The 972,500-nt window shown below is 44.4% G+C and overlaps 26 protein-coding genes, 1 long non-coding RNA gene and 4 other non-coding genes across 48 annotated transcripts in view; 20 read left to right on the plus strand and 11 right to left on the minus strand.

Annotated features, from left to right (window-relative positions):
* The window catches only part of LOC135517057 (lipoxygenase homology domain-containing protein 1-like), a 56,838-nt gene extending 12,501 nt beyond the window's left edge, over nucleotides 1-44,337 (minus strand). The window contains 33 exon segments of the mRNA XM_064941080.1: nucleotides 439-647; nucleotides 902-1,028; nucleotides 1,191-1,419; nucleotides 1,710-1,725; nucleotides 2,080-2,274; nucleotides 2,661-2,823; nucleotides 3,084-3,200; nucleotides 3,374-3,555; nucleotides 5,573-5,737; nucleotides 5,987-6,115; nucleotides 6,227-6,331; nucleotides 6,803-6,966; nucleotides 7,144-7,277; nucleotides 7,524-7,675; nucleotides 8,589-8,928; nucleotides 10,194-10,354; nucleotides 10,767-10,959; nucleotides 11,224-11,420; nucleotides 11,912-11,988; nucleotides 17,326-17,486; nucleotides 21,873-22,027; nucleotides 22,280-22,415; nucleotides 23,032-23,118; nucleotides 23,574-23,734; nucleotides 24,349-24,484; nucleotides 25,369-25,619; nucleotides 25,838-25,961; nucleotides 26,098-26,246; nucleotides 26,395-26,493; nucleotides 31,896-32,083; nucleotides 37,784-37,864; nucleotides 40,116-40,230; nucleotides 43,575-44,337. Coding sequence (XP_064797152.1) covers nucleotides 439-647; nucleotides 902-1,028; nucleotides 1,191-1,419; nucleotides 1,710-1,725; nucleotides 2,080-2,274; nucleotides 2,661-2,823; nucleotides 3,084-3,200; nucleotides 3,374-3,555; nucleotides 5,573-5,737; nucleotides 5,987-6,115; nucleotides 6,227-6,331; nucleotides 6,803-6,966; nucleotides 7,144-7,277; nucleotides 7,524-7,675; nucleotides 8,589-8,928; nucleotides 10,194-10,354; nucleotides 10,767-10,959; nucleotides 11,224-11,420; nucleotides 11,912-11,988; nucleotides 17,326-17,486; nucleotides 21,873-22,027; nucleotides 22,280-22,415; nucleotides 23,032-23,118; nucleotides 23,574-23,734; nucleotides 24,349-24,484; nucleotides 25,369-25,619; nucleotides 25,838-25,961; nucleotides 26,098-26,246; nucleotides 26,395-26,493; nucleotides 31,896-32,083; nucleotides 37,784-37,864; nucleotides 40,116-40,230; nucleotides 43,575-44,337 — 5,661 coding nt within the window.
* Nucleotides 44,338-58,043: 13,706 nt separating this feature from the next.
* st8sia5 (ST8 alpha-N-acetyl-neuraminide alpha-2,8-sialyltransferase 5) lies at nucleotides 58,044-74,831 on the minus strand. 3 transcript variants are annotated; one of them, XM_064943173.1, is made up of 9 exons: nucleotides 74,316-74,831; nucleotides 69,915-70,022; nucleotides 69,470-69,565; nucleotides 66,055-66,147; nucleotides 62,515-62,601; nucleotides 61,328-61,472; nucleotides 61,089-61,201; nucleotides 60,822-60,914; nucleotides 58,044-60,560 (listed from the first exon to the last, which is right to left on the minus strand). In XM_064943173.1, exons 1-9 carry the CDS (start codon nucleotides 74,459-74,461, stop codon nucleotides 60,098-60,100), a joined length of 1,344 nt encoding a protein of 447 aa, XP_064799245.1. In that variant the 5' UTR covers nucleotides 74,462-74,831; the 3' UTR covers nucleotides 58,044-60,097. The 3 variants fall into 3 exon arrangements, with proteins under 3 accessions (XP_064799245.1, XP_064799246.1, XP_064799247.1); XM_064943174.1 differs by lacking the exon at nucleotides 69,470-69,565; XM_064943175.1 differs by lacking the exons at nucleotides 69,470-69,565; nucleotides 69,915-70,022.
* A 12,159-nt stretch (nucleotides 74,832-86,990) lies between these two features.
* On the plus strand, nucleotides 86,991-89,538 carry LOC135518199 (large ribosomal subunit protein eL37-like). Its single transcript, XM_064943176.1, has 4 exons — nucleotides 86,991-87,096; nucleotides 87,807-87,942; nucleotides 88,385-88,469; nucleotides 89,426-89,538. Exons 1-4 carry the CDS (start codon nucleotides 87,094-87,096, stop codon nucleotides 89,493-89,495), a joined length of 294 nt encoding a protein of 97 aa, XP_064799248.1. The 5' UTR covers nucleotides 86,991-87,093; the 3' UTR covers nucleotides 89,496-89,538.
* On the plus strand, nucleotides 88,151-88,229 carry LOC135518693 (small nucleolar RNA SNORD72). The gene has a single exon (XR_010452229.1). It is a non-coding gene; the product is annotated as a small nucleolar RNA SNORD72 (small nucleolar RNA).
* Nucleotides 89,539-105,541: 16,003 nt separating the features above from the next.
* On the plus strand, nucleotides 105,542-106,702 carry LOC135516917 (uncharacterized). Its single transcript, XR_010451982.1, has 3 exons — nucleotides 105,542-105,624; nucleotides 105,866-105,982; nucleotides 106,258-106,702. It is a non-coding gene; the product is annotated as an uncharacterized LOC135516917 (long non-coding RNA).
* A 17,865-nt stretch (nucleotides 106,703-124,567) lies between these two features.
* On the minus strand, nucleotides 124,568-126,080 carry LOC135517058 (myosin-7-like). The gene is made up of 5 exons (XM_064941081.1): nucleotides 125,916-126,080; nucleotides 125,535-125,639; nucleotides 125,356-125,451; nucleotides 125,077-125,208; nucleotides 124,568-124,582 (listed from the first exon to the last, which is right to left on the minus strand). Exons 1-5 carry the CDS (start codon nucleotides 126,078-126,080, stop codon nucleotides 124,568-124,570), a joined length of 513 nt encoding a protein of 170 aa, XP_064797153.1.
* Nucleotides 126,081-126,316: 236 nt separating this feature from the next.
* LOC135518200 (myosin heavy chain, fast skeletal muscle-like) lies at nucleotides 126,317-142,718 on the minus strand. The gene is made up of 33 exons (XM_064943177.1): nucleotides 142,512-142,718; nucleotides 142,017-142,160; nucleotides 141,600-141,756; nucleotides 141,337-141,364; nucleotides 141,057-141,171; nucleotides 140,154-140,246; nucleotides 139,860-139,923; nucleotides 139,644-139,742; nucleotides 138,579-138,682; nucleotides 138,247-138,385; nucleotides 138,019-138,137; nucleotides 137,741-137,890; nucleotides 137,475-137,645; nucleotides 137,025-137,328; nucleotides 136,810-136,877; nucleotides 136,595-136,682; nucleotides 136,230-136,347; nucleotides 135,784-135,907; nucleotides 135,414-135,550; nucleotides 134,897-135,152; nucleotides 134,539-134,781; nucleotides 134,254-134,430; nucleotides 133,986-134,131; nucleotides 133,798-133,888; nucleotides 133,153-133,542; nucleotides 132,740-132,866; nucleotides 132,482-132,600; nucleotides 132,160-132,356; nucleotides 131,810-131,993; nucleotides 131,197-131,362; nucleotides 130,875-130,999; nucleotides 128,943-129,022; nucleotides 126,317-126,362 (listed from the first exon to the last, which is right to left on the minus strand). Exons 1-33 carry the CDS (start codon nucleotides 142,716-142,718, stop codon nucleotides 126,317-126,319), a joined length of 4,776 nt encoding a protein of 1,591 aa, XP_064799249.1.
* An 8,777-nt stretch (nucleotides 142,719-151,495) lies between these two features.
* On the plus strand, nucleotides 151,496-188,334 carry LOC135518201 (zinc finger FYVE domain-containing protein 16-like). Of its 3 annotated transcripts, none has more exons than XM_064943179.1 (16): nucleotides 151,496-151,683; nucleotides 159,784-159,898; nucleotides 160,509-162,676; nucleotides 167,372-167,480; nucleotides 178,193-178,369; nucleotides 178,643-178,782; nucleotides 178,954-179,290; nucleotides 179,663-179,818; nucleotides 180,339-180,563; nucleotides 182,600-182,682; nucleotides 183,533-183,637; nucleotides 185,467-185,617; nucleotides 186,076-186,319; nucleotides 186,429-186,534; nucleotides 186,698-186,874; nucleotides 187,075-188,334. In XM_064943179.1, the coding sequence occupies exons 2-16, from the start codon at nucleotides 159,829-159,831 to the stop codon at nucleotides 187,231-187,233; spliced, it is 4,407 nt and encodes a 1,468-aa protein (XP_064799251.1). In that variant the 5' UTR covers nucleotides 151,496-151,683; nucleotides 159,784-159,828; the 3' UTR covers nucleotides 187,234-188,334. The 3 variants fall into 3 exon arrangements, with proteins under 3 accessions (XP_064799251.1, XP_064799253.1, XP_064799252.1); XM_064943181.1 differs by having other exon boundaries at nucleotides 178,679-178,782; XM_064943180.1 differs by having other exon boundaries at nucleotides 167,372-167,468.
* A 16,534-nt stretch (nucleotides 188,335-204,868) lies between these two features.
* Nucleotides 204,869-232,562, plus strand: sec14l7 (SEC14-like lipid binding 7). 3 transcript variants are annotated; one of them, XM_064943184.1, is made up of 13 exons: nucleotides 204,929-204,989; nucleotides 205,156-205,255; nucleotides 210,272-210,478; nucleotides 212,841-212,884; nucleotides 213,496-213,558; nucleotides 218,145-218,333; nucleotides 221,233-221,328; nucleotides 223,472-223,532; nucleotides 223,908-223,991; nucleotides 224,497-224,603; nucleotides 225,976-226,118; nucleotides 226,700-226,872; nucleotides 229,302-232,562. In XM_064943184.1, the coding sequence occupies exons 4-13, from the start codon at nucleotides 212,873-212,875 to the stop codon at nucleotides 229,430-229,432; spliced, it is 1,059 nt and encodes a 352-aa protein (XP_064799256.1). In that variant the 5' UTR covers nucleotides 204,929-204,989; nucleotides 205,156-205,255; nucleotides 210,272-210,478; nucleotides 212,841-212,872; the 3' UTR covers nucleotides 229,433-232,562. The 3 variants fall into 3 exon arrangements, with proteins under 3 accessions (XP_064799254.1, XP_064799256.1, XP_064799255.1); XM_064943182.1 differs by lacking the exon at nucleotides 210,272-210,478 and having other exon boundaries at nucleotides 204,869-204,989; nucleotides 205,180-205,255; XM_064943183.1 differs by lacking the exon at nucleotides 210,272-210,478.
* Nucleotides 232,563-237,245: 4,683 nt separating this feature from the next.
* On the plus strand, nucleotides 237,246-278,618 carry LOC135518203 (metal transporter CNNM4). The gene is made up of 7 exons (XM_064943185.1): nucleotides 237,246-238,693; nucleotides 247,630-247,773; nucleotides 252,748-252,885; nucleotides 253,318-253,487; nucleotides 266,293-266,389; nucleotides 277,571-277,746; nucleotides 277,946-278,618. The coding sequence occupies exons 1-7, from the start codon at nucleotides 237,280-237,282 to the stop codon at nucleotides 278,603-278,605; spliced, it is 2,799 nt and encodes a 932-aa protein (XP_064799257.1). The 5' UTR covers nucleotides 237,246-237,279; the 3' UTR covers nucleotides 278,606-278,618.
* Nucleotides 278,619-286,314: 7,696 nt separating this feature from the next.
* Nucleotides 286,315-300,795, plus strand: LOC135518215 (metal transporter CNNM3-like). Of its 2 annotated transcripts, XR_010452120.1 has the most exons (13): nucleotides 286,315-287,387; nucleotides 288,686-288,880; nucleotides 289,052-289,191; nucleotides 289,550-289,726; nucleotides 289,855-290,012; nucleotides 290,231-290,374; nucleotides 291,630-291,788; nucleotides 294,183-294,352; nucleotides 296,009-296,105; nucleotides 297,022-297,152; nucleotides 297,235-297,364; nucleotides 297,652-298,198; nucleotides 298,473-298,536. XR_010452120.1 is itself a non-coding variant. In XM_064943202.1 (12 exons), exons 1-12 carry the CDS (start codon nucleotides 286,650-286,652, stop codon nucleotides 298,520-298,522), a joined length of 2,289 nt encoding a protein of 762 aa, XP_064799274.1. In that variant the 5' UTR covers nucleotides 286,316-286,649; the 3' UTR covers nucleotides 298,523-300,795. The 2 variants fall into 2 exon arrangements, 1 of the variants encoding a protein (XP_064799274.1); XM_064943202.1 differs by lacking the exon at nucleotides 297,652-298,198 and having other exon boundaries at nucleotides 286,316-287,387; nucleotides 298,473-300,795.
* A 39,432-nt stretch (nucleotides 300,796-340,227) lies between these two features.
* Nucleotides 340,228-341,409, plus strand: il1b (interleukin 1, beta). The gene is given in 6 exon segments (XM_064940986.1): nucleotides 340,228-340,313; nucleotides 340,315-340,406; nucleotides 340,595-340,783; nucleotides 340,934-341,084; nucleotides 341,198-341,297; nucleotides 341,299-341,409. Coding segments are annotated over 6 exon segments (726 nt in total). The 5' UTR covers nucleotides 340,228-340,230.
* Nucleotides 341,410-361,165: 19,756 nt separating this feature from the next.
* Nucleotides 361,166-363,732, minus strand: purbb (purine-rich element binding protein Bb). The gene has a single exon (XM_064943186.1). The coding sequence runs from the start codon at nucleotides 363,684-363,686 to the stop codon at nucleotides 362,775-362,777; it is 912 nt and encodes a 303-aa protein (XP_064799258.1). The 5' UTR covers nucleotides 363,687-363,732; the 3' UTR covers nucleotides 361,166-362,774.
* Nucleotides 363,733-366,929: 3,197 nt separating this feature from the next.
* Nucleotides 366,930-369,637, plus strand: LOC135518205 (histone H2A.V). Its single transcript, XM_064943188.1, has 5 exons — nucleotides 366,930-367,036; nucleotides 367,910-367,987; nucleotides 368,145-368,258; nucleotides 368,397-368,526; nucleotides 368,680-369,637. Exons 1-5 carry the CDS (start codon nucleotides 367,034-367,036, stop codon nucleotides 368,739-368,741), a joined length of 387 nt encoding a protein of 128 aa, XP_064799260.1. The 5' UTR covers nucleotides 366,930-367,033; the 3' UTR covers nucleotides 368,742-369,637.
* Nucleotides 369,638-371,797: 2,160 nt separating this feature from the next.
* Nucleotides 371,798-373,973, minus strand: ved (ventrally expressed dharma/bozozok antagonist). The gene is made up of 3 exons (XM_064941082.1): nucleotides 373,745-373,973; nucleotides 373,131-373,408; nucleotides 371,798-372,157 (listed from the first exon to the last, which is right to left on the minus strand). The coding sequence occupies exons 1-3, from the start codon at nucleotides 373,971-373,973 to the stop codon at nucleotides 371,798-371,800; spliced, it is 867 nt and encodes a 288-aa protein (XP_064797154.1).
* Nucleotides 373,974-380,852: 6,879 nt separating this feature from the next.
* polm (polymerase (DNA directed), mu) lies at nucleotides 380,853-773,674 on the minus strand. Of its 3 annotated transcripts, XM_064943204.1 has the most exons (12): nucleotides 773,665-773,674; nucleotides 397,774-398,045; nucleotides 397,331-397,538; nucleotides 396,965-397,063; nucleotides 391,970-392,140; nucleotides 391,677-391,748; nucleotides 391,462-391,594; nucleotides 391,208-391,340; nucleotides 384,272-384,374; nucleotides 383,621-384,049; nucleotides 382,970-383,053; nucleotides 380,853-381,982 (listed from the first exon to the last, which is right to left on the minus strand). In XM_064943204.1, exons 2-12 carry the CDS (start codon nucleotides 397,953-397,955, stop codon nucleotides 381,896-381,898), a joined length of 1,701 nt encoding a protein of 566 aa, XP_064799276.1. In that variant the 5' UTR covers nucleotides 397,956-398,045; nucleotides 773,665-773,674; the 3' UTR covers nucleotides 380,853-381,895. The 3 variants fall into 3 exon arrangements, with proteins under 3 accessions (XP_064799276.1, XP_064799277.1, XP_064799275.1); XM_064943205.1 differs by lacking the exon at nucleotides 773,665-773,674 and having other exon boundaries at nucleotides 391,462-391,582; nucleotides 397,774-398,848; XM_064943203.1 differs by lacking the exon at nucleotides 773,665-773,674 and having other exon boundaries at nucleotides 397,774-398,848.
* gnsb (glucosamine (N-acetyl)-6-sulfatase (Sanfilippo disease IIID), b) lies at nucleotides 398,959-418,115 on the plus strand. Its single transcript, XM_064943211.1, has 12 exons — nucleotides 398,959-399,270; nucleotides 399,878-399,937; nucleotides 400,101-400,304; nucleotides 403,675-403,740; nucleotides 403,827-403,925; nucleotides 414,186-414,436; nucleotides 414,622-414,740; nucleotides 415,045-415,148; nucleotides 415,268-415,369; nucleotides 415,565-415,675; nucleotides 415,887-415,994; nucleotides 416,233-418,115. The coding sequence occupies exons 1-12, from the start codon at nucleotides 399,091-399,093 to the stop codon at nucleotides 416,383-416,385; spliced, it is 1,557 nt and encodes a 518-aa protein (XP_064799283.1). The 5' UTR covers nucleotides 398,959-399,090; the 3' UTR covers nucleotides 416,386-418,115.
* On the minus strand, nucleotides 418,572-419,780 carry mrps24 (mitochondrial ribosomal protein S24). The gene is given in 4 exon segments (XM_064943214.1): nucleotides 418,572-419,034; nucleotides 419,237-419,256; nucleotides 419,258-419,346; nucleotides 419,439-419,780. Coding segments are annotated over 4 exon segments (504 nt in total). The 5' UTR covers nucleotides 419,571-419,780; the 3' UTR covers nucleotides 418,572-418,771.
* nudcd3 (NudC domain containing 3) lies at nucleotides 419,983-428,566 on the plus strand. The gene is made up of 6 exons (XM_064943213.1): nucleotides 419,983-420,362; nucleotides 423,579-423,922; nucleotides 424,202-424,334; nucleotides 424,549-424,692; nucleotides 424,775-424,963; nucleotides 427,897-428,566. The coding sequence occupies exons 1-6, from the start codon at nucleotides 420,165-420,167 to the stop codon at nucleotides 428,005-428,007; spliced, it is 1,119 nt and encodes a 372-aa protein (XP_064799285.1). The 5' UTR covers nucleotides 419,983-420,164; the 3' UTR covers nucleotides 428,008-428,566.
* Nucleotides 430,437-499,480, plus strand: LOC135518217 (calcium/calmodulin-dependent protein kinase type II subunit beta). Of its 4 annotated transcripts, none has more exons than XM_064943206.1 (21): nucleotides 430,437-430,714; nucleotides 434,655-434,749; nucleotides 446,205-446,264; nucleotides 446,611-446,665; nucleotides 449,457-449,522; nucleotides 450,411-450,483; nucleotides 453,172-453,274; nucleotides 455,830-455,913; nucleotides 456,174-456,268; nucleotides 456,353-456,475; nucleotides 456,549-456,632; nucleotides 461,246-461,294; nucleotides 461,975-462,046; nucleotides 464,045-464,079; nucleotides 487,173-487,232; nucleotides 488,221-488,259; nucleotides 488,824-488,869; nucleotides 498,022-498,097; nucleotides 498,504-498,598; nucleotides 498,811-499,050; nucleotides 499,200-499,480. In XM_064943206.1, the coding sequence occupies exons 1-20, from the start codon at nucleotides 430,653-430,655 to the stop codon at nucleotides 499,044-499,046; spliced, it is 1,608 nt and encodes a 535-aa protein (XP_064799278.1). In that variant the 5' UTR covers nucleotides 430,437-430,652; the 3' UTR covers nucleotides 499,047-499,050; nucleotides 499,200-499,480. The 4 variants fall into 4 exon arrangements, with proteins under 4 accessions (XP_064799278.1, XP_064799279.1, XP_064799281.1 ...); XM_064943207.1 differs by having other exon boundaries at nucleotides 461,246-461,288; XM_064943209.1 differs by lacking the exon at nucleotides 487,173-487,232.
* ogdhb (oxoglutarate dehydrogenase b) lies at nucleotides 524,657-572,014 on the plus strand. Its single transcript, XM_064943189.1, has 23 exons — nucleotides 524,657-524,819; nucleotides 526,219-526,755; nucleotides 541,273-541,461; nucleotides 541,595-541,688; nucleotides 549,327-549,442; nucleotides 549,559-549,713; nucleotides 550,716-550,862; nucleotides 551,094-551,184; nucleotides 552,032-552,211; nucleotides 552,286-552,414; nucleotides 552,946-553,125; nucleotides 553,636-553,788; nucleotides 554,248-554,350; nucleotides 554,512-554,640; nucleotides 554,740-555,019; nucleotides 555,323-555,450; nucleotides 566,537-566,715; nucleotides 566,906-566,977; nucleotides 567,066-567,194; nucleotides 567,289-567,361; nucleotides 567,493-567,656; nucleotides 567,797-567,951; nucleotides 568,082-572,014. Exons 2-23 carry the CDS (start codon nucleotides 526,522-526,524, stop codon nucleotides 568,200-568,202), a joined length of 3,201 nt encoding a protein of 1,066 aa, XP_064799261.1. The 5' UTR covers nucleotides 524,657-524,819; nucleotides 526,219-526,521; the 3' UTR covers nucleotides 568,203-572,014.
* On the minus strand, nucleotides 569,878-598,356 carry pargl (poly (ADP-ribose) glycohydrolase, like). Of its 3 annotated transcripts, XM_064943190.1 has the most exons (17): nucleotides 596,433-596,569; nucleotides 589,505-589,859; nucleotides 588,600-588,958; nucleotides 588,341-588,454; nucleotides 588,099-588,191; nucleotides 587,123-587,194; nucleotides 584,888-584,975; nucleotides 584,158-584,317; nucleotides 583,963-584,042; nucleotides 583,699-583,771; nucleotides 583,531-583,606; nucleotides 583,207-583,354; nucleotides 583,030-583,108; nucleotides 582,838-582,946; nucleotides 582,607-582,715; nucleotides 582,303-582,431; nucleotides 569,878-570,410 (listed from the first exon to the last, which is right to left on the minus strand). In XM_064943190.1, the coding sequence occupies exons 2-17, from the start codon at nucleotides 589,704-589,706 to the stop codon at nucleotides 570,298-570,300; spliced, it is 2,004 nt and encodes a 667-aa protein (XP_064799262.1). In that variant the 5' UTR covers nucleotides 589,707-589,859; nucleotides 596,433-596,569; the 3' UTR covers nucleotides 569,878-570,297. The 3 variants fall into 3 exon arrangements, with proteins under 3 accessions (XP_064799262.1, XP_064799264.1, XP_064799263.1); XM_064943192.1 differs by lacking the exons at nucleotides 589,505-589,859; nucleotides 596,433-596,569 and adding an exon at nucleotides 598,102-598,356; XM_064943191.1 differs by lacking the exon at nucleotides 589,505-589,859.
* Nucleotides 607,452-642,571, plus strand: zmiz2 (zinc finger, MIZ-type containing 2). Its single transcript, XM_064943193.1, is given in 23 exon segments — nucleotides 607,452-607,952; nucleotides 613,377-613,424; nucleotides 614,614-614,674; nucleotides 616,812-616,900; nucleotides 619,952-620,066; nucleotides 620,481-620,671; nucleotides 625,243-625,414; nucleotides 625,771-626,022; nucleotides 626,112-626,181; nucleotides 626,184-626,296; nucleotides 628,169-628,246; nucleotides 628,780-628,996; nucleotides 629,263-629,404; nucleotides 629,555-629,651; nucleotides 630,729-630,881; nucleotides 631,303-631,408; nucleotides 631,545-631,702; nucleotides 631,834-631,901; nucleotides 631,986-632,054; nucleotides 633,590-633,831; nucleotides 635,270-635,385; nucleotides 640,996-641,217; nucleotides 642,005-642,571. Coding segments are annotated over 21 exon segments (2,820 nt in total). The 5' UTR covers nucleotides 607,452-607,952; nucleotides 613,377-613,424; nucleotides 614,614-614,632; the 3' UTR covers nucleotides 642,113-642,571.
* On the plus strand, nucleotides 645,623-650,961 carry ppiab (peptidylprolyl isomerase Ab (cyclophilin A)). Its single transcript, XM_064943194.1, has 5 exons — nucleotides 645,623-645,799; nucleotides 648,241-648,271; nucleotides 648,956-649,044; nucleotides 649,541-649,713; nucleotides 650,519-650,961. The coding sequence occupies exons 1-5, from the start codon at nucleotides 645,731-645,733 to the stop codon at nucleotides 650,649-650,651; spliced, it is 495 nt and encodes a 164-aa protein (XP_064799266.1). The 5' UTR covers nucleotides 645,623-645,730; the 3' UTR covers nucleotides 650,652-650,961.
* LOC135518681 (small nucleolar RNA SNORD35) lies at nucleotides 648,321-648,402 on the plus strand. Its single transcript, XR_010452218.1, has one exon. It is a non-coding gene; the product is annotated as a small nucleolar RNA SNORD35 (small nucleolar RNA).
* On the plus strand, nucleotides 649,196-649,278 carry LOC135518684 (small nucleolar RNA SNORD35). The gene has a single exon (XR_010452220.1). It is a non-coding gene; the product is annotated as a small nucleolar RNA SNORD35 (small nucleolar RNA).
* On the plus strand, nucleotides 649,761-649,842 carry LOC135518682 (small nucleolar RNA SNORD35). Its single transcript, XR_010452219.1, has one exon. It is a non-coding gene; the product is annotated as a small nucleolar RNA SNORD35 (small nucleolar RNA).
* LOC135518212 (RING finger protein 122) lies at nucleotides 654,818-671,234 on the minus strand. 2 transcript variants are annotated; one of them, XM_064943196.1, is made up of 6 exons: nucleotides 670,532-671,234; nucleotides 669,053-669,244; nucleotides 658,210-658,255; nucleotides 657,862-657,903; nucleotides 657,668-657,747; nucleotides 654,818-656,169 (listed from the first exon to the last, which is right to left on the minus strand). In XM_064943196.1, exons 2-6 carry the CDS (start codon nucleotides 669,160-669,162, stop codon nucleotides 656,055-656,057), a joined length of 393 nt encoding a protein of 130 aa, XP_064799268.1. In that variant the 5' UTR covers nucleotides 669,163-669,244; nucleotides 670,532-671,234; the 3' UTR covers nucleotides 654,818-656,054. The 2 variants fall into 2 exon arrangements, with proteins under 2 accessions (XP_064799268.1, XP_064799267.1); XM_064943195.1 differs by having other exon boundaries at nucleotides 657,668-657,750.
* Nucleotides 694,732-697,685, minus strand: LOC135518213 (dual specificity protein phosphatase 26-like). 3 transcript variants are annotated; one of them, XM_064943198.1, is made up of 4 exons: nucleotides 697,576-697,685; nucleotides 696,797-696,987; nucleotides 696,413-696,624; nucleotides 694,732-696,014 (listed from the first exon to the last, which is right to left on the minus strand). In XM_064943198.1, exons 2-4 carry the CDS (start codon nucleotides 696,973-696,975, stop codon nucleotides 695,776-695,778), a joined length of 630 nt encoding a protein of 209 aa, XP_064799270.1. In that variant the 5' UTR covers nucleotides 696,976-696,987; nucleotides 697,576-697,685; the 3' UTR covers nucleotides 694,732-695,775. The 3 variants fall into 3 exon arrangements, with proteins under 3 accessions (XP_064799270.1, XP_064799269.1, XP_064799272.1); XM_064943197.1 differs by having other exon boundaries at nucleotides 696,797-696,990; XM_064943200.1 differs by having other exon boundaries at nucleotides 696,797-696,990; nucleotides 697,517-697,579.
* LOC135518214 (U6 snRNA-associated Sm-like protein LSm1) lies at nucleotides 713,491-716,772 on the plus strand. The gene is made up of 4 exons (XM_064943201.1): nucleotides 713,491-713,667; nucleotides 714,118-714,186; nucleotides 714,280-714,395; nucleotides 716,261-716,772. Exons 1-4 carry the CDS (start codon nucleotides 713,598-713,600, stop codon nucleotides 716,447-716,449), a joined length of 444 nt encoding a protein of 147 aa, XP_064799273.1. The 5' UTR covers nucleotides 713,491-713,597; the 3' UTR covers nucleotides 716,450-716,772.
* On the plus strand, nucleotides 725,025-884,366 carry LOC135518219 (carboxyl-terminal PDZ ligand of neuronal nitric oxide synthase protein-like). The gene is made up of 10 exons (XM_064943212.1): nucleotides 725,025-725,647; nucleotides 726,445-726,516; nucleotides 832,220-832,312; nucleotides 833,913-833,971; nucleotides 844,151-844,259; nucleotides 844,705-844,846; nucleotides 845,124-845,278; nucleotides 867,574-867,738; nucleotides 872,063-872,269; nucleotides 884,262-884,366. The coding sequence occupies exons 1-10, from the start codon at nucleotides 725,543-725,545 to the stop codon at nucleotides 884,283-884,285; spliced, it is 1,131 nt and encodes a 376-aa protein (XP_064799284.1). The 5' UTR covers nucleotides 725,025-725,542; the 3' UTR covers nucleotides 884,286-884,366.
* The last annotated feature ends 88,134 nt before the right edge of the window (nucleotides 884,367-972,500 follow it).

The raw sequence follows: 972,500 nt of genomic DNA on the forward strand, positions 1-972,500 counted from the left end.
GGAACATATTCCAGTCCGTGCTTGCAAAACAGTCCTGTAGTTTAGCATCTGCGTCATCTGACCACTTCCGTATTGAGCGAGTCAGTGGTACTTCCTGCTTTCGTTTTTGCTTGTAAGCAGGAATCAGGAGGATAGAATTACAGTCAGATTTACCAAATTGAGGGCGAGGGAGATCTTTGTACACATTTCTGTGTGTGGAGTAAAGGTGGTCTAAAGTTTTTTTTCCCTCTGTTTGCACATTTAACATGCTGATAGAAATGAGGTAAAACCGATTTAAGTTGCCCTGCATTTAAGTCCTCAGCCACTAGGAGCGCCACCTCTGGATGGCTCTCCTAGAATGTGTCATGTAAATGCATCATAATGCAGAAACTGCATTGGCCCAACTCTTTAAATACATGGCTCTGCTGGCATCTATTTCAGTCCATTTAAACTACTTACCTCCACTTTTTTAATCTCACCAACGTCAGCTCCATTAGCCTCGAAGGACTCCAGAGACCCAGACTCAAAGCACCTCTTCCCCCCAGGCAGGTCCAGCCACAGCCTCTGTGTCTGGGTGTGGTTTGGCCCCATGATGATCACATAGACCCTGCTGCAGGTACTGGCATCGTTTTCTTCCCCCGTGGAAATGGTGAAGTGGTATGGAATGACTGCAGAGACACAAGGTAATGTGTTTGATTGTATGTGTAAGGGTGAGCAGCTGTTTCTCCAAACTCTGCCTCTACAAAGCAGAATGCAAATAAATACTTTTGTCTGGAGTTATCAATCAGCTCATTGCAATGTATGAAACTGGTGAAATTCAGTCTTTTTTCATAACTCTTTTTTTGTCAATGTGTGTGTGCTGGGGGAGGGGGTTGTGAATGGATGTGTGTGTTTATATTGACAGCAGTGTGTGTTTACTGACTGGTGCTCTCCTTTTGGACGTCCTCCCCCTTCTTCTTCTTCTTGTTCATGTTGCTGTCCACACTCTTCATGATCATGGCTGAGCTCTTCTTACTGCCCTGGATTGTCTCCCTCTCCCCCTCGTAACCCTGAGAGAATACTCACAGATTTACACACACACACGCACGCACGCACGCACACACACACACACACACACACACACACACACACACACACACACACACACACACACACACACACACACACACACACACACACACACCAAGGCCAAAAGGCCTCTATAACAGTACCTTGACATAGAACATCCTTTCGATGCGTCTGTCCTCTCTCTTTCTGGACAGCCAGCGCTCACACAGGAACAGGAAGACCTCCTCCGTATCCTCGTCAACCACCTCCACCTGGTCCAGGTACCAATCAGCACTCATCATGCTGTTGTCATGGCGAATCTTCATTCTAAACACCTGACCCAGGTCCACCGCCTCAATGGTAAACTTATCCACCTGGAATAGAAGGCAGGGGCTCATACACTGAGTATACAAAATGTTATGAACACCTGCTCATTTCCATGACAGACTGAAGCAAGGTGAAAGCTATGATCACTTATTGACGTCACCTGTTAAATCCACTTCAATCAGTGTAGATGAAGGGGAGGTTAAAGAAGGATTTTTAAGCATTGAGAAAATTTTGACATGGATTGTATGTGTGTTCCATTCAGAGGGTGAACAGGCAAGACAAAATATTTAAGTGCCTTTGAACAGGGTAAGGTAGTAGGTGCCAGGTGCACCGGTTTGTGTCAAGAACTGCAACACTGCTGGGGTTTTCACCCTCAACAGTTTCCTGTATGTATCAAGAATGGTCCACCACCCAAAAGACATCCATCCAACTTGGCACAACTGTGGAAAGCATAGGAGTCAAGGGCAAAAGGAGGGGGGGTGTTCTTAATGTTTTATACACTTAGTGTATAAAGCCTCAAAATGATTGTACAATTTTATGCTGTGATGCAAAAGCCAATAAACATTCACATGAATGACAGAAAGGCCTAGTCAGGGATACGTAGTCAGGGATACGTAGTCAGGGATAAGTAGCCAGGGATACGTAGTCAGGGATACGTAGTCAGGGATACGTAGTCAGGGATACGTAGTCAGGGATACGTAGTCAGGGATACCTAGTCAGGGATACCTAGTTAGGGATACGGTAAGGTCTGTATTCTGTCTCTTACCGCTCCTCTCTCAAACTTGTTGCCGTTGGTCTCAGACTTGCTGAGTTTGCGCTCGCCAGTGTCTCCCAGGTCTCCGTAGATGGTCAGGAAGACGTTGGCATCGGTGCCTGCGTCGTAAACATCGCCCGTCATCACAGACACTTTGTATGTGTGAGCTACGGGCAGAGTTGGGCACAGATAATAGATAAGAAAACACAGATAGACAACCTACAGACGGAAGGCATAACAATGTACTGAAGTGTTCAAATGGGAACAAATTGCCGACACTCTGCGTGACTGCAGAGGAGAAAGAGACCAATTTAAGCAGAAAACTGCCTCATTATTTACTTGGCAGACAAAGAGTCTGACAAACAAAGAGGTGCATTCTGCTGTAATGGCCAGCCTCCAGTGTGTGTGTGTGTGTGTGTGTGTGTGTGTGTGTGTGTGTGTGTGTGTGTGTGTGTGTGTGTGTGTGTGTGTGTGTGTGTGTGTGTGTGTGTGTGTGTGTGTGTGTGTGTGTGCGTGTGTTAGCGTGTGTTTGGATGTGTCTGTGTGTACGTACTCTCCAGTGCATCTTCCACCTCAACCTCGCTGACTTTCAGGGTACCATCTCGTAGTAGTTTCTCCGTTATGATGTCAGAAGGTACTAACTCTCTCACTGTTTCTCCATCATCCTCTGACTTGGCCAGCCAGCGCTCACATGGGAAGATAATAGTCTCCGACCCCTAGAGAAAGCCAGAGCAGCAGTGTGTGACTGATTACACTCCAGGTCTCTCCAAGAGGAGAAAAGCACCACCTTGTGACTAAAAATGGTATTATTTTGATATATACTAGTGAAGATGGGTGTAGTTTTACCCTGCCCCTAGACACTGGTCTTAGATCAGTTATTTGGACATTTGACCTACTGGTTGAGGTTAGGATTTGGGGAGGGTAAGCTGATTATAGATCTGTAACTGAGTAACAGAGTAGCCTTTCTCCTGTGTACCTTCCCCTTCCTCAGCAGTCGTCTGATCTCCACTCTGTCCAGGTGCCAGCCTCCGTTTAGCCCTCTGTTGTCATGACCAATACGGATCTTCTCTATGACATCACCCACGTCCTCCAACTCCACAATGTTACAGAAACATCACCCTCATCATCATCATCATCATCATCATGAGGAACATTCTCATCATCCACATCATCCCCATCCTTATCATCCTCATTCCAGAATAATATTTTCCCTCACAGCTGTCTGCTCTTTACATTGTCTTATGGGTGACTACTGTCTGGTCGTACCTCAACGATGAACATGTCCTCAGCTCCCCTCTCAAAGTACATGGTCCTCTCCCTCTTGTTGACACAGAGAGACCTCTGCTGGGTGCACACCCCGTCTCGGCCGTAGAGCACGATGAACACGTCTGCGTCTGTACCCGCTGCAAACAGGTCACTGGTGAACGTCTTGATCTCATAGGGCACAACTGTGACAGAGGGAAAACAAGGCTTAGGGTATGATATATCATTAGTGATGGGGGAAAAATATTGATACAGTTACATATCGCAATATCAATTTGTAAAATAATATATACTGTATATACACAGGGTACCAGCACCAGTCAAAAGTTTGGACACACCTACTCATTTAAGGGTTTTTCTTTATTTTTACTATGTTCTACATTGTGGAATAATTGTGAAGACATCAAAACTATGAAATAACACATATGGAATCATGTAGTAACCAAAAAAGTGTTAAACAAATCCAAATATATTTTACATTTGAGAATTTTCAATGTAGCCACCTTTTGCCTTGATAACAGCGTTACACACTCTTGGCATTCTCTCAACCAGTTTCATGAGGTAGTCATCTGGAATGCATTTCAATTAACAGTTGTGTCTTGTAAAAAGTACATTTGTGGAATTTCTTTCCTTCTTAATGCGTTTGAGCCAATCAGTTGAGTTGTGACAAGATAGGAATGGTAAAAGACCAAGTCCATATTATGTCAAGATCACCTCAAATAAGCAAAGAGAAATGACAGTCCAACATTACTTTAAGACATGAATGTCAGTCAATTCAGAAAATGTCAAGAACTTTGAAAGTTTCTTAAATTGCAGTCGCAAAAAAACATCAAACGCTATGATGAAACTGGCTCTCATGAGGACCACCACAGGAAAGGAAGACAAAGAATTACCTCTGCTGCAGAGGATAAGTTCATTAGAGTTAACTGCACCTTAGATTTCAGCCCAAATAAATGCTTCACAGACACATCTCAACATCAACTGTTCAGAGGAGACTGCATGAATCAGGCCTTCATGGTTGAATTGCTGCAAAGAAACTACTACTAAAGAACACCAATAAGAAAGGACTTGCTTGGGCCAAGAAACACGAGCAATGGACATTAAACCAGTGGAAATCTGTCCTTTGGTCTGATGAGTCCAAATTTGAGATTTTTGGTTCCAACCGCTGTGTCTTTGTGAGACGCAGGGTAGGTGAATGGATGATCTCCGCATGTGTGGTTCCCACCGTGAAGCAGGGTGGAGGAGGTGTGATGGTGTTGGGGTGCTTTGCTGGTGAGACTGCCAGTGATTTATTTAGAATTCAAGGCACACTTAACCAGCATGGCTACCACAGCATTCTGCAGCGATACGCAATCCCATCTGGTTTGCTTAGCTCATTTGTTTTTCAACAAGACAATGACCCAATACATTTCAAGGCTGTGTAAGGGCTATTTGACCAAGAAGGAGAGTGATGGAGTGCTGCATCAGATGACCTGGCCTCCACAATCAGCCGACCTCAACCCAATTGAGATGGTTTGGGATGAGTTGGACCTCAGAGTGAAGGGAAAGCAGCCAACAAGTCCTCAGCATATGTGGGAACTCCTTCAAGACTGTTGGAAAAGCATTCCAGGTGAACCTGGTTGAGAGAATGCCAAGAGTTTCCAAAGCTGTCATCAAGGCAAAGGATGGATACTTTTGATGTCTTCACTATTGTTGTACAATGTAGAAAATAGTAAAAATAAAGAAAAACCCTTGAATGAGTAGGTGTGTCCAAACTTTTGAACGGTAGTGTACATATATTATATTATTTTTAATTGTTTTGGTTTCTGTAGGTAGCTTGTTCTCCATCTTCTTTTTAAATGCTGAGCCAACATGTTTTCAGCACTTTTATTTCCCTGACTGATCAAAACTCATTTTGTCATGCTCTCTCTTGTCTCTCTATAGCAGACAATCACAATAAATCGCAGTATTGAATCACAATACATATAGAATCGTGAGAATCGTGAGAATGGCATACATATTCTATTGGCATCTAAGTATCGGTATAATATTGTATTGTGAGGTCCCTGGCAATTCCCAGGCCTATATGGCATGGTATGGTAGTATAGGTTCCTGTACGATATGGGTTATCTACAATAAGTACAGGGTGCATTAGGCTGGCTCTTGGTATGCCAGGTATGGCCTTATATGATTTGATATAGGATAGTAACACATAGTTCTTACATGGTGTGTAGAGCTCAGTCTGGAGGTCTGCAGGGAAGAGGTCCCTGACGATGGCCCCGTCGTCCTCTCCCTTATCCAGCCAGCGACCACAAGGGAACCTCAGCTTCTGGCCCAGGGAGGGGGCATCCACCTCTACCCAGTCCAGGAACCAGCCTGATGCTGCCCCTGTATAGGCATAACACATTATCACTGGAAGTGTGTGTGTGTGTGTGTGTGTGTGTGTGTGTGTGTGTGTGTGTGTGTGTGTGTGTGTGTGTGTGTGTGTGTGTGTGTGTGTGTGTGTGTGTGTGTGTGTGTGTGTGTGTGTGTGTGTGTGTGTGTGTGTGTGTGTGTGTGTGTGTGTGTGTGTGTGTGTGTGTGCATGTACATAATATGTGTAATCACATATCATATGTATGTATGAGCTTGTTTAACCTGAGTTGTCATGCCCCATGCGTATTTTCTTCAGTGTTCCAATATCCACAGCTTCCACTGTAAACTCATCGATCATGGCCTGCTCAAACTTATTCTTATGTAACTTGGATGCTTTCAGCATTATGATGCCTGTGAAAACACACAGCAGTAAATATCATAGTTAGTAGGATATAGAAATACACACGCTCTAGGACACAAACATGCATATCACCTATCTCAGTGTCTGTAAAGCATCGTTACCTGTATCATCCTTCATGCCGTACAGGATGGCGAACACGTTGGCATCAGTGCCCGCATACTTCTTGTCTCCAGTCTTTACCCTCATTGTGAAGGTGGTGGACATGGCTGACAGACACATCAACCAAATCAGATGACAATGTATTCATGATACTGCATTGTTATTATTCAGTCAAATCTAATGTTTTATTGTATAACTAGTGATCAACAACACCTAGAGGTTAGCATGTGTTGTTTTCCAGAGGGAATAGAACATTAATAGCTGGTATTTATTAAGGATCCCCATTAACTGCTGACTTGGTGGCAGCTACTCTTCCTGGGGTCCAGCAACATTAAGGCAGTTATATACAATTTCAAATAATACATGAGATTACATTTCATAACACTTTTCACAACACATTAAGTGTGTGCCCTCTGGGTACTACTCTACTACCACATATCTACAATACAAAATCCATGTGTACGTGTGTGTAGAGTACATGTCTTATCATGTGTGTGTAAGTGTGTGTAAAAATAACTGTTCTGAAAATAACGGGTGCAAACAATTAGCAATTAGCCTCCAGTGTGTCTGTGTCTCACCCTTCTGTTCCAGGCCGAGTGTTGCACTGGAGTTTTCCTCGTCATCATCATCATCATCATCCTCACCCTTCTTCATAAAGGCTTCATCCACAGGGACCAGCTCCCTGGCAATCTGTCCATCATCTTCATCAATGGCCAGCCACCGTTTACATGGGAAGTAGTACCTAGAACACTACCGGGTCAGGTTTCTAGACTCTGTCTGTCCGTCTGTCTGTCCGTCTGTCTGTCTGTCTGTCTGTCTGTCTGTCTGTCTGTCTGTCTGTCTGTCTGTCTGTCTGTGACTTGATAATAACGGATGTATGCTAATATTATTGTGTAATCCTGTGCCCCCCCCCCCTTACGTGGTGTCGTCTTTGTTGTCTACTATCTCCACCCTGTCCAGGAACCAGGCAGCATGAGGCTGGCTGTTGTCGTGACGAATCCTCAGCTTCTTCAGAATGCCCAGATCGATGGCCTGCATGGAGAACACGTCCTCCTGAACCCCGCAGTAAAACCATGGGAAAAGTCAGAGGTCAAAGACATGATCAAAAGGTTATAATAAAAGGTTACTGTAGCCTGGAACATCTTTTTCAATGATCAATAGTTGTTTAATGCTTTAATTTATTGAATCAGGCACAAAGGTCAGAGGTCAAACAGCTAGGTCAATGGGAGAGAGGTCGTAGTTCAAGAGCCACCCGGATATTATTGACATCATCATCATATTGGTAGATTGCTTCCTCACCTGCCCCTTCTCAAATTTGTTGAGGTTGTTGGACTTTCTTAGTTTCCGCTCGCCCGTGTCCCCGATCTCTCCGTAGATGTTGATGTAAACGTTGGCATCGGTTCCGGCTCCCCACATGGGGCCAGTAAACACATGGACCTCATAGGAGTTCTCTGTGGATCATCCAGATTCACAGAGTCACTCATTACATAATCCATGACCATACAATAACTACAACTATTCACTCCCCTCCAGCCTCCTATCAATGGTGGGCTTCGTCCTTAACACACCAGATATAACTGATCTTGGTTCATATTGAAGTCATTGATTACTTGATGAATCAGGTGTGTTAAGTGCTGTGCGGAACAAAATCATGAACACACTGCGGCCCCCCTCTACCGCCACCCCCTTCCCCAATACAAGTGTAAAGTATGTGCATTCCTGTAATATAATTTTTTTTTAACGTAAAAAAAAAAAATGTTCCCCTTTTTCATGCTATCCAATTGTTTTAGTAGCTACAATCTTGTCTCATCGCTACAACTCCCGTACGGCCCCGGGACAGACGAAGGTTGAAAGTCATGCGTCCTCCGATACACAACCCAACCAAGAAAGTCCTGCTTCTTAACACAGTAGGGCAACCGCACCAATGTGTCAGAGGAAACACCGTGCACCTGGCAACCGTGGTTAGCACGCACTGCGCCCGGCCCACCACAGGAGTCACTGGTGAGACAAGGATTTTCCTACCGGCCAAGCCCTCTCTAACCCGGACAACGCTAGGACGATTGTGCATCACCCCATGTACCTCCCGGTCGCAGACGGTTATGACAGAGCCTGGGCGCGAACCCAGAGTCTCTGGTGGCACAGCTGATGCCCTTTACCACTGCGCCACACGGGAGGCCTCCTGTATTATAATTATGCTCAAATGTTTATTCTATTCCACTGAGCCATTTACTATATGTTCATATTCATATATTTCATTTATTATTGTTGTTGCATTTTTGAGAAGGAACCTGAAAGTAAGAATTTGGTTGGACATTGTATACCATGTGTATCCCGTACATAGGACTAATGAAACTTAAAGCCTACCCTCCAGGTCTCCGGGGTCCTCGGGTAGGAGCTCCACCACGATCTCCCCGTCCTCCTCGTCGCGGGCCAGCCAGCGATGACAGGGGAACGTCACGCTCTCTGTCACCTCCTGGAGCTCCGTCACGTACTCCTCCTCCTCATCCTCTTCTTTCTTCTTCTTTTTATTCTTCTTCTTGTCCTTCTTGTCATCCTTTGGTTTCTCCTTCACCACTTCCCTCTGTACCATGGCCATAGTGAGCCGCTTGATGTCCACCGTCTCAAGGAACCACCCGTCGCCCACGCCCGAACCATCGTGCCCAATGCGGATTTTGAATAATTTGCCCACGTTCAGCGCCTCGATCTGGGGGTTGAGAGACAGGTGGTTATTTTTTATTGAATTTAATTTATTAGGATCCCCAATAGCCAACACCAATGGCGACAGCTAGTCTTACTGGGGTCTGATATATAACGAAAAAGACATTAGAGACAAAATAATTTACAATTTCAATACATTTAAAAATATTAACATGTAGTGTGTGTGTACATCTATCAGCACTTTGCAGGACTTAACCATATGACTGGACAATAATCAAGATAAGATCAAACTAGAGCCTGCAGGACTTGATCATATGACAGGACAATAATCAAGATAGGATCAAACTAGAGGCTGCAGGACTTGATCATATGACTGGACAATAATCAAGATAAGATCAAACTAGAGCCTGCATGACTTGATCATATGACAGGCAATAATCAAGATAAGATCAAACTAGAGCCTGCAGGACTTGATCATATGACAGGACAATAATCAAGATAAGATCAAACTAGAGCCTGCAGGACTTGATCATATGACAGGCAATAATCAAGATAAGATCAAACTAGAGCCTGCAGGACTGGATCATATGACAGGACAATAATCAAGATAAGATCAAACTAGAGGCTGCAGGACTGGCTTTGTGGAGTGTGATGTAAAACAACAACACCAAGAGGTTAGCGTGTGTTGTTTTCCAGAGGGAATAGAACATTAATACTTTGTATTTATTTAGGATCCCCATTAACTGCTGACTTGGTGACAGCTACTCTTCCTGGGGTCCAGCAACATTAAGGCAGTTATATACAATTTAAAATAATAAAAACACTTTTCACAACACATTAAGTGTGTGCCCTCTGGGTACTACTCTACTACCACATATCTACAATACAAAATCCATGTGTACGTGTGTGTAGAGTACATGTCTTATCATGTGTGTGTAAGCGTACAGCACAACATACAAAAATAACTGTTCTGAAAATAACGGGCGCAAACAATTAGCAATTAGCCTCCAGTGTGTCTGTGTCTCACCCTTCTGAGAGCCTGCAGAGCAGAGCATCTCTTTATTACCGACAGACCTCTCCCCATCTTTACAATTTTGAGATTTGTCATCATCAACTCCACTCCAAAACATGGCAGAATTACTGATTTCATGCTAAGTCTTCTCAAAACCAATGATAGCTGTACTCTTCAAGAATCCATCCAATTCACAAAGGGAAAATCATTTCCTTCCCACAATTTGAACCCAATCAATGTGTAGTCAGTAGACTGCCATTACTGGTTCACTGACTGTGACTGAACAAGGTGATCCAGACCTTATAGATCTCTGTGGTCCCACGCTCAAAGTTGTTGGAGCGGCTCTTGAGGCTGATGAGCTCGGTCTTGCCCTCCTCTCCATAGATCTGGCAGAACACATTGGCGTTGGTGCCACCATTGCGCATGTTCCCCGTGACCACTGTGACCTCGTAGTTAATCACTGCAAACCAGAGGGCAGAGCAACATGTCACTAACCAATTAAACCATGGCAGGATGATGGAGAGTGGGGACTAATGCACCACAATCCATCATAATCCCTAAGTAGGCCATCAGCGCTTATTACTGGACAGAACTGTATTCATCTAGTCACGTCATCTGATTACAGGTTGTTTCAGTGATAATATACGTTTTCTATCATTTTGACTGTTCCTGTACTTTTCATTGGGTTTTCTTGTGATAACTCTGGTAGCGACATTGTGTGTACAAATGCCCCAGAGTGTATTTGAAATCTCTGGTATATTGCACAGTGTGTATAAATATTACACTGTAAATATATGTATTCTCTGGCACAGTATGTACTGTATAATACATGCATTGTCTCAGAGTATCCAATCTAGTAAATTGTCTGTTACGTTTCTCGATGTCCAGGGTCTCGCTGGGATAGATCTCCACCTCCACCTTGCCGTCAGCCTCATCCTTACACAGCCAGCGATGGCTGGGGAACTGGTACTGCTTCCCATGGACCGGAACAATGATCCGGACACTGTCCAGGAACCAACCAGCACGCAGACCCTCGTTAGTGTGGCCTATCAGAAGACGGTGGATCTACAGAGATAGAAACCAGGAAGTAAGAATGAGGATGGATGGTCATTTAGCAGATGTTTTTATCCAGTTAACATGGTCCGTATGAGACCCATGTAGGAATCAAAACCACAACTGATGTTTAATAAAGCACCATACAACTCCAAGAAACTGAGACATACACTATAATTACCTACTGTTGGGATGAGTTGGTTTAAATTAGACAACTATAATCTATGTTTCTAGGTTTCTGATCATGTATTGTATAAAACATCAAAAATGACACACTTGTCCGATGTCATAGGTCTCGACGGTGAAGATATCAGTTTGGCCCGTCTCATAGTAGTTACTCAGGTCGTTGTCCGAGACCACCAGGAGTATCCTCGTGGTGTCGCCCTTCTCTCCGTACAATTTAACAAACACCTTGGAGTCCGAGCTGGCCCCGTTGATGTTGCCTGTCTTCACCGAGATATGGTAGTTGACATCTTAAAAGACATATGAGGCATGGGTTTTTCCTCTTGTAGACACACACACAACTTTAAATGGGGCCTTGAGTTTTTCATGTTTATGTTCAGATTTTATTTTTTCATTGTACTGTATATTCACACTAGCTACAGTATGTGAACATCTGTAGTATAATGTTTCTCCTACAGATACGCTATCTTAATTTGACCAGTTTCTCACAGCAAGAAATTTATGCAGGAAATGTGAATTATTAGGTGATTTATAATTAATGGACATTTATATAAGGGTTGATGTTTTTTTGTTTGGATAAATTAAGTCTTAAAGTGGAAATTACAAACTTGACAAGCCTTTTTAAACCTCGGTACACTACAATTTGCATTTGCTGCTGCGCAGGAAAATTCACTGTGACAGAGTGATCAAATTAGGATAGAACACCTGTACTGGACAAACTAAAAATCTTTCTAGTTGTGCAAATAAACTAAAGTGTTTGTCTGTTTCATGGTTGACTCACTGTGGAGACGCAGACCATCTCCTGCTGGCACTAACTCACGAACGATCTGTCCATCGTCCTCATTCCGGTCCAACCACCTGGAATAAAATACACCCAAAAGGAGATAATCCATTTGATTCAACCGCAACTCTACAAGGCACAGGTATACAACCTAAAACACTTTCACTCAACATTGCTTAATCTATAGCCTAGAGGTTGAAAGAGGAAAGTGTTACGGTGTAACAGGGCACCCCAGACTTGGTTTAGCTTCAGTTACTGGAGGGAGAGAGACCTGGCTGGCCACAGTGTGTTTAGTCCCTATTTGTAATGTGATGCTGGTCCATCAGCTGGCTAACTGGTTAAGCGAGGCAATTGGAGAACTGCCAATAGAGACAGACTGGGCGTGGCCAGGCCAGATGACTGTCTTCCCTGAGGCTGTATGGCTGGTAGTGAAACGCTGTATGATTGGCTGTTTGGTGCTTTAGTTGTTACTTGTGATGGGATTAATTTCATTATTAAGGAAAAAGGTCACTGGGCACAGCACAAGTCTTTGAAGGGGCTTCCCTGTCCACTACATGTCCATGAAGATGCTTCCCTGTGCACTACAAGTCCATGAAGATGCTTCCCTGTGCACTACAAGTCCATGAAGATGCTTCCCTGTGCACTACAAGTCCATGAAGATGCTTCCCTGTGCACTACAAGTCCATGAAGGTGATTCCCTGTGCACTACAAGTCCATGAAATGCTTCCCTGTGCACTACAAGTCCATGAAGATGCTTCCCTGTGCACTACAAGTCCATGAAGATGCTTCCCTGTGCACTACAAGTCCATGAAGATGCTTCCCTGTGCACTACAAGTCCATGAAGATGCTTCCCTGTGCACTACAAGTCCATGAAGATGCTTCCCTGTGCACTACAAGTCCATGAAGATGCTTCCCTGTGCACTACAAGTCCATGAAGATGCTTCCCTGTGCACTACAAGTCCATGAAGATGCTTCCCTGTGCACTACAAGTCCATGAAGATGCTTCCCTGTGCACTACACATCCATGAAGATGCTTCCCTGTGCACTACAAGTCCATGAAGATGCTTCCCTGTGCACTACACGTCCATGAAGGTGATTCCCTGTGCACTACAAGTCCATGAAGATGCTTCCCTGTGCACTACAAGTCCATGAAGATGCTTCCCTGTGCACTACACATCCATGAAGATGCTTCCCTGTGCACTACAAGTCCATGAAGATGCTTCCCTGTGCACTACACGTCCATGAATGATTCCTGTGCACTACAAGTCCATGAAGATGCTTCCCTGTGATTCCCTGTGCACTACAAGTCCATGAAGATGCTTCCCTGTGCACTACAAGTCCATGAAGATGCTTCCCTGTGCACTACAAGTCCATGAAGATGCTTCCCTGTGCACTACAAGTCCATGAAGATCCATTGCTTCCCTGTGCACTACAATGTCCATGAAGATGCTTCCCTGTGCACTACAAGTCCATGAAGATGCTTCCTGTGCACTACAAGTCCATGAAGATGCTTCCCTGTGCACCAAGTCCATGAAGATGCTTCCCTGTGCACTACAAGTCCATGAAGATGCTTCCCTGTGTACAAGTCCATGAAGATGCTTCCTGTGCACAAGTCCATGAAGATGCTTCCCTGTGCACTACAAGTCCATGAAGATGCTTCCCTGTGCACTACAAGTCCATGAAGATGCTTCCCTGTGCACTACAAGTCCATGAAGATGCTTCCATGTGTGCACTACAAGTCCATGAAGATGCTTCCCTGTGCACTACAAGTCCATGAAGATGCTTCCCTGTGCACTACAAGTCCATGAAGATGCTTCCCTGTGCACTACAAGTCCATGAAGATGCTTCCCTGTGCTTCACTACAAGTCCATGAAGATGCTTCCCTGTGCACTACAAGTCCATGAAGAAGATGCTTCCCTGTGCACTACAAGTCCATGAAGATGCTTCCCTGTGCACTACAAGTCCATGAAGATGCTTCCCTGTGCACTACAAGTCCATGAAGATGCTTCCCTGTGCACTACAAGTCCATGAAGATGCTTCCCTGTGCACTACAAGTCCATGAAGATGCTTCCCTGTGCACTACAAGTCCATGAAGATGCTTCCCTGTGCACTACAAGTCCATGAAGATGCTTCCCTGTGCACTACAAGTCCATGAAGATGCTTCCCTGTGCACTACAAGTCCATGAAGATGCTTCCCTGTGCACTACAAGTCCATGAAAGCTTCCCTGTGCACTACAAGTCCATGAAGATGCTTCCCTGTGCACTACAAGTCCCTGTGCACTACAAGTCCATGAAGATGCTTCCCTGTGCACTACAAGTCCATGAAGATGCTTACAAGTCCATGAAGATGCTTCCCTGTGCACTACAAGTCCATGAAGATGCTTCCCTGTGCACTACAAGTGCTTCCATGCACTACAAGTCCATGAAGATGCTTCCCTGTGCACTACAAGTCCATGAAGATGCTTCCCTGTGCACTACAAGTCCATGAAGATGCTTCCCTGTGCACTACAAGTCCATGAAGATGCTTCCCTGTGCACTACAAGTCCATGAAGATGCTTCCCTGTGCACTACAAGTCCATGAAGATGCTTCCCTGTGCACTACAAGTCCATGAAGATGCTTCCCTGTGCACTACAAGTCCATGAAGATGCTTCCCTGTGCACTACAAGTCCCTGTGCACACAATCCATGAAGATGCTTCCCTGTGCACTACAAGTCCATGAAGATGCTTCCCTGTGCACTACAAGTCCATGAAGATGCTTCCCTGTGCACTACAAGTCCATGAAGATGCTTCCCTGTGCACTACAAGTCCATGAAGATGCTTCCCTGTGCACTACAAGTCCATGAAGATGCTTCCCTGTGCACTACAAGTCCATGAAGATGCTTCCCTGTGCACTACAAGTCCATGAAGGTGCTTCCCTGTGCACTATGCTTCCCTGTGCACTATGAAGATGCTTCCTGTGCAAGTCCATGAAGATGCTTCCCTGTGCACTACAAGTCCATGAAGATGCTTCCCTGTGCACTACAAGTCCATGAAGATGCTTCCCTGTGCACTACAAGTCCATGAAGATGCTTCCCTGTGCACTACAAGTCCATGAAGATGCTTCCCTGTGCACTACAAGTCCATGAAGATGCTTCCCTGTGCACTACAAAGTCCATGAAGATGCTTCCCTGTGCACTACAAGTCCACAAGTCCATGAAGATGCTTCCCTGTGCACTACAAGTCCATGAAGATGCTTCCCTGTGCACTACAAGTCCATGAAGTGCACTGTCCATGAAGATGCTTCCCTGTGCACTACAAGTCCATGAAGATGCTTCCCTGTGCACTACAAGTCCATGAAGATGCTTCCCTGTGCACTACAAGTCCATGAAGGTGCTTCCCTGTGCACTACAAGTCCATGAAGGTGCTTGCTTCACCAAGTCCATGTGCACTACAAGTCCATGAAGATGCTTCCCTGTGCACTACAAGTCCATGAAGGTGCTTCCCTGTGCACTACAAGTCCATGAAGGTGCTTCCCTGTGCACTACAAGTCCATGAAGATGCTTCCTGTGCACTACAAGTGTGCTTCCCACTACAAGTCCATGAAGATGCTTCCCTGTGCACTACAAGTCCATGAAGATGCTTCCCTGTGCACTACAAGTCCATGAAGATGCTTCCCTGTGCACTACAAGTCCATGAAATGCTTCCCTGTGCACTACAAGTCCATGAAGATGCTTCCCTGTGCACTACAAGTCCATGAAGATGCTTCCCTGTGCACTACAAGTCCATGAAGATGCTTCCCTGTGCACTACAAGTCCATGAAGTGCTTCCCTGTGCACTACAAGTCCATGAAGATGCTTCCCTGTGCACTACAAGTCCATGAACTTACAAGTCCATGAAGGTGCTTCCCTGTGCACTACAAGTCCATGAAGATGCTTCCCTGTGCACTACAAGTCCATGAAGATGCTTCCCTGTGCACTACAAGTCCATGAAGATGCTTCCCTGTGCACTACAAGTCCATGAAGGTGCTTCCCTGTGCACTACAAGTCCATGAAGATGCTTCCCTGTGCACTACAAGTCCATGAAGATGCTTCCCTGTGCACTACAAGTCCATGAAGGTGCTTCCCCGTGCACAGCACAAGTCTTTGAAGGTGCTTCCCTGTGAACTACAAGTCCATGAAGATGCTTCCCTGTGCACAGCACAAGTCTTTGAAGGTGCTTCCCTGTGCACTACAAGTCCATGAAGATGCTTCCCTGTGCACAGCACAAGTCTTTGAAGGTGCTTCCCTGTGCACTACAAGTCCATGAAGATGCTTCCCTGTGCACAGCACAAGTCTTTGAAGGTGCTTCCCTGTGCACTACAAGTCTATGAAGGTTCTTCCCTGTGCACAGCTCAAGTCTTTGAGGTGCTTCCCTGTGCACAGCACACGTCTATGAAGGTGCTTCCCTGTGTACAGCACAAGTCTTTGAAGGTGCTTCCCTGTGCACTACAAGTCCATGAAGTTGCAAACCTGTGCACATCACAAGTCCATGAAGGTGCTTCCCTGTGCACTACAAGTCCATGAAGGTTCTTCCCTGTGCACTACAAGTCCATGAAGGTTCTTCCCTGTGCGCTACAAGTCCATGATGGTTCTTCCCTGTGCACTACAAGTCCATGAAGGTGCTTCCCTGTGCACTACAAGTCCATGAAGGTGCTTCCCTGTGCACTACAAGTCCATGAAGGATCTTCCCTGTGCACTACAAGTCCATGAAGGTTCTTCCCTGTGCACTACAAGTCCATGAAGTTTCTTCCCTGTGCACTACAAGTCCATGAAGGTGCTTCCCTGTGCACTACAAGTCCATGAAGGTTCTTCCCTGTGCACTACAAGTCCATGAAGGTGCTTCCCTGTGCACTACAAGTCCATGAAGGTGCTTCCCTGTGCACTACAAGTCCATGAAGGTTCTTCCCTGTGCACTACAAGTCCATGAAGGTTCTTCCCTTTGCACTACAAGTCCATGAAGGTGCTTCCCTGTGCACATCACAAGTCCATGAAGGTGCTTCCCTGTACACAGCACAAGTCCATGAAGGTTCATCCCATGAAAGTAATTTCCCAAACTCTCAGTAAACTGATGGAATGTTAATTTCAGTAAATTGGTTACATTCTCGTTTTACATTATAGTCACCAAGGGCTGGATTTAATGCATAGTGCTGAAAATCAGCGCTGTAGCGTGATTGAAATGGAAAGATAATTTCCAATTGACCTGACATATGCAGCATTTACCGGGAATGCAGTCTCCGCGAACGTGGGAACATTGCTTTTAAATTTCTATCTGATGTAGTGCAGGTCTTCAGCGCAATGCATTGAATCAAGCCCTAAGTTAGTTAGTTGGCATGCTCCCATTATGTTATGAAATATATAATGTGATTGGTTGCCACGTCATTGGCTGGTTGACTTGCCTGTTACAGGGGAACTCTATGGCCGCAGACTCTGGTTGGCCCTCCTCCCTGACCAACACCTTATCCAGGAACCAACCACAGCCTCCACCCCTCCCATCATGGCCGATACGCACCCTGCGCACCTGCCCCAACGACACCGCCTCGGTCAGAAACTCATCGGCCTGTGGAGAAATGAGGGAGATAAACCGCTCAAAACCAAGTTAACCCACTGAGCTAAAGCCTAGATTTTAGATCTGGGAGCTAACACAAGTCTTCAGGTCTCAGGAAGGTTTACTGATTGCATGAGCATTATTCACTGAACCATCTACACTACTTATACACCCAGGTACTCCTGAACCACCTACACTACATATACACCCAGGTACTCCTGAACCACCTACACTACATATACACCCAGGTACTCCTGAACCACCTACACTACATATACACCCAGGTACTCCTGAACCATCTACACTACATATACACCCAGGTACTCCTGAACCACCTACACTACATATACACCCAGGTACTCCTGAACCACCTACACTACATATACACCCAGGTACTCCTGAACCACCTACACTACATATACACCCAGGTACTCCTGAACCATCTACACTACATATACACCCAGGTACTCCTGAACCACCTACACTACATATACACCCAGGTACTCCTGAACCACCTACACTACATATACACCCAGGTACTCCTGAACCACCTACACTACATATACACCCAGGTACTCCTGAACCACCTACACTACATATACACCCAGGTACTCCTAAACCACCTACACTACATATACACCCAGGTACTCCTGAACCACCTACAATACATATACACCCAGGTACTCCTGAACCATCTACACTACATATACACCCAGGTACTCCTAAACCACCCCTACACTACATATACACCCAGGTACTCCTAAACCACCTACACTACATATACACCCAGGTACTCCTGAACCACCTACACTACATATACACCCAGGTACTCCTAAACCACCTACACTACATATACACCCAGGTACTCCTAAACCACCTACACTACATATACACCCAGGTACTCCTGAACCACCTACACTACATATACACCCAGGCATTCCTGAACCACCTACACTACATATACACCCAGGTACTCCTGAACCACCTACACTACATATACACCCAGGTACTCCTGAACCACCTACACTACATATACACCCAGGTACTCCTGAACCACCTACACTACATATACACCCAGGTACTCCTGAACCACCTACACTACATATACACCCAGGTACTCCTAAACCACCAACATATACACACTACATATACACCCAGGTACTCCTGAACCACCTACACTACATATACACCCAGGTACTCCTGAACCACCTACACCACATATACACCCAGGTACTCCTAACCACCTACACTACATATACACCCAGGTACTCCTGAACCACCTACACTACATATACACCCAGGTACTCCTGAACCACCTACACTACATATACACCCAGGTACTCCTAAACCACCTACACTACATATACACCCAGGTACTCCTAAACCACCTACACTACATATACACCCAGGTACTCCTGAACCACCTACACTACATATACACCCAGGTACTCCTAAACCACCTACACTACATATACACCAAGGTACTCCTGAACCACCTACACTACATATACACCCAGGTACTCCTGAACCACCTACACTACATATACACCCAGGTACTCCTGAACCACCTACACTACATATACACCCAGGTACTCCTGAACCACCTACACTACATATACACCCAGGTACTCCTGAACCACCTACACTACATATACACCCAGGTACTCCTGAACCACCTACACTACATATACACCCAGGTACTCCTGAACCACCTACACTACATATACACCCAGGTACTCCTAAACCACCTACACTACATATACACCAAGGTACTCCTGAACCACCTACACTACATATACACCCAGGTACTCCTGAACCACCTACACTACATATACACCCAGGTACTCCTGAACCACCTACACTACATATACACCCAGGTACTCCTGAACCACCTACACTACATATACACCCAGGTACTCCTGAACCACCTACACTACATATACACCCAGGTACTCCTGAACCACCTACACTACATATACACCCAGGTACTCCTGAACCACCTACACTACATATACACCCAGGTACTCCTGAACCACCTACACTACATATACACCCAGGTACTCCTGAACCACCTACACTACATATACACCCAGGTACTCCTAAACCACCTACACCCAGGTACTCCTGAACCACTACACTACATATACACCCAGGTACTCCTGAACCACCAGGTACTCCTGAACCACCTACACTACATATACACCCAGGTACTCCTGAACCACCTACACTACATATACACCCAGGTACTCCTGAACCACCTACACTACATATACACCCAGGTACTCCTGAACCACCTACACTACATATACACTCAGGTACTCCTAAACCACCTACACTACATATACACCCAGGTACTCCTGAACCACCTACACTACATATACACCCAGGTACTCCTAAACCACCTACACTACATATACACCCAGGTACTCCTGAACCACCTACACTACATATACACCCAGGTACTCCTAAACCACCTACACTACATATACACCCAGGTACTCCTGAACCACCTACAATACATATACACCCAGGTACTCCTGAACCATCTACACTACATATACACCCAGGTACTCCTAAACCACCCCTACACTACATATACACCCAGGTACTCCTAAACCACCTACACTACATATACACCCAGGTACTCCTGAACCACCTACACTACATATACACCCAGGTACTCCTAAACCACCTACACTACATATACACCCAGGTACTCCTAAACCACCTACACTACATATACACCCAGGTACTCCTGAACCACCTACACTACATATACACCCAGGCACTCCTGAACCACCTACACTACATATACACCCAGGTACTCCTAAACCACCTACACTACATATACACCCAGGTACTCCTAAACCACCTACACTACATATACACCCAGGTACTCCTGAACCACCTACACTACATATACACCCAGGTACTCCTAAACCACCTACACTACATATACACCAAGGTACTCCTGAACCACCTACACTACATATACACCCAGGTACTCCTGAACCACCTACACTACATATACACCCAGGTACTCCTGAACCACCTACACTACATATACACCCAGGTACTCCTAAACCACCTACACTACATATACACCCAGGTACTCCTGAACCACCTACAATACATATACACCCAGGTACGACTGAACCATCTACACTACATATACACCCAGGTACTCCTAAACCACCCCTACACTACATATACACCAAGGTACTCCTGAACCACCTACACTACATATACACCCAGGTACTCCTAAACCACCTACACTACATATACACCCAGGTACTCCTGAACCACCTACACTACATATACACCCAGGTACTCCTAAACCACCTACACTACATATACACCCAGGTACTCCTGAACCACCTACAATACATATACACCCAGGTACGACTGAACCATCTACACTACATATACACCCAGGTACTCCTAAACCACCCCTACACTACATATACACCCAGGTACTCCTAAACCACCTACACTACATATACACCCAGGTACTCCTGAACCACCTACACTACATATACACCCAGGCACTCCTGAACCACCTACACTACATATACACCCAGGTACTCCTAAACCACCTACACTACATATACACCCAGGTACTCCTAAACCACCTACACTACATATACACCCAGGTACTCCTGAACAACCTACACTACATATACACCCAGGTACTCCTGAACCACCTACACTACATATACACCCAGGTACTCCTGAACCACCTACACTACATATACACCCAGGTACTTCTAAACCACCTACACTACATATACACCCAGGTACTCCTAAACCACCTACACTACATATACACCCAGGTACTCCTGAACCACCTACACTACATATACACCCAGGTACTCCTGAACCACCTACACTACATATACACCCAGGTACTCCTGAACCATCTACACTACATATACACCCAGGTACTCCTGAACCACCTACACTACATATACACCCAGGTACTCCTAAACCACCTACACTACATATACACCCAGGTACTCCTGAACCACCTACACTACATATACACCCAGGTACTCCTGAACCACCTACACTACATATACACCCAGGTACTCCTAAACCACCTACACTACATATACACCCAGGTACTCCTGAACCACCTACACTACATATACACCCAGGTACTCCTGAACCACCTACACTACATATACACCCAGGTACTCCTGAACCACCTACACTACATATACACCCAGGTACTCCTAAACCACCTACACTACATATACACCCAGGTACTCCTAAACCTCCTACACTACATATACACCCAGGTACTCCTAAACCACCTACACTACATATACACCCAGGTACTCCTAAACCACCTACACTACATATACACCCAGGTACTCCTAAACCACCCCTACTCACGTTGCCCTTTTCAAACTTGTTGACGTTGTTTTTGCTGAGGAACATGAGTCGATCCCCTGTGTCTCCCAGGTCCCCGATCACATTAAGGAATACGCTGGCATCAGTGCCACCTCCACTCACTTTCCCAGTACAGATGGTGATGCGATACTTCAGCACTGAGAAGTATATAATGTTAACATTCTCTGTGATGATTCTAAACATTCTTAATTGGACAAGAGTATTAATAAGTACTCATGCAATGTTTGAAGGTATGCGGTTGTCAAACTAATATGTGGTGTTAGTGTGTGTGTGTGTGTGTGTGTGTGTGTGTGTGTGTGTGTGTGTGTGTGTGTGTGTGTGTGTGTGTGTGTGTGTGTGTGTGTGTGTGTGTGTGTGTGTGTGTGTATGAGAGTATGTGTGGGTCCTACGTTGTAACGGCTCTGGGATGAGAGCTCCGGTGGCGGGCATCTCTCTGATGATCTCATTATCGTCCTCGTTGATGTCCAGCCAGCGGCCACAGTTAAACGAGTATTTCTCCCTTGTCAGTGTCTTCATCACCGTGGCCTGGGGTAAGACACCGACATAACACTTAAATAGGGGACTTAAAAAAAACTATAAATAGTTCTTCCTGACTCTGTGACCTGACCTATTATAGCCTGGTTTATTGCCTATAACTAGGGCCCAGAGTTCCAGGTCAGGTCACATGGTAAGATAAAACTCAGACTAGTGTATAATATATCTCAACCACTGCTCAGATACTAGTCTGTACAGATGTAGGATCTTAATTTGATCACCCTGTTGCAGGAGAACTTTCCTGCAATGCAGGAAATATAAAACTTGCAGTGTATTTGAGGTTTGAAAAGACTTCTGAAGTTTGAAATTTCAGACTTAATTTTCCCTTATGAAACATTTACCAACCACAACAAAAATGTCCATTCATTATAATGCACATAATAATTCACATGTCCTGTTGCTGCAAGATTATTTTCCTGCTGTAACAAACTGACTCAAATTAAGATCCTACATCTGTATGCTTTAAGTATGCTGTAACTTGGGTTTATTTCAATGATCAGATAACAGATTGTGCTTTGATTCACTTCACTTTCATGATAAGTTTGATTATGTAACTAACAGTATAAAAGGCTAATGTTGACAGACCAAACAACCCAGTAGATCTCACCCTAGCGAAATGCCAGCCTGCGAAAGGATGTCTCTTTTCGTGCCAGATACGGGCCTTGGTCAGTTTTCCAATGTCTGGCATTTCAATCTACAGTGGTCCGACAATTTAAAACTGTTAGTATTGAAGAAAGAATAAATACACACAAAAGACAAAATATATACATTCAAACAACTAAAACACGCATATCACAAAAGTTATAAAATGAATATTAATGAGTCCATACCAAATCTCTGGGCAAAAATGTCCACCCACACCAACACCCAGTTTACAGTGGGCTAACACTGAGACAGCTACGGCGGGCAGCAGGTAGCCTAGTGGTTAGAGGGTTGGGCTAGAAACCGAAAGGTTGCTAGATCGAATCCCCAAGCTGACAAGGTAAAAATCTGTAGTTCTGTCCCTGAACAAGGCAGTTAACCCATTGTTCCTAAGCTGTCATCATGAATGAGAATTTGTTCTTAACTGAATTGCCTGCTTAAATAAAGAATTTTAAACCACTGTGGTGTGCAGAAAATGTATAGTTCTATGGCTGATCCAGGTCTTACCATGAACTTATCCAGCTGAGCCTGCTCAAAGCTGTCTGAGTTGCTCTCCAGTCTCATCTCATCTGACTTGCCCTTCTCACCGTAGATCTGTAGGAAGACCTGGGCGTCCGTCCCTGCCCCCTTCACGTCTGATGTCCAGATCCACAGGGACCACGGGTACTCTGGGAAGGGATGATGGGTACGCAGGAAAATGAATCCTATTGTCTATTGCATATCTGTCTGTGTGTTGTCATTGATGTCAGTGTGGTTTGTAAATGTTGACTGTCAAATTCCTAAATACGGCTAATAAAGTAAAGTGAACTGAACTCGAATGGTTTCTATAGGCCTGATCAAAATATATTACATCCTACCTCCAGCTGAAGAGTTTCTTTAAAATGATGTAAACTCATCTGGAATCATATTTATGTGTTGCTGTACAATGTCTGAACTTGCCCCTTACAACTACAGATGTAGGGTCTTTGTTTGATCACCCTGTTGCAGAAGAACTTGCAGGAAATGTACACTTTTGTAGTGTATTTGAGCTTTAAAAGGCTTCTGAAGTTTGTAATTTCCACTTTGAAATTTCAGACCTGATTTTTCCACACAAAATGTTTTATCAGCCCCAACAAAAATGTCCATTAATTATATTCCACATAATAATTCACATTTCCTGTTGCTGTGGATTATTTTCCTGCTGTAGCAAAGTGGTTCAAATTAAGATCCTACATCTGTTTAACCAACTGTAAGCCTATGTGTGTTACAGTAGACGTGTATGTAGAATGGATAAGTCACCCACTCTTAAGTTTCTTCTGCCTGAGGGACACCATCTCGTACAGCTCCCTCTCAATCAGTCCGTCCCCCTCGTCCTCATCCAGCCACTTGCAACAGGGAAACGTCTGCTCAATCCCTGTGAATGGGCAGTACACTGTCACCTGGGCGGAGACACACAGAGAGAGAAAGACGTTAGAACATGGAAACACACACCAGTAGATAAGAGGTACATGTAGATGATGAAATGTGCAATACTGCAACAACAACAACCTCAACAACAACATCAACAACAATAACACCATCAACATTAACAACAACCTCAACAACAACAACCTCAACAGCAATAACAACATCGACAATATCAACAACAACAATAACAACAACATCAACAACAACCTCAATAACAACAACATCAACAACATCAACATCAACAACAACCTCAACAACAACAACATCAACAACAACAACAATAACAATATCAACAACAACAACCTCAACAACCAGAACATAAACAGCAATAACAACATCGACAATATCAACAACAACAATAACACCATCAATAACAACATCAACAACAACATCAACAACATCAACAACATCAACATCAACATCAACAACAACCTCAAAAACAACAACATCAACAACCTCAACAACAACATCAACAACAACAACAACATCAACAACCTCAACATCAACAACAACCTCAATAACAACAACATCAACAACATCAACATCAACAACAACCTCAACAACAACAACATCAACAACAACAACAATAACAATATCAACAACAACAACCTCAACAACCAGAACATAAACAGCAATAACAACATCGACAATATCAACAACAACAATAACACCATCAATAACAACATCAACAACAACATCAACAACATCAACAACATCAACATCAACATCAACAACAACCTCAAAAACAACAACATCAACAACCTCAACAACAACATCAACAACAACAACAACATCAACAACCTCAACATCAACAACAACCTCAACATCAACATCAACAACACAGATAAGACGGAACCTTTTCGCAGTACCAGCCGGCCCCAACAGCTCCGTTGTCATGTCCGATGGTGACCCTGCTGAGTGGGCTGAGCAGCGCAGCAATCTCCACGTTGAAGATATCAATGAGCCCCCGCTCAAATGCTCCACCCTCCAGGAACACCTTGCCACTGTTCTTCAGGCCCTTGGTACCATGCATGATAATGTGGATCTTAGAGTTGGTGCCACCACCTCTCACGTTGCCCGTCATCACCTGGACGTTGTACACCACCGCTTTGGCGATCCATTAACACAGAGTGGTTAGGTTATAGGTCATTCAATGGATTCTATTATAAAAGCCATCATAACTAAGACCATGTGACCTGACCATAAAAAACTCAGGTCACTAAAGTGAACATACAATCTGATTTATGTATCTGATGTGATGGTGGGCTCATAGAAATCCTATAATTTATTCATAATTCTATACGTAATCCTATGGGTGGTCTCACCCATGGGCTGTGTTGCTCCCACCAACACATCTCTCTGTATCTTTCCATCTTCTTCGTCCATGGCGAACCAACGATTCACTGGAAACTCATACACCTCCTTGTTCCCCATGTCATCAATGACCACCTGGAGATAGATAACATGTTGTGTGTGTGTGTGTGTGTGTGTGTGTGTGTGTGTGTGTGTGTGTGTGTGTGTGTGTGTGTGTGTGTGTGTGTGTGTGTGTGTGTGTGTGTGTGTGTGTGTGTGTGTGTGTGTGTACCTTATCCAGACACCATCCAGCTGATGAGCCCCTGTTGTTATGGCCAATGGTGATTTTCTTTAGCCTTCCCAGGTTTGGTGATTCAATAGTAAACTTGTCCTCCGTGCCTCGCTCAAAATTATCTTTGTCACTGTCCAGCCGTCTCTCCCCTTTAATTATATAGAAAGAAACCATATTGTTATATAGAATTAAATCAAAGCGCTAATGACAGAGCTGGTATTCTCACTGCTAATAACTCAGGAAAGAGCTATATCTTCAGTTTGACCAGTTAAGCTACACGAAGAGTCTAAATCTCACCTGTATCGCCATGCTCTCCAAAGATATTCAGGAAGACGTCAGCATCAGTCCCGCTGCCCTTCTCAGCAGAAGTGAACACACTCACTATGTACTTATTCACTGTAAAATGATCAAATATCAAAAAGAATAGCATATTTATGAACTCAGTGATATTGCACTGTATGTATGTGTTCTCATTCATATCTGACAGTGAACCGGTTATGTCATGATATTTCACATAGACAATGCCATCATGGTACCTTTCAAGTTATGCGACCATTGTCACTGAAACTGTAAATTTGACTGTAACCTCTCAGTTTTAACCGTAACCTCTCAGTTCTAACCGTAACCTCTCAGTTCTAACTGTAACCTCTCAGTTCTAACTGTAACCTCTCAGTTCTAACTGTAACCTCTCAGTTCTAACTGTAACCTCTCAGTTCTAACCGTAACCTCTCAGTTCTAACTGTAACCTCTCAGTTCTAACTGTAACCTCTCAGTTCTAACCGTAACCTCTCAGTTCCAAACGTAACCTCTTAGTTCCAACCGTAACCTCTCAGTTATAACTGTAACCTCTCAGTTCTAACTGTAACCTCTCAGTTCTAACCGTAACCTCTCAGTTCTAACCGTAACCTCTCAGTTCTAACTGTAACCTCTCAGTTATAACTGTAACCTCTCAGTTCAAACCGTAACCTCTCAGTTCCAACCATAACCTCTCAGTTATAACTGTAACCTCTCAGTTCTAACCGTAACCTCTCAGTTCCAACCGTAACCTCGCAGTTCCAACCATAATCTCTCAGTTATAACTGTAACCTCGCAATTTTAACCGTAACCTCTCAGTTCCAAACATAACCTCGCCGTTCCAACCGTAACCTCTCAGTTCTAACCGTAACCTCTCAGTTCTAACCGTAACCTCTCAGTTCCAACCATAACCTCTCAGTTCTAACTGTAACCTCGCAGTTCCAACCGTAATCTCTCAGTTCTAACCATAACCTCGCAGTTCCAACCGTAACCTCTCAGTTCTAACTGTAACCTCGCAGTTCCAACCGTAATCTCTCAGTTCTAACCGTAACCTCGCAGTTCCAACCGTAACCTCTCAGTTCTAACCGTAACCTCTCAGTTCTAACCGTAACCTCTCAGTTCTAACCGTAACCTCTCAGTTCTAACCGTAACCTCTCAGTTCTAACTGTAACCTCGCAGTTCCAACCGTAATCTCTCAGTTCTAACCGTAACCTCGCAGTTCCAACCGTAACCTCTCAGTTCTAACCGTAACCTCTCAATTCTAACCGTAACCTCTCAGTTCCAACCGTAACCTCTCAGTTCTAACTGTAACCTCGCAGTTCCAACCGTAATCTCTCAGTTCTAATCGTAACCTCGCAGTTCCAACCGTAACCTCTCAGTTCTAACCATAACCTCTCAGTTTTAACCGTAACCTCTCAGTTCTAACTGTAACCTCTCAGTTCTAACTGTAACCTCTCAGTTCTAACCGTAACCTCTCAGTTCTAACCGTAACCTCTCAGTTTTAACCGTAACCTCTCAGTTCTAACTGTAACCTCTCAGTTCTAACTGTAACCTCTCAGTTCTAACCGTAACCTCTCAGTTTTAACCGTAACCTCTCAGTTCTAACCGTAACCCGCTCCGTGGCTCGACGACTCATTGCGAGCTCACAGAACAGTGCTCCGGGCAGCCGAGCGGAAATGGAGGAAAACTCGCCTCCCTGCGGACCTGGCATCCTTTCACTCCCTCCTCTCTACATTTTCCTCCTCTGTCTCTGCTGCTAAAGCCACTTTCTTCCACTCTAAATTCCAAGCATCTGCCTCTAACCCTAGGAAGCTCTTTGCCACCTTCTCCTCCCTTCTGAATCCTCCTCCCCCTCCCCCCCCTCCTCCCTCTCTGCAGATGACTTCGTCAACCATTTTGAAAAGAAGGTCGACGACATCCGATCCTCGTTTGCTAAGTCAAACGACACCGCTGGTTCTGCTCACACTGCCCTACCCTGTGCTCTGACCTCTTTCTCCCCTCTCTCTCCAGATGAAATCTCGCTTCTTGTGACGGCCGGCCGCCCAACAACCTGCCCGCTTGACCCTATCCCCTCCTCTCTTCTCCAGACCATTTCCGGAGACCTTCTCCCTTACCTCACCTCGCTCATCAACTCATCCCTGACCGCTGGCTACGTCCCTTCCGTCTTCAAGAGAGCGAGTGTTGCACCCCTTCTGAAAAAACCTACACTCGATCCCTCCGATGTCAACAACTACAGACCAGTATCCCTTCTTTCTTTTCTCTCCAAAACTCTTGAACGTGCCGTCCTTGGCCAGCTCTCCCGCTATCTCTCTCAGAATGACCTTCTTGATCCAAATCAGTCAGGTTTCAAGACTAGTCATTCAACTGAGACTGCTCTTCTCTGTATCACGGAGGCGCTCCGCACTGCTAAAGCTAACTCTCTCTCCTCTGCTCTCATCCTTCTAGACCTATCGGCTGCCTTCGACACTGTGAACCATCAGATCCTCCTCTCCACCCTCTCCGAGTTGGGCATCTCCGGTGCGGCCCACGCTTGGATTGCGTCCTACCTGACAGGTCGCTCCTACCAGGTGGCGTGGCGAGAATCTGTCTCCTCGCCACGCGCTCTCACCACTGGTGTCCCCCAGGGCTCTGTTCTAGGCCCTCTCCTATTCTCGCTATGCACCAAGTCACTTGGCTCTGTCATAACCTCACATGGTCTCTCCTATCATTGCTATGCAGACGACACACAATTAATCTTCTCCTTTCCCCCTTCTGATGACCAGGTGGCGAATCGCATCTCTGCATGTCTGGCAGACATATCAGTGTGGATGACGGATCACCACCTCAAGCTGAACCTCGGCAAGACGGAGCTGCTCTTCCTCCCGGGGAAGGACTGCCCGTTCCATGATCTCGCCATCACGGTTGACAACTCCATTGTTTCCTCCTCCCAGAGCGCTAAGAACCTTGGCGTGATCCTGGACAACACCCTGTCGTTCTCAACTAACAACAAGGCGGTGGCCCGTTCCTGTAGGTTCATGCTCTACAACATCCGCAGAGTACGCCCCTGCCTCACACAGGAAGCGGCGCAGGTCCTAATCCAGGCACTTGTCATCTCCCGTCTGGATTACTGCAACTCGCTGTTGGCTGGGCTCCCTGCCTGTGCCATTAAACCCCTACAACTCATCCAGAACGCCGCAGCCCGTCTGGTGTTCAACCTTCCCAAGTTCTCTCACTTCACCCCGCTCCTCCGCTCTCTCCACTGGCTTCCAGTTGAAGCTCGCATCCGCTACAAGACCATGGTGCTTGCCTACGGAGCTGTGAGGGGAACGGCACCGCAGTACCTCCAGGCTCTGATCAGGCCCTACACCCAAACAAGGGCACTGCATTCATCCACCTCTGGCCTGCTCGCCTCCCTACCACTGAGGAAGTACAGTTCCCGCTCAGCCCAGTCAAAACTGTTTGCTGCTCTGGCCCCCCAATGGTGGAACAAACTCCCTCACGACGCCAGGACAGCGGAGTCAATCACCACCTTCCGGAGACACCTGAAACCCCACCTCTTCAAGGAATACCTAGGATAGGATAAAGCAATCCTTCTCACCCCCCCCCCTTAAGTGATTTAGATGCACTATTGTAAAGTGGCTGTTCCACTGATGTCAGAAGGTGAATTCACCAATTTGTAAGTCGCTCTGGATAAGAGCGTCTGCTAAATGACTTAAATGTAATGTAAATGTAATGTTAAATGTAACCTCTCAGTTTTAACCGTAACCTCTCAGTTCTAACCGTAACCTCTCAGTTTTAACCGTAACCTCTCAGTTCTAACCGTAACCTCTCAGTTCTAACCGTAACCTCTCAGTTTTAACCGTAACCTCTCAGTTCTAACCGTAACCTCTCAGTTTTAACCATAACCTCTCAGTTCTAACTGTAACCTCTCAGTTCTAACTGTAACCTCTCAGTTCTAACCGTAACCTCTCAGTTTTAACCATAACCTCTCAGTTTTAACCGTGAACTCTCAGTTCTAACCGTAACTTCTCCCTGTTCACATGTCTAGTCTCATGCCTCATGATTCTGTTTGTCTCCTCCTTCTTTCTCACAACAGACCACAGACAGACAGCCCATAGTTCCTCTAATCCTCAATGAGACAGTTTCCAAGTTAAATATTCATATACTGTGTGTGTGCGCACTTTGCACTCTCTGTGTGTGTGTGTGTGTGTGTGTGTGTGTGTGTGTGTGTGTGTGTGTGTGTGTGTGTGTGTGTGTGTGTGTGTGTGTGTGTGTGTGTGTGTGTGTGTGTGTGTGTGTGTGTGTGTGTGTGTGTGTGTGTGTGTGTGTGTGTGTGTGTGTGTGTGTGTGTGTGTGTGTGTGTGTGTGTGTGTGTGTGTGTGTGTGTGTGTGTGTGTGTGTGAGTGAGTGTGTGTGTGTGTGTGTGTGTGTGTGTGTGTGTGTGTGTGTGTGTGTGTGTGTGTGTGTGTGTGTGTGTGTGTGTGTGTGTGTGTGTGTGTGTGAGTGAGTGAGTGAGTGAGTGAGTGAGTGAGTGAGAGCCTACAGTACAGTAAGGGTGTTCCCAAGCCAGCTGTCTGGTTTGGAATAACAGGTCTCCTTGAAAAGTAGGCACGAGCAGAGGCATGATCTGTGTCCCCTACCATGGTGACATTTGTCCCCAAGAGACATGCACCCTGCATCCTACTCTCTCTCCATCTCTGTCTAACAGGGAGTTGTAAGGTGAAGGTCACATGGTAACAAGAGAACTACAATGCTTACCAGCCGATTACGCTCCATGGGGCACCTTACACACAAGTAACAGTAGGCAGAGTAACTTACGTAACTTTGGTTTACGCTTAAGAACATGAAGTGTGGGTTAATTAAGCAAAAAGGCACGAGGGGGTATGGGATATGGCCAATATACCATGGCTAAGTGCTGTTCTTAAGCACGACGCGACGCAGAGTGCCTGGATACAACACATAGCCGTGGTATATTGGCCATAAGTCACAAACCCCCAAGGTGCCTTATTGCTATTATAAACTGTTCACCAACTTCATTTGAGCAGGAAAAATAACTGTTTTGTCATACCCGTGTTATACGGTCTGATATACCACGACTGTCAGCCAATCAGCATTCAGGGCTCGAACCACCCAGTTTAGAACTACAATTATAAACTGGGTGGTTCGAGCCCTGAATGCTGATTGGCTGACAGCCATGGTATATTAGACGGTAAATGGCTAAGGGCTGTGTCCAGGCACTCTGCGTTGTGTTATTCATAAGAACAGCCCTTAGCCGTGGTATATTGGCCTTATACCACAAGATACCACAAGATACAGCATGCTGCTCCTAAATTATACTAAATGAAAGGGTTTTCCTTTACGTCATATACTGCATGCACTGTAGAGTGTATTTACTGCAATAGGTATGCAGTGGACAGTATGAACTGTAGAGTACAGTCTTGTGCAATGTAGCCTACACATCTTCTATGTGGATTTAACCTGTATAGCATACTGTGTGTAAAGGTATGCACTCCAGAGTAACCTACGTTTGGGGACATCCATGGGGTTGAGGCTGCCCAGCAGATCTCTGACATACAGGCCATCCCCCTCCTCACGGCTCAGCCAGTTGTTGCAGGCGAAGTAGAACCGCAGGTGTGGACGGTTCATGTCGGTCACCACGACCCGGTCCAGGAACCAGCTGGCGTTCAAGCCACCTGTGTTGTCATGTTCAATCCTGGGGACACAATGACAGTCAGGTACTGGAGGAAACGTCTCCTCATTTGACAATTACTCAAATTTCCACCCACTCTGACCATAGTGGATGAAAACGCACTTTGGTTATGAAATTTCACTTCCTTATGTTATAAAATACATTTTACCAAGACACACATGATTATTCATGTTCTGAATCGTTCAAGAAATGTATTTCTCTAACATTTAATTAACAGTATATCCAAAAAGTCGGATTTCGTGACATAATACATCCAATAACAAGCATCAACAGAGCAGTGCAGCTTTCTCACAGCAACTTAGAGGATTTTACATGTTTTGGTGGTCATCTACAAAGTTGTTTCCGCGGGTCTCAAAAAGATAAATTAACATGACATGAACTTAATTAAATGTAAAAGGCTTTGACAATAAAAAGCTTGCAGTACGCTCAGTGCTCTGTTTACATTTCAAAGAGATACACGTGTTTTTTTGCTATAAATCTTCAAAAAAATTACAGGAATTTTGCATTACAATGAAAAGCGTATACTAAAATATGAAAATAGTACTACATGTCACGTCTCAAAATGTAGATCTTACCTCTATGTTGTTTTATGTCCTGTGGATTCGAGAAGAAAGATGACGAGTTCAAAGTGAGCCTGTCAAGTAACGTTAGTTCATTCTAGCACAGCATCCTTCCTAGATGACAAGATGCTGTGCATTTTTCTAGATTTAGTCACCCTGTGCATAGACGTCAGTTCAACATCTTTTCACCATGATGCCATTGGATTTAGGTTGAAAGTTGTATGAATAAATAGGAAATTCCCTTAAATTGATGACTTTTTGCAAAATACAGTCAAGTTTCCACATTGAGTTGATTCAACGTTATCACGTTGATTTATTTTGTCGAAATGATGTGGACATTTTGATTCAACCAGTTTTTGGCCGACTTGGTCATTTTGGCCATACTGCAAGTGTAAAAACTCCAATACATTTGAACGGATTATGAAAAAGACATGAGGGTTGGTTTTCTTAGAGGAGTATTGGACACCCAACAATTAGCCTTCTGATATTCTAACTCATTCTATAGGATACACAACACTGTTAAACAAAAACATATGATAATATAATATTGCAACTACGAGCTACCATGTTTGCAACTAAGCTGCCACCATTTGGAAAGTACTAGGGAAGCAGTCCAAAAAAATGTTGGGATGATAGACCTAATGGTTTTTTTTCAGAGCATATGCAGGGAGACACATTTGCATACCTGTTCAACACCTTCATAATGTTGGCAGCTTATTGGGAGGCTAGTTTTAAAACACTTTATTTTTTACAGAGAACAGCACTGAACTTAAAAAAAATAATAATAATAACACTCACTCACTTAATATTGTAGCTGAATTCAGGAATGATAGCCTGCTAGCCTAGACTTGAATGACCTTTTAATTTATTTTCCATTTTCTGATTTTTGTTGTGGCAAAGAAATCCCAGAGAAAATGCGGTGCACTCCGACACTTGTTTCTCACCGAGGTCATATCCTGAAAGAACACAAGACGCTGTTGTGTAGTGGAGGCTTTGCAGGTATTCCTATACACACTTTTTTCAGTGGGCATAGTTTAAACTCACATCTTAATCCCAAGTCATTAGTATCAACGTAGTGCAGTGGTAGGCGGCTGATTGCATATGATAGTAAAATGTGTAGAATATCAGGAAAATAGCTTTACAGTTGAAGTTGGAAGTTTACATACACCTTAGCCAAATACATTTAAACTCAGTTTTTCACAATTCCTGACATTTAATCCTAGTAAAAAGTCCCCGTCTTAGGTCAATTAGGATAATCACTTTATTTTAAGAATGTGAAATGTCAGAATAATTGTAGAAAGAATGATTTATTTCAGCTTTCATTTCTTTCATCACATTTCCAGTGGGTCAGAAGTTTACATACACTCAATTAGTATTTGGTAGCATTGCCTTTAAATTGTTTAACTTGGGTCAAATGTTTCGGGGAGCCTTCCATAAGCTTCACACGATAAATTGGGTGAATTTTGGCCAATTCCTCCTGACAGCTGGTGTAACTGAGTCAGGTTTGTAGGCTTCCTTGCTCGCACACACTTTCTCAGTTCTGCTCACACATTTTATATGGGATTGAGGTCAGGGCTTTGTGATGACCACTCCAATAACTTGACTTTGATGTCCTTAAGACATCTTTGGGAGTATGCTTGGGGTCATTGTCCATTTGGAAGACCCATTTGCAACCAACCATTAACTTCCTGACTGATGTCTTGGGATGTTGCTTCAATATATCCACATAATTTTCCTCCCTCCTGATGCTATCTATTTTGTGAAGTGCACCTGTCCCTCCTGCAGCAAAGCACCCCCACAACATGATGCTGCCACCACTGTGCTTCACGGTTGGGATGGTGTTCTTCGGCTTGAAAGCCTCCCCCTTTTTCCTCCCACGATGGTCATAAAGATGGTCATTATGGCCAAAGAGTTCTATTTTTGTTTCATCAGACCAGAGGACATTTCTCCAAAAAGTATGATCTTTGTCCCCATGTGCAGTTGCAAACTGTCGTCTGTTGTTTTTATGTTGGTTTTGGAGTAGTGGCTTCTTCCTTGCTGAGCAGCCTTTCAGGTTATGTTGATATAGGACTTGTTTTACTGTGGATATAGATACTTTTGTACCTGTTTCCTCCAGCATCTTCACAAGGTCTGTTGCTGTTGTTCTGGGATTGATTTGCACTTTTCGCACCAAAGTACGTTCATCTCTAGGAGACAGAACGCGTCTCCTTCCTGAGCGGAGGCATTTTCTAAGCTGTTTAAAGGCACAGTCAACTTAGTGTATGTAAACCTCTGACCCACTGGAATTGTGACACAGTGAACTTTCAGTGAAATAATCTGTCTGTAAACAATAGTTGGAAAAAATGACTTGTGTCATGAACAAAGTAGGTGTCCTAACCGACTTGCCACAACTATAGTTTGTTAACAAGAACATAAGTGTATGTAAACTTCTGACTTCAAATGTAGATCAACATGAGATGATCTATAAAACAATCCAAAAAATCCCTGCCCCATGGCAAAAAGTTTACGATTTGATTTAAAACAGCATCATTTTCTCTTAGCCTCATGACAGAATGTCTAGGGTAGCATTATAAAACTGCAAATGTTTCTCTTTGCATCATTTCAGAATGTGTTGAAATGCCAGAAGTTAGCTGACCCCCTCTCCCCAAATGCGGGGACCCCCAAATGTGGTAGTCTTACACTGTATCAATTACACTGGACACCTGCTTGTTGAACATCTCATTCCAAAATCATGGGCATTGATATGGTGTTCATCCCCCCTTTGCTTCTATAACAGCCTCCACTCTTCTGGGAAGGTTTTCCACTAGATGTTGGAACATTTCTGCGGGGACTTGCTTCCATTCAGCCACAAGAGCATTTGTGAGGTTGGACAGTGATGTTGGGCGATTAAGCCTGGCTCACAATCGGTGTTCCAATTCATCACAAAGGTGTTTGATGGAGTTGAGCTCAGGGCTCTGTGCTAGCCGTCAAGTTCTTCCACAGCGATCTCGACAAACCATTTCTATATGGACATCACTTTGTCCACGGGGGCTTTGTCATGATGAAACAGGAAAAGGCCTTTCCCAAACTCTTGCCACAAAGTTGGAAGCACAGAATCGTTGAGAATGTCATTGTATGCTATAGTGTTAAGATTACCCTTCTCTGGAACTAAGGGTCCTAGCCCGAACCATGAAAACAGCCACAGACCATTATTGCTTTTCCACCAAACTTTAGGGTTGGCACTATGCATTCGGGCAGGTAGCGTTCTCCTAGCATCCGCCAAACCCAGATTCGTCTGTCGGATTGCCAGATGGTGAAGCGTGATTCATCATCCAGAGAACGTGTTTCCACTGCTCCAGAGTCCACTGGCGGTAAGCTTTACAGCACTTCAGCCGACGCTTGGTATTACACATGGTAATCTTAGGCTTGTGTGGTGCTGCTCGGTCATGGACCTTGCTTCCATAGTCTGTTTGGAACTCTGTAGTTTTGCAGACGATTTTTACATACTTCAGCACTCGGCAGTCCTGTTCTGTGAGCTTGTGTGGCCTACCACTTCGCAGCTGAGCCGTTGTTGCTTCTAGAAGTTTCCACTTCACTATAACAGCACTTACAGTTGACCGGTGCAGCTCGAGCAGGGAAATTTGACGAACTGACTTGTTGGAAAGGTTGCATCCTATGACGGTGCCACATTGAAGGTCTTCAGTAAGGCCATTCTACGGCCAATGTTTGTCTATGGAGATTGCATGGCTGTGTGCTTGATTTTATACACCTGTCATCAATGGGTGTGGCTGAATTAATTTGAAGGGGTGCCCACATACTTTTGTATGTATAGTGTTTGCATGTAGTACAATAGAGAATAATCATGCACCAAGTAGCATACACAAACGCAAAGTATGTGACATATATTCACATACTCGCCACACACATAGTCTAGTTTTCGCAAAATATGAAACAGCTCACAGAAGAAAGACATTGGTAGCTGGTAGGGTAGATATCTGCCAGTAAGTTCTATCTAAGGCAACAATGGTTACGCAAACCAGGTATCTAAAAAGTTTGGTCCGAAGTCTTGGCTGAATCTTTGCCATGTGCATTTCAGTCCTCATGCGCTCTTTGAACATTTCTGAATGCTTTCCCAAAAAACCTTCCCAATTAAAAGTAGGCCTACCTGGCAGAACGTCATCATGAAGATTTTTCCCAGACTTCAAAAATGGTCTTCTGATGTGGTTTAAGCAGTATTGTGGACTTAAAACATCACATTTTTGTAGTTTTTCTATGAAAAGTGTGATTTTGAGAGTGAAAACCTGACAAATCTATAGAAAACGCATTTAAAACTTTAGGAAAATGTAATTTTTCACACAAGGTGCCTTTCCTTCGCCATGCGGGCCGTTTGGGAAATACCTGGAGAAGTATACTCACGTCTCCAGGCACCATTACACCACTGACCAGTCCTGCTACGACATTGTGAGTAGGCCTTTTTTTTGCACAGTTAAGTTCAGTTTTGCAGAGATAAAATGTCGCCCAAAGTGGCATCTTACAGATTAAATATCCTATGTTATGAGAAATTGTAGGCCTATTAATTTAGGTAGTGGTTAAATGACAATTAGCCCTGGAAAGTTTCAGAACACATTGACATGGATAATGAAGATGGTCTAGAGCAGCGATGGGCAACTAGCGAGGGGACTGGTGAGAGGGCCACTAAAATAGGGGGGGTGGATGTGGATACGCAGACCCACAAGCCACTGCGGCCCCTCGTGATGAGTTCCGTTTTCTATGTGGCCCCCACACCCATAAAGGTTGCCCATCTCTGGTCGAGATGTAAAACTGCTTGCATTTTGCACTTCAGATTTTCAGATGTTTGATTTTTTTTATTCCTATAAACATATAGCTCTAGGCTACTACCAACACCCAGGGCATTGTAGTCACTCAGACAATCTATGTCTCCTCACTTTTTAAGACTGGGATGTGACCCAGATCCCATCTCTAGCACCATCATCATCACAACCCCCAGTGAACAGATGGTGCTTCACGCTCAGTGATCATTCTGAGGAAATCCCCCACAGGCATTATAAACTCAGTCGGCGACGACAGGACAGTATGCTGTTAATGTAGTGTACTATAAGTTAAACCAGTCACCATGATGCCATCACCATAAGCCATGCTGTACCTCAGCTTCTTCAAGGGCCCAACATTGTGTGTTTTAATCCGGAACACGTCCGTCTTATTTTTCTCAAATGCCGTTCGGCTTCTGTAATGTGAAAAAAGATAGCATGAGCAAGAGAGAGAGAGACAGCCTACAAGATAAATAGGGATAAAGATAGATCTGGTCAATTGAAGCTGTTGACAGATTAGACCACTTAGTGTGAGGCACAATGAGGATCTCCTGCCAGGCTGGTAAAGGTGGCAGAATCCCAGTATTCTGTTGCCTCCTCTAAAATATTGGTAACACTTTCTTTGACATGAGTGGTCTTGAATGTACATGACACCTCATGATAGGTCTTATGTCATATTCATGTCATATGAACCATCAAATAAAGTGTTAACTGAAAGACAATCCTATTCAGCGTCAGATCAAAGTGTCATGTGCATAGGCCAGCCTACTATTGTCTCTGTCACAGGGTGGTAGAATCGGACACCTGCCCAGAGACAGTCTGGGGTTTTGGCACTCCTCTACCCACTCCTCTACCTCTGACAGTGACAGATAGCTGGTGTCTCTGCGGCAGGTCCTTCTCTGCCATCCGTGGTGAATCAGATACGATACCCTCCGACAATAGAGAATAGACCTGGCATTGTCATTGACCCACATTTCTCTTAATGCTCCCCTACCCACAATTATGGTGAATATTCAACTCTATGTGATAATGCCAGGCCTGCACTCCCTAAATAAAGGGCAAAATGCGTTAAAGGACTAAATGACTGTCCAACACTGTGTCTAAAATGTACCTGCAAAAGAAATTCAAACTGACATTGACAAAACAAATCAACCCCAATGCAAACTTTGGAATTCATGTCACTTGAACAGTTATATCTGCACAGTTCCATCGGAATTCCAAAATGTTGCATTTCGCTCTGCCTTGATTGTTCCAATCTTGCAGACCTGTTGAAAACCAGAGCTTCCACTTACCTGTATCATGATGCAAATGTTCATTGATCATTCCATAATACAGGTAGAACATACAGGACATCGGCTATATCTGAGTAAGGTGAAACTGTACTCCTCAGTTGTAATGTTGGTAATAACAATAAAGCTATATGTCACAGCTATTTGTAATGAATTACACATTGACACATGGACCTAGAAAACATGAATATGCACAACAGACTGCATACATACTATATGCACATACACTTGTATATATACAGTATCTTCGTATGTTCATCTGTATATTCTGTGACATATTGAGTCAATGTGTCTCATGTGATGGGGGAGAATGACAGGACTTCCAGGTGTGAGTGACAAGGTGTAGTCAACTGTACTATAGATGAGGCCTAGGTACAGGATACTGTATACGTGTAAATCTATCTGCGTATCCATGGGTGTGAAGTGATAAGGAGAGCCTTCGACTTGCATGATAACAGTCCCTGTACTATGGGTCCTCATATTACGACACAGATTAGTGTGTCGTCTGGAAATGACATCGTGGTCTTCTTTCATTTGCTCTAAATGAAAAGAAGACCGGCCATGTCACGTAGTTCTTCCTTACTCCAGATACTCTGTGTGTCCATTATGTGTACGGAGTGCATCCCGTACTTTAGCCAGGCCTCTATCGAACGCATTACAAGCTTTGCTTCCTCTCATAATGGATCGTATCCATCAGTCACATCATTTCTATGACCATCTGGCAAACGTGATAAGGCCAGTTCTTAAAATGATCAGTAGCTTTTTTTGTGGTTTGATAAATGTATTGATTTGATAGTTGAGGTCAGAGCAGCATCACTAAGTCAGCTCATGTGAGGCTCATGTGGTTAAAGTTACAGGACTGCACTCTTATACAGCCTCATACCCACAATGCAACACAACACAGGTAATCCTACTGTAATAATCATCCTTAGGTAGACCGATAAAAATACCTCTTTTCTGTGCTGAAGAATCAGAGAGAAATGCAAAGGTTAAAGGTTAAAGAGTAACAGTTGGCATAGAAAATGATTTTTTTTCTGCACAAATAGTAAAATTCCACATTGTACATCCCAATCACAACATCCAAATTGTACATTCATGAATTAGGATGAAAACGTATGCCTTGTCAATGATTCACAGTGTATATAATTCAATGCTAGCAATAAATGAATACTAAAGATTGAAACATATTGACACAGCATTTTGAGTTCAGGATTACGTTTATGAGATAATATGGAACATGATTGGGATCGTGTCCTTTTATAACCCTGACCCTCTGTGAATCAGTAGTTCATTATAGTAAGTGATGTATTCCAGCATTTATTTTTAGTAATACCGCAGAGCTGACATATGCATTAGGAGAAAATACCATTGAACTCACTTGCTGGCCAGGTGCACTTTGGGAGTGATGCCAAAGTCTCCAAAAAGAGTGACAAACACATTGGCGTCTGTGCCTGCCCCTCTCACATCACCTGTGACAGTCACCACCTCATACACTGAGAGAGAGAGAGAGAGAGAGAGAGAGAGAGAGAGAGAGAGAGAGAGAGAGAGAGAGAGAGAGAGAGAGAGAGAGAGAGAGAGAGAGAGAGAGAGAGAGAGAGAGAGAGAGAGAGAGAGAGAGAGAGAGAGAGAGAGAGAGAGAGAGAGAGAGAGAGAGAGAGAGAGAGAGAGAGAGAGAGAGAGGCATAATTTCATTAGTTGATTTGATACATTAGTTGAGCCCACAACACAACAATCTATTCCGAAGCCCTGCTGAAACGCAGATTAAAAATGTTGTCCTTCTGCTTGTGGGCATGACCTCGCTTTACAGCGTCAGCTGAACATTGGGCCTGAACCCTGTCCAATCTATTTCTCCATAAGTTTGACCAGGCTTCGTAAACAAATAGGATAAAAGTAAGATCATAAGAACTGGCAGTGTGTCACCTGAAAACACGTTGATAGCCTTTTACGATGGCGCAATTAGAAGCATTATGTTTCCTTCCATAGAGGGCTGCCAGGGAACTCACTGCAGATAATCTGCCGTTGGAGAATCCATGCCTGGCTGCAAGCCTACTAAGGCTTTCTCTCTCACATTTCAGAGCTGGATTTCTCTCTCTCTCTCTCTCTCTCTCTCTCTCTCTCTCTCTCTCTCTCTCTCTCTCTCTCTCTCTCTCTCTCCCTTTCCCTCTCTCTCTCTCTGTCTGACTAACTGACAGCCTCCAAACAGACAGGGAGGAGGGTAGATGAACACTCCTCAGTATCGTGTGACTGTGTTTGTTTGGAACCCACCACACCCGTCTCTCTGTGTTTATGTCTGTGACTAAAGCATGTGTAGATGTATTTGTTTTGCTGCTAAAGCTGTAAGTCAGTGGAAGGGCTTTCTATAATTCTTTGAGTCTGGTGTGATTACATTTCATTGCTCTTTTTATACAAACAATATGAACCTGGATTGTTATAGGTTCCTGAATTATTTCCTTTGTTATATTATGTCTTCTTCCTTCATCAGGCTTCATCAGGCTTCATCAGGCTTCATCAGGCTTCATTATGCGTTTTCTATACCACTGAGACCTGAAGGTAAAGTACACTTAGAAAAAGCTTTGGCTTTCCGCCTTGAAGAACCCTTTTTGTCTCCAGGTAGAACCCTTTTTAGTTCCAGATAAAAACCCTTCTGGGTTCCAGGTAGAACCCTCTGTGGAAAGGGTTCTACTTGGAACCAAATAGCGTTCTTCAAAGGGTTCTCCTATGAAAACAGCCAAATAACATTTTAAGATTCCAGATAGCACCTTTTTGCACATGGTAGTAATAGGATAGAGCTTGGGCTATAGAGTAATGTTACCAGGGCGTTTGAATAAAACCCCCTGGCCAGTCAATATCATTAGGTAACATGAAGATCATGGTTACATGATACACCGAAAAATTGAAAACACATTGTTCAAAACATACAATTCTCAGGGAGAAGTACATTTTTAATCTAAAAAAAAATATTCATATTTTTCCGTCATTGTCTTTTGATGAACGAAAACATGTTCTATCATAGTAGCTCAAAATTGATCAGAAATTACTACTCTGCTTTGCTCTTTGCAATTTTGTTTTTTGTTCTTCCTCCTCCTTGTACCCCTATTTTTACAGTACTGTACCCTGCATCTCACAAACTTGTCCTTTGTCTCTGTGATACTGTAATTCTTGTTCTTTGTTGATATGAACCTGCAACCAGTCAACATCTACTGAGCAGTCGGTACTGTTAATAAATGGAAAACACAATGTTCAGGGCCATACAATTTGTCCATTGTACAGTATACAGCCTACAATGCACTGTACTACAGTATCCATTCTCAGACTTTCTCCTTCCCACCTTCAACAACCTGTTTGCTCTCTGAACTGGCTTATATTGGTTGTGTCGCATCATTTGAAACAGGTTAAATCAATTTTGAGTGGTTGTGTTCAATCAATGACATATGTTCTCTATTTGTATTTGATTGTTGCCACTTGTGTTTACCAGTATGGATGACATGTGCATTAGAGTGCAGAATGAGAGAGAGAGAGAGAGAGAGAGACAGAGACAGAGAGAGAGAGACAGACAGTGAGAGAGATGATAAAACCTGATCTCGGAGAGACCTAATAAAGAGAGATGATAAAACCTGATCTTAGAGAAAGACCTGATAAAGAGAGATGATAAAACCTGATCTCGGAGAGACCTAATAAAGAGAGATGATAAAACCTGATCTTAGAGAAAGACCTGATAAAGAGAGATGATAAAACCTGATCTCGGAGAGACCTAATAAAGAGAGATGATAAAACCTGATCTTAGAGAAAGACCTGATAAAGAGAGATGATAAAACCTGATCTCGGAGAGACCTAATAAAGAGAGATGATAAAACCTGATCTTAGAGAAAGACCTGATAAAGAGAGATGATAAAACCTGATCTCGGAGAGACCTAATAAAGAGAGATGATTAAACCTGATCTCAGAGAAAGACCTGATAAATTATTATAACAAGAGATGTGATAATGGTATGACCTGATGAACCTGAGCTGATATGTGTAGAAGATAGAGAGTTCTCCTTCTTGAGCCTAGGTTCAGCCAAGCCTCACTTTATCAAAGCCAGGTAACTGAGAAGACAGACACCTATCCTCCTTAGGCCTTAAATGATGAGACACCACTAACCCAAACTGCATCTCCATCACAGTCAAAGAGCAGACTAAATATAGATCTGCTTTTGTGTCAACTGTTTTTACTAGCAGTGCAATGTAAAGATGAAACCTACCATTAACAGTATTACTTTAAAGGGAAAATGGTCTTTAGTGAGCTATTGAAAGGCTTGCTATAGCTATTTCAGTAAGGCCCAGCTTAGTGTGTGTGTGTGTGTGTGTGTGTGTGTGTGTGTGTGTGTGTGTGTGTGTGTGTGTGTGTGTGTGTGTGTGTGTGTGTGTGTGTGTGTGCGCGTGCGCGTGTGTGTGTGTGTGTGTGCGTGTGTGTGCGCGTGTGCGTGTGTGTGTGTGTGTGTGTCTGGTCTCAGTCCTTGCTCCTGGCCCCAGCGTTGCTCTCAGCTCTACCCCAACCTTTCCTCCCAACCCTGGACCTAGGCCCTGGCCCCAGCCTGACTCCAAGCAGCTGTCGGCCTCTCAGTCTCTGTGGGGCTTCATTCATGTGGAACACACTGAGCTTTCATCCAGGGACAATCACAGAGGGGTCCCCAGACAGGCTCTACAACAACACAGTAGAGTCCAGCTTGGCTGTAGAACTCAGTGCCACTTCAGAATACAGCACTGCTTAGAACTGGAGTAACTTACAACCCAGACTTACAGCTGAACTATGTAGAGGTACTGTCATGCCCTAGCTGGGAGCCGTCCCATGGTCCTACCTTTCTTTTTGTGGTACTCTTCCTCATAGCCATCGGAGGAGTCTGTTTGGTAGGTCATCAGCTCATTGTAGTAGATCTCAGCGTAATCCACCTGCTTGGCCTTGGGCTTCTTCCCTTTCTTCCCTTTCTTGTCTTTCTTGTCCTCATCACTGTCGGCCGATCCCTTCTTCGGCTTCTTCTTCTTTTTCTTCTTGGAGTCTTCTTCTTCTCCCTCCTGATCTTCCAAGAGGGGCTCCTCATCCTGAGCCTTCTTCTTCTTCTTCCCTCCATCTGTGGACTTCCTGCCTTTGGACCCCATCTCCTCCTCTCCCTGTTGGTCTCCCTCAGAAGACGACTTCTTTTTCTTCTTCTTTTCCTCCTTAACTTCTCCCTCAGTCATGTCCTCTTCTTCAGATTTCTTCTTCTTGGGTTTTGTTTCGATGGTGTCATTGTTGTTCTGCTCGTCATCTCCCTCTTCCTCATTTTCAATCACTTCATCCCCCTCCCTCTTCTCTGCATCATCTTCTGCTTTCTTTTTCTTCTTTTCTTTTTTCTCTTTCACCTTATCGTGGCGTTCCCCTTTATTCTTCCTCTCTTTCTCTGGTTCCTCGTCAGACTCCTCTGGGCTCTTGTGTTTCTTCCTCTTCTTCGCTCCGTCTGGCTTGGTGTCTCCGCTGGCGTCAGACTTGCTCTTCCCTTTCGGTTTTGGCTCCTTTTCCTCCACGTCGCAATCCACCTCTTCAGTTTCCTCCGTTCCTGCAGTTTTTTTCTCTTTTGAGGGCATATTTTATTCATCCGCTTCTCTGGCCTTCAGTTTCGTAAGAGCTTCCTTGAGTTTCTGGAGGTGTAAGACAATTCATTTGACCCGTGGCGGCAGGCCGCGCAGTGGCCCCTGGGTACACTGGACTGGACTGGCTGGTGTGTGGGTTTGCGGGAGGAGGATGCTGGGGCCGCAGGGAGCTCTGTCTGGCTAGGAGCGCTCCTCCTGGACCAGGGCCGCCAACACGCTCTGCTCATGAAAAATTACTGGCTTCACGTGACCCGCAGGAGAAAGCCCTGTGAAAAAGGAGCCTTGCCGAGAGAACTTATCCTCTCTGCCCCGCGCTGTGTTCTCCATTATTCATAGTGTCAGGATCGCTTTACGGGCCGGGGGCGTCTCGCTTTTACCTATGTGCACACTCAAGCACACGTACACTCACACACCTACAGGCACAAACACAACACACACCCCTCTCCACCACCTAACACGCCTGGACACACATAATGCATTATCATGAACAACTGCAGGACATGACTGAACATACAAGGCCTAAGTGTATTGAACTCATATTAGTCCTATGCATGGAGCGCTTACCTGCAGCTAGTCTATAGTCAAACTAAAAGTCCAGCTGTAAGACGAATGTCCAAACAATGATTATCTTATGGCTGGTGCTATGGATCCACTTTGCACCTCAGAGAGCTGGTTAGAGAATTTCGTTGTAGCAAATATTTAATATCTGACAACCATTAACCATAAAGTAAAACAAAAAAATAAGTTCAGGTGTTTTGTTGACCAAAGAAAACAGCATTTCATGCTAATCAACACCATTTAGTGTTTTCCGTAACACTTTATTATAAGCTCATTAGTAAGGCTTTATGAGTTGTTCATAAACATCTATAACTACATTCATAAAGTAGTATGACCAAGCTGTATGATGCATTATGATGAAAAGTTCTATAAATGAGCAATAAGGGGCGGCAGGGTAGCCTAGTGGTTAGAGAGTTGGACTAGTAACCAAAAGGTTGAAAGTTCATATCCCTGAGCTGACAAGGTACAAATCTGTTGTTCTGCCCCTGAACAGGCAGTTAACCCACTGTTCCTAGGCTGTCATTGAAAATAAGAATTTGTTCTTAACTGACTTGCCTAGTTAAAAAAAATAAGGCCTGAGAGGGTGTGGTATATGGCCAATATATGCTGTTCTTATGTACAACACAACACAAACCCCCGACGTGCCTCATTTATATTATAAACTGGTGACCAACGTAATTAGAGCAGTAAAGAAATATACCTGTGGTATACGGTCTGATGTAACACGGCTGTCAGCCAATCAGCATTCAGGGCTCCAACCACCCAGTTTATGACGCCTAATACAAATCATTTATAGTATATAGCTACTTCAGTCACACCTTCAGTAAAGCTCCATCCATAATGACCTCTGCTGTTTAGAAGGAGTCAGGTCAACCCAGCCTCACCTCTGACCACTTCATGCAAGAACAAGGTATTTAGCTTGTGATATACAAACTATCATCTACTGTAGCCTACTTACTAGAGTTTGGTGTATGTTAAATACTGTGCATTGTTGTGGTTTCAGTTTGCTTGTTTAATCAGGAAATGCAGGACATCTCTTAAGCCGTTTCTCCTACTCTTTTAAATGGAGTTGAATAAAACATGTTTTAATCACACAGACCCATGTTTAATTCACATGGACAAACGATTCAAATAGACGACAGACGATAAGACAGGTTAACCACTTACACAAAGCTACAGGCAAAGTAACACTTGATCTAATCCTGGATAAAAATCCAATCTCAAGTAGTACTGCATTGTACTTTGATATCCTGCATTCTATGAATGCTAAAAGAAATGAAAAGGTCAGCACAACTTCCTGTTGAGGGTTGAGAAGTTTTTAAGAAAACAGTCACCTCAGACGATGTATTATTTCAGAATCAAGTTCATGTGCCCATGTAGCACACTCCATACCCTTTCATATACATATCTGCACCTGTGCATGAGCCACACCGCTCCATTAGGCTTATTGCTGCTACCAGATACCGGATCATCTAGACAGGAGGCGGTCAGGGGGGAAGGAGATTAAGGAAGGGGATTGGAGAGGAGGGAAAGAGATCGGGCACAATAATCTTCATATCTCTATAATCAACTGTCTGATGATACCCAATCCACAAATGACTGCAGATAGTCAGGTCTCGTCTCAGCAGTTAACCACAGAGCATATCTAAAAATAGCTACATGATTGACTGATTGATTTGTTTTATTATTACAGTGTTGGTCATCTTCAGGATGCCCAGCCCACATGGACTTATAAAACACTGCATTTGCTGTAGCTAAATAAATAAATAATGTATATATATATGTTCACCACGGGAGGTTGGTGTCACCTTAATTGGGGAGGAGAAGCTCGTGGTAATGGCTGGAGCTGAATAGGTGGAATAGTATCAAACAGATTATTTCCATGTGTTTGATGCCATTCCATTTGCTCAGTTCCAGCCATTATTGTGAGTGGACCTCCCCTCAGCAGCCTCCATTGATGTTCACATACAGTATACAGTATATACGGCAGTGACATACAATTGAGAAAACAAAACAAAAACCTTTTAAGTATAGAACTTCTCTTGTCGCGTCTTCCAAGATTTGGAGATCAAATTTGCAACCAGGAACACTTCTTCTCTGAATTGTCATTCAAGGTTTTCTTCAGCACTACTACAGAATAGTTCAGTTTTTGTTGTTACCATTTTTTCAAACAAGATTTCTCTTAAATCATCATATAATGTACAGTAAAATAAAAAGTGCAGTACATTCTCAATCTCCCCTACATCTCAGACTGTTCTGTACATAGCCACTCTTCTTTGTTTATTACATTGAACCTAACGACCTCCATTTCCAGAGGAGGTATCCCGGTTCTCAACTGGGCACACAAGGACCTTTGGTTTCTGGTTAGGTGAGAGGTGACATGAGGTTCTGGATCCTAGCTGTCAGTTGACCATTTCTCTTTGTAGTTTAGGGTTCATTTGTGTTTGATCACTTTGATATTGCATCATAACTTGTTTCTAAATACAGTATGTGTTGTAGATCAGCTTCCTTAAATATGTCATTGAGTTCCTTTGTCCAAGGGTAGTTGTGTTTTATCCTAGTTGAAAACCATGTCTTCTGGCATATCAATAACATGGTTCCATAAATAAATCATTTCACCCCTCTGACCCCGCTTTCATGGGCTCCAAAACCATGTCTCATTGAATAGCAAGGCTTGGGGCAAACTTATGCACTGCTAAAAAACATTGTATGGCTCTATTCTGAATAGAGTTTGCTGTTTTGGCTTTTTTACAAACCCAGATTCCTGCAGCATAGTTCAATATAGGACACACATATGAATTATATAGCTATGAATATGTACCAAGGTCTTTAGAGATTTTCAATTTACTAAGAATGGACCCCAACACTACTTTCAGAGTCAGATATGGACTTGATACCCTCCTCAAAGGTCATATATTGAACAAAAAGGAAACCAGGGTATTTACAATGCACTCAGAGAGTATTCAGACCCGTTCCCTTCTTCCACATGTTGTTATATAACAGACTTTTTCTAGAATGGATTAAACAATACATTTTCCTCATCAATCTACACACAATAGCCCATAATGACAAAGCGAAAACTGTTTTTTAGAATATTTTTAAAATGTATATAAAAATATTTAGGAAAACCTGTTTTTGCTTTGTCATTATCGGCTATTGTAGATAGATTGATGAGCGTAAAAAAACAATTTAATCAATTTTAAGAATAAGGCTGTAACGTAACAAAAGTCTGAAAAGGTCTGAATACATTCCGAATGCACTGTATATGAGCAAGTGTACTCTGGTGTACCAGATCTCCATCTGGTGTACTAGATCTCCATCTGGTGTACCAGATCTCCATCTGGTGTACTAGATCTCCATCTGGTGTACTAGATCTCCATCTGGTGTACCAGATCTCCATCTGGTGTACTAGATCTCCATCTGGTGTACTAGATCTCCATCTGGTGTACTAGATCTCCATCTGGTGTACTAGATCTCCATCTGGTGTACCAGATCTCCATCTGGTGTACCAGATCTCCATCTGGTGTACCAGTTCTCCATCTGGTGTACCAGATCTCCATCTGGTGTACCAGATCTCCATCTGGTGTACTAGATCTCCATCTGGTGTACTAGATCTCCATCTGGTGTACTAGATCTCCATCTGGTGTACCAGATCTCCATCTGGTGTACCAGTTCTCCATCTGGTGTACCAGATCTCCATCTGGTGTACCAGATCTCCATCTGGTGTACCAGATCTCCATCTGGTGTACTAGATCTCCATCTGGTGTACTAGATCTCCATCTGGTGTACCAGATCTCCATCTGGTGTACCAGATCTCCATCTGGTGTACCAGTTCTCCATCTGGTGTACCAGATCTCCATCTGGTGTACCAGATCTCCATCTGGTGTACCAGATCTCCATCTGGTGTACTAGATCTCCATCTGGTGTACTAGATCTCCATCTGGTGTACTAGATCTCCATCTGGTGTACCAGATCTCCATCTGGTGTACCAGATCTCCATCTGGTGTACTAGATCTCCATCTGGTGTACTAGATCTCCATCTGGTGTACCAGATCTCCATCTGGTGTACTAGATCTCCATCTGGTGTACTAGATCTCCATCTGGTGTACCAGATCTCCATCTGGTGTACTAGATCTCCATCTGGTGTACCAGATCTCCATCTGGTGTACTAGATCTCCATATGGTGTACTAGATCTCCATCTGGTGTACCAGATCTCCATCTGGTGTACTAGATCTCCATCTGGTGTACCAGATCTCCATCTGGTGTACCAGATCTCCATCTGGTACACCAGAGCTTGACAGTGTTCAAAATACATTGCAAATCAAACTCACTCTCTCCAAGGAGGACAATATAATCTGCGTACAATAGTATCCCCAAAGTCATGTCTTCTAATATAACTCCTAGATTAGGATGCTTGATTTGATGGGCCAAGGCCTTTAGAAAAAGGGCTAACAAATTTGGGGAAAGCACATGGCCTTTTTTGACTCCAAACGGAGTGGGAAACCATCCAGTCTTCAACTCATTTACCTGTCTACAGGAGACTGGAGCTCTGTATAGGGAACCATCCAGTCTTCAACTCATTTACCTGTCTACAGGAGACTGGAGCTCTGTATAGGGAACCATCCAGTCTTCAACTCATTTACCTGTCTACAGGAGACTGGAGCTCTGTATAGGGAACCATCCAGTCTTCAACTCATTTACCTGTCTACAGGAGACTGGAGCTCTGTATAGGGAACCATCCAGTCTTCAACTCATTTACCTGTCTACAGGAGACTGGAGCTCTGTATAGGGAACCATCCAGTCTTCAACTCATTTACCTGTCTACAGGAGACTGGAGCTCTGTATAGGGAACCATCCAGACTTCAACTCATTTACCTGTCTACAGGAGACTGGAGCTCTATATAGGGAACCATCCAGTCTTCAACTCATTTACCTGTCTACAGGAGACTGGAGCTCTGTATAGGGAACCATCCAGTCTTCAACTCATTTACCTGTCTACAGGAGACTGGAGCTCTGTATAGGGAACCATCCAGTCTTCATCTCATTTACCTGTCTACAGGAGACTGGAGCTCTGTATAGGGAACCATCCAGTCTTCAACTCATTTACCTGTCTACAGGAGACTGGAGCTCTGTATAGGGAACCATCCAGTCTTCAACTCATTTACCTGTCTACAGGAGACTGGAGCTCTGTATAGGGAACCATCCAGTCTTCAACTCATTTACCTGTCTACAGGAGACTGGAGCTCTGTATAGGGAACCATCCAGACTTCAACTCATTTACCTGTCTACAGGAGACTGGAGCTCTGTATAGGGAACCATCCAGACTTCATCTCATTTACCTGTCTACAGGAGACTGGAGCTCTGTATAGGGAACCATCCAGTCTTCAACTCATTTACCTGTCTACAGGAGACAGGAGCTCTGTATAGGAAACCATCCAGTCTTCAACTCATTTACCTGTCTACAGGAGACTGGAGCTCTGTATAGGGAACCATCCAGACTTCAACTCATTTACCTGTCTACAGGAGACTGGAGCTCTGTATAGGGAACCATCCAGACTTCAACTCATTTACCTGTCTACAGGAGACTGGAGCTCTGTATAGGGAACCATCCAGTCTTCAACTCATTTACCTGTCTACAGGAGACTGGAGCTCTGTATAGGGAACCATCCAGACTTCAACTCATTTACCTGTCTACAGGAGACTGGAGCTCTGTATAGGGAACCATCCAGTCTTCAACTCATTTACCTGTCTACAGGAGACTGGAGCTCTGTATAGGGAACCATCCAGTCTTCAACTCATTTACCTGTCTACAGGAGACAGGAGCTCTGTATAGGGAACCATCCAGACTTCAACTCATTTACCTGTCTACAGGAGACTGGAGCTCTGTATAGGGAACCATCCAGACTTCAACTCATTTACCTGTCTACAGGAGACTGGAGCTCTATATAGGGAACCATCCAGTCTTCAACTCATTTACCTGTCTACAGGAGACTGGAGCTCTGTATAGAGAACCATCCAGTCTTCAACTCATTTACCTGTCTACAGGAGACTGGAGCTCTGTATAGGGAACCATCCAGTCTTCATCTCATTTACCTGTCTACAGGAGACTGGAGCTCTGTATAGGGAACCATCCAGTCTTCAACTCATTTACCTGTCTACAGGAGACTGGAGCTCTGTATAGGGAACCATCCAGTCTTCAACTCATTTACCTGTCTACAGGAGACTGGAGCTCTGTATAGGGAACCATCCAGTCTTCAACTCATTTACCTGTCTACAGGAGACTGGAGCTCTGTATAGGGAACCATCCAGACTTCAACTCATTTACCTGTCTACAGGAGACTGGAGCTCTGTATAGGGAACCATCCAGTCTTCATCTCATTTACCTGTCTACAGGAGACTGGAGCTCTGTATAGGGAACCACCCAGTCTTCATCTCATTTACCTGTCTACAGGAGACTGGAGCTCTGTATAGGGAACCATCCAGTCTTCATCTCATTTACCTGTCTACAGGAGACAGGAGCTCTGTATAGGGAACCATCCAGTCATCAACTCATTTACCTGTCTACAGGAGACTGGAGCTCTGTATAGGGAACCATCCAGTCTTCATCTCATTTACCTGTCTACAGGAGACTGGAGCTCTGTATAGGGAACCATCCAGACTTCATCTCATTTACCTGTCTACAGGAGACTGGAGCTCTGTATAGGGAACCATCCAGACTTCAACTCATTTACCTGTCTACAGGAGACTGGAGCTCTGTATAGGGAACCATCCAGTCTTCATCTCATTTACCTGTCTACAGGAGACTGGAGCTCTGTATAGGGAACCATCCAGACTTCATCTCATTTACCTGTCTACAGGAGACTGGAGCTCTGTATAGGGAACCATCCAGTCTTCAACTCATTTACCTGTCTACATGAGTGTTGGAGTGTGCCCTTGGCTATCTGTAAATGATGTCTGAGTGTTGGAGTGTGCCCTTGGCTATCTGTAAATGATGTCTGAGTGTTGGAGTATGCCCCTGGCTATCTGTAAATGATGTCTGAGTGTTGGAGTGTGCCCCTGGCTATCTGTAAATGATGTCTGAGTGTTGGAGTGTGCCCCTGGCTATCTGTAAATGATGTCTGAGTGTTGGAGTGTGCCCCTGGCTATCTGTAAATGATGTCTGAGTGTTGGAGTGTGCCCCTGGCTATCTGTAAATGATGTCTGAGTGTTGGAGTGTGCCCCTGGCTATCTGTAAATGATGTCTGAGTGTTGGAGTGTGCCCCTGGCTATCTGTAAATGATGTCTGAGTGTTGGAGTATGCCCCTGGCTATCTGTAAATGATGTCTGAGTGTTGGAGTGTGCCCTTGGCTATCTGTAAATGATGTCTGAGTGTTGGAGTGTGCCCCTGGCTATCTGCAAATGATGTCTGAGTGTTGGAGTGTGCCCCTGGCTATCTGTAAATGATGTCTGAGTGTTGGAGTGTGCCCCTGGCTATCTGTAAATGATGTCTGAGTGTTGGAGTGTGCCCCTGGCTATTTGTAAATGATGTCTGAGTGTTGGAGTGTGCCCCTGGCTATCTGTAAATGATGTCTGAGTGTTGGAGTGTGCCCCTGGCTATCTGTAAATGATGTCTGAGTGTTGGAGTGTGCCCCTGGCTATCGGTAAATGATGTCTGAGTGTTGGAGTATGCCCCTGGCTATCTGTAAATGATGTCTGAGTGTTGGAGTGTGCCCCTGGCTATCTGTAAATGATGTCTGAGTGTTGGAGTGTGCCCCTGGCTATCTGTAAATGATGTCTGAGTGTTGGAGTGTGCCCCTGGCTATCTGTAAATGATGTCTGAGTGTTGGAGTATGCCCCTGGCTATCTGTAAATGATGTCTGAGTGTTGGAGTGTGCCCCTGGCTATCTGTAAATGATGTCTGAGTGTTGGAGTGTGCCCCTGGCTATCTGTAAATGATGTCTGAGTGTTGGAGTGTGCCCCTGGCTATCTGTAAATGATGTCTGAGTGTTGGAGTATGCCCTTGGCTATCCGTACATTTAAAAAACAAGAAAATGATGCCGTCTGGTTTGCTTAATACAAGGACTTTGAAATGATTTATACTTTTACTACTTAAGTATATTTCATCAATTATATTTACTTTTGCTACTTATGAGGCGGCAGGGTAGCCTAGTGGTTAGAGCGTTGGACTTGTAACCGAAAGGTTGCAATTTCAAATCCCCGAGCTGACAAGGTACAGATCTGTTGTTCTGCCCCTGAACAGGCAGTTAACCCACTGTTCCTAGGCTGTAAAATAAACTTATGTATATTTAAAACCAAATAGTTTTAGACTCTTACTCAAGTAGTAGTTCACTGGGTGACTTTCACTTTAAATAGAGTAATTTTCTATTAAGGTATCTTTACTTTTATTCAAGTATGACAATTGGGTACTTTTTCCACCACTGATGATATTGATTTAACAATTAAACATTTTTCCATTGCCCCATGTAGTACATGACAGAACCGGCCATACCACTGATCAATATTATATTGTGTTTTCTGGCAAGCTTCCAGGTTATCAATAAGGTCCTTAAGAACAGTGCAGCACTTTAAGATGACAGAAAACAGTCAGGTAGGCTTCTAGGACTGTTGGTCTGATTTGCATTTGACTTAGATAAGCTTACACCACCTTCCTCCCCAGTACAGTTTCCCACCATGAATTTCAGAAACAACAATGAATGAAGAGGCAGTCTTCTACAGTCTCCAGTCAGGCCAATACACTCAGGACCTTTACTTTCCCCAAGCTCTGTTGAGGTAATCACATTCAACCCCACACATGTATTCAGACAGTTGTGGGATGTTACAAAACAGTCGATGACTAGTTTTCCCTTTGTTGATATTGATGTGAAATGTATCACTTTGTGGTGATAATCTACCATTCAGAATGCCTCACTTGGAATCCTTTAAGAAGCCAATGAACTTTTCCCCATGCCTATTTCCCCACATTTCGAAAACAATTCTTACACATTTTCAAACTTGAGTAAAACCCCATACACAGTATCGTAACACAACTACATGTGCTAACAAAGCACCATACACACCTGGAGCGGCAGGTAGCCTAGTGGTTAGAGTGGTGGGCCAGTAAACCAAAAGTTGATAGATAAAATCCCCAAGCTGACAAGGTAAAAAAAATCTGTTGTTTTACTCCTGAACAAGGCAGTTAACCCACTGTTCCTTGGCCGTCATTGTAAGTAAGAATTTGTTCTTAAATTACTTGCCTAGTTAAATTTAAAAACACCATACAAAAAAGGTGCTATCCAGAATCTGAAAGGGTTATTTGGCTGTCCCCATAGGAGAACCCTTTTTGATTCTGTAGAAAGGGTTCTCAATGGAATCCAAAAGGGTTCTACTTGGAACCAAAAAGGGTTTTCCTATGAGGACAGCAGAAGAACACTTTTGGAACCCATCATAAACAAATAATAAATTTCTTACCTTCTTAAGGACTTACCTCTTCATCCATATCCTATCAACTGCTGATCATCACAATCAATGTGACGACCTGCATCTACACAACTGGATAAGTGCTCACCTGTATCCCTACCCGACCTCTTCATTGTCTTTATAACCGTGCTGACTTCTCTGAATCTTCTCCTCCGTACCTGCTAGTGAGGTGACCTGAAGATCACGAGGTCAATCCCTTGTACTCTGCTCCCTTTATACCCCATGTCACCTCTTTAAATAAGCATGAGAACAGCATTCAGTGGAAAGTGAACTTGGATTTAATTAGAACAGGTGAAAACAGAGAAAGCTTTGTGATTATACTGTAAGAGGAGAGACACAGTGATTGAAGTTTACTTGGTTAGGATTCAGACAGGTTGGTTATGTTGAAAGGTCTATGTTTAAAGGGGAACATTGTGATTCTTGTGGCTTCTCGGTCAGTGTCAAATGTTTTGGACAGATATTGACTGTGTTTTATTCCTCGAAAAGCTACACGGAGCTTGATACATAGTGTATGTAGTATCTGGAAAACTTAATTACACACATTCTCAATTCAAATACGCTTTTCTTGCTGCGCAGGAAATGGTCTTGTTTCGGGGGCCTACCCTGTACATCTAAATACCTAGTGGTTCTGACAGCTCAACGGTTTCAGCATTATGCTAGGCCTGTGAAATGCATTAGGCCTATACAGTGCATTCGGGAAAGTATTCAGACCTCTTGACGTTTTTCACATTTCGTTACGTTACAGCCTTATTCTAAAATTTATTCAATTGTTGTTTTTCCTCATCAATCTACACACAAAACAAACCACATAATGCCAAACCAAAAACAGGTTTTTCGACATTTTTGCAAATGTATAAAACCTATTAACCTGAAATATCACATTTACATAAGAATTCAGACCCTTTACTCAGTACTTTGTTGAAGCATCTTTGACGAGCGATTACAGCCTCGAGTTTTCTTGGGTATGACGCTTCAAACTTGGCACACCTGTATTTTTTGAGTTTTTCTCATTCTTCTCTGCAGACCCTCTCAGGTTCTGTCAGGTTGAATGGGAGTGTTGCTGCACAGCTATTTTCAGGTCTCTCCAGAGATGTTCGATCTGGTTCAAGTGGCTGTGCAACTCAGGGACATATGAAGACTTGTCCAGAAGCCACCCCTGCATTGTCTTGGCTGTGTGCTTAGGGTCGTTGTCCTATTGGAAGGTGAACCTTCTTCCCAGTCTGAGGTCCTGAGCAGGCTTTCATCAAGGATCTCTCTGTACTTTTCTCCATTCATATTTTCCTTGATTCTAACTAGTCTCTCAGTCCCTGCCACTGAAAAACATTCCCACAGCATGATGCTGCCAGTGCCATGTTGTACAGTAGAGGTGCTGCCAGGTTTGCTCCAGACGTGACACTTGGCATTCAGGTCAGAGTTCAATCTTGGTTTCATCAGACCAGAGAATTGTGTTTCTCATGGTCTGAGAATCCTTTAGGTGCCTTTTGGCAAACTCCAAACGGGCTGTCATGTGCCTTTCACTGAGGAGTGGCTTCTGTCTGGCAACTCTACCATAAAGGCCTGATTGGTGAAGTGCTACAAAGATGGTTGTCATTCTGGAAGGTTCTCCCATCTCTACAGAGGAACTCTGTGGCTCTGTCAGAATGACCATCGGGTTCTTGGTCACCTCCCTGACCAAGGCCCTTCTCCCCCGATTGCTCAGTTTGGCCGGGAAGCCAGCTCTCGGAAGAATCTTGATGGTTCCAAACTTCTTCCAATTAAGAATGATGGAGGCCACTGTGTTCTTGGGGACCTTCAATGCTGCAGAAATGTTTTGGTACACTTCCCCAGACCTGTGCCTCGACACGAGCCTGTCTCGGAGCTCTACGGACAATACCTTCGACCTCGTTTTTGCTCTGACGTGCATTATCAACTGTGGGACCTTATATAGACAGATGTGTGCATTTCCAAATCATGCCCAATCAATTAAATTCACCACAGGTGGACTCCAATTCAGTTGTAGAAACATCTAAAGGATGATCAATGGAAACAGGATGCACCTGAGTCTCATTGCAAAGCGTCTGTTTTTTATTTCTAAAAACCTGTTTTCGCTTTGTCATTATGGGGGTATTGTGGGATGAGGGATAAAAATGATTTAATCAATTTTTGAATAAGGCTATAATGTAACAAAATGTGGAAAAAGTCAAAGGGTCGGAATACTTTCCGAATGCACAGTATATGGTCACATGGTGGTGGATACTATACTGTAGGCCAGGTCTGCCTTGATACCTCATTCATGGTGTGTAGGTATGAAGTGGATCACATCACCTACAGATGTAGGATCTTAATTTGATCACCTTGTTGCAGGAGAACTTTCCTGCAATGCATTTGTATTTGAGGTCAAAAAGGTTTCTTAAGCTTGTTATTTCCGGTTTGACATTATTATAATATTATTAATTATAATCCACATAATAATTCACATTTCCTGTTACTACAGGATTATTTTCCTGCTGTAGCAAACTGGCTCAAATTAAGATCCTACATCTGTAAGAGTTTCATTGATTTATCCATGTCATGTGTGTCCAACATTACTTGATAGATGATACGTGTGGGGTCCCAACATCTCGTATATAATAGCATAGTCTTTCTCAGATTTCACTGCCATGGCAGGTGTATTCCTATTGCACCTAATAGTTATGGTATATGGTGACTCAGTGGGACTTGATCATGATGTACAGATGCCATATCTTAATTTGAGCCAGTTTCAGACAGCAGGAAAATAATCCTGCAGCAAACAGGAAATTTGCATTTTTCTGTAGATTATAATTTATGATTTTTTTTGCAGAGCAAATCAAGTATAAAATGTTAAAGTGGAAATTACAAACTTTAGAAGCCTTTTTAAACCTTGATTACACTACAAGTTTGCATTTCCTTCAACAACAGGATGGTTAAATTATGATCCTACATCTGTAAAGGCAGCAGGAGCTGCCTTCCGTTAGTGATTCAGTGAGCGGACAGGACATAGACACCACGTCTGCTTAATTATTGAGGCACTGACAGTAGCTTTGCTTAAGGAGCTAATTGGAGCAGACAAACCAGAGGTCAACTGACCCGAAACGAGACGGTAAATTGGTAAATTCTACACCATGTGGTTGCGGACCATCCATTTGGAGCACATGCAGGTTTATTTTCATTATGCACTAAACGGAAGAAAACTGACTGAAACACGGAGGAACTACTTGGACTTGGCATAAGAGACGTTCATTTTCTGTTGCATGCCCTAATGATCATGGCCCGGACGTGCCCATCAACTGTACACAGAAGACTTCTCTTCAGATGAAAAGATAGCATTAGCTGTCCTTCATTGGGAGACATTTCATTTTCCTGTCATGTTTAATTTCACTCCCTCAAACAGATTATAGTTTGATAAATACTCCAAATGCTACGCACAGGGCACACACTGGTTGAATTACATTGAACCAATGTGGAATACAAGCTGAATTGACGTCTGTGCTCAGTGGGTGTATTCAATTGCCTATAATGCTATGCTGCGTTTCCCATTTGCAGTGTTAGTACAGTAGATTTTGGCTGTGTGGTGATTGGAGGGTTAAAATGATTGGTTGAGAAAAATGCCTGACCAAAATCCAGATTGTGTAGATCTGTGTAGATCAGATGTTTATATATAGAAACAAAATGAGCAAGACAAGCAGAAAAGCCAAACAAGTTTATTTACAGACACAATATAAAGATGATCCAGAATATCGGTTTTGTATCACTGTTCAAGCTGTATTCATTCTATCCATTCATTTTCAGACCAATTCTTCTTAGTTCGTTTTTTACTCTATAAAATGTATGATATTTTGTGATTCCGAGTCAAACTGAAAAGGTTTAATGTGCTCATACAGATTGAATAGATGTACCTTGTGCATTTTGTCTTTTACACACAATCTGTGTGACTGAGTTACAGGTGAAAGAATCGTCCACATTTTTTAGGAGTAATGTCTTTTAAATATCATGGTAATTTGGGGCATTGCATGTACAGAAGAACGGTCCTATGTTTTCAGTTCAGTCAGCAACGTTCCTCTTCTCTGTCACAGTTAAACACAATAAATATTAATAGAAACATACAGCATTCCAAGGCCGAGATCCACAATGCTTTCAAGGGTACATTGTCACAAAGGGAAAATGACACGATGCAGTGACAATAATTATCTTATTTCAAAACGGGCCGATAATAGTCATTCCTTTCCATCATCTGTGAAAAAGTGCATCCATCACTCAATTCTCTTTTAAAATCTATTCAAGGTTCGGTGATGTAAAAGGTTCCATCTCTCGCCGTGCACTGGGAGCTTTAGCAGAAGCTGATCATTGTAAACATATTTCAGTGGTGGTTGCAGGCACACACAAAGCAAATAATACAGTATCATCATGCACAGCATCACGAGTATGCAAATGGAATTCTATTTTACAGTAATTATAGAATATTAAGTCATTTCAACAGCAGAAGTGAGCCTTTTCTTAATGAGGTTACACTGTCAGCAGACAGTAAGACCAAGAGTTTGTTTGATATGATCATCCGTTAGATAAGTGATGCAGGGGTGAATTGCATATCTGAGAGGATTTGTACAGTAAGGCAGCGTGGTTTTAAGACATGAATGACAGCGACAAATCAGATTGCTCAACAGTACCCAATAACTAGGGCCAGGGTATCTTTTTTTTTACTATGTGACCTGACCAGGAAAACCTCAAAGCCCTAGTTACAGGCTATAACATAATATAGGCTACAACTAGGACCTAGAGTGTTCCCAGTCAGGTCCCAAGGTGAGGAAACACTCCTGGCCATGCAGAGTGACTCGGACTGTCTGTTCTGGAGGTCAGAGATTTTACTATGGTGGTGGAGATTATAAAATATTAATCATCTGGCCTTTGTCCAAAAACAGCGAGCAATTAAAACACCACCATTTCACATCAATAATATCCAAGGATATATTCCAGCTTTTGGCAAGTTAGTTATACAGAAGAAAGTGGACCTGTGAAAAAGGTCATCTCTGGTCAGGAGTGTTAACAGTGTTTTATATGAAATATTTACCCATGTAAAACAGGTTAATGTAGCTGGACAACAGAAAGTTGAACTGTTGGATCTTTGAAGATATATTTTGGATTTGCGACAACATCAATAGTGTTCAGGCTTTTTACACAGACATACATAAAAGCTGCCTCACCCACAGTGTCTGAGAAAGATAGCACATAGATGGGTGGGAATCATAACACAGGAAGTGGCAAAGACAAGGTATAGGAGGAGGTGAGGGACACACAGAGTGGCCCTATATCAGTGTAAATACTTGTGCAACGTTGAGTTCAAATCTGTACAGCAGTAGTACCACCGAGCCACTAAGATTTCACAAAAACGACATCACTAGGAAAGACCACTTTACATTAAAACAAGCAACCTACATTAACAGAATCAGAAATACCGGCGGTCATTGGAGTTGCTTATTCAGCAAGAGAGTAAGAAACACATTAAGTAGACAGTGTTTGCATTAAAGCAAGCAACCTCCAGTTCATGGAGCTACTGTAGAGAGCCCAGATATATGGTGCGAGTTTAAAAGGCTCTTGTCAACTGTAAGATAAAAAATATTGTACCTTTCAATTAAGATATGAAAAACGTACAACAGACAAAAACAGATGGTGACAGACAACAGACAAAAACAAATGGTGACTCCCCACGATACATTGCGGTGTGGGCGTGACTCTGGTTCACAATCACGTGCAGGCTCCCGAGTGTACATGGAGGATGCCTCGCGTGTGCATGTGCAGGAAGTTAAAGATCTCGTGGGGCATAGCGTGGAACCCGGGGCGGGGCTTGACGTTGTCGTAGTAATGGTGCGTGATGAAGATGCCCGAGGGGTTCATGGGAAATGCCCAGAAGCCATAGAGGTGGACCTCCTCGCACAGTTCCATGGCGGCGGTGACCAGCATGAGGCCGCTGCTGAGGCGTTTGGCGCGGACACCCTGGACACCCCAGAAGCGCTGGACGTTGAGTAGGTACTGAGGATGGAAGAAGAACACACCCCTCTGGGAGTCAAAGTCGTCCAACATGTACTTTACTCGGAAGGAGACATCAGTGTTACGCGTGTTGTAGAAGGCGGGTAGGACCACCGACGAGTTCTCATAGTTCTGAAGAACCTCATAAAATGGCCGCCGCCACTTCTCTAGCTTCTGGAACCTGGTGGAGGAGGAGAGTCGAGGTAAGTGAATCGTGTTTAAAAGGAGGGAGGGAAAGGGGGTGTGTGTTTGAGAGGGGCAGATGTGAGTGCTGCAGCTCTGTGCCCCAACATTACATTTCACTAAGTGCACACCCATTGTAACTGCCTCCGTTAATACGTTTCAAGTCTAGATGTTCTGTCTGTCTGTGTGTATGTGTGTGGCACAATGACAATGTAATGTTAATGGCAATACACTTTTTTGGTGACATAACCTACAGTACCTCTCTGTTATAATACTTGGATTAATCGTCACCAGATCTGTTTTGGAGCCCACATCAGCAGAATACTTCTCGCTGATGGGTGGTATGTTGCATCTTTGAAGGAAGGAGAATTATTCACATTATTCAATGCAGATTCTGAGAAGACCTGAGCAGATTGACAGTAGTTCAATACTAGATCTTGCCATGTGAAATCTGCAGACCAAAATAAATCAGCTCAAGTGATGCTGGTAAATATTTTCAGCACTACGGGATGAAGATGCTGTGTACCTAAACACAAAATCTGCTGAGTCAATTTCCTTCCCACATTTGCTGTTCTTGATGATTCCTCCGTTTCCAACAACAGCACATTTCTTGAACTGGGACTTGGAGTACGGCATGTCCTTTAAATGAAACAGAACCCGTGTCAGTTCCATCACTTTAGGGTGGGAGGTATAGCATTGGATGCATGGATGACAGGTAGTCTTACAGGATGCTATACTATATATCGTTATAGTTGGAACACTTACGTCGGGGAACATCTTAAAGACCTCAGTAGTGATGGGCAGGATGCCACTGGTGTCCACCTCATACCTCAGCTTGGTGCCTGCTGGGGTGTTCCTCTTGGTGGTGAACAAGAAGGAGGGTGCATTACAGCAACGCGACAGAGACATCCTAGTGGAGAGAACAAAAGAAGGACGGAGTTCCTGTCGGATCCAAACAAACTGTAGTCGAACAAGGCTGCTGGAGAAACAAGCAACACAGCAGGCCTGGTCCTTAAGGAACAGAACGTTGCACCCCTGCAATAGAAAGTATCTCTAGAAGTTGGGTTAGAGTCACACAATAAAGATTGCTCAGATGTCTCTCTCTATATAGAACAGCTATTGTCGTGTTAAAATGTTATGGGATGCATTTTCTCTGTTGTTTTTGATGGTAGGCCACTCTGGTAGGCCTACATTATGATCAAATAGCCACAGTACCCTACTTGATCAGTGTCTGAAACTGTAACTTAAAGCGGGTACAGCCTCAGTGTTCACAGTAAATGTGCGCTGGAAGTTGCACAGAATTTTCACAACGTTCAAGTTGTGCTCAGCAGACCTGAAATTTGCTCAGTGCCAAAAAAATGTGGGGGAACATTGGACTAAATGTACTTTTTGTCCAACCAGCGTAGGCTTACTAATCATGAAAAGCATTCAGCTACTTGCTGTGTCGCTCTGATGATAGAACTAAATGTGGAATAATAGGACATGTGTCGCTCTGATGATAGAACTAAATGTGGAATAAAAGGACATGTGTCGCTCTGATGATAGAACTAAATGTGGAATAATAGGACGTGTCGCTCTGATGATAGAACTAAATGTGGAATAAAAGGACATGTGTCGCTCTGATGATAGAACTAAATGTGGAATAATAGGACGTGTCGCTCTGATGATAGAACTAAATGTGGAATAAAAGGACATGTGTCGCTCTGATGATAGAACTAAATGTGGAATAATAGGACTTGGAGTATTCCGGATATCCTGCATATTACCTACTGATTCCTTTTTATTGAAAACTAGTTCCTGGAATTTTGCAATGCTAGTCAAACTAGATGGAGATGGATCGGGTTGATAATGAGTAGAAGTACAACAAAGGAGGAGGCTAATGTGTGTGATGTACGGTAGAAGACCATTAATAACGCAATCTCTGTAATGCCTTGAGGGTCAATTGTGCTTACTTGAAGTTGTTAGTCTCCACCATGTTCTGCTGCCACTTGCACACCTGCAGGTTTCTCCATCTCTCAAACAGCTCCGATGTCTTCACCCTGGCAGACAGCCAGGGAAACCCCACATAAAAAACAGACAAAGAGAAGAGTCAAGTGATCCATGTATGTTTAAGATTAAGGAAATGGTCCTATACCTGACACTGAGTGTATAAAACACTAAGGACACCTTCCTAATATTGAGTTGCACCCACTTTTGCTCTCATAACAGCCTCAATTTATTGGGGCATGGAATCTACAAAGTGTCGAAAGCGTTCCACAGGGATGCTGGCCCATGTTGACTCCAATGCTTCCCACAGTTGTGTTAAGTTGGCTGGATGTCCTTTGGGTGGTGGACCATTCGTGATACGCATGGGAAACTGTTGAGCGTGAAAAACCCAGCAGCGCTGGAGTTCTTGACACAAACCAGTGCGTCTGGCACCTACTACCATACCCCGTTTAAAAGACACAAATCTTTTGTCTTGCCCATTCACCCTCTGAATGGCACACACACAATCCATGTCTCAGTTGTCTCAAGGCTTAAAAATCCAGCTTTAACCTGTCTACTCCCCTTCATCTACATCATAGCTTTCACCTGAAGTCACCTAGTCAGTCTATGTCATGGAAAGAGCAGCTGATCTTAAATGTTTTGTACACTCAGTGTAGGTTCAGTATATGGTCACAATGAGGGGGTGGAAACTGCACAGGTATATAAAACTGACCAACAGGGGGACGGGGCTGCATGGAGCTACACTGCCGCATGCTACGTGACTCTGCTCTATAATATGAATATTAAACACGTGCTGAGGTGTAACATGAGAATGACACTGGATTTTGTGGCTCTGGGATTAGCATTGTGCCCAGGCACTCCCTCTGACTGATGCCTTGAGTCCACCGTCTTGAGGAGAAGATGGTGATAGCCAGAAATAGGTCTCTGAATAGCTCCCCTTGAAATGACATTCCCCCTTGATGATTGTGGCATTTGACTTGCTCAGGGAGGTAAAACACCAGAGGGCTTGATGTAGTGTAATGAAAGCCAGTCACTGTACTGTCACTGCTGGCAGAGCCATGGGCAGTTGTCTGTCTGTCTGCTGCCTGGCACACTGCCCCTCAGCAAGCTCCTCTTACAGGTGTGATAACTAGCTGGAACAGCCTCAAGAACACGTAGGACGGTGTGGAACAGCCTCAAGAACACGTAGGCCTGTGTGGAACAGCCTCAAGAACACGTAGGCCTGTGTGGAACAGCCTCAATAACACGTAGGCCTGTGTGGAACAGCCTCAAGAACACGTAGGCCTGTGTGGAACAGCCTCAATAACACGTAGGCCTGTGTGAAACAGCCTCAATAACACGTAGGCCGGTGTGGAACAGCCTCAAGAACACGTAGGCCTGTGTGGAACAGCCTCAAGAACACGTAGGCCTGTGTGGAACAGCCTCAAGAACACGTAGGCCTGTGTGGAACAGCCTCAAGAACACGTAGGCCTGTGTGGAACAGCCTCAAGAACACGTAGGCCTGTGTGGAACAGCCTCAAGAACACGTAGGCCTGTGTGGAACAGCCTCAAGAACACGTAGGCCTGTGTGGAACAGCCTCAAGAACACGTAGGCCTGTGTGGAACAGCCTCAAGAACACGTAGGCCTGTGTGGAACAGCCTCAAGAACACGTAGGCCTGTGTGGAACAGCCTCAAGAACACGTAGGCCTGTGTGGAACAGCCTCAAGAACACGTAGGCCTGTGTGGAACAGCCTCAAGAACACGTAGGCCTGTGTGGAACAGCCTCAAGAACACGTAGGCCTGTGTGGAACAGCCTCAAGAACACGTAGGCCTGTGTGGAACAGCCTCAAGAACACGTAGGCCTGTGTGGAACAGCCTCAATAACACGTAGGCCTGTGTGGAACCGCCTCAATAACACGTAGGCCTGTGTGGAACAGCCTCAATAACACGTAGGCCTGTGTGGAACAGCCTCAATAACACGTAGGCCTGTGTGGAACAGTCTCAATAACACGTAGGCCTGTGTGGAACAGTCTCAATAACACGTAGGCCGGTGTGGAACAGCCTCAAGAACACGTAGGCCTGTGTGGAACAGCCTCAATAACACGTAGGCCTGTGTGGAACAGTCTCAATAACACGTAGGTCTGTGTGGAACAGTCTCAATAACACGTAGGCCGGTGTGGAACAGCCTCAATAACACGTAGGCCGGTGTGGAACAGCCTCAATAACACGTAGGCCTGTGTGGAACAGTCTCAACACGTAGGCCTGTGTGGAACAGTCTCAATAACACGTAGGCCTGTGTGGAACAGTCTCAGTAACACGTAGGCCTGTGCGGAACAGTCTTAAGAACACGTAGGCCTGTGCTGAACAGCCTCCAGAACACGTAGGCCTGTGTGGAACAGCCTCAAGAACATGTAGGACTGTGTGGAACAGTCTCAATAACACGTAGGCCTGTGTGGAACAGTCTCAGTAACACGTAGGCCTGTGCTGAACAGCCTCCAGAACACGTAGGCCTGTGTGGAACAGCCTCAAGAACATGTAGGACTGTGTGGAACAGTCTTAGGAACATGTAGGCCTGTGCTGAACAGCCTCCAGAACACGTAGGCCTGTGTGGAACAGTCTCAGTAACATGTAGGCCTGTGTGGAACAGTCTTAAGAACACGTAGGCCTGTGTGGAACAGTCTTAGGAACATGTAGGCCTGTGCTGAACAGCCTCCAGAACACGTAGGCCTGTGTGGAACAGCCTCAAGAACATGTAGGACTGTGTGGAACAGTCTCAATAACACGTAGGCCTGTGTGGAACAGTCTCAGTAACACGTAGGCCTGTGCGGAACAGTCTTAAGAACACGTAGGCCTGTGCTGAACAGCTTCCAGAACACGTAGGCCTGTGTGGAACAGCCTCAAGAACATGTAGGACTGTGTGGAACAGTCTTAGGAACATGTAGGCCTGTGCTGAACAGCCTCCAGAACACGTAGGCCTGTGTGGAACAGTCTCAGTAACATGTAGGCCTGTGTGGAACAGTCTTAAGAACACGTAGGCCTGTGTGGAACAGTCTTAGGAACATGTTGGCCTGTGCTGAACAGCCTCCAGAACACGTAGGCCTGTGTGGAACAGCCTCAAGAACACGTAGGCCTGTGCGGAACAGCCTCAAGAACATGTAGGACTGTGTGGAACAGTCTCAGTAACATGTAGGCCTGTGCCGGAGTCTGCACCAGAGGTAGAGCTGCTGCTGCTGATTGTACATCTCCATGGCGACAGCAGCTCAAGGCCAATCTGGACCACTTTCCCATCCATCTTATTTGTCCGTATCTACCACACTATCATCAAATCATTCTTTACAACAACAGCAACAAATCAAAGAACAAGAGATGGGCCTGAATGTTGGAACTGAGTGCACAGGCTTTGTTGTTTCATCTAAGATCTAAATTAGAAACTTATTTCAGAAAGAACACAAACCAGCAAGACACACAGGCCCTGGAGGACCATATCTGCCCATCCCTGCATTCCTCACACAGGTGACACACTCACATGGTCAGGACTTTGACATCCATAATCTCCTGTCTGAGCTCTTTACATGCAGTGGAGTTGTAGTCATAGGATCCATCGTATGAATCCAGATACCTGGAGGGATTGTCACAGTCAACATAACGATTACACAATAATCAACAATAATATGGAACAGACTGAGCCACAAAACACATAGCACAGTGGGTTCGGGAAAATATTTGATAAATTGTGATACACTTAACTGTATTCCATTACAATTGGCTATACTTTAAAAGGTATTATTATTATTAATCTTTAATGTAAAGTCATTGTTGTGAGTTGAGTGGCAGGTGTGATATCATTCCTATGGGTAGGGGACCCACAGTATGTATCCTGGACACTTTTTTGTCACCAACTACCAAAGTTGGTGACAAAACAGAAAGTGACACAATTTCTCTGTTTTGTTTTCAGATTTTAAACATTCATTATTGTATTTTGACATGGGAATTTGGACTTGACATGGGGAACAACAATTAACACTGACATTCTCTCAACAAAAAACAAGAGTCATTGTAAACAACAAAAAGTGTGAAATACATAGTGAGAAAGGGGGGTGGGGGTAGAAAAACCTTTTGGTAAATTGTGAGAAAATATGACCAGATCTTGATGGCAGGAGCACCTAGAACGCACAACCTTTATCATGGAGGTGTGTCTGTGTCTTGTGACATGTACAGTATGTTGGTTTGAGTGAACTGCACAACTGTACAGTATGACAAATGACTATTGTATGATGCCAATGGCGAATAATGGGGAGGCTGTTTGACTGCATAGGGCAGACACAGAAAACTTACCCACATGGCACAACTGGCTACAACGGCGTCATTAGGACGTCTCTTATGCCGCTATAGTCAAGTTGCACACAGTTTTTATTTTCCATGTCTTTTGAACAACCAAGAAGGCCTCTTTGTCTGGTTGTATTAGATCTGATTATCTGACCAGATAACAACCAAAATATGACATCTTTCCCATGATGGCTTGGTCTTGTCACGAAAGGGGCGTCTTTATCCAGTTGTAACAAAGACCAATTTGTTGTACTCTGGTTATAAGATGTGTTCTCCACCAGTTTACAACAAGAACATTACATCTTTAAGACTTCATGTGCTACATGTTGCTTGCTGGGTAGCCTGAGTTCATCAGTCCCTGTGCGGACTAACCATAGCGTAGTCTCGTTTTTCTACAGATCTCTTTGCATGTAGAAATAAAACTGAGGAAGATCACATGAAAATCGGTTGGTCCTACATTTGTACTTATTACCTATCTGGTATGAAAAGCACACCCACATACATACACATATACATGCACATGCATACACAATTATCATGTACATACTGTACACAGTCATCATTCTCACTCAGATTCCAACCATTTCAGAAGAATTTACACCTCATTGAACTATACAAATACTTATCATATATATATATATATATTTATTAAGAAATCTTGATTGGACAGATACAACCTTTTACATGCTTGAGAGGCTTGAAAACCTCTTAACAAAAGGTTTCGGACAAGGAAATAAAGAAACATTATACAGGAAATGGTATAAAACAAAACAAAAATATAAAAACATCTGTTTAATATGGTGGTAGTGATTGTGTGACATTTGAGACAAACACAATGACATATAAAGAGAAGTAAACTAAAGAAAAGTGAAGACATGGTTGTCATTTTAGATGACAGAAAGGATTCGACCAACATTTCGCACCTTCTCCTCTCTTTTGAGATCATCATCACCAGCTGCAGAAACAAACCCAAATCTGTGCATCCCTGTCAGGCCAGGCGGAGAGCCACACGAGAGAGTCAAATCTCCCTCTAGGTGTATTTAAATAGGTTTGTAATGGATAATGCTATTGATCCATGTATAAGCTTTGGAAAGGGCTGCCCTCTCTGGCGCCTGGGTTGGTGGAGTCAGCCTCAGGGGCACCAGGAACGGTGGAACACTTAGGGCTCCTAATACATATTGAGAAGGTGCTTTCTATTCTAAGCATCTTTGAAAGTAGATAGCAAATAGGTGATGTTGAGTTTCTCACTACAGTCACTCCCAACAAATGGAATTCTGTCTACTGGAGGGACAGAGGGAGTGGCTGCCCAGCGGGCAAAACTGGTTGCAATGACATTTTGTACTGTTGTTTTTTTTACCCAACCATCAAAATATGTCCATCTGGTTGTAATTTGGCTATACGACCAGATAACAACCAAAAAATGTCTTTCCAATCACATCTTCATGTTGTCTTTACCTGGGTGTAATCTACTTATATGAAGTCTTCTCTACCATACCAGAATTCTTTTTACAGCCAAAGAAATGTCACGTATCAAACTTTGTCCGCTGGGTGAGGGGTAAATCAGTTGAATCCAAGATGGCAGTGATCACAAATGTACAACACCAGTGGATGAATTTGGAGAGCAAATACTATCTCAGTGAGATAGGATGAGGTGGAGAATGTTTGTGAAAAATATGACTGATGTGGTAAGCATGATTGATGTGGCTGTTGAAATAAATTTAATTGAGGTAAAAACACAAAAAGGACAACATGGGTGACATTACAGAAAAATGCATTTGAACAAGATGCTGGGACAAAATCAAAATGAGAAAGGAAAAATGAAGCTGATGATGCAGTGTATTTTGGATTGGCTTGTTATTGAGTAGATACTGAAGTGACCTAGAGCAGCATGTCTCTATTGAAAAAAAACTTATGTAAAACATACCTATCATATTTCCTATTTAGACTGAGATCTGTAACATCTTAGCTTCATTTGGTTAAACTCTAATGATGAAACCAGAATAAGTATTGTAGCCTAGAAGAGAAGACTGATTGTTATTTTAGATCATCCATGACACACGGGCTGCCATCCGTGAGGGATGGTCAGATGGAAAAGGGCCTATTAATAACCCGCGTGTTATCACGCCTAGTGACATTAGGTCCTCGAAGCACTGAAGCCAGAGACCTGCTGGGAAAGTGTCATATTTTTGTCTTCTCATAAGAGGAAAACAAAAGGAAAGGTAATCCAGGTAGGTAGCAGAGAGAGACGATGCAGATGTGAGAAGAGGAGATAGGGGAACAGAGAGACGTGTCCACTATGTATATGACATACACACAGAGCTGTGCAGAACGCATGAACACACAGTTTGAGGAGGAAAGGCGTTTGAGAGATGGATGCTGAATGGGACACAGAGGTACAAGGAGCAGCCGTGGTCCAACCAGCTTCTCAGGGGGATGGGCGTTAGGGTTTGAGGGTCACGGAGGGAAGGGGGGGGTCAGACAACATGCAAGAGCAAATCTGGAGTGCAACCACCACTGAAAATATATGACAGTTTAATCCTTTCAGACCAATGAAAAAGAAAGAGGCATTCTTGGGTTTTTGTAAAAGTACTTAAAATGCCTTCAGACTGGCCTACCTTTGCGAGCGTTTTTTTTTCTTCTTAATATCGGCTAGGCAGGGTGTGACTATTACGGAGCTCTGTGAATCTGGCTGAAAATTCTGACGGAAACATCTGTCAACATGCAGACAGGTAAGTTAGTTAAACGTCAGTGTGAATGGGTCCTGTGTCATCATCACCCTTGCAAACATCTCTACCAGGATTCCTCAGAAATGCAAAACAAGCAGAAGCAAAAAAAGAGTTAAGTATGTGTTGCTGACTTCGTCTCTCTACTGGTTAGTTAGTACAGCAGATTGGTTGGTTATACTGGTTATGCATTACGAATGGAGGCTTCTAAGGCCCAGGCCACACATGCAGGGGACTGGGACATCAGCAGGAAATGGCATGTTCTCTCTCTATCTCTCTTTTTTCCCTTTTTCTCACAGGGGTGTTGTACAGTCAGTCAATTACGTTGGAAATGTACCTTTTCTTCCCATTTCTGGCAGGCTTCAGAGATCCATCATCCGAGAAATTAACAGGGCCGGTCCAATTTCCTGTCTCGTCTCCTTTGAGTCGGCTAAACTGTTGCGCACTATTAAGAAAATTAGTCAGTTTATTTGGGGTTTATTGTGCGTTAAGTACCTGAGAACTAACAGTCAGCCAAACATAGAGACGCACACAGACCGATACACAAACACTTCCATGTGTGCATGTATGTACACAAACGCACACACACTCCTATACACAATGCACATTTGTGCAAGCACACACAGACACCATACAGAGGGATCAGCATTTGGCTTAGTATACCAAATCAAACATGGTTAGAATGAACCTAGATAATGTGTGCGTGGTTGAAGTGATGACACATCTAGTGTGTAAAAGGGAAAGTGGCACTCAGTAACACATTTGTAATAAATTAATAAAAACACCCAGTCACCACATATTGATTACATAATATTAAAATGAAGAGGGGCAAATAATTAAATGTACAAACGTGCCTTGTATGTCAAATCTTACCAAAGAATAATGATAGGCTACAATGCGATTATTTTTTTATTTTTTTACACAACCAAAAATGTGTAAAAAAAAAATCAGAAGGGGATAAATAAGTCCAAGCTCAGACTGAATAACAACGTGCATACGAGTCTGGCCATCTGGTGTGGTTCTTGGCGCCGATTCCTCACATCTGAGAATGGCATGCAATGCAGACGCACTAATGTCTCAGCTATCTCTGCTCCAGAGCAGTGGAACAGAAGACACACTTGGGTTTAAAACAGTGTGTATCATTTGTTATGTTTCTTTATGATATGAAATAAAGATGCTTCACTTGGTCCATTCATTGTGGTTAAACAGGTCAAACTTAGGTTAGTTGACAAAACTCTGTCGTCTCACACAGGTCTAAAACCCCTAATCAGTCACCATTTCAGGGTGGTTTGTCCAATCTGCAGAATATCTTAGTTCTGTAGGTTAGCCTATAGAGTACTTTTGCCCATTAGGCTCATGCACAATCTGAAAAACCACAACGCATTATATAAATCTGAACCACATTTTATGGTTAAGGGGTTACATAGAGAACAGACAAACTGAAAGATACTTAATGGTTTACAGACAAAAGCGGCATTTAGACCAACATTGAAAGGTGCATAGCACCTGTACCCTCCCAGGCCACAACGCTGACCCCTACTAGACTAGACAGATTCCATCTCCTCCCTGAGTAACATGGGTGGATTGAACAGATTTTGTCAAAATCGCATAAGGCAAATCCAAATATCCAAACCCGTAAGAAATCAAAAAGATTTAATTCAAAGACTAACTGTTTTGCGTAAAAGGGACATGTTTGATTTAATTCATCATATGTGTAGAGTAAAGGCATGACCCATCTCACAAAGAAAAAAAAACATGAATCTAAATAAAACCATTTGAGCATTCATGCCATTTTGCATTTAATCCTTTGTTTCTGGTCCATTAAGGCCTGGTGGACAACACAATGTAGCACTACAGTGTACTGGCAAATAATCTTACACATAAAGCCTATCTGTAAGCACATTATGTGATCAAATTAACACTGCTTTTTGGGCCACATGTCATTATTGCAGGAGCCACTTAAAAACCTCAATGACACCGCCCCCATGGCTGTTGCAGTCAGGGTGGAGTGCACTAAAACAGGACATGGATTTAAGGGCTCTGGATCTTCTATGTGATGCTCCTAAATTAAAGAAACCATGCAGCGGGTGCAGCCACTGCACACCTGCAGACCATCAATTATCCACAGTAGAGGCTGGTGGGAGGAGCTATAGGAGGACGGGTCATTGTAATAGCTGGAATGGAATAAATGGAACCGTACACAACCACGTTTGATGCTCCTCCCACCAGCCACTGCTTCAGAGGGATGCAGTGTCTCTAAAAAGGCCAAACAGTTTCTTTCCCAACAAAATAACTGCTGACTTGGTTTCTAAAAATACTGAACCTGACCTATCCGATCCACCATTTCATCCTAATTAAAATCACTGATGTCACACGACAGTGTTGATATTGTTGAAGTCGCCTCCCTGGTGGCGCAGTGGTTAAGGGCGCCAGCTATGCAACCAGAGACTCTGGGTTCACGCCCAGGCTCTGTTGTAACCAGCCGCGACTGGGAGGTCCGTGAGGCGACGCACAATTGCGTCGTCCAGGTTAGGTAGTGGGTGGCCGGTAGGGATATCCTTGTCTTATCACGCACCAGCGACTCCTGTGGCTAACCAAGGTTGCCAGGTGCACAGTGTTTCCTCCGACACATTGGTGCGGCTGGCTTCCGGGTTGGATGCGCGCTGTGTTAAGAAGCAGTGTGGCTTGGTTGGGTTGTGTATCGGAGGATGTATGACCTTCAACCTTCGTCTCTCCCGAGCCCGTACGGGAGTTGTAGCGATGAGACAAGATAGTAGCTAGTAAACAATTGGATACCATGAAATTGGGGAGAAAAACAGGCTAAAAATTCAATAAAAAAACAAAAACATATTGGTGAAGTCATTCTACAGACATTAAAGAGCTATTGCTCCCATCCTGTTGAGTCTATCAATTTTTCTTTCTAAGCGTCTTATTATCAAACTAGCTACTATCTTGTCTCATCACTACAACTCCCGTACGGGCTCGGGAGAGACGAAAGTTGAAAGTCATACGGCCTGTCAATTTTAATATTATATTAGACATACCCAAATCATTGAGGGTAAAACAAAGTCTGCAAAATTAAAAAGATCAAAATGGCTTAATTCTATCTACAGCTGCAAAAATATTAAATAGTCTTGGAGTAATGGAGGACTTGCTGCTGGTTATTCTCACATAGTGCTCTCTGCAACTGTCATTATTGCATTGAAGCTTAAATGTCTCTAGTATTAACTTTTCCAGACCCACAGAATTTGGCCAATTGCAAAGATGGTTTACTGAGATCCTGGGGCATGAGAGAATCTCATGAGATTGAGACATATGTACTCAGGCATCGTTTGGCTGGGCTACGTGTTGGGAGGGGTTGGACCTGTTGCAACGACTTTAGCTTGTTGTCATCATTTCAGCATGGGGGCGAGAATATCTCACAGTGACATCATTTTCAAGACTTTCTCTCTCTCTCTGTGTTACTGGGTAGTAAAATGGCTGCCGTTGTTGCCCACTGGCTGGGTCCGTTGTGACTGTAGCCCATTCCCCTCTGTTCCAGTCGGTGTGCTAGGAGTGCAGTGCAGGAAGGCAGATAGATAGGTAGATAGAGATATTGCTGGGGCTGGATTCATGCCATCTCAGCCATAGTGTCAGGATGCCATGAATCCATAGGATGTCATCAGAGTAGTCCGCACAGGACACACACACACAGGTGAGGGGGCTTTGGGCAGGGGGGGCACAGTTAGAATGCAGCACATGTATGTTTGTTGTAAGGCAAAGTCATAATGCACTGTCTGAAGGGGTGGGGGGGGGGGGTTAGTGTGACAATTGTTCTTATTTTCTTATTTTGGGAGGGGGGGTTAATTATCTGAAGATGAAAATATCTCTGCTTCTCAGCATCTGCTCGTCTCACAATGAAAAACATCCCAGAGGATAATGCAGAAGTCAATGCCTTCCAGTGATTAATAATAACATATTTCACTATGGGTGCTACTAGCTAAAATATATTGCATAAGAAAAGGTCTAATCCCTATTAGAAAAGATATTGCTGTTGCAAAGGTGTTACAAAACATCTTAGGAATGCATTGCAGCAACAGTGCATGGCTGTGTGTGCATTGAAGCTCACAGGATAGTAACGAATATTAAATATGACAATAACCCTGTGACTTAACATGTAGAAATGATCCACATTTAGTGAAAATACTGATCAATAAACTGCATCAAGAGATAATTTTTGTTTTTTACTGTGATATCAGCAGATATCCAAGTCTTATGTAAGAAGATGCATGACCAGTACAGCTGAAAATCAAAGACAAAATCAAATAAAAGGGAGTACACTGCCATAAACAGCTGGAGCACTGTGTATGGCATGAATGTGATGCTTCATTTTCAGAAAAATATCAAACAGAAATATCATGAGAATAGTGTCAATATGCTACTGGGAAATGGAAGGTTGATTGCTATTGTTCTTTTCAGCCATTTAGCTTATTTTCCCATTCATGCAGCAAATACTACAACCACTAGGCTACTCCCACATTTACACTGAATTACAATAATGACAGTATTAATAGGCCTACAATTATAACAATAACAGAGACATTTGCTTCACAAAATTGAAAAATATCAGGCTGTCCCTTACATTTCAACATTATGCAATTGTTAACAATTGAGTCTTGCAACCTCCTCTTCAGATGAATGGCAAATTATTTGACTTGGGCCTATAGGCTACATGTAGAATATTTTTCACAGCGCTTACCTTTTAATGTAGTTTTTGCCATAAAGAATCTGTTGTAAAAGTGTAACCAGTCCAAATGCGCAAATGAATATAAAACAAAGCGACCTATTGCCGAGTAAATCTCTACCCGACGTAGGGTCGGAGTATCCCATTCTTCGGCGCAGCATCCACTGTTGCCCAAAACTCCAGAATTAGCCTTCTCTCGGCGCAGCATTCAGAATCAAGCACACGGGTTTATCGTGAAAGCATTCGTGAGGACATTGTCCAAATGTCTTTATGATATGTTTACTAACCTATCCTTCGCTGCGGTCACAGCATTGATCTCATTGGCCTATATAAATCATAGAAATATAGGCTACGATTCCGGACGGACGGAAAGTGATTTGGTTAGAAATTGTAGAATACAAATATTCTGGTATTTTGCAAGGCTGATGGTACACAAAACATGAAATGTTTCGTCAAAAATGCCTGACATGTCTTTGAGATCAGGGCGATAACCTCTCGAGTGGGAGGTGCGCTCGATCGAGAGGCTGGACAGACAATGGCAGGCAATGCAGATGGATGGAATTCTTTCTTTTGCCCAACGCAGTTAAGCAAAAACCACGCCCGGTTATTCAGAGGGGCGTTCTACAACGCTGTGAGCTCTCTCCAGGTTCGGAAGTGAATATCACGTAGCGCAAATTTCAGTCACTGATTAATATTAATAACGTGGACCGAGCTAGCCATTACCGTCCCTCAACGCTCAAAGACATATTCAATGGCTGTAACATAGCGTATTCAAATGAATGAGTTGTATTTGATTTAACCAGGCAAGTCAGTTAAGAACAAATTCTTATTTATAATGACGGCCAACGCTGGATCAATTGTGCGCAGCCCTATGGGACTTCCAATCACAGCCAGATATGACGCAGCCTTAGTCCACTGCACCACTCGGGAGCCCATGATTAGCTAATAAATATTTGAGATATTATGAATAATAAGCATATGCTTTTACCTGATAATAGAATACTAATGATAATATAACAACTTCCAATAAGGTTAAGTAGCCTAGGTTCATTTAGTGGACCTTCAATTTAAGGAATTCAGCAGAGTTCTCAGACATTTTTACAACTTGAAACTCTGAAAATAAATGGGCAAATGTTCCCAAATGTAACAGTATAGCTTCCGTCCCTCTCCTGGCCCCTACCTGGGCTCGAACCAGGGACCCTCTGCACACATCAACAACTGCCTCCCACGAAGCATCGTTACCCATCACTTCACAAAAGCCGCGGCCCTTGCAGAGCAAGAGGAACTTTATTTTTTATTTTTTTATATCAAATCAATACATAAAGCACATGAGGGAACACAAGCATACATAGATTACAAACAATAGACAATCGAGATAGGGGGTACAATATCACATTACAATTACACAAGGACCTTAAGGGACATGCATATACTTACAATTCTAACAGCTTTCTTGTTAGTAGAGCATTTAACCGTCTTAAAATACAGTTCAATTTCTTTTTGTAGGGTACGAAAATGTGGTTTTCTGTTTGTAAATTTACATTTGTGTATATGAAATTTGGCCAAAAGAATAATGAAATTAATTACATAAAAATGATTCCGCTTATTTCTATTGTATGTAAAGAATCCAAACAGTACATCTCTCCACAATAGTGTAAAATCTTCATAAATGTGTTCAATTACAAACCTACTGATGTCTTGCCACAGTTTTCTTACATACATACAATGCCCAAAAAGATGCACAACTGTTTCTGGGTGGTCATTACAAAAGGAGCCATTTGAGTTGATGTTTTCCTTAAACTTCTTCATATAGTGGTTGGCAGGATAATATTTATGAATCATTTTAAAGGAAACTTCCTTAATTTTGTTAACAAGTAGGTATGTGTGTGGCAACATCCAAACTTTTTTCCAACAGATATTATCAATAAATCCATTCCAATAAGGCATGACATAAGGTATAGATACAACATCCTGCTGAAACAAGGGTCGTATCCCTCTGTTGTTGAATGGACCAAAAGAGAAACAAATCTTTCCTACTGATGAGTCAACAGGGTCAACAGAAGGTAGGCTCTGAGGGTCAGGTCTTTTACACGTTCCTGAATAACATAGCAACACCTGAGGGAATAGCATCTAAAACAATTGCAAAATCTTTAGGTGTTACAGGGACCTTGTAAAGTGATAAGAATTCTTTATAACTGAGTAAAAGACCCTCTGCATTTACCAGTTGGCTCACCAATAGGATATTATTTCGGAGCCAATATTCTAAAAACAGAGAGGTATTTTTATACAATATATCCCAATTATTCCATATATAATATCTGTGTGGAGAAAAATTGTGTTTATAAATTAAGGACCATGACAAGAAAACCTGCCGATGAAAAGCAGAAAGTTTCACTGGAACTTTGTCAATATTATAATTGCAAGACAACATGAAGTTAAGGCCACCAAAAGTAGTGAAGACATGATGAGGAATACAATTCCAGATAGAAGTGGGTCTTCTTAGGAATTGTTTTATCCAATTGATCTTAAAAGTATTATTTAAAGTAGTGAAGTCCAGAAAATTCAGTCCACCATTCACAGAGCAAGAGGAACAACTACTTCAAGGTCTCAGCGAATGACGTCACCGATTGAAACGCTATTAGTGCGCACCCCGCTAACTAGCTAGCAATTTCACATCGGTTACACAAACATGATAATAACAGGCCTGCTAATTGTTAAATTACACTTTCCATCCTTAACTTGGAAGGTCACTGTCCCTGCGCTGAACGCCTGTGATTGAGACAACGCTAGCTAGCCAATGGGAGCGTAGTAGAACGCCCCTCTGAATTACGGGGTTTGGTTTTGGCTTAACTGCGTTGGGAAAAAGACGCAGATATTCCAGTCTCATTTGTAGTAGGATGTCCCTTAGGGGCATCCGTACCTATGTAGGACATGCAAGGGTTAGGTTAATAAACAGGCTGGAGCTAGAACCTCGTGGTCTCACGTCTTTATTTTAGATCATACTACATGGTGTCAGAAGTGGTTTTAAAATTCACATAAACGTGAAGGAGGTACCAAGTAAATCATACATTCAGGCTGTTTCAAAGCAGGGAGGGCACAGTGTTGGAGATAAAACAGCGCATATCATTATTTTGCTAGCTAACTAGCAAGGGCTAAGCTACTGCTAAGCAACATGTTGCAAGAGGAAGAAGCTGGCGGGATTTCAGGGTTTGCGGCTCCAAGTTCAACGGGCTCTGGCGCAAACACGGACAGGCCAGTGGCTAGTGCTGACGGATTTCGCATTAGTCCCCCAGAGAATTTGGTTTGTATGGACATTCAAAACTGGCCGAAATGGATCAGGCGCTTTGAAAGGTACAGGGTAGCATCAGGCTTAAACGTGAAAAATTAGGCATTTCAAGTTAATACACTGATCTACTCTATGGGTGATGAAGCCGAGGATATATTAAATGCTTCAACGTTGACAGAGGAAGAGAAACTTAACTATAGTGCCATTAAAGACTGTTTTGAAACACATTTTGTAGGGAGACACAACATTATTTTTGAGAGAGCTAGGTTTAATATGCGCAAACAGGAGCAGGGTGAAACCACAGACAGTTTTATCACAGCTGTTCACAAACTAGCAGAACATTGTCAGTTTGGCGCGCTCAGGGAAGAGCTGATCCGAGATTGGATTGTATTTTGGATTCCCAACTTACCTTGTCCAAAGCTGTAAACCAGGTTAGGCAGAGTGAGACAGTAAAAAGACAGCAGACGATACTGCGTGACAGCAGCTCCTTGCAGAACGAAGAGAGTGAGGAAATACATGCATTTTCATACAGAGCTAAAAAAACGGAGGGGAACACAGAACAGAGACAGACGTGGAGAAAACAATCACAGACAGCACCAGTAGCTAGTTCAAGTGTTTGTCGCAAATGTGTGAAATCCCCTTTCCACAGATTGCCCAGCAAAGGATGCGGAATGCAGGAAATGTCACAGGAGAGGACACTTTTCAGCTGTCTGTCGATTAAAGCAAATGCATGAGGTTTCAGAGGAGGTACAGCAGGACAGCATCCTTCTGGGAGAAGTAAAGGGAAACAATACTGGCTGGCATTCAGACATTAAACTCAATGGGGAGGTTGTGTCATTTAAACGAGACACTGGGGCAGCAGTGACAGCTATCCCAACTAGGCTGTATAGCTATAGCAGAGATTGCCCTTTGCTCTCTACAAACAAAAAAACTGTATGGGCCCAGTAATAACATTTTACCAGTGGAAGGGCAGTTGGTGATTAAACTGGAGAGTAAAGACTAAAGTGCCATCCAGCCTGTCTTCGTCATTGACTCTCTAGCCAGACTGTTGCTGGGGCTGCCAGCAATTGAAGCATTGCATCTCATTGAGAGAGTGAGCGAACTGGAGGACCCAGGTGAGGTTTTCAAAAAGAAATTCCCAAAAGTGCTTTCTGGTCTAGGACGGATAGAAGGTGACTACAAAATCCGCCTGTAAGAGGATGCTGTCCCCTATGCCCTTACCACCCCCCGCCGGGTGCCTATCCCTTTATTGGCCAGAGTAAAGGAAGAGTTGGGGAGTATGGAAGAAGTTGGGGCGGTGTCTAAAATAGAGAGTCCCACAGACTGGTGTGCAGGGATGGTGGTGGTCCCAAAAGCCAATGGGGAAATAAGGATCTGTGTGGACATGACTAAATTAAATGAGGCACTCTGCAGAGAGAGACACATCTTACCATCAGTGGAGCAGTCACTGGCTCAGTTGGATGGCTCACAAGTCTTCACAAAGCTGGATGCCCGCTCAGGTTTCTGGCAGATACCGCTGTCATCAGAGAGTAGGGCACTCACAACGTTTATAACACCGCTTGGCCGTTACTGTTTTAATGTTTTGCCATTTGGAATCGCTTCCGGTCCTGAGCATTTCCAAAGACGTATGTCCCAGCTGTTGGAGGGGCTGAGGGGGGTCAGAGTCCACGCGGACGATGTGCTCGTGTGCAGAAGGGACAGAGCAGAACATGATGTAAGGCTTACGCAGTTCTGACCCGACTCCAGGAGACTGGCCTGACACTCAATGAAAAATGCACTTTTGCACAATCAGAGGTCTTGTTCTTGGGACACAAAATCAGTGCAGCTGGAATAGAGCCGGACCCAGAGAAGATCAGCGCCATCAAAGATATGCCCAGACCCCAGAATGTGGCTGGAGTCAGGACCTTCTTAGGCATGGCCACATATGTGGGTAAGTTCCTCCCACAGTTCTCAGATACAACCAAATAGACATGAGAGACTTACTCTGAGAGACTTACTAGCCAAAGAGAATGACTGGTCATGGGGTCACATGCAACAGGTAGCGTTTGACAAATCAAAGGAGATCTGGCCTCACAGAGAGTGCTGGCCCAGTACCGTCCCCACGCTAAGACAAAAGTATCAGCAGATGCATCATCCTTTGGGCTAGGGGCAGTCCTCACACAGATGCAGGACAACATGGAGTGGCGTCCAATAGCATACATCTCCCGAAGCTTATCCGACACAGAGCAAAGATATGCTCAAGTGGAGAAGGAGGCGTTGGCTATCACATGGGCATGTGAAAGGCTCAGCCAATACCTTATTGGCCTGCAGTTTACAGCAGAGACTGACCACAAACCACTGTTGGCTCTGTTAGGGACAAAAGCACTGGACGACTTGCCTCCCAGAGTTCTGCGCTTCCGCCTCAGATTACTGAGGTTCACCTACAAGATGGTATATATGCCAGGGAAGGCACTGATCACAGCGATGCACTCTCCAGGGCCCCAATTAAACGTCCATTATCAGAGGAGGAGCAATGTCTAGAGGGTGAGGTACAGGTGTCCATTAATACAATAAGGGACAGTCTACCTGCATCTCAGACCAAACTGCAGCAGATTGCAGAGGGGCAACAACGAGACCACATCTGCCAACAGATAGTGCAGCAATGCAAAAAGGGATGGCCCAGGCAGAAGGAACTGCCTCAGCTGCTGAAGCCCTATTGGGTTCACCAAAGTGACTTCCACTGTAATGGAGACCTTCTCATGAAAGGACAACGGATAGTTATCCCAGAGACTCTACAACCAGAAATGCTAGACAGAGTGCATGATGGACACATGGGGATAACCAAATACAGACTGAGGGCTCAACAGTCAGTGTGGTGGCTTGGTCTGAGTACTCAGATTGCCAAGCTGGTGGCCCAGTGTGAGGTCTGTACAAAATGTCAACCTTGTCATCCAGAGCCATGATGGCAACGGAGCTGCCAAAACGGCCATGGCAAAAGGTAGGGGCAGATATGTTCTATTGGAAAAATGACACTTATCTGCTAGTGGTAGATTATTATTCAAGATACATTGAAATAGCAAAGACACCCATAACCACATCAGCTGGTGTTATTAATGGATTAAAGTCAATTTTTTCCAAGCAAGGTGTCGCTGAGGTCCTGGTTACAGATAACGCTCTCCAGTTCTCTGCGAGCTCCTTTTCTGCTTTTGCCGCAGAATATGACTTCATACATGTGACCAGTAGCCCCTACCATGCACAGAGTAATGGTGAGGCAGAGAGAGCTGTAAAAACAGTCAAGGAACTGCTGAAAAAGAACAAGGATCCATACAGGGCTCTGTTAGCTTACAGAGTTACACCACTGCATCATGGGCCGTCGCCTGCCGAGCTCCTGATGGGTAGGAGGCTGCGTTCCCCATTGCCTGTCTCGCCGGCTCAGCTTAAACCCCGATGGCCTAACAGAAAAGCCTTCGCTGAGAGGGACAAACGGCTGAAACAAACGCAAACTGGAGACTTTAATCGGAGACACCGTGCTAAGGAGAGGCCAGAGTTGACCGAAGGTCAACGCGTGTGGATTACAAACTCAAAGACACCAGCAATAGTGCTGAGAAAAGTGGGTGCCCCACGCTCCTATGTGGTGGACACAGGCTCAGAAGAGGTATGAAGGAACAAAACACACCTCAGAGCTCTTCCAGATCTACCAGCCACACAGACCGAGGCCACAGAAAATGCACAAAAAGAGGGTGAAGGAGAGAGAATGCTCACAGAGCCACAAGCTCGCCCAAAAAGGGATGTGAAGCCACCAGAGTGGCTGAAAGACTATGTTACGTGAAGAGAAAACATACTGCTAGGGAACATACCCAGCAAAAAGAGACTGTACCTAAAAGTTAATGTTCATACTGTGTGATTTAATGCTTTCACACTGTTTCAGGATGGGACGTAGCATGTTAGAGAATAATACTGGTTTCCAAATTGCATTTCAGTTATGCTTCAGTGGTTATGCATGTTGAGTTCTTGTTCATGGGAGAGGGGAAGATGTAGTAGGATGTCCCTTGGGGGCATCCGTACCTATGTAGGACATGCAAGGGTTAGGTTAATAAACAGGCTGGAGCTAGAACCTCGTGGTCTCACGTCTTTATTTTAGATCATACTACATCATTTACCAGTGTTCCTTCCACCGTGAGGATGGGCTAGCTCAGTTAAATACTAAACACAACATGATCGAAAATAATGAAGTAGCCTAGCCTATATACGAAAGAGCTCTCCTCAAAATCAGGACAAACAAGAATGGCGTGAAGTGAAGCACAGTTTGGTGATGCTGATAATTGCAGCTTCTTTCCATTACAGCAGACTGGTCCAGAGATGCTGATACTCTCTCTCTCTGTCTGTCTCTCTTGCTCTCTCTTTATTTCCAAACAGACAATCATTAGCTATTCCTAGACCTTTGACCTTTCACTCACTTCCGGTTTTGCCTTTGACATTATTGACCGTAACCTGTTGTTGAAAAAACATATGTTATGGCTTTTCAACCTCAGCTCTGAATCCACAAAAAGACAATCTATCTAATAGAAATGAAAGGTTTTACTTTAATGGAAGCTTCTCTAATGTCAAACATTTAATGCGTGGTGTACCGCAGGGCAGCTCTCTAGGCCCTCTACTCTTTTCTATTTTTACCAATGACCAGCCACTGGCATTAAACAAAGCATGTGTGTCCATGTGTGCTTATAATTCAACGATATATGCATCAGCAACCACAGCTAATGAAGTCACTGAAACCCTTATCAAAGAGTGGCAGTCTGTTTTGGAATGAGTGGCCAGTAATAAACTGGTCCTGAACATCTCTAAAACTAAGAGCATTGTATTTAGTACAATTCATTCCCTTAGTTCTAGACCTCAGCTGAATCTGGTAATGAATGGTGTGGCTTTAAGGAAGTGGATGGCTGCAAATGTTCTACTTTTAAACTCGGACAAAACAGAGATGCTTGTTCTAGGTCCCAAGAAACAAAGAGATATTCTGTTGAATCTGACAATTAATCTTGATGGTTGTACAGTCGTCTCAAATAAAACTGTGAAGGATCTTGGCGTTACTCTGGACATTGATCTCTCTTTTGATGAACATATCAAGAATGTTTCAAGGACAGCTCTTTTCCATCTACGTAACATTGCAAAAATCAGAAACTTTCTGTCCAAAAATGATGCAGAAAAATGTATCCATGCTTTTGTCACTTCTAGGTTAGACTACTGCAATGCTCTACTCAACGCTCAAAAAGGATCTCTAAGGTCAGGGAGTGTCCATTGGTAGTTAGTTAACATGCTATCTAACTGATCAACAATTATAGGTACAAGGTATATATGCTATCTTATTGAACAAGCAACTTAACTCAAATAATGATGTGTGCTAGGCATCTCTCTCCAGGTTGCTGTGCTGCTTGGCTGGCTAGCTGCTTAATGGTTTCCTCCAGATATTGCCACTGTACTCGCACACACTGCAGTGCACACTGCCACCATCAGCTGTGTGTCTCCACCAGTCCCAGAAAGTCCACTCCTTGCATATGTACTGTAAATATGATGAATCATAGATTGGCAAAGAAATCCTCTTCATCTTCACTGTCCAACTGCATTGTCACGGAGCTGGAACCAGCAGTAGAGGATGGAGTGGCCTTAAAGCTGTACGCTGCTGTGGTGCCAAACTGCTGCTGAACTTCACCTGGTAGTTTATGCTGGTAACAGGTATCACCAGCCAGCTTCAGTCCATACCGCACCAGGAGTATGGAGTTGAGAGTGTGCAGTGACATTCTATTTCTTAACTTTGACTTGACCACACTCATTTGGCTGAACAGCCGTTCAACCTCCGCATTTGAGTGTGGCAAGGAGAAGGTAGCGAGTGTAGCTTTTCTTCAAATGGATTTGACCCAGAAGAGTCCGTGTAGTTATTGACTTAACTCCAAAACTAGACTGTATTTTCAGTTGAGTCCTGCCAAAACAGATGGATGTTTCTCCATTGGGAAACAATTTTATAAATTGTTTGGGGCCGGTATCCCAGTAGCTCAGCTACTTTAATCATTTGAGGGGTGTCTTTATTGTGCTTTAGCGTTTCCTTAACACTGAACAAGGCCATGTTTCTCAAGGCTTAAAGGTTGTCTGGGAGCCTTGCTTGCGGCTCCTTGCTTAAAGCAACAATGTAGTTGATGCACCGTCTCTGAATGACCTTTTTGTCCTCTGGCGCAAGACTGAGTTGGTACACCGTGCTCTCGAAAAGGTACCCAAGGTATGGTGATGGACTGAGATGTCCATCAATGGCATCCTTCAGGACATCCATTTTTGCCATAGGGTTGACTACTCTGCTGCAAATTGATGTTAAGAGGTGTACCAGATTGTCCAAAAGCTTGACAGGATCTGTTTGCTCTCCCTCAAATGACTTCACTGCAACTTGTACGTCAGACAGGATTGATTTCAAGAATGTCAGGTATACACATAGTTGGTCTTGTCCATGTACATGGTGAGGAGCACATCCACCATGTAGCAATGCTCACTGGCCTTGGTCACCTCAAAGTGGAGTTTCAGTTCTTCCCACCGGCTCAATATATGAGTTACTGCAGGCTCAATCGATAGCCAACGTGTAGCACACACTTTGGTGATATACAGGGGTTTCTGGCCACAATTAATGGCGGCATACACTGCTTTGTACATCTTGTGCCATTTTGGGGAAATCGAAAACCATTTGTAGGTTTCCCTGATTAAGTACTCAACACTCCTAGGGATGGTTTCTTTGGATGCTGCACTGACAGCCAATTGTAAAGACTGGCACACACAGCGGATGAGTACCAAATTGGGCAATGCACATTCTTGTGCACCCCGTTGTGCACCCCAGTCATCACAGACGCACTATCAGTGCCAATACCCTGAAGATTCTCTTTTTTAAGGTTACATTTCTCAAGAAACTCAACTGCCGCCTTTGCAATTGATCTGGCATTGCCTCCCTCCAATTCATTCAGACCAAGAAAGGTGGACACAACGGTTATTTTTTTAGCACTGAAATACCGAATCACTACACCCAGGTATTTCGAGACACTGACATCAGTGGACTCATCCAAAAGGAGACTGAACTTCTCATTCCCCACATCTGATGTTACTCTTTTGAGAAAATAAGGAGCCAATACTCCCCTAATCATTTCTGGGGACTTGGTGCAGTGCATTTGGAAGTTTGTTGCTGTCACGGAATCTGAAAAGGCAGCTTTGCAAGCCATACCTAAATGTTTGCATGCTAGCAGAGAACAATGCTCCGCAATGGCCATTGGCATAGTAGCTTCTGCTCTTTTGCAGTTATCCACTTTCTTAACCAACTGTGGTAATGTAGACTGCGTTGTGGGGTTGTACAGTTTTGATTGATTTATATGCTTTGCTGTAAAAACAATGGTTTTTTGATGTCATACATTTTTGCAAGTATATCTGATTTACAGTACTCACAGTATGCCCAACAATCATCCCCAATTACTGGCTTCAGCCACCCTTTAAATTCAGCTACAGACTCCTACTCGTTTCTGTACTTCTGGCTGTACAGTTTTGATTGAGACATGTTGGTTGATGTTGTAAGTTCTGTTCAAGATCAAACATTTGTGACCAAATATATTCATTGGGTTTGTCTCCTCGAACGCACACTACTGCTGCTACAGTCAGCCAACAATGATTTACAATTTGCTGAAATTGCTGCTGGCCTGCTGCTGCCTGTGCACGAGCTGAGCGCCTGCTGCTGACGTCACTCACAATGCACTTTTGCAGCCATGCACGTGTGTTGTGACAGTGTGTGACAGAGAAAAAAACGTTTTTGTGTCATTTAGAGGGAAAATGCATTTTAGCGTTTGAGTAACTTTTCAAAAGTTGCTAAAAGTTCCAAATACATTTTTAAAAGTAGCTAAATGTGTTGCTAGGTGCTGTTTGAAAAAAGGTTGCCAGGGTACTCTGAAAAGTTGCTAAATCTAGCAACAAAATTGCTAAATTGGCATCACTGGTCTCATCCCCGACTCTCGATATGTTCATTACTATGGGACAGCTGTAGATCGAATTTGAATATTTAAACATTGTTTTTAATGTCAGAGAGACAGTCAGCAATGTTAATACAATTCTCGGGAGCATAATGTCACAATATACACGTTAGAAATATAAATAATTCTGTTTGTGCCATTGAAAAACTAAATGCACAACATAAACTCAACTGAAAGTCAGTCCACATCACATGCTCATTCAGTGAGTCCATGTCCATTTATCCAGAATGGATCCCTGTCATTTTCCTCTCCTTCCGCTTTACAAATCTGTGAATAGCAATGTGGCGGATACCCAGCAGGAATGCACTTAAACTTTACAGTTAAATTGGTTTCAGATGAGGGAAAGCATACAGGAGATGAAGCTGCTTTAGATCATTGTCCCTCCTAGCCACCAGCAGCTGAATGATGTGAGAATGCTGTTCCTCCAAGCTCGTCATCAAGCTCGAGACCCTGGGTCTCGACCCCGCCCTGTGCAACTGGGTACTGGACTTCCTGACGGGCCGCCCCCAGGTGGTGAGTGGTAATACATGTATCACTAGCCACTTTAACTATGCCACTTTGTTTACATACTCATCTCATATGTATATACTGTACTTGATACCATCTACTGTATCTTGCCTATGCCGCTCTGTACCATCACTCATTCATATATCTTTATGTACATATTCTTTATCCCCCTACACTTGTGTTTATAAGACAGTAGTTTTGGAATTGTTTGTTAGATTACTTGTTGGTTATTACTGCATTGTCGGAACTAGAAGCACAAGCATTTCGCTACACTTGCATTAACATCTGCTAACCATGTGTATGTGACAAATAAAATTTGATTTGATTTGAATGGCAACATCTGGTGGCAAAAATATATATTACACTCAAAAGCATTTGACGTTGCAAACACATCAGTTAATAATATTTATTTGAATTTTTTTAAATTTAACTTTTATATAACCTATGATGATCACAATATGACATTGATTGACAGATTGAAATGTATTATTTGCTTTGTATGCTACTGCACTTTTGTAGTCTTTCAAAGCAGGACTTCTGTATTGACGAACATTGTGGACTCCTTATCTTGATAGGCTAAGGAAGAAATCTGTGAATTCATATCCATTTCAGAAGCAAACTATAGAAGTGGCCCAGATAGAATACTTTTCAAATGATATCCTTTCCTCTTCCCTTCCTTGGAGTAATCACTGATTCAACATGATTGGATGTGTGTAACAGTGAAGAAGGAAGTATGCATTTAAAGTATTTAAACATGGCCCGTACCTGACATGAACAACAAAACAAATTGATCGGATTTTCCATGAGTAGTGTATTAAAATCAATGTTTACATCCTTAGTACTCTGTCGGCTATTTGTTGAAATAAACGCTTATCCTAATTAAGGGGGCTTATTTTATTGTTACACCGGAACAACCTTGGTTGGGATTTAATGCAACACCAAACGCTTTTCCGGTCTCTTTTCACCCACCCATAAGAAGAAAATGGTGAGTGGAAAAATAGTCGGAGATGTATCGTACAACATCTATTTCTGTATCTGTTTATTTTACCATAAATTGTTGTGATTTGCGACTTGTAATCACAAATAATGGTTTCTCATCGATATTGTTTTTGATGCAACGTTAGATGGTGTATAAAAACCTTGAATGTTTGCTCGTCTAAAAGCTTGATGGCTATCTTGCCTATTCAGCTAGTTAGCTTGCTACCGGCAAAGTAATGTGCTCTTTCAACTAAAGCACACTTTATTTCGTGTGAAGAATTTACTATGCGTTATTCACGAGACTTAAATAAATGTGAACATGTATATAGCTAGCGAGCTCAATGCCTATCTACCGGTAGTTAACATGGCTAACGTCAACTTTCTAGCAAAGGAAGCATTGTTAACGTCAACTTTCTAGCAAAGGAAGCATTGCTAACGTTAGCTGCCTTGCCTCAAGCAAACTGAATTAAGTTGCCAGGAATTTGACTAAACGTTCGTAGTCCATATTGATAACCTCAGCATACAGTCAGCAGTGAGGCAACTGACAAATTCTCTGCAAATAATTACCAGTCTTGTCAGTTATGTTTAATGGAAATGTCTTTACATATGTATTTCAGTGATTATTTCTTGTTGGCTGAGACATGATCCCGACTTCTCCGTTCATGCTCACTGGATGACAAAGATATTTGGCTAAATTATGGACCTTGTGTGTTTCAGACGAAGGGTACATCGTCCTTCGGAAAGCGGCGTAATAAGACGCACGCTCTGTGCCGTCGCTGTGGCTCCAAGGCTTACCACCTGCAGAAGTCGTCCTGCGGGAAGTGTGGGTATCCCGAGAAACGCAAGAGAAGGTGTAAGTGCCATTCCTTGAACCATCAATTGATTCATTGTAAAAAAATAAATAAAAAACTGCTATATTGTAAACAAGATGTCAGACCTGTGAGCATTCTGTCTCAACTTGTTGAATAATGAGGGTTGTTACTGTCTTACTACTTACCTTGTTGACATGTTAGAATATTTGACACGGTGCATGCAGCATCACACAATGTTTACTGCCCAGTGTCTTGTCAATGATGTTTTCAATACAAATGTCTGAACATATGAATTTCAGTGATTCTTACTTTGTGACTGAGACGAGACCGCAACCTCTCCAAGTATGCACATTAGTTGACAGCTCTTTCCATAATGTGTGCCACCACATCTGTTGACCGGAGTGAGGATATTTGGGAATGTTTGCCTTAAACCTTTGATCCTGCTTTGTGACAATTTTTGTGTACTGACCGGTCTTTCTGTAGACAACTGGAGCGCTAAGGCCAAGAGGAGGAACACCACTGGGTCTGGCCGCCTGAGACACCTGCGAGTCGTCTACCGCAGATTCAGGTGAGCACTCATATAAAGCCAGCGGTACACAGTACTGCTGAGATTATTTTTCTTAATTTCCTGGAAAACTAAGGTCATTCAGTAGGGCACATGGTAAAATGTTTGGATCTGAAAATTGCATTCTTACTGGACAAGTTCAAGTTGGACGCTATTCCCCTTTCAAAGCGTTTTCTCCTGTTTCCTGTCTACTCTCACTGTGATCCTGGTTTGTGTGGACTCCAGCCAATCATTAACATTAGTGCAGTGGTGTCAAACTCATTCCACGGAGGGCAGTGTCTGCAGGTTTTTTTTTTTTTTAGGAGTTCCTTTACTAATTGGTGACCTTGAATGGTTAATTAGTTAGGGTGGGGAGAGAACCAGCAGACACTCGACCCTCTGGAGAAATGAGAACCTGCAGGACTGGCTCTCAAGGGCCTTAGTTGGTCACATGCTAAAGACATGCAGGTCATTCTACAATGTGAGTTTAATTGTGGTTGTTGATGCTCTGTTATATGTGAATTGATCTGAGTCTGGTTGTATCCCCCTGTTTGCGCTGTTACAACTGTTGCTTTGAAATAATGCTAGCGGAAATGAGCTTGCCAATTATGTCACAAAATAAATGTCTGAACTGATGATGACAGATTTTTTTTTTTTAATTTAAAGATCTTTACTAAAGCGAGCTTCACTGCCCCATCAGTTGTGACATAGGGGTCCCTGAGACGAGTTCTGAAAACCACTGACCTGGGAGCCATGTAGAACTACGTATTCTGTCACATCTGTTTATGGCCATCTGTTACGTAGTTGAATCAGCACTAGCATATGCATCCAACAGACTTCCACAAATAACACCACAAACTGTGAAGACCACCTTGGTGACTGTCAGAAATGTTGCTTATTACCTTAGGTGATCTGTAAGGTTTCAATTCGTCTTCTACATAATGTACAGATGTCATGTTTTCTTTCCCCATCTTTTTCAGGAATGGGTTCCGGGAAGGGACCACCCCAAAGCCTAAGCGTGCTGCAGTGGCTGCCTCCAGCTCGTCCTAGACACACTTTGGATTTACTTGTTTAAATAAATGTGCTGTTGATAGTTTTGAGTCGTCTGGTTTTTTTCTCAGTATAACATGAATCATCCATTAATTCTTTCCACAACAGATAAGTGTTAACTGTGCAGTGTACTGGGGTTCACCAATTCCAATTGAAAAAATATTTTCTTATCCTACCCTTTTCTTTTTTTAAACAGTTTTCTGTCTACTTTCACCTTTGCTCCATTTTAGTGCAAGCAGTCATTACCATGCCAGTGCTTTAATCATTGGTTGACAGCCTCTAATGGCCATTGAAATGGTATGGATAAGAACTTTTTTATAGTTTTGTGGTGAGATTATAAAATATGCCCTTTAGCAGACTTTTATCCAAATTGACTTAGTCACGCATACATGTAAGTATGGGTGGTCCTGGTAATCAAACCCACAATCCTGGCATTTTAAGTGCAAAAGCTTTGTTCCAAGTCAAATCCAATCTTATTGGTTGTGTTCAGATATGTGATTATCAAATCAAGCTGTATTTATACAGCACATTTCAGACATGGACTGCAACCGGATATGCTTTACTGGAAAAAAACAAAAGCTCCCCAGTGGTGCAGTGGCCTAAGGCATCTCGGTGCAAGAGGTGTCACTACAGTCCCTGGTTCAAATCCAGGCTGTATCACATCCGGCTGTGGTTGGGAGGCCCATAGGGTGGTGCACAACTAACCCGGGATAGGCTGTCATTGTACATAACAATTTGTTTTTAACTGACTTGTCTAATTAAATATGACACACTGAATGACTAAACTGCTGAAATTGTTACATCTCATGTCCACAGTTTTGGCCCCCCTCGGGTACTCTGACAGGCTATTCCAGAGCCTGGGGGCATAACTAAAGGCTGCCTATTGGTCCTGGGCTTTGGGATAGTTAGAAGGCCTGTTGCCTGAGGGAACTACTGGGTGCATATGCTTTTAAATTGTCTTGACATGTTTTGGGGTGCAAAATTGTGGTAAAAAGCTGTTTTGGTCACGTTCCTAATGTGTGATTTGAAATTAAGTTCAGAATCTAAAATAACACCATGAGTTTTTATCTGGTATCTTCATTTCCCGTGAATGAAAATGTGCAGCTAGATTCTCAGTGGTGTGGCTCCCACAATAAGTACCTTGGTCTTGTCTTGATTTATCTGGAGGAGGTTGTTAGCCATCCAAGTATTTAAATCACAAGAACAGTCATTTATTTGTGAAGCTAAAATCCTAACACTGCCAAAGGGTTAACATATAAACTGAACCGTACCAGACCCAAAATCGAACCTTGTGGAACGCCACGTGTTTTCGTGAGTTATGTTCAACGGTGACAACTCGACCGGTTAAATAGGTCCTAAACCCAAAGTCGCCAAACAATGTCCATACAGCTGAGAGCATAAGTAAAAATACAGGCTGGCCCCCCACCCCTTTTCTGGTAGAGTATGAAAAGCTGTAGGGGGAGGGGGCTTCAGTAAGAGCGGCACTATGGTCTGACGACAGCCATGTTTCAGTGAGAAACATGCAGTCAACTTTGCACTCAGTAAGGTCATTCACGGGAAAGGTTTTACTAGTGATTGCGATAACATTTAAAAGTGCCATATTCAATGAGTGTGATGCCTGGGGCATCTACCTCGAGGTAACTGATGGAATAACAACCAAATTTATTAAGGTTACAACCATGTTTTCTGAGTCTCCAGTCTATCAGAATGGTAGGAGATGACCGTTTGTATAAACTTACTAGAAAGCGGAGTTAAAGGAACATAAATTAGGCTATTCACAGGCTATTGCCATTTCTACAGGAGTTGATATGCTTTCCAAGTCCTCTGTTGCTTATTCTGACAGGGAGAACTGGAAAAGTACCAGACCCTGTCCCTCAGTCTCTAAACTATTTGCAATGTTGCTGGAAATAATCCTGGAAACCCTGTCACTACTGAGTGCCACTTTCCCTTTTACACTCTAGATGCGTCATCACTTCAACCATGCACACATTATCTAGGTTCATTCTAACCATGTTTGATTTGGTATACTAAGCCAAATGCTGATCCCTCTGTATGGTGTCTGTGTGTGCTTGCACAAATGTGCATTGTGTATAGGAGTGTGTGTGCGTTTGTGTACATACATGCACACATGGAAGTGTTTGTGTATCGGTCTGTGTGCGTCTCTATGTTTGGCTGACTGTTAGTTCTCAGGTACTTAACGCACAATAAACCCCAAATAAACTGACTAATTTTCTTAATAGTGCGCAACAGTTTAGCCGACTCAAAGGAGACGAGACAGGAAATTGGACCGGCCCTGTTAATTTCTCGGATGATGGATCTCTGAAGCCTGCCAGAAATGGGAAGAAAAGGTACATTTCCAACGTAATTGACTGACTGTACAACACCCCTGTGAGAAAAAGGGAAAAAAGAGAGAGAGAGAGAGAACATGCCATTTCCTGCTGATGTCCCAGCCCCCTGCATGTGTGGCCTGGGCCTTAGAAGCCTCCATTCGTAATGCATAACCAGTACTAACTAACCAGTAGAGAGACGAAGTCAGCAACACATACTTAACTCTTTTTTTTGCTTCTGCTTGTTTTGCATTTCTGAGGAATCCTGGTAGAGATGTTTGCAAGGGTGATGATGACACAGGACCCATTCACATTGACGTTTAACTAACTTACCTGTCTGCATGTTGACAGATGTTTCCGTCAGAATTTTCAGCCAGATTCACAGAGCTCCGTAATAGTCACACCCTGCCTAGCCGATATTAAGAAGAAAAAAACGCTCGCAAAGGTAGGCCAGTCTGAAGGCATTTTAAGTACTTTTACAAAAACCCAAGAATGCCTCTTTCTTTTTCATTGGTCTGAAAGGATTAAACTGGCATATATTTTCAGTGGTGGTTGCACTCCAGATTTGCTCTTGCCTACGTGTTCTTGAGGCTGTTCCACACCGTCCTACATGTTCTTGAGGCTGTTCCACACCGTCCTGCGTGTTCTTGAGGCTGTTCCACACCGTCCTGCGTGTTCTTGAGGCTGTTCCACACCGTCCTACGTGTTCTTGAGGCTGTTCCACACCGTCCTGCGTGTTCTTGAGGCTGTTCCACACCGTCCTGCGTGTTCTTGAGGCTGTTCCACACCGTCCTACGTGTTCCTGAGGCTGTTCCACACCGTCCTACGTGTTCTTGAGGCTGTTCCAGCTAGTTATCACACCTGTAAGAGGAGCTTACTTTTAAAAAGTGCTGGTTGCTCTCACAGCAAATCAAAGTTGTCACAAAAAGAGACATTCCTGTCTTTGCAACATTTCTTCAGGTACTCGATCAGGGCAAAGAGTTCGGTAGCACGGGAGTGGGCCAGAGATAATTATTTCCTTCCCTGTACTTGTTTACAGTTCCTCAGATCGCCTAAAATGAAGGTTGTTTAAACCTACGTGAGTGACGGTGTCAATATTGGAGTAGTTGGCCAGAACGGTGGGCAGGAGGGAGTTGATGTCATGGACACATGCCCCTGGATGACAGTGGACCTTGGTCGGTCCACAGATCATAGGCATGCCAAAATCTCTCACCATCGAGCTGCCCACAATGATAGTGGTCGTGATGGACTCTGATGGGGAAGCGACCTGCTGAACTGCGGTGGCAGTGGGGGAGGGTGCCATTGGGCGGCCGCCGGCTGTTGGTATACACCAGGATCAGTGCTGACTCCTGGGGTTGGTAGGTTGAGCTTAACATCTGTTTATCGGATTGGGACAGATCAACGCCACCCGACTCATCGACGTCTTTGATATGGGGGCATTTAAAACAGAGATTGGGTTTGCGTGGGTTACAGCAAGGTCGGCATACTTAGAAAGCAGGTTATCCTTTCTTTTTTTTTGCTGAGCTAATAGCCGGAGGATCTCTTCCCTAAGCTGCTTGATGATGGTACATTTAGGGTTGACATTTTCCTGTTCCACCATATCTTTATCTTGTGAGCCACATATTTTTGTCATCAAAAGTGAAGAATGATTGACCTACAATTAAAAGTAATTAAAAGAATTGGATGAAATATAGAAACATGTTTATTAATGCCAAATGTGAAACGTTACACACACACACAGCCCCTAGGGGCCCAAGGTAATGAAGTGGTTCTGGCAACTGACTGATTCTGAGTGAATAACGCAACAGGATCTATGGACAAAATCTATGCAAACAGAGGGGAAAAAACTCTAAAAACTCAAACTGAACATTCTAGGGCTTGATTCAATCAGATTAGCGTTGGTCTATATAAAGGTTAAAAAAAATATATATATTTCGACTGAATGATTAGCCAATTAATATTTGAGAAATCATGAATAATAAGCATATGCTTTTACCTGATAGACTACACATTATAATATAACAACTTCCAATACCGAGCTAGTAATTTAGCTTACCTTCAATTTAGGGAATTCAGCAGAGTTCTGAGACATTTTTATGTAACAGTATAACTTTAGACCGTCCCCTCGCGCGAACCAGGAACCCTAACTAAGCTAGCCGTGTTAAATTACACATTCCATCCCTACCTTGGAAGGTCACCGTCTCTGCACTGATCGTCTGTGAGTGAGACAACGCTAGCTAGCCAATGGGACCGTAGTAGAACTTCTCTCTGAATAACCTGACGTGATTTTGGCTTAACTGCGTTGGGAAAAATAAAGACGAGTCCAGCGTACCCACCAGTGACGGCCGATGCGCTCACGCCAAAAGCTTGTCTCTCTGTTACAATGCTTTTCGTTCAATATACCTATTTCTAAATTGGTAGCCTGCATATATATTAATGTTCTCTTTTCAGCAGGATCCGTTTGCTTTCCAACCCGTGTTTCCCTGCTATTGTATTTGAATTATTGCGAAAATACAGTTTTGGCTGCATCGTGTTCACATATTTGCCTCTGAGTTCCCGGCTGTAGGCATGGCTTGTGATTGGGCTACACACAATCAACAGCTAGGCTATTTAAAAGAAATTAAATAAACTATTGATACTCTGTGGCTAATTTATAGCACGACTCCTGCTGTATTATTCGGATTTTTTTAGGTAATATGTACATGTAGGTAGAGTTATTAAAGTGACTGTGCATTGATAATAACAGAGAGGAGCAGCGTTGGTCTTTATAGGCTACAATGTTGGGCAAACCATAGGCTTATCCCGGTCCGGCCCAACCCGAATCAAGTTTTAGGCACGTTTTCACATTACGTTATTTACGGTGTAGGAGAATTACAGAGTCCATTTGAATTAACTCTAATTGCTTTTATTATACTTGTTTACATTGAAAACAGTTACAATTATTTGTCATGCCACGAGAGGTACCGGATCCTGGCGGTGAGATACTGTAACTCGATCCGTTGGAAAAATAAACAAGCGCTTATTTCGAAGAGCGCTCCGTATACCACGCCTCAGTGGGCAGAGCTAGGCATTTCGGATTGAGACACATTAATATGAAGAAAATACTCTAATTATACAATGTGGCCGCCGTGGTTATGTGTAGCCCCGTTATGCTAATATATTGGAGACCAGTGAATTGCAGTTCATTTTCGCATTTTACTTAATATGTCAAATGTATTTGAGTAGTAAACAGGGAAACAACAACGAGTCTCAGTCAGTTCGCAAAATAACATATCAGTGGGGTGCATCGTTTACCAGGGTACCTAAATTATTGGGATCATCTGGTTGCCCCAGTGTTTGGAGTACATTGAGTTCATTGACAAACAGACCATGGGACGCCTTTTCACACGGAGATGTATTTGTCTAAAGTTCTCGGTGGGCCTGTGTAAACTATGCGATTATATTGGAGACATGTTTACAGCAGTAAAGGTCACCTATTAATTTACTGGTATAGTATTTAAAAGTAGCAGCCATATCAGCCAGGCAAACTAATTGTTCTCACTTTATGATAGAACGTTCACATTTTTCTGCCTGACTGTGGCGCTCTTTACCGGAATTGTTAGGATTTTCTTGTGATTAAAACGATTTATTTTTGCTCAAATAGAGATACTGTATAGTTAAATAGTGTTTTCTTTGAACATATGTGTATGTATTTATTTGTCCATGATATAGCCTAGTTGATATAGTTTAAGTTAGCTAATGTGCCATAACACTTGGTTAGCCGACTTGCTTGAATACTGACTAATTTCCCAATAAAACTATGTATTCTTGTAGGCTGACTATTAGCCTAGTTTACATTAGGTTTGCTATGTATTGTTAGTCATTCTTGTGTTAGTGTGACACATTCATCCTGTTGGTTTCAGATGTCTAAAAATACCTATAATCCCTATAAAATAGTGGATGTGCCGCTTGCGGACATTTGTAATCACAGGGGTTTGGCCTACGGATGCGGGCAACAGGCCAGCTCCGAGGCAGAAGAGATGAAATGGCCTCTTTCAGAAGGTATGCACATTGCCTTCAGAAAGTATTCGCACCACTGGACTTTTTCCATGTTTTCTTGTGTTACAACCTGAATTGAAAATTGAGATTTGTTGTAACTGGCCTACACACTATACCCCATAATGTCAAAGTGCAATTATGTTTTTCAAAATGTTTACAAATTAATAAAAAGGAAAAGATTAAATGTCTTGAGTCAATTAGATTTCAACCCCTTTGTTATGGCTAGCCTAAATAAGTTCAGGTGTAAAAATGTGCTTTACAAATCACATAATAATCAGAATGGACTCACTCTGTGTACAATTATAGTGTTTAACATGATTTTCGAATGACTACCTCATCTCTGTACATCTTTTGACCGCGCTCCAGGGCTGTGTCGCTCTCCTTCCGGGTGAAAGACATGTTTAGAAACTAGATTGGAATTTGGAAGTGTTGGAGCCAGAGGGGAAAGATGGTTTCTCCTTGAAACAGACTTTTCCATAGCGCTGCGATGGTGCGTTAAACCTCCAAGGGTATACCCTGTCATTGCGGTAGTCCATGGTATCTCTCCTCAGTTTGCTTATTCTCGTCTTTTGTAAGTTATTATGGAATTGGGATCTTCTTCCAAAACTTTAAAAGGTTCTGGAATCATTGCGGTTCTCACGCTCTCTATGACCTCATTGATCTCTGTCTTAGTTGTTGTCAGTTCCTGATTCGTGTTGTTGGATCCTAGCTTGAAATACACTTATTCATGTTATCGTACTAAAACCTACTGATTACTTTACATGTATAATAAATGTACAGTACCAGTCAAAAGTTTGGACACACCTACTCTGTAAAGGCTCTCGTGGGTTGAAGAAGGAGACCAAGGTGCAGCGTGGTAGGTGTTCATGATTTTTAATAAAACTGAACACCGCAACAAAATAACAAAGTTGAACCAAATGAAACAGTTCTGTTATGTGCAGACACTAAACAGAAAACAACTACCCACAAAACCCAAACGAAAAAGGACAACTTATATGTGATCTCCAATCAGAGACAACGATAGACAGCTGCCTCTGATTGGGAACCACAACAACATAGAAATAAAGAAACTAGAATGCCCACCCTAGTCACACCCTGGCCGAACCAAGATAGAGAATAAAAGCCTCTCTATGGCTAGGGCGTGACAGTACCCCCGCCCAAAGGTGCGGACTCTGGCCGCAAAACCTGACTCTAAAAGGGAGGGTCCGGGTGGGCATCTCTTCATGGCGGCGGCTCTGGTGTGGGACGTAGACCCTCTCCACCCGCAGATCCCTCCACTTTGGTGGCGGTCTTAGTGCATGGCCGCAGATCATCGCCGGAGGCCCCGGACTGGGTACCATCGCTGCAGGCCGCGGACTGGGGACCGTCGCTGGAGGCTCTAGACTGGGGACCGGCTCCGAACTGGGCACCGGCTCCGAACTGTGGACCGGTTCCAGACTGGGGACCGGCTCCGAACTGGGGACTGTTGCTGGAGGCTCCGGACTGGGGACCGTCGTTGGAGGTTCCGGAGTGTGGCCCATCGTTGGAGGTTCCGGACTGTGGCCCGTCGTTGGAGGTTCCGGACTGTGGCCCGTCGTTGGAGGTTCCGGACTGTGAAACGTCGCCGGAAGCTCCGGACTGGGAACAGTCGCCGGAAGCTCCGGACTGGGAACTGTCGCCGGAAGCTCCGGACTGGGAACTGTCGCCGGAAGCTCCGGACTGGGAACTGTCGCCGGAAGCTCTGGACTGGGAACTGTCGTCGGAAGCTCTGGACTGGGAACGGTCGCCAGAAGCTCTGGACTGTGGAGGCACACTGGAAGCTTGATGCGTGGGACCGGTACCGGTGGCACCAGGCTGATGACACGCACCTCAGGGTGAGTGCGTAGAGGAGGCACAGGACGTACTGGACTGTGGAGGCGTACTGGAGGTCTAATGCGTGGGACCAGTACAGGTGGCACCGGGCTGAATACACGCACCTCAGGGCGAGTGCGAGGAGGAGGCACAGGACGTACTGGACTGTGGAGGCGCACTGGAGGTCTGGAGCGTAGAGCTGGCACAACCCGTCCTGGCTGAATGTTTATTTTTGCCCTGCAAATACGGGGTGCTGACACAGGACGCATTGGGCTGTTCAGATGCACTGGAGACACAGTGCGCAGAGCCGGCGCAGGATATCATGGTCCAAGGAGGCGTACTGGAGGTCAGGAGTGCTGAGCCGGCACCATCTGTCCTGGCTGGATGCCCACTCTAGCCCGGCCAATGCGGGGAGCTGGAATAGAATGCACCGGGCTACTGCATAACATGGTACCTGACCAGTCACACGCTCCCCACGGTAAGCACGAGGAGTTGGGCTCAGGTCTGAACCTTGACTCTGCCACTCTCCTCGTGTGCCCCCCCAATCTTTTTGGAGCTGCCTCTCGGGTTTCCGTGCTAGCCGTGTCCCCACGTATTGTCGCCGTTCCTCTTTCGCTGTTTCCACCTGTTTACATGGCAGGGTCTTGTCCCCTAACATAACCTCCTCCCAGGTCCAGGATGTCCTCCACTCTTTTACTCGGGCCCAGGATCCCTGCTCCTCTTGAACATGCTACTTGGTCCTTTTTTGGTGTAACGGCTCTCGTGGGTTGAAGAAGGAGACCAAGGTGCAGCGTGGTAGGTGTTCATGATTTTTAATAAAACTGAACACCGCAACAAAATAACAAAGTTGAACCAAACGAAACAGTTCTGTAAGGTGCAGACACTAAACAGAAAACAACTACCCACAAACCCAAATGAAAAAGGACAACTTATATTTGATCCCCAATCAGAGACAACGATAGACTGCAACTGATTGGTAACCACACCAACATAGAAATAAAGAAACTAGAATGCCCACCCTAACCAAGATAGAGAATAAAAGCCTCTCTATGGCCAGGGCGTGAAATACTCATTCAAGGGTTTTTCTTTATTTTTACTATTTTCTACATTGTAGAATAATAGTGAACACATGAAAACTATTAAATAACACATGAAATCATGTAGTAAACAAAAGTGTTAAACAAAACTAAATATATTTTATATTTGAGACTCTTCAAAGTAGCCAACCTTTGTCTTGATGACAGCTTTGCACACTCTTGGCATTCTCTCAACCAGCTTCACCTGGAATGCTTTTCCAACAGTATTGAAGGTGTTCCCACATATGCTGAGCACTTGTTGGCTGATTTTCCTTCACTCTGCGGTCCAACTCATCCCAAACCATCTCAATTGGGTTGCGGTCAGGTGATTGTGGAGGCCAGGTCATCTGATGCAGCACTCCATCACTCTCCTTCTTGGTCAAATAGCTCTTACACAGCCTGGATGTGTTGGGTCATTGTTCTGTTGAAAAACAAATGATAGTCCCACTAAAAGCAAACCAGATGGGTTTGCATATCGCTGTAGAATACTGTGGTAGCCATGCTGGTTAAGTGTGCCTTGAATTCTAAATAAATCACTGCCAGTCTCATCAGAAAAGCATACCCAAACCATCACACCCCCCCCTCCATGCTTCAGCATGGGAATCATACATGCGGAGATCATCAGCTTACCTACTCTGCGTCTCACAAAGACACAGCAATTGGAACCAAATTCATCGAATTTGGACTCATCAGACCAAAGGACAGATTTCCATTGCTCATGTTTCTTGTCCCAAGCAATTCTCTTATTATTATTGGTGTCCTTTAGTAGAGGTTTCTTTGCAGCAATTCGACCATGAAGGCCTGATTCACACAGTCTCCTCTGAAAAGTTGATGTTGATATTTCTGTTATTTGAACTCTGTGAAACATTTATTTGGGCTGCAATCTGAGGTGTATTATTCTAATGAACTTATCCTTTGCAGCAGAGGTAACTCTGGGTCTTCCTTTCCTGTGGTTGTCCTCATGAGAGCAAGTTTCATCATAGGAGATGATTGTGGACTATAGGAAAAGGAGGGCCGAACAGGCCTGTAAGGATCGACACTGGTAGACGAGAAACAAATACAAGGAGTGAACATTTAATTAACAACGAACATGAAACAGGACAGGACAGTGTCAGGACATGAAAACATAACAACATTAATGCTGACACGGGGAACCAACAGAGGAACAGACAGATATAGATGGGGAAATCAACAAGGTGAAGAAGTCCAGGTGAGTCCAATGAGCACTGATGCGCGTAATGATGGTGACAGCTGCACAGGGCGAGACCCAGATGCAGACATGGGAGGCAGATGGTTCAAGTCTCTGATATTTATTATAATCCAAGGGGCAGGCAAGAGAATGGTCGTGGACAGGCAAAAGATCATAAATAAAGTCAGAGTCCATTAGGTACAGATTGGCCAGCAGGCTCGAGGTCAAGGCAGGCAGTATGGTCAGGCAGGCAGGTTCAGAGTCAAGTCAGGCAAGGGTCAAAACCGGGAGGACTAGCAAAAGAGAGATAAGAAAAAGCAGGACCACAGAAAAACACGCTGGTTGACTTGACAAGACAAGACGAACTGGCAACAGACACACAGGGAACACCGGAATAAATACCCAGGGACTAATGGGGAAAACTGGTGTTACCTGGAGGTGGGTGGAGACAATCACAAAGACAGGTGGAACAGATCAGGGTGTGACAGTACCCCCCTCTAGGGGCGCCACCTGGGTCCTACCTGGGCACATACCTGGCTGACCGGAGTGCTGACGGTGAAAGTCAGTGATGAGGGCCGGGTCCAGGATGTCTTTAGCGGTAAACCTAGCATATCTCTTCCGGGCCATAACCCTCCCAGTCAACCAGGTACTGGAAAACCCTGTCCCGTGGTCAAACCCTCAGGAGGCGTCTCATCATGTACGCTGGCTGACCTCGGGGAGAGGCCAGTAACCGAGCAAGGAAGAGTGTTCCTAGCATATTTCATCCAGACCAGTTGCTGGCTCCTGGTGGTGGGGTTACTAGCAACGAGACACGGAAGTGTCATCTCCATGTCTTGATTGGCTCGCTCCAACTGGCCGTTGGATTGGGGATGAAACCCAGAGGACAGACTGGCCGACGACCCGATAAGGATGCAGAATGCCTTCCAGAATCGGGACGAGAACTGAGGACCCAGATCAGAGACCATGTCGACCGAGAGTCCATGGATTTGGAAGACGTGCTGCACCATGAGCTGGGCCATCTCCTTGGTTGAAGGTAACTTGGGAAGAGGGATGAAATGGGCGGCTTTGGAAAACCTATCCACCAATGTCAGAATGGTGTTGCTACCATACAAATCATGGACGAACATCTGGTTAGCCCCCCACCCCCACCCAAGGATCCGGCTGGAAACATTGTGCCTTGCGGAGCCTCAATACCTCCAAACAACCGAAGCCACCAAACATGAAGCGGAGGATGGTCTTAGGATGGTCTCAGATTCAGAGGGAGTGGCAGTGGAACTATACAGACAGGAGAGAGAGTCTGGCTTAACGTTTTTGGACCCTGGGCGATAGGAGATGGTGAAATTGAACCTGGTAAATAACAGAGTCCAACGAGTTTGCCTTGGGTTGAGGCGCTTAGCAGTGCGGAGGTATTCTAGATTCTTATGGTTCGTCCATACCAAAAATGAATGTTTTGCCCCTTCCAGCCAGTGCCTCCACTCCTCCAGAGCCATCTTAACCACTAGGAGTTCCCGGTTCCCAACATCATAGTTCCTCTCTGCAGGGTTGAGACAATGGGACAAGAAGGCACAGGGATGAAGCTTTTGGTCCTGGACGGATCGCTGGGAAAGGACGGCCCCTACTCCCACGTCGGAAGCATCAACCTCAACCACAAACTGACGAGTTGGGTCCGCATGGATGAGGATGGGGGCAGTAATGAATCACTGCTTTAGATCCCCAAAAGCCTTGTCCAAGGCTGGAGACCATGTGAACGGTACCTTGGGAGATGTGAGTGCAGAGAGGGGGGCCGCTAGGTTGCTGTAGCCCCGAATGAAACAGCAGTAGACATTAGAAAACCCCAGAAACCATTGTAGCTGCACCCTGGACTTGGGCGGGGGCCAATCCACCACCGCTCTCACCTTTTCTGGATCCATCTGAACATTCCCTTCAGCGATGATGTATCCCAGAAAGGAGATAGTGGAACTCGCACTTCTCAGATTTTACAAACAACTGATTTTCCAGGAGGCGCTGAAAGACCTGTCGAACATGGTGAATGTGTTCCTGGGCAGAACGAGCGAAAACCAGGATGTCGTTAAGGTAGACAAAAACAAAATGATTCAACATGTCCCGGAGCACATGGTTGACCAGGGCCTGGAAGACAGCGGGCGCGTTCGTGAGTCCAAACGGCATGATCAGGTACTCATAGTGTCCACTGGCAGTGTTGAAAGCCGCCTTCCACCTTTCTCCTTCGCGTATCCGCACAAGGTGGTAGGCATTCCAAAGGTCCAGATTGGAAAAGATGGTAGCCCCCTAGAGAGGTTTGAAAGCCGAGGAGAGGAGTGGTGGAGGGTAACGTTTTTGATCGTAAGAGTCCTTGATGTACTCCTCCGTGGCCTTGGTCTCAGGACCAGACAGGATATATAGCTGGCCTCGAGGCGGTGTGGTGCCCGGGAGGAGGTCAATAGCACAATCGACGGGAGGTAGCACGAGCCTTGCTGAAAACCTCCAGGAGGTCATGGTACTCTGCGGGAACGGCAGAGAGATCCGAGGCCGTACTCAACCCTGGAGGCAGACATTCTGGGGAAGGCTGCGCCGCCTTCAGGAAATGTGGATGGCAGAACAGGCTCCAACCCAGGATTGAACCCGTGGTCCAGTCAATATCGGGGTTGTGCTTCTGGAGCCAAGAAAATCCCAAAACAACAGGGATGTGAGGAGACTCAGTGAGGAGAAGCTGTATTGACTCACTGTGGTTTCCAGATACCCACATATTAATGGAAACTGTGCTGTGCCTGACTCTTCCAATAGTGGCCGTCCAGTGCCCTAGCGTCCTTGGAAACGGAGAGGAGTTGAGTAGGGATACTTAGTTCCGGTAACAGGGTTGCGTCAATGAAACTCTCATCAGCCCCAGAGTTAATGAGCACCCGGCGAGACTTAGACTGGCCTCCCCACAGCAAGATCACATAAAAAAGAGTTTGGGTAATGGGAAATAGAGTTTCCCAGTTAGGCTCACCAGTGTACTAAGGATTCAGGTCTCTTCACTGGGCAGGTGGCTATGTAATGCCCTACAGCAACACAATACAGATGACTGTTGGAGCTTAGCCTGCGTGAACGTTCCCTAGGCAATAATCTAGCTCTTCCCAGTTGCATAGGTTCCGGTGTATCCGACTCACCCGTCTTCGATGATTCTCAAGGGAGCTCGGATGGCCTCGGATCCTCGAGGAGCGAGGAATTCAGCTCTAGGTCAAGTCAACAGATGAAGTGAGAAGAAAACTCTGTGAAGGGGGCCAGAGGGGCCCACCACAACGACCCTCCTACTACAGTCCTATCTCACACACATACACTTTCACACCCACCAAGGTTCTAGCATCTGGCAGGGTCATGACTACACCAGTGAGGGGAACCAATTAAGGTCCTGCCTAGCAACAGAGATATATTGGCTGTCTAGATGTGTAAGGAGTTGACCCCACCTAGGAGGAGGTTATAAATATATGTGCTTGTCTTTGCAGCTATATGACCCAGTGGGTGAATACACTTGGTTTGAGCTTTTTCTAGTAAGTCTGTTTGAATTTAAATTTTTTGTTCAGAACTTAACAGTGTGTTCAGTGACAAGAACCGTAAGGTCCAAGGAGGCTTTATTGAGGATCTCACACCACTTTTTTCAGAAATCCGCCTCTTTGCGACCCAGAGTAGGTACTTTCTGAATACGGAGGCCTCTTGAGATACATAAAAGACCCAAAAGGAAAATGACAACTTATATGTGATCCCCAATCAGAGACAACGATAGACAGCTTCCTCTGATTGGGAACCACACACACACACACACACACACACACACACACACACACACACACACACACACACACACACACACACACACACACACACACACACACACACACACACACACACACACACACACACACACACACACACACACACGGCCAAAACGAAGAAATAGAAAACATAGACTTTCCCACCCGAGTCACACCCTGACCTAACCAAACATAGAGAATAAAAAGGATCTCTATTGTCAGGGCGTGACAAGTGGCTAGATGTGCTAAGCTTATAGAGACATACCCCAAGAGACTTGCAGCTGTAATTGCTGCAAAAGGTGGCTCTACAAAGTACTGATTTTGGGGGAGATGAATAGCTATGCACGCTCAAGTTTTTTTTGTTTGTCTCATTTCTTGTTTGTTTCATAATAAAAAACATTTTGCATCTTCAAAGTGCAAGGCATGTTGTGTAAATCAAATGATACAAACACCTCCCCAAAAATCTATTTTTAATTCCAGGTTGTAAGGCAACAAAAGAAAAAAAATGCCAAGGGGGGTGGATACTTTCGCAAGCCACTGTATGTTTGGATCCTGATGAGTCATTCACTCAGAATCAGTCAGTTGCCATACCCACTGTGTGTCTGTGTGCGTGTGCATTCGCGTATGTGTGCAGTGTGCGTTTGTGCGTGTAACGTTTCACATTTGTCATGAATAAACATGTTACTATATTCCAACAAGTTCTTTGAATAACGTTTGATTGTAGGTCAATCATTCTTCACTTTTAATGACTAAAATATGTGTCTCTCAGAGTAAATTGTCATACATCCCACTGGGGGTTACTAGTTCAACGCTCTAACCACTAGGCTACCTGCCGCCCCACATTAGGCTGTCAATCATGTCCAATCACCATGTCCATGTTTCAAAAGCCAGCCATGAATAACTTCTTATTCTTTGGAAGAAGGATACAGGGTGCGACGCTATTTGGTTGACTCAGCCAACCACCTGGGAAAAAAGAGCAACGTCCAGACAGTCTGCGATCGAGACAGAAGCTGGGGAACAATATTATGTTCCTCAACCACAATATTATGTTCCTTAACTTGTTTATGCAATTAGCATCTTAAATGATCTGCTATCTGTTGTGATTTCTTGTGGACTGCATATTACCTGATATAATTCTGAATATATCACATCCCACGAGGCACAGACATCTATTCCACATTGATTCTACATCATTTAATTGAAACGAGGTGGAAACAACGTTGATTCTACCAGTGTGTGCCCAGAACCGAAAGGTTGTTCTGCCCCTGAACAAGGCAGTTAACCCACTGTTCCTAGGCCGTCATTGAAAATAAGAATTTGTTCTCAGCTGACCTGTCTAGTTAAATAAAGGTAAAAACATTTTTAAACGAGAGTAAAAGAGTGCCATGCTCTACCAATTGAGTCATACAGGACCACAATGTAAAGATATTTCAGTTTCAGGTGGGTGCAGCATATAATCAAGATTGAGATGGCAATAATTGAAAGATATTTACTACAGAGCAGGTGCTCAACGTTCTATATAGCCATGTTGTTCAGCATTGTGTCGAACATGTTTCGTTTTGCTGCTGTCTTAAGCTGCTCTACCTCTTCTTTCTGACTGCCTTAATCAGTGGAATTGAACTGGACAGCCACAGATGTGGGTGGCATCATTTTTTAAGGGAAACCTGTTGGTTTTGCTGCTAATTTTCCTGCAGGATTTAGAAGAAAATAGAAATATGTATGTACGTTGAGTTTGAAATGGAAAGTGAAACCATGACCCACACATATAAAAGCAACTGTCCTACTCTCATCAATAGCACACACTGCAAATAAATATGAGGACAGCAACTTTTATCATGTTTTGTGCCACAATCTTTGGAGCTGGACTTGCTCATTCCCCTGGCAAGTAGGCTATTTCATTTGTATATTTCCCATTGTAACTTTATTTCATGTGTTTGATAAAGAAATTATCTTCCTATTATTTTATTACATATGTACAAAAGGCACATTTTGCATATAGATCATGTAAAACCTGATAAATGAATAGGAGATTCAGATGTTGAAAATCTGGTAATAACAATAACCTTCAGTTTTGGTTGTTGTTTTAATGATAGCGCTGTATCTCTTATCCTCTGTTCAATAGGAGGAGGATCTGAGAAATGTCAATGTAGGGGAAACTAATGCAGTCTGTGAGGATAAAACACACCCAGAAGTTACAGGGGTACCAAAAGACTGTATTTTGTGGAAAGACAGAACTTATGTGAGTATTACAAATGTATAAAATATGTATAATTATATTTAACACATTGTGTGTGGAAAGAAAATCCTCAGAAGTGAGACTAAACATCTTGTTTGTCTTTGTAATGTCACAATGAGGAACGGTAAGACAAAATGTCTGAACCCAGATGGCAAGCAAGGAAAAAAACTGCTGTCGGAAAAAAAGGTTCAATATTTTCACATGAACCTTTTCCTCAAATGAAACTTGCAATAAAAAATAGTTTTCCTAAAGTAAAACATTCCTAACTTGCATTTCAGAGCAGAGAAGCAACAGAAGAAGCCAAAAGGAGGTCAGGGAAGAAGAAACAAAATAATTAACATCCTTGAGTTTCGCTGAGTTGGTACAAAAATAGAAAATAGACTAGTCTGTTTTACTTTATTTACCTGTTTCTATGTTGTGTTTAGCCTCACTTCAGAATAGATTTTAGCACACTTGCGCTGAGGTAATAGATTTGTTACAAATGTGATTTGAAGCAAGCTGCCTTCATAAAGGTTCACCCATATCACAATCTGCTGTGTACTTGCATTAATAATGTAGATAGAAAAGTCGTAAAATCTATTATTTTAAATCCCAAAAATGATTTTGTAAGTATTTTTTAACTTTCTTGTGTATATGCACAGAGGGTGTTTGTTTGTTATCAGTTGTTGAGAAGTTTTTTTTATATATTTGTTTTCTGAATAAAATAATTTGAAGTCAAATTCAGCTATTTCTCTTTTCTGTTTGTTTCATTGCTCATTGTATAGCAGTAAGAAGAGGAGCTCAAATCATTACAATCACCTGATAATTGCTTTGATCAAAAAAGTGGCTATTTAAAAACAAAACAATTTTTAGTCTTTTTTTTTATTTCACCTTTATTTAACCAGGTAGGCAAGTTGAGAACAAGTTCTCATTTACAATTGCGACCTGGCCAAGATAAAGCCAAACATTTCGACACATACAACGACACAGAGTTACACATGGAGTAAAACAAACATACAGTCAATAATACAGTATAAACAAGTCTATATACGATGTGAGCAAATGAGGTAAGATAAGGGAGGTAAAGGCAAAAAAAGGCCATGGTGGCAAAGTAAATACAATATAGCAAGTAAAACACTGGAATGGTAGATTTGCAGTGGAAGAATGTGTAAAGTAGAAATAAAAAATAATGGGGTGCAAAGGAGCAAAATAAATAAATAAATACAGTAGGGGAACAGGTGCAGTAATCTATGAGCTGCTCTGACAGCTGGTGCTTAAAACTAGTGAGGGAGATAAGTGTTTCCAGTTTCCGAGATTCTTGTAGTTCGTTCCAGTCATTGGCAGCAGAGAACTGGAAGGAAAGGCGGCCAAAGGAAGAAGAGAGATAGAGAGAGAGGAAGAAAAGTGACCAGAGAGATATACCTGCTGGAGCGCGTGTTACAGGTGGATGCTGCTATGGTGACCAGCGGGCTGAGATAAGGGGGACTTTACCTAGCAGGGTCTTGTAGATGACCTGGAGCTAGTGGGTTTGGTGACGAGTATGAAGCGAGGGCCAGCCAACGAGAGCTTACAGGTCGCAGTGGTGGGTAGTATATGGGCCACCTATGGACAAATTCTAAAATCATGAACCTTCAAGGATAGTCTCAGAGTTATTGACCTCACTTTGGGAAATGCCCCAACATCCCGACTGGCGATATGGGGGCTGAACATCACCCCCAAGTCTACTGAGAGGGCTCTTAGAGCAGTGGTTCCTAAATGTGTATGGTAGACAGGTGAGAAGGGTATGGCACAGAAAATGAGTGGCAAGACCAGGGATCAAACCAATGCCATATGACATCCGGGGCGGCAGCACTAGTAGACTAGCCAACTGCACAGGCATGGATCATGTTGGAAAGAAAACAGTAGTAACCCTCTCCAGCCCACTCACACATGCTTGTTCTCTGACATTAGAGTTCTATGAAACTGGAAACGAGTCTTTAACAAAAGCAGAACCAGCAGGGCAGGCTCACTGGTAATCCCCATAGTTGCTCAATAGGCTATTGAGTTGACTGTTGATCACACACATATCCCATATAGTCACCTCTGAAATTATTGCCACTCTTGATAAACATTAGCAAAAAAGACTGACAGGGAAAAAGGTTGTATCCGTTAAGCCAACTTGTTTAAAGAGATAAGGTCCTCAAATAAATAAGCAACTAAACATTAACAAAACAGGTTCGTTCACATTGGGGGCTGAGCATGGAAATGAGAGATTGCAATGAAACGTTCTTTAAAGAGATAGTTCACCCAAATTACAAAGTGACATATTGGTTTCCTTAGTCTGTAATCAGTCTATGGACTTGCCTGGAAACCCAAGGTTGAATTGCATTGAATTCTACATTGGGCAAAATTATCGTTTGAATCAGGAACATTTTCTCTCATGAACTTTACAAGCCAGAATGTTGAATGAAATTATATTTGAATGTACTTTTCCGGTTGTCCGTGTAGTTGGTCCTTTTGACTGTAGGAATGAGAGACAATATATCCACTGGAATGTATAATTACATCAACTTTCAAAGTGCAGGTAGTGCGTTAGATTTCTATCACTTGAAACATGCGCAGAAAATATAAATATATGCAGGAGACGCATGGATACTTGGCGAGCTCGTGCACGTGTTCACATGGCTCTGGCTGTGCTTCAGGGGAAAACTAATGGCACTACCAGAAAAAACTATGCGAATACAGAATACACCCCCAAGTCCAGGAAAGTTTACAAGCCAAACAAGCCCAATAGGAATGATGAGTCAACCCTGGTGCTTTGCGAGGGGAAAAATAAGTCCATTGTTATATGGGTCAGATTGACCCGCACAGTTTAATAAACACATTCAAGACAGTCAAAGAATCAAGTAAAAACAGCCAAAACTATTTTGTCAGACCTTTCAGAAAGAAGAAATACAATAACATTTGATTTCAAAAACTCTATATTTAAGAACTATTTGTTAAACATATTTCCTTTCTCACAAGCATTTCATGTTTGGAGCTCAGGTCGGTATTGTGATGAAATGGAAGTGGAAAGACTATGTAACTATTGTGACCTTGAAGAAATAGAGAATGAAAATCATTTGATCCTCTATTGCCCTTTCTACCACGATATACACTTGCTCTTATTCCAGAAAGCCCACCAGATAAACTCTGACTTGACTAGTTAAATAAAAGTTCAAATACATTTTAAAAAATGTGGCGAATGATAACATATTTTTTTGTCCATTGTGTATTTCCGTTTGCGGAATATTTAGATAAAGCCTGGAATAAAAGAAAAAGGGCTACCTATAATTCAATTGTACAAATATTTAGCTTCTATGTGGTAAATGGCATGTGTGTATATAGATGGTGTAGAGGCTTGTCTCCCATATGAATCTTCTATGTGGTAAATGGCACGTGTGTATATAGATGGTGTAGAAGCTTGTCTCCATTATGAATCTTCTATGTGGTAAATGGCACGTGTGTATATAGATGGTGTAGAAGCTTGTCTCCATTATGAATCTTCTATGTGGTAAATGGCACGTGTGTATATAGATGGTGTATAGGCTTGTCTCCATTATGAATCTTCTCTTTGTTCCAGACTGGGTTCAAATGCCTTCTGTTTATTTTTTTCTACTTTTCTGTATTTATTTATCTGTATATGTGATATATGCATGTTCAGTATGTGTATATGTATGTGTAAAAACAGTTGAAGTCAGAAGTTTACATACAATTAGGTTGGAGCCAACTTGTTTTTCAACCACTCCACAAATTTCTTGTTAACAAACTATAGTTTTGTCAGGTTAGGACATCTACTTTGTGCATGACACAAGTCATTTTTCCAACTATTGTTTACAGACAGATTATTTCACTTATAATTCACTGTATCACAATTCCAGTGGGTCAGAGGTTTACATACACTTATTTGACTGTGCCTTCAAATAGCTTGGAAAATTCCAGAAAATTATGTCATGGCTTTAGAAGCTTCTGATAGGCTAATTGACATAATTTGAGTCAATTGTAGGTGTACCTGTGGATGTATTTCAAGGCCTACCTTCAAACTCAGTGCCTCTTTGCTTGACATCATGGGAAAATCAAAAGAAATCAGACACAAATTGTAGACCTCCACAAGTCTGGTTCATCCTTGGGAGCAATTTCCAAACGCCTGAAGGTACCACGTTCATCTGTACAAACAATAGTATGCAAGTATAAACACCATGGGACCACGCAGCCGTCAGGATATGCCTTCTGTCTCCAAGTGATGAACATACTTTGGTGTGAAAAGTTCAAGTCAATCCAAAAACAACAGCAAAGGACCTTGTGAAGATGTTGGAGGAAACAGGTACAAAAGTATCTATATCCACAGTAAAACGAGTCCTATATCGACATAACCTGAAAGGTTGCTCAACAAGGAAGAAGCCACTGCTCCAAAACCAACATAAAAAAGCCAGACCACGGTTTGCAACTGCACATGGGACAAAGATCGTACTTTTTGAGAAATGTGCTCTGGTCTGATGAAACAAAAATAGAACTGTTTGGCCATAATGACCATTGTTATGTTTGGAGGAAAAAGGAGGAGGCTTGCAAGCCGAAGAACACCATCCCAACCGCGAAGCATGGGGGTGGCAGCATCATGTTGTGGGGATGCTTTGCTGCAGGAGGGACTGGTGCACTTCACATAATAGATGGCATCATGAGGGAAGAAAATTATGTGGATATATTGAAGCAACATCTCAAGACATCAGTCAGGAAGTTAAAGCTTGGTCGCAAATGGGTCTTCCAAATGGACAATGACACCAAGCATACATCCAAAGTTGTGGCAAAATGGCTTAAGGACAACAAGGTCAAGGTATTGGAGTGGCCATCACAAAGCCCTGACCTCAATCCCATAAACAATTTGTGGGCAGAACTGAAAAAGCGTGTGTAAGCAAGGAGGCCTAAAAACCTGATTAAGTTACACCAGCTCTGTCAGGAGGAATGATCCAAAATCCACCCAACTTATTGTGGGAAGCTTGTGGAAGGCTACCCAAAACGTTTGACCCAAGTTAAACAATTTAAAGGCAATGCTACCAAATTCTAATTGAGTGTATGTAAACTTCTGACCCACTGGGAATGTGATGAAAGAAATAACAGCTGAAATAAATCATTCTCTCTACTATTATTCTGACATTTCACAGTCTTAAAATAAAGTGGTGATTCTAACTGACCTAATGTAACAGTATAGCTTCCGTCCCTCTCCTCGCCCCAACCTGGGCTCAAACCAGGAACACTCTGCACACATCAACCATAGTCACTCACGAAGCATCGTTACCCATCGCTCCACAAAAGCCGGGGAACACCTACTAGGTCTCTGAGTGAGTGACGTCACCGACTGAAACACTATTAGCGCGCACCACCGCTAACTAGCTAGCCATTTCACATCGGCCACACTAATTTTACGAAGATAAAATGTCAGGAATTGTGAAAAACTGAGTTTAAATGTATTTGGCTAAGGTCTATGTAAACTTCCGACTTCAACTGTATACAGTGTGTAGGTATGTATGTATATTATTTTACTGCTCTATGGATGTAATTATTGTTTGGATAACTTTTTTTACTGTTATGTATAGATTTTTTTTTACTCTTTATGCAATGCTTAATGCAGAGAACACCGGAAGAAGAATTATTTTTGAATTACCATAGTGAATTATTGTAATGTTTGTTTATGTGTCAATTCATCCCATAAGGGATGGGTTGCCAATTGGTGATTTGACACAAATTCATTCATTCATACCTGTGCTTCTAAAAGTTGATGTAACTATACTTTCCTGTGGACCTACTGTCTCACATTCCTACCGCCAAAAGGACCAACTGCACGGACAACCAGTAAAATACATTAAAATATAATTTTATTCAACGTTCTGGTCAAATGTCAAGGTGTTAGGGATCGTTGCTAGACAGCAATTTTCCAGTCTTGCCATAGACACAGCGACATCTCTCTGATCTCTCCCTCCTCTCACACTTTATTAAAGTTGCTTAAAAAATCCTTTGCTGGCTCCATCACTCGGATCGGGTTTGGATCGACCAGGCCTATATGGAACGGGTCTATTTGTCCTTGGGTCCGTTCGGAACGGCTCTCTATATTAAAATGTTTTACTTAAGGGGCCTCCCGGGTGGCGCAGTGGTTAAGTGCGCTGTACTGCAGCGCCAGCTGTGCCAACAGAGACTCTGGAGGTCCGTGAAGACCTCTCGTCCATATAACTCATTATGTGATATGTTAAGTCGAGGGTATTAATTTGTATAAATGTGTAGAATTATCTTTTTACTTTGAAATTATGGAATATTTTGTGTAGATCAATTACAAATATTACAACTACAACTATTTCAATCCCACTTTGTAACGCAACAAAATGTGAAAAAAGTTAAAGGGGGTGTAGACTGTCTATAGGCCCTGTACCCAGAGAGGTGTCCCTCAGCTTTCCACACCACAGCCTAAATCAGCCTAATTCAAATGACAGCTTACTAAGTATAGTTTGAATTCTAATCATATCAAAACGTTATAGAGCGTTGTGTTCTTTACACCACCTTCACCTTTTATGCCTCTGCATTAATTATGGTCTTTAGGGTGAACAGTGACCTGAAACAGGAAACTTCCCTGACTTGGTATTGCAAAGTAGACATGATGGCATGAAACAGATTGCACAATGTGGGTACCAAACACTTGTATTTGTTAACAGAATATTGAACACATGGTGTACAAAACAACGACTATTCTGTTTGGATTTTGAATTATGGCAATGGTTAACATTATTTATAATTGTTGTGGGGGATGAATAAACATGAATGTGTAGATCCTTCAATAGTATAACCAAGTTAGTGCTGTATCTGCTGACTATTAAGCTCAGCCCTGTGAATCAAAGGATGTGCATCCCACAATGCAAACATTCAGATAGATGAGAGGGTATGTCCTAAGTAGCAGGAAGATATATATGATTTCCACTTATCTCCATGCATGAGGCCTCAACAAAAATGCGTAAATCGGGAACAGCTCAGGGATAACACAACATCTGTTTCAAAGATCTGTACATTCATTTATCAATTATATTGATTCCCCATTATGTATTACCATTTTATGATATGAAAAATACATGTTCTCTATGTAATAACTCAAAGTCAACAAGGGAATGTTCAACCTTTTTGAATCAATGCTCAGAATTCTACCATGAAAATCACATTTTATTAAACAAGGTGTAGGATTATTTCCTGAGTAATTCTTTAATTTATATGGCAGTTATACACATTGCTGAAATATGGTAAATCTGTGTTACAGGAAATATGCAAACAGAGCATGCGCAGACCAGCTGGCTGGTGTGTTTACGGACATATTCAATCAATCCCTATCCCAGTCTGCTGTTCCCACATGCTTCAAGAGGGTCACCATTGTTCCTCTTCCCAAGAAAGCTAAGATAACTGAGCTAAACGACTACCGCCCCGTAGCACTCACTTCCGTCATCATGAAGTGCTTTGAGAGACTAGTCAAAGACCATATCACCTCCACCCTACCTAACACCCTAGACCCACTCCAATTTGCTTACCGCCCAAATAGGTCCACAGACGATGCAATCTCAACCACACTGCACACTGCCCTAACCCATCTGGACAAGAGGAATACCTATGTGAGAATGCTGTTCATCGACTACAGCTCGGCGTTCTGAGCCCTCTCCTCTACTCCCTGTTCACCCACGACTGCGTGGCCACACACGCCTCCAACTCAATCATCAAGTTTGCGGACGACACAACAGTGGTAGGCTTGATTACCAACAACGACGAGACGGCCTACAGGGAGGAGGTGAGGGCCCTCGGAGTGTGGTGTCAGGAAAATAACCTCACACTCAACGTCAACAAAACTAAGGAGATGATTGTGGACTTCAGGAAACAGCAGAGGGAACACCCCCCTATCCACATCGATGGAACAGTAGTGGAGAGGGTTGTAAGTTTTAAGTTCCTCTGCATACACATCACAGACAAACTGAATTGGTCCACCCACACAGACAGCATCGTGAAGAAGGCGCAGCAGCGCCTCTTCAACCTCAGGAGGCTGAAGAAATTCGGCTTGTCACCAAAAGCACTCACAAACTTCTACAGATGCACAATCGAGAGCATCCTGGCGGGCTGTATCACCGCCTGGTACGGCAACTGCTCCGCCCACAACCGTAAGGCTCTCCAGAGGGTAGTGAGGTCTGCACAACGCATCACCGGGGGCAAACTACCTGCCCTCCAGGACACCTACACCACCCGATGTTACAGCAAGGCCATAAAGATCATCAAGGACAACAACCACCCGAGCTACTGCCTGTTCACCCCGCTATCATCCAGAAGGCGAGGTCAGGACAGGTGCATCAAAGCAGGGACTGAGAGACTGAAAAACAGCTTCTATCTCAAGGCCATCAGACTGTTAAATAGCTACCACTAACATTGACTGGCTGCTGCCAACACACTGACTCAACTCCTGCCACTTTAATAATGGGAATTGATGGGAAATTGATGTAAAATATATCACTAGCCACTTTAAACAATGCTACCTAATATAATGTTTACATACCCTACATTATTAATCTCATATGTATACGTATATAGTGTCCTCTATATCATCTACTGCATCTTTATGTAATACATGTATCACTAGCCACTTTAACTATGCCACTTTGTTTACATACTCATCTCATATGTATATACTGTACTCGATACCATCTACTGTATCTTGCCTATGCTGCTCTGTACCATCACTCATTCATATATCTTTATGTACATATTCTTTATCCCCTTACACTTGTGAGTATAAGACAGTAGTTTTGGAATTGCTAGCTAGATTACTTGTTGGTTATTACTGCATTGTCAGAACTAGAAGCACAAGCATTTCGCTACACTCGCATTAACATCTGTTAACCATGTGTATGTGACAAATAAAATTTGATTTGATTTGATTTGATTTGAAATAACTGTGTTTTATCTATTTCTTTGCCTGGTAACTAATGATCTGTTTTCCTATTGGCCAATGCTTTATTTGTGTGGGGTTAAGCTTTATTGATACAGGAAGTGACAGACAGTTCTAGTGTGGTGGCTGATGGTGTTCAATGTGGTTTGACCATGAAAGCTACTAAATAATTATCCGTTTCCATGCAGTCTTTGTTCCTGCAGAAATTCATCCTTCCACCTGCACTTGGATCCTCAACTTACAATGGGAAAGTGTTGATCTGGGTGTGTTTATTATTTTCCCTGTAAGAGGAGAGAGAAAATGTTATCAGGGTTGGGGACAATTCAATTTAAATTCCAGTCAATTCAGAAAGTAAACCAAATTCCAATTCCAAATGTTTGTCATTGAAAAGCATAGAAGATAATTGGAATTTCAGTGTACTTCCTGAATTGATTGGAATAAAATGGAATTGACCCCAACCTTGAGTATTAATGTAACACTCAGCTTGCAACACAAATCCCCTAACTCTTGGTAGAATATATTGGATCTTTTAGGGCCAGCATTTAAATGGCTCTGTGGTGTTTAACTATAATTTCACTTTTCACTGCTGTGTATTGCAAATTGTATATACAGTGCCTTTGGAAAGTATTCAGACCCCTTGACTTTGTTAACATTTTGTTACGTTACAGCCTTATTCTAAAATGGATTAAATAAAAACAACTCCTCAGCAATCTACACACAATACCCCATAATGACAAAGTGAAAACAGGTTTTTCAAAATTCTGCAAATGTATATATACTGCTCAATAATAAAGGGAACACTAAAATAACACATCCTAGATCTGAATGAATGAAATATTGGTACCTAATGGCAGTCAGGCTACCTCTGGCGAGCACATGGAGGGCTGTGCGGCCCCCCAAAGAAATGCCACCCCACACCATGACTGACCCACCGCCAAACCAGTCATGCTGGAGGATGTTGCAGGCAGCAAAACATTCTCCACGGCGTCTCCAGACTCTGTCACGTCTGTCACATGTGCTCAGTGTGAACCTGCTTTCATCTGTGAAGAGCACAGGGCGCCAGTGGTGAATTTGCCAATCTTGGTGTTCTCTGGCAAATGCCAAACGTCCTGCACGGTGTTGGGCTGTAAGCACAACCCCCACCTGTGGATGTCAGGCCCTCATGGAGTCTGTTTCTGACCGTTTGAGCAGACACATGCACATTTGTGGCCTGCTGGAGGTCATTTGCAGGGCTCTGGCAGTGCTCCTCCTGCTCCTCCTTGCACAAAGGCAGAGGTAGCGGTCCTGCTGCTGGGTTGTTGCCCTCCTACGGCCTCCTCCACGTCTCCTGATGTACTGGCCTGTCTCCTGGTAGCGCCTCCATGCTCTGGACACTACGCTGACAGACACAGCAAACCTTCTTGCGTACGTCGATACATCTGTACAGAAGGCAGGAATATCAGGGTTCTCTGGCTGCTTGGAACATTCCAGCATGATCTGGCACCAGATCCAAATGGCCAAGGTGGAGAAAAGGGACCTCCATGTAGTCTTCCTCGACCTCGCCAATGCATTTGGCTCTGTGCCCCATGAACTCCTGTGGTCTGCCTTCAGATTTTTCCACATACCGGACACCATCACAAACCTGGTGAAGTCGTACTTCCAGGATCTGCAGTTCTGCTTCACCACCTCAGAGTTCACCACCTCATGGCAGTGCCTGAATGTAGGTATAATGGCGGGATGTACCATTTCTCCGTTGGCATTCACAATGGCAATGGAGGTTATCATCAGATCCTCAAAATGGGTTGCTGGTGGACAGCGAGTCGACTCTGGTTTCCGCCTCCCTCCACTCAGAGCCTACATGGACGACATTACAACATTGACCACCACTGTCCCATGCACCAGGAGACTGCTCAGAAAACTCGAGGAGAACATCAGCTGGGCCCGTATGAAGATTAAACCATCCAAGTCACGCAGCATCTCGATTGTGAAGGGAGTACTCTCTGACCTGAAATTCTTCATCGGAGATGACCAAATCCCAACAGTGTCTGAGCAGCCGGTAAAAAGCCTTGGAAGGTGGTATGATGCAAGCCTGAAGGACAAAGACTAGGTGCAACAGCTGCGCAAAGACATCAGTAGTAGCCTACAGTCCATCAACAACACCCAGCTACCTGAAAAGTTAAAGGCCTGGTGTCTGCAATTTGGTCTCCTACCCTGGGTGTTGTGGCCCTTAGCACTGTATGAGGTTCCAATCTCAACAGTGGAGAAGATGGAAAGAGGAGTCACAGGCTACTTAAAGAAGTGGCTCGGAGTTCCACGATGCCTTACCACCATAGGCCTCTATGGAGATGGTGTCCTCAAGCTTCCCCTCACCAGTCTAACAGAGGAATTCAAGTGTGCAAAAACCAGGCTCCAGATGACACTGAATGAATCTCGAGACCCAGTGGTGAGCAACAACGCGCCAACCTTGGCAACTGGGCGCAAATTGAGGCCAGGAAAAGCAGTCCTGTAGTACGCCATCAGGAGGAGGCTGCAAGGAGGGCCAAGGCAGTCTCTCTTGCCAAACAGGGACAGTGGACTCGATGGGACAGTGTGGAGAAGAGGAAGATCAGCTGGAAGGATCTGTGGGCCATGGAAGCGAGGCGGTTGAGCTTTTCAATCAGAGCAACATATGACGTCCTTCCAACACCAGTTAATCTTCACCAATGGTATGGTGAAGATCCGGACTGTGCCCTCTGTTCCATGCCAGCCAACCTCAGGCACATTCTCACAGGGTGTAAAACAAGCCTCACCCAAGGACGCTACACTTGGCGTCACAACCAAGTCCTTAAAAACCTTGCGTCCGCCCTGGAGGACAAGCGAGCTGCCACCAACTCCCTACCACCCACAGCAGCATCACACTCCTTACGGACAAACTTTGTCCGCGAAGGGGTTAAACCACCGAAGAGTGGCTCTACACCATTAGAGCGAGACCAGCTGCGCTTGGCCCGCGACTGGAAAATGCTAGCTGACATTGGCCGGCAACTTGTCTTTCCTCCGGAGATCGCAACCACCACCCTAAGACCTGACATGGTGCTCTGGTCCCGTTCACTCAATAAGGTCTTCAAAACTCAGTAGATGAGGCTTATGAGCGAAAACATCTGCGCTATGCTGATCTAGCTGCCGAAGCACGGCATCATGGCTGGAACACAGAAGTCCGACCAGTGGAGGTGGGCTGCAGAGGTTTTGTGGCAACATCTACAACCAGACTGCTTAGAGACCTGGGAATTAAGGGCCAGAGCCAGCGTTCAGCAATCAAAGCTGTATCAGAGGCGGCAGAAGGCAGCAGTCAGTGGCTCTGGATGTAGAGGAAAGACCCCAGCTGGGCCCCGAAGTGAGAGGGCCAGGAGGTATGTGGTCAACAATGCTTGACTCAGGGAGGAGGACGCCCCTGCCATGCATAGTCCCATGGGATGTTGGCTATCAACAACAAGGCAACTCCTATGACTAATTGGGAATGGGACGCAAGCGTAGGATTGATCACCCTGTCGCTGGCCGCCTTTGGGGAGGGTGTATAGTGTGAAAGGCCGAAACACCCTAGGAACCAAAGGTACACTACTGACGATGCGCTCCCCAAATTTCACCACGCTCACTGTTCATTAACTCTTGGAAGTGCTTGCACAAAGGATAGTAACATCTCATCCTGTGTTCTTGGAATCCACAGCTCGCATTGATGTGCCATCCAGGATGAGCTGCACTATCTGAGCCACTTGTGTGGGTTGTAGACTCAGTCTCATGCTACCACTAGAGTGAAAGCACCGCCAGTATTCAAAAGTGACCAAAACATCAGCCAGGAAGCATAGGAACTGAGAAGTGGTCTGTGGTCACCACCTGCAGAACCACTCCATTATTGGGGGTGTCTTGCTAATTGACTATAATTTCCACCTGTTGTCTATTCCATTTGCACAACAGCATGTGAAATTTATTGTCAATCAGTGTTGCTTCCTACGTGGACAGTTTGATTTCACAGAAGTGTGATTGACTTGGAGTTACATTGTGTTGTTTAAGTGTTCCCTTTATTTTTTTGAGCAGTGTATATAAAAACAAGTATTCAGACACTTTGCTATGAGACTCGAAATTGAGCTCTGGTGCATCCTGTTTCCATTGATCATCTTTGAGATGTTTCAACAACTTTATCGGAGTCCACCAGTAACATGATTTGGCACACACCTGTCTATAAGGTCCCACAGTTGACAGAGCAAAAACCAAGCCATGATGTCAAAGGAATTTTCTGTAGAGCTCTGAGACAGGATTGTGTCGAGCCACAGATCTGGGAAAGGGTCCCAAAACATTTCTGCGGCATTGAAGGTCCCCAAGAACACAGTGGCCTCCATGATTTTTAAATGAAAGAAGGTTGGAACCACCAAGACTCTTCCTAGAGATGGACACACAGCCAAACTGAGAAATTGGGGGAGAAGGGTCTTGGTCAGTGAGGTGACCTAGAACCCGAAGGGAACTCTGACAGAGCTCTCGAGTTCCTCTGTGGAGATGGGAGAACATTCCAGAAGAACAACCATCTGCAGCACTCAACCAATCAGGCCTTTATGGATGAGTGGCCAGATGGAAGCCACTCCTCAGTGAAAGGCACATGACAGCCTGCTTGTAGTTTGCCAAAAGGCACCTAAAGACTCTCAGACCATGAGAAACAAGATTCTCTGGTCTAATGAAACCAAGATTTAATTATTTAGCCTGAATGCCAAGTGTCACGTCTGGAGGAAACCTGGCACCATCCCTACGGTGTAGCATGGTGGTGGCAATATCATGCTGTGGGGATGTTTTTCAGTGGCTGGGACTGGGAGACTAGTCAGGATCGAGGGAAAGATGAGCGGAGCGAAGTACAGAGAGATCCTTGATGAAAAACTGCTCAGGACCTCAGACTGGGGTGACGCTTCACCTTCCAACAGGACAACGACCCTAAGCTCACAGCCAAGACAACGCAGGAGTGGCTTCGGGGCAAGTCTCTGAATGTCCTTGATCTCTGGAGAGACCTGAAAATAGCTGTGCATTAACACTCCCCACCCAACCTGATAGAGCTTGAGAGGATCTGCAGAGAAAAATGGGATAAACTCCCCATATACAGCTGTGCCAAGCTTGTAGCATCATACCCAAGAAGACTTGATGCTGTAATCGCTGCCAAAGGTGCTTCAACAAAGTACTTAGTAAAGGGTCTGAATACTTATATCAATGTAATATTTCAGTTTTTTTATTTTTAATAAATTAGCACACAAAAAAGATTTGTCATTACAGGGTATTGTGAGAAATTGTTTTTGAATCAATTTTAGAATAAGGCTGGAACCTAACAAAATGTGGAAAAGTCAAGAGGTCTGAATACTTTCAGAAGGCACTGTTTCCAACTTGAGTGACACCACTTAAAGTAAACAGCACTTAAAGTAACTGTCCAGTGAAAATATCGCTTTTAAAAGTTCATATTCTGTTAACTCATACCCAAATAATGTTGTTCCAAGGATAATTTAGCTGTTGGATTTTGAATTTTAAGACCCCTTAAGATATACAAAAAATATGTACAAAATTTATTGGATGAAACATTGAATTTGACATTACTGCTATTAGCCAATAGAAACACAATGAATAACATATTCACTACATACAACAACAGATAGTCCCCCCCAAAAATCTAAAGGAAGTTTGTTCTTAAGTGTCTCTTCTATGTGAGAAATATAATAAAGATCAGGAAACTATTTTTATTTACATTTACATGAATTTATCCCTTATTTTAGTTTTAAATACAGTGCCTTCAGAAAGTACCCATGCCCCTTGACTTATTTCACATTTTGTAGTGTTACAGCCTGAATAAAATAAAATGAATCATCCATCTACACACAATACCCAATAATGACAAAGTGAAAACATGTTTTTAGAAATGTTTTCAAATGTATTTCAAATGAAATACAGAAATATCTCATTTACATAAGTATTCACACCCCTGAGTCAATACATGTTAGAATCGCCTTGGCAGCGATCACAGCTTTGAGTCTTTCTGGCTAAGTCTCTAAGATCTTTGCACTTCTGGATTGTACAATATCTGCACATTATTCTTTTTCTATTCTTCAAGCTCTGTAAAGTTGGTTGTTGATCATTGCTGGACAGCCATTTTCAAGACTTGCCATAGATTTTCAAGCCGATTTAAGTCAAAACTGTAACTAGGCAACATTTAATGACGTCTTGGTAACCAACTCCAGTGTATATTTGGCCTTGTGTTTTAGGTTATTGTCCTGCTGAAAGGTGAATTTGTCTCCCAGTGTCTGTTGGAAAGCAGACTGAACCAGGTTTTCCTCTAGGATTTTGCCTGTTGTAAGGACCGACGCTGGAGATGAGAAGCAGGCACGGGAGTTGAACATTTAATGAGGAACAGACAAGTAACAGGAACAGCATCTGCACATGGGCAAACAAGGACATATGACAATCAATGCAGAAGCAGGGAACATAGCGGTGAACCAGACAAATATAGGGAACGTAATGACAGAGTTGATTGAGTCCAGGTGAGTCCAATAATCGCTGATGCGCATGACGGGGGGAGGCAGTTGTGCGTAATGATGAGGGCAGGAGTGTGGAATGCTGGGGAAGAGTGGGAGCAGGTTTGACACCTGTGCTTAACTCTATTCCATTTATTTAAACAATAAAATCCCTTATCCTTGCCGATGAAAGCATACCCATAGCATGATGCCGCCACCATCATACTTGAAAATAGAGTGGCACTCAGTGATGTGTTATTTTGGATATGCCCCAAACATAAAGCTTTGTATTCAGGATATAAAAGTTAATTTCTTTGCCAAATTTGTGTTATTTTAGCGCCTTGTTGCAAATAGGATGCAAGGTTTGGAATATTTTTTGTTCTGTACAGTGTTATACATCAGTTTTCTATCACAGCCATTAAACTCTAACTGTTTTAAAGTCACCATTGACCTCGTAGTGAAATCCCTGAGCAGTTTCCTTCCACTCCGGCAAACGAGTTAGGAAGGACGGCTGCATCTTTGTAGTGACTGGGTGTATTGATACACCATCCAAAGTGTAATGAATAACTTCACAATGCTCAAAGGGATATGCAACGTCTGTTTAACTATTTTTATCTACAAATAGGGACCCTTCTTTGCGAGGCATTGAAAAACCTCCCTGGTCTTCTTTGTGGTTGACGGACCTTAGAGATAATTGTATGTGTGGGGTACAGAGATGAGGTACTCTTTCGAAAATCATGTTTAACACTATTACTGCACACAGAGTGAGCCCATGCAACTTGTGACTTGTTAAGCAAATTATTATTCCAGAACTTATTTAGGCTTGCCATAACAAAGGGGTTGAATAATTTTTTTACTAAAAACATTTAGGCCAGTAACATACAATCTCAATTTAATACATTTTAATTTCATGGTTTGACAAAACAAAATTGGAAAAAAGTCAAGGGGTGTGAATACTTTCAAAATGCACTGTATCTTTTTATAGATTGAATATAATCTAAACATACCTCACAGGGAATAGTTATCATAAATGAACACCTTTCCTTCATGTCACCAGCGTTTATGATGCGATGACGTCCTACGTCATGCTGAAATTCCAACGGGTACCCACTTAGTGTTTATGGGTAGAGTGTGTGCTCACCACGCAGGCAATGGAATAAGGATTATGGCATTGGATCACTGAAGTTACAGTATTTTAATGGTAAATTATTTTTCTTACACTTCACACAACCTGTCATCCCCTCTTTAAATGTTTCACTAAGCTCTTCTTGAGTACACATAATGTGACGGTTGAACTCTAGCCATAGTGTTAAGTGCTTTCTGTCATTGAGTAGCTAAATCATCATGGACTGTCATCGAGTATATGATTGTATGCAGAATTTTGGCAGTGGCATTTTGGCAGAGAGGGACTCGATCCAGTAAGAATGATTGATGTTGCAAAGTAGTTCTACCACAACTGTCATCATGAGTATGCTCTGTGGACCTCATGTAATGGCTTTTATTTGCATTTGGTGGTGGCATGATTCAAACCATTAACATGAAAGTTTGATTTGGAATGTGAGATGTCATAGAGCAGTCATAGAGTAGTACGAATGTTAACTAAATACATTAATAGGCTATATTTGATTTACAAGTAAAACACATTACTTTAAATCAAAGTACAGTGGATTTTTAAAAATATATATTTTTTCATTTAATTAGGCAGGTCAGTTAAGAACAATTCTTATTTACAATTACGGCCTAGGAACCGTGGGTTAACTGCCTTGTTCAGGGGCAGAACAGATTTTTACCTTGTCAGCTTGGGGATATTATCTATCAACCTTTAGTTTACTGGCCCAACACTAACCACTAGGCTACCTGCCGCCCCAATGTTACATGGATAACGTGTAACATTGCTTGAATAATGTAAAGTGCTCCTGTACGACCATGAATTAGCCTAGTTGTTAAGCAGCAGGGTTGGGCACTTAGTTTGGAAGTTGCTGTATTGGCTTGATCACTGGGGAGCTGCTGGTGCCTGTGAGACTCTGTGGATACCAAGGCTTTCCCTAAAGGAGTGAAGGTAACAGCCTCTAACAGGCTATTTAGATCTGCAATCCATCACAACAGACCCATAGAACTATACCCTGAGGGGCTTTAACATCTCATAATAACACTCTGAACAACAGTGTCCTGTCGAGTCAGAAAATGTTCTATGCCAGGCGAAATCGCGCCTCATTAGCTCATTGTTACGGATTTATCCAAATAAACGTCACTAGAAAACAGCTTAAACAAATGCAAATGTGACTACTTTGCTGTTATTCTGGCTGTATGTTTTGACATGACTGTAAGTTAGCAGTAGTTGGATAGCTATCAAGCAAGGGATAATGACGTTACCAGCCAGTATGGAACATTTAGAACGAACGACTGGGTCGCGTCTATAGATACAGAACAAAGACTAAACGACTGGGTCGCGTCTATAGCAACTGAACCCATAGAACGAACGACCAGCCGGCTTGGGTAGCAACCCTAGATTTGTGTCGGGACTATATATTGTGGAAGGATGTAATAGTATGAATAAATTCATCAAAATAACTTTGTCTGGGGCCCAACAACACCCTTGCCAATATATCCTCCAAACTCCGGCTTCTCTGGCATTACCACTTAAATATTATACTTATAATGTGCCTTCGGAACAGTGTGGTGTCAGTGGTTGAATCTTATCTAATTGTTACATCACAGCTTTCGGATAATATTGAATTTCTTTATAGGCCTACATTTATAAGATGTTTCCTAGTTGTGTAAAATGTTAATTTAACAGTTTTTTTTTTAAATGTAAAGTGAATTCACGAAGTCACCAAAGGTACAATACATATGTTTTTACATTTCAAATATGTTTTATTAAGGAGCATACAACAGTGTAAACAAGTTCCCAAAACAATTTGTGGGCTACCCTTTTTACACACAAGACAACCACAACAACACGCATCAAAACAAAATAGACAACAAAACAACACAAAAACCAAAGGACAAGGAGAAAAAATCATGAAAAACCAGTACCCCCTCTGACCACCCACCCCCTGGCCTGGTTTCTCTGCCCTGTAGTAGCTAGAATAATGTAAGGCTGTCTTAAGAATTGTTCTGTCCAAGTTCTCTATTTTAAAAATAGTTTTACTCTTCTTTGGCCTGTAAGAGAAAGTAATAGATATTAATGAGTATATCCAGTTCTGGGCTCAAGTTGAACAATAACTAAAATGGTGGTTACTTCTTCTCCATGGTCATAATCCTAAAAACGTCAGTTGCAGAGCCGTTAAGAAGTTTGTACTGCTAATGTTTTTGCTGTTGTGAACGTCTCAAACAATAACCAATCATAATTCGGGAAGTTGTACACAACACAAGCCGGACCAGCTAGTCACAGTAAAAATGCTAATTAGCTGTAAAAGTGATATGCGGCCTTCTAAAAGGTATGTTTTGCTCTTGTGGATTTATATTGCAATTGACAGGTGGAATTGTTGCATATAGCTCTTTTAATTGTGTCCAATAATGATTTTGTCCATGTTAATGCAGCCAAACTATTATTTGTTTTGAATTAGGTTTAATCTGAGTCTGTGACAGCCTTTATTGATGATGATGTCTTACTTGAACATTATTCAGATGTAGGTTTAAAAGCAGATCTTTACCTTTCCAGAGTCACGGCTCTTGACTCTGAGCTTGTTGACCTGGGACTCTGCAATGTCAGCGCGTTCTTCAGCCTCCTCCAGCTCATGCTGAACCTTACGGAACTTAGACATGTGCTGGTTGGCTTGTTCCTCCTGGGAGGAGGGACAAAGAACAACATCAGTGGTTTATTCAGGATGGCATATTTGTTTCATGCTTTGCTTACTATGGCCAAGTTCACTACACAACTTAATACAGGCTAAAAACCATTATACTTGCTATTAATTTTAGGCCTAACTCACCGCTTCCTCAGCCTGCCTCTTGTAGGCCTTCACTTTAAGCTGCAGCTTTTCTACTAGATCCTGAAGTCTGATAATATTCTTATTGTCCTCCTCAGTCTGTGGGCGGAAGTAGATGTATCAGTGTCCATCCTTTCATGCACATCTGTCTGTATTACTGTGTGTTAAGGTGCTTTTCTTACTTGGTATGTGAGCTCCTTGACTCTGCGCTCGTACTTGCGAACTCCCTTAACTGCGTCTACACCTCTTCTCTGCTCGGACTCCACCTCAGCCTCCAGCTCACGTACCTTCACAGATGAAATGGTCATGTTTTTTACGAGGAGTCAGTTTCAAATCACTGCAAATAAATAGAGGTAGTTCCTCCAGGCTAACGTCAAGAAATGGTGTTGGCGAATGTTACAGACTTTGTTCAGATACTCAACTATCACATAGTCTTTGTCTCTTCCTATGTCCTTTTTGCAAATTTAACGGGAGAGTTTCTAATGATAATGACAGTATCATTGTCCACATGGGTTATTGAAAGCAAATTGTTTACCCCATCTTCTAAATGCCTGATAACTCACCCTGGACTCCAGTTTCTGGAGCTGCTTCTTGCCTCCCTTCATGGCCAGATTCTCAGCCTCATCCAGACGGTGCTGCAGGTCCTTGACTGTGACCTCCAGGTTCTTCTTCATCCTCTCCAGGTGAGAACTGGTGTCCTGCTCCTTCTTCAGCTCCTCAGCCATCATGGCCGCCTGAAATATCATTAAATAGGTTTAATGAAGGTTAGACCTTATGGCAACAGACAGGTTTTCCTATAATGATCTGATAACCACATGTCTTGACTTAGTTATTCAGCTGTTATTAACTGTTGCACTCATAAATTCTTATGAAAAAAACTGATAGATAGAATTTGGTACAGATCAAACACTTTCATGTGGTTAGCCTGGAGACCTTGTACTGTGTTTTGGCCAAACATATGGACTCACATCAGTGATGGCCTTCTTGGCCTTCTCTTCTGCATTTCTGGCCTCGTGGATGATGTCATCCACTTCTCCTTGCACCTGCACCAGGTCAGACTCCAGCTTCTTCTTAGTGTTCAGAAGGTTGGTGTTCTGGAGGAGGAAATATAGATCAATCAATGACTGGCTGAAACGCCTTATCTCAAGACAATATATCAGTCACACCATGGAAATCAATCTCCCATAAATCAATCTCTTCAATGCTAAGATTGTTAAAAGAAAAAAATATTTAAAAAGGGGCTTTTAATCAAGTATTTAGGTAATTAATTTCCTTTAATGTACTTTATAAAGTATGCTATAGTATCTGAAATGGCATGGATGTACGGCACATACGGAAAGTATTCAGACCCCTTGATGTTTTCCACATTTTGTTACAATTACAACCATGTTCTAAAATGGACCCCCCCCCCTCAAACTACACACAATTCTCCATAATGACAAAGTAAAAACTGTTAAGAATTTTTTGCTAATTTCTTTTAAAAAATGAAACTGAAATATCACATTTACATAAGTATTCAGACCCTTTACTAAGTACTTTGTTGAAGCACCTTTGGCAGTGATTAGTCTCGAGTCTTCTTGGGTATAACGCTACAAGCTTGGCACACCTGTATCTGGGGAGTTTCTCCACTCAAGTACATTCAAGGACTTGTCTGAAGCCACTCCTGCATTGTCTTGGCTGTGTGCTCAGGGTTGTTGTCCTGTTAGAAGGTGAACCTTTGACCCAGTCTGAGGTCCTGAGTGCTCTGGAGCATATTTTTTTATCAAGGATCTCTCCTTGATTCTGACTAGTCTCCCAGTCCCTGCAGCCACCACCATTCACCGTAGGGAGGGAGCCAGGTTTCCTCCAGACGTGATGCTTGGCATTCAGGCCAAAGAGTTCAATCTTGGTTTCATCAGACCAGATAGACCATGAGAAACAAGACTGAGAGTTTAGGTGCCTTTTGGCAAACTCCAAGTGGGCTGTCATGTGCCTTTCACTGAGGAGAGGCTTCCGTCTGCAGCACTCCACCAATCAGGCCTTCATGGTGGAGTGCTGCGGAGATGGTTGTCTTTTTGGAATGTTCTCCCATCTCCACAGAGGAACTCTGGAGCTCTGTCAGAGTGACCATCAGGTTCTTGGTCATTCCCTGACCTAGGCCCTTCCCCCCCGATTGCTCAGTTAGGCTGGGTGGCCAGCTCTAGGAAGAGTCTTGGTGGTTTCAAACTTCTTCCATTTAAGAATAATGAAGGCCACTGTGTTCTTGGGGGTCTTCAATGCTGCAAAAATGTTTTGGTGCCCTTCCCTAGATCTGTTCCTCGACACAATCCTGTTTCGGAGCTCTACAGACAATTCCTTTGACCTCATGGCTTGGTTTTTTCTCTGACATGCACTGTCAACTGTGGGACCTTATATAGACAGGTGTGTGCCTTTTCAAATCATGCCCAATCAATAGAATTTACCACAGGTGGACTCCAATCAAGTCGTAAAAACATAAAGGATGATCAATGGAAACAGGATGTACCTGAGCTCAATTTCAAGTCTCATAGCAAAGGGTCTGAATACTTATGTAAATAAGGTATTTATGTTTTTCTATTATTTATACATTTCTAAAAACCTGTTTTCGCTTTGTCATTATGGGGTATTGTTAATTATTCTCAAATCCATTTGAGAATAATGTAACAAAATGTGGAAAAGGTCAAGGGGCCTGAATACTTTCCGAATGCACTGTGTGTCTCGAATGAGCTAAAATAGGACGTGACAAAGATTGTCATGAAAGGCACGTTGGAGACAACTGTTTAATTTAGTTCCATTAAGTGGAAGTTCCATTTGTCTCCCCATGTGCAGATATACTCCCTGAAAAATCTTTAGATTTATGAAATCACTGTCGAGTCCCTTTTTACCTTAACCCCAAATAATGTTGTCACATACACTGGATAGGTGCTGTGAAATGTATTGTTTTACAGGGTCAGCCATAGTAGTACGGCTTTCTAGACATATTCCTCATATCATCACACTGCCAATGAGTGACCAGACCCGTACCTGAGAGTGGAGCAGTCCCACACGCTCACTGGCATCCACCAGCTCTTGCTCAGCCACTTTGCGGCCTCTCTCAGTCTGCTCCAGAGCAGCCCTCAGCTCCTCAATCTCTGTCATCATCAGACCGTTCCTGCGTTCCACCATGGCGGCCTGCTCCTTCATGTCTTCTGACTCACGGACAGCGTCATCAAGGAGAATTTGGGCATCCTGGAATTCAAAACGACAGAGTATTAGGACATGTGAATGTTGTCTTTATAAAAATGTGACTGCTTTTCTACTTTATTACATTGCTGGATTAATCTGAGACCAAAACAAATCAGTCACAAGTTTTGACATTCTTTACCTTAAGTTGTCCCTGGACATTTCTCAGCTGTTTCGTGGCCTCAGTGGCCTGTCTATTGGCATGGCTCAGCTGCATCTCCATCTCATTCAGGTCTCCATCCATCTTCTTCTTCACCCTCAGGGCGTCGCTCCTGCTGCGGACCTCAGAGTCCAGTGTGTTCTGCATGGATTCTATAATCCGCTGGCTGTTCTTCTTGATCTGCTCCATCTCCTCGTCCTTCTCTGCCAGCTTCCTGTCCACCTCACCCTTGATCTGGTTCAGCTCCAGCTGCACACGCAGAATCTTGGATTCCTCGTGCTCCAGTGTTCCCTGGACAAATAAAAGTGATTTGTCACAGAATTCTTGACATCGGAGGTTTTCCCAGCAATTAAAAGATTATAAGACTTGGAGACAGCTAAAAGTAACAATTGTCTCTGACTTGTGTGTTTATAAGACCTAAAGCAGTTGCAAAAATAAACCAAAAATTGCCCACTCTTCACAATGTGCATAAAGATAGCAGAACACAGATATGACGTCATTGTTCTAACACTACAATCCTAGTTTTTAAAACTATGGCGCACAACATGGTTCAATGTGCCAATAAATCAACACAATATATATATATGTGTATGCATGTATGTATGTATGTATGTATGTATGTATGTATGTATGTATATATATATATATATATATGCCGATGTCTGGGAGCTAGAATCAGGATCATGTATACTGTGCTAATGTTTCAAGTTGTAAAGTCACATGCACAAGTACAGTGAAATGCCTTTCTTGCAAACTCAAAACCCAACAATGCAATAATCAGTAGCAATGTATTACTAGAAAAAAACACATGAGAAAAAAGAATAGGAAATATGAATACACAATAAAGTAAGTAAACATACTATATGGGGCGGCAGGGTAGCCTAGTGGTTAGAGCGTTGGACTAGTAACCGGAAGGTTGCGAGTTCAAACCCCCGAGCTGACAAGGTACAAATCTGTCGTTCTGCCCCTGAACAGGCAGTTAACCCACTGTTCCCAGGCCATCATTGAAAATAAGAATGTGTTCTTAACTGACTTGCCTGGTTAAATAAAGGTAAAATTTATAAAAAATATACATTTAATACCATATTTTCATGTGCAGGTATCCTGTGGTGATGGAGGTAGATATGTATAGGGGTAAGGTGACAGGGATACTGGGGTGATGGAGGTAGATATGTATAGGGGGAAGGTGACAGGGATACTGGGGTGATGGAGGTAGATATGTTTAGGGGTAAGGTGACAGGGATACTGGGGTGATGGAGGTAGATATGTATAGGGGTAAGGTGACAGGGATACTGGGGTGATGGAGGTAGATATGTATAGGGGTAAGGTGACAGGGATACTGGGGTGATGGAGGTAGATATGTATAGGGGTAAGGTGACAGGCATACTGGAGTGGTGGAGGTAGATATGTTTAGGGGTAAGGTGACAGGGATACTGGGGTGATGGAGGTAGATATGTATAGGGGTAAGGTGACAGGCATACTGGAGTGGTGGAGGTAGATATGTTTAGGGGTAAGGTGACAGGGATACTGGGGTGATGGAGGTAGATATGTATAGGGGTAAGGTGACAGGGATACTGGGGTGATGGAGGTAGATATGTATAGGGGTAAGGTGATTAGGCAACAGGATATAAGATAAACAGAGTATCAGCAGCTGTATGCTCCCGAGTGGTGCAGCGGTCTGAGGCACTGCATCTCAGTGCTTGATGCCTCACTACAGACACCCTGGTTTGAGTCCAGGCTGTATCCCAACCTGGGCGTGATTAGTAGTCCCATAGGGCGGTGCACAAGAGTGTGCAAAGATTGAAATAAAAGGTCAATAAAGATAAATGGTAAACTCAGATAGTCCGTGTAGCTATTTATCAGTCGTATTTCTTGGGGATAGAAGCTGTTCAAGAGCCTGTTGGTGTCAGACTTGATGCACCGGTAATGCAGATACAAAAAAGAGTGACGGAGGGTAATTTGTGGTAACTACATGGAGACCGTCATCTTTATGCACGTCTGCTATTCCGAGGAGCGCACCACCTAGTGAAGAACTGGAAGCTATATTACCACAAGAAGTACCAATTCAGGAGTACTGAACAGCACTGTAGCTCTCATTCTGTTTCATTATTCCACTACATAAGGATGTATCATATCTGCTCACTTCAGCCTCCTCCAGAGCGGTCTGGATCTCAGAATTCTCCATCTCCACAGTCTTCTTGGCCTTTTCCAGCTCATGGATGCTCTTGCTTGTCTCTCCGATCTGTTCAGTCAGGTCAGAGATCTCTTCTGCACAAACACAGAGAAATGGTTTAGAACAGGGAGATTTTCGTGAATATTGCCAAATATCATACAGCTTTGCATAAAAGTATTTTGGTACCATAGATGTTTCAAAAAAATACATCTATAACTGATAACAATAAAAAAGTGATTGTAAACTGTACACTCCAAATGGGCCAAATAAACAACTCCTGTTGTTTACTCACGTTGGAGGTTCTTGTTCTCTCTCTTCAGAGTCTCCAGCAGATCCAGAGCCTCCTCATAGGAGTTCTTCATCTTGAAGAGCTCTGTGCTCATAGAACGAGCCTCCTTCTGAGCTCCTTCCAGTTCAGCCTGGCCCACCTCATACTTCTGCTTCCACTCAGCCAGAACCTATTGGATTTTATGGGATTTAACAGTTTATTCTTGATGCAGCTTTCCTTCTAGTCAGAAATAAGCCATGATACCTTATGATCACTGGAGACACATCAATCAATTGTATTTATATAGCTCTTCTTACATCAGCTGTACAGAAACCCAGGCTAAAACCCCAAACAACAAGCAATGCAGGTGTAGAAGCACGGTGGCTAGGTATAACTCCTAGAAAGGCCAGAATCTAGGAAGAAACCTAGAGAGGAACCAGGCTATGAGGGGTGGCCAGTCCTCTTCTGGCTGTGTCGAGTGGAGATTATAACAGAACATGGCCAAGATGTTCATAGATGACCAGCAGGGTCATACTGATAATGCCTATCAGATTTGTTGTTGTTGCTATTTATTTTTCCAGTCCATTTAATAGCACATTTCAAAAGTCAGTATAGTGTGTGAAGTGTACTTTTTCACCTTGTCGAAGTTCCTCTGCTTCTTATCAAGGTTGCCAGCCATAGCGTTGGCCCTCTCTACATCAATCATGATGTCCTCCACCTCTCCCAGCAGCCTTTGCTTGGTCTTCTCCAGCGAAGCACACTTTGAGTTGGTTGCCTCAATCATTTCCTCAGCGTCCTGCAGACGCTGCGCCAGCTTCTTCCTGTTAGACAGGAAAGAGTTCATCTTTTAATGCATCCACAGGTAATCAGATAAATGTATCATATAAACATGATGCCTCATAACTAAGTAAAATTTGGAAGGTGGGAAGACGCGCACATTTAGGATCATAGTTATAATAAAAGGTTGTTTTAAGTGAAACTGCTTACTTGGCCTCCTCAAGCTCCTCTGTGCGCTGGATGGCATCTGTCTCATACTTGGTCCTCCACTGAGCCACCTCGCTGTTGGCCTTAGACATGCAGCGTTGCAGTTCTGCCTTGGCCTCTTGCTCCAACTCAAACTGCTCCCTCAGAAGGTCACAGTCATGGCGGGCAGACTGGACACCATGGGCCAGGGAATTCTTAGCCTGAGTGAGTGATAGCAAAACAGGTTACAGTAATACATTGCTGAGGATGGTTTAGTTATTATAAACATGACAAGAGGCATTTGACTCTATACTCTGTGCTTGGTAGAGCATTTTGACTCCCTTACTTTGACCTCCTCCTCAATCTGCCTCTTTAGCTCCTCCACCTGCTGTGTAAAGGCCTGCTTGCCTCTGGTCAGCTGAAACACCAGAGCTCCCTTCTCTTCCAGCTGGCGTCCAAACTCACCTGCAAGGGATGAGACTACACATTGTAAATTCTTCTGTTCTTAAAAATACTGTAGCCTTGTACAATAGTCCCTAACACATGTTGCTGGGTACTGATTTAGATTATGTATGGAAAATGTGTTGGTCATTGTTGTGGGTACCGTTCTCAGTCAGGAGTCTGGCCCTATGTCCACTGATGTCGTTGATCTGGCGAAGGTTCTCATCGTTCCCAGTCTTGAGCTCACTCAGCTGATCCTCAATAGTACGGCACATCTTCTCCAGATTGCCCTGTTAGTGAAATATAGATATGTCATTTTGATTTTACATTCTTATGGTGTACAGCTTGTGTACATTTCTGTCCTGCAGTAGGGTTTTGTAGATAGTAATTTGGGAGCGATGCTACTCCAGCCCCGCACCTTCCAGGTCATTGCACTACCCTATAGGATTAATTAAGATGAAGCTGTGGTGTGCTTAGAAATGTGTCCAACTTTAGAGCTGGACGCAATTCTGCTGCCTGGCAGCATTCAATTCATCCATTCATGTTGAGTATTTGGGGTTTGATTCAAATACTCACCTTAGTCTTGGTGACAGCCTCCAAGTTGCTGGAGAGGTCATCGATCTCCATCTTGTACTCACTCTTCTCCTTCTCCAGTTTCTGCTTAACGCGCTGCAGGTTGTCGATCTGCTCTCCGAGCTCCGCCACACTGTCAGCCTGCTTCTTCCTCAGGACTGCGGCTGTGGCCTCGTGCTGCAGGGTCGACTCCTCGAGGTCGCGTCTCAGTTTCTGGAACTCAGCCTCGCGCTTCTTGTTCATCTCGATCTGAGCAGCAGTGGCTCCTCCAGCTTCCTCCAGCCTATCACTGATCTCCTCAAGTTCCCTGGAGAGATCGGCCCTCTGCTTCTCAACCTTTGCCCTGGCAGAATGCTCAGCCTCAATATCCTCCTCCATCTCCTCAATACGAGCCTAAAACAAGGGAGGGGGTTTAGGATGAGGAAATTTAAACTGTCCTTGCAAAAAAAAAAAAAAAAGGCTGGATAGTTGTGTATTTATACTATGTTTTATTGCAACAACAGAAAGTTTCTAAATACATAAGACTGACATCTAGTATCTATAATATGTAGTGTCTAGAACATGTAGTATTTTGAACATCTAGTATCTAGAACATATAGTAATATATGGAATACTATACTAAAGCCGGGGTTAGATACTCTACTGTACCTGGAGTTCCTTGATTTTCTTCTGCAGCTGACCACCCAGAGACTGCTCATCCTCAATCATGCTGAGGAGCTGGCTGGTCTCAAAGTCCTTCCTATGGTAAGATAAATGCATCACTACTCAGCAGTCATTTTTTCATTTAAAAGAGTCTTTTAAACTCCTAACTACAGAAAACTATTTTTTTAATGTACTTTTTGATCTTTTCTTCAGACTGCTGCTTATCATTCTCCAGGTCCATTATGGATTCCTGGGCTAGTTTCAGGTCTCCCTCCAGCTTTCTCTTGGCTCTCTCAAAGTCCATACGGAGCCTCTTCTCTTGCTCCAGAGAAGCCTCAAGCTACATGTTAGGATACTTGTGTCAGTTCATTTTAAACAATCAATGATTATGCCACTGCCTAGCTAAATGTATAATCTAACCATATATAAATCCATGACTCGATAAAGTGTGACTCCACTCACGTCATCAACTTGCTGTTCCAGCTTGGCCTTGGCCTTGGTCAGAGTGTTGACTTTGTCCTCCTCTGCCTGCAGGTCGTCCAGTGTCAGCTGTTGGGCCTCTTGGAGGGCTTTCTTCTCCTTGGTCAGCTTGGCAACGCTCTCATCTTGAGAGGCCATCTCCTCAGTCAGATTTTTGACCTGAACACAGCCACAACAACATTTGTATGTAAGTTGTGTGGTTAGTTTCAATCATTGTTTAGCTTTGGTTTGATCCTACTATTGTTCAGCGATGTCAAAACTTTAGACCTTGTTTTCAGTGGCGTGTTTCTCCTTCTCCACTTTGGCAAGGGTGAGCTCCAGGTCATCAATGTCCTTCTTCAACTCCAAACACTCATCCTCCAGCTTCCTCTTCTTGGAGGTCAGCTCAGCATTCATCTCCTCCTCATCCTCCAGCCTTTCGGTCGTCTCTTTGAGTTTGGCCTCCAGCTGGATCTTGCTCTTGATCAGTCCCTCGCACCTCTCCTCAGCATCAGTCAGATTCTCTGATTCCTGGTTACACAATGATAGAAAAATAGGCAGACATTAATTTAATCAGTGCACACCTCCTGTCCATCGGCTTCTATAAAATATGGGCAATCAAGCCAGGCACTTGACAGATGCTCACAGATGCAACTTGGAGTGTCAGGTCATTCCTCTCCTGCAGAACGGTCACCATCTTCTCCTCAAGCTCTGTCTTGCGCGCCTCAGCCTTGGTCAGGGCGATTTTGCACTTCTCAATGTCCTCCTTCATGTTGGCTAGCTCCTTCTCAGTCTCAGCACTCTTCAGCAGTGGCTTGATCTTGTAATACACCTTCATCCATGGCCAGTGTTTAACATTCATGAATGAGCGAATGTTGTATTTGATGGTGAAGACAGCCTCCCTGAACAATAGGAAACAGGGGTCTTGGTGAGTGTTATGGCTAAATAATAGTAATATGTTATTTACAGGACAAAGTTACAGCTCCTCAGAGAAAATAAAGTGAAATTCAATTAATGAAAAAAAAAGTAAAGGATTTGTAAATTTAAGGTGAATATAACATGTTCAATTTGATCCCTGGAATCATTGGAGATTAAATGGAAACCACTGCAACCCTGTTAGATGAATTTGGATGAGCCTTTATCTTGAGATATCTATCCCTCACCTCCGCTCCATCATCTTCACAAACTCCTTCCTCATGGCGAACCCACGACACAGAGACTGTATCATGCAGACCAGAGAGGCCAGTCTCTCGTCTCGCATCTCCTCCAGGACACCCAGCAGACCAGCTTTGAAGAACACCTGAGAGCATGTAACAGGAAGGTAAATGCCTGAGACACCGGTAAGAACTAAGAACACCTGAGAATAAGTCAACATTATCAATGGATGTCATCAGAAGTCAGAAAGCAGGGTTGAATTTAAATGAGGGATCAACACGGCAAGATTTATTGTAAAAAGGCATTGAGTGGTTAGCATTTACATTGTTGTTTTACTTATGTTTTGTGTTTGCTTGTATTGTGTATTTGAACCCTGACCTTGGTGTGTCCAAACTTGTACTGCTCGTGCGCCACATTGATTGACCCAAGCAGATTCTCAGAAGCCTTCTTGTTGTCCATAAATGTTCCTTCTGGGATAACACTGGGATTCAGTACTTTGTACCTGGATTAGGAGAGACTGGCAACTGTCAGTTTTTAAGTTGTGGGCAAACAAAGCTATTCTGTTGCTGTGTCACAGTTCTACCACTGTTTATGAAATCAGCGGAACATTCTAGCCATTCTTCTTTTACATTTTTTTATGAACTCTAGCATAGGCCAATTGATGCCAAACATTGTTTTGGTCTGTATTTATTAAATCTCAGAATGTAATCTTTTAAGCTCTCAGAATGAAAGAGTTTCTGAGTTTTTTATTATTTTGTCAAATTCAGTTATATTCTAAAGTTAACATGGCTCCATGTTAGATAGATGACATTTCTAAAGGGTACCTCTGCTTGAAGTCACCGTAGGGGATTCTGCTGGGGAACCCCTTTCTACAGATCCTGATACCCTCCAGTACACCGTTACACCTTAGCTGGTGGATAACCAGGAAGTTCTCCATTAGACCTGAAAAACACAAAATATCATTAAAGCTAAGAAACACTGAAACATTGTAAGGGCTACAAATAGATTGTGGTGATGTAAGTGCCATTATTTCTGGGTAAATACATGGGAATAACTTATAAACAGCTATCTTGTACCACATGTAAGTACAGGTAGTTACTTAGTACTTATTTTGTTTTAAGGTACTGAATCTCACTAGCTGCTAAACCATTGGGTTGCAATTTTGTATTTCACTCAATGTTTCTTGTACCTGGAGTCTTTGACTCATTGGGGATCAGACAGCGCACAAAGTGAGGGTGAGTGCTCCTCAAGTTGGTCATCAGCTTGCCCAAGTTCTCCTGCAGGGTGGGGACACAAACAGCCGTCTCAGAAATCGTTCATACAAATGAACTTATCTGGTCAATAAGGTGCGTTAAAAATGTTGACCAGATAAGTTAACTTTGAATACAGGTTTGAAAAGCTCACCCTGAACTGGGAAGACACTGTCTGCATGGAGCCTCCCTTTCTCTTGCCTCCCTTCTTGGATGCTCTGTCTGTAAAAATAATTCAAATCATGAGTGATTTGGTAAACACCATATTTTATTTCGGAGATAATCTATTTGAAACTGCTACCAAATAGTTTGTGTAATATTGATATCGGGAATATTGGCAAAAACGATTATTTAACAATGTTAAATGACCTTCAGTTGGAGAATCAACGTAGATAAGAACCAGCAGTTTGACTGAAGACTTCTGGTAGAGCTGCACCACTGAGTCATTCAGGGGGTCCTTATTCTTGTCCAGCCAGCCACAGATGTTGTAGTCCACAATACCAGCGTAGTGCACCAAGGAGAAGTGGGCCTCAGCCTTTCCTTTGGCAGGCTTGGGCTTCTGGAAAGTGTTTTTCTTGCCCATATGCTGGTCATACAGCTTGTTCTTGAAGGAAGTGTCTGAAGCCTTGGGGAACATGCACTCCTCTTCAAGGATGGAGAAGATGCCCATTGGCTGATGAAAAATGTAACATTAATAGCAGCCATCTTGTATCAAAGGGATAATAATTCACTCTCAACTCCAACATCCGTCCCTGTCAACTCTGTTGTAGGTCATTCTACAGTACATTATTTTTTAAGTAGAATTCTCAGTCTGCGTACCTTCTCAATAAGCTCAATGCAGGCAGCCAAGTCCATACCGAAATCAATGAACTCCCAGATGATTCCCTCCTTCTTGTACTCCTCTTGCTCCAGGACAAACATGTGATGGTTGAAGAACTGTTGCAGTTTCTCATTGGTGAAGTTGATACACAGCTGCTCCATGGTGTTGAACTGTTAGTGAAGTTCAAAGAAGATTAGTTCAATCACCTTCTGTCATGAGATCTTAAAGTCATAAACTGTTTATTCTGTAATTATCACATACTTACATCAAAGATCTCAAATCCAGCAATGTCGAGCACACCGATGTAGAAGTTCCTTTGTTGCTTGGTGTCCAACATCTGGTTGATACGGATGACCATCCACAAGAACATCCGCTCATAGATGGACTTGGCCAGAGCGCTCACAGAGTTATACACCTGTGCAAAAACAGGTGAGACATTGCTCTGGTCTTGCTGGTATAGAGCTTGATTTAAAAAAAATATAACACAAAATTAATCGTGGTGTTGTAGCAATTAACAATGTTAATTGGATGTAAAGACCTCACCTGAGGCACGGTCTGTCCCTTGGTCACAAACTCATTGCCAACCTTCACTCTGGGGTAGCACAGAAGTTTCAGCATGTCAGCTGAGTTCAGACCCAAGAGGTAACCGATTTTATCAGCTACTGTAGAGAGAAAGAGCATCAGACTCATATACAGAGACAAATGTAGTGTTACTCTGACAGACAAACCAGTTTCATTCTGTCTATTCCGGTGTTTGGAGAAAGGACTCACCCTCTGTGCCGTCTGGCTCGGCCTGCTCCTCACGCTGCTTCTGCTTGAAACGTAAGTTGCCGTGGTGCATGACAGCGCCGGTCAGCTTGTAGATGCCTATCTTCTCATCATTGGTGAAGCCCAGGATGTCAATGGCGGCCTGAGTGACAGGAACTCCATAGTTAAACTTAGTGTACGCACATACAGGAGATATCACAAGTGCAGGGAGTTTCAAACTGGACAAAAGTGTCATGGGGCTGCACTGCTTGGAGTTAAGTAACAACATAATTGTGCATTGCATTCAGAGGAGATAGAGACGTTATTCATTCTTGAATATAGTTTGAGAGACTCACATCTGTGGCATCCAGCTCCTCTTTGTCATCGATAGAGGCCACTTTTATCTGCCCCTGGCTGATCATGGGGAAGTCGTAGGGGTTGGTGGTGATGAGCGTCATTTCTGTGGGGACAGAGAACCGGACAGAGTTAGTTAAACCAGATGGAATGTGCTTTCCCCTCCCTTTTCCTCTTTTGCATGAGATGAAGATTAAGGTTAGAAAGTGCGGACATAAAGGACGTACTGGATCTGCATTGGGAGCCAAATGCAACTCAAAATACAAATGTAATGCAATGCAAAATAGAGCGGTCAAATGAAACCGTATGGATTTGATCATTTCCCCTCCCTATTCCTCCTAGGAGTCTATACCACAGGAATTCGAAGCTGACTTTATGACTCAGACACATTAAACTACAGGAAGAACCTTTATTGGTTTGTGTGACTCCAACTTACCGAGGCTGGAAATGTCATCTTTCACAATACCATTTAACTTGTCATCAAATGAGGGCAACATTTGAGTGGTGAATTGTCACTTTGTCGTGGATTGTTTGATTGATTTTACCCCATCATTTCCACTGGAGTACAGTTGTTCTCCATGCAGTCATTCGCCATGCAAGTAGCCTAGTTGTTAAGAGCGTTGGGCCAGTAACTGAAAGGTCGCAGGTACAAATCCCAGAGCCAGTAAGGTGAATAAATCTGCCGTTCTGTCCTTGAGCAAAGCAGTTAACCCCCCAACAACAACTGCTCCCCAGGCGCTGATGACGTGGTTGCCGATTAAGGCATCCCCCCCCCCCCCCCCCCACCCCACATACCTCTCTGATTCAGAGGGATTGGTTTAAATTCAAAAGACACATTTCTGTTGAATGCATTCAGTTTTGCAACTGACTAGGTATCCCCTTTCCCTGTTTATTGAACTCCATCTCAATTAGAAATATTACATAGTCATGAGTAATACAAACCTGAACTTTATAACTCACTGTAGCACTTAAACATTGATATGAGACCACTGATATGTTGATTCAGGTGCAATTTCCCTGTCAACTAAACGAGAAAAATAGTCAAACAGCTTTCTACTTTGTCGTACCAATCAGCTCAGGCTTGTGGTTGGTCATCATCTGGTAGAATATGTGGTAGCTTCTCTCATCGGGCAGCTGGAAGGTCACTCTGGACTTCTCCAGCAGGTCTGAAAGAGAAGAGGTGATAAAGTTCAGTGCTTGGTCTCCTTAAAACATCATCTCTGTGAATTTAGGACATTGTGCATTCATGACAAACAATCCAACAAACAATCCACCCAACTTACAGGTCTCAATGTCAGCACTAGACAGTTTGCCATTACTGTGGAAGTGAATCCTGATGAATTTACCCTAAAGTAGAGCATGGGGGGTAGAAATGAGGGAATGAGTCAACAAAAGGAGACCGCCATGGTGTCCATCTCAGTACTTTGAAAATAGGGCTTTCCTTTATTTCTAAACCGTTGTTTAACACGGACATTTGGAAATACTGGATAGGTCTCAATCGTACAGCCTTTCATTGTCATGTCATTCTAGATCAATAAGGAATATTTAAGTATGGCAAGTGTGTCCCTCATACTTACAAAACGAGAAGAGTTGTCGTTCCGAACTGTCTTGGCATTACCGTAAGCCTCCAGCAGAGGATTGGCAGCAATAATCTGATCTTCAAGAGACCCCTGAAGGAGACGAACACAAGTTGGTCAGAAACAGCATGACATACAGTACTATAGAACACCCTTTTCAACAGTGGTGGAACTAAATATATATATATATATATATATATATATATATATATATATATATATATATATATATATATATATGGCTGGCCTACAGATGTAGGATCTAGCAACAGGAAATGTGAATTATTATGTGGATTATACACTGAACAAAAATATAATTGCAACATGTAAAGTGTTGGTCCCATGTTTCATGAGCTGAAATAAAAAAATCCCAGAAATGTTCCATATACACAAAAAACATACTCCTCTCAAATGCTGCGCACAAATGTGTTTACATCTGTTAGTTTCTCCTTTGCAAAGATAATCCAGCCACCTGACAGGTTTGGCATATCAAGAAGATAATTAAACAGCATGATCATTAAACAAGTGCATACTGACTGGTTTACTTTTTTTTAAAGGTACAGGATCTGTAACCAACAAATGCATATCTGTATTCCCAGTAATGTGAACTAGATTAGGGACAAATTAATTTATTTCAATTGACTGATTTCCTTATATGAAATGTAACTCAGTAAGATATTTGAAATGGTTCCTTATTGCGTTTATATTTTTGTTCAGTACAATAAATTGACATTTTGTAGGGGTTGATACATTTTTCTTAAGGTGAAATCAAGACTGAAATGTCAACGTGGAAACTTCAAAAGGCTTTTTAAACCTAAAACAAACTACAAGTTTTACATTTCCTGCATTGCATTGAAAGTTGTCCTGCAACAGGGTCATCAAATTAAGATCCTACACCTGTACCTGCATTTTGCCGGGTTCTGCCGCCCTCTTTCTTTCTCCTCCAGACACAGCAATGGTGGCAAAGTATTGGATGACACGCTTGGTGTTGACAGTCTTTCCTGCACCAGATTCTCCGCTGGTTTATATGACAGCGAATAAGAGGTTAATGTTTCAGTGTAAGACATTCAAAACATAATCACTAAAAAGTACACTTTGAGATGTTTCCTCATTTACTATAGGTCATGTAATGCTTAATAATTGTTATGATATCCAACTAACTAGATGTTAGTTGAGAACTTACGTAATCAGGATAGACTGGTTGTCCCTATCTGCAGGCAAAAAAACAACAAAGAATATGAATATAAACCGTTTTGATACATTATGGCATTTGCCAATTATCTTAAAGTAGTGGATAGTGTTGCACACGCTTTTCACTAGATGTAAATAAAAACAATATTGCATTGACGTTTCCAGCTAGTACCTTGGCTGCCCATATCTGCTTGTGTGAGCTTCTATCTATTTATCCATCAATCTATCCGTTCATCCACATGTATAAGATCATACCCGTCAACATGAACTGATAGGCCCTGTCAGAGACAGAGAAGATATGGGGTGGAGCCTCCATGCGCTTCTTTCCTCTGTAAGCGTTAACAACCTCTTCGTCATACACAGGGAGCCACTTGTAGGGATTCACCGTGGCACAGAAGAGCCCAGAGTAGGTCTGGATGAAGGGAAGAAAGTAAGGGGATTAACAAAATCAGCTTTTCTGTTAAACTGTATAGAGCTTCTATGGAACACTTACAAGTGTTTCTTGTATTCAGTTAGATTATTTTTGCAAAGGTTCTTTTAATTTATAAACAGCATGTGTATTTTGGAGTTTTGGCATTTTAGATTTCCCTTATATGGTGGTGTCCTATGTTCACTTATGAGTGTGTATATATACCTATATACAGTAATTTATATGTAGAATAGGTTTCTTACGTAGATCATCCATGCTGCATAACGCTCTTTGAGATTATACAGGACAGTGGCTTCATTGAGGTAGGTCATCATGGCCATGTCCTCAATCATGTCAAATTTTGGAGGGTTCATTTCGAAGACATCAGCTTCTTTGAAGTCATTAGTCTGAAAATCAGTCGGTAATCTACATTACACTTGGATCAATTGGAAGAACTGTTACTGAATCTGTCGACACTGCTTTCATTTAGTAATTATCAAGTCAGTCATATATTTTACTGTACAGATGTAGGTTCTTAATTTGAGCCAGTTTACTACAGCAGTAAAATAATCCTTCAGCAACAGGAAATGTTCATTTTTACGTGTGAAATTACAATATTCAGAAGCCTTTTTAAACCTCAAATACACTACAAGTTTTAAGTTCTCCTGCAACATCTGAAGTTATTTTGCTTTGAGATATAATTGTGAATAAACAAACTTCAACTTGAAACTGAATTCTGTCCTATGTTGTAGGCTTACCTCCCCAGTGTCAAGGACTTTCACTTGGACCTTTCCCCCTTCTCTGCCAACAATGGTACCCTTGAGGTACAGCTCCTTAACATCGGTCACATAGCAGGCATTCTTTGCATCGAAAGGCTGGCTTTGGGCCTCAATCCTCTCCTTCTCAGGTTTACGGAGGTATACACCAGCTTTGCCATAAGAAGCCATCTCTGCGTCGGTACTCATGATGGCAACTCACTGAGAAACATAAACAAAGCAAACAAATTATTGAGTTTATTTTGAATTAAAAAGTTGTTTTTTTTATTCACTGTAATTTATTCAGGATAACCCAATTGAGACCAAGGTCTCATTCCCAATGTTGCCCTGAGTCCAAACATTTTCTCACAACAGGAAGAATCATTTATATTACAATTAAAATAATAAGAATAAATATAACCATAAGGCACAATTTCAACAAATAAATTCTACAATCAATTGAAACAACTGCAATCCTCAATGAATTGATTCAACACCACAGTTCTAAACTGCCGTGACGGCACCAGGGAATTAATGTTTTCATGTTATTTCAACAACGGGGGGCAATAAAAGGATAAGAGGATTTACCTAAATTGGTCGAGACCAGACGGACCTCAAGAGTTAACCAATCCTGTGAGCGGGTTTGGTAGCTCATTCTTTTATACATTAGCAACAAAGTTAGGTAAGTAGTAAGCTTGTGTAGTTAATGAAACACTGTCTCTCATAGAATACTCTCCAATAGAAAAAATGTGAAAAACTCTAACAATGTCTCACCTTGTCTTCCTCTCCCAGATTAAATTGTGTGTTAAGAGGGTTCTGTAAGACATTGAGGTGTCATGATTAAACACACATTACCAGTACTTAGTCTCATCCCACCTGAAGAGTTGTAAGAAAAGTTGAATGGCATCCCAGATTAATCCACTTAAAAACACATTCCATGCACAAAACACATTTCATACCCTGTCACAACAGACAAATGGCATTTAGAACAGATTGCAACTTTACAATACAACTACATTATCAGGTGCCGTAACATTAGAATAAACAGAGTAAAAGGAGTTAGTCTTACCACAGAGGTAGAATCTGTCTCTCATTGATGCTGCTCTGAGGCTCTATTTATCTGGTTGAGAGTTTGGAGTGCTAACCAAGCAGAAGTTAATTATGGCTCCCCTAATCAAGGATGTGGATTGGAGGAGAGAATTGGGGGCTGACTCCTCTTGCCACTATGTATTTCTGTGATATTTGTCTTTGAATTGGATTTTGCTAACTTTATATAAAGGTAATGTGTTATAATAAGGTATCTTATTAAATCATTGCTTATAGTTGTTAGACATTTACAAATCATTATCCATACATTTGTAGATGTTACTGTAGTAAGCTAATTACTACCAAACACAACCACAAACAGACAAATATAAGAACGAGTTAAATATATGTATATTTGTGTATCAACATTACGCCAAAGCCTTACGAACGACTGTTTGCTGTCATTGAGTAAGAAGGTAAACCATTCCTTGCGGTAAGGATTATTGAAATTATATTGGGGTCAAACATTTTTGAGACCATAACTGCCAGCATGAGTTTATTGCCTCCCAGCATTTTATAATAACAAGATGTACATCATTCATGTCCCAGCAGTGAAAGTCAAACTTGGGATTTGCAACTCATAACACGGGGACCAGGGAGAGGCCCGAGTATGTTCCTGACAACATATCTGACTGGCAAGTTTATTGCAGTACTGATTTCAGTATCGTGAAGGTTGGGATGACTAATATGGACAATTTACTGTGCTTCTCAGCACCGGATCTCTGTGTTACATAGTAGATCATGGGGCTTCAATAGTGTGTAGTCTACAGAAGACCAGTGTCGGATGTTCACTTTAAAGGGGCAATCTGCAGTTCTAACAATAACAAAGTGGACACCAGTAAATTGCTGAAGTATGGGCCTGGAGAAATGCAACAAGTTTGTATATGTTGTCTTAACCAACAAATTCATAGACAGGGCTATGGATGCAAGGACTGATGATCTATGATATTAAAATGATAGTTTTAACAATGTATTGAGCCTATACAGTTTTTGTTTGCAATTGCATTGTTTACAAACAAAGCCATAAAACAAGCTTATATTTTGGGTTCTGATGGGTTAGACAGTTGAACAAAGCCCATGAGGCATTTATACAGTGTGTTGTTCCAGAATCAATGGCTATATATTATGAACTTAAGTGTCCAACTAATAAATATACCCCTTTTGGTTTAGAAGAATATACAGTTGATGTAGGAAGTTTACATACACCTTAGCCAAAAACGTTTGAACTGAGTTTTTCACCATTTCTGAAATATAATCCTAGTAAATATTCCCTGTTTTAGGTCAGTTAAGATTACCACTTCATTTTAAGAATGTGAAATGTCAGAATAATAGTAGAGAGCATGATTTATTTCATCTGTTATTTCTTTCATCACATTCACAGTGGGTCAGAAGTTAACATACACTCAATTAGTATTTGGTAGCATTGCCTTTACATTGATTAACTTGGGTCAATCGTTTCGGGTAGCCTTCCACAAGCTTCCCACAATAAGTTGGGTGAATTTTGGCTCATTCCTCCTGACGGAGCTGGTGTAACTGAGTCAGGTTTGTAGGCCTCCTTGCTTGCACATACTTTTTCAGTTCTGGCCACAAATTTTCTATGGGATTGAGGTCAGGGCTTTGTGATGGCCACTCCAATACCTTGACCTTGTTGTCCTTAAGACATTTCGCCACAACTTTGGAAGTATGCTTGGGGTATTTGTCCATTTGGAAGACCCATTTGCGACCAAGCTTTAACTTCCTGACTGATGTCTTGAGATGTTGCTTCAATATATCCACATAATTTTCTTCCCTCATGATGCCATCTATTTTGTGAAGTGCACCAGTCCCTGCAGCAGAGCACCCCCACAACATGATGCTGCCACCCCCGTGCTTCACGGTTGGGATGGTGTTCTCCGTCTTGCAAGCCTCCCCCTTTTTCCTCAAAACATAACAATGGTCATTATGGCCAAACAGTTATATTTGTGTTTCATCAGACCAGAGGACATTTCTCAAAAAGTACGATCTTTGTCCCCATGTGCAGTTGCAAACCGTTGTCTGGATTTTTTATGTTGGTTTTGGAGCAGTGGCTTCTTCCTTGCTGAGCGGCCTTTCAGGTTAGATAGATATCGGACTCATTTTACTGTGGATATAGATACTTTTGTACCTGTTTCCTCCCGCATCTTCACAGGGTCCTTTGCTGTTGTTCTGGGATTGATTTGCACTTTTTGCACCAAAGTACATTAATCTCTAGGAGACAGAACGCATCTCCTTCCTGAGCGGTATGATGCTACGTGGTCCCATGGTGTTAATACTTGCGAACTATTGTTTGTACAGATGAATGTGGTACCTTCAGATGTTTGGAAATTGCTCCCAAGGATGAACCAGACGTGGAGGTCTACAATTTTTTTCTGAGGTCTTGGCTGATTTCTTTTCATTTTCCCATGTCAAGCAAAGAGGCACTGAGTTTGAAGGTAGGCCTTGAAATACATCCACAGGTACACCTACAATTGACTCAAATTATGTCAATTAGCCAATCAGAAGCTTCTAAAGCCATGACATAATTTTCTGGAATTTTCCAAGCTGTTTAATGGCACAGTCAACTTAGTGTATGTAAACTTCTGACCCAATGGAATTTTGATACAGTAAATTATAAGTGAGATAATCTGTCTGTAAACAATTGTTAGAAAAATGACTTGTGTCATGCACAAAGTAGATGTCCTAACCTGACAAAACTATAGTTTGTGAACAAGAAATTTGTGGAGTGGTTGAAAAACAAGTTTTAATGACTCCAACCTAAGTGTATGTAAACTTCTGACTTCAACAGTAACTTACTTGTACCTTCATGTACCACTCTCTTACCTTATCACAATTGAAAAACCTAATACGCCATGTTTTTGTTGTCATAGGTCACTTTAGACAACAATTATGTATATTTTAAAATCATCTTTTAAAATGTAATCTTTCTAATTCATTAGGCACTACAGATATACAGTATCATTGATTGAAAAAGCTATTTGCATGTGAAAATAACCTGGGATGCATTTGTTTCCATGTCATTTCAACCAAAAAATGATACTGTATGTGATGACGTTGAATCAATGTGGAAAACTGATTGGATTTTAAAAAGTAATTAACGTAAGTGAATGTAGTCTTTTTTCAACCAACTTTGAACCTAAATCGTTGAACTGACGTTGAACTGACGTTTGTGCCCAGTGGGATGCTAGTTGATGAAGTACAAGATGTAAACAATAACAACATAATTTACAAGCCCAACAGCAACTTCCTTAATGGTCATGGAATTACTGGGTGTCAGAAATACATACAGCATCACAGCACAATCTGGAGACTGGGGATTGCTTTAGAACCCACCCTAATAGAGAATATTGAATGTGATCAGCTGCCATTTGAGCTGTATGCAGGGGATATGGCCTTATATAGACACAGGTTACAACAGGTTAACAGGTTTGAAGTTGTTTGAGTAGCAGCTGCCCGGGTAACTCGGGTCACAGAGGAGATTCCTCCAGTTCAGCCCTGAAAGGAAGTGAATGCAAGTGACAGCACAGGAGTCCAAAATACATTGAGAAACACAAAGGAGTCCAAAAGTATTTCTGAATGTGTGTTATGTAGATTATTTGATAGGCCATTTGTTTGAGGAACGATGGTCCTGTCTGTCCCTGAATGAGTTAAAAATAAGACTAAGAATAATAGACCAAACTAATTGGATTTATATAGTGCTTTTCCAGAGCTCATGGATCTTTACATAGTAAAACTTGAGGTAGTCTCCTGAGTTTGGCAGCTGTTGTAGTAATAGCCTTGAACACTGGGCAGCAGCTGTTTTCTCCGTGGAACACTGAATTCAACGGCTTTCACACCACGGCTGTTTAGTCCTGCAATCCACCCCACAAACAGGACTATATCTTGAGGGAACATGTCAATGGACATCAGACAGTCATAAAAGTAAACGGATTATTTAATGTCGTAAGAAATATGATTGTGAAATTAAAGTGATGCTTCTTTGTTGTTTCCAAACAAGATGTGGCAGCATTAGCTTACTTTGGCCTGGTTTTTCTGTAACATGGCTGTCTCTTAGCTACATTGTATAGCAATTGTAATATCCCAGACAGAGTAGAGGGTGCCATAAACAGCCACTTGAGCTCCCCATGACCCCAGACACTCCACGCAAAAGCCATCTTAGTCCGGGTCTCTGGGGCCCATAAAAGTGACCATCACCTGTCTCACATCAGTATGTAGTGAATTTACAACCAGACACATTCTGGCTGTCACCTCCCACTCTGGGATTAAGGCGGGGATAAGGAGGCCAACGGATGCAGAGATGCAACCTCAAGTCAAAACCTGCAGTGGAGACAGCCTATAGTATAAACACATTTAAAAATAACCCCACATCTCACTCCAATACCATCTGGTCAAACAAACCACGCCAAAAGTAACCCAGTGATGCTAATCTGAGATATATTGGCAATAAAGTTAAAATAGCAGTGGCCTGTGAGGTCCAGCAGTTGGTGCCGCTGCTGACCCATGTATACCAGGGGGGTCGATGTGGGTTTGAATCTGACCCACTGCCCTTGTGATTTACATTCCTGTCTTTTCTCCACTGTTAAATAAAATGACAATTTCCACTCCTTAAAAAAGGAATAGTACAAGCCAAGTGGTTAACTTTGTGGCTAACATTCCATCTCATTGAGCAGTTCTCAATTAATCTTCTTTTAGATTCTTTAACAATCTTTTCATTCTTCAACTGTTTATTATAAACACTGGTAGCTGAATCTACAGTGCCTTGCGAAAGTATTCGGCCCCCTTGAACTTTGCGACCTTTTGCCTCATTTCAGGCTTCAAACATAAAAATATAAAACTGTATTTTTTGGTGAAGAATCAACAACAAGTGGGACACAATCATGAAGTGGAACGACATTTATTGGATATTTCAAACTTTTTTAACAAATAAAAAACTGAAAAATTGGGCGTGCAAAATTATCCAGCCCCCTTAAGTTAATACTTTGTAGCGCCACCTTTTGCTGCGATTACAGCTGTAAGTCGCTTGGGGTATGTCTCTATCAGTTTTGCACATCGAGAGACTGGCATTTTTTCCCATTCCTCCTTGCAAAACAGCTCGAGCTCAGTGAGGTTGGATGGAGAGCATTTGTGAACAGCAGTTTTCAGTTCTTTCCACAGAATCTCGATTGGATTCAGGTCTGGACTTTGACTTGGCCATTCTAACACCTGGATATGTTTATTTTTGAACCATTCCATTGTAGATTTTGCTTTATGTTTTGGATCATTGTCTTGTTGGAAGACAAATCTCCATCCCAGTCTCAGGTCTTTTGCAGACTCCATCAGGTTTTCTTCCAGAATGGTCCTGTATTTGGCTCCATCCATCTTCCCATCAATTTTAACCATCTTCCCTGTCCCTGCTGAAGAAAAGCAGGCCCAAACCATGATGCTGCCACCACCATGTTTGACAGTGGGGATGCTGTGTTCAAGGTGATGAGCTGTGTTGCTTTTACGCCAAGCATAACGTTTTGCATTGTTGCCAAAAAGTTCAATTTTGGTTTCATCTGACCAGAGCACCTTCTTCCACATGTTTGGTGTGTCTCCCAGGTGGCTTGTGGCAAACTTTAAACAACACTTTTTATGGATATCTTTAAGAAATGGCTTTCTTCTTGCCACTCTTCCATAAAGGCCAGATTTGTGCAATATACGACTGATTGTTGTCCTATGGACAGAGTCTCCTACCTCAGCTGTAGATCTCTGCAGTTCATCCAGAGTGATCATGGGCCTCTTGGCTGCATCTCTGATCAGTCTTCTCCTTGTATGAGCTGAAAGTTTAGAGGGACGGCCAGGTCTTTGTAGATTTGCAGAGGTCTGATACTCCTTCCATTTCAATATTATCCATAGCTCCTTGGGATGTTTAAAGCTTGGGAAATCTTTTTGTATCCAAATCCGGCTTTAAACTTCTTCACAACAGTATCTCGGACCTGCCTGGTGTGTTCCTTGTTCTTCATGATGCTCTCTGCGCTTTTAACGGACCTCTGAAACTATCACAGTGCAGGTGCATTTATACGGAGACTTGATTACACACAGGTGGATTGTATTTATCATCATTAGGCATTTAGGTCAACATTAGATCATTCAGAGATCCTCACTGAACTTCTGGAGAGAGTTTGCTGCACTGAAAGTAAAGGGGCTGAATAATTGTGCACGCCTAATTTTTCAGTTTTTGATTTGTTAAAAAAGTTTGAAATATCCAATAAATGTCGTTCCACTTCATGATTGTGTCCCACTTTTTGCTGATTCTTCACAAAAAAATACAGTTTTATATCTTTATGTTTGAAGCCTGAAATGTGGCAAAAGGTCGCAAAGTTCAAGGGGGCCGAATACTTTCGCAAGGCACTGTAAAACTATGAAACAGTACATTTCAAAAATACATTTAAATAACATTAATAGTATGGGACCAATGTGTCTGCTTAATTAGTCTTCTCATCCCATGTCATTACTTCTGGGTTTAGGATCACTTTAGAGAGAGTGTAATATAATGCTTGTTAGGAAGTCACAATGATTTCACATTAGTTTGGACCACAAACTCCTCCACAGTTAATCCCTTCCCTTCCTGCTTCCTCTGGCAAAAAAAAGGATGGGCGGCCAATGGTTGCGTCCTACGTAATCAACTGTGTCATCGACTGCACTGAGTCTTAATTGAATGTTGGTGCGTTCAAGAGAACTGGGAACTCAGAAATATACGAGGTCAAATCATGACGTTAGTGATCTTCAGGTCGGGAAGTCGGAGCTCTAGCAAGAGGCCCGAGTTACTGAGTTGTAATTCCAAGTTGGATGACTGTTCAAAACTATTTTTCCCAGTTGGAGCTATTTTTTCCAGAGTTCCCAGTAGTCTTGAACGCACTGAAGTCAAAGATGTTCGAGTTCCAAGTTGTTTTGAATGCAGGCATATTTCATCAACTGACAGATTGTTATAACGTATGATGTTGTTAGTTGATAGGTAATGTACCTATCCAGGCGTTGCAAGATCTGGCAAGGTCTAAGCAGTGGAACATAACCCTTGATTTGATTAATCATATGAGGTAGTTCAGGGCGACAACAAAATTGTGACTGCCTTAACCTCTACCTACAGCCCCTTGATCACGTATCTGACAGGGCTAAATAGATGGAAGCAGTACGTTGGAAACACTACCTCCAACATAAATTGAGTGTATGTGTATCAATAGTGCTGGCTTCACGCGCTTGTCGGAATTGGGCAACTGGGAAGTCGTAAATGCGACATGATTGTGTTCATGCGCTATTAAACTCGGAACAATTATTCAACCAATAGCCTAAGACTTTGGCTAACAAAATGTTTTACTAATAAAGTTAACTAGTTTGCTTAACATTGACAATGGCCATATTAGCTAAATTATACATATTGATAGGTTAGTAATTGTCAAAAACGGATTTGCAGTCCTATGTTGGTTGAAAATGTAAAAAATCAGTGGTGAAACTTCACATCTCGGCTTGATTTTCTCACTTCCCCACTTTTAATTCTCACTAAAAGGGTCATTCAAGTGAAATTTCCCATTGGGAACTCATTCCGACAGCATGTAAACTCGGCATAGGTCTGGGCTCCTCAGCCAAGTAATGTGCTTGCCTAGTCACCCACTACCAAAGGTGACCGACTGCTTTGCCCCAAGTAAACAAAGCAAAATAGGTGCGCTCACTTTAATTAAGGAAGGTTGCGATTTCACCGGTCGTCACTAGTTACCACAGCCACAAACCCAGCCTATTCCTACAATTTCGCTTCTTAAAATGTGAACCATAACGAAACTACTAACATTATGCCTAACCTTAACTTCAAATTAAGACCAAAATCTAATTTTAGTTTCAATCAATTTTTACGATAGCCAATGTTGACTTTGTGGCTATGGTAACCGATTCCACCGGTGGATAGATCCAAAATGGACGCCGGAGTAAAAACTGCACTGAGCTTTAAAAACTTCAGGAATAACAAAAGGGCAAAGAGGATGCAATCAAGAGTAGACACACCTTCTTCGTTATAACCAGAAGAATCGTAAAACGGTTGGAAGGCTAAATGATGAATCTTCCGGTAATGACACAAATTGATTGTTGACTGTAAATATAGACACATTGCATTGGCTATCCGGCTAGTATTAACTAAGCTAATGTAACCTGTCTGCCCTCCGCTTTATGATATTCACGGATGATGATGCACGATAGTGATGACTTGAAAACAGTGATGCGTGTTTCAGGTAATGTCAGACTGTTTAGCTAGCTCGCTAACATTAGCTAGTTAATTTATAGCTAACGGACTAGTTAACTAACGTTATCGGACTTGCCAGCTAACATTACCTGGCGATCTAGTTAACAACTGGGAGATGGATTGCTAGCTAATTGAGCAAATGATAGCCTACCACCTCTAGATATAACATAGGTTCTGGTCCAAACACTTAAAAGACACCCTCAAATTAAGTGGACACTTCTGATGACGTCTGACGAGTATACACTTTCAGGGCGAGGAATGAATGATTTTTATATGGACCCCACATGGTCGGAATCTCGTCACTCGTTCATCCCGCGATGATTGTGTTCTCAGCCACCCGTAGCTTGTGGGTGTTTTTATATGCGCCATAGTCAATTATGAGTGTATGTCTACTTATATTAAATATATAATTATTAATATACACCTACTGTATGATAGCTTGCAAATTAATTAGCTAACAAACGTTAGCCTGTTTCTACAATTTCCAAAAGATAACCAAACAAAAACATATTTACTTTTTATGTAGTAGCAAAATGTCTAACTTATTTGCATTTATTTTTACTTACACTTGTATGTTAACTTCTCCATTGATGTTGTTTTTAAGTTTTTGTGGAATTTTCTTAGCGGATGTACAATCATAGCGAATTGAATTATGGGGAGTTTCAGGCCTGGAGTGAACACTCGCGAAGCCGTCTAAAAACGAGGACTGAGGGGCTGACATTGCAAACTTCCCTTGCTTAGCTAATCATTTGCACCACCCTCCAAGATGGCGATGGGGATTCCCCTCGGGGCATAAGTGGATGAGGGTGTCTTTTGGATTGTAGCCCTAGTATTACTATTTACCCATTGTCATGATTAGGAAATTTTGGTCACCATGGATACTAGCAGCATAATTAGATGGCTAATAGTAAGCTAGCTAGCTGATCGTTAGTCATGATATAGCCCAAAGACCAGTAGATGGCGATATTGAGTCGTTCCATCATACGTCCAAACACATTAGCTGTGTTCGACCACACTAACCATACGATTTGTGATGTAAATTGAGTATGTAGTGTACTTTATTGGTCATAGTATGGATAGTTAGTATGCCAAAAGTTCCCAGCTGTACTACATTCTACAAAATACGAAGAATTCACTCAGAGGACACTTTCTGTACTTTTAAGGCCCATAATGAAATTCTTCAGAAAATGGGCGTGGCTTCACACCATTTTCAGATTTGAGGAGGAAAATATACAGTCCGACAAGAGCAGATACAAATTCATTGCTTTAACTCATTTTGACAAATGTTAAGAAAATGTTGAGCAATGTAATAAACTAATGACTTTTCAAATAAATTACACAACACGTTTTGTTGGCTCACAATGTGTTGGCTATGCTATCTTTACGAACCGCATATCATTACAGCAGTAGGTATGTTAGTTAGCTACCTCATTAGTTGGCTACTAATATATTGAACTTGCCAGTGTATTAACTATATTCTAACTAACTGCCCAACATTTATTGATCTGATTATTCACGTCATCCTAAGCTAAGTGGTATAGTCAAATCAAATTTTATTTGTCACATACACATGGTTAGCAGATGTTAATGCGAGTGTCGCGAAATGCTTGTGCTTCTAGTTCCGGCAATGCAGTAATAACCAACGAGTAGTCTAACCTAACAATTCCACAACTACTACCTTATACACACAAGTGTAAAGGGATAAATAATATGTACATAAAGATATATGAATGAGTGATGGTACAGAACGGCATAGGCAAGATACAGTAGATGGTATAGAGTACAGTACATATGAGATGAGTAATGTAGGGTATGTAAACATTATATTAAGTGGCATTGTTTAAAGTGGCTAGTGATACATTTTTACATCAATTTCCATTATTAAAGTGGCTGGAGTTGAGTCAGTATGTTGGCAGCAGCCACTCAATGTTAGTGGTGGCTGTTTAACAGTCTGATGGCATTGAGATAGAAGCTGTTTTTCAGTCTCTCGGTCCCTGCTTTGATGCACCTGTACTGACCTCGCCTTCTGGATGATTGCGGGGTGAACAGGCAGTGGCTCGGGTGGTTGTTGTCCTTGATGATCTTTATGTCCTTCCTGTGACATTGGGTGGTGTAGGTGTCCTGGAGGGCAGGTAGTTTGCCCCCGGTGATGCGTTGTGCAGACCTCACTACCCTCTGGAGAGCCTTACGGTTGTGGGCGGAGCAGTTGCCGTACCAGGCGGTGATACAGCCCGACAGGATGCTCTCGATTGTGCATCTGTAGAAGTTTGTGAGTGCTTTTGATGACAAGCCGAATTTCTTCAGCCTCCTGAGGTTGAAGAGGCGCTGCTGTGCCTTCTTCACAACGCTGTCTGTGTGGGTGGACCAATTCAGTTTGTCCGTGATGTGTACGCCGAGGAACTTAAAACTTACCAACCTCTCCACTACTGTCCTGTTGATGTGGATAGGGGAGTGCTCCCTCTGCAGTTTCCTGAAATTCACAATCATCTCCTTTGTTTTGTTGACGTTGTGTGTGAGGTTATTTTCCTGACACCACACTCCGAGGGCCCTCACCTCCTCCCTGTAGGCCGTCTCGTCGTCGTCGTTGTTGGTAATCAAGCCTACCACTGTAGTGTCGTCCGCAAACTTGATGATTGAGTTGGAGGCGTGCATGGCCACGCAGTCGTGGGTGAACAGGGAGTACAGGAGAGGGCTCAGAACGGACCCTTGTGGGGCCCCAGTGTTGAGGATCAGCGGGGTGGAGATGTTGTTACCTACCCTCACCACCTGGGGGCGTCCCGCCAGGAAGTCCAGTACCCAGTTGCACAGGGCGGGGTCGAGACCCAGGGTCTCGAGCTTGATGACGAGCTTGGAGGGGACTATGGTGTTAAGTGCTGAGCTGTAGTCGATGAACAGCATTCTCACATAGGTATTCCTCTTGTCCAGATGAGTTAGGGCAGTGTGGTTACGATTGCGTAGTCAGTGGACCTATTGGGGCGGTAAGCAAATTGGAGGGGGTCTAGGGTGTCAGGTAGGGTGAAGGTGATATGGTCCTTGACTAGTCTCTCAAAGCACTTCATGATGACGGAAGTGAGTGCTACGGGTCGGTAGTCGTTTAGCTCAGTTACCTTAGCTTCTTGGGCACAGGAACAATGGTCGCCCCCTTAAAGCATGTGGGAACAGACTGGGATAAGTATTGATTGAATATGTCCGTAAACACACCAGCCAGCTGGTCTGTGCATGCTCTGAGGACGAGGTTGGGGATGCCGTCTGGGCCTGCAGCCTTGCGAGGGTTAACACGTTTGAATGTTTTACTCACGTCGGCTGCAGTGAAGGAGAGCCCGAAGGTTTTGGTAGCGGGCCGTGTCAGTGGCACTGTATTGTCCTCAAAGCGATCAAAAAAAGTTATTTAGTCTGTCTGGGAGCAAGACATCCTGGTCCGCGATGGGGCTGGTTTTCTTTTTGTAATCCGTGATTGACTGTAGACCCTGCCACATACCTCTACTTTGTCTCTATACTGACACTTGTTTGTTTGATTGCCTTGCAAGGGGAATAGCTACACTGTTTGTATTTGGTCATGTTTCCGGTCACCTTGCCCTGGTTAAAAGCAGTGGTTCGCGCTTTCAGTTTCGCGTGAATGCTGCCATCAATCCACGGTTTCTGGTTTGGGAATGTTTTAATCGTTGCTGTGGGTATAGCATCGCCGATGCACTTTCTAATGAACTCGCTTACCGAATCAGCGTATTCGTCAATGTTGTTGTAGGACGCAATGCGGAACATATCCCAATCCACGTGATCGAAGCAGTCTTGAAGCGTGGAATCAGATTGGTCGGACCAGCGTTGAACAGACCTGAGCGCGGGAGCTTCTTGTTTTAGTTCCTGTCTGTAGGCTGGAAGCAACAAAATGGATTCGTCGTCAGCTTTTCCAAAAGGAGGGCAGGGGAGGGCCTTATATGCGTTGCGGAAGTTATAATAACAATGATCCAGGGTTTTACCAGCCCTGGTAGCACAATCGATATGCTGATAGAATTTAGGGAGTCTTGTTTTCAGATTAGCCTAGAGTCAAATATAGTTCGTTCAGGGCCATCGATGTGTCTGCTTGGGGGGGAATATATACGGCTGTGATTATAATCGAAGAGAATTCCCTTGGTACATAATGCGGTCGACATTTGATTGTGAGGAATTCTAAGTCAGATGAACAGAAGGACTTTAGTTCCTGTATGTTGTTATGATCACACCACGTCTCATTAATCATAAGGCATACCCCCCCGCCCCTCTTCTTACCAGAAAGATGCTTGTTTCTGTCGGCGCGATGCGTGAAGAAACCAGCTGGCTGCACCGACTCCGATAGCGTGTCTCGAGTGAGCCATGTTTCCGTGAAGCAAAGAACGTTAGTCTCTGATGTCTCTCTGGAAGGCAACCCTTGCTCGGATTTCATCAACCTTGTTGTCAAGAGACTGGACATTGGCGAGCAGTATGCTAGGGAGTGGTGCGCAATGTGCCCGTCTCCGGAGCCTGACCAGAAGACCGCTTCGTTTGCCCCTTTTACGGCATCGTTGTTTAGGGTCGCCGGCTGTGCTGCAGACGTTTACTGACACCGGCCATATTAAATGGAAGTTGAGCGTTCGTAAATTCATCAGTTATTCTGCGCTCTGGTACACTCAGACGAGAGTGCTCTGAAATCGGAGTAGATAGCCAGAGTGAATTTATGTTCATTATGTCCATACTTCCGGCACCTACAGAGATGACCGCCTCGCTTCGCGTTCCTAGGAAACTATGCAGTATTTAGTTTTTTTTACGTGTTATTTCTTACATTGGTACCCCAGGTAATCTTAGGTTTCATTACATACAGTCGGAAGGAACAACTGAATATAAGAGCAACGTCAACTCACCATCATTACGACCAGGAATATGACTTTCCCCAAGCGGATCCTGTGTTTTGCCTTAACTGTGCTTCCGTCGGCAGCACAGTTAGTCACCAATGCTGTAGATAACATGAAAACAGCCTAACCAGCTCTGCTATGGCGAGTAAAATGGTCAGAGAGAGGTGTTCTCTCATTTGTGTCTGTAAGTAGTTTGCCAGTTAGCTTGTGTGCTTGACTGCCTTGTGATTGTCAGAACGCTCGGATCAACCCTACTCCTCCGCCAGTGTGTGCGCTCTGAACGCTCTGAGAGGGGAAACACTCAGAATTTACGAATGTACAATCTGACAACACTCTGAATTTAAGAATTTACAAACACAAAAACATTTCTATCTAGTAATTTGTTATGCCAAAAAAGCTAGCAAGTGGTTGCATAGCAAGATAATCAACTTCCGGTAGACAGGCGTAGCGCTAGTATGCTCAACTGAAAGGATACCTTTCATTTACAGTACACTAATATGAACTAATAGTTAGTATGGGTATTCGAACACAGCTATTGTCTTCAGCTGGCAATACACTTGTATCCGCCATGAACCGGTTTGTACCTAAATCATTCTCCATTCATGCTGCAAATGTGATGATTTCCTCCTTACAGTGGTAAGAAAAAGTATGTGAACCCTTTGGAAATACCTGGATTTCTGCATAAATTGGTCATAACATTTGATCTGATCTTCATCTAGGTCACAACAATAGACAAACACTGAACGTTTGACATCCCTAGTAGTATTCATAGTAGTACAACATATGTACACAATAGGCAGTGGTGGAAAAAGTACACAATTGTCGTACTTGGGTAAAAGTAAAGATACATAGTAGAAAATGACTCAAGTGAAAGTCACCCAGTAAAATACTATACTGAACAAAAATATAAACGCATCATCTAAAGTGTTGATCCCATGTTTCAGGAACTGAAATAAAAGATCCCAGAAATTTTCCATACGCACAAGGTGCACCTTGTGCTGGGGACAATAAAAGACCACTCTAAAATGTGCAGTTTTGTGAAACAATGCCACAGATGTCTCATGTTTTGAGTGGGGGTTATGGTATGGGCAGGCATAAGTGTGCAATTGGCATGACTGCAAGAATGTCCACTAGAGCTGTTGCCAGAGAATGTTATGTTTATTTCTTTACCATAAGCCCTCGTTTTAGAGACATGGTACGTCCAACCGGCATCTTTAGCGCAGACCACGTGTATCCATACCAGCCCAGGACCTCCACATCCAGCTTCTTCACCTGCAGGATCGTCTGAGACCAGCCACCCGGACAGCTGATGAAACTGATGCATATTTTTGTCTGTAATAAAGCCATTTTGTGTGGAAATACTCATTCTGGTTGGCTGGTCTGACTATCCAGTGGGTGGGTTTATGGCCTCCCAGGCCCACCCAAGGCTGCATCCCTGCCCAGTCATGTGAGCTCCATAGATTAGGGCCTAATTCATGTATTTAAATTGACTGATTTCCTTTTATAAACTGTAAAATGATTGAAATTGTTGCATTTATATTTGTTATATATATATATATATATATTTTTTTTTTTTATTAAGACAAAAATATATATATATTTTTAATTAAAAAAATGTTTATTCCCTCTTCTCCCCAATTTCGTTGTATCCAATTGTTAGTAGTTACTATCTTGTCTCATCGCTACAACTCCCGTACGCGCTCGGGAGAGACGAAGGTCGAAAGCCATGCGTCCTCTGAAACACAACCCAACCGAGCCGCACTGCTTCTTAACACAGCGCGCATCCAACCCGGATGCCAGCCGCACCAATGTGTTGGAGGAACACCGTGCACCTGGCGACCTGGTTAGCGTGCACTGCGCCCGGCCCGCCACAGGAGTCGCTAGTGCGTGATGAGACAAGGATATCCCTACCGGCCAAACCCTCCCAAACACGGATGACGGAAGGCCAATTGTGCGATGCAAGGCCAATTGTGCGACGCTAGGCCAATTGTGCGTCGCCCCACGGACCTCCCGGTCACGGCCGGCTGCGACAGAGCCTGGGTGGTGGCACAGCTAGCACTGCGAGGCAGTGCCCTAGAACACTGTTGTTCAATGGATTTGAGTGAGTCTAAAAGTATCTGCTTTTAAATATCAAAAGTAATAGTAAATGCTCAAATATACTTAAGTATCAAAATTATAAATATAAAAATCATTTCGAATTCTTTATATTAAGCAAACCAGAGAGCACAATTTTCTTGTTGTTATTGGTATTTGGTATTTTATTATGATCCTCATTAGCTCATTAGCCAAGGATGTTCTCTTGATAACTGCGTGAATTGTACCATTTTCCTGTCCTGCTAAGCATTTGAAAAGTGTATATTTTCTTTGGAATGTAGTGGAGTAAAGGTTGCCAAAAATGTAAAAAGTACAGAAACCACCAAAAACTCCTTCAAATTATGTAGAAATATTAAGTGGATAGTGTCTTTGTCATGTAGTTGAATAAATGGTGTATAATTCATGATTGGTATCCATTTGTTGCTATGATTTCAACATTTGTATACATCTACAATGACTAGCTGGCTGTTTTCTCACATTAAGGGTTGCCCTAGTCACATTTCCACACCAAATAGTTGGTGCAATACACATAAAGCACTGTAAAATTCCTTTGTGTCCTTAAACTGATGAGGCTGCTGTAAACTTGTGACAGACTTGTTTATTGTGACACCCTATGGGGCTGTTCTTTCCCTTGGTATCTTCCCTAATAGTAGATCTTGAATTAGATTTCTCCATAAACATGGAGAGCAGGGGTCAGAGTCTGAAGTACAAAATAACACATAGCTGGAGAACGTTGAGATGCTGTTTGGTCAACAATTGATATGTTATTAATTCATCAACCTGTCTGAGGAGTGGAAACTGTGGATGAAGGCTTCGGTTTATACCTAAGCTATACCTAACTAGTTACAACATTTTTACACTGACTTGGAAACTGAAATCGAAACCGAAATGTTGATTAAAATGCATTCGCCCAGTCCACATAAGACCAATAGATAACAGATAACAATACTTTATTTTGTTCTACTTTCAGGAGGTGAAGTAGTGAGTGGAGCCTCTCTCCCGCCAACAGCCGAGCATGGACAACTTCTTCAAGGCTGCTGTATGTGACCTGGACAAGCTTCTGGATGACTTTGAGCTCAATACAGGTTAGATGTGGTTACTATGAAAAACCCCAATGATAGCATATATTTATTTTTATTTTCTCTATGTGGGTTGGGAGGGTGTGGTGTTAAAGCTGCAAAATGTAACTTTTTGGACGATCTGACCAACTTTACATAGAAATGTGAGTTATAGATATGTCATTCACATTGAAAGCGAATCTAAGAAGCAGTAGATCTGTTCTATGTGCGCTATTTCTATGCTTCCCATTCTAAAGTTTTGTTTTTGCGTCTTTTACTTTGGGTTTGTACACCAGCTACAAACAGCTAAAAACACAATATTTCTGGGTATTGAAAATATATTTCACAGCGGTTTAGATGGTACAATGATTCTCTATGCTAAACATTGCTTGTTTTGTCATATGAACTCAAATAAGTTAGAATTAGAATTTTAACAACCAGGAAATGGTGGAGCGAATTCTGCATATTGCACCTTGAACTGAAAAATGAATATTGTTTTTAAACTAGTTGATACTTGTATATGTGGTGCACATTGTACTTTGTAGTTGCTAACTTAAAATGTGTTGCTCACATGTTCTGCTGAGATATTAACGACAGAATTGTTTAACGGATAAATCTCTCTTTCCCTCCCGACCAGATGAGCACAACTACAGATCAGTCTCTCTGTCACCTCCCGTGTATCCCGGCCACTCTCTGGGCCCCCAGGGTTTCCTTCCGGAAACCTCCACAGTTCCAGTTCCGCACTCTCTCCTTGACCTAAACTCCCTGCACTATGGCACTGCCCCCAGCTGCCCCGACTGTCCCAGCCCCAGTCCTGGAGATTGCGAGGCCAAGGGACGGCCTCTCATGGGGGTTGACCTGCTCTCCTCTGTGGACGGCCGGGGGGCTGCTAAGAGCTGTGCGCCACCCTTCCCCAAGCGGGCCCTGAAGCCTGTGTGTGACCTGGTTAGTGACACAGGCTCAGCCCACCTCCTCCTCCGGGCCAACAGCCACAACGCCTTCAGTGAGCTGGATGTGGTGGAGAGACGGCTGGAGGAGGAGCTTCTGGTGGACTTCACCTGCCCCTTGGTGGCACTGCCTGAGGACTCCTCAGCAGGCCTGGGTCCCGGCCTTGGGAGGACTGAGGGGAGGGAGGCTGCCGGGGGAGGGGAGGGGCTGCTGGGGCTGGACCCTGGCGGTTACTCTGCCACTCTCAGTCTGCTGGATGTAATTCTCCCTGCTGCTGTGGAGAGGCCCCCCTCACTGAGGAACTCTGAGTCTGGAGAGACGGAGGAAGAGAGAGACAGAGAGGGAGAAGCGACAGAGGTGGCCTTCGTCAACCAACACCTGAAAATCACACCAGCCCACCAGGACCAGGCTAGTGTCCCACCTGTTGCCATAGACACCAAAAAAGAGGACACTCCCACGTGTGATATCGACACAGAGGCCAGGGAGGAGGGTGAGGGGTCTTTGGAGCCCTCTGAGCTGACTGAAGCAGAGAGCTCTGGGAGCTGCACTGGACAGGAATCTAACCCTGAGGACGGCAGTGGTGGTGTGGCCAAGAGCCCATCAGCAGAGACAGAGCTTTCGCTGTCCTGCCTGCCCATGGGCGTGTCCATGTGTGGGGCCCTGGTGGCCTCCAAGAATCCTGAGGAAGCCATGGGAGGGTGGGGAGGGGAGGCTGGCCTAACTGAGACCTTAGAGGCAGAGTCCCTGTCTGCTTTCGAAGTCCAGGAGGAAGTTACTCTCCCAGAGAACCCTGAGACTGTGGGGGACTGTACCAACCCTGATGATGCCCCTGAAAACAAACCTGTCCAGTCACCTAGCACGCAGAGCCCAGAGACAACCACCATGCCTTTCCACCTGGCAGCCTCGGCTCCCACCGTCTACCAGCGGCCACTGAAGGTCAGCTTCTCCCTAGTGGAAAAGCAGCCAGTCACAGGGGCTCCACAGCGCCCAGCATCCCCTACCTCAGAGCCCAGCCCCAACCCAATGGACCCACCTGCGTTTGGGTTTGAGTACCTGCCCGAGAGCGACCAGGCCGGGCTGCTTGTTACAGATGAGGAGCTGGACGCCTTCCTCCGTGGAGAGACCCAGGGCCAGGAGGACAATGGGGTCCCTGACTGCGGGAGGCCCGGGGAGAACCTCCAGGATGAGGGCTTCTCCGAGCTCAACGGGAACCTGGAGGAGCGGCTAGTGGAGGAGGAGCTGCGGAGCTGCAGCCGGAGCCTAGGGGAAGGGCTGGAGAGGCTGGCCTCCCGGGAGAGTGACAGGACCTTGTCTGCAGAGGGAAACGTGAGTCGAGCTCTCTCCGCTCCCTCCCAGGACCCCCCCAGCCCCAGCCACAAAGACTCCAGCCCCTGTAGTCCCAGTAACCTCCCACCACCCTACTACGGAGGGGCCCGACCCAAACAGCTGCACTGTCAAGCACCCAGAGCACCTCCAGCAGCGGGGGAGGACCAAGGGCCCAGTAGCCCCACAGACCGCACCGACACTGGGGAAGAAGTGGACCAAAGCCCCTCTCCTCCCAGCCCCAACCCTGCCGAGGACCCCTCTAACCAAGGTGTACCCTGTCCAGGTTACTCCCCGCCTGAGCTCTATGTGAGCAGTGTGGGGTACGACGAACTGTCGGAGCCCCCACCCTACCCTGGCAAGCCTGCTGGAGAGGGGAGCGGGTCCTCAGAGGGGAGGGAGGCGGAGGATGAAGATGGGCTGGGGTGCAAGCAGCCCCCCTGGGTGCCGGATTCGGAGGCACCCAACTGTATGAACTGCTGGCAGAAGTTCACCTTCACCAGGAGGAGACACCACTGCCGGGCCTGTGGGAAGGTACGTACCCAAATCTGACCATGAAGGGACTTTCTTTACCTTCATTTCTAGGGTCATCTTTGCACTGTTGTTGATAACATATTTGGTGTTTTGAAGATATTCATTTTTATTGACATTAGGTGTTAGTAGCTAAATATACTTTTACGTAGTAACACATAATAAAGAGCTCTAACATACACTGAACAAAAATATAAATGCAACATGCAGTTCCACACTCTCTCCCTGACCTAAACTCCCTGTATTATGACACTGCCCCCAGCTGCCCTACTGCCCCAGCCCCAGTTCTGGTCCCATGTTTCTTGAGATTAAATAAAATATCCCAGAAATGTTTTATACACACAAAAAGCTTGGTGCACAAATTTGTTTGCATATTACCTTTGCAAGATAATCCATCCACCTGACAGGCATGGCATATCAAGAAGCGGATTAAACAGCATGATCATTACACAGGTGCACCTTGTGCTGGGGACAATGAAAGTCCACGCAGTTTTGTCAAACAACACAATGCCACAGATGTCTCAAGTTTTGAGTGGGGGTTATGGCATGGGCAGACATAAGCTACGGACAATGAACACAATTGCATTTTATCAATGGCAATTTGAATGCACATAGATACCGTGACAAGTTCCTGAGGCCCGTTGTCGTGCCATTTATCTGCCGCCATCACCTCAAATTTCAGCATGATAATGCAAAGCCCCATGTCGCAAGGATCTGTACACAATTCCTGGAAGCTGAAAATGTCACCGTTCTTCCATGGCCTGCATAGTCACCAGATATGTCACCCATTGAGCACGTTTGTCATGCTCTGGATCGACGTGTACAACAGTGTGTTCCAGGTCCCGCCAATATCCAGCAACTTCGCACAGCCATTGAAGAGGAGTGGGACAACGCATTTCCACTGTTCCGGAGTCCAATGGTGGCGAGCTTTACACCACTCCAGCCGACGCTTGCCATTGCACATAGTCATCTTTGGCTTGTGTCCGGCTGCTTGGCCATTGAAACCTATTTCATGAAGCTCCCGACGAACAGTTTTTGTGCCGATGTTGCTTCCAGAGGCAGTTTGGAACTCGGTAGTGAGTGTTGCAACCGAGGACAGACAATTTTACACGCTTCAGCACTCTGCGGTCCCGTTCTGTGAGCTTGTGTGGCCTACCACTTCGCGGCTGAGCCATCGTTGCTCCTAGGCATTCCACTTCAAAATAACAGTACTTACAGTTGACCGGGGGCAGCACTAGCAGGGCAGAAATTGGAGGAACTGACTTGTTGGAAAGGTGGCATCTTATGACAGGACCACGTTGAAAGTCACTGCGCTCTTCAGTAAGGCCATTCTTCTGCCAATGTTTGTCTATGGAGATTGCATGGTTGTGTGCTCGTTTTTATACACCTGTCAGCAACAGATGTGGCTGAAATAGCCGAATCCATTCATTTGAAGTGGTGTCCACCATCATGTGAAATTCATGGACTAGGGTCTAATGAATGTATTTCAATTGACTGATTTCCTTATATGAACTGTAACTCTGTAAAATCTTAGAAATTGTGGCATGTTGAGATTATATTTCCAACACGGAGTTCCCTGCTTACATACGTCACACTTGATCACACAGTATGGCACAATATCGCCTATATACCACACCCCCATCCTCTGCTGCTACAGTGGGGCAAAAAAGTATTTAGTCAGCCACCAATTGTGCAAGTTCTCCCACTTAAAAAGATGAGAGGCCTGTAATTTTCATCATAGGTACACTTCAACCATGACAGACAAAATGAGAAAAAAAATCCAGAAAATCACATTGTAGGATTTTTAATGAATTTATTTGCAAATTATGGTGGAAAATAAGTATTTGGTCACCTACAAACAAGCAAGATTTCTGGCTCACACAGACCTGTAACTTCTTCTTTAAGAGGCTCCTCTGTCCTCCACTCGTTACCTATATTAATGGCACCTGTTTGAACTTGTTATCAGTATAAAAGACACCTGTCCACAACCTCAAACAGTCACACTCCAATCTCCACTATGGCCAAGACCAAAGAGCTGTCAAAGGACACCAGAAACAAAAGTGTAGACCTGCACCAGGCTGGGAAGACTGAATCTGCAATAGGTAAGCAGCTTGGTTTGAAGAAATCAACTGTGGGAGCAATTATTCGGAAATGGAAGACATACAAGACCACTGATAATCTCCCTCGATCTGGGGCTCCACGCAAGATCTCACCCCGTGGGGTCAAAATGATCACAAGAACGGTGAGCAAAAATCCCAGAACCACACGGTGGGACCTAGTGAATGACCTGCAGAGAGCTGGGACCAAAGTAACAAAGCCTACCATCAGTAACACACTACGCCGCCAGGGACTCAAATCCTGCAGTGCCAGACGTGTCCCCCTGCTTAAGCCAGTACATGTCCAGGCCCGTCTGAAGTTTGCTAGAGAGCATTTGGATGATCCAGAAGAAGATTGGGAGAAAGTCATATGGTCAGATGAAACCAAAATATAACTTTTTGGTAAAAACTCAACTCGTCATGTTTGGAGGACAAAGAATGCTGAGTTGCATCCAAAGAACACCATACCGACTGTGAAGCATGGGGGTGGAAACATCATGCTTTGGGGCTGTTTTTCTGCAAAAGGACCAGGACGACTGATCAGTGTAAAGGAAAGAATGAATGGGGCCATGTATCGTGAGATTTTGAGTGAAAACCTCCTTCCATCAGCAAGGGCATTGAAGATGAAACGTGGCTGGGTCTTTCAGCATGACAATGATCCCATACACACCGCCCGGCCAACGAAGGAGTGGCTTCGTAAGAAGCATTTCAAGGTCCTGGAGTGGCCTAGCCAGTCTCCAGATCTCAACCCCATAGAAAATCTTTGGAGGGAGTTGAAAGTCCGTGTTGCCCAGCAACAGCCCCAAAACATCACTGCTCCTAGAGGAGATCTGCATGGAGGAATGGGCCAAAATACCAGCAACAGTGTGTTGTGAAGACTTACAGAAATGTTTGACCTCTGTCATTGCCAACAAAGGGTATATAACAAAGTATTGAGGTAAACTTTTGTTCTTGACCAAATACTTATTTTCCACCATAATTTGCAAATAAATTCATTAAAAATCCTACAATGGGATTTTCTGGATTTTTCTTGATAATTTTGTCTGTCATAGTTGAAGTGTACCTATGATAAAAATTACAGGCCTCTCTCATCTTTTTAAGTAGGAGAACTTGCACAACTGGTGGCTGACTAAATACTTTTTTGCCCCACTGTATATATATAGCTTACTCAGATAGAGGCATGTCAATTATTCTTATTCCAGGTTCTCTATATATCTCCTCTTCTCTGAGGTCTGAGAAGCCAGGTCTAACAGCCCAGTGGCTGAAGCCAGAGCTAAAGCCCTAACAGCCCAGTGGCTGAAGCCAGAGCTAAGGCCCTAACAGCCCAGTGACTAAAGCCAGAGCTAAGGCCCTAACAGCCCAGTGACTAAGGCCAGAGCTAAGGCCCTAACAGCCCAGTGACTAAAGCCAGAGCTAAGGCCCTAACAACCCAGTGACTAAGCCCACACTGATTTAAAGCAGCATTACACAGGAGTCCCAGGGGCATTAACACTATAAGCTACTTACTGCAGTACTACAGGATATGGAAGGGATGATCAGCGAGGGGCTACGTGTTCTGTGAAAAATAATGAACGACGTGGAACTAACCTTCCACAGAGTTGCATTACTTTCAGGAGAATGCGTAGAGCCCCAAATTGATTATCCCTTTTTATACCATGGCTATAATTTAACACATTTGCCTCTAGAAATGTGTTTATTTGTCAGTAGATATGTGTTCAACATCCACTGAAGTAGCTAGCAAGTTTACTAGTTGCCTTTTTAACCAAACAAACTGACTTGTTTGTTTAGCTAACCAAACCTGTAATGGCCTGGGTGTAGCTGGTACAGAGGAGTCAGGTGCAGGACAGCAGAGATGATTAATAAAAGTAACTTCACTCAAAATGACCAAACACATGTAGTAATACCAAGCCCACACAAAAGGACCAAAATACAATAAAACAAACACGCACATAAATCATGGGGAAAACAGAGGGTTAAATAATGAACATGTAATTGGGGAATTGAAACCAGGTGCGTAAAACAAAGACAAAACAAATGGAAAATGAAAAGTGGATCGGCGATGGCTAGAAGGCCGGTGACTTTGAACGCTGCCCGAACAAGGAGAGGGACCGACTTCGGCGGAAGTCGTGACAAAACCAACAGTCTTAGGTTGCTATTATGAAAATAAAATTCAACAATGTAAGTAATGTTTTCATTTCGACTTTTGCTTTCAAAAGCAGCTCAAACATAGAACATGTATGAAGGAACTATAGCCATTGAATTCTACCATGCTGATATACCGTACTTTATAGGGAAATAATGCATGCTCTAGAATGCTCTTCAAACCAATCAGATATGAGTATTCAAAAATACCATGGTACTGTATAAAGAAGACTAGTCGAATGTACTTTACCACCTCCTTTGACGTCTCTTCTTAATTGCTGCACAATCAATTATATCAATTACTCCTTTAATTTACTGATTTTCTTTATGCTAGGGCAAGACATGGGTCACACACTTAACATTGCATGAATAACTTCATGTAGATTGCGTGTACGTATAGTGGTGTGTTGCAGTAGTGTTTGTCTCCTGCCTGATGCTTGTCCTCCCACCCATGATGCAGGTGTACTGTGCCATCTGCTGCAACAGGAGATGCAAGCTAAAGTACCTGGACAAGGAGGCCCGGGTGTGTGTCGTCTGCTTCCAGACCGTACACAGAAGTAAGACTCAAGGTTTGAGTGTGTTTTCGTCTAGAAGATCATACACATGTTTAAGAATGTATGTGTTGTCTGCTATTATACAGCGAGGTGTGTGTGTGTGTGTGTGTGTGTGTGTGTGTGTGTGTGTGTGTGTGTGTGTGTGTGTGTGTGTGTGTGTGTGTGTGTGTGTGTGTGTGTGTGTGTGTGTGTGTGTGTGTGTGTGTGTGTGTGTGTGTGTGTGCGTGCGTGCGCACATCCATTTTCTTCCGAGATACTAATCACACACCACCATCCGATGCGTGCACCTCAGCTGACTGCTCTGAATTACTCTGTATTGTCAGGCTCCTCTTCTCAGAACAACATGAACAAAGACTCTGATGTCTGAAGAACACAGTCTTCACAGCCTGGTGTCTGTTGCTGTAGTGTAGTTAGTAGGCCCCAGCTCTGCTCAGCCTTGGGGGCTTAAGGGAGCTCTGTTGTCAGTGAATGATGCAGGGAAAGGAACCCAGTTTATGTTGACTCTGAACTGCTAGCCCTATAAGGTGACTCATTCATCTTTAAACTGTTTCGACTTGGAGATGTCATTAACAGACCATGTCTGGAGTTGTCATTAACAGATCATGTCTGGAGTTGTCATTAACAGACCATGTCTGGACTTGTCATTAACAGACCGTGTCTGGAGTTGTCATTAACAGATCATGTCTGGAGTTGTCATTAACAGACCATGTCTGGAGTTGTCATTAACAGACCATGTCTGGAGTTGTCATTAACAGACCATGTCTGGAGTTGTCATTAACAGACCATGTCTGGAGTTGTCATTAACAGACCATGTCTGGACTTGTCATTAACAGATCATGTCTGGAGTTGTCATTAACAGACCATGTCTGGAGTTGTCATTAACAGACCATGTCTGGACTTGTCATTAACAGATCATGTCTGGAGTTGTCATTAACAGATCATGTCTGGAGTTGTCATTAACAGATCATGTCTGGAGTTGTCATTAACAGACCATGTCTGGACTTGTCATTAACAGACCGTGTCTGGAGTTGTCATTAACAGATCATGTCTGGAGTTGTCATTAACAGACCATGTCTGGACTTGTCATTAACAGACCGTGTCTGGAGTTGTCATTAACAGATCATGTCTGGAGTTGCCATTAACAGATCATGTCTGGAGTTGTCATTAACAGATCATGTCTGGAGTTGTCATTAACAGACCATGTCTGGAGTTGTCATTAACAGACCATGTCTGGAGTTGTCATTAACAGACCATGTCTGGAGTTGTCATTAACAGACCACTGGAGTTGTCATAACAGACCATGTCTGGAGTTGTCATTAACAGACCATGTCTGGAGTTGTCATTAACAGACCATGTCTGGAGTTGTCATTAACAGATCATGTCTGGAGTTGTCATTAACAGATCATGTCTGGAGTTGTCATTAACAGATCATGTCTGGACTTGTCATTAACAGATCATGTCTGGAGTTGTCATTAACAGATCATGTCTGGAGTTGTCATTAACAGATCATGTCTGGAGTTGTCATTAACAGATCATGTCTGGAGTTGTCATTAACAGATCATGTCTGGAGTTGTCATTAACAGATCATGTCTGGAGTTGTCATTAACAGACCATGTCTGGACTTGTCATTAACAGACCATGTCTGTCATTAACACACCATGTTGTTGTCATTAACAGACCATGTCTGGACTTGTCATTAACAGACCATGTCTGGAGTTGTCATTAACAGACCATGTCTGGAGTTGTCATTAACAGATCATGTCTGGAGTTGTCATTAACAGATCATGTCTGGACTTGTCATTAACAGACCATGTCTGGAGTTGTCATTAACAGACCATGTCTGGAGTTGTCATTAACAGATCATGTCTGGACTTGTCATTAACAGATCATGTCTGGAGTTGTCATTAACAGACCATGTCTGGACTTGTCATTAACAGATCATGTCTGGACTTGTCATTAACAGATCATGTCTGGAGTTGTCATTAACAGATCATGTCTGGAGTTGTCATTAACAGATCATGTCTGGACTTGTCATTAACACACCATGCCTGGAGTTGTCATTAACAGACATGGTCTGTTAAATGCTGACCACACCACTCGCGTCACAAAAATATATTTAAGCATACATGTTATTGCACCCACACTCGCACCAACCTTGCCAAGCGCTGAAATAGATGTCAGTTCTATTTGTGACACTGAACTCGGTGCGGGTCGTGCCTCTCCCATCTCATCATTTTTTAGTTTTTAACCTTGATTTAACTAGGCGAGTCAGTTAAGAACAAATTATTACTTCCAATGACGGCCTAGGAACAGTGGGTTAACTGCCTGTTCAGGGGCGTGTGTGTGTGCGCCCCTGTCTTGCTGTGTGTCTGCTTTCTCCGGTTACTAGTCTAACGCTCTAACCACTAGGCTACCCTGCCGCCCTCATTAGTTTATAGAAGCAGATACCCATGTGCCATCTCCTCATTGGCTATACCCACATGGGTGATTGAAAGATGAACTGAGTTTGGTCAGTCGGCGTGATAACTACGAAAGTTAAATGCCAATCATCATATAAAGTCCAAAGAAGAAAACGCCTGGAAGGAGGAGAGATGACTAGAAACGATCTGGGTAACAGTTTTATGTGTGAATTAATTGTTGGCGTAGAGGACCTTGCGCATTTCAGGTAAAATAACAGCTCCACGTTTATATCCCAGGACAAATTAGCTAGCAACTGCAAGCTAGCAAACTAAATTGCCATAAATGTTTAATGCTTTCGACCTGTACCCAAATGAATATAATTGGTTCAGAGTTTGTTTTGATATTTCAGCCTGCGTGTTGTGATGGTGTTTGGTGTGGGGGGACAAAATCAATTTGCGCCTGTGTGGTCGGTTTGGGTACGGTGTTAGAAGAGTGGCTTTATAAAGGTTCATCATATCTAGAGCAATACATGACTGATGAATAGCCCTGTTTTTTAGATGGAAGTTGTTGTGCTTGTTTGTGGCATGGTCACAGTGTAGCAAACGTCACTAGCCGTGAAATGCTTGCTTCCTCCGTCCTTGTTTCCTCAATTTATCTCAAAGCTCATTGGAGGAGAGGACCCAATGTCCCTCTCTTGGACCTCCTCTAATTGGCTTTCTGAGGAATTGAGGAAGCAAGGACTTAACAGCAAGTGAAGTTTTCAGACGCAGCCTAAGAATGACCAGGGATCTTCAGTGAAGTTACATGTGCACTGTAATCTCAAGGCTAAAATGGCTACCTTGTTTCAGAGAGCCTAGTGCCTAAAGTGCTTTCTTACACAGCCTGCGTGAAAGTATTTACTTTGTTTGAGTATGTCTTTGTGGGACTGCGTAAAAACTTAAGACCAGGTTGTGTAAGAGTATGTGTGATTGTGTTTTCTTGTGTGTGTGTGTGTGTGTACGTGTGTGTGTGCGCCCCTGTCTCTCTGTGTGTCTGCTTTCTCCAATCTCCTGTCGTCTCCTGCCCTCCTGCTCTACTGAACAACGACTCTAGCCTTCACTGGGAGACTGAGCTGCTATAGAAACAAAATGGCTAGAACCTCCATCCCCATTGAAAACAATGCTTTTCTATGTGCTCGCAGATCACTACTAACCAGTGATTTACGTTGCTCTATGCTGTTATTGGTGAGTGGAGATAAATAATGTGGAATTAAAAAGCGTTTTTGTTCTATGCATCCCTTCTCTATGGTTCTGCTTCCCCGGTCAGGTGATGAAGGACATTATACTCTCCAGAGACTGAGCTGAGGTTAGAGTCAGGACATTATGACTGGTGCAGAGAGGATGGGGAGAGAGAGAGGATGGGGGGAGAGAGAGAGGATGGGGGAGAGAGGATGGGGGGAGAGAGAGAGGATGGGGGGAGAGAGAGGATGGGGGAGAGAGAGGATGGGGGGAGAGAGAGAGGATGGGGGGAGAGAGAGGATGGGGGAGAGAGAGGATGGGGGAGAGAAAGAGGATGGGGGGAGGATGGGGGAGAGAGAGGATGGGGGGAGAGAGGATGGGGGAGAGAGAGAGGATGGGGGAGAGAGAGAGAGGATGGGGGAGAGAGAGAGGATGGGGGGAGAGAGAGAGAGGATGGGGGGAGAGAGAGAGGATGGGGGAGAGAGAGAGGATGGGGGGAGAGAGAGGATGGGGGAGAGAGAGAGGATGGGGGAGAGAGAGGATGGGGGAGAGAGAGAGGATGGGGGGAGAGAGAGAGGATGGGGGAGAGAGAGAGGATGGGGGAGGAGAGAGAGGATGGGGGGAGAGAGAGAGGATGGGTGAGAGAGAGAGGATGGGTGAGAGAGAGGATGGGGGGAGAGAGAGAGGATGGGGGAGAGAGAGGATGGGGAGAGAGAGGATGGGGAGAGCGAGCGAGGATGGGGAGAGCGAGGATGGGGAGAGAGAGAGGATGGGGGGGTAAAAAGAGAGAATGAGAGAGAGGATGCGGAGAGAGAGAGAGGATGGGGGGAGAGAGGATGGGGGGGAGAGAATGGGGGGGCAGGATGGGGGGATAGAGAGGATGGGGGAGAGAGAGGAGGGGGAGAGAGAGCTAAGTAGTTATGGCTGAGAGGAGTCAGGACGTTGGTGTGTGTCCTTGACTGTGAGTGTGGGACTGGAGCCACCTGACGCAGTGAGAGTGTGATACACACACACACACACACACACACACACACACACACACACACACACACACACACACACACACACACACACACACACACACACACACACACACACACACACACACACACACACACACAGCACCTTGACTCCCTTTCTGGCACAGACACACATACTCCGAGCTTCTCTGCGGTCCAGGGACAGGCTGGTGTGACTATTCTATTCTCGGCTCCTTGTCTGCTGTGTGAGTGTGGTAGAGATTGCGTGTGAAGGAGAGAGGGGGCCGTCTACTTTGCTTGGGCCTGTGAGTGCTGGGACAGAGTGATGCGATACTCACTCCCTCCATCCCCCCCTCATTGCTCTCATCAGTATGGGGAGCAGCCTGTGAGGTTCTCAGTACACCCCCCTGCCTGCCTGGAGTCTGCGGCTAACGCAGCTAACGGCCCAGTGGGGCTAACAGAGCTAGCTTCAGTCACTAGCATCTACTGTAACAAGGCTAATATAGTTAGCTTCAGCTAATACAGACAATTTACATTCAGCTAACTGGGGCTAGCACCAGTAAGGCTAAGTAGGTTAGCGTGACCAAGGGGACTGTCTTACCTGGGAGTTTGGAGGAGTGAAGACGAGGAAAAGGTAAGATGGGAACAGACTTTTGTAAAAAGAGAAGGAGAAGCTTGATGCTCTAGCTCATACTGGTTTATCTGTTACCATCTCATTCTCTCTCATACTGGTTTATCTGTTACCATCTCATTCTCTCTCATACTGGTTTATCTGTTACCATCTCATTCTCTCTCATACTGGTTTATCTGTTACCATCTCATTCTCTCTCATACTGGTTTATCTGTTACCATCTCATTCTCTCTCATACTGGTTTATCTGTTCCATCTCATTCTCTCATACTGGTTTATCTGTTACCATCTCATTCTCTCTCATACTGGTTTATCTGTCACCATCTCATTCTCTCTCATACTGGTTTATCTGTCACCATCTCATTCTCTCTCATACTGGTTTATCTGTCACCATCTCATTCTCTCTCATACTGGTTTATCTGTTACCATCTCATTCTCTCTCATACTGGTTTATCTGTTACCATCTCATTCTCTCTCATACTGGTTTATCTGTTACCATCTCATTCTCTCTCATACTGGTTTATCTATTACCATCTCATTCTCTCTCATACTGGTTTATCTGTCACCATCTCATTCTCTGTTTGTTGTTGTGGTGCGCAACGTGGAGAACTTTCTGCTTGATGTCTCAAACACACACACACACACACACACACACACACACACACACACACACACACACACACACACACACACACAGACACAGACACAGCATGCATGCTGCTTACATACACACACTGCATGTATTTCAGGTCATGTCTGTGTTTATCTGTATGGGCTTGTTGAGTCTGCTCCCAGCTTGGTGAAGGACACTGACTGCTGGCGTTGTTATGCTGTGTCATTCTGTCAGTCTGAGATCAAGGTGAAACTCTTCAACTGTCTGTAGTTGTGCGTGTGGCTTCGTGTTCCAGTGTATGTGTGTCCCTATGTGTGTTTGTGTGTTGTACAGGTAGCCTGACAGACTGTTAGCTCGGGCCAGTCCAACCAGGTTGATAAAGATCATATGACGTTACATCACTATAATGCAGTCCAGAGCCCAGTCAGCACTTCTCTCCTCCCCCCATTAGGTCATCACTCACTTTCCTTGAATCAACTCCTCTACTTTCTCTCTCTCTCTCTCTCTCTCTCTCTCTCTCTCTCTCTCTCTCTCTCTCTTTCTCTCTCTCTCTCTCTCTCTCTCTCTCTCTCTCTCTCTCTCTATATATATATATATATATATATATATATATATATATATATATATATATATATATATAGATAGATAGATATAGAAGGTATTCTATATATATATATATATGTATAGATATAGAAGGTATTCTATATATATCTATATATATAATATATATATATCTGTATAGATAGATAGATAGATAGATAGATAGATAGATAGATAGATAGATAGATAGATAGATAGATATAGAAAGTATTCTGCCCCCTTGAACTTTGCGACCTTTTGCCACATTTCAGGCTTCAAACATAAAGATATAAAACTGTATTTTTTTGTTTTGTGAAGAATCAACAACAAGTGGGACACAATCATGAAGTGGAACGACATTTATTGGATATTTCAAACTTTTTTAACAAATCAAAAACTGAAAAATTGGACGTGCAAAATGATTCAGCCCCTTTACTTTCAGTGCAGCAAACTCTCTCCAGAAGTTCAGTGAGGATCTCTGAATGATCCAATGTTGACCTAAATGACTAATGATGATAAATACAATCCACCTGTGTGTAATCAAGTCTCCGTATAAATGCACCTGCACTGTGATAGTCTCAGAGGTCCTTTAAAAGCGCAGAGCATCATGAAGAACAAGGAACACACCAGGCAGGTCCGAGATACTGTTGTGAAGAAGTTTAAAGCCGGATTTGGATACAAAAAGATTTCCCAAGCTTTAAACATCCCAAAGAGCACTGTGCAAGCGATAATATTGAAATGGAAGGAGTATCAGACCACTGCAAATCTACCAAGACCTGGCCGTCCCTCTAAACTTTCAGCTCATACAAGGAGAAGACTGATCAGAGATGCAGCCAAGAGGCCCATGATCACTCTGGATGAACTGCAGAGATCTACAGCTGAGGTGGGAGACTCAATCAGTCGTATATTGCACAAATCTGGCCTTTATGGAAGAGTGGCAAGAAGAAAGCCATTTCTTAAAGATATCCATAAAAAGTGTTGTTTAAAGTTTGCCACAAGCCACCTGGGAGACACACCAAACATGTGGAAGAAGGTGCTCTGGTCAGATGAAACCAAAATTGAACTTTTTGGCAACAATGCAAAACGTTATGTTTGACGTAAAAGCAACACAGCTCATCACTCTGAACACACCATCCCCACTGTCAAACATGGTGGTGGCAGCATCATGGTTTGGGCCTGCTTTTCTTCAGCAGGGACAGGGAAGATGGTTAAAATTGATGGGAAGATGGATGGAGCCAAATACAGGACCATTCTGGAAGAAAACCTGATGGAGTCTGCAAAAGACCTGAAACTGGGACGGAGATTTGTCTTCCAACAAGACAATGATCCAAAACATAAAGCAAAATCTACAATGGAATGGTTCAAAAATAAACATATCCAGGTGTTAGAATGGCCAAGTCAAAGTCCAGACCTGAATCCAATCGAGAATCTGTGGAAAGAACTGAAAACTGCTGTTCACAAATGCTCTCCATCCAACCTCACTGAGTACGAGCTGTTTTGCAAGGAGGAATGGGAAAAAATGTCAGTCTCTCGATGTGCAAAACTGATAGAGACATACCCCAAGCGACTTACAGCTGTAATCGCAGCAAAAGCTGGCGCTACAAAGTATTAACTTAAGGGGGCTGAATAATTTTGCACGCCCAATTTTTCAGTTTTTGATTTGTTAAAAAAGTTTGAAATATCCAATAAAAATGTCGTTCCACGTCATGATTGTGTCCCACTTGTTGTTGATTCTTCACAAAAAAATACAGTTTTATATCTTTATATTTGAAGCCTTAAATGTGGCAAAAGGTCGCAATGTTCAAGGGGGCCGAATACTTTCGCAAGGCACTGTATATATATCTCACCCTCTCTATATCTCACCCTCTTTATCTCTATATCTCACCCTCTTTATCTCTATCTCACCTTCTCTATATCTCACCCTCTCTATATCTCACCCTCTTTCTCTATATCTCACCCTCTCAAATCTCAGCCTCTCTCCCTCTATATCTCACCCTCTCTATATCTCACCCTCTCTCTCTCTCTCTCTCTATATCTCACCCTCTCTATATCTCACCCTCTTTATATATCACCCTCTCTATATCTCACCCTCTCTATATCTCACCCTCTCTCTCTATATCTCACCCTCTCTATATCTCACCCTCTCTATATTTCACCCTCTCTATATCTCACCCTCTCTATATTTCACCCTCTATATCTCACCCTCTCTATATCTCACCCTCTCTATAGCTCACCCTCTCTATATATATCTCACCCTCTCTCTATATATATCTCACCCTCTCTATATCTCACCCTCTCCCTCTCTATATCTCACCCTCTCTATATCTCACCCTCTCTCTCTATATCTCACCCTCTCTCTATATCTCACCCTCTCTCTCTATCTCACCCTCTCTCTCTATATCTCACCCTCTCTATATCTCACCCTCTCTATATCTCACCCTCTCTCTATATATATCTCACCCTCTCTATATCTCACCCTCCCTCTATATATATCTCACCCTCTCTATATCTCACCCTCTCTCTCTATATACACTGCTCATAAAATAAAGGGAACACTTAAACAACACAATGTAACTCCAAGTCAGTCACACTTCTGTGAAATCAAACTGTCCACTTAGGAAGCAACACTGAACACTGATTGACAATAAATTTCACATGCTGTTGTGCAAATGGAATAGACAACAGGTGGAAATCATAGGCAGTTTTTATGCTTCCTGGCTGTTCTTTTGGTCACTTTTGAATGCTGGCGGTGCTTTCACTCTAGTGGTAGCATGAGACGGAGTCTACAACCCACACAAGTGGCTCAGATAGTGCAGCTCATCCAGGATGGAACATCAATGCGAGCTGTGGCAAGAAGGTTTGCTGTGTCTGTCAGCGTAGTGTCCAGAGCATTGAAGCGCTACCAGGAGACAGGCCAGTAAGAATATTTAATTCATTCAGATCTAGGAAGTGTTATTTTAGTGTTCCCTTTCTTTTTTTGAGCAGTGTATATATCTCACCCTCTTTCTCTCTATATCTCACCCTCTCTATATAGCTCACCCTCTTTTTCTCTATAACTCACCCTCTCTATATAGCTCACCCTCTCTCTATATATATCTCACCCTCTATATATATATATATATATATATATATATATATATATATATATCTCACCCTCTCTATATCTCACCTTCTCTATATATATATATCTCACCCTCTCTATGCATCTCACCCTCTCTATATCTCACCTTCTCCCTATATATATATCTCACCCTCTTTCTCTATATATCTCACCCTCTTTCTCTATATACCTCACCCTCTTTCTCTATATACCTCACCCTCTTTCTCTATATACCTCACCCTCTTTCTCTATATATCTCACCCTCTCTCTCTATATAGCTCACCCTCTCTCTATATATATATCACCCTCTCTATATAGCTCACCCTCTCTATATATATAGCTCACCCTCTCTATATCTCACCTTCTCCCTATATATATATCTCACCCTCTCTCTCTCTATATAGCTCACCCTCTCACTATATATATATATCATCCTCTCTATATAGCTCACCCTTTCTCTATATATATATCTCACCCTCTCTATATAGCTCACCCTCTCTCTATATATATATATATATATCTCACCCTCTCTCTATATATATCTCACCCTCTCTGTATCTCACATTCTCCCTATATATATGTCTCACCCTCTCTATATAGATCAACCTCTCTCTCTCTATATCTCACCCTCTCTATATCTCACCTTCTCACCTGTGCAAGTTCTTCCACTTAAAAAGATGTGAGGCCTGTAATTTTCATCATAGGTACACTTCAACTATGACAGACAAAATGAGAAAAATAATCCAGAAAATCACATTGTAGGATTTTTAATGATTTTATTTGCAAATTATGGTGGAAAATAAGTATTGCAGGTAACCATCATTGACAGAGGAAGAACAATGATTCCAAGCACCACCCTTCTTTTGAAGCTTCCAGTCTGTTATTCAAACTCTATCAGCATGACAGAGTGATCTCCAGCCTTGTCCTCGTCAACACTCACACCTGTGTAAAGGAGAGCGTCACTGACATGATGTTAGCTGGTCCTTTTGTGGCAGGGCTGAAATGCAGTGGAAATGTTTTTGGGGGATTCAGTTCATTTTCATGGCAAAGAGGGACTTTGCAATTCATTTGATCACTTTTCATAACATTCTGGTGTATATGTAAATTGCCATCAAACAAACTGAGGCAGCAGACTTTGTGAAAATTAATATTTGTGTCATTCTCAAAACTTATGGCCATGACTGTACCTACCTGTCTCTCCCCTCTAGCCCAGGCGCTGGAGCGTATGAGGAGTCCGCCAGGTCCGAGCCCCAACCCCAACGTCCCGTCAGAGTACTGCAGCACCATCCCCCCCCTGCAGCAGGCCCAGGCTGCAGGCACCCTCAACTCCCCTCCGCCCACCGTCATGGTGCCTGTCTCCGTGCTCAAAAACCCTGGCAGCGACGGTACGTATGCAACCCTACATGGGCCGTTGTAGTCGCTAGTTGTGTAACAGTAGTCCCAAAAGCATAAACATCCGGGTGCTCTCCATAGAATAGCTTATTCAGCCACAGTTTGGTTATGATTACATTTTTTATTTTTTATTCTGATTTTCTATTTCTTGTTTTATTTTCTGTTTGTTTCACATTTATATAAATTTTGACACTCTAATCTAAACAACAGTTTAAATGAAAGGGAAAGTGACAGAAGTTCCTGTCCCTGTGTGGTGGATGTGTCAGGTTGTCCTCGTGAGCAGAAGCGTGTGTGGTTTGCAGATGGCATCCTGCCCAATGGAGAGGTGGCCAACACCACCAGGCTCTCTGTGACTGGCAGGAGGGGCTCCCAGGAGTCCAGCCCTGTCACACCTGACCCACCTACGGTAAGAGGCATCATACACACACACTGTGACACACGTATGTGGCTAGACCCCACACAGAAACACACATAAAGAGCACATACACATGTAACCTGGACACATACATACATGTATCTCTCTTTCTGTCTGTTAATACGTGTATTCATCCATATCTTATCCGTCTGTGTCCTCCAGGCTGGCAGCAGAGTGTCCCCTGGCTCTGCAGCGGTGTCGGAGGGGGGTGTGTCGGCCTCAGTCGAGGTGGTGCGCCCCCCAGTGGCAGGACCCTGGGACTACAGCCTGCTGTGTGGGGTGGGGGGCTGTGTAGAGAGGAGCCCCAGTCTGCTGCCAGAGGATGAGGAGGGCTTGCCACCTCTACTCATCACCACCGGAGAGGAGGAAGGAGGGGATCTATTGGTGGAGGAGCGCCCCGCCCCCTGCCAGATCCTTCTCCTATTGGAGGAGGGAGGGCCGCGACCTTTGACCTTTGTCCTCAACGCAAACCTGCTGGTCAACATCAAACTGGTCACCTGTGAGTTGAACACCCATCTCTACTCTCCTATTCCTCCTGGGGTACATCTCAATAATGTGAAGTGTCTTCCTCTTGTCTCCTTTCCTTCTTCTGCACTGATCTGTAAAGACAGGACAAGTGAAACAATGTAGCCTACCCGATGCCTACTGGGGGCTAGCTTTCACCTGTCCAATTCTTTCAGATCAGTTATTATTAAAGGAAAGGTGACTAGGAGAGAGTATTGAGATGTACCCCTAGGCCCATTCTAAAAACAAATGTGTATCCTGTGTGTATCTCTATTTTTATCAGATTGTGGTCATAGGTGTTTTGCAGGCAATGTGTGTCTGTATTTGTCTGTGTATCCTCACTGTGTGTATGTCTACTGTGCTGTAGACTGCTGTAGGAAGTGCTGGTGTCTGGGCTCCAGTGGTCTACAGACTGTGGGACAGAGGGAGGTGGTGTTCATCCTGGAGGTTCTGCCAGAGGAGAGGGCTCTGCCCAAAGACCTGTTCACACTCTACCTCTCCATCTACCAGGACGCACAGAGAGGTAACACACATACCAGGACACACACACACACACACACATACGCACTCTGTCACGCCTCTCCATCTACCAGGACGCACAGAGAGGTAACACACATACCAGGACACACACACACACACACATACGCCTCTCCATCTACCAGGACGCACAGAGAGGTAACACACATACCAGGACACACACACACACACACATACGCCTCTCCATCTACCAGGACGCACAGAGAGGTAACACACATACCAGGACACACACACACACATACGCACTCTGTCACGCCTCTCCATCTACCAGGACGCACAGAGAGGTAACACACATACCAGGACACCCACACACACACACACACATACACACACACGCACTCTGTCACGCCACTCCATCTACCAGGACGCACAGAGAGGTAACACACATACCAGGACACACACACATACACACACACGCACTCTGTCACACCACTCCATCTACCAGGACACCTAGAAAGCCACACACACACACTGCCCACTATGTGTCTCTCCCTCCTCACCTCCAGGGAAGTATGTAGAGGAGCTGGGCAACGTGGCATTCACAGGTAGTTTCCTGGGGAGTAAGGAGCACGGCGGCGTGCTGTTTTACTCCCCTACCTTCCAGCCCCTGGAGGGCCTCTGTCTGCCCCCACAGCCCTTCCTCTGTGGTCTGCTCATCCAGAGGCTGGAGGTGCCCTGGGCCAAGGTGTTCCCCCTCAGACTGCTGCTACGGCTGGGAGCAGAACACAGTGGTGAGCCCCCAACAGTTACTAGCCTGTCTAAGTTCAGTGGAAATAAATACACTGAGTATACAAAACGTTATGAACACCTGCTCTTTCCAACACTTAGACTGATCAGGTGAATCCAGGTGAAAGCTATTGATGCCACTTGTTCAATCAGTGTAGATGAAGGGGAGACAACTGCCTTGAGACAACTGAGACATGGATTGTGTATGTGTTCCATTCAAAGACAAAATATTGAAGTGCTTTTGAACGGGGTATGGTAGTAGGTGCCAGGCGCACTGGTTAGTATCAAGAATTGCAACGCTGCTGGGTTTTTCACGCTCAACAGTTTCAATAATGTATCAATAGTGTATCAATAATGGTCCACACCCAAAGGACGTCCAGCCAACTTGACACAACTGTTGGAAGCATTGGAGTCAACATGGGCCAGCATCCCTGTAGTACGCTTTCAACACCTTGTAGAGTCCATGCCCAGACACATTGAATCTGTCGTGAATGCAAAAGGGGGGGGGGGGTGCAATTAAATATTAGGAAGGTCTCCTTAATGTTTTGTACACTCAGTGTACACTTTACATACAAAAGTATGTGGACGCCCCTTCAAATGAGTGGATTTGGCTATTTCAGCCACACCCATTGCTGACAAGGTGTATAAAATCTAGCACACAGCCATGCACTCTCCATTGACATTAGAATGGCCTTACCGAAGAGCTCAGTGAATTTGAACGTGGCACCATCATAGGATGCCACCTTTCCAACAAGTCAGTTGGTCAAATTTCTGCCCTGCTAGAGCTACCCCGGTCAACTGTAAGTGCTGTTATGGTGATGTTGAATTGTCTAGGAGCAACAGCGGCTCAGCCGAGAAGTTGTAGGCCACACAAGCTCACAGAACGGGGCCGCCGAGTGCTGAAGCGCGTAGCGTGTAAAAATCCTCTGTCCTCGGTTGCAAAACTCACTACCGAGTTCCAAACGGCCTCTGGAAGCACAAGAAGCAACGTCAGCCGAAAAACTGTTCGTCGGGAGCTTCACGAAATTTGTTTTCCGTGGCCGAGCAGCCGTACACAAGCCTAAAATCACCAAACATCGTCTGGAGTGGTGTAAAGCTCGCCGCCATTGGACTCTGGAGCAGTGGAAACGCATTCTCTGGAGTGATCAATCACGCTTCACCATCTGGCAGCCCGAAGGACGAATCTGGGTTTGGTGGATGCCAGGAGAATGCTACCTGCCCCAACACATAGTGCCAACTGTAAAGTTTGGTGGATGAGGAATAATGGTCTGGGGCTGTTTTTCATGGTTTGGGCTAGGCCCCTTAGTTCCAGTGAAGGGAAATCTTAACGCTACTGCTTAGAATAACATTCTAGACAATTCTGTGATTTCAACATTGTGGCAACAGTTTAGGTAAGGCCCTTTTCTGTTTCTGCATGACAATGCCCCCGTGCACAAAGCGAGGTCCATACAGAAATGGTTTGTCGAGATCTGTGTGGAAGAACTTGACTGGCCTTGACAGAGCCCTGACCTCAACACAATCAAACACATTTGGGATGAATTGGAACACCGACTGTGAGCCAGGCCTAATCGCCCAACATCAGTGCCCAACCTCACTAATGCTCTTGTTGCTGAATGGAAGCAAGTCCCCACAGCAATGTTTCAACATCTAGTAGAAAGCCTTCCCAGAAGAGTGGAGGCTGTTATAGCAGCAAAGGGGGACCAACTCCATATTAATGCCCATGATTTTGGAATGAGATGTTCGACAAGCAGGTGTCCACATTTGGTCATGTGGTGTTCATGGTAATTCGTTTTAGAAGGCTATTCACTTTGACTGGTTTTCAAAGTCAAATCTGTTTTGATAGCTGTTTCAAACTTTTGAACTTGATCAAGTCCTAGATATCTGCTGTAGACTGGAGGCTACTGCGATCATCACTGCTTTCACTCTACACACGTGCCCATAACTTACAGTAATGACATGGTGAAATAATAATGAAATTATTATAACAACTGTTTAGATGAATGTGGAGCCTGATTCTAATGACCTTTGGGTTTTTTTGCAGTGTATCCCAGCACTCTGGTCAGCGTCCGCTTCAGAGAAACCGTGTTCAGAGAGACAGGACACACCATCATGAACCTGTTGGCTGTAAGTACTGAAAACACACACACACACATGGTTATAAAGAATAGCTGGAGTGTCTTATTGAAAATCTCGTGTATTTTAGAGTATTTCCTTTTCTTTTAGCAATTTGATCACTCTAAAACATTGATAATAACCATTCACATCACACTGAAGCCAGGCAGTAAATGTAGGTCTCGAGCCCTGATGTGAAGTTAAGACCCGTCTCGCTGATCGTCGGTGATGATCACTGAGTCGTATGCTGTGCAGTGTGTTTTCCTGCAGGAGGCCAGCCAATATTGCTATATTGTAATTATTTCACCACTATGGCCTATTTATTGCCTTACCTCTCTTATCCTACCTCATTAGCACACACTGTATATAGACTTTTTCTATTGTATTATTGACTGTATGTTTGTTTATTCCATGTGTAACTCTGTGTTGTTGTTTGTGTCGCACTGCTTTGCTTTATCTTGGCCAGGTTCCAGTTGTAAATGAGAACTTGTTCTCAACTAACCTACCTGGTTAAATAAAGGTGAAATAAATAAATAAAATAAAATTAGAGACAGAGGACCGAAATGACACACAGAGCTAGATCAGGTCTCAGATGGGAGAACATACTGCAGTAGTTTGGTTCCCTGCCAGCTGTTGTCTGGTGGAAGGAGAGGGGAGCCTTTAGTGGTCTCAGGTGGTACAGCAGTTAGGTTTGCTGCCTTCAGAACACATGAACGAACGAACGTCTCTCTCTCTCTCTCTCTCTCTCTCTCACACACAGTGTGTAATTTCTGTCCAATAATGACTTTAAAGAGTAGTGTAGGCCACATACTATTAATGTCCCCAAATAAACCGGTGACCTGTGTGTTTTGATCATTCACAGGACCTGAGGAACTACCAGTACAGTCTGCCTGCTGTGGAGGGTCTGAGGATCCACATGGAGATGGGCCACAGCTACATCGACATTCCCAAGAGCAGCTTCCCTCTGGTAAGACCAGTGTGTGTGTGTGTGTGTGTGTGTGTGTGTGTGTGTGTGTGTGTCAGGGTTCCCAGGAAAACACCATTCTAAACAGCGCACATGATGCGAGCAGTTCCATAGCCTATGTGACAGAGATGAACATCTCTTTTAGAAATGTTGAGAGGGGAAGATCTAAAGATGCAACAACTAGCATGGGTTGTGAATATGACATGGGTTGTGAATATGACAAGGGTTGTGAATATGACAAGGGTTGTGAATATGACAAGGGTTGTGCCTTTTAGATGCTGGAGAAAGTTGATTTCAAACCCAATAAAACATGATAAATACTGTTTTGAATGTCATTTGAGGAAGTATATAATAATATAATAATTCCATAAATCTTATGGTTGGAATTTGGATAGGCTACTTTGAAACAAAAAAAGTCCTTGTTTTAAACAATTATGTTTAAATAGTTTCAGAAAAGCCGACTGCCTCCACTCAGGGGGGGGGGGTATACAGAAGATAGCCCTATTTGGTAAAAGACAAAGTGCATATTATGGCAAGAACAGCTCAAGTAAGCAAAGAGAAATGACAGTCCATCATTACTTTAAGACATGAAGGTCAGTCAAAATGGAAAATGTCAAGAACTTTGATAGTTTCTTAAAGTGCAGTTGCAAAAACCATCAAGCGCTATGATGAAACTGGGTCTTTTGAGGACCGCCACAGGAATGGAAGACCCAGTTACCTCTGGTGCAGAGGATACGTTCATTAGAGTTACCAGCCTCAGAAATTGATGCCCAAATAAATGCTTCACAGAGTTCAAGTAACAGACACATCTCAACATCAGCTGTTCAGAGGAGACTGTGTGAATCAGGCCTTCATGGTCGAATTGCTGAAAAGAAACCACTACTAAAGGACACCAATAAGAAGAAGAGACTTGCTTGGGACAAGAAAGACAAGCAATGTACATTAGACCGGTGGAGATTTTTGGTTCCAACTGCCGTGTCTTTGTGAGATGAGGTGTGGGTGGACAGATGTTTTCCACGTGTATTTCCCACCGCAAAGTATGGAGGAGGAGTTGTTATAGTGTGTGGGTACTTTGCTGGGGACACTGTGATTTATTTATCATTCAAGGCACACTTAACCAGTATGGCTTCCACAGAATTCTGCAGTGATACGCCATCCCATTTGGTTTGAGCTTGGTCCCACTATCATTTGTTTTTCAACAAGGCAATGACCCAACACTGACCCAGGTTGTGTAAGGGCTATTTTACCAAGAAGGAGAGCGATGGCGGCAGGTAGCCTAGTGGTTAAGTATTGGACTAGTAACCGAAAGGTTGGAGGTTGAATCCCCGAGCTTACAAAGTAAAAATCTGTCGTTCTGCCCCTGAACAAGGCAGTTATTAACCCACTGTTCCTAGGCCGTCATTGAAAATAAGAATTTGTACTTAACTGACTTGCCTAGTTAAATAAAATAAACATTTGTTTTAAATGGAGTGCTGCAATAGATGACCTGGCCTCCACAATCCCCCCGACCTCAACCAAATTGAGATGTTTTGGGATGAGTCGGACCACAGAGTTAAGGAAAAGCAGCCAACAAGTCCTCAGCATATGTGGGAACTTCTTCAAGACTAGTGGAAATGCATTCCAGGTGAAGCTGGTTTACAGAATGCCAAGAGTCTGCAAAGCTGATATCAAGGCAAAGGGTGGCTATTTGAAGAATCTCAAATATAAAATATATTTTGAATGATTTAAAACTTTTTTGGTTATTTCATAGTTTTGATGTATTCACCTATACATTGTAGAATAACAGTGTTTTATAACTTTTGACCGGTAGTGTATATGTGCGTGATTTCCAGATGCTGAAGGTTGTGAATGCGTCTAACGAGCATGTGATCAGTGTGGGTGCCGGGTTCAGCCCAGAGGCTGACTCCCACCTGGTCTGTTTCCAGAACAACGAGGGCACCTATCAGACCCAGGCCAACAGCCAGCCTGGCAAGACACGCACAGGTCAGTAACAACCCAGATTGCCCACTAGAGGTCAGAATAAACTGTTTGTTTCTTTTGCTTCAGAAACCAGGGTTGTGTTCATTAGAGCAAAATCTAAATTGTTTTGCAACAGAAAATGATACAGAATGTTTCTTATTGGACAACGACATGTAGCCCACCCCTGTTTCAGTCAGTGTTTTTTTTTTTCTTCTATTTGGTGGATAATGAATACGTCCCACATATGAAGCAGGTGTTTCTTTTGGAATTGTGGTCTTGACTAGTTGAAACATTAAGTAGTCCTTGCTTGTCATTCTGTTTGTTAAAACATATTATTTGTAATTAAATGAAAGAATATACTTGATTTGTGTCTGTCTTTTATCAGTACCAAACCAGAATTCAAACTAAATCGTTAAATCTGCTGGGATTTTATCTATGATATTCTGTTATTCTAACCAGTGTATTATTGTGTTATTCTATAGTGACAGGGGCCAGCTTCGTGGTGTTCAACGGGGCCCTGAAGGCCTCGTCAGGCTTCATCGCCAAGTCGAGCATCGTGGAGGACGGCCTGATGGTTCAGATCCCCCCAGAGACCATGGAGGCCCTGCGTGCCGCCCTGAGGGGGCAGACTGACTTCCACATCCCCTGTGGCAAGGCTGACGGAGGGGATCTCCGGGATAATGTCACCGTCCGCTGGATTGACTGGAGTTCCCCCGTCAACGCTGGGTAAGGGATATGATACACACCAAAACATACAGACTCATATACACATAATGGGCATCTTCTCCCTGCATGATTGGTCAATTCATGAATTTATGTGTGTATGTCCCTGTAGTGTGACCAGTGGTGTAGACAGGAAACCTCTGGAGGGGGTCCACAGTGTGAGGATGCAGCAGGACACAGAATTTGAGTCGGACGGACGCACCATCAGGTGTACTGAGGTAGGACACAAACACACAGGTCATACATACAGACATGGAGTTCTGTTCACCTTCTGAGTCACATCTCTCTGAAACACACACTTGTAAACACACACATTCAGTCACTCAAACCTGTCTGTCTATACCTGTCGAACGCCATCCTTCTGTCTGTCTCTCCCTCCAGGTGTTCTACTGGCTGAAGAGTCCAGACATGTCCCTGTCTGCGGTGCTGCAGTCCTGCAGTGTGTTCCACAGGGAGATGGCTGTGGCCAGCTGTAGTGCTCTGACCCCTCACCTCTCTGTCCTCTCAGCCAGCGGCATCAACTCCCTCGCCCTCAGAGTCTCTACACACACTGACATGGTAACTAATGTACTAACACACTGTAATGCTATGAAAGGGTATCACTTTGTGACAAATGTATCTGTGAACAGAGCTATAAAAACATTTGGTTGATTTAATATTCTAGAAACGAGACCCACTGGAGCCAAACAAAACTGTAAGGATATTAAGGATCTTAACTGAAGTGTGTGTGTGTGTGTGTGTGTGTGTGTGTGTGTCAGGTGGAGTACCAGGCCGGTTCAGGAGGCAGGCTCCTACCCCAGCGCTATATGAACGAGCTAGACAGCGCTTTGATCCCCGTCATCCATGGAGGTTCAGCAAGAGTGCCACAGACAGCCATGGACATGGAGTTTATCTTCTACATCACACACATTGTCTAACACACATAGTCTCGCACATGGAAACACAAAAACTGTTAAACACTGTACGTGCCATTACACACACACACACACACACACACACACACACACACACAGCCTGGATGTCTTTTCTCAAAGTAAATGGCTGGAGCTCAGAGGACCTTGGACAAACTGACAGAACCTGAGTACACAAACAGCCAATCAGGCGTGGCTAATAACTGAACTAAAGACACACGCCGCCAATGGCAGGACATTCCCACAGAGTCTCTCTCTGAAGGCTTTAGAGAATAGAGATGTAGGCCTTTGTTCCAGGATGGACAGTGGAGAAACTGGAACAGTGAAATGGCTTTAAGTCTGAGAAACATTATGAATGCTGCTTTAACCCACGAGGCCAAACACTTAACACAAATGACAACAACAATCCCAAAAAGAATGAACTCTCCTGAAACTGACTTTTCTCATCTCTTCCTGCTCTGCCTTGACTTCTTACTGGCATCTGTCTGTCAGCCAGCCAAGGAACACTTTGTTGAATGTTTCCAACTGACACAAACTGCTTTCTGTTCTCTACTCTTCTTTTCATCTATTTACTGTATATTTAGAATGACCACATGGTAAAACAGTGACGCATTATATTGAAGTTACTTGATTGACAGCTGTATGCCAAGCTTGAGAAGAGCAGCATGACATGAGACACTGATGTGCTTTGTAGAAGTTTCTAGATAAACTGTTATTTGAGGATGTGAGCGCTATTTTAGAATGAGGAAATTCTAGAATGGCGTTTTGAACTTCTTCTCTCATCATCGGCAGAGTGCAGAGTCTTGTTTAGCAGACCAGTGGTCTCTCCAGTTGTGTGTTATATGTGGGGAATTCTCGGACAACCCTCACGGTCTCGTCCAAATCTATAGAAATTATATCAAGCTTTTTTAAGCTTAAAGTACTATTTTTTTGGTACCGTTACGTAAATGGAATTGATGTTCGTATTTTTGATAGGACGTTAGCTAGCTGAGTCACTTTCACAGGTGTCGTTGCAAATGGGGCCTGAGGAGCACAGAAAAAAACGATGGACAAGAGTTTCCCCTGATGAGGAACACTGTAAAGGTATTAAAACTTCCCTTCATGTTTTGTCTGGCCTCAGTTATTAGCTGCCCTAGAAAGCCTTGAACCAGTCAGACACGTTATTCAACAATATCACCTATACTGACTGATGTTATTGATATGGTCCAATCTTACTGATGAAGGTGAGTGCTAATGTAACATTGATCTATATAAATTCCTATTGATGCATATGATTGACGTTGATTGACAATGTCTTCATTTCTCATCCTGTTGTGTTGCGGCGCTCTTAAAACCCTCTAGAGTCGACATAATAAGTAACATAAAAAATCCCCATCAACATCCTTCAATTTAAAGTAGAGACATCTGATATCTCATTCCACCGCATCCGCCTATGGCGGCCTTCCGCGTCTACGGTGAAAGGTGGCAGAGCTACAGCGGTGTTTGTCAGACCATGAGACATCCCAAAAATCAGTCTCACGAATACGTCTGTAACGTCCAAATGGTTTGCCCACTATGGAAAAGGGAGACTCACAAACACCATGGTGTTCTCTGTATTGCTCTACGGGAGTAATCTGAAGGTTTGCAATCAATGTAAATAAATGTGTGTGTGTGTGTGTGTAAAAAAAAGTATTTAGTCAGCCACCAATTGTGCAAGTTCTCCCACTTAAAAAGATGATAGAGGCCTGTAATTTTCATCATAGGTACACTTCAACTGTGACAGACAAAATGAGGAGAAAAAATCCAGAAAATCACATTGTAGGATTTTTCATTAATTTATTTGCAAATTATGGTGGAAAATACGTATTTGGTCACCTATAAACAAACAAGATTTCTGGCTCTCACAGACCTGTAACAACTTCTTTAAGAGGCTCCTCTGTCCTCCACTCTTTACCTGTATTAATGGCACCTGTTTGAACTTGTTATCAGTATAAAAGACACCTGTCCCCAACCTCAAACAGTCACACTCCAAACTCCACTATGGCCAAGACCAAAGAGCTGTCAAAGGACACCAGAAACAAAAGTGTAGACCTGCACCAGGCTGGGAAGACTGAATCTGCAATAGGTAAGCAGGAGTGGAGTGGAGCTAGGCACTTCAGGTCCTGGATGAACCTCTACATCACCAGAGGAATAGAGGAGGAGTAGGATAAGGGTATGGCTAAAGGATATAAGAACTGGTTGTCTAGTACATTCGGAACAGAGAGTTAAAGGAGCAGGTTTCTGGGCGCGATAGAATAGTTTTAACCCCCATCAGATGGTATTAAGGCAGCCATCTTGGATTTTGGACTTTATATTAGATTTGAGGCAAAATCTAGCCCCCCTCCACCCTAACCCTACCATTAACCATTTTACATTTCAACTTCAATGGGGTAGGGACCTCCCAAGGATGTATTCAATTATAGCCGATTAGTATAGCCACAACATCGAAAAACATGTATAACTAAGTATTTTGTAAGGCAGGAACATTCAGCAATGAATGAGTTGAACCCATGTTTGAATGCAAAAAAGTATTTAGTCAGCCACCAATTGTGCAAGTTATCCCACTTAAAAAGCTGAGAGAGGCCTGTAATTTTCATCAAATCTTTGGAGGGAGTTGAAAGTCTGTGTTGCCCAGCAACAGCCCCAAAACATCACTGCTCTAGAGGAGATCTGCATGGAGGAATGGGCCGAAATACCAGCAACAGTGTGTGAAAACCTTGTGAAGACTTACAGAAAACGTTTGACCTCTGTCATTGCCAACAAGGGTATATAACAAAGTATTGAGATAAACTTTTGTTATTGACCAAATACTTATTTTCCACCATAATTTGCAAATAAATTCATTAAAAATCCTACAATGTGATTTTCTGGATTTTTTTTCTTCTAATTTTGTCTGTCATAGTTGAAGTGTACCTATGATGAAAATTACAGGCCTCTCTCATCTTTTTAAATGGGAGAACTTGCACAATTGGTGGCTGACTAAATACTTTTTTGCCCCACTGTATATTAAGTTCCAGTGGAATGCTACGTTTGCCTTGCAGCATTGCGTTGCAGTGCGTTCTGTGTGGTGCGTATGTTGGATTTGTCAAACGTATGCATCAGACTCTTTGAGTAGACGGCTTGACAGAAATGGTAGCAGAAGGTGAATGTTGATCTTTTGTTACACACATATCCAGATGATGCTGCATACAATTTTGCGCAATTATGCTATAGGTGTGATATAGGAGCAAGGCCACCTGCTTTCATTAGATCCGATTACAATAACCACAAAATACAGCACTAAATGCGAGCAGATTTGACTTGAATTATTGCATCAGCTAGCAAAAAGTCAAGCTTACATTCATCATAAATATCAACTATATTCATAGTTGATATTTTCGCCTATTGTATCTCTTTGTTTACATGTCTATATTTCCAAGATTAAGTGTATTTATGTTAGTGTATGTAGGGCAGACAACACTACTTATATTTTGAATTTTAGAAATATCAGAGCTTGTAATATTGGGTTACATGAACTCCTGTGGCCCATCCCCCCACCAGCCAGCCTTTGTTCTGCACTTTTTGACTTAAGGGGGTGTGTCACAATGTATATACATTTAAACACTTTTGCAGTAGAATATTTTTACACAACCATCCATTTCATAAATGGGAGACATTAGAGATATGGAAAAGCATGGTTGTACCTTCGGTAGGGGTATCTCAAAAAACGAAAGCCCTTTTTGACGATTGACCACTAGCCTATGTATCACTAGCACAGGTGGCCGGTGGCACCTTAATTGGGGAGGACAGGCTCATAGTAATGACTGGAATTGAATTATTAGAATGGTATCGAACACATCAAACACGTTTTCTATGCGTTTGATACCAATCCATTAACTCCATTCCAGACATTATTATTAGCTGTCATCCTCTCAGAACCCTCCTGTGGTCACTAGAATGTTTACCTATAACCCACTGCTGGGTCTGTCTATAATAATCAACTGCCTGGATATCATGAAAACTGACTTGTTTTTTTATTTAAATTATTAGGTCCACCTGGTCCTGTTGTGTTAGTGGGGAATTATGTCATTTTGCCCTGTAACCTTCAACCCAGCATCCAGTGCTGTGGGCATGAAGGTACAGTGGCCCAGACCAGATATGGCCTTCGCTACTGTCCATCTTTAAGACAACCAGAGAGACATAGATGAGGGGCCGAGTGACTCCTACAGAGGAAGAACAGCTCTGTTCAAAGAGGACCTTCAGAGAGGCAACATGTCATTAAAACTGATCCAAGTGAAACTCTCTGCCGAGGGGATATTTAAATGCTCGGTTCAGATGCTGACCTGGTTTGAGGAGGCTGATCTTGAAGTTTCGGTTAAAGGCATGAGTAATTCAGATGCACAACATAAATTGTTTGTCAAATTGACTTCCATCTATTGATTACATATTTAAGCAGGGATGCAATCAGTCCTTAACACTGACAATATTTAAATGAGTCCTGTGACTTATGATGCACTTTAAGTGATGTTATTAGTTAGAATTTAGAAGAAGGATTCTTGGTTAAACATCAGCAATTGTGATTGTTTATTGATAGTACATTTACAATACAGGTATTTGATTTTCCCCAATGTAAGTTTAACTGCCTGTCACATAAGTAAAAATTATATTGTGATCCATATTTACTTCTGTGTAGGTGCAGGATCCATACCAGTGGTCTCCATTGGGGAAACTTTGTGTTTTAGAATAACAATAAAATTACAATACTGTTGTGTGACAAATGCAAACAAGATTGATATGGTACCAGTACAATACTACTATGTGCCTGGATCTGATATGTAAATCTACAGGATGGCACCCTGAGCCAGAAGTGGTGTGGCTGGACAGTGAAGGAGGTATCCTCACTTCTGAACCTGCAGAGACACACAGGGACGCTGATGACTTCTATACTGTGACAGGACATGTGGTTGTTTACAGCAGTGACACCAACAGGTTCATCTGCAGAGTTCAACAGAAGCTGATCGGTCACACAACACAACACAATATTAATATTCCAGGTAAGAACTGTTATTTCAGTAGAATAGGATAGAACTCCACCCGAAAACACCAAATAAAACCATCACATCACATTCTGCTGGGTATGCCTAGTACATATACATTATTGTTCATTGTTCACGGGTAATTGATCATTTTGCTGTCACAATATACAACTTCAAAAAAACAGACACAAAGCTGGGAGCACAGCTGAAGGAGTGCCATGGGACAATGAGAAAACGAGATGAAAGTTCACCCTGTCTTCCCTCTGTAGGCATCATGATGCTTAAAACAACTTTTTGTTTCAGGTGATTTGTTTCCCATTGGGACCTATATTGTGGCCAGAGTTGGTGTTTTCATAGTTTCTCTAATTGCTCTGTTCATAGCAGTTATCAAGTGGAAACAGAAAAGGACAATGAGAGGTAAGTCATAATTATGTTTAACTGTTCAACATAATCACTCTCTTAAAACAAACATGTTTTCAGCATGTTTTCTGCTGTCTGGAGTCAGTCCTTTGTCATAGGCACTGCCCATCCGAACAATAAAGGAATAATACGCCACAGAACAAGGGTTTTTTAAATGTACTTATCAACAATGCCTACATTTCATATCTATAGAGGTGGAGGATTTGTTACCACAGGATCTGATATGGCTATAAGTTAAGGTTTCTATCTGGAGCAGGAAATTCTGAATGATTTTGTTATTAAGTTAGCTTGTTAACACATCAAGCCCTCTTCCTGGAACAAACCCTTGATGCTTTTGTTCCAAGCCTCCAAAACCCAAACAGGATAACATCATCAATATACCTGACCACCCCGACTGTATTCCTGCAGAACATGAACCCTTCTTCCCATAGTCAAAGAAACAAGTTGGCATTATTTAGGGGCAAAGCAGGGCCTTATGACTGTACCCTTGACCTAAAAGTTAAGTCACTGTAAAGTCACTTGGTCTTGGTCACAGGTAATGCCGACTAGAACAAGAGGTTTTTGAGGGAAGCATACAGTAAACCAAGTAACATTTTTTGGTTAATGTTTCATAACCAGCTCATATACAATACATTAGAATTAAGTACCTATCCTGCTTTTCTTTCATTTACAGGTAATGCGTGGGGTCGGGGTAAGTTACTATGATACTTACAGCTGTTTTTGGTCATTTATACCCATTGACTCATGAAGAATGTCATGAGCTTAGTTCAACTGTCTTACTCTAATCCACAACCAAATATCCCATGAATTCTGGCCTTTGACAGTCTAAATCTGTCTCAAGAGATTATTGAAAACAACCTGTTAGGTTCTAAATGAACCTAGTAAAACTCACGGACGATTAGTAAAGCTTAAACCAAGTGTATTCGCCCATACAGCTGCATAAGACAAAAGATATGTTCACACAAACACTGATGTTTAACCCATTCTCCTATACTCTGTCTCCTCCTAAACATCTGGACAGCCACTGCATCTCTGTTGCTAGACAGAACCTTACTGATATCTGTTCTTCCTCACTTCATCTGACCTGAATTCGGCCCCAAATTGCTCACTCCTCCCCAACTCACAGCTGTCATGTTGACTTGTACAAGACTGTGTCTCTTCTCCTCCCATAGGACCCTGATGGCTAACAATAACATATCCGGACAGAATGTAAACATTATACATTCCCCTCTCTCCCTCAGTGACATGAAAAAGGTTATTTCATATTTTGAAGTTTAAAAGTCAGTTCCCAACAAACCCATAGCTTTAAATTGTGGTTAAAATGATCATGTTGACCTCATGCATTCATACAGCTGTAGGTCCATCTATGAATTTCAGAGTGGTTACTGTACATTTCTCAAGCCCCATCCCTCAGCTTCATAACAAACCAAGTGTCGGGGCTACCTATTGGTTCTTTAAGGAATGGCTGACCATATATTTTTTTAACCAAGTTTCCACTTACAAAGACTGTTTGTTCTCAATCAATCCTGACAGGTTTAAGTTGATATTTGGGTTATTTAGTTACTTTCAACAGTCCAGTCTCAAAAATACCCCAAATGACTCCATTAGCCTCACTCTGTGCAAGAACATGATAGCTGCAAGTTGCTAAATAACACAAATATAGGGCCTCCTGAGAGGCACAGCGGTCTAATACACTGCAGTGCTTGAAGCGTCACTACAGATCCGGATTCGATCTCGAGCTGTGTCACAGTCGGCCGCGACCGGGAGACCCATGAGGCGACGTTAGAGGAGGGTTTGGCCGGCCAGGTTGTCCTTGTCCCATCGAAGCTCTAGCGACTCCTGTGGCTGGCCAGGCACATGCACACAAACACGGTCGCCAGTTGTACGGTGTTCCCTCGTGTTTTGGACGATGCTGGCTCTCGACCTTCGCCTCTCCCAAGTCCGTAGGGGAGTTGCAACAATGGAAGAAGACTGTAACTACCAATTGGATATCACGAAATTGGGGAGAAAAAGGGGTACAAGTTTTAAAAAATAAGAAAAAACAATTATGCACTTAAAAAAACTGTCTGGGTGGATCGTCAATAATATTGCTAAGCAAAGAATCGAATTGTGTCTAGCCTGAACCATCCCTGTGTGTGTAGTCTATGTCTGTGTGTGGATGAATTGACTATTTTGGCAAAGTTATTCTATGTAAATGTAAAAGGAATCACAAAGTGTCATACCAGGTGTGACTGATGATATTAAAGACTCAGATGTTACTGGTGCTGCAGATGTTACTGAGCTCCCAAGTGGTGCAGCGGTCTAAGACACTGCATCTCAGTATGTTTAACAGGGGAACCTGTTGAAGAACCATTTTTTGGTTCCAGGTAGAACCCTATCCACAGAGAGTTCTACGTAGAACCTGAAAGGATTCTACTTGAACAGAAAAAGGGTTCTACCTGGAACCAAAAAGGGTTATCTTATCCAAATGGTTCATTTTTTTATTTCACCTTTATTTAGCCAGGTTCTCATTTAGCCAGGTTCTCACGAGTTGTGTGAGTTGAGCAGTGTGACAGAAACAAGAACACAGAGTTACACATGGAATAAGCAAGCTCCCAGTCAATAAACACAACAGAAAAAAAGTAGCATCTTTTTGGAATCCTTTTTTCTACTGTGTTATCTTTTGTGTTATGCCAAACATATTTCATGTATGTTTCGGATTATGTTTTGACCAATAGAAATTAATTTAAAATAAGAATATAATATGTTTCTGAACACCTTTACATTAATGTGGATGCTATTATGATTATGGATAATCATGAGTTAATCATGAGTGAGAAACACATACTTATCATGCACAACCAAAACAAACTGCAAATGCATCCAACAAGTTTGTAAAGTCACAAACTTGATGTAGTCAGTTGTGCTAGGAATATGGGACCAAACACTAAACTTTTTACAAAATTGAATACACTATAAGTGAATTTGTCCAAATACGTATGGCACCTTCAAATGGGGGGCACTAAATACATAAAGTGCATTCATTTCTAAACGGTAAAACAGATATGTACACAAATTCCCTCAAATAAAAGGTGACTTTCTGTCCTGTAAAACATTTGATCTCAAAATCCAAAATGCTGGAGTATAGAGACAAAGGAAAAGTTTTAGCTTCCCTATCCAAATAAATACGAAGGGGATCGTATATCGTTGGTAATCTAGTTTTTGCTTAGTTTTGAATCCATTATAATATCTAAAGTCCTACAGATTAGAATAGACCATGACATTCAGAATCCCTGGTTCTGTTATTGCAAAATGGCATTGTAAAGTGATAAGTTTAAATTGACCAGTTATATTCAAAAAGTATGTCTGTGATATGCACACGGGCTCTGATCTTAGTATTTGTCTCTTGTCTCAGTCCAAAGGGTTGTTATGGTCCCCAGGATACAACTGCTGAAACATGGTGAGTTGGATTCTTCACATAAACCTATTTTATACCCTATGTATGTATTCAACACAAGCTACTGTGACACTTCATTTAATAGCCTGGCCGTTTATTTGCCAAAACTACGAAGCTGTCCGGCTTCTGTTGGAGACGTACAATACTGGAGGTTGGGGTTTCATGCTGTTTAGAGTGTGAAAAGCCGAACTCTACAAGTTTGTAAAAATAGCTACTGTCGTGGATACGTGCTGTCATTGATAGCCCTGTTTGATATTTAAAACATGAATTGCAAAAGTGGTGAAGTGATCTTTCATGCTTGTTGCACAGATCAAACATGCCCTATTATTCTGCGTGAGGTACAGATGGGCTATGAAATTCCAAAGGAGCATACCAGCGAAATGCTTGTCTGTGTATTTAAACATTTTTGGCATGGCGTCTGTTAGAGACCGCCTTTATTTGCGAAAGTGTGAAACGATGCTCGGCCATTATAAGAGACCTGCGCTTTTTGACAACTCTTACGTTTTGTAGAAGTTGTACGGTATGCAAACGTGTGCATCAACGTAATAATTAAATGCAAGATCACCATTCTGCCCAGCTAATTGCGTTATTGTGTTCAAATCAAATGTATTGGTCACATACACGTGTTTAGCAGATGTTATTGTGGGTGTATCGAAATGCTTTAACTTCTAGCTCCGACAGTGCAGTATTATCTAACAAGTAATATCTAACAATTTCACAACATATACCCAAAATACACGTACATCTAAGTAAGGAATAGATTAAGAATATATAAGCATATATGCCAGAGCGGCATTGGACTAAGATACAGTGGCATAGAATAGAGTACAGTATATACATATGAGATGGGTGACGCAATATTTACACACAATTAAAGTGATCAAGATAACATAGAATAGTATTGTAATGAAACAGCATGGAGCTGGCCTCGAACCCTCGACCTTCTAGACCGAAGTCCAGCGCGCTATCGACTGTGCCGCAAAAGCATGCTCCTGATGCAGAGTCGATATCTGCGCTTATAAACCAAGGGTCGTTACAGTATATAGTACAGTTTACACAAAAGAGATGAGTAATGCAAGATATGGAGACATTATTAAAGTGGCTAGTGTTTCATTTCCTTAAAGTGGCCAGTGATTTCTAATCAGAGGCACCAGCCTCTGATGTGCTGGAGATGGCTGTTTAACAGTCAGTAGTGTAGTGTAGTATAGAATACAACACAGTATATACATATCAAATCAAATCAAAATTTATTTGTCACATACACATGGTTAGCAGATGTAGCGAAATGCTTGTGCTTCTAGTTCCGACAATGCAGTGATAGTGATAGTGATACATGTATAACATAAGGATGCAGTAGATGATATAGAGTACAGTATATACGTATACATATGAGATGAATAATGTAGGGTATTATATTGTAGGGTATTATATTGAGGGTGATATATTTTACATAATTTCCCATCAATTCCCATTATTAAAGTGGCTGGAGTTGAGTCAGTGTGTTGGCAGCAGCCACTCAATGTTAGTGGTTGCTGTTTAACAGTCTGATGGCCTTGAGATAGAAGCCGTTTTTCAGTCTCTCGGTCCCAGCTTTGATGCACCTGTACTGACCTCGCCTTCTGGATGATAGCGGGGTGAACAGGCAGTGGCTCGGGTGGGTGTTGTCCTTGATGATCTTTATGGCCTTCCTGTAACATCGGGTGGTGTAGGTGTCCTGGAGGGCAGGTAGTTTGCCACCGGTGATGCGTTGTGCAGACTTCACTACCCTCTGGAGAGCCTTACGGTTGTGGGCGGAGCAGTTGCCATACCAGGCGGTGATACAGCCCGCCAGGATGCTCTCGATTGTGCATCTGTAGAAGTTTGTGAGTGCTTTTGGTGACAAGCCAAATATCTTCAGCCTTCTGCTGCGCCTTCTTCACGATGCTGTCTGTGTGGGTGGACCAATTCAGTTTGTCTATGATGTGTATGTCGAGGAACTTAAAACTTACTACCCTCTCCACTACTGTTCCATCGATGTGGATAGGGGGGAGTTCCCTCTGCTGTTTCCTGAAGTCCACAATCATCTCCTTAGTTTTGTTGACGTTGAGTGAGAAGGCATTTTCCTGGCACCACACTCCCAGAGCCCTCCCCTCCTCCCTGTAGGCTGTCTCATCGTTGTTGGTAATCAAGCCTACTACTGTTGTGTCGTCTGCAAACTTGATGATTGAGTTGGAGGCGTGCTTGGCCACACAGTCTTGGGTGAACAGGGAGTACAGGAGGGGGCTGAGCACACACCCTTGTGGGGCCCCAGTGTTGAGGATCAGCAAAGAGGAGGTTTTGTTTCCTACCTTCATCACCTGGGGGCGACCTGTCAGGAAGTCCAGGACCCAGTTGCACAGGGTGGGTTTCAGACCCAAGGCCCCAAGCTTAATGATGAGCTTGGAGGGTACTATGGTGTTGAATGCTGAGCTATAGTCAATGAACAGCACTCTTACATAGGTATGCCTCTTGTCCAGATGGGACAGGGCAGTGTGCAGTGTGGTGGTGATTGCATCGTCTGTGAATCTATTGGGGCAGTAAGCAAATTGAAGTGGGTCTAGTGTGGAAGGTAATATGGAGGTGATATGATCCTTGACTAGTCTCTCAAAGCACTTCATGATGACAGAGGTGAGTGGTGCGGGACAATAGTCATTTAGTTCAATTATCTTTGCTTTCAATTATCTGGCCTTCTTTATTGTTATTGACATCAACCTCACTTCTCTTTTTAAAAGAGAAAGGGAGTGGAAAGTGGAGAAATTGATCCATTAAGTAAGTTTACCATTTGACAGATTTCAAGCGGCAATCAGTTATTGGTCCATCCATTTTATTTGTTTCAAATTAATGATATATGCCCATTGATTCATCAAGAGTATAACAATTCTCAACTGTATTGATTTTATTGCAGAGCCCTACAACTATCCTCAGGCCTCAGGACAATGTTATTTTTTTGTGTTTGCTATTACAGTTTGTAAACAGAGAAAACAAGCCTTGTCTGTCATGTCATTTGGTAAGTAGTGAGTGTGTGTGTGTTCTTGTAAATGTGTATCAGGCTATATTATTAACAGTTTGTCATAGTTATACATGCCATAGTTGTTAATATCCATTACAAGTTGACTTCTTCCTGACTGAAACCAACGTGTTTGTTTCGACACCATATAGATCTGAATGTACACCTACATGTAGTTTCTGCCCTCAAACTGGAATATTATTACATATTTTTGTCTTTATTGGAGATAGAGACAGTAACAAGGTTCCCATCCAACCTTTTTATGTGAGTACATGTCGGATATAGAACACTTCATGACAGCCCCGATGGAAACCGCTAATTTGTCAGTTAACTTTCCAAATGTCGATAAAACAAAATACTCTAAACAAGGTGTGATGTTTTTGTGTCTGTAAAATTAATAATGCGAGAAACGGCGGTGGAAACGCATTTTTCTGCAAATATTGATATAGTAACCATCATCATATCTTGGGAGTCACGCGATGACATGTGTGGTCCTCCCACTACGACTCAGGAAACGATGCAGTTTATTAGGCTGCAGATGAAATAAGTTATGATGAACTTCACAGTGTGGTGAAAGTGCACGGTGAAAAGCTTGATGCTCTTTTATATATCGAAGGTCTTATTCTGGTGACATGATGAATAATGTTTGGCTGCCGTTTGACAAATAAAAATATATTTTGTCCATAATAATCTCATCCTGTAGATTATACCCGCACTGTATCTAAACTGTTGGCTAGAGCGCACGTGCCAAGACCAGAGTGGGCACATTCGATATATAATGTCATTTTTTTGGAGGACAAAACCATCAGTAGAGTTGAAAATGTGATGGAACAACAGGCAGTGGCCCAAACCGCTACATCAGCCCTGCCCTCATATTAGTCAAATTATACGGTGCATTCAGAAAGTATTCAGACCCCTAGAAGTTACAGACTTATTCGAAAATTGATTAAATTAATTGTTTTACTCATCAATCTACACACAATACCCCATAATGACAAAACGAAAACAGGTTTTTAGATTTTTTTGCAAATTTATAATAAAAAATAAATATAAATACCTTATTTACATAAGTATTCAGACCGTTTGCTATGAGACTCAAGATTGAGCTCAGGTTCATCCGATTTCCATTGATCATCCTCGAGATGTTTCCTTAGCTTGATTGGATTCCACCTGTGGTCAATTCAATTGATTGGACATGATTTGGAAAGACACACACATAAGGTCCAACAGTTGACTGCATATCAGAGCAAATAAAAGCCATGAGGTCAAAGGAATTTTCTGTAGTGCTCCAAGACAGGATTGTGTCAAGGCACAGAAGGGTACCAAAAACATTCTGCAGCATTGAAGGTCCCCAAGAACACAATGGCCTCCATCATTCTTTTTTTACCCCCTTTTTCATGGTATCCAATTGTTAGTAGTTACTGTCTTGTCTCATCGCTGCAACTCCTGTACGGGCTTGGGAGAGGCGAAGCTCGAGAGCCATGCATCCTCCGAAACACAACCCAACCAAGTTGCACTGCTTCTTAACACAGTGCGCATCCAACCCGGAAGCCAGCCGCACCAATGTGTCGGAGGAAACACCATGCACCTAGCGACCTGGTCAGCGTGCACTGCACCATTAGTACTCTATTCTGTTTTTAGTAATCTTGTCCTCTCATCCTCTGAGCTGTGTATTTATCTTCAAAATATTCTTATAGGTGCTTCGACAAAGGACTGAGTACAGGGTCTGAATACTTACCTAAATATGATATATTTGATAAATGCGTAGATTGATGGGGGAATTAGATTAATTTTTTTTCCCAATTTCGTGATATCCAATTGGTATTTACAGTCTTGTCCCATCGCTGCAACTCCCGTACAGACTCGGGAGAGGCGAAGGCCAAGAGCCATGCATCCTCCAAAACATGACCTGCCAAGCCGCACTGCTTCTTGACACACTGCTTGCTTAACCAGGAAGCCTGAGTGTCCTGAAGTCGGCGTGCATGCGCCCGGCTGCCACAAGGAGTCGCTACCCTAACGATGCTAGGCCAATTGTGCGCAGCCTCATTGGTCTCCCAGTCGCAGCCGGCTGCTACACAGCCCGGGATCGAACTCGGCTCTGTAGTGACTCCTCTAGCACTGCGATGCAATGCCTTAGGCTGCTGCGCCACTCTGGAGGCCCAGGAAAAAAACTATTTAATACATTTTAGAATAAGGCTGTACGGTAACAATATGTGGAAAAGTCAAGGGGTCTGAATACTTTCCGAATGCACTGTAAATACTATATTTGAATTATTTAACTATTCATTAATTGGTCCACAAGTCAAACTGACAGATAGTTGAGAATGTCAGTGTGAACTTCACCTGCAACATCACTGATAATGTAGAAAGTTTAAAATTTTTCACTTTGCACTGCCTGCCAGAATCAAATCACCTATGCATGGTTACATCGCTTACGTTACCACAAGTTGCTCTCTGTTGATAATAAATGACTTCTGCTATTTTATCACCTTGCCTTTTCTCGCTGATATCATATCAAATGATAGTGGGACATTGTCAGTCAGCATTGATAATCATTAACTGTATGTCCTCTTCCTGACTAAAATATGTTTCTTTATAGTTAATGTACATGCCAAGAAACATGGTTAATAGTATTTGTATTTGATCATTTAAAGCTTCTGTTTGCTCATGTTTCATGTCCAAAATTGGAAGAACTTCAGTTTCTAATGGAATAATCTTCTTTCTTATGTCTGCAGAATGTCTCAAGCAACACCTAGGTAAGCATTGTGTGTGTGTGTGTGTTTGCTTCATGGCGTTATGGACTATAACACAAGCTGTTTTTGTCAAGGGTCGATGTGCAGCAGGTGGGACGGAGTCAGGCGCAGGACACAGAGGATGAGTAATAACGGACTTTACTCAATATGACAACAAAATAATTTCAACGCAGGGAAACCAATCCAGCTCACAAAATGTAGCAACAGTTTAAAACAGAGCAAACACGCACAAAACCATGGGGGGGACTAGAGGGTTAAATAAGGAACATAATTATGGGAATGGAAACCAGGTGTGTACAATGAAGACAAAACAAAAGGAAAATTAAAAGTGGATAGGTGGCTGCTAGAAAACCGGTGACGTCGACCGCCAAATGCGGCCCGAACAAGGAGAGGGACCAACTTCAGCGGAAGTCGTGACATTTTTAATGTTACGTGTTACCATAACAAAATGCTGTATGTTTATCCCCTTAGATTCTGTGAATAAAAATGAGTATCATGGTGAGTACAAAATAAATCTATCAGACAGCGGGAAAGTGTTTGTGTGTGTGTGGGTGGTTTTTGGTTGTAATGCTGAGAATTTCTGTAATTGACTGTCACGACTTCTGCCGAAGTCGATGCCTCTCCTTGTTCGGGCGGTGCTCGGCGGTCGACGTCGTCGGTCTTCGAGACATCGCCAATACATTTTTTCATTTTCCATTTGTCTTGTCTTGTTTTTCCACACACCTGGTTCACATTTCCCTCATCATTATGTGTTGTGTATTTAACCCTCTGTTTCCCCCATGTCTTTGTGTGGTATTGTTTATTCTGTTTAATGTTATGCGCACGTTAGTCTGGTGCGTTGGGTTATGTTAAACCGAATTGTTATTTCGTGTTTATTTTGCTTTGTGCTTTTGGTTCGCCTAAATAAAAGGCTCCGTTGGCTACCCAATATCTGCTCTCCTGCACCTGACTCCCTTACAGCCATTTGACACATACCTGACATTGACAGATACTTGTTGTAATCCCTTTTGATGTTTGATGCTTGAAATTATAGTCGACTAGATGTTTTATAACTGTATGATTATATAACAAAAACAGTCTAATTTACAATCCCTGAATACTATTTGAACCATCATTTGTTCCATTCCAGTTCCTATCACCCTAATCCCTGAAACAGCACATTATTCTCTAAATGTGGAAAGACAAACACTTACAAAAGAGAAGGAAGAACAGAGATCAAAAAGTCATGCTGTCCTGGGAAATCTGCAAATAACAGGGACATCTTACTTTGTTGTGGATGTGGATCAATCATGGATTGTACGAGTGGTCAAGATGTCCATCAACAAGGAGAAGAAAGTAAGGTTTGGACCTAAAGATGGTGCCTGGACTCTGAGGTGTGTGGAGGGTAAAGTACGAGTTTATGATGGGACTTTTGTTTCTCTCTTCCGCACTGACTAAGAGAATGAGTTGAAGGTTGGGGTAGTTCAAATCCCCGAGCTGACAAGGTACAAATCTGCCGTTCTGTCTGAACAGGCAGTTAACCCACTGTTCCTAGGCCGTCATTGAAAATAAGAATTTGTTCTTAATTAACTGACTTGCCTAGTTAAATAAAGGTAAAATAAAATAAAATACATTTGTAGATTATGAGAAGAATATAGTCTCCTTTACAACATGACCAACAGCAATAATACTCATATCTACTCTTATGTAGAATGCAACTTCAGAGATGAACCCCTTCATCCAATCTTTAGTGCAAGCTCAACCCTCAGGACCATTCATCATTCAGGTGCTAATGTTCAGAGTGGAGAATGTCAAGCGGTTCAGAGTGGAGAATGTCAAGCGGTTCAAAGTGGAGAACATCAAGAGGTTCAGAGTGGAGAACGTCAAGAGGTTCAGAGTGGAGAACGTCAAGAGGTTCAGAGTGGAGAACGTCAAGAGGTTCAGAGTGGAGAACGTCAAGAGTTTCAGAGTGGAGAACGTCAAGAGGTTCAGAGTGGAGAACGTCAAGAGGTTCAGAGTGGAGAACGTCAAGAGGTTCAGAGTGGAGAACGTCAAGAGGTTCAGAGTGGAGAATGTCAAGAGGTTCAGAGTAGAGAACATCAAGGGGTTCATAGACCTAGAAGTGACTCAATATGATAGATGATAGCAATGTTATCAACCGAGTGTTTCCACCAATCCAACCAGATCAGATCACTTTCAGAATGAGAGAGGAAAGAAGAATTCAAAGTTGTTCAAACAGGACCCAGGTGTGAATCAATCCCTGTCTGACTGGAAGGGAAAGATGGAAACCAGCAGTACCTAGAGGGACATATTTAAGTATCCCTGGTCTAATGCAATGATCATTATTGATTGTATTGGTGTTCACAGAGCTCTGCTGTGAATCTCTGAAATCTTATTTCTGTTAGTAATTGACATTTGGTCAATTGTTAGGGTGCTTTCTTTGCCTTTTGAAGTGGTTGTCCAGGCAGCTTCTATTTATCCACTTCATCTGTACCTTTGTTAACTTTTTATACCTGTTTTGGAAAGGACCGTTGTAATGCAAGGGCTCATTTCTGCCAAAGCAGACTATAAAGTATCTTCAAAGCCCCTAACTAGACCATCATATCTTTACAGTAAGCTATGTGCTAAAATGCATGGGAATGATGTTAGATGTGCTAAATTTCCCTGTAAAAATATGCCAAATATGCGTATTTTATATCATAATAAAATATAATTGTATTCATTGCATTCTTTGATTGTTGGAGAGTTATTACTATTCTATATCACTAACATTACTGTACTGTTTTTCGGGGTTTATCTGGGATGGAGTTGTTCCTAGAAGCTGAGCTGAGGTCAATTTAGCATTTCCCCAGTGTAGTTAAAGGTGAGGATTTGTGAAGGAAAGGCTGGTCCTGGTTCAGTGTGCCTCGGCGTCATGCGTGACTGCATGACTACCTGGAGGAAGGGGAGGAGAATGGCATGGGAGGTGTGTGTGTGACAGTGAAGACCACTTAATTCCACCGGAGGTCATTCACAGAAAGTGATTTACTGTAGCGCCTGCGCGGCAAATCGTAACAGAGAGAATGAGCAGACGAGTGGGCGACCTCAGCCCGAAGCAGGTGGACATTTTAGCCGAGGTAATTAAACTTTCCACTATAACATTTTATGTTCTTTGTAGCCATTTCTAGCCTCTGTTTATTCAAGTTACTGTCTAAAATGTTTTTGTCATATAGCCTATTCAGTGTATTCCTTAATTCCCCCACCCACCCCCACAAAAATTGTTTATTTAGTTCGTTGTGTCAGTATTGTGTTGTCTGGTGCTGCTAGTTTCGGGAGCGGCTCGAGGACGTTCTCCCAGACCTTCCCGCGCAGCATGATCACTACCTGCTCCGCTGGCTCCGAGGTAAAATCAAAAGGACTTATTTGTTCCCATAGCAACATGAGATAGTCCTACCCTGCATTTCTGCAGGTTATGTTTATATGTATTTGTTTTACCCGCAACATGAATTTCATATATTACAATATGATGGTAGGATGGTCATGTGTAAATCTCCTTTTTCTGAGATCAAATTAAAATAGGGTAGGACTATCTAAAGTGCTTTTCAACATCTCTATTCCTACTTAAGCAGGCCTATGTTCCTCGTGAATAGAAAGAGGATGAAACATTTGTGCTGATGCAGTAGTCTATGTCTGAGTAAAAGTAGACCAAAAGGCTTCATTATCTCACTGATGTAGTGGACAATGGCTTAGCCAACAGCACATGTTCTCAGTTTCTCTGACCCCTAGAGAGTGAACCCTACAGTGAAACTTGTTGTCCAAGAATATGAGAACAGGTTATGTTGTGACAACCACATAGGACAAATGTAGAGTAATAACTTTCCACTCTCTGACCCCATAGGGAGCTAAATCACACAGGTAGCCTAGGCATTTTGACAAGGTGTTGTGTTTTGACTAACCGTCAATCCACAAACCTGTATTCAAATGATATTTGACTCCTATTCATGGTGGTGACATTTTTTGTAAATTGACAGTATTTTGTACATATGTTACCTGTTGCAGAGAGACAATAGTTTTCCTATCAGATTGGGTGTAAGGTGTTGAGGTATTGTTAACCCACACTCAGCAATGGAACTGTTACAATCGCCCAAAAAATGTAACGTAATTTCCGGACTATAAACCGCTACTTTATTCCCACACTTTGAACCTCGCGGTTTATACAATGACGCGGCTAATTTATGGATTTTTCCCGTTTTCACAAGATTCATGCCGCCAAAAAACAGCACCGTCACATAATGTGAAGTAAATCGAGCGCGCTCAAACTTCCTTTTCTGATTACGGTAGTAATTTTGTCACCCTCATCATGGCAAAGACACAGAGAAATGCATATGATGCAGCTTTCAAGTTGAAGGCGATCGATCTGGCTTTTGGAAAAGGAAATAGAGCTGCTGCATGGGAGCTTGGCCTTAATGAGTCGATGATAAGATGTTGGAAACAGCAGCGTGAGGAACTGACTCAGTGCAGAAAGACTACAAAACTTTCAGAGGGAAGAAAAGCAGATGGCCCAAAGTATTTGCAGCCACTTGACATCAGTGTAAATCGTGCATTTAAGGTGGCGCTCCTTGTTCAGTGGGAGGCTTGGATGACAAGTGGGGAGAAATCCTTCACTAAAACGGGCCGCAGGCGAAGAGCATCTTATGGTCAAGTCTGTCAGTGGGTCCTGACAGCGTGGAGCATTGTCAAAAAAAACACTATCATCAACGGGTTTCGAAAGGCTGGACTGCTGCGTGTTGAAGGGGCAGCATGAGCTCAGCGGGGTATTTTCCTCCGGATGAAAGTGACGAGAGCGACAATGAAAACAATCCAACATTGGATGAAGCAAATCTGAGGCTATTCAACTCCGACACCGAAGGAGATGACTTCAGTGGTTTCAGTGCACAGGAGGAGGAAGATAGTGACCAATGACTTTCTTGGTAGGCTACTGTTTTAATTTGTGTTACAAGCCGTGTTTCGTTAAAGCTATTTATTTTTGTTACAAGCCGTGTTTCTTTAAAGCCTATTTATTTTTGTTACAAGCCGTGTTTCGTTTAAAGGCTGTGTACAGTTCATTTGTTTCAATGTACCGGTAGGCACGTGCGGCTTATTTATGTACAAAATACATATTTTTTTAAATAATTCAGTGGGTGCGGTTTATATTCAGGTGCGCTTAATAGTCCAGCAATTACGGTACATATTGCCACTTTAACAAATACTTAGTAGGCAAGTTTTGGAGCAAGTCTTTAATTAAGGAAGGGAGATTTGTTTAACAATATATATATTTTTCATTTTAAAATGTTCACAAGCATCCCCCACAAAAAAAAAAACATTAAGATAATGCCCCTTCTACACTCCCCAGTGTCTCCAGCATCAGCTGATATCCTACAAAAAGTGTTCATTATTTGAAGTAATGTTGTTGTAAGATTGCAAACAGACTTGGCAGTTTTACTGTTATGGAGTCCAACTTTAAAGAGATTACTTTGTATACCTTTTAGCAAGTAGTTCTGAAAGTAGTGTTCACTTTTACACTACGTCTCATACGTGCAGATATGTGCACCACATCATTGTTCTCTCTCTCTCTCACTCTGCTGTGTGTACATGATGTGCATCTTGCTTGCTGTCACTCATATGGCGAGGGGTTGAAGCTCATTGGTTGAACTCAAATTGCTAGGGGGCTGGCCCACGTAGTGGAAAATGTAGGGAAAATGGCACAACACAGCTTCCAGAAAGACAGACGCTTTCAAACTATGGATTTTGTAGATAATTGAGGCAAGACCGTAATTCTGCCCATATATTATGTACAGTGGGGCAAAAAAGTATTTAGTCAGCCACCAATTGTGCAAGTTCTCCCACTTAAAATAAGTATTTGGTCAATAACAAAAGTTTATCTCAATACTTTGTTATATACCCTTTGTTGGCAATGACAGAGGTCAAACGTTTTCTGTAAGTCTTCACAAGGTTTTCACACACTGTTGCTGGTATTTTGGCCCATTCCTCCATGCAGATCTCCTCTAGAGCAGTGCTGTTTTGGGGCTGTTGCTGGGCAACACGGACTTTCAACTCCCTCCAAAGATTCTCTTTGGGGTTGAGATCTGGAGACTGGCTAGGCCACTCCAGGACCTTGAAATGCTTCTTACGAAGCCACTCCTTCGATGCCCGGGCGGTGTGTTTGGGATCATTGTCATGCTGAAAGACCCAGCCACATTTCATCTTCAATGACCTTGCTGATGGAAGGAGGTTTTCACTCAAAATCTCACGATAAATGGCCCGATTCATTCTTTCCTTTACACGGATCAGTCGTCCTGGTCCCTTTGCAGAAAAACAGCCCAAAGCATGATGTTTCCACCCCCATGCTTCACAGTAGGTACGGTGTTCTTTGGATGCAACTCAGCATTCTTTGTCCTCCAAACACGACGAGTTTAGGTTTATGTCCCCCTGTGTGGTTCTGGGATTTTTGCGCACCGTTCTTGTGATCATTTTGACCCCACGGGGTGAGATCTTCCGTGGAGCCCCAGATCGAGGGAGATTACCAGTGGTCTTGTATGTCTTCCATTTCCTAATAATTGCTCCCACAGTTGATTTCTTCAAACCAAGCTGCTTACCTATTGCAGATTCAGTCTTCCCAGCCTGGTGCAGGTCTACAATTTTGTTTCTGGTGTCCTTTCACAGCTCTTTGGTCTTGGCCATAGTGGAGTTTGGAGTGTGACTGTTTGAGGTTGTGGACAGGTGTCTTTTATACTGATAACAAGTTCAAACAGGTGCCATTAATACAGGTAATGAGTGGAGGACAGAAGAGCCTCTTAAAGAAGAAGTTATAGGTCTGTAAGAGCCAGAAATCTTGCTTGTTTGTAGGCGACCAAATACTTATTTTCCACCATAATTTGCAAATAAATTCATTAAAAATCCTACAATGTGATTTTCTGGGGGAAAAAATCTAATTTTGTCTGTCATAGTTGAAGTGTACCTATGATGAAAATTACAGGCCTTTTTCATCTTTTTAAGTGAGAGAACTTGCACAATTGGTGGCTGACTAAATACTTTTTTGCCCCACTGTATTTATGAACTTCACATCCAGTCCAAAGTGGGAGATTTAGTAGTAGTCAAAGTTCTGAAGCATGTCTTCAAGGAAGTAATTTATTTTTCAACATTATCATGCCCCTTCTACCCCCATACACACACATACACAAAATTACAGGCTACATGAGAGTACATAATACAGATCCCTTCAAACAGCCCCCCCCCAGCCGGTATTAGACTCAATGCTGTAAAAAAGAGCGAAACAGTGCCCTCTATATCAAATACTAGCAAATGCATTTGTGAACATAAATATAAAGAAACACACACACAGAGAAAATGAAAGGGGAGGTGAGGTGAAGAGAGAGAGAACCACCTTTGTGATTCAAGATGCACCACTACATAATCAGAAACATGGATTGTTCCAAAACTTGTGTATAAGTAGCTGAAGACTCAAGTAAGATTTGGGGACTGCATCCATGTCTGTGTATCTAGAGACGGTTCTCTAGCGTTTCTGGCTGCCAGTGTGGCTTCTGCTCTGGTGACATCTGACATTCGGTCACTTTGTTTCTGATAAGGTTTTGGAAGTAAACATCAGCTTATGGGGCACCTCGCTGGCCTGACCAATAGGGATGAACTGTGTGCCCTCTCCTCCTCCTGCCCTATGCCCACAAGAGCATATTTACTCAGCCAGTAGACCGGGTTTGGACAAACAAAGTAGGCTAAATATAAGATGACTTCCCTAACCCGATCTTTATAAAAGCTGGTGTACATTTACATAATTTAGCAGAGTGACTTACAGGAGCAATTATGGTTAAGTATCTTGCTCAAAGGCACATCAAAAGATTTTTCACCTAGTCGGCTCAGGAATTCAAACTAGCGACCTTTCAGTTACTGGCCCAACGCTCTTAACCACGAGGCTACCTATATTCCAGAACAGTGTTTACCAACCGGTCGATCGCGATCGACTTGTCGATTTCCAAGGCATTTCAAGTCGATCGGCAAACATTTCAGTAAAAACCCAACGATAAAGCCTTGTTCCTATTTTTTGTATTAGTCTCAGGCAGCCTACGGCTGGCAAAACGTTTAAAGCCATGACTAGAGAGAGACTGTCAACACATCCACCAAAGAACTGATGATTTTATGAGTGAGTTCATGTTTAAGTTCTTACTCAGCACTATGAACACTTTACATTCAACACTTTTATAAGCCATAAAATGCACGTTCTTCCTATTTCCACTCGGCGCTTCAACAAGCAGTGCAGCAGTAATGAATGAGTAGGAAAGTGCATCTATAGGCTTGTGTTGTTGTTATTATTAGTCGCTTGGGTCTTTTTTAATATCAAGGAATATTTTACTTTCTCTGTTCATAGGAGTAACAACATGAATTTGTACATAAGGCAGAAATAATGCGGTGCGACTCGAGTTTCGCCATCAGCTGGAAGACAGTGTCCCTTTTTGGTCAGTGTCAGTGGAGGAAAAGGAGAGCGGAGGGATGTTGAGAGACGGACCTTCAGTCTGCTGTCTCTGCTGAGACTGACCCATCAGATGCAGCCACCATCAGCCCAGTAAAATAAAAAGTAAATCATTTAAATGTATGTTCACTCAGCTGTGCCTCACAAGTAATACAACAATGAATCTATTACCGGTGTGATCATATAGCCTACCTCAAATTTTGAAATATAATTTAAAAAAATATACCGAACAACAATGCATTGGCAGGTAAATTCAAGCAAAGCTCGTATGCGGTGATAATGTATTGAGCCTATAGCTTACTGCACAAACCTCATTGCTACAGTACTGTTTTTAATTGGTTAATGTTGCATAGGCTTACATAATAAAAATCAGAGCGGTAGATCTCGGCATGCATTTTGATTAAGAAAGTGATCTTGACTCAGAAAAGGTTGGCGACCACTGTTCTAGAAAATCATGTTTTAAGCAGCAAACAGTGAACATACTTCTGTCTATGACTGTATTTCATTGTCCAGCTTCTGTGCCACATTGTGAATGTGTGTGATTATTTTATTTTCTGTGGTTGGACAAAGGCTCTGATCATTTCAATACACTCAATTTCCTATTAGTCTCTTAGGGAAGTGTATTGACCTGTTGATGGAGGTAGGGGAACAGGTCCAGTATCTTTAGCCCATAGACAACCAGGCAGGCAACTGGACACCTATCCTGTAATAGTCATTAGACAACACAGGGACCAGATTACTGCAACTTGGATGATGGTAGTGTACACACAGGTGTGTGAGAACAATGTCATTAGACACACATAGCCGTGTTGTAGTAGCTACTAGGTGCCATGCATTGGGGTTTGTAAGTCGCTCTGGATAAGAGCGTCAGCTAAATGACTTAAATGTAAATGTTTGGGCTTTTATAACGTAGAAGATTAAAACTCATTCTGCAAATAATGTATCAGCATTCACTACAGGCAAGGTATGCCATTACATATTAGCTATTAAATCATGTGTGTGTGCACATTTGTGTCCACATGAGTTGACTCTTCCACGTAGTGGGCATTACTTCAAGGCAGATGGAGTAGATCAATATTTGCGTTATCCCTCATCCTGTGTTTTAGCCTTACAAAAGAACATTTATCCAGCTATTCAACTGTGTCAGATTCGCTGTCTCACTGTCATTGGATGGTGTTACTATGTACCCTGTACACTATTTGCACTTAATTATATGAATAGCATCGGCCAACCTAAATTCAAGGCCATGATAGTTCTATGGTCCATACGGTATGCTTAAGGAATATTTGCATAACCAAATTTCCATAGGTGAGTTTTTTTCACTCAAGCATAATAATAATTTATTATGTCTCCCTTTCGCGAAATATGTCTTGCATTTCAATCTCAACAGCACAACATGAACATCACCTGGTATAGTGGCACAGCGGATCTAAGGCACTGTATCTCAGGGCTAGAGGTGTCACAACAGACACCCTGGTTCGAATCTATGCTGTATAACAACCGGCCGTGATTGGGAGTCCCATAGGGCGGTGCACAACTGGCCCAGCATCATCCGGGATTGGCTGGTGTAGGCCATCATTGTAAATAACAATTTGTTCTAAACTGACTTAAATAAAGGTTAAAAAAAGGTTCCCACCAAAATTACATCAACATCACACAAAAAATAGATGACAATGCTTTGTAATGTTTCTCTAACAAGAAATTAGTATTAGTAAGAAGGTATTGTATTCGCCTATATTGCTCAATTTCATTTCATTTTTGTGAGTCTTAACCAACATATCAGATGGGACAAAATGTTCAGCTGCCACTTTAAGGGCGGGAGGTGACCCTGGTAACGTGGCCACTCGAGCCCTTTCTCTTGACCGAGGTAAAGATAGTTTCAGGTTGGATATTCAACAGATATTCATGCTTTCAAGCCTCAATAGCTTTCAAACCACTTGAGCCACAGACTCCAAATTAGTGTCATGATATTAGAAAAATTGTGCACAACATTGCACAGGTCTGATTTTCACGATATGGACATTAATTTGCTTTGCAAAGCTAATAAACATGTGGAAATGTGAGCAGCATTTTGTATTCCTAGTTCAATTAGTTAAGGAGAACTTTTTTTACAAACAAATTTCAGTAGCTCCTTGCTCATGTGACCTACTGACTTCAAACAAGGTTCAGAATGAACACTCAGTTTTTTCAGCTATACATCACGTGTTCATACTTAACTTTGGACTTTTTGTTCACAAATGCAAATGTAATGCACTGTAGAGCCCTGCAAATTGACCACCCGCCTACGTGTCTGGTCAAAAAGACGTTCTTACCCGCCAATACATACATCGACCTGCATTTGGCAGGTGTTAATGTTATGCCTGGTTATAAGAGTACATTCTTGGATGGCCAATATGATTGTCTATGCTACATCTTGTTTTGTCTTATTCTGTATCATGACAAGAGTGTTGTTTTTCTTCTTTTCCAGCCCGAAGCTTCAATGTTCAGAAAGCAGAGGCGATGCTTAGAAAGGTGAGACCCTGTTTCAAGTGTTTGTTGATCTAACAAGGTCCTCCTGTACTCTCTGATATCTAAACACTGGCTACTTTCCTCAGGTTGACTTGTAATTATTGACTGGACATAATAATGTCTACATATCCAATTTACCATGTGCATGTTAATATACACTGTGTATCCATGATGCATTACCCTGTAATTAAAGAGTAACATGTGTTGTATTGATAAGAGAGACTAGAATGTAATAATAAAGATGGTGACATAACAAGGTGACTGTCTGGTGTCAGTAAGTTTCTTCTTCTACATCAGCGGATTATAATATGGAATCCTGCGAGCTGCATCTTCAAGCTACTTATTACACACAAACCCACACACACACAGGAGATAATAAAGTATCAGTATAAGCCTCCCGATCCCTTCCTAGAGTGCACTGCTTCCAAAATGCTCCATTATATGTGTGTTCCCTTTTGTTCAAAGTTCAAAGCCTTGAGGTTGTGTTTATCCAGAACTCCACATTATCCCACATTAAAAACACACACTTGAGTCTTTTCAAAGCCAACTTTTATTCAACATAACTGTCACTGCTAAAAGACTGTCCTGAACAAGAGTTTCTATCTCCTCTGTAGCATCTGGAGTTCAGGAAACACATGAAAGCAGACAGCATCATCGCTGACTGGAGGCCTCCTGAGGTGCCTGCCTGCCTGCCTGCCTGCCTGCCTGCCTGCCTGTCTGTCTGTCTGTCTGTCTGTCTGCCTGTCTGTCTGCCTGCCTGCCTGCCTGCCTGCCTGTCTGCCTGCCTGCCTGCCTGCCTGTCTGCCTGCCTGTGTGTGTGCCTGCCTTTCTGTTTGTCTGCCTGTCTGCCTGCCTGTGTGTGTGCCTGCCTTTCTGTTTGTCTGCCTGTCTGCCTGCCTGTGTGTGTGTGCCTGCCTGCCTGCCTGCCTGCCTGCCTTTGTGTTTGTCTGTCTGGTGAAAAGGTACAGCTCCGCCTGTGACAGAGTACAGCTACACCATTAGGACTAGCAGGGTTATTACACAGTGTAATAACACCTCACAGATGTTGATACAAACTACCATCTTACACAACGCACATTATGATCATTTGTGTGGCTTTCCTCCCTTCTAGCATGGTCAGATAGAGATTGGTATGGTCACAGAATTAAATAGAACAACTATAATATATCTGGGTTGTAAAATCCTCTTGATTCTCAAGCTGTATGAGTTCTACTAATTCTTATTGAGCTGTATGAGTTCTACTAATTCTTATCGAGCTGTATGAGTTCTACTAATTCTTATCGAGCTGTATGAGTTCTACTAATTCTTATCGAGCTGTATGAGTTCTACTAATTCTTATCAAGCTGTATGTTGGTCCCATGTTTCATGAGCTGAAATAAAAGTTCCCAGACATTTTCTTATATGCACAAAAAGCTTATTTCTCTAAAATGTTGTGCACACTTTTGTTTACATTCCTGTTAATGAACATTTCTCATTTGCCAAGACAATTCATCCATCTAACAGGTGTGGCATATCAAGAAGCTAATTAAACAGCATGATTATTACACAGGTCCAGCTTGTGCTGGGGACAACAAAAAGCCACTCTAAAATGTGCAGTTTTGTCACACAACACAATGCCGCAGATGTCTCATGTTTTGAGGGAGCGTGCAATTGGCATGCTGACTGCAGGAATCTCCACCAGAGCTGTTGCCAGATAATTGAATGTTCATTCCTCAACCATAAACCTTCTATAACGTTGTTTTAGAGAATTTGGCAGTACATCCAACTGGCCTCACAACCACAGATCACGTGTATGGCGTTGTGTGGGCGAGCTGTTTGCTGATGTCAGCGTTGTGAACCGAGTGCCCCATGGTGGCGGTGGGGTTATGGTATGGGCAGGCATAAGCTACGGCCAGCGAACACATTTGCTTTCATCGCTGACAATTTGAATGCACAGAAATACCGTGATGAGATCCTGAGGCCCATTGTCGTGCCATTCATCCGCCGCCATCACCTCATGTTTCAGCATGATGATGCATGGCCCCATGGCACAAGGATCTGTAATCTGTAAATTCCTAGTTCTTCCATGGCCTGCATACTCACCAGACATGTCACCCATTGAGCACGTTTGGGATGCTCTGGATTGACGTGTACGACAGAGTGGGCCAGTTCCCGCCGATATCCAGCAACTTCGCACAGCCATTGAAGAGGAGTGGGACAACATTCCACAAGCCACAATCAACAGCCTGATCAGCTCTATGCGAAGGAGATGTTGTCCTGCATGAGGCAAATGGTGGTCACACCAGATACTAACAGGTTTTCTAATCCACAACCCTACCTTTTTTCTGTGTATCTGTGACTAACAGATGCTTATCTGTATTACTAGTTATGTGAAATCCACAGATTAGGGCCAAATTTATTTATTTCCTTTGACTGATTTCCTTATATGAACTGTTAGTAAAATATTTGAAATTCTTGCATGTTGCGTTTACATTTTGGTTCAGTATAATTAGTCCTGTCTAAATAAAATAATTCAAAATATTTCACCAGGAAGCATGACTTAGCCACAAAAGAGAATTTGCTTCTTTTAAGAAAACTGCTGTGGATTGTTTCAAATCACAAGTGTGTTTGGGAAGCCGCAATTTGGGTTGTGTGCTTGGCAATAGGTCTAGCTGATTGAATTCTGGCTGTCAGTGAAAACGATCTAAAAAATGTGATAAGATAATGTGTTGTGAGTATAATTTAAAATGTTGCATGAAGAAAAGGGGAAGGGGGATGTGGTGAAGATGTGGTGCGTCTCCAGAATGCATATTTAGGAAAGTGCCCATTTGGCAATGTCTTATTTCTGTCTTAACTCTCAACATACGCAACACATTTGTTCTTCGCCTCACAAAGTCAACAAAGTCTGTTTTTTGTATCCGTTGCCACTGAATTCCTCAGTATTTAAAAAACACTCCCGGCCTCGATAATCACCAAGCCTGGGTGTGAATTAGTAAAATATCATGATCTGATGATCCCATATATCCAGTGAAAACATCCTAAAACACAGCTTTCTGTTCCAAACTCATTGGTGCAGGAAACTTTGAGGGCCCGGAATAGGCTAGTTGATACATTGTTGCAAATTTGTTAGGACAGCTTCGGGCCAGACCCTGTGATAATTTGATACAATGCTGAATTTCACTAGCAATAGCTCAAGTTAAGACATATAGAATGGGAGGCAGACAGGTGAAGAGAGCTGAATATGATTCAAAGGATATTTTCTTCTGATTTTAGTTGTCTGGTTAAGGTCTATTTATTTTACTTAGTTGATGAAGGACGTTATAGGACTACTGCTGCATTGATCTATAGGCTATCCCTGAGTTCCATGCTCATTTCTTTAGCCGCCAATGGATCACAATGTATCAATATGTCCATATGGCAGAGGCTAGTGCTCTCGCCATAGATTCATTTTACTTAAGAGTGTTATGATTAACCACGTGACAATGATTTTCAGAAACTAAAATGTTATTATTGAAATGAAACTGTTCCATGAAAATGTGCATGCAGTTGAAGTCGGATGTTTACATACACTTAGATTGGAGTCATTAAAACTTGTTTTTCAACCACTCCACAAATTTCTTGTTAACAAACTATAGTCTTTGCAAGTCGGTTAGAACATCTACTTTGTGCATGACACAAGTCATTTTTCCAACAATTGTTTACAGACAGATTATTTCACGTATAATTCACTGTATCACAATTCCAGTGGGCCAGAAGTTTACATACACTAAGTTGACTGTGCCTTTAAACAGCTTGGAAAATTCCAGAAAATTATGTAATGGCTTTAGAAGCTTCTGATAGGCTAATTGACATCATTTGAGTTATTTGGAGGTGTACCTGTGGATGTATTTCAAGGCCTACCTTCAAACTCAGTGCCTCTTTGCTTGACATCATGGTAAATCAAAAGAAATCAGCCAAGCCCTCAGGAAAAAAATGTGTAGACCTCCACAAGTCTGGTTCATCCTTGGGAGCAATTTCCAAATACCTGAAGGTACCACGTTCATCTGTACAAACAATAGTACGCAAGTATAAACACCATGGGACCACGCAGCCATCATACCGCTCAGGAAGGAGATGCGTTCTGTCTCCTAGAGATGAACATGTGCAAAGTGCAAATCAATCCCAGAACAACAGCAAAGGAACAACAGCAAAGGACCTTGTGAAGATGCTGGAGGAAACCGGTACAAAAGTATCAATATCCACAGTAAAACGAGTCCTATAACGACATAACCTGAAAGGCTGCTCAGCAAGGAAGAAGCCACTGTTCTAAAACCGCCATAAAAAAAGCCAGACTACGGTTTGCAACTGCACATGGGGATAAATATCGTGTTTTTTTTTTAGAAATGTCCTCTGGTCTGATGAAACAAAATGGCCATAATGACCATTGTTATGTTTGGAAGAAAAAGGGGGAGGCTTGCAAGCTGCAGCATCATGTTGTGGTGGTGCTTTGCTGCAGGATGGACTGGTGCACTTCACAAAATAGATGGCATCATGAGGCAGGAAAATTATGTAGATATATTAAAGCAACATCTCAAGACACCAGTCAGGAAGTTAAAGCTTGGTCTCAAATGGGTATTCCAAATGGACAATGACCCCAAGCATACTTCCAAAGTTGTGGCAAAATGGCTTAAGGACAACAAAGTCAAGGTATTGGAGTGGCTATCACAAAGCACTGACCTCAATCCTATAGAACATTTGTGGGCAGAAATGAAAAGGCGTGTGCGAGCAAGGAGGCCTACAAACCTGACTCAGTTACACCAGTTCTGTCAGGTGGAATGGGTCAAAATTCACCCGACTTATTGTGGGAAGCTTGTGGAAGGCTACCCGAAACGTTTGACCCAAGTTAAACTATTTAAAGGCAATGCTACCAAATACTAATTGAGTGTATGTTTTCTTCTGACCCACTGGGAATGTGATGAAAGAAATAAAAGCTGAAATAAATAATTTTCTCTACAATTATTCTGACATTTCACATTCTTAAAATGTGAAACTGACCTAAGACAGGGAATTTTTACCAAGATTAAATGTCAGGAATTGTGAACAACGGAGTTTAAATGTATTTGACTAAGGTGTATATAAACTTCAACTCTATGTACATATTCATAACTGGCACGCAGATCGGTAGAAAAGGTAGGATAAATTGTAAGCTTCCCCAAACTTAAAAAAAGGGGCCTATGGTAATCAAAGGCCTGTCGAACTGATTCGTTCTAGCGCCTGGGTCTGACTGTATGATGTGGTTCCCCAGGTGATCGAACGGTATGTGTCCGGGGGGATGTGTGGGTACGACCTCGAGGGAAGTCCCATCTGGTACGATGTCATTGGGCCCCTGGACCCCAAAGGTCTGCTGCTGTCCTGCACCAAACAGGACTTCATGAGGACCAAGATCAGAGACACAGAGATGCTCCGCAGAGAGTGTCAGAAACAGACAGAGAAGGTACACTTTGAACTACCATGCTTTTATATGTATGACAATATTAACACAAACAGTGCCTTCAGAAAGCATTCAGACTCCTGGACTTTTTCCACATTAATTTGTTTTACAGCCTGAATATAAAATGAATTACATTTAGATTTTTTTGTCATGGGCCTACACACAATAACCCACAATGTTTTCTCATTTTGAAAAATTAATTACAAATGAAAAGATCAAATGTCTTGAGTCAAAAAGTATTCCACCCCTTATTTATGGCAAGCCTATATACAATCAGGAGTAAAAATTTGCTTAACAAGTCACATTTTTATTTTACCTTTATTTAACCAGGCAAGTCAGTTAAGAACAAATTCTTATTTTCAATGACGGCCTGGGAACAGCGGGTTAACTGCCTGTTCAGGGGCAGAACGACAGATTTGTATCTTGTCAGCTCGGGGGTTTGAACTTGCAACCTTCCGGTTACTAGTCCAACGCTCTAACCACTAGGCTACCCTGCCGCATGGACTCACTTTGTGTGCAGTAATAGTGTTGTAACATGATTTCTGAATGACTACCTCATCTCTACACCCCACACATACAGTTTATCTATAAGGTCCTTCAGACAAACAGTGAATTTGAAATACCAATTCAACCACAAAGACCAGGTAGGTTTTCCAGTGCCTCGCAAAGAAGGGCACCTATTTGTAGTTGGGTACAAATAAAAGTAGACATTGAATATCCCATTGAGCATGGTGAAGTTATTAATTGCACTTTGGATGGTGTATCAATACACCCAATCACTACAAAGAAACAGGTGTCCTTCCTTGCTCAGTTGCCTGAGAGGAAAGAAACTGCTCAGGGATTTTGGCCATTGAGATCAGTGGTGACTTTAAAACAGTTGAATGGCTATGATAGGAGAAAACTGAAGATGGATCAACAACATTGTAGTTACTCGACAAATCTAACCTAATTGACAGATTGAAAAGAAAGAAGCATGTACAGGATAAAAAGATTCCAAAACATGCGTCCTGTTTGCAACTAAGCAAGTACTGCAAAAAATGTGGCAAAGCAATGAACGTTTGGTCCTGAATACAAAGCATTATATTTGGGACAAATTGAACACAATACATCACTGAGTACCACTCTTCATATTTTCAAGCATGGTGGTGGCTGCATCATGTTATGGATATGCTTGTCATCGGCAAGGACAAGGGAGTATTTAGGTTAAAAAAAACTGAATAGAGCTAAGCACAGGCAGAATCCTAGAGAAAAACCTGGTTCAGTCTGCTTTCCAACAGACACTGGGAGACAAATTCACCTTTCACCAGGACAATAACCTAAAATACAATGGGGACACCTGCTCGTCGAACATCTCATTACAAAATCATGGGCATTAATACGGAGTTGGTCCCCCCTTTGCGGCAATAACAGCCTCCATTCTTCTGGGAAGGCTTTCTACTAGATGTTGGAACGTTGCTGAGGGGACTTGCTTCCATTCAGCCAAAAGAGCGTTAGTGAGGTTGGGCACTGATGTTGGGCGATGAGACCTGGCTCGCAGTCGGCGTTCCAATTCATCCCAAAGGTGTTTGATGGGATTGAGGTCAGGGCACTTTGTAGGCTAGTCAAGTTCTTCCACACAGATCTCGACAAACCATTTCTGTATGGACCTCGCTTTGTGCACGGGGGCATTGTCATGCTGAAACAGGAAAGGGCCTTACCCAAACTGTTGCCACAAAGTTGGAAGCACAGAATCATCTAAAATGTAATTGTATCCTGTAGGGTTAAGATTTCCATTCACTTCAACTAACGGGCTGCTAGCTTTACACCACTCCAGCCGACACTTGGCATTGCGCATGGTGATCTTAGGCTTGTGTGTGGCTGCTTTCCCATGGAAACCCATTTCAGCTCCTAACGAACAGTTCTTGTGCTGACACTGCTTCCAGAGGCAGTTTGGAACTCGGTAGTGAGTGTTGTAACTGAGGACAGATGATTTTTATGCACCTAGCGCTTCAGCACTTGGCAGTCCAGTTCTGTGAGCTTGTGTGGCCTATCACTTCGCGGCTGAGTCGTTGTTGCTCCTAGACGTTTCCACTTCACAATAACAGCACTTACAGTTGACCATGGCAGCTCTAGCAGGGCAGAAATTTGACAAACTGACTTGTTGGAAAGGTGGCATCCTATGATGATGCCACATTGATTAGGCCATTCGACTGCAAATGTTTGTCTATGGAGATAGCATGGCTGTGTGCTCGGTTTTACACACCTGTAAGCAACAGATGTGGCTGAAATTGCCAAATTTCCTAATTTGAATCAATGTCCACATACTTTTGACCTTGTAGTGTATGTAGATGAGATTCTTTCAATACGTTTTCAAACATTTCTAAAAACATGTTTTCACTTTGTCATTATGATGTATTGTGTGTAGATGAGGGAGAAAATATATATTTAATCGATTTTGAATGTATCACACAAAATGTGGAATATGTTTTACAGTATGACAGGCCTTTATTCTAATCTCAGAGTGCCAGAAGCAGACAGAGAAGCTTTGACTGAGTATGATTTATTACATATATATTCAATAAGATAAGGCTTTATTTATTAGAGTGCCAGAGACAGTACAGACAGACATTCATTAAAGAGATTTTTGCAACACCAAGAGTTGTGGGTTTGATTACCGCTAGGGCCACCCGTGCATAAAATGTATGCACCCATGACTGTAAGACACTTTGGATAAAAGTGTCTGCTAAATGGTGTATAATATTGTTATTGTTATTATTATTATTATTATTATTATTATATAGAAGAACGAGAGGTTTAACTTAAAACGCTCTTAAAATATCCCCCACGCCTTTTTCACTCTCTCTCTCTCGCTCTCTCTCCCCTCCCCATCCCTCCCCACCTCCTCTCCTTCTCCCTCTCTCAGTTGGGCATTAATGTGGAGACGATAACCATGATCTATGACTGTGAGGGACTGGGCCTGAAGCATCTGTGGAAGCCTGCTTTAGAGGCCTATGGAGAGGTGAGCCCACTGAATTAAATAGATTAGAACATAATATATACACATAATGGTTCTAAATAGTACCAGATATGGGTTCTTTGGCTTGTAACCATAGCAGCACCCTTTTTGGTGCTATATACAACCATTTTTTTAAGGTGTAATAAAGAACCATGCCCATCATGTTCTAAATGGAACCTGTATGGTGTTATAAAGAACCCTTTCCCAATGTTATATAAAGAATCATTAAAAAAGGTTCTCTATTGCACCAAAAATGGATTATGCTATGGTTACAACCCTTTTGGGGTTATATAGAACCCTGTTTTATGGTTCTTTATGGAAACGTTATGTAGTAGGGTTCTAAACTCAGCAAAAAAAAAAACATCCTCTCACTGTCAACTGCATTTATTTAAAGGAAACTTAACACGTGTGAATAATTGTATGAACATAACAAGATTCAACAACTGAGACATAAACTGAACAAGTCCCACAGACATGTGACTAACAGAAATTGAATAATGTGTCCCTGAACAAAGGGGGGTCAAAATCAAAAGTAACAGTCAGTATCTGGTGTGGCCACCAGCTGCACTAAGTACTGCAGTGCATCTCCTCCTCATGGACTGCACCAGATTTGCCAGCTCTTTCACCAAGGCACCTGCAAGTTCCCAGACATTTCTGGGGGGGAAATTGTCCTAGCCCTCACCCTCCGAACCAACAGGTCCCAGACATGCTCAATGGGATTGAGATCCGGGCTCTCTGCTGGCCATGGCAGAACACTGACATTCCTGTCTTGCAGGAAATCACACACAGAACAAGCAATATGGCTGGAGGCATTGTCATGCTGGAGGGTCATGTCAGGATGAGCCTGCAGGAAGGATACCACATGAGGGAGGAGGATGTCTTCCCTGTAACACACAGCATTGAGATTGCCTGCAATGACAGCAAGCTCAATCCGATGATGCTGTGACACACCGTCCCAGACCATGACGGACCCTCCACCTCCAAATCGATCCCACTCCAGTGTACAGGCCTCAGTGTAACGCTCAATTCCATCGACGATAAAAGCGAATCTGACCATCACCCCTGGTGAGACAGTGAAGTGCCCCTTTTGACAGTCCTGTCTGGTCCAGCGACGGTGGGTTTGTGCCCATAGGTGACGTTGTTGCCAGTTTTGTCTGGTGAGAACCTGCCTCACAACAGGTCTACAAGCCCTCAATCCAGCTTCTCTCAGCCTATTGAGGACAGTCTGAGCACTGATGGAGGGATTGTGTGTTCCTGGTGTAAATTGGGCAGTTGTTGTTGCCATCCTGTACCTGTCCCACAGGTGTGATGTTCGGATGTACAGATCAGCTGTCCGTCCTGTCTCTCTGTAGCGCAGTCTTAGGCGTCTCTCAGTACGGACATTGCCATTTATTTCCCTGGCCACATCTGCAGTCCTCATTCCTCCTTGCAGCATGCCTAAGGCACGTTCACGCAGATGAGCAGGGACCCTGGGCATCTTTCATTTGGTGTTTTTCAGAGTCAGTAGAAAGTCCTCTTTAGTGTCCTAAGTTTTCATAACTGTGACCTAAATTGCCTACCATCTGTAAGCTGTTAAGTGTCTTGACTTCCGTTCCACAGGTGATTGTTCATTAATTGTTTATGGTTCATTGAACACGCATGGGAAACAGTGTTTAAACCCTTTACAATGAAGATGTGGGAAGTTATTTTAATTTTTATGAATTATATTTGAAAGTTAGGGTCCTGAAAAAGGGGCATTTATTTTTTTGCTGAGTTCATAAAAAACCTTTCTCAATCTGAAAGGTTCTTTGTAGATCCTGTAGAAGAACCATACAGGTTTTTATTCTGGTCAGTCATATTATATTATATATATTCTAATGAGCCACCTCGCCTACATTTAATTATCACTAAAAGAGCAAAGAACCCTTTTGTGAACTTTAAAGAACCATTGAAGAACAGAACTCAAAGGGGTATTTGAGTAATTATGGCTCCACATAGAACCATCACCCTTCCTAAAGATCTCTTGGGGAACCCTCATCTTTTAGTGTTTATGCATCTCTATGGGTGAGACCACCATGAATAGACATGTCTGAAAAACAAAGTGTCTGTCTGGCTGGCTGTTGTCTGTCTGTTGCTGGCTGGCTGTCCCTCGCTAATACTGTTGCAGATTCTTACCATGTTTGAGGAGAACTATCCTGAAGGACTCAAGAGGGTGTTTCTCATCAAGAGTGAGTCATCTAGATTCTGCATGTGTGTATGCGTGTGTGTGTGTGTGTGTGTGTGTGCGTGTGTATGAGTGCGTGTGTGTGTGTGTGTGTGTATGAGTGCGTGTGTGTGTGTGTGTGTGTGTGGTGTGTGTGTGTGTGTGTGTGTGTGTGTGTATGAGTGCGTGTGTGTATGAGTGCGTGTGTGTGTGTGTGGTATCTATGTCTTACAATATCTATCAATAAAATGTCACGGAAGGTTGGTGGCACCTTAATTGGGGAGGACGGGCTTGTGGTAATGGCTGGAGCAGAATTATTTTGAGCCGTCCTCCACTCAGCAGCCTCCTGTGTTGTGCGTGCGTCCGGGTGTGCATTTATAGTGCCTCTCTCTCCCTGCAGCTCCTAAGCTATTCCCGATGGCCTACAACCTGGTCAAACACTTCCTGAGTGAAGAGACACGTCACAAGATCATCATTCTGGGATGTGAGTACTGTGTTCCTATATATACTACACACTAGGGAGCAGTTACAGTATATGTGAGGTATTTTTCTTATCAATATTATGGACTATTGGAATATGGTTTCTGTAAATGAGAAAATATCACCTAATATTGCTCTTTGACATGGTATGTGTCTGTCTAATCCAGGGCTCTCCTGTCTAGTCCACGGCTCTCCTACCCTGTTCCTGGAGAGCTACCATCCTGTAGATTTGTACTCCAATCCTAATCTAATTGGTTGATAAGCTGAATCAGGTTAGTTACAACAGGTAGTAACAACAGTTGGAGCAAAAACCTACAGGAGGGTAGCTGTCCAGGAACAGGGTTGGAGAGCCCTGGTCTGTATCGTTTTGAGATGTCACTTCTCGCCATTAGGGGGCAATCTCACATCAGGTGGTGGTGGGCCAAGTGCCAAGTGTACAGCTGTAACAAACATTTCAACCTCCCCTGTCTTTCTCTCCCCCTCTCTTTTCCCCCTCTCTCCGTCTCTAGCTAACTGGCAGGAGGTGTTACTTAAGCACATTGACCCGGAGCAACTCCCGGTGGCGTACGGAGGAACCCTTACTGACCCTGATGGTGACCCTCGCTGTCGAACCATGGTGAGAAAGAGGGAGGGAGGGAGCGAGGTAACTTCCACAAAGCTGTGAACGATCTGAGAGACAAGGCAAGAAGGGACATCTACGCCATCAAAAGGAACATCAAATTCGACATCCAATTAAGATTTGACTAAAAATAATTGAATCAGTTAAAGAACCCATTGCCATTTATGGTTGTGAGGTCTGGGGTCCGCTCACCAACCAAGAATTCACAAAATGGGACAAACACCAAATTGAGACTGCATGCATTATTTTGATAATAAAATATCCTCCTTGTACAACGTAAAACACTAAATAATGCATGCAGAGAAGAACTAGGCTGATACCAGAAAATAGCTTTTCAATTCTACAACCACCTAAAAGGAAGCGATTCCCAAACCTTCCATAACAAAGTCATCACCTACAGAGAGATGAACCTGGAGAAAAGTCCCCTAAGCAAGCTGGTCCTGGGCCTCTGTTCACAAAGAGACCCCACAGAGCTCCAGGAGAGCAACACAATTAGACCCAACTAAATCATGAGAAAACAAAAAGATAATTACTTGGCACATTGGAAAGAATTTATCAAACAACAGATTGAACTAGAATGCTATTTGGCCCTAAACAGAGTGTACACAGTGGCAGAATACCTGTCCACTGTGACTGACCCAGAATTAAGGAAAGCAATGTGTTTTTTGTTGTTGTTTTATTTAACCCTTATTTTACCAGGTAAGTTGACTGAGAACACATTCTCATTTACAGCAACAACCTGGGGAATAGTTACAGGCGAGAGGAGGGGGATGAATGAGCCAATTGGAAGTTGGGGATGATTAGGTGACCTTGATGGTCAGATTGGGAATTTAGCCAGGACACCGGGGTTAACACCCCTACTCTTACGATAAGTGCCATGGGATCTTTAGTGACCACAGACTCTTGCTATAGCCTTGCTATTGAGAGAAACCACCGTAGGCAGACCTGGCTCTCAAGACAGGCTATGTGCACACTGCCCACAAGATGAGGTGGAAACTGAGCTGCACTTCCTAATCTCCTGCCAAATGTATGACCATATTAGAGACACATATTTCCCTCAGATTACACAGACACAAAGAATTCGAAAAACAAATCCAATGTTGATAAACTCCCATATCTATTGGGTGAAATACTTTAGTTTACCATCACAGCAGCAAGATTTGTGACCTGTTGCCACAAGAAAAGGGCAGCCAGTGAAGAACAAACACCATTGTAAATACAACCCATATTAATGTTGATTTATTCTCCCTTTACACATCGAGAGAGAGAGAGAGAGAGAGAGAGAGAGAGAGAGAGAGAGAGAGAGAGAGAGAGAGAGAGATGTGTGTTTGTGCATGTGCATGAATTGATGTGTGTGTTGTGGTGGTAGATAAACTATGGTGGTACGGTGCCCAGGTCGTACTATGTTCAGGACAATATGGTCAAGGTCCAGTACGACAACAGTGTGACCATCAGCCGAGGCTCCGCCTTCACACTGGAGTATGACATCACCACCCCCAGCAGCATCCTCAGGTAACCAACCTTTAACCCTGACAACTGACTTACCTTACTTCCCAAACCTGGCTGTAATCTTTGACCTTAAAGCTGAAATCCGCATAAGATGAAACAGTGTTATTGTTCGCCTTTGTTGTTTTTGTTGCTGAAACAAACAAAAAATCTGCAGTACTTATTGTGTTCTATCTCTCATGCAATGATGCCTGAGGGAAAACAACAGTGTTTGTTGTTTGTAGTAACTTCTTTGTTGTTGTAATATCCCAAACGGACGTGGCAGTTTCACCATTAAGGATTCCAGCTTTAAGTCTGACCAAACACACTAGAGTTAAACCCTGACCCCAAACTGACAGGGGTGTCTTAATATTGATTTCTCCTACCCAGTGGTGATTTCAGATCAGTGCAGATGAAGGAGAGGAAGCCACTTTACACTATTGAGATGCAGCCCTGGTAAAGATGTCACGTGGAGTAACACCTCCCCTCCTCTCTTCTCATCCATCTTCCTTCCTCCTTCCCTCTATCTCCCCACATCCCTCCATTCCTCTCTCCCTCTCCTCCTCCCCCTTCTCCCTCCATCTCCTCCTCCACCCTCTCCTCTCTAGGTGGCAGTTTGCCAGTGATGGGGCAGACATAGGCTTTGGGGTGTTCATGCGGACCCAGGAGGGGGGTGGGGCTCAGAAGGTGGGGGACATGCTGCAGGTGGTGCCTAGTGAACGCTACAACTCACACATGGTCCCAGAGGACCGCTCACTCACCTGCCCCGAGCCTGGAACTTGTGAGTACACACCAATGGAGGCTGCTGAGCGGAGGACGGCTCATAATAATGGCTGGAACAGAGCGAATGGAATGGTATCAAACTATGTGTTTGATGTATTTGATACTATCCTACTCATTCCGCTCCAGCCATTACCACGAGTCCATCCTCCCCAATTAAGGTGCCACCAACCTCCTGTCGTACACACACACACACACATTGGTAGACACACACACAGATACACACACACACACATAGATGAACACATACAAACAAAGATGTTTAGACCCCTTCTTTTTTTCTACATATAAGGTGTGGTATTGTGTGCAGATTGATGAGGATTTTAATTTATTTAATCAATTTTAGTATAAGGCTGTTACGTTACAGCCTTATACTAAAATGTATTAAATAAATTAAAATCCTCATCAATCTGCACACAATACCACATAATGACAAAGCAAAAACAAGTTTTTAGACATTTGTGCTCATTTATAAAAATAAAAAACAGTAATAACTCATTTAAATAAGTATTCAGACCCTTTGTTATTAGACTTGAAATTGAGCTCAGGTGCATCCTGTTTCCATTGATCATCCTTGAGAGTCCACCTGTGATCATCCTTGAGAGTCCACCTGTGATCATCCTTGAGAGTACACCTGTGGTAAAATCCATTGATTGGACATGATTTGTAAAGGCACACACCTGTCTATATAAGGTCCCACAGTTGACAGTTGCATGTCAGCAAAAACCAAGCCATGGGGTGGAAGGAATTGTCCGTTGAGCTCTGAGACAGGATTGTGTCGAGGCACAGATCTGGGGAAGGGTACCAAAAAAGATCATCAGCATTGAAGGTCCCCAAGAACACAGTGGCCTCCATCATTCTGAAATGGAAGAAGTTTAGAGCCACCAAGACCACCATTCCTAGAGCTGTCCGCGTGGCCAAACTGAGCAATCGGGGAAGAATGGCCTTGGTCAGGTAGGTGACCAAGAACCCGATTTTCACTCTGACTCCAGCGTTCCTCTGTGGAGATGGGAGAACCTTCCAGAAGGAATTCATCTCTGCCGCACTCCACCAATCAGGCCTTTATGGTAGAGTGGCCAGACGGAAGCCTCTCCTCAGTAAAAGGCACACAACAGCCCGCTTGGAGTCTGCCAAAAGGCACCTAAAGGACTTTCGGACTATGTGAAACAAGATTCTCTGGTCTGATGAAACCAAGATTGAATTCCAAGTGCCACATCTGGAGGAAACCAGGCACCGCTCATCACCTGGCCAATACCATCCCTATGGTGAAGCATAGTGGGGCTGAATCATGCTGAGGGGATGTTTTTCAGTGACAGGGACTGGGAGACTAGTCAGGATCGAGGCAAAGATGAATGGAGCAAAGTACAGAGAGATCCTTGATGAAGACCTGCTTCAGAGCTCTCAGGACCTCAGACTGGGGCGAAGGTTCACCTTCCAACAGGACAACGACCAAAAGCACACAGCCAAGACGATGCTGGAGTGGCTTCGGGACAAGTCTCTGAATGTCCTTGAGTGGCCCAGCCAAAGGCCGGACTTGAACCCGATCAAACATCTCTGGAGAGACCTGAAAATAGCTGTGCAGCAACGCTCCCCATCCAATCTGACAGAGCTTGAGAGGATCTGCAGAGAAAAATGGGAGAAATTCCCCAAATACAGGTGTGCCAAGCTGGTAGCATCATACCCAAGAAGACTCAATGCTATAATCGCTGCCAAAGGTGCTTCAACAAAGTACTGAGTAAAGGGTCTGAATACTTATGTAAATGTGATAGTTCAGTTATATGAAAAAATGTTTTTTTGCATTGTCATTATGGGGTGTAGATTGATGAGGGGGAAAAACTATTTAATACATTTTAGAATAAGGCTGTAATGCAACAAAATGTGGAAAAAGTGAAGGGGTCTGAATACTTTCCTGAATGTACTGTACACACATGCACAAACAAATAGACACTCACACTAACAGATACAGCTATACAGGTACACACATACAGCCAGACATATATACACATACAGCCAGATATATACACACATACAACCAGACAGATACACATATACAGCCAGACAGATACACACATACAGCCAGATATATACACACATACAACCAGACAGATACACATATACAGCCAGACAGATACACACATACAGCCAGACATATACACACATACAGCCAGATATATACACACATACAACCAGACAGATACACATATACAGCCAGACAGATACACACATACAGCCAGACATATACACACATACAGCCAGATATATACACACATACAACCAGACAGATACACATATACAGCCAGACAGATACACACATACAGCCAGACATATACACACATACAGCCAGACATATACACACATACAGCCAGACATATACACACATACAGCCAGACAGATACACAGTAGTAATTCTGTATTGTGTCCTGTGTGTAGACGTGCTGCGTTTTGACAACACCTACAGCGTGCTGCAGTCGAAGAAGATCAGCTACACTGTCAATGTTCTACTGCCAGACGGACAGACACAGAGCCCTAGGAGTATCAGAGGGGGTGGACGGCTGGAGTAACACACACACACACACACAAAACACACGTACTGACAGACAGACACAGAGCCCTAGGAGTGTCAGAGGGGATGGAAAGCTGGAGTAACACACACACACACACACACACACAACACACACGTACTGACAGACAGACACAGAGCCCTAGGAGTATCAGAGGGGATGGAAAGCTGGAGTAACACACACACACACACACACACAAAACACACGTACTGACAGACAGACACAGAGCCCTAGGAGTGTCAGAGGGGATGGAAAGCTGGAGTAACACACACACACACACACACAACACACACGTACTGACAGACAGACACAGAGCCCTAGGAGTATCAGAGGGGATGGAAAGCTGGAGTAACACACACACACACAACACACACGTACTGACAGACAGACACAGAGCCCTAGGAGTATCAGAGGGGATGGAAAGCTGGAGTAACACACACAACACACACGTACTGACAGACAGACACAGAGCCCCAGGAGTGTCAGAGGAGGTGGACAGCTGGAGTAACACAACACACACGTACTGACAGACAGACACAGAGCCCTAGGAGTATCAGAGGGGATGGAAAGCTGGAGTAACACAACACACACACAACACACACGTACTGACAGACAGACACAGAGCCCCAGGAGTGTCAGAGGGGGTGGACGGCTAGAGTAACACACACACACACAACACACACGTACTGACAGACAGACACAGAGCCCCAGGAGTGTCAGAGGGGATGGAAAGCTGGAGTAACACACACACACACAACACACACGTACTGACAGACAGACACAGAGCCCCAGGAGTGTCAGAGGGGATGGAAAGCTGGAGTAACACACAACACACACGTACTGACAGACAGACACAGAGCCCTAGGAGTGTCAGAAGGGATGGAAAGCTGGAGTAACACACACACACACAGCACACACGTACTGACAGACAGACACAGAGCCCTAGGAGTGTCAAAGGGGGTGGACGGCTGGAGTAACACACACACACACACACAACACACACGTACTGACAGACAGACACAGAGCCCTAGGAGTATCAGAGGGGATGGAAAGCTGGAGTAACACACACAACACACACGTACTGACAGACAGACACAGAGCCCCAGGAGTGTCAGAGGGGGTGGACGGCTAGAGTAACACACACACACACAACACACACGTACTGACAGACAGACACAGAGCCCTAGGAGTGTCAGAAGGGATGGAAAGCTGGAGTAACACACACACACACAGCACACACGTACTGACAGACAGACAGACACAGAGCCCTAGGAGTGTCAGAGGGGGTGGACGGCTGGAGTAACACACACACACACACACAACACACACGTACTGACAGACAGACACAGAGCCCTAGGAGTATCAGAGGGGATGGAAAGCTGGAGTAACACACACAACACACACGTACTGACAGACAGACACAGAGCCCCAGGAGTGTCAGAGGGGGTGGACGGCTAGAGTAACACAACACACACGTACTGACAGACAGACACAGAGCCCTAGGAGTGTCAGAGGGGATGGAAAGCTGGAGTAACACACACAACACACACGTACTGACAGACAGACACAGAGCCCCAGGAGTGTCAGAGGGGGTGGACGGCTAGAGTAACACAACACACACGTACTGACAGACAGACACAGAGCCCTAGGAGTGTCAGAGGGGGTGGACGGCTAGAGTAACACACACACACACACACACACACACACGTACTGACAGACAGACACAGAGCCCCAGGAGTATCAGAGGGGATGGAAAGCTGGAGTAACACACACACACACAACACACACGTACTGACAGACAGACACAGAGCCCCAGGAGTATCAGAGGGGATGGAAAGCTGGAGTAACACACACACACACAACACACACGTACTGACAGACAGACACAGAGCCCTAGGAGTATCAGAGGGGATGGAAAGCTGGAGTAACACACACACACACAACACACACGTACTGACAGACAGACACAGAGCCCCAGGAGTATCAGAGGGGATGGAAAGCTGGAGTAACACACACACACACAACACACACGTACTGACAGACAGACACAGAGCCCCAGGAGTATCAGAGGGGATGGAAAGCTGGAGTAACACACACACACACAACACACACGTACTGACAGACAGACACAGAGCCCCAGGAGTATCAGAGGGGATGGAAAGCTGGAGTAACACACACACACACAACACACACGTACTGACAGACAGACACAGAGCCCCAGGAGTGTCAGAGGGGGTGGAAAGCTGGAGTAACACACACACACACAACACACACGTACTGACAGACAGACACAGAGCCCCAGGAGTGTCAGAGGGGATGGAAAGCTGGAGTAACACACACACATGTACTGACAGACAGACACAGAGCCCCAGGAGAGAGGGGCCAGACATCTGGCATCACACACATGCCCACACACAAACACATGAATATTGAGATCTGGGGGAGTGAAGATAGCAACGTAGAGTATACAGTGCAGTTTAAACACCACTGTTCTCAGTTATGAGCATTAGCTATTATGACAGGACATTTTCCAATGCTTTTCTAGAAAAAAGGATCTGTACAAGCATTTTGTACAAGAGTCATGTTAGGTTTGAGTTAGGACTATACGTCTTTGTTTTATAGTATTGTGTGAATGGAATAGCGACAGTTTTCAGCACAGAAAAGACACTTTGTTATATAGGATACATTAGTTCAATGTAAAAAGACAAACGGTGCATGTGTAAGGAATGAAGGAATGATTATGAAGTGGAGCAATGAATATAGTTTAGTGTTTTCACTAACGATGCCACTCATTAAGAGTTTCATTAATAATTGTATTAATTGACAGCTGATAGATAGGCTACATATATAGGTTGTTTTACTATTATAGCAACCCTAAAGAGATGATTCTTACACAATGTTAAGATGCACTCATTGTCAATAGATCAGTCATTCTAGAAAGGCTATCTCTCATAATCGTAAAATCTTTATTTTCAAAATGCAAGTTGAATCCTGAAAATGTTTAAGATGTTTCATGATCAGAATTATATTATGAAATATTCAAATTTTGTAGAATCATGACATTTGAAATGTTCTTGTACCATGATTATTTTTTTGAAGAATAAATGTTATTTGACTGTTCTATTTTAAAGGCGCTTCCCAATCAGGGTTATTCCGTTTTTGTCCACTAGATGGTAATATAAGATCGCATAAAAACTATCATTGGATAAAACACAACCGTGATTTCTACAGTATCGTGTTATTGTTACGTAGCTCTAGGTCACGGAAAAGTCATTGGATTTTTAAAAATCATGAATCAGCAGAGAATTAAGTCACATCTACCTCACTAGGCTACTACACGGTGACATATTTAAAACTGGTATGCACAAATTGAATAGCCTAAAGCATAGGTTTATTTTTTAGATTATTTCAATCATTAAGCTAGCCTTTTAGCCTAAATTGTTTTATTATTCATATTTTAGTCTGTTTAAAAATGCACGTGGAGCATAAAACTTATAACTGATATTTGTTGATGTCGTTGTTGTCCACCCTTTGTTTTTGACCCATCCATCCCTTAAGAGATTGAGAGACAATCAGCTCATAGTCACATCTACCAGTGACCGCAGGCGGTGGGTTGCATCAGTAACACTGACCGCAACCGTCAGTGACACGAATGACCATCGACTATCCATCTATTTTGCCACTGACCACAGACGTTACCACATCATGCACATATTTGGTTTGGTTGAGTGGTCTTCAACTCTGAATCCCATCTAAAAAACAACAACCTTAAGACAGGGTCTTTTGGTTGAAACTTAAATTGAACTGAGTCCCACTGTTGCCCACACTGCGGTGCCTGGCCGCCAGAGACAGAGATGCGGGTGAGACGCATAGATGCAGTGTGCCGACCCTTTACATAACAGCTGGGTCTTTGACTGTCTATAAACCGCAGGATTCACTCTGCCACATTGCCTTGGTCCTTTATGGCAAAATGTAATGATGCAATTTAATTAGGGATAATATGCCTTGGGCTGATATCAAGACGCAAGACATGGATCATTGATTAGGCGCAATGTTCTAATGTTCTTTCTTGTAGACCATTTGAGGTGACTATAAAGCCTATGTATGGGCTATAACACAATCATAACGGTTATCCTAATAAATGATAAGATACAGAATGAAATTAGCAAACACTAAAATTGCTCAGTCCAAAATGTGTGTACACTATAGGTCTACATAATTAGTCTGGCTAACACGAACTCAAAGTACATACACTATATATAAAAGTACGGGGACAGCCCTTCAACTATTTCAGACACACCCCTTGTTGAAAATGTAATCTCCATAGACACACATTGACAGTAGAATGTTAAGAACAAATTCTTATTGACAATGCCTTACGAAAGAGCTCAGTGACACTGCTATAGGATGCCACCTTTCCAACAAGTCAGTTTGTCAAATTGCTGCCCTGCTAGAGCTGCCCTGGTCAACTGTAAGTGCTGTTATTGTGAAATGGGAACACTGGTTCAGCCACCAAGTAGCCACACAGCTCACAGAATGGACCGCCAAGTGCTGAAGCGTGTAGCACGTAAAAATCGTCTGTCCTTGGTTGTAACGCTCACTATCGAGTTCCAAACTGCCTCTGGAAGCAACATCAGCACAAGAACTTTGTTGGGAGCTTCATGATATGGGTTTCCATGGCTGAGCAGAAACGTCTTCTCTGGAGTGATGAATCACGATTTACCATCTGGCAGTCGGATGGACAAATCTGGTTTTCGCAGATGCCAGGAGAACAATACCTGCTTCAATGCATTGTGCCAACTGTAAAGTTTGGTAGAGGAGGAATAATGGTCTGGGCTGTTTTTCATAGTCCGGGCTAAGCCCCTTAGTTCCAGTGGAGGGAAATATTAACGCAACAGCATACAATGATATTCTAGACGATTCTGTGCTTCCACCTTTGTGGCAACAGTTTGGGGAAGGCCCTTTCCTGTTTCAGCATGACAATTCCCCCGTGCACAAAGCGAGGTCCATACAGAAATGGTTTGTCGAGATCGGTGTGGAATAACTTGAATAGACTGCACAGAGCCCTGACCTCAACCCCATCAAACACCTTTGGGATGAATTGTTATGCCGACTGCGAGCCAGGTCTCATCGCCCAACATCAGTGCCCGACCTCACTAATGTTCTTGTGGCTGAATGGAAGCAAGTCCCTGCAGCAGTGTTCCAACATCTAGTGGAAAGCCTTCCCAGAAGAATGGAGGCTGTTATAGCAGCAGTGTTCCAACATCTAGTAGAAAAACCTTCCCAGAAGAGTGGAGGCTGTTATAGCAGCAGTGTTCCAACATCTAGTAGAAAGCCTTCCCAGAAGAATGGAGGCTGTTATAGCAGCAGTGTTCCAACATCTAGTAGAAAGCCTTCCCAGAAGAATGGAGGCTGTTATAGCAGCAGTGTTCCAACATCTAGTAGAAAGCCTTCCCAGAAGAATGGAGGCTGTTATAGCAGCAGTGTTCCAACATCTAGTGGAAAGCCTTCCCAGAAGAATGGAGGCTGTTATAGCAGCAGTGTTCCAACATCTAGTAGAAAGCCTTCCCAGAAGAGTGGAGGCTGTTATAGCAGCAGTGTTCCAACATCTAGTGGAAAGCCTTCCCAGAAGAATGGAGGCTGTTATAGCAGCAGTGTTCCAACATCTAGTAGAAAGCCTTCCCAGAAGAGTGGAGGCTGTTGTAGCAGCAGTGTTCCAACATCTAGTGGAAAGCCTTCCCAGAAGAATGGAGGCTGTTATAGCAGCAATGTTCCAACATCTAGTGGAAAGCCTTCACCGAAGAATGGAGGCTGTTATAGCAGCAATGTTCCAACATCTAGTAGAAAGCCTTCCCAGAAGAATGGAGGCTGTTATGGCAGCAATGTTCCAACATCTAGTAGAAAGCCTTCCCAGAAGAATGGAGGCTGTTACAGCAGCAAAGGGGGGACCATCTTCATATTACTTCCCATCATTTTAGAATGAGATGCTCGACGAGCAGGTGTCCACATACTTCTGGTCATGTAGTGAACATACAGTAAGTGTACATAGAGGTGGCGTTGCAAGCATCAAAGCGAAGGTTGCGTGCGACGTCATTGACTGTGTCAGATTTTGACTGGGACAGATTAACATATAATGTGGTTAGCTTATACTTAAAATACCTATCCAGGCAATGTAAGATCTTGCATGGGTCAGCAACGCCTGGGAAGAGGACACACCCAATAGCATTCGTGCTTGCCAGATTCTACCATTCACGCCCACGGTGTGCGACACGAGAGCACTGCAGCGCGGTCCGGCGTGAACGTGCAGCTCAGAACATTGCCCCGATCATAGCTCAGTGTCAATCACTGAGGTATACAGTGACTTCAGAATGCATTCACACCACTTTTGTTGTGTTACAGCCTGAAAACGGATTCATTTGGGATGTGGTGACACTGGCCTACACATAGTACCCCATAATGTCAAAGTGGAATTATGTTTCTTGATTATTATTATTATTTTTTACAAATTAATAAAAAATGAAAAGCTGCAATGTCTCAGGGAGGTTTTCCAATGCCTCACAAAGAAGGGCACTGATTGGTAAACAGGGTAAAAAAAAATTGACATTATTTTGAGCAAGTTATTCATTACACTATGGCTTGTGTATCAATACACCCAGTAAATACAAAGATACAAGGGTATTTCCTAACTCAGTTGCCATAGAGGGATTTCACCATGAGGCCAATGGTGACTTTAAAACAGTTATAGACTTTAATGGCTGTGATAGGAGAAAACTGAGGACAACAACATTGTAGTTACTCCACAATACTAACTTAAATGACAGAGTGAAAAGAAAGAAGCCTGTACAAAAATAAATATTCCAAAACATGCATCATTTTGGCAATAAAGTAACATTTTTAAATAATGACAAAGACAATGAAATTAACTTTATATCCTGAATACAAAGCTTTATGTTTGGGGCAAATCCAACACACACATCACTGAGTAGCAGTCTTCATATTTTCAAGCATGGTGGTGATTGCATCAGGTTATGGGTATGCTTGTCATTGGCAAGGACAAGGGATTTTGGGGGGATAAAATGCAACGGAGTAGAACTAAGCACAGGCAAAGTAAGTCCTAGAGGAAAATCTGGTTCAGTCTTCTTTCCAACAGACACTAGAAGACAAATTCTCCTTTCAGCAGGACAATAACCTAAAACAGGCCAAATCTACACTGAAGTTGCTAACCAAGACGACATTGAATGTTCCTGAGTGACCGAGGTACAGCTTGACTTGGCTGTCTAACAACGATCAACAACCAACTTCAGAGCTTGAAGAATTAAAAAAGAATAATGTGCAAATAGTGTACAATCCAGGCGTGCAAAGCTCTTAAAGACTTACCCAGAAAGACTCACAGCTGTAATCGCTGCCAAAGGTGTGACTCAGGGGTGTGAATAATTATGTAAATGTGATATTTCTGTATGTAATTTTCAATACATTTGATCAAAATTATAAAACATGTTTTCACTTTGTGTGTAGATGGGTGTGAGAGAAAAATCTATTTAATCCATTTTGAATTCAGACTGTAACACAACAACATGTGAACGTCATGGAAACCATGTGTTTAATGTTTTTGATACTATCCCACCTATTCCACGCCAGCCATTACCACGAGCCCGTCCTCCCAAATGAAGGTGCCACGAACCTCCAGTGCTGAACCACAACAGTATGTTACACACGTGTACGTGTGTATGGCTATACCTGCCGTGTCCGATAGGCGGTGCTTTAGGGTTATTATGGTAATAGGAGCGGGGCTGGAGGGAGATGAGTAGTGACGTCAGCACCCAGGTTGCCAGTACAGTGAAACAAACATGGCGACAGAATGGAGCGGGCAGCAAGGCTACGTTCTGACTCTAATCGTTTTCTTTTGGAGTGCAGTGGGGGGACGCACTGAGACAGCCACTTCGAGTGTCCGCAGTAGCGGGAGCCAGGTGCTCGGTATGCGGCTGGAGAGGAGCGACAAACCAGCCTCGACCACTGACGATGGGGTCATCCAAATAACGGAGGAGAGCACAGTGCAGCTCCGGTTCTACGGAGTGCAGCTCAACTCGGGCACCTGGGCTCAGATACGCTTCACAGAACGAGGGGATGGGAGCGAGGATGGGGGAAACAATAACATTATTGACGACACACCTAACAGCACTTGTGTTGATTTCACAAAAGACTTCAGCATCGCAAACTACATGAACATCAGTAGCCGTGGGACCACGGGGGTACTCAGCATAAACATTAAACCGCTTCGTAAGAGCGAGCCGCACAAGGAGTATGGGCTGTGCATCAGGAGTTTGGCTGACGGTAGGTGGGCTCTGCTCGGGGATAGCGACGGGAGACTGCGGGTGGTGGAGGGGGAAAAAACTCTCCTCCCCCTCTGGTTCCAGATCATCCTCATCTGCTGTCTGTTGGTGCTGTCTGGCATGTTCAGCGGGCTGAACCTGGGGCTCATGGCTCTGGACCCCATGGAGCTACGTATAGTCCAGAGCTGTGGCTCAGAGAAGGAGAAGAAATACGCCCGCAAAATTGAGCCCATCCGCAGCAAGGGGAACTACCTTCTCTGTTCTCTGTTGCTTGGTAATGTCTTGGTCAATACCACACTCACCATCCTCCTGGATGACCTGATAGGCTCTGGGCTGGGCGCCGTGGTCGCCTCCACAGTGGGTATTGTGATTTTTGGTGAGATAGTCCCCCAGGCGCTGTGTTCTCGCCACGGGCTGGCGGTGGGCGCCAACACCATCCAGGTGACCAAGTTCTTCATGTTGCTCACCTTCCCCCTCTCCTTCCCCGTCAGCAAGCTCCTAGACGTGCTCCTAGGCCAGGAGATCGGCACTGTGTATAACCGCGAGAAGCTGGTGGAGATGCTCAGGGTGACGGAACCGTACAACGACCTGGTCAAAGAGGAGCTCAACATGATCCAAGGAGCGCTGGAACTCCGGAATAAGACGGTGGAGAGCGTGATGACTCCTCTGGCCCACTGCTTCATGATCCAGAACGACGCGGTCCTCGACTTCAACACCATGTCAGAGATCATGGAGAGCGGCTACACACGTATCCCCGTGTTCGACGACGAGCGCTCCAATATCGTGGACATCCTTTACGTGAAGGACCTGGCGTTCGTGGACCCTGACGACTGCACCACCCTGAAGACCATCACCAAGTTCTACAACCATCCGGTCCACTTTGTGTTCCACGACACACGGCTGGACTCCATGCTGGAGGAGTTCAAGAAAGGTGTGTATATCTGGAGGGTCGGGGGAAGCATGTGTCATACATCATATTTACATACATGGTTGATGTATGGAAAACTATTTATAATGCATCCGTCACTCCCCATAATCAATACACTCATATACACACACACACACTGACACAGAGACAGATGTGCCCCTGGCTGTATTGATGAGTGGAATATCTCAACCCAGTTGTCATGGCAGGGAACAACTGTGACACATCACAATCTAGGGGTCATCAACTCTGTCTCTGGATAGCTACAGGGAATAGGTTTTTGTTCTAGACCTGCACTATTCCCACCTGGTTGATTAGTTGAATCAGCTGTGTTAATGCTGGCCTGGAACAGAAGTCTATACCTATAACTCTCCAGGAACTTTGCCATAGTTAGTTTTGGTCCATTCTGTTGTCATTTCAGTTCTGTTGTCATTTAGGAAAGTAGGGCCACACGGGGGGAGAGCATTGGGCTAGGGCTGCTATCGTAACTCACTCTTAGGGCTGCTATCGTAACTCACTCTTAGGGCTGCTATCGTCACTCACTCTTAGGGCTGCTATCGTCACTCACTCTTAGGGCTGCTATCGTCACTCACTCTTAGGGCTGCTATCGTCACTCACTCTTAGGGCTGCTATCGTAACTCACTCTTAGGGCTGCTGTCGTAACTCACTCTTAGGGCTGCTATCGTAACTCACTCTTAGGGCTGCTATCGTCACTCACTCTTAGGGCTGCTATCGTAACTCACTCTTAGGGCTGCTATCGTCACTCACTCTTAGGGCTGCTATCGTCACTCACTCTTAGGGCTGCTATCGTCACTCACTCTTAGGGCTGCTATCGTAACTCACTCTTAGGGCTGCTATCGTCACTCACTCTTAGGGCTGCTATCGGCATTCACTCTTAGGGCTGCTATCGGCACTCACTCTTAGGGCTGCTATCGGCACTCACTCTTAGGGCTGCTATCGTCACTCACTCTTAGGGCTGCTATCGTCACTCACTCTTAGGGCTGCTATCGTCACTCACTCTTAGGGCTGCTATCGTAACTCACTCTTAGGGCTGCTATCGTCACTCACTCTTAGGGCTGCTATCGTCACTCACTCTTAGGGCTGCTATCGTCACTCACTCTTAGGGCTGCTATCGTCACTCACTCTTAGGGCTGCTATCGTCACTCACTCTTAGGGCTGCTATCGGCACTCACTCTTAGGGCTGCTATCGGCACTCACTCTTAGGGCTGCTATCGGCACTCACTCTTAGGGCTGCTATCGGCACTCACTCTTAGGGCTGCTATCGGCACTCACTCTTAGGGCTGCTATCGGCACTCACTCTTAGGGCTGCTATCGGCACTCACTCTTAGGGCTGCTATCGTAACTCACTCTTGGGGCTGCTATCGTCACTCACTCTTGGGGCTGCTATCGTCACTCACTCTTGGGGCTGCTATCGTAACTCACTCTTGGGGCTGCTATCGTCACTCACTCTTGGGGCTGCTATCGTCACTCACTCTTGGTGCTGCTATCGTCACTCACTCTTGGGGCTGCTATCGTCACTCACTCTTGGGGCTGCTATCGTCACTCACTCTTGGGGCTGCTATCGTCACTCACTCTTGGGGCTGCTATCGTCACTCACTCTTGGGGCTGCTATCGGCACTCACTCTTGGGGCTGCTATCGGCACTCACTCTTAGGGCTGCTATCGGCACTCACTCTTAGGGCTGCTATCGGCACTCACTCTTAGGGCTGCTATCGGCACTCACTCTTAGGGCTGCTATCGGCACTCACTCTTAGGGCTGCTATCGGCACTCACTCTTAGGGCTGCTATCGGCACTCACTCTTAGGGCTGCTATCGTCACTCACTCTTGGGGCTGCTATCGGCACTCACTCTTGGGGCTGCTATCGTCACTCACTCTTGGTGCTGCTATCGGCACTCACTCTTGGGGCTGCTATCGGCACTCACTCTTGGGGCTGCTATCGTCACTCACTCTTGGGGCTGCTATCGTCACTCACTCTTGGGGCTGCTATCGTCACTCACTCTTGGGGCTGCTATCGTCACTCACTCTTGGGGCTGCTATCGTCACTCACTCTTGGGGCTGCTATCGTCACTCACTCTTGGGGCTGCTATCGTCACTCACTCTTGGGGCTGCTATCGTCACTCACTCTTGGGGCTGCTATCGTCTCTGTCTGAGGGCTGCTATCGTCTCTCACTCTTAGTCCTGCTATCGTCTCTCAGTCTTAGGGCTATCCAGGGGCTAGGCTAGCTAGGCTGTTGTAACCCCTCACTCAAATGTTGTAACATGTTATCAACATCAAGTCATTTGATGTTGCATGTTTATAACACAACCTAGGTGGCTAACTATATGCCTTGCCAGTTAGCTGACCCAAACTACAGTCTGTATCATTGAGAGTGTGTGAAGAATAACAGATGTCACCAGCTGTCATAACTGTTTATATATATATATATATATATAGCCTAGGCCTTATTGTAAAGAGGGTCACCCACTCTCTGGGTGACCAGTGGGTTGACTGGATCAGTTGGGAACAGCTGAACTGTCAGTCTGGAGTTGGGGTCTCAGCTGTCGAGCAAGCTGCTGCTGCCAAAGTGCCTGTGGTGCTAACAGTAAAGTGCCCCACCTGGTCCTGCAGACCCACAGGATATGCAGACTTTTGTTCCATCCCAACATTAACACATGAGTAAGGTTGGGGACAAGGTACGGGTGAGGGTTAAGGGTTAATTGTTGAAGTAACCTTGTGTCTGCGGTTAGACAGCATGGTGACCTAGTGGAGGGATAGTGACAGGACAGTGCTGATCTTCACACCACAGACAGTCAGAGATCAAAGATGGACGACACTGACTGAGCCTTACAACTACGCATTCAGATCATCGCTGTGACTATAATCACCGTGTGACCTCACTCTTCTGACCCACTGGTGTGTCTCTACTCTTCTTTATTGGCTGGAGGGTGACAGCAGTGTGTGAGATGTCAGCTGTGTTGTCAGTGGAAAGGTATACAGTATATGTGTGTGTGTGTTAGGTTGACTGACTCAGCCAATCAATTCCCACTGTGTGTTCGCTGTCCCTTTACGTGCAGGCTGAAAATACAATAGGGTCTTTCACACTCAATATTATACGTGTGACAGAGCTTGTAAAATACACAGAACAGTGTGTTTCCAACACCTGAGAGGATAAGAGCGGAGAGGAGGATAAAGAGGAGGATAAGAACAGAGGAGGATAAGAACAGAGGAGGATAAGAACAGAGGAGGATAAGAGCGGAGAGAGGAGGATAAGAGCGGGGAAAGGAGGATAAGTGGAGGATAAGAGCGGAGAATGGAGGATAAGAGCGGAGAGGAGGATAAGAGCAGAGAGTAGGATAAGAGAAGGATAAGAGCGGAGAGGAGGATAAGAGAAGGATAAGAGCGGAGAGAGGAGGATGAGAGCGGAGAGAGGAGGATGAGAGTGGAGAGGAGGATAAGAGAAGGATAAGAGCAGAGAGGAGGATAAGAGCGGAGAGGAGGATAAGAGCGGAGAGGAGGATAAGAGCAGGAGAGGAGGATAAGAGCAGAGAGGAGGATAAGAGCAGAGAGGAGGATAAGAGCGGAGGGGAGGATAAGAGCAGGATAAGAGCGGAGAGGAGGATAAGAGCAGAGAGAGGAGGATGAGAGCGGAGAGGAGGATAAGAGCGGAGAGGAGAAATAGTAAACCAGGAGATGGATTACCCCCTTCTGTCTCTCTCTATCCCCATCCCCCTTTCTTGTATGGACAGAGCTTAAAGAGAGGAGGACTGGGGGAAGAACCAGAGATCAGAACAGACTGGGGGGGGGGGGGGGGAAGTGATGTTATGTGACTTACTATATACAGTACACTTAAGTAGACTACCTCCAGTACCCTAACACCCAGGAACAGTCTCCTCTCAATATTCAGATATTTCACAACACCATCGACTCCAGCTGATTGACCCACTGACTGACTGATGAACTGGCCACAGTACTGACTGACTGATTGACCCCAGTACTGACTGACTGATTGACCCCAGTACTGACTGACTGATTGTCCCCAGTACTGACTGACTGATGAACTGGCCCCAGTACTGACTGACTGATTGACCCCAGTACTGACTGACTGACTGACCCCAGTACTGACTGACTGACTGACCCCAGTACTGACTGACTGACCCCAGTACTGACTGACTGACCCCAGTACTGACTGACCCCAGTACTGACTGACTGACTGACCCCAGTTCTGACTGACTGACTGACCCCAGTTCTGACTGACTGACTGACCCCAGTTCTGACTGACTGACTGACCCCAGTACTGACAGACTGACAGACCCCAGTACTGACAGACTGACAGACCCCAGTACTGACAGACTGACAGACCCCAGTACTGACTGACTGACTGACCCCAGTACTGACTGACTGACCCCAATACTGACTGACTGACCCCAGTACTGACTGACTGACTGACAATTGGCAATTGGTTAACACTACTCCTGGAGAACAACCCTCATGTTGGGTTTGTTTCCAACCCTGTTCTAACACATCTGATTTTACGAAGCAGCTTCTGACTGACTGACCCCAGTACTGACTGACTGACTGACCCCAGTACTGACCGACTGACTGACCCAAGTACTGACTGACTGACCCCAGTACTGACTAACTGACCCCAGTACTAACTGACTGACTGACTGACCCAAGTACTGACTGACTGACTGACCCCAATACTGACTGACTGACCCCAGTACTGACTGAATAACTGACTCCAGTACTGACTGACTGACCCCAGTACTGACTAACTGACCCCAGTACTGACTGACTGACTGACCCCAGTACTGACTGACCCCAGTACTGACTGAATAACTGACCCCAGTACTGACTGGCTGACCCCAGTACTGACTGGCTGACCCCAGTACTGACTGAATAACTGACCCCAGTACTGACTGAATAACTGACCCCAGTACTGACTGAATTACTGACCCCAGTACTGACTGACTGACCCCAGTACTGACTAACTGACCCCAGTACTAACTGACTAACTGACCCCAGTACTGACTGACCCCAGTACTGACTGACTGACTGACCCCAGTACTGACTGACCCCAGTACTGACTGACTGACCCCAGTACTGACTGACTGATTGACTGCAGTACTGACTGACTGACCCCAGTACTGACTGACTGACCCCAGTACTGACTGACTGACTCCAGTACTGACTGACATATTACACCAGTACTGACTAACTGACTGATTTACCCCAGTACTGACTGACTGATTTACCCCAGTACTGACTGACTGGCTGACTCCAGTACTGACTGACTGGCTGACTCCAGTACTGACTGACTGACCCCAGTACTGACTGACAATTGGCAATTGGTTAACACTACTCCTGGAGAACAACCCATCATGTTTATTTTGTTTCCAACCCTGTTCTAACACATCTGATTTTACGAAGCAGCTTCTGACTGACTGACCCCAGTACTGACTGACTGACTGACCCCAGTACTGACTGACTGACTGACCCCAGTACTGACTGACTGATTGACCCCAGTACTGACTGACCCCAGTACTGACTGACTGACTGACCCCAGTACTGACTGACTGACTGACCCAAGTACTGACTGACTGACTGACTGACTCCAGTAGTGACTGACTCCAGTAGTGACTGACTGACTGACCCCAGTAGTGACTGACTGACTGACCCCAGTACTGACTGACTGACTGACCCCAGTACTGACTGACTGACTGACCCCAGTACTGACTGACTGACTGACCCCAGTACTGACTGACTGACTGACCCCAGTACTGACTGACTGACTGACCCCAGTACTGACTGACTGACTGACCCCAGTACTGACTGACCCCAGTACTGACTGACTGACTGACCCCAGTACTGACTGACTGACTGACCCAAGTACTGACTGACTGACTGACTGACTCCAGTAGTGACTGACTCCAGTAGTGACTGACTGACTGACCCCAGTACTGACTGACTGACTGACCCCAGTACTGACTGACTGACTGACTGACCCCAGTACTGACTGACTGACTGACTGACCCCAGTACTGACTGACTGACTGACCCCAGTACTGACTGACTGACTGACCCAAGTACTGACTGACTGACTGTCTGACCCCAGTACTGACTGACTGATCCCAGTACTGACTGACTGACTGGCCCCAGTACTGACTGACTGACTGACTGACCCAAGTACTGACTGACTGACTGACTGACCCCAGTAGTGACTGACTGACTGACTGACCCCAGTACTGACTGACTGACTGACCCAAGTACTGACTGACTGACTGTCTGACCCCAGTACTGACTGACTGATCCCAGTACTGACTGACTGACTGGCCCCAGTACTGACTGACTGACTGACCCAAGTACTGACTGACTGACTGACTGACTCCAGTAGTGACTGACTGACTGACTCCAGTAATGACTGACTGACCCCAGTACTGACTGACTGACCACAGTACTGGCTGAATAACTGACCCCAGTACTGACTGAATAACTGACCCCAGTACTGACTGACTAACTGACCCCAGTACTGACTGACTGTCTGACCCCAGTACTGACTGACTGACTGACCCCAGTACTGACTGACCCCAGTACTGACTGACTGACTGACCCCAGTTCTGACTGACTGACTGACCCCAGTTCTGACTGACTGACTGACCCCAGTACTGACTGACTGACCCCAGTACTGACTGACTGACTGACCCCAATACTGACTGACTGACCCCAGTACTGACTGACTGACTGAACTGACCCCAGTACTGACTGACTGACTGACAATTGGCAATTGGTTAACACTACTCCTGGAGAACAACCCTCATGTTGGGTTTGTTTCCAACCCTGTTCTAACACATCTGATTTTACGAAGCAGCTTCTGACTGACTGACCCCAGTACTGACTGACTGACTGACTGAATGACCCCAGTACTGACTGACTGACTGACTGACCCAAGTACTGACTGACTGACTGACTGACCCCAGTAGTGACTGACTGACTGACTCCAGTAATGACTGACTGACTCCAGTAATGACTGACTGACTCCAGTAATGACTGACTGACCCCAGTACTGACTGACTGACCCCAGTACTGACTGACTAACTGACCCCAGTACTGACTGACTGACTGACCCCAGTACTGACTGATTGATCCCAGTACTGACTGACTGACCCCAGTACTGACTAACTGACCCCAGTACTAACTGACTAACTGACCCCAGTACTGACTGAATAACTGACCCCAGTACTGACTGAATAACTGACCCCAGTACTGACTGACTGACCCCAGTACTGACTGACTGACCCCAGTACTGACTAACTGACCCCAGTACTGACTAACTGACCCCAGTACTAACTGACTAACTGACCCCAGTACTGACTGACTGACTGACTGACCCCAGTACTGACTGATTGATCCCAGTACTGACTGACTGACCCCAGTACTGACTAACTGACCCCAGTACTAACTGACTAACTGACCCCAGTACTGACTGACTGACTGACCCCAGTACTGACTGACTGACCCCAGTACTGACTAACTGACCCCAGTACTAACTGACTAACTGACCCCAGTACTGACTGACTGACTGACCCCAGTACTGACTGACTGACTCCAGTACTGACTGACTGGCTGACCCCCGTACTGACTGACTGGCTGACTCCAGTACTGACTGACTGGCTGACTCCAGTACTGACTGACTGGCTGACTCCAGGACTGACTGACTGGCTGACTCCAGTACTGACTGACTGGCTGACTCCAGTACTGACTGACTGGCTGACTCCAGTACTGACTGACTGGCTGACTCCAGTACTGACTGACTGACTGATTTACCCCAGTACTGACTGACTGGCTGACTCCAGTACTGACTGACTGGCTGACTCCAGTACTGACTGACTGGCTGACTCCAGTACTGACTGACTGGCTGACTCCAGTACTGACTGACTGGCTGACTCCAGTACTGACTGACTGGCTGACTCCAGTACTGACTGACTGGCTGACCCCCGTACTGACTGACTGGCTGACCCCCGTACTGACTGACTGGCTGACCCCCGTACTGACTGACTGGCTGACCCCCGTACTGACTGACTGGTTAACTGACCCCCGTACTGACGGACTGACTGGTTAACTGACCCCCGTACTGATGGACTGACTGATGAACTGACCCCAGTAATGACTGACTGACTGACCCCTGTACTGACTGACTGATGAACTGACCCCAGTACTGACTGACTGATTGACCCCTGTACTGACTGACTGATGAACTGACCCCAGTACTGACTGACTTACTGACTGACTGACCCCAGTACTGACTGACTGATGAACTGACCCCAGTACTGACTGACTGACCCCAGTAATGACTGACTGACCCCAGTACTGACTGACTGACCCCAGTACTGACTGACTGATTGACCCCAGTACTGACTGACTGACCCCAGTACTGACTGACTGACCCCAGTACTGACTGACTGACCCCAGTACTGACTGATTGACCCCAGTACTGACTGACTGACTGACCCCAGTACTGACTGACTGACCCCAGTACTGACTGACTGACCCCAGTACTGACTGACTGATTAACTGACCCCAGTACTGACTGACTGATTGACAATTGTCAATTGGTTAACACTACTCCTGGAGAACAACCCTCCTGTAGGATTTGTTTCCAACCCTGTTCTAACACATCTGATTTTACGAAACAGCTTCTGACTGACTGACTGACTGATTAACCCCAGTACTGACTGACCCTAGTACTGACTGACTGATTAACCCCAGTACTGACTGACCCTAGTACTGACTGACTGATTAACCCCAGTACTGACTGACCCTAGTACTGACTGACTGATCTTGGTCTCGTCACAGTCTCACTGGGAAACACTGGGTCTGGTTATTTTCTGCTTCTTTGTGTTGTTGGTTCTGGCCTTGACTCTCTCTGGTGTTCACCCTTCCAGGTAAATCTCACCTGGCCATTGTTCAGAAAGTGAACAGCGAGGGTGAGGGGGATCCCTTCTACGAGGTGCTGGGATTGGTCACCTTGGAGGATGTCATCGAGGAGATCATCAAATCAGAGATACTGGACGAGTCCGACCTTTATAGTGAGTCGACATCAACTAACCCTGATTTAAACTACAGATTGACAATGGATCAGTCCAGAGTCAATTTACTTCTTCTGTAGTGAACTGGAGTGTAATGAGTTAAATTATGAATGGCAATTGGTTAACACTACTCCTGGAGAACAACCCTCCTGTAGGATTTGTTTCCAACCCTGTTCTAACACATCTGATTTCAGGAAGCAGCTTCTCCACAGGACCTTGTCTAACTGAATCGTGTGTTCAAGTGTAGGGCTGGAGCAAAACCCTACCTATCAGCTCTTCAGGAGAAGTTGTGTTGTATTGAAACAGAGGCAGCGTTGCAGTTTCCCAACACACATGGCCTTCAGAATGCCAACCCCTCCACCAATTTCATACTGTCATCTCTCCTCTATCACTGTGTCCCATCTCATTTCAGAATTGTCAACAGAAAAATACATAAAGAGAACGAAGCTCCCATCCTCCTAAAAAATGTTTTTTTGTAGATAGTGAATTCACTCGTGGTAAACATGGCTGTTGTCATTTTCCCTCTATCCTCTCTTCTTATTTTCTCTCTCCACTCTCTTTCTCTCTACTCTCTCTCTACTCTCTCTACCTTCTCTCTCTACTCTCTCTCTCTCTACTCTCTCTACGCTACTCTCTCTCTACTCTTTCTCTCTACCCTTTCTGTCTACTCTCTCTACACTACTTTCTCTATACTCTATACTCTCTACTTTCTCTCTTTCTTTCTCTACTCTTTTTCTCTCTACTCTTTTTCTCTCTACTCTCTCTCGCTACTCTTTCTCTCGCTCTACTCTTTCTCTCTCGCTACTCTCTCTCTCGCTACTCTCTCTCTCGCTACTCTTTCTTTCTCTCTACTCTACTTGTTCTCTCTCTACTTGTTCTCTACTCTTTCTCTACTCTTTCTCTCTACTCTGTACTCTTTCTCTCGCTCTACTCTTTCTCTTGCTCTACTCTTTTTCTCTCTACTTTCTCTCTACTTTCTCTCTACTCTTTCTCTCTCTACATTCTCTCTACTCTCTACTCTTTCTCTTTCTTTCTCTCCTCTCTCTACTCTTTCTCTCTCTACTCTCTCTACTCTTTCTCTCTCTACTCTCTCTACTCTTTCTCTCTCTCTACTCTTTCTCTCTCTCTACTCGTTCTCTCTCTACTCGTTCTCTCTCTCTACTCGTTCTCTCTCTACTCGTTCTCTCTCTACTCGTTCTCTCTCTACTCGTTCTCTTCTCTCTCTCTACTCGTTCTCTTCTCTCTCTACTCGTTCTCTTCTCTCTCTCTACTCGTTCTCTTCTCTCTCTCTACTCGTTCTCTTCTCTCTCTCTACTCGTTCTCTTCTCTCTCTCTCTACTCGTTCTCTTCTCTCTCTACTCGTTCTCTTCTCTCTCTCTACTCGTTCTCTTCTCTCTCTCTACTCGTTCTCTTCTCTCTCTCTACTCGTTCTCTTCTCTCTCTCTACTCGTTCTCTTCTCTCTCTCTACTCGTTCTCTTCTCTCTCTCTACTCGTTCTCTCTACTCTACTCTTTCTTTCTTTCTCCTCTTTCTCTCCTTTCTCTCTCTACTCATTCTTTCTCTACTCTTTCTTTCTCTACTCTTTCTTTATCTACTCTTTCTTTATCTACTCTTTCTCTCTCTCTACTCTTTCTCTCTCTCTACTCTCTACTCTTTCTTTCTTTCTTTCTCTCCTTTCTTTCTCTTCTCTCTACTCTTTCTTTCTCTACTCTTTCTCTCTCTCTACTCTTTCTCTCTCTCTACTCTTTCTCTCTCTCTACTCTTTGTCTCCTTTCTTTCTCTTCTCTCTCCACTCTTTCTTTCTCTACTCTTTCTCTCTACTCTCTCTCTCACTCTACTCTTTCCCTCTCTCTACTCTTTCCCTCTCTCTACTCTTTCCCTCTCTCTACTCTTTCCCTCTCTCTACTCTTTCCCTCTCTCTACTCTTTCCCTCTCTCTACTCTTTCTCTCTCTCTACTCTTTCTCTCTCTCTACTCTTTCTTTCTTTCTCTCTCTACTTTCTTTCTCTACTCTTTCTCTCTCTCTCTCTACTCTTTCCCTCTCTCTACTCTTTCCCTCTCTCTACTCTTTCCCTCTCTCTACTCTTTCTTTCTTTCTCTCTCTACTTTCTTTCTCTACTCTCTCTCTACTCTTTCTCTCTCTCTACTCTTTCTCTCTCTCTACTCTTTCCCTCTCTCTACTCTTTCCCTCTCTCTACTCTTTCTCTCTCTACTCTTTCTTTCTTTCTTTCTCTCTCTACTTTCTTTCTCTACTCTCTCTCTACTCTTTCTCTCTCTCTACTCTTTCTCTCTCTCTACTCTTTCTTTCTTTCTCTCTCTACTTTCTTTCTCTACTCTCTCTCTACTCTTTCTCTCTCTACTCTTTCTCTCTCTCTCTACTCTTTCCCTCTCTCTACTCTTTCCCTCTCTCTACTCTTTCCCTCTCTCTACTCTTTCTTTCTCTCTCTACTTTCTTTCTCTACTCTCTCTCTACTCTTTCTCTCTCTACTCTTTCTCTCTCTCTCTACTCTTTCCCTCTCTCTACTCTTTCCCTCTCTCTACTCTTTCCCTCTCTCTACTCTTTCTTTCTCTCTCTACTTTCTTTCTCTACTCTCTCTCTACTCTTTCTCTCTCTCTCTACTCTTTCCCTCTCTCTACTCTTTCCCTCTCTCTACTCTTTCCCTCTCTCTACTCTTTCTTTCTCTCTCTACTTTCTTTCTCTACTCTCTCTCTACTCTTTCTCTCTCTCTACTCTTTCTCTCTCTCTACTCTTTCTCTCTCTCTACTCTTTCCCTCTCTCTACTCTTTCCCTCTCTCTACTCTTTCCCTCTCTCTACTCTTTCTCTCTCTCTACTCTTTCTTTCTTTCTCTCTCTACTTTCTTTCTCTACTCTCTCTCTACTCTTTCTCTCTCTCTCTACTCTTTCCCTCTCTCTACTCTTTCCCTCTCTCTACTCTTTCCCTCTCTCTACTCTTTCCCTCTCTCTACTCTTTCCCTCTCTCTACTCTTTCCCTCTCTCTACTCTTTCTTTCTTTCTTTCTCTCTCTACTTTCTTTCTCTACTCTCTCTCTACTCTTTCTCTCTCTACTCTTTCTCTCTCTCGCTCTACTCTTTCCCTCTCTCTACTCTTTCCCTCTCTACTCTTTCCCTCTCTCTACTCTTTCCCTCTCTCTACTCTTTCTCTCTCTCTACTCTTTCTTTCTTTCTCTCTCTACTTTCTTTCTCTACTCTCTCTCTACTCTTTCTCTCTCTACTCTTTCTCTCTCTCGCTCTACTCTTTCTCTCTCGCTCTACTGTTTCTCTACTCTTTCGCTCTCTCTATTTTCTCTCTCTACTTTTTCTTTCTCTCTCTACTTTCTTTTCTCTACTCTCTACTCTTTCTTTCTTTCTCTCTCTACTTTCTCTCTACTTTCTCTCTCTCCTCTTTCTGTCCTTTCTCTCTCTACTTTCTTTCTCTACTCTCTCTCTACTCTTTCTCTCTACTCTTTCTCTCTACTCTTTCTCTCTACTCTTTCCCTCTCTCTACTCTTTCCCTCTCTTTCCTCTCTCTACTCTTTCCCTCTCTCTACCTCTTTCTCTCTCTCTACCTCTTTCTCTCTCTCTACCTCTTTCTCTCTCTCTACCTCTTTCTCTCTCTACCTCTTTCTCTCTCTCTACCTCTTTCTCTTGCTCTACTCTTTCTCTCGCTCTACTCTTTCTCTCGCTCTACTCTTTCTTTCTTTCTCTCTACTTTCTCTCTCTCTTTCTGTCCTTTCTCTCTCTACTTTCTTTCTCTACTCTCTCTCTACTCTCTATCTCTCTACTCTTTCTCTCTCTCTACTCTTTCCCTCTCTCTACTCTTTCCCTCTCTCTACTCTTTCCCTCTCTCTACTCTTTCCATCTCTCTACTCTTTCCATCTCTCTACTCTTTCTCTCTCTCTACCTCTTTCGCTCTCTCGACTCTTGCTTTCTCGACTCTTGCTCTCTCGACTCTTGCTCTCTCGACTCTTGCTCTCTCGACTCTTGCTCTCTCGACTCTTGCTCTCTCGACTCTTGCTCTCTCGACTCTTGCTCTCTCGACACTTGCTCGCTCGACTCTTTCTCGCTCTACTCTTTCTCGCTCTACTCTTTCTCTCTCTCTACTCTTTCTCTCTCTCTACTCTCTCTCTACTTTCCCTCTACTCTTTCTCTACTCTCTCTACCTTCTCTCTCTACTCTCTCTCCTCTTTCTTCTCTTCTTTCTCTTCTCTTTCTCTCTACTCTCTCTCTACTCTTTCTCTACTCTCTACTCTTTCTCTCTTTTCTCTCTCTCTCTACTCTTTCTCTCGCTCTACTTTCTGGGGCGGCAGGGTAGCCTAGTGGTTAGAGCGTTGGACTAGCAACCGCAAGGTTGTGAGTTCAAACCCCCGAGCTGACAAGGTACAAATCTGTCGTTCTGCCCCTGAACAGGCAGATAACCCACTGTTCCCAGACCGTCATTGAAAATAAGAATGTGTTCTTAACTGACTTGCCTGGTTAAATAAAGGTAAAATAAATAAAAAAATTCTCTCTCTACTCTTTCTCTCTCTACTCTTTCTCTCTCTACTCTTTTTCTCTCTCTACACTTTTTCTCTCTCTACTCTTTTTCTCTCTCTACTCTTTTTCTCTCTCTCTACTCTTTGTTTCTGTCCTCTTTCTTTCTCTACTCTCTCTCTACTCTTTCTCTCTCTCTACTCTTTTTCTCTCTACTCTTTCTCTCTCTACTTGTTCTCTCTTTCTCTCCTCTCTCTTTCTTTCTCTCCTCTCTCTTTCTTTCTCTCCTCTCTCCTTTTTCTCTCTCTACTCTTTTTCTCTCTCTACTCTTTTTCTCTCTCTACTCTTTTTCTCTCTCTACTCTTTTTCTCTCTCTACTCTTTTTCTCTCTCTACTCTTTTTCTCTCTCTACTCTTTTTCTCTCTCTACTCTTTCTCTCTCTCTCTACTCTTTCTCTCTCTACTCTTTCTCTCTCTCTACTCTCTCTCCTCTCTCTACTCTCCAGCTGACAATAGGAACAGAAAGAAGGTGGACCCTAACAAGAGAATGCGTGACTTCTCTGCCTTTAAGCACACAGAGAACGAGTGCAGGGTGAAGATCTCTCCTCAACTGATGCTGGCTGCTCATCGCTTCCTGGCTACAGGTGAGTTGACTATCACCTGACAGGAAGTAGCTAGTAGTAAACACTTTTAGTATATTACCATACTATGGTATTATAGTTAAGAACTTAACACAGGTCAACCAGATGTCATGGCATTTCAGTGGAGATTTGTCGGTTACACTTGACTTAAAGCCTAAAGGTATAACGCGTTAACTTGTTATAAGCATTCATGAGACTTTATAATGTCATTAAAAAAAATGAATCTCTATATGTCAACAGAATTGTTGGTGTTTAGTCAGGATGATGTTGAGATGATTGGACATCCTAAATGGGTCGTACATCCTCGTAACAAGTCTTACAGTCTGTAACTGCATCCTGTTCATGTGTTCTACAGTTCTACTTAGTGTGACTGATTTGTCTGAATTGATGGTACAATCTGTAAGTGATTTCTGTGTCTGTGTCTCCGCCCAACAGAGGTGAGTCTGTTCAGTCCCAGTCAGGTCACTGAGAAGGTATTACTGAGGATTCTGAGGCACCCTGACGTCATCCAGGAGATCAAGTTCAACGACAGCGACAAGCGCTCTGCTCTGCACTACATCTACCAGAGAGGCAAACCTGTCGACTTCTTCATACTCATTCTGCAGGTACACAGTACATGCACACACCGAATCTAACATGTAAAAACTTCAACACCAATGCAATATCTATCCTCATCTTCCAGCTTGACGGCTCACTCACAGCTTTAAACACACACAGACTGGATTAAGGTCAACAGTTTGATTCCTGTGGTATGACTCAGGCTATTGGCTTTAGCTCTTTAAGTGTACAGCACTTGAGCACAATGTATATGGGTGGGTGTGTCAGATGACTTCATGTGAAGCTTGCTGGGGGGCAGGCCTGCCCTTCACTAATTGATCCCTACTAGGTAAGGAGAGACAGGGGGGGGGGAGAAAGGGAGAAGAGGGAAACAAGGAAGGGGGAGAAGGAGAGTAGAGAAGACGTGACGAGAGTCAGGTGGAAAGGTAAAGGAAGGAGAGGAGACAGAATGGGTCGAAGAGAGCGAGGATTGGATCCGACCCAGTATGTAGCTGCTGACCCTGGATCTGACCCAGTATGTAGCTCATGACCCTGGATCTGACCCCGTATGGAGCTACTGACCCTGGATCTGACCCTCTATTTTAGCTACTGACCCTGCATCTGACCCAGTATGTAGCTACTGACCCTGGATCTGACCACGTATGGAGCTACTGACCCTGGATCTGACCCAGTGTGTAGCTCCTTACCCTGGATCTGACCCAGTATGTAGCTATTACCCTGGATCTGACCCAATATGTAGCTACTGACCCTGGATCTGACGCAGTATGTAGCTACTGACCCTGGATCTGCCCCCCTATGTAGCTCTTACCCTGGATCTGCCCCCCTATGTAGCTGCTGACCCTGGATCTGACCCCTTATGGAGCTAATGACCCTGCATCTGACCCAGTATGTAGCTCATGACCCTGGATCTGACCCTCTATTATAGCTACTGACCCTGGATCTGACACCGTATGTCGCTACTGACCCTGGATCTGACCCCGTATGTAGCTACTGACCCTGGATCTGACCCAGTATGTAGCTACTGACCCTGGACCTGACCCTATATTATAGCTTCTGACCCTGGATCTGACCCAGTATGTAGCTACTGACCCTGGATCTGACCCTGTAATATAGCTTCTGACCCTGGATCTGACCCTGTAATATAGCTTCTGACCCTGGATCTGACCCAGTATTTAGCTACTGACCCTGGATCTGACCCAGTATTTAGCTACTGACCCTGGATCTGACCCAGAATGTAGCTACTGAACCTGGATCTGACCCTGTAATATAGCTTCTGACCCTGGATCTGACCCAGTATGTAGCTACTGACCCTGCATCTGACCCCGTATGGAGCTACTGACCCTGCATCTGACCCAGTATGTAGCTCTTACCCTGGATCTGACCCAGTATGTAGCTCTTACCCTGGATCTGACCCAGTATGTAGCTATTACCCTGGATCTGACCCAGTATGTAGCTCTTGACCCTGCATCTGACCCAGTATGGAGCTCTTGACCCTGGATCTGACCCAATATGTAGCTACTGACCCTGGATCTGACCCAGTATGTAGCTATTACCCTGGATCTGACCCAGTATGTAGCTCTTGACCCTGGATCTGACCCAGTATGGAGCTCTTGACCCTGGATCTGACCCCGTATGTAGCTACTGACCCTGGATTTGACCCTCTATTATAGCTACTGACCCTGGATCTGACCCAGTGTGTAGCTACTGACCCTGGATCTGACCACGTATGGAGCTACTGACCCTGGATCTGACCCAGTGTGTAGCTCCTTACCCTGGATCTGACCCAGTATGTAGCTATTACCCTGGATCTGACCCAATATGTAGCTACTGACCCTGGATCTGACGCAGTATGTAGCTACTGACCCTGGATCTGCCCCCCTATGTAGCTCTTACCCTGGATCTGCCCCCCTATGTAGCTGCTGACCCTGGATCTGACCCCTTATGGAGCTAATGACCCTGCATCTGACCCAGTATGTAGCTCATGACCCTGGATCTGACCCTCTATTATAGCTACTGACCCTGGATCTGACCCTGGATCTGACACCGTATGTCGCTACTGACCCTGGATCTGACCCTGTATGTAGCTACTGACCCTGGATCTGACCCAGTATGTAGCTACTGACCCTGGACCTGACCCTATATTATAGCTTCTGACCCTGGATCTGACCCAGTATGTACCTACTGACCCTGGATCTGACCCTGTAATATAGCTTCTGACCCTGGATCTGACCCAGTATGTAGCTACTGACCCTGGATCTGACCCAGTATGTAGCTACTGACCCTGGATCTGACCCAGTATTTAGCTACTGACCCTGGATCTGACCCAGAATGTAGCTACTGAACCTGGATCTGACCCTGTAATATAGCTTCTGACCCTGGATCTGACCCAGTATGTAGCTAATTACCCTGGACCTGGCACTCTATTATAGCTACTGACCCTGCATCTGACCCCGTATGGAGCTACTGACCCTGCATCTGACCCAGTATGTAGCTCTTACCCTGGATCTGACCCAGTATGTAGCTCTTACCCTGGATCTGACCCAGTATGTAGCTATTACCCTGGATCTGACCCAGTATGTAGCTCTTGACCCTGGATCTGACCCAGTATGTAGCTACTGACCCTGGACCTGACCCTCTATTATAGCTACTGACCCTGGATCTGACCCAGTATGTAGCTATTGACCCTGGACCTGACCCTCTATTTTAGCTACTGACCCTGGATCTGACCCAGTATTTAGCTACTGACCCTGGATCTGACCCAGAATGTAGCTACTGAACCTGGATCTGACCCAGTATGGAGCTCTTGACCCTGGATCTGACCCAGTGTGTAGCTACTGACCCTGGATCTGACCCTCTATTATAGCTACTGACCCTGGATCTGACCCAGTGTGTAGCTACTGACCCTGGATCTGACCCTCTATTATAGCTACTGACCCTGGATCTGACCCAGTGTGTAGCTACTGACCCTGGAACTGACCCAGTATGTTGCAACTGACCCTGGATATGACCCCCTATGTAGCTACTGACCCTGGATCTGACCCCTTATGTAGCTGCTGACGCTGGATCTGACCCAGTATTTAGCTACTGACCCTGCATCTGACCCAGTATGTAGCTATTGACCCTGGATCTGACCCTCTATTATAGCTACTGACCCTGGATCTGACCCAGTGTGTAGCTACTGACCCTGGATCTGACCCAGTATGTTGCAACTGACCCTGGATATGACCCCCTATGTAGCTACTGACCCTGGATCTGACCCCTTATGTAGCTGCTGACGCTGGATCTGACCCAGTATTTAGCTACTGACCCTGCATCTGACCCAGTATGTAGCTATTGACCCTGGATCTGACCCTGCATTCATCTACTGACCCTGGATCTGACCCAGTATGTAGCTCATGACCCTGGATCTGACCATCTATTATATCTACTGACCCTGGATCTGACCCTGGATCTGACCCCGTATGTCGCTACTAACCCTGGATCTGACCCCGTATGTCGCTACTGACCCTGGATCTGACCCAGTATGTAGCTACTGACCCTGGACCTGACCCTCTATTATAGCTTCTGACCCTGGATCTGACCCAGTATGTAGCTACTGACCCTGGACCTGACCCTCTATTATAGCTACTGACCCTGGACCTGACCCAGTATGTAGCTACTGACCTTGGACCTCTGACCCTCTATTATAGCTACTGACCCTGGACCTGACCCAGTATGTAGCTACTGACCCTGGATCTGACCCAGTATGTAGCTACTGACCCTGGATCTGACCCAGTATGTTGCAACTGACCCTGGATATGACCCCCTATGTAGCTACTGACCCTGGATCTGACCCCTTATGTAGCTGCTGACGCTGGATCTGACCCAGTATTTAGCTACTGACCCTGCATCTGACCCAGTATGTAGCTATTGACCCTGGATCTGACCCTGCATTCATCTATTGACCCTGGATCTGACCCAGTATGTAGCTCATGACCCTGGATCTGACCCTCTATTATAGCTACTGACCCTGGATCTGACCCCGTATGTCGCTACTGACCCTGGATCTGACCCCGTATGTCGCTACTGACCCTGGATCTGACCCAGTATGTAGCTACTGACCCTGGACCTGACCCTCTATTATAGCTTCTGACCCAGTATGTAGCTACTGACCCTGGACCTGACCCTCTATTATAGCTACTGACCCTGGACCTGACCCAGTATGTAGCTACTGACCCTGGACCTGACCCTCTATTATAGCTACTGACCCTGGATCTGACCCAGTATGTAGCTACTGACCCTGGACCTGACCCTCTATTATAGCTTCTGACCCAGTATGTAGCTACTGACCCTGGACCTGACCCTCTATTATAGCTACTGACCCTGGACCTGACCCAGTGTGTAGCTCCTTACCCTGGACCTGACCCTCTATTATAGCTACTGACCCTGGACCTGACCCAGTATGTAGCTACTGACCCTGGATCTGACCCTGCATAAAAAGTGCATTTGGAAAGTATTCAGACCCCTTGACCATTTCACATTCACTGTAATGACAAAGCGAAAACAGGTTTTTTATAAATGTTTGCAAATTTATTAAAAATAAGAAAAATAAGTATTTTATTTACCTAAGTATTCAGACCCTTTACTATGAGACTCGAAATTGAGCTCAAGTACATCCTGTTTCCATTGATCATCCTTGAGATGTTTCTACAACTTCATTGGAGTCCACCTGTGGTAAATTCAATTGACTGGACATGATTTTGAAAGGCACACACCTGTCTACATAAGGTCCCACAGTTGACAGTGTATGTCAGAGCAAAAACCAAGCCATGAGGTCGAAAGGAATTGTCTGTAGAGCCCTCCATTTGGTAAATCCGACCACAACTCTATCCTCCCGATTCCTGCTAACAAGCAAAAATTAAAGCAGGAAGTATAATTTACTCAGTCTATAAAAAAGTGGTCAGATGAAGCAGATGCTAAACTTCAGGACTGTTTTGCTATCACAGACTGTAACATGTTCCAGGATTCTTCCGATGACATTGAGGAATACACCACATCAGTCACTGGCTTTATCAGTAAGTGCATCGAGGACGTCGTCCCCACAGTGACTATACGTACATACCCCAACCAGAAGCCATGGATTACAGGCAACATCCGCACTGAGCTAAAGGGTAGAGCTGCCGCTTTCAAGATGCGGGACTCAAACCCGGAAGTTTACAAGAAATCCTGCTATGCCCTGCGATGACCATCAAACAGGCAAAGCGTCAATACAGGGCGCTCGTCTTATGTGGCAGGGCTTGCAAACTATTACTGACTACAAAGGGAAGCACAGCCGCGAGCTGCCCAGTGACACGAGCCTACCAGATGAGCTAAATCACTTCTATGCCCACTTCGAGGCAAGCAACACTGAGGCATGCATGAGAGCATCAGCTGTTCTGGATGACTGTGTGATCACCCTCTCCGTAGCAGACGTGAGTAAGTTCTTTAAACAGGGCAACATTCACAAGGCTGCGAGGCCAGACGGATTACCAGGACGTGTGCTCTCGGCATGTGCTGACCAACTGGCAGGTGTCTTCACTGACATTTTTAACATTTCCCTGATTGAGTCTGTAATACCAACATGTTTCAAGCTGACCACCATAGTCCCTGTGCCCAAGAACACAAAGGAAACCTGCCTAAATGACTACAGACCCGTAGCATCCGTAGCCATGAAGTGCTTTGAAAGGTTGGTAATGGCTCACAACACCATTATCCCAGCAACCCTAGATCCACTCCAATTTGCATACCACCCCAACAGACCCACAGATGATGCCATCTCTATTGCACTCCGCACTGCCCCTTCCCACCTGAACAAAAGGAACTAGTGTGAGAGTGCTATTCATTGACTACAGCTTAGCGTTCAACACCATAGTGCCCTCAAAGCTCATCACTAAGCTAAGGATCCTGGGACTAAACATCTCCCTCTGCAACTGGATCCTGGACTTCCTGATGGGCCTCCCCCAGGTAGTGAGGGTAGGTAGCAACACATCTGCCACGCTGATCCTCAACACTGGAGCTCCCCGGTGGTGCGTGCCTAGCCCCCTCCTTTACTCCCTGTTCACCCACGATTCCATGGCCAGGCACGACTCCAACACCATCATTAAGTTTGCAGACGACACAACAGTGGTAGGCCTGATCACCGACAACGACGAGACAGCCTATAGGGAGGAGGTCAGAGACCTGGCCAGGTGGTGCCAGAATAACAACCTGTCCCTCAACGTAACCAAGATTAAGGAGATGATTGTGGACTATAAGAAAAGGGTGACGAGCACGCCCCCATTCTCATCGATGGGGCTGTAGTGGAGCAGGTTGAGTGCTTCAAGTTCCTTGGTGTCCACATCAACAACCAACTAGAATGGTCCAAACACACCAAGACAGTCGTGAAGAGGGCACGACAAAGCCTATTCCCCCTCAGGAAACTAAAAAGATTTTGCATGGGTCCTGAAATCCTCAAAAGGTTCTACAGCTGCAACATCGAGAGCGTCACTGCCTGGTACGGCAATTGCTCGACCTCTGACCACAAGGCACTTCAGCGGGTAGCGCGTACGGCCCAGTACATCACTGGGGATAACCTGCCTGCCATCCAGGACCTCTACACCAGGCGGTGTCAGAGGAAGACCCTAAAAAATGTCAAAGACCCCAGCCACCCAAGTCATAAACTGTTCTCTCTACTACTGCATGGCAAGTGGTACCGGAGCACCAAGTCTAGGACAAAAAGGCTTCTCAACAGTTTTTACCCCCAAGCCATAAGACTCCTGAACAGGTAATCAAATGGCTACCCGGACTATTTGCACAACCCTTCTTTTTATGCTGCTGCTACTCTCTGTTTATCATATATGCATCGTCACTTTAACTATACATTCGTGTACATACTACGTCAATTGGGCCGACCAACCCCGCTATCTGCATTGTGTCCCGCCACCCACCAACCCCTCTTTTACTCTACAGCTACTCTCTGTTCATCATATATGCATAGTCACTTTACCATATCTACATGTACATACTACCTCAATCAGCCCGACTAACCGGTGTCTGTATGTAGCCTCTATACTTTTATAGCCTCGCTACTGTATATAGCCTGTCTTTTTACTGTTGTTTTATTTCTTTACTTACCTATTGTTCACCTAATACCTTTTTTTCGTTTAGAGCCTGTAAGTAAGCATTTCACTGTAAGGTCTACTACACCTGTTATATTCGGGGCACGTGACAAATAAACTTTGATTTGATCTGCGCAGCACTCCACCAAACAGGCCTTTATGGTAGAGTGGCCAGATGGAAGCCACTCTTCACTAAAAGGCACATGACAGCCTGTTTGGAGTTTGCCAAAAGGCACGTAAAGGGCTCTTAGACCATGAGAAACAAGATTATCTGGTCTGATGAAACCAAGATTGAACTCTTTGGCTGGTGTGACAAGCGTCACATCTGGAGGTAACCTGGCAACAACCATACAGTGTAGCATGGTGGTGGCAGCATCATGCTGTGGGGATGTTTTTCAGTGGCTGGGACTGGGAGACTAGTCAGGATCGAGGGAAAGATGAACAGAGTGAAGTACAGCGAGATCCTTGATGAAAACCTGCTCCAGAGCTCTCAGGACCTCAGACTGGGGTGAATGTACATCTTCCAACAGGACAATGACCCTAAGCACACAGCCAAGACAACGCAGGAGTGACTTCAGGACAAGTCTGAATGTCCTTGATTGGCCCAGCCAGAGCCCAGACTTCAACCCGATCTAACATCTCTGGAGAGACCTGCAAATAGCTGTGCAGCAACGCTCCCCAACCAACTTCACAGAGCTTGAGAGGATCTGCAGAGAAGAATGGGAGAAACTCCCCAAGTACAGGTGTACCAAGTTTTTAGCATGTGAGCTGTACCCAAGAAGACGCAAGGCTGTCATCGCAGCCAAAGGTGCTTCAACAAAGTACTGAGTAAAGGGTCTGAATACTTATGTAAATCTGAGGGGGAAAAGCTCACACTGACACACAGAGAGAGAGAGAGACGCTCACACTGACACACAGAGAGAGAGAGACGCTCACACTGACACAAAGAGAGAGAGGGGGAGATGCTTACACTGACACACAGAGAGAGAGGGGGAGATGCTTACACTGACACACAGAGAGAGAGGGGGAGATGCTTACACTGACACACAGAGAGAGAGGGGTAGACGCTCACACTGACACAAAGAGAGAGAGAGAGACGCTCACACTGACACACAGAGAGAGAGGGGGAGACGCTCACACTGACACACAGAGAGAGAGGGGGAGATGCTTACACTGACACACAGAGAGAGAGGGGGAGACGCTCACACTGACACACAGAGAGAGAGGGGGAGATGCTTACACTGACACACAGAGGGGGAGACGCTCACATTGACACACAGAGAGAGAGAGAGACTCTCACACTGACACACAGAGAGAGCGAGAGAGAGACGCTCACACTGACACACACACAGAGAGAGAGACACTGACACACACAGAGCGAGAGAGGGAGAGGCTCACAGATACACACAGAGAAAGAGGGAGAGGATCACAGCTACACAGAGAAAGAGGGAGAGGCTCATCTTTACACACAGAAAGAGGGAGAGGCTCACTGCTACACACAGAGAAAGAGGGAGAGGCTCACAGCTACACGCAGAGAAAGAGGGAGAGGCTCACAGATACACACAGAGAAAGAGGGAGAGGATCACAGATACACACAGAGAAAGAGGGAGAGGATCACAGCTACACAGAGAAAGAGGGAGAGGCTCATCTTTACACACAGAAAGAGGGAGAGGCTCACTGCTACACACAGAGAAAGAGGGAGAGGCTCACAGCTACACGCAGAGAAAGAGGGAGAGGCTCACAGATACACACAGAGAAAGAGGGAGAGGATCACAGATACACACAGAGAAAGAGGGAGAGGATCACAGCTACACAGAGAAAGAGGGAGAGGCTCATCTTTACACACAGAAAGAGGGAGAGGCTCACTGCTACACACAGAGAAAGAGGGAGAGGCTCACAGATACACACAGAGAAAGAGGGAGAGGCTCACAGATACACACAGAGAAAGAGGGGGAGGATCACAGCTACACAGAGAAAGAGGGAGAGGCTCATCTTTACACACAGAAAGAGGGAGAGGCTCACTGCTACACACAGAGAAAGAGGGAGAGGCTCACCGCTACACACAGAGAAAGAGGGAGAGGCTCACCGCTACACGTAGAGAAAGAGGGAGAGGCTCACCGCTACACGCAGAGAAAGAGGGAGAGGCTCACAGCTACACGCAGAGAAAGAGGGAGAGGCTCACAGCTACACACAGTCACTTTAGTGTCATTCTCATTAAGTTGGCACTGTGCTACATCAGGCAGACAGACACATTAGTCCACTCTGAGTGCAGACCCATAAAGCCTTCCGTGTACGCCAAGCCCACAGACACATACACACTGCCCCACAGAGCACATCACTAAATCACAGGCAGGATTACTTCTCCCTTAGTGGCAGTCAGGCAAAGGTTACAAATCCCCCTCACACCCTCCCCCCTACTGCCTGCTGTTTCGCTGGGACGATTACCCAGATCACCCTGGGGCAGAGATCAGGGCGATGAGTCTTAAACGACTCTTGGTTTTCCCATCAGTCACTTCATGACGCTTGGATCTCTTTTCTGAGCAAGGTCAAAGCGCTACAAGTGTACATACCATAGCCACCACAATCCACTCAGACAATACATCAACACAGACTTACCTAGGCTTTGCCCTCAGAACCCATTCCCCTGTGTGTGTGATACTCTGTTGTTGACACACAAGGTGACACTACAGCTCCACTGACAGCAACATGAGCACAGCTGCTCTGCTACCACCATTCAGGAAGGTGTGTGTGGGGGGGTCATCTCCAGGAGGTCATTGGGATCACTGTACAACCTATTTTTCCAGACAAAAACAAGATGAGATGCCCTTGGAAAATATGATACCCATTACAAATGACTTTTCATTTTCGTCAATGAAAATGTGACGAGGGGAGAATACCATATGAGACTAATAGACAGTTAATTTGACATGAAGCTCCCTTTTCATTTCATGCAATCCTCTCGTTGGCAGAATTGACTTGTTTTAGTTGCGCGGTCTGATTGAGCTGTTCTGCCTGGCTCTCCTGCACAGCTCCCAGGAGGTCACTGTTCTGCCTGGCTCTCCTGCACACCTCCCAGGAGGTCACTTCAGTCACTCCTCAATCCTTTGAACTGATGCGAAGCCAGGACCCTTCACTTGTAACTAACCTCAACTAGAAACAATGTTTACTCTCTCTCTTTCTGTCGTGGAGGATATGTTTGCTTTCATCACACCAGCAGCTCTATTCTCCCATGTGTTCTGTTATTCATCTGTGTTGCCTCTCTTTTTTTCCTATGGGGAAAATGATAGCTATACTAGGAGTAAAGTAATACTTCTGGGATTTTTTGAAATGCTTACCCCCCCCTCAACAGGTATGATGGGAAGAAAATCTGAATTGTTAATTGTTTAACCTGTAGCCAAGGCTTTATAGCCTGTGTGGTTAATTGTAGCTGGAATTGGTTACAATCTGCCACAATATCAATGTTGCCAGCTAATTTATACGAAGCCACGGTGGACAAGACCTTCTGAATGTGAACATGATGGAAGTTAGAGGTTGAGGTTAGAGGCCTATATTCATTATTTAATAGAAAAAAATGCACAGATTTTGTGACTAAAATGTCTTTGACTAAAACTAGACTAAATTGTCCAGAGTTTTAGTCGACTGATAATAACTAAAACTAATAAAGGATGAAATGACTGAAATGTGACTAAGACTAAAAGGTATTTAAAGACTAAAAGGAATAGCTGCCAAAATGAACCCTGATTGGGATGTGTTGAGCCAGGGCACGTTGACATTAAACCCTCAGTGAGATGTGTTGAGCCAGGGCACGTTGACATTAAACCCTCAGTGAGATGTGTTGAGCCAGGGCACGTTGACATTAAACCCTCAGTGGGATGTGTTGAGCCAGGGCACGTTGACATTAAACCCTCAGTGGGATGTGATGAGCCAGGGCACGTTGACATTAAACCCTCACTGGGATGTGTTGAGCCAGGGCACGTTGACATTAAACCCTCAGTGGGATGTGATGAGCCAGGGCACGTTGACATTAAACCCTCAGTGGGATGTGATGAGCCAGGGCACGTTGACATTAAACCCTCAGTGGGATGTGTTGAGCCAGGGCACGTTGACATTAAACCCTCAGTGGGATGTGTTGAGCCAGGGCACGTTGACATTAAACCCTCAGTGAGATGTGATGAGCCAGGGCACGTTGACATTAAACCCTCAGTGGGATGTGATGAGCCAGGGCACGTTGACATTAAACGCTCAGTGGGATGTGATGAGCCAGGGCACGTTGACATTAAACCCTCAGTGGGATGTGTTGAGCCAGGGGACGTTGACATTAAACCCTCAGTGGGATGTGATGAGCCAGGGCACGTTGACATTAAACCCTCAGTGAGATGTGATGAGCCAGGGCACGTTGACATTAAACCCTCAGTGAGATGTGTTGAGCCAGGGCACGTTGACATTAAACCCTCAGTGGGATGTGTTGAGCCAGGGCACAGTGACATTAAACCCTGGGTGGGATGTGTTGAGCCAGGGCACGGTGACATTAAACCCTCAGTGGGATGTGTAGAGCCAGGGTACGGTGACATTAAACCCTCAGTGGGATGTGTTTAGCCAGGGCACGGTGACATTAAACCCTTAGTGGGTTATGTTGAGCCAGGGCGCGTTGACATTAAACCCTCAGAGTGGGATGTGTTGAGCCAGGGCACGTTGACATTAAACCCTCAGAGTGGGTTATGTTGAGCCAGGGCACGTTGACATTAAACCCTCAGAGTGGGTTATGTTGAGCCAGGGCACGTTGACATTAAACCCTCAGAATGGGTTATGTTGAGCCAGGGCACGTTGACATTAAACCCTCAGAATGGGTTATGTTGAGCCAGGGCACGTTGACATTAAACCCTCAGTGGGTTATGTTGAGCCAGGGCACGTTGACATTAAACCCTCAGAATGGGTTATGTTGAGCCAGGGCACGTTGACATTAAACCCTCAGAATGGGTTATGTTGAGCCAGGGCACGTTGACATTAAACCCTCAGAGTGGGTTATGTTGAGCTAGGGCACGTTGACATTAAACCCTCAGAGTGGGTTATGTTGAGCTAGGGCACGTTGACATTAAACCCTCAGAGTGGGTGTGTGAGACGCTGAAGCCTCAGCATGCACACCTGCACTGTGATATAATATTGATGAGATTGCCAGGGTTTTCTTTTACCCTGTTAGGAGAGCTCTCTCAAAGAAACGTAGCAGATAGATCAGACATCACTCTAGCAGTAGAAATACAATAATAAAAATCTATAATTATCATGTTATAATAACCCCATAAATCCATAATCCCAGGCAGAAATCAGATGCTCAGGCTTAACTTGACCGTGTAAATCGTAAGTCACTCTGGATAAGAGCGTCTGCTAAATGACTTAAATGTAAATGTAATGTAAATCATGCATGGAATATCAATGGAGTTCGGATTCCAGCCTTTGTGGGTCGATCAGTGATCACACAACACCACTGAAACAGTAGACACTGCATGTCTTTGGGTGTGTTCATGTGTATGACATGAAGGTAGGTACAGGCACACTGATGAATGCTCTTGAAGTTTTACTGCACATACTCCAGGTGTACTCATCAGTGTGCGGGTACCTATCTTTATTTGGGTCACTGGGTGTGTGTACGTTACTGTGTGCGTTACTGTGTGCGTTACTGTGTGCGTTACTGTGTGCGTTACTGTGTGCGTTACTGTGTGCGTTACTGTGTGTTCCTCAGGGCCGAGTGGAGGTGGAGGCTGGAAACGAGAACATGAAGTTTGAGACAGGACCCTTCTCCTACTATGGAGTCATGGCACTGAGCACAGCATCACTGGGTGAGGGCACACACACACACGCGTAGTGTACTGTATACGGTGTATGATCAGACAAAAGACAAGCAATGCACACATACAAACTGTCAAAGACAAACACAAAGTCTCTCCAACTTTCTCTGTCATACACACTGGCAGGAACACAAACAATAAACTTGGTTCAGTCAGACAGTTTTCCTGTTTTTCTAGTGGGGTTATGTTTTATTTCTGAAACACCAGCTTCCCTGACCAACATCCATAAATGTTCAACTCCAACACACACACCAGAGTAGATAGTGCTGCTACTAGCACTGTCCACAGCTCACAATGAGGTGTGTGTGTTGGCAAAGCTCACAATGAGGTGTGTGTGTTGGCAAAGCTCACAATGAGGCGTGTGTGTTGGCAAAGCTCACAATGAGGCGTGTGTGTTGGCAAAGCTCACAATGAGGCGTGTGTGTTGGCAAAGCTCACAATGAGGCGTGTGTGTTGGCAAAGCTCACAATGAGGCGTGTGTGTTGGAAAAGATCACAATGACACGCTCACATGCAGCCCCACAGGAGGCTGCTGAGGGGAGGACGGCTCGTAATAATATCCAGAACTGTGCGAATGGAATGGCATCAAACACCTGGAAACCATGTGATCCCATACCACTGATCCTGCTCCAGTCATCACCACGAGTCCATTCTGCCACCAGCCCCCTGTGGTGTGTGTGTAATAGGAGATCCAACAGAACACAGAAATGTGATCTACAGATGATGTATTAAACAGGTAGAAGGAAACACACACCACTGTCACCCTTAAAGAAGGAGGGGAAGGTGTTTATGACTAGGGTGGTGTGTGTGTGTGTGTGTGTGGGCTTAGTTGGCCGGAAGGTGATGCTGCCACAGGGCTGGAACTGTGATACTAACTATGGGTAGTATCGGAACCTAACGTGTGACACACAATCCCTGATACAGAGAGCAGTGTTTAGTCCCACATGAGCTGGAGTTGTTGAAATAGGGGAGAAATGTATCTCGGAAACCAGATCTTTTTATAAACACTGCTTCCACCTAGTGGTCAGATACCAGTATGACCAGCAGCCTCCCTTAAAGATTTGACAATATAATCAGTGTACTTAGAGTCATAAAATGGAATTAAGTTAGGCTTTCTATGCTGTCAGTCGTGTAACTAGTCCTGTAGATGGCACTACACATTCAGACATTAGCAGAGTAGGTTCTGCTTGTCGGAAGCCTTTTAAAGTTAAACCCAAATATTACCGTTACAGGACAAATGGGTTCTCTTCTCTCTCTCCTGTCTTTCTCTTCTCTCTCTCTCCTGTCTTCCTTTCTCTTCTCTCTCTCCCCTGTCTTCCTTTCTCTTCTCTCTCTCCCCTGTCTTCCTTTCTCTTCTCTCTCTCCCCTGTCTTCCTTTCTCTTCTCTCTCTCCCCTGTCTTCCTTTCTCTTCTCTCTCCCCTGTCTTCCTTTCTCTTCTCTCTCTCCCCTGTCTTCCTTTCTCTTCTCTCTCTCCCCTGTCTTCCTTTCTCTTCTCTCTCTCCCCTGTCTTCCTTTCTCTTCTCTCTCTCCCCTGTCTTCCTTTCTCTTCTCTCTCTCCCCTGTCTTCCTTTCTCTTCTCTCTCTCCCGTCTTCCTTTCTCTTCTCTCTCCCCCATCTTCCTTTCTCTTCTCTCTCTCCCCCGTCTTCCTTTCTCTTCTCTCTCTCCCCCGTCTTCCTTTCTCTTCTCTCACTCTCTCCTGTCTTTCTTTCTCTGCTCTCTCCCCGTCTTACTTTCTCTGTTCTCTCTCTCTCTCCCCCGTCTTACTTTCTCTGCTCTCTCTCTCTCCCCCGTCTTACTTTCTCTGCTCTCTCTCTCCCCCGTCTTACTTTCTCTGCTCTCTCCCCCGTCTTACTTTCTCTGCTCTCTCTCTCTCTCTCTGCTCTCTCTCTCTCTCTCCCCCGTCTTACTTTCTCTGCTCTCTCTCTCTCTCTGCTCTCTCTCTCTCCCCCGTCTTACTTTCTCTGCTCTCTCTCTCTCTCTCCCCAGTCTTACTTTCTCTGCTCTCTCTCTCTCTCCCCCGTCTTCCTTTCTCTTCTCTCTCTCCCCCGTCTTCCTTTCTCTTCTCTCTCTCCCCCGTCTTCCTTTCTCTTCTCTCTCTCTCCCCCGTCTTCCTTTCTCTTCTCTCTCTCCCCCGTCTTCCTTTCTCTTCTCTCTCTCTCTTCTGTCTGTCTTTCTCTTCTCTCTCTCTCCCCCGTCTTTCTCTTCTCTCTCTCTCTTCTGTCTGTCTTTCTCTTCTCTCTCTCCCCCGTCTTCCTTTCTCTTCTCTCTCTCCCCCGTCTTCCTTTCTCTTCTCTCTCTCTCCCCCGTCTTCCTTTCTCTTTTCTCACTCTCTCCCGTCTTCCTTTCTCTGCTCTCTCCCCGTCTTACTTTCTCTGCTCTCTCTCTCTCTCCCCCGTCTTACTTTCTCTGCTCTCTCCCCCGTCTTACTTTCTCTGCTCTCTCTCCCCCGTCTTACTTTCTCTGGTCTCTCTCTCTCTCCCCCGTCTTACTTTCTCTGCTCTCTCTCTCTCCCCCGTCTTACTTTCTCTGCTCTCTCCCCCGTCTTACTTTCTCTGCTCTCTCTCTCTCTCTGCTCTCTCTCTCTCTCTCTCCCCCGTCTTACTTTTTCTGCTCTCTCTCTCTCTCTCCCCCGTCTTACTTTCTCTGCTCTCTCTCTCTCTCTCTCTCTCCCCCGTCTTACTTTCTCTGCTCTCTCTCTCTCCCCCGTCTTTCTCTGCTCTCTCTCTCTCTCCCCCGTCTTTCTCTGCTCTCTCTCTCCCCCGTCTTTCTCTGCTCTCTCTCGCTCTCCCCCGTCTTTCTCTGCTCTCTCTCGCTCTCCCCCGTCTTACTTTCTCTGCTCTCTCTCGCTCTCCCCCTTCTTACTTTCTCTGCTCTCTCTCGCTCCCCCGTCTTACTTTCTCTGCTCTCTCTCGCTCCCCCTGTCTTACTTTCTCTGCTCTCTCTCGCTCTCCCCCGTCTTACTTTCTCTGCTCTCTCTCTCTCTCCCCCGTCTTACTTTCTCTGCTCTCTCTCTCTCTCTCCCCCGTCTTACTTTCTCTGCTCTCTCTCTCTCTCTCTCCCCGTCTTACTTTCTCTGCTCTCTCTCTCTCTCTCTCCCCCGTCTTACTTTCTCTGCTCTCTCTCTCTCTCCCCCGTCTTACTTTATCTTCTCTCTCTCTCTCTCTCTCTCCCCCGTCTTACTTTCTCTGCTCTCTCTCTCTCTCTCTCTCTCTCCCCCGTCTTACTTTCTCTGCTCTCTCTCTCTCTCTCTCCCCCGTCTTACTTTCTCTGCTCTCTCTCTCTCTCTCTCTCTCCCCGTCTTACTTTCTCTGCTCTCTCTCTCTCTCTCTCTCTCCCCCGTCTTACTTTCTCTGCTCTCTCTCTCTCCCCCGTCTTACTTTTCTGCTCTGCTCTCTCTCTCTCTCTCTCTCCCCCGTCTTACTTTCTCTGCTCTCTCTCTCTCTCTCTCTCTCTCTCCCCGTCTTACTTTCTCTGCTCTCTCTCTCTCTCTCTCTCTCTCCCCCGTCTTACTTTCTCTGCTCTCTCTCTCTCTCTCTCTCTCCCCCGTCTTACTTTCTCTGCTCTCTCTCTCTCTCTCCCCCGTCTTACTTTCTCTGCTCTCTCTCTCTCTCTCTCCCCGTCTTACTTTCTCTGCTCTCTCTCTCTCCCCCGTCTTACTTTCTCTGCTCTCTCTCTCTCTCTCCCCCGTCTTACTTTCTCTGCTCTCTCCCCCGTCTTACTTTCTCTGCTCTCTCCCCCGTCTTACTTTCTCTGCTCTCTCTCCTCTCTTTCTCTTCTCTCTCTCCCCTCTTTCTCTTCTCTCTCTCCCCCGTCTTACTTTCTCTGCTCTCTCCCCCGTCTTACTTTCTCTGCTCTCTCTCCTCTCTTTCTCTTCTCTCTCTCCCCTCTTTCTATTCTCTCTCTCCCCCGTCTTACTTTCTCTGCTCTCTCCCCCGTCTTACTTTCTCTGCTCTTCTCTCTCTCCCCTCTTTCTCTTCTCTCTCTCCCCCGTCTTACTTTCTCTGCTCTCTCTCCTCTCTTTCTCTTCTCTCTCTCCCCCGTCTTACTTTCTCTGCTCTCTCTCCATCTGTCTCTGTCTAATATCTCTGTAATAGTGGTCTCTGTTGTATGTGTATGCATGTGCTATATGCTGTGTACTGCTGCCTACATGTCAAACTGTCCAACTCACATCAGTGACTGATGTCACTCAGTTAAGCCCCTACCATTGGTCTGTCTGCCTCCGATCTGACAGCAGGCCTTCGTTGACCTTTGAAAATGACGAGTCACTCAGGGCGAAGCAGATATTGCACTCTATCCTCAATGTAGTGCACTAATTTAGGCCAGAGGCCTATGTGGCTAACCGTGGCCAAAAGTAGTGCACTATAGTAGGGATTAGGGTGCCATTTTAGACAGAGACTTAATGTATTGTTCACTAAATGTATATGATGTATAGAGGTGATCATGTCAAAGTGCTCTGTGAAGGAAAAAGGTTTGTGTGTCTTCAGGTCAGTCGGGCCGAGAGAGGCAGATTTAACTCCTACAGTGCTGTTACTGGTGCTGTTACTGCCTACCGATGAGTAAAGGAGAGCGTCTCTCTCTCTCCCCCTTCTGCCCACCCCTCTCTCAGCCGTCACTCCCCCTCTCTCCCCCTCAGTGGCGTCCCCCCTCCACGACGCCTCTCCCTTAAGAGATTCTCTCTGTTCTCTCGCTTTCCAGGTAAAGAACCAACCAGCCTAAGAGGTGGTAACATGGGGGAGGGGGGTGGGGTCACTTTATATGCCAAAATCACATTTAAGTTTCCCTCCCATCATCCTCTTCTTCAGAGCCCTGCTCCAGCAAGTACAACCTGATAGACAAACAGTGTGGAGATCCACTAGAATATCTATCCCTTACATACAGGGGCAGTTAAACTAATGGTTTGTTTTACCTGTTGTTTTTTGTTTTAAGGAGAGTAAAACACAAACATTTTAACTCCCAAACGACTCTTAATTCCCAAGATCTATTCTTTCTCTGCTGGTTTTATTCCCTCTGGAAACCAGGAGTTACAAAGGTTTAGTAATCCAATCAGGCCCACAGTAGCCTGGACAAACCAGGCTGGACGCTGAAAAATAAAACAATTGGCTAAACATTGAAAGCCGGTCGAGATAACAGTCAGCGGCACTAATGCTAGTTAATAACTCTATTTTAGCATAACGCATATCTACGCTCCACTACACTCTCAGTGGAGTGGGGTGGTATTGAATTATTCATGCTTTGGTGACCGAGCCGGTCCTCTGCAGTCATCTCTCACTAGGAGGGACTGAGTGATGTGGTGCAGTTCTTACGCTGCCCAGTAATTGCGGATGCTGACAGCTGAGCCCCTATACAGTATGTGATGCTAACAGACCGTGTGCCACATCAGGTCACATCAGTGTGTTTGTCCCCAGTCAGCAGGACAGAGCAGAGGAGCCTGGGACAACATTACTCCGTTCAGTGCCGTTGACGGGTCCTATTTCAATAAGGTTTAGGGTTTACAAGTTATATATTATGCATCTTTCCTTTCTTCCTTGGTCTCTTCCTTGGAATAATAGCTTATCTACTTTCCTCAGTACTGGTTTCACCAACCTTATGTTAGATCAGTAATGTGGACGTTAGGAAGGAAGTATGGAAGGTAGGGCAGTAGGAAGGAAGTATGGAAGGTAGGGCAGTAGGAAGGAAGTATGGAAGTTGGACAGTAGGGAGGAAGTATGGAAGTTGGACAGTAGGGAGGAAGTATGGAAGTTGGACAGTAGGGAGGAAGTATGGAAGTTGGACAGTAGGGAGGAAGTATGGAAGTTGGACAGTAGGGAGGAAGTATGGAAGGTAGGACAGTAGGGAGGAAGTATGGAAGGTAGGACAGTAAGGAGGAAGTGTGGAAGAAATGACAGTGGTGAGGAAGTATGGAAGGTTGGACAGTAGGGAGGAAGTGTGGAAGAAATGACAGTGGTGAGGAATTATGGAAGGTTGGACAGTAGGGAGGAAGTATAGTAGGTAGGACAGTGAAGAGGAAGTATGGAAGGTAGGACAGTAGTGAGGAGATATGGAAGGTAGGACAGTAGGGAGGAAGTATGGAAGGTAGGACAGTAGTGAGGTAATATGGAAGGTAGGACAGTAGGGAGGAAGTATGGAAGGAAGGACAGTGGTGAGGAAGTATGGAAGGTAGGACAGTGGTGAGGAAGTATGGAAGGTAGGACAGTAGGGAGGAAGTATGGAAGGTAGGACAGTAGGGAGGAAGTATGGAAGGTAGGACAGTAGGGAGGAAGTATGGAAGGTAGGACAGTAGGGAGGAAGTATGGAAGGAAGGACAGTGGTGAGGAAGTATGGAAGGAAGGACAGTGGTGAGGAAGTATGGAAGGTAGGACAGTAGGAAGGAAGTATGGAAGGTAGGACAGAAGGGGGAAGTATGGAAGTTGGGCAGTAGAGAGGAAGTATGGAAGTTGGGCAGTAGGGAGGAAGTATGGAAGGTAGGACAGTAGGAAGGGTATATGGAAGGTAGGACAGTAGGGAGGAAGTATGGAAGGTAGGACAGTAGGAAGGGTGTATGGAAGGTAGGACAGTAGGGAGGAAGTATAGTAGGTAGGACAGTAGGGAGGAAGTATAGTAGGTAGGACAGTAGGGAGGAATTATGGAAGGTAGGACAGTATGAAGGAAGTATGGAAGGTCGTACAGTAGAAAGGAAATATGGAAGAAATGACAGTAGGAAGGAAGTATGGAAGGTAGGACAGAAGGGGGGAAGTATGGAAGGAAGGACAGTAGGGAGGAAGTATGGAAGGAAGGACAGTGGTGAGGAAGTATGGAAGTTGGGCAGTAGGGAGGAAGTATGGAAGGTAGGACAGTGGTGAGGAAGTATGGAAGGTAGGACAGTAGGGAGGAAGTATGGAAGGTTGGACTGTAGGGAGGACTTATGGGAGGTAGGACAGTAGGGGGGGTATATGGAAGAAATGACAGTAGGAAGGAAGTATGGAAGGTTAGACAGGAGGGAGGAAGTAGGGACAGTAGGGAGGAAGTATGGAAGGTAGGACAGTAGGGAGGAAGTATGGAAGGTAGGACAGTAGAGAGGAAGTATGGAAGGTAGGACAGTAGGGAGGAAGTATGGAAGTTAGGACATTAGGGAGGAAGTATGGAAGGTATGACAGTAGGGAGGAAGTATGGAAGGTAGGACAGTAGGGAAGAAGTGTGGAAGGTATTACAGTAGGGAGGAAGTATGGAAGGTAGGACAGTAGGGAGGAAATATGGAAGGTTGGACAGTAGGAAGGAAGTATGGAAGGTTGGACCGTAGGGAGGAAGTATGGAAGGTAGGACAGTAGGGAGGAACTATGGAAGGTAGGACAGTAGGGAGGAAGTATGGAAGGGGAGGACATGAGGGAGGAAGTATGGAAGGTAGGACAGTAGGGCGGAATTATGGAAGGTAGGACAGTAGGAAGGAAATATGGAAGGTAGGATAGTAGGAATGAAGTATTAAAGGTCATACAGTAGAAAGGAAGTATGGAAGAAATGACAGTAGGAAGGAAGTATGGAAGGTAGGACAGAAGGGAGGAAGTATGCAAGTGGGGGCAGTAGGGAGGAAGTATGGAAGGTAGGACAGTAGGGAGGAAGTATGGAAGGTAGGACAGTAGGACGGAATTATGGAAGATAGGACAGTAGGAAGGAAGTATGGAAGGTAGGACAGTAGGAATGAAGTATTAAAGGTCATACAGTAGAAAGGAAGTATGGAAGAAATGACAGTAGGAAGGAAGTATGGAAGGTAGGACAGAAGGGAGGAAGTATGCAAGTGGGGGCAGTAGGGAGGAAGTATGGAAGGTAGGACAGTAGGGAGGAAGTATGGAAGGTAGGACAGTAGGACGGAAGTATGGAAGGTAGGACAGTAGGAAGGAAGTATGGAAGTAGGGGCAGTAGGGAGGAAGTATGGAAGGTATGACAGTAGGGAGGAAGTATGGAAGGTAGGACAGTAGGGAAGAAGTGTGGAAGGTATTACAGTAGGGAGGAAGTATGGAAGGTAGGACAGTAGGGAGGAAATATGGAAGATAGGACAGTAGGAAGGAAGTATGGACGTTTGGACCGTAGGGAGGAAGTATGGAAGTGGGGGCAGTAGGAAGGAAGTATGGAAGTGGGGGCAGTAGGAAGGAAGTATGGAAGTGGGGCAGTAGGGAGGAAGTATGGAAGGTAGGACAGTAGGGAGGGTATATGGAAGAAATGACAGAAGGAAGGAAGTATGGAAGGTTGGACAGGAGGGAGGAAGTAGGGACAGTAAGGAGGAAGTATGGAAGGTAGGACAGTAGGGAGAAAGTATGGAAGTAGGGAGGAAGTATGGAAGTTAGGACAGTAGGGAGGAAGTAGGCACAGTAGGGAGGAAGTATGGAAGGTAGGACAGTAGGGAGGAAGTATGGAAGGTAGGACAGTAGGGAGGAAGTATGGAAGGTAGGACAGTAGGGAGGAAGTATGGAAGGTAGGACAGTAGGGAGGAAGTATGGAAGGTAGGACAGTAGGGAGGAAGTATGGAAGGTAGGACAGTAGGGAGGAAGTATGGAAGGTAGGACAGTAGGGAGGAAGTATGGAAGGTAGGAAGTATGGAAGGTAGGACAGTAGGAAGGGTGTATGGAAGGTAGGACAGTAGGGAGGAAGTATGGAAGGTAGGACAGTAGGGAGGAAGTATGGAAGGTAGGACAGTAGGGAGGAAGTATGGAAGGTAGGACAGTAGGGAGGAAGTATGGAAGGTAGGACAGTAGGAAGGGTGTATGGAAGGTTGGACAGTAGGAAGGGTGTATGGAAGAAATGACAGTAGGGAGGAAGTATGGAAGATTGGACAGTAGGGAGGAAGTATGGAAGGAAGGACAGTGGGGAGGAAGTATGGAAGGAAGGACAGTGGGGAGGAAGTATGGAAGGTAGAACAGTAGGGAGGAATTATGGAAGGTAGGACAGTAGGGAGGAAGTATGGAAGGTAGGACAGTAGGGAGGAAGTATGGAAGGTAGGACAGTAGGGAGGAAGTATGGAAGGTAGGACAGTAGGAAGGGTGTATGGAAGGTAGGACAGTAGGGAGGAAGTATGGAAGGTAGGACAGTAGGGAGGAAGTATGGAAGGTAGGACAGTAGGGAGGAAGTATGGAAGGTAGGACAGTAGGGAGGAAGTATGGAAGGTAGGACAGTAGGGAGGAAGTATGGAAGGTAGGACAGTAGGCAGGAAGTATGGAAGATTGGACAGTAGGGAGGAAGTATGGAAGGAAGGACAGTGGGGAGGAAGTATGGAAGGTAGGACAGTAGGGAGGAAGTATGGAAGGTAGGACAGTAGGGAGGAATTATGGAAGATTGGACAGTAGGGAGGAAGTATGGAAGGTAGAACAGTAGGGAGGAATTATGGAAGATTGGACAGTAGGGAGGAAGTATGGAAGGTAGAACAGTAGGGATTGGAAGTATTTTCATGATATTGGAGCAGGGTCAGGTACTTCGAATGAGTGATACCAATTTCGCTGGACCACACAGTACAGATTGAGGAAAAGGAAGGAGGATGGAAGGAACTTGCTGGATGGGGCTCTAGGTGGAGCCACTGCTCCACGGCACTCCCTCTCATCTCTGACCTTTAACCCCTGACCCCTTCTACCTAGTTGCCTTAACCACTGGTCTAGGTTCAGATGTTTTCTCATTGCCCTACTGGTTACATTTTGGGTAATCTGATCCTAGATCTGTGGTTAAAGACCATCTTCTTCCTTGCGCCACTACTACCTGATCCTGTCACTAGCATAGAATGTAGAGTTCTATGATCACTGCTCTACTTCTGACCCTCCCTACTTCCTATAACTAATAGTTCTCTAGACCATTCCCCTAGGCACTTGTGTAGATCTAAAAAGAGTAGATGGGTACAGGCAATACGAGGCCAGTTTGACCCAAAGACAAGGTGGGCTCGACCTCACTACCTATCCAATGTTTTCAGAAGTGTGCCTAGAAGGAACGAGCTACACACTCCTTCACCCCACCTCCCCAAACCAACACACACACACTCATAATGTCCAGACCCCTTCCCCCTCCCGCCTCCCGCCAAGCCAATCAGAGCCTCGTTTGCATGGCAGGCAGATCCCAGGGCCATAAACTCAAGATCAAACACCACAGAATCCTGGTTGTTGATTGGTAGCCATGATGCCATCATCCTTGGTCCTGGCTGTTGATTTGGTCCCCATCACTCCCGATCCGTATATAACCACTTCCTCCTCTAATCATCAGTCAATCATACCCAACCTGTGTCTTTGTGTTTCCATATGTTTGTGTTGCATATACCTGTTGCTCTCTGCTGCTGTGTGTGTGTTGCTGTTCAGGCCTGTATTTTGTGTGTGTGTGTGTGTGCGTGTGCGTGTGTGCGCGCGTGTGCTGTCTGTCCACTGACTTCATCTGTGTCTGAATTACTGCTGTCAGAGCCATGAAATTCTACTGTACAATCATGCTCTGCTCTGTTCTCCTTTCCTCTGTTCTCCTCCTCTGTTCTCTTCTCCTCCTCTGTTCTCTTCTCCTCTGTTCCCCTCTCTTCTGTTCCCCTCTCTTCTGTTCCCCTCTCTTCTGTTCCCCTCTCTTCTGTTCCCCTCTCTTCTGTTCCCCTCTCTTCTGTTCCCCTCTCTTCTGTTCCCCTCTCTTCTGTTCCCCTCTCTTCTGTTCCCCTCTCTTCTGTTCCCTTCTCTTCTGTTCCCTTCTCTTCTGTTCTCCTCTCCCCTGTTCTCCTCTCCCCTGTTCTCCTCTCCCCTGTTCTCCTCTCCCCTGTTCTCCTCTCCCCTGTTCTCCTCTCCCCTGTTCTCCTCTCCCCTGTTCTCCTCTCCCCTGTTCCCCTCTCCCCTGTTCCCCTCTCCCCTGTTCCCCTCTCCTCTGTTCCCCTGTCCTCTGTTCCCCTCTCCTCTGTTCCCCTCTCCTCTGTTCCCCTCTCCTCTGTTCCCCTCTCCTCTGTTCCCCTCTCCTCTGTTCCCCTCTCCTCTGTTCCCCTCTACTCTGTTCTCCTCTCTCCTGTTCTCCTCTCTCCTGTTCTCTTCTCCTCTGTTCTGTGTTCTCCTCTGTCTGTGCACGGGCATGCATGTGTGTTTACCTAATATGTGTGTGTGCATGCATTCATGTTGGTGTGAGTGAATGTGTGTGTTCTTGTGTGAATGTGTATAGGTGTATTATCCCAAGCTCACCGTTCTCTCTCCCTCTCCGTATCCCAGAGTTCCGTTCTCCTACTCACAGTAGTGGTCTGAACCGCTCGGCGTCGCTGAGCTGCACTGAGCGTGGCGCTCCCGGAGAATGCAGCTCAGTAACCGCTAGCAACACGCAGCTCACCACCTGCCAGTACACACCAGACTTCTACGTACGTGCTCTTACTGACCTGCAGTATGTCAAGGTAACACTCTCAACTTTAACCCCTGACCTTGACTTTTAACCTGCTTATAACTCTACATATATCTTAGTCACCTTCATGCTGACAGCACTATTCTGTCTAGTAGCCGCACATGCTTGGGTGAGGGTTTGTTTTTTAACAGGGCCTTGGTCTCTCTATTCTATCTCCTCCTCACTCTGTCGCTTTCTTCTCCTCACCTCAGATCACTCGTTCCCAGTACCAGAATGGTCTGCTGGCGTCCAGGCTGGACAGCACCCCCCAGTCACCCGAGGGGAGCCACCCCCACCTGGACAGCACCTCCGCATCCCTGCCCCCCATCACCACCCCAGCCCTTCCCCGCACCCCTCTCCCCTTGGCCACCCCACCCTTCAAACACCCCCTTGCCATCCCTCAGCCCACCCCTCCTCCCACCGACCGTACCCCCTTACCCCAAACCACCATCCCCACCCAAGTCAATCCCCGCCCGTCCCTGCCCCAATCCACCCCTCCTCCCATAAAAGGCAAACCTCTGCCCAAGACAACCCCTTCCCCCTTCTCGGGTGCACGCACCCCTCACCCACCTCCATCTTCCTCCTCATCCTCTCTCCCCCACCTGCCTCATCCCCTCACCTCTCTCCCCCACAAATCCCCCCCTTCTGCAAGGCAAGGGGGGGAGAATGGGCCAGGGGGGGAGAATGGGCCAGGAGAGGAGAATGGGCCAGGTGAGATGACCTCTCTGCTCTCTGAGCGGCCACAGAACTGCCTGGGTGGCACACGCAGACCCAGCTACCCACAAACACACACACAACACCCTCACACACACCAACACCCGCACACACACATGCACACCATCAGTCACGCACACACCGAGAGCACCATCTGACAACTACCCCTGCGGGGGTTTGTTAAGATGTGTTAAAATAAATACACACACATTATTCCGTTCGTTCTCAAGTTCTGTTGGCTCTGACTGACACTATTCCTAGAGCACTGGAAGATTCTAAGGAGCAAGGTGCATTATGGGAATCCTCCTGGCCCCTATCCTCCGTCTCTCCTCTGTCCACTATCCTCCCTCCTCTGTCCCCTATCCTCCCACCCTCCCCTGTCCCCTATCCTCCCATCCTCCCCTGTCCCCTATCCTCCCATCCTCCCCTGTCCCCTATCCTCCCTCCCTCCTCTGTCCCCTATCCTCCCTCCCCTGTCCCCTATCCTCCCTCCCTCCTCTGTCCCCTATCCTCCCTCCCTCCTCTGTCCCCTATCCTCCCTCCCTCCTCTGTCCCCTATCCTCCCTCCCTCCTCTGTCCCTTATCCTCCCTCCCTCCCCTGTCCCCTATCCTCCCTCCCTCCCCTGTCCCCTATCCTCCCTCCCTCCTCTGTCCCCCATCTTCCCTCCCACCCTCTGTCCCCTATCCTCCCACCCTCTGTCCCCTATCCTCCGTCTCTCCTCTGTCCCCTATCCTCCATCTCTCCTCTGTCCCCTATCCTCCCACCCTCCTCTGTCCCCTATCCTCCCTCCCTCCTCTGTCCCCTATCCTCCCACCCTCCTCTGTCCCCTATCCTCCCACCCTCCTCTGTCCCCTATCCTCCCTCCCTCCTCTGTCCCCCATCTTCCCTCCCTCCTCTGTCCCCCATCTTCCCTCCCTCCTCTGTCCATTATCCTCCCTCCTCTGTCCACTATCCTCCCTCCCTCCTCTGTCCCTTATCCTCCCTCCTCTGTCCCTTATCCTCCCTCCTCTGTCCCTTATCCTCCCTCCCTCCTCTGTCCCTTATCCTCCCTCCCTCCTCTGTCCCCTATCCTCCCACCCTCCTCTGTCCCCCATCTTCCCTCCCTCCTCTGTCCCCCATCTTCCCTCCCTCCTCTGTCCATTATCCTCCCTCCTCTGTCCACTATCCTCCCTCCCTCCTCTGTCCCTTATCCTCCCTCCTCTGTCCCTTATCCTCCCTCCCTCCTCTGTCCCTTATCCTCCCTCCCTCCTCTGTCCCCTATCCTCCCTCCCTCCTCTGTCCCTTATCCTCCCTCCCTCCTCTGTCCACTATCCTCCCTCCCTCCTCTGTCCCTTATCCTCCCTCCTCTGTCCCTTATCCTCCCTCCCTCCTCTGTCCCTTATCCTCCCTCCCTCCTCTGTCCCCTATCCTCCCTCCCTCCTCTGTCCCCTATCCTCCCTCCCTCCTCTGTCCCCTATCCTCCCACCCTCCTCTGTCCCCTATCCTCCCTCCCTCCTCTGTCCCCCATCTTCCCTCCCTCCTCTGTCTTCAGGTTTTGGGTAAAATATATAATGTGACCTGAAAAATGTTTTTATAGAGAAATGTAGCAATATTGAGAGAGACATGCATTTTTAGCTTAGTGTTCACTGTGAACCGTCACCCACACATCTGTACCTGTGTGTTCTCTCTAAAAACCAGTTTCCATGGCAATGACTTTCGACCCCCCCCCCCCTCCCCAAATGGAACATTCTCATGAGGGAGTCCTAGAATCTTGGTTCATTTTTTTGTTTGTCTGTTCTTTCTTTTTTCCAAAGATGACGATTTCCCCAAAAACCGAACTAGGAGATAATGAGTAGATGATTGTTAAAGATACCGATTGTTGCGTTTGGGGTCTGTTTACATAAGGGCTCAACAGGAGAGTAAGGGTTTGTGTGTGTATCTCCTGGGCTGCATCTTATTTTGAGATTTTTGTGGAATGAAACACACTAGAAGTGATTGATTACCTGACCCTGTCAGGCCTATCAGGCTGGGGTGGGGGTGGGATTACTGGAAGGGGGGAGTTGGCTGACTAATTGAGTAACAGGTGGGTTTGTTTAACACAGACCCACCTCCTGACCAGAGATGTGAAGTGTATTATATTATGAATTATTTAAATATAAATAGTAATATTTATTTTGCATTACATATTACTTTGTGTGTGTGTGTGTGTGTATATATATATACATATATATATATATATATACAAGAGAGAGATTTATTTGATGTCAAATGTTTTATATTCTATAGATTTTATTTTGGTGAGTACTTTCAAAACTCCATGTACTGTGAATGATGACACTGACACTCCAGAACAGACTTTACTACTGTATTTCAACCAACTCCCTCTAGCACCTACACACTCACACACCTAACTGTGAACAGAGCTCAATTTGACTATGATACTAGCTTCTTTTCCTGTTTATTTCATTTCACATAAGCAGTGGAATAGCACTTGGGTGTCTGAGACACTGTGATTTAACATTCTTGGTTGCTTTGGAGTGATGTCACAATGGAGTTTAGAGTTCCGAGTGTTACTGTGATGTCACAATGGAATACAGAATTCACTGTTTTCAGGGGTGATGTCACAATGGTATATACTGTAGAATTCACTATTTTCAGGGGTGATGTCACAATGGAGTTCAAAGTTCCAATTTGTGATGTCACAATGAACTTTAGAATTGAGAGTTTTATTGTGTGATGTTACAGTCAGTGAGTGGTGGTTGGCACTGCTAATGACCTGAAAAAAGGCATGCCACCTCTACCACAATGTTCCCTTCTCATTTATGTTGTATGTATTCCAAAAATGACATTCCAAAACAATTGACCATTCAGATTCAATGTGATGTAGGTTTTACTGTGTGTATTAGTGAAATTGTTACATGCTCTGTGCCTGGGCTTGCTGTTTATGGGTAGATATGGTGTCTATAACACATATAGAGGAACTGTAGGACTGGGCTCTCCTCCAGAGGAATGGACACAGAGTTTAGAGATGACTGTGTGTCTCCTTCACCATGCATTCCTTATGGATGGAGGGCAGACCAGATATATTAACGCTGCAATCATGAAAATCTACTGATCTTGAGCCCCAGAGATATATGAACTGACAATGAAGTAACTCAAGCAACCGTCAACATGAAGGAAACAACATGATAAAAGATTGATTTACACACATGAATATGGTAAGAAAATTACAAACTGCGAGATACGACTGAGTATTTATTCTGTTCTACAGGGAAGAGTTCACACCTGAATTTTAAGAGCATAGCACATATGAGAATGAATATAACTGACACAAGCCCCTTAGTACAGGGTATTGAATGGGGTCGTCTATTCTAGACTTTTCTAAGTCTATGATGGGTGTGGCCTTACACACTACTTCACACAGAAACGCTAGACCTGACTGCTGGTTCACATAGGTCACTTGTAGAATTGTGTCTTACTGGTTCTGTTACAGCACTGGTCTGGTTGGCAGTCTAGCCACTGGTTGGCTGTGATGCCCCTAGTCAGTGTACCGGGAACGGTGATGTTAGGAAAGCATTGTTTGACTACTTAGAAATGTTGTATTTATTTGAAAAGTAATAATATTCTGTTTTTTTATGTGTTCTCTTGTGAAACGGGCTTCCATTTACGACAATCACGTCTATCAACGGGTTATTGTGACAGGCGAAGTGATGTTATATATTTCCTGCTTGTATTATGCTACTGTAAATACTATATGAAGAAACATGTGTTTGTCTGCTATTTTGTGTGTAATTGGAAAAGCGAGGATGCCTATATGGAACATGTATAAAGTAGCCTCTGTGAGAATACTTACCGGAGATAAAAACATCTCTTTAGACTAAGACGTTTTACTAGAAAGACATTGAAATAGCAATAAAAACATTGCTTGGATTTGACCTCAAAGAACATTTCTCTCTGATTATTTTTTCCCCCCAGCTGAAGTAGCCTCATGTAGCATTTAGTAACACTGACCGTGAATTGTAATTTGACATGAATGATCAAAGTCAGAGCACTGTGGTAGCGTAGCTAGCTGTTAGCTAGCTGTTAGCTGGCTGTTAGCTGGCTGTTAGCTAGCTGTCTGGGCAGACGAGCATGCCTCTTTTCCTTTCCTAATGTTCTTTCCTCTCTCCCTCCCTTCTTGCCTCTTCTCTGGTCCTTTCTGTACCCACTCTCCAAGCTTCTATTCTCCCCTCACACCACCACTTCTCCCCTCCTTCCGTTCTCTCTACCCCCTTCCCTCTCGCCGGTCAAGTAATGTTTAAATTCTTTGACCACTGATCTAAACAGTCCTATAAGCTTTTTTTAATGTCCAGCTCCTGGCGGGATGAATGTCCAGCTCCTGGCGGGATGGTTGTCCAGCTCCTGGCGGGATGGTTGTCCAGCTCCTGGCGGGATGGTTGTCCAGCTCCTGGTGGGATGGTTGTCCAGCTCCTGGCGGGATGGTTGTCCAGCTCCTGGCGGGATGGTTGTCCAGCTCCTGGCGGGATGGTTGTCCAGCTCCTGGTGGGATGGTTGTCCAGCTCATGGCGGGATGAATGTCCAGCTCCTGGCGGGATGGTTGTCCAGCTCCTGGTGGGATGGTTGTCCAGCTCATGGCGGGATGGTTGTCCAGCTCCTGGCGGGATGCTTTTATTTATTTATTTATTTCACCTTTATTTAACCAGGTAGGCAAGTTGAGAACAAGTTCTCATTTACAATTGCAACCTGGCCAAGATAAAGCAAAGCAGTTTGACACATACAACGACAGAGTTACACATGGAGTAAAACAAACATACAGTCAATAATACAGTATAAACAAGTCTATATACGATGTGAGCAAATGAGGTGAGATAAGGGAGGTAAAGGCAAAAAAAGGCCATGGTGGCAAAGTAAATACAATATAGCAAGTAAAACACTGGAATGGTAGATTTGCAATGGAAGAAATGTGCAAAGTAGAAATAAAAATGGGGCTTTGGTGACAAAACGGATTGCACTGTGATAGACTGCATCCAATTTGTTGAGTAGGGTATTGGAGGCTATTTTGTAAATGACATCGCCAAAGTCGAGGATTGGTAGGATGGTCAGTTTTACAAGGGTATGTTTGGCAGGATGAGTGAAGGATGCTTTGTTGCGAAATAGGAAGCCAATTCCAGATTTAACTTTGGATTGGAGATGTTTGATATGGGTCTGGAAGGAGAGTTTACAGTCTAACCAGACACCTAAGTATTTGTAGTTGTCCACGTATTCTAAGTCAGAGCCGTCCAGAGTAGTGATGTTTGACAGGCGGGCAGGTGCAGGTAGTGATCGGTTGAAGAGCATGCATTTAGTTTTACTTGTATTTAAGAGTAATTGGAGGCCACGGAAGGAGAGTTGTATGGCATTGAAGCTTGCCTGGAGGGTTGTTAACACAGTGTCCAAAGAAGGGCCAGAAGTATACAGAATGGTGTCGTCTGCGTAGAGGTGGATCAGAGACTCACCAGCAGCAAGAGCGACCTCATTGATGTATACAGAGAAGATAGTCGGTCCAAGAATTGAACCCTGTGGCACCCCCATAGAGACTGCCAGAGGTCCGGACAGCAGACCCTCCGATTTGACACACTGAACTCTATCAGATAAGTAGTTGGTGAACCAGGCGAGGCAATCATTTGAGAAACCAAGGCTGTCGAGTCTGCCGATGAGGATGTGGTGATTGACAGAGTCGAAAGCCTTGGCCAGATCGATGAATAGGGCTGCACAGTAATGTTTCTTATCGATGGCGGTTAAGTTAAGACCATCTCCTGGCGGGATGGTTGTCCAGCTCCTGGTGGTTGGTTCCTGGCGGGACGGCAGAGCTTAACTGGCAGCCAGGATGGGTTGTGTGGTTGTTAGCTCAGCCCCAGTGTTGTGATTAGACCTGGGACCTAGACCAGGAGGTATAAAGATTCCTGGTGCTGTATTCTCAGACCAGAGACCACTTTTCCACTGTGGGTGGTTGATTCACCGGTGGCTGTTAGAGGTGATGACTGAGGAGACACGAGGGTGCCATACCAGCCTGTCTGCCAACTATAATGTGGCCATTGTCACGCCAATGACTATATATACGGAACAAAAATATAAACTCAACAGTTTCAAAGATTTTACAGAGTTACAGTTCATATGAGGAAATCAGTCAATTGAAACACATTCATTAGGCCCTAATCTATGGATTTCACATGACTGGGAATACAAATATGCATTTGTTGATCACAGATGCCCAAAGAAAAATGGGCCTCACAATCTCGTCACAATGTTTTTGTGAATTCAAATTGCCATCGATAAAATTCAATTGTGTTCGTTGTCTGTAGCTTATGCCTGTCCATACCATAACCCTACTGGCACCATGGGGGCACTCTGTTCACGATGTTGACATCAGCAAACCGCTCACCCATACGACGCCATACACATGATCTGCGGTTGTGAGGCCGGTTGGGCGTACTGTCAAATTCTCTAAAACAACTTTGGAGGCGGCTTATGGTAGAGAAATTAACATTAAATTCTCTGGCAAAAGGTGGACATTCCTGCTGTCACCATGCCAAATCCACAGTCCTTCAACTTAAGACATCTGTGGAATTGTTGTGTGACATACTGCTCGCCTGAGAGCCAGACCCCCACTACGGAATAGAATAGAACTCCAAGAAGGATGTTTTTTTGTGCATGACATTAGAATGGATACAATGATTCTTTAGATAGACCCATAAGCACACACTGAACAGTCTGACACAGACTAGGGGTCTGGCCTCCGGGTTCACACTGATCTCACTCTGTTTTTCTCTCTGCTAACCTTCCACAAGAAGCCGGTTCTAAATGCTATATTATGTATAACTTGAGGTTAGGGCTTGGAGTGCTTGTGTCCCACAACGACTTTCATGTGTAATGACTGATCAGCAATACTTTCTGTGGTAAGCAATGTGTACTTACTGTTTTATAATAATGAATCTGTATGGAGTTCTGAAGAAGTCGATATTGGGTTCATAAACCTGAGATAGAGAAATATATGTAAACTCCTGTGTCTCGTGTGCTCTTTTTTGCCACCTAGACGAGTCAAACATATAGAAAAGGTTAAATAAATTCCCACAATGGTAATGTCAACAGTAGGCCACGCCGATTACAAACATTAGTGACTGTTAGATTGACTTGTTGCCAATGCCATGTAACAAAAGGTAAACAAAAGGTATCTTTCTTTGTGGTGCGTATAACTTCCCAACAGCATGTAGTTCAGTTTGTCGAAGACAGTTTTTCTTCAGAAAGTTGAAGTCTGCAGGTTGCTACATGAAGATAGGAATTTAACTCTTCTGCACATTTCTGCTGTGTTTCATTGGGGTTATACATAACTACAGTGTTTGGCTCTGTGACAGACCCTTAGTCAACGTGTTTTAACTTGCCCAGTCAGTGTGGTGCTGGGTGTGACTGTTTAGGCTACTTTTGTGGTGATTGTATCCTCCAGGGGATGTCTTTGTTTCGGATGGAGCTGTCTCTGTACAGAGTATCATGCATTTGGTCCTAAACTCCTCTGCGATCAGGGTTAGGAGTTGGAGGGAAGGCTTATTCTAAATCTGTGCCAAAAAGAAACTTCTACCTGGAGTTTTGTACTTGGACTCTCACAGGGATAATGGAGGACAGCAGAAATCTGGATGACTAAATAATGCTTTAACAACATGCAGTTACATCATCTTTAGGCTGCCTAATTGGTCTCTATTATGCCTTAAGGAATATTGATGAAGCTCCTTTAAGTTTTGGTTAGTGCTATCTGGGATCCTTGGGACATCCGTACCCTAAACCTTACCTAACCATTTTAAATGTAAACTTCAATGGGAGTGGGGGGCGGGGTAGGGACGTCCCAAGGATCTAGGATACATTTGGCTGGAAGCTGACTTGTTAAGACTCCCAAACAAATATGGGCGTGGTACAATCCAATTTTTTTGATTGGGTGTCATCAGCCATAGAGACTCATTGGTTAATTTTCGAGAAGGCGTTTTAAAAAGAAAAGAGGAATTTACGTCCATTGCGGCTCCAAACGAGAGCATTGGACGACACGAAGCTTATTCACTTTCTCCCCAAAATGGCGTCGAAAGGGAACCAGTTTCTTTCTGAGCGCTGTGTGGCTTGCAGAGCCTCAGTGGGCGGGCAGCTGCGACACTGGCAGACAGTCACATGATTCGCGCAAAGCCCAGCTGCCCAATTCCAATATGGTGGCCAGCTTGGCAGACCTACGGTTCTTGTTGATGATATTATTGCTCTGCTGGAGGATCAGGGACGGCGCCTGCACCCAGCAAGCCCCGTGGGTTCTGGGGCTGCGACTGGAGGACCCAGACGGCCAGGTGTATATGAAGGAGCGGATCATCTCTGCGCCGCAAGGGGCCAGTTTCAAGCTCCGGCTGTTCGGTTGGGATCTAAATGGGACCTGGCCGTGGGTGGCGTTCGCTGGAACAAGACAGGAGGAGACCGGGGTGGTGGAGGATGCAGCTGACCCGTGCGAGCAAGAGACCCGCCGTGTCTCCGCCGCCTTCCAGGTCACTGGGGAGTTCACAGCGGACGAGGAGTACAGCGGGTTGATAACGGTACAGACGCGGGACAAGAGCAGCATCTCTCCCGCTGCATCCTCCACGGGAGGAGGGGATGATGCCAACCCTACCTACCACCACCACCACCTGTGCGTGATGAAGAACGGAAGCTGGGTTTCGGTGGGACCGGACAGGTTGCAGATCAACAACGACGCAGGTCTCCCGGCAGACTACATCCCTCCGTGGGGTATGGCGGTGCTGATCGTGCTGCTGATCCTGGTGTGCGGGGTACTGAGGAGTGTGAACCTCAGCCTGTTGTGGCTGGACCCCCTGGAGCTCTACGTGTTCCACAGCTGCGGCTCCGAGGAGGACAAACGGGCCGCCAAGCGCCTCGAGCCAATCCGGAGACGAGGCAACTGCCTGGTGGGTCACTACTACTACAACAACTACTACAACTACACAAGGATTAGACCTGGGGTCAGAGACGTGATGTCCATGGGGGATACAGGGGCACATACCTCTTCAGATTTGTCCCGATTATATAAAAAATGTTTTTTTTTCTTCTTCTCTGTAATACTTCTAGCCTTTTAGCAAGTTGGCGTTAGCTAACCCACATAACTTTCCGATCTACCAAACCTCATAACTAGTTACCAAGTAGCAATTTTAGGTTATCAATCAAATTAGAGTAGCTAGATTATCTATTTTAGCTGGCAAGGTTGGTAGACTGAATAAATGTGCTGAATAAAACTCCCATTCCTTTCAATCTTTTACCCAGATTTTAGCATATTTAGTATAACTCGAGGTATGCTTAGATATGCAGAAAAAAGCATATTTTTTTTCTTAATTGAATTAAGAATAATGATTATGGCTCCAGATTGCAGAACAAATATGTTTCAGATGTTTGAAAAAATGCCAAATTCTCAAATTTACGGACAGGGGGGCAGAGCCTCAATACTTTGACCCCTCAGATTTTTAGGTTGCATGACGCCTATGCCTGGGGTCCCAATGTATACCCCTCCTGGATGCCATGCTACTGGGTGTGCAGGCTTTTGTTCCATCCCAGCACTAACACACTTGTTTCAAATATTCAGCTCATGTCTGTACCTTAATTTGTTGAAATAGGTATGTTATCAGGGTTCGGTAGGTTACTTTTTAAATATAATTCATAACTGGTTACCTGTCCAAAATTGTAATCAGTAATGTAACTTTTGTATTACCCAAACTCAGTCATGTAATCTTTGGATTACATTTCCTTTAAGAGGCATTAGAAGAAGACAAAAGGGATCCATCAAACGCATTTGATGTGTCATCATAGTAGTCTCTGATTTGGGGTTAGACTCGCTCAGATGGCACTAACTTAAACATGCAGCTTTTTTCAATGCTGAATTTAATGTCATTGCGAAAACATTTAGGTATCATGATGTATTTTTTTTCACAAACATCCTTTCTGAATTTAAAAGTAATCTGAGAAGAAATCATCTACTTTTTCAAAAAAGTATCTAATCTGATTCCAATATTTTAGCTGGAAACGCAACTGATTACATTTTCTATGTAATCAGTTACTCCCCAACCCTGTGTTAGTGCTAGGTCGGAATAAAAGCCTGCACATCCAAGACTAGAGACCCCTGGCCTACCGTCTTAAATCAAATCAAATAATATTGATGTATGACATCACTCTGAAATCCACACTAACTTCACACCATCCCCACTCTCGGTTCTAGGTGTGTTCTCTGCTGTTCCTGTGCGCTCTGGGCCACTCGGTTCTCGGTGTGCTACTCTACAGGGTCCTGGGTTCCATAGCGCCCGCCGTCTTCACCAGCGGGTTCCTCATCTTCCTGGTGTCAGAACTTGTTCCCCACATAGTGTGTTCTGGCTACGGCTTCCAGCTAGCCCCAGGCTTCACCTGGCTGGCACAGGTCTGTATGGAACCTAACAGAAGGAAAGGGTCATGTTCATTAGGCACCAACCGAGAGTGAACAGACTCAAACAGGGAGGGAATACCTGGACCGGTGGCTCCTAGCAAACTCGTATACATTTTTTTCTTAACGAGAAGGTAGGATTGAACAGGTTACATCTTCCTCTGCCAGGTGTGTATGGTGCTGACGTGCCCACTGTCGTGCCCGCTGGGCCTGGTGCTGGACCTGGTGTTGAGACGTGACATCAGCACCTGCGGTGTGAGGGAGAGGGCTATGGAGCTGATCCGCACCAACGTCAATGATCCCTACAGGTACCTTACACACATCGGTATGACCATGTGTGTTATTTCCATGGTTGCCATACACTGCTCTATCACTGATCAATAGGACAACTGTGTCTATGGTGATTCCCATACTGCAATAAACTAAATCTATATCTAGCCCCTGTACCACACAAGGTCATGAGGACCAACAGGGGCAGGCTTTTGTTCCAGCCCAACATTAACACACCTGATCAGGTTTGCGAGGGCTGAAAAGCTTGCAGGACTGGAAGTGACTGCCCTCTGTCTAGGGTTTAGATGCTATGAGTTGATATGGGATTGTAAAGTTCTTTGACACCGAGTTAATGTTATAATCTATCATTATCGTTTGTCATCATTGTGATTTTAGTGAGTTTGTGAAGGAGGAGTTTAGCCGTGGTGCACTGCGCAGGAAGACCGTGGAGGACATCCTGACTCCACTGAACGACTGTTTCATGCTGCCGTCCACCGCTGTGCTGGACTTCTCCACCATGTCAGAGATCATGCAGAGTGGATACACACGAGTCCCCATCTATGAAGAGGAGAAGTGGGTGGATGGGTCATACAAAAACACACACACACACAGGGACATACACACACATCCTGTCTACAAAGAAGACAGGTGGGTCATTCAAGCACACACACACTAACAGGTATCTAATGTAATTTACCCAGGTCCAACATCGTGGAGATCTTGTTCGTGAAGGACCTGGCTCTGGTCGATCCTGACGACTGTACTCCCATGACGACCATCACCAAGTTCTACAATCACCCACTGCACTTTGTCTTCAATGACACTAAACTGGACGCCATGCTGGAGGAGTTCAAGAAAGGTGTGTGTATTAATATGTGTGTGTGTGTGTGTGTGTGTGTGTGTGGTGATCGTTTTAGAAATATAGCCACAATATCAAGTCAATTTCTTTACCGTCACTCCTACCCTCCTTGTGGACTAATGTGGGAAAAGTTGTGGTCGGCTTGCGATATGACCACTAAGGTACCCAGCTCTCCTCAACTTTGACCTTTACCCCCTTTCACCCCCTTCTCTCTCCAGGAAACTCTGCCCTGGCTATCGTTCAGAAGGTGAACAATGAGGGGGAGGGGGATCCCTTCTACGAGGTGCTGGGATTGGTCACCTTGGAGGATGTCATCGAGGAGATCATCAAATCAGAGATCCTGGATGAGTCAGACGGCTACAGTAAGAGAGAAAGCGCGAGAAACTGTGTTTGTGTGTGTGTGTGTGAGCGTGCGCATACATATAGAAATGGCCTTGTTTTTGAAAGAAAAGCAACATTTTCTTTCCATTAAAATAACATAAAATTGATCAGAAATACAGTGTAGACCATGTTAATGTTGTAAATGACTATTGTAGCTGGAAACGGCTGATTTTAATGGAATATCTACATTTATCAGCAACCGTCACTCCTGTGTTCCAATGGCATGTTGTGTTAGCCTTTTAAAATTATAAACTTGGATTAGCTAATTGATCATTAGAAAACCATTTTGCAATTACGTTAGCACACCTGAAAACTGTTGTTCTGATTTAAAGAAGCAATGAAACTGTCCTTTAGACTAGTTGAATATCTGGAGCATCAGCATTTGTGGGTTTGATTACAGGCTCAAAATGGCCAGAAACAAATAACTTTATTCTGAAACTTGTCAGTCTATTCTTGTTCTGAGAAATGAAGGCTATTCCATGCGAGAAATTGCCAAGAAACTGAAGATCTCGTACAACACTGTGTACTACTCCCTTCACAGAACAGCGCAAACTGTCTCTAACCAGAATAGAAAGGAGTGGGAGGCCCCGGTGCACAACTGAACAAGAGAACAAGTACATTAGAGTGTCTAGTTTGAGAAACAGACGCCTCACAAGTCCTCAACTGGCAGCTTCATTAAATATTACCCGCAAAACACCAGTCTCGGCGTCAACATTGAAGAGGCGACTCCGGGATTCTGGCCTTCTAGGGCAAAGAAAAAGCCATATCTCAGACTGGCCAATAAAAAGAAAAGATTAAGATCACAGACACTGGACAGAGGAACTCTGCCAAGAAGGCCAGCATCCCAAAGTCGCCTCTTCACTGTTGATGTTGAGACTGGTGTTTTGCGGGTACTATTTAATGAAGCTGCCAGTTGAGGACTTGTGAGGCACCTGTTTCTCAAACTAGACACACTAATGTACTTGTCCTCTTGCTCAGTTGTACACCGGGGCCTACACCGCTTTGTAAGTGACCCCAAACCTTTGAACGGTAGTGTGTGTCTGTCTGTCTCTCTTTGTCTGTCTGTCTGCAATGTTTACACTAAATGGTTGGGAAAGAGGATGGAATGTGTATTTTGTAAGGAAATATTGATGGTTAAACATCACTTCTCCTTCTCTCCGGCATTGTCTTTCCTAATTTCAACCCTCTCTTCTAACCCCTGTCCCCTAACCCCTACCCCCTCCACTCTATCGATAGTGGACATGAAGGTGAAGCGTCCCATGGCCCCTCTGGAGATTCCTCTGGAGCCTCGCAGTGTCCACCAAGAGTTCTCTCTGTTCAAACTCCCAGAGGGAGAACCCAAGATCCGCACCTCACCTCAGCTACTGCTGGCCACACACCGCTTCCTCTCCAGAGGTGAGGGTGCGCACACGTGTGCGTAACGCACAGAGACATACAATGATCTTATGAGTTGTGTTGTTGCGGTACCTGTCTCATTCAGTCAGTGGTTTACCAGGACTAGAGGTCGACTGATTAATGGGCATGGCCGATTTAATTAGGGACGATTTCAAGTTTTCATAACAATCGGTAATCAGCATTTTTGGGTGCCGATCGTGGCCGATTACATTGCACTCCATGAGGAAACTGCGTGGCAGGCTGACCACCTGTTACGCGAGTGCAGCAAGGAGCCAAGGTAAGTTGCTAGCTAGCATTAAACTTATCTTAACTACACATGGTTGATGATATTACTAGGTTAACTAGCTTGTCCTGCGTTGCATATAATCATTGCGGTGCCTGTTAATTAATCATGGAATCACGGCCTACTTCGCCAAACGGTGGATGATTTAACAAAAGCGCATTCGTTGCACGAATGTACCTGACCATAAACATCAATGCCTTTTTTGAAATCAATACACGGAAGTAAAACATTTTTTAACCTGCCTATTTAGTTCAAATTCATGTTAGCAGGCAATATTAAATAGGGAAATTGTCGGGGTACACGCAGAGTCAGGGTATATGCAACAGTTTGGGACGCCTGGCACATTGCGAACTAATTGGCCAGAATTTTACGTAATTATGACATAACATTGAAGGTTGTACAATGTAACAGGAATATTTAGACTTAGGGTTGCCACCCGTTTGATAAAATACAGAACGGTTCTGTATTTCACTGAAAGAATAAACGTTTTGTTTTCGAAATTATAGTTTCCGGGTTTGACCATATTAATGACCTACGGCTTGTATTTGTATGTTTATTATATTATAATTAAGTCTATGATTTGATAGAGCAGTCTGACTGAGCGGGGGTAGGCAGCAGCAGGCTCGTAAGCGTTCATTCAAATTTGACTGCTTTTGCCAGCAGCTCTTAGCAATGCTTGATTCACACGCTGTTTATGACTTCAAGCCTATCAACTCCTGAGATTAGGCTGGAAATGCTAAAGTGCCTATTAGAACATCCAATAGTCAAAGGTAAATGAAAAACAAATGGTATAAAAGGAAATAGTCGATGGGTCATAATTCCTATAATAATTACAACCTAAAACTTCTTAACTGGGAATATTGAAGAACTGGGAATATTGAACCACCAGCTTTCATATGTTCTTATGTTCTGAGCAAGGAACTTAAACGGTAGCTTTTTTTTACATGGCACATATTGGACTTTTACTTTCTTCTCCAACACTGTGTTTTTGCATTATTTAAACCAAATTGAACATGTTTCAAATCAAATGTTATTTGTCACATACACATGGTTAGCAGATGTTAATGCAAGTGTAGCGAAATGCTTGTGCTTCTAGTTCTGACAATGCTGTAATAACCAACGAGTAATCTAACTAACAATTCCATAACTACTACCTTATACACACAAGTAAAGAATATGTACATAAAGATATATGAATGAGTGATGGTACAGAACGGCATAGGCAAGATACAGTAGATGGTATCGAGTACAGTATATAGGGTATGTAAACAAAGTGGCATAGTTTAAAGTGTCTAGTGATACATGTATTACATAAAGATGCAGTAGATGATATAGAGCACAGTATATACATATATTTCATTGTTTATTTGAGACTAAATAGATTTTTATGTATGTATTATATTAAGTTAAAATAAGTGTTCATTGTTCATTCAGTATTGTTGTAATTGTCATTATTACAAATTCATATAAAAAGATAGGACAATTAATTGGGATCTTCTTTTTTTGGTCCTCCAATAATCGATATTGGTATCGGCGTTTAAAAATCATAATCGGTCGATCTCTAACCAGGACAGTAACACTTTATCACCACTAGTAATGATTACATCAGTAGTAATGGTTACATCACTGTAACAGAAGTTAATGGAAACACACTCGAAGTCTTCACAGTGGAAAATATGGAGGAATGGATATTCAACCTAGATTGTTAATCTGTCTGCATTATAGGACTACACTCTGGATGTGGGTGGGTGTTATTTGACCTTTCTCTGTCCTCTCCAGCTTCTTGACATAGATTGACCTTTAGCCGCTGAGGTTTGGACTGAAAATAGAACAGAATGTATACTACGATAGAATAGTGTAAATAATTACAATAGAAAAGACAAGATGTAACGTTTGTTTGACAAACTGGTATGCTTTTGATCAGTGATGAAACCATAGGCCAGGGTTTGCCAACCCTGCTCCTGGATAGTTGCAGGCTTTTGCCCCAGCCCTACACAAATGTATTGGATAACTAAAGCTCCACAGACCTGTGTGTTAGACAGGATGCTTGAACAAAGCAATGATAATCAGTGTGTGTTCTGAAAAGGTGCTGTGTGTGTCTCTCCTTGCAGAGGTAGAGCACTTCAGTCCAGCCCGCGTGTCAGAGAAGGTGTTGTTCCACCTGCTCCGTCACCCCAGTGTCAACCAGGAAGTTCACTTTGACCCCTCCAACCGCCTGAGCCCCGACCACTACCTCTACACACGCAACCACCCCGTAGACTACTTCATACTGCTACTACAGGTCAGTGTGTGTGTGTGACCACTACCTCTACACACACAACCACCCCATAGACTACTTCATACTGCTACTACAGGTCAGTGTGTGTGTGTGTGACCACTACCTCTACACACACAACCACCCCATAGACTACTTCATACTGCTACTACAGGTCAGTGTGTGTGTGTGTGTGTGTGTGACCACTACCTCTACACACACAACCACCCCATAGACTACTTCATACTGCTACTACAGGTCAGTGTGTGTGTGTGTGTGTGACCACTACCTCTACACACACAACCACCCCATAGACTACTTCATACTGCTACTACAGGTCAGTGTGTGTGTGTGTGACCACTACCTCTACACACACAACCACCCCATAGACTACTTCATACTGCTACTACAGGTCAGTGTGTGTGTGTGTGTGTGTGTGTGACCACTACCTCTACACACACAACCACCCCATAGACTACTTCATACTGCTACTACAGGTCAGTGTGTGTGTGTGTGTGTGTGTGTGTGTGACCACTACCTCTACACACACAACCACCCCATAGACTACTTCATACTGCTACTACAGGTCAGTGTGTGTGTGTGACCACTACCTCTACACACACAACCACCCCATAGACTACTTCATACTGCTACTACAGGTCAGTGTGTGTGTGTGCGTGTGTGTGTGTGTGTGACCACTACCTCTACACACACAACCACCCCATAGACTACTTCATACTGCTACTACAGGTCAGTGTGTGTGTGTGTGTGTGTGACCACTACCTCTACACACACAACCACCCCATAGACTACTTCATACTGCTACTACAGGTCAGTGTGTGTGTGTGTGTGTGTGTGTGTGTGACCACTACCTCTACACACACAACCACCCCATAGACTACTTCATACTGCTACTACAGGTCAGTGTGTGTGTGTGTGTGTGTGACCACTACCTCTACACACACAACCACCCCATAGACTACTTCATACTGCTACTACAGGTCAGTGTGTGTGTGTGTGTGTGACCACTACCTCTACACACACAACCACCCCATAGACTACTTCATACTGCTACTACAGGTCAGTGTGTGTGTGTGTGTGTGTGACCATTACCTCTACACACACAACCACCCCATAGACTACTTCATACTGCTACTACAGGTCAGTGTGTGTGTGTGTGTGTGACCACTACCTCTACACACACAACCACCCCATAGACTACTTCATACTGCTACTACAGGTCAGTGTGTGTGTGTGTGACCACTACCTCTACACACACAACCACCCCATAGACTACTTCATACTGCTACTACAGGTCAGTGTGTGTGTGTGTGACCACTACCTCTACACACACAACCACCCCATAGACTACTTCATACTGCTACTACAGGTCAGTGTGTGTGTGTGTGACCACTACCTCTACACACACAACCACCCCATAGACTACTTCATACTGCTACTACAGGTCAGTGTGTGTGTGTGTGTGTGTGACCACTACCTCTACACACACAACCACCCCATAGACTACTTCATACTGCTACTACAGGTCAGTGTGTGTGTGTGTGTGTGACCACTACCTCTACACACACAACCACCCCATAGACTACTTCATACTGCTACTACAGGTCAGTGTGTGTGTTGGCACATGCACATGTTTTACAGTACTTGATTATGTCCCTGTAGGGGCGTGTGGAGGTTGAAATCGGTAAAGAGGGCTTGAAGTTTGAAAACGGAGCGTTCACATACTACGGTGTGTCTGCACTCACAGCGCCAACCTCAGGTAAGACACAGAACTGCAGCACGCACATGCTTAGATACCTCACTCGTACCATTACCTGGGTCATGCTCATTAGGGCTGTCAATGGAAGATGTTATAAAATGTTTCTCAAAGTTCCGGTCTATTTTCCTCTGCTTAGTGCCTATTGAATACATCCCTGTAGGTTATCAGTCCACATCGGCTAGCTAGAGCTTATAGGACTGGAGTCAGCAAAATTGGCCCGTAAATAATTTTTTTACAAAAGTTTTTTTGTAAAATTCAGCAAGAAATAAGTTTGTTCTCAGTGTTCCCACGATTAAAGCAAGACTATATTTCCAAAAGTATGTGGACGGTTTAGGCCCCTTAGTTCCAGTGAAGGGAAGTCTTAATGCTACAGCATACAATGACTTTCTAGATGATTCTGTGCTTCCAACTTTGGCAACAGTTTGGGGAAGGCCATTTCCTGTTTCAACATGACAATTCCCCCATGCACAAAGCGAGGTCCATACAGAAATGTTTTATTGAGATCTGTGTGAAAGAACTTGACTGGCCTGCACAGAACCCTGATCTCAACTTCATCCAACACCTTTGGGATGAATTGGAACGGCGACTGCGAGCCGTCCGCTCCAACAAAAATGTTCCTGTGGCTGAATGTAGTTACCTGCCCCTGTTCTAGGATGAGTTCCAGACTACTAGCCTCATTTACATTTACTCTGTTGTAATTATTTGATTACATAATTACTTGATGCTGTATTTGAAGGCAGCACAGTTTGACAGGGAAGCACAAAATGAGCTGACACTGGAGTTCTGTCTCTTGAGTTTCCTGTGAAATTCAGTGCAACACCATCGTGGCATAAATTTACTGGCGGTGGCACAACATTTAGCTGACTGCAGCATTTGTGTGTGTGCGTGTTTGATTCACCTGTGTGTGTGTGTCCAGTGCCCCAGTCTCCAGTTTCGACCCAGCGTCGTCCTCCCAGGGATCCATTTGAGATGGGAGACGCCACCAGCCCGTCCAGCTACTGTCCTGACTACACCGTCCACGCCCTCACTGATCTGCAGCTCATACGGGTCTGTGTGTGTGTGTGTGTGTGTGTGTGTGTGTTTGTCTTTCTCCATGTGTGTCAGACTAACAGTACAGTCCCTCTGCCAGGTGACTCGGATGCAGTACCTGAATGCTTTGATGGCGTCGCGTGTTTGCCAGAGCCCAGAATCTCCTGAGATCAAGATCCTGCCTAACAGTCAGACCAAGCTGCTCAACGAGAGGAACACTGTCACACAAGGTAGGAGTAACACACACTGTACACACTGTATACACACATCCTTATACTAACACCATGGGCTAGAATGAAGAGAAACTGAAGACGAGAGTATAATAACAATTGCTACTTCTCTCTATATTGTATAAGCTGTACTTCCTTTAGGTGAACTAAGACTTCTCATCTTCTCTCTTTTTTCTCTTATTTTTCTTCCCTTTCTCCTCCTCTCCTCTCTCCTCCTTTCCCTGACTCCTCTGTCTCCTCCCGTCTCCTCCTCTCCCCTGTCGTCTCCTCTCCTCCGGACACTCCAGAATTCCCTGTAAACTTTTCCTTTTTTGACACCATTGAGAACTACTGTTAGTGTTTTTCTGTGTGCATGAGGTAAACAAAACACAGTCTCCTCAGTGGCATGACAACTACAACAGACACACACACTAAAAGGACACCAAGGCATTGAGATAATTTAATTTTCAGTCAGTCACAAAGCACCTGAGAGTCATTTAGGGCTTTATTCAGACATGTGAACTGAAGTCTTCTATTGACATCACTGGATGGTTTATGTGAAAGTTAAGCGTGCAGATTTCAAGTCTGAATATGGCCTTTAGAAAGGTTAGTCTCTTTGCCAGATCCTTCACAGACACTGGGATAAAGCTTTGTGTGGAATGTACCCAGTTAGAGGGGTTCTTTTAGACTGTTTCTTCTCTAAATACTTAGTGCCATTTATTTGTATCTTACAGATAGTGAGATGCAATCAGGTCAGTGTGTGTGTGTTTGAAAAGCGTGTGTGTCTGTTTCCTTGTTCTATCTCGTCGCATCTTTCTGTCCTTTTCTGGCTGCCCCATCTCACCCCTCAACTGGGTACGTATGCTGATTTTCTCCATCTCCTTCTGTGTGTACAGGACACCCACAGGAGGTAAAGACTGCATGTCTGTTGACAAAAAGAAACAAGCACCAAAATGTGTCCATTGCATTGAATGTCAATGTCAAAGAGCATATTGTGATGTCACAGTGTGGCATTGTGATGTCATAGTGGGCTGCATTGTAACCTACTAATCAGTGGCATTATGTAATTGTGTGATGTCATCTCCCCACTCACGGCCTCCCCCTCTCTCTTTTTGGCTGGGTTCCACAGGTGGCAGTAAATCCCAGGAAAGTTCAACGGAAGAGGAGGCTCATGGGTAATGAAGTTCTCTCTGTCAGAACTATGTGTTACTCAGACAACCAACAAGGAGGCTTTTTTAAAAATATCTATTTTTATCCGTGAATCTCTTATCTCTGGAATGCAGTAATTGGACCTGGCTGGAGTGAGCATCTGTGTGAGTGGTGTGTGTGGCTACTGCACTATCCTCAGCCGTTTTCCTCATTCATTGTACGTTTCGCATTCATGCCAATCGTGTGTGTGCACCTCTCCTCCCTGTTGTAAATTAGCCTCCTTTGCCTAAAAGTTACATTGCCTGTTCCTTCATTATTAGCTGTGTGCCAAAGCAACTCACGTCAACGCCCTGTGTGTGTTGTCACAACCCGTCCATCCAAGCATTAGACACAGGTTGGTCAAAAAAAGCCACTTTTCACAGAAATGTGTACACTGCTTTTGGTGATTTGCTTTAGTTGTTTGATTATGCGTCCATATTTTATTTGATACACTCCCACATATTTGTCTACCTAGACCTAATGGAAGGCCTGTATACAGTATATCAGGAGACCTTGGAACTGTTTTCTCTAGTTAAAGGGCTACATCACCCAACAGTAAAGAAACAAATATGTATTTGAAAATATTCATACAATCCCTTTAAGAGAGCTGATGCAACGCTTGTGTCCATTCCTTTGCACAGTCACTGTTTAGCTTCAGGTCTGAGCTGTGATGAGAGTGGTAGGTGTGTGTGTGCATGCCCTCTCCCATTTGACCTCTCTTATGGCGTGCCAACTCTGACCCAGTCTGCTTTCATGCATTCCTTTTGTTTGGCCAAGTTGCCATAGAGACAATCACAATCCCCTTTATTCACTCAGTATATTTACCTAGACACCATACCCAGACACCATACAGAATAGATAAAACAGACACAAGTCCACATAGACACCATACAGAATAGACAGTGTGTTTGTGTCTGTCACATCTAAAGCACCTTGTTGATTTCCTCATCCTTGATAGCCGAATAGGTTGAGTTCCATTAACATTCCACACACACACAGAAGTGGTGTGTGTGTGTGTGTGTGCGCGCGCGCGCGACTCTTTCAGGAAACTCAATTTCCCATGTTGCAGTGTAACTACCCATGTGTGCAGGGAATACATATGTTACCCACTGCCCTGTGGAGTCAGGAAACGCCTAGATAAAGGCCTGGTCCAGAATCAACCCCTTGGTCCTTCCCCTGGCCCCTAGTTGTCTACCCTTTGCTCCTAGGCTCTAGCCTTTAGTGTAAACAGATCTGATGAAAAGGTGATGGCAGCACCCATCTGGTTCCTTCAGATCTGCTAACATAGGGGTTTGGAATGGGGATAGGAGTCATTGGAGTGGGGAATGGGGATAGGAGTCATTGGAATGGGGATAGGAGTCATTGGAGTGGGGAATTGGGATAGGAGTCATTGGAGTGGGGAATTGGGATAGGAGTCATTGGAGTGGGGATAGGAGTCATTGGAGTGGGGATAGGAGTCATTGGAGTGGGGATAGGAGTCATTGGAGTGGGGATAGGAGTCATTGGAGTGGGGAATGGGGATAGGAGTCTTTGGCGTGAACCAGAGACTCTACCAGGGTTATATTCATTAGTGCACACTGTAGCAAAATGTTTTGAAACGGAAAACAAAAATAAACTTTTCTTATTGGACAAGTCTAGGTAGTCCCTCCCTGTTTCAGTACGTTTTCTTCCGTTTGATGCTTAATGAATACGACCCATGTTTTCCAGCAACCATGTTAGGGGTTGGCTATTTTGGCGGCCATCTTGGTTACCTCAGCAGTCGTTCTCCACCCCATAAAGCGTTTTTGTAGTTGATCTAATTAATGACATGTGCTAAGACAAGGGATTAACTATGTAATTCAAAGTAAATTTTCCATCTGTTTTAACAATGTTGTACTGTTGGTTATGTTTCAAGTCCATTTTATATTGTATTAAAAGACAATGTATATTGTAAAAAAGGTCATTACTTATGCTACTTATATTGTTTGGGAGAAATGGTTTTTTCGATGGGGGTAGAAAACTGTATATTAATATATATATGCTTATCTAGAGAGAATATGAATCAAGGGTGCAGATTTAAACTCATAGTTTTCAGGTACAAATGTAGAATACTGTTACCATGATGATGAGAACCAGACCAGCTCTAGTTTCTCTCCAGGAATTTTTTGTATAGATTTTTTTTTCCAATTCTTCTCTGGAAGCTGAGAGTTGTGTGTGCAGAGAACATTGCATTGAACTATTTCAATATCTGCTGTTTGTTAGTAAATAAACCCAGTCCTTGTATACATCTGTCTTTTTTCTGTTTGTTTTTGTTTGTTTATCCTGATTTGTTACTTTAGTTACAATGCAGCTTTACTCCCTCATTTCAGGATTAAATGGTTTTAGGGTCTGTTCACACTGCTCATGCCAAATACTACACCAGAAAGAAAGTGTTTGGTTTAGTTGCACATTGCAACCTTCTCCAGACTACATCCAATGAAATGGCACCTTTCTCCCATGTGAAATGGTCCTCTTCCATTATAGAAATGAATGGTAAATGTGTTGTCATTTTGGAGTCACTTTTATTGTAAATAATATGTACATGAATGTAGATGCTACCATGAATACAGATAACACTGAATAAATCATGAATAATGATGAGTGAGAAAGTTAGATACACAAATATCATACCCCCCCCCCCAATAAATAATGCTACCCTCCCCTGTTATTGTAATGCAGAGACGTTAGCATGTCTTGTTGGTATGATATTTGTGCATGTAACTTTCTCACTCATTATTCACAATTCATTCAGGATTATCCATAATCATAAAAGCATCCACATTCATGTACAAGTGTTTGAAAACCTATTCTTATTTACAATAAAAGTGACTCCAAAATGACACAATACACAAAATAATCTGAAACACAACCAAAAGAAACAGCAAATATATCCAAAAAAGGTGTTGAGTCTCAAGTTTGATGTCATTGCGTGCTATGAATATGGGACCAAATACTCAACATAGTAGTACTTTAATACTACAGGAGGATGTGGTACCTTATATTGGGGAGGATGGGCTTGTGGTAATGTCTGGAGCGGAATAAGTGGAATGGTATCAAATACATCAATCACATGGTTTGATGCCATTCCAGACATTATGAGCCCTCCTCACCTGTTTAAAACACATAAGTGAATTTGTCCCAATATTTTTGGTCCCCTAAAATGGGGGGACCATGTACAGAAAGTGTAGTAATTTCTAAACGGTAAATGGATGAAAATACCCTCAAATTAAAGCTGACAGTCTGCACTTTAATCTCATAGTTAATGTATAATTCCAAATCCTAAGTGCTGGAGTATAGAACCAAAACAACACATTGGTCACTGTCCCAATACTTTGCAGCTCACTGTAGATCAAATAAGTGAATAACAATTAATCACAGTCATATTCCTCCAAAACACCCCATGTTGCATCATCCACATACTCAGGAGATCCACTGTTTTGTTCAACTAAAGTGACATTGAGGTTATATGCTGAGTATACTAAACATTAAGAACACCTTCCTACTATTGAATTGAACCCCCTCTGTTTTGCCCTGAGGACAGCCTCAATTTGTCTCTACTCTATAAGGTGTCAAAAGCGTTCCACAGGGATGGGGGCCCCATGTTGACTCCAATGCTTCCCACAGTTGTGTCAAGTTGGCTGGATGTCCTTTGTGTGGTGAGCCATTCTTAATACACACAGAAAACTGTTGAACATGAAAAACCCAGCAGTGTTGCAGTGCTTGAAACAAACCGGTGCGCCTGGCACCTACTACCATACCCTGTTCAAAGGCACTTAAATATGTGTCTTGCCCATTCACCCTCTGAATGGCACACATACACAATCCATGTCTCAATTGTCTCAAGGCTTCAAAATAATTTTTCAACCTGTCTTCCCCCTTCATCTACAGTGATTGAAGTAGATTTCACAAGTGACATCAATAAGGGATCATAGCTTTCACCTGGTCAGTCTGTAATGGAAAGAGCAGGTGTTCATAATGTTTTGTGTACTCAGTGTATATCGTCGATATGGAACAAGCAACACTGACCGTAGCTCATTGTCTTAGGGCACTATGGTGCATAACGGTCTGAGTGGCCTTTGGTGTAGAAGCTTATGTGTCACTAGAGGGAGCCAAAAGCATGCCACACCTGCGAGAGCAATCGGTGCAGTTCAGTAACATCAATTCACACTGTTTACAGAAATCTGATTGTCTTTCTATATCTGATGTTTTTTTTCTGACTGTCCACTCAGTTTTAAATGTGACCCATATCAGATTTGCACATTAAAACTGATGTAGCATCGGAAGTAGCCATGCTCATTTTCTGTCACTGTTCCTTTAAATGTATGGTTGTCATGGTAACAATAGGCCATGTTAAAAAATATATATATATCTGATCTGAGCGTCAGAACTGAGGTCGCATATGGAGTATGGGTTTGTATCAGGAATGAGATCCACATATGGAGGTTGTATATATTGGAAGTCAACAGATAAGGTTTTTTGCTGTTTACACATTGGAGAAAAGATCAGATAGGTATTAGATATGAAAACAATTGACAATAGACCTGCATATTTTTCTGCACTTCCTGGGTAATGACAGTCATAGACTCACTCTATGAGACTGAGACTATGAGACTGAGACTCTGAGACTGAGACTATGAGACTGAGACTCTGAGACTGAGACTCTATGAGACTGAGACAGACTCTATGAGACTGAGACTCTATGAGACTGAGACTATAGGACTGAGACTCTATGAGACTGAGACTGTATGAGACTGAGATTCTATGAGACTGAGACTCTATGAGACTGAGACTGAGACTATGAGACTGAGTCTCTATGAGACTGAGACGATGAGACTGAGACTGAGACTATGAGACTGAGTCTCTATGAGACTGAGACGATGAGACTATGAGAGGGAGACTCTATGAGACTGAAACTCTATGAGACTGAGACTATGAGACTCTATGATACTGAGACTATGAGACTATGAGACAGACTCTATGAGACTGAGACTATGAGACTTAGACAATGAGACTGAGACTATGAGACTGAGACTGTATGAGACTGAGACTATAGGACTGAGACTCTATGAGACTGAGACTATGAGACTGAGACTCTATGAGACTGAGACTAAGAGACTGAGACTCTATGATACTGAGACTATGAGACTATGAGACTGAGACTCTATGAGACTGAGACTGTATGAGACTATGAGACTAAGACTCTATGAGACTGAGACTATGAGACTGAGACTCTATGAGACTGAGACTATGAGACTGAGACTGAGACTCTATGAGACTGAGACTCTATGAGACTGAGACTAAGAGACTGAGACTCTATGAGACTGAGACTATGAGACTGAGAATCTATGAGACTGAGACTATGAGACTGAGACTCTATGAGACTGAGACGATGAGACTGAGACTGAGACTATGAGACTGAGTCTCTATGAGACTGAGACGATGAGACTATGAGAGGGAGACTCTATGAGACTGAAACTCTATGAGACTGAGACTATGAGACTCTATGATACTGAGACTATGAGACTATGAGACAGACTCTATGAGACTGAGACTATGAGACTTAGACAATGAGACTGAGACTATGAGACTGAGACTGTATGAGACTGAGACTATAGGACTGAGACTCTATGAGACTGAGACTATGAGACTGAGACTCTATGAGACTGAGACTAAGAGACTGAGACTCTATGATACTGAGACTATGAGACTATGAGACTGAGACTCTATGAGACTGAAACTCTATGAGCCCGAGACTATGAGACTATGAGACTCTATGATACTGAGAATATGAGACTATGAGACAGACTCTATGAGACTGAGACTATGAGACTGAGACTCTGAGACTGAGACTCTATGAGACTGAGACTCTATGAGTCTGAGACTATGAGACAGACTCTGAGACTGAGACTCTATGAGACTGAGACTATAGGACTGAGACTCTATGAGACTGAGACTCTATGAGACTGAGACTATGAGACTGAGTCTCTATGAGACTGAGACGATGAGACTATGAGAGGGAGACTCTATGAGACTGAAACTCTATGAGCCCGAGACTATGAGACTATGAGACTCTATGATACTGAGAATATGAGACTATGAGACTATGAGACAGACTCTATGAGACTTAGACTATGAGACTGAGACTGTATGAGACTATGAGACTCTATGAGACTGAGACAATGAGACTGAGACTGTATGAGACTGAGACTGTATGAGACTGAGACCGTATGAGACTGAGACTATAGGACTGAGACTCTATGAGACTGAGACTATGAGACTGAGACTCTTTGAGACTGAGACTATGAGACTGAGACTCTATGATACTGAGACTATGACACTATGAGACTGAGACTCTATGAGACTGAGACTGTATGAGACTATGAGACTGAGAATCTATGAGACTTAGACTATGAGACTGAGACTGTATGAGACTATGAGACTCTATGAGACTGAGACTATGAGACTGAGACTGTATGAGACTGAGACTGTATGAGACTGAGACCGTATGAGACTGAGACTATAGGACTGAGACTCTATGAGACTGAGACTATGAGACTGAGACTCTATGAGATTGAGACTATGAGACTGAGACTCTATGATACTGAGACTATGAGACTATGAGACTGAGACTCTATGAGACTGAGACTCTATGAGACTGAGACTATGAGACTGAGACTGAGACTCTATGAGACTGAGACTATGAGACTGAGAATCTATGAGACTGAGACTCTATGAGACTGAGACCGTATGAGACTGAGACTATGAGACTGAGACTATGAGACTGAGACTATGAGACCTAGACTGAGACTCTATGAGACTGAGACTATGAGACTGAGAATCTATGAGACTGAGACTATGAGACTGAGACTGTATGAGACTGAGACTATAGGACTGAGACTCTATGAGACTGAGACTATGAGACTGAGACTCTATGAGACTGAGACTAAGAGACTGAGACTCTATGATACTGAGACTATGAGACTATGAGACTGAGACTCTATGAGACTGAAACTCTATGAGCCCGAGACTATGAGACTATGAGACTCTATGATACTGAGACTATGAGACTGAGACTCTGAGACTGAGACTCTGAGACTGAGACTCTGAGACTGAGACTCTATGAGACTGAGACTCTATGAGTCTGAGACTATGAGACAGACTCTGAGACTGAGACTCTATGAGACTGAGACTATAGGACTGAGAATCTATGAGACTGAGACTCTATGAGACTGAGACTATGAGACTGAGTCTCTATGAGACTGAGACGATGAGACTATGAGAGGGAGACTCTATGAGACTGAAACTCTATGAGCCCGAGACTATGAGACTATGAGACTCTATGATACTGAGAATATGAGACTATGAGACAGACTCTATGAGACTGAGACTATGAGACTTAGACTATGAGACTGAGACTGTATGAGACTATGAGACTCTATGAGACTGAGACTATGAGACTGAGACTGTATGAGACTGAGACTGTATGAGACTGAGACCGTATGAGACTGAGTATAGGACTGAGACTCTATGAGACTGAGACTATGAGACTGAGACTCTATGAGACTGAGACTATGAGACTGAGACTCTATGATACTGAGACTATGAGACTATGAGACTGAGACTCTATGAGACTGAGACTCTATGAGACTGAGACTAAGAGACTGAGACTGAGACTCTATGAGACTGAGACCATGAGACTGAGAATCTATGAGACTGAGACTCTATGAGACTGAGACCGTATGAGACTGAGACTATGAGACTGAGACTATGAGACTGAGACTATGAGACTGAGAATCTATGAGACTGAGACTAGGAGACTGAGACTCTATGAGACTGAGACTATGAGACTGAGACTATGAGACTGAGACTCTATGAGACTGAGACTATAGGACTGAGACTCTATGAGACTGAGACTCTATGAGACTGAGACTGAGACTATGAGACTGAGTCTCTATGAGACTGAGACGATGAGACTATGAGAGGGAGACTCTATGAGACTGAAACTCTATGAGCCCGAGACTATGAGACTATGAGACTCTATGATACTGAGAATATGAGACTATGAGACAGACTCTATGAGACTGAGACTATGAGACTGAGACTCTGAGACTGAGACTCTGAGACTGAGACTCTGAGACTGAGACTCTATGAGACTGAGACTCTATGAGTCTGAGACTATGAGACAGACTCTGAGACTGAGACTCTATGAGACTGAGACTATAGGACTGAGACTCTATGAGACTGAGACTCTATGAGACTGAGACTATGAGACTGAGTCTCTATGAGACTGAGACGATGAGACTATGAGAGGGAGACTCTATGAGACTGAAACTCTATGAGCCCGAGACTATGAGACTATGAGACTCTATGATACTGAGAATATGAGACTATGAGACAGACTCTATGCGACTGAGACTATGAGACTTAGACTATGAGACTGAGACTGTATGAGACTATGAGACTCTATGAGACTGAGACTATGAGACTGAGACTGTATGAGACTGAGACTGTATGAGACTGAGACCGTATGAGACTGAGACTATAGGACTGAGACTCTATGAGACTGAGACTATGAGACTGAGACTCTATGAGACTGAGACTATGAGACTGAGACTCTATGATACTGAGACTCTATGAGACTGAGACTAAGAGACTGAGACTGAGACTCTATGAGACTGAGACTATGAGACTGAGAATCTATGAGACTGAGACTCTATGAGACTGAGACCGTATGAGACTGAGACTATGAGACTGAGACTATGAGACTGAGACTATGAGACTATGAGACTGAGACTCTATGAGACTGAGACTCTATGAGACTGAGACTAAGAGACTGAGACTGAGACTCTATGAGAATGAGACTATGAGACTGAGAATCTATGAGACTGAGACTCTATGAGACTGAGACCGTATGAGACTGAGACTATGAGACTGAGACTATGAGACTGAGACTATGAGACTGAGAATCTATGAGACTGAGACTATGAGACTGAGACTCTATGAGACTGAGACTATGAGACTGAGACTATGAGACTGAGACTCTATGAGACTGAGACTGTATGAGACTGAGACTATGAGACTGAGACTCTATGAGACTGAGACTATGAGACTGAGACTCTATGAGACTGTGTCTCTATGAGACTGAGACTATGAGACTGTGTCTCTATGAGACTGAGACTATAGGACTGAGACTCTATGAGACTGAGACTCTATGAGACTGAGACTGAGACTATGAGACTGAGTCTCTATGAGACTGAGACGATGAGACTATGAGAGGGAGACTCTATGAGACTGAAACTCTATGAGACTGAGACTAAGAGACTGAGACTATGAGACTCGATGAGACTGAGACTATGAGACTGAGACTCTATGATACTGAGACTATGAGACTATGAGACAGACTCTATGAGACTTAGACTATGAGACTGAGACTGTATGAGACTATGAGACTCTATGAGACTGAGACAATGAGACTGAGACTGTATGAGACTGAGACTGTATGAGACTGAGACCGTATGAGACTGAGACTATAGGACTGAGACTCTATGAGACTGAGACTATGAGACTGAGACTCTTTGAGACTGAGACTATGAGACTGAGACTCTATGATACTGAGACTATGACACTATGAGACTGAGACTCTATGAGACTGAGACTGTATGAGACTATGAGACTGAGAATCTATGAGACTTAGACTATGAGACTGAGACTGTATGAGACTATGAGACTCTATGAGACTGAGACTATGAGACTGAGACTGTATGAGACTGAGACTGTATGAGACTGAGACCGTATGAGACTGAGACTATAGGACTGAGACTCTATGAGACTGAGACTATGAGACTGAGACTCTATGAGACTGAGACTATGAGACTGAGACTCTATGATACTGAGACTATGAGACTATGAGACTGAGACTCTATGAGACTGAGACTCTATGAGACTGAGACTATGAGACTGAGACTGAGACTCTATGAGACTGAGACTATGAGACTGAGAATCTATGAGACTGAGACTCTATGAGACTGAGACCGTATGAGAATGAGACTATGAGACTGAGACTATGAGACTGAGACTATGAGACCTAGACTGAGACTCTATGAGACTGAGACTATGAGACTGAGAATCTATGAGACTGAGACTCTATGAGACTGAGACCGTATGAGACTGAGACTATGAGACTGAGACTATGAGACTGAGACTATGAGACTGAGAATCTATGAGACTGAGACTAGGAGACTGAGACTCTATGAGACTGAGACTATGAGACTGAGACTATGAGACTGAGACTCTATGAGACTGAGACTGTATGAGACTGAGACTATGAGACTGAGACTCTATGAGACTGAGACTATGAGACTGAGACTCTATGGGACTGTGTCTCTATGAGACTGAGACTATGAGCCTGTGTCTCTATGAGACTGAGACTATAGGACTGAGACTCTATGAGACTGAGACTGTATGAGACTGAGATTCTATGAGACTGAGACTCTATGAGACTGAGACTGAGACTATGAGACTGAGTCTCTATGAGACTGAGACGATGAGACTATGAGAGGGAGACTCTATGAGACTGAAACTCTATGAGACCGAGACTATGAGACTATGAGACTCTATGATACTGAGACTATGAGACTATGAGACAGACTCTATGAGACTGAGACTATGAGACTTAGACTATGAAACTGAGACTGTATGAGACTATGAGACTCTATGAGACTGAGACTATGAGACTGAGACTGTATGAGACTGAGACTGTATGAGACTGAGACCGTATGACACTGAGACTATAGGACTGAGACTCTATGAGACTGAGACTATGAGACTGAGACTCTATGAGACTGAGACTATGAGACTGAGACTCTATGATACTGAGACTATGAGACTATGAGACTGAGACTCTATGAGACTGAGACTGTATGAGACTATGAGACTGAGACTATGAGACTGAGACTCTATGAGACTGAGACTATGAGACTGAGACTATGAGACTGAGACTATGAGACTGAGACTCTATGAGACTGAGACTCTATGAGACTGAGACTAAGAGACTGAGACTGAGACTCTATGAGACTGAGACTATGAGACTGAGAATCTATGAGACTGAGACTCTATGAGACTGAGACTATGAGACTGAGACTATGAGACTGAGAATCTATGAGACTGAGACTAGGAGACTGAGACTCCATGAGACTGAGACTATGAGGTTGAGACTATGAGACTGAGACTATATGAGACTGAGACTGTATGAGACTGAGACTATGAGACTGAGACTCTATGAGACTGAGACTATGAGACTGAGACTCTATGAGACTGTGTCTCTATGAGACTGAGACTATGAGACTGTGTCTCTATGAGACTGAGACTATAGGACTGAGACTCTATGAGACTGAGACTGTATGAGACTGAGATTCTATGAGACTGAGACTCTATGAGACTGAGACTGAGACTATGAGACTGAGTCTCTATGAGACTGAGACGATGAGACTATGAGAGGAGATTCTATAAGACTGAAACTCTATGAGATTGAGACTAAGAGACTGAGACTATGAGACTCTATGAGACTGAGACTATGAGACTGAGACTCTATGATACTGAGACTATGAGACTATGAGACAGACTCTATGAGACTTAGACTATGAGACTGAGACTGTATGAGACTATGAGACTCTATGAGACTGAGACAATGAGACTGAGACTGTATGAGACTGAGACTCTATGAGACTGAGACCGTATGAGACTGAGACTATAGGACTGAGACTCTATGAGACTGAGACTATGAGACTGAGACTCTATGAGACTGAGACTATGAGACTGAGACTCTATGATACTGAGACTATGACACTATGAGACTGAGACTCTATGAGACTGAGACTGTATGAGACTATGAGACTGAGAATCTATGAGACTGAGACTCTATGAGACTGAGACTATAGGACTGAGACTATGAGACTGAGACTATGAGACTAAGACTCTATGAGACTGAGACTATGAGACTGAGACTCTATGAGACTGAGACTATGAGACTGAGACTATGAGACTGAGACTCTATGAGACTGAGACTAAGAGACTGAGACTGAGACTCTATGAGACTGAGACTATGAGACTGAGACTCTATGATACTGAGACTATGACACTATGAGACTGAGACTCTATGAGACTGAGACTGTATGAGACTATGAGACTGAGACTCTATGAGACTGAGACTCTATGAGACTGAGACTATAGGACTGAGACTATGAGACTGAGACTATGAGACTGAGACTCTATGAGACTGAGACTAAGAGACTGAGACTCTATGATACTGAGACTATGAGACTATGAGACTGAGACTCTATGAGACTGAGACTGTATGAGACTATGAGACTGAGACTATGAGACTGAGACTCTATGAGACTGAGACTATGAGACTGAGACTATGAGACTGAGACTATGAGACTGAGACTCTATGAGACTGAGACTCTATGAGACTGAGACTAAGAGACTGAGACTGAGACTCTATGAGACTGAGACTATGAGACTGAGAATCTATGAGACTGAGACTCTATGAGACTGAGACTATGAGACTGAGACTATGAGACTGAGAATCTATGAGACTGAGACTAGGAGACTGAGACTCCATGAGACTGAGACTATGAGGTTGAGACTATGAGACTGAGACTATATGAGACTGAGACTGTATGAGACTGAGACTATGAGACTGAGACTCTATGAGACTGAGACTATGAGACTGAGACTCTATGAGACTGTGTCTCTATGAGACTGAGACTATGAGACTGTGTCTCTATGAGACTGAGACTATAGGACTGAGACTCTATGAGACTGAGACTGTATGAGACTGAGATTCTATGAGACTGAGACTCTATGAGACTGAGACTGAGACTATGAGACTGAGTCTCTATGAGACTGAGACGATGAGACTATGAGAGGGAGATTCTATAAGACTGAAACTCTATGAGATTGAGACTAAGAGACTGAGACTATGAGACTCTATGAGACTGAGACTATGAGACTGAGACTCTATGATACTGAGACTATGAGACTATGAGACAGACTCTATGAGACTTAGACTATGAGACTGAGACTGTATGAGACTATGAGACTCTATGAGACTGAGACAATGAGACTGAGACTGTATGAGACTGAGACTCTATGAGACTGAGACCGTATGAGACTGAGACTATAGGACTGAGACTCTATGAGACTGAGACTATGAGACTGAGACTCTATGAGACTGAGACTATGAGACTGAGACTCTATGATACTGAGACTATGACACTATGAGACTGAGACTCTATGAGACTGAGACTGTATGAGACTATGAGACTGAGAATCTATGAGACTGAGACTCTATGAGACTGAGACTATAGGACTGAGACTATGAGACTGAGACTATGAGACTAAGACTCTATGAGACTGAGACTATGAGACTGAGACTCTATGAGACTGAGACTATGAGACTGAGACTATGAGACTGAGACTCTATGAGACTGAGACTAAGAGACTGAGACTGAGACTCTATGAGACTGAGACTATGAGACTGAGACTCTATGATACTGAGACTATGACACTATGAGACTGAGACTCTATGAGACTGAGACTGTATGAGACTATGAGACTGAGACTCTATGAGACTGAGACTCTATGAGACTGAGACTATAGGACTGAGACTATGAGACTGAGACTATGAGACTAAGACTCTATGAGACTGAGACTATGAGACTGAGACTCTATGAGACTGAGACTATGATACTGAGACTATGAGACTGAGACTCTATGAGACTGAGACTAAGAGACTGAGACTCTATGAGACTGAGACTATGAGACTGAGAATCTATGAGACTGAGACTCTATGAGACTGAGACTATGAGACTGAGACTATGAGACTGAGACTATGAGACTGAGAATCTATGAGACTGAGACTATGAGACTGAGACTCTATGAGACTGAGACTATGAGACTGAGACTCTATGAGACTGTGTCTCTATGAGACTGAGACTATGAGACTGAGTCTCTATGAGACTGAGACTCGATGAGACTGAGACTATGAGACTATGAGACGGGGACTCTATGAGACTGAGACTAAGAGACTGAGACTCTATGAGACTGAGACTAAGAGACTGAGACTCTATGAGACTGAGACTATGAGACTGAGACTATGAGACTGAGACTCTGTGATACTGAGACTATGAGACTGAGACTGAGACTGTGAGACTGAGACTCTATGAGACTGAGACTATGAGACTGAGACTCTATGAGACTGAGACTATGAGACTGAGACTGAGACTATGAGACTGAGACTCTATGAGACTGTGAGACTGAGACTCTATGAGACTGAGACTCTATGAGACTGAGACTGTATGAGACTATGAGACTGAGACTATGAGACTGAGACTCTATGAGACTGAGACTATTGGACTGAGACTCTATGAGACTTAGACTATGAGACTGAGACTCTATGAGACTGTGTCTCTATGAGACTGAGACTATGAGACTGAGTCTCTATGAGACTGAGACTCTATGAGACTGAGACTATGAGACTGAGACTATGAGACGGGGACTCTATGAGACTGAGACTCTATGAGACTGAGGCTATGAGACTGAGACACATGCTCTATAACACATACATGTTCTATAACACATACATGCTCTATAACACACACATGCTCTATAACACACACATGCTCTATAACACACACATGCTCAATAACACACACATGCTCTATAAAACATACATGTTCTATAACATACACATGCTCTATAACACATATATGCTATATAACACATACATGCTCTATAACACACACATGCTCTATAACACATACATGCTCTATAACACATACACGCTCTATAACACATATAAGTTATATAACACATACATGCTCTATAACACACACATGCTCTATAACACACACATGCTCTATAACACATAAATGTTCTATAACACAAACATGCTCTTTAACACATACATGCTCTATAACACATACATGCTCTATAACACACACATGCTCTATAACACACACATGCTCTATAAAACATACATGTTCTATAACACACACATGCTCTATAACACATACATGCTCTATAACACATACATGCTCTATAACACACACATGCTCTATAACACACACATGCTCTATAAAACATACATGTTCTATAACATACACATGCTCTATAACACATATATGTTTTATAACACATACATGCTCTATAACACACACATGCTCTATAACACATACATGCTCTATAACACATACATGTTCTATAATACACAATGCTCTATAACACACACATGCTCTATAACACATACATGTTCTATAACACACACATGCTCTATAAAACACACATGTTCTATAACACACACATGTTCTATAACACACACATGCTCTATAACACATACATGTTCTATAACACATACATGCACTATAACACACACATGCTCTATAACACACACATGCTCTGTAACACACACATGCTCTATAACACACACATGCTCTATAACACACACATGCTCTATAACACATACATGTTCTATAACACACACATGCTCTATAACACATATATGTTATTTAACACATACATGCTCTATAACACACACATGCTCTATAACACATACATGTTCTATAACACACAATGCTCTATAACACACACATGCTCTATAACACATACATGTTCTGTAACACACACATGCTCTATAACACACACATGTTCAAATAACACACACATGCTCTATAACACATACATGTTATATAACACATAAATGCTCTATAACACACACATGCTCTATAACACACACATGCTCTATAACACACACATGTTCTATAACACATACATGCTCTATAACACATACATGTTCTATAACACATATATGCTCTATAACACACACATGCTCTATAACACACACATGCTCTATAACAAACACATGCTATATAGCACACATAGCTCTATAACACACACATGCTCTATAACACAGACATGCTCTATAACACACACATGCTCTATAACACACACATGCTCTGTAACACACACATGTTCTATAACACACACATGCTCTATAACACACATTCTCTATAACACACACATGTTCTATAACACACACATGCTCGATAACACATACATGTTCTATAACACATACATGCTCTATAACACACACATGCTCTATAACACACACATGCTCTATAACACACACATGCTCAATAACACACACATGCTCTATAAAACATACCTGTTCTATAACATACACATGCTCTATAACACATATATGTTATATAACACATACATGCTCTATAACACACACATGCTCTATAACACATACATGCTCTATAACACACACATGCTCTATAAAACAAACACATGTTCTATAACACATATCCCATTTGCTCTATAACACACACATGCTCTATAACACAGCGGAATCACATGCTCTATAACACACACATGCTCTATACACACCCATGTTCTATAACACACACATGCTCTATAACACATACATGTTCTATAACACATACATGCACTATAACACACACATGCTCTATAACACACACATGCTCTGTAACACATACATGCTCTATAACACACACATGCTCTAATACACATACATGCTCTATAACACATACATGTTCTATAACACACAATGCTCTATAACACACACATGCTCTATAACACATACATGTTCTGTAACACACACATGCTCTATAACACACACATGTTCTATAACACACACATGCTCTATAACACACACATGCTCTGTAACACACACATGCTCTGTAACACACACATGTTCTATAACACACACATGCTCTATAACACATACATGTTCTATAACACATATATGCTCTATAACACACACATGCTCTATAACACACACATGCTCTATAACACACACATGCTCTATAGCACACATAGCTCTATAACACACACATGCTCTATAACACAGACATGCTCTAAAACACACACATGCTCTATAACACACACATGCTCTGTAACACACACATGTTCTATAACACACACATGCTCTATAACACACATTCTCTATAACACACACATGTTCGATAACACACACACGCTCTATAACACATATATGTTATATAACACATACATGCTCTATAACACACACATGCTCTATAACACACACATGCTCTATAACACATACATGTTCTATAACACATACATGCACTATAACACACACATGCTCTATAACACACACATGCTCTATAACACATACATGCTCTATAACACACACATGCTCTAATACACATACATGCTCTATAACACATACATGTTCTATAACACACAATGCTCTATAACACACACATGCTCTATAACACATACATGTTCTGTAACACACACATGCTCTATAACACACACATGTTCTATAACACACACATGCTCTATAACACATACATGTTCTATAACACATATATGCTCTATAACACACACATGCTCTATAACACACACATGCTCTATAACACACACATGTTCTATAACACACACATGCTCTATAACACATACATGTTCTATAACACACACATGCTCTATAACACATATATGTTATTTAACACAGACATGCTCTATAACACACACGTGCTCTAATACACATACATGCTCTATAACACATACATGTTCTATAACACACAATGCTCTATAACACACACATGCTCTATAACACATACATGTTCTGTAACACACACATGCTCTATAAAACACACATGTTCTATAACACACACATGCTCTATAACACATACATGTTCTATAACACATATATACTCTATAACACACACATGCTCTATAACACACACATGTTCTATAACACACACATGCTCTATAACACATACATGTTCTATAACACATATATGCTCTATAACACACACATGCTCTATAACACACACATGCTCTATAACACACACATGCTCTATAGCACACATTGCTCTATAACACACACATGCTCTATAACACAGACATGCTCTATAACACACACATGCTCTGTAACACACACATGTTCTATAACACACACATGCTCTATAACACACATTCTCTATAACACACACATGTTCTATAACACACACACGCTCTATAACACATATATGTTATATAACACATACATGCTCTATAACACACACATGCTCTATAACACACACATGCTCTATAACACATATATGTTCTATAACACACACATGCTCTATAACACACACATGCTCTATAACACACACATGCTCAATAGCACACACATGCTCTATAACACACACATGTTCTATAATATACAATGCTCTATAACACACACATGCTCTATAACACATATTTGTTCTATAACACACACATGCTCTATAAAACACACATGTTCTATAACACACACATGTTCTATAACACACACATGCTCTATAACACATACATGTTCTATAACACATACATGCACTATAACACACACATGCTCTATAACACACACATGCTCTGTAACACATACATGCTCTATAACACACACATGCTCTAATACACATACATGCTCTATAACGCAAACATGTTCTATAACACACAATGCTCTATAACACACACATGCTCTATAACACACACATGCTCTATAACACACACATGCTCTATAACACACACATGCTCTATAACACATACATGTTCTATAAAACATATATGCTCTATAACACACACATGCTCTATAACACACACATGCTCTATAACACACACATGCTCTATAGCACACATAGCTCTATAACACACACATGATCTATAACACAGACATGCTCTATAACACACACATGCTCTATAACACACACATGCTCTGTAATACACACATGTTCTATAACACACACATGCTCTATAACACATATTCTCTATAACACACACATGTACTATAACACACACATGCTCTATAAGACATATATGTTATATAACACATACATGCTCTATAACACACACATGCTCTATAACACACACATGCTCTATAACACATACATGTTCTATAACACAAACATGCTCTTTAACACATACATGCTCTATAACACATACATGCTCTATAACACACACATGCTCTATAACACACACATGCTCTATAACACACACATGCTCTATAAAACATACATGTTCTATAACACACACATGCTCTATAACACATACATGATCTATAACACATACATGCTCTATAACACACACATGCTCTATAACACACACATGCTCTATAACACACACATGCTCTATAAAACATACATGTTCTATAACATACACATGCTCTATAACACATATATGTTTTATAACACATACATGCTCTATAACACACACATGCTCTATAACACATACATGCTCTATAACACATACATGTTCTATAATACACAATGCTCTATAACACACACATGCTCTATAACACATACATGTTCTATAACACACACATGCTCTATAAAACACACATGTTCTATAACACACACATGTTCTTTAACACACACATGCTCTATAACACATATATGTTATTTAACACATACATGCTCTATAACACACACATGCTCTAATACACATACATGCTCTATAACACATACATGTTCTATAACACACAATGCTCTATAACACACACATGCTCTATAACACATACATGTTCTGTAACACACACATGCTCTATAACACACACATGTTCTATAACACACACATGCTCTATAACACATACATGTTCTATAATACACAATGCTCTATAACACACACATGCTCCATAACACATACATGTTCTATAACACACACATCCTCTATAAAACACACATGTTCTATAACACACACATGTTCTATAACACACACATGCTCTATAACACATACATGTTCTATAACACATACATGCACTATAACACACACATGCTCTATAACACACACATGCTCTGTAACACATACATGCTCTATAACACACATGCTCTAATACACATACATGCTCTATAACACATACATGTTCTATAACTCACAATGCTCTATAACACACACATGCTCTATAACACATACATGTTCTATAAAACACACATGCTCTATAACACATACATGTTCTATAACACATATATGCTCTATAACACACACATGCTCTATAACACACACATGCTCTATAGCACACATAGCTCTATAACACACACATGCTCTATAACACACACATGCTCTGTAACACACACATGTTCTATAACACACACATGCTCTATAACACATACATGCTCTATAACACACACATGCTCTATAACACACACATGCTCTATAACACACACATGCTCTATAACACATACATGTTCTATAACACACACATGCTCTATAACACATATATGTTATTTAACACATACATGCTCTATAACACACACATGCTCTATAACACATACATGCTCTATAACACATACATGTTCTATAATACACAATGCTCTATAACACACACATGCTCTATAACACATACATGTTCTATAACACACACATGCTCTATAAAACACACATGTTCTATAACACACACATGTTCTATAACACACACATGCTCTATAACACATACATGTTCTATAACACATACATGCACTATAACACACACATGCTCTATAACACACACATGCTCTGTAACACACACATGCTCTATAACACACACATGCTCTATAACACATACATGTTCTATAACACACACATGCTCTATAACACATATATGTTATTTAACACATACATGCTCTATAACACACACATGCTCTAATACACATACATGCTCTATAACACATACATGTTCTATAACACACAATGCTCTATAACACACACATGCTCTATAACACATACATGTTCTGTAACACACACATGCTCTATAACACACACATGTTCTATAACACACACATGCTCTATAACACATACATGTTATATAACACATATATGCTCTATAACACACACATGCTCTATAACACACACATGCTCTATAACACACACATGTTCCTTAACACACACATGCTCTATAACACATACATGTTCTATAACACATATATGCTCTATAACACACACATGCTCTATAACACACACATGCTCTATAACAAACACATGCTCTATAGCACACATAGCTCTATAACACACACATGCTCTATAACACATACATGTTCTATAACACACACGCGCTCTATAACACATATATGTTATATAACACATATATGTTTTATAACACATACATGCTCTATAACACACACATGCTCTATAACACATACATGCTCTATAACACATACCTGTTCTATAATACACAATGCTCTATAACACACACATGCTCTATAACACATACATGTTCTATAACACACACATGCTCTATAAAACACACATGTTCTATAACACACACATGTTCTATAACACACACATGCTCTATAACACATACATGTTCTATAACACATACATGCACTATAACACACACATGCTCTATAACACACACATGCTCTGTAACACACACATGCTCTATAACACACACATGCTCTATAACACATACATGTTCTTTAACACACACATGCTCTATAACACATATATGTTATTTAACACATACATGCTCTATAACACACACATGCTCTAATACACATACATGCTCTATAACACATACATGTTCTATAACACACAATACTCTATAACACACACATGCTCTATAACACATACATGTTCTGTAACACACACATGCTCTATAACACACACATGTTCTATAACACACACATGCTCTATAACACATACATGTTCTATAATACACAATGCTCTATAACACACACATGCTCCATAACACATACATGTTCTATAACACACACATCCTCTATAAAACACACATGTTCTATAACACACACATGTTCTATAACACACACATGCTCTATAACACATACATGTTCTATAACACATACATGCACTATAACACACACATGCTCTATAACACACACATGCTCTGTAACACATACATGCTCTATAACACACACATGCTCTAATACACATACATGCTCTATAACACATACATGTTCTATAACTCACAATGCTCTATAACACACACATGCTCTATAACACATACATGTTCTGTAACACACACATGCTCTATAACACACACATGCTCTATAACACACACATGCTCTATAACACACACATGTTCTATAACACACACATGCTCTTTAACACATACATGTTCTATAACACATATATGCTCTATAACACACACATGCTCTATAACACACACATGCTCTATTACACACACATGCTCTATAGCACACATAGCTCTATAACACACACATGCTCTATAACACAGACATGCTCTATAACACATTTACATTTACATTTAAGTCATTTAGCAGACGCTCTTATCCAGAGCGACTTACAAATTGGTGAATTCACCTTCTGACATCCAGTGGAACAGCCACTTTACAATAGTGCATCTAAGTCATTAAGGGGGGGGGTGAGAAGGATTACTTATCCTATCCTAGGTATTCCTTGAAGAGGTGGGGTTTCAGGTGTCTCCGGAAGGTGGTGATTGACTCCGCTGTCCTGGCGTCGTGAGGGAGTTTGTTCCACCATTGGGGGCCAGAGCAGCGAACAGTTTTGACTGGGCTGAGCGGGAACTGTACTTCCTCAATGGTAGGGAGGCGAGCAGGCCAGAGGAGGATGAACGCAGTGCCCTTGCTTGGGTGTAGGGCCTGATCAGAGCCTGGAGGTACTGCGGTGCCGTTCCCCTCACAGCTCCGTAGGCAAGCACCATGGTCTTGTAGCGGATGCGAGCTTCAACTGGAAGCCAGTGGAGAGAGCGGAGGAGCGGGGTGACGTGAGAGAACTTGGGAAGGTTGAACACCAGACGGGCTGCGGCGTTCTGGATGAGTTGTAGGGGTTTAATGGCACAGGCAGGGAGCCCAGCCAACAGCGAGTTGCAGTAATCCAGACGGGAGATGACAAGTGCCTGGATTAGGACCTGCGCCGCTTCCTGGGTGAGGCAGGGTCGTACTCTGCGGATGTTGTAGAGCATGAACCTACAGGAACGGGCCACCGCCATGATGTTGGTTGAGAACGACAGGGTGTTGTCCAGGATCACGCCAAGGTTCTTAGCGCTCTGGGAGGAGGACACAATGGAGTTGTCAACCGTGATGGCGAGATCATGGAACGGGCAGTCCTTCCCCACGGAGGAAGAGCAGCTCCGTCTTGCCGAGGTTCAGCTTGAGGTGGTGATCCGTCATCCACACTGATATGTCTGCCAGACATGCAGAGATGCGATTCGCCACCTGGTCATCAGAAGGGGGAAAGGAGAAGATTAATTGTGTGTCGTCTGCATAGCAATGATAGGAGAGACCATGTGAGGTTATGACAGAGCCAAGTGACTTGGTGTATAGCGAGAATAGGAGAGGGCCTAGAACAGAGCCCTGGGGGACACCAGTGGTGAGAGCGCGTGGCGAGGAGACAGATTCTCGCCACGCCACCTGGTAGGAGCGACCTGTCAGGTAGGACGCAACCAAGCGTGGGCCGCGCCGGAGATGCCCAACTCGGAGAGGGTGGAGAGGAGGATCTGATGGTTCACAGTATCGAAGGCAGCCGATAGGTCTAGAAGGATGAGAGCAGAGGAGAGAGAGTTAGCTTTAGCAGTGCGGAGCGCCTCCGTGATGCAGAGAAGAGCAGTCTCAGTTGAATGACTAGTCTTGAAACCTGACTGATTTGGATCAAGAAGGTCATTCTGAGAGAGATAGAGGGAGAGCTGGCCAAGGACGGCACGTTCAAGAGTTTTGGAGAGAAAAGAAAGAAGGGATACTGGTCTGTAGTTGTTGACATCGGAGGGATCGAGTGTAGGTTTCTTCAGAAGGGGTGCAACTCTCGCTCTCTTGAAGACGGAAGGGACGTAGCCAGCGGTCAGGGATGAGTTGATGAGCGAGGTGAGGTAAGGGAGAAGGTCCCCGGAAATGGTCTGGAGGAGAGAGGAGGGGATAGGGTCGAGCGGGCAGGTTGTTGGGCGGCCGGCCGTCACAAGAAGCGAGATTTCATCTGGAGAGAGAGGGGAGAAAGAGGTCAGAGCACAGGGTAGGGCAGTGTGAGCAGAACCACGGTGTCGTTTGACTTAGCAAACGAGGATCGGATGTCGTCGACCTTCTTTTCAAAATGGTTGACGAAGTCATCTGCAGAGAGGGAGGAGGGGGGGAGGGGAGGAGGATTCAGAAGGGAGGAGAAGGTGGCAAAGAGCTTCCTAGGGTTAGAGGCAGATGCTTGGAATTTAGAGTGGTAGAAAGTGGCTTTAGCAGCAGAGACAGAGGAGGAAAATGTAGAGAGGAGGGAGTGAAAGGATGCCAGGTCCGCAGGGAGGCGGGTTTTCCTCCATTTCCGCTCGGCTGCCCGGAGCTCTGTTCTGTGAGCTCGCAATGAGTCATCGAGCCACGGAGCGGGAGGGGAGGACCGAGCCGGCCTGGAGGATAGGGGACATAGAGAGTCAAAGGATGCAGAAAGGGAAGAGAGGAGGGTTGAGGAGGCAGAGTCAGGAGAAAGGTTGGAGAAGGTATGAGCAGAGGGAAGAGATGAAAGGATGGAAGAGGAAAGAGTAGCGGGGGAGAGAGAGCGAAGGTTGGGACGGCGCGATACCATCCGAGTAGGGGCAGTGTGGGAAGTGTTGGATGAGAGCGAGAGGGAAAAGGATACAAGGTAGTGGTCGGAGACTTGGAGGGGAGTTGCAGTGAGGTTAGTGGAAGAACAGCATCTAGTAAAGATGAGGTCGAGCGTATTGCCTGCCTTGTGAGTAGGGGGGAAGGTGAGAGGGTGAGGTCAAAAGAGGAGAGGAGTGGAAAGAAGGAGGCAGAGAGGAATGAGTCAAAGGTAGACGTGGGGAGGTTAAAGTCGCCCAGGACTGTGAGAGGTGAGCCGTCCTCAGGAAAGGAGCTTATCAAGGCATCAAGCTCATTGATGAACTCTCCGAGGGAACCTGGAGGGCGATAAATGATAAGAATGTTAAGCTTGAAAGGGCTGGTAACTGTGACAGCATGGAATTCAAAGGAGGCGATAGATAGATGGGTAAGGGGAGAGAGAGAGAATGACCACTTGGGAGAGATTAGGATCCCGGTGCCACCACCCCGCTGACCAGAAGCTCTCGGGGTGTGCGAGAACACGTGGGTGGACGAAGAGAGAGCAGTAGGAGTAGCAGTGTTATCTGTGGTGATCCATGTTTCCGTCAGTGCCAGGAAGTCGAGGGACTGGAGGGAGGCATAGGCTGAGATGAACTCTGCCTTGTTGGCCGCAGATCGGCAGTTCCAGAGGCTACCGGAGACCAGGAACTCCACGTGGGTCGTGCGCTGGGACCACCAGATTAGGGTAACACACACATGGCCACGCGGTGTGGAGCGTTTGTATGGTCTGTGCAGAGAGGAGAGAACAGGGATAGATAGACACATAGTTAACAGGGTACAGAAGAGGCTACGCTAATGCAAAGGAGATTGGAATGACAAGTGGACTACACGTCTCGAATGTTCAGAAAGTTAAGCTTACGTAGCAAGAATCTTATTGACTAAAATGATTGAAATGAAACAGTACTGCTGGAGTAGGCTAGCTGGTAGTGGCTGCGATGTTGACACTACACTAATCAAGTCGTTATAACACGAGTGTAATAGTTTCTACAGTGCTGCTATTCGGGGGCTAGCTGGCTAGCTAGCAAGGTTGATTGCGTTCCGTTACTTAAAAGAACGACAATAGCTGGCTGGCTAACCTAGAAAATCGCTCTAGGCTACACAATTGTCTTAGATACAAAGACGGCTATGTATCTAGCTAGCTACACATGCTCTATAACACATACATGCTCTATAACACACACATGCTCTATAACACACACATGCTCTATAACACATACATGTTCTATAACACAAACATGCTCTTTAACACACACATGCTCTATAACACACACATGTTCTATAACACACACATACTCTATAACACATACATGCTCTATAACACATACATGCTCTATAACACACACATGCTCTATAACACACACATGCTCTATAACACACACATGCTCTATAAAACATACATGTTCTATAACATACACATGCTCTATAACACATATATGTTTTATAACACATACATGCTCTATAACACACACATGCTCTATAACACATACATGCTCTATAACACATACATGTTCTATAATACACAATGCTCTATAACACACACATGCTCTATAACACATACATGTTCTATAACACACACATGCTCTATAAAACACACATGTTCTATAACACACACATGTTCTATAACACACACATGCTCTATAACACATACATGTTCTATAACACATACATGCACTATAACACACACATGCTCTATAACACACACATGCTCTGTAACACACACATGCTCTATAACACACACATGCTCTATAACACATACATGTTCTATAACACACACATGCTCTATAACACATATATGTTATTTAACACATACATGCTCTATAACACACACATGTTCTATAACACACACATGCTCTATAACACATATATGTTATTTAACACATACATGCTCTATAACACACACATGCTCTAATACACATACATGCTCTATAACACATACATGTTCTATAACACACAATGCTCTATAACACACACATGCTCTATAACACATACATGTTCTGTAACACACACATGCTCTATAACACACACATGTTCTATAACACACACATGCTCTATAACACATACATGTTATATAACACATATATGCTCTATAACACACACATGCTCTATAACACACACATGCTCTATAACACACACATGTTCTATAACACACACATGTTCTATAACACATACATGTTCTATAACACATATATGCTCTATAACACACACATGCTCTATAACACACACATGCTCTATAACAAACACATGCTCTATAGCACACATAGCTCTATAACACACACATGCTCTATAACACAGACATGCTCTATAACACACACATGCTCTATAACACACACATGCTCTGTAACACACACATGTTCTATAACACACACATGCTCTATAACACACATTCTCTATAACACACACATGTTCTATAACACACACACGCTCTATAACACATATATGTTATATAACACATACATGCTATATAACACATACATGCTCTATAACACACACATGCTCTATAACACACACATGCTCTATAACACATACATGTTCTCTATAACACACACATGCTCTATAACACATACATGTTCTATAACACATACATGCTCTATAACACACACATGCTCTATAACACACACATGCTCAATAGCACACACATGCTCTATAAAACATACATGTTCTATAACACACACATGCTCTGTAACACACACATGCTCTATAACACACACATGCTCTATTACACACACATGCTCTATAACACAGACATGCTCTATAACACACACATGTTCTATAACACATATGCTCTATAACACACACATGCTCTATAACACATACATGCTCTATAACACACACATGCTCTATAACACATATATGCTCTATAACACATATATGCTCTATAACACACATATGCTCTATAACACACACATGCTCTATAACACACACATGCTCTATAACACACATATGCTCTATAATACACACATGCTCTATAACACAAACATGCTCTATAACACACACATGCTCTATAACACAGACATGCTCTATAACACACACATGCTCTATAACACATACATGTTCTATAACACATATGCTCTATAACACACACACACATGTTCTATAACACATATGCTCTATAACACACACATGCTCTATAACACATATATGCTCTATAACACACACATGCTCTATAACACACACATGCTCTATAACACACACATGCTCTATAATACATGCATGCTCTATAACACATATATGCTCTATAACACACACATGCTCTATAACACATATATGCTCTATAACACACACCTGCTCTATAACACATACATGCTATATAACACATACATGCTCTATAACACACACATGCTCTATAACACACACATGCTCTATAACACATACATGTTCTATAACACATACATGCTCTATAAAACACATGCTCTATAACACACACATGCTCAATAGCACACACATGCTCTATAAAACATACATGTTCTATAACACACAATGCTCTATAACACACACATGCTCTATAACACATACATGTTCTGTAACACACACATGCTCTATAACACACACATGTTCTATAACACACACATGCTCTATAACACATACATGTTCTATAAACACATATATGCTCTATAACACACACATGCTCTATAACACACACATGCTCTATAACACACACATGTTCTATAACACACACATGTTCTATAACACATACATGTTCTATAACACATATATGCTCTATAACACACACATGCTCTATAACACACACATGCTCTATAACAAACACATGCTCTATAGCACACATAGCTCTATATAACACACACATGCTCTATAACACAGACATGCTCTATAACACACACATGCTCTATAACACACACATGCTCTGTAACACACACATGTTCTATAACACACACATGCTCTATAACACACATTCTCTATAACACACACATGTTCTATAACACACACACGCTCTATAACACATATATGTTATATAACACATACATGCTATATAACACATACATGCTCTATAACACACACATGCTCTATAACACACACATGCTCTATAACACATACATGTTCTATAACACACACATGCTCTATAACACATACATGTTCTATAACACATACATGCTCTATAACACACACATGCTCTATAACACACACATGCTCAATAGCACACACATGCTCTATAAAACATACATGTTCTATAACACACACATGCTCTGTAACACACACATGCTCTATAACACACACATGCTCTATTACACACACATGCTCTATAACACAGACATGCTCTATAACACACACATGTTCTATAACACATATGCTCTATAACACACACATGCTCTATAACACATACATGCTCTATAACACACACATGCTCTATAACACATATATGCTCTATAACACATATATGCTCTATAACACACATATGCTCTATAACACACACATGCTCTATAACACACACATGCTCTATAACACACATATGCTCTATAATACACACATGCTCTATAACACAAACATGCTCTATAACACACACATGCTCTATAACACAGACATGCTCTATAACACACACATGCTCTATAACACATACATGTTCTATAACACATATGCTCTATAACACACACACATGTTCTATAACACATATGCTCTATAACACACACATGCTCTATAACACATATATGCTCTATAACACACACCTGCTCTATAACACACACACGTGCTCTATAACACACACATGCTCTATAATACATGCATGCTCTATAACACATATATGCTCTATAACACACACATGCTCTATAACACATATATGCTCTATAACACACACCTGCTCTATAACACATACATGCTATATAACACATACATGCTCTATAACACACACATGCTCTATAACACACACATGCTCTATAACACATACATGTTCTATAACACACACATGCTCTATAACACATACATGTTCTATAACACATACATGCTCTATAAAACACATGCTCTATAACACACACATGCTCAATAGCACACACATGCTCTATAAAACATACATGTTCTATAACACACACATGCTCTGTAACACACACATGCTCTATAACACACACATGCTCTATTACACACACATGCTCTATAACACAGACATGCTCTATAACACACACATGTTCTATAACACATATGCTCTATAACACACACATGCTCTATAACACATACATGCTCTATAACACACACATGCTCTATAACACATATATGCTCTATAACACACACATGCTCTATAACACATATATGCTCTATAACACACATATGCTCTATAACACACACATGCTCTATAACACACACATGCTCTATAACACACATATGCTCTATAATACACACATGCTCTATAACACAAACATGCTCTATAACACACACATGCTCTATAACACAGACATGCTCTATAACACACACATGCTCTATAACACATACATGTTCTATAACACATATGCTCTATAACACACACACATGTTCTATAACACATATGCTCTATAACACACACATGCTCTATAACACATATATGCTCTATAACACACACCTGCTCTATAACACACACACGTGCTCTATAACACACACATGCTCTATAATACATGCATGCTCTATAACACATATATGCTCTATAACACACACATGCTCTATAACACATATATGCTCTATAACACACACCTGCTCTATAACACACACACGTGCTCTATAACACACACATGCTCTATAATACATGCATGCTCTATAACACATATATGCTCTATAACACACACATGCTCTATAACACATATATGCTCTATAACACACACATGCTCTATAACACACACACATGCTCTATAACACACACATGCTCTATAACACATGTATGCTCTACAACACACACATGCTCTATAACACACACATGCTCTATAACACATATATGCTCTATAACACATATATGCTCTATAACACACATATGCTCTATAACACACACATGCTCTATAACACACACATGCTCTATAACACACATATGCTCTATAATACACACATGCTCTATAACACAAACATGCTCTATAACACACACATGCTCTATAACACAGACATGCTCTATAACACACACATGCTCTATAACACATACATGTTCTATAACACATATGCTCTATAACACACACACATGTTCTATAACACATATGCTCTATAACACACACATGCTCTATAACACATATATGCTCTATAACACACACCTGCTCTATAACACACACACGTGCTCTATAACACACACATGCTCTATAATACATGCATGCTCTATAACACATATATGCTCTATAACACACACATGCTCTATAACACATATATGCTCTATAACACACACCTGCTCTATAACACATACATGCTATATAACACATACATGCTCTATAACACACACATGCTCTATAACACACACATGCTCTATAACACATACATGTTCTATAACACATACATGCTCTATAAAACACATGCTCTATAACACACACATGCTCAATAGCACACACATGCTCTATAAAACATACATGTTCTATAACACACAATGCTCTATAACACACACATGCTCTATAACACATACATGTTCTGTAACACACACATGCTCTATAACACACACATGTTCTATAACACACACATGCTCTATAACACATACATGTTATATAACACATATATGCTCTATAACACACACATGCTCTATAACACACACATGCTCTATAACACACACATGTTCTATAACACACACATGTTCTATAACACATACATGTTCTATAACACATATATGCTCTATAACACACACATGCTCTATAACACACACATGCTCTATAACAAACACATGCTCTATAGCACACATAGCTCTATAACACACACATGCTCTATAACACAGACATGCTCTATAACACACACATGCTCTATAACACACACATGCTCTGTAACACACACATGTTCTATAACACACACATGCTCTATAACACACATTCTCTATAACACACACATGTTCTATAACACACACACGCTCTATAACACATATATGTTATATAACACATACATGCTATATAACACATACATGCTCTATAACACACACATGCTCTATAACACACACATGCTCTATAACACATACATGTTCTATAACACACACATGCTCTATAACACATACATGTTCTATAACACATACATGCTCTATAACACACACATGCTCTATAACACACACATGCTCAATAGCACACACATGCTCTATAAAACATACATGTTCTATAACACACACATGCTCTGTAACACACACATGCTCTATAACACACACATGCTCTATTACACACACATGCTCTATAACACAGACATGCTCTATAACACACACATGTTCTATAACACATATGCTCTATAACACACACATGCTCTATAACACATACATGCTCTATAACACACACATGCTCTATAACACATATATGCTCTATAACACATATATGCTCTATAACACACATATGCTCTATAACACACACATGCTCTATAACACACACATGCTCTATAACACACATATGCTCTATAATACACACATGCTCTATAACACAAACATGCTCTATAACACACACATGCTCTATAACACAGACATGCTCTATAACACACACATGCTCTATAACACATACATGTTCTATAACACATATGCTCTATAACACACACACATGTTCTATAAACACATATGCTCTATAACACACACATGCTCTATAACACATATATGCTCTATAACACACACCTGCTCTATAACACACACACGTGCTCTATAACACACACATGCTCTATAATACATGCATGCTCTATAACACATATATGCTCTATAACACACACATGCTCTATAACACATATATGCTCTATAACACACACCTGCTCTATAACACATACATGCTATATAACACATACATGCTCTATAACACACACATGCTCTATAACACACACATGCTCTATAACACATACATGTTCTATAACACACACATGCTCTATAACACATACATGTTCTATAACACATACATGCTCTATAAAACACATGCTCTATAACACACACATGCTCAATACACACACATGCTCTATAAAACATACATGTTCTATAACACACACATGCTCTGTAACACACACATGCTCTATAACACACACATGCTCTATTACACACACATGCTCTATAACACAGACATGCTCTATAACACACACATGTTCTATAACACATATGCTCTATAACACACACATGCTCTATAACACATACATGCTCTATAACACACACATGCTCTATAACACATATATGCTCTATAACACACACATGCTCTATAACACATATATGCTCTATAACACACATATGCTCTATAACACACACATGCTCTATAACACACACATGCTCTATAACACACACATGCTCTATAAAACACACATGCTCTATAACACAAACATGCTCTATAACACACACATGCTCTATAACACAGACATGCTCTATAACACACACATGCTCTATAACACATACATGTTCTATAACACATATGCTCTATATACACACACACACATGTTCTATAACACATATGCTCTATAACACACACATGCTCTATAACACATATATGCTCTATAACACACACCTGCTCTATAACACACACACGTGCTCTATAACACACACATGCTCTATAATACATGCATGCTCTATAACACATATATGCTCTATAACACACACATGCTCTATAACACATATATGCTCTATAACACACACCTGCTCTATAACACACACACGTGCTCTATAACACACACATGCTCTATAATACATGCATGCTCTATAACACATATATGCTCTATAACACACACATGCTCTATAACACATATATGCTCTATAACACACACCTGCTCTATAACACACACACATGCTCTATAACACACACATGCTCTATAACACATGTATGCTCTACAACACACACATGCTCTATAACACACACATGCTCTATAACACATATATGCTCTATAACACACACATGCTCTATGCTCTCACTTCCATAAGCTTCACCAGACTCGTCTGAAGGCAGCCCGGTAGCAGTTAAAAGCATTAATGGAGGTACACTCCTAGTCAAAATATTTACACACCTTCTCATTCAAGGGTTTTTCTTTATTTGTACTATTGTCTACATTGTAGAATAATAGTGAAGACATGAAATAACACATATGGAGTCATGTAGTAAGAAAAAGGGTTAAACAAATCAAAATATATTTATATTTGAAATTCTTGGAAGACCCAGAGTTAACTCTGCTGCAGAGGATACGTTCATTAGAGTTACTCGACAAATTGAACAAACAAATCACTCAACAAATTGGATGCAGTCTACCACAGTGTCATCTGTTTTGTCACCAAAACCCCATATACTACCCACCACTGCGACCTGTACGCTCTCGTTGGCTGGCCCTCGCTTCATACTTGTCGCCAAACCCACTGGCTCCAGGTCATCTTTACAAGTCTCTGCTATGTAAACCCCCGCCTTATCTTAGCTCACTGGTCACCATAGCAGCACCCGCAAACACGCGCTCCAGCAGGTATATCTCACTGGTCACCACCAAAGTCAATTCTTCCTTCGGCCGCCTCTCCTTCTAGTTCTCTGCTGCCAATGACTGGAACGAACTGCAAATATTACTAAAGCTGGAGACTCTTACCTCCCTCACTAGCTTTAAACACCAGCTGTCAGAGCAGCTCACAGATCACTGCACAGATCACTGCAGAATAGCTCATCTTTAAATAGCCCATCCAATCTACCTCATCCCCATACTGTATTTATTTATCTTGCTCCTTTGCACCCCAGTATCGCGACTTGCACATTCATCTTCTGCACATCTACCATTCCAGTGTTTAATTGCTATATTGTAAGTACTTCACCACCATGGCCTATTTATTGCCTTACCTCTCTTATCCTACCTCATTTAAACATGCTGTATATAGATTTTTCTACTGTATTATTGATTGTATGTTTGTTTATTCCATGTGTAACTCTGTGTTATTGTATGTGTCGAACTGCTTTGCTTTATCTTGGTCAGGCCGCAGTTGCAAGTGATAACTTGTTCTCAACTAGTTTACCTGGTTAAATAAAGGTTAAATTAAATAAATAAAAATAATTTTAAAAGTTGTAGGGCCTTCCTCTGACACCGCCTGGTATAATAAATAAATTATGTGTGAATCAGGCCTTTATGGTCGAATTCCTGCAAAACAAAAAAAACTCTACTAAAGGACACCAATAAGAAGAAGAGACTTGCTTGGGCCAAGAAACACAAGCAATGGACAGTAAACCGGTGGAAATTTGTCCTATGTTCTGGAGTCCAAATTGGAGATTTTTGTTTCCAACCACCGTGTCTTTGTGAGACGTGGTGTGGGTGAATGGATAATCTCCTCATGAGTATTTCCCACCGTAAAGCATGGAGGAGTAGGTGATATGGTGTGGGGATGCTTTGCTGTCTGTGATTTATTTTGAATTCAAGGCACACTTAACCAGCATGGCTACCACAGCATTCTGCAGCGATACGCCCTCCCATCTGGTTTGGGCTTAGTGGGACTATCATTTGTTTTTCAACAGACTGTGACCCAACACACCTCCAGGTTGTGTAAGGGCTATTTGACCAAGGAGGAGAGTGATGGAGTGCTGCATCAGATGAACTGGCCACAATCCCGACCTCAACCAACTTGAGATGGTGTGGGATGAGTCGGACCGCAGATTGAAGGAAAAGCAGTCAACAAGTGCTCATTATACATGGGAACTGCTTCAAGACTGTTGGAAAAGCATTCCAGGTGTAGCTGGTTGAGAGAATGCCAAGAGTGTAAAATCTTTCAACAAGGCAAAGGGTGACTACTTTGAAGATTCTCAAATCTCAAATATATTTTGATTTGTTTAACACTTTTTTGGTTACTACATGATTCCATGTGGGTTATTTCATAGTTTTGATGTATTCATTATTATTCTACAATGTAAAAAATAAAGAAAAACCCTTGAATGAGTAGGTGTTCTAAAACTTTTGACCGGTACTGTATATACAGTATATGGAAATAGTTTAGTGCCCCCCAAAAAGGGGGTAAATATGGCATCTCTCAGATATAGGACAGAACCTACAAAACAAACTTCCTTTTGATAAATGTATTTACTATCTGTTTTTCCATGTATGAATCTGTTATTCAATGTGTTTCTATGGGCTAATAGCAGTAAAGCCAAATTCAATGTTTAATCAAGTCATTGTTGTATTTACACTGTTTGGGGTCACTTAGAAATGTCCTTGTTTTCTAAGAAAACACATGAAATTAGTTGCAAAATGATTAGGAAATATAGTCAAGATGTTGACAAGGTTATAAATAATGATTTTTAATTGAAATAATAATTGTGTCCTTCAAACTTTGCTTTCATCAAAGAATCTTCCATTTGCAGCAATTACAGCCTTGTAGACCTTTGGCATTCTAGTTGTCAATTGTTGAGGTAATCTGAAGAGATTTCACCCCATGCTTCATGAAGCACCTCCCACAAGTTGGACTGGCTTGATGGGCACTTCTTTCATACCATACGGTCAAGTTGCTCCCACAACAGCTCAATAGGGTTGAGATCCGGTGACTGTGCTATGCTGTCATTGCTGTCTGAGATATATTGCGCATGATTAATGTTTGATAGTAGGGATGAAGACAGATCCACAGTCCCCTCTCCAATTTCATTGTGGGGGACAATTAAATACAATACAATAATAGTCTTATAAGCAATGCATAGGCTCTTTTCAGGATTCAGACACTTGCTCTGTACTTTGTGGGATATAAAACATAATTAGAGTCTATGGGTCTAATGGTAATTACCTAATAGTAATATTATTATATCAATTAACCTGTGATCTTTATGACCTGAAGAAGGAATTATAAGGCTACTTCAATCATCCACACACCTTAACCACATTCGATGGCACTATTTGGAAGTGTGCCATTGTACAATTTAAGCTTTGTTTCCATTATGCATACTATAAAACATGTATCAAGACAGCTGTGATGGAAGCAGGAAGTTTTGGTGCAATTTAATAAATGCCTGCAGATAATGTGTTTGTTGGACATGGTGGGGATCTTTTTGTGTACGTAAAATGAATTAGTGAGAAATGGCAGTGGCAACCCTTTTATCCATAATAATGTCATCATGATGACTACTAGCCTAGCCACACTGTGTCTGTCAGTGCCAAGACTAGGCACAATTACTGAACAGTTTTTGTTGACAAAACTATCAGTAGAGTTGAAAATGCGATGGAATCACATTCAACTTTAGATTTTTATTTGGTACATGAAATACATTCTGTGTGCACTTCAGTGGCAGTCGGTGCCGTTGAAGATGAGGGAGGACAATTATTTTTTTAATGAGCATGGCCTTATTTCTATTACAGCTTATTGGAAGACTGTAATTCATATTCTATACACCCAGCTCAATGTAACATGGATATGTTTTGGCTACTTACTACATGATACTTTAGGTTGCTACAACCTAGCCTATGAATGACCGTTTACAGCGTAGGTGCACAGGTCGAGACAAATTCGAGTAATCAAGGTGACAGACTGACTAATTTAATATCGCCTTGGACAATCATGCCTACATCTAGCTAATCTTGGGCGTAAATATTAGAGTTTAGAGAGTTTCTATTGGACAAATTAATTTATGTTTATCCCCATTTTGTTCCGTTTGCTTCCATTTAAGAAACGTTTTTTTAACAGAACCCGGCAGAATGAATCACACGCAAACAAAGATCACTTTCATAGCAGCCAGATCGTTGTATAATTCCTTCTAGGATCTACGCGCTCTCCTCCTCTCACCTTTTCCATTCGCTTAGCGACCTCAGAGCACAACACATCAGCTGTCTGGTACCAGGAAAAAAACAATTTTCCAAGTCAAACCTTCATATCATAACCGCTAACCGCTACTCGTTGTCACCATATTAGCTAACGTCAAGTCAACATCAACATAGCTACTAGAACTAACGCGTTTGTAAACATGCAACAATCATGCAGTACAGTGTACAGTTAGCAAGCAGTTTAGCAGTTACACCGGGGGGCCCCGTTGGCAAAAAATGACCTTGACTTGGAAGAGTTTGTGTTGGATAGCCATAGCCAGCTAGGTAACGTAGCATCCCTCTCTGCTTGAGCCAAGTGTTTGAGTAGGCTAAACTATCTAGCTGCATTTGCTAGCTAAGTAAGTGAAAGTGAAAAATATATATATAGCTAGCTCACTCTCTCTCTCTTGCTTTTTTTTCATTTTTTCATTTTTGAAGAAATGAATATGTTCAAAACTGTTCAACTATTGTCTTTCTCTTTCAGTCAACTTCTCACCACATTTTATGCACTGCAGTGCACTTCCTTATCACACACTGATTTTTTATCCACAACAAGTCTGTTTGGCAACAGATTTGAACGCAAATATGCATTAAAACAATATGTGCATTTTCCCACCAGAGATGTTTCAATCAAATGGAAGTCTGTGCGTGATGTTGTGCACATAATAAACATAACTTTTGTGCTAAAAAATCTATGTACCGAATAAAAAATACAAGTTAAATGGGTTTCCATCATATTTTCAACTCTACTGATCACAAAATAAAATAAATTGTGTTATATAGGGATTGTGCCCACTCTGGTATTGGAACCTGCGCTCAAGCCAACAGCTTGCAACGAGTACATGATGCCTACATGATGAGATTATTATGGATAAAAGAGTAAGATTCTTTTTATTTGTCAAACGGCAGCCAAGCATTGATCATCATATCACCAGAATAAGACCTACAATTTTGTATTGAAAATAATGGGCATTAATATATCATTGGTCCCCCCTTTTCTGCTAAAAAAGCCTCCATTCTTCTGGGAAGGCTTTTCACTAGATGTTGGAACATTGCTGAAGGGACTTGCTTCCATTCAGCCACAAGAGCGTTAGTGAGGTCGGGCACTGATGTTGGGCGATTAGGCCTGGCTCACAGTCACCTTCCAATTCATCCCAAAAGATGTCAAATCAAATCAAATCAAATGTATTTGTCACATACACATGGTTAGCAGATGTTAATGTGAGTGTAGCGAAATGCTTATGCTTCTAGTTCCTACAATGCAGTAATAACCAACGAGTAATCTAACCTAACAATTCCACAACTACTACCTTATACACACAAGTGTAAAGGGATAAAGAATATGTACATAAAGATATATGAATGAGTGATGGTACAGAACGGCATAGACAAGATGCAGTAGATGGTATCGAGTACAGTATATACATATGAGATGAGTAATGTAGGGTATGTAAACAAAGTGGCATAGTTTAAAGTGGCTAGTGATACATGTATTACATAAAGATGCAGTAGACAATATAGAGTAGACAATATATATATGAGATGAGTAATGTAGGGTATGTAAACATTATATTAAGTAGCATGGTTTAAAGTGGCTAGTGATATATTTTCCATCAATTTCCATCAATACCCATTATTAAAGTGGCTGGAGTTGAGTCAGTGTGTTGGCAACAGCCACTCAATGTTAGTGGTGGCTGTTTAACAGTCTGATGGCCTTGAGATAGAAGCTGTTTTTCAGTCTCTCGGTCCCTGCTTTGATGCACCTGTACTGACCTCGCCTTCTGGATGATAGCAGGGTGAACAGGCAGTGGTTTGGGTGGTTGTTGTCCTTGATGATCTTTATGGCCTTCCTGTGACATTGGGTGGTGTAGGTGTCCTGGAGGGCAGGTAGTTTGCCCCCGGTGATGCGTTGTGCAGACCTCACTACCCTCTGGAGAGCCTTACGGTTGTGGGCGGAGCAGTTGCCGTACCAGGCGGTGATACAGCCCGACAGGATGCTCTCGATTGTGCATCTGTAGAAGTTTGTGAGTGCTTTTGGTGACAAGACAAATTTCTTCATCCTCTTGAGGTTGAAGAGGCGCTGCTGCGCCTTCTTCACGATGCTGTCTGTGTGGGTGGACCAATTCAGTTTGTCTGTGATGTATACACCGAGGAACTTAAAACTTACTACCCTCTCCACTACTGTCCCATCGATGTGGATAGGGGGGTGCTCCCTCTGCTGTTTCCTGAAGTCCACAATCATCTCCTTTGTTTTGTTGATGTTGAGTGTGAGGTTATTTTCCTGACACCACACTCCAAAGGCCCTCACCTCCTCCCTGTAGGCCGTCTCGTCGTTGTTGGTAATCAAGCCTACCACTGTAGTGTCGTCCGCAAACTTGATGATTGAGTTGGAGACGTGCATGACCACGCAGTTGTGGGTGAACAGGGAGTACAGGAGAGGGCTCAGATGTTCATTGGGGTTGAGGTCAGGGCTCTGTGCAGTCCAGTCAAGTTCTTCCACACTCCTCTCGACAAACCATTTCTGTATGGACCTCACTTTGTGCACGGGGGCATTGTCATGCTGAAACAGGAACGGTTATTCCCTAAACTGTTGCCCCAAAGTTGGAAGTACAGAATCGTCTAGAATGTCATTGTATGCTGTAGCGTTACGATTTCCTTTCACTGGAACTAAGGGGCCTACCCCGAACAATAAAAAACAGCCCCAGACCAATATTCTTCCTCCACCAAACTTTACAGTTAGCACTATGATTTTGGGCAGGTAGCATTCTCCTGGCATCTTCCAAACCCAGATTCATCCATTGGACTGCCAGATGGTGAAGCGTGATTCATCACTCCAGAGAACAGGTTTCCACTGCTCCAGATTTGATTGCTCGGCCATGTAAACCCATTTCATGAAGCTCCCAAACAAACAGTTAACATGCTGAAGTTGCTTCCAGAGGCAGTTTGGAACTTGGTAGTGAGAGTTGCAACCGAGGACAGACAGTTTTTATGCGCTACATGCTTCAGCACTCAGTGGTCCTGTTCTGTGAGCTTGGGTGGCCTAACCATTTCCCTACTGAGCTGTTGTTGCCCCTGGACATTTCCACTTCACAATAACACCACATACAGCTGACAGTGGCAACTGACATGTTGGAAACAGTGCTGCCACTTTGAAAGTCACTGAGCTCTTCAGTAAGGCCATTCTACTGCCAATGTTTGTCTATGGAGATTGCATGGCTGTGTGCTCTATTTTATTTACCTGTCAGCAACTTGTGTTTCTGAAATAAGTTATTATAGTAGTAGTGGGTGGACCACAAACCATATCATCCCGTGATTCCAAGTTTACTTGGATATGATGGTTATTATATCAATATTTGCGCATAAAGACGTTTCCACCTCCATTTCTCGCATAATTAAAATCCCACCATGTTTTACAAACAAATAATCTGTTGGCATTTATACAATTGTACCTAAACTTCCTGTTTCCATCACAGCTGTCGTGAATTGTTTTTATATGGTATGACTTTACTCGCTATGTGGATGGAAATGTGGTTACAGGTGGGAAAATACGCATATTTTCTACATGCGAATTTGTGACTATTTACATGAAAGTCTGTCGCCAACTAGAAACCCAGCTAGTGATTAAACTGTGAGCAGGTGTAGGAGTTTCCCATGTCCCAGAGACAAGTAGAGTTTACTAAAGCACAGTTGGCATCATTTTCACGCTTCAACCACTAAGAGTTAAACGATCACTCGAAAGGTAGGGTATTTAGAAAAACGTACAAAACTTTTCAAAATACACTTTTCAAAATACATTTTAAAAAGATAGAAAATAGTCATACAATTCATTTCAGGTATTTAATGGTAGGCTAAAAAATTTAGATTTAAGGCAAACACCTTTAGTGTTTTTTCTGTGCAGCTCTTATTCGAAGAGTATGGAGTTTGATGCGGAATGCTGCCTGCCTGGTGCGAAGGTAAGACATTTTGCTACACATTGTATAAAAAAGAATGGCAAGCGCTACAAGGATTAGGGTACACTAGTTGTAGAACATCAAAAACGTAGGTTGAGTCAGTGTGCTCATACATAAAGAGGACCAATAAGGCACTATGATATTAAATTGCCTTAAAAGTGGTGGCATGTTAAATAGAACAGTCTTTAAAATCTCTTTGAACCTTTAAAACTGAGTGATACCTGGGGCAACTCCAGAAATATAAATACATATATATAATTCTTGACAGAATTTATAAATGTTTTGCTACTTGTAATCATTCTGATTACTTGTATGTGTGTAGGGTGGACCAGAGATGGAGCTGCACAAGGGCCTGACCTTTGACCTGGAGGTTCTCCAGCAGCATCACCTGGTGATGGTGCTGCACAGGATGAAACACCTTTCAGAAGTCCGACTCCACACACACTGCCCTGGGCATGGAGTGCACCGACGACCAGCTTTCCAGCATCATCATGGACAACCTGTTGGAAGGTACATAGGCTGCCGTGCCGTACAGTCACCAATAGACGATCTATACTATTTGATTAGACTGTACTCTAGACTGATTTTCTGTTTCTTTAGGCCCAGATCACTGTTAACACTTCAGTGAATTGATGGTCCCTGTCCCATGTCCCCCACCCCTCTTTCTCTCCATCTCCCCCTTCCACTCCTTTGTGTAGAGTGTGTGATGGAGCGGGTCCAGGAGCCAGAGGGAGCGGTGGATAAACAGGCTGAGGGGACCTTCAAGCGACTGGACAGCCCCCAGCAGTGCACTCTGTGTGACAGTTACCAGAAGAGCCTGGTGCACAACCCTGAAACCATGGTGCTACGTGCCGTTACACTGCGGGGCGGCATCGACCACCAGAGAGGTAGGCTAACTGCCAAACTACACTGTAAGCACAGTGCAAGCATTCCGTAAGCGTAGTTTTTGGCAGCCTTTACCAATTTTGGTAACATCATAGTTGTGTTAAAATTGTGAAAATGGCCTTTAACTCTCTTTCTCTCTCTCTCAGAGAGAGAGAGGTTCAACCTCTCCATGTATAATATTAATATGAAGAACTCCCACACTATCCAGGCCCAGCCGGTTGCCTTGAGGATTGCCAGTAGGGACTTCAACTTGTCCTGCTCCAAGCAGACAGACAGCACAGCTCCCATCCTACAGTTGGAGGTGTGTCTATCACTCTCACAAACTCACACATACACACTTACCTTTACATACTCAATTCACCTCTCATCATCCTAATAATTTCTCCTGCCCTCCCATTCTCTCTTTCTCAGCGGAGTTCTGACGATCAGTTGAGGACCATCAGCACTCAGGAAGACACAGCCCGCTTCCTCTTCTACATGACAACCAAAGGCATCTCCCTGACCACCTTTGAGGTGGGCCAAGTTCCCCGGCTGGTTCATCAGCACCTCACTGGAGCAACGCCAGCCCGTAGCGATGTGTCAGAAAGAGGACCTCAGAAAGCTCATCAACATCTATGTCAACAACTAAACACACAACACACACCCAGTCCCAAGAGTGTATATACCAAGTACAGCCAGAGAGAGAGATCAGACAGATGGATACTGTAGAGGTGTTGAATTGATAGACCCTTCTACCCACACTCTTCGGCTGTCCCCATAGGAGAACCCTTTTTGGTTCCAGGTAGAACCCTCTGTGGAAAGGGTTCTACATGGAACCCAAAGGTATTCTACCAGGAACCACAATTGTTCTACTTTGAACCAAAAAAGGGTTATTCAAAGGGTTCTCCTATAGGGACAGTTGAATAACCCTTTTAGGTTCTAGATAGTGCCTTTTTTTCTGAGTGCACCAATGTCTTTTGAAAGTGTTTTGGTTGTAGTGAGTGTGTGACCAGCAGGTGGTGCTGTGTGTTCATTCTCTCTGCAGTGTTGAGTTGTGGCTCAGTTGCCCCAGCTCTCTTTCAGGGACAGCCCAGTTACTACTGATCACGCTGTCGGATACAGACAGGATCAAGAGCCCTTGCTCTAGCTTCGCAAAGTTTTCGTCACAGACCGTAAATGCTCAGTATAAAAAAAGTTACTTAATATTGAATTCTTTATCTTATGGTTTCAGTACCACCGGCTAAGTACAGTGGAGTAGAATCATTAATTGTCCTCCAAGCAGGACAGTTCTCATTGGTTTTTATGTAGTCAACTTTCTGTACTATTGGGTAATATCTAGTTATGGGATAATGTTTTTTAATGTGTCTGTTTGTGCTCTGACTGAATGATCTGCTTCGTATCAGTGAAGAGGAGAATTACAAGCTATTTTGTTTTATTTCCTATAAGAAAGTTCATTATTTTTCCTTGTCTAACATTGCAAATGTAATTTTTATTTGGAGTATTATCCACTGTGAAATTGTGACATCAATGCTATTTTGTTTATTTTCTATAAGAAAGTCAGTTATCCCTTTTCTACTATTATTATTTATTTAAAAAGCTAAGCTAATATATTACATAACAGCTAGCGTCAACTAATATGTAATACACAATGTTATTTATCTTTTTAAAGCAATACTAAAAAAACATGTTCAATGAGTATATGATGTATTTTGCCATATGATGGAAGTAAAGTTAAAAAATGGTATTAAATTCAATGCATTTGGATGTTTTTGTGGAGATGTGAGAGCAGAACAGACAATGACAGGAGGATGGACGATCTACCTCAAACACACATCTACAAGCGGTAGTGACTTCTGAGTTGACTTCTGTCAATATTCCGTCGGAAATAGGCTTAGTGTAGCGCTCTGCAGCGACTCTTACACACACACACACACACACAGCGTGAATCAGGGCTCTGGAGCTCTGTGTCCATCAAACCCATAAACCTAGAATCTCGCATGGCGGGATGAAATGGACCCAGCCAACCAGAGGAGGAAGAGGCCTCCTCATTGGTCGTCAATATGCTGGTTTGCATAGTGATATCTCTGTACGCCATGTGGTTGGTTCCCGCCATGTGTGGCGATGTTGGCTCCTATAAAGTACATTTACTTTTAACATTTAAGTCATTTAGCAGACGCTCTTATCCAGAGTGACTTACAAATTGGTGAATTCACCTTCTGACATCCAGTGGAACAGCCACTTTACAATAGTGCATCTAAATCATTTAAGGGGGGGGGGTGAGCAGGATTACTTTATCCTATCCTAGGTATTCCTTGAAGAGGTGGGGTTTCAGGTGTCTCCGGAAGGTGGTGATTGACTCCGCTGTCCTGGCGTCGTGAGGGAGTTTGTTCCACCATTGGGGGGCCAGAGCAGCGAACAGTTTTGACTGGGCTGAGCGGGAACTGTACTTCCTCAGTGGTAGGGAGGCGAGCAGGCCAGAGGTGGATGAACGCAGTGCCCTTGTTTGGGTGTAGGGCCTGATCAGAGCCTGGAGGTACTGCGGTGCCGTTCCCCTCACAGCTCCGTAGGCAAGCACCATGGTCTTGTAGCGGATGCGAGCTTCAACTGGAAGCCAGTGGAGAGAGCGGGGGAGCGGGGTGACGTGATAGAACTTGGGAAGGTTGAACACCAGACGGGCTGCGGCGTTCTGGATGAGTTGTAGGGGTTTAATGGCACAGGCAGGGAGCCCAGCCAACAGCGAGTTGCAGTAATCCAGACGGGAGATGACAAGTGCCTGGATTAGGACCTGCGCCGCTTCCTGTGTGAGGCAGGGTCGTACTCTGCGGATGTTGTAGAGCATGAACCTACAGGAACGGGTCACCGCCTTGATGTTAGTTGAGAACGACAGGGTGTTGTCCAGGATCACGCCAAGGTTCTTAGCGCTCTGGGAGGAGGACACAATGGAGTTGTCAACCGTGATGGCGAGATCATGGAACGGGCAGTCCTTCCCCGGGAGGAAGAGCAGCTCCGTCTTGCCGAGGTTCAGCTTGAGGTGGTGATCCGTCATCCACACTGATGTGTCTGCCAGACATGCAGAGATGCGATTCGCCACCTGGTCATCAGGAGGGGGAAAGGAGAAGATTAATTGTGTGTCGTCTGCATAGCAATGATAGGAGAGACCATGTGAGGTTATGACAGAGCCAAGTGACTTGGTGTATAGCGAGAATAGGAGAGGGCCTAGAACAGAGCCCTGGGGGACACCAGTGGTGAGCGCGTGGCGAGGAGACAGATTCTCGCCACGCCACCTGGTAGGAGCGACCTGTCAGGTAGGACGCAATCCAAGCGTGGGCCGCGCCGGAGATGCCCAACTCGGAGAGGAGGATCTGATGGTTCACAGTATCGAAGGCAGCCGATAGGTCTAGAAGGATGAGAGCAGAGGAGAGAGAGTTAGCTTTAGCAGTGCGGAGCGCCTCCGTGATACAGAGAAGAGCAGTCTCAGTTGAATGACTAGTCTTGAAACCTGACTGATTTGGATCAAGAAGGTCATTCTGAGAGAGATAGCGGGAGAGCTGGCCAAGGACGGCACGTTCAAGAGTTTTGGAGAGAAAAGAAAGAAGGGATACTGGTCTGTAGTTGTGACATCGGAGGGATCGAGTGTAGGTTTTTTCAGAAGGGGTGCAACTCTCGCTCTCTTGAAGACGGAAGGGACGTAGCCAGCGGTTAGGGATGAGTTGATGAGCGAGGTGAGGTAAGGGAGAAGGTCTCCGGAAATGGTCTGGAGAAGAGAGGAGGGGATAGGGTCAAGCGGGCAGGTTGTTGGGCGGCCGGCCGTCACAAGAAGCGAGATTTCATCTGGAGAGAGAGGGAGAAAGAGGTCAGAGCACAGGGTAGGGCAGTGTGAGCAGAACCAGCGGTGTCGTTTGACTTAGCAAACGAGGATCGGATGTCGTCGACCTTCTTTTCAAAATGGTTGACGAAGTCATCTGCAGAGAGGGAGGAGGGGGGGAGGATTCAGGAGGGAGGAGAAGGTGGCAAAGAGCTTCCTAGGGTTAGAGGCAGATGCTTGGAATTTAGAGTGGTAGAAAGTGGCTTTAGCAGCAGAGACAGAGGAGGAAAATGTAGAGAGGAGGGAGTGAAAGGATGCCAGGTCCGCATGGAGGCGAGTTTTCCTCCATTTCCGCTCGGCTGCCCGGAGCACTGTTCTGTGAGCTCGCAATGAGTCGTCGAGCCACGGAGCGGGAGGGGAGGACCGAGCCGGCCTGGAGCATAGGGGACATAGAGAGTCAAAGGATGCAGAAAGGGAAGAGAGGAGGGTTGAGGAGGCAGAATCAGGAGATAGGTTGGAGAAGGTATGAGCAGAGGGAAGAGATGATAGGATGGAAGAGGAGAGAGTAGCGGGGGAGAGAGAGCGAAGGTTGGGACGGCGCGATACCATCCGAGTAGGGGCAGTGTGGGAAGTGTTGGATGAGAGCGAGAGGGAAAGGGATACAAGGTAGTGGTCGGAGACTTGGAGGGGAGTTGCAATGAGGTTAGTGGAAGAACAGCATCTAGTAAAGATGAGGTCGAGCGTATTGCCTGCCTTGTGAGTAGGGGGGGAAGGTGAGAGGGTGAGGTCAAAAGAGGAGAGGAGTGGAAAGAAGGAGGCAGAGAGGAATGAGTCAAAGGTAGACGTGGGGAGGTTAAAGTCGCCCAGGACTGTGAGAGGTGAGCCGTCCTCAGGAAAGGAGCTTATCAAGGCATCAAGCTCATTGATGAACTCTCCGAGGGAACCTGGAGGGCGATAAATGATAAGGATGTTAAGCTTGAAAGGGCTGGTAACTGTGACAGCATGGAATTCAAAGGAGGCGATAGACAGATGGGTAAGGGGAGAAAGAGAGAATGACCACTTGGGAGAGATGAGGATCCCGGTGCCACCACCCCGCTGACCAGAAGCTCTCGGGGTGTGCGAGAACACGTGGGCGGACGAAGAGAGAGCAGTAGGAGTAGCAGTGTTATCTGTGGTGATCCATGTTTCCGTCAGTGCCAAGAAGTCGAGGGACTGGAGGGAGGCATAGGCTGAGATGAACTCTGCCTTGTTGGCCGCAGATCGGCAGTTCCAGAGGCTACCGGAGACCTGGAACTCCACGTGGGTCGTGCGCGCTGGGACCACCAGATTAGGGTGGCCACGGCCACGCGGTGTGGAGCGTTTGTATGGTCTGTGCAGAGAGGAGAGAACAGGGATAGATAGACACATAGTTGACAGGCTACAGAAGAGGCTACGCTAATGCAAAGGAGATTGGAATGACAAGTGGACTACACGTCTCGAATGTCCAGAAAGTTAAGCTTACGTAGCAAGAATCTTATTAACTAAAATGATTGAAATGATACAGTACTGCTGGAGTAGGCTAGCTGGCAGTGGCTGCGTTGTTGACTTTGTAGGCTAGCTGGCAGTGGCTGCGTTGTTGACACTACACTAATCAAGTCGTTCCGTCGAGTGTAATAGTTTCTACAGTGCTGCTATTCAGGGGCTAGCTGGCTAGCTAGCAGTGTTGATTACGTTACGTTACGTTAAAAGAACGACAATAGCTGGCTAGCTAACCTAGAAAATCGCTCTAGACTACACAATTGTCTTAGATACAAAGACGGCTATGTAGCTAGCTAGCTACGATCAAACAAATCAAACCGTTGTACTGTAATGAAGTGAAATGAAAATGTGATACTACCTGTGGAGCGAAGCGGAATGTTGACCGGGTTGATGAAGTTCAATTCGGTAGACGTTGGCTAGCTGTTGGCTAGCTAGCTAGCAGTATCTCCTACGTTAAGGACGACAAATAGCTGGCTAGCTAACCTCGGTAAATTAAGATAATCACTCTAAGTCTACACACTCTAAACTACACAATTATCTTGGATACAAAGACAGCAAAGACAACTATGTAGCTAGCTAACACTACACTAATCGAGTCGTTCAGTTGAGTGTAATAGTTTCTACAGTGCTAGTAGACGGTGGACGTTAGCTAGCTGCTGGGCAGATAGCAGTGTAGACTACGTTAGGACGACGAAATACGATAATTACGCAATTATCTTTGATACAAAGACGGCTATGTAGCTAGCTAAGAAGAAATTGCTAAGATTAGACAAATCAAACCGTTGTACTATAATGAAATGTAATGAAAATGTAATGAAAAGTTATACTACCTGCGGACCGAAGTGTAGATGCGACCGCTCGCTCCAACCCGGAACCGGTAGCTGTACATAATGTATGTGGAGTAGTAGAGAGATGCAAGTTGTGGGGTGATATGCGGTTTTGGCTCTAGGAGGGTAAAATAGGACAGATTCATATCAGGGGTGGAGAGAGGATTCTAAAGTGCAGACCCCCACCCCAATAAATGCTGCTAGCTTATATGAGTTCGCTATTAATGGAATTATATTCTATTGTGATCTGTAAGCAAGTCAAATACTGTACTGCTCTTTGAAAATACATTGAAATGTTTGGTCTTGCTTCAGGTATTTTGTTCATGTTAGTTTTCTTCCTGCTTTTGGGGACCCTTGAAAACTCACCGAAGACCGATAGGGGTCGCCCTGCCCCCTCGTTCCAGCCATCTACATGTTAATGTTTCAATAGGTTTATATAGGTTCTATATATTCATTGCTTGTGTGTTGAGTGTGTATTTACACTGTATTAGCTTGTGCATCATTTGACCTTGAAAATGTACAGTCACCAATGCACACCTCATCCCTCTTAAGGCTAGTGTTGATCAAATTGAGAGAGACATGCTGTGTTACTATTAGAAACTGAACACAGAGAGAGATACTGTGTTACCATTAGAAACTAAACAGAGAGAGATGCTGTATTACAATTAGAAACTGAACAGAGAGAGATGCTGTGTTACCATTAGAAACTGAACAGATATAGATATTGTGTTACCATTAGAAACTGAACAGAGAGAGATGCTGTGTTACCATTAGAAACTGAACAGAGAGAGATACTGTGTTACAATTAGAAACTGAACACAGAGAGATATTGTGTTACCATTAGAAACTGAACAGAGAGAGAGATGCTGTGTTACCATTAGAAACTGAACACAGAGAGATACTGTGTTACCATTAGAAACTGAACACAGAGAGATATTGTGTTACGATTACAAACTGAACAGAGAGAGATGCTGTGTTACCATTAGAAACTGAACACAGAGAGATACTGTGTTACAATGAGAAACTGAACACAGAGAGATATTGTGTTACCATTAGAAACTGAACACAGAGAGAGAGATGCTGTGTTACCATTAGAAACTGAACAGAGAGAGATACTGTGTTACAATTAGAAACTGAACACAGAGAGATATTGTGTTACCATTAGAAACTGAACAGAGAGAGAGATGCTGTGTTACCATTAGAAACTGAACACAGAGAGATATTGTGTTACCATTAGAAACTGAACAGAGAGAGATGCTGTGTTACCATTAGAAACTGAACAGAGAGAGATACTGTGTTACAATTAGAAATTGAACACAGAGAGATCTTGTGTTACCATTAGAAACTGAACACGGAGAGGTACTGTGTTACCATTAGAAACTGAACACAGAGAGATGATGTGTTACCATTAGAAACTTAACAGAGAGATGCTGTGTTACCATTAGAAACTAAACACAGAGAGATGTTGTGTTACCATTAGAAACTGAACAGAGAGATGCTGTGTTACCATTAGAAACAGAACAGAGAGATGCTGTGTTACCATTAGAAACAGAACACAGAGAGATGCTGTGTTACCATTAGAAACTGAACACAGAGAGATACTGTGTTACCATTAGAAACTGAACACAGAGATACTGTGTTATCATTAGAAACTGAACAGAGAGAGATACTGTGTTACCATTAGAAACTGAACACAGAGAGATACTGTGTTACAATTAGAAACTGAACACAGAGAGATATTGTGTTACCATTAGAAACTGAACAAGAGAGAGATGCTGTGTTACCATTAGAAACTGAACAGATAGAGAAACTGTGTTACCATTAGAAACTGAACACAGAGAGATGCTGTGTTACCATTAGAAACTGAACAGAGAGAGATGCTGTGTTACCATTAGAAACTGAACAGAGAGAGATGCTGTGTTACCATTAGAAACTGTACAGAGAGAGATACTGTGTTACAATTAGAAACTGAACACAGAGAGATATTGTGTTACCATTAGAAACTGAACAGAGAGAGATGCTGTGTTACCATTAGAAACTGAACACAGAGAGATACTGCGTTACCATTAGAAACTGAACACGGAGAGATACTGTGTTACCATTAGAAACTGAACACAGAGAGATAATGTGTTACAATTAGAAACTGAACACAGAGAGATATTGTGTTACCATTGGAAACTGAACAGAGAGAGAGATGCTGTGTTACCATTAGAAACTGAACAGATAGAGAAACTGTGTTACCATTAGAAACTGAACACAGAGAGATATTGTGTTACCATTAGAAACTGAACAGAGAGAGATGCTGTGTTACCATTAGAAACTGAACAGAGAGAGATACTGTGTTACAATTAGAAACTGAACACAGAGAGATATTGTGTTACCATTAGAAACTGAACAGAGAGAGATGCTGTGTTACCATTAGAAACTGAACACAGAGAGATACTGCGTTACCATTAGAAACTGAACACAGAGAGATATTGTGTTACCATTAGAAACTGAACACGGAGAGATACTGTGTTACCATTAGAAACTTAACAGAGAGAGGTGCTGTGTTACCATTAGAAACTGAACACAGAGATACTGTGTTATCATTAGAAACTGAACAGAGAGATGCTGTGTTACCATTAGAAACTGAACACAGAGAGATACTGTGTTACAATTAGAAACTGAACACAGAGAGATATTGTGTTACCATTAGAAACTGAACAAGAGAGAGATGCTGTGTTACCATTAGAAACTGAACAGATAGAGAAACTGTGTTACCATTAGAAACTGAACACAGAGAGATGCTGTGTTACCATTAGAAACTGAACAGAGAGAGATGCTGTGTTACCATTAGAAACTGAACAGAGAGAGATGCTGTGTTACCATTAGAAACTGTACAGAGAGAGATGCTGTGTTACCATTAGAAACTGAACACAGAGAGATACTGTGTTACAATTAGAAACTGAACACAGAGAGATATTGTGTTACCATTAGAAACTGAACAGAGAGATGCTGCGTTACCATTAGAAACTGAACACGGAGAGATACTGTGTTACCATTAGAAACTGAACACAGAGAGATAATGTGTTACAATTAGAAACTGAACACAGAGAGATATTGTGTTACCATTGGAAACTGAACAGAGAGAGATGCTGTGTTACCATTAGAAACTGAACAGATAGAGAAACTGTGTTACCATTAGAAACTGAACACAGAGAGATATTGTGTTACCATTAGAAACTGAACAGAGAGAGATGCTGTGTTACCATTAGAAACTGAACAGAGAGAGATACTGTGTTACAATTAGAAACTGAACACAGAGAGATATTGTGTTACCATTAGAAACTGAACAGAGAGAGATGCTGTGTTACCATTAGAAACTGAACACAGAGAGATACTGCGTTACCATTAGAAACTGAACACAGAGAGATATTGTGTTACCATTAGAAACTGAACACGGAGAGATACTGTGTTACCATTAGAAACTTAACAGAGAGAGGTGCTGTGTTACCATTAGAAACTGAACACAGAGATACTGTGTTATCATTAGAAACTGAACAGAGAGATGCTGTGTTACCATTAGAAACTGAACACAGAGAGATACTGTGTTACAATTAGAAACTGAACACAGAGAGATATTGTGTTACCATTAGAAACTGAACAAGAGAGAGATGCTGTGTTACCATTAGAAACTGAACAGATAGAGAAACTGTGTTACCATTAGAAACTGAACACAGAGAGATGCTGTGTTACCATTAGAAACTGAACAGAGAGAGATGCTGTGTTACCATTAGAAACTGAACAGAGAGAGATGCTGTGTTACCATTAGAAACTGTACAGAGAGAGATGCTGTGTTACCATTAGAAACTGTACAGAGAGAGATACTGTGTTACAATTAGAAACTGAACACAGAGAGATATTGTGTTACCATTAGAAACTGAACAGAGAGAGATGCTGCGTTACCATTAGAAACTGAACACGGAGAGATACTGTGTTACCATTAGAAACTGAACACAGAGAGATAATGTGTTACAATTAGAAACTGAACACAGAGAGATATTGTGTTACCATTGGAAACTGAACAGAGAGAGAGATGCTGTGTTACCATTAGAAACTGAACAGATAGAGAAACTGTGTTACCATTAGAAACTGAACACAGAGAGATATTGTGTTACCATTAGAAACTGAACAGAGAGAGATGCTGTGTTACCATTAGAAACTGAACAGAGAGAGATACTGTGTTACAATTAGAAACTGAACACAGAGAGATATTGTGTTACCATTAGAAACTGAACAGAGAGAGATGCTGTGTTACCATTAGAAACTGAACACAGAGAGATACTGCGTTACCATTAGAAACTGAACACAGAGAGATATTGTGTTACCATTAGAAACTGAACACGGAGAGATACTGTGTTACCATTAGAAACTTAACAGAGAGAGGTGCTGTGTTACCATTAGAAACTGAACACAGGGAGAGATGCTGTGTTACCATTAGAAACTGAACACAGAAAGAGATGCTGTGTTACCATTAGAAACTAAACACAGAGAGAGATGCTGTGTTACCATTAGAAACTAAACACAGAGAGAGATGCTGTGTTATTATTAGAAACTGAACAGAGAGATGCTGTGTTACCATTAGAAACTGAACACAGAGAGAGATACTGTGTTACCATTAGAAACTGAACACAGAGAGATACTGTGTTACCATTAGAAACTGAACACAGAGAGAGATGCTGTGTTACCATTAGAAACTGAACACAGGGAGAGATGCTGTGTTACCATTAGAAACTAAACACAGAGAGAGATGCTGTGTTACCATTAGAAACTAAACACAGAGAGAGATGCTGTGTTATTATTAGAAACTGAACAGAGAGATGCTGTGTTACCATTAGAAACTGAACACAGAGAGAGATGCTGTGTTACCATTAGAAACTGAACACAGAGAGAGATACTGTGTTACCATTAGAAACTAAACACAGAGAGAGATGCTGTGTTACCATTAGAAACTAAACACAGAGAGAGATGCTGTGTTATTATTAGAAACTGAACAGAGAGGTGCTGTGTTACCATTAGAAACTGAACACAGGGAGAGATGCTGTGTTACCATTAGAAACTGAACACAGAAAGAGATGCTGTGTTACCATTAGAAACTAAACACAGAGAGAGATGCTGTGTTACCATTAGAAACTAAACACAGAGAGAGATGCTGTGTTATTATTAGAAACTGAACAGAGAGATGCTGTGTTACCATTAGAAACTGAACACAGAGAGAGATACTGTGTTACCATTAGAAACTGAACACAGAGAGATACTGTGTTACCATTAGAAACTGAACACAGAGAGAGATGCTGTGTTACCATTAGAAACTAAACACAGAGAGATACTGTGTTACCATTAGAAACTAAACACAGAGATGCTGTGTTACCATTAGAAACTAAACACAGAGAGAGATGCTGTGTTATCATTAGAAACTGAACAGAGAGATGCTGTGTTACCATTAGAAACTGAACACAGAGAGAGATGCTGTGTTACCATTAGAAACTGAGCACAGAGAGAGATGCTGTGTTACCATTAGAAACTGAACAGAGAGATGCTGTGTTACCATTAGAAACTAAACACAGAGAGAGATGCTGTGTTACCATTAGAAACTGAACACAGAGAGAGATGCTGTGTTACCAATAGAAACTGAACACAGAGAGAGATGCTGTGTTAGCATTAGAAACTAAACAGAGAGAGAGATGATGTGATACCATTAGAAACTGAACACAGAGAGAGATGCTGTGTTACCATTAGAAACTGAACAGAGAGATGCTGTGTTACTATTAGAAACTAAACACAGAGAGAGACATGCTGTGTTACCATTAGAAACTGAACACAGAGAGATATTGTGTTACCATTAGAAACTGAGCACAGAGAGAGATGTTGTGTTACCATTAGAAACTGAACAGAGAGATGCTGTGTTACTATTAGAAACTAAACACAGAGAGAGACATGCTGTGTTACCATTAGAGACTGAACACAGAGAGATATTGTGTTACCATTAGAAACTGAACACAGAGAGAATTGCTGTGTTACCATTAGAAATTGAACACAGGGAGATACTGTGTTACCATTAGAAACAGAACAGAGAGATGCTGTGTTACCATTAGTAACTGAACAGAGATAGATATTGTGTTATAATTAGAAACTGAACACAGAGAGAGATACTGTGTTACCATTAGAAACTGAACACAGAGAGATACTGTGTTACCATTAGAAACTGAACACAGAGAGATACTGTGTTACCATTAGAAACTGAACACAGAGAGATGCTGTGTTACCATTAGAAACTGAACACAGAGATACTGTGTTATCATTAGAAACTGAACAGAGAGATGCTGTGTTATCATTAGAAACTGAACAGAGAGATGCTGTGTTACCATTAGAAACTGAACAGAGAGATGCTGTTTTACCATTAGAAACTGAACACAGAGAGAAATGCTGTGCTACCATTAGAAACTGAACACAGAGAGATACAATGTTACCATTAGAAACTGAACACAGAGAGAGATGCTGTATTACCATTAGAAACTGAACAGAGAGATGCTGTGTTACCATTAGAAACTGAACACAGAGAGAAATGGTTCTCATTTGTTGATGTTCATTCTTTTCCCTCTGTGGCACGCATACATACACATACACACCCGGGTGTTTTTGCATGTGTACGTTTGAATCTGTGTGTGTGTGCATCTGCCATTGACATTCCGGGCACATGGCAACAGGAGCTAAATATAGCCCAGCAGACCCGGCATCACAGCAGGATCAGCGCTTCCTCGTGCAGGCATGGATCCCTCCGTCATGCTACTCTCCATCCCTCCCTCTTTCTCATTCCAGCCATCATGGTACTCCCTCACCCCCTTCCTCTCCCTCTCTCACTTAATCGCTCACTCGCACCCTCTCTCTCTCTCCTTTGTCATGCAACTCTCTCTCCTTCTCCTGCTCCCTCTCCCTCGCTCCCTCATTCTCCCCCTACTCCATCCCCTCTGTTGTTGAGCATGCTCAGTGGGCTTCCTCTCTGAGTCACTCGGGAAGCCCATAGCAGCAGTAGAATTATAAACACACTACAGTATAAACGATACAATAGCGCCAGTATATGGTGTGTATCTATCTCTCTCTCTGCTTGTGTGTCTTTATTTTGTTGCAAATAGACTGCTATATTCTGTTGCTGACACACACAAACACACAGGGCTGTTTTTAGCACTTCTGTAATATTGAAAACACATGACCCCATCTGCTCTCACCATAGTCCTCTGCATCGATACCATACTACATTTCAAATCAAATCCAATTGTATTTGTCACATGCGCCGAATACAATGGGTGTAGACCTTACCGTGAAATACTTACTTACTTACCAACAATGCAGTTCAAGAAAATATTTACTAAATAAACTAAAGTAAAAAATAAAATAAAAAGTAACACAAAAATAAGCATGCCTCATTCAAAAAATATAGAACCAGGAACAGATACAGCCCTTGACTGCCCTTCACCAGCACAAAAACATCCTGTGGCGTACTGCATTAGCATAGAATAGCCCCCGTGATATGCAACTTTTCACACAGGCAATATACACAGGTAGTTCGGAAAGCAAAGGCTAGCTTTTTCAAACAGAAATTTGCATCCTGTAGCACAAACTCAAAAAAGTTTTGGGACACTGTAAAGTCCATGGAGAACACCTCCTCCCAGCTGCCCACTGCACTGAGGCTCGGAAACACTGTCACCACCGCTAAATGCACGATAATTGAGAATTTCAATAAGCTTTTTCTAAGGCTGGCCATGCTTTCCACCTGGCTACCCCTATCCTGGTCAACAGCACTGCACCCCTCATTGCAACTTGCCCAAGCCTCCCCCATTTCTCCTTCACACAAATCCAGATAGCTGATGTTCTGAAAGAACTGCAAAATCTGGACCCCTACAAATCAGCAGGTTTAGACAATCTGGACCCTCTCTTCCCAAAATTATCCGCCAAAATTGTTGTAACCCCTAGCTTGTTCAACCTCTCTTTCGTATCGTCTGAGATCCCCAAAGATTAAAAAGCTGCCGCGGTCATCCCCCTCTTCAAAGGGGGAGACACTCTAGATCCAAACTGCTACAGACCTTTATCTATCCTACCCTGCCTTTCTAAGGTCTTCGAAAGCCAAGTTAACAAACAGATCACCGACCATTTCGAATCCCACCGTACCTTCTCCGCTATGCAATCTGGTTTCAGAGCTGGTCATGGGTGCACCTCAGCCACTCTCAAGGTCCTAAAAGATATCATAAGATATCACTGTGCAGCTGTATTCATCGACCTGGCCAAGGCTTTCGACTCTGTCAATCACCACATTCTTATCAGCAGACTCAACAGCCTTGGTTCCTCAAATGACTGTCTCGCCTGGCTCACTAACCACCTCTCAGACAGAGTCCAGTGTGTCAAATTGGAGGGCCTGTTGTCCGGACCTATGGCAGTCTCTATGGGGGTGCCACAGGGTTCAATCCTCGGGCCGACTCTTTTCTCTGTATACATCAATGATGTCGCTCTTGCAGCTGGTGATTCTCTGATCCACCTCTACGCAGACGACACCATTCTGTATACTTCTGGCCCCTCTTTGGACACTGTGTTAACGAACCTCCAGACGAGCTTCAATGCCATACATCTCTCCTTCCGTGACCTCCAACTGCTCTTAAATGCTAGTAAAACTAAATGCATGCTCTTCAACCGATTGCTGCCCGCACCCGCCTAGCATCACTACTCTGGCGGTTCTGACTTAGAATATGTGGACAACTACAAATACCTAGGTGTCTGGTTAGACTGTAAACTCTCCTTCCAGACTCACATTAAGCATCTCTAATCCAAAATGAAATCTAGAATCGGCTTCCTATTTCGCAAACAAAACATTCTTCACTCATGCTGCCAAACATACCCTAGTAAAACTGACTATCCTATCGATCCTTGATTTCAGCGATGTCATTCACAAAATAGCCTCCAACACTCTACTCAGCAAATTGAATGCAGTCTATCACAGTGCCATCCGTTTTGTCACCAAAGCCCCATATACTACCCACCACTGCGACCTGTATGCTCTTGTTGGCTGGCCCTCGCTTCATATCCGTCGCCAAACCCACTGGCTCCAGGTCATCTATAAGTCGTTTCTAGGTAAAACCCCGCCTTATCTCAGCTCACTAGTCACCATAGCAGCACCCACTCGCAGCACGCGCTCCAGCAGGTATATCTCACTGGTCACCCCCAAAGCCAATTCCTCCTTCGACCGCCTTTCCTTCCAGTTCTCTGCTGCCAATGACTGGAACGAACTGCAAAGATCACTGAAGCTGGAGACTAATATCTCCCTCACTAGCTTTAATTATGAGCTGTCAGAGCAGCTCACAGATCACTGCACCTGTACAAAGCCAATCTGTAAATAGCCCATCCAACTGCCTCAACACCATATTGTTATTTATTTTATTTTGCTCCTTTGCACCCCAGTATCGCTACTTGCACACTCATCTTCTGCACACCTATCACTCCAGTGTTTAATTTGCCATACTGTAATAATTTCGCCACTATGGCCTATTTATTGCCTCACCCCCTTAATCTACCTCATTAGCACACACAGTATATAGACTTTCTCTATTGTATTATTGACTGTATGTTTGCTTATCCCATGTGTAACTCTGTGTTGTTGTTTGTGTCGCAATGCTTTGCTTTATCTTGGCCAGGTCGCAGTTGTAAATGAGAACTTGTTCTCAACTGGCCTACCTGGTTAAATAAAGGTGAAATAAAAATACATCAAATGTCATAACAATAACGAGGCTATATACAGGGGGTACCGGTACCGAGTCAATGTGTGGGGGTACAGGTTAGTTGAGCTAATTTGTACATGTAGGTAGGGGTAAAGTGACTATGCATAGATAATAAACAGCGAGTAGCATCTGGGGGTGGGGGGGGGGGGTTTAATGTAAATAGTCCAGGTGATTCATTGTTCAACAGTGTTATAGCTTGGGGGTAGAAGCTGTTAAGAAGCCTTTTGGACCTTGCCCTCTGAATCATGCAACACACACACCCGCTTACATGTATGTACACATTCACACACACACAGACACACATACATACACACTGGACTCTCACATTATGATAAAATATGGTTGTAGGAAGTGACTCAGCCGACGCTTAGCTCCACTGATGAGACACTACTGTTGGTTTAGGCTTATTATTGCTAGCTACCATTCTGATCTAATCATACAGGGATAATAGTGTTAACTCTATCTTCATAAAGGGCTTTTATACACACTGGCCAACACTATGATGTCATACAGTCACACATGGGTCCAAGCCAAGGTGTTTTACAGGCTTCCTCAATTGCTCAAGTGTTGAATCCACACACACTCTTAGCGTGATGGCAGAGCTGCTGGGAGCATGTGGAATAATCCCAGCTTGATCTGGCACAGAGCCCAGTGTGATATGACATGGCTCATAGTCTCACTACTTCCACTCCCCCCCCCCCCCCTCTCTCTCTCTCTCTTTCTCTCCCTCTCTCTCACACATCTACTGTGCTTGAAGAAGAGAAAGTTTGTCTGTCATTGGGGGGAGGATTTGAGGTCAGAGTGAGGCTGTCTGTAAGGAAAGGATCAGTCAGGACAGAAATACTAGTAGGACAGTAGGACTGTAGGATGATGTTGCCCCTAGACACTGACTTAAGGTCAGTATTGCGTTTCCCCCCATAATTATTAAGGTCAGGATTTGGGGAGGGTAAGCAGATTCTAGATCTGTGCCCAGGGGATGGCTTATAATGCAAAAATGACCATAGATTTGTTTATAAGAGTAAACCCATCGTTCTCCCATCTAAGAGAAATAGGAAGTCAAATTTGTCATCAGGAGGAATCTGATGGGTGGAGAGTCCAGCAGGAAATGTTCTCATTTGCCCTTCCCTCTGTGTGGGAAAGCTGCTTCCTGTCGATCTGTCCACACACTGACATGGGGTTTAGAACTAACCTCCCTCTCATGCCCCCTCCTCTACCTCCACCCCACCCTGTGTCGCTTGCTAAAAAGGGCATTTGCCAGCTTTTTGTCTGCAACTATGCCTCTGTGTGTTTGTGGCGGGTGACATTATCGATGCTGCGTCGTATGGTTGTGTCAGGAGCTCTGGGTAAAACTCTAGCCTAAGGAGTAACAGAGATATTACTGATCTATGTGCAGTTTAGACGTAAAACTGACCGCATAAAAGTGTCAATGGGGAAATGTATCTGGTTCCATATCAAAGCTTGCACAACCTGAAGGAATAACAGAGTAAACCCGTACTGCACTGCAGGAAGCTGGTAGTAGAACACGTTATCAGCCTCTAGGGGGGAAAAGGATTTTCCAGAATCATCCACAACCATTTTACTAACCCTCAACACACACTCATTGTCTAAACCTAAGATCTTAACGTGTGTCAGGTGGTGCACACACACTCTCAAAGCATCACAGGATAGGGTGGTGTAGTCATGCTGTGTGTTCCTCCCCTCCACAGGCCACTCTCTCTCTCTCCCTCACATGCCAGTTAACTTCTCTGCTCTGCCTCACAAAAACAGTTTGCCAGAAGACATGAGAAGGAGGAGAGAGGGGAAGAGGAAGAGAAAGAAAGAAAGAAAGGAAGAGGAGGGGAGAAGAAGAAGAGGAGGGAGAAGAGGGAGGAGAGTGAGGAAGAGGGGAGAAGAGAGGAAGAGGAGGGGAAGAGGGAGGAGAGAGAGGAAGAGGAGGGGAGAAGAGAGAGGAGATAGTTAGAGGAAGTGAGAAGAGGGAGGAGAGAGAGGAGGAGGAGGGGAGAGAGGAAGAGGAGTTGAGAGAGGGAGGAGAGAGGGAGAGGAGGGGAGAAGAGGCAGGAGAGTGAGGAAGAGGGGAGAAGAGAGGAAGAGGAGGGGAAGAGGGAGGAGAGGAAGAGGAGGGGAGAAGAGGGAGGAGATAGAGTTAGAGGAAGTGAGAAGAGCGGGGAGAGAGAGGAAGAGGAGGGGAGAGAGGGAGGAGAGGGAGGGAGAGGAGGGGAGAAGAGGCAGGAGAGAGTGGGAGAGAAGGGGAGAGAGGAAGGAGAGTGATGGAGAGGAGGGGAAAGAGGAAGGAGAGAGAGGGAGAGAGAGAGAGAGAGAGCTGTGTCACGCTTTCAGTTGATTCACTGGCCAAACCCTGCTTCCTCCTGGAGACACACAATGACTGCTAAAACGACACACACACACACACCACCAATTCCATCAGTGACTCACCAACTGCTACACAACCAGCACACACATCACAGCCCACCACTAACAGCCGGTAGAGCAAGCAGGCAGAATGGTTGACTATGTTGAACCTTTCCTCTAACCATCACATCACAGCTGCTTAGACCAGACAGAAAGATTGCTAGCATAAGTAACGTGTCTGCTGGGATGATCCGGGTGAGGTATACATCGTTCTGTGTGTGTGTGTGTGTGTGTGTGTGTGTGTGTGTGTGTGTGTGTGTGTGTGTGTGTGTGTGTGTGTGTGTGTGTGTGTGTGTGATATCTGAGACACTGAGCATCTGTGCTAGTCCAGTCTGGCCAGGCTCCGTCTCTCTGGATGTGCAGTCTGTCGTCTGTCTGTAATTGGGTTTGTGCACTGCGTGTGAACAGGCTTTAACACTATCAAACCCTGAGTGTGAGAATGTGAGTACATGTGTGTATATGAGCATGCGTGTGTGTGTGTGGGGCACTCAGGATTTAATGGCACAGCTGACTCCTAGACACGACCGGAGGAATGTTAGTCTGTCCAGGCCTCCAACATTAAAATAGCACCCTCTGCCCTGTCAGCACACACACACACACACACACACACACACACACACACGGCTGTCCTCACTCCAGATTTACAGAAAGAAAGAAAGAAAGGGAGAGAGAGAGAGAGCTGGAGAGGGAGAGAGAGAGAGAGGGAAAGAGAGTAAAGAGGAGGTAGAAAGAGGGCGAGAGACCTGATAGGCCCAGAGAACAGAGGAAGAGACCACTGCAGATGAGGAGTCAGGTTACGCCTACAATAGTCTTCCTGCTGCTTCGCATGACAGGGCTCACCCTCCCCTCTCAGCCGACACGGCACGTGCTTTCACCAATCCACATATGTAGGTAGATGTTACCCCTAAACTCAGATATAGGGTCAGATATATTTTCAACCCCCAAAATGGTTAAGGTTGGGATTGGGGGTAAAGTAATCTGCAAGACATATGGTTAAGGACAACTTCTATGGTACCTCAAACATGTTACCCCTAGTTTAATTTGGTCTGATGGAGACACTTGTTCCAGATAAACAGATTATACAAATCAACAGATATTTTGCTGTTGATAATGAACAGATCATCTGTGCAGACATATTATAAGCCTAGTCTGAGTATCTCAAACACACTCATTTATTTGAACAGTTGTGACAAATGTAAAGATCAAAACCAGAAAGATATGCCTTCTAGCTCCTATTTCTTCTGTAAGCTTGAGACATTTACCTTGTGTTGTGTTGAGGTAAATGTTGTGGCAAGATAGGCTGTTTTCCTAAGTAAAGAGCTACTTTATTGACTGATGAAGAGAGGGTCTTGATATGTTGCAACAGCAGAGCACATGTTTACGACAGCTGCCGTGTCGCTGAGATTGTGCTGGGGAGAGAGCCCCCCACCCCCCATAAACTGGCTGAGTCTAAGAAATAATATGACATTGTGTTTACGATCTTAAAGTGCAAAAACAAAGTGGCAAAGAATCCAACACCACACATTCTTAGTGTCAGAAAGCAATTGGTTTACTACGCATTTTTAAATACCTAACTGCGCTCCGAATGTCCATCAGTGCTTTGAGTTTGCCTTCTCATGTAGTTATAGCACACTATTTAGTAGTCGTTTTCAATTACAAAAACACCTAATTGCCTTGATGGCACTGGCAACAAAGTTAAAGGAGAATATGGCATAAATTAAACAGAAGGCAACTTCAAGCTTGGAGTTGAGAATGTGTAATATGAACGCTCCTAGACATTGACGATGCGTTGGGTCGTTTTCCCCCAACTCAGATCAACTGTCTGTGACTGGTTCTACATGTTTATTTGGGAACAACTACAAGCAACAGAGAATAGCTGGGACTATAATTATTTTTACTGATTGTAGTAGGACCTTTAAAACCTAAGAAGAGAAAGTTAAAATGGAGAACTATGAAGGACCTTTCAGCAGCTGCTGGTTGTTGGAGTGAGGAGAGAGAGGGAGAGAAAGGGATTTTCTGAAGTAACAATCACAATATCTATTGCATTTATATTCTTTTTAATCACAGAAGTGTTATTTCTTTCACTCTCTGGGAGAAACCCAACAAATGAAAATGAAAATAAAGAAAAAGCTAAAAGAAAACAACATCATGGACTATTTAGTCACATCCCAGCTATGTTTCATGAAATACTTAGGCTATATAATTCATATACATTTTTCCTTTTCTTTTTAAGGTATTTAAAAAATATTGTATGCTGGTTTGTTCAGTATTTTCTCTTTTATACGTATAATATTCTTTCAATATAGTTCTCTTTCGAAATAAAAAGGAAACCATCCATCCATATGTTACTGTCCAGTGGCGTAGTGTGATGTTAGTGGTGTGGCGGTGCTGAGGCCTGGGCTCTGAGACACAGAGTGTGTGTGGTCTCTCCTGGCTGGGCCTGAGCAGAGGAACTGGTGGTATGTTATCATTGATGCCCCACACAGCCTGGCTGGCTGGGTGACAGTAGTAGTAGTCGCTCTGGGTTTCACCCAGTGATCACTTGCATTGGCCTGCTCACAAGGCTCCCGCAGTGTGTTGGTGTGTGTGTGTGTGGATAAGTGGGGGTCCCATCCGTGTGTCAACGCTGAGAGGGCAGGCTCCCATGGGACTCATACAGCAGGAAGATACAGTCCTTCCTGGTTGCTGATTGGTTAACAGGCCTGTCAATCTATTGACACCAGGTCACATTGCGTGAGGACTGAGGAGACACACTGCTCCACTCTTACAGAGACTTACAGATTACTTTCAAACCCATTAAGTCAGAGGAAACAGACTTTGTAAATATTGCCTGGCATTTATATGTAATTTTTTAAAAATCACTCCGTGTTTAGGTCTATTTGCTTGGAGAGTGACGTGATACTGAGCTAACTACATTAGCACACAGCTCCAATTGAGTCTCTGAGGCCTTTAGATAGGCCTGCAGATATAGTTCTCTCTAATGTTTCTCATCATAATCGTCTGTTAAGGGGCCTGCCTGTGTTATATAGCTATCTCTATCGGTTAACACACTAAATATAAACCTCCACGAAATGACAGCAGGCAGCATTCTAGACATTCATTCCTACTACTTTCACTAACTTGTAAGGATCCCACACACACTGCCCACATAGGAGACCTAGAATGGGAATACAATGGATGCTGGTTATCTCCTTACACTGAGAAATGGAAATAGCTAAATCAATGGGGTCAAGGTACACTCCTTACTCTTTTAAATATATATCTATATTTGAAAGGAAACATTTATTATAAAGATGTCATTGGCTTCTTAAATTGTTATGAAAACCACGTTGCTGGTTTTAGGTATATTTCTTTTTCTACAAAACACAATTGCAATCTTTTTTAAATCCATGAGAAAAGTCTCATTTACACACTACTATACTAGTCCCATAACTTTAACTTTTTGTTTTACTTCACACCCCATATAACCCTCATAAACAAACTCCAGGTGTTAAATACATCAATAGTTCGTGTCAAATTTACTTTTTAACGCCACGATATTTTCTAGTATTAAAGTTCGATTCGTCATGCACTTAAATCTGTCATTTCTGCCACATATCTATTGCTGATCTTACTGTGTGAACTGAACTATATAAGCGGTTTCAACTACTCAGTCGTCATCCACCTCCTCTCCCTCCGACTCCTCTCTCCTCTCATAAATTTTATCCCGCTGTCGCTCCTGGATCTCTTTCATCTCCTCCGCATAGCGGCTGAAAGCTCCTCCGAACTTCCCCCACGCTTTGAACGGGATGGTGATAGAGTTCCTGTAGCTCGGTTTGACCTCGCTCACTCGCAGGAACACGCCGTATTTGTTGGACCCGACGTCGAAAAAGAACCGTTTAGAGTCCACCATGATGGATGTGCCCTCGGGAAGCTCCCCATAGGCCCCAGCTGCGGTTCCACCCGCCAACTCTTCGTCGTCTCCACCGTAATCATCTATATGCTTGGCAAGGGCGTCTCTAAACTCTATTAAGCCTTGGGCCGGAAGGGCTATGGTCTGCCCGGCCTGCATGCCTCCTCCAGGCCCCCCTACTCCGAACCCGGGCCCTCGGTTTACGGTCTGTCGGATCCGCAGGAACCTCCCCCGCTGGTTCTCCTTCAGATCGAGGTAGTATTTACGGTTCTCACGGACCAAGAACTCGCTCTTCAGGGCTCGCCTTGGCCCGCCGTCCTCTCCGACCGAGGACTGGGCGATCTGCTCCGGGCTGCTAGGCCCCAGTTGGGCGTAGTGCTCTATGAAATCCCCCAGGTAGTCACGAAACTCCGCCGCAACTGACATGGACAGGGTCAGGCGACTTTTGGAGCCCCCGGCCCCGACCTCGGCGATTTTGATGAACCTGCCCTTGTTGTTTTGCTTGACGTCCAGGTAGAAGCGCTTGTTCTGGATATCCAGTCGCTTGGACGCCAGCTCCTGGGTCTCCTGCTCTCTCTGGGAGTGCTGGAACCCGCTTCCACCACCTCCTCCTCCTCCTCCTCCGCTGCTGCCACCGCCGCGCTCGCTCCCACTGTCACCATCCGCCATCTTCAGCACCGCCAGCCAGCTTCTCCCTCTCCTGCGTATCTCCCTCTCGGCTTGCACACCCCCTTCATGGTCATCACCAAAACCCGCCCCAAGCGCTCCCGCATTGGCCTTGGGTCTGCCAATCACTCAAGGTTCAACGAATTCTCTTTCCCTCATTGGTCGATTTCCGCTGTCAATCACGCTTACGTCTTAACCTTGTAACATGTAATTGGTTCAGATGTAGGTTCTGTTGACGTAATCGTGGAGCTTCTACCCTACTGGACACCGGGATCACGACCACACCACCGTCCAATCAATGGGCCAACATTTTTACAACCATTTTTACTATGAAGTTCCAATAAATTGAAGCTGATCCTTTTCTGTGCAGTTGCTATGGCATTTAAGGTAAAACTGGGCAAACGTGAAATTCTAGACTGGTGGATTACTACAGACAAAAGCAGTAATAAAAGCAATTCCATATCAATTGTTACGCTTATACTATACAGTGACAGTCATTTGACAATGTCACAAAAGACCAGCCATTTACACTGAGATTAATACATTTTACCTTGTACATTTTCATAAACCTAGGCATTGGTACAAAACATATTTAACCATCTAACTCCTAATATTTTCCCTGTCATCCAGATATGAATGTTGCTATTAATTCCACCACAGTGGTACCCATACTGTTATTTTTTTGTTGTTGTCATTTAGCAATCGCTTTTATCCAGAGCAATTAGGGTTAAGTGCCTTGCTCAAGGTCACATTGGATGTTTTCACTTCGTCGGATCGGGGATTCAAACAAGCAACCTTTTGGTTCCTGGCCCAACTCTCTTAACCGCTAGACTTTCCTGCCACCAATCAAACAATCAACTCATGATCAGTCAGCTGGTACTGTAGCAAATTCAGAGGGGTTGTACACTGGACTTGAACATGGGTTTCTGATTCAGAGGCAAGCACCAAAGATCACTACACTATATATCCCTCCTCCACTATCTCACTTCTGACACCAGTGTAGGGAATTCAGTGGTGGATTGGTTAAGACTCGAACCCAGTTCCCAGTTTTTCAAAACATTTAATCCAGATAAAAACATGAGTTAAATTCTGTTCCTCCCTCAGATGTGATCCCTCGTTGATTTTTTTAATGTAGTTTAAAAGACAAAAACAGAATCAAACCATAACATATCACATCATATGCTACAACAAAGATCATGTTATATGATCCCATTAAATTTGGTCTAAATATTTTCTAAAAGGAAGGGGGAACGAAATTGAATGGGGTAACAGGGTTGAGACAACAAAGCGTAATTTTGATCTGGATTTTTTTTTAAACTGGGCCCAGGTCACTCTGGTTCCAAAACAAGCACGCTACAATATATTGATAATGTGGCAAAGAGGCCCCGTTTACATTAACCTCATATACACTGAGTGTACAAAATATTAGGAACCGCTATGTCCATGACAAAAACTGACCAGATGAATGCAGGTGAAAAATGTGATCCCTTATTGATGTCACTTGTTAAATCCACTTAATTCAGTGTAAATGTAGGGGAAGAGACAGGTTAAAGAAGGATTTTTAAGCCTAGAGACAATTGAGTGTGATAATGTATGCATGCTATTCAGAGGGTTAATAGTCAAGACAAAAGATTTAAGTGCCTTTGAACAGGGTATGGTAGTAGGTGCTAGGCGTACCGGTTTGAGTGTGTTAAGAACTGTAACGCTGCTGGGTTTTTCACACTCAACAGCTTCCTGTGTGTATCAAGAATGGTCCAACACCTAAAGGACATCCAGCCAACTTGACACAACTGTGTGAAGCATTGAAGTCACCTTGTAGAGTCCATGCGCCAACGAATTGAGGCTGTTCTGAGGGCAAAAGGGGGTGCAACTCAATATTAGGAAGGTGTTCCTAATGTTTTGTACACTCAGTGTACATCCAGCAGGCAGGCAACACCCATACCGATGTTTTATCCCATTATATTTCACCTTTTATCATGTAAGTGATGGGTACAAATTACACATTGAATATTGGGGTGCCTGACATATTCTTGACAGCGGCACTTATGGGGGTGCACAAACCACATTGATATTTAATCTCTATGTAGGAGGAGATGAATTGATTTGTAATGCCCATCAGTCCAGTCCAGTTCCAAACGCAGCAGCACTGGTAGCAGGGGAGACTCACTCCACCCCTAAGGAGGCCTGACTGGGATGGGCTTCTCTCACAAGGAAGATGGGCGAGCCAGAGGGTTTCCCAAGAGAGCACAACACGACATAAAGTGCAGATAGTAGAATACAGACATGCTTCTCTCTGTCAATTTGATAAGATTAGAGTAAATACTTATTAAAGCCACAGTCTAGGCTTTACATTACATGTTTTATTTACTTCTTTGTAAAACAAGGTTTAACCTAAACCCTAACAAGACAATATCAATACAAACATTGGTCCAATATACTCAATTTATATTTTAACGTTTTGTAAATTGGCATCCTTTTGAATACACCCCGGGAGGAAGGGCAGCAGCCAACACAGTGCCTAGCCTGCTCACCTACTACATAGGTTGCAAATATCAATGTCCACTGGTACAGGGTTTTGAATCTACTGGCAGGTAACATTGGTCAAATACTGTAAAGCAGGCTAGGTTAGTTGAGGGGCACATCACTTACTAGTTTGGAGTTTGCACCTTTGGGGCATTTTTATTGCTTCGATTGTGTCAGCCAAACTAAATCACAGCACTCATGTATTTTACCCGGGTCTGGCAGCAACAACGTTGATCAAGTGAGAGATGGTGAACAGAGTGACATGGGATTCAGGTACGTCAGAGTTAATGGTAGTGTGTTGGATGAGAGGCGTTTTTCTAATACAATGTAACGCTCTGAGCACATGGAAAAGCACAATATTTATCCCATCATTATTCATGTATTAAAAAACCTAAGTACAAATGTAGCTACTCATTCGTTCTATCTGAATGATCATTCTGAATCTCACCGGGGGAAAAAAATCATATATCAACTCAATTACATGGATTATGTAGTTTAAATTTGTTCATGTCACAGAATTTTTGGTATTTCATCTTAATCTGAATCTAGGACCTATTTGTGTGACCGTACCTTCAGTGAATTATAAATGCGGTAGTATTTCTCTGGTGTTTTCTACTATCCCAAAACGTCCAATACAGTTGCAGGAATGAGTAAACACTGTACAAACACAATTGCAATTGGTTGAAGAGACCGTTCGAATCAGCAAGCAGAAAAGCTATTGGTTGGCTCTGGAAGCTCGAGGAATCCTCATTCATCCGCTTGGCGTTGCTTCGTGGTTTATTGTTTCTCTCCGTTTCGAAATAGAACAGGGAAAAGTCACCGGCGACATGGTAACGCGTTTTTGATTATTTTATGCACATTCTGTGTGTGCACTCTGTATTATAGGACATATTATAGTAAATTGGATTAAATGTAAATGATATGCTAAACGGGCAAGTAGCATTCACGAATTCAAGTTTGCGTGCAAAATAACGTTAGGACGTCGTCGATTGACACTCGAAAGCTAGCTAACGAAAGAGCGCCATCTACATTTAGCTAGTACGCCATCTGTTTTTACAACCGACTCGCTTCTCATACTTATTTCAAACACATCTTAACTATATCTAATATCTGGCTACGTTATCCCCTGACTCTTTCTGGTTCTTATTATGTTAATATTCCAAGATATTCGCAAAGTTTGGGTTGTGTATTGAATTAACGTTACGGTAGCAAGTTTCCACCGAGCTAGCTAGCTAAACCAGGTTATCACTAATCCGCCTAGCGAGCAGAGATACTACTGGCGAGCAGCCAAGAAAACCTGTGCTAACGTTAGCTAGCTACAAGCATACCATTATTTCACCGTTTTAGATAGCTAAAACCATTCTTACTGCGTTTTTATGCATATTTAGATTTATTATTTTTTTACAACATTTGAATTAATCATCTTCAATAAATCGAATGACAGTTAGGTAAACTATATACCTGAAATTGTCCATTATCTTCCAATTGGCGGGATAAGTGTGATTGTAATGACAGGTTGCTTGAAGTTGTAAACAAAAATAACATTAAGAAAATGCTAGTGTATTAATAATTTGTGTACACCAACGCTACATTGATTCTTTTTCATCCTGGCCACAGTTCAGCGAGACATTGAGAAGTTAAAAAAACAATGTATTTATCAAGTTAATGTATCATATACTGAATTTCTGTTTCTCCCCTTCCAGGCAGGAGGAAAGGCTGGAAAGGACAGTGGTAAAGCTAAGGCAAAGGCTGTTTCTCGCTCCCAGAGGGCGGGACTCCAGGCATGTACCCACTCTTTCCCCTGGTTTTCTGTGGTCACATGTGAATCAGTCTCTTTTCCTGGGTTTTCCCTGTTGAATTAGTCACAAGTGAATCCTACATAACAGGCATCTTCTGCCTAGAGTGTTTCTCATTGTGTGTATGTTTCTCCTGGTGTAGTTCCCGGTGGGTCGTATCCACAGACACCTGAAAACCAGGACCACCAGCCATGGCAGAGTGGGAGCCACCGCAGCCGTCTACAGCGCCGCCATCTTGGAGTACCTCACCGCTGAAGTGAGATGTTTTTATTTAACCCCCCCCCCCCCCCAAAGGAGACCCATTGAGGACTCTGACGAAGGTCAATAGAGCAGGCTTTTGCTCCAAGACTTCCCTAACGCACACTTACTGAACATATTTTTGTTTCCCTTTCAGGTGTTGGAGTTGGCAGGGAACGCCTCCAAGGATCTGAAGGTGAAGCGTATCACTCCACGTCACTTACAGCTGGCCATCCGCGGAGATGAGGAATTGGACTCGCTCATCAAGGCTACCATCGCTGGAGGAGGTGAGTTGTAAACTAATTCATTGGGTTTATGTATTGTTCTTCCAGTAACTCCAAGCACTCTATATTACATGGGGTCGGGCTAACTCACCTCTTCACCTACCAATGTGTATCACTAGCACCCATTTGTAATGTCCCTTTTTCTCCCTCCTCCAGGTGTGATCCCTCACATCCACAAGTCTCTGATTGGAAAGAAGGGCCAACAGAAGACTGCATAGAGGAAGTGACCTCTCACATCACCAGGAAGGAATGGGCAGCCATGTTCATTTTGTTTCTCATATTTTTTTTGGGGGGGGGGATTTTGTAACCATAGTTGTAGTCTCTTGAGGGAGATGTGTAGTCCTTGAGGTATGTGTTGATTTGTACTGTTTTAAAGGGGTGTGTTTTAGGGTAGGGTTTTTTGCAGACAAGAAACTTGTGCAATAACCATGTTTCCATCCACAGTTTTTATGCGAGTAAAGTCATAGTGTATAAAAAACCAAGACCGCAGTGATGGAAACAGGAATTTTCGGTACAATTTTATAAATGCCAACAGACAATTTGTTCGTTGGACGTGGTGGGATCTTTTTGTGTTGGTAAAATGTATGATGTGAGAAATGCCAGTGAAAACTCCTTTATGCACAAATATTGATAAGAAGAAACCATGCATTTTATTAGGCTACAGATAAAATTTTATGATGAACTTCACAGGTTGGTGGAAGTGTATGGTGATGAGCTTGATGCTTCTGTCCAATAACCACAGAGTAGGCATATTTGCAAGTTAATGCAACAATTTTTGTGACAACTAGCGGTAGAGTTGAAAATGCAATGGAAACACATACATGGTACATGAACACTTAAGCAAAAAAGTAAATTTTGTGTGCGCTGTCATCACACACAGATTTCTATCTGTAAAAGGTCAGTTTGGTGGAAACGCCACTGATGGAAAAATGTGCATATTTTCATTATCTACATTTTTGAGTATTCGCATAAATCTGTTGCCAATTGGATGGAAACCTAGCTACTGACCAACAAATGCTGAAGTTCTTGTCATGTTTTGAAAAACTTTGAGTTGATTGGATTTTGCTACAAACTTGTTTTATACCTACAAAAGATAAAAGTCTTTTAAAAAAACTATCCGTGTGTGTTCATATTTTAGCCAGAATATGATTACTGGTTTTCTATCTAGCTTTGACCTCTCTTACCTTTATTTATTTAAATTTTATTTTATTTCACCTTTATTTAACCAGGTAGGAAAGTTGAGAACAAGTTCTCATTTACAATTGCGACCTGGCCAAGATAAAGCAAAGCAGTTCGATACGACACAGTTGCACATGGAGTAAAACAAACATAGAGTCAATAATACAGTATAAACAAGTCTATATACGATGTGAGCAAATAAGGTGAGATAAGGGAGGTAAAGGCAAAAAAGGCCATGGTGGCAAAGTAAATACAATATAGAATGTGCAAAGTAGAAATAAAAATAATGGGGTGCAAAGGAGCAAAATAAATTAAATACAGTAGGGAAAGAGGTAGTTGTTTGGGCTAAATTATAGGTGGGCTATGTACAGGTGCAGTAATCTGTGAGCTGCTCTGACAGTTGGTGCTTAAAGCTAGTGAGGGAGATAAGTGTTTCCAGTTTCAGAGATTTTTGTAGTTAGTTCCAGTCATTGGCAGCAGAGAACTGGAAGGAGAGGCGGCCAACGAAAGAATTGGTTTTGGGGGTGACTCGAGAGATACACCTGCTGGAGCGTGTGCTACAGGTGGGAGATGCTATGGTGACCAGCGAGCTGAGATAAGGGGGGACTTTACCTCGCAGGGTCTTGTAGATGACATGGAGCCAGTGGGTTTGGCGACGAGTATGAAGCCAACGAGAGCGTACAGGTCGCAATGGTGGGTAGTATATGGGGCTATGGTGACAAAACGGATTGCACTGTGATAGACTGCATCCAATTTGTTGAGTAGGGTATTGGAGGCTATTTTGTAAATGACATCGCCAAAGTCGAGGATTGGTAGGATGGTCAGTTTTACAAGGGTATGTTTGGCAGCATGAGTGAATGATGCTTTGTTGCGAAATAGGAAGCTAATTCTAGATTTAACTTTGGATTGGAGATGTTTGATATGGGTCTGGAAGGAGAGTTTACAGTCTAACCAGACATCTAAGTATTTGTAGTTGTCCACGTATTCTAAGTCAGAGCCGTCCAGAGTAGTGATGTTGGACAAGCGGGCAGGTGCAGGTAGCGATCGGTTGAAGAACATGCATTTAGTTTTACTTGTATTTAAGAGCAATTGGAGGCCACGGAAGGAGAGTTGTATGGCATTGAAGCTTGCCTGGAGGGTTGTTAACACAGTGTCCAAAGAAGGGCCAGAAGTATACAGAATGGTGTCGTCTGCGTAGAGGTGGATCAGAGACTCACCAGCAGCAAGAGCGACTTTAGAGATATAGTAGTTTAGATATTATTTAATTTTATTCCGTGGAGAATGAAGGTCGGTCGGCACTCATGAATTTGAGGTGGGGGGGACTAAAACTAAGTTTAGTGAAACATTTGTTCTGAGAAATCAATGTAAATGTAAATTCAGGACACATTCATGAGTGTGGACCTTCTCTCTTAAATGTTTTAAATGTAATCTACATTTTATCAGGGAGTCATACTGAGACCACAGTCTCTTACAGATGAGCCTTCAATTATAGAAAATACACACAACAAAATATAAAAACTAAAGATGTGAGTTAGCTGGTGCATACTGAGTCACATCCACACAGCATGACAACTTCTCTGTTAGGCAGTAGGTGGCCCTCAACCATTTGTAAACTGGTCAGAGATATTGAGGTGTTTGAAATCAGACATTATCACAGTACAACAAAATCCTGTCTATATTCAGGCATTATGTTTATTTTTCACAATACTTCCAAATATAGAAATCAAGTGGAGGAAAAGAGATTATCTTGATTATAATGCAAATTGAAGAACAAAAAAAACATTTCTCACTTCTTTAGAACACTTATGCAGCAGCCACATAGATTCATTAAAAGTGAATATACTTGAATAGAACTTACAGTATGACAATACAAAAGAAAGCAGGAACACATTCATTATTGCACTCTACCCTGAGTGGAAAACTTAACAATTTCACCACTCCTTTAAGTAGCTTTTTTTTAGTTGCCAATACATTAGAATAGTAGCTGGTGAGGTAGTGGGATACATCTCAATAGTCTAAAGTAGCTTCTACCCTCATCTCACTTCCTTAAAATCACTTCAGACTATTGAGAACCACCCTATTTCATTCAAAAGTTCTAACACAGGTGAGAGAGAGGGTGGTAGGCCCCCATCAGTGGGTTAGACCTTGGAGTGGGCATTACCAGACCGGGGAGGCTGACGTATTGGTATAAAGAGTCCATGGGGGTGGCAGGGAGGCTGGGCAGTGCTGGACCGGCCATGGAGGAGCTGTATTGGTTGTGGAGGTATGGGGTGGAAGCGCCCCCCTCGGCTCCTGCGTGATGGGGATGGTAGGTTGGGTTGGGGTCTGGGCGGTAGGCCTGTAGCTTGGTGTAGTGCAGCAGGTGAGATGATACTTTAGCTTGGCAGGCTTGGGCCAGAGCATCCTGGACCATCCTCTTCATCCTCATACGCCTGTTCTGGAACCAGTTACGGATCTGAGGAGAAACAGAGAGAAGAGTTAGTTCAGGGATTGATGGGCAACATTGATGGGGCCACAAAATCTGAACTCATTATTAAGGGCCGAGGTGGCTTGCGGGTCTGCATACGCACATCCATACCCACACCTGCAGTCCTAGCCTTTTGGGGGACCTAAGTGAAATTTGAAAGGGGGTCCACCCTACCTTGCGGGCAAAACATTTCAGCGGCCCACCTCTTGACAGCAGAGACAAAAAAATGTTACGTTTTAGAGTTAAACTCCTGCTATTTTATTTTAACCCCTTTTTGATCTTGTCTCATCGCTGCAACTCCCAACTGGTTGGAAGGCGAAGGTCGAGTCATGCGTCCGTCGAAACATGACCCACCAAACCCGCGCGCTTAACCTGGAAGCCAATGTCAGAAGAAACACCATTCAACTGACGACTGAGCAGAGTGCAGGTGCCCGGCTTGCCACAAGGTGTCGCCAGAGCTTGATGAGCCAAGTAAAGCCCCCGATCAAACCCTCCCCTAACCCGGAGGACTCAGGGCCAATTGTAAGCCGCGCTATGGGATCCCGGACGGCTGTGATCCAACCCAGGATCGAACACGGGTCTGTAGTGACGCCTTTAGCACTGCGATGCAGTGCTGTAGACCGTTGCACCACTCGGGAGGCCCTAAAATGTTGCACTTTTAAAGCAGGTTTGCTGCAATTCTACACATTTTGCCATGGGGTAGAGAGAAATGTTTGCAGTTTTAAATATGATATCTGAGTGGGCGTGACTTACCCATGGTTTGGCGGGTAATTTGACAATTTGACAATTTTTTAACCTTGATTTAACAAGGCAAGTCAGTTAAGAACAAATTCTTATTTTCAATTACGGCCTAGGAACAGTGGGTTAACTGCCTTGTTCAGGGGCAGAACAACAGATTTCTACCTTGTCAGCTCAGGGATTCGATCTTGCAACCTTTTTTTGGGGGGGGGGGGGTGCTTACCTGTTTGTCTGTAAGGTTGAGTCTCTTGCAGAGCTCAGCCTTGTCCTGAGTGCCCAGGTAGGCGTTCCTCTTGAAGGCCGTCTCCAGACTGTTGATCTGCTCCACTTTGTAGGCTGTACGTGGCCGCCTCCCTGTAGGAAGAGAGAGAGAGATGGGAGACAAGGAGGGAGAGGTGAAGGTGCCGTCCGGGGGGGTGGTGGGGGAGAGGGATCGCCTGCCTTCGCTCTCGTACCCTGACGTTCCCTCCTCTGTTCTACTGATGAAGCCAGTCTCAGCCACTGAGAGAGGAGAGAGAGGGTAGAAATGGAGAGAAGTTAGATTTCAAATCCATCCATATGTCACATCATAGTGGTTCCCAAAACGTTTGTGTGCTCTGAACCTTTCAAACAAATTCATGTCTCTGAGGTGCGTCCTAACTATGGCGCTTTCAGCACTTTAAGAGCTAAATCAGATGTAGCTATTACTTATGAATTATCTATCTCTGAGTCAATTAATTCCTCCAATACACAGCTTAAAACACACCCCAAAACAACAAGACACTATTTAAATTAATGTATGCTCCCCATCTAAGCTCAGATCCTGAGGTGAGGTCATTTGAGGAAAAGTGAACCTACCTTGGTGGTTGTGGTGGAGGGGGCTACTCCTCTTTGTATGTGTACACATCTGAGGGCCTGCCAGGCAGGGATAGCTGAATGGGTTGAGCCTCTGTCCTCTCCTTGCCTGGTTCTCCTGATTCTCGGGTCTCGGTCGGCAGTAGAACCCAGGCAGGCTCTCAGGTTGGGTCACGGAGGTGCTGTTGGGTCCAACAGAGGACCAGGAAGAGGGGAGAGGCGAGGGTCTCATGCTTCCTAATGCCTGGCTACTTTGGGCAAGCCACTCGATGGAGAAATGTCCTCTCATGGTTGTACGATGGAGATATCCAACAAAATAACTAAAAATCCAGAAAAAGTCCTGTTGTTTGTGTGGAAAAACTGTCCTTTTGGAGAAATATAATCTAATATTATCCTTTGGGTTCCAGAAATGCAAACAACCTTTTCTCAAAGCTGGGTAAATCCAGTGAAGACTGTGTGTGAGTGTGTGTTCTCTCTCAGCGGAGAGAGAACATGGAGTAATGGAGTAATGATCTGAGTCTCAGGAGTAGAGTCAGTATTTATCCAGGGAATTCCTCCTCATTTACGACTCACTCAGCTAAGGATCAAAGAACATCCTCCCCTTCCTCCTTCAGTTTTCACAACTGCAGTAATTAAGACATCTCAATCAACCTGAATGAGGTGAGACCATTACCCGCTGGCTCCAGTGAGTCTGGAAAGTTTACCCCCCCCTCCACACACACACACCATCCCATTCGTACTGTCCTCACTTCCCCTCCCAATACAGCCCTATGAGTGTGTGTGAGAGCAAGGGCTCATTATTTCATTTTTATTTTATTTAACCTGGCAAGTCAGTTCAGAACAAATTCTTATTTATAATGATGGCCTACCCCTGCCCCTGCCAAACCCTATCCTAACCCAGACAACGCTGGGCCAATTGTGAGCCACCCTATGGGACTCCCGAACACGGCTGGATGTGATACAGCCCGGGATTGAACCAGGGCCTGTATTGACACCCGTAGCACTGAGATGCAATGGCTTAGACTGCTGCGCCATTCGGGAGCTAAATCATCCAGTACATGTATTCTTAAATAACATATTGTATTCTTATCAGGGATAGCTCAACCAAATGACACAATTACGCATTGGTTTCCTTAACCTGAATGCAGGGAAACTAAACCAAAGCATGGATTGCTGTCATATCTTTCCATTAAGCAGAATAAGAAAAATATTTAATTTTGTAATTTTGGTGAACTATTCCTTTAACACTGAAGCGTTTCCTCCTGCTCCTCAGCTCCACCCATGGAATAAAAATAGAATATTTCACTATATTTATTAATATGATTAACTGATCCAATAACACCCATCATTGTATATCTCATCATATCAAATTACAACTTCATACATTCCATGACCTGCTGATGCTACAGTATAGGCCTACTGGGAAATGATTCCAACCTTGAATATGTCTTTAACCCGTTGAATGGTGACCAGGCTTGATTGATTGGCTCAACATAATGAAATAATGTCTGATCTTCCTGATCCCGAAAGACATTGTTGTCTAATAATGTTCAGTCTCATTGGTCTCGTAGAATTATTCAATCAACCACATCACTTTTTACATTTATGGAAACTATTTCGTTTCCCATTGGAGTTCTGAGAAGCTACCGAATGTGATTTATTCTCTGAATGCGGTCGCCTCGAGACGTCTATGTCATTCGGGTTTGTGAGTATCAAAGATTCGCATTCTACTGAAGGGACCGGTCTCCGTTTGCGCGCAGAGACAGCCGCCTGTAGGCGGAGAAGTGGAGAGATAGTGCGCGCAGAGACAGCCGCCTGTAGGCGGAGAAGTGGAGAGATAGTGCGCGCAGAAACAGCCGCCTGTAGGCGGAGAAGTGGAGAGATAGTGCACGCAGAGACAGCCGCCTGTAGGCGGAGAAGTGGAGAGATAGTGCGCGCAGAGACAGCCGCCTGTAGGCGGAGAAGTGGAGAGATAGTGCGCGCAGAGACAGCCGCCTGTAGGCGGAGAAGTGGAGAGATAGTGCTCGCAGAGACAGCCGCCTGTAGGCGGAGAAGTGGAGAGATAGTGCGTGCAGAGACAGCCGCCTGTAGGCGGAGAAGTGGAGAGATAGTGCGCGCAGCAGCCCTCGGATCCATTCCACCCACCGGTCCGAATAACAGACCGTAACTATTTTATCAATGGGTCAGTTTGTGATTAAGCCGTTTTTGGATTATTATCTGTGTATTGTTATTTTATTGCTAGATATTGCTGCATTGTTGGAGCAAGAAACATACGCATTTCGCTGCACCTGCAATAACATCTGCAAAACTGTGTATGCGACCAATAAACTTTGATTAGATTAGATTGAATCCCTAACACAATGTATCAATCGCTCAGCCACTCCGCCCTCTCTCCCTCCCCTCCCCTGCCTTCGGAGACACAGTGCTGGAGAGTGGAGGAGATAGGCTACAGCACCACAGGAGCTGCATTGCTGTACAAAAAGGCTCTTATTAATTAATGCAAGTAATAACCGTCTATAGTCACTCTGTGGTAAATAATCATTAATGCGGGGTTCCTGGGACAGAGGCCTGTTCTATTATGTAGGAAACCACACACATGCACAAAATCAGGGTCTTTGATGGCCTATGTATGCCAGTGGTCGTGCTGTCTCCTGCAGTACTTCCCAGGTCTGAGACTCCTGTCTCTCAATTAAATTCAAGGGGCTTTATTGGCATGGGAAACATGTGTTAACATTGCCAAAGCAAGTGAGTTCGATAATATATAAAAGTGAAATAAACTATAAAAAATAACAGTAAACTCTCTTTCTTGCTCAACAGCCCCAGATCAAAGCACAGCACCCAGCTCACTATCACTGAATGACAGGGGAGACAGACAGGTGGGCTTGGTACCCATCCCACTCTATAGCATGAAGAGACTGAGTGCCTAGCAGTGAAAGAGACAGAGATTGAGATAGGGATGGAGATATGGAAGGAGAGAGTAAACAAAAAGATCAGAATATTTTGAAGTCCTATCTGTAGTCAATAGGCCTGTGTGCAAATTCCTCAGTGTGTGTGTGTGTGTGTGGAAGGCAGATCTCTTGAGGAAATTAATCCTAGGAATGTGTCTCTGCACTACTACTTCTAATTTGAATGTAGTTTATTTTATTTCCTTGCTAATTTATACATACAGTCCTTGCAGGGTATGGAGAGGGGGGATGGTGCTATTGGGAAGCCCTGCTGTCTGTGTAAGACGGAACTTTAGAATGAGTTCTTATTCTATTGATGGAAGCTCCCGGAACATTCTAATCTGCAGTTACAGAACAGGTTAAATAAAATTAAAACAGGTTATGACATTTCATTCATGACAATGCCCTACTTCCAGAATCTTAAAACCTGGTATATGAGTGACACTCACATGGCATTGAGTTAGTCAACCCAACACACACTCATTAATACATTGCTAAGGCATATTCCTGGTCCTGTGATTTCCTTGTTTAAAGGCTCATTCCATTTGGACTCTGTTAATGTAGTCACTGATTGTTCTTTCGTGGTATGTGTGTCTTCAACTGTATTAGCTACAGCTCATGTAGTTTGTTTGCTCTGCCATTACACTTATTTATGGCCACACTGTTTCCACCTGGGTCACGCCCTACTACATAACTGGGCCATATTTGACCTCCATGTTAAATTCCACTCCCGATTTGAGATAGACCCCTTTGTCTTTTCTCAAATTCAACTTTTGACAAAATGAAATGGACCAACACTCTGCTGTATGTGTGTGTTCAACTGTATTAACTCACACAGTTACATTATTAGCTCACCATTATTAGTTGGTTTGTGTGTGTGTGTGAGATCCAGGGAGAAGCCATTCTGTCTGTGGGCTGACGGTCTTCAGCTGTGCTTCTCTTTGATTGGCTCCATTCACAGCCTTTCATCTCTAATGGTCCTGTGTGGCCCTTTTTGCTGTTCTGTTCTGTTCTGGACACAGACACTCTCCTTGCCCTCTCAGAACACACACACACACGAGCAAGCAGGGGTGCACGCACACACACAGGCACGCACGCACAGTCTTGCACACACACACAGGCACTGTCGTGCACGACACATGCACACGTGCAGACAGACATACAAACAAAAGTTGTCCCTACTAGACACTGATCTAAGCAGTTTAGCACTTTAACCCCCAAATGGTTATGGTTTGGATTTGTGGAGGTTAAGGTGATCCAAGATCTGTGCCCAGTGCGGGATTAGGAGACAGAGGACAGGAAGCAGTCTAACTGACAGCATTTATACTTCAGCCCAAAATGGAAAGGGGAATTGATAAAATATTGTAACACATGTCCAAATACCACACATACAGAGGTGCCTTTTATCTTAATTCAATATATGTACAGTATCATCAGAACAATCAGTTGAAAGACACTTAAACATTGCTGATATATACCCTCTGATTGAAGTTTTATATCTGTGAATCTGCTATTCACGGCCTGTTTGTTCATGTTAGTTTATCTGTGATGTAATGATTATTAACCTGTTTGGCTCCTGTTGTCCACCAGTGTCCCGCCCCGTGTGGTGTATAACAGCCAGCCAGTCAGACCTCATCTCCTTGTCTTACAGATTCCCATCAGCTCCTTCAAAGGCTCCTGGTGCTTTGATATACTGGTCATGGGGGAAAAGCACTGTGACTCCTATGATCAAAAGGAGAGGGGGGGGGACAAGCCTTTGGTCATGACCCCCCACCCCTCACAACAAAACCATTATTACCTACAGTAGGCAGGCCTGCAGTCTGGCCCCACAGGCAGGCGGTCTACTTTTCAGTCTCTGTAGAGGTGAGACATAGGAGACACACACACCCTCTCTGACATACACACACACAAAAGTGCATGAACACACACACCAGTAGTGATGTGTTCAGTACGTCCTGAAGAACACGACCCAGTCCCACAGACCTCCAGTCTCTGCTGCTCCTCTCAGAACACGACCCAGTCCCACAGACCTCCAGTCTCTGCTGCTCCTCTCAGAACACGACCCAGTCCTACAGACCTCCAGTCTCTGCTGCTCCTCTCAGAACACAAAGGTGTTGTTGCTGTGTGTCTCTCCCTCCCAGTCAGTCAGTAAACTTTTGTTTCACACGAGTGGCATCACCGGCGTGGGAACACGTGACGTGCCAATGGGGAGCAGGCTTCGTGGAGAAAAACTGCTGCTCCGTCTCTCACACACACACAAGCACATACAGACACACATTCTGAGATTGACAAGCCCCTTTACATGCTTATCTATATAAATACATTTTTTTACTTGAACTCATGATAACTAGTTTGACTATTAGAAATGCCTTTAGGAGAGATCTATCCAAGGGGTTTTTCACTAAGCTGATCCTGTTCCATTGAGTTTGGTGTGACAGAGCGATCTGAGGTGTGTGTGTGTAAGGGGTGTAACCAAGGACTTGTGAGAGGTGATGGTGCTTTTGAAGTTGGACCGGCATTTAGAGGTTAATGAGGCTGTTAGGAAGAGGTGCTGGAAACGCCAGTGGAGGCACACACACAATATGAGAAATGACCCTGTCTGTTTCCAATAAACCTTTAAAACACTGTAGGAAGAGGTGGTGATTATGTGAACATGAAATATAAGGCAGGGTTGCAGAGTGAGGAGCTTTTAATTATGGGACCCGTGTTTAAATGTTGAGCAAAATAACTGAATGTTCTCTTGTATATCATTTTCTACTGCAAGTTTGAATCTTGGGTACATTTGTGTCAAATGCATGTTTGGTAGTTCAGCAGTCTGAGAATGCAGACATTTAAAGAAAAACAAGTATGGTTAATCAGATTTTTTCTCAAGACTGAAGAGTGTAATTGTATCTCATGCCGATTTAAATCAAATCAACCTCAAAATTCAAAATGTTATGCAATTGGTTAGTTGGCTGACTGTCTGGATTTAATTTCATCCGATGACTATATTAGTCATAGAACATCACTGGGGTTGAGCTCCCTGCCATCCAGGACCTCTATACCAGGCAATGTCAAAGGAAGGCCCCCCAAAAAATGGTCAAAGACTCCAGCCACCTGAGTCATAGACTCGGTACCTATGCACCAAGCCTGGAACCAACAGGACCTTGAACAGCTTCTACCGCCAAGCTTAAGACTGCTAAATATTTAAATAGTTAGCCAAATAGCTACCTGGACATTTATTTTACCTTCATTTAACTAGGCAAGTCAGTTAAGAACAAATTCTTATTTACAATGACGGTCTACCCAGGCCAAACACCAATCCGGACGACGCTGGGCCAAGTGTATGCTGCCCTATGGGACTCCCAATCCCGTCTGGTTGTGATATAGCCTGGAATCTAACCAGGGACTGTAGTGACACCTCTAGCACTGAGATGCAGTGCCTTAGACCGCAGCGCCACTCAGGAGCTCTGCATTAAACCTTTTGTCACTTCATTCCCAGTTATACACTGAACAAAAATATGAAAGCAACATGTAAAGTGTTGGTCCCATGATTCATGAGCTGAAATAAAATGTCATTTTTGAGAATTTGGCAGTAAATCCAACTGGCCAGGACCCTCACATCTGGCTTCTTCACCTGCGTGGGTGTGCTGGGGAGTACTTCTGTCTATACTGAAGCCCATTTGTGTGGAAAAACTCATTCTGATTGGCTGGGCCTGGCTCACAAGTGGGTGGGCCTATGCCCTCCCATACCCACCCATGGCTACGCTCCAGCCCAGTTTTGTGAAATCCATAGATTAGGGCCTCATGAATTTATTTATATTGACTGATTTCCTTATATGAACTGTAAGTCAGTAAAAACTTTGAAATTGTTGCGTTTATATATATAACTTGTCCCTCACCAACTCTTATGCCCCCCCGGTCGTATATAAACTGCTGCACCCACATTATCCTCATTCAATAATAGGGGAGTTTTATTTCTGTCAACTAAAAACAAGAGTATACACAGAAACCACCACAATACATAAATTGATAATATATAAAATGGTACACTGTATATACAGGGCCTTGCGAAAGTATTCGGCCCCCTTGAACTTTGCAACCTTTTGCCACATTTCAGGCTTCAAACATAAAGATATAAAACTGTATTTTTTTGTGAAGAATCAACAACAAGTGGGACACAATCATGAAGTGGAATGACATTTATTGGATATTTCAAACTTTTTTAACAAATCAAAAACTGAAAAATTGGGCGTGCAAAATTATTCAGCCCATTTACTTTCAGTGCAGCAAACTCTCTCCAGAAATTCAGTGAGGATCTCTGAATGATCCAATGTTGACCTAAATGACTAATGATGATAAATACAATCCACCTGTGTGTAATCAAGTCTCCGTATAAATGCACCTGCACTGTGATAGTCATGAGAGTCCCATTTTATTTGTCACATGTGCCAGAGGAGATGGCTGCCGTTTTACGATCCCCTAACCAATTATGCTACGTGTGTGTGTTTTTTGGCATTTTCAAAAACTTATTTTGTACATAATGTTTCTATTTCTGAGACCGTAAGTTGGATGGTGGTGTGTGTGTAGCGTACACCTGCTGTGTAAATAGGCCACTGCTGTCATCATGCAAAATGTAACAAAACCACACACACTGCATGAGGGAATGCATATATTTAAGCACTTATTTAAGCATCCCTCATGATGCACACAGTTTTAGGCCTACATTATGTCACATTTAAAAAGATTTTTGGTAAGTCTAAAATTATTGATATAATTTTAATTCACATAGTTTAATTGCATTCTAAATATTACAAACAAGCAGCCAAATTGCAGTAAATATTAAAAACGTATTCAATAACAAGGCACCAACGAAAGAAAATGATCTATGATCTATGTCAGATATGAAAAAAAGCACATACTGTAGAATTAATGGCTCGAGTAGTTAAGTTATTTTAATTTAGTTAACCAAATTAAAGACATCTATAGATTTGGTACTTTACAACATCCTGGGTCTGTATGTTTTGGATTATTTACAATTGAATAAAATACAGATATGTAACTATCTATCCACCTCTCACCTCCCCTTCTTGCCTACCCGAGGCTGTATCTGGCCTGTGTGTTGTTCTCGGGATAAGGCTGAGTTTGATTTGGCTTATGTTTAGGTTTCATTTAGCATGGGTTTGCTTAGCTCTTAGACTGTATCTGTTATCAGTCCAGTATGTTGTCGTCAGGCGTTCCGGTCACAGGGAGGGATATATTCCAGACCCAGATGAGCAAAGATCTCCTCCTCTGAACTAGCCCTTAGATACTGCGTCTGATCAGAGAGCAAGAGAGAGCAATGAGGAGGAGAGAGAGAGCAAGAGAGAGAATAAGAGAGGGAGATGGAAAAGACAGAGTTTGGAGATCACTACAGCTGATTGTCAGCATCACGTCTTTGTGCAGGTGCCAGCCCTTTGAAGTGAGCACACAAAGACACGATATTTAAAATGTGGGCATGTGTATGACTTTTGAGAGAGTATGTCTGTATCCATTAGTGTCCAAGTATCTGTGCCCTTTGAAATGTTTGAATCCTTCTTGACTATGATGTGTGGATTCAAATAAAGTATTGTGAGACTGAAATTACAAGACTGTTATAATACTGTTATTGCATCAAATGGTTGTGTTATGCAACAGAATAAGGGGTTGTTATAACTATATTTTGTCTGTGTGAACAGTCGGCCTTGGGATTAATGCGGACAGTAGATTTACGATGCCTTTGGTGATAAAACCGAAAAGATCGCATGAGTTGGGTGTTTGTTTGCTGGGAGGTACCAGGGTGGAGATGACGGATAATTATGAGACAAACCTTGTTTTTGGGTACCATACCCTGGTTGCTACACAATGAGAAGTCTTTACAGCAGATACTCTCTGCTGTAAAGATACTGATACTGTCTGCTGTGAATTATTAGTATATTTTATACAAATTCTAACCCTCTGACACATTCCACACATCCGTTGTTTGTCATGTAGACTAAGAGGATGTATCTTTGCTATAAAAAGGTAGCAAAAAAGGTATCCTGTATCAGGCCTCTCAACAAATCATCTAAGAGTGGTTCATCGACCAGCCATCATTATCGCAGAGCACGCAATCGATTCACTTCATATGTGTGTTGTATTGACCTGCTCCCTTATTAATAAGTGAATAAAGATTTAGTTTAAGTATAACTCTGACTTGTGTGATAAGTTTGTCTCTCATTTGATAATACAGAAATGAACCACTACTGTATTGAAAATGTGTGTGTGTTTGAGAGAGGGTGTGTACCCGTTTTCTGTCGTACAGAGCATGGCTGCTCAGAGTCATGGCCTTCTCATGTACTGCCCAGCGACGCAGCTCTCTCTCAAACAACTGCACAGAGAGAGAGAGAGAGAGAGAGAGAGAGAGAGAGAGAGAGAGAGAGAGAGAGTAAAAGAGTGAGTGTGTGAAAGAGAGAGAAGTCTGGTTGAAAATGCGCTCCGCTCGCACGTCATCAGGCAAAATACATTTACAGGGGTGGAATCCCAAAATAAACATGTAAAGTGATCAAACAAAATGTAGCTAGTTTGTGCAAGACATTTTACAGTAATTAGCATATTGTTTTTAAATGTTTGCATGCTTTTCTCCTCTGAGAAAACAACTGCTTCAAAGGGGGTGTAGCAGATCAAAACTATTCCTGGAAGGACTCTGGTAGGATACACATGACTATCCTCAATGAAAGGTGGCTAATGAGGAGGAGAGGACACTCTTCCTACTAACAAATGTACACTCTCCTTGACTACTTATTTGTTTCCGGAGGAAAGAAGACAGAGGACAGACTTTTCCCCAAATGAGATAAGGCCTAAGATTCACATGGAAGGCTGGTGGGGGGTGAGTTGCATCTTAAAGCCTTATAACAGTATCACAAGTTAGAGGTTGGGGGTTAGGTTTAGGCCATACCTTCGATCCAGTCCAGCCCAGCAATGCGAAGGCAAACTGGCTGTATGGAGAGACCACCAGGTCTACCCTCACTGCTCTCCAGGACCGGGGACCTGAGCACTGAGAATGACCCAGCACCCAGCTCACCTTCTGGGCATGATCACCCACCACCACAAGGGTCTGGGGAAGTGGGTGAGGAGAGTCTGAGTGGGTGTGTGGATCTGTATTGGTCAGTGTCGGTGAGTATGTCTGTGGACCATCCTCCGTCTGGATCTCCTTCTCCTTCTGGATCTCTCTCCCCGTCTGGATCTCACTCCCTTCGGTGTCTGCGCTCAGTCTAAAGATGGAGAAGCATCTTTCAAAGCGGTCCATGTTAGAGGCTGGCCTCGCAGGACCCTCTTTGCTCTCCAGATAAGAGTTCCCAGTGGTCTTCTGGTACAACAGGAAGCCCTGGGGACAGAATAGAGTGTTACACCCCTAGGGGTACAGAAACATCCTTACTCAGGTTGGCTTGTTGAACTGAACAGGCCTGATGGTGTTTTGTATAGTAAACAGCTAAGCATACATTCCATATTTAGTTGACAAAAGGAAATGGGGAAATGCTTTCTGGGAATTGTAATAGATAGTGTAAAGTTGTTCGGATGGAAAATAGAAACATCTGGTGTGTGTTACCTGTGCTTCAAGCCAGGACACCACCTTAGGCATGAGCCCCTCCTCTCTGCCCTCGTCGGGATGGGTTATCAAGAAGTCCACATCATGACCAGTCTGCTTACCTCTATAGTAGGGATGTGACAAATGAACATGTTTGCTCACATTTAAAAACAGCAAGAAAAAATGACTTACAATTCCAAGTCAATTCACAATGCAGAATAATGAGATTGTAATGTTCTTTGTTTCATGGAAACATGACTCACTCGGGATACGTCATCAGAGTTGGTACAGCCACCTGGCTTATTCTTTAAAAAAAATGTTTTTTTTACCACCTTTCCGTGGTATCCAATTGTTGTTAGTAATTACTATCTTGTCTCATCGCTACAACTCCCGTATGGGCTCGGGAGAGACGAAGGTTGAAAGCCATGCGTCCTCCGAAACACAACCCAACCAAGCCGCACTGCTTCTTAACACAGCGCGCATCCAACCCGGAAGCCAGCCGCACCAATGTGTCGGAGGAAACACCGTGCACCTGGCTACCTTGGTTAGCGTGCACTGCGCCCGAAGGGCGGGGGTGTATGCCTTATGATTAACGAGACACGGTGTGATCATAACAACATACAGGAACTCAAGTCCTTTTGTTCACCTGACCTAGAATTCCTTACAATCAAATGCAGACAGCATTATCTACCAAGACAATAATCTTCGATCATAATCAGTCGTGTATATTCCCCCCCAAGCAGACACATCGACGGCCCCCGAAATAACTTAATTTGACTCTATGTAAACTGGAAACCACATATCCTGAGGCTGCATTTATTGTAGCTGGGGATTTTAACAAGGCTCATCTGAAAACAAGGATCCCTAAATTTTAGCAGCATTTTGAATGCGCGACCCGGGCTGGCAAAACCCTGGATCATTGTTATTCTAACTTCCGCGACGCATATAAAGCCATAACCCACTCTCCTTTCGTAAAATCTGACCACGACTCCATTTTGTTGCTCCCTGCCTATAGACAGAAACTAAAACAGGAAGCACCCGTGCTTAGGTCTGTTCAACGCTGGTACGACCAATCGGATTCCACGCTTCAAGATTGCTTCGATCACGTGGACTGGGATATGTTATGTTCCGCATAGCGTCGGACAATAACACTGATGAATACGCTGATTCGGCGAGCGAGTTTATTAGCAAGTGCATCGTTGATGTTGCATCCACAGCGTGTATTAAAACATTCCCCAACCAGAAACCGTGGATTGATGGCAGCATTCGTGCAAAACTGAAAGTGCGAACCACTGCTTTTAATCAGGGCAAGGTGACCGGAAACATGACCGAATACAAACAGTGTAGCTATTCCCTCTGCAAGGTAATCAAACAAGCTAAGGGTCAGCATAGAGACAAAGTACAGACGCAATTCAACGGCTCAGACACGAGAGGTATGTGGCAGGGTCTACAGTCAATCACGGACTACAAAGGGAAAATCAACCCCGTCGCGGACCAGGATGTCTTGCTCACAATCAAATGTCGACCGCATTATCTACCAAGGGAATTCTCTTCGATTATAATCACAGCCGTATATATTCCCCCCCAAGCAGACACATCGATGGTCCTGAACAAACTTTATTTGACTCTTTGCCAACTGGAATCCACACATCCTGAGGCTGCATTCATTGTAGCTGGGGATTTTAACAAGGCTAATCTGAAAACAAGACTCCCTAAATTTTATCAGCATATCGATTGCGCAACCAGGCCTGGTAAAACCTTGGATCATTGCTATTCTAACTTCCGCGATGCATATAAGGCCCTCCCCCGCCCTCCTTTCGGAAAAGCTGACCACGACTCCATTTTGTTGCTCCCTGCCTACAGACAGAAGCTAAAACAAGAAGCTCCCACGCTGAGGTCTGTTCGCTGGTCCGACCAATCTGATTCCACGCTCCAAGACTGTTTCCATCACGTGGACTGGGATATGTTTCGTATTGCGTCAAACAACAACATTGACGAATACGCTGATTCGGTGTGCGAGTTCATTAGAACGTGCGTTGAAGATGTCGTTCCCATGGCAATGATTAAAACATTCCCAAACCAGAAACCGTGGATTGATGGCAGCATTCGCATGAAACTGAAAGCGCGAACCACTGCTTTTAATCAGGGCAAGGTGACCGGAAACATGACCGAATACAAACAGTGTAACTATTCCCTCCGCAAGGCAATCAAACAAGCTAAGCGTCAGTATAGAGACAAAGTAGAATCGCAATTCAACGGCTCAGACACAAGAGGTATGTGGCAGGGTCTACAGTCAATCACGGATTACAAAAAGAAAACCAGCCCAGTCACGGACCAGGATGCCTTGCTCCCAGGCAGACTAAATAACTTTTTTGCCCGCTTTGAGGACAATACAGTGCCACTGACACGGCCCGCAACCAAAACATGCAGACTCTCATTCACTGCAGCCGAGGTGAGTAAAACATTTAAACGTGTTAACCCTCGCAAGGCTGCAGGCCCAGACGGCATCCCCAGCCACGCCCTCAGAGCATGCGCAGACCAGCTGGCTGGTGTGTTTACGGACATATTCAATCAATCCTTATCCCAGTCTGCTGTTCCCACATGCTTCAAGAGGGCCACCATTGTTCCTGTTCCCAAGAAAGCTAAGGTAACTGAGCTAAACGACTACCGCCCCGTAGCACTCACTTCCGTCATCATGAAGTGCTTTGAGAGACTAGTCAAGGACCATATCAACTCCACCCTACCTGACACCCTAGACCCACTCCAAAATGCTTACCGCCCAAATAGGTCCACAGACGATGCAATCTCAACCACACTGCCCTAACCCATCTGGACAAGAGGAATACCTATGTGAGAATGCTGTTCATCGACTACAGCTCAGCATTTAACACCATAGTACCCTCCAAACTCGTCATCAAGCTCGAGACCCTGGATCTCGACCACGCCCTGTGCAACTGGGTACTGGACTTCCTGACGGGCCGCCCCCAGGTGGCGAGGGTAGGTAACAACATCTCCACCCCGCTGATCCTCAACACTGGGGCCCCACAAGGGTGCGTTCTAAGCCCTCTCCTGTACTCCCTGTTCACCCACGACTGCGTGGCCACGCACGCCTTCAACTCAATCATCAAGTTTGCAGACGGCACTACAGTGGTAGGCTTGATTACCAACAACGACGAGACGGCCTACAGGGAGGAGGTGAGGGCCCTCGGAGTGTGGCGTCAGGAAAATAACCTCACACACAATGTCAACAAAACAAAGGAGATGATTGTGGACTTCAGGAAACAGCAGAGGGAGTAGCCCCCTAGTCACATCGACGGGACAGTAGTGGAGAAGGTGGAAAGTTCCTCGGCGTACACATTACGGACAAACTGAAATGATCCACCCACACAGACAGCGTGGTGAAGAAGGCGCAGTAGCGCCTCTTCAACCTCAGGGGGCTGAAGAAATTCGGCTCGTCACCAAAAACACTAAAACTTTTAAACGCACAATCGAGAGCATCCTGTCGGGCTGTATCACAGCCTGGTATGGCAACTGCTCCGCCCACAACCGTAAGGCTCTCCAGAGGGTAGTGAGGTCTGCACAACACATCACCGAGTGCAAACTACCTGCCCTCCAGGACACCTACACCACCCGATGTCACAGGAAGGCCAAAAAGATCATCAAGGACAACAACCACCCGAGCCACTGCCTGTTCACCCCACTATCATCCTTCTAGCTTCTATCTCAAGGCCATCAGACTGTTAAACAGCCATCACTAACATTGAGTGGCTGCTGAGTGGCTGCATTGAGTGGCTGCTATATAATGTTTACATACCCTCCATTACTCATCTCATATGTATATACTGTACTCTATACTAGAGGTTGACCGATTAATCGGAATGGCCGATTAATTAGGGCCAATTTCAAGTTTTCATAACAAATCGGAAATCTGTATTTTTGGGTGCCGATTTGCCGATTTTTATTATATATATATATAAATATTTTTTATATATATATTTTTTTATATATACACCTTTATTTAACTAGGCAAGTCAGTTAAGAACACATTCTTATTTTCAATGACGGCCTAGGAACGGTGGGTTAACTCCCTTGTTCAGGGGCAGAACGGCAGATTTTCACCTTGTCAGCTCGGGGGATCCAATCTTGAAAACTTACATTTAACTAGTCCACCACAATAACGACCTGCCTCTCTCTCGTTGCACTCCACAAGGAGACTGCCTGTTACGCGAATGCAGTAAGCCAAGGTAAGTTCCTAGCTAGCATTTAACTTATCTTATAAAAAACATTCAATCATAATCACTAGTTAACTACACATGGTTGATGATATTACTAGATATTATCTAGGGTGTCCTGCGTTGCATATAATCTGACTGAGCATACAAGTATCTAAGTATCTGACTGAGCGGTGGTAGGTAGAAGCAGGCGCGTAAACATTCATTCAAACAGCACTTTGTGCGTTTTGCCAGCAGCTCTTCATTGTGCGTCAAGCATTGCGCTGTTTATGACTTCAAGCCTATCAACTCCCGAGATGAGGCTGGTGTAACTGAAGTGAAATGGCTAGCTAGTTAACGCGCGCTAATAGCGTTTCAAACGTCACTCGCTCTGAGCCTTCTAGTAGTTGTTCCCCTTGCTCTGCTTGGGTAACGCTGCTCCAGGGTGGAGCGAGGAGAGGGACGGAAGCTATACTGTATAACTGGCAATACTAAAGTGCCTATAGGAACATCCAATAGTCAGGTTAATGAAATAAAAATGCTATAGAGGGAAATAGTCCTATAATTACTACAACCTAAAACTTCTTACCTGGGAATATTGAAGACTCATGTTAAAAGGAACCACAAGGTTTCATATGTTCTGAGCAAGGAACTGAAATGTTAGCTTTCTTACATAGCACATATTGCACTTTTACTTTCTTCTCCAACACTTTGTTTTTGCATTATTTAAACCAAATTGAACATTATTTACTTGGAGGCTAAATTGATTTTATTGATGTATTATATTAAGTTAAAATAAGTGTTCATTCATTATTGTTGTAATTGTCATTATTACAAATACATAAAAATATAAAATAAAAATTGTCCGATTAATCGGTATCGGCTTTTTTGGTCCTCCAATAATCGGTATCGGCGTTGAAAAATCATAATCGGTCGACCTCTACTCTATACCATCTACTGCATCTTGCCTATGCCGTTCGGCCATCACTCATTCAAATATTTTTTATGTATATATCCTTATTCATTCCTTTACACTTGTGTTTATAAGGTAGTTGTTGTGAAATTGTTAGGTTAGATTACTTGTTAGATATTACTGCATGGTCAGAACTAGAAACACAAGCATTTCGCTACACTCGCATTAACATCTGCTAACAATGTGCATATGACAAATACAATTTGATGGTTCTATTATGCACGTACAACCACTAGGGCCAGGCAATGAAGTTCTACCTACCACAGTCATATAGCCTTGAAAACGCCTCAATGAAGTTCTACCTACTAGTCATATAGCCTTGAAAACGCCTCAATGAAGTTCTACCTACCACAGTCATATAGCATTGAAAACGCCTCAATGAAGTTCTACCTACCAGTCATATAGCCTTGAAAACGCCTCAATGAAGTTCTACCTACCAGTCATATAGCCTTGAAAACGCCTCAATGAAGTTCTACCTACCAGTCATATAGCCTTGAAAACACCTCAATGAAGTTTTACCTACCACATTCATATAGCCTTGAAAACGCCTCAATGAAGTTCTACCTACCACAGTCATATAGCCTTGAAAACGCCTCAATGAAGTTCTACCTACCACAGTCATATAGCCTTGAAAACGCCTCAATGAAGTTCTACCTACCACAGTCATATAGCCTTGAAAACGCCTCAATGAAGTTCTACCTACCAGTCATATAGCCTTGAAAACGCCTCAATGAAGTTCTACCTACCAGTCATATAGCCTTGAAAACGCCTCAATGAAGAAGTTCTACCTACCACAGACATATAGCCTTGAAAACGCCTCAATGAAGTTCTACCTACAAGTCATATAGCCTTGAAAACGCCTCAATGAAGTTCTACCTACCAGATATATAGTCTGTGGTATAGCCTCGGCTACGGCATGTTTGTCTGTCTGTAAATCAAATCAAATCAATCAAAGGGTACACTGCGGCTTTTTAAATGCTGAAACTAAACCTTCTCTGGGAATCGTTTCGAAGCGCCACTGAACGGGCATTTTACTAACCTCCATCACTATTCAACCATAACGGTCAATAAAATGACCTAGAGCTGCCTGCGTGCAGACCACTCTCTCCTAAAAAAAAGTGTGTACATTATTTTTTTTAAATACTGTCACTTACCAAGACATTTAGCAGAAAACATTTTCCACTAGGCATCGACTACTAAGATTCAGTATTTTTGGAACGGAGGAGACTGATAAGTTGCAGTACTTCCGAGAACACAAACACTCGCATATTTCATAGCGAGCTAGCGAGGGACGGAAAGAGAGGGGAGGGGCACAGTATAGGTAGGTCTGCCACCAGGCAGACGGAGTCAGAACCGTGCAGTAGGCCCATCTTTGATAGCGAGCTAGCGAGGGACGGAGAGAGAGCTGTAATCAAAAGCTGTATCTCGCAATGGAATGCTGTATTTCGCAATTTCTTAGCTTGCAATGTCTCGCAACTTCAGTAAAGCAGGGCCTATCATCAATGAATATGCTAGGCTATTCTACACGCAACAGACTGAAGACACACTGGCATCATTAGTGAAGAGAGAGCAGGAGAGCCAGCTGCACTGTGATTTTAATTTTGTGGGGGGAAAGTATCCGAATTTCGTTTAAACGTTCACAACCCTACACTAGAGAGAAATAGAGAGGAACAAGATCAATGGACAGAAATAGAGGGGAAAGAAAGACGTAGAGAGATACAGATCAGTTATATGTCCCTGAATGCGTAGAGCAGTGAAAACTGCTCAGCGTACCTCCTGAATCCTCCAATCAGAGTGATCTCTGCCCCCGGGAGCACAGCATGGACCGCCCTCTCCACAATCTGACCAATTGCAACAGCCTCTGATTTCGTGACAGGCAGGTTCAGTTCGTCATAATACTGCAGACCTGAGAGGGAAAGAAGGAGAGAAGAGGATTGAGTGACCTTTGCACTGACTGTAGAAAACTATTGTGCAGAGGGCACTTAGGGCTTACTACCACTGCTCAGAGAGGCTCTTCACACACACACCTGCTCGTTGCGCTCTGTTGAGTGTGTGTCCTGATCTTTGCAGGTCGGAGGGGGTGTGTATTCCCTCCCTGAACCAACGGTCCGCTGTCTTCGCCCCTACCCCGAAAATACCTGTTAGGGCCTGAAACACACACTTCTCTCCAATAAGTGAAAGCAAAGGACAGAGAACGATGGACCATAACCAGAGATAGAGGTCTCAGTGCACCCGAACTCACCTTCATGGCCTTAAACTGTTCTGAATGCGTGGTGGTCTCCACCTCATGAGATACACCATCCTCCAGAACCTCCTAAAGATAAACAGGGAGAAGAAGGGACTGAGAGGTAGATTGAGAGATTCTGATAAGAGACCTGGAGAGAAGAGACCAGAGAGAGCGAGAGAAATACACACACAGGCAGAAAGAGAGCGAGAGAAATACACACAGACAGAAATAAATACACACAGACAGAAAGAGCGAGAGGTGAAAACATAGAGAAGTAAAAAAAAATAGACAGCTGTCTGTATCCAGACCTTGATGACTCTGAGTGAGTGCTCCCCCAGACAAGGCAGTCCTTGAAGTTGCTCTGCCCCTCTGACCTCCTGGGGGAGGGACTTCAACAAGGCTGCCGCCCTACGGAACGCCACTCCCCGTCCCTCATTTTCACCGAGCTCCGCATTCTCAGCCAGTATGGACAACGCATCCTACAGGGGGGAGAAAAAGAAAGGGGAGAAGGGGAGAGAGAGAGGGAGAGAGGGGAAAAAAAGAGAGTGAGCGAGAGAGAGAGGAGGGGACAGGGAGAGAGAGAGAGGGGAAAGAAAGAGAGTGAGCGAGCGAGAGGAAAGAAAGAGAGTGAGCGAGAGAGAGGAGGGGAGAGAGAGAGGAGAGGGAGAGAGAGTAGAGGGGAAAGAAAAAGAGAGGAGGGGAGAGAGAGAGGAGAGAGAGGGAGAAGGATAGAGAGAAGAAGGGAGAGCGAGAGAGAGGAGGGGGGAGAGAGAGAGAAGAGGGGAGACAGGGAGAAGAGGGGAGAGGGAGAGAAGAGGGGAGACAGGGAGAGAGAGAAGAGGGGAGAGAGAGAGAGAAGAAGTGAAAGAGAGAGAAGAGGTGAAAGAGAGAGAGAGAGAGAGAGGTGAAAGAGAGAGAGAGAGAGGTGAAAGAGAGAGAGAGAGAGGTGAAAGAGAGAGAGAGAGAGAGAGGTGAAAGAGAGAGAGAGAGAGAGAGAGAGAGAGAGAGAGAGAGAGAGAGAGAGAGAGAGGTGAAAGAGAGAGAGAGAGAGAAGAGGTGAAAGAGAGAGAGAGAGAAGAGGTGAAAGAGAGAGAGAGAGAGAAGAGGTGAACATAGAACTCAGAGAGAACAAGCTTCAAGAGGAGGACACTGTCCAGAAACTCAAAGAAGAGATGAAACAGTTCAGGGAGGAGAGCAGAGCATCTATTGCTAAATTAGAAAGCAGAATGGACAAGCTGAGTCAGACAAATGATGACCTCAGAGACCATCTGAGCACAACAAGAAAGGAGCTAGAACAAAAAGAGAGGTACATTGACACCCTCAACTGGCAGCGAGACATTGTGTCCTCTGTATCTAGAGAACATGTCCACCAGGTTGGCATAACACAATCAGAACCTGAGACCAGCATGGCCTCCACCACACAGCCTGATGACACTGCACCAGCCTACCAGTCTGCTCCAGCCCAGGTCAATCTACCAGCCTCCCAGTCTTCTCCAGCCCAGGTCAACCTACCAGCATCCCAGTCTGCTCCAGCCCAGGTCAAATTACCAGCCTCCCAGTCTGCGCCACCCAGAAAATCACCCACAACTGCAATCCTAATTGATTCAAATGGGAAGTTCTTAGTCCAGGAAAGATTATTCCCTAGACACAAGGTGTATACATTCTGGTGTCCTACAGCTGAGAGTGCAATGCAGCTACTCAGTCAGACCAAGATTGACACCCCTGACAACATCATCATCCACACTGGCACAAACGACCTTCATGCTAAAGGTGAAAATGTATCTGGGGCAGTGAGAAGAGTGGCAGAACGGGCACAGGCTATGTTCCCTACAACCAATATAGTGTCCACCCTCCTACCAAGAAAAGACTTCCCAGGAAAGTTGATCGACAAAATAAATCAACAGATCACTGTGGACTGTGCCTCACTGCTCAACGTCAGAACGGCTCACCACCCCACTCTGAGTTCTGGGACATGTGGAACAATTTAAGCACAACAAAGCCACAAGAATTAGCAATACAAGATGTAGGAATTTGGAAAACTTATTTTGATAATCTATACAAAAACATCCCACAAAACAGAACCAATTAGAAATTAAAGAAAAATTGAACATCCTTGAATCAGTCATTAAAAACAATCAAAATCCATTAGATTACCCAATAACTGAAAACAAGAACTAAATGAAAAGCTAAAATCTATTAAATCAAAGAAGGCTTGTGGTCTAGACAACATCAGAAATGAAATGCTGAAAAACAGCACACCTGAGTTGCAAAATGCTGTGCTTAAATTGTTTAACATGGTTTTAACTTCTGGCTGCTTCCCTGATGTCTGGAACCAGGGGCTCATCTCCCCTATCCACAAAAGTGGAGACAAATCAGACCCCAATAATTACAGGGGAATTTGTGTAAACAGTAACTTGGGAAAGATTTTCTGTAGCATTTTGAATTCAAGAATTCAAACTTTTCTTCAAGAAAAAAAATGTAATAAGTAAATGTCAAATTGGCTTTCTCCCTAACCATCGCACTACTGACCATATATACACCTTACACACACTAATTAATAAACACGTCCACCAAAAAAAAGAGGGCAAAATCTTTGCTTGCTTTATTGACTTTAAAAAAGCATTTGATTCGATTTGGCACGAAGGGCTATTCTACAAAATTATACAAAGTGGGCTTGGTGGTAAGGTATATGACTTAATAAAAATGTATGTACACAGAAAACAAGTGTGCAATAAAAATCAAAAACCAAAGAACATCATTTTTTTCACAATGTCGAGGTGTGAGACAAGGCTGCAGTTTGAGTCCAAATCTTTTCAACATTTATATCAATGAATTAGCAGACATGTTGGACCAATCTCCACCCCCAGGACTCACACTATTTGACACAGAGGTGAAATACCTGCTATATGCTGATGACTTGGTACTTCTATCACCAACCAAAGAAGGTCTTCAACAGAAAATTAATATTCTGGAGCAATATTGCCATAATTGGGCCCTGGCAGTAAATTTCCAAAAAACTAAAATCATGATTTTCCAAAAAACGAAAGACAAATATAAATTCACCCTGAACAACACCTTAATTGAACACACAAAAAATTACACCCACCTTGGTCTGACCATATCTGCATCGGGAAACTTTAATATGGCAGTGAATGCACTCAAAGAAAAAGCCAGCAGAGCAATGTATGCAATAAAAATGAAATTATTCAAAATCAACATCCCAATTAGAATTTGGACTAAAATATTTGACAGTGTAATCCTACCAATAGCTCTTTATGGAAGTGAGGTTTGGGGGCCACTCAATAAACTGGACTTTAAAATGTTGGACAAACATCCAATTGAAGCCCTACATGCAGAATTCTGTCGGAAAATCCTACAAGTCCAGAGAAATACACCAACTAATGCATGTAGGGCAGAATTGGGCCGTTTTCCAGTAATAATGAAAATACAGAAAAGATCATTAAAATTTTGGCTACATCTGAATTCAAGTCCAAATTCAAGTCTGCAATTTAAATCACTTCAAACCAAAGAGCTGAGCCCAGAAACGAGCCCTCTCAGTCAGCTGGTGTTGGACCTCACCAACCAAGCTGACACCAGCACTGCTTCAAAAGAATGAATTTCAATAAGCAAAATCATGAACCAATCAAAGGAATCATATTTACAACATTGGAAAAATGAAACAAAATCCCAAAGCCGACTAAATTGCTATCTGACCCTAAACAGAGAATATGAATTGGCTGATTATCTCTACTCTGTCAGAGATACGAAGCAGAGACAGATCCTTACCAAGTACAGGCTGAGTGACCACCGATTGGCAATAGAAACCGGCAGACATAAAAAGACATGGCTACCCAAAGAGGAGCGTGTATGTGGTCACTGCATAACAGGGGAGGTAGAGACAGAGATGCACTTTCTCCTTTACTGTGATAAATATTCCTCACAAACAGATTCATTATTCACAGAAATTACTACACATATTCCAAATTTTTACAAATTGAACCCAGAGGAAAAACTAAGAATACTCATGGGCGAAGGAGCAATGGCTCCTCTTGCAGCCAAATATGTATTTTCCTGCCATAGCCTGAGGGACACTGAATAATAACATCTGCATAGTAAGCAGTAACTTACTTATTATTGCTATTATTGTTATTACTATAATTATTAATGTTTATCATTCCAAATGTGGGTGGTAATGGTAGTGATAACAGTTTAGTGATGGTAGTAGTAGTCGTAGTAATGATGATTGTAGTTGTAGTACTGATATAAAGGAGAAGATGACCGTTATTTAGTTATAAGTTAGTTATAGTTTCATTTTCCATAATTTGATTTTATATTTATTACATTTCTACTATTGACTATTACCATTTTATTGTTATTATTTTTGTATTTAATTTTGTATTATTATTTACTACACTTTTATATTTGCTATCATTTATAATTTTGTTACAATGTATATTGTATACATTGTTGCTTTGGCAATATTGACACAATGTTTTTCATGCCAATAAAGCAGCTTGAATTTGAATTTGAGAGAGAGAGAGAGAGAGAGAGAGAGAGAGAGAGAGAGAGAGAGAGAGAGAGAAAATGAGGTGGAAACTGAGCTGCACTTCCTAACCTCCTGCCCAATGTATGACCATATTAGAGAGACATATTTCCCTCAGATTACACAGATCCACAAAGAATTCGAAAAACAAATCCAATTTTGAAAAACTCCCATATCTACTGGGTGAAATTCCACAGTGTGCCATCAGAGCAGCAAGATTTGTGACCTGTTGCCATGAGAAAAGGGCAACCAGTGAAGAACACACACCATTGTAAATACAACCCATATCTATGCTTATTTATTTTATCGTGTCCTTTACCATTTGTACATTGTTAAAACACACACACACACACACACACACACATACATACATACATACATACATACATAACATACATACATACATTACATACATACACACATATATATATATATAATATGACATTTGTAATGTCTTTATTGTTTTGAAACTTCTGTATGTGTGATGTTTACTGTTAATTTTTATTGTTTATTTCACTTTATATATTATCTACCTTACTTGCTTTGGCAATGTTAACACATGTTTCCCATGCCAATAAAGCCCTTGAATTGAATTGAAAAAGAGATAGAGAGAGGTATATAGACAGCTCGTTCAGAAAATACAATATGCTTTTGACAACATTAGTTAGTGTTTGGGATGGAACAAAGTAGCCATAGACGTCATTCAGAACATAAACACATCGTAAGAAAGGAGGGGATTGTGGGAAGGAGGAGGACTCACGGTCAGTGTTATGTTGTGGTGCAGTAGAGGGGTGTGTCTCTGACAGGCATAGCTGGGTACTGAGACCACTGCCAGCTCCAAACCAGGCTTCTCTCTCTCCTGTGGAGCAAGGTTGTGTACATTAGCCACACCCCACAACATTTATTTTATTGTCACATAGACTGGATAGGTGCAATGAAATGCGTTGTTTTACAGGGGCCGTAAGAAAACAGATTAGGACTACCTGGACTTTTTGTTGCAAAAGGTTTTCAGTTGCGTGCCGCCATAAAAAAACTCATATCATTCTCCACTATGCGAGGAAGATGACATTAGTCAAAGTACGGGTAGTGGTAGTCGGTACAGGTCGGTGGCCTGGCTATATCCTACCTGTAGTCTGTGTCTGTCCAGTATAATCACAGGAATGCCAGCATGCATGCTCTCTGTGTACCAAACGATGTCCAGGAGATGGACTGAACCAGGTCGGGCTGTCCTGCCTTCTCCCCCTTCTCTCCCCTGTCCTCCAGTCTGGAGGTTCAGCCAAGTCCGGACTTCCTCCCCAGAATTATTCTCGGACACGATATGAGTGATGGAACAGCTAGGGAAACAGAGAAAGAGAGGTTACCAAGACTTGATTTACATTGGCAAATATCCCTAAAGTGTCCATAAGCACCCTTGTTCCCTTTCATTCAAGACCACTGATTTATAGGAACTTAAGTCTCGATTGATACCAACTCAATCTTTCTAGCCTAGCTATCGGTCTTAGATCTGGAGACAAGGTGAAGTTATTAGCGTACATTATTTTCACACCAGAAGATTGTTGTTCACACTACCTTAATGAGTATTCTATGTTGAAACCTTTCCCCCGGCCGAGCCGAGTGAGGAAGGCTCTCCGACTGGCTCCCATCTTTCTCTCCAGGAGATAGATGACAACCCCGGGAAACTTGCTGGTCCTGTCACCGCTGCTGTCGCTTGTAACGGAGCAGTTCACTTTCCTGCGCTTTAGAGGGACCATATTTGTTGGCAGACTCGCTCATCTGTCTATAAAAACGACAACAGATACATGAACAACGGTTCATAATTTTCACGAGTGTGCTTCTTCTTCCTTAAGGTTTTATGGCAGACTACGCCTATTGATGTATTGCCGCCACCTACTGTACGGATCGTGACAATTTAATGTTATGCAATGTTAACACGTTTCCCATGCCAATAAAGCCCCTTGAATTGAATTGACCAGTATCTTGGGCTCCCGACTGGCGCAGCTGTCTAGGCACTGCAATCCAGGCTGTATCACATCCGGCCGTGATTGGGAGTCCCATTGACGGCGGCGCACAATTGGCCCAGCGTCGTCCGGGGTAGGCCGCTATTGTAAATAATATTTTGTTCTTAACTGACTTGCATAGTTAAACAAAGGTTAAATTTAAAAAAGTGTGCTGCTGTCTTGCTACCACGATGACATACATGTCTCATCAAGTCAATTTTGGACAACCACCTTCTGCAGCAAGTGCAACACTAAAAATAGTTCCGACGGGGAAACAGGAAGTGCCCTTCCCACCACGCGCCCATGTGGTCAACATAAGAGTTCGCGTGGGTTTATCCTTGTACGTCAAATTAATCACTTCTCTATTAGGTTAAACACATGTAATTACCCGCATGGCAAATGTCTAGCTAGAAACAAATACACTTTTATTTTGATTTGAAATAAAGCAAAACTAGTATACAGAAATGTACACCGAACTGTTGTAACAAGTTTCAGCTGTTTCAAGACGAATCATCAACATACTTTATGAAACACTCCGCGCTAGGCCCCATTACACTGATGTTTGCAATTTGTGACTCGTTCTAAGAACACTTTCTTTTGTGGTATTTCAAGCAAGCTGCCACATTTATTGGTATTTATCTAAAACACCACAAGCGGTTTAAAGTCCTCCCTCTTCAATCGAGTGAAAAAAAGGTGATCATATGATCATTAGCTGGTTACTTCCTCAAACTTTCTCAGGCGTCTCTTCCCTCGTGACCAGCAGCAGTGTGACTTGCATTCTGTCCGTGCCCTCCCTCGGTCCATAGGTGTTTTCACATGTTCATTGCTTCGCATAGAGCAGAAAACGAAAACATCGCGCTATAACAGTGAAGCGGTAGCCAGCTAACCCATGGCAAGTTCGGAGGCAAGAATCAGACAAAAGAAGCGACAACGAACACCGAATGGAGGAGTGCGCGCAGCATTGTTTCTCGCGCTGTTTACCTGCACGCTCAGGTGTTCGGAATGCGAAAAACCGAGCAATATCGTCCTGATTTTAGCGGATGATCAGGATGTGTACCTCGGGGGAATGGTGAGTAGTTCTAGTTTGGCTGGGTTTGTTAAATAACTAAATCAAGTACGTTTTGTGAGTAAATGAAACGTATTAATGTATATTAAAACTGTATAATGTATAGGCTAATATAATTGTGGTGGTCCTCTGCTATAGCCAGGCCTATAGTTGTTATGGTGGGCTGACGGTGTTTTGAATTGAAGGGAACAAGCTTGATCCACTCCACCATTTGCATATCCTACTTTCCAAACGTACATTACGTGGCTAAAGACCTATATGTTGAGGCAGAGGGCAATAACATTGTACGACATACAGAAGCCCACATTGTAGCAGTGGCATTCAACAAAATCAAAACCATGGTCTATATATAGGTTATAGGACTATTCATATTTTCTATCATATGGTCATCATGCTACATGCTTCTTGTGTTGGGTAGTCTATTAAAAGTATGAGAAATAGGCTACCGGATGTTTCAACCTTGAACATTTTATATCAACCTGGACCAAAACAGGATGTCTAATATTGTTTCATCTTCCTAGTGTTTCGGATTAAACAAAAGTGTGTATTTAAGATTTCATGTTGAGATAAAATAAACCACTTCTCCATTTCGTGCTTCTCGGTTCAACAGACACCTATGAAGAAAACCAAAGCCTTGATTGGAGATGCTGGAGCCACCTTTTCAAATGCTGTGAGTACCCGAACAGCTTCACATCAACAACATGGTACTCGAACCTGAACCTGTCAGTCAATCCGACACCTAAGCCATTACACTGAGATTCCAATTGCTGGAGTTTCACTAAGGTTTTGAGATGTCCCTAATCTCTCCTCTTGTTATTTCTCCCTCTCTCCAGTTTACGGCGACCCCGCTGTGTTGCCCCAGTAGGAGTAGTATCTTAACGGGGCAGTACCCCCATAACCACTCAGTGAGGAACAACTCCCTGGATGGGAACTGCTCCAGCCCTCTGTGGCAGAAAGGACCAGAGACCACGGCCTTCCCTGTCTACCTCAGCAAACAGCATTACCAGACCTTCTACGCCGGGAAGTACCTCAACCAGGTAACACACACTACACACTACTAGGGCTAGGAATTGCCAGGGACCTCTGACTTTTATTTCCTTGTGGAAGCAAAAGTGCTGAGACCCTATTGGCTCACTATTTAAAAAGAAGTTTGAGAACAAGATATAGGATGAAAAAGTTTTGGCGCAGGTACAGCCGACTAGCGCTAGCTAACGCTTTCTAGCAAAAACAAGTAAATATACATTACCAGTCAAAAGGTTGGACACGCCTACTCATTCAAGGGTTTTCTACAATATTGAAGACACCAAAACGATGAAATAACACGTGGAATCATGTAGTAACTAAAAAAGGTTTTAAACAAATCAAAATATATTTGAGATTTTTTAAAGTAGCCACTCTTTGCATTGATGACAGCTTTGCACACTCTTGGCATTCTCTCAACCAGCTTCATGGGGAATGCTTTTCCAACAGTCTTGAAGGAGTTCCCACATGCTGAGCACTTGTTGGTTGCTTTTCCTTCACTCTGTGGTCCAACTCATCCTAATCCATCTGAATTAGGTTGAGGTTGGGGGATTTGGGGAGGCCAGGTCATCTGATGCAGCACCATCACTCTCCTTGGTCAAATAGCCCTTAGACAGCCTGGGTGTGGGTTTTGGGTTATTGTCCTGTTGAAAAATAAATGATAGTCCCAACTAAGCGTAAACCAGATGGGATGGCGTATTGCTGCAGAATGCTGTGGTAGCCATGCTGGTTAAGTGTACTTTGAGTTCTAAATATATCACTGACAGTGTCACCAGCTTAACACCATCCCAACTCCTCTTCCATGCTTCACGGTGGGAACAACACATGCAGAGATCATCCGTTTTGCTACTCTGCGTCTCACAAAAACACGGCAGTTGGAACAAAAATTCTCAAATTTGGACTCATCAGACCAAAGGACAGATTTTCCACCGGTCTAATGTCCATTGCTCCGCATGGCAAGCGGTACCGGAGCACCAAATCTATTTGACAGGACAATGACCCAAAACACAGAGCATAAGACTCCCGAACAGGTAATCAAATGGCTACCCGGTCTATTTTCATTGTGTGCCGCCACTCCCCCCGCCAACCCCTCTTTTACGCTGCTGCTACTCTGTTTATTATCTATCCATAGTCACTTTAACTATACATTCACGTACATATTACCTCAACTAGCCCGACTAACCGGTGCCCCGCACATTGATTCTGTACCGGTACCACCTGTATATAGCCTCGCTACTTTTATTTTCACTGTCATTTTACTGTTTTTTATTTTGTATTTCTTTACTTATCTATTGTTTACCGAATACTTTTTATTTTTTAGGGCTTGTAAGTAAGCATTTCCCTGTTGGTTAGGGCTTGTAAGTAAGCGTTTCCCTGTTGGTTAGGGCTTGTAAGTAAGCGTTTCACTGTCGGTTAGGGCTTGTAAGTAAGCGTTTCACTGTCGGTTACTGTCGGTTAGGGCTTGTAAGTAAGCGTTTCACTGTCGGTTAGGGCTTGTAAGTAAGCGTTTCACTGTCGGTTAGGGCTTGTAAGTAAGCGTTTCACTGTCGGTTAGGGCTTGTAAGTAAGCGTTTCACTGTCGGTTAGGGCTTGTAAGTAAGCGTTTCACTGTCGGTTAGGGCTTGTAAGTAAGCGTTTCACTGTCGGTTAGGGCTTGTAAGTAAGCGTTTCACTGTCGGTTAGGGCTTGTAAGTAAGCGTTTCACTGTCGGTTAGGGCTTGTAAGTAAGCGTTTCACTGTCGGTTAGGGCTTGGGCGTTTCACTGTCGGTTAGGGCTTGTAAGTAAGCGTTTCACTGTCGGTTAGGGCTTGTAAGTAAGCGTTTCACTGTCGGTTAGGGCTTGTAAGTAAGCGTTTCACTGTCGGTTAGGGCTTGTAAGTAAGCGTTTCACTGTCATATTTGGCGCGTGTGACAACTTTGATTTGCTCGTGTTTCTTGGCCCAATCAAGTCTCTTCTTATTGGTGTCCTTTAGTAGTGGTTTCTTTGCAGCAATTAGACCGTGAAGGCCTGATTCACGCAGTCTCCTCTGAACAGTTGATATTGAAATGTGTCTGTTACTTGAACTCTGTGAAGCATTTATTTGAGCTACATTCTGAAGCTGGTAAATCTAATGAACGTATCCTCTGCAGCAGAGGTAACTCTGGATCTTCCTTTCCTGTGGCGGTCCTCATGAGAGACAGTTTCATCATAGCGCTTGATGTTTTTTCCGACTTGACTGACCTTCATGTCTTAAAGTAATGATGGACTGTCATTTCTCTTTTCTTATTTGAGCTGTTCTTGTCATTATATAGACTTGGTCTTTTACCAAATAGGGCTATCTTCTGCATACCACCCCTACATTGTCACAACACAACTGATTGTCTCAAGCGCATTAAGAAGAAAATAAATTCCACAAATTAACATTAAACAAGGCACACCTGTTAATTGAAATGCATTCCAGGTGACTACCTCATTAAGCTGGTTGAGAAAATGCTAGTAGTGTGCAAAGCTGTCAAGGCAAAGAGTGGCTACTTTGAAGAATCTCAAATAAAAAATATATTTAGATTTATTTAACACTTTTTTTGGTTACTATATGATTCCTTATGTGTTATTTCATAGTTTTGATGCCTTGACTATTAAATATGAATGAGTAGGTGTGTTCAAACTTTTGACTGGTACTAACTTTTATATATACACAATAGACAGATGTGGGAACAACTGACAGTCTAACTAGATGACATTACAGATGGATCTGGGAAAGGAAATGCATGAAGCCGAAAAGAGACTGATTTCACCACAAGAATTTGCACATATTTACTACTTTTTCTATAATAAAGAACTGTTAATACAGTTTGGAAGTTGAGGTGATTCATAGATCTGATGATCTTGGCAGAAGTTAGACGAACTCAGGTTGAGCCTGCTGAACAACCGGGTTAAAATGACATGACACGTCAGTATGTCCAGCAGAAAAGAGGAAGAAGCAGTGGTAGATTCATGCACAGATTATATGACCACACATCAATTAACAGCTAGGGAAGCATCACATGATGACATGCATGTAGTGTGTGTGATGGGGGGGGGATCAATATAATATTGCGATATGTAACTATTGATCCCCCCCCCCTTTTTTTTTTTTTTTTTTTTGGCTTCATGCATTTCCTTTCCCAGATCCATCTGTAATGTCATCGAGTTAGACTGTCAGTTGTTCCCACATCTGTCTATTGTGTGTCTAGTCTTTTTGTATTTCACATCAGAGTTGGGGTCCATTCCATTCAGTTAGGAACATTTGAACTTAGAATTTGTATTACTTTCTGTGTTTACTGGAATTGAAATGGAATTAACCACAACCCTGCTTCACATGTCTGTCTGTAGCACTATGTCACGTGTTCCTCTCTCTCTCTCCTCAGTACGGGAAGAAGGAAACAGGGAATGTTGGCTATGTTCCCCCAGGCTGGGACCAATGGCATGCACTGGTAAGTCCTGTTCAGACACATAATATATTGGTGTATGATGATGATGTCACAGCTGTGTTGATGCTTTTGTGTGTTTGTCGTTGCAGATGGGGAACTCTCAGTACTACAACTACACTCTGTCAGTCAACGGTAAAGAGGAGCAGCACGGAGACAATTATGAAAAAGACTACCTCACAGACCTCATAGTAAGTCCTCAACCCATACAACTGTGTGGGTGTGTGCCCTGTGTGGTTGGGTGTGTATAACCCCTTTGATACGTGACGCGGTATAACCCCTTTGAGACATGATGCGGTATAACCCCTTTGAGACGTGATGCGGTATAACCCCTTTGAGACGTGATGCGGTATAACCCCTTTGAGACGTGACGCGGTATAACCCCTTTGAGACGTGACGCGGTATAACCCCTTTGAGACGTGACGCGGTATAACCCCTTTGAGACGTGATGCGGTATAACCCCTTTGAGACGTGACGCGGTATAACCCCTTTGAGACGTGATGCGGTATAACCCCTTTGAGACATGATGCGGTATAACCCCTTTGAGACATGACGCGGTATAACCCCTTTGAGACGTGACGCGGTATAACCCCTTTGAGACGTGACGCGGTATAGCCCCCTGTGAGACGTGACGCGGTATAACCCCTTTGAGACGTGACGCGGTATAACCCCTTTGAGACGTGACGCGGTATAACCCCTTTGAGACGTGACGCGGTATAACCCCTTTGAGACGTGACGCGGTATAACCCCTTTGAGACGTGACGCGGTATAACCCCTTTGAGACGTGACGCGGTATAACCCCCTGTGAGACGTGATGCGGTATAACCCCTTTGAGACGTGACGCGGTATAACCCCCTGTGAGACGTGATGCGGTATAACCCCTTTGAGACGTGCCCCCGCGGTATAACCCCTTTGAGACGTGACGCGGTATAACCCCTTTGAGACGGATAGCCCGGTATAACCCCTTTGAGGCGTGACGCGGTATAACCCCTTTGAGACGTGACGCGGTATAACCCCTTTGAGACGTGACGCGGTATAACCCCTTTGAGACGTGACGCGGTATAACCCCTTTGAGACGTGACGCGGTATAACCCCTTTGAGACGTGACGCGGTATAACCCCTTTGAGACGTGACGCGGTATAGCCCCCTGTGAGACGTGACGCGGTATAGCCCCCTGTGACGCGGTATAGCCCCCTGTGACGCGGTATAGCCCCCTGTGACGCGGTATAGCCCCCTGTGACGCGGTATAGCCCCCTGTGACGCGGTATAGCCCCCTGTGAGACGTGACGCGGCATAGCCCCTGTGAGACGTGACGCGGCATAGTCCCTGTGAGGCGTGACGCGGCATAGTCCCTGTGAGGCGTGACGCGGCATAGTCCCCTGTGACGCGGTATAGCCCCCCGTGAGACGTGACGCGGTATAACCCCCGTGAGACGTGACGCGGCATAGTCCCCTATGACGCGGTATAACCCCCGTGAGACGTGACGCGGTAGCTGATGCCTTGTTGATGCTGGGGTCCTATCCAGGGTCATTCTTCGGTGTGTTTGATCAGCTGCAGACCCTTTTTGATGACAGATACAGAGATCACTTCCCTGAGAGGAATGTAGATTCTGAGGAGCTGTGCTTATCTGGACACTTTACACATTACAGATGATAGCAAAAACCTGTCCTTCTACAAACACGTACATATGTTTTACTATCTTTGTGGGGACCACAAATTAATTGATTCAAAATCTATTTTCCCTAACCTTAAACCATCCGCATGCTCCCCACCTGAAACAGTTTGCGCATATTTGGGGACCATATTCAATAATTTTTTATCTGTAAAAGCAGGGTGTCTGTGGAAAGCTGAGTATCTTGACTATTGACCTGTGCCTTAAAATCTTTGGTTTGACTTACTACCATATGTGGGTATACAAATGTATAAGGGCAGGCCGAGCCAATGACCTCATTTCAAGATAGCTGCTACCTACATTCCGGTTAGCGTTGTGAAGCATAAATAGAATAAACACAGAATATGTTGATTCACACTGAAAGCGGGGACTCCACAGATCATGAGGATATCTTATTTGTCTGCCTGTGACCTACCGTTATTGATCACCAGCCCAGAGAGTCACAATGTTTATTTTACACAACGTTTTCACCACACAGCAAATATCTTACACGGTAAGCTTTGATCTGGTCTGTGTTTGAGCTAAAGCTACATGGGGGGTATCAAATGAATCCTTAGGTTGATGGGAACAAATCTAGCCTATTGCCATGTTATCTAATTATGTATGACTTAATGGCAACATCAACTGTCCACCGAGTGACTCTTTGCGCCATCAAATATGACGTTGCCTGATTACGCGCTGGAGACATCTATTATTCAGGGGATTGGCTACTATGGCACCTTGACAGTCTTGTAGCCAATGAGATAAGCTTTCCAGGGATATGAATTTGACCTGGGTGGGACAAGGCCTAGAACCATTTATGCTTAATGCGAACTATTGCTACCTGACTCAGAGATGGAACTTGTCAACAGATTTTGTCACTTTCATTTTATACTTTAGCATGAAAGATGGCTTCTCAAGGGGTAAACACTAAGAATATCTAACAGGAAGCTAAAAACAAGGCAGATATTAATGTATTCCGACATAGAAGCTTTGAATAAAATACTGGTTGGACTCGGATCAGGGTAACAATTTGGACAACAAGGATTTCGACTCGGCCGACGAAGATTGCTTTCTAGAAGGATTGGATCCACTGTTAGATCTGTAAGTAAATAATTTTCATGACTTTATATAGCTAACTTAATATATGTATTTAATTTTTTACAAGGTGTCTGCTTTTTGTGCTTTGGATTAGGGTACATAGGCCTGTAACAAATCATTCCAATGTTATATAATTCCAAATTAGTTATTGTCTGTTTCATATTAGTTCACTGTTTCCTGTTTCATTCTTGTAACTTTAGAGAGGCCATTAAACTCTCATGGCCATTGTTTATTCGTGGTTCTCACCTCTGCCTTTGTCTCGAAAGTGTGTGTGTGTGTGCTTCACACCTTCTATGTGAGTCACTGTACAGATAGTTTAGGCTTGGTGTTTTTACTTTACAGTAATGTTGTTCTGTAAATTGTCAACTAATTCTGTGTCTTACCATAATATATCTCTTTATTTTATTCACCACAGAGGATGCAGAGGATTTGGATGATGACGTTTGGGAGCCACCCCTCCCCAGTAAGCGCCCCTGCCGGTCAAGGTCTGTAAATAGTTGTAAATAGTTTAGGATATTTCTGTTTTTGCACCTTTTTTTTTTTTAGTGAAGGACACGTGTAACCAAGTTTGTGTTTGATAAGACATTTTTATATATTTATGTACAGTAGCAGTCAAAAGTTTGGAAGTTTGTGGAAGCCATCTGATGTGTTTCCAGCTCTGGGCATCAATAATTCACACTGATGGCTTTCAAAATAAAAATGGTTATTTTGTGCGTGCTTGATCTTGTGTATTCTGAACTATGTAAGGTGTATATGACACAGGAGGTTGGTGGCACCTTAATTGGGGGGGATGGGATTGTGGTAATGGCGGAAGCGGAATTAGTAGAATCGTAAATATATCAAACACATGGTTTCCATGTGTTTTAATGGGCTCTGTTCTAGCGACTATTATGAGCCGTCCTCCCCTCAGCAGCCTCCACTGGTATGCAAGCACACTCGTTCGGTTTGCCTACCCGAACTCAGCAGGAAGCCTAGCGGTTACGAGCATTGGGCCACTGACCAAAAGGTAGCTGGTTTGAATCCCAGAGCCGGCAAAGTGGAGCACGGTAAGGCAATTAACCCCAGCAAACTGTTCCCTCTCTGATTCAGAGGGGTTGGGTTAAATGCTGAAGATACATTTCAGTTGAATGCTTTCAGTTGTGCAACTGAATAGGTTACCCCTAATGACCGACAGACGGTAGCCACAGCCTGTTAGGAAAGAAAAACTTTGGCCATAGTGTGAAAATGAACCTTTTAGCTTTGTACAGTTAAATACTTTAAAAACATTGAATCATCACAACCACTTACATGTATCTTACCTTACGCTACCTTACCCGTCACCTTACCAGAACCTTACCTTACCTGTACGTTACATGTATCTTACGTTACCTTACCTGTACCCCACCTGTACCTTTCCTTACCTGTACGTTACATGTATCTTACGTTACCTTAACTGTACCTTTCCTTACCTGTACGTTACATGTATCTTACGTTACCTTACCTGTACCTGTACCTTAACTGTACCTTTCTGTACCTTACCTGTACCTTTCTGTACCTTACCTGTACCTTACCTGTACCTTTCTGTACCTTACCTGTACCTTTCTGTACCTTACCTGTACCTTACCTGTACCTTTCTGTACCTTACCTGTACCTTTCAGTACCTTACCTGTATCTTTCTGTACCTTACCTGTACCTTACCTGTATCTTTCTGTACCTTACCTGTATCTTTCTGCACCTTACCTGTACCTTATCTGTATCTTTCTGCACCTTACCTGTATCTTTCTGCACCTTATCTGTACCTTACCTGTATCTTTCTGCACCTTACCTGTATCTTTCTGCACCTTACCTGTATCTTTCTGTACCTTGCCTGTATCTTTCTGTACCTTGCCTGTATCTTTCTGCACCTTACCTGTATCTTTCTGCACCTTACCTGTATCTTTCTGCACCTTACCTGTACCTTACCTGTACCTTACCTGTACCTTACCTGTATCTTTCTGTACCTTACCTGTATCTTTCTGTACCTTACCTGTATCTTTCTGTACCTTACCTGTATCTTTCTGTACCTTACCTGTATCTTTCTGTACCTTACCTGTACCTTACCTGTATCTTTCTGTACCCCACCTGTACCTTACCTGTATCTTTCTGTACCTTACCTGTACCTTACCTGTACCCCACCTGTACCTTACCTGTATCTTTCTGTACCTTACCTGTATCTTTCTGTACCTTACCTGTATCTTTCTGTACCTTACCTGTATCTTTCTGTACCTTACCTGTATCTTTCTGTACCTTACCTGTATCTTTCTGTACCTTACCTGTATCTTTCTGTACCTTACCTGTACCTTACCTGTATCTTTCTGTACCTTACCTGTACCTTACCTGTATCTTTCTGTACCTTACCTGTACCTTACCTGTACCTTACCTGTACCTTACCTGTACCTTACCTGTACCCCACCTGTATCTTTCTGTACCTTACCTGTACCTTACCTGTATCTTTCTGTACCTTACCTGTACCTTACCTGTATCTTTCTGTACCTTACCTGTATCTTTCTGTACCTTACCTGTATCGTGCCCAACCGTACCTTCTTTTTTTATGTGTATTTTATCACAGATCCCCATTAGGCAATTACATACAAACTAAAACAGTACATCACACAACATGTTATTACACAGTACAATACCACAACATATCTACAGTACCGAATCCATAATACAGCAATATTACAATGTACGAGTGTCTTCACAGTCTGCACTGTTCCATAAGGTGTAGTTTAAAAAGGTCTGATTTTATTGCTTGCATTTTTTTTATTAGCTTTTATTTTTTTTATTCATGAGTTACTTTGCTGCTCTGTTCTGGCCAACTGTAATTTGCCTATGTCCCTCTTCGTGGCACTTGATCATGTGATTGGGCAGCAGTCCAGGTGCAACAACTAAGGCCTGTAGAACTTTGGTTGTTAGTGATGTCAAGAACGCAGAGAAGCACTTTATTATGGACAGACTTGCCATTGCATCAATATGTTTTGACCATGACAGTTTTACAATCCAGGGTTGCACCAAGCAGTTTAATCTCCTTCAACTTGCTGAATTTCCACATTATTCATTACAAGACTTAGTTGGGGTTTAGTGAATGATTTTTCCCAAATACAATGCTTTTAGTGTTTTAATTTTATATTTCGGACCATCTTATTGAACAGTTAATGAAATGGCTACACATACTATTTACATTGACCCCTTTATTATATATCTGTTTTATTTGGGAAAATGCGAGGTATTGCTGGCAATGTTATGTTTTTTTTTTGTGGGGATTCTCTTGCATTTTTCTCGTGCGTGCCTTTACTTCTCACAAGGGAACAACCAAACTCAGTGTGGCTTTGAATGTTGCCAGGTTTCTTGTAGGCATTGATTTGCACCAAGTTTGCGTGGATATAAAGGATGTGCCCTGGGGAATGCCTGACTCTACCTAGATTATGTTGGAGAGGCTTCCATTAAAGAACACTCTCTGTTCTGTTAGATGGGTAACACAATATAGCAGCAGATGTAAAGCCATAATACACATTTTTCCAGCAGCAAATTATGATCAATGTCAAAAGCTTCACTAAAATCAAACTAAACAGCTCGCACAATCCACTTATCAATTTCCCATACATGTTAAGTGCTCTTCCCTATAAGTATGCTGAAAATATTGTTAATTTGTTTATTGTGAAATAGCATTTAATCTGGTCCTACGCCATTTTTTTCCAAAAGTTTAGTAAGGTTTGGTAATGTGCTGATTGGTCAGCTGTTTGAGCCAGTAAAGGGTGCTTTGCTGTTCTTGGGTAGTGGAATGACTTGCTTCCTTCCAGGTCTGTAGGTGTAGATGAAAGATTTGGTAATATAGTCCGTTATCATCCTCAGTAATTTTCCATCGACGTTGTCAGACCCAGATGGCTTTCCATTGTTGTTTTTCACCTCTTCCATACTCACTTTATGGAATTCAAAATTACAATTATTGTCATTCATAATTTGGTCAGTTATGCATGTAGGTCAGAATTGTGTTATTGGCATGTCATGCCTAAGTTTACTAATCTTGCCAATGAAAAGGTAGCTATCTGGAGCAGCCAATGAAAAGGTAGCTTTCTGGAGCAGTTACCTCACCCGTACCAAAATATGCAAAAGGGGAGTTTCTTTATTTTGCATATTGTGTGTTGTTAATGAGTGATTATTCTCCGGCAGTAGTCTTCTTACCTATGTGTGTCTGCATGTATATCCCACCCCTGGTCATGTGACTTGGTAAACTTTCTGCTTGGCTTACACTTTGAAAGGGTGAAACTTAACTTATGGTGAATCAGCTTCACAGGCACTTTACTTTAAAGCTTCAGTTTAACTGGGTTTATGTATGTAAGAAATGCCTGTTACTTACAGATGTCAATGAACGGATCTTGAACTTGTCTAAGAGTTTGGTAGCTGACAATGTCACAATTGATGCACATGCTTAAATGGGGCCGTGAGTTGTGATTCTAGGTGGCCAGATAGCTACCAACAATTACAAACTGCGATGTGGGGAATCATAGTTTCATCTTGTTCTTAATACCATGTCTTGTTTGGAGGTATTTTGACTGATTTCATGTCAATGCTAATATGGCAAAAAATTCTAGCTGGCTAGCTAACCAACAACTGTAACAATGTGTTTGAGACAAAAGTGCTCATTGTGCAAATGTATTTATGTTTTCAATAACCATTGGAGATGAAATATAGTTTAAATGTCAACAACCCAGTCTGTTTAATTTTAAGGAATATTAGGCCAACTTCATGATTAAACAAATTTATTCTGTATTTAAAAGTTTAAAAACATGCATGTACAAATGGTGCGACATCCACAATTAGTTTTCTAAAATTTAACACCTTTTGTGATCATAAACCCAGAGTCGTATGCTGTATGACGGAAACTCTGAGCCTCAGAGGAAAAATTAAACAATTTGTGTAGAGCTTTGCTATTGGTTGGTTCTGATCATTTCCAAGTAGGAATCTCATCCCCCTTTTATTCCCCCCCTAATCCTACCACCCCTCCTAATCCTACCACCCCTCCTAATCCTACCACCCCCCCTAACCCTACCACCCCTCCTAATTGGAGTAAACTAAGCGACAACACTTCTATTTCCAGCTTATACATACATACTATATGCAGGTTACGGACAGTCTATTTTACAATAGTTATCTTTTGTGTGTTTTTAGTCCCATCCTTCAGCTACCCTCGACAACTCCCATCTATCTCTGAAGACCATCCAGTTTTGATTTCTAATTGCCATATATTTTTAAACTTTGCTGTGATGCCCCATAGTTGCGCACACATCAGTTTTGTTGCTAAACAACCAACCCGTCTGCTGTTTTAGATGCATATTTTATACAGTGCATTTGGAAAGTATTCAGACCACTTGACTTTTTCCACATTTTGTTACGTCACAGCCTTATTCTAACATTTATTTAAATCAAGAAAGACTTGAAATTGAGCTCAGGTGCATCCTGTTTCCATTGATCATTCTTGAGATGTTTCTACAACTTGATTGGAGTCCACCTCTGGTAAATTCAATTGATTGGACATGATGTCTATATAAGGTCCCACAGTTGACAGTGCATGTCAGAGCAAAAACCAAGCCATGAGGTCAAAGGAATTGTCCGTAGAGCTCCGAGACAGGATTGTGTTGAGTAAGGGTACCAAAATATTTCTGCAGCATTTAAGGACTCCAAGAACAACACAGTGGTCTCCATAATTCTTAAATGGAAGATGTTTGGAACTGGCAAGGCTCTTCCTTGAGCTGGCCAATCGTGGGAGAAGGGCCTTGGTCAGGGAGGTGACCAAGAGCCTGATGCGAACTCTGACAGAGCTCTAGAGTTCCTCTGTGGAGATGGGAGAACCTTCCAGAAGGATACTGATCTCTACAGCACTCCACCAATCAGGCCTTTTATGGTAGTGGCCAGACGGAAGCCACTCCTCAGTAAAAGGCACATGACAGTCCGCTTGAGGTTTGACGAAAGGCACCTAAAGGACACTCGGGCCATGAGAAATAAGAGTCTCTGGTCTGATGAAACCAAGATTGAACTATGGCCTAAATGCCAAGTGTCACGTCTGGAGGAAACCTGGCACCCTCCCTACGGTGAAGTGGCAGAATCATCCCTATGGTGGTAGCAGCATCATGCAGTGGGGATGTTTTTCAGCATCGGGAACTACTGGGAGACTAGTCAGGATCAAGGGAAAGATGAATGGAGCAAAGCACAGAGATCCTTGATGAAAACCTGCTCCGGACCTCAGACTGGGGTGAAGGTTCACCTTCTTCCAACAGGACAACAACCCTAACCACACAGCCAGGACAACAACCCTAAGCACACAGCCAAGACAACACAGGAGTGGCTTCGGGGACAAGTCTCAATGTCCTTGAGTGGCCCAGCCAGAGCTCGGACTTGAACCCAGAGAGACCTGAGAACAGCTGTTCAGCAATGCTACCCATCCAACCTGACAGAGCTTGAGAGGATTTGCAGAACAGAATAGGAGAAAATCTCCAATTACAGGTGTGCCAATCTTGTAGTTTCATACCCAAGAAGACTCGATGCTGTAATCACTGCCAAAAGGTGCTTCAACAAAGTACTGCTTAAAGGGTTTGAATACTTAAGTAAACGGTACCGGAGTGCCAAGTCTAGGTCCAAGAGGCTTCTAAAAAAGCTTCTACCCCCAAGCCATAAGCCTCCTGAACATCTCGGCAAATGGCTACCCAGACTATTTGCATTGCCCCTCTCACCCTCTTTACACCACTTCTACTCTTTGTCGTCTATGCATAGCAACTTTAATAACTCTACCTACATGTACATACTACCTCAACTAACCGGTGCCCCCCTGTATATAGTCTCACTATTGTTATTTTACTGCTGCTCTTTAAGTACTTGTTACTTTTATCTCTTGTTCTTATTCTTTTTTTTAAACTGCATTGTTTGTTAGAGGCTCGTAAGTAAGCATTTCACTGTAAAGTCTACGCTACACCTGTTGTATTTGGCACATGTGACCAATAAAATTTGATTTGATATTTCAGTTTAATTTTTAATCAATTTGCATAACTTTCTAAAAGTTTTTCTTTGTCATTATGGGGTATTGTGTGTAGATGAGGGGAAAACACAATTCAATACATTTTAGAATAAGACTGCAACGTAACAAAGGAGAGCGGGAGGGAGTGGGAGGAGAGGGAGTGGAAAGTCAAGGGGTCTGAATACTTTCTGAATGCACTGTACGGATATTTACCAGAAATGTTCATTTAGTAGCTATTTTAGTGTTCACATACATTTATGAAGCATACATTTTTTTTTTGCCAGCACCATGCTCCAATACACTGAGCCATCTGAACCAGGACCAGAACTTAGTGTAATGGTTCACAGATGTGTTATGCAACTCACCACTTGTCTTCGTTCCAACTCCTCCAGTTCATTACATGGCCGGTCTGGTTTTATTTTGTCCGCCACCACTCCGACTATTGTCTCTGGATGCCTGAGAGGAGTTTTGTCTCAACGTTCCAAAAATATATTCCCCCAGTCTTGTTTGGGTTCTAACTACTATATGTACAGTTTTTAGTTTAGTTTTTCATATAACAAAAGCTCATCTGTCTGTGTTGTGATTGTTTAGGATTTGATTAAAGCACCTGATTTTAATCTTTGCTCTCTCTTAATGTTATCTCTTTCCACTACCTCTCTCCTTCGTCTCCAGTTGAACAGATCTCTCCATTTCCTGGATGACAGGAGTCCCCAGCGTCCGTTCTTCATCATGTTGTCCCCTCCCGCCCCTCACTCCCCCTGGACCGCCGCCCCTCAGTATGACAAAAACTTTACAGATGTCAAAGCCCCCCGGGATGGTAGCTTTGACAAACCCGGGAAGGATAAACACTGGTTGTTGCGCCAGCCTAGCAACCCCATGCCCAGCACCTCCCTAAACTTCCTGGATAATGCCTACAGGAAAAGGTACAACAGCCAATCAAATCATCCTGAAACACTTTTCATGATACACCCAGCTAATCAAATCACTGTACTCCATCGCAATAAACCTCTCGTAATACCTGGATACAATTGTAGCAAAATACAAAATAGTTCTCTTCTCAAGTCTCTGATTTTCCGGTAATGATTGTAATTCCCCTCCCGTACTGCAGGTGGCAGACCCTGCTGTCAGTGGACGACATGGTGGAGGCTCTGGTCAAGAAACTAGAAGAGCTGAAGGAGCTCAACAACACCTACATCTTCTACACTTCTGACAATGGCTACCACACCGGTAAGTGTGGGTGTATGTGTCTGTCTGCCTGCTTATATTTGGTATCTGTTTGTTTCACACCTGCAGTGACCCCCTTCCTGTGGTTGACGTAACAGTTCAACTTCACAGCTCGACTTCATAACAAACAGACCCCTAGTATCAACTTCACATTTGTCAGATTATTAAAAGCTACGTTTGGGAAACGTAATGAAATCCCCAGTGTTCTGTATCAGGATATGTCACCACTCTCAACAGAAATGTTCTCTAGTAATGTATTCTAGTGGCATTCTGTTATTCTGTGCCTTTTATGTTCTCTGTCTTCCAGGTCAGTTCTCTCTGCCCATTGACAAGAGACAATTGTACGACTTTGATATCAGGATCCCTCTCATGGTACGTGGGCCAGGCATCAAACCCCAACAGACACTCCCGGTGAGTCCCTAGCTCCATTTATCTATCAATCCACTTATTATCCATCAACCACACATCCATCCATGCTCTCATTTCACTTTTCCATCCATACTTACCTGTGTGTGTGTGTCTTCCTCCAGGCCCCGGTGTTGAACATAGACCTGGCTCCCACTTTTCTGGACATCTCAGGACTCAACCTCTCCTTTGTTAATATGGATGGACAGTCCTTCCTCTCTCAGATGGTGAGCTAAATGTCTGTCTACCACTATCTTTTGTCTCGGAGTGTTTTGGATTGACAGTCCTTCCTCTCTAATGGTCAATTAGGTTACTTATTGTTCTCTGTCCATTTATCATCTTTGTCTGTCTGTGTGTCTGCAGGTTATCAACACACCTCTCTCTATGTAATAGTCTGTCCATCTGACTCTGTCTCTTTGTAGGCCCCTGAGCTGCGTAACGGTACAGCTCGCCCCTACTTCCTGGTAGAGTACACAGGAGAGGGACACCTTGACCCCGACCCCGCTTGCCCTAAACTGGGCCCTGGTCTGTCAGTGAGTTACTCCTTTACAATACCCTTGTTACCATTTTACAATTAACTAATGTAATTACCCTGTTCATAACCATTGCTCCTACCCTCCATCAGCAGTTGCCTGACTCTTTAAGTACTGTACATTATTCCTGTAGTAGAGGCAATAGTCCCACTGAAGTGCAGCTCTATGTCTTGGAGGAATGCAAAATGTCTCTTGTTCTTCTTTGCTTCAGCAATGTTTCCCAGACTGTGTGTGTGAGGATGCCTACAACAACACCTATGCCTGTGTTAGGACCCTGGTTGAACACAACCTGCAGTACTGCGAGTTTGCAGACACTGAGGTGTGTGGGCATGTGCATTTGTTAGGTTTTTATGACTTAAAGTAGCAGTTTTGTCTGTTAGTAGTTGTATGCATAGCCATATATGTAAAGACTGTATATGGCTCTGTTTTATGTACTGTTTTTAAATTAACTTGTACTACCTAGCTTATTTAGTACATGTTGTCTTGTTTCTATGGATTTTAATGAGTAATTGTCCTCTCAATCTGTTTTCTCTCTTGCTTTTTCTCTCTCTCCTCAGTCATTTGTTGAGGTATATAACTTGACCTCTGACCCGCACCAATTGGAGAACATTGTTAAGAAGGTTGACCCCACCCTCCTCCAGGCCATGAACCAACGGCTGATCAAGCTGCAGTCATGCGAGGGCGACAGCTGCCGTGCCACCAAGATATAACCAGTCACACTGCAAGCAGGGTGGGACCATAGCCTAGTACCAATGTCCAATCCCAAATTTACCCCATAGCCCCTTATCCATATGCAACCAAATGTAGATCTGAAAGGTATTAACAATATGGCGATGAGCTTGTTTGAGAACATACAAAACGCCTCGAAAGCAGCAGTAGGTGATGGTTGGGAGGTACATCTGTGACCACAATGTTGGACACCATCAGAGGTTTTCCCAAAGCACGGCTCATATCAATATGGCTGTCAATGTTTAGAAAATCCCAATAGAATATGAAAATAAGGTCCACATTGATATATTTGGCTTGATATTCACCAGATTGCTTGTGGCGTAATGCTCCTTTTTAGATCTACAAGTGCTTAGGAGCGAGGGCTAGAGAGGTCGATTTGGGATTGGACAAATGTTGTCTGAGTATAATTAGCATAGTGAGCACTGTTCCACCTGAACTGTGCTGATGTTTCACTCTGTGGATGGACTAACCCAAACTCTCTACCTACCCTCAGTCCATCCACATACTGTGATGTTATTGTGTTGGCAGACATGTTGCACTGTATAGACTCCTTGGGTGCGTTCCAGAGACACATTTTACATGCAGATGATGATAATTTGGTGGGTGCTTATATTTGTCCTATTTCACTCATTGTATTATACGCATGTGTGAATTGGAATTTAAGGAACCACATCAGTATGTTCTAATAAGAATATATATGCAGAAAATGTACCTGGAACACACTGTTTATCATGATTATGTTCTTTATATCTGAGTACAGGGTCTGGCATCCAATCAACCTTTTTCTCACTAGCCAGAGCCAATCAGAAGTCAGTGTCATAACCACCGAAAGGAAGCGGTTGCAATAGCAATGTAGAGGTTTTGACCCAATTTAGCCCAAGGTTTCCCGGAGTAGGATGAAGTTGTCCCTAGACACCGATCTGTTATTCCCCCCCCCCACTTCTCGCCCAATGGAATGATTTCCCTGTTTGCTACTCGCTGTATGTATGGAGCATAAGGAAGACGAGAGCTGTGTTTTACATTTTAGTCTATGAGCACTTTTCCAGGGAAAGAGAGGTGAAAGAAGGGAAAACTGAATGAGCCTGTTCCTACAGAATGTGAGCCCAGAGGACAAGTGGTATTTGTCCTATCTTTGCTGTTTGTGTGCCTCCCAACCTGCCTCACAATAAGCTGTACTTTCTTTCATTTAGTGTGCACTTGTTGACTTCGTGGATTTCAAAGTAAATTACTGGTATTAAGACATTAACTCCCTTTAGTCCATGTCTATACTGATCCAATGGTATTAAATGTATGGGAAGGAGTGTACAAGTGCACACTTTTGAAGAAAGAACAGATTGGGACACAGGCAAGGTGTCTGAGAATGTGAAGTTTACTGTCTGTAAACAAAATGTTCTACAATGACTGATACAATCTGAGTATTAACCATTACAGCCATGACCCTTTTTTCCCCAAAATAAATCAAGAGGGACATTTTCCTAGATGTAGATCAGACAAATGTTATATTCGTGTGGAATCGTTTTGAAAAATCAATGTGGCCTTACAGACAGGAATATATCACTGATTATTTAAGGGAATTGTTCATACTCTAACCTTTGATATGGACGAAGATGACGTAATCTGTGTGCCTTGTCTTTTTGCACTGAAGCAGCTTTTTAATGCTTTGTTCAATGTGACCGCATCATGAGAAATCAATAAATGAAAAAGCATTCCACTGAGTTTTTCATAAGTCCATTTAACTCCAACACATGATTTACAAGTAGTGAATAGTTCTAGACTGGAATGGAATCCAATTCAAAGAGATGGAAAAACAATGGGGCCTGTTCAGGAGGGTGCAATGTGTTACAGAATGGTCTGGCTGTCAGTACCAGCACCTACCTACCACTAACTACGTGGGTTTGAATCTGACCCAAAGCCTATTTGTGACACTCTTTCCTACCTTTCTCGCTTCCTTCTCCTTAAAAAGAGAAATGTACTATGTTGGAACAGATTGTCTGCCGTGTAGGATAGAGACACGTGTCACTTGTATACATTAGATTTATTTTCACTAAGTTGACGTTTCACCTGAAGATAACACTATCTGGTAGTCTGTCTATTCCTACTGTGAAGAGCCAACTCCAAGGCACACACTCAACAGTTGGTTTCCACACACTGTAGATAGAGATTAATAGACTCATTCAAATACAATTTATTTTTTACAACTGTACGGTGGTGAGTTTCCCCAAAATAGTCCTGTATGCCTGAGCAGGCAGTTAACCCACTGTTCCTAGGCCGTCATCGAAAATAAGAATTTGTTCTTAACTGACTTGCCTAGTAAAATAAAGGTTAAAAAAAAAGTATTGAAAGTCAAATCTGTTAGCAATTCCTGTCTCAGAGGTACTTGTAGACAGCCTTATCTTCCAGGGTCTGTACCTCCATCTTAACAGGACACTTGTAGAGGTGGGAGAGCAGTGTCTCCGTGTAGCCAATCAGGAAGTAGAACTTCTGTAGCATCAGGGTACACATCACCAGCATGTTGCCTCGTGGCTTTATCATAATCTCATTGGCCAGGCAGTTATGGAAAGTTCCGAAGAGGAAACGTCTTACAAACACGTCTTCCACAGTACGATCTGATGCTCCTCCCTGTAGGTTACCTAGGAGATAAAGAACGGGATGGAGGGAGAAAGGTTAGGTCTCATTTGACACACAATGATCAAGTTGGTCAGCATTTCTATCTGATCACTATGGTTAGTCTGTAACCAAGCCCAGCGTATTGACAGTAACATTGTTAATAGCTATACACTGAGTTAGCTTGTACAAGGTCAGATAAGTGGGGGAAACTAGACAGTGACTCACTAGTGTGCTGGGAGAGCCAACTTGCGGTGTCCTATGTGGTGGAGGTGGAGTGCTTGCTCATAGGTTAGTGGTCGGTCTTCCTTCCCCACCCGAATACGAGCTGCACGATTCTGACAACACAAAAGGGAAAGTACCAGATGCCAAGTTGGAGGCTCTTTTTAGCAGCCAGTCAATGTCATTAACCGTCAGGTTGAATACATACCTTGCAGCATGCTGCAGTGACATGAAGTGCTCGTGTTGCAGAGTTATTGTATATCGAAGTGCCGACTCTGGCAAGCGCGTTCTGTGGGGCAAAGGTGTGAAAACAAAGACGCGAGCAACAGCCAAGTAACATTGGCTAACGTTAGCTGCTATATAATTGGCTAGCCAGAAACACGCTATTTGTCAAAGCCTCGCCCACGTATCAAAACAACTGGTCATCGTTAGAATATTTCACAACACTTTAAAGTAGAATAATCTCAAACTGTTATTGAACAAATTATTGAACGAATGTCAACATGTTTGTCACCGATATCACACTCTGACAACTCAAGGAAGCAGACATTTTGACTGATGAAAGGGTTTGTGGGAAGAGACAGACATTAGTCGTTCTCATTGTATCAAGATGTACAATTATATAAACACCAATTACATTGTTATTGATTATATATATTGATATGGATGCATTATATTCAACACAATGTATTGTATTAGAAAACAGTGTTTTCACATAGGAACCTTATTTTGCGGGTGGTGGTGTTACCTTGGGGACAATTTTCAGTTCGTACCTAAAAATCAAAATAGCTATCCAGCTAGCTTGGGAGCACAATCTCAAACTCAACGGACAACTAAACATTTTTGCGATAAAGATACATTTATTGAAATACAATAGTATTTTGCGTCAAGTTTCAACAGTTTGACAAATTACGCAGAAAGTTTCAAATCTACAATGGCGTCGCCCATGGAAATGACAGAGTTGTATGACAACGCTTTGCTTGGAATCTTGCAGCATGTTGGAAACATCCAGAATTTCCTTCAGGTCTACTTCGGCTTCCTGTACCGCAAGACAGACTTTTACCGTCTGCTGTCAACCCCCAACGACCGTATGGGCTTCCCTCCAGGGGTGGCCGAGAAAATGGTCCTAAAGGTAGCACATGTAGCTTACTTACTACTGTAGCTAGCTGTAGCTGTGTTAGCCGATTAGGCTATCCATTTTGCCCCCTAGAATGTTCGGAAGGTAGTTGGTACCATGGTGCTCAATAGAACTAATTGGAGCTGGCAGGGTGAAAATGCCCTAAAACAAGGCCTGTTTTTTCGTGATTACTTCCAAACTACAGCAACCAGCTGTGCAATCTGGTTTCCCGAGCCGGTCACGGGTGCACCTCAGCCACGCTCAAGGTACTAAACGATATCATAACCGCCATCGATAAAATACAGTACTGTGCAGCCGTCTTCATCGACCTGGCCAAGGCTTTCGACTGTGTCAATCACCATATTCTTATCGGCAGACTCAGTAGCCTCGGTTTTTCTAATGACTGCCCTGCCTGGTTCACCAACTACTTTGCAGACAGAGTTCAGTGTGTCAAATCGGAGGGCATGTTGTCCGGTCCTCTGGCAGTCTCTATGGTGGTGCCACAGGGTTCAATTCTCGGGCCGACTCTTTTCTGTATATATCAATGATGTTGCTCTTGCTGCGGGCGATTCCCTGATCCACCTCTACGCAGACGACACCATTCTGTATACTTCTGGCCCTTCCTTGGACAATGTGCTATCTAACCTCCAAATGAGCTTCAATGCCATACAACACTCCATGTGCTATCTAACCTCCAAACAAGCATTTGCACTCCAAACAACATGCTAGTCGGGCATGCACCTGCACGCCCGACTAGCATCACCACCCTTGATGGTTCCGACCTAGAATATGTGGACATCTATAAGTACCTAGGTGTCTGGCTAGACTGTAAACTCTCCTTCCAGACGCATATCAAACATCTCCAATCTAAAATCAAATCTAGAGTCGGGTTTCTATTCCGCAACAAAGCCTCCTTCACTTACGCCGCCAAACTTACCCTAGTAAAACTGACTATCCTACCGATCCTCGACTTCGGCGATGTCATCTACAAAATAGCTTTCAATACTCTACTCAGCAAACTGCATCTAGTTATCACACTGCCATCCGTTTTGTTACTAAAGCACCTTATACCACCCACCACTGCGACCTGTATGCTCTAGTCAGCTGGCCCTCGCTACATATTCGTCGCCAGACCCACTGGCTCCAGGTCATCTACAAGTCCATGCTAGGTAAAGCTCCGCCTTATCTAAGTTCACTGGTCACGATGGCAACACCCACCTGTAGCACGCGCTCCAGCAGGTGTATCTCACTGATCATCCCTAAAGCCAACACCTCATTTGGCCGCCTTTCGTTCTAGTTCTCTGCTGCCTGTGATTGTAACTAATTGCAAAAATCGCCGAAGTTGGAGACTTTTATCTCCCTCACCAACTTCAAACATCTGCTATCTGAGCAGCTAACCGATCGCTGCAGCTGTACATAGTCCATCGGTAAATAGCCCACCCAATTTATCTGCCTCATCCCCATACTGTTTATATTTATTTACTTTTCTGCTCTTTTGCACACCAGTATCTCTACCTGTACATGACCATCTGATCATTTATCGCTCCAGTGTTAATCTGCTAAATTGTAATTATTCGCCTACCTCCTCATGCCTTTTGCACACAATGTATATAGACTCTTTTTTTTCTACTGTGTTATTGACTTGTTTATTGTTTACTCCATGTGTAACTCTGTGGTGTTGTCTGTTCACACTGCTATGCTTTATCTTGGCCAGGTCGCAGTTGTAAATGAGAACTTGTTCTCAACTAGCCTACCTGGTTAAATAAAGGTGAAATAAAAAACATGGTAATATTATGAAACTGGGCTCCACTGCGGATACAATGATCTAGTTTTTATCAGTAAAAAAAGCATTGCTAAAAATGTAACGTGTCCATCCTATCCATAGACCTCTGCTCAATATAGATGTAATTTTTAAACGTACACTTAGTAGTATGACATCAGCATAAACAACGGGTCGATTTACCAACAACATCAACAGATGGTGCTTTCAAGACAACAGGGAACTCGGAAAAAACAAGATAAAAATCATGACGTGATCTCCCCCCCCCCCCCCTTAAATTATTTAGATGCACTATTGTAAAGTGGCTGTTCCACTGGATGTCAGAAGGTGAATTCACCAATTTGTAAGTCGCTCTGGATAAGAGCGTCTGCTAAATGACTTAAATGTAAATGAGAACTTTAGAAAGATGCCCGAGTTTCCGACTAGTAATTCCGAGTCAAGTGGTCTTGAACAGGGGCCTGCTCCAGGCATAAGCAACCGCGCTTAATGAACTCAGTCTTGATCTCAACTTATTGTTGAGAGTTAGAATAGTAGAATACATAAGGTGCAAGTTCGAAATTTGGTTGTATATCAACAATTTTTCTCATGTTATGTCGGTCACTTCGTCACTCAATTAGCCATGTCAGCTAAACATTTTTAGATTGGTAAATTAGTCGAGCCAGCTATCTCAACTTCTAGTAATCATTGCCAAATACCGACCTGTCACGCAGGTCATGTGCCCAGGGCCCTGACCTCCAGGGGGACCCATTGATTTTGTTAGTCACTCTCACTCAGGTATCATTATCATGGCATGGTAAAATGTGTAGAATTGCGGGAAATTAGTTAGGGGTGTGGGCCCTGGAGGTCAGGCGCCCTGCGTGACCGGATGGTATTTGGCTATGATTGCTACAGTTGTTTTGAATGTGGCATATGACCCACCCTTAACGCAGTTGCCAACAGTCGGTTGTATCCGGTTTTCAGGGATTCAGCAGATGTGGGAACTCTGCTCATGCATTTTCTTTTACACCTGCTATGATAGGTTAACAGTTTTATTTTATTTTACCTTTATTTAACCAGGCAAGTCAGTTAAGAACACATTCTTATTTTCAATGACGGCCTGGGAACAGTGGGTTAACTGCCTGTTCAGGGGCAGAACGACAGATTTGTACCTTGTCAGCTCGGAGGTCAGCTCGGGGGTTTGAACTCACAACCTTCCAGTTACTAGTCCAACGCTCTAACCACTAGGCTACGCTGACCTAATCTGTCAAGACTACCATTGTTGTTATCTCTCCTTGTGTCTAAACTCGTATGGGAAGAGATGTTAGTCTGATGTTAGGCTGATTTGGTTATAAGTTGGGATGTCGTCCCCTTTTCTATGATGATGCCATCTTGCAGACTACCTTTGAGGTGCACAAAAAGTGATAGGGGTTGATTATGGACTTAGCTTGTCATGTCTCTGTTATTCTCCACAGTCCTTCCGTCTGTTTGAGCATGTGGCTGAGCAGGACAGAGAGAGGCAACAAAGGGAGCTGCAGCAGAGACAGGAGGCCAGGATGGTGCCCCCCGCGGTGCAGGAGCTGGAGTTACAGGCCACTGAGCAGCCAGAGGAGCCGAGGGGGGAGAAGACAGAGCCTGATGCCCAGAGAGAGAGCTGTGACTCAGCTTCTGGAGAGCCCAGTGCAGCCTCGTGCACTACCTCCTCCAGCCAAGCCTCTTCCAGCCAAGCTCCAGACTCTATTCCACAGCCCCATTGCAGCAGTGTGGCCCAGCAGTCATCACATGGAGACCATGCAGCAGCCTGTTCAGCATCTACAGAGTTAGTATTGTACTGCCTCTCTTGGCCATGCCAGTATGACAGGTTCTTTCTCTGAGCTTTTTCAATGCTTTAGAAAAGGGTCCACAAAGTTGCACAGAACAGGTCCACAACTGTTAAAACCTTTTATAGATGGGACATTTACATATTTGCTGAAATGCTTTACAAATACATGTTGGCAGTTTTGAATTTGGTAGAATCTCCTTAGTGGCAACTCAAAACCCACCCTAATACCAACCCTTGTATCGAGTGCTTCTTCCACTGTGTGTGTGTGTGTGTCAGTGGTCAGGTGGTGCAACAGGCCAGTCCAGATAGTTACAATGGGGCGGTGAGGGACACCTACAGCTGGTCTCAGGACTACACCGACGTTGAGGTCCGGGTCCACGTTCCCAAGACCGTCGTCAAGGGCAGACAGGTGAACACGGCCACCACAGTGCTCCTCTTTCTACATATTTCAACCTTTTAAAAGCAAATCCTTAATGTTTATAAATGCCTGTTTGAATTATTATGATGTGATGAGTTTTCTGTGGCCAGTTTATTCTCGAGTTTAACATTTCTCCTGGGGTTGTACCATGTAATGTTTGTGAAGTACTCATGCTTTAACTTCTCTTTGTGTGTGTCCGTGCCAGGTGTGTGTGAACATGCAGCCAGGCAGTGTGCGTGTGTGTTTGAAGGAGGAGGCAGGAGAGACGGTCCTGATGGAAGGAGAGCTCACACATAAGATCAACACTGAGAACTCACTATGGAGCCTGGAGCCTGGATGTTGTGTGGTGGTGAGTGACACACACACACACACCTACAAATTTATCTAGACACACTCACTCACTGACACAGCCTTCCTCCCTCTCCCTGTAGTTGTCTCTCAGTAAGAGTGGGGAGGTCTGGTGGAGTGCTGTGTTGAAAGGGGAGAAGGAGATTGATGTGAACCAGATCAACAGAGAGCGCTCCATGGCCACCGTGGATGAGGAGGAGCATGCCGTGCTGGACAGACTCACCTTCGACTACCACCAGAAACTACAGGGCAAGCCCCAGAGCCACGAGATGGTGAGAGCACACACACACATGCACAAGAGTGGACACACACACACGTAAACATGCATACACTACCATCAAACTAACCTAAGCCTCATGATGTTGAGAAGGGTATACAGTTTACAAGTCGGAAGTTTACATGCACTTAGGTTGGAGTCATTAAAACTTGTTTTTCAACCACTCCACAAATTTCTTGTTAACAAACTAGTTTTGGCAAGTGGGTTAGGACATCTACTTGGCGCATGACACAAGTAATTTTCCAACAATTGTTTATAGACAGATTATTTCACTTATAATTCACTGTATCACAATTCCAGTGGGTCAGAAGTTTACATACACAAAATTGAGTGTGCTTTTAAACAGCTTGGAAAATTCCAGACAATGATGTCATGGCTTTAGAACCTTCTGATAGGCTAATTGACATCATTTGAGTCAATTGGAGGTGTACCTGTGGATGTATTTCAAGGCCTATCTTCAAACCCAGTGCCTCTTTGCTTGACATCATGGGAAAATCAAAAGAAATCAGCCAAGACCTCAGGAAAAAAAATTGTAGACCTCCACAAGTCTGGTTCGTCCTAGGGAGCAATTTCCAAATGCCTGAAGGTACCACGTTCACCTGTACAAACAAACGTTCTGTCTCCTAGAGATAAACACACTTTTGTGTGAAAAGTGCAAATCAATCCCAGAACAACAGCAAAGGACCTTGTGAAGATGCTGTAGGAAACCGGTACAAAAGTATCTATATCCACAGTAAAACGAGTCCTATATCGACATAACCTGAAAGGCTGCTCAGCAAGCAAGGAAGAAGCCACAGCTCCAAAACCGACATAAAAAAGTCAGACTACGGTTTGCAACTGCACATGGGGACAAAGATCATACTTTTTGGAGAAATGTTCTCTGGTCGGGTGACAAAAATGGAACTGTTTGGCCATAATCACCATCGTTATGTTTGGAGGAAAAAGGGGGAGGCTTGCAAGCGAAGAACACCGCCCCAACCGTGAAGCACGGGGGTGGCAGCATCATGTTGTGGGGGTGCTTTTCTGCAGGAGGGACTGGTGCACTTCACAAAATAGATGGCATCATGAGGGATTAAAATTATGTGGATTTATTGAAGCAACATCTCAAGACATCAGTCAGGAAGTTAAAGCTTGGTCGCAAATGGGTTTTTCCAAATGGACAATGACCCAAAGCATACATCCAAAATGGCTTAAGGACAACAAAAGTCAAGGTATTGGAGTGGCCATCACAAAGCTGTGACTTCAATCCTATAGAACATTTGTGAGCAGAACTGAAAATGTGTGTGTGAGCAAGGAGGCCTACAAACTTGACTCAGTTACACCAGCTCTGTCATAAGGAATGGGCCAAAATTCACCCAACTTATTGTGGGAAGCCCAGGTTAAACAATTTAAAGGCAATGCTACCGAATACTAATTGAGTGTGTGAACTTCTGACCCACTGGGAATGTGATGAAAGAAATGAAAGCTGAAAGAAATCATTCTCTCTACTATTATTCTGAAATTTCACATTCTTAAAATATAGTGGTGATCCTAACTGACCTAAAACAGGTTATTTACTAGGATTAAATGTCAGGAATTGTGCAAACTGGGTTCAAATGTATGTAAACTTCCGACTTTAACTTTAGGGACATGTGGAGGAATTTGTGGCTGAACTATGTTGAGTCCAATTGTGCAGTTCTGTATTTGTATTTTATGTACAGTGTATTCTGAAAGTATTCCGACCCTTTGACCTTTTCCACATTTTGTTACGTTACAGCCTTGTTCTAAAATGGATTACATTGTTTTTTCCCCTCATCAATCTACACACAATATTTCTACAGCATTGAAGGTCCCTAAGAACACAGTGGCCTCCATAATTCTTAAATGGAAGATGTTTGGAACCACCAACTCTTCCTAGAGCTGGCCACCTGGCCAAACTGAGCAAATGGTTGAAAAGAGCCCTGGTCAGGGAGATGACCAAGAACCTGATGGTCACTCTGACAGAGCTCCAGAGTTCCTCTGTGGCGATCGAGAAGCCTTCGAGAAGGACAATGATCTATACAGCACTCCACCAATCAGGGCTTTATGGTAATGGCCAGACAGAAGCCACTCCTCAGTGAAAGTCATATGACAGCCCGCTTGGAGTTTGCCAAAAGGCACCCAAACGACTCTCAGACCATGAGAAACAAGATATTCTGGTCTGATGAAACCAAGATTTAATTATTTAGCTGGAATGCCAAGTGTCACGTCTGGAGGAAACCTGGCACCATCCCTACGGTGAAGAATGATGGTGGCAGCATCATGTGGCGGGGATGTTTTTCAGCTGCGCGACTGGGAGAGTAGTTAGGATCAAGGCAAAGATGAATGGAGCAAATTACAGAGAGACCATTGATGAAAACCTGCTCCAGAGCTCTCAGGACCTCAGACTGGGGTGAAGGTTCACCTTCCAACAGGACAATGACCCTAAGCACACAGCCATGACAACGCAGGAGTGGCTTTGGGACAAGTCTCTGAATGTCCTTGAGTGGCCCAGCCAGAGCTCGGACTTGAACCCTATCGAACATCTCTGGAGAGAACTGAAAACAGCTGTTCAGCAACGCTCCCCATCCAACCTGATAGAGCTTGAGAGGATCTGCAGAGAAAAACGGGAGAAACTCCCCATATACAGGTGTGCCAAGCTTGGTAGCATCATACCCAAGAAGACTTGATGCTGTAATCGCTGCCAAAGGTGCTTCAATAAAGTACTGAGTAAAGGGTCTCAATACTGAATGTAATTTTTCAGTTTTTCATGTAGATTGATGAGGGTGGATAACGATTTAATCAATTTCGGAATAAGGTTGTATCATAGCAAAATGTGGAACAAGTCAAGGGGTCTGAATACTTTCCGAATGCACTGTATATATGTGGGCATTCCATTCTCACAAGTTCTCTCTCTCTCTCCTCATGTAGAAGGTGCATGACATGCTGAAGAAGGGGTGGGATGCTGAGGGCTCTCCCTTCAAAGGACAACAGTTTGATCCCTCCATGTTCGACATCCCCTCCAGCGCCGTACAGATGTGATCACACAATGTTGGGGATTGTGATTGAGAGACTGAGGAGGGTTAGCAGATTTATCAGTAGAAACTGCCTGGTATTTTAAGATTTTCTTTCTTTTTCTGAGTGATCTTTGAATAGGAGGGAGATGAGCTTTGTTACTGTGTTCTGACTGATGTGACATACCCAGGTTGTGTTCATTAGGGACCAAACAGAAGAAAAAATACAAACTGTGAGGAACTTCCTGCACTCCCTGAACGCTCATTCACTCTTTCCATTGCAAAACATTTTAAAAACCCTTTCCATTTTGGGCCCTAATGAACATGACCCTGAACATACCTGTTTAAATGTCTGTTTTCCCACTGAACACACCTGGACCTAGGAGATAGCTGTACAGACACAGGTCTAGGATCAGATTACCCTCTCCATATCCTAACCTTCACCATTGAAGTGGAGGGGCAACTTCCAGGTCCAGATGTCTGTGGTGTTTTACATGTAGACTAATATTGGTTGGCTAAATACCTCCCTGCCATTTTACTGAGTTGTGTCAGTACTGTGTGCCTGAAATAAATGAAGTTAAATAAAACCTGCACTGATGTGTCTGTTATTTTTTTTACCTTTATTTAACTAGGCAAGTCAGTTAAGAACAAATTCTTATTTTCAATGACGTCCTAGGAACAGTGGGTTAACTGCCTGTTCAGGGGCAGAACGACAGATTTGTACCTTGTCAGCTCGGAGGTTTGAACTTGCAACCTTCCGGATACTAGTCCAACGCTCTAACCACTAGGCTACGCTGTGTGCTGTGGAGCGGCATTAAAACCTATGCGTCCGTGCCATAGAGATGCAAAGAGTTCTCAACATTGTATCTGCCATTATGGCGTCTGCGGCAGAATGGGAAGTGCCATTTTTGTTGTATTTATTAGGAATCCCTTCTCCATCCTGCAAAGGCAGCAGCTTCTATTCCTGGGGTCTAAACACACCAAAGCACCCACATTGAGGCAATATCCACTTTCAAGTAGTCTATTTACTTTAGATTTTTGGAGAAAAGTGTAAAGATAATATTGTTGATTTACCACCACTTGCAGTGCTGGAGTCTTGAACCAAATCTGGTAATTTATTTATTGTGGCCATTAGATGGCGGTGATATACCTGAAATACATTTATAAACTAGACAAAACCATTTGAAGAAGTCTACTTTAAAATGGTGAAAGCCCTCAATGGCAATGTCCAAGCAAAATGGATTGCTGCTAAGTAGAGATCTCTATATGTCTCTGGGTCCCTGTCGATCTACAGAGGTGCCTGGTGACAGACCTGACATTTAACAGTAGTGTCAAAGGAGGGCGCTATAAAAAGATCTCTGATTCTCCTGAGTGCAGTACAATATTCCTTCTTGGTCTGAGAATGGCAATATCAGATGAATAAGGTCAAATATGGATATCAGAACTAATATATCTACAGCTGGTCAGATGCTCAGACAGACAGCATAGACACCGACAGCCCGTTCTTTAAAGATAAATACAATCACAGACAGTTCTTTAGAGATGAGTAGTCACAGATAGTTATTTATAGATTAATACAGTCACAGAGAGTTATTTAAAGATTAGCACAGTCACTGACAGTTCTTTTAAAGATTCATACAGTCACAGACAAGTCTTTAAACATTAATACAGTCACAGACAAATCTTTAAAGATTCATACAGTCACAGACAATTCTTTGAAGATCAAAATGATTGTCTTTCTCAGGTCTGAAGTGTAGAAGCTTTGCTCCTAAGAATAGAGTTATTCGTGATATCAGTGCAGAAGAACAATCCAAGAATAGAGACAATAGACAGTAGCAGCCTATGACTCCGTAGATCTCTTCCATGCCAGGTCAGTTACATCCAGGTCAGTTACACTGGTGCTTTAAGTTGCCCAGTTCTTCAAGTGGACTGAAATGGTATATTTAGGAGTTTTTATTCGTCATGCTTTAGAGTCAATTCTATCTTACAAGAGTGGCCAGTTATCGCAGGATACATTTTGCGATACTGCGTTGAGCACCGGCCCACCTCAAGCACTGATGTTGCCTACCATGGACCACACTTTGATTTCAATTGGTGTGTCGGGTCATTGAAAAAATACGATAATCAAAGTATAACAGTTTACAGTTTATTTACCTGTCTAACAGTTTCAACACTGTTAAAAAATACCTCAATCAATTGTATTGCCTTTAGGCTATAGGTGTTCCAGCTGCTACACATGATTGGTGATGATGCCAAAGCCTGTAAAGAACATATCTGATTCTGATGTGCCAGGTGTTGTCGAGCCGTTGCAATTCCCCCTGGTGGTGGGGAAATGCTGTGTTGAATTTACAGCGCGCTCGCTGGTGCAGAAACGGAGTGAACGGCGATTGAACGAAACACTTTCGGAGAGAGAGAGAGAGAGAGAGAGAGAGAGAGAGAGAGAGAGAGAGAGAGAGAGAGAGAGAGAGAGAGAGAAGCACCACTGCCTCTCCTCCACTCGAATAGCCTACATATCTTGAGGCCTGGTTCCTAGTGCTCTCTGGACAGAAAACGCATTACACCGCGGCATTTTTTTTACATAGAATAACTAGGCTACTATACGGATACATCCAATATAAATTCAATTGAAGACGGATTTATTTTGGGCGCACAACCCTCGCGAATAAACGGAAGATGGCAGTGACTACCTGTACACGTTTTACGGACGATTTCCAACTATACGAAGAACTCGGAAAGTAAGGCGTTGCTGCATTATTGCTTTATGATGGCACCATCATTGTATCCTCATCCTGTTATTCTATGGTTGCTTTGCATAGTTGCATGTCTGCAGATGTGTATGGGTTGTTGGAGCGGCAGCGCAGCGGAATGGGGGTCAGAGCTCATCTCTGCTGATCTGTTACGTTCGTAGCAACACAGTTAAACAAAACGCACGTTTTGACTCTGTTTTGAAGTGTAGCCTCGACATGACAATACAATATATAAACTTGAATATTAAAGACAGGCTAGCCTACATTTGATCTGCTTGCTGCATGGTCTGCAATAACAGCATCAGTGGGGACTGGGGACATGATATAACAGTCTGAAGAGAGAGGAAGTGTGCCAATTTGAGCTGTCAGAGATCAGAGCAGCATGGGATGTTTTGTAATTGGGGTCTTGAGAGAGGATGGAAAGATAGGTGTGTGTGTGACTGTGTATGAGAGAGGGTGTGAGAGGGAGAGAGGGTGTGAGAGAGAGAGGGTGTGAGAGAGAGACCGAGAGGGTGAGTGAGAGACAGAGAGGGTGAGAGAGAGGGTGAGTGAGAGACAGAGAGAGAGAGATATAAATTGTATCACATAGCAGGATAGGTGTGTCAGGCTGTGCTGGATGGGACTGGGTAGGGGGGAGTATTCTCCTCATTCTCTGTCAGGAGGAGAAACATATTGTATAGATCATAATACATCCTTATGCAAACAGAACTGTAGAGATGGTACCATTATTGAATCCAAACATTTGCTGCACATATTACCATAAAGTGTAGCCCCTAATACTAGGAGTTCTATACTAAGAGGTCTGGACCTTTATGGCAAAGCGTGTAGTTCATTTGTATATGTAACTGCAGGTTCACTGGTGTGCGTGTGTGTTCTGGCCTGTGTGATTAGCCAGAGACAATCGCAATGCGTGTGTGTTCTGGCCTGTGTGATTAGCCAGAGACAATCGCCATGCGTGTGTGTTCTGGCCTGTGTGATTAGCCAGAGACAATCGCAATGCGTGTGTGTTCTGGCCTGTGTGATTAGCCAGAGACAATCGTCATGCTGTGTGTGTTCTGGCCTGTGTGATTAGCCAGAGACAATCACTATGCGTGTGTGTTCTGGCCTGTGTGATTAGCCAGAGACAATCGCCATGGCGTGTGTGTTCTGGCCTGTGTGATTAGCCAGAGACAATCGCCATGCTGTGTGTGTTCTGGCCTGTGTGATTAGCCAGAGACTCACTATGCGTGTGTGTTCTGGCCTGTGTGATTAGCCAGAGACAATCGCCATGCGTGTGTGTTCTGGCCTGTGTGATTAGCCAGAGACAATCGCCATGCGTGTGTGTTCTGGCCTGTGTGATTAGCCAGAGACAATCGCTATGCGTGTGTGTTCTGGCCTGTGTGATTAGCCAGAGACAATCGCCATGCGTGTGTGTTCTGGCCTGTGTGATTAGCCAGAGACAATCGCTATGCGTGTGTGTTCTGGCCTGTGTGATTAGCCAGAGACAATCACTATGCGTGTGTGTTCTGGCCTGTGTGATTAGCCAGAGACAATCGCCATGGCGTGTGTGTTCTGGCCTGTGTGATTAGCCAGAGACAATCGCCATGCTGTGTGTGTTCTGGCCTGTGTGATTAGCCAGAGACTCACTATGCGTGTGTGTTCTGGCCTGTGTGATTAGCCAGAGACAATCGCCATGCGTGTGTGTTCTGGCCTGTGTGATTAGCCAGAGACAATCGCCATGCGTGTGTGTTCTGGCCTGTGTGATTAGCCAGAGACAATCGCTATGCGTGTGTGTTCTGGCCTGTGTGATTAGCCAGAGACAATCGCCATGCGTGTGTGTTCTGGCCTGTGTGATTAGCCAGAGACAATCGCCATGCGTGTGTGTTCTGGCCTGTGTGATTAGCCAGAGACAATCGCCATGCGTGTGTGTTCTGGCCTGTGTGATTAGCCAGAGACAATCGCTATGCGTGTGTGTTCTGGCCTGTGTGATTAGCCAGAGACATCGCCATGCGTGTGTGTTCTGGCCTGTGTGATTAGCCAGAGACAATCGCCATGCGTGTGTGTTCTGGCCTGTGTGATTAGCCAGAGACAATCGCCATGCGTGTGTGTTCTGGCCTGTGTGATTAGTCAGAGACAATCGCCATGCGTGTGTGTTCTGGCCTGTGTGATTAGCCAGAGACAATCGCTATGCGTGTGTGTTCTGGCCTGTGTGATTAGCCAGAGACAATCGCCCTGCGTGTGTGTTCTGGCCTGTGTGATTAGCCAGAGACAATCGTCATGCTGTGTGTGTTCTGGCCTGTGTGATTAGCCAGAGACAATCGCCATGCGTGTGTGTTCTGGCCTGTGTGATTAGCCAGAGACAATCGCAATGCGTGTGTGTTCTGGCCTGTGTGATTAGCCAGAGACAATCGCCATGCTGTGTGTGTTCTGGCCTATGTGATTAGCCAGAGACTCACTATGCGTGTGTGTTCTGGCCTGTGTGATTAGCCAGAGACAATCGCCATGCGTGTGTGTTCTGGCCTGTGTGATTAGCCAGAGACAATCGCAATGCGTGTGTGTTCTGGCCTGTGTGATTAGCCAGAGACAATCGCCATGCTGTGTGTGTTCTGGCCTGTGTGATTAGCCAGAGACAATCGCCATGCTGTGTGTGTTCTGGCCTGTGTGATTAGCCAGAGACAATCGCCATGCGTGTGTGTTCTGGCCTGTGTGATTAGCCAGAGACTCACTATGCGTGTGTGTTCTGGCCTGTGTGATTAGCCAGAGACAATCGCCATGCGTGTGTGTTCTGGCCTGTGTGATTAGCCAGAGACAATCGCAATGCGTGTGTGTTCTGGCCTGTGTGATTAGCCAGAGACAATCGCCATGCTGTGTGTGTTCTGGCCTGTGTGATTAGCCAGAGACAATCGCCATGCTGTGTGTGTTCTGGCCTGTGTGATTAGCCAGAGACAATCGCCATGCGTGTGTGTTCTGGCCTGTGTGATTAGCCAGAGACAATCGCCATGCGTGTGTGTTCTGGCCTGTGGGATTAGCCAGAGACAATCGCCATGCGTGTGTGTTCTGGCCTGTGTGATTAGCCAGAGACAATCGCCATGCGTGTGTGTTCTGGCCTGTGTGATTAGCCAGAGACAATCGCCATGCGTGTGTGTACTGGCCTGTGTGATTAGCCAGAGACAATCGCCATGCTGTGGTGGCAGCAGCTGCCCCAAGAGATAACAGGACCTTCATTACAGTTCCTGTAAGGATGGCAGATTGTCCCCTTTTGGTGTGTGTCTGTGTGTGTCTCACAAGTCTTTCTCTGCTGTCATAAGCCTGCTGTCTCTGTATATATATATACTCTTACAGACTCACCTGTCATGGCATTATAAGTGTGTGTGTGTGAGACGTGGGGTCTAGTGTAAGCATGAGAATGTGTGAGACAGTCAGGTTAGAGTGTGTGTGTCTTATTGTGTAACAGTACTAAGGTGTTCTATATATAGCTCAGAGAAAACGACACAGACGGTTACTGCTGTTTTCCCTGCTGAGTTAGTTATGCAAGCTCTCCCCAAAATACCAGCACTGCTACGGTGCATGCACGCTCTGTCTCACTCTCTCCCTCTCACACAGATGCAGACACACACAAACGGTTGCACGCACACACAAAGAAATCCTTGAAAGACCGTTTCTGTTGTTTTCTCTTGAGTCTTCTCATTTGCATGATGTGCTGCTGTGCTGCTTGTCACATGTCTCACACTCAATGACTCCTTTCAGGAGAAATGCAGATGAAAGGCAGATGTGAAAGCAGCAGAGGGGAAGTGAATAAGGATATGCTTTCAACCTGTCCAGTTCTTTAAGATCAGTGGGAATGAAGGAAAGGAGACAAATGAGACAGTAGAGGAAATGACTAGAATATTGAGATGCTGCCAAGGCCAGGTGATGCCTAACACCTGTTTTATCTGCCTTTGTTTCCCAGGGGAGCGTTTTCAGTGGTGCGCCGCTGTGTCAAACTTTGTACCGGCCAGGAATATGCTGCCAAAATCATCAATACTAAAAAGCTCTCAGCCAGAGGTGAGACACATCCACCCACACACAATATGTGCCAACTGTCAAATAGCTGCATGGTGGGTAAGCTGTGTGGTATCTGGTGAAACTATACGATATAAAGTTAGCTTTCTCATCCCTATGCAGTGTGTGTGTAGTGTAAGATATATATATATATGTGTATACAGTTGAAGTCGGAAGTTTACATACACTTAGGTTGGAGTCATTAAAACTGTGTTTCAACCACTCCACAAATTTCTTGTTAATTAACAACTAATTTTTCCAACAATTATTTACAGACTGATTATTTCACTTTTACATACACTAAGTTGACTGTGCTTTTAAACAGCTTGGAAAATTCCAGAAAATTATGTCATGGCTTTAGGAGCTTCTGATAGGTTAATTGACATCATTTGAGTAATTTGGAGGTGTACCTGTGGATGTATTTCAAGGCCTACCTTCAAACTCAGTGCCTCTTTGCTTGACATCATGGGAAAATCAAAAGAAATCAACCAAGAACTCAGACTGTTTTTTTTAGACCTCCACAAGTCTGGTTCATCCTTAGGAGCAATTTCCAAACAACTGAAGGTACTACGTTCATCTGTACAAACAATAGTACGCAAGTATAAACGCCATGGGACCACGCACCCGTCATACCCGCTCAGGAAGGAGACGCGTTCTGTCTCCTAGAGATGAACGTACTTTGGTGCGAAAAGTGCAAATCAATCCCAGAACAACAGCAAAGGACCTTGTGAAGATGCTGGAGGAAACAGGTACAAAAGTATCTATATCCACAGTAAAACAAGTCCTATATCGACAACCTGAAGGCCGCTCAGCAAGGAAGAAGCCACTGCTCCAAAACCACCATAAAAATGCCAGACTACGGTTTGCAACTGCACATAGGGACAAAGTTCATACTTTTTGGAGAAATGTCCTCTGGTCAGATGAAACAAAAATGGAACTGTTTGGCCATAATGACCATCATTATGTTTGGAGGAAAAAGTAGGAGGCTTGCAAGCCAAAAAACACCATCCCAACCGGGAAGCACAGGGTTGGCAGCATCATGTTGTGGGGGAGCTTTGCCACAGGAGGGACTGGTGCACTTCACAAAATAGTTGACATCACGAGGATGGAAAATTATGTGGATATATTGAAGCAACATCTCAAGACATCAGTCAGGAAGTTAAAACTTGGTCGCAAATGGGTCTTCCAAATGGACAATGACCCCAAGCATACATCCAAAGTTGTGGCAAAATGGCTTAAGGACAACAAAGTCAAGGTATTGGAGTGGCCATCATAAAGCCCTGACCTCAATCCTATAGAAAATGTGTGGGCAGAACTGAAAAAGCGTGTGCGAGCAAGGAGGCCTACAAACCTGACTCAGTTACACCAGCTCTGTCAGGAGGAATGGGCCAAAATTCACCCAACTTATTGTGGGAAGCTTGTGGAAGGCTACCCAAAACTTTTGACCCATGTTAAACAATTGAAAGGCAATGCTACCAAATAGTAATTGAGTGTATGTAAACTTCTGACCTACTGGCAATGTGATGAAAGAAATAAAAGCTGAAATAAGTCATTCTCTCTACCATTATTCTGACATTTCACATTCTTTAAAATAAAATGGTCATCCTAACTGACCTAAAACAGGGAATTTTTACTAGGATTAAATGTCAGGAATTGTGAAAAACTGAGTTTAAATGTATTTGGCTAAGGTGTATGTAAACGTCCGACTTCAACTGTATATACAGTACTAGTCAAAAGTTTGGACACACCTACTCAAGTTTTTTTTTCTTTACTATTTTCTACATTGTAAAACAATAGTGAAGATATCAAAACTATGAAATAACACATATGGAATCATGTAGTAACCAAAAAAGTATTCAACAAATCAAAATATATTTTATATTTGAGATTCTTCAAAGTAGCCACCCTTTGCCTTGACAGCTTACACACTCTTAGCATTCTCTCAACCAGCTTCATGAGGTATTCAACCCGAAATGCATTTCAATTAACAGTTGTGAATATATTTCCTTGTGTTTGAGACAATCAGTTGTGTTGTGACAAGGTAGAGTTGGTATACAGAAGATAGTCCTATTTGGTGAAAGACCAAGTCCATATTATGGCAAGAACAGCTCAAATAAGCAAAGAGAAACAACAGTCCATCATTAAAATCAAATCAAATTTGATTTGTCACAAACACATGGTTAGCAGATGTTAATGCGAGTGTAGCGAAATGCTTGTGCTTCTAGTTCCGACAATGCAGTAATATCCAACGAGTAATCTAACCTAACAATTTCACAATAACTACCTTATAAAAACAAGTGTAAAGGAATGAATAAGAATATGTACATACATTTTTTTTTCAATGAGTGATGGTTTAGAACGGCATAGGCAAGATGCTGTGGATGGTATAGAGTACAGTATATACATATGAGATGAGTAATGTAGGGTATGTAAACATATTAAGTGTCATTATTTAAAGTGGCTAGTGATACATTTATTACATTCATTTTTCCATTATTAAAGTGGCTGGAGTTGAGTCAGTATGTTGGCAGCAGCCAATCAATGTTAGTGATGGCTGTTTAACATCAGTCTGTTTAATCAGTCTGTTTAACAGTCTGATGGCCTTGAGATAGAAGCTGTTTTTCAGTCTCTCGGTCCCAGCTTTGATGCACTTCTACTGACCTCGCCTTCTGGATGATAGCGGAGTGAACAGGCAGTGGCTCGGGTGGTTGTTGTCCCTGATGATCTCTATGGCCTTCCTGAAATAGGACAAATATAAGCACCATATTATTATTATTATTATTATTATTATTATTATTATTATTATTAATATACACCTCTCTCCTCACCTATTGACTAGAAACAGCTGACAATCAGGTGCATCTTATTTGCCTCATGTGAGGTGTGTGTGTGTGTGTGTGTTCTCAGTATGAGAGGGGATAGCCTAGCCAAGCCCTCATTGTTTAATTTAGTGTTTTAATATTGTTTGAGGCAGAAAGTTATAATTTGATATTTATAGGGCAGATTTACAGTCTATCAAAATATGAGTGTTCTATGTGTTTGTGTGTGCCTGTGTCCTCATTTCCTTGTGTCCTCTCCACCCTCTCCTTGTCTCCTCTCTTCCTGTTCTCTTCATCCTCTGAGCTGAGGAGACTAGAATATGGATGACGAGCTCTTTTAGTTATTCATGGAGGAGATGAGGGAAAGGTAGGGTCAGCGACTGTACATTGAGATGCAGCCCCTTGTCTCTAAATGAAGATCTTCAGAGGTTGTCGTGCTATATCTGTTGGCAGTAGAAACGGTTCTACTCTCTCTCTCCCTCTCTCCCTCACTCTCTCCCCTTTCTCTCTGCTCTCTCTCCCTCTCTCTCTCTCTCTCTTTCTCCCTCTCTCCCTCATTCTCTCTCTCTCTCCCCTTTCTCTCTGCTCTCTCTCTTTCTCCCTCTCTCCCTCATTCTCTCTCTCTCCCCTTTCTCTCTGCTCTTTCTCCCTTTCTGTCTCTCTATCAAGAGGAGCATAAATTACTGTCTCACTTTGTAGAATCAAGCAGCATCTCAAATATGTTAATGTGAGATTGCAGATCGAGGACACCAGAAGCGCACACACACACACATATATATAGACACACACATACATGCACACACACAATCACGCACACACACACATTTAGAGGCAGTGTGAGGAAAAGGATCAATCAGCCAAATGCATCTGCTTTCTCTTGTTAGCTTGAGCTACTGATGAGCAGACTACTCATTCTCTATCATTCTCTCCATCCCTCCCTCTCGCTCTCTCTATATATCTATATCATTCTCTCTCCATCCCTCCCTCTCTCTCTATATATCTATATCATTCTCTCTCCATACCTCACTCTCTCTCTCTCTCATTCTCTCTCTCATTCTCTCTGCAACACATACATACATACATACATACATACATACATACATACATACATACATACATACATACATACATACATACATACATACACATATATATATATATATATATATATATATATATATTTTTTTATTTATTTATTTTTTTATTTATATATATATATATTTATTTATATATACATTATATATATATAATGTGTATATATATATTTATTTATATATATACATTATATATATATTTACTTATATATATATATATATTATATATATATATATATATTCAGTGCCTGAGACTGGGACGGAGATTTGTCTTCCAACAAGACAATGATCCAAAACATAAAGCAAAATCTACAATGGAATGGTTCAAAAATAAACATATCCAGGTGTTAGAATGGCCAAGTCAAAGTCCAGACCTGAATCCAATCGAGAATCTGTGGAAAGAACTGAAAACTGCTGTTCACAAATGCTCTCCATCCAACCTCACTGAGCTCGAGCTGTTTTGCAAGGAGGAATGGGAAAAACTTCAGTCTCTCGATGTGCAAAACTGATAGAGACATACCCCAAGCGACTTACAGCTGTAATCGCAGCAAAAGGTGGCGCTACAAAGTATTAACTTAAGGGGGCTGAATAATTTTGCACACCCAATTTTTCAGTTTTTGATTTGTTAAAAAAGTTTGAAATATCCAATAAATGTCGTTCCACTTCATGATTGTGTCCCACTTGTTGTTGATTTTTCACAAAAAAATACAGTTTTATATCTTTATGTTTGAAGCCTGAAATGTGGCAAAAGGTCGCAAAGTTGAAGGGGGCCGAATACTTTCGCAAGGCACTGTATATATATATATATATATATATATATATATATATATATATAACACACACTAAGTGTACAAAACTTTATGAACACCTGCTCTTTCCATGACATAGACTGACTTAATGAATCCAGTTGAAAACTATAATCCCTTATTGATGTCACTTGTTAAATCCACTTCAATCAGTGTAGGCGAAGGGGGGAAACAGGTTGAAGAATGATTTTTACACCTTGAGACTATTGAGACATGGATTGTATGTGTGCCATTCAGAGGGTGAATGGGCAAGACAAAATATATAACTGCCTTTGAACAGGGTATGTTAGTAGGTGCCATGCGCACTGGTTTGTGTCAAGAACCGCAACGCTAATGAGTTCTTCACGCTCAGCAGTTTCCCGTGTGTATCAAGAATGATCCACCACCTAAAGGACATCCAGCCAACTTGACACAACTGTGGAAGCATTGAAGTCAACATTTGCCAGCACCAGTCAAAAGTTTGGACACACCGACTCATTCAAGTACTCACCTACAATTTTCAACATTGTAAAATAATACTGAAGACATCAAAACTATGAAATAACACATATTGAATAATGTAGTAACCAAATAAGTGTTAAACAAATCCAAATATATTTTATATGAGATTCTTAAAAGTAGCCACCCTTTAAGCCTTGATGACAGATTTGCACACTCTTTGCATTCTCTCAACCAGCTTCACCTGGAATGCCTTTCCAACAGTATTGAAGGAGTTCCCACATATGCTGAGCACTTTTGGCTGCTATTCCTTTACTCTGCAGTCCAACTCAACACAAACCATCTCAATTGGGTTGAGGTCAGGTGATTGTGGAGGCCAGGTTTTCTGATGCAGCATTCCATCACTCTGCTTCTTGGTCAAATAGCCATTACACAGCTTGGAGGTGTGTTGGGTCATTGTGCTGTTGAAAAACAGATAGTTCCACTCTGCACAAACCAGCTAGGATGGCGTATCGCTGCAGAATGCTATGGTAACCATGCTGGTTAAATGTGCCTTGAATTCTAAATAAATCACAGACAGTGTTACCAGCAAAGCCCCCACAAACCATCACACCTCCTCCATGCTTCACGGTGGGAACCCCACATGCAGAGATCATCTGTTCATCTACTCTGCATCTCAGAAAGACATGGTGGTTGGAAACAAAAATATCAAATTTGAACTCATCAGACCAAAGGACAGATTTTCACCAGTCTAATGTTCATCTCTCGTGTTTCTTGGCCCAAGCAAGTCTCTTCTTATTATTGGTGTCCTTTAGTAGTGGTTTCTTTGCAGCAATTTAGACCATGAAGGCCTGATTCACGTAGTCTCCTCTGAACAGTTGATATTGAAATGTGTCTGTTACTTGAACTCCGTGAAGCATTTATTTGGGCTGCAATTTCTGATGCTGGTAACTCAAATTAACTTATCCTCTGCAGCAGAGGTAACACTGGGTCTTCCTTTCCTGTGGCGATCTTCATGAGAGCCAGTTTCATCATAGTGCTTGATGGTTTTTGCAATTGCACTTGAAGAAACTTTCAAAGTTCTTGATATTTTCAGTATTGACTGACCTTCATGTCTTATCTACCTAGAGAATTCTCTTCGATTATAATCACAGCCGCATACATCCCCCCCAAGCAGACACATCGATGGCCCTGAACAAACTTCATTTGACTCTATGTAAACTGGAAACCACATATCCTGAGGCTGCATTTATTGTAGCCAAGGCTAATCTGAAAACAAGGCTCCCTACTAAATTATATCAGCATATCGATTGTGCAACCAGGGCTGGCAAAACCTTAGATCATTGTTATTCTAACTTCCGCGACACATATAAAGCCCTCCCCAGCCCTCCTTTCAGAAAAGCTGACCACGACTCCATTTTGTTGCTCGCTGCCTATAGACAGAAACTAAAACAGGAAGCTCCCGCACTCAGGTCTGTTCAATGCTGGTCCAACCAATCGGATTCCACTCTTCAAGATTGCTTCGATCACGTGGACTGGGATATGGACTGGGAACAACAACATTTATGTATACGCTGATTCGGTGAGCAGGTTTATTAGCAAGTGCATCGGCGATGTTGTACCCACAGCGTCTATTAAAACATTCCCAAACCAGAAACCGTGGATTGATGGCAGCATTCGTGCAAAACTGAAAGCGCGAACAACTGCTTTTAATCAGGGCAAGGTGACCGGAAACATGACCGAATACAAGCAGTGTAGCTATTCCCTCCGCAAGGCAATCAAAAAAGCTAAGCGTCAGTATAGAGACAAATTAGAGTCGCAATTCAACGGCTCAGACACGAGAGGTCTACAGTCAATCACGGACTATACAAGGAAAACCAGCCCCGTCGCGGACCAGGATGTCTTGCTCCCAGACAGGCTAAACAACTTCTTTGCTCGCTTTGAGGACACTACAGTGCCACTGACACGGCCCGCTACCAAAACCTGCGGGCTGCAGCCGACGTGAGCAAAACATTTAAATGTGTTAACAATCGCAAGGCTGCAGGCCCAGACGGCATCCCCAGCTGCGTATCTCAGAGCATGCGCAGACCAGCTGGCTGGTGTGTTTACGGACATATTCAATCAATCCTTATCCAAGTTTGCTGTTCCCACATCCATCAAAAGGGCCACCATTGTCCATGTTCCCAAGAAAGCTAAGGTAACTGAGCTAAACTACTACCGCCCTGTAGTACTCACTTCCGTCATCATGTAGTGCTTTGAGAGACTAGTCAAGGACCATATCACCTCCACCCTACCTTACACCCTAGACCCACTCCAATTTGCTTACCACCCCAATAGGTCCACAGACGATGCAATCGCAATCACACTGCACACTGCCCTAACCCATCTGGACAAGAGGAATACCTACGTGAAAATGCTGTTCATCGACTACAGCTCAGCATTTAACACCATAGTACCCTCCAAACTCGTCATCAAGCTCGAGACCCTGGGTCTCGACCCCGCCCTGTGCAACTGGGTCCTGAACTTCCTGACGGTCCGCCCCCAGGTGGTGAGGGTACGTAACAACATCTCCACCCCGCTGATCATCAACACCGGGGCCCCACAAGGGTGCATTCTCAACCCTCTCCTGTACTCCCTGTTCACCCATGACTGCGTGGCCATGCACGCCTCCAACTCAATCATCAAGTTTGCAGACGACACTACAGTGGTAGGCTTGATTACCAACAACGATGAGATGGCTATAGGGAGGAGGTGAGGGCCCTCGGAGTGTGGTGTCAGGAAAATAACCTCACACTCAACGTCAACAAAACAAAGGACACCTACACCACCCGATGGGCTAGGCTGAACTTTGCTAGGCTGAACAGGCTCCTGGTATAACTGGGCTAGGCTGAACAGGCTCCTGGTATAACTGGGCTAGGCTGAACTGGCTCCTGGTATAACTGGGCTAGGCTGAACAGGTTCCTGGTATAACTGGGCTAGGCTGAACAGGCTCTGGGCTGGCTAGGCTCCTGGTAACTGGGCTAGGCTGAACAGGCTCCTGGTATAACTGGGCTAGGCTGAACAGGTTCCTGGTATAACTGGGCTAGGCTGAACTGGCTCCTGGTATAACTGGCTAGGTTCCTGGTATAACTGGGCTAGGCTGAACAGGCTCCTGGTATAACTGGGCTAGGCTGAACAGGTTCCTGGTATAACTGGGCTAGGCTGAACAGGAACAGGCTCCTGGTATAACTGGGCTAGGCTGAACAGGTTCCTGGTATAACTGGGCTAGGCTGTATAAACTGAACAGGCTCCTGGTATCCTGGTATAACTGGGCTAGGCTGAACAGGTTCCTGGTATAACTGGGCTAGGCTGAACAGGCTCCTGGTATAACTGGGCTAGGCTGAACAGGCTCCTGGTATAACTGGGCTAGGCTGAACAGGTTCCTGGTATAACTGGGCTAGGCTGAACAGGCTCCTGGTATAACTGGGCTAGGCTGAACAGGCTCCTGGTATAAAGGCTGGGCTGAAACTGGGCTAGGCTGAACAGGCTCCTGGTATAACTGGGCTAGGCTGAACAGGCTCCTGGTATAACTGGGCTAGGCTGAACAGGTTGGCTCCTGGTATAACTGGGCTAGGCTGGAACTGGGCTAGGCTTCCTGGTATAACTGGGCTAGGCTGAACAGGTTCCTGGTATAACTGAACAGGGGCTAGGCTGAACAGGTTCCTGGTATAACTGGGCTAGGCTGAACAGGCTCCTGGTATAACTGGGCTAGGCTGGGTTCCTGGTATAACTGGGGCTGAACAGGCTCCTGGTATAATCTAGGCTGAACAGGTTCCTGGAACTGGGCTAGGCTGAACAGGCTCCTGGTATAACTTTGGGCTAGGCTGAACAGGTTCCTGGTATAACTGGGCTAGGCTGAACAGGCTCCTGGTATAACTGGGCTAGGCTGAACTGGCTCCTGGTATAACTGGGCTAGGCTGAACAGGCTCCTGGTATAACTTTGCTAGGCTGAACAGGTTCCTGGTATCCTGGCTAGGCTAACTGGCTCCTGGGCTGAAGGCTGAACAGGCTCCTGGTATAACTGGGCTAGGCTGAACAGGCTCCTGGAACAGGCTGAACTGGCTCCTGGTATAACTGGGCTAGGCTGAACAGGCTCCTGGTATAACTGGGCTAGGCTGAACAGGCTCCTGGTATAACTGCTAGGCTGAACTGGCTCCTGGTATAACTGGGCTAGGCTGAACAGGCTCCTGGTATAACTGGGCTAGGCTGAACAGGTTCCTGGTATAACTGGGCTAGGCTGAACTGGCTCGGTATAACTGGTATAACTGGGCTAGGCTGAACAGGTTCCTGGTATAACTGGGCTAGGCTGAACAGGCTCCTGGTAACTAGGCTGAACAGGCTCCTGGTATAACTAGGCTGAACAGGCTCCTGGTATAACTGGGCTAGGCTGAACAGGTTCCTGGTATAACTGGGCTAGGCTGAACAGGCTCCTGGTATAACTGCTAGGCTAGGCTCCTGGTATAAAGGCTGAACAGGCTCCTGGTATAACTTTGCTAGGCTGAACAGGCTCCTGGTATAACTGGGCTAGGCTGAAACTGCTAGGCTGAACAGGCTCCTGGTATAACTGGGCTAGGCTGAACTGGCTCCTGGTATAACTGGGCTAGGCTGAACTGGCTCCTGGTATAACTGGGCTAGGCTGAACAGGTTCCTGGTATAACTGGGCTAGGCTGAACAGGCTCCTGGTATAACTGGGCTAGGCTGAACAGGCTCCTGGTATAACTGGGCTAGGCTGAACAGGTTCCTGGTATAACTGGGCTAGGCTGAACAGGCTCCTGGTATAACTGGCTAGGCTCCTGGTATAACTGGGCTAGGCTGAACAGGCTCCTGGTATAACTGGGCTAGGCTGAACAGGTTCCTGGTATAACTGGGCTAGGCTAGGCTCCTGGTATAACTGGGCTAGGCTGTTCCTGGTATAACTGGGCTAGGCTGAACAGGCTCCTGGTATAACTGGGCTAGGCTGAACTGGCTGGCTCCTGGTATAACTTGCTATCCTGTGTAGAGGTTCCTGGTATTTTAGGCTCCTGGTTAGTTCCCATTACTAAGTATAACTTTGAACAGTATAACTGGGCTAGGCTGAGGCTCCTGGTATTCCTGACAGGTTCCAGTGTAATCTGACTGGGCACAGCTGGCTCCTGGATAACTTGTAGGCTAGGTTCCTGGTACTGGGGGCTTCTGGACCACACAGGCTCCTGGTATAAGCGTGTTCCTGGTTCAAACCCAGGCTGAATGCACTTTTCCATCCTAAATTGGCTGCTGAACAGGCTGACCATCTGAGGGAATGGTCAGGGAACAGGTTCCTGGTATAACTGGGCAGCCACATCCAGGCTCTCCTGGTATAACCCAGGGACCCAGGCTGTGAGAACCACTGGTCAAGAGGCTGAACAGGACTGGGTGGAGCTGACCTCTGACAGGACCTAACATCTGGGATATGTATGGATTATTTACATACACTTTCCTACGGGATAAAATAGGTTGTCTGAACGTTCAATATTGATTCCTCTTGATTCCTCTACTCATCCTGGGGTTTATTATGGATCTCCATTAGTTCTTGCCAAGGCAGCAGCTACTCTTCCTGGGGTTTATTGGATCTCCATTATGGATCCCCATTAGTTCTTGCCAAGGCAGCAGCTACTCTTCCTGGATCTCCATTAGGGCCAAGGCAGCAGCTACTCTTCCTGGGGTTTATTATGGATCCCCATTAGTTCTTGCCAAGGCAGCAGCTACTCTTTCTGGGGTTTATTATGGATCCCCATTAGTTCTTCCCAAGGCAGCAGCTACTCTTCCTGGGGTTTATTATGGATCCCCATTAGTTCTTGCCAAGGCAGCAGCTACTCTTCCTGGGGTCCGGAAAACTTAAGGCAGTTATACAATTTCAAAAACATTACAATACATTCATTACAGAATTTATAACACACTAAGTGTGTGCCCTCAGAACCGTTCTCCACTACCACATATCTATTCTTTATCTCTCCCCTCCTCTGTTCTCCTCCTCTCTCCATCCCTCCATCTGAAGCTATAGTAAGGGGAGTTAATATGGGGCAGTTGAAACCCTCAGGGTATCTACTGTATATACAACACACTGTGTGTGTGTGTGCACGTGCGTATATTGTGTTGTGTATATTGTATATTGTGTATTCTGTTGAATACACTTACATTGTATAAAAGCTCTGATTTCCTCCTTGTGGTAATGATATGATATATCATATTGTACCATATTATGATATCATTGTATCAATATTATATCTTCTTATTCTCTCCTCAGATCACCAGAAGCTGGAGAGGGAAGCCAGGATCTGCAGATTGCTCAAACACTCCAATATCGGTCAGTACCTGTAACTCTCTCTCTCTCTCTCTCTCTCTCTCTCTCTCTCTCTCTCTCTCTCTCTCTCTCTCTCTCTCTCTCTGCTGCTGGGGCTGCAGCACAGGAAGAATATGAGAATATGTTTTCTGCTGATGTTCTCAACCAATAGCGCTCTCTCTCTCTCTCTCTCTCTCTCTTTTTCTCTTTTTTTTTTCTTCTCTCTTGTTTTTCTCTCTTTCTCTTTTTCTCTTTCTCTCTCTCTTTCTCTTTTTTTCTCTTTCTCTCTCTCTTTCTCTTTTTTTCTCTTTCTCTCTCTCTTTCTCTCTCTCTTTCTCTTTTTTTCTCTTTTTCTCTCTCTCCTCTCTAGTTCGTCTCCATGACAGCATATCAGAGGAGGGCTTCCACTATCTTCTGTTTGACTTGTGAGTGGCAGTGCTCTCCTCCCTCTCTCCTCTCTTCCCTCAATATCTTGTATCCCTCCCTTCTTCTTCTATCCTTCCTCTTCTACTTCCATCCCATTTTCCTGCCTTTTCTTCTCACCTTCCTTCTTATTGCCTTCTTCTCTCATCCTGCCCCTCTCCTCTTCCTTCTTCTTGTTGTCTCATCCTCCCCCTCTCATCTTCCTCGTCCTTCTCCTCTTCCTCCTTCTTCTCTCACCCCCCCTCTCTTCTTCTTCTTCCTCCTTCTTCTTGTTGTCTCATCATCCCCCTCTCCTCTTCCTCCTTCTTCTTGTTGCCTCATCATCCCCCTCTCCTCTTCCTCCTTCTTGTTGTCTCATCCCCCCCCTCTTCCTCTTCTTGTTGTCTCATCCTCCCCCTCTCCTCTCCTCTTCCTCCTCCTTCTCTCATCATCCCCCTCTCCTCTTCCTTCTTCTCTCATCATCCCCCTCTCCTCTTCCTCCTACCATCATCCCCCTCTCCTCTTCCTCCTTCTCTCATCATCCTCCTCTTCCTCCTCTCGTCATCCCCCTCTCCTCTTCCTCCTTCTCTCATCATCCCCCTCTCCTCTTCCTCCTTCCCTCATCCTCCCCCTCTCCTCTCGCTCCTTCTCTCATCCTCCCCCTCTCCTCTTCCTCTTTCTCGCCCCCTCCCCCTCTCCTCCTTCTCTCCTCTTTTTCTCTCCTCTCCCTGTTTCCAAGGAGATTTTTTCCTATTACATAACCATCCTCCTCTTTGCACATGCTCAGTTCCATCTTTAGCCTTGCACATACGCACACACATACATGCACACACACGCACGTATGCACACACACACACACACACACAAACTCCCCTGCACAAACTCCAGAGAGATCCCTGCAGAGTGGAATCCCCTGTCTCCATGTGCAACCAAGTGCCTAGTGTCTGAGTGTCAACTAGTGTCTGAGTGTCTGTGTGTCAACTAGTGTCTGTGTGTCAACTAGTGTCTGTGTGTCAACTAGTGTCTGTGTGTTAACTAGTCTGTGTGTTAACTAGTGTCTGTGTGTTAACTCGTGTCTGTGTGTCAACCCTGTGTTAACTAGTCTGTGTGTTAACTAGTGCAGAGTGTCTGCTACTAGTGTCTGTGTGTCAACTAGTGTCTGTGTGTTAACTAGTCTGTGTGTTAACTAGTGTCTGTGTGTCGTGTCTGTGTGTCAACTAGTGTCTGTGTGTCAACTGTCTGTGTGTCAACTAGTGTCTGTGTGTTGTCTGTGTGTTAACTAGTGTCTGTTTCCTAGTGTCTGTGTGTTAACTAGTGTCTGTGTGTTAACTAGTGTCTGTGTGACTAGTGTCTGTGTGACATCCCTAGTGTCTGTGTGTCAACCTGTGTGCTCTGTGATTGTATATGTGCGTGTCTGTGTGTCAACTAGTGTCTGTGTGCAGTGTCTGTTGTCAACTGTGTGTGTGTGTGTCTGTGTGTCAACTGTGTCTGTGTGTTAACTAGTGTCTTGTGTGTTAACTCGTGTCTGTGTGTCAACTAGTGTCTGTGTGTCAACTAGTGTCTGTGTGTCAACTAGTGTCTGTGTGTCAACTAGTGTCTGTGTGTCAACTAGTGTCTGTGTTAACTAGTGTCTGTGTGTTAACTAGTGTCTGTGTGTCAACTAGTGTCTGTGTGTCAACTAGTGTCTGTGTGTCAACTAGTGTCTGTGTGTCAACTAGTGTCTGTGTGTGTGTCTAAACTAGTGTCTGTGTGTTAACTGTGTCTGTGTGTTAACTAGTGTCTGTGTGTCTAGTGTCTGTGTTAAGTGTCTAGTGTCTGTGTAACTAGTGTCTGTGTGTTAACTAGTGTCTGTGTGTCAACTAGTGTCTGTGTGTCAACTAGTGTCTGTGTGTAACTAGTGTCTGTGTGTCAACTAGTGTCTGTGTGTCAGCTAGTCTGTGTGTTAACTACTCGTGTCTGTGTGTCTGTGTGTGTAACTAGTGTCTGTGTGGTAAGTGTCTAGTGTCTGTGTGTTAACTAGTGTCTGTGTGTTAACTAGTGTCTGTGTGGTAACTAGTGTCTGTGTGTTAACTAGTGTCTGTGTGTCAACTAGTGTCTGTGTGTTAGTGTCTGTGTGTCTGTGTGTTAACTAGTGTCTGTGTGTCAACTAGTGTCTGTGTGTTAACTAGTGTCTAACTAGTGTCTGTGTTAACTAGTGTCTAACTAGTGTCTGTGTGTCAACTAGTGTAACTAGTGTCTGTGTGTTAACTAGTGTCTGTGTGTTAACTCGTGTCTGTGTGTTAACTAGTGTCTGTGTGTAACTAGTGTCTGTGTGTCAACTAGTGTCTGTGTGTTAACTAGTGTCTGTGTGTTAACTAGTGTCTGTAACTAGTGTCTGTGTGTTAACTAGTGTCTGTGTGTTAACTAGTGTCTGTGTGTTAACTAGTGTCTGTGTGTTAACTAGTGTCTGTGTGTCAACTAGTGTCTGTGTGTTAACTAGTGTCTGTGTGTTAACTAGTGTCTGTGTGTGTAGTCCTGTGTTAACTAGTGTCTGTGTGTTAACTGTGTCTGTGTGTGTTAACTAGTGTCTGTGTGTCAACTAGTGTCTGTGTGTTAGTGTCTGTGTGTCAACTAGTGTCTGTGTGTGTCTGTGTGTTAACTAGTGTCTGTGTGTCAACTAGTGTCTGTGTGTCAACTAGTGTCTGTATGTTAACTAGTCTGTGTGTTAACTAGTGTCTGTGTGTTAGCTAGCCTGTGTGTTAGCTAGTGTCTGTGTGTTAGCTAGTGTCTGTATGTTAACTAGTCTGTGTGTTAACTAGTGTCTGTGTGTTGTAGGGTGACAGGTGGAGAGCTGTTTGAGGACATTGTGGCCAGAGAGTACTACAGTGAAGCAGATGCCAGGTAAACACCTTTTACGCAGTACACCCTCTTTATCCATCCATCCATCCATCCCTTCTCTATCACATGCTCTCTCTCTCTTTTTCTCCTGTTCAATGTTACTCTCAGTTTACCTTGTAGAATACATTTTCATTGCACTGAGCACTTCTCCTCAGCTTGCACAGACATGCACAGACGCACGCACACACACACACACAGACCGACACAGCCTTGCCCCTCAGGAATTTGACTGTGTGTGTGTGTGTGTGTGTGTGTGTGTGTGTGGGAGGGACAGAAAGAGAGAGAGAATACATATTTCACCGTATGTAAATCGTAGCTGCATTGCTCTACCCTGTGTGTCTGTTCTGATTTTTTTCCTACTTTCCATGTGTCCTCTGTCCGTCTCTCTGTCTCTCCAAGACTGGTAGTGTGTTGCTCATGGCAACCTATGCTAAAAAAAAAGAAAATAAATGAAAGTCAGAGAGAGAACCTGTTCTCATTTTTATTATGCAGTTTTTATATAAAAAAACACAGGCAAAGTCACCATGTTAGACATCTCTTTCACAGTCACAGACAGACAGTCACAGTCACAGACAGACAGACAGACAGACACAGACGGACAGACTGCAGTTCATTCCTACGCTGCTTGATTCCTAGAACAGTGCATTTCCTCTTCATCATCTCTTTGACAGGTGTTCACAAGGTGTTCACACACAATACTTGAAAGTTGAGGGGCGCTTGATTTAGCTTGACTTTTGCACTTTTGGGACTAAAATAGAATTGGACAGAATACTTTATTGCCCTCAAGAGGTAATTTGTCTAGCACATTTTAAGAGCACTGCAATACACCACACAAAACGCAGATGCAGCACACTGACAGACTAACCCACTCCCCCTGGTGTTGTCATACAGTCACTGCATCCAGCAGATCCTGGAGGCTGTGTTACACTGTCACCAGTCGGGTGTGGTACACAGAGATCTCAAGGTGAGTCAACTGTGTGTGTGCTCTCCACCTGTTCCCTCTGAGATAGATCTGCTGTCTGTGCTGACATTATTATACAACAGTCCTACTGGGATTAACACTGTGTTTGTGTGAGATTGTTTGCGTATGTGTGAGAGTGTTTACATGCGTGTGTGTGAGTGTGTGTCAAAAGTGTTGAAATGTTATGAGCAGTAACTTTTAGAGGGAAGTCTTCTAGATGAGGTTTGCAGAACTGTCATTAGAGGAAGAAATGGCATGTGTCTGTGAAATTATTGATTTCCCTAGTGGGTGTTTTATTAAGTTACCAGCAGAACGGTGACTGAAACTGTGGTTTTTATTTTAAACATTCATCAGCACCTCACATGACACACACACACACTGGGAATACTGCAGTATACCTAACACAGGGGCTGTAAACACAGGGTTGTAGATAACACAGGGGCTGTAGATAACAAAGGAGCTGTAGATAACACACAGGTTGTAGATAACACAGGGGCTGTTAGATAATACAGGGGCTGTTAGATAATACAGGGTCTGTAGATAACACAGGGGTTGTAGAGTGCCTTTCAAAACTATTCACCCCCTTGGTGTTTTTCCTATTTTGTTGCATTACAACTTGTAATTTAAATGGATTTTTATTTGGATTTCATGTATTAGACATACACAAAATAGAAAAAAATAACTTGTTTAAAAATTTAAAAAAAAAATGGAAAAGTGGTGCGTGCGTATGTATTCACCCCCTTTGCTATGAAGCCCCTAAATAAGATTTGTTAGATTTCACACAGGTGGATTTTATTTGTCACATGATCTCAGTATATATACACCTGTTCTGAAAGGGCACCACTAAGCAAGGGGCTCCACCAAGCAAGCATCACCATGAAGACCAAGGAGCTCTCCAAACAGGTCAGGGACAAAGTTGTGGAGAAGTACAGATCAGGGTTGGGTTGTAAAAAAATATCTGAAACTTTGAACATCCCACAGAGCATCATTAAATCTATTATTAAAAAATGGAAAGAATATGTCACCACAACAAACCTGCCAAGAGATGGCCACCAAAACTCACGGGCCAGGCAAGGAGGGCATTTATCAGAGAGGCAACAAATAGACCAAACATAACCTGAAGGGGCTGCATAGCTCCACAGCGGAGATTGGAGTATCTGTCCCAAAGAGCTGGGCTTTACAGAAAAGTGGCCAGAAAAAAGCTTTTGGGCCATCAAGAAAAATACTATGTCTTGCGCAAACCCAACACCTCTCATCACCCCGAGAATACCATCCCCACAGTGAAGCATGGTGGTGGCAGCATCATGCTGTGGGGATGGTTTTTATCAGCAGGGACTGGGAAACTGTTCAGAATTTAAGGAATGATGGATGGCGCAAATTACAGAGAAATTCTTGAGGGAAACCTGTTTCAGTCATCCAGAGATTTGAGACTGGGACGGAGGTTCACCTTCCAGCAGGACAATGACCCTAAGCATACTGCTAAAGCAACACTTGAGTAGTTTAAGGGGAAACACTGTAGATAACACAGGGCCGTAGATAATATAGTGGTTGTAGAAAACTCAGGGTTGTAGAAAACACAGGGCCTGTAGAAGGCCAACTTCCATAACTGTTTATTAGATGATCCATAGCTCATTGAATCAGCCCACTCTGCTGCCTGTGTATGTACGTAATAATATAATACTACCCTGCCTCTTGTTCCCCTCAGTGACACTAAAATACACACACACACACACACATACATTCCACCCCTCTTTCCCTCCTCTGCCCTGCATGCCCAAATGAATCACTCAATAATCGACACATGCTGCAGTGGTGACCCTGCTACGGTAGATCCGTGTGTGTGTGTGACACTGCTACGGTAGATCCGTGTGTGTGTGTGTGTGTGTGTGTGTGTGTGTGTGTGTGTGTGTGTGTGACACTGCTACGGTAGATCCGTGTGTGTGTGACACTGCTACGGTAGATCCTTGTGTGTGTGTGTGTGTGTGTGTGTGTGACACTGCTACGGTAGGTGTGTGTGTGTGACACTGCTACGGTAGATCCTTGTGTGTGTGTGACACTGCTACGGTAGATCGTTGTCTGTGTGTGTGTGTGTGTGTGTGACACTGCTACGGTAGATCCTTGTCTGTGTGTGTGTGTGTGACACTGCTACGGTAGATCCTTGTCTGTGTGTGTGTATGTGTGTGTGTGTGACACTGCTACAGTAGATCCTTGTCTGTGTGTGACACTGCTACAGTAGATCCTTGTCTGTGTGTGTGTGTGTGTGACACTGCTACGGTAGATCCGTGTGTGTGTGTGTGTGTATGTGTGTGACACTGCTACGGTAGATCCTTGTCTGTGTGTGTGTGTGTGTGACACTGCTACGGTAGATCCTTGTCTCTCTCTGTGTGTGTGTGTGTGTGTGTGACACTGCTACAGTAGATCCTTGTGTGTGTGTGACACTGCTACGGTAGATCCTTGTGTGTGTGTGTGACACTGTTAGCACTTTCAACCACAGTAGCAGTGCCACAGCTGTTACAGACAGATTGGTTCCTAATAAATACATAAAATAAATGACTGTTAATGATGGGACCATCTGTGTGTGGGTGTGGGTGTAAGTGCAAGTGTGTTACTACTACATGATTTTATGCCCAGCACCCCACGAGAAGTGATGTGTGTGTGTTTGACTTCTTGTCCCATCTGTCCCCTATGTAGCCAGAGAACCTCCTGCTGGCCAGTAAGTGTAAGAATGCTGCAGTGAAGCTGGCTGACTTTGGATTGGCCATCGAGGTGCAGGGAGACCAACAGGCATGGTTCGGTACGTCACACACTCACGCACCCACATACATACACACACACATAAACACCCAAACACATACACACACTTGGTGTCGTATTGGGCGAAGGTATAGCCTTTAGATTGGCCATTCTCATCACAAACCAGTTGCTGGAGACAATGTCTCCGAAGGCAGAGAAGGTGTCGTACACACTTTTGTTGCAGAAGATCTTGTCCAGGTTCTTGACAAATGTGTTTCCTACCCCGCTCTTCCTCAGAAATGAGGTCACGCTGAGACCACAGGCCCCAGGTTGGTCTTCCATGGATGGTTTCAAAGTTCATCGTGTCCAGCTGGGTTAACGTAGTTCACCTGAGAGGATCGGCAGGTGATTTTGTCCCTAACAACCTGGAGTATATCCCTAATAGGACTGAAATTGTAAAACAAAACGCGTCAGTCACCTCAGGGTAAAGATCACCAAGGTACAGGGAGGCCCTGGGGTTTCTGGGCACGCTGGGAGCCATGTATGACGAAGCATACATTCTTATGCTGTCCACGTTGGTTTGCAGGCAAATCCTGCTGCTGATGATGTAAATCCTGCTGCTGATGATGTAAATCCTGCTGCTGATGATGATATAAATCCTACTGCTGACGATGATATAAATCCTGCTGCTGATGATATAAATCCTGCTGCTGCTGATATAAATCCTACTGCTGACGATGATATAAATCCTACTGCTGACGATGATATAAATCCTGCTGCTGATGATGATATAAATCCTACTGCTGCTGATGATATAAATCCTGCTGCTGATGATGATATAAATCCTGCTGCTGATGATGATATAAATCCTACTGCTGATGATGATGATATAAATCCTACTGCTGATGATGATATAAATCCTGCTGCTGATGAAATAAATCCTGCTGCTGCTGCTGATATAAATCCTACTGCTGATGATGTAAATCCTTCTGCTGCTGATGATATAAATCCTGCTGCTGATGATGATATAAATCCTGCTGCTGATGATGATATAAATCCTACTGCTGATGATGATATAAATCCTACTGCTGATGATGATATAAATCCTGCTGCTGATGATATAAATCCTGCTGCTGACGATGATATAAATCCTACTGCTGACGATGATATAAATCCTACTGCTGCTGATGATATAAATCCTGCTGCTGATGATGATATAAATCCTGCTGCTGATGATGATATAAATCCTACTGCTGATGATGATGATATAAATCCTACTGCTGATGATGATATAAATCCTGCTGCTGATGAAATAAATCCTGCTGCTGCTGCTGATATAAATCCTACTGCTGATGATGTAAATCCTTCTGCTGATGATGATATAAATCCTGCTGCTGATGATGATATAAATCCTACTGCTGATGATGATATAAATCCTACTGCTGATGATGATATAAATCCTACTACTGATGATGATATAAATCCTGCTGCTGATGAAATAAATCCTGCTGCTGCTGCTGATATAAATCCTGCTGCTGCTGCTGATATAAATCCTACTACTGCTGATGATATAAATCCTACTGCTGATGATGTAAATCCTACTGCTGATGATGATATAAATCCTGCTACTGCTGATGATATAAATCCTGCTACTGCTGATGATATAAATCCTGCTGCTGCTGATGATATAAATCCTGCTGCTGCTGATGATTATATAAATCCTGCTACTGCTGATGATGATATAAAATCTGCTACTGCTGATGTAAATCCTGCTGCTGCTGATGATCATATAAATCCTGCTACTGCTGATGATGACATAAATCCTGCTGATGATGATATAAATCCTACTGCTGATGATGTAAATCCTGCTGCTGATGATCATATAAATCCTGCTACTGCTGATGATGATATAAATCCTACTGCTGATGATCATATAAATCCTGCTGATGCTGATGATCATATAAATCCTGCTACGGCTGATGATGACATAAATCCTGCTGATGATGATATAAATCCTACTGCTGATGATCATATAAATCCTGCTACTGCTGATGATGATATAAGTCCTGCTGCTGATGATGATATAAATCCTACTGCTGATGATCATATAAATCCTGCTGATGCTGATGATCATATAAATCCTGCTACTGCTGATGATGTAAATCCTGCTGTTGATGATATAAATCCTGCTGCTGATGATGATATAAATCCTGCTGCTGCTGCTGATATAAGTCCTGCTGCTGATGATGATATAAGTCCTGCTGCTGCTGATGATATAAGTCCTGCTGCTGATGATGATATAAGTCCTGCTGCTGATGATGATATAAGTCCTGCTGCTGCTGATGATATAAGTCCTGCTGCTGATGATGATATAAGTCCTGCTGCTGATGATGTTGGGCAAAAAAAAGACAGCTTTCCATTTCAGTTTCATAGATTTATTTGAGTTAAAATTACATTGTTGATTATATTTCCAGTTTTCAACAAAATAGTAGACCAGTTTCTACATATTGTTTTGTCTTCTGTGTTGGACTCCATCCATCATCATGTTATACATCATCCTCGGCCTACGACTGAAGTCATACAGTTTAACCACTGTGTGTATGTGCATATACATAGGTTTTGCAGGTACCCCAGGCTACCTATCTCCAGAGGTACTGAGGAAGGAGGCTTATGGTAAACCTGTAGACATCTGGGCTTGTGGTGAGTATAGAGCACTACAGTAACACTATATTATATATGTATCTGTCTCATCCCTTTCTCCATCTCTCTCTCTCTCTCAAAAGTATCTCCTCTCCTTCTCTCACCACTCAACGTGTGTGTGTGTGTGTGTGTGTGTGTGTGTGTGTGTGTGTGTGTGTGTGTGTGTGTGTGTGTGTGTGTGTGTGTGTGTGTGTGTGTGTGTGTGTGTGTGTGTGTGTGTGTGTGTGTGTGTGTGTGTGTGTGTGTGTGTGTGTGTGTAGGTGTGATCTTGTACATCCTGCTAGTGGGGTATCCTCCATTTTGGGATGAGGACCAACACAAACTCTATCAGCAAATTAAAGCAGGAGCTTATGACGTGAGTCACACACACACACACACACACGAACACACACACACACACGCACATTTGTTTGACAAAAGGGAGTATGTGTGTGTGTAGTTTCCGTCTCCAGAATGGGACTCAGTGACTCCAGAAGCCAAGAACCTGATTAACCAGATGTTGACCATTAACCCTGCCAAGAGGATCACTGCCCAGGAGTCCCTCAAACACCCATGGGTCTCCGTAAGTACACACACACACACTTTTCCTCTCGGTTTCCCTGTTTGACATTGTCTCTCTCTTTCTCTCTTTCCAGCAACGCTCCACCGTGGCGTCCATGATGCACAGACAGGAGACAGTGGAGTGCCTGAAGAAGTTCAACGCCCGGAGGAAACTCAAGGTCTGTTCTCTCTTAATGATTTCATAATCACTAGGAATACTGGAGTAATCTCTGAGCCTTCTCACATCTACACAACACCCTAGCAACCTACCACTCACCCTTCCCTCTGTCTCTGTCTTTCTCTTCTCTCGAGTCAATTCAATTAAGGCACTTTATTGGTATAGGAAACATTTGTTAACATTGCCAAAGCAAGTGAAGTAGATCACATACAAAGTGAAATAAACAATAAAAATCAACAGTAAACATTACACTCACAGAAGTTCCAAAATAATGAAGACATTTCAAACGTCATATTATATACAGTTGAAGTCGGAAGTTTGCATTTATTTATTTATTTTATTTCACCTTTATTTAACCAGGTCGGCTAGTTGAGAACAAGTTCTCATTTGCAACTGCGACCTGGCCAAGATAAAGCATAGCAATTCGACACATACAACAACACAGAAACACCTGGAATAAACAAAACATATAGTCAATAATACAGTAGAACAAAAGAAAACAAAAAGTATATATACAGTGAGTGCAAATGAGGTAAGTTAAGGAAATAAATAGGCCATGGTGGCGAAGTAATTACAATATAGCAATTAAACACTGGAACGGTAGATCGGCAGAAGATGAATGTGCAGGTAGAGATACTGGGGTGAAAGGAGCAAAATAAATAAATACCAGTATGGGGATGAGGTAGGTAGATAGATGGGCTGTTTACAGATAGGCTATGTACAGGTGCAGTGATCTGTAAACTGCTCTGACAGCTGGTGCTTAAAGCTAGTGAGGGAGATGTGAGTCTCCAGCTTCAGTGATTTTTTGCAATTCGTTCAAGTCATAGGCAGCAGAGAACTGGAAGGAAAGACGACCAAAGGAGGAATTGGCTTTTGGGGTGACCAGTGAGATATACCTGCTGGAGCGCATGCTACGAGTGGGTGCTACTATGGTGACCAGTGAGCTGAGATAAGGCAGGGCTATACCTAGCAGAGACTTGTAGATAACCTGTAGCCAGTGGGTTTGGCGACGAGTATGAAGCGAGGGCCAACCAACGAGAATGTACAGGTCGCAATGGTGGGTAGTGTATGGGGCTTTGGTGACAAAACGGATGGCCTTGTGATAGACTGCATCCAGTTTGTTGAGTAGAGTGTTGGAGGCTATTTTATAGATGACATCACCGAAGTCGAGGATCGGTAGGATGGTCAGTTTTACGAGGGTATGTTTGGCAGCATGAGTGAAGGGTGCTTTGTTGCGATATAGGAAGCCGATTCTAGATTTAATTTTGGATTGGAGATGCTTAATGTGAGTCTGGAAGGAGAGTTTACAGTCTAACCAGACACCCAGGTATTTGTAGTTGTCCACGTATTCTAAGTCAGAGCCGTCCAGAGTAGTGATGCTGGACGGGCGAGCAGGTGCGGGCAGTGATCGGTTGAATAACATGCATTTAGTTTTACTTGTGTTTAAGAGCAGTTGGAGGCCACGGAAGGAGAGTTGTATGGCATTGAAGCTCGTCTGGAGGTTAGTTAACACAGTGTCCAAGGAGGGGCCAGAAGTATACAGAATGGTGTCGTCTGCGTAGAGGTGGATCAGAGAATCACCAGCAGCAAGAGCAACATCATTGATGTATACAGAAAAGAGAGTCGGCCCGAGAATTGAACCCTGTGGCACCCCCATAGAGACGGTCAGAGGTCCGGACAACAGGCCCTCTGATTTGACACACTGAACTCTATACACCTTAGCATAGGGCTGGTCTGACCCGCTTGGGTTGGGGGTATCTTTCTCAACGGAGAGCTTCTCCTACTGAGCTATTTCTTTGATTAGGTGAAAGTCCAGCTGAAACTGTTTGCGATTTCCCTGTACCAATACTGTTCCAGACTTATAAAGATTTACATTAGCTGACTCAGAGTCCACGTTGTCTAGTATCATGAGTTTCCACCCATCGGTAACTCATGATATAGCACTGTGGAATGCCAGGGGATGGTCTGCGTGGAAGATAAGGTTGCTTATGTTCCCATTTTCATAACAGTCAGCAAAAAGGGAACAATAATAATAATACTTTTTGGTAGTTGTAAGCCTTCTAGGTAATTCAGTCCAAAATCAGGGTTGTAGGTTTTGAGTTTTGATTTGAGTGAAGGTTATGTTGTGGAGGGTGGAATCCTGTAATGTCCCTACCAAAAAAATCTAAGTTTATCTAACTCTAAATCTATCCTTTTAAAGAACATGCTGAAAAATGCAGGAGCTTATCTGCTCATGACCTCTTTCTCTCTATATAGCTCTCTCTATAGCTCTCTCTTTCTCTGTAGCTCTCTCGCTCTCTCCTCCCTTCTCCCCCGCTCTCTCCCTCGCCTCCATATCTCTCTCTCCCTCCTCTCTATCTCTCTCTCCCTCTCTAACTCCCTCCCCTCCATCGCTCTCTCTCGCTCCCTCCTCTCTATCTCTCTCTCCCTCTCTAACTCCCTCCCCTCCATCGCTCTCTCTCTCTCCCTCCCCTCCATCGCTCTCTCTCTCTCCCTCCCCTCCATCGCGCTCTCTCTCCCTCCCCTCCATCGCTCTCTCTCTCCCTCCCCTCCATCGCTCTCTCTCTCCCTTGCCTCCATATCTCTCTCTCTCTCCCTCCCTTCCACCTCTCTCTCTCCCTTCTCTCTCCCTCCCCTCCCTTGCTCTCTCTCTCCCTCCCCTCCCTTGCTCTCTCTCTCCCTCCTCTCTATCTCTCTCTCCCTCCCCTCCATCACTCTCTCTCCCTCCCTTCCATATCTCTCTTTCCTTCCCTTCCATCTCTCCCTCCCTCCCCTCCATCTCTCTCTCCCTCCCTCCCTATCTCTCTCTCTCTCCCTCCCCTCCACTCTCTTTCCCTCCATATCTCCTATGCCATGATAGATGGATTGGTGCCTTTCTCTATTCATAGAGGATGATGTCTGGATGATGTGGCCAGACATATGGATTCTGCTAGTATGTTTAGATGAGCTGGAACAGACTGGTTCATGTATGTTACACTGGGAATAAATGGTGCCATATTCACTATATAGTGCACTACTTTTTCCCAGGGTCTATACGTTGCCATTTGGAAGGCGGGGAGTGTGTGTTTGAGACCAAGGCTATATGTCACGAGGAGTGGATCGATAATACTGCTGGATCTGGAAAGGAAGGAACACACACACAAGAAACACAGCCTGTTAGTGTATGTGTGTACACAGGCTAGCCATTCTTATTGTATGGTGTCCACGTGATCACACATGCTCTTAGTTAGTTAAAGACATGTTACGGATCTTCTACCGTGATCACACATGCTCTTAGTTAGTTAAAGACATGTTACGGATCTTCTACCGTGATCACACATGCTCTTAGTTAGTTAAAGACATGTTACGGATCTTCTACCGTGATCACACATGCTCTTAGTTAGTTAAAGACATGTTACGGATCTTCTACTGTGATCACACATGCTCTTAGTTAGTTAAAGACATGTTACGAAACCTCTAATAAGTATTTTTTTAAACCTCCCGCCTTGGGCTGGATGTGTTAATGTGTAGTTCATACATGCATAATATAACTTCAATTAGCCACAAAATTCCAAGTTTGAAATCAACTGTTTTCTGGATGCTGTGCCATTTTCCCTACATTTACCCACACATGGGCCATGTACACAGTTATTAAAATATTAGAACTCTTATTACTAATATTAGGATTTGAATAGTTTTTGTCATGAAAAATAATATACTACAGGCCCATTAACATTAAAACAGCTTTTTTTTAAATAAAGTAAAAAATATCCATGTGACGTTGTTACATACAAGGATATACCACATCACTTGAAATTATTAATTTAATAACACAACAAACTTTTCAATGTAGTTATATGACGTGCATGGTTGCTTATTGTTAATGTTGGCCAATTAAAGCGGCAAAGAGGCTCAATGTGTAGCGAGTGGAGAGAGATTTAATCTAATGCAATACATAAAGCATTAAAATTACGGAATTAACAGTTTACAAAATGAGAAGGAGTGGGCTACAACGAGCAACCAACAGGTATGCTGTTGTTTTCTCTGAATGGGATTGGGGAGAAAGTGCAGCATGTAGCCACAATTAGCCTAGCTAGTTACAATTAGCCTAGCTAGTTACAATCAGCCTAGCTATTTACAATTAGCCAAGCTCGCTACAATTAGCCTAACTAGCTATAATTAGCCTAGCTAGGATATCCAACAAAACTTCATGGCACTATTCGAATAGTACAATTATTTCAGACCCCCATCCCTAGTGGGCCAGCCCCCTAGCAATTCGAGTTTCAGGCAATGGGCTTCAGCTTCTCACCATTTTAACAGCTAGCAAGTTAAATAAAGGTTAAATAAATACTAATAAATAAAAAGCTAGCAAGATACACACAGCAGAGTAAGATCGAGCAGTGGCGTGGTGCACATAACTGCACATTGTCGGGGACCACTTTTGGCTAGTGGGGATTACTTTGAGAACTACTGGCTAAAAAGTATGCAAAAGTACCGAAGAATCTCTTTAATGTTCATTGATAAAATCTTTAACTATAATAGTATGAGTGGGTTATAAGTGGTCTTCCTGGTGAATGGAAAGGGTCTGTAATAGTCCTCTCTCAATTCAATACTCTCTCTCTCTTCTGTCCATAGGGAGCCGTCCTAACTGCTATGCTGGTGACGAGGAATTTCTCTGGTAAATGTGTGTGTCATACATAAACACTTACACGCATGCACACACACGCATGCATGCACGGCACAGACAACCACGTGTGCACACAAACACACACGCACACACACACAGAGACACATGCACTTGCTCTCATTCTCTCTCTCCACAAGCACAAAAAAAAGTCATGAGATGTTGTCATTATCACAAACTGATCGGGTGAAGACTTTAGTCTCCCATTATGAAGGACTTTACTAAGTTTGATTACAATGGTAAGCTGCATGGTTCATAACATGTCCCTGTTCCTCTGGACGAACACGGTGTCTGCCGACCAAGGTAAGAGGGGTGAGAGACTTCTCACTGGAAACAGATGTCACCATGTCACTGGATTTAGGTTAAAAGATGGGTGAAAATAATATGAAATTCCCTGACGTTGATTACTTTTTACACTTTGATTCAACATCATCACATAGATTTGTTTTATGTTGAAATGTTTTTGCCCTTGACTCACTTTGATGAAACTTAACTGGGACTTGGGTAATATGACTTCAATCTGGCATCTCTTCACACTGACACGCTGACACGCTGACGCGCTGACACGCTGACACGCTCCTCTCTTCTCTTCCCTCACTCCTTCCCCTTTTCTGTCCTTTGCTTTCACTTGCTCTCTGTCTTTCTCTCTCTCTCTCTCTCTCTCGCTCTCTCTGTGTCAGTCGGTAGACAGTCTACATCTCCTGCGTCAATCACTACTGTTCCTGCAACTGCTGCTGGGATAGTGGAGCAAGGTATCTTCTTCCATCCCTCGCTTCTATACCTCCTCCTGTTACACAATTATACAGTCTCTCCTCTCTTCTTCTTATCTCCTCTCCCTCGCACTTCCTTCCTCATCCTTCCCTTTTGCACTCCTTTTGTCCTTCCTCTCCCTCCCTCCCTCCCTCCCTCCCTCCCCCCCTCCCTCCCTCCCTCCCTCCCTCCCTCCCTCCCTCCCTCCCTCCCTCCCTCCCTCCCTCCCTCCCTCCCTCCCTCCCTCACCTTTCCCTCTCTCCTCTATTTGTCCTCCTCTCCCCCTTTAATGAATGAAGCAGCATACATGGCATGTCTATCTACCCTCCCTCCCTCCCTCCCTCCCTCCCTCCTCCCCTCCCTACCTCCCTACCTACCTACCTCCCCTCCCTCCCTCCCTCCCCCTCCCTCCCTCCCTCCCTCCCTCCCTCCCTCCCTCCCCTCCCTCCCTCCCTCCCTCCCTCCCTCCCTCCCTCCCTCCCTCCCTCCCTCCCTCCCTCCCTCCCTCCCTCCTCACCTTTCCCTCTCTCCTCTATGTATCCTCCTCTCCCCCATTAATGAATGAAGCAGCATACATGGCATGTCTATCTACCCTCCCTCCCTACCCCCTCCCTCCCTCCCTCACATTTCCCTCTCTCCTCTATTTATCCTCCTCTCCCCCTTTAATGAATGAAGCAGCATACATGGCATGTCTATCTACCCTCCCCTCCCTCCCTCCCTCCCTCCCTCCCTCCCTCCCTCCCTCCCTCCCTCCCTCCCTCCCTCCCTCCCTCCCTCCCTCCCTCCCTCCCTCCCTCCCTCTAACATGCTTTAGTCTTTTGTATCTTTGGGCTGGAGTCCTTTTTTGTTTAACATTTTCTGCCTGTGTTTTGTCCCTCATGAGCAGTATGTGAGGTGTGTGTGAGGTGTCTTTGATGTGTGTGAGATACAAGCTGTGGAGAGATAGAGTTCTTTCTGTGTTCAGACTCTTCCAGGCCAAAGCTGAGGATTCTCCTCCCACTCAAAAGTTATGTGTTGCTATGGTGATTAATCAGTGTCAGCACCAGAGCTTCCTGTGTTCTCACCTCTCTATCTCGCTCACTCTCTCACTCTCTCACTCTGTCTGTCTGTCTCTCTCTCTCTCTCTATTTCTCTCTCTCTCTCTCTATTTCTCTCTCTCTCCCCCCCCGCCTCTGGTTATTAATACAGAATACAGAAAGATTCATAAACCTTCCTGCAAGCATTTATGAGTGTGTGTGTTTATGATCAGTTTATATTGTAATGTAAAGTGTTTGTGTATCATTTGCATGGCTCTCCTTACTGAATTATTTTCCTGTATTATTTTCCTGGTGAGGAATCCCCTAATGTTAATCTGAATGAATCCCACCTGCTTCAGAGATGAACAAAACCATTACTATACACCTGCTTCTCCATTTCATATTCCACTACACTTTCACCTCTAATCCCCTGTGTGTGTTTGTGTATGTGTGTGTGTGCGTGTGTGTGCGTGTGTGTGCTATCCCTGATGGACTGTGCTGATCCCTTGCTTTGGGCAGTGGTTCAGGTTCAGGGTTAATGAGTGTCAGTTGGATAGAGGTTTTTGTGCATGTGTGTGTATGAATGTGTGTGCTTGTGTGAGTGTGTGTGTGTGTGGGGGGGGGGGGTATGAGAGATAGTTACAGTACAAAGTAGATCACTTGTCTCAGTGAGAATGTGTGTGTGTATGTGCGATTCTAAATGTTTCAGTGTGCTCGTTTGTAGGGGTTTACAGTAGTTTGTGTGTGTATGAGCTTTAGTGGGTGTGTTGGCACTGTTTAGAGTTTGGCGTTTCAGTGTGTTCGCTTTCGAGAGTTCTGTGTGTGTGAGAGAGGGTTTAGTTAGTTTAGTGTGTGTGTGTTAGCTAGCTTGGGGATAGCTAGGTGTCGACACTTGTGCGTGTGTGTGTGAGGTGTGTTTTAGCAATAGAGTGTGTAGGATGACTACTCTAACCTCTGAGAGTGTCTTCTCAATCTCCTTGGCAGCCAAGAGTCTCCTCAACAAGAAGGCTGACGTCAAGGTAAGATACATAAACAGGTGTATCCTCCCCTCTCCTCTCTCTTCTCCTCTCTTCTCTTCTCTCTCTTCTCATCTCTCTTTTCATCTCTCTTCTCTTCTCAGCTCTCTTCTAATCTCTCTTCTCTTCTCAGCTCTCTTCTCAGCTCTCTTCTCACCTCTCTTCTCTTCTCAGCTCTCTTCTCATTTCTCTTCTCATCTCTCTCATTTCTCATCTCTTCTCTCTTCTCTTCTCATTTCTCATCTCTTCTCTCTTCTCATCTCTCTTCTCTTCTCATCTCTCTTCTCCTCTCTTCTCATCTCTCTTCTCTCTTATCCTCTCTCTCTTCTCCTCTCATCTCTCTTCTCTCTTCTCTTCTCTCTTATGTCTTCTCCTCTCTCTTCTCATCTCTCTTCTCCTATCTTCTCCTCTCCTCTCTTCTCATCTCGCTCTTCTCCTCTCTCTTCTCTCTCTTCTTCTCTCCCACCTCCTACAATTGGCAGTGTTATGTGGTGTTGTGTTTTGTGGGCATGCTGTTTGGGTGTGAGTGTGTGTTTATTACTGCTCGTTGTGTACACTGCGTGCTGTCTGTGTCAGCTGTTTGTGTGTGTGTAGCCTATTAGTCTGACTATCCAGCGTAGTCTGATGCACTGTAGCTTCAGTTACTTTAGCTATGTAGTTAAAATGTTCTATTCATGTGCACTGTCAGTGGTCAAACCCATCATAGATATAACATACGCTGTTCTATAGACCTCTATGGGTCAAACTCTCAGGACAGCAATGGATGTGTACAGTAGACTCCAATAGTCATGTTTATGGTAAGGTTTGGTTGTTTATGGTAGGGTTTGGTTGTTTATGGTAGGGTTTGGTGGTTTATGGTAGGGTTTGGTGGTTTATGGTAAGGTTTGGTTGTTTATGGTAGGGTTTGGTTGTTTATGGTAGGGTTTGGTTGTTTATGGTAAGGTTTGGTTGTTTATGGTAGGGTTTGGTTGTTTATGGTAAGGTTTGGTTGTTTATGGTAAGGTTTGGTTGTTTATAGTAAGGTTTGTTTTTTTATGGTAAGGTTTTATGGTAAGGTTTGATTGTTTATGGTAAGGTTTGATTGTTTATGGTAAGGTTTGATTGTTTATGGTAAGGTTTGATTGTTTATGGTAAGGTTTGATTGTTTATGGTAAGGTTTGATTGTTTATGGTAAGGTTTGGTTGTTTATGGTAAAATGTGATTGTTTATAGTAAGGTTTGGTTGTTTATGGTAAGGTTTGGTTGTTATAATAAGGTTTTATGGTAGGGTTTGGTTGTTTATGGTAGGGTTTGGTTGTTTATGGTAGGGTTTGGTTGTTTATGGTAGGGTTTGGTTGTTTATGGTAAGGTTTGGTTGTTTATGGTAAGGTTTGATTGTTTATGGTAAGGTTTGATTGTTTATGGTAAGGTTTGATTGTTTATGGTAAGGTTTGGTTGTTTATGGTAGGGTTTGGTTGTTTATGGTAAGGTTTGGTTGTTTATGGTAGGGTTTGGTTGTTTATGGTAGGGTTTGGTTGTTTATGGTAAAATGTGATTGTTTATAGTACGGTTTGGTTGTTTATGGTAAAGGTCTGGTTGTTATAATAAGGTTTTATGTTAAGGTTTGTTTGCTTATGGTAAGGTTTGGTTGTTTATAATAAGGTTTGGTTGTTTATAATAAGGTTTGGTTGTTTATAATAAGGTTTGGTTGTTTATAATAAGGTTTGGTTGTTTATAATAAGGTTTGGTTGTTTATAATAAGGTTTGGTTGTTTATAATAAGGTTTGGTTGTTTAGGGTAAGGTTTGGTTGTTTAGGGTAAGGTGTGGTTGTTTAGGGTAAGGTGTGGTTGTTTAGGGTAAGGTTTGGTTGTTTGCGGTAAGGTTTGGTTGTTTGCGGTAAGGTTTGGTTGTTTGCGGTAAGGTTTGGTTGTTTGTTGGTAAGGTTTGTTGTTAAGGTTTGTTGTTTATAATAAGGTTTGGTTGTTTGCGGTAAGGTTTGGTTGTTTGCGGTAAGGTTTGGTTGTTTGCGGTGAGGTTTGGTTGTTTATGCCTAACAGAGGTTTTCATCTCCATCTTCCTCCCTCTATTTCTCCTCCTTTCATCTTTCCCTCTTTCTGTACCCTTCTTCCATCGTCCATCCCTCTCTCTCTCTGGCTGGCATGGTGCTAATCTCAGATTATTTCTCTCCACATGATTAATCTGTCGTTATGTAATCTCACTCTGTACAACCCTCCAATCCCCCCCTCCTCTCTGTTCCTCTCCTGTCTGCACTTTGCAAACAACACTGGAGCTATTTTGGTTCAAAACACAAGCACACACGCACACACACACGCACACACACACACACACACACACACGTGTGTTGAGTGGTGAGGGAAGGAGAGGAGATACTGTTGAGAGAGAGAGAGATGGAGAAAGGGATGAGACAGATACATATATACAGTGCTTTGCGAAAGTATTCGGCCCCCTTGAACTTTGCGACCTTTTGCCACATTTCAGGCTTCAAACATAAAGATATAAAACTGTATTTTTTTGTGAAGAATCAACAACAAGTGGGACACAATCATGAAGTGGAACGACATTTATTGGATATTTTAAACTTTTTTAACAAATCAAAAACTGAAAAATTGGGCGTGCAAAATGATTCAGCCCCTTTACTTTCAGTGCAGCAAACCCTCTCCAGAAGTTCAGTGAGGATCTCTGAATGATCCAATGTTGACCTAAATGACTAATGATGATAAATACAATCCACCTGTGTGTAATCAAGTCTCCGTATAAATGCACCTGCACTGTGATAGTCTCAGAGGTCCGTTAAAAGCGCAGAGAGCATCATGAAGAACAAGGAACACACCAGGCAGGTCCGAGATACTGTTGTGAAGAAGTTTAAAGCCGGATTTGGATACAAAAAGATTTCCCAAGCTTTAAACATCCCAAGGAGCACTGTGCAAGCAATAATATTGAAATGGAAGGAGTATCAGACCACTGCAAATCTACCAAGACCTGGCCGTCCCTCTAAACTTTCAGATCATACAAGGAGAAGACTGATCAGAGATGCAGCCAAGAGGCCTATGATGACTCTGGATGAACTGCAGAGATCTACAGCTGAGGTGGGAGACTCTGTCCATAGGACAACAATCAGTCGTATATTGCACAAATCTGGCCTTTATGGAACAGTGGCAAGAAGAAAGCAATTTCTTAAAGATATCCATAAAAAGTGTTGTTTAAAGTTTGCCACAAGCCACCTGGGAGACACACCAAACATGTGGAAGAAAGTGCTCTGGTCAAATGAAACCAAAATTGAACTTTTTGGCAACAATGCAAAACGTTATGTTTGGCGTAAAAGCAACACAGCTCATCACCCTGAACACACCATCCCCACTGTCAAACATGGTGGTGGCAGCATCATGGTTTGGGCCTACTTTTCTTCAGCAGGGACAGGGAAGATGGTTAAAATTGATGGGAAGATGGATGGAGCCAAATACAGGACCATTCTGGAAGAAAACCTGATGGAGTCTGCAAAAGACCTGAGACTGGGACGGAGATTTGTCTTCCAACAAGACAATGATCCAAAACATAAAGAAAAATCTACAATGTAATGGTTCAAAAATAAACATATCCAGGTGTTAGAATGGCCAAGTCAAAGTCCAGACCTGAATCCAATCGAGAATCTGTGGAAAGAACTGAAAACTGCTGTTCACAAATGCTCTCCATCCAACCTCACTGAGCTCGAGCTGTTTTGCAAGGAGGAATGGGAAAAAGTTCAGTCTCTCAATGTGCAAAACTGATAGAGACATACCCCAAGCGACTTACAGTTGTAATCGCAGCAAAAGGTGGCGCTACAAAGTATTAACTTAAGGGGGCTGAATAATTTTGCATGCCCAATTTTTCAGTTTTTGATTTGTTAAAAAAGTTTGAAATATCCAATAAATGTCGTTCCACTTCATGATTGTGTCCCACTTGTTGTTGATTTTTCACAAAAAAATACAGTTTTATATCTTTATGTTTGAAGCCTGAAATGTGGCAAAAGGTCGCAAAGTTCAAGGGGGCCGAATACTTTCGCAAGGCACTGTAATATAGTGTCACTGTAGTGCTCTATACTCACCACACGCCCAGATGTCTACAGGTTTACCATAAGCCTCCTTCCTCAGTTCCTCTGGAGATGGGTAGCCTGGGGTACCTGCAAAACCTATGTATATGCACATATTGAAGATTAAATAATTTAATGGGTGATAATGAAACCTCAATTAAAATGAGTAAAAAAACAACAATAATAAAATCTGAAATGATTGGTAAATCTCTGTTGTCACTAATTCAGCCGTAGGCCGAGAATGATGTGTAACATGATGATGGATGGAGTCCAACACAGAAGACAAAACAAGTAGCACCCTACTTCCCTCCGGGTTACCCAGTTCCAGTAGCACCCTACTTCTCTCAGGGTTACCCAGTTCCAGTAGCACCCTACTTCTCTCAGGGTTACCCAGTTCCAGTCGCACCCTACTTCTCTCCGGTTTACCCAGTTCCAGTAGCACCCTACTTCTCTCCGGGTTACCCAGTTCCAGAAGCACCCTACTTCTCTCCGGTTTACCCAGTTCCTGTAGCACCCTACTTCTCTCCGGTTTACCCAGTTCCAGTAGCACCCTACTTCTCTCCGGGTTACCCAGTTCCTGTAGCACCCTACTTCCTCCGGTTTACCCAGTTCCTGTAGCACCCTACTTCTCTCCGGGTTACCCAGTTCCAGTAGCACCCTACTTCTCTCCGGGTTACCCAGTTCCTGTAGCACCCTACTTCCCTCCGGTTTACCCAGTTCCTGTAGCACCCTACTTCTCTCCGGGTTACCCAGTTCCTGTAGCACCCTACTTCTCTCTGGGTTACCCAGTTCCTGTAGCACCATACTTCCCTCCGGGTTACCCAGTTCCAGGTGCACCCTACTTCCCTCCGAGTTACCCAGTTCCAGGTGCACCCTACTTCCCTCCGGGTTACCCAGTTCCTGTAGCACCCTACTTCTCTCCGGGTTACCCAGTTCCTGTAGCACCATACTTCCCTCCGGGTTACCCAGTTCCAGGTGCACCCTACTTCCCTCCGAGTTACCCAGTTCCTGTAGCACCCTACTTCCCCCCGGTTTACCCAGTTCCAGTAGCAACCTACTTTCCTCCGGGTTACCCAGTTCCAGTAGCACCTTACTTCTCTCAGGGTTACCCAGTTCCAGTAGCACCTGTGGCAAAGAAGGGGGTCGAGTGGTAAATGGCAGATATGTGAGAGCAGAACTAATAAACGGGCTCTGCCCGATCACTAAAATGGCCACCCCTATCAGAACTACAGATCACAAAATGGCCGACCACCAAAACTACAAGTCCCAGAAGCAAGGGGAACCCTCAGAAGGTGGAGCCAACCCACAGATAAAGGGTCAAGAAAAACCAGGAAGAGAAGAAGAGAGTGCTGGAAGGATCTATGAACAATAGAGAAAGAGACAATAGAGATTGGCTGGATTTACCGTGTATGAGCTGGACTGTTTTGGACTTACCTGTTGGCGTTTGGACCTGGACCTACCGAGAACCCAATTCGTGTACTGAACCCTGCTATCCTTGAACTCGCCTACGGCCTGGGTGGACCAGGACGGAGAAACAAACACACAGGTACTGTCCTGTTCGAAAGAACTCTCATTCTTGGGTGATTTGGTGACAGTTTACCACGTAGTTTGTGACAAACGCTCCTAACCTTGAAGAGGTTTGCCACACGTGGTGGAGGATGCGGACATTGACTAACCATACCACTGGTTAGGTAGAAGAAAAAGAAAAAAATGTTCAGTTAGCACTCCAAAGGGGAGGCAGGTTTTTTTGGTGGCTTTGTTTGGTTAGGACAGTTTCTCAGGAAAATGAGTATGGAGGGAGCCATACAGGCCCTGTTACAAGCGGCGGCCGCCCAACAAGAGGCAACTAGAGCTCAACACATTCGCATTGCATCCTGATGAGCTATTTATCAGGACACGTTACAGGTCCAGCACCGCACCAACCAGCTGCTCAGAGAAGAGCAAGAGAGAAACACCCGGGAGTTAAGAGAAGGCCTAAAGGGTCTAGTGGACCAAATTGGGGCTCAATTACCAGCTGCAAACACCCAGAGGAGGGCCAATCATTTTCTTCAAAAAATGACAGCTCAGGATGATGTGGAAGCATATCTTACCACCTTCGAAAGTACGGCAGAGAGGGAGAAGTGGCCAAAAGAAGAATGGGCAGGGCTTCTGGCACCATACCTGGCAGGGGACGCTCAAAAAGCGTATTTCGACCTGGAGTTGAAAGATGCACCGGATTACGATAAACTAAAGGGAGAGATCCTGACTAGACTGGGAGTGACCAATACCGTGAGGGCACACCGCTTCCACCAGTGGTCCTACCGACCGGGACAACCCCCACGAACACAGATGTTCGACTTGATTCACCTGGCACGGAAATGGTTGCGACCAGAGACCCGGTCATCCGCCGAGATCGTCGAGACCATCGTACTCAACCAGTTTCAGCGAGGTCTACCCCAAGAAGTGAGACGATGGGTTGGCCAGAACGAGGTACTTTCCGCCGACCATCTCATGGGCCTGGTTGAACGGTATTGTATGGCAGGAACAGCTGAGCAGGCACAGGAGGAAAGATTCCCGTTCCCCAGGCATGGGCAAACCTCGCTGATAACGAACAGCCCGGTACTAGTGAGGCTGGGGTCGGTCTGAATCCAGAGGACGACGATCTAGAACCCGCAGACCTGGCAGGTTCCTTGACTAATTTTGGGACGGCCCAAAACCAGGATCCAACCCTGCAGCAAGCCAGAGCAGATGTGCAGGTCGTAGATGGTACTCCTATAAATGTTGGTATGATGCCTAATAGTTTTCCCCACTTCATCATGAAAAAGGGTTTGGTGTACAGAGTCTCGAAAATAGGGGTTGATGTGGTGGAACAGTTGTTGGTTCCCACTCGGTACCGGAGGACAGTACTGGATCTAGCTCATGGGCACATTCTGGGTGGACACCTTGGTATCGATAAAACCCGAGACCGGATTGTAAGGAAGTTTTACTGGCCAGGAATTCAAGCTGAAGTGGCTCGGCATTGTGGAGAGTGCCCGGAGTGCCAGTTAACAGCTCCCCGACCAGCTGTTAGAAGCCCGTTAGTGCCACTCCCCATAATCGAAACGCCATTTGAGAGGATAGCGATGGATTTAGTGGGCCCACTACCCAAATCCGCCAGAGGGCACCAATACATTCTGGTCATTCTAGATTATGCCACTGCTACCCAGAAGCCATTCCCCTTCGGACGATGGCTTCCAAGAATATTGCAAAGGAATTAGTGCTCTTGTTCACCAGGGTAGGGGTTCCAAAGGAGATCCTTACCGACCAGGGGACCCCTTTATGTCCCGAATTATGGCGGACCTTTGTAAACTGTGGCAGGTGAAACAGTTGAGGACATCGGTTTACCATCCTCAGACGGACGGGCTGGTGAGAGATTCAACCGGACCCTGAAGTCAATGCTCAGGAAGGTAATCGATAAGGATGGGAAGAACTGGGATTGCATGTTGCCGTATCTGATGTTTGCCATTAGAGAGGTTCCTCAAGCCTCGCTGGGGTTTTCTCCCTTTGAGCTGGTATATGGGAGGCATCCCCGGGGAATCTTAGACATCGCCCGGGAAACCTGGGAGCACCAATCCACCCCGTATATTAGTGTCATAGAGCACGTCACGGCAATGCAAGACAGGATAGCTACAGTCATGCCCATCGTTAGAGAGCACATGAGACAAGCACAGGAGCACCAGCGGCACACTTATAACCGGCAGGCTACCCTAAGGGAATTTCAACCGGGAGATAAGGTGTTAGTGCTGATCCCCACGGTAGAGTGTAAACTACTGGCCACATGGAAAGGACCATATGAAGTACTGGAGAGAATAGGATAAGTCAATTATCGGATCCGACAGCCAGGTCGACGGCCCCAGGAACAGATTTATCACATAAATCTGTTAAAATCATGGAGAGAGAGAGAAACACTAATGGTCACATACCCCACACACACTCAGGAGACAGCCGAAGTAAATATCTCACCACTCTGTCCCCAGCACAAGTACAGGAAGTAAAGACCCTGATCCAGAAGAACAGAGATGTGTTTTCAGAGGTACCTGGCCGAACTGAGGTTACGGCTCATGATATCGTTTCCTACCAGGGAGAAAAGTGAGTATGAGGCCATATCGGGTACCCGAGGCTCGACGGGCCGCGATTAGAGCAGAGGCGGAGAAAATGTTGACAGCTGGAGTGATCGAAGAGTCACATAGTGAGTGGTCTAGCCCAATTGTGATGGTCTCCAAGCCCGATGGGTCTTTGCGGTTCTGTAACGACTTTCGGAAGGTAAATGAAATCTCCAAGTTTGATGCCTACCCCACGCCCCGAGTAGATGAACTACTGGAGAAAATTGGTAATGCTCGGTACATTACGACTCTTGATCTGACAAAAGGGTACTGGCAAATTCCTCTGACCCCCAGGGCCAAAGAAAAGACAGCCTTTGCAACACCTGACGGTTTGTTTCAATACACCGTCATGCCATTCGGCTTACACGGGGCCCCAGCCACCTTTCAACGGCTCATGGACAAAGTCCTAAAACCGCACAAAGCATATGCTGCAGCTTATTTAGATGACATGGGGATCTACAGCCCAGATTGGGAATCCCACTTACCCCGGGTACAGGCAGTGTTAGACGCCCTTAGAAAGGCAGGGCTCACGGCAAACCCTGCCAAGTGTTATGTGGGGTTAGAGGAAACAGAGTATCTGGGATACACTGTGGGAAGAAGGTTAATCAAACCCCAACATAAGAAGGTGAAGGCAATTAGAGAATGGCCGAAACCAGTAAATAAGAAGCAGGTTCGAGCCTTCCTAGGGCTGACGGGTTACTACCGGAAGTTCATCCCAAGTTATGCCACAGTGGCCGCCCCACTTACCGACATGACTAGAGCCAGAGGGCCAAACATGGTCAAATGGGATGAAAGGGCCACCAAAGCATTTAGGACATTACAGGAGGCTCTCTGCTGTAATCCAGTGCTGGTGGTACCAGACTTTGAGAGAGAGTTTATGGTTCAGACGGATGCCTCAGAGGTCGGCTTGGGAGCAGTGCTATCCCAAGAGGTAGAAGGGGTGGAACACCCCATCCTGTTTTTAAGCAGGAAGCTGGAACCACGGAAACCAACTACTCAGTCGTTGAGAAAGAGGCGCTGGCAGTAAAGTGGGCTCTAGAAAGCCTGAAATACTACCTGCTGGGGCGCCACTTCACCCTCATCAGTGACCATGCCCCACTCACCTGGATGCATAGGGCTAAAGAGAAGAACGCTCGGGTGATGCGGTGGTTTTTGAGTCTCCAACCGTTTCATTTTGACTTGAAACACAGAGCAGGGAAGGAAATGGGAAACGTGGATGGGTTATCCCGCATGCACGCATATTTTGCTGCGGTAGCCCGACCTAGGGGGTCGGATCTAGGGGGAGATGATGTGTCAAAGAAGGGGTCGAGTGGTAAATGGCAGATATGTGAGAGCAGAACTAATAAACGGGCTCTGCCCGATCACTAAAATGGCCACCCCTGTCAGAACTACAGATCACAAAATGGCCGACCAACAAAACTACAAGTCCCAGAAGCAAGGGGAACCCTCAGAAGGTGGAGCCAACCCACAGATAAAGGGTCAAGAAAAACCAGGAAGAGAAGAAGAGAGTGCTGGAAGGATCTATGAACAATAGAGAAAGAGACAATAGAGATTGGCTGGATTTACCGTGTATGAGCTGGACTGTTTTGGACTTACCTGTTGGCGTTTGGACCTGGACCTACCGAGAACCCGATTCGTGTACCGAACCCTGCTATCCTTGACCTCGCCTACGGCCTGGGTGGACCAGGACGGAGAAACAAACACACAGGTACTGTCCTGTTCGAAAGAACTCTCATTCTTGGGTGATTTGGTGACAGTTTACCACTTAGTTTGTGACAAACGCTCCTAACCTTGAAGAGGTTTGCCACACACCCTACTTTCCTCCGGGTTACCCAGTTCCAGTAGCACCCTACTTCTCTCAGGATTACCCAGTTCCTGTAGCACCCTACTTCTCTCAGGGTTACCCAGTTCCTGTAGCACCCTACTTCCCTCCGGTTTACCCAGTTCCAGTAGCACCCTACTACTCTCCGGGTTACCCAGTTCTAGGAGAACACTACTTCTCTCCGGGTTACCCAGTTCCAGTAGCACCCTACTTCTCTCCGGGTTACCCCGTTCTAGGAGAACACTACTTCTCTCCTGGTTAGACCGTTCCAGGAGAACACTACTGCTCTCTGGGTTTAGGCGTGCCCTATCCCAATCCAGTAGCACCATACCCTGCTCCTGACCAGATTGCACCCTGTCCTGCACCTGCTTTACCACTTGGCAAGTAACAGCTGATTGCCTCATCATCTCAAGCCATCGTTGCCCCATTTCGAGAGCGGCAAAGAGAGTGACTTCGCCCTCCTCAAAATTGCCCTGGACGACATGATGAACAATCACAGGCACCTGAATGAGCGGTATAAGTATCAGGTGTTTCTTGGACACCTGAAACTTCCAAGTGCACTCCAGCTCGCCAAGGCCTACATGCATGACCCAAGACCTTATACTGCTGCCTTACAAGCCCTGCAGGATAAGTACGGTCAGCCCCGCAGGATAAGTACGGTCAACTCCGCAGGATAAGTACAGTCAGCTCCGCAGGGTAAGTACGGTCAGCCCCGCAGGATAAGTACGGTCAGCCCCGCAGGATAAGTACGGTCAGCTCCGCAGGATAAGTACGGTCAGCCCCGCAGGATAAGTACGGTCAGCCCCGCAGGATAAGTACGGTCAGCTCCGCAGGGATAAGTACGGTCAGCCCCGCAGGATAAGTACGGTCAGCTCCGCAGGATAAGTACGGTCAGCTCCGCAGGATAAGTACGGTCAGCCCCGCAGGATAAGTACGGTCAGCCCCGCAGGATAAGTACGGTCAGCCCCGCAGGATAAGTACGGTCAGCCCCGCAGGATAAGTACGGTCAGCCCCGCAGGATAAGTACGGTCAGCCCCGCTGGGTAAGTACCGTCAGCTCCGCAGGATAAGTACGGTCAGCCCCGCAGGATAAGTACAGTCAGCCCCGCCATCTCGTCCAGTGTAAGCTAGCTACCATCCTGAAATCCCCCGCCATCGAGCTTGATGACGTAGAAACTGATGGCTCAGAGCGGAGCATCGTCTTGCCAATGGCTATGCAGCACCTCAACCTCACTACTGACTCTCACCCTCAGAGCTATTTGTCAAGATGCCTGTTACCTTTGATATTTTCCTTCTGCTCGAACTCTCCAAGAAGTACCGGATACAAATAACTTTCTGTGGACCTTTGTCCATTTGTTTCAGTCCTCAGCTCTCAGACATCAGCAGGCTTGCCACATGGAAAATCTTTGTGCAACAACATGATCCTTACACGTGGCGTCCGACTCATTCTCCAGTTCACCCAGTGAAGTGTTCCTCATCGTGGACCCTGGTGGGAAGGTGACACATACCTACCTACCCTGGAGCTGATGGATCCATCATGACTGCTGCCATCTAGGTCAAAGGTCGGACTTGCCTTCGGGCCAGTAGCCCGCCGGCTGGTACACCCCCAAAGTCCTTGCAACAAAGACGCAGGTTATCCTGCTACGCAGAACAGACTTTCTCCCTGTTTAGAATGTCTTTACATACATTTGGGGTGGCTGTGTAAGAAAGCAGATCCCTTTAAGAGTGACTGATGATGTCACAGCTAGCACGAGCTCTGAGTGTCAATTCTTCCCAAGTTCTGCTCGCCAACCTCAGCTGTGGAGAGGAATGCAATAACTAACACAGTTTATGGACACACAAAGTTGGATAATTATCTCGCATCTCTCTTACCAGAGCATAATCTCCTTATCTTTGCCTACTCACCACAGTACTAAATATCAGTGGTTTCACCCTCTTCAGCACTAGCAGTACCACTTACTCTCCCTTTATATGTCTGAATCACCCCTTCATCTCTCCTCTCCATCACTCCATCCAAATCCTCCCACAACTACAGACCTCTGTCCCCTCCCTCCACTCCCTGTCCCCACCACCTCAAGGATGAGATGAGTTCACCTACGCCGGTTTGTGTGTGTGTGTGTTCTGTCGGATGGGTAGGCTACTCTCGCTGTGTTTCTGAACTTTGGGAACCAGGAAGACCGAAATAGAAGCAACAGTACCACCAGCTGCACCACTGCCGTCGCTTAGCAACCATCTCAATATACACACACACACACACACATATTTTAAGGTATTTTTCTCATATTCTTTTTCTTTAGGCAGTAATCCACATCCGTTATATATCTATTTCATCTACGTCCATAAAGGAGCAGAATCAAAGTTTATTGTACATGCCATATCTGAATGATTATTTGTTGGATTAATTTATTGTTTCTTTTTTGTGATATGATCATTTGTGTAAACCATTTTTTAAATTTTCACGTACAATCCACACTCATTTTCATTCTTCATACCCTTCATGGTGTTCATCTCACTCTCTCCATCTCATCATCCATTCCATCACTACAACCAGAGATGGAAATCCAGTCCCAAGGTTCAGATCCTGGTGAGGATATCATTGTATCCCTCTCTCCCCCCTCTTCTCTTCTCTCATCCCATTTTCTCCTTTCTCTCCACCTCTCCTCTTCTCTCCTCTTTCTTTCCTCATCTTCTCTCCTCTTTCTTTCCTCATCTTCTCTCCTCTTTCTTTCCTCATCTTCTCTCCTCTTTTTCCTCTCTTCCCTCCTTTTCTTCTTCTCTCTTCACCTCTTCTCTCCTCTTCCTCTCTTTCTCCTGTCCTGTTCTCTCTCTATCCTCCTTTTCTCTCTTCCCCTCCTATCCCCTCTCCTCCCCTCTCCACTCTCCCCTCCTTATCTCTTATATTCCTCCTGTTCTCCTCTCTCTTTCCCCTCTCCTCTCTATCATACTCTTTCAGTGGTCTCTACTGATGAGTCACCTGTCAGTCATTCCACCCGAGACAGAAAGAGAGAGACAGATATGCTAATGATGCATTGTTGTGGTTGCAGTTTCACTGTGGCAAACTATTATCAGACCTTGAATGAAGGGCTGGTCATTTTCCCAAACACATAATCAGTTTGTTTGTGTGTGTGTGTGTGTTTGTACTGTATTTCCATGCCACTTGTGTGTAATTGATATGTTGTTCAGTAGCTGGTAGGCTGGTCACGTGTCGTGTGTTGTTGGCATTTTATTCTGGGGTTGTGTGTAGTTGGCATTTTATTCTGGGGTTGTGTGTAGTTGGCATTTTATTCTGGGGTTATGTGTAGTTGGCATGTTATTCTGGGGTTATGTGTAGTTGGCATGTTATTCTGGGGTTATGTGTAGTTGGCATGTTATTTTGGGGTTGTGTGTGGTTGGCATGTTATTTTGGGGTTGTGTGTAGTTGGCATGTTATTTTGGGGTTGTGTGTAGTTGGCATGTTATTTTGGGGTTGTGTGTTGTTGGAATGTTATTCTGGGGTTGTGTGTAGTTGGCATGTTATTTTGGGGTTGTGTGTTGTTGGCATGTTATTTTGGGGTTGTGTGTTGTTGGAATGTTATTCTGGGGTTGTGTCTAGTTGGCATGTTATTCTGGGTTTGTGTCTAGTTGGCATGTTATTCTGGGGTAATGTGTAGTTGGCATGTTATTCTGGGGTTATGTGTAGTTGGCATGTTATTCTGGGGTTATGTGTAGTTGGCATGTTATTCTGGGGTTATGTGTAGTTGGCATGTTATTCTGGGGTTATGTGTAGTTGGCATGTTATTCTGGGGTTATGTGTAGTTGGCATGTTATTCTGGGATTTTGGCTGGCAGGCAGGCAGGGAGGCAGGCAGGCAGGCAGGCAGGCAGGCAGGCTGGCAGGCAGGCTGGCAGGCAGGCAGGGAGGCAGGCACTCCTTTCCTCTTGCTCTAATGTCTGTGTTCTGGTTTATGTTGTTGGTGTTGGTCAAATACACTGAGTATACCAAACATCAGGAACACCTTCCTATGTTGCCCCCCCCCCCCCCTCTCAGAACAGACTACATTTGTCGGGGCATGGACTCTCTAAGGTCCTTTGGGTGGTGGACTATTCTTGATACACAGGATGTTCTTAATGTTTTGTACACTCAGTGTATATACCACGTTCTACCAACATATTCCTGATAAGCTTTGATGTTTTTGATGGAATCGGAGTGCCTCTCACTACATCTCACACATGCTCTGTGGGTGTGTAGGATGACGGGGCTGGGATAGAGAGGAGGACCCAATCCAATTCTTGAAGTCATTTGATTGATTTGATCTGCTTAGTTCTGTTCTGTTCGGTTGATCAGGCTTGTGGGTAAATGAGCTGTAGGGTGTCTATCTATCTTGGCTCAATAATTTCTAACCCCACCCACACACACTAACCACACCCTCTGATAAACTCAATAACTCCTAACCCCACCCACACACACTAACCACACCCTCCGATAAACTCAATAACTTCTAACCCCACCCACGCACACTAACCACACCCTCTGATAAACTCAATAACTCCTAACCCCACCCACACACACTAACCACACTCTCTGATAGGCTCAATAACTTCTAACCCCACTCACACACACTAACCACACCCTGATAGGCTCAATAACTTCTAACCCCACCCACACACACTAACCACACCCTCTGATAGGCTCAATAACTTCTATCCCCACCCACACCCTCTAGGCTCAATAACTTCTAACCCCACCCACACACACACTAACCACACCCTCTGATAGGCTCAATAACTTCTAACCCCACCCACACACACTAACCACACCCTCTGATAGGCTCAATAACTTCTATCCCCACCCACACACACTAACCACACCCTCTGATAGGCTCAATAACTTCTAACCCCACTCACACACACTAACTACACCCTCTGATAAACTCAATAACTTTTAACCCCACCCACCCATACACACTAACCACACCCTCTGATAGGCTCAATAACTTCTAACCCCACCCACACACACTAACACACCCTCTGATAGGCTCAATAACTTCTAACCCCACCCACACACACTAACCACACCCTCTGACAGGCTCAATCACTTATTTTTTGCAACATTTTGTTCGATCTTTTATAAACCAAACCAAACATAGACATAGAAACGACAACATCATACAAACATCAACTATATTCCACCTGCCCAGACCCACTAGCACACACCCCCATCTCCAGCGCTGCATCACTTTCCACCACATGGCCTGAAACTGCATCATGTTGTTTCTCTCAGTAGCCCACGCACTTTCAATATTTAAATAATTTGATTTTTCCATTGTGTTAATGATGGCGGATTGATTTGATTTCCACATTTTCTTAAGATGAATAGAGAATCGTCCAACCCATCAGGAATCTCGCTACACCCCCATATGCAATGTCTTGAAATATGCTGGCTCAGTCACTTCTAATTCACCCTCTCACATGGTCCTCTGATAGGCTGGCTGCTCGCTAACCACACGCTCTGAGATGTACCTCATTTAGCAGACACTCTTATCTAGAGCAACTTACAATAGCAATTAGAGTTAAGTACCTTACTCAAGGCCACATCAACGCATAGTCGGCTCAGGGATTTGAACCAGCAATCTTTCTGTTACTAGCCCAATCGCTATGCTACCTGCCTTATTGTCCTCCGTTCAGTCTTCTGTACATGCACAATAGACTTTAAAAGCTATAACAAATGTTTAAAGGATATAATAAATGGATACCTACTGTATCCTAACATTCAATCTTGAAAATTGAAACTTGAAAATAACAACTTACTTGAAAGTTTCAGTAATCAAAAATTACAAATTGAAAGGGGCTAAAGGCATCAAATTAACAATGAAAATAATAAATAAGATTGATTCCCCAAGATAAAATAAAAACCTGGTTTTACAACCCCATTGAGGGTATTTATGTCAAATCATATTTTCAGGATAAGTTGTGCCAGCAGCATACCACCCTGCATACCACTGCTGGTTTGCTTTGGAAGCTAAGCAGGGTTGGTCCTGGTCTGTCCCTGGATGGGAGACCAGATGCTGCCGGAAGTGGTGTTGGAGGGCCAGTAGGAGGCACTCTTTCCTCTGGTCTAAAAAATAAATATCCCAAGTGTTCTGTCTTTTGGATGGGACGTTAAACAGGTGTGCTGACTCTCTGAGGTCATTAAAAATCCCATGGCACTTATTGTATGAGGAGGGGTGTTAACCCTGGTGTCCTGACTCTCTGAGGTCATTAAAGATCCCATGGCACTTATCGTAGGGGTGTTAACCCCGGTGTCAAACCATCACTGTCACCTAATAATTCCCAGTTTACAATTGGCTCATTCATCCCCCTCCTCTCCCCTGTAACTATTACCCAGGTCGTTGCTGCAAATGAGAACATGTCCTCAGTCAAAAAAACATGTAACATTCCCCTTTAAAACAAACAATCTATAGAGGTTTACATTTGAAGAGCAACTCCCATCATGAACAACGCATAGTTATATTTAATGTATTTGAATGATTAAAAAAACATGAGATTCCTTCCTTTAGAGACTTAAATGTTGCAATCTAATTACTGTCAAAATAAACGACCAGGTCCAGTAGTCATCATAATTGCATTTACTTCGCCCTACATGATGTCAACTCAGAATTAGATCTAAATTGAACTATCATTAGAATTCAAATAACGACACAAATCAAGAAGTACTATTATGTAGAAAACTATACACTATACACAAAAAAGAATAAGGCCATCAAAAAGTGGTTTGGGGTGATTAGTGGTGCTGATAATCAAAATGAGGATTTTATCCTATCACTTCATTTGTATTGCATGTCCCATACCTAGTGGTCTAGGAAGGTTAGTGGTACAGACTACGTTACGTCAACAACTCTGCCAGATAAAGACTTTCTGATGATTGTGTTTCCCATTCCAAGCTGAAGTGCATCTATTCTGAACAAAAATATCAACTCAACATGGAACAATTTTACTGAGTTACAGTTCATATAAGAAAATCAGTCAACTGAATAAATTCATTAGGGCCTAATCTATGGATTTTACATGACTGAGCAGGGGCGCATTCATGGGTGGGCCTGGGAGGGCATAGGCCCAGCTAATCAGAATGAGTTTTTCCCCACATAAGGGCTTTATTACAGACTGAATACTCCTTAGTTTCATCAGCTGTCCTGGTGGCTGGTCTCAGACGATCCCGCAGGTGAAGAAGCTGGATGTGGAGGTCCTGGGCAGTTGTTGTTACACGTGGTCTGCGGTTATGAGGCCGGTTGGATGTACTGCCAAATTATCTAAAACAGCGTTGGAGGCGGCTTATGGTAGAGAAATTAACATAAAATTCTCTGGCAGCAGCTCTGGTGGAGATTCCTACAGTCAACATGCCATTTGCTCGCTACCTCAAACCTTGAGACATCTGTGGCATTGTGTTGTGTGACAAAACTGCACATTTTAGCATTGCCTTTTATTGTCGCCAGAACAAGGTGAACCTGTGTAATGATCATGCTGTTTAATCAGCTTCTTATTTATTTACTTTTCTGCTGTTTTGCACACCAGTATCTCTACCTGCACATGACCATCTGATCATTTATCACTCCAGTGTTAATCTGCTAAATTGTAATTATTCGCCTACCTCCTCGTGCCTTTTGCACACAATGTATATAGACTCTTTCTTTTTTTTCTACTGTGTTATTGACTTGTTAATTGTTTACTCCATGTGTAACTCTGTGTTGTTGTCTGTTCACACTGCTACGCTTTATCTTGGCCAGGTCACAGTTGTAAATGAGAACTTGTTCTCAACTAGCCTACCTGGTTAAATAACGGTGAAATAAAATAATAAAGTATGCCACACCCGACAGGTTTATGGATTATCTTGGCAAAGGAGGAATGCTCCCTAACAGGATGTAAACAAATTTATGCACAGAGAAATAAGCTTTTTGAGCATATGGAACATTTCTAGGATCTTTTATTTCAGCTCATGAAACATGGGACCAACACTTTACATGTTGCGTTTATATCTTTATTCAGTATTTATCTCATATGCCTATAGGAAGAATTTGCACAAAATCATTTCTACCTGCAACATCATCAAACCTATATGAAACTGTACATTGGCAACTTGCTAATTTCACCTATTCTCTAGTAGAAGTGTGTCAAAAGGAACTCCGTAAAACCCTTCGGTCTACCTTTAGATAGATGAGCTTCCATTATGGCTGTGTTTTCACTGCCTTACTGTGCAGTGAGGTGGTGTTGCCCCCACAGTCCACAACCTGCTACATCTCCTGGGAGAACTGCTCTGCCTGACAGGCTCGATCACTTCTACAGGTCCTCTGACGCTCTCCTTCACACTTAACCAGGTCCTCTGACAGGCTCGATCACTTCTAATTCGCTCCTTCACACTAACCAGGTCCTCTGACAGGCTCGATCACTTCATTCGCTCCTTCACACTAACCAGGTCCTCTGACATTGCTCCTTCACACACCTGGTCCTCTGATAGGCTCGATCACTTCTAATTCGCTCCTTCACACTAACCGGGTCCTCTGACAGGCTCGACTTCACTTCACACTAACCATAACCCGGGTCATTTCTACCTGCAACATCATCAAACCTATATGAAACTGTACATTGGCACCTTGCTAATTTCACCTATTTCTAGTAGAAGTGTGTCACTAACCTTTAGATAGATGGTCCTCTGACAGGCTCAGATCACTTCTAATTCGCTCCTTCACACTAACCAGGTCCTCTGACAGGCTCGATCACTTCTAATTCGCTCCTTCACACTAACCAGGTCCTCTGACAGGCTCGATCACTTCTAATTCGCTCCTTCACACTAACCAGGTCCTCTGACTAGGCTCGATCACTTCTAGAAGTGTGCTCCTTCACACTAACCAGGTCCTCTGACAGGCTCGATCACTTCTAATTCGCTCCAGGTTCACACTAATTCGCTCCTTCGGGTCCTCTGACAGGCTCGATCACTTCTAATTCGCTCCTTCACACTAACCGGGTCCTCTGACAGGCTCGATCACTTCTAATTCGCTCCTTCACACTAACCAGGTCCTCTGACAGGCTCGATCACTTCTAATTCGCTCCTTCACACTAACCAGGTCCTCTGACAGGCTCGATCACTTCTAATTCGCTCCTTCACACTAACCAGGTCCTCTGACAGGCTCGATCACTTCTAATTCGCTTCACACCTTCACACTAACCAGGTCCTCTGACAGGCTCGATCACTTCTAATTCGCTCCTTCACACTAACCAGGTCCTCTGACAGGCTCGATCACTTCTAATTCGCTCCTTCACACTAACCAGGTCCTCTGACAGGCTCGATCACTTCTAATTCGCTCCTTCACACTAACCAGGTCCTCTGACAGGCTCGATCATCTAATTCGCTCCTTCACACTAACCAGGTCCTCTGACAGGGCTCGCTCCTTCACACTCAGGTCCTCTGACAGGGATCACTTCTAATTCGCTCCTTCACACTAACCAGGTCCTCTGACAGGCTCGATCACTTCTAATTCGCTCCTTCACACTAACCAGGTCCTCTGACAGGCTCGATCACTTCTAATTCGCTCCTTCACAGGTTCTGAATCGATCACTTCCTTCACACTAACCAGGTCCTCTGACAGGCTCGATCACTTCATTCGCTCCTTCTAACCAGGTCCTCTGACAGGCTCGATCACTTCTAATTCGCTCCTTCACACTAACCAGGTCCTCTGACAGGCTCGATCACTTCTCGCTCCTTCACACTAACCAGGTCCTCTGACACTCGGGTCACTTCTAATTCGCTCCTTCACACTAACCAGGTCCTCTGACAGGCTCGATCACTTCTAATTCGCTCCTTCACACTAACCAGGTCCTCTGACAGGCTCGATCACTTCTAATTCGCTCCTTCACACTAACCAGGTCCTCTGACAGGCTCGATCACTTCTAATTCGCTCCTTCACACTAACCAGGTCCTCTGACAGGCTCGATCACTTAACCTAATTCGCGATCCTTCACACTAACCAGGTCCTCTGACAGGCTCGATCACTTCTAATTCGCTCCTTCACACTAACCAGGTCCTCTGACAGGCTCGATCACTTCTAATTCGCTCCTTCACACTAACCAGGTCCTCTGACAGGCTCGATCACTTCAGGTCCTCACTCTGACAGGCTCGATCACTTCTAATTCGCTCCTTCACACTAACCAGGTCCTCTGACAGGCTCGATCACTTCTAATTCAGGTCCTCCTTCACACTAACCAGGTCCTCCAGGCTCCTTCACACTCGATCACTTCTAATTCGCTCCTTCACACTAACCAGGTCCTCTGACAGGCTCGATCACGATCACTTCCTCTAATTCGATCACTTCTAATTCGCTCCTTCACACTCCTTCACACTAACCAGGTCCTCTGACAGGCTCGATCACTTCTAATTCGCTCCTTCACACTAACCAGGTCCTCTGACAGGCTCGATCACTTCTAATTCGCTCCTTCACACTAACCAGGTCCTCTGACAGGCTCGATCACTTCTAATTCGCTCCTTCACACTAACCAGGTCCTCTGACAGGCTCGATCACTTCTAATCTGACAGGCTCGATCACTTCTAATTCGCTCCTTCACACTAACCAGGTCCTCTGACAGGCTCGATCACTTCTAATTCGCTCCTTCACACTAACCAGGTCCTCTGACAGGCTCGATCACTTCTAATTCGCTCCTTCACACTAAAGGTCCTCTGACAGGTCCTCTGACAGGCTCGATCACTTCTAATTCGCTCCTTCACACTAACCAGGTCCTCTGACAGGCTCGATCACTTCTAATTCGCTCCTTCACACTAACCAGGTCCTCTGACAGGCTCGATCACTTCTAATTCGCTCCTTCACACTAACCAGGTCCTCTGACAGGCTCGATCACTTCTAATTCCTCCTTCACACTAACCAGGTCCTCTGACAGGCTCGATCACTTCTAATTCGCTCCTTCACACTAACCAGGTCCTCTGACAGGCTCGATCACTTCTAATTCGCTCCTTTAACCAGGTCCTCTTCGATCACTAATTCGCTCCTTCACACTAACCAGGTCCTCTGACAGGCTCGATCACTTCTAATTCGCTCCTTCACATCAGGTCCTCTCTCGATCATTCGCTCCTTCACACTAACCAGGTCCTCTGACAGGCTCGGTCACTAACCAGGTCCTCTGACAGGCTCGATCACTTCTAATTCGCTCCTTCACACTAACCAGGTCCTCTGACAGGCTCGATCACTTCTAATTCGCTCCTTCACACTAACCAGGTCCTCTGACAGGCTCGATCACTTCTAATTCGCTCCTTCACACTAACCAGGTCCTCTGACAGGCTCGATCATCATTCGCTCCTTCTAACCAGGTCCTCTTCGCTCCTTCACACTAAACCAGGTCCTCTCGCTCCTTCACACTAACCAGGTCCTCTGACAGGCTCGATCACTTCTAATTCGCTCCTTCACACTAACCAGGTCCTCTGACAGGCTCGATCACTTCTAATTCGCTCCTTCACACTAACCAGGTCCTCTGACAGGCTCGATCACTTCTAATTCGCTCCTTCACACTAACCAGGTCCTCTGACGGGCTCGATCACTTCAGGCTCGATCACTTCTAATTCGCTCCTTCACACTAACAGGTCCTAGGCTCGATCACTTCTAATTCGCTCCTTCACACTAACCAGGTCCTCTGACAGGCTCGATCACTTCTAATTCGCTCCTTCACACTAACCAGGTCCTCTGACGGGCTCGATCATTCGCTCCTTCTAACTTCGCTCCTTCACACTAACCAGGTCCTCTGACAGGCTCGATCACTTCTAATTCGCTCCTTCACACTAACCAGGTCCTCTGACGGGCTCGATCACTTCTAATTCGCTCCCTTCACACTAGGTCCTCTGCTCGATCACTTCTAATTCGCTCCTTCACACTAACCAGGTCCTCTGACAGGCTCGATCACTTCTAATTCGCTCCTTCACACTAACCAGGTCCTCTGACAGGCTCGATCACTTCTAATTCACTCCTTCACACTAACCAGGTCCTCTGACAGGCTCGATCACTTCTAATTCGCTCCTTCACACTAACCAGGTCCTCTGATGTCCTCTGGCTGCACACCGACTGACTCACAATATTGATCCTGCCCTGTATATCAGTCCTTTGGGTTTGAATGAGTCCGTCTCATGATAGATATAGACAAGAACATTACATAGACTTGGACCTGATATAGACCATACAGTATATTAACTGCAGAGATGGAAAAAGAGTGGCGTGTTTATTATTGAGAGGTTGGCACAGATCTAAGATCAGCTTTCCTAAGTCTAGCTAAATCCTAACCTTGAACATTTTTAGGGGGGAACCTGAAAAACTGACCTTAAATCACTGTATTGGGTCAACTCTTTATTGTTTTAAATGATTTTTGTTATATATATATATACTTTTTTTCCCTACCCCTTTTTCTCCTCAATTTCGTGGTATACAATTGGTAGTTACAGTCTTGTCTTATCACTGCAACTCCCGTACAGACTCGGGAGAGGTGAAGGTTGAGAGCCGTGCGTCCTCTGCAACACAACCCAACCAAGCCGCACTGCTTCTTGACACAATGCACACTTAACCCGGAAGCCAGCTGCACCAATGTGTCAGAGGAAACACTGTACACCTGGCGACCGTGTCAGCATGCACTGCGCCTGGCCCGCCACAGGAGTTGCTAGACCGCGATGGGACAAGGACAACCCTGCCGGCAAAACCCTCCCCTAACCCGGACGACACTGGGCCAATTGTGCACCGCCCCATGGGTCTCCCGGTCGCGGCCAGTTACGAGAATCTCTAGAGGCACAGCTGCACTGTGATGCAAGGCCTTAGGCCCCTGCACCACTGGGGAGACCCCTAATGTTTTAAATTCTTTAAACAAGTGGAATTCCACTTGTAATGATTGTAATGATAGAAGTGTAGCAGAATGGGGATATGAAACGCTGCCTTCAGGGGCATAACATGTGACCAGGCGGTGGCAACACAACCACTAGACCAGCCTCCTTTCTAACCTCACCCACATCCACACCTCCTCTCACTTCTCTGTTGTGTCGTGTTTTAACCCCTTGTTTTCTGTGCACTGCTGCAGCCTAACAGCACGAGAAACAGCACAGTCACCAGCCCCAAGGGAACCCCCTCTGCTCCACTGGTACACTCCTCCTTTATATATCACTCCATCTCCCTCTGTCGCTATTCAACTTCCTTCTCTCCCTTTCTCTGTCCGTCTTTATGTCCTCAGTCTGTCTGTTCTTCTGTGTCTGTCTGTTTGCCTGTCTGCCTGCCTGTCTGCCTGCCTGCCTGCCTGCCTACCTGCCTGCCTGTCTGTCGGTCTGCCTGTCTGTCTGTCTGCCTGTCTGCCTGCCTGTCTGTCTGTCTGTCTGTCTGCCTGTCTGCCTGCCTGTCTGTCTGCCTGCCTGCCTGCCTGTGTCTCTGTGTCTCTCTCTATCTTAGACTGTCTGCACTCTGCACCCATCACCAGCCACTTATTAGGAGCCGTTCTGTGTGTGTGATTGTGTGCATGTGTGCGACTGTTTGTGAGTGTGCGCCTGTGAGTATGATGAAGCTGCATGACTTGTAAGTTATGGTTCGTCAGGTTGTAGTAGCTATAAGGTGCCGTAATAGAGTAGCGACAGCGGCTTACTGGTAGAAGTGCAGTCACAAGCCATCTTCCTTTGGCGTTTTTTTCTATTTGTGGGTGACAGTGTTGGTGTGTGTCACTCAGGTGTATGTTAATCTGTGTTCTGTTTGGCCTGCTGTGAACTGTGAATCCTTAGGAAGATATGCAGGGTGGCTTTGGGTTTGATGTGGGTTCGTTTTAGGTTCTTGCCAGAGTGAGAACAAATGCCTGAGTGAGACTCGTATTTTTTGTTTCTGATATCATTTTCTTAGAGGAATTCTTTGAATAACCATTTATTTCCTTCCATTAACCCTTTAATAACCCTTTCTCAGGGGGAAATCTCTCTCTCTTTCTTAATTTTAACTTGTCTTTTCTTCTCTCTCTTCCTCCATATCTCTCTTTCTGTTTCTCTGTCACCTACAACTCTGCTCTCTGTCATCCCTCTTCATCTCTCTCTCTCTGTTGTTTTCTCTCTCCCTCTCTCTTTCTTTCTCCCCTCTCTTTCTATTTCTCTCAATAGGAGCCTCAGACCACTGTTATCCATGTGGATAGGAACAAGGTACATCCTTCTTCCATCCCCCCATACTTTTCTCTCCTGTTTTCAGTTCTCTCATCCTCATCTTCTCTCGCTCTGTCCTTGGCAAGCTGGTGTGTTAGCGTATTATAGTGTGTGTGTCTAGCATGACTCCTGGTTGAGGAGTTTTGTGTGGGTTGTAGGTCTGGAGTGGCTGCATGCCGCAGTCATATGGACCTGAGAACAGCTGCTTAATATAACCACACTGACACAAAACTACCGACACTACATTATGTGGAGATATTTTGTCCACCAACGCCATCTTGTGGAATTAAATGGAACAGGGCTCTGTGGGTGTGCTCTACCTCTTGCCATCTGGTGGTTTCTACTGCTATAGACCACTGCATGTATGGCACACTGAATGGGGGAAACTGAGTTTGGTGTTCTCATGGTGTTTAACCATAACACTGTATGTTTGTGTCATGATAATTGTGTGTGTATGTGTGTGTATGTGTGTGTGTGTGTGTGTGTGCGTGCGTTGTGTGTGTGTGTGTGCCTGTGTGTGTATCGGGGTTAACCTGTAACTGACATGTCTCTCTGTGTCTGCAGGATTCATCTGACAGCAACACCACTATTGAGGATGAGGATGTGAAACGTGAGGCACGCACGCACGCACGCACACACACACACACACACACACACACACACACACACACACACACACACACTACTATTATCATGACACATATACAGCACTATGGTTGAACACCATGAGAACACCAAACAAAGTTGAGAGAGGAAGGAGAGGCAGAAAAGAGGGAGAGTAAAGAGGAAGAAGAAAGGAAGGAGAGAAGAAGGAGAGAGTAAACAGACAGGAAGGAAAGAAGGGAAGTAGAGAAGAAGAAGAGAGGAAGGAGAGAGGAAACAAATACGACGGAAAAAAAGGAAGTGGAGATGAAGGGGGGAGGAAGTAGAGAGGACGAAGAGAGGAAGCAGACAGTGGAGTGATAGAGTGATAGAGTGAGAGGGAGGGAGTGATAGAGTGAGAGGGAGGGAGGGATAGAGTGAGAGGGAGGGAGTGATAGAGTGAGAGGGAGGGAGTGATAGAGTGAGAGGGAGGGAGTGATAGAGTGAGAGGGAGGGAGGGATAGAGGGAGGGAGGGATAGAAGGAGAGGGAGGGAGTGATAGACGGAGAGGGAGGGTGGGATAGAGGGAGGGAGGGAGAGCGGGATAGAGGGAGAGGGAGGGTGGGATAGAGGGAGGGAGGGAGGGAGGGATAGAGGGGGGGGAGGGAGGGGAGAGGGAGGGAGGGAGGGAGGGAGGGAGGGGAAGAGGGAGGGAGGGAGGGAGGGAGGGAGGAGGATAGAGGGAGAGGGAGTGTGGGATAGAGGGAGGGGGAGGGAGGGATGGAGGGGGAGGAGTAATAGAGGGAGGGGGAGGAGTAATAGAGGGAGAGGGAGTGTGGGATAGAGGGAGGGAGGGAGAGAGGGATAGCTGGATGAGCTCAACATGCCTCACACAGGAGAGGAAAGAGGAGAGAAGAGAAGGACAGGAGAGAAGGAGAAATAAGTCCTAGTGACTGTAGCCAGGGGAACTGTAGCCAGGTGAACTGTAGCCAGGTGAACTGTAGCCAGGTGAACTATATCTGTAGTTCTTTCTGGTGTTGAAGTGTTCATTCTCCATGGCCCTGCATAGCTCTATGGAGACCTGAGTGGCAGGACTATATATTATGGGTATGTGTGAGTGTGTGTACCATGCTAGTGGAAGGAGTGTGTGGAAGTATACTTATACCAGGCTCAAAGGATGAGAGGGAGATAAGAGAGAGATAAAAAGAGAGAATTGAATGAGAGGATACACCACCATGAATAGCAAGCCGTCTGTAGAGTTACCAGAGTATGTGAGCAGAGTTGAGCAGTCAGAAATTCTGTTCATCGCTCAAGAACATCCACCTCCTTTCCAACCGCTCCGCTAAAAAACGCTCTGCACTCAAAAAATACAAATAAATGCCACTCTTAATTCGCTCCATTCATTAAAATCACAATTGAACCAAAACCCATCTATTGTAACTACCTGGACCAACAGTACCATTTGGTTTTGAAGGATTGAAACCAAACCATTTGATTTGAATGAAAAGTATTTTAATAAAAATGAAGAGGTGAATGTAAGAAGCGCTTATCATTTCTAATAGGCTACATGTCGTATTAAACAGCATATAAACTCTCTAAATAGGTCAGGAGCCTGACAGGGAGCCTAAGAAGTAACAAAAATCTATTATTTAGTCTATACTGTATTACAGTGCACTCTGAAAGGATTCAGACCCCTTGACTTTTTCCACATTTTGTTACGTGACAGCCTTATTCTAAAATGGATTCAATGATTTTCATCAATCTACATGCAATACTCCATCATGACAAAGCGAAAACATAAACACAGAAATACCTTATTTACATAAGTATTCAGACCCTTTGCTATGAGACGAGAATTTGAGTTCAGGTGCATCCTGTTTCCATTGATCATCCTTGAGATGAGTCCACTTGTGGTAAATTCAATTGATTGGACATGATTTGTCCATATAATATCCCATAGTTGACAGTGCATGTCAGAGCAAAAACCAAGCCATGAGGTCGAAGGAAATGTCCGTAGAGCTCAGAGACAAGGTTGTGTCAAGGCACAGATCTGGGGAAGGGTACCAAAAAATGTCTGCAGCATTGAAGGTCCCCAGAAACACAGTGGCCTCAATCATTCTTAAATGGAAGAAATTTGGAAGCACCAAGATTCTTCCTAGAGCTGGCCGCACGGCCAAACTGAGCAATCGGTGAAGAAGAGCCTTGGTCAGGGAGGTGACCAAGAACCCGATGGTCACTCTGACAGAGCTCCAGAGTTTCTCTTTGGAGATGGGAGAACCTTCCAGGAGGACAACCATCTCTGCAGCACTCCACCAATCAGGCCTTTATGGTAGAGTGGCCAGGCGGAAGCCACTCCTCAGTAAAAGGCACATGACAGCCAGCTTGTAGTTTGCCAAACCTAAAGACTCTCAGACCATGAGCAACAAGATTCTCTGGTCTGATGAAACCAAGATTGAACTCTTTGGCCTAAATGCCAAGCGTCACATCTGGGGGAAACCTGGCACCATCCCTACACTGAAGAATGGTTGTGGCAGCATCATGCTGTGGAAATGTTTTTCAGCAGAAGGGAGACTAGACAGGATCGAGGGAAAGATGAACGGAGGAAAGTACAGAGACATCATTGATGAAAAATTGCTCCAGAGCACTCAGGACCTCAGACCGGGGTGAAGGTTCACCTTTCAACAGGACAGCAACCCTAATAACACAGCCAAGACCCCTCAGGAGTGGCTTCAGGACAAGTCTTTGAATGTCATTGAGTGGCCAAGCCAGAGCTCGGACTTCAACACGATCGAACATCTTTGGAGAGACCTGAAAACAGCTGTGCAGCGAGACTCGCCATTCAACCTGACAGAACTTGAGAGGATCTGCAGAGAATAATGGGAGAAACTCCCCAAATACAGGTGTGCCAAGCTTGCTGTGTCAAACCCAAGAAGACTCGAGGCTGTAATCGCAACAAAGTACTGAGGAAAGGGTCTGAATACTTACAGTTGAAGTTGGAAGTTTACATACACTTAGGTTGGAGTCATTAAAACTTGTTTTTCAACCACTCCACAAATTTCTTGTTACCAAACTATAGTTTTGTCAAGTGGGTTAGGACATCTACTTTGTGCAGGACACAAGTAATTTTTCCAACAATTGTTTATAGACAGATTATTTCACTTATAATTCACTGTATCACAATTCCAGTGGGTCAGAAGTTTACATACAATAAATTGAGTGTGCTTTTAAACAGCTTGGAAAATTCCAGAAAATGATGTCATGGCTTTAGAAGCTTCTGAAAGCTTCTCATCATTTGAGTCAATTGGAGGTGTACCTGAGGATGTATTTCAAGGCCTACCTTCAAACTCAGTGCCTCTTTGCTTGACATCATGGGAAAATCAAAAGAAATCAGCCAAGACCTCAGAAAATAAATTGTAGACCTCCACAAGTCTGGTTCATCCTTGGGAGCAATTTCCAAACGCCTGAAGGTACCACATTCTGTCACGCCTTTGTCTTAGTATTTTGTGTTTTAGTTTATTAGTTAGTCAGACCAGGGTGTGACATGAGGTTATTATGTATTGTATTTTCGTATTGTATTTTCGTATTGGGGTTTGTAGTGTTTGGGATTGTAGCTGATTAGGGGTGTGTGTGTGTTATATAGGTTGGCTGCCTGAGGCGGTTCTCAATCAGAGTCAGGTGATTCTCGTTGTCGCTGATTGGGAACCGTATTTAGGTAGCCTGGTTTTCGCTTTGTATTTCGTGGGTGATTGTTCCTGTCTCTGTGTAGTGTGCACCAGTCAGGCTGTAATAGGTTTCACGTTCTGTTTGTTGTTTTTGTATTTATAGTTATTCGTGTATAGTTCGTTCGTTTTGTCTTCCTAATAAACATGAGTAACTTACACGCTGCATTTCGGTCCGACTCTCCTTCAACTAAAGAAGAACGCTGTTACAGAATCACCCACCAAACACGGACCGAGCAGCGTGTTAACAGGCAGGTGCAGCGCAAAGAGGAGCCGCGTTTTAAGGATTTCTGGACATGGGAGGAAATCCTTGACGGAAGAGGACCCTGGGCTAAACCAGAGGAGTGTAGCCGCCATAAAGTGCAGCAGACGAAGAGGAAACAGGAGCTACACGAAAGGCAACAGAAGCAGCTTCAGTGGGAGAGGCTACACCATTTAGAGAATTGGACATGGGAGGAGGAACTGGACAGAAAAGGACCCTGGGCTCAGCCTGGTGAATATCGCCGCCCCAAGGAGGAATTAGAAGCGGCTAAAGCGGAGAGGCGCAAGTATGAGGAGGCAGCACGGCGACGTGGATGGAAGCCCGAAAAGCAGCCCCCAAAATTTTTTGGGGGGGGGCTATCAGGGGGAGTGGCTGAGTCAGGAGACAGACCTGAGTCAACTCTCCCTGTTTATTGTGAAGAGCCAAGGAGGAGGTCAGAACCAGTGTTGGAGGTGAGCGAAGCAGAGACTGTGAAGGAGTTAATGGGGAAATTGGAGGAGAGTTTAATGAGGGAGTTGCTAGTTTGGTGCTTTAGATATAATATTCGGCCGACGGAGCGTGTCGGGGATTTAATGGCACCTGGGCCAGCACTCCATACTAGTCCTGAGGTGCGTGTTAGTCGGCTGGTGGAAAGTGTGCCAGCCTCACGCACTAAGCCTCCTGAGTACCTACCTAGCCTTGCACGTCCTGTGCCAGTCCTGCATTCAGGCTCTCCAGTACACCTTCACGGTCCAGTCCATCCTGTGCCACCTTCACACACCAGTCCTCCGGTAGTAGCTCCCCGCACCAGGCTTCCTGTGCCTGGCCTTTATCCAGTACCACCTCCACACCCCAGCCCTCCAGTAGCAGCTCCCCGCACTAGGCTTCCTGTGCGTGTCCTCGGCCAAATACCACCAGTGCCAGCACCACGCATCAGGCCTTCAGTGCACCTCGCCTGCTCAGCGCAGCCAGCGCTTTCTCCCTCTCCTGCGCTGTCGGAGTCTCCCGTCTGTTCAGCGGTTCTAGAGCCTTCCTCCTCTACAGCGCTGCCGGAGCCTCCTGTCTGTATAGAGCAGCCTAAGCTGCCAGTCTACATTGAGCAGCCAGAGCTGTCAGTTTGCATAGAGCAGCCTGAGCTGCTAGTCTGCATGGAGCAGCTAGTCTGCATGGAGCAGCCAGAGCTGCCAGTCTGCAAAGAGCTGCCAGTCTGCATGGAGTTGCCAGTCTGCATAGAGCTGCCAGTCTGCAAGGAGCTGCCAGTCTCCATGAAGCCGCCAGAGCTGTCAGTCAGCATGGAGCAGCCAGAGCCATCAGTCAGCATGAAGCAGCCAGATCTGCCAGTCAGCCAGACTCTTCCAGATCTGCCAGTCAGCCAGACTCTTCCAGATCCGCCAGACAGCCAGACTCTTCCAGATCTGCCAGTCAGCCAGACTCTTCCAGTCAGCCAGACTCTTCCAGATCTGCCAGTCAACCAGACTCTTCCAGATCTGCCAGTCAGCCAGACTCTTCCAGATCTGCCAGTCAACCAGACTCTTCCAGATCTGCCAGTCAACCAGACTCTTCCAGATCTGCCAGTCAACCAGACTCTTCCAGATCTGCCAGTCAGCCAGGATCCGCCAGTCAGCCAGGATCTGCCAGATCTGCTAGTCAGCCAGGATCTGCCAGATCTGCTAGTCAGCCAGGATCCGCCAGTCGGCCAGGATCCGCCAGTCGGCCAGGATCCGCCAGTCAGCCAGGATCCGCCAGTCAGCCAGGATCCGCCAGTCAGCCAGGATCTGCCGGATTCTACTGCCTGGCTGGGCTTCATCTCAGTACTGGGCTTTTTCTCAGTACTGGGCTGCCTCTCAGTGCTGGGCTGCCCCTCAGTCCCGAGCTGCCCCTCAGTCCCGAGCTGCCCCTCAGTCCCGAGCTGCCCCTCAGTCCCGAGCTGCCCCTCAGTCCCGAGCTGCCTCAGTCCCGAGCTGCCCCTCAGTCACGAGCTGCTCCTCTGTTATGTAGGGTTCTGGGTGAGGACTATTTGGCCATGGTCGGCGGTTAGGGTGGATTATCCATGGACGCGAAGGGGAGGAACAATGACATTTATGAAGTGGGGTCCACGTCCGGAGCCGGAACCGCCACCATGGACAGACGCCCACCCGGACCCTCCCTATGGTTTTGAGGTGCGTTCGGGAGTCCGCACCTTAGGGGGGGGTTCTGTCACGCCTTGGTCTTAGTATTTTGTGTTTTAGTTTATTAGTTAGTCAGACCAGGGTGTGACATGGGGTTATTATGTATTGTATTTTCGTATTGGGGTTTGTAGTGTTTGGGATTGTAGCTGATTAGGGGTGTGTGTGTGTTATATAGGTTGGCTGCCTGAGGCGGTCCTCAATCAGTCAGGTGATTCTCGTTGTCGCTGATTGGGAACCGTATTTAGGTAGCCTGGTTTTCGCTTTGTATTTCGTGGGTGATTGTTCCTGTCTCTGTGTAGTGTGCACCAGTCAGGCTGTAATAAGTTTCACGTTCTGTTTGTTGTTTTTGTATTTATAGTTATTCGTGTATAGTTCGTTCGTTTTGTCTTCCTAATAAACATGAGTAACTTACACGCTGCATTTCGGTCCGACTCTCCTTCAACTAAAGAAGAACGCCGTTACACATTCAGCTGTACAAATAATAGTATGCAAGTATAAACACCATGGGACTACGCAGCCGTCATACCACTCAGGAAGGAGACGTGTCTCCTAGAGATGAATGTACTTTAGTGTGAAAAGTGCAAATCAATCACAGAACAACAGCAAAGGACCTTGTGAAGATGCTGGAGGAAACAGGTACAGAAGTATTTTTATTCACAGTAAAACGAGTCCTATATTGACATAACCTGAAAGGCCACTCAGCAAGGAAGAAGCCACTGCTCCAAAACCGCCATAAAAAAGCCAGACTACAGTTTGCAACTGCACATGGGGACAAAGATTGTACTTTTGGGAGAAATGTCCTCTGGTCTGATAAAACAAAAATAGAACTGTTTGGCCATAATGACCATCATTATGTTTGGAGGAAAAGGGGGGAGGCATGCAAGCCGAAGAACACCATCCCAACCGTGAAGCACGGGGGTGGCAGCATCATGTTGTGGGGGTGCTTTGCTGCAGGAGGGTCTGGTGCATTTCACAAAATAGATGGCATCATGAGGAAGCAAAATTATGTGGATATATTGAAGCAACATCTCAAGACATCAGTCAGGAAGTTAAAGCTTGGTCGCAAATGGTTCTTCCAAATGGACAATGACCCCAAGCTTGCTTCCAAAGTTGTGGCAAAATGGCTTAATGACAACAAAGTCAAGGTATTGGAGTGGCCATCACAAAGCCCTGACCTCAATCCCATAGAACATTTGTGCGCGGAACTGAAAAAGCATTTGCGAGCAAGGAGGCCTACAAACCTGACTCAGCTACACCAGCTCTGTCAGGAGGAATGGGCCAAAATTCACCCAATTTATTGTGGGAAGCTTGTGGAAGGCTACCCGAAAAGTTTGACCCAAGTTACGCAATTTAAAGGCAATACTACCAAATACTAATTGAGTGTATGTAAACTTCTAACTCGCTGGGAATGTGATGAAAGAAATAAAAGCTGAAATAAATAATTCTCTCTACTATTATTCCGACATTTCACATTCTTAAATTATTGTGGTGATCCTAACTGACCTAAGACATGGAATTTTTACTTGAATTAAATGTCAGGAATTGTGAAAAACTGAGTTTAAATGTATTTGTCTAAGGTGTATGTAAACTTCCGACCTTAACTACATGTAAATATAATATTTTTTTATACATATGTATTTGTAAGATACTTATTTGCATAAAATCGACAGAGACCAGTCTCAAAATCAATTATTAGTGTTTATTCTCGAGAGTACTGATCATAACACAATGTATATTGGTTTATATCACATTTTGTCATAGCGTTTTGAATGCTGTTCCTCCTTCTCTCCGATATAATGGAAATATAGTTCACAAGCCTTCCCACATTGTCTGCCACCTGTTAAACAATCTACTACAAGCCCAAGGTCTCTCCTCTCCCTCTGTAGAGACAGGATGTCCTGTAAGGAACACAGCATTCCAGCCAGTCTGACGATAGCTCCATTCGTTTCAAACAAGGAACAGACAGTCCTCCTAATTCTGGACGAAAACTACACACATTACATTCAGTAGTATGATTATAATAAGATTCACACATCCATACAGTAACATAGTATTATTCTGCTTAGTCATAGTTCTGATTTAAATGTATACATAATTTAGTCATTATTCATAAAAATCCCTTAACACCTACAAAGAAATACATTGTGAAGCACTAGGCTAGTAGGGACATAAAGTACTTAGCATTAAAGCAACAGTTTGTTCTATTAAATCATTAAAGTCTATAAATTGCACATATACTGTAGGCTGCGACTGACTTAGAATTAAATACAAATTAAATGTAAAATGCCTTATTTGGCTTAGTCAACAGTGCCTTTGAAACAAGAGTTTGGCCAAAGTCTGGGGCTTCATGCTCATGCGATGGTGCCTGGAAAGTAGGCCTGCAGTAGAGAATATCCTTTCAGCGCTTTCAGAGCCGCTGGGGATGCTAAACCCGCTTTGGGCCACTCTTGCCAGGCTGGGCAGAGATGCAGAGTTGTTTATTTTACGTTTTTCAATAGGTAGTCTTTTACGTTTGTGGGAAAAAGTGGGAATATGCCAGGCCTAAAATAAATTACGGCCCATTGTATAGATAATCGAAAAAGAATGTACGAAAGTTTTAAGAGATCAGATTTTTTGTTTATAAATACGTTGCTTCAATGACACACTTAGCTAGCCTCGTTCCCTTCTTTTAGCATGTGCACGTAGTAAGTACACCGTCATGCATTTGAGATGTGTCCTTAGAGATTCCACAATGATTCTTTAGTTGTGGACACTACATCACCACACTCCCTCTCTTGCTCTTGGTCCTCATCTTTGTAAGTCACCTTGATTTTGCACCTGTGTGTTTTATTTAGTGAACTCTATGACAGTAGCTAAAGCAAGTGCCTCTAGCAGCACACAAGTAGACTACAAATGCATGCTGGGCCGGGCCCTGAGCTCCTGAAGTGAGAGCTGCTGCAGCAAAATTGGAGTCGACGTTCCTGCCTTTGGGAATCTTGCTCTGCGAAATTTGTGGCAAAACGATTTTATTGTTCCCAACCCATGTTCACTCTGTTATTGGTTCCCCCTGCAGTGCGAAAACAGGAGATTATCAAGATCACTGAGCAGCTGATTGAAGCTGTCAACAATGGAGACTTTGAGGCCTATGCGTGAGTACACTACAACTCTCAGCCTGCACCTCACCAGAGTACTGTAACTCCCAGCCTGCCCCTCACCATAACACTAAAACTCCTAGTCTGCGCCTAATTTTACCCTCAAACTACAGGTGACATTTGACTTCTTCTAAACTGCACTGACCTCTGCAAAAAAACACCTTTATACTCTAAATATTGTAGCAGGGATGATAGCCTGCAACTCAAATCACCATAACACTACAACTCCCAGCATGCACCTCACTATCTCGCTAAAACTACGGAGGTTCTAAACTGAGATTCTTTGGTTACTCTTTTAGTCTGAGTTCAGATGATGTGTTGTGAAACAATGTGTTGTGTTGAGCTTGATGTGTTCGTTGTGACACAATATGTTGTAAAGTGTTGTGTTCTGTGTTTTCAACAGGAAGATCTGTGACCCATGTCTGACGTCATTTGAGCCAGAGGCCCTGGGGAACCTAGTGGAGGGCATGGACTTCCACCGGTTCTACTTCGACAACCGTAAGACAACCATTACACAACGTTAAGAAAATCACTACACAACTCTAACACAACCACTACACAACCATTACACAACTATAACACAACCTTAAGACTACTAAACAACCATTACACAACTATAACACAGGCGTAAGACAACCACTAAACAACTTTAAAATAACCATTACACGACTATTATACAACCATAAACTATCTGTTCTCTCCTTTCTCAGTCCTGTCTAAGAACAGTAAGCCCATCCATACCACAATCCTCAACCCTCACGTCCACCTGATTGGTGAAGACGCCGCCTGCATCGCCTACATACGCCTCACGCAATTCGTCGATGGCACTGGCCGCCCATGCTCCAGCCAATCAGAGGAGACGAGGGTGTGGCATCGCCGAGAGAGCAAGTGGCAGAATGTTCACTTCCACTGCTCTGGAGCACCGGCCGCACCGCTGCAGCAGTGAACTGGTACACACACTCACTGTTACTAACACACACACTCATTCATTCACACGCACACCCATAGCTACACACACACCCACACACACTTCAGAGCTTGACAGTTATTGTTTCCAGAGTTGCTGTTAAACCTAGAATGTTTTTTTTCTGTCTTCCAGGAGGAGTGAATGAGTGAGTGAGCGAGCGAGTGAGCGAAAGAGAGAGAGAGAAAGAGAGAGAGAGAGAGGAGGATGGAGAGAGAGAGAGACAGGAAAGGAGGATGGAGAGAGGAGAGGGAGAGGAGGATGGAGAGATGAAAGGAGGATGGAGAGAGAGAGGGATGGGAGAGGGATGGAGAGAGAGAGAAAATGAGGATGGAGCGAGAGAGAGACAGGAAAGGAGGATGAAGAGAGAGAGGAGAGGAGGATAGAGAGAGAGAGAGAGAGAGTTGGAGAGTGAGAGAGAGGAAAGGAGGATGGGGAGTGAGAGGGAGAGGGATGGAGAGAGAGAGGGAGGGGGATGGAGAGAGAGAGGAGAGGGAGAGAGAGAGAGAGAGGAGAGGAGGATGGAGAGAGGAAAAGAGGATGGAGAGAGAGATGGAGAGTGAGAGGGATGGAGAGAGAGAGGGAGGGAGGGAGAGGAAGATGGAGAGGAGGATGGAGAGAGATGGAGAGTGAGAGAGAGGAGGATGGAGAGTGAGAGAGAGGAAAGGAGGATAGAGAGAGATGGAGAGTGAGAGAGGAAAGGAGGATGGAGAGAGGGAGAGAGCGAGAGGGGAGGGAGGATGGAGAGTGAGAGGTGAGGGAGGGAGGATGGAGAGAGATGGAGAGAGAGAGAGGTGAGGGAGAATGGAGAGAGAGAGAGGTGAGGGGGATAGAAAGAGATGGAGAGAGAGAGGTGAGGGAGGGTGGAGAGAGATGGAGAGAGAGCGGGGAGATGGAGAGCCTGTCCCCCCTCCCTCTATTGCTACAGCTCTCCTTACTGACCAGTGCACACTACTGCAACTTAACAACACACAGCCTCAACTCCTCCTGAACACACACACACACACACACACACACGACTATCACCGCAACCATATCATCCAATACAAATGGCAACACACTCAAACCTTCAGTCCAGTACTCTCCCTCTGCTGTAGACCCACCCCATGGTGCAGATACATATAGGATCTACAGTTTAAATCAAGTTTATTACTCTGTTATTGTTTGTATTATTACTATTACTACTACTATTGTTGTTGTTGTTATTATTATTATTGATGCAAGTAAGTTGTTGTTGTTATAATGAAAGTGTACAATGTCTTTAATGGTCCAGTTGATTCTCTTTAAAGGGGTTTGTTCCTCTTGTTAAAGACAAGCATGACTTCTCCAGTGTTATTTCCCAGTGAGTGTTTGTTGAGTTGTGCTCCTCCAGTAAAGTCTAATTCATACCTTACGCAACCCAATTACACAATTAACTAAGCAAAATGGCGTTGAGTTCAAATTGCGGGGATTCATTTTGATTTCTGTTTTATTTTCGCTATGCAAGTAACGTCTGGTTTCCCAGTTGCGAACTTGTGCAAAGTTTAAGTTCGGCTTAAGGCTGCTTCCTGCCTGGCGTATGAACTGAATACACATTGTATAAACCAACAGGATTAGTGCAGTTGTGTGTTTTTGCTACAGTTTTAAATATGGAAACAGCCTACCCTCTGATGATGAACTATATGCACCACCACCCCCTCCCCTTCGGGGAGAGAAGATGAGCCAAGTCGATACAGCATGACCGTTGTATATTGTTGTTCTTATACTTGATTCTCTATGTGTTGAGCATTGCATATAGTCACTGATGATACAACAATACATTTGAAATGATTACACACTGTATTGTACAACAGTTTCATTGTGGTGACTATACTGCATTTATTTGCATGAAAATGGAAACATGACGATAAAATTGGTGTTATTGTTTGTTGTCTGGATTTTTTACTGAATGCTGGTGTACTATGACCTCCTATGTCCAACTAACTTTTCCTAACTTTGGAATGTGCATAAAAGGATTTTTGTCTGGAGACTGTATACTGATGCTGATGACGGTGATGATGATGACGGTGATGATGATGATGATGATTGTAAAACATGCTTTTGAACAGGCTCTACTGCTGAGGCAGAGTGGGCAGGTCACTAAAAGTGTTTCATATGGTTATTGATGGCATTTCATTGGAAACAGATTTAGTACCTATATATATCCAGGGGCCTCATTTATAAAATGTTTGTATGTAAACATCTGATCGTGAATCGCGAATGACAGACTCCACATCAACAATGTGATAAAAATATGCAATTTACATAGATTTTGCATGAAGTTTTGTGAATTATATATATTTATATTTTTTTGTGACCAACTTTATTTATAAGTGTATACATTATATAAACAGAATTTCATCATATTGTAAGAAATAATTGTACAATTGTATGATCACAGAAATGTTCTATAATAATGTTCTATAATAACTAAGAACATTTGATAAATGAGGTCTCTGGTCCACAGCGTGTGTACCAGTATTATGTTCCCTCCCTCCCTGTTGACTTGCCTTGCTGTCTCTCAGTGCACTTAAAAGACAATTCCACACAAAAACTGTCATTAGTCCATTGTTGACATCGTCCTAAAATGTTTTGCTTGTCAGCAATGACGTTTTCAAGAGATGTAACTTTCAAAATACAGAAATCATCACCGTATGATGCATTTTGCATCACACAAAACGCATCGTACGATGATGATTTCAGTCATTTAAAAGTTACATCTCTTGACCTCTAGGGGGAGTCACCATACACACTGAAGCACAGCACCTTCCATGTTGGGTTGAAAATTAGGGCTGAGCACCTTCCATCGACAATGTTAGGTTGACAATTAGGGCTGAGCACCTTCCATCTACAATGTTGGGTTGACAATTAGGGCTGAGCACCTTCCATCTACAATGTTGGGTTGACAATTAGGGCTGAGCACCTTCCATCTACAATGTTGGGTTGACAATTAGGGCTGAGCACCTTCCATCTACAATGTTGGGTTGAAAATTAGGGCTGAGCACCTTCCATCGACAATGTTAGGTTGACAATTAGGGCTGAGCACCTTCCATCGACAATGTTGGGTTGACAATTAGGGCTGAGCACCTTCCATCTACAATGTTGGGTTGACAATTAGGGCTGAGCACCTTCCATCTACAATGTTGGGTTGACAATTAGGGCTGAGCACCTTCCATCTACAATGTTGGGTTGACAATTAGGGCTGAGCACCTTCCATCTACAATGTTGGGTTGACAATTAGGGCTGAGCACCTTCCATCTACAATGTTGGGTTGACAATTAGGGCTGAGCACCTTCCATCTACAATGTTGGGTTGACAATTAGGGCTGAGCACCTTCCATCTACAATGTTGGGTTGACAATTAGGGCTGAGCACCTTCCATCTACAATGTTGGGTTGACAATTAGGGCTGAGCACCTTCCATCGACAATGTTGGGTTGACAATTAGGGCTGAGCACCTTCCATCTACAATGTTGGGTTGAACATTAGAGCCTGTCCCTAAGACTTGCCCTGGCACACACACACTTTAAAACTAGAGTCCTTAATTGTTACAGCCATTTTTTGACTTGTAAACTCGTAAATTATGTAAACCCATTGATTGTTGAAGAATATAACTTATAAATGAGCTTAGTTCAACTGTCGTGCCCCATCAGAACCCAACATATAAGCTTGTTTTACTCCCATGTTTGTAATCAATGTAAACAAACAATGTAAAGCCTCAAAACATGGTCGAAACTATAATTTTGAAATCGTGGATGATCAGTCCTTGCATCCAGGTCTCTGTCTGTGAGTTTGAGAGTGGTTACATTTCTCCAGGTCCATCCCTCAGTATTTTACTAAAACAAAGGAAGAAGGAACAGGCCCATTCCTCAGTATTTTACCAAAACAAAGGCAGAAGGAACAGAGGCAGGGTGTCGCTTTGTTTCAACTAAAGATTCTATTTTTCAGGCCTCAGTCACACACAGGGTCATGCACTGCATGTATTCCTGGCAGTCCTCCTCCGGTGTAGTCTCAGTCACACACAGGGTCATGCACTGCATGTATTCCTGGCAGTCCTCCCCCGGTGTAATCTCAGTCACACACAGGGTCATGCACTGCATGTATTCCTGGCAGTCCTCCCCCGGTGTAGTCTCAGTCACACACAGGGTCATGCACTGCATGTATTCCTGGCAGTCCTCCTCCGGTGTAGTCTCAGTCACACACAGGGTCATGCACTGCATGTATTCCTGGCAGTCCTCCTCCGGTGTAGTCTCAGTCACACACAGGGTCATGCACTGCATGTATTCCTGGCAGTCCTCCTCCGGGGTAGTCTCAGTAACAGGATCAGTGCTAATCAGGCCAGCTAACAACGTCAGAATGAGGTCACTCAGAGAGGTGGCATTACCTCACACGGCCATTGGTGAAATTAAGACTGTGTTTGTGTTCATCTTAGCACACTCTGGTTGCTGTTAGTCCTAACCTTCATTTTAACTCTCCTCTGAGAGTCAACCAGGGCTTGCCATCATATCATCCACTTTCACACGCACTAGTTGTCGTGGCCGAGTGGCTAAGGTGATGGACTAGAAATCCATTGGGATATTCCCGCACTTTCACTTTCACAAGATGACTTTGTAAACATGAATCCAATATGACGATGAATTCTGTTCTTCCAGTGAGCATTCCTTGTGTTGTGTAACAGTGTTGAGGTGTTATCAATATGTTACCAATAAAGAGAACTCCTGTCAATTCCAGCTGTGTCTCTCTGTGTGTCTATTATATCTTGTTCCTTCCAACTGACACACACACACACAGACACACACACAAAGTTGACTCCTAGTGGGAGCAGAATAAGCACAATTGGCTGCAACCTAGGGCCAGGCTTATCAGCATCAAATCAAATTGATTTTATATAGCCCTTCGTACATCAGCTGATATCTCAAAGTGCTGTACAGAAACCCAGCCTAAATCCCCAAACAGCAAGCAATGCAGGTGTAGAAGCACGGTGGCTAGGAAAAACTCCCTAGAAAGGCCAAAACCTTGGAAGAAACCTAGAGAGGAACCAGGCTATGTGGGGTGGCCAGTCCTCTTCTGGCTGTGCCGGGTGGAGATTATAACAGAACATGGCCAAGATGTTCAAATGTTCATAAATGACCAGCATGGTCGAATAAAAATAAGGCAGAACAGTTGAAACTGGAGCAGCAGCACGGCCAGGTGGACTGGGGACAGCAAGGAGTCATCATGTCAGGTAGTCCTGGGGCATGGTCCTAGGGCTCAGGTCCTCAGAGAGAAAGAAAGAAAGAGAGAATTAGAGAGAGCACATGTGGGGTGGCCAGTCCTCTTCTGGCTGTGCCGGGTGGAGATTATAACAGAACATGGCCAAGATGTTCAAATGTTCATAAATGACCAGCATGGTAGAATAATAATAAGGCAGAACAGAGCATGTGTGTGTCACTGTGTGTGCTGACAGATACAGTATATCATTAGTGGATAAGATAAGGACAGACCAGGAAACATCTGCCTTTGTTTCTGTTATGGGACTTATATGACTAAATGATGTATACATTTAACGTAGAACTATAACTAAACAGAATACTACCCTGTCACTGTATGAATCTTATTATAATCATAACACTGAATAGAATGTGTGTAGTTTTAGTCAAGAATTATAACAAGGACTTTCTGTTCCTTGTTTGAAACTAATGGAGCTATCGTCAGACCGGCTGGAATACTGTGTTCCTTACAGGACATTCTGTCCCCACACAGGGAGGGGAGAAACCTTGGGCTTGTAGTAGATTGTTTAATTAACAGTTGGCAGACAATGTGGGAAGGCTTGTGAACTATATTGCCATTGTATCTGAGAGGAGGAGGGACATTTATGATGAAATGTGAGGTATATAAACCAATGTACATGGTATTATGAGCAGAGCTCTCGAGAATAACTGCTATTGGTTAATGTTAATGACTGGTCTCTGTCTATTTCATGTAAATAAGAACCTTACAAATTCTTATAAAGGACAGAGTGTTTTGATGAACACATAGGAACTAAATTCCTCTAACAGTTTCTCAACCAGGGACAAAGTTCCCCATAAACCTCTCTAACGCTTTCACTCTACCTCTGAGGGTGTGTTCATGCAATGGTGTACCACAATGAGTGTTCTGTGTGTACTACACAGAGCGAGTGTGCGTGTGTGTGTGCGTGTGCGTGTGCGTGTGTGCGTGTGCGTGTGCGTGTGTGTGTGTGTGTGTGTGTGTGTGTGTGTGTGTGTGTGAATAGGTTTGTAATATCACATGACTCATTAACTGGAATGGAACAGTGAGTGCCAGCCAGAGTTTAGTGGGAGGAACCTGACCATCCCCAATTGATTACCACTACGCTGGTAGCCCTTTCCTGCGGTTAAAAGACCTAGTGGCTTCATGGGTGGAATGGTATTCATATGTTTCATAATTAATAAACATTATTTTTAAAACTGCTATGTCAAACAAGTTTGTTATATTTTAGTCTTCTGTGATGTCTATAAAGTGTAATATTGGGATGCAAACTCAACATTTTATACATTTCAACTGTATATCTGACATGGTACAGATGTCTTCTTTTTCTAAGCCCACAACCATGTGTGTGAGGTGTATAGTTTTGTTTCAAAGTAGATTTGTTTAAGACTACAAAGAAACACTCTGTGTGACCCTGATTTAGCCCACTGCAGTAAAAGCGTACTAAAATAGAAAGACTCAAAACACCATCATTGCGTAGTGAAACCATGAGAAGTAGTGTACCTAAGCTGAGATCTGGTGTTTGGAGGGTGTTTGAATGTAAACCCAATGGAAGTGTTCTGATTCACTGAATGGATTTCAAACCAGAATGGAAGTACTCTGAAACACCCAAAGTGGTTCTTCATTCTGAATCATTGTGTTTTTAAGAGAGGTTTATGAAAACACCTTTCAATGTTTCAGTGCATGTAAAAGGCATCATCAAAATACAAAAATAATGTTTTGGCCTGTTTCTCTCCAACAATAAGATGCTTTATAACATAAATATTGATTGATGCTGATTTTTTTGCAGAACCACCCTTGTTACACTGAGCACATGGGGCCGATTCAGATGAGATAAGTAGACAACATGGACTCAATAAAACATGGATTTAAAGGAATAATCCACTGACCATATATGTTGGTATTTTTTTTCATTAGTCCACGGTTGATACAGTCCCAAAATGTTTTGCATGTCAGTAATCAAGTTTTCAAGTTATAGGACTTTCAAAAAGCTAATTGTCTCTTGCCACATCATCATGATGATGCCAAATGCAAAGCTGAATACTTGATTGCTGACATGCAATATTTTGGTACTGCATCAACAGTGGACTAATGAAAACAAATAGGAAAATAGAGTTTTTGAACGGATTATTAATTTAATTCCATGTTAAATCAACTTACCTCAAGACTGTATAAGGCAGGGGTACTCAACTCCTACCCTACAAGGTCCGGAGCCTGCTGGTTTTATGTTCTACCTGATCATTTATTGCACCCACCTGGTACGCCAGGTCTAAATCCGTCCCTGGTTAGAGGGGAACAATAAGGAAATGCAGCGGAACTGGTTTCGAAGTCCAGATTTGAGTTTGAGGGGTATAGAGCCTAAGATGAATATTTTTGTGTGAAATTCACCATACATCTTTTCTGTGCTTTGTTTAGACATTAGAAGGAGTGAAAGTTACAGGGGAATTGAATCCCCGACTGCTGGGGTAGTAGGATGGCAAATCTTTGGGGATTTTCTTTTCTCAACCACAGAGCCACGTAACGTATGAGGAACTTGGGCGCCCATATCAGAAGACAAATGTCTAGATTAAAGGCAAAATGTGAATGTCAAACATTGTGCTGCCTTACTGTTCAGAATTTCCCCAATTTGAGGCATGGAGGTGGATAGAGGGCATTCATGGCTGGTGTGCCCTCTCGCAAACTCTATGGTCAAGTATAAAAACAGGCAAGTTTGCAGGCACCTCTCCTGCGGGGAAAGATGGCGGAAATGGATGATGAGTTCGAATCAAGCAGCATGTTGAGCAAAGTTGGTGAATGTTCTGAATGAACAGTAGTATTGAAAACTGGAACAAAAAGAGGACAGAGCGACAGGAGGGGGAAATGCTACAACTGTCGATGAGATGGACATTTCGCCAGAGAATGCGAAGCCCCATGTTACCTTTGTGATAAAAATGGACATCAAAGCCGCAACTGTAAGCAGAAAGCACAGGGTAAAAGGGGAAAAAATGAAAGGAGCAGAGGCGCCCTAAATCTGAGACTGGCAGCGACAATGATAAATCATGACTAGAGACTGATAATGCTAAAATAGTCAGGAAGGAGATGGTGGACTGGTATGAGGAAAATGACAGTGATTATAGTGAAAAAGATTCTGACCTTGATGGTATAGATAAAACAGACACGGAAATGGAGGTGTTTGAATTGGCCACAGTAGACCTAGCTCTCGCTCTAGAAGAAAAGGCCGTTTTAACACTGATGGTCATGGGAAAAAGAATTACATTTCTGTGTGATACGGGAGCATGTAGGACAGCTATATGCAGTGAGGATGCGCCAAAAGGGATTCCAGTTTCGGGGAATAATATAATTGTACATTCCGCGTCAGGCCATCATTATGTAGAAAGACTCTCGACTCCCATAACTCTCAGACATGAAAGGACTGAGGGGGAGGCGACAGTCCCAATTCTAATATCAAAACTGTGTCCTGTGAATCTACTGGGGAGAGATGTAATGAAACTCTTGAACATAGCTATAACACCTACAAACAGAGGTATGAAAGCCCAGGTTGTCAAGAATAACATGGTAATCTGTGGGGAAGGAGATCCACATTACTGGTATAGTCAAGATTTATTGAGTGGAGGTCTAACAGACATACCTAAAGCATTGTTGATACTGACAGATGATGTCATATCAGGACCCACTAAAAAGTCTCCAGAAGACTTGCACTGTACATTGTGGTATAACAGACACCCCAGCCCGGTATATGAGAAGGCACTTCTAGGTACAGCTGAGCGAACAATTGGTCTGAAATGGTTTCATTATGACTCTGCTCGTGCGGCGGTGGAGGTGGAACTGCCTGCTCATATACAGACTCTATACAGAGAAAAAGGGAGCCCCCGTGTGTCTTTAGCTGGAGAACCCTCTGGGCCATGGAAAATATGGGATATTGGGTGACAGAGGGGAAAAGACTAACAGACTGGGTAACAGGGGAGGGAGGTGTTCAACATAGCCCGTCCACAGATAGGTACAGACGCAGGTTAAACTGGAGAGCAAACTGTGCCCCCACTGTGCACATTAGTGAGGGTGGGGGGATTTTCTGAGAGACAGGATACCTATTGACAGAAGAACAGGAGGAAGATTTGAAAGGAGTACCTGAGTAACTGTGGTCACAGGGTCCCGTGGATGTAGGATTGATTAAAGGAGTAATTCCGGTTCATGTTGTCCCAATATCAAATTATAGACCTTACCAAAAACAATACCCATTAAAGCCAGAAGTTATAGACCTTACCAAAAACAATACCCATTAAAGCCAGAAGCGATTAAAGGAATAACACCCTCTTTTGAACAGTTAAGAAAGGGAGGGGTTATCATACCGGGGGATGAAGCGTTCTGTAACTCTCCACTTTTTCCAGTAAAGAAGGCATTCCCTAGCACTGACTGGAGGATGGTAATGGACCTACAGGGGGGGAATAACAGTGTGATACCACACTGACTGGAGGATGGTAATGGACCTACAGGGGGTCAATAACAGTGTTATACCACACTGACTGGAGGATGGTAATGGACCTACAGGGGGTCAATAACAGTGTTATACCACACTGACTGGAGGATGGTAATGGACCTACAGGGGGTCAATAACAGTGTGATACCACACTGACTGGAGGATGGTAATGGACCTACAGGGGGTCAATAACAGTGTTATACCACACTGACTGGAGGATGGTAATGGACCTACAGGGGGTCAATAACAGTGTGATACCACACTGACTGGAGGATGGTAATGGACCTACAGGGGTCAATAACAGTGTGATACCACACTGACTGGAGGATGGTAATGGACCTACAGGGGTCAATAACAGTGTGATACCGCACTGACTGGAGGATGGTAATGGACCTACAGGGGGTCAATAACAGTGTTATACCACACTGACTGGAGGATGGTAATGGACCTACAGGGGGTCAATAACAGTGTGATACCACACTGACTGGAGGATGGTAATGGACCTAGAGGGGGTCAATAACAGTGTGATACCACACTGACTGGAGGATGGTAATGGACCTACAGGGGTCAATAACAGTGTGATACCACACTGACTGGAGAATGGTAATGGACCTACAGGGGTCAATAACAGTGAGATACCACACTGACTGGAGGATGGTAATGGACCTACAGGGGGTCAATAACAGTATGATACCACACTGACTGGAGGATGGTAATGGACCTACAGGGGGTCAATAACAGTGTGATACCACACTCACTGGAGAATGGTAATGGACCTACAGGGGTCAATAACAGTGTTATACCACACTGACTGGAGGATGGTAATGGACCTACAGGGTGTCAATAACAGTGTGATACCATACTCACTGGAGAATGGTAATGGACCTACAGGGGTCAATAACAGTGTGATACCACACTGACTGGAGGATGGTAATGGACCTACAGGGGTCAATAACAGTGTTATACCACACTGACTGGAGGATGGTAATGGACCTACAGGGGGTCAATAACAGTGTGATACCACACTGACTGGAGGATGGTAATGGACCTACAGGGGTCAATAACAGTGTGATACCACACTGACTGGAGGATGGTAATGGACCTACAGGGGGTCAATAACAGTGTGATACCACACTGACTGGAGGATGGTAATGGACCTACAGGGGTCAATAACAGTGTGATACCACACTGACTGGAGGATGGTAATGGACCTACAGGGGTCAATAACAGTGTGATACCACACTGACTGGAGGATGGTAATGGACCTACAGGGGGTCAATAACAGTGTGATACCATACTCACTGGAGAATGGTAATGGACCTACAGGGGTCAATAACAGTGTGATACCACACTGACTGGAGGATGGTAATGGACCTACAGGGGGTCAATAACAGTGTGATACCACGCTGACTGGAGGATGGTAATGGACCTACAGGGGGTCAATAACAGTGTGATACCACACTGACTGGAGGATGGTAATGGACCTACAGGGGGTCAATAACAGTGTGATACCACACTCACTGGAGAATGGTAATGGACCTACAGGGGTCAATAACAGTGTGATACCACACTGACTGGAGAATGGTAATGGACCTACAGGGGGTCAATAACAGTGTGATACCACACTGACTGGAGGATGGTAATGGACCTACAGGGGGTCAATAACAGTGTGATACCACACTCACTGGAGAATGGTAATGGACCTACAGGGGGTCAATAACAGTGTTATACCACACTGACTGGAGGATGGTAATGGACCTACAGGGGGTCAATAACAGTGGTCTATTATTCCTCCTGTCTCGATGAGGTGACGCCCCTGTGTTTACAGTCAGTGGTCTATTATTCCTCCTGTCTCGATGAGGTGATGCCCCTGTGTTTACAGTCAGTGGTCTATTATTCCTCCCGTCTCGATGAGGTGATGCCCCTGTGTTTACAGTCAGTGGTCTATTATTCCTCCCGTCTCGATGAGGTGACGCCCCTGTGTTTACAGTCAGTGGTCTATTATTCCTCCTGTCTCGATGAGGTGATGCCCCTGTGTTTACAGTCAGTGGTGGCTGCAGCACGGGCTGTGGAGGATTCTGCATCTGTAGTACTGTACCATGATTTGACATTGAGGGTCCCACATGCTGTCTCAATTTTGCTATTAGAACATAAAATGGCGTACATGTCACCAGCAAGACATTTGTCTTGTATGATTATTCTGTTAAATATGCCAAACCTAACAATTGAGCATTGTACCTCTTTGAACCCATCCACTCTAATCCCTATAGCCACCGATGGGAGTCCTTATGACTGTGTAGCTGAGACAGAGAAAGTGGTTCTCCCCAGACCTGATCTAACTGATCTGCCTTTGCCAGATGCTGAAATAACTATGTTTGTAGATGGGTCTTCTAGGAAGAACCCAGATGGCTCAAATGCTACTGGTTATGCAGTAGTGACTCTCAATAAGGTGCTTGAAGCTGGAGCTTTGCCTAAAAATTACTCCGCTCAGCAAGCCGAAATTATTGCTCATACCAGGGCTTGTGATTTGGGAAAGGGTAAATGTACAGTGCCTTGCAAAAGTATTCAGCCCCCTTGAACTTTGCGGCCTTTTGCCACATTTCAGGCTTCAAACATAAAGATATAAAACTGTATTTTTTTTGTGAAGAATCAACAACAAGTGGGACACAATCATGAAGTGGAATGACATTTATTGGATATTTCAAACTTTTTTAACAAATCAAAAACTGAAAAATTGGGCATGCAAAATTATTCAGCCCCCTTAAGTTAATACTTTGTAGCACCACCTTTTGCTGCATTTACAGCTGTAATTCGCTTGGGGTATGTCTCTATCAGTTTTGCACATCGAGAGACTTTTCCTTTTTGAGATTTTTTCCCATTCCTCCTTGCAAAACAGCTCGAGCTCAGTGAGGTTGGATGGAGAACATTTGTGAACAGCAGTTTTCAGTTCTTTCCACAGATTCTCGATTGGATTCAGGTCTGGACTTTGACTTGGCCGTTCTAACACCTGGATATGTTTATTTTTAAACCATTCCATTGTAGATTTTGCTTTATGTTTTGGATCATTGTCTTGTTGGAAGACAAATCTCCGTCCCAGTCTCAGGTCTTTTGCAGACTCCATCAGGTTTTCTTCCAGAATGGTCCTGTATTTGGCTCCATCCACCATGTTTGACTGTGGGGATGGTGTGTTCAGGGTGATGAGCTGTGTTGCTTTTACGCCAAACATAACATTTTGCATTGTTGCCAAAAAGTTCAATTTTGGTTTCATTTGACCAGAGCACCTTCTTCCACATGTTTGGTGTGTCTCCCAGGCGGCTTGTGGCAAACTTTAAACAACACTTTTTATGGATATCTTTAAGAAATTGCTTTCTTCTTGCCACTGTTCCATAAAGGCCAGATTTGTGCAATATACGACTGATTGTTGTCCCATGGACAGAGTCTCCCACCTCAGCTGTAGATCTCTGCAGTTCATCCAGAGTCATCATAGGCCTCTTGGCTGCATCTCTGATCAGTCTTCTCCTTGTATGAGCTGAAAGTTGGGACGGCCAGGTCTTGGTAGATTTGCAGTGGTCTGATACTCCTTCCATTTCAATATTATCGCTTGCACAGTGCTCCTTGGGATGTTTAAAGCTTGGGAAATCTTTTTGTATCCAAATCCGGCTTTAAACTTCTTCACAACAGTATCTCGGACCTGCCTGGTGTGTTCCTTGTTCTTCATTCTTCTGCGCTTTTAACGGACCTCTGAGACTATCACAGTGCAGGTGCATTTATACGGAGACTTGATTACACACAGGTGGATTGTATTTATCATCATTAGTCATTTAGGTCAACATTGGATCATTCAGAGATCCTCACTGAACTTCTGGAGAGAGTTTGCTGCACTGAAAGTAAAGGGGCTGAATAATTTTGCACGCCCAATTTTTCAGTTTTTGATTTGTTAAAAAAGTTTGAAATATCCAATAAATGTCGTTCCACTTCAGGATTGTGTCCCACTTGTTGTTGATTCTTCACAAAAATACAGTTTTATATCTTTATGTTTGAAGCCTGAAATGTGGCAAAAGGTCGCAAAGTTCAAGGGGGCCGAATACTTTCGCAAGGCACTGTATAACAATACACACTGATAGTGCTTATGCTTTTAATACGGTCCATGTATTTGCAGCTCAATGGAGAAACAGAGGCATGGTTACCACAGCGGGAAAACCTATTAACCATGCACAGTTAATCTTGGATTTACTGGAGGCAGTTTTACTACCAAAGAAAGTAGCAATATGTAAATGCGAGGCACATACTAAAGGAATGGATAGCATTAGCATTGGTAATAGACGGGCAGATGAGGAAGCTAAAAAAGCGGGTGAAAAACTATACACACATACAGACACGCACTTAAAGGAGGAAGTTAATATTGACACAGAGATACTAAAGGAAAGTCAGCTTAGAGCCCCAATTAAAGAAATTGCTAGATGGGTCAAAATGGGAGCCGTCGATAGAAGGGGAATATGGCACAAAGGGAATCTACCTATTTTACCTCAGTCATTGTTTAAATATGTTGCTATATTGTTACATGGGCAAAGCCATGTATCAACAGGGGGTATGATAGGTTTAGTTAGACAACACTTTGAAGCATATGGAATAACTAACTATTTAAAAAACTTTTGTTCACGTTGTGCTATATGCGCACAGAGTAATCACCAAGGTAAAGTAAGGGCACCACAGGGTGAATACCCTGCAGCTAGGTACCCATTCCAACAGTTGGAAATGGACTTCATTTAGTAAGGGCACCACAGGGTGAATACCCTGCAGCTAGGTACCCATTCCAACAGTTGGAAATGGACTTCATTTAGTAAGGGCACCACAGGGTGAATACCCTGCAGCTAGGTACCCATTCCAACAGTTGGAAATGGACTTCATTTAGTAAGGGCACCACAGGGTGAATACCCTGCAGCTAAGTACCCATTCCAACAGTTGGAAATTGACTTCATTTAGTAAGGGCACCACAGGGTGAATACCCTGCAGCTAGGTACCCATTCCAACAGTTGGAAATGGACTTCATTTAGTAAGGGCACCACAGGGTGAATACCCTGCTGCTAGGTACCCATTCCAACAGTTGGAAATGGACTTCATTTAGTAAGGGCACCACAGGGTGAATACCCTGCAGCTAGGTACCCATTCCAACAGTTGGAAATGGACTTCATTTAGTAAGGGCACCACAGGGTGAATACCCTGCAGCTAAGTACCCATTCCAACAGTTGGAAATGGACTTCATTTAGTAAGGGCACCACAGGGTGAATACCCTGCAGCTAGGTACCCATTCCAACAGTTGGAAATGGACTTCATTTAGTAAGGGCACCACAGGGTGAATACCCTGCAGCTAGGTACCCATTCCAACAGTTGGAAATGGACTTCATTTAGTAAGGGCACCACAGGGTGAATACCCTGCAGCTAGGTACCCATTCCAACAGTTGGAAATGGACTTCATTTAGTAAGGGCACCACAGGGTGAATAGCCTGCAGCTAAGTACCCATTCCAACAGTTGGAAATGGACTTCATTTAGTAAGGGCACCACAGGGTGAATACCCTGCAGCTAGGTACCCATTCCAACAGTTGGAAATGGACTTCATTTAGTAAGGGCACCACAGGGTGAATACCCTGCAGCTAAGTACCCATTCCAACAGTTGGAAATGGACTTCATTTAGTAAGGGCACCACAGGGTGAATACCCTGCAGCTAAGTACCCATTCCAACAGTTGGAAATGGACTTCATTTAGTAAGGGCACCACAGGGTGAATACCCTGCAGCTAAGTACCCATTCCAACAGTTGGAAATGGACTTCATTTAGTAAGGGCACCACAGGGTGAATACCCTGCAGCTAGGTACCCATTCCAACAGTTGGAAATGGACTTCATTTAGTAAGGGCACCACAGGGTGAATACCCTGCAGCTAGGTACCCATTCCAACAGTTGGAAATGGACTTCATTTAGTAAGGGCACCACAGGGTGAATACCCTGCAGCTAGGTACCCATTCCAACAGTTGGAAATGGACTTCATTTAGTAAAGGCACCACAGGGTGAATACCCTGCAGCTAAGTACCCATTCCAACAGTTGGAAATGGACTTCATTTAGTAAGGGCACCACAGGGTGAATACCCTGCAGCTAGGTACCCATTCCAACAATTGGAAATGGACTTCATTGAATTAACTAATAATGAAAATAAGAAGTGGTGTTTAACAATGATTGATAAATACACCAAATGGATGGAGGCGTTTCCTACATCCTCAGCAGATGCAGAAACAGTGGCTAGAGCATTATGTCAGGAGATTATCCCGAGAATTGGACTGCCAGAAACTATCTATAGCGACAATGGTTCCCATTTTTCTAATCAAGTAATTGATAATATAGGACAGAAATTGAATATAAACATGAAGAATCATTGTTCTTATCATCCACAGAGCTCGGGCCTTATTGAGCGCATGAATCAATCTGTAAAAAATAGATTAAGAAAAACACACCTAAGTACTGGGCTGAACTGGGTAAAATGCTTGCCTATAGTGTTGATGACTGTTAGGATAACCCCTGATAGGGAGGGATTGTCTCCATTTGAGAAGGTTTTTGGCAGACCCTATAGGATGCCCCAATTAGTACGATTGGAACAAGCAGATATAGGAGTGGAAAGCAGTATGGTTGATCACATGAAAAGGTTGTTCATTAACCATACCCGTATGTCAAAGGTTTTATGCCCAACAGGAGAACTACAGAAGGAGGTGGCACACCAGATTCAACCGGGAGACAGGGGTTGGGTCCAATCACTAAAGAGAAAAAACTGGAAGCAGCCACGGTGGGAGGGGCCATACCAAGTACTCCTGGTGACTGCCTTCGCGGTGAGGATAGCTGAAAGAGCAACCTGGGTGCACATCACCCATTGTAAGAGGGTAGGACACACTGACACTGGCGAACAATCATAGGGGTAGGAGCAGAACTGTATCAACAGGATACGGGGGTTACAATCCTATTGAAGACTTCCCTTATACCAGACCTTTCCCCGCTATGAGCGTTCATAGAAGTGGAGGTGTGTTTTGGCCTCTTGCTGGTGATGTGTTCTCTAGGAGAGGGTGGGGCTTATAGGTGGGCTGGCCATCCTGAGCTGTATGGTTGTGGGAGCCATGTTCCTGATATGCCATGAACCCCCCGAGGAGGCCAATAAGGGTAACTGGACTCATATGATAGAGGAGGGTAATTCGATTTTACCAAAGCATTTTAAAAGGTCACTAAAACTGAAGAGTAAGGAAGTGAAAGTGGAGTTGGGGAAGGATATCTCAGTTGAGTTCTATATAGACCAATTGGGGTCTTTCACTCCTTGGCAGTCTAGAACAATGGTTCACTGGGGAAGGTAGTTGTGCAAATCACCGTGTAATTCATGGAATCAGGTCATAGCTCACACTGAGAAGGGTGGCTATGTCAACCCACACACTCAATATGGGAACAGATGGAGTTTAGTAAAGGTGGGAGTTTTGAGCTGTTTTCCGGAACAGGGGTGGTATTGTATAAAGGTACGAATTACCATTAAAACTGTAAAGATCCAGGATCTTGGATTATGGTATGTTGGTTTTGATCAGTATTTCTCAGATACTATAGTACCATTCCAGGTCACAAAGGTAAAAGCTGGGAAGGATCCTATGGGCATGTCACGGCTTTCGTGGTGGGAAGGAGGAGCGGACCAAAATGCAGCGTAGTTGTGATTCATTTTATTTAATACGGAAACTATACACGATTAAACTAACAAAATAACAAACATACGAAAACCGATAACAGCCCTATCTGGTGCAAAACACAGAAACAGGAACAATCACCCACAAACACACAGTGAAACCCAGGCTACCTAAATATGGTTCCCAATCAGAGACAATAACTAACACCTGCCCCTGATTGAGAACCATATCAGGCCAAACACAGAAATAGACAAGACATCCAACATAGAATGCCCACTCAGATCACACCCTGACCAATCAAAACATAGAAACATACAAAGTAAACTATGGCCAGGGCGTGACAGGGCAGCCGAAATTTAACCAGTCTCCCTAACACAACCGTTATTCCTAGTGTAATCATCCAGGGCCAAGGACCAGTGCAAATAGTTGAGACAAAAGACTTTAAAGAGGTGATAGAGTTGGAGACTGGGTTTAGAGATTCCAACCTCTGGTTAGAGTAGATTCAATATACGGCCAGATCAGTAGCTAAAGACGAATGCTATGCTTGTGCAACTGCAAAACCTCAGTTGACAACCATCCCTTTTCCATTAAATGGAATTACATTTACATTTACATTTAAGTCATTTAGCAGACGCTCTTATCCAGAGCGACTTACAAATTGGTGAATTCACCTTCTGACATCCAGTGGAACAGCCACTTTACAATAGTGCATCTAAATCATTTAAGGGGGGTGTGAGAAGGATTACTTTATCCTATCCTAGGTATTCCTTGAAGAGGTGGGGTTTCAGGTGTCTCCGGAAGGTGGTGATTGACTCCGCTGTCCTGGCGTCGTGAGGGAGTTTGTTCCACCATTGGGGGGCCAGAGCAGCGAACAGTTTTGACTGGGCTGAGCGGGAACTGTACTTCCTCAGTGGTAGGGAGGCGAGCAGGCCAGAGGTGGATGAACGCAGTGCCCTTGTTTGGGTGTAGGGCCTGATCAGAGCCTGGAGGTACTGCGGTGCCGTTCCCCTCAAGCTCCGTAGGCAAGCACCATGGTATTGTAGCGGATGCGAGCTTCAACTGGAAGCCAGTGGAGAGAGCGGAGGAGCGGGGTGACGTGAGAGAACTTGGGAAGGTTGAACAGCAGACGGGCTGCGGCGTTCTGGATGAGTTGTAGGGGTTTAATGGCACAGGCAGGGAGCCCAGCCAACAGCGAGTTGCAGTAATCCAGACGGGAGATGACAAGTGCCTGGATTAGGACCTGCGCCGCTTCCTGTGTGAGGCAGGGTCTGCGGATGTTGTAGAGCATGAACCTACAGGAACGGGCCACCGCCATGATGTTAGTTGAGAACGACAGGGTGTTGTCCAGGATCACGCCAAGGTTCTTAGCGCTCTGGGAGGAGGACACAATGGAGTTGTCAACCGTGATGGCGAGATCATGGAACGGGCAGTCCTTCCCCGGGAGGAAGAGCAGCTCCGTCTTGCTGAGGTTCAGCTTGAGGTGGTGATCCGTCATCCACACTGATATGTCTGCCAGACATGCAGAGATGCGATTCGCCACCTGGTCATCAGAAGGGGGAAAGGAGAAGATTAATTGTGTGTCGTCTGCATAGCAATGATAGGAGAGACCATGTGAGGTTATGACAGAGCCAAGTGACTTGGTGTATAGCGAGAATAGGAGAGGGCCTAGAACAGAGCCCTGGGGGACACCAGTGGTGAGAGCGCGTGGCGAGGAGACAGATTCTCGCCACGCCACCTGGTAGGAGCGACCTGTCAGGTAGGACGCAATCCAAGCGTGGGCCGCGCCGGAGATGCCCAACTCGGAGAGGGTGGAGAGGAGGATCTGATGGTTCACAGTATCGAAGGCAGCCGATAGGTCTAGAAGGATGAGAGCAGAGGAGAGAGAGTTAGCTTTAGCAGTGCGGAGCGCCTCCGTGATACAGAGAAGAGCAGTCTCAGTTGAATGACTAGTCTTGAAACCTGACTGATTTGGATCAAGAAGGTCATTCTGAGAGAGATAGCGGGAGAGCTGGCCAAGGACAGCACGTTCAAGAGTTTTGGAGAGAAAAGAAAGAAGGGATACTGGTCTGTAGTTGTTGACATCGGAGGGGTCGAGTGTAGGTTTTTTCAGAAGGGGTGCAACTCTCGCTCTCTTGAAGACGGAAGGGACGTAGCCAGCGGTCAGGGATGAGTTGATGAGCGAGGTGAGGTAAGGGAGAAGGTCTCCGGAAATGGTCTGGAGAAGAGAGGAGGGGATAGGGTCAAGCGGGCAGGTTGTTGGGCGGCCGGCCGTCACAAGAAGCGAGATTTCATCTGGAGAGAGAGGGGAGAAAGAGGTCAGAGCACAGGGTAGGGCAGTGTGAGCAGAACCAGCGGTGATATTAATTCACCCAAGGGAGTGGCCTGTATAGTAAAGCTATTCATGAAAGCAGGAAAGCCAGATAACAACAGTTGTGTGGATTTGCACTATTTATATCCACATGTTCCTCTGAAATCTAGGCTTCCTCCTTTCACAGTGACAAGAGGAGATTATTACTGTCTGGCCCGGTATAGTGCTTATGGAAAATATGTAGGGGAAGTCAGTACCTGCAATGTGACAGAGAATATTACTACTGATGGGGTGATGAGTAATCTGGCAGGCTGGTTTGAGTTCTGGGGATTTCAGTAAGATAAGGATGCCCAGGGCTGATATCTGGTGATTGTGTGGGGGAATGACGTTATGGCCCATTTTACCTGCTAATTGGACAGGGGTATGTGTACTGGTACATTTGGGAATGCCTTTCACACTCATTCGACACCATGACATGAAGTTGGCTACACGGGAGAAACAAAGTATTCCGTCTGGGTCTTTTGATGAGAGAGTTTATATTGACTACATAGGGGTTCCACGAGGGGTGCCAGACGAGTTTAAGGCTAGAAATCAGATCTGGGCAGGATTAGAGTCAAGTATTTTTTTGGCGGTCCACTCTCAACAAGAACGTGGATTGGATCAATTATATTCGACAGTGCTTCATCAATTATACTAGAGATGCAATAAAAGGACTAGCAGAACAGACCGAAGCCACCAGCCGAATGGCTTGGCAGAATAGAATCGCGTGAGATATGTTATTGGCAGAAAAGGGTGGGGTTTGCGTGCTGTTCGGGTCGATGTGCTGTACATTCATCCCAAATAATACAGCTCCGGTGACCAAGTGCTTGGCTGGTTTACACACCCTAGCTCAAGAGTTGGCAGTGAACTCAGGGGTGGATACTTCTCTGACTAATTGGGTTGACAGAGTGTTTGGAAGATGGAAAAATGTTATGATTACTGTGCTATGGGCTACCTTCACCTGTGTGACTGTGTTAGTGTTGTGCGGATGTGTTCTGATTCCGTGTGTGAAAGTTCTCATTTCCAGGACTCTGGAGAAATCAATGACGATTCAGATGGTGAGATATGGACCCATTCTAAGCTCTGACCAGTGGAATGATGAATACAGGACCCCGGGTCCAGTGGAGGAATCCGGATCTTTTAATTATGAGGCGCCTATGTTAGACGAGACAATATTTGATGTTTTGGAGATTTAGGTTATTCATATTTCAAAGTATGGACTGTTTTGAAATGACGATTGGAACGAAAATCCTGATAAGAAGTGTTATGATTCTGATGTAGGTTAAAACAGTCCCGGACGTTGATCGTGTGTACATACGTGTATTGGTTTGTCTTATTCCTAGGATATCATTGAAGTTTCCTTTTAGTGTTTAATGAAAGTACGAATTGTTTAGTCATTTTCAGGGTGGATTGTTGAATTTATTATGGATTTATTATGGATAAATGAATAAACAATATCCCCATTTTAAATAGAATTGTATCTAGGTAAACTTATACTTCGTTTTATAAGTGATTGACAATATGAGTTCATAAGAAGGGATTGTGTGACAGGACAAGGAGTAATAAAAAGTTAATGAACACCATTCCAACTAGGCAGAAACAAATGGGTTGGGGACTGTGTAAACACATAAGGTCGTTAGCCTATGGTTGACCCTACTGAAACTTAGCTCTGGGGTTTTAGGTAAGGCAGTGAGTGCATTCCTAGGTTTTCTGTTAATTATAACTGTCAGTTCAGTGGTGATCGATAATGTTGAGGGGTCAAAAGTTATCTGGGAGTGTGTTAGTAAGTTAGAATGAACTTTTCACCTTACTTTGTCCCGGTCGAGAGGAGGGGATTCTGTTAAAGCAGTGAAATGACGTCATGATCTGTATATAAACTGCTGCACGTGTTTAAGTGGGAGCGCGCTCCGAGAATAAATTCTATTACCTATTATTAAAGACTGGTCTGCGTCTATTTTATGCAAACAAGAAATCTTACAAATTCTCATAAAATAGATTAAGGGCTTTCAATTGATGAAAGCACATTGGCATAATTAAATTACAGTAACAGCTAGTTAGTGAGTTATTAGTCCAGTTACTGCTCATTTCTAGTCAACAATGGGGGAGAGGTTGCTGACAACAAGAGCACAAAACGAGTGCATTTCTAGCCATCTTTGAAAAGAGAGTCAGGTAAACAGCTTTTTTATGTATTAAAGGGAAAGTGTTATATTTTGAGACGGTCTTGAATAAGATAAGTAGCCAATAGGCATAGCGTAGTGTAACAGTATAACTTTAGACCGTCCCCTCGCCCATACCCAGGGGCGAACCAGGGACCCTCTGCACACATCAACAACAGTCACCCTCCGAAGCATCGTTACCCATCGCTCCACAAAAGCCGCGGCCCTTGCAGAGCAAGAGGAACTACTACTTCAAGATCTCAGAGCAAGTGACGTCACCGATTGAAAAGCTATTTAGTGCGCACCACCGCTAACTAAGCTAGCGTTTCACATCCGTCATAGTAGCATAATTTGTCTGATTCTCTGTAATAATGGTATGGGAATAATAATGAATTGTATTTTGTAAAGATTTTTTGTTGTTGCATCAAACACAACATTTTCAGTTACCTCCCTGTCTGAAGGACACGTTTATAAACAGGTTAGTGTCAAGCCCTGCATGTTTTCTTTTCAAAAGTCTCATGGAATGTAAGCATTGAACACCACACATGGGCTGCTACTGCAGGCTGAATGACAGAACAGCTATTTCCATGTTAAAATGTTATGGAATGTGATTTTTCCTTCATTGTTTTTGATGGTAGGTCATGCTGGTAGGCCTACATTATGATCAAATAGCTACAGTAGTTTACTTGGCTACTGTTGAAACTTAAAGCGGGTACAGCCTCTGTTCACAGTAAACGCACACCAGAAGATGCACAGGATTTTCATTGTTCAAGTTTGTGTTTGCATTATGCAGACCTGAAATTTGTTCAGTGATGGAAAAAAATGAGGACATTGGTCATTGCCTGTTTTTTTAAATTATCATGATTTTTTAAAATTAAATATGCATTCTGTTGATTTTGAAGAATATTACTATAAGTCTTTGAACTCTGTCAATATAAAAATTTGAAATAACTGTTAATGATTTGTAATTTGAGAATTTGCAAAGAAAGCATTTGAAGCTTTAAAATCATGTATTTAAAAAGTTATTTTGTACTAATCTACAGTCAATCACAGATTACAAAAAGAAAACCAGCCTCGTCATGGACCAGGATGTCTTGCTCCCAGGCAGACTAAATAACTTTTTTGCCCGCTTTGAGGACAATACAGTGCCACTGACACGGCCTGCAACGAAAACATGCGGACTCTCCTTCACTGCAGCCGAGATGAGTAAAACATTTAAACGTGTTAACCCTCGCAAGGCTGCAGGCCCAGACGGCATCCCCAGCCGCGCCCTCAGAGCATGCGCAGACCAGCTGGCTTGTGTGTTTACGGACATATTCAATCAATCCCTATCCCAGTCTGCTGTTCCCACATGCTTCAAGAGGGCCACCATTGTTCCTGTTCCCACAAAAGCTAAGGTAACTGAGCTAAACGACTACCGCCCCGTAGCACTCACCTCCGTCATCATGAAGTGCTTTGAGAGACTAGTCAAGGACCATATCACCTCCACCCTACCTGACACCCTAGACCCACTCCAATTTGCTTACTGCCCAAATAGGTCCACAGACGATGCAATCTCAACCACACTGAACACTGCCCTAACCCATCTGGACAAGAGGAATACCTATGTGAGAATGCTGTTTATCGACTACAACTCGGCATTTAACACCATAGTACCCTCCAAGCTCGTCATCAAGCTCGAGACCCTGGGTCTCGAACCCGCCCTGTGCAACTGGGTACTGGGCTTCCTGATGGGCCGCCCCCCAGGTGGGGAGGGTAGGCAACAACATCTCCACCCCGCTGATCCACAACACTGGGGCCCCACAAGGGTGCATTCTGAGCCCTCTCCTGTACTCCCTGTTCACCCACGAATGCGTGGCCACGCACGCCTCCAACTCAATCATCAAGTTTGCGGACGACACAACAGTGGTAGGCTTGATTACCAACAACGACGAGACGGCCTACAGGGAGGAGGTGAGGGCCCTCAGAGTGTGGTGTCAGGAAAATAACCTCACACTCAACGTCAACAAAACTAAGGAGATGATTGTGGACTTCAGGAAACAGCAGAGGGAACACCCCCCTATCCACATCGATGGAACAGTAGTGGAGAGGGTAGTAAGTTTTAAGTTCCTCGGCATACACATCACAGACAAACTGAATTGGTCCACTCACACAGACAGCATCGTGAAGAAGGCGGAGCAGCGCCTCTTCAACCTCAGGAGGCTGAAGAAATTCGGCTTGTCACCAAAAACACTCACAATCTTCTACAGATGCACAATCGAGAGCATCCTGGCGGGCTGTATCACCGCCTGGTACGGCAACTGCTCCGCCCACAACCGTAAGGCTCTCCAGAGGGTAGTGAGGTCTGCACAACGCATCACCGGGGGCAATCTACCTGCCCTCCAGGACACCTACACCACCCGATGTTACAGGAAGGCCATAAAGATCATCAAGGACAACAACCACCCGAGCCACTGCCTATTCACCCCGCTATCATCCAGAAGGCGAGGTCAGTGCAGGTGCATCAAAGCTGGGACCGAGAGACTGAAAAACAGCTTCTATCTCAAGGCCATCAGACTGTTAAACAGCCACCACTAACATTGAGTGGCTGCTGCCAACACACTGACTCAACTCCAGCCACTTTAATAATGGGAATTGATGTGAAATTATGTAAAAATATATCACTAGCCACTTTAAACAATGCTACCTAATATAATGTTTACATACCCTACATTATTAATCTCATATGTATACGTATATAGTGTCCTCTATATCATCGACTGCATCTTTATGTAATACATGTATCACTAGCCACTTTAACTATGCCACTTTGTTTACATACTCATCTCATATGTATATACTGTACACGATACCATCTACTGTATCTTGCCTATGCTGCTCTGTACCATCACTCATTCATATATCTTTATGTACATATTCTTTATCCCCTTACACTTGTGTGTATAAGACAGTATTTTTGGAATTGTTAGTTGGATTACTTGTTGGTTATTACTGCATTGTCGGAACTAGAAGCACAAGCAATAACATCTGCTAACCATGTGTATGTGACAAATACATTTTGATTTGATTTGATTATTCATTATAATGTATTTTTGCATTTTTTTATGCTTTATCATGTGGACAAATATCATGCCTCCACTATGTTGTTTTGGAGAAAATGGTGGGTCATATTTGCAGTAAGTGGAAAAAGTTAGTGAAATTAAGGAAAAAAGCAGTAACTGCAATCCCTCAAATCAGTTAGTGTTTTTTATGTGGGCTTCACCGCTCTTTGGACTTTGGTTACTACGGTTTACCTTGGTATGATTGATTGTTCTTTGCTGATACAATTATCAACTGTATGACACATACAAATCAAGATTGTGTAAAACAATGAATCATTATGAAAGCTTTTCAGTGTGTGTACCAAGCAAGAAGCCAGTAAATGATGTCTAGGGTCAACATGAATAAAAATGACCTAATAGCAAGACAACCACATCTCCAGTGATCTGCCTACAATTAATTTCGTTTGACAATTAAACGTTGAAGGAATTTTTCTGTTTCACCCTATGAGCAGTTACTGCTATTTTGCTTAGTGGGGTAGAATAGAGCACACCGTTTATCTGGTACACAGAAAGCAGAACATGTGTGCACAGCGCTCCTCTCCTCAGGCTGACGTAACCGTAGCGTGACGCATATCAGCACATCAGACAGTGCAATCAGAAAACCTGCCTGCCAGTTTAAAGAGGAGACATACCGAGAGTACAGTCTCGGGAAGCCACGAGCAAGCAAGAGAAGTTACTACTAAAAGTCCCGAAGTGTTCAAAGTCGCGGAAAGTAAGTACAGACGCCTATTTTTAATAGCTACCAAAATATGATTGTTGCATTATTTGCATAAAACGCGCCAGCCATAAGATAGAGCGTTAAGTCCATAACTATATGTTGTCGAACTATTAGGTATTGCCGTTTTCTTAGTTATAAATATATGAATATATCGGGTACTTTTTTGTTTTATACAAATCTTAAAGCATTAGTTATATTTGTCCAACCAAATGCTATCATTACCTGACACGCACAGATAACGCAAGGAGCGCAATGCGTTTGGACAGTAGATATAGCTACCAGCTGGCTCTACACAGTTTAGCACATAATATATGGGCTTAGTCTAGGTTATGAGTTGCAATACGCGGCTCATTAATGCTTACTTCATTGATAGTTACAGAGGAATACAGTATTGTACGGGGCTGAATCAGTGGTGTAAAATACCAAAATAAAAATACTTTAAAGTACTACTTAATTAAGTAGTTTTTTGGGGGTGTGTTTACTTTACTATTTATATTTTTGACAACTTTTACTTTTACTCGACTACATTCCTGAAGAAAATAATGTACATTTTACTCCTCAAATTTTCCCTGACACCCAAAAGTACTCTTACATTTTGAATGCTTAGCAGGACAGGAAAATTGTCTAATTCACGCACTTATCAAGAGAACATCCCTGGTCATATTTACTGCCTCTGATCTGACAGACTCACTAAACACAAATACATCGTTTGTAAATTATGTCTGACTGTTGAAGTGCGCCCCTGGCTATCTGTATGTATAAAAAAACAAGAACATTGTGCAGTCTGGGTTGCTTAATATAAGGACTTTGAAAATATTTATTATTATTATTAATTTATTAATTTTGATACTTAAGTATATTTAAAAACAAATACTTTTAGACTTTTACTCAAGTAGTATTTTACTGGGTGACTTTCACTTTTAATTGAGTCATTTTCTTTAAATGTATCTTTACTTTTACTCAAGTATGACAATTGGGTATTTTTTCCACCCCTGGCCTGAATACAACAAGTACTGTATGTGGGGTATTTATATAATTTATTCTCTGTGTGAATAGTTGACTGACATAACTTGTTTCAAGTCGCTGCAGTGAGTCTGTGTGTGTGTGTGTGTGTGTGTGTGTGTGTGTGTGTGTGTGTGTGTGTGTGTGTGTGTGTGTTTGTATGTACATGTGTAGGAGTGTGTGTCTGTGAGTGTGACTAAAATATATTTTTAGAAGACTTCTCTTATTTGCCATTTATTGTAGGCAGCCAGGTCTAAATGCATAAATAATGATATATGATCCAGCCCATATCATAAATATGTTATATGTTCACACAGCACAGGCGGGGTCAGTGGGAACTGGGAAGTATGACTTGACCCTCTGGTTAATGATGTAATCTCTCTCTACACAGCCTGAGAAAACAACGATTTACAGGATGAGACCTGATACAACGAGCGAGAGTAAACGAGAGGAAGAAGAAGCTCTGCATGTCCCATGCTCCTGGAAGAAGTTGCATGTAGACCAAAAAAACAGGATCAACTGTTCCTAAACCAATCCTTACCTGAAACATTAGGAGGGAAACACACAACTGACATAAGATCAGCATCTAGAGGATAACTTTCTCCTAATCCTGGTGTTTCCTGGCGACGGGAATTGTTATTGATCTCCTTCCTCGTTTAGCGAGAGGGGTAGAAGCCACAGCTAATAGGCTACCATGCAGCGCTTAAGGACTACAGTTGCTAGGCTAAGGCCTATTACGGCCACCCAGACAGTCAAGAGCCAATCACAGGCCGGGCCGATGGCAGTGGGAGGGGCTTTGAGGACATTTGAACCAATGAGGAGTTACACTACGTCGGTGTCGGCCGAGCCTTTTCTGAATGGGACCAGTTGTAATTATGTAGAAGAGATGTACTATGCATGGCTGGAGAACCCTAGGAGTGTACACAAGGTAGGAGAGAGAGTGTGGGGCAGGCAGGTGAGCTGCTTCCCAGGACTATGGCCTGTTTATGTTCAAAACGCAGTGGGACAAGAGTTACGCATACACCTGCACGACCTCTGGTCAGGGCAAAAATGTGAGCGTGTACACACACACACACACACACACTCATCACACACACACTCATCACACACACATCACACATACACACACACACACACACACTCATCACACACACATCACACATACATACATACATACCGCTCCCCCTCTCCCATCAGATTCCTGTGTAATACAGGAAGCTAGAGATGCTACCAAGGTCATGTGAAAGGTTGTGTGTGGTTTCTACTGACAATTGAGATGTACAAACTTTTGCATAAGTAGACGACAAGTGGATGAGAAGCAATCCGTAAATTTGATTAAGACATTAATGAGCGAGCTTGGACGTACTCAATTTAATTACAGTATTTACTCAGCACTTTTCAAATGTACAACGACAGAATTCAGAACATGGGCCGTTCTTACAGTATTCTCCTTGTACACCAAGTCAGAACCATAGGATAAATAAAGGGGGCATATAAGCAGACAATGAATGCTCTTACAATATTCGATGATGACATTTCTCTAAAACAGGCTATAGGCTATATGTGCATCACAAAGTCAGAACAGTAGGCACTCCACTGAATAGCAGGCTAGTGATTGCTTTGCAATGCTTGCAGTTAGCCACGGATTCCTTCCAAACCACAACAAGTTGTGATTTCCAACTTGTTGTGTAGTAATGTTTATGTCCAATGGCCAATGAGCACCTATATGTTTTATCTATAATTTCTCTTCGTAATTTCTCTTCATGTGACAAGGATTGAAAAGTATTTGCCAGTAGATTGTCGACTTGATTCATGACGATGACTGCTAGCTTCTTAGCTAAAATTCCAAGTCCAATCAATGCTACTGTAGATATAACATGACTTGATGTAATTTTATCTGTGGCCAATGACCTTGAGCCTTTTTGGATGGGCACTTCTAATGTAACTCTATGGCAGCACCCAAGGGGCTTGAATTTTCAAGTTCTCCCCATAGATTTTGTGAGGACGTAGTATCCCCATGAGTGACAGAACACTGAGCCAATCACGTTGCAACTTGAGAACATTACCAACATCTACGCTCCATATTTTCCGCTGGCTGCTCCACCAATCAATCAATCAACCAATCAATCAAATGTATTTATAAAGCCCTTCTTACATCAGCTGATGTCACAAAGTGCTGTACAGAAACCCAACCTAGAGAGGAACCAGGCCAGTCCTCTTCTGGCTGTGCCGGGTGGAGATTATAACAGAACATGGCCAAGATGTTCAAATGTTCATAGATGACCAGCAGGGTCAAATAACAATATTCACAGTGGTTGTAGAGGGTGCAACAGGTCAGCACCTCAGGAGTACATGTTAGTTGGCTTTTCATAGCCGATCATTCAGAGTATCTCTACTGCTCCTGCTGTCTCTAGAGAGTTGAAAACAGCAGGTCTGGGACAAGGTAGCACGTCCGGTGAACAGGTCAGGCTTCCACAGCCGCAGTCAAAACAGTTGAAACTGGAGCATCAGTACGACCAGGTGGACTGGGGACAGCAAGGAGTCATCAGGCCAGGTAGTCCTGAGGCATGGTCCTAGGGCTCAGATCCTCTGAGAGCGAGAGCATACTTAAATGCACATAGGACCAATTGGTAGGGTTTAAAAATACTCTGTATATTATTTAGGGTTAGGAAAGTATTTCTGCACTAAATATATTGGCGAATCAAAACCATAGTGGTTTGATTCATCCTGAAAGTTGTCATATTTGTACACTTTTCTCACTTTCCAATATTTCATGGCTTGAACAATTGTGTTCAATCCATGAAATATTGGAAAGTGAGAAAATTGTTCAATAGGAATTGAACAGTAATCGTATAAATCAACCCTGATAATCCTCATTAATCATGGAACGGTCCTGTTTTCGTGAACCGTGCACCAGCCTCCAGGTTTAAACTGCTACGCATGGTCTGCGTTCCATAATGATTCCAATAGGCTACATGTCCCAAATTATTGCACAACTTGTAATATGTTAGCCTAATATGATCCACTATTGCTAGGTCCTCAGGAACAACCACACCAACGTGACAGGTGAAAGAAAGGTAAACTAATGATGTAATGGAATGATACGAAATGGAAACTAACACTAAAGGGAGTTAGAAATGCATGTGGTATAACTGACGGAGGCTACCAATAGTGGCTAATATTAAACACCATACAAATTGTACACAATACAGTGAAAAGTCTGGGCATATAATTAAAACATTTTAGGAATCATAAATCAACTCGGTAGGTTTGGCACTATACTGTCATATGCACATGGCAACATAAGCCTATAGCTTGGGTCTCAAAATTTCATCACTGAAAGTTATAAGACCAACATTTCATCAACTTCATTGTGGAAAAGGTGAAATGTTGATATGCTTCAGTTTGCTGCCACATGACTGGCTTCACATTTCTCTCCAGTGATAATAAGGTAAAATAGATCTAAAAAAATGATAATTTATATTTACAATCCCCTTATCCAAACAGTTGATTCATTTACCTAGCTCTTTTTGTAATGGTGTTATTTCTATCAGAAAAAATGTATTAGATGTTGTTCCACTTGGAACTGACAGATTGCTCGACCTTATTCATAGTTTCATCGCGCATAAAAGTGGTGGAATTATTAGGGAATTAAATGAAGGTCAGAATATGGTGTATCTGTAGACACACCTCCACTACACCTTCATTTATTTAATCTCCACCCCCAAAAATAGTAGGTGAAAAGCATGCTATTCTCATGCTTAAATTCCAGGTCAGAATACGCATAGAGAGAAATGTGCATAAAAAAGCAGCTGGGACGCTTTTTGACACCTCACACCCAGTCGTAAATTTTATGCAGCAAGAGGACCCTCTGGCTCTTTAGTATGAACCAAAGGAATGTCTTTGTTCACATACTTTTGCCAGCCAAAAACTCTAACATCCAAAAAGTGGATAATGGAACAATAATTCTATCATAAAGAATGTGGGAAATGGTCAGTGGGGACCTAAAGAATAATCATGTCATATTGTTTTTCATTTTGTGATTTTATTAGTAAAGTTATAAACGAAATACTGTAACTTAAAGTATTTGCACTACAGGTAATAAGTCTCCATCCAATACGTGGTGTAGACAATATCAAAAACAAGTACAGTTTTTTTGATAAGATATTAATGTGATTTTAGTTTTCTAATAAGATCATTGTTTTTGAGAATACCTTGCACAGTAAGTAGCCACGCCCCGAGGGAGCTCAGAGAGCATGTCAGCATGATGGAAATGCCCCCTTTTTACCAGAGTGTATAAAGGATGAGTTGAGAATTAACATACCAGACCAGAAAGACATGAGACCGTGGTCTATACGTTGAAATGGTTAGAAACTCTGAAACTCTCAACACGAGGTGAAGAAAATGAACTTATCAGACCAGAACTGTGATGTTTATGCTGGGAGTCGGGAAGCTAGTACAGGGAGTGCAAATTTAATAAATAACAAACATAGTACAAAACAAGAAACACGAAAAGCGTACAGACATGAAACAGAGTCAATAACGCCTCAGGAATGAACCAGATATAGGGGAGGTAATCAGGAAGGTGATGGAGTCCAGGTGAGTGTCATGGGGCGCAGGTGCGCGTAACGATGGTGGCGGGTGTGCGAAAAAATAAGACAACTGGCGACGTCAAGCACCGGAGAGGGGGAGCGGGAGTAAACGTGACAGTACCCCCTCCCTGCCACGCGGCTCCAGCCGCCGGATGATGCCGACCAGAGGGACGGTCCCGAGGACCAGGAGCTGGCCGGTCGCTTCTGCTGAGGCGTGGGAAGCTGTAGAGCCGGCTGAGGCGCGGGAGCTTGACGGGCCAGCTGAGGCGTGGGAGCCTGATAGGCCGGCTGAGGCGCGGGAGCCTGACGAGCCGGGCGGTGCATGGGGAGCATGCTGAGCCAACTGAGGCATGGAAGCCTGACAAGTCAGCTGAGGCATCCCCGGTTGCTTCGGCAGCAGCACTTGGACCCGACATCACCAGTTTAAAAAATATTTTTTAAATTCCTGTTGCTTCCCCTTGGTGAGGTATATCCGCTAACGTGTACGCTAATAAATGGGAAACAAGTACAGGGAGTGAATTTAATAAAAAAACAAACATGGAACAAAACAAGAAACACGAGTAGCGTACAGACATGAAACATATAAACAGAAACAATAACTCCTAAGGAAAGAACCAAAGGGAGTGACATGTATAGGGGGGGTAATCAGGAAGGTGATGGAATCCAGGTGAGTCTCATGAGGTGCAGGTGACAGGTGTGCGTAATAATGAGAACTGGCGAAAACAAGTGACAACGAGCACCAGAGAGGGGGAGCTGGAGTAGACGTGACAGTAGCCCTTCCTGACGTGCGGTTCCAGCCAAGGCATGGAAGCCTGACGAGCCAACCAAGGCTTGAGAACCTGTCGGGCCAGCTGTGGCATGGAAGCCTGACGAGCTATCTGAGGCATCCCCGTTAGCTTCAGCAATGGAAGCCTGACGAGCCAACCGAGGCTTGAGAACCTGACGAGCCAACTGAGGCTTGGAAGCCTGGCGAGCTGGCTAAGGCATCCCCGGTAGCTTCGGCAATGGAAGCCTGACGAGCCAACCGAGGCTTGTGAATCTATCAAGCAGGCTGAAGGCATGGAAGCCTGACAAGCCAGCTAAGGCATCCCCTTTTGCTTCGGCAGCAGCCCATGTACCCAACCTCACCAGTAAAATATATATTTTTGAATCCTTTGTATCCCTAGGTGACATTGTTATTTTGTCATTTGTACGGTAGGAGTCGGGAGCAACTGCAGGGGGGGGGATTAATAAATAAATGAACATGGAACAAAACAAGAATCACGAGTAGCGCACAGACATGAGACAGATAAACAGACACAATAACAATAACGCCTGAGGAAAGCACGCCCAATTTTTCAGTTTTTGATTTGTTAAAAAAGTTTAAAATATCCAATAAATGTCGTTCCACTTCATGATTGTGTCCCACTTGTTGTTGATTCTTCACCAAAAAATACAGTTTTATATCTTTATGTTTGAAGCCTGAAATGTGGCAAAAGGTCGCAAAGTTCAAGGGGGCCGAATACTTTCGCAAGGCACTGTATATACAGTACCAGTCAAAGTATTTTTTGATTAACAGCTGGGGCTCAAAAATTCTGTGCAATTTCCAAGCGACCAATAATAACAACAACACAAGCCTATAGATACACTTTCCTACTCATTCATTACTGCTGCACTGCTTGTTGAAGTGCCGAGTGGAAATAGGAAGAACGTGCATTTTATGGCTTATAAAAGTGTTGAATATAAAGTGTTGATAGTGCTGAGTAAGAACTTAAACATGAACTCACTCATAAAAACATCAGATCTTTGGTGGATGCGTTGACAGTCTCTCTCTAGTCATTGTTTTAAATGTTTTGAAATCTCACAATATCAACTTTGCCTTAGCTTTCTTTTATACTTGCTAATGTTACTGCAGACACTGAAATATGAGCCATACGATTGGCCTGCGGTAAACTTATAGTGCACTTGATTTGCTCTCAGGGCCCGCAGGGAAAGCAGAGTTTGTACCTTCAAACACATGCGCAGGGCAGTTGAATTGGGTACACTTAACACCAACAGCCCGAGACAAATAAAAAGGCTTTATAGGTGGGGTTTTTACAGAAATGTTTGGCAATTGACTAGACTGCCTTGGTGATCGACCAGTACATTGCGATCAACCGGTTGGTGACCACTGCTCTAGAAAGTTGAGTGAAGTTCAATCAACGCGCTTCTCTCTGTGGGCTGTTATTTCTTCTGTGTGGAAGTCCCGCACGCATGCAGTTTAGAGGGAACATTGCCTCTGAGCACATTACTCTGTCTCTCTCATCACGCTTACTCTAATTTTCTCTCTCATTCTCTCCCTCATTCTTTCTCTCACTCTCTCGTTCATCTGGAATGTCCAGTCCTCCCCTCTAGCCATTGTCTGTTGGTTAAAGGGCATTGTTGTTGGTGTGTGTGTTTGTGTGTGTATGTGTGTGTAAGAGAGAGATAGTGAGTGTGTGTTGAGAGTTGCAATATTGGTTCACACACACACACACACACACACACACACACACACACACACACACACACACACACACACACACACACACACACACACACACACACACACACACACACACATATAGATATTGAAAGTGAGGTACAGTATTGGAGTCATTGTGGTGTCTAAAATCTAATTAAATTGCATTTGTCACATGCTGAAAAAGGTGTAGTAGACCTTACTGTGAAATGCTTACTTGCAAGCCCATAACCAACATTACAGATTCAAGAGTTAACCCTTGTATTGTCTTAAGGGTAAAAAATGACCCATCACTATGTTTAACAGAGAAAAGCCCCTAAATTATATTTTTTCAACTTAAAATTGGATTACTTTTCATAGAGTGACCCCAACATTAGAAAAAGTGAAACAACGCCTTTGTTCATATTTCCATGAAAGCTGTACACCACCAGGGTACACACACACACACACACACACACACACACACACACACACACACACACACACACACACACACACACACACACACACACACACACACACACACACACACACACACACACTGAGAAATTGAGATTATGTGTGCTACTGATTGAACTAAAAAACGTTATTGTGCATGTGCAGCATCTCCCCTCCACGACCCCCGCACATGACTCAAGTTCAAAGACATAATAAACAACATTTCAGACAAAATAAACATTTATTGAAAGCATGGTTTACTAATGAAGAATGCAGTCAGAGGTTATAAAGGTGCTGCAGATGACAGTCCCCCCAGTTCTCTCTTTGCTAAAGCCATGAGTGCACGTTTCAGTGCCCAACAGGTCATAGATCTGACTTTTTCAGATGTCCAGGAGGAACAAGAGAACAATGATTTAGAAGAGGAGGATGTATCTGAAGAAGAAGATGGGGAAGAATACAACCCAGAGCAAGATGTATCATCTTCAGATGAAGAAGAAATCCCCCAAACTGAGAGACATTTTTGTCAAAGAACAGCAAAATAACATGGTCCTTGTCACCATATGACAACCAGGGCAGGATGGCAGCACAACATGTCATAAGGATGACCCCAGGGCCCACAAGACATGCAGTTACCCATGCCCAGGACATCACATAACATTCTACATGTTCATCACACCAGCCATCGAAAAAAATCATCCTGGAGATGACAAATTTGGAGGGTTTCTGTAAATATGGAGACAACTGTAAAAGGATGGATGAGATTGACCTGCATGCCAATATAGGGCTGCTAATCTTAGCGGGTGTGTATAGGTCCCGAGGCGAGGCTACATGTAGTCTGTGGGATGCAGAGAGTGAAAGGGTGATTTTCCATGCCACAATGCCACTGAAAAGTATTTTCCACTTTCTCAAGAATGCTACGGTTTGATAACCATGAGTCAAGACCTGCAAGACGTTTGAGAGACAAACTGGCGGCCATAAGAGAGGTCTGGGAGAAGTGGGTGGAGCCATAAGAGAGGTCTGGGAGAAGTGGGTGGAGCGTCTGCCATACCTCTACAACCCTGGGCCTGAAGTAACAGTGGAGGAGCAACTGGTTCCATTCAGAGGTACATTTTTATTTTCATATCTGTAATGTAAGTGATTTTCACTGTTCATTTTATTATGTATGGCTGTAATATCATTGATTTATGTGATTGTTTTCTGTGACACTGGTACTAATTACTGATAGTAATCTCTTTTGTCAAAAGATCGCTGTCCTTTCCGGCAGTATATGCCCTGCAACCCAACAAAGTATGGCATCAGGATACGGGTTGCCTGTGAGACAGCTACGCTTGGAAGATGCAAGTCTACACAGGGAAGCCGACCAGTGGAGGCCTGGAGAAGAAACAGGGGACGCGGGTTGTGCTTGATGTGACAGATGGACTGAGGGGGCACAATGTCACATGTGACAATTTCTTCACCTCTTATGAACTTAGCCAGCAGTTCCTGAAGAGGAGGATCACTATGGTTGGCAGAGAAAGAACAAGCTTGAGCTCCCCCTGCACTCCTCGCAACAAGGGGGAGAGAGGCCTTCTCATCAAAGTTTGCCTTCACCCCTAACACTATTCTAGTTTCTTACCTCCCAAAGAGGAACAAGAACGTGGTCCGCCTGAGCACACTGCACAAAATGGCTGAGATTAGTGATCGTGAGGACAGGAAGCCAGCCATCATCCTGGACTACAACCACGACAAAGGAGGCATGGACAATCTGGACAAGGTGATTGGAACTTGCTGGATGACTGCCCGCTGGTCCCTGGTTATCTTCCATAACATCATTGATGTGTCCTCATACAATGCCTTTGTGATATGGAAGAATATCAACTCTATCTGGATGCCTGATAAGAGGAACAATAGGAGGGTGTTCCTGAAGCAGCTGGGAAAGGCACTTTCAAAGAAGGGAGCGCCTCCACCGCAAAGCAGCCTCTGCAGCGCTTGTGAAAGCTGTTCAGGGGGCTGAATCTTGTCCTGATCCACCTGAGGCTGTAGCTGGGGCAGGCAAGAAGAGGACATGCCAATTATGCCCCCCAAAGAAGGACTGTAAAACCAATACTATGTGCTGCACATGTGAGAAATCCATCTGCAAAGTCCATGCACACACACTTGCATACTGTTCTACATGTGCTAATTAGAGTTGATTGATTTATGTTCTTCACATTTTTGTTTTGTATCTATTATTGTAACGCTCAATGAGTGAGTGTGTGTGGAGTCAGGCGCAGAGAGCAAAAGATGCGGGAAAAACCACGCTTTAATGTCCTTAATCAAAAGATCTAAACGTATTTACCAAACACAGGCGAAACTATAAACAAATAGGACCCTGATGGTAAAATACTAGGACAGCGGAAAACCCCAACACAAAATACTAACACCTCTCACAATACAGTAGAACAAGCCCGCAACAAACAGAAGCGGGCTAAACCAACTTAAATAACCCCACCCTAACAACCAAACAAGGAACAGGTGAAACCAATTAGACAAAAATAAACGAACACAGAACAAAGGATCGGTGGCAGCTAGTAGACCGGCGAAGACGACCGCCACCAGAACCAGAAGGGGAGTCAACATCGGTACTATTCGTGACAATTATCTTATTTTATGCTTATGTATTGTTGTTGTTTATACACCTTGTGGGTGGAGACAATGGCAAAAAAAATGGGAGGGCTAGTATTTTGTAGTAGAATTCCTCGTTGTACAGTACATAAGAATATATGACTATGTTGCCAAAAAAGTCCAAGACTGTTATTGTTTCCTTCAATAAAATGCATTCAAAACTACTTTCTGCACATTTCTGCCACTTTCTTAGTCTATACAAGTAATCTCTTGCTAAAAAATATTTTTACACCTATGCAGTACCTTTAGCAATAATAATAATAATAAACCTCTACTTTAGTAAAAGAAAATAATTATGACAGGTGTGTCGTAATAAAAATGAGTGGTTTCCACTGATTAAATGCAGTCTTTCTGCATTGTGAAGAGGGAAAACCCAGATATTCACAAAGTTTGTGATGAATGACAGGCTGTTTCTTCATGCAAAATAGATTTTGGGTTTGAAATTCAATTAAGCTGCTTTATTTGAGGGGTTTAGTGAAGGCGGGTCATTTTTTACCCTTAGGACAAGGGGAGTATACAGAATGTTAAGACTACACAAGGGTTAAGAAAATATTTACTAAATAAAATAAAGTAAAAAGAACAAGACAATAAAATAACAATAACGAGGCTATAAACAGGGGATACCAGTACCAAGTCAATATGCGGGAGTACAGGTTAGTTGAGGTAATTGAGGTAATATGCACATGTAGGTAGGGGTAAAGTGACTAATGCAAGATAATAAACAGCGAGAAGCAGCAGTGTAAAAACACGGGGATCAATGCAAGTAGGCCGGGTAGCCATTTTATTAAGTGTTCAGCAGTCTTATTGCCTGGGAGTAGAAGCTATTAACTTTTGCGTCGAGCAATCCCGGATCCGGGATCCTATTTATAGCCTCAAGCTCATTAGCGTAACTATAATTAGCATTAGCATAATATATTTGCTCTCAAGCTTAGACTTTTGTTAACAACACTGTCATCTCAGATTTTCAAAATATGCTTTTCAACCATAGCTAAACAAGCATTTGTGTAAGAGTATTGATAGCTAGCATAGCTATAAGCCTAGAATTCAGCCAGCAACATTTTCACAAAAACAAGAATATCATTCAAATAAAATCATTTACCTTTGAAGAACTTCAGATGTTTTCAATGAGGAGACTCTCAGTTAGATAGCAAATGTTCAGTTTTTCAAAAAATATTATTTGTGTAGGACAAATCGCTCCGTTTTGTTCACGTTTGGCTATGAAAAAAACCTGTATCCAGTTATAGCCTCAACCTCATTAGCATAACGTAACGTTAACTATTTATGAAAATTGCAAATGAAATGAAATGAATGTGCTAACTCTCAAGCTTAGCCTTTTCTTAACAACACTGTCATCTCAGATTTTAAAAATATGCTTTTGAACCATAGCAAAACAAGCATTTGTGTAAGAGTATTGATAGCTAGCATAGCATTTAGCGTAGCATTTAGCGGGCAACATTTGCACAAAAACCAGAAAAGGATTCAAATAAAATCATTTACCTTTGAAGAACTTCGGATGTTTTCAATGAGGAGACTCTCAGTTACATAGCAACTGTTCAGTTTTTCCTGAAAGATTCTTTGTGTAGGAGAAATCGCTCCGTTTTGTACATCACGTTTGGGTACCAAAAAAAAACGTGAATTCAGTCATCAAAACGGCGAACTGTTTTCCAAATTAACTCCATAATATCGACTGAAACACGGCAAACGCTGTTTAGAATCAATCCTCAAGGTGTTTTTCACATATCTCTTCATTGATATATTGTTCGTGAATGTCTACTTTCTCCTGTGAATCACTTGGAAAAAGAAGTGCAGTTGAAGATGACGCACCAATTTCGACGGAGGACACCGGTGTGGACCTGGCAAATGTTGTCTCTTATGGTCAATCTTGCAATGAAATGCCTACAAATACGTCACAATGCTGCAGACACCTTGGGGAAACGATAGATCGGGCAGGCTCATTCCTTGCGCATTCACAGCCATATAAGGAGACAATGAAAAACAGAGCCTCAAAAATCCTGCTCATTTCCTGTTTGAAGTTTCATCTTGGTTTCGCTTGTAGCATCAGTTCTGGGGCACTCACAGACAATATCTTTGCAGTTTTGGAAACGTCAGAGTGTTCTCTTTCCAAAGGTATCAATTATATGCATAGTTGAGCATCTTTTTGTGACAAAATATTGCGCTTAAAACGGGCACGTTTTTTATCCAATAATGAAATAGCGCCCCCATAGATGTAACAGGTTAGCCTCTCTGCGAGTAAGGCTAGTTTCCTGAATTTCCGCCTGTCACACTCAACGTCAACAAAACAAATCCTACCCCTAACCCTAACCCTAACCCTAACCCAAATTTTATTTGTCACATACACATGGTTAGCAGATGTTAATGCGAGTGTAGAGAAATGCTTGTGCTTCCAGTTCAGACAATGCAGTAATAACCAACGAGTAATCTAACCTAACAATTCCACAACTACTACAGTGCCTTGCGAAAGTATTCGGCCACCTTGAACTTTGCGACCTTTTGCCACATTTCAGGCTTCAAACATAAAGATATAAAACTAATTTTTTTTTGTGAAGAATCAACAACAAGTGGGACACAATCATGAAGTGGAACGACATTTATTGGATATTTTAAACTTTTTTACTTTCAGTGCAGCAAACTCTCTCCAGAAGTTCAGTGAGGATCTCTGAATGATCCAATGTTGACCTAAATGACTAATGATGATAAATACAATCCACCTGTGTGTAATCAAGTCTCTGTATAAATGCACCTGCACGGTGATATTCTCAGAGGTCTGTTAAAAGCGCAGAGAGCATAATGAAGAACAAGGAACACACCAGGCAGGTCCGAGATACTGTTGTGAAGAAGTTTAAAGCCGGATTTGGATACAAAAAGATTTCCCAAGCTTTAAACATCCCAAGGAGCACTGTGCAAGCGATAATATTGAAATGGAAGGAGTATCAGACCACTGCAAATCTACCAAGACCTGGCCGTCCCTCTAAACTTTCAGCTCATACAAGGAGAAGACTGATCAGAGATGCAGCCAAGAGGCCCATGATCACTCTGGATGAACTGCAGAGATCTACAGCTGAGGTGGGAGACTCTGTCCATAGGACAACAATCAGTTGTATATTGCACAAATCTGGCCTTTATGGAAGAGTGGCAAGAAGAAAGCCATTTCTTAAAGATATCCATAAAAAGTGTTGTTTAAAGTTTGCCACAAGCCACCTGGGAGACACACCAAACATTTGGAAGAAGGTGCTCTGGTCAGATGAAACCAAAATTGAACTTTTTGGCAACAATGCAAAATGTTGTGTGTGGCGTAAAAGCAACACAGCTCATCACCCTGAACACACCATACCCACTGTCAAACATGGTGGTGGCAGCATCATGGTTTGGGCCTGCTTTTCTTGAGCATGGACAGGGAAGATGGTTAAAATTGATGGGAAGATGGATGGAGCCAAATACAGGACCATTCTGGAAGAAAACCTGATGGAGTCTGCAAAAGACCTGAGACTGGGACGGAGATTTGTCTTCCAACAAGACAATGATCCAAAACATAAAGCAAAATCTACAATGGAATGGTTTAAAAATAAACATATCCAGGTGTTAGAATGGCCAAGTCAAAGTCCAGACCTGAATCCAATCGAGAATCTGTGGAAAGAACTGAAAACTGCTGTTCACAAATGCTCTCCATCCAACCTCACTGATCTCGAGCTGTTTTGCAAGGAGGAATGGGAAAACATTTCAGTCTCTCGATGTGCAAAACTGATAGAGACATACCCCAAGCGACTTACAGCTGTAATCGCAGCAAAAGGTGGCGCTACAAAGTATTAACTTATGGGGGCTGAATAATTTTGCCGTCTCGTCGTTATTGGTAATCAAGCCAACCACTGTAGTGACGTCTGCAAACTTGATGATTGAGTTGGAGGCGTACATGGCCACACAGACATGGGTGAACAGGGAGTGCAGGAGAGGGCTGAGAATGCACCCTTGTGGGGCCCCAGTGTTGAGGATCAGTGGGGTGGAGATGTTGTTACCTACCCTCACCACCTGGGGGCAGCCCGTCAGGAAGTCCAGGACCCATTTGCACAGGGCGGGGTCGAGACCCAGGGTAATGACGAGTTTGGAGGGTACTATGGTGTTAAATGCTGAGCTGTAATCGATGAACAGCATTCTTACATAGGTATTCCTCTTGTCCAGATGGGTTAGGGCAGTGTGCAGTGTGATTGCGATTGCGTCGTCTGTGGACCTATTGGGGCGGTAAGCAAATTGGAGTGGGTCTAGGGTGTCAGGTAGGGTGGAGGTGATATGGTCCTTGACTAGTCTCTCAAAGCACTTCATGATGATGGAAGTGAGTGCTACGGGGCGGTAGTCATTTAGCTCAGTAACCTTTGCTTTCTTGGGAACAAGAACAATGGTGGCCCTCTTGAACAGCAGACTAGGATAAGGATTGATTGAATATGTCTGTAAACACACCGGCCAGCTGGTCAGCGCATGCTCTGAGGACGCGGCTGGGGATGCCATCTGGGCCTGCAGCCTTGCGAGGGTTAACACGTTTAAATGTTTTACTCACGTTGGCTGCAGTGAAGGAAAGCCTGCAGGTGTTGGTAGCGGGTCGTGTCAGTGGCACTGTATTGTTCTCAAAGTGAGCAAAGAAGGCCGGTGGTTGTGCACTCACATGCATGCATGGTTTTTGCCTGCGTGTGTGTGTGTGTGTGTGTGTGTGTGTGTGCATGGTTGTGCATATCACAGCTTTTCTAACAGTTTTTTCTAGCTTATATAACACAAGAACCCTAGTTGTGATATGGTGTGTGATACTGCAACCCAGAATCTATCTAGCTCCTGGCTGGCCCTCTTTTATTTAGTAATGCCTGATCTGGTCAACCAACACTTAACATAGATTACTGAGCTAAGAACCAACCCCTCAACACTACTGTTGAGCAACACTTCCACATGTTGCAAAACCTTCTCTGTAGCACTCACTGTGACTGGCAGGGCTAAATGACTTTAGCTTTGGTGACCTAAGTTGAGTAGATATTATTAGGCAATGCAATTGTTAACTAACTACCTGGTACTAAATGTTGTCTTGTAGTGGTGTTTTGTTTTTAAATTAATTCCAAAAGGAACAACAGTAATTCATAGGTTATTACTGTGTAAATACCATTTAACCATGTCATATCTTGGTGAATACCTGGCATACCTGGATTGATAGATTTCTAACCAAGCTGAAGTATGTTTCTCCCTCCTTCTCTTCCACCCCCTCTCTGCCCTCCCTCTTCTATTTGTTCTCTCTCTGTAGTCGTGGGATATTTTCTTCCGGAATGCCAACGCTGGGGTGTCACCAGGCGCAGCCTATCAGAGCCCTCCTCCTCTGGGTGGTGCTGCTCTGGGATTGGCCAACACCCAGGCGATGGTTGGAGCTCAACCTAACATGGAGAAGTTAGTGGAGGACCATCTGGCTGTACAGTCACTCGTACGAGCGTACCAGGTACTGTACACACACACACACACACACACACACACACACACACACACACACACACACACACACACACACACACACACACACACACACACACACACACACACACAGTAAGTGTGGTTGCCCTGTATGTGTCTAGGTGCGGGGGCACCACATAGCCAAGCTGGACCCTCTGGACATCGGTGTGATAGACTTTGATGAGTCCCCAGTAATGCTGGGCTTGAAGAAAGTTGGTGAGAAATGTGCGCCTGCCTCATCTCGCTGCTGTGTGGCGCCAACTCTGATTCATCTTTCTGAATGATTGTCTTTCTTTCTTCTTCCTGTCTTCTCCCTTCCTTTCTTTAAAAAAATAATTACATATTTTTTGCTTCTACTTTATTTATATATTTTGTCTTTCGCCTCTCTGTTTCCTCCCTCACCTCTGCTCTCTTTCTCTGTTTTGTTTGTTTATTTATTTTTTATTTTTTCAATTTGTTGCTCCCCCCTTCTCTCGGACCTGCCCCTCCTGCCCCCTGTAGATTCGAGATTCAAGAGTCACCACGTGGCACAGCTGGATGTTACATCCTGACCTTAGAGATCCTTTAAATTCTCTGTTTGGTAGGTCAGGTTGTGACTAGGGTGGGAAATCTATTTTTATATTTCTTTGTTGGCCGAGTAAGGTTCCCAATCAGAGGCAGCTGTCTATCGTTGTCTCTGATTGGGGAACATACTTAGGCAGCCCTTTTTCCCACCTTCAGTTGTGGGATCTTGTCTTTGTGTGTTGCATGTGTTGCACTCCTAGCTTTACGTTCGTTGAGTTGTTTATTGTTTTTTTTGGTGGAACATTTAAAATGAAAGAAAATGTACGCCTACGACGCTGCACCTTGGTCTTCATTTAACAACGGACGTTACACTGGAACCTCTGGGCATCTTAGCTGGTCCTCCCTCCTCTGACATCATCACCTCCAGTGACAAATTGGGTGAGGAGAGGAGGGGTTAAGGGGGTAATGGAGACTTACAGGATTTAGGCCTCAAATATGGTCTGTCACCACATCTCTAACCCTAACCCTACACTCCCATCCTCACCCTCCACATGGTTAAACCCACCTGTCACCCAACTATATAATTCCCTTAGCCTCTACTATAGCATACAGTTGAAGTCGTAATTTTACATACACCTTAGCCAAATACATTTAAGCTCTGTTTTTCACAATTCCTGACATTTAATCCTAATAACAATTCCCTGTCTTAGGTCAGTTAAAATAAAGTGGTGATCCTAAGATTGTGAAATGTCAGAATAATAGAGAGAATTATTTATTTCAGCTTTTATTTATTTCATCACATTCCCAGTGGGTCAGAAGTTTACATACACTCAATTAGTATTTGGTAGCATTGCCTTTACATTGTTCAACTTGGGTCAAACGTTTGTAGCCTTCCACAAGCTTCCCACAATATGTTGGGTGAATTTTGGCCCATTCCTCCTGACAGAGCTGGTGTAACTGAGTCAGGTTTGTAGGCCTCCTTGATCGCACATGCTTTTTCAATTCTGCCCACAAATTTTCTGTAGGATTGAGGTCAGGGCTTTGTGACGGCCGCTCCAATACCTTGACTTTGTTGTCCTAAAGCCATTTTGCCACAACTTTGGAAATGTGCTTGGGGTCATTGTCCATTTGGAAGACCCATTTGCGACCAAGCTTTAACTGTCACGTTCAGACCACGTTTGTCTTTATTTATTTGGTCAGGGTGTGAGTTGGGGTGGGTAGTCTGTGTGTTTTTCTATGTTTTTCCATTTCTATGTTTGGCCTGATATGGTTCTCAATCAGAGGCAGCTGTTTATAGTTGTCCCTGATTGAGAACCATATTTAGGTAGCCTGGGTTTCAATGTTTGTTTGTGGGTGTTTGTTTCCTGTGTCAGTGTTTGTGCCACGCGGGACTGTTTCGGTTTGGTTTATTGTTTATTGTTTTGTATTTCACAGTGTTCAGGCTTTTCTTATTAAAATCGTCATGAACACTTACCACGCCGCATCGATCCTTACTACCCTTCAGATGAATAGGAGGAAATCTACCGTTGCATTAACTTTCTGGCTGATGTCTTGAGATGTTGCTTCAATATATCCACATAATTTTGCCTCCTCATGATGCCATCTATTTTGTGCAGCAAAGCACCCACACAACATGATGCGGCCACCCCCGTGCTTCACGGTTGGGATGGTGTTCTTCGGCTTGCAAGTCTCCCCCTTTTTCCTCCAAACATAACGATGGTCATTATGGCCAAACAGTTCTATTTTTGTTTCATCAGACCAGAGGACATTTCTCCAAAAAGTACGATCTTTGTCCCCATGTGCAGTTGCAACCGTAGTCTGGCTTTTTTATGGCGGTTTTGGAGCAGTGGCTTCTTCCTTGTTGAGCGACCTTTCAGGTTATGTCGATATAGGACTCGTTTCACTGTGGATATAGATACTTTTGTACCTGTTTCCTCCAGCATCTTCTCAAGGTCCTTTGCTGTTGTTCTGAGATTGATTTGCACTTTTCGCACCAAAGTACGTTCATCTCTAGGAGACAGAACGAACGTGTCTCCTTCCTGAGTGATATGATGGCTGTGTGGTCCCATGGTGTTTATACTTGCGTACTATTGTTTGTACAGATGAACGTGGTACCTTCAGGCGTTTGGAAATTGCTCCCAAGGATGAACCAGACTTGTGAAAGTCTACAATTTGTTTTCTGAGGGCTTGGCTGAGTTCTTTTGATTTTTCCATGATGTCAAGCAAAGAGGCACTGAGTTTGAAGGTAGGCCTTGAAATACATCCACAGGTACACCTCTAATTGATGTCAATTAGCCTATCAGAAGTTTCTAAAGCCATGATATAATTTTCTGGAATGGTCCAAGCTGTTTAAAGGCACAGTCAACTTAGTGTATGTAAACTTCTGACCCACTGGAATGGTGATACAGTGAATTATAAGTTAAATAATCTGTAAACAATTGTTGGTAAAATGACTTGTGTCATGCACAAAGTAGATGTCCTAACCGACTTGCCAAAACTATAGTTTGTTAACAAGACATTTGTGGAGTGGTTGAAAAATTAGTTTTAATGACTCCAATCTAAGTGTATGTAAACCTCCGACTTCAACTGTACATGCTGCTACTTATAGCAGCTAGCCAAACTATATATATATATGGCTGTGCTAGTGTTGCATATGCCATGGATAAATATCATGTGCCGACATTTTGTTTCAGTCATTCTCAGTCACGTTTAAGGAACAGAGTCAGATTGTCGTACTGTTAGTTATCTAGTTATCTCTACACATACTATTACCTAATCACTCCTTCTTCCTGCCTTGGTAATCTCTAGGTAATGATCTCTTATAGTACACATACAGATGTCAAATTAAGATCCCACATTTGTAAAACACTAATATTCCATAGTATCCATGTACATGCTAGAGATAAGAGAATCAAACATGAGGGTTCTTTTCTGGAATTCTCTTCTGGAATTCCCACATTGATGCCATCATGCAATCTGTCAGAACGTTCCACATGGAAATGTGTTTTTCCCCACCCCCACAACCCATGTAGGGTTAACTGCATGGGGGACTGGGGGTTAAAATGTCTGGCAATATCATGATGACGTTGGGGACTGGTCTTATTGTGCCACCTTGCTTTCTCACAAGGCCTTCGCGTAAAACAACCCATCATTGTCAGCACGCTATTCTAGTGACATTCACACAAACGATAGGGAAGGTAGTGAATGTGTGTGTGTGCATGTGGGTGTGTGTACTGCCTGCATATACGTATGCGTGCGTGTGAGTGTGCACTGAAAGGGTTACAGAGTTCAAAAAAGAGTGATGACATGGAATGTACAGATAGCCTATGTGGTGTTAGGGTCAATGAGTTCTCTTCAGCCCTTTGGTTCTGTGTGGCTCAAAACTGTTATTGTTGAGCTTCAGTAGACAAACTGATTGACTGGCTGGTTGACTGGCTGGTTGACTGGCTGTCACTTTTAGCTGACAGGACACTCAACACCTTTGAGAAAATGCTAATGTGAAAATGTGAAGCAATATCCTGGTTTGTATGTGTGTTTAAGAGACATCTGTGGGTGTGCACCAGAATGTGTCTTGTCTGTGTGTGAGCATGTGCGCACGTGTGTCACTAACCCATGTGTGTGTACATTTCACTAACACGTGTGTGTCTGTGTCCCCCAGACATCTCTGGGGAAAAGAGTGACTGTATGATCTCACAGCTGGAGGTATGGACACACCTCCTAGACTACTATATCCAGGATCCTATAATTCCTCTTGCTCCACTAGCCCCCATTCTGCTGCAGCCTGATTCCAAACTGTCACCAATTCCCTACGTACTGGTTGACTGTGTCCCTAAGACTACACTCTCAGAGAGGCCCACAGGATTCTTACGGCTGGGACAGGGGAAAGTCACTAAGCAGAGTGCCGTGTGCACAATACCCAGACATCCGCATCTGGCGGGGTCAGATCTGGGTGGTCTGTCATGGGACGTTTTCATTTAGTATCCGTTGGGGTCGGCTTGGAGCGTGATTATATTTCCCCATATTATGTTATACCGAAGTTGACTGACTGAAAGGGAACGTAGCGTTATGACTAACGACTGTTCCCTGAAGGAGGGAACGAGGTACAACACCTGTTTGGCCCCGCACCACCAGGTCCTGGGCTCGATGAAGAGTGGTATTAAATTGAAGGAGCTTCCAGTGGGGTGGGGATTTCATTAACCTTGTCAAGTGTGGATGTCGATCGCGATAGTGCGGCTCCCCATAGTATGCTGTAACTCGTTTCCCTCCTTTAGGGAACTATAGTTATAGTCATAACGTTACGCTATAGTCATAACGCTACGCTACAGTCATAGCTCTACACTACAGTCATAACGCTACGCTACAGTCATAACGCTACGCTACAGTCATAGCTCTACGCTACAGTCATAGCGTTACGCTACAGTCATAACGCTACGCTACAGTCATAGCTCTACGCTACAGTCATAGCGTTACGCTACAGTCATAACGCTACGCTACAGTCATAACGCTACGCTACAGTCATAGCTCTACACTACAGTCATAGCTCTACACTACAGTCATAACGTTACGCTATAGTCATAACGCTACGCTACAGTCATAGCTCTACGCTACAGTCATAACGCTACGCTACAGTCATAACTCTACGCTACAGTCATAGCGTTACGCTACAGTCATAACGTTACGCTACAGTCATAACGTTACGCTACAGTCATAGCTCTACGCTACAGTCATAACGTTACGCTACAGTCATAACGTTACGCTACAGTCATAGCTCTACGCTACAGTCATAGCTCTACGCTACAGTCATAGCTCTACGCTACAGTCATAACGCTACGCTACAGTCATAACGTTACGCTACAGTCATAACGTTACGCTACAGTCATAACGTTACGCTACAGTCATAACGTTACGCTACAGTCATAACGTTACGCTACAGTCATAACGTTACGCTACAGTCATAACGTTACGCTACAGTCATAATGCTACAGTCATAACTCTATGCTACGGTCATAACACTACACTACAGTCATAACATTACACTGTGGTCATAATGCTACGGTCATAGCTCTGTGGCAGCCCCCCGCATTTGCCAGGCGGAAGTGGGCATCCAGCCAGGACAGGTTGTGCCAGCTCTACGCTTGAGATCTCCAGTGCGCCTCCGTGGCCCAATGTATTCGGTGCCTGCTCCAAACACCAGGCGTCCAGTGCATCTCCCCAGTCTGGTGAGACCTGTTCCGGCTCCACGTACCAGGCATCCAGTGTGTCTCCCCAGCCTGGTAATCCCTGTGGCAGCTCCACGCACCAGTGATGATCCATGGTCCGGAGCCCCTGGCGACGTTCCCCGGTCCGGAGCCTCCGGTGACATCCATGGTCCGATTCCACAGAAGCATAGATGCCCACCCAGACCTGGGGGGGTACTGTCATGCCCTGACCTTAGAGAGCCTTTTTATTTCTCTATTTGTTTAGGTCAGGGTGTGATTAGGGTGGGCATTCTAGGTTTTCTGTTTCTATGTTGGTGTGTTTGATTCCCAATCGGAGGCAGCTGTCTATCGTTGTCAATTTCCTTTTGGGTTTTGTGGGATCTTGTCTTTGTTTGTTGCTTTATGCATGACTAGCTTGACGTTCAGTTTGTATTCATGGTTTTTTCCCAGTATTACGCTTTCAAATAAAGAGAGAATGTACGCCTACCACGCTGCACCTTGATCCGGTCATTTATCATCTGACGACGAGCGTAACAATGTAGGCACCCGAGTTGAGCCATAAGGGAGACGAGGCATTTAACATCTCATTACCGCTATCAGTTTAGGGGGCAATGCAGCCTGTTTTTTGTCCCTCCACTTTGGTTCTGAAATCATCATCACCCACAAATGAACTTGTCATTTTTGCAGATTAAGTGTTTGAGCTACTAATGTATCAATATTTATAATTTACAAATTAGCTATGACATAGTCAATGAATATATAGCACAACTATAGAGGATTTCACCCCCATTCCTAAATCGGATGTTGGATGTTTTTATGGAGTTCTTGTTTTCTCCTCCCGCTTGCTGTCCTCGTTATGAAATGATCAACTTTACCCTGTATATCTGAAAATGACCATATTGTTTAAACCTCTAGAGGCGATGTCCGTGCCCCACGAAAATCTAATAAGCAGTAACAAAAGAATGACAAAATACGTCTGTTTAAACTAGAGATATGTTGTTTTGCATGGGCTGTGTTTCAATCCACCGCATCCACCAAATGTAGCCTTCCACATCTGCGGTGGAAGGTGGCCGAGCTACAGCGGTGTTTGTCAGACCATGAGACATCCCGAAAATCGGTCTTCTCACACAAACATCTGTAGCATCTGATTAGTTTGTTCTACACACTAATATGAGCCCCTATGGAAAGATGAGATGTTTTTCTCTAGGATGCCCACAAGCCTCACAAGACTAGTCTGAAGGTAGCCGTACCAGTTTTAAAAAACGAATGGAAGTATATATGGAGATAGTTTAGTGTCCATTTAAAAAATATATATATATATATATATTGATCATTCTTGTATTACTCAGATATAGGACAGACATTTTAAAACAAACTTCCTTTTGATGATTTATTTTACATGTATGAATTTGTTATTCAATGTATTTCTATGGGCTAATAGCAGAAAGGTCAAATTCAGTGTTTCATCAAACACTTTTTTAAATACTTTTTTTATACTTAAAGGGGTTCTAAAATTCTAAATCAAATAGTTAAGTGATCCTCAGTTTGGCCATCGTAAAACAATTCCATATGTTAGGATTCTCTGTGACATCCTATCAAGTGCACGCCATTGCCTGCCTCCATTTTGTATTTGCATCATCACTCACCCTTTCATTCCAGACAGGACATCATCCCTCTCTCCTGTTGCTATACCACTCTATAATAGAATTTCTAGAATCTAAAAGGTACAGTATTCTAGAAGCGGAATTACATTTTTGTCACCTCTCTCTCCAACACCTTTCTCCATTTTAACATTGGTGTTGTCTCTTCCCCCTCTTTCTCTTCAACTCTCTCTCTCTGTCACCTGATCCTATCACTCCCATCTCTCGTGTCATGCAATAAACCTGTTTTTGTCCATCAAACTAATGCTGTGCCTCTATTAGCTTTTAACCAATAAATGCAGAGGTTTTTTGGCTGTATGTTTAACTTAGATTCTAATAAAGTGTTTCTCTAGATATCAAGTCGGTTTGATGTTTATATTTGCCTTCCATCTCCATACCCCCTCACTCTCCCTCCCTATTTCTTCCTCTTTCTCAGATCACCACTTCCTCTCTCCTGACATTATATTTTGTTTCTTCACCCCTATCCTCTGTCTCCATGGTGATGATGGCAGGGTTTTATGGTCTGGATGAGTCTGACCTGGACAAGGTGTTCCGGCTCCCCAACACCACCTTCATCGGGGGCAACGAGAGCGTTCTGCCCCTCAGAGAGATCATAAACCGCCTCGAGGTAAAGTAGATCCGCCGCATCGTATACAACACACACTTAGTCATTACTAACAAAAATAGTACACACTTGCACACGCACACACACACTGACCTCACCTCTCTTTTCCTGTCCTGTAGATGGCATACTGTCAGTCTATTGGGGTAGAGTTCATGTTCATTAATGACCTGGAGCAGTGCCAGTGGATCAGACAGAAGTTTGAGAGGCCAGGTGTCATGCAGTTTACCCTGGAGGAGAAGAGGACCTTGCTGACCAGAATGGTTCGATCCACCAAGTATGTCTGTGTGTCTGTCTGTGTGTCTGTAAGTATGGTCATATGACACAAAAATAGAGGTCTTTGGCCACGCACACCAGGAACAATGCAAAATACCTCTTCCCTACTGTAAAATATGGTGGTACATCTTTGATATTATGGGGCTATTTTGCTTCCACTGGTCCTGGGGTCCTTGTTAAGGTCAACAGCATCATGAGCTTTACCCAGTACCAGGGCATTTTAGCCAGGAACCTGATTGCCTCTACCATGAGGCTGAAACTTGGCTGCAAGTGGATCTTCCAGCAAAACAATAACCCCCCACACACATCAACATCCACAATGAAATTGTTACTTGACCACAAAATCAATATTTTGCAATGGCCATCTCTGCAGTCTCCGGACTTGAACCCCATGGTTTGAATTGAAGAGGGCAGTCCATAAGCGCAGACAAAGGTTATCAAGGATTGATTATGGAGGAATGGTCTATTGTTTTGAATTTTTTATGTAACCTTCATTTAACTAGGCAAGTCAGATAAGAACAAATAGTTATTTACAATGACGGCCTACCCCGGACGATGCTGGGCCAATGGTGCGCAGCCCCGTGGGACTCCCAATCACGGCCTGTTGTGATACAGCCTGGAATCAAACTAGGGTCTGTAATGGTACCTCTAGCACTGAGATGCAGTGTCTGATGCAAAGTCTGTGTCATTATCCTCGCAAGAGGGTGATGGAGTATTGAAAACGGGGGATCCACCTTCATCATTTTGAGATGTTTTTTATTATTATTTGTCAAACAAAATCTATTTTTCTGAGCAATTGTATTAGTATAAAAGAATATCATTTTAATGTTGTTTTTTTTACATACAATATAGATCAGTATTTGTATTATTTTATGCAGTCTTTTTTGCTCTTTGTCAAGGGATCCAATAATTCTGGACTTCACTGTATAACTCTATGACTGGATTCTGGACTGGGTAAAAAGAGTGGGCGGGGCCTAACCTTGTATGACTTCCGGTTGGTCAGGTTCGAGGAGTTCCTCCAGAGGAAGTGGTCATCAGAGAAGCGTTTTGGTCTGGAGGGCTGTGAGTCTCTCATCCCGGCCCTGAAGACCATCATCGACAAGTCCAGCATGAACGGAGTAGAGAGCATCATCATGGGCATGCCCCACAGGTACTGTTACCATGGAAATGCCAATCACAGGCTACGGTAGTACTAGACACCGGTCTCAACCTACTGTTGTAGCTCTCCAGGTTGCTGGGTTCCCGGGAATATTCACAGTTTCCATTACAACTACTTACATGTTCTTTACTGGAAAACCCAGATCAATTGTTCATTAGACCTGTAACATTTACTACACTGTACATGAAAGCTAAAAGTCTATCGTAGTTTCTCTCTCCCCAGGGGGAGGTTGAATGTGTTGGCCAATGTGATCCGTAAGGAGCTGGATCAGATCTTCTGTCAGTTTGACTCCAACCTGGAAGCTGCTGATGAGGTAAATTATACAGCCAGTAGAGAGCAAATCAAATCAAATTTTATGTCACATACACATGGTTAGCAGATGTTAATGCGAGTGTAGCGAAATGCTTGTGCTTCTCGTTCCAACCATGCAGTAATATCTAACAAGTAATCTAACCTAACAATTTCACAACTACCTTACACACAAGTGTAAATGAATAAGAATATGTACATAAATATATATGAATGAGCGATGGCCGAACGACATAGGCAAGATACAGTAGATGGTGTATATACAGTGGGGAGAACAAGTATTTGATACACTGCTGATTTTGCAGGTTTTCCTACTTACAAAGCATGTAGAGGTCTGTAATTTTTATCATAGGTACACTTCAACTGTGAGCGACAGAATCTAAAACAAAAATCCAGAAAATCACATTGTATGATTTTTAAGTAATTAATTTGCATTTTATTGCATGACATAAGTATTTGATCACCAACCAACCAGTAATTCCGGCTAGTGCTGGTGACACAATAGAAACTCTCCTGGTGACACAATGGAAACTCTCCTGGTGACACAATGTGGAAACTCTCCTGGTGAACACAATGTGGAAACTCTCCTGGTGAACACAATGTGGAAACTCTCCTGGTGAACACAATGTGGAAACTCTCCTGGTGAACACAATGTGGAAACTCTCCTGGTGACACAATGTGGAAACTCCCGGTAACACAATGTGGAAAGTGAATAACATGGAAAAAGTCCTATCAGAAGCAAAAGAAAATGAAAAATGTTTACTCATACAATTCTCCTCCATTTCACTTCTGAACATGCCCTTTCTTTATCCCTCCCCCCTCTCGCCCCTCTCTCTCCTTCTCCCCATCAGGGTTCTGGAGATGTGAAGTATCATTTGGGGATGTGGCACCGTAGGATCAACCGGGTTACTGATAGGAACATCACGCTGTCACTCATGGCTAACCCCTCCCATCTGGAGGCTGTGAACCCCGTGGTGCAGGGCAAGACCAAGGCTGAGCAGTTCTACTGTGGAGACACAGAGGGAAAAAGAGTATGTACACACACAAATGCACACAGTTTTTTTCTGTGTGTGTGTGAATTTATATTTCTGTGTGTGTGTTCCAGGTGATGTCCATCCTGCTCCATGGTGATGCAGCATTTGCAGGCCAGGGGGTTGTCTACGAGACCTTCCACCTTTCTGATCTGCCCTCCTACACCACCCACGGCACTGTCCATGTGGTGGTCAACAACCAGGTAAAACATCCTGCAACACCAAACACACCACTGTCCATGTGGTGGTCAACAACCAGGTAACACATCCTGCAACAACAAACACACCACTGTCCATGTGGTGGTCAATAACCAGGTAACACATCCTGCAACACCAAACACACCACTGTCCAAGTTCTTCTGACGATCTTCATTTGGTGTATCGTGTCACTGACTCTTTGACAAATCCTGATTTTGTGGAGGTGATGCTTGAAATGGAGGGGGGAGTTTTACTGGAAATTTGGGGTGTTTCTGTCATGGGGAGGGGCTTACTTCCGTAAATAGAGTTAGTTAGTGTACACAACATTTGGTTCTGGGTTCTGAGATTAACTACCAGGTAACAAACACACTTTAACTGCCCCATGAATGGCCTGTTGTTCTCTATACCCTACACATACACACACACACAAACACACACACAAAACCTCCTACATCACTGTCACATTCACAGAAGAACAACCCTGTTACACGCCCGCACCCACACACCCTCTAACCACCTGTCTCTTTTCCCTGTAGGTTGGTTTCACCACCGACCCCAGAGTGGCGAGGTCATCATCCTACCCTACAGACGTGGCCAAGGTGGTCAATGCCCCCATCTTCCACGTCAACGCTGATGACCCCGAGGCCGTCATGTACGTGTGTAACGTCGCCGCCGAGTGGAGAGCCACCTTTCACAAGGACGTGGTGGTAGACTTGGTGAGTGTGTTCCCTGATCAGGGTGGTGTTCATTAGGCAAACGGAAGAGCACTGACAAACACATTTTCATTGTTTGTTTACCTCTTATGCTGACAGTCCCCGAAATGGGGCACTAGAATGACTTAAAACAATATGTATATGTTTACATGACTGATTTGATTGATTTCCCACCGTTTTATAAGTCAGAAAACAGCAATCCAGACCTTCCTAGGACCATGTAAACATCCTTGGTCAAATTGCCTCCCTTTGGTGGGAAATAGCTTTCTAGGTGGGGAAACACTACTACATTAATAAAATATTCACCTCTTGCTAGATTGATGACTAAAGCCACAGTGAAACGGTGCAAAACGCCTGTCAGCTCTAAATAACGTTTTCTGTCGCATGCCCCACTGACCGTCATCAAGGTGTGTTGCTAAAGTGTAATGACCTCAATCAGATGATTGAGCCAATGTTTACACACCCTTCTAATCTGTGTGTGTGTGTGTGTGTGTGTGTGTGTGTACCCTCCAGGTGTGTTACAGGCGTAACGGCCACAATGAGATGGACGAGCCCTTGTTCACTCAGCCTCTGATGTACAAGCAGATCAAGAAGCAGAAAGGAGTCCTCCAGAAATACTCTGAGAAACTCCTAGCAGAGGGAGCAGTCAGCAGACAGGACTATGAGGTAAGACATTCTGCCATTTATACTATATACCCATATACTATATATGGCCATATAAATCATCAAAAACATGTTACATTTAGGTCATTTAGCAGACGCTCTTATCCAGATAGACTTACAGTAATGAGTGCATACATTTTCATATTTGTTCGTACTGGTCCCCTTTGGGAATCGAACCCAAAACCCTGGGCGTTGCAAGTGCCATGCTCTACCAACTGAGTCACACAACCCTTGCAAACCATACAAACTTGTACTTAGATATCCTATTCTGCCCTCTGTCTTTACATAAAATACTATCCTGAATGAATGAAATAGAATGTACTTGCTGATTGACATGAGGTGGCAAGGGGGTGTTGTTGAGTATAACATCATTCAACATTAAATGGATATGAACCCTTCCCATCTGGTGTTGAGTATAACATCATTCAACATTAAATAGATATGAACTCTTCCCGTCTGTAGGAGGAGATAGCCAAGTATGACAAGATCTGTGAGGAGGCTCACGCTCGCTCTAAAGACGAGAAGATTCTACACATCAAACACTGGCTGGACTCTCCCTGGCCCGGTCAGTGTGTGTGTGTGTGTGTGTGTGTGTATGCCTTTGTGCGTGAGAAACTATATATTGTAAAACATAGGTTAAGGGCATATGTATGTTTATGTTAAAATCTATAATGTGTAGACAGACACTAACAATATGTATCTTTATCTCTCTCTGTGTGTGTGTAGGTTTCTTCAACATCGACGGCCAGCCTAAGAGTATGACCAGTCTGTCTACAGGCCTGCCTGAGGAGGAGCTGGTACACATAGGATACATCGCTTCATCTGTCCCTGTGGAAGACTTCACCATACACAGGGGTACTGATAAACACACACACACACACAACCTGTGGAAGACAAGTACATATCCTCATCCAGCTATGTGTGTGTGTGTGTGTGTGTGTGTGTGTGGTTCAGGTCTGAGTCGTATACTAAAAGGCCGTGCGGCGATGGTGGGCCAGCGTGTGTGTGACTGGGCTCTAGGAGAGTACATATCCTCATCCAGCTGTGTGTGTGTGTGTGTGTGTGTGTGTGTGTGTGGTTCAGGTCTGAGTCGTATACTAAAAGGCCGTGCGGCGATGGTGGGCCAGCGTGTGTGTGACTGGGCTCTAGGAGAGTACATGGCCTTTGGTTCGCTGCTCAAGGAGGGGACACACATACGTCTCAGTGGACAGGACGTAGAGAGAGGAACCTTCAGGTATTAATGTCACCCTTAAGGACTGTCTATGTCATTGTTATGACTATGTCGTGCGTAAGTCACTTGCTTGACAGTGTTGTGTAGTTTGAGTATTCTATAGTAAGATGTCTTTAGGAAACCAGGGTTACGTTCATAACTGGATGTTATGTCAGTTTAATCAACATGTAGCTCAAGCAGTACTGTAACAATATGGTGGTGTGTTAACTTCTTTCTTTATCCCACTCCCTCTCTTTTTCTCTACCCATCCCTCTCTATATTTTCCTCTTTCTTTCCTTTCTCTCGCTCTCCCTCCTCTCTACACAGTCACAGGCACCATGTCCTGCATGACCAGAAGATTGATAGGAGGATCTGTATCCCCATGAACCACATCTCTCCTAACCAGGCTCCATACACCGTCTGTAACAGCTCTCTGTCGGAGTATGGAGTACTGGGTTAGCACAAGCACGGACGCACGCACACACGCACAGATACACGCACAGATACACGCACAGTCTGGTTTTACTAACCTTGTGGGGGCACACAATTGATTCCGATTCAAAATCCTATTTTCCCTAAACCTTACCCTCACCCTTCAACCTAACCCTTACCCTATAACCTAACCTTAATCCTAAATGTAACTCTATAACCTTAAACCTAACCCTAAACCTTACCCTAACCCTATAATCTTAAACCTAACCTTAAACATAATCACATAACCTTAAACCTAATCACATAACCTTAAACCTAATCACATAACCTTAAACCTAACCCTATAACCTTAAACCTAACCCTAACTTCTAACCTTTAACCCTTATTCTAACCCTGACACTGGCAAAATGTGTTCAGTAAACATTTTTGTTTACTATTCTTATGGGAATTCCACAAGTATAGTTAAACATGTACACACACAGTACGTACATACAGTATATGCACACATTCATATACATACAAATGCAGTCTATTATTTTGCGCTTTACGCCACAGCATTATGGGGGATTGTATGGCCACAGCATTATGGGGGATTGTATGGCCACAGCATTATGGGGGATTGTCTGGCCACAGCATTATGGGGGGTTGTCTGGCCACAGCATGCCACACAGCATTATGGGGGTTGTCTGGCCACAGCATTATGGGGGTTGTCTGGCCACAGCATTATGGGGGGGTTGTCTGGCCACAGCATTATGGGGGTTGTCTGGCCACAGCATTATGGGGGGGGGGTTGTCTGGCCACAGCATTATGGGGGATTGTATGGCCACAGCATTATGGGGGATTGTATGGCCACAGCATTATGGGGGTTGTATGGCCACAGCATTATGGGGGGTTGTCTGGCCACAGCATTATGGGGGGTTGTCTGGCCACAGCATTATGGGGGGTTGTCTGGCCACAGCATTATGGGGGGTTGTCTGGCCACAGCATTATGGGGGGGTTGTCTGGCCACAGCATTATGAGGGGGTGGGGGGTTGTCTGGCCACAGCATGCCACAACATTATGGGGGTTGTCTGGCCATACAATCCCCCAATAGCTACTTCCGGGTTGGAGCGAGCGGTCGCATCTACACTTCGGTCCGCAGGAGATACTGCTAGCTAGCTAGCCGACAGCTAGCCAACGTCTACCGAATAGAACTTCAACAACCCGGTCAACATTCCGCTTCGCTCCACAGGTAGTATCACATTTCCATTTCAATTCATTACAGTACAACGGTTTGATTTGTTTGATCGTAGCTAGCTAGCTACATAGCCGTCTTTGTATCAAAGACAATTGTGTAGTCTAGAGCGATTTTCTAGGTTAGCTAGCCAGCTATTGTCGTTCTTTTAACGTAACGTAACGTAATCAACACTGCTAGCTAGCCAGCTAGCCCCCGAATAGCAGCACTGTAGAAACTATTACACTCAACGGAACGACTTGATTAGTGTAGTGTCAACAACGCAGCCACTGCAAGCTAGCCTACTCCAGCAGTACTGTATCATTTCAATCATTTTAGTCAATAAGATTCTTGCTACGTAAGCTTAACTTTCTGAACATTCGAGACGTGTAGTCCACTTGTCATTCCAATCTCCTTTGCATTAGCGTAGCCTCTTCTGTAGCCTGTCAACTATGTGTCTATCTATCCCTGTTCTCTCCTCTCTGCACAGACCATACAAACGCTCCACACCGCGTGGCCGCGGCCACCCTAATCTGGTGGTCCCAGCGCGCACGACCCACGTGGAGTTCCAGGTCTCCGGTAGCCTCTGGAACTGCCGATCTGCGGCCAACAAGGCAGAGTTCATCTCAGCCTATGCCTCCCTCCAGTCCCTCGACTTCTTGGCACTGACGGAAACATGGATCACCACAGATAACACTGCTACTCCTACTGCTCTCTCTTCGTCCGCCCACGTGTTCTCGCACACCCCGAGAGCTTCTGGTCAGCGGGGTGGTGGCACCGGGATCCTCATCTCTCCCAAGTGGTCATTCTCTCTTTCTCCCCTTACCCATCTGTCTATCGCCTCCTTTGAATTCCATGCTGTCACAGTTACCAGCCCTTTCAAGCTTAACATCCTTATCATTTATCGCCCTCCAGGTTCCCTCGGAGAGTTCATCAATGAGCTTGATGCCTTGATAAGCTCCTTTCCTGAGGACGGCTCACCTCTCACAGTCCTGGGCGACTTTAACCTCCCCACGTCTACCTTTGACTCATTCCTCTCTGCCTCCTTCTTTCCACTCCTCTCCTCTTTTGACCTCACCCTCTCACCTTCCCCCTACTCACAAGGCAGGCAATACGCTCGACCTCATCTTTACTAGATGCTGTTCTTCCACTAACCTCATTGCAACTCCCCTCCAAGTCTCCGACCACTACCTTGTATCCTTTTCCCTCTCGCTCTCATCCAACACTTCCCACACTGCCCCTACTCGGATGGTACCGCGCCGTCCCAACCTTCGCTCTCTCACCCCGCTACTCTCTCCTCTTCCATCCTATCATCTCTTCCCTCTGCTCAAACCTTCTCCAACCTATCTCCTGATTCTGCCTCCTCAACCCTCCTCTCTTCCCTTTCTGCATCCTTTGACTCTCTATGTCCCCTATCCTCCAGGCCGGCTCGGTCCTCCCCTCCCGCTCCGTGGCTCAACGACTCATTGCGAGCTCACAGAACAGGGCTCCGGGCAGCCGAGCGGAAATGGAGGAAAACTCGCCTCCCTGCGGACCTGGCATCCTTTCACTCCCTCCTCTCTACATTTTCCTCCTCTGTCTCTGCTGCTAAAGCCACTTTCTACCACTTTAAATTCCAAGCATCTGCCTCTAACCCTAGTAAGCTCTTTGCCACCTTCTCCTCCCTCCTGAATCCTCCTCCCCCTCCCCCCCCCTCCTCCCTCTCTGCAGATGACTTCGTCAACCATTTTGAAAAGAAGGTCGACGACATCCGATCCTCGTTTGCTAAGTCAAACGACACCGCTGGTTCTGCTCACACTGCCCTACCCTGTGCTCTGACCTCTTTCTCCCCTCTCTCTCCAGATGAAATCTCGCTTCTTGTGACGGCCGGCCGCCCAACAACCTGCCCGCTTGACCCTATCCCCTCCTCTCTTCTCCAGACCATTTCCGGAAACCTTCTCCCTTACCTCACCTCGCTCATCAACTCATCCCTGACCGCTGGCTACGTCCCTTCCGTCTTCAAGAGAGCGAGAGTTGCACCCCTTCTGAAAAAACCTACACTCGATCCCTCCGATGTCAACAACTACAGACCAGTATCCCTTCTTTCTTTTCTCTCAAACTCTTGAACGTGCCGTCCTTGGCCAGCTCTCCCGCTATCTCTCTCAGAATGACCTTCTTGATCCAAATCAGTCAGGTTTCAAGACTAGTCATTCAACTGAGACTGCTCTTCTCTGTATCACAGAGGCGCTCCGCACTGCTAAAGCTAACTCTCTCTCCTCTGCTCTCATCCTTCTAGACCTATCGGCTGCCTTCGATACTGTGAACCATCATATCCTCCTCTCCACCCTCTCCGAGTTGGGCATCTCCGGCGCGGCCCACGCTTGGATTGCGTCCTACCTGACAGGTCGCTCCTACCAGGTGGCGTGGCGAGAATCTGTCTCCTCACCACGCGCTCTCACCACTGGTGTCCCCCAGGGCTCTGTTCTAGGCCCTCTCCTATTCTCGCTATACACCAAGTCACTTGGCTCTGTCATAACCTCACATGGTCTCTCCTATCATTGCTATGCAGACGACACACAATTAATCTTCTCCTTTCCCCCTTCTGATGACCAGGTGGCGAATCGCATCTCTGCATGTCTGGCAGACATATCAGTGTATCAATGATGACGGATCACCACCTCAAGCTGAACCTCGGCAAGACGGAGCTGCTCTTCCTCCCGGGGAAGGACTGCCCGTTCCATGATCTCGCCATCACGGTTGACAACTCCATTGTGTCCTCCTCCCAGAGCGCTAAGAACCTTGGCGTGATCCTGGACAACACCCTGTCGTTCTCAACTAACATCAAGGCGGTGGCCCGTTCCTGTAGGTTCATGCTCTACAACATCCGCAGAGTACGACCCTGCCTCACACAGGAAGCGGCGCAGGTCCTAATCCAGGCACTTGTCATCTCCCGTCTGGATTACTGCAACTCGCTGTTGGCTGGGCTCCCTGCCTGTGCCATTAAACCCCTACAACTCATCCAGAACGCCGCAGCCCGTCTGGTGTTCAACCTTCCCAAGTTCTCTCACGTCACCCCGCTCCTCCGCTCTCTTCACTGGCTTCCAGTTGAAGCTCGCATCCGCTACAAGACCATGGTGCTTGCCTACGGAGCTGTGAGGGGAACGGCACCGCAGTACCTCCAGGCTCTGATCAGGCCCTACACCCAAACTAGGGCACTGCGTTCATCCACCTCTGGCCTGCTCGCCTCCCTACCACTGAGGAAGTACAGTTCCCGCTCAGCCCAGTCAAAACTGTTCGCTGCTCTGGCCCCCCAATGGTGGAACAAACTCCCTCACGACGCCAGGACAGCGGAGTCAATCACCACCTTCCGGAAACACCTGAAACCCCACCTCTTTAAGGAATACCTAGGATAGGATAAAGTAATCCTTCTCACCCCCCCTTAAATGATTTAGATGCCCTATTGTAAAGTGGCTGTTCCACTGGATGTCATAAGGTGAATTCACCAATTTGTAAGTCGCTCTGGATAAGAGCGTCTGCCAAATGACGTAAATGTAAACATTATGGGGGGTTGTCTGGCCACAACATTATGGGGGGGGTTGTCTGACCACAGCATGTCACACAGCATTATGGGGGATTGTATGGCCACAGCATTATGGGGGATTGTATGGCCACAGCATTATGGGGGGGGTTGTATGGCCACAGCATTATGGGGGGGTTGTCTGGCCACAGCATTATGGGGGTTGTCTGGCCACAGCATTATGGGGGGTTGTCTGGCCACAGCGTTATGGGGGTTGTCTGGCCACAGCGTTATGGGGGTTGTCTGGCCACAGCATTATGGGGGTTGTCTGGCCACAGCATTATGAGGGGGTGGGGGTTGTCTGGCCACAGCATGCCACAACATTATGGGGGTTGTCTGGCCACAACATTATGGGGGGTTGTCTGGCCACAACATTATGGGGGTTGTCTGGCCACAGCATGTCACACAGCATTATGGGGGGTTGTCTGGCCACAGCATTGGGGGGGGGGTTGTCTGGCCACAGCATTATGGGGGGGGGGGTTGTCTGGCCACAGCATTATGGGGGGGGGGGGGGTTGTCTGGCCACAGCATTATGGGGGGGGGGTTGTCTGGCCACAGCATTATGGGGGGGGGGTTGTCTGGCCACAGCATTATGGGGGGGGGGTTGTCTGGCCACAGCATTATGGGGGGGGGGGGGGTTGTCTGGCCACAGCATTATGGGGGGGGGGTGTCTGGCCACAGCATGCCACACGCAATTATGGGGGGTTGTCTGGCCACAGCATGCCACACGCAATTATGGGGGTTGTCTGGCCACCGCATTATGGGGGGTTGTCTGGCCACAGCATTATGGGGGGGTTGTCTGGCCATAGCATTAGGGGGGTTGTCTGGCCACAGCATTATGGGGGGGGGGGTTGTCTGGCCACAGCATGCCACACAGCATTATGTGGGGTTGTCTGGCCACAGCATGTCACACAGCATTATGGTGGGTTGTCTGGCCACAGCATGCCACAACATTATGGGGGGTTGTCTGGCCACAGCATTATAGGGGGTTGTCTGGCCACAGCATTATGGGGGGGGTTGTCTGGCCACAGCATTATGGGGGGGTTGTCTGGCCACAGCATTATGGGGGGTTGTCTGGCCACATCATGCCACACGCAATTATGGGGGGTTGTCTGGCCACAGCATGCCACACGCAATTATGGGGGGTTGTCTGGCCACCGCATTATGGGGGGGTTGTCTGGCCACAGCATTATGGGGGGGTTGTCTGGCCACAGCATGCCACACAGCATTAGGGGGGGTTGTTTGGCCACAGCATTATGGGGGGGGGGGTTGTCTGGCCACAGCATGCCACACAGCATTATGTGGGGTTGTCTGGCCACAGCATGTCACACAGCATTATGGTGGGTTGTCTGGCCACAGCATGCCACAACATTATGGGGGGTTGTCTGGCCACAGCATTATGGGAGGGTTGTCTGGCCACAGCATTATGGGGGGGTTGTCTGGCCACAGCATGTCACACAGCATTTTGGTGGGTTGTCTGGCCACAGCATTCTGGTGGGTTGTCTGGCCACAGCATTATGGGGGGTTGTCTGGCCACAGCATGCCACAGCATTATGGGGGGGGTTGTCTGGCCACAGCATTATGGGGGGTTGTCTGGCCACAGCATGTCACACAGCATTCTGGTGGGTTGTCTGGCCACAGCATTTGGGGAGGGTTGTCTGGCCACAGCATGTCACACAGCATTCTGGTGGGTTGTCTGGCAACAGCATTTGGGGAGGGTTGTCTGGCCACAGCATGTCACACAGCATTCTGGTGGGTTGTCTGGCCACAGCATTATGGGGGGTTGTCTGGCCACAACATGCCACAGCACTATGGGAGGGTTGTCTGGCCACAGCATTATGGGGGGGGGGTTGTCTGGCCACAACATTATGGGGGTTGTCTGGCCACAACATTATGGGGGATTGTCTGGCCACAGCATGCCACAGCATTATGGGGGGGGGGGTTGTCTGGCAACAACATTATGGGGGGTTGTCTGGCCACAGCATTATGGGGGATTGTCTGGCCAGAGCATTGTTTTTTTTCTGGACACAGCATTATGGGGGATTGTCTGGCCACAGCATGCCACAGCACTATGGGGGGGGTTGTCTGGCCACAGCATTATGGGGGTTGTCTGGCCACAGCATGCCACCGCATTATGAGGGGGTTGTCTGGCCACAGCATGCCACAGCATTATGGGGGGGGGATGTCTGGCCACAACATTATGGGGGGTTGTCTGGCCACAGCATTATGGGGGTTGTCTGGCCAGAGCATTGTTTTTTTTTCTGGCCACAGCATTATGGGGGGTTGTCTGGCCACAGCATGCCACAGCATGATGGGGGGGGGTTGTCTGGCCACAACATTATGGGGGGTTGTATGGCCACAGCATTATGGGGGGGGGGGTTGTCTGGCCACAGCATTATGGGGGTTGTCTGGCCACAACATTATGGGGGATTGTCTGGCCACAGCATGCCACAGCATTATGGGGGGGTTGTCTGGCAACAACATTATGGGGGTTGTCTGGCCACAGCATTATGGGGGATTGTCTGGCCAGAGCATTGTTTTTTTTTCTGGACACAGCATTATGGGGGATTGTCTGGCCACAGCATGCCACAGCACTATGGGGGGGTTGTCTGGCCACAGCATTATGGGGGTTATCTGGCCACAGCATGCCACCGCATTATGAGGGGGTTGTCTGGCCACAGCATGCCACAGCATTATGGGGGGGGGATGTCTGGCCACAACATTATGGGGGGTTGTCTGGCCACAGCATTATGGGGGGTTGTCTGGCCAGAGCATTGTTTTTTTTCTGGCCACAGCATTATGGGGGTTGTCTGGCCACAGCATGCCACCGCATTATGAGGGGGTTGTCTGGCCACAGCATGCCACAGCATTATGGGGGGATGTCTGGCCACAACATTATGGGGGTTTTCTGGCCACAGCATTATGGGGGTTGTCTGGCCAGAGCATTGTTTTTTTTCTGGCCACAGCATTATGGGGGGTTGTCTGGCCACAGCATGCCACAGCATGATGGGGGGGGGGGGGGGGTTGTCTGGCCACAACATTATGGGGGTTGTATGGCCACAGCATTATGGGGGGGTTGTCTGGCCACAGCATTATGGGGGTTGTCTGGCCACAGCATTATGGGGGGGGGGTTGTCTGGCCACAGCATAATGGGGGTTGTATGGCCACAGCATTGTGTGGGGGGTTGTCTAGCCACAGCATTATGGGGGGGATTGTCTGGCCACAGCATTATAGGGGGGATTGTCTGGCCACAGCATGCCACAGCATTATGGGGGGGGGGGGTTGTCTGGCCACAGCATTTGGGGGGGGGTTGTCTGGCCACAGCATGTCACACAGCATTCTGGTGGGTTGTCTGGCCACAGCATTATGGGAGGTTGTCTGGCCACAGCATTATGGGGGGTTGTCTGGCCACCCATGCCAAAGCATTATGGGGGGGGGGTTGTCTGGCCACAGCATGACACACAGCATTATGGGGGGGGTTGTCTGGCCACAGCATTATGGGCGGGGGGTTGTCTGGCCACAGCATTATGGGTGGGGGGGGTGTCTGGCCACAGCATGCCACAGCATTGTGTGGGGTGGGGGGGATTGTCTGGCCACAGCATGCCACAGCATTATGGGGGGTTGTCTGGCCAGAGCATTGTTTTTTTCTGGCCACAGCATTATGGGGGGTTGTCTGGCCACAGCATGCCACAGCATTATGGGGGAGGGGGTTGTCTGGCCACAGCATGCCACAACATTATGGGGGTTGTCTGGCCACAGCATGCCTCAGCATTATGGGGGGGTTGTCTGACCACATCATTATGGGGGGGGGTTGTCTGACCACATCATTATGGGGGGGGATTGTCTGGCCACAGCATTATGGGGGGGGGGATTGTCTGGCCACAGCATTATGGGGGGGGGATTGTCTGGCCACAGCATTATGGGGGGGGGATTGCCTGGCCACAGCATTATGGTTTGGGTTGTCTGGCCACAGCATTATGGGGGGGGTTGTCTGGCCAAAGCATTATGGGGGTTGTCTGGCCACAGCATGTCACAGCATTATGGGGGGGTTGTCTGGCCACAGCATGCCACAGCATTATGGGGGTTGTCTGGCCACAGCATGCCACAGCATTATGGGGGGGGGGGGTTGTCTGACCACAGCATTGTTTTTTTTTCTGGTCACAGCATTATGGGGGTATTGTCTGGCCACAGCATTATGGGGGGGATTGTCTGGTCACAGCATTATGGGGGGGGATTGTCTGGCCACAGCATTATGGTTTGGGATTGTCTGGCCACAGCATTATGGTTTGGGTTGTCTGGTCACAGCATTATGGGGGGGTTGTCTGGCCAAAGCATTATGGGGGGGGGGGTTGTCTGGCCAAAGCATTATGGGGGTTGTCTGGCCACAGCATGTCACAGCATTATGGGGGGGTTGTCTGGCCACAGCATGCCACAACATTATGGGGGGTTGTCTGGCCACAGCATGCCACAGCATTATGGGGGGTTGTCTAGCCACAGCATTGTTTTTTTCTGACCACAGCATTATGGGGGTTGTCTGACCACAGCATTGTTTTTTTTTCTGGTCACAGCATTATGGGGGGATTGTCTGGCCACAGCATTATGGGGGGGATTGTCTGGCCACAGCTTTATGGGGGGGGATTGTCTGGCCACAGCATTATGGTTTGGGATTGTCTGGCCACAGCATTATGGTTTGGGTTGTCTGGTCACAGCATTATGGGGGGGTTGTCTGGCCAAAGCATTATGGGGGGGGGGTTGTCTGGCCAAAGCATTATGGGGGGTTGTCTGGCCACAGCATGCCACAGCATTATGGGGGGTTGTCTGGCCACAGCATGCCACAGCATTATGGGGGTTGTCTGGCCACAACATTATGGGGGATTGTCTGGCCACAGCATGCCACAGCATTATGGGGGGGTTGTCTAGCCACAGCATTGTTTTTTTTTCTGACCACAGCATTATGGGGGGGTTGTCTGGCAACAGCATTATGGGGGGTTGTCTGGCCACAGCATGCCACAGCATTATGGGGGTTGTCTGGCCACAGCATTATGGGGGTTGTCTGGCCACAGCATTATGCATTTTTTTTTTCTGGCCACAGCATTATGGGGGTTGTCTGGCCACAGCATTATGGGGGTTGTCTGGCCACAGCATTATGTTTTTTTTCTGGCCACAGCATTATGGGGGGGTTGTCTGGCCACAGCATGCCACAGAATTATGGGGGGTTGTCTGGCCACAACATTATGGGGGGGTTGTCTGGCCACAACATTATGGGGGGTTGTCTGGCCACAACATTATGGGGGGTTGTCTGACCACAGCATGCCACAGCATTATGGGGGGTTGTCTGGCCACAGCATGCCACAGCATTATGGGGGGTTGTCTGGCCACAGCATTGTTTTTTTTTCTGACCACAGCATTATGGGGGGGTTGTCTGGCCACAGCATGCCACACCATTATGGGGTTGTCTGGCCACAACATTATGGGGGGTTGTCTGGCCACAGCATTATGGGGGGGGGGTTGTCTGACAACAGCATTGTTTTTTTTTTCTGGCCACAGCATTATGGGGGGGTTGTCTGGCCACAGCATGCCACAGCATTATGGGGGGTTGTCTGGCCACAACATTATGGGGGATTGTCTGGCCACAGCATTATGGGGGGGTTGTCTAGCCACAGCATTGTTTTTTTTCTGACCACAGCATTATGGGGGGGTTGTCTGGCCACAGCATGCCACAGCATTATGGGGGTTGTCTGGCCACAGCATCCTCTTACATCTATGGGGGCGCTATTTCATTTTTGGATGAAAAACGTTCCCGTTTTAAACAAGATATTTTGTCACAAAAAGATGCTCGACTATGCATATAATTGCTACCATTCGAAAGAAAACACTCTGACGTGTCCAGAGCATGCCACAGAATTATGGGGGGTTGTCTGGCCACAACATTATGGGGGGGTTGTCTGGCCACAACATTATGGGGGTTGTCTGGCCACAGCATGCCACAGCATTATGGGGGGGGTTGTCTGACCACAGCATTGTTTTTTTTTCTGGCCACAGCATTATGGGGGGGTTGTCTGGCCACAGCATGCCACAGCATTATGGGGGTTGTCTGGCCACAGCATTATGTTTTTTTCTGGCCACAGCATTATGGGGGGGTTGTCTGGCCACAGCATGCCACAGAATTATGGGGGGTTGTCTGGCCACAGCATTATGGGGGGTTGTCTGGCCACAGCATGCCACAGCATTATGGGGGGTTGTCTGTTTTTGTTAGTTACTACCCTCATTCCTTCTGACCTGAACACCCCCCCCCTCTCTGCCTCTGTGCCTCTGTCCCTCTGTCCCCCTTTATCTCTAGGATTTGAGCTGGGTTTTGCCATGGCCAGTCCCAATGCATTGGTTCTATGGGAGGCCCAGTTTGGAGACTTCCACAACACAGCCCAGTGTATTATAGACCAGTTCATCTGCCCAGGACAGGCCAAGTGGGTCAGACAGAACGGAATAGTCCTGCTGCTGCCCCACGGCATGGAGGGAATGGTAGGGACTACTGTATATGGGCTCGTTGTCTGTCTGCATGTCTGTCTGCCTGCCATAGTCACTGAGAACAGAATAGTACTGCAGCTCCTATCACTTTATCTCTGTCTCTCTAAATGTCGGTGTCCATTTGGGAAAAAATCTTTTGACACAAATGGACAATAAACGACGTATCCAATGATTCTTCACTCAGGGACCAGAGCACTCCTCGGCCCGACCAGAGAGGTTCCTGCAGATGTGTAACGAAGACCCAGATACCTACCCTGTAAGTGTGTGTGTGTGTGTGTGTTTGTGTATGTCTGAGAGAGAGGGAGTCTCTAAACTTGTGTGTGTATGACTTGTCCCGTCCACAGATATTCTCTGCTGAGGAGTTTGCAGTGCGTCAGCTGTATGACTGTAACTGGATCATAGTCAACTGCTCTACACCGGCTAACTACTTCCACGTCCTCCGTAGACAAATACTACAGGCCTTCAGGAAGCCTGTGAGTGTCAGACGCACACACACACACACACACACACACACACACACACACACACTAACCTCTCCTCTTTTTATTGATTATCTTTGTCCTCCAGCTGATAGTCATTACCCCCAAGTCTCTGCTGCGCCACCCAGGGGCCAAGTCCAGCTTTGATGACATGCTGCCAGGTGAGGGATGGAGGGATGAAATGGGAGAAGAGTGGGGCTCATTGGGTTTTGAGGAGGCGAGAGGATGTGAGGACTCAAGGAAAGATGATTTGAGAAAGAGCCCCAGTGTCTCTGACGTGTGTGTGTTTCAGGTACCCACTTCCAGCGTCTGATCCCAGACAGTGGTCCTGTGTGTGAGAACCCAGAGGCGGTGAAGAGGATTGTGTTCTGTACTGGGAAGGTCTACTATGAACTGACCCGAGAACGCAACAACAGAGGCAATGATGATACCGTGGCCATTGCGCGCATAGAGCAGGTACACACACACACACACACACACACACACACACACACACACACACACACACACACACACACACACACACACAGACACAGACACAGACACAGACACATTTCCAATCTCACCTCTCTCTCCTTCTCTCTCTCTTCCTCCAGCTCTCTCCGTTTCCGTTTGACCAGGTGAAAGTGGAGACAGATCGTTATCCTAATGCTGACCTGGTGTGGTGCCAGGAAGAACACAAGAACCAGGGTTACTATGACTATGTCAAACCCCGCCTACGAACCACCGTTGACCGCACCCGCCCCGTTTGGTACAACCCACCCTCCTTCACTCATACCAGCTCTGGGAAAGAGATCATTGAATGATTTGATGAAACGCAGGGGGAATAGACTTGTGTTTCGTATTAATTGTGTGCTTCATTCTTTTGTGTGTATGTGTAGGTATGCTGGTCGTGGGCCAGCAGCAGCTCCAGCTACAGGGAACAAAGCTGCTCACCTGGTGGAATTACAACGCTTCCTAGATACAGCTTTTAACCTGGACACATTTACTGAACAGTCCTAACACACTTATACACTACACCCTAAACTTGTATACCCTAACCCCTATTGACATCACTGGATTATAAGAAGGGTCACTTCTAGATCATCACTGGATTATAAGGAGGGTCACTTCTAGATCATCACTGGATTATAAGGAGGGTCACTTCTAGATCATCACTGGATTATAAGGAGGGTCACTTCTAGCTCTAATTCAGTGTAACCTGTAATAAGATATTACATTTCATAATGTAACAAGACAGTATAGTCACCTGAAGGAAATGGATGTGATTCTGTGTGTGAGTTTCTCCAGCTCAGCAGCTCTCCTCCTCAACTATCTCCTGTTTCAGTGGCTCCAGTAGACCTTCAGCACGACTCACTTCAGCCTTTTCCTGAGCTCTGATCAGCACCTTCACCTCAGAGCGCCTTTCCTCCATGGAGCGGATCAGTTCAGTAAAGATCCTCTCACTGTCATCCACTGCTGCATTTGCAGAACGCTGTTAGGAGAGAAAGACAGAGCGAGGAAGCTCCTTGTCAAAAAGTATATTCCCACTCTAACTGGGAACCCAGACAGCCTGTTCCCTACAATGGGACTGGAGAGTCTCTCTCTCTCTCTCTCTCTCACCTTAAGAGACTCCACAGCCTGTTGGAGCTCCTTCCGCACCTCCGCTCTCTCTCCTGGACTATGTTGTTGATTGTTACCATACATTCACCACAGCACACAGTTGACCAGCTTGTGTTTCTTTAGTCCATGAGTGAGGTTGGAGGTGAGTCTCACAGTAAGACACCAGACACACCAGACAGGACATGAGGGCTTTCTGGTCCCAGTGCAGAAATCACACGCCACATCTCCAGGTCCAGCATAGCACAGTCCTGTCTTCTTCAGTGTCTCCACCACCTCAGCCAACATGTTATTTTTCCTCAGAGTAGGCCTTGGAGTGAAGGTCTGATTGCACTGAGGACAGCTGTAGATGTTCTGATCGTCCTAATCACAGTAGCCCTCAATACAACTTCTACAACTGGGTCCTGTGTGGCTCAGTCGGTAGAGCATGGCGCTTGCAACGCCAAGCGTCGTGGGTTCGATTCCCGCTGGGGCCACCCATATGCAAAAGTAGTGGCCCCAGCCGACTTGTAAGTCGCTTTGGACAAAAGCGTCTGCTAAATGGGATATATATATTTTTTATACATTAACTGTGTCCACAAGGAATAGCCACCGGCTCCTTCAGTAGATCCAGACAGACCAACAGAACTAGTCTTGGTCCAGTAGACCTCCCTGCTGAGCCATTTAGACTGTTGTTGTTCACTCACACACAGACAGACAACAGAGAGACTCGGATCAGTTTAGTTTCCACCGAAGAGAGTTTGTGGGAGGGACTTCCTGGTTCTGCCAAAGGGTGTGTGTGTGTGTGTGTGTGTGTGTGTGTGAGAGACAGAAAGAGAGACAGAGAACAAGAGAGAGACGTGTGTGTCAGTGGAGACTGGTGGAAGGAGCTATATGAGGACTGGCTCATTGTAATGACTGTAATGGAATTAATGCAACACAGTCAAAAGTGTTTTCCATGTTTGATACTGTTCCATTTACACCGTTCCAGCCATTGCAATGAGCCAGTCCTCCTATAGCTCATCCCACCAGCCGCCACTGGTGCGTATGTCTGTCAGCCACAATACTCATTTTACCAATAAACAAACAGTGAAGTCACTAGATTATAAAGAGGAATTTATTCAAAATGTTTAAAGAAAAAACATTTTTTTTTAGAGTATTTTACAGTACACTGCAGTCTGGTGATGGTTAAGTTGTTGGCTATCATCAAGGGACAAATCAAAAAGCAGGACCCCTGATTTTGTTGACATCATTTCATTATCTTTGTTTTATCATCACATTTAGTCATTTTCTAAATAGTTCAGTATGCAGTAGTTACAAATGTATCAGTATGATTTAGGAACAGTGTAACTATTGAAAAGACAAACACATTCATAATCAACCATTACTTGGAATTGTACCATGTTTCTATCCACAGATCATTCATAGAGCCACTCTATCTCTGGGGTGCATCTCAATAATGTGAAAAAAGGAAAGGAGACAAGGAAAGAAAGCTCCTTTAGAGTATGTAGATGTGTCCTCACAGCTGACTCCTGTGTTTCAGGGTATTCCTGATCCAGTCAAACAGGTCCACATGTGTGTGAGCCAACTGTATCACAGCACAGTAGTCAACCAGCAACTCATACAGCTCACCTGAGACAGGGAGAGGAATCAATCAATCAAACTTGATTTACACGGCAACAAGGAGGATTTGATGTTTGACTAAACACAGTGAAGGGAAGAAGGACTTTTTTGCATCACGGCAACATGTGGAACCGCTGTCATATAAAAAACCTTGCCCAAGGCAAGCCCATGTTTTTTCTATCCTCAATCTGCTTTGACAGGGTGCAGGTGTAGGGTATTACATTGAGAGAATCTTCATCATATCAATAGAAAATAATAACAATCTATTTTTTAAAAATCACAACCTCCTCAAGCTTTTGGAGTTGACTATATGCACTCAAGCAAAATAATATACCTACTCTTGATTTAGGCTATATTCTTGAATGCCAAATGTTTCTGATCAGTGATAGATGAGAAAACGAATGTCAGGCCCTGACCTTAATTTTCTTTATTATTTTGGTTAGGTCAGGGTGTGATGAGGGTGGTTTGTGTAGTTTTTGTATTGTCTAGGGTGTCATGACGTTGGCCTCTTTGAGTATAGCAACCCCATCCCCCTCTCCCTGCCTCCCCCTTTCCTCCTTCAACTAAGCTGCTGTGGTCAGAGGTCGTAAAGTCCTGAGAAGAACCCATGGACACACAGTATAGAGAGAGTAGTTTTTCATGGAGACAAAGGAAATCCTTCCACATCACAGAACTTGAAGTACGAACAAAGTTCATGTTCCGGAGAAAGTGTAAAAGATCGGTGAAGAATCCAGCTACGAACTGGTCTGTTTGTCACAACTTGGGAAGCTCATGGGAGACGGTGTGGCCACATTACCATAACACTTTATATAATAGCCCCATATATAATGTTTACATCTAATTGTTGTATAAGATGAATGAGTGAGTATGATACTGTTTACACAATTTTACAATATGATTTTGGACTGTTTAATGAAGGAAAACTCAAAAAGGGAATTGGAATAGAACTAAATCATAGGACCGCCCCTGAGCCCAGTTAGGTTCAGACATCCTGGGACAGCCCCTTTTCTGCCATTCCGAATAAAACCCAACAGAAATTATCAACTGACCATGTTTTTCTCCATTAGGGGAGGACAAAGGTTGTAGACCATTGCTGAATCTTTTAACCATACCACGTGGTTAAACTCTTAGACTATCGATACAGACAGAATGAGAACAAGTCTTTGATACTAATTACTAGTCTGGAGCTAGGAATTCGGTATCATTGAACGCGAAGAACGACAACCGCCGAAACATCCATTCTATAATAAAGGTCACTTTGAACTATCCCCTCCAACCAAGACAGAGAGAGAGAGGGAGAGAGACGGAGAATTCTACAAAAGATACAATCTTTACACTAGCGATCAAGACGACACACTGAGCGTAAATATATATATTGATTGCAATTGTTCCCGAATGAGTGATCGTTCATGTGTAAAGTATTAGCATTTTAATTGTTATAATTAACTCTGAAGTGACTTCTGAGTCAACCCCCCCATTTCCCTTTTTGTTTAACAAGCCGCCATGCCGGTTTAGCCCACTAGGGCGCAGTTTCCTATCATTACATTTACCTTTGTTTGTTTATGCATTTCTGTGAATTACTTAGTTATTAATAAATAAATGATTTAAGACAATTGATGTATGGATGACTCATAGTGAAGACTGGGTTCGTGCAGATAACCAACAATTTACGACGTTTGGAATGAGACTAACGTGAGGTAAAGTAAATAATTCATTGATTCAAAGACTAATTGATCAGATAAAAATATCTGAAAAGTTATTTTAGGAAATGATAACTTTGTAATCTGAATATTTTTCCTTGGTGCCCCGATTTCAGTTAATTAGTTACGCGATTAATCAGTTGATCGCATAGTAACTAATTACAGAGAATCTTTGATAGTTTTTAATCCGTCTTCAGTTAGTGACAGTAAAGACACGACAAGGGGTTTTGTATGTCTAGTGGTTGTTGTTTATCTAGGTGTTTATAGGTCTATGGTATAGATTGGTTCCCAATCAGAGGCAGCTGTTTATCGTGGTCTCTGATTGGGGGACCATATTTAGGTAGCCATATTCCTTGGGTATTTTGTGGGTTATTGTCTGTGTAGTTGCCTGTAGCACTTGTTATTGTAGCGTCACGGTCATTTTGTTGTGTTCTTCATTTAATTAAAAGAAGAATGTATTCTAATCACGCTGCGCCTTGGTCTCATCGTTACGACGAACGTGACAGAATAGATGAGCTTTACCACCTCCACTAATTTGCCCAGCCAGAGAATTAACCAAATATAACCTACAGATGGAGATTCAGTTAAACAAAATCTCATTGATTGATTAAGACAAGTCAGAGGCTTTTTGTTGGGAGTAGGCCTAGGTTACTAAGCGAGTGCATCAGAAGAGCAAAAAGAATCCAGTTATTAAGCTACATAACATGCTGACAAAATGTTCAGATCAGTGATAATAAATCAGCCAACCAGACAAGATGATCATGAGCAGCCCTCACCTCAAGTTAGCTAACATTTCACAGCCTAATTGTAACCTAACCAATATCCAAACAGAGAGTCAGTAAAAAGAAACATCTGACAATAACCCGTATTTCATTCAGTCTTCATAAAGTACACTATACAAAATGATGTAAACACCCCTTTCAAATTAGTGGATTCTGCTATTTCAGCTGACAGGTGAATAAAATGAAGCATACAGCTATGCAATCTCCATAGACAAACATTGGCAGTAGAATGGCCTTACTGAATAGCTCAGTGACTTTCAACATGGCACCTTCATAGGATGCCACCTTTCCAACAAGTCAGTTTGTCAAATTTCTGCCCTGCTAGAGCTGCCCCGGTCAACTGTAACTGATGTTATTGTGGAGTGGAAACGTCTAGGAGCAACAACTGCTCACAGAACAGGACTGCCGAGTGCTGAAGCTGCCTCTAGAAGCAACATCAGCACACGAACCGTTCGTCGGGAGCTTCATGGCCGAACAGCCGCACACAAGCCTAAGATCACCATGTGTAATGCCAAGCGTCGGCTGGAGTGGTGTAAAGTTCACTGTCATTGGACTCTGGAGCAGTGGAAATGCGTTCTCTGGAGTGATGAATCACGCTTCACCATCGAGCAGTCCAACGGACAAATCTGGGTTTGGCGGATTCCAGGGGAGGAATAATGGTCTTTCAACTCCCTCCAAAGATTTTCTCTGGGGTTGAGATCTGGAGACTGGCTAAGCCACTCCAGGACCTTGAAATGCTTCTTATGAAGCCACTCCTTTGTTGCCCAGGTGGTGTGTTTGGGATCATTGTCATGCTGAAAAGACCCAGCCACGTTTCATCTTCAATGCCCTTGCTGATGGAAGGAGGTTTTCACTCAATCTCACGATACATGGCCCCTGTTTTTCATTGTTCGGGCTGGCTTCTTAATTCCAGTGAAGGGAAATCTTAAGGCGACAACATACAATGCCATTCTAGACGATTCAGTGCTTTCAACTTTCTGGAAACAGTTTGGGGAAGGCCCTTGTCATGCTGAAACAGGAAATGCCCCCATGCACAAAGCGAGGTCCATACAGAAATGGTTTGTCGAGATCGGTGTGAAAGAACTTCACTGGCCTGCACAGAGCCCTGACCTCAACCCCATCAAACACCTTTGGGATGAATTGGTCGCAGTTGTAAATGAAAACTTGTTCTCAACTGGCTTACCTGGTTAAATAAATGTGAAAAAAATGGAACGCCAACTGCGAGTCAGGCCTAATCGCCCAACATCAGTGCCCGACCTAACTAATGGTCTTGTAGCTGGAAGGAAGCAAATCCATACAGCAATGTTCCAACATCTATTGGAAAGCCTTCCCAGAAGAGTGGAGGCTGTTATAGCTGCATAGGTGGGGACGAGCAGGTGTCCACATACTTTTGGTCATGTTGTGTACATGTTGGATAAAACAATTGTCACGACAAGCCTGATTTGTTAGTAAACTTTCCAAATGTCGACAAAATACACTAGACAAGGTGGGAGCTTTGTGTCTCATTCAATTAATTACGTGAGAAATGTTGGTGGAAACGCTTATACGCAAATATTGATATAATAACCATCCTATGAACATGGAGTCACGCGATGACATGTGTGGTCCTCCCATTTCAACTCGTCAGGAAAGCAGTTTACTAGGCTACAGATGAAATAAGTTATGATGAACTTTCACCAAACTGTGAAGTTCACAGTGATGATCTTGATGCTCCTTTCCAATAAATTTAGAGGCTCTTATTCTGGTGACATGATGATCGATGCGTGACTGCTGTTTGACAAACAAATATATTCTCACTGTTGTACAGTTTTTTATCCGCAACAAGTCCATTTGGTGGAAACGCACTGGTGGGAAAATGTGCATATTTCCTTTATGCTGTTTTTAGAATATTCACAAGGAAATCTGTCGCCAATTGGATGGCAACCTTGATTTGTCAAGAGTTCCACGTTGTCTGAAAACAGTGCTGAAATAGTTGACAACACACAGGTAGGCTCATGCTATTGGAGTTTCATGAAGCAACAATCTTATGCCGTCAATTGCATTAGCCTACTTTATTCCCATATTTTCGTTATTCAGTGATATTTATTCCCACAGTAATTCTTTATGGATCCATCGTGTTGTGGTTAAGAAAACCGTGCATGTGGTGGGCTATATGCAGAGATGAGTGAAGTGACATGCCTCAAAGTTTACAACTGCCAGGAGGATAGAAGTAATGGGTGCAGCCTAGAGCTAAAAAGCGTAGTGCAAGTCAATGACATCTTGGTTTGAATACACTGAACAAAAATATAAACGCAACATATAGTGTTGGTCCCATGTTTCATGAGCTGAAATAAAAGCTCCCTGAAATGTTTCACATGGACAAAAAGCTTAGTTCTCTCAAATTGTGTGCATAAATGTGCTTACATCCCTGTTAGGGAGCATTTCTCCTTTGCCAAGATAATCCATCCACCTGACAGCTTCCGGCGCCGACAGAGATGTCCGCCTCGCTTCACGTTCCTAGGAAACTACGCACTTTGTTTTTTTTTTACGTGTTATTTCTTACATTAGTACCCCAGGGCATCTTAGGTTTCATTACATACAGTCGGGAAGAACTACTGAATATAAGAGCAACGTCAACTCACCATCAGTACGACCAGGAATATGACTTTCCCGAAACAGATCCTCTGTTCTGCCTTCCACCCAGGACAACGGAATGGATCCCAGCCTGCGACCCAAAACAACGATGTCGTAAAAGAGGGAAACGTAGCGGTCTTCTGGTCAGGCTTTGGAGACGGGCACATTGCGCACCACTCCCTAGCATACTACTAGCCAATGTCCAGTCTCTTGACAAGAAGGTTGATGAAATCCGAGCAAGGGTAGCATTCCAGAGAGACATCAGAGACTAACGTTATTTGCTTCATGGAAACATGGCTCACTCGAGACACGCTAACGGAGTCAGTGCAGCCAGCTGGTTTCTTCACACATCGCGCCGACAGCATCTTTCTGGTAAGAAGAGGGGCGGAGGACGTATGCCTTATGATTAACGAGACGTGGTGTGATCATAACAACATACAGGAACTCAAGTCCCTCTGTTCACCTGACTTAGAATTCCTCAATCAAATGTCGTCCGCATTATCTACAAAGGGAATTCTCTTCGATTATAATCACAGCCATATATATTCCCCCCAAAGCAGCCACATCGATGGCCCTGAACGAACTTTATTTGACTCTTTGCAAACTGGTAACCACATATCCTGAGGCAGCATTCATTGTAGCTGGGTATTTTAACAAGGCTAATCTGAAAACAAGACTCCCTAAATTGTATCAGCATATCGATTGCGCAACTAGGGCTGGTAAAACCTTAGACCATTGCTATTCTAACTTCCGCGACTCATATAAGGCCCTCCCCCGCCCTCCTTTCAGAAAAGCTGACCACGACTACATTTTGTTGCTCCCTGCCTACAGACAGAAGCTAAAACAAGAAGCTCCCACGTTCAGGTCTGTTAAAGCTGGTCCGACCAATCTGATTCCACGCTTCAAGACCGCTTCGATTACGTGGATTGGGATATGTTCCGCATTGCGTCCAACAACAACATTGACGAATACGCTGATTCGGTGAGCGAGTTCATTAGAAAGTGCATTGATGATGTCGTTCCCATAGCAACAATTAAAACATTCCGAAACCAGAAACCGTGGATTGATGGCAGCATTCGCGTGAAACTGAAAGCGCGAACCACTGCTTTTAACCAGGGAAAGGTGACCGGAAACATGACCGAATACAAACAGTGTAGCTATTCCCCCCACAAGGCAATCAAACAAGCTAAGCGTCAGTACAGAGACAAAGTAGAGTCACAATTCAACGGCTCAGACACAAGAGGTATGTGGCAGGGTTTACAGTCAATCACGGATTATAAAAAGAAACCAGCCCCGTCACGGCCTGCTCCCAGGCAGACTAAATAACTTTTTTGCCCGCTTTGAGGACAATACAGTGCCACTGACACGGCCCGCAACCAAAACATGCAGACTCTCCTTCACTGCAGCCGAGGTGAGTAAAACATTTAAACGTGTTAACCTTCGCAGGGCTGCAGGCCCAGACGGCATCCCCAGCCGCGTCCTCAGAGCATGCGCAGACCAGCTGGCTGGTGTGTTTACGGACATATTCAATCAATCCTTATCCCAGTCTGCTGTTCCCAAATGCATCAAGAGGGCCAGAATTGTCCCTGTTCCCAAGAAAGCTAAGGTAACGGAGCTAAACGACTACCGCCCCGTAGCACTCACTTCCGTCATCATGAAGTGCTTTGAGACACAAGTCAAGGACCTTATCATCTCCACCCTACCTGACACCCTAGACCCACTCCAATTTGCTTACCGCCCAAATAGGTCCACAGACGATGCAATCTCAACCACACTGCACACTGCCCTAACCCATCTGGACAAGAGGAATACCTATGTGAGAATGCTGTTCATCGACTACAGCTCAGCATTTAACACCATTAGTACCCTCCAAACTCGTCATCAAGCTCGAGACCCTGGGTCTCGACCCCGCCCTGTGCAACTGGGTACTGGACTTCCTGACGGGCCACCCCAGGTGATGAGGTTAGGTAACACCTCCACCCCACTGATCCTCAACACTGGGGCCCCACAAGGGTGCGTTCTGAGCCTTCTCCTGTACTCCCTGTTCACCCATGACTGCGTGGCCACACACGCCTCCAACTCAATCATCAAGTTTGCGGACGACACTACAGTGGTAAGCTTGATTACCAACAACGACGAGACGTCCTACAGGGAGGAGGTGAGGAACCTCGGAGTGTGGTGTCAGGAAAATAACCTCACACTCAACAAAACAAAGGAGATGATTGTGGACTTCAGGAAACAGCAGAGGGAGCACCACCCTATCCACATCGATGGGACAGTAGTGGAGGGGGTAGTAAGTTAAGTTCCTCGGCGTACACATCACAGACAAACTGAATTGGTCCACCCACACAGACAGCGTCGTGAAGAAGGCGCAGCAGCGCCTCTTCAACCTCAGGAGGCTGAAGAAATTCGGCTTGTCACCAAAAGCACACAAACTTTTACAGATGCACAATCGAGAGCATCCTGGCGGGCTGTATCACCGCCTGGTACGGCAATTGCTCCGCCCACAACTGTAAGGCTCTCCAGAGGGTAGTGAGGTCGGCACAACGCATCACCGGGGACAAACTACCTGCCCTCCAGGACACCTACCCGATGTCACAGGAAGGCCAAAAAGATCATCAAGGACAACAACCACCCGAGCCACTGCCTGTTCACCCTGCTATCATCCAGAAGGCGAGGTCAGTACAGGTGCATCAAAGCAGGGACCGAGAGACTGAAAAACAGCTTCTATCTCAAGGCCATCAGACTGTTAAACAGCCATCACTAACATTGTGTGGCTGCTGCCAACACACTGACTCAACTCCAGCCATTTAATAATGGGAATTGATGTAAAAATATATCACTAGCCACTTTAAACAATGCTACTTAATATAATGTTTACATAGCCTACATTACTCATCTCATATTGGGGCGGCAGGGTAGCCTAGTGGTTAGAGCATTGGACTAGTGACCAGAAGGTTGCAAGTTCAAACCCCTGAGCTGACAAGGTACAAATCTGTCGTTCTGCCCATGAACAGGCAGTTAACCCACTGTTCCTAGGCCGTCATTGAAAATAAGAATTTGTTCTTAACTATAAAAAATAAAAAATAAAAAAAATAATATGTATATGTATATACTGTACCCTGTCAACAACTGCATTTTTATGTAATACATGTATCACTAGCCACTTTAAACTATGCCACTTTGTTTACATACCCTACATTACTCATCTCATATGTATATACTGTACTCGATACCATCTACTGCATCTTGCCTATGCCGTTCTGTACCATCACTCATTCATATATCTTTATGTACATATTCTTTATCCCTTTACACTTGTGTGTATAAGGTAGTAGTTATGGAATTGTTAGGTTAGATTACTCGTTGGTTATTACTGCATTGTCGGAACTAGAAGCACAAGCATTTCGCTACACTCACATTAACATCTGCTAACCATGTGTATGTGACAAATACATTTGATTTGATTTAAAATCAAGAAGCTGATTAAACAGCATGATCATTACACAGGTGCATCTTGTGCTGAGGACAATAAAAGCAAACTCTAAAATGTGCAGTTTTGTCACACAACACAATGCCACAGATGTCTCAAGTTTTGAGGGAGCGTGCAATTGGCATGCTGACTGCAGGAATGTCTGCCAGAGCGGTTGCCAGATCATTTAATGGTAATTTCTCAACCATAAGCCGCCTCTAACATCGTTTTAGAGAATTTGGCAGTACGTCCAACAGGCCTCAATATCGCAGGCCACATGTAACCACTCCAGCCCAGGACCACCACATCCGGCTTCTTCACCTGTGGGATCGTCTGAGACCAGCCACCAGGACAGCTGATGAAACTCTGGGTTTGCACAACCGAAGAATATCTGTACAACCTGTCAGAAACCGCCTCAGGGGAGCTAATCTGCGTGCTCGTCGTCCTGACCAGGGTCTTGACCTGACTGCAGTTTGGCGTTGTAACCAACTTCAGTGGGCAAATGCTCACCTTCAATGGCCACTGGCACGCTGGAGAAGTGAGCCATTCACGGATGAGATCTTGAGGCCCATTGTTGTGCCCTTCATCTGCCACCATCACCTCATGTTTCAGCATGATAATGCACCCCCCATTTCGCAAAGATCTGTACACAACTGTATCTGAGACCAACAGATGCATATTTGTATTCCCAGTCATGTGAAATCAATAGATTAGGGCCTAATGAATGCATTTCAATTGACTGATTTCATGAACTGTAACTTAGTAAAATCTTTGAAATTGTTGCATGTATCGTTTATATTTTTGTTCAGTGTAGTTACTATAGTTACTCACCCCCTGTAGTTCCTAGTGTCTACTATCTATGGTAACTCACCCACTGTAGATCTGAGTCTGTACTAACTCACCCTCTGTAGGTCTGTGTGTATCAGAGCACTATTGAAGTCGGACGTTTACATACACTTAGGTTGGGGTCATTAAAACTCGCCTTTCAACCACTCCACAAATTTATTGTTAACAAACTCTAGTTTTGACAAGTCGGTTAGGACATCTACATTCTGCATGACACAAGTAATTTTTCCAACAATTGTTTACAGACAGATTATTTCACTGTATCACAAATCCAGTGGGTCAGAAGTTTACATACACTGAGTTGACTGTGCCTTTAAACAGCTTGGAAAATTCCAGAAAATTATGTCATGGCTTTAGAAACTTCTGATAGTCATTTGAGTCAATTGGAGGTGTACCTGTGGATGTGTTTCAAGGCCTATCTATCTTCAAACTCAGTGCCTCTATTCTTGACATCATGGTAAATCAAAAGAAATTAGCCAAGACCTCAGAAAAAAATTTGTAGACCTCCACAAGTCTGGTTCATCATTGGGAGCAATTTCCACACGCCTGAAGGTACCACGTTCATCTGTACAAACAATAGTACGGAAGTATAAATACCATGGGACCACGCAGCCGTCATACCGCTCAGGAAGGAGACGCGTTCTGTCTCCTAGAGATGAGCGTACTTTGGTGCGAAAAGTGCAAATCAATCCCAGAACAACAGCAAAGGACCTTGTGAAGATGCTGGAGAAAACAGGTACAAAAGTATCTATATCCACAGTAAAATGAGTCCTATATCGACATAACCTGAATGGCCACTCAGCAAGGAAGATCCTACTGCTCCAAAACAGCCATAAAAAAGCCAGACTACGGTTTGCAACTGCACATGGGGACAAAGATCGTACTTTTTGGAGAAATGTCCTCTGGTCTGATGAAACAAAAATAGAACTGGCCATTATGTTTGGAGGAAAAAGGGGGAGGCTTGCAAGCCGAAGAACACCATCCCAACCGTGAAGCACGAGGGTGGCAGCATCATGTTGTGAGGGTGGCAGCATCATGTTGTGGGGGTGCTTTGCTGCAGGAAGGACTGGTGCACTTCACAAAAGACAGCATCACGAGGCAGGACAATTATGTGGATATATTGAAGCAACATCTCAAGACATCTGTCAGGAAGTTAAGGCTTTGTCGCAAATGGGTCTTCCAAACAGCACATTTTTACTCTGATTAAATGTCAGGAATTGTGAAAAACTGAGTTTAAATGTATTTGGCTAAGGTGTATGTAAACTTCCGACTTCAACTGTAAGTGTGCAGAGTGGAGCTGGAGCGGAGTGAGGAGCGGAGGCTGCCCAATTTGTCTGGAGTGCGGAGCGAGATTCCTAAAGGCTGGAGCGTCAGCCTTCTCGCCCGCTCCAATTTTGCTCACTTCAGGAGCTCAGGGCACGCCACCCGACCCAGCATGCATTTGTAGTCTACTTGTGTGCTGCTATAGCCACTTGCTTTAGCTACTAAATATTTTCATAAAGAAACTGATAAAACACACAGGTGCAAAAATCAAGGTGACAAAAGATGAGGACCAAGAGCAAGAGAGGGAGTGTGGTGATGTGGTGTCCACAACTAAATAATCATTGTGGAATCTCTAAGGCCATCATTGATTTTGACCCAATATGCCTGGCATATTCCCAATTTCAAAGAGCTTCCCTTTTGATTGGGTTATTTTGCCTAAAAACCTTTAGGACTACTTAGAGAGAGAGAAAAAACAACAACTCTGCATCTCTGCCCAGGATGGCAAGAGTGGCCAAAAGGGTGTTAGCATTCCCAGCGGCTCTGCAAATGCAGCGAGGTACTCTGTGCTTCTGGACTCCAGGCACCATCACATGAGCCTGAAGCCGCAGACTGGCCAAACTTGTGTTTCTAAAGATTAATTCAAAGGCACTATAGACTGAGTCTAATAAGGCATTTTTAGTTTAAATTGTATTTAATTGTAAGTAAGTCACAGCCTATATGTGCAATGTATAGACTATATAGACTATAATGATTTAATACATCAAAATGTTGTTTAAATGTTGAACACATTATGTCCCTACCAGCCAATAGTGTCGCACTTGCAAATGCTTCACAATGTATTTCTTTGTATTAAAATACTTTTCATTCAAATCAAATGGTTTGGTTTCAATCCTTCAAAACCAAATGGTACTGTAGGTCCAGGTAGTTACAATAGATGGGTTTTGGTTCAATTGTGATTTTAATGAATGGAGCGAATTAAAAGCAGCATTTATTTTGAGTGCAGAGCGGTTTTTAGCGGAGCGGTTGGAAAGGAGATGGAACGCCAGAGCAGTGCTCCAGGAGCAATGAGCGGGATTCCTGACCACTCAACTCAGATCACATACTCTGGAGTGTAGTAATTCTGTGTGTACTAACTCACCCACTGTAGTTCTGTGTGTACTAACTCACCCACTGTAGTTCTGTGTGTACTAACTCACCCACTGTAGTTCTGTGTGTACTAACTCACCCACTGTAGTTCTGTGTGTGACCAGTAGGTGGTGCATGTCCTGCAGCTCTCTCTCCAAGATGAAGTTATTGAATGTGAAGAAAGCCACGCCCCTCTTAGCCCTGGCTGCAGCCATCAGCTGGACCAGAGCTGGGAGGGGAAAAACAACCAATCAGATCGCAGTATAATTTTCTGTGAATTTTCAGAGTGGGTCTATGTGGAATATCCAGTGGGTAGAGTTGAGTTATTGTTTGGGGAGTTAGGAGCCAGGGTCAACAGTTAATGGTACCTTTAACTTAAGTAAGGGGTTAATAGTTAGGGGTACCTTTAAGTTTGGGGTCTCCATTGAAGGCTCCGCAGCCCCAGTTTCCCGTGGCGATGTCAGGAAGGAAGTCTGGGTAAGTGTTGTCATCTGCCTTAAAGCCACAGTACGCCTGAGGGAGGATATTACAGGACACCACGGACATCAGATTTATCTCCAGCCCAGCTCTGCTCTAGCTAGTACTACTAATCAGCTGTAATCTGGCCCCTACAAGAGAGGAGGGTTGGCTCTCACCTTGTTGAGTTCCCTGGTGACCTGTTTCATGTTGTACTGTTCTCTCTGGTGTCTGAAGTGGAGAGCATCCATGGCCACAATCTGTCTGTGTAGCCTCTGCCACTCATCCCTGCAAACACAGGCAGAGCAATCAGGGACTTTAGTGTGTGAGTGTGTGTGTGAGTGAGTGAGTGTGTGAGTGTGTGTGTTCACCTCTCAATGTCGTCTCTGTGAGGCCCTTCCCACTTAAAAGTGTCACTGTAGCCACTGTACTGACTGAACTGTTGAGAACCTACAGAGACATAGAGAGAGAAAATGTAATGGAGAAAAATGGAGAGGAGGAGAGATGATATAACCTGTGATCACACACACACACACACACACACACACCTGTGATGAAGAGACACTCATTGTCTCCTAGTTTCTCAGTGAAGAGTCGAGATACGATGAGTTCAGGGTTCATCAGGAACAGAATCTCCTCCTGAACCAGACCTGAGCCCAACACTCCACCTCCTATCATGTTACAGGCAAAGTCTGCCTGCAACACACACACACACACACACACACACACACACACTCTTAGCATTATACACTCACAAATTCACAAACACATACAGCATTACACACACACACACACTTAGCATTACACAGTCAAAAATTCACGAACACAAACTTATACAGTGTTACACACACAAGCCAGTAGATGTCACCAACCTGTAACATCCCTGCTCCCTGTTCCTCTATGCAGCCTTCTGAGGTGACATGGAGTTTAGGAACAGTCTCTTTGCAACTGACACACAGAGAAAGACAAGAGGGGACATATTAGGAATGAGTGAGTGAGTGAGTGAGTGAGTGAGTGAGTGAGTGAGTGAGTGAGTGTACCTCCCCCAGTAGGGCATGTCTCTGTCTCTGATGTAGCGCCTCTCAAAGGTCACCAGTCCATTGGGCCTGGTCGCTGTCATGGCAACAAGGGTCAAAGTTCAGACAGATAAACCTGGTTCCCACAGCAACTATAATCAGAGGGTATTCCTCATCGACACTCATCAGACGGTCTTAAATAGGTTCCTGTAACCTACATTCTGTACCCTTCAGTACACTACAGCACTTGTATTCCAGTGACTATAGTAGTGTGTGGTAGTAACGTACCTGGGTCTGTGACAGTGTGGAAGTAATGAAGGAGGGCTCTCAGCTTCTCTCTCTTCCTCTCAGACCACTTTTCAAACAGACTGACAACACAGAGAGATCGAGTGGTCACATGTTATCATCTGTTGAAGTTGGAATACTTCGTGTTTGTCTCCATGTGTGTGGGTCCTCAGTGGAGTTTGTTGTGTGTGTTCTGACCTGTTAAAGTTGATGGTGGGGTAGTTGTGGTACTCTGCTCTGGGGTTGGGAGAGTTGCGGTGGGGGAAGGTGCAGTAGAAGGCATTGGCCAGCAGACAAGCTATCTGTCTCTGGGACAACGTGATGGACTGAGTCTGGCCCTTCTGGAGTAGAGGGATAGCCACACACACACACACACACACACACACACACACACACACACACACACACACACACACACACACACACACACACACACTTATCAGACTGAGTAGAGAACACACATTCAGTACCTCTACAATCTGTGCCCGACATAGTCCACTACCTCTGTGCCCGACATAGTCCACTACCTCTGTGCCCGACATAGTCCACTACCTCTGTGCCCGACATAGTCCACTACCTCTGTGCCCGACATAGTCCACTACCTCTGTGCCCGACATAGTCCACTACCTCTGTGCCCGACATAGTCCACTACCTCTGTGCCCGACATAGTCCACTACCTCTGTGCCCGACATAGTCCACTACCTCTGTAGGGTCTCATGGGGGCGACCTATCCTTTTCTTTTTGATTTATTATTTAATAAACACCGTTGAAACCGAGCTAATCCTACTCTGTCCGTGTCTGATCTGTGTAAACGTCTTGACCAAACGACCTGGTCTGCCACACTTCATAGTACACTACCTCTGTACCCTACTTAGTACACTACCTCTCTACCCTATATAGTGTACATAATGCAGTTCCTATGTTGTTACCTTCTTGATATAGTGAGGCAGGCTGGAGGCCAGCTCTGCTATCTTAGGAAAAACAGACATGTAGAATGTCTCTTCTTTGGGTGATTTCTAGAGAAGAGGGAAAGGAGAATATATGTAACAAAATAAAATAAAATAAAAATCACCTTTATTTATCCAGGTAGGTTAGTTGAGAACAAGTTCTCATTTACAACTGTGACCTGGCCAAGATAAAGCAAAGCAGTGTGACACAGACAACAACACAGAGTTACACATAGAGTAAACAATAAACAAGACAACACAATAAACAAGTAAATGACACAGTAGAAAAATGAAAGTCTATATACATTGTGTGCAAAAGGTATGAGGTAGGCAATAAATAGGCCATAGGAGTGAATAATTACAATTTAGCAGATTAACACTGGAGTGATAAATGAGCAGGTGATGATGTGCAAGTAGAGATACTGGTGTGCAAAAGAGCAGAAAAGTAAATAAAATAAAAACAGTATGGGGATGAGGTAGGTAGATTGGGTGGGCTATTTACAGATGGACTATGTACAGCTGCAGCGATCGGTTAGCTGCTCAGATAGTTGATGTTTAAAGTTAGTGAGGGAAGTAAAAGTCTCCAACTTCAGCGATTTTTGCAATTCGTTCCAGTCACAGGCAAGAGAGAACTGGAAGGAAAGGTGGCCAAATGAGGTGTTGGCTTTGGGGATGATCAGTGAGATATACCTACTGGAACGTGTACTACAGGTGGGTGTTATCGTGACAAGTGAACTGAGATAAGGCGGAGCTTTACCGAGCATAGACGTAGATGACCTGGAGCCAGTGGGTCTGGCAACGAATATGTAGCGAGGGCCAGCTGACTAGAGCATACAGGACGCAGTGGTGGGTGGCATAAGATGATTTGGTAACAAAACGGATGGCACTGTGATAGACTGCATCCAGTTTGCTGCGTAGAGTATTGGAAGCTATTTTGTAGATGACATCGTTGAAATCGAGGATCGGTAGGATAGTCAGTTTTACAAGGGTAAGTTTTGCAGCGTGAGTGAAGGAGGCTTTGTTGCGAAATAGAAAGCCGATTCTCGATTTGATTTTGGATTGGAGATGTTTAATATGACTCTGGAAGGAGAGTTTACGGTCTAACCAGATACCTAGGTATTATAGTTGTCCACATATTCTAGCTCGGAACCGTACAGGGTGGTGATGCTAGTCGGGCAGCGAACAGTTGAAAAGCATGCATTTGGTTTTACTAACGTTTAAGAGCAGTTGGAGGCCACGGAAGGAGTGTTGTATCGCATTGAAGCTCGTTTGGAGGTTAGTTAGCACAGTGTCCAAGGAAGGGACAGAAGTATACAGAATGGTGTCGTCTGCGTAGAGGTGGATCAGGGAATCGCCTGCAGCAAGAGCGACATCATTGATATATACAGAGAAAAGAGTCGGCCCGAGAATTGAACACTGTGGTACCCCCATAGAGACTGCCAGAGGTCCAGACAACATGCCCTCCGATTTGACACACTGAACTCTGTCTGCAAAGTAGTTGGTGAACAAGGCGAGGCAGTAATTAGAAAAACCATGGCTTTTGAGTTGCCGATAAGAAGACGGTGATTGACAGAGTTGAAAGCCTTGGCCAGGTCAATGAAGACGGCTGCACAGTACTGTCTTTTATCGATGGCGGTTATGATATCATTTAGTACCTTGAGCGTGGCTGAGGTACTAACTTTACAGTGTCCCAAAACTTTTTGAAGTTAGAGCTACAGGATGAGAATTTCTGCTTGAAAAAGCTAGCCTTTGCTTTCCTGACTGACTGCGTGTATTGGTTCCTGACTTCCCTGAACAGTTGCATATTGCAGGGACTATTCGATGCTATTGCAGTTCGCCACAGGATGTTTTTGTGCTGGTCGAGGGCAGTCAGGTCTGGAGTGAACTAAGGGCTTTATCTGTTCTTAGTTCTGCATTTTTTTAAAGGGGCATGCTTATCTAAGCTGGTGAGGAAATTACTTTTAAAGAACGACCAGGCCTCCTCGACTGACGGGATGAGGTCAATATCCTTCCAGGATACCCGGGTCAGGTGGATTAGAAAGGCCTGCTCGCAGAAGTGTTTTAGGGAGCGTTTGACAGTGATGAGGGGTGGTCGTTTGACCGCGGACCCATAGCGGATACAGGCAATGAGGCAGTGATCGCTGAGATCCTGATTGAAAACAGCAGAGGTGTATTTGGAGGGCAAGTTGACCATTTATAGTGAAGTGGTAACTGACCTGAACAAAGGTATGCAGGGCATCAAAGGACCATTGATCTTCATACTTTGGGTTGTATTTCTTTATGGCTTTCTAAGTGGAGAGAAACATGTAGATCTTTGTTCAACAGTACAGGTCAAACATGCTAACCCCTACCTTAACTATTACCACAAACCCAGGTTAACCTGAGGGGGCATGTTAGGAAATGTTAGGATAATGGATTCATGTTAGGAAATGTTAGGATGACGGATTCATGTTAGGAAATGTTAGGATGACGGAGGCGTGTTAGGAAATGTTAGGATGACGGAGGCGTGTTAGGAAATGTTAGGATGACGGAGGCGTGTTAGGAAATGTTAGGATGACGGAGGCGTGTTAGGAAATGTTAGGATGACGGAGGCGTGTTAGGAAATGTTAGGATGACGGAGGCGTGTTAGGAAATGTTAGGATGACGGAGGCGTGTTAGGAAATGTTAGGATGACGGAGGCGTGTTAGGAAATGTTAGGATGACGGAGGCGTGTTAGGAAATGTTAGGATGACGGAGGCGTGTTAGGAAATGTTAGGATGACGGAGGCGTGTTAGGAAATGTTAGGATGACGGAGGCGTGTTAGGAAATGTTAGGATGACGGAGGCGTGTTAGGAAATGTTAGGATGACGGAGGCGTGTTAGGAAATGTTAGGATGACGGAGGCGTGTTAGGAAATGTTAGGATGACGGAGGCGTGTTAGGAAATGTTAGGATGACGGAGGCGTGTTAGGAAATGTTAGGATGACGGAGGCGTGTTAGGAAATGTTAGGATGACGGAGGCGTGTTAGGAAATGTTAGGATGACGGAGGCGTGTTAGGAAATGTTAGGATGACGGAGGCGTGTTAGGAAATGTTAGGATGACGGAGGCGTGTTAGGAAATGTTAGGATAACGGAGGCGTGTTAGGAAATGTTAGGATAACGGAGGCGTGTTAGGAAATGTTAGGATAATGGAGGCGTGTGTGCATGTGTCGTACCTCTACATCACCCACTGATGCAGTGGTCTTCTTGGCCAGACTCTCCAGCTGTTTAGAGACCACCTTCCACCGACTTCGCTCAGTGCTGGATACCTGGGAAAAGACAATCAACCAAATTACCAATCAATAAATTAGCCAACAAACAAATAAATCAATCAACCAATCAACCAAATGTTCAATGAACCAATCAATTGACAAATAATGTATCGATCATCAGTAAATGAATGAATCAATGAACACACCCATCCAGTCTTGATGAGGCTTTCTGGTGAGCAGGGCATCTTAACAAAGTCACTGTGCCACACATGACATCCAGAATGAGGTTTTAATATCCTTTTATGGCAGAACTCATTCACCTGAATAGGGAGGTAGACAGAGACATGAATGAACAGTGAGAGACACTCTTTGTAGTAATTGTTTTGTGTAAACGTTCCAGTTCACTCTGTCACTTTAGATGCAAACTTTTTTATTGATCTGCACTGGTTTAATTATGTTTCTTACATCTATGAGGACGTTGTGAGTTCTGCTGAAGGACAGCTGCTCCAGCTCCACGTGACACTGAGGGACTTTCTTCAGCTTCTGAGAGCAGCACGACCTCTTCTCCTCCTCACCCCTCGCTCCCTCCGTGTCTCTTTTCCTTCCTCTATCCTTCCCTCTATTTGCGTCCCCTCCTCCACCCGCCTTTCCATCCCCCTCTTTCTCACTGTCTCTGTGCAGTGATTTGGTGACCAAAGTTTTGTCAACGTCGACCAGGTTTCCAACAGGGACCTCTCCGTTTGGGTTGCGTTTAACCCCCTGATCCCTGTTCTTGTGCTGCATGACAGCTTTCATTTGGGAACTGTTGTTACGATCGCCCATACCTGGAGATAGACAGAGAGACAGGAGTAGGCTTATACTGTCTGCTCCTGATGCTGGGTGATATTTATCATATCAACATATACTGTAGGTTATATTAAATATACCTCACATGTGACCTATGATAAGACTATGTCATTTGTATGCAAAGTCTACTAAAATGTTTATCTGACTCATTATAAAATGAAAGGATTTACATACAAGGCATTCAAGGGGGGAGAAGACAGAGAGAGAGTGATAAGAGAGTGTGTGTGTGTGTGTGTGTGACCACAGCTGGTCAGGAACAAAGATAAAGGACAATGAATCTGAGACCATTTTATAACATCTGAGTTGTTTGGATTCAACATCTCAGTTGATGACCAATGGCATTACTGTAAAGTTAACCTCCAATCAGATATCAGACCTAAGACAACTGCACTTTCTCATAACCTCAAGATGTAGGGTGCAGCAATAAAAAAAACAGCAAGAATTTGTGCTGTTGCAATAAATAAACAAATTAAACCATTTTTCTGTCTCTATGCGTCACATCTGGAGGAAAACTGGCACCATACCTACGGTGAAGCATGGTGGTGGCAGCATCACGCTGTGGGGATGTTTTTCAGCGGCAGGGACTGGGAGACTAGTCAGGATCAAGGGAAAGATGAACGGAGCAAAGTACAAAGCGATCTTGATCAAAACCTGATCCAAAGCGCTCAGGACCTCAGACTGGGGGCGAAGGTTAACCTTCCAACGGGACAACGACCTTAAGAACATACATAACGCAGGAGTGGCTTCGGGACAAGTCTCAATGTCCTCGAGTGGCCCAGCCAAAGCCCGGACTTTGAACACGATCAAGCATCTCTGGAGAGACCGGAAAATAGCTGTGCAGCGACTCTCCCCATCCAACCTGACAGAGCTTGAGAGGATCTGCAGAGAAGAATGGGAGAAACTAACAATTCTATAAAACATTTTTTTCTTTGTCATTATGGGGTATTGTGCGTAGATTGATGAGGAAAACAAACAATTTGATCCATTTTAGAATAAGGATGTAACGTAACAAAATGAGGGAAAAGGGGTCTGACTACTTTCAGAATGCACCGTACCCCCCAAAAAATGTATTTGCCTCACGTTAGTCAAAAAAGTCTGTCTTTTTAATATCCAGTGCAAATGATAGTTCCTCAGTATTTGAAAAATCTTTCCAACACTCCCGGCCTCGATAATCACCAAGCCTTGGTGTGATAGAGCAAAATATCATGATCTGATATCCATATATCCAGTGGAAACGTCATTTAAACAGCTTTCTGTTCCAAGCTCACTGACACAGGAAACTTTGAGGGCCCGGAATAGCCTAGTTGATATAATGTGATGATTTGATACAATGTTGAACTTCACTAGCAATAGCTCAAGTCAAAACAGATCGAAAGGGAGGCAGACAGGCAGAGAGATGAATGTATCATATTTTCTACTGTTTTTATTTGTCTGCTTTAGGCCTTTTACTCATTTGATGATGGAAGTTATCGGCATGCTGCTGCAATGGCCTTCTATGCTTTCATTTCTTTAGCCACTACTGGACCACGATGTATCAATGTGTCCATATGACAGAGGCAAATGCTCTTGATGAATTTTAACTTTTAGATTTTTATCATTTTACTTCAGATTTTTATAATTAACCACGAGACAATGACTTTGAAAAACTAAAACATTATTATTGAAATTACTGTTCCACGAAAATGGACCATTTAGTTTGTTTGTCTTTGAAATAACACCAAAATGAACGCAGACTAATCTATATAATCATGTTGTCACATTGACACTTTGATAAATATAACCATCAGAAGATGGCACTTAGTTCCGTGTAACGCTTATCAGTCAAATGGTCTAATACACTTGATGAAATTAAATAGAATATTAGTTTCAATTTCTCAATTTTCTGACTACTCGTTCAAATTGAATAATAGAAACCTGTTGAAAATGTTAGAATTTTTCAACCCATTAAAATTGAGATTTTATAATGTTTTTCAAATTTTAGAATTTACCTTTATTTGTTTGAAAATTAAAAATGAAATATTGGTGTGGCTGGGAAAACGGTTATTCATTAAATCTGTGGATCAATGGGACGCTACCACTTCAGTGCTGGTGAGATTAGCCTTGCCTACACTATAAAGTGGTAAATTAATGCAGCACACACACACTGTCACGTTCGTTGTAACGATGAGACCAAGGCGTGACTAGAATACATTCCTCTTTATTAAAGGAAGACCACTTAAACAAAACAAACGTGATGCTATAACCACTGGTGCTGACACAGGCAACTATACATAGACAATAACCCACAAAATACCCAAGGAATATGGCTACCTAAATATGGTCCCCAATCAGAGACAACAATAAACAGCTGCCTCTGATTGAGAACCAATCTAGGCAACCATAGACATGAAAACACCTAGACTAGTAACAACCCCATAAACATACAAAAACCCTAGACAGGGCAAAAACACATATCACCCTCGTCACACCCTGACCTAACCAAAATCAGTGGTGGGCCTGACCTAACCAAAATCAATGGTGGGCCGTCAGGGCCTGCAAGGCCTTCTCTGCTGGCATAAACATCATCAGAATATATATATTTTTAAAATACATTTTCCAACAAATATGTATTAAATTATTCCCCAGAGTAAGAGTTACACTCTTCATTTCATAGCTTTCCTCTTGGTTGCACTGCTTCCAGCCCCAGGTTGAGATTTGGAGGGCTGGTCTTTGTGTTAGATCTTTTATCCAATCATATTCAGCCATCATGTGTTGCCAGGGATCTAAAATCTGCCCTCAGGCCTTCAGAATCAACAGTGCGGGCGCTTGTAGCTTAAAGTGAATGGAAATGGAAATTTAGTGTCAACCAATCAGCTTTAGAGTTGGCTATTGTACGCCTGCTGGCTGGCTCCAGTGTTACACAGGAGCCAGCTAGCAGGCGTAGTGCGTGCACGTCTTTTGATTGGATTACCAATATTGAGAGGCAAGTCCTATGGGCAGGTCTATGCAGAACCTCAGAACTAGGAAACTGAATTTGATAAACAAATTAATTTGCTTACTAATAAGCTGTTTTTTCAACCCACAATGGCGGAAGGAGGAGAAGATATCGATTTGGTCGAGGATATAATTATAACGCCATTCTCAAGACAAACTTTTCAAGAAAAGTTAGACATTGTAAGGAGAGGTCACCCGACGCCGACGCTACAAAGCCTGTCACAGGCGGGAAAGGGGTTCGTTCGCCACTTTCAAAGTTCCAACTACGAGCGCTATCAATGGCTCACAGGCACCGAGGAACACTGCAAACTGTACTGCTGGGAATGCCTATTATTTGCAAGTGATCGATTTGGTGTTTGGAGCCACACTGGCTTTGCAAACTTGAGTTGTCTAACCAAGGCAGCAACGAGACACCAAATTACGGCTGGCCACTTACAAGCAATGGTGCTTTTGAAAACCTTTGGGGACAACCGAGTGGATCTACAGCTCAACTAACAAGCGCGCAGGGCAACGGAGCTGCACAATAAAAAGGTGAAGAAAAATAGGGAAATATTGACTCATTGATTGTGTCATGTTTTTGGGTAAACAGGAACTGTATTTTTGGCGGGGGGGGGGACTTAAAGCTTGAAGTTTGTGGACCAGAAATGGATAGAAGAAGAATATTAATATAACTCTGTTGCACTCAACTATTTTCTTGCCTATTAGTTGAACTGTACTGTATTGTACTCTTCCCCTGCAATTCTCTGAATAAAAATGTCAATTTCAAGGTGATGCAACGCCTGGTTATACTGCGTTTCTGTCTAAATGTATAGTGTCTAGAGCCATGGCATCATAATGGTGGTAATAAGAGGTGGATTAATTCGGGTGGGACTGTGTAGGACCTCACTGAAGGCCCAGGCCCCAGGCCCACGGCACGCCACTGACCAAAATAATAAAGAAAACAAAGAATACTAAGGTCAGGTTGTGACACATGTAACGGATGTGAAACGGCTAGCTTAGTTAGCGGTGGTGCGCACTAAATAGCGTTTCAATCAGTGACGTCACTTGCTCTGAGACCTTGAAGTAGTAGTTCCCCTTGCTCTGCAAGGGCCGCGGCTTTTGTGGAGCGATGGGTAACAATGCTTTGTGGGTGACTGTTGTTGATGTGTGCAGAGGGTCCCTGGTTCGCGCCCGGGTATGGGCGAGGGGACGGTCTAAAGATATACTGTTACACACAGTTTTTACCCAGATGGGCCGGTCTAACTTGTTTTTTTGTGTGCAAATGATCAAGGAAAACAATTATTTACAAGCAAACAAACTGCTACTGTGTATTAATGTTTTACTCAATAATAAAGCTGTAAATGACAGATTTTAACTCTGACTTATTTCTACCTAAGGGATGCTGAAACCTGGGATGACTCATGACTGACTTGGAGGTGAAGGCTAAAAACAAAATCCTCAAAGAGCCTATTCCAGAAATCAAGTCATTACAATGTCTTCTTTTGTGCATTTATTTTCATTCTGATGGGTGTATATCACTTCTAAACCTGTTTCTGAGAATCACACCACTTCCTGCTTTCTGCCCACACAGAGAGGGAGTTTCCATGACGCTCTGCAGAGCTGCAGTGCATTGTGGTCTCATGGCCTACACTCAGATGGAACCGTTATATATGTTGGCTCACCTGGGTCATATCTTATTTTTCCACTTTGAGAAAAAGGAAATTGTGTGTAGGCTACATTTACAACAGTTCAAAACTGAAATCATGCATGCAAGTTTAACATTATCCTGCTAAGAATATCTTAATCACTGGTATAAGTTATGAATGTTCCTTTTTGCTAAATATGTTAATGGTCTGAGCGGGTGAGCAAAGGAACAACAGTGTGGTGGTTAGTGTATCACATTGCTGCCTGTATCTCTAAAGTCATGCACATTTCATCTCATAGAGAAGTGTGGGTGGTGGCTGTTAAGTTAGTGGCAGGGGTGGATTGGCAATCTGGCATTTCGGGCGGAGGGCATGTTTTTGCGCAAAAAGATCATTTTAGTGGATTTGGCTATTTGAGCCACACCCATTGCTGACAGGTGTATAAAATCAAGCACATTGAATCACGCAAACAGCCATGCAATCTCAATAGCCAAACATTGGCATTAGAATGGCCTTACTGAAGAGTGACTTTCAACGTGGCACCGTCATAGGATGTCATCTTTCCAACAAGCCAGTTGGTAAATTTTCTGCCCTGCTAGTGCTGTTATTGTAAAGTGGAAACATCTAGGCCACACAAGCTCATACAATGGGACCACCGAGTGCTGAATCGTGTAAAAATTGTCTGTCCTTGCAACACTCACTACCGAGTTCCAAACTGCCACTGGAAGCAACGTCAGCACAAGAACTGTTCGACGGGAGCTTCACGAAATGGGTTTCCATGGCAGCCTCACACAAGCCTAAGATCACCATGCGCAATGCCAAGCATCGGCTGGAGTGGTGTAAAGCTCACCACCATTGGACTCTGGAGCAGTGGAAAAGCGTTCTCTGGAGTGATGAATCACGCTTCACCATCTGGCAGTCGAATCAAGGTTTGGCGAATGCCAGGAGAACACTACCTGCCGAATGCATAGTGCCAACTTTGCTTGGAGGAGGAGGAATAATGGTCTGGGTCTGATTTTCATTTTTCGGGGTAGGCTTCTTAGTTCCAGTGAAGGGAAATCTTAAAACTACAGCATACAATGACATTCTCGACGATTCTGTGCTTCCAACTTTGTGGCAACAGTTTCTGTAAGGCATTTTCCTATTTCAGCATGACAATACCCCTGTGCACAATGCGAGGTCCATACAGAAATGGTTTGTTGAGATTAGTGTGAAAGAACTTGACTGGCCTGCACAGAGCCCTGACCTCAACCCCACTGAACACACTTGGAATGAATTGGAACTCCGACTGTGAGCCAGGCCTAATCGCCCAACATCGGTGCCCAACTTCACTAATGCTCTTGTTGCTGAATGGAAGCAAGTCCCCGCAGCAATATTCCAACATCTAGTGGAAATCCTTCCCAGAAGAGTGGAGACTGTTTTAGTAGCAACTCCATAATAATGCCCATGATTTTGGAATGAGATACTAGAAGAGCAGGTGTCCACATAATAATTGATCTAAATTCAAAAAGTATTTCAAGAAACTGAGAATCCATTCATGAATATATTCAAACAGCACCTAAATTACATTGCTTTGCAGGAGTGGTCCTTGAGTTAACTCTCGTTCCACAGACACGTTTGCATAAAATCCCTCCTTCACTCCTCCCACAGTCATTGGATAGGCCTATAGACCTATAATGCCGTTAAACTATAGTCTCATTTAATTTCACTTGCCCACTGCAACCTACTGTTAGCGTACAGGTTATTGGTTCTCAATATAGTGGGCCAGTGTAGGTTTGTAATGGGCAGCAAAATAGCAATTGTAGCGAATTTGGAAGGCAGTTCGACATAGCAACATATCTGGATGTCAGAAGGTGAATTCACCAATTTGTAAGTCGCTCTGGATAAGAGCGTCTGCTAAATGACTTAAATGTAATGTAATCTCAAGATAATTTGTTTCATTGGGTGTGCTCATGTACTATTTACAGTCGTTAGAATAGTTGCCCTAAGGGGGAAATACTACTGTTAGTAAAGCACCATGGTCGTTAAGTTGCCATTACACAAAGATTGACACCCCCTATTCTGAACGTTCCTTTCGTCACATAGGCCAGGATGTTAAGACTTCGAAACTACTGTAGGCTACGAAAGGTGTTTGCTACACAGCAGAACATTGTAGCCACTTCAGAGGGCAGAATGATAGGGACTCAATCCCAGGTCTCTTCTCAGTCAGTGACAGAGCTAAGAGTTTCTTCATCAAGGTTGTGCTCATAACGCACCATGGCCATTAGAAGAGTGTATGCCTATAGTCTGAAGTTGTATGTATGGATGTGTGTGTGTTTGCGCACAGTGACGGCCTGTTATGTGCCCAACTTCGCCTCTAAAGGGCCGAAGTCCGTGAATCGTAGCACTCGCTTTCCTGTCTGCTCTGGTATGTGTGTGTGTGTGTTGGTTCTTTATTTATTTATTTTTCTCCACAAATGATATCCTGTCTAATCCAACGGGCTCGGGACGCGAAGATCGAGTCATGCGTCCTCAAACATAACAAACAGCGCTTCTTAACACCTGCCCGCTTAACCCGGAAGCCAATGTGTCAAGGGTAAAAGGACCGATCGGACCATACACAACCAATTATCACTTTGGATGAGTATAGGGTCTCGCTCTGTGCACTGTAGTAGCTTAGTGGCGTCCACTAAAACCATGTATTTGACAATAACCGCACCAATATTTTTACTTTCTCTTTTCAAACGACATAAGGTCAATTACAACATTGAAAATGTTTAACTCCGTTTCTATTATTCAAATTGAACAATACTATTTGATAATTGGATTGATAAGCGTTACACGCACCGGGGATGCATTGTGTAGGTGGGCTACTCACTTAAATGATGCCCGAATCCGCAGCTAATTTCTGAAGAGCAAAAATATGCGCTTTTCCATCTAGAACTCTCCGCGAAGTTCCAGCAATCCTGAAATTGAAAGTGAAACGGAGACTAGGCAAATTTTCAAGCACATCGACTGTGCATATGACGTAACGCCATACGTGCGTGTTTTTATGAAGTGAAGTCAATGTTGTTCTTAGGGCAGAAATAATCTGATTGGTTTAGAGGAGAACAAATCCGATTGGTTTCTAAAAGGTCAATGGTCAGAGTTTAACAGTTGAACAACTTTTGGAAACATAGAATAGGTTTGAACTCAGAATAGCTACAGAATTAGCTACTCATATTGAATTAGTGAATGGAGCTAGCAAATATACAAGAAAGTCAGCTAACATTTGTTTTATTGAAATGTTAAATTGAATAAGCTACACAAACGAGGACAGCAATGTAAATTGCTAAGCTAAACAGAGCTAGTTGATTTGCAGATCTCTTACTAAATGTTGAGTCATAGAATAAAGCTAGCTAGCTAGGTCACAAATATACCATTAAGTAATCGCCCACTTCATCAGTATTTTGTGGAATAAGCTAAATAAACAAAAAAAAAAATGGAATGAACTAGCCCTGGGTTCCCGAAATGTAAAATGCTAAACTAAACAGGACTAGCTGGTTAAGCAGATAATGTTGACTCGTAAAAAAAGAGCTAGACAATTTTTCTGGTTTAAATCACTTATTCAACGAACAGATTTACTGGCAGATTTGTCACCTAACTTGCTAGCGATTTCTATTTCATAATTATATTTAAGGAAATAGCTCTCTGCTCAGCTAAGCTTAATTGATATTTGCGACCTAGCTAGCTAGCTCTATTCTATGATTCAACATTAGTAATTATCATATTATCGGTATATTCAACAGCGTTATCTTGTGATCAAGCCATCAATGTTTTGTAATTATGGGTGTTTGACATTTCAATGGAAATACTACGATTATCATCTTTTTGATAAGCGGTATAGCAAAAAAAATATGTCCCGTATTATCGGCATATGGGCTCCCAAGTGGCGCAGCTGTCTAAGGCACTGCATCTCAGTGCAAGAGGTCCCTGCATCTACAGTCCCTGGTTCGGTTTCAAAATGTATCACATCCGTCCGTGATTGGGAGTTCCATAGGGTGGCGCACAATTGGCCCAGTGTCGTCCGGGTTTGGCCGGGATAAGCCGTCATGGTAAATAAGAATTTGTTTGTAATTGACTTGCCTAGTTAAAAAAATGTTACATTTAAAATTTAAAAAACATGTTCCCCAGTTATTCGCCATCTTACTATTTTGTTCAATTACAAGATATATGTTTAATTTAGTTAAAAAAGAGACACCAGCCTCGTATCCGAAGTGTTTACTAGATAGTTGACTAGTTGGCTAGCCTTCAAGTAAAAAATAAATACTTGAATGTCAACTTATCATTGCGTAGCCCGGTATGCCCTCTTGTACTCTTAAAAATCATTCATCATTAAATCATCTTCATAACTTTTTTGAAAACTCTCAAAACATAACTTAATTTACATAAACTTTTTTATTTTTTATTTAAACGTGTTATTTCTTACATTAGTACCCCAGGTCATCTTAGGTTTCATTACATACAGTCTAGAAGAACTACTGTATATAAGATCAGCGTCAACTCACCATCAGTACGACCAAGAATATGTTTTTCGCGACGCGGATCCTGTGTTCTGCCTCACAAACAGGACAACGGAATGGATCGCATGCAGCGACCCAAAAAAACGACTCCGAAAAAGAGGGAAACGAGGCGGTCTTCTGGTCAGACTACGGAGACAGGCACATCGTGCCCCACTTCCTAGCATTCTTCTTGCCAATGTCCAGTCTCTTGACAACAAGGTTGATGAAATCCGAGCAAGGGTAGCATTCCAGAGGGACATCAGAGACTGTAACGTTCTGTGCTTCACGGAAACATGGCTCACTGGAGAGACGCTATCCGAAGCGGTGCAGCCAACGGGTTTCTCCACGCATCGCGCCGACAGAAACAAACACCTTTCTGGTAAGAAGAGGGGTGGGGGCGTATGGAGGCATGGTGCGATGAAAGAAACATACAGGAACTCAAATCCTTCTGTTCACCTGATTTAAAATTCCTCACAATCAAATGTAGACCGCATTATCTACCAAGAGAATTCTCTTCGATTATAATCACAGCCGTATATATCCCCCCCCAAGCAGACACATCGATGGATCTGAACAAACTTTATTTAACTCTTTGCAAACTGGAAACCATTTATCCGGAGGCTGCATTCATTGTTGCTGGGGATTTTAACAAGGCTAATCTGAAAACAAGACTCCCTAAATTTTATCAGCATATTGATTGCGCAACCAGGGGTGGAAAAACCTTGGATCACTGTTACTCTAACTTCCGAGACGCATATAAGGCCCTGCCCCGCCCCCCTTTCGGAAAAGCTGACCACGACTCCATTTTGCTGATCCCTGCCTACAGACAAAAACAAAAAAAAGAAGCTCCCACGCTGAGGTCTGTCCAACGCTGGTCCGACCAAGCTGACTCCACACTCCAAGACTGCTTCCATCACGTGGACTGGGACATGTTTCGTATTGCGTCAGATAACAACATTGACGAATATGCTGATTCGGTGTGCGAGTTCATTAGAACGTGCGTTGAAGATGTCGTTCCCATAGCAACGATTAAAACATTCCCTAATCAGAAACCGTGGATTGATGGCAGCATTCGCGTGAAACTGAAAGCGCGAACCACTGCTTTCAATCAGGGCAAGGTGTCTGGTAACATGACTGAATACAAACAGTGCAGCTATTCCCTCCGTAAGGCTATCAAACAAGCTAAGCGTCAGTACAGAGACAAAGTAGAATCTTAATTCAACGGCTCAGACACAAGAGGCACAAGAGGGTCTACAGTCAATCACGGACTACAGGAAGAAATCCAGCCCAGTCACGGACCAGGATGTCTTGCTCCCAGGCAGACTAAATAACTTTTTTGCCCGCTTTGAGGACAATACAGTGCCACTGACACGGCCTGCAATGGAAACATGTGGTCTCTCCTTCACTGCAGCCGAGGTGAGTAAAACATTTAAACGTGTTAACCCTCGCAAGGCTGCAGGCCCAGATGGCATCCCAAGCCGCGCCATCAGAGCATGCGCAGACCAGCTGGCTGGTGTGTTTACGACCCTGGGTCTCGACCCCGCCCTGTGCAACTGGGTACTGGACTTCCTGACGGGCCGCCCCCAGGTGGTGAGGGTAGGTAACAACATCTCCTCCCCGCTGATCCTCAACACTGGGGCCCCACAAGGGTGCGTTCTGAGCCCTCTCCTGTACTCCCTGTTCACCCACGACTGCGCGGCAACGCACGCCTCCAACTCAATCATCAAGTTTGCGGACGACACAACAGTGGTAGGCTTGATTACCAACAACGACGAGACGGCCTACAGGGAGGAGGTGAGGGCCCTCGGAGTGTGGTGTCAGGACAATAACCTCACACTCAACGTCAACAAAACTAAGGAGATGATTGTGGACTTCAGGAAACAGCAGAGGGAACACCCCCCTATCCACATCGATGGAACAGTAGTGGAGAGAGTAGCAAGTTTTAAGTTCCTCGGCATACACATCACAGACAAACTGAATTGGTCCACCCACACAGACAGCATCGTGAAGAAGGCGCAGCAGCGCCTCTTCAACCTCAGGAGGCTGAAGAAATTCGGCTTGTCACCAAAAGCACTCACAAACTTCTACAGATGCACAATCGAGAGCATCCTGGCGGGCTGTATCACCGCCTGGTACGGCAACTGCTCCGCCCTCAACCGTAAGGCTCTCCAGAGGGTAGTGAGATCTGCACAATGCATCACCGGGGGCAAACTACCTGCCCTCCAGGACACCTACACCACCCGATGTTACAGGAAGGCCATAAAGATCATCAAGGACATCAACCACCCGAGCCACTGCCTGTTCACCCCGCTATTCATCCAGAAGGCGAGGTCAGTACAGGTGCATCAAAGCTGGGACCGAGAGACTGAAAAACAGCTTCTATCTCAAGGCCATCAGACTGTTAAACAGCCACCACTAACATTGAGTGGCTGCTGCCAACACACTGACACTGACTCAACTCCAGCCACTTTAATAATGGGAAATGATGTATATATATCACTAGCCACTTTAAACAATGCTACCTTATATAATGTTACTTACCCTACATTATTCATCTCATATGCATACGTATATACTGTACTCTATATCATCGACTGCATCCTTATGTAATACATGTATCACTAGCCACTTTAACTATGCCACTTTGTTTACATACTCATCTCATATGTATATACTGTACTCGATACCATCTACTGTATCTTGCCTATGCTGCTCTGTACCATCACTCATTCATATATCCTTATGTACATATTCTTTATCCCCTTACACTGTGTATAAGACAGTAGTTTAGGAATTATTAGTTAGATTACTTGTTGGTTATTACTGCATTGTCGGAACTAGAAGCACAAGCATTTCGCTACACTCGCATTAACATCTGCTAACCATGTGTATGTGACAAATAAAATTTGATTTGATTTAAACTGCAATGAAAATCGGTGGTCAGCTAGCGAGAAAGGTGTCTTTAGTTGCAAAACGTACCGTTATTTCCAGGCCCTTTAAATGTTGAGCTCAAATTGATTTAATCCTCCAACCGCTAGAGAGTGTCCGATGTTGGGGGGAAATTAGCTAGCTATCTGTTCATCCCCATTTTCTTAAATTCATATAGTTGATTAAATTTCAATTAAGAAAATGTTAGCTGACTTGTAGATTTGACACCGAGCTACCTAGCTAGCTCTATTTATTAATTTGAGGTTGCTAAATGCATAGCTAGCTAGCTTGCTCTGATTAATTATTCTTTGCTTCAAGTCAGGCGACTAGTTGTATTTTAGCGATATTGTCACACTTATCTGTGACACAATAATTATTTCAAAACATTACAACTTGTATGTCAAAGTTTAATTAACAAGATTCTCAGTTCAAATCTCCGCTTGTTTTTAAAAGTTGTGCATCTGTTACCTTTTAGAAACCAATCAGATAATTTCTGCCTTTAGAACAAAGTTGACTACACTCAATAGACTACACTCAATAGACTTAACTAGCTAGTTATTTTATTCACACATTTGATCATTTGTCATTGCATATCCAGCACGAAATAAAGCAGGTATCTGTGCAAATTCGCTATGTGGAAGAGTAACTGTCAAGACCACCCTTGAACACAAGGTGGCGGTGATAGACAGTGTAATCCAGGGGCTCTGGTGTCGTCAATTTCATGCGCTGTCTCCTCATACTCCACTAATTCCCTGATCTGGAAACACAGAATAAGAGGCAAAGATAGGATGGACTATTAAAACACACCATCGGTCTGTTATCAATATGTTTCTGGACAGATGGAGGGGTTGGAGTTGTTTGTGTGTTCGTGCATGACATGCCTGTGGACCTGTATGTGTACATGCCTGTGTGTGTCAGGGGAGGCTGCTGAGGGGAGGACAGCTCATAATAATGTCTGGAATGAAGTCAATGGAGTGGTATCAACCACATGGAAACCACATCTTTGATTTGTTTGATACCATTCCATTGACTCCATTCCAGCCATTATTATGAGCTGTCCTCACCTCAGCAGCCTCCACTGTTGTGAGTGTGTGTGTGTGTGTGTGTGTGTGTGTGTGTGTGTGTGTGTGTGTAGTCAGGGCACACAGACACAGGTATGTGGGGCTGTGAGGGTTATGGAATTTTGGGTAACAGTTAATTGTCATTCAAATAGACTTGGTTATTGTCAAAATTGTTTTAAAATGTTTTGAGCTAGTAATGCATCATAATGCATTTTTGAAAATTAGCAATGACATACCTAATGAATAGAGCACAGCTTTGGGAACACCCCTGTCTCAAAAATGAATGGTTCTGAGGCGTCACTACAGACCCGGGTTCGATCCCGGCCTGTGTCACAATCGGCCGCGACCTGGAGTACCATAGGACGGTGTACAATTGGCCCGGCGTCATCCGAGTTAGAGGATTGGCTGGGGGTGCATTACTTGGCTCATTGCACTCTAGTGACTCCTTGTGGCGGGCCGTGCGACTGCAGGCTGACTTTCGATAGTTAGATAAACAATGTTTCCTCCTACACATTGGTACAGCTGGCTTCCAGGTTAAGAGGGCGGTTGTTAAAAAGCGCGGTTTGGCGGGTCATGTGTTGGAGGACGCATGACTTGACCTTCGCTTCTCCCGAGCCCGTTGGGGAGTTGCAGCGATGAGACTAGATTGTAATGGGATCGCATTTAGATATCAAGAAATTGGGAGAAAAAGGGGGTAAAATACACACAAAAAAATGGTTCTGACCATTTGAACTTTTGGAAATTAAGCTTCTCCTCCCATTCGTGCTGTTCTACTCGTCAAATGACTACCAACTTTACCCATTTCCTGTAAACATTTAAAACTGCTATAGGGTAAAACTATATCTACTTGAATACAAAGTTGTATCCCACCTACTCCTAAAATGAATATTAAGATGATTATCTTTTTTTTTGTTCACGATTTTTGTCTTTAATTGTTGGATACACGACGATACGATAACTGTGCCAGTCCCAGTCACTAGGCTGTGTGAGTGTGAGGGGTAGAGAGGCAGATGGCAACTGTATCAGTTTGCCTTAGGCATGTGGTCTGCAAATATGAGAGGGAAAACCATGGACTACACATGGCTAGAGATTGTATGAGCAGTATGTGTCTGTGTCATTACATGGATGAGTTGTGTGTGTGTGTGCGTCTGTGTGTGTGTGTGTGTGTAGGACTACTGTATTTGGCTGAGCGAGGGTGGAGACCCTTGTTCACTCTTCCTGCCTGTGTGTGTGTTATTGTGGGTCAGCCATTTCTGTGGAATGTTCTGCCCCTGGCCAGAGACAAGTCACCACAATGGAATGCACTGAGAAAACAGAAAAACAAAACACTGACCAAGAAAGGCCAGAAAATGAAGAAAGGCTACCTTGCATGTGTGGGTAAGCACACACACCTGTGTCTGTGTGTGTGTCTAGCGTCTCTAAAATAATGTAAAAGAGTGTAAGAGACAGAAGGTCAGCACAGGAGAGGGAGAAAGAGAGAGAGAGAGAGAAAGAAAGGAAAAATATTCCATTCCCTTTGTCTCCATCATCAGCTGCAGCAATAGCAGTGCAGAAACAGACATAATCACATGCAGACACTTCACACACTCTCTCTTCTCTCTCTCCCCCTCCCTCTTTCTTTTACTCTCTTTCTCTCCTTGTCTCTCTCTTTCTCTTCTCTCTCCTCTCTCTTATTTCTCTCCCTCCCTCTCTTCTGAGAGATTAGCTGGAGGTCATATTGCTGCAATAGTGATCCTCCTGTCTCAACCACACACACACACACACACACAAATATCAGATCAATACTGAAGCACCATTTGACCCTGTGCCCTGTAAGCGTGTGTGTGTGTACGTGCTTCAGTGTGTGTGCGTTCACTCTGTGTGCTAGTATGTGGAGTGGGAGTCAGGAAGAGTCGGTTGTTAAATGACTGCAGTGAATTGGAATGGTGGGGAGTTGGTGAGTGTGTGTGTGTGTTCGCGCTGCGGCAGGTCGTGGGGGGAGGGGGCATAGGACGAGGGTGGAGGGTGAAGAGGAGGCGGTGGGAAGAGGGAAGAGGAGGAGTAGGAGGGAGAGGAGGAGGGGACACTGGGTAGAGGAGAGAAAGATGAAGAACAGGAGAGGATCTCTACCTGTTTCCAGGGCAACGGAAAACTGCAGGTCGGAGTGTTTTCTCCACGCTACGCTGCCCTCTAGCAGAATACTGCAGACACCTCTGCACACACACTGCAGACACCTATAAACACACACACACAACTCAGACTTACCTCAGTGTATACTGAGCAATGTGTCCTTGCTTCTGAATCTCTGCTAGTGATGGGCTATGAACAGCTCTGTACCTAACACTGAATAACTGTGTTTTACATCAGGTCAGGACTTAATGTACAAGGTGAATGTGTGTGTGTGTGTGTGTGTGTGTGTGTGTGTGTGTGTGTGTGTGTGTGTGTGTGTGTATTTGTGTCTGCCCCACCACACTCACACACATGCACACACAAACCAGCTGTAGTTTTATGACCACTTCATGTATATTAATCATCTATAAGGTGTCTACAAACAGAGTAGTAACTGTGTATTCAGTCTTGTGTGACTGTCTGATCAGATACTATGGTCTGCCAACACTGGCTTTGTCGTCCCACACAAACAGACACACACACACACACACACACACGTTCCCTTGTGTATTGCTCTGACCTGACATCAGGAGAGGGCAGCTCTGTTCAGCCATAGTCAACAACACTCTTCATCCATTGTTCTCCTCACCACCCTCTCCCTCCAGCTCTGCTTCTCCACCCACCTCTCTGTCATTCCCCACTGCAGCCCCCTCTCTCCCCCTCGATTTACCCCTCCTACCCCATCTTTTCATCCCACCCCCTCCCTCTCCACCCCCTCTGTCCTTTGATTTCTCCCTCCCATCCCCTCTCTTCACTCCCCTCTTTCCCTGTCAACCTCCTTTCTCCCACTGCACCCCCTCTTTCCCTCTATCTTCCACCCTACAACCTCTCTCCCCCTGCACCCCTCTCTTCCCCCTCTCCCGTCTGGCTAATTCCCATGATACAGTATGTGATTGCCCTAGGGTGGAACATACCAACCGCACTAGATCAAGGGAAGGCACAGAAAGGAAGGAAGGAAAGCTTTTTAGTTTCCATCTTGACACACACTTTAGAACCTGTCTTCTCTACTACAGCAGTGTTCCTTAAACCAATCCTCAAGAACTCCCAGTTGTTTCACATACCTGTTACATTTCACCACTACCACAACTGATTCAGCTAATTAAGGGCTTGCTGATTAGCTCATTCACGCTAGTAAAACCAAATGCATGCTTTTCAACCGTTCGCTGCCCGCACCCGTCCGCCTGACTAGCATCACTACTCTGGACGGTTCTGACTTAGAATATGTGGACAACTACACATACCTAGGTGTCTGTCTAGACTGTAAACTCTCCTTCCAGAATCACATTAAACATCTCCAATCCAAAATTAAATCTAGAATCGGCTTCCTATTTCGCAACAAAGCCTCCTTCACTCGCGCCACCAAACATACCCTCGTAAAACTGACTATCCTACCGATCCTCAACTTTGGCGATGTCATTTACAAAATAGCTTCCAATACTCTACTCAGCAAACTGGATGCAGTCTATCACAGTGCCATCCGTTTTGTCACCAAAGCCCCATATACTACCCACCACTGCGACCTGTATGCCTAGTCAGCTGGCCCTCGCTACATATTCGTCGCCAGACCCACTGGCTCCAGGTCATCTATAAGTCTATGCTAGGTAAAGCTCCGCCTTATCTCAGTTCACTGGTCACGATAACAACACCCACCCGTAGCACGCGCTCCAGCAGGTATATCTCACTGGCCGTCCCCAAAGCCAACACCTCCTTTGGCCGCCTTTCCTTCCCGTTCTTTGCTGCCAATGACTGGAACGTATTGCAAAAATCGCTGAAGTTGGAAACTTATATTTCACTCACTAACTTTAAACATCAGCTATCTGAGAAGCTAACCGATCGCTGCAGCTGTACATAGCCAATCTGTAAATATCCCATCCAATCTACCTACCTCATCCCCATATTGTTTTTATTTACTTTTTTGCTCTTTTGCACACCAGTATTTCTACTTGCACATCATCATCTGCACATCTATCACTCCAGTGTTAATTTGCTAAACTGTAATTACTTTGCTACTATGGCCTATTTATTGCCTTACCTCCTCACGCCATTTGCACACACTGTATATATACTTTTTTATCTATTGTGTTATTGACTGTATGCTTGTTTATTCCATGTGTAACTCTGTGTTGTTGTTTGTGTCGCACTGCTTTGCTTTATCTTGTCCAGGTCGCAGTAGCAACTAGCTTACCTGGTTAAATAAAGGTGAAATCAAATAAAAAAAATATATAATAAAATTGAATCAGGTGTGCTAGTTATGGAATTCAACAGTTATCGGTTGGGGTCCCAGAGGAAAGGTTTGAGAAGCACTGATCTACACAAGAGACCCCCTACCAGTGCTATATCACACACAGACACTGGTGTAACCCAACCCATCTCGCCCTTCTCAGTCTGCAGGGGTACGGTCTGTTACCCTCAGCCTGGGTCATGTTTAGTAGGTATAAAATGTTTTGAAACACAAAGTAAAACTGAATGTGTCCAATAACAACACAAATGTTGGTTTTCGGTTACATTGTGCTAGTCACATACTAAACACAACTCCGGTTAAGTGTTTTTAAGGTTGAGTATTAGCTGCTAGACACCTCACATACTTCCCTTAGCCCCTATACCCCTACAATGCATGTAAGGGGCTTTCCCAGATACCTGAGAACAGGCAGAGCCATGGGAACACCTGAGAGGGATAAAAGTGACAGACATTAGTGCTCTCTCTCTCTAAACCCGGTCCATCTCGCTCACCCCTCCCCCTCTTGCTGCTGTAGAAAGGGACAGGTGTGTGACTTTGTCCTTCCATTACCCCTCTCTTCCTCTAATTAATTGACACACCAATGTATCAAACAGAAAATTACTATCCTGCCACTGATGCTTTGTGTCAAGGAGAACTGCTGATTTGAACGATGACAACAAATGAAGGCCATAGTTTAATTTGCTTCCAATAAAAATGTAATGCATAGAATAGACATGCCTCACTTACCCTGTGGAAATCTATATTTGTAGGCCTATATTCTAAAGATGTCTACCTGCAACTCTAAATAATTTCCTCTGAATAAACAGGCTACCATTCTGAAACAGACCTAATATACAATATATAAAATGTAATCGTCAATGGGAATCTGATTAACGATCGTTACCGAACCGACGTCACCGTGGAGGCAGGGGTGACATCTCTCTCGATGACTCCTTCTGTAATGATCAGCTACTCTGGTCTAGGGGCGAGGAGAAAAGTCAGTCGCTAGCCTTGTGTAGGGTGTGTGAGGGACATGAAAAATGCCTTTCTCCCGTCGGAGACAACAGCCCCGTGATCTCATGAATATATTCTAGCTGGCGGGCCATTGTGCAATAGTCAGGGAGGTATGCAATCCAGTTTCATAGGCAAAAACGGCTGCTCGGAGCAAGGACCAACTACTACACAGCGATTCTTCTCACTTTTGTGCATGCTTACATTCCGAGTAGTGACGATGCCGGACAAGCAGTGATACGGATCTTTTGAGGCACATTCGACGAGGCTGCCAGCTACAGTTTTAAAGGGGAAACGATTCGCCACATTCAGACATGGGAGCGAACGTTACAACTTGAAGACATACAAGACACACTGTTGCGGATATAAGGAAAAATAGCGAACATAGCCTACTTTTATTGTCACCGACCAATACTTCTTGGAACTATCTACCAGCTGAATAATACAGAATCAAATAAGAGAATTCCAACCACGGGTAGTTGGAGTCAAAGGTAAGCCCCAGCAGAACACCAGATGGCTAGGCTAGCGTTGTCGAATAGCCTACTGTAGCCACTAACGTTAAGCTATTTGCAAATATTACCCAGCCTAAATATGCGGTCACTAGCCTGTGCTGTATAACGTTTGGACAGCGTCTGCATCTCGGTTTGTCTGACAAGCGCTCTGGAACACGTTGTTTAATTGCTGCAAACAATAGTTTGGTCATGCCTTGTTGGCTACCGTTCTGTATGTAGCCTACAGGGCAATAGCTAATTTAGCTACAAAGTAGCTAGCATAATTACGTGGTTGAGTCCCCTTCTCGAATGGGGAAACATGGACATAACTGACAGTAAAATAGTCTGGTTGTAAACAAACGGGTTCGCAAGTCGCAACACCTCTGGGCAGTTTCTGATATTACAAGGTTAGATGAAACAAAATGTCTCCCATTGTTATTTCAAGTGCGAGCTGCATGCGTAGCATGGTAGCTACGATGTAGCACGGACTGCCTTGGAATTCTCTGACATCTATCTGTAAGCGATGCACGATTTCAGTGGAAACGTGTCAATGCATTGCTTACATTGTATCTGCGCAAAGCATAACGTTTCAACAACAGTATGGTTGATGTTTTGTGTGTGTGAGATAATTGGGTTGAATGTGTGTTATTTTATTTATTAGGCTACAACAAATGTATACTGACAGATTATTTTGCGATCTATCGATCGCCTCACGATGAGATCTGAGCTGGTGTTAAATAGATTAGCGCCAAAAAGCTACATCCCTTGTAGGCAATTTAGCTCCTAAAACACCATAGTCTTTGTGTGAGTTTCCATCAGACTAGACGCTGTTTTGCGAATTGCTAAAACACAAATTTAACCTAGCTCAAGGCAGTCAAATAATATTATCACCCCTGTGTATCACCTCAGCCACCACATACCTGTGTATTCATGAGGACTTTCTATATGTAAATGGTTAGTTCGCACACTTATACCCAGACCTACATGTACAACGATACACCAATAACACATCTGAAGGACCGGTCAGCAACATCCCAAGGACCAGTGCTGGTCCAGAGACCGGTGGTTGAGGGACTCTGCTCTAGGTATTTAGGGGTCCAGCTGTAGCCAGGTGAGGCAGCTGGTCAGATGTCCCCTGGTTGCTGGATGGAGTCAAACCCAGAGGTGGGTGAGATTGGGAATAGGCCTATTCCACATACACATGTATTACACAGGCCTGTGAGGAATATCAGATGTTTACAATGCCTGGAGAATAGAGGTCGGCCAAGTGATTTTTCAACATCGATACTGATTATTGGAGGACCAAAAAAGGCCGAAACCGATTCATTGGACGATTTTAACATGTATTTATTTGTAATAATGACAATTACAACAATACTACTGAATGAACACATTTATTTTAACTTAATATAATAAATCAAAGTCAATTTAGCCTCAAATAAATAATGAAACATGTTCAATTTGGTTTAAATAATGCAAAAACAAAGTATTGGAGAAGTAAAAGTGCAATATGTGCCATGTAAGAAAGCTAATGTTTAAGTTCCTTGCTCAGAACATAAGAACATATGAAAGCTGGTGGTTTCTTTTAACTTGACTCTTCAATATTCCCAGGTAAGAAGTTTTAGGTTGTTGTTATTATCAAATTGTATTTGTCACATACACATGGTTAGCAGATGTTAATGCGAGTGTAGCGAAATGCTTGTGCTTCTACTTCCGACAATGCAGTAATAACCAACAAGTAATCTAACTAATAATTCCTAATCTACTGTCTTATACACAGTGTAAGGGGATAAAGAATATGTACATAAGGATATATGAGTGAGTGATGGTACAGAGCAGCATAGGCAAGATACAGTAGATGGTATCGAGTACAGTATATACATGTGAGATGAGTATGTAAACAAAGTGGCATAGTTAAAGTGGCTAGTGATACATGTATTACATAAGGATGCAGTCGATGATATATACAGTATATAGGTATGCATATGAGATGAATAATGTAGGGTAAGTAACATTATATAAGGTAGCATTGTTTAAAGTGGCTAGTGATCTATTTACAACATTTCCCATCAATTCCCATTATTAAAGTGGCTGGAGTTGAGTCAGTGTCAGTGTGTAGGCAGCAGCCACTCAATGTTAGTGGTGGCTGTTTAACAGTCTGATGGCCTTGAGATAGAAGCTGTTTTTCAGTCTCTCGGTCCCAGCTTTGATGCACCTGTACTGACCTCGCCTTCTGGATGATAGCGAGGTGAACAGGCAGTGGCTCGGGTGGTTGATGTCCTTGATGATCTTTATGGCCTTCCTGTAACATCGGGTGGTGTAGGTGTCCTGGAGGGCAGGTAGTTTGCCCCCGATGATGCGTTGTGCAGACCTCACTACCCTCTGGAGAGCCTTATGGTAGGGCGGAGCAGTTGCCGTACCAGGCGGTGATACAGCCCGCCAGGATGCTCTCGATTGTGCCTCTGTAGAAGTTTGTGAGTGCTTTTGGTGACAAGCCGAATTTCTTCAGCCTCCTGAGGTTGAAGAGGCGCTGCTGCGCCTTCTTCACGATGCGGTCTGTGTGAGTGGACCAATTCAGTTTGTCTGTGATGTGTATGCCAAGGAACTTAACTTGCTACTCTCTCCACTACTGTTCCATCGATGTGGATAGGGGGGTGTTCCCTCTGCTGTTTCCTGAAGTCCACAATCATCTCCTTAGTTTTGTTGACGTTGAGTGTGAGGTTATTTTCCTGACACCACACTCCGAGGGCCCTCACCTCCTCCCTGTAGGTCGTCTCGTCGTTGTTGGTAATCAAGCCTACCACTGTTGTGTCGTCCGCAAACTTGATGATTGAGTTGGAGGCGTGCGTGGCCACGCAGTCGTGGGTGAACAGGGAGTACAGGAGAGGGCTCAGAACGCACCCTTGTGGGGCCCCAGTGTTGAGGATCAGCGGGGAGGAGATGTTGTTACCTACCCTCACCACCTGGGTGGACTATAGGACTATTTCTCTCTATACCATTTGTATTTAATATACCTTTGACTGTTGGATGTTCTTATAGGCACTTTGGTATTGCCAGTGTAACATTATAGCTTCCGTCCCTCTCGTCCCTACCTGGGCTCGAACCAGGAACACATCGACAACAGCCACCCTCGAAGCATCGTTACCCATCGCTCCACAAAAGCCGCAGCCCTTGCAGAGCAAGGGGAACAACTACTTCAAGTCTCAGAGCGAGTGACGTTTGAAACTCTATTAGCGTGCACCCCACTAACTAGCTAGCCGTTTCACATCGGTTACACCAGCCTAATCTCGGGAGTTGATAGGCTTGAAGTCATAAACCGCTCAATGCTTGAAGCACAACGGAGAGCTGCTGGCAAACGCACGAAAGTTCTGTTTGAATGAATGCTTACGAGCCTGCTGCTGCCTACCACCGCTCAGTCAGACTGCTCTATCAAATATCAATTCATAGATTTAACTATACCATAATAACACAGAAATCAGAGCTGTATGTCATTTAATATGGTCAAATCCGGAAATTATCATTTCGAAAACAAAACGTTCTTTCAGTGAAATACGGAACCGTTCCCTGCACCAGGACAACCCACAGTTGCGCTCAGCTCAATGCCGATTGGCTATTTATTTATTTTATCTAGGGAGGCCAAATGCTTGCTGGCATCAATCAATCAAATACTACAGCGGTCACATGTTATACTCTTTTGGTCCAGACAGCGTCAGATACATGGGCTACACATACTGAGACAGAGGGGTGCTGTTTCCCTCACTTTGATGATTTCGCCAGTGAGATTCAGCTACTTGCAAATTCACATTTTTTTTGTGGGGAAACAGAGATGATAAATAAATTACAATTATAAAATAATTTCTCTATTGGTCAAATATTTGGGGAAGCCTGACCTCCCTTGGCATCCATGAATACACACCACTGTGCACACATGTCACCGACCCGAAGCATCCCTGTTCCCTTTCCCTCTTTACCGTGCCTTTGTTCCTTTGAGAGCTTTATCATAAGTCATGTACTTCTCAAAAGTCAGTTTGTGGCACACATTTGACTTAACATTTGATTTGGATCCTATATGATCAATATTATGAACATATTGTTTATTCTGTCAACTAAGGCAGTCTTTAGAACAATTTTAAATTCAATGCTTGACCGTTGTGAATTGTCCCTGCAATCAGATCAAATCGAAAGAATTTGTCTTGCATCTCAGACTAACCCATAAAATCTACTGAAAATTGATAGACTATAGTCTTTGCACTAAAGTAACAACATTCTAGCGTCAAACTAGTTTATTGCAATTATGATTCAAGTAATCAAGGCCTGCCTGAACCCAAATCAATTTTGTCTTGAAACAACCAAACTGCAAATAATTCTAGACTAAAACTGATGTTTTTGGTTCCTCCCCATTGTTTAAGTGAAAGACTGACAAGTTATGGCATTTCTGTGTGTCTTTGGCTATTTTCACATTTTCGGGCAAGTGACCATAATTTTCTGGCAACCTGAAAAAATTATCCTGACTACCCCGATGGGCAATGTCAATCCACACACAATTATGGGTTATGTCCATATGACAATGTGTGTATCTGTGTCTAGAATGATGATAATGTTTACAATGGTACCTCTGGTGATTTGACAGTATGATCAATGGCACTGGACTCACTTCCCTCTTCACTTGTTTCTCCTCACCTTTTCCACACCCCTCCTCCAGATATCCCTCTGTGAGTGGTTCAGCAGCATACCAACCTGCATCCCACTGCTGGCTTGTCTCTGAAGCTAAGCAGGTTAGGTCCTGGTCAGTCCCTAGATGGGAGACAAGATGCTGCTGGAAGTGGTGTTGGAGGGCCAGTAGGAGGCACTCTTTCATTTGGTCTAGAATAAAATATCACAACGCCCCAGGGCAGTAATGGGGAATGTTGCCCTGTGTACGGTGCCGTCTTTCAGATGGGATGTTAAACGGGTGTCCTGACTCTCCGTGGCCACTAAAGAGCCTATGGCACTTATCGTAAATGTAGGGTTGTTAACCCCGCTGTCTTGGCTAAATTCCCTATCTTGCCCTCATACCATCATGGTCACCTAATCATCCCCAGCTTCCAATTGGCTCATTTGTCTCCCCTGTAACTATTCCCCAGATTCATGCTGTAAATGAGAAGGTGTTCTCAGTCAAATTACCTGGTAAAATAAGGGTCAAAAGTGAAAGGGTGAAAGCCACCTAATCCTGGACTGCTGGTCTGGTAGGTGAGTCATTGGAGTCCATTCATCTGGCTGTGAGTCCTCTACATGCAGGCACACAGACAAACCGTCACAGGGATTGAGGACACACAACCTTCTCCAAGGGCTTTTGTTCCAGCCCCACGGAAACACAACTGATTCAACTAATTAAATGAGACATCACTATACTGAGAAATGGAGCCTTTGTTCGTGTTTTTTCAGGGCCCCCATACTATACAATGAGGATGAGGAAGTGATTTGCTGTTTGGGGTAAGTTTCTCAAAAACAAGTGAAATTACAAAAAAGGTATCAAGATCCTTAACATTCCATTTACATAAAAAATAAAAGATTTGGTTGAAAAAAAGCCAACTTTTCCGTTAAGGTCTTGATGATCAGTTGGTTATTTAAATCATGTGTTAGTGCTGGGCCGAAACAATAGCCTCCACACTCTGTAGCCCTCTAGGACTAGGGTTGAAGACCAGCCAGGGCTTGTTCTTACAAAGCATCTGAGTAAGAGTGCTGATCTTAGGATCAGTTTTGCCTATTAGATCATAATTATAAGGAGTGAATGGGTGGATCCTAGATCAGTACTCTACTCTGTGAATGTGGGCCCAGACCACTGCTCTGGGTGGTTTGGTCTCTTGGGTGGTATGTAAGTGTGTGTTTGTACTGTTATTACACAACAACATCAATTAGCAAGTCATGAGCCAGAGCCAAGTTTCCATGTACATTCAGCAGAGTAGTAGGGGAATCCATCAGTGTGTTTCTCAGCCCTGGGTCCTATTCATTAGGTACGAAACAGAAGGAAACAGGGAAGTACTATCTGAACTTGTCCAATAAGAAGCCCGTGTCCTAATTAATACAACCCTGCTGGTGACAAGCAGTAAACACTGTGACCTTGGAATGGAGAGGGAGATAGATGGGGAGATGCTGAGTGAGTGAGCGAGCGAGGACATTGGTTTACTGTAGTAGAGGTGTAAACAGGGGTTATGCAGAACAAACTGGAGCTTCACTTCAGATGTTTGAAGTCTTTATGTTGAGATCCGCTATAAAGCACTATTATATAAAAACATTCATTTAGCAGACGCTCTTTTCCAGAGCGACTTAGTATGACTGCATACATTTCCATACGTTTTCTTACTGGTCCCCTGTGGGAATAGAACCCGCAACCCTGGAGTTGCAAGCACCATGCTCTACCAACTGAACCAAACGGGACTATCTCATCTGAAGTCAGGCTGGGGGCAGGGGACAGGGGTCATAGTTCAGCCTGTGATAATGCCTGATTCACACCAATGGGGCCAACCCAAACCCTACTGTGCTGGCTCAGATAGTTCCCTTTTTTTTACATATTTTTCCTTCATAGCTTGTTAGGAAAATAGGAAGCCAATTTGTTTTCAGCACTTTTATTTCCATGACTGATCAAAACGTGTTCTCATGGCTCTCTCTTGTCCCTCTGCAGGAGACATGTGGTGACCAATATGTTTGGAACATTGCAAAATACATTGTATCGGCACCTCGGGGTAATGACATCCGACCCTCATACCAGGATGTGATGAGATGTTTCTCCTGTGTGTTCCCACCTTAAGCTTCTGAATAGTTGCTTCTCCACATCTCGCTGATAACCTCTATGATTTTTCACTTGGTGTATTAAAAGAATAGTTCACCCAAATTACAAAATGTCTTTTTGGATTCATACCCTGTAAACTGTCATTTGAGTGAACTATCGCTTTAATCTACCCTCCAACATGTAGTTGTATTTCAGTTCACTGAACACTTCAGCTGTGTCTCAGACCCATGTCTCAGACCATGTACTGTAAAGGTCCATCTATATTGGAGGGATGCGGAACGATTGAGTACCATTGCTTATATGTGAATTAGTGGTGCGCAGTCTGACCGCACGTCAGTTGTCTTTTCATCAGATGCCTCCATCACCCAACCTGCTGTCACAGTACGTTTTCCATGGAGAACCATGAATCGCAGTAGTATAAATTGCTTTTCGGCCCATGTGTGGGAAAAACTCCTAGCCTGTGTTTACACAGTCACCCCAATTCTAATGTATTGGCATATCTGATCTTTTCCCCATTGTCTAACCAGCAGAAACCACATGGAAACTGATCATTTGAGTTCTGATTTCAATCCTGATACAATTCTGATGGTTCATATGCGACCTCAGTCTGGACACTATAATCAGTTTTTTTTTTTTTTTGCTCTGAAGTGTTTTCTAGTTTTTGTAGTCTTGTTTTTTTTGCACATGACCTGTTGTTGCATGACAACCACCCAAAAATGTAAAGGAACAGTGATAGGAAATTATAATTGCATCTGTGTGCTATTTCAAAGGTCATGCACACATCTTAGTAATGCACAAATCTGATATGGGCCACATATATAAAACTGATTGTAGACAGTCAGAAAAATTATAATCTGAATTTGGTTCTTAGCTTGCATTTACACAGCCATCCTCGTGTATTTAGATTCAGCTTTATATGAGCGTTATCTGGAGGTCTCAGTGTTTTAATGACATACGATGCCTCATCTAAATACTCCCGGCGAGTGACAGTGTGACTGCTCCTAGTGGCTGTACTCGCAGTGGGTGACAGATAGACAGGATATGATAGATATGCAAACCTGTGTGTCAGACCGTGTGAGTCAGAGATGTGGGTGGGACTCCCTCTCTAACACACTTAACTGTTGTTCGACTCCATGAAACCCCCTCAGACAGCAGGGACGCAACACACATGTTGGCTATGTAGGAGGCAAAACGAGGTGGTGGCTGTACAGTCGGATGGTGTTTTTGTCAGAGAGAGATGGGAGGAGGATGGGGCGAGGGAATGAGAAATGGAACAGAGGGAGAATTGGGAAGAGAGTGAGGGAAGGAGAACACCCACACTCGCGCACACAGGGTTGAAGGGAACTAATATCTATAGAGAAGGTTTCTGTCTGGAAACTGTCACTCTATATATCCCCTCCCCCCACACACACCCCTCTTCAATCTGCAGGGTGTCTGACCCAATTCTGTGAGGAGACGAAGAAGAAAGAGATGGCTCTAATGTTGGCAACAAATTAGCCTGTCAGTTAGCGGAGCTTACCCTGGAATGAAGAGTAATTTACAGAGAAAGAGGGGGATGGAGAGCGAGGCAGAAAGGGAGGGTGAAGAAGAGAGACTGGGATGGAGGGAAAGTTATATTGAAGGCGTGTGATCCTAAAACTGAGAAATGGCAGTGCAAGAGAAGCTCGCTCTCTCTCAGCCCTTAACGAGCTGTGTGTGTGTAGGCAGCCTCTTCATGGCTGTTCTCTTCAATTCCTGCTGCTGCCCCTCCCTTCTATGAGAAGCTTTATGCCAAGCAGTGATAGGCTACCGTTCTGAGACACACACACACACACACACACGGATACGCACACATAGAGACAGAGGCTAAAAGGGAGAGGAAGGTAACTTGTGTGGGCTATGATTGTGAAATCACTGCTTCAGTTCAATGCTATGAGACTCATTTCGCTCTCAATTCATTTCAATTAAATTAAATTGACATGATATTGGTGATGACAAGGAAACAATAATACATGGAATAATAAATTATCACAAAATAATTAGGCCTATTCAGAATACGAATGAAACACAAATGACACACCATTTCAATACTTTCTCTCTCTCTCTCTCAGGCTGCCTGTCAGGGTCTTGTTGACCCCCCCGTTCCTCCGATGAACCCCCTCAACTCCATGAAACCCGGTCTGCCTCCCACTCCGCACAGGTACACACACACACAGAGTGACTCATAGAGGGAGTGCTGAGCTGATTGTCAGTTGGCTTCTGGTTGGCTTTGACCTCTCACCTATCCTGCTATTGGCTGATCTCTGGGATATGACTGCCGATTTGTTGCTGCTGGCCCGAGCGCTGGTTTCCTGTTTAAGAGTTCACTTCCTGTGGTTTCAGGGGGGAAGTGGTTTCAAGAGCGTAACCTTATCCGCACACACACACACAAGGGTTGGGCTCAGTTCAATTGGATGTCTCATAAATTCCAATTCAATTCTTGAATTTTAATTAGTAAACCGGATACGTAATGCAATTTGAATTAAAGGAAATAGAATTGAATTCAGTGAAATTCAATGACATTAAAATGCCTGTTCTATTATATATTAAGTGTGGTCTTTACAAATATACATTACCAGTCAAATGTTTGGACACCTACTCATTCAAGGGTTTTTCTTTATTTTTTACTATTTTCTACATTGTAGAATAATAGTGAAAACATCAAAACTATGAAATAACACATATGGAATCATGTGGTAACCAAAAAAGTGTTAAACAAATCCAAATATATTTTAGATTCTTCAAAGTAGCCACTCTTTGCCTTGATGACAGCTTTGCACATTCTTGGCATTTTCTCAACCAGCTTCACCTGGAATGCTTTCCAACAGTCTTTGTGGAGTTTCTACATATGCTGAGAACTTGTTGGCTGATTTTCCTTCACTCTGCGGTCCAACTCATCCCAAACCATCTCAATTGGGTTGAGGTTGGGTGATTGTGGAGGCCAGGTCATCTGATGCAGCACTCCATCACTCTCCTCCTTGGTCAAATAGCCCTTACACAGTCTGGAGGTGTTGGGTCATTGTCCTGTTGAAAAACATGATAGTCCCACTAAGCTCAAACGAAATGGGATGGCATATCGCTACAGAATGCTGTGGTCGCCATGCTGGTTGAGTGTGCATTGAATTCTAAATAAATCAGACAGTGTCACCAGCAAAGCACCCCTACACCATTGCACCACAACCACACATGCAGAGATCATCTGTTCATCTACTCTGCGTCTCATAAAGACATGTCGGTTGGAACCAAAAATGTCAGATTTGGACTCGTCACACCAAAGGACAGATTCCCACCAGTCTACATTGCTCGTGTTTCTTGACCCAAGCAAGTCTCTTCTTATTGTTGTCCTTTCGTTGTGGTTTCTTTGCAGCAATTTGGCCATGAAGGCCTGATTCCCGCAGTCTCACATGAACAGTTGAGGTATCTGTTAATTGAACTCTGTTAAGCATTTTATTTGGGCTGCAATTTCTAAGGCTGGTAACTCTAATGAACCTATCCTCTGCAGCAGAGGTAACTCTGGATCTTCCATTCCTGTAGTGGTCATCATGAGAGCCAGTTTCATCATAGTGCTTGATAGTTTGATTTGACCTTCATTGCTTAAAATAATGATTAACTGTCATTTCACTTTGCTTATTTGAGCTGTTGGTCTTTTACCATATAGGGTTATCTTCTGTATACCACCCCTACCTTGTCACAGTAGAACTGATTGTCTCAAACACATTAAGAAGGAAAGAAATTCCACAAATTAACTTTTAGCAAGGCACTCCTGTTAATTGGAATGCATTCCAGGTGACTACCTCACGAAGCTGGTTGAGAGAATGCCAAAAGTGTTCAAAGCTGTCAGGGCAAAGGGTGGCTACTTTGAAGAATCTGAAATATAAATATTAAATTGTTTAACACTTTTTTTTTTGGTTACTACATGATTCCTTATGTGTTTTGATGTCTTATTATTATTCTACAATGTATAAATAAAGAAAAAAAACCTGTAATGAGTAGGTGTCCAACACTTTGACTGGTACTGTACATAAAACATCAAACATGTTATACATATCATTTTGGGGGGAAACAATTGATTTGCAGAACAAACTCTTAGAATATTTGCATACAGATAGTTAATTTTATTTCATTAATAATTTAAATATGGGGAAAATACATTTCCCAGAATGCATTAGCCTAACCTTAAAGTTGACCCTGAAGCCTTCAAAAAGAAGCCAAACAAATGAAATGGTTGGTGGAAATTTTATTGGCTATTCTATGCACGAAGGTTAGAGTACATGAACACAGTTTCCAGAGAAAAGTGATGTAACACTTCCAGATACCAAAGAATATATATGTGTCACATTCAATTAAACTTATGTTATTCTTTATTTATTTATAAATATATTTTACCCCCTTTTTTTTCCTCCCAATTTCAATTATGATCTTGTCACATCGCTGCAACTTCCCAACGGGCTCGGGAGAGGCGACGGTCGAGCCATGCGTCCTCCAAAACATGACCCGTCAAACCGCTCTCCTTAATGAACATCCGCCCTTTTAACCCGGAAGCCACATGGGAGGCTGAAACTCTTGTGCTTTGACTGAGTGGAATTACACTTCCTGTCATTCAAACACAAATTCAAATTCTACATCCTGTCGGGTGTGGCCAATTTTAAATTTCAATTCATGAGTTGAATAGGAGTCAATTCCAAATGTATGAATTGAGCCCAACTCTGACACACACTCTCAGGAGCCTCCTCTCCCTCGGAAGGGCTGCTCATACTGGTTTCTAAGTAACTGCTTTGTTGTTGTTATGGAAACGTTGTTGAGTGCCTCTTGAGGATGTGATGTGGTACAAGTCATTCAACTCCTACAAATACACCCACTTGTCTTTCTCTTCAACAAACTAACAATAACTGCTTCCTCTCCTTCATCTGCACAGATCTGACAAATTAGGATAGGTGAGAGAGCATTATGGTGGTGTACAGTTACCTACCAGGTATTGCTTTCACCTGTCCAGGGTCCATATGTAGCAAGCGTCTGAGAGTAGGAGTGCTGATCTAGGATCACATCCCCTTTCCACGTACTCTTGTTCATTTTTTTTAATCTGAAACGCAAGACTGATACTAAATCGGAAACCCTACTCTGAGATGTTTGCTGCACATTACAGACCCAGGTCTGTAAGCCATTCCCGTACATGACTCCATACCATAATATCCCTGCTTCCTGTCTCCCTTAGTGACGGTAACTTCCTGTATGACTCTGCCTCCTGGCAACAAGGCACCAATCAGCAGCCAGGCGCCCTCTCTGTGGTAACCACTGTCTGGGGCGTGACCAATCCCTCGCACAGCCAGGTAACGAACCAGGCCAATTATGTCTCCTTCCTCATCACCCCACCCCCCTTCTCTCATCCATCCTGCTATCATTATCATCTTTTCCATCCATCAGCCAACCCTCTTCCATCCCCCACTCCTACGTCCATGTATTTAACCTTGTTTGAAGGAGAGCAAATATCTTTGGCAGCATTCCAGGCCGCCTACATAGCAGTTGTTCACCAAATCTGACAAGGCCTGGATTGTGTTTTAACATGTTAGTAACCGCATCAGTGATATTCCAATCCTGCTACAATGTAGATGACACAGCTTTTGATTATTTGTTCATTTGTACAGTATAAGTGCTTTTCAGACTGTATGGAATGTCAATTTATTTATTTTTCTACCGGTTACCTGTTTCCACTACCTATCCACTTCCTGTGTTACCCCGTCTAGGTGTTTGGCGCGCCCATGGGTCCGGGCGGGAACTCTGGAGGTCACATGATGCAGGGCAGCGGTGGCGGTGGGGGGATGAGTCCCGGTGTGAACCACCAGTACCAGAGCTATGGTGATAAGGGCTACGGACAACCAGGTCTCTACGGACGCCCCAACACCGCCTATAACCAAGCACCACCATATGGACAGAGGTAAACACCTTTTGACCTGTTTTTATGGTATATGTTCACCGGGGTCGTGTTCATTAGGCATCAAATGGAAGAAAACGGAGTACAACTGCAAGGTACTACCTAGGGTATTCACTAGGCATGAAATGGAAGGAAAGAATTTACTGAAATAGGGAAGGATGACCTAGAACATTGCACCGAATACATCTGTTTAACCTATAGCTATTGTCAGCAGTAATCATGAGCCTATAAACCAGAGTTATGCTGTTAGCACTTAGGTGGTGTGCAATAGTAGGAAGACCACTTAGTGCAGGGTGAGCTGCATAATCAGCTCCAATGTAAATAACATGAGTACGTCTAAGCTTCCCAGTAAATAATTAAAAACAATCAACACAGAAAGGTGCTTAAAAATAGCCCATTTTAACATATGTAATCTAAGAAACAAGGTCCAGTAAGTCAATAACTTGCTTGTAACAGATGACATTCATATTCTCTGATATCTCTGAAACTCACTTAGATAATACCTTTGATACAGTGGTAGCAATACATGGTTTTAACATCTACCGAAAAGACAGAAATGCCAACGGAGGAGGTGTTGCTGTCTATATTCAGAACTATTCCTGTATCGCTTAGAGACAATCTAATGTTAAATACTGTTGAAGTAATATGGCTACAGGTTCATCTGCCTCACCTAAAGCCCATTATTGTGGGAAGCTGCTATAGACGACCAAGTGTTAACAGTCAGTATCTAGATAATATGTGTGAAATGCTTGATAATGTATGTGATATCAACAGAGAGGTATATTTTCTGGGTGATTTGTAAATATTGACTGGCTATCATCAAGCTTCAAGCTGTAACCAGTGCCTGCAACCTGAATCAGATTGTCCATCAACCTACCAGGGTAGTTACAAACAGCACAGGAATGAAATCATCAACATGTATTGATCACATTTTTACTGACACTGCAGATATTTGCTTTAAAGCAGTATCCAAATCCATTGGATGTAGTGATCACAATATAATAGCCATATCTAGGAAAACCAAAGTTCCAAAGGCTGGGCTTAATATAGTGAATAAGAGGTCATACAATAAGTTTTGTACTGATTCATATGTTGATGATGTAAAGAATATTTGCTGGTTTGTGGTGTAATGAGGAGCAACCAGACACTGCACTTGACGCATTTATGAAACTACTTATTCCAGTTAATAATAAGCACGCGGTGGTCTAAGGCACTGCATCGCAGTGCTAGCTGTACCACCAGAGACTCTGGGTTTGAGCCCAGGCTCTGTCACAGCCGACCGGGAGGTCCATGGGGTGACGCACAATTGGCCTAGCATTGTCCGGGTTAATGAGGGTTTGGCGGGTAGGGATATCCTTGTCTCATTGTGCATTAGCGACTCCTGTGGCGGGCTGGGCGCAATGCCCGCTGACCAGGTCGCTAGGTGCACGGTGTTTCCTCTGACACATTGGTGCGGCTGGCTTCCTGGTTGGATGCGCACTGTGTTAAGAAGCAGTGCTGTTTGTTTGGGTTGTGTTTGGGAGGACACGTGGCTCTTGATCTTCGTCTCTCCAGAGTCCGTACGGGAGTTGTAGCGATGAGACAAGATAGTAACTACGAACAATTGGATACTATGAAAAGGGGCGTAAAAAAAAAATAATAATAATAATAAGCACCCATTTAAGAAAATGACTGTTAAAAACTGTTAAATCCCCTTGGCTTGATGAGGAATTGAATTGTATGGTTGAAAGGGATGAGGCAAAAGGTATGGCAATTAAGTCTGGCAGCCCAACTGATTGGCAAACATACTGCAAATTAAGAAATCATGTGACTAACCTAAATAAAAAATAAACTAGACTATGAAACGAAGATAAATTATATAAAGAATAGTAAAAAGCCAACTTGGCTCCTTCATTTATTGAATCAGATGGCTCATTCATCACAAAGCCCACTGATATCGCAAACTACTTTAATTACTTTTTCATTGGCAAGATAAGCAAACTTAGGGATGACATGCCAGCAACAAACGCTGACGCTACACATCCAAGTATATCGTACCAAATTATGAAAGACGAGAATTGTACTTTTGAATTCCGTATGGAAGACAAGCCACCAGGGTCTGACAATCTGGATGGAAAATTACTGAGGATAATAGCAGATGATATTGCCACATCTTTAATTTAACCCTACTAGAGCGGGTGTACCCTCAGGCCTGGAGGGAAGCTAAAGACATTCCGCTACCCAAGAAAAGTAAAACCCCCTTTACTGTCTCAAATAGCCGACCAATCAGCCTGTTACCAACCTTTAGTAAACTTATGGAAAAAATTGTGTTTGACCAGATACAATGCTATTTTACAGTAAACAAACTGACAGCAGAATTTCGGCATGCTTATAGGGAAGGACATTCAACAAGCACAACACTTACACAAATGACTGATTGGCTGAGAGAAATTGATGATAAAATGATTGTTGGGGCTGTCTTGTTAGACTTCAGTGCAGCTTTTGACATTATCGATCATAGTCTGCTGCTGGAAAAACGTATGTGTTATGGCTTTTCACCCCCTGCTATAATGTGGATAAAGAGTTACTTGTCTAACAGAACACAGATGAATTCTTTAATGGAAGCCTATAAAATATAATCGAGTTAGAATCAGGAATTCCCCAGGGTAGCTGTTTAGGCCCCTTGCTTTTTTTTTCAATTTTTACTAACGACATGCCACTGACTTTGACTAAAGCCAGAGTGTGTGTGTGTGTGTGTGTGTGTGTATATATATATATATATATATATATATATATATATATATATATATATATATATATAGATAGATAGATGACTCAACACTATACACGTCAGCTACTACAGTGACTGAAATGACTGCAATACTCAACAAAGAGCTGCAGTTAGTTTCAGAGTGGGTGGCAAGGAATAAGTTAGCCCTAAATATTTATATAACTAAAAGCATTGTATTTGGAACAAAACACTCACTAAACCCTAAACCTCAACTAAATCTTGTAATAGATCACGTGGAAATTGAGCAAATTGAGATATCCAAACTGCTTGGAGTAACACTAGATTGTAAACTGTCATGGTAAAAACATATTGATGCAGTAGTAGCTAAGATGAGAAGTCTGTCTATAATAAAGCGATGCTCTGCCTTAACAACACTCTACAAGGCAGGTCCTATAGGCCCTATTTTTGCGCAGCTTGACTACTGTTCAGTCGTGTGGTCAGATGTCATGAAAGGACTTAGGAAAATTGCATTTGGCTCAGAACAGGGCAGCACGGCTGGCCCTTGGATGTACACAGAGAGCTAATATTAATAATATGCATGTCAATCTCTCCCGGCTGAAAGTGGAGGAGAGATTGACTTCATCACTACTTGTATTTATGAGCGGTATTGACATGTTGAATGCACTGAGCTGTCTGGCAAACAGCTCAGACACCCATGCATACCCCACAAGACATGCCACAAGAGGTCTCTTCACAGTCCCCAAGTCCAGAACAGACTATGGGAGGCACACAGTACTACATAGAGCCATGACTACATGGAACTCTATTATACGTCAAGTAACTGACACCAGCAGTAAAATTAGATTAAAAAAAACACCTTATGGAACAGCGGGGACTGTGAAGCAACACAAACATTGGCACAGACGCATACACACACACGCACTATACACACACATTGATTTATTACTGTAGATATTTGGTAGTTGTGGAGTAGGAGCCTGAGGGTGCACTGTGTTGTGAAATCTGTGAATGTAATGTTTTAAAATGATATAAACTGCCATAATTTTGCTGGACCCCAGGAAGAGTAGCTGCTGCTGCTTTTACAGCAGCTTATGAGGATCCATAATAAATACAAATACAATAAGGTTTGTGCTAATGAATACAACCCTGAACTTTTCTTCTCCATTGCAGAATGTGTAAAGTTTCATTAGCCGAATGAACACAACCCAGGGCTCCAGTCTGTCAGACACATGGGGAGAATTTGAATTGCATTTGATTTTGAATTGCATTTGAAGTTTCCTCTTCCTCTCAAAGCCCATTTGTTGAGAAGGACAGAGCAGAGGTCCCTAACCTCTGATCTTGTCATCCTATTGGTTTTGAGAAGGAATCAAGGAAATGCCATTGAGATTCTCCCATGGAGACTCCACTGGTGGAGGAAGGTTTATTTCTGCTGTGTGAGTGAGTCATAGTGCTATGGGAAGATCCACGTTCTCTCCTCGTCTGCTTCTCAAAACCCATTGGATGAGAAAGACTGAGGTCCCTCCCCTCTGGCCTTGACCTCCAATGGGTTTTGAGAAAGGGAGAGGGGACGTGAAGAGTATGCAATTGAGATCTTCCCTATGTCGCTGTGTGTCTCTGTCAAAGCAGCAGGCTGCGTCACTGCTGTCTGTGGGGGGTTCTTCATGGAGTCAGAACAAGAGCTACGTGTATGAGAGAGGGAGTCCCACCCACATCTCTGAGCAAGCCACACACACACACACACACACAATCAACACTCATTGTGCTTGGCCACTATGGAGTGAGTTGCAAATAATTCTCCCTTTCTCTCCCCCTCTCTTTCTCCCTCTCTCTGTGTGTATCTTAGTTACTCTAATAATGGTGGTGGTGGAGGGGGAATGGGCCAACGCCCCCCCTCTGACTTCACCCAGGCTGCTGCCGCTGCTGTTGCCGCCGCTGCTGCCACGGCAACCGCCACTGCCACAGCAACAGTTGCAGCCATCCAGGAGAAGCAGAACCAGGAAATGAACTACGGCCAGGTAAGAGGCTCCACCTTACCGTGTGTGTGAACAGGAAACTGCTTACCTGGACAGCTTTCCTCTAAACAGGGCTATTTCTTAAACAATTTATTGGGGGGATATTGTGCTTCTGTTTGGTTCATTGTTAGAGCTCATTACACACCCTGCAGGACAGAGCAGGAACTAGCTCTGCCACACCCACACACGCTCCAGACTCCAGAGACATGGGCTTGATTAGAGGGAGAACATAAGTATTTTTTAGCAGACTGTTTACACCTCTACAGAATCTGTCTCTGAGGAGAAACCACACTAAGTCCTATCTCTTCATCGGTCTGTTTCTCTCCTTTTTTTCTCTTTTTTTGTTTCTGTCTCTTCAGATGGGCGGAGGACCCTCCTCCTACAGTACCCAGTTCCTGTCCCACCCGGGCCCCCAGCAGAGTGGGCCCCGTGGCCCCCCGGGGATGAGCCCCAGTGGGATGGTCCAGTCCCGGCCTGGACAGCACCCCTCAATGGGGGGCATGGGGTACCCCTCGCACCCCTCCCAGGGTCAGGGCCAGAGGATGTCCCAGCAGCACCCAGGCTACCCAGCAGGTCAACAACAGGGGCTCAAACGCCCCTACCAATCTGAGGTACACTTAGAATATACACAGAGCAAACACATGCAAGACACTAACACGTGTCAACATGAGCTTACAAACTCCCCCTGTCCCTCCCCCAGGGTTTCCCAGGGCAGCAACAGTATGGTTCAGGGGGCATGTCTCCGTACCATGGTGGCCAGCCCCTCCAGTACCCCCCGGCCCCCAGCAGCGCCCGCCCCAGTCCCCATCATACCACCCCAACCAGCGCATGCCCCCCATGGCACAGTACCAGCAAGGACCACCCAACCCGGCACAGTACTACAAGGTAAGCCGTGAGATCACACTCCTGTGTTTAGGTTAACTTGTGAAAGGGGTTAGCAGCAATGCAGCCGACCCAAGATCACACACGTCCTCCATTTAATAGGGGTTCGATATCCGCTTACGCCTTATTTGACTTCCCTTTCATCTCTCACGTTTTTGTTCACAAATAAAAGCTTTTAAAATATGAAAGGAATGGAATTCTGTTTTCCTTAATAAAAATATATGTATTTTAAAGTAAGTATTTTACATTTAATTTACATCTGTCATTTAGCAGATGCTATTATCCGGAGCGAAATACTTGAGCAATTAGGGTTAAGTGCCTTGCTCAAGGGCACCAACAGATTTTGTCACTTTCTCTGCTCAGGGTTTTGAACCAGTGACTTTTTCAGTTACTGGCCAAATGCTCTTAATCGCTACATGTTATTGACCGCTACCTCTTAGTGTCTGGTGATGCTGATCTTGTGCTGATATTTTTTCAGGTTTTATTTAACCCTTATTTTACCAGGTAAGTTGACTGAGAACAAATTCTCATTTACAGCAATGATCTGGGGAATAGTTACAGGGGAGAGGAAGGGGGATGAATGCGCCAACTGGAAGCTGGGGATGATTAGGTGGCCATGATGATATGAGGGACAGATTGGGAATTTAGCCAGGACACCTAGGATAACACCCCTACTCTTACGATAAGTGCCATGGGATCTTTAGTGATGGCTCCCTACACAGGGCAATGTCCCCAATCTCTGCCCTGGGGCATTGGGATATATATATTTTTTTAGAATAGAGTTAACCTCTTGAAACTCTGGGGGCAGTATTTCATTTTTGGATGAAAAACGTTCCCTTTTTAAACAAGATATTTTGTCACAAAAAGATGCTCGACTATGCATATAATTGATAGCTTTGGAAAGACAACACTCTGAAGTTTCCAGAACTGCAAAGATATTGTCTGTGAGTGCCCCAGAACAGGAGCTACAGGCAAAACCAAGATGAAACTGCAACCAGGAAATGAGCAGGATTTTTGAGGCTCTGTTTTTCATTGTCTCCTTATATGGCTGTGAATGCGACAGGAATGAGCCTGCCCTATCTATCGTTTCCCCAACGTGTCTGCAGCATTGTGACGTATTTGTAGGCATATCATTGGAAGATTGACCGTAAGAGACTACATTTGCCAGGTGTCCGCCCGGTGTCCTCCGTCGAAATTGGTGCGTCATTTTCAGCTGCTGGTATTTTTCCATGGGATTCTGAGACGAAAGCAGGCTTCCACGAACGGCATATCAATGAAGAGATATGTGAAAAAACACCTTGAGGATTGATTCTAAACAACGTTTGCCATGTTTCGGTCGATATTATGGAGTTAATTTGGAAAAAGTTTGACGTTTTGGTGACTGAATTTTTGGTTCGTTTCGGTAGCCAAATGTGATGTACAAATGGAGCGATTTCTCCTACACAAAGATTCTTTCAGGAAAAACTGAACATTTGCTATGTAACAGTCTCCTCATTGAAAACATCCGAAGTTCTTCAAAGGTAAATGATTTTATTTATTTGGTTTTCTGGTTTTTGTGAAAATGTTGTGCTAAATGCTACGCTAAATGCTAAGCTAGCTATCAATACTCTTACACAAATGCTTGATTTTGCTATGGTTCAAAAGCATATTTTGAAAATCTGAGATGACAGTGTTGTTAAGAAAAGGCTAAGCTTGAGAGCAGGCATATTATTTTCATTTCATTTGCGATTTTCAGAAATCGTTAACGTTGCGTTATGCTAATGAGCCTGAGGCTGTATTCACGATCCCGGATCCGGGATGGGTAGTATCAACAGGTTTAGAGTGCCTCCTACTGGCACTCCAACACAACTGATTATTGTGTGTGTGTTTAAACAGGAGCAGCAGTACAATGGGCAGCAGGGTAACATGCCACCAGGAGGCTACAACGCCTTCACACAGGCTGCTGTCAATGCGGTAAGCCACCTTGTGTGTGTGTGTGTGTGTAGTTTAGCGGTGTGGAGTAGATGGTCCTTTGCTTTGGAATGTTTGGGTCCTTTGCAAATGTAATTTATAATATAATTGTAATTTTTCGATCCAAATAAAGAACATGTGTTAGGCTGTGGCACACAGGGATTTTGTGTCAGCAATTAGATTGAGCTAAATGGTTTTTCAATGCGAGTCATACGTTGACATATGATGGACAACGGAGATGATTGTCTGTTAAAAAACAAACTCAATTGCTGTATGCTACTCATCTAAAAATAGTTGACTAGAATTGACAATTAAATAATGAATATACAATTGAATCTGTGTTCATGCATGTCTTTATAGCCGTAGTGTTATACAGTAACTGTTATACAGTAACTGATTCAGAGGGGTTGGGTTAAATGCTGAAGGCACATTTCAGTTGATTGCATTCAGTTGTACAACTGACAAGGTATCCACCTTTCACTTTATGTATTGTAGCCTTAAGATGATATCTTCTATTTAAAACTCTCCCTCAGCAGGGTGGCCGAGTGATGCCGGGGTACCCCAGTTCTCCTTTGGGGGGTAACCCAACCCCTCCCATGACTCCAGGCAGCATGCCCCCCTACCTGTCACCCGGTGGGCCTGGACCGGACACCAAGCCCCCCTACCTCCCCCAAGGCCCTGACATCAAGCCCCCCTACCTCCCCCAAGGCCCTGACATCAAACCCAACATCAACTCCCTACAGCCCCCCACTGGTGAGATACTTACTGCAGCACACTCCTTTATCATGTTATTGGACTAATGGAAATGTATTGAGAGAGGCCTGGGTCGTGTTCATTAGACACCAAACCGGGGAAAAAAACAGACTGAAATGAGAAGAGACTGCCTGGACGTGTCCAGTAAGAAATGCACATTTGTTTTCCTTTGCAAAATGTTCCTTTGTGTTCCTTAATGAACATGACCCTGGGACCAATTCATAGGTTAAATACCTGTGCACTCTCATTCCCCTCCCCCTGTTTAGGTAACCCTAGCGACGACCTGCGGCTGACCTTCCCGGTGCGCGACGGTGTGGTGCTGGAGCCGTTCCGATTGGAGCACAACCTGGCAGTCAGCAACCATGCCTTCCAGCTGCGAGACTCTGTCTACAAAACCCTCATGATGAGGTCAGAGCCCAACGCCTCTCAACCAATCACTCAGCCGTTTCTGTGACGTGATCCAGTGTTTTTTAATACCGTGTCGTTTAGAGTTTTACCACATTATTAATTAATGACACTGGTGTGTGTGCGCGAATCTTTTGACTGTTTGTGTCCTAGGCCTGACCTGGAGCTGCAGTTTAAGTGTTATCACCATGAGGACCGGCAGATGAACACTAACTGGCCCGCTTCCGTACAGGTACAATCACACTTACAGGTACAATCACACGTACAGGTACAATCACACGTACAGGTACAATCACACGTACAGGTACAATCACACGTACAATCACATGTACAGGTACAATCACACGTACAGGTACAATCACACGTACAGGTACAATCACACGTACATTCACACTTACAGATACAATCACACGTACAGGTACCCATTCAAATACACACACACACACACACACACACACACACAGAGAGAGAGCGATCAAAGCATAACAGACGTTTCCCATGATAGCAGGGTTTTTTTTCCACATACAACTGGATCTATGTGCATGTACACACATCCAAATCAGAATGGGTTAGGCTGGGATTACGCTCCCCTAAGCGCTCTCACTTATGCTTGCGTAAAGTTACAAATTCTGGCATGCGCCGAAATATCAAAGTTGTTGTGGAGTCTCAGCAGAGTTCATCTAGTGCAAGGGTGGGCAGTTCCAGTCCTCAATGGCCTGATTGGTGTCACATGTTTGCCCCAGGGAACACACCTGACTCCAATAATCACCTAATCATGATCTTCAGTTTAGAATGCCATTTGATTAATCAGCTGTGTTTGCTAGGGACGGAGAAAGTGTGACACCAATCAGGCCCTCGAGGACTGGAATTGCCCACCCCTGATCTACTAATCCAGCCTTGGTTTCTGGGTTAACAAGTTGATGAAAGACAACTGTGAATTAGCTAGCCATTTGAGCCACAGGGTAGCATACATGGTAGCATTCAGTAGGGTACAAGGTACTGAACATTGTAGATAGGAATCATCAGTTTCATTGATGTATTTCTTACTCAATATCTCTACTCTGGATGTCTGTTCTACACAACATATTTCTGTTCAAACGTTCCACAATGCTGCACCCTATACTGAAGGTGGCCCAAGGCCCATGTTCATAAATCGTCTCAGAGTAGGAGTGTTGCTCTAGGATCCGTTTGTCCTTTTAGCTCATAACGAATACGGTCATATGGACAGCGGTTACCTGATCATAGATCAGCACTCCTGCTCTGAGGCCAGTGTGACGACTGTGACTAGCGTGTTAGCCGACCCTCCATTCACCTGTCTGTCATGTAGGTTTCTGGTCCTTGCTTACAGGTGAGTGTGAACGCCACACCGCTCACCATCGAGAGGGGAGACAACAAGACGTCCCACAAGCCCCTCTACCTCAAGCAGGTGTGTCAGCCGGGACGCAACACCATCCAGATCACCGTCACCGCCTGCTGCTGCGTAAGTGGGGGGGGGGGGGAGGGGGTGCATGGGACATGTTTTGCATAGTGGGCAAAACTGTTTGCATTAATGACGTCATGGTTAGGTGGTATACTGGTTCTATAAGCATGTTTTGTTAACATCTTTATAAAATCTTTATCTGGTCAGAAAACCAAAATATGAGGTCTTAGCAACAACGTCTTGATCTTGTCATGAAAAATATTTCTTTACCTGGTTGTAACAAGACAGGTTGGGTAGAATCTGGTTTTATGATATCTTAACAACCAGTTTACAGCCAGAAAAGTACTTCACCTGGCAAATTTTGCATGCTGGATGTGCATATCTGTTGGTCTACAAGTGTTATGCAGGATCCAAATGAACCTCCCCATGTCTCTCTCTCTCCCCCATCTCTTTCTTCCCATCTCACTCTGTCTCCCTCCAGTCCCACCTGTTTGTGTTGCAGCTGGTCCACAGGCCATCAGTACGCTCAGTTCTACAAGGTTTAATGAAGAAGAGATTACTGCCCGCAGAGCACTGTGTGTCTAAGAGTGAGTGGAACACACACACACACACACTTGATTGACTGCCTGGTTGGTGCTCAGAAAGACAGACTTTGTCGCAATTCTCACCTATTTTCTGGCCTGCCTTGTCTCCTCCCCCACCCCGCCATGTCCCTCTCCTCAGTTAAGAGGAACTTCAATAGTGGGACCATCCCTGGAACCACAGGGCTGAACGGAGAGGATGGTGTGGAGCAGACAGCCATCAAAGTCTCTCTGAAATGTCCCATCACCTTCAGACGCATCCAGCTGCCCGCACGGGGACACGACTGTAGACATATCCAGGTGAGCGAGACACACGCACACTTGTGAAAACATACATACTCCCACAAGACCTTACATACTATAACTCTAAACATCCAGGTGAGAGACTAGAGACACACACACACCCTAAACGTCTGTCTCTCTCTCTGCAGTGTTTTGACCTGGAGTCGTACCTGCAGTTGAACTGTGAGAGAGGGACTTGGAGATGCCCTGTGTGCAAGTAGGTTAACACAACCATTTGATGTTTTTCCCATAGATAGACCTGTTGTTTCTTAGTTAACCTGACCGTGTCTCCACTCCACAGTAAGAGTGCTCTACTGGAGGGACTAGAAGTGGACCAGTACATGCTGGGGATTCTAATTTACATACAGAAGTAAGTGTGTGTGTGTGTGTGTGTGTGTGTGGGGGGGGGTCGTCATTCTATCCTTATGGGGACCTAAAATTCCCCAAAGTCCCCACAAGAATAGTAAAACAAGGACAATTCTCCCTCGTAGGGACATTTCCCACATCCCCATGAGGACAAATGCTAGTTTAAGCTTAGAGTTTAGGTTTAAGGGTAAGGGTCGGGTTAGGGGTGAATGGTAAGGGTCGTGTCGGGTTAGGGGTGAGTGGTAAGGGTCGTGTCGGTTTAGGGGTGAGTGGTAAGGGTCGTGTCGGTTTAGGGGTGAGTGGTAAGGGTCGTGTCGGTTTAGGGGTGAGTGGTAAGGGTCGTGTCGGTTTAGGGGTGAGTGGTAAGGGTCGTGTCGGTTTAGGGGTGAGTGGTAAGGGTCGTGTCGGTTTAGGGGTGAGTGGTAAGGGTCGTGTCGGTTTAGGGGTGAGTGGTAAGGGTCGTGTCGGTTTAGGGGTGAGTGGTAAGGGTCGTGTCGGTTTAGGGGTGAGTGGTAAGGGTCGTGTCGGTTTAGGGGTGAGTGGTAAGGGTCGTGTCGGTTTAGGGGTGAGTGGTAAGGGTCGGGTCGGTTTAGGGGTGAGTGGTAAGGGTCGGGTCGGGGGTGAGTGGTAAGGGTCGGGGGTGAGTGGTGAAGGTCGGGTCGGGGTGAGTGGTGAGGGTCGGGTCGGGGGTGAGTGGTGAGGGTCGGGGGTGAGTGGTGAGGGTCGGGTCGGGGGTGAGTGGTGTCGGGGGTGAGTGGTGTCGGGGGTGAGTGGTGTCGGGGGTGAGTGGTGTCGGGGGTGAGTGGTAAGGGTCGGGTCGGGGGTGAGTGGTAAGGGTCGGGTCGGGTGAGTGGTAAGGGTCGGGTCGGGTGAGTGGTAAGGGTCGTGTCGGGTGAGTGGTAAGGGTCGTGTCGGGTCGGGGGTGAGTGGTAAGGGTCGGGTCGGGGGTGAGTGGTAAGGGTCGGGTCGGGGGTGAGTGGTAAGGGTCGGGTCGGGGGTGAGTGGTAAGGGTGGTAAGGGGGTGAGTGGTGTCGGGGGTGAGTGGTAAGGGTCGGGTCGGGGGTGAGTGGTAAGTGGTACGGGTCGGGTTGGGGGTGAATGGTTAAGGGTGGTGTCGGGGGTGAAGGGTAAGGGTCAGGTTAGGGGTTAGGAAAAATAGGATTTTGAATGGGAATCAGTTTTAGGTCCCCACAAGGCTAGAAGAAAATAATGTGTGTATGTGTGTCTGTGTACACATCCCCTACTACAGGGGTGTTCATATCTGGGCCTGGAGGACCAGACTACTGCTGGTTTTCTGTTTTACCTGATAATGAATTACACCCACCTGGTGTCCATTTAAAAGGGAAGAATTAAAATACATCAGAAGTGGAACTAGCTTTGAGGTCTAGATCTGAATTTGCCTGTCCTATGTCCATTTTTATTTCATTAACTCAGCCAGAATGAGGTCTAAATTTAGGTGTCCTTGAAATGGGCCCTTTATCTTTCTCACCTTCTTTCTCTTCATTCACTAACCTTTCTCTCCCCCTCTTCCCTCCTCAGCTCGGACTATGAGGAGATCACCATTGATCCAGTGTGTGGCTGGAGGCCGGTGCCCATTAAACCAGACATCCACATAAAGGAGGAAGCAGACGGGCCTGTGTTGAAGCGCTGCCGGACGGTCAGCCCCAGTCACATGATGATGCCCAATGTCATGGAGATGATAGCTGCCCTGGGACCGGCCTCCTCGCCCTACCAGGGTCTACCACCTGGGGGCAGGAACACACCTGACTACAACAGCCAAGGTAGGGAGGAGACAGGCACACACATTCAGTACCAGTCAAAAGTTTACACACCTACTCATTACAGGTTTTTTTTAAGACATCAAAGCTATGAAATAACACAGGGAATCATGTAGTTACCAAAAAAGTGTTAAACAAATCAAAATATATTTAATATTTGAGATTCTTCAAATAGCCACCCTTTGCCTTGATGACAGATTTGCACACTCTTGGCATTCTCTCAACCAGCTTCATGAGGTAGTCATCTGGAATGCATTTCAATTAACAGGTGTGACTTGTTAAAAGTTAATTTGTGTAATGTATTTCCTTCTTAATGGTTTGAGCCAGTCAGTTGTGTTGTAACAAGGTAGGGGTGATATACAGAAGATAGCCCTGTTTGGTAAAATACCAAGCCCATATTATGGCAAGAACAGCTCAAATAAGCAAAGTCCATCATTACTTTAAGACATGAAGGTCAGGCAATACGGAACATTTCAAGAACTTTGAAAGTTTCTTGAAGTGCAGTCGCAAGTGCTATGATGAAACTGGCTCTCATGAGGACCGCCGACGGAAAGGAGGACGGTTACCTCTACTGCAGAGGATAAGTTCATGAGATGTAACTGAACCGAGCAATGGGCATTATACCAGTGGAAAGCTGGTCTAATGGAAATTTGATATTTTTCGTTCCAATTGCTGTCTTTTTGAGACGCAGAATATGTGAACGGATGACCGCTGCATGTGTGGTTCCCACCGTGAAGCATGGAGGAGGAGGTGTGATGCTGTGGAGGTGCTTTGCTGGTGACACTGTGATTTATTTAGAATTCAAGGCACACTTAACCAGCACAGCATTCTGCAGTGATACGCCATCCTAGCTGGTTTGTGCTTAGTGGGACTATCATTTGTTTTTCAACAGCACAATGACCCAACACACCTCCAGGCTGTGTAAGGGCTATTTGACCAAGAAGGAGAGTAATGAAGTGCTGCATCAGATGACCTGGCCTCCACAATCACCCGACCTCAACCCAATTGAGATGTTTTGGGATGAGTTGGTCAGCAGAGTGAATGAAAAGAAGCCAACAAGTGCTCCGCATATGTGGGAAGTCCTTCAAGACTGTTGGAAAAGCATTCCAGGTGAAGCTGGTTGAGAGAATGCCAAGAGTGTAAAGCTGTCATCAAGGCAAAGGGTGGCTACTTTGAAGAGTCTCAAATATAAAATATATACATTTTTGGTTACTACATGATTTCATATGTGTTATTTCATAGTTTTGATATCTTCACTTATTATTCTACAATGTAGGCAACAGTCAAAAATAAAGGCAAACCCGTGAATGAGTAGGTGTGTCCTATTTTTTGACTGGTACTGCACAGCAAATTAATTATATTGCCTCCTATTAGTTACAATTTAAATAGTTTTTTGCAACACAAGACTTCCACCTGTCTCTATCGTGTGTTGTTCATCCAGCAGGTCAAGGATACTCCAGCCAGTCAGGCTTCTCTGAGTTCCCCAACACCCCTGGAACTCCAACCCTGAGAGACTTCACCTCCCCTGGACCACCTAACATCTACCAGCAGGACCAGGTAAACACACACACACACAGATCCCCTCAGGCTACAGTGATATGGTTCCGTTGTAGATTCCATTTCAAGTCAGTCAGGCAGGGTCTGAAAGTGAATGGCCTAATGTCTGACTGGGTTAGAAAGGCAGTGAAGAAACACACACAAACACAGGGTCAAAGTACACACTGATGTTCCTACATCACAGGCTCCAATTAGGTCACTTAATGGATAACAGCGGAGCTGAACGAGATGGGTGAACATGAAAGTCCAAATGGACTCTGAAATACTTCGAAAGCATTGGCAAAAAATGTTATCCTGAAACAAGCACTTAATCTTCCAATTTATTTTCCATTATCTTTTCAGTTAATGGAATTCATTAGTTTGATTTGATACAATCGAAATGCATATAAAGTTGTTTCAGTCCAGGAAAGTGAACTATACACAAATGATGTTTATCTGTTTGGAATGTGAACCACGCAATATTCTGGGTGCCTTGTCTTAATTAGACTTCCCATTATCTTCCTTGGATTTACTAAATGATGTGCACAGGGCTCTACAGTGTGACTATTTTACTCGCATATGCGCCTAAATATTTTGCTATGTGACCTAGAATTTGTGTTTAGGAGCACCAGTGCGCCTAGAAAGATTGAAGGATTCTAGATGTAATATCTCAAATATTTTTCATTGTGTTCCTAAATTACTGTGCGCCTACATTATTCAGCTTTTGCACCCACGTGCTACTTGTAAAAATAAATGTAAAAAGGGTCAGTGTAAGTGTGACACATCCACTAGAAAAATATATTTAAGCAATATACAACGGTGCGTCTAATCCTGAATTCTCATTGGTTAAACCGCATTCCAGCTGGTTTCTATTCCACAAGTAACCACTGGCTAAATCTATGACGTTAAAATGCCTATTTAATCTGTTCCATCAGACTGCGCAATCCACTGTCTCATCAACCCAGCCAAGCAATTTATCAACTTGATCTCCCCTATAAAAATAATCTAGACATTATCTCACATTTCTTCTAGACTAATATTTAGGTTTCAACAGCTGAGATATGTATAAACCTTGCTGTCTGTGTCTCTGACATTTGCAACATTGTTTCAATATTCAAATTTGGTCTCAAACAACAGTGTCCTGGCGAGCACATTTTCAATGCCAGGTGAAATCGTGTATCATTGGCTCATTGTTATGGATGTACAGTGCATTCGGAAAGCCTTCAGACTCCTTTTAATATACAGCTTTATTCAACAACAAAAAGTATGTTAAACCATTCTCATCAATCAACACACAATACCCCATACTGACAATGCGAAAACAGTTTATTTTTTTATTTTTTTTTATTTTACAAATGTATTAAAAATAAAAACAAACCTTATTTACATAAGTATTCAGCCCCTTTGCTATGAGACTCAATTGAGTTCAGGTGTATCCTGTTTCCATTGATCATCCTTGAGATGTTTCTACAACTTGATTGGAGTCCACCCGTGGTAAATTCAATTGATTGGACAAGAAAGGCATACACCTGTCCATATAAGGTCCCACAGTTGACAGTGCATGTCAGAGCAAAAACCAAGCCATGAGGTTGAAGGAATGGGGAAGGGTACCAAAAAATGTCTGCAGCATTGAAGTTCCCCAAGAACACAGTGGCCTCCATTTTTAAATGGAAGAAGTTTGGAACCACCAAGACTCTTCCGAGAGCTGGCCGCCCGGCCAAACTGAGCAATTGGGGGAGAAAGGCCTTGGTCAGAGAGGTGACCAAGAACCCGATGGTTACTCTGACAGAGCTCCAGAGTTCCTCTGTGGAGATGGTTGTCCTTCTGAAAAGTTCTCCCATCTCTGCAGCACTCCACCAATCAGGCCTTTATGGTAGTGGCCAGACGGAAGCCACTCCTCTGTAAAAGGAACATGACAGCACGCTTGGAGTTTGCCAAAAGGCACCTAAAGGACTCTAACCATGAGAAACAAGATTCTGTGATCTGATGAAACCAAGATTGAACTCTTTGGCCTGAATGCTAAGCGTCATGCCCTTCGGCGAACCTGTCAACATTGCTACGGTGAAGCATGGGGGTGGCTGCATAATGCTGCAGGGATGTTGTTGTTTTTTTTAGCTGCAAGGACTGGGAGACTAGTCAGAATCGAGGAAAGGATGAACGAGGCAAAGTACAGAGAGATCATTGATGAAAACCTGTTCCAGAGCATGTAGGACCTCACTGGGGTGAAGGTTCACCTTCCAACAAAACAACCCTAAGCACACATCCAAGGCAATGCAGGAGTAGCTTCGGGACAAGTTTCTGAATATCCTTGAGCGGCACTGCGAGATCCTGGACTTGAACCTTATCTAACATCTCTGGAGAGACCTGAAAATAGCTGTGCAGCTATTTCAACCTGATGGAGCTTGAGAGGATCTGCAGAGAAGAATGGGGGAAACTCTCTAAATAAAGGTGTGCCAAGCTTGTGGTGTCATACCCAAGAAGACTTGAGGCTGTAATTGCTGCCAAAGGTGCTTCAACAAAGGCTGTAACGTAGCAAAATGTGTGAAAAGTCAAGGGTTCTGAATACTTTATGAATGCACTGTATCCAAACAAATGTCACTAGGAAAGAGCTTATGCAAATTCAGCTACTTTGTTGTTATACTTGCTGCACTGTTTGACGTGACTAAATTAGCCAATAGAACAAATGACCATCTGACTTGGGTAGCAACCCTAGATTTGTGTCAGGACTGTATCTCGTGGAAAGATTAAATAGTATGAATAAATTCATCAAAATATTTTTTGTTAATGAAAATGTTAATCATTATTTGAATATGTTGATAACCGGTTGTATAAAAGTGATAGTGCCCTCGAAGCTGATGTTTGCTGGATATATTGGCATGTTTTGCCTGCCCTTGACTTAGTCTCGGGCTGAACAACACCCATGCCAATATATTCTCCAAACACCGGCTTCTCAGGTATCATCACTAAAGTAAGGCCTGAGTGGGTATGCTATCTGTCCAATATACCACGGTTAAGGGCTGTTCTTTTGCACGACGCAACAGAGTGCCTTAATACAGCCCTTAGCCGTGATGTATTAGGTGCCTTAATGCTATTATAAACTGGTTACCAACATAATTAGAGCAGTGAATTTTTTATTTATTTTGTCTTACCCGTGGTATACAGTCTGATATCGGCTGTCAACCAATCAGCATTCAGGACTCAATTCCCCCAAGTTTTTTTATAATATCCTATATATTATAGTACCAGCCTGTACCGTTGACACCAGGCAGGATGGGCCATGGACTCATGCTGCTTACTCCAAATCCTGACTACCATCAGCATGATGCAACAGGAACCGGGATTTGTAGTACCAGGCAACAGCAACAAAAAATTCCACTCAATGAATTGTCCAGTGTTGGTCATTGCGTGCCCACTGGAGCCGCCACTTCTTGTTTTCAGCTGATAGGAGTGGAACCCGGTGTGGTCGTCTGCTGCAATAGCCCAACCGTGACAAAGACTATCGAGTTGTGCGTTCCGAGATGATGCTCTGCATACCACCGTTGTACTGTGCCGTCATTTGCCTGTTTGTGGCCCACTTGCACAATTCTTGCCATTCTCCTTCAACCTCTCATCAACACACTGTTTTCGCCCAAAGGACTGCCGTTGACTGGATGTTTTTTGTTTGTCGCGCTATTCTCTGAACACCCTAGACAATGTCATTTGTGAAAAGCCCAGGAGGCTGGCTGTTTCTGAGATACTGGATCTGGCGCACCTGGCACCGACAATCATACCACACTCAAAGTTGCTTAGGTCACTCGTTTTGCCCATTCGTACGTTTAATCAAACAGTGACTGAATGCCTCGATGCCTGTCTACCTGCTTTATATAGCAAGCCGTGGCCACCACGTGACTCACTGTCTAGGAGCGAACCATTTTTGTGAACGGAGTTGTATACCTAATGAACTGGCCACTGAGCTGCTTATTATTATTTTTATTATTATTGTTATTATTATAATTTTGTATGTGTGTGTGTATATGTATATATGTGTGTATATATGTGTATATATATGTATATGTATGTATATATATGTATACACATACATATACATATACATACACACACACACACACAGTGGGGAGAACAAGTATTTGATACACTGCCGATTTAGCAGGTTTTCCTACTTACAAAGCATGTAGAGGTCTGTAATTTTTATCATAGGTACACTTCAACTGTGAGAGACAGAATCTAAAACAAAAATCCAGAAAATCACACTGTATGATATTTAAGTAATTAATTTGCATTGTATTGCATGACATAAGTATTTGATACATCAGAAAAGCAGTACCTAATATTTGGTACAGAAACATTTGTTTGCAATTACAGAGATCGTACGTTTCCTGTAGTTCTTGACCAGGTTGCACACACTGCAGCAGGGATTTGGGCCCACTCCTCCATACAGACCTTCTCCAGATCCTTCAGGTTGTCAAGCTGTCATCAATATATTTTGATTTAACACTTTTTTTTTTTTTTTTGTTGGTTACTACATGAGTCCGTATGTGTTATTTTATAGTTTTGATGTCTTCACTATTATTCTACAATGTAAAAAATAAAGAGGAACCCCTTGAATGAGTAGGTATCCAAACTTTTGACTGGGACTGTATATTATGCTATATGTAATACTGCTGTTAACTTCAATGGAATGTGCCCTTATCCGATGCACACTTGTTAGGACTAAATTCTCTAATATATTATAATTGCATAGCATACTTTTAAATATGTACATATTGGACATCTTAAAGTGTGACAGGCAGTGACTAAAAGTAGCAGTAGTATGGTAATGGAGTATCTCCTGAGAATGTGTCCAATATCAGATGACTATCTCGTGCTTCCAATTACACACATCGAGTACGTCCCAAATGGCACCCTATTCCCTATAGTACACTACATATGAACAGAGCCCTACAGCCCTGGTCAATAGTAGTGAACTATATAGGGAATTGGATGCCATTTGAGATTCAACCATTGACTCTCCTTGACACAGTAGAGTAGTAGGACAGAGACACACACACACACACACACTGTCTTGCTGTGGTTCCAATGGTACAGTTGGTTAGAGAATGGTGCTTGAAACGGCAGTTAGGTGGATCCTGAGTAGGGTGAATATCCTGTGTTTGTGTTCACCGTAAGTGGCTTTGAATAAAGGCATCAGCTGATTGACCATGTTACATTAGTTTTGCCTGAAGCTACTTTGTGTGCGTGCGCACGTTTATATAAAGTGATGTATTTATCGAAGTTCTCTAAGAGTGACTGTCATGCCCTTCTGGCTTGTGTGTACAGTGAAGAGCCTTTTGACTGGGCCTGGAGGAGACAGCATTTACACACACACACACCTGCAGGCGCTCACGCCTGTCACAGACAGCTGCTCAGCTGTCCAAGAAAGTATTTTAGAGAGGGCACAAAGCATCCACCATTCCTCCTCTTCACTTCTCTCTCTCTCTTGTCACACACACAGACTGTGGAGAAAAAGTTGTGAAGGATTCATTCGCACCTGCCCTGAACATAACCTCCAAATAACATCATATAATGTGAAACTTGATGTTCTCTTTCTCCCTTCCTATCCCTCTCTTCCCCTTCTCTTTCGCTCTCCATCAGATGTCCCACTCTGGCCGTATGGACCCTTCCCATAATGCCCTGCAGCAGCAACAGCAGCAGCAGCACCAGCAGGGTGTCCATGGTAACCAGAGTATCGGAGGCGGTGTTGGCGGACAGATGCAGCAGCGGAACTCCAATACCCAGAATGCCCGGCTGCAGACGGAGGGTTCGTTCGGCCTGGGTGGAGCGGGAGGAGGAGAGGGAGCGGATCACACCCTGGACGTAAGTCTCTACCTTAGCCCTGTCACACCCATATGGAAATGGTGTCCGATACCGATAACTGATATTTTCTAGACACAATGATAGCCGATACAGATATGGCAAAAACAAGTTTTCTCCTTGTGAGATTGGGCAACCGCTGCGATAGAAAACATCCACTTTGCAAATCTGTAAGGTACACATTGGTTTGAAAATGCAACACCAATGAGGAAGTGGTTATGATTCATGCAGGTTTAAGTTAAGTGTGTACATGTGATGCATGCGATGCCATTACCAAGTCCTATATTGGGCATACATCCTAAGTGATATTGCTGGTGGGACATTGGATCTGGGCCCATGTGGGTGGTTTTATACTAACCCCCACCCTCCCTCTTTCACTGGGGACGGGGTGAACCGGTTGCAGGGGAGGAACTTCCACAGATCATTCTACTTCGACAACCGTAAGACAACCATAAGACAACCGTTAGACAACCGTAAGGCAACCACACAGAAAGCCAGCTAGCTGCTCGTTCAGCGATACTGTAGATTGAGTTATATTGGGCATGTCGAACTGAAGCTATCTGAAGCTACCTTCACTCTTGGAAAGAGCTTGTTTTTTGCCACATCCATGTGCCACAAACAAACCTTTCTCTCTCTCTTTCTCTCTCTACCCCTTTCTCTCTGCTTTTTCAAAATCCATTTATTTTAATTCAAGACGCTTTATTGGCATGAAAAGCGAAGGAAAACGTTAAAGCAACAATAACAACAACACTTTCTCTCCCTTCTCTTTCTCTTTGTTCCCCCTCTCCAGCTTCTCCCTGAGCTGACCAATCCAGATGAGCTGTTGTCCTACCTAGGTCCTCCAGATCTACCTAGCAACAGCAACGATGACCTGCTCTCTCTGTTCGAGAACAACTGAAGACTCACTTTCTTCCTCGTTTAGGGACAGCTTCATCCTATTGAGAGTGGGGAGGGGACGGGACAGAGAGGGATTCATGTTTTTATACCCCATGCCTGCCCATCCCTACCCTCTGTGGACCAGACCAACAGGAAGGTGCAGAGGGTAGTGAGAGACAGACATGACTTTCTCTGTCTGGAAACTCTGTCAAGACTGTAGTGTTTTTAGACTCATTATAAAGCATCCCTTTGCACTCTGGATCCATCAAATAAAAAATAAAAAAAGAATAATCCAGTGAAAAATGGGACTGCCTGCACTGGCCAGCCACTATAACTGTAATGTTCTTAAAAAATCACAAGCCGAAGGATTTTCAACTTTTTAAAGGACCTTTTTAGAAACCAGAAAAATTAAGTGTTATGTTGACTTTCCATTGTGTATTTATGATTGTGGAACTTGTCAATAAACGAGAAACAGACAGTGGATCTCTGACATGACATTACATTACTTAGTGTCATAAATAAAACTAAGAGTTGTTGTTGTTCATTCTAAATGGGAGTTATGAATGCTGAAATGAAGATATGTAGTGTTTACACCAGGGCCCAGTTTCCCAAAAGCATCGAATGCTAAATTAATCGTTAATCGTCATAGGAGGATAGTTAAATTTATTGAGCTTTTTCCCAAAACCATCGTTATTAACATTGCACTTAAACGCTCACAGGCCCGATTTATCACCTGCCTCCGACCGCTAGTAGAACAGCTAAGTGCTTAGAATCTTTTACCCTCCCGCGTCACTTCATTACACCGATCTCGCTAATCATAGAATCACATGGTTTATCCATCTCTATGACTGCCGAAAACTTCAGTACAAAGTTGAATACTAAAACTAAGTTGCCAATGTCTTTGCAATTGATACATACAAGCAACTTATGAAAATGTTTCAAATAAAACCGAGATGACTATTCAAATAAAAAGTAGGCTATAGACCTATTATAGTCATATTGAAAAATATTTGATGTTCAATCGAGTTCTATTTTGCTACTTTTAGGCTAGGCTACTGTCTGTAATTAGTCAATATAGTTCATGTGTAGCCTAACGTGCTTAATGATGTGCCAAATAGAATAAGCTGCGTCCATATTTGCAGCAGTAGGCGGTAATATTTCTCTAGGAGCTTATCCATCGTCATTATTGTGAAATAATTCGAATGTTAAGGTAAGACCATTGATGGAGAAAGCTGATCTGAGAGCAGCGCTCCCGTTCTTTCGATCCTATCGGTATCGACAAGTGCTCCAATGATTCATTTAGCGACCGTTGTGTTTTGGGAAATGTGCATAATTTAACGCCTGGAACAGACCAACATTGCCGTTGCATCAACGCTGCATAATACATTCTGCAGTCCAACTTTTTACGAGTCCAATGCTCTAACCACTAGGCTACCCTGCCGCCCCATATGAGCAACAAAAGTTCAACATTCATCTTTTGCTACTGTTTGTTAAGTCTATGCATACAATTTGATGCCCATGTTGGATAAATCCAATGTATGCACAACAGAACAAACGCGCTGCAGCATTCCATTGTAAATGAATGTACTTCTGGTGTACCAAAATGCAATGAAGCAGTTGGTCTGCTCCAGGCATAAAACCATTAAGCCAAGTTCCATCAGGAAACTGGGCCCTGGGTAATGCCAACAGTACACACCTTAATGTCTCTATACAGATGAGGTCATACAAAGCCAGCACACAAAAGGAGATGGGAGGGATTTTTGAGACAGAGAGGTGTCTCATATCAGGCCAGTTGGTAAATAAGGAAACTACTAGAGGTTTGAATTGTTTGTTTTTTCCCTGAGAGGAGGAGTCAGAAGCCAGACATGGGGAACTCACCTTCACTCGCACCCTATCTGTCTCCGGCACTCCTCCCTTCTCACTCTGTCTCTCTTTGATAACTATACTGCAGAGACATTTAAACATGCACAAATATACACACACTTTCAAGACCATGAGAATGGATCGAAGCATCCCCAGTGAACTCCTGTGAATTGATGGAGAGAGGACAGGTGGACAAATTACGCTCACCATGTGTTTCCCATATGTCAAGGAGTGAATGTGTATTCTCCCTCCAATTCTTCCTCCCTCTCTATTCCTCTCCAGTCCAGTAACACACTTTTAAAACAGCCTATTTCCAAGGTTTAAACAGCCTTTATGCTTCCTCTCTCTGGGTCCTTAGCCTGAGGGGACTATCTGTCTGTTCCCACCCCTCTGAGGTTGTCATTGGTTTGTAGGCCTAACTGTTTAGAGCACCAGATGTTGGATGTGCAATGTTTAGTTTAAGAACATCTGTATCCAATTCATTTTTTTAATAATCATGATAATATTGTTGTTATTAGAGTAATTAAAGTGTTGGTGAAGCTGTGCACATCTGTCCTATATGTGTTTAAACTAACCGAGGCTATGAGTTAGGAAATGTGTCATTCATAATGTCAGAAGACATATGGGAGCCTGTATTCACACATTTTCCAATCATAATGAGTAAAATGATATGGATTATATGGACCAGATCCTAGATAAGCATTCCTACCCTGAGATGCTTTGTGAATATGGGCCATGGTTACTATATGAGACATGAACAGCACATGCTATGTAAGAATTTTTTATGGTTTATTATTCTCTAGATGATGATGCTTAGAGGCTAATGTCAGTTAATAATACAGTTAATGAAATGTTGAATTGTCCTATTTAACTGCACACCAGTTTTTCTAAAGATGATTTCCATATTTTCCATCCGTTTTCTAAGTAAAAAATGACACTTCTGAATGATCAAGTTTCCCTAGTTTTCTATTTACTGTATTCGGTCCCCCTAGCTGGTGTAGCAGGGTAGGCTACAGGAAAGAACACCCTGATGTCATTCCATGTTCAGCAGAACTCAGGCTCGAGTCAGCAACCCGATACAATCGATTCATCCGCAACATTTCAGGCGTGGCCCCCAACGCATGCTGTGGCATCACGCAGGCACACACACACAGCACTTTTTCAAATATGACAATAGGAAGATTATTCACACTGCAACATAAAAGCTTTGTATTTTATTACAATCATTCGTGATGATGTCGCATACATTCCGTGAGCGCTTTGTCCAGCGGTGATCGAGAGAAACAGGCCATTCCCGAACCGCTGCACCATACAGATCCATTGATAACTCACATTTATATTTGAGCCATAATGGCGATTATACTCGGCGGGAGACGCCCTGGAATCCACCAACGCGCCACCACCAGAACACACCCACATTTCCCCTGGCAGCGCATTGGGCAGAATGCGAGATCGTCATATGTATGAATCACAATGGGCCAATCGAGATGTAAATCACTAGTCCGTCCCCTAAACCTTGCTGATCAAACGGGTGTGCAGGGGAAGTGACCATTGTTCTAATTTATTCACCCGCAAGACCTTTAATTGGTTAAATCCGATGTCACTCTGCAGCCCCAGTCTTCTTATTGGTTCTCATTGCCTCCGGGGGCTTCCCTTGGTGCGCATATATATCTCGTATAAACGGCAGCATTTCCGTTCCGATTCAGCTGCGGCACCGTCCTGTATCTACTGTCTGCACTCGTGTAGTTTCACAAAAAAATAAAGTTTAATCCCAATCATGCCTAACCCCAGAGTTTACTTCGACATCACTATCGGCGATACCCCCGCCGGAAGGATTGAAATGGAGGTAAGGAGTAAAGCAGATCGGCTTTTTGGACTCAATTAACTTTCTGCTCAACTGAACTTTTAAAATAATTATTAATTTCTCGTTCGGTTTATTTTAACTCGCTGCCAGGTAGGTGACTGCGCCCGGGATGCTGTCAGACGTGGTCCACGTGCTCTAACATGTTAGCTACCTTACGAATAATTCAACTTCATTGAAAGCTTAACTCTTCTCGTACGAACACTAACTTACCTCGCTTGATTTGCCTACATTTTAAGCTGTCAATTGATTGTGGTTATTTGCTGTTAGCGTTGACTGGCCTTTAACGCGTTATGTGTTGCATTTTCATACCGGTACTCTTAACTAAATCGCATTTCTTTCGGAGGCAGAGTTTGAAAAACTTGCCATGGTGGTGTAAAATATGTCCATCACTTTCGTTAATTTAGTCAGTTTGCCACAGTCTTAGCCATGTGAACATAATGTTGTAATTACGTTGATTCGATTATCATAACTAGCTAGGTAATGTGCTGTAGCTAGCTAGTCACCGCACATGCAATTTTAGCCGGTCGCCATTTTCAGCATCCCCTTTTCGTCGCGCCAGATGCCATTTTGAAAAAGGAGGGGATGCAGGTTTGGAAGGGAACAACGTACCAAAAAGCATTCACCGCAGTCCATGCTTTGATTACGTACAATCTTTCAAATTTGAATACATTTAGATTGATTCATCTGAATTATATTAATGCTGTCTACCAGCCATATTTGCAATGGCCCAAGGAGTGTGGCCACTGCGCCCTCAGTATAACCGCAGCAATCAGTATTAATCGTTAAGTAAGCTGTATTTTGCTAAATGCCAGAAATGTTCAGTAATCTAGCAATGTGGTAAAATACCGCTGCTATTGTCATTGCGACTGTTCAATAATTGTGTTCCATTCAAACAAGGCCCTGGTTCAAGGCCCGTGCATATCCCAAGTGCCTAGTCCCCATTAATTTCACTGAGATTTCGTTTTACGTTACAATTTATGACATGAAATCTACAGATTTCGTTGACTGAAGTTGTAGGTGCAGCGTTGGCACCAGATTGCACGCATGTACCGGTTGTTGCCCCTTCCAGGAGCACGTGGACATGAAGACACGCTTGTCCACCCGCAAGGCCTCAGCGAAATCCAGGAGAATAAAATGCAATTCCTACTTTATCAGATTCAACATTACCTTCCAAACGGCAAAAGTGACTAGTGGCGATTATTGTAGCGCTGACTTCTGCGTTTTGTACAATTTGATCTCCCAACCTTTGTCATCCTGTGGGAGGGAGCACGTGTCCATGTAGCGGACTCCATTGTTTGACGCAGAGGCCATGCCGACGCCAGCAACAGGCATCGCCTGTTGGTGCTTGCTAAACTAAAAAGTTGGCCAGAAAGCCCGGTAGAGCTCAGTCAATAAGATTCGGGATAATTTGGCTATGGGACACATCTGCCCTTAGATAAGCCTTCATGGTGTTTGGCCACTTTGTCCTACAGCATTGGTCAGCTCTAGCGGTGGAGTGGGTTGGCCTTATCACAGTCAATGGTCTATGATAGATTCATTAAAATAAACATTTGCACTTTGGTCCTATTGTAAGATTGGACAAGGTCAGCAGTGGGATTAGGTTGTAAAAGTCGAGCATTGGAAATAGGTGGGGTTTAGCCATTGACTTTGTGGCTGTGTTAACTGGTGACTTCCCTTTTCTGCATTGAACTTGTTCCTGAGTGGAAAAGTACTGGCTCCAGATGTGGGTGTGTCTGGGGCTAGGAGGGAGGAGAGCTGCTGTGTAGGCTGGCGCATGGTATTCCATGCAGAGGCCCTCCCAGAGGCCCTCCCAGCACTGTAGCTGCCCATTGGCAGTAAAGGCATGTTGTGAAGGGGCCTGTATGTTGCTGTTATCACTTCAGATGTTGACACTTGTCAGGAATATAATATAGATGTCTAGTTGCCAGTTACACTGTCTTCCCTCCTAATGCATTCAAAATGTGTTAACTGGCCCTAGTTTTGTGCCATAAGGAAAATTATAATTTAAACTTTTACTGTGTGGTTAGCTGATAGTGTATTGTGAGCAGTTGTATTGTATAAGGCAATATGAGATGGTGCGCACTGCTCTGATTCTGACATCATTGCCTGAAGATGTTTGCTAGTCTGTTGCAGTGGCCTGTCACATGATAGGTTGGAAATGAACATCTTCTGTAGCTTCACCTTGGCGTAACACCAGTCTTGTTCTCACATGGGAGTTCTGGTGATCTTAACAGAGTGAATCTAGAACACGACACCTTGAACCAAAGGTCTTGCCCATGTCTGCCTTGGTTCCTGTAGTCAATGCTTTAAGTCTTCCCTTCCAGCCCTGCCTTGCCCTCATGTTCAGTGTCAAAGGCTTTCTCTGCATGCTGTTTTTGCTCCTCATTGATTGTATGCTAATGTAGGGCCATCTTTTCTTGCAGCTTTTTGCAGATGTTGTCCCCAAGACTGCAGGTAAGATGGCTACAATGATGGCAATTTCTTGAATAATTCACACATTCTCTGCAAATGATGTTTCTCACGATGGTCTTCCAAGCCTTGTGGTGGTGACGACACTGCCTAATGGCAACAACTGATGCAGTCATCTTCCCAATGCTCCTCAGCCCCTCTGTCATGCCCCCGCCCAGATATACAATGAACTGCTGATGCATGTAAATTCAAAAGGGCAGGTCTGCTTCCGATAAGTAAGCAGGCGCATTGTGGCTCGCTGTGCTGTGAATGGGTTTACTCGGCAGTGGGGCCCCCGCCTATTGTTAGTCCTCGTGGCCTGGTTGACAGCCTGTGAATTAGGCCCTGCAGAGATGGCCTATTTGCTGTCTCTGCAATAGACTGGGGTTGTGATGCACACGTGGTTAGCTAGTGACCATATTCTAGTGATGTCAAACATATGGGCCAATCTGTTTGACTCAATGATTCTACCTTTCAGTAATTAATGGAGATGCAATGCTTTATCACCCAAAAAAGCATTGACCTCTACATCAAATCTGTTTCAAAGATATAATGAAGTGTACTTGAAACCAACCTTTTCAGTTTGTGATATTTCAATAATCAGAACCCCTGCATTTTGACTTGATGCAGCCTTTATGCTTTTAAGCTGCTATGCAGTCACTGATCGTGACGTTGCCTGTTTACCCCCAGAGAACTTCCGTGTCCTGTGCACTGGGGACAAGGGGTTTGGATACAAGGGCTCCAGCTTCCATCGCATCATCCCCGGTTTCATGTGCCAGGTGAGCGGGGGGGGTATGACCTGAACCTAGATCAACGTGTATATTCCGAGACGCTTTCTGAATACAGGCTCTGATCATAGCCGACAGCTGCAATAAGGCACAGTGCTGGACTCCCCACCCACCTTTAATTGACTGATTTACACAGGTTCTCTGCAGCTGGTGTTTTTCTCATGATGGTCTTCCAAACCTTGTGGTTATGACGATGGTGCCAAATGGCAACACTGATGCAGTTCCAACACTCCAAATGTTTTCCAGAAAACAGGATCCTTTCCAGTAGCATGATTTTAAAAAAGCCAGTTATACAAATAAAATTACCATGACCTCACTGACTGTCCTGATTGCTTAGCCTACATACAAGATTATGTAGGCTAGGCAATGTTTATGTTATGATTTACTTTTCTTGTGCAAAATTGTGTTTGACTGCGTTATTGGGGAAGGGCTTGAGTGAGCCTGTTTCATGACATGTGACAATGTTAATTTCTTTCCTTACCTTCAGGGCGGAGACTTCACCAACCACAATGGAACTGGGGGCAAGTCCATCTACGGCAATAAGTTTGCTGATGAGAACTTCAACCTGAAGCACACAGGCATGGGCTGTCTGTCCATGGCCAACGCTGGCCCTAACACCAACGGGTCCCAGTTCTTTATCTGCACTGCTAACACTGACTGGTGAGGCATGCGGACACGCAGTAGAAATTTAATGCACCTTTACATTCTGCAAGTGATGTTTCTCACGATGGTCTTCCAAGCCTTGTGGTTGTGACGACACTGCCTAATGGCAACAACTGATGCAGTCCAACCTTCCAACACTCCTCAGCCCCTTCAATGGTGCCTCTGATACATGCGTGCACTACTCGTGCTGTCTAAACGGGCAGATTGGTTCTGATTTTTTTTAATCACTTGTTTTGATCAGATCTGAAAGGAATGGGTCAAAAGACCAATTGGTAGAAAGTTGAGAATTGGGCTGCCTGTGTATACAGCCTAATGCTCTGAAGTGACTGACAAACACCAACAATCAAACTGACTGGCAAGATGCGTCCTCCACACTGGCAGCACACTAGTGTCCTTCAGGGAAGTGCACCACAGGCCTGAATGTTTTCACCAAGCAATAGGGCTGTTATTGGAGTTCTATAGTGGTGTGACCAGTGATTATGGATGAAGACTAAAATGTTTATACTAAATGTATTTTCAGGATGTTATAGTTGACACATTAGCCCTGGTCCTGCTGTAGTTCCCACTGCTAGGGTAACATGCCAGGGAGAAGGGCAAGAGAATGTCTATTTTGAGTTGTTGTACATTTACCTTTGTCAGGCAATTGTTACCCCAAAGTCCATATTTGTCACAGCCCTATGGCTACAAACATTCTATTTTGTTTGCCTTAAACCTCAGGAATCCTGTCTGCTAGTTCAGGAAGAACACTGCCATACCCCCTCAGCATTGGTACCCACTGACTCTTACCTCTTTCCCTCTGTAGGCTGAACGGCAAGCATGTTGTGTTTGGCAAGGTGGTCGAGGGCCTCAACATCATCGCTAGCATGGAGAAAAAGGGTTCCAGCAGCGGCAAGTGTTCCGCCAAGGTCGCCATCGCTGACTGCGGAGAGCTCTGAGCGTTCCTCCCACCCCTCCTTCACACCATCCCTTCACCCAGCTTTGAGCCTTTCCTCCCTTGTTCCCTCCATGCAGCTCTAAGCATCAACCTCTCCTTACTTCCCCTTGATCTCTCCCCCTCCCCAGAATCAAAAATATTCCCTAATATTGAGATTAGTTTTTTTTACCATTCCTCTCCCTTAGGGAACGGTTTGTCCTGTGTCTGAACTTGTTTCATTTGTGGCTTGCCTTTATTTTGCATTTTGAATTGTCCCATGTGGACCACTTTTGTTTAACAAAATCAGAATAAAGTGGCAAAAGACTCCTTAACTGACTGCATACGAGTGGATGTGTGAATTTGAAGGGTTTGGTATTTGGCACTACATACAAGTGGTCAGTATTTGCTGTGGTAGTGGGTTTCTTTTTGGTAATGTGATTTAAGTTATTCAACAACCAGCTCAAAGTATGTTACTCTTGTATGCTTCCCTTTCTGGGAGTTCATTACCCACTTAATATCCTACAAATTCTGAAATGGTTCTTTCAAACAATATCATTAACAGTAACCGGGGTATGGCTCCCCTCATGTAAGTTTCCGTCCCTGGCCCACCTGATTAGGTGACCTGGATTGAGCCAATGTCAAGTCATGCTCTACCAATACAGCACACTTGTTTCAGTTAACAACTTCTTTGCTCTTTTACTCACCCTGGAGACTTAGTTGGACATGTACCTTTGTCTAGAGGACATACACAAACCTGTAGGCAAAATTGTTTCATGCATTTTGCTTTCATGCAATTCACACCTTTCACCACCGGGGGTGAGCCGAGTCTTAATATTTAGTGCTATGCTTTAAAGGTCCAATGCAGCTCTTTGCTACTCATTTACAATGAAGTACATACTGTCATTTGTTTTCAATGTGAATGGTTAACAGAGCTTAGCAAGATTGAATTTATCAAGTAAGGATTTTGTGAGGACGGTCAGTGGGGAGGGGAACAACCTGTTATTGGAAAGTTTGGACTTGATCGACATTTCCTCCTGGTGCCAAATGGACTGTTTCAGTCTACAAAAGGCTCGTACACTAAATGGGTGTTATTGCCATTTTCAGGGTGGAAATGGAACAAGTCATGCTTTTGACTGGGCTGGAAATGTGAGTTATCTAGAACGGTAAGCACATGGTTACCCTCACAAACCCCTGCAGCTTTTCCACTTCACTGACAGTCTTGAGTAGTTGACAATGTGAAGCTTGATTACAAGCCCATGCTGAGATATTTCTCAGTTCTGTTTTTAATACTGTTATTTGGTTTAAAATCACAGGTGTTGTGCAGCATGTCCTTTACAACAGACACTGAAGGGCAGCCTGTTACTGTCGGCCAGGTAACACGACACTCAGTGTCTTGACCCATATACCTGTTGTGACTTAATTTTATGGTTGGTTATGACACTTAAGTGTCAAACCCAACGTTCCATTTTTTACCACCAAAGAAGTTTCCTTTTGAAGCGAGTTTCTTAAATCGTTTAATGCTTTCGTCTTGTATATATTTGAAATAACGCGTTGACAGTGTATTTTCTAGTTATGTCCTTTCAGTGCTACTACTTGGACTAAGAAAATACTATTGACACATCAAGCATTATGCCCATATTCATACAAGCCAGTCACATATGCCCTTATGTCAGTAAGAGGGTGGCTTGTCCATTTGTCCCAGTCATCAGCAAGAGTGTATTGGGGTAGGTGCGTGGCAGACATCAATGTGTGCGCAATTACAATGGTAATGTAATACATTTCATATAACAATGTTGACACGTAGCCTGTGGTGTAATGGAATGTTTTGACACTTGGTGGTTCCAGAAAGTATTGGGACCTTTTTGACTTTTTCCATATATACGTTCTATCCGTATCCTACAATTGATTCAATAGTTTACACACAATGCCCCATAATGACAAGGCAAAGAGCTTTTTAGAAATTGTTGCTAACTGAAATAACACATTAACATTAGTATTCAGACTCGTTACGCAGTACTTTGTTGAAGCACGTTTGGTGGCGATTACAGCATCGAGTCTTGCATATTGTGCTACAAGCTTGGCACACCTGTATTTGGGAAGTTTCTCCTATTCTTCTCTACAGATTCTTTCAAGCTCTCATGTTGGATGGGGAGTGTTGCTGCACAGCTATTTTCAGGTCTCCGGAGATGTTTGATCGGGTTCAAATCCGGGCTCTGGCTGGGCTACTCGAAGACATTCAGAGACTTGTCCCGAATCCACTCGTGTTGTTTTGGCTGTGTGCTTAGGGTCATTTTCCTGTTGGAAGTTGAACCTTTACCCCAGTCTGAGAGCTCTGGAGCAGGATTTCATCAAGGATCTCTGTACTTTGCTCCATTCATCTTTGCCTCGATCCTGATAAGTCTGTCCCTTTTGCTGAAACACATCCCCACAGCATGAAACAGCCACCACCATGCTTCACCGTAGGGATGGTGCCAGGTTTTCTCCAGATGTGGCGCTTGGCATTCAGGCCAAATAGTTAAATCTTGGATTTCATCAGACCAGAAAATCTTGTGTAGGTGCCTATTGGCAAACTCCAAGGGGGCTTTCATGTGACTTACTGAGGAGTGATTCCGTCTTGCCACTCTACCATAAAGGCCTGATTGGTGGAGTGCTGCAGAAATGGTTGTCATTCTGGAAGGTTCTCCCATCTCCACAGAGGAGCTCTGAGTGACCATCAGCTGTTCCAAGCGTTTTCTATTTAAGAATGAGGGAGGCCACTGTTATTGGGGTCCTTCAATGCTGCACATTTTGATGCCCTTCCCCAGATCTGTGCCTCAACACAATCCTCTCGGAGCTCTACGGACAATTCCTTTGACCTCATTGCTTAGATTTTGCTCTGACATGCACTGTCAACTGTGGGACCATGTATAGACATGTCCAATCAATTGAATTTACCACAGGTGTGTCTACAACTTCATTGGAGTCCATCTCAAGGATGATCAATGGAAACGAGATGCACCTGAGCTCAATTTTTAACTCTCATAGCAAAGGGGCTGAATACTTTTTTACGTTTTTGTTTTGTTTTAAATTTGCCCCCAAAAATAAATGTTTTCGCTGTCATTATGGGGTATTGTGTATAGACTGAGGAAACACATTTATTTAATACATTTTAGAACGTGGCTGTAACGTACAAAATGTGGGAAAAGTCAAGGGGTCTGAATACTTTCTGAAGGCACTACATGAAGGTGTCATAACCCGCCACGGTAGTTATTTTATGGCTGTTTATGTTGGTTTTTACATGCTAATGTAGGTCTCGTAACCAGCCCTAAAATAATGCTATGTATATCATAACAGGTCTAAATGTGTCATGACAGTTATAATATAGTCAACACTGGTTATGACAAGTTTGTCAGCTGTTATGACATGTTAAGACTGTCATAACGTGTTATGATGCTGTGTGTCAAGTCAAGTGTTACCCAAATTGGTATATTCTGTCATTGTTATGTGAGATGTGAAGCTCCTGTAGTCTATAGCTCACTATTGATCAACTTCATCTATTTTATCTGTTGTAGTTGTTTCAGAGGATCATATTACTGGGCCTATCGACTTATAGCTCGAGTTTTGTTTTTCCCTTAACCTTCAGGAATTAGGTAATTGCTTGATGACCATGGTAGAAAGAACCAAACTGTCCATATTGGGCCATCTATTTTAAATCAAGGGCCGGGATTAGGAGTGAGATTAAGAGTAAAGGTTAGGCCAAATGGTTAAAATCATAAATTTGAAAAGTACTCTGCTTCTGTCGTCTTCAGCATGGTCAAAGTGATATATCCTACCTCAAGATTTGGGCTGTTTGAAATGGCATTCTATTTCTACTGCACCATGGGATTAGGGTGCCATTTTGGAAACAATCTTATTCATTGAATTCTGGTGCGTAGTGTTCTGACCTAAACCCAGGAATGACATGACTCATACAGACCACCGTCTGCACCAATGGGACTGTCCTCTAGTGACACTCCTGATAGCTACAGGAAGGTACGACTCACTATCTGGTCATGGTAGAGAGGACGGAAGAGATTTCTAATAACAAATATGATTTTAACCCCTAAAAGATTTGCTTGTCAGTTCTGACGATATTGTTGCTTTTGTTCGCTTTGCAATTGTCAATTCAAGAAAAGCGACTTGGTCGTTCACACACCACAAACACGGGTGGACATGGATCAAAACAGGACACGTTGTATTTTCAGATATTTACAAAAGCAGATATTGTACACATGGGGAATGTTTACTTTGCCATTGGGCAGTGCCTCTGCTTCAGTACACGTCACCAGACAGAAAGGAATTGTTCCAAATCTCCCTTCACTTTAAATATAATTAACTGGAAAGGCTTGTCAGGATAAAGTTGTTACTCCTGTTATGAACTGTAGGAGGGACTATGTCACACCCACTTAATATAAGCAGGATGCAGACCTGACACACACCTGACAGACAGACACACACACAGACCTGACAGACAGACACACACACAGACCTGACACACAGACATGTGACACAGTCAGAAAAAAATGTATCACAATAATGATACCTGTATGTCATCATCCCCAGGGTGTAACATACTGGATATTGCAGATAGATATGCCATGAACAGAGCTGACAATTCCTCACTCCAGATTTCAGAAAGGCATGTCTGTTCTACATATTTCTATCTGGGCTATCATCCCTTGAGTTCTCAAGCTCTCTTTTCACAGGTAGCCCCTCTTCCAGACAGTGACAGGGTTGAGAGTGGCGTTTTTGTCCCAGATTGTGTGGCTTTGTGAATCTGTTCTTCATGAGGAAGTCTGTTGAATAGTGGGCGTGGAGTGCGTATTGTAGAGGCTCGGCAGTCAGTCATTAAATGACTGATTCTACATGATAAGGTGTAGCATGACATACTACAGTACCCATAATGGTAATAATTTGGTGGGTGCTTATATTTGTCCTATTTCATTTGTTTTTTTGCAGATCCCAACTCTCCCTGGGACACCCCCAGAGAGTGGGGTCACAGCCAGGGTCTGCCGTTATCAACAGCAACCCTGGAGTAATTAGGGTTGCTCCTTTTTCAAGGGCACGTCGACAGATTGACACCTTGGTCAGCTCGGGGATTCAAACAAGCAACCTGGCCCAACGCTCTAACTTGCTGCCTGTGTCCCATCGCCTTATCAATACATGAATGTGTGAAGTCTGAAGCTATGTTTCCCTATAGTTATGGTGTCGTGGTTTTGTCACTGGTCCCTAATAATAGATTGTCAGGTCATTTTGCTTCAGCAATGTATAGTCCGTACCGGGACCTCTAAACCAGTCTGTTCCGGTCGTACCACCATAGCAACATCCTGCACTAGTCCTTTCCAGCTGCATCGTCATATCAACTTGCTACACCACTCATTTCCAGCTGTATCGCCATAGCAACCCACTACACCAGTTCATCCAGCAGTGTGCCCAGGCTGTGGCGTTGTTCAGGTGGCCCAGCGATGTGCCTGTTACACATGGGACACACACAGCGCACCTCCAGCCACTTCACCAGGCATCTGCAGGGGCAAGCAACAAGTCAGTACAACACATACATACAGTACCAGTCAAAAGTTTGGACACACCTACTCATTCAAGGTTTTTTTTTATTTTGACTATTTTCTACATTGTAGAATAATAGTGAAGACATCAAAACTATTAAATTACACATGGAATCATGTAGTAAGCAAAAAAGTGTTAAACAAATACAGTATATATTTTATATTATTCAAAGTAGCCACCCTTTGCCTTGATGACAGCTTTGCACACACTTGGCATTCTCTCAACCAGCTTCATGAGGTAGTCTCCTGGAACGCATTTCAATTAACGGGTTTGCCTTGTTAAAAGTTCATTTGTGGAATTTCTTTCCTTAATGTGTTTGAGCCAATCAGTTGTGTTGTAACAAGGTAAGGGGGTTTATAGAAGATAGCCCTATTTGGTAAAAGATCAAGTCCATATTATGTCAAGATCAGCTCAAATAAGCAAAGAGAAACGACAGTCCATCATTGCTTTAAGACATGAAGGTAAGTCAATACGGAACATTTCAAAAACTTTGAACATTTCTTAAAGTGCAGTCGCAAAAACCATCAAGAGCTATGATGAAACTGGCTCTCATGAGGACCACCACAGGAAAGGAAGACCCAGAGTTACCTCTGCTGCAGAGAATAAGTTCATTAGAGTTACCAGTCTCAGAAATTGCAGCCCAATTACATGGACATTTGACTGGTGGAAATCTGTCCTTTGGTCTGATGAGTCCAAATTTTAGATTTTTGGTTCCAACCGCCGTGTCTTTGTGAACGTAGAGTAGGTGAACGGATAATCTCTGCCTGTGTGTTTCCCACAGTGAAGCATGGAGGAGGTGATGGTGTGGGGGTGCTTTGCTGGTGACACTGATTTATTTAGAATAAGGCACACTTAACCAGCATGGCTACCACAGCATCATGCAGTGATACGCCATCCCATCTGGTTTGGGCTTAGTGGGACTATCATTTGTTTTTCAACAGGACAATGACCCAACACACCTCCAGACTGTGTAAGGGCTATTTGACCGTGATGGAGTGCTAGATCAGATGACCTGGCCTCCACAATCATCTGACCTCAACCCAATTGAGATGTTTTGGGATGAGTTGGAACGCAGAGGGAAGGAAAAGCAGCCAAAAAGTGCTCAGCATATGATGGAACTTCTTCAAGACTATTGGAAAAGCATTCCAGGTGAAGATGGTTGAGAGCATGCCAAGAGTGTGCAAAGCTCCAATCAAGGCAAAAGGTGGCTATTTTGAAGAATCTAAAATATATAGATGTGTTATTTCATAGTTTTGATGTCTTCATTATTATTCTACAATGTAGAAAATAGTAAAAATAAAGAAAAACCCTTGAATGACTGGGTACTGGTACTGGGTACGCGCACACACACACACACCTAGCAATTTCACCAGGCACCTGTAGGACAAGAAACACCCCAGTAACACACACGCACATAATTTATATCTGCTTAGTGTGTGGTGAGGTGACACTTGCCTCCGGTGAAAGGCATGTTGGCATGGCAACACTCCTAGCTCATCTTTCACTCTGAAGTCCTCCAAGCACACTGCACATGTCTGCTGTGATTGAGAGAAGGGGAGGGAGAGCAATGGGGGGAGAGAAAAATAAACCAGGAGATGAGAGAGAGCGAGACAGGGAGAGAGAGAGACTAAACAGGTGACAGAACTAACCCCGTGTAGATTGAGTTTCTTTGTATCCCCTTTGAACACCACCTGTGAAAAAGCATAATTGATTAGAGCTAGAATTGAGAGAAACATAGAATGAAACACATTTTTAGTTCAAAAGATGAGGGGATGTTTGATGACTAAAATATAATTTGGATGTTTCTGCACTCATCACATGGTGGCCTGAGACACTATGAAAATTGAGATGGCATTCCAGGCTGATTTTTTTTGCAGTTACAATAGATTTCTCTAATGCATTCCTGAGATGTTAAAACACTAATCCAGGTGCTTCTGAAGATCTGCACAGCACGACTGCACTAAAGGTGATTTTGAATTGACCCTGAGTTAGCTTACCGCTTTATATCCAAACCTCTCTCGTTGGGCCTGGTGCCTCAGTTTACTGGGAGGGAGGAGAGAGCAGAAATGGAGGAGAGACTTAGTACAACTGAGTGAGAAGACAGACAGACACACAATCAACCTGTTTGAGTGACATCCGCTGACACTGGCAGCTTCCAAGAGCAATATACACAGAGATAGTTATGATGACATTTGTCATCTCAGTCTTGGAATTGACCAAGTCCAATATTTTTTCATTAATTCTGTGTACAAATGACCATATACGGTACTACTTGTTTATCCAAAAGATAAATCTTAGTAAAGAGGCACGCACTCACTGTGCCCACTCAGTTTCAATGGGCCCCCTTTTCTCTCCTCTCTGCCACGGTGAAAGGACCACATTGTGGAGCAGAGAGGGTCATACCCTGGACACCATGCTGTGTTGTGCACAGGTAGCCTAGTGGTTAGAGTGTTGGACTAGTAACCGAAAGGTTGCAAAGTCAAATCCCTAAGCTGACAAGGTAAAAATGTGTCATTCTGCCCCTGAATAAGGCAGTTAACCCACTGTTTCTAGGCCATCATTGAAAATAAGAATTTGTTGTTAAGAGACTTGCCTAGTAAAAAAAAGTCTCCAGAGCTCTTCAGACACCAGAGCAGTCTCCATCTCACAGTCATATATCCTCTTTGTCACAAGAGAAACACACCATACTTTTAGTTCCAGCCTGAGGCTGCTGCCTGAAGCCTTAAATAGACTCAAACTATGCTGATAAGCATTTGTAACTGATTGTTCGAGTTGGGAAGTACTTAAGGACAGAGGAAACCTAGGGAGGGGTGAGGAGGGGGTCAGAAGGGGATCTCCCATGCCAACAATTTTAGAGAAACCTTAGTCACAGTAACGGTAATAACAGTCTCTCACACACACTCACAGCCATAGATGTATTCTCATAACTCAGGTCCCATCACTTACAGTGCCTTCAGAAAGTATTCAAACCCCATTACTTTTATACATTTTGTTACAGCCTGAATTTTAAATTGTTTAAATTGAGATTTTTGATCACTGGCCTTGTGCTTCAGGTTACTGTCCTGCTGAAAGGTGAATTCATCTCCCAGTCTCTGGTGAAAAGCCGACTGAACCAGGTTTTCCTCTAGGATTTTGCCTGTGCTTAGCTCCATTCCATTAATTTTTTATCCTGAAAAACTCTTAATACTTACAAGCATACCCATAACATGATGCAGCCACCACTACACTCTTAGACAAAAGGGTTCCAAAAGACAGAATGATAGAGAGACTGAACAAAAATATAAACGCAACATGTAAAATGTTGGTCCCATGTTTCATGAGTTGAAATAAATGATCACAGACATTTTCCATATGCACAAAAAGTGTATTTCTCTCAAATGTTGAGCACAAATGTGTTTACATACCTGTTAGTGAATATTTATATTTTTCCAAGATAATCCATTCACCTGAAAGGTGTGGCACATCAAGAAGCTGATTAAACAGTTGCACCTTGTGCTGGGGGGGGGGGGCATTCAAAGACTGGCAGTTTTGTCACACAACACAATGCCACAAATGTCTTAAGTTTTGAGGAAGTGTGAAATTGGCATACTGACTGCAAGAATCTCCACCGGAGCTTTTACCAGAGAACTATCCTCTACCATAAGCCGCCTCCAACGTCATTTTAGAGAATTTGGTAGTACGTCCAACCGGCTTCCCAACCACAGATCACGTGTTACCACACCAGCCCAGGACCTCCAAATCCTGCTTCTTCACCTGCGGGATCGTCTGAGACCAGGCACCTGGACAGCTGATGAAACCGTGGGTTTGCACAACTGAAGAATTTCTGTACAAACTGTCAGAAACAGTCTCAGGGAAGCTCATCTGTGTGCTTGTCGTCCTCACCAGGGTCTTGACCTGAGCAACCAAATTAAGTGGGCAAATAATCACCCTCGATGGCCACTGGCACACTGAAGAAGTGTGCACTTCACGGATTAATCCTGGTTTCAAATGTACGGGCCTATGGTGGAGGTGGGGTTATGGTATGAGCAGGCATAAGAAATGGATAACAATCACGATTGCATTTTACAGATGGCAATTTGAATGCACAGAAATACCGTGACAAAATCTTGAAACCCATAGTCGTGCCATTCATCCACCCGCCATCACCTCATATACGCATGATAATGCACGGCCCCATGTCACAAGGATCTGTACACAATTCCTGGAAACTGAAAATGTCCCAGTTCTTCCATGGCCTGCGTACCCACCAAACATGTCACCATTTGAACATGTTTGGGATGCTCTGGAACAATGTGTAAAACAGCGTGTTCCAGTTCCCGCCAATATCCAGCAACATCGCACAGCCATTGTAGAGGAGTGGGACACCATTTCACAGGCCAATCAACAGCCTGATCAACTCTATGCGAAGGAGATGTGTCACGCTGAAGGAGGTAAATGGTGGTCACACCAGATACTGACTGGTTTTCTGATCCACGCCCCTACCTTTTTTAAAGTTCTGTGACCAACAGATGCATATCTGTATTCCCAGTCGTGTGAAATCCATAGATTAGGGACTTTTGAATTTATTTAAATTTACTGATTTCTTTATGTAAACTGTAACTCAGTAAAATATTTTAAATAAAAACTTGTTTTTGCATTAATTCCACGACGCGGTTAGCTTTTAACAGCTAGTAAACACCACTAACCAAACAACAGTGCTCGGTGGCTGTACTAGAGAAACACAGGTCGTCATTGTGGGAAAGACACATTGTTAAAAACTTTTTGTAAACAATTGGTTGCAGTAAAAAGCCAACCTGGATACTAAGCAGATCCTGAGGGAAATCGACGAGTACCAACAGCTTTACTCTATGTAGGAACAACATACTCCATCATGGAAAGAGCAAGCTACCTCAAAAGATCTAACCTGACAAAAAAAGAAAGACTGATTCATCTACAGACACGGACAATTTACTTTCCGTTGAAGTAGAGGCCAGTGCTCTGGATGGAATCCATGCAATACTGGAAAAGTTGTGAGGAGGTAGCAGGGCTGAGGGGGAGTTTGGAGTTTAGCCAGAGTGAAATTCTCATGCTCCAAGGAGAGAACAACGCACTCACAGCCAAGGTAAAAATCCACGATTCTAACATAGGTCTATTCAGGGAAAACAGGGTGATGAGGGAGTCGCTACTAGACATAGTTGTAGCATGCGTGAAAATCTAATATTTTCTGGGATTCCTGAGGACGCTTCCAATAATCCAGAGGGCGCGATCAGAGAGTTCATGCAATCCGCCTTGAAACTTCCTCTAGAGACTGTAAACAAGGTGGCCTTCCACCGAGTACACAGACTTGCAGCAACAAGACCAAGGCTCCCCGACCAATCGTCACAAAATTTGAACACTACCAACAAAAAGAGCTGATCAAAAGCAGGGGAAGGGAGCTTAAAAGGGACCAAATTCGGTCTCAATGACCAATTTCCATGGGAGATAAACGAACATCGCAAGAGGCTGTTTCCCGAGCAGAGGCATCAGAGAGAGAGGGGTAAGCTGCCTTTCTCATTGTGGACAAACTCTTTATAGATGGACAGCTATTCCGAGACAGCTCCATAACACAATGGCTGTACTAAATCCTATAAGGACTTCAGGTTACGAAAAAAAGAAAGTATAGAAACTGTAAAAATATCTGAACACTATGAAGTGGATATGAGCATAAATGTACTCAATTACATGCTCACTTACACATACGGACTTATACATACACACTTGATCTCGCTCTCTTCTCTCACCCTCTCCCTATTGTCGAGAACTGTTCTATAATTCAATGTTTCTTGTTTGTTGATCTTTTCTATGTCTTTGTCTACATGTTTATATATGTTTACAACCAGCAAGGGGAAGATATAAGAATAGGGACATTGGGGAATGATAACATATTGTACGGGATACATTTGTACTGTAGTGAAGCCGTCTATAGTAATGCAAGATCTCTTTCATGATCATGGGAAACATCAATTGCTATGGAAATGCTGGGATGTGTTTTTCAATGATGTTAAATGTAATTGAGGCAACTATGATGGCAATACGATATGGATTACAATTATCATCATGAATATTAAGGCTACACGTACCTCATGTTACACACAGACACTCAACCAAGCACATTGGCAGTTATTTATTTGGACATCACACATTATAGTCTTACTCTTATACAGATATCGTACACACTCTCACTAAATCACATCAACCTACTCAGATTTACTACACACATAATATCTTGTCTCAATTTTCTAAAATCTGTGGCATTGGCTCACAGGCAAACGAAATAAAACAAATATTGCTCGAACCCATTTCTTGAATTCTAAATATCAGACATTTGAAAGGTCTAATTTTGACCGTCATAATAACTTTTATGGCAATAACTTTACAAGCACTGATGGTCAATTTAGACTGAGAATAGTATCTATTTATGGTAAGGGGTGAAATAAGTATAGCCAGTTATAACTGTAACAGTTTAGCTGATCATAATAAAAGATGAGTCTTTATGTAGCTAAAAGAAAAGGAATATAACATATACTGTTCACAGGAAACTCACTACATATTTAGATGAAGTTGCGTGGAAAAAGGAATGGTGAGTGGTGAAATAATTTTGTGTCTTGGACAAAGGAACTCAAAAGGTGTGATGATATTAATTAACAAAAATGTTAACCTGAATCTGCAAATAGTCAGGAAAGATTCGCAAGGAAGGTGGATCTTTTTGAATATGAAAGTGGACAAAAAAAGAGATTTGTCTTATTAATCTATGGTTCAGGATGATCTACACTTCTTTGAAAATATTTATACCAATTTATTGAACTTACAGGCAACAAATTATCAAATCATTATGGTAGGAGACTATAACAGTGTTAAGTACCTCAATGGACCGTAAAGGAAATCACTCTACAAACTATCACCATGCCCTTAAGAAAATTACAAAATATTATGGACACATTAGAAATAGTGGCTATTTGGAGACTTAAAAACCCAGCCGAGTGAGATATACATGGAGGAGACTTAATCAAGCTAATCGTCTTGACTACTTTCCTGTCTTTTTCGCTCTTGCATCAAAGGTTGTAAAAGTTTTAATAGGAGACAGAATGCGATCGGATCATCTAATTGGTCTTCACATAACTCTTATAGATTTTCCACGTGGACAATGGAAATTTAATCAAAGTTGACTGGAGGACAACTTATTTTTAACTAAGACAAAATCATTTATAACAGAATTTTTCCAATACAATATACAGTGGGGGAAAAAGGTATTTAGTCAGCCACCAATTGTGCAAGTTCTCCCACTTAAAAAGATTAGAGGCCTGTAATTTTGATCATAGGTACACTTCAACTATGACAAACAAAATGAAAAAAAAGAATCCAGAAAATCACATTGTAGGATTTATGAATTTATTTGCTAATTATGGTGTAAAATAAGTATTTGGTCACCTACAAACAAGCAAGATTTCTGGCTCTCACAGACCTGTAACTTCTTCTTTAAGAGGCTCCTCTGTCCTCCACTCGTTACCTGTATTAATGGAACCTGTTTGAACTTGTTATCAGTATAAAAGACACCTGTCCACAACCTCAAACAGTCACACTCCAAACTTCACTATGGCCAAGACTAAAGAGCTGTCAAAGAACACCAGAAACAAAATTGTAGACGTGCACCAGGCTGGGAAGACTGAATCTGCAATAGGTAAGCAGCTTGGTTTGAAGAAATCAACTGTGGGAGCAATTATTAGGGAATGGAAGACATACAAGACCACTGATAATCTCCCTCGATCTGGGGCTCCACGCAAGATCTCACCCCGTGGGGTCAAAATGATCACAAGAACGGTGAGCAAAAATCCCAGAACCACACGGGGGGACCTAGTGAATAACCTGCAGAGAGCTGGGACCAAAGTAACAACGCCTACCATCAGTAACACACTACGCCGCCAGGGACTCAAATCCTGCAGTGCCAGACGTGTCCCCTTGCTTAAGCCAGTACATGTCCAGGCCCGTCTGAAGTTTGCTAGAGAGCATTTGGATGATCCAGAAGCAGATTAGGAGAATGTCATATGGTCAGATGAAACAAAAATAAAACTTGTTGGTAAAAACTCAACTCGTCATGTTTGGAGGACAAAGAATGCTGAGTTGCATCCAAAGAACACCATACCTACTGTGAAGCATGGGGGTGGAAACATCATGCTTTGGGGCTGTTTTTCTGCAAAGGGACCAGGACGACTGATCCGTGTAAAGGAAAGAATGAATGGGGCCATGTATCGTGAGATTGAGTGAAAACCTCCCATCAGCAAGGGCATTGAAGATGCAACGTGGCTGGGTCTTTCAGCATGTCAATGATCCCAAACACAACGCCTGGGCAACGAAGGAGTGGCTTCATAAGAAGCATTTCAAGGTCCTGGAGTGGCCTAGCCAGTCTCCAGATCTCAACCCCATAGAAAATCTTTGGAGGGAGTTGAAAGTCCATGTTGCCCAGCAACAGCCCCAAAACATCACTGCTCTAGAGGAGATCTGCATGGAGGAATGGGCCAAAATACCAGCAACAGTGTGTGAAAACCTTGTGAAGACTTACAGAAATCGTTTGACCTCTGTCATTGCCAACAAAGGCTATATAACAAAGTATTGAGAAACTTTTGTTATTGACCAAATACTTATTTTCCACCATAATTTGCAAATAAATTATTTTTAAAATCCTACAATGTGATTGTCTGGATTTTTTCCCCTCATTTTGTCTGTCATAGTTGAAGTGTACCTATGATGAAAATTACAGGCCTCATCTTTTTAAGTGGGAGAACTTGCACAATTGGTGGCTGACTAAATACTTTTTTGCCCGACTGTAGGTTCAACAAATCCCTTTATTGTTTGGGATACCTTTAAAATGTACCTTCAGAGAAACTTATATTCAGCATTCCTCAATAATAAAAACGCAGCTTCTGGCTAAAGAGACAGGACTAACAAGGGACCTCTGACACTACAGAGATAAAAAATAAGTGAGAGGAAAAACAAAAAGAACTTGAGGAACTTATTCAAGAACGATCTAATGTAATCTATTACAAAAATAGAGCAAACTGAATGGAATATGGAGAAAAATGCACAAAATTCTTCCTGAATCTCCAACAAAGGAACGCTAACAAAAATAATTTGCAGAAACTCGTTACTGAAGACAGACTCATCTATAATTCTCCAAATTATATTTTGAGAGGAAGCTAAGTATTTTAAGCAGATGTTCTCTTTTCCATCTCATCCTCTCCCACTGAATGAAGATTACGTTAAGGAATTATTTCCAAATACAAAAAAAATGAAAATTAACAAATGTACAGAAAGATCAGTGCGAAGGACAAATTACAGAGGAAGAACTTTGAGACTATTAAATCCTTTCAGTCTGGAAAAACCCCAGGGCTTGATGGCATGCTGGTTGAGGTATATCATGCCTTTTTTATATACTAAAAGCTCAATTGTTAGATTGTTTTAACTACTCCTATAGAAATGGTAGTCTGTCAGGTATTCAGCTGGAAGGTCTGATGTCACTATTATTAAAACAAGACAGACGGCAAATATATAGACCCAGTCTATCTAAAAAACTGGAGGCCCCTTACACTTCAATGTTGTGATGCAAAAATATTAGCAAAATGCATAGCACTCACAATTATTTTATTTTCTACCAGGTATTGTTCATCCTGATCAGAGTTTTTTTACGTGGATGATACATTGGAGATTACTAGAACTACGAGAAATAATAGATCATGAAACATCTAAGAAGCCAGGCCTGGTATTTATAGGGAATTTTGAAAAGTTATTTGATAAAGTAAGACTAGATTTTATTTATAAATGCCAGGATTTTCTCATTTTCGGTGATTGTCTTATAAAATGGGTAAAAGTAATGTATAGCAACCCCAGGGGTAAAATAGTTAGTAACGACTACTTCTCAGAGTTTTGAATTGTCAAGAGGAGTGAAACATGGGTGTCCGCTGTCACCATATCTATTCGTTATGGCCACCGAAATGCTAGCTATTAAAATCAGATCTAATAACAACATTAGAGGATTAGAAATCCAAGGCTTAAAAACAGAGGTGTGCATGTATGCCAATAACTCAACTTTTATATTAAGTGTGCAAGCTAGATCCCTGCAATGTCTCATTGAAGATCTAGATAATTCTATTTGAGTCCAGAAAAGTTATGATAAGTGTACAATAAATACGTATTGGATCTTTAAAAAATACAACTTTTACATTACCCTGCAGTTTACCTATAAAATGGGCTGACGGTGAAGTAGACATACTTGGTATTCATATCACAAAATATGCAAATAAGCACTCCACAATGAATTTCAATACAAAACTTGTAAAAATAGACAAGATCCTGCAAACATGGAGAGGTAAATACCTGTCTATTTATGGAAAAATTGCCCTGATTAACTCCTTAGTCATATCTCAGTTTACTCACTTACTTATGTGTCACACCCTGATCGTAGAGATCCTTTAATTCTGTTCTTTTGGTCAGGCTGTGATTCAGGTGGGAAAGTCTATGCTTTCCGGTTCTTTGTTTTTGGCCGGGTATGATTCTCAATCAGGGACAGCTGTCTATCGTTGTCTCTGATTGGGAATCATACTTAGGCAGCCTTTTTTTCATTTGTGGGTTGTTGTCTTCGTTTAATGCATGTATAGCCTTACGGAGCTTCACGTTAGTTTGTTGTTTTGTTGGCGACATTTAAAAATAAAGAAAAATGTAGGCGCACCACGCTGCACCTTGGTCCGGTCATTTTCATGACGATGTTCGTGACATTATGGCGCTGCCTACTCCTGATGATTTGTTTTTCAAATCATATGACAAAAAAATATTTATCTTCATCTGGGACACTAAACTAGACAAAATAAAGCATGCCTATCTATATAATGAATAGGGTGGGTTGAGATGATTAAATATAAAAGCAATAAACTTCTTTAAAGCGTCACTATTCAAAAGTTTTACTTAAACCCTAAATGGTTCTCAAGTAGATTACCAAGAAAAGCCATTGTTTAAAAATTGCCTTTTTGCATTTGTGCAGATTGCCATGTCTCATTTTCGATTAATTGAAAATGATACTTTTTTCAACGCATCTCTTTTTCAAACAAGCATTGCAGAGCTGGCTACAATTTCAATTTAATCCCCCTGAAAAGATAGGACAAATATTACAACAAATATTACGGCTGAACTCAAATGTGCTGGTTGATAAAATACCTGTCTTTATGGGAAAGATGTTTGAAATGTGTTTTTTGTTATTAAATTATATTGTAAATTTGAATGGTAGAGTTAGGTCTTTCATGGAGTTATCAGAATTGTATGGGAAGGTCTGCTCAATCCAAGAGTACAACCAATTGATTACAGCATTACCCCAAAAATGGAGGAGGCTGGTGGCAGCGTGAGGAGGTAGGGAACTGGTGTCTGCCCAATATAAAGGATCAAAACTGGCAGAGGAATAAAAATAGCATAAATTGGAAGGTATATCAGTAACATTTGAGGACCAGGATGTTGACAACTGTGCCATACAGATTGAAAAATAGTTTGGAATAGATTTTTGATGTACCGATTCCATGGTACAGGATCTATGAGTTGAAATATAGAAATGACGCAAGATTCAAAATTTCATGCTTTTCAGCTAAAATTATTATATAGAATTCTTGCCACCAACAAAATGTTGAATATTTGGGGCACAAAATCATCAAAGCTCTGCAGATTTTGTTGTAAGGATACAGAATAATAGACCATTTATTTTGGTATTGCCCTCAGGTAGCCTGTTTCTGGTCTCAGGTTCAGGAATGGCAAAAAATGCATAACATTGAACCAAAATTGACCCTAGACATAGTACTGATAGGAGATCTGGAGAGACCGGGTCAGTCAATTAATAATATACTAATACTCTTAGTAAAAGTATTTATCTTCAACTCATAATCTGTGGATTCTATTTGATTAGATAGATTGAAATCATACATTAAACATCACAGCATGTGAAAGATATATGTTGCGTAGAAATCCGAAGAAGGTGGCCAACAGAGACAGGTGGGATGGGCTGAGGGAAGTCGAGGATTGGGATGTGGAATTGGAGACAAGTGGAAGTGGAGTTGCTGGCCGGAGGTAGAATGACGGCCAAAGATATAAGTGTAAAAAATAAATTCAAACTAATAGATAATAAAAAGTTTGTTTGAATAACACTGAGGGGGCAGTTGTTTTTTTTGTGTTTTTATTTTTTACAGCTAATGCCAGTTTGCCTGAGGCCATGCAGGTATTTGTTAAACTAGGCAAGTCAGTTAAGAACAAATTCTTATTTACAATGGCAGCCTATGAACAGTGGGTTAACTGCCTTGTTCAGGGGCACATTTTTACCTCGTCAGCTCAGGGATTTAATCTAACAAACTTTCGGACACTGGCCCAATGCTCTAACCACTAGGCTACCTTCCGCATATATATACACTTGCATTGTTGTTTTCTGTTTTCCTTTATTCTCTTTAGTTAATTTTCTTGGTGGTGGGAAATGTAATTAATTGTATTTTGTATCATCATTATTTATTTATTTATTATTGGGTTTGGGGAACTGTGGGGGATCTTGGAGGGTTCGGGTCCCTGTTTTTGGCCTTGTGGGAGATCTGTTGATGTGCCCTTGAGCAGGGCTTTGACCCTGGCTGCCTCTGTGTGTCGCTCTGAATGGGAGTGTTGGATGACCGGTGTGGTATTTGTTGAGCGGCTTCACTGCAAGTGTATTGTATGTTTTGGATATTCAATCAAAATAAAACATTTATGTTGAAATTGTTGCGTTTATATTTGTGTTCAGTGTAGATACCTAGATAGGAGGGATATGTTTACCTGATGAAGTAGCAGCAGAAGATGAGGCTCAGGACAAAAACGAAGACTCCGGTCCCGAAGATGACCATATAAATGTTGAGAGGAAGGTTCTGGAATGCCACGGTAGACATGACCCCTGACCTCTTGTCTCCGACCTGCTGTGACCTCTGATCTTTCACCTCTGACGGTTAACCAGACACACACACATACACCCTGGAGAGAGACACATTATTCATTTTTTATGTTCATCACAAATAATGAAAAGCACATACAGTAACCATAACACAAAAACACAGATGCACACACACAGAAACAGTATGTAACCCAGGCTGTCTCTGTTGGTGGGTGAGGGTTCAGGCAACAAGCCCTGGTAAAAGCAGGAAGTGATACAGTCTGGCTGTTGTGCAGTTGTCAGGATATAGACTCTGACGGTATAAGGATGTCCTTAGACACTGATGAAAGGTCAGTTAGTATCTGATGGAAGGTTAGTAAGGATTGGGGGAGGAATGATTATCATATATCTCTGACTGTTGTCTATCTATGGGCTTACTGATGCCCTAGTCCTCTAAGACTTTACAGCACTAATGCCTCTAGAGATATTGTCAGGCAAGTACAACAACCTACACACACACACACTGACCTAGGCAGGCCATTGGCTACAGACACTGTTTACATGCCTAAGCTATATTAGTCAAGAGGCACATGGTCAGTTCATTGGCTAAGAGAACCGAGATCACAGGGGTGCACTCAGCCTCCAACCCAAAATGGTTTTATTTATTTTTTATTTAACCAGATAGGCAAGTTGAGAATAAGTTCTCATTTACACTTGCGACCTGGCAAATAAGGAAGGAGTTCACTATTAATGTCAATGTTATGCATTACCTCTCAGGCAGAGTATAAAATCCCCTTGTGTGTACACACACACGCACAGCAGGTTTATGGTGTGTGTGTCTGCACACTAATGGGCAGATGTTGGAAGAGAAACTGGATATGAGACTGATTTCGAAACACTTCATTCAGTTTCTTTGCGAAGAGTATCTGAAGATAAATGTATAGGTGTGTGTAATATAAGGAGGTAATCATTCTGAAGAAAGTTTACTCGTCGTAAACTTGCGATAAACACACTTGGATATCAAGAACTGTCTGCGCACAAAAGTTAAGTTGTGCACACTGCACATTCACGGTGACGTCAAGTCACCAAGGGACAATGACATGATAACATCATGATGATCTTAGCCTATTATGTATTTATCAACGGAGGATATGTATCGTCGACGTTCCAATGTATTAGAAAATATGATATATACTGAATCCATGTAATTCTAGTGTTATCCGCTAAAATTGCGCATTATCACACAGTTTCTCATTAAAAAAGTCAAATGGTGTCAGCTCCTAAATCTTCTTGCATGGCCATCAAAAAAATGTAATATCACACAGCGATTAAGTCAATCTTTTGAAAAACAAGAAACATTCAGAGAAACAAATGTGTCCTATGCTTACCGTTATAAATTCGAAAGCCCATCAATAGCGCAGACTTTCCCTCGATGGTAGAACATTTTCTATTCTTCATCAAAACACTGGATCGTCGTGTCTGGCTCGTCCGGCAGCGCGTCACGTCTCACATCTGGACTATTCTCTCTCTGTCTTTTTCTTTCTTTCTCTCTCTCTCTCTCTCTCTCTCTCTCTCTCTCTCTCTCCCCCTCTTTTACAATGTCCCACCCCAAAAAGACAAACGATTAAAAAAAAAAATCTTCCCACTGGGCAACAACTGGATGAATCAACGTGGTTTTCACGTCAGTTCAAGGTTTGCAAAACGCCAACAACGTAAGGGAATTTATTTTCTCCCGTTGATTTCACGTTCAATTCACGTTAGTTGACAACTCAAGCAAATCGAAACTAGATGAACTTACGTTTGTGCAAGTGGCTTACCATGAGGTATTAAATGTGAGACAAAAAAAGATTTCGAAAAAAAGTTGACAGGCAAGTGATGAGTGATGTGTATCGTATCTTACCACATCTGTGCTGGGTTGCATCTGTAGACAATTTGGCTTGAGGGTTATACATCTGTCGTTATTATCCTAAGGACACAAGTCCTGCCTTGGTATCGTCATACACATCATTACCGTTACAGCTACAATTGCTGCTAATGTTGATGAATGCGTGGATTGGAAACAATTCCTTTTCCTTGCCTCCTCTCTCCTTCCCCGCCCTTTCACAATGAGAGAGAGACGCGGGGAGGCGCGTACACTTCTGAGACAGAGCTTGAAGTTCAGACATTGCGTTATTTTCAGTGCTGCTAAGCTGATGATATGCATTATGATGCATATATTGAACATAGTACACAGCGTTGTACGACATCTTCAGTTTCTTGACAATTTTTCACATGGAATAGCCTTCATTTCTCAGAACAAGAATAGGCTGACAAGTTTCAGAAGAAAGTTATTTGTTTCTGGCCAATTTGAGCCTGTAATCGAACCCACAAATGCTGATGCTCCAGATACTCAACTAGTCTAAAGAAGGACAGTTTTATTGCTTCTTTAATCAGGACAACAGTTTTCAGCTGTGCTAACATAATTGGAAAAGGGTTTTCTAATGATCAATTAGCCTTTTAAAATGATACACTTGGATTAGCTAGCACAAACTGTCTTTGGAAAACAGGGGTGATGGTTGCTGATAACTGGCCTCTGTACACCTATGTAGATATTCCATTAAAAATCATTATTTTCCAGCTACAATAGTAATGTTGTGAATTACTATTGTAGCTGGAAACGGCTGATTTGTACAGAGTACAGAGGCCCGTTATCAGCAACCATTGTCTACACTGTATTTCTGATACATTTTATGTTATTTTAATGGACAAAAAATTTGCTTTTCTTTCAAAAACAGGGACATTTCTAAGTGACCACAAACTTTTGAACAGTAGTGTACCTATAAAACAGATACCATTTTATACTGTACAACAACATTTTACACCAGGTGAAAAAGTTTTCACTAGTGGACAATGTTTCATCATCTCACACAGTGGCTGTACTATGTACCAATCTCTGTACCAATCTCATGAACCATCTAAGAACTTGAACCACGATGAAGACCAAACACTGCTGTCAAGTCCCAACTATGTATATGAGCAGGAAATTACCCATGGCCTTGTACTGCTGTCTGCTACATGTCAGAAGAGGAACCCAAATACCACCAACAACATCTTAAACTGTCCTCAGGATGTTTGCGATATGCCAGTTTGGTTCCTGCATGGCTGAATGTTTTAGCCCTGTGGTTCCAAGACTGTTCAGTGCTGTTGAGCTAACATACAAAGTCAAACAGATGTATGTGTCTAGAATCTAGTCTAAAGCCTTGGCCCTGACCTCCAGTCCATGCAGTATGAGACCTGTTTCAACATATCATATCATATTCTTCAATCAAGATTTCAGTTGAATCAGGTGTGTTATTTAAGGCTTGGCGCCTAGGTTTTTTCTACATGAAGAGCAACAAGCCTGCAAAGTGATATACCCTTCACAATCCATCACTTGGTAAAAGAAGACCACAGCACCAGTGAACATATCTCACATACTGTCACACCCTGACCTTAGAGATCCTTATTTATTCTTTATGTTTGGTTAGGTCAGGGTGCGACTCGGGTGGGAGAATTTATGATTTCTATTTCTTTGTTGTTTTTTCCTAGTGTGGTTCCCAATCAGAGGCAGCTGTCTATCGTTGTCTCTGATTGGGGATCATATAATAGTTGTCATTTTCTGTTTGGGTTTTGTGGGGTGTTGTCACGTGTCCCTACAGGTGCTCCCGCCTGTCCAGCACTGCCGGAGCCTTCCTCCTCTCCAGCGCAGCCAGAGCTCCCGCCCCTCATTCCAGAGGCGCCAGAAGCTCCTCAGGCCAGCGCTGCTAGAGCCTTCCTCCTCTCCAGCGCTGCCGGAGTCTCCTGCCTGTTTGGCGCTGCCAGAGCTCCCGCCCCTCAGTCCAGAGGTGCTAGAGCCCCTCATTCCAGAGGCGCCAGAGCTACTCAGTCCAGCGCTGCCAGAGCCTTCCTCTCCAGCGTTGCCGGAGCTTCCCGTCTGCCCAGCGCCATCTGAGCTACCCGTCTGCCCAGTGCCGCCAGTCTGCCCAGCGCCGCCAGTGCCGCCAGTCTGCCCAGCGCCGCCAGTGCCGCCAGTCTGCCCGGAGCCGCCAGTCTGCAAGGAGCCGCCAGTGCCGCCAGTCTGCAAGGAGCTGCCAGTCTGCAAGAAGCCGCCAGTGCCGCCAGTCAGCCAGGGGCCGCCAGTGCCGCCAGGGGCCGCCAGTGCCGCCAGTCAGCCAGGGGCCGGCAGTGCCGCCAGTCAGCCAGAGCCACTCAGCCCAGAGGCGCCAGAGCCCCTCAGCCCAGAGCTTCCGCCCCTCTGTCCAGAGCTTCCGCCCCTCTGTCCAGAGCTTCCGCCCCTCTGTCCAGAGCTTCCGCCCCTCTGTCCAGAGCTTCCGCCCCTCTGTCCAGAGCTTCCGCCCCTCTGTCCAGAGCTTCCGCCCCTCTGTCCCGAGCTGCCCCTCAGTCCAGTGGGGTCATTTAGTAGGGTCACCGTGGTTAGGAGGCCACGGAAGCGGACAAGAAGGCGGACTAAAACGTTGGTGAAGTGTTCCGCGTCCTGCGCCAGAGCCGCCACCGCGGACAGACGCCCACCCAGACCCTCCCCTATAGGTTAAGGTTTTGCGGCCGGAGTCCGCACCTTGGGGGGGGGGTACTGTCACGTTCTGACCTTTATTTCCTTTGTTTTGTCATTATTTAGTATGGTCAGGGCATGAGTTGGGGTGGGCAGTCTATGTTTGTTTTTCTATGATTTGGGTATTTCTATGTTTCGGCCTAGTATGGTTCTCAATCTGAGGCAGGTGTCATTAGTTGTCTCTGATTGAGAATTATACTTAGGTAGCCTGGGTTTCACTGTGTGTTGGTGGGTGATTGTTCCTGTCTCTGTGTTTGCACCAGATAGGGCTGTTTTTGAGTTTTCACGTTTTGTTAGTTTATTCATGTATAGTGTATTTTTTTTAAATTAAACATGAATAACCACCACGCTGCGTTTTGGTCCTCCTCTCCTTCAACTAAAGAAAACCGTTACAGGTGTTTTCCGTTTAGTATCTGTGCCTGACAGAACTGTTTGCTTTCGTTTTTGTATTTGTTATTTTTGTTTGAGTGATTCTTGACAAAAAAAATCATGAACTCTTTCCACGCTGTGCTTTGGTCCACACTTCCTTACGACTATGAGCGTTACATATACATTCAAGGCCTGATGGGGGATGGATGAAGACAAGTGGCTTTCAACCACCGTAGCAACTTGGGGAAGCTTATGGTTGATTGTCATGCAGCCAAATGATGATGAGGCTACATGACCTTGGAGCCAATAATAACCATGTGGCAATTATGGTAACTGTGTTCATTCTATACAACACAAATTGCCTCTAAACACGCTCAGCTTTTAGTCTGGGGTAAAGCTGCATCCATCCAATACAAGCCTAATCATGGACAATAGAACCATACACATAGACAATAGAGTCATACAATAGTCTTACACAGACAATAGAGTCATACAATATTGTGTGTAGTGGTGATGTCAGCACTGTGATCACATTTCATCCTGTGATAGGAAGGAGACAATTAGACAAAGATCTGCCATGTCCTCTGTTTCCTCTGACTAGGATATAAAAAATAATGACAGAAACACAATATGGCTCAACTCGCCACATCTGGATGTCAGTGGGCAGGGTTGTGACCAGGGCCAGTCCTGGCCATTCTGCCCTCCTAGGCCAGACAAAAAAAATTCCACCCATACAAGGATAGTCCCAGTCTAAAATACTTATTTTTCCAGGCATTGAAGTTCGGTTCCATTTCGGTTCTGAATGAAATGTTGAAAATACGCATTTTCCTGACGTTGAAATCAGGTTCATTTTCAGTTCTGAATTAGAGTTGAAAAGACATAATTTATAGACATAATTTTATGTATGTTTGGGCCAAATCAGGGCTGGTCTCGACCAGACAAAATCTGAACTAATCATAGACGTCTGCACCAAAAAAAGACATTGGGTCTGGACAGGACCAAAAAAAGACATTGGGTCTGGACAGGACCAAAAAAAGACATCGGGTCTGGACAGGACCAAAAAAAGACATTGGGTCTGGACAGGACCAAAAAAAGACATCCAATCTGGACAGGACCAAAAAAAGACATCCAATCTGGACAGGACCAAAAAAAGACATCCAGTCTGGACAGGACCAAAAAAAGACATCCAGTCTGGACAGGACCAAAAAAAGACATCGGGTCTGGACGGGACCAAAAAAAGACATCCAGTCTGGACAGGACCAAAAAAAGACATCGGGTCTGGACGGGACCAAAAAAAGACATCCAGTCTGGACAGGACCAAAAAAAGACATCGGGTCTGGACAGGACCAAAAAAAGACATTGGGTCTGGACAGGACCAAAAAAGACATTGGGTCTGGACAGGACCAAAAAAAGACATCCAGTCTGGACAGGACCAAAAAAAGACATCCAGTCTGGACAGGACCAAAAAAAGACATTGGGTCTGGACAGGACCAAAAAAAGACATCCAAAATGCGTCAGTCCGTTCTTACTGAAGTATAGCCTACAGTGTCACCTGAAATTACATTTTAGGAATGGCCATCTATATCAAATCAAAGTTTATTTGTCACTGTCACGCCCTGGCCATAGAGAGGTTTTTATTCTCTATTTTGGTTAGGCCAGGGTGTGACTAGGGTGGGCATTCTAGTTTCTTTATTTCTATGTTTTCTATTTCTTTGTGTTTGGCCAGGTGTGGTTCTCAATCAGAGGCAGCTCTCTATCGTTGTCTATGATTGAGAATCATACTTAGCTAGCCTTTTTCCCACCTGGGTTTGTGGGTAGTTGTTTTCTGTTTTGTGTCTGCACCAGACAGAACTGTTTTGTTTTGTTCCACTTTGTTATTTTGTGTCAGTGTTCAATTTGAATAAATTATCATGAACACGTACCACACTGCGCTTTGGTCCTCTTCTTCAGACGAGCGTTATAGTCACAGTGGTCCTAAAGGTCCTAAATGACATCATAACTGCCATCGATAAGAGACATTACTCTGCAGCCGTATTCATCAACCTGGCCAAGGCTTTCGACTCTGTCAATCAACACATTCTTATTGGCAGACTCGACAGCCTCGGTTTCTCAAATGATTGCCTCACCTGGTCTACCAACTACTTCTCTGATAGAGTTCAGTGTGTCAAATCGGAGGGCTTGTTGTCCAGACCTCTGGCAGTCTCTATGGGGGTGCCACAGGGTTCAATCCTTGAGCCGTCTCTTCTCTGTATACATCAATAATGTTGCTCTTGCTGCTGGTGATTCTCTGGTACACCTCTTCGCAGACGACACCATTCTGTATACTTCTGGCCCCTCTTTGGAGACTGTGTTAACTAACCTCCAGACAAGCTTCAATGCCATTCAACTCTCCTTCCGTGGCCTCCAACTGCTCTTAAACGCAGGGGAAACTAAATGCATGCTATTCAACCTATCTCTGCCCGCACCTGCTCGCCCGTCCAGCATCACTACTCTGGACGGCTCTGACTTAGAATACGTGGACAACTACAAATACCTAGGTGTCTGGTTAGACTGTAAACTCTCCTTCCAGACTCTCATTAAGCATCTCCAATCCAAAATTAAATCTAGAATTGGCTTCATATATCGCAACAAAGCATCCTTCACTCATGCTGCCAAACATACCCTCGTAAAACTGACCATCCTACCTATCCTCGACTTCGGTGATGTCATCTATAAAATAGCCTCCAACACTCTACTTAACAAACTGGATGCAGTCTATCACAGTGCCATCCGTTTTGTCATCAAAGCCCCATACACTACCCACCATTGCGACCTGTACGCTCTCGTTGGTTGGCCCTCGCTTCATACTCGTCGCCAAACCCACTGGCTACAGGTTATCTACGAGTCTCTGCTAGGTAAAGCCCGCCTTATCTCAGCTCCCTGGTCATCTTAGCAGCACCCATTCGTAGCACGCGCTCCAGCAGATATATCTCACTGGTCACTCCCAAAGCCAATTCCTCCTTTGGTCGTCGTTCCTTCCAGTTCTCTGCTGCCAATGACTGGAACAAACTGCAAAAATCTCTGAAGTTGGAGACTCATATCTCCCTCACTAGCTTTAAGCACCAGCTGTCAGTGCAGCTCACAGATCACAGCACCTGTGCAGAGCCCATCTGTAAACAGCCCATCTATCTACCTACCTCATTCCCCCTACAGTATTTATTTATTTATCTTGCTCTTTTGCACCCCAGTATCTCTACTTGCACATTCATCTTCTGCACATCTACCATTCCAGTGTTTAATTGCTATATTGTAATTACTTCGCCACCATGGCCTATTTATTGCCTTACCTCCCTTATCTTACCTCATTTGCACTCACTGTATATACAGTGCCTTGCGAAAGTATTCGGCCCCCTTGAACTTTGCGATCTTTTGCCACATTCCAGGCTTCAAACATAAAGATATAAAACTGTATTTTTTTTGTGAAGAATCAACAACAAGTGGGACACAATCATGAAGTGGAACGACATTTATTGGATATTTCAAACTTTTTTAACAAATCAAAAACTGAAAAATTGGGCATGCAAAATTATTCAGCCCCTTTACTTTCAGTGCAGCAATCTCTCTCCAGAAGTTCAGTGAGGATCTCTGAATGATCCAATGTTGACCTAAATGACTAATGATGATAAATACAATCCACCTGTGTGTAATCAAGTCTCCGTATAAATGCACCTGCACTGTGATAGTCTCAGAGGTCCGTTAAAAGCGCAGAGAGCATCATGAAGAACAAGGAACACACCAGGCAGGTCCGAGATACTGTTGTGAAGAAGTTTAAAGCCGGATGTGGATACAAAAAGATTTCCCAAGCTTTAAACATCCCAAGGAGCACTGTGCTAGCGATAATATTGAAATGGAAGGAGTATCAGACCACTGCAAATCTACCAAGACCTGGCCGTCCCTCTAAACTTTCAGCTCATACAAGGAGAAGACTGATCAGAGATGCAGCCAAGAGGCCCATGATCACTCTGAACTGCAGAGATCTACAGCTGAGGTGGGAGACTCTGTCCATAGGACAACAATCAGTCGTATATTGCACAAATCTGGCCTTTATGGAACAGTGGCAAGAAGAAAGCCATTTCTTAAAGATATCCATAAAAAGTGTCGTTTAAAGTTTGCCACAAGCCACCCAGGAGACACACCAAACATGTGGAAGAAGGTGCTCTGGTCAGATGAAACCAAAATTGAACTTTTTGGCAACAATGCAAAACGTTATGTTTGGCGTAAAAGCAACACAGCTCATAACCCTGAACACACCATCCCCACTGTCAAACATGGTGGTGGCAGCATCATGGTTTGGGCCTGCTTTTCTTCAGCAGGGACAGGGAAGATGGATGGAGCCAAATACAGGACCATTCTGGAAGAAAACCTGATGGAGTCTGCAAAAGACCTGAGACTGGGACGGAGATTTGTCTTCCAACAAGACAATGATCCAAAACATAAAGCAAAATCTACAATGGAATGGTTCAAAAATAAACATATCCAGGTGTTAGAATGGCCAAGTCAAAGTCCAGACCTGAATCCAATCGAGAATCTGTGGAAAGAACTGAAAACTGCTGTTCACAAATGCTCTCCATCCAACCTCACTGAGCTCGAGCTGTTTTGCAAGGAGAAATGGGAAAAAATTTCAGTCTGTCGATGTGCAAAACTGATAGAGACACCCCAAGCGACTTACAGCTGTAATCGCAGCAAAAGGTGGTGCTACAAAGTATTAACTTAAGGGGGCTGAATAATTTTGCACGCCCAATTTTTCAGTTTTTGATTTGTTAAAAAAGTTTGAAATATCCAATAAATGTCGTTCCACTTCATGATTGTGTCCCACTTGTTGTTGATTCTTCACAAAAAAATACAGTTTTATATCTTTATGTTTGAAGCCTGAAATGTGGCAAAAGGTCGCAAAGTTCAAGGGGGCCGAAGACTTTCGCAAGGCACTGTACATGTAGATATGGTTAAAGTGACTATGTGATGAACAGAGAGTAGCAGTAGCGTAAAAGAGGGGTTGGCCTACTGTTTGGAAAACACCAAAAAAAGACAGCTGGTTCGTACAGGACCAAAAAAAGACATTGGCGTCAGTCCGTCCTTACTGGGGTGTAGCTTACCATGTCAGCTAGCAATGGAATTTTATGAATGCCCATCCATGTGTTAGGCCCATTGTTTTTTAAAACAGGCCGTTGCATTGGATTTATTAGTCCGGATTCCTGTGACTAATCAATTTGGCTATTTAAGCTCTGAATATCAGCTACCCGACTTTATCAGGAGGAGTTATCCTGAGCCTATTTGCAGTGTATTTACACAGCGGGAAATGCAGAAGGATTTTCTTTTTAGCTATGATCAGCTGATAAAATGTGTATGGATACGAACTTAAAACAACTGATCATGAACATTTAGCCCACTGGATCAAACTCCTGGACAGCAGTTGTGAGTAGCCTGACCATCCATTCCATATTGTCCATTTGACTTTGACTTGTCCTGTTTTTAGAATATGTTGTTTGTTAACATGTCAGCGCATTTTGTTTTGATTGGGTGCTATTTAGGTCAGGCTATTTGATTGGGTGCTATTTAGGTCAGGCTATTTGATTGGGTGCTATTTAGGTCAGGCTATTTGATTGGGTGCTATTTAGGTCAGGCTATTTGATTGGAGAAACCTGCATGATGTAAAAAGTTTCTGTATCACTGTATCACTACCATATGCTATATCTGCTAAATGATTTATGTTAGATAACATTTTTTTAACAGAATGTTGGTGGAGCTCAGCAGCGATGCGTCTCTCCAACAACACCCTGGAGAGGCGCACTGGGAATGGACAAGATAAATATTTTGCATCCCTGCCTTTGACAAAGTGGGCACTGCCTATCACAGGGCAGCATCAGCTCTCATCTAAAAGGCCCATATGCCACTGGTTGAGAGAGAAATTGTCATTGTTTTGGGGCAGCATTATGTGATGTTTTATGTGTTGTTGAAGATGCATCTTGGTTAGTTTAGCTCAGAAAATGCTGCCCTTTTCAATCTGCCGCCTAATCCTGCTGAATGAGCTGGCCGGCCCTGGTTGTGACTAGAATGAGGTCAGGGAAGTAAACACTTGGAGAGAGCCCTGAAATAATATCTAAACGTCACTTACCAACTACATCCTCTGTATTCGATTCCAGTACTCTAAGTGATAGATGGGCAGTGGAAGATATCAGGGAATATCGTCAAAGGAGATTACTTTCTCCATCTGTCCCAAGCTCGTCACGCACATACACACATGCACGCACATACACACATACACACACACATACACACATGCACACACATACACACATGCACACACATACACACATGCACACACATACACACATGCACGCACATACACACATGCACACACATACACACATGCACACACATACACACATACACACACATACACACATGCACACACATACACACATGCACACACATAAACACATGCACGCACATACATGCATGCACGCACATACACGCATGCACGCACACACGCACATACACACATGCACACACATACACGCATGCACGCACATACACGCATGCACACACATACACACATGCACACACATACACACATGCACACACACATACACACATGCACACACATACACACATGCACACACATACACACATGCACGCACATAAGCACACCGCAAACACACATCCGCACACATGCGGGCATATACACCGCAAATGCACATGAATGTATACGCATCGCATGTGTACGCACCCCAAAACACACACTTGGGTTGCCCCAAGAGAGGCAGAAAGGAAGGGACATCTGTGAGTTTTTATACACATGTGCAAATGGCACATGGGACCATGTCTCCCAAAGGGAAGTCATTTCTCTATAAAAAATATTACAGCATAATTATGTTACTGTAAAATATATTTTTACTGGAATACCAGAATCAGGAAACAGCTCCACATTACCACCTAGAGGTCTAATATCATGCAATGGACTAAACAGAACAGAAAAGAGTAGAATAGACTTTAAACACACATTCCATTTTCCTTGTAGATATATTTCATATACAGTACCCTCAGAAAGTATTCACATCCCTTGACTTTTTCCACATTTTGTTGTGTTACAGCCTGAATTTAAAATATATTAAATGTAGATTGTTTTTTTCTCCCACAATGTGGAATTATGTTTTTCAAATTGTTTTTACGAATTAATTTAAAATGAAAAGATGAAATGTCTTGAGTCAACAAGTACTGAACCCCTTTGTTATGGCAAGCCAGGTTATTGAACTGTTACACAGGTTAAACTGTCAGGTTATTGAATTATTACACAGGTTAAACTGCCAGGTTATTGAACTGTTACACAGGTTAAACTGCCAGGTTATTGAACTGTTACACAGGTTAAACTGTCAGGTTATTGAACTGTTACACAGGCTAAACTGTCAGGTTATTGAGTTGTTACACAGGTTAAACTGTCAGGTTATTGAATTATTACACAGGTTAAACTGTCAGGTTATTGAACTGTTACACGGGTTAAACTGTCAGGTTATTGAGCTGTTACACAGGTTAAACAGTCAGGTTATTGAGCTGTTACACAGGTTAAACTGTCAGATTATTGAATTATTACACAGGTTAAACTGTCAGGTTATTGAACTGTTACACAGGTTAAACTGTCAGGTTATTGAGCTGTTACACAGGTTAAACTGTCAGGTTATTGAGCTGTTACACAGGTTAAACTGTCAGGTTATTGAATTATTACACAGGTTAAACTGTCAGGTTATTGAACTGTTACACAAGTTAAACTGTCAGGTTATTGAGCTGTTACACAGGTTAAACTGTCAGGTTATTGAATTATTACACAGGTTAAACTGTCAGGTTATTGAACTGTTACACAGGCTAAACTGTCAGGTTATTGAGCTGTTACACAGGTTAAACTGTCAGGTTATTGAACTGTTACACAGGTTAAACTGTCAGGTTATTGAACTGTTACACAGGCTAAACTGTCAGGTTATTGAGTTGTTACACAGGTTAAACTGTCAGGTTATTGAATTGTTACACAGGTTAAACAGTCAGGTTATTGAACTGTTACACAGGTTGAACTGTCAGGTTATTGAACTGTTACACAGGTTAAACTGTCAGGTTATTGAGCTGTTACACAGGTTAAACTGTCAGGTTATTGAACTGTTACACAGGTTAAACTGTCAGGTTATTGAGTTGTTACACAGGTTAAACTGTCAGGTTATTGAACTGTTACACAGGTTAAACTTTCAGGTTATTGAATTATTACACAGGTTAAACTGTCAGGTTATTGAACTGTTACACAAGTTAAACTGTCAGGTTATTGAGCTGTTACACAGGTTAAACTGTCAGGTTATTGAATTATTACACAGGTTAAACTGTCAGGTTATTGAACTGTTACACAGGCTAAACTGTCAGGTTATTGAGCTGTTACACAGGTTAAACTGTCAGGTTATTGAACTGTTACACAGGTTAAACTGTCAGGTTATTGAACTGTTACACAGGCTAAACTGTCAGGTTATTGAGTTGTTACACAGGTTAAACTGTCAGGTTATTGAATTGTTACACAGGTTAAACTGTCAGGTTATTGAACTGTTACACAGGTTGAACTGTCAGGTTATTGAACTGTTACACAGGTTAAACTGTCAGGTTATTGAGCTGTTACACAGGTTAAACTGTCAGGTTATTGAACTGTTACACAGGTTAAACTGTCAGGTTATTGAGTTGTTACACAGGTTAAACTGTCAGGTTATTGAACTGTTACACAGGTTAAACTTTCAGGTTATTGAATTGTTACACAGGTTAAACTGTCAGGTTATTGAACTGTTACACAGGTTAAACTGTCAGGTTATTGAATTATTACACAGGTTAAACAGTCAGGTTATTGAACTACACTTATACAATTTCACAGACCGAGGACACAGAAATAACAAAGCTAAAAAAATATATTCAAGAATTCCTATTGAAAGGGTCTCTATACGAACTGGAAAGGTAGAAGTGTAGAGTATAAACAGATACAGAGACATACAGGATCAATAACCTCACCGAACCCTACAGATACACACTACATAGGGACAGAATGACAAGATCACAGTTACAGAGGCCTGTAAACAAACCTCTGCACACAAGGGACGGACTGGGACCAGAATCAGCCCATTTTTCCCTCAAGGCCCCCATTATCAGCCAAATAATGATAATTCTGTATGTGCAAAACCCCAAATGTTCTGCTGTACACAAGATACATACGAGTCAACAGATCACTTCAACACTCCACTGACTGAGCACGATCACATCCTCAAATCCAACTCTTACATACTGTACTGTACATCTATCAACAGTTTGCTACATTAGCTAACTTCTCACACCTAATACTGAAGTACAACTGTAGTAATAACATAGTAATACTATAGTAATACTGTAGTAAACCTGTAGTAATAACATAGCAAAACTATAGTAATACTTTAGTACACCTGAAGTCATATCTAGGGTTGTAATGGGTCGGACATTTTCCATAATTCTTCCATGGGAAGTTAATGAATTTGGGGAATTTTGCTTAACCTGTTGAGTGTAGGGGGCAGTATTTTGATGTTTGGATGAAAAACTGTTAGGAATTTTATGAATAATGACTAAACAATATATACATTTGAAATAGAACTATAACTAATTAAACTCTACTCTGTTTTATTATATCTGATTAACAATATTAATTCATAAGGAAGGGATTTTTCACGACTCCGACCGAAAGTGGCTCCCCTTCCCGTTCGGGTGTCGCTCGGCGGTCGTCGTCGCCGGCCTACTAGCTGCCACTGATTCTTTCCTCCCCTCCTTGTGTGTTTATTGATTACACCTGTTATGAGTTTGTGGTAATTAGTTGGGCTTTATTAGTCAGCCGGCCCGCCTGTTTATTTGTGCAGTTGTGTATGTTGGAGTCGAACGTGTTTGTTTCTGTTCGTGGATTTTACTGGACTGTTTTCGTCCCTGCGTTTGGGGCATTTGTTTTGAGCACCCAGTGTTTTGTGGGGTGGCCGTTGTTCACCGTGTGTGCATTAAAAGAGCACTATATTGAACTCTCTGTTTCCTGCGCCTAACTTCACACCACAACACCCAAATCGTTACATGATTGTGGAGCATGAAACAGGGGGTAATTAAATAAAATAAATACCATTCCAGCCAGGTTGGATAGGACTGGAATTGTGGGTTTTTAAGTAAGCAAAAAGGGTCGTTAACCTATGGTTGAACCGACTCAACTTAGCTCTGGGATGTTTAGATAAGGCAGTGTGTGTTTTTTTAGGTTTTCCATTAGCTGGAACTGTCTGCTGAATGGTGATGGATGAAGACTTCAGAAGTTTAATCTCAACTTAACTGTGTGTCTGGAGTGAGAGAGCGAAGGGGTGGGAATAAACTTTTGAACTGTTGGAGAAAGGACTTGTTATAACATATGACGTCATATTTTGTATATAAACTGTTGTTCGTGGTTACACGGCAGCGCGCTTCGAGAATAAATACTATTATCTAATTTTGATTAGACTGGTCTCTGTCTATTTTATGCAAATAAGAATCTTACAAATTCTCATATAATAGACTAAGATAATTCAATTAATGAAAACATATTGGAATTATGAAATTATATTAACAAAAACGTACCCAAATGAAACTGCCTATTTCTCAGGCCCAGAATCTAGAATATGCATATAATTGTCAGATTAGGATAGAAAAAACTATACAGTTTCCAAAACTGTCAGAATATTGTCTGTGAGTATAACAGAACTGATATTGCAGGCGAAAACCTGAAGAAAATCCAACAAGGAAGTGCCTAAGATAAACGAATCTCCCTGTTCCATTGCATGCCTGTTATGGGATTTTTATGAATAATGACTAAATGATGTATACTTCAAAGTAGAACTATAACTAACAGAATTCTACCCTATATTTATATTATGATGAATAATGTTTGTTCATTAGGAAGGGGTTATGTAGCATAGACCTAGAAAGAAAGGAATGTACAGTGGGGAGAACAAGTATTTGATACACTGACGATTTTGCAGGTTTTCCTACTTACAAAGCATGTAGAGGTCTGTAATTTTTTATCATAGGTACACTTCAACTGTGAGAGACGGAATCTAAAACAAAAATCCAGAAAATCACATTGTATGATTTTTAAGTAATGAATTTGCATTTTATTGCATGACATAAGTATTTGATATATCAGAAAAGCAGAACTTAATATTTGGTACAGAAACATTTGTTTGCAATCCACATGGTGTGAACAGTCTTTAGACATAGTTTCAGGCTTTTATTCTGAAAAATTAGCGAGAAGGATCACATCGCATCAATGGATGGCTGGGTGCCAGCAGAGTTTTGCATGTGCAACAGCTTGGAGCAGACATTTTCTCTCTCTCTCCTATTGAAAAAGCTACGGTCCGGTTGAAATATTATCGATTATTTATTTTAAAAACAACCTGAGGATTGATTATAAAAAACGTTTGACATGTTTCTACGAACTTTACGGTTACTATTTAGAATTTTCGAATGCCCGTCATGACCTGCATGAGCCTGTGGATTTCTGAACAAAACGCGCCAACCAAATGGAGGTTTTTGGATATAAAAATAATCGTTATCGAACAAAAGGAACATTTATTGTGTAACTGGGAGTCTCGTGAGTGCAAACATCCGAAGATCAAAGGTAAGCGGTTCATTTTATTGCTTTTCTGACTTTCGTGACCAATCTACTTTGCTGCTAGCTGTTTGTAATGTTTTGTCTGCTGAGAGAGATGTCCTAACATAAACACTTGGATAGCTTTTGCTGTAAAGCTTTTTTGAAATCTGAAACGCCAGGTGGAATAACAACACGCTAAGCTGTGTTTTGCTATATTGCACTTGTGATTTCATAAAAATTAAATATTTTTAGTAATTTAATTTGAATTTGGCGCTCTGCAATTCAGCGGATGTTGATGAAAATTATCCCCATAAAGGAATGGGTGCGACAAGAAGTTAAATTCATCAAACAAGTTAGCTTATAACAGTGAACCTTTTTTGTGGGATACACATAAGGCAATTCTAGGTCTCATGGAATATTTTGGTTAAACTATCCACAATTCAATGAAATTTCAACCCTCTGCATGCACAGTGCATTCTTCCATCACATGTACATCTGATTCTCAAGACCTTGCACACTAATGAGATGCTATTCAACCTATACTACTAGACTGTCTGAGCTGAGTTTTGATTATAATACTGGGTAGGGTGAGTATATTTTATATGACATACAGTATTTTGGGAGAAAATGGTAAGCAACCTGAAACTCCTAAAACCTAAAGCAGTAGCTATTGTACGGATTGAGGGAGACAATGCCATCCTGTCTGATGTTCAGACTCTGCTTGCAGATGTAAGAGAATAAATCCATACTGCCTGCCCACTTCACTGTTGCTCCAAGCAGAGGAAACTGCAGTTGTGAAATACATCAAAAAGCGTGAAGACCTCTGCCTGAAGTCCAAACACGCCGCAGGTACATGTTGGACCCCAAGTATGTTGACAAGGGCATCCTGTCTGGTGCAGAGTTCAACAAGACCTTTGGTGTCATCACTACCATGTCTCACCACCTTGGCCTGGATGAGGGCAAGGTTCTTGGCAGTCTGGCGAAGCACACTTCCAAGGAAGGGCTTTGGGATGGACATGCAATATGGCAGTCGTGCCAACATATCTCATCAGCCACCTGGTGGAAGGGACTTTGTGGATCTGAGGCTCTTTCCCCTGTTGCCTCCGTCATCCACCAAATCCCACCAACATCAGCCGCCTCAGAGTGCAACTGGTCCTTGTTTGGGAACACACACACCAAAGCACGCAACAGGCTGACCAATACAAGGGTAAACAAATTGGTGGCCACCTGGGAAAATGTGAGGCTTTTTGAGCCAAACTTTGAGCCTCAACAAAGTTGGAAAGTGACAGTGAAGATGATGCCTCAGAGTCTGATGTTCAAGAGGTGGACATTGAGGAGGTCCAGGGAGAAGACATGGAAGCCTGAGAGGAAGACAACTAAAGCTTTAGTTTCTAGACTATCATTTTCCAGATGTATGTTGAAAATGTTTTTGGGAGATGCGATGGATCATTGGGGATCATTCAATATTCCCTTTCTTTTGTTGTTCAGTGAAATCATCCCATGTGAAGAGTCAACTCATTTAATTAAAGTTCAATTCGTAACTAAATCGGTTTTTTTTTTTCATTTTGTCACGACTTCTACCGAAGTCGTTGCCTCTCCTTGTTCGGGCGGTGCTCGGCGTTCGACGTCACCGGTCTTCTAGCCATCATTGATCCTTTTTTCATTTTCCATTGGTTTTGTCTTGTCTTCCCACACACCTGTTTTCAATCCCATTCATTACCTGTTGTGTATTTAACCCTCTGTTTCCCCTCATGTCTTTGTCAGAGATTGTTTTATTGTCAGTATAGTGTGATTGTTGCATAGGTGCGCGTCGGGTCCTCGTACCCATGTTTGGTTTGTTTGTTCATTTAGTGTTATGGAGCATACTCGTGGAACTTTATTAAAAGACTCATTTTACACTCAGTTTGACTCTTCTGTGCCTGACTTCCCTGCCACCTATTACACCTATGCATGACAGAATCTCTGACCAATATATATGAAGTCAGCAGGAGAGGACACTATGCCCATGGACCTGGAGGAACGTGTTCAGGAACAAGCGAGGGAGCTTGACTGTATCAGCTCCGTCATGGAGCACATTGTCCAGAAAATGGATCGCTGGGAGAGACAGGGAGTTTCTCCAGCACCACCACCACCACAACCGGAATCTCCCGTGAACATTTTTTCCTCTCCGGAATCGAGGATCCATTTATCCCTACCCACGGGATACAACGGAGATACTGCCGGCTGCCAGGGTTTCCTCCTCAAACTGAACATATATCTAGCCACGGCCTCCCCAGTACCATCTGACCGTGAGAAGAGTTACGCCCTCGTCTCATGCCTCACCGGGAAAGCCCTGGAATGGGCCAGCGCTGTGTGTAGAAGGGAGGATGCGGCGTTGGACCATTTTGAGGAGTTCACCCGCCAATTCCGGATAGTATTCGATCACCCACCTGAAGGCAAAGCAGCGGGTGAGCTCCTCTATCATCTGAGGCAGGAGACGAGGAGTGCCCAGGATTTTGATTTGGAGTTTTGGACCTTGGCTGCCGGCACTGGATGGAGCGACAGGGCCCTGATCGACCATTACCGTTGTAGTCTACGCGAGGACGTCCGTCGGGAGCTGGCCTGTAGAGACACCACCCTCACCTTCGACCAGCTGGTGGACATGTCCATCAAGCTGGACAACATGCTGGCTACTCGTGGACGTCTAGATCGGGGTCTGGTTGTTCCATCCTCCCGCACCCTCTCTCCCGAACCTATGGAATTGGGAGGGATGGTGCGCAGGGAGACCGGAGGGGGTTCCCGCTCGAGCATCATTCATGGTCGCAGAGGGCACACTGCTGATCGGTGCCGGGTTGGTTCCTCTGGGAATAGAGAGGGCAGGCAGGGCATTCTGGCGTCACCCCAGGTGAGTAGGCACCATTCTCATCCAGAGCCCTCTGCTGCACTAATGTTTGTCTCTGTCTCTTTTCCTGATTTTTCACTGCATTCCCAGTATAAGGCACTAGTAGATTCAGGTGCGGCTGGGAATTTCATTAATAAAAGTCTAGCTCATAGTTTAGGGATCCCTATTGTTCCTGTGGATATGCCTTTCCCTATTCATGCCTTAGATAGTCGACCATTAGGGTCAGGGTTTATCAGGGAGGTAACCGCACCTTTGTGTATGATAACGCAGGAGGGTCACAAGGAGAAGATTAGTCTTTTCCTTATTGATTCTCCTGCGTATTCTGTGGTGCTAGGCCTACCCTGGTTAGTTTGTCATAACCCCACTGTTTCTTGGCCACAGAGGGCTCTCACGGGGTGGTCGCGAGAATGCTCAGGTAGGTGTTTAGGGGTTTCCGTTGGTGCTACTACGGTGGAAAGTCCAGACCAGGTCTCCACTGTGCGCATTCCCCCAGAATATGCCGGTTTGGCTCTCGCCTTCTGTAAAAAGAAGGCGACTCAATTACCACCCCATCGACGGGGGGATTGTGCGATAGATCTCCTGGTAGACGCTGCATATCCCAAGAGTCCCGTGTATCCCCTGTCGCAAGCGGAGACGGAGGCTATGGAGACATATGTCTCTGAATCCCTGCATCAGGGTTTCATTCAGCCATCCATTTCACCCGTCTCTTCGAGTTTCTTTTTTGTGAAAAAAAAGGATGGCGGTTTACGCCCGTGCATTGATTATCGAGGTCTTAATAAAATCACAGAGAAATATAGTTACCCGCTACCTCTGATCAATACGGTTATTGAGTTAATGCACGGGGCACGTTTTTTCACAAAATTGGATCTCAGGAGTGCGTACAATCTGGTGCGTATTAAGAGGGGTGATGAGTGGAAGACGGCATTTAGCACTACCTCAGGTCATTATGAGTACCTGGTCATGCCATATGGGTTGATGAATGCTCCATCAGTTTTCCAATCATTTGTAGATGAGATCTTCAGGGACCTGCACAGGCAGGGTGTAGTGGTGTATATCGATGATATTCTGATATACTCTGCTACACGCGCCGAGCATGTGTCCCTGGTGCGCAGGGTGCTTGGTCGCCTGTTGGAGCATGATCTATATGTCAAGGCTGAGAAACGTTTGTTTTTCCAACAATCCATCTCCTTCCTAGGGCATCGGATTTCCACTTCAGGAGTGGAGATGGAGAGCGACCGCATTACAGCCGTGCGTAATTGGCCGACTCCAACCACGGTAAAGGAGTTGCAGCGTTTTTTGGGGTTTTCCAATTACTACCGGAGGTTTATCCAGGGTTTTGGGCAGGTGGCAGCTCCCATTACCTCACTGCTAAAGGGGGGCCCGGTGCGCTTGCAGTGGTCGGCTGAGGCGATCAGGGCTTTTGAGCACCTGAAGACTCTGTTTACCTCGGTGCCTGTGCTGGCTCATCCGGATCCCTCTTTGCCATTCATAGTGGAGGTGGACGCATCCGAAGCTGGGATAGGAGCAGTGCTCTCTCAGCGTTCGGGTACGCCACTGAAGCTTCGCCCCTGTGCTTTCTTTTCCAAGAAACTCAGCCCGGCGGAGCAAAACTATGATGTGGGGAACCGAGAGCTGTTAGCTGTCGTAGAAGCCTTGAAGGTGTGGAGGCATTGGCTTGAGGGGGCTAAACACCCTTTTCTCATCTGGACTGACCACCGCAATCTGGAGTACATCCGGCAGGCGAAGAGATTGAATCCTCGCCAGGCAAGGTGGGCCATGTTTTTCACTCGTTTTGTGTTTACTCTTTCTTACAGACCAGGCTCCTAGAACGTTAAGGCAGACACATTGTCTCGGCTGTATGACACAGAGGAGCGGTCCAAGGATCCCACTCCCATACTCCCAGCTTCGTGTCTTGTGGCGCCTGTAGTGTGGGAGCAGGACGCGGACATTGAGCGGGCGTCACGTGCAGAGCCTTCTCCCCCTGAGTGTCCAGCTGGTCGTCTGTACGTTCCGTCTGCTGTCCGCGACCGATTGATATATTGGGCTCACACGTCACCCTCCTCTGGTCATCCTGGGATAGGTCGGACGATGCGCTGTCTTGAAGGAAGGTACTGGAGTCCCACTTTAGCTAAGGACGTGAGGATTTATGTTTCTTCCTGTTCGGTGTGCGCCCAGTGCAAGGCTCCTAGATACCTGCCCAGAGGTAAGCTACAACCTCTACCCGTTCCTCAACGGCCATGGTCGCACCTGTCGGTGGATTTTTTGACTGATCTTCCACCTTCACAGGGTTACACCACGATCCTGGTCGTTGTGGATCGGTTTTCAAAGTCCTGTCGTCTCCTCCCTTTGCCCGGTCTCCCTACGGCCTTACAAACTGCAGAGGCCCTGTTTACACACGTTTTCCGGCACTATGGGGTGCTTGAGGATATAGTGTCTGATCGGGGTCCCCAGTTCACATCAAGGGTCTGGAAGGCGTTCATGGAGCGTCTGGAGATCTCGGTTAGTCTTACCTCAGGTTTTCACCCCGAGAGTAATGGGCAGGTGGAGAGAGTTAACCAGGATGTGGGTAGGTTTCTGCGGTCTTATTGCCAGGATCGGCTGGGGGAGTGGGCGAAGTTCGTGCCCTGGGCAGAGATGGCTCAGAACTCGCTACGTCACTCCTCCACTAACCTTACTCCCTTTCAATGTGTATTAGGGTATCAGCCGGTTCTGGCTCCTTGGCATCAGAGCCAGACCGAGGCTCCTGCGGTGGACAATTGTTTTCGGCACGCTGAGGAAACCTGGGAGGCAGCCCACGTCCACCTTCAGCGTGCCATAAGGCACCAGAAAATTGGCGCAGACCGTCGCCGCAGTGAGGCCCCAGTGTTCGCACCAGGGGACAGGGTCTGGCTCTCGACCCGAAACCTGCCCCTTCGCCTGCTCTGCCGGAAGCTGGGTCCGCGGTTTGTGGGGCCGTTTAAAGTCCTGAGGAGAGTGAACGAGGTATGTTATAGGTTACAACTACCCACTCATTACCGTAATAACCCCTCGTTCCATGTGTCTCTCCTCAGGCCGATGGTGGCTGGCCCGCTCCAGGAGGCTGAAGTGCGTGATGTTCCTCCACCTCCTCTAGACATCGAGGGGGTTCCGGCGTACTCTGTTTGATCCATTTTGGATTCGAGACGTCGGGCGAGGGGCCTTCAGTACCTTGTGGACTGGGAGGGGTACGGGCCGGAGGAGATATGCTGGGTTCCGGTGGAGGACGTGTTAGATCCTTCCATGTTATCAGAATTCCACCGTCTCCATCTGGATCGCCCTGCACCTCGCCCTCCGGGTCGTCCCCGAGGCCGGTGTCGACGCGCAGCTGGAGCCGCGCTTCGGGGGGTGTACTGTCACGACTTCTGCCGAAGTCGTTGCCTCTCCTTGTTCAGGCGGTGCTCGGCGTTCGACGTCACCGGTCTTCTAGCCATCATTGATCCTTTTTTCATTTTCCATTGGTTTTGTCTTGTCTTCCCACACACCTGTTTTCAATCCCATTCATTACCTGTTGTGTATTTAACCCTCTGTTTCCCCTCATGTCTTTGTCAGAGATTGTTTTATTGTCAGTATAGTGTGATTGTTGCATAGGTGCGCGTCGGGTCCTCGTACCCATGTTTGGTTTGTTTGTTCATTTAGTGTTATGGAGCATATTCGTGGAACTTTATTAAAAGACTCCATTTTACACTCAGTTTGACTCTCCTGCGCCTGACTTCCCTGCCACCTATTACACCTATACATGACACATTTCTATTGGAAGGATTTAATAATTTCCAATTATGTCTACGATAAGTTAAAATGTTTATGTTTCTGTCTCCATATTATATGGTAAATATATTCAATGCAAAAAGCATCTACATTTAAATGGTATTAATATTAATTTGCATATATTCCCCTTAATTCCCATATATTCCTGTTAATTCCCACGGAAAGTTTTCACCTCTGAATATTCCCCAAAATGTGCAACCCTAGTAATATCATAGTAATACTATAGTACACCTGTAGTAATAACATAGTAATACTATAGTAATACTGTAGGTGCAACTCTAACATCCTGGCACTGTTTAGAGTTGATATATCAAATGGTATGTGGAGACCAGACATAAAGTATGTGTCACACACACAGAGGCTACTTGAGGTATTCATAATCAACAAACAGGAATATTTTCAGTTGGAGTAAATGTCAGCATTGGATAATCAATCATTCTGACTTGTCATCTATTCCATACGCAAGCCTTCTTGACTTTGTCTGCATGCAGGGTTGAGGTCCATATCAATTCTGCCATTTGACATTCCTATTTTTTGTATGTATACTTTTTAATCTTTATTTAACTAGGCAAGTTAAGTTAAAAGCAAATTCAATCACGGCCTACCCCGGCCAAACCCGGACAACGCTGGGCCAATGCGCACCGCCCTATGGGACTCCCAATCACAGCCAGATGTGATACAGCCTGGATTCAAACCAGGTACTGTCGTGATGGCTTTTGCACTGAGATGCAGTGCCTTAGACCGGTGCGCCACCCAGGAGCATATATTGAAAACTACTCAAAATAATTGCCACTTGCTGAATGAACTGAACTGAAATGGGATTGAGGAGCGGTAGAGGAGCGGTAGAGATACTCTCAATGATCAGCTATGAAAAGCCAACTGACATTTACTCCTGAGGTGCTGACTTGCTGCACCTTCGACAACTACTGTGATTATTATTATTTGACTATGCTGGTCATTTATGAACATTTGAACATCTTGGCCATGTTCTGTTATAATCTCTACACAGCACAGCCAGAAGAGGACTGGCCACCCCACATAGCCTGGTTTCTCTCTAGGTTTCTTCCTAGGTTTTGGCCTTTCTAGGCAGTTTTTCCTAGCCACTGTGCTTCTACACCTGCATTGCTTGTTGTTTGGGGTTTTAGGCTGGGTTTCTGTACAGCACTTTGAGATATGAGCTGATAAATTTGATTTGATTTGATTGAACCCAAACCAGCTTGCCATTATGCAAAATAAATCCCCAAGGTTCAGCTGGTACAGTAGTCTAACACATAAAATAACAAAGAGCACGGTAGGTAGTAGGTAGCTACAGATGTAGTATTTTAATTTGACTTGTATTGTCACAGCAAAATAATCTGTGCGTGCCTATTTTTTAAATTTATTTTACTAGGCAAGTTAGTTAAGAACAATTTCTTATTTTCAATGACGGCCTAGGAACAGAGGGTTAACTGCCTGTTCAGGGGCAGAACGTCAGATTTGTACATTGTCAGCTCGGGGTTTCGAACTAACAACCTTCCGGTTGCTAGTCCAACTCTCTAACCACTAGGCTACCCTGCCGCCCTATGTATTCACCCCTTTTGCTATGACGCCCCAAAATAAGATTGTGCAACCAATTACCTTCAGAAGTCACATAATTAGTTAAATAAAGTCCACCTGTGTGCAATCTAAGTGTCACATGATCTCAGTATATATACACATGTTCTGAAAGGCCCCAGAGTCTGCAACACCACTAAGCAAGGGGCACCACCAAGCAAGCAGCACCATGAAGACCAAGGAGCTCTCCAAACAGGTCAGGGACAAAGTTGTGGAGAAGTACAGATCAGGGTTGTGTTATAAAAAAATATCAGAAACTTTGAATATCCCATGGAGCATCATTAAATCCATTACTGAAAGATGGAATGAATATGGCACCACAACAAACCTGCCGAGAGAGGGCCGCCCACCAAAACTCACGGACAAAGCAAGGAGGGCATTAATCAGAGTTAAAACAAAGAGACCAAAGATAACCCAGAAGGAGCTGCAAAGCTCCACAGCGGAGATTGGAGTATCTGTCCACAGGACCACATTAAGCTGTACACTCAACAGAGCTTTACAAAAGAGTGGCCAGAAAAAAAGCCATTGCTTAAAGAAAAAAATAAGCAAACACGTTTTGTGTTCGCCATACGGCATGTGGGAGACTCCCCAAAAATATGGAAGAAGGTACTCTGGTCAGATGAGACTAAAATTGAGCTTTTTGTCCATCAAGGGAAACGCAATGTCTGTAAAGACCGATGCCGGACAGGAGAAGCAGGAATGAGGAGTCAGAAATTTATTCGGGAACAGACAAGGAAACAAGACAGGAACAGCATCAGAACACGGGTAACACGGACATGAAACAATTAATCCCAAAACAGGGAACAGAGCTTGGGAACAGACAGATATAGGGAAGGTAATGACACAAGTAATTGAGTCCACGTGAGTCCAATGATCGCTGATGCATGTTAAGGCAGGTGTGCGTACTGATGGTGGCTTGAGTGCGTAATGCTCTCACCGAGAACACCATCCCCAGCATGATGCTGCCATGGTGGTGGCAGCATCATGCTGTGGGGATGTTTTTTATCATCAGGGACTGGGAAACTGGTCAGAATTGAAGGAATGATGGATGGTGCTAAAAACAGGGAAATTCTTGAGGGAAACCTGTTTCAGTCTTCCAGAGATTTGAGACTGTGATGGAGGTTCACCTTCCAGCAGGACAATGATACTAAGCATACTGCTAAAGCAACACTCGGGTGGTTTAAGGGGAAACATTTAAATGTCTTGGAATGGCCATTTGGGAATGATATGATTGTACATGTCATCAAAATGTCTCCATGTCTCTACTGCACTGTCTAGGTTGAAGTTACTTCTATATAAGGCATGATTTATATCCCATTGATACTTAATTCTACCATATAGTTAGTACTGTATAACTGACCACACAACCTGGGACTGTTAGTCAAGACCCAGGCGCTTTTATCCAAAGATAAAAAGGGAAACAGACAACTATTGTCACACGACCACACAGCAGGAAAGAAATTCTACCTGACGTTTGAATTATATCCATTTCTGGTTGTAAACTGTTTTTCAGGTTTTGAAGATGTCATAAAACCAGATTCTGACCAATTGGTCTCTATTTCAACCAGGTAAAGACGCCTTTTTCATGACGAGATCAAGACATGGGAAAGACAATGACACACCCGTTGCTGATGTATTTTTCTGGTTTAAAACATTGTTTACCCTGGTTAACCCAGGTTTTGTAGATGGGTTAGCATTGTTACAACTCTAAAGTAGTGTCTTTAGCTGTGTTAGCCTGTTAGCTCTAAAGAGAGGTTGGAGAGGTTGGGGAGGTTGGGGAGTGTAGAGCCTTGCGGTTGTCCCGGAGGATGCTGTCCAGGCCGTTGAGCTGACGTAGGAAGCCCCGGTTGGGGATTACGCCACGGTGGTCCTTCACTGCCTTGATGGCCTCCACCAGGGTCAGGTTCTGACGGATCATCAGGTAGGCCAGAACCAGCGTGGCCGAACGACTCACACCCACCGCACAGTGCACCAGCACCTTACCTAGAGGGGGGAGGGGGTAAGGACAGAGAAGTAGGGTAGGCGGGAGAGAGAGAGAGAGAGGGAAGGAGGGAGAGGGAGGGAGGTACAGAAAGAGAGAGAGATGAGGACGTGTTGACCTCCAGGGCAATAGTACACACACAGGAACATCTGAACAGATCAACAGGTGTGGGATGAATATTTATAGATGGTGTGCACCTAAGTACGTGTTAAGGTGTATGTGTGTGCAGATGTGAAGGTGTGTATGTGTTTTTGTGTGTGTGTGTCTGCGTGAACTACTGCATGCGAGGGGGGCCATGCTTGAATTGTTGCAGGTGAATCGATTGTGCTGACTCAAGCCTCGGTTTTGCTGAGTGTGTTGAGTGTATGTGTGAGAGAGAGAGGAAGACAAATTGACTCACCACCGCTGCTGAGGGCTCTGTGCATGAATTCTGCAGCGGGGTAGAAGTTGACACTCATGTCGAAGGAGGGCGTGTCGTGGGCCTCGATGCCCTGGTAGGTGATGTCCATGCCAGCGTAGTACTCCGCCCCACCGCGCCACTTACTCTGGGCACAGTTCAGGATGTGGGTGATGCCAAGCCTTGCCAGCTCACGCCGGTCTGATGCAATGTCTCTGCAGTACAGTTGGGTTGGGGAGGGCAATCAGTAAATTGATCAATTATTCAAGCAACCAATCACAAAATTAGCTGAAATTCAGAAATTCAGATCTCTTATGTCTAAAAAATGTTTGGATATCATATTAGACTTAGGAAAAAGCACAATGTTTTGCAGGCTAGGTTACTCACTGGTCTCCAATGTAGAGCCTGGGCCAGACCTCGTCGGCATGGTTACACGCTGTTTTCCCAGTGTAGAGGAGCCGTTCCAGCTCAGACACTGTTAGCACCGGGGACCCGCGCCCCGAATCTTTCCTGTTGGGAGATCTCGAGCTGCTCCGGGATCGGGAGAACCGGGACATGAACGCCATCTGGGGCGTGTGCTTCTGGTAGAAAAATAATACATTTTTGTTGGTTGCGTTCCAGACCATCAATATCACAGCAGCATGCGCATATGACAAGATTGGTTTATCAGCTCTGTTAATGGTTCCTAAGACGTTAAATGCTTCTCAAGCCATTATGAGATATGTTTATCTACACAACGTTACTTTGTTAACAATATTTAATACTCGATATGTAATTGCCAAAAACGTGGCCCACTCATGTAGCCTATGAGTGAATAGATTTCGTTAATCAGAAAACATATTTGTGTTGTTGCGTGCATATGCTGGTGAAATCACCATCAGATAACACAATTGGCTTGCAGAGCAAAAACATAGCTATGTGAACATAGAAAGAATATCCACGTTTCAACGGTGGGCGACATTTCTCTCTGCAATAATACGAGAGCGAATAATCAACATTAAAGCGCATCTATTTCTCTGATTCGCTTGAATTTCTTTGTCTGATTATTCTCGAGTTTATGCTTGATGCTACACAGTATTAATTACAGTTATCTACACAATGCCTTACATCTTCTAACAACAGTACAAACCGGAGGAGAAAAAAATCCCACAATAAGAATCATTCACCTTCTTCCTTCTCGTTTCACTTTTCTATCTCTCGAGCGTCACCCCTCCTCTCCTCACGCGACTACAGGGCGCCCATACTATCCGCCATGTTCCTCGCCTATTGAACATGATACAGCAACAGTGGGATGTACAATTATGTAAAAATCATCAATAAACCCGGACCATATTTGACCATAAACAGGGTCACAGCAACACATTACGTACCAGGCAAATTTAAGATAACACAAATTTTTCCTCAATATTGTAGCATACCTATGTTATTACTTTATTATGTTTACGAAACATTGTTTTGATAGCAACTAATTCGATTATTAGATTATATTACAGAAAGGGGCTTTTCACTAATGATACTGACCAATAAAACATTTAGTATAATAATATTCAATAAAGGCTGCTATAGATGATGAAGGGTACAATAGTTTAGACCAAAACACAACAACATGGCAGGTAGCCTAGCTGTTAAGAGGTTGGTCCAGTAACTGAAAGGTTGCTGATTCGAATCCCAAGCTAACTAGGTGAATAATCTGTCAATGTGCCCTTGAGCAAGGCACTTAACCCTAATTGCGCCTGTAAGTTACTTGTCCACTAAATGACTAAAATGTTACTTGGCAATGATGCCCTTTATCAGTCAGATGAACTTGTGGATACCATTTGTATGTCTCTGTGTGCAGTATGAAGGAAGTTAGAGGTACACTACATCACCAAAAGTATGTGGACACCCCTTCAAATTGGTGGATTTGGCTATTTCAGACACACTCGTTGCTGACAGCTGTATAAAATCGAGCACACCGCCATGCAATATCCATAGACAAACATTGGCAGTAGAATGGCCTTACTGAAGAGCTCAGTGACTTTCAACATGGCACTGTCATAGGATGCAACCTTTCCAACTAGTCAGTTTGTCAACTTTCTGCCCTGATAGAACTGCCCCGGTCAACTGTAAGCGCTGTTATTGTGAAGTAGAAACAGTTAGGAGCGAAGTGATAGGCCTCAGAAGCTCACAGAATGCACCGCAGAGTGCTGAGGCACGTAGAGCGGTTCCAGTCGTAGTCCCAAACTGCCACGGTAGCAAGGTCAGCATAAGAGCTGTTCGTTGGGACCTTAATGAAATGGGTTTCCAGCAGCCGCACACAAGCCTAAGATCACCATGTGCAATGCCAAGCGTCGGCTGGAGTGATGTAAAGCTCGCCGCCATTGGACTCTGGAGCAGTGGAAACGTGTTCTCTGGAGGGATGGATCACGCTTCACCATCTGGCAGTCCGATGTACGAATTGTGCTTTAGCGGATGCCAGGAGATCGCTACCTGCCCCCATGGTTCGGGCACCTTAGTTCCAGTGAAGGGAAATCTATTGTATTAAAAAATATTTAAAAATCCCCCCTTTTTTCGTGATATCCAATTGGTAGATGCAGTCTTGTTCCATTGCTGCAACTCCCGTATGGACTCAGGAGAGGCAAAGGTCAAGAGCCATGCATCCTCTGAAACACGACCCTGCCAAGCCACACTGCTTCTTGACACTATGCTCGCTTAACCTGGATGTCAGCCGCACCAATGTGTCGGAGGAAACACAACTGGCGACCGTGTCAGAGTGCATGCTAGAGCATAATGGGACAAGGGCATCCCAGACAGCCAAACTCTTCCCTAGCCCAGACGATGCTGGACCAATTGTGCACCGCCTCATGGGTATCCCGGTCGACTGCGACACAGCCCAGGATCAAACCCAGGTCTGTAGTAACACCTCAAGCACTGCGATGCAGGACACAATAGTGCAGTGCCTTAAACCACTGTGCCACTCAGGAGGCCCAGTGAAGGGAAATCTTAAAGCTATAGCATACAATGACATTCTAGGCGATTCTATGCTTCCTACTTTGTAGCAACAGTTTGGGAAGGTCCTTTCCTGTTTCAGTATGACAATGCTCCCGTGCACAAAGTGAGGTCCATATAGAAATGGTTTGTCGAGATCATTGTAGAAGAACTTGACTGGCCTGGACAGAGCCCTGACCTCAACCTCATTGAACAACTTTGAGATGAATTGGAACACCAACTGCGAGCCTGGCCTAATCGCACAACATCAGTGCCCGAGCTCACTAATGCTCTTGTGGCTGAATGGAAGCAAGTCACGTCAGCAATGTTCCAACATCTAGTGGAAAGCCATCCCAGAAAAGTGGAGGCTGTTATAGCAGTAAAGGGGGGACCAACTTCATATTAATGCCTATGATTTTGGAATGAGATGTTCAACGAGTAGGTTTCCACATACTTTTGGCCATGTAGTGTATTTTTAAGAGCCAATGCGAACTAGCGTTAGTGCAATGGCTGGAAGTCAGTCATGGCGCTAACACCAGTTAGCAACTTCCTTCAAACAGCATGCAGAGACCTAAAAATGGTATCCTTCGTCTGACTCTGGGAAGTAGAAATCCCAAAGTATCCCTGTAAGGACCAGGACAGCCACCATGTAAAGCATATTTGAAGAAGAATTGCAGGTTTTTCAATTATGGTTTTATCAGAATGAGTGTGAGTTGAACACAATTACATTCGGTTGTGGATTTGTTGATATCTACGTTGCATTGCAGGATGAAAATATGTCTATTTATTGAAGCTCCATTTAAGAATCGTGGTGTGTTTCACCATCTTGTGTTTAGATAAAGTACTGCATGCACACAGACTATTCACTGCAAAGTAGTTGCAGTGGTGGAAAAGGTACCCAATTGTCATACTTTAGTAAAAGTAAAGATACCTTAATAGAAAGTGACTCAAGTAAAAGTGAAAGTCACCCAGTAAAATACTACTTGAGTAAAAGTCTAAAAGTATTTGGTTCTAAATATACTTAAGTATCAAAAGTAAATGTAATTGATAAAATATACCTAAGTATCAAAAGTAAAAGTATAAATCATTTCAAATTCAGTGCCCCTATCAGAGCAGGCCTGCTCTCCAGTACCACAGAACAAGCCTTGAAGAGAAGATAGCAAGTCAGATCCTCTCTACTCTTGTTATGTTATACGGCATGGTAGCCTAGTGGTTAGAGCATTGGAGTAGTAACCGGAAGGTTGCAAGTTCAAACCCCTGAGCTAAAATGGTACAAATCTGTTGTTCTACACCTGGCAGTTAACCCACTGTTAGGCAGTCATTGTTCTTAACTGTCTTGCCTAGTTAAATAAAGGTTAAAAAAATACCTAGAAGATCTGACTTGCTATGGTATTTTTTTAACCTTAACCTATTTTTACTAGGCAAGTCAGTTTCTTATTTTCAGGGGCAGAACGACAAATTTGTACCTTGTCAGCTCGGGGGTTTGAACTTGCAACCTTCCAGTTACTAGTCCATCATTCTAACCACTAGGCTACCCTACCACCCCATGATATATAATTTATTATCACAAGTTCTGTCTTCAAAAAATCAGGGACTGATTGCTGAAGATGGTATTATTGACATAACTATCCATGAAAGTGCTATAGGCTACTGTACCTCAACACATTTAGCTTGTCACTTTAAAAAAACAAAAATAATCTATTCCTCAGCTCTTCCAGGACAGCCTCAACTTTGTCCTGTCAGACCTCAACATGCAGTTGTTGGATGGGGCTCACAACAGCCTTCACGACCCCCACCTACGGTCCTTCTACAGCCTGCAGGACAGGCAGGAGAGACTGTTTAAGGCTGGCTGTAGAACCACTGATCAAAAGGTAGAATATACACACACACTACGTTATTGTTGCTATCTTACCCATTGACATGTGCTGTGTAAAGGACTAAAACAGAAATGTCTGATGTTTTGAGGCCTCCTTTGTAGCTAGGTGCTCTGTTTCCGGAGTGTAAGCGTATTGGATAAAGAAACAAATGAACTCTACGTAAATAAAGGATGAAATTCAGGTGACTGGACGCCTTGGGTTACAACTAGCCTAGATAAGATGTTACTTCCTGCCACAGATGGGGGCAGGTGCGTACAAACAGAACTAGGAAGAGAGTTACAGACATTGATGTTTAAGTGAAGTCATTGTCCAATTTGTAAGTCGCTCTGGATAAGAGCGTCTGCTAAATGACTTAAATGTAAATGTAATGTCTTTGGTGCTTTGGTCCTTCACACACACATTTGTGCACAGGTACTATATAACACGCAGACACAAGCTCACACATGGTTTCTCGTCTCTCCTTCTCCCTCCTCCTCATCTTCTCCAGACTCTCAGGTAAGGGCACCATGTTTCTCTGAAGTGATTGGGCTCCATGAACTTAGGAACATGCGGACATTGAAGACAGGAGCAGCAGGTGGCTTCTGTTGGTTTCATACAAGAAAGTTGTATCTATATTTTGGATGTGAATATGTTTTGATCAACCCTGATTTATTTTTAAATACACTACTGGTCAAAAGTTTTAGAACACCTACTCATTCAAGAGTTTTTCTATATTTTTACTATTTTCTACATTGTAGAATAATAGTGAAGACATCAAAACTATGGAATCATGTAGTAAGCAAAAAAAGTGTTAAACAAATGAAAATATATTTTATATTTGAGATTCTTCAAAGTAGCGACACTTTGCCTTGATGACAGTTTTGCACATTATTGGCATTCTCTCAACCACCTTCATGAGGTAGTCACCTGGAATGCATTTCAATTAACAGGTGTGCCTTCTTAAAATAACTTTGAACGTTTCTTCAAGTGTAGTCGCAAAAATCATCAAGCGCTACGATCAAACCGGCTCTCATGAGGACCGCCACAGGAATGGATGACCCAGAGTTACCTCTGCTGCAGAAGATTAGTTCATTAGAGTTACCAGCCTCAGAAATTGCAACCCAACAAAACGCTTCACAGAGTTCAATTTACAGGCGCATCTCAACATCAACTGTGTATTTCCCACCGTAAAGCATGGAGGAGGAGGTGTTATGATGTGGGGGTACTTTGCTGGTGACACTGTCTGTGATTTATTTTCAATTCAAGGCACTACTGCATTCTGCAGCGATACGCTATTCCATCTGGTTTGGACTTAGTGGGACTATCATTTGTTTTTCAATAGGACAATGACCTAATACACCCACAGGCTGTGTAAGGGCTATTTGACCAAGAAGGAGAGTGATGGAGTGCTAGATCAGATGGCCTCCACAATCCCCAAACCTCAACCAAATTGAGATGGTTTGGGATGAGTCGGACCGAAGAGTGAAGGAAAAGCAGCCAAGAAGTGCTCAGCATATGTGGGAACTCCTTCAAGACTATTGGAAAAGCATTCCAGGTGAAGCTGGTTGAGAGAATGCCAAGAGTGTGCAAAGCTGTCATCAAGGCAAAGGGTGGCTATTTGAATAACCTCAAATATAAAATATATTTTGATTTGTTAAACACTTTTTTGGTTACTACATGATTCCATATGTGTTATTTCATAGTTTTGATGTCGACACTATTATTCTACAATGTAGAAAATAGTAAAAATAAAGAAAAACTCTTGAATGAGTAGGTGTTCAAAAACTTTTGACCGGTAGTGTGTATATATACGGTATAGGCCGAGAAATGTTCACTTACAGTTACCATGGAAAAAGGTACATCATTCCTGCACTGACAAGAAAAAGAACCCTAAAATAAAATCTAATTGAATGTTTTCTGTTTCTATGTCTACAGGAACGGACGGGATTAGGTTGATGTCTGTGTAGACAGGAGACTCCATCGCCATCCCATGTATCTATTATCAGGATTACCTAAACCATGTCAAATACTGGTGTAAAGGGGATTCCTGGATTACATGCTCTTATGTGGTACGCACTGACCATCCCAATAGCAGTGGTAAAACCTCAATATCTGATGCCGTCATTCTGAGAACCTTTACTGTGACTATGAAAAGTCTAGAACAAAGTGATTCTGATATTTACTGGTGTGTAGTGGAGAAGAGCGGACCAGATGAATGGCTAGAATTGTTCAAACTAGTCATTACAGGTAAGAAGATCCCTGCACTGCTTGTGTCTGTGTTTAGTAAAGCACAATGAATAATGCTCAGTAATGTCCAATGGATAGTCCTGTTGATGAGTGTGTCACTGACATTCTTAGACAAATACTTACATTATTGCTTCATTTTCTGATAACTATCAACTAGCAAGCTAACCCAAGAAATGTAAATAAAATGTTGAATGGCATAAATATCAGTACTGTAGAAGAATGACATTTGAAATACAATTCTGTGTCAGTCTATTTTGATAATGAAACTTACACATCATGTAACTTAGTGGTCTGTTGAATTAAGAGTCTTGAATGGACGTTGTTTTTCTGCTCCTGAGTTCTTGTGTTCTGAACCTCTTTATTCAGACAGTTCTATTGTTGACCAAGAGGAGACTGGAGTTGAGGGGGGTAGTGATTTTACATCAATACCAACTATTCAAGAGATGGTTGCAGTTCAAACCACAACACAGTTTACCACCACCATCAGTAAGTACTGCGCAATCTCTTTTCACACAATATTGTGAATCAGTAATGCGAAAACTTCCCATTTTGATGTAGGTTCTGCTTTATATTCACACTTTTATCCTAGTCTGTGAAGTACTGATACTACGTTTTTTCTTAAACATTGACAGCAATGCCAATGCCAACTACCCAAGAGCTCTCAGTTATGACGGGAGAATATGCACTCTCCTCTTCCACCTCGCAGGCCTCAGTCAACAACACGCACCATGGAGCCCAGCGGTAGGCTACACTATCCTATAGTCATTATGCAAAGATATCATTAATTACTATCTCAAAGCAATGCTATTCTTCTACAGATGGGAGCGAACATTATTCTACCTGCCGAAAACTGTTAATGCAGTGGTCTTCCTCTTGTGCACCATCATGGCTGTGGTGAAGTATAGGACAAACCGACTCCGAGGTCAAACTGAGGATGAGTAGAAACCTCTGAGGTGCCGCTTGGAGTATCACTTCACACACCACTGTGGACACACTCTCACATTCACTCACTATGGAAAAGTTATTCAATGTGTTTAACAGACATCTCAAGTGTGTGTATATGAGTGTTTCATGGTTAGCCTATGTGTACTTGTAAAATGGAACTCATGATGACCATTGTTGTTGACAGATAGGTATTAAGTTGATTCATAGTTGATACTTGGTCATTTTGCATCATAGGGATATTTTGAAGTTATATACAGTGCCTTGCGAAAGTATTCGGCCCCCTTGAACTTTGCGACCTTTTGCCACATTTCAGGCTTCAAACATAAAGATATAAAACTGTATTTTTTTGTGAAGAATCAACAACAAGTGGGACACAATCATGAAGTGGAACGACATTTATTGGATATTTCAAACTTTTTTAACAAATCAAAAACTGAAAAATTGGGCTGGCAAAATTATTCAGCCCCCTTAAGTTAATACTTTGTAGCACCACCTTTTGCTGCGATTACAGCTGTAAGTCGCTTGGGGTATGTCTCTATCAGTTTTGCACATCGAGAGACTGACATTTTTTCCCATTCCTCCTTGCAAAACAGCTCGAGCTCAGTGAGGTTGGACGGAGAGCATTTGTGAACAGCAGTTTTCAGTTCTTTCCACAGATTCTCGATTGGATTCAGGCCTGGACTTTGACTTGGCCATTCTAACACCTGGATATGTTTATTTTTGAACCATTCCATTGTAGATTTTGCTTTATGTTTTGGATCATTGTCTTGTTGGAAGACAAATCTCCGTCCCAGTCTCAGGTCTTTTGCAGACTCCATCAGGTTTTCTTCCAGAATGGTCCTGTATTTGGCTCCATCCATCTTCCCATCAATTTTAACCATCTTCCCTGTCCCTGCTGAAGAAAAGCAGAGTTCAAGGGGGCCGAATACTTTCGCAAGGCACTGTATCTTGAAAACTTGATTGCTGACAAGCAAAACATTTTGGGACTATGTCAACAATGGACTAATGAAACAAATACCAAAAGACCCTTTTCCTTTAACAAATCCTCTCCCCTGAATCAGAGCCTTGGAATTTATTTATTTTTATTTATTTCACCTTTATTTAACCAGGTAGGCAAGTTGAGAACAAGTTCTCATATACAATTGCGACCTGGCCAAGATAAAGCAAAGCAGTTCGACACATACAACGACACAGAGTTACACATGGAGCAAAACAAACATACAGTCAATAATACAGTATAAACAAGTCTATATACGATATGAGCAAATGAGGTGAGATAAGGGAGGTAAAGGCAAAAAAAGGCCATGGTGGCAAAGTAAATACAATATAGCAAGTAAAACACTGGAATGGTAGATTTGCAATGGAAGAATGTGCAAAGTAGAAATAAAAATAATGGGGTGCAAAGGAGCAAAATAAATAAATTAAATACAGTAGGGAAAGAGGTAGTTGTTTGGGCTAAAATTTAGGTGGGCTATGTACAGGTGCAGTAATCTGTGAGCTGCTCTGACAGTTGGTGCTTAAAGCTAGTGAGGGAGATAAGTGTTTCCAGTTTCAGTGCTTTTTGTAGTTCGTTCTAGTCATTGGCAGCAGAGAACTGGAAGGAGAGGCGGCCAAAGAAAGAATTCTGTCAATGTTCTCCAGCTTTACAAATGGAATATGAATGCTTTGCTAATAAACCATTTTAAAGACACTACTAATGATGTGAGCTCTATGTTCTGTGGGTTTGTGTGGGAAATTCTGATGAATCAAAAGTAGTTTCCTGACTTGGAGTGAACAATATAATGTACTGTATAGCTCAGTGGTAATGTATCATGACATCATGGAATGAGTTGACCTAAAACCATCAGTCTTCCGGTAAAGCAGCTTCATGTTAGAGGACATTGTGGTTTTTGAGCTATATCTATGACCAGGGTTTGTTTCCTGTGTGGATACAGACTATGTTTATTGTATCTATTACTATTTATTTAGTCTCAAGATCTGTGTATTTTTTTAGGCAAAGGGAGTTCATATCTGGACTTCATCTAAATGTCTTAGAACCACATTAAGACTGGGTTGTGGTCTGGAGGACCAGGAAACATGAACCAGGCTTAGGTGTGGGTGTCTGTGGCAGTGTGAGCTGGGGTTCTGTCTCTCTTCTCTCCTTCATGTCTGCAGTGTGAGCTGGGGTTCTGTCTCTCTCTCTCCTTCATGTCTGCAGTGTGAGCTGGGGTTCTGTCTCTCTCTTCTCTCCTTCATGTCTGCAGTGTGAGCTGGGGTTCTGTCTCTCTCTCTCCTTCATGTCTGTAGTGTGAGCTGGGGTTCTGTCTCTCTCTCACATTCATGTCTGTAGTGTGAGCTGGGGTTCTGTCTCTCTCTCTCCTTCATGTCTGTAGTGTGAGCTGGGGTTCTGTCTCTCTCTCTCTCCTTCATGTCTGTAGTGTGAGCTGGGGTTCTGTCTCTCTCTCTCCTTCATGTCTGTAGTGTGAGCTGGGGTTCTGTCTCTCTCTTCTCTCCTTCATGTCTGCAGTGTGAGCTGGGGTTCTGTCTCTCTCTCTCCTTCATGTCTGCAGTGTGAGCTGGGGTTCTGTCTCTCTCTTCTCTCCTTCATGTCTGCAGTGTGAGCTGGGGTTCTGTCTCTCTCTCTCCTTCATGTCTGCAGTGTGAGCTGGGGTTCTGTCTCTCTCTTCTCTCCTTCATGTCTGTAGTGTGAGCTGGGGTTCTGTCTCTCTCTCACATTCATGTCTGTAGTGTGAGCTGGGGTTCTGTCTCTTTCTCTCCTTCATGTCTGTAGTGTGAGCTGGGGTTTGGTCTCTCTCTCTCCTTCATGTCTGTAGTGTGAGCTGGGGTTCTGTCTCTCTCTCTCCTTCATGTCTGTAGTGTGAGCTGGGGTTCGGTCTCTCTCTCTCCTTCATGTCTGTAGTGTGAGCTGGGGTTCTGTCTCTCTCTCTCCTTCATGTCTGCAGTGTGAGCTGGGGTTCTGTCTCTCTCTTCTCTCCTTCATGTCTGCAGTGTGAGCTGGGGTTCTGTCTCTCTCTCTCCTTCATGTCTGTAGTGTGAGCTGGGGTTCTGTCTCTCTCTCACATTCATGTCTGTAGTGTGAGCTGGGGTTCTGTCTCTCTCTCTCCTTCATGTCTGTAGTGTGAGCTGGGGTTCTGTCTCTCTCTCTCCTTCATGTCTGTAGTGTGAGCTGGGGTTCTGTCTCTCTCTCTCCTTCATGTCTGTAGTGTGAGCTGGGGTTCTGTCTCTCTCTTCTCTCCTTCATGTCTGCAGTGTGAGCTGGGGTTCTGTCTCTCTCTCTCCTTCATGTCTGCAGTGTGAGCTGGGGTTCTGTCTCTCTCTTCTCTCCTTCATGTCTGCAGTGTGAGCTGGGGTTCTGTCTCTCTCTCTCCTTCATGTCTGCAGTGTGAGCTGGGGTTCTGTCTCTCTCTTCTCTCCTTCATGTCTGTAGTGTGAGCTGGGGTTCTGTCTCTCTCTCACATTCATGTCTGTAGTGTGAGCTGGGGTTCTGTCTCTTTCTCTCCTTCATGTCTGTAGTGTGAGCTGGGGTTCTGTCTCTCTCTCTCCTTCATGTCTGTAGTGTGAGCTGGGGTTCGGTCTCTCTCTCTCCTTCATGTCTGTAGTGTGAGCTGGGGTTCTGTCTCTCTCTCTCCTTCATGTCTGTAGTGTGAGCTGGGGTTCGGTCTCTCTCTCTCCTTCATGTCTGTAGTGTGAGCTGGGGTTCTGTCTCTCTCTCTCCTTCATGTCTGTAGTGTGAGCTGGGGTTCTGTCTCTCTCTCCTTCATGTCTGTAGTGTGAGCTGGGGTTCTGTCTCTCTCTCTCTGAGCTGGGGTTCTGTCTCTCTCTCTCAGTGTGAGCTTGGCTTCATGTCTGTAGTGTGAGCTGGGGTTCTGTCTCTCTCTCTCTCCTTCATGTCTGCAGTGTGAGCTGGGGTTCGGTCTCTCTCTCTCCTTCATGTCTGTAGTGTGAGCAGGGGTTCTGTCTCTCTCTCTCTCCTTCATGTCTGCAGTGTGAGCTGGGGTTCGGTCTCTCTCTCTCCTTCATGTCTGCAGTGTGAGCTGGGGTTCTGTCTCTCTCTCTCCTTCATGTCTGTAGTGTGAGCTGGGGTTCTGTCTCTCTCTCTCCTTCATGTCTGCAGTGTGAGCTGGGGTTCTGTCTCTCTCTCTCCTTCATGTCTGCAGTGTGAGCTGGGGTTCTGTAGATCTCTCTCCTTCATGTCTGCAGTGTGAGCTGGGGTTCTGTCTCTCTCTCTCCTTCATGTCTGCAGTGTGAGCTGGGGTTCTGTCTCTCTCTCTCCTTCATGTCTGCAGTGTGAGCTGGGGTGCTGTCTCTCTCCTTCATGTCTGCAGTGTGAGCTGGGGTTCTGTCTCTCTCTCTCCTTCATGTCTGTAGTGTGAGCTGGGGTTCTGTCTCTCTCTCTCCTTCATGTCTGCAGTGTGAGCTGGGGTTCTGTCTCTCTCTCTCCTTCATGTCTGCAGTGTGAGCTGGGGTTCTGTCTCTCTCTCTCCTTCATGTCTGTAGTGTGAGCTGGGGTTCTGTCTCTCTCTCTCCTTCATGTCTGCAGTGTGAGCTGGGGTTCTGTCTCTCTCTCTCCTTCATCTCTGCAGTGTGAGCTGGGGTTCTGTAGATCTCTCTCTCTCTTCCATCTCTGCAGTGTGAGCTGGGTATCTGTGTTTCCTACTCATTCTCTCTCTCCATCTCTCAGGGCCCAAACCCTGAGCATCAAAGTGAAAAGATGTTCAGCAGTACAGTGATTCCTCCGCAGCTCAGGACAACTCTGAGGGTAAAAACGTTGAACCAAAGACCACAAACTCCTCTGCACACTCCACTGACTTGCATCCACTAAAAGACCATGCTGCTTGCCTACAGAGCAGCAAGGGGATCTGCCCCTCCCTGCCTTCAGGCTATGTTCAAACTCTACACCCCAACCTGAGTACTCTGTACTGCCACCTCTTCTCTCCTGGTCCTTCTACCCCTACGGTAGGGCAGCCCCCGTCAGCCCAGACAAATCGCTTCTTTGTCCTGGCACTCCAATGGTGGAACAAGCTTCTCCCTGCCCCTCTTCCGAAAACATCTGAAACCATACCTCTTAAAAGAGTATCTTAAATAATCCTGCAGCCCCCCCCCAAAAAAAATAAAAATAAATAATAACTTGCCTTTTGTGAACAAACACTCGCACTTGAGTTTTTTTCCCTGCTAGCAATGACTTTGCCTATAGCAACTTTATTGAGAAAAAAGGTGCTTACTATGATTGAGATATGTGGGTTTTTCCCACCTAGCTAACTGTAAGTCACTCAGGATAAGAGTGTCTGCTAAATTACTCAAATGCCAATGTAAACTATAGGCCTAAGCACTAACAGATAGTTAAGCACATCCTTCAATTATACCGAGTTAGTTTGAGGATATAAATGTAGGCCTATAAGATGTTTACCTACTTAGGATTTATCCATGGAAATTGAATTTGGCGACTAGTGCCCCCAACTCTCCATTTGCTGTCAGCCAGGTTATATGCATGCATCCATCTTTGTGAAATCATGAGTAGGCCTACTGTACACTGACTGTACAAAACATTAGGAACACTTTTAGGTAAAAAAAAATAATCATCTGTTTTGCTTGTTATTTTGTCACATATCAGTTTGCAAACAATGTAAAAAATAAATAATTAAGTTAATAAAGCTGCATACAAAAATTCTCTTTTTTGTTTTCTTGAGTAAGGCAGATGCAAAATTGTGTTTCAGCCTAGCTCAGTGCTTTCTGTGGTGGTGGGGCTAGCCAGCAGAAAATTTAGAGCGTTGCGCCTGATTGGCTCAGTTTTCTGTCACGATTGGCTCAGTTTTCTGTCACTCATGGGACAGTACGTCATCCCCAATTCTAAGGTTAGAGCTCTAAAATTTTAGCCCCTTGAGTTCTGCCATAGAGTTATATTAGAAGTGCCCATCCAAGAAGGCTCAAGGTCATTGGCCACAGATAGAATGACATCAAATCACGTTATATTTACAGTAGCTTTGATTCATCTTACTTTCAAAGTCTTAGCTAGCAGTCATCGTCAGTTATCATCAAGTCGACAATCTACTGGCAAATCCTTTTTAATCCTTGTCATTGAAGATAAATAATGAAGAGACATTATAGATAAAAAGTATCCATGCTCATTGGCCATTGTACATACAGATTACACAACAATGAGTAGTTTGGAATTAATCAGTGGCTAACTGCAAGCATTGCAAAAAACACTAATGTTAGCCTGCTATTCAATGGAATAGCTATTCAATGGAATGGCTGTGTTACAACCATAAATCCAGAGAATTGCAGACTTTCATGTCAAACTTTGAGACAAAAATTTGCCCACCAAGGACCGCTGCGCCACCTTCACAAAATGTAGTGTATGCTGCTGCATAAATTATGTTATATACAAGGGAGAAATGTATCATTTAGCTAAGAAAGTAATACTAAGTGTACGTATGTTGTGTCGTAAGCTGTTAGTCACCAATGTGCCTCACCCTAATAATTTGGTCTATTTTCACAAACGCGGTATGGTAAACACATAACGTTAGTAGTTGTGGTAATGGCTTGCAGGTGCAAATTCAGCACACACAACATTCTATAACAGAATTGTGTTATTTAACGCGTCAAATAGCGTTATATGACGTGTATCTTTTTTGACACGTAAAGACCCAAACGACCTGTGCCTAATGTGCCTAATAATTGTATCTATTTTCACCTCTTCATTTCACCTACTGTTCTAACTAGGTGGTGCACAAATAGCCTATAACCTGTTTTAAAGAAATGTTATCATCAAATATTGTAAGAGCTTTCATTGTCTGTTTATATACCCCACTTATTTATCCTACGGTTCTGACTGGTACAGTGAGTACGTTGTAAGAACGGCCCATGTTCTGAATTCTGGCGTTGTACATTTCAAAAGTGCTGAACACATAGTTATATTGACGATGTCCGTCGTCGCTTGCTCATTAATGTCTTAATCGAAATTACGGATTGCCTCTTATCTGCTTGTCCGTCCCCTTATGCCATAATTTGTACATCTAATTTTTTTGTAGAAACCACATTTGTTTTAGCAAGTCAGCCGTATCAGCTATGTTTTTTAAAAAGGCAGTAATGAAGCTGAATGAACTGTTTCGCTGCCAGACAAGGCTCGGATGATAGCCAGGTGTAGCAGTGGTAGGGTGTTGGGACTCTGCTGTTGGGATTCTGCAGTTGGGACAGCTTTATGTAGGCCCTAACAGTTTGTGGGCACCGTTTGTCACTGTTATAGTGTAATGAATGTATTGTTTAGTGTTGTGTAGTGTTGTGTTGTGTTGTGTTGTGTTGTGTAGTGTTGTGTAGTGTTGTGTAGTGTTGTGTTGTGTTGTGTAGTGTTGTGTAGTGTTGTGTTGTGTTGTGTAGTGTTGTGTAGTGACATGCATCCCACATTTTTTTGTGTGTTTGCCCCACCAAGATTTACATGCTAAAATGGCCACTGTGTAGGGGCATGGACTATATAAGGTATTGAAGGTATTCCACAGGGATGCTAGTCCAATGCTTCCCACAGCTGTGTCAAGTTGGCTGGATGTCCTTTGGGTGGTGGACCATTCTTGATACACACAGGAAACTGTTGAGTTTGAAAAAAACAGCAGTGTTGCCGTTCAAAGGCACTTAAATCTTTTGTCTTGCCCATTCACCCTCTGAATGTCACACACACACACAATCCATGTTTCAGTTGTTTCAAGGCTTAACATCCTTCTCCTCCCCTTCAACTACACTGATTGAAGTGGATTTAACAGGTGACATCAATATGTAATGGAAAGAGTAGGTGTTTCTAATGTTTTGTACACTCAGTGTATGTTCCAGCAGAGGAAGGCAGATGTTTGGGTTAAATGAGTCCATATGGTATAGTCTCTGAGGGAACTTAGGGAAGCATTTGTAGACCAATAGATGCAGGAAGAAAGTTTAAGACTGTAATATATTTGTATTTTATAAAAGTAGATAATGGCCAGAATTTCCATCCATGGTCAAACTCTTAACATGTACACATGATCATACTCTCTCTTGTGGCGTCACTGTGGAATGAGATGATGAAACCAACCAAGTATGGTACTGGGTCGTCCCGAGTTACCACAGCCTCAAAGTCATAATTATGGCTAAACTCCACCTATTTATACAAGTTCTCTACTCAAAATCACATTTGAAGCCTAACCCTAAACTTAACCCTAACTTCAACCACACTGCTAACCTTATCCAGTGCCAGTTCTAGCTTGTATGGCTCCCTGGGCGAACCCCCCCTCCCAAAACACCATTCTGCACTAACTGTCATTTTTATTCAGACATTTGGAACAACCCAAATAAATAATCAAAACATTTAAAACTATATAAATATATATAAAAATAAGACTCGTAAATATAAAAAATAAGTAATTAGTACTGTACAAATATAGAGGTGGGCTATTTGATAGATTCCCTGCTCATGGTACCTTGGGTAGCCTAGTGGTTAGAGCGTTGGACGAGCAACTGAAAGGTTGCAAGAACAAATCCCTGAACTGGCAAGATAGAAATCTGTCGTTCTGCCCCTGAACAAGGCAATTAACCCACTGTTCTTAGGCTGTCATTGAAAATAAGAATCTGTTCTTAACTGACTTGCCTAGTTAAATAAAGGTAAAATGAGTGATAAAAAAATGATCGCGTAAATGACACCATTCTGAACATAATTCGTTTTCTTTTGTGCAGCGCCCCTGTGCCATATCCGGCAAGATGCCGCACTGTGCGCCTGCCTATGTCGCCTATGTCGCCTATGCCTAAATCCGCCACTGTTTATGTCTAACACTAACCTTAAATTAGGACATGTTTTACTTTGTGGCTGTGATAACTAGTGACAACCATGGTGTTGTACGGGGATAGGAAGTGGGTGGATTTTTGTTGTTGAAGATTATATAATTACTGGTGTCTATTTGGGTTTAATATTATAACCTACAGACAAATACATCTATTCTGTAATAACACTCTAGAATTAAAACTTCAAGCGGCGTAAAAATTGGTTTGACCAATAGTAGCAGAGAACCGGGCTACCCAACTGTCTTGTGCGTACATTACATAACAGGAAGTGTTTCACTATCGCCCAAACCGAACTGCACGAGAGTCCGATGGCCTGAAAAGACAGTGACACAACAGCAAATAACCCCTCTAAATTCGCACCAAACATCGTGTACATGAGATTTACAAGCCGACCAAAAATGAACTACATGCCAGGAACAGCCAGCCTCATCGAGGATATCGATAGTAAGTCGATGGCGCTGCATGGCCATTCCAAGGCATGCTAACACCGCTAGCCGGTGTTGTGTCGAGATGCACCGGTTTTTACCGTTGGTTGGTTCTGGTAGAGGGTTTTAGAAATAATGTCCATTGATATATTTGTTAGATACCAGCTTGTAAAGCAGCGTCAACATGACATGCACACACATGGCATTACCAGAGGACTTGATGTGTGCCTGACACTTAGATGAGTGCACACCTGAACACTGTTATCAAATCTGTCAACATAGCTACCTCCCTAGGTCAGGGACAACGGCTGTAGGCCGCGATTGTAAGCAGAGCATGACCAGTAGGCTACTAATCTAACCATCAATAATCATGATCTCTTTTCATAAACTCCCAACAAAAATGCACAGTTAAAACCATAGTAATTGCATCAAATATACAATGATTTTGCTGCCTGTTTGTAATTGACAGAGAAACATCTCGTCCTGCTCAGAGATGGAAGAACGTTGATCGGCTTTCTCAGAAGCATTGATCAGTTTGGTATGTAAGTATTCCAACCATTGCATTGCAATACCATAGTATTGCATACAACATAGTCGGAAAGCAACCAAACATTTTTTTTTGTGTGTGTAGCCAACCTGGTGCTGCAGCAGACGGTGGAGAGGATCCACGTGGGCAAGAGGTATGGAGACATCCCTCGAGGAATCTTTATCGTCAGAGGAGAGAACGTAGTCCTCCTGGGGGAGATCGTAAGTCTGCAACAAACACACACAGACCCCCTTACACTCAAAGTATGTGTAGTTGTAAAGTTGTAATTGTTATTTATAATGACAACCTACCCCGGCCAAACCCGGACAATGCTGGGCCAATTGTGCGCTGCCCTATGAGACTCCCAATCACGGCCTGGATTTGAACCAGGGTGTCTGTAGTGACGTCTTTAGCACTGAGATGCAGTGCCTCAGACCGCTACGCCACTCGGGAATGGGTGTATGAAAAGTGAATCGGCCAAATGGGAAGATTTGTTGCCACTCAAGACCGTTTATTTGTACTGATTGGGCTACACTACGAGTCGTACCCACTGCTTTGCTTTCCACGTGCCCACTGCTTTGCTTTCCACGTTCCCACTGCTTTGCTTTCCACGTTCCCACTGCTTTGCTTTCCACGTTCCCAGTGCTTTGCTTTCCACGTTCCCACTGCTTTGCTTTCCACGTTCCCACTGCTTTGCTTTCCACGTTCCCACTGCTTTGCTTTCCACGTGCCCACTGCTTTGCTTTCCACGTTCCCACTGCTTTGCTTTCCACGTTCCCACTGCTTTGCTTTCCACGTTCCCACTGCTTTGCTTTCCACGTTCCCAGTGCTTTGCTTTCCACGTTCCCACTGCTTTGCTTTCCACGTTCCCACTGCTTTGCTTTCCACGTTCCCACTGCTTTGCTTTCCACGTTCCCACTGCTTTGCTTTCCACGTTCCCACTGCTTTGCTTTCCACGTGCCCACTGCTTTTCTTTCCGCTTTCCACGCGCCCACTGCTTTGCTTTCCACGCGCCCACTGCTTTGCTTTCCACGCGCCCACTGCTTTGCTTTCCACGCGCCCACTGCTTTGCTTTCCACGCGCCCACTGCTTTGCTTTCCACGCGCCCACTGCTTTGCTTTCCACGCGCCCACTGCTTTGCTTTCCACGCGCCCACTGCTTTGCTTTCCGCTTTCCACGCGCCCACTGCTTTGCTTTCCACGCGCCCACTGCTTTGCTTTCCACGCGCCCACTGCTTTGCTTTCCACGCGCCCACTGCTTTGCTTTCCACGCGCCCACTGCTTTGCTTTCCACGCGCCCACTGCTTTGCTTTCCACGCGCCCACTGCTTTGCTTTCCACGCGCCCACTGCTTTGCTTTCCACGCGCCCACTGCTTTCCTTTCCACGCGCCCACTGCTTTCCTTTCCACGCGCCCACTGCTTTGCTTTCCACGCGCCCACTGCTTTGCTTTCCACGCGCCCACTGCTTTGCTTTCCACTCGCCCACTGCTTTGCTTTCCACTCGCCCACTGCTTTGCTTTCCACGCGCCCACTACTTTGCTTTCCACGCGCCCACTGCTTTGCTTTCCACGCGCCCACTGCTTTGCTTTCCACGCGCCCACTGCTTTGCTTTCCACGCGCCCACTGCTTTGCTTTCCACGCGCCCACTGCTTTGCTTTCCACGCGCCCACTGCTTTGCTTTCCACGCGCCCACTGCTTTGCTTTCCACGCGCCCACTGCTTTGCTTTCCACGCGCCCACTGCTTTGCTTTCCACGCGCCCACTGCTTTGCTTTCCACGCGCCCACTGCTTTGCTTTCCACGCGCCCACTGCTTTGCTTTCCACGCGCCCACTGCTTTGCTTTCCACGCGCCCACTGCTTTGCTTTCCACGCGCCCACTGCTTTGCTTTCCACGCGCCCACTGCTTTGCTTTCCACGCCCCCACTGCTTTGCTTTCCACGCGCCCACCGCTTTGCTTTCCACTCGCCCACCGCTTTGCTTTCCACACGCCAAATCGCCTATTCTCCGGTCGCCATATTGGGATGCAACTTCCCCCTTCTCCTACACACACAAACACCGATGTCTGAATGTGTGTCTACTCCTGTGAAGGACCTGGAGAAGGAGAGTGACACCAGTCTGCAGCAGGTGTGTATTGAGGACATCCTGGAGGAACAGCGACTGCAGCAGCAGAGCAGGCAGGAGGCAGAGAAGACCAAACACCTGGCCCTGAAGGAGAGAGGCCTGGTCATGCCCAGACCAGACATCATGGACGAATATGGAGTACAGCATCAATACTGACCGGTACATACGAACACGGTCAATAGGTAATGATCCAAGTTCACTGTCTTTACTTTACCTTGGAGAGTGAATCCCCAATGTACTGGGCACCTTATGACGAAGCACCTTATTTCACATTCAGAGTTTTATATTATGTTTCCCTAAGAGTATCATGGCACTGACATAAATGTACAGGGTTTTTGTTTGAACCATTCTTTTAAACTATTTTGTGAGGTGTAATGAAAACTACATTTTGATTTGTACAGAAGTGAAAAGAGGATTTATCAAAGTTGTACATCACTGGAAAGGCCTTTGTTTGTATTAAACACTTTTATTTTTTAGAACATGGTGTGTCGTGTGTTATAGCTGGTTGTGTTTTAGTTTAGCTGTAGTTTTATGTTTGAGTAGCTAGGTCTATCGGAGTTACCAGTCCAAGATGTGCTGAAACCGCACTGGTGTACCTGCTGCTGAGCCTCCTTTTGGAGCAGATCTATATCTGACCAGTAGAGGGCGTGCCTGCACTACTTCAGCCATGCGTCTTTACTCGCCTCTTTCTGCATATGTCTGTTGTTTTTTAATTATTTATTTTTATTTAACTAGGCAAGTCAGTTAAGAACAAATTCTTATTTACAATGACGGCCAAACCCTATCCCGGATGACGCTGGGCCAATTGTCCACCGCCCTATGGGATTCCCAATCACAGCCGGTTGTGATACAGCCTGGAATCGAACCAGGTTTTGCAGTGACGCCTTTGACCATTGCGTCACTCGGGAGCCCCTGGTGCTCGTGTCACTAAAGACATTTGCAGCTAAAATGCCAGATATCATTTGATTAGGCTCATTGCACATGTATATGACACCTGAGTAAATGTGTGATTGATTACGATTAAATTCGAGCCTGATCTGATAAAAAGCATAAGACTTGATTCTAAATGCTATCCAATGAATTATTGGGAGCTTATAATAAATAACACATATTTTAAATTAATATTTGCTGTGTGTGTGTGTGTGTGTGTGTGTGTGTGTGTGTGTGTGTGTGTGTGTGTGTGTGTGTGTGTGTAAAAAAATATATAAAAAAATCAGGCCATATTCACTCCATACATCCCTTCATCATTCACCCTGGGAACATCTTCACCTCTTCTTTTTCTGATTCTTCTGTATCTTGAATGCTAATGTCATAGTTGGTACTGTTCACACTGTGTGCTAAGCTATTTTACCCTCACTGTAGAAAAAATAGAAGAAAGGTTCCTTATAGAACCAAAAGGGGTATCATTTGCTTCATATATGGAACTCCTAAAAGTTCTAAATACAACCCTTTTATAGGGTTCTTTGATCTGAACCCTAGAGGTTTTTCTTCACTGAACCAAAATGGTTCCATATAGAAGCATGAATTGTCTACTGCTATTAAATAGTCATCATTTGAGTGAAGAATATAATAAACAAGATAATCAGCAATGTTTTTTTAGAATTGATTGTCATTATATGCAAAGATAGTTTGGAAATATGCACAGATTTTTTATCTTGTCAGCTTGGGGATTTGATCTTGCAACCTTTCAGTTACTAGTCCAGCGCTCTAACCACTAGGCTACCTGCCGCCTAATGATATGCCATGTCAACTTTACCAATGCAATATGATATACCTTGTCCATTAGTGTCTTTTGCTCTGTTCTTACCAATAAGCAAGTTATTTTTCAATGTGTTAAGGTAAGCAAAGTTGATTTATTTAATTCAAATATATGAATACAAGTCATATGATAAACTATAGGCTAGACAAAGTATTTTGAGCACGTTTGTAAGCAGCTCGCTAGACAGAAAAGGCTACTTTTATTCGCCACTTTACAAGTTAGCCAGCTAACTCTCAAATAAACGTCATTTTTATATTATGGGATATGTCAAAAAGACCTACATACCCAGCCGACATTAGAAAATAGTTAATTGTTTATTTTATTTCCGTATTTTAGTAGGGAGTCAATTGAGGGACGAGCCTATGTTTCATGAAGCCAATAGAAGACTGTTGCTGACTGAGAGGAGGTAGATTATGTATCAATTATTTATAATAAATGATGTATAATAAGAACTCGATTTGGCTTCAGCAAGCCTCCAGAGGCTCTGCAATTGCACCAGACCCTCCGTATGATTCCTACGGATCGCATTTTCAGAGCGAGCATAAATGGTCTATAATCCACAAATATAAAACATGGCTGTAGGCCATTGAGAAACAGCTGAACCATTTTTTTTGACGGGGTGCAGGATTTTTCTTCAGCAGATATGTTTCTGCTTATAATTTTTGACATTTTGGTAGGCAGGTTGTTAGTCAACTTGTCTATAATTACAGTTGAAGTCGGATGTTTATATACACTTCGGTTGGAGTCGTCAACACGTTTTTCACTCCACAAATGTATTGTTAAGAAACTCTAGTTTTGACAAGTCGGTTAGGACATCTACATTCTGCATGACACAAGTAATTTTCCCACAATTGTTTACAGACTGATTATTTCACTTATAATTCACTGTATCACAATTCCAATGGGTCAGAAGTGTACATACACTAAGTTGATTGTGCAGCTTGGAAAATTGCAGAAAATTATGTCATAGATTTAGAAGCTTCTGACATCATTTGAGTCAATTGGAGGTGTACCTGTGGATGTATTTCAAGGCCTATCTTCAAACTCAGTTTCTCTTTGCTTGACATCATGGGAAATTTAAAAGGAATCAGCCAAGACCTCAGAAAAAAATTGTAGACCTCCACAAGTCTGGTTCATCCTTGGTAGCAATTTCCAAATGCCCGGAAGGTACCACGTTCATCTGTACAAACAATAGTACGCAAGTATAAACACCATGGGACCACGCAGCCATCATACGACTCAGGAAGGAGATGCGTTCTGTCTCCTAGAGATACTTTGGTGTGAAAAGTGCAAATCAATCCCAGAACAACAGCAAAGGACATTGTGTGAAGATGTTGGAGGAAATAGGTACAAAAGTATCTATATCCACAGTGAAACGAGTCCTATATCGACATAACCTGAAAGGCCGTTCAGCAGTCGGAAGAACCCACTGCACCAAAACCGCCATAAAGCCAGACTTGTACTTTTTGGAGAAATATCCTCTGGTCTGATGAAACAAAAATAGAACTGTTTGGCCATAATGACCATCATTATGTTTGGAGGAAAAAGGGGGAGGCTTGCAAGCCAAAGAACACCGTCCCAACCGTGAAGCACGGGGGTGGCAGCATCATGTTGTGGGGGTGCTTTGATGCAGGAGGGACTGGTGCACTTCACAAAATAGATGGCATCATGAGGTAGGAAAATTATGTGGATATATTGAAGCAACATCTCAAGACATCAATCAGGAAGTTAAAGCTTGGTCGCAAATGGTCTTCCAAATGGATATTAACCCCAATCATACTTCCAAAGTTGTGGCAAAATGGCTTAAGGACAACAAAGTCAAGGTATTGGAGTGGCCATCACAAAGCCCTGACCTAAATCCTGTAGAGAATTTCTGGGCAGAACTGAAAAAGCACATGCAAGCAAGGAGGCCTACAAACTTGACTCAGTTACACCAGCTCTGTCAAGAGGAATGGGCCAAAATTCACCCAACTTATTGTGGGAAACTTGTTGAAGGCTATTTGAAACATTTGACCCAAGTTAAACAATTTAAAGGAAATGTTACCAAATACTAATTGAGTGTATGTAAACTTCTGACACACTGGGAATGTGATGAATGAAATAAATAATTCTCTCTCCTATTATTCTGACATGTCACATTCTTAAAATAAAGTGGTGATCCTAACTGACCTAAAACAGGATATTTTTACTAGGATTAAATGTCAGGAATTGTGCAAAACTGAGTTTAAATGTATTTGGCTAAGATGTATGTAAATTTCCTACTTCAACTGTATATACATGCAGCTTCTCTTCTGTCATTAGCCTATATGTTGCCCTCGAAGACTAAAATAAAGCCTTGCTCAATGGAATGTCATAAATTGATGGAATGAATGCTTCAATCAAGTTGATGTTGTTAAAGTCATCTTTGCTTCTTTCACAGAGGAAAGATGTTTAGGGACTGGGGAGAATGCAATAACTAAAAAACAGGAAAGATGTTTAGGGACTGGGGAGAATGCAATAACTAAAAAACAGGAAAGATGTTTAGGGACTGGGGAGAATGCAATAACTAAAAAACAGGAAAGATGTTTAGGGACTGGGGAGAATGCAATAACTAAAAAACAGGAAAGATGTTTAGGGACTGGGGAGGATGCAATAACTAAAAAACAGGAATGATGTTTAGGGACTGGGGAGAATGCAATAACTAAAAAACAGGAAAGATTTTCTGCATAAAATGGGTTTGACCGGTTGTAAGGAAATAGAAAGCTGTGAAAATGACTCAACATGTTTCTGATAAGATTTAATGTCTGCTTGGATGGATACTTGATTTGGTGGAAATACTTTCAGCTTTCATGATGCTGATAAAGATAGGGACCGTTTGTAAAGGTGGTAACTGCACATTTTCGTTCTCTCAAGATGTTGAAAGAAATATTTCTCAACACCTGTTCCCAAGTCTAAATGTAGGCTACATTTTGTTGTAGGCCTATAATTGTATTGCAAAAAAAAGCTTAATTATGCAGGAGTAAAAATGAAGGCTATGCAAGAGGTTATAGACCTACTGTCAGTGTCCAGATCTCAGTTTCCATTGAACCCATCTGAACAGAAAAGGATACAGTTCCCTTGACGTGCCATAGGCCTATTTGAAGTCCCCGTCTTGTGACTGCCAAATTTGTATAGCACGCCTCATCATCATCACACAAAACATAGCTGGCACTGCAGTCATTATCTTTTACCATTCACCAACTCTCCATTTTGCAGCTTTTCTCTTATTGAATTAAACTGACTTTCTGCCCATTCCCAAAAGCTTTTGGTGATTGGTGTGGGCTATTTGGTGCGTAGCTACAGTTCGACCCTAAAGCTTAAGTTTACACAATAATGCCAGAAAGCCTAAAAATAATGAAAGAAAAAGCTCAATGTAGCCTATAGTTAGACTATTGTTTTCTCTTTATTCAAGCTGCCCACTACACACCGGCCCTTCATCCACACAGTATTTAATGTCCCTAAACCCGCCCACCACGTGGATATAACTGCGGGGACTGCGGGTTATGAGTCAACCTGCAAATCAACCCTAAGTTGGTTCAACCACCGTCCTCTTGTGTCATCAAGAAGGAATGGATTGGCAGTTGTTTTTTAAAATCAGAATTGCAGTCAAATGTTGAATTGACTCAAATGTTCTATATATAGAATGTATGCTTTTATTAAGCACATTATTTCCTGTTGCATTTGGCGTGTAACAACCTTGGTCTTTACCACTCAGGCCTCTGCAACTGTCATGTTGTTCGTAATAATGATGGTCGGACCAAGGCGCAGCGTATGTTGAGTTCCACATATTTGAATGAAAGTGAAACTAAGCAATGACAAAAACAAATAAACAATAAACTAACAACAAACCGTGACAACAGAGATGCTATGTGCACGAACTCAAAACACATACATTCAAACAATATCCCATAACCCACAGGTGGAAAAAAATGGAACTGTTTTTCTGACCAGGCGAAATCATGCAGCAGCATTATTAACATGCATGTAAATGTCAATGGAAAACAGCTAAAACAAATTAAAAAGGAATGCTAGCTGTCGTTTTAGAGCTTGATGTAATTGGGTTAGCTTTTGTTAGGTGTTGATTTCTAAAATCCCAAATAGGCCTACACTTTGGGGTAGGGAAAGAACCAATGATGTATATAAACCCTGGACTCACAGGGGCGCTGTACTGAAGCCACCGCACAGCCATCTTAGTACTCCTCCTCCATTTTTAAAAATATTTTGGAAGCCACGTTTATTCTATTACACACCCTAATGCATACTTTTAAATTATATTATGTGAGCCAAACATTGTGTATATGTGTGTATATATACACTGCTCAAAAAAATAAAGGGAACACTTACACAATGTAACTCCAAGTCAATCACACTTCTGTGAAATCAAATTGCAACACTGATTGACAATAAATTTCACATGCTGTTGTGCAAATGGAAAAGACAACAGGTGGAAATTATAGTCAATTAGCAAGACACCCCCAATAAAGGAGTGGTTCTGCAGGTGATAACCACAGACCACTTCTCAGTTCCTATGCTTCTTGGCTGATGTTTTGGTCACGTTTGAATGCTGGCGGTGCTTTCACTCTAGTGGTAGCATGAGACGGAGTCTACAACCCACACAAGTGGCTCAGGTAGTGAAGCTCATCCAGGATGGCACATCAATGCGAGCTGTGGCAAGAAGGTTTCCTGTGTCTGTCAGCGTAGTGTCCAGAGCATGGAGACAGGCGAGTACATCAGGAGACGTGGAGGAGGCCGTAGGAGGGCAACAACCCAGCAGCAGGACCGCTACCTCCGCCATGGTGCAAGGAGGAGCAGGAGGAGCACTGCCAGAGCCCTGCAAAATGACCTCCAGCAGGCCACAAATGTGCATGTGTCTGCTCAAACGGTCAGAAACAGACTCCATGAGGGTGGTATGAGGGCCCGACGTCCACAGGTGGGGGTTGTGCTTACAGCCCAACACCGTGCAGGATGTTTGGCAGAACACCAAGATTGTCAAATTCGCCACTGGTGCCCTGTGCTCTTCACAGATGAAAGCAGGTTCACACTGAGCACGTGACAGACGCGACAGTCTGGAGACGCCGTGGAGAACGTTCTGCTGCCTGCAACATCCTCCAGCATGACCGGTTTGGCAGTGGGTCAGTCATGGTGTGGTGTGGCATTTCTTTGGGGGGCCGCACAGCCCTCCATGTGCTCGCCAGAGGTAGCCTGACTGCCATTAGATACCGAGATGAGATCCTCAGACCCCTTGTGTGACCATATGCTGGTGCGGTTGGCCCTGGGTTCCTCCTAATGCAAGACAATGCTAGATCTCATGTGGCTGGAGTGTGTCAGCAGTTCCTGCAAGAGGAAGGCATTGATGCTATGGACTGGCCCGCCCATTCCCCAGACCTGAATCCAATTGAGCACATCTGGGACATCATGTCTCGCTCCATCCACCAACGCCACGTTGCACCACAGACTGTCCAGGAGTTGGCGGATGCTTTAGTCCAGGTCTGGGAGGAGATCCCTCAGGAGACCATCCGCCACCTCATCAGGAGCATGCCCAGGCATTGTAGGGAGGTCATACAGGCACGTGGAGGCCACACACACTATTGAGCCTCATTTTGACTTGTTTTAAGGACATTAAATCAAGGTTGGATCAGCTTGTAGTGTGGTTTTCCACTTTAATTTTGAGTGTGACTCCATGGGTTGATAAATTTGATTTCCATTGATAATTTTTGTGTGATTTTGTTGTCAGCATATTCAACTATGTCAAGAAAAAAGTATTTAATAAGAATATTTCATTCATTCAGATCTAGGATGTGTTATTTTAGTGTTCCCTTTATTTTTTTGAGCAGTGTATATACATACATACATATATACATACATACATACATACATACACACACAGTGCCTTCAGAAAGTATTCAGACACATTGACTTTTTCCACATTTTGATAGGTTACAGCCTTATTCTAAAATGTTTTTTCCCTCATCAATCTACACACAATACCTCATAATGACAAAACAAAAGGCAAGTTTTTAGAAATATGACATTTACATAAACATTCAGACCCTTTACACTGTACTTTGTTGAAGCACATTTAGCAGCAATTACAGCCTTGAATATTCTTGGGTATGATGCTACAAACTTGGCACACCTGTATTTGGGGAGTTTCTCCAATTCTTCTCTGCAGATCCTCTCAAGCTCTGTCAGGTTGGATGGGGAGCGTTGAAGCACAGCTATTTTCAGGTCTCTCCAGAGATGTTCGAGCGTGTTAAAGTCTGGGCTCTGGCTGGGCCACTCAAGGTCATTGAGACTTGTCCCGAAGCCATTCCTGCTTTGTCTTGGCTGTGTGCTTATGGTTGTTGTCCTGTTGGAAGGTGAACCTTAATTTTGCTCTTGAAACATTTAATTGAAACACTGTCGAATTCCATTCATTTCTATGGAGGACTACTACTACTGGGGAGTGCCAATATGGCCCCTTAAATGGCAATATATAACACAGCAATCAGGGTTTATATGCATCATTGGATAGAACCCTCAAGGGTTTTTGACTTCACTGGGTAGGTAGTCCTATCTATCCTACCTATCCTATCAAATCTATCTATCCTTCCTTTTTAAGTAAAGGGTTATTTAATCTCGTCCAAAGAACCAAAACGTTATGTATAGATCCCCAAATAACCTTTTTTTCTAAGAGCATAAGCTCTACAGTTGCTACATTGTAGGCAGTGGTGTAGTGGTACGGGTCATCAAAGGTCGGCTTCAATAGGCTCTTCACCAGGGTAAGTTTTTACAATCTGAAATCAATAAAGTCAAAAACCATGTTACACAGTGATATGATTTTAAAGAAACGGCCTTGACAGGACAGAAAGGGTGGGACATGTACTATTATTTATGGTTGAGTGTTTATTTTGTCGACGCTTCCAAAAAACACTGGGGTTACGTCATGTATTGGAACTTTGCTCCAATCAGGACTCGCTCTGAACTAACGTCTATGGCTTTGAAGCGGGAGGGCTCAGCGTCAATGCTTCCAACAATGGCCGAGATTCAAAAACACCGGCAAAGCGACATCCACCAGCAAGCGGCCAACAGCCACCTGCAACAGACCAATGCTAGGGCTACCTGAGAGAAGTTACTACTGTGGTTTAGTATTGGACAGTCTATGGGTTGATTAGGTTAGCTAAGCAGAGAACCCTATATTGACAAAAGGAGTGTCAGCAGCAAGACTAGGCGCTCTTGGAATAAAAGAAAAAGAGGCGCCCAAATCTGTCCCTTCGGTGGACGGGTCCCCTCTCTGCGCTTTGAGCGCCACTCTCGCGGAGCTATCGCAACAATGGACTCAGGTCTCCACGGGGAGCTCACTCTGTGTGCCACATCTCAGTGGGTCAGTGGTGGATATGCCTCGTAACGTGTGTTCTTTCCCATGTTAACATCGTTCTCTGGTAGTGTTTCCTTCACTCGCGTTTGTTAGGTCCAGAGGAATAGGACTGAATATGCCTGGACGGAACAGGTACAATCTGGTGGACGATGTCGCGGATTCGCGGGTCCCCCTCCATAACGAAGAAGCGTATCAACACGGGATACATTTTCAAGCTAAGGTGAAATGTATATGTACATTTTCTAGAATAAACAAGGCACTTTGATGTTTTCCCTGTATTCATTGTCTTTCCCATTGAGCGTCTTGAAACAGTTCTGCTGCCGCGTTATATTTTGGTGTCCAACTTCAAAGGTCTCATTTGGGGTAGGACTAGCCGATAATTTAATTTGACATGGTTACGTTATGAAACTCAGGACAGGTGCACGTTTGTGGTAACGACGTGACTTATTTCCAGTGCCTTTAGATCATTTGTCAAATTTCCCCCACCCCCATATGTTGCAAATGTGCTTTCTTGGAGTAAGTTTTCCAAACCTGCAAACATTCACATTTCCCTCCATTTCTGTAGCCTACTTTCACCAGAGTACCCAATATTGACGGTTCTTACTCAAACTATTGTTAATGAATTAGTCAAAAGGAGGCAAAACAGAAAACACAGAACATTATATACATTTAAGTTTGTAAAAAAAGATTTGAGATGCATCCTACAAGATGCTTATAATAAAACACTACAAGTGTGAATAGCAGTATAATAACAGTCAAAAAATCAATAACTAGTTATATTGTCCTAAACAATATTAGAAGGCTACATATAATTACTTATTGGTTGCAATCGGCTACTAGACTATGCATAACTACTTACACAGGATAATTGCAAGGAGAGGTGTCATATAGTGTTATCAAAACATACTATTGTGTTTTGTTACGTCTATAACTGTATGTTGAGTGTATTGTCCTATGTAGAACTAGGTTTTGTATACCTGTCTTATCTATAACATATGTCTTGTGTGTGTTGTTCAGTATGTGGGCAGTCTGGATGTTCCCAGGCCCAACAGTCGTATGGAGATCGTAGCAGCCATGAGGAGGATCAGGGTAAGACACACATCATCAACACTGATCTGCTTCTCTGCTGTTGTTATTCTGAGAGCATCAACCCACTGCACAGATCACATAAAAACCAACTTGTGTGACATGTGAACCTACAATAATACTGTACATCCTCTCCAACAGCAGAACTGACATGCATTTATCCTCTCTCTCTCATTCTCTCTCTCTCTCATGCTCTCTCTCTCTCATTCTCTCTCTTTCTCTCATTCATTCTCTCGCTCTCTCATTCTCTCTCTCTCTCATTCTCTCTCTTTCTCTCATTCATTCTCTCGCTCTCTCATTCTCTCTCTCGCTCTCTCTCTTGCTCTCTCTCTCATTCTCACTCATTCACTCACTCACTCACTCACTCACTCACTCACTCACTCACTCACTCACTCACTCACTCACTCACTCACTCACTCACTCACTCACTCACTCACTCACTCACTCACTCACTCACTCACTCACATACACTTATAGAGATGCTGGAGTGGTGGTTGACATGCGTGATGAAGAAGTCTATCATTTTCTCTCGGCCTGTGTTTCTCTGTTTGTTGGCATTTTTCTTTACAGCTGTTTGTTCCTTTGAGAATCAAATCATTATTATTGGTCACATACACGTGTTTAGCAGATGTTATTGTGTGTGTAGCAAAATGCTTGTGTTTCTAGCTTTGACAGTGCAGTAATATATAATAAGTAATAACTAACAATTTCACAACATATACCCAATACACACACATCTAAGTACAGGAATGATGAATAAAGAATATATAAATACAGTGGCAAGAAAAAGTATGGGAACCCTTTGGAAATATTTGGATTTCTGCATAAATTGGTCATCAAATTTGATCTGATCTTCATCTAAGTCACAACAATAGACAGACTTAAACTAATAACACACAAATTATTGTATTTTTCTTTTTTACATCGAATACGTCATTTAAACATTCACAGTGTAGGTTGGGAAAAGTATGTGAACCCCTATGCTAATGACTTCTCCAAAAGCTAATTGGCGTCAGGAGTCAGCTAACCTGGAGTCCAATCAATAAGACGCGATTGGAGATGTTGTTTAGAGCTGCTTTGCCCTACAAAAAAAACACTCACGAAATTTGAGTTTGCTATTCACAAGAAGCATTGCCTGATGTGAACCATGCTTCGAACAAAGAGATCTCAGAAGACCAAATATTAAGAATTGTTGACTTGCATAAAGCTGGAAATGGTTACAAAAGTATCTCTAAAAGCCTTGATGTTCATCAGTCCACGGTTAGACAAATTGTCTATAAATGGAGAAAGTTCAGCACTGTTGCTACTCTCCCTAGGAGTGTCCACCCTGAAAAGATGACTGCAAGAGCACAGCGCAAAAGGCTCAATGAGGTTAAGAAGAATCCAGGAGTGTCAGCTAAAGACTTGCTAACATCTCTGTTGACGAGTTTACGATAGGTAAAACACTAAACAAGATTGGTGTTCATGGGAGGACACCATGGAAGAAGCCACTGCTGTCCAAAAAAACCATTGCTGCACGTCTGAAGTTTGCACAAATGGAGCTAGATGTTCCACAGCGCTACTGGCAAAATATTCTGTGGACAGATGAAACTACAGTCAAGTTGTTTGGAAGGAGCACATAACACCGTGTGAAGAGAAAAAGGTACAGCACAGCACACCAACATCAAAACCTCATCCCAACTGTAAAGTATGTAAAGAATTCCCAAGAGTATCAAGACATTTTGCAGGAGAATGTTAGGCTATCTGTCCTCCAATTGAAGCTCAACAGAAGTTGGGTGATGCAACAGGACAAACCCAAAACACAGAAGTAAATCAACAACAGAATGTCTTCAACAGAAGAAAATACACCTTCTGGAGTGGCCCAGTTGGAGTCCTGACCTCAACCCGATTTGAGATGCTTCACACCAGACTTCGCAAGAATATTGCTGAACTGAAACAGTTTTGTAAAGAGGAATGGTAGAAAATTCCTCCTGACCGTTGTGCAGGTCTGATCCGCAACTACAGAAAACGTTTGGTTGAGGTTATTGCTGTCAAAGGCGGGTCAACCAGTTATTAAATCCAAGGTGTCACATACTTTTCCCACCCTGCACTGTGAATGTTTACACGGTGTGTTTAATAAAGGCATGAAAAAGTATAATTGTTTGTGTGTTATTAGTTTAAGCAGACTGTGTTTGTCTATTGTTGTGATTTAGATGAAGATCAGATCAAATTTTATGACAAATTTATGCAGAAATCCAGGTATTTCCAAAGAAACATACTTTTTCTTGCCACTGTATATGGACGAGCAATGTCAGAGCGGCATAGACTCAGATACAGTAGAATATAATACAGTATATACATATGAGATGAGTAATGCAAGATATGTCAACATTATTAAAGTGACCAGTGTTCCATTTATTAAAGTGGCCAGTGGTGTCAAGTCTATGTATATAGGCAGCAGCCTCTAATGTGCTAGTGATGGCTATTTAACAGTCTGATACCCTTGAGATAGAAGCTGTTTTTCAGTCTCTCGGTCCCAGCTTTGCTGCACCTGTACTGACCTTGCCTTATGGATGATAGCGGGGTGAACAGGCAGTGGCTCGGGTGGTTGTTGACCTTGATGGTATTTTTGGCCTTCCTGTAACATCGGGGGCTATAGGTGTCCTGGAGGGAAGGTTGTTTGCCCCCAGTGATGCGTTGGACACACCGCACCACCCTCTGGAGAACCCTGCAATTGCAGGCAGTGCAGTTGCCATACCAGGGCGGTGATACAGCACGACAGAATGTTCTCCATTGTGTGTCTGTAAAAGTTTATTAGGGTTTTAGGTGCCAAGCCAAATTTCATCAGCCTCCTGAGGTTTAAGAGGCACTATTGTGCCTTCTTCACCACACTGTCTGTGTGGGTGTAACATTTCAGTTTGCCAGTGATGTGTACGCAGAGGAACTTGAAACTTTCCACCTTCTCCACTGCGGCCCCTCGATGTGAATAGGGGGGTGCTTCATCTGCTGTTTCCTGAAGTCCACGATCATCTCCTTTGTTTTGTTGACATTGAGTGAGAGGTTATTTTCTTGGCAGCACACCCCCAGAGCCCTCACCTCCGCCCTGTATGCAAACACTGTGTGTCGGTGGTGTGCACAACGGCCTTTCAAAATGTAGCTGTTTATGGGACAACTAAGCTCACCCTCTCATATGGGCATACTGTGACAGGCCAGGGATATGTGTATTCTGCCGAAATGCGAAGGGAAAGAGTGTAATGCGAGAGAGATGTCTTGCATACACACTACTGGAGGGTATCGTGAGTGTGAGATAGGAAGGTGTGTGTGGCGTTTTCATTGCCGTGGATAGTGGCATGATTATTATTATGCTCTGCTGAATCATTGCTGCCGTCATCGTTTAGCCTTACCCTTTCATTTGCCCAAGTTTCATTTCCCAACAGGAAGACTTGTATAAAGGTTTTAGAACGACACAGGTCAGAGCATGTAAAAAGTAACTGAGAGAGTGACTGAGTAACCGTGAGTCAGCTGGTAGGCTGAGAGATGACAAGGCTCTTACTAAAGCCTGACTTAACACCATGCATGGAGCAGACCCAGTGGAAATAACAGACAGATTAGTGAGCAGCTCTGACTGAGCAAAAGACGGTTTCTTCTCAGTCTGTCAACATCTGTTATTGTAGGTTTGAGTGTATTGTGTTTACAGTGAGCTTTCTTCAGCCGCCTTAGGAAGTAGAGTCGTTGTTGCGCCCTCTTGACAAGAGTGGTGGTGATGACAAGTCCTCTGTGATGTGGACACCAAGCAACTTAAAACTTGTGACTCTCTACTACAGTCCCATTGATGTGGATCGGGGCATGTTCCCTCCTCTACTTCCTGAAGTCAACAATCAACTCATTTGTTTTGCTGACGTTGAGGGAGAGGTTGTCTTTTCATGGATGTAGGGCTGTGACGTCTTGGGATTTGAGGTTATGGTAATTGGCCAGGCCAATGTACATGGTCACTGGCACATATCAGACTCAAACATGTACATTTTTATCTGCAACTTCACTATTACCATTACACTTCGTTATTATCAGTAGCATTTTATAATTATTATTCAAGTTATTATTACCTCTAAATATTAGTTGAGTATACAAATAAAAAAAATGTCAGATTGGAGAGGATTGTCAAATTTTTGTTTTGTCACAACTTAAAGCATAGGCCAGGGTTCCCCAACTGGCGGCCCGTGGGCTGAATTTGGTCAGTGGGTGATTTTATTTGGGCCCCCAAGTTTTCTAATAATTGTTGGACATAAAAGACTGTAAGAACACCTGCAAATCAGCTCTAAGTGATTTTTATTTTGGAAACTGTTCCAAATTATTCCCACACTGCCACGATAGTCATTTCCCTCTTCAAGGGCCTCTTTAGAGTGGCGACCCTCGCCTCCAACCTTGGGTCTAAGACCCTAATTAAAGGGGGGCAGCTCCGGACTGAGGGGCAGCTCCGGACTGAGGGGCAGCTCCGGACTGAGGGGCAGCTCCGGACTGAGGGGCAGCTCCGGACTGGCTGACGGCTCTGGCAGCTCCTGGCTGGCTGGCGGCTCCTGGCTGGCTGGCGGCTCCTGGGTGGTCGACGGCTCTGGCGGCTCCTGGCTGGTCGACGGCTCTGGCGGCTCCTGGCTGGTCGACGGCTCTGGCGGCTCCTGGCTGGCTGACGGCTCTGGCGGCTCCTGGCTGGCTGACGGCTCTGGCGGCTCCTGGCTGGTTGACGGCTCTGGCGGCTCCTGGCTGGCTGACGGCTCTGGCGGCTCCTGGCTGGTTGACGGCTCTGGCGGCTCCTGGCTGACTGGCGGCTCATGATAGACGGGAGACTCTGGCGGTTCAGGACAGACGGAAGACTCTGGCGGCCCAGGACAGACGGGAGACTCTGGCGGCTCAGGACAGACGGGAAACTCTGGCTGCTCAGGACAGACGGGAGACGCTGGTGGCTCAGGACAGACGGGAGACTCTGGCGGCGCTGGGCAGGAGGAAGGCTCTGGCGGCACTGGACAGGCGGGAGCACCTGTAGGGATGAGACTGAGAGGTAGCCTTGTGCGAGGAGCTGCCACCGGAAGGCTGGTGCGTGGAGGTGGCACTGAATAGACCTGACCGTGAAGGCGCACTGGGGATCTTGAGCACCGAGCCTGCCCAACCATACATAGTTGAATGCTCCCCGTAGCCAGACCAGTGCGGTGAGGTGGAATAGCCCGCACTGGGCTGTGCTGGCGAACCGGGGACACTATGCGTAAGGCTGGTGCCATGTATGCCGGCCCGAGGAAACGCACTGGAGACCAGATGCGTAGAGCCGGCTTCATGGCACCTGGCTCGATGCCCGCTCGAGCCCGGCCGATACGAGGAGCTGGAATGTACCGAACCGGGCTATGCACACGCACCGGGGACACAGTGCGCTCCACTGCATAACACGGAGCCTGCCCGGTTCCTCTCTCTCTCCGGTAAGCACAGGAAGTTGGCGCAGGTCCCCTACCTGGCTTCGCCACACTTCCTGTGTGCCTCCCCCCAATACATTTTTGGGGCTGCCTCTTGGGCTTCCAGCCACACTGCCGTGCTGCCTCCTCATACCGGCGCCTCTCTGCTTTCGCTGCCTCCAGCTCTGCTTTGGGGCGGCGATATTCTCCTGGCTGTGCCCAGGGTCCTTCGCCGTCCAGAATCTCCTCCCAAGTCCATGAGTCCTGCGTTCTTTGACGCTGCTGCTAATGGCCGTTACCACACTGCTTGGTCCATTGTTGGTGGTTTATTCTGTCACGATCGTCGTATTGAGGAGACCAAAGCGCAGCGTGGTGTGAATGCTTACTTTAACGAAAGACGAAAAACACGAAGTACACTAAACAAACAAACAAAATATCAAGACAAACGTGACCTCTATCAAAACTGAGTGCAAATATGCAACATCACATAGACAATAACCCACAAACCACAATACAAAACAGGCTACCTAAATATGGTTCCCAATCAGAGACAATGACAAACACCTGCCACTGATTGAGAACCATATCAGGCCAGAACACATAGAAACAGACTAACTAGACATGCAACATAGAATGCCCACTCATATCACACCCTGACCAAACAAAACATAGAAACAAACAACTCAAATAATGGTCAGAGTGTGACACACACATAATAGAGAGATACCGTACAGTGCCTTCAGAACGTATTCACACCTGTTGACTTTTTCCAAGTTCTGTTGTGTTACAGCCTGAATTTAAAATGGATTTAATTGAGATTTGTTTTGTCACTGGCCTACACACAATACCCCATAATGTCAAAGTAGAATTATGTTTTTCAAAATGTTTACAAATTAATAAAAAAAGAAAAGCTGTTCAATAAGTATTCAACCCCTTTGTTATGGCAAGCCTAAATAAGTTCAGTAGTAAAAATGTGCTTAAGTCACATAATAAGTTGCGTGGTTTTCCAATGCCTCGAAAAAAGGGTAGATGGGTAAAAATATAAAAAAGACATTGACTATCCCATTGAGCATGGTGAAGTTATTAATTACACTTTGGATGGTGTATCAGTACACCGAGTCATTACAAAGATACAGGCGTACTTCCTAACTCAGTTGCCGGAGAGGAAGGAAACCGCTCAGGGATCGCACCATTAGTCCAATGGTAACTTTAAAACAGTTTGAGTTTAATGGTTGTGATTGGAGAAAACAACATTGTAGTTACAATTTCAGAATAAAAAGGAAGCATGTACAGAATATTCCAAAACATACATCCTGTTTGCAACTAGGCACTAACGTAATAATACAAAAAAAATGTCATGTCACATGCACAAAAACAGTGAAATGCCTTTCTTGCCAACTCAAAGCCCAACAACTCAATAATCAATAACAATGTATTACTAGAAAAAAAGAGTTATGAAATGTAAATTAAGTAAGTAAGCAAACTATATACAGCAAATATTTAAAAAGTCAGTTCCAATACCATATTTCCATGTGCAGGGATCCTGGGGTGATGGAGGTAGATATGTATAGGGGTAAGGTGACAGGGATCCTGGCGTGATGGAGGTAGATATGTATAGGGGGAAGGTGACAGGGATACTGGGGTGATGGAGGTAGATATGTATAGGGGTAAGGTGACAGGGATCCTGGGGTGATGGAGGTAGATATGTATAGGGGGAAGGTGACAGGGATCCTGGGGTGATGGAGGTAGATATGTATAGGGGTAAGGTGACAGGGATACTGGAGTGATGGAGGTAGATATGTATAGAGGTAAGGTGACAGGATCCTGGGGTGATGGAGGTAGATATGTATAGGGGTAAGGTGACAGGGATACTGGGGTGATGGAGGTAGATATGTATAGGGGTAAGGTGAAAAGATCCTGGGGTGATGGAGGTAGATATGTATAGGGGTAAGGTGACAGGGATCCTGGGGTGATGGAGGTAGATATGTATAGGGGTAAGGTGACAGGGATCCTGGGGTGATGGAGGTAGATATGTATAGGGGTAAGGTGACACGATACTGGGGTGATTTAGGTAGATATGTATAGGGGTAAGATGACAGGGATACTGGAGTGATGGAGGTAGATATGTATAGGGGTAAGGTGACAGGGATCCTGGGGTGATGGAGGTAGATATGTATAGGGGTAAGGTGACAGGGATACTGGGGTGATGGAGGTAGATATGTATAGGGGTAAGGTGACAGGGATACTGGGGTGATGGAGGTAGATATGTATAGGGGTAAGGTGACAGGGATCCTGGGGTGATGGAGGTAGATATGTATAGGGGTAAGGTGACAGGGATCCTGGGGTGATGGAGGTAGATATGTATAGGGGTAAGGTGACACGATACTGGGGTGATTTAGGTAGATATGTATAGGGGTAAGATGACAGGGATACTGGAGTGATGGAGGTAGATATGTATAGGGGTAAGGTGACAGGGATCCTGGGGTGATGGAGGTAGATATGTATATGGGTAAGGTGACAGGATACTGGGGTGATGGAGGTAGATATGTATAGGGGTAAGGTGACAGGGATACTGGGGTGATGGAGGTATATATGTATAGGGGTAAGGTGACAGGGATACTGGGGTTATGGAGGTAGATATGTATAGGGGTAAGGTGAAAGGATACTGGAGTGATGGAGGTAGATATGTATAGGGGTAAGGTGACAGGATACTGGAGTGATTGAGGTAGATATCTATAGGGGTAAGGTGACAGGGATACTGGGGTGATGGAGGTAGATATGTATAGGGGTAAGGTGACAGGGATCCTGGGGTGATGGAGGTAGATATGTATAGGGGGAAGGTGACAGGGATCCTGGGGTGATGGAGGTAGATATGTATAGGGGTAAGGTGACAGGGATACTGGAGTGATGGAGGTAGATATGTATAGGGGTAAGGTGACAGGGATCCTGGGGTGATGGAGGTAGATATGTATAGGGGGAAGGTGACAGGGATCCTGGGGTGATGGAGGTAGATATGTATAGGGGTAAGGTGACAGGGATCCTGGGGTGATGGAGGTAGATATGTATAGGGGTAAGGTGACCGGGATACTGGGGTGATGGAGGTAGATATGTCTAGGGGTAAGGTGACAGGATCCTGGGGTGATGGAGGTAGATATGTATAGGGGTATGGTGACAGGATCCTAGGGTGATGGAGGTAGATATATATAGGGGTAAGGTGACAGGGATACTGGAGTGATGGAGGTAGATATGTATAGGGGTAAGGTGACAGGATCCTGGGGTGATGGAGGTAGATATGTATAGGGGTAAGGTGACCGGGATACTGGGGTGATGGAGGTAGATATGTCTAGGGGTATGGTGACAGGATCCTAGGGTGATGGAGGTAGATATATATAGGGGTAAGGTGACAGGGATACTGGAGTGATGGAGGTAGATATGTATAGGGGTAAGGTGACAGGATCCTGGGGTGATGGAGGTAGATATGTATAGGGGTAAGGTGACCGGGATACTGGGGTGATGGAGGTAGATATGTCTAGGGGTAAGGTGACAGGATCCTGGGGTGATGGAGGTAGATATGTATAGGGGTAAGGTGACAGGGATCCTGGGGTGATGGAGGTAGATATGTATAGGGGTAAGGTGACAGGATCCTGGGGTGATGGAGGTAGATATATATAGGGGTAAGGTGACAGGGATCCTGGGGTGATGGAGGTAGATATGTACAGGGGTAAGGTGACAGGGATCCTGGGGTGATGGAGGTAGATATGTACAGGGGTAAGGTGACAGGATACTGGGGTGATGGAGGTAGATATGTATAAGGGTAAGGTGAAAGGATACTGGAGTGATGGAGGTAGATATGTATAGGGGTAAGGTGACAGGATCCTGGGGTGATGGAGGTAGATATGTATAGGGGTAAGGTGACAGGGATACTGGGGTGATGGAGGTAGATATGTATAGGGGTAAGGTGACAGGGATACTGGAGTGATGGAGGTAGATATGAATAGGGGTAAGGTGACAGGATCCTGGGGTGATGGAGGTAGATATGTATAAGGGTAAGGTGACAGGGATACTGGGGTGATGGAGGTAGATATGTATAGGGGTAAGGTGACAAGATCCTGGGGTGATGGAGGTAGATATGTATAGGGGTAAGGTGACAGGGATACTGGAGTGATGGAGGTAGATATGTATAGGGGTAAGGTGACAGGATCCTGGGGTGATGGAGGTAGATATGTATAGGGGTAAGGTGACAGGGATACTGGGGTGATGGAGGTAGATATGTATAGGGGTAAGGTGAAAGGATACTGGAGTGATGGAGGTAGATATGTATAGGGGTAAGGTGACAGGAATACTGGGGTTTTGGAGGTAGATATGTATAGGGGTAAGGTGACAGGATACTGGGGTGATGGAGGTAGATATGTATAGGGGTAAGGTGACAGGGATACTGGGGTGATGGAGGTAGATATGTATAGGGGTAAGGTGACAGGGACACTGGGGTGATGGAGGTAGATATGTATAGGGGTAAGGTGACCGGGATACTTGGGTGATGGAGGTAGATATGTATAGGGGTAAGGTGATGGAGGTAGATATGTATAGGGGTAAGGTGACCGGGATACTTGGGTGATGGAGGTAGATATGTATAAGGGTAAGGATATAAGATAAACAGAGTAGCAGCATCTTGCATGTGAATGGGTGTGCGAGTGTGTCAGTATAAATGTATGTGCATATTATGTGTGAGTGAGTGTTTGTGTGTGTTGGAGTGATAGAGAGTGTGTGAGTGTGTAGGGCCCTGTGAGTGTGCATAGAGACAGTGCAGTACTGAAATCAAAGGTAAATAAAGATTCAAGGTGAACTCGGTTCGTGTAGCTATTTTGTTAGCTATTTATCCATTTGGGGATAGAAGCTGTTCAAAGCAATTCACTTTTTGTCCTGAATACAAAGTCTTATGTTTGGGGTTAATCCAATACAACACATAACTGAATACCACTCTTCATATTTTCAGGCATAGTGGTGGCTGCATCATGTTATGGGTATGCTTGTAATAGTTAAGGCCTGGGTCGGTTTTCAGGATTAAAAAAAATAACGGAATGGAGATAAGCACAGGCAAAATCCTAGAGGAAGTCTACTTTCCACCAGACACTGGGATATGAATTCACCTTTCAGCAGGACAATAACATAAAACACAAAGCCAAATCTACACTGGAGTTGCTTTGCAAGTAGACTGTGAATGTTCCTGAGTGGCCAAGTTACAGTTTTTATTTATTTAAATCTACTTGAAAATATATGGCAAGACCTGAAATTTGTTGTCTAGCAATGATCAACAAACAATTTGAAGAATTGTGAAAAGAATAATGGGCAAATGTTGCACAATCCAGGTGTGGAAAGCTCTTAGAGAAGTACCTAGAAAGACTCACAGCTGTAATCGCTGCCAAAGGTGCTTCTACAAAGTATTCACTTTGGGGTGTGGATAATACTTATGTAAATTAGATATTTCTGTATTTAGTTTTCAATACATTTTCAAAAATGTCTAAAAACATTTTTCCACTTTGTCATTATGGGGTATTGTGTGTAGATGGGTGAGAGAAATATCTATATAATCCATTTTGAATTCAGGCTGTAACACAACTCAGGCACTGTATATGGGATCGTTTACACATGTAACAAGGTTTAAAATTATGTTTTCGTCAACTGTTATACCTGTTTGGGCTTCTTGCGGTCAATTTGCAGTCTACAAATGATTTGTAATCATGTTCCGGCCCCCTGACCATTTGCTCAAGAAAAAAATCAGGCCGTGGCTGAATCTAGTTGATAATCCCTGGCATAGGCTATCAGACTCAAAAGAAACATCTGCAATTTCACTATTGCATTCCACTTCGTTATTGTTTTATCCTTTTCTTTCCCTTTTCATTCATTTTTCGTAGGTGTCCACTTTGTTTAAATGTATTATACTGTTGTTTTGAGGTTATAAATGCCTAGTTAAATTAAGGTTAAATAAACATAAAAAATGTAAATAAAGGCCCTATGTAAAAAGGGGAGGTCACTATTCTGTTTGTACACTTGCTATTAACATGGATATGCTTCTTAATAAAACCTATTTACACTTCCTTGTTATTAAGGTTATTACTTATAAATATGAATCTACAAATTAAGAAATGCCAGGCAGGAGAGGATCCATCGTATTTTTGTATTGACACAACATTAGAGCATGACGGAGCCAAAATAAAGACTACTTGTCCTTGTCTGTTGGCTTTCCTGAAAAAAGGAAAATAAATATCGATCCTATTATGACGCACAAATCCATTCACATGAAGTCTGATGTTTTCCCCCAAAATTTTACCGAAATATTTGCATAATGTCACAAATCCTGCTGCTGGGACTGTTCTTCAAATCAAATATATTTATATAGCCCTTCGTACATCAGCTGATATCTCAAAGTGCTGTACAGAAACCCAGCCTAAAACCCCAAACAGCAAGCAATGCAGGTGTAGAAGCACAGTGGCTAGAAAAAACTCCCTAGAAAGGCCAAAACCTAGGAAGAAACCTAGAGAGGAACCAGGCTATGAGGGGTGGCCAGTCCTCTTCTGGCTGTGTCGGGTGGAGATTATAACAGAACATGGCCAAGATGTTCAAATGTTCATAAATTACCAGCATGGTCAAATAATAATAATCACAGGCAGAACAGTTGAAACTGGAGCAGCAGCACGGCCAGGTGGACTGGGGAAAGCAAGGAGTCATCATGCCAGGTAGTCCTGAGGCATGGTCATAGGGCTCAGGTCCTCCGAGAGAGAGAAAGAAAGAGAGAATTAGAGAGAGCATACTTAAATTCACACAGGACACCGGATAAGACAGAAGAAGTACTCCAAATATAACAAACTGACCCTCGCCCCCGACACAAACTACTGCAGCATAAATACTGGAGGCTGAGACAGGAGGGGTCAGGAGACACTGTGGCTCCACCCGATGATTCCCCTGGACAGGGCCAAACAGGAAGGATATAACCCCACCCACTTTGCCAAAGCACAGCCCCCACACCACTAGAGGGATATCTTCAACCACCAGCTTACCATCCTGAGACAAGGCTGAGTATAGCCCACAAAGATCTCCGCCACGGCACAACCCAAGGGAGGGTGCCAATCCAGACTCTTCAAATAGAGTACGCCGTAATGAGATAAATAATGTAGCCTAAGCTTCTGAAAACAGGCCTTTTACAAGATTCATCATGACAGGAGCGTTTGATTCTTATTAAAGAGATGGAGTCCAGACAGACTACTTTAGGAAACTTTCTGAATTGACATATAGGCCTATAGAGATCATCAGCAAACTCACACCCCCATAAAAGGACCCGTCAATCAAAGTCACCAGCGTTTGTCAGACACATGCAAATATTTCTCATTTCCTTAAAACCCAACAAAAAAACCTAGGCCTACTGTAGGCTTTCCGAAAGTCAGCTATGAGATAATGAATTGACCAGGAAAGTATGAAGGGGAGAGAGACAGCTGTGCGATAGTATGAAATGAATAATCATCATAAAAACAGAAACCAATACACGCAGCATGTCCATAGCCTATTTATCGCCGTTGATTCATCTATAAATTAAGAACAGATTTCGTATCAAACTATAACATGCCAGGTTGGAGAGGTTTGGTGCATTGTCCATTTGACACAACATTGGCTCGTTACAGGCCTCAGAGACAGAACAGCCTTGTCGACTGCTGTTAAATAATTTATGAATAGTCAGACACATCCAACCTTTTTTAAAAGAAGACTGATTTATTTATTTACTAGCAAGCAATGAAAACATGCATTGTATAAAAGAAAGTCCAAACATCAAGTGTCATATCCTGTAATCTAGCGCTTCTACACCGCTGCACATCTAGAGGTTTAACTGCTGGAGCATCAGATGACTGCTGGAAAGAGGAGGAGATGTGCAAGGTTTAATAGACTGTTAGCAAAACAATTGCTTATAACCATTAGTGAATACTCCCGCTATTAGGTAAAGTTAATAATAAAAACCATGTTTTTCCAAAGGCCTATTTAAACAGTTTTGATTATTATTTTATTTTGATGACGGTCTTCATCCATAACCATCAGTTACACAGTTAAATTGAATGACAACCACAGCCCTAGTTGGAGGTTAGAGAGTATTCCAGGGGTTCTTAAGCTTTTTCAGCCTGGAACCCAAACTAGAAATTCTGTGGTTTCCTGGGACCCTAGTTTATGAAAACATGCAAATACATGTAAATATCGGTACATTTCATTGCCCGTATGCCTAAAACAAATGCAATTTAGACAAAAACAAATACAAATGACATGAAATACCCATATAAGTAGCTATTCATGTTTATGTTTTTCCCATTTAAAACACTCTTACATATCTGTCTAGGTTGGACCTGTTGCTGTTAAAATACAATAAATCATTTTCATTCTGAACTGGAATAAAGTGATTGATCACATCACACAAATGTGTAACAGAACACACACACACACACCATTTTTGATAGTGCAACCCTAAGTAACAGTACAGATAAAATGATCAGGCCTACTGTGCATCTTACTGTAGAAATTATTGTTGAGGTGTGTGGCTTGTTGAAGTTTTCAACAAGCATGTCTATTCTGGGCTCAGTTTTTCACAGTGCAACATTGCGGTCATGCTCAGCATTGACACTGTTTCTGTACTTGAGAGCCCTGACTTGCATAGGTATGTGGTGCCAAAAGGGATCAGAACATCTACTGCTTTCTCAGTCAGGCAGGAGATTGCTTCCTGCTGTAGATGAGCAACCCAGAACTGTGTGAGTGTTTGCCTCAAAAAGCATCTTGCTTCAATCAGTTTATTCCACTTCAGAATAAAAATTATTACTTGTATTTTAACAGCAACAGTTCCAACCTAGACTTTTTTCAACAATCATTTCTACAGTAAAGTAGAAGTAGTACAGTAGGCCTGATCATGTTTCATCTTCACCTGTACTGTTACTTAGGGTTCCTCTAGCTAGCTAATGTTAGCTAGCTAGCTATTAGCTGTGTACAAGGGGATTGTTTGAAAGAGAAACTCACATCTACAACTATGAGAGATAGTACTCCCATTTTTCTGCTTATCACCTGTCATAAAATGACAACAATGTCTTGCTAGCTGACTTACTTTTCCACGTTGAAGCACTGTTTCCTAAAGCATTCTGCCCTGTTCTGAATTAACTCCCTGGGTTTACCATCATGTTGTGGATGTTTGGTCAGGATGTGTCATTTTAATTTGTTCGTTTTGAGAGACTCATTACTAATCACTTCCCGCACCTCATTATTTCTCAAAGTTTGTATGAAACCAGGAGAGAGAGATTAATTCCTGTATTTGCATTTCATGATGATTGAGCTCAGTCAGAACTTGTGGCTAGCTTGAGTCCTTCGATGAGTTCTTCGGCTAGCTTGAGTCCTTCGATGACAGTGGTGAGGGATGGCAAGTGGGAATGACAGGACAGTGGTGAGGGATGGCGAGTGGGAATGACAGGACAGTGGTGAGGGATGGCGAGTGGGAATGACAGGACAGTGGTTTTCTGCAAAGGGACCAGGACGACTGATCCGTGTAAAGGAATGAATGAATGGGGCCATGTATCGTGAGATTTTAAGTGAAAACCTCCTTCCATCAGCAAGGGCATTGAAGATGAAACGTGGCTGGGTCTTTCAGCATGACAATGATCCCAAACACACCGCCCTGGCAACGAAGGAGTGGCTTCGCAAGAAGCATTTCAAGGTCCTGGAGTGGCCTAGCCAGTCTCCAGATCTCAACCCCATAGAAAATCTTTGGAGGGAGTTGAAAGTCCGTGTTGCCCAGCAACAGACCCAAAACATCACTGCTTTAGAGGAGATCTGCATGGAGGAATGGGCCAAAATACCAGCAACAGTGTGTGAAAACCTTGTGAAGACTTACAGAAAACGTTTGACCGCTGTCATTTGCCAACAAAGAGTATATAACAAAGTATTGAGATAAACTTTTGTTATTGACCAAATACTTATTTTCCACCATAATTTGCAAATAAATTCATAAAAATCCTACAATGTGATTTTCTGGATTTTTTTTTCTAATTTGTCTGTCATAGTTGAAGTGTACCTATGATGAAAATTACAGGCCTCTCTCATCTTTTTAAGTGGGAGAACTTGCACAATTGGTGGCTGACTAAATACTTTTTTGCCCCACAGTATATTGTGTTTACTGTACGATTAGGTTATCTTTTGTTGGAGGTTAGAGTGTATTGTGTTTACTGTAAGCTTAGGTTATCTGTTGTTGGAGGTTAGAGTGTATTGTGTTTACTGTAAGCTTAGGTTATCTGTTGTTGGAGGTTAGAGTGTATTGTTTTTACAGTAAGCTTAGGTTATCTGTTGTTGGAGGTTAGAGTGTATTGTTTCTACAGTAAGCTTACGTTATCTTTTGTTGGAGGTTAGAGTGTATTGTTTTTACAGTAAGCTTAGGTTATCTTTTGTTGGAGGTTAGAGTGTATCGTGTTTACTGTTAGCTTAGGTTATCTTTTGTTGGAGGTTAGTGTATTGTTTTTACAGTAAGTTTAGGTTATCTTTTCTTGTAGGTTAGATGTATTGTTTTTACAGTAAGTTTAGGTTATCTTTTCTTGTAGGTTAGATGTATTGTTTTTACAGTAAGCTTAGGCTTGAGCTCTCTGTTGCGTGTGTCCGTCCGTCTGTCTCTTTCTGTATTTATGTCTGTATATAGCCTCGCTACTGTTATTTTTTACTTTTTACATTTTTATTCTTTGCTTATCTATTGTTTACCTAATACCTCTTTTTTACTTACCGTTGGTTAAGGGTTTGTAAGTATGCATTTCACTGTAAGGTTGTTGCACACCTGTTGTATTCAGCCCATGTGACAAATCAACTTTGATTTGATTTGTCCAGAAATCTCTGTCCTTCTCTCTCTCTGTTCTCTCTCTCTCGATCGCTCTCACATACACACACACACACACACACACACACACACACACACACACACACACACACACACACACACACACACACATGTTTTCTCTCTGTCTGAAGTTTTATTTTATTTACAGCAAAACTTTCTTTCGACTCCAACTGGAATAGTAGGTTAGTGGGTGGCGCTGGCTCTGTTTAAGGGGTGGGTGTGGACAGAGTACTGAATGTTATGAGATTTGGTGTCTGTAATATTAGGTTAGTGGGTGGTGGTGTGTTGACATTGTGGTGTGTGTGAGAGAGAATGTGTGTGTGTGTGTGTGTCATCAGAGGCACCCCGCTGGCTGCCTCTGTCGAGTGGGTAAATGAGCTCTCTGGAGGACTGGAGGGGAAACAGCGGAGATATTTTTGGCCTGCTAAATCAGCACACAAAATATGGGTCTCTGGAATGGGAAAGCTCCATGTGTGTGAGTGAGAGAGAGGTGCTCTCTAATATTCTAGCTAGTGCCCAGTCTGCTTTATAGTATAGTCTGCTTATCAATCTGCTTTGGGGAGAGGTCAAGTATAAAAGGCCACAATAAATTGTCAATTGGCTCTGCACTCATGTTCTTATTTTGATGAAACAGGGAATAAACCCTGACCCAGCTAAAAATGTCCGACTACTCTTTCTTTCTCTCCAGTGTAATCCCCCGTAGAAATACCTCTCTTTTAGCCCTCATCTCTATCCCTCTCTCCTCACTTGACAATTCTCTCCTTCCTCTCTTCTTTCCTCCCTTGCGCTTTAAGCATCACCTCCACCTTGATCGCACGGCGCCACCGGAGTGAGCTAAACTAAACTAATGTTAAACCATCTGCAAAATCACCCACTCCCTCGAGCTCCCTGAAGTGATCTTAAACCAGTGTTCAAACGAGTGCAAACACAAACTATCCCAAAGCCCCCTGACTGGAGGACGGTTCACTGCTAAAGTACAGAAACTAGGCAGGAAAGGGAGAAATGCAGGCAGCCAGAGCAGGGATACATGCAGGCAGGCAGAGCAGAGAGACAGACAGGAAGAGCAGGGAGACAGGCAGGCAGGGCAGGAAGACATGCAGGGTAGGAAGACATGCAGGCAGGGAGACAGGCAGGCAGGCAGAGCAGGGAGACAGGCAGACAGGGCAGGGAGACATGCAGGCAGGGAGACAGGCAGAGCAAGGAGACATACATTAAGAGCAGGGAGACATGCAGGCAGGGAGACAGGCAGACAGGGCAGGGAGACATGCAGGCAGGGCAGGGAGACAGGGAGACATGCAGGCAGGGAGACAGGCAGACAGGGCAGGGAGACATGCAGACAGGGATACATGCAGGCAGGGAGACAGGCAGACAGGGCAGGGAGACATGCAGGCAGGGAGACAGGCAGGTAGGCAGGGAGACAACCAGGCAGAGCAGGGAGACGGGCAGGTAGGTAGGCAGGGAGACAACCAGGCAGAGCAGGGAGACAGACAGAGCAGGGAGACAACCAGGCAGAGCAGGGAGACAGACAGACAGAGCAGGGAGACGGGCAGGTAGGCAGGCAGGGCAGGGAGCAGTAGGTACGTGGGTAAAATCACTGAGGAAGCCAAGCCAAGCCAGTAAAAAAGCCATATTACAACCTATGTTGTGATAATTACGTTGTTTGCTCTATAACACTGCCTCTGGTCACGACAGATTGGATGCTAAACTGGCTAAAGAAGTTGTTGATTTCATTATCACACCTCTTGCCCACATTGTCAATCTATCATTTGCTACGGGCATTGTGCCCTATTAACTGCAAAGGACCAACATTGTTCAGATTTATAAAGCTGATTATACAGCAAAGTTGACAAATTACAGACCAATTTCAATTTTGCTGGTTATCTCAAACACTTTAGAGAAGCTTGCATGTAACAGATTAATCAAATATCTTAATAAGTTTGTTATACAAATAATATGTAATAATAATAATAATAATAATAATATGTGACTTTCAAAGGAATAGATTCCCCCTCCGGACATTAAGTGTGGTGTGCTGCAGGGATCAATACTTGGACCACTATTATTTTTGATTTATATAAATGATTTGCTCAATGCATCCAAAGTGCTCTCCCAGATATTATTTGCTGATGATACAGGTGTATTTTACTCTCACAAAAATTTAAATTACTTTATTAATGTTGTTAATTATGAACTATGTAATATCTCAAAGTGGTTTAAAATAAACAAATTGTCACTGAATCCAAATAAAATAAAATACAATACAGATTATATAGGGGTCCATATTGATAATCTACCTGTTGATCATGCTCGTACAACCCGCTTTCTTGGTGTTCTGATTGATGATGAATTGTCATGGAAACTACACATAAAGGCAACCTCTAAGATCACCAAAAATACTGGGATACTTGGCAAAATGTGATGTGTCCTAAACTGAAGCTCTGCTCTCCGTCTCTATTACACAATGATCTTCCCATTCGTCAGTTACTATAACATTATATGTGCCAGCACACACCATACCAAACTACTATCAATCTATCACCAGCAGAAAAGCTGTCGCTTTTTAGAGACCATTCAGCACCACTTTTCAAAAAATTAACACTCCTGAATATTTATCAAATGAATTGTTTTCAAGTTGCTCAATTTGTTTATGGCACTTAAATTCACTTATTACCCTCTATCCTCAAAAATGATTTTACAGCCATAACTACTCAACAAGAAACAGCTACGCCACTCATATTCAAGAACAACTAATTCTCAATTCCCCGAATTACCTATAGAGGCCATATGATCTGGAACTCATTCCTGCCTGATTTTTACCAAGCAACACCTGGCGTGGTTTACATGTTTTTTAAGAGGCACCTACTGTCAATTACAGTGCTACAACCCAAGTAGCATGGCTTTCTGTTTAGATTTTCTATACCTTTATCTCTTTTGTGTCAAATTGTTTATTTTATTGTTTTTGTCCACACTGCTGAATACTGTTGTTTTTTACTGTTACAAACGGTCTTTCTTTTTGTACTGATTTCTGTCTGTGTGCGCGCAAGTAAAACAAACAACTACTTGTAGACTAGTTGAATGCCAATGCCATCCTCCTCTCTTTCATGTTGGCAAAAAGGGCTATGGCTCTGTCATACAGTACACTTTTAGTTTTTGTTGTTATAGGCTACCTAGATAAAATGCTTGCTAGCCTGACTTCTTCACATGGGCAACAATGAACTACTACTAGGCTACATATTGAACTACAATTGTCTCAGGCCAGTTACATCATTAACTACATTACAACATTAATTTATGGTTATATCAGAATCCCCGCCATACTCATTGGCCTGTACAGAGAATTAAGCAAAACCACAAGTCCAAATCCCCATCTCCATCCATGGCGTAGGAAAGGGCTGATTTAGCAAGATAGCTACTGCAGTACATCAGCACAAGCAGACCAGAAACAGTCAAGTTTTTCTTAAAATTAATTGTTTTGAAAAAGTGATGTCATTGGTCTGAAGCCAAATTCAAACTGGGGGGGGGGGGTGTTTTGCTGCACCAGGAAAACCCACAGTTGAGCTCTGCTCAGCTTAACGCCGATTGGCATTTTTCTTTATCTAGGGAGGCTAGATGCTTGCTGGCATCAATCAACCAAATACGGTGGCGGTCACATGTTATACTCTTTTGGTCCAGATAGCGTCAGATACATGGGCTACACATACTGAGACAGAGGGGTGCTGTTTCCCTCGCTCTGATCATTTCGCCAGTGAGATTCAGGACTTGCAAATTGACAGAAAATTATGAAAACAGAGAGAGATGAAAGATAAATCATTTTATAATTTTAATTGATTTATTAGTCAAATATTTGGGAACGCCTGGCTTCCCTTGCAAGCCATTGGCAGGGAGACCGGTGAGCAAGAAGACAGGCAGACGGACAGAGAGGTAGACAGACAGGCAGGGGAGAGAGGAAGGAAGGTAGACAGAACAAAGCCTTCAGACTGGCAGCCGGGATATGCTTAGACTACAAGAGAAGATTCCACTCAGAATTAGAGGGGCACCAATTGTTCTTTGTGATTGTTCATTTCTCAATGGAATACTCTTCTTCCCTATTTATTCCCTTCAATACACTGTGTCATCATTGTGTGTGTGTGTGTGCATGTGTCTGCAATTAGTTACCTTGACAAAAGATGGTTTCAATAATGAAATAGATTATATATTTGCTTTGCCCGATGGGAATAGTAGTCTATACAGAGTAACAGCCATGTTGTGGTGCTAATGGACACACAATGTGATCTGGGTCTCGGAAGACTACAACCGACAGTGAGGATGTTAACGAGAAGAGCTGCAAGAGCGAGTCTGACCATTGATCTAATTATTGATCTACGTTGTGTGGTTCTGCGAGTCTGACCATTGATCTAATTATTGATCTACGTTGTGTGGTTCTGAGAGTCTGACCATTGATCTAATTATTGATCTACGTTGTGTGGTTCTGCGAGTCTGACCATTGATCTAATTATTGATCTATTTTGTGTGGTTCTGCAAATCTGACCAATGATCTAATTATTGATCTATTTTGTGTGGTTCTGCAGGTCTGACCATTGATCTAATTATTGATTTATGTTGTGTGGTTCTGCGAGTCTGACCATTGATCTAATTATTGATCTACGTTGTGTGGTTCTGCGAGTCTGACCATTGATCTAATTATTGATCTACGTTGTGTGGTTCTGCGAGTCTGACCATTGATCTAATTATTGATCTACATTGTGTGGTTCTGCGAGTCTGACCATTGATCTAATTATTGATCTACGTTGTGTGGTTCTGCGAGTCTGACCATTGATCTAATTATTTACTTTTTTATTTATTTCGTAAATATTTTCTTAACTCTTATTTTTCTTAACTGCATTTTTGGTTGAGGGCTTGTAAGTAAGCATTTGACAAATACAATTTGATTTGATAGCTATGTGTAGCTGCTTGGACAACAGTATAAGTATAGCTTTACATCACACTGACCCAATTGGCCCACTGCATAACAGACAGGAACAGTTTGTTTGTAATAGATGAGGTAGGAAGTACACACACACACACACAGCCTGTGTTTGTCATCTGTAGTAGCCACATGAAATCAGACAAAACAAGCACATTCAATATGAGTGCTTGCACACTCATATTGAATGTGCAGTCACCTGTATTGTGGATAGACCCAGGCTACATCCTGATTGACTCAGTTTATCAATAGAGATTTACCATTCAAATAGATTATTACCATTATGTAGTTAAGCAGTTAGATTGATTGTCAAATTGATTGTATGAAAAATAAACGTAAAAAAATCCAATGTAATGATATGGAAGTCAGAAGATGCCCAAGGATTGAACAGAGCAGTAGTTTATCTGTCTGGATCGAGTGCCATTCTGGAACTTTGGCTAATGATATGGAAGTCAGAAGATGCCCAAGGATTGAACAGAGCAGTAGTTTATCTGTCTGGATCGAGTGCCATTCTGGAACTTTGGCTAATGATATGGAAGTCAGAAGATGCCCAAGGATTGAACAGAGCAGTAGTTTATCTGTCTGGATCGAGTGCCATTCTGGAACTTTGGCTAATGATATGGAAGTCAGAAGATGCCCAAGGATTGAACAGAGCAGTAGTTTATCTGTCTGGATCGAGTGCCATTCTGGAACTTTGGCTAATGATATGGAAGTCAGAAGATGCCCAAGGATTGAACAGAGCAGTAGTTTATCTGTCTGGATCGAGTGCCATTCTGGATCTTTGGCTAATGATATGGAAGTCAGAAGATGCCCAAGGATTGAACAGAGCAGTAGTTTATCTGTCTGGATCGAGTGCCATTCTGGATCTTTGGCTAATGATATGGAAGTCAGAAGATGCCCAAGGATTGAACAGAGCAGTAGTTTATCTGTCTGGATCGAGTGCCATTCTGGAACTTTGGCTAATGATATGGAAGTCAGAAGATGCCCAAGGATTGAACAGAGCAGTAGTTTATCTGTCTGGATCGAGTGCCATTCTGGAACTTTGGCTAATGCACCTTCTTTTTTTGCGGTGGTATTGTTTTGGTATTGAGTATCATGATGGTATCGAGTGCTGTGATACTAAACCTGGTATCGTAGTGAACATTGTGGTCTCATGACGAAGGGAAAGGGGGATACCTTGTCAGTTGCATTCAACTGAAATGTGTCTTCCTCATTTTTTCTCCGTGTTGTTTTGATCTTTGGAGAGAACAGGAGGATGTTAAATGGGATACAATTGGGAGTGAGTGAGTAGATAAATGATATTACCCTTTTCACTGGGTGCAGGGGAGTGAAAAGGGGATGAGAGAGGAATCGAAAGGAGGGGAAGTAGAAGAGAAGACATCTTTTCTGTAACGATGTAGTTTGCAGGCCTCATGGCAACATTGCAAACGACTGAAGAGAAACAATGTTTGGGATTGAAACATTGTTTGAGCCCACACTGAGCCAAAGCCTAAGCTAGTCTACAGTTTCCACACACACCTGCAGCTCTGGCTGGGAGGATGTGAAAAGGAAGTGAAAAGAAGCCATTTTGTGTCCTGTGGATCTTTTCAGCAGAAGTTATTGTGGCCAGTTCTCCTCTGTGGCTAGCTGCTGGCAGGCTGTTGTGGTGTTTTATAAGATTGGGCTCCTTTCACTTTGAGCAGTGGAGTAGAAAGCTGCTCTTGAAGCCCACACTGGAGGTGTTGTGAGGAGGGGGATTTGGTGTGTGTGTGTATTTGCGTGTATGTGTGTGTGTGAGAGAGAGAAACTGCTGCTTCATTGCTTCTCTAAGGCCAAAGCGACCTGCATGTTAATTTGCCATGAAACCTTCAGTCAGGAGAACAAGTAGTCTGAGCTGAGAGCTGAGGCCTGTGAGTTGAGAACTGAGGCCTGAGAGCTAAGAACTGAGGCCTGAGAGCTGAGAACTGAGGCCTGAGTGCTGAGAACTGAGAGCTGAGGCCTGAGAGCTGAGAACTGAGGCCTGAGAACTGAGAGCTGAGAACTGAGGCCTGAGTGCTGAGAACTGAGAGCTGAGGCCTGAGAGCTGAGAACTGAGGCCTGAGAACTGAGAGCTGAGAACTGAGGCCTGTGAGTTGAGAACTGAGAGCTGAGAATTGAGGCCTGAAAGCTGAGAACTGAGGCCTGAGAGCTGAGAACTGAGGCCTGAGAGCTGAGAACTGAGGCCTGAAAGCTGAGAACTGAGGCCTGAGAGCTGAGAACTGAGAGCTGAGAATTGAGGCCTGAAAGCTGAGAACTGAGGCCTGAGAGCTGAGAACTGAGGCCTGAGAGCTGAGAACTGAGGCCTGAAAGCTGAGAACTGAGGCCTGAGAGCTGAGAACTGAGGCCTGAGAACTGAGGCCTGAGGCCTGAGAGCTGAGAACTGAGGCCTGAGAACTGAGGCCTCCACTCTCTCTTGTCCCCTCTCTCTCGCTCCCTCCACTCTCTCTTGTCCCCTCTCTTCCTCTCCCTTGTCCCCTCTCTCTCTTGTCCCCTCTCTTCCTCTCCCTTGTCCCCTCTCTCTCTCGTCCTCTCTCGCTCCTCCTTTTCCCTCCACTCTCTCTTGTCCCCTCTCTTCCTCTCTCTCCTCTCTCCCTCCACTCTCTCTTGTCCCCTCTTTCTTCCTCTCTCTCGTCCTCTCTCTCTCCTCCTTTTCCCTCCACTCTCTCTTGTCCCCTCTCTTCCTCTCTCTCTCCTCTCTCCCTCCACTCTCTCTTGTCCCCTCTCTCTCTCTCCTCCTCTTTTCTCTCTCTTTCTCACTTCTCCCCTCTCTCTTCCACTCTCTCTCTCTCTTCCCTTCTCTTCCTTTTTCCCTCCCTTCGTTTTCCCTCTCTCGTCGTTTTCCCTCTCGTCTTTTTCCCTCTCTCGTCATTCTCCCTCTCTTGTCTATCTCCATCTAAAATAGTCCTGCTGTAGGTTCAGGCCCAGCCTCTGAATATCTTTACACTCCCCCTGACAGAAATACATTTAAGGCTGAGGGCAGGGAGGGACTCGTTCTTCTGAAATCTGATTGCCTGTAATGGGATTTCACAACTCACACATGTCTGTCAGGATGCTGAGTACTCCTGCTTCCACCAGTATCTCACTGATAACTAAAATGGCCCTGTCTCACTGTGTGTAAATGTGCTCGGCTCAGTCTCTGTCTGTCTTTCAGATAAACCGAATATCTGTAATGTAAAATTAAAATCTGTCAAATAGTCCTGTTATCTACATCAGTCAGTCCGCCCGTTCATCTGTATGGACAAGTGGCTGATCATGCTGTGTCATTCTGACAAGAAGAGAGTGATGTCTGTGGTAGGTTGATCTGTTTTACATCCTTAAATGACAGGTAGAGAGGAAGACTTGTCATGTCATGGTGACAATGAATGTTGGGCGTCAGAAAACTCCCACATCCGCTTCCTTTGAAAATACAGAAGTGTTGTGACCTGGGTGGTTTGTGTGTGTGTGTATGTGATGGATGGGGAATTTGTGTGTGTGTGTGTGTGTCTGTTAGTGTGTGTGTATGTGTGTGCGTGCGTGCGTGTGTCTGTTAGTGTGTGTGTCTGTGTGTGTGTGTGTGTGTGTGTGTGTCTGTTGTGTGTGTGTGTGTGTGCATGCGTACGTGCGTGTGTCTGTTAGTGTGTGTGTCTGTGTGTGTGTGTGTGTGTGTGTGTGTGCGTGCGTGCGTGTGTCTGTTAGTGTGTGTGTGTGTGTGTGCGTGCGTGCGTACGTGCGTGTGTTTGTTAGTGTGTGTGTCTGTGTGTGTGTGTGTGTGCGTGCGTGCGTGTGTCTGTTAGTGTGTGTGTGTGTGTGTGTGTGCGTGCGTACGTGCGTGTGTCTGTTAGTGTGTGTGTCTGTGTGTGTGTGTCCGTTAGTAAATTCCATTTAGGACTGAAAGTGTCTGTTTCAAATGTATAGACATGTTGAAACAGTAGCGTGCTGCTGGGTAAGCAAATAAACACATTTTGACGCACAAACAACGGAATTACACCTCACAGATCCTGCCAAACCTAAAGAAATCTGTCAACAGATATTTATTTTCCCAGCCTCCAAATCCTCAATGTGTGACACACAGACTAATACCTGTAATAGCAGTCTGGAGCTGTGCGTTTTCTGGAGAATAGTTAGAGAAGTGCACCTCGTACCCCTGCACATGGACATTACTCATTGTGTATTTACTCCTCTTATTATTATGTTTTCTATGTTTATCTTCATGCATTGTAAGCATTTCACTGTTAGCCTACACCTGTTGTTTACAAAGCAAGGAACATATACTACTTTATTTGAATTTGTGGGGTAAACCAAGGCTGAATTATATGACCTTAAGTGTTTGACCTTGACAAGTCCATTGATTGAATCAGCTGTGTAGTGCCAGGGCAAAAAAACAAAACGTGCACTCCTTGGGGTCCCCAAGACAGAGTTTGGGAAACGCTGGTATAGGGTGTGTCTTAGTAGGGCATTTTGGGAAAACCATCTCATTGGACACAGACATCAGCGAAAGTCTAGTTTTACATTTGATTCAGTTGCTAACTAACGTAATTTCAAAGTTGATTGGATTTAGGTTACAAGTTGGGTGAAAAAAATACATAGTTCCCGCAATTTCTTGATTACGCTTTGCAAATCCAATCAGTTATTCATGTTGATTCTGCATCATTTAATTTATACTGAACACAAATATAAACACAACATGTAAAAAGTGTTTGTCCCATGTTTCATGAGCTGAAATAAAAGATCCCAGAAATGTTCCATATGGACAAAAAACGTATTTCTCTAAAAACATTGGCACAAATTTGTTTACATCCCAGTTAGTGAGCAAACCTCTCTTTACCAACATAATCAATCCACCTGACAGGTGTGGCATATCAAGAAGCTGAGTAAACAGCTTGATCATTACACAGGTGTACAGGGGGCAATGAAAGGCCACTCTAAAATGTGCAGTTTTGTCATACAACACAATGCCATAAATGTCTCAAGTTTTGAAGGAGCGTGCAGTTGGCATGCTGACTGGAGGAATGTACACCAGAGCTGTTGACAGAATGTCATGTTCATTTCTGTACCATAAGCCGCGTCCAATGTTGTTTTAGACAATTTGGCAGTACGTCCAACCAGCCTCACAACCACAGGAAACATGTATCCATACCAGCCCAGGACCTCCACATCCGGCTTCTCCACCTGCAGGGTTGTCTGAGACCAGCCACCCGGTCAGCTGATAATAAAGCCCTTTTGTGGGGAAAAACGTAGTTTGATTGGCTCCCCAATGGGTGGGCCTATGCCCTCCCAGGCCCACCCATGGCTGGACAATGCCCAGTCATGTGAAATCCATAGATTAGAGTCAAATAAATGTATTTCAATTGACTGATTTCCTTATATGAACTGTAACTCAGTAAAATCGTTGAAATTGTTGCATGTTGCGTTTCTATTTTTGTTCACTACAAAATAATGTTGTTGAAATGATGTGGAAGTTTGTGGCCAGTGGGAATGTTGTTCCAGTAATGGTGTTGTGTTGTCCTGGCTCTGTCTCTCTGGAGGAGCAGGGTCTGGTCTGGTGATGAATCCTAAAGTCATACACACACGTGCGACCCTATGTCACGCATCCATTACCACGGTAACAACACAGGGAAAAAGGAAGAGGGGGAGTCATTTTCCTCCGTTACATCACCATTCCCTCTGTCTTTCTCTCCACTCGCTCCATCTTTCACCTCTTTAAATTTTTCTCTTTGTGGTTCTGTATCTCTGTCTCTCTGTCTCTCTCTGTCGTTCTGTATCTCTGTAGTTCTGTATCTCTGTCTCTGTCTCCCTCTGTAGTTCTGTTTCTCTGTAGTTCTGTCTCTGTAGATCTGTCTCTCTGTCTCTCTGTAGTTCTGTCTCTCTGTAGTTCTGTATCTCTGTCTCTCTGTCTCTCTTTGTAGTTCTGTCTCTCTCTGTAGTTCTGTCTCTGTAGTTCTGTCTCTGTAGTTCTGTCTCTCTGTCTCTCTGTAGTTCTGTCTCTCTGTAGTTCTGTCTCTCTGTCTCTCTTTGTAGTTCTGTCTCTCTCGGTCTCTCTGTAGTTCTGTCTCTCTCTGTAGTTCTGTATCTCTGTCTCTCTCTGTAGTTCTGTATCTCTGTAGTTCTGTATCTCTGTCTCTCTGTCTCTCTCTGTAGTTCTGTTTCTCTGTAGTTCTGTCTCTCTGTAGTTCTGTCTCTCTGTCTCTCTGTAGTTCTGTCTCTCTCTGTCTCTGTAGTTCTGTCTCTCTCTGTCTCTGTAGTTCTGTATCTCTGTCTCTCTCTGTAGTTCTGTCTCTCTCTCTCTCTGTAGTTCTGTCTCTGTCTCTCTCTGTAGTTCTGTCTCTCTCTGTCTCTCTGTAGTTCTGTCTCTCTCTGTCTCTGTAGTTCTGTCTCTCTCTGTCTCTGTAGTTCTGTATCTCTGTCTCTCTCTGTAGTTCTGTCTCTCTGAAGTTCTGTCTCTCCCTGTCTCTCCCTGTTTCTCTGTAGTTCTGTCTCTCTCTGTCTCTGTAGTTCCGTCTCTGTAGTTCTGTCTCTCTGTAGTTCTGCGTCTTTCTGTATCTCTGTAGTTCTGTCTCTCTGTAGTTCTGTCTCTCTGTAGTTCTGTCTCTCTGTAGTTCTGTGTCTTTCTGTCTCTGTAGTTCTGTCTCCCTCTGTCTCTCTGTAGTTCTGTCTCTCTCTGTCTCTCTGTAGTTCTGTCTCTCTCTGCCTCTGTAGTTCTGTCTCTCTCTGTCTCTCTGTAGTTCTGTGTCTTTCTGTAGTTATGTCTCTCTGTCTCTCTGTAGTTCTGTCTCTCTCTGTAGTTCTGTCTCTCTGTCTCTCTGTAGTTATGTATCTCTGTAGTTCTGTGTCTATGTCTCTCTGTCTCTCTCTGTAGTTCTGTAGTTCTGTCTCTCTGTAGTTCTGTCTCTGTCTCTCTGTAGTTCTGTCTCTCTCTGTAGTTCTGTATCTCTGTCTCGCTGTCTCTCTCTGTAGTTCTGTATCTCTTTCTCTCTGTCTCTCTGTAGTTCTGTCTCTCTCTGTCTCTGTAGTTCTGTCTCTCTCTGTCTCTCTGTAGTTCTGTCTCTCTCTGTAGTTCTGTATCTCTGTCTCTCTCTGTAGTTCTGTCTCTCTCTGTCTCTCTGTAGTTCTGTCTCTCTCTGTCTCTCTCTGTAGTTCTGTCTCTCTCTGTCTCTCTGTAGTTCTGTCTCTCTCTGTCTCTGTAGTTCTGTCTCTCTCTGTCTCTCTCTGTAGTTCTGTATCTCTGTCTCTCTGTCTCTCTCTGTAGTTCTGTCTCTCTCTGTCTCTCTGTAGTTCTGTCTCTCTCTCTGTCTCTCTCTGTCTCTCTTCGTAGTTCTGTCTCTCTCTGTCTCTCTGTAGTTCTATCTCTGTAGTTCTGCCTCTCTCTGTCTCTGTAGTTCTGTCTCTCTCTGTCTCTCTGTAGTTCTGTGTCTTTCTGTCTCTGTAGTTCTGTCTCCCTCTGTCTCTCTGTAGTTCCGTCTCTCTCTGTCTCTCTGTAGTTCTGTCTCTCTCTGTCTCTCTGTAATTCTGTCTCTCTCTGTCTCTCTGTAGTTCTTTCTCTGTAGTTCTGTCTCTCTCTGTCTCTCTGTAGTTCTGTCTCTCTCTGTCTCTCTGTATTTCTGTGTCTCTCTGTCTCTGTAGTTCTGTCTCTCTCTGTCTCTGTAGTTATGCCTCTCTCTGTCTCTCTCTGTAGTTCTGTATCTCTGTCTCTCTGTCTCTCTCTGTAGTTCTGTCTCTCTCTGTCCCTCTGTAGTTCTGTCTCTCTCTGTCTCTCTGTCTCTCTCTGTAGTTCTGTCTCTCCCTGTCTCTCTGTAGTTCTGTCTGTCTCTGTAGTTCTGTCTCTCTGTAGTTCTTTCTCTCTGTAGTTCTGTCTCTTTCTGTATCTCTGTAGTTCTGTCTCTCTGTAGTTCTGTCTCTCTGTAGTTCTGTCTCTTTCTGTATCTCTGTCTTTCTGTCTCTCTCTGTAGTTCTGTCTCTGTCTCTCTCTGTAGTTCTGTCTCTCTCTGTCTCTCTGTAGTTATGTCTCTCTCTGTCTCTGTAGTTCTGTCTCTCTCTGTCTCTGTAGTTCTGTATCTCTGTCTCTCTCTGTAGTTCTGTCTCTGAAGTTCTGTCTCTCCCTGTCTCTCTCTGTCTCTCTCTGTAGTTCTGTCTCTCTCTGTCTCTCTGTAGTTCTGTTTCTCTCTGTCTCTGTAGTTCTGTCTCTGTAGTTCTGCCTCTCTCTGTCTCTGTAGTTCTGTCTCTCTCTGTCTCTCTGTAGTTCTGTCTCTCTGTAGTTCTGTCTCTCTCTGTCTCTCTGTAGTTCTGTCTCTCTCTGTCTCTGTAGTTCTGTCTCTCTCTGTCTCTGTAGTTCTGTATCTCTGTCTCTCTGTCTCTCTCTGTAGTTCTGTCTCTCTCTGTCTCTCTGAAGTTCTGTCTCTCCCTGTCTCTCTCTGTAGTTCTGTCTCTCTCTGTCTCTCTGTAGTTCTGTTTCTCTCTGTCTCTGTAGTTCTGTCTCTGTAGTTCTGCCTCTCTCTGTCTCTGTAGTTCTGTCTCTCTCTGTCTCTCTGTAGTTCTGTCTCTGTAGTTCTGTGTCTTTCTGTCTCTGTAGTTCTGTCTCTGTTCCGTCTCTCTCTGTCTCTCTGTAGTTCTGTCTCTCTGTAGTTCTGTCTCTCTGTAGTTCTGTCTCTCTGTAGTTCTGTATCTCTGTAGTTCTGTGTCTATGTCTCTCTGTCTCTCTCTGTAGTTCTCTCTCTCTCTGTAGTTCTGTCTCTCTGTCTCTCTGTAGTTCTGTATCTCTGTAGTTCTGTGTCTATGTCTCTCTGTCTCTCTCTGTAGTTCTGTTTCTCTGTAGTTCTGTCTCTCTGTAGTTCTGTCTCTGTCTCTCTGTAGTTCTGTCTCTCTCTGTAGTTCTGTATCTCTGTCTCGCTGTCTCTCTCTGTAGTTCTGTATCTCTTTCTCTCTGTCTCTCTGTAGTTCTGTCTCTCTCTGTCTCTGTAGTTCTGTCTCTCTCTGTCTCTCTGTAGTTCTGTCTCTCTCTGTAGTTCTGTATCTCTGTCTCTCTCTGTAGTTCTGTCTCTCTCTGTCTCTCTGTAGTTCTGTTTCTCTCTGTCTCTCTGTAGGTCTGTCTCTCTCTGTCTCTGTAGTTCTGTCTCTCTCTGTCTCTCTCTGTAGTTCTGTATCTCTGTCTCTCTGTCTCTCTCTGTAGTTCTGTCTCTCTCTGTCTCTCTGTAGTTCTGTCTCTCTCTCTGTCTCTCTTCGTAGTTCTGTCTCTCTCTGTCTCTCTGTAGTTCTATCTCTGTAGTTCTGCCTCTCTCTGTCTCTGTAGTTCTGTCTCTCTCTGTCTCTCTGTAGTTCTGTGTCTTTCTGTCTCTGTAGTTCTGTCTCCCTCTGTCTCTCTGTAGTTCCGTCTCTCTCTGTCTCTCTGTAGTTCTGTCTCTCTCTGTCTCTCTGTAATTCTGTCTCTCTCTGTCTCTCTGTAGTTCTTTCTCTGTAGTTCTGTCTCTCTCTGTCTCTCTGTAGTTCTGTCTCTCTCTGTCTCTCTGTATTTCTGTGTCTCTCTGTCTCTGTAGTTCTGTCTCTCTCTGTCTCTGTAGTTATGCCTCTCTCTGTCTCTCTCTGTAGTTCTGTATCTCTGTCTCTCTGTCTCTCTCTGTAGTTCTGTCTCTCTCTGTCCCTCTGTAGTTCTGTCTCTCTCTGTCTCTCTGTCTCTCTCTGTAGTTCTGTCTCTCCCTGTCTCTCTGTAGTTCTGTCTCTCTCTGTCTCTGTAGTTCTGTCTCTCTGTAGTTCTTTCTCTCTGTAGTTCTGTCTCTTTCTGTATCTCTGTAGTTCTGTCTCTCTGTAGTTCTGTCTCTTTCTGTATCTCTGTCTTTCTGTCTCTCTCTGTAGTTCTGTCTCTGTCTCTCTCTGTAGTTCTGTCTCTCTCTGTCTCTCTGTAGTTCTGTCTCTCTCTGTCTCTGTAGTTCTGTCTCTCTCTGTCTCTGTAGTTCTGTATCTCTGTCTCTCTCTGTAGTTCTGTCTCTCTGAAGTTCTGTCTCTCCCTGTCTCTCTCTGTCTCTCTCTGTAGTTCTGTCTCTCTCTGTCTCTCTGTAGTTCTGTTTCTCTCTGTCTCTGTAGTTCTGTCTCTGTAGTTCTGCCTCTCTCTGTCTCTGTAGTTCTGTCTCTCTCTGTCTCTCTGTAGTTCTGTCTCTGTAGTTCTGTGTCTTTCTGTCTCTGTAGTTCTGTCTCTGTTCCGTCTCTCTCTGTCTCTCTGTAGTTCTGTCTCTCTGTAGTTCTGTCTCTCTGTAGTTCTGTCTCTGTAGTTCTGTATCTCTGTAGTTCTGTGTCTATGTCTCTCTGTCTCTCTGTAGTTCTCTCTCTCTCTGTAGTTCTGTCTCTCTGTCTCTCTGTAGTTCTGTATCTCTGTAGTTCTGTGTCTATGTCTCTCTGTCTCTCTCTGTAGTTCTGTTTCTCTGTAGTTCTGTCTCTCTGTAGTTCTGTCTCTGTCTCTCTGTAGTTCTGTCTCTCTCTGTAGTTCTATCTCTGTCTCTGTCTCTCTCTGTAGTTCTGTATCTCTTTCTCTCTGTCTCTCTGTAGTTCTGTCTCTCTCTGTCTCTGTAGTTCTGTCTCTCTCTGTCTCTCTGTAGTTCTGTCTCTCTCTGTAGTTCTGTATCTCTGTCTCTCTCTGTAGTTCTGTCTCTCTGTCTCTCTGTAGTTCTGTCTCTCTCTGTCTCTCTGTAGTTCTGTTTCTCTCTGTCTCTCTGTAGTTCTGTCTCTCTCTGTCTCTGTAGTTCTGTCTCTCTCTGTCTCTCTCTGTAGTTCTGTATCTCTGTCTCTCTGTCTCTCTCTGTAGTTCTGTCTCTCTCTGTCTCTCTGTAGTTCTGTCTCTCTCTCTGTCTCTCTCTGTCTCTCTTCGTAGTTCTGTCTCTCTCTGTCTCTCTGTAGTTCTATCTCTGTAGTTCTGCCTCTCTGTCTCTGTAGTTCTGTCTCTCTGTAGTTCTGTGTCTTTCTGTCTCTGTAGTTCTGTCTCCCTCTGTCTCTCTGTAGTTCCGTCTCTCTCTGTCTCTCTGTAGTTCTGTCTCTCTCTGTCTCTCTGTAATTCTGTCTCTCTCTGTCTCTCTGTAGTTCTTTCTCTGTAGTTCTGTCTCTCTCTGTCTCTCTGTAGTTCTGTCTCTCTCTGTCTCTCTGTATTTCTGTCTCTCTGTCTCTGTAGTTCTGTCTGTCTCTGTAGTTATGCTCTCTCTGTCTCTGTAGTTCTGTATCTCTGTCTCTCTGTCTCTCTCTGTAGTTCTGTCTCTCTCTGTCCCTCTGTAGTTCTGTCTCTCTCTGTCTCTCTGTCTCTCTCTGTAGTTCTGTCTCTTCTGTCTCTCTGTAGTTCTGTTCTCTGTCTCTGTAGTTCTGTCTCTCTGTAGTTCTTTCTCTCTGTAGTTCTGTCTCTTTCTGTATCTCTGTAGTTCTGTCTCTCTGTAGTTCTGTCTCTCTAGTTCTGTCTCTTTCTGTATCTCTGTCTTTCTGTCTCTCTCTGTAGTTCTGTCTCTGTCTCTCTGTAGTTCTGTCTCTCTCTGTCTCTCTGTAGTTCTGTCTCTCTCTGTCTCTGTAGTTCTGTCTCTCTCTGTCTCTGTAGTTCTGTATCTCTGTCTCTCTCTGTAGTTCTGTCTCTCTGAAGTTCTGTCTCTCCCTGTCTCTCTCTGTCTCTCTCTGTAGTTCTGTCTCTCTCTGTCTCTCTGTAGTTCTGTTTCTCTCTGTTTCTGTAGTTCTGTCTCTGTAGTTCTCTCTGTCTCTGTAGTTCTGTCTCTCTGTCTCTCTGTAGTTCTGTCTCTCTGTAGTTCTGTCTCTCTCTGTCTCTCTGTAGTTCTGTCTCTCTGTCTCTGTAGTTCTGTCTCTCTCTGTCTCTGTAGTTCTGTATCTCTGTCTCTCTGTCTCTCTGTAGTTCTGTCTCTCTCTGTCTCTCTGAAGTTCTGTCTCTCCCTGTCTCTCTCTGTAGTTCTGTCTCTCTCTGTCTCTCTGTAGTTCTGTTTCTCTCTGTCTCTGTAGTTCTGTCTCTGTAGTTCTGCCTCTCTCTGTCTCTGTAGTTCTGTCTCTCTCTAGTTCTGTCTCTCTGTAGTTCTGTCTCTGTAGTTCTGTGTCTTTCTGTCTCTGTAGTTCTGTCTCTGTTCCGTCTCTCTCTGTCTCTCTGTAGTTCTGTCTCTCTGTAGTTATGTCTCTCTGTAGTTCTGTCTCTGTAGTTCTGTCTCTCTCTGTCTCTCTGTAGTTCTGTCTCTCTCTGTCTCTCTGTAGTTCTGTCTCTCTCTGTCTCTGTAGTTCTGTCTCTCTCTGTCTCTCTGTAGTTCTGTTTCTCTCTGTCTCTGTAGTTCTGTCTCTGTAGTTCTGCCTCTCTCTGTCTCTGTAGTTCTGTCTCTCTCTGTCTCTCTGTAGTTCTGTCTCTCTGTAGTTCTGTCTCTGTAGTTCTGTGTCTTTCTGTCTCTGTAGTTCTGTCTCTGTTGTTCTGTCTCTCTCTGTCTCTCTGTAGTTCTGTCTCTCTGTAGTTATGTCTCTCTGTAGTTCTGTCTCTCTGTAGTTCTGTCTCTGTAGTTCTGTCTCTCTCTGTCTCTCTGTAGTTCTGTCTCTCTCTGTCTCTCTGTAGTTCTGTCTCTCTCTGTCTCTGTAGTTCTGTCTCTCTCTGTCTCTCTTTGTAGTTCCGTATCTCTGTCTCTCTGTCTCTCTCTGTAGTTCTGTCTCTCTCTGTCTCTCTCTGTAGTTCTGTCTCTCTCTGTCTCTCTGTAGTTTGGTCTCTCTGTCTCTCTGTCTCTCTCTGTAGTTCTGTCTCTCCCTGTTTCTCTGTAGTTCTGTCTCTCTCTGTCTCTGTAGTTCCGTCTCTGTAGTTCTGTCTCTCTGTAGTTCTGCCTCTTTCTGTATCTCTGTAGTTCTGTCTCTCTGTAGTTCTGTCTCTCTGTAGTTCTGTCTCTCTGTAGTTCTGTTTCTTTCTGTCTCTGTAGTTCTGTCTCCCTCTGTCCCTCTGTAGTTCTGTCTCTCTCTGTCTCTCTGTAGTTCTGTCTCTCTCTGCCTCTCTGTAGTTCTGTCTCTCTCTGTAGTTCTGTCTCTCTCTGTCTCTCTGTAGTTCTGTGTCTTTCTGTAGTTATGTCTCTCTGAAGTTCTGTCTCTCCCTGTCTCTCTCTGTCTCTCTCTGTAGTTCTGTCTCTCTCTGTCTCTCTGTAGTTCTGTTTCTCTCTGTTTCTGTAGTTCTGTCTCTGTAGTTCTGCCTCTCTCTGTCTCTGTAGTTCTGTCTCTCTCTGTCTCTCTGTAGTTCTGTCTCTCTGTAGTTCTGTCTCTCTCTGTCTCTCTGTAGTTCTGTCTCTCTCTGTCTCTGTAGTTCTGTCTCTCTCTGTCTCTGTAGTTCTGTATCTCTGTCTCTCTGTCTCTCTCTGTAGTTCTGTCTCTCTCTGTCTCTCTGAAGTTCTGTCTCTCCCTGTCTCTCTCTGTAGTTCTGTCTCTCTCTGTCTCTCTGTAGTTCTGTTTCTCTCTGTCTCTGTAGTTCTGTCTCTGTAGTTCTGCCTCTCTCTGTCTCTGTAGTTCTGTCTCTCTCTAGTTCTGTCTCTCTGTAGTTCTGTCTCTGTAGTTCTGTGTCTTTCTGTCTCTGTAGTTCTGTCTCTGTTCCGTCTCTCTCTGTCTCTCTGTAGTTCTGTCTCTCTGTAGTTCTGTCTCTCTGTAGTTATGTCTCTCTGTAGTTCTGTCTCTGTAGTTCTGTCTCTCTCTGTCTCTCTGTAGTTCTGTCTCTCTCTGTCTCTCTGTAGTTCTGTCTCTCTCTGTCTCTGTAGTTCTGTCTCTCTCTGTCTCTCTGTAGTTCTGTTTCTCTCTGTCTCTGTAGTTCTGTCTCTGTAGTTCTGCCTCTCTCTGTCTCTGTAGTTCTGTCTCTCTCTGTCTCTCTGTAGTTCTGTCTCTCTGTAGTTCTGTCTCTGTAGTTCTGTGTCTTTCTGTCTCTGTAGTTCTGTCTCTGTTGTTCTGTCTCTCTCTGTCTCTCTGTAGTTCTGTCTCTCTGTAGTTATGTCTCTCTGTAGTTCTGTCTCTCTGTAGTTCTGTCTCTGTAGTTCTGTCTCTCTCTGTCTCTCTGTAGTTCTGTCTCTCTCTGTCTCTCTGTAGTTCTGTCTCTCTCTGTCTCTGTAGTTCTGTCTCTCTCTGTCTCTCTTTGTAGTTCCGTATCTCTGTCTCTCTGTCTCTCTCTGTAGTTCTGTCTCTCTCTGTCTCTCTCTGTAGTTCTGTCTCTCTCTGTCTCTCTGTAGTTTGGTCTCTCTGTCTCTCTGTCTCTCTCTGTAGTTCTGTCTCTCCCTGTTTCTCTGTAGTTCTGTCTCTCTCTGTCTCTGTAGTTCTGTCTCTCTGTAGTTCTGCCTCTTTCTGTATCTCTGTAGTTCTGTCTCTCTGTAGTTCTGTCTCTCTGTAGTTCTGTCTCTCTGTAGTTCTGTTTCTTTCTGTCTCTGTAGTTCTGTCTCCCTCTGTCCCTCTGTAGTTCTGTCTCTCTCTGTCTCTCTGTAGTTCTGTCTCTCTCTGCCTCTCTGTAGTTCTGTCTCTCTCTGTAGTTCTGTCTCTCTCTGTCTCTCTGTAGTTCTGTGTCTTTCTGTAGTTATGTCTCTCTGTCTCTCTGTAGTTCTGTCTCTCTCTGTAGTTCTGTCTCTCTGTCTCTCTATAGTTCTGTATCTCTGTAGTTCTGTGTCTATGTCTCTCTGTCTCTCTCTGTAGTTCTGTTTCTCTGTAGTTCTGTCTCTCTGTAGTTCTGTCTCTGTCTCTCTGTAGTTCTGTCTCTCTCTGTAGTTCTGTATCTCTGTCTCGCTGTCTCTCTCTGTAGTTCTGTATCTCTTTCTCTCTGTCTCTCTGTAGTTCTGTCTCTCTCTGTCTCTGTAGTTCTGTCTCTCTCTGTCTCTCTGTAGTTCTGTCTCTCTCTGTAGTTCTGTATCTCTGTCTCTCTCTCTTGTTCTGTCTCTCTCTGTCTCTCTGTAGTTCTGTCTCTCTCTGTCTCTCTCTGTAGTTCTGTCTCTCTCTGTCTCTCTGTAGTTCTGTCTCTCTCTGTCTCTGTAGTTCTGTCTCTCTCTGTCTCTCTCTGTAGTTCTGTATCTCTGTCTCTCTGTCTCTCTCTGTAGTTCTGTCTCTCTCTGTCTCTCTGTAGTTCTGTCTCTCTCTCTGTCTCTCTCTGTCTCTCTTCGTAGTTCTGTCTCTCTCTGTCTCTCTGTAGTTCTATCTCTGTAGTTCTGCCTCTCTCTGTCTCTGTAGTTCTGTCTCTCTCTGTCTCTCTGTAGTTCTGTGTCTTTCTGTCTCTGTAGTTCTGTCTCCCTCTGTCTCTCTGTAGTTCCGTCTCTCTCTGTCTCTCTGTAGTTCTGTCTCTCTCTGTCTCTCTGTAGTTCTGTCTCTCTCTGTCTCTCTGTAGTTCTTTCTCTGTAGTTCTGTCTCTCTCTGTCTCTCTGTAGTTCTGTCTCTCTCTGTCTCTCTGTATTTCTGTGTCTCTCTGTCTCTGTAGTTCTGTCTCTCTCTGTCTCTGTAGTTATGCCTCTCTCTGTCTCTCTCTGTAGTTCTGTATCTCTGTCTCTCTGTCTCTCTCTGTAGTTCTGTCTCTCTCTGTCCCTCTGTAGTTCTGTCTCTCTCTGTCTCTCTGTCTCTCTCTGTAGTTCTGTCTCTCCCTGTCTCTCTGTAGTTCTTTCTCTCTGTAGTTCTGTCTCTTTCTGTATCTCTGTAGTTCTGTCTCTCTGTAGTTCTGTCTCTCTGTAGTTCTGTCTCTTTCTGTATCTCTGTAGTTCTGTCTCTCTGTAGTTCTGTCTCTCTGTAGTTCTGTCTCTTTCTGTATCTGTAGTTCTGTCTCTCTGTAGTTCTGTCTCTCTGTAGTTCTGTCTCTCTGTAGTTCTGTGTCTTTCTGTCTCTGTAGTTCTGTCTCCCTCTGTCTCTTTGTAGTTCTGTGTCTCTCTGTCTCTCTGTAGTTCTGTCTCTCTCTGCCTCTCTGTAGTTCTGTCTCTCTCTGTCTCTCTATAGTTCTGTGTCTCTCTGTAGTTATGTCTCTCTGTCTCTCTGTAGTTCTGTCTCTCTCTGTAGTTCTGTCTCTCTGTAGTTATGTCTCTCTGTAGTTCTGTCTCTCTGTAGTTCTGTCTCTCTCTGTAGTTCTGTCACTCTCTGTAGTTCTGTCACTCTCTGTAGTTCTGTCTCTCTGTAGTTCTGTCTCTCTGTATCTATCTCTGTCTCTCTGTAGTTCTGTCTCTCGGTCTCTCTGTCTCTCTCTGTATCTCACTCTCATTTCATTTATATTTTCAATTCAATGGGGCTTTTAAGGCATGGGAAACATGTTTACTTTGCCAAAGCAAGTGAAATTAACAATAAACAAAAGTGAGAAGACAAAACAACATCAACAAAAATCTATTAGAAATTAGTGATAAACATTGCACTCACAAAGTCTTTATCCTTTAGAAACCGTTTCAACTATGCACAGTGTTTTAGCAATGTGCAAATAGTTGTAGTACGAATAGTAGGGAGAGATAAATAAACAGATACATATTGGTGGTTTTTACCATGTTGTTTATGCTGCACTGGTTGCCCTTTTCTCATGGTAAAGGCCACAAATCTTGCTGCTGTGACTGCTCACTGCGGTATTTCTCCTGACAGATATGGGAGTTTATCAATGTTTGATTTGTTTTCAAATTCTTTGTGGGCCTGTGTGATCTGAGGGAAATATGTATCTCTAATCTGGGCATATATTTGGCAGGAGGTTAGTCTGTGCAGCTCAGTTTTCACCTTTTTTTGGGGGGGCAATTAGCACTCGGATTTCTCTTGCAGCTCCTACGCCGGTTGAAGTAAAACGCGTGTTAACAGTTTTGGTGCATGATTAAAAAGAGCTATTTGTATTTCTCAACTGGTAATTGGTGTGCGCCTCCCATTAACAATTCAAGTGCAGTCAACAGGCTATCAGCGTGTCACCCACCACTGTACAATGTGAGCTGGAGGCAGTATGCATTTTGAAAACATACTTCATTGTTTGAAACCTGAATGTTTTATTTCATATTATAACGTTTTTGATTCTCAAAATAATTGTCACGTGTTTAATCATAATAATCTGAATTAAAAAGCTAAAAATGTAAAAGTTGAAAGTCAACTAATGCGAGATCACCAGCCTCTGCCATATGGACACATCGATCCATTGGCGGCTAAAGAAATGAGCGCTTGGAACTCATAGCCTATAGGCCAATGCAGTGTTTTCAAATAGCTTACTGTAAGGAACTATAGTTTTAATATATTGTCATTTGCAATGGATGCTAAAAAAACACTTTCCTACATTTCTGTGCAGCAGACCAGGAACGTCTATGCGAGCTCCCTCAACATTATCAGGACAGAAAAACCACACCACGCCCTTAACCGACAATACAGTTCAATAAATATAGTTAAGAAAATATTGACTACATAAACTAAAGTACATAAAATAAAAGGAACACAAGATGACGTGAAACCAAACCTTCCAAGATCCTCCCACAGTTCCCCAATAGCTGTCCCTCAACCATTCGAGACCCCTCCCACAGTTCCCCAATAGCTGTCCCTCAACCATTCGAGACCCCTCCCACATTTCCCCAATAGCTGTCCCTCAACCATCCGAGACCCCTCCCACAGTTCCCCAGTATCTGTCCCTCAACCATTCGAGACCCCTCCCACAGTTCCCCAGTATCTGTCCCTCAACCATTCGAGACCCCTCCCACAGTTCCCCAATAGCTGTCCCTCAACCATTCGAGACCCCTCCCACAGTTCCCCAATAGCTGTCCCTCAACCATTCGAGACCCCTCCCACAGTTCCCCAATAGCTGTCCCTCAACCATTCGAGACCCCTCCCACAGTTCCCCAGTATCTGTCCCTCAACCATTCGAGACCCCTCCCACAGTTCCCCAATAGCTGTCCCTCAACCATTCGAGACCCCTCCCACAGTTCCCCAATAGCTGTCCCTCAACCATTCGAGACCCCTCCCACAGTATCTGTCCCTCAACCATTCGAGACCCCTCCCACAGTATCTGTCCCTCAACCATTCGAGACCCCTCCCACAGTTCCCCAATAGCTGTCCCTCAACCATCCGAGACCCCTCCCACAGTTCCCCAGTATCTGTCCCTCAACCATTCGAGACCCCTCCCACAGTATCTGTCCCTCAACCATTCGAGACCCCTCCCACAGTTCCCCAATAGCTGTCCCTCAACCATTCGAGACCCCTCCCACAGTTCCCCAATAGCTGTCCCTCAACCATTCGAGACCCCTCCCACAGTCCCCCCAAGAAGAAAAATAAAAATAAAAAATACAATGAATTCCATTCCCAACCCCCACAACCCCCCAATGCACCGACAACCAACAGAATGAACTAAAGAGAAAAAAGGAAAAGACAGAAGAAAACAGCAAACATCAATGCAAAAACAACAACAAAGGACAACTAAAATCAGAACAGCAATGCCAACTGTATATGTTTGTGTGCATGTCTGGCACTAGTACATGTATGTGTGTGTTCTTGTATGCGTTTATTTGAATGAGAGTGTGTGTGTATATGCATGTGTACAACCACCTGCATGGCATCAGCCTCAGGCAAACCAGCATTAGCTGTAAAAACACTGCCCCTCAGTTTCATTCAAACATACCTTTTGTTATGTTTTATTTTGACTTTATTTTTGACTTTTATCTTTGACCATCATTCTATCTTCCGCACAGCAACTGCACTCCCACTTGTCTCCAATTCCACATCCCAACCCTCGACTTCCCTCAGCCCATCCCACCTGTCTCTGTTGGCCACCTTCTTCGGATTTCTACGGAACATATATCTTTCCACTATGCTGTGATGTTTAACGTATGATTTCAATCTATCTAATCTAATAGAATTCACAGATTGCGAAAAATACTTTTACTAAGAGTATTAGTATATTATTAATTGACTGACCCGGTCTCTCCAGATCTCCTATCAGTACTATGTCTAGGGTAAATTTTGGTTCAATGTTATGCATTTTTTGCCATTCCTGAACCTGAGACCAGAAACAGGGCAATACCAAAATAAATGTTCTATTATTCTGTATCCTCACAACAAAATCTGCAGAGCTTTTGATGATTTTGTGCCCCAAATATTCAAAATATTGTTGGTGGCAAGAATTCTACACAATCATTTTAGCTGAAAAGCACTAAGTCTTCAATCTTGCATTGTTTCATATATCAACTCACAGACCCTGTACCATGGAATCGGTACATCAAAAAATCTCTTCCCAACTCTTTTGCAATCTGCATAGCACAGTTGTCAACATCCTGGTCCTCAAGTGTTACTGATATACCTTCCAATTTATCACAATGTGATCTTCTGGATATTTTTTTCTAGTTTTGTCTGTCATAGTTGAAGTGTACCTATGATGAGAATTACAGGCCTCTCTCATCTTTTTAAGTGGGAGAACATGCACAATTGGTGGCTGACTAATTACTTTTTTGCCCCACTGTATGAATCTGTATGCGAGTGTGTGCGTGTCTGAGTAGATTGGGTGTGGGAATACTTTCCGAGGGCACATAATATACAACAATATTTGAATAATATGGAATTGACTAGAATACAGTAAATACATATGAAATCAGTAAAACATTATGTAAACATGAGTAAAATGGCCAGAGTCCATTTTGAAGTGACCAGTGATTCCATGTCTATGTACATAGGACAGCAGTTTCTAAGGTGCAGGGTTGAGTAACCGGGTGGTAGCCGGCTAGTGACAGTGACTAAGTTCATGGCTATTTAACAGTCTGATGGCTTTGCGATAGAAGCTGTTTTTCAGTCTCTCGGTCCCAGCTTTGATGCACCTGTACTGACCTCAACTTCTGGATGATAGCGGGGTGAACAGGCCGTGCCTCGGGTGGTTGATGTCCTTGATTTTCTTTTTGGCCTTCCTGTGACATTGGGTGCTGTAGATGTCCTGGAGGGCAGGCAGTGTGCCCCCGGTGATGCGTTGGACAGACCGCACTACCCTCTGGAGAGCCCTGGTTGAAGAGAGTCTGTAACATAGTCAATGTTTGATATCAACGTTTGTTAACTAGCTATCTAGTAGATAGTAAATGTAGTTATTGACTATATTGGTTGTAGTAATTTAACTTTGCTAACTAATGTTAGCTAGCTAGCTACCTCTGCTAACGTTACAGCTCCTGCAGCGATAGCTAGCTAGCCACCAAGCTAAATTGTTTTGTTGACAAAAAATAGGTCTGCTTCTTACCTTGTTGCAGAGTCTCATGAATTGTTGTGCCTTTGAAAGGGAAGTGGTATGGTGGAGTTTTCAAATCGCATTCATTTGATTGGTCATTTTCAACCGTCACGTCCTCACTTCTGGTTTTCTTCGTTTGATCGGATTATTTACCTTTCAATCACCTTCAAACCCGTTCACAGGGTAGATTAACTCGGGAGACTCCTTTGGTGTCTAGAGAGTTAGGTAAATCAGCCTTTAAAAATGTCCCTGCAGAATTGGTGGAACGAATACACCCCTGATCACACGCTAACACAGTTCACTTTCATAGCAGCCACATACAAACAGCTTGATCACTTTGATCGATGTAGCGATAATTCCTTCTCACATCTAAATGCTCTCCTGCTCTCACTTTTACCCTTTGCTTGTGGACTTCCGTGCACAACACATCATTGCACAACACACCAGACGAAAAAAACTTTCCAAGCCAAACCTTAATTTCATAACCAGTAACCGCTACACACATCGTTGTCACCATTATTAGCTAATGTCATAGTCAACATAGCTACTAGAACTAACACGTTAGTAAACCCGCTACAATCATGCAATACAGTGTACAGTCAGCAAGCAGTCTTAGCAGTTACACCGGCGGGCCCCGGTGGCAATAAATAAATAAAAACAAAAGCTTCCCATGACTAGGAAGAGTTCCAGTGTTGGATAGCCAACATAGCATCCCTCTCTGTTTTTGCCGGGTGTTTGAGTAGGCTAAACTAGCAAGCTGCATTTTCTAGCTAACTGAAAGAAAATACAACAAAATCTCTCTCTCTTTCTTGCTTCTCCTTCATTTTTGAAGCTCTGATAGGTTGGAGGAGGTGCTCTGGAAGTTGTTATAATTACTGTGTAAGGGGGGGGGGATAACCATGAGCCTCCTAGGTTTTGTATTGATGTCAATATAACCAGAGGACCACGGAAACTATCCGTTCTCCGGCTACACCATGGTGCTACCCTACAGAGTGCTGTTGAGGCTACTGTAGACCTTCATTGCAAAACAGTGTGTTTTCATGAATTATTTGGTATAGTTTTATCTAAAAAGGATAACTTTTTTAATGTTTCACTATTTTTATTTATATGAAATTCACTGAGGCGGATGGTCCTCCCCTTCTTCCTCTGAGGAGCCTCCAGTGGGTCTACTGTAAATATACTTTCAAATAGGAAGAATTGGTGCCTCTAGGTCATTTCAGACAGTTGTTTGGGGACCTTTTTACATAAGAATGTGTCTGTTTTTATGATTGTGTTTTGCTTTTCGTGTATTGTTGTGTATAATAAGGTGTATTTGATTGTGTATATGAATGTGTAGTTTAATATGTTGATTGTATTTTGATGTGTATTGTGGTGCTATACAGGGCTCATCTGGAAAAGAGACCTTGGTCTCAGCATTGACTGCCTGTCAAAATAAAGGTTAAATAAAACTCCCTTCTATTTCCATACATTTGATTGGCTGATGAGTTTCTGCCGTCTTTCATGAAACTACACTTCCTGTCCAATCAAAACAGAAACTCTGTGATATAAGTGCGTCGCTTCAGCAGAAACGGAAGAGGAAGCAAGACATTGCACTGGCAAATTTTTTCTGGTTCATATACAAGAACCGACCCAGCTGCTATCGCATTAGGTCTATGGGAGAAGCACCGCTTAGAGCTGCAATATGTAACTTTTTAAATCAAATCAAACTTTATTTGTCACATGCGCCGAATACAACAAGTGCAGACCTTAATGTGAAATGCTTACTTACAAGCCCTTAACGAACAGTGCAGTACAAGAAGAGTTAAGAAAATATTTACCAAATAAACTAAAGTCAAAAATTATAAAAAAGGGACACAATAATACAACAATAATGAGGCTATATACAGTGGTCGGTCACCCAACGTTTTGGGTGACCGACCAAATTCACATAGAAATGGGAATTATAGATATGGTATTCTCTTCGAAAGCAAGTCTAAGAAGCTGTTCTATGTGCGCTCTTTCTATTCTTCCAGTTCTTAAGTTTTGTTCTTAGTTCTTATGCAGTATTTTTGATTATTGAAAAGATATTTCACAACGGTTTAGATGACACAATGATTATCTTGCTTGTTTTGTCACATAAACTCAAATTTGCCAAACTATTGGAATTTTAGCAACCAGGAAATGTCAGAGTGATTTCGGCATATTTTTTCATTTATCCATATTGGTCAACCAACCTTCTTAGCAAGCCTTTAATGTTGTATTTTCTTTGATAAGATTTTCTTTCTTTTATTGCCCTTCATGATTTATTTTGTTTAATTGTTTTAAGTGTTGCTATTTTAAATGCACTTAAAGTAAAGTTTTAATTGACGTTTGATTTGATATTGGATCTTTAATTGATGATTGTATGAATATAGACTCCATTGTTATTCAAACATTAAAACAATGTATGAACTAGGTTATAGGGCTACTAAATCAATGTTTGTGTGCGTGTGTGTGTGTGGGGGGGGGGGGGGTGCTTTGGAGGGGTGGTGTATTGTGTAAATTAAAGGGGGCATTGTGTGATTGTTGTGTAAATGTAACTGAATGGCAGATGTACTGTAGCATAGTGGCCTAAATATCTCTACTGGATTAGAAAAGCAGGAAGCCCCAAGCTAGTTCTGAGTGTGGGAACTGAGCTGTGACTGAACGGTGCTTGTTGAAGGCCTTGGTTACGGTTTGAACAGTTCCTTCATTTGAGCGGTTGGAAATCCAGATGTTATCATCAGCCTGTTTTGACTCACTCACCTTGTGATAATCAGAGGGTCTATAAGGCCCACTACTTACATTTAGCTGCTAGCCTTGCCAAAGACTCCAATACTATGTCATGCTGCTAGTTTACTAAAGACTGCCAAATTATCTTATGTTGTGGAATTGATGATATTCCCACATCAAATGAAGACATTACTGGCAGTTTCCAAGATTAGGCTTAATTTGTGTTCAGGAGTTTTCAAATTAGTATTAATGCACATTGTCGATAAATTGTCAATTTATTGTAACATTATGTGATAAGGTTTTCTCATCAGCCTTCTCAGTGTGGGAGCTATTAAGGCTCATTTTCCAGAAATTCTTTAGGGTTGGACACAGAGACCTTGAGCTCTCAGGAGGTAGATGATATCTAACTCCCTCCATCTCACTTTAGAAACCACTGAGACACAATGAGACCATTGTTCTATATCTCCACTTTGGCTTCGCTTTTTTCGCCTCACTCTCTCTCTGTCTCTCTCTGTCTTTCTCTCTCTCTGTCATGCTGGAGATTTCTGCTTAATCTCCTTCTGTCTTGTTCGTTTGTCTCTCCTCTCCTCCGTTCTGTCATTTGCTCTTTGTATTCCCTTGCTCGCTACCAGTGGGGTTGATGGATGAAGAGATGACAGCAGGTCTTTTAACACATGGATTACCAGACTTTCTCTTATCTGGGACAAGAGAGTAGTGTGTGTGCCACAGCTACCCCCAGGCTTGGCCTGTTTCCTTTCCCGTACCCCACTCCCTCCTGTCCCATTCTCTCTTCTCTCTCTCTTTACCAGTCACGGGCCTCTGGCTATCCCAGACCTGTCATTACCTGGTCCTGGATGGAAATGCCCTATCTACAGATCCCCCCCCCCCCCCCCCCCACCTCCACCCATATCAATTCCCTTGAGAGACTATGCCCCTACCTGCCCCAAACATCCTTCCAGATAGCCCTGGGTCATGTTCAGTAGGGCACGTCCTAGCAAACAAGAAGATGGCGCTGAGGTGGATAGCAGCCATCTGTCTCCTGACCAATTTTGCAATTTTGTGTGTTTTTTACACTGAACTGAACTTTCTTTGTACATTTCCGCCATAATTTCCCATGACCGAAAACAGTTTCTCGACAACAGAACAACGATCACTAACCTCGATTTGGATTAAGATTTCTACTTCAACGAGTCGACAGCTGTGAATGTACTGCTCATTCCGGACAAGGCCCTAATCCCCGGGACTCGAGAGGAAGAGATGGCGCAAGAGAGGCAAACGAGCGGGCTCTCTGACGTGACTACGTTGGCGATTAAATAAACTGCCTTTACCCTTCGTTCTATTGCCGAACGTAGAATATATATACAAAAGTATGTGTTGGAGGTTGACATTTGTGGATTTGGCTATTTTGTTGCTGACAAGTGTATCAAAATCGAGGACACAGCCATGCAATCTCCATAGACAAACATTGGCAGTAGAATGGCCTTACTGAAGAGCTCAGTGACTTCTGAAGTGGCTGTGTTTGGCAGATGCCAGGAGAATGCTACCTGCCCGAATGCATAGAGCCAACTGTAAAGTTTGGTGGAGGAGGAATAATGATCTGGGGCTGTTTTTCATGGTTCGTGCTAGGCCTCTTAGTTCCAGTGAAGACTGGGAATTCCCTATTCTCTTTTTCTAGTCTAGTTTTGACCCTTGCCTGTTGTTTCTGGACTCCATATCTGCCTGCCTGACCCTTCTTCCTTTCCTGACATCCAGTCTGTCTGCCACTCTTTACCTCTTGGACTCAGAATCTGGTTTTGACCTTTTGCCTGTCCATGACCATTCTCTTTCCTACTCCTTTTGGATTATAAATATACTACAAAGACTCTAACCATCTGCATCTGGGTCTCGCCTTGTGCGCTAATGACATTTCTGAAATTGTCATTTATTTCCCCCTCTCAATGGCACACATACACAATCCATGTCTCTAGGCTTAAAAATCCTTCTTTAATCCTCTACACTGATTGAAGTGACATCAATAAGGGATTATAGCTTTCACCTGGTCAGGCTATGTCATGGAAAGAGCAGGTGTTCCTAAAGTTTTGTACCCTCAATGTACATCTAGCTGGCTTTTCCATGCATCGTCAAGACCGAACAGCAGCTTCGGGTAAGGTTAAGGGGGAGGTGTGTTTCTACAGCAGTAAAATTTCAAAGGAAGGTTGAGTCACAGTAATCTCCTTTTATGCACTCTGGACATGCATTGGTATTACCCAACTCACTAACGACTAGGGATGGGTACCGAAAACCGGTATTAAACGGGCACCAGTGCTAAATGATGAAATACCATAGTATCGATAAGCTCTAAGTTCTGCTCTCGGTACTGGAGAAATTATTTATTATTGCTTCATAAACGTTATTGTTACAGGAATTAAATTCCTTGCACTTTTTATCTTACCAACCGTTTCTAATTTGCAATAAGATCAACTCTCTCACATCTACTGCACACACAGAACCCTGCTCTTAATGTTCAAAAGTGTGGTTTCACTTCACCAGAGTCGATGCTGACAATGCTCATTGCCAGAAGTGCAACAAGACTTTTGCTTGTCAGGGTGGAAACACGAGCAATCTGTCCAAACATCTATCGAAAGTGCATCATGTACAGGGAGAGAAATGCAGTTTTCGACTGCCTAGCTCGTAGTTCATCTCTCGTTGCCCGATCTACTTTAGGTATATATGCTAGCAGCCTAGAGCCCACACACAGAGTTAACTAGATTATGCGAAAATGGGTTCATGATCAAAAGTAACCATTAGCCAGCTGATAGTTTAGTTCATAAATTCAATTACCCATTTTAAGATTTTGCAACTTTTTTGTTAGTTGCAGCTACAATGAACCAACCCACTCCTTCCGCAACACTCACTCCTCCCAGATGGAACTCTATCTAATCACAGAGAGATTCATGGAGCAGTATCCAGCCATCCAAGCAGCAGCCTTGGACCAACGACTGCGAAAGCAATGACCAAGGACAACCTGGACCGTCTGAAGGACGAGGACTTCCTTAAGGCTGAGGAGTTTGTCCAGTTCATGAGAATCCTCTATACATCCACACTGTGTGTATCGTGTGAAAGGAATGCCCCTGTGAACAGATCATACCCATCCTCCACAAACTGGAAGAGCACTTCACTGTGAAGCATGAAGATATAGGACCTGTTTCAAATGATCATTTTTACACATAGCCACTTCATATGTGCACTAGGTCTGGAATGGGAAAAATATCCTTTCTATTTTATTCAGCTAAGTTCAATTTCATTCTTCTTAACTATAAAATCATATAATATAAAATAACGGCATGCGACATATAAGCATATCTTGTCTGCGAAGTGAACAAGCCTACAGCCTATGGCACATAGACAGCTAACATACAGTAGGCCAACTCATATTCTGTTCTTCTGTTCTTTCATAATGTTTCTTTAGAACTGCCTAAAATAAATCATGGATTTATTGTGATTGTGTACATTCAATTGATTTATTCAACTTTTTTAAATGTAGATGTTCCAAAGGCGTGTCTCAGAGGCTTGTATATCTGGAGTTCTAGAGATGCTAAACGTGTTTATTTTAATTAACGGTCAATTACAATGAGACTGGCAGTCATGGCAATAACCGGCTGACAAAATGTCCTGAGTGCCACAGCCCTGTGTGTGTGTTTGTTAACAACAGCTGGTGCACGATCTCTAATGTTAAGGAAGTCTCTAGGTTTTTCTCGCTTGAGTTAGAATACCTCAAGCTGCAGACCATACTATTTACCAAGTTTTCATATATTTTTCATAGCTGTCTATATGCCACCCCAAACCAATGCTGGCACTAAGGCCGCATTCAACGAGCTGTATAGGGCCATAGTGGCGAGTGATTTTAATGCAGGGAACCTGAAAACTGTCTTAACTCATTTTTACCAGAATGTCACCTGTGCAACTAGAGGCAACAAAACTGTAGATCACCTTTACTCCACACACAGAAACGCATACAAAGTTCTCCCTCGCCCTCAATTTGGCAAATCTGACCATAACTCTATCCTCCTGATACCTGTTTACAAGCAAAAACTCAAAGAGGACATACCAGTTGCAGTCTCAATACGAAGTGGTCCGATGAAGCGGATGCTAAGCTACAGGACTGTTTCACTTGCGCAGCCTGAAATATGTTCCGGGATTAATATGATGACGTTGACGAGTTTACCACATCAGTCACCAGCATCATTAATAAGTGCATTGACGACATCATTCCCACAGTGACCGTACATATCCCAACCAGAATCCATGGGCTACAGGCAACATCTGCACTGAGCTAAAGGCTAAAGCTGCCACTTTCAAGTAGCGGGACACTAATCAGGACACTTATAAGATATCCCGCTATGACCTCCGACAAGCCATCAAATACTCAAAATGTCAGGACCGAGAATGAATCCTATTATGCCGGCTCTGATGCTCATCTGGTGTCGCAGGCCTTGCAAATTATGATGGATTACAAAGGGAAACTCAGCCGCCAGCGCCCAGTGACTTCAGCCTTCCAGACTATCTAAATTCCTTCTATGCTCGCTTCGACACAAGCAAAACTGAACCGTGCATGAGAGCCCCACCTGTTCCGGACGACTGTTTGATCTCGCTCTCCTTAGCCGATGTGAGTAAGACCTTTTAAACAGGTTAAAGTTTATACTCAGAGCATGCACTGACCAGCTGGCAAATGTCTTCACTGACAATTTCAACCTATCCCTGACCCAGTCTGCAATACCCACATGTTTCAAGCAGACCATAGCACTCATATCTGTAGCCATGAAATGCTTTGAAAGTCTGGTCATGGCTCACATCAATACCCATTATCCCAGACACCCTAGACCCAATCCAATTCACAAAAAGTCCCAGCAGATGAACAGCTGACGCAATCTCTTTGCACTCCATGCTATCCTCTCCCACCTTGACAAGAGGAACACCTATAGTGTCTAGGGAAAGTATTCAGACCCCTTGACTTTTTCTGCATTTTATAACATTACTGTCAGGATTTGGCCAGGGTTGTTCCGGGTTTTGGTCACTAGATGCCCCCATTGTGCTTTTTGACCTTATGTTTTTTCCCTTGTTCCCCATTATTATTTGCACCTGTACCTCGTTTACCCTGATTGTATTTAAACCCTTAGTTTCCCTCAGTTCTGTGCTCTGTGTTTGTATGTTAGCACCCAGACCTAGTGTTCTGTGTTTTCTTGTCGATTCCGGTGGATGCTCTTGTGGAATTCTGTTTTTGTTTTGAGTATCTCTTGAGGCTTTTTTGTGCTATTCCTACCACCTTTTGGATTTGCCATTTTTGTATTGAAGGACCTCTCTTTTTTTTACTTTATTAAATACACCGTCTTAAGTACTGCTGTGTCTGCCTCATCTTCTGGGTTCTGCTGACTATTCGTGGCTCAGTTGGTTAAGTGACTGTTTCTCACTCCGGAGACCCAGGTTTGTAACCGGGTCCTGACAGAAACACAGAGCCAAAAATGAACCCAGAGGCAGCCAGTTCCCAGGACCTTTTTGCCATGCTGTCCCACCACCAGGAGACTGTCCAACGCCACGAAGCCGCCCTGGTTCAGCAAGAGGCCTTAATGGCTAGACATTCTCATCTTCTGTCGGAGATGCTGACTTCCATTAAGCAAATATCTGATCGTCTTACCCCGGCAACAGTTCCCGTCCCAGTACCTCAGATTCACGTACCCATGGCAGTTAACCCCCTGGCTGAACCTCGTCTTCCAACGGTTCTCAGGTGATCCAAGTGCTTGTAAAGGGTTTCTCACCCAATGTTCTCTCTCCTTTGAGCTACAACCCTCGTCGTTTCCCACCGACCGGTCTAAGATCGCTTATATCATCACCCTGCTGTCGGAAAAAGCCCTGGCCTGGGCTACTGCTGTGTGGGAAGCCCATAGTTCCTGCTGTGCCAGCTACTCTGCCTTTGCTGAGGAATTCAAACGAGTGTTTCAAGGCCCAAGCAGTGGTTCTGACTCAGCCAAACAGCTCCTGACTCTCCACCAAGGTTGGCGCAGCGTGACGGACTATGCCATCCAGTTCCGCACGGTGGCAGCAGCAAGTGGCTGGAACAACGAGGCGCTCACGGTGTGCTTTCTGAAAGGCCTTTCCGACACTATCCAAGATGAACTGGCCACTCGGGAACCACCGGACAATCTCGAGTCCCTGATCAAGTTGGCCTCACGCATTGACCAGCGTCTGAGAGAGAGAGAACTCAACCGTAGACCTCTAGCCCCTATCAGTCCCAGCTCCGAGTCCCCACCTTTATCCTCGCTGGCTCCATCGGAACCCATGCAGATTGGACGCATCTCCCAGGCTGAGAGAGACCGCCGGATGAGGGAGCGACGCTGTCTATATTGCGGTAAACCGGGCCATTTCCGTTCCACGTGTCCCGGGCTCCAGGGAAACGCTCTGTCCCGTACAGACCGGGGGGAACTGTAACGGGAAACATAACCTCCTCCCATCCGTCCAACTCCCGTCTGCTCATTCCAGTCACCCTCTCCTGGGACAACCACAAGCTTCACCTTCAAGCCTTGGTAGATTCTGGAGCCGCAGGTAACTTCATGGATGGTGTCTGGGCGAAGGAGAATGGCGTTCCTCTGAACCTCTAAGTGAACCCATGAGGGTCACTACATTGGATGGAAGCCCTTTGGGATCTGGACTTGTCACTCATGTCACTACCTCCTTGCGACTTTCAGTTTCACAACACCAGGAATTGATGAACTTTCATTTGATCTCCTGTTCCGAGTTCCCTCTCGTCCTTGGATACCCCTGGCTTCACAGCCATAACCCTCACATTGACTGGTCTGTGGGCACTATCAAGCAGTGGGGTCCTACGTGCCAAGCTACTTGTATTTTCCAGAATTCCCGAGTTCTACTCCCGAGTCTTTAGAATCCATCGACCTGACCCGAGTTCCCGAGTGTTACCATGACCTCAAACTGGTGTTTAGCAAACAGAGGGCCACCATGCTACCACCCCATAGATCTTACGATTGCCCCATCGACCTGTTTCCGGGCACTTGCCCCCCAGGGGTCAGATCTTTCCCTATCTCCACCCGAACGAGCTGCTATGGATACCTACATCAAGGACGCTCTGGAAGCAGGCCTCATGCGTCCATCCACCTCCCGGCGGGAGCAGGGTTTTTCTTTGTGGCCAAGAAAGACGGTGGATTACGTCCTTGCATCGACTACCGGGGACTCAATGCCATAACCGTCCGTAACCGTTACCCGCTACCCCTTATGGCCACAGCCTTCGAGCTGCTCCAGGAAGCAGTTGTTTTCACTAAGCTTGACCTGCGGAACGCATACCATCTTGTGCGGATCAGACCTGGTGACGAGTGGAAGACCGCTTTCAACACGCCTACTGGTCACTATGAATACTTGGTGATGCCCTTCGGCCTGACCAACGCCCCAGCGGTGTTCCAAGCGCTCATAAACGATGTGCTTAGGGATATGCTTAACATATTTGTGTTCGTTTACTTGGATGACATCCTCATCTTTTCGAGCTCCCTTCAAGAACACACTAAGCATGTCAGACAAGTACTCAAACGCCTCCTGGACAGCCATCTGTACGTTAAGCCGGAAAAATGTGAATTCCATTCATCCCGAGTACAATTCCTGGGATTTGTAGTGGAACCCGGTCGAGTCCAAATGGACCCCAGGAAGGTAGGGCGGAGCGGATTGGCCCACCCCCAAATCCGTTAAGGAAGTTCAGCGTTTCCTGGGCTTCACAAACTTTTACCGCAAGTTCATCAAGAACTTCAGCTTGGTGGCAGCCCCTCTCTCAGCTTTAACCAAGGGTGGCAATGCAAGGTTTTTGTGGGGAAGAGAAGCTGAGACGGCCTTCCAAGGACTCAAGCAGCGCGTTCTCTCTGCTCCCATCCTGATACTACCGACTACGGATGAACCATTTGTGGTGGAGGTAGACGCATCAGAGGTTGGTGTTGGAGCTGTCCTGTCTCAGAGGGGTGAAGACAAGAAGCTTCATCCGTGCGCTTTCTTCTCACACCGGCTTACCCCGACTGAGAGGAACTACGATGTGGGGGATCGTGAACTCCTAGCGGTTAAGATGGAATTGAAGGAATGGAGACACTGGCTCGAGGGGGCTTCTCACCCGTTTCAAGTGCTTACGGACCACAAAAATCTGGAGTATATCCAGCAGGCGAAGCGGTTGAACTCTAGACAAGCTAGATGGTCTCTTTTCTTCAATCGATTCCAGTTTATCCTCACCTATCGGCCCGGGTCGAAGAATCTCAAACCGGATGCCCTGTCCCGAGTCTACGCTCCTGCCATTCGAGATGACACGGACATGCCTGTCCTTCCTGCTGCTAAGATTGTGGCTCCGATCTCGTGGCAAGTTGAGGATACCGTGAGACGTGCTCAAGCTAGCGAACCGGACCCGAAAGGAGGTCCTGCCAATCGGTTGTTTGTCCCCAAGGCAGTGAGGACTCAGGTCCTTCTGTGGGGGCACTCCTCTCGCCTCACCTGTCATCCGGGCGTAGGTCGCACCTTGGAGTTCATCCAGCGTAAGTTCTGGTGGCCTACCATAAGAGAAGACGTTGCCACTTTCGTCAATGCCTGTCCCGTGTGCTGCCAGGGCAAATCTTCTCACCTCCGCCCTCAAGGACTCCTTCACCCTTTACCTGTTCCCCACAGACCCTGGTCCCATATCTCATTGGACTTTATTACTGGACTTCCTCCATCCCATGGCAATACTACTATCCTAGTCATAATCGACAGGTTTTCAAAGGCGGCCAGGTTCGTCCCTCTGACTAAGTTACCTTCTGCCAAGGAAACGGCTGAGTTGGTAATTAATCATGTGTTCCGAGTCTTCGGCATTCCTCAAGATATGGTTTCTGACAGAGGTCCCCAGTTCGCCTCAAGGTTTTGGAAGGCCTTCTGCCAACTCATGGGGGCTTCTGCCAGTCTATCTTCAGGGTACCATCCGGAGTCCAACGGCCAAACTGAGAGGATGAATCAAGAGCTGGAAACCACCCTCCGATGTATGACTCGTGACAACCCGTCCACATGGTCATCCTTTATTGTTTGGGCCAAATACGCGCACAACACCTTGCGCTCCTCCTCCACTGGTATGTCCCCGCACGAGTGTCAGTTTGGCTATGCTCCTCCATTGTTCCCGGACCAGGAGGCAGAAGTCAGAGTGCCTTCAGCCTTGAAGTTCGTCAGACGCTGTCGGCTTATGTGGAGGAAGACCCGTCTTAATCTTATGCGTTCCTCACAGAGGTACCAACAACAAGCCAACAGACGTCGCCGTCCCGGGCCTACCCTGCGCCCGGCCAGAGAGTCTGGCTCTCCACAAGAGACTTACCTCTACGGGTGGAGTCTCGCAAGCTGTCCCAAAAATACATCGGTCCCTTCAAGGTTGCCAGGAGAGTTAACCCAGTTTCTTATCGCCTACACTTACCCAGATCCCTTAAGATTAATCCCACATTTCACATTTCATTGTTAAAACCTGTTGTTTTTTCTCCCCTTGTCCCGGCAGACAGACCTCCCCCTCCGCCTCGTGTCATTGGAGGCCAGCCGGCTTATACCGTCCATCGGATACTGGATTCCCGCCGGGTGCAGCGGTCCTGGCAGTATCTGGTGGACTGGGAAGGCTACGGTCCCGAGGAGCGCTCCTGGGTTCCTGCCAAAGACATCCTGGACCCTGACCTCATTCGTCAGTTCAGGGCCCTCCACCCTGAGAGAGCTGGTAGGAACGTCAGGAGCCGTTCCTAGGGGGGGGATTCTGTCAGGATTTGGCCAGGGTTGTTCCGGGTTTTGGTCACTAGATGCCCCCATTGTGCTTTTTGACCTTATGTTTTTTCCCTTGTTCCCCATTATTATTTGCACCTGTACCTCGTTTACCCTGATTGTATTTAAACCCCTAGTTTCCCTCAGTTCTGTGCTCTGTGTTTGTATGTTAGCACCCAGCCCTGGTGTTCTGTGTTTTCTTGTCGATTCCGGTGGATGCTCTTGTGGAATTCTGTTTTTGTTTTGAGTATCTCTTGAGGCTTTTTTGTGCTATTCCTACCACCTTTTGGATTTGCCATTTTTGTATTGAAGGACTTCTCTTTTTTTTACTTTATTAAATACACCGTCTTAAGTACTGCTGTGTCTGCCTCATCTTCTGGGTTCTGCTGACTATTCGTGGCTCAGTTGGTTAAGTGACTGTTTCTCACTCCGGAGACCCAGGTTCGTAACCGGGTCCTGACAATTACAGCCTTATTCTAAAACTAATTAAATCTACACGCAATACCCCATAATGACAAAGCGAAAACAGGTTTTTAGAAATTTGTGCAAATTTTTAAAAATAAATAAATAATGTAATACCTTATTTACATAACTTAAATTGTTGTTAAATGAAATTGATTGGACATGATTTGGAAAGACACCCACCTGTCTATGTAAGGTCCGACAGTTGACAGGGCGTGTCAGAGCAAAAACCAAGTCATGAGTGAGAAGGAATTGTCCGTAGAGCTCAGAGACAGGATTGTCGAGGCACAGGTCTGGGGAAGGGTGCCAAAAAAAATCTGAATCATTGAAGGTCCCCAAGAACACAATGGCCTCCATCATTCTTAAATGGATGAAGTTTGGAACCACTATGACTCTTCTTGGAGCTGGCCGACCGGCCAAACTGAGCAATTAGTGGAGAAGGGCCTTGGTCAGGGAGGTGACCAAGAACCCGATGGTCACTCTGACAGAGCTCTAGAGTTCCTCTGTGGAGATGAGAGAACCTTCCAGAAGGACAACTATCTCTGCAGCACTCCACCAATCAGGCCTTTATGGTAGAGTGGACAGACAGATGCCACTCCTCAGTAAAAGGCACATGACAGCCCACTTGGAGTTTGCCAAAAGACACCTAAAGACTCTCAGACTATGAGAAACAAGATTCTCTGGTCTGATGAAACCAAGATTGAACACTTTGGCCAGAATGCCAAGTATCACATCTGGAGTAAACCTGGCACCATCCCTACGGTGAAGCATGATAGTGGCAGCATCATGCTATTGGGATGTTTTTCAGTGGCAGGGACTGGGAGACCAGTCAGGATTGAGGCAAAGATCAACGGAGCAAAGTACAGAGAGATCCTTGATGAAAACCTGCTCAAGAGCGCTCAGGACCTCAGACTGGGGCGAAGGTTCACCTTCCAACAGGACAGCAACACTATGCACACAGCAAAGACAACGCAGGAGTGGCTCCGGAACAAGTCTCTGAATGTTCTTGAGTGCCCAGCCAGAGTCCCGACTTGAACCCAATCAAACATATTTGGAGAGACCTGAAAATAGCTGTGCAGCAATGCTCCCAATCTAACCTCACAGAGCTTGAGAGGATCTTTTTATTTTTATTTGAGCTTTTTTTAACTAGGCAAGTCAGTTACGAGCAAATTCTTATTTACAATGATGGCCTAGGAACGGTGGGTTAACCACCTTGTTCAGGGGCAGAACAACAGATTTTTACTTTGTCAGATCAGGGATTCAAACTAGAAACATTTTGGCTACTGGCCCAACAATCTAACCACTAGGCTTCCTGCCACTACTTGCTGATCTACAGAGAAGAATGGAAGAAACTCCCCAAATAGAGGTGTGCCGAGCTTGTAGCGCCATACACAAGAAGACTCTAGACTATAATCGCTGCCAAAGGTGCTTCAATAAAGTACAGAGTAAATGTTCTGAATACTTACAGTGAGGGAAAAAAGTATTTGATCCCCTGCTGATTTTGTACGTTTGCCCACTGACAAAGAAATGATCAGTCTATAATTTTAATGGTAAGTTTATTTGAACAGTGCATGGCAAAAATTGTATAAATTGATTTGCATTTTAATGAGTAAAATAACTATTTCACCCCCTCTCAATCAGAAACATTTCTGTCTCCCAGGTGTCTTTTATACAAGTAACGAGCTGATATTAAGAGCACACTCTTAAAGGGAGTAACCTCAGCTTGTTACCTGTATAAAAGACACCTGTCCACAGAAGCAATCAATCAATCAGATTCCAAACTCTCCACCATGGCCAAGACCAAAGAGCTCTCCAAGGATGTCAGGGACAAGATTGTAGACCTACACAAGGCTGGAATGGGCTACAAGACCATCGCCAAGCAGCTTGGTCAGAAGGTGACAACAGTTGGTGCGATTATTCACAAATGGAAGAAACACAAAATAATCAGCCCAGAACTACACGGGAGGATCTTGTGAATGATCTCAAGGCATCTGGGACCATAGTCACCAAGAAAACAATTGGTAACACACTACGCTGTGAAGGACTGAAATCCTGCAGCGCCCGCAAGGTCCCCCTGCTCAAGAAAGCACATATACATGCCCGTCTGAAGTTTGCCAATGAACATCTGAATGATTCAGAGGACAACTGAGTGAAAGTGTTGTGGTCAGATGAGACCAAAATGGAGCTATTTGGCATCAACTCAACTCGCCGTGTTTGGAGGAGGAGGAATGCTGCCTATGACCCCAAGAACACCATCCCCACAGTCAAACATGGAGGTGGAAACATTACGCTTTGGGGGTGTTTTTCTGCTAAGGGGACAGGACAACTTCACCGCATCAAAGGGACGATGGACGGGGCCATGTAACGTCAAATCTTGGGTGAGAACCTCCTTCCCTCAGCCAGGGCATTGAAAATGTTTTGTGGATGGGTATTCCAGCATGACAATGACCCAAAACACACGGCCAAGTCAACAAAGGAGTGGCTCAAGAAGAAGCACATTAAGGTCCTGGAGTGGCCTAGCCAGTCTCCAGACCTTAATCCCATCTGTGGAGGGAGCAGAAAATCTGTGGAGGGAGCTGAAGGTTCGAGTTACCAAACGTCAGCCTCGAAATCTTAATGACTTGGAGAAGATCTGCAAAGAGGTGTGGGACAAAATCCCTCCTGAGATGTTTGCAAACCTGGTGGCCAACTACAAGAAACGTCTGACCTCTGTGATTGCCAACCAGGGTTTTGCCACCAAGTACTAAGTCATGTTTTGCAGAGGGGTCAAATACTTATTTCCCTCATTAAAATGCAAATCAATTTATAAATTTTTTTACATGCGTTTTTTTTGATTTTTTTGTTGTTATTCTGTCTCTCACTGTTCAAATAAATCTACCATTAAAATTATAGACTGATCATTTCTTTGTCAGTGGGAAAAAGTACAAAATCAGCAGGGGATCAAATACTTTTTTCCCTCACTGTCTGTAAATGTGATATCAGCAAAATGTGTAACAACAGCTGTTGTTTATGAAGCATGTGACAAATAAAATGTGATTTGATTTGAAAATGTCTTGCAATGGAAAACAAAATCCTGTGTGCTCTTTGGACAAGTTCATGTAGTGCCCCCATGTTTCACTCTATTTCAAAAAGTTCTCTCTACAGAACTCTCCCTGCACTCAACCCTCAGCCCTCGGGCCATGTGTTCACTAACCTCGACCCTCAGGTCATGTGTTCACTACCTGAGGCCCCGAGACCATGTTTTTACTACCCTCAGGCCATGTTTTCACTACCCTCGGCCCTGAGGCCATATTTTCACTACCCTTGGCCCTCAGGCCATGTTTTCACTACCCTTGGCCCTCAGGCCATGTTTGTACTACCGTCGGCCCTCAGGCCATGTTTGTACTACCGTCGGCCCTCAGGTCATGTTTTCACTACCTGAGGCCATGTTTTCACTACCCTTGGCCCTCAGGCCATGTTTTCACTACCCTTGGCCATCAGGCCATGTTTGTACTACTGTTGGCCCTCAGGCCATGTTTGTACTACCCTTGGGCCTCAGGCCATGTTTTCACTACCTGAGGCCATGTTTTCACTACCCTTGGCCCTCAGGCCATGTTTGTACTACCCTTGGCCCTCAGGCCATGTTTTTACTACCCTCGGCCCTGAGGCCATGTTTTCACTACAGTCGGCCCTGAGGCCATGTTTTTACTACCTGAGGCCATGTTTTCACTACCCTTGGCCCTCAGGCCATGTTTGTACTACCCTCGGGCCTCAGGCCATGTTTTCACTACCTGAGGCCCTGTTTTTACTACCCTCAGCCCTGAGGCCACGTTTTCACTACCCTTGGCCCTCAGGCCATGCTTGTACTACCGTCGGCCCTCAGGCCATGTTTGTACTACCCTCGGCCCTGAGGCCATGTTTTCACTACCCTTGGCCCTCAGGCCATGTTTGTACTACCGTCGGCCCTCATGCCATGTTTGTACTACCCTCGGCCCTCAGGCCATGTTTTTACTACCCTCAGGATATGTTTTTACTACCCTCAGGCCATGTTTGTACTTCCCTCAGCCCTCAGTCCATGTTTGTACTACCCTCGGCCCTCAGGCCATGTTTGTACTACCCTTGGCCCTCAGGCCATGTTTGTACTACCCTCAGCCCTCAGGCCATGTTTGTACTACCCTCGGCCCTCAGGCCATGTTTGTACTACCCTCGGCCCTCAGGCCTATGTTTTTACTACCCTCGGCCCTCAGGCCATGTTTGTACTACCCTCAGCCCTCAGGCCATGTTTGTACTACCCTCGGCCCTCAGGCCATGTTTGTACTACCCTCGGCCCTCAGGCCATGTTTGTACTACCCTCGGCCCTCAGGCCATGTTTTCTCTCTACTGTGCTTCTCTTTGTCTTCTGCTCTGGTGGCACTGATGAGGATAGGGTCCTCAGGGGGGGAGCAATTATGAAGATACAGATCAGATACAGAACTACTTAGCAAAGATTAGTTAGTGTGTGTGTGTTTGCATACGTACGTGTGCATGTGTTTATTATGGTAAAACAGTATAGGTGGGATTCATTGCTTCCCATTTTTCACAACACATTTTATCTAAGGTTTTGCTAATGCTTTACATTTTTGGAGCTCGTGATCAATGAGGGTGATGCATGGCGTCCATTTTGTTCCAGAGGACTCTTGAGACTTCCACAGAGACATCTATCTGATCCTGACCACCATGTTATCTCTAGCCCGCTCAGCCCTCACGTTCCCGATGGGTTTAGCTAGAACATATCTCTTAGTTCAGCTCACTGCTCTGTGAGTCAGATGGGCTCAGCGCTGGGCCGGACTAGAGCTGGGCAGAATGGAGTTTCAGAGTGTGTGAGGGGGTGTGTGTGTGCGCGTACACGTGACTGTGTTTGTTCTTTTATCTGTGTGCACCAATGTGTGTACAGTACACGTGCGTGTGTGAGCAAGTGGGTAGCCTTAAGCGTAAATCATAGTCGACAGACACTGAGCCGCGATAGTCCAGCGTCCCATTGTGACAGAGCTACATGCTTCTGAGACCACCATCTCTGTCCGGTACACGTCCTCCATTCATTTGAATGTGTTGATAGTTGGAGAAATTGCTTGAGTTGCACTGAGAATTCTAAAAGTATGAAAGCCAACAATCTAATATTCTAGAACACTGCTGTGCGTTTGCCTACAGTTTGGTACTCTGATAGACCCTAAAGTGTGTGAGTTACGACTCTAAGTCATACATTCAGCCTCTGCTTGGCCTATTGCCCAAGGCTCACACAGCGAGAGACATGAAAGTAATTGCCTGCCTGCATCTCACACTATTGTCAACTAACTCCTAACTGAACCACAGGACTCTCTCATAGCTTTTCATGTTCTTCGACACCACCTGCACCATTTTTCTGTGATGAGCCAAAAGCAGAATGCTAACAGCAAATGCTAATGCTAAAACACTACTAACAGCTAATGCTAACAGCTGGAGCTAGCTGCAAGAGGGTAACCAATGACTCATTTTCATTTTCCAACCATCTGTTGGCCTACATCACACTGTGAACTCAATATAAGAACAGTTTTCTCTTTTTTTCTCTCTTTGTTTTCTTCCCCCCTCTTTTCTTCTGGTTTCTAGGGGTGGCACTCAGGCCTGAGTTAACTACAAATATCAGGCCTCTCCTCAGATCACCCTGGCAACCACAGCCACTGCCAAAACGCCCTCTATGCTGAACTTTTATTCAGGGTTGGGAAGGGCCCTGTGTGCGTGTGTGTGAGCATGTGAGTGAGTGTGTGTGTGCGTCAAGGGTATATAGTAAAACAAAAATATCTTGTGTTTTATTTTTCTCCTCTTCTCTCTCCCTCTCCTATTCTCTTTATCATGATCCCTCATCAGGACTGGGTTAAGTAAACTTTAGTCTCATTGTATTATAGGACTGCCGTTTGTTGTGTAATGATTGAGGAAAGTGCTTTGGGCCTTTGAGCCGAGAGATCGGCTGCCCTACTTCTGACTGACTATGTCTCTCACTCTGTCAGTGTATTTGTGTGAGTGTGTTTTCATCACCCCTCTCACAACTCTTTCCAACTGGCTGCTTTGCTACAGAGAAAGCCTCAAGGTTGTTTCTCTTTCTCTCTCTCTCTCTACTCTCTCTGCCTCTCTGTCTCCTCTGTCTCCTCTCTCTCTCAATTCAAGGGGCTTTATTGGCATGGGAAACATATGTTTACATTACCAAAGGAAGTGAAATAGATAAATAAAAGTGTAATAAACAAAAAATTAACAGTAAACCAAAATAATAGACATTTCAAATCATTTCTATCTGTCTGTCTGTTGTACTGTCGGTCGCTCTGTGTGTCGCTCTGTCTGTCTGTCTGTCTGTCTGTCTGTCTGTCTGTCTGTCTGTCTGTCTCTCGCTCTGTCTCTCGCTCTGTCTGTCTCTCTCTCTATGTTTGTGTTCATGCATGTGCCGTAGGTGTGGTACAGACCAGTATGTTCACCAGTAGAGCTGTGATGTCTATGACAGATAAAGACAGTGAACAATCTGTCTGTGATCTAGTTTCATTCTAGTTTCCTTCTCTTCCTACAGCATGGCAGCCATTCCCTTAGATCCCTCTGCCTACAATTTCAGTTAAAGAGCCCCTGGAGCCCCATTGGGAAATGTACAGTTGTTTTTAGAAAGTTGTGCAGTCTGCGGTTCTATTGAAAGCACACCCCCCCTCTCTTTTCCCGCCTAGAGCAATGACTGGCAGACGCCCAATGGATGAATGGTCTGGCTTTTAGGGCACTATGCTGCTGTCCAGCCAAATAACTGTCACATGGCTGTCACATGGCTGTCACATGGCTGTCACATGGCACATACTGTCTGTCACTCAGACCCTGACTTTCCCCAACACTGGCTAATGCAGCTTTCAATCAAACTCTGTTTGTGAATTTCATTGGCATGGTTGGGATCAATTCCATTTCAATCCAGTCAATTCAGGAAGTGATTGACTGAATTGAAATTGAATTTGACCCCAACCCAAGCCGTTCAAATCAATAAGGGAATGTCATATATAATATATTTTGCAAACAGACAAAAATCTGTACACTGTTGTGTTACATACGTCCTTCTCATCTTTATCAAAATATCAGGGCAGAAACGTTGACTTGGTGTGATAATGACGCCCTGCAGAGAGAGATGCACAAGAGAGATGCAGAGGTGTAGCTTCAGATGCCGGCTAATCTTCTGCACTTTGGGCATTAGCATCCATCTGGAACATAATCCTGTTTTACCCAGATTCCCCAAAGTCCTGCCTCTGTCATATTCTCCCATTCACACTGTGTGTGTGATCCTGTTTGTATGTGGGTCTTTGAATCCCTGCCATTGTGTGTGGGCCTTTGATTTCAAATCAAATCAAATTGTATTTGTCACATGCTTTGTAAACAGCAGCTGAAGAATAACAGTGAAATGCTTACTTACGGGTCCTGTTCCAACAAGAAAGAGTTAAAGATAAATGTTTTTTTAAATAAAAAATATAAATGGTTAAAGGACATACACAGTGAATAATGACCAAAAAAAAACATGGCTATATACAGGGAATACCAGTACCTAGTCGATGTGCAGGGGTACGAGGTCATTGAGGTAGCTATGTACATACAGGTAGGTTTAAAGTGACTAGGCAACAGGATAGATAATAGACAGTAGCAATTTGAAAGTGTGTGTGTGGCATCAGTATGCATGTATGCATTTGTTATGTAGTGTGTGTGTGTGTGTGGCATCAGTATGCATGTATGCGTGTGTTATGTAGTGTGTGTGTGTGTGTGGCATCAGTATGCATGTGTTATGTAGTGTGTGTGTGTGTGGCATCAGTATGCATGTATGCGTGTGTTATGTAGTGTGTGTGTGTGTGGCATCAGTATGCATGTGTTATGTAGTGTGTGTGTGTGTGTGTGTGTGTGTGTGTGTGTGTGTGTGTGTGTGTGTGTGTGTGTGTGTGTGGCATCAGTATACATGTGTTATGTAGTGTGTGTGTGTGTGGCATCAGTATGCATGTGTTATGTAGTGTGTGTGTGTGTGTGTGTGGCATCAGTATGCATGTATGCGTGTGTTATGTAGTGTGTGTGTGTGTGTGTGTGGCATCAGTATGCATGTATGCGTGTGTTATGTAGTGTGTGTGTGTGTGTGGCATCAGTATGCATGTATGCGTGTGTTATGTAGTGTATGTGTGTGTGTGGCATCAGTATGCATGTGTTATGTAGTGTGTGTGTGTGTGTGGCATCAGTATGCATGTATGCATGTGTTATGTAGTGTGTGTGTGTGTGTGGCATCAGTATGCATGTATGCATGTGTTATGTAGTGTGTGTGTGTGGCATCAGTATGCATGTATGCATGTGTTATGTAGTGTGTGTGTGTGTGGCATCAGTATGCATGTATGCATGTGTTATGTAGTGTGTGTGTGTGTGTGGGGCATTATTATGCATGTGTTATGTAGTGTGTGTGGCATCAGTGTGCATGTGTTATGTAGTGTGTGTGTGTGTGTGGCATCAGTATACATGTGTTATGTAGTGTGTGTGTGGCATCAGTATGCATGTGTTATGTAGTGTGTGTGTGTGTGGCATCAGTATGCATGTATGCGTGTGTTATGTAGTGTGTGTGTGTGTGTGGCATTATTATGCATGTGTTATGTAGTGTGTGTGGCATCAGTATGCATGTGTTATGTAGTGTGTGTGTGTGTGTGTGTGTGTGTGTGTGTGTGTGTGTGTGTGTGTGTGTGTGTGTGTGTGTGTGTGGGTGGCATCAGTATACATGTGTTATGTAGTGTGTGTGTGTGTGTGTGTGTGTGTGTGTGTGTGTGTGTGTGTGTGTGTGTGTGTGTGTGTGTGTGTGTGTGTGTGGGTGGCATCAGTATGCATGTACTATGTAGTGTGTGTCTGTGTGTGTGTCGATGCAGATCGTCCGGGTAGCCATTTGATAAGCTATTTAGCAATCTTGTTTAGCTTATGGCTTGGGGGTAAAAGCTGTTCAGGGTCCTGTTGGTTCCAGACTTGGGGCACTGGTACTGCTTGACAGAGAGAACAGTCTATGACGGGCGGCTGGAGTCTTTGACAATTTTCTGGGTCTTCCTCGAACACCGCCTGGTATAGAAGTCTGTAACGCCTTGCGGTCGGATGTCTTGCAGTTGCCGTACCAATCAGTGATGCAGCCACACAAGATGCCGCTTCTCAATGTTGCAGCTGTAGAACATTTTGAGGATCTGCAAAACCGTGGCAAATATTTTCAGCCTTCCTTAGTCATGTGGACACAGAGGAACTTGAAGCTCTCGACCCGCTCCACTACAGCCCTGTTGATGTGAATAGGGACGTGCTCACCTTTCCATTTCCTGTAGCCCATGAACAGTTCCTTTGTCTTGCTGACGTTGAGGGAGAGTTTGTTGCCCTGGCACCACACCACACTGATCAGTCCTACCACCGTTGTGTCGTCAGCAAACCTTCACTGTGTATGTGTGTATGTTTGTCTTAGAATTGTCATTATGCGTTGGATTTTCTCTGACAGGGAGTTGCTTGATTGAGGGCCCCTCCATGGTTGCTGCTGTGTGTGTTTCATGTGTTTGTCGTCCGACCTCCTTGTGAGATCATCGGCCATTCCGATTAAACGGTCAACCTCTAGTTTGTTTGTATTTAGCACATTTTATGTTTAGGTTTACAACATGAAAATAAAAGAGAACCGCACACTCTAGGAGCTCAGACGCAAAGAAAGTTCAAGGAGAGGGGCTACAAGAATGATCAGATTAATATTGCCATTGAGAAAATTCAAAACAAAACGAGACATGACCTTTTTCAAGGTCAGTCTCGCAAAAAGACGCATTCTTGTGTTCTAACTACCCGCTATTCAAAGTGTTCTGAACAAATTAAGGGAATTGTTCACAAACATTGGCACATTCTAAAATCCGATGATAGTCTCGGTAATGTGTTTTCGGACCTTCCCTTGGTCGTATTCTCACGGGGCAGAAATCTCAGAGACCAATTGGTATACTCTGATTTACCACCCCAAGATATTCCCGAACAACGTCTATTTGCGCCCCTCCTGGATGCAAACTACAAATGTAATGGCTGTGCTCAATGCAATGGCACTTATAAATGTAGATCCTTCAAACACCCACAAACAGGGAAATCAATCCCAATAAAAGGTGTTATTACGTGCTCCACTAAGGCAGTTATTTATCTTATAACTTGTCCTTGTGGTAAACAATTATGTCGGTAAAACAAAGCGTAAATTAAAAGTACCTATCTCAGAGCATCGTAGCACCATTAGGTGTAAAAACTTTACTTATCCAGTTGCGGCCCACTTCTTGGAGGCAGGCCACTCGATTTCGTCTCTGCATTATATTGGCATCGAACATGTCACCCTCCCTAGGAGAGGGTGACCTTGATCATTTATTGTTAAAACGAGAGGCTGCCTGGATCTTTAACTTAAAGACCCTTGCTCCCTTCGGTCTCAACGTAGACTTTGATCTGAAGCCATTCTTGTGATCATTGTGACTTTGCCATTGTAATTGTTTGTAAGCTTGTGTAGTCAAAAATTTATGCTATCCATTTGTTGTTGTCCATTTTTTTGTTTGAATGCAGTTCTTTGTATGCCATTTCAATATTTGATAATTAACCAATGATATTAGGCCACTCTTGGCCATGATTACAGACATCTGTGTTTTTTGACACTATAAAAACGTGTCATCCTGCAGTGTTTGTGATTATACCCTGATAAAGACAGCTTTGGTTGTCGAAATGTTGGTAATTACATTGTTGCATCTGAGCTCCTCAAGTTTTCTACTCCGCTAGCCAGCACCTTGCATTACATTACATTTACATTACATTTAAGTCATTTGGCAGACGCTCTTATCCAGAGCGACTTACAAATTGGTGAATTCACCTTATGACATCCAGTGGAACAGCCACTTTACAATAGTGCATCAAATCATTTAAGGGGGGGGGGTGAGAAGGATTACTTTATCCTATCCTAGTTATTCCTTAAAGAGGTGGGGTTTCAGGTGTTTCCGGAAGGTGGTGATTGACTCCGCTGTCCTGGCGTCGTGAGGGAGTTTGTTCCACCATTGGGGGGCCAGAGCAGCGAACAGTTTTGACTGGGCTGAGCGGGAACTGTACTTCCTCAGTGGTAGGGAGGCGAGCAGGCCAGAGGTGGATGAACGCAGTGCCCTTGTTTGGGTGTAGGGCCTGATCAGAGCCTGGAGGTACTGCGGTGCCGTTCCCCTCACAGCTCCGTAGGCAAGCACCATGGTCTTGTAGCGGATGCGAGCTTCAACTGGAAGCCAGTGGAGAGAGCGGAGGAGCGGGGTGACGTGAGAGAACTTGGGAAGGTTGAACACCAGACGGGCTGCAGCGTTCTGGATGAGTTGTAGGGGTTTAATGGCACAGGCAGGGAGCCCAGCCAACAGCGAGTTGCAGTAATCCAGACGGGAGATGACAAGTGCCTGGATTAGGACCTGCGCCGCTTCCTGTGTGAGGCAGGGTCGTACTCTGTGGATGTTGTAGAGCATGAACCTACAGGAACGGGCCACCGCCTTGATGTTAGTTGAGAACGACAGGGTGTTGTCCAGGATCACGCCAAGGTTCTTAGCGCTCTGGGAGGAGGACACAATGGAGTTGTCAACCGTGATGGCGAGATCATGGAACGGGCAGTCCTTCCCCGGGAGGAAGAGCAGCTCCGTCTTGCCGAGGTTCAGCTTGAGGTGGTGATCCGTCATCCACACTGATATGTCTGCCAGACATGCAGAGATGCGATTCGCCACCTGGTCATCAGAAGGGGGAAAGGAGAAGATTAATTGTGTGTCGTCTGCATAGCAATGATAGGAGAGACCATGTGAGGTTATGACAGAGCCAAGTGACTTGGTGTATAGCGAGAATAGGAGAGGGCCTAGAACAGAGCCCTGGGGGACACCAGTGGTGAGAGCGCGTGGTGAGGAGACAGATTCTCGCCACGCCACCTGGTAGGAGCGACCTGTCAGGTAGGACGCAATCCAAGCGTGGGCCGCGCCGGAGAGGCCCAACTCGGAGAGGGTGGAGAGGAGGATCTGATGGTTCACAGTATCGAAGGCAGCCGATAGGTCTAGAAGGATGAGAGCAGAGGAGAGAGAGTTAGCTTTAGCAGTGCGGAGCGCCTCCGTGATACAGAGAAGAGCAGTCTCAGTTGAATGACTAGTCTTGAAACCTGACTGATTTGGATCAAGAAGGTCATTCTGAGAGAGATAGCGGGAGAGCTGGCCAAGGACGGCACGTTCAAGAGTTTTGAGAGAAAAGAAAGAAGGGATACTGGTCTGTAGTTGTTGACATCGGAGGGATCGAGTGTAGGTTTTTTCAGAAGGGGTGCAACTCTCGCTCTCTTGAAGACGGAAGGGACGTAGCCAGCGGTCAGGGATGAGTTGATGAGCGAGGTGAGGTAAGGGAGAAGGTCTCCGGAAATGGTCTGGAGAAGAGAGGAGGGGATAGGGTCAAGCGGGCAGGTTGTTGGGCGGCCGGCCGTCACAAGAAGCGAGATAACATCTGGAGAGAGAGGGAGAAAGAGGTCAGAGCACAGGGTAGGGCAGTGTGAGCAGAACCAGCGGTGTCGTTTGACTTAGCAAACGAGGATCGGATGTCGTCGACCTTCTTTTCAAAATGGTTGACGAAGTCATCTGCAGAGAGGGATGAGGGGGGGGAGGGGGAGGAGGATTCAGGAGGGAGGAGAAGGTGGCAAAGAGCTTCCTAGGGTTAGAGGCAGATGCTTGGAATTTAGAGTGGTAGAAAGTGGCTTTAGCAGCAGAGACAGAGGAGGAAAATGTAGAGAGGAGGGAGTGAAAGGATGCCAGGTCCGCAGGGAGGCGAGTTTTCCTCCATTTCCGCTCGGCTGCCCGGAGCCCTGTTCTGTGAGCTCGCAATGAGTCGTCGAGCCACGGAGCGGGAGGGGAGGACCGAGCCGGCCTGGAGGATAGGGGACATAGAGAGTCAAAGGATGCAGAAAGGGAAGAGAGGAGGGTTGAGGAGGCAGAATCAGGAGATAGGTTGGAGAAGGTTTGAGCAGAGGGAAGAGATGATAGGATGGAAGAGGAGAGAGTAGCGGGGGAGAGAGAGCGAAGGTTGGGATGGCGCGATACCATCCGAGTAGGGGCAGTGTGGGAAGTGTTGGATGAGAGCGAGAGGGAAAAGGATACAAGGTAGTGGTCGGAGACTTGGAGGGGAGTTGCAATGAGGTTAGTGGAAGAACAGCATCTAGTAAAGATGAGGTCGAGCGTATTGCCTGCCTTGTGAGTAGGGGGAAGGTGAGAGGGTGAGGTCAAAAGAGGAGAGGAGTGGAAAGAAGGAGGCAGAGAGGAATGAGTCAAAGGTAGACGTGGGGAGGTTAAAGTCGCCCAGGACTGTGAGAGGTGAGCCGTCCTCAGGAAAGGAGCTTATCAAGGCATCAAGCTCATTGATGAACTCTCCGAGGAACCTGGAGGGCGATAAATGATAAGGATGTTAAGCTTGAAAGGGCTGGTAACTGTGACAGCATGGAATTCAAAGGAGGCGATAGACAGATGGGTAAGGGGAGAAAGAGAGAATGACCACTTGGGAGAGATGAGGATCCTGGTGCCACCACCCCGCTGACCAGAAGCTCTCGGGGTGTGCGAGAACACGTGGGCGGACGAAGAGAGAGCAGTAGGAGTAGCAGTGTTATCTGTGGTGATCCATGTTTCCGTCAGGTGTGCGTTTCTTTTTCATCAAGCTTTACAATATATTACAACATTTTTCTGCATATTGGTTATAGTCCTGTAACAAGCCCTCCCATCTGTCCTGTACCAAGCCCTCCCATCTGTCCTGTACCAAGCCCTCCCATCTGTTCAGTACCAAGCCCTCCCATCTGTTCAGTACCAAGCCCTCCCATCTGTCCTGTACCAAGCCCTCCCATCTGTCCTGTACCAAGCTCTCCCATCTGTTCAGTACCAAGCCCTCCCATCTGTTCAGTACCATGCCCTCCCATCTGTCCTGTACCAAGCCCTCCCATCTGTTCAGTACCAAGCCCTCCCATCTGTCCTGTACCAAGCCCTCCCATCTGTTCAGTACCAAGCCCTCCCATCTGTTCAGTACCAAGCCCTCCCATCTGTTCAGTAACATGACCTCCCATCTGTTCAGTAACAAGCCCTCCCATCTGTCCTGTACCAAGCCCTCCCATCTGTCCTGTACCAAGCCCTCCCATCTGTTCAGTACCAAGCCCTCCCATCTGTTCAGTAACATGACCTCCCATCTGTTCAGTACCAAGCCCTCCCATCTGTCCTGTACCAAGCCCTCCCATCTGTTCAGTACCAAGCCCTCCCATCTGTTCAGTACCAAGCCCTCCCATCTGTTCAGTAACATGACCTCCCATCTGTTCAGTAACAAGCCCTCCCATCTGTTCAGTAACAAGCCCTCCCATCTGTCCTGTACCAAGCCCTCCCATCTGTCCTGTACCAAGCCCTCCCATCTGTTCAGTACCAAGCCCTCCCATCTGTCCTGTACCAAGCCCTCCCATCTGTCCTGTACCATGCCCTCCCATCTGTCCTGTACCAAGCCCTCCCATCTGTTCAGTACCAAGCCCTCCCATCTGTTCAGTACCAAGCCCTCCCATCTGTCCTGTACCAAGCCCTCCCATCTGTTCAGTACCAAGCCCTCCCATCTGTTCAGTAACATTACCTCCCATCTGTTCATTACCATGACCTCCCATCTGTTCAGTAACAAGCCCTCCCATCTGTTCAGTAACAAGCCCTCCCATCTGTCCTGTACCAAGCCCTCCCATCTGTCCTGTACCAAGCCCTCCCATCTGTCTTGTACCAAGCCCTCCCATCTGTCCTTTACCAAGCCCTCCCATCTGTCTTGTACCAAGCCCTCCCATCTGTCCTGTACCAAGCCCTCCCATCTGTTCAGTACCAAGCCCTCCCATCTGTTCGGTACCAAGCCCTCCCATCTGTCCTGTACCAAGCCCTCCCATCTGTTCGGTACCAAGCCCTCCCATCTGTCCGGTACCAAGCCCTCCCATCTGTCCTGTACCAAGCCCTCCCATCTGTTCTGTACCAAGCCCTCCCTTCTGTCCTGTACCAAGCCCTGCCATCTGTTCAGTAACAAGCCCTCCCATCTGTTCAGTAACAAGCCCTCCCATCTGTTCAGTACCATGCCCTCCCATCTGTTCAGTACCAAGCCCTCCCATCTGTCCTGTACCAAGCCCTCCCATCTGTCCTGTACCAAGCCCTCCCATCTGTTCAGTACCAAGCCCTCCCATCTGTTCAGTAACAAGCCCTCCCATCTGTTCATTACCAAGCCCTCCCATCTGTTCAGTACCAAGCCCTCCCATCTGTTCAGTACCAAGCCCTCCCATCTGTCCTGTACCAAGCCCTCCCATCTGTTCAGTAACAAGCCCTCCCATCTGTTCAAGACCAAGCCCTCCCATCTGTTCAGTAACAAGCCCTCCCATCTGTCCTGTACCAAGCCCTCCCATCTGTCCTGTACCAAGCCCTCCCATCTGTTCTGTACCAAGCCCTCCCTTCTGTCCTGTACCAAGCCCTGCCATCTGTTCAGTAACAAGCCCTCCCATCTGTTCAGTAACAAGCCCTCCCATCTGTTCAGTACCATGCCCTCCCATCTGTTCAGTACCAAGCCCTCCCATCTGTCCTGTACCAAGCCCTCCCATCTGTCCTGTACCAAGCCCTCCCATCTGTTCAGTACCAAGCCCTCCCATCTGTTCAGTAACAAGCCCTCCCATCTGTTCATTACCAAGCCCTCCCATCTGTTCAGTACCAAGCCCTCCCATCTGTTCTGTACCAAGCCCTCCCATCTGTCCTGTACCAAGCCCTCCCATCTGTTCAGTAACAAGCCCTCCCATCTGTTCAAGACCAAGCCCTCCCATCTGTTCAGTAACAAGCCCTCCCATCTGTCCTGTACCAAGCCCTCCCATCTATTCAGTACCAAGCCCTCCCATCTGTTCAGTAACAAGCCCTCCCATCTGTTTAGTACCAAGCCCTCCCATCTGTTCAGTACCATGCCCTTCCATCTGTCCTGTACCAAGCCCTCCCATCTGTTCAGTAACAAGCCCTCTCATCTGTCCTGTACCAAGCCCTCCCATCTGTTCAGTAGCATGCCCTCCCATCTGTTCAGTACCAAGCCCTCCCATCTGTTCAGTACCATGCCCATAATTGAGAATTTCAAGAAGCATTTTTCTACGGCTGGCCATGCTTTCCACCTGGCTACTCCTACCCCGGTCAACAGCACTGCACCCCCCACAGCAACTCGCCCAAGCCTTCCCCATTTCTCCTTCTCCCAAATCCGTTCAGCTGATGTTCTGAAAGATCTGCAATATCTGGACCCTTACAAATCAGCCGGGCTAGACAATCTGGACCCTTTCTTTCTAAAATTATCTCCCGAAATTGTTGCCACCCCTATTTGTTCCACCACTGGCCCCCCAATGGTGGAACAAACTCCCTCACGACGCCAGGACAGCGGAGTCAATCACCACCTTCCGGAGACACCTGAAACCCCACCTCTTTAAGGAATACCTAGGATAGGATAAAGTAATCCTTCTCACCCCCCCCCTTAAATGATTTAGATGCACTATTGTAAAGTGGATGTTCCACTGGATGTCATAAGGTGAATTCACCAATTTGTAAGTCGCTCTGGATAAGAGCATCTGCCAAATGACTTAAATGTAATGTAAATGTCTGTTACTAGCCTGTTCAACCTCTCTTTCGCGTCGTCTGAGATTTCCAAAGATTGGAAAGCAGCTGCGGTCATCCCCCTCTTCAAAGGGGGGTACACTCTTGACCCAAACTGCTACAGACCTATATCTATCCTACCATGCCTTTCTAAGGTCTTTGAAAGCCAAGTCAACAAACAGATTACCGACCATTTCGAATCTCACCATACCTTCTCTGCTATGCAATCTGGTTTCAGAGATGGTCATGGGTGCATCTCAGCCACGCTCAAGGTCCTAAACGATATTTTAACCGCCATCGATAAGAAACATTACTGTGCAGCCGTATTCATTGATCTGGCCAAGGCTTTCGACTCTTTCAATCACCACATCCTCATCGGCAGACTTGACAGCCTTGGTTTCTCAAATGATTGCCTCGCCTGGTTCACCAACTACTTCTCTGATAGAGTTCAGTGTGTCAAATCGGAGGGTCTGCTGTCCGGACCTCTGGCAGTCTTTATGGGGTTGCCACAGGGTTCAATTCTTGGACCGACTCTCTTCTCTGTATACATCAATGAGGTCGCTCTTGCTGCTGGTGAGTCTCTGATCCACCTCTACGCAAACGACACCATTCTGTATACTTCTGGCCCTTCTTTGGACACTGTGTTAACAACCCTCCAGGCAAGCTTCAATGCCATACAACTCTCCTTCCGTGGCCTCCAATTGCCCTTAAATACAAGTAAAACTAAATGCATGCTCTTCAACCGATCGCTACCTGCACCTGCCCGCCTGTCCAACATCACTACTCTGAACCGCTCTGACTTAGAATACGTGGACAACTACAAATACTTAGGTGTCTGGTTAGACTGTAAACTCTCCTTCCAGACCCATATCAAACATCTCCAATCCAAAGTTAAATCTAGAATTGGCCTCCTATTTCGCAACAAAGCGTCCTTCACTCATGCTGCCAAACATACCCTTGTAAAACTGACCATCCTACAAATCCTCGACTTTGGCGATGTCATTTACAAAATAGCCTCCAATACCCTACTCAACAAATTGGATGCAGTCTATCACAGTGCAATCCGTTTTGTCACCAAAGCCCCATAACCTACACACCATTGCGACCTGTACGCTCTCGTTGGCTGGCCCTCGCTTCATACTCGTCGCCAAACCCACTGGCTCCATGTCATCTACAAGACCCTGCTAGGTAAAGTCCCCCCTTATCTCAGCTCGCTGGTCACCATAGCATCTCCCATCTGTAGCACACGCTCCAGCAGGTATATCTCTCTTGTCACCCCCAAAACCAATTATTTCTTTGGCCGCCTCTCCTTCCAGTTCTCTGCTGCCAATGACTGGAACGAACTACAAAAATCTCTGAAACTGGAAACACTTATCTCCCTCACTAGCTTTAAGCACCAACTGTCAGAGCAGCTCACAGATTACTGCACCTGTACATAGCCCACCTATAATTTAGCCCAAACAACTACCTCTTTCCCTACTGTATTTAATTAATTTATTTATTTTGCTCCTTTGCACCCCATTATTTTTATTTCTACTTTGCACATTCTTCCACTGCAAACCTATCATTCCAGTGTTTTACTTGCTATATTGTATTTACTTCGCCATCATGGCCTTTTTTGCCTTTACCTCCCTTATCTCACCTCATTTGCTCACATCGTATATAGACTTGTTTATACTGTATTATTGACTGTATGTTTGTTTTACTCCATGTGTAACTCTGTGTCGTTGTATGTGTCGAACTGCTTTGCTTTATCTTGGCCAGGTCGCAATTGTAAATGAAAACTTGTTCTCAACTTGCTTACCTGGTTAAATAAAGGTAAAATAAAAAAATGCCCTCCCATCTGTTCAGTACCAAGCCCTCCCATCTGTCCTGTACCAAGCCCTCCCATCTGTACTGTACCAAGCCCTCCCATCTGTCCTGTACCAAGCCCTCCCATCTGTTCAGTAACAAGCCCTCCCATCTGTTCAGTACCAAGCCCTCCCATCTGTCCTGTACCAAGCCCTCCCATCTGTCCTGTACCAAGCCCTCCCATCTGTTCAGTACCAAGCCCTCCCATCTGTCTTGTTCCAAGCCCTCCCATCTGTTCAGTAGAATGCCCTCCCATCTGTCCTGTACCAAGCCCTCCCATCTGTCTTGTTCCAAGCCCTCCCATCTGTTCAGTACCATGCCCTCCCATCTGTTCCCAGTACCAAGCCCTCCCCATCTGTCCTGTACCAGTACCAAGCCCTCCCTCCTGTACCAAGCCCTCCCATCTGTTCAGTAACAAGCCCTCCCATCTGTCCTGTACCAAGCCCTCCCATCTGTTCAGTACCAAGCCCTCCCATCTGTTCAGTACCAAGCCCTCCCATCTGTTCAGTACCAAGCCCTCCCATCTGTTCAGTACCAAGCCCTCCCATCTGTCCTGTACCAAGCCCTCCCATCTGTCCTGTACCAAGCCCTCCCATCTGTTCAGTACCAAGCCCTCCCATCTGTTCAGTACCAAGCCCTCCCATCTGTTCAGTACCAAGCCCTCCCATCTGTTCAGTACCAAGCCCTCCCATCTGTTCAGTAACAAGCCCTCCCATCTGTTCAGTCTGCCCTCCCATCTGTCCAGTACCAAGCCCTCCCATCTGTTCAGTAACAAGCCCTCCCATCTGTTCAGTAGCAAGCCCTCCCATCTGTCAGTCAAGCCCTCCCATCTGTTCAGTACCAAGCCCTCCCATCTGTCAGTACCAAGCCCTCCCATCTGTTCAGTACCAAGCCCTCCCATCTGTTCAGTACCAAGCCCTCCCCCATCTGTTCTGTACCAAGCCCTCCCATCTGTTCAGTAACAAGCCCTCCCATCTGTTCAGTACCAAGCCCTCCCATCTGTTCAGTACCAAGCCCTCCCATCTGTCCTGTACCAGCCCTCCCATCTGTTCAGTAACAAGCCCTCCCATCTGTTCAGTAACAAGCCCTCCCATCTGTCCTGTACCAAGCCCTCCCATCTGTTCAGTACCAAGCCCTCCCATATGTTCAGTACCAAGCCCTCCCATCTGTCCTGTACCAAGCCCTCCCATCTGTTCAGTACCAAGCCCTCCCATCTGTTCAGTACCAATCTGCCCTCCCATCTGTTCAGTACCAAGCCCTCCCATCTGTTCAGTACCAAGCCCTCCCATCTGTTCAGTACCAAGCCCTCCCATCTGTTCAGTAACAAGCCCTCCCATCTGTCCTGTACCAAGCCCTCCCATCTGTTCAGTACCAAGCCCTCCCATCTGTTCAGTACCAAGCCCTCCCATCTGTTCAGTACCAAGCCCTCCCATCTGTTCAGTAACAAGCCCTCCCATCTGTCCTGTACCAAGCCCTCCCATCTGTTCAGTACCAAGCCCTCCCATCTGTTCAGTACCAAGCCCTCCCATCTGTCCTGTACCAAGCCCTCCCATCTGTTCAGTACCAAGCCCTCCCATCTGTTCAGTACCAAGCCCTCCCATCTGTCCTGTACCAAGCCCTCCCATCTGTTCTGTACCAAGCCCTCCCATCTGTCCTGTACCAAGCCCTCCCATCTGTTCAGTACCAAGCCCTCCCATCTGCCCTCCCATCTGTTCAGTACCAAGCCCTCCCATCTGTTCCCAGCCCTCCCATCTGTCCTGTACCAAGCCCTCCCATCTGTCCAGTACCAAGCCCTCCCATCTGTCCTGTACCAAGCCCTCCCATCTGTTCAGTAACAAGCCCTCCCATCTGCCCTCCCATCTGTTCAGTACCAAGCCCTCCCATCTGTCCTTCAAGTATCTGTTCAATGCCCTCCCATCTGTTCAGTACCAAGCCCTCCCATCTGTTCAGTACCAAGCCCTCCCATCTGTCCTGTACCAAGCCCTCCCATCTGTTCAGTACCTCCCATCTGTTCAGTGCCCTCCCATCTGTTCAGTACCAAGCCCTCCCATCTGTCCTGTACCAAGCCCTCCCATCTGTCCTGTACCAAGCCCTCCCATCTGTTCAGTACCAAGCCCTCCCATCTGTCCCATCTGTTCAGTACCAAGCCCTCCCATCTGTTCAGTACCAAGCCCTCCCATCTGTTCAGTACCAAGCCCTCCCATCTCCCATCTGTTCCAAGCCCTCCCATCTGTTCAGTACCAGCCCTCCCATCTGCCCTCCCATCTGTACCAAGCCCTCCCATCTGTTCAGTACCAAGCCCTCCCATCTGTCCTGTACCAAGCCCTCCCATCTGTTCAGTAACAAGCCCTCCCATCTGTTCAGTACCAAGCCCTCCCATCTGTCCAGTACCAAGCCCTCCCATCTGTCCTGTACCAAGCCCTCCCATCTGTCCTGTACCAAGCCCTCCCATCTGTTCAGTACCAAGCCCTCCCATCTGTCCAGCCCTCCCATCTGTTCAGTACCAAGCCCTCCCATCTGTCCTGTACCAAGCCCTCCCATCTGTTCAGTACCAAGCCCTCCCATCTGTCCTGTACCAAGCCCTCCCATCTGTTCAGTACCAAGCCCTCCCATCTGTCCAGTACCAAGCCCTCCCATCTGTTCAGTACCAAGCCCTCCCATCTGTCAGTACCAAGCCCTCCCATCTGTTCAGTACCAAGCCCTCCCATCTGTTCAGTACCAAGCCCTCCCATCTGTTCAGTACCAAGCCCTCCCATCTGTACCAAGCCCTCCATCTGTTGTACCAAGCCCTCCCATCTGTTCAGTCCCATCTGTTCATACCAAGCCCTCCCATCTGTTCAGTACCAAGCCCTCCCATCTGTTCAGTACCAAGCCCTCCCATCTGTTCAGTACCAAGCCCTCCCATCTGTTCAGTACCAAGCCCTCCCATCTGTCCTGTACCAAGCCCTCCCATCTGTTCAGTACCAAGCCCTCCCATCTGTCCAGTACCAAGCCCTCCCATCTGTTCAGTACCAAGCCCTCCCATCTGTACCAAGCCCTCCCATCTGTACCAAGCCCTCCCATCCATCTGTTCAGTACCAAGCCCTCCCATCTGTCCTCAGTACCAAGCCCTCCCATCTGTTCAGTAACAAGCCCTCCCATCTGTTCATCTGTTCAGTACCAAGCCCTCCCATCTGTTCAGTACCAAGCCCTCCCATCTGTTCATCTGTACCAAGCCCTCCCATCTGTTCAGTACCAAGCCCTCCCATCATCTGTCCCATCTGTCCTGTACCAAGCCCTCCCATCTGTCCTGTACCAAGCCCTCCCATCTGTTCAGTAACAAGCCCTCCCATCTGTCCTGTACCAAGCCCTCCCATCTGTTCAGTACCAAGCCCTCCCATCTGTTCAGTACCAAGCCCTCCCATCTGTTCAGTAACAAGCCCTCCCATCTGTTCAGTAGCATGCCCTCCCATCTGTTCAGTACCAAGCCCTCCCATCTGTCCTGTACCAAGCCCTCCCATCTGTCCTGTACCAAGCCCTCCCATCTGTTCAGTAACAAGCCCTCCCATCTGTCCTGTACCAAGCCCTGTCCTGTACCAAGCCCTCCCATCTGTTCAGTAACAAGCCCTCCCATCTGTCCTGTACCAAGCCCTCCCATCTGTTCAGTAACAAGCCCTCCCATCTGTCCTGTACCAAGCCCTCCCATCTGTTCAGTACCAAGCCCTCCCATCTGTTCAGTACCAAGCCCTCCCATCTGTTCAGTACCAAGCCCTCCCATCTGTTCAGTACCAAGCCCTCCCATCTGTTCAGTACCAAGCCCTCCCATCTGTCCTGTACCAAGCCCTCCCATCTGTCCTGTACCAAGCCCTCCCATCTGTCCTGTACCAAGCCCTCCCATCTGTTCAGCCCTCCCACCAAGCCCTCCCATCTGTCAGTACCATGCCCTCCCATCTGTTCAGTACCAAGCCCTCCCATCTGTTCAGTACCAAGCCCTCCCATCTGTCCTGTACCAAGCCCTCCCATCTGTTCAGTACCAAGCCCTCCCATCTGCTGTACCAAGCCCTCCCATCTGTTCAGTACCAAGCCCTCCCATCTGTCCTGTACCAAGCCCTCCCATCTGTCCTGTACCAAGCCCTCCCATCTGTTCAGTACCAAGCCCTCCCATCTGTTCAGTACCAAGCCCTCCCATCCATCAAGCCCTCCCATCTGTTCAGTACCAAGCCCTCCCATCTGTACAAGCCCTCCCATCTCAGTACCAAGCCCTCCCATCTGTCCTGTACCAAGCCCTCCCATCCAGTACCAAGCCCTCCCATCTGTTCAGTACCAAGCCCTCCCATCTGTTCAGTACCATGCCCTCCCATCTGTTCAGTACCAAGCCCTCCCATCTGTCCTGTACCAAGCCCTCCCATCTGTTCAGTAGCATGCCCTCCCATCTGTTCAGTACCAAGCCCTCCCATCTGTCCTGTACCAAGCCCTCCCATCTGTCCTGTACCAAGCCCTCCCATCTGTTCAGTACCAAGCCCTCCCATCTGTCCTGTACCAAGCCCTCCCATCTGTTCAGTACCAAGCCCTCCCATCTGTTCAGTAACAAGCCCTCCCATCTGTCCTGTACCAAGCCCTCCCATCTGTTCAGTACCAAGCCCTCCCATCTGTTCAATAACAAGCCCTCCCATCTGTTCAGTAGCATGCCCTCCCATCTGTTCAGTACCAAGCCCTCCCATCTGTTCAATAACAAGCCCTCCCATCTGTTCAGTAGCATGCCCTCCCATCTGTTCAGTACCAAGCCCTCCCATCTGTCCTGTACCAAGCCCTCCCATCTGTCCTGTACCAAGCCCTCCCATCTGTTCAGTAACAAGCCCTCCCATCTGTCCTGTACCAAGCCCTCCCATCTGTTCAGTAACAAGCCCTCCCATCTGTCCTGTACCAAGCCCTCCCATCTGTTGTTCCCATCTGTACCAAGCCCTCCCATCTGTTCAGTACCAAGCCCTCCCATCTGTTCAGTACCAAGCCCTCCCATCTGTTCAGTACCAAGCCCTCCCATCTGTTCTGTACCAAGCCCTCCCATCTGTCCTGTACCAAGCCCTCCCATCTGTTCCTGTACCAAGCCCTCCCATCTGTTCAGTACCAAGCCCTCCCATCTGTCCTGTAACAAGCCCTCCCATCTGTTCAGTACCATGCCCTCCCATCTGTTCAGTACCAAGCCCTCCCATCTGTTCTGTACCAAGCCCTCCCATCTGTTCTGTACCAAGCCCTCTCCCATCTGTCCTGTACCAAGCCCTCCCATCTGTTCATCTGTAACAAGCCCTCCCATCTGTCCTGTACCAAGCCCTCCCATCTGTTCAGTACCAAGCCCTCCCATCTGTTCAGTACCAAGCCCTCCCATCTGTCCAGTACCAAGCCCTCCCATCTGTTCTGTCCCATCTGTTCAGTACCAAGCCCTCCCATCTGTCCTACCAAGCCCTCCCATCTGTCCTGTACCAAGCCCTCCCATCTGTCCTGTACCAAGCCCTCCCATCTGTTCAGTACCAAGCCCTCCCATCTGTTCAGTACCTGCCCTCCCATCTGTTCAGTACCAAGCCCTCCCATCTGTCCTGTACCAAGCCCTCCCATCTGTTTACCAAGCCCTCCCAAGCATGCCCTCCCATCTGTTCAGTACCAAGCCCTCCCATCTGTCCTGTACCAAGCCCTCCCATCTGTCCTCCCATCTGTTCAGTACCAAGCCCTCCCATCTGTCCTGTACCAAGCCCTCCCATCTGTTCAGTACCAAGCCCTCCCATCTGTTCAGTACCAAGCCCTCCCATCTGTTCAGTACCAAGCCCTCCCATCTGTTCAGTACCAAGCCCTCCCATCTGTTCCAAGCCCTCCCATCTGTTCAGTAACAAGCCCTCCCATCCATCTGCCCTCCCATCTGTTCAGTACCAAGCCCTCCCATCTGTTCAATAACAAGCCCTCCCATCTGTTCAGTACCAAGCCCTCCCATCTGTTCATCTGTACCAAGCCCTCCCATCTGTCCTGTACCAAGCCCTCCCATCTGTCCAGTACCAAGTCCCATCTGTTCAGTAACAAGCCCTCCCATCTGTCCTGTACCAAGCCCTCCCATCTGTTCAGTACCAAGCCCTCCCATCTGTCCTGTACCAAGCCCTCCCATCTGTTCAGTACCAAGCCCTCCCATCTGTTCAGTACCAAGCCCTCCCATCTGTTCAGTACCATGACCTCCCATCTGTTCAGTACCAAGCCCTCCCATCTGTTCAATAACAAGCCCTCCCATCTGTTCAGTAGCATGCCCTCCCATCTGTTCAGTACCAAGCCCTCCCATCTGTCCTGTACCAAGCCCTCCCATCTGTTCAGTAACAAGCCCTCCCATCTGTCCTGTACCAAGCCCTCCCATCTGTTCAATAACAAGCCCTCCCATCTGTTCAGTACCAAGCCCTCCCATCTGTTCAATAACAAGCCCTCCCATCTGTTCAGTACCAAGCCCTCCCATCTGTTCAGTACCAAGCCCTCCCATCTGTTCAGTACCAAGCCCTCCCATCTGTTCTGTACCAAGCCCTCCCATCTGTTCAGTAACAAGCCCTCCCATCTGTTCAGTACCAAGCCCTCCCATCTGTTCAGTAACAAGCCCTCCCATCTGTCTTGTACCAAGCCCTCCCATCTGTTCAGTAGCATAACAAGCCCTCCCATCCCTCCCATCTGTTCAGCCCTCCCATCTGTCCTTACCAAGCCCTCCCATCCAAAGCCCTCCCATCTGTTCAGTACCAAGCCCTCCCATCTGTCCTGTACCAAGCCCTCCCATCTGTTCTGTACCAAGCCCTCCCATCTGTTCATGTATCTGTTCCAAGCCCTCCCATTGTCCTGTACCAAGCCCTCCCATCTGTTCAGTACCAAGCCCTCCCATCTGTCCTGTACCAAGCCCTCCCATTTGTTCAGTACCAAGCCCTCCCATCTGTTCAGTAACAAGCCCTCCCATCTGTCCTGTACCAAGCCCTCCCATCTGTTCAGTACCAAGCCCTCCCATCTATTCAGTCCCATCTGTTCCAAGCCCTCCCATCTGTTCAATAACAAGCCCTCCCATCTGTTCAGTACCAAGCCCTCCCATCTGTTCAATAACAAGCCCTCCCATCTGTTCAATAACAAGCCCTCCCATCTGTTCAGTAGCATGCCCTCCCATCTGTTCAGTACCAAGCCCTCCCATCTGTCCTGTACCAAGCCCTCCCATCTGTCCAGTACCAAGCCCTCCCATCTGTTCAGTAACAAGCCCTCCCATCTGTCCTGTACCAAGCCCTCCCCCATCTGTTCAGTACCAAGCCCTCCCATCTGTTCAGTAACAAGCCCTCCCATCTGTCCTGTATCCAAGCCCTCCCATCTGTTCAGTACCAAGCCCTCCCATCTGTGTACCAAGCCCTCCCATCTGTTCAGTAACAAGCCCTCCCATCTGTTCAGTACCAAGCCCTCCCATCTGTTCAGTACCAAGCCCTCCCATCTGTCCTGTACCAAGCCCTCCCATCTGTTCAGTACCAAGCCCTCCCATCTGTTCAGTACCAAGCCCTCCCATCTGTCCTGTACCAAGCCCTCCCATCTGTTCAGTACCATGCCCTCCCATCTGTTCAGTACCAAGCCCTCCCATCTGTTCAGTACCAAGCCCTCCCATCTGTTCATAACAAGCCCTCCCATCTGTCAGTACCAAGCCCTCCCATCTGTTCAGTACCAAACCCTCCCATCTGTTCAGTACCAAGCCCTCCCATCTGTCCTGTACCAAGCCCTCCCATCTGTTCTGTACCAAGCCCTCCCATCTGTTCAGTACCAAGCCCTCCCATCTGTTCAATAACAAGCCCTCCCATCTGTTCAGTAGCAAGCCCTCCCATCTGTTCAGTACCAAGCCCTCCCATCTGTCCTGTATCAAGCCCTCCCATCTGTTCAGTACCATGACCTCCCATCTATTCAGTACCAAGCCCTCCCATCTGTTCAATAACAAGCCCTCCCATCTGTTCAATAACAAGCCCTCCCATCTGTTCAATAACAAGCCCTCCCATCTGTTCAGTACCATGCCCTCCCATCTGTTCAGTACCAAGCCCTCCCATCTGTTCAATAACAAGCCCTCCCATCTGTTCAGTACCAAGCCCTCCCATCTATTCAGTACCAAGCCCTCCCATCTGTCCTGTATCAAGCCCTCCCATCTGTTCAGTACCAAGCCCTCCGATCTGTTCAGTACCAAGCCCTCCCATCTGTTCAGTACCAAGCCCTCCCATCTGTTCAGTACCAAGCCCTCCCATCTGTTCAGTACCAAGCCCTCCCATCTGTTCAGTACCAAGCCCTCCCATCTGTCCTGTATCTCAAGCCCTCCCATCTGTTCAGTACCAAGCCCTCCCATCTGTTCAGTACCAAGCCCTCCCATCTGTCCTGTACCAAGCCCTCCCATCTGTTCAGTACCATGCCCTCCCATCTGTTCAGTACCAAGCCCTCCCATCTGTTCAGTACCATGCCCTCCCATCTATTCAGTACCAAGCCCTCCCATCTGTTCAGTACCATGCCCTCCCATCTGTCCTGTACCAAGCCCTCCCATCTGTTCTGTACCAAGCCCTCCCATCTGTTCAGTACCAAGCCCTCCCATCTGTTCTGTACCAAGCCCTCCCATCTGTTCAGTACCATGCCCTCCCATCTGTTCTGTACCAAGCCCTCCCATCTGTTCAGTACCAAGCCCTCCCATCTGTTCAATAACAAGCCCTCCCATCTGTTCAATAACAAGCCCTCCCATCTGTTCAATAACAAGCCCTCCCATCTGTTCAGTACCATGCCCTCCCATCTGTTCAGTACCAAGCCCTCCCATCTGTTCAGTAACAAGCCCTCCCATCTGTTCAAGCCCTCCCATCTGTTCAGTACCAAGCCCTCCCATCTGTTCAGTACAAGCCCCTCATCCATGCCCTCCCATCTGTTCAGTACCAAGATCTGTTCAGTACCAAGCCCTCCGATCTGTTCAGTACCAAGCCCTCCCATCTGTTCAGTACCATGCCCTACCATCTGTTCAGTACCATGCCCTCCCATCTGTTCAATAACAAGCCCTCCCATCTGTTCAGTACCATGCCCTCCCATCTGTTCAGTACCAAGCCCTCCCATCTGTTCAGTACCAAGCCCTCCCATCTGTTCAGTACCAAGCCCTCCCATCTGTTCAGTACCAAGCCCTCCCATCTGTTCAGTACCATGCCCTCCCATCTGTTCAGTACCATGCCCTCCCATCTGTTCAGTACCATGACCTCCCATCTATTCAGTACCAAGCCCTCCCATCTGTTCAATAACAAGCCCTCCCATCTGTTCAGTACCAAGCCCTCCCATCTATTCAGTACCAAGCCCTCCCATCTGTCCTGTATCAAGCCCTCCCATCTGTTCAGTACCAAGCCCTCCCATCTGTTCAGTACCATGCCCTCCCATCTGTTCAGTACCATGCCCTCCCATCTGTTCAGTACCATGACCTCCCATCTATTCAGTACCAAGCCCTCCCATCTGTTCAATAACAAGCCCTCCCATCTGTTCAGTACCATACCCTCCCATCTGTTCAGTACCAAGCCCTCCCATCTGTTCAGGAACAAGCCCTCCCATCTGTTCAGTACCAAGCCCTCCCATCTGTTCAGTACCAAGCCCTCCCATCTGTTCAGTACCAAGCCCTCCCATCTGTTCAGTACCAAGCCCTCCCATCTGTTCAGTACCAAGCTGTTCACTTGTGTTCAGTACCAAGCCCTCCCATCTGTTCAGTACCAAGCCCTCCCATCTGTTCAGTACCAAGCCCTCCCATCTGTTCAGTACCAAGCTGTTCACTTGTGTTCAGTACCAAGCCCTCCCATCTGTTCAGTACCAAGCCCTCCCATCTGTTCAGTAACAAGCCCTCCCATCTGTTCAGTACCAAGCCCTCCCATCTGTTCAGAACCAAGCCCTCCCATCTGTTCAGTACCAAGCCCTCCCATCTGTTCAGTACCAAGCCCTCCCATCTGTTCAGTACCAAGCCCTCCCATCTGTTCAGTACCAAGCCCTCCCATCTGTTCAGTACCAAGCCCTCCCATCTGTTCAGTAACAAGCCCTCCCATCTGTTCAGTACCAAGCCCTCCCATCTGTTCAGTACCAAGCCCTCCCATCTGTTCAGTACCAAGCTGTTCACTTGTGTTCAGTACCATGCCGTCCCAAGGAGTTTGTTCATTAAGTTCAGTATGTCTCTTGTTTACGCTGTTTATAGAGGGTAGAGTTTGGAGAGTGGGCTTGACTATATGAGCAATGCCTATGAAATATGTAGACTATGACACACACACACACACACACACACACACACACACACACACACACACACACACACACACACACACACACACACACACACACACACACACACACACACACACACACACACACACACACACACACACACACGTATGACCCTTCATTTAAAGGGCAGATGGCGCCCCTGATCCGCGTCCCAATTCTTCCCCCTCAGACATTTCAGGTCACCTCGTCCTCCATCTTACCCTAAGCTCTGTGCCGTGTCTATGTGAGGACAGAGGGGATAGCTGCACTCCTGTACAGGGTATACTGTAGCCAGGGTTTTGGGGCCTGTGATCCAACAGGATTCCTTCCTGGTAATCCTATTAGCTTTAGCATCTCTCTGCAGCCAGACAGAGACAGACCTTTTCAGGATTTTTAATTTTCCTCTGCTCTGTTGGAACCATGTGACTACATGGCCTCTATCATGCCTATACACACACACAGGACACACACACACCACAGAAGTCAGATATCCTTTCTTCTTTCTCCATCCATCCATCCCTCCCTCCACCTCTCTCCCTCCCTCTCCCTCCCCCCCTCCCTCTCCCTCCCTCCCCCTCTCTCCTTCAAGCTCCAGTGACTTTATGAGGCAGCTACCTGCATTATGTCGGAGTTGCTGGATTTTCTCGCACAAGTCAATGCCCATTTTAACAGTGCCGTCTGAAACACCTTGACAGTTTGATAAGCAGGTATTACACGGATACATTTTCCCCAACTGAGAAACTCCATTTACAGCAGATCAAAAAATAGCCCTTTATAAAGTGTGTGTGCGTGCGTGCGTATGTGCGTGCGTGCGTGTGTGTGTGTGTGTGTGCTCTCATGAGTGTGTGTGCGTGTGTGTGTGTGCTCTCATGAGTGTGTGTGTGTGTGTGTGTGCTCTCATGAGTGTGTGTGTGTGTGTGTGTGCTCTCATGAGTGTGTATGCACATCTTTGTATGAGTGTGTGTGTGTGCTCTCATGAGTGTGTATGCACATCTTTGTATGAGTGTGTGTGTGTGTGTGCCCTCATGAGTGTGTATGCACATCTTTGTATGAGTGTGTGTGTGTGCTCTCATGAGTGTGTATGCACATCTTTGTATGAGTGTGTGTGTGTGTGTGCTCTCATGAGTGTGTATGCACATCTTTGTATGAGTGTGTGTGTGTGCTCTCATGAGTGTGTGTGCACATCTTTGTATGAGTTTGTGTGCTCTCATGAGTGTGTATGCACATCTTTGTATGAGTGTGTGTGTGTGTGTGCTCTCATGAGTGTGTATGCACATCTTTGTATGAGTGTGTGTGTGTGTGTGTGTGCTCTCATGAGTGTGTATGCACATCTTTGTATGAGTGTGTGTGTGTGTGTGCTCTCATGAGTGTGTATGCACATCTTTGTATGAGTGTGTGTGTGTGTGCTCTCATGAGTGTGTATGCACATCTTTGTATGAGTGTGTCTGTGTGTGTGCTCTCATGAGTGTGTATGCACATCTTTGTATGAGTGTGTGTGTGTGCTCTCATGAGTGTGTATGCACATCTTTGTATGAGTGTGTGTGTGTGTGTGCTCTCATGAGTGTGTGTGCACATCTTTGTATGAGTGTGTGTGTGTGTGTGCTCTCATGAGTGTGTATGCACATCTTTGTATGAGTGTGTGTGTGTGTGTGCTCTCATGAGTGTGTATGCACATCTTTGTATGAGTGTGTGTGTGTGTGTGCTCTCATGAGTGTGTATGCACATCTTTGTATGAGTGTGTCTGTGTGTGTGCTCTCATGAGTGTGTATGCACATCTTTGTATGAGCGTGTGTGTGTGTGTGCTCTCATGAGTGTGTATGCACATCTTTGTATGAGTGTGTGTGTGTGTGTGTGTGCTCTCATGAGTGTGTATGCACATCTTTGTATGAGTGTGTGTGTGTGCTCTCATGAGTGTGTATGCACATCTTTGTATGAGTGTGTGTGTGTGTGTGTGCTCTCATGAGTGTGTATGCACATCTTTGTATGAGTGTGTGTGTGTGTGTGTGCTCTCATGAGTGTGTATGCACATCTTTGTATGAGTGTGTGTGTGTGTGTGCTCTCATGAGTGTGTATGCACATCTTTGTATGAGTGTGTGTGTGTGTGTGTGTGCTCTCATGAGTGTGTATGCACATCTTTGTATGAGTGTGTGTGTGTGTGCTCTCATGAGTGTGTATGCACATCTTTGTATGAGTGTGTGTGTGTGTGTGCTCTCATGAGTGTGTATGCACATCTTTGTATGAGTGTGTGTGTGTGTGCTCTCATGAGTGTGTATGCACATCTTTGTATGAGTGTGTGTGTGTGTGCTCTCATGAGTGTGTATGCACATCTTTGTATGTATGAGTGTGTGTGTGTGCTCTCATGAGTGTGTATGCACATCTTTGTATGAGTGTGTGTGTGTGTGTGCTCTCATGAGTGTGTATGCACATCTTTGTATGAGTGTGTGTGTGTGTGTGCTCTCATGAGTGTGTATGCACATCTTTGTATGAGTGTGTGTGTGTGTGTGCTCTCATGAGTGTGTATGCACATCTTTGTATGAGTGTGTGTGTGCTAACAGGTTGCACTTCTTTATTCCCATGTGGGAGGCCCACTGAGTGGCTGCCATCAGAACCCTGGGAGCGCTTGTCGTGTTGCTCCGCCCGTCAGCGAGTCACTGGAGCGAGGGACGCTTCTCACGGCACACCAAGAGCACAGGGACTCACTCAGGGGCTGCTACTGCTAGACTTAGTCAGTCTCTCTCTGGAAACGTCACTGCTTCCTTGACATCCAGGATGCTTTTCAAGGCGGTTCTATAGTACTGCATAAAGTACTAGAGTATTGTACAGTACAAAAGGGCATTGTTGGAGTTTGAGGTATTTTTTCATTTTTGGATGATTGTCCCCTTTTCAGGCTATAATTGAGACTATGAAACTACCTAAATAACTAATAGATCTGTCATTGTCATTGAAGCAGGTCTAAGAAGCAGTAGATCTGTTCTACGTGTGTGTTCGATTTCTATGCTTCTCGTTCTTAAGTTTAGTTTTTGCATCTTTACTTTGGGTTTTGTACACCAGCTTCAAACAGCTGATAATACAATATTTTTGGTTTAGATGGTACAATGATTCTTGATTCGATAAACAATGACTGCTTGTTTTGTCACATAAACGGAAATTAGGCTAACTATTGGAATTTTTGCAACCAGGAAATGGCAGAGTGATTTCTGCATAGTGTATCTTTAAATGACTGACTGACTTGCTAGTTGATCGTCTCTGGTCACCGTTTTTTAAATGCATTTTATTTAACTACCGCAAGTCAGTTAAGAACAAATTCTTACTTACAATAACGGCCTACCCTGCCCAAACCCTAACCCGGACGACGCTGGGCCTATTGTGCGCCACCCTATGGGACTCCCAATCACAGCCTGTTGTGATACAGCCTGGAATCGAACCAGGGACTGTAGTGACGCCTCTAGCACTGAGATGCAGTGCCTTAGACCGCTGCGCCACTCGGGAGTCCACTGTCTGGTTTTGCTCTTGTCCTCCTCCTCCCCTGCTCTGGAGATGGAAGCTGTACATCATTCACAAAGTGGAATAATTTATTGTTGAACTGTCTTTGTCACACACAGCGAGTGTGATGAAGCTCTGTCATCTAGAGGAGACAGCCACAGCTGTATCTGACAGATGGGACCACTGTGTGGTGTTGGATCTGGTCTGTTTCATTCTGTGGTCTCTGCCAGCAGCACTGTTGTTAAAGCAACACATTCTGTGAAACACACCACAATGTTCTGACAAGCCGGTGCACTTGAACAAGCATCTAACTAGCTTTAACAAACCACAACACTGACAGTCCACCACAGTTTAAACCACAACACTGACAGTCCACTGCAGTCCAAACCACAATACTGACAGTCCACTGCAGTCTAAACCACAACACTGACAGTCCACTGCAGTTTAAACCACAATACTGACAGTCCACTGCAGTCTAAACCACAATACTGACAGTCCACTGCAGTCTAAACCACAACACTGACAGTCCACCGCCGTCTAAACTACAACACTTGACAGTCCACCGCAGTCTAAACTACAACACTGACAGTCCACTGCAGTCTAAACTACAACACTTTACAGTCCACCACAGTCTAAACCACAACACTGACAGTCCACTGCAGTCTAAACTACAACACTGACAGTCCACTGCAGTCTAAACCACAACACTGACAGTCCACTGCAGTCTAAACCACAACACTGACAGTCCTCCACTGCAGTCTAAACTACAACACTGACAGTCCACTGCAGTCTAAACTACAACACTTGACAGTCCACCGCAGTCTAAACTACAACACTGACAGTCCACTGCAGTCTAAACTACAACACTGACAGTCCACTGCAGTCTAAACTACAACACTTTACAGTCCACCACAGTCTAAACCACAACACTGACAGTCCACTGCAGTCTAAACCACAACACTGACAGTCCACTGCAGTCTAAACCACAACACTGACAGTCCACTGCAGTCTAAACCACAATACTGACAGTCCACTGCAGTCTAAACCACAATACTGACAGTCCACTGCAGTCTAAACCACAACACTGACAGTCCACTGCAGTCTAAACTACAACACTGACAGTCCACTGCAGTCTAAACCACAACACTGACAGTCCACTGCAGTCTAAACCACAACACTGACAGTCCACTGCAGTCTAAACTACAACACTGACAGTCCACTGCAGTCTAAACTACCATACTTGACAGTCCACCGCAGTCTAAACTACAACACTGACAGTCCACTGCAGTCTAAACTACAACACTGACAGTCCACTGCAGTCTAAACTACAACACTTTACAGTCCACCACAGTCTAAACCACAACACTGACAGTCCACTGCAGTCTAAACCACAACACTGACAGTCCACTGCAGTCTAAACCACAACACTGACAGTCCACTGCAGTCTAAACCACAACACTGACAGTCCACTGCAGTCTAAACCACAACACTGACAGTCCACTGCAGTCTAAACTACAACACTGACAGTCCACTGCAGTCTAAACCCCTATACAGACAGTCCACTGCAGTGTAAACCACAACACTGACAGTTCATTGCAGTCTAAACCACAACACTGACAGTCCACTGCAGTGTAAACCACAATGGCTATCATACCAATGCTCTTCTCTTGAAATTAAAATATTATATGTTATAATATAATATGTTTTCTTTTTTTGTTGATGCCTTAATTAGCACAAGCAAGCTGCACTATGTAATGCCAAGCCACAGTATGAGTTGTTATCCCATGCCTAATGCCATGCATGTAGGAAGTCTCCTGTGGGTTTTTCCCTTTTACAAGGCCCATGTCTCCCTTCCCTCCCCATGTGGTCTAGTCCCCTGCTGTGTTTAGCTCTCCCAGCCAGCCCTCAATCCCAGCCTGCCCTCTCTCCCAGCCAGCCTTCTCTCCCAGCCAGCCCTCTCTCCCAGCCAGCCTTCTCTCCCAGCCAGCCCTCACTCCCAGCCTGCCCTCTCTCCCAGCCAGCCCTCTCTCCCAGCCAACCCTCTCTCCCAGCCAACCCTCTCTCCCAGCCAGCCTTCTCTCCCAGCCAGCCTTCTCTCCCAGCCAACCCTCTCTCCCAGCCAACCCTCTCTCCCAGCCAGCCTTCTCTCCCAGCCAGCCTTCTCTCCCAGCCAAACCTCTCTCCCAGCCAGCCTTCTCTCCCAGCCAACCCTCTCTCACAGCCAACCCTCTCTCCCAGCCAGCCTTCTCTCCCAGCCAACCCTCTCTCCCAGCCAGCCTTCTCTCCCAGCCAATCCTCTCTCTCAACCAACCCTCTCTCCCAGCCAACCCTCTCTCCCAGCCAACCCTCTCTCCCAGCCAGCCTTCACTCCCAGCCTGCCCTCTCTCCCAGCCAGCCAGTCCTCTCTCTCAACCAACCCTCTCTCCCAGCCAACCCTCTCCCAGCCAACCCTCTCTCCCAACCAACCCTCTCTCCCAGCTCTCTCTCCCAGCCAAACCTCTCTCCCAATCCTCTCTCCCAGCCAGCCGTATCTCCCAACCCTCTCTCCCACTGGGCAAGACTGGAGCCCAAGAGTTCAATCAATAACATGTGCAGTCGGGCAGAATTCCCACATTTCATACACACGCACTCACGCTCATATATACACACAGATACGCATACATGCGCGAACACACATACAGACACTTCACACACTCCTGAACCAGGTCAAGGGCGTTGTCCATAGCGACCTGCTTGGCAACTACTCTCTCACTCCCCCGCTGTCCGAGGGTGAGACTCCAGTCGTGTGTGTTTTTTCTCGTTCTTACGTCACAGTTTGACCACCCTCCTCCTTCTCTGGCTTAGGTCCAGAATGGAGAGACTGAACTGATATGGAGGGAGGGAACAACATCACTGCACTGCCTCCGTATAGAAAGATGCTAAGATGATAATTAGTATAGAACACACATAACCACTGGCTATCAAACCTTCCACGTTATGGCTGAGAAACAGAAGGTACAGGAAGGATTTCAGGGAACCTAATCATTTACAGGCACTCTTGGAATTGGAGTTCTGTTCTAGGAAAAACCCCTTACTGTATTGTCATGTAGAAAGCCACTGAAAAGAACTATGTGAAGGCCTCTTGTCAGTCTGTCCAGTTGTGATTTGTTTCTCACCAACTGGCCATAACTTTGAGTTCCTCGGATTCCTCTGAGATTCCTTTCAAGTTGAATGTTAGAAGGCCGTTGGACAGTTGTTGTGTTTTTCAGCTCGGCTCAGTTCCTCAACAGCAGGCTCTTTGTCAGAGTCTTTCAAAAAGACGAAAATGCCTAGAAATTCCCCAATCCTGAGAATTGTATTGAGGCGGTTGCCGCGATACAGTCCATAGGGGCCATTGTGAGGGTTGTATAGAGCCAACGGTTCGACAGGGAGCAGCAATGGCCCATAATGCTCCTTGCATTCCACTGTCCTTTGAGCATCCTTTGAGCTGAGCTATGGTGGATAGTTTATCTGGGTAGTTTATCATTTCTCTGTCCTTCAATCTGTTTATAAAATCTTAGCTCCGTCCCCACCAAGTCACTTTCTCTGAAAACAGGAAGAAAGAACTATGAATAAGATTCTCTGTTACTCCCATCGGTATGTAAATCAATCCAGTAGTCCGTTGCTATGTTCAGTTTATCAACCTTGAACCAACGGACATAACATATCCTACAAGACTTGCCTCGTTAAATAAAGGTTAAAAAAAGAACAGATTTGAATTAAAGGACCTCTGCTTAGGTGCATTGGAGAAGTGACATTGGAAGAACATTAGAACAACACTCCTTAGTCCCCTGTCTGTGTGTAAATCAATCCTACGCTGAGTTTACCATGGACGTTCAGTTTTTCAGGTCAAATAAAATGGTCATGCTTATTTACAAGCCCTTAACCAACAATGCAGTTCAAGAATTAGCTAAGAAAATATTTACTAACTAAACTAAAGTACATTTTTAAAATTAAAGGTAACACAATAAAATAACAATAATGAGGCTATTTGACCTTGATCCAACGTATATGACGGATCCTACAAGACTAGCCTTTCATTAGAGCAATGTTGACAGATACCTTTGCCTCTACATCAACGCCAACTGGTGTGCTAACTCCAGAGTGGTGGAGGGGTCGACCCACTGTTCACCTGTCTTGAAATACTGGATGGTCAAATGCCGACCCTTCTAACTCCCGAGGGAGTTTTCAGCTGTTATCGTGACTGCTGTATACATTTCCCCTCATGACAAGAAAAATAACAAGCTGGCACTTAATGAACTGTACAAGGCAAGAAAACCTACATTTAAAGACTACTTTTATGATTGCCGTTGTAACTAAAGCATGTGATGCTCAACATTCATCAACACGTCACCAACGCCACTAGGGACGATAAAGTCCTAGACCACTGTTATTCTACCCACAAGCAAGCATACAAGACCCTGCCTCGTCCACCATTCCACAAATCAGGTCATGATTCCATACTCCTGCTTCCTGTTTACAAGCAGAAACTCAAACAGGAAGTTCCTGTGACTCGCTCTTTTGAGATTATGCTACAAGACTGCTAGCGCTGATTGGAAAATGTTTAGAGAATCTGCCGATAACATTGACGAGCTAACCACCTCTGTCACCGGATTCATTAGACAATTAATCGGCGACGTCGTCCCCACGGTGTGGGTTCGCTGCTTCCCCAATCAACTGCCCTGGACAAACACAGAGGTTGGCGGTAAACTAAAGGACAGGCCTACCTTACAAAGAGCTATCGTAGACAACCCTGAGGCTACGGCCGAGGACAGGAATAGGTACAAGAAGTCCAGCTATGACCTCCACAGAGTCATCAAACGAGCAAAAGGACAATATAAGAATACGGTGGAATCATACTACACATGTTCAGACACCCGCCACATGTGGCAGGGGCTGCAGTCCATTACAGATTACAAAGGAAGACCCAACTGTGATCTGCCCAACGATTCCTCTCTACCAGATTAACTCAATGCATTTTATGCACGCTTTGACAACAACAACATCGTGCTGGGTGTGAGGGCCATCATTGACCCAGAGGATTGGGTGATCTTGTTCTCAGAGGGCGATGTGAGAAAGGTCTTTAATCAGGTCAACACCCGCAAGGCTGCAGGCCTGATGGTATTCCAGGGTGCATTTTCAGAGCATGTGCAGAACAGCTGGCAGGCATATTCACGGTCATTTTCAACCTCTCCTTGGTCTAGTCTGTAATACCCATATGTTTTAAGATGACATCCATCATTCCTGTCCCCAAGAACTCTAAGTCTTCATGCCACAATAATTACCGCCCTGTAGCACTCACTTTATTTTGAAGTGCTTTGAGAGGCTGGTTTTGTCACCCACTCCAATTTGCCCCAATAGATCCATAGATGACGCAATCTCAATTGTTCTCCACACTGCCCTCACCCACCTAGATAAGAGGAATACCTACTGTATGTGAGAATGCTGTTTATTGACTACAGCTCAGTGTTCAACACCATTGTCCCCTCCAAGCTCGTCATCAAGCTTAGCACTCTGGGTCTGAACACCTCCCTCTGCCTCTGGATCCTGGACTTCCTGAAGGGTCGACCACAGGTGGTGAGGGTAGGCAACATCAGCTCTACCACGTTGACACCCAACACAGGGATCCCACAGGGGTGTGTGCTTAGTCCCCTCCTGTACTCCCTGTTCACCCACAACTGCGTGGCCAAGCACGCCTCCAACACCATCATCAAGTTTGCTGACAACACGACAGTGGTAGGCCTGATCACCGGTGACGATGAGTCAGTCTACAGGGAAGAGGTCAGTGACATTAGCAGTGTGGTGCCAGAACAACAGCCTCTCCCTCAATGTCAGTAAGACCATGGAGCTGATCTTGGACTACATGAAATGGAGGGGAGTGTACGCACACATCCACATTGACAGGGCTGCAGTGGAGCAGGTCGAGAGCTTCAAGTTCCTCGGTGTCCAAATCACTAAAGACTTAAAATGGTCCAAACACACGCACAGAGTCGCGAAGAAGTGACAACAGTCCTCTTCTCTCTCTGGAGGTTGAAAAAGTTTTGGATGGCCCCTCAAATCTTCAAAAAGTTCTACAGCTGTACCATTGAGAGCATTTTGACTGACTGCATCACAACCTGGTATGGCAATAGCACCACCCTTAATCGCATGGCGCTACAGAGGGTGGTGCGGACAGCCCAGAACATCACTGGGACCGAGCTCCCTGCCATAAAGGATATCTATATAAGGCGGGGTGGTAGGAAGACCCGGAACATCACTGGGACCGAGCTCCCTGCCATAAAGGATATCTATATAAGGCGGGGTGGTAGGAAGACCCGGAACATCACTGGGACCGAGCTCCCTGCCATAAAGGATATCTATATAAGGCGGGGTGGTAGGAAGACCCGGAACATCACTGGGACTGAGCTCCCTGCCATAAAGGATATCTATATAAGGCGGGGTGGTAGGAAGACCCGGAACATCACTGGGACCGAGCTCCCTGCCATAAAGGATATCTATATAAGGTGGGGTGGTAGGAAGACCCGGAACATCACTGGGACCGAGCTCCCTGCCATAAAGGATATCTATATAAGGTGGGGTGGTAGGAAGACCCGGAACATCACTGGGACTGAGCTCCCTGCCATAAAGGATATCTATATAAGGTGGGTTGGTAGGAAGACCCGGAACATCACTGGGACCGAGCTCCCTGCCATAAAGGATATCTATATAAGGTGGGGTGGTAGGAAGACCCGGAACATCACTGGGACCGAGCTCCCTGCCATAAAGGATATCTATATAAGGTGGGGTGGTAGGAAGACCCGGAACATCACTGGGACCGAGCTCCCTGCCATAAAGGATATCTATATAAGGTGGGGTGGTAGGAAGACCCGGAACATCACTGGGACCGAGCTCCCTGCCATAAAGGATATCTATATAAGGCGGGGTGGTAGGAAGACCCGGAACATCACTGGGACCGAGCTCCCTGCCATAAAGGATATCTATATAAGGCGGGGTGGTAGGAAGACCCGGAAAATTGTTAAAGACTACAATCACCCAAGCCATAGACTATTCTCTCTGCTTCCGCACGGCATGTGGTACCGGTGCATCAAGTCTGGCACCAACAGACTCTTGAACAGCTTCTCTCCCTAAGCAACAAGACTGATTAATAGTTTAAAAAAATAACTACATAGACTATCTGAGTTAACCTTGTATCTTTCTTTATTGACCTTTTAGTTTTGCACTCACAAGGTTCTACACACTCACTCTCACTCCATCATCTGCACTCACAAGGTTCTACACACTCACTCTCACTCCATCATCTGCACTCACAAGGTTCTACACACTCACTCTCACTCCATCATCTGCACTCACAAGGTTCTACACACTCACTCTCACTCCATCATCTGCACTGACAAGGTTCTACACACTCACTCTCACTCCATCATCTGCACTCACAAGGTTCTACACACTCACTCTCACTCCATCATCTGCACTGACAAGGTTCTACACACTCACTCTCACTCCATCATCTGCACTTACAAGGTTCTACACACTCACTCTCACTCCATCATCTGCACTCACAAGGTTCTACACACTCACTCTCACTCCATCATCTGCACTCAGAAGGTTCTACACACTCACTCTCACTCCATCATCTGCACTCACAAGGTTCTACACACTCACTCCATCATCTGCACTCACAAGGTTCTACACACTCTCACTCCATCATCTGTACTCACAAGGTTCTACACACTCACTCTCACTCCATCATCTGCACTCACAAGGTTCTACATAATCACTCTCACTCCATCATCTGCACTCACAAGGTTCTACACATTCACTCTCACTCCATCATCTGCACTCACAAGGTTCTACACACTCACTCCATCATCTGCACTCACAAGGTTCTACACACTCTCACTCCATCATCTGTACTCACAAGGTTCTACACACTCACTCACTCCATCATCTGCACTCACAAGGTTCTACACACTCACTCTCACTCCATCATCTGCACTCACAAGGTTCTACACACTCACTCTCACTCCATCATCTGCACTCACAAGGTTCTACACACTCACTCTCACTCCATCATCTGCACTCACACATAATATGCACATACGTTTATACTGACTCTACACACCCGCACACCCGCACTCCCACTCACCTGCAAGCTGCTGCTACTCTGTTTATCTTAGATCCTGTTGCCTAGTCACCTTAACCCTATACATACAGTGTATTACATTTACATTTAAGTCATTTGGCAGACGCTCTTATCCAGAGCGACTTACAAATTGGTGAATTCACCTTATGACATCCAGTGGAACAGCCACTTTACAATAGTGCAAATAGTGTATCTACCTCCATCACTCCAGTATCCCTGCACATTGTAAATATGGTATTGGAACTTACCGTATATTTAGTATACTTACTTACGTAATTATTGTGTTTTTCATATTTCTTCTTATTTCTCTTGTGTTTTTTTCTAGTATTACACTGTTATTGATTATTTAATTTTGGGGTTTTGAGTTTGCAAGAAAGGCATTTCACTGTACTTGTGTATGTGACATTGAACATTGAAAACACGTAGCTCTACAATTAGTAGAAAATGACTGGGCCCCTTTCCTCTCAACTGAGAGCACCTTTGTCATCGAGAAAACAGGCAGTTAACATCTACACCAAAACCAGTCTCAATCCAGCTTTGTTACCTTACTGTATGGTGCTTAAATAAATCCATTTTTTTTAGTAGAGCCATTTCTGGGAACATGTGGAAAGACAGACTTCTCCACAGACTTAGGCTCTGCCTCGTCCTGAGGCCTACACTGTAGTCAAATGGAATGTATCTGAAACATACAGTACATGAGAAGAGAGGTTTTTCTCTCTCTCTGAGGATGTTGGTGGGCTAGTGACTTTGATGGGAGAATTGGGGGCTCAGGAAGATAAAGGGTTCATTCATACTGGGAGGTAGTGGGACAAAAGGCCTTTGAAAGGAGAAGGTTGAAACATACCGTTACCTCCAGGGTCACATAATGTCTGTGATTACCTCTCACTAGTTTGTTCCTCAATTGAATTGATGCACCTTGGTTGGATTGCGAGGTAATGAGAGTATACTCTTTCCTTAGACTCATCTCCTCTGTAGTCATTGGCATGTCTTTATTTTGATGAAAGAAAAAGCAAAGCCACTTCCCTCTTCTTTTTAACATCACTGTGGAATGTTATGGATATACATACATGTACCATTGGTTTACGCCGCATAGACTTTTTATGCCAGAGAGGCTTGTTTCAAAATGACACACCCGGCCCTCTTTCCAATTTCCTATCGAATTTTGTAATGTATGTGTGTCTCCTTCGTTTAAAGGTCTTAACTGAAAGCACTTCCACTGCTGAACTGGCAAATACGCCGGAGCGTCACTTAGTAAGACCTGGCAAAGCTCTGTAGTATTCTATAAGAGTAAAATGTAGACAAATTATAGCGTCTGAGTGTTTTTAAAGGGTGAACCTGATTGTACTGAGATCAGATATTATATCTGGAGCTTTTCCATAATTTTGTGACTTTGCGCAAAGTCATCACTATTCAAGCTGTCTTCTTATAATAAATTACTGACGGAAACGCTGAAGGAATGTTTTTTGGCGTACCTCCTTATGAGTGATGATTCAGTCTATTTAGTCATCCATCTGGTGTTTTAAGACTTTGAAGTGTATTATTTTTAAGGGTATAGTGATTTTAATAGTGATTTGGGCTCCCGAGTGGTGAAGAGGTCTAAGGCACTGCATCTGAGAGCAAGAGGCAACACTACAGTCCCTGGTTCAAATCCAGGCTGAATCACATCCGGCTGTGATTGGGATAGGGCGGTGCACAGTTGACCTAGCGTTGTTTCCTAAATTAACACATTTATAGCTGAATTCACAGTGATTTTAAAGTCTTGTTGCTGACCCCTGCTTTAAAGTCTTCCAATTGTTTCAATTTTTGTTCGTGGTTTGTACGGGAAACGCATGGTGTACATTTTCCAACTAAATGCTTACTTGCAGGTTCCTTCTCAACAATGTAACAACAATAAGACATAATAAAATATTAGAATATGAACATATAGTAAATGGCTCAGTAGAATAGAATAAACATTTTCACATAAGTATAATACAGGAAGGCACAATCTATAGTCCAACATTTACAGGTGTTTTGGGGAAGGGGGGGATGGAGGACAGTGTGTGTAGCAGAACGTATTCACACCCCTGGACAAATTCGATTTTGTTACACACTGAATCTAAAATGGATTAAATTGAGATTTTGTGTCACTGGCCTACAAACAATACCCCATAATGTCAAATTGGAATGATGTTTTCATACATTTTTACAAATGAATGAAAAGCTGAAATGTCTTGAGTCAATAAGTATTCAACCCCTTTGTTATGGCAAACCTAAATCATTTCAGGAGTAAAAATGTCTTAACAAGCTTCACAAGTTGCATGGAATCACTCATGTTTAACATGATTTTTGAATGCCTCCCTCATCTCTGTACCCCACACATACAATTATCTGTAAGCTCCCTCAGTAGAACAGTGCATTTCAAACACAGATTCAACCACAAATACCAGGTAGGTTTTTGTAATGCCTCACAAAGAAGAGCAGCTATTGGTAGATGAGTAAAAATAAAAAAGCAGATATTGAATATCTCTTTGAATATGGTGAAGTTATTAATTCAATACAACAAGTCACTACAAAGATACAGGCATCCTTCCTAACTCAGTTGCCAAAGAGGAAGAAAAACACTCAGGGATGTTACCATGAGGCCAATGGTGACTTTAAAACAGTTAGAGTGTAATGGCTGTGATAGGAGAAAACTGAGGATGGATCACCAACATTGCATTTACTCCTCAATACTAACCTAAATGACATTGTGAAAAGAAGGAAGCCTGTACAGAATACAAATATTCCAAAACATGCATCCTGCTTGCAATAAGGCAGTAAAGTAAAACTGCAAAGAAATGTGGCTAAGAAATGAACTTTATGTCCTGGATACATAGAGTTACAGATTGTTAGGGGCAAATCAAAAACAACACATCACTGAGTACCACTATGTACCACATACGTTTTTTACAATATAGCCAATTTGGACTTTGCAGCTAGCCTATCTAAGGGAAAATTGCTCAGTTCTGCCTCCAGAATTAGACTCATGACAATAAATGTCAACCGGCTATTCAGTATATGACCTCAGTATCAATGTTGTTACTGATTCCATTGTGACAGAGTGATACTGTGCAACAGCATGACGGCACAAACAGGCATTTCTGTTACCAAACTTTGCATCTACACTGTTCTTCAAGTAAATATGTTTTTGTAAAATGTAGAGTGGAAATTGTTAAAAGTAGTCATTGTGCCTAGAGTTTGTTTAACTTTGCAATCATTGGTTTTTGTTTGACACACATTATAAAGTGAAAGTCAGTGTCACACTGTTACAGTGGAATGTCCTCGGTATGTGTAAAGATTAGAACTGTGTACTCCTATAGTGCTTCTTACATGATCATTCATTATTCTCGTTATCCAGTCTCTCTAGCCTACATGTTACTCTCCCAGGGCTCAGAAGTATCTCAAAAAGCCCAACATAATGGACAAAAATGTTCACTTGTGCTCTGAAAACACTTCCTCGTCAGTTGTTATTTTAACATGTCGTCTCGGCGAGCGAGCCCGAGGGAGCTACGTGTCGTGATAACTTTTAATTGTTTGCTCTGCTGTTTATGACGGAAACAGGGAGAACAATGCAAGTGCATTAAATCTTGAATATTTCACAACACTTTTGCACTTAAGCAAAGAAAAATATAAAATTTTCATACTTCGATGAAGTTACAAAAAAACGTTTTTCTTCCAGCAGGATGCTGACACAAAATGTGAATTATAAAAGACCTCCGTTTGCCATTTTGGAGTTTTTACACAAATAGAGATGGAGTGAAAAGTGTGTGTCCGGGACTCTGGGGGGTTGCATGTTGATGTGTGTGTGTGTGTGTGTGTGTGTGTGTGTGTGTGTGTGTGTGTGTGTGTGTGTGTGTGTGTGTGTGTGTGTGTGTGTGTGTGTGTGTGTGTGTGTGTGTGAAAGTGTGTGTGTGAAAGTGTGTGTGTGAAAGTGTGTGTGTAAATGTGTTTGTATGACTGTTTGGTTAACGTGCATAAGGGTGTGTGTGTGTATAAAGTACAATGAGTGTTTCTTTAAGGGCAGACAGTGCTATTGAGACCCAGCAGCACTTAGGGCCAGTGATGACCCTGTTTCACTGTCTTTGTACTCTGTCTAGCTGGAGTATATGCTGTCATATCAACATCCAGTTTCTCTTTAAACAAAATGTTCCATTGAAACCAATGTTCTTTGGAACAGATCTGTGTGGGGGACATCCCGCCTATATAATGGTAAGGTAAGGAAACACTGCACAGATGTCCTGCCTGAAAGAGCTGTCCTACTGTTCTCTTACTCATTTTTTATTTATTTAAAAAAAATGTAACTAGGCAGGTCAAATTCTTATTTATAATGACAGCCCAGGAACAGTGGGTTAACTGCCTTGTTCAGAGGCAGAACGACAGATCTTTACCATGTCAGCTCGAGGATTCCATTTAGCAACATTTTGGTTACTGGCCCAGTGCTCTAACCACTAGGCTACCTGCTACCTCCTCATCTTTAAAGTAATCTGTTTAGTAGGGTTTGCACTCAGCAAATGTTTTGTTGTGTGAACATGGTCATGTGAGATATAAATTCCAATCAACATGCCACAGTGGAACTGTCTCTCTGAGCTAGGGGCTTGTGTAGAATCAAAACTTTTGCTTTGTGACTGATTGTGTCAATCTCTCTCTTTTTCCATCTCTTCTTCTCTTCCTTTTTCCATCTCATCTCTTTCTTCATCCCCGTCTGTCACTCAGTCTCCTCTCTTCTTCCTCGTCCCTCTTTCATTTCTCTCTTCCTATCTTCCTCTTTCATCCCCGTCTTTCTCTCTTCCTCACTGTCTGTCTCGCTCCCTCTCTCCATCTCGTTGCTCATCCTCTATTTAATCAGCTCTCCCAGGACCCTGCTCTCAGTAATTAGCTTTGAAACTTTAATCACCGTAGACCTAAAGCAGAGGAGAGTAGAGAGATGGTGGCATTAAACATACACAGGCACACACACACACTCTTACTCACGTACACACGCTGGTACGCGTACTTGCCCACATATGTAGGCCTATACAAACGTACGCACACGAACGCACACACACACATACTTTTTACCCAACCTCACACACACCGGCACATCTCAGTGCATTAATATTAAGTGTGGTAGCAGGCCATGGCATGCTCAGACATGTCAGCCAATTAGCCTATGGCACCGTGGATAGGGAAGGTCACGCCATGCGTGACGCCAGTGCAATACTTTAGCTCTCCTCTCTCTTTCTGTCCCCCCCAACATACAGGGCCTTCCACCATTATGATAGACTGTTACCATACTGTTATGATAGACTGTTACCATACTGTTATGATAGACTGTTACCATACTGTTATGATAGACTGTTACCATACTGTTATGATAGACTGTTACCATACTGTTATGATACACTGTTACCATACTGTTATGATAGACTGTTACCATACTGTTATGATAGACTGTTACCATACTGTTATGATAGACTGTTACCATACTGTTATGATAGACTGTTACCATACTGTTATGATAGACTGTTACCATACTGTTATGATAGACTGTTACCATACTGTTATGATAGACTGTTACCATACTGTTATGATAGACTGTTACCATACTGTTATGATACACTGTTACCATACTGTTATGATAGACTGTTACCATACTGTTATGATAGACTGTTACCATACAGTTATGATAGACTGTTACCATACTGTCATGATAGACTGTTACCATACTGTTATGATAGACTGTTACCATACTGTTATGATAGACTGTTACCATACTGTTATGATAGACTGTTACCATACTGTTATGATAGACTGTTACCATACTGTTATGATAGACTGTTACCATACTGTTATGATAGACTGTTACCATACTGTTATGATAGACTGTTACCATACTGTTATGATAGACTGTTACCATACTGTTATGATAGACTGTTACCATACTGTTATGATAGACTGTTACCATACTGTTATGATAGACTGTTACCATACTGTTATGATAGACTGTTACCATACTGTTATGATAGACTGTTACCATACTGTTATGATAGACTGTTATGATAGACTGTTAACATACTGTTATGATAGACTGTTACCATACTGTTATGATAGACTGTTAACATACTGTTATGATAGACTGTTACCATACGGTTATGATAGACTGTTACCATACTGTTATGATAGACTGTTACCATACTGTTATGATAGACTGTTACCATACTGTTATGATAGACTGTTACCATACTGTTATGATAGACTGTTACCATACTGTTATGATAGACTGTTACCATACTGTTATGATAGACTGTTAACATACTGTTATGATAGACTGTTACCATACTGTTATGATAGACTATTACCATACTGTTATGATAGACTGTTACCATACTGTTATGATAGACTCTGTAGTCTTTGGTCATGTTTATTAGGCACCAAACAAAACAGACTGAAAAATGGTAAAGGACTACCTCTCCTCGTCCAGTAATGAACGCTCAATTCCATTTCCAATTGCAAAATATTTTAAGCAATTTCTGTTGTGTTCCCCTAATGAACACAACCCTGGTCTCAGGCCTTGAACCTGGTTTTCTGTTGCAAAATGCTTTAAAATGATTTCCATCACATGCCATAATGAACACAATCCTGGCCTTATAGTTGTCAGAGTTGATGCTAACTGGGTTCATGTTTAAGTGAGGAACCGTGAGGCTGAGTGGAGGCGTTGTGGCGGACATGCTAACTTCGCTAGCTAGACTTCCTCTGAGCCGACACAATGGCCAGACACACAGGAAGTGTGTTAGCCACTCTGAGCAGACACACAGCTGCCATGTCTCATCCTGCCAACAAGCAGAAGACGAGAAGAGCAGGACACCTATTCTGGGAACCGAGAAATTTGGGAACTGAACAACCTGGGCTGTTTTATTGTTATATGTTGAAATACAGTATATAGTAGGATGGATTGTTTGGGGGGGGGTATATGGATGGTTGTGTTTGAGTGTTTGTGTACAGTGTGTGTGCGAATGTGTGTGTCTACATGCGTTTATTCGTGTGTCTATGTTCGTCTTTCATCAACGTGTGTGTGGGTTCCTTTGTGTGTGTGTCGGGTTGATGTGGCTCAGTCAAGGACTGACTTCTTTTAATAATGGACCTCCTGCTCTCAGCCCTCCATACAGACAGATGAGTCATCAACACTGACTGGGAAACTATCCTATCAGATGTTTCTCAAGGTCCAATGGCCTAACGTCACCACAGGGGAGGGCAGCAGCTGCTACAAGTCAACTGTCCAGAAATAAACATTAATATGGCCATTAGCATGAGCTAATCAGCTAATCAGCCTGGGATTAGATTGCGTGTGAATGTGGAGTGCCATGACATTAGAATGGATGAGAGGAAGAACAGATGTAACAATCCCAAATGAAAGAGGGCAATCGAGTAACCGGTTTGTCACAAAATGTTTTGCATATCAGCAATCAAGTTTTCAAGATATATAACTTTCAAACTACAGAAAATCATATGACGCATAACGCAGCATCGTGTGATGTAAAATGCTTCATACAGGGATGATTTCTGTATTTTGAAGTTATATATCTTGAAAACTTGATTGCTGACAAGCAAAACATTTTGGGACAATGTCAACAATGGACTAATGAAACAAATACCAAGAGATTATTTTTGGATGGAGTTTTCCTTTAAATAAAGATAACATTTTGGGAATGTATAGGAGTGATCATTGTCCCCTGACCATCCTCAGTGTAGTGTTTAGTGTAAAGCCAACTGAATATGAATGCCACTATTTGTTCCTAGGGAACTCACATCATCAGTACCTCAGTCAGACAGCTCAGTGTTCTCATCACTCACCCAACCATTATTTGGAGAAGAACAAGGAACAAAACATGTGATGTTGTTTAATGTCTTCAACTCCAACTTCAGCACTGGTCTAGGTAGCCTCATGGTTCAGCTAGGCCACTAGTCACCGTGTTTCAACTGGTCACTGTGTGGTAGGTAACCTCTCTCACCATGGTTCAGCTAGGCCACTGGTCACTGTGTGGTAGGTAGCCTCATGGTTCAGCTAGGCCACTAGTCACCGTGTTTCAACTGGTCACTGTGTGGTAGGTAGCCTCTCTCACCATGGTTCAGAAGAACCACTGGTCAATGTGTGGTAGGTAGCCTCTCTCACCATGGTTCAGTTGGACCACTGGTCAATGTGTGGTAGGTAGCCTCTCTCACCATGGTTCAGCTGGACCACTGGTCACTGTGTGGTAGGTAGCCTCTTTCACCATGGTTCAGCTGGACCACTGGTCACTGTGTGGTAGGTAGCCTCTCTCACCATGGTTCAGCTGGACCACTGGTCACTGTGTGGTAGGTAGCCTCTTTCACCATGGTTCAGCTGGACCACTGGTCACTGTGTGGTAGGTAGCCTCTCTCACCATGGTTCAGCTGGACCACTGGTCACTGTGTGGTAGGTAGCCTCTCTCACCATGGTTCAGTTGGACCACTAGTCACTGTGTGGTAGGTAGCCTCTCTCACCATGGTTCAGCTGAACCACTAGTCACTGTATGGTAGGTAGCCTCTCTCACCATGGTTCAGCTAGACCTCTGGCACTGTGTGGTAGGTAGCCTCTCTCACCATGGTTCAGCTGGACCACTGGTCACTGTGTGGTAGGTAGCCTCTCTCACCATGGTTCAGCTGGACCACTGGTCACTGTGTGGTAGGTAGCCTCTCTCACTATTATTCAGCTGGACCACTGGTCACTGTGTGGTAGGTAGCCTCTCTCACCATGGTTCAGCTGGACCACTGGTCACTGTGTCGTAGGTAGCCTCTCTCACCATGGTTCAGCTAGGCCACTAGTCACCGTGTTTCAACTGGTCACTGTGTGGTAGGTAGCCTCTCTCACCATGGTTCAGCTAGGCCTCTAGTCACTGTGTGGGAGGTAGCCTCTCTCAACATGGTTCAGCTAGGCCTCTAGTCACTGTGTGGTAGGTAGCCTCTCTCACCATGGTTCAGCTGGACCACTGGTCACTGTGTGGTAGGTAGCCTCTCTCACCATGGTTCAGCTAGGCCACTGGTCACCGTGTTTCAACTGATCACTGTGTGGTAGGTAGCCTCTCTCACCATGGTTCAGCTAGGCCACTAGTCACCGTGTTTCAACTGATCACTGTGTGGTAGGTAGCCTCTCTCACCATGGTTCAGCTGGACCACTGGTCACTGTGTGGTAGGTAGCCTCTCTCACCATGGTTCAGCTGGACCACTGGTCACTGTGTGGTAGGTAGCCTCTCTCACCATGGTTCAGCTGGACCACTGGTCACTGTGTGATAGGTAGCCTCTCTCACCATGGTTCAGCTGGACCACTGGTCACTGTGTGGTAGGTAGCCTCTCTCACCATGGTTCAGCTAGGCCACTAGTCACCGTGTTTCAACTGATCACTGTGTGGTAGGTAGCCTCTCTCACTATTATTCAGCTGGACCACTGGTCACTGTGTGGTAGGTAGCCTCTCTCACCATGGTTCAGCTAGACCACTGGTCACTGTGTGGTAGGTAGCCTCTCTCACCATGGTTCAGCTGGACCACTGGTCACTGTGTGGTAGGTAGCCTCTCTCACCATGGTTCAGCTAGGCCTCTAGTCACTGTGTGGGAGGTAGCCTCTCTCACCATGGTTCAGCTGGACCACTAGTCACTGTGTGGTAGGTAGCCTCTCTCACCATGGTTCAGCTGGACCACTTGTCACTGTGTGGTAGGTAGCCTCTCTCACCATGGTTCAGCTAGGCCACTGGTCACTGTGTGGTAGGTAGCCTCTCTCACCATGGTTCAGCTAGACCACTGGTCACTGTGGTAGGTAGCCTCTCTCACCATGGTTCAGTTGGACCACTGGTCACTGTGTGGTAGGTAGCCTCTCTCACCATGGTTCATCTAGGCCACTGGTCACTGTGGTAGGTAGCCTCTCTCACCATGGTTCAGTTGGACCACTGGTCACTGTGTGGTAGGTAGCCTCTCTCACCATGGTTCAGTTGGACCACTGGTCACTGTGTGGTAGGTAGCCTCTCTCACCATGGTTCAGTTGGACCACTGGTCACTGTGTGGTAGGTAGCCTCTCTCACCATGGTTCAGTTGGACCACTGGTCACTGTGTGGTAGGTAGCCTCTCTCACCATGGTTCAGCTGGACCACTGGTCACTGTGTAGGAGGTAGCCTCTCTCACCATGATTCAGCTGGAACCCAATAGGGGTTTCAGTGGCTCAGTGGGTTCGAACACATTGCTACAAATCCAGTTGATTCCTACATGAGCCATGACATGCCACATGTCTGTGTCACTGTCAATGTTGACAGTTGTTTAAGTGGCTTTGGATGAAAGTGTATATTAAAATAGATGCTCATATTAAGGAACCCTGCTTCACAATGGTCTCCCTGAGTCCTTTTAGTCAATAGTACCAAACACTGAGTAGATTGTTAGCTTGGCTACTGATATGAATTGTGGAAGTCCTTTCCTCTTTCCTTAATGTGCTGCTGCCTGCCAAGCCATTCATGGATAGCTAATATATTAGTGTGTCACAGGGATCATCTCCTAACACTGACAGCCTTCCTCTGTTGGAGCCTCTGTCACTTTGCCAGCAGGGTGTGTGTGTGTGTGTGTGTGTGTGTGTGTGTGTGTGTGTGTGTGTGTGTGTGTGTGTGTGTGTGTGTGTGTGTGTGTGTGAGTGTGAGTGTGAGTGTGAGTGTGTGTGTGTGTGTGTGTGTGTGTATGTGTGTGAGTGCAACTTCCCCTGGGGATCAATAAACTGTCTATACTGTAAGTGCTCTAAGCACTTTACACTGTAAGAGCGGTATCTCTCACCTCATTCAGTACCTATGTGTTGAGCCCTTCACCTACAGTATGTGACAAATAGTTGATTGTAGTTGTTGTTGCTCTACTCCCATAGAGGTCTGTGATTGACCTATATGTGTTTGTGTTTTCCAGTATGAGTTCAAGGCCAAGAACATCAAGAAGAAAAAAGTGAGCATCATCGTGTCTGTGGACGGAGTCAAGGTAGTCCTCCGGAAGAAACAGAAGGTAAGGCTGGGCCAATCAGAAAGCAGGGTTATGATGATGTCATTATGAAGAGGCCAATCAAAGAGTAGGGTTGGGACGATGTCATTAGAAAGGGACCAATCAAAGAGTAGGTTTATGATGATGTCATTATGAAGACAAATCAAATTATAGGATTATGATGATGTCATTATGAAAGGACCAATCAGCGAGCAGGGTTATGGTGATGTCATTATTAAGGGACCAATCAGAGAGCATGGTTATGATGATGTCATTATGAAGGGACAAATCAGAGATGGCTTATGTCAATGTCATTATGAGGGGAATAAAATTGTTACATCAACTCATCCATGGGATTTTTCTGTCTTGTAAATGTTGTGTTCTTGTCTGTCGTAAAATATTACATTTAGACTTCATGTTATCTTTCGACTCTGAATTAGAGGTCAAGTTGGACCTGTTTCCCGAAATGGACCTGGGGCTTTTCCACCCGGACCCAATATGCATAAATAAAAATGTTCAATAGAGACCCGTTCTGAACGGACCCTGGGACTACTAGACCTGTTCTGTATAGACGTGGTCAGATCCAGACTTGGTCTGATCCGAGTGAGGAAAGCAACAGAAAATGTATTTTTTAGGCTACTTTATTAACCGGAGCTGATAAATCGCGAGAGGAGAGAGAGGGGGGTGGTGATGCTGCTCTAGCAACCAGGGGAGGGGCCGAGCGAGTGAAACAACCACAAGGGGAGGGGTGAGAGACCGCAACCAACCAAGCCAACTCGCATTATAGTAAACTATTTACGTTCATAGCTAGGTTATTTATCATCAAATATGATTACGTAGTACCTGTCTTGACTGAATCAAACCAGGAGATGCTAGTCAAGCTAGCTAACATTAGCTGCTAGGCTTATTGAGGCTGCCGCTTTCTCATCCTACAGTTACAAATAACAACAACTCCATTCAGAATATTAAGTAGTTGTTGGTCGTTGTAGCCTATCCTTCTCTTTTAACTTTTAATTCCGTCATTTTAATTCCATCTTCCATTGATTAGATATCTCCTAACTGGCTCTATGACTGTAGCCTATTGCCGCTTTGATGAAATATGATTGGCCAACAACAAGCTACACGCGCCACGCCAGTTAAAATTACACGCGCCACGCTCAACTCTCTCTCCTGCAGTAGTCGTGTTCGGATTTGATCAGGGCACCCCCCGGACAATTCAGTTAAAATTACACATGCACTGGGACAATTCAGTTAAAATTACACATGCACTGGGACGATTCAGTTAAAATTACACATGCACTGGGACAATTCAGTTAAAATTACACATGCACTGGGACAATTCAGTTAAAATTACACATGCACTGGGACAATTCAGTTAAAATTACACATGCACTGGGACAATTCAGTTAAAATTACACATACCCGAGGGACAATTCAGTTAAAATTACACATACCCGAGGGACAATTCAGTTAAAATTACACATACACTGGGACAATTCAGTTAAAATTACACATACCTGTGATGATCAGATCTGACCCAGACCCGTGACATTATTTTGGGTACAGGTGGATCTGTGACTGTTGTGATTGATTGTTAACATCACCTTGACTTCCTTGCCCACAGAGGAAAGAGTGGACCTGGGACGAGAGCAAGATGCTGATCATGTCTGACCCCATATACAGGTCAGTGTCACACCTATTGTACAGCTCTGCCTCACTCATCACTCCATTTCCTTCCCTTTTGATCAGCCAGGGTCTTGTCTCAATTTAACCCCTACCTATTCCATATAGTGCACTACTTCCCCCAGAGCCAATGTAGTGCACTACTTCACCCAGAGCCAATGTAGTGCACTACTTCACCCAGAGCCAATGTAGTGCACTACTTCACCCAGAGCCAATGTAGTGCACTACTTCACCCAGAGCCAATGTAGTGCACTACTTCACCCAGAGCCAATGTAGTGCACTACTTCACCCAGAGCCAATGTAGTGCACTACTTCACCCAGAGCCAATGTAGTGCACTACTTCACCCAGAGCCAATGTAGTGCACTACTTCACCCAGAGCCAATGTAGTGCACTACTTCCCCCAGAGCCAATGTAGTGCACTACTTCACCGGAACCAATGTAGTGCACTACTTCACCCAGAGCCAATGTAGTGCACTACTTCACCCAGAGCCAATGTAGTGCACTACTTCACCCAGAGCCAATGTAGTGCACTACTTCACCCAAGCCAATGTAGTGCACTACTTCACCCAGAGCCAATGTAGTGCACTACTACTTCACCCAGAGCCAATGTAGTGCACTACTTCATCAGAGCCAATGTAGTGCACTACTTCACCCAGAGCCAATGTAGTGCACTACTTCACCCAGAGCCAATGTAGTGCACTACTTCACCCAGAGCCAATGTAGTGCACTACTTCACCCAGAGCCAATGTAGTGCACTACTTCACCCAGAGCCAATGTAGTGCACTACTTCCCCCAGAGCCAATGTAGTGCACTACTTCACCCAGACAATGTAGTTACTTCCCCAGAGCCAATGTAGTGCACTACTTCCAGAGCCAATGTAGTGCACTACTTCTCCCAGAGCCAATGTAGTGCACTACTTCACCCAGAGCCAATGTAGTGCACTACTTGACCCAGAGCCAATGTAGTGCACTACTTCACCCAGAGCCAATGTAGTGCACTACTTCACCCAGAGCCAAAGCACTACTTCCCAATGTAGTGCACTACTTCCCCCAGAGCCAATGTAGTGCACTACTTCCCCAGAGCCAATGTAGTGCACTACTTCCCCCAGAGCCAATGTAGTGCACTACTTCACCCAGAGCCAATGTAGTGCACTACTTCACCCAGAAATTAGTGCACTACTTCACCCAGAGCCAATGTAGTGCACTACTTCACCCAGAGCCAATGTAGTGCACTACTTCAGTAGAGCCAATGTAGTGCACTACTTCACCCAGAGCCAATGTAGTGCACTACTTCACCCAGAGCCAATGTAGTGCACTACTTCACCCAGAGCCAATGTAGTGCACTACTTCACCCAGAGCCAATGTAGTGCACTACTTCACCCAGAGCCAATGTAGTGCACTACTTCACCTTGCCCACAGAGCCAATGTAGTGCACTACTTCACCCAGAGCCAATGTAGTGCACTACTTCACCTAGAGCCAATGTAGTGCACTACTTCACCCAGAGCCAATGTAGTGCACTACTTGCCAATGTAGTGCACTACTTCACCCAGAGCCAATGTAGTGCACTACTTCACCCAGAGCCAATGTAGTGCACTACTTCACCCAGAGCCAATGTAGTGCACTACTTCACCCAAGCCAATGTAGTGCACTACTTCACCCAGAGCCAATGTAGTGCACTACTTCACCCAGAGCCAATGTAGTGCACTACTTCACCCAGAGCCAATGTAGTGCACTACTTCACCCAGAGCCAATGTAGTGCACTACTTCCCCCAGAGCCAATGTAGTGCACTACTTCACCCAGAGCCAATGTAGTGCACTACTTCACCCAGAGCCAATGTAGTGCACTACTTCCCCCAGAGCCAATGTAGTGCACTACTTCACCCAGAGCCAATGTAGTGCACTACTTCACCCAGAGCCAATGTAGTGCACTACTTCACCCAGAGCCAATGTAGTGCACTACTTCACCCAGAGCCAATGTAGTGCACTACTTCCCCCAGAGCCAATGTAGTGCACTCAGACATCATTTGAAAATATATTCTTTATCTCAATTCACCTTCCTGATATAAAAATAGCAGAAGCTCCTTTAGTGAATCCCATTTTTATGGGCCACACTGATGGTCCAACCGGATAACACATTGAAGTCATTCGTATGTGCTGCTACACACTCTGATAATGTGCCTCTACGTGTGTGCCATCGGCAATTACACTCATACAGTATATATTGGTTAGGGTTTGGCTTGTAGCCACAGCATACATGACCTCTGGCTCAATTTAGTATTATGTAGCAAAATTTGAAATAGTATTTTTTACACTGGACAAAAGTCGAGAATAACAGAGCTAGAAAATGGTATATATCATAGACTGCAGTTGAGGAACAATGGGAAAGTCATTTTACTTTGAAAGATATTAAACTTGTAACCCCACTTTTGAGAAAATGTCTCTTGAATAATTTAGGATACCTACTGGAGAGCTCTTCTTTGTCTACACCCATTCAGCATTATTCACACCCTCTTAAGATTTAGCCCCACCCATCTCTTTATTAGGGATTCACGTGAGGCCATGTGCTAAACAGCGTGAGCATGGTAGTGTAGTGTAGTAAACAACCAAATATTTCAAGACTAAAAGTGGTGAAAGTAGTAGCAAAAAATCTAGTTCTTGGCCTATATCGTCATCTGACTTTGGTGCAAGTCATGTTGTTCTTCACATTACCATCTCTTCTAAAAACATACAATATTAAGTAAAATCCAAGTGTATTTGTCTCATGAACAGGATACAAAAGGTGTAAACGCTACAGTGAAATGGTTACTTGCAAATTTGCATAGTAGCAATATCAAAAATAGAAAGTGTCCAGATTGTATAAATATTTCATAATTATTAGATGATTCTTACCCAGACACACTTGTCCCATCTAAATTGATGAGTCATGTGAAAGAAATGCTATAACTCACTCAATACAATAGATGAACGTAATGACCCCCAGACACACCTGGCTAACTTGATGGCTCATGTAATCATCTGGCGATGTGGAGTTTTGTTTAGACATGTAGCTAGTTAAACAATGAACCTAATGGTGCTTTCAAGACAACTGGGAAAATGGAAATATATGAGTCAGTGATCTTCAGGTCAGAAAGTCTGGGCTCAAAAAGATTTTGGGATTCGGAGCTACTTTTTGGAGTTCCAAGTTTCCAGTTCCAAGTTCCCACTTGTTTTGAACACAGCATAGCAATACAAACTGATTGTCATAGCTAGCCACCATGCATGAATCTTCAGGTAGCTAAAGCTAACCAACTAGGTTCAATGTTAGCTAGCTAGCTAATATTAGGCTATAACTAGCAATGCAAATGGATTTCTAAAATATGAATAATATTACGACACAAATCATACACGTAATGTGAGCTAGTGAGCCAGCTAGCTAACGTTAGCTAGCTAGCTAACAGTACACTAACTTTAATGAAAACGACTATCTGACAAAATGTATAATATCTGAAACTGTGGCTAGCTAAACTCTTACAAACATGGAGGAATGCTTCTCCCACTCTGTCACAGATGCCATGGTTGCCCTTAGTTTGTTTTATAAAACAGTGTTCTCTATTCTACTCCCTCTGCATATTTGTAATCAAAAGCCAGAATGTAGCTATCATACTCTGATTCCACTGGACATTCCACTAATTTCAAAACTCGGTTGACTTCTCCCATGACAACAACACTGTTGATCGCCGTTTCTTCCCACATCACTGTCATCAGAAGACTCCACAATGTCTGGTTCCATTAAAATATTTGTACCTAAATCAGGGATTTCCTCATCATCTAATGCATTTTCAAAGTTAGAGAGTCAGCATGGCATGATTGTCCTTCAGAAAGAAGTCCATCACAACTTTTTCCCACTGATTTTTGTCGATATGATAGCGACTGTTAAATTCAGGACAGCACTTTCTCAGTTCTTCTTGATATACTTAAAAAAAATAAGTATTAGAAAAGATTATCTACACATACTGAGCAGCTCATGTTATAAAGCTGAACTCATCTCTTGACTTGTCTAGCCCACCCATTATCTCAGCCAATCATGGCTAGTGGGATTTTTTGACATTTTTTTTCTTGCTAAACCAACTAGGCTCGTAATTTAACAATTTTATTCGTATTTACAGATGGCTTACCGGTTTGTTATTAATGCACATGAAAGTTTACATGTTCCAGAAAGCATTTCTGTCAAAAAACGCATTTAGATTTTTTGTTGTTGTTTTGTTTACGTTCAAATGCCTCTCCTGTGAAGTAGTGACGTGCGACATACGCCTAGTTTCCTGAAATGAGTCACGTGTGAGTTTGTGTGTGCATGCGTGCCTTTGCGTGCGTTTGTGGGTTTTCGGGGACATCTCTGTTCTTACATGGTAGCCATGGTAGCCACAGCATTATAGCTACATCTGTAGGCAACAACACCTCTGACACACTGACCCTCAACATGTGGGGGTCCATCGGGTGTGTGCTTAGTCCTCTCTTGTACTCCCTGTTCACTCACGACTGTGTGGCCACGCACGACTCCAACACCATCATCAAGTTTGTTGATGACACAATGGTGGTAGGCCTGATCACCGATGGCGATGAGATGGCCTACAGGCAGCAGTGGGGGTCGGTGCCGTTTAAGATGAGGGAAGTTTTTTTATTTTTTATTAGAAAATGTTTTTATGAACATGGCCTTATTTCTATTGCAGCATATTGGATGACTGTCATTCATATTATATTCACCCAGATCAATGTAACATTGATATGGCTAGGCTACACCATGATGCTCACATCTTTCCTGTACCCATCATGAGGTTGCTACAACCTATGAATTAAGGATTGTAACGTAGGTGCACAGGCCAAGAGAATTTTGAGTAATCAAAGTGACAGACAGTGACATGTTCAATACTGCCTTGCACACTCTTGCCTGCTTATAGCTGATCGAGAGTGTAATCATTAGTCCAACAGTTGCAATGAATACACCCCTGATCACACAGTTCACTTTCATAGCAGCCACAAACAGCTCATTTATATAATTCATTCTTGCATCTTTCTATCCACTCTCCTCCTCTCACCTTTTCCCTTCGCTTGTGGACTTCAGTGAACAAAACATCAGCTGTCTGTGACCCGCTACAATCATGCAGTACAGTGTACAGTCAACAGCAAGCAGTTTAGCTGTTACACCGGCGGGCCCCCGTGGCAATAAATTATTGGATAGCCATAGCCAGCTACTTAACATAGAATCCATCTCGGTTTGAGTAGGCTAAATTAGTTAGCTGCATTCAATGCTAGCTAAGGAGGTGAAAGTGAAAAAATATATAAGACGAAATATAGCAGGCTCTCTCTCTTGCTTCTCCTTAATATGGAAGAAATTATTTGTTCAAAACTGTTCCAACTATTGTCTTTCTCTCTCTTTTTATCAACTACTCGCCAGATTTTATGTACTGCAGTGCTAGCTAGTTGTAGCTTATGATTTCAGTACTAAATTCATTCTTTGATCCTTTGATTTGGTGGACAACATGTCACTTCATGCTGCAAGAGCTCTGATAGTTTGGAGGATGTCCTCTAGAAATTGTTAGAATTACTGTGTCAGGCTATAGAAGGGGGTGAGAACCATGAGCCTCCTAGGTTTTTGTATTGAATGTGAGGCTACTGTAGACCTTCATTGCAAAACAGTGTGTTTTAATCAATTATTTGGTGACGTGACTATATTTAGTATATATATATTTTTTAAAGGAAATTCACTGAGGAAGATGGTCCTCCTCTGAGGATCTTCCACTGCTTGGCAGTGTGGCGCAAGGACAACAACCTCTCCCTCAACGTCAGTAAGACAAAGGAGCTGATAGTTGACGACAGGAGAAAGAGGGGAGAGCACGCCCATATCCACATCGACAGGGCTGCAGTGGAGCGGGTTGAGAGCTTCATGTTCCTTGGCATCCACATCACTAAGGACTTAATATGGTCCACACACCCACACAGTCGTGAAGAGGACACGACAGCACATCTTCTCCCTCAGGAGGCTGAAAAGATTTGGCATGTGCCTTCGTATCCTTAAAAACATATACAGCTGCATCATCTAGAGCATCTTGACTGGCTGCATCACCGCTTGGTATGGAAAATGCACCGCCCTCGACCACAAAACTCTACAGAGAGGGGTGCAAAAGGCCCAGTACATGACTTGGGCCAAGCTCCCTGCCACCCAGGAACGCTTTATCAGGCGGTGTCAGAGGAAAGCTGGAAAAATTGACAAAGACTTCAGCCAACCAAGACATAGACTGTTTAATCTGCTACCGTCCGGCAAACGGAATCTGAGCCTCGACTCTTGCACCAACAGGCTCCGAGATACCTTCTACCCCCAAGCCATGAGACTGTTAAATAGCCATATGTAGTTAATTAAATGATTACACGGTCTCCATTTACCCTATCTTGTACTGACTCTATGTAAACTCACAAGACGATACACTGAGTGTACAAAGCATTAGGAACACCTGCTCTTTTCATGACATAGAGTGACCAGGTGATTCCATGTGAAAGCTATCATCCCTTATAGATGTCACCTGTTAAATCCACTTCAATCAGTGTAGATGAAGGGGAGGAGACTGCTTAAAGAAGGATTTTAAGCCTTTAGACAATTGAGACATGGATTGTGTGTGTGGCATTCGGAAGGTGAATGGGCAAGACAAACATATTTAAGTGCCTTTGAACAGGGTATGTTAGTAGGTGCCAGGCACACTGGTTTGAGTGTGTCAAGAACTGAAATGCTGCAGGGTTTTACACTCTCAACAGTTTCCTGTGTGTATCAAGAATGGTCCACCATCAAAAGGACATCCAGCCAACTTGACACAACTGTGGGAAGCATTGGAGTCAACATGGGCCAGCATCCCTATGGAACACTTTCGATACCTTGTAGAGTCCATGTCCAAATTAAGTGATGCTGTTCTGATGGGAAACGTGGCTGCAACTCAATATAAGGAAGGTGTTCCTAATGTTTTGTACAGTCTGTATATTATCCATGTCCTTGTTCAGCCACGACTCCTCAAAATATAGGATATTACAGTTCTTGAGGTCCCGTTGATAGGATATTCTCTAGAACAGAGCTTGTCCGGTTTGTTCTCTAGTGATTGTACGTTAGCCAGTAGTGGTGCAACTTAATATTATGAAGGTGTTCCTAATGTTTTTTTCCCTCAGTGTATATATGCACTATATACACCCTCACTCATACACACTACACTACACTGACACTTTCACACAAAACCCATACACATACACTACAAACACACACACTCATACCGACACAACACACACCAACGCCTCATTCCCGGCGGATTTAAACACCTTTTTTGCCCACTTCAAGGAAAACAATATCAAGCTGCCACCGCGGCCCCCATAGCGTACGAGGACTGTGTGCTCTCGTTCTCCGTGGCAGACGTGAGTAAGTCATTTAAGCGTGTTAACCCTCGCAATGCTGTTGGCCCAGACGGCATCCCAAGCCATGTCCTCAGAGCATGTGCAGACCAGCTGGCTGGAGTGTTTACCGACATATTGATTCTCTCCTGATCCCAGTCTGTTGTCCCCACTTGCTTCAAGATGTCCACCATCGTTCCTGTACCCATGAAGCTCAGGTAACTAACCTAAATGACAATCGCCACCTAGCATTCACTTCTGTCAACATGAAGTGCTTTGGGAGGCTAGTTAAGGCTAACCCTTGCCTGTACTTCCTGTTCACCCATGACTGTGTGGCCACGCACGTCTCCATCTCAATCATCAAGTGTGCTGTCGGCAGTGGTAGGCCTGATTACCAACAACGATGAGACAGCCTACAGGCAGGAGGTGAGAGCCCTGGCGGAGTGGTGCCAGGAAAATAATCTCTCCCACGACATCAACATAACGAAGGAGCTGATCGTGGACTACAGGAGACAGCAGAGAGGGCACACCCCCATCCTCTTCGACGGAGCCACGGTGGAGAGGGACAAAAGCTTCAAGTTCCTCAGAGTGCACATCACTGACAACCTGAAATGGTCCCTTCATGCAGGGCTCTCCAGAGGGTGGTGTGGTCAGCCCAACACATCACTGGGGCACTCTGCCTGCCCTCCAGGACATCTACAGCACCGGTGTCACAGGCAGGCCAAGAAGATCATCAAGGACCTCAGCCACCCGAGCAATGACCTGTTCACCCCGCTACCATCTACTGAGAAACAGCTTCCACCTCCAGGCCATAAGACTGTTAAAAAGTCACCACAAGCCTTAGTCACTGTTCTACCACCCGGTACTCTACCTTCCACCTTAGTGACTTCTGCCCTATGTACAGTACATAGTCATTGTACAATAAGGTTTAAATACTGTTTTACTCCTTTTCCAGTTGAAGTCGGAAATGTACTTACACCTTAGCCAAATACATTTAAACTCAGTTTTTCACAATTCCTGACATTTAATCAGAGTAAAAATTCCCTTTCTTAGGCCAGTTAGGATCACCACGTTCTTTTAAGAATATGAAATGTCAGAATAATTGTCATTGTCCTTTTGGAAGACCCAAAAGGACAACTTCCTGACTGATGTCTTGAGATGTTGCTTCAATATATCCACTATTTTGTTTAGTGCACCAGTCCCTCCTGCAGCAAAGCACCCCCACAACATGATGCTGCCACCCCCGTTCTTCATGGTTGGGATGGTGTTCTTCGGCTTGCAAGCCTCCCCCTTTTCCTTCCAAACACAACAATGGTCATTATGGCCAAACAGTTCTATTTTTCTTTCATCAGACCAGAGGACATTTCTCCAAAAAGTACGATCTTTGTCCCCATGTGCAGTTGCAAACCGTAGTCTGGCTTTTTTTATGGCGGTTGGGAGCAGTGGCTTCTTCCTTGCTGAGCAGCCTTTCAGGTTATGTCGTAGTAGGACTCATTTTACTGTGGATATGGATACATTTGTACCGGTTTCCTCCAGCATCTTCACAAGGTCCTTTGTTGTTGTCCTTGGATTGATTTGTACTTTTTGCACCAAAGAATGCTTCTCCTTCCTGAGTGGTATGACGGCTGCGTGGTCCCATGGTGTTTATACTTGCGTACTACTGTTTGTACAGATAAACGTGGTACCTTCAGGTGTTTGGTGTCTACAATTTTTTTTCTGAGGTCTTGGCTGATTTCTTTTGATTTTCTCATGATGCAAAGCAAAGGGGCAGTGAGTTTGAAGTTAGGCCTTGAAATACATCCACAGGTACACCTCCAATTGACTCAAATGATATCAATTAGCCTATCAGGAGCTTCTAAAGACATGATATAATATTCTGGAATTTTCCAAGCTGTTTAAAGTCACAGTCAATTTATTATGTAAACTTCTGACCCACTGGAATTGTGAAATAATCTGTCAAACAATTGTTGGAAATTATTGGAAAAATTACTTGTCATGCACAAAGTAGATGTCCTAACCGACTTGCCAAAACTATAGTTTGTTAACAAGAAATGTGTGGAGTGGTTGAAAAACGAGTTTTAATGACTCCAACTTAAGTGTATATAAACTTCTGACTTTATTTAGTTTTGTATTTTTATTCCTCTTGTGTTAGTTACTATTGTTTTATTTTTTCATTACTCTGCATCATTGGGAAAGGTTCGCAAGCAATCACTTTTCTGGAAAGTCTACACAAGTTGCATTCGGCTCATGTGATCAATAAAATGTGATTTGATTTGTCTGTGTGTCTGTGTGACAGAGACACACAGAACATTATCTCTCTTAGTGCAGGTCTTTTTATAGCTGTAATTAGCTGTGTTTGTTCCCACTGGACGCTGTTTATAGCCCTGTAGCCTAGTGTGCTGTAGAATGGCTGACACTGACCATATATCAGCTCTGTGTGTGTGTGTGTGTGTGTGTGTGTGTGTGTGTGTGTGTGTGTGTGTGTGTGTGTGTGTGTGTGTGTGTGTGTGTGTGTGTGTGTGTGTGTGTGTGTGTGTGTGTGTGTGTGTGTGTGTGTGTGTGTGTGTGTGTGTGTGTGTGTGTGTGTGTGTGTGTGTGTGTGTGTGTGTGTGTGTGTGTGTGAGAGAGGGCTGACCATATACCAGCTCAGCACATCACAGGGGCAAGGACTACTTTTTATAGGTATGACTGGTGGTGGTTTATTCCTAAACCAAAGTCGTATTCATTAGGGCACACCGTAGCGAAACGTTTCAACATTCTTCCAAATGTTTCTCCAGGATTTTCTACGTGTCCCATGACTCCCAGGACCTGAAGATCTTCAGCTACATCGCCAGAGATGGCTCCAACAACTCCTTCAGGTGTAACGTCTTCAAATCCAAGAAGAAGGTGAGCGAGACTGGGCTATATTACTCCTCTCATGTCAAATGGCCATACTGTATCTGTTCTGTTATGTCTCTCTCTCCCTCTTTCTTTCTTTCTTTCTCTCTTTCTTTCTTTCTTTTTCATCTTTCTCTGACATAAATAACAAGAAAGTAATATCCCTCTCTCTCTCTCTCTCTCTCTCTCTCTCTCTCTCTCTCTTTCTTTCTTTCTTTCTTTCATTCTTTCATTCTTTATTTCATTCTTTCCTTCCTTCTTTCTTTCTCATCTTTCTCTGACATAAATAACAAGAAAGTAATATCCCACTCTCTCTCTCTCTCTCTCTCTCTCTCTCTCTCTCTCTCTCTCTCTCTCTCTCTCTCTCTTTCTCTCTCTTTCTTTCTCTCTTTCTTTCTCATCTTTCTCTGACATGAATAACAAGAAAGTAATCTCTCTCCCTCTCCCTCATCAGACCCAGGCCATGCGTATAGTGCGTACGGTGGGCCAGGCGTTTGAGGTGTGTCATAAGCTTAGTCTGCAGCACGCCCATCAGGGTATAGATGGACAGGCAGACGGAGAGAGTGACAAGTCCACAGAGGACAGCCCCGCTGAGGGTGAGAGAGAGGGGGAGAGACACACACACATGCACACACACCAACTGCCAAAATACTGTTACACTCCTACAATGATCACTAAACATGACAGAGACAGACAGATATACACACACACACACAGATCACCATAACACTTATTGTCTCACAAAGATTTAATTGACTGACATAACAGATGCAGAAACTGAACACGCTGTACATGTGTGAACCAAGAAGGACACCTGACCATTAGTGATAATTTGATGATGTCATTGGTTTGTGTGTGTTCCTTTTCCCGCAGGTCATCAGTTGACAGGGGCGGAGGAGGAGGAGGATGGGTGTGGAGAGGAAGGGGAGCCCCAGGCACAGTCCCAGTCTGTGTGTGAGCAGGCGGTCAACGAGATCCTCCAGAGTCTGGCCCAACTTAACGTGATCCAACCTGGACACACCATCATGGTAAGAGCACCTGACTTACTTTACTTATTCCTTTCTGCTCCTGGAGGAGCAAAGGTTCTCAACAGCACCTCAACAGGGCCTCAAAAGGGCTTCAACAGGACCTCAACATGGAGTCAACAGGGCCTCAACAGGGTGTCAACTGGGCCTCAACAGGACCTCAACGGGGAGTCAACAGGGTCTCAACAGGGTGTCAACAGGGTGTCAACAGGGCCTCAACAGGACCTCAACGGGGAGTCAACAGGGCCTCAACAGGACCTCAACAGGATCTCAATAGGGAGTCAACAGGAGCTCAACAGGGTGTCAACAGGGCCTCAACAGGGCCTCAACGGGGAGTCAACAGGGCCTCAACAGGACCTCAATAGGGAGTCAACAGGAGCTCAACAGTGAGTCAACAATACCTTAATGGTGAGTCAACATGACCTCAACAGGGAGTCAACAAGGCCTCAACAGGACCTCAACTGGTTCTCAACAGGGAGTCAACAGGGCCTTCACAGGGCCTCAACATGGAGTCAACAGGACCTCAATAGGGAGTCAACAGGGCCTTCACAGGGCCTCAACATGGAGTCAACAGGTACCGTCCCAGGCACAGTCCCAGTCTGTGTGTGAGCAGGCGGTCAACAGGGCCTCAACAGGACCTCAACATGGAGTCAACAGGACCTCAATGGGGAGTCAATAGAACCTCAACAGGGAGTTAGCAGGACTTCAACAGGGAGTTAACAGGGCGTCAACAGGGCCTCAACAGGGTCTCAACAGTGAAGCCTGGGTAATGGTCATCACTTCATTCCAGGGGTGTATTCTTTAGTCGATTTCCATAGGAAACATTTTGTAATGAAAATAAGAGTTTCTATTGAGTCCTGTGTGGCTCAGTCGGTAGAGCATGGCGCTTGCAACGCCAAGCGTCGTGGGTTTGATTCCCACTGGGGCCACCCATATGTAAAAGTAGTGGCCCCAGCCGACTTGTAAGTCGCTTTGGACAAAAGCGTCTGCTAAATGGGATATATTATTATTATTATATTATCTATTGGACATATTCACATAAGGAATCATTGTCTCATGTCAGATGGTGTACTCCTACATGACGCTTGTCCCTCAACCTGTCTGTCTTGTAGGAAACCATGTGTTTGATGTATTTGATACCATTCCAACTATTCCGCTCCAGCCATTACCACAAGCCTGTCCTCCCCAATTAAGGCGCCACTAGCCGCCTGTGATACACAAATACACGCACACTCACACACGTATGATGACGTGTTGCTCTGACAGAGATAGAGAATGCTCCCTACATTATTCACACCAGCCTCTGGCTGAGGGACATGGCAGCCTTAACATGCCTGGCTAAACTATTAAAGCTTCATTCTGTTCTAGTCTAGTGTGTCGTCTGTATGTCCTGTGTCTTGGTGGCGTTATGGGGCCCCGGGGCTGCCTAGTGGCCCTCAGAGAGAAGCAAAACTGTGTGAAACATGCCTCAACCCATCCACTGACAGTAGAACCGTAGGAACACACCAAAGGGTTGGGGCTATCCTATCAATACTAGCTCCCCATTCAATTCACTCCATTCCAGACTGTACACTCCATTCCAGACATTACACTCCATTCCAGACATTACACTCCATTCCAGACATTATACTCCATTCCAGACATTACACTCCATTCCAGACATTATACTCCATTCCAGACATTACACTCCATTCCAGACATTACACTCCATTCCAGACATTGCACTCCATTCCAGACATTACACTCCATTCCAGACATTACACTCCATTCCAGACATTACACTCCATTCCAGACATTGCACTCCATTCCAGACATTACACTCCATTCCAGACATTACACTCCATTCCAGCCATTACACTCCATTCCAGACATTGCACTCCATTCCAGACATTACACTCCATTCCAGACAGTACACTCCATTCCAGACATTATACTCCATTCCAGATATTACACTCCATTCCAGACATTACACTCCATTCCAGACAGTACACTCCATTCCAGACATTATACTCCATTCCAGACATTATACTCCATTCCAGATATTACACTCCATTCCAGACATTACACTCCATTCCAGACAGTACACTCCATTCCAGACATTGCACTCCATTCCAGACATTGCACTCCATTCCAGACATTACACTCCATTCCAGACATTGCACTCCATTCCAGACATTACACTCCATTCCAGACATTACACTCCATTCCAGACATTACACTCCATTCCAGACATTACACTCCATTCCAGACATTGCACTCCATTCCAGACATTACACTCCATTCCAGACAGTACACTCCATTCCAGACATTATACTCCATTCCAGATATTACACTCCATTCCAGACATTACACTCCATTCCAGACATTACACTCCATTCCAGACATTACATTCCATTCCAGACATTACACTCCATTCCAGACATTATACTCCATTCCAGACATTACACTCCATTCCAGACATTACACTCCATTCCAGACATTACACTCCATTCCAGACATTACACTCCATTCCAGACATTGCACTCCATTCCAGACATTACACTCCATTCCAGACATTACACTCCATTCCAGACATTACACTCCATTCCAGACATTATTATGAGCTGTCCGCCCCTCAGCAGCCTCCACTGGTTACCACCCACAAGCATGGCATTGTTTATTTATCAGAAACACCTGCAAATGTCTTCTTCTTTGCTCGTTGCAACTGCACTAAACACCTTTTCATCGTAGCCTACATCGCCACCTGAGCCATGGAGCAAACTAATATAGGAGGTGCAGTTATTATGTTTTTTTCACCTCCACTTTTTTAACAGAAAATTCTCATCATCCATTGGTACATTTTTAAATTTTCACTTATTTATTTTAGCTAGTCTATGAAAATATATGACTATTTTATAAATGGTATAATTGCGTAATGTAATTGCATTTTGCTGCATTTTGCAACCCTGCTCCCCCGTTGCCACAAGATAAATGGATTTGAACACTTATGCCATGCTTCACTACACACTTCACTGCTTGATTGGTGCAGCTAAACCACAAGTGTCTATCCTATAATGAACAGGCACCGGCGAAGGGAAATTCAAGGAACTTGTTTATCTATTTTATTACGCTGTTACATTTGTATTGGTGTTTTGTGTCCAATGCTCTCAAACATTTAATTTGTGAGGTGCATCATGAGCAAAGTGTCACGGATCCCTCTGGAACTTTCATTACACACACCTGGCCCCTATTCCCAGTGATTAGTAATTGTATAGTGCGCCCTTGGTTTACCATTGTGCTGTCGATTATTGTTTCAAGGTCCGTTGGTTCATGTGAGTACTTGTGCTGTGTGTTTTGGATTTCATGCCATTGTGGATTGTGCAGATGATTAGGGGTCTCGTCCCGTGTGTTAATCATTGTGCGCTTGTGTTATTTATTTGAGGTACTCCTCGCTCTTTTGTTTGGGTTTCTACCCTGTGTTTTGTTCAGTGTTTGTTTGGGTTTCAGCCCTGTGTTTTGTTCAGTGTTTGTTTGGGTTTCTACCCTGTGTTTTGTTCAGTGTTTGTTTGGGTTTCAGCCCTGTGTTTTGTTCAGTGTTTGTTTGGGTTTCAGCCCTGTGTTTTGTTCAGTGTTTGTTTGGGTTTCAGCCCTGTGTTTTGTTCAGTGTTTGTTTGGGTTTCAGCCCTGTGTTTTGTTCAGTGTTTGTTTGGGTTTCTACCCTGTGTTTTGTATGGTGTTTGTTTGGGTTTCAACCTTGTGTTTTGTATGGTGTTTGTTTGGGTTTCAACCCTGTGTTTTGTATGGTGTTTGTTTGGGTTTCTACCCTGTGTTTTGTATGGTGTTTGTTTGGTCGTCATCCCCGTGCCTTTACATGGCTCGCTGTAATTTGGGTGTAATAAAAAACCCTATTATGCATTCCTGCGCCTGTCTCCCGATCCTTCATGCAGACATGACAGAATAATCGACCATTAAGGGCGACAGCGGGAATGGCCCGTCTGACAGCGCTGCAACTGGGCCGTCCGACGTCGCCACAACGGGTCCGTCTGACGACGCAACTTTAGCAGCTGCAACTGGGCCGTCTGACGTCGCCACAACGGGTCCGTCTGACGACGCAACTTTAGCAGCTGCAACTGACCCGTCCGACACCGCCACAAACGGTCCGTCCTGCGCTGCAACTTGCCTGTCCGACGATGACGCAACTTTGGCAGCTGCATCGGGTCCTGATCGACCCACACTGCATTCCTGTGATCGCCCTCGAGGCCGGTGTCGTTGCGGTGCAGTGCGTTGGGGGGGTGGAGGGTGGGTACTGTGACGGACCCCTCCGGAACTTTCATTACGCACACCTGGCCCCTTTTCCGACTGATTGTATTTGTATATATGTGCCCTTTGGTTTACCATCGTGCTGTCGATTATTGTTTCAAGGTCCGTTGGTTCATGTGAGTACTTGTGCTGTGTGTTGTGGATTTCATGCCATTGTGGATTGTGCAGATGATTAGGGGTCTCGTCCCGTGTGTTAATCATTGTGCGCTTGTGTTTATTTATTTGAGGTACTCCTCACTCTTTTGTTTGGGTTTCAACCCTGTGTTTTGTTTAGTATTTGTTTGGTCTTCGTCCCCATGCCTTTACACGGCACGCTGTAATTTGGGTGTCATTTTAAAAAACAATTACGCATTCCTGCACCTGTCTCCCAATCCTTCATACCAACGTGACAGAATAATCAACCATTAAGGGAGACAGCGGGAATGGCCCATCTGACGACACTGCGACTGGTCCGTCCGGCGCTGCAACTTCGGCAGCTGCAACTGGGCCGTCCAACGATGCAACTTCAGCAGCTGCAACTGGGCCGTCCGACGATGCAACTTCGGCAGCATCCACTGACCTGTCCGACGCCGCCACAACCGGTCTGTCCAACGCCACTGCTACTGGTCCGTCCGATGATGTCGCAACTTTGGCAACAGCAACTGGCCCGTCCAACGATGACTCAACTTCGGTAGCTGCATCGGGTTCTGATCAACCCGCACGGCATTCCTGTGATCGTCCTCTAGGCCGGTGTCGTTGCGCTGCTAGCAGCGCGTCGGGGGGTACTGTCACGGATCCCTCCAGAACTTTCATTACACACACCTGGCCCCTATTCCCAGTGATTAGTAATTGTATAGTGCGCCCTTGGTTTACCATGGTGCTGTCGATTATTGTTACAAGGTCCGTTGGTTCGTGTGAGAACCTGTTCTATGTGTGTTTTGGCTTTTGTGCCATTGTGGATTGCGCAGGTGATTTATGGGTTTCGTCCCGTGTGTTAATCATTGTGCGCTTGTGTTATTTATTTGACGTACTCCTCGCTCTTTTGTTTGGGTTTCCACCCTGTGTTTTGTATGGTGTTTGTTTGGGTTTCCACCCTGTGTTTTGTATGGTGTTTGTTTCGTCTTCTTCCCCGGTCATTGCCCATTTGGAAGACCCATTTGCGACAAAGGTTTAACTTCCTGACTGATGTCTTGAGATGTTGCTTCAATATATCCACGTAATTTTCCTGTCCCATGATGCCATCTATTTTGTGAAGTGCACCAGTCCCTCCTGCAGCAAAGCACCCCCACAACATGATGCTGCCACCCCCGTTCTTCATGGTTGGGATGGTGTTCTTCGGCTTGCAAGCCTCCCCCTTTTCCTTCCAAACATAACAATGGTCATTATGGCCAAACAGTTCTATTCTTCTTTCATCAGACCAGAGGACATTTCTCCAAAAAGTACGATATTTGTCCCCATGTGCAGTTGCAAACCGTAGTCTGGCTTTTTTTATGGCGGTTTTGGAGCAGTGGCTTCTTCCTTGCTGAGCAGCCATTCAAGTTATGTCGATATAGAACTCATTTTACTGTGGATATAGATACTTTTGTACCTGTTTCCTCCAGCATCTTCACAATGTCCTTTGCTGTTGTTCTGGGATTGATTTGCACTTTTCGCACCAAAGTACTTTAATCGCTAAGAGACAGAACGCGTCTCCTTCCTGAGCGGCATGACGGCTGCGTGGTCCAATGGTGTTTATACTTGCGTACTATTGTTTGTACAGATGAACGTGGTACAGTTTGGAAATTGCTCCGAAGGATGAACCAGACATTTTTTTCAGAGGTCTTGGCTGATTTCTTTTGATTTTCCCATGTGGTCAAGCAAAGAGGCACTGAGTTTGAAGGTAGGCCTTAAAAGACATCCACAGGTACACCTCCAATTGACTCAAATTATGTCAATTAGCCTATCAGAAGCTTCTAAAGCCATGACATCATTTTCTGGAATTGTCCATGCTGTTTAAAGTCACAGTCAACTTAGTGTATGTAACTTCTGACCCACTGAAATTAAGAAGAAAATTGGAGAGTGGTTGAAAAACTAGTTATAATGACTCCAACCTAAGTGTATGTAAACTTCCGACTTCAACTGTATGTTTAAAAAAAAAAAAATATATATATATATATATATTGTACTTTTACTCCCTTTTCTGCCCATTTTCGTGATATCCAATTGGTAGTTACAGTCTTGTTCCATGGCTGCAACTCTCCTACAATCTCAGGAGAGGCGAAGGTCGAGAGCCATGTGTCCTCCGAAACATGACCCTGCCACGATGCACTGCTTCTTGACACACTGCTCACTTAACCCGGATGCCAGCCGCACCAATGTGTCAGAGGAAACACCATCCATCCAGTTGGCGAACAAAGTCAGCTTGTAGGCGCCCTTCCCGCAACAAGGAGTCGCTAGAGTGTGATGGGACAAAGAAATCCCAGCGGGCCAAACCCTCCCCTAACCCGTACGACGCAGGGCCAATTGTGCACAGCCTCATAGGTCTCCCGGTCACAGCCGGCTGTGATACAGCCTGGGATCAAACGCGGGTCTGTAGTGATGCCTCAAGCTCTGCGATGCAGTGCCTTAGACCACTGTGCCACGAATCCAGAACCAGCCTGGCCAGCTGGCTAATATTTTGAATTAGGTGTAGTAAAAAAAAAAGAATAACAGCCTCAACAGATAACATTTGCTAGCTAGATAAGATTAGCAAGATAGCTAGCTAAGGTTAGCATGCTAGCTAGCTACAGTGACAGCTGTCAGTTCCCCATTTGTTGATGTTTCTCTACTTCACATGGAAATCATCACAACATTCTTCCCCACCCCTCTTTGGAGGTGGAGCATAAACAAGTATTTCTGCTCTTGGGCAGGAATTATATCGGCTCCCTCTGGTGGGGAGCTTTTAATGCTGTTCACTGTAGAAATATAATAAGGTGGCCTAGGTTGGTCTAGTAGTCTGTAGTTGCTGCCTCCGGATCACATACCGCTCCAGCATGGGTCCGAATCCAGCCACTGCTATTTTAGCACACTCCCTCCTCTATCTTTTCTCTCTACCTCTGTCCTGTCCAATAAACAAAAGTACTGCCCCACTCCTTTAAAAAAATAAGAAAAGAAAAATGAATAATAACTCTCTAGAAAATATGATATGGTGCCCTATGTAATAATATGATATGGTGCCCTATGTAATAATATGATATGGTGTCCTATGTAATAATATGATATGGTGCCCTATGTAATAATATGATATGGTGCCCTATGTAATAATATGATATGGTGCCCTATGTAATAATATGATATGGTGTCCTATGTAATAATATGATATGGTGCCCTATGTAATAATATGATATGGTGCCCTATGTAATAATATGATATGGCGCCCTATGTAATAATATGATATGGCGTCCTATGTAATAATATAATATGGTGCCCTATGTAATAATATGATATGGTGCCCTATGTAATAATATGATATGGCTCCCTATGTAATAATATGATATGGCGCCCCATGTAATAATATGATATGGCGCCCCATGTAATAATATGATATGGCGCCCTATGTAATAATATGATATGGTGCCCTATGTAATAATATGATATGGCGCCCCATGTAATAATATGATATGGCGCCCCATGTAATAATATGATATGGCGCCCTATGTAATAATATGATATGGCGCCCTATGTAATAATATGATATGGCGCCCCATGTAATAATATGATATGGCGCCCCATGTAATAATATGATATGGCGCCCTATGTAATAATATGATATGGCGCCCTATGTAATAATATGATATGGCGCCCTATGTAATAATATGATATGGCGCCCTATGTAATAATATGATATGGCGCCCATGTAATAATATAATATGTAATAATATGATATGGCGCCCTATGTAATAATATGATATGGCGCCCTATGTAATAATATGATATGGCGCCCTATGTAATAATATGATATGGCGCCCTATGTAATAATATGATATGGTGCCCTATGTAATAATATGATATGGTGCCCTATGTAATAAGTCTTTGATATAGAGTTATTACTGATCTTTAGGGCTTCTTCTCATTGTATTATAGACGAAGCACTGCCTTTTCCTAGTGCCCCAGGGTCAGCCGTTGACAATAGCTCCTGAAAATGGTCTGCATCACCGATGCCTCTAGGAGAAATTGGAAGTTATGGGCATTTAACTTTGAGTCAGTCTAGGTGTTTTTTCCCCCGCTAGGCTTCTTACCTCAGAGACACAACAAATGTGTTTTGTTGTTGTTGTCTTTTTCCTTGACACATGTCACTTGTGTAGCCATGCGTAGCACCCTAACTGTCTGTCTGTCATTCTCCTGAAAATCTGAGCAGAACGCAGCAGGAACTGATAGGGAGAGAGAACCGGAATGTTCTCCTTCTCCGCAGCTATGGAGGGAGACCACCTAATCCCAGAACCCAGAATGTTTTCTTTGATTTTGGAGGGAAGCCACCATAATCCTTTTGAGGGGTTCATAAGCATCTGTTCCATGGAGATAAGCATGAAGAGAGGGATGAGAAAGAGAGGGGGTAGAGGGAGTGAGAGAGAGGGGTGGAAGGAGAAAGAAGAAGGAAAGACAGAAATAGAAAGGAAATGGAAAGAGAGGGGGATGGGGAGATGTGGGTAGATGAAGAGCAATAGAGAGTGGAAGAAGAAAGAGAGAGGAATGAGGAAGAGCAATAGAGAGAGGAAGAAGAAAGAGAGAGGGATGAGGAAGAGCAATAGAGAGAGGAAGAAGAAAGAGAGAGGGATGAGGAAGAGCAATAGAGAGAGGAAGAAGAAAGAGAGAGGGATGAGGAAGAGCAATAGAGAGAGGAAGAAGAAAGAGACAGGGATGAGGAGATGTGGGTAGATGAAGAGCAATAGAGAGAGGAAGAAGAAAGAGAGAGGGATGAGGAAGAGCAATAGAGAAAGGAAGAAGAAAGAGAGGGGGATGAGGAGATTAATAGAGAGAGGAAGAAGAAAGAGAGAGGGGAGAAATGGAACGAGAAGTGGGAGGGGATAGAGAGATAGAAAGTGAGAGAGCGCGAGTGACTGAGAGGAAGACTGGGAGATACTGATGTGAAGAAAGAGATTAGGGGTAGGGAGATGGGGAGAGGAACCGAGTGTGGAGAGAGGGGGAATGATGTACAGGACGTCGACAGAGAAAGAGAGTGAGGGAGTTGAGAGAAGAGAACAGGGGAGAGTGTGACAGCTCCATGCCAACCTCAGTGCTCCTGACACAGCAACTAGCTAGCGTGGCACTGAGAGAGGGAGAGGGACTCGATTCATGCCAAACCCTATGCCCCTGTCAGTGCCATCTTAACTCCCCATGCCAACGTGATGCCCAGCCTGACACAGCAACTAGTCTGTTATTTAGAGAAGGAGGGGTCAAAAACGGATGAAGTGTCCTTTTGGTCCCCTCTCTGGTCGTCCATCTTATCTCTCTCAATTCAATTCAAAGGGCTTTACTGGCATGGGAAACATATGTTTACATTGCCAAAGCAAATGGAATAGACAATAAACAAAAGGGAAATAAACAATGGAAACATTAGTAAACATTACCCTCACAAAAGTTTACAAGAATATAGACATTTCAAATGTTATATTATTGGCTATGTACAGTTTTGTAACAATGTGCAAGTAGTTGAAGTATGAAAGGGAAAATAAATAAACAGATACATGTTTTTTTTCAATGTTTACAATGTTGTTTGTGCTCCACTCTTTTCGGGCCACAAACCTTGCTGCTGTGACTGCACACTGCGGTTTTCTCCATACAGATTTGGGATTTTATCCATGTTTGATTTGTTTAACATTCTTTGTGGGTTTGTGTGATCTGTGGGAAATATGTGTCTCTAATGTGGTCATACGTTTGGCAGGAGGTTAGGAAGAGTAGCTCAGTTTCCACCTCATTTTGTGGGCAGTGTGCACATAGCCGGTCTTCTCTTGAGAACCAGGTCTGCCTATGGCGGCCTCTCTCAATAGCAAGGCTATGCTCACAGTCTGTACATAGTCAAGGATTTTCACAGTGGTCAGGTATTCTCCCACTGTCTACTGTCTGTTTAGGGCCATATAGCATTCCAATTTGCTCCAGTGTGTCAAATAGTTATCTTTTTGCTTTCTCATCATTTGTTTGGGTCTAATTGTATTGCTCTCCTGGGGCTCTGTGGGGTCTGTTTGTGTTTTTGAACAGAGCCCCAGAACCAGCTGGCTGAGGGGACTCTTCTCTAGTTGCCTATCTCTGTAGGTGAGGGCTTTGGGTTTAGGCATCGCTTCCTTTTAGGTGGTTGTAGAATTGAACAGCTCTTTTCTGGATTTTTATAACTAGTGGGTATAGTCATAATTCTGCTCTGCATATATTGTTTGGAGTTTTGCGTTGTACACAAAGTATATTTTTTTTGCAGAATCCTGCATTGGGTATTTGTCCCATTTTGTACAGTCTTGGTTGGCGAGTGGACCCCAGACCTAAACCATAGAGGGCAATGGGTTTGATAACTGATTGAAGTATTTTTAGCCAGATCCAAATTGGGATGTTGAGTGTTATGTTCCTTTTGATGACCTCACAACCATAGAGGGAAATAGGTTCAATAACTGATTCAAGTATTTTTTGCCAGATCTTAATTGGGATGTTGAGTTTAATGTTCCTTTTGATGGCATAGAAGGCCCATCTTGCCTTGTTTCTTAGATCGTTCACAGCCTTGTGGAAGTTACCTGTGGTTGACGTTTAGGCCGAGGTAGGTGTAATTCTTTGTGCTCTCGGGCAGGTATTCCCAAACTGGGTAGGGGACGCACAATGCCGTCGGGGGTCTGCCAAATAAAAATGTGATTCACTTTTTAAATGTTTTAAAATACCATTTATATTTTTCAACAGGGCTATACATTTGGGTGAGTTTTTTTTCTCGCCTGAGTAGCCTCGTTTCACTGCCAAAAATAAAATGATACCATCTAGTGTTCAGCAAAATAACAACACAATGTCAAATGCAGGTACCCTAGTCAAATAATTAACATTCAATCACATTATCCGTTACTCTCTCACTGGCATTCCACTAACGGTCCGTATGTAGCCAAACGTAGCAGCTGCTCATTCCGTTTGCACGAAAATAGATAAATGGTTAAAAAATGTAAGGCCGCTTCCATAGAGACACATACCAGCTCTACTGGTAGTACTGCAACTACCAGCAGTACTACACCTGCACCTGTCGACGACCCAAGTTGTTCTGCTTCCACAAGCACATCCAATGCTAGCATCAGTAATTCTACATTTGTTATTAGCCCAGCTAGCATGGACATTGACAGTTGTGAATCTGATGCTACTGCCCCCTTACCCGGGAAAGCACCGAACAACAGACAGGGACGTTGGACCATCGAAGAGGCGCAAATATGATGAGAACTGCATTGATTTGGGGTTCACTTATATTGGGAGTAGTGCCTTTCCTCAGCCACAGTGTGTTATATGTGCAAAAGTACTATTACAACTGGATGAAACCTTCACCCTACGCAGACATTTAGAAACAAAACATGACCATTTGAAAAATAAACCACAGGAGTTTTTTGAGCGAGAATTAAGACGACTTTCAAATAGTAAGACATGTATAAAAGCAACAGATACCATCAATAAGAAGGGGCTAGAAGCACCTTATATGGTGAGCTACCGAGTGGCTAGGACAGGCAAGCCCTATGCTATTGCGGAGGACTTAATTCTTCCTGCTGTCGAGGATATGGCTGCGACATTGCTGGGGGAAAAGGCAGAAAAAACTATACAGACAATGTCTTCATTAAACAACACTGTTTCACGACACATCAGTGACATGGCAGGAGATGTTTTGAAACAATTACTGCTTCGCATACAAGCCAGTGAACTCTATGCTTTACAGCTGGATGAGTCAACAGACGTGGCGGGCCTGGCACAGCTCCTGGTATATGTACGTTATGTTTATGGGGTTCAATTAAGGAAGACATCCTCTTCTGGAAACCAGAACAACAGGAGAGGATATTTTTTAAAGTACTGGACAGCATTGTGACATCAAATGGACTTTAGTGGTCAAGATGTGTTGGCCATGACAGGGAGACAACGTGGAGTGGTAACGTGCGTGCAAGCAGTTGCTCCTAATGCCACTTGGGTCCACTGCAGCATTCACTGAGTTGCAATGATATGGGCAGCGACCATGTAACGCTTTTACAACATACAGAAGTGTGCTGGTTATCAAGGGGCAAAGTATTGACATGTTTTTTTAAATTGAGAGACGAGCTTAAGGTTTTCTTTACTGACTATCATTTTCATTTGTCTGACAACTTGCATGATGACGAGTTTCTCACACGACTGGCCTATGTGGGTGATGTTTTTTCTTGCCTGAATGATCTGAATCTAGGATTACAGGGACTCTCCGCAACTATATTCAATGTGCAGAACAAAATTGAGGCTATGATTAAGAAGTTGGAGCTCTTCTCTGTCTGCGTTAGCAAGGACAACACACAGGTCTTTTCATCATTGTATGATTTTTTTTGTGTGCAAATGAACTCAAGCTTACGGACAACGTCAAATGTGATATAGCGAAGTACCTGAGTGAGTTGGGTCCGCAATTACGCAGGTACTTTCCTCAAATGGATGACACAAACAAATCAATTCGTTATCCCTTTCATGCCCTGTCTCCAGGCCACTTATCGATATCTGAACAACAGAGACTCATCAAAATTGCAACAAGCGGTTCTGTGAAAATTGAATTTAATCAGAAGCCACTGCCAGATTTCTGGATTGGGCTGCGCTCAGAGTATCCGAATATCAGGAAAATGATTTAAGACTGAGACTCTCTCCAATACAACCCAGCATTGCAGAGTTAGGAGCATCCTTTCAAGAACACCCTTCTCATTAACTTGTAAGTTAATAGAGAGCCCCATCTAAATTGCAATAAACAGTTCTGTGAAAATTGTATTTAATCAGAAGCCACTGCTACATTCTGGATGGGGCTGCACTCAGAGTTTTCTGCTTTGACAAATCACGCTGTTAAGACACTGATGCCCTTTGCAACCACGTACCTATGTAAGAGTGGATTCTCAGCGCTCACTGGCATGAACACTCAATACAGGCACAGACTGTGTGTGGGAAATGATTTAAGACTGACACTCTCTCCAATACAACCCAACATTGCAGAGTTATGAGCATCCTTTCAAGCACACCCTTCTCATTCATCTGGTGAGTTATTCACAATTTTAGATTAACACTTTTTTTTATGTAAGATGGTTAAATAAAGAGCAAACTAATTGATTATTATTATATTATTATTTGTGTCCTGGTCCTATAAGAGCTCTTTGTCACTTCCCACGAGCCGGATTGTGACAAAAACTCACACTCATTCTTATGTTTAATAAATAAATGATGGCAAAAAACAACATTTGAGAGTGTGCAGACCCTGGGGCTAGAGGGGGTACGCAGCTGGAGGTTGAATGTTTGAAGGGGTACGGGACTATAAAACGTTTGGGAACCACTGCTCTAGAGGAACAGTGTCAGGATATAATTTGTATTTGTTGTCTTGGCTACTGGACCTTTTTTGGAAAACCATTATTTTTTTGTTCCTGAGATTCATTGTCAGGGCCCAAGTCTGACAGAATCTGTGTAGAAGATCTAGGTGCTGCTGTAGGCCCTCCTTGGTTGAGGACAGAAGCACCAGATCATCTGCAAACAGTAGACATAGGATTTCTGAGTCCAGTAGGGTGAGGCCGAGTGCTGCAGACTGTTCTAGTGCCCTCACCAATTGATGTATATAAATAAAGAAACGTCCTCTTACTGGCAACTGTGTTTATTTTCAGAAAACTTAACGTGTAAATATTTGTATGAACATAACAAGATTCAACAACTGAGACTTAAACTGAACAGGTTCCACAGACATGTGACTAACAGACATTGAATAATGTGTCCCTGAACAAAGGGGGGGTCAAAATCAAAAGTAACAGTCAGTATCGGATGTGGCCACCAGCTGCATTAAGTACTGCAGTGCATCCTCCTCCTCATGGACTGCACCAGATTTGCCAGTTCTTGCTGTGAGATGTTGATCAAATAATTTAAATGTTGAAAGATAATGATTAAATAATACCTCTCTGAATCCTTATAATTGTATGAAATTGATTAGAATCATAAAATTATTATTAATGATGTGTGTAGTTTTAGTCAGAATTAGGGTAAAACAATATATCTGTACAATATATTTTTATAGTATCTTAAACACAGACTCAGCAAAATTCGGTGCCGACCTGGCTATGAGGGATTTGGGAGAGGGCAGGGAGTGCTTCTCACGGTCTCCCTAATCTTTGTCGTCTGGGTAGTGATACAGTATGTGCGTAGGATACCTACTGTTTGTGTGTGAAGGTATGTGCGTAAGGAGCCAGTATAAAATGGATGGTTTTGCACAACGGACTAGGACGTCCTCGTGAATAAACATTTTGGCTATTGTAGCTGGGACTGTCTGTTTCATTCAACCATAATCTTACAAATTCTGGGTTGTAGACTGAGCAGGTTAATTGAAGTTCAGTTTATGAACATTGATAACATAATTCACGTAACAGATGTTACGCCACTCTTCCACCAAGGAACCTACAAGTTCCCAGACATTTCTGGGGGGGATGACCCTAGCCCTCACCCTCCGATCAAACAGGTGTTTGGGATTATGGGATTAAAATCCTGACTATTCGCTGGCCATGAAAGAACACTGACATTCCTGTCTTGCAGGAAATCACTCACAGAACGAGCAGTATGGTTGGTGGCATTGTCATGCTGGAGGGTCATGTCAGGATGAGCCTGCAGGAAGGATACCACATGAGGGAGGAGGATGTCTTCCCTGTAATGCACAGCGTGGAGATTGCCTGCAATGACAACAAGCTAAGTCCGATGATGCTGTGACACACTGTCCCAGACCATGATGGACCCTCCACCTCCAAATCGATCCCGCTCCAGAGTACAGGCCTTGGTGTAACGCTCATTCCTTCGACGATAAACGCGAATCCGACCATCACCCCTGTTGAGACAAAACCGCTATTTGTCAGAGAAGAGTACTTTTTGCGGGTCCTGTCTGGTCCAGCGACGGTGGGTTTGTTTCCATAGGTGATGTTGTTGCCGGTGATGTCTGGTGAGGACCTGCCTTACAACAGGCCCTCAGTCCAGCCTCTCTCAGCCTATTGCGGACAGTCTGAGCACTGATGGAGGAGTTGTGCGTTCCTGGTGTAACTTGGGCAGTTGTTGTTGCCATCCTGTACCTGTCCAGCAGGTGTGATGTTCGGATGTACCGATCCTGTGCAGGTGTTGTTACACGTGGTCTGCCACTGCGAGAATGATCAGCTGTTTGCAATTTATTGCCCTGGCCACATCTGCAGTCCTCGTGCCTCCTTTCAACATGCCTAAGGCACATTCACACAGATGAGCAGGGACCCTGGGCATCTTTCCTTTGGTGTTTTTCAGAGTCAGTAGAAAGGCCTCACAACTGTGACCTTAATTGCCTACCGTCTGTAAGCTGTTAGTGTTTTAACTTAGGGACAGGCAACCCACTAGCGGAGTGCGCGCAAGCAAATAAAAATTATGGATATTAAACATTTAGGTGTCTTGTATCGGCGGAAAGCTTAAATTCTTGTTAATCTAACTGCACTGTCCGATTTACAGTAGCTATTACAACGAAAACATGCCATGCGATTGTTTGAGGACGGTGCCCCACGTCAAAATATTTTACAGGTTTCATACATTCATAACAAATAACAATTAAACATTCACTTACTTTTTGAAAATCTTCCTCTGATTTGTCATCCAAAGGGTCCCAGCAATAACATGTATTGTCGTTTTGTTAGATAAACTCCTTCTTTATATCCCAAAAAGTCAGTTTAGTTAGCACCATCGATTTGAGTAATCCACTCGTTCAACATGCAGAGAAAGCAATCCAAAAATCTACCCCTAAACTTTGTTTCAACAAGTCAAAATACGTTTCTATCCACTCCTCAGATGCCTTAAAATGTAATCAAACTATAATATTTCTTGCGGAAAGAAGTTTGTAAACACAAGACTTTGTCCCTGTAATAAAACATTAAAAATATTTCTTATTCGTTTTTGAAGTTACAAGCCTGACAGCCTGTGGAAGCCATTGGAATTTCATCCAGGGAGCTAATTTTCAATATGACCTTTTGCGTGCCTTTCTAAGAGGATGGTCTCTCTCAAAAAAAAATTGGGTTGGTTTTTCTTTGGATTTTCTCCTACATTATTTTAACATTTCTACAAACTTCAAAGTGTTTATTTTCCAATGGTACCAATTATATGCATATCCTGGATTCAGGGCCTGAGCAACAGGCAATTTTCTTTGGGCACGTCATTCAGGTGGAAATTGAGAAAAAAGGGGCCTAGCCCTAAGAAGTTTTAACGACCGTTCCACAGGGGAAGCCCATTCATTGGTTATGGTTCATTGAACAAGCATGGGAAACAGTGTTTAAACCCTTTACAATGAAGATCTGTGAAGTTATTTTGATTTTTACGAATTATCTTTGTAAGACAGGGTCCTGAAAAGGGGACGTTTCTTTTTTTGCTGAGTTGATGTTGCATCCCTCTGTCTCCCCTCTCTCTCTCTCTACTCTCTCTCTCTCTTTGTCTCTCTCTGTATCTCTATCTCTACTCTCTCCTGTGTCTAAAGTCTTGTTGTGTATTCACTGCATTCTAACACTGTCTCTGGCCTCCCTCTAGTGGTGAATTGTGACTGGTACACTGGTGAGTGTTCCATCTCAGTTGATAACTTAGGTTGTATCAGCTAGTTTATTATTGCTAGTGTATTACAGCAATGTTTGAATATCCGAAAATAGGTGTACTGTAATGTACTGTATGTGTCTGTCGTTATAAGGAGTGCTTTCCTCTTGCTTCGCATGACAGTGAGAAGTGCATGATGCCCTGTAACAACCCACATGTGAACACGTTGGAGAGTACTGTATTTCGACCCAGTCACAGTCTCCTAAGCCCTTCACTAACACACACACATTTAAATACTTCATTTAATCCACCATACAAATTTACAAACAAAAGGATCCAAACATTTCAAAGGTCCCTGTCTGCATGGCACTCCAGGGTACAGGAAGCACCTCCTTCTCCAAACAGCTAGGCTGCCCACGACAGCTGAAACAGAGCAGTACCTAGCCAATTGCATTGCTGTAGGTTTGTCAGCCCGCAATCTTGAGGCCACACACTGCAAGCCTCTGTACGTGGTCAAGACTGCCAAATATCAGCACCACCAGCTTGTACCTCCATCCAGGCTGTCCCAGCACCACGAGGGGCTGGTACTGAAGCAGCGTGTTAAAAAAGGCTGCTCCATGTAGCCGTCCAATCAGCACCTCCCCCTGACCTCCCCACAAATATATCTGGTGTATTTGGTACACAGGAAAACACATCATCATCAACATCGAACCATCTTCCACTTACACAATAATGTTTATGCATCTGTGCTGTTGGTGAGACCAGTTGTCTCAACTCGCTGGCTATCAGGTCAACAAGGCGGTCATACAAGGATTTGTCAGTCCTTGTATGAACAGCAGCCACTGTGTGGAATACAACATGACTCATGGTTTGCATGGTACCAGAGTGCTACATTGTATTTTGTTGAAGGTACAGTTATTTACATTTAAGTTATGCCGAAACGTTGGCGATTTACCCAGTAAATACCTGGGAGTCTATAGTGTGTAAGACTCTTTATTTGTTTTATAGCTCATAGAACTTGCAGCCTCGTCTTAACAGCAAAGGTGAGAATGTCCTCGCCAACAGCAGCGTTCTGGTACATGGAATGGGAGTGGTCAGCACAGTCCAGAGCAGTGAGTTTCCCCTGCAGCCTCAGGCTGGTCCAGTGTTGCAGGAGCTGGGAGACAGAGTGGTCAGCACAGTCCAGAGCAGTGAGTTTCCCCTGCAGCCTCAGGCTGGTCCAGTGTTGCAGGAGCTGGGAGACAGAGTGGACATCACAGTCCAGAGCAGTGAGTTTCCCCTGCAGCCTCAGGCTGGTCCAGTGTTGCAGGAGCTGGGAGACAGAGTGGACATCACAGTCCAGAGCAGTGAGTTTCCCCTGCAGCCTCAGGCTGGTCCAGTGTTGCAGGAGCTGGGAGACAGAGTGGACATCACAGTCCAGAGCAGTGAGTTTCCCCTGCAGCCTCAGGCTGGTCCAGTGTTGCAGGAGCTGGGAGACAGAGTGGTCAGCACAGTCCAGAGCAGTGAGTTTCCCCTGCAGCCTCAGGCCAGTCCAGTGTTGCAGGAGCTGGGAGACAGAGTGGTCAGCACAGTCCAGAGCAGTGAGTTTCCCCTGCAGCCTCAGGCTGGTCCAGTGTTGCAGGAGCTGGGAGACAGAGTGGACATCACAGTCCAGAGCAGTGAGTTTCCCCTGCAGCCTCAGGCCAGTCCAGTGTTGTAGTAGCTGGGAGACAGAGTGGTCAGCACAGTCCAGTGCAGTGAGTTTCCCCTGCAGCCTCAGGCTGGTCCAGTGTTGCAGGAGCTGGGAGACAGAGTGGTCAGCACAGTCCAGAGCAGTGAGTTTCCCCTGCAGCCTCAGGCTGGTCCAGTGTTGCAGGAGCTGGGAGACAGAGTGGTCAGCACAGTCCAGAGCAGTGAGTTTCCCCTGCAGCCTCAGGCTGGTCCAGTGTTGCAGGAGCTGGGAGACAGAGTGGTCAGCACAGTCCAGAGCAGTGAGTTTCCCCTGCAGCCTCAGGCTGGTCCAGTGTTGCAGTAGCTGGGAGACAGAGTGGTCAGCACAGTCCAGAGCAGTGAGTTTCCCCTGCAGCCTCAGGCTGGTCCAGTGTTGCAGGAGCTGGGAGACAGAGTGGACATCACAGTCCAGAGCAGTGAGTTTCCCCTGCAGCCTCAGGCTGGTCCAGTGTTGTAGTAGCTGGGAGACAGAGTGGACATCACAGTCCAGAGCAGTGAGTTTCCCCTGCAGCCTCAGGCCAGTCCAGTGTTGTAGTAGCTGGGAGACAGAGTGGTCAGCACAGTCCAGAGCAGTGATTTCCCCTGCAGCCTCAGGCTGGTCCAGTGTTGCAGGAGCTGGGAGACAGAGTGGACATCACAGTCCAGAGCAGTGAGTTTCCCCTGCAGCCTCAGGCCAGTCCAGTGTTGTAGTAGCTGGGAGACAGAGTGGTCAGCACAGTCCAGAGCAGTGATTTCCCCTGCAGCCTCAGGCCAGTCCAGTGTTGTAGTAGCTGGGAGACAGAGTGGTCATCACAGTCCAGAGCAGTGATTTCCCCTGCAGCCTCAGGCTGGTCCAGTGTTGTAGTAGCTGGGAGACAGAGTGGACATCACAGTCCAGAGCAGTGAGTTTCCCCTGCAGCCTCAGGCTGGTCCAGTGTTGTAGGAGCTGCATCCGTCTGATAGGAGTGTTTCCTGCATTTAGGATGAGATGTTCCATCATGGGTGACAGAAGTCTCCACAACAACACTGCGATCTGCCACAACTGCATCAGAGGCCGTCACTGGCTCAGTTTACATATCAGTCCGTGTCCACCTGAGCTCCACTCCAGTCCTGTTCCACAGGTCGTTGATGTCCAGCCAGTCTGACCAGACTCCAAAGCCCACAGCACGAGTGTCCAATTTTCCATTGGCCTTCCTCCTGAGGCCCAGGAAGTTGTCCTCAGTGTCCTTGGCCTGTGGAACCTTCCGACTCCGTAGGTCCAGGAGGAGGGAAGCTCTGGCTAACTCCTTAACTGTCACATCGTCACTGTTGAGCATGTTCAACAGGTGAGTCAGTCTGGTAGCAGTGTAAATCCACACAACATTCAGGACACCTAAACCCTCCTCTCTTTGGCTCAGGAAGTCAATGTCACATGTGGTGTGTTGAAGCAGAGCCACTCTCTCACCACTTGAACAGTTCTGTTATTCATTTCCCTCAGAACCTTCTGTGGGAGAGGCACATTTGCAAGCAGATGTTGAATCTTTTCTAGGGCCACCTTTCTCACAAATCAAATGTTATTTGTCACATGCTCTGAATACAACAGGTGTAGAACTTACCGTGAAATGCTTACTTACAAGCCCTTAACCAACAATGCAGTTCAAGAAAGAGTTAAGAAAATATTTACTAAATAAACTAAAGTAAAAATAGTAAAATACAAATAAAAAGTAACACAATAAAATAACATTAACGAGGCTATATACAGGGGTACTGGTACCGAATCTCTGTGTGGAGGTTAGGGTTGGTCCAGTTATTTTGTACATGTACTGTAGGTAGGGGTAAAGTGACTATGCATAGATAATGAACAGCAAATAGCAGCAGTGTAAAAACATATGGAAGGGGGGGTCAATGTAAATAGTCCAGGTGGCCATTTGATTAATTGTTCAGCAGTCTTATGCCTGGATGTAGAAGCTGTTATGAAGCCTTTTGGTCCTAGACTTGACGCTCCGGTACCTCTTGAGAAAACTGTCTTTGACTTGGGTGACTGGAGTCTCTGACAATTTTTGGGCCTTCCTCTGATACCACCGAGTGTAGAGGTCCTGGATGGTAGGAAGCTTGGCCCCAGTGATGTACTGGGCCGTACTCACAACCCTCTGTAGTGCCTTATGGTCAGATGCCGAGCAGTTGCCATACCAGGCGGTGATGCAACCGGTCTTTACAGTCTCTTGAGGGGGAAAAGGTGTTGTCGTGACCTCTCTGGTTACTTGTATATGGATTATGATCTTTGTGGTAACTTGTATATGGATTATGATCTCTGTGGTAACTTGTATATGGATGTATGATCTCTGTGGTAACTTGTATATGGATGATGATCTCTGTGGTAACTGGTATCTGTACAGGGTGAACTTTAAACTAGTCCATAAAAAGGGGTTTTATTGTCTTTAGGAATTCTGTCATGTATGATCTCTGTGGTAACTTGTATATGGATGATGATCTCTGTGGTAACTTGTATATGGATGTATGATCTCTGTGGTAACTTGTATATGGATGTATGATCTCTGGTAACTTGTATATGGATGATGATCTCTGTGGTAACTTGTATATGGATGTATGATCTCTGGTAACTTGTATATGGATGTATGATCTCTGTGGTAACTTGTATATGGATGTATGATCTCTGGTAACTTGTATATGGATGTATGATCTCTGGTAACTTGTATATGGATGTATGATCTCTGGTAACTTGTATATGGATGTATGATCTCTGGTAACTTGTATATGGATGATGATCTCTGTGGTAACTTGTATATGGATGTATGATCTCTGATAACTTGTATATGGATGTATGATCTCTGATAACTTGTATATGGATGTATGATCTCTGGTAACTTGTATATGGATGTATGATCTCTGGTAACTTGTATATGGATGTATGATCTCTGGTAACTTGTATATGGATGTATGATCTCTGTGGTAACTTGTATCTGCAAGTATAAAAAGGGGTTTTATTGTCTTTAGGAATTCGGTTATATCTGCATTAGATCTCATCTCCCACACAAGCCTTTAGATGCTGTGACACCCTGTGGAGATGGGACCTGGATGATCAGGTTACTGTAACTTGTTTCGTTTGATTGTTCAATGGTGGTTGTTTTGATTTGAAAGAGTTACACCCTCAAATGTTCTAAATGGAATGACATGCCTTTGATCTGCCTCTTATCTTGCTTCCTGCCCATAGAATAAGTTTGTATGAAATGCTTCTATTGTAAGCTACCCAGGGATTCAGCCTAAGTAGTTCTGTTATGTAACTCAACTCTTCATGCCTAGAATAATGCCTTTACCTTTATTTAAATAGGCAAGCCAGTTAGAAACAAATTCTTATTTTCATTCACGGCCTAGGAGCAGTGGCTTAACTGCCTTGTTCAGGGGCAGAACGACATATTTTTACCTTGTCAGCTCGGGGATTTGATCTTGCAACCTTCCAGTTACTAGTCCAATGCTCTAACCACAAGGCTACCTGCTGCCCTGTTCATTTTACAATGTTAATACTTGCCTTGATAGATCTCAAATAGTATTTGAACCCAGGGTTGGTGGTGTGTCCACCCTTCTCATCGTGACTGTCTTGCCGTCAGGACTACGAGAGCCGCTCCAGCTACATGGTGTCTCCGAATGGCGTGGTTTCTCCCAGCAGCCCCTGCTCTCCGCTTCTGACCCCGCTGGCGGCGCATCACTACCTCCAGCTCCTCCAACAGCAGATCCAACAGCAGCAGCAACACACGCAGGTGGCCGTCGCACAGGTGAGAGAGAGACACACACACACATTTATGACACACACAGTCTTATACAGCTAACCTTGTGGGGACACACAATTCCGTCCCATTCAAAATCCTATTTTCCCTAACCCTAAACCTAACCCATACTCTTACCCTAACCCTAACCTTAACCCAAAAACCTAGCCTTAACCCTGAACCTAACCCTAGCTCCTAAACCTAACCCTAGCTCCTAACCCTAACCCTAAACCTAACCTAACCCTAGCTCCTAACCCTAAACCTAACCCTAACACAAAACTAACCCTAGCTCCTAACCCTAAACCTGACCTAACCCTAGCTCCTGACCCTAACACAAAACTAACCATAGCTCCTAACCCTAACACAAAACTAACCCTAGCTCCTAACCCTAAACCTAACCCTAGCTCCTAACCCTAACACAAAACTAACCCTTAACATAATTCTAACCCTAGCTCCTAACCCTAACACAAAACTAACCCTAGCTCCTTACCCTAAACCTAACCTAACCCTAGCTCCTGACCCATAATTCTAACCCTAACACTTATTCTAACCTTAACACTAAACCCCCTAGAAACAGCATTTGACCTTGTGGGGACAAACAAAATGGCCCCACAAGAATAGTTAAACACGTCCACAGATGCAAACACACATTCACATACACATTTATGACACACACACAGTCTTGTATAACTGACCTTGTGAACACACACAATTCAGTCCCATTCAAAATCCTATTTTCCATAACCCTAAACCTAACCTTAACCCAAAAACCTAGCTCATTACCCTAACCCTAAAACTAATCCTAGCTCCTAACCCTTAACCTAACACTAATTCTAACATTAACCCTAAATCCTCTAGAAATAGCATTGGTGGGGGACAAACAAAATGTCGCTAGTTGGTTAAATTGTATTTGTTTTTATTTTTAATTACTACTCTAGTTGAACACGTCCACACACACACACACACACACACACACACACACACACACACACACACACACACACACACACACACACACACACACACACACCAAGCTGTTGTATATCTGTGGTCCAGTTGTCTGGTCAGTGAGACACAGTTGTCCTCCTCAGGCATCAGCTGACCACCACACGCTCTTTATTGGTTTCTACTGCGTTACATTCACTAGGTCATCCTGTACACCAGTCCAGTGGCTCAGGACATTGTGGTAGCAATGCCAGGGTGGTGAGTTCGATTCCCGCTGGCGTTGTCAGTATATGCATGTATGCACACATTGTTTTAAGTCGTATTGTATAAAAGCATCTGCTAAATTGCATATATTGTACATACACGTGCAAAGGTTAATTAATTCATGCACATAATATAACCAGCCCTACAGTGTACATAATATAACCAGCCCTACAGTGCACATAATATAACCAGCCCTACAGTGTACATAATATAACCAGCCCTACAGTGCACATAATATAACCAGCCCTACAGTGCGCATAATATAACCAGCCCTACAGTGCACATAATATAACCAGCCCTACAGTGCACATAATATAACCAGCCCTACAGTGCACATAATATAGCCAGCCCTACAGTGCACATAATATAACCAGCCCTACAGTACACATAATATAACCAGCCCTACAGTGCACATAATATAGCCAGCCCTACAGTACACATAATATAACCAGCCCTACAGTGCACATAATATAACCAGCCCTACAGTACACATAATATAACCAGCCCTACAGTACACATAATATAACCAGCCCTACAGTGCACATAATATAGCCAGCCCTACAGTACACATAATATAACCAGCCCTACAGTGCACATAATATAACCAGCCCTACAGTGCACAAAATATAACCAGCCCTACAGTGCACATAATATAATAATATAACCAGCCCTACAGTGCACATAATATAACCAGCCCTACAGTGCACAAAATATAGCCAGCCCTACAGTGCACATAATATAATAATATAACCAGCCCTACAGTGCACATAATATAACCAGCCCTACAGTGCACAAAATATAGCCAGCCCTACAGTGCACATAATATAATAATATAACCAGCCCTACAGTGCACATAATATAATAATATAACCAGCCCTACAGTGCACATAATATAATAATATAGCCAGGCCTACAGTGCACATAATATAATAATATAGCCAGCCCTACAGTGCACATAATATAATAATATAACCAGCCCTACAGTGCACATAATATAATAATATAACCAGCTCTACAGTGCACATAATATAATAATATAACCAGCCCTACAGTGCACATAATATAATAATATAACCAGCTCTACAGTGCACATAATATAATAATATAACCAGCCCTACAGTGCACATAATATAACCAGCCCTACAGTACACATAATATAACCAGCCCTACAGTACACATAATATAACTAGCCCTACAGTACACATAATATAACCAGCCCTACAGAACACATAATATAACCAGCCCTACAGTACACATAATATAACCAGCCCTACAGTACACATAATATAACCAGCCCTACAGTACACATAATATAACCAGCCCTACAGTACACATAATATAATAATATAACCAGCTCTACAGTGCACATAATATAATAATATAACCAGCCCTACAGTACACATAATATAACCAGCCCTACAGTACACATAATATAACCAGCCCTACAGTGCACATAATATAACCAGCCCTACAGTACACATAATATAACCAGCCCTACAGTGCACATAATATAACCAGCCCTACAGTACACATAATATAACCAGCCCTACAGTACACATAATATAACCAGCCCTACAGTGCACATAATATAACCAGCTTTACAGTACACATAATATAACCAGCCCTACAGTACACATAATATAACCAGCCCTACAGTGCACATAATATAACCAGCCCTACAGTACACATAATATAACCAGCCCTACAGTGCACATAATATAACCAGCCCTACAGTGCACATAATATAACCAGCCCTACAGTACACATAATATAACCAGCCCTACAGTACACATAATATAACCAGCCCTACAGTGCACATAATATAACCAGCCCTACAGTACACATAATATAACCAGCCCTACAGTGCACATAATATAACCAGCTTTACAGTACACATAATATAACCAGCCCTACAGTACACATAATATAACCAGCCCTACAGTACACATAATATAACCAGCCCTACAGTGCACATAATATAACCAGCCCTACAGTACACATAATATAACCAGCCCTACAGTACACATAATATAATAATATATCCAAGTCTTATTCAGTACTGTAGTACTGATGTGCAGTGGGGGACTGACTGTTTGGCTTAATCACGGCATCATGTACCTCATTTGGCACTATTGTCTGCCTGTCTCTCTGCTGCATGACCACTAGGGAGCACTGCCATCACAGCAATGTAAGGATACACACACGTATTCATGTGCACTTACATGCACACACACACACAACACAACACAACGGGGACAGAGTGAATCAGTCTGCTATTGTCGTAGAAAATGAGCCTGGAAGGCACAACACAACGGGGACAGAGTGAATCAGTCTGCTATTGTCGTAGAAAATGAGCCTGGAAGGCACAACACAACGGGGACAGAGTGAATCAGTCTGCTATTGTTGTAGAAAATGAGCCTGGAAGGCACAACACAACGGGGACAGAGTGAATCAGTCTGCTATTGTTGTAGAAAATGAGCCTGGAAGGCACAACACAACGGGGACAGAGTGAATCAGTCTGCTATTGTTGTAGAAAATGAGCCTGGAAGGCACAACACAACGGGGACAGAGTGAATCAGTCTGCTATTGTTGTAGAAAATGAGCCTGGAAGGCACAACACAACGGGGACAGAGTGAATCAGTCTGCTATTGTTGTAGAAAATAAGCCTGGAAGGCACAGCACAACGGGGACAGAGTGAATCAGTCTGCTATTGTTGTAGAAAATGAGCCTGGAAGGCACAACACAAACAGAGTTATTTATATTTTTCATTTATTTTCCCAGTTGTTCCCAGAGGTTTGCAGATGCGCATCGTCAGACTATAATGAGCTCACCGTGAATTATATTAACAAATAATAGTGGGAACCCGTCATTCTTTTCAATTTCAGGTCCGGGAAATTCTATCTAATTAGATTTTCAACTGCAGTCTCTTGGATGATGTCTGGAGGGGGGGGCTGTAGCATGAAGTAGAATATTTCAAACAGAAAAAAACTTACTGACAGACACACACTGTTATAAACATACACACACAGACTCACACTCCATCTACATCCCTATTATCATCAGTCCCACTAGGCACAGTTCTGATTCCTGATCCCCCTCTTTCCTGCTCATCTCCCCCACTCAGGTGCAGCTCCTGAAGGATCAGATGTCAGTGGAGACCGCAGCTCGTGTAGAGGCTCAGGCCCGTGTCCACCAGCTGCTACTACAGAACAGAGACCTGCTCCAGCACCTGTCCCTGCTGGTCACACAGCTCAAACACCTGGAGAGCAAGGCACCGGGACCGGGGGAGAGACACACAGCTGGACTGGGACCGGGGAGAGACAGGGTCACAGTAAGTCACCTGCACTAACTATACGAGCCAGAACAATTAAGTTGAATATACAGTACAGGTAAAACAGTCATTCTCCATTGAGCATGCTTGTTAATCCAGGACTTTATACAGAGGGGCAAAAAAGTATTTAGTCAGCCACCAATTGTGCAAGTGTACCTATGATGAAAATTACTGGCCTCTCTCATCTTTTTAAGTTGGAGAACTTGCACAATTGGTGGCTGACTAAATACTTTTTTGCCCCACTGTATGTGTCCAGGACACTGGCCCTCCATGTACAACAGTTCATCATCAAGGACAGATCACACTTACATACCAACATTTAGGAAATGCACATTGTTAAGCAAGCTAAGCAATCATAGACCCACACACACACACACACACACACATACACACACAAATACAAACACATACGCACACACGCGCATACAAACACATACACACATGCATACAAATACATATTCACACACAATCGCATACAAACACATACACACACACGCATACAAACACATACATACACAAACACATACAAACACAGACACACATACAAACACACACACACACGCATACAAACACATACATACACACACACGCATACGAACACACACACACGCATACAAACACATACATACACACACACGCATTGGAACACACACACACACGCATACAAACACACGCATACAAACACATACATACACGCATACAAACACACACACGCATACAAACACACACACGCATACGAACACACACACACGCATACAAACACACACACGCATTCGAACACACACACACACGAAGGAGGAGTACAGTATGGGGGTGTAATTGTAAATGCTGTTAATGCAATAAAGAGTTGGCTTGAGGGGTGTGTGTGTGTGTGTGTGTGTGTGTGTGTGTGTGTGTGTGTGTGTGTGTGTGTGTGTGTGTGTGTGTGTGGTGTCCGAAATTAACTTTTTGTCTCACACCAGCCAGCATATTTTACCTTCCAATAATAGTAAATTGCCTTTTTGTGTCACATATACATTAATCTCAGTACAGTTCATTGAGATAATAAGGTATTATCTGTACAGCACCAAAAATGCCAAACAGAGGGCACACAATGAAATAAACAAAACATATTAGATACACTGAATAAGAGTAGATAGAAGTCCAAACAGGGCAACAACAATGCTAAGATAGTTATGAGAAGTGCAGTGGACATAGAGCTGGTGCTCTCCTGATACAAAGGGGAAACAGGGGAAGCAGGTCTTCAAATCCTTTACTTTGAGTAGAAATACCCTGATAAAATACAGGTCAAATAGATGCTGGTTATTTTTGGCTGTGGCTAGATTTAATTTCCCAGCCTGAATACAACTGAAGAAGTCTTGAACTCAAAATTGTACTGAAGTATTTGCTATAAACATGTACTTAAGGATCAAACAAACAAGTACATTTGAACGTTTTGTAAACCTATCAGATGCTTAATAATTTGAATCAACTTAAACCTCCTCATCAGACTCCTCACTCTGCTGCGTCACCCTCTTTGCACCCTCCATGATGGCACTGATGGCGTGGCTTATGGGTGCCGCGTCTGCCTTTTCCACCGAATTGATGCCAACAAACTTCGACTCGATCTTGCCCTTGTGACAGATTCTGACATAAACTAACTCCTCCTCTTTCACAGAACTGTCTGTGGAGCAATCTGACATAGAGAGAAATGTTGTGTTTTTCAGATTCTCTCTGATGTTGTTTCTCTCCACCTCAGCAATATGGTGCAAAAACTATTTGCCCTGCTTCTTATTTCTGTATGTTGAGCCCACAGCGATTCCTTTGTTTTTCATCTGAACTGCAAAAATCAAACATCATATTAATATTATAATATTTGAATATACAATCATGTTATCCAATATAGCTGGCAGCTAAATTATCCTTCTACGCTTTGTTTACTTAAGGATCAACACTATAAGGTCGGTAAAGTCAATTGTATCACAATGCTTTAAAATGTAAACAGCATCTGGAGACAAACATTGAAATAGAATGTTACAGAGCCATGGAGATCCATGTCAGCATCAGTAAGCCTATCATTTGGTTGTATTTATACACTATTTTGAGGTGAACCAAAGCTAATCAAGAGCTGAGTAATAACCTACAATACTGGACCACCCTCCAGTGTGGTGGATAGCCTTCTGAGATTCACCCTCCAGTGTGGTGGATAGCCTTCTGAGATTCACCCTCCAGTGTGGTGGATAGCCTTCTGAGATTCACCCTCCAGTGTGGTGGATAGCCTTCTGAGATTCACCCTCCAGTGTGGTGGATAGCCTTCTGAGATTCACCCTCCAGTGTGGTGGATAGCCTTCTGAGATTCACCCTCCAGTGTGGTGGATAGCCTTCTGAGATTCACCCTCCAGTGTGGTGGATAGCCTTCTGAGATTCAGCCTCCAGTGTGGTGGATAGCCTTCTGAGATTCAGCCTCCAGTGTGGTGGATAGCCTTCTGAGATTCACCCTCCAGTGTGGTGGATAGCCTTCTGAGATTCACCCTCCAGTGTGGTGGATAGCCTTCTGAGATTCACCCTCCAGTGTGGTGGATAGCCTTCTGAGATTCACCCTCCAGTGTGGTGGATAGCCTTCTGAGATTCCAGTGTGGTGGATACCCTCCAGTGTGGTGGATAGCCTTCTGAGATTCACCCTCCAGTGTGGTGGATAGCCTTCTGAGATTCACCCTCCAGTGTGGTGGATAGCCTTCTGAGATTCACCCTCCAGTGTGGTGGATAGCCTTCTGAGATTCAGCCTCCAGTGTGGTGGATAGCCTTCTGAGATTCACCCTCCAGTGTGGTGGATAGCCTTCTGAGATTCACCCTCCAGTGTGGTGGATAGCCTTCTGAGATTCACCCTCCAGTGTGGTGGATAGCCTTCTGAGATTCACCCTCCAGTGTGGTGGATAGCCTTCTGAGATTCACCCTCCAGTGTGGTGGATAGCCTTCTGAGATTCACCCTCCAGTGTGGTGGATAGCCTTCTGAGATTCACCCTCCAATGTGGTGGATAGCCTTCTGAGATTCACCCTCCAGTGTGGTGGATAGCCTTCTGAGATTCACCCTCCAGTGTGGTGGATAGCCTTTTGAGATTCAGCCTCCAGTGTGGTGGATAGCCTTCTGAGATTCACCCTCCAGTGTGGTGGATAGCCTTCTGAGATTACACCCTCCAGTGTGGTGGATAGCCTTCTGAGATTCAGCCTCCAGTGTGGTGGATAGCCTTCTGAGATTCACCCTCCAGTGTGGTGGATAGCCTTCTGAGATTCACCCTCCAGTGTGGTGGATAGCCTTCTGAGATTCAGCCTCCAGTGTGGTGGATAGCCTTCTGAGATTCACCCTCCAGTGTGGTGGATAGCCTGAGATTTCCAGTGTGGTGGATAGATTCACCCTCCAGTGTGGTGGATAGCCTTCTGAGATTCACCCTCCAGTGTGGTGGATAGCCTTCTGAGATTCACCCTCCAGTGTGGTGGATAGCCTTCTGAGATTCAGCCTCCAGTGTGGTGGATAGCCTTCTGAGATTCACCCTCCAGTGTGGTGGATAGCCTTCTGAGATTCACCCTCCAGTGTGGTGGATAGCCTTCTGAGATTCACCCTCCAGTGTGGTGGATAGCCTTCTGAGATTCACCCTCCAGTGTGGTGGATAGCCTTCTGAGATTCACCCTCCAGTGTGGTGGATAGCCTTCTGAGATTCAGCCTCCAGTGTGGTGGATAGCCTTCTGAGATTCACCCTCCAGTGTGGTGGATAGCCTTCTGAGATTCACCCTCCAGTGTGGTGGATAGCCTTCTGAGATTTACCCTCCAGTGTGGTGGATAGCCTTCTGAGATTCAGCCTCCAGTGTGGTGGATAGCCTTCTGAGATTCACCCTCCAGTGTTGTGGATAGCCTTCTGAGATTCACCCTCCAGTGTGGTGGATAGCCTTCTGAGATTCAGCCTCCAGTGTGGTGGATAGCCTTCTGAGATTCAGCCTCCAGTGTGGTGGATAGCCTTCTGAGATTCACCCTCCAGTGTGGTGGATAGCCTTCTGAGATTCACCCTCCAGTGTGGTGGATAGCCTTCTGAGATTCACCCTCCAGTGTGGTGGATAGCCTTCTGAGATTCACCCTCCAGTGTTGTGGATAGCCTTCTGAGATTCACCCTCCAGTGTTGTGGATAGCCTTCTGAGATTCACCCTCCAGTGTGGTGGATAGCCTTCTGAGATTCAGCCTCCAGTGTGGTGGATAGCCTTCTGAGATTCATCTCCAGTGTGGTGGATAGCCTTCTGAGATTCAGCCTCCAGTGTGGTGGATAGCCTTCTGAGATTTACCCTCCAGTGTGGTGGATAGCCTTCTGAGATTCAGCCTCCAGTGTGGTGGATAGCCTTCTGAGATTCACCCTCCAGTGTGGTGGATAGCCTTCTGAGATTCACCCTCCAGTGTGGTGGATAGCCTTCTGAGATTCACCCTCCAGTGTGGTGGATAGCCTTCTGAGATTCACCCTCCAGTGTGGTGGATAGCCTTCTGAGATTTACCCTCCAGTGTGGTGGATAGCCTTCTGAGATTTACCCTCCAGTGTGGTGGATAGCCTTCTGAGATTCAGCCTCCAGTGTGGTGGATAGCCTTCTGAGATTTACCCTCCAGTGTGGTGGATAGCCTTCTGAGATTCACCCTCCAGTGTGGTGGATAGCCTTCTGAGATTTACCCTCCAGTGTGGTGGATAGCCTTCTGAGATTCAGCCTCCAGTGTGGTGGATAGCCTTCTGAGATTCACCCTCCAGTGTGGTGGATAGCCTTCTGAGATTTACCCTCCAGTGTGGTGGATAGCCTTCTGAGATTCAGCCTCCAGTGTGGTGGATAGCCTTCTGAGATTTACCCTCCAGTGTGGTGGATAGCCTTCTGAGATTCAGCCTCCAGTGTGGTGGATAGCCTTCTGAGATTTACCCTCCAGTGTGGTGGATAGCCTTCTGAGATTCACCCTCCAGTGTGGTGGATAGCCTTCTGAGATTTACCCTCCAGTGTGGTGGATAGCCTTCTGAGATTCAGCCTCCAGTGTGGTGGATAGCCTTCTGAGATTCACCCTCCAGTGTGGTGGATAGCCTTCTGAGATTTACCCTCCAGTGTGGTGGATAGCCTTCTGAGATTCAGCCTCCAGTGTTGTGGATAGCCTTCTGAGATTTACCCTCCAGTGTGGTGGATAGCCTTCTGAGATTCAACCTCCAGTGTGGTGGATAGCCTTCTGAGATTCACCCTCCAGTGTTGTGGATAGCCTTCTGAGATTCACCCTCCAGTGTGGTGGATAGCCTTCTGAGATTCAGCCTCCAGTGTGGTGGATAGCCTTCTGAGATTCACCCTCCAGTGTGGTGGATAGCCTTCTGAGATTCAGCCTCCAGTGTGGTGGATAGCCTTCTGAGATTCACCCTCCAGTGTGGTGGATAGCCTTCTGAGATTCAGCCTCCAGTGTGGTGGATAGCCTTCTGAGATTTACCCTCCAGTGTGGTGGATAGCCTTCTGAGATCTACTCGCCAAATGTAAAATCTACCCGCATTTTGCGCTTGGCAGGTGTTCATTTTGGACCCTGTGTGTGTGTGTGTGTGTGTGTGTGTGTGTGTGTGTGTGTGTGTGTGTGTGTGTGTGTGTGTGTGTGTGTGTGTGTGTGTGTGTGTGTGTGTGTGTGTGTGTGTGTGTGTGTGTGTGTGTGTGTGTGTGTGTGTGCAGATTTGTTAGTATGTATTTGTTTCTTTAGTTTTATGTTGTGTACATGGCAGATAAAAGCTGAATTGCGTATACAGAAGCATATAACAAACTACAACAAATCCAAAATAATAACATTGTATCACCACAGATAGGAAGTTAGGTACTGTAAGGATGAGTGATGAATTGAAGCAGTTCAGATGGCGTTACGAGAGGAGGAACTTCAGGTATGGATGGTCACGGAGGTGAGACAGTTAGGTCCGCATCCTCAACACCTATAGAGATATGAGCCCAGTTCACTTCTCTGTCCCCAATGTCCTTTCTCCGGGCTTTGTAGCTTGATGGTTAGCGAACTAGCTAGCTACTAATCTCCACGAACTCTGTGTATCACCCACTTGGCTGAAGCTAACGTTACTGCTGCCACACGGTGCTGAGAGCTCACCACTAGGGCTGCGGAATTCATCACAATCAAATTCAAACAATCCATAGCTAGCTAGCTGCTACACTCTAAAAAGAAGTATCCTTTAGGGGTTCTTCAAATTGAAACTGTGGGGGAACCCCTATAAGTTCTTCAAATAACCCCTTTTAATGGATCCTCAAAGAACCTTTTGAAGAACCATTTGGGTTATTAATAATGATAAGCATAACAATAATAACAATAACACAATATTTTAGTTGTCAGTGTTTATTATGGTTTTAGTGGCAAAGCAGAATAAAACAATCCAAAGAGAGGTAAACTCCCAGCAGAGCCCCAAGTCTAATGTGTATATCCTCTGGCGTGTTGATGTTCATGTTTTGATGTTCTCCGTATCCATAGTCAGTGCATGGTGATAACAGGCTTCCTGTTATATTCATCAGAGGTGTAGGGAGGGTGAAGTCTGGGAATCCAAAAAATAGTAATTATACAGATGATTAACAAAACATGCACACGACAGTATTCATACCTTGGTTTCCGTGGTGAATGTGAATGAAAAAAATGTTGCCTATGTGCTGTTCATTGAAGAGGGAAAGGGAAAGGGGGATACCTCGTCAGTTGTTCAAAGAAAGGGAAAGGGGGATACCTCGTCAGTTGTTCAACAGAAAGGGAAAGGGGGATACCTCGTCAGTTGTTCAACAGAAAGGGAAAGGGGGATACCTAGTCAGTTGTTCAACAGAAAGGGAAAGGGAGATACCTAGTCAGTTGTTCAACAGAAAGGGAAAGGGGGATACCTCGTCAGTTGTTCAACAGAAAGGGAAAGGGGGATACCTAGTCAGTTGTTCAACAGAAAGGGAAAGGGGGATACCTAGTCAGTTGTTAAAGGGAAAGGGGGATACCTAGTCAGTTGTTCAACAGAAAGGGTGATACCTAGTCAGTTGTTCAACAGAAAGGGAAAGGGGGATACCTAGTCAGTTGTTCAACAGAAACGGAAAGGGGGATACCTAGTCAGTAGTTCAACAGAAAGGGAAAGGGTGATACCTAGTCAGTTGTTCAACAGAAAGGGAAAGGGGGATACCTAGTCAGTAGTTCAACAGAAAGGGAAAGGGTGATACCTAGTCAGTTGTTCAACAGAAAGGGAAAGGGGGATACCTCGTCAGTTGTTCAAAGAAAGGGAAAGGGGGATACCTCGTCAGTTGTTCAACAGAAAGGGAAAGGGGGATACCTCGTCAGTTGTTCAACAGAAAGGGAAAGGGGGATACCTAGTCAGTTGTTCAACAGAAAGGGAAAGGGAGATACCTAGTCAGTTGTTCAACAGAAAGGGAAAGGGGGATACCTAGTCAGTTGTTCAACAGAAAGGGAAAGGGGGATACCTAGTCAGTTGTTCAACAGAAAGGGAAAGGGGGATACCTAGTCAGTTGTTAAAGGGAAAGGGGGATACCTAGTCAGTTGTTCAACAGAAAGGGTGATACCTAGTCAGTTGTTCAACAGAAAGGGAAAGGGGGATACCTAGTCAGTTGTTCAACAGAAACGGAAAGGGGGATACCTAGTCAGTAGTTCAACAGAAAGGGAAAGGGTGATACCTAGTCAGTTGTTCAACAGAAAGGGAAAGGGGGATACCTAGTCAGTAGTTCAACAGAAAGGGAAAGGGTGATACCTAGTCAGTTGTTCAACAGAAAGGGAAAGGGGGATACCTAGTCAGTTGTTCAACAGAAAGGGAAAGGGTGATACCTAGTCAGTTGTTCAACAGAAAGGGAAAGGGTGATACCTAGTCAGTTGTTCAACAGAAAGGGAAAGGGGGATACCTAGTCAGTTGTTCAACAGAAAGGGAAAGGGGGATACCTAGTCAGTTGTTCAACAGAAAGGGAAAGGGGATACCTAGTCAGTTGTTCAACAGAAAGGGAAAGGGGGATACCTAGTCAGTTGTTCAACAGAAAGGGAAAGGGGGATACCTAGTCAGTTGTTCAACAGAAAGGGAAAGGGGGATACCTAGTCAGTTGTTCAACAGAAAGGGAAAGGGGGATACCTAGTCAGTTGTTCAACAGAAAGGGAAAGGGGGATACCTAGTCAGTTGTTCAACAGAAAGGGAAAGGGGGATACCTAGTCAGTTGTTCAACAGAAAGGGAAAGGGGGATACCTCGTCAGTTGTTCAAAGAAAGGGAAAGGGGGATACCTAGTCAGTTGTTCAACAGAAAGGGAAAGGGGGATACCTAGTCAGTTGTTCAACAGAAAGGGAAAGGGGGATACCTAGTCAGTTGTTCAACAGAAAGGGAAAGGGGGATACCTAGTCAGTTGTTCAACAGAAAGGGAAAGGGGGATACCTAGTCAGTTGTTCAACAGAAAGGGAAAGGGGGATACCTCGTCAGTTGTTCAAAGAAAGGGAAAGGGGGATACCTAGTCAGTTGTTCAACAGAAAGGGAAAGGGGGATACCTAGTCAGTTGTTCAACAGAAAGGGAAAGGGGATACCTAGTCAGTTGTTCAACAGAAAGGGAAAGGGGGATACCTCATCAGTTGTTCAAAGAAAGGGAAAGGGGGATACCTAGTCAGTTGTTCAACAGAAAGGGAAAGGGGATACCTAGTCAGTTGTTCAACAGAAAGGGAAAGGGGGATACCTCATCAGTTGTTCAAAGAAAGGGAATGGGGGATACCTAGTCAGTTGTTCAACAGAAAGGGAAAGGGAGATACCTAGTCAGTTGTTCAACAGAAAGGGAAAGGGGGATACCTAGTCAGTTGTTCAACAGAAAGGGAAAGGGGGATACCTAGTCAGTTGTTCAACAGAAAGGGAAAGGGGGATACCTAGTCAGTTGTTCAACAGAAAGGGAAAGGGGGATACCTAGTCAGTTGTTCAACAGAAAGGGAAAGGGGGATACCTAGTCAGTTGTTCAACAGAAAGGGAAAGGGGGATACCTAGTCAGTTGTTCAACAGAAAGGGAAAGGGGGATACCTAGTCAGTTGTTCAACAGAAAGGGAAAGGGGGATACCTAGTCAGTTGTTCAACAGAAAGGGAAAGGGGGATACCTAGTCAGTTGTTCAACAGAAAGGGAAAGGGGGATACCTCGTCAGTAGTTCAACAGAAAGGGAAAGGGGGATACCTCGTCAGTAGTTCAACAGAAAGGGAAAGGGGGATACCTAGTCAGTTGTTCAACAGAAAGGGAAAGGGGGATACCTAGTCAGTTGTTCAACAGAAAGGGAAAGGGGGATACCTAGTCAGTTGTTCAACAGAAAGGGAAAGGGGGATACCTAGTCAGTTGTTCAACAGAAAGGGAAAGGGGGATACCTAGTCAGTTGTTCAACAGAAAGGGAAAGGGGGATACCTCGTCAGTAGTTCAACAGAAAGGGAAAGGGGGATACCTCGTCAGTAGTTCAACAGAAAGGGAAAGGGGGATACCTCGTCAGTAGTTCAACAGAAAGGGAAAGGGGGATACCTAGTCAGTTGTTCAAGGGAAAGGGGGATACCTAGTCAGTTGTTCAACAGAAAGGGAAAGGGGGATACCTCATCAGTTGTTCAAAGAAAGGGAAAGGGGGATACCTAGGTAGTTGTTCAACAGAAAAGGAAAGGGGGATACCTAGTCAGTTGTTCAACAGAAAGGGAATGGGGGATACCTAGTCAGTTGTTCAACAGAAAGGGAAAGGGGGATACCTCATCAGTTGTTCAACAGAAAGGGAAAGGGGATACCTAGTCAGTTGTTAAAGGGAAAGGGGGATACCTAGTCAGTTGTTCAACAGAAAGGGAAAGGGGGATACCTAGTCAGTTGTTCAACAGAAAGGGAAAGGGGGATACCTAGTCAGTTGTTAAAGGGAAAGGGGGATACCTAGTCAGTTGTTCAACAGAAAGGGTGATACCTAGTCAGTTGTTCAACAGAAAGGGAAAGGGGGATACCTAGTCAGTTGTTCAACAGAAAGGGAAAGGGGGATACCTAGTCAGTTGTTCAACAGAAAGGGAAAGGGGGATACCTAGTCAGTTGTTCAACAGAAAGGGAAAGGGGGATACCTAGTCAGTTGTTCAACAGAAAGGGAAAGGGGGATACCTAGTCAGTTGTTCAACAGAAAGGGAAAGGGGGATACCTAGTCAGTTGTTCAACAGAAAGGGAAAGGGGGATACCTAGTCAGTTGTTCAACAGAAAGGGAAAGGGTGATACCTAGTCAGTTGTTCAACAGAAAGGGAAAGGGGGATACCTAGTCAGTTGTTCAACAGAAAGGGAAAGGGGGATACCTAGTCAGTTGTTCAACAGAAAGGGAAAGGGGGATACCTAGTCAGTTGTTCAACAGAAAGGGAAAGGGGGATACCTAGTCAGTTGTTCAACAGAAAGGGAAAGGGGGATACCTAGTCAGTTGTTCAACAGAAAGGGAAAGGGGGATACCTAGTCAGTTGTTCAACAGAAAGGAAAGGGTGATACCTAGTCAGTTGTTCAACAGAAAGGGAAAGGGGGATACCTAGTCAGTTGTTCAACAGAAAGGGAAAGGGGGATACCTAGTCAGTTGTTCAACAGAAAGGGAATGGGGGATACCTAGTCAGTTGTACAACTGAATGCCTTCAACTGAAATGTGTCTTCTGCATTTAACCCAACCCCTCTGAATCAGAGCGGTGCGGGGGGCTGCCTTGATCGTAAGGGAGGAGGATGGTACATGTGATCTGCATAACATACCAATACCAATTGAATACCGTTGTATGCATCCTCGTCTGTATACCTGCAGACAGACTCAAAAGTGAGCAAGTTCAGTCATCTGCACCCAACACAGCTGGCCTTCAACATTCTTACCTCTTTGTTGATTGATATCCATTGAATTGTGTCTATTTTCTGTTTTAGAAAGATTTGCACAAATCTGAAAGGATAGATGGTATCATCATAAAACAATATCCATTTAGATATAAGGGACCAACCTTACATTGAGGAGATCTTTACATGTTTCAGTTACTGTTAGTGCCTGAACCTGCTGTCTTTTCAAATCCAAATGTTTCGATCGGCCAGTTAGGTCCTTGAAAGAACCCCCCCACCAACTAATGAGGTTTCTCTATGAACCACACCTCCTATGGGGTTCTTGGAAGAACCTTTTGGGGGCCATTTTCAGTGCCAAGAACCCTAAGGTTCTTCAAAGAACTTTGAGGATCTTAGAAGAAGCCTTGTTGAAGCCATCATTTTTAGAGTGTAGTTATCTATAGCCAAACAAGACAACAACAGTCTTTCATCTTGGCCATGATTAAAACAAATTCAAAAGAGCAATCAAAACACAAATAGCTGATGCCCCAAAAAAATCTAAATGAATGGGACCTATCAGCCATTGCTACCAGTACGGCACCATTTGTGTGGTAGTGTCTGTATATTTGTTTTTGTGGGGTTGACACGTGGTGTTTCATGTTTCATCTTAAATCATGGTACACCCAGAACTAGTAAATGCTAATCCAACCAATCTAAGACACAGTCCACTCAGACGCTGCCGGCTGCACAGCCGAAACCTCTGTCTCTGGAGAGTGTACTCACATAGGCATGTGTGTATTTGTGTGTGTGTGTTAGAGAGAGATTGAGATGTGAAATAAGTGAGAGAAATGGAGGAAGGAAAGAGAGAGAAAAACTGATAATGAGATGATGATTTGAAAGAAAGACAGAAGAAATTGACTGACAACTGTGTGTGTGTGTGTGTGTGTGTGTGTGTGTGTGTGTGTGTGTGTGTGTGTGTGTGTGTGTGTGTGTGTGTGTGTGTGTGTGTGTGTTTTTTTATTTTGAGTAATTTTTGTCTGTGAGAAAGAGACAGGGAAGGAGGTGTGAGAGAAACTGACGAACAACTAGGGACATTGAGAGTGTGGGCTAAAGTTAGACTTGTTTGCTTCATTTCATTAAAATATTCATTTTTTGACTATTTGTGTTCAACTTTGTCAGTTAAAGACATTTCTCTTCCTTCCCCTGTAGATGATCAGGAGTCGTCATGGATGACCAGGTCTCTGTCACTCAACCTGAAAAACCATTACAGCTTGAGCAGCATGGACCAGCCCATCACCTCCACCCCTGCAGGGCCACTCCAAAACCGCCCCCTCACCGCTTCCCAGGTGGATGGTGCCGAGTCCTACCTCAACCTCCTCAACCTGGAGAATGGGACCAAACCACTGGGCTCTCAAAACGGGGGGGAGACGGAGACAGACACACTCATCAGAAGAACATCCAATGGGAAGCCAGGGCGGAAAGACAGCTCGGAAGTGTTGTCAAATGAGATTGTGCGGTTGGAAACAAGGAATTTGACAGCCCTGGATGAAAGGTAAACTATCTAAACATAGCTTAGTTTATACATCTTACTGTACAAACCTTTTCTTGAAGACCAGCCACATTTGAGAGTAGCCATATGCCAGAGGGCCTATTCAATGCAGCACACACACACACACACACACACACACACACACACACACACACACACACACACACACACACACACACACCATTGCCTGGTCATAATTATACACAATGTATTGGAGCTCCTATTTGGCAGTCACAGACAGTACAGTCCCTCGCTTTCATCTAGAAGAAAAGGAGTCAGGAGCTGCTAGCTTCCTCTCATCCCCACACAACAGAACAGGCTTCCTCTCATCCCCACACAGCAGAACAGGCTTCCTCTCATCCCCACACAACAGAACACAACAGATCAGGCCTCCTCTCATCCCCACACAACAGAACAGGCTTTCTCTCATCCCCACACAACAGAACAGGCTTCCTCTCATCCCCACACAACAGAACAGGCTTCCTCTCATCCCCACACAACAGAACAGGCTTCCTCTCATCCCCACACAACATAACAGGCCTCCTCTAATCCCCACACAACAGAACACAACAGAACAGGCCTCCTCTCATCCCCACACAACAGAACAGGCCTCCTCTCATCCCCACACAACAGAACAGGCCTCCTCTCATCCCCACACAACAGAACACAACAGAACAGGCCTCCTCTCATCCCCACACAACAGAACAGGCCTCCTCTCATCCCCACACAACAGAACACAACAGAACAGGCCTCCTCTCATCCCCACACAACAGAACACAACAGAACAGGCCTCCTCTCATCCCCACACAACAGAACAGGCCTCCTCTCATCCCCACACAACAGAACACAACAGAACAGGCCTCCTCTCATCCCCACACAACAGAACAGGCCTCCTCTCATCCCCACACAACAGAACACAACAGAACAGGCCTCCTCTCATCCCCACACAACAGAACACAACAGAACAGGCCTCCTCTCATCCCCACACAACAGAACAGGCCTCCTCTCATCCCCACACAACAGAACACAACAGAACAGGCCTCCTCTCATCCCCACACAACAGAACAGGCCTCCTCTCATCCCCACACAACAGAACACAACAGAACAGGCCTCCTCTCATCCCCACACAACATAACAGGCCTCCTCTCATCCCCACACAACATAACAGGCCTCCTCTCATCCCCACACAACAGAACACAACATAACAGGCCTCCTCTCATCCCCACACAACAGAACAGGATTCCTCTCATCCCCACACAACATAACAGGCCTCCTCTCATCCCCACACAACATAACAGGCCTCCTCTCATCCCCACACAACAGAATAGGCCTCCTCTCATCCCCACACAACAGAACACAACAGAACAGGATTCCTCTCATCCCCACACAACAGAACAGGATTCCTCTCATCCCCACACAACATAACAGGCCTCCTCTCATCCCCACACAACATAACAGGCCTCCTCTCATCCCCACACAACAGAACAGGATTCCTCTCATCCCCACACAACATAACAGGCCTCCTCTCATCCCCACACAACAGAACAGGCCTCCTCTCATCCCCACACAACAGAACAGGCCTCCTCTCATCCCCACACAACAGAACAGGATTCCTCTCATCCCCACACAACATAACAGGCCTCCTCTCATCCCCACACAACAGAACAGGCCTCCTCTCATCCCCACACAACAGAACAGGCCTCCTCTCATCCCCACACAACAGAACACAACAGAACAGGCCTCCTCTCATCCCCACACAACAGAACAGGCCTCCTCTCATCCCCACACAACAGAACACAACAGAACAGGCCTCCTCTCATCCCCACACAACAGAACACAACAGAACAGGCCTCCTCTCATCCCCACACAACAGAACAGGCCTCCTCTCATCCCCACACAACAGAACACAACAGAACAGGCCTCCTCTCATCCCCACACAACAGAACAGGCCTCCTCTCATCCCCACACAACAGAACACAACAGAACAGGCCTCCTCTCATCCCCACACAACAGAACACAACAGAACAGGCCTCCTCTCATCCCCACACAACAGAACAGGCCTCCTCTCATCCCCACACAACAGAACACAACAGAACAGGCCTCCTCTCATCCCCACACAACAGAACAGGCCTCCTCTCATCCCCACACAACAGAACACAACAGAACAGGCCTCCTCTCATCCCCACACAACATAACAGGCCTCCTCTCATCCCCACACAACATAACAGGCCTCCTCTCATCCCCACACAACAGAACACAACATAACAGGCCTCCTCTCATCCCCACACAACAGAACAGGATTCCTCTCATCCCCACACAACATAACAGGCCTCCTCTCATCCCCACACAACATAACAGGCCTCCTCTCATCCCCACACAACAGAATAGGCCTCCTCTCATCCCCACACAACAGAACACAACAGAACAGGATTCCTCTCATCCCCACACAACAGAACAGGATTCCTCTCATCCCCACACAACATAACAGGCCTCCTCTCATCCCCACACAACATAACAGGCCTCCTCTCATCCCCACACAACATAACAGGCCTCCTCTCATCCCCACACAACAGAACAGGATTCCTCTCATCCCCACACAACATAACAGGCCTCCTCTCATCCCCACACAACAGAACAGGCCTCCTCTCATCCCCACACAACAGAACAGGCCTCCTCTCATCCCCACACAACAGAACAGGATTCCTCTCATCCCCACACAACATAACAGGCCTCCTCTCATCCCCACACAACAGAACAGGCCTCCTCTCATCCCCACACAACAGAACAGGCCTCCTCTCATCCCCACACAACAGAACAGGATTCCTCTCATCCCCACACAACAGAATAGGCCCCCTCTCATCCCCACACAACAGAATAGGCCTCCTCTCATCCCACACAACAGAACACAACAGAACAGGCCTCCTCTCATCCCCACACAACAGAACAGGCCTCCTCTCATCCCCACACAACAGAACACAACATAACAGGCCTCCTCTCATCCCCACACAACAGAACACAACAGAACAGGCCTCCTCTCATCCCCACACAACATAACAGGCCTCCTCTCATCCCACACAACATAACAGGCCTCCTCTCATCCCCACACAACAGAACAGGCCTCCTATAATCCCCACACAACAGAACAGGCCTCCTCTCATCCCCACACAACATAACAGGCCTCCTCTCATCCCCACACAACAGAACACAACATAACAGGCCTCCTCTCATCCCCACACAACAGAACAGGATTCCTCTCATCCCCACACAACATAACAGGCCTCCTCTCATCCCCACACAACATAACAGGCCTCCTCTCATCCCCACACAACAGAATAGGCCTCCTCTCATCCCCACACAACAGAACACAACAGAACAGGATTCCTCTCATCCCCACACAACAGAACAGGATTCCTCTCATCCCCACACAACATAACAGGCCTCCTCTCATCCCCACACAACATAACAGGCCTCCTCTCATCCCCACACAACAGAACAGGATTCCTCTCATCCCCACACAACAGAACAGGATTCCTCTCATCCCCACACAACAGAATAGGCCTCCTCTCATCCCCACACAACAGAACACAACAGAACAGGCCTCCTCTCATCCCCACACAACAGAATAGGCCCCCTCTCATCCCCACACAACAGAACAGGCCTCCTCTCATCCCTACACAACAGAACACAACATAACAGGCCTCCTCTCATCCCCACACAACAGAACACAACAGAACAGGCCTCCTCTCATCCCCACACAACAGGACACAACAGAACAGGCCTCCTCTCATCCCCACACAACATAACAGGCCTCCTCTCATCCCACACAACATAACAGGCCTCCTCTCATCCCCACACAACAGAACAGGCCTCCTATAATCCCCACACAACAGAACAGGCCTCCTCTCATCCCCACACAACAGAACAGGCCTCCTCTCATCCCCACACAACAGAACAGGCCTCCTCTCATCCCCACACAACAGAACAGGCCTCCTCTCATCCCCACACAACAGAACACAACAGAACAGGCTTCCTCTCATCCCCACACAACAGAACACAACAGAACAGGCCTCCTCTCATCCCCACACAACAGAACAGGCCTCCTCTCATCCCCACACAACATAACAGGCTTCCTCTCATCCCCACACAACAGAACACAACAGAACAGGCCTCCTCTCATCCCCACACAACAGAACAGGCCTCCTCTCATCCCCACACAACATAACAGGCCTCCTCTCATCCCCACACAACAGAACAGGCCTCCTCTCATCCCCACACAACAGAACACAACAGAACAGGCCTCCTCTCATCCCCACACAACAGAACAGGCCTCCTCTCATCCCCACACAACAGAACAGGCCTCCTCTCATCCCCACACAACATAACAGGCCTCCTCTAATCCCCACACAACAGAACAGGCTTCCTCTCATCCCCACACAACAGAACAGGCCTCCTCTCATCCCCACACAACAGAACACAACAGAACAGGCCTCCTCTCATCCCCACACAACATAACAGGCCTCCTCTCATCCCCACACAACAGAATAGGCTTCCTCTCATCCCCACACAACAGAACACAACAGAACAGGCCTCCTCTCATCCCCACACAACAGAACAGGCCTCCTCTCATCCCCACACAACAGAACAGGCCTCCTCTCATCCCCACACAACATAACAGGCCTCCTCTAATCCCCACACAACAGAACAGGCCTCCTCTCATCCCCACACAACATAACAGGCCTCCTCTCATCCCCACACAACATAACAGGCCTCCTCTCATCCCCACACAACAGAACACAACAGAACAGGCCTCCTCTCATCCCCACACAACATAACAGGCCTCCTCTCATCCCCACACAACAGAATAGGCTTCCTCTCATCCCCACACAACAGAACACAACAGAACAGGCCTCCTCTCATCCCCACACAACATAACAGGCCTCCTCTCATCCCCACACAACAGAACAGGCCTCCTCTAATCCCCACACAACAGAACAGGCCTCCTCTCATCCCCACACAACAGAACACAACAGAACAGGCCTCCTCTCATCCCCACACAACAGAACAGGCCTCCTCTCATCCCCACACAACATAACAGGCCTCCTCTCATCCCCACACAACAGAACAGGCTTCCTCTAATCCCCACACAACAGAACAGGCCTCCTCTCATCCCCACACAACAGAACACAACAGAACAGGCCTCCTCTCATCCCCACACAACAGAACAGGCCTCCTCTCATCCCCACACAACATAACAGGCCTCCTCTCATCCCACACAACATAACAGGCCTCCTCTCATCCCCACACAACAGAACACAACATAACAGGCCTCCTCTCATCCCCACACAACAGAACAGGCTTCCTCTCATCCCCACACAACAGAACACAACAGATCAGGCCTCCTCTCATCCCCACACAACAGAACAGGCTTTCTCTCATCCCCACACAACAGAACAGGCTTCCTCTCATCCCCACACAACAGAACAGGCTTCCTCTCATCCCCACACAACAGAACAGGCTTCCTCTCATCCCCACACAACATAACAGGCCTCCTCTAATCCCCACACAACAGAACACAACAGAACAGGCCTCCTCTCATCCCCACACAACAGAACAGGCCTCCTCTCATCCCCACACAACAGAACACAACAGAACAGGCCTCCTCTCATCCCCACACAACAGAACACAACAGAACAGGCCTCCTCTCATCCCCACACAACAGAACAGGCCTCCTCTCATCCCCACACAACAGAACACAACAGAACAGGCCTCCTCTCATCCCCACACAACAGAACAGGCCTCCTCTCATCCCCACACAACAGAACACAACAGAACAGGCCTCCTCTCATCCCCACACAACAGAACACAACAGAACAGGCCTCCTCTCATCCCCACACAACAGAACAGGCCTCCTCTCATCCCCACACAACAGAACACAACAGAACAGGCCTCCTCTCATCCCCACACAACAGAACAGGCCTCCTCTCATCCCCACACAACAGAACACAACAGAACAGGCCTCCTCTCATCCCCACACAACATAACAGGCCTCCTCTCATCCCCACACAACATAACAGGCCTCCTCTCATCCCCACACAACAGAACACAACATAACAGGCCTCCTCTCATCCCCACACAACAGAACAGGATTCCTCTCATCCCCACACAACATAACAGGCCTCCTCTCATCCCCACACAACATAACAGGCCTCCTCTCATCCCCACACAACAGAATAGGCCTCCTCTCATCCCCACACAACAGAACACAACAGAACAGGATTCCTCTCATCCCCACACAACAGAACAGGATTCCTCTCATCCCCACACAACATAACAGGCCTCCTCTCATCCCCACACAACATAACAGGCCTCCTCTCATCCCCACACAACAGAACAGGATTCCTCTCATCCCCACACAACATAACAGGCCTCCTCTCATCCCCACACAACAGAACAGGCCTCCTCTCATCCCCACACAACAGAACACAACAGAACAGGATTCCTCTCATCCCCACACAACAGAACACAACAGAACAGGATTCCTCTCATCCCCACACAACAGAATAGGCCTCCTCTCATCCCCACACAACAGAACAGGATTCCTCTCATCCCCACACAACAGAATAGGCCCCCTCTCATCCCCACACAACAGAATAGGCCTCCTCTCATCCCCACACAACAGAACACAACAGAACAGGCCTCCTCTCATCCCCACACAACAGAACAGGCCTCCTCTCATCCCCACACAACAGAACACAACATAACAGGCCTCCTCTCATCCCCACACAACAGAACACAACAGAACAGGCCTCCTCTCATCCCCACACAACATAACAGGCCTCCTCTCATCCCACACAACATAACAGGCCTCCTCTCATCCCCACACAACAGAACAGGCCTCCTATAATCCCCACACAACAGAACAGGCCTCCTCTCATCCCCACACAACAGAACAGGCCTCCTCTCATCCCCACACAACAGAACAGGCCTCCTCTCATCCCCACACAACAGAACAGGCCTCCTCTCATCCCCACACAACAGAACACAACAGAACAGGCTTCCTCTCATCCCCACACAACAGAACACAACAGAACAGGCCTCCTCTCATCCCCACACAACAGAACAGGCCTCCTCTCATCCCCACACAACAGAACAGGCTTCCTCTCATCCCCACACAACAGAACACAACAGAACAGGCCTCCTCTCATCCCCACACAACAGAACAGGCCTCCTCTCATCCCCACACAACATAACAGGCCTCCTCTCATCCCCACACAACAGAACAGGCCTCCTCTCATCCCCACACAACAGAACACAACAGAACAGGCCTCCTCTCATCCCCACACAACAGAACAGGCCTCCTCTCATCCCCACACAACAGAACAGGCCTCCTCTCATCCCCACACAACATAACAGGCCTCCTCTAATCCCCACACAACAGAACAGGCTTCCTCTCATCCCCACACAACAGAACAGGCCTCCTCTCATCCCCACACAACAGAACACAACAGAACAGGCCTCCTCTCATCCCCACACAACATAACAGGCCTCCTCTCATCCCCACACAACAGAATAGGCTTCCTCTCATCCCCACACAACAGAACACAACAGAACAGGCCTCCTCTCATCCCCACACAACAGAACAGGCCTCCTCTCATCCCCACACAACAGAACAGGCCTCCTCTCATCCCCACACAACAGAACACAACAGAACAGGCTTCCTCTCATCCCCACACAACAGAACACAACAGAACAGGCCTCCTCTCATCCCCACACAACAGAACAGGCCTCCTCTCATCCCCACACAACAGAACAGGCTTCCTCTCATCCCCACACAACAGAACACAACAGAACAGGCCTCCTCTCATCCCCACACAACAGAACAGGCCTCCTCTCATCCCCACACAACATAACAGGCCTCCTCTCATCCCCACACAACAGAACAGGCCTCCTCTCATCCCCACACAACAGAACACAACAGAACAGGCCTCCTCTCATCCCCACACAACAGAACAGGCCTCCTCTCATCCCCACACAACAGAACAGGCCTCCTCTCATCCCCACACAACAGAACAGGCCTCCTCTCATCCCCACACAACATAACAGGCCTCCTCTAATCCCCACACAACAGAACAGGCTTCCTCTCATCCCCACACAACAGAACAGGCCTCCTCTCATCCCCACACAACAGAACACAACAGAACAGGCCTCCTCTCATCCCCACACAACATAACAGGCCTCCTCTCATCCCCACACAACAGAATAGGCTTCCTCTCATCCCCACACAACAGAACACAACAGAACAGGCCTCCTCTCATCCCCACACAACAGAACAGGCCTCCTCTCATCCCCACACAACAGAACAGGCCTCCTCTCATCCCCACACAACATAACAGGCCTCCTCTAATCCCCACACAACAGAACAGGCCTCCTCTCATCCCCACACAACATAACAGGCCTCCTCTCATCCCCACACAACAGAACACAACAGAACAGGCCTCCTCTCATCCCCACACAACATAACAGGCCTCCTCTCATCCCCACACAACAGAATAGGCTTCCTCTCATCCCCACACAACAGAACACAACAGAACAGGCCTCCTCTCATCCCCACACAACATAACAGGCCTCCTCTCATCCCCACACAACAGAACAGGCCTCCTCTAATCCCCACACAACAGAACAGGCCTCCTCTCATCCCCACACAACAGAACACAACAGAACAGGCCTCCTCTCATCCCCACACAACAGAACAGGCCTCCTCTCATCCCCACACAACATAACAGGCCTCCTCTCATCCCCACACAACAGAACAGGCTTCCTCTAATCCCCACACAACAGAACAGGCCTCCTCTCATCCCAACACAACAGAACACAACAGAACAGGCCTCCTCTCATCCCCACACAACAGAACAGGCCTCCTCTCATCCCCACACAACATAACAGGCCTCCTCTCATCCCACACAACATAACAGGCCTCCTCTCATCCCCACACAACAGAACACAACATAACAGGCCTCCTCTCATCCCCACACAACAGAACAGGCTTCCTCTCATCCCCACACAACAGAACACAACAGATCAGGCCTCCTCTCATCCCCACACAACAGAACAGGCTTTCTCTCATCCCCACACAACAGAACAGGCTTCCTCTCATCCCCACACAACAGAACAGGCTTCCTCTCATCCCCACACAACAGAACAGGCTTCCTCTCATCCCCACACAACATAACAGGCCTCCTCTAATCCCCACACAACAGAACACAACAGAACAGGCCTCCTCTCATCCCCACACAACAGAACAGGCCTCCTCTCATCCCCACACAACAGAACAGGCCTCCTCTCATCCCCACACAACAGAACACAACAGAACAGGCCTCCTCTCATCCCCACACAACAGAACAGGCCTCCTCTCATCCCCACACAACAGAACACAACAGAACAGGCCTCCTCTCATCCCCACACAACAGAACACAACAGAACAGGCCTCCTCTCATCCCCACACAACAGAACAGGCCTCCTCTCATCCCCACACAACAGAACACAACAGAACAGGCCTCCTCTCATCCCCACACAACAGAACAGGCCTCCTCTCATCCCCACACAACAGAACACAACAGAACAGGCCTCCTCTCATCCCCACACAACAGGACACAACAGAACAGGCCTCCTCTCATCCCCACACAACAGAACAGGCCTCCTCTCATCCCCACACAACAGAACACAACAGAACAGGCCTCCTCTCATCCCCACACAACAGAACAGGCCTCCTCTCATCCCTACACAACAGAACACAACAGAACAGGCCTCCTCTCATCCCCACACAACATAACAGGCCTCCTCTCATCCCCACACAACATAACAGGCCTCCTCTCATCCCCACACAACAGAACACAACATAACAGGCCTCCTCTCATCCCCACACAACAGAACAGGATTCCTCTCATCCCCACACAACATAACAGGCCTCCTCTCATCCCCACACAACATAACAGGCCTCCTCTCATCCCCACACAACAGAATAGGCCTCCTCTCATCCCCACACAACAGAACACAACAGAACAGGATTCCTCTCATCCCCACACAACAGAACAGGATTCCTCTCATCCCCACACAACATAACAGGCCTCCTCTCATCCCCACACAACATAACAGGCCTCCTCTCATCCCCACACAACAGAACAGGATTCCTCTCATCCCCACACAACATAACAGGCCTCCTCTCATCCCCACACAACAGAACAGGCCTCCTCTCATCCCCACACAACAGAACACAACAGAACAGGATTCCTCTCATCCCCACACAACAGAACACAACAGAACAGGATTCCTCTCATCCCCACACAACAGAATAGGCCTCCTCTCATCCCCACACAACAGAACAGGATTCCTCTCATCCCCACACAACAGAATAGGCCCCTCTCATCCCCACACAACAGAATAGGCCTCCTCTCATCCCCACACAACAGAACACAACAGAACAGGCCTCCTCTCATCCCCACACAACAGAACAGGCCTCCTCTCATCCCCACACAACAGAACACAACATAACAGGCCTCCTCTCATCCCCACACAACAGAACACAACAGAACAGGCCTCCTCTCATCCCCACACAACATAACAGGCCTCCTCTCATCCCACACAACATAACAGGCCTCCTCTCATCCCCACACAACAGAACAGGCCTCCTATAATCCCCACACAACAGAACAGGCCTCCTCTCATCCCCACACAACATAACAGGCCTCCTCTCATCCCCACACAACAGAACACAACATAACAGGCCTCCTCTCATCCCCACACAACAGAACAGGATTCCTCTCATCCCCACACAACATAACAGGCCTCCTCTCATCCCCACACAACATAACAGGCCTCCTCTCATCCCCACACAACAGAATAGGCCTCCTCTCATCCCCACACAACAGAACACAACAGAACAGGATTCCTCTCATCCCCACACAACAGAACAGGATTCCTCTCATCCCCACACAACATAACAGGCCTCCTCTCATCCCCACACAACATAACAGGCCTCCTCTCATCCCCACACAACAGAACAGGATTCCTCTCATCCCCACACAACATAACAGGCCTCCTCTCATCCCCACACAACAGAACAGGCCTCCTCTCATCCCCACACAACAGAACACAACAGAACAGGATTCCTCTCATCCCCACACAACAGAACAGGATTCCTCTCATCCCCACACAACATAACAGGCCTCCTCTCATCCCCACACAACATAACAGGCCTCCTCTCATCCCCACACAACAGAACAGGATTCCTCTCATCCCCACACAACAGAATAGGCCCCCTCTCATCCCCACACAACAGAATAGGCCTCCTCTCATCCCCACACAACAGAACAGGCCTCCTCTCATCCCCACACAACAGAACACAACAGAATAGGCCTCCTCTCATCCCCACACAACAGAACAGGCCTCCTCTCATCCCCACACAACAGAACACAACAGAACAGGATTCCTCTCATCCCCACACAACAGAACAGGATTCCTCTCATCCCCACACAACAGAACAGGATTCCTCTCATCCCCACACAACATAACAGGCCTCCTCTCATCCCCACACAACATAACAGGCCTCCTCTCATCCCCACACAACAGAACAGGATTCCTCTCATCCCCACACAACAGAATAGGCCCCCTCTCATCCCCACACAACAGAATAGGCCTCCTCTCATCCCCACACAACAGAACACAACAGAACAGGCCTCCTCTCATCCCCACACAACAGAATAGGCCCCCTCTCATCCCCACACAACAGAACAGGCCTCCTCTCATCCCCACACAACAGAACACAACATAACAGGCCTCCTCTCATCCCCACACAACAGAACACAACAGAACAGGCCTCCTCTCATCCCCACACAACAGGACACAACAGAACAGGCCTCCTCTCATCCCCACACAACATAACAGGCCTCCTCTCATCCCACACAACATAACAGGCCTCCTCTCATCCCCACACAACAGAACAGGCCTCCTATAATCCCCACACAACAGAACAGGCCTCCTCTCATCCCCACACAACAGAACAGGCCTCCTCTCATCCCCACACAACAGAACAGGCCTCCTCTCATCCCCACACAACAGAACAGGCCTCCTCTCATCCCCACACAACAGAACACAACAGAACAGGCTTCCTCTCATCCCCACACAACAGAACACAACAGAACAGGCCTCCTCTCATCCCCACACAACAGAACAGGCCTCCTCTCATCCCCACACAACAGAACAGGCTTCCTCTCATCCCCACACAACAGAACACAACAGAACAGGCCTCCTCTCATCCCCACACAACAGAACAGGCCTCCTCTCATCCCCACACAACATAACAGGCCTCCTCTCATCCCCACACAACAGAACAGGCCTCCTCTCATCCCCACACAACAGAACACAACAGAACAGGCCTCCTCTCATCCCCACACAACAGAACAGGCCTCCTCTCATCCCCACACAACAGAACAGGCCTCCTCTCATCCCCACACAACATAACAGGCCTCCTCTAATCCCCACACAACAGAACAGGCTTCCTCTCATCCCCACACAACAGAACAGGCCTCCTCTCATCCCCACACAACAGAACACAACAGAACAGGCTTCCTCTCATCCCCACACAACAGAACAGGCCTCCTCTCATCCCCACACAACAGAACACAACAGAACAGGCCTCCTCTCATCCCCACACAACATAACAGGCCTCCTCTCATCCCCACACAACAGAATAGGCTTCCTCTCATCCCCACACAACAGAACACAACAGAACAGGCCTCCTCTCATCCCCACACAACAGAACAGGCCTCCTCTCATCCCCACACAACAGAACAGGCCTCCTCTCATCCCCACACAACATAACAGGCCTCCTCTAATCCCCACACAACAGAACAGGCCTCCTCTCATCCCCACACAACATAACAGGCCTCCTCTCATCCCCACACAACATAACAGGCCTCCTCTCATCCCCACACAACAGAACACAACAGAACAGGCCTCCTCTCATCCCCACACAACATAACAGGCCTCCTCTCATCCCCACACAACAGAATAGGCTTCCTCTCATCCCCACACAACAGAACACAACAGAACAGGCCTCCTCTCATCCCCACACAACATAACAGGCCTCCTCTCATCCCCACATAACAGAACAGGCCTCCTCTAATCCCCACACAACAGAACAGGCCTCCTCTCATCCCCACACAACAGAACACAACAGAACAGGCCTCCTCTCATCCCCACACAACAGAACAGGCCTCCTCTCTCATCCCCACACAACATAACAGGCCTCCTCTCATCCCCACACAACAGAACAGGCTTCCTCTAATCCCCACACAACAGAACAGGCCTCCTCTCATCCCCACACAACAGAACACAACAGAACAGGCCTCCTCTCATCCCCACACAACAGAACAGGCCTCCTCTCATCCCCACACAACAGAACAGGCTTCCTCTCATCCCCACACAACAGAACAGGCCTCCTCTCATCCCCACACAACAGAACAGGCCTCCTCTCATCCCCACACAACAGATCAGGCCTCCTCTCATCCCCACACAACAGAACAGGCCTCCTCTCATCCCACACAACAGATCAGGCCTCCTCTCATCCCACACAACAGAACAGGCTTCCTCTCATCCCCACACAACAGAACAGGACTCCTCTCATCCCCACACAACAGAACAGGCCTCCTCTCATCCCCACACAACAGAACAGGCCTCCTCTCATCCCCACACAACAGAACAGGCCTCCTCTCATCCCCACACAACAGAACAGGCCTCCTCTCATCCCCACACAACAGAACAGGCCTCCTCTCATCCCCACACAACAGAACAGGCTTCCTCTCATCCCCACACAACAGAACAGGCCTCCTCTCATCCCCACACAACAGAACAGGCCTCCTCTCATCCCCACACAACAGATCAGGCCTCCTCTCATCCCCACACAACAGAACAGGCCTCCTCTCATCCCACACAACAGATCAGGCCTCCTCTCATCCCACACAACAGAACAGGCCTCCTCTCATCCCCACACAACAGAACAGGCCTCCTCTCATCCCCACACAACAGAACAGGACTCCTCTCATCCCCACACAACAGAACAGGCCTCCTCTCATCCCCACACAACAGAACAGGCCTCCTCTCATCCCCACACAACAGAACAGGCCTCCTCTAATCCCACACAACAGAACAGGCCTCCTCTAATCCCACACAACAGAACAGGCCTCCTCTCATCCCCACACAACAGAACAGGCCTCCTCTCATCCCCACACAACAGAACAGGCCTCCTCTCATCCCCACACAACAGAACAGGCCTCCTCTCATCCCCACACAACAGAACAGGCCTCCTCTCATCCCCACACAACATAACAGGCCTCCTCTCATCCCCACACAACATAACAGGCCTCCTCTCATCCCCACACAACAGAATAGGCCTCCTCTCATCCCCACACAACAGAACACAACAGAACAGGATTCCTCTCATCCCCACACAACAGAACAGGATTCCTCTCATCCCCACACAACATAACAGGCCTCCTCTCATCCCCACACAACATAACAGGCCTCCTCTCATCCCCACACAACAGAACAGGATTCCTCTCATCCCCACACAACATAACAGGCCTCCTCTCATCCCCACACAACAGAACAGGCCTCCTCTCATCCCCACACAACAGAACACAACAGAACAGGATTCCTCTCATCCCCACACAACAGAATAGGCCTCCTCTCATCCCCACACAACAGAACACAACAGAATAGGCCTCCTCTCATCCCCACACAACAGAATAGGCCCCCTCTCATCCCCACACAACAGAATAGGCCTCCTCTCATCCCCACACAACAGAACACAACAGAACAGGCCTCCTCTCATCCCCACACAACAGAACAGGCCTCCTCTCATCCCCACACAACAGAACACAACATAACAGGCCTCCTCTCATCCCCACACAACAGAACACAACAGAACAGGCCTCCTCTCATCCCCACACAACATAACAGGCCTCCTCTCATCCCACACAACATAACAGGCCTCCTCTCATCCCCACACAACAGAACAGGCCTCCTATAATCCCCACACAACAGAACAGGCCTCCTCTCATCCCCACACAACATAACAGGCCTCCTCTCATCCCCACACAACAGAACACAACATAACAGGCCTCCTCTCATCCCCACAAAACAGAACAGGATTCCTCTCATCCCCACACAACATAACAGGCCTCCTCTCATCCCCACACAACATAACAGGCCTCCTCTCATCCCCACACAACAGAATAGGCCTCCTCTCATCCCCACACAACAGAACACAACAGAACAGGATTCCTCTCATCCCCACACAACAGAACAGGATTCCTCTCATCCCCACACAACATAACAGGCCTCCTCTCATCCCCACACAACAGAACAGGCCTCCTCTCATCCCCACACAACAGAACACAACAGAACAGGATTCCTCTCATCCCCACACAACAGAATAGGCCTCCTCTCATCCCCACACAACAGAATAGGCCTCCTCTCATCCCCACACAACAGAATAGGCCTCCTCTCATCCCCACACAACAGAATAGGCCTCCTCTCATCCCCACACAACAGAACAGGCCTCCTCTCATCCCCACACAACAGAACAGGATTCCTCTCATCCCCACACAACAGAACAGGATTCCTCTCATCCCCACACAACAGAACAGGATTCCTCTCATCCCCACACAACAGAATAGGCCTCCTCTCATCCCCACACAACAGAACACAACAGAACAGGCCTCCTCTCATCCCCACACAACAGAATAGGCCCCCTCTCATCCCCACACAACAGAACAGGCCTCCTCTCATCCCCACACAACAGAACACAACATAACAGGCCTCCTCTCATCCCCACACAACAGAACACAACAGAACAGGCCTCCTCTCATCCCCACACAACAGGACACAACAGAACAGGCCTCCTCTCATCCCCACACAACAGAACAGGCCTCCTCTCATCCCACACAACATAACAGGCCTCCTCTCATCCCCACACAACAGAACAGGCCTCCTATAATCCCCACACAACAGAACAGGCCTCCTCTCATCCCCACACAACAGAACAGGCCTCCTCTCATCCCCACACAACAGAACAGGCCTCCTCTCATCCCCACACAACAGAACAGGCCTCCTCTCATCCCCACACAACAGAACACAACAGAACAGGCTTCCTCTCATCCCCACACAACAGAACACAACAGAACAGGCCTCCTCTCATCCCCACACAACAGAACAGGCCTCCTCTCATCCCCACACAACAGAACAGGCTTCCTCTCATCCCCACACAACAGAACACAACAGAACAGGCCTCCTCTCATCCCCACACAACAGAACAGGCCTCCTCTCATCCCCACACAACATAACAGGCCTCCTCTCATCCCCACACAACAGAACAGGCCTCCTCTCATCCCCACACAACAGAACACAACAGAACAGGCCTCCTCTCATCCCCACACAACAGAACAGGCCTCCTCTCATCCCCACACAACAGAACAGGCCTCCTCTCATCCCCACACAACATAACAGGCCTCCTCTAATCCCCACACAACAGAACAGGCTTCCTCTCATCCCCACACAACAGAACAGGCCTCCTCTCATCCCCACACAACAGAACACAACAGAACAGGCCTCCTCTCATCCCCACACAACATAACAGGCCTCCTCTCATCCCCACACAACAGAATAGGCTTCCTCTCATCCCCACACAACAGAACACAACAGAACAGGCCTCCTCTCATCCCCACACAACAGAACAGGCCTCCTCTCATCCCCACACAACAGAACAGGCCTCCTCTCATCCCCACACAACATAACAGGCCTCCTCTAATCCCCACACAACAGAACAGGCCTCCTCTCATCCCCACACAACATAACAGGCCTCCTCTCATCCCCACACAACATAACAGGCCTCCTCTCATCCCCACACAACAGAACACAACAGAACAGGCCTCCTCTCATCCCCACACAACATAACAGGCCTCCTCTCATCCCCACACAACAGAATAGGCTTCCTCTCATCCCCACACAACAGAACACAACAGAACACAACAGAACAGGCCTCCTCTCATCCCCACACAACATAACAGGCCTCCTCTCATCCCCACACAACAGAACAGGCCTCCTCTAATCCCCACACAACAGAACAGGCCTCCTCTCATCCCCACACAACAGAACACAACAGAACAGGCCTCCTCTCATCCCCACACAACAGAACAGGCCTCCTCTCATCCCCACACAACATAACAGGCCTCCTCTCATCCCCACACAACAGAACAGGCTTCCTCTAATCCCCACACAACAGAACAGGCCTCCTCTCATCCCCACACAACAGAACACAACAGAACAGGCCTCCTCTCATCCCCACACAACAGAACAGGCCTCCTCTCATCCCCACACAACAGAACAGGCTTCCTCTCATCCCCACACAACAGAACAGGCCTCCTCTCATCCCCACACAACAGAACAGGCCTCCTCTCATCCCCACACAACAGATCAGGCCTCCTCTCATCCCACACAACAGATCAGGCCTCCTCTCATCCCACACAACAGAACAGGCTTCCTCTCATCCCCACACAACAGAACAGGACTCCTCTCATCCCCACACAACAGAACAGGCCTCCTCTCATCCCCACACAACAGAACAGGCCTCCTCTCATCCCCACACAACAGAACAGGCCTCCTCTCATCCCCACACAACAGAACAGGCCTCCTCTCATCCCCACACAACAGAACAGGCCTCCTCTCATCCCCACACAACAGAACAGGACTCCTCTCATCCCCACACAACAGAACAGGCCTCCTCTAATCCCCACACAACAGAACAGGCCTCGTCTCATCCCCACACAACAGAACAGGCCTCCTCTCATCCCCACACAACAGAACAGGCCTCCTCTCATCCCCACACAACAGAACAGGCCTCCTATAATCCCCACACAACAGAACAGGCCTCCTCTCATCCCCACACAACATAACAGGCCTCCTCTCATCCCCACACAACAGAACACAACATAACAGGCCTCCTCTCATCCCCACACAACAGAACAGGATTCCTCTCATCCCCACACAACATAACAGGCCTCCTCTCATCCCCACACAACATAACAGGCCTCCTCTCATCCCCACACAACAGAATAGGCCTCCTCTCATCCCCACACAACAGAACACAACAGAACAGGATTCCTCTCATCCCCACACAACAGAACAGGATTCCTCTCATCCCCACACAACATAACAGGCCTCCTCTCATCCCCACACAACAGAACAGGCCTCCTCTCATCCCCACACAACAGAACACAACAGAACAGGATTCCTCTCATCCCCACACAACAGAACAGGATTCCTCTCATCCCCACACAACAGAATAGGCCTCCTCTCATCCCCACACAACAGAATAGGCCTCCTCTCATCCCCACACAACATAACAGGCCTCCTCTCATCCCCACACAACAGAACAGGATTCCTCTCATCCCCACACAACAGAACAGGATTCCTCTCATCCCCACACAACAGAATAGGCCTCCTCTCATCCCCACACAACAGAACACAACAGAACAGGCCTCCTCTCATCCCCACACAACAGAATAGGCCCCCTCTCATCCCCACACAACAGAACAGGCCTCCTCTCATCCCCACACAACAGAACACAACATAACAGGCCTCCTCTCATCCCCACACAACAGAACACAACAGAACAGGCCTCCTCTCATCCCCACACAACAGGACACAACAGAACAGGCCTCCTCTCATCCCCACACAACAGAACAGGCCTCCTCTCATCCCACACAACATAACAGGCCTCCTCTCATCCCCACACAACAGAACAGTCCTCCTATAATCCCCACACAACAGAACAGGCCTCCTCTCATCCCCACACAACAGAACAGGCCTCCTCTCATCCCCACACAACAGAACAGGCCTCCTCTCATCCCCACACAACAGAACAGGCCTCCTCTCATCCCCACACAACAGAACACAACAGAACAGGCTTCCTCTCATCCCCACACAACAGAACACAACAGAACAGGCCTCCTCTCATCCCCACACAACAGAACAGGCCTCCTCTCATCCCCACACAACAGAACAGGCTTCCTCTCATCCCCACACAACAGAACACAACAGAACAGGCCTCCTCTCATCCCCACACAACAGAACAGGCCTCCTCTCATCCCCACACAACATAACAGGCCTCCTCTCATCCCCACACAACAGAACAGGCCTCCTCTCATCCCCACACAACAGAACACAACAGAACAGGCCTCCTCTCATCCCCACACAACAGAACAGGCCTCCTCTCATCCCCACACAACAGAACAGGCCTCCTCTCATCCCCACACAACATAACAGGCCTCCTCTAATCCCCACACAACAGAACAGGCTTCCTCTCATCCCCACACAACAGAACAGGCCTCCTCTCATCCCCACACAACAGCTTCCATCCCCACACAACAGAACACAACAGAACAGGCCTCCTCTCATCCCCACACAACATAACAGGCCTCCTCTCATCCCCACACAACAGAATAGGCTTCCTCTCATCCCCACACAACAGAACACAACAGAACAGGCCTCCTCTCATCCCCACACAACAGAACAGGCCTCCTCTCATCCCCACACAACAGAACAGGCCTCCTCTCATCCCCACACAACATAACAGGCCTCCTCTAATCCCCACACAACAGAACAGGCCTCCTCTCATCCCCACACAACATAACAGGCCTCCTCTCATCCCCACACAACATAACAGGCCTCCTCTCATCCCCACACAACAGAACACAACAGAACAGGCCTCCTCTCATCCCCACACAACATAACAGGCCTCCTCTCATCCCCACACAACATAATAGGCTTCCTCTCATCCCCACACAACAGAACACAACAGAACAGGCCTCCTCTCATCCCCACACAACATAACAGGCCTCCTCTCATCCCCACACAACAGAACACAACAGAACAGGCCTCCTCTCATCCCCCCCAGAACACAACAGAACAGGCCTCCTCTCATCCCCACACAACAGGCCTCCTCTCATCCCCCCACACAACATAACAGGCCTCCTCTCATCCCCACACAACAGAACAGGCTTCCTCTAATCCCCACACAACAGAACAGGCCTCCTCTCATCCCACACAACAGAACAGGCCTCCTCTCATCCCCACACAACAGAACAGGCCTCCTCTCATCCCCACACAACAGAACAGGCCTCCTCTCATCCCCACACAACAGAACAGGCCTCCTCTCATCCCCACACAACAGAACAGGCCTCCCTCATCCCCACACAACAGAACAGGCCTCCTCTCATCCCCACACAACAGAACAGGCCTCCTCTCATCCCACACAACAGAACAGGCCTCCTCTCATCCCACACTCTCCTCTCCCACACAACAGAACAGGCCTCCTCTCATCCCACACAACAGAACAGGCCTCCTCTCATCCCCACACAACAGAACAGGCCTCCTCTCATCCCCACACAACAGAACAGGCCTCCTCTCATCCCCACACAACAGAACAGGCCTCCTCTCATCCCCACACAACAGAACAGGCCTCCTCTCATCCCCACACAACAGAACAGGCCTCCTCTCATCCCCACACAACAGAACAGGCCTCCTCTCATCCCCACACAACAGAACAGGCCTCCTCTCATCCCCACACAACAGAACAGGCCTCCTCTCATCCCCACACAACAGAACAGGCCTCCTCTCATCCCACACAACAGATCAGGCCTCCTCTCATCCCCACACAACAGAACAGGCCTCCTCTCATCCCCACACAACAGAACAGGCCTCCTCTCATCCCCACACAACAGAACAGGCCTCCTCTCATCCCCACACAACAGAACAGGCCTCCTCTCATCCCCACACAACAGAACAGGCCTCCTCCACAACAGAACAGGCCTCCTCTAATCCCACACAACAGAACAGGCCTCCTCTCATCCCCACACAACAGAACAGGCCTCCTCTCATCCCCACACAACAGAACAGGCCTCCTCATCCCCACACAACAGAACAGGCCTCCTCTCATCCCCACACAACAGAACAGGCCTCCCCACACAACAGAACAGGCCTCTCATCCCCACACAACAGAACAGGCCTCCTCTCATCCCCACACAACAGAACAGGCCTCCTCTCATCCCCACACAACAGAACAGGCCTCCTCTCATCCCCACACAACAGAACAGGCCTCCCCACACAACAGAACAGGCCTCCTCTCATCCCCACACAACAGAACAGGCCTCCTCTAATCCCCACACAACAGAACAGGCCTCCTCTCATCCCCACACAACAGAACAGGCCTCCTCTCATCCCCACACAACAGAACAGGCCTCCTCTCATCCCCACACAACAGAACAGGCCTCCTCTCATCCCCACACAACAGAACAGGCCTCCTCTCATCCCCACACAACAGAACAGGCCTCCTCTCATCCCCACACAACAGAACAGGCCTCCTCTCATCCCCACACAACAGAACAGGCCTCCTCTCATCCCCTCCTCTCATCCCCACACAACAGAACAGGCCTCCTCTCATCCCCACACAACAGAACAGGCCTCCTCTCATCCCCACACAACAGAACAGGCCTCCTCTCATCCCCACACAACAGAACAGGCCTCCTCTCATCCCTCATCCCCACACAACAGAACAGGCCTCCTCTCATCCCCACACAACAGAACAGGCCTCCTCTCATCCCCACACAACATAACAGGCCTCCTCTCATCCCCACACAACATAACAGGCCTCCTCTCATCCCCACACAACATAACAGGCCTCCTCTCATCCCCACACAACAGAACAGGCCTCCTCTCATCCCCACACAACAGAACAGGCCTCCTCTCATCCCACACAACAGATCAGGCCTCCTCTCATCCCCACACAACAGATCAGGCCTCCTCTCATCCCCACACAACAGAACAGGCCTCCTCTCCAGTGGGTGGGTTTGGGGACGAATACGTAGTGAGGGTCACAGGATGTTTTTGTTCTGGTCAAGTCTGTTGTGAACCAAGGGCTTTATCTGTTTTTAGTTCTACATTTTTTGAATGGGGCGTGCTTATTTAAGATGGTGAGGAAAGCACTTTTAGTGACGGGATGAGGTCAATATCCTTCCAGGATACCCGGACCAGGTCGATTAGAAAGGCCTGCTCGCTGAAGTGTTTTAGGGAGCGTTTGGTAGTACATCTCTCTAGTATGTATTATATCAGGTAATGTAGTTGTGTTGAAGTTTCGTAGTACATCTCTCTAGTATGTATTATACTAGGTAATGTAGTTGTGTTGAGGTTTGGTAGTACATCTCTCTAGTATGTATTATACTAGGTAATGTAGTTGTGTTGAGGTTTGGTAGTACATCTCTCTAGTATGTATTATACTAGGTAATGTATTTGTGTTGAGGTTTCGTAGTACACACTATATTTTTAGGCATGGGGGACACATTAAAAGTCAGCCTCTCAATTCAATTCAAACATAATATGTTTACATTGCCTAAGCAAATGAAATAGATAATAAACAAAAGTAAAATGAATAGTCAACATAAACATTCATAAAAGTTTAAAAGGAATAGAGATATTTGAAATGTCATATTATGGCTATATACAGTGTTGTGACGATGTACAAATAGTTCATGTACAAAAGAGAAAATACATTTTGTGTTCAGTGTGCACATAGCCTGTCTTCTCTTGTCGTTGTACACAGGGGATATTGTTTGCAGAATTCTTTATGCAGAGTCTCAATTTGGTGTTTGTCCCATTTTGTGAATTCTTGATTGGTTACCGTTCCCCAGACCTCATAACCATAAAGAGCAATGGGTTTTTGCCATATCCTAAATGGAATTTCAAATTTGATGTTCCTTTTGATGACGTAGAAGGCCCTTCTTGCCTTGTCTCTCAGATCGTTCACAGCTTTGTGGAAGTTACCAGTGGTGCTGATGTTTTGGCTGAGGAAGGTATAGTTGTTTGTGTGCTCTAGGGAAACGGTGTCTAGATTTGTATTTGTGGTCCTGGCAACTGGACCTATTTTGGAACACCATTGTTTTTGTCTTACTGAGATTTACTGTCAGGGCCCAGGTGTGGCAGAATCTGTGCAGAATCTCTCTCTCTCTCTCTCTCTCTCTCTCTCTCATTCAGACCCACAGGGCCGTGACACTCCTCCAGGGGGTGTATGCTAAAGCCCATTAACAGTGGGGGGAATAAAAAAGTTGTGATTGGCTCTGCAGCGCTTAGGAGTGCTCTGTGTGTGTGTGGACATACATGTGTGTGTTTTAAGGTCTTTGTCCCCCCCCCTCTCTCTGTATGAGTGGGTCAGGCAGAAACAAAGCCCTCAGAGACTGTGTTTAAATCCCTGCAGTCAGACTCACATCCTGTCGTTTCCTATGACCAATCCACAGACAGACACACATACATACACACCAATCCCAGCTCCTCTTCCCCACAAATCCTGTAACTCTATCCCCCAACATATGGGTAAAATCAACCCGTTTGTCAAAAGGCAGGGAAAACACACCAAAAAAACATGAGGAAACTTCCAAATGTTAAGTTCAAACCTTCCTTGTTTTTTCCCAAGCAGCTGTGTCACACAGTAACAGTCCAAGTTGACATTGAAGCCAGCTGGTGAGAGAGGGCTGTGTCTGAGGGAGGATAGTGGAGCTATTCCTTCAACTTTATTACCAGTGGTCTCATACCCTCCTCCTTCTCCCTCTCTCACTCTCTCTCTCAGTTTTGTTTTGTGCCAGTATACAGATCTGGGACCAGTCTAATAGAAATTGAGTCTGTTATGGTAACATACTGGGTTATGTACAAGCCACAGAGCAGGACAATACAGAATGAAGAGGGAGGGAGAGAGGTAGAAAGGGGAGTGGTAGAGGGAGAGAGGTAGAAAGGGGAGTGGTAGAGGGAGAGAGGTAGAAAGGGGAGTGGTAGAGGGAGAGAGGTAGAAATGGGAGTGGTAGAGGGAGAGAGGTATAAATGGGAGTGGTAGAAGGAGAGAGGTAGAAAGGGGGAGTGGTAGAGGGAGAGAGGTAGAGAGGTAGAGGGAGAGAGGTAGAAAGGGGAGTGGTAGAGGGAGAGCTGTAGAGGGAGAGAGGTAGAAAGGGGAGTGGTAGAGGGAGAGAGGTAGAAAGGGGAGTGGTAGAGGGAGAGATGTAGAAAGGGGAGTGGTAGAGGGAGAGAGGTAGAGGGAGAGAGGTAGAAAGGGGAGTGGTAGAGGGAGAGCTGTAGAGGGAGAGAGGTAGAAAGGGGAGTGGTAGAGGGAGAGAGGTAGAAAGGGGAGTGGTAGAGGGAGAGAGGTAGAAAGGGGAGTGGTAGAGGGAGAGAGGTAGAAAGGGGAGTGGTAGAGGGAGAGAGGTAGAAAGGGGAGTGGTAGAGGGAGAGAGGTAGAAAGGGGAGTGGTAGAAAGGGGAGTGGTAGAGGGAGAGAGGTAGAAAGGGGAGTGGTAGAGGGAGAGAGGTATAAAGGAGAGTGGTAGAGGGAGAGAGAGAGGGGTAGAAAGGGGAGTGGTAGAGGGAGAGAGGTAGAAAGGGGAGGGGTAGAGGGAGAGAGAGAGGGGTAGAAAGGGGAGTGGTAGAGGGAGAGAGGTAGAAAGGGGAGTGGTAGAAAGGGGAGTGGTAGAGCGAGAGAGGTAGAAAGGGGAGTGGTAGAGGGAGAGAGAGAGGGGTAGAAAGGGGAGTGGTAGAGGGAGAGAGGTAGAAAGGGGAGTGGTAGAGGGAGAGAGGTAGAAAGGGGAGTGGTAGAGGGAGAGAGGTAGAAAGGGGAGTGGTAGAGGGAGAGAGGTATAAATGAGAGTGGTAGAGGGAGAGAGAGAGGGGTAGAAAGGGGAGTGGTAGAGGGAGAGAGGTAGAAAGGGGAGGGGTAGAGGGAGAGAGGTAGAAAGGGGAGTGGTAGAGGGAGAGAGGTAGAAAGGGGAGTGGTAGAGGGAGAGAGGTAGAGGGAGAGAGGTAGAAATGTTACTACTGTACCACACACACAGACAGACACACATGGTGATTTGTAGCATATGTACTAAATTCTCCAGTGAGTCATAGCCCTCTAGCATATTCTCTTACCTTATCACTCCCTCTCGCCCTCTCTCTTTCTCTCTCTCTCTTTCTCTCTCCCTTCCCTCCTCCCTCTGTAACATGTCAGGAATCTCTCCTCTCTGGTTATTTCCTGTATTCCCCTGTGCTCATCTCTTATCTCTGTTTCTCTTTCTCTCTATGTCAATGTCTTTCTCGCTCTCTCTGGCATTCTATCTATCTATTGTTAGTAGTAGCGACTGGCTGTGTGTGTCTGGCCTGCTGCTCCTGTTCTGACATCCACCCTCATAGCCTCGTTAGCCACAAAGCTAATTATGCTAATGCTAGCTAATGTGAGTTGGTTGTGTAATGGAATAGTGGATTTACTGGTTGTCAGTTGGATACTCACTGCTGGAGCGCTGAAATTGACTAGATCACTCTCTCTCTCTCTCTCTCTCCCCCCCACCTCTCCAAGTCCCTTTCACTCTTGCTCTCTGTCTCTCCCTCCCTCCCTCTATCTCTTCCTCTCTCTCTCAGTATGACACATGGTGACTGGAGTTTCACCACCTTCCACTCTTCTCTCACATTGAGCTGTGAGGTTGTACTCTCACCAAGCAGGGTATCCCGGCCCATATCCATGGGCCACCTTGCAAGCCCCCCTGGAGGGACCAATCTCAGGGCAGCCAATTAGATTCTGAGCAAGCTAACCAGAGTTGCATCAATGGGGACTGTGAGGTTTGATGCCATAGTGCGTGGTGGCCGTCTGTCCGTCCGTTCGTCTGTCTTTCTGTCTGTCCCTCCGTACATCTGTCTGTCTGTCCCACAGGCCCTTTGAACAAGCCCATCTCTATTAGGAGATTCATTCTGATCAAGTGTTGAGGATTATCCAGACCTAGGTTTCTTATTGATCTCTTCTTTCTTTATAAACCAAACTTTATCCTGTTCCTGGGAGAATAGACTGGTTGTTTGGTGGCGGAGTCTATGTTGCTTGTTTGGGAATAAGAGATTGAGTGGGATCGATGTGTTGAAAGGTTATTTGGTTGAGTGGCAGGCCGGTTGTTTTGTGGGGTATTGATTTGTGGGGTCAATAGCTAGATAGGGCTGAGGCAGTATGCATTGTGTTGGTCTGTATGTACAGCAAGCCGGCTTTGTGTTAGTCTGCTGAGCTGATGTAAGTCTTTACGGCTCACGCAAGGTGACTTATTTCAATGAACCACCTACATTTTACATGTTACTGTGGTCTCTTAAAGGAGAGGAGAGTCACACCCTCTGCAGTAGTTACTGTGGTCTCTTCAAGGGAAGAGAGTCATACACTCTGCAGTAGTTACTGTGGTCTCTTAAAGGAGAGGACAGTCACACCCTCTGCAATAGTTACTGTGGTCTCTTAAAGGGAAGAGAGTCATACACTCTGCAGTAGTTACTGTGGTCTCTTAAAGGGAAGAGAGTCATACACTCTGCAGTAGTTACTGTGGTCTCTTAAAGGAGAGGACAGTCACACCCTCTGCAATAGTTACTGTGGTCTCTTAAAGGGAAGAGAGTCATACACTCTGCAGTAGTTACTGTGGTCTCTTAAAGGAGAGGACAGTCACACCCTCTGCAGTAGTTACTGTGGTCTCTTAAAGGGAAGAGAGTCATACACTCTGCAGTAGTTACTGTGGTCTCTTAAAGGGAAGAGAGTCATACACTCTGCAGTAGTTACTGTGGTCTCAACCTTTTGTGGATGTTGATCCCCATTTGGGAACTTTCCCTAACACCCTCAGCTGGAATGTGGCGCATGGAACGCAAAAAATATTCTTAAAAATATTTAACCTCCACACATTAACAAGTCCAATAGCTTAAATGAAAGATAAACACCTTGTTTATCTACCCAGCAAGTCAGATTTCTAAAATGTTTTACGGCGTCACACCCTCTGCAGTAGTTACTGTGGTCTCTTAAAGGGAAAAGAGTCATACACTCTGCAGTAGTTACTGTGGTCTCTTAAAGGGAAAAGAGTCATACACTCTGCAGTAGTTACTGTGGTTTCTTAAAGGAGAAGAGAGTCATACACTCTGCAGTAGTTACTGTGGTCTCTTAAAGGGAAAAGAGTCATACACTCTGCAGTAGTTACTGTGGTTTCTTAAAGGAGAAGAGAGTCATACACTCTGCAGTAGTTACTGTGGTCTCTTAAAGGGAAAAGAGTCATACACTCTGCAGTAGTTACTGTGGTCTCTTAAAGGGAAAAGAGTCATACACTCTGCAGTAGTTACTGTGGTCTCTTAAAGGGAAAAGAGTCATACACTCTGCAGTAGTTACTGTGGTTTCTTAAAGGGAAAAGAGTCATACACTCTGCAGTAGTTACTGTGGTTTCTTAAAGGGAAAAGAGTCATACACTCTGCAGTAGTTACTGTGGTCTCTTAAAGGGAAAAGAGTCATACACTCTGCAGTAGTTACTGTGGTTTCTTAAAGGGAAAAGAGTCATACACTCTGCAGTAGTTACTGTGGTTTCTTAAAGGGAAAAGAGTCATACACTCTGCAGTAGTTACTGTGGTCTCTTAAAGGGAAAAGAGTCATACACTCTGCAGTAGTTACTGTGGTTTCTTAAAGGGAAAAGAGTCATACACTCTGCAGTAGTTACTGTGGTTTCTTAAAGGGAAAAGAGTCATACACTCTGCAGTAGTTACTGTGGTCTCTTAAAGGGAAAAGAGTCATACACTCTGCAGTAGTTACTGTGGTTTCTTAAAGGGAAAAGAGTCATACACTCTGCAGTAGTTACTGTGGTCTCTTAAAGGGAAAAGAGTCATACACTCTGCAGTAGTTACTGTGGTTTCTTAAAGGAGAAGAGAGTCATACACTCTGCAGTAGTTACTGTGGTTTCTTAAAGGGAAAAGAGTCATACACTCTGCGGTAGTTACTGTGGTCTCTTAAAGGGAAAAGAGTCATACACTCTGCAGTAGTTACTGTGGTTTCTTAAAGGAGAAGAGAGTCATACACTCTGCAGTAGTTACTGTGGTTTCTTAAAGGGAAAAGAGTCATACACTCTGCAGTAGTTACTGTGGTCTCTTAAAGGGAAAAGAGTCATACACTCTGCAGTATTTACTGTGGTCTCTTAAAGGGAAAAGAGTCATACACTCTGCAGTAGTTACTGTGGTTTCTTAAAGGGAAAAGAGTCATACACTCTGCAGTAGTTACTGTGGTCTCTTAAAGGGAAAAGAGTCATACACTCTGCAGTAGTTACTGTGGTCTCTTAAAGGGAAAAGAGTCATACACTCTGCAGTAGTTTCTGTGGTTTCTTAAAGGGAAGGACAGTCACACCCTCTGCAGTAGTTACTGTGGTCTCTTAAAGGAGAGGAGAGTCATACACTGTGCAGTAGTAGACAGTGGTCTCTTAAAGGAGAGGAGAGTCAAACCCTCTGCAGTAGTTTCTGTGGTCTCTTAAAGGAGAGGAGAGTCACACCCTCTGTGAGAGGCGAGTCACACCCTCTGCAGTAGTTTCTAAGCTTCTTATGGCTAGGGAACGCTAACGGAATCCCCCCCATTCAGCTGGAAAATTCAAAAATATATTTTTTTCGTATTTAACTTTCACACATTAACAAGCCCAATACAGCAAATGAAAGATACAGATCTTGTTAATCTACCCATCATGTCCAATTTTTAAAATGTTTTACAGCGAAAACACAACATATATTTATGTTAGATCACCACCAAATAAAATAAAAAACACACAGCCATTTCCCCAGCCAAAAATAGAGTCACCAAAGCAGAATTAGAGATAAAATTATTCACTAACCTTTGATAATCTTCATCAGATTACACTCATATGACATCATGTTACACAATACATTTATGTTTTGTTCGATAATATGCATATTTATATTATAAATATCGATTTACATTGACGGCATGTTCAGAAATGCCTCCAAAATATCCGGAGTAATTACAGAGAGCTACGTCAGATAACAGAAATACTCTTCATAAACTTTGACGAAAGATACATGTTTTACATATAATTAAAGATACACTGGTTCTTAATGCAACCGCTGTGTCAGATTTTTGAACATTACGAAAAAAGCATACCATGCAATAATCTAAAACGGTGCTAAAGTGTAAATATATTTCTCCACCATGTTGGAGTCAACAGAAATATGAAATTACATCATAAATATTCCCTTACCTTTGATGATCTTTCATCAGAATGCAGTGCAAGGAGTCCCAGTTCCACAATAAATCGTTGTTTTGTTCCATATTGTCCATTACTAGTGTCCAATTAGATGCATTTGCTACCACTTTCAGCTCACGTGCCCAAAAGCTGACGCTGGTCCAGGCGAACTCGGACGAAAACTTCAAAAAGATATATTCCAGGTCGAATAAACTGGTCAAACTAAGTAGAGAATCAATCTTCAGGATGTTATTTTCATATATATCCAATAACGTTCCAACCGGAGCATTCGTTTTCGTCTGCAGTCAAATGGAACGCAGGTGATATCAACGGACAATTGCGCAACCAGAAAATGGCATTCTGCCAGGACAGTGACTCATTCCCCTGCCATTCGGTCAAAATTCACACTAGGATGTTCATTCCTCGTTCTACTGAATGTTGACATTTTGTGGAAGGCGTAGGAAGTGCTAACAGATCCATATCTTGTTTGGAAGTGAATAGGAGATGACTTAAAATTAGACCAGCATTCAGAATTTCCAATTCCTGTTTGGAAGATTGTCTGCCCTATGAGTTCTGTTATACTCACATACATAATTCAAACAGCTTTAGAAACTTCAGAGTGTTTTCTATCCAATAGTAATAATAATATGCATATATTAGAAATCTAGGACAGAGTAGGATGCAGTTCACTATGGGCACGCAATTCATCCAAAGTGAAAATGCTGCCCCCTATCCCTAACAGGTTTTAAAGGAGAAGAGAGTCATAAACTCTGCAGTAGTTACTGTGGTCTCTTAAAGGAGAAGTGAGTCATACACTCTGCAGTACTTACTGTGGTCCCTGTGCTCTGTGTGATTTGTGCAGAGATACAGAGCCTTACCGCAGTCTAATTGTTCTCTGTCTTTGGCACAGGTGTGAGGAACCCCTCTTGCTCATCCTCGTCTTAATCTAACCCTTCCATCCCTAACCAGTAACCTCCCCCATCCTTAACCAGTAACCTCCCCCATTCCTAACCAGTAACCTCCCCCATTCCTAACCAGTAACCTCCCCCATCCTTAACCAGTAACCTCCCCCATTCCTAACCAGTAACCTCCCCCATCCCTAACCAGTAACCTCCCCCATTCCTAACCAGTAACCTCCCCCATTCCTAACCAGTAACCTCCCCCATCCCTAACCAGTAACCTCCCCATCCCTAACCAGTAACCTCCCCATCCCTAACCAGTAACCTCCCCCATCCCTAACCAGTAACCTCCCCATCCCTAACCAGTAACCTCCCCATCCCTAACCAGTAACCTCCCCCATCCCTAACCAGTAACCTCCCCCATCCCTAACCAGTAACCTCCCCCATCCCTAACCAGTAACCTCCCCCATTCCTAACCAGTAACCTCCCCCATCCCTAACCAGTAACCTCCCCCATCCCTAACCAGTAACCTCCCCCATTCCTAACCAGTAACCTCCCCCATCCCTAACCAGTAACCTCCCCCATCCCTAACCAGTAACCTCCCCATCCCTAACCAGTAACCTCCCCATCCCTAACCAGTAACCTCCCCATCCCTAACCAGTAACCTCCCCCATTCCTAACCAGTAACCTCCCCCATCCCTAACCAGTAACCTCCCCCATCCCTAACCAGTAACCTCCCCCTATTCCTGATTCCCGTGGTGCACCAGCCCGTCTCTCTGGGAGCCTTGGGGGCCCACTGATAACAGAACCATAGCCAGCCTAGCTCTCCCCTCCTCTCCTTTCATCTTCTCTCCTCCTCTCTGTGGATGTGAGTATACAGTCCTCCGGCATGTGAAACTTTGTATATGAAACAAGCATGGGACTGTGTTGTACAACGGCATGTGTGGGCAGTGGTGCCCCTCTTAAAATACCTCTGTGCACGTTTCATTTACTGAACGCATGCCTGTCCTGTGTCACCCTTGGGAAGTGTGTAGGACAGGCTATCATATCAGGGCACTCATGCTTACTGCATATTAACATATGTGTGCAATTATCATCATTTTAGCATATATTATAATCATCATCATAATAGCATAGGTGTAATTATCATCGTGTTATCATAGATATAATCATCATCATGTTATCATAGATGTAATCATCATCATGTTAGCATAGATATAATCATCATCATATTAGCATAGATGTAATCATGATCATGTTATCATAGATGTAATCATCATCATGTTAGCATAGGTGTAATCATCATCATGTTAGCATATATTATAATCATCATCATTTTAGCATATATTATAATCATCATCATAATAGCATAGGTGTAATTATCATCGTGTTATTATAGGTGTAATTTCATCATATTAGCATAGGTGTAATCATCATCATGTTAGCATAGATATAATCATCATCATATTAGCATAGATATAATCATCATCATATTAGCATAGATGTCATCATCATCGTGTTAGCATAGATGTAGTCATCATATTAGCATAGATGTAGTCATTATCATGTTAGCATAGATGTAATCATCATCATTTTAGCATAGATATAATCATCATCATATTAGCATAGATGTAATCATCATCATGTTAGCATATATTATAATCATCATCATAATAGCATAGGTGTAATTATCATCGTGTTATTATAGGTGTAATTTCATCATATTAGCATAGGTGTAATCATCATCATGTTAGCATAGATATAATCATCATCATATTAGCATAGATATAATCATCATCATATTAGCATAGATGTCATCATCATCGTGTTAGCATAGATGTAGTCATCATATTAGCATAGATGTAGTCATTATCATGTTAGCATAGATGTAATCATCATCATTTTAGCATAGATATAATCATCATCATATTAGCATAGATGTAATCATCATCATGTTAGCATATATTATAATCATCATCATTTTAGCATATATTATAATCATCATCATAATAGCATAGGTGTAATTATCATCGTGTTATAGGTGTAATTTCATCATATTAGCATAGGTGTAATCATCATCATAATAGCATAGGTGTCATCATCATCGTGTTAGCATAGGTGTAATCATCATCATGTTAGCATAGATATAATCATCATCATTTTAGCATAGATATAATCATCATCATATTAGCATAGATATAATCATCATCATATTAGCATAGATATAATCATCATCATGTTAGCATAGATGTCATCATCATCGTGTTAGCATAGATGTAGTCATCATATTAGCATAGATGTAATCATCATCATATTAGCATAGATGTCATCATCATCGTGTTAGCATAGATGTAGTCATCATATTAGCATAGATGTAATCATCATCATATTAGCATAGATGTAATCATCGTCATATTAGCATAGATGAATCATCATCATGGTATCATAGATGTAATCATCATCATGGTATCATAGATGTAATCATCATCATCATCATCATGTTATCATAGATGTAATCATCATCATGTTAGCATAGATATAATCATCATGTTAGCATAGATGTAATCATCATGTTATCATAGATATAATCGTCATGTTAGAATAGATATAATCATCATCATGTTATCATAGATATAATCATCATGTTAGAATAGATGTGATCATCATGTTATCATAGATATAATCATCATCATGTTATCATATATATAATCATCATGTTATCATAGATATAATCATCATGTTATCAATTTAATGACATTCAAATGATAGGGCTAGTGGGGTCTTGATTGTGTCTATGACAGAGAGAGAAGGAGATAAATGAGGGAGAGAGAGAAATGGGGGGAGAGAGAGAGAGAGAATGGGGAGAGAGAGAGAAATGGGGGAGAGAGGGAATGGGGAGAGAGAGAGAGAGAGAGAATGGGGAGAGAGAGAGAGACAGTGAGGTTTTTGATTTGGTATCAAAGACTGTATAGTTTAGCAGTGTTCTTTTTGTCTGAAAATGAGGAGTGTGATAAGGTCAGACGTTATGTGGGTCTCGACCCCGCCCTGTGCAACTGGGTACTGGACTTCCTGACGGGCCGCCCCCAGGTGGTGAGGGTAGGCAACAACATCTCCACCCCGCTGATCCTCAACACTGGGGCCCCACAAGGGTGCGTTCTGAGCCCTCTCCTGTACTCCCTGTTCACCCACGACTGCGTGGCCACACACGCCTCCAACTCAATCATCAAGTTTGCGGACGACACAACAGTGGTAGGCTTGATTACCAACAACGACGAGACGGCCTACAGGGAGGAGGTGAGGGCCCTCGGAGTGTGGTGTCAGGAAAATAACCTCACACTCAACGTCAACAAAACTAAGGAGATGATTGTGGACTTCAGGAAACAGCAGAGGGAACACCCCCCTATCCACATCGATGGAACAGTAGTGGAGAAGGTAGTAAGTTTTAAGTTCCTCGGCATACACATCACAGACAAACTGAATTGGTCCACTCACACAGACAGCATTGTGAAGAAGGCGCAGCAGCGCCTCTTCAACCTCAGGAGGCTGAAGAAATTTGGCTTGTCACCAAAAGCACTCACAATCTTCTACAGATGCACAATCGAGAGCATCCTGGCGGGCTGTATCACCGCCTGGTACGGCAACTGCTCCGCCCTCAACCGTAAGGCTCTCCAGAGGGTAGTGAGGTCTGCACAACGCATCACCGGGGGCAAACTACCTGCCCTCCAGGACACCTACACCACCCGACGTTACAGGAAGGCCATAAAGATCATCAAGGACATCAACCACCCGAGCCACTGCCTGTTCACCCCGCTATCATCCAGAAGGCGAGGTCAGTACAGGTGCATCAAAGCTGGGACCGAGAGACTGAAAAACAGCTTCTATCTCAAGGCCATCAGACTGTTAAACAGCCACCACTAACATTGAGTGGCTGTTGCCAACACACTGACTCAACTCCAGCCACTTTAATAATGGGTATTGATGGGAAATTATGTAAAATATATCACTAGCCACTTTAAACCATGCTACTTAATATAATGTTTACATACCCTACATTATTCATCTCATATGTATATGTATATACTGTACTCTATATCATCTACTGCATCTTTATGTAATACATGTATCACTAGCCACTTTAACTATGCCACTTTGTTTACATACTCATCTCATATGGATATACTGTACTCGATACCATCTACTGTATCTTGCCTATGCTGCTCTGTACCATCACTCATTCATATATCTTTATGTACATATTCTTTATCCCCTTACACTTGTGTGTATAAGACAGTAGTTTTGGAATTGAATTGTTAGTTAGATTACTTGTTGGTTATTACTGCATTGTTGGAACTAGAAGCACAAGCATTTCCCTACACTCGCATTAACATTTGCTAACCATGTGTATGTGACAAATACAATTTGAATTGATTTGATTTAGTTGTATGTTGTAGCTCATTAGGAAGTGAAATGTTTGCACTGCTATCAGAGTGGGTCCATTAGCAAGGATATTACACCTACCATCCTTCTCAGGAAGGACCTTACACACACACACACACACACAGAAGCATAATCACACTATAACTTCTCATACTCATAAACATCACATTAAATGAAGTATTCACTCAACCCCCACACACACAAACAAACACGCCCCACACATACCCCTCCACCTCTAACTCTATTCCTAGTGTGTTGAACTGGACACTAGGACCCAACCACCAGTACTCCACAAACCCCTATAAGCATCCCACTCATCCACTGACCTTCAGCTTGTGTTCAGCCACTGAGGAGTTGGTCTTTACGAGGGTGTTTTACCCTCTGCTTGTGTTCAGCCACTGAGGAGTTGGTCTTTACTAGGGTGTTTGACCCTCTGCTTGTGTTCAGCCACTGAGGAGTTGGTCTTTACTAGGGTGTTTGACCCTCTGCTTGTGTTCAGCCACTGAGGAGTTGGTCTTTACGAGGGTGTTTGACCCTCTGCTTGTGTTCAGCCACAGAGGAGTTGGTCTTTACGAGGGTGTTTGACCCTCTGCTTGTGTTCAGCCACTGAGGAGTTGGTCTTTACGAGGGTATTTGACCCTCTGCTTGTGTTCAGCCACTGAGGAGTTTGTCTTTACGAGGGTGTTTGACCCTCTGCTTGTGTTCAGCCACTGAGGAGTTGGTCTTTACGAGGGTGTTTGGCCCTCTGCTTGTGTTCAGCCACTGAGGAGTTGGTCTTTACGAGGGTGTTTGACCCTCTGCTTGTGTTCAGCCACTGAGGAGTTGGTCTTTACGAGGGTGTTTGACCCTCTGCTTGTGTTCAGCCACTGAGGAGTTGGTCTTTACGAGGGTGTTTGACCCTCTGCTTGTGTTCAGCCACTGAGGAGTTTGTCTTTACGAGGGTGTTTGACCCTCTGCTTGTGTTCAGCCACTGAGGAGTTGGTCTTTACGAGGGTGTTTGACCCTCTGCTTGTGTTCAGCCACTGAGGAGTTGGTCTTTACGAGGGTATTTGACCCTCTGCTTGTGTTCAGCCACTGAGGAGTTGGTCTTTACGAGGGTGTTTGACCCTCTGCTTGTGTTCAGCCACTGAGGAGTTGGTCTTTACGAGGGTGTTTGGCCCTCTGCTTGTGTTCAGCCACTGAGGAGTTGGTCTTTACGAGGGTATTTGACCCTCTGCTTGTGTTCAGCCACTGAGGAGTTGGTCTTTACGAGGGTGTTTGACCCTCTGCTTGTGTTCAGCCACTGAGGAGTTGGTCTTTACGAGGGTGTTTGGCCCTCTGCTTGTGTTCAGCCACTGAGGAGTTGGTCTTTACTAGGGTGTTTGACCCTCTGCTTGTGTTCAGCCACTGAGGAGTTGGTCTTTACGAGGGTGTTTGGCCCTCTGCTTGTGTTCAGCCACTGAGGAGTTGGTCTTTACGAGGGTGTTTGATCCTCTGGTTGCATCCCAAATGGCACCCTATTCCTTAAATAGTGCACTAAACAGAAATAGGGTGCCATTTGGAATGCAGACTTTGTCTAAGTATGCCTGTCTCTGGTGTGTTATACTGTAGTAGAACTGCATGCATGAGTAGATGCCAGCCAGAGGTAGGTAGGAGTAGGGAGACCTTACTGCCAGCCAGAGTAATGTCTCCAGAGGTAGGGAGGAGTAGGGAGACCTTACTGGCAGCCAGAGTAATGCCTCCAGAGGTAGGGAGGAGTAGGGAGACCTTACTGCCAGCCAGAGTAATGCCTCCAGAGGTAGGGAGGAGTAGGGAGACCTTACTGCCATCCAGAGTAATGTCTCCAGAGGTAGGGAGGAGGAGGGAGACCTTACTGCCAGCCAGAGTAATGTCTCCAGAGGTAGGGAGGAGTAGGGAGACCTTACTGCCATCCAGAGTAATGTCTCCAGAGGTAGGGAGGAGTAGGGAGACCTTACTGCCAGCCAGAGTAATGTCTCCAGAGGTAGGGAGGAGTAGGGAGACCTTACTGCCAGCCAGAGTAATGCCTCCAGAGGTAGGGAGGAGTAGGGAGACCTTACTGCCAGCCAGAGTAATGCCTCCAGAGGTAGGGAGAAGTAGGGAGACCTTACTGCCAGCCAGAGTAATGTCTCCAGAGGTAGGGAGGAGTAGGGAGATCTTACTGCCAGCCAGAGTAATGCCTCCAGAGGTAGGGAGGAGTAGGGAGACCTTACTGCCAGCCAGAGTAATGCCTCCAGAGGTAGGGAGGAGGAGGGAGACCTTACTGCCTTACTGCCAGCCAGAGTAATGTCTCCAGAGGTAGGGAGGAGGAGGGAGACCTTACTGCCTTACTGCCAGCCAGAGTAATGCCTCCAGAGGTAGGGAGGAGTAGGGAGACCTTACTGCCAGCCAGAGTAATGCCTCCAGAGGTAGGGAGGAGTAGGGAGACCTTACTGCCAGCCAGAGTAATGCCTCCAAAGGTAGGGAGGAGGAGGGAGACCTTACTGCCTTACTGCCAGCCAGAGTAATGTCTCCAGAGGTAGGGAGGAGTAGGGAGACCTTACTGCCTTACTGCCAGCCAGAGTAATGCCTCCAGAGGTAGGGAGGAGTAGGAAGACTTTCCTGCCTTACTGCCAGCCAGAGTAATGTCTCCAGAGGTAGGGAGGAGTAGGGAGACCTTACTGCCAGCCAGAGTAATGCCTCCAGAGGTAGGGAGGAGTAGGGAGACCTTACTGCCTTACTGCCAGCCAGAGTAATGTCTCCAGAGGTAGGGAGGAGGAGGGAGACTTTACTGCCTTACTGCCAGCCAGAGTAATGTATCCAGAGGTAGGGAGGAGTAGGGAGACCTTACTGCCTTACTGCCAGCCAGAGTAATGCCTCCAGAGGTAGGGAGGAGTAGGGAGACCTTACTGCCAGCCAGAGTAATGTCTCCAGAGGTAGGGAGGAGTAGGGAGACCTTACTGCCTTACTGCCAGCCAGAGTAATGTCTCCAGAGGTAGGGAGGAGTAGGGAGACCTTACTGCCAGCCAGAGTAATGCCTCCAGAGGTAGGGAGGAGTAGGGAGACCTTACTGCCAGCCAGAGTAATGCCTCCAGAGGTAGGGAGGAGGAGGGAGACCTTACTGCCTTACTGCCAGCCAGAGTAATGTCTCCAGAGGTAGGGAGGAGTAGGGAGACCTTACTGCCAGCCAGAGTAATGTCTCCAGAGGTAGGGGGGAGTAGGGAGACCTTACTGCCATCCAGAGTAATGTCTCCAGGTATAGGGAGGAGTAGGGAGACCTTACTGCCAGCCAGAGTAATGCCTCCAGAGGTAGGGAGGAGGAGGGAGACCTTACTGCCTTACTGCCAGCCAGAGTAATGTCTCCAGAGGTAGGGAGGAGGAGGGAGACCTTACTGCCTTACTGCCAGCCAGAGTAATGCCTCCAGAGGTAGGGAGGAGTAGGGAGACCTTACTGCCAGCCAGAGTAATGTCTCCAGAGGTAGGGAGGAGGAGGGAGACCTTACTGCCTTACTGCCAGCCAGAGTAATGCCTCCAGAGGTAGGGAGGAGTAGGGAGACCTTACTGCCAGCCAGAGTAATGCCTCCAGAGGTAGGGAGGAGGAGGGAGACCTTACTGCCAGCCAGAGTAATGCCTCCAGAGGTAGGGAGGAGTAGGGAGACCTTACTGCCTTACTGCCAGCCAGAGTAATGTCTCCAGAGGTAGGGAGGAGGAGGGAGACTTTACTGCCTTACTGCCAGCCAGAGTAATGTATCCAGAGGTAGGGAGGAGTAGGGAGACCTTACTGCCAGCCAGAGTAATGCCTCCAGAGGTAGGGAGGAGTAGGGAGACCTTACTGCCAGCCAGAGTAATGTCTCCAGAGGTAGGGAGGAGTAGGGAGACCTTACTGCCTTACTGCCAGCCAGAGTAATGTCTCCAGAGGTAGGGAGGAGTAGGGAGACCTTACTGCCAGCCAGAGTAATGCCTCCAGAGGTAGGGAGGAGTAGGGAGACCTTACTGCCAGCCAGAGTAATGCCTCCAGAGGTAGGGAGGAGGAGGGAGACCTTACTGCCTTACTGCCAGCCAGAGTAATGTCTCCAGAGGTAGGGAGGAGTAGGGAGACCTTACTGCCTTACTGCCAGCCAGAGTAATGCCTCCAGAGGTAGGGAGGAGTAGGGAGACCTTACTGCCAGCCAGAGTAATGCCTCCAGAGGTAGGGAGGAGTAGGGAGACCTTACTGCCAGCCAGAGTAATGCCTCCAGAGGTAGGGAGGAGTAGGGAGACCTTACTGCTAGCCAGAGTAATGCCTCCAGAGGTAGGGAGGAGTAGGGAGACCTTACTGCCAGCCAGAGTAATGTCTCCAGAGGTAGGGAGGAGGAGGGAGACCTTACTGCCTTACTGCCAGCCAGAGTAATGTCTCCAGAGGTAGGGAGGAGTAGGGAGACCTTACTGCCAGCCAGAGTAATGTCTCCAGAGGTAGGGAGGAGGAGGGAGACCTTACTGCCTTACTGCCAGCCAGAGTAATGTCTCCAGAGGTAGGGAGGAGTAGGGAGACCTTACTGCCAGCCAGAGTAATGTCTCCAGAGGTAGGGGGGAGTAGGGAGACCTTACTGCCATCCAGAGTAATGTCTCCAGGTATAGGGAGGAGTAGGGAGACCTTACTGCCAGCCAGAGTAATGCCTCCAGAGGTAGGGAGGAGGAGGGAGACCTTACTGCCTTACTGCCAGCCAGAGTAATGTCTCCAGAGGTAGGGAGGAGGAGGGAGACCTTACTGCCTTACTGCCAGCCAGAGTAATGCCTCCAGAGGTAGGGAGGAGTAGGGAGACCTTACTGCCAGCCAGAGTAATGCCTCCAGAGGTAGGGAGGAGTAGGGAGACCTTACTGCCAGCCAGAGTAATGCCTCCAGAGGTAGGGAGGAGGAGGGAGACCTTACTGCCAGCCAGAGTAATGCCTCCAGAGGTAGGGAGGAGTAGGGAGACCTTACTGCCTTACTGCCAGCCAGAGTAATGTCTCCAGAGGTAGGGAGGAGGAGGGAGACTTTACTGCCTTACTGCCAGCCAGAGTAATGCCTCCAGAGGTAGGGAGGAGGAGGGAGACCTTACTGCCAGCCAGAGTAATGCCTCCAGAGGTAGGGAGGAGTAGGGAGACCTTACTGCCTTACTGCCAGCCAGAGTAATGTCTCCAGAGGTAGGGAGGAGTAGGGAGACCTTACTGCCAGCCAGAGTAATGTCTCCAGAGGTAGGGGGGAGTAGGGAGACCTTACTGCCATCCAGAGTAATGTCTCCAGGTGTAGGGAGGAGTAGGGAGACCTTACTGCCTTACTGCCAGCCAGAGTAATGTCTCCAGAGGTAGGGAGGAGTAGGGAGACCTTACTGCCAGCCAGAGTAATGTCTCCAGGTGTAGGGAGGAGTAGGGAGACCTTACTGCCAGCCAGAGTAATGCCTCCAGAGGTAGGGAGGAGTAGGGAGACCTTACTGCCATCCAGAGTAATGTCTCCAGGTGTAGGGAGGAGTAGGGAAACCTTACTGCCAGCCAGAGTAATGCCTCCAGAGGTAGGGAGGAGTAGGGAGACCTTGGTATGTTTGTCACCTCATTAAATTAAGTCTTCCAGTCAGCGTGGAGGTAGGGGTGACAGATTGGATGAGAATGCACATTCAGAGAGTAACTGATAGAGATGAACATAGGGAGAGGAGGGATAGAGATGAACAGAGGGAGAGTAGGGATAGAGATGAACATAGGGAGAGGAGGGATAGAGATGAACAGAGGGAGAGGAGGGATAGAGATGAACAGAGGGAGAGTAGGGATAGAGATGAACATAGGGAGAGGAGGGATAGAGATGAACAGAGGGAGAGGAGGGATAGAGATGAACAGAGGGAGAGGAGGGATAGAGATGAACAGAGGGAGAGGAGGGATAGAGATGAACAGAGGGAGAGGAGGGATAGAGATGAACAGAGGGAGAGGAGGGATAGAGATGAACAGAGGGAGAGGAGGGATAGAGATGAACAGAGGGAGAGGAGGGATTGAGATGAACAGAGGGAGAGGAGGGATATAGATGAACATAGGGAGAGGAGGGATAGAGATGAACAGAGGGAGAGGAGGGATAGAGATGAACAGAGGGAGAGGAGGGATAGAGATGAACAGAGAGAGAGGAGGGATAGAGATGAACAGAAGAAGAGGAGGGATAGAGATGAACAGAGGGAGAGGAGGGATAGAGATGAACAGAGGGAGAGGAGGGATAGAGATGAACAGAGGGAGAGGAGGGATAGAGATGAACAGAGGGAGAGGAGGGATAGAGATGAACAGAGGGAGAGGAGGGATAGAGATGAACAGAGAGAGAGGAGGGATAAAGATGAACAGAAGAAGAGGAGGGATAGAGATGAACAGAAGAAGAGGAGGGATAGAGATGAACAGAGGGAGAGGAGAGGTATAGATGAACAGAGGGAGAGGAGGGATAGAGATGAACAGAGGGAGAGGAGGGATAGAGATGAACATAGGGAGAGGAGGGATAGAGATGAACAGAGGAAGAGGAGGGATAGAGATGAACAGAGGAAGAGGAGGGATAGAGATGAACAGAGGAAGAGGAGGGATAGAGATTAACAGAGGGAGAGGAGGGATAGAGATGAACAGAGGGAGAGGAGGGATAGAGATGAACAGAAGGAAGGGGAGTCAGGAGGGCGAGACAGAAGGAGGGAGATAGAGAAAGGTGGAGGGAGTTGAAGGCAGGGAAGCAGAGCTAGAGAGAAAGATATGCATGTGAGAACAAGATAGAGATGAATAAAAACTGAGGGAGGAGGTAGAGAGAACAAGAGACTGAAAGAGCAGGCAAAAGAGAGAAAAGGGGATAGTGAAGGAGAGAGGGGGCATGAGTGAAGGAGGCAGAGAGAGAAGGGTAGAGCGGGAGAGAGGGGTAAGGGAAGAGAGAGAAGGGTAGAGAGGGAGAGAGAAGGACAGAGAGGGGTAGAGCGGGAGAGAGGGGTAAAGAGAGAGGGAAAGAGATGGGTAGGAGAGAGAGAAGGATAGAAGGAGAACGAGAGGGAGACAGAGAGGGGAAGGAGGGGAATCAGACAGAGATAGGAGGGGGAAGGAGACAGATAGGCAGCGATAGGAGGGGGAAGGAGACCGAGGCAGAGAGAGGAGGCAAGTAGAAAGAGCGAGGCAGAGAGAGGAGGCAAGTAGAAAGAGAGAGGTAGAGAGTGGAGGCAAGTAGAAAGCGAGGCAGAGAGAGGAGGTAAGTAGAAAGAGAGAGGTAGAGAGTGGAGGCAAGTAGAAAGAGAGAGGTAGAGAGTGGGCCCTGACAGTAAATCTCAGTAAGACAAAACAAATGGTGTTCCAAAAATGGTCCAGTTGCCAGGACCACATATACAAATTCCTTCTAGACACCGTTGCCCTAGAGCACACAAAAAACTATACATACCTTGGCCTAAACGTCAGCGCCACAGGTAACTTCCACAAAGCTGTGAACGAGCTGAGAGACAAGGCAGGAAGGGTCTTCTATGCCATCAAAAGGAACATCAAATTCGACATACCAATTAGGATCTGTCTAAAAATACTTGAATCAGTTATAGAACCCAATGCCCTGTATGGTTGTGAGGTCTGAGGTCTGCTCACCAACCAATAATTCACTAAACACAAAATAATGCATGCAGAGCAGAATTAGGCCAATACCCACTAATGATCAAAAATCCAGAAAAGAGACGTTAAATTCTACAACCACCTAAAAGGAAGCGATTCCCAAACCTTCCATAACAAAAACAAAATCACCGACAGAGATGAACCTGGAGAAGAGTCCCCTAAGCAAGCTGGTCCTGGGGCTCTGTCAACAAACACAAAGAGACCCCACAGAGCCCCAGGACAGCAACACAATTTGACCCAACCAAATCATGAGAAAACAAAAAGATAATTACCTGACACATTAGAATGCAGCAAACTAGAATGCTATTTGGCCCTAAACAGAGAGTACACAGGGGCACAATACCTGACCACTGTGACAATACCTGACCGCTTTGACTATGTACTATAGCCTTGCTATTAAGAAAGACCACCGTGAAATATCACAGTGTGCCATCACAGCAGCAATATTTGTGATCTGTTGCCACAAGAAAAGGCCAACCAGTGAAGAACACTATTGTAAATACAATCCATATTTATTTTGATTTATTTTCCTTTTTATACTTCAACTATTTGCACATCGTTAAAACACTGCATATAGACATAAAATGTCTTTATTCTTTTTAAGCTTCTGTTTGTTTAATGTTTACTGTTAAGTTTTATTTTTTATTTCACTTTATTTTTTTATCTACTTCACTTGCTTTGGCAATGTTAACACATGTTTCTCATGCTAATAAAGCCCTTATATTGAATTGAATTGAGAGGAGGAGAAGGAGAAGGAGAAAGAGCTAGAGAGAGGAGGAGTGAGGCAGGGAGAGAGAGGGGAGGAGGAGGAAAGTGAAAGAGAGAGGTAGAGAGAGTAGGAGTGAGGGAGGGAGAGGGGAGGAGGAGGAAAGAGAAAGAGAGAGGTAGAGAGAGGAGGAGTGAGGGAGGGAGAGGGGGGGAGGAGGGTGAAAGAGAGGAGTGAGGGAGGGAGAGGAGGAGGGGGAAAGAGAAAGAGAGAGGAGGAGTGAGGGAGGGAGAGAGGTGTATGGAAGCCCAGACAGCAGACAGGACAGAAGTGCTGAGTCAAAGATATGGAAATCACACAGACTGTCTGGGGAGCTGCTAGTTAGAGATTCAACCACTCAGTCAGACTCACTGTAAAATACTGTTTATTACCCCCTCGCTCCGACTGTGTCTAATACCACACTTCACACACCATTCTATAACTACAACTAGAGTCCAGGCTACATACAACTCAATAACTACACATCACACAACTAGAAACCAGGCTACATACAACTCAATAACTACACATCACACAACTAGAAACCAGGCTACATACAACTCAATAACTACACATCACACAACTAGAAACCAGGCTACATACAACTCAATAACTACACATCACACAACTAGAAACCAGGCTACATACAACTCAATAACTACACATCACACAACTAGAAACCAGGCTACATACAACTCAATAACTGCACACTTAGGAACCAGCCAGTGTCACCTTTAACAGGCAACAACATGAAAGGCTTAATGAAGCCTTTGTAAACCCGTTATAAGCTTTATATAGATGTTCAATAGCAGCACACAGTACATATAGGAGCCAGTTAGAGCTAACGACAGTTACAACTCATAACAGCTCACACACTACAAGCAGGCTTCACTCATTGGCTGTCGTAGCTTCACTTAGGAAACAAAACAAACAAATAGAATGAATGAAACAGGGAGGAATGTGTGTGTTTCTTTGCTTGTGTGTGTTTGTGTGCGCACACGTGTGTTTGGCTGTGTTTACAGATGTACACTACTGACCAAAAGTATGTGGACACCTGCTCATCAACATCTAATTCCAAAATCATGGGCATTAATATGTTGATCCCCTTTGCTGATATAACAGCCTTCACTCTTCTGTGAATCCTTTCCACTAGATGTTGGAACATTGCTGCAGGGACTTGCTTCCATTCAGCAACAAGAGCATTAGTGAGGTCAGACACTGATGTTGGGCGATTAGACCTGGCTTGCAGTCAGCGTTCCAATTCATCCCAAAGGTGTTCGATGGGGTTGAGGTCAGGGCTCTGTGCAGGCCAGTCAAGTTGTTCCACACTGATCTCGACAAACCATTTCTGTATGGACCTCGCTTTGTGCACAGGGGCATTGTCATGCTGAAACAGGAAAGGGCCTTCCCCAAACTGTTGGAAGCACAGAATCATCTAGAATTTCTTTGTCTGATGAAGCATTAAGAATTCCCTTCACTGGAACTAAGGGGCTTGGATCATGAAGAACAGCCCCAGATCATTATTCCTCCTTCACCAAAGTTTACAGTTGGAACTATGCATTCGGTCAGGTAGCGTTCTCCTGCTATTCTCCAAAATCAAGATTAGTCCGTCGGACTGTGATTCATCACTCCAGAGAACGCGTTTCCACTGCTCCAGAGTCCAATGGCGGGGAGCTTTACACCACTCCAGCCGACGCTTGGCCATGGAAACCCATGTCATGAAGCTCCCGACGAACACTTCTTGTGCTGACGTTGATTCCAGAGTTAGTTTGGAACTCAGTAGTGAGTGTTGCAACCGAGGACAGATGATTTTTACTCGCTACACACTTCAACACTCTGCGGTCGTGTTTGTGAGCTTGTGTGGCCTACCACGATGCTGAGCCGTTGTTGATCCTTGAATTTTCCACTTCACAATAACAGCAGCAGCAGCTCCAGCAGGGCAAAAATTTGTAAGGCCATTCTACTGCCAATGTTTGTCTATGGAGATTACATAGCTGTATGTTCCATTTTATACACCTGTCAGTAACAGGTATGGCTGAAATAGCCGAATCCACTCATTTGAAGGGCTGTCCACATACTTTTGTATATACAGTACCAGTCAAAAGTTTGGACACACCTACTCATTCCAGGGTTATTCTACATTGTAGAATAATAGTGAAGACATCAAAACTATGGAATCATGTAGTAACCAAAAAAGTGTTAAACAAATTAAAATATATGTTATATTTGAGATTCTTCAAAGTAGCCACCCTTTGCTTTAATGACAGCTTTGCACACTCTTAGCATTCTCTCAACCAGCTTCATGAGGTAGTCACCTGGAATGCATTTCAATTAACAGGTATGCCTTGTTAAAAGTTCATTATTGGAATTTGTTTCCTTTTTAATGTGTTTGAGCCAATCAGTTGTGTTGTAACAAGGTAAGGTTAGTATACAGAAGATAGTCCATATTATGGCAAGAACAGCTCAACTAAGCAAAGATAAATGACAGTCCATCATTACTTTAAAACATGAAGGTCAGTCAATCCGGAAAATGTCAAGAACTTTGAAAGTTTCTTCAGTTGCAGTCGCAAAAACCATCAAGCGCTTGTCACGTCTGCTCCCCCCCCCCGGCGTTTATGGGCGCCAGGCTGCCCTGCATCACGCACTCCTGCCATCCATTACGTACACCTGCCTTCCCTCGTCACACGCATCAGCGATATTGGACTCACCTGGGCTCACTCATCACCTGTTATCTCCTATATTTGTCAGTTCCCCAGTTCTGTTCCGCACTGCTGCATTCATTGTCTTTTGTCTGTATTCTTACTTTGCTGACGCTGTTCCTGTCTCGTTCCATGTCCGTTCTGTATTAAATGTTTGACTCCTCGTACCTGCTTCATCTCTCCAGCATCAATTCATGTGACAACGCTATGATGAAACTGGCTTTCATGAGGACTGCCACAGGAAAGGAAGACCCAGAGTTACCTCTGCTGCAGAGGATAAGTTCATTAGAGTTACCAGTACTCAGCATACTGTATGTGGGAACTCCTTCAAGACTGTTGGAAAAGCATTCCAGGTAAAGCTGGTTGAGAGAATGCCAAGGCTCTGCAAAGCTGTTATCAATGCAAATGGTGGCTACTTTGAAGAATATAAAATATATTTGGACAACACTTTTTTGTTTATTACATGATTCCATATGTGTTATTTCATAGTTTTGATGTCTTCACTATTATTCTACAATGTAGAAAATAGTAAAAATACAGAAAAACTCTTCAATGAGTAGGTGTTTTCAAACGTTTGACTGGTACTGCATAGTGTTTGTGTTTGTGTGTGTGTGTGGTATAACCACCATGGGTTTTCTGTGGTCTAAACAGGGAGACTGCAATGCAGCTATTTATAGTGTGTGTTTGGTGCTGTCGATAGAGGAGAGGAAAGCCTGCAGCTCCTTTTCTCCCTCATCTCTCACTTTCTCTCTCTCTCTTTCTCTTCCCCTCTTCCTCCCAACAGGGGAGCTGTGGGACCAAGATAAGTGCCCAGACTGCTCTCACCAAACACACACACACATACACACACAGCTCCCATCGGGCAGCGGCTTACCTCAAAGTGCATTGGGTTTAAAGAATGGAAGTGTCACTGTGAAAATGTAAACAGCGAGGCTTATTTCCCTTTTAAATGCCCCTGCATGTTATAGAGAAAACACTCACTATTCACTGCATTTACATTAAGAGCAGTAGCTCATGTTATTGACACTATTTGACATTTTGAGGAATATAAGACACATATTTCACTTAGCCTGCATTTCAAATGACACCCTAATACCCCCATATAGTGCACTACTTGTCAAAAGTAGTGCACTATAGGGAATAGAGTGGGGTGCCCCTCGATGCCCTTAAATCACCAGGTTTACACAGCTCTGGTCTACACAGCTCTGGTCTAAAGTAGTTCATCACAGTAGGGCACTACATGGAGAATATGGTGTCATTTGAGATGTGACCTTCGATTAAATCCAACTCTCTTTTCTGATTGACAGGTTTAAACAGATCATCCCTAAATTGGACCCGCCTCCCCCGTCCTTCAACCGTAAGCGAGCCAGCCGAACTGTCTCTCCGGGGTTGGAGTTCAACCCGCTGACCATGCCCCTGACCACACAAGTAGATGGGAATGGTGGCGTTCCGAGCCGGAGCGAGAGCCTGTCCTTCCCAGACATCACGCCCTGCTCCCTCTCTTCCGGACTCTCAGGAGACTTCCACCATCTCAGCAATGGAGGCGGCGAGAGCGGCTCGTGCGGCTCAGCTAGCGAGGATTCCGGCGTCCGCTCCGAGACTAAATCGCATCTCTCGCCTCTCCACGACGAAGAGGACCCGTTTGGGGACAGGGGGGCGTTCCTGACTGCCTCTAGCGGCTGTGGCAGCCCCCTAGAAGACATGAAGGGGGAAACTGCGCCCCTGTCATGCGTCACCACCACCCCAGGCACACACGCGGACAGCTACGAGCACACGCTCCCCTTCTCCTCCCCCATCAATGACACCTGTCTGCACATCAGCTTCTCAGAGGATGAGTTGCTGGACAGCAGCCCTGAGGACTCCAGTGTCCCACAACGGAGCTAGGAAGACGGGCTGGGAGAGCTACTACAGGCGTGACTTCATTAGAGGCCTCTGGGGCTGGGGGCTCCTAGCTGACTGACACTGATGCTGCAACAGACACCACACAATAAAATGACTGACACAGACTGTTATCAGAGCTTCTAACGCACTCTGAAATGCAATAGTGTGTTTTGTAGGCCTCATTCGGTCCATATTCCTAAAATGTTGAGTGAGCTGGATTTCAAGACTAGTTTTTCTGTCCTTCCACAACACACAGCTGGACAGAATTGCACATGACCTGAACATGTTTCAACACATTCACAGAAAAGGAACATAAAATGATCTATTATTCTATAAATTATTGCCATATGGACAGATCCTAGTATTTTTATAGAGAATAATGATTTTATTTGTTATTAGTAAATACGTAGAGAATTGAGAATAATCATGTAGCAGAAGTATTTCACTGTTAATGTAGCCTATAGTGTCAGTGACAAGTTAGTAGTCAAGATGCTTTAAATGTATTTCATTACATACTCTCAACTCATTTACACGTTCTTCAACACCAAGCGTTACGGAAGTCAAAGTGACATACTGTAGGAATGTTATGGGAACGTTGTGAGAACATTGGATGTGAAGTGCTGTGGCGTTGAGAACAGCTGCCCTCTCAGGGATCAGACTATGAAGAGATATGAAGAAAGGGACAGGGAAGTGATAGAAAAGGAACAGCGAATGGAAGAGAAGTGGTGATGGAACTGTATTTGTGTGTTTGGTCACTCACACTCATACTCACAGTGTGGTAGTTTGATGATGTGTTTGGTCACTCACACTCATACTCACAGTGTGGTAGTTTGATGATGTGTTTGGTCACTCACACTCATACTCACAGTGTGGTAGTTTGATGTTGTGTTTGGTCACTCACACTCATACTCACAGTGTGGTAGTTTGATGATGTGTTTGGTCACTCACACTCATACTCACAGTGTGGTAGTTTGATGATGTGTTTGGTCACTCACACTCATACTCACAGTGTGGTAGTTTGATGATGTGTTTGGTCACTCACACTCATACTCACAGTGTGGTAGTTTGATGATGTGTTTGATCACTCACACTCATACTCACAGTGTGGTAGTTTGATGATGTGTGTTTGGTCACTCACACTCATACTCACAGTGTGGTAGTTTGATGATGTGTTTGGTCACTCACACTCATACTCACAGTGTGGTAGTTTGATGATGTGTGTTTGGTCACTCACACTCATACTCAATGTTGGTTTTAGGGCTAGAAGAGGCAACGTGATTGGCTGAATTTTGGTTTTAGGGCTAGAAGAGCCAACGTGATTGGCTGAATGTTGGTTTTAGGGCTAGAAGAGGCAACGTGATTGGCTGAATGTTGGTTTTAGGGCTAGAAGAGACAACTTGTTTGGCTGAATGTTGGTTTTAGGGCTAGAAGAGGCAACGTGATTGGCTGAATGTTGGTTTTAGGGCTAGAAGAGGCAACGTGATTGGCTGAATGTTGGTTTTAGGGCTAGAAGAGGCAACGTGATTGGCTGAATGTTGGTTTTAGGGCTAGAAGAGGCAACGTGATTGGCTGAATGTTGGTTTTAGGGCTAGAAGAGGCAACGTGATTGGCTGAATGTTGGTTTTAGGGCTAGAAGAGGCAACGTGATTGGCTGAATGTTGGTTTTAGGGCTAGAAGAGGCAACGTGATTGGCTGAATGTTGGTTTTAGGGCTAGAAGAGGCAACGTGATTGGCTGAATGTTGGTTTTAGGGCTAGTAAACAGCTCTGATCTGAAAAGCTGGCAAATGGCCTGATCAGCAGTGAAACCTATCATATGGTTCCATGTGGAATGGTGTTATTAGATGAATGGTGAGGCATGAAAGGTTTAATAGCCCCTCTTAATGGCAAAAGGTTTTCAGGGATTTTTAGCTTTGATCAGAAGACCTACAGAGTGGAACGGTAATTGGGAATCAGCGAGAGGCCTCAGGAGAAAAGACAAACTCACTGATGAATTATATATCTCTCTCTATTTCACTTTCTCTATTTATCTATCTATCTATCTCTCTGAAGTTCTGAATGACAGAGTATTTTTGCTAAGCCTGAGAGTTTGGGTCTCAGTTTAAATGAAGGAGATAGTGACATTGCTTCTGAGTGTTTGTTCATTTGGGGAATGGGAGGAAGCGAGAGATAGGAAAAAGTGTCATAACAGGTTAATAACAGGGTTAGTTCAGTAATTGTCTGTAAACATGGTCTCATGGTGAGAAACATGGACTCATGGTGAGAAACATGGCGATTGTCTCATCTCCATACTTACACAGGCTTTCTGTATGACAACTACAACAATAACAGATATATTTATATGCATGACTAGTCTAGGGCTTTATTTCTGGTCAGGTCACATGGTCAAGAACAACTCCTGGCCTTATGAGAGTGAGATAATGAGATTGAGTTAAACGACGACTTAAAATGAATTGAACAATAGTACCTACTCTAAATGTAGGCTTATTCTGGATGGCAGGTTGAGGTGATGACGAGGTGGTTAAGGAGAGATATGATTGGACGGCAGTACAGGTGTCGACTGGTGATTGGCAAGAAGGAATCGGAGGAGCTGAAGAGAGGGCGGCTTTTCTTTCCAACACTTTGAAGGAGAGAAAAACACAGCAGTAATAAAGGAATGAATGAATAAAAGACGAGTTGAACAACTGCTGTATTCACCTGTTCTTTCTCTTGAAGGACTCTAGTTCCTCATTCAAATTAGGGTTTGTTTGGTCTCTTAGATTCTCAGCTACACATATATAGCGTTCCAAATAGCCCCTTATAACCTCTATAGTGCACTTGGGGGTAGTGGGGTGCCATTTGGGATGTGATCATTAATGAAGTTAATATATACAACATAAAGAGAGTCATGAAGACAGGACTTTCAGAAGGGAACTGAGGGACACACAGAGACACGTAGAAAGAGTAATTTTTAGATAATAACAATGTATGACTTTAATTTCACATAAATGACATACATTAAAATATGGGTAATGTTGCCTCCCGAGTGGCGCAGCGGTATAAGGCACTGTATTGTGGTATAAGGCACTGTATTGTGGTATAAGGCACTGTATTGTGGTATAAGGCACTGTATTGTGGTATAAGGCACTGCATTGTGGTATAAGGCACTGCATTGTGGTATAAGGCACTGCATTGTGGTATAAGGCACTGCATTGTGGTATAAGGCACTGCATTGCGGTATAAGGCACTGCATTGCGGTATAAGGCACTGCATTGCGGTATAAGGCACTGCATTGCGGTATAAGGCACTGCATTGCGGTATAAGGCACTGCATTGCGGTATAAGGCACTGCATTGCGGTATAAGGCACTGCATTGCGGTATAAGGTGATGTCGCTACAGACCCGGGTTCGATCCCGGGCTGTGTTGCAGCCGGCCATGAGGCGGTGCACAATTGGCCTGGGTTAGGGGAGGGTTTGGTCGGCAGGGATGTCTTTGTCCTGCTGACACAGTCGCCAGTTGTTTCCTCTGACACATTGGTGCGGCTGGCTTTCAGGTTAAGCTAGCAGTGTGTAAATAAGTAGTGAGGCTTGGTTTGGTTGTGTTTCGGAGGACACATGGCTCCTGACCTTTGCCTCTCCCAAGCCTGTACTGGAGTTGCAGCGATGGTGTAACGCTCGTCCTCCTCTTCTTCTGACGAGGAGTCGCAAGGATCGGACCAATGCGCAGCGTGGTAAGTGTTCATTATATTTATTTATAACTCAACACTAAAACAAAAATAACAATCAGAACAACAATTGACAACTGCCTCTGATTGAGAACCATACCAGGCCAAACACATAAAAAAACAAAACTAGAACAACACATAGACTGCCCACCCCAACTCACGCCCTGACCAACCTAAACAAGAAACATAACAAAGGAACTAAGGTCAGGACGTGACAGTACCCCCCCCACCCAAGGTGCGGACTCCGGCCGCAAATCCTAACCCCATAGGGGAGGGTCTGGGCGGGTCTGTCCGCGGTGACGGCTCTGGCGCGGACCCCACTCCACCTTAGTCTCGGCCCACTTAAGTGGCACCTTTGGAGCGGCGACCCTCGCCGCCGGCCTCGGACTGGGGACCCTTGCAGCGGGCTCCGAATAGACGGGCGACTCTAGCAGCGCCGGACAGGCGGGAGACTCTAGCATCACCGGACAGGCGGGAGACTGGCAGCGGGAGCACCTGTAGGGAGGAGACGGAGAGACAGCCTGGTGCGAGGGGCTGCCACCGGAGGGCTGGTGCGTGGAGGTGGCACCGGATAGACCGGACCGGAAAGGCGCACTGGAGCTCTTGAGCACCGAGCCTGCCCAACCTTACCTGGTTGAATGCTCCCCGTAGCCAGGCCAGTACGGCGAGGTGGAATAGCCCGCACTTGGCTGTGCTGGCGAACCGGGGACACCATGCGTAGGGCTGGTGCCATATACCCCAGCCCAAGGAGAAGCACTAGAGACCAGATGCGCTGAGCCAGCTTCATGGCTCGATGCCCAACCTAGCCCGGCCAATACGAGGCGCTGCTATGTACCCCACCGGGCTATGCATGCACACCGGGGACACCGTGCACCTCACGGCATAACACGGTGCCTGCCCGGTCCCTCTCTCTCCACGGTAAGCACGGGGAGTTGGCGCAGGCCTCCTAACTGACTACGCCACACTCCCCGTGTGCCTCCCCCAATACATTTTTGGGGCTGCCTCTTGGGCTTCCAGCCGCGCTGCCTCCTCATACCACCGCCTCTCGGCTTTCGCTGCCTCCAGCTCAGCCTTGGGGCGGCGATATTCTCCAGCCTGTGCCCAGGGTCCCTTGCCGTCCAGAATCTCCTCCCATGTCCAGGAATCGATCGCTGCTGCTGCACGTTACCACGCTGCTCGGTCCTTTGGTGGTGGGTGTTTCTGTAACGCTCGTCCTCTTCTTCTGACGAGGAGTCGCAAGGATCGGACCAATGCGCAGTGTGGTAAGTGTTCATTATATTTATTTATAACTCAGAACACTAAAACAAAAATAACAACGAGAATGATACGAAACAGTCCCGTCTGGTGACATACACAAAGACAGAAAATAACTACCCACAAATCAAGTGGAAAAAACAGGCTACCTAAATATGGTTCTCAATCAGAACAACGATTGACAGCTGCCTCTGATTGAGAACCATACCAGACCAAACACATAGAAAACCAAAACTAGAACAACACATAGAATGCCCACCCCAACTCACGCCCTGACCAACCGAAACAAGAAACATAACAAAGGAACTAAGGTCAGAACGTGACAGATGGGACAAAACTGTAACTACCAATTGTCTATCACAAAATTTGGGAGAACAAGTACAAAACAATATGTATAGAGAGAGGAACAGTCATTAAGCTGTTGTATTTTCAAACAGGAAAATAACATTGACACACACAGAACAAAGGTACCCATAAGTAATGGATGGTTGATATTTGAAGCAGCCTCTTCCCCCTGACATTTGGAATTCTGTAAATTAACTTTTTGGGTCATTTTACCCATGGGTTGATTCACAGAAGAGCATCATGAATTCTAATTTATCTGAGTCGTGGTGTACCTTCGTGATGTACATTGAGATACAGCCACTGAATAAATAGCTAACCTATTTAGACAAAGGTTTGAATGTTCTTCCCAAGGCGTCAGGCCTCAAGAAACCACCACTGATAAACAGGTCTACCATACATCGCCTGTACTCTGGGAAAAATATATTTGAGATATAACTTATAAGTTCATTTGGCTGGTTCTTTACTGTACTGTCAACTATATTATGTGATTGCTCTGTAAATACAGAGCACAGCCATGCACTTAATCATACCCGGAACTAAATTTGCTTGCTATTGTGACAACATTCTGATGTGGTCTATACTTTATGCGCGATTCACATACTGGTGAGAAGGCCTTAAGAAACAGACAAATGCCAATGTCAAGGAATACTTCATAATGGATGTGCTGAGGAAAATATATAATAGAACAAGTACTCAGACAGAGGTTTTTAACGTAGTTCCAGGCTTCACTCAAACACAAGCCTTCTTCCAGGCTCTATTAAATGAAGTGAGACAGCAGAGACTGGGCGAGGGGTGATGACTCAATCCGTAGGGCCACAACACAATCACAGGCCAATTAGACACAGCAGCTCTGTTTAAGCTGGCGCAATATGCAGGTTTTTATACCGTCATACCGGCATATGATATTACTGAATATGCACGCACACAAGGGGTGCTATAAAAAAATACAATTACCAAACAATTTAGGCAACAGGAATCTTGATCCAGGAGGGGATTGAATGTCTCTGCTGGCACTAGTAAGCTTGATCTTCACATCTAGCCACTTAGCTAGCAAGTTAGCAAACCAAATCCAAAGCTGGAGCCCTGAGCTGCATACCATTTATTTGAGCAGTGGCGTAGCACACACCCCCGCAGCCGAAATAACCTGGTATAGGGTATAAACGGTACATCACCCAAGCCTAACTCTGTTCTCTCTCATCTCCCCCCGTCTTTTGCTCTTATCTCCCTTTCTCCCCCTCTCTCTTTCTCTCACTCTTCTCTCTTTCTCTCTCTCCCCCGTCTCTCTCTCTTCCTCGTATCCCTTTCTCACTCACTCACTCTCTCTCTTTCTCTCTCTCCCTCTCTCTCTCTCTCTCTCTCTCATTCTCTCGTATCCCCTCTCCTCTCCCCCCTCTCTTTCTCTCTTAGCCCCCTTTCCATTTCTCTCTCTTTCTCACTCTCTCTAACTCTCTCTCTCTTGCCCCTCTCTCTCTCTCTCTCCCCCTTCTCTATCTCTCTCTCTCTTGCCCCTCTCTCTATCTCTCTCTTGCCCCTCTCTCTCTCTCCCCTCTCTTTCTCTCTCTCTCTATCTATCTCTCTTGCCCCTCTCTCTCTCTCTCCCCCCTCTCTCTATCTTTCTCTCTCTCACCCCTCTCTATCTCACCACCTCTCTCTATCTCTCTCTCTTGCCCCTCTCTCTCTCTCTCTCCCCCCTCTCTCTCCCTCTCTCTCCCCCTCTCTCTATCTCTCTCTCTCTTTCCCCCCTCTCTCTATCTCTCTCTCTCTTTCCCCCCTCTCTCTCTCCCCCTCTCTCTCTCTCTCTCTCCCCCCATCTCTATCTCTCTCTCTCCCCCTCTCTCTCTCTCTCCCCCTCTCTCTATCTCTCTCTCCCCCCCTCTCTCTCTCCCCCTCTCTCTATCTCTCTCCCCCTCTCTCTCTCTCTCTCTCTCTCTCCCCCTCTCTCTATCTCTCTCTCTCCCCCTCTCTATCTCTCTCTCTTGCCCCTCTCTCTCTCTCTCCCCCTCTCTCTCTCTCTCCCCCTCTCTCTATCTCTCTCTCCCCCCCCTCTCTCTATCTCTCTCGCCCCCCTCTCTATCTCTCTCTCTCTCTTGCCCCTATCTCACTCACCCCTCTCTTTCTCTCTTATCCCTTTTCCCCTCTCGCTGTCTTTTCTCTCTTCTAGTTGTCTGATTGGTTGGGAAAGGAAAGTGAAAAGGGGATACCTAGTCAGTTGTACAACTGAATGCCTTCAACTGAAATGTGTCTTCCGCATTTAACCCAACCCCTCTGAATCAGATGCAGGTGCAGGGGGCTGCCTTAAGAGGCATCAACAGCCTGTTCTCTCTCTCTCTGTCTGTAACTACAGTACTAGAAACTTTGTATTTGAACTGACATGTTCTGCATATTAAGTTGGTGTGTTTTCTCTCTCTTATGTCATCCAAAAGCTTTCTTCTCACTAGCTCTCGTTCATTCTCTCTTTTCTCTCTCTCGCGTCAATTTCAATTGAAAAGGCTTTATTGGCATGGGAACCAGGTTTACATTGCCAAAGCAAGTGGAATAGACAATAAACAAAAGAATAGACAATAAACAATCAGAACTTAAAGGTGAAGAGTACACTCACAAATGTTAAAGTATTGGCTATGTACAGTGTTTTAACAATGTGCAAGTAGTTGAAGTATGACAGGGAAAATAAATAAACAGACAAATATAAGTTGTATTTACACTGTTGATTGTGCTCCAATGGTTACCCTTTTCTTGTGGCAAAAGGTCACAAATATTGCTGCTGTGGTCGCGCTCTGTGCTCTTTCACCAAACAGATATGTGAGTTTATCAAGATTGGATTTGTTTTCACATTCTTTGTGGATCTGTGTAATCTGAGGGAAAAGTGTCTCTAATATGGTCATATATTTGGCAGGAGGTTAGGAAGTGCAGCTCGGTCAGTCACAGTGTTTGTTATGGAAGGTTTGCAAATTGCATCTTTTTAGGTAGTTGTAGAATTTAATTGCTCTTTTCTGGATTTTGATATTTAGTGGGAATCGTCCTAATTCTCCTCTGCATTATTCTCTCTCTCGCCTTCCCTAATCACTCTCTCCTTCCCTCTCTCTATGGTGTCTCTGAAGATTAGTCATTATTTATCTTCTACTGTCACACACCAGACTAGCCCGCCTCCACTGAGTGTCCCCCCTGCTGGTTGGCTGTGTCTGGGAGGCAGCTGTGATTGACAGAGCTAATCTGTAGGTGATAGGCGGCTTAACCATCCACTCAGTTGGTCAGTATCATGAAGTTGTAGGGGACCAGGGGGTTTGAAGCCTTCAAGTTGGGAATTCCCCTCTACTAACAACCCCAATAAGCTCTCAGGCGTGTACAGTAAGTTTGGAGGATCCAGTGATGCCCTTATTGTGTGTGTGCATGTGTGTGTCTATGTGTGTGTGTGTGAGTGTGTGCGTAAGTGTGTGTGTCTATGTGTGTGTGTGCCGAGACAGAAACCCCTTCCATGAAATCAATCATGCTGGACGTGTGCCAGGCTTAGGAGAACACAACCACTCCTTCCGTCTCTCTGGAGGCAACCTCCCTCCATCAGAGTATGTTAATCACATGACATCTGAGCTCAATCTGATTTACACAGACATACCTGCATACACTCACTCACACACAGGCACACAGGCACACACACACCTTTAAAGCTTATATCCTACTGTGTCCTTCTTAGATCTGTCCAACACTATGTGTCTATCTACCTTTGGCTCAGTTTAATACCAAGACATTGAGCGTTGCAGACCACAGTCAGAGCCTCCTTCATTACGGACTGTGATCTATCAAATCAATTTATTTTCACGTGCGCTGAATACAACCTTACAGTGTACTGCTTACTTACAGGCTCTAACCAATAGTGCAAAAAAGGTATTAGGTGAACAATAGGTAAGTAAAGAAATAAAAACAACAGTAAAAAGACAGGCTATATACAGTAATGAGGCTATAAAAGTATAGAGGCTACATACAGACACCGGTTAGTCAGGCTGATTGAAGTAGTATGTACATGTAGATGTGTCAGTAGTGTTTACCCCATGGACCAGGCTAATGCTGGGCAAGCTGTAGTGATCACAGAGGTGTTTTGGGAAAAAGAAGCATGAATGAGTCCAATAGATCCTTCTGTGTAGACAGACAGTGAAGACAGAGGTCACCCCATTCGCTGTCTTGTGGAAACACCCACTGGAGGATAAACAATAGATGTTTAGCACTACATTTCTTGATTCCATTTCAGTGTAATGGGCTTACATAAAGGATTTATAACACATTTGTTTACAAGTCGTTGGGCGTTTACAATGGCCACTACATTCAGGTTTATAGATGATGACAGCAGGTTGTCTCTTCTTAATCTGTTATCGTCTGAATGGCAGAATGTTTGTGACATGAATAAAAGTGTTATAGCATCTTTACAAAATCCCAAATAGATATACTATCAACTCTTATAGGCCGTTTGCACTAAAACGTGCCACTATTTAGATTTCACGTTTCTACTAAACCCTTTGAAAGAAATCCTTGTATTTATTCCACTGTGTTTTCTTCCAAAACAAAACGTTAAAAATAAGTATTTTTGGTTGAAAAGACGTCTACCAACCAATTTTGCTCACTGGGTTGTGTATTCTCATTTCCTGTTCTCACTGCTGCAGTAAGAATGTAAACAGACACGCGAGTCCCTGCTTCTCCAGAGCAGTTTTCACTCACTATCTCATGGCTTTATTAGGAAGCCAGGCGGCGAGGAGAAGTAAACCATACAGCCTGAGTCCCAAATGGCAGCCTATTCCCAATATAGTGCACTACTTTTGACCATAGCTCTGGACAAAAGTAGTGGAAATCGGGTGCCACTTGGGACACAGATGTAAGAGGAGGGACCGTGGAGACTGACAGCACCCATTACCCAAAAGTAGCTTGGAAAGTCATATTAAGAAAATGGGTTTGTCCAATTGGATCTAATGAAAGGTTAGTGAGAACTCGTCCCCTTTGACTCTCCAGAGGAACATTTAGAAAATTACAAACATCTGTTCCTTTTCCATTGATGACATTGACGGTTTCCATTCAGAGCGGCTTTCCTCCCTCTCTTCCTTTTTGGGTTTTCTCTTTTCTTTCTATTATAGATCTCTCAATGTCTCTCTCTTGCTCTGTCTGAGGCAAGGACATGCACACAGACAAGGACATGCACACAGACAAGGACATGCACACAGACAAGGACGCACACACACACTTGTTTTGATTCGGTTTGCAATTGCATTTGTCATCCTTTCACGCTAATCTATTTCTACCTCACATAATACAAGGTTTAGACAGCTCAGAAGAATGGGATTGGCTCAGCCAATTCTGTCTGCATGTAGTACTTCAGAATCAGAGAGTCAATCTGCAGCCCGAATGGCCCTCTATACCCTGTAAAGTGCACTATATTTGACTAGGGCCCATAGAGCTCTGGTCAAAAGTAGTGCACTATGTAGGGAATAGGGTGGTATTTCAGACTCAGCCTCAGTGAGAGGGAGGTTGACTGCATGTCTGAAGCAAGGCCCTGGAGGAGACACAGTAACCGGGGGGTTAAAAACACTTTCCTCTCTACATGTCTCTCTAGAGGTTAAGTGGAGGAGAAGTGATACTCGTGACGGCCTGCTGCCCACCGAAGACGCCCACAACGTTTGCAGAGCAAACGCAGAAGGTTAATGAGAATCAAAGGCGCATAACTCTGGATTTCACATTGAAAGGTAATAGAACTTGACAACCAGATCCAGACGAGACAAATACAACCTGGCAAACCGGTATCATAAGGTTACTGGCAGGTATAAATAAACATGAGGAAAAATCTAATAAAAAGGTATGAGAAAGTTACTTATCTGTTATTTGTCACTCAAATACTCTTACGTTAGTAGTCAATTAATTAATGATTAATAAGACCAGTGGTGGATAAAGTACCCAATTGTCATACTTGATTAAATGTGAAGATACCTTAATAGAAAAGGACTCAAGTAAAAGTGAAAGTCGCCCTGTATTCTTCTACTTGAGTAAAACTCTATAAATATTTGGTTTTAAATATACTTAAGTATAAAAAGTAAATGTAATTGCTAAACTTTACTTACGTATCAAAAGTAAAAGTATAAATTATTTCAAATTCCTTAAATTAAGCAAACCAGAAGGCACCATTATTATTATTATTTTTTGGGATATCCAGGGGTACACTCCAACATTTGCAAATGAAGCATGTGTGTTTAGTGAGTCCGCCAGATCAGAGGCAGTAGGGATGACCAGGGATGTTCTCTTGATAAATGTGTGAATTAGACCATTTTCTGTCCTGCTAAGCATTCAAAATGTATCGAGTACTTTTGAGTGCCAGATAAAATGTATGGAGTAAAAAGTACATCATTTCTGTAGGAATGTAGTAAAGCAAAAGTTGTCAAACTATAAATAGTAAAGATACCCCACAAAACTACTTATGTAGTACTTTCAAGCATTTTTACTTAAGTACTTTACACCACTGAATAAGACCAACAGTCAACAGAAACAAATGCATTGCCTTGTAATCAGCAAGGTTCCATTGCTCCTTGAGATGTGCATACAGTAGGCTGTGTTTAAATGGAAAACGGTGCTGTACTGAACAACCAATTGAAAAAAAGGGAGGGGTTGAGTTGTGGGTTCAAAATGCACCGCTGCACTTCAATAGGTCACTCACTGCTTCAAGCCACACCCACCAAACGGAGCAAACATACCACAAAGTCTGTTCAAGAACGTACAAAAACGTTTCGGGGAAACGTATTCTGTACCAACCATTCCATACCAAAGCAAAAGTTAAATCGAACTAAACGCACTCCTGGGGTGTATTCATTACGCCGGTTCTGTTGAACAACATTTTGTCTGTTGTAAAATGTTTTGAAACAGAAACCGTTTACACCAAATGCTCTTCAAGATGATCAAAAAGCTGTTGGGGTTCTTAAACAGAAGTTGTTGTTTATTTTAATTGTATGGTTTTCACACGTTCCTATTCCAATCAAAGTAGTCTGCGAAGTGTTTAGCCCAAGCGTAAATGATTGATCTTCTGTGCTCTAAAGTCCATGGGGTTCCTTCCAACTTCATTCAGACGCTTATTCTTTTTGAAGAGAGACACAACTGAACTACAACTTCCGTTTAAGAGAAAAATGGAACTCAACAGCGTTTGGAGTAAACGGTTTCTGTTACAAAATGTTTTGTAACAGACAAAATGTTTTGTAACAGACTAAACATTTTGCAACAGAATCAGCGTAACGAATACACTCCTAGTTTGAGTGAAATTGGAAGTGGGTGTGGCACTATGATGAGATAACATCTTGACTTCTTCCATATACGTCACTTACTATCAGTCTGTCCCTTTCTATCAGTCTGTCCCTTTCTATCAGTCTGTCCCTTACTATCAGTCTGTCCCTTTCTATCAGTCTGTCCCTTTCTATCAGTCTGTCCCTTAATCAGTCTGTCCCTTTCTATCAGTCTGTCCCTTTCTATCAGTCTGTCCCTTAATCAGTCTGTCCCTTTCTATCAGTCTGTCCCTTTCTATCCCTAGTCTGTCCCTTGCTATCAGTCTGTCCCTTACTATCAGTCTGTCCTTTACTATCAGTCTGTCCCTTTCTATCAGTCTGTCCCTTGCTATCAGTCTGTCCCTTACTTTCAGTCTGTCCCTTTCTATCAGTCTGTCCCTTTCTATCAGTCTGTCCCTTGCTATCAGTCTGTCCCTTACTATCAGTCTGTCCTTTACTATCAGTCTGTCCCTTTCTATCAGTCTGTCCCTTACTATCAGTCTGTCCCTTACTATCAGTCTGTCCCTTTCTATCAGTCTGTCCCTTTCTATCAGTCTGTCCCTTACTTTCAGTCTGTCCCTTACTTTCAGTCTGTCCCTTTCTATCAGTCTGTCCCTTGCTATCAGTCTGTCCCTTACTATCAGTCTGTCCTTTACTATCAGTCTGTCCCTTTCTATCAGTCTGTCCCTTACTATCAGTCTGTCCCTTTCTATCAGTCTGTCCCTTTCTATCAGTCTGTCCCTTACTATCAGTCTGTCCCTTTCTATCAGTCTGTCCCTTACTATCAGTCTGTCCCATACTATCAGTCTGTCCCTTACTATCAGTCTGTCCCTTTCTATCAGTCTGTCCCTTACTATCAGTCTGTCCCATACTATCAGTCTATTCCTAGGCTTTGTTCTAGTAGTGATCTTGACTGTTGAGTCATTCTGGACCCACCTATGCTGTTTTAAATGGGCCGTGCAGCTCCGCACAATAACTGTCCGACAGACCCAATTAATCACGCTCAATACGCTCAGTCTTCTAAACGCTAAGACACACACACACACACACACACACACACACACACACACACACACACACACACACACACACACACACACACACAGCTACTGTAGCTTGCTCAAGCTACAGGGCTGTTCTACACGCAATCTAATTCAAAGCCCACATTTGAATTCAAAGTGTCTCGGACAGAGAGGGTGGGATAAGAGGGCCTACTGTAGGATTAGGAAAATTACTTCAAATGTGTTTTGTGTTGCAGCAGAAAACACACAGAGGTGGGTATTTTATGTACATTACAAATATAATTTGAACAGTGAGAATTGCCACTGTTTTTGACACCCAACCTCCTGCGATGCATCAATACGATTTTTGGTTTTCGTTGACTGAATATGGTGTGCAGTACAGCGAGTGAAAAGTGCAGAGTTGATTTTACTTGCATTGTGTGTACGCTAAGGTAAACATCATTTTGTTGAAAGCAAAATATCCTGAAGTGCTCTCCTGAATGGGATAATTGATGAGATGGTAAAGAAAGTATGGAATATGGAATTAAAGCATAATATTTTCTCTGGCAGCAGTTTCACTGACCACTCTGTGTCTTGCAGCCTTGCTCTCTCTGTTTTCTATCTCTATTTCACAAGGAACTTGTGAAGAAAAAGAGAATTTAAAAAATTATGTTTTTCCATGTTAGAAGAGTTATAGGAGAGGTAAAGGTCCGGGTTCTAAGTGATGTGTGCGGTCCAAGGTTTAAGGCTACACACACACACACACACACACACGCTGAAGATCTACAGTACTCTACTGTGTCATGGTAGTGTCTTACATACTGTAAAAGAGAAATATGCCTATTTTTCCTAAATAGTTTATTTTTCGTCTGTGTTTTCACAACCCTTTCACCTTGACTGAAGAATAGTATTGAGACATGGGAATGAATCAGAGGGAGTGAGTAAAGAACATGTAAAGAGAGAGAGAGAGAGAGAGGTTCCCCCAGCCACATTATAATACACACGGGCACAAATCACCTGAGGGCCCAGCATGAAAGTGTCTCAACAGCACTCAAGAGAGTGATTGATAAAGCTTCTTCCACTTTCCGCAACACAGAAGTGTTTATCTCCACCCTACTAGCACGAAAATACTTTCACCCTGCCACCATACAGTGGGTGAATGCAAGAGACTGTTCCTCAAAACCTAATGTCTACCTGGCTCACCACTCCATCCTGGACTTGAACAGGTTTCAGGCTTGTTTTGTTTTTTAAATGAGCAAGTAGTTGGAAGAACTACAAGGTTTCTCTCATTAGAAAAGTTGTCTTGTTGGCGCGTGAATGAGGTGCATGCTCTTTGTTATTTATCTTCCTTATTGAACATACTATTCTCCGTCCTAAATGTTGTCCTTTATATAGATATTAGAGTACCTGATCATTAATTAGAAGCATCGTTTGACTTGTTTGGATGAACTTTACTGGTAACTTGTTGGATTTGTTTGTATGCATGTTGAACGAGTGGATTACTGAGATCATTGGCACCAACGAAACAGACTTTTTTCCATATGAAGAAGGACTTTATCGAACAAAATGAACATTCATTATGTAGCTGGGTCCCTTGGGATTGCAAACAGAGGAAGGTCTTCAAAGGTAAGTGATTTATTTAATCGCTATTTGTGATTTTGTGACGCCTGTGCTGGTTGAAAAAGTATTTTGGTGTGGGACGCTGTCCTCAGATAATCACATGGTATGCTTTCGCCGTAACATCTGACAACGTGGTTGTATTAACAAGAAGTTCAGCTTTTAAATGATGTATGACACTTGTATTTTCATTCATGTTTAATATTATGATTTTTGAATTTTGCGCTCTGCAATTTCACCGGATGTTGTCGTAGGTGCCCCGCTAGCGGTTCATGCGCCAAAAGAGGTTTATGCCATTTTGCCACAACTTTGGAAGTATGCTTGGGGTCATTGTCCATTTGGAAGACCCACTCTTTGACCATGCTTTAACTTCCTGACTGATATCTTGACATGTTGCTTTTTTTCTCTCATGATGCCATGTATTTTGTGAAGTGCACCAGTCTCTCCTGCAGCAAAGCACCCCCACAACATGATGCTGCTTCACGTTGGGATGGTGTTCTTTGGCTTGCAAGCCTCCTCCTTTTCCTCCAAACATAACAATGGTCATTATGGCCAAACAATTCTATTTTTGTTTCGTCAGACCAGAGGACATTTCTCCAAAAAGTACGATCTTTGTCCCCATGTGCAGTTGCAAACTGTTGTCTGGCTATTTTATGGCGGTTTTGGAGCAGTGGCTTTGTTGCTGAGGGGCCTTTCAGGTTATGTCGATATAGGACTCATTTTACTGTGGATATAGATACTTTTGTACCTGTTTCCTCCAGCATCTTCACAAGGACTTTGCTGTTGTTCTGGGATTGATTTGCACTTTTTGCACCAAAGAACGTGTCTCCTTCCTGAGCGGTATGACGGCTGCGTGATCCCATGACGTTTATACTTCAAATCAAATGTAACCCAGCCTAAAACCCCAAACAGCAAGCTATGCAGGTGTAGAAGCACGGTGGCTAGGAAAAACTCCATAGAAAGGCCAAAACCTAGGAAGAAACCTAGAGAGGAACCAGGCTATGAGGGGTGGCCAGTCCTCTTCTGGCTGTGCCGGGTGGAGATTATAACAGAACATGGTTCAAATGTTCATAAATGACCAGAATGGTCAAATAATAATCACAGGCAGAACAGTTGAAACTGGAGCAGTAGCACGGCCAGGTGAACTGGGGACAGCAAGGAGTCATCATGCCAGGTATGGTCCTAGGGCTCAGGTCCTCTGAGAGAGAGAAAGAAAGAGAGAATTAGAGAGAGTATACTTAAATTCACACAGGACACCGGATAAGACAGGAGAAGTACTCCAGATATAACAAACTGTCCCTAGCCCCCCGAAACATAAACTACTGCAGCATAAATACTGGAGGCTGAGACAGGAGGGGTCAGGAGACACTGTGGCCCCATCCGATGATACCCCCGGACCGGGCCAAACAGGAAGGATATAACCCCACCCACTTTGCCAAAGCACAGCCCCCACACCACTAGAGGGATATCTTCAACCATCCTGAGACAAGGCCGAGTATAGCCCACAAAGATCTCAGCCACGGCACAACTCAAGGGGGGTTCCAACCCAGACAGGAAGATCACATCATTGACTCAACCCACTCAAGTGACGCACCCCTCCTACTTGCGTACTATTGTTTGTTCAGATTAACGTGGTACCTTCAGGCATTTGGAAATTGCCCCCATGGATGAACCAGACTTGTGGAGGTCTACAATTTTGTTTCTGAGGTCTTGGCTGATTTCTTTTGATTTTCCCATAATGTCAAGCAAATAGGCACTGAGTTTGAATGTAGGCCATGAAATACATCCACAGGTACACCTTCAATTGACTCAAATGATGTCAGTTAGCCTATCAGAAGCTTCTAAAATGATGACCTCATTTCCTGGAATTTTCCAAGCTGTTTAAAGGCACAGTCAACTTAGTGTATGTAAATTCTGACCCACTGGATTTGTGATACAGTGAACTAGAAGTGAAATAATCTTTCTGTAAACAATTGTTGGAAAAATGACTTGTGTCGTGCACAAAGTAGATGTCCTAACCGACTTGCCAAAACTATAGTTTGTCAACAGGAAATTTGTGGTGGTTGTAAAATGAGTTTTAATGACTCCAACATTAGTGTATGTAAACTTCTGTCAAGCAAATAGGCACTGAGTTTGAATGTAGGCCATGAAATACATCCACAGGTACACCTTCAATTGACTCAAATGATGTCAATTAGCCTATCAGAAGCTTCTAAAATGATGACCTCATTTCCTGGAATTTTCCAAACTGTTTAAAGGCACAGTCAACTTAGTGTATGTAAATTCTGACCCACTGGATTTGTGATACAGTGAACTATAAGTGAAATAATCTTTCTGTAAAACAATTGTTGTAAAAATGACTTGTGTCATGCACAAAGTAGATGTCCTAACCGACTTGCCAAAACTATAGTTTGTTAACAGGAAATTTGTGGTGGTTGTAAAATGAGTTTTAATGACTCCAACATTAGTGTATGTAAACTTCTGACTTCACCTGTATGAATTACAAATCAATCATGTTTCTAGTTTATTGCATAATTACAATGTGTAATCATTGATGTCCCAGGAGCAGGAGTAGTAAACACTGTTGAAGTGTTTAATTCTAATACATACATGCAGACACAGCATCATTCAAATAATGGAGTTTTATGTGACTGAAAAAGAATGTCTCAGAGATTCATACCTGAACCGCACCTTTATTTGCCAAGGAAGAGTATATGATCAGTGAATATATTCAATGTACAGGCTACAATGTGGGAATCTCATGCGTCGTAATTTAAATTTGTATTTATTTAACCTTTATTTAACTGGGCAAGACAGTTAAGAATAAATACTTATTTACAATGACAGCCTTGGAACAGTGGGTTAACTGCCTTGTTCAGGGGCAGAACAACAGATGTTTACCTTGTCAGCTCGGGGATTCCATCTAGCAACCTTTCGGTTACTGGCCCAATGCTCCAACCACTAGGCTACTTGCCTAATGGTTACATGTATATAGGACTTGCATCCTTGGCACAATAAAGTTATTATATTCTACTCAATCCATAGACTTCATTAATACCATTCAGACTTGAAGTTGATACAACAACTATGATAGCTGAGGTTCATAGATTGTTATGAATATTAGTTCAGAACCTAATGTTTTAGGGTCCATACACAGATCGGCTAGACATTCATAGACATACAGTTATTTTTATCCTCCACTACACAATGAGCAAGTAAATAGTTAACTAGCTATGTTACTTCAGCTGCATTACAAGGCAAGCTTACACAATGGTACATTCAATTTTCAGTAAATACTTTAACTTGCTAGATTCTTTACATCCACTGTTTCACAAGACGTCAGCCTGGTTTGCTGGTTTTCTCAGGGGTCCCTAAAACATTCTCCTAACACTAGCTAGCTGGCTAATGTTAGCAGATAACTTGCTAAATAGCGATTTTCGTAAATTAACTTTATGACAAAAAATATGCACAAAAGTTTGTCTGTACATTAACTAACATATTCCTATCAATTGTAATTTTTTTGCTTGACTCGTTATGACGTTATAACAACTTACCATTTGGTTCCACCGTAATGTTTGTATTTGTTGAAGAACGCCATCAGGCAAGGGTGGCTCGCGTCAAAATTCATCATTGGAACCAATATCAATATGATTGGTCATATAAAAACCTTGGGACCCAAATGCATAATGAGTGCTCTAACTCCCCCTTGTGGTGGTCTGGAGCAATGAAGCAGTGACGCTGGGTATCTGTAAGTCCCGTGGTGCAAGCTTGCAACTTTTAAAGGAGGAACCACTGTATGCCCCCCTAGACACAACTACGAAAACATAACCAACAAAAACGGGTCACAACTCCTGCAGCTCTGTTGGATAATGGGTATGTACAGTCAATGGCAGTCAATAGCTCATCTCTTGGCACTAGTACTGTAGACTACTTTATTACTGACTTTCAACCCAGAGTCTCAGTCCATCTAGCGTTCACAGTCCGTCCACTGAAACCCTTATCAGATCACAGCAAAATCACACTCTACTTGAACAGAGCTATGCTCAATCACGAGGCATCATTGCCAAAGAAACTGAATAATATTAAGAAATGCTACAGATGGAAGGAAAATAGTATCACAGCAAAATCACACTCTACTTGAACAGAGCTATGCTCAATCACGAGGCATCATTGCCAAAGAAACTGAATAATATTAAGAAATGCTACAGATGGAAGGAAAATAGTGTGGAAATCTACCAAAAAACAATTAAGCAACAACAAATTCAATAACTTCTTGACAATTTAATTGACAAAAGGTTTCACTGTAATAGTGAAGGTATACATTTGGCAGTAGAAAACCTAAACAGTATATTTGACCTCTCAACTTCCCTATAAAATCAAAAAATATCAGACAACCTAAGAAAATGAACAACAATGACAAATGTTTTGATGAATAATGCAGAAACCTAAGAAAGAAATTGAGAAATCTATCCAACCAAAACCATAAAGACCCAGAAATCCTGAGCCTACACCTTCACTATGGTGAATCACTAAAACAATACAGAAATACACTACATTAAAAGAAGGAACAGCACGTCAGAATTCAGCTCAATGTAATTGAAGAATCATGTTAAATGTGAAACCAGAGAAAAAAAACTCTATACCACCTTTACTCCACACACAGAGATGCGTACAAAGCTCTCCCTCGCCTTTCATTTGGCAAATCTGACCATAATTCTATCTTCCTGGTTCCTGCTTACAAACAAAAACTAAAGCAGGAAGCACCAGTGACTCGGTCATTAAGAAAGTTGTCAGATGAAGCAGATGCTAAGCTACAGGACTGTTTTGCTATCACAGAGTAATTAATGTTCCGGGATTCTTCCGATGGCATTGACGAGTACACCACATCAGTCACTGGCTTCATCAATAAGTGCATCGATGACGTCGTCCCCACAGTGAAGGTATGTACATACCTCAGGCAACATCCGCACTGAGCTAAAGGGTAGAGCTGACTCTAACCCGGAAGCTTATAAGAAATCCCGCTATGCCCTCCAATGAACCATCAAACAGGCCAAGCATTAATATAGGACTAATCACGGCCTGGTATGGCAACTGCTCGGCCTCCGACCGCAGTTGCCATACCAGGCCGTGATTAGTCCTATATTAAGGCACTACAGAGGATAGTGCGTACGGCCCAGTACATCACTGGGGCCAAGCTTCCCGCCATCCAGGACCTCTATGCCAGGCAGTGTCAGAGGAAGGTCCTAAAAATTGTCAAAGACTCCAACCACCAAGCGGTACCGGAGTGCCAAGTCTAGTCCCAAAAGGCTTCTTAACAGCTTCTACCCCGAAGCCATAAGACTCCTGAACAGCTAATCAAAAGGCTACCCAGACCCCTCTTTTACACTGCTGCTACTCTCTGTTTATTATTTATTCATGGTCACTTTAACTCTACCTACATGTACATATTACCTCAATTACCTCGACTAACTGGTGCACATTGACTCTGTACTTGTACCCCCTGTATATCGCCTCCACATTGACTCTGTACTGGTACCCCCTGTATATCGCCTCCACATTGACTCTGTACTGGTACCCCCTGTATATCGCATCGCTATTGTTATTTTACTGCTGCTGTTTAATTATTTGTTTATTTTATTATAATTCTTTTTACTTATCAATTTTTTACCTAACACTTTTTTCTTCTTAAATTCTTGAAGCATTGTTGGTTAAGGGCTTGTAAGGAAGCACCTGTTGTATTCGGCACCTGTGACAAATCAAATTTGATTTGATTTGATTTGAATACGTAGAATCTAACAACTTCTGGGAAAATTGGAAAACTCTAAACAAACAACAACACAAAGAGTTATCTATCAACACGAAGAGACATCTATTTATTAGAATCTGTGCAGAAGATCTAATTGCTGCTGTAGGCCCTCCTTGTTTGGTGACAGAAGCATCAGATCAACAGCAAATAGGAGACATTTGACTTCAGATTCTAATAGGATGAGACCGGGTACTGCAGACTGTTCTAGTGCCCTCGCCAATTCGTTGATACACAGTTGAAGTCGGAAGTTTACATACACTTAGATTGTTTCACTTATAATTCACTGTATCTCAATTCCAGTTGGTCAGAAGTCACATACACTAAGTTGACTGTGCCTTTAAACAGCTTGGAAAATTCCAGAAAATGATGTCATGGCTTTAGAAGCTTCTGATAGGCTAATTGACTTACTTTTTGTCAATTGGAGGTGTACCTGTGGATGTATTTCAAGGCCTACCTGCAAACTCATTGCCTCTTTGCTTGACATCATGGGAAAATCAGAAGAAATCAGCCAAGACCTCAGAAACAAAATCAAAATTGTAGACCTCCACAAGTCTGGTTCATCCTTGGGAGCAATTTCCAAACACCTGAAGGTACCACGTTCATCTGTACAAACAATAGTACGCAAGTATAAACACCATGGGACCACGCAGCCATCATACGGCTCAGGAAGGAGCCGCATTCTGTCTCCTAGAGATGAATGTACTTTGGTGCAAAAAGTGCAAATCAATCCTAGACAACAGCAAAGGACATAGTGAAGATGCTGGAGGAAACAGGTACAAAAGTATCTATATCCACAGTAAAATGAGTCCTATATCGACATAACCTGAAAGGCCGCTCAGCAACGAAGAAGCCACTGCTCCAAAACCCCCATAAAAAAGCCAGACTACGTTTTGCAACTGCACATGGGGACAAAGATCATACTTTTTGGAGAAATGTCCTCTGGTCTGGTGAAACAAAAATAAAACTGTTTGGCCATAATGACTGTTGTTATGTTTGGAGGAAAAACTTGCAAGCCAAAGACTTGCAAGCCGAAGAACACCATCCCAACCATGAAGCACGGGGGTGGCAGCATCATGTTGTGGGGGTGCTTTGCTGCAGGAGGGACTGGTGCACTTCACAAAATACACGAGGAAGGAAAATTATGTGGATATATTGAAGCAACATCTCAAGACATCAGTCAGGAAGTTAAAGCTTGGTCGTAAATGGGTCTTCCAAATGGACAATGACCCCAAGAATACTTCCAAAGTTTAGGTATTGGAGTGGCCATCACAAAGCCCTGACCTCAATCCTATAGAGAATTTGTGTGCAGAACTGAAAAAGTGTTTGCGAGCAAGGTGGCCTACAATCCTGACTCAGTTACACCAGCTCTGTCAGGAGGAATGGGCCAAAATTCACCCAACTCATTGTGGGAAGCTTGTGGAAGGCTACCCCAAACGTTTGACTCAAGTTCAACAATTTAAAGGCAATGCTAACAAATACTAATTGAGTGTATGTAAACTTCTGACCCACTGGGAATGTGATGAAAGAAATCAAATCTGATATAAATCATTCTCTCTACTATTATTCTGATTTCACATTCTTAAAATAAAGTGGTGATACTAACTGTCCTAAGACAGGGATTTTTTACGAGCATTACATTTCAGAAATTGTGAACTACTGAGTTTAAATGTATTTGGCTTAGGTGTATGTAATCTTCCGACTTCAACTGTATTTTCCCTTTTGTACTTTAACTATATGCACTTCAATACACACTGTTGTTATCTATTTCACTTGCTTTGGAAATGTAAACATATGTTTCTTATGCCAATGAAGTCCCTTCAATTGAAATTGAAAATTGAGTAAAGAGAGAGTAGAGAGGAAGAGAAAGAGAGAGAGAGTAAATAGAGAGTAAAAAGAGAGAGAGCGTGTAGAGAGAGAGAGTAAAGAGAGAAAGAGTAAAAAGAGAGAGAAAAGAGAGAGAGTAAAGAGAGAGAGTGTAAAGAGATAGTAAAGAGAGAGAGAGAGAGATATATCCTAAATGAGGATCTCTAATGAGGATCTCTAATAAATGAGATTCTGAGGGGGCATCCTAAATGAGATGCTCAAACTCACTAGTGCAAAATTTCTATTGGCTATATTAAAACTGTTTAATTTGATCCTGAGTGTAGGTTAATTCCCTGACATCTGGAATCAAGGACTCATAACCTCGATCTTTAAGAACGGAGACAAATTTGACCCTAACAATTACAAAGGCATTTGTGTGAACAGTAACCTGGGGAAGGTTTTCTGTAGTATTATAAATATAAGAGTTCTAAACTTCCTTAATAAGCACAATGTCTTGAGTAAAAGCCAAATTGGATTTATACCAAAGCATTGCTCGACCGACAATATTTACACCCTACACACCCTGATCGATAAACATGTCCACCAAAATAATGCCAAAATGTACATTTTCTTTATCGACTTCCAAAAATCATTTGATTCTATTTGGCAGACAGGACTGTTCTACAAAGTAATTGAAAGTGGTGTGGGGGGTAAAAAAATAAAATAATTTACCCCCTTTTTTGTGGTATCCAATTGTTAGTAGTTACTGTCTTGTCTCATCGCTACAACTCCCGTACGGCTCTGGAGAGACAAAGGTTGAAAGCCATGCGTCCTCCAATACACAACCCAACCAAGCAGCACTGCTTCTTAACACAGTGGGCATCCAACCTGGAAGCCAGCCACACCAATGTGTTGGAGGAAACACCGTGCACCTGGCAAACTTGGTTACCGTGCACTGCACCCGGCCCGCCACAGGAGTTGCTGGTGCGTGATGAGACAAGGATATCCCTACCAGCCAAACCCCCCCTAACCCGTATGACACTAGGCCAATTGTGCGTTGCCCCACGAACCTCCCGGTCGCAGCCAGCTGTGACAGAGCCTGGGCGCGAACCCAGAGTCTCTGGTGGCACAGCTAGCGCTGTAATGCAGTGCCACTGGGCCACCCAGGAGGCCATGGTGGGTAAAACATTTCACATAATTAAATCAATGTATACTGGCAATAGGTGCTGCATCAAAATTGGCAAGAAAATAACAGAATTCTTTAACCAGGGGCGGGGCCTTCGCCAGGGTTGCAATCTGAGCCCTACACTTTTCAATATTTAGATCAACAAGTTGGCCACGATTCTAGAAAAATCCTCAGCCCCTGGTGTTAGTCTCCACAATTCAGAAGTTAAATGCCTACTCTTCGCAGATGACTTATGCCTGCTGTCACCCACAGCACATGGCCTACAGCAGAGCCTGGAACTGCTAGAGCAGTACTGCCAGATTTGACCCATAATAGAACAACACTGAATGCAAATAGGCTAATGCTACCGATAATGGAACAACAGCACACTGTGACAAGCTAACAGTGAGGAGGCAATTATCTGATTAGGATCCTAGATGTTTATCTCGTTGTGCCCCGTTGCCTAAGTTATCTGTTTTCCACTTAGTTTGTTATCAGCCATCTGTACAAAGTGCTGAGTACAGGTTCTTCATACACTCCACTCTCTGAGGGCAAAAAGAGATATATAGCTGAGGACAGATAGATTGTAGCTTATTGCTAGCTCCTCACCTCTTTTTTTAGGGTTTTCTATTAGAATATACTACTAGCCCTGGTCTTTCAAATATTGTACATTGATTTCTGACTTTTGTTAGAAATCCTTATACCTAGTCCAAGTTCTCACATATTGTATGTCGATTTGTGTTAGCATTTTTTAGTTCGGACCAGCTATAACATTTTTGCATGTGCTGCTAACCCTTAAAACATTTCAAACCTGGTTTTCTATTACCTTTAATAGAAAACCATGTGGTTACATGCTTTGTACTAGCATGCAGGTTACCGCTAGCACTCTCCAAGCATTATCGTGGGAGATTTCTTGTCATGGGCAATGTTCCCTTTAATTTTTTTCAGCACTGAGCAAATTTCAGGTCTGCTATGTGGAAACATGAACATTATGAAAATTCTGTGCAACTTCTGATGCGCGTTTACTGTGAATAGTTAGGCTGTACCTGCTTTAAGTTAGAGTTATAGCGTTGGCCAAGTAGGCTACTGTGGCTATTTGATCATAATGTAGGCCTACCAGAGTGGCCTACAATAGAAAACTATGGAGAAAATGCATCCCATAACATTTTAAAATGGAAATAGCTGCCTACAGTAGGAGCCAATGTGTGGTGTTCAATGTAGGCCTACATTCCATGAGACTTTTGAAAAAACGTTGATAGTGTTAACTAAAGGGTGAAATTCTAGAAAGTTGAGTGACATTCAATCTTGTGCTTCTCTGCACGGGCTGAAATTCCTTCTGCAAGGCAGTCCCGGGGAAGCTGCTTGCAGCTTAGAGAGAACATTGCTCATGGGTGAGTTCAGTGATGCGTACAGCCTCCTAATGGAGGAAAGAAATTCTCTCTCTCTCTCTCTCTCTCTCTCTCTCTCTCTCTCTCTCTCTGTGATTAATCACTGGGATTGGTCAAGGCTAAAAGGGTTAAGAAAACAGACTTTTGCTGCATCCCACATGGTACCCTATTCCATATGTAGTGCACTACTTTTGACTTGTTGATAGAGGTTGTAGTGTTTGGGCTACAGTTGACTGCTTGTCGGTGGAGGTTGTAGTGTTGGGGCGACAGATGACTGCTTGTCTGTGGAGGTTGTAGTGTTTGGGATACAGTTGACTGCATGTCGGTGGAGGTTGTAGTGTTGGGGTTACAGTTGATTGCTTGTCGGTGGAGGTTGTGGCGTTGGGGCTACAGTTGACTGCTTGTCGGTGGAGGTTGTAGTGTTGGGGTTACAGTTGATTGCTTGTCGGTGGCAGTTGTAGTGTTGGAGTTACAGTTGACTGCTTGTCGGTGGAGGTTGTGGTGTTGGGGCTACAGTTGATTGCTTGTCGGTGGAGGTTGTAGTGTTGGGGCTACAGTTGACTGTTTGTCGGTGGAGGTTGTAGTGTTGGGGTTACAGTTGATTGCCTGTCGGTAGAGGTTGTGGTTTTGGGGCTACAGTTGATTGCTTGTGTGTGGAGGTTGTAGTGTTGGGGTTACTGTTGATTGCCTGTCGGTGGAGGTTGTGGTGTTGGGGCTACAGTTGATTGCTTGTGTGTGGAGGTTGTAGTGTTGGGGTTACTGTTGATTGCCTGTCGGTGGAGGTTGTGGTGTTGGGGCTACAGTTGACTGCCTGTCGGTGAAGGTTGTAGTGTTGGGGCTACAGTTGACTGCTTGTTGGTGAAGGTTGTAGTGTTGGGGCTACAGTTGACTGCTTGTCGGTGAAGGTTGTAGTATTGGGGCTACAGTTGACTGAAGAACATATCAAGACCATTTCAAGGACAGTTTTTTTCCATCTACGTAACATTGCAAAAATCAGAAACTTTCTGTCCAAAAACGATGCATAAAAATGTATCCATGCTTTTGTCACTTCGTGGTTAGACTACTGCAATGCTCTACTTTCCTGCTACCCGGATAAAGCACTAAATAAACTTCAGTTAGTGCTAAATACGGCTGCTAGAATCCTAACTAGAACCAAAAAATGTGATCATATTACTCCAGTGCAAGCCTCCCTACACTGGCAAGTGCTGATTTCAAGGTTTTACTGCTCACCTACAAAGCATAACATGGGCTTGCTCCTACCTATCTCTCTGATTTGGTCCTGCCATACATACCTACACGTACGCTACGGTCACAAGACGCAGGACTCCTAATTGTCCCTAGAATTTCTAAGCAAACAGCTGGAGGCAGGGCTTTCTCCTATAGAGCTCCATCTTTATGGAACGGTCTGCCTACCCATGTCAGAGACGCAAACTCGGTCTCAACATTTACAGTGCCTTGCGAAAGTATTCGGCCCCCTTGAACTTTGCGACCTTTTGCCACATTTCAGGCTTCAAACATAAAGATATAAAACTGTATTTTTTTGTGAAGAATCAACAACAAGTAGGACACAATCATGAAGTGGAACGACATTTATTGGATATTTCAAACTTTTTTAACAATTCAAAAACTGAAAAATTGGGCGTGCAAAATTATTCAGCCCCTTTACTTTCAGTGCAGTAAACTCTCTCCAGAAGTTCAGTGAGGATCTCTGAATGATCCATTGTTGACCTAAATGACTAATGATGATAAATACAACCCACCTGTGTGTAATCAAGTCTCCGTATAAATGCACCTGCACTGTGATTGTCTCAGAGGTCCGTTAAAAGCGCAGAGAGCATCATGAAGAACAAGGAACACACCAGGCAGGTCCGAGATACTGTTGTGAAGAAGTTTAAAGCCGGATTTGGATACAAAAAGATTTCCCAAGCTTTAAACATCCCAAGGAGCACTGTGCAAGCGATAATATTGAAATGGAAGGAGTATCAGACCACTGCAAATCTATCAAGACCTGGCCGTCCCTCTAAACTTTCAGCTCATACAAGGAGAAGACTGATCAGAGATGCAGCCAAGAGGCCCATGATCACTCTGGATGAACTGCAGAGATCTACAGCTGAGGTGGGAGACTCTGTCCATAGGACAACAATCATATGTATATTGCACAAATCTGGCCTTTATGGAAGAGTGGCAAGAAGAAAGCCATTTCTTAAAGATATCCATAAAACGTGTTGTTTAAAGTTTGCCACAAGCCATCTGGGAGACACACCAAACATGTGGAAGAAGGTGCTCTGGTCAGATGAAACCAAAATTGAACTTTTTGGCAACAATGCAAAACATTATGTTTGGCGTAAAAGCAACACAGCTCATCACCCTGAACACACCATCCCCACTGTCAAACATGGTGGTGGCAGCATCATGGTTTGGGCCTGCTTTTCTTCAGCAGGGACAGGGAAGATGGTTACAATTGATGGGAAGATGGATGTAGCCAAATACAGGACCATTCTGGAAGAAAACCTGATGGAGTCTGCAAAAGACCTGATGGAGTCTGCAAAAGACCTGAGACTGGGACGGAGATTTGTCTTCCAACAAGACAATGATCCAAAACATAAAGCAAAATCTACAATGGAATGGTTCAAAAATAAACATATCCAGGTGTTAGAATGGCCAAGTCAAAGTCCAGACCTGAATCCAATCGAGAATCTGTGGAAAGAACTGAAAACTGCTGTTCACAAATGCTCTCCATCCAACCTCACTGAGCTTGAGCTGTTTTGCAAGGAGGAATGGGAAAACATTTCAGTCTCTCGATGTGCAAAACTGATAGAGACATACCCCAAGCAACTTACAGCTGTAATCGCAGCAAAAGGTGGCGCTACAAAGTATTAACTTAAGGGGGCTGAATAATTTTGCACGCCCAATTTTTCAGTTTTTGATTTGTTAAAAAAGTTTGAAATATCCAATAAATGTCGTTCCACTTCATGATTGTGTCCCACTTGTTGTTGATTCTTCACAAAAAAATATGGTTTTATATCTTTATGTTTGAAGCCTGAAATGTGGCAAAAGGTCACAAAGTTCAAGGGGGCCGAATACTTTCGCAAGGCACTGTAAGTCTTTACTGAAGACTCATCTCTTCAGTGTGTCATATGATTGAGTGTAGTCTGGCCCAGGAGTGGGAAGGTGAACAGAAAGGCTCTGGAGCAACGAACCGCCCTTGCTGTCTCTGCCTGGCCGGTTCCCCTCTTTCCACTGGGATTCTCTGCCTCTAACCCTATTACAGGGGCTGAGTCACTGGCTTACTGGGGCTCTCTCATACCTTCCCTGGGAGGGGTGCGTCACCTGAGTGGGTTGAGTCACTGATGTGATCATCCTGTCTGGGTTGGGTTGGCGCCCCCCCCTTGGGTTGTGCCATTGCAGAGATCTTTGTGGGCTGTACTCAGCCTTGTCTCAGGATGGTAAGTTGGTGGTTGAAGATATCCCTCTAGGGGTGTGGGGGCTGTGCTTTGGCAAAGTGGGTGGGGTTATATCCTTCCTGTTTGGCCCTGTCTGGGGGTGACCTCGGATGGGGCCACAGTGTCTCCTGACCCCTCCTGTCTCAGCTTCCAGTATTTATGCTGCAGTAGTTTGTGTCGGGGGGCTAGGGTCAGTTTGTTATATCTGGAGTACTTCTCCTGTCCTATTCTGTGTCCTGTGTGAATTTAAGTGTGCTCTCTCTAATTCTGTCTTTCTCTCTTTCTTTCTCTCTCTCGGAGGACCTGAGCCCTTGGACCATGCCTCAGGACTACCTGACATGATGACTCCTTGCTGTCCCCAGTCCACCTGGCCGTGCTACTGCTACAGTTTCAACTGTTCTGCCTTATTATTATTGGACCATGCTGGTCATTTATGAACATTTGAACATCTTGGCCATGTTCTGTTATAATCTCCACCCGGCACAGCCAGAAGAGGACTGGCCACCCCACATAGCCTGGTTCCTCTCTAGGTTTCTTCCTAGCTTTTGGCCTTTCTAGGGAGTTTTTCCTAGCCACCGTGCTTCTACATCTGAATTGCTTGCTGTTTGGGGTTTTAGGCTGGGTTTCTGTACAGCACTTTGAGATATCAGCTGATGTACGAAGGGCTATATAAATCAATTTGATTTGATTTTGATTTGACTGCTTGTCGGTGAAGGTTGTAGTGTTGGGGCTACAGTTGATTGCTTGTTGGTGGAGGTTGTAGTGTTGGGGTTACAGTTGATTGCTTGTCGGTGGTGTTTGTAGTGTTGGGGCTACAGTTGATTGCCTGTAGGTGGAGATTGTAGTGTTGGGGGCTACAGTTGACTGCTTGTCGGTGGAGGTTGTAGTGTTGGGGCTACAGTTGACTGCTTGTCGGAGAAGGTTGTAGTGTTGGGGCTACAGTTGATTGCCTGTCGGTGGAGGTTGTAGTGTTGGGGCTACAGTTGACTGCTTGTCGGTGGAGGTTGTAGTGTTGGGGTTACGGTTGTTTGCTTGTCGGTGGAGGTTGTAGTGTTGGGGTTACAGTTGATTGCTTGTCGGTGGAGGTTGTAGTGTTGGGGCTACAGTTCATTGCTTGACGGTGGAGGTTGTAGTGTTGGGGCTACAGTTGATTGCCTGTCGGTGGAGGTTGTAGTGTTGGGGTTACATTTGATTGCCTGTCGGTGGAGGTTGTAGTGTTGGGGTTACATTTGATTGCCTGTCGGTGGAGGTTGGGGTGTTGTCAACAAATCTTAACATTCAGTAGGACAGGGTAAAACTCTGAACTTTTAAACCACATTTTAAATCACATTTTAAATCACACAAAAACCAAAAAGATAATTTATAATCTCATTACATTGTGGGTGAACATAGAATACAGAAGGCCATTGTGTGTTGAGAGTATGCAAATTTATGCTTTTAATTCATGCAAGCAGCAATTATAATACGCCCACTCAGTTGTACTGTAAATGTGCTACACAGGTTTGCTCTTCATTCCCTGCAGCACAGAGCTACAGAAATATACATGTATGCTAGCCTTAGGGCATGGAAATACCAGGCTAGCATAACATACAGTACAGGTGTAATTAATTTGACTTATATGATCACAGCAAAACAATCTTTGCAGCAACTGGATTTGAACCATAATGTTACTTGATCGTAATTAGGCTATTAGCCAGCTAAAAGTGTGCTACATGAAGAGTGCGATTCTGTTAATATACTGTAAGTGTGTGTTAGTGTGGTTTTTCAGTTAATGTATCTAAATCACAAAGCTAATCTGCAGGAAAATTCTCAGAAACAAAAGAGTGATCGAAAGAAGATCCTACATCGGCATGTCAACAGGTAAACATACCAAACCATTCAGGTAACATTTAACAGCTTACTGAAAGGGAAAGGGAAAGGGGGATACCTAGTCAGTTGTTCAACAGAAAGGGAAAGGGGGATACCTAGTCAGTTGTTCAACAGAAAGGGAAAGGGGGATACCTAGTCAGTTGTTCAACAGAAAGGGAAAGGGGGATACCTAGTCAGTTGTTCAACAGAAAGGGAAAGGGGGATACCTAGTCAGTTGTTCAACAGAAAGGGAAAGGGGGATACCTAGTCAGTTGTTCAACAGAAAGGGAAAGGGGATACCTAGTCAGTTGTTCAACAGAAAGGGAAAGGGGGATACCTAGTCAGTTGTTCAACAGAAAGCGAAAGGGTGATACCTAGTCAGTTGTTCAACAGAAAGGGAAAGGGGATACCTAGTCAGTTGTTCAACAGAAAGGGAAAGGGGGATACCTAGTCAGTTGTTCAACAGAAAGGGAAAGGGGGATACCTAGTCAGTTGTTCAACAGAAAGGGAAAGGGGGATACCTAGTCAGTTGTTCAACAGAAAGGGTGATACCTAGGTAGTTGTTCAACAGAAAGGGAAAGGGGGATACCTAGTCAGTTGTTCAACAGAAACGGAAAGGGGGATACCTAGTCAGTTGTTCAACAGAAAGGGAAAGGGGGATACCTAGTCAGTTGTTCAACAGAAAGGGAAAGGGGGATACCTAGTCAGTTGTTCAACAGAAAGGGAAAGGGGGATACCTAGTCAGTTGTTCAACAGAAAGGGAAAGGGGGATACCTAGTCAGTTGTTCAACAGAAAGGGAAAGGGGGATACCTAGTCAGTTGTTCAACAGAAAGGGTGATACCTAGGTAGTTGTTCAACAGAAAGGGAAAGGGGGATACCTAGTCAGTTGTTCAACAGAAACGGAAAGGGGGATACCTAGTCAGTTGTTCAACAGAAAGGGAAAGGGGGATACCTAGTCAGTTGTTCAACAGAAAGGGAAAGGGGGATACCTAGTCAGTTGTTCAACAGAAAGGGAAAGGGGATACCTAGTCAGTTGTTCAACAGAAAGGGTGATACCTAGGTAGTTGTTCAACAGAAAGGGAAAGGGGGATACCTAGTCAGTTGTTCAACAGAAACGGAAAGGGGGATACCTAGTCAGTTGTTCAACAGAAAGGGAAAGGGGGATACCTAGTCAGTTGTTCAACAAAAAGGGTGATACCTAGGCAGTTGTTCAACAGAAAGGGAAAGGGGGATACCTAGTCAGTTGTTCAACAGAAAGGGTGATACCTAGGTAGTTGTTCAACAGAAAGGGAAAGGGGGATACCTAGTCAGTTGTTCAACAGAAAGGGTGATACCTAGGTAGTTGTTCAACAGAAAGGGAAAGGGGGATACCTAGTCAGTTGTTCAACAGAAAGGGAAAGGGTGATACCTAGGCAGTTGTTCAACAGAAAGGGAAAGGGGGATACCTAGTCAGTTGTTCAACAGAAAGGGTGATACCTAGGTAGTTGTTCAACAGAAAGGGAAAGGGGGATACCTAGTCAGTTGTTCAACAGAAAGGGAAAGGGGAATACCTAGTCAGTTGTTCAACAGAAAGGGAAAGGGGGATACCTAGTCAGTTGTTCAACAGAAAGGGAAAGGGGGATACCTAGTCAGTTGTTCAACAGAAAGGGAAAGGGGGATACCTAGTCAGTTGTTCAACAGAAAGGGAAAGGGGGATACCTAGTCAGTTGTTCAACAGAAAGGGAAAGGGGGATACCTAGTCAGTTGTTCAACAGAAAGGGAAAGGGGGATACCTAGTCAGTTGTCCAACTGAATGCCTTCAACTAAAATGTGTATTCTGCATTTCACCCATCCCCTCTGAATCAGGAAGCACTGTCATAGATTGAGAGTTGCATCGTGAAGCAATATTTGATACTGAGAGTTGTATATTAAGCTGATTCATATTTTATAGTGAGTAAGCGTTTCAGTGTTTAGTCCCCAGGACAATAGGAAGAGATACCTGTCTCCTTCAATTAGAGCTCACATCTCCACTCTCAGCAGAGGAGTCTGTGTGTGTGTGTGTGTGTGTGTGTGTGTGTGTGTGTGTGTGTGTGTGTGTGTGTGTGTGTGTGTGTGTGTGTGTGTGTGTGTGTGTGTGTGTGTGTGTGTGTGTGTGTGTGTGTGTGTGTGCGGGTATGCCTGTGTGTGTGTGTGTGTGTGTGTGTGTGTGTGTGTGTGTGTGTGTGTGTGTGTGTGTGTGTGTGTGTGTGTGTGTGTGTGTGTGTGTGTGTGTGTGTGTGTGTGTGTGTCTGTGTGTGTGCCTGTGTGTGTGTGTGCATGTGCTTGTGTGTGTCTTTGTGTGTGTGTGCCTGTATGTGCCTGTGTGTGTGTGTGTGTGTGTGTGTGTGTGTGTGTGTGTGTGTGTGTGTGTGTGTGTGTGTGTGTGTGTGTGTGTGTACAATTTGTGTGTGTGTAAAATCTTGTGTGTGTGTGTGCGTGTGTGTGTGTCTGTGTGTGTGCCTGTGTGTGTGTGTGCATGTGCTTGTGTGTGTCTTTGTGTGTGTGTGCCTGTATGTGCCTGTGTGTGTGTGTTTTTGTGTGTGTGTGTGTGTGTGTGTGTGTGTGTGTGTGTGTTTGTGTGTGGGTGGGGGAGGGGGGTCTGCGGTAATGGAAGTACGCTTTGACTCACTTTAAAATGTATGCCAAACAAAAACCATTGAATTCAAAGTTTAACAAACCATACAACGTCATGCACAAGGAATACTTGTACAATTTCCACTTAAAAATGTACAAAAACTAATTTAGTGGAAGAACAGTGCAGAATAACAATAAAATCTTCCTCAGGTTCTTATACATCCACATTTTCCAAATGAAGATTCAAATATGTCTGCAGAAAGAATGGGGTGTCAGCTGTGACATGACACTCTGAGTTAGAAAACATCTCTTGGTTATTGAACTACAGTAAGTGACGTGGATTTACACCCAGTGACGGAATTACGGTATTGGAATTACATCACGTGTCCCTGATCTGTACAACACAGGAATCCATAATTATGGATATGAATGTCATTCTCCTCATGTTTTACAAGTTTGGACATCACAGCATACACAGCAGAGCACTGTAGAGTACAGTGCAGTTCATTGCAGCAGAGCACTGTAGAGTACAGTGCAGTTCATTGCAGCAGAGCACTGTAGAGTACAGTGCAGTTCATTGCAGCAGAGCACTGTAGAGTACAGTGCAGTTCATTGCAGCAGATCACCGTAGAGTACAGTGCAGTTCATTGCAGCAGATCACCGTAGAGTACAGTGCAGTTCATTGCAGCAGATCACCGTAGAGTACAGTGCAGTTCATTGCAGCAGATCACTGTAGAGTACAGTGCAGTTCATTGCAGCAGAGCACTGTAGAGTAGAGTGCAGTTCATTGCAACAGATCACTGTAGTGTACAGTGCAGTTCATTGCAGCAGATCACCGTAGAGTACAGTGCAGTTCATTGCAGCAGATCACCGTAGAGTACAGTGCAGTTCATTGCAGCAGATCACCGTAGAGTACAGTGCAGTTCATTGCAGCAGATCACTGTAGAGTACAGTGCAGTTCATTGCAGCAGAGCACTGTAGAGTAGAGTGCAGTTCATTGCAACAGATCACTGTAGTGTACAGTGCAGTTCATTGCAGCAGAGCACTGTAGAGTAGAGTGCAGTTCATTACAGCAGATCACTGTAGTGTACAGTGCAGTTCATTGCAGCAGAGCACTGTAGAGTAGAGTGTAGTTCATTGCAGCAGAGCACTGTAGAGTACAGTGCAGTTCATTGCAGCAGAGCACTGTAGAGTGCAGTTCATTGCAGCAGATCACCATAGAGTACAGTGCAGTTCATTGCAGCAGATCACCGTAGAGTACAGTGCAGTTCATTGCAGCAGATCACTGTAGAGTACAGTGCAGTTCATTGCAGCAGATCACTGTAGAGTACAGTGCAGTTCATTGCAGCAGAGCACTGTAGAGTAGAGTGCAGTTCATTGCAACAGATAACTGCAGTGTACAGTGCAGTTCATTGCAGCAGAGCACTGTAGAGTAGAGTGCAGTTCATTACAGCAGATCACTGTAGAGTGTAGTTCATTGCAGCAGAGCACTGTAGAGTAGAGTGCAGTTCATTGCAGCAGATCACTGTAAAGTACAGTGCAGTTCATTGCAGCAGAGCACTGTAGAGTGCAGTTCATTGCAGCAGATCACTGTAGTGTACAGTGCAGTTCATTGCAGCAGATCACTGTAGAGTACAGTGCAGTTCATTGCAGCAGATCACCGTAGTGTACAGTGCAGTTCATTGCAGCAGAGCACTGTAGAGTAGAGTAAGGAAAGGAAAGGGAAATGGGTGATACCTAGTTAGTTGTACAACTGAATGCCTTCAACTGAAATGTGTATTCTGCTGAGTAGACATCCAGTGTCGGTCGGTGCTCAGTGGGTGAGGATGCTGGTTAAAGTAAATGAAAAGAGAGGAGGCTCAAGGGTAGGTGTCAGTAAGAGCTGGGAGAGGTGACATTAACTTTTAACATTATTGGTTTGACCACCAGACAACAGAAAGATAAATACAACAGTTATAGTGCCTTCACAAAGTATTCAACCCCCCCGACGTATTCCACATTTTGTTGTGTTACAGACTGAATTCAAAATCGATTCAATATATTTTTTTCTCATCCGTCTACACACAATACCCTATAATGACAATGTGAAAACATGTTTTTAGAACTTTTTGCACATTTATTGAAAATGAAATACAGGAATAGTACATTTACATATTCATATACGTATTCACACCACTAAATCGATACATGTTAGAATCACCTTTGGCAGTAATTACAGCGGTGATTCTTTCTGGGTAAGTCTCTAAAAACTTTGCACACCTGGATTGTACAATATTAAAATTTTTCAAGCTCTATCAAGACAACAACAAAAATGTTTCACCTCTTCCACACTCACTTTACAGAATTCAAAATTACAATGATTGTCTTCCATAATTTGATCAGTTATACTTGCATGTGTAGTGTCAGCGTTTGTCGCTGGCATGTCATGCCTATGTTTGCTAATCTTACCAATGAACAAAATCATTAACGCAATTGGCAATATCAGTGAGTTTTGTGATAAATGAGTCATCTGATTCAATGAATGATGGAGCTTAATTTGCCTTTTTTCCCAAAATTACATTTAAGGTGCTCCAAAGCTTTTTATTGTCATACTTTATATTATTTATCTCTGTCAAGTTTTGTTGATCATTGCTAGACAGCTATTTTCAAGTCTTGCCATAGATTTTCAAGCAATTTAAGTCAGAACTGTACTGTAAATAGGCCACTCAGAAACAATGTTGTTTGTTAATTAAGCAACTCCAGTGTATATTTGGCCTTGTGTTTTATGTTATTGGTAAATTTGTCTCTTGGAGTCTGTTGGAAAGCAGACTGAACCAGTTTTTCTTCTATGATTTTGCCTGTGCTTAGATCTTTTCCTTTTTATTTTATCCTTAAAAACTACCTAGTCCTTGCCGATGACAAGCATACCCATAACATGATATAGCCACCACCTGCTTGAAAATATGAAGAGTGGTACTCAGTGATATAATGTGTTGGAATTGCCCCAAACTTAACGCTTTTTATTCAGGATATTTTTTTGTCACATTTTTTGCAGTTTTACTTTAGTTCCTTATTGCGAACAGGATGCATGTTTTGGAATATTTGTATTCTGTCATTTAGGTTAGTATTATAGAGTAACTACAATGTTGTTGATCCATCCACAGTGTTCTTCTATCACAGCCATTAAACTCTGTAACTGTTTGAAGGTCACCATTGGTCTCATGGTGAAATCGTTGAGCGGTTTCCTTCCTCTCCGGCAACTGAGTTAGGAAGGACGCCTGTATCTCTGTAGTGACTGGGTGTATTAATACACCATCCACAGTTTAATCATTAACTTCACCACGCCAAAGGTATATTCAATGTTTGCTTTAAAAAAAATGGATCTACCATTAGGTGCCCTTCTTTGCGAGGCATTGGAAAACCTCCCTGGTCTCTGGTTGAATCTGTGTCTGAAATTCACTGCTCGACTGAAGGACCTTACAGATAATTGTATGTGTGGGGTACAGAGATGAGGTAGTCAACCAAAAATCATGTTAAACACTATTATTTCACAGTCCATGCAACTTGTAACATGACCTGTTAATCACATTTTTACTCCTGAACTTATTTAGGTTTGCCATAACAAATGGGTTGAATACTTATTGACTCAAGACATTTCAGCTTTTCATTGTGTGTGTGCACATGCCTATGCGCATGTTTCTGTTCAAATGCACCATTGTGTGTGTACATGTTTGTGTGTGTGTTTGTATGTGTGTGTGTCATCAAAAACCACCAACACATAGAGAGAGCACTACACATGGCGCTACACACCATATCAGCCTGCTCAGCCATCTGCTGTTTCTGCTCCTCAGTATCTGATACTTTTTCACGCTCAATTGATTTAAACCCCTGGGGGGATTTCTTTGGACTGCAGTTCAGACTGAGGGGAGGATTACAGAGAACACAATAGAAATATAACAGAGAGGACGACTTCCTCGCTATTCAGTATTGGGGATTGATAATGTATTGTTACTGACAGTTAGGCACTGACAGTTAGGATGTGCCTTAAATGGCACCCTTTTCCCTATATAGTACACTACCTTTGACCAGGGCCCATAGAGTGCACTACATAGAGAATAGAGTGTCATTTATGATACACTATTAGTGTAGCGCAGGTATTCCCAAACTGGGGAACGCCAAATAAAAATGTTATTCACATTTTTAAAAATACATTTAAAAAAATGTCTTCACATTTTCAAACAGTACATTTATATTTTCTAACAGGGCTATACATTTGGGTGAGTTTTTCTCTCACCTTAGTAGCCTCGTTTCACTGCCAAAAATAAAATTAAACCCATCTAGTGTTCAGCAAAATAACAACACAATGTCAAATACAGGTACCCTAATCAAATAATTAACATCCAATCACATGAACAGTTATTCTCTCACTGGCATTCCACTAACGGTCCGTATGTAGCCAAACGTAGCAGCTGCTCATTCCGTTTGCTCGAAAATTGATAAATGGTTCAAAAAAGTCCTGTGTCAATAGAGACACATACCAGCTCTACTGGTAGTACTGCAACTACCAGCAGTACTACACCTGCACCTGTCAATGACACAAGTTGTTCTGCTTCCACGAGCACATCCAATGCTAGCATCAGTAATTCTACATTTGTTATTAGCCCATCTAGCATGGACATTGATAGTTGTGAATCTGATGCTACTGCCCCCTTACCCGGGAAAGCACAAGAACAACAGACAGGGACGTTGGACCATCGAAGAGGCGCAAATATGATGAGAACTGCATTGATTTGGGGTTCACTTATATTGGGAGTAGTGCCTTTCCTCAGCCACAGTGTGTTATATGTGCAAAAGTACGATCTCACAACTGGATGAAACCTTCACCCTAGCGCAGACATTTAGAAACAAAACATGACAATTTGAAAAATAAGCCACAGGAGTTTTTTGAGCGAGAATTAAGACGACTTTCAAATAGTAAGACATGTATAAAAGCAACAGATACCATCAATAAGAAGGGGCTAGAAGCACCTTATATGGTGAGCTACCGAGTGGCTAGGACAGGCAAGCCCTATGCTATTGCGGAGGACTTAATTCTTCCTGCTGACGTGGACAATGCTGGGGGAACTGGACAGCTTTGTGACATCAAATAGACGTTGGTGGTCAAGATGTGTTGGCATCTGTACTGATGGCGCAAAAGCTATGACAGGGAGACAACGTGGAGTGGTAACGCGAGTGCAAGCAGTTGCTCCCGACGCCACTTGGGTAAATTGCAGCATCCACCGAGAGGCTCTTGCTGCCAAGGGAATGCCTGACAGCTTGAAATATGTTTTGGACACTACAGTGAAAATGGTTAACTTTGTTAAAGCAAGGCCCCTGAACTCTCGTGTATTTTCTGCACTTTGCAATGATATGGGCATTATTATTATTTGTGCCCTGGTCCTATAAGAGCTCTTTGTCACTTCCTACGAGCCGGGTTGTGACAATAACTCACATTCATTCTTATGTTTAATAAATGTATCGTATAGTGTGTGTGTGTGGCAGGCTTACAAAAAGGCAAAAAACAACATTTGAGAGTGTGCTGACCCTGGTGCTAGAGCTGGAGGGTGAATATTTGAAGGGGTATGGGACTGTATAAAGTTTGGAAGCCACTGGCCTAGAGGATATGCTACTAGTGTGGAAGTAATGGTTTTCGCTGGGGTTTTATCTAACATTTGGCCAAATTGCAGAGTGGCGGATCCTCGCCATGGGGGATCGGGTTTGAGAGTATAATTAAAGCACTGTGCTTAGAAATGCATGTGGCTTTGTGTGTGTGCGCGTGTTTGTGTGTGTGCGTGCGTGTATGTCTGTTCGACTTGTATGTGCGTTTGACGTGTATGCCTGTGTAACAATTATCATACAGTAAAATGGAAAACATTCATATTTACAAATAAGTGGAAACATGGGGATGAAAAGAAACATGACTGATCACTTAAAGTAACTCTGAGGTCAATTTGACTGTTATTTCAGACTTTATGTTTTACGTGAACTATTTTATTGCTTTCTGTTCCTTTTTTTTAATCTCTTTCATGCTTTGGTGTTACTGTAGTGTTGCAATTTAAAATGCACTTTAAATCAAGTTTGATTCAATATGATTTGATGAATCTGAAATAACTGCGTTTGTACTCATGATTTGTCACTTGTCAGCCATTGTCACCTACCCCATCAAAATGAATTAGCATAATCTGTCTGCTTCTTATCAAGGTAGATCCGCGTCCTCTCCAGCTGAGTCATAACAGATGTCTTTCATAGTGTGGAGATCTCTGGAGTCTCCGCTCTCTGTGAACGACTCAATTACTTTCATGAGTCAGATTATAGAGTGGGTATTTCCATGTAAAAGGACCCACACCAACATGTGAAGTTTCTAGGAGCATTTCAAGTTGTCAAATGAAAGCTAATAGTCTATATTTCGGGGAAGACACAGATACGTTTTTCAACCATTTTCCATCATAAAAATAAAAATCGAGCACACAGCCATGCAATCTCCATAGACAAACATTGGCAGTAGAATGGGCTTACTGAAGAGCTCGGTGACTTCCAGCATGGCACCGTCATAGGATGCCACCTTTCCAACAAGTCAATTTGTCAAATTTCTGCCCTGCTAGAGCTGCCCCGGGTCAACTGTAAGGGAAAACATCTAGGAAGAATGTCGAGGGGAAACAATGTCTCAGAACCTGTGTGTCAGCGAAATGGTAGTCCACACAAGCTCACAGAACGGGACCACAGAGTGTTAAAGCACATAGAGCATAAAATCGTCTGTCCTCGGTTGCAACACTCACTACAAAGTTCCAAATTGGAAGCAACGTCAGCACAAGAACTGTTCATCAGGAGCTTCATGAAATTGGTTTCCATGGTCGAGCAGCCGTACACAAGCCTACGATCACCATGCTCAATGCCAAGCGTCGGCTGGAGTTCTGTAAAGCTCGCAGCTATTGGACTCTGGAGCAGTGGAAAAGCGTTCTCTGGAGTGATGAATCACGTTTCACACTCTGGCAGTCCGACGGACGAATCTGGGTTTGGTGGATGCCAGGAGAACACTACCTTCCCATGCATAGTCCCAACCATAACATTTTGTGGAGGAGGAATAATGGTCTGTGGCTGTTTTTCATGGTTCGGGCTAGGCCCCTTAGTTCCAGTGAAGGGAAATCTTAACGCTACATCATACAATGACATTCTAGACAATTCTGTGCTTCCAACTTTGTGGCAACAGTTTGGGGAAGGCCCTTTCCTGTTTCAGCATGACAATGCCCCTGTGCAC

This window comes from Oncorhynchus masou, chromosome 28 (genome assembly GCF_036934945.1).
Source record: "Oncorhynchus masou masou isolate Uvic2021 chromosome 28, UVic_Omas_1.1, whole genome shotgun sequence".
Lineage (NCBI taxonomy): Eukaryota > Metazoa > Chordata > Actinopteri > Salmoniformes > Salmonidae > Oncorhynchus > Oncorhynchus masou.

What these genes read in the sequence shown, in the direction of transcription:
- st8sia5 (XM_064943173.1), bottom strand. Translation starts at nt 74,461, where the DNA reads ATGCTGCGCCGAAGAATGGGATACTCCGACCCTACGTCGGGTAGAGAT. An exon ending in GGCAAAAACTACATTAAAAG is followed by an intron (nt 70,023 to 74,315) that starts GTAAGCGCTGTG and finishes TTTTCTTAATAG; the next exon opens with TGCGCAACAGTTTAGCCGAC. An exon ending in TCTTTAAGATGTTCCCCGAC is followed by an intron (nt 61,202 to 61,327) that starts GTAAGTGTTCCA and finishes TTTCATTTAAAG; the next exon opens with GACATGCCGTACTCCAAGTC.
- LOC135518199 (XM_064943176.1), top strand. An exon ending in CGAGAAACGCAAGAGAAGGT is followed by an intron (nt 87,943 to 88,384) that starts GTAAGTGCCATT and finishes GTCTTTCTGTAG; the next exon opens with ACAACTGGAGCGCTAAGGCC. An exon ending in GTCGTCTACCGCAGATTCAG is followed by an intron (nt 88,470 to 89,425) that starts GTGAGCACTCAT and finishes CATCTTTTTCAG; the next exon opens with GAATGGGTTCCGGGAAGGGA.
- LOC135517058 (XM_064941081.1), bottom strand. Translation starts at nt 126,080, where the DNA reads ATGATGGCTGAGGAGCTGAAGAAGGAGCAGGACACCAGTTCTCACCTG. An exon ending in TCCAGAAACTGGAGTCCAGG is followed by an intron (nt 125,640 to 125,915) that starts GTGAGTTATCAG and finishes TCATCTGTGAAG; the next exon opens with GTACGTGAGCTGGAGGCTGA. An exon ending in AGAGGCAGGCTGAGGAAGCG is followed by an intron (nt 125,209 to 125,355) that starts GTGAGTTAGGCC and finishes CCCTCCTCCCAG; the next exon opens with GAGGAACAAGCCAACCAGCA.
- LOC135518200 (XM_064943177.1), bottom strand. Translation starts at nt 142,718, where the DNA reads ATGAGTACCGACGCAGAGATGGCTTCTTATGGCAAAGCTGGTGTATAC. An exon ending in ACAAGTTTGGACACACCAAG is followed by an intron (nt 135,551 to 135,783) that starts GTCAGGGTTCAA and finishes ACATGCTCTCAG; the next exon opens with GTGTTCTTCAAAGCTGGTCT. An exon ending in TGACACTCCAAGTTGCATCT is followed by an intron (nt 134,782 to 134,896) that starts GTGAGCATCTGT and finishes TTGTGTAACCAG; the next exon opens with GAATCAGAGAATCTGACTGA.
- LOC135518201 (XM_064943179.1), top strand. Translation starts at nt 159,829, where the DNA reads ATGGACAACTTCTTCAAGGCTGCTGTATGTGACCTGGACAAGCTTCTG. An exon ending in GCTGGGAGCAGAACACAGTG is followed by an intron (nt 180,564 to 182,599) that starts GTGAGCCCCCAA and finishes GTTTTTTTGCAG; the next exon opens with TGTATCCCAGCACTCTGGTC. An exon ending in GCACCATCAGGTGTACTGAG is followed by an intron (nt 186,535 to 186,697) that starts GTAGGACACAAA and finishes CTCTCCCTCCAG; the next exon opens with GTGTTCTACTGGCTGAAGAG.
- sec14l7 (XM_064943182.1), top strand. Translation starts at nt 204,936, where the DNA reads ATGAGCAGACGAGTGGGCGACCTCAGCCCGAAGCAGGTGGACATTTTA. An exon ending in GTCAGAAACAGACAGAGAAG is followed by an intron (nt 218,334 to 221,232) that starts GTACACTTTGAA and finishes TCCCTCTCTCAG; the next exon opens with TTGGGCATTAATGTGGAGAC. An exon ending in CAAGATCATCATTCTGGGAT is followed by an intron (nt 223,992 to 224,496) that starts GTGAGTACTGTG and finishes CTCCGTCTCTAG; the next exon opens with CTAACTGGCAGGAGGTGTTA.
- LOC135518203 (XM_064943185.1), top strand. Translation starts at nt 237,280, where the DNA reads ATGGCGACAGAATGGAGCGGGCAGCAAGGCTACGTTCTGACTCTAATC. An exon ending in GCTGGAGGAGTTCAAGAAAG is followed by an intron (nt 238,694 to 247,629) that starts GTGTGTATATCT and finishes TCACCCTTCCAG; the next exon opens with GTAAATCTCACCTGGCCATT. An exon ending in GGACGAGTCCGACCTTTATA is followed by an intron (nt 247,774 to 252,747) that starts GTGAGTCGACAT and finishes TCTACTCTCCAG; the next exon opens with CTGACAATAGGAACAGAAAG.
- LOC135518215 (XM_064943202.1), top strand. Translation starts at nt 286,650, where the DNA reads ATGGTGGCCAGCTTGGCAGACCTACGGTTCTTGTTGATGATATTATTG. An exon ending in GGAGACGAGGCAACTGCCTG is followed by an intron (nt 287,388 to 288,685) that starts GTGGGTCACTAC and finishes TCTCGGTTCTAG; the next exon opens with GTGTGTTCTCTGCTGTTCCT. An exon ending in GGATGAGTCAGACGGCTACA is followed by an intron (nt 290,375 to 291,629) that starts GTAAGAGAGAAA and finishes CTCTATCGATAG; the next exon opens with TGGACATGAAGGTGAAGCGT.
- purbb (XM_064943186.1), bottom strand. Translation starts at nt 363,686, where the DNA reads ATGGCGGATGGTGACAGTGGGAGCGAGCGCGGCGGTGGCAGCAGCGGA.
- LOC135518205 (XM_064943188.1), top strand. An exon ending in TGGAGTACCTCACCGCTGAA is followed by an intron (nt 368,259 to 368,396) that starts GTGAGATGTTTT and finishes TTTCCCTTTCAG; the next exon opens with GTGTTGGAGTTGGCAGGGAA. An exon ending in GGCTACCATCGCTGGAGGAG is followed by an intron (nt 368,527 to 368,679) that starts GTGAGTTGTAAA and finishes TCCCTCCTCCAG; the next exon opens with GTGTGATCCCTCACATCCAC.
- ved (XM_064941082.1), bottom strand. Translation starts at nt 373,973, where the DNA reads ATGAGACCCTCGCCTCTCCCCTCTTCCTGGTCCTCTGTTGGACCCAAC. An exon ending in CCTCCACCACAACCACCAAG is followed by an intron (nt 373,409 to 373,744) that starts GTAGGTTCACTT and finishes CTCCTCTCTCAG; the next exon opens with TGGCTGAGACTGGCTTCATC. An exon ending in TCAACCTTACAGACAAACAG is followed by an intron (nt 372,158 to 373,130) that starts GTAAGCACCCCC and finishes GTTTCTCCTCAG; the next exon opens with ATCCGTAACTGGTTCCAGAA.
- polm (XM_064943204.1), bottom strand. Translation starts at nt 397,955, where the DNA reads ATGGTCCCTCTAAAGCGCAGGAAAGTGAACTGCTCCGTTACAAGCGAC. An exon ending in CTGATTGGAGGATTCAGGAG is followed by an intron (nt 384,375 to 391,207) that starts GTACGCTGAGCA and finishes TCCCTACTATAG; the next exon opens with AGGTAAGCAGACTGGTCATG. An exon ending in TGGGCTGGACTGGATCGAAG is followed by an intron (nt 383,054 to 383,620) that starts GTATGGCCTAAA and finishes CTCTCTGTGCAG; the next exon opens with TTGTTTGAGAGAGAGCTGCG.
- gnsb (XM_064943211.1), top strand. Translation starts at nt 399,091, where the DNA reads ATGGCAAGTTCGGAGGCAAGAATCAGACAAAAGAAGCGACAACGAACA. An exon ending in GAGCCACCTTTTCAAATGCT is followed by an intron (nt 399,938 to 400,100) that starts GTGAGTACCCGA and finishes CCCTCTCTCCAG; the next exon opens with TTTACGGCGACCCCGCTGTG. An exon ending in AACCCCAACAGACACTCCCG is followed by an intron (nt 415,149 to 415,267) that starts GTGAGTCCCTAG and finishes GTCTTCCTCCAG; the next exon opens with GCCCCGGTGTTGAACATAGA.
- nudcd3 (XM_064943213.1), top strand. Translation starts at nt 420,165, where the DNA reads ATGGCGTCGCCCATGGAAATGACAGAGTTGTATGACAACGCTTTGCTT. An exon ending in CCGTCGTCAAGGGCAGACAG is followed by an intron (nt 424,335 to 424,548) that starts GTGAACACGGCC and finishes TGTCCGTGCCAG; the next exon opens with GTGTGTGTGAACATGCAGCC. An exon ending in AGCCCCAGAGCCACGAGATG is followed by an intron (nt 424,964 to 427,896) that starts GTGAGAGCACAC and finishes CTCCTCATGTAG; the next exon opens with AAGGTGCATGACATGCTGAA.
- LOC135518217 (XM_064943206.1), top strand. Translation starts at nt 430,653, where the DNA reads ATGGCAGTGACTACCTGTACACGTTTTACGGACGATTTCCAACTATAC. An exon ending in GCTCAAACACTCCAATATCG is followed by an intron (nt 446,265 to 446,610) that starts GTCAGTACCTGT and finishes TCTCCTCTCTAG; the next exon opens with TTCGTCTCCATGACAGCATA. An exon ending in ACGCCCGGAGGAAACTCAAG is followed by an intron (nt 456,633 to 461,245) that starts GTCTGTTCTCTC and finishes TTCTGTCCATAG; the next exon opens with GGAGCCGTCCTAACTGCTAT.
- ogdhb (XM_064943189.1), top strand. Translation starts at nt 526,522, where the DNA reads ATGCAGCGCTTAAGGACTACAGTTGCTAGGCTAAGGCCTATTACGGCC. An exon ending in CACTCGTACGAGCGTACCAG is followed by an intron (nt 541,462 to 541,594) that starts GTACTGTACACA and finishes GTATGTGTCTAG; the next exon opens with GTGCGGGGGCACCACATAGC. An exon ending in AGATCATAAACCGCCTCGAG is followed by an intron (nt 549,443 to 549,558) that starts GTAAAGTAGATC and finishes CCTGTCCTGTAG; the next exon opens with ATGGCATACTGTCAGTCTAT.
- pargl (XM_064943190.1), bottom strand. Translation starts at nt 589,706, where the DNA reads ATGTTCTTAAGGTCGTTGTCCCGTTGGAAGGTTAACCTTCGCCCCCAG. An exon ending in TGAGTGTCTCTTCATCACAG is followed by an intron (nt 583,109 to 583,206) that starts GTGTGTGTGTGT and finishes ATGTCTCTGTAG; the next exon opens with GTTCTCAACAGTTCAGTCAG. An exon ending in TGGAGACCCCAAACTTAAAG is followed by an intron (nt 582,432 to 582,606) that starts GTACCCCTAACT and finishes TTCCCCTCCCAG; the next exon opens with CTCTGGTCCAGCTGATGGCT.
- ppiab (XM_064943194.1), top strand. Translation starts at nt 645,731, where the DNA reads ATGCCTAACCCCAGAGTTTACTTCGACATCACTATCGGCGATACCCCC. An exon ending in TGTTGTCCCCAAGACTGCAG is followed by an intron (nt 648,272 to 648,955) that starts GTAAGATGGCTA and finishes GTTTACCCCCAG; the next exon opens with AGAACTTCCGTGTCCTGTGC. An exon ending in TCCCCGGTTTCATGTGCCAG is followed by an intron (nt 649,045 to 649,540) that starts GTGAGCGGGGGG and finishes CCTTACCTTCAG; the next exon opens with GGCGGAGACTTCACCAACCA.
- LOC135518212 (XM_064943195.1), bottom strand. Translation starts at nt 669,162, where the DNA reads ATGTCTACCGTGGCATTCCAGAACCTTCCTCTCAACATTTATATGGTC. An exon ending in AGAGGTTTGGATATAAAGCG is followed by an intron (nt 657,904 to 658,209) that starts GTAAGCTAACTC and finishes GCTTTTTCACAG; the next exon opens with GTGGTGTTCAAAGGGGATAC. An exon ending in AGAAACTCAATCTACACGGG is followed by an intron (nt 657,751 to 657,861) that starts GTTAGTTCTGTC and finishes TCTCAATCACAG; the next exon opens with CAGACATGTGCAGTGTGCTT.
- LOC135518213 (XM_064943198.1), bottom strand. Translation starts at nt 696,975, where the DNA reads ATGGCGTTCATGTCCCGGTTCTCCCGATCCCGGAGCAGCTCGAGATCT. An exon ending in AGGCTCTACATTGGAGACCA is followed by an intron (nt 696,625 to 696,796) that starts GTGAGTAACCTA and finishes ACTGTACTGCAG; the next exon opens with AGACATTGCATCAGACCGGC. An exon ending in CAGAGCCCTCAGCAGCGGTG is followed by an intron (nt 696,015 to 696,412) that starts GTGAGTCAATTT and finishes TCCCCCCTCTAG; the next exon opens with GTAAGGTGCTGGTGCACTGT.
- LOC135518214 (XM_064943201.1), top strand. Translation starts at nt 713,598, where the DNA reads ATGAGATTTACAAGCCGACCAAAAATGAACTACATGCCAGGAACAGCC. An exon ending in CCTCATCGAGGATATCGATA is followed by an intron (nt 713,668 to 714,117) that starts GTAAGTCGATGG and finishes TGTAATTGACAG; the next exon opens with AGAAACATCTCGTCCTGCTC. An exon ending in TAGTCCTCCTGGGGGAGATC is followed by an intron (nt 714,396 to 716,260) that starts GTAAGTCTGCAA and finishes ACTCCTGTGAAG; the next exon opens with GACCTGGAGAAGGAGAGTGA.
- LOC135518219 (XM_064943212.1), top strand. Translation starts at nt 725,543, where the DNA reads ATGCCTGGACGGAACAGGTACAATCTGGTGGACGATGTCGCGGATTCG. An exon ending in ATGTCTGACCCCATATACAG is followed by an intron (nt 833,972 to 844,150) that starts GTCAGTGTCACA and finishes ATGTTTCTCCAG; the next exon opens with GATTTTCTACGTGTCCCATG. An exon ending in CGCAGGTGGCCGTCGCACAG is followed by an intron (nt 867,739 to 872,062) that starts GTGAGAGAGAGA and finishes TCCCCCACTCAG; the next exon opens with GTGCAGCTCCTGAAGGATCA.